Genomic DNA, 1,091,264 nt, shown 5'->3' with positions numbered 1-1,091,264 from the left:
ACCTTCGTGGGGTTGATGAGGTTGGAGATGGGAGCACTACACAGAGTCAGCGTGCACAGTTGACATGTGATGGGCGTTTTATGCAGCCGGTGGGGTCTGCTGGCGTCAGAACACTCTGTTCCCAACCGGGCTTTTAGGTCAAGAGCTCCAGGAAATAAGAAGAGTCGTGAGAACAGCGAGATCCTTCTGCCCTGGGAGTCAGGGAGGTCTCTGGGGAGGACAAGCCACAGCTGGGGCTTCAAGAGTCAGGAGGATTCCGGTTTGCTGTTTTTGTTTGTTAGACTGTTAAAATTTAAAATTTCACTTTGATTATGCAAATGATGAATGTTTATTGTACATAAATAGAACTTTCAGATAAGCAAAAAGTTGATACCAATTATTCATGGTCCCACCAACCTAGAGATATGAGCACTCAAAATTTTTTTGGAGTACAGCCTTCTAGATTATTTTTTATGTAGCCCACATATAGTGCATGTGTGTGTGTGTGTGTGTGTGTCACACACACAGATAGGTATAGATAAAATTTATATTTTATAAATAAATATCAGCTAAATGGGGCCTATTTTATGGCAAGGATTGTTTTGAGCACTTTACATACTTTACCCCATTTAAGCTTTGCTACCCCACGTTACAAATGAGGAAACTGAGCCATCAGAGAGGTTAGGTGACTGGCCCAGTGTCACACAGAGCTAGTGGGTGGCAGAGGTGGGATCTGAACCCAGGTCTGCCTCCAGAATCTGTGATCTTTTTAGGTACATATGTATGCATGTCTGTCTGTCTGTATTTTAATGTTTATTTATTTTTTGAGAGAGAGAGACAGAGACAGAGTGTAAGCCAGGGAGGGGCACAGAGAGAGGGAGACACAGAATCCGAAGCAGGCTCCAGGCTCCGAGCTGTCAGCACAGAGCCCGACAGGGGGCTTAAACCCACGGACCATGAGATCATGACCTGAGCCGAAGTTGGACACTTAACCAACTGAGCCACCTAGATGCCCTCCTTTTTTTTTTTTTTTTAAAGTTTATTTATTTTGAGGGGGAGAGAGCGAGTGTGAACAGGGGAGGAGCAGAGGGAGAGGGAGAGAGCATCCCAAGCAGGCTCCTCACTGCCAGTGCAGAGCTGCATGTGGGGCTTGAACTCATGAACTATGAGATCATGACCTGAGCCGAAACCTAGTCGGACACTTCACTGACAGAGCCACCCAAGTGCCTCCCCCGAATCTGCGATTTTTTTTTTTTTTTTTTTTTTAAGAGAGAGAGGGCCCAAGTGAGCAAGGGGCAGAGAGAGAGGGAGAATCCCATGAGGGGCAGAGGGAGAGAGAAGCGAGGCTCACCTGAAGTGGGGATTGTGCACACCCAATGGGAAACTCAGACTCACAAACTGTGAGATCATGACCTGAGCCAGTCAGATGCTTAACCAACTGAGCCACCCAGGCGCCCCCAGAATCTGTGATCTTAACACAGTGCCTTACTGCTCCTCTCTCTCTAGGTAAGTTTTTCCTTTTTTTTTTTTTTTTTTTTTTTTTTTTTTTTTTTCAGTTTTTAACGTTTATTCATCTTTGAGAGCCAGAGAGAAACAGAGCACTACTGGGCTGGGTGGCGGTGGGGGGTGGGGGGGCCGAGAGAGAGGGAGACACAGAATCCAAAGCAGGCTGCAGGCTCTGAGCTGTCAGCACAGAGCCCGACGTGGGCTTGAACTCACTGACTGTGAGATCATGACCTGAGGTGAAGTGGGACGCTTAACCGACTGGGCCACCCAGGTGCCCCAAGTTTTTCCCTTTTTTAAAATAAAAATTCAGATCGTGAACATATTCCGGATCAGTAATTGCTCTACAAGTCTGATGGCTGTGTAGTCCTCCACGGTAGCCACCTTCCGTGGGATGACTGTTCCCTAATTTACTTCACCAGTCGAACGGGAAGGATTTTGAGGGCTGAGGGGCAGAAGGGTGTAACGGGGGACAGGGTTTGCAGTGGGGGAGTGGCGTGGTGGATTGAGTAATGGCCCCCAAATGTGTCCCGTCTTTGTCCCAGGAACCTGTGGCTGTTACCTCGTTGTGCTCAGGGGAATTTGTAGATGTGATTAAATTAGTGATTTTGAGATGAAGGGATTTTCCTGGATGGGGTGTCAGGATTCGGCCCTAAACGTAACATGATCACAAATGTCCTTGTAAGAGGGAGGTGTGACTCCAGAAGAGAGGAGAAGGAAGCAGAGGCCAGCGGGGGCGGGGGGACATTTGAGAAAGCTCGACCAGCCAAGGGATGCTGAAGCCTCCAGAACCCGAAGGAGCCAAGAGGCGGACTCTCCTCGGGAGCCTCCAGAAGGAAGCAGCCCTGCGGGCACCTTGACTGCAGCCCAGTGAAATAGAGATCGGACTTCCAAGCGTCTAGAACCGTTAGAGAACAGATGAGATGAATCTGTCATAAGACACCACGCTTGTGGCACTTTGTAACAGCAGCTATAGGACACTAATACATAGGATAGAAGCCAGTGTGGCCTGGGAAGAGAATCGGCTACTGAGAGGAGCCTAGTGACCTCGGGCAAGTCCCTTGTCCCGTCAACTCTGTGGACTGAGAGGTGGGGCTGGGCTGTGTGGTGCGGAGGGGGCGGAGCCACTGAGGGGTGGAGCCAGCCCCCTCGGTCTTCAGTATCTACATCTGCTGTGGGGAGATAACAGGTCGCGTTGATGGGCAAATGGTCAAAAGAGATGGCTCCTGGGTGGCCGCCCCAGCCAGCTTCGGTTCCAGGAAGCTCCGAGCAGGAGGCCCAGCTCAGTCTTGCCCCCCTGGGGGAACTGCCACAGGCCTCTGGCCCTCCCCCGGCCTCAATTTCCTCATTCTTCGTTCTCACCTGGCCTAGCCCATTGTGTCCCTCCTGCTGGCCCTTCCTAGCCAGCCCTGGCCAGCCAGTGTGACCAGGCCTGGCTGGTCTGCCCCGGCCTCCTCCTCATCAGCCCTGGAGGGCAGGGACCAAGGTTCACACCTGGGCAGCTGGGCCCAGCACACAGGTGCTCCCCTCTGCCTTCCCCTACATTCCAACCTGCTCAGACCAATGAGATCTGGATGGGGGGCGGCCCGGCCAGGAGCCAAGGTTGAGAACATGGCTTCAGAGTGAACGAGCTGGTTTGAATCTCACTTCAACATATACTTACCCTTTGTATGAACCCGGACAAGTTCCTTCTCACTCTAAGCCGTCAGGAAGGTTCTGTGCCCATCTTGCTTGTGAGGAAACTGAGATTCAGGGAGGCATGAGATTTGCCCAAGATCATATTGCCAGGTGCTAGGATTTAAGCACAGGCTTGCCCAACGAGTTCCAGATTCTCTGTGGCCTCCAGGCTCAGGAGAATAACCAGGGACCGGGTGCCACCTGTCTGGAGTCGAGACAGAGTGCTCCTGGGTGAAAGTCCCCACGGGTGGGTCGCAGCATGGTCCCTGTCCCATGGGCCTCCTGGCGGGCAGCCTCAGCAGAGCCCAGGGGTCAGCTGATGTGCATTTGAGGCCCTGTCAGCTACTCACAGTGAGGCCTTGGGCAAGTCACTTTTCCTCCAGCCTTAGTTTCCTCATCTGTAGAATAGGGCCATGGTGGCAGAAACACCTCCTAAAACCACTGAGGGCTAAGTCCTGTGTGTGCAGGGCTCCAGCTGGTGCCCTCAGGATTAGAGATGGAAGGGTCTATCTAGCTTCAGGAGGGACACGGGTAGAGGAATCACCAGGCCCTGCAGCACAAATTGCAACCCCCACCCCACCCCCAGGTTGGGTTTCTTCAGATGCCAGAGACCCCAGGCCTGCACGAGCCTCCCAACACTGGAGGCTAGAATGACAAGTGTTGAGGGGGTTACTTACTGTGTGTTTGGCTGGGGAAAGGGAGCTGTTTTTTAAGGACCAGTCTTGTCTTTTCCTGATCTCATTTCAACTTTTTGTTATTATTATTTTTTTTTATGTTTATTTTTAAGAGAGAGAGGGAGAGGGAGAGAGAGAAAAGGAGACACAGACTCCGAAGCAGGCTCCAGGCTCCGAGCTGTCAGCACAGAGCCCGACACAGGGTTCAAACTCAACAACCGTGAGATCATGACCTGAGCCAAAGTTGGACGCTTAACCGACTGAGCCACCCAGGCACCCCTAATTTCAACTTCCTTTTTAAAAGAATTATCATTGGGGCACCTGAGTGGCTCAGTCGGTTAAGCATCCAACTCTTGGTTTCAGCTCAGGTCATAATCTCACAGTTCATGAGTTTGAGCCTCAAATTGGGCTCTGCATTGACAGTGCGGAGCCTGCTTGGGATTCTCTCTCTGCCCCTTGCTTGCTTGTGCTCTCTCTCTCAAAAGTAAATAAATAAATAAATATTTAAAACGATTATCATTGAGGGGCACCTGGGTGGCTCAGTCAGTTTAGCATCTGACTTGATTTTGGCTCAGGTCATGATCCCAGGGTCATTGGGATCAAGGCCTGAATCAGGCTCTGAGCTGAGCCCAGAACCTGCTTGAGATTCTCTCTCCTGCTCTGCCCCTCCCCCTGCTAGTGCACATACACCCACTCTCAAAAATTTTTTTAAATGAGTATTTTTAAAATTTGAGTATATTTGACACAATGTTAAATTTCATCCCAATTTTATTTTTATAATTGATGTCTCACATTTTTTTAAACAATTTGCTTTCTTTTTTTTTCTTTTCTTTTTTTTTAGATAGAGAGGGCACCAATGAGCAAGGGTGGAGAGAGAGAATCCCACGGGAGGCAGAGAGAGAGAGAGAGAGAGAGAGAGACAGAAGCAGGGCTCGTGTTCACCCGAAAGCGGGACTCAAGCTCACGGACGGTGAGATCATGACCCGAGCCGAAGTCAGATGCTGAAGCAACTGAACCACCCAGGCGCCCAAGATTTGATTCTTAAGTAATCTCTACACCCAGCCTGGGGCTCAAACCCACAACCCTGAGCTCCAGAATCGCACACTCCATTGACTGAGCCAGCCAGGCCCGCCCCCCCCCCTCCCCCCCCCCCCCCCCCCCCCGTCCCTTTCCAGCTTTCTAACAGCCCTTCCAGGCAAGTCTTAATTCTTTTTATCTAACGGACAGACAGGCTCAGAGAGGTGCTGTGACTCTCCCAAGGCCAACCTGGGCCACACTGGGGCAGGGATTTCCACTGTCCCGCTGTCAACCCATGAAAAGTCAGACAGGCTTTCTATATTTGTTCCCTATTGCTGCTGTAACAAATTAGCACAGACATAGTGACTTAACCAATATAAAAGTACTACCTTGCAGTTCTGGAGGTCAGAAGTCTGAAATGCGTCTCACTAGGCTAAAATCAAGCAGGGCCGTGTTCCTCCTGGAGACTCTTGGTGGCGAATCCATTCCTTGCCTCTTCCAACTCCCAGGGGCCACCCACATTCCTTGACTCGTGGCCTTGACAACGACCTTGGGCCAAGTCCTTCCTGTGCCGGCTCCCTGACTCTCCCTGATCCCCCATTGAAGGACCCGTGTGATTCCATGGGGCCCACCTGGGTAATCCAGGATAATCTGTCTATTTTAAGGTCAGCTGATTAGCAACCTTGATTGCCCGGTGCAATGTAACCTAATTCACAGGTTGTGGGAATTAGGACAGGGACCTCTTTGGGAGGGGGCATAATTCTGCCTACGGCACTCGGGAACATTTGGTTGGGAGAGCAGGTTCTGGGTGAGGGGACCCACTTGCCAAGGCCTACTGGTCAGGAAATGGTTTATACCCGTTACCCTGGCAATGAACAGCTGAAGCAGGTGCCATATTAGTTTCCCAGCTGCTAACAAATCACCACAAACTTGGATGACCCCGAACAACAAAAATTCATTCTCTCATAGTTCAGGAGGCCCAGAGTTTGGGATCCAGCTGTCGGCAGGGTTGGGTCCTTCTGGACAGTCTGAGGGAGAAACTGCCTGCCACTCTCTTTGCCTTGGGTGGCCCCCTGCAATCCGTGGCATTTCTTGGCTTGTAGATGCGTGCCCTGTGGTCACATGGCCTTTTACCTCTTTCTGGGCATGTCTGTCCAAATCCCCCTGTTCTATAAGGACACTACTCATTGGGCCTGGGGCTCACCATAATCCAGGTTTTGTTCTTTAATAAAAATTTTTTAATGTTTATTTTTGAGAGAGAGACAGAGTGTGAGCAGGGGAGGGGCAGAGAGAGAGAGAGACACAGAATTCGAAGCAGACTCCAGGCTCTGAGCTGTCAGCACAGATCCCCCACACGGGGCTCGAACCCACCAACTGTGAGATCATGACCCGAGCCGAAGTCGGATGCTTAACGACTGAGCCACCCAGACGCCCCCACTGTAACCCACTTGATTACATCTGCAAAAGTCCTATGTCCAAATAAAGTGACATCCTGAGGTTCCCAGGGGACATGAATTTGGGGGGGATGCTATTCAACCCAGTACAAGTGGTATATGCCAGTTTCAAAAATGGGCACACTTCCGTGCCTCCCTACAGCCTCTGAATGCCACAGCCCCCTGATGGAGTCCCCGAGCTGCTTCATACTGTCCCCTGCTGCCCTGACATACCTGGGGCCATCAGGGACAGAGTGTGGATTGTTATTTAATGAAAATGGTACCAGGCACGGTCTTAAGTGCCGGAGATAATGCTACAAACGCATTCCGTGCCCCAGAGGGCCTCTCCCTCTCCCGGGGAGACAGGCAGAAAGCAAATCGAGAACATCAGGCAGGGCCCCACAACGTCTCTGTGTGCCAGCTGGGTGGGAATGAGCGGTGAGGCTGGGGAGGGGCACCCAGGGCAGTGGATGATGGCACTGCAGCACCTGGAGGGGCTTCAGGGGCAGGGAGTGACCAGCTCTGCCCAAGAGACTCAGAGGAGGCCTGAGGAAGAAACATCAGGCTCAGGGGGCTCTGGTGACCTGTGCAGAGCACCCCCAATCCCATTTTAAAGAGGGAGTGCCTCCGAGAAGCCCGGAGGGGGTAGCTTTCTCATTTCCTCTGATGAGAAAGGTGGATTCTTTCTCTGACGTGCAGTTGCCCCCCACGCCCCCCCACGCCCCCCCCCCAGCCCCTACCAGAAAAAAGTCACGTGGCTCCATCATCAGCTTTGAAACAACTTTATTAGAAGGCTGTTTTAAAGGACAACTTCCAATTCTGTCTTAATTTGCTTTTTCACAAATTCCAGTTATCCCTAGATTTAGATAAAACAGTAATTTTTGCATTGATCTTTGCATCCTATTTGAATTGTCCTCACCAGGCCATTCTGGTGGAACAGAAGCGCGACCGTGAAGTCGCCAAGTTGACCAGCATTGCTGAGCAGGAGTGGGGGGGGGGGCGGGGGGGAGGGAGCCCACTTCACAGGCGGGGGCGGGGAGCTGGCCGCCCTCTCCTGGAGCCCCCACCCCAAACTCACAGTGATAGGCCCCTCAGCGCCTAGTCAGTCTAAAGGCTGAAACAAGAGATCCTCCCAGCCCAAGAAATGATCTGGACTTCCACGCTCAACGGAGTGGAGATTTCTGCCACTCTTCCTGCCCCCGGTCAGACCCTCAGATCCTAAGGCTCTTCCTGGGTGCAAGCCCTGCTCCAACCTGCCAGGAGCCACCTCCCCATGACCAGGGCCCTCCCGCCCTGACCTTTCTTCCGTCGCCAGTTCCGAGGCATTTCTTTGGACAGACTTGACGACAGCGCGGCCAGCGGCGGGAAAGGTCACTCCCACGGCCCCTCCTTCCTCTCCCCACCCCACCTGGAGGGTGCTGGGAAGGTACAATCAACCATGAACATAAATATGAATACAAAATGAACTTGAAAATGACAGGCTATTAATTAAACAAATCTATAAAAATAGTTAGGACAGAACTCTGTTCAAATAAATATGAAATAAATAGGCTCCAAGCACTGTGACGCCCTGCATCGGTGGAATGTGAGGCTGGTCCCACTTTGCCCCGATTGGGATTGGACACGAATCCCCAGGGGGCGTCAGAAACAGACTTTAATGCAGTCGGCCAGGCTTTCTACCCCCTTTGTCTTCCCTCTGGAAGCACAGAACTTGCACATTTGTCCAGTGTGCCCTTCTGAACAAAACCCTTTTCCCAACGATACATAATTAAGGCCTTTAAAAACCTTTTCCTTCTCTCCCCAGGACGCGCGGACCCCCGGCAGCGGCTCCCCTTCCCGCAGCTACATGACGCCTCACCGCTCTCACTCCAGAGCAGGGGACGGGGGTTGGTTCTGAGTTGGTGCCAGTCCTGACGGAGTCTGGGGCCAGCTCAGAGCACCAAGACACCCCGGCAGCAGGAGCAGAGGCTTTCTGCGTTGCGGGACCCAGCACGTGCCTTCCGTGAAGCCATGCACCAGGATGCCAGGCGGCCAATGGCGGGGCGTGGCCTTGCCCCCTGCATGCACACGCACACCCGGGTGCCCGTCTGTGGGTGAGCTCAGAAGCCAACAGCAGGGCTCAGATGAGGGTGCGCACAAAAGCCGGACTCCTCCCTCTTCCCGGCACAACCTGGCCAGAGGTGACACTGTGGGCCAGGAAGCCAGGTGTGAGGTCCCCACGGACTGAGGCGAGAGGAGCAAGCAGTAACAAGGGGAGGGGGCTGGTAGCCCTCCTCCTACCATATTAACACAGCAGCGAGGAAGGAAGGAAGGCGGGCGCGGGGTAGGCGCCCAGCAGGCCAGGGGGCAAGGCCCGCGGCTGGTGGTCTGGCTGCAAGATGGAAGAACCAAGCCGGTTCTGAGCCCTGCTATCTCGGCAGGCACCGCAGGAAGCGTCCTGTCCCTGTGTGCGTGTGCCTGTGTCCTGCTACCCCCCCCCGCCGGAGCGGACGTGACAGTCGGCCAGGGTCAGCGGGACACAGCCGGTGAGCCTGCCAGGCCTTCCCCTACTCCCTTGCGGGCGCACCCCAGGCTTTTCACAGCTTGGCTTCAGTCAGCTTAGTGTTGGCACATTCACAGAATGAGATGGCTAAACATCCCGGGGCTGCAGGCCCAGGATCCGTGAGTCTGCCGAGCGAGGCGGGGTCGCACCCCCGTCCCATCACCGCGACTGCACGCCCAGGGTGATCTTCAGGTTCTCGTAAACCACGTAGCTGATGCTCACGGCTGGGATCACCTTCATGAAGTTGGGGGCCAGCCCCCGGTACAGGCCAAAGGCGCCCTCGGTCCGCAGGATCTGTCTGAAGAGGCTGCTCATGGTCACCTCCGGGGCGCCCTCGATGGAGGCTGTAGCGAGAGAGGCACCCATCAGAGGCTTGCCAGCTCCTCCCGAGAGCCTGACCTGCCCTGGGAGATGGGCCCCTGGGCACTGGCCCAGGACCAGCATTACCTTGGGCCTGCATCCGGGTCCTGACCAGGGCCAGTGGGTAGCTGGCCAGCTGACCACAGGTGCTGGACATGGTGCCACAGGCCAGGAGCACAAATACGCCAGGGTCGGCGCTGTTTACCGCATAGCGCTGCAGCCAGGCGTTCTTGAGCGTCTGAAAGGGGAAAGGGGAGCAGGGATGAGCCCAAGTGCCTCTGAGCCTCACAGAGACCTTGTGAGGCCACAAGAGACAGGGGCGCTGGGGGTGGCGACACAGTTATTGGATCCACACAGGAGGCACTTCCTTGTCACATGGGATCCTCGAGGCTACTGTAACCCGATTCGCTTGGCCTGCCTGCCCTTCGTTTCTGCCCTCACTCGGGGCTCCTGGATAAGACTGGGAGCAGGGATGACGCAGGGGCAGCAGCCCCTTCCCTACACAGAGAGCCTGACTCCTGGGGTCTGAAGTCTTCCAGGGGCACAATGGACCCCCACAGAGTTGTGCTCTGACAATCTGCCCATTGAATCCCTGAGGGCGTAGGACTTGGGGGCTGCAGTGTGACAGGAGACCCTTGCAATGACTTGATGACTCTGGGAGAAGACACTGGTGTTCCTTGTTACAGTCATCCCCAGTGTCTTTCAGGAAGTGTGACAACAGATGGGGGGGGGGGGGGTCCTGGCTACTAGGGGTTCCTCACCTCGTAGACGGCTAGGTCTATCCCAGCGTAGGGGATGATCCCCAGCATGTTGGGAACATAGCCTTTGTAGAAGGCGGCCATCCCTTCTCTGGCCAGGATCTTCCTGGCACAGTCCAGCATGCCCGAGTACTGGCCTGTCTTGCGCAGGGCCATCCGGGTCTTCAGAACCTGGAGAACCCAAAAGGAGCGACGGGAGGGTGAGCATGGTCCCCTCCTCGCCCCCAACCCCACACACACTGCTTGTTCTAAGAGGCTCTACCACAGACCAACGTGGCCCTCACCTCCATTGGATAGATGCTACTCTGCGCGATGGCCCCAGCCAAGGACCCTGCCACAAGTCTCTCGTGAATCCTCAGAGTCTCCTGGTCACTCCCCACAAGACGCTTGATCTAGAACAGAGAGCAAACGGACTGATACACCCCAGAGATCAGCGCACTGGCCCCTGCCCCACCGTTCCTCCCAGAGCCAGTCAAGTTTAACCAAGACCCGGTGTCCCTGGCACCTGTGACACTGCCCCAAAATAGAAGGAACTGACCCACAGTGGAGCTGGCAGCAGGGTGGGGGCCGGACCCAGCCGCCTGCCCCGCCCTGCTGTCCCCAGTGACTGGCTCCAAGTTCCGGGGCATCAGCAGGGCAGGGACCTCAGCCCAGGGAAGCTGGGTCCTCACCTGTTCATAGGCCATGAATTTGATGGCCGACTCAGGGGCAATTTTGAGGACATTGATGCCGTTGCCCCGCCAGAGGGATTTGGCCCCACCTTCTCGAATCATCTGGGTGAACCCGCCCACGATGCACATGTTGTTGCTTCGGGAAGCGTGGACCTGAGGAAGGAAGGACAAGCGGTCAGAAAGAACCCTGCGGCCAGAGGGCTGCCATTGATGGACAAAGAGGCTCTATCACAGGCCAACACACCGAGGTCAGCGGGCAGCTCTCTGTTTCTCGGTTTTCAGAAGGGTAACGCAACACCGTGACAATCAAACACGGCTACCCCAGCTCCTCACTGTGCACCCACTGTGTGCCAACATTGTGCTAAACACCTTCACGATGACTACCTTAAAACGTTTCTTGGGGGGGCGCCTGGGTGGCGCAGTCGGTTAAGCGTCCGACTTCGGCTCAGGTCATGATCTCACGGTTCGTGATTTCAAGCCCCGCGTCAGGCTCTGTGCTGACAGCTTGGAGCCTGGAGCCTGGAGCCTGCTTTGGATTCTGTGTCTCCCCCTCTCTCTGCCCCTCCCCAGCTCATGCTTGCACTCTGTCTCTGTCAAAAATAAATAAACTTTAGGGGCGCCTGGGTGGCGTAGGCAGTTAAGCGTCCGACTTCAGCCAGGTCACGATCTCGCGGTCCGGGAGTTCGAGCCCCGCGTCAGGCTCTGGGCTGATGGCTCAGAGCCTGGAGCCTGTTTCCGTTTCTGTGTCTCCCTCTCTCTCTGCCCCTCGCCCATTCATGCTCTGTCTCTCTCTGTCCCAAAAATAAATAAACGTTGAAAAAAAAATTTTTTTTAATAAATAAATAAATAAACTTTAAAAAACAATTAAAAAAAAAAGTTTCTTAAACTGAGCTTTTTCTTATCGCAAAATTTCAAACACACGCAAAAATGCACAGAGATATCATGGGCTTTCGTGAGCCCATAATCAGCTTCAACAAGCATGAAACCACGGCCACTCTACATCTGCGTGCGCTCCCCACCCCCACCTGTTGGATCGCTTTAAGGCACATCCCCGGCACGATCATTCCACCCACGCACCGCTTTTCATCCCTACCGCGTTCCTGGGAGTTCAGTTAAGGAACGCAAATCGATGAGGCAATTTGCTGGAGCCCCTTGGTTTTTTTTTTTAGAGGACCTGGACGTCCCGGCACTAAACTGACTTGCCCGAAGCGCCACGGCTCTGAGGATGGGGGACCCCCTAAAGCTCTCCTCCCCACACCGTTCCGCCTCCCCACTTGGGCACAAGAAGAGAGTTCACATTTAACAGGCTTCAAACCAACGCAGGCTCAGGAGGGCAAGGAGGGGGGCGCGGGGGAGGAAAGGATGGCACCTTTTCTGAGCAGTGCTCAGCGTCAGCACACAAGCAAGGGGACAAGCAGGTGACTGGCCATATTCAGGTGACACTGAAGTCCAACAGGGCGTCCTCGTGCAGGTCGATTTCACAACCCTGTCCCTGACACGGGCCTAGCTTATCTCTGCCCTGTGGACGTGGAGTCAGGCACCCGGCCAAGGTAAAGGTCTCCGGGCCAGGTGGGGGTCCGCTTACTCCGACCCCGTGTGATGTCTATGCAAGATGCACCCAAGGAAACAGGTTCCTGTCACACCCGGTTCTTGGTGGCCTCACTTGCCCCCATCACGGCCCTGTAACGTGACCCCTGGCTTGCTTGACCCAGATAAAATGAGATAAACTATGTGCAAAAGGGCACCTAGATCTGGATCTTATGCTGCCCTGTCTGAGCAGTAATTCCGATCTAATTTAATGGGTTAGAAAACTGTAAGCCAAACAGGGTTATACAAAGGAGGGGAAAACCAACCCACTGAGGAACCAGGGGATAGAACCCAGGCAGTCTGAGGCCCGCTTCCCCACATACCTGCATAAGCACCTTGAGTCTGTCCAGGGGTGCCGTGCAAGTTCTGGACACGGCCCCTGCCCCGCCTCCAGCCACGAGGTGTCTCCACCACATCCCCGTCTGCCTCTCCTCCACTGTGAATTCGTCGGGGACCGTCAGATTCTCACCCACATCGAAGATCTGCGAGGAAGACCAACAAAGATAAAATAAGCAGGCTCCCGGCTCTCGTGGCCAAGCTGCTGGCAGACAGCTAGGTCCGTAACGTTCCACCATCTAGAAGGGCCGAGCCCCAGGGGCCACACAGAGAGTGAGAATGCCAAGGGCCCAGGGCCGGAGACGGGTGTGCCCCTCCCCCTTCACCATGTGAAGGTGGCACAGCTCCGATCCCTGTCGGAGCCGTGCAGAGGCCCAGGGATAGAATCTGAGAGCGCAGCTGGAAGAAAGCAGTTATAAAACCACTTGGACGGCTTTTCAGATACTGCCCCTGGCTCCTGTAAGAATGGCTTACAGAGGCATTTCAGCTGAGGATCACCAGACTGCCTGTACTGAAAGGGTCAAGTCAGGGGTAAAAATTCTTCTGAAACCCGATGTGTAACCAGATCACGCTGGCAGAACATTGTGCAAGGGCCTCAGCAAATATCAGAGGGTTTGCGATGCCTACGTAATGGCCTCTCTCCTGGGCGGCATCCTGCCGAGTCCGCACCAGCTCTGCTCTGACGCCTGGAGCAGGGCACCTAACTTCCCCCATTGAGAGCCAGGCGCGCCCTGAGGGTGAGGCCCTGACCTGGACACAGTGGGAGACAGATTGGAGGTGAACCCCAAGCGAAGGGGCTTGCAGGCGGGGCACCAACATGGCCACGACCAGGGAGGTGTGGGTCTTTGTGAACAGCGGCGCTGACAGGCGCGAAGGAACACTATGAACAGAACCGTGGGGATGTTTTCTTTTGATAGAGAGAAAGGACACAAAAAGTGGGGGGGGGGGGGGGGGAGAAACTTAATGGCTCTGTATTTGTTCTCTGCACAGTGTCCCCCGCCGCCCAAGGCACACTCCGGCTTTGGGAGAATAAGCCGGATCGGGGAAGGGGTGTTTGGAGTGGACCCTGAAGAACAGGCGGTGTGTGGGGCAGGAGGGCACCCCTGGCAGAGGGAACCCATGTCTGGGGAACGGCTGCGTTGGCCGGTATGTGGGAACGGAGGGTGCACGTGGAGGGCTCTGGGGGGCCGCCGGCGGCGTGAGCAGGAGGCAAGCCAAAAACCCCGCCCTCACCCCCACGCCGGGGTGGGGGCTGACGCCACACGAGGGGACCCTTGAACGGAAGAGGCGGAAAACGCCTCGGGGGACAAGGGACTCACCGTGGAGTGCTTCCAGTACAGGATGATCTCGGGGATGTTTTCCACGGGATGCAGGAGGTGGTAGTCTCTCCACTCGTTCCAGTCGATGGTCATCGTGCCGTTTTTATCCATGCTGCAAGACACACGCACGGTCGGTTTCCCCCGGTAAACAGGCCCGCGTGCCAGCTGCACATCCCCCCTCCAGGCGAGCCAGGGGCAGGCGCGGGGCCACTGACGAACCCACAGGAGGTGCCTCTGCCCCAGTGAAGAGGCGAGGTGGCTCCACACCCCACTTTGCGCAAAAACGGGAATTATCGTGGCCCACAAGAACCCCGTTCCGATCAGGCACAGAGGTCAAGGAGGGAGGCAGTCACCAGGGTGACACGGATACTTACTAGGTGACAGGGCCCCAGAAGTGGCCCGTTCGTATTCTGACAGACAGACAAAGGAGGATGCAGAGGAGAGAGGAGAAACACAGATAAGTGCTCGGAGCAGACGTTAGTGAAGCAGACACACGCCACGGCACAAACGCCCGGGGAGCGGTACGAGAGGCAGCTGGCCCTGACCAGCCCCTTCCGGCCCCGGGGATCTGGAAAAGGCGCAGGCAGGACGGGAAGCCGCTCCTAACGCAAACCTGCACGACTTCCTGGCAGAGTCACTACGCTAACCCCCCAGGACCAGGCTCCCCTGTGAGCCGTCTCGGGGCAGCACGTCTGAGGACAGGGGGGAGAAAAGTCGGCCTTCTCAGGAAGAAGTCCACCGTAAACAGGCTGCCCGAGCCCCTTCCCCGCCAGGCAGTGCTCGCCTTTCACCCACTTGAAAGGCCCCCAACTAGTCTTTGGTCTTCACGGGCCACCGGTGAGCGGGCACGCTTCCAAGTGATTTGTGACCCTGGCCTGGAACCCGGGGAGCAGCGGCTCTCGGGGAGAGGCTACCTGGGGCTCGCGTCAAACCACCAGAAGCCAAAGTTCAGGGAAACAGGGTCAGTACAGTGAAGGGCACCACAGAGTTGGTCGGACAACGCCTTTCTTTCGTCACACGCTTGTTAAACCAAACGCGGAGGCTGACGAAGCGCTCACCTCTTGAGAATTTTTTCTGCCTGCTGTTCGGAGATCTTGACTCCCAGGTCCCGCAGGGACTGCATGATCTCCTGAGCGTCAATTCGTCCTGCAACAACAACAAAGGCTTCAGCCGGGGGCCGGGCCCCGCGAGAGGCCTGAGACCCGGGGCAGCCACTGGCTCTGGAGGCAACGCTCACCATCATTCTTCTTGTCCAAACTCTTGAACACCAGCCTCAGCTTCTTCTCATGATCTTGCAGATAATGGACAAATTCTTCAAAGTCGAGTTGCCCGTCGAGGTCTTTATCTCCAGCTTGCACGATTTTCTACAAAACAAAAGGAAGGTTTGGTCCATTAGCTCGAGCACTAGCTCTCCCTTGTCCCTCACGGTGCCTCGTCCCCAGGAAACAACTGTGCCAGCCCACGAACAGAACAGAGGTGGCCCCAAGGCCCTGAGATGCTTCCCTCGCTCTACTCCCAGAGCCACCATTCAGACTCCTGGGGGCTGGCCAGAATCCAAGCAAGAGCGCATCCTGCTTCCCTCACAAGCAAAGAGGGAAAAAGTGCACCCAGGAGAAGCCCTTCCGCAAGAGGCTAACAGTGGCGGGCTTGGCACTTTCTCATCCCGAGTGTCCTGAAGACTAACTTGCTGTACCCCAGGGTCAGCTGCGTGGCTCCCCGGCAGCACTGTCCCTGGCACCAGGCCTCAGCCTGCATGCTCTCTGCCCAAATGTGGGGACGGCCCTGGGCACTCCAGATTCCCCCAGCAATGCTGTAGCCTGCTCTTTATCGCTACAAGTGGCACTGGCCCAAGAACAAATGGGTGACCACGGTAAAGGTACGGGGCAGAGCTGGTCCTTGCCAATGCCTGCTTGCCGGAAACACTGCCAGAGAACCCTGGTATGAGCCAAGAGGGGGACTACTCTGGGGCTTGGGCTTAATGGCACCGCCGGCCTCTGATCCCAGGTGACATAACTGACCTCAGCTCCCTCAACGAGGTACCAAAAGGCAGGCCAGCTCTTCTTAGTAGTTTACTGACCCAACAAGGCTTGAAGAGACCCCGTTCCCTAACAGCACTCTGTGCCTGCCCTTAGAGGTGACTCTTGCTCGGCAGCTGCCATTGGTTTGGGATGCCCAGCACCCGGAAATTCTCCCCAGACGAGTGAGCACTTGGCCTGTGCCACAGGACCTGCTAAATGCTTTACTTCCAGTAACCTGCTGAACCCTCTCAAGCAGCTCTAGGAGGCAGGTACTGTCATTTCCCCCATTTTCCAAAAAAAGGAAACAGAAGCTCAGGGAGGTTAAGTAATTTATCCAAGGTCACACAGTTAGGGAAGTGGTGGGCGGGATTCAAGCTGGGCCTCCTGGACTGCAGAGCCACCTCCCTAGAGATCCTGCTGCCGCCCTAAAAGTTAATCTCAAGAAGGTGGGGGACACACATGAGTCACTGCAACCCAGCAACACCCCAAAATCTAGACCGAGAATCCCCTAAGGAAAATGGTTATAATCTTCCCGTGTTGCCCAATTCTCTCAGTGAGAAACACATTCACCATTCACAAACCAATATGGCTTTAAAAGTCTCTGGGCCAACGGGTTAGGAAGTGGATGGACCATTGGGCGAGCTGGTGCCCTCCGACGATTACAATCAGGGTTACTCTCCGAACTAGCTGATGGCTCTTTGCGACCGCTCAGCCACTAAGGGTTGCTAGGAGGAGGCCCGGACAGATACCATGTCACCTAACATGATCCAAAGAACAACTCTGGGGGTGTGGCTGGAATGTGAGACAGATGCTGGTACATATTTTATCTGTTATCTGGAGTTAACTTCCTGCGGACATTTGCGCTCTCAGCCAAGAATGGTACGAATTACATATAGGGTTATCAGTCTAGATTTATGACAAATGGAAATAGACTCTAGGAGGCTTTGGCATCTGGGCTGTTCTGCCACCAACGCAATCCGTGTGCCTTGGTGTGGGGGGGTGCCTTGGGATACAGAAAACCCAAGGTTGTGTTCATGGCAGCTGATTTCAAGATATCTTCAAAGTCACTGGTTCTACCTCAGAACTACTGGGCCTACTTTCTGGCTCCTTCCTAGGATATGCTAATCACCACCCCTTGGCACACCATCCGACCTCCACTGCCATCAGGAGCACTGAAGGGACAGCATGAGATCTAACAGAGAAGTCAGGGTGCCCCTTCAGGAGGCAAGCAACCCCCACAGGCCGCGTAGCAGCCATCTCCCCGTCTTTAAAATGTAACGATTTCTGCTGCCTCCCTGCTCCCAAGGGAACTCTCCCCCTTCCCAGGGCACAGCACCCCCGGCTCCGACCTCTGTAACACGACTTCCAACTCCTGGGCCTCCAACAGGAGCTTCTCTGCCTATCCGTCCCTCCGTTCCCCCAGCTCGGAGAAACAGCCCCACAGCATGTGGGCTGTGCCCCCATCCCCGCCCGCCCCGTACTTCTCCGGAACTGCCCACCCACCCCTCCACCCCCAGCAGGAGAATTCCTTTCCGTCTCCCACAAGTATCTTCCCGGTAATTCCGGCCTTCCTTGGAAGTCACATGAAAGCCAGTCATTCCCGTGACGTGACATAGCCCTTTCCCGGCTGCAGCCGCAAGAACTTGCACATTTCACACATTCTTTCCCCCACGGCGGCGGGGAGACCGGGCAGTTAGCGCACGCGCACTGTCTACCACCACTCGCGCATTCATTCACTCCGCCGGCCGCAAGGCCGCACAGACCTGCTTCCACTGGCGGTAGGTGGAGAACTCCTGGGAGGGGATAAAGACGCTGAGTTTGAAGATGGACTTCAGCTCGGCGGGAAGCCCCTTGGACTCGAAGTACTGGAATTCGGTCTGGGTCTCCCCGATGAGCGGCACGTAGAGGCACAGGCAGAGCATGCTGACGGGGAGCCGGGCGCGCCGCCGCCGCCTGCGAGCCAGGGAATGCTTGCCGGCCGGGCACACACGCACCAGATCTGCCGGGGCGCAGCTGTCATTGGCTGCTCAGGCCCTGCCCTTTTACTTAATTGAGAAAAGCCTGCCCACAGGAAGCCCTGCCCACAGCCAATGAGCACCGGCCCCCGCGAGGAGGCGGCGATTGCTCAAGCGGAGGCGTGTAAAGATCAGGACTGACGTCACCTGCGCCCCGACTTAACTCTTCGCCAGCGGGCCGCGAGAGCTGTCGGTCGCAGCGAACCTTCACCCTGCGCTGCCAAGCCCGCCAGATGAACAAACAGCCTTCAGCATGTTTTTCCACAAGGTCCCCAAACGCGTCACACAATACAATGGTTTTCTCCCCTTTAGTAAATCATTCCCGACAGAAAAAGAAGCGGGTGTACAGACTGGGTCGATGCTAACTGGAAATGGGTCTAGTTCAGCTGTGAGGATAGCAGTTGGCAGGAGCTGCCCGAGAGCCGGGTGCGCAGCCATCCTGGAAGCGGCCCCATCGCGGGCTCGCTCATCCGCAAGGGGGCTGCCCCTGGGCAGGCTTGTGCCCTGGACTCAGACTGCCTTAGTCGCGCCACCTTCCAGCTGGCTCCAGTGACCTTTTCCAGGCCACTCTGCAATGGGAGCACCTCAGAACCAACCCATTCCCCTGCAGGCTTCCTCCTGGGGGTCCTACAAGCACCGGGGAGCGGACATGATGGGGGCAGAGGGGGTCCCCGCTAAAGATCGTTGTGCTGAGGGACTTCCCAGGAGCATCAACCTGGGGTCAGCCAGCCCCTCACTGAAGACTCCAGATGGCCTTCAGGGCCCACCCTCAGAATACTTCAAAGTTCGGATAGTCCTAGCTTTCTGGCCTAGCTCTGTCCTATTCGAGAGGGAAGTTTTAATTTTTAAATTAATTAAAATGAAATTTAAAAAAAATTCAGTTCCTCAGTTGTGTGACCACATTTCAAGTACTCCACAGCCACGTGGACTCACTGAGCATTTCCATCCCACAGAAAGTTCTGTTGGGCACACAGCTCCAGAAGATCCCTTTTAGGCGAGGATAAGGGGAAAATCTCAGGTCCTGGAAAGTCAGGTTTGGGTCATCAGTTAAGGGCGGTCCATCCTCTGGAGGCCGGCCTACCACCTCCACATCATCCCCTTCCCCAAGGAGAAGTGTCAGAGACTCGTGCTGCGGAGGCAGACCACATCACAGAGATGTTCCTTCTATAGTGCGCCATTTCCTAATATAGACTAAATCTCACTACCAGGATGGATAAAAATGGATGGTTATTATTTGGAAATCACAAAAGTAAAAGGAATTTATCAACTCACTAGAAAGCTTTTTGTTAAGAACTAGAAAAAAGAATTTTAAGATAAGATGGGGTGCCTGGCTGGCTCAGTCAGAAGAGCATGTGACTCTTGGTCCCAGGGTCATGAGTTTGAGCCCCACGATGGGTGTAGAGATTAAATAAATAAGGCTTAAGAAAAAATAAGATGTTAATGCTTACATGTAGCATTATGAAACATTTTAATAACTTATATGACATCTCAGCCCCTCTAAGAGAGACCTGATGATGAGTCTGTAATGACAGGTCTTGGACTACACCGGAGAGGATCTGATGAGGACTCCAGAGGCAGCTTGGATTATCCAGAAGATTTCTGTTCAGCCTCCACCTAAATCCATGGCACTCAGCTACCTCTAGAACTGCGCCATCTAGAATTTCTGGTTTGGGCTATTTTCACATACAACTTATCTCTGCTACTGGGGTCCCTGAAGGCAGACTATTGTTTTGAACCTTTGCACCTCGACTTGGTCACGGAGGGTGCTGATATAAATGGCATGATCACTCGTGATGAAGACCGCAAGTGTGTTTTTCTGAGTGTCTGCAAACACAGTCGTTGGGGTATTTCATCCACCTCAACAAGGTCGTGTATTATTATTTTTATTTTAAAGGAGGCTCACACTTACAGGGGTGCCTGGCCGGCTCAGTTAGTAGGGCATGTGACTCTTAATCTCAGGGTTGTGGGTTTGAGTGCCGTGTTGGGTATAGAGATTACTTAAAAACAAAAACTAAAAAAATAATAATAATAAAGGAGATTCACATTTATAAATACAGGAGCTAAATTTTGAAATGCTGATCTTCCTTTGTTAACTTATTCGTGTTCGCCTCTGAAATAAAAATAAGTTACAGACATATGTTGAAATATCTCATTTCTTGATGACTGCAGTCATTCCAATATGGCTTTTTTTTTTTTTTTTTTTTTTGAGAGGGCACACGAGCAGGGGAGAGGGGCAGAAGGAGAGAGAGAGAATCTTAAGCAGGTTCTATGCTCAGCACAGAGCCCGACAAGGGGCTCAACCCTATGACCCCGGGATCACGAGCTGAGCCAAGATCAAGAGGTGGGACGCTCAACCAACGGAGCCACCCAAGCGCCCCTCGTATGGCAAATATTTTGGTTGAAAAAATAAGTTGTTCAACTTGGGAGATGTTCATTTTCTAACAAGTAAATATAACTGTACTACGGAATTTTTCTTTGTGTACTATCGAGTTTCATCACGTATTTACAGAACATGCGAAAATGTTCAAAAACAATACCAAATAAAAGGAAACCCATATTCTATATTTTAGGGAAAAACTGATTAAAGCATTACCAGATAACAGCAACTGTTTTCTAGGGAAAAAACAACAACAGGACGAAATCTCCTTGGTTATAACAGAGCTTGTTACTCCACAGCCCAATGGTATCATGGGGGTCAAGAAATGTTCTCTGAAAAGCTCTGCATGTGCTTATCAAAATGTTATTTTCCAATGCTAACGTTAATTCTATTCCAACGCTGATTTTAAAAAAGGGTTCCAACGTATTTTTATTGTGCAACTGTGAAGGAGTCCAACGGAATGTTTTCATTAGACAAACTGGAATTGGGTGTTTGCTTACTTATTTAGACCAGCCCTCCTCTTGAGTCCCACAGGTCAGGCAGAATTCCACTGTCGCACAGAAACTGGAAATCCCACCCAAGTGAGCCAATCTCGAAGCACCTGGGATGCAAGGTTAAGTGCTCTACCCCTGGGGTTACAGACGGCGGGGCCCAGAGGGGCTCTGGGGTCACCCCCTTAATCTCTGAGATGAGCAAACAGACCTGGAGAGGCGCCCTGGTTCGCCCGGGGCCCAGAGCCTGTTGGCGGTAGGGCTGGGCCTCACCCAGGACCCAGCTCTCGTTACATCCACGGAAAACAGCGCCCAAACCTGACGCTGCCAGGAAGAGATTTTAGAACTCAGTTTCCAAAGAAAGCCTGTACGCCTGACATGGAGAATTACAGTACGCAATGCTTCATACTGGAAGGTGGCAGGTGTGTGGGAAAGGTGTGTGACCTGAGCGAGTTCAGGCTCAGGCTTAGCTTTAAAAAAAAAAAAAAAAAAAAAAAGCAAACCCAAAACCGATCTGTGTGAAAGCTTCTGAACGCATACCAGGGAAATACAAATACGGAAGACTGAAAGCAGGGCTCGTGTTCCGATCCTCCTGAGTCACACCGGCTCACGGCGTCACGTGCCATCCCTCTCCCCGTCCTGCCATCTACCATTCTTTGCTCTTTGGACTTATTTGAGTTTTGTGGCCCAGATCTACTTTTGCGGGCCTCTTCTGATGTCCGTTCCTGTAACAAGCGGCATGCAAAGCCAATGACAGCAACTCTGGATCCCTTAGGATCTAGCAGTCTCGGGTTCCATTTCATCTGTAAAGTAGAAGTTCCTCTCCCCAGCATCCTGTTCTCCTGGAGTCTGCCAAGGCCACTAGAGGCTGTCTGTCCCTGTTCTACTGCTCTGGTTCATGCCCCCAGAACAGGTGCTTCCGTAAGCGCTGAATACCGTGAGTCGGAGAAGAGCAGGGCAGGTAGAGTGCCTCTGGGAGTGGAGCATTAGGTCACACAGTATCTCTCCCTCTTCTGCAATGACTCAGACCTGGCCAAAAATATTAATGTGCAAAGGAGCCCCGCCAGCATCCAGCCTGCTCTAGCCCCACCCACCCGTAAGGTTCTCCAACCTCATTTGCCGCTGTGGCTGGGAGTGTCATTTGACGATCAGGTTGCCATGACAGCCCGGCGTAGCCGGGTTTCCAATGAAACCTGCCTGCACTTGGCAATTAGACACACAATGGGCAAAATTCTCTGAGCTTCTGAGGAGCCGGCCCCTCAGGATTTGCGAGCTTGAATGGCCCTGAGGGCGCCTCTCTCGGGCCGCACTAAATGGCTTTCTTCTCCAACTGCAGATTAACTGTTAAGACAAAGATAAAGGGGCAAACTGGAACAGCTCCTAGAAGAAAAGCCTGCAGGAACCTGACTCCCTAGCAGACAGGGGGAAGTGACAGCACAACAAAGTAGTGGAAACTGAGAAGCTGAGGTCCCATCGGCCAAGCATCGCGAGCCCCAAACCCCACCTTCAGGAGTCGCTGCACTGGCCAAGGACACACGCTCCAGAAACACTATTCTGTCCGTTTATCTGCAGAAATGCTCCTGCTATTCCCAGTTCTCAGTTTACCTGCTTCTCCAGAGTCCACACTGCCCAGATGTGCTTGCTTTCTTGCTTCACACCAAACTGGCTGCTCTGTCTCCCCCCTGGGGCTGCCCCCACCCCCAGCCAGCTGATCTGTCTCCCTCTTGGAGAAAGGGAAAGGTGTGGGTCTCTGGCTGGGCCCCGTGACCCCACCCCCTGGCCCCACTGGCAGGCCAGGAATTAAGCTGTTCAGAACAGAAAGTCCTGACATGAGGCCACCCAGGGGCAGGGCTGGCAATAGGTGCCAGGATGAGTTTGGGAAATGGAGCAGTTAATTATTAAAGTCCAAAGTAGGTGAATTTAAAAGGGAGCCAGCCAGTCTCTTAATCCCTTGGCCATCAGGCAAGCAGGTCTGTCGATTTAAAAAAAAAAAAAAAAAAAAAAAGGTTTGGGGCGCCTGGGTGGCTCAGCCGGTTGAGCGTCTGACTTCAGCTGAGGGCATGATCTCACAGCTCCTGAGTTCGAGCCCCGCATGGGGCTCTGTGCTGACAGCTCGGAGCCTGGAGCCTGCTTCGGATTCTGTGTCTCCCTCTCTCTCTGCCCCTAACCCACTGGCATTCTGTCTCTGTCTCTCTCAAAAACAAATAAACGTTAAAAAAACAAAAAAGGTTCTCACAAAGGAGAGCGCCACTGCCATTTCTGAGCTCGTCCAGGATGACAGAAAGGTAGAAAGAGACGGGGCTCAAAGCACGCCGCAGGCGGAACACGGATTCTGAGGCCCCTGCCCACCAGGACTAGCCCGTGGCCTACAGAGGCTTCTGCTCAAAGCTTGCACCTAAATGCCAGCAGGAGCTGTCGTCCCTCCCACTTGGCAGAGAAAAACCCAACATTTAATTCTCTGATACAGCAGTTCAATTCAAACAACATTTTGGGGGAATCTACAATGTGCCAGACACAGGGCAGAATCTCCTTCTCTCTTCTGGTTGATTTTTATCCTGAGAAAGGAGAACAGATTCAAAACAACCACAACTCAGGAGGTCAGCAAGGCTGCTCCTAACGCAGGCAGGAGAAATCCCAGGCAAGCCGCACTTTCCATTCTAATCCCAAGAATGCACCTTGGTCCTGTTAAAACTGCTTTCTTCAGGGAAAGCGAGGCCAAGTACAAGGCAAAGTTCCATACAGATTTCGAGGTGAAATCTCACCTCTACCCCTCTGGAACTGTTGAATCCTGGGTAAATTATTCAGCCTTTCTGCATCTCCGTTTCCTCATCCATGAAATGGGGGTGCTACAACTTACCTTGGCTCTTGTGAACATGAGGCGAGGTGACCCACACTCACAGCACCAGATGAACAGATGGCCCTGGGAGACCCGCAGACCCGCGAGGGGACCGGCCTCTGCACCTTGGGACTCCAGCCTCTCCTGACTCCTCCTTCTCTTCCCTTCCTTACAGACCCAAAGGTCTGACCTTAGGGATGCAGGACAGGCTTGCCCTCCCCAGCTCCAAGCAGTCTGATTCAACTTTAAAGGTCCTCCCTGCATTGTTCAGACAAGCTAAGACACAAGACATAGCGTGATCGTTTGTGTGATCGTTTGTCTCTTCCTTTCAAACGGCTTTCTGGGACCAAAATGACAAATCCTAAGGTAAATCCTCTATGGCCTTCAACCTTCCTTCCCCAAATGGCCACACTGAGCCGGTCATGATAGGGTGATAAAGCTTTTACCGTGGCCACAGGAAGATTCTAGACTGGAGACTTGGGTTTCTTCATTGTCTAACACTTCTCCCCAGGCCCCAATACCAAAGTGATTGATTTCTAAGTCCTCTCTTCCTCCCCACACTCCAGTTTTCTCCAGGGAACCGATCCTAGAACAGCCCCTAAAGTAGGAGGTCCTCTTGAGGTTGCCATTACCTTAGGAAATTGCTCTGCAGGTCCGACCACCAGCAAAATGGTGGGTCTCTTTTCCGTGGCCTCAGCCCTTCCGTCCTGTTTCCCCAAAAAGCTTGACATCTGGTCTCCCCGAGCTGGAGCTGGGGTGCCTCTGACTTCATTATCGTTCCCCTCTCTGGAGCCTTGGCACCCAGCCCTAGGGAGAAAGCTGGACAGAAAAGGCCACAGCATCTGCAACATCACGGCTTCCTCCCAGTGTCGCCGGCGGTTGACTGTTCCACTTGTGAGCAGGGATGTGACCACAATACCAAAGATCTCTGGCTACGCGGCTGCTCGGAAGACTAGCCTGGGGGGGCTGTGAGGCTGAAAGCTCGGCATGCAGTGGCTGTTTCCTGCTTTTTCAAATTTCCTAGCACTGCTGTCCTGCCTGGCCTGAGAAGGGGCTCCCTCTAGGAAGAGCCCTGCCGCCGAGCTGCTGGCGTTGAGAGAGAGCAAGCAGACGGAGCTACTTCAATAAAAACTCACTCTTGCAGATGGATGGTGATCGAATGTTTGGCTTTTTTCAAAAAGCTAAAAGCAATAGCCCAACAGATCTCTCCTGGAGGCAGAAGCAACTCGGAGATCCCAATTATTCAGCAGTCCTCGCTCAACTAATGATCATCACACGAGCCAGGACCCGGACCCGAGCACCCCGTCTGCGTCTGCAATCTCACTGCAGCAGGGCGCGGCCAATCACCTCTGCCGACACTACCGAGTTCATTATCCCAACCAGCAACGGCCCTCCAATCACAGACGGCCGATTCCCTGCATGCGGCCGGCAGTTCTGCAGGGAGGTGCTGATGGCAACCGCCAGATGAGCCTCCCATCTCCCAGGACCCTCCCGGTGCTGCACCCCCCCCCCCCCCCCCGCGGGAGCCCAACTTCCTCCTCTCCGCCTGCTTGTTTCCGGGATGACTTTCACCATCAAGGTTAACACGATCAATACACCTTGGCAACACCTCCTGACACATCTAGCAACGCTCTTCGTTGCCCCATTAGCCCGTTCTCTCTAACTGCCGAGCACAACGCACGCCATACCGGCTACTCACTCTCCCATGTCTTCCTCTACACCACGAGCTGCTTAAGGACGGGGGCCAAGTCACACATCTTTCTCCCTCTAGTACCCAGAACCAGGCACAGATGAAGTCTGTAGACTGGAGGGAGTGGATGATCATGAATAAAAGTGAAGTTACATTTGTTTAAATGTTTCTCAATTTACTAGCCAACATAAGCAGTGATCAGTCCCCCCCTCCACCCCTGCAAAGCGACGCTTTGATAATGGTGTTCACAACCATTCTTTTAAAAACACAAGTGTGAGAAAATTTTCATGAACTGTGTTGGGGACAGTGTACGGAAACACGCACCCTTACACGCTGCCGTGAGCGTGTAAATCGGTACAACCTCTCCCACGAGGAAGTTAGTCATGGCTTCCAACATGTCAAAAGCACAAATCCTTTGATACAACAATTCTGCTTTAAGGGGCGCCTGGGTGGCTCAGTCGGTTGAGCGGCCGACTTCGGCTCAGGTCATGATCTCACGGTCTGTGAGTTCGAGTGCCGCGTCGGGCTCTGTGCTGGCAGCGCAGAGCCTGGAGCCTGTTTCGGATTCTGTGTCTCCCTCTCTTTGACCCTCCCCCATTCATGCTCTGTCTCTCTGTCTCAAAAATAAATAAACGTTAAAAAAAAAATTTAAAACAATTCCGCTTTTAGCGATTTATCCTGTGGATACATTTGCACCTACAGGAAATCACATACCCATATATGATATATGTGTGATACATATACATGTAAGGATAAAATATGAGGATATACATATTTTTTGCAGCTGTGTTTATAATAGTGCAAGTTTGGAAACAACTTCCAGGTCCTTGACAAGAGGAGCAGGTACATAAGATTCAGGCACACCCACACCTATCCAACTGTTATTAAGACATTTCTACCTACTGTTATGGAATGGCTTGAACATATCTTTTTAAATGAGAAAAGCAAGGTGCAGAAGAAAGGGGGTAATACGCTGCCATTGATTTCTCAGTGTGTATATGTGACAAATTATCTCTGGAAAGACACATTAAAAATTAAAGAGGGGTGCTCTTTTTAAATATTAATAAATATTAATAAAAATTAAATGCGTGTTCTCTCAAAAACGAATAAACATTAAAAAAAATTGAAGTATGGTCTGGGGTACTTGCGGGCTCGAGAGGAGAAAGGCAGGCGGTTTATTTTCACTAAATATCCTTAGAGCTTGTGAAACTGAATCATGTGCATGTTATGACCACACACGCATGCATATGTACGTAACTACAATTGTTTAAAAAGAAAACACGAGAAGCGAAAGCAAGATGGCCAAGCTTGCTCTGAAAGCTGAGGGGCCTGCATCAGTTGCCTTCTCACTGGAAACACAGACCAACCTTATTTTGAAGCAGTTTTGTGTGTTGACTAGATGTATAGTCTTTGGAGCCAGACCCTACATGTGAATCCAGGCCACCCCTTACTAGTCACGTGAATAATGTTGGTCAAGCTACCTTAGCTCTCTGTGCTTTAATATCTGTGCAAAATGGAGATGGTAAAAGAACTGTATTATTACTTCACAGAATTTGTTAACCATGAAATTAGATAATTAGCTCTCGGGACATCTGGGTGGCTCAGTCGGTTAAGCGTCTGACTCGATTTCAGCCCAGGCTATGATCTCAAGGTTCGTGAGATTGAGCCCTGCATCCAGCTCTGTGCTGAGTGCATATCCTGCTTGGGATTCTCTCTCTTCCTTTCTCTCTGCCCCTCCCCTGCTCACGTGCTCTCCCTCTGTCAAAACAAGTAAATAAACATTTAAAAAATGTATCTATAAAGCATGTATAAACAGTACATGCTATTTTATTTTTTAAAAGATATTATTTTTAAGTAATCTCTACACCTACTGTGGGGCTCGAACTCACAACCTCGAGATCAAGAGTTGTGCACTCCACTGCGTAAGCCAGCCAGGCGCCCTCACACTAGCTATTTTATTGACAGAAAGTGATTGCGAGTTCATGAAATTAATAGTTTTAATACTGAAGAAGAATCAGTCCAGAGCCCCAAACCCTCAACAAATTAGTAATCCTTTAATGAAGATGAATCCTGTTTTTAGGCACAAGGGGTCTGTCGAATTGGACATAGCAGTGTTTTGGGCCCCCATGTGCAAACACAAGAGAAATCGCTTATGTAATAGATTACTGGCGTTTCATTTTATGGGCTCTTCCGTCCCACAGAACTGAGCAAAAACTCTAGGGCTTTCCAGCCCAGATGGAATTAACAGGGACTGATTCATCTTTCTGCCAACAGGCAACGAGACAGTGACTCCTGAGAGATCCACACAAATGAGGCAAGCCCTACAACCTGCCCCAGCTTCATGGCTGGAGTTACCAGGCTGTGATGCAGGGAGAAGGCACCCAGGTAGAGCCCAGCAATCTCCCCATGCTGAAGGCAAGCAGCTGGGGGGCCAGGAAGGTCAGGGCAGCTACAGCAGGACCAAGGACCGGGGAGGAAGGAACTGCACAGACAGTGAGCTCTGGGGAGCTGCTGAGGGCCCTCCTAGAGTCATGCAGCCTGCCTGTGAGGACACTGCCTGAGGGTGGGAAAAGAACCATCCAAAGGCATCCTGTTCCCACAGGACAGAATAGAAAACCTCACAATATAGGGAGGTTTGGGAAGGGAGTCCCAGAATGAAGCTCAAAAATATTCACAGTAATATGAGACTATCCAGCACCTAGTAAAATAAAATCCAATGAAAAATTAACAGGAATGCAAAGAAACAGGAAAAAATGACCCATATGGAGGATTGAAATCAATCAGTTGAAAGTGACTCAGAAATGACATGCATGATAGAACCAGTACACAAGAATACTCATAGGGGCTGGGTGGCTCAGTCGGTTGCGTGTCCAGCTTCGTCTGGGGTCATGATCTTGTGGTCTGTGAGTTCAAGGCTGGCGTCAGGCTCTGTGCTAATAGCTCAGAGCCTGGAGCCTGCTTCGGATTCTGTGTCTCCCTCTCTCTCTGCCCCTCCCCTACTCATGCTCTGTCTCTCTCTCAAAATTAAATAAACATTTTAAAAAAAGGAAAAAGAAAAGAAAAAAGAAAAACACACTGGATGGTTTTAGCAGCAGATTAGACAATGCAAAATAAAAGAATAAATGAGCTTGAAGACACAGCAATCGAAACTTTCCAAAACGAAAGAGAGGCAAAAGGCAAAACCAAAAATGAACAGAGTAGCAGCGAGCTGTGGGACAACCGCTAACAGGTTAATATGAACCGGAGTTCACGAAGGCAGGGACAGAAAAAACATTTAAAGAAATAATGGCTACATTTTCCCCAAATTCATTGAAAACTACAAATCCACAGATCGAAGAAACTCAACAAACCCCACGGATAAGAAATATAAAACAAACAAACAAACTACATTCAGGCACACCAAATTAAATTTCTGAAAACCAGTGATAAAGAGGAATATCTTAAAAGCAGATACAGAAAAAAAGATCCAATACATACAGAGGAACAAAGATAAGAATATCTGGGGACTTTCCCATCAGAAACTGTTAACCCAAAAAAAACACCGACTGAAAGGAAGGCAAAATAAAAACTTTTCAGACTTATGAAAGCTGAAAGATTTTCTCACCAGCAGATTTGCGTTACAAGAAATATTAAAGGAGTCCTTTAGGTAGAAGGAAGATCTAGATTTACGCAAAGGAATGAAGAAGACCAAAATAGTAATTGTATAGGTAAATATAAAGGACTTTGTTCTTATTATTTAAATCTCTGTAAAAGATAAATTTAAAGCAAAAACAAAACAATGTATCGCAGGCTGATGACATATGTAGAGGTAAAAATATATGAGAACAACAGCCCAAAAGCTAGGAGAATAGAAATAAAAGTATGGTTGGCCCTTGAACAATGCAGAAGGTTGGGGCTCCAACTCTGAGCAGTTAAAGATCCACTTTTGGGGTGCCTGGGTGGCTCAGTCGGTTAAGTATTCGACTTCAGCTCAGGTCATGATCTCGCAGTTCATGATTTCAAGTCTGGGGTCCAGTTCTGTGCTGGCAGTGTGGAGCCTGCAGATTCTCTCTCTCTGACCCTCCGCACCCTCTCTCAAAATAAATAAATAAACTTAAAAGAAAAATCCACTTTTAGGGCACCGGGGTGGCTCAGTCGGTTAGGCAACCGACTCTTGATTTCGGCTCAGGTCTTGATCTCATGGTTTGTGAGTTCGAGTCCCACATCTGGCTCTGTGCTGACAGTGCAGAGAGCCTGCTTGAGATTCTCTCTCTCCCTCCCCTTCTCTCTCTGCCCCTCCCATACTCTCTCTCTCGAAATAAGTACAGTAAATTTTTCAAAACTCCACTTTCGATTCCCTAAAAACACAGTAAGTCTACTGTTGACCAAAAGCCTTACCGGTAACATCAACAGTTGATTAACACGTATTTTGTATACGTATTATATACTGTAGTGTTAATAAAGCCAGCAAAAGCAAATGTATTAAGAAAATCATAAGGAAGAGAAAATATATTTACAGTACTGTACTGTATTTATTTTTTAAAAATTCATGTTGTTCAAGGGTCAGCTGTATACTAAGATTCCCCCCCACCCCTTGTAAGGTCATTTATTTATTTCGAGAGAGAAAGAGAGAGGAAGCACGGGCCCAAGCGGGGGTGGGGCAGAGAGAGAGGGAGAGAGAATCCCAAGCAGGCTCCATGCTGTTAGCACTGAGCGCAGCGTGGGGCTCCATCTCACGGACAGGGAGATCATGATCTGAGCTGAAATCAAGAACTGGATGCTTAACCGACTGAGCCACCCAGGCCCCAAAGATTCTTAAAGTATTTAAAGAATTTTTTGTCACGTTTATTTATTTCTGAGAGAGAGAGACAGACAGACAGACAGAATGGGAGTGGCAGAGGGGCAGAGAGAGAGGGAGACACAGAATCCGAAGCAGGCTCCAGGCTCTGAGCTGTCAGCACAGAGCCTGACGCGGGGCTCGAACTCACGAACCGTGAGATCATGACCTGAGCTGAAGTCCGGTGGGTAACCTACTGAACCACCCAGGTGCCCCTCTTCAACTATTTAATATAATATCAGTTAAGTTAGGCTGTGGTAGGTTAAAAATGTATGTATATTATAATCCCTAAAGCTACCATTAGAAAGAGAGTTACAGCTAGTAAGGCAACAAAAGAGACCAAATGGAATCATAAATAATACTCAACTGACCCAAAAGAAGGCAGAAAGAAAGAGAGGAGTAGATGGCACACATAGAAAACAAATAGCAAATAAAAAGGTGGTAGATTCAGGGGCACGTGGGTGGCTCAGTCGGTTGAGCGTCCGACTTCGGCTCAGGTCATGATCTCGCGGTCGGTGAGTTCGAGCCCCGCATCGGGCTCTGTGCTGACAGCTCGGAGCCTGGAGCCTGCTTCGGATTCTGTGTCTCCCTCTCTCTCTTCCCCACCCCCACTCTCACTTTGTCTCACTCTGTCTCTCAAAAATAAATAAATGTAAAAAAAAAAAATTTTTTTTAAAAAGGTGGTAGATTCAAACCCAATCATATCAATAACAACAGTAGATACGAGTGGTTTAAACATCCCAGTTAAAAGGTAGAGATGGTCAGTTGAGATTAAAAAAGCAAGATCTAGCTATACGTTGCCTACAAGAAACATTTTTTAAATATAGAGATACGGGGCGCCTGGGTGGCTCAGTCAGTTAAGCGTCAGACTTTGGTCCAGGTCATGATCTCACAGTTCATGAGTTCGAACCCCGTTATCAGGCTCTGTGCTGACAGCTCGGAACCTGGAGCCTGCTTCACATTCTGTCTCCCTCTCTCTCTGCCTCTCCCCCACTCGTGCTCTGTCTCTCTTTCTCTCTCAAAAATAAATAAACGTTAAAAAAATAAAAACATATATATAGAGACATAAAAATAGGTTAAGAATAAAAGAATGGACAAAGATATACTGTACCATGTTCATATTAATCCAAAGAAAACTGGAATGGCTACATTACATTAGACAAAGTAGATTTCAGAGCAAAGGATGTTATGGTGGGCATTTCATAATAACAAAAGGGTCAATGCATCAAGAGGACATAAGAAGCCTAAATGTTTCTGAATCACATTGTAGAGCCTCAAAATACATGAAGCAAAACCAACAAAAGCGTAAGGAAAAGGAGACAAATGCACCATCATAATCAGAGATCTTAACACCATTCTTTCAGTAACTGGTAGAACAAGTAGACAGAAAATCAGCAAGGGCACAGAAGGCCTGGTTGGGCAACATTATGAACCACCTTGACCTAACTGGCATTTATAAAACACTCTACCCATCAAGACTGGAATACACATTCTTTCAAAGTATCCACAGAACAGATTCTGGCTCACAAAACAAGTCTCACTAGATTTAAAAGGGTTCAGCACGGGGCGCCTGGGTGGCACAGTCGGTTAAGCGCCCGACTTCAGCCAGGTCAAGATCTCACGGTCCGTGAGTTCGAGCCCCGCGTCGGGCTCTGGGCTGATGGCTCAGAGCCTGGAGCCTGTTTCCGATTCTGTGTCTCCCTCTCTCTCTGTCCCTCCCCCGTTCATGCTCTGTCTCTCTCTGTCCCAAAAATAAATAAATGTTGAAAAAAATAAAATGAAATAAAATAAAAGGGTTCAGCTTGTACCAAATATGTTTTTTGACCATAGTGGAATCAAATTAGAAATCAATGGCAGAAAGATACCTGGAAAATACCTAAATATTTGGAAACAACGTAACACAACTCTAAATAATCCATGCGTCAAAGCAGAGCTCAAAAGAGAAATGAGAAAGTATTGGGGCACCTGGGTGGCTCAGTCGATTAGGTGTCTGACTCTTGATTTTGATTCAGGTCATGATCTCACAGTTTGTGAATTTGAGCCCCGCGCTGGGCTCCGCGCTGACAGTGCAGAGCCTGCTTGGGATTCTCTCTCTCAAAATAAAAAATTTTTTAAAACTTAAAAAAAAAAAGAAATGAGAAAGTATTTCAAATGGTGTGAAAGCAGAACACATAAAAATCTGTAGGATGTTGCCAAAGCAGTACTTAGATGGGAAAGCCCATACTAGAAAAGAAAGCCCTCAAATCAGTGACGTCAACTTCCCTCTCAAGAAAGCAGAAAAGAACAAAATAAACCCAGACTAAGCAGAAGGAAATAATAAAACTAGGCAAGGGAGGGGCACCTGGGTGGCTCAGTCGATTGGGCATCTGACTTCAGCTCAGGTCATGATCTCACAATCCAGGGAGTTCGAGCCCCGTGTCGCGCTCTGTGCTGACAGCTCAGCCTAGAGCCTGCTTCGAATTCTGTGTCTCCCTCTCTCTCTGCCCCTCCCCTGCTTGCACCCTGTCTCTCTCTAAAATCAATAACCACCACCAAAACAAAAAACAAAAAACAAAAAACCAGGCAAGGGAGAGACAACGCCTTCTTTATCTTAAAATCTGCACCTAAGACAGATCAATGAAAATTTGTTCAATTGCATCCTTTGCCAGTATTTTTATTTTAAAGCACTTTCTCTTGTATCTTTGGTTTCCTTGTGGGTTAATGTGGTACATTGCTCTCCTTATATCACACATCATCACCGAAACCAGGGGTACCTGGTGGACCAGTAGTTTCTTTTGGGTTACATGCAATTCCTAAAATACAATTCTTCCACACTTAGCTTTCTTGGGTAAGAGAGCTCACCCATATCCAGAGACCGGGCTAGCAAGTATAACCCTCCCATAATTATTGCTTATACACATCAACAGAACCTAGTGAAGAGGGGGCTAATCACCAGCAGAAGTTACCCACTCTTCCAAGAATCCAGAAAACCAATTTTGCTGGATAAAAACAGGATCTCCCATACTTTTTAAAATTTTTTTTTTTTTTTTTAATGTTTATTTATTTTTGAGACAGAGAGAGACAGAGCATGAGCGGGGGAGGGACAGAGAGAGAGGGAGACACAGAATCGGAAACAGGCTCCAGGCTCTGAGCCATCAGCCCAGAGCCCGACGTGGGGCTCGAACTCACAGACCGTGAGATCATGACCTGAGCCGAAGTCGGACGCTCAACCGACTGAGCCACCCAGGCGCCCCTCTCCCATACTTTTCAAAGAAAACAGATTCCAATGGAATCGACGCCCCCGTGGGAGCCCATTCCACATTATCCTAAGGAACTGCCCAGGGTGCAAAAGGCCCCTAGAGCAGGGCACAGAAGAACAGCTAGAGATTCCTGAGGAGTCTTGTAACAAGGCAGAGAGGGATTTCCCACGACTGACTCCAGAGCCACGTTCCATGTCTGTGTCTACCAATTTAACTACCTACTACCTATCTTAGCATTATTTACCATTCAAAACAGCTGTTGCCAAAGGGAAGCCTATTAACACTTTTTTTTTAACTGAAAAATGAAGCCAGATTTTATTTGACAGAAAGCCAGACCGATTTGCCTTGAAAATGAGGACTGGCTTGGCCAAGTGGGTTATATGGAGACGACGAGGCGGAGCCAGGCACTTGCCTCCTTTGGCATCCGTGAAACCAAGGCATTGAAGATGACAGTTCTGCAGTGATGACAAAGGTGAAATCCCCCAGTTTATTTCCATTTTAGGAAGTAAAACCCAAAACGCTAGCTTTGGCGAGAAAAAAAAAAAAAAAAAAAGTCCCCGAAGGACACTCCTTTGACTGTGGGAAAGCGAAGTGCACTTCTGGAGAAAACTCCTGGGAGGGCTTCTGTCTACTCCTGGTGAACAGCCAGTCCCCACTGAGGCCCCAAGTTCAAGGTCAATGCCTACGAAGATGTCTTTTTCTCTTCTCTTAAAGAAAGTTAGAGGCGTAGAAGATTAACCCGATTTTCAAGCATAGGATTTTGAGATGTGACCCGTAAATTAAAGGTCTATGGAAGCAAGAGATCACGTGGAAACATGGCATAATATTTCTGGGGTGTGCTTTTAGAAGGGCAGGATTCTCCTTGCGGCAAGCGTTAAGGGGGAGGGGCAGGATGCGGTACTGAGGCCAGCCAGTGAAAACCCAATCACCCAAAATGATCAGAAATTGCTCAACCAATCCAAACTTGATCAGTGGGAGCCAAACCCATGGGCACATGCTGAGTCAAATTTCTGCACCCACTTTATCTTTATCCACACCTTCTCTTCTCCCACTCAAAAAGGCAAACCAGCGGATTTATTATTAAAGCAACATTAAATGTTTTCAGTTTCTTAAAACTGATTTCAGGATCACAGACTCAAACTGAGATTGGATGAACGGTGCAAAAATAGCTCTCCCCAGCTGCTTGCTCTGTACCGAGTGAGGACGGCAGAGAAGAGCCAGGACAGGGGTGTGAAACCCAGCCACCCGCTGCCTTCAGCAAAGACACTGCTTGAGGTGTGAAGGGCAGCCTTGGGAATTCTGTGTAAGCCTAACTGGTTTATACCAAACCAGTTCTTAAGAAACAATTCAGAAAAGGCATATTTTAGCTATAGATTTATTAGATGCTACCTCTTATATTGGTTAAAGAAACTCTAGCAAAAGTAATAGCATCTCCCATGTGAATGAATGAAATAAGGAGTTAACTGCATCCATAAATGCATTGTCACTAAGGGGTGCTCCAGGGACCTTACCTTCCCCCCTCTAGTGCATCTGTTGACCCTGGACAAGTTGTATTAGCCTCTCTGGGCTGGCAAGAGGGGAGACCGAACTGGACAAACCTTGAAAACCTTTCCAGTTCCAACATCGCATGGATTCAGACTCAGCCTAAAGGCATTAACCAAAAGGAGAAGCGGGGGGGGGGGGGGGGGGGGGGGGCGGGGGGGGGGCGGGGAAGGCCAACAGATTAATGAAGGTGGGGGCTGTAGCCGGCTGGCTTTAACCAACAGGACTACTCAACTTTGTCACCCACAGCCAAGATTTCAGTTTGTGCTCGTTCTAAACTATCCTCTGCCCGCCTCTTTTCACCATAGGCATTTCAATGGCCTTTGAGAGTTTTCCAACACAATATAGGTGGTTTTCTTTGTGTTTTGGTAAGAAGAGTCACACGTCAGACTCCAGCCGAGGAGGGAGGGCTGGAGGAAAGAAGGCATGAGGCCAGGGGTTGTTGGGAACAACGTGGAAGGCTTCACAAAGCAACAGCAGGAACAGGGACAGCCACCGTCTCCAGTTTCCCCTTTGGCCCTAGAAAATGAGTCATGACTCACCTCCTTTTCAAGCTTCCTAGCCTAGAGTTTAAAGCAGATAAGAATCTCCTTAAGCTCTACCTTTGTATTCATTTATTTACTTTATTTTTTTTATGAAACTTTTTTTTTTTTTAAGTTATTCAGTCCTGAGAGAGGGAGACAGAGCGGGAACAGGGGAGGGGCAGAGAGAGAGAGGGAGACACAGAATTCAAAGCAGGCTCCAGGCTCTGAGCTGTCAGCACAGAGCCCGACCCAGGGCTTGAACCCACAGACTGCGAGATCATGACCTGAGCCGAAGTTAGACACTTACCCGACTGAGCCATCCAGGCACCCCAACTTGGAAGGTACACCTTTAAGACAAAAATTTCTCCTTTTTTTTTTTTTTTTTTTTTCCTTAAGGTATTGTGTTGAGTCTTTTATATCTCATACTTAGGAAGAGTGTACCTATCATTTTAGTCACTCCTTCCTGGGCACCATCAGGGGTCCTAAAATGCTGAGCGGGTGTTATAGGCAGATGCGTCAATGTCATGGACTGGGAAAATAAAAGTTGCAAAGCCTTGAGGTCTAGTGAAGTATCCACAGCCACGGAGGCAGCGCGTGCTAAGCTAAATTAGGCGGAGTCAAAATCCCGCACTCTGCTACTGCCTTTGCCTTAAGCCAGCCTGACCTCTGAGTCTCAGTCCCGCTTTTGCAAAATAACGAGGTTGGCGAGCTTATCTCCAAAGGTTTGAAGTCAGCTCCACTTGAGCTTCCATTTTCACAACTTCAAAGTGAACTTCAGACGTCAGAGAAGGCCATCCATGGCTCACGAGGCGGGCAAAAGGCTTGTGAGAGCCCATAAGGGCCCAGTGCCATCCAGGGGAACATCTGGGCTAAAAAGACTTCCTTAGCTGTAGAGTGAGTCTACCATTTCAGTAACTTCTTAAGAGATTTCCTGCCAGCAGGGTTTCTTTGTTTCCATCTTCCTCAAGTCTGCCAGACCCAGCAACCCACATTCCTTCTCGAAAACAGAAGGCCCTCTCAGCTGAGAGGAAGGAGACCTGGGTGCTATACAACCTTAATTACCTATGTCCCCAGACATTCTCTTTCCTTCTGTTCCGCTCTTCACCTAGGCAATCTGGGAGACACTGTAGCTGACTACAACCAACGCTGGGCATCTTATTTTCAAAGACTCAGCGGACGAGAAAGTTACTTTGTGTTGAACACCTAGGTATCAGACACTCTGCTAGGCTCTTTATATACTTTATCTAATTCAATTCAATCGCACAACAACCTTAGGAAATAGGTATTCATACCGCCATGTGTCTGATACGGAAACTGAGGCGCGGAGAGGTTGAGGGATGTGTTCAAGGTCACACGGCTAGCAGGCAGCAGAAACAAGTTTTGCACCCAGGTTTTGTACCACAAATCCTGTGCTGGGCTTTTTGTTGTTGTTGTTTTTAAGTTTATTTATTTACGTAACTAATCTCTACACCCCACGTGGGGCTTGAACTCCCAACCCCAAGATCAAGAGTTTCATGCTCTTCTAACTGAGCCAGCCAGGAGCCCCTGTACTGAGTTTTTGAAAACAGTTTTATTGAGATAAAATCTGCACACCATACAAATCACCCATTTATACAATTCAGTGGTTTTTAGTGTATTCACAGATAGGTGCAACCATCACCATGGTCAACTGTAGAACATTTTCTCACCTCAAAAAGAGCCCCCAAGACCTTTAGTTATCATCTTCTTATCTCTCCGTTCCCTACCCCTCCCAGGCCTAGGCAACCACTAGTCTATTTTCTGTCTTTATAGCTTTCCCTATTCTGGACTTTCATATAAATGGATCACATAATACATGGTCTCTGTGACTGGCTTCTTCGACTTGGTGCGATGTTTCCGAGAGGAGTCTGTACTCCCATGGTATCCTGCCTCAGATGAGGGACCCCGAAAGGTACAGACAGCATATCAAGAAATGCATGATAAAACCTGCCTTTAGCAGCAGCAGAGATTATAGAAAGATAAGACAGCTGTTTTCAGATACTTACAGAGTCCTTGGATCGCTTGGGGCAAATGGGTAGCATTTGCAGATGCGAGCAGACTGTCTGACATAAGAAAGAACTCACAATGACCCCGACGAGGTCCACAATGGAATGAGCTGGGCGGCCGTCTATGAAGGATGCCATAGGAGGAAAGCTCCCCACACTAGGTGGGGAGGCTGGCCTCTGATGGCCAGTGACCCTCCCAAGACTAAATTCTTTGATTCTGCCAGATTCACATTAGTATAAGAAGAAATGGTTAAAAATGAAAAGTCTGCCCAGATTTAGGTTAATGAGACTAGTCCAAATGGATAAGTAGAGTTGGGTTCACCAGATTCACCTTGAGGCTGTACTCAGCAGGACTGGAAATGAATACCAGCAAAGTTACTGTTTCTCTCAGTCCCCTGTGGTTTCTGTGAGGCTCCAACAATTAATGACTCCTTGAACATCAAAGGAATCTAGCTGCAGATCCAGATGAGGCCCACTCTGGTATATTCCTGTTTTATCATTTGGTCTTAGGATGGGGTACCTCATTCCACCTTTCCAAATGGTAATGAATTAAAAAAAAAAAACAAAAAACAAAAAACCTTCTAGTTGACTTGATAATTACTGCAAGCCAGGAACCAATTTTGCAACAATAAAACACAATCAGTTTAATATACGAATTCAATCCAATCTGCAAATAGCATTTTTCTTTTTCTAATGGGCCATTATATCCTATTATATTATATTATATTATATTATATTATATTATATTATATTATCTTAAATGTTGTCCATCCCCTTTCTATGATAAGGCTCTTTCTTCTGCAGATGATCTCACCTAAGTCTGGCTATCTAGGTAAATACCTTCCTCACAAAAGGCCAAACATTTAAAAGGTATAGAGTTCGGGGCGCCTGGCTGGCTCAGCGAGAAGAGCGTGTGACTCTTGAACTCGGGGCTATAAATTCAAGCCCCACATTGTGTGTAGAGATTACTTAAAAATAAAACCTTTGAAAGAGAATAAAGTAAAAGGCATAGAGTTCAACAGTACCTTCTGGGGATTAAGCAATGCCAACTTGACATTGGTAATCTTCTATTCAATGATTTCAAGTCAACAGATATTGCCTCACTATACGCCGCTCAGGTCAAGGGGAGAATTAGGGCAGGGTGGATTCTCAGTTTTGGATAGGATAATCTCTGGATAATCTTGAAATCTATTTGGGGAATAACAGATGTGGTTCTAAATGGATCTCTCCTCATCTTTTGTGGGCCCGGGACGGAACTCTCCGTGTGTCCCTCGGAAACAGGTAGAGTTAGAGAGGAGTGGAGCAGGAATCAGAAGACAGTTCCAGTTGCTTCTCTGGCGTAATTCCTCAGTGGCCAAATGGTCTTTTCGGACCTCTGTTCCTTGCTCTGTAAAATGGGGTGAAAACACGGTCTTGCTTCCTTCACCACGTCATTGTGGAGCTCAAACTCCATGGCGCCTATGCCAGTCTTTTGAGTGAGCAAACTCAACAGGTCTTCTGGAATCCCCACCTGCATGAAACACCAGTCCCTTAAGAGGGCCCACAAGCCTCAGCTGAAGGGACAACGGTTTCCACGTCACCCAGACTGCGTTCTCTAATTGGCTGCCTGAGCTCTAACCGAGGTTTCAAATTTGTTTTAAAACAAAGATGGTGTTTGGTCACATGCAACTGCCGAAATAGGCAATCTATAATTAGCTCCAGCTGAAGCCTCATCTCCCAAAGTCACTAGTGTTGTCGTCATCTCTTTTCTTTCTTTAACAAGCCCTGCCCCTCTTTTGTCCTAGGACGGGCTTCTGGCTCACACGCCCTTTACAAAGAAGATTTCCCTGGCTGGCTGCCATGGGCTTCTCTGCCCACTTCCACTTTAAGTTATTTTCCCTCAGCTGTCCCAATTTCTTCTGAAATAAAGGCAGGTGCCAAAAAACGGCTGGTCCGTGTCTAAAGGAAACTTGGCTTGACCTGTTGTAAGCCAGCAAGAGGCTTTGTGTAGTCACCCGGCCTGGGTTCACCACCACCCACTGATAAGCACTCACAGTGGAGTCCTGCACAAACCCTTGCATCTCAGACTGGCCCTCTGGGTCACGTGAAGAAGCTACCAAAATTTGATATGGTGTTTTCCAATGCCCCGTTTCGGACAGAAGGGCCCCCAAATTCTCTTTTGGTTTTGCTAGCTCTGCAAAACTGCAACACCGCCTTTTCTGTATGTAGCTAATACTGATAGAATTTCGACAGGAAGTGGTATGGGGGGGGGGGGGTTCACGAGGGAGTATGTCTTCCTGTGGCCCACTTATTTACAAAAAAAGGAGGTTCTCTAATACTTCAACCATTTGCCACAGGATGAACTTGGATGTAAGTGGCTCTTGGATGTAAGCGGTAACTTGGATGTAAATTGGTTCATTCTGTGTCTCTCAAGCTGAAAGAGTTGTGGAAATAGAGTTCACACTAAATCTACACACCAAAAGAGTAATAAGGAATTGTTTCATGTCACAGAACTGAGATAAGTCAGAGTCCAAGATTTTAGAGCCAATGTGACCCCAAGGGGCAAAGCTCCCTTTGGTTAATTGAAAAAGTTTTCTTTTAACACCTGAAAGAAAAAACGGTCACTTTCTCCTTATATGCCCTTACAAATTTACTACCAAAAAAAAAGATGAGCATCAATATCAGATGTATCATGAATTACAGTTGTGGCACAAAGCATGGCATAAAAATATTGAGTAACTCCTGCAGCCAGATGCCCTCGATGTGCCTGGCAACATATGTCAGGTGGGTAGGCTCACGAAAGCAGAAAGGTTCACATAGGCTCACACTTCACTGAGCCCAGACCCTCTGAGTTTAGCCATCCTGTCTTTCCAAGTGACTTATTCATCAGATATATATGGGAAAATATCTAGCTCACAATGCCATTTTGTGTAAAACTCAGAAGAAGAAAAAAAAACTTAAACTGGTCTCTAAGCCTCTTGGACTTACCCAAAGATTCTATCTTGCACAGTGTTACTTTTGGTCTTCCTAGGCTGATCCTAAGTGGGTTAAATACCTTAGATGTTGATCCAATATACTGTGGGCAGGAGTTAAAAACACCTTACAGATACCCACCCAACCAACAAATGGATTTAATTCACTGGTGTATTATCAGACTTTTTTTCATACTTGGCGATGAGAGATTCTCCAATTGTTTTACGTGCAAATGGTCCAAACAAACTAAACTCACAAGAGAAACAGGTTACTAGGTAAAGCACTCGGAAGTTCTAGTCCAGGCTGGAAATCAGGTTAAGCCACACTGAATCAAACACTTGGGAAGAGTGCCTGAGACTACCAAGTCAGGCCGGGCCGGGAAAACACCATGAGAGACAGAAGGGGAAGGGACAGCCTCTGCTTGAGGTTCTTACAAAGAAAGGACAGCACTTTTCTTTATGGCCCCCCATCCATCTTCTGTCCCCCCATCCTCCTTGGCCAAAGCCCACTCCAGAACAGGAATAAGGACATCCTAGGTTTGCAACACTTTCACTTTTAGGAAGACTTTCCCCCCAGATTCTTTCACTCTAGATCACGATCCCATCTTCTGGATAAGCACGTCAATGGGGATGAGCCTAAACAATGAGAACTGTCAGTCTTCACCCACATCCTCACAGAGCTGCCTCAAACCCCAGTTCCCATTTTTTCTAACTCCCACATGCTTCTGAGAGGAACCAGATCAGGGCCCACGGCTGGCATGGAAACGAGAAGGGAAGGGAGGGGTGCCGCTGGAGGATGGATGAAATAGTCCATGGGGGGTAGGGGAGAGCATCAAGCTTAGCTTGGAAAGTCAGTGGGTGACAAAAGGCGACTCCCAAGACTTGGCCTTCTACTCTGGGGAAAGCCTAAGCAAAAAGGGCTATTGCCCACTAGACAGCCCCAGACGGTGCCCACCTGTGCCCACGGAGAGCCTTTTCCCCTGGCCCAAGCGCCCACAGAGGTCAAGAAGCAGCTCCACTCCCACCAAGGCACAAATTGGGTGTTCTACCCAGCCCAACAGGCGGGCCACCAGACCTGCCACGCTCCCAGGGGCTGCTCAAGAAGCCGGGCTGTTCAGGCCTGTCACCAAGCAGCCCAGACCTGTCACCCCGAGCCCCCGGAGCTGCGGCGCGAAGAAGCCCCCTCCCAGACCGCGCGGACTGTGCGCGCCGCCTACCCGAAGCTCGCCCTCGGTGCGGTGCAGTCCCAGGCGCCGCAGTCCCACGGCCAAGTCGTTGACACACAGGCCGCCGTCACGGTTGACGTCGAGGGTCTGGAACAGGCTCCACAGGCGCAGCCGGTGGTCCGGGCCCCCGCAGACGGCGCCGCCGCACGGGTCCACGGACGCCGGCGACGAGGCGGACGACGAGGCGGCGGTGGCGGCGTCCGGCGGCGGGGAAGCCACGCAGCGGCACAACACACTGCTCACCATCGGGCGCGAGACAGGGGCGCCGGGCGCGAGGCGGGGGCGGCTGGCCGGCGGGGAGAACGCGGAAGACACGCTGGAGTCCCCAGACCGCGAGCGCGGGATGGAAGAAGCCGGCAAGGGGGCGGGAGGGGCCGCTTCCGGGAGCCCCGCCCCGCCGCGCGCCGCCTTGTTGGCCACGCCCCCAGGCGCGCCGTGGGCCAGTCACAGGCCCCGACGGCCCCCTGGGCGGGGCGGAGCCTCCCCGAGGACCGCGCACGCCGCGGGCACTGCGCGGATCAATGGAGAAGGCGGGGCGATCCCTGCTCAGCCTGCGGCCGATTCAAATTGAAAGAGGTGGGGATTGGCTGAACTGGGCCAGAGAGAGGAAGTCAGGCCGTGATAGGCAGAAGTTATGTGACTAGCAGGCGGAAGGCCCCGTGTCCAATTTCCATTGAGAAACGCTGTTTAGGCTGAGGAATCGTAAGGCTGGGAGGAGCGGTCGTGTACGGAGATATCGTAGTCTCGGGTGGGAAGTAGGATTTGTGTGAAGAGCACTTGTGAGCTGAGGCTGCAAGGCAGAGTTGGCCCCCGTGAGTAGAATTAAAAATTAATTGGCCAGTGGCTCAAGGCCAAAAGCACTAGGTATCCTCAGGAGGCCGGGTTTCGGTAATCGAACTCCCTAAACCACCAATAAAATAGCTGAATTTAACGGCGTTTAATAGTCGTAATACTGACGATTGAAGGACAGAACGACTTTCCAATGGAAGTGAATAAAGGCAGGTGGGCGGAGCGCTCTGTAGCGACAGACCAATGATCAGGCCAATTCCAGCAAATAGGCGTGTCCTTTAGCTGAGCGACAGATCACAAGAACCAGTGATCGACGTGATGCCTGAGCCGCGGCCAACCAGGAGGGCACGTTCCCCGGGAGAAGGTCTGGGAGGCGGGAAAAGGGGAAGTGGGCGGATCTCCGCACGCCCCGGCGGAAGAGGCAGATTCAGGAAGCCATTACGCAGCTGGCTGGCAGCGGCCGGGCCGGTCGGGGCTGGGCCCTACGCACTTTGCGTAGCGAGGGGGGTTACCAAAGGCCTGGGGCTTGGCCTTGGGCAAGCCCGGCCTATCCCCTGTAGGGGGGTGGGTGAGAGGCGAGGTTGAGGAAGAAGAGAAGGGGAATTGGGGCGCCTGGGGGGATTATAATTTCTTTAAAAAGGGAGGGTGGGGAGAGGCCATGGCCGTCCCAGCCAAGAAGAGGAAGATGAACTTCTCTGAGCGAGAGGTGGAAATCATCGTAGAGGAGCTGGAACTGAAGAAGCACCTGCTGGTGAACCACTTCAACGCCGGGGTCCCTCTGGCTGCCAAGAGTGCGGCCTGGCACGGCATCTTAAGAAGGGTCAACGCGGTGGCCACCTGCCGCAGGGAGCTGCCTGAGGTCAAGAAGAAGTGGTCTGACCTCAAGACCGAGGTCCGTCGCAAGGTTGCCCAGGTCCGGGCAGCGGTGGAGGGTGGCGAGGCCCCAGGGCCCACTGAGGAGGATGGAGCCGGTGGGCCTGGGACAGGTGGTGGCAGTGGCGGCGGTGGCCCAGCTGTAGCCCCCGTCCTGCTCACCCCCATGCAACAGCGCATCTGCAACCTGCTGGGCGAGGCTACCATCATCAGCTTGCCCAGTACCACAGAGATCCACCCCGTGGCCCTTGGACCCACAGCCACTGCAGCCGCAGCCACGGTCACCCTGACACAGAGTGAGTGACCTCTCCCGCCCAGTCCGTCGTGCATAAATGGGAAGGGCCAGCCAGAGCTGGGGCAGCCCGGGGAAGGTTGGCTGCCAAGGGTCAAAGGTCAGATGGGAGTCTTGGAAGACCACCCGGCCTTCCAAGAGCTCCGCAGACAGAAGTGATCTTACTCTCTTTGGGACTTCCTCAGCACACAGTCTGGACTTCTGATGGGCTGGATTGCTCTCAACTGTTTTGCCATCATTCGTGTCCATGACTGACTGAACTCTGTGGTCCTTGAAGACAGAGACCATGTCTGTATCCCCATGGGACTTATCACAGGGCCTGGCACATAGTAGGCAGTCAGGACATATTTGTCGAATGGACAGATAGATGGGAATAATAATACCCAAGTAAGGCATCGATTCTGGACAAAGACGTTCTGGGTTTTCAGTGCGGCAAACGTTCATCAGGCATTGCTCAGAAACCTCATGGTTCCTAGAGTTAATCTGTTCGTTCACTCCTCAAACACCAGCACTTACTCCATGTCACACATTGTGCTTGGCACCGGGATTTGGATTCCCAAGGTGTTTAAAATATAGGCCAGCTATATTCTAGTAGGACAGATAAGACACACATGAATAACCGTAGTGTCGGTCAGGAGAACCTAAGGACTCAGAAGGAAGGGGCTTCCTGATCGGGGTGGGGACCCAGAGCTGATGTTGGCACTGAAGGATAGAGAAATTGACCTTTCCCACAGGCGTGGAGGCCCAAACAACCCACCCAGAATTCCTTCAAAGGTTCTCAGCTATGAATGATGATGGTTTGGTTGGATTTTTCAGTTCAGATAAAGGTTTGTACCAGTGACCGTGAACTGCTTGTTTGTGCTGGGCTATTGGCCTGTATCAGTCAGTGAGCCTCAGTGGGGCTCTGGGGAATTGGGTGTATGTGTGAGTGCCATCCCCCCTGCAGCCATATTTCCTAAGGATAGCAAGGTGGGAAAGAGGATCGAACACTAGTCTAAAGCAGTTGCTCCTCTAGAACAGGAAGGACCTCTAGGTATTCCCTTGGCCAAGGAGACAGGAGGCATTTATTGGGCACTTCAGCAACTGCTTGGCCATAAAAGAAGGAGGGAGATAAGGCGAGTGTGGCTGCAAACGCTTCAAGCAGAGTCCCACCCAAGATGGCTGCTGAGTGCTGGCACTGGAGAGCATGTGGCCCTGCCTTTATCGGCTGGAGGCATCCCAGTGCGGTGGTTCTGAGCAAGTTGGACTCCGGTGTTAGGGAGACCTGGGCTTGCTTCCTGGGCCTGTTGAATAAACTGTGTAACCTTGAGCGAGTACTCCACGTTTTTGAGTCTGTTTCCCCATCTCCAAAACGGAACACGACAGTGCCTGCCTCTCTGTGTCATTCTGAGGATTCGTCGAGCTAACGCGTGCAAAGGGCTTAGCACGGTGCCTGGCACATAGTAGGCGCTCTGTGCACCAGCATTGTTAATCAGCATCTTTGCTTTTGCTGATCTGGGACTGGTCCTGTGGTTACCAAGTAGATTCTAAACGCTTTAGATTCTAGATTTATGCAAGAAGAGCTCTAAAGCCAAAGGACCTGAATTCCCCCAGAATAGGGCTTAACGGCCTCCTCCCTGCCCTGTGTGGCCAGCTTCATTCTTTCCAGCAGGTGACCTGCCACTGCCTTTGCTCTTTCTTCCCCCACAGTCCCCACGGAGACCACCTATCATACGCTGGAGGAGGGAGTGGTGGAGTACTGTACCGCTGAGGCGCCCCCACCCCTGCCCGCCGAGGCCCCCGTGGAGATGATGGCTCAGCACGCTGATACCTCGGTCAAACCCCAGGCGCTCAAGAGCCGCATCGCCCTCAACTCCGCCAAGCTGATCCAGGAGCAGCGAGTTACCAATCTGCACGTGAAGGAGATCGCCCAGCACCTGGAGCAGCAGAACGACCTACTGCAGATGATCCGCCGCTCCCAGGAGGTCCAGGCCTGCGCCCAGGAGCGCCAGGCCCAGGCCATGGAGGGCACCCAGGCAGCGCTGAGTGTCCTCATCCAGGTCCTCCGGCCCATGATCAAAGATTTCCGCCGCTACCTGCAGAGCAACACGCCCAACCCCACTCCCGCCTCTGACCCTGGACAGGTGGCCCAGAACGGGCAGCCCGACAGCATCATCCAATGAGGACGGGGTGGCGCCAGCCTTCTGCTCTGTTTGGATGACGTCACTGTGGTCTTGTACGTGGGTTCTGTGACTGGCCACGTGGACAGCTCTCTCTTTGGTAGACTGTTAGGGGTCCGCAGTTTCGTTGGAGTGAGGAAGACCGAGAAGAACTTGTTGGGCTCCTGGGACCCGCACTCTCTTACCCTCACCACTTGAGCTGCCTGGCTGACAGCCTGAAGATTGGTTAGGTGGGCGGTGGGCGCTGGTGAGGCTCCACACCTTGTCATGAGCCAGGGCTTGGGACATGACCCAGACCCTGTCTAGGACAACTGTAAGGGAGGTTCTCACTGGGGGCCGTCTCCCAGCCGGGGTCTGTGCTGAAATTCTCCCCCCTCCCCCCACCCCCCCAACCCAACCCAGTGTCATCGTTTGGAATAAGATGTCAGTGGTGCTGGCAGTGGCACAATACCTTCTTCCTCCCTAGGGAGGCAGAGTGACTAGGCCTGAAGAGGAAACTCCACCCTTTTCTCCTTTGCACTGTGCCTCAGTTCTCAGGGGATTCTAGTCAATCTGTGCTCTCCCCACCCCCCACCCCAGCCCGGGCCTGACAGGGGCCCCCTTGGTATATACCCTGAGCTGCCTCTGCATTACACCCAGGATGGGGCCCGCTGGGCTCAGGGATGCTGGGTGCGGTGGGGACAGCTTGGCCACCGTCTTGTCCTCCACTGCATCCCTGGGCAGCCCTTTAGTGGTTTGTCCTGACAGCTCTTGACTCAGGTCGGGCATCAGGCTTTAGGTGCTGTAAATTCGAGAGAAAACAGCCCCGCGTGGAATCGTGTTGTTCCCCCCCTCCCCCCCACCCGCCCCTGCAGTGAATCTGAGGTGACCAGTTGGCTTCTTCCAGAAGGCTTGCTTCAAGCCAGTTGTCTTTATTCTGTACCACGGACCCCTTCTGGGAAAGGGCGGGGGGCAGCTCTGGCCACACCCTTCCTCCTTTCGTCTCTACTGACTCCACGATTCCGAAACTCATTGTGGGAAAAAGCCTCCTCAGCATCACGCCCCGGACTCCCTGTCCCATTGTTCAGCGCCTCGTGTTCCTGCGGGACTCCCACTGCCTGGCTGGGCGAATCTGAAGGCCTGATTGGCCCCGAGTGTCTGAGATGGGAGAGCCAGAGCTGACCTAAGACGCGGGACCTTTGACTTCTGTGCTCGGGGAAGAGCAGACCGACCTCGGAGTGCGGAAGGAGGTAGTGTTCCCTGTTCCGTCTTGACGCTCTGTCACCTTCTGTAGGGAGTTTACCCAGATGGCATTTGTCTCTTTCATTTTCAGAATCGCCATCGATCACCGAGACGCTCGCATCTCCCCAGATCATTCCCCGGGATTGCCATTTTGCTGCCGGTGCCTTGGCCACGCGTGACCAACGGTTGCAACTCGAGGCTCCGGATCTCAGCTAAACCATGGAGGTGCTGCGCTTCTGGGCACGTACGTTTGGAATTGCTTGCTCTGCGGTTGCAATCACCGGAAGATGCTCCCAGAGATGGTCGGGAGGTGACCGCAGTACAGTAAGGTCCGCCCACCCCCCCCCCCACCCCCGTGGAGCACGGGTGCAGTGTCGGCTACAGAGCAATGGAGAGGAATCAGGCTGGTGAGGGGGTGAATGGCAGAAAGAAAGCCCCGCGGGCTGGAAAGCAGCAGCCCCTGGCAGCCCGGGCACGCTCCCTCCATGGAGCCCGACAGCCCTGGCGGGGAAGCTGTGGAGACTTCCTGAGGACTTGCCACTTGGTTTGGTTTTTCTCTGGGGTTGGCAACCTGAGCCAGTATTGGATCTGTTCCAATTGGGTATAAGGAGGAATCCTGGATCACTGAAACTGACTGCTTCTTTCCAGGTCATAATTTTAAATTAAAAAAAAAAAAATGTATCACTTTTTTTTTTACACATATCCGTGTCTTTATTGGTTATAGGTGGAAGAGATATGGGCTGGCAGAGAGCAGGGGCTGGCACAGTATGGCCCAGAGGTCATATCTGGCCCACCACCTGTCTTTGTAAATAAAGTTTTATTGGACACAGCCACAACTCTTCATTTACTTAATGTCTGTGGCAGGTTTTGTGCTACAAGGGCAGAGCGGAGCAGTTGTGACGGAGACATCTGGCCCACAAAGCCGAAAGTATTTACTCTCCTTTATGGAAAAGTCTGCCTATCCTTGGTTTAGGGCAATGTTTCAGACTCTGGATGAGAATTACTTGGGTAAACATATCCCAAACCCGACCCCACGTAAAACCTAAAAGAGACTCCTGGAAGGAGAGCTCTAAGAATCTGCTTTGTAAACAAGCTCTCTGGGCGATTCTGGTATTTCCTGAAGGTTACAGATGAACTTTGCTAGAAGACTTAATCTCAGCTGGAATCACAGATCATGGAATCATGGAGCACGCTTCAGTGAGGGTGGTTCTCAGGAGTTGCTGCTGACAGTTGAGAAGTCCTGCCTAGCACATATTCTCACTTAAGAGTGGCCTTAATTCTGGAGGGAGCCCAGCCTTCTTGGATGTAGTTATCACTCTCTCCCGTAGTTAGTAATAATAAAAACAGAATTAACCAAGCCCCTGCTCTGTCCAGGCATTACCTCATTGGCTCCTTGCAATAGCCCCACGAATTAGGTAATAATACTGTTCTCAGTTCGCAGATGAGGACACTGAGGATCAGAGAGGTTAAGCCATTTGCTTAAAATCACACAGCTACCTGATTCTCTGGAGTGGCCTATGCTCTTAACTCTTGTTCTTAACCATGCTAATCTTGCTGCCAGTCAGATGTGAAATCACCTAGAGACCATTTGAGCCTAACCTTGAGAAGTCTCTAGGTCAAATGAGGAGGCCTAGGAGGCACGATGTGCTAAATTGTTCTTGGCACTTGAAAGAGAAACACGGTGACCTCTCTAATTCTCTGCAGGCTTTGGACGTTCATATTAAGAGGGAAAAGGGTGGTTTAACAGAATTAAACCCACCTCACCTTGATGCTGCTACTGGAGAACTGTCACTTACATTGGGGGTGACTGTTTTGGAGTCCTTCCTGAAATGTGGGAGATCATCCAACCCACTGAAACTTACTGGTTCAAGGGGTGGAGACCTTTTGCGTTTTAAACCATTTTGATGGCAATCTTTCAGAAAGGTGTCCTTTGTGAACTGTAGTTTGCTCAGCAGGACCAAGGGGCCAGAAAAAAGCCCCTGGGCTCAGGCAGGTTTGGGCTTGAGCTGGGTTCCACTATTTACTCACTGTGTCTCTTAACTTTGCCGGACCTCAGTTTTCTCAGTTCTAAAGCGGGGATGATGAATTACAGTCCCCACGTGCTGGGGCTATTATGCAGTGTTATTCAATGGAAATGGCTACTATTTATTTTCTGTTGAAATTTTTAAGTTTATTTCTTTATTTACTTATTTTTGAGAGAGCTAGCATAAGCGGGGGAAGGGCAGAGAGAGAGGGGGACACAGAATCCCAAGCAGGCTCCCCGCTGTCAGCACCGTGAGATCATGACCTGAACCGAAATCAAGAGTTGGACACTTAACCGACTGAGCCACCAGGTGCCCCAAATAGCTACTGTTTATTGAGCACTTACCATGTGCAGACACTGTCCTAAGCACTGTAAGTGCTTAACCCATCTCATGAGATCAGGTACGTAACACTTAGCGTGTGCCTAGGATGTGACGTGTGCTCAATAAATACTGGCTGCTGTCATCATTATTGCAGTGACTTGATACTCCAAAGGGGTAGCTAGTGAGTCTTGAGATCACAATGGGAGCTTTGTCAAAAGTGGTTTGAGCATAAAACAACAAGCATTTATTTGTTTGTGATTTTGCAGTATGAGCAGGGCTCAGAGGGAACAGCTTGTCTCTCTCAGTGTCTGCTGGGGCACCCTCCACTTCCAAGAGGGCTCACGCACATGTCTCACAAGTTGATGATGGACGTGGGCTGGGAACTCCATCCTCTCCATGGGCTTCTCCACGTAGCTGCTTGGGCTCCCTCACAGCATGGTGGCTGGGGTTCCCAAAACGAGAACCGGAAGCTGCCTGTCCTCTGAAAGATTAGATTTCCATCTGGCACAGCAACACTTCACTTTTTCTCTTGGTCATGCAGTCACCTGGTAGCCCCGATTCAAGGGGATGAAGGAAGAGACTCCGCCTCTTGATGGAGCTGCGGCTCTCGCAGACAGGGAGGGGAGGAACGGATGGAGGCCATCTCTGGAATCAAGCTAACTTGCTGCTTTTATTATAAATGGGGGTCAGGACTCCTGACCCATGAAAGACAGCCTCTCCTCCACATTCCAGCATTCTACCCGTCAGGAGGGAAGGGAGCTCCCCAGATTTTGAAAGAGACCCTATTGAACCTATTTTCAATTTCCTGTAGCTTTGAGCCAAGAGATTAGAAGCAAAAACCCTTGGCAGGTGGCAGTGCGGTGGGGCGGGGGTGGGGGGGAGGGTGTACTTTGGCTCCTTCTACTGTGGAAGTCTTTGCACATTAGAAAGGGGCCCATCTGTGCAGACCTGCTTGGAGATCTCCCTGAAAAAGACTTCCTGACCCCTGGGGAAATTCCAGACAATTGGTCAGGGCTGGAGAGAGTGGCAAGGTGCTTACGGAGAGGAACAGGCAGAGACAAACCCACTCTTTTAATTAGAGAAGATGAGGGGAGCCTGGGTGGCTCAGTCGGTTAGGCACCCGACTTCAGTTAAGGTCATATCTCACGGCTCGGGGTTTGAGCCCCGTATCCGGCTCTCTGCTGTCAGCCCAGAGCCCGCTTTGCATCCTCTGTCCCCTTCTCTCTCTGCCTCTCCCCCCCACCTCTGTCTGTCTGAATGAATGAATAAATAAATAAATAAATAGAAGATGAGCTGAAGTTGGCATGGCTGGAATGTGTTGGTTCTCTGTCAACTCTGGGCCATCAACCTTCTATGCCCCACCTCTCCCTTGGCCAACTCCTGGGTGGCCCTTGGGGCTCAGCCTGGATATCACTTCCTGGGTAGGCTCCCCCACTGCTGTGCACCCCCATGGCTCCCCACACCATTCTCCCTAACTCTAGTCCACATGGACTCTCTTGTTTTCCAACAGTCCCCTCGCTGGGAGCCACTCGGTTTCAGCAGCCTTGTCCACTTTGTTCCTGGCTTAGCCCAGCTCTGAGAATGGCACCCTTACTCCCCAGCTGCCCGAGCTAGAAGCCCAGGTGACATCCTTGTTTCCTCCCGTGGCCTCGCCCCTCACATCCTCCAGTTGTTAGGGCCGCTTCTAACCCTCAAATCTATCCACCTGTCTCTCTCTCACCTGGGTTACCCACAGCAGCCTCCCTGCTTCCACACCCTTCCAGAGTCTTCAGAAGCAAACCAAACCAGGCCACTCCCTGTTCTATTCTTTCAAGGACTTCCCTTAACTCTCAGGCTGAAGTATAAGCTCCTGCATGTGACCTACAGGGGCCTTTCACGGTCTGATGCTGCCTCCCGCCTTGTACTTCATTCCAGCCACCGTGAAAGTTTACTTCCTTATTGTGAGAAGTAAGCGGTTCATTGTTAGAAATACCAAAGAAAAGCTGTGCTGTCTGGTTAACAATAGGATTACAACATACTGGAAATATGTACGAACCCCTCCCCGCTGCACAATGGAATCCCAAACCCTTAGATGCTTTACTTCCTGGTTCTTCCCCTTTCCACTTTGGGGGCTTATGTTTCATGGGCTTTGCAATAAGCGTGCGCCAAAGGACTTCAGTTCTTCCTGTGTCACCTCAAGGAATGTACATTTGTTCCAGTCGGACTGCTTTTTGCCTTACACGGGCATAGACGACACCCAGGTAAGGCTGTGACCTCTGCAGTACTCAGCCAATGAGGAACCAGGGGAGGGACTTGCCTCTGTAGTACTCAGCCAATGAGGAACCAGGGGAGGGACTTCATGCTAGGAGATAAATTGTCTGCTGTTGCCTCCTGGAGTGTCTGTCCCTCAGACACCAGCTCTTGCGAGAAGGCTGAGTAAAGCTTCGCTTCACTGTGCTCCGAGTCTCCGCGTCCCTCCTTTGATTGGGTCAGCGGGCTTATTTCTCACATTTGTCCATTGATTGTATCTCAATAAAACCGGAAGGAAAAATAAAGTTTACTTCCTTAAAAATGTCAGGCTCTTTCTACCCTCCAGACCTTTACCTTTGCTATTCCTCTTAATCAGAACAACTTTCTTCCTCATCACTTTCCTAATTTCTATTCATCCTTCACATCCGGGTTGGGTGTCACTTCCTCCAGGGAGTCTTCTTGAGTCACACCCTGTGCTTTCTTTCTCACCTATTTATCGCATTGTAATGCAATAGCATGTTTAAATGTCTGGGCCCTGCTGTAGAAGGATTTCTCAACCTCAACATGGTTTTTTTTGTTTTGTTGTTTTTTGTTGTTGTTTTATTTTTTATTTTTGAGAGAGAGGAAGGGTGCAAGTGATGGAGAGAAGAGAGGGAGAGAATCCCACGAGGGGCAGAGAAGGGAGAGAGAGAAGCAGGGCTCACCCGAAGCAGAGCTCATGCTCACCCTTTGAAGGGCTCATGTTTACCCAAAGCGGGGCACGAGTTCACCCGAAGTGGGACTCGAACTCTCAAACCAAGAGATCGTGACCTGAGCCGAAATCAGATGCTTCACTACTGAGCCACCCAGGTGCCCAGCATGGTTGTTTTCTTGGACTGGATCATTCCTCAGTCCAAGGAATATAGGGGGCCAGCCTATGTGCTGTAGGCTGTTTAGTGGGATCCTGACCTGTGCACACTAGATGCCAGTAGCACATCCCATCCGGTGGTGACAGTCAGAACTGTGTCCAGACATTGCTAAATTGCCCCCCACCCTGTGCAAAATCTCCCTCCAGTTAAGAACAACTGCCCTATGGCAACAGCATCAGTTTTTTTTTTTTAAGTTTATTTGTTTATTTTGAGTGAGAGAGATAGAGAGAGACATGGGAGGGCAGAGAGAGGAGAGAAAGAGAATCCCAAGGAGAGAAAGAGAATCCCTTCACACCGTCAGCAGAGAGCTTGATTGAGGGGCTCAAACTCACGATCCATGAGATCATGACCTGAGCCGAAACCAAGAGTCAGAACATCACTCTTCTTCATAGCTACTTTTCAAGCACGTGGGGCAGCTCACCAGCAGGTATTTGACAGACTTTTTATTGCAAGCGTCAAGTGAATTGAACAGTGGCAGCATTTCCCATGAGATGTTTTGCATTTGACGGATAAAGAGACTAAAGCAAGACTCACCTGATGGCATGCAATTTGTAAGTGGTAGAGTTGGGAGTCCACCCCAGGTGTGCCTGGCTACACAGCCTCCTCTTTGTGAGTCAATCTCCCATGAGCATGTGAGCGTGAATCAGCCTTCTGGAGCTGTGGCTTGGACCCCGGTCTTGTGACAGGTGCATCAGGAGCTCTGCCCTGAGAGGACACACCCCACCTGAGTGCTGTGACCTTGGGCAGATCCCATCACACCACCTGGCTGTGGGGTTTCTCCTCCTGTGCAACCCCTGCCTGCGGGGTGGGGGGTGGGGGGGAGATAATGAGAAGATTAAGTGAGGAAAACGAAGCAGATGAATCATGTGATGGCTGTGCACGGGCTGGGAGGAGCTCCAGGGCTCCACGCAGGACCTAGGTCGTGGCGGGTAATAGATAGGAAGACATCAAGAGGCAGGAAGGGGCTCACCTAAGGACCCCTCTCAGCACGTTCTCCAAGGATTCTAATCCCAGGGTCACAAACTCAGGCCTACAACCACTCAGATAAGAGTCCTCTGGCTCAGTTAACAAGTCCCCTGCCGGCTTCCGCATCGGGTTGGCTGGATGGAGGCTGAACTCGGCCTCAGGCAGGTCTGACAGTCAGGAATGTGGGCCCATCCTGCCAGATATTTCCTTTTTACAAAAACAGCCAGAAATCTGGGCTTTCATGTGCAATCTCCCCGTTTAAACATATACTGACTACTAAATATTTGTACACTCTGTGCAAGCCAAACAAAACACACCTGTGGGCTAGAGTCAGCCCACAGAAATCAGCTTGTGCGCTCTGTACTTCACCCTTCGGGGCCAGCTTGTATCCCTTGGGAAGGGCCAGAGGAAGGCAGCTGTAGGCAGAGGTTGGTAAGCCGGAGGCCTGGGTGCCAAATTCCTGTTTCTCTCCATGCGTATGACAGGGTTGTCCATCCTAGCTGGAATGATGCCCAGGGTGAACCCCCCTCCGGGCCACCCCTCCTTTGCCCAGGCTGGGCCTGACTCACTGGGAGGATCTGGGTTGGGCTCTTTGCCTGGCTGGAAGCTGAGTCAGTCTTGACTTGTGGTAATGACGTTCACATGCCACCTGCCTGTCAAGAACCAAGCACAAATGGGGACCGGCCATTGCAGGGGACCACCACGGAGGCTGAGGCTGGCAGAAATCCTTTCCAGGCAGGCCTCCAACCGGGTCCTGTCCAGATGGGAGGTTGGGCCAAAAGACACCCATGATCTCTTCGGGTTGTTTTTAGTGCCCGCTCAGCACCCAGGGTTCTTCTTGGTTGCGGCACTCTGGTTTGGTCCTGACTACGCAACCCTCTTCCATTTGATTCCATGCAATATGAGGGAGGGATCCCAGTACGGGCTTCCGCGGTAGGACTGTGGCCCAGAATTGGTCCAGGAGAGCAATGCATCCCTCTGTCCGCAGTGATTGGTTAAGGGTGAGCACGTGACCCACCTGAACCTAGGAGAGTCTGCCCCCAGGAGGTCACCCCAAGGAGAAAGTGCACCTATTAACGAAACCAATCCGGGAAAGGCTCAGCAGAAGGTGGAACAAGATTCCAGTTGGGGTTTCGGGACTTCAATCCGGTAGTTCCTGGAACAATGATCTACCCTCCAGGATCCAGTCACAGCACCTGCAAATCTCCAGGTTTGCTTCCTCCATTTTAAGCAGGTGTCTGTCATTAGCAGCTGGGAGACCTAAGGGTCCCACCCTGAGGGTTCACGATTCAGATTCCAGGTCCAAATCCCTTCGGAGTATCTGCCTAGAGTAGCTGTTTCTCAGGCTGTAACCCGAGGAGTTTGCGCTTTAGCTGTTAAGGCACATCGCTGAGCCCCCGTCCCGACCAACGGAAACGGATCCCAGGGTGTCGGCTGCGAGTGGGGCGGGTGAGCATGTTTTACAAGCTCCTAGGTGATCTTAAGGCTCAAGTTTGAGAGCACTGGTCGACCTCAGCTCTGCCTTTCCACTCTCCTCCCTCCGGGTCCGAACCAGGTGATCCCGCCCGTCTGGCCACAGCTGATTGGATGAAGAGACGATACCCGTCCGAACCGAGCCAATCAGTTTGCTTTCCCCCAAACACGGAACTGGGGTTTAGGAACCCACTGAGTCTTGGAGGCTGTTTAAACCTCTCTCCCCAACCCACACCAAGAAGTGGAAAAGGCAGCTCAGCAGAGGCAGGCGAAGGAGGGAACAACTGAGAAGAGGCAGGACGTAAGTGACCAAGGTTCCATAACGTTCCTCATCCCCATTTCCGCCTCGCGAGCCCCCCCCCCCTTTGCCACTGGCTGCGGGACCCCTGTGTTTTTACAGACCCTTCCACTTTTTGCAGTGGGTAACTAACTCGAGTGATGTCTGTTATTTGTAACCAAGAGACCCTTACCTAAGAATCAGTTTATTTCTGAAGATCTCGGTTTCCTTATCTGTAAAATGACCAACATTTTGTGATTCAGGACACCCCCTCCCCATATGTAGCAGGTGCTCACAGAAGAGGCCCCCCCTTAAACGATTCCTTCCTTCAGATAAGGTCTTGGTAACGTGGGGTATAGGTGGCAGAGACATTTTGCTGCAACAGTGCTTCTGGAGCTCTGGTGTGCATTGAAATGACGTGGAGTCTGTCTAAAATACTGATTCCTGGACCCCACATGTGCACGCTGTGATCATTGGGTAGGTCTGGTAGGGCCCAATTATCTCTCTCTATTTTACAGTTTTTTTAGGTATAACTGGCATACAGTAAACTCCATATGTTTAACAATTTTTAAAATTTAATTAATTTTTTTTTTAGTAATCTCTACATGTACCCAACTTGGGGCTCAAACTCAGGACCCCAAGATCAAGTGTTGCATGCTCTTCCCGCTGAGCCAGCCAGGCGCCCTTAACAATTTAATGAGTATGTATGTATATCTGTAAAACCATCACCACAATTAAGACAATGAGAACTGCCATGAAAATCTCCATCACCACCAAGTTTCTTGGTAACTCTTTATAATCCTCCCTTCTTCCCCGCTGCCTTCCACTGCTTCCCCAAGCAACCACTGGTCTGCTTTCTGTCACTATAGATAGTGTGCATTTTCCAAAGTTTTACCTAAATGAAATCATGCGGCCTGTACATTTCCTTTGTCTGGCTTTTTTCACTCAGCCTAAGTATTTTGAGGTACGTGCATGTTGATGCGTTTATCAATAGCTCACTCTTATTGCGGAGGAGGATATGCTATAATTGATTTATCTAATCATATACTAATGGACACTTGAGTTTCCAATATTTAACTATCACAAATAAAACTGCTGTGAACCCTTCTGTACAACTCTGTAGGTACAAATGCTTTTGTTCCCTGGGATAAATACCTAGGAGGGGAATGGGGCGCCTGGGTGGCTCAGTCGGTTAAGGTCCAACTTCAGCTCAGGTCGTGATCTCACGGTACGTGGGTTCCAGCCCCGCGTCGGGCTCTGTGCTGATAGCTCAGAGCCTGGAGTCTGCTTTGGATTCTGTCTCCCTCTCTCTCTCTCTCTGCCCCTCCCCCTGCTTGCGCTCTGTCTGTCTCTCTCTCACACACACAAATAAATAAACACTAAAAAACTTTAAACCGAAATACCTAGGAGTGGAATGGCTGGATCCTACGGTTGGTGTATGTTTAATATTTTAAGAAGCTGCCAAACTGTTTTTCAAAGTGAATGCATTGTTTTACCTTTTCCCACCAACTGTGTACGACAGTTCCAGGGGCTCCCTATTCTTATCAACGTTTGGTGGGGTTTAAATTTTGACCATTCTAGTAGGTGTGAAGCGGCACCTCGCTATGGTTTGAATTTGTATTTCTCTAAGACGAATGGTGTGGTTGCTTGCCGTCTGTAGATTTTCTTGATGGGGTGTCTATTCTATTTAAATAGTCTTCTTATTAATAAGCATTTAGAGTTCTTTAGACATCAGATACAAGTCCTTTGCTAACTCTTACTTTTGCAAATATTTTTCCCCCAGTGTGTGCACGCCTTCTCGGTTTTGTGACAAAGGCTGTATGTAGATTACTTCGATACACATGAAGTCTGAGAACCCCTCCTCGATGACAAACAGTGCAAATTCAAACATTAACGAGAGGGGCTGGACTATCCAAGTAGCAAAAATTACGAAAAGAGAGCTCTCAGGCATTACTGGTGACAGACAATGGGGGAACACCCTTTATTCTCCTTTACAAGGAGTGGTAATTGGTGCAAAATCCTGGGAGGACTGTTTGCTGATAGTTCATCAAAAATCTTCAACGTTTATTTATTTTTGAGACAGAGAGAGACAGAGCATGAGCAGGGGAGGGGCAGAGAGAGAGGGAGACACAGAATCTGAAACAGGCTCCAGGCTCTGAGCTGTCAGCACAGAGCCCGACGCGGGGCTCGAACTCACGGACCGTGAGATCATGACCTGAGCCGAAGTCGGACGCTTAACTGACCAAGCCACCCAGGCGCCCCATCATCAAAAATCTTTAACTGCAGGTTTCTTTGACACAGCAAGTTCAGTTCTAGACATGTTCTTCCGGAACAAATAAACAAAAACAGTAAGTTGTGTGTCCCAGGATCTTCAGTCCGGGGATTGTGCTGACAAGTGGGGCTGCAGACATGCCTGGCCGGTTGGCCCCATTTCTTGGTACTGTGCCCCTATGTGCTCAGAGCACTTTTGCTTTCAAGCCTAGGTGGAAGGCTCAGGGGGACTGGGAGGTCAGTGGGACTGGAATTTGACCCTCCCTGGCAGGGTGGCCAGAGGAAAGTGCAGTGCAGGTCTCACCCAATTACCTCAAGAGTCTGGGTCCACTTGTGAGCCTGGCGTGACCTTGGAAGCCTCCAGGATTCAGGTTTTAACCAACCACTAGTGCAAATTGGGAAACAGGGACACCTGGCTGACACAGCTACCCGGGGCCTAAGAAGCGACAGCCCTTTGCCCTCCACACGTCAATAGCGTCCCCGGGATTGGGGGGTGGGGTGGGGCTTTGGCGAAGGCTGGGCCAGGACTGCTCCAGCTGGGTGCGAGAAGGGAGCTGGGGGCCTGGAGGTCTGAGTTCTAGATTAGTCCCTGTTCTACTGTGCCACTTAGGGCCAGCCTGTTCCCTTTCCTAGGCGACAGTCTCCTCAGCTGGACAGCGTGGAGGTGGATGAGATAGTCCCCTCTGTCCCCTCCAGCAAGGAGTGAAATCGTGAGTGCTAGAACCAGCCAGACCTGAATTCCACTTCTGTCTCCAGTGCTTTCTGTGACTTGGCATGTTGCTCAACCCCTTTGTACCTCAGTTTCCATCTCGACTTAAAGTCCTGCAATGGCTTCCCATTGTGCTTTGGGAAAAGGCCCTCGTGATCTGTCCCTTCCCACCTCTCAGCTCTAGTACCCGCTACTCTCACTCTCATTCATCACACTCCAGCCACACTGGAGCCCCTAAACTCCGCCTCCTGACCCCAGGGCCTTTACACATGCTGTTGCCTCTGCCTTGCATGCCTTTGGCTCTCTCCCTACCTAGGTCCTGTTCATTTATCAGAGCTCAGATGCCACTTCCTCGGGGAAGCCCTCCCCGACCCCAGACTCAGTCACGCCTACTGCTTCTCCTTCTCATAGCACAACTGTGGCCAGTAAGTAGTTATCTCTGCGTGATTATTTGTCTGATGTCTGTCTCCCAGGGGCATTGTGAGCTCCCTGAGAACAAAAATGGGACAGTCTTGTTTGGGCCCCTTGCACAGGCCTGACAAAATTACAGGCACCCCAGTAATTTTGTTGAACTCGTGCTGACACCATTCTTCATGCCTTCTAAGATGCGTGTCCCTCCGCATTTAAACATCTCTGAGGGGCGCCTGGGTGGCTCGGTCGGTTGAGCATCCGACCTCGGCTCAGGTCATGATCTCATGGTTCATGGGTTCGAGCCCCGCGTCGGGCTCGGTGCTGACAGCTCAGAGCCTGGAGCCTGCTTGGGATTCTGTGTCTCCCTCTCTCTCTGCAACCTCCCCCGCTCGTGCTCTGTCTCTCTCTCAAAAATAAGCATTACAACTTCAAAATAAAATAAACATCTCTGAAATCAGAACGTATTTCACAAGTGCAGTTAACAGTAGCACCCATGACATATTTGTCAATGCCTATGGAACAAAACTGTAGCTTGGAAGGACATCTCGAGACAAGAATGACATGCTCGGAAGAAAATCTGTGTCACCCACGCTCTTAATGACACAGGACAGTGTTGTCTGGAACGACACAGACCTCAGTGACCCTGAAGGAAAAAGTGAAGCAGAAAAGTTAGACGCTACATGTGCAGAAGTTTCAGGAATATCTTCACTAAATTATTTTGATCATAGGCATGCGCAATAGTGATATAAAAAAAAACAACTCTAAAAGAGCACCTTCAGTAAATCGAAATGACATTTCTAAGTGATGAGTGCTGTGTCATATTTTACTTGGTAGTGCTTTTTTCCTTTTTAGTGGCACAAAAACAAATGCTGCGTCTTTCAACTGAGGCCGTCTTAGATTTGATTCAATACTGCAAGCTCCTACCTTGACGGGACTGTGGGGCAATTCCAGCAGAGACCGGAGGAGGGCGCAGAGCCCTGGGTGGCCACAGGGGGCGCTCGGTTCCCAGGCGCCTTCCGAGTCCGAAGTTTGAGGAATCTGGGGTCGGAGAAGCCGGGCGGTGTGTCGTTATCCATCTGTCCTGTAGGTGGCGCTAGAGAACCGCAATCAGGCGCAGCTCTGGGTATAGCCCAGAGAGTTCTAGGCTGAAGGAAGGCCTCAGGAGTGTCCTGTTCAGGCAAGGAGTAGGCTCTCTTGCCACCCCAGGGAGAGGACATAGCCAATTCTACCAGCCCATCTAGCCCAGAGGCAGCTCGGGGTGTGGAGAGAGCTTAGGAACAGAAATGGGGAGCCCTGCCTTGTCTGCACACGCTGTGTGATTTTGGTTCCCCTTTCCTTTCTGGCCTCAGTCTCCCTCCCATGCAGTGAGGGTGTGAGAGCCTGCCAGACCTGACCCCTGACAGTAAAGGCCTGCAGTGGCTCAAAGACATCCACCGGCTGCCACTGGCTTACCTGCCAAAGCCCTGGGACAGCCCTCTCCCTACTTGACCTTGCCACCTCCCGCTCAGGTCAGAAAGCTTCCCTTCTCCCTGGATTGGGGGAAGAGATTCAATGACTTTCCCAAGACTACAGAACTGTGAGTGGTGGGAGCCAGGAGTGAAAGCTGGGTCTGCTTGCTCCTTCAACCGTGACCATCTGACGTCCTGTGATGGAAGGGGACACAAAAGGCAAGACAGGAGTGAACTTCCCACCAAAGAAAGAAGCTAAGACCTGTTCTTTGGCACGATGATGGATCAATCATACATGCCTAAATTTGTCTCCCTACTAAGGCCACTTAAGTAAAGAGATTTTTTTTTTAAAGCCATTGATTTCTCGGAAAAGCCACAGACAGCACAAACTGTGAAAACTTGATAAAGTAGAATCTACCAAAATGTAAAACTCTGGCTCGTCAAAAGTCGTCGTTAAGAGAATGAGCAGGCAAGACACAGACTGGGAGAAAAATACTTACGATACGCATCTCTGACAGAGGACTTGTATCCAGAGTATACAAACAATGCCTACAACTCAATAATAAGACAAACAGCGCAACCTAAAAATGGGCAAAATATCTGAACAGTTACTTCACAAAAGAAGATGTACAAATGGCCAATAAGCCCATACGAAGACGTTTAACATTGTTAGTCATAAGGGAAGTGCAAATTAAAACCGCATCGAGAGCCTCCACCTGCCCACTGGGTTGGCTACACTTAAAAAGACAGATAATTCCAAGTGTTGGTGGGTGTGGATCAACTGGGTCTCTCACATCCTGCTGGTGGAAATGCGAACAGGGCAGGGGGCGGGGGGCTCAGTTCGTTGAGCTCACTCTTGATTTCGGCTCAGGTCATGATCCCAGAGTCATGGGGTCGAGCCCCGCGTCAGGCTCTGTGCTGAGCGGCGGAGGCTGCTTAAGATTCTCTCTCTTCTCCTGCTGCCCTCTCCCCGACTCGCACTCTCTCTCTCTTAAAAAAAAAAACACAACAAAAAAAGTAAAATTGGGAACACCACTTTAGAAAACAATCTTGCAGTTCTTATAAAATGAAATCTACCCTTCCTGCACACCCAGGCAACCCACTCTTGGGTATTGACCTGAAAGGAATGAAAACATATGTCTGCCCAAATGCTTGTTCCGGAGTGTTCATGGCAGCATTATTCACAACAGGCCAAAACTAAATCTATCCAGTGAGTTGTGTAAAAAAGTGCATAGATCTGAAGCGTGATGAGTGGTTTAACCCCAAACTGCAACACTGCTTCCACAGTGGATGATGGGGGAGGGGTGTGTGGAAATGGGGGTGATGCAGGAGCGCAAAGTCCTTTGTCCTAACAGGTAGTAGGCAGGTAGTATAGGGGAGACAGGGAGACAGGATAGAGAGTAGATGATGGCTAAAATGAATGTATCAAAAGATAGCCGTAAGTGCTTATTACTTGGAAAGAAGAGAGGTGTAAGTGCTAGAAAAAACCAGCAACAGCGGTTGCATTTGGGGAGATGGGGCGGGGGGACAGGGAAGGGCAGACAGGAAACCGCCGTGTCTTGTTATTCCCCTTCAGCATGCGCTGATTTTGCTTTCTGTGCACACGCTGTGTTTCACCGAGTCCGAGATGCCCATTTATTTACATTTTAACGTCTTTATTTTATTTTATTTTTTTTTTAACGCTTATTTATTTTTGAGACAGAGACAGAGCATGAACGGGGGAGGGGCAGAGAGAGAGGGAGACACAGAACTGGAAGCAGGCTCCAGGCTCCGAGCCATCAGCCCAGAGCCCGACGCAGGGCTCGAACTCACGGTCCGTGAGATCGTGACCTGAGCTGAAGTCGGACGCTCCACCGACTGAGCCACCCAGGCGCCCCAACATTTTAACGTCTTTAAAATGAAGATCTGTCTTCTTAAAATCAATGGTGCACCTGACAGCTGTAATTGGCAGTGTTTTTCGTTTCTTGATGGTGCATACATAAGGGTGCATGTTACAATTGGTGATGTCTTAGATTCACTGAAGTATGGCGTTCGTTTTATCTTACTCGTTTGTTTATTTTTAGGTAAACTCTACACCCAACGTGGGGCTCAAACTCACGACCCCCAAATCAAGAGTCGCATGCTCTATCAACTAAGCCAGACTGGTGTGCGTGGGTTGTTGCTTTTTTTTTTTTAAGTTTATTTATTTTTGAGAGAGAGAGAGAGAGAGAGAGAGCATATGCAAGCAGTGGAGGGGCAGAGAGAGAGGGAGAGAGAATCCCAAGCAGGTTCAGCACAGTCAGCGCAGAGCCTGATGCGGGGCTCGATCTCATGAACCCTGAAATCATGACCTGAGCTGAAATCAAGAGTCGGACACTTAACCGACGGAGCCACCCCGGCGCTCCTGGCATTCTTTTTATAAAGAATTATTTTTAAAAGTGAACCAATCGGAACAGCTACTGTTTAGTGAGCTCCTAGTGTGGGTCAAGCACTGTGCTTCCTGCTTTTACTTAGTATTCTCAACAACCCTGGCTTACGGTTCAAGTTTTTGAGAAGAGGAAATTGGGGCTCAGAGAGGTTAAGTGACTTCCTTAATGTTACCCAGCCGGTAGGCGATAGACACAAGTCAAAACCGAGGGGCCGTCTGACTCCTGAGTACGTCGCCTCTGTTTTGATTAGCTCGAAAGAGCTCTATCTGTGGTCCCTCTGGCTGAATGGTCCAGAGAGTGACAGGGATTTCTCAAAATCACACAGCAACAGTAAGGCTGAGTTGGGCCTCGACCTGAGCCTTTGAGCCCCAATCCAGTGTCCTTCTCTTGACCCTGGCCCCTCCCTCCCTTTCTGTCACCACAATGCTCAGGACACCACCAAGAGCTCCTAAATGCGGGCAACACTTAGGGGGCCAAGCAGAGGCCTGGGAGGTGGGGGGCTCAGCAACCCTGTGGCCTGTGAACATAGCTGTGAACACCTGGATCAGCAGCTGGGCAAGACTGGCCCCAGGACGGGACAACCCCCACCAGGAGGAGCCTGAGGTCACCAGTGTGGAGGGAAACTGTGAGGAGAGACCAGGGGCTTGTCTGGAAGCTGTACTTGCCCGGGAAGCTCACTCTTTTTTTTTTTTTTTTTTTAAGTTGTTTTTTTTTTTTTTTTTTTTAACGTTTATTTATTTTTGGGACAGAGAGAGACAGAGCATGAACAGGGGAGGGGCAGAGAGAGAGGGAGACACAGAATCCGAAGCAGGCTCCAGGCTCTGAGCCATCAGCCCAGAGCCCGACGCGGGGCTCGAACTCCCGGACCGCGAGATCGTGACCTGGCTGAAGTCGGACGCTTAACCGACTGAGCCACCCAGGCGCCCCAAGGGAGCTCACTCTTTTAATGCGACGGTATCTTTGGGGTGGCTGGGGCACAGGGTTGCTGGCTCTGATAACAATGGGGACGGGGATAAAGCCAGCCAAGTCGTCTGTGGGCTTTGCCTCTCCGTTTACTGACCGTCTCACCAGCCCCCCCTAACGGAGGCCCAGAGAGGTCAAGCCCTGCATTTGCAGTCACACAGCCAGGTGCCGTTTACATCTATCTGACGGTACGTGTCTACGTGGGGCACCAGCCCCGTAAAGACAAACCCACATCCTGTTTTCTGGCTCTGCCTCAAAGATACGAATTTTTGATAGTGGGGCATCAGGAGCTAATCTCTCACGTAAAGCCCTGCCTCCTCGTTCCTTCCTCTCTCCCCCGTCCCCGACTTGCACTTGGCCGTGGCCTGCCTGTGGCTTTTGCAGCGTTTCCAGTTTCCACACCTCATGTCTCAGAGCCTCACTTTCCTTTTCTGTCAAACGGGAGGAAGGACGAACCTGACTCCACAGGGCGTTTTTGGAGATTAGCCGAGATGTGTTCCGTGCCTGGCGTTATGCCTGGTGGGGGTCTGGGAGGACAGTCTTGGGAATCGAGGACATGGATGTGCCCCTGGTTCTGCTACGGACTAGCTGTGCAGCTGGAGGCAAGCCCTGCCACTCTGCACCTCAGTTTTCCCCGGCTGTGTGATGGGGGCTGTGGCCCTGACCTACCTTTCATTTACCTAAGGCAGATTCCGGATGAGACTGACCTTACTGTAGCTCACCGTCATTTTCACCACTCAGTTTCACTGACCCTCTTCTCCCATCAGAAAAGTCCATCTAGAAAGTTCATACCAAGGCTCCTCTGTTCCCGAGGGGGCCAAGAATCTTCATGGGACTGAGCCGCGTGATTCTTCATGGGCAGAGCGGGCTCAAAGACTGCGCATGCGTCACTGCAGTGTGGGGAGAAGTCAGTGAGTGATGCACGTAGATAGTCCAGGGGAGATCATCTGGCAGAAGACCTCCCTTCCACACGATTCCAAGACACGTGAGCAAGGATGTTCACTGCCGCAGAATTTGCAATGGAGAGAAGTGGAAGTCGCCTCGTTCTCCTGTATGCACCTACGGCGGCAGACCCCAGATAGCCCAGTGTTCTCGATGCCTGGGATTCTCGGCCTTGGGAAGCCCCTCCCACATGTACCAGAGTTGGGCTGAGAGACCAGTGGCAGAGTGGCCTGCCATTGTGGAATGTCACCTCGTGACAATGTGGAACCATCACAAATGACCAGGTTATGAAAGACTGCCACTTCTATCTTGGGTTTTCTGCTTACTCTGGGGGAGCAGCCATCACGTCATGGGGACACTCAGCCTGTGGCGAGAGACCCACGGGACTCAAGTCTCCAACTATAGGCAGCAAGGAACAGTCAAAGGAGGGAGCCTGGAAGCCGATCCTCCAGCCCCTTCAGAAGACAGCAGCCTCCAGGAGCCTGGGTGGCTCAGACGGTTGAGCATCTGACTCTTGATTTCGGCTCAGGTCACAATCTCACAGTTTGTGAGATTGAACCCCACGTCCAGCTCTGGGCTGACAGCATGGAGTCTTCTTGGGGTTCTCTCTCTCCCTCTCTCTCTTTGCCCCTCCCCCACTTTCTCTTGCTTTCTCTTTCTCTCTTTCTCTCTCTCAAAATAAATAAACTTGAGGAGGAGGAGGAGGAGGGAGAGGAGGAGGGAGAGGAGGAGGGAGAGGAAAGAAGACAGCAGCCTCAGCCAAGAACTTTCTGCAACCCCAGAGACCCGGAGCCAGAACGACCCAGTTGAGTGACTGCCAGTTCCTGACCCTCAATATCTCTCCCATAATAAATGTTTGTTGTTCTAAGCTGCTGACTTTTGGGAGAATTTGTTATACGGCGGTAAATAACTAATACAGGGCCCCATAAAATATATTTATTCATGTGTTACAGCATGCCAGACCAATGTGGAAAAGAATGAGATAGATCCCTGCACCCAAACATGGAAAGATATCCAAGGTACGCTGCTAAGGAGATCTTGCAGAACAATATATATCAATGGATGCTTTTTGTATAAAAATATGCTGTTATGGCACAGCAAAAAAAAAAAAATCTGGGAGAATATCTAAACTATTAATAGTAGTTGTTTCTCCTTGAAGAGCAGGGAGGGCGCACTGAGGGACTTCATTCATTTCTGTGAGGTTTGAACGTTTTATGATGTCTTAATTTGGTAAACCAGTGGAAAAATACAGCTTTTAAAAGATTTGCCTAGGAAGAGCCTGGTAGAAAAACATAAATCAACTTAAACAACCAATAACCCATGCAATCTCAGTGTTGTAACAGATGAGGAATTAATTTTGTGGTCTTTTTTTTTTTTTTAAGTTTATTTAGAGAGAGAGAGAGAGAGACCACGCAAGTGGGGTAGGGGCAGAGAGAGAGAGGGAGAGAGAGAATCCCAAGAAGGCTCCATGCTGCCAACGCAGAGCCCAACATGGGGCTTGAACTCATAAAACCGTAATATCGTGACCTGAGCCTGATGCTTAACCAACTAAGCCACCCAGGGGCCCCGAATTTCTTAGTCCTGTAAAGTTCAATCATCAGCTGGGAGGGAAGGGTGGGAAGGACTTTCCTCCATGGAGCTCTCCAGGTTTCTGGCTGATGGGGACTTTGCTGTTTTCACATGTGGCTTCCTAGGTGGCCCTGGGCATAGATAGACATCCGGCTGGCAGAAGGGGGAAGTGAGAGGGTAGGTAGAGGATGAAGTAGAAGATTTTTTGTGCGACAGATCTGAAATGATGCTCAGTCACATCTGCCCACGTTCCATTTGGCCAAAACTCAATCACCCTCTGGCCACGGCTCCTACTTGATGACCTCAGGGTCATCTACCCCTTGCCCACCACCCAGGCTGACTGTCCACTTTCATTGTGTTCTTCTATCTGAGAACCTTCTTTTCCCCCAAGGTTTTATTTTTAATCACTACACCCACCGTGGGGCTTCAACTCCCAACCCCAAGATCGAGAGTCACACGCTCCACTGACTGAGCCCGCCGGGCACGCCCCCTATCTGAGAGCCTTAGCCACAGGAATCTTAAGGCAAGGCCTCCTCCTTCTCCAGATGCTGCTGGCCACCCAGAGGAAGGAAGTGCTGATACAGCACATTCTGGAAGTGTTAACTCTGCTGAGGGTGGCTCAGCCTGTCCAGTGTGGTCCATCAGTCAGGAACACAACCTTCGACCTGGTGCCCCTCCCGTCTCCCCCTCCCAAGGGCAGGGCCCATCACCTAGGGTGGAGCTGTTTGAGGATGAACCCAGGGTCATGGAGCCCCAGGAATTGTTTGCAAACTGCTGTGTGCATCCGTGCGAATCTGCAAGCCAGCACTGCCAAGGTCAAGAAGTATGATGACGGGTGTTCCCCGTGCCCCGCCCTACACCAAACACTGTGCTGAGGGCCTGTCCCACGGAAGTGTGTGGGACCGACCCTCAAGCTACACTCTGAGGAGCCCCCAGATGGGCAAACTGAGGCTCAGAGAGGTGACATCATTTACCCAAGGTCACACAGCTTCTACGGGGTAAGGCTGGGAAGAGAGCGTAGGCGGGTCTGCCTGACTCCGAGACTAGTGTTTCTTTTTTCTTTTTTCTTTTCCTAAGAGAGAGACAGAGTGTGAGTGAGGGAGTGGGGAGGGGCAGAGAGGGAGACGCAGAATCAGAAGCAGGCTCCAGGCTCTGAGCTGTCAGCACAGAGCCCGATGCAGGACGTGAACCCATGAACCGTGAGATCATGACCTGAGCCGAAGTTGGACACTCAACCAACTGAGCCACCAGGCACCCCTCTTTTTTTAAAGTAAGCTCTACACCCAATGTGGAGCTTGAACTCATGACCCTGAGATCGGGAGTCCCATGTTCTACTGACTGAGCTAATCAGGCACACCCAAAGCCAGTGTTTCTAATCCTTCCTCTACGTAGGCAATCAGGGTCAGTGTCTCCCAGTTGATGACATTTGAACTGAGGCCTGAATGATATGGAGTCAGCAGCAAAATGAGACGATGTGGGGAAAGACATAACACGCAGAGAACTGGCATGTGCAAATGCCCCGAGGCAGGCATGGGCAAGGACAGGGGGTCTGGTGTGATCAGGGGTCTGCAAAACAAGGGGAAGGGGAACGTGGAGAGTGAACTCAGAGAGTGAGTGGGGACACCCTGAGGGCCTTGCAAGCCACAGTAAGGAGTTTTGATTCTACTGGAAGAACAGTAAGACCTTGGAGGATTGAAAAAGCCAGTGATACTTTCCAAAATGTGGTCTTGAGGAATGTTAAGTTTTAACTATTTCAATATTCTAGTAAAATCGCCAGCCTCCATACTTGACCACATGGAGCGTGGTCTGTGTTAGTATTTCTGCTTGTGTCCGAGCCAAGTAGGACTATGTCAAGGACCCCAGGCCAGTGAAAAAATAAATAGAGAAGAGAAGGCAACTGTATTAGTTATCTATTGCTGTCTAACATATTGACCCCCAAAACTCAGCAACCAGAAAAACAACAAACATTTATCATCCCATGGTTTCTGTGGGTTAGGAATCCCCAGCTCAGAGTCTCTCACCAAACTGCAGTCGAGGTTCTGGCAGGGGCTGAGGACCCATCCGAAGGCTCAAATGGGGAAGGACTTGCTTCTTAGCTCACTCACCTGATTGTCGGCAGCATTCAGTTCCTGGATGGCTGTTGGCCAGAGGCCTCCCTCAGTCCATCACCACGTGGCCCTTGCCATAGGGCAGCTCACCACATGGCAGGGGGGTTCATCAGAGCCAGCAAGTAAGAAAGCCAAAGGGAGAGCAATATGGAGGACAGCGTCTTTTTGTAAGCTTATCTCAGAAGTGATATCCCATCACTTTTTCCTTAATAAACTTAAAAAAAAAATGTTTGGGGGGGGGTGGCGCCTGGATGCCTCAGTCTATTAGGCATCTGACTTCAGCTCAGATCATGATCTCTCGGTTCATGAGTTTGAGCCCAGCATCGGGCTCTGTGTTCACAGCTCGGAGCCTGGAGCCCGTTTTGGATTCTGCGTCTCCCTCTCTCTCTGCCCCTCTCCCCCTCGTGCTTTCTCTCTCTCTCTCTCTCTCTCTCTCTCAAAAAGAATATATATTAAAAAATAAAAATAAAAAAAATAAAAAATAGGGGCACCTGGGTGGCTCAGTCGGTTAAGCATCCAACTTCAGCTCAGGTCATGATCTCACAGTCCGTGGGTTCGAACTCTGCGTCAGGCTCTGTGCTGACAGCTCAGAGCCCGGAGCCTGCTTTGGATTCCGTGTCTCCCTCTCTCTCTGCCCCTCCCCTGTTCACGCTCTGTCTCTCTCTGTCTCAAAAATAAATAAAAACATTAAAAAAATTAAAAATGAATAAAAATAAAAAATAAAAATAAAAATTTTGGAATGTTACGATTTCCAGAAAAATTGCAAAGAGAATACAGAGAGTTTCTGATGACCCCCCCCACACACACCACCCAGTTTTCCCTAACGTTATCATCTTAATTCACCATGAAACATTTGTCAAGAGAAACCAACTCTGGTACGTTATTATTATTATTTAAGTTTTATTTTCGAGAGAGAGAGGGAGAGAGTGTGAGTGTGGGAGGGGCAGAGTGGGGGCAGAGGATACAAGGCAGGCTCTGGGCTAACAGCAGCGAGCCCGATGCAGGGCTCGAACCCACGAACCACAAGATCATGACCTGAGCTAAAGTCAGATGCTCAACCGACTAAGCCACCAACGCGCCCCTGGTATGTAGTTATTGACTAGATTCTAACATGTATTCATATTTCACTCATTTCTCATTTCCAGGATCCAACTGAGGATACAAGACAGCATTCTGTCACGTTCCCTTGATTTTTTCTGTGTTTGACAGTTTCTCAGTCTTTGCTTGCTATTCGTGACTTTGGGTTTTGAGGAGCACTGGCCAAGTACCTTGTAGAATGTCCCTCAACTTGGGTTTGTCTCTGTTTTTCTCATGATTATGTTGGGGTTATGAATTTAGGGGTACACTCAAAGGGGTGCAGAATTAAAGTCCACCTCCTGGGAGAAGTATCTTAAATTATTTGGAATTCTTCTCTAAAGAGGATTTGTCCCTTCTCTCCCATTTACGTGTTTCTTCAGTCATTTACTTAAATCAGTATGAACTTATGCATGTTTATTATATGCTTTGAGTTATAATGCAGTACTGTCTTACACATTTTGTGGCTTAAATTGTTCAAGCTTTGACCATTGGCAACTCTTTCATGGTAGCTCCTGTGTCCCTTTAACCTGCCCCTGTCCTTTTGTTTTTTTTTTTTTTTTGAGCATTTCCTTGCTTTCTGGCACTACCACATGCTCCAGGCTCATATTTTCCCTGTCTTAACCTTAGATTCGGTCATTTTTTGAAGGAGCCCTGATTACTGTTATTGGAGAGTAGTATTTAGAAACCAAGATCTGGGTCCTGGGTTTTAGTGGTTGTTGCTGGTAGGGTGTCACTGCTTCTAAGCCCTCTCAGGCATCCCGTGACTTTCGCTGGGTCCATTCATCAAAAGCTGATCCCTGAAGGAGGGACCTGGGTGGCTCAGTGGGTTGAGCATCCGACTTCAGCTCAGGTTGTGATCTCACGGTTCGTGAGTTCGAGCCCCACATAGGGCTCGCTGCTGTCAGCACAGAGCCTGCTTTGGATCCTCTGTCCACACCCCCCCCCGCCCCTCCCTTGCTCTCTCAAAAATAAAATAACAACATCACAACAACGTAACATAACATAAACAACAACACCAAAAGCTGATCCCTGGACTCAGCCCGCTCTCAGGGGGAGGGGATTACACCGAGGCACGAATACCAGGAGTTGGGCATCACTGGGGGCCATTTTCAAGGCTGTTTCCTGCAGTGACTAATGCCAACACTGTTAATTGCGAAGGTCAGGAGCAACGCTCACGTGCATTGGCAGCAGACGGGCAGGGACACAGTGCAACTGTGAACAGGAAAGGGGAAGCCCTTTCCCTGTCCTTATGAAGTGATCTCCAAGATCCTCTGTTAAGTGCAAATAGCAGGGAGCAGAGCCACGGATGTGGCGTGAGACTTTCCTCTTTTTAATGAGAGAAAACACGATATACGCTCTGACTCCTAGAAACTCCTAACGCTGACTTCTAGGGAAGAAGGGTAGGAAATGTACCTATATCTCTGCCTATCATCTATTTAGCTAATATCTATCTATCTAATTACAAAAAAAAAAAAAATTGGAACAGGGGCACCTGGGTGGCTGAGTCAGTTAAGTGACTGACTCTTGATTTTGCTCAGGTCATGATCTCACAGTCATGGGATTGAGCCCCACCTCAGGTTCTGTGCTGGCAGGGAGCCTGCTTAAGATTCTCTGTCTCTCTCTCTGTCTCTCTCTCTCTCTCTCTCTCTGCCCCTCCCCCATGCACACGGTGCATGCATGTGCGCTCTCTAAATTAATTAATTAATTAAAATTTTGGAACAATGTGCAAGTATTATCTGTTCCAAAAAGTAAAGTAAAAGTAAAAAAAAAAAAAAAAAAAAGGTGCTGTTATGCCCAGTGAAGGACAAAAGGTGATGATTTCCTTGTGGTTTGGAAAGAGAAAAGTGGTAGGCAGGCCAAGGCCCCCTGGGGAACACAGGGGCTGAACTCAGCACCGTTGGGGGCGACCTCATTCCCACAAAACATCCTCGCCTGTCAACAACAACATCACGTGCGGTGTGTGCAGCAGAGCGAACGTTATTCTTGTAGATTGGTTTGTGCCTAATTTGTAGCTGTGCGGTGTAGTGGCCAAGAATAACAGGACTCAGGAGCCCGGCCGTGTGTGTGTGTGTGTGTGTGTGTGTGTGTGTGTCTAAATCCCAGCTCGGCCGTTTCCGAGCTGGGTGACCGCGGGCAAACAACTCACCTCGCTGAGCCTCAGTTTGCCGTCCTGTAAAATGGGAACAATAGTAGTCCGTACCTCATAGGTGGAGGTAAGGATCCAGTGAGTGAATACATGTCAGGTGCACAAAGCAGGGGCTCAGTAAATGTGAGCTTGTATGGTTATCAAGTTCACACATATTTAGGAAACAGAGTAATTGAAATAGCCTGTGTCACCTCTGGAGCTCTGAGAGATTTTCCCCTCTCAGATGGGCGTTTATGTTATTCTAGCTGGAGGAACATTGGCCTGCATATGGCCCATGCCCAGCCCAGCCCTGTTCACATGGTCTGCCCTCTCCCCAGTTCCCTCTCCTCCCCCAGCCCAGACTGAGATGTGAGCTGGGCAGGGCAGGGCGGGTCTGTTGGCTCTGGTAACCCTGCCGTCTAGTCTGGCGCCTGGCACAGACAAGGGTTCTATAACCATTTGGTGAATAAATGAACGCAAAGCAGGCACGAATGAGTGGAAACTCCGGCAGAGCACATACGACCATGTTACTGAACTTCCCCTCAGGTGATCAGGGAAGGCTTCCCGGAGGAAGTGCGTGTGTGTTGGGGGGTGGCGGTGAGGGGGTGTTCTAGGCAGAGGGGACAGCGTGTACAAAGGCTCAGAGACTAGGCAGCCTTCTCTTCCTTCGGGGAACTGAAAACAGGCTAATCCAGGTGGAAGTCAGAGGGTGAGGGCAGGAAGTGGCAAGGGAGGGGTGGGCAGGCAGGTGAGCAGGGCCCAGATCACTCACTGTCCTGAGGAGGCTGGAAAGCAGGGACCCCCCCCCCCCGACCAGCCGAGCCAGTGCTCCTGGGCTGCGTCAAGTTGCTTCCTGTTTTGGGGTCTCAGTCCTCTCACCTGTTAAATGGGCACTGGGATCTTATGAGGGTGAGCACCACATGGGCCCACAGTGTGCCCCTGGAGCCTGGTGGTAGAGACCGTCTGCCGGTCAGCAGGACAACCTGGCAGAAGGTGTCACACCCTTAAAACGTTCCTAACCTTCAACTCGGCTGTTCCTTTTCTCAGAACTTGCCCTGAGATAATTTAGGACTTGTGAGAAAGCTGGCTCAGAAGATGTTCATCAGAACACGGCCTGGAAAGGGAGAACAGTGGGAAGCAGCCTAAGTGCCCAGCATCAGGTGAATGAACGCTACACTAGCCAGAATCCTGGTGCAAATTCCTGATGATGTGCAAAGGTCTTCATGGCCCATTCACAAACATTTTTATTGCAAAAAAAGGACATCTCACTTTGAAAATATTTAAGCCCTAAAGAAAAGTATAAAGTAAAAGCCAAAAGGTCCCCCTTTGTCAGCCCATTTCTATTTCTATTAATTTTTATTTTTTTAAGTTTATTTATTTATTTTGAGAGAAGGAGAGTGCAGGAGGGTCAGAGAGAGAGGGAGAGAGAGAGAGAGAGAGAATCCCGAGCAGGTTCCGTGCTGTCAGCACAGAGCCTGATGCAAGGCTTGGACTCATGAATTGTGAGATCATGACATTAGCTGAAACCAAGAGTCGGATGGTTGACTGACTGAGCCACCAGGCACCCCAGCCCATTTCTACTCCTGAAAGTTAAGCACCATCAGCAGTTTCTTGAACGGTCTTTCAGATTCGCATCAATGCATATACAAACATATAAACATGCATGTGTGTATTATCCAACATACACGTGAGATGATATTTTAGTAAAGGTGTGCAGTTTCTTTTTTTTTTTTTTTTTACATTTATTTTATTTATTTTTCAGAGACAGAGCACAAGCGGGGGATGGGCAGGGAGAGAATGAGACACAGAATCCGGAGCAGGCTCCAGGCTCTGAGCTGTCAGCACAGAGCCTGACGCGGGGCTCGAACTCACCAACCCCGTGAGATCATGCCCGGAGCTGAAGTCGACGCTTAACCGGCTGAGCCTCCCAGGTGCTCCAGATATGCACAGTCTCTTAATAAAATATTACCTAACTACATGTATTGTGCTAGGTTGTTACTGGGGTGGCCCCCACCGCATCTTGTCTCCCAGCATCCATGCCCCGGATGTGGGCCCCTCTCACACCGACTTTGGACATGACCATGTGACTTGCCTTAGACAAGGGGACATGAGCAAGCATGATGAAAGCTGGGGCTTGGTAAGCCCTTGCACTTGGAAGCTTGGCCTCTTGAAATACCCCCGGGATCCAGCCGCTGTACAGAAGCTCAGAGTAGATTGCAGAAGGATCAAGGGCACCCAGGGCAGGCCCTGGTAGGTGGGAGGCCATCTTGGAAGCTCCAGCCCAGCCACACGGCCAGCTGAGCACAACCATATGAGTGAATCCTGCTGACCCCTTGTGGAACTGAAGAATGGCCAGTTTCTGGACGGTTTGTTACTCAGCAATTGATAATAGATGGTTCTGCAACTTTAAAAGAATCTTAACAGTACATGGACGCCAGGGTGGCTCAGTCAGTTGAGCGTCCGGCTTCGGCTCAGGTCATGATCTCGCAGTCCGTGAGTTCGAGCCCTGCGTCGGGCTCTGTGCTGAGGGCTCAGAGCCTGGAGCCTGCTTCTTGTTCTGTGTCTCCCTCTCTCTGCCCCTCCCCTGCTCATGCTCTGCCTCTCTCTCTCTCTCAAAAATACATAAACATTAAAAAAACTAACTAACTAAATAAATAAAAGAATCTTAACAATACATACATCTATCATGAACGTCCTCCTATGTCAGTTCATGTGGATGAGCTTGTTCTTTCTAATGCCTGCGTAATTTTCCATGGGGTCAATGAAGCATCATTTTCTTTCCCTTCTCCTATGGATGGACGTTCTTTGCCCTGACAAATAGTGCTACCTCCTTGTGTGAATATCGTTGGTAACTGACATTAGCGTGCTTTTAAGATAAATTCCCAGAAGTGGAATTGCTGGGTCAACAGGTATGCATTTTAAAAGTTTCAGGGTGGCTCAGTCGGTTGAGCGTCCAGCTTTGGCTCAGGTCGTGATCTCACGGTTCGTGAGTTCCAGCCCCGCGTGCGGCTCTGTGCTGACAGCTCAGAGCCTGGAGCCTGCTTCAGATTCTGTCTCCCTCTCTCTGCCCCTCCCCTGCTCACATTCTGTCTTTCTCTCTCAAAAATAAAATAAAACATTAAAAACAATTTAAAGTTTTCACAGATATTGCTGGGATACCTGGGTGGCTCAGTTGGTTAAGTGTCCAGCTCTTGGTTTCGGCTCAGATCGTGATCTCACGGTTCGTGGGTTCAAGCTCCACCTCAGGCTCCACGCCAACGGCACAGAGACTGCTTGGGATTCTCTCTCTCCCTCTGTCTGCACCCCCCGCCCCGCCCGTCTCTTTCTCTCTCTGTCTCAGGATAAATAAACTTAAAAAAAAATCTTTTTAATTAAAAGTTTTCACAGATGTTGCTAAAGTCACCCTCCAAAATGGTCGCTACGGCTGCAGGGAGCAGAGTCTGGGGCCCCAGCCCGCACCCCCGCACCCCCCTCCTCCCACCAGTTCCTTCCTCTTCTGTCGAGGCAGCTGTGCTCAGCACATCCTCTTTCAGCGCTGCCCTTGAAGGCGCTTCCCCAGCAGACCTGCCTCATGGATAGGCCCAAGTTCCTCCAGCCTTGACCCCTACTCCCAGTGACTCTTTGTCTCCAGTGGGCCCCCGGCCCAGCCCCGCCTCCTGCAAAGAGAGGAGCCTTCCAGGTTCACCTTTTGACTTTGGATAAACCCTTGATCTTCTCTCTCTCTCTCTTTTTTTTTTTTTTTAATTTAGTTATTTAAATTTATTTTTAATTATTTAAAAAAAAATTTTTTTTTCAACGTTTATTTATTTTTTGGGGGGACAGAGAGAGACAGAGCATGAACGGGGGAGGGGCAGAGAGAGAGGGAGACACAGAATCGGAAACAGGCTCCAGGCTCTGAGCCATCAGCCCAGAGCCCGACGCGGGGCTCGAACTCACGGACCGCGAGATCGTGACCTGGCTGAAGTCGGACGCTCAACCGACTGCGCCACCCAGGCGCCCCTATTTTTAATTATTTTTTAACTTTACATCCAAATTAGTAAGCATCTAGTGCAACAATGATTTCAGGAGTAGATTCCTTAGTGCCCCTGACCCATTTAGCCCATCCCGCCTCCCACGACCCCTCCAGTAACCCTCAGTTTGTTCTCCATATTTATGAGTCTCTTCTGTTTTGTCCTGCTCTTTTTTTTTTTTTTAATGTTTATTTTTTGAGAGAGAGAGAGACAGAGAGTGGGCGGGGAAGGGGCAGAGAGAAAGGGAGACACAGAATCCGAAGCAGGCTCCAGACTCTGGGCTGTCAGCACAGAGCCCGACACGGGGCTCGAACCCACGAAGCAGGAGATCATGACCTGAGCAGAGGTCGGACACTTAACCAGCTGGGCCACCCAGGCACCCCAACTCTTGATCTTCTCTGGCTCCGGGTGATAACCATGCCGACCTTTTGGGCTCCGTTGTTTACTCCTTCAGCAAATGGTAATTAATTTATTTATTCTTTCAGGAAGTGATTATTCCTTTACTCATTCATGCATTCATTCTTTAAACCAACACTTATTTAGTCGTTTGTTTGTTCATGCCTTCTGCAAACATTTATCATTCTGGCCTCGTGGCCCCCATGATGCAGGGGGAGGCACAGGTAGCTACACAGGTATGTATTTTTATGTACTTGTATATGGGGCTGTGTCTTCTGAAATCAAGTGCAAGTACACAGGGACCTGTGTACACGGGTGAGGCAATTAGAACACCATCTTGAGATGGGAGGATGTAGGGGCCAAGTGGGTAGAGACCAGGGAAGCTGGATTCCTGGTGGGCGGAGTGGCTTGTACAAAGGCCCTGAGGTACAAGGGGCCTGTCCCATTCCTTTCAGGGACAGAAAGAAACTGAGGGCACAGCGAAGGAAAGAGATTCCTGATGAGGCCCCGGGGGTCAGCAGGACCACACATGCAGGGCCTTGTGGGTCACAGTGGTGACTTTTAACCTAAGAGCACTGGGGAGTCATTGACAGGATGGTAAGACTATTAAATGGGATTCATTATGCAAAGCTCTTAACCTGTGGTTAATGCTCAATGCACATTGCTTTATTATTATTATGTGGTGATGATGATGATGATGATGATTTTAAACTTTCTCTACCCTCTGGCCAGAGAATTCCCTTTGATCCCAAGAGGCCCTGACTAGTCTGGACCAGCTGTGTTCCTTGACTGGGAAAGACTCCAGAATTAGCCCCAGTGTTTTTAGGAAATGGTATCCACATCTAGAGATCATTAGTAACTTGCCCCAAGGTCACCTAGGGAGGCAATGCTGGAATTTGAACCCAGCTCTCTGACTTCAAGCCTAGTTCTCTTTCACCCCATCCCTACTGCTAAAAGCAAGCTCTCACCATCTGCTTGCCCTGCTTGAAACCCTCAATGGCTCCACACTGCCTCCAGAATACCCACAGCCTGGCCTTCAAGGGCCCCTGTTCAGGGTTACCTCTCTCTGTCTCCTGCCATTAACCCACACCAACGCAAAAAGTATTGTTCGATATTCCCCAGAGGCCACAAGGAAGCCTACCACTACCCACGTGCTGGTGCCATTCCCCCCACGAATTCGGGGAGTGGGGGCACTCCAATCCCTTCTCTAGTCATTCTGCTCCCCATGGAGCCCACCTGTCCTCCTGGATTCATTTCCTCTGGCTGCTGTAACAACTTACTACACACTTAGTAGCTTAAAACAACACAATTTTTTTTAATGTTTATTTTAGAGAGAGAGAGAGAGAGCAGGGGAGGGGCAGAGAGAGAGAGGGAGACACTGACTCCCTCAAACCCACGAACCATGAGATCATGACCTGAGCTGCAGTCGGATGTTTAACTGACCGAGCCACCCAGGCGCCCCAGTATGTTTAACATTTTAAGAAACTACCAAACTGTTGTTTAAAATCATTATACCACTTTATGGTCCTACAAGCAGTATATAGGGATTTCCAATGACTCTACATCTTTGCCAATATTTGGCATGGTCAATCTCTTTAATTTCAGCTCTTCTAATAGGTATGTAGTGGCATCTCATGATAGCTTTATTTTGTGCATCCCTGGTGACTATGGAGCGGAACATATTTCTTGTGCTTATTTGAGGCTGTCCTTGTATGTCACTAAATGGAGATTTACATTATTCTTTTCTTTTAATGTTTATTTATTTTATTTGAGAGAGAGAGAAAGTGCAGGGGAGGGGCAGAGAGAGAGGGAGACAGGATCTGGAAGTGGGCTCCGAGGTGACAGCAGAGAGCCCGATGCAGGGCTCGAACTCATGAACTGGGAGATCATGACCTGAGCCGAAGTCAGAAGCCCAACTGACTGAGCCACCCAGGTGCCCCAGTTTACATTATTCTTAATGACTGGGTAGTACTACATTGGATCCATCTTTTTATTTCATCAAGACCCTATTGGGGCGCCTGGGTGGCGCAGTCGGTTAAGCGTCCGACTTCAGCCAGGTCACGATCTCGCGGTCCGTGAGTTCGAGCCCCGTGTCGGGCTCTGGGCTGATGGCTCAGAGCCTGGAGCCTGTTTCCGATTCTGTGTCTCCCTCTCTCTCTGCCCCTCCCCCGTTCATGCTCTGTCTCTCTCTGTCCCAAAAATAAATAAACGTTGAAAAAAAAATTAAAAAAAAAAAAAGACCCTATTGGTGAACATCTTGGTTGGCTTTGATATTTGGCTGTTCCACCTAATACCGCGGTATACAACCACGTATGCGCATTCTGCCTACTTGTCTATTTCCATCACGTGGTATTGACGGGGAAAAGGAATGCACCCTTTTAGGGCTTTTGAAACACATTGACAAATAGCTGCCCTGGAAACCTGCACCCATTACAGCCCCACTGGCAGCATGGAGGAAACAGTCCCTGCTTCTAATTCCAGCAGAAGCCTCCAGAGCAATGACTTGCAGGGTTTGGGGAAGTCTTTCAAGTATGACCCCATGACTTCTGGCCAGAAGCCAGAAATAAGGGCAGATTGGCCACAGGACTCCCTTGGCGTGCCCTTGGCAAATCATTATGATGGTTCCCGGGGAGGGGCGGCTGTTCTGGGAGGATCTGGGAAGGAGGGGAAGAGGTGGAGTCAAGCCTGGATGTGAGCCCAGCAATATTCACTCCTGACCTGTGATCTCGGGACAGTCACTTGACCTTTCTTAACCACAGTTTTCTCAGATGTGGAGTAGAATAAACGATAGTAACCCCCAAGCATGTGAAAGCCCTTTACAAATTCAAAAACATTCCACAAAGGTGTGTTATGAGGAGCTTTTGTTTCCTCTCCGGAAATGTAGGCAGCACATACTTCCTCCTGGGTTCCTACCTGAAGGGCAGCTGCCTGGGAGGAGGGGCAGGACCTGGTGAGGGAGGGAAGAGAAGCGTGGTTGTCAGAATAAAGGTGTCCACAGCCACATCGGGGGATTATTGTGAATATGTTAGGTCACATGGCAAAGGGGATTAAGGTAGCTGATGGAATTAAGATTGCTAATCAACTGACCTTAAAATAGGGAGATTATCCAGGATTATCTAGGGGGGCTCAATGTAATCACAAGGGTTCCTCAATGGGAAAGAGACTAAAGGTAGAACAGAGATGGCAGCGTGGGAAGGACTGTGTCGTTGGCTTTGAAGATGGAGGAAGGGGCCATGAAGCAAGGAGTGCAGGAAGCTTCTAGAAGCTGGAAAAAATAAGGAAATGGATTCTCTCCTAGGGCCTCCAGAAGGAACATAGCACTGTGGACACCTTGACTCTAGCCGAGTGAGACCTGATTCAGACTTCTAACCTCCAGAACTGTAAGGTAAAAAAATTTGTGTTGAGGGGCACCTGGGTGGCTCAGTCAGTTAAGCATCTGACTTCGGCTCAGGTCACCATCTCGCGTCAAGAGAAGTAAGAGCTCAGGTCCACACAAAAACTGATATATAAACGTTTACAGCAGCTTTACGTCTATCAGCCCCAACCTGGAAACAACCCGAAGGCCCATCACCTGGTGAATGGATAAATAAACCGGTATATCCGCACAACGTAATACTATTTACCAATAAAAAAAAAAAAAGGAACTCTCAATCAACACAACATGGACGAATCCCAAAGTAATGATGTTAAATAAAAGGAGCCAGACCCACAAAACCAAAACCAAAACCAGAGTGCATGACTCCATTTATATGAAATTCTAGGAAATACAAACTAATCTATAGGACAAAAAAGGATCAGTGGTTCCTAGAATGTGTGCATTTGGGGGAGGCGGTGACAGGAGGGATTGCAAAAAGTTTAAAGAAACTTTTGGGGATGATAGATAAACTCGATGTTGTGAATGTGGTGATGGGCTCATGGGTGTACACATTGAAACTCAAACACTTTATTTTTTAAATGTCTGTTTTTAAGAGAGAGAGTCCACACAGGGCTGGGGCAGAGACAGAGGGAAACAGAGAATCTGAAGCAGGCTCTGAACTGTCAGGGCAGAGCCCTACTGGGGGCTGGAACTCACCAACCACGAGATGATGACCTGAGCCCAAGTCCAGACACTTAACCGACTGGGCCACCCAGGCCTCCCAAAACCCACACACGTGAAATATGTACAGTTTATTGCATGTCAATCATACCTCAATAAATCCATATTTTAGAAAATATTCCCTCTAAAAAAAAAACCGTTTCCAACTGTACATACAGTCTGATTTCCTTTTCAGGGGGGAAAAAGCCTCTGTGTGTGTACATTTTCTGGGTGATGGATCGGAAGTGAAGTGGCCTTTTGTCTTTAAACTCTTCTGCGTTTGCGTAAAACCACACATTTTAATTTATATTTATAATAAATAGGGGCACCTGGGTGGCCCAGTGGGTTAAGCCACTGACTTCAGCTCAGATCACGATCTTGCAGTCCCTGAGTTCGAGCCCGGTGTAGTTCTGAGCTGTCAGCTCAGAGCCTGGAGCCTGCTTCGGATTCTGTGTCTCTCTCTCTCTGCCCCTCCCCCACTCACACTCTGTCTCTCCCTTTCTCTCTCTCAAAAATAAACATTAGAAATTTTTTTTATATTTATATAAATAAAACAATTTCCATTTTCCCAAAGGAAAGCCGAACAAGTGCCCTAAGCAGAGCCTCGCTCCTCCCCCTGCCCGGTCCTCTCCAGCCGGAGCGGAGGCATGAGTTGACCCAGACTCCAGCGCTTCCTGTGAGCTGGTCCCCACGCACGGCCGGCCGGCGGCCCCCAGGGCAGTGACGAGAGCGGCCCTGCAGATGCTTCCCGGAAGGCCTGGGGGTCAGCCTGGGCTAGACCAGTAAATCACCCGCGGAAGGGGCCGAAGGGTTTCCTCCGCAGGGGCAGGGCCAGCGTTGCCGAGACATGCAAGCTGGGGCGGGTGAGGGAACCAGCGCCCACCCTGGCTTGGCTGCAAGGGGATAAGGAATTTAGTGCATGGAGAGAGGGGAAGCGGCGCAGCTCCGCTGACCAGGGACCGGAACGGAGACCTGAAAAACCAGCAGGACACTCCTGAGTTCTTCGTGCCAAGAGCCACCTGTTCCATTCCCTGCTTCTCTGGGCACGTGGCTGTGCCTGGGCAGGTAGTTCTCATGCCAACGAAGTCTGGTTCTGAACGAATTTGCCAAGCTGGAACCTGATTGGCCCGTCTCGGGTCACGTGGCACCCAATTAGCCAATGGGGTGGGGCCCGTATACTAAGCCGCTTTCCAAGGGGTTTTCAAGGGCTTTTCAAGGGCTTCTCGGAGGAGGGGCAGGCAGGTGTGGGCCGCTGTCTGAAGGCTGTGTGCGATGTTCTGCAAGCAGAGAAAGCCTGACTTCGTGGTGCAGTCCCCGGACAGTACGGTGCCTCCCTACGGTGCAGCTGTCCTCAGGGGCCCAAGCACTAGAAAACCAGCCTGGTTCAAGCCCCCTCCCGTGGAATGGTTCCCCCACGCAGGTCTCTACCGTAGCGCCGTCCCTGGTGACAGCTGCTCAGACCCCGGCCCCAGGGCAGCAAAGCTCTGCCCCAACAAGGTCGTGGCAAAAGTCCTTTGAGGAATCTAAACTAGGTTATGCGGAGGAAGGTCAGGCTTTGTCAGGAGTAGCAGGGACCGAGAGAGACACACAGAGCGAGCAGAGGAAGCAGGCTCACGGTGGTGATTCCGAGGGGGCTTTTTATCACTGTCACCAGAGCTACAGTCATATGGCTGCAACACTGACACAACTACCACAACGAAAGGCACAATAAAAGGCATGCTTGTGCCATGCTAAGCCATGTTCATGCAGGAGGTTGCTGGGTAGTGCTTGCTACAAAGAGAACCCTGGAGAACCCTGTCTAACCACTAGTGTTTAATGCTAACATTAGCACTGATCTAGCACGTTCTACAGACCAGGCACCCATTCCAAGCACCTCACTTATATCCACTCGTGTAACCCTCCTAACCACTCCAAGAGGTCGATACTATTATCCCCATTCCACAGATTGGAAAAGTAAGGCACAAAGAGGTTCAATCACTTGCCCTAGTTCGCAGAGGCAAGATTCCAACCTGGGCAGCTTGGCTCTGACGTCACGCCAGTAATCACTGCTCCCTACGCACTGGCACGTACCTGACACTGTTCCAGGCACTGGGATACAGAACAAGCCACAAACCCTACTCCGTGAGCCTCGCTGCCTCGGGGAGAGACATAAATAGCAATGACCCACATAATGAGTGAGTGGTCACTGTTGTTTTAAGTGCTATGAAACTTGGAACTCTAAGAGTATCTAGAAAAGGACTGTCCTTGCCTGGAGGGCTCAGAGAGGGCTTCCCTGCAGAAGTGACACCAATGTTGAGGTCTACGGAGTGACAAGGAGTGGGCAGGCAAAGCGGCGAGGGCAGATTGTGTAGCAGGAAGGGGTCCAGGTGAGAAGGAACGGCATGTGCAGTGTGCCCACATTAGGTAAGCACTTTGTGGAAGGGTGTCTCAGGCAAAGGTTACAGGGCAGGATAGGGACCCTGCCCTGGCCTCCAGTGACTGGCCACTCTCTCTGTGACTCTGCCCCACCTCCCCGCTGGCAATCACAGCTGAATGTCTGCAGCTCTGTGAGGTGGCAGGAGGGACAAACCCATGCATATTTTCAGGGTAAATGTTTGCTACCGAGTGGCCCGGAAGGACGCTGATCTCTCTTCAGTGCTCGGGTTGTGGGAGTCATGATGATTCAGGGAAAAAAAACCACTAGCTGGATTCTGGAGGGAATTCAGCCAGCCCAGCTGCCCATGTGTGGAGATGCTTATCAGAGGCCAGCCCAGGCACCACTCACCTCGAAAGTGGGGCTCTGGCAGTTTGTGCACAGCAGCCCTGGCCATTCTCCAAAGGCCTATTTTGGACACTGCTGGCCTTCCTAAGTGTGTTAAAAAGCAAACTCCGGGGTTTTTGAGAAGTGCTCCAATCTCGGCCATCTGATGGATATTCTTGACAAGAACGGTCAATTTCTGGACCCTAATGGCAGCGACGGGGCTGTCATCACAACGGGGTTAGGCTTAGCAAGGCAAGACAACAATTGGGGCTCCTGCTGGCCAGCAAGGCAGAGATGACAGACGGTAAGGACTGTGTGGGTGGGGGAAACGACTCTTTCCTACTCTCTGGGCGAAGCTGGTTTTGCCTTCCAGGAGGGAACATTAAAAATATCCTTGACCTTTGACCCAGAAGTTCTAGTTCTGGAAATTGTTCCCCAAGACCCTCCCACCAGCACACAGGGGGCATTGACAAGGGTGTTCACTGCAAAGTGGCTTCAAATAGTTAAAAACTGCAAACACCCCCAGACATATCCCAATGGAATTAGCTAAGTCTAGTGCGGATGTCCTCATGCCAGACAACTGCAGCCCCTCAAGAGAATGTTCCAGCAAGGAGCAGCCTCTAAGAGTCACTGTTAGGTAAAACAAAGCGAAACAAAACAAAAAACCATACAAGTGACAAAACAGTGTGTATTGTGTTATTCCGTTTTTGTTTTTTATTTTATTTTATTTTTTAATGTTTATTTATTTTTGAGAGAGAGAGAGAGTATGAGCAGGGGAGGGGCAGAGAGAGAGGGAGACACAGAATCCATAGCAGGCTCCAGGCTGTCAGCACAGAGCCCGACGCGGGGCTTGAACCCACAAACCGTGAGATCACGACTTGAGCCAAAAAGCCAGATGCTTAACCGACTGAGCCACCCAGGTGCCCCTGTTTTTGTGTTTTAAAGAAAGTATTACTACAAGCTTTGAAAAAAATGATCTGAAGCATCTATACTACACTGTTAAACACAGGTTATCTCTGGGGACGGGCATACTGGGGACTTTCGTTTGTTAAACTTTTGCTTTCTATGGCATAAGTTGTGCAATGCTTGAGTTTTTAAATGATGAGCATGTGTTACTTTTGCTTTCAGATCTTTCTTTCTTCACGTAAGCATTTATTGCTATAAACTTCCCTCTTAGCCCTGTGTGTGCTGCATCCCAGAGATTTTGTGTATGTTGTGTTCTTGTTCTCAAGACATTTGCTAATTTCCCCTGCGATTTCTTCCTTGACTCACTGGTTGCTTAAGAGCGTGCTTGTTCATTTCCACATTCTTGTGAATTTTCCAGTTTTCCTTCTGCCGTTGATTTCTAGTTTCTTCTCATCGCAGGACACGTGCTATGTTTGAAGTCAGAAAAGCAGTGATGAAAAGGAAAGAAGGTCTCCGTAGCTTGGTGAGTAGGAGCTCAGGCATGGGACCCAGACTGCCTGGATTTGAAGTCAGCTCCGTCATTTACCACCAGGGTGACCCTGGGTGTGATGTCATCACTCTGTGCCTCAGCTTTCCCACCTGTGAAATGGGACATACCTTATGGGATCTTGGGAGGATTAAAAGAGTTCACATGAAGAAAACCTCAGATCAGTGCCTGGTGCACACGGTAAGCGTTCAGTGAAATGTCAGCTTGGTGATGGAAGAGGAGGTCAGGACATGGGCAACTCAAAGTCTGGGAATGTCTCCACTGAGCCCAGGGTGGCGGCCACAAGCATGTAGGATTGCGCTACCTGCCCTCCAGGACCAAAGAACCCTTGACATCTGACCCCATGGAAGGGTGCTGTCAGTCTTTCCTCTTGTTCATTTGTTCCCTCCTTCTGATATTCAGCACTTACTCACTGTCCCCCTCCCCCATGTGCTACCCTGGGACCGGTGGGGGTGGGGAGAGGATAGACATAAACTCTTCTGTGAAATGGGAATATGATTATGTTAGTCTGCTTGGGCTGCTATTACCCCAGACAGGATGGTTTATAAACAGAAATTTATTTCTCACAGTTCTGGAGGCTGCAAGTCCAAGGTCAAGGCGCCGATAGATTTGCTGTTTGGCAAGAGCCTGCTCTCCGGTTCGCAGACAGCCGTTCGTCCTCACGTGGTTCAAGGTGGGAGGGAACTCCTGGGGTCCCCTTCATTAGGGCACCGTTCCCATTCATGAAGGTTATGCCCTCATGACCTAACCACCTCTGAAAGACCCTACTCCCTAATATCATCACCTTGGAGGTTAGGATATCAATATATGAATTTGGGGGGGACACATTCTGTCTATAGCAATGATGGAACCACCTGCTGCAGGCTGTTGGCATTTGAGGAGATCTTAGGAACACAGTGCTTAGCCCAGGGCAGGGGCCCCCAGAGTGAGGTCAATAAACACACAGAAGCTGTTGTTTAGAGGGGCACCTGGGTGGCTCCGTTGATTAAGCAACTGACTTTGGCTCAGGTCATGATCTCAGGGTTCTTGAGTTCAAGCCCCGCATCTAACTGTCTGCTCTCGGCACAGAGCCTGCTTTAGATTCTCTGTCTCTCTCTCTCTGCCCCTCCCCTACTTGCATTCTCTCTCTCAAAAATAAAAAAATAAAACGTTAAAAAAAAGGAAGCTGCTGTTTAGAGGGAGAAGTACCAGCATCAAGGCCTTTCTATCTGTATATCTATTTCTATTTTTTTTTAAGTTTATTCATTTATTTTGAGAGAGACAGAGACAGCGTGAGTGGGGGAGGGGCAGAGAGGAAGGGAGAGAGAATCCCAAGCAGGCTCAGTGCTGTCAGCATGGAGACCGATGCAGGGCTCGAATTCACGAAAACTGGAGATCATGACCTGAGCTGAAACCAAGAGTCAGACACTTAACCAACTGAGCCACCCAGGCACCCACTCTATCTATCTATCTATCTATCTATCTATCTATCTTTTTTTTTTTTAACATTTATTTTTGAGAGGCAGAGAGCAAGCAGGGGAGGGGCACAGAGAGAGAGGGAGACACAGAATCTGAAGCGGGCTCCAGGCTCTGAGCTGTCAGCACAGAGCCTGATGCGGGGCTCAGACCCATGACCTGTGAGATCATGACCTGAGCCGAAGTCGGATATTTAACCAACTGAGCTACCCAAGCGCCCCGATCTATTTTTAAAGAAAGGTTTATGGGGCTTGAACTCATGACCCTGAGATGAAAAGTCGCATGCTCTACCAACTGAGTCAGCCAGACACCCCTATCAAGGCCCTTTTGAAAGCCCCCTTGTTGGAGAATGGTCAAACCTGCCTTGGGGCTCATCATCGGTGTTGATTTCTAGCCACCCGCCCCCCCCCCCAAAAAAAAAAATCCTCACTGAGGTAAAAACTCTTGTCTGTTGTCCACACCTATGTCCCAGTGCTTACCTCAGTGCCTGGCACAGTTTTTGTTCTAGTCAAACAAGAACTATTATAAGCACTTTACAAATATCATTCTCTACTCATAACACCCCTGGGAAATGGGTAATATATTCTCATTTTAGAGATCAGGAAGCTGAGGCTCAGAGAGATTTCATAACTTTCCAAGATCACACAGCCAAGAAGTGGCAGCGTTGGAATTTGAACCCTGGGCGATGTTTGCTGAAGGAAGGAAGGAGAGGTGAGGTGCAGGCTCTGGGGTCTATAGTTCTGAAATGCAGAATCAGAGAGCAGGGCTTTTAGCGAACACCCGTCTCCACCCTCTTCCCCCATTGTTTCACAAGTGGGAGGTGGGGACACAGGTCTGAGAGGGTGGGACCCCAAGGCCAAATAGGAGATTAACATTTGGGATTCCCAGTTTACAGCCCTGTGATCCTAGGCAGTCAGGAGTTCGGGATGTGCCCAGAAATCTCAAGTGTTAATTCCCTCCTGTTGATGGGGAGAGGTTCCTAATGAGTTGAGTAGAAAGGACAGGTTACAAAATACTGTGCGAGTTCGAGTTCGAGTTCGTAGGCTGACACTCGATGAGCCCTTCCTGGCTGCCAGGTAATTTGCAAAGTCCTTTGTATGCCTTACGCCCTCGTTGAATCCTCCAAAGAATTTCATGAGGTAAGTATGACCACTGAAACCATTTTACAGCTGTTAAAACTGAGGCTAAGAGCCTCCAAGGGATTGACTCCAGGTCATTGAGCGAAGGGGGAGGAGTCTAGGGCTCATACCCTGGTGTGCTTGCCGGTGCCTGCTGTAGCCCTTGTCCCCCACTGCTCCCCCAATGCCTCGCCATTAAATGGCACCACTGATGATTTTCACATTTAAAAGTAAGAGCTGTTGCTGACAGTACATCGGGGACTGTGACTAAGAATTCAGAAAATAAGCAGAGCTCAGCAAGGGCTAAGGGGCTGTGCGTGTGCCTAAGAGGACAGGGTGGTAACCTAGAAACACCTCTTCTGGGTAAACATGGCCCTGATCACTGGGCCAGAGGTGTCGGACTCCTGACCAGTTATGTAAGCTCTGTGTTCACCTGCCAACTCCTGGCCCACTGGGTGGGGGTCTGAGAAGGTCCAGAAGTCTAGCTCGGCAGTGGGGTGGGGTGGGGGTCTCATTTGAGCTCGTCTTGCACACAGGCTGCCCAAACAAGGCCTCAGCCAACCCCTCCACCTGCTCAGGCCCAGCAGGGTCACAGGGACACTTCCCAGAAGTAGGACTTTGTCTGCTCTTTCGGATGCCCCCTCAAGCCCCCTCCAAGGCTTTAGTTTGACTTTGTCTAGAAGGAATTCAACTGGACTCCATTTCCTAAGGGACTCTGTGCCATACACTTTTACCTCCTATTTATGTAACTGTGCAAAGGTGTCATTATCTCCATTTTTATGGGTTGAGGACACTGAAGGTGAAAGAGGGCAATAACTCGCTTGAAGCAATAGGGCCAGGGAGTGGCGGGGCTGGCATTTGAACCCAGGTCACTTTAGGCAGAAGGAAGGTCCTGGGAACTGTGTGCTCATGGAATATCTTGAGACCCAGGTGACAGGCAGAGAAAGGAAAGTTACAGGGAATACATTCCTGAATCTTACAGGGAGGCAAAGGTCATGCAGGGAACTGGCCTGGGATAATCACACCATCCTCTCTCTAACACCTTCCATGGCTCCCCATTACCTTTAGGATAAAGCACATCATTATCACAGCCTGCAAGACCCTCCCTTGTGGGAAGGGGCCTGCCTACTTTTCTAGCCTTGCCCTCACCTCTCATGGATTCGAGGTTCCTGCATTTTCACAGTTGAGACTTTCTACCAACTCCTGTCTCCTGGCTGACTTCCACCCATTCGTCAGGGTTTGCCTTTGTGCTGCTTTCTCAGGAAAGCCTTCCCTGGCCACACACACCAGGTCAGGCCCACTCGGCGTTCTCACCCCTTCCCGAACTCCCCTTGACCCCCGGGTGTACCACAGCTCTCATCGCTAGGGCCACACCTGCGTGTCCCCCACCGCAGCCCCAGTCCCAGGGCAGATGGTGTGATAAACACCTGTGAATGAAAATGGAGGAATGAAGTGCTTGGCAGACCTTGGCAGGCTGGAGACCTCGGACGCAGACAGACGGCAAGGCTGGGGAGGCTGCTGGGCTGATCTGCAGCTTGTGCTAAGATAGTACTAGAAGGAAGGGCGGGGCCAGCATTCAGAGCCCAGGATTTGGACTTTGCACTTTGTTGGGTTAGTGATTTGGAGTCCTGGGCTTAAGGCATGCTGGAGCCAAAGCCAGGGTTTAAGAAAGTAAGGCTGCCCTCAAAGCCACAGGGGAAGGTGGGTGGCTCTGGGGAAAGCCACCCGCAGGTCTCTGGACACAATGGGAATGGGGTAGACACACTGTCATGTTTTAGCCTCGGAATCCGGCCTGATTCTGCAGTGTCGGGTCAGGCATTGGGCCTCGGCCTTTACACACTCGATGATCGAATCTCCCCAACAGCCCCAGGAGGCAGGGACTGCTGTGGACCCCACTGGACAAGATGGGGAAGCTGAGGTTCAGAGAGGTGGAGCGACCTGCCCCAAGTCACACAGGGACTCCCTATCCCTGCCTTAGTTATAAGTTACTGCAGTTCGCTCAGAAGTTAGGGGGATCCAGGCCATCTAGACCTGCACTGTCCAATATGGTCGTCATTAGCCCCCTGTAGCTATTTAAATTTTAAATTGAAATTAAATGGAGCTTAAAATTCAGTTCCTAAAAAAAGATAAAGTAACATAAAAATAATAAAATAAAATTCAGTTCCTCAGTCCCACTAACCACATTTTATTTTTCAATGTTTATTTTTTGAGAGAGAGAAAGAGAGAGAGACAGAGCAGGAGCAGGGGAGGGGCAGAGAGAGAGGGAGACACAGAATCCAAAGCAGGCTCCAGGATGTCAGCACAGAGCCCAAGGTGGGGCTCGAACTCATGAATGGAGAGATCGTGACCTGAGCCGCAGTCGGGGGCCCAACCGACCGAACCACCCAGGCACCACACTAGCCACGTTTTATGCTCTATAGCCACATGTGGCTAGTGGTCACCATATTGGATAGTTCAGATATAGAACATTTCCATCACTGCAGGAAGTTCTATCAATACTGCTAGTCTAGACTGTGAAGGTGGACAGGTCCTCGGAGACCATTTAATTCAATGCTTTTATTTAACAGACAAAGATAGATCAGGGACTGGTTCAAAGTTACACAGTGAGTCAGTGATCGGGGTGGAACTCAAAATCTCGGCTCCTGACTCCCAACCCAGCTGTCTCCATTGACTCCTATCTCTTAGCTGGAGCTTTGTAAGGGGCTTCTGTGAGGCAAAAAGATCCCACAAAGTCCTAAGACAATTGCTTAAGTAGAAGTAATACTTTAATGTTGAAATATAACAGAGGTTGATATCCATAATATGTAATAAGCTACTGCAAATAAATAACAACAACAAAAAAAGATGACTACTTCAATTGGAAAAAATAGACGAGGAGAAGCCAGGCAATTTACAGAAAAAAAAAAAAAAAAAGAAAGAAAATTGAAAAAGATTCTAGTGAAAGAAATGTACAGTACTATAGCTTTTTTATTTTTATTGTCTTCGTCAAACAGACTGGTAAAGGTGGAGAAAATGTGGGAATGGGTGCTATCTTATACTCTTGGTGGCAGTATAAATGGGTCCAACCTTTTTGGAAGGCAGTGTGGCCACATTTTTTCAACACTAAGTATGTAAATACTCTTTGAATCAGTAATCCCTAGGCTGGAACCCAAGGCCGTCTGACTCCAGATCTTGTGTTCTGAACCATGACTACGCTCCATGAGTGATGGTCAGGCTTAGGTTGGAAAGGGCAGAGTCAGCGGGTCGACGGGGATACTTGTGGACTTGACTGTGGGAGGTTTAAGCAGGACGGATCCCCGTGGGCGAGTTCTTTGGCGCCCTTTATCTTCTTGTGTGACTGGCTCAGATATTAGCAAGGGGCCCAGCACCAATCAATACACGCTTGGTCAGCTGCTGTGGTGGCTCAGCCGCCATTCCAGTTCTGCAAATAATTGGAGCCCAGTCACCGGTGAATCAGCACCGGCCGCCCTTGGCAAGCAAGGTTGGGAAGGCGGCCTGGCGTGGCGCTCTGTGCTGGGTGTCAGGTGACAGAGAGCAGACCAGCTGGGTAGCTGCCCTGAGGGTGATTTGGGCAAGTGACAGTCTCCACCCTGCCTCAGTTTCCTCTTTCCCCCTTTCTTTCCCTTTCTTTCCTTGTTTCCTCTCTTCTTTCCTCCCTCCCTCTCCCCCCACCTTCCGATGAGTTGCCAAATATGCGCCACTTATTGTGACAGCAAACAGACGGCGAGGTCTTATTTTCTCTGCATACAGATGGTTGGTAACTTGGGGGGCACAGATCAGGGAGTGAGTGTGGTGTCTGACGTGGGGGCATGGGGTGGGAGAAGATGCTTGAGCTGAAGCTTTGTGCCCGGTAGGTGTCACCAGGTGGGCAGAGGACAAGGCCAGAACCTTTGGGTGGGGCTACAGGGGCCTGGGGGAGGCAGGTAGTGAGAGGCTCACCCTCAAGAGGGTCTTGAATGCCAGGCTAAGAACCTTTGATTTTATCCAGAGGGTGATGGGGAAGCACGGATATTATTTATTTTTGCTTGCAATATCCTTATCTGTTATTAAATTACCAAATGAATTCATCATATTATAAAACACAAACGATACCCCGTCCCCAATTCATTAAAGTAGGGTAAAAATTTCCCTGTAAACTCTCTCCCTAGGTGGAAGCTTCTGGTAGCAGTTTAGGGTGTATCCTTCCAGATTCTTCTCTATGCACACATAAATATACCCGTGCTTCTTGACAAAAATAGGCTCGCCCTTCACATACTATTCTGTGACTTGCTTTGCCACGGCAGGGTAGACGTTTTCCATCTCGGCCACACACACACATCTCCCACATCCTTGCCGCAGCTGCGTAACATCCCATCGATGACACTCCCCTTCATATGACAAATATCGATTGAGCTCTGTCGTGTACCAGGCACCATTCTGGGTGCCGAGGATGCAGCAGAGAACAAAACACAGTTCTTGCCCTCAAGGCTTCCTTCTTCCTGTTGCCAGACATCAGGGTTGCTTCAATATTTTTGTGTAACATACAAGGGTGCAGGAACAGTCTTGCATATGTATCTCTGCATGCATGAGTGAGTACTGCTATTGGGTAACTTACTTTCTTTATAGAATTTTAAAAAGGTTTTTTTTTAAATGTATTTCAGTAATCTCTACCCCCGACGTGGGGCTTGAACTCACGACCCTGAGATCAAGAGCTGCATGCTCTTCCAACTGAGCCACCCAGGCACCCCTGGGAACATACTTTCCAAGGTATTGTGCACATTGAATTTTGGTAGTTATTGGCAACACTGAGGAGTTTTAGAGTAGGAGGTGATTTGGTTAATCATCCATCCACCCTTCTATCCATTTACCCATCATCCATGCATATGCACATATATGCACACGTACATCGTGAATGCATCTGGGCATCCATTGCTTTGACAGTCATTTATGGAATATCTACCATGTGGCAGGCCCTGAAATTGACATACAGACACCATGGATGAGGTGTCTGACCCTGTGAAGCTCATGCTGGAATAGGGGGGGAGACAGAAGTAAACAGTATCACAGGAGACTGTCCAAGGCCAGACAAGGGTAAGGATTCTCTAAGGTCTCCCACTTTCTGCAGCCGTGATTCTGTTCCAGAGGCTGTGGTCCCACAAAATTCCTCTGTTCCCCCTATTCCTTCCTCATACCTATTCCAGTGCTTATGCTCACTCACATCCTGACTTCAAGAACCCGGTGGAGGGGCACCTGGGTGGCTCGGTTGGTTATGCGTCCAACGCTTGATTTGGTATGAGCTTTTTTTTTTTTTTTGGTAATGTTTATTTATTTTTGAGAGAGAGAGAGAGAGAGACAGAGCATGAGTGGGGAAGGGACAGAGAGAGAGGGAGACACAGAATCTGAAGCAGGCTCCAGGTTCTGAGCTGTCAGCACAGAGCCTGATGTGGGGCTTGAACTCACAGTTCGTGATCATGACCTGAGCCAAGGTCGGATGCTTAACCGACTGAGCCACCCAGGTGCCCCTATCCAACGCTTGATTTGGGCTCAGGTCATGATTTCATGATTCATGAGTTCGAGCCCTGCGTGGGGGCTCTGTGCTGACTGCACCGAGCCTGCTTAGAAGTCTCTCCCTCTCTCTCTGCCCCTTCTCCCCACCAAAATTAATAAATAAACATTAAAAAAAAAAAAAGAACCCTGTGGCATTCAGTCAAGTTCAAAACCCTGGGAATATTCAAGAAGTTCTATTTGAGTAACTATTACTGTTGCTCAGGAAATGCTGAGCGCTTCCTCTGCAATGTGTCCCCTTTCTCCTCACAGCACGCTGGCTCCACCCTGGTCTGAGCTACCAGTCTCCTGTGTGGCCATAATAGCTTCCTCCCCTATCTGCCTGTTCCTGTTCTTGCCTGCCGGCAATCAGCCCATTCTCCACGTAGCCAGAAAGAACTTTGAAAGAGGCATTTTGGATCTTGTCATTAACCTTCTAGCATCCTCCAGTGACGGCCCTTTGGGCTTAGAATAAAATCTGAACTCCTTCCAGGCTCACAGAGCCCATGTCAGCAGGTTCTGACCCCATGCCTCCCTCTATTCCCCTGCAGTCACACACAGCCCCCCAAACACACCAGTCCCTGTCTCTGCCCCTGGAGTTTCCTGCACTTGGGCCCTCCTTATTATAAAGGTCTGGGCTGAGATAATACCTCCCACAGGCCAGGAACCCCGATCCAATCATCCTCTCTCACATTTCCCTGGATTTCCCTCCCCAGACCACTTGTCTGAATTATCTTGTTAGTTACTGCTTTCCTTATATGTCGGCTCAGGGCCTCGAGTAGGTAGGACAGGTTATGCTTGGGAATTTGGGGGGTGCCGGAGAACTGTAGAAGTGCTGGCCTGGGCCCCCTTCTGACCCCTCGCTCAGATCTCCACGTCTCTTCGGGCCTAAGCCATTTGCAGGTGTAGCCCATTTGAAGTCCTCACAACTTTCTGAAAAGGTTGATATTCTTTTTTTTTTTTTTTTTTTTTTTTTTTTTAAAAATGTTTGAGTCTACCGACTCAGCCAGTCAGGCATCCTAGGTTGGTATTCTTATTCCCCTTTTACAGGTGAAAAACTATGGCTCAGAGATTTAAAAAGAAAAAAAGTTTAGGCTGTATCCCTCAAGATTCCTTTCTTCCATGCAAAACTCCAACCAAAGTTTGTGCGACGCAGGTGGTCAGTGTTATGTAAGCCAGGTTTCGAACCCTGCCCTGATGGCTTCCGAGCAAGTAGTTCTAGCCATATCATACTGAACCCGCTCTCTCTTTGGAGTCCCCAAACCTCAGTGTCCCAAACTAAGGCTATACTGCCACTGTGCAGCAGAGCCAGGATTCTAGAACGAGTTTCTCTCACCCTAAATGGAGCATCCTGAACTGGCACCAGGCTCTCTCCCTTCCTCAGGCACCATCTGGGAAATGAGGAAAGGGAAACTTCCTGGGCTCCGAGCCCTGAGGCTACAGAGAGAGAAATACCCCATCCGAGCTAAGTCTGGCAGCCAGGCCCACCCTGCTTCCTGTTAGAGCAGTCTGAGGTTACTCATGGTCACAGCTGAGGAGCCAGCCAGGCCTTGAGAACTCCTTGGCTGGTCCTCTCCTCTGAAATCCCCTCCTGGGGTCAGGTAGGCACAGGGTCTTCCCCTGTGGAGCAGACCCAGCTAGGATCAGCAAGGGGGACACACCCCACAGTGTGGGCAGCACGGCTTGGCCCTCTAGCGCCTGTGCTCCAGGGTCAAGACTGTAGGCAAATGATCTAAACTTCCCAGGCCTCAACTACCCTGGCGATAAATGGGGATATGTGAGAGCAGTGAGAGCTGCAATCATAATTTTTCACCTACCTGGCTGAATTGTTTTCTAAATGATGGGACAAACTGGAGAGAAGCACGGGTTGCTACCCATTTTATGGCTGGGAAGCAGAAAGAAATCAGAAATTTGAGCCCTCAGTTACATGTCTGGACCCAGCTCAGCCCCAAGTCCATTCCGTTTCTGTCTCCAAATGCCTCTCAAACCCATCCTCCCGTTTTCTCTCAGCTCTGAGGTTCTGCCTTCATCATTTCTTGCCTGGATCACCACAAGCCTCCTCGCCCCTGTTTCCCATATGCTCTCCTCCACACTACCTACCGTGAGAGCAAGCTTCTTACAACAAAAACCAAGTCTGGGTCACTCTCCTGTTCAAAATGTGTGAGTGGCTCCCCTCCTTACTCTGGCCTACAAGACTCTGCAAGATCCAGCCACCACAGGCCTTCCAGCTGTATCTCTTGCCCTCTGCCTCCCCCAGATCTCAATGCAGCCAGATGAAGTAGTCAGGGCTTCTGTGGGCACCTCACTCTCTGTTTTCCTGGCCTCTAGAGGCTCCCTCTGCATGGGCCCTGCCTAACTCGGGGCACGCATCCCGCTTTGGCTTGGATAACTTTGTGTGAGAAGCCTCATGGTTTCGCCCTCGTCCCTGCATCCACGCAGCTCCTCCAGGCCCCTGTACATCCACTATCACAGTTCTCATCTACCAGATTTGTTGCTGCCTGTGTCCCAGGCTGCTTCTTCACCTGATCCTTGGCTTAGAGAGGCTCGGAGGAGAGGGCCACCACTCACACAGCTGGGAGCAGATTGCCCCTTAACATTTCGGGGCTGAATGAATGAACGACAATGTGTTCAGAGCCTGGGAGGTCCGAGGCTCTAGAAGCGGTCTCTGCATCCAGGGGAGTTAATGTAGTCAGAGAGACCAGCCATAACTATCTAAGAAGCTAGCCGACAACAAAAGGCTTGGAAAGCAGGTTGGGGGAGAAGCTGGGTCTAGCACGGGTTGCGTGATGAACTGCCCCAAGTCATTCCTTCGGCTAAGCCTTTGCAGACACTTCCTTCTCAGTGTTCGGAACTAGATTCCCAGGCGAAGAACCTGCTTGGTCTAGTCCTGGCCACCTCTCTGGGTGTTTTTTCTGAAAAATGGATTCACTACCTCTGGGCTCGATTTAGTGTCTAACGAGTTCAAGTCTGGGGGGGGAGGGGGGACGCTGGAGGGCCATTACAGCCATAGTGTTCGTATAGTTTCTTTTCATTGTTTCTTCTTTTCTTCCGCTCGCGCCCTCCTCCTCACCGGACCAGCCTGGGCTTCCCGCCCCGCGACCTCCCACCGCCTTCTCGGGGGCCCTCTCCCCTTCCCTTCTCCCGGCCTAGTCCGAGGAGGCGGGTCCAGCCGCGCGGCGCACCAATCCAAGCGTCTTGGGCCGCCTCTGCCTCCCGCAAGTCCCGCCCCACGCTGCCGTCCCCCAATCGCGCTCCGCGCCCGCCCCGCGGGGTCGCCCAATCGCGGGCAGCCTGGGCCGCCGGTGCCCCGCCCCTCCCGCGCTCGGCGGCGGCTCCGCGGGCGGCCGCGCTGGGCCTCAGCATTCTCCGAGTGGCGCCGCACAGCGTCGGGCCGGGGCTGCCGCGTCCGGAGCGCAGGCGGCGGCGCTGCTGCTCGCGGGGTGCTGGGCAGAGTTGGCGAGCGAGGCGGGTGCCACCGGCCGGCCGGAAAGGCGCCTCAGCTCCGCCGGGGCCCGCGGCGCGGGACCCAGGACCGAAGAGGAGGCGGCGCCCCGGCTGCCCGGGCCTGGTGCCCGCCCGGAGGGGGCCGCGGCCGGCCGTTCCCGGCCGGGAGTGTCCCCGTCGCGCCTCCCGGAGAGGCCCCCAGCGCTCCCGGTCGCCCCCTGGGGGTGCCCTCAGCAGCCCCGGACTCACCTGCTAGGGCCGCCCCGCTCCCAGGTGCGGGGGCGTGTGCGCGGCGAGGGCGCCTCCCCCGGCCGCCAGCGGGGCGGGGGCGGGGCCGCCCGCCGCCCTCGGCCTCCCCGGTCCGCCAGCCGCGCCCGGTAGCGCGGCTGAGAGCTCCCCGGGGACCGCGGTGCGGGATGCTGCCCTCCAGCGCGGCCGGTCTCTCGCCGCCTGCCACCCTTACCCCTGCCTCCTGGGCCATGCCCCGCTGTTTACATGCCGGTGAAGCCCCCGGCCACTCTGAGCCCCTCCGAGCCCCGGCTCCCCGACGGTGAAGCCAGCCGGCCCGCGAACTGGACTGGTCGCTCAGACCTGGGCCCTCCGGACTCAGATCTCCGCCCGCTCGGCCGCCTTCGCCACCATCTGGGCGGGATCCGGCTCTGATGTTTTGAGGAGGGGGTGTGGTGTAGGGAAAGGAATCCTGGGGATTTCTGGCTTCCCCCCTTTTTTGGCCTTCGGGGCTTCAGACTCAGGGAACTCGCTCATGGCTTTCTTGATGAAGAAGAAGAAATTCAAATTTCAAACCACTTTCACCCTGGAGGAGCTGACTGCGGTCCCCTTCGTGAACGGAGTCCTCTTCTGCAAAGTCCGGCTGCTGGATGGCGGGGATTTTGTCAGCTTGTCGTCAAGGTAGGAGCTGGGGCAGTCGCGCCTGCAGGGGAGGGGGATGATGAGCCAGATCTAGTCACTTGGCACGTGGAAGCGCCCTTGTGGGCCCAGGGAGTTCTGGGGATTATGTGTGTCTGGGGCAGGTTTGCACAAGGCAGGGCTGAGTGATCTGGGAGGTCTGGGCCTGAGAAGCTGGCAGGGTGCCGGGCACCCGTCTGCAGGTGACCAGCTGGTTAGGTGGGGGTTCATTCTTTCAGCCCGTCTTGGGGCCCTGCATGCCGGCCCATTCCTCAGACTTGCACAAAGAGCCCACCAGGGTTTGTGCCTGGAAGGGCTGAGGCAATCAGGAGTATTCCAGGCCACCTTGCACCCAGCTGGCCGCTTGGGCTGTCATATGATTTAGAGACTGGGCCAGCCACAGGTTCCCAGGCACTCCTGGTCTGGATGGAGGGAGGTGGCTAGGTTTGGGCCTGCCCAGCCCTCTCTGAGTGACTGTCCTCTTTTGGCTGGGGCTGGGTTGTTTTGCATTGCAAATGCCCTTGTTAAGGAGGCTGCCACTCTCTCAGAAAGAGGCCCAATCCAGTTTGGTCTTGTGTTCTTCCCCATCCTGCAGGTCCAGCTGTCCAGCTCATTGCTGAGGGTGACTGAGTTCCCAAGCTGCCCCCACTGAATGGGCCCACCTGGGATTACATAGTTTGGGCCTGTGGTGGGGAGAGTGTCTCTGAGTCTGACAGATGGGGGTTTGAGTCCTGGATCTGTCACTTTCTGGGCCCAGTGCAGGTCTCTGTAAGAGTTGTGGAGAAGTTTCAGTAGATAGAATGCAGTACCAGGGCCTGGGACATGTGCCTAGGACATGCTGGTTCCCTTCTCTGGTCTGTCCCTTTGCTCCTCAGACCTCCTTGTGGGCCCAGTTGGCTGGAGCTGCTTCGTGGTTCTGCAATGGAGAAACTGAGGCCCAGAAAGAGGAAGTAAGGGCTTTCCAGGGACCTCACAGGAGGTAGTTGTCAACTTGGCCTATTTGGAGACCTGTTGGATGAATCTGGTGATCTGGGAGGACGGGTGCGGGGCGTGGGGTAGGGGGTGGGTGGGCATACAGCCTAACCCAGATTTAGGAATCTCCGGTGTGGACAGGGTGGGGTGCCTTTTCTCTGCACTTGGGCCCGCTTAGGCCCGGAGGCTCCCCAGTCTGCCAGGAATTGCTTATCTGAGGAATTCAGAGAAGGCTGCCCTTTGCTGTGGGGGCTGGTGGCGGTCCTCCGCTGCCTGGGAAGCCTGTGATCCCGTGGCCACCCACATAGCAGCACAAGGTTTCGGGGATGGGGTTGTGCTCAGAGCTAGGGCCTGGGGTCGGCCACTCACGGCCGGGCGACCTTGGGCGATTTACCTAACCTCTTGGATTCCAAGAACCAGCATTCGTTGGTGTAGTGCTGCCTGTTTTATTAGCACTTCTTCCTTAATTCCTTGACTACGCCATGGAGCCGGGTCCAGGTGGGGAGGGGCTGTTGTAGGATTTTTATCCCCATTTTACAGAGGCGAAAACTGAGGCCCAGGGAAGGAGTGATTTGCCTGAGCAAATACAGCAGAGCCCAGATTCAGAGTTGGGGTGTGCTTTTAACCACTACCCTCTTCTACCTTTGAGCCTTTGTTGCCTTGTCTGTGAAGTGGGAGAAGTCACACCTGTCCCTAGAGTTGTGAGGATCATGGGTAATGTCTGTGCCTGTTGCAGCAGTTGTAGTTACTTATGGCAGAGGGAGGGGTCCAGGCCCCAGGCCCCAGCAGTCCTGTGTCTTGGAGGGACCAGCTGGAGTCAGCAGAGGGTCTATATGTGAGCAGGGTATTGGATCCCGTTGAGGAACCGGTATTCAGCCCCAGACTGAGGTCTCCTCCCAGGCACTGGGGCCACCGTCACCCTACCTGGCCCGTCAGCCTTTCCATTGCCATAAAGCTGCCTCCTCATCTAGGAAGCTCTAGAAAGTTCTAGGTTTTGGCCCACAGCGTGTGGATTTCACCCTCTGCCTCCCCTTCTTCCCACCTGGCAAGGAGCCATGGATTCCCTGAACCCAGCCGAGCCCAAACAGCTTTTCCCAGCCCTCATCCTGGATGAAACCTGAGAGGGTTGTGGAGGGAGGAGCTGACGTTGAGCCCCCAAGGCTGGACGCTTGGTGAGCTCTGGGTACCTGTCTGCTGCTGGGCAGGTGTGGCTGAAGAGAGCAGACAGTGATGTTGGGACCTGAGGCTGCTTTAGAGCTGCTTTGGCTTCTGCCCAGGAGATAGGGGTTCCTGGGCTCCTTTCACCTCCACTCCCATCCCACCCATCCTGTTCTGCAGTCTGGGAGCCCCGCCTCACAGCCCACCCTTCCAGATGGCCAAGGCCCCATTGTTTTGGAGTTCGAATAGGGTCAGAGGTGATGAGACCTGCTCAGATCCTGGGCCCAGATCCAACACCATACGCTTCCCAACCCCAGGGACCCCTGGGATGGCCCAGAGACTGCTGGTGGCGGCATGGGGGTTGTGTGAGTGAGGCAGGCCTGAGGCCCCACCCCTGCAGCACCCGCCTTCCTAGCCGGAGTGTTTCCTTATGTTGGGTACCATGGCAACAGCCGGGTACACAGCTCCAGCCTGACCCAATTTGAGCAGGTAGAACAGGTGGTATGTCGCGCTGTTCCCCAGCCTCAGCCTTCTGAGGCCTCCTTACGAACAGTGACGCTCACGGCTACCATATTCCGAGGACCGGCGCTACGTGCCCGGTGCCATGCTCAGTGTTCTGCAAGCGGTATGTCCGCTAATCCTCTTGGTCACCCGGAGGGGCACCAAGGCCGGAGAGGTGAAGTCACGTGCCAGTCACCCATCTGGTAATGCAGTTGGGAAGATAACCTTTTTATCATTAGGGTTTAAACTGCCTTTGATGTGTACTTACCGTGTGCCAGGGACCTGCCGAGCACCTTGGATGTGTGATCGGTTGAGCCCTGGAACCGCTCCATGAGCTGATGAGGAAACTGGGGTCAGGACACCTGAAGTGATGGGCCCGTGTCACTCAGCTAGGGAGTGGCAGGGCTGTGATTTAAATCGGGCAGGCCCAGCTCCGAAGTCCTGCCTTGCCTTGGTAGCAGAGGGCTGGAAGCAGCTACAGCCCATGTGATATCCTCAGACTTTTGAAGAAGGTTCTTTTTATTGGGCTGGGTCCAGATTGGGAAAGTCCAGATTTGGATACTTTCTAGGCACCAAGCTAGGTCCTGTGACATCTGAGGAAAAGGGGCCCTAGGGCCACAGGTGGGGGTGAAGCTAAAATCGCTGCTGTGGATTTGGGGCCAGGCATGGGCTGGCACTGGGGCAGAGTAGGCATTTGCCAAGGTCCCTGCCTGGAGGCCTTCCAGGCAGATGCATCCAAATGGCATCTGGAAGGCTTTCCCGGGGTCCTGGGAGGGATGCCGAGGTCCCAGCCAAGTCTGGTGAGTTGGGAGGCAGCAGGCTGGGCCGTGGTCTCTCCAGGGCAGGGTGCAGGCTTCCAGCCTTGAGCCAATCTATCCTTCAGGCAAGAAGAATCCCAAACATCCCGAGAGGGCTCTGTGCCCGGTTGGCACGGGTCCTGTGGCCCGGCCCATGCACGTGCTGGCGGTGCCAGGGGAGGGAGGGAGAGGGAGGCGCTGATTTACCTTATAGCAAGTCCTCTCAGGAGGAGAGCACCTCCTTAGCCGAAGGGTTGGGGGGCTGGTGCAAATGAGGAGGAGGAGTTGCCGGGCCTGACTGCTCCTGGCCTTGAGGGCCCAGCCGAGGGGCAGGGGAGCAGTGCGGCCTGGTTTGCCCATTAGGATGATGGCTCTTGGCTGCTGAGTGGAGAAGACACAAGGGGGCCTGACCAGCACCCTGTAAGGGCCAGTTGGAATTGGCTGAGCGGGTTTTGCTGGCCCAGCTGCGTGGTGGCAGGGAGAGAGAGAGAAGAGTGGGCAGACTGGAGAGAAGGTTGGCAGGCAGAGTGGGCAGGTGGGTTTCCTGGTCCTGAAGTGACTGGCACCACTATTGCTTAGTGGCTGCTAGAAGGTGGAAGTTCAGAGGGTGCACAGTGGCCAAATATCGCTGGGGTTTGGCTGCCCCATACTGTGCTCTGATAGTTTTTGACAGAGTAAAAATCCAGACTTTCGGTTTCTTTTAAGTTGGGTATCTGGCAACAGTGCCACGTGGCAGCATTTGGCCCAAGGGGCTTTGCGACTGCCTTCTCCACGGGCTGCCTGCTCTAGGCTCCTGACCCCACTGTACACCCTTGGACTTCTGCCATAGTCTGTCTCCCTCACTTTACTAGGTCCTGCCTGGTCCCCGGGGCCTCTGCAGAAGGCCTTCCTTGTGTGGGCTGGGGGGCATGAGGAGGCAGACACTTGCGGAGAGAGGTCCTGCTGGCGAGCCATAAAGGCCACCCCAGGCAGCCGGGCTGTGGCACCAGGCCAGCCGCTGGGTCAGACTGTGCTGCTGGTGCCCCTGGTGAAGCCTAAACCTGTCCAGCCTGTGCCTGGCCTTGGTGTCTGCTCCTTGGACCTGGCCTTTGCTGCCAGCTGGCCACACCTTTGCCAGGTGCTACCCTGGCAGCCCTGCCGCCTGTCTCCCAGCCTGGCAGTGGCAGAGCCCTGACCTGAGGCGATCTGAGTCTCCGGAGCCAAGGCTATTCCCTGAAGCCTGTTCCTCACTTCAGGCTCTGTCCTGGTAGCCACTCTGGCCAGGGGTTCTTAGCAGCGATGACATCGTGTGTCTGAGGGCCCTGAGTGCCCTTGAACTCGGCTTGTTTGGTACCTGGAAGTCCTGACTTGCATTTGGGAAGCCTTTACTGAGCCTTGTGATGGCCACTGGCTTGTCTGCTCACGTGCCTCAGGAGCCTGAGGACTCAGCGTATGGAGTCTGGTGACTGCCATGGGGCGACCGTGCGGTCGCTTGCCTGTTGCCGGGGATGGGCAGTACAACACCATGGCAGCCAGTATGCGTTTATCTTCATCCTGACAGACAGCCATGGCAAGGTTTGAGCAGGCGACAGACATCGGATTTGCTTAGAAAGTGACCTGTAACTTAACATGAGGTGGGGGCAGCGGGGGCGTCTCTCTTCATTATCCATCTTGCCTGGCCAGTGCTTCTAGTTGTAGAGGCACCAGACCAGCTCCCAGGGCTTCAGATGTGCCCTGTGACCCGATGTCTGTCATCTCCTGGGCCTTCTGGCTCTCCGTGAGGTCACACCATGCCGTTGGTGGCCTTGGTGAGTCCTTAAACTGCCCAGTCTGTGCCTGGCAATGGTGTCTGCTTAGGGCTGTGGTTGCAAACCTGTGGTCTCCGCTCTGAACCATTTTTGGCACCTTGGGCTTGGAAAGGCGCCCACGTGCAGGCTTGGAGTCGCCATCCCCCCGTCCCTACCCAGATGTCAACTGAGAGTGGCCAGCCAGCAGCCCCCTCAGCCAACTTGGTTCAGCGGTCGGGAGGAAGCAGCTCTGATGGAGGACTTTGCGTGTTCGGTCAGGCTGGTGCCTTGCCCCTGCTGTAGGACTGGGAAGGACATTCCTGTCTTGCCTCTTGCTGCCTGTGTGACCTTGGGCAAGGGACTTAGTCCTTTAGACCCTACCAAGTGGGGCTGGTTGTGCCTGCCTCGCAGTGTTCTTGGGAGGACGCAGTGAGATAATGCCTGTCAAGCGTCCAGCTTGGCTTCTGGCACATGCTAGAAGCACAGTGCACGCTGCAGTCCATCCTCCCGTCCCTGGACTGGGTCACAGCGTTGGGCTGGGTGCACACCTCAGTTCCCACCCCCTTTGCCCACTGGTCCTGTGGCAGCTGGCACCTGTTTGTGGGCCAGGACTGACCGGAGTGCTGTGGAGAGAGCGCACTTTCCCCAGGGGGCTCTCTGCCTTCCAGAAGTGGGGGAGTGGGCGAGGAGCACGTTTAGTGTCTAAGGGGCGTGCTAGCATGCTGGAGCACAGGGTCTCCGGTGGGTCTCCGTGACCGTGCCTTTTCTTTTTTTTTAGTTTATTTATTTTTTAAGAGAGAGAGAGAGAGAGAGGGCAGGGGAGGGGCAGAGAGAGAATCCCAAGCAGGCTTCTCGCTGTCGGCACCAAGCCTAATGTGCAGCTCGAACCCAGAAGCACTGCGAGATCATGACCTGAGCCGAGATCAAGACGGGACACTTAACCGACTGAGCCACCCAGGCGCCCCGGTGGGTCTCCGTGCTTTTTTGCCCCCATTGGTTAGAACCTTGGGGTGCTTGGCTCTGAGCCAGAGAGAGCTGGGGCACTCTCCCCAGGAGGGCCTGGGCTGGGGTGGGGTGGGCTCCTGCCTGCGGGAAGGGACCCTCTCCACAGCCAGCTTTGGAACCCACTCTGACAGGCTGAAGATAGCCCCCCCCCACTCGAGGTGGAGGTCCCCGGTGTCAGACTCTGGAGACGGGAGCGGGCGAGGAAGCCAGGGGCCCCTCAGTGGGTGGGAGGCCCCTGGCGCTCCCCTGGCTCCCACCGGACCTCACTCTTCTAGCTATTTGTTTCTGCAGTTACTTTGACCTCAGGCTCCCTTCCCCCACTGCTTCACTCAGCTAAACTCCTGCTCAGCCCAAGAGCCACCTCCTCTGGGAAGCCCCCCCTGGATTCTTTTGTCCTGTACACCCACCATGGGCCCTTATCTTGGGACACTATAGGCTGTGTCCCTGTCTCTTCGCTTCTTCTCCGGACTGGGCAGGAGTGGCCTCCACTGCATCTTAGTCCTGGGACTTGCTGCTGTTGGTCGTTGCTGGCACGGCGCTGGGACTTTTCTCTCTTGGCACCAAACCAGCGTGGGCACTGATGGTGCCGGATCGTGTGCCAGATCGTGTGCCGGCCACTGCCAGCTGCTTGGGTCCAGCCCCTCCCCACCCCGGGGCCAGAGGTATCAGTCCGTGTCAGGAGCAGCCCTCACCCGCATAGCGGGCAGCTGGGCACCACCATGGGCTCAGAGGGTGTGATGGAGAGGCAGCTGGGGGCACTGATGGGTTGTGGGAGGTGGGGATGCTCCTGGTGGGATGCGGAGGACGAGGGGGTTGGGGCCCGCCCCGGGCTCTGCTGTTGGACCTTGGCAGCTGCTCGCTGGCTCTGTGACTGTGGCCGGAGGCCTTGTCCTCTCAGCCTTGGTTTCTTCCTCCATGGTGTGGGGGTGCTCATACGGGGGCGGGGGGCTACCTGTTCAGCACAGGGCCACGTACCTGGCAGCCAAACACAGACGAAACTTGCTGAGAGGGGAGAAGGTGCATATAGCCCAGGGCTCGGGAGGGCTCTGGGAAGGAAGGCAGAAGTCTGGGTCCTATTCGCAGGCCCGGCATCTTCTCCCATTGCTTCCTCTCTGCAAGCAGACACGCGGGGGCAGCACACCTGCGGCCCTCAGTCCCTCAGGGATAATTTCCTGAACACCTTCTGTGTGTAGGGCCCGTGGTGGCTCCTGGGGGTAAAGTCCTACAATCACAGCCCTCCCCCGCCACACACAGGAAGCGATGCTGGGTTTGGTCCCAGTGAGGAGTGGGCAGGTGGTGGGGAGAAGAGCACCCTGGGGTGGAGGGAGGGCGAGGGCGAGAGTGCTGAGCAGGGAGGAGCCAGTGGCCTGGGGGCTTGGAGTGGCAGGAGGCCATGGGAGGAGGGGGTTGGACCTTTCCCAGGCAGGAAGCCGGTGGAGGAGTCAGATCGCTTAGGACCAGGGGCAGCCATGGTGTTGACCGCCTGGGGCTCCAGTTTGCAGAAGGGGAGGTGGCTTTCAGCTGAGAGGGCAGCTTCCCACCTCGGTCATCATGGAATGGTTCAAAAACAAGGCTCGAGCCTCCACCGCTGCCCCTCACAACCAGGACGGGCATCACAAACGACATTGAGGGAAGGAAGCAGACAGGAGCACGTTGTGTGATGTTGTTTATATAAAGTTCAAAAACAATCTGATTCAAAACCCACCTGATACAGGTCAGGATGAGGTTATCTTTGCCGGGTGGCTGTCATGCCTGGGAGGGACTTCTGAGGCCTGTCCTCTTCCTTGGGGGCTGGTTACAGGGCTGTGCTGAGACTCTGGGAGCTGAACACTGAGGATGTGTGTGCACACATGTGTATCAGCAACAGCCGTGAGACCTCCCACGCCTTCGGGAGTGCTGGGCGCCTCTAGACAAAACTGAAGCTCCTTCTTGGGTGCCTGGAAGCCTGGAGGAGGTCCTCAGTCTTGCTGGAAGGGCGGTCTGAACCGTCCTGACCTGATAAGCATCGCTCCTGTTTACGAGGCCATAACTCATCTTGGCAGCTGCCAGCGGTCTTCTCCGGCTGCAGATTTTCCTTCTGCTGCTCGCAAACCCCAGCAGGGGCTTCTGGACCGCAGGGCTTGGCAGTTCGGAGGGAGGAGTGGCTCTTGAGGCTGCCAGACCACGGGATCTCGCTAAGCCTTGCTTTCCTCATCTGTGAAATGGGGTGATAAGCTATTTGGTGTGGGATTAAGTAGATTAACACCTGTTGTGTACCCAGCATAGCCCCTGGCACAGAGTACGTGCTCAGCGAAGGCTGGCAGTGATTGGTATTAATCCCGGGCAGTTATTGGAGGGGATCCACGGGTGGGACAGAAAGGAAAAATCCACGTTCCTCCATTTCTCCTTTTAACTGTTTCTCTTCTCTCTTCCTGTTTTTCACCCAGTCAGCAAACATTTGTGATTCGAGCCAGGCTACTGCCCTGACCCTGCACTGGGCACTGGGCCCAGCAGTGGCCAAGACAGCCATGGCCCCTGACCTGGGGGCCCATGAGCCGGGGGAGACCATTAGTCGCAACCATGCTCAGGGAAGTACTGAGCACCGAGGGGGAGGGGAGGCATTGGCTTCTCCCTCCTGCTCTGGCCCTGCCCCATTTTTTGGGAATGGCCCTTTGACTGACTGGGTACTCTCTGTGAATGCCAAGAGAAGGCTCCAGCCCCTTCTGAAGATTTTGAGTTGAAGAGGAATCACATGGACATGAGTAAGAATGGCCATGCCCGGTTTGGATGCAGACAAGACTGATGCCCAGGCTTATTCGGGGGGTATCTTCAGCGTCCCCCTCAGGCCCAGCTCAGTGTAGTTAATGCTCAGTTAATGTATATGGCATAAGTGAATGACAGAGGCAGTGATTGGCCCAGGGTCAGAGCATGAGTCTGTAGGAGAATCAGGTGTCAAGGAGGAGGTAGAGAATGGTGAGTGATGGCCTCATGGTCCCACCTGACCCTGAGCTTTCTGTCCTGTGGTTGGAATCTCGGAGAAATGCTGAAGATGGCTGGTAAAACAGGTCTGAGTCTGTGAGGAGACATGACTCTGAGTCTGAGTGGTCTCTGAGTATTCCTCGGTCACTTCAGGAGACCAGGGAGCCATGTGCGGGGCAGTGGGAACAGCTGGGGACAGATCCAGAGGTAGCGATAACTCTCGACGCCTTGGACTCTGTGGAGAGCCAGAGGACATGGCCCAGCCACAGCTGGGAGGCTCTCTTCCTGGAGACGGAAAGAGCATTGCACGAAGGCCCATGGCAGCCCTTGTTGAGAGCAGGGCTGTGAAGGTCACTGATTTAGTCATTGGATACTTACTGAGTACCTACTATGTGCCAGGTGTCATCCCAGGACTCAGAAGCAGCAGTGAGTGAGACAAAGGCCCTGCGTCCAGGAGTCCCATGCTCTGAGACACAGGAGCCTTGTTTTGTTTTCACCTAAGACCCAGACCCAGAAGAGGAAGTGATTTGTCCAGCTCCAGTAGTTGGGGGAAGGGTGCTTACCTGGAAGGCCTAGCGGGGTTGGATAGGGGCTCAGAGGACAGGGACACACCCGTGACTCACTTACGTCCAGCCATTCAAGGAACAGGACTCTGGGGATGGGATTCCCTCCCCCCTGTTTGTCTTCCTTGGATGATTCAAACGCCACCCAGATGTGAGTCAGCCAAGAGCAGCCTGGGCCACCTGCCGGGTTCAAGGCCTGGGGAAATACCCAGATATATGGTCCTGGGGTGGGCAAGGGGAGGCTCAGTTAGGAAGTTAGGAGCCTGGCTTCCTGCTTCCGACGGTTGCAGCCACATCCCCCATTCCACGTGAGTGCCCTCTGGGGGTGGGCTCGTGAGGTCAGGCTTGGTGGGCCAGATAAGCACCTCCTGTGTGAGCAGAGGACTTCTTGAGAGTTTGCTCATTTGTGAAGTAGGTGGCGGTCGTGCCTGCAGAGAGTTAATGCTTGAGTAGCACCTGGCACGTGTGCCTGGATACCTAGGAAACAGGAGCCAGGCTGGGTCACACTGGGTAGTGGGGTGCGTGGGATTGGATCAGCACTTGGTCAAAGCTAGCAGTCTACTTTGGACCCCTTCAATGGCCCGCTCTCCTCTTGGGCTCTAAGAACAAGAGGGAATGGCCCCCCGTTGTCAGTTGAGAAGAGCGTCCATAGGCCCTCGCCTGCGTGGTGGGGAGGCCACCTACATGGCCTGACTGGGTGCAGAAGGCTGGGGCAGAGAGGCTATGTGCCTGTGTCTGCAAAATGGGGAAGCTGGCACCTGCCCGCTTTTGGGGTTTTGATCCAGCTCGGGGTTGTGGGGCTGATGAATGGCAGGATTCAAACTCAGGTGCATGTGACTCCAGAATCCTACTCCTAACCCTATGCTTCCCCACTAAGCCTGAGTGGTTTGGCTGACCCCCTACCCCTTTCCCGATGTGGAGTTTCTGAAGCCCCCAGGGGGCTGTCCATTCTGTACTTCCATGGGTCACTTGCTGATGCCAGCCTTTGCTCCTGGGCCAGCAGCAGGACTCCTATTGGCAGGGGAGCCGAGAAGAGGTCTCGGGGCTGCCGGGGCCCCCTCCCTCCACCCGCCCGCCCCCGCCCCCGCCCCCGCCCCCGCCCAGCACTCCGGTGTCAGCACAGAGTGACTGGCTTCTAGGAACTGGCTGCCGCCTCACCCTGTCACTGGCAGTGTCAGAGCCACAGCAAGCTGCTTCCCTGCACGCGGCCCTGAATTCCTGGCAGGAGCCCGATGCCGCTGGGCTGCCACGTTGGCCACGTTGCTGGGATGGGAGCTCGAGCGCCTCACAGCCCCTGGATGGACGCCTTGGCTGCTCCCTGGGGTGGGCCCCTCCCCGGGCGGCTGTGCTCTCTTCTCTTCGGGGAAGCGCAGGCAGATGTTGTGGATTTAAATTGTTTCCTTATTAGACTCTCGCCTCTCCCGGCCTGGGCTGGGTTTCATCAGCCGGGAACCTGGGTTGCATCACTGCGACCGCTCGTTCCTCCAGGAACCCAGCCAAGGGCTGGAGATGATGGAGTGGGTGTGGCTGAGGAGGAGCAGGCTGGGCACCGTGACAGCACCCCCTTCCCCGGGGCTGCTGGACCAGCTGGGAGGGACTTAGGGGGCGCAGCCTCGCTCTGCTTACCTGTCATTGTAGGGGCTAGATGGGAAGAATCCAGGGGCCAGCGTTCTCAGGAACCCAGGAGCACAGCTGGGGCTGAGGGGGTCCCTGGGGTCCCACTCAGTCCTTGCGGATGTGCCCTCTCTTAGGTGGCGGCCCAGCTCCTGCATCGGAATCACAGGAGGGCGTGTTCCAAAAGTTCGGCCCGAGGCCTGTAGCAGTGGTTCTTCACGGGGTGACTTTGTCCCCGGGGAGACAGCTGGCGATGTCTGAAGACAGTTTTGGTGGTCCCAGCTGGCGTTGTACTCCCGGCAGGGTGCTGCTGAATACCGACGATGCACAGGAGACCCCACCCCCCACCCCCGCCCCCACAACCCAGAATTTCCATCTCGGGATGGCAGTGGTGCTGAGGTCCAGACACCCTGCAGCCTGTAGCTCTGGCAGGGCCTGGGAATCCGCGTGACGAGCCAAGGAGTTTGCGGCGTTCACTCAAGTCCGAGAAGCCCTGTCCTACGGGGCCTTGCCTGTGGCCACGACTGAGCCACTCCCTGCCAGACTGGGGTTCCGTGCTGGCGGGCGGCGGTGGTCACGAGCCGGAGGTGCAGACGAGGGCAGGCGGCTGGGAGGGTGAGGTGCTGAGGCTGGGCGTGGGGTCACACCGGAGGCTGTTCCATGGGCCGCCCCACTGATACCCCGGGTTCCCTTCTCCCGACTCTCTGCTCCTCTGGTGGCTGCTGGCCGTGCCGCATCCTTGCTCCAGCTCCAGGGGGAGGCACCGAAGGGCCTAACCGGTTCCCATCTGCAAGGACCCTGGGGGCCATGGACAGCCTGTGGCCAGGAGGTGGCTCCCACCGCACCGATCCCTCGTCCCCTGAGTGACGGGGACGCCGGGGCTGCTAAGGCTCTGGGATCTTGCTGCGCTTCCTGGGTCGTGATGCTGGTCTGGGCCGGGTGCCGGGGACGCGGCAGTGAGCCGACTTTGGGGAACCGTGGAGCCTGGCCTCTGAGGTGTCTCCTGCTGGGAGCCCCGAACTTCTCTGAGGGGCCGAGGATGGGGGCTCACTTCAACCTGGCCCGCCACTCCTCACAGCCTTCAAGTGGCTGGGGCCCGGGAAGAAGCACTTCCCGCCTCCCAGGTCCACTTCCTGCTTTTGAGGGGAACGGACACGGGGAAGAAGTGAACCTGTGCCGTGATGTCGGCCGCCTCAGACTAGCATCCCACCCTGTTGTTCTGTGAGTTGGGACCTATCCTGCCCTTCTCTGGACCTCAGTCTCTTCATCTGTAAATTGGCAATGATAATGGCACACGCCTCATGGGATTGTGGTAAAATTCGGTTGGTCACGTATATGAAACACTCTCCTGTAGGGGCGCCTGGGTGACTCAGTCGGTTGAGCGTCTGACTTCGGCTCAGCTCATGATCTCACAGTTCGTGGTTCGAGCCCCGCGTCGGGCTCTGTGCCGACAGCTCAGAACCCAGAGCCTGCTTCAGATTCTGTGTCTTCCTCTCTCTCTGCCCCTCCCCTGCTCATCCTCTGTCTCTCTCTGTCTCAAAAATAAATAAAAACATTTTTAAAAAATTAAAAAAAAAAAAAAGAAACACTCTTCCTGTACAACAAGCTCAGTGAACAGGATCTGATTTTACTATTGATTAAATTAAAGATGAGCCTGGAGGGGTGCGGGGGAATGTGGTCTAGAGTGAGAGTCGCACTCTGCTCAGCTCTGTCCTGGGCTCTGGGGAGATAGTGGTGACAGATGAAATGCCATCATCATCTGCGTGAGGCCCCAGTGGTGGCCAGCTGCCTTGGTCTCTGACACACGGCAAGGCAGATACCAGGAAAACGCAGCCACCCGCACCGTGTTGACAGAATTCTCTGTGTTCCCCGTCCAGCTGATCAGGAGGAAGGAGCTGGACGCGGCACCGCAGAGTCACCCTGTGACAGCCTCAGGCGGTGGGCAGTGTCACCCTTCTGCAGATGAAGAAGCCCGGGCTCCCTGAGACAGACCTCCTGGGGTCACTCACCAACCTGATCCCGCCCCTCCCTGGCCTTATCCTATCTCTTCCTGGAAGCCACCCCTTTCCCTCTGGGTCTTCCTGGGCCGTTCCCATGACCTAGGACGTCTCATCTAATCTTCACCTGGCCAACCTCACCTTGAGGTCCCAGCTCTGGTGTCACTGCCCCAGACCGGGTCAGGCCCCTGTCTGCACTCTCGGAGGCTGGTGGCAGTTATCGGTCACTTGTGTAGTGTCTGTCTCCCCCACTCAACTGGGGACTCCCTCAGGAGGACTGCTCCCGTAGTGTCCCCACACCCACCCGGGGCCTCGTGCCAAGCCAGCACCCACAGTAAGTCTTTGTGGATACGTAATAGAGGCCCTGGGATTTGGGGCCAGGGGGGCTCCAAGGGAGTTCTGCTGGCCTGATGACAGCAGCCTGGTGTGGTGCTCTGTCCTATTTCAGGACAACCCAGAAATAACAGAATTCTGCCACTGGGATGGCCACAGTGGGCTGCGGTGGGTGGAGGGCTCACCCTGCCTCCTGGGATTTGGACGTCTAATTGTATATCTTAAAGCTAAAAACAAAACTCCCCTGAAAACCCAGTCTCTGTAATTACCTATCCCTGGCAGCATGGCTCTGGGTACTCAGGCCTGAAACCCTAGGCTTGGGGGGTGAGGGGCGCCCGGTCCTGAAGGAGGGCGAGTGTGGGCCCAGACCTTGAATCAGGGAGATGAGTTTGCTTTTGACCACCCCTTCTGATCTCACGCCCTTTTCGCATTTCTCGGTTTACATTTCGATTATAGAAACGATTCTTGGACAGAAATGAAGAAAACGGTCTTGGTCCCTCATCCCACCCCAGCCAGACCTGCTGTGAGCTCTCTCCTTCCCTCGACCTGTCCCCTCATGCCAGCACACAGATGAATGAGAATGAGCCCCTTGCCCGGAAGCCCGGAGTCCAGGCTTCTGGATAGCCTCCTCTCTAGGCTTCATCGTCTTTTTAGTTCCATTTTCCCACCTATCCTGAGCCACGTCAGCAGGACAAGCAGAGGGGACGCACAGCCCTGTATGGTTTTTATTTTCTTTTAAGTTTATTTATTTATTTTGGGGGGGGGGTGGAGAGAGACCATCCCAAGCAGACCCCGCACTGTCAGCATAGAGTCCGAGGCGGCGCTTGCAGCCTTGAGATCACGACCTGAGCGGAAATCAAGAGTTGGCGCCCCAGTCCTGGTTTCTTAACGAACATCTTATTTATGACTTTTCTCCCTAGATGTTTGTTGGTTTTAATTCTTTCACACTCCCCATCTTCCCGAGACAGGCGCTCACTGTGCCTCCTGTCACTGCCCGTGTACGCGGAGGCCAAGGGTGCCTAGCCAGGCCCGGTCCCTGTCCCCGGGGCCCACAGTCCATCGAGGTCATAGCAGTGTCACGTGGCACTCACCTGTCAGGGTGCTAGCCACCCATCAGGGGTCTCGCGTGGGGCCTCTGCTATTGCCGGGGCTCGTTCGCCACGGTGGCTTTGTGGCCTCAGACGTCACTGCAATGCTGAGGACTCCCAGACGAGTTCATTTCCCCCTAGTTGTGCTTTAAAAAAAAAAGCCACCTTGATAGTTCCAGTTCGGAAAGAAAAGGACACAGTTGCCCTTCCCCTCATGTCGTCTCTTTGTCCTTCCCTACCCACCTGTGCACACGTGGACGTCCATGATCGACGGCACCTCTCCACGGCTTGGAAGCTTGGGGCCGTGACCCCCTCTCCCGTTTCGCCCCCACCGGCCCCCTTGCTTACTCTGCTCCAGCCACACTGGCCTCCTTGGCTTTGTTAAACATGTCAAGGGGCACCGGGGTGGCTCCAACTCTTGATTTCGGCTCAGGTCACGAGCTCACGGTTCGTGAGTTCGAGCCCCACATCGGGCTCTGCGCTGACAGTACAGAGCCTGCTTGGGATTCTCTCACCCTCTCTCTCTCTCTGCCCCTCCCCTGCTCGTGCTCTCTCCCTCTCTCTCTCTCTCTCTCAAAATAAATAAATAAGCATTTTTAAAAAGTCTCTTAAACATGTCAGGCACGCCCTCACCTCAGGGTCTCTGCCCTTAAGCTCTTCCTCCTGCCCGGACGGCTTGTCCCCAGTGCCTGGGTCACTCTCACCTCCTTCAGCTCTTTGCTCAGATGTCACCTTCCCTGGTCACCTTTCTCTCACGCTCTCTCCGCCTGGGCACTGCCTGCTTCCCCACCTGGTCCCCTTTTTCCTCCACAGCACTTAGGCCACCATCTGATATGTGTCTGTCCCATTTTGTCTGTCTCCTACTACCCACTGCCAGACTGTAAGTCCCTGGAGGGCAGGAATTTCTGTTGCGTTCGATGTTCGTATCCCCAGGGCCTTCAGCTCTACCTGGCAGCTACCAAGTGCTTAATAAAAGGTTTATGAGCGAATCAAGTCCCTGAGACTTCCACAAGCCTAGCCAGTTCCCCCCTGGGGCTCATGGCAACTGACTTGCTTGACATCCTCATGCCTGCCTTTTTTATGAACAGCCCTCCCCTGCCCCTGAGCCTGTGTTCATCTCCCTCCATCATCCCTCTCCTGAACCTGTGACTCCCTTCCACCCGACTAGGGGTGCCTGAGTCCCTCTCTCCAGAGGTGGCCGTAGGGCCGAGTCCTGGCTGGGCCATCTCTGGCTCTGTGACGTGGGCTCTGGACACAGACGTGCTCCTCACAGCTCTGCGACTATGGGTGGGTGACTCAACCTTTCTGAGCCTCACTCAGCGAGGAGTGGCCACGACAGCACGCAACTTTTAGTGTCGAAGGGCTCCAGGTAGCACATGGCAGGCCCTCAGGAAATGGCCGCTGCTGGGTGTTTATTTTACCCTCCCTGTGCCCTCCTGGGGTGGGCCAGGGCGGAGGTGTGAGTCTCTCCCGTGGGAGTGGTGGCATTTAATAGTGTGTATTTAGAGCCCTGTGGAAACAAGGGGGTGGCCCAGCACTGATTCCGGTGAGCCCTGTCCTGGCCCATCTTCCTGCGGAGGGAGAGGAAGGCGCCTGTTACCTGAGCCTGGGAGGGCACCACGTGGCTTTCTCTGGTTCGGCCTGGCAGGCCCACAGGAACCCGGAGAGGGCCTCAGGCTTCCTGGCCGCTCGTTCCCAGGGCAGACTCACAAAGGGGCAGGGAGAGAGCCTACCATCCGATATCGGCTTTTGTTCCCAGACACTAATCCTAATTCCTTGGGGTGTTTCAACATGCCCGACACTGTGAGCGTTCTCCTCAGGTCTCCAGCAGCTGCTTCCATCGCCTGGGCTGAGTTGAGTGGAGGGGGGGGCGAGTGGAGATCTGAGGGTCCACGTGGAAGCCATGGCCGGCCCCCGGCTTCCCATTTCAGGCTTGGGCCTCTGGCTGCTTTCCACCCTTCCACCCACCTACTCCAGGGTTGCTCTCTGCCTGTGCCTAAAGCCGTCGTGGCAAGACAGAGGCACCGTCAGAATAAGATTCAAAGACCTCACCCGGGCCCTTGAGGCCCCTCATGACACCTAACCCCCTGCTCCCTCACCGACCACACCCCCTCTGTTTTCTCCAGTTTTCTCTCTTTATCCGACCTACCGTGTTTTTTGGTTTTTCACCTGTTTAAAGCACACATTTCAGTGGCTTTTAGTCTCTTGACAGTGTTGTGCAGCCATCAGCACAGTCAATTTTAGAACATTTTCATCACCCCCAAACGGAAACGTCATACCCATTGGCAGTCCCCTGCTATTTTCTCCCGAATCCCCTAGCCCCTGGCAATCACCAACCAGTCTTTCTATCTCTTAGCGATTTGCCCATTCTGGACGTCTCATGTAAGTGGGATCACACAACATGCAGTTCTTTGTGACTGGCTTCTTTCATTTAGCATATCACAAGGTTGAGCCACGGGGTAACAGGTATTAAGTGCTGAATTTCTTCTGATTGCTGAGCAATAATTCCACTGAATGGATAGACCACGTTTTATGGATTCATTCACTGGTCGATGGATATTTGGGTAGCTTTCGCTTTTGAGCTGTTACGAATATCGCTGTATACATTCATGCACAATCTGTTTTTTGTGGACATGTGTTTCATTTCTGTTGGATATACACCTAGGAGTAGCATTGCTGAGTCATAAGGTAACTCTGAGTTGAATGTTTTGAGGACCTGCCAGATTGTTTTCCAAAGGGGGTGCACCGGTTTACATTCCCACCAGCTGTGTAGGAGGGTTCCAGTGTCTCCACCCCCTCGCCATCACTTGTTATTATCGGTCTTGATTATAGCCTTCCCAGTGCGTATGAAGTGGTAACTCGTTATAGTTTTGATTTGTGTGTCCCTGATGGCGAATGATGGTGAGCAGCTGCTCATGTGCTTGTTGGCCATTTGCGTATCTTCTTTGGAGAAATGTGTGTTCAGATCATCTGCCCATTTTTAAATTGGGTTGTTTTTCACTGTTAAGTTGTAAGTGCCCTTTACCTATTGGTTGGCGACAATTCCCTTGTGATGTATCTGGTCTGCAGATAGTTGCCTTCATCTGTGGGTTGCCTTCTCACTATTGATTTATTTTTAATTTTTTTTAATGTTTATTTTTGAGAGAGGGAGAGAGAGCAGGGGAGGGGCAGAGAGAGGCAGAGAGACAGAATCCAAAGCAGGTTTCAGGCTCTGAGCTGTCAGCACGGAGCCCAACGCAGGGCTCAAACTCATGAACTGTGAGATCATGACCTGAGCCAAAGTTGGACGCTTAACTGATAGCCACCCAGACACCCCTGACGTTTGTTTATTTTTGACAGAGAGTATGCGCATGCAAGTGGGGGCGGGGCAGAGAGAGAGGGAGACACAGAATCCAAAGCAAGGCTCCAGGCTCTGAGCTGTCAGCACAGAGCCTGACACAGGGCTTGAACCCATGAACCACAAGATCATGACCTGAGCTGAAGTCAGATGCTTAACTGACTGAGCCACTGTCTCACTTTCTTCATGGTGCCCTTTGAGTCACAAAAAAGGCTAATTTTGATGAAATCCAGTATTTCTTTTTTTTATGTGTCTACACATTTTTTTAAATGTGTCTTCAATATTGAGAAAGCTGTTTCTTTTTTTAATTTTTATTTATTTATTTTTTTTTTGAGAGAGAGAGTGTGTGTCAGCAAGGGAGGGGCAGAGAGATAGGGAGACACAGAATCTGAAGCAGGCTGCAGGTTCTGAGCTGTCAGCACAGAGCCTGACACGGGGCTTGAACTCACGAACCACGAGATCACGCCCTGAGCTGAAGTCGGATGCTTAACCGACTGAGCTACCCAGGTGCCCCTGAAATCCAGCATTTCTATCTTTTGTTGCCTGGTGTCCTATCTGAGAAACCCTTGCCTAATTCCAGATCACAAAGATTTATCCTATATTTTTTTGAAGAATTTCATAATTTGGGCATTTAAAAAAAAGTTTTTATTTATTTATTTTGAGAGAGAGAGAGCGGGTACACAAGCTGGGGAGGGGCAGAGAGAAGGAGAGAGAATCCCAGGCAGGCTCCACACTGTCAGTACCGAGCACGATGCAGGACTCAAACTCACAAACGATGAAATCATGACCTGAGCCCGTCAGTCAGATGCTTAACCACCTGGAACCACCCAGGTGGTTAAGGGTTTGAGCTCTTAAATTTAGATCTTTGATTCATATTGAGTTAGTTACTGTATGTGGTGTGAGACACGAGTCCTACATCATTCACTCGCACAGGAATATCTCCTTGTCCCGGCAACTTTTGTTAAAGACTACCCTCTTCCCCTACTAACAGGCACCCTTGCTGAAAACCAATTGGCCATAAACGTGAAGGTTTATTTCTGAGCTCTTAATTCCATTCCGATGATCTATGTGTCCATCCTCAGGCCAGAACCATCTTTTCTTGATTATGGTGGCTTTGTAGAAGTTTTGCAGCCAAAGACATTGGATCCTTTGATTGTGCTCTGTTCTACTTTTTCTAGATGCTTTGACTATCCTGGTTCCTTAAATTTCGAAGGTTTAGGGCCAATGTGTCAAATTTCTACAAAGAAGCCAGCTGAGATTGTGTTAAATTTTTAGATCGATTTGCTAGTATTGTCACACCAAGATTAGATCTTTTGAAACATGACTGTAGGATGTGTTTCCATTTATTTAGATCTTCTTGAATTTCTTTCAATAACGTTTGGTAGTTTTCAGAGAATACATTTTGTACTTCTTTCGTTAAATTTGATTCTATTTATTGTGTTCTTTTTGGCTTTTCTGTAAATGGAATTATTTCCTTCATTTCATTGTGGATGTTCGCTAGTATATAGAAATAATGGATTTTTGTTTACTGATCTTGTATCCTGAAACCTTGCTAAACTCTTGTATTCTGATAGTTTTTAGTGGATTCTTTGTGATTTTCTTTTTTTTACTTTTTTTAATTTTTTCTTTTCAACGTTTATTTATTTTTGGGACAGAGAGAGACAGAGCATGAACGGGGGAGGGGCAGAGAGAGAGGGAGACACAGAATCGGAAACAGGCTCCAGGCTCTGAGCCGGCAGCCCAGAGCCCGACGCGGGGCTCGAACTCGCGGACCGCGAGATCGTGACCTGGCTGAAGTCGGACGCTTAACCGACTGCGCCACCCAGGCGCCCCACTTTGTGATTTTCTACATACAAGCTCAAATTATCTGCCAATAAAGGTAATTCTAGTTCTTTCCGCCCACTACCATTTCTTTTTCTAGTTTGCTTGACCTCGTTTTTGTCCCACCACAATGTAAGCTGGTCACTGCGGTGGTCCCAGCGACAGGGACTGGCACATATTTGAATGAGTGGGTGGAACCAGCATGGTTGCGGCAGGGGCTGCTCCCCAGCCCAGGGCCCCTGCTCCCCCTGTGGCACCCGCTTCTTGAAGGTCCCTGCCACGTCTGCTGGGGGTTGGGCACTCTTCTCCCTCCCCCTCGTCTCTAGCCCCAACCTTTTCTGTTTGTGCCAGTACTGGGGCTGCAGGGAGTCGCTGGAGCTCCCCTTCCTAACAAGGTCAGAGCACGTTGGGGACAGTCCCTCTGGACCCCCAGCGTCTTCATCACACAAGACACGTCTCACGGACCTCCCCAGGCTGGGGCCTCTGAGGGACCTACTGATGCCTCCTGGTGCCCACAAGTCAGCGGGTGGGGTGCCTGTTTTGCCCATGAGGGTGGAGAGGTCGAGCTCTCGCTGAGTCACTCAGTGATCTGAGGGCCGCGACCCCAGGTCTGCCTGACCCAAGTCCTGTCGTCCCTCGTCACGGCCCCGACAGGATGTAGGAGAAGCCTTGTAGAGTCCGGAGGGGGCTCCTCAGAGAGGCTTGGCGCAGGGGTTTTCATAGCCGAGGAAACCAAAGTCTATTTGTTCCTCACTCATGCTGTTTCCTCTGCCTGGAACTGTCTCCCCCACTGGCTACTCCCCTCTCTTCATTCCTGCCTGAGCTTGAATGTCACCCCCCTGCAAGTCAGTCATCTACCCTGACTCACCCTTCCCTCCACCCCCTCCTGGTGACACTGAGTCATCACCGGGGTAACTGTCACTGTCGGTCTGTGAATAAAGTCCACCACAGGCTCAGTGCCTGACTCATACTTGTCAGTCAGAGACACTGGTGGGGTCTCAGGTACATTGCAGGGCACTGCTGGCCCCAGAACCCTGGTGGGTTCCACCTGCCAGGCCTTCCCCGGCTCTGGGGCCTGTGAACCAAGGTGATGGCCAAATGCTTTGACTGCAGTCAGACAGTCCTGGGTTCAAATCCTGCACTGTCAGTCACTGGGGATGTGATCTGGGGCAGTCTCTTGGGGTCCCAGTGCCCTCAGCGGTAGAAGGGGGTGGCATAGAGCCTACTGTCTGAGGTCGTGCGAGAAGCAAACACGCCCCCGTTCCGATGATGCTCTGCTTGCGCTGACCCTCCAACCTCAGGCCCCAGTCTGACAATTAACCTGTGATCCTCGGGTCCCCCGGGGTGTAGGGCGGTCACTTCCTCATCTGTCCACGTGGCTGTTCCTGTTAGATGGGATGATGAAGCAGGAGATAATGTCTCTCATGCCGTCCCTTCCCTTCCGTGGCCACCCCTTCCTGAGCACGGGCTCTGCCAGGCAGGCTGCGGGGGGCCGGGGAGCTGTGCAGGGATGCAGACTCATCAGTGCCACCCCAGGTCCTGCCGAGCAGCTGGGAGAGGCTGGGGGAGCTCCTGGCATTGCTCTGGCTCCCAGGGCACGAAGCATTTCCCTATTAAGGGTGTGTTGCGGTTTTCGGTGTGGCGATACTTCCCAGGTGCAGCAGGAGTGCGGGCCGGAAGGCCAGACCCCCAGTTAGTGTCAGGGAAGCCGAGGACCCCAAGGTGGTGTCTCAGGCCGGTATGGTGAGAGTGACGCATGCAGCCCCTGGGGCCCACTGCTCAAGGTCAAGGCCCTGTTCTGCTGTGCCTGCGGTGGGCCTCAGGCCAGCATGCTAGCCCCCTGAGCTCTGGCGTCTGTGCATGTGGGATTGGGCTAAGGGTAGTAGCCGTCCCAGACAGCTGCTGGAAGGGCGGGCGTGATCGTGGGTCTCTGACCCTGGGAGCAGCCCCACTAAAGTGCCGTGAGAGCTGCCCAGCACGTGTGAAGTGCGATCCGAGCGCTAGACATGGCTATTATTACTATCATTGTTGTTGTTAGTGGCAAAGAAATGGTCTCCGAAGGCCAACTGTTTCCTGTTTGGGCGACACTGGGCAGCTTACGTCGCTTTTCGTCTGCTGGGGAAGACTGTTGTGAGGGTCGGCCGAACAGAATGGTCAGGGGCCAGTGGGAGGTAATGGCAGAGGAAGGAGCCACAGGACAAGGGGAGGGGGCAGTGCTGGGAGCAGGGACAAGGAGTAGCTGCCTCCAGCCTGACCTCACCCCTACCTTGTGTTTTTTCACTTTTTATCACTTACTATTTTTGTTTTTGCAACACTTCCACAAGCATGTTCTTGTTAGGAAAACACAGTCACTCTCTGATACAAAGTAAAAAGCCAGAGCTCCCCTCCTCCCTCTACTCCCTAAAGGCCAGCCCTGTCTCCCTGATACCTGTGCTGACCTGCCTGCTTGTGCTCACCTGTCTGTCTGCCCTGCAGGGAGGAGGTGCGGGAAAACTGCGTGCGGTGGCGGAAGAGGTTCACCTTCGTGTGTAAGATGAGCGCCAACCCGGCCACCGGCCTGCTGGACCCCTGCATCTTCCGCGTGTCGGTGCGCAAGGTGAGGCTGGGCTCCGGGCTGGGGCGGGGGGCTGCGGGCCCAAGGCCAAGGCGGCGGGTGTGAGGCCGCTGGTCCAGCGGCTTTAGGCCCATCCCCTGACCTGTCCCCTTGAGAGATGCTCTGCCCCTTGGCTTGTCTTCCCCCCCAGCAGTCAGATTTGGTGTGGGGTGGGAGGCACCTGGGGAGATGCCCGAGATCACTTGGATTCCCCAGTTACACTGCTGCTTGTGTCTCTGTCTCTCTGTGCAGGAGCTGAAAGGCGGGAAGGCTTATTCCAAGGTGAGTGGGGCTGTGAAGGGATAGTGGGGTGGGACAGGCATGAGAGAAGCTCCCAGAAGAACTTCCAGTCCCTTCTCTGCCCCAAACAGGAGACACTCAGCTCTGCATGAGATGTATTGTTTTTTGGAGATGTCTTTATAGATTGTCTTTGCCCTTAATATAAAGGTCCCATGTGCTTGTCACAACACAAATGGCACAGAAGTTCGGAGTGAAAAGGGAAGTTGCCACCCCCTTCCCCTGTAGGCTTCCTCCCCAGATCCCATCCTTGGGTTCGTTAAGGTCTCTCCAGACCGTTTAAGGAAAAGAAAGTTAGGAAATACACAGAGCAGCGAGTAAAACATATGCGCGTGTGGGTCAGAGGAGTAGAGAATGAGCTCCCCGTACGTGTACCTATGTGCACGCAGACAGTGAGATCTTTAAATACACAAAAGGGACTTGTCCTCAACAGATTCGACAGCGTGGTTTCCGCTTGCTGGTGCACCGTGGGCATGTTTTCACGTCCTCACAAATTCCTTCTGCCATCTAACGGAGGCAGCATCCCCTTGTACGGCTGGGTGCCGGGTACTCCGCCAGCCCCCGCTGTCGCACATCTGTGCTGTTGCCATTTGCATGGCACCCCCTGGGAAAAGTGAGACAAGGTGGCTCCGGAAGGGTCACCTCTGGCTTTGAATAAGCCTGCTCTGCCCTCGACCCCCTTCGTGGTGGGGACTCACAGCCCACCCTCTGTGGCCCCTGGGAGGCGGCCTGGTAGCAGGGGATGGGCTCAGTCCGGAGGGGAAATGCCTTTGCCTCACCTCGCCCTGCGTGGAAGGCGTGTCCCTTCCCACTGACCAGAGCTCAGGAAGCTCAGCATTCTGGGCTGTGCACTCTGCCCTGGGCAGGGTGGCTAGAACTGGGCTGTGGAAGGTGCCACCAGAGTGGAAATTTCTCCTGCCACTAATTCACATGGGCAGGGACAGCTGCCCAGAAGGAACTACTGGCAGACGCTTAGCAGGTGCCTGGCGCGTGTCAGACCTGCAGGCCCTTCCCCTCTGTCCTGTAGTCAAACGCCCTCGCCAGGCCCTGCTCCCGTTCTCCAGGGAAGGAAGTCGGGGCCCAGAGGGGCGGCTGGACTTGGTGCTGGGAGGGTCTGGTCTTGGGCCTGGCTCTGCGGGTTAGGCGGTGTGGGGCCCTGGGGAAGTCACTTATCCAGAACTTTAGTTTCCTTCTCTGCCGAATGGGGGTCCCTGTGACTTGATGGCAGGGCTAGGATGTGAACCCCCTAAACCTCTAATTCTAGCATGTGTGCCCCTAAACTCTGCCGTGGAGACTTGCATGCAGCAGGTGGTCAGTAAATGCCACTTGTTGCTTTGGTTGCCCCCCAAGTCCCTAATCCCAGCACCCCCTGCCTTAACTCAGTTTCCTGCCCACAGGTCTGGAGACCTGGCTTCTATCGGAGGCTTTCTTAACTCCTACACTTTGTTCTCAAACGTTCTCCCACCTCCCTCTGTGTCTCTGGTGCCTCTCTCTGCGTCCCAGAACAGCCAGGTGTTCCCACCAGCCCCCCACTCCAACCTCCATGAGGGACTCCTGCCCTCCCACCTCCCCCCCCCCCCCCACGCCATACCAAGTTCCCACGGGCCTTTCCTCCCCCCTGCGTGCTGGCCTGGCGGCTCCCACAGCACAGCCTTGTTTCCCAGGGAACAATGCCTCTGTGTCACAGACAACAATGTCCTTTCATCTCAGGCGCTGCCCTAGTGCACGCTGGGATGTGGCACAAAGGGCGCTTTGTGCGGCTCAGGGATGTGAGCCCCAGACCAGCCTCTGTCCTTGGGTGCCATTATGCAACACTCAGTCTGGGCTGTGGGGCGGGCCCGAGGGATCTGCCTGCCCCCCACAACCTTGACAAGTTAACCCTTGTGCTGCCCGCTGTGCGCCCACACCCCCTGCAGCTTCCCACACTCTCCTCTGTCCCTCCCAGCTGGGCTTCGCCGACTTGAACCTGGCCGAATTCGCAGGCTCAGGCTCCACAGTGCGCTGCTGCCTGCTGGAGGGATATGACACGAAGAACACCCGTCAGGACAACTCCATCCTCAAGGTACCAGGGTCCCCCACCACCTCTTCTGCCCCTTTTACTAAAGGAGCCCGGCAGACCTGCCCCCATCCTCTGGGGGGTTGTGAAAAATACGGATTCCTAGCCTAGACACTAGGAAGATGTGGTCCCAGGGTCAGGAAACCACCCTCAGAAACCTGGCTCTGCCACTGGCCTCAGTTTCCCCATCTTTAATTGGGGGGGTCGGTGGGGGGGGACCCCAGCAGTCTCGTTAAGGGTTTGATGAGCACTTTTGGTGAGATGCGCATCCCCAGGTGTTTGCCACTTCGCATCTCATGACACCTGACAACAGCCCCATTGGGTGTGGTGTGTGGTTTGGTCCCAGTTTTGCATAGGAGGGGGTCAGGGCACAGAGGTCAGATCATTTGCCTGGGGTCACAGGCAGAACTGATGCTTGGCCCCCAGCTGTTTGACTCCACGGTCCGGCTCCCAACCGTTGCCCCATGTGACACCAGACTGCCTGAGCTCGCAGTGGAGGGTCAGTGTGGAAGAACCTGCCATCCCTTGAGCCGGGCAGACCGAGGGATTTCCTCCGAGAGCCCAGCCACGGGCAGGTTTCCGGCGGCCGGGGCAGCTCCCTCCCTCCAGGCAGCTGGCTCTCTGGCCTCTCAGGACAGAGCTATCTGGGCATCTGCCACGGCCAGCACACCTCTCTTCCTCGTCCCCACACCCTTCCACCCGATTGAGAAAACAGTCTTGCCCTAACCACACCTCTGCCAGCTGACCCAGCGGGAACATGTTGTGCTTAAAGCAGAGCCAGGCAGAGGTGGTGGCCTGGGGTGCTGCAGCCCCTAGGCCCTTTGCAGAGACACCCAGAAGTACCCAAAAAGGTCCAGGCTAGTTGTGATGGGAGCCGGGACCTTTCAGTCTCACCCCACTGGCCCTGTGCACCCTTAGGCAAACCAGGGGGCCTAAGGGGGGGTGGGTTGCAGGTGGCTGCAAAGCCAGCTGTCTCACGTCCTGTCTGCACGGCTTTGGGCCCTTACTTCCCTTGAGTCTGGGTCTGGGTCCTGCTTCCCTCTCCTACAGCCTGGGGTCATCACCTACTTTGTAGGCACTATCACAGCCAGATGAAATAATTCATTAAAAAAAAAAAAAGAAAAGAAAAACAGTCTCAGGGGGTGCCTGGCTGGCTCAGTCTTAGAGCATGTGACACTTGATCTCTGGGTCATGAATTCGAGCCCCACATTGGGTGTAGAGCTTACTTAAAACAACAAAAAAGTCTCAGCCCAACGATCTCCATTTTTGTCAGTGTTGGCACTGGCTTACGAGCACCCATTTCTTACCCCATCTCCTTCTTCCCGTCGCTCTATCTCAGCCCAGACTTGGGGACCCAGCCTTGCCTTGTTTGGTCCATTGATCTCTGCCCAGGTGCATGATGTCGAACTTCTGATGGCTTCTTGCTTTCCTTTACTCAACACGCTTTCACCAAGCCCCCGCCCTCCGTGTTGGGCTCTGTGGGCACCCCATCTCCCACTCCCACCCACCATGTTGTGCCTGGTGAACCCTCTCCCTACCAGGTGGGCTTCGTGAGCCTCCCTCATGCCTGCCTGCCTGCCTGCCTGCCGTGTGGAGCTCGCATACCCTTGCCCACACTGAGGCCATGAGCAGGCCCTGAGGCTGGAGAGGGACTGTAGCCCCCTCCTCGTCACAGTGTTAAAGTCACAGTAGCTAACTTTTTCTGCTTGCCCTCACTGTGTGCCTGGCGCCAAAGCATGCCAAGCCTCATCTCCCCGAGTCCTCTCCACTGTCTCAGGAGACGGGTGTCAGGAGCGCTTCTGTCCTCCACCCACGGAAACGGGGGCTCGGTGCGGTTCGGTGGCTTCGCCGGGGCCAGCGAGGGGCAGAGACGGGATCAGAGGCCAGCCCATCTGAAGCCAGAGCAGGTGGACCGCAGGGAGGCCCCTGGGCCGGGGGGTGGCCGTGGTGTGGCTGATCTCTCCCTCTGTGCAGGTCACCATCGGAATGCTCCTGCTCTCCGGAGACCCCTGCTTTAAGACGTGAGCGTGGGCACAGGCTGTGGGGGGCCACACAGGGACTCTTCCCACCTCGGGGCTCTTGGGCTCCCCTGTCTTTGTCTGACCCCGACCATGGGGCACCCCAGTCACAGCCATCTTTCCTCCCCAGGCCGCCGTCCACCGCCAAGTCCATCTCCGTCCCGGGCCAGGACTCCTCCCTGCAGCTGACGCGCAAGGGCGGTGGGACCGGCAGCGGCGGCGGTGGCACCAACTCCCTGACGGGATCCCGGCCCCCCAAGGCGAGGCCCACCATCCTCAGCTCAGGTGCCACTCTCCACCTGCCCTGCTCCTCCCTGTGGCCCAAGGCTCAGCTCAGTCTCCCCAGGTCCCAAGGGGGACGCTTGCTGAGAAGACAGAGGTGTTGGGATGGCGTTTACACCGGTCCATGCTTCCAGTGGGCCGAAGTCTCAGCCCCTCCTGCATGCCGGGCGCTGTGCTGGGCCCCAGGATCGCAGCAGTGTCCTGACCTCGAGGCCCCGTCTTTCAGGAGAGACAGAAGTCAGTCCGGCGGTAAATAAGTCCATGTCACCTTCAGGTGTGACAAGAGCTGTGACGGGCACTGGAAGCATCTGCCTGGGAACAATCATGGAAGCCTCCCTGAAGAGGTGGCATTTGAGCCGAATCCGAGGTGTGGGGTGCGGGGCAATGTTCCTGGCAGAGGGATGTGCCGTGAGCGCTTCTCTCCCGCTTGCTGCCTGACCAGGACTGGCCATTTTGCCTCTCCAGTCTCAGCATCCTCCCCTGACTAATGGGATCAGCCATAGTAACTACATCCTGGGTTGCTTTGGAGATTAGCCTTGCCTGACACACAGTAGGTACTCTATATATTTCCCAGCACTGGCTTTCTATTAAATTACCGTTATTACTAACGCCATAAAAAGTGCAGATGCCTGAATCCCCAGAGGAGACAGCCTGGCCATTAGGATAAGGAAGGGCTACGGGAGAGGAGGCTCCAGCCTCCCCTGCCACCCCGTGTCTAGTGCTGTGCATGGTGAAGCGGGGCCCCTGAGTACCAGCCTTGTGCAAGGACCCCGTCCCTGGGGGTGAGCCCGGAGCTGGGAGGCAGACTAAGCCGATCAGTGAGCAGGGCAGCACCTGCCGCCCTCATTTGCACCATGAGAGCAATGAGAGAGGGTGCTGGGCCTCCAGCAGCTCAGCGGGTGTTTGCTGAGTGATTCTACCCCCAGGGCGGCTGGGAGCAGAGAGGGCCCTGACCTCAAGGGCCAGCTTTCTTCCGCTCCCATTTTTCCTGTAGACTCAGTCAGGTAAGCCCTAGAACTGAAAGCCCGCCTCGGGCTGGAAACTGCTCACAAGATCAAGGGCTTCCCTGCGCCATCGCTCTCTCCAGCTTCTGGACCAGGCCACCCCAGTGTAGACGGTGCCTGTTGCACCAAGTAGAAGAGGTGCCTCTCCCAGGCAGGGCAGGGATTTGAGCCCCCACGCGCCTCTTAACTGGTTTTCTACCCATCTCCTCCTGCAACCCCCACCCCATCTGCAGAGCACCTGTTTTGAGAAGCCCCGTGGCTTTGGGTGGGGACACAGGCAGGACTGGGGTCCAGCCTGTGGCCTGGTGTGCTGTTCTCTGAGGAGGAGATGGACGAGATGAGTCCTTCCTTCCTGTGACCAGAACTGGTGGGCAGGCACTCGTGGAGCCCTGAGTGGATCCCGCCTGGGCCCCTTGTGCCCCCTGCTGGCGAGTGCCGGCAACTTTGTTTCCGAAGTTGGGCTTATGGGTGGCTTGTGACAGGACTGTCAGCCACTCCCCATTCCCCTTATTCCCTCCACTCTGGCTCTACTGACCTAGGCTCATTAAAGCCTCGGGGCCTTTGCTTCTGCTGTTCCTCTGTGTGGAAGGTTCTTTCACTGATGCTTTATGTGGCTCGTTCCCTCCCATGCCTCCTGAAGGCCTCCCATTAAGGCCCTCTCCTCAGAGGAGCCTTCCCTGATCCCAGACTGGGTCAGACCCCCGTACACACTGCTCCCTGTTCTGTAACACGCACCTCAGTTGTGGTTAATTGTGGGTCATTATTCAACATTCTCCCTTCCCACTGGCCTTGTGACACCATCTCCCGTCTACGGCCCCCGGTAGAGAACCCTGTGCAGAGGAGGTCCCCACGGATGTTTGTGGAATGGACAGACCTGGGCTCCAGCGGTGAACTGTGGCGGCGGTAGAACTCAGCTTTTCCGTCTGTTAAATGGGAAACACTCAGTGCGCCCCCCACCCCCCACCCTGACCCAGGGAGAGGACGTGGGTGAATGGCAGGGGCCGGCACCGCTGGTAAGCCTGTCTCCCCGCCTTCCAGGGGTGCCAGAGGAGGCCGAACAGAACCTGTCCAGCCCCGAGGAGGTATTCCACTCCGGTCACTCCCGCAACTCCAGCTACGCCAGCCAGCAGTCCAAGATCTCTGGTGAGTGCCCGCCTGGCTCCATGCCCCTGGCCCTCCACCTCCCTGGCCGGCCCCTGTAACGAGCCTCCCCAAATGCCCACCAGGCTACAGCACAGAACACTCGCGCTCCTCCAGCCTCTCGGACTTGACGCACCGCCGCAACACGTCGACGAGCAGCAGCGCCTCGGGCGGCCTCAGCATGACTGTGGAGGGCCCCGAGGGCGGGGAGCGGGAGCACCGGCCCCCCGAGAAGCCGCCGCGGCCGCCTCGGCCCCCGCATCTGTCTGACCGTTCATTTCGGTGAGCACAGCGCTCCTGGAGAACAGACCCGTCTCAGGGGCACCCTGAACCTCTGCTTCTTTACCTGTGACACGGGGACAGCAGGGTCCCCCACCCCAGAGGGTTGGATGGTGATATGATTCAGCCAGTGGTCGTACATGCAAGGCATGGCCTGGGCCTGGCATGCACGTGCCGTTGTGTGTGCCTTGGTGTACCTAGGTCCCTGGTCTACACGCCGTGCAGCCTCTCGGAGGCTACGAGGTTAGGTAACCTCTCAGAGCCTCCGGGGTCGGCATCCATAAAACCAGGTCATGGCACCTGCCCCGTGGGCCGAGGTGAGGGCTGAAGGAACACAGTTGGGAATACATCCTCACGTGCACTCAGAGCAGCCTCAGTGCTGCAGGTGCTCCGGTGTCCTCCTTGTGCCTGTCGCTGGCCGGACTGCTGTGACTCTGCCCTGCTTTGCCCCACCCCAGGCGGAAGAAGGACTCCGTGGAGAGTCACCCGACCTGGGTGGATGACACTCGGATCGACGCAGATGACATCGTGGAGAAGATCATGCAAAGCCAAGACTTTACGGACGGCAGCAACACTGAGGGTGAGCTGCCCGCACGGGGAGGACCGGGGGACGATGCCAGCTGTTCCGGGGGTCCCCTGGCTGCCCCTGCCCCACTCAGCCTCCATCCTCCCCTGTGTCCCCACAGACAGCAACCTCCGGCTGTTTGTGAGCCGTGATGGCTCTACCACGCTGAGTGGCATCCAGCTGGCCAACAGGTAAGGGTGACAGTTTGGGGCTGGGTCACTAGGGTGGCCATGGGGAACAGGGGTGAGAGCAAGGTCTCTGCAGACACTGACCTGGCTTTGAATGCCAGTTCTTATCACCACGTTGTGACCTTGGACCAGTCACTTCTCTGAACCTCAGTTTCCTTATCCGTCAAATGGTGTGGACCATACCGTCTCCACCTAGAAACCTGGGACAACATGCAGGGTTGGTTCTGACTGAGGGTTGCAAGGATAGCCTTGGAAAGTGCCTAGCACAGGGCTTGGCACACAGCAGGGGCTTTATCCGTCTCTATTTTGCCCTCTGCTCTTCCCTTCCTTCTGGATCTGAGAACCCCTAAAAATGATGCTGCTGACTCATTTTATTTATTGAACAAATATTTATTGAGCACCAGCTATGCACCAAGCACTGAGCTAGGTCGTGGGGATGCAACAGTGAGCAGCACAGATCTGTGCCTGCCTAATGTTTACATATGAGGGGGTGGTAGGACCAAACTTGGGCTTCAGGTCTGCAGTTTATAGAGGGCCTTCTTGTGATCATTTATTTATTTGTAGCATGTTTACTGGCTCACTGAATGAATGAGCAGAGGAGCTTCCCATGTGCAGGGTCGTCCTGAGGCCTTTCCCCCCTGTTCCTGTGGGCCGGATGGGAAAGTGCACATCTAACATCTAGGTTCCGGGGTGTGGGGGGACGTGGCTGAGCTGCCCAGGCGCCCGGCACCTTCCCTCTGGTGCTGCTATGCTGACACCTGCTGGCTGAGGCTTGAAAGTACAGCTGCCTTTCCTGGTGGCTTCCTGGGCTGTCCCGGGTAAGGTGGGCAAGAGGAAAACAGGATGCCTCCTTGGAGGTTTGTAAACACCACCCCCTAACCCCCTATGACAGTGAGGATACGGGGGATGGGAGAAACCAATTTAATCAGGAGCAAGGTCTTAGCAGAGCTGCACCCCAAGCCCTGAATGTCCATGACCCTGTGGCTGGGTGGGCCTGGCTTCCGTGGGGGAAAAAAAAAGCCAACCAGGCTCCCTGACCTTCTGCTGTCTTCTTGGTAAGCTTCATGATCCCTCTGCACCTCGGTGCCTTCATCTGTCAAGTGGGGTGGAGTGAAGTCTTTCCCTGCCAGGGCTGCTCTGAGGATGGGTGCAGCACACCCCTGAGTGTAAGCCACTGGTGCTCAGGAAGGGCTCAGACGCGGCCCGTAGCAGCTCTGAGATCCCACAGACTCTGATACTTACCATCTGTGTTGCCCTAGGCAGGTGACTCAACTTCCCTGAGCTTCGGTTTACCCCTCTGTGAAACAGGGCCAGTTAGTTACAGTGCCAACTCGTGGGGTGCTTACAAGGGCCTGCCCCGGAAGAGCGTCTAGGAGGATAAGCTGACCTGTTTCTCCCCTCCCCTCCCCTGCAGGGTCTCCTCTGGGGTCTATGAGCCTGTCGTAATCGAAAGCCATTGAGGAGCAGGCGTCCAGCCTGGAGAAGGGCCCTGCCTTCGTGGGCATCCAGGCCCGCAGCATTCCACGAGGGACCTTCCGCTTCGGATCACCTTCCGCGCCACATCTCATCTGTGCCTCCTCCGTGCACTCCAGCCCCGCTCCTGCCCCAAAGCATCATTCCACTGTCCTCCCATCCATGCCGGGACCCTCCTGGCCTGCCAGGCCCCGGGCACCACTGTGAATATTCTCCTCTGAACCACTAGGGGGGCAGGCCATGCAGGCCCACGAAGCAGGTGGACAAGACCAAGATGGCCGGGACTGCCCCGCTGGAGACCAGTTGGGCCCCTCAGTGGGGACATGCAGTGGCATCTCTGCGCAGGGATGCCTGTGGCTGAAGGGCCTCTTGCCCCGTGTCCCTGCTCACCCCAGGAGCATTGGCTCAGCCGTGCCCTGGCAGGGCCTTGCTCCACCACCCCCTTGCCCTTGGGAGGGCCGGTCCACCCCCAGAATCCCGCCACCATGGCTCCCTGACTGCTTAGTGCTTCAGCTGTCCCTTCCCTGTGTCCTGGGGGACCCGCTGGCGGCCTTCTCCTGGGAACCAAGACCACCCACGCTCCACATTGAAACCCCCTCCCCCAACGAATGTTCTCCTGCTGCCCCGGCAGCCTGCACTTTGCACATGCTCGTCTCCAGCACAGCCCCCCTGGCCCTTGCCTGCCTTTCCCTTGAGCCCTTCGCAAGGATTCCCTGGCACTGCCTGCTGTGCAGCCAGCGCCTGCCTCTGGCGGTCCGGCTGGAACGTGGCACCGCCTCTCCCCCTGTTTAGCTCCAGCTCAGGCCTGAGCCCATGTCGAGAAAGGTCTGAGCATCGATGGTGGCTCACCTCTGCTCGGGGCTGGATCCTGAGCAGCTGGTTTCCTGTAGGAAGCCAGGGAAGGTGCCTCCCAAACCCTTAGAGGTTGAGAGTCTGGCTGGGCTGGGCTTGGCAAGCAAAGCCCCCTCTCCCTCCCGCAGGGTCAGCTAGCCCAGGCTGGGGCCGATGCTGAGAGGCAGGTGGGCCGTGACCGGACTGGCCCGGAGCTGGCTTCCTGGCCAGAAAAGCCTCAGCCCTCCTCTGGAAGCATCCCTCTCTCTGGGCGAAGGCGAGGTGGGGAGCAGTCTGGCCCTGCCCCCACCCCTCGCTAAAGCCTCTGCTGTCTGCACCCCACCCCTCCCGTCTTCCTTACTTGCTTGAAAATGGGTTCTGACTGCCAGCCAGTCCCTGGACAGACTTCCCTGCCACCCTGAAATTTCACTTATTTTGTGTGAACCCAGCAGGCTGGTGTTTACGTACTCCTATACCTTTTTTCTTTTTAACATTTCATTTCCTCTTTTCTTTCTTTTTCTTTCTTTCTTTTTTTTTTTTTTTTTTTTTTTTTTTTTTGAGTTCACAGTTTGGTATTTTCTCCTCCCCCCGGTGAGGGGAGGTGGTTCTGTTCTCTGCCCTACCTGCTACCTGCTGGCTGGGTCCCAGCAGGACTAGGGATCTAGATTGGGGGGGGGGGGGCAGGATACTGGTTCTCTCCCTGGTGGGGTGCAGGTGCCGGTGGGGTGTCCTCCCCAGGCTGGGAGGGCTCCTTGCCCTTATGCTCCAGCTGGCAAGAATTGGAGCCTTTGTCTTGGAACCTCCTGGCCTTGGGAGGAGAGCATTTCTAGGATTCGTTGTCATTGTTTTTAATCCCCTAACTCTTAGAAACTGAATGTGAGGAGGCTCTTGCTAAGACAGGACAGAGTACTTGCTGTGGCTGGAGAGGGCTCTGGTTAGCCCTGCGGGTCCCTTCCTGCCCCGCAGGCACCTGGCGCTTTACAAGGAAGCTGGCTGTGCAGTCTCCAGGTGAAGTGACCCCCAGAAAACGGGAGAGCCCTCTCCTTCCCTTCTGTGTCTGCGTGACCCCTGCCCAATGGGGAAGCGCATTCAGGGTGTATTTGGGGTCTGGCTCAAAGTTGCGGGCTTCAGGCATAAAACAGCCAGTTCTGGTGCTGTTGGGACTCCCACAAACCCCAGCCCCACCCAAGTCGAGGTCTGGGCTTGACAGACATCCCAGAAGCAGACAGAGCCTGCCACATTCTTCCATGCCAGTCTCTGGGCCAGGGTAATTGGACTGAGAATTCGGCCACATCCAAATTAACACTAGCTGGAGCCAGAGGCCTGGAGCCCTTTCTTCAATCTCTGGTCTTCTCAAGCTCGGTGAATTCCCGCCAGGCACCCACAGCTCCTGGACGTAAAATGCTATATATAGAGAAAGACTATATTAAAGATATTTTTGGAAAGGAATCAGTCTATGCAATGCCAGTTTGGAATCTTCTTGAAAGACAGTTTAACGTTTTTACTAGGAGATTTAAAGAAAATAAAAGTCTACAATATTTTTAGGTTACTTTTTTTGTGGTCACCCCAAACTGACCACATGGTGTGGTCTGCTGGGATGGAGATCTTCTGTGTTCTCCTCTCTCTTAGAGGGTTGAGCTGGGAAATGGGGGGGTGGGAGGGGGTATCTTTTTTTTTCTTTTGGTCTTTTTTTTTTTTTTAACCCCCTCCTTTCTAACAGAATGTTGCCGCCACCACCGCCCCTTATTCAGAAGGCTGTGTTTGTATCTCTGTCTCCCGGCTTCTGTTGTAGAAAATCACATTGTAAGGGGAAATCAGCCTAGTGTCAGTGTCTTGGTTGGGGGGAAAAAAAATTAAATGTCGCAATTTTTGTTTGTTATGGCATGTTGGGTTTTGTCTGTTTCACCACGTGGTCAGCATCAGAAGAAAGCCAGATGTGCAGGTGGACATCCGGGAATGGGGGAAGGTGTAGGTGGCCTGGGTTCTCCCTGTCCTGGCTGCCATCAAAATTATTACCACCTTTATTACTCCAGATTCCTGGGGAGGAAACTGAGGCCCCGGAAGGCAGTTTCTTGCCAGTCTCACACCTGCTAAGTGGCAGCTCTGATCTCAGGGCACAAGTTCTAACCACTGGACTTCCCCAGCAGTCAGCCTGAGGGACAAATAACTGTCTGTGCCTCAGTTTCCTCAGCTGTAAACGGGCTGGCGGATGAAAATGGGTGTACAGCCTGACACGGGAGGTACTGAGTTTGTTCCCAACTCCTCTCGAGCCCCAGGCCACAACTGTCTCCAGGCCCAGGCCCCTCACTTCCTGTCCCCCACACTCAAGTTACACAGGAGCCAGCAGCTTGGCCAAGCTCTGAGAAGGGCAAGGCACCCTGGCCTTTAATTAGCTCAGAAGTGGCAGGAAGCCTCCGCGGCCGTGGACAGGCCAGAAGGGACCAGACCACCAGGCCTCCTCCCCGCTGCAGCATGACCTCGTCTGCACCCCTTCTCTGGGCTGACACCCACTCATGGCCCCTTTAAACCCTGGAGGCTGATTTTGAGTCTCTTCCTCTGTTCTGCACGGCACACCTGGGGAGGGAAGAGTCGGCCCCTGGCTGAGGCCAAAGTCTGTCCTGAGATGGAGAGGGAAGTCCCTGGGCTGTAGGCCAAGAAGAGTTGCTCCTATCATCTTCGAAGAGTGCAGCCCCCACAGGGACCGGCTCAGGTGACCCAAGGAGTCACGCCGCCAGCAGGAGCAAATCGCGCCAGGTTCAGACACATCTCTGCAAGTCTGTCTCCCCATCCTCCCGCCCCTCGTTCTGGGCACTAGGGATACAGCAGTGACCACAGACCCCGTCCCCAGGGAGCCCACAGGCCAGTTCAACAAGTACATGAGCGAACGAAAACTCAGTGACAAGCGTTAGCTCGGAGACACACAGGGGGGCTGTGGAGCACAGGGGAGGGAACCCTGCCCGGCTGTCCAGGGGCTTCCCTAGGACGTGTGGCATCCCACTGAGACCCGATGGGTGAGGAGCAGGTAGCCAGCCCCTCGAGCTGTGGCAAGACAGTGTTCCAGACTGGGGAAGGACCTGCGTGGGGGCTCAGTCCAAGACCTGTCTGTGCTGCTGCCCGGGCTGCAGGGACACGCAGAGCCCAACAGGCAAATGGTGAGGAAACGGAGGATCACCCTGATGACCTCATCCCCGCAGTGAAGAGAAGACACCAGAAAGGGTCTCCTGGGAAGCCAGGCGACCGGAAGGGGGCACTCCCCTCACAGCCAGTGAGAATCCTCCTCATCCCTGGGGACGCGGGCTTACCCACCCTCCCTCTTCCTCCCACCCCAGGTGGGGGCAATGAACACCCTCTGCACCCCTGTCGACAATTAGGGCCTCGGGACTAGGAAATGGGTGCCGGTCTCGGCCCCACCACTGATTCGAGTTGTGATCTGCAAGTCTTCTGAGCCTCATTTTCCCCATCTGCAAAATGGGACTTCTGACCTCCCACGCCATACCCGCTCTGGGTTTGGGGTCCTGGGATATTTAGAGATGGAGTTTTTCTTCTGGGGAGTGTTCGACAGGACGGACGGCATGAGTGCCAGCCAGTCTGGAGCCTCCCACTCGTTTCCCTTCACTAGAAAGCGTCTGGGAACAGCGTGTCCCATAATGCCCTCGGAAACTACATTTCCCGACATGCGAAGGGGGGGGCGGCACCCTCCTGTCTTGGGATACGTAGTCCCGGGCCCACTTAAAGACTACGACTCCCAGCGTGCCCCGCGGCCCAAGGCCAGAAGGGTCCGGACCCGGAGCGCGCTGTGGCTTTGGCTCCGGGGAGGGATCGCCGGGGAGATGGTGAGCACCGGACCGAGTGCGGGGGGCGGGAGGCGGCTGGGAGTGGGGTCTGGCGCGGAGCGGGGGCTTGGGCACTCGGAGCCGGGATGGCTCGCTCTCCCGCCGGCCCAGTGAAGGAGTGAAAATCCCGCGGCCCGGCATTCGCCCAGCCCGCAAAGTGATACTCGTCAGGCCTGTCTGCGGCTGTTGAGTGAATGGGAAGCTTAGCGTAAGCAGGCTGCGACGCCACCCCGCCAGTAGTGCACCTGAAGGGGGAGTTACTTCGTCAGCTGAGCCCTCCTTTTCTCCAGGCCACGGGGACAGACCAGGTGGTGGGACTCGGCCTCGTCGCCATTAGCCTGCTCATCTTCACCTACTACACCGCCTGGGTGATTCTCTTGGTATGTGTGCTGCCCCCGCCCTTCGTCTTACCTTCCACCCCCGGATCTTGAAGCCGACCCCTAGCACCCATTTAAGCTGCTGTGTGCCGGGCACGGGGCTAGGCGCTTTACCTGCTTCGTCTCGTGAAATCTCCAGAACAGCGCTATGAGGACGATGCTAGAGGTGTCCCAGTGTAGAGTATAGTATAGTGGCGAGAACCGCTACCCTTAAGGCCCTTAACCACTACACTGTACGGCCCTGTTAGTGATTTGCTTTTGCCTTTGATTGGAGTTCTAGTCCTTCCGGTTATCTTGCTCGCCCCTGGGCATGATGAATGCCAGCGGATTTTGTGAGGGCCTTTAGGTTTTTGTTTTTGTTTCTTTTTCCTGTTGGAAAATTGGTTGGTTACTGCTTAAGAAGCGCAGTGTGGTTGGAAGGCAAAATCTTGCAGAACTTTGGAGGGAAATGTTAGTAAAGAAAACCTGGAGCCCACTTGAGAACTGCTCACGTGCCTTTGCCCGGTGTTGGGCCGTGAGTGGCTTAGGGCAAGTCCCTCCTCTTCAGTTCATTGCCGGGTCCCCAGCACCAACTTAGGGCAGGCACCAGGCAAGTGCCCACGGAACAACTGTTCAGTAAGTGAATGAAGGAAACAAACCCGAACTCCCCAAATGCCATCATCTTAAAGCAAAGCAGGTGCTATACCAGTGCACTGACTGGGGTCAGCCCCGGAGGTGGAGGGGGTGGTGGTGTTTGGGCTTGAAGGCCTGGGCAAGACAAGGAATGCTCACCAGAGCTCTGCCCCCGATACCAGCCGTTCATTGACAGCCAGCATGTCGTCCACAAGTACTTCCTGCCCCGGGCCTACGCTGTCGCCATCCCACTGGCCGCTGGCCTCCTGCTGCTCCTGTTTGTGGGTAAGTTATCACTCCCTCAACGCTGAGCAGGGCGTCTGCTGGGAGCTCCCACAACCCTCTCCCATCCCTGAACATGCTTCCCCATTTTGCCAGTTGCTGTCCACCTGCTTGAGGCTCCTTGCTGCGCCCCCCTCCCCCAGTTAGCCCCTGGGATTTTCCTGTTCATCCTTCAAGACTGTCAGTCAGTAGCCCCTCTGGCCTTCCCTATGCCTCAGGCTCATTGGTCTCAAATGGGATGGCCCCAGTGGGGTGTCTCCCTTTCCCACCCCTGCTCCCTCCACCACCACCATCATCACTCTGTGCACACCTCGATCACCTCTTACCCCCTCGTCACCCACTGGCTCATGATTCCTGCCCCTCTCTGTCTCCCCCGGGGTTTAGTGTGTGTCTTCATCATCATTATTAGGTCCTCAGCTCCTGGAACAGGCTGTGGCCCTGAGCTGGTGCTCAAGAAAGCAGTTTGCATGAGTCACCTGGATGACTGGATGGTGGGGTGGGAGGTGGATGTGGGTTAGGCAGGTGGGTGGGCGGACAGGTGGTTGATTGGGTGAGTAGACGGATCATTGGGTGGGTTTGTTCCCTGCAGAATCAAAAACACTAAACATGGCAAATTGCCCGGGGTAGGTGCTCTGGTGGTGTTTGTTGAACACATGTGGGTAGACGTGTGGCTTGCTGAAGGACCAGGGAGGTGATTCTGGCCTGGCGGGTGCTTGGCCCCGCGTGCGGGTCACTTCCACTATGCTGGGCCCTGTTCTGGCCTCCCAGCAGCCCGGAGCCCAGGTCTCATGTGGCCTTTCTGGTCTGTGTATTCCAGGAGTGTTCATCACCTACGTGATGCTGAAGAACCAGAAAGTGACCAAAAAGGCTCAGTGAAGGCCCAGTGGGGCTGAGGCTGCCGGCCCTTCCTCTGCCTCCCCTCCAAAGGTGGGGGCACATAGGACGCATCCAGGCACCGCGGCCCCCCCTCAAGCCTGGCTGCCCTGAACACATCCCGGTGGGATGGAGCTGTTTAGGACTGACCACACAGGCCTGCTCCTCCCCTGCTCAACCTTCTGGAAGCCAGGAGGGAGGATTACTTGGAAGCCTCCCTCTCACCCCTTTCTGGCTCAGGGCCTGAAAGATGCTGGTTGTCCCCACCTCGCCTTCGGGCTCCCCGTCACCTTTTCCTCAGGGTCCCACCCTCTTGTTTCACTGTCCCTCTTGTCACCTGCTGATGTTGGACTTGGCAGGTTCTGAGGCGTCATGTGACCTTTCCCCACACGTCCTGCTCCTCATCAGAGGCAGCTTTCCCAGGTCTGACACAGCCCCAGGCCCCATAAGGACTTCTGGACCTGGAAAGCCTAAGGGGAGGAATGACAGGCCCCAGGGTTACCACCAGGCCTCGGGGCACATTAGGGTGGCCACAGGGGGCCCCCAGACCAACTGCTCCTCACAGAGGCCCAGTCCCCCAGCCCTAGCGCTAGCCTACTGGGGAGAGCTGAACAATAAACACTGATGATGTGTCTGTCTCTGTGCTATCCCTGACCAGGGAAGCCGGGCTGCTCAGGAACTGGAGAGGGGCTGGTCTCAGGTCGGGAGACCCTGGTTTGTGCAATGAGGTGCCTCAGGCGCCTCCCAGACTGTCCCTGTGCTGGACACAGGATCAAGTGGGGACTGAAACAGATGTGGATCCAGACAGGTGCAGCCCACAGATGGGAGCTCGGTGGGGGCGTGGCAATGTGCCAGATGCCAACCACATCAGCCTGTACTGAGCCTCCCCTGTGCCAGCCCAGCTAGCGCGCACTAGTATTTTAGGGACCCTCAGGCCAGTCCCCTAAAAGGCCAAGTCCATTGTCCGTCTCTTATACCCAGCAGCCCAACCTAGCGTGGCTCTGGGCAGTGAGAGCTGGAGGAACCAGAGCAGGGCTGGCTGTGGTCAGGTTGACTGATCTGGCGCAGGCCCAGCCCTGTCTCCTGGTAATCAACCCCGCCCCCCGCGCAGCCAAGGCTCCCGTCCACAGTTCCTAGTTTAAGGCTCTGTCACGCCTTGGATGTTCACTCTAGTCAGCAGAGGCAGCTCCCTCATCTGAGAACAGAGGCCGACTGCGGGCACACCTCCCCTTCCCTCCCCTGGCCCATCTTCCCCCTGTCCTCCAGTCCAGGCAGAGCTACGACCTGGGCTTCGGGTTCTGTCCTCTCCCCCTGCTGTGACAGGAGTATCGTGTCTCTGATGGTCCCCCTCTCATTGGAACAGCCACTGCCTCTCACTGGGGTCCTCCCTCGGTTTCACGAGCATCCCCAGGCCTCCATATAAAGGACTGTCCATCAACCAAGTAATTTCCTCCAGGTCTCTCCCCTTCGTAGCCAAATTCCGAAAAGGGGGTCCACATCTGCTGCCTGGATTTCCTCACCTTCACTGTGCTCGGCATCCTTCCTGGAGGGCTAGATCCACTCCGACCACGGTGACCCCATGTTAGTCTGTGACATCCCCCTGGACGCACCCTCAGATGCTCTCAGTGTCTGTGATGACCCATTCTCATGCTCCACTTCTGCCATGAGACAACATTGGGCTCTTTGGGACTTGGTCGCGAGCCTTCTCCCCACATATCCTGGGTGGCCTTGTCCTCATCCAGGCTCGCCTCCCAAGCCCCGGTGTATTGCATATGCACCAGCTAACTGCCACTGGATGTTGTAGTGGCACCTCCGATGAAGCCTGTCATGATCTGAGCTCTCAGACGCCCCCTCAGCAATCTGGACCTCCCCTCATGCCTCGGCCCCTTCCGTGACTGGCATCATCCTGTGACCCTAACCCCAGCCAGAAGCCTGGCAGACATCACTGCCCTTCCTTCTCCAAGCCCCCATCCACATGACCTCAAATCTTGGCAATTCTCCCCTTCTCTCCCTCCCCCACCGCAGTCACCTTCCTGATGCAAAGCCACCATCCTCTACCCTAAGTCACCAAAAGATTCCTCACCCGCTCCCCCCAGCCCACCCACCCACTCTGGCTCCCTCCAATGTGACTATGCATGACAACCATGGCCTTTCTAGAACATCTGAGCATCTTTCTCATACACATTTAGAATGCTTGTCTGGGTTCTCCACTCCCCTCCCTAAGATGGCCTAAGAGAGCCTGCATGGTCGCTTGTTCGATTCCTTCTCATTCCAGCTACCCTGGCTGGGACTCACTGGCCCTTTGCACATCCTTTGCACTCACTGGCCCTTTGCACTCAGAGGCCCTTTGCACATCCTACTCACATTGGTTCATCATATACTTGTGAAACACTGGTTTGTGCCAGGTACCAAGCCAAGAAATGGACCCAGCCTGGTTCCTGCCCTCCTGGTGGTCCCATTCTGGGGGTGGAGCGGGGGGAGAGATATAAGAAATAAATGCACAAGTCAATTTCCTACAGTGTTGAGTGTGATGAAGAAAATTAAAACTAGGTGATGTGAAAAGCATGAGAGTTGGGGACACTTCGAGTCAGTCAAGGTCACAAGAAAGAATAGGGCAAATGAGAGCCTAGGGGAAAGGATTTCAAGCAATGGGAACAGCACCTGCAAAAGCCCCAGGTGTGGAAGAATTTTATTCCTAAGGACCAGCGGGATGGGGGGGGGGGGGGGGTGGGAGGGCGTGTGGCTGTGTGGTGGGTGTAGGGAGAGTGGTTTGAGATGGGCCTGGGGCCATGGCTGGGGCGAGGGGTGTGGATTTTGTTCCAGTGCAGGGGGAAGCCACTGGAGGTTTTAAGCATGAGAGTGACATCATCCGATTTATGCTTTTAAAAGATCACGCTGGCGCTGTGTTCCTCCCTCTCACCACTGAATCCCCAGGGCCTAGCACTAGCCCTGGCCCAAAGGGAGTGTTCAAAATATGCCCTGAATGAATGCGTGCCCCGGACTTCCTGTGTGACCTGGAGATACTCACTTCTCTCTCCGGACCTTAGTTTTCTCACCCGAGAGGCAGGCAGTCGGTGGGGATTTCACGCCAGAGTGGGTGGGCCGGAGTGGATTTAGGTTTCCCGCCTTCCCATGCGGCCCCGAGACCCGAATCCCCCACTTCAGGAGACGAACTGAGGTGGGGGGGGTGGGTAATCTTCCCTCCTGGCGACCTGAAGCAATGCGCGGCGGCCCCGCCCCGGCCTGGACCGAGGTCTGAAGGATGCTGCAGCCCCGGGGGCGGGACCCGCAGGCGATCCCCGGCGCCTCCCGTGCGGATTGGGTGCAGCGGTGACCGGCGCCGCGCTATTGGTCGGTCCAGAAGCAGGGGCGGGGACCCACTCCTGCAGCGCGGCGGCGGGGACACGGCCAGAGCCCGGGAAGCTGCTGCGGGGGTGATGGCCGCGCCGAGCCCGGGGCCCCGCGAGGTAGGTGCGGACCCAAACGAGGACAGGAGAGGAAAGGGTTGGGGGTCAGGGTCCAGGCCTCCCCTCCCGGGGTAGCGCGGACACAGACCCTCAATCCAAGCCCCGGAGGGGTCCTGCCCTGGGCGGGGACCAGGACACGCCCCACAGGGGGCCGCAGGTATGCGAGGGAAGTCTGGCGGTTATCCCCAGAGAACTTCCTCAGTTTTCTCATCGCGAAAATGGAGGTGATTATAAAAGCTCCTCCTTCATAGGGCTGTCAGGAAGTCAGACTCTCAGCCAGTGCTGGGCACATGGTGGGTGCCCACTACTAATGGGTCAGCTGCTGCGAGCTCAGCTTCATGCTGACCCTCCGCTTGGCCTGGAGGAACTCCAGTCGAATAGATGCCCCCGTCCCTGGCGTCACAGCTCCTACTATCAAGGGTTCCTGGGCATGGAGCTCAAACTGCCACGAAGGAGTTATAGTTCTCATCTTACGGAGGAGAAAACGAGATGCAGAAAGGTTAGGTGACTTACCTAAGATCACACAGCTGGTGAGAGACAGGTTTGTCTGCGGAAAGCATTCTCTACCTACTGATAATAATAACCATCGTTCTATTCTGGGTGCTGACTGCATGCCAGGCACTGGGCGGCCCATCGCAACACCCAGTGAGGTGGGTACCAGCATTCTCCCTATTTTGCAACCGAGGAAACGGAGGCAGAGAGTGATAACAGGAGGGCTCACGAGTACCAGAGGTGGGACGCAAACCCAGGTCTTTCCCCTCTGGAATGCTTCTGTGTGCTCACTGCTTCTTGTGTTTCCTGCCACCAGGTCCTGGCCCCCTCCCCAGAGGCTGGATGCAGACCAGCCACCTCGACCTCTGGCCGCCGTGGCCTCCTCTGGCGTCTACGAGACAAGCAGGCTCGCCTTGGCCTGTTTGAGATCGGCCCGGGGCATGAGCTGCACCAGCTGACATGTATGATGCAGGCAGGGCTGTGGGCTGCCACTCAGGTCTCCATGGACCACCCACCCACAGTGAGTGGCTGATCTGTGCCATGCACCTCAACAGTACCAAGGGCAAGACTGCGTCGATGCCCTGTCTTGTTAATACTGCAGGACTGGGGATGAGAGGGCTATAAGAGGAGAAAATCAGGGGCTTGGGGTGCAGGGAGGGACATGCTGGGGTGGGGGCTGAGGCCAGGAAGCCACACAGCCCAGTGTGTGTTGGGGAGGTGAAGGCCCCCTTAACCCAGGTGGTTGGTGTGTGATCTAGTTGGGCCTCTTCTTCTTTGGGCCTCAGAGTCCCCATCTGTATAATGGGTAGGGGGGACTGTATTCCCTGGTCTCTGAGGCCCTCCTAGCTCTGCTAGGGTGCATGGCTGAGAAAGGACCCCACCCCCACCCTGCCAGCCTGGCCCATCCTCCCCGGAGCTCAGGCTGGGGCCAGGCTGGCTCAGCAGAAAGGGTCGCCCAACTGCAAGCTCAGCAGCTGGACGGAGCCCGAGCAAGCACGTGTGTTGTTTGTGTGTGTGCACACATGTGCACAGTGTGACCACAGCCCATAGGCCAAGTCCTGGCACATGGACCTAGAGGTCCAGGAAGAGTGTCGGAGCCCGACAAGAGGTCCTCTAACTCTCATCCCCTGCTGCCAATCTAACATGGCTCCCCAGTACTCAGCATGGCCTCAGGACCTTGCTGGCTCAAGTCCAAGAGCCAGCTGTCCAGCTGCATCCATACTCCATCCTTCCTGCAGCCACTTGGGCCCTCTTGCTCTTCCCGGTGGCCACCAGTGCTGTTCCCCCTGCTGTGAGCACCAGGCATGTCCTCTCCACCACCTTTCAGATTTCACCTTAGAGGTCACCTCCCCCAGGAAGCCTTCCCTGATCCTGCCTCTCTCACACTGAGTCAGGCAGGTCCCTTGGCTTTAAGGCCATCCCCTTTCCCTGGGATGGCCTCCGGCTTCACTTGGCCAACACGTGCATCTGGGTGAATGGACCAGGCTCTGAGTTCTGGTGCTGGTTGGCTGGAGCAATCAGACTGTGGAAAGGCGGTGAGGCCAGAGGCAGGGCTCTTGGAGATCCTGGGGCTGAGACTTGCCCTGAACCCCTCCACCCTTCCCTGTAGGGACCACCCACCGAGGAGGATTTCTCTGAGGTCCTGACCCAGGTTCATGAGGTAGGAAGCCCAAGACTGCTGCATGGGAGGGGCGTGTACTGGTGTTCCTTCTCTGTCCTCGGTCTCCCCCTTCGTGCAGTGGGAGTGCTGACTTGCCTCAGGGCCTTGTGGGAAGGATGTGATTACCCTGACCCTCCCACGCTAGGGCCAACTGCACACACCTGGCCCCCGTGGACACTCTTGGGCCTGCTTTTCCTCCCCTGCAGGGCTTCGAGCTGGGCACCCTGGCCGGCCCGGCCTTCGCCTGGCTACGCCACTCCCTAGGCCTGGCTGAGGGAGACTATCAGGCGGCATTAGGCCCAGGTGGCCCCTACCTGCAGTTCCTCAGCACCTCCAAGAGCAAGGCCAGCTTCTTCCTGTCGTGAGCTGGCAGCAGGGGTGGGGAAGGGGTGGGAGTGTTGTTCTTGGGTGAAGGGGGGGGGAGGCGGAGAAGAGAAACAGGATGGCAAGGTCGGGGAGGGCCAGGGCCAGGTAGGGATCAGACGGAGGAGGAGAGGGAGGACGGGAGGTGACAAGGGTGGAGGTGGGGAGACCTCCAACCTGGGCCTGGGGAGACAGATACACATTCGGGCAGAGGGCCTGATGGGGGCCGCTCCAGCCCTGCCTGACCAGTGACCTCTCCCTCCACCCCAGCCACGATCAACGCTTCTTCCTGAAGACCCAGCGCCGCCGGGAGGTGCGGGCGCTGCTCGCCCACCTGCCCCGCTACGTGCAGCACCTGCAGCGGCATCCGCACTCGCTGCTTGCGCGGTTGCTGGGTACGACCGACCGGCCAGGAACCCGGGACTGCGGGGCTGGGGGAGGGAAGAGAGAGCAGAGGAGGAGGGTAGGGAGTGGGGCGGTTCCCGGGGGGGGGGGGGGTAGGGGATCTGAGCCCGAGCCGGGCGGAGGGAACCGATCCGCCGGCCGCGGATAGTTCCGTGGGGGGCGTGTCCTAGATGGTCCTGTAGGGGAAAGGTGGTGTTTGGATGGGCGGGGCCTAAAGGGGGCGGTGTCGATTGACAGTCCCTTGTGGGGAGGGTATGTGGGTGGAGTCACGCCTGAGGACCGCGCATCTCTGGGGCTGCCTAGAGCCGGGCCCAGTCGGGACCTCTACCCAAGCCGCGGAAGAGGTCTGGGGGCGCGGCCTGGAGGGGCGGGCTCGGGAGGCGGTGGACCTCGAGAAGGAGGCGAGGCCTGGCGCCGGGCCTAGGGCGGGATGGGCCCAGGGGTGTCGAGTTTGGGGCCCCTCACCTGGCGCCCTCTCCCCTTCCAGGAGTGCACAGTCTGCGGGTGGCTCGGGGAAAGAAGGTGGGTGAGGCCGAGGCGAGGGGGCCGGGTCAGAGGGGGCGGCTGGAGGGTGAGATCCTGTCCTCCCTCACTCCCTACCCCCGTCCCCAGAAATTCTTCATCATCATGCAGAGCGTCTTCTATCCCGCCGGCCGCATCTCTGAGAGGTGAGTCGCCTCACAGGGCCCCGGCCCCACGCGGGACGTGCCACCTGCAGCACCCATCCCCCCCTAGATAGATGCGAAACTGGAGCCCAGGGAGGAGAAGGGGCATCCCCAAGGTCTCCTAATGGATCAGAGACAGTGCTAGGCACGACCAGCGTCTCTTGAGCGCTCAGGATGCACTGGGCACTCGAGTCTTCGCATTCATTGCCTTCTTTATTCCCAGAACGGTTCTGAGGGGCAGGTGTGGTTATCATGCCCCTTTTATAGATGAGAAGCTGAGGACAAGGAGGGCCAGCTACTCTGCGAGGAACAGGGATTCGAACCCAGCCTCTTACTTCACATGGCCTCTGTGCCTCCTAACCCCGACTCTGCCTGCAGGGTCTCCGTTAGTGCTCCCCTGGGGCCACGGACTTCCTTCAAGCCCCCCTGGTGCTGCTGTCTAGGGTTGGATGCCTGTGTCTGGAACAGCTCCAGGGATGACAGGGTGCTAAGAGGCAGGCACAAGCAGGGGTAAAGCCTGAACTGGGCTTCCAAAGGCCTGAGTTCAAATTCCTGCTCTGCCTTTTTTTTTTTCTTAGTTTATTTATTTATTAATTTTTAAAAATATTTTATTTATTTTTGAGAGAGAAAGAGTGAGAGCGGGGAGGGGCAGAGAGAGAGGGAGACACAGAACCTGAAGCAGGCTTCAGGCTCCAATGTGATGCGGAGCTGGAACCCCCAAGCCTCGAGATCATGACCTGAGCTGAAGTCGGATGTTTAACCGACTGAGCCACCCAGGTGCCCCACCCCCACCCCGGCTCTATTCTTTACTTACTGTGTGGGCAAGTCAAAGAAAACTCTGGGCCTTTTTCTTCATCTGTGACATGGGGCCAATAATGGAATGGGTTGTGCTGAGGCTTTGAACATCCACCCAGTGGAAGCTCTGGTTTCTTGGTTCCCTGTGTGTGTCAGTCTGTGTCAACCTGAATTCTGTCATCCCCTTTCTGTCATACCCCGTCACAGGTATGATATAAAGGGCTGTGAGGTGAGCCGATGGGTGGAGCCAGCCCCTGAGGGTAGCCCTCTTGTCCTCGTGCTGAAGGACCTCAACTTTCAAGGCAAGACCATCGACCTGGGTGAGCCATGGGGACAGTCAGTGGCTGCTCTTTCTCCATTGCGGGTGAAGTCAGAAGGGTGTCCCTGGCACTGCCCTCTGCCTGAGTCATTAAGAGCCCAGGGTCTAGAGTCAGGCAGAGCAGAGTTCAAATCCTAGCTCCACGACTTACTAACTAGGCGACCAGGCCAAGTTACAGATGAGTTTCCTCATCTGTGACGTGGGGCAGTAATGACACCTGCCCTCTTGGGGCAGATATGTGTGGAGCCCTCAGCACCTTGCCTGGCACACGATGAGCACTCAAGCGGGGGCACTGATGCTCTGGCAGGGCCCCAGCGGAGCTGGCTCCTCCACCAGATGGAACTGGACACCGCCTTCCTCCGGGAGCTCAACGTGCTGGATTACAGCCTTCTGATGGCCTTCCAGCACCTCCACGAGGATGAGAGGGGCCCGGGCAGCAGCCTCATCTTCCGCACAGCCAGGTGGGCCCCCCTACAGGGCAAGGGCAAGAATGAGGTGACGGGAGCCTGAGAGCGATGGGTGGTGAGGTGGGAAGACAGTACAGACAAAGGCTCAGAGACTGGAAAGTGCAGCGTTTGTGTGTCCGTGTGCGCGTGTGTCCACGTGTAGGGTGAAGGGCTGGAGAAGCCTGGCTGGCAGGGTGGGGGGACACATGCGGACAGCAGCAGAGGACAGAACAGGGGAGATCCAGCTGGACAAGGACTTCGGTGCTGATTTAAAGAATCTGCCCACTTTCCTGAAGGGGTGTGGGGCCATGGAAGATTTCAGAACAGTTTTCAGACCTATTTAATTTTTACTTTAGAAGGAGCCCTTGCCCTTTAACCCAGTGATTCTACTTCTAGGACCCTGGGGTCATCACCATGGGCACCATCATCATGGTGTCCCCCTGCCTTGTAGTAGCAACTGTTCTTCGCATGCTGGCCACGAGCCTCATTAAGGTGGGCTCCTTCCCATTTTAGAGATGTGATAAGTGAGGTTCAGGGATGGGAAGTGAGGTTGTAGAATGACTTCTGAGGATTCATGTTAGTCCTTGGTTGGTTGCTTTGATTTCAATCCTCCAAGGCCCACCTTTGTGACTGAACAGGATTAAGTAGGGGGTTAAGGAAGGCACATTAAGGAAAGAAGCCCAACCATCTGGTGGGTGGAAAAGAAAAGTGGAAGATGATGTCCTCTCATCTGGCCTCCGAACCCACCCTTTGGAGGAAGACCTTGGGATGGGTGAGGCTTGGGCAGAACCCAGATTAACGGCTCCCCACAGCCCTGTGGCTGGGCTGACCACATCCTGACCAGAGGGTGAAATTTCTGCCATGGGGCACAGACGGGTTCCCAGCCAAGTCTGCCCATCCAAACTAGGTCAGCTTCTGCCTTGCCCTCTGCCCCCATCTGGGGCTTAGATTACAGCCGTCATTCAGCCGGTAAACCCTAGTTTGCATATAGTGGTTGTTGTCATATTGAAATTTGCTAGCTGGTAAGTTGCCACTGTTCCAGCCCCACATCTACCAGTTCCCAGCCCCCCATTCAGAAAAAGACCGCGCCCCGCCCCCTCCCGGCACCGCACCGCACGCAATGCAAAGGACACTAGCGGTTTGCCCAGTCTCCCACACCACTGGGTTCTGATTGGTCGATGCCTGGGCAGGGCCTGTCTTTCATTGGCTTATTTCCCTCCGCGACACTTCCCCAACTTCCCTCCACCTCCAAGAGGACGAAGTAGGGAATTGAACCTGCTTTGGGCTGGGACTGGGACCCAGCCAAAGGCATCTTCGGATTTGGAATACATTTGGAAGGCATCCCATCCCCCAACACACACCTCATCTATAAACCGGAATTGGACTTTGTTCACAAGGTTTCTTTCAGCTCTGCCACCCCGAAACCTCCAGAGATGGACGACCCCAAACAGAAGTTTGGGAAATACCCCAACACCAGACTTGCCCAAAGTGACCCGGCGGATAAAATGCAGAGCCAGGGTCTGCGTGACCCAAATGCTCTAGACAACAGAAATGTAACGCGAATCACACATGTGGTTTTAAATTGTCTAGCAGCCTCTTTAGAGAAGTAAAAAGAAACAGGTAAAACTAATTGTAAGAATATATTTGTTACTCAATACACCCCAAATTTTATCGTTTCATCATCTAATCAATACAAACATTTATGAGGTATTTTACATTCTTTTTCTCATACTGTCTTGGAAATTCAGTCTGTCTTTTACTCTTAGAGCGTATCCCAGTTGGGACTGGCCGCAGTTTAATGCTCAACGGCCACATATGGCTAGTGGCTACGTATTGGACAGTGCGACTCTAGACCATCATCCACACTTTACTCGGCCTCCCAGTTCATCTGACGTCATAGGCCTGGCACACAGGAGTTGTGGGAATGAGCGGAGGAAGCGCAGGGTCAGCGCAGAATCACCGCGGGCGCGCCGGGGCTAGGCTTGCGGGAACCCTTTGGCTGGGGCCCCCCTGGAGGAGGCAATAGCCTCACCCACCTGTCGGCCGCCAGGTCTGTGCGAGGGGTACAGAGCCCGGAGGAGCCGGGATCCCAGAACCGCCGGCTGCTGCCCGACTCCCCCAACGCCTTACACATCCTGGACGGGCCGGAGCAACGCTATTTCCTGGGTCTCGTGGATCTCTCTACGGTCTACGGGCTCCGCAAGCGGCTGGAGCATTTATGGAAGACGCTGCGCTACCCAGGTCGGACCTTCTCCACCGTCAGCCCCGCTCGCTACGCCCGTCGCCTCTGCCAGTGGGTGGAGGCTCATACCGAGTGACCCGCGCCCGTCGCTCTCTCGCATCTGGACAATGGGCACACGCCGGGAACCAGGGTTCCAGTCTGGCCCCGGCGGCGGGTCGGCCTCCCTTCACCTGCTGTTCCTCCCTTTGGCCTCCAGAGGGCAGCATCCCCTAACTAATACCATGACATCACAGCCTCATTTGGTGGTGATGACTGGTTGGCGCTGTGCCAGGGACTCCCCAACATTAGCTCGATTAATCTTCAAAAAAAAAAAAAATGCTATTATTCTCTTTTTACAGACCATGAATTGGAGGCTCAGGGGGTGAAGGTACTGAGCAAGATCATTCAGCAATAAATGCTGGAACCAGGACTCGACTATGCCTTTTGGACTCAGGAGCCTGTATTCTTACCCACCAGCTCCCTTAGCCCTGTCTTCATGCTCTGGGGAATGGTGTAGGCTGAAGGCTCCAGCCAAGCCCCTTTGTCGTCCAGATGGGGAAACTGAGGCCCAGAGACTTTAATGGGCTTACCCATGGGTAAGTGGAAAGGCCAGCCCAAGATCCCAGGTCTCCTTACCTCCTGTCCACTGGCCTTTTGGGGTGGTTCCTGTGGCTCCTGCTTCTCTAGGGATGCAGGCAGGAGAAGGGGAGGTTTTGGGGGCGGCTGCATCTCTGGAAGACACTATGTTAGGACCCACCGTTGATCTTGAGTAAGTTCTTCCTTCCTCTGGAAGTCGCTCTTCTCATCTGCGAAAGGGGGACAGGGGTTGGTGGCCAGTCCAAGGGCCTGGCCGCACAGACAATACCAGCAGCAAAGAAGCACAGTGCGTGCACAGCCCCTGATCATCCCTTCTCCTTCCTCCAGGAACCTCCAGCCTGGCCTCTGACCCTGGCCCGATCCAACCATACCCAAGTGGGCCTCTCCTCTAGAGCTGCTCTGGGGCCTGGCTGTGTGACCAGGGCAAGGTGCTAAACCTCTCTGTGCTTCAGTGGTCAAATCTGTAAAATGGAAAGGATGAAAGTGGACTTCGTTAACTCATTAAATATTTATTGAGCACCTACTATGTGGCAGGCCCTCTACTGGGTGGTGGGGACCTGGGGAGCAAGATCCACAGATTCCATAGATTCCACAATTCTCTCCCTCACAGAACTCACAGTCTAGGGAGAGATTGTGACAAAAGCAGCCCAGTGTGACAGAGCCTCATGAGGGAGCATGGGGCCATGGTGCTGAGGGAAGGGGCCTCCACCTAACAACTTGACTCTAACGTTTTAACTGAGACCAGAAGAGTCCGATGCAGCCCTGGGAGTCAGGCCAAGGTCATGGCAAAGGTCTGGGGTGAGAGAGAACGCCTGACACTTGAGAAAGAGAAACATCTCACTGTGGGAGGGACAGTGTGTCGGTGGTGGGATTTTGTGGGCCAAGAACTGACCCCCCAGGACTGGAGCTTGACCTTGGGAAAGCCCTTCAGCCGATACCAAACATTGCCATTCCACTAGCCTTTAGAGGAAATGAAGAAAAATGGTGGGGAGGGAAGGGAGAGGGAAGGGAAGTTGAATGCCACCGCCCTGGAGTGTGGGCTTCTGGAATGCGTGTACAATTGTCCTCACCCCTAGTTGTCTGGGTGACCTTGGGTGATATTCAACCTCTCTGAACTGGCACAAGCCACAGAGAATTTCTTGTTTGGGCTCAGCAGGAAGTTGAGACATGGAGGCCTTAAGGTCATCACTCAGGAGGTGGGTGGGTTGAGGAAACTGTGCTGTGGGGCAGCACAGAAGGCTTGGCCCTACATTTCCCCAGGGTCTGGGTCTGACAGGACTGGAGCCTGAGAGTCCTGCACTCATAGATAAGCATGACTCAGCCCCTCACCTAGCTGGGGTCTTTCACAACGGGCTAAGCCAGAGCCTGAGGCTGGAGAGCGACATGACTTATCCGAGATCTCACAGGGCCCAGGACTCCTGGTTGTCCTAAATTGCTCATTCAACAGACATGATCTAGCACATGGTGCTGGATGATTACTATGAAAAAGACCAATCAAGGTGAAACTTAGAGGGATGGGCATGCAGTGTCACATAGAGTAGTTGGCCAGGGCCTTTCTGAAGAGGTGACAGTTGAGCTGAATGGCCGGAAGGAGCTGGCCGGAAGGAGCTGGCTATGTGAATAGAGCAGTCCAGGTAGAGGATACAGCAAGTGCAAAGGTCCTGAGGTAGGAATGAGCTCAGTGTGATTGGGGGTCAGAAGGGTGACCAGGGTGAGCAGATGGTGATTAAGAAGAAAGCAGGAGTTCAGACTGTACAGGGCCTGGTAGGTCAGGATAAAGAGTGGACTTTTGCAAAAACCAAATTGAAGAGCTTTATCTGAGCCTGCAGGACTTCCCGGTGTCAGTTCTACTGTGGATTTATGATTCTCATCTGCTCTGGGAGCCCAGGACATTTGGGCACATCCTTGTTTCCATGTGGCCAGGAGAGTGTTGCCTCTTTAGAGAAAGAATCCTCACATCAGGTCACCAGCCATTGTGGGTAATGAATGGATCTGTGGGGAATTCCTCACAACTGTCCCCTTAGGGTTGAGTCTATGAGGAAGAGAAACGTGAAGGATGAAGACTGGGGGTCAGGGGCAGAAGGACTCAGGCTTTGTGTGCCCGGCCTCGTGTGAATGGGAGACCACAGAGAGAGTTTGAACTTGGGCCACCACCCTTGAGCTATGCCCAGGCTAGGGTGCAGGGACAAAGTAGGCCCATGCTCAAAGGAGGCCCAGGGACAGGGCTTGCCTCAGCGTGCCCTCCCCTCAATAGGATGGGGAGAGTCATGGCCGACTTGGTTTTGCACCTGAGCAGGCAGCCTTGGGAAGTTGCTGATCTGGGTGTGGATCAGAACGTGGGTACCTTGGCATCGTGCCCACGTCAGAGCCTTTGAGAAAAAGGTGAATGGAGTTTGAAATGGGGTCTGAGCAGGAACCTAGCCTGGATCTCAGGGGAAGGCCCCATAGAGGGAGGTGGGTGTGGTGGAGGTGGAAAGACCTCCATAGGTAAGACCTTTATGCTGGCCCATAAAGCATCATATATATATATATATTCAGATGGAAAATGTGCCCTCTACTTCACCACAGGCTCACTATTCCCTATTGCCCCATATCTGCTCTTTCGACCCTTTGTGGCTCCTGGCCGTGCTAGAGTTTGAAATCCCCAAGGGACCCCATTTGGGCCTTCAAATGGGACACATTGCAGCCTCTGTGGGGGTGCAACACCGAGTTGGTTGGGGTCTGGAGGACACTTTGGGAGGGGGTGTTTGGGAGGTGAAAATAGGTGGCCACTACGTGGCAGTGAGACTGCCCGGGGTTCGAATCCTAACAGTGTCACAGCTGCTCTGCACCGTACCACTGGCAGGTAGGTGCTGTTATTATCCCCACTTCATAGAGGAGAAAAACTGAGGCTCAGGTGTAGGTCACACCACCAGAGACAGTCCAGCTAGGGTCGACAGAGAAAATATAAGACGCCCCGTTACACCGGAACGTCAGATTTTTAATACAATTATACACTGTTTATCTGAAATTCCAATATAACTGAGTGTCCTGTATTTTACTTGCTAAATCTGGCAACCCTACCCGCTTGAAACCCAGGGCTGCTTGACCCCAAGCCCCTGCTTAATTTTCCTACCCACCCCCCCCAAATTTCAGAAATGGAGAAACCCAAGTCCGGAAGGCTAGGCAGCCACGGAGGCGCCCTGGTTCCCACCCCCGCTAAGCCTTTTCTCTCGGATCCCCGGCAGGAGCTTGGGAGAAACGTGGTTGGGCAGAAAAGGGGAGATGCGGGAACTCCGGCTCCGCCCACGGCCTGCAGGCCCCGCCCCCATCCCGGAGGCCCCGCCGCCAGCCACGCACTTCCCTCCCCAGCCGCGCAGGCGGTGCTCGTAGGTCCCGCCTCCCTCCTCCCGGGCTCCGCCCCCAGCGCGCCTGTCTCCTCCCCGTCCTCGCAGACCCCGCCCCCGCTGCCGGCGGCGCACGTTCGGTTTCCAGTCTCCAGAAGCCGCGGCCGCGGTGCCGCCTCCGCCCCGGGGCTCAGGCTTCCAGCCCGGCCCGCCCGGTTTGCGGGCCATGGAGCTCCGAGCAGTGGATCGAGAACAGCTGGAGCGCCCCAGCCTACCCGTCTGGTTAGCTCCCGGCCGGGGGAAGGGGCGGTGGAATCTGGGAGAGGGGTGGAAATCTCTCGTCCTATCCCGCCTCAGGCCTCTCCGTTTCTCCCGCCCGTAGGGAGGTAGGAAGGATGGGGAGGCAGTCGGGGCTCCAGGCTGCTGGTTCTAACTGACCCAGACTCGATGGGTGACCTTGAGCCGAGGGCTCCCCCTCCCTGCCTCTCTTTCTCCATCTGCACAGTGGGGATTGGGTTGGTTTGAGGTTTCCCGAAGGTCACCTGATACCAGGTCTTTTAGGATGCGGACAGCGCTGTCCGGTGTTTGGGGACTTTAAGGCGTTTGACTCCCGAAAGCCATTTGCCTTGACCCTGGCCCCATACCCTTCCCTGCCTCAATTTCCCTGGGCAGGTTCCTCAGGGGCCTGGGACCTAGCTCTGAGTTTCTGGATCTTGGCAGGTGCCTGGCTGCCACCCCTTCCCAGCCTGAGCCCTGGAGACAGCAGCCCCCAGGCTGCTGAGCAGCGGCAACAGCATGAAGGCTCCGGTAAGTGGTGGAAGGAGGAAGGCTCTTGGGGAACTTCCGGCACAGCAGCCTCATAGCCTCTCCCACCCCAGCACTGACTCACTTTTGACCCACTGCTCCTGAGCTGAGAAGGGGAGACTGGCCTCAAAGCCCTGCCTGATCTGGCAGGCTGTGTGGCTTCAGACAAGTGGTGTTCCCTCTCTGGTCTCAGTGCCCTGTGCGCCTCCCCTGTAATGAGGAGATAACAGTACTACCTCTTGTGGGTATCCCCTAGGTCACCCAGGTGAGGCACCCACCTGGGAGGGGGATATGGTGCGAAAGTTCAGTTTAGCTGCTCTCAACTTTATTTAGGAGCTGCTGGTTGTGGGAGAGGACCCTGGATGTTGTGGGGAGTCCACCACCACTGCCTGAATCTGGGTCTCTGGGCCCCTTGTGGGCAGGGGACCAGATGCCGGGCAGAGCCTGAGGCCTCAGGGGCTGAACCCCCTCCCCCCGTACAGCTGGCCACAGACAGATTTATTTTTAGAAGCTGCTGTGGCTTGTGGGCAGAGAAGGGTGGGCCTCTGGCAGGATATGCCCTGGGAGGGGGGCGGGGGCGGGGAGCTGCATTTCCCACCTCCGATTTTCAGAGTACCAGCCAGCTGCTGGGTGGGTTCTGTGGGCCAGCTGAGGGACCTCTGCCTTGGGCGGGCTGGGAGAATATTAGAGCCCAGAGAGACACAGATGGTGACCAGGGTGGCCCAGCCCATGACGGCAGCCGCAGGTCGTGCCCCCTGTCAAGGGGCTCCTCGTTGAAAGGCTTGGTGGGGGCACTCCCTAAGAGGGCCAGCGGGCCCCCGGAGGGCGTCCTGCTTCACGTGGCCTTTGGTGCATGTTTTCTGGAGGTGGGAGCCTCTGAACCAGCAGCTGTCAATTACTGAAACCATTTCTTGAGTGACACTTCCCTTTCTGCCATCCTCCTTACTCACCTGGGCTGCTGATCCAGATCCGGCACCAAGTCAGCTGGGGGAGGGGACAGGGGATGGGCACCCTGGCGGCCTCAGTCCAAGGTCTGAAGGAGGAGGGTTTGCCCTCCTGAGGGGCCACTCTTGCGTCTTCTTGTGCACATTATAGTCTACACAGCACTGTTACCGCTGGCCTCACGGTGAGCTCACAGGTGCTACGGGCCCTGAGTTTTTAGAAGAGGAAGCAGGTCCAGAGGGGTGGAGAGTTGCACCCAGGGCTACAGAGTGCACCTAGGCTTCTGGTTAAGAGTATGGGCTCTGCAGCCTGGATTGAAGGGCCCATCCTGTTTCCATGCTGTGTGGCCTCGGGTTTTCATCCCGGATCCCTTATCTAGAACATGGGAAGAATAAAAGGGCTTGTCTTCAGAGCCTGAGCAGCCCAGAGGAAGCCCTGGTTAACTCTGGGCTCTGCTGATGTTCTGGAAGCTACCGAGCTGGGGTTTGGACCCATGAAGCTGGAGCATGGCACCCCAGCATCAGCTTCTAAGAGGAGCCCCAGGGACACCCCCCGCACACACCCCATGACTGTTTGTCTCCCCCAGGGTCGGCTCCTGCTTGTCATCCTGTGCTCCTCGGGCTTCTCAGCTGCCTACATCCTGCTGTGCTGCTGGGCCTGCCTGTCCTTCTGCCTGGCCCCCTGCCTGGACCCCCACCCGTCCACCAACTCCAGGCCCACTGTGCCAGGGCCCCTGCACTTCAGCGGATATAGCAGCGTGCCAGATGGGAAGGTGAGCTGGCCGGACAACATGTCGAGACAGGCCGGCCAGGGTGCCCCCTACTCTCTGGGCATAAGTGAGAACCAGGCGCGTGCCAGGCCAGCCTGGACCCCAGGCTTGGCCCCTCTGCTCACCAGCTGTGTGACATTGAGCAGTCACTACACCTCTGTGAGTCCCAAGTTCTAAGAGGAAGTGGATTTATTTATTTTTTATTTTGTAATTTTTTTTTTTTTCCAGAGAGAGAGAGAGAGAGCACGAGCAGGGGGGAGGGACAGAGGAAGAGGGAGAAAGAATCTTAAGCAGGTTCCACACTCAGCGTGGACCCCAGTGTGGGGGCTCAATTCCATCATCCTGGGATCATGACCTGAGCCAAAATCGAGAGTCGGATGCTCAACCAAATAAGCCACCCAGGCGCTCTAGAAATGTTTTTGTTTTTGTTTTTTAATTGAGTAAATATTGTCTGGCTGCTCTCAGCTGGGTGCTGGAGGTAAAATAGGTGAGTCGGCCAGGGTGCTCACCCCTGGAGCTCCCAGTCTGGTGGGGGAGACAGACACCTTCACATCGTGGTGATCTGTGTATCATTCTGTGTATGTATTTTTTTTTTAATTTTTTTTTTAATGTTTATTTGTTTTTGAGAGAGAGGCGGAGACAGAGTATGAGCAGGAGAGGGGCAGAGAGGGAGGGAGACACAGAACCCGAAGCAGCTCCAGGCTCCGAGCTGTCAGCACAGAGCCTGACGCGGGGCTCGAACCCACGAACTGTGAGATCGTGACGCTTAAGCGCCTGAGCCACCCAGGTGCTCCTGTCTTTAGATGTAACTATGTTTGCACATAAGCCATTCATTCGGCAAGTGTGTATTTGGTGCTTGGATGCGCCTTGTCTTGTGCTGATGATCGCTGCTGGGGATGGAAATGATAGAGAAAAGTCATGTCAGCCCCAGACCTTTCGTCCTCTCGTGGACGCTGGAGCTCAGGGGTGATGAGGCAGCTTTGGCCCCTGCCCCGTGACGCCCCCCTCCCCATGCTTGCTCTGCCAGGTGCAGATTGGAGTACGTTATACCCCTCACCCTGGTTTCAGTGGCCCCCCATGGTAGCTTTCTCAAAGGCATCCCATACTGACACCCAGCACAGAAAGCTCCCGGCTCTGAGTCTGATGGCTCTCTGAGCACAAAGGTCAGAGGGAGGCATGTTCAGGGACCCCGGCTCGGAGGAGACGTATTTTGGGCCTTCATTTCTCTGAGTCTTGGTTGCCTCCTCATCGGTAACTTCTACCGATGAATCAAGAATCTTCTGGTTTCTACCTCTGTAGAGTTGCTCTGCTGATCTAACTGGGTGATCCGTGGCCAGTGTTCACAACAGGTGCCATGTAAATATTTGATCAAGATGTAAAACCACTGGGGGTTTGGCCGCATGGGACAAGAGGTGGGGTGGGCCGGGTAGATGCTGTCCCATCTTCCGTGGTGGTGGCCAGTGTTTATTTCAGACACTCGAGCCCATGCGGATATGGGCTCGAGGTGGCCAGATCCTCTGGGTTTCTTAAGAGAAGCCAGAAATCCAGGTTTTGGATATCCGGAAAAAAATCTGGTTGCAGTTAAATAGTTTAAAGCCCTTGCGTGGGACAAGCTGAATATCTCCTGGGGCCAGCAGTGACCTCAGATCTGAATAGACCACAGTGGGCAGGTTAGGCTCAAACTGTGGGCAGAATAAAGGAATCGTGCTGTCTTTTGAAGGCATGGAAAATGGGCCTGTGAGTCCCTAAATCAACATTAGGTCTGATATAAAATATCTCAGAGAGGAATACAGGACCATCGTAAACCCGTGTCCTCTCGGGAGGGCATGGAGACATGGGGTGGGGAGCAAGTCTTTTTCTGGGACCCCTGACCGCCAGTGAACATTTGTAGACATGTTGGCTCAGCTTCAGCTTCTCGGGGGATAATGAGATGGTTGGGCCCTCACTGTCCTCTGGGTCTGGGCTAATCATTCCCCAGGCAGTTTTATTTTATTTTAATTACTATTTAAAAAAATTGTTTTAGTGTTTATTTATTTTTGAGAAAGACCGAGCATGAGTGGGGGAGGAGCAGAGAGAGAGGGAGACACAGGATCCGAAGCAGGCTCCGAGCTCCGAGCTGTCAACACAGAGCCCAATGGGGCTCAAACTCACGAACCCTGAGATCATGACCTGAGCCGAAGTCAGACACTCAACTGACTGAGCCACCCAGGCGCCCCTAATTATTATGTTTTTATGGGAGAGAGAGAGAGAGAGAGAGAGAGAGAGAGAGAATGCACGTGAGTGGGGGAGAGGGGCAGGGAGAGAAAGGCAGAATCTCAAGCAGATCCCATGCTCAGTGCAAAGCCCCACTCGGGGGCCCGATCCCACAACCCTGGAATCAGGGCCTGAGCCGAAATCAAGAGTCAGAGGCCCAACCGACTGAGCTACCCAGGCGCCCCTCCAGGCATTTTTAATTGAGTCCTCTCACAACCTGGTCAAGTAAATGCTATTTTCATCCCCATTTGACAGATGAGGAAACTGAGGCTCAGAGAGACAGAGGAAGTGGCAGAACCAGGATTCAGGCTCCGAGCCAGACGTTCTCAATGTTGTGAAACCCTAAAGACTAAAGACCCTTCTTTTACTTACAAACCGGGCACAACATGAGTGGGGCTCAGGCAGAGGAGGGAGTGGCCTGAGAGTCATTGTGAAGAGCCGAGGTTCATGTTTACTTAACAAGCACGTATATGACCCCTGGTACCAGTGTGTGCTAAGTACCGCTTCAAGTGCTTTATAAATGTTTGCTCACGTAACCGTAATAAAGAACCCACGATGGGGCGCCTGGGTGGCTCAGTCGGTTGGGCGTCCGACTTCAGCTCAGGTCACGATCTCGCGGTCCGTGAGTTCGAGCCCCGCGTCGGGCTCTGGGCTGATGGCTCGGAGCCTGGAGCCTGTTTCCGATTCTGTGTCTCCCTCTCTCTCTGCCCCTCCCCCGTTCATGCTCCTTCTGTCTCAAAAATAAATAAACGTTAAAAAAATTAAAAAAAACAAAACCCACGATGGAGGGCATATCAGGGCCTCAGCAATAGGGAAAAGGGACATGAAGGTGGCCGATGAGGAAGCATGGGGCTCTGAACGCAGAGTCTCAGCCCTGCCACTTGCTATCCATGTGACCGTAGGAAAGTCACTCCCCCGGCCCAGCCTCGATTTCCTTACCTGCAAAATGGGTTGACGCCGTACTTGCAGCTGATACAGGGGCCATGTGAAGGCGGTGGCTGTTACCGGGTGGAGGGACGGGGATGTGGCAGCTGTGTGCTCATGCCTTTCTCTTCCTCTCTGCCTCTCCCTGCAGCCGCTGGTCCGAGAACCATGCCGTAGCTGCGCCGTGGTGTCCAGCTCCGGCCAGATGCTGGGCTCGGGCCTGGGCGCGGAGATCGACAGTGCCGAGTGCGTGCTGCGCATGAACCAGGCACCCACCGTGGGCTTTGAGGCGGACGTGGGCCGGCGCAGCACCCTGCGCGTGGTCTCGCACACGAGCGTGCCTCTGCTGCTGCGCAACTACTCCCACTACTTCCAGCACGCCCGTGACACGCTCTACGTGGTGTGGGGCCAGGGCAGGCACATGGACCGGGCGCTGGGCGGCCGTACCTACCGCACACTGCTACAGCTCACGAAGATGTACCCGGGCCTGCAGGTCTACACCTTCACGGAGCGCATGATGGCCTACTGCGACCAGGTCTTCCAGGACGAGACGGGCAAGAACCGGTGAGCCTGGGGCCGGCCTGCGCGGGGCGGGGGGGGGGGGGGGGGTCTCCCTGCTGGCTGGGGACCTGCCTTCTCAAGCCGCTTCTTGTCCATCACGGGTCTGCTCCACCGGGCGCTGGGGTTCAGCAGTGAGGGAGGCAGACGTGCTCCTGCCTCTGATGGGGGACAGAATCAGAGAGACTGTCGTTCGTCGAGTTAGCACATAGATCAAAAAGCCCCTACGGTGGCCGGCCTTACGAGCACAGGCTAGGGGAGCACTGCCGCGGGGAGCGGTGTCGGGAGCTCTGGCCTCGGGAAGGGATACTCCCTGAGATCTGAATTGGCCTCGGAAGTCCCTGCCAGATGACAGAAGTAACAGTGACGGTAGAAACTAGAAACGGCCCTCTTCCTGCACCAGGCACTGCCTTAAGCCCTCTGGGTTGAGGATCTCCTTTCATCTCACACTCAGACTCCTCCCAGCCTCCTCCTCCACGCGCTGGCTCCTCCCACCCCCACCACAGCTCTGGAAATCTGGCCGCCAGCCTCCAGTTTCCCAGCCAGAAACCTGGGCTTTGTACCCGCCTCCTTTCATTCCATCACCTGCGGCATACGGTGGCCTCTTGACTCTCCTGTGCCCACAGGTGCCACCTGGACCCAAGCCACCGTGGCGCCCCAGCCTCCGCTGCGCTTGTAGCAGCCCCTTGCTGCCGCCACTCTTGCCCCTTTGCAGTCTGAGCGCCAACCGCCTGCAACCTGACGGAGGCTTCCCTTCACGCGGAGAATAAAGTCCAGGCTCTCGTCCCTCCCCTCCCCTGGCCTATAAGCCTCCTACGAGGCCCGCCTCCGTGATCTCGTCATCTCCCTTCTCTCAACCTGCCCGTCCTCTGGGCCTCCTCACATCTCTACACTGGCTCTCACCTGCAGGGCTCATACATGTTTTCCCTCCGTCTAGAATGTTCTCCTCTCACGCCTCCCTGTGACTGACTCCTTCTTGCTATTCAGGTCTGGATGGGATGTCACCTCATCAGAGAAGCCCTCCATGACCACCCCCCGTCTGAAGGTGCCCTTCCCTGCCTGACATTCTTTGTCCCCTTCTCGTCTCAGCATTCCTGGCCCTCCCTTGAGAATGTTAGCACCGGCCATGGCAGGTCCCTGGCCACCCAGTTTGAAAGAGTGAGCCACCCCATAACCCTTCTGTCAAGGTGGGTGTGAGTAGCCCTCGTCTGGGAGGGTAACCAGTGCTGGTGCATTGAGAGAGTTGAGCCCTGGGCTGCCCACACAGTCCCTCGCTCCCAGTTGGGTGTGGGTACCAGGGGAGGTGCTGAGCTGACGGTGTCCCCTCCCCATAACTACCTATATAATTCTCCCCGTTCCACAGATGGGTCAGCGAGGCTCAGAGAGGTTTGTGAGCAAAGCTGATACCCTAGGGCAGATGTAGGGTTTGAATTGAAGACCAACTTGAATTCAGACAGGGGTCTTCCCCACTCTCACCCGCTGTGCTCGGTGGCCTCACACGATGGTCTGGGGGTTTGCTCAAGCCCCTTGTGGGTGGTGAGGGGCTGAACGAGCCTGGGTTGGCGTCCAGCTGCACCTCTTTCCTGCTGCTGATCTCGGGCTGGCTCTGTTCCCTCCCCAGCCTTCCCCAGGGCCCCCTCTGTAGGGGGTCAAGGGGAGGGCCCTTGGCCGGGAGAGTGACCAGCGCTGTGCCTGGAGACAGCTGAGGCTGGGCCTGTCGCACAGCCCCTTCCTTGCTCAGACCCGCGTTGGGGAGGGACGCAGCTGTGCTGACTGTGCCCCTTCCCGCCAGGAGACAGTCCGGCTCCTTCCTCAGCACAGGCTGGTTCACCATGATCCTCGCCCTGGAGCTGTGCGAGGAGATCGTGGTCTACGGAATGGTCAGCGACAGCTACTGCAGGTCAGGCCAGCCGGGTCCTGGGCGGGAGGAAAGGCCGGGGCGGGGAGGACCTTGGGCCCCCTGTCCTGGCCTCACCCTGGGGGAGCTTGGGTGCGTGGGCTCCCCCGTGGGCGGCTGAGGCTCAGACACCCCTGGGGCCCAGGGCCTCCCTTTCCTCATATGTAAAAGAGAGAGCGATCACACCTTCCCCAGAAGGTTGTAGAAACGTTTAGAGAGAGAATAAATCTACCGAGGTGCTCAGAAGGGCATCATCAGGCACCAGCTGCGTCGAAGCTGCTGCCGTTGATACCACAATAGTTCAGTATTATTGTAAGGAACATGTGCACAAGGGACAGGACGGGCCCCGGGTCTTTGTTTTCTGTTCTCTTGGAGCTTGCTTGGTGAGCACGTGGGCCAGATGACAGCCCATGTGCGCCCTCTGCCATGGCCCCGGGCCAGACGGCCAGTGTGCACGGTGCTGATGAGCGGGTGGGGGTGCAGCCGCGGGGACTGACGGGATGCTCACCGGAAGCCCAGGACCCGCAAGGCACTTTGCAATCTTACATCTTTTTGACCCGTGGTCTCAGGTGACCGTCTGCGTTTTACAGACGGGTTATTTATGCTCACAGAGTACGTCTCCAGCCCAGAAGCGGCCAGCTTGCAAGAGCCAGAGCCAGGGTCAAACCCTGGCCCGTGGGATCCGTGGGCTGCCCTGCGCCTCCCCTGTCCTGACCTTCCCCGGGACCAGGCATGGGGGTGCTCCAGCGGGGAGTCCCTGATGAAGGGCTGGTCGTGGTAGGTGGCAGGGTGTGGCGGGAGGCGGGCGAGCTTAGGTGCCCCACGCCTGTCCCTCTTCCCCACCCGCAGGGAGGAGAGCCACCCCTCGGTGCCTTACCACTACTTTGAGAAGGGCCGGCTGGACGAATGTCAGATGTACCTGGCCCACGAGCGGGCGCCCCGCAGCGCCCACCGCTTCATCACTGAGAAGGCCGTGTTCTCCCGCTGGGCCAAGAAGAGGCCCATTGTGTTTGCCCACCCATCGTGGAGGACCCAGTAGCCCCATCGCCTAGCCAGCCACAAGGCCCTCACCGGGCCTCTGTTCCACACTCCACCGGAAACATTTAATTTATGGATCCTGTCTCCTGCCACATGCCTAGTGGACCTAAGGTCCCTTCTGGCCCTACCCTGGGGACACTTGGAGCCATCTTAGGCCTCCCGACTTGAGGGGGAGAAGAGGAGGACTGTGGTGACCTTTGCAGCCCTTCCCTGCACCCCACTTTCTGAGTAATCCAAATCTTCGTTTTGGGGTTCACCCCCCCTCTGGGTCTGTCCAGTGGCCTTTGCCCCCGGGGCTGATGGCCCCTCAACTCACCAGCATTGTGATCTTCGATCTTTCAACAGCCCTGGTCCTTCTTCACTGTCCCCACTCCACCTGCCTTTGGTGCCACATTTCCCAGGCTGGAGCTTGGGGTTCGTTGGGCGAAGGGGCCTTTGAACTGTGACTGCCAGGGCCACCTCTGGAGTGTACGGGTAAACATGTGTTTTCTGGAAGCCTGTCTGAAGTGTGGTCATGTGTCTGGGGGTGGGGATTGGGGCTCCTCTCCCTGCCACAATCCCATAACCTGTTGACTCGCGGGCAGGCTGGGTCCTTGGGCCCCTCCCCGGGCCCACAGCCGGCTGGACTTCCGGCATTTAACCTGCCCACGTGTTTCTTCCCCAGGAGCCTACCTGCTTCCCCGCCAAGTCAGGAAGCCTCTTCCTCACCAGGCCGGGAAGTCTGGCTCCCTGGCTGCACTTGGCACGGGGAATGCCCCACCTCAGCAGCTTCCAGGGTACCCCTTGTCCTGTACCAGTGGGAGGAGAGTCCAGAGCTTGGGAGGAAATGACTCAGGGTGGGAAGGAAAGTGCCCCACCCCGTGTCACCTCCCTGCTCCGTGGGTTAAATTCCAAGGATCTTGCCAGTTAAATCCCCTGTTAACTCTGAAGTTGGTCACACTGCAAGGAAGGCAGGCAGAGCTTCAGTTTCCTCACCTGTAGGGTGGGAAAAACAGACTCACCAGTAAAGAGCAAGGGCCGGTGAACAAGGGTCTGGGGCCACCTTGGGGAGCGGGACAGAGTTAGCACATTTTACAGATAAGGAGAAGCCACTTGGCTGAGCCAGGAGAGCAAGGGGTCTGAGTGCCTGGGCCCTGCACCAGAGGGCTGGGGAGAGCCCGTGAAAGTACTTAACTACCCCTCCCTCCCTTTTTCCTTTCCTTCCTTCCTTCCTTCCTTCCTTCCTTCCTTCCTTCCTTCCTTCCTCCGCTCCCTCTCTCCTTGCCTCCTTCCTTAATCTGGAGACCAGGAAACTAATGAAAAACCAGGACCCCAGGACCTCAGGCTGTCAGCTGCGATGGAGGAGCCCTGGGGTCCTAGCTCCCCCAGCTCCAGGGCTTGGGGCCCACCTCACGGGCATGTGACTTGCGCAGTTGTTTAGGATCTTATGCTTAGCGTAACGCTCTGCTGTTGTCAACCTGAAATTCTTAACAGTGCTTTGTCACAAGGGGCTGCACACTTTCATTTTGTGCTGCACCCCGCAAACTATGTGGCCAGTTGTGCCACGGAGCTGGGGTGCCAGGGAGCACACTCCCCCTGCTGCCCCCAGCCTTCTCAGGAGAGCCTGGAGACCCGGCCCCTGGCCCACGGCACTGCTTTATGCGCCCGGCCTCCCCCGCCCCAGTGCCAGGCAGGCCCAGAAGGCTCTGCAAGCGTGGGAGGAGCGGGGAGAGCCCTGAGCTGGGGAAGTAGGAGCAGGCTGGCAGCCGAACGCCAGCTGCTGGCCTGGCAGTGGCCAGTGTCTCTGAGCAGGTATTGGGCAGAGGTAAGGGTGGGATGTAACCTGGCAGGGAGAGGGTTGGTGGGGGAACTTCCAGGCTGGGAGGGAGGGCTCTGGAGTGAGACCTGGCCTCCCTCAGGCTCCTGCCGTGGGATCCTGGCAGATTAGTGCCTTCCTCCTGGCCTCAGTTTCCTCATCTGTGAAAGATATTAAAGTAGTCCTCACTGGGGCGCCCAGCTGGCTTGGTAGAGCATGCGACTCTTGACTTCGGGGTTGTAAGTTCAAGCCCCATGTAGGCATGGAGTCTACTTTAAAAAAAAAAAAAAAATTAGTCCCTACCTCATGGAATTGTATGAATTCACCAAGGTGGCCCCAGGGATGACACTTGATGTGTGGGACTATCATTTTCTTTTTTTTTTTTTAATTTTTTTCCAACGTTTTATTTATTTTTGGGACAGAGAGAGACAGAGCATGAACGGGGGAGGGGCAGAGAGAGAGAGGGAGACACAGAATCGGAAACAGGCTCCAGGCTCTGAGCCATCAGCCCAGAGCCCGACGCGGGGCTCGAACTCACGGACCGCGAGATCGTGACCTGGCTGAAGTCGGACGCTTAACCGACTGCGCCACCCAGGCGCCCCAAGGGACTATCATTTTCAATGGGATCTCCCTTGCTCAGCATCGGCCCTGCCCTCCTTGGCCCTGACCAGCTGCCTCCCTGCTCACAGTCTTGTCCTGGGTCTCCAAGGACAGAGTCTGCTGTTTCTGGGGAGATTTGAACTCACACCCCTTCCAAGAGGTTGCCTCCTCCTCCTCCTCCGTCCCCCAGGAGATGCTGGCTCAGCCCCTGGGCCCAGTGCACAGAGGAGCCTCTGTCCTGGTCCTGCCCCCGGGTGGGATGTTTATTGCTGGGTTGGCCTAAATAATGTGTCTTTCTGGGATGGTGACCTGGCAGGCACGGTCCACCAGTTTCTTCCTCCGGGCCAAAGACAATGACCCCTGGCTGCTCTGGTGACTGGTTCTGGGCCTGCTGAAGGCTCTCCGAGGAAGCCTCTTCTCTGCCACTGCAGTTCGAGCAGCTTCCAGGAGGTGAGTTGGGGGCGCGACCTTCCTCCCAGCTCTGAGGAGTGTGGCCGGGTGGGGCACCGTGTGTGCGGCCCCCCTTCGGGGATCTGTTTTCCTGTCCACACCCCTGCTCCTTTGTCCCCTCGGCAGGCCTGCTGAGGACTCATCTACTTCCTCCTGAGGTCAGAGGGGAAACCAGGTGAGCCTCACAGCCTGGCGGTGTCTTAAGGGGCCTCTTCTCAGAAGGAACTTGGGGCCAGCTACTTCCTGGTTCCAGACCCACTGCCCAGGTCTTGGGAACATGCGCTTGGGAGCAGCTCCTGTGTGCAGGCCCACACCTGCCAGAGATGCTCACTGGCCTCTTCTGTGTCCAGAGGAAAAGAGCCTGGAGTTCCGAGGCTTGACTCCCACACTGGCTGTGCCCAGGACCCAGGAGGGAGAGACCTGGGCAAGTCTTGACCCCTCTCGGGGCCTTGGTTTGGGTCTGTGTAAATTGGGAGCTAGGGTGGCAGGTGAGGGAGTCTCTGAGGGCTCCTTCTAGGGCCCCGCGGAAGGGAAAAATCCCAACAGTGCAAAGATTGCTAAGGGATAAGAAGGGAAGGTGGTCACACTCAGGACCCCCACCCTGGGACAAGAAGGCCTGAAGCAGAGGCCCTCTCCCCCACACCATGGATGGGCAGCTCTGTGGGGAGGACCAGCTCCGGGCAGAGTTGGAGAACAGCACCAGAATTGGCCACGGCCACCCGTCCATGAAAGCCCTGCTGTGGGTGTGGGGCAGGCCTTGGGCTTTGGGGCAGAATGACTTGTGGTTATTCAGCAGATAGGCCTGGGGGAATCCCAGCCTGGGCACCTGTGCGCACCCCAAGTGGAACTTTCTCCCTCTGGAGGGTAGTAGTACCCATCGCATAGGCTACTTTAAGGATTCAGTGAGGTGTATCTGCAAAGTGCTTAGCACAGGAGAAAGCACCTGGCATGCGACCCACTGGAGCTGGTTTTTCTTATCCTTGTTATTACTGAAGTGGTTCTTTTGGGGGGGGGGGGGGCCCAGGAAAAGGGAAGTCAGCCCTACAGCAGAGCTTCCTGGAATAAGCCTTGGCCCGGCAGGCCTGAGGGGGGAGCTCCAGGTCCGGGTTTGGTCCAGGAACTGGTTCTGCAACACTCTGATCTCCCTAGTCCCTGTCATTGGCCTGGGGCAGGAAGAAGAGCTGGGGACAGAACACCTCCACCCCTGGTAGAGGCTCTCACCTGAGGGGTGACTTTGGGCAAGGGGCTCCTGTTCTCTGAACCCCCATAACCAAGCTTCCCACCCGGCTGCCCTGCTCCCTGCCCTGTGGTTTTGTGTCCTCCTGCTGGCAGGGTGAGAGGTCTGGGGCTGAAGTGGGGTGCGGCTCAGGAAGCGGATGGAGGTGGACACCAGAGGGGCAAGAAGCCTCGAATCCACCTTTGGCCCTCCCCACTGAGCCCCACTGCCTGGTGGGCAGTGTCTACACAACCTGGAGGAAGGACCTTAGGCACGCCCCCCCCCCCTTTGGTTTTAATTTAAAACAAAGTGGTATTAACAAATGAGTCCAATGTAAACAGCCTGGAACTTTATGAAGCAGAAAATAAAGGTAGCACCCACCCTTCCTGCCCCACATCCATTCTCCAGGGGGAAACTACTGCCAGTGGTCCAGTGTGGATTCTTCCAGACTTTTTGTGTACGTTTACAAATATATAGGCATAGATAGTTATATACTTAAAAAAAATTTTTTTTAATGTCTATTTTTGAGAGAGACAGATTGCGAGCGGGGGAGGGGCAGAGAGAGAGGGAGACACAGAATCCAAAGCAGGCTCCAGGCTCCGAGCTGTCAGCACAGAGCCCGACACGGGGCTTGAACCCACAAACCACAAGATCATGACCTGAGCCAAAGTCAGATGCTTAACCGACTGAGTCCCTCAGGCTCCCCCCCCCCCCGCCCCATAGTTGTCTTTTTTTTTTTAAGGAATCATGCTATAGATGCAGTTCATTTTTTTATAAGTTAAAAACTCAGTTTTTAAATATAAAAACATTGTGGCTGTTAATCTTAAAATTTCTGGAAAATACAGTTAAGCCAAAAAAAAAAAAAAAAGCAGCCCATAATCTCATCATTGCAGAAATAACCACTCTTAACACTTTAATCACTGGTAGGCAAAAAAGTATCTCCTTATTTTAATTTGATTATCTCTGTCCTGTTTTCACTTTTTTTAGTGCTTTTTAAAAAAAGTTTATTATTTTTGAGAGAGAGAGAGAGGGTGCGCTTGCATGCACAAGCAGGGAAGAGGCAGAGGGAGAGAGAGACAAAATCCCAAGCAGGATCAGCACAGAGTCCGACTTGGGGCTCAGTCTCACGAATTATGAGATCATGACCTGAACCAAAATCAAGAGTCGGACACTGAACCGACAGAGCCACCCAGGCGTCCCTCTTTCTTTCACCTTTTAATTACTGTGATACATGGGGCACCTGGGTGGCTCCGTCAGTTAAGCGTCCGACTTCAGCTCAGGTCATGATCTCACGGTCCGTGAGTTCGAGCCCGGGACGGGCTCCGTGCTGACAGCTCGGAGCCTGGAGCCCGTTTCGGATTCTGTGTCTCCCTCTCTCTCTGACCCTCCCCCGTTCATGCTCTGTCTCTCTCTGTCTCAAAAATAAATACACATTAAAAAAAATTACTGTGATACATACAAATGGTGGCATAGATCATTCTTGTAAATTATAAAACATAACAATATAGTGAACCTCTCAAAACCCACGTCCCACTTAAAGACCAGAGTTGCACTAGAAATGCCCGCCTCTGTTTCCTCCCTCCCCTTTCCTGCATCCCTGCCTATCCCACAGAGACAACTGTGTTCTTGCTTGTAAAACTTTAATCATTCGGATAGGCAAAAGCTAACCCCCTCCCTGTCTGGGAGAAGTAGCCTGCTGCCAGCTGTATGCTTAATATAGTGTGTAGTTTTGTCTTCTGGAACTTGTCTTTTTCACCGCTCGTGTCTCTAAAACCCATCCATGTCATTGTAGCTTGTTCGTTTTCCCTGCTATATAATATTTCACCGCCGCATATTGCAAAGGAAACAAATCCAGTCTCCTGTTGATGGATATATAGGCTGTTTCCAGTTTGGTGTTATTTCAAGGACTGCCACTCAGGATTTTGTTGTGTACACGTGAAAGAATTTCTCCAGACTACACACATGCAGGAGGGGATAGCAAAGTTTTACAATTTCCTTTTCTAGAATGATTAACTTCTTTAAGTTGCTTTCTTCACTTAAATAGCCTGTAAATATCCTGGACATGCCTTCCTGTCAGCATATGGACCCTGCATCATCCATTTTAGCGGGGCTGTGCCTTTATTTAACCAGGCTCCTAGAATGGCTACTTAAATTGTTATGTTTCGTTATCACATGAAATGATGTCATGTATACCCCAGTACCTATAAGTAACATAACATTTTGAATCCTTAAAACACCCTATGAGGTCGTTCTTCCTGTTTTCCAGAGGCAGAGGAAAGGTAAGTAATGTGCCACGACCCAACATCTGGTGGGTGGCACACAGCTGGACTTGAATCCACAGGAGGACCGGTGAGTTCACCCACGGTGACTCCTGGATGCAGGGCTCTGGAGGTCCTGGGGAAGGGGGCCCAGAGAGGAACTTAACTGGTTCCAAGCTCAGCGTGCTCCGGGACTCAGTTTCCCCATCCGGGTCGTGGCGGCAGTAAAGCGAGATAGAAGCGGGCCCGACCCACACTGAAGGTTTCCAGAAGGCTGTTGCGGTTTTCATTGCCCCTACCGGCTGCCCAGAGGGGCAAGCGACGCGCCAGCGCGGCCGGGTCCCGGGGTCGCCCGCCCCTCGCCCTTCCCCTCCGGCGCCGCCCGGGGGGCGGAGCCACCCGCGGCCCCTCCAGGCTCCGCCCGCCTCCCCGGCCTGGGCCAGAGCGGCGGCGGCGGCGCTAGGACCCGGCGGGCGTGGGCTGCGGCGGGGCCTGGGCGGCCGGAGCAGCGCGGACCCCGGCTCTCGGCTCCCGGCGCCATGTGAGGGGGCTCGGGGGCCGCGGGGGGCCGGGCGCTCCCCGGGGGAGGTGAGCGGGCGCCGCGCAGAGGCGGGCAGCGGGAGGGGGGGGGGGGCTCTGCCTGCGCCCCGGGGCGGGGGCAGGGAGTCGCCAGGGATGGGGAAGATGCGGGGCCTCGGGGCTCCTCCAGACCCGCTCGCTCTCGGCGGTGGCGCCTGGAGGTACCGGTCCTCGCGCCCTAGGGCTGCCGCGGGGTTCGCGGGGCCCCTGCCACTGACTACCCCATTAGAGCTCGGGGACCTGCCGCCGTCCTGCCTCCCTCCTCGTCCCAGCTGGCGCTAGGGCTCCGGACCCCCCAGAGTGCGGAAATCGGGGGGCTTAGCGCAAGAGGGGGCGCAGAGAGTGAGTCGTCCCCCACTGGTGGACCCACGGGCTCAGCGCCCTCCCCCATCTAGACGTTAGGAGCCCCCTCCCCCTCCTCCCCGGAGCCCTCCTCTCGAGCGGCTTGTGGGGGCTTCTCGACCCTGCAGGAGGACCCCACCTCCCCTAGCCCCCCGGCTGGGAGAGGCAAAGCCCCCGAACAGAGGGCAGGGTGTGGCCCCCACCCTTAGCGCACGACTGAGCCCTCTTCCTGAACGACCAGCCTCGGGGCTGAGGCCACGCTCCTGGCCCGGTGCTCTGGGCTGCCGCCTCCCCAGCCTTAGCAAGTTGCTCCCCAGCAGGCCTGCTCCCTGGTGCTGGGCCAGGTGCTGGGCACACACTTGGTGGCCTCTGGCCCCTTCCAGCGCGAGGAGATCCTGGAAGGAGATCCTGGCAGGCTCAGCCCTGGGCTGCTCCCTGCAAACAAGCTGTAAACAAGGCTCCCCAGCAGACTCTGGGCAGCTGTGCAAGGAGCTTGGCCTCTCTGAACCTCACTCTCCTTATCTGTGAAATGGGAAGTAAGAGCCCTTCCTTTGCAGCGTGGCCAGGAGGATTGGGTGAGTGCGTGATGCATAGTGTGGCTCCCTGCACGCCTTCCTCGATATTAGAGGGAAGTGGCTAAGCCAGGTGTCCAACAAGGGGCAGCATTTAAGCTGAAGGTGAGGCAGGCCTTCAACAATGAATACCCACACGACTCACAGCTACTGTCAGGCTCTGACCCAGCACTTGCAAGCTCCTTGCTTCCCTTGCCGCAGCTGCTTGAATCCTTTCAACAACCCCGTAAGTCACCTACTCTTATTATTCATTCCCATTTCAGAGATGAGGAAACTGAGGCTCAGAGAGGTCACATGGCTTGCCCGAGGCCCCTCAGCCAGTAAGTGGTGGAACCGGGATTCGCACTGGCACCTGAGATGCTGTATGACCAGGACCTTCCCAGAGCAGGAGTGTGACGGGGCTGACCAGGGGGTCGGTGGTCCTGGCTGAGGTCACTGCTCGGGCAAAGGTGGGAAAGTATTGGGTCGGCCTGGGAACTGGAGTGCTCTGGTGTGTCTGGAGCTTGGGGCATCCGAAGCAAAGGGGAGTGAGAGGGGAGGCTGGACCGAGATGGCCTGCACTGCCAGCCAGAGGGTCCGTGCTCATAAGCGCGACCCTGGGATTCTGGACACCCGTCTTGCTCCCCAAAGGGCTGTAAGGCCTAGGACAAGCTGCTTTTCTCTTCTAATGAGCCTCAGTTTCCTGATCTGTGTGGCAGGCACTGTACCCAGTGAGAGTCCCCAGTGCGCCCTGACTGGCCCTCCGGCCTGGGGGAAATCTGAAATCTGAAACCCGGCTTGGGAGGAGGGGGGCTTCCGCGGAGAAGGGGGTGGGGTTGGGCAGTGGGCGGAGTCATGGCCCAACCAATCAGGAGCGGCATGTGGGGGGGAGCCTCCTTTGGCCTGTCGTGCCGTGGCTATTCCTGGTGGCTGTGTAGGAGTAAACAGCCGCCAGGTCAAGGGGTGGGGATAGTGGCGGGGCCGGGAGGCCCCTGGAGGGGAGGACCGAGCTGGGGAGCCCTGGGCCTCCGTTTCTCTTCTGCACACTCTCCCTCCCTTAGTGCCTTTTGGCCTTGAATCTGCTGGAGGTGGCTGGATGCAAGTACTTACTCCCTTTTGACAGGTGGGGAAATTGAGGTCGGAAAGGAGCTAGGGCCTGTGAGGAGGTCCCCTCGCAGCTGCGGCTGCTAAGGGCCGACTGGGGCAGGAAGGAAGGGCTGTTACTTGAGGCTCCCCACCTACCCTCTGAGGGTGCGGCTGTGGTTATAGCGGATTGTCCAGTCTGTGCCCTTAACTCCTAAGGGCTTGTTGTTAATTAACGAAGTCATTCAGCGAACCTCCTGCACCCACCTCCACGCCTTTGGAGGCACAGTGGAGAATGTGAGTGAGGATCTGTGCCGGCTGCACGCTCGGAGAGCTCTCAGCCTAGCCGTGAGGGGACACACAGAGGAAGTTCCTGGTCTACCCTAGGCTTGGATGCTGAGAGGGCATGAGCAGGGCCCAAGAGGGCAGGGTATTCTAGACAGAGGGACAGTTGATGCAACTTCTGGAGGGCTGCCTGTGCAGAGGAGTTTGGGTACCTATAAGGAATAGTGCTTTATTCCAAGCCCACAGGGACCTAAGTCAGAGTAGGAATATACAGTGGGGCTCTTGCTGTGTGGGGGGCAAGCCCCCCGGCTTGGGAGCCAGCTTTAGGCCCTCCAGCTGCCTAGGAGAGCTAATGAGTGGGAAGGTCCCTGCTCAGGAAGCAGAGTGGGAGAGAGAAAGAGAGAGCAAGGAGAGAGGTCAGGCTCTGCACCACCCGGCTGTGTGACCTGAAGGCAGGTTCCTGCCCTTTCCAGGCCTCAGTGTCTCTCTCTGCAAAATTGACCCTGAGCCTTGAAGTCATGGGTGGGTAGGAGAGCTGGCGGGGTGGGGAGGGTGTAGCCTTTGACCAGCTGTGGCCATAACCCTTTCTGTGGCTTGCAGGTGTGACCCCACATCCCTGCCCCCTGGGCCACCTGCAGGACGCCGGCCCCTGCCCCTCAGCAGACGCCGGAGAGAGATGAGTAGCAGCAAAGTAAGTCCCCCTTCATTTCTCGTCCCGATCTCGGCCTTTTATTTACCCAGTGAAATGGGTTCCTTTGGATCTGTGCCCCAGACCCAGACAACCACCAGTGCCTCTTCCCGGCCAGGAAGTGCCTGATGCCCCGGAGGCCCTGGCTGGAGCTCTGCCGTGGCCACTGATCTCTGTGGCTTTGGGCAAGCTCCTACCTCTCTCTGGGCCCGTATCCACCTGTGTCTTCCTAGGTTTGACTGGTCCATCTGTGGTAAAGGATTGGCCCGTGTGATGGACACAGCACTGGGATGTGCTGGACGGAGGGTACTGCTCTGAGCATTGGTCAAAGATGACGGAATGTTGTTTGCCTCACTCTGAGGCTGTCAGAGTGATCGATTCGTTCCTGCTTTCCTGAGCACCTACTATGCGCCTGGCGCTGCACACGCCTTTCCTGGGATCCACTGCAGCGAAGCTTTGGAAGAAAGAGCCTGAGGGTTGGGGGTGGTGTGGTGTGGACGTACCAGTGTGGGTCCAACTGAGAGAGAGAAAGCACACAGTAATTTGAACAGGGAAAGTTTAACATAAAGAATCATTAGCTACAGCCGGGCATTGGAGTCACGAGGGATGGGCATTCTGAGAAATACAGGAATAGCCAGTACAAGGAACAGCCACCACCGGCAGGGCCGAGACCCAGGCCTTGCTGGAGAGGGCACAGCTCTGGCCCACCGGGTGGCAGAGAACTCACTGTGGCGGTCTGCTGGTGGAAGTCGTCACAAAACCACTCCCTGGGCTACGGGGAAAGCTGCTCACAGGAGACGACTCCCAGGAGGCACCGGAGCTCATACAAAACTGCTCCGGGGAAGCTCATGGTCTCTGGGTGTTGTGTGTGGTTGAGTGTATTACACCCGCTGAGCTCTAGAGAGGCTGTGATCATAGAAGGGGCCAGAGACACTCTGCTCCCAAAGTGCCTGAAGGCACGTACAGGAGGAAGCTGCTGGCCACATGTGCTGTGGAAGCCATGTGCTCTGGGGGAGCAAAGGCACCGGGACCAGGCGTCAAAGCCACCAGACGCAGGAAGCCAACTCCTTTTCTCCTGCACTGCCTCTCCAGCGTCCTTTCCTGACAAAGCTTCATCTGCGTTTAGCTGCCAAGGACGTGCATCTAAGGGCCCAGGTCCATTTGCACAGACAGGCAAAAAGGGTGAACTTGGAGCTGAGAAGCGATACATGAATAACCAGCACAGAGGGGCGGTTAGCGCAAGGAGCCAGGATTTCCAGGCCTTGCCTAGCTGTGCCGACCCTGGGCAGATGAATCCCAAGGGACACTTTGGATCTCGCTTTCCTGCCCTGGCAGTGACAATGCATCCCACTTTGTCCCGTGCATCCCACTTCCTGACCAGATCCGTCCCCTCCAGCTTTAATGAATGATAAACATGACATTGGATTACTGTTTGGGGAAGACCTGGCTCCCCTCCTTTGAATGTCCCACCTGTCTCCAGGCATCCTTCCAGCTGTAGCTGGAGGGGTCCTTCTGACACCCACATCCAGTCCGATCCAGCAAGCCTTCTTTGAGAACCTTCCGTGCTTCTGTGCTCCGGGAGCTGGGATACGGTGGCCATGGAGGCCATCTCGGTCCCAGCCCGCGGAGCTCATGGCCTCACTGGGGGGGACTGCAGTTTGAACAGTGTGACCGGCGCTGTGATAGGGGGTACTCGGGGGCCAGACGAGGTGGTATCTGAGCTGGTCTGGAACGAAGAGCGGGAGTGAGCCAGGCGTGGTGGGTGGCAAGGATGAGGCGGGGGCCTGCTGGGCGGCTGGGCGCTCACCAGCCTCTCCCCTCTCCAGGAGCAGCGGTCAGCAGTGTTCGTGATCCTCTTTGCCCTCATCACCATCCTCATCCTCTACAGCTCCAACAGTGCCAATGAGGTCTTCCATTATGGCTCCCTGCGAGGCCGCACCCGCAGGCCTGTCAACCTCAAGAAATGGAGCATCAGCGACGGCTACGTCCCAATTCTTGGCAACAAGGTAGCATGACCACCTCGGGGCGCTCCCTGAGACCGGGCTGGCGGCTGGTCTTTCCCATTGCCCGCCATCACTGTTCCCTCCTCCTCCTCCTCCTCCTCCTCCTCCTCCTCCTCCTCCTCCTCCCCCTCCCCCTCCTCCTCCTCCTCCTCCTCCCTCTGCTGCCTCCATTCCTTCTAAAGGAAAGGGGGGACCCCAGGAGTCAAGGCCATAGCTTCCAGTGCCTTCAGCCCCTTGTTTGTTTGTTTGTTATTTTTTTCTAAATGTTTATTTGTTTCAGTGGGGGGAGGGGCAGAGAGAGAGGGAGACACAGAATCGGAAGCAGGTTCCAGGCTCTGAGCAATCAGCACAGAGCCCGATGCGGGGCTCGAACTCACGAAACCTCGAGATCGTGACCTGAGCTGAAGTCGGACGCGTAACCGACTGAGACACCCAGGCGCCCCATTCGGCCCCTTGTTTGCTGTGTGATGTTGCACAAGTGCCCTGTCTCTCTCTGGGCCTCAGTTGTCTTCAGGGTTCCATTTTTAGTGCTGATAATCCTACTGCCTCCTGAGTCAGAATTCCTAAGGAGAGATGTCTCTGGTTTTCACGGATCTCCGTCTCTGCTGGGTAGTCCACACAGGGTTTGAGAGCAGAAGGCTCAAGTATTTGACAACACAAAAACAGTCCTAATAATGGCTGCCCTTTGTCAGTTCCCCGCTGTGTGCCGGGCACTGTGATTAGCAGTAATGAGCATACCAACCCTGTAAGGTCACCATTGTTATTCGCCTTGAAGAGATGGGGAAACCAAGACTCAGGGAGGCAAAGTCACTTGTCCAAGTCTACACAGCAAGGGAGGGGAGGAGCGAGGGTATTTTTTGCCCCAACCCCTGGGGAGTTGTAGCTGTAGAGAGAAGCCAGAAATCATTCCTGGGGCTTCTGTTTGCCTTGGGTAGCCGTGAAACGCAGGTTGTATTTCTGGGGTTCACCCCATAATCCTCTGAGCCCTAGATGTTTTCTGGGAGGCCAAGTAGATAATCATTGGCCTGGAATATGAACTCCGCCTCCCAGGAGAAGGTGGTCTCCCAATCCCTGCCTGCCTCCTTCCCCTCCCTCAAACCCCACCCCCCCAGGGGTACCTAGGCAGCTCAGTTGGTTAAGTGGCTAACTTGGGCTCTGTCACAGTTCCTGAGTTCGAGCCCCACATCGGGCTCTCTGCTGTCAGTACGGAGCTGGGTTTGGATTTTCTGTCCCCATCTCTCTCTGCCCCTCCCCATCCCCCCCTCTCAAAAATAAACATTAAAAAAAAATTTAAAACAACAACGACCCCCTCCTAAATCCCTCAGGGTCTTTGCACACGTCGTGTGTGGAGAGCCTGAACCAGGGGCTCTGAATGCACCCTTGCTGGGAAAGGGCCCGTTGGCAGGTGTTCAGAGATGGATTAACACCTAACTGAGACCCTAAGAATCCTTGAAAGAGAAACACAAATAATGGGACCAGGGAGAAAGTGGAACAGCCTGAGTGTGGGTGACACCAGCCTGACAGGGGAAGCCAGTAGAGCTCGGGAAAGCTGGAAAAGCCATCCGTTGAGGTCCATGGGAGCTGTTGTTAGATCTTGGAGCGAGGGCTCAGAGCAGACTGCCTGGAGGAGGTGGCGCCTGAGCTCACACTTAGAGGGCGAACAGGAATTCCATGGTCAGAAAACAGGCCCCGGAGAACACGTGGTTCCAACTCATTCACCGGTGGGGGAAACAGAGGCCCAGACGGGCTTCCACACTCTTTCCTTTTCGACAGGTGGTGTCTTACGTGTGGATGGTGTGGAGATGTCATGGGTGCCCTGGGGAGGTTGCCCTCTTAGGAGAACTGGACCAAGCCCGGGGCTCTGTGGCCATATCGACCTGGGTTCATACCCCAGCGCTGCACTCCTCTGCTGGGTGACTTTGGGGACATCCCTGCATACCTGTCCTGTCCTTCTGTTATTCACTCGGCTCCAGACAAGTGGCCGCCTTTGGCTTCTCAACACACGGTGGCCATTCCCACTTCAGCACCTCTGGTCTTGCTGTTCCCCCGCCTCAACTATTTTCCTATGTGGTTCCTCTTCATCCTCCTGGTCTCGGCTCCGACAGGCCCCCACTGGATGATCTTTCTAGAGGAGCCCCCGCTCCTGTCCCTCCTGATCCCTTGCCTCTGTTGTATTGTCTTCGTGGTACGTTTTGCTCACCACCTGGCATCATTTTATCTTTTCCTTGTTCTCTGCCTAACTGTGCCTCTTGAAGGCAGGACGGGGCTCTTTTCCTCGTAGCTCTGTCCCTGGTATTTAGCCATTAGCCAGCTCGCTGGAAGTGTTTGTTGAATGTCGAGCGAACAGCCTTCAGCTTCCCTGTTTTTAAAATGGGCAAAATAATTCCTGCCTCCTGGAGGCCTGGATGTACAGAGCCTAGGGCCTGGCACGGAATGGTCGTGATAGTGTTGACTTTCCTTGCTGCCTCCCCCCAGACGCTGCCCTCCCGGTGCCACCAGTGTGTGATTGTCACCAGCTCTAGCCACCTGCTGGGAACCAAGCTGGGCCCTGAGATCGAGCGAGCCGAGTGCACAATCCGCATGAACGACGCGCCCACCACAGGCTACTCAGCCGACGTAGGCAACAAGACCACATTCCGTGTGGTAGCCCATTCCAGCGTATTCCGTGTGCTGCGGAGGCCCCAGGAATTCGTCAACCGGACCCCCGAAACTGCGTTCATCTTTTGGGGCCCCCCAAACAAGATGCAGAAGCCCCAGGGCAGCCTTGTGCGTGTCATCCAGCGGGCAGGCCTGGTGTTCCCCAACATGGAGGCCTATGCCGTCTCTCCCGGCCGCATGCGCCAATTTGACGACCTCTTCCGGGGTGAGACGGGCAAGGACAGGTACCAGCCTCCTGCCTGCCCCCTCCGGCCGGCCCTGTGCTCCCCATCAGCATTCTCTGCCCAGAGGGCCTGTTGTTCCCGGCATGCACTACTCTGAGGGTGTGGTCACTTCCTGCTGCTCTCTGCTCAGGTTTTCCTAGGGGATTTTCATTGTGTCCAGCCCTTAGCATGGGTCACTTCCAAAGTGCTCTGCGTGGTCTCGTCTCCCCAGGAAGGCTTCCCAGCCTGCATTGCTCTGAGGGAACAGGGCTCCTAGCATGCTCTGCTCCCCGTAGTCTGCCTCTGGAAGGTATTGACTGTACCCAGCGTGTCTTGCTTTAGGCACACGGTTGCTCCCAGCATACTCTATCCTAAGGATACATCTTTCCCAGCATGTCCTTCTCTGGCTAATCTCCCCAGAAAAGCTAGGCCGATGCTATCCAGTAGAAATATAACGCAAGCTATATGTGTAATTTATATTTTTGTAGTAGCCCAATTAACCCAATACATCCAACATATAGACCCTGTGCTTATTTTGTTTGACTTATCCCTAAATATTTATTTATTTTTTTTTTACGTTTATTTATTTTTGAGAGAGAGGGAAAGACAGAGCGTGAGCAGGGGAGGGGCAGAGAGAGAAGGAGACACAGAATCCAAAGCAGGCTCCAGGCTCTGAGCCGTCAGCCCAGAGCCCGACGCGGGGCTCGAACTCACGGACCGTGAGATCATGACCTGAGCCGAAGTCAGAAGTTCAGCCGACTGAGCCACCCAGGCGGCCCCTGATTTATCCCTTAATATTTAAAATTTGAGGGTGCTATTGTAAATTGTATTTAAAATTTTGGGGGGTTCCCAACTGTTCATTGCTAGTGGATAGAAATACAATTGGTTTTTGTGGGTTGACCTTATATCCTGTAATCCTGCTAAATTTCCTTATTGGTTCTGGGAAATTTTTCTAGGTTCTTTGGGATTTTCCATATACGTGATCCTGTTGTAAGGACAATTTCCAATATGTATGCATCTTATTTCTTTTTCTTGCCTTATTGCACTGGCTAGGACTGACAATACAAGGTCAAATTGTATTGGAAGTGGTGAGGGTAGACATCTTGCCTTGGTCCCCGTCTTGGTGGGAAAGCATTCAGTCCATCATTGAATATGATGTTAGCTATAGAGTTTTTGGCTGCTCTTTATCAGGTTGAAAAATTTCTCTTTTCTAACTAATTTGCTAAGAGTTTTTATCATTATTGGATACTGAGTTTTATCAAGTGTTTTTATGCATCAATTAATATGATCATGTGGTTTTTCTTAAGACTATTACTATGGTGGATTATACCAATTGATTTTTGAATATTGAATCAGACTTGCATTTCTGGAATAAACTCCACTTGGCTGTGGCGTATTATTCTTTTTTATATACTGCTGAATATGACTTGCTAATATCTTGTTCAGATTTTTGTGTCTGTATTCATGAGAGATCTTGATCTGTAGTTTTGTTTGGTTTTTGTACTGTTTTTGTATGGTTTTGGTAGTATGGGTAATGCTGGCCTCTGAAAATGTATAGAATTGGTGTTATTTCTTCTTTATTTTATTTTATTAAAAAAATTTTTTTAATGTTTATTTTTGAGAGAGAGAGAGAGAGAGATAGACAACACAAGCAGGGGAAGGGCAGAGAGAGGGGGAGACACAGAATCCGAAGCAGCTCCAGGCTCTGAGCTGTCAGCACAGAGCCTGACGCAGGGCTCAAACCCTCAGACTGCGAGATCATGACCTGAGCCAAAGTCGGACACTCAACCGACTGAGCCACCCAGGCACCCCGGTGTTATTTCTTCTTTAAATATTTCGTAGAATTTGCCAAACTCTCTGGGTCTGGAGAGTTCTTTTTCAGAAGGTTTTGAACAATGAATTCAATTTCTTAATAGTCACAGACACTTAGGTTAATCTGTTTCATCTTGGCTGTGTTTCAGTAGTTTCTGATTTTCAAGGAATTGGTCCATTTCATTGAAGTTGTGAAATTTACGTATGTGCTTGTTTGTGGTTTTCTTATTGTCCTCATGTCTACAGGATCTGCAATGATGTCCTCTGTTTTATTCTTGATACTGGTAGCTTGTATCTTTGCTTTTTCTTGGTCAGTCTTGTGAGAGGTTTATTTTCTTTCCAAACTTTCCAAAGAACCACCTTCAATCAAATATATCCAAACTATTTTCGGTTCAACATATGATCAGTATCAAAAACTACCAGTGACATTTTCTGTGTTCTTTCCCTCATACTAAAAAAATCCCAGGCATATTTTACACCGACAGCACATTTCAACCACACATCGTGTGCCCACATGTGGCTACTGGCTGCCGTAGTGGACAGCAAAGGCTCCAGGTCCTTGGCTACCTCCCATGCCTTGCTGTGAACCCGTGGTCACTCTCAGCATGACCTTCTCTGATTAGTCTCCCTTTAGGCGTTTGCTCCTAGCGTGGGCACAGCTGTTCCTAGCAAGTTCCATCAGGCAAGGCCATGAGTCTAGTGAGCTCATGGTCACTTGCAACCTGCCCTACTGTGACCAGTCTCCCCGGGAGTCTATTCCCAGCGTGCCCTGTTCCTTCAAAGGCGCTCTCTCCACACCCCTCATCTCTGCCCAGACAAGTCCTCTGCCAGCATGCACGTGTTCCCACAGTAGGGCTGGGCTGCGGGGCGGGGGGTGGGGTGGTCACTGAAGTTGGGGGAGGGCCCTGATGGTGGGAGGAGTTCTGGGAAACCCCAGGTGGGTTGACCGTTCCTCCCTGCCTGCCTGACCCCTCATCATGCCCCCTCTCTGCCCGCAGGGAAAAGTCCCATTCGTGGTTGAGCACCGGCTGGTTCACCATGGTGATTGCAGTGGAGTTGTGTGACCACGTGCACGTCTATGGCATGGTCCCCCCTGACTACTGCAGGTGAGCCCCCCACCCCAAACAACGCCCAGTCACTAGCTGCAGCTTGGAGCCCAGAAACATTGGCTGGGGGTGCCTTTGAAGCCTCTGTCTTAGGGTATTCAGACTGCTCTGCAGAGATCTAAGCTCCTTGGGGCTAGCTGCCTCGGGGGCCTCTCCCCCGCTCAACCATAGTCCAGATTTTGTATATTAATAGTCACTATTATTGAGATGACCACATGAAAAGCCCACGTACCAAGCGTGGCTTCGTTCATTATCTCGTGTACTCCTCACGGTGACCCACATGGATAGTTGCATTACTCTTTCTGTTTCATAGATGAGAAAAACTGAGGAAGATGTTTTGGGAGTGGCCTAAGGCCCCACAAACAGGAAGCAGTGGGGCCAGGCTCCGGAGCCCATATTTCTTACCACTACCCTACACTGCCTCCCTCTTCAGGAAAGGAAACGTTTGGATCATATTAAAAAAAAAAAAAAAAAAGTTGGATGGTCATAAACCTAGTCCACCCTGCATCCATTTTACAGATGGGAAAACTGAGGCCCAGGGAGGGGCAGGGATTCCAAACCCCCCCCCCCCCCCCCCCCCCGCCGAAATCCTATAGCAAGTCAGGGGCTGGAAAGGGCGAGGGCTGTGCCGGTGCCTGCCCTGCCCTGCCCTTACAGCCCCTCTCTGCTCTGCCCCAGCCAGCGGCCCCGTCTGCAACGCATGCCCTACCACTACTATGAGCCCAAGGGACCGGATGAGTGTGTCACCTACATCCAGAATGAGCACAGCCGCAAGGGCAACCACCACCGCTTCATCACGGAGAAGAGGGTCTTCTCATCCTGGGCCCAGCTGTATGGAATCACTTTCTCCCACCCCTCGTGGACCTAGGCCGCCCTGCCTGTGGACCCCTCCTAAGGGACACAGGAGAGGCCTCTCTCCTGCCAGCCACTCAACCAAGGGCCGTCTCCTGGCCAATCAAGGCTGGTCGGAGCGTCTTCTGGCCAATCAGGGCCTTGTCGGGGGTAGTATCCTCTGGCCAGCCAAGGCCCGGGGGTATCTCTTGACCAATCAGGGATTTGAGTTTCTATGTGGTTAATCAGGGGTGTTGGGGGTATTTCTCGTCCAGTCAGGGTCTGAGCATAGTCAATCAGGGTATTTCTGAAGTCATCTGAGGCTAAGGACATGTGCTTTCCCATGAGTCCTTGGTCCAGAGCCCCAGGATGGACCTCCAGTCGCTCCCTGTGGCTGGGACCGTGAGGTCCTGTCCTGAGGAGCTGGGAACTTTGTGTTGCTCCCTCACTTGCCAGAGCCAGAAAGAGAAGCTGCATGGGAGTGGGGCTGTCTGGAGGGCAGGCCAGACCATTTGGGGGGTTGTGGGGGATCCTAGAGGTGGGAGCCAGCATCCGGGTCTTGGCTCTGCCCTGAGTGGCTTTGGACAAAACCCTTGCCCCCTCTCTGGTCGCCCTTCTGCCCGTGTCAGGTTCTAACGTGGAGTCTGAGACCCCCTCCCACTTTCCCCATTGACCTCCTTGGGTCTGTCCTCCCTGAGACTGGACCCCTCCAGCCACCACCTTTGGCTGGGGGGCTCAGCTCCCTGGGGGACTGGGGTTCCCTTCCTCACCTCCTTCTGGAAACTTAAGGGTATTTTTGCGCAAACTCCCACAGAGTTTGGGGGGAATCTAACAGGAAAGGGATAAGCCTTCAGCTGTTTTCTTAGTCCCTCCACTCAGCTGCCATTAGTTTGGCTCTTAAAGAGCCAGGCTCCCTTTTCTGCCATCCAGCAGTGAGGATTTCTACCTATTGGAGGAGACTTTGGGGCTGAGAAGGGGGGAATCCCAGCCAAACTGGGGTTTCACATAGCCCCTTTGCAGCTGCTGTAGTTGTCCGAGGGCCTCCCCTCCGCTGGGCCTGGGAGGGCTCTAGGGGGCCAGGAGCTGTGTTGCCTGGGTTCTGTCCCCTCACTCTACATCAGGCACTTTATTGCTGGACCTCAGTGGGGTGGGTTCGCCCCTGCTCTTCCAGAGCCTGGAAGGGAAGACTGGAGGGCTTCCTGGAGGAGGCTGTGGAGTGGGAGGGGTCAGGGGGAGAAGGAAGAGGCCAGCAGCAAGCCTTTGCACATTGGGGTGGGGGCTGGGGACCGGCAACTACCCCAGACTTGGTTTTGTAACGATTTGTACAGAATAAATGCACCTAAGCTCTGGTTCCGTTTCCTGTGTCTCTCAGATCCAGCTTGACTCCCTCTGGCCTGGCTGTGGGCTTCCTCAGGACAGTGCCCACACCCTCCAGCCAGCCTGGAAGTTCATACACAGGATGGCCAGCTCCTTCAACCGGCCAGTGAGTCACGCGTTTTGCAGCTTGGGTGGAGACCTGGCAGCCCCGGAGGTGTGTGGGGTTCCTGGAGCCAAGCCCACCTGGCTTTTCCAGTCCCTCCTCTCCCTTCCTGTGTGACCTCAGGCACATCACTTCCCCTCTCAGAGCCCTGGCTCCCTCATGGGTGCGACAGGTCCAGACACTGCTCTTGAGGTTCTAGGGAGGGGAGGGGCCGTGTGGCAGTTCTGTCCCAGACAGGCCGCGGAGGGTGGTAAGGACTACGAGACAATGACACAGGGCACTCTGAAGAGGTGACGTGCTTCCCTTCCCTTCCCTTTGAGGCCTGAAGGAGGAGGAAGAGACCTGCGGAAGTTTGGGGGAGGTGCTTCTGGCAGGGAGAAGTTGGGGGGGGGTGGAGAATGACATCTGTCACAGAGAGCAGCTGGGGGGCACTGGAGAGAGAGAGCACATTGAAGGGGAGAGGACAGACGGGGCTCAGAGGTTGACTCTAGGGCCTGGGGACACTGAGGGCAGGGAGTGGAAATTTCCCGCGGGGCCCAGTGGGAAGAAGGCCGCAGGGCTGCAGCCCTGGGAGGGGCCTGGTGAGTCCTGGACCGCACGAGGCAGCCGCCGCCTTCTCGGCAAAAGGGTTTGTTGACTCCAGTTTGGCAGGAGGACGGGGGTCGGTGACTCTGGCAGATCACAACCTGTTTAGGCAGATAAGATGCCCTTGGGAGCGGAGGCCTAACAAAGGGTGACTGTGTAAGACAAGGGCGGGCGGCCTGCTGGGACGGGAGAGAGTGCTCCCCGGGCACAGGGCCAGCTGGGATGATGGGCCCCAGAGCTGGGAGGCGAGAGCTCGCTCACGGACACGCTCCCGCAACGGGTAGCCGCGTGCCGTGTGCTGTGTTAGGTGCCATTGGCGAGGGAGGGCATGTCAGGTGGGAAGAACGGCCGGACGACAGCCTGGTGGGGGCGACCCACAGCCTGCCTCAGTAGACAGTGAGTCCACAGAAGGAAGGAGCGGTGGGAGATGAGACGGCCCGGGGCCGGCTGGGAAAAGGCCACGAGTGCCCGTGAGAGGGGGGCAGAGCCACAGTCGTGTGGCAGCAGCAGGATGGGCAGGAGGCTGGGACCGACCAGGTACAGTAATGGTGGTGATTGGCCTGTCAGAGGGATGGTGACCCCTTGCAAAGTCCTTATGTGGGGAGCCTAAGGCCCCGCATGAGAATGGGGAGATGGGAATACCACCCACTTCCAAGCCCACGCAAAGGCTGCTGGGGATCTGGGTCCGGGCAGAGGTTTCTAGGTAGACTTTCTCCCAGAACACTGAGGCCCCTTTGTCTGCCCACTGGTGGGCATGAAGGGAGGTGCAGTAGGAAAGCGTCAGGAGGGGGTGAGTTGTTGGGGGTGGACCCTGGGACCATTCAGCTTCGCATCAGAAGGTAGGACTCGGAGGATGCGGAGGGCAGGAGGCGTGGGGCTCTCAACTCCACAAACTCACCCCCCGAGATGGGACCCAGCAGAGACTGGTCCACACTCGTTGCCAGAACCAACTTCCTAAAGCCACCTCATCACGGTCCTCTTTGCTCTGGAAGCTTCACCGGCTCCCCACTGTGCCAGGACCAAACCTACCTCTTCCTTTGGGGTTCAGGGCCCTCCGACCTCCATTCTTCTTCTTTCCCAGTTACCCCACTGAGGCCCCAACCTCTCACCCCTCCTTGGGCGTGGGGCCATCTCTTACCAGCTGTAGACCTGACATGTGCTTCCTGAAGTAGCCACTCCAGCCGTTTCCTGCCGTGTTCGGCCAGTGGGGACAGCCAGGCCCACCTGGGGCAGCTGGGCTATGCGTGGTTCCATCCGTGAGCCTCTGAGGGAAGGCGCCCCAGAGTCCTCCTCTACTCCACCCCCTGCCCCGCCCCGCCCCACCCCAGCAGGCTTGTCTTTCAGCCTTGGAATTCTTTCTTTAACCAAAATATTTTTTAAATATTTTAAAAACTGGTTTTCATGGGGATGCCTGGGTGGCTCAGTCAGTTAAGCGTCTGACTTCAGCTCCGGTCATGATCTCAGGGTCCGTAGGTTCAAGCCCCGTGTGGGGGCTCTGTGCTGACAGCTCAGAGCCTGGAGCCTGCTTTGGGTTCTGTGTCTCCCTCTCTCTCTGCCCCTACCCCGCTTGCACTCTCTCTCTCTCTCTCTCTCTCTCTCTCTCTCTCTCTCTCTCAAAAGTAAATAAACATTAAAAAAAATATTTTTAAACAAATAAAAACTGGTTTCATTTTATGTTTTTTTTTTTTTTTTCATGTTACAAAGTAACATAAGCCATACAAATGTACAAGATAGCATCTCCTGGGGCGCCTGGGTGGCGCAGTTGGTTAAGCGTCCGACTTCAGCCAGGTCACGATCTCGCGGTCCGTGAGTTCGAGCCCCGCGTCGGGCTCTGGGCTGATGGCTCAGAGCCTGGAGCCTGTTTCCGATTCTGTGTCTCCCTCTCTCTCTGCCCCTCGCCCGTTCATGCTCTGTCTCTCTCTCTCCCCCAAAAAAATAAATAAACGTTGAAAAAAAAATTAAAAAAAAAAAAAAGATAGCATCTCCTGGTCTCATATCCTGTTAACAATCTTCCAGATTTTTCCCTTATGCAATTTTTGCCTGCCCCCCCTCCCCTTTCCTCCTTCCTCCCTCTCTTCCTTTCTGCCTCCATTTTTCTTTCTTTAAGTTCTAGCTGGGGGAAGAAATCCCGACACTTTAATATCCCAGCATTGGTGGAAAATCCACAGATCATACACGAATGAATAATTAAAACAGGTACTCAAATACGGAAATTCGGTAGGTTGGAGAGCTCGTTGAACTTCCACAAAAGGCAAACTTGTGTTTTCACATAGACTTAAATATGGCTTAGACTTGAATGCAGAAGAAAACAGGTACTTAAAATTGGATTTCTTTCCCCAATTTTTAAGATTATGGAATTTTTTTCATTGTGGCAAAAACCACAGAAGATTTACCACTTATCCGTTTGGGTAGTGTTAGGTACATTTACGTTGTCGTAAAACATCTTCAGAACTTTCTTATCTTTCGTGCCCAAAACTCAAAATCTGCCAAATGGCCGGGTCGTGATCTCATCATGGTTTGTGAGTTCGAGTCTTGTGTTGGGCTCTGTGCTGACAGCCTGGAGCCTGCTTCAGATTCTGTGTCTCCCTCTCTCTCTGCCCCTCCCCCACTTGTACTCTGTCTCTCTCTGTGTCTCAAAAATAAGTAAATGTAAAAAAAAAAAAAAGCTTTAAAAAATCTGCTAAATGGCAACTCTGAATTTCTCCTCCCTGCCCCACCCCGTTTGCCATTCCGCTTTCTGTTTCTATGAACTTGAATATTCTAGATACTTCACATAAGTAGCGTCATACAATATTTGTCCTTTTGGGGACTGACTGATTTCACTTAGCATTGTGTCCTCAAGGTACATCCATATTAAAATTGTTTTATGTGTAAAGTAATAGGTTGTTTTAACACAAAGAAGAAGGAAGCAAGCAAGCATGGAAGCTTTTAAGTAAGAAGTGAAAGTCCCAGGGGCGCCTGGCTGGCTCAGTTGGTTAAGTGTCTGACATGTGATTTCAGCTCAGGTCATGATCTCAGGGTTCATGGGATCAAGCCCCGCATCAGGCTCTGCAGTGACAGCTTCGGAGCCTGCTTGGGATTCTCTCTCTCCCCCTCCCTCTGCACCTTCCCTGCTCCAACTCTCTCTCTCTCTCTCTCTCAAAACAAATAAATAAACATTAAAAAAAAAAAAAACAAGTAAATTTTTTCAAAGTGAAAGCCCCACCCCCACCAGGGAGGGTCAGGTGCACACCCTGGCCCCTCTGTTCTGCTTCATTTCATCAACTTAAAGACACCATCAATTTGATTATAAGACAACACGATTTCAGAGAAGTTAAAAAAAAAAAAAAAAACACCCTAGGAATAGATTTTACACACACACGCCCCCGCATGTTTAGAATTATTTTCACTGGGCTCTTTGCCTGTTTCTCTTGCTTCGGCAGACACACGGACCTCTGGCTTCCTTTCTCATGCCGACGCTACCGAGGACCATGACCCCACCCTGCCTGGCTGCACCACCGTCCCTCCCACAGGCCCTTCTGGCACCTGACACACTTCGTGCCCACATTTCGTGCCCATGTGTACACATTTCGTGCCCACGTGTGGGATTCCTAAAAGTAGGAGGATGTTTAAAATTTTGATTGACGTCAGTTTGCTTTCCCCAAAGGTTGTGCCGGTGCAGTCAGCCACCTACAGCTTTTGAGAGGGCCTTTCAAGCAACTTTGAAGACAGAACCTCTGGCCCGGCACCCATCCCTCCCACAGATGGGGAAACTAAGCTCGCAAGAGACAAGGACCTTGTCTCATGTCACAGGTGGCAGAGCTGGGACTAGACCCAGGCCTTGGTATCCTGGCTGTTGTTGCTCAGAAATGACCCACCGGAGGCAGTCTCAGTCTCCTGGTACTCTCGCTCTCTTGCTCCAACACCTCCCATGGCTCCCTAGTGCCTATGAGACAAATTCTAAATTCAACTCACCGTCATCTGGGGCTGCTACCTTCAAGGTCATGAGTTCTGCCACTGCACGGTCCCGGTCTCTGCCCTGCTGCATTATTGAGCACCTACTGCTATGTGCCGGTCTCCGTGAATAAACATCACTTCTACCTGTTTTGACCGAGAAAAGAGGAAGAATCGAAATAAAAAGCATTTAATGGGCGTCTGAGAATTGCAATTTGGGGAGCACAGATTCAGGGAGCAACCCAAATTGTGTCCCCTTGAGGAATAAAAGCCAGGGGGTCGTTATTAGCGAATTGTAGAAGTATTAGGAAGACCACGCAAGTTGTTTTCCAAACATTACGATTGGAAGAGAGAATGACATTTTACAGTGCGTCAATTTTCCAGTACATTACGACAGTTACTAGGAAAATATCCAGTTTTTCTCAAGAACGAGGGTGCAACAGTTCTGGGTTCAGTCATATGCCTTTGTCTAGTTTAACAGTTCAGTAGCTCCTGTGTCAAAAGCTGGATGACGTTTTGAGCCGCAAATAAGGTTTCGTGTTCAGGGATTTTTCTCAGGTTCACGCTGGGGACCTCAGGCAAGCTATTTTAAGGGTATGACCCTCACTTTCCTCCGTGCTTAAGGATTCACGGACCCCGTCTGAGCCCCAGCGCTCTGCCCAGCGCCTGGCTCAGTGAGTGCTCGTTAATGGGAACTGTCCTTTTTATCAGGATTGGTGGTCCCCCATCTGGGTGCCCACGTCCCATTCAGCATTCTGAATGTCCCACATTCTCGCGCTCACCTCACGGGAGCTGCCTGGCAGTTTTGCGGAGGCAGAGCTGATATATATAATCTACACAACCACTAGCTGGGAAATGGGTACATGGATGGTCTTTGGGGGGTCCCGAGAGAGTGCGAGTTCCAGGGGGTTCTTGGGCCCCTTCTAACGGAGGGGGGCAGGGAGTTCCAGGTGGGTCTTGGCCCAGGGGTCCCTGAGCAGGATCTGAGGAGGGCAGGTCCTTGGGGGTGGGGAGGACTGTTCTGGCCGGCAATCCAGAATCCACGCAATGATTGCCTCCCGCGCTGGGTCTGGCCTCTCTCTGCCAACAACTGGCTGTGGGATTTTACACAAAGAGCCTCTTCTCTCCGGGTCTCAGTTTCCCCAGCTGTCCTACAGGAAGCCGGGTCCTGTTCCCCCGCCGAGATGTGGGCACACGGGAGGTCAGGCAGGAACGGAAAGCCCTCTGCAAACTGTTAAGTGCCGTGCTGTGTGCAGGCACAGCCAGCGGGGGGGATGCGCGGCGGGGAGGCGCCGGCCTTGCTCTGGCTTCCCATCGGGGCTCACCCCGGTCCGGCCCCCCACCCCCCTCCCGGTCCGCTCTCCCTCCCTCCTTCCCCCCTCCCTGCCCTCGCGGAGCGCTGGCTCCCGGCATGCTGCGCGCTGCTGACAGCCTTATAAATAGTCGCCTTTGCGGGCGGCCGGCGAGGACGGGCAGGGCACCACTGGCCCCGGCGCCCGCCGCACCCCTCCCCCAGGTCAGTGTGTGCCCGTGTGCATGTCTGGGCGCGCGGGGGGCGCCTCTGCGGGGCGTGGGGAAGCCGCGCGCGCCAGGGGGGCGCCAGCCTGTGTGTGTCGGGGCATCCTTGGGGTTTGTGCGGCTGTGTGTTTGTGTCGGTGGTTATGATCCGTGTGTATTTTGGCCTGTCTGTCCTCCCAGTCTCTGCTCTGGGTGTTTGTGCCACCCTGCGTGTGCCCCTGTAGGGGGATGTGTGTTGCCGTCCTTCCTAGCCTCCTAGACAGTCGCGCCTTTGTCCCGGCTGGCACTCCTGGGGCTGGGGCTCCAGGTCCCTGCCCTTGGCACGTCCCAGCTGGGGCCCGGGGAAGGGGGCTGTGGCCTGACTCCCTGCCCCGGAGGACCTGGCAGGGGCAGCCTTTGTGATTGGAGGAGCTGTCCTGCCATGTCATTTTGAGCGCTGGGGCGGGGGGGGGAGTGGGGGGGACGGGAAGCCCCCCCGGATGATTGGTGAGGGCTCTAAGGGAGCCCTAGGGCCACCTTTTCTGAGCACTGCTCAGAGATCCACTCAGGACTCTCCAGCAGGAGCGGGTCACGGCCTGGGGATACAGGCCCAGAGAGGGGACACCAGGTGCCCAAGGTCACACAGCTGAGCGATGAGCCCTTAGGTCGCTGTCCCCCGGGCCCCTGTTCCCCAGGCTCCTCGGCAGACCACCCAGTCATGAGAGGAGTTGCTGCAGCCTGGCTCGGGGGCCTTATACGGTCTGGGTGCTGAGCCTGTAACCCAACTCCGTCCTGGACCCCTGGCCTCTGTGATGCCTCCTCACGACTCGAGTTATTTTGGACGAAGGAAGTGGCAGGTGCCAGCAGGACAGAGGGGCTTAGGTTACTGGGAAGAGGCAGGGCAAGGTGGGTTGGAGGCCACTCCTCAGGGTCACTGCAGGCTCTCCCTGGCCTGGGGACCCTCCTCCTCCCTTGCCAGCTGCTGCGGGCCATTGGCAGCGTCTGCCCTTCCCTAAGCACACTCAGCAGGAAAAAGGCTATAACTCATGGTCCATGAGTGGTAGGACGGCCAATAAACCTGCTGAAAGACCTACTGGGTGCCAGGCCTAAAGCAGCAGAAAATGCAACCCTGAGTTTGACCCCAGCCTGGCTCTGGAGCAAGTTTCTCCTTCTCTCCGAGCCTCAAATCCATTCCAAGACAGCTGGGAGGTGGAGTGAGGCCCCCAGCCCTATGCTCAGCCTGGGGCCAGGCCCGGTCTGGTGGGGCACACAGGCCTGCAGTTCCACAGAGAGGTCCGATACCGTGTGGTATGTGCTACGCTGGGGGCGTTCAAAGGAGGCACCTGCCAGTGTGGGAGTGGAGGACAGAGTCCAGGAAGACTTCCTGAAGGAGGTGACACCTGAACCGGGTCCTAAACAATAGCACCTGGGGAGAGGCATCCAGGCATCAGGTGCAACAGTAGCTGGGCCTGGAGGTGGGAAGCAGTCATGGTGGGTGAGGAAGCTCCAAGCGGTTCAAGCGGTGGCTGTGAAGGCTGCAGAGGGTGGGGGTGGGGGTGGGGGGCAGGTTACTGAGTCCTGTCAGCCATGTTAGGGGCCCAGGCTTTATCTTGGGAGCCAAGGAGCCACAAGTGGAAGGGTTTTAAGCAGGTGAGCGATGTGGTCTGATGCTTATCACAGAAAATCCTGAGGACTGCCTGGTGGGGTATGGAGAGACCCACGGGAGGCTGGGGCAGTGGCCAGGTGCCCTGCTTGGAACAAGGAAGTGGTGTTGAGGACACAGACTGCAGAGAGGATCGGGAGCAAGAGGGTTGGGATGTGGGTGTGCAGGGTGGAAGTCGGGTGTGAGAGAAGACAGGGCCCCTGACTGGGTAATAGGGCACGGAGCTGGGGACGTGGGAAGGTCTTGGGGCCTGTCCAGGGGCTGTAGACTCACAGGGCTGGGGAGGGAGGCCGGGGCTGCCTGGGCAGAGGCAGGGGTCCTGGGAACCTGAAGCCAAAGTGAGAGCGAGGAGTAAAGGGCCTGGGGTTGCGGGCATGCCAGGCGGGAGGAATGCTGTGGCGGGCGTCAAAGGTCAAGGCAAGAGTGGCTGTGATGGTAGCTGGTAGCCTTGGGGAGGGCCGGCGGGGGTGGGGGGTGGGGAATGGAGGCCGGAGGTGTGTAGGTGGTAACTGTAGGTGGGAGGGGACGTTGAAGCAGAGTGGGGTCCCCAGAGGGGTCGAGGTGGACTCACATGCTGAGGAACACGGTCCTCGAGGGGGTGAAGGGGCAGGGGCCATGTGGGGGGTGGTGAGAGCTGGGGATCCCCCATGACAGCTGTACAGGGCTGTGTCCCCCATGAGCAGCTCCTACAGCTTCCTCCCCCTCGGGCCTCCGTGATGTCCCTTTGAGCATCCTTGTCCAAACCCCACCCCAGGTGGGATGTATTGCAGCTCAAGTCCCCCCTCTCTGGCCTCCACAAGTCTTTCCTCCTGGCCCCGGGGGGAGCATCACCAAGGTGTTGGGCAGACGCCTGTGTTCTGGGACTCACAAAGGGAGCGGCCCAGCAGGTGCTGATGTCACTGTTTCGGTCCCTCAGCACCGCCCTCACCACCCGGCTCCTCCAGCGGGAAAAGGTGGACAGGAGGGGGCTGCCGCCCTCTTGTTACAGGTGAGGCAGCGGACACACACGGAGGAAAGGTGACTTTCCCGAGGTCACCCAGCCTGCCGGGGGCCTTCGCTGCCCGGTGCCGCTGGGACCATCAGGGCCTGGCGCACACCGTGGGGCTGGGCAGGAGCAGAGGCAGGATGGAGGAGAGCCCCCCTCACCGGCCCCACCTGTGCCCTTGTCTTGCAGAGCGCTGACTCGGCTCCCCGGACCCCAGCAGGATGGAAGGTACTGAGTCTCTTCTTTGCTGCTCATTGCCTGGGCCTCGGTGTGCCCATCTGTTAAGGGGGCGTGCTTTCAGGAGACATTCTGGGAAGGGTTGGGGGAGCTTCTGGGGCCGCCAGAGGGGCCCGTCTGGGAGCCTCCGACATCCTCCTCAGGCATCTCACGGGATGCGCCAGCGCCAGGATTAATTTCAGAAGCGATGAGGCCTCCTTGAGGCTCCTGAGGGCCCCACGGCTCACCTCCTACACTGGTATTTATAGAGCTGAATCCCTGCCTCTTTCTAGAAAGGGTGGGCGCTAGCAAGGGGAGGCTAGCCCTGGGGAGAGGCCCCAAGTGTGTAAATGCCAAGCCTAACAAGGACGAGGCAGCGCCCAACGCCTCTGTGGGACTCAGTCTCCCCGTTGTCCAGAGAGGGTGGGTCTTGAGGATGTCTGGGGCCCTCCTGGCTGCTATGGGCTGGGACCTGGAGGGAGACATGGGGCCAGCAGGGAGCCTGGCAGGCCCGCCTCCTGGCGGCATCACGGCCCCATCCTTGGCCTTGTGCCTCAGCCTGGGTGGCCCTTAAAGGAGCCCGCTGCTGCCGCCCGAGCCGGCGGTCACCCTGCCACCCCTCGGGCTCCGAACAGCAGCTGCCGCCGGGCTGTGGCCTCCCCCACCTCCAGGTGGTAGCCGGCCCACGGCAGGCAGCGGATGGGAGCCCTCGGGAGAAGTTGTTCTACAGATAACTCCTCTGGGTTTCCAGCCTCGGGGCCAGAGGGCCCCTGGGAGCTGCCAGGCCTTCGTCAGTGGGGAGGGACAGAGAGCCAGAGAGGGCCGGGGACTCCTTTCCTAAGGTTACGCAGTGAGGACCTTCTTCTCCCCTGAGAAGAGGGGAAGGCCGGGCCGCCTGGGAAGAGGGCCCAGCTTCCGGTTCTGGGTCTGGCGCCCTTGGAGCAGGCCTCAGTTTCCCTCCGTCTGGTGAGGCTGTGGTCCTGCTGAGTTCTAAGGGCGGGGCTGAGGCGGGAGCATCAGCGCACCTCCCACTCTGGGCAAGGGTTCTTTGTGCCCACCGCAGCCGGCTTCCCTGGCAACCGTCTCCGGGGCAACGTATGTTGTGGTTGCCGACTCCACGTTTGAACCGCCCAGGCCCAGGGAAGGCGGGCGATGGGCAGGCCTGGGCTCTGGGAGGGAAAGGGTAGGGGACACAGCAGAACGGGAACCATGGGGGCCTGCTGCGTGAGAAACCTCCACAACACGGAAGACTGTAAGGCCAGAGGTGACCCGCCCTTGCCCAGCCGCCCACAGGGAGGGGCTGCGAGGGTGGGCGTCCAAGCCCCTCAGTGGCTCCAGGCTTTAGAGGGCCCGGCCCAGGCCTGTCCCTCCCGAGGTGCTGTTTGCCAAGCGAGTGACTGAACTCTGTTCCCCTCTTCTCCCCCACAGAGAAGCTGAAGAAAACCAAGATCATCTTTGTGGTGGGTGAGTCCAAGGCAGGCGGGGAAGGCGGCCAGCAGGGAGGCTCTTTGCAGGCGTCGGTGGGAGCCTGGGCCTGGGGTGGCACCCCCGGGCGCTGCCCCCTCTCTGCGGGGTGACCCTATCCCTGCGGCGGCCCCATTTCCTGGGGCTTCTGAACGGGTGGGCGCTTGCAGGAGGGCCCGGCTCGGGGAAGGGCACCCAGTGTGAGAAGATTGTCCAGAAGTACGGCTACACCCACCTCTCCACCGGGGACCTCCTGCGGGCCGAGGTCAGCTCGGGCTCGGCCAGGGGCAAGATGCTGTCGGAAATCATGGAGAAGGGGCAGCTGGTGCCACTGGTGAGTGGGCCCGGTGGGGTGGGGGGTGATGGTGGCCCTGAGTGGGCTCCAGCCGGCAGAGCCCATGACACTCTGCCTTGACCTTCCCTGGCTCCAAACACTCCTGGCTTTGGTCCTCATGGCCCTCGGCAGAAAATTCCTTCTAGAAGCTCCCAGAGCCTCTAGGACCCTGCCCTGCTGACCCCTTTAGCCTCACTCCACCCACTCAACCCCCCTCTCCCCAGCTCTCCGCCCTCCAGCTGCCCTGGCCTTTCTGTCCCGTCCAACTCATTATATTCCTGCCTGCCTGGAATGTTCTTTCCTCCTCAGCTTTCAGACCCTCCTGGCTCCACAGATTTGGGCTCAGACCCCCTAATTTTATCACTCCTTCTCTGCCCATTCAACCTGTGCCATGTTCGGAAATTGATGAACCGGTCTCACCACACTGTGAGCTTCTTGAGAAAGGCCTGCTTTGTTCACAGTGGTGTCCTCAGAGCCCTGGACGGGAGCTGGCGGGGAACAGGGGCTCCATCGATATTATTGAATGAATGAATGAATGAATGAATGGGTGAATGAATGATTTAATCAGCCAGTCAAGCCTTCACATTCAAAGGAAGCTTCCTGGAGAGAGAGGCTTGTTTGGAACTTCTTTATTAGGGCAGAGGCCTAGAAGAAGGCGGAGGGAGAGGGGCTCATGACCCCTCCATCTTTTCCGGTGCCCCCAGGAGACAGTGTTGGACATGCTCCGAGATGCCATGGTGGCCAAGGTAGATACTTCCAAAGGCTTCCTGATCGATGGCTACCCTCGGGAAGTACAGCAGGGAGAGGAGTTTGAACGGAAGGTAAGTGCAACTTGGTGGGTGCATTTGGGAGCTGTGATGTGGGGTGGTCAGGTGGAAAGAGGGCTGCCACGATGGCCAGAGAGAGTTTGGGGCAAAGAGACACTGATTGTGGGGTTGGGGTGGGGAGCGGGGTAAGGAGGGAAACTGGAGAAGACTTTCTGGAAGTCTTTCTAGAAGTTGAGAAGAAAAGTCTAGAAGAGGAGGAAGCACAGGCTGGGGAGCTCACAAACCCGAGCTCAGGTTCCAGCTCAACAGGCCTGAGGCCAATCATCCTGCCTCCCTGACCCTCAGTGTCCCCCCCCCCCCCCATTTGCAAAATGGGAAGACACAGTTGGCAGCTGCCTTAAGGAGCAGAATGGAGATTAGAGAGAATGTACCCTCCAAAAGTGGGGCTTGGCACCTTACAAACACAGAGGGCCAGGGAGTGGGAGGGACAGGGCTGGAAGGGTCCGGCTGGCATGGGGAGAAGAGAATCTATGGGGCAGGAAGATGTGGGAGAGGCGACTCAGGCCTGGCTGGAGGCCTCCAGTGCCAGGGAGGGGGGTCCAGTCCCCTTCCATGGGCCACGGGGAGTCTGTGAAAGGCCTAGAAAAAGTAGGCCTTGAGGATGACGGCCCCGAGTTGCCTGAACAGCTTCCCACCAGGAAAACGGGGTGGGGGCACCTCTCCCAGACATACGCACACAGGCCCCAAGCACACGCACGTGTGCGTGCACATACACAGCACAAAGCCACAGGCACATACACACATGCACACAGGCACGCATACATGTGCACACACGTCTGGCAATGCACATACATGTACGTACATGGACACAGCTCACTGATACACAGGGATATACACATACGCACACACGTGGGCACACACACGTACGCCCACGCCTCCGGTGTCACAGGTCATACTAGGGAAACAGGGCTGCAAGCAAGTGCAAGGGTGGGGGCTGGGCTCAAGGAGGTTTTCTTGGCAGAGGGACTCCTCCCTGGCCTTGTGGGGAGGACCAGGCATCCCGACAGGCTGGGGCAGGACCAGACCCCCAGCCCCCACTTCCCAAGCCTGTGAGGCTGGGGCCACCTTTGGGCTTCCATAACTCTGAGCCTCCTCCAGTGGAAGGAGATTGGATTTCCTGACCTTGAAGTGCCCGCAGGACCTCAAGAAAGTGTCTACCCTGCTCTGGGCCTCGGTTGCCCTGTCTTTGAAATGGAAGCGGGCTGGGCTTCCTTCAGACTGGGAGGCCATGGACCCTGTGGTCAGGTGCTAGGCAACCTCAAGGCACGTCCTGTCATGACCCACCCATACCAGCTGTGTGACGTCACCTCTGACCCTCAGGGCCACATCTAGAAAATGAGATTACTAAAAGTCTCCTTCCTTCCTGGGGCTGTTGGGGGCGCCACTGTGGGTGGTGGGCTCAGCGCAAGGGCCCAGCCCTGCCATGGGCTCCAGGGGTCCCGGCAACACGTCTTCTCAGATCTGGACACCAGGGGGCATCAGGGCCCCACCGAAGGAGGACAGGTCAGCCTCCTTCCTTGCCCTTCCCGGCTTATTCCAACAACAGTGACGTTATTCAGAACCCCCCAGAGCTCGGCAGCCCGTCACCCCTCAGTCAAGTCCTGTCCAGCCCTGCTGTGTCAGACAGATGCCTTGATGTCCTTAGGGGCTCCTGGACTGGCAGGGGAGAGGGACACTAAGTGAATCACCAGAGGCCTCCTGAGACATTCTGGGCAGAGAAGTAAAGGGGACTCAAGAGTGTGCCCCAGAGGGCTGGGGACGGTGGGCGGGGTGGGGGGGCGTGGGTTGCATCTGGGCAGACTGCCCCAGAGGAATGAGATTTTAGCTCAAATCTGAAGGCAAGTACTTGGGATTGAGGATGAGGATTCTTGGCATGAGCGAAGGCCTGGCTTGGGAGGAGGTTGACGAGAGCCTAGACTTCAGAGAATCAGTGTGACTGAAGCCAGGAGAGCAAAGGAGTGGGAAACACAAGGTGAGGAAGGCGGGAGGCCCTCTCTGAGGGCACTGGAGAGCTATGGGAGAGGTTGGAGCAGAGGAGTAGTTTTAGGAAGGTCCTTTAGGCTGCCCTGGGGAAGGGCTTGATGGTCTGATCTGAGTGGGTCTCAGGTGAGGCCTCAGGCATGGGAGGATGGGGAGGAGATGGCCCCCGGGGACGGGAATGGGGCCCCTGTGACTACCGCCCCACCCGCAGATCGGACAGCCCACGCTGCTGCTGTATGTGGACGCAGGCCCTGAGACCATGACCCAGCGGCTCCTGAAGCGCGGAGAGACCAGCGGGCGGGTGGATGACAATGAGGAGACCATCAAGAAGCGACTAGAGACCTACTACAAGGCCACGGAACCTGTCATCGCCTTTTATGAGAAACGTGGCATCGTACGCAAGGTGCGCCCCCTGCAGGCCGCGGGTAGCCCCAGGAATCTGGAGTTTTGCCTGGGTTGGCCAAAATCCCCGTGACCCTGGGCCAGCCCTCCATTCCGGGCCTTGGTTTCCCCGCTGGCTCCGTGATGGGCTGCTGTCCCCTGTGGCTGGGCTCAGAGAGTCAGGCCACACCTCTGGGGGAAGTGAGCCCCTGCCCCAGTGAGGCCCGCATGGCCCTCCCCAGCATCTCTGCCCTCCCGGCCGTCTCCCTGCAGGTCAATGCCGAAGGCTCCGTGGACAATGTCTTCTCCCAAGTCTGCACCCACCTGGATGCCCTCAAGTAACAGCACTGGAGCCCCTTCCCCTGCTGCCCGCCCCCCCACCCCCCCACCCCGTGCTGACCTGAGGCTGTCCTGGCCTGAGCTCAACGCCTCCACCCTGCCCGGCTGGAGCACAGACAGAGGAAGCCACTTTATCCTGTTTTCATGGACAGCCAAGCACTAAAGGAATTTCCAAGGACATTCGGTTTTATTCCTTCTTCTTTGCTTTCACTGGAGTTGATCCACGTGATGTGGCCTCCAGCAGCCCCTGACCCTCCCAGTCCTCCTCAAGCCCCTCACCCCACCTCTGCCAGCTGCCCTCCCCTAGTACCAGGGGAAGGAAGACCCAGGGCCCTTCCTCACCCAGGGCATGCTGGGTCTGGGGGTCCCGGGTGACTGAGGCAGGGTCCTTGCTCTCAGGGACTTGTGGTCAGGCAGAGCTGGGCCTTGGCCTGCGTTCCTCTGAACCCTTGCTGTGCGGCCTTGGCCCTGACCCCTCATGTCTCTGAGCATGTTTTCTATGCTGAACCCCACTGGGGCCTGTGTGCAGTAGGCAGTGGGGTTATAGGCTGTGGGGGGCTTCCTGGGCAGTGGGGGTGGCACATGTCAGCTGGCTGGGGGGGCAGTAATTGGCCTCCTGCGTGTAAGAAGTTCTGAGCGTCCGGAAAGGGCATCGAGATGGAAGGGTCCGCGGCACCTCCCTGAGGAGGCGAGACACGAAGGGCCTCCCACCGGTGCCTCCCCGGACGGGTCACAGCCTGCCCTTTCTGAGCCCGTTTCCAAATCTGAGTTAGGGTCCGTGCCCCCTGCACCCCTCCCCTCCCAAGGGTAGGACGAGAACACGCTGAACGGGGGTGTGGGAGGGAGTCACCGGGGCCTGCGGGAGCCGAGACCAGAGTGGCCTTGGGGATGGTGCAGGGCTGGGGTGCTTCGGGGACGCCCCAGAAATCCCTGGGGGAGAAGCACCTTCCCTTTTCTGTTCTTTCACTCTGTGACCTCCTCACCGAGGAAGGCTCAACTTGGTGCTCACGTGTCCTTAACACCCGTCCTAGTCCCCGCCGACTCCCTTTAGAGCCAAGAGAACCTTCAGCGGGCCACACCTGGCTGGACCGAAACGCGACGTGGGGCTGATTGGGCCCAAGGTGTGTCCCCTTTTATTTACGGCAAGCGTGGCCGGTCTCCCTTCTGCATTAGTTATTTAAACTTTCCTTTAAAATAAACATATTTAAGTTACGAAAGGTGAGTCTATTGAAAGAATAACAGCACAAGTAAAGCCAGCACAGGGGAGGTAGGAGAAGGCAGGTGTCGTGGGCGGATGAGCCTTCTGGCCCCGGGTGGGTGCGGGAGGGCAGGTCTCTGCTGCTGGCCTCTGTTCCCCGTGCCAGCTGGGGCGTGCGGGGGGGCCTCGATCTCTCTGTGACCTTCCACCTCCGGCAGCGGGCACACCCGTCCAAGCGGGCTAACACGCGCACACGCACCTAGCGCAGGGCTGCGGGGATCAGCGGGGAAGAGACGCGGAGAAAACACGCCGAAAACGAGCGGCGAAAAACACGCCAAAGATGACGAGGCGCTGCGGAGATCACCTGACAGAAGCATCTTCGTCATCTGTGTTTTTTTCTAGTTACTGCACCGTCACTCCAGGTGTGTCCCAGGTGAACGACAATCTAGGCTGACCCCAACTACTGTTCACCGCAGAATCACTTTATGCGCTTAAAACAAGAAGCGGCTTGGGGCGCCTGGGTGGCGCAGTCGGTTAAGCGTCCGACTTCAGCCAGGTCACGATCTCGCGGTCCGTGAGTTCGAGCCCCGCGTCGGGCTCTGGGCTGATGGCTCGGAGCCTGGAGCCTGTTTCCGATTCTGTGTCTCCCTCTCTCTCTGCCCCTCCCCCGTTCATGCTCTGTCTCTGTCCCAAAAATAAATAAATGTTGAAAAAAAAATTAAAAAAAAAAACCAACAAAAAACAAGCGGCTTGAAAAAACACGGAAATGTAAAAGCTCCAGTGACCATCACCCGGTCCCTGCTACCACAGACACTCCCTTTGAGGGTGTCCTCTGTGCGTGTTTTCCAGAGCACCGGGCCGTGCTGGCAAGACAGGCTCATAAGCCGCCACCTGCTGGGATGTGCCCCCCCACCCTCCACCTCCAGCGCCAGGAGGGGGCCCATGCTCACAAAACTGAGATCAGTTTTCAGCAGCTGAGTGCACAGGGGTCCCCTGGTGGCAGCGGGTTCCTTGAGCTGGAGCTCTGGAGCGGGGCCTTGAACATTCCTTAGGAGCTCTCTTCACTGTAAGACAGGGCACGGAAGGGTAGAGGGAACAGCAGCTGAGTCACAGAGGCCTGTTGGATGGAATACAGGCGAGAAGGGGGTACAGTAGCAAGAGGCAAGCCCGGAGGGGCCAGATTTGCAGGGCCTTGAATGCCGACCCAAGCATCTAGTCTCTCCTCTAGGAGCAATGGGAGTCTCAGAAAGAGGATTTTTGTTTTGTTTTGTTTTGTTTTCAATGTTTATTTCTGAGAGAGAGAGAGCGTGAGCAGGAGAGGGGCAGAGAGAGAGGGAGACACAGAATTGGAAGCAGGCTCCAGGCTCTGAGCTGTCAGCACAGAGCCCGACGCGAGGCTCGAACCCACAAACCGTGAGATCATGACCTGAGCCGAAGTCGGACACTCAGCCGACTGAGTCACCCGGGTGCCCCATTAATGAAAAATTGTAAACAAATTGAAAATTGGAGGAAATAATACAGTGAACACCAACATACAGTAATTGTTATCATTTCCCTATATTTCCTCATTACTGTTTTACTTTTGACGACGTATTTGCAGCAAATTACAAATGAGAAAAATTCCACCCCTAAAGTATGACTCTAAAAAGCAAGGACATCTTCCTACCTAACCACAACTCAGAGCTTCAATAACACTAAGTTAACACTAATATCATAATATATAATAGTCCACATGCAACTTGCCCCAAAGGTCCCCAAAACGCATCTTTGTTGAAATCAGGGTGCAACCCAGGACCCCACGCCGCAGTCGGGTGCGATATTTGTCAGGCCTCTGTCAACCAGGATGGCCCTGCTCTGGTGATGACACAGGCCTGTGGCGGGACCAGTTGTCCCGCAGAAAACTCCTTCCAGATTCACCCTTTGCTTCCTTCTGGTGTCGTCCCACCTTCTCCTCCATCCCCTAAATTTCTTGGAAACTGGAAGGTAGTTGTAAAGGCATCATAGATTCAGGCTCAGCCTCGGAGACAAGAACACCTAAGGGATGAGGCCCAGGAAGGACTTTAAACCCGGGGAGGGGAGGGGAGGGGATGGTGGGGGCGCCTGGCTGGCTCAGTCGGTTAAGCGTCTCTTGATTTTGGCTCAGGTCATGACCTCGTGGTTCATGAGATCGGGCCCCATGTCGGGCTCTGTGCTGCCAGGTGCAGAGCCCGCTGGGGATTCTCTCTCTCCCTCTCCCTCAAAATAAATAAACAAACACTAAAAACAACAACAGGCAGGGGACCAGAACTGCGTGCACCCAGGCTTCCTGTGCAAGCAAATCTCCCGGGTCTGGTTAAAAAGCTGATGCTGCTTCAGCAGGGCTGGTCTGGGCAGCGAGGCTCAGCTCCTGGTCCGTGGCCCACACTTTGGGTAGCTCAGGGAGAACCTGCTCAGCGGAGGCCCGGACCCTGGGGGTGGGGAGGAGAGAGAGTCTCCGGGGTCAGGGAGCACGAGTGCTCATCCGCTAGCGTGGGCTGGGAGGTGGGTGTGGCACTGGATCCAGACAGGAGACAGTCCCCCTGTCACACTCTTCACGTCTCTAGGGACGCTCCAGGCAACAGCTTTGTCCCAAAGTGCCGGAACATTATGACCAGCCAGAGACCTCAGGGTCTCAGAGAGAGAGTGCTCTGCGGGGGTGGTGGCCTCAGATGCCCCCCCGGCTGGACTGCGCCCCTAAGTCTTGGCCTCAAGGGCCCTGAGGGCCTGGCCGGAGGCGCTGAAGTGGGAGAGGAAGGAAGCGGGGAGCAGAGGAGGCCAAGGCTGCGGCCTCCCAGCCTCGAGAGGGGCCTCGAGTAAACAGGAAGGCCTGGCGGCTCCACAGTGGGGGGGCTTTGCAGGGGTGGGAGGCCAGAGCCCTACTGCACATGTGCAGCCTGTGACCACAGGGCTTCCTTGTTGGGGAAGCTGACCCAGAGAGGCGGTGTGACTTGTCCCAAGCCACACAGCAAAGCGGAGGCACAGGGCTAGACCCTCACCTGCCTCTCCTGATTCTTCTCTCTTCTTAGGGTTCTGGTTCAGGGTCTCTTGCCTGTGGTGCCCTCCATGGTTCATGGGGTGCTGGGTGAGTCTCTCCCCTTCGTGGGCCTCAGCTTCTCTTTCTATGAACCCTGAGCCCTATAACTTAGAGGTTCTAGGATCCTGGCCCAGTAGAATTCTTTCGCCTCCTAGGTGGTCCTCGTGGGCTCTTCAGACTTCGGGGAGTGGGTTTCATCAGAAAAGCCAACCTGTACTTGGGGAGTGACAGGGAGACTCTGAGGGACTTCTCTCTTCTGGAACACAGCAGCGTCTGGCGGGACCACTGACCCTTGTGACCACCATGTACCCTTGGGGGGTCATTCCCCCCTCATCAGAGACCCTGTCCTTGGGCTCAGAATGCTTCCAGCACCCATCCCCTGGCACCTGAGGATCACAACGTATGCACAGCCCGTTCATGTATCCCCATCAGTACTTAGCCAAACACCTCCCACGGGCCGGGCACTATTGGAAGTGATGGGCGTTTGGTAGCGAACAGAGCAAGGCCCTCGCCCTCATGGAACTTGTGTTCTCGAGAGGGAGACGGACAAAGTAAACACTGTATAGTGTGTCAGATGGAGACCAGTTGCTGACGTGAGGAGGGGGCTATTTTAACGGCAACAGTTGCGGAAGTCCTCACTGACCGTGCGACATTCGATCTGTGGTTTAAGAATGAGGAGCGAGCGCCCTGGGCTTATCCAGGGGAACAGGGTTTCAGAGAGAGGGAATGGCAAGTGCAAAGGCCCTGAGGTGGGCATGTGCTTGGCGCATTCAAGGAACAGCACGGGAGGCCAGGGCGGCTGAGTGTGGGGGGCCAGGGGGAGAAGAGCAGAAGATGAGGCTGGAGAGGGGATGGGGAAGCCTCGCTGGCCATTTGAGGGGGCGGAGCAGAAGGGCTGGAATCTGACTTCACTTTAACAGCCTCCCTTTACTGTGTGCAGAATGGCCTGGGGTAAGCCGTGGGGGCGGGGGGGGGGGTGTGTGTGGCAAGGGAGCTCCATGAGGTGACTACAATATTCTAAGAGGTTCTGGTCCTGACCGGGGCAGTAGCTGTGGGGTAGTGGGAACCCCCCAAACCCTGGGAATTTGGGAGCGCCGCCACCAAGGTTTGCTTGTAGGTTGGACGAGAGGTCTGAGAGTCAAGGTTCACCTCAAAGCTTGAGCAATGAGAGGGGGGCGGAATCGTCACGTTCTGAAGATGGAGACACAGAGGCAGGAGCGCTTGGCAGAGAATCAGCAGAACGTGGTTTTGGACACGGGAAGTCTGAGCTGCTTATTCACAATCCAGGAGCCTGGAGCCTCGTGGGGGGGGGGGGGGGAGAGTTCTGGCTGGAAATAGAAAGCTGGGAGCCATCAGTATATAGAGGGTACTTAAAGCCATTTGTCTGGATGAGGGCGCCCAGAACAGCCCTTCTCAAGCTTAATGTGCACATGAGTGCCCTGGAGGTCTCGATAAAATGCAGGTTCTGAGTCAGCAGGTCTGGGTCAGGGCCAGAGAGAAGCTCTCAGGAGATATTAGGGCCGCACTTGACAGGCGGGGATCTAAGGCATCATCTTTTATGGCCAAGACCTGCTGGTGGATAATGAAACCAACAGAGGTGGCTTGTGATCAGTGTTTCAAAGAAAACGAGGCAAGATGGACGCGCATCATAAGGGCATATACATATGTTCACAAAACACTGGAATTGTTTGAGTCCGAGTCCCAGGATTTGTGCGGGGACACAACATCACGGTCCCCAAGGTTTGAGAAAACCCGACCCTGAAGTGAGGGTAAACAGAGAAGGGAAAAGGCCGAGTAAGGATGAGGAGGAACCAGCAAAGAGGCAGATAAGGCGACCAAGGAGACGGGAAGAACACCAGGATGGAATGCTCTAGAAGCTAAGGGAGGAACTACAGGCCCAGATTTGCTTTGCCCCAGCCCTGGTGTCGTGTGCACTTGAGTCTCCGTCTCCTCCGTTGTAAAATGGAGACGTGACAGTCTCAGCCTGTTAGGTGGCAGTAGGTTGGCACTTGGTCCAGGGCCGGGCAAGCTTTGTTCATGGGGGAGCGATTGCGCTTCTTGCCCCGGGCTTCCAGCTTCTCCAGGCCGGCAGGCTGCCATCCCCTTGTGCAGACGAAGAAACTGAGACCCGGAGCATAGAAAAGTCTTGCCCGAGGCCACCGGAGACCGAGTCTGCACACCCTGACCCCAGTCCCGTGCTCTCTTTCCTGTGCACCCACTTTCTCCCTTGTCCTTGCGGGTTTGGCCCGGGTGTTCCAACAGCCCCTGGCTCCCGGCCGATGCTGGAGACAGACAGCCGCCTGGGGGGGTCCCTGGGGATTGCCTAAAATTCCTCCTGTGGCTGGTGGCCAAGGCAGACGTGCTGATCCCTTCCTGCAGCTCTGGCCTTCCCAGCCAGCCAGGAGGAGGAAGCAGCAGAATTTGTGCACCTGCCCATTGTAGGGTTGAGGCGCAGGGGCCTGGCCATTGGCCACATGTCTCTTTGGCGTGTGGCTAGGCGGCACCTGAACGCATTTGTATCAGTCAGGGCCCCAGCAGGAAACAGATGGCACGCTCCAATGGGATAATTTGAGAATTTAATGGAGGGTCTGTTTACGCAGGTGTAGACAGGGTGTAGGGAAACCACGAGGGACAGGGCAGAGCCCAGGGCTGGCAGCAGTGTGGGCCATGACCACCCTCGGCCTGGAGAGGGCCTGGTCAGCGCTGTGGCCTTCAGCGGAGTGATCCAGCAGGGAAAACGTCCGAGGAATGAATCCTACCCGCCCGGCCCCCTCCGCCTTCCTCTCTGTGATCTGTGCAGGGCTGAGGGGAACAGGAGGCAGCAGATGTGTCCGTCGAGATGGAGAACACATCTGGGGGCAAACGGACGATGGCTAACCCAAGGTCTGTCCCCAGGTGTGAGACCATATGTAACCGTCAAGCTTTCCAGGGACAGGCAACCCAGATTGAGGACTGGCTTCTTCCACTGAGGAACAGGAAGCAAGGCCCGCCTCTTTGTACCTCAATTTCCCTATGCCTCCCCAGGCCCCGCCCCTGCCTTATCTTTCTGAATACGTCGGGCTTTCGATAAATATATCTGAAGGCCCAAAGGGTCCTGGGCTCTGTGCCGGGGACACAGCAGTGCAGAGGCATCACAATTCCCCCACAAGGGGCTTCCAGTCAAGCGCAGAGACTTTAACACAATCCCACACAGACTAGGGCGTGGTGGGGAGGCCCAGGGTGCTGTGGGAACTTCAGGGTGATCTCCTCGCCACAGCTGGGGGTCCCGATCTCCTCCTTCCTCCACGAGGTCTCTGGGGCCAGGGCTCCAGACCCTTCCATAACCGCCTATAGGTTTTTCTGTCCCTGGAAGTTTCCTGTAAGTTCTTCCTTGTGTCTGCCTGCAGCCTCTCCTGCTTTCTAGAGCAGTGGGTCTTGTGTATAAAGTGGGTGGAGATGGGTTGTGTAGCGTAGGGAGGAAGTGAGAAGGAGGAAGGTTTGGGGAGAGCCTCCCCTGGGGTCCTTGCTACGGCCTGGGATGGCCATCGCCCTGTGACAGCCACAGCGACATCTGTCTTCTCCACATTCAGCGAAGGAGGAGGTGAGCTTGGAGCCAGGCAGTCAGTCCCGAGGTCTCCACTTTCCAGCTGGCGGTCAGGCAGACTTCAGGGAGCCTTGGGTTCCTCTTCCGTAAATGGTTTGATGTCACTGGCCTCCAGGGGTGGCTGTGAGGATTCAGAGCTGATAAGGTGACCGCCTAGGGCGGAGCCTGGTGCCCTGGGGAGTTCAGCCCCTGGGGCTGGATTAACTAACTGTCCCTGGGGTACAGACTCCTGTTCCGAGGGCCTGGGGAAACCTCGCCGCCACCTTTGGCCTTGTGGTGCCCACCTCCCCATCTCCGCACCCGCCGGGACAGGCAGAGGAGTGGTCACTCTCCGGGTGGCCCCATCTTCCCCATCACAGCCTTCCTGCCTGCCGGGCACGGATGGGTCCCCCATGACCCCACACCTATGCGTCACCAGAAACGGGCCGGGCAGCTGCAGGGGTCTGACGGCGAACCTTCCCCCTATCCCCGCCCAAGGAGCCACGCCCACACTCCCCACGCCCCTGTGTCAGTTCCTGCAGAGACAACCACACTCCTGCTCTCTCCCTCCAGAGGCCCCCAGGGCTCCTGCCTTCTCCTCCCTCCCGGGGCCTCCATTTCTCCATCTGTGACCCAGGACAAGTATAAACAGAAAGGCCTCCTGGCCCCATCCCTTCTGTGGGTCCTGCCAGCACACCCCACAATTTGTCTTCTCAAAGCCGGCACCTTCTGCTCCAGAACCCTCCATGACTCCCCCTACCCTTCAGGATCAAGTCCTGGCCTTCAAGCACCCCCCCACACACACCGCCCCCCTCAGAGCCTGCCTCTCCAGGCTTCCTGTCCCAACCACACTCCCTGCTTGTCCCGCAAGTTGTCCAACCACTTCCTGCCTCTGTGCCCCTCTCTGCCATGGGTCCCCGGCCCCATGTACCCTCTTTACCCATTTCTTCTACACCCTACCCCCTACTCCCCCAGTCCTTCAAAGGCCAGGCAGCTCAGGCTTTCTTTGAGCTCCCTTGGCCTGACCCTAGGGGCTACCTGTGACTAAAACCATGGGGAGCACACAGTTGGCGTTTACTATTTGCAAGATGAACAAGGGACTGCTCTGGGGATTGTCTCCCAGGCTCAGGGAGCACCGATGGGGGAGCACTTCCTGAGTCAGGCCCAGGCTCAGCGCTGTAGTGCCCTGACCTCCCAAAATCTCACAGCAGGCTGGTGAGGAAGGCACGGCTGTGTCCACTTTACAAACAGGGTAAAGGCTGTGGAGACTTGCTCAAGACCTCGTAGCTCAGAGCAAGGAGAGCAGGTTTTGAATCCAGGACCATCTGACTTCAGAAAGGAGATTACAGGGGCAGCTGGGTGGTTCAGTCAGTTAAGCATCCAACTTCGGCTCAGGTCACGATCTCGCGGTCTGTGAGTTCGAGCCCTGCATAGGGCTGTGTGCTGGCAGCTCGGAGCCTGGAGCCTGCTTCAGATTCTGTATCTCCCTCTCTCTCTGCTCCTCCCCTGTTCACGCGCTGTGTGTGCGTGTGTGTGCATGTGTGCGTGTGTGTGTGTCTCTCTCTCTCAAAAATAAATAAACTTAAAAAGAAAGGACAGTACAGAGGGTCCCTCTTTCGTTTGGGGCTATCTCTTGTCCCTGGAGGATTTTCCACCCGTGGAAGGGGGCAGACCCAATGTACCCCTGCCCTCCCTGGGCCCTGAGACCTCAGCCCCAGCTGCCACTTGGGAGAGTGTTCCTTCCCTATCCTGGGCCTCAGTTTCCCTGCCTGCAAAACAGGGAATGACGAGCCAGTGTCAGGCTTATACGTAAGGCACTTTTGGTGCGGAGTGACACCTGTGTGAATCCCACCTCCACCATCTTCTTGGGCCAGTTATCTCACCACATCAGGCCTCTGTTTCCTCATCTGCAAAATGGGAACATCGGAGTTCATGGGACTAGGAGCTCCAGCTGAGCCTCCTTGGCCAGGGCCCGGCCCCGGAAAGGTCTCCCGGGTAGGCTGTCAGGGTGATTATTTTCATCTGTCGGCTGGGGGCTGCCGGAGGCGCCCCACCAGCCCTGGAGAGGGTGGGATGGGGGAGCGGGGTGTGTGGGGGAGACAAGCCTGGAGCCTGGGCCCTCCCACCCCACTGCCTCCTCCCCCCTGCCTCAGGGCCCCCCACCCAGCGACACAGCCCGTGGCACTTCCTCTCCCCGCCTGGCAGGCCGCCTGGCCCGGCCCCTTCTCTAAGGAAGCGCATTTCCTGCCTCCCCGGGCCAGGCTGGATGAGCCGGGAGCTCCCCACCGCTGCCGCTCATACCCTTGCTCCTATCTGCGTCCCCGGGCCAGGGCTGTGTCGCAGCTGCCGTCCACGGGAGCCCAGCACCCCCTCCCCGTTCATCCTTCAGCCAGCGACCCCCGGCCCTGCGCCCCTGTGCCCACTTCTCCTGACCCCTCGGCCGCCACCTCAGAAGGCTGGAGCAGGGACGCCACCGCTCCGGCCGCCTGTTCCCCTTGGGTCCCCGCTCGCGCCCACGCCGGCCCCCACGCCCGCCTGCAGCCCTGCCCCTGGACACCGGATAAGGCCCGGCGCACAGACCCCCAGCTGGACAGCATGGACCGCGGCACGCTTCCCCCCGTTGTCGCCTTGCTGCTGGCCGTCTGCAGCCTCAGACCGACAAGTAGGTGTCCAGGGACCCCGGGTGGGGAGACTTGGCCCCAAGTGTTCCCGGCCTCTGGCCTGGTCCCAAGCTCATGCCCAGTGGGGCCGTCCGAGGGGGTTTGGACAGCCCCAGATGGACACCATAGGGTGACGAACCATCCTGGTTTGGCAGAACGACGAACATTCAGCCCTGAAAGTCTCAAACACGGATGAGTTATTTACCTTTACCTTAACCTTGGCCTCTAGCCTCCCAGCTATGTCCAGTTTCTCCCCAAGAAGCCCAGGTCCCAGAATGCTTGCTGTGCAGCCCTGGGAGAGTCTCCTGCCCTCTCTGAGCCTAAGTTCCTGTCTGAAGAACCTGTGGAAAGGAGGGCGTGTGGATTCCCAGCACTAGGGCACTTGGTTCGCATCTCGTGTGGTTGCTTCCTCGCGGTGTGATGTTGGGGGTGGGAATAGAACTCCTCCTGGGCTGTGGCGATGGTCGGTGGTGAGGCCAGTCTTGTAGAGAGAGTTCTCCGGAAGGCTGGAGGGTCCTGTGTTGTTTACTGTGGCTGTATGATTAGCTTTAAACTCCTGCCCCCTCGCCTCTCCGGGGCCTGTGAGTGGCTCCCAGAATGCTCTTGAACTTAGCGCTCTCCCTCTGCCTCTACTTACCCCCGCCTCCTTGAAATGCTGCCGGGTGGGGGCACGACCCCGGACTAGGGGTTTTGTGGGAGTTCCTCAGCCTGGGGGGTTTTCCAGGTGGTCTTGGCTCTCGGCCTTCTGAAACTGACCAGATGAGTGGCCGTGAGAAGCTGGGGGCTCCCAACCCCTCATCCCACTCATGTGGGCCTCTGTGTGCCCGCCTAAAACCAGGGGACAGCTCCTGTGGGCACCCCTTCACCCATGGTGCATCTAGGAACTCCCTAGAAGATCTGGGGGTGTGGTGGGGAGAACATAAGGGAAGAGCACAGCAGTGACCCCCCTCCCCACCTGATTCCACCTGTGGCATTTTAAACCCCCTACCCCCTACCACTGCCTCACTGATCACAGGAAACTGTCTCAGACATTAAGTGACCTAGCATGAATTTGACCTGGGGCTTGTGGCTCCTAACCACGTGTACTAAGCAAGCTCCCCCCCTCCCCCCATGTAGCTCCTAGCAACCCTGCAAGATGGCCGCCTTTATCTCCCCATTTTATAGGAGAGGAAGTAGAGGCTGTGACCTGCCAAGTTCACACAGCCCAGACAGAAGCCTACCCGAGCTGCGCAACGGTCCCCAGGCTGCCCTGTCTTTCTCCCGCCTCCCCCACACTTCTAGCTTGATAACACTCTCTTCTTCGTAATCATCCGAGAAAGATCCGTGTAGGCTCTGGTTTTCCTGGATGGAAGGCAGGGGTGTGCTGGAAAATAATTAGCAACAGGGGTGGAGGGTGTGGGGGATAGCATTTTGTCAATGTCCAGGGTGTAAATGTTCCCACGTGGCTGAATTCAAGCTCCCAACTCCCCAAACTTGAAGTCAGGATGCAAGGTCCAGAAGTGCCTTTGTCTGGCACGCCAAAGATGGGACAGACAGAGATAACCTCAAGAGCGTGGATCGAGTGAAATGGAGTAAAATAAGTAGGAAGTAATGAGTTTTGCTCTTTGTTACCATTAAAAATACATAATTTATGGGGCGTCTGGGTGGCTCAGTCGGTTGAGCAGCCGACTTCGGCTCAGGTCACGATCTCGCGGTCCGTGGGTTCGAGCCCCGCATCAGGCTCTGGGCTGACGGCTCGGAGCCTGGAGCCTGTTTCGGATTCTGTGTCTCCCTCTCTCTGACCCTCCCCCGTTCATGCTCTGTCTCTCTCTGTCTCAAAAATAAATAAACGTTAAAAAAATTTTTTAAAAATACATAATTTATTTGTAAGCTTTATAACGTTTAATTTTTTTAAGATTTTATTTTTTTAATTTTTATTTTTTTGAGAGAGCGTGCTCACACGAGGTGGGGGTGGGCAGAAGGGGGAGGGAGAGAGAGAGTCTTAAACGCTCTCCGTGTTCAGCGAGGATCCCGACTCGAGGCTTAATCCCATGACTTCGGGTTCCTGATCTGAGCCAAAATCAAGAGTCAGACGCTTAACCGACTGAGCCACCCAGGCGCCCCTAAGATTTTATTTTTATTTATTGTTATTTTTAAAGTTTATTTATGTTGAGAGAGGGAGAGGGTGCGTGCACAAGCAGGGGAGGAACAGAGAGAGGGAGAGAGAGAATCCTAAGCAGGCTCCAGGATGTCAGCACGGAGCCTGATGTGGGGCTCGATCTCACAAATCGTGAGATTGTGACCTGAGCCACAATCAAGAGTCAAGATGCTTAACTGGCTGAACTACCCAGGCCCCCCTATTTATTTATTTTTAAGTTTATTTGTTTATTTTGACAGAGACAGAGACCGTGCAAGTGGGGGAGGGGCAGAGAGAGGGGGAGCAGAGAATCCCAACCCCAAGAATCTGACCTGGGGCCCAAACTGGGCTCAAACCTACAACCCCGAGATCAAGATTCACATGCTCCCTCAACTGAGCCAGCCAGGCACCCCAAAATTTAATTTTTAATAATGGCTGTGTTTAACAGCCAGTTGGAAAAACGGATGACTTATATCATTCTGCTCCTGTGAACAGGTACCAGCACCCTGCTGGTGATCACAGGGCTCAAGGACATTCCAAACCATCCAGCTCAATTCATTTACCATCTGTGGCCCATGGAAGGCAGATGGGGGGCCTGGGTTAAGGTGTAGAACCCAGATCTCCACGCTGGGGATGGGGTGGGAGTGACCTTCACATCCTCAATCAGGCCAGAGAGGGTAAAAATGGGTCCAAGACGAGTCCAAGAATGGGTCCAGCCTTCTGGAAACACAGCTTGGCAGAATCTCTCAAAACCGTACTATGTGTAACAGCTCAGCCTTCAGCTCTATGGAGCTGTTTGCCCAACTCCATAAAGATTTGTCCAACTCCAAAATAAACTGTATGGTCCACAGGTACCTGGAACAAAAACCCAACTGGAAACCACCCAAATGTCCATCAGCCTGGGTCCTATCCAATGAATTATTTTTTTTGTTTTTGTTTTTTTCTATCAAATGAATTATTATGCAGTGCAATACCATGCAGCCAAAACCAAGAAAAAGCTAAATCTATACACTGTTGTGGACAGATGTCTGGGACGCAGCATTAGATGTTCAAATGGCCATGACTCCATCTCTGTGAGAATAAAACAGTAATAGGGGCGCCTGGCTGGCTCAGTCGGTGGAACGTGCGACTCTTGATTTCAGGGTTGTGAGTGTAGAGATGACTTAAAAATAAAACCTTAAAAAGAAAAAAAAAGAAGAAAACAGTAATAATGCATAGTATGCATGGATAAACTTCCAACATCCCTGCTCTCCAGCACAAGGTTTCTCCAGGCAATTAATTGTCTTACAGACAAGAATTGGATGCTTGGGGCACCTGGGTGGTTCAGATGGCTAAGCGTCCGGACTCTTGAGTTCGGCTCAGCTCATGATCTCACAGTTCGTGAGATCAAGCCCTGCATCAGGCTTTGTGCTGACAGTGCAGCGCCTGCTTGGGATTCTCTCTCTCCCTCTCTCTCTCTCTCTGCCCCTCTCCCACTCATGCTCTCTCTGTCTCAAAAATAAGTAAACATTAAAAAAAAAAAAAGAATTGGATGCTTAACTGACTGAGCTCCCCAAGTGCCCCATCATGTAGGTTTTTAAAGAGCAATTTAGTTATATATTCACTTTGGGCTCCTCCTTAAAGAAAATAGATAATGGGAAAAAAATCACTTCCCGAGTTCTTTTATTAATGTAGGCGTTGTGAACATGCTGGTGGGTTGCTTACTAGTTTTTGTCTAGCTTGTTAAGGTAATTTTCATGCAAATGAATCAACATTTGGGAGTCTTGGTTACCCTTCTTATGCCCCAGAAGGTTTCTATGTTGTCATGTAGACTCCATAACCACCCCATCGTGTTTCCAGAATGTTCTTCCCCTTAAATGTGCCATCCCGTCGTTTGGTGAATCTCATTGCTGAATATTTAGGTGGTTTCCCCTTGGAGGCTGGTTATAAATACCACCGCCGCGCACGTTTTTGGTACATGCACCTCTTCCTGTATTTTGGAGTATTTCACTTGGATAGAGTCCCAGAGGCGAGGATGCTGGGATTCGAGGCCCATGTTGGGTGGCTGGGACCAAAGAGTGTTTCCGAAGTGTGGACAAGCCTACACTGAGGGTTGGGACAGAGATGGGACTTGGAGCCCTGTGCTGCCTACCACCTGTGCGGGGATCTGGGGTTCTCTGGAGAGGGGGCTAGTGACGCAGGACAGAGACCACAAATATCCATCCCTTAGAGCCTGCACTCCAGTGCACTTTCCCATTTGCCGGGAGGCAAAAGAGGAGATGTGTGAGCCAGGTGTCAGAGGACGAGACCCTGGGGACATGACCGTGGAGATTCTCTGTCATCTCAGCCAGACAGACAGTGACACTAAGACCCAGCTTTGGGACATCAGCCCCGGAGCCTGAAGAGGACCATCATCGGGGGTGGAGCTGACTTGATCCCTGGGACAGGGACAGGGGTGAAGGGACAAATGTGACTGCTGACATTGACTCAACACTCACTCTGTGCCAGACGCTGAACTATGCCTGATCTGTCCCATCAGACTCAAACTTCACCAAAGCCCAAAGAAGCAGACACTCCTGTCGCCCCCATTTGACAGCGGACGAGACTGGGGAACAGGCAGGCGGAGAGATCTGCTCACGCGGACCGCCCAGAAATGAGCAGCTGGAGCTTGAGCCTTGGGTCTAACCGCTGTGCGATACTGCCTGAGAGGAGGGGAGATTTGGTTCCCTTCCTGGCCTTACACTGACCCATCCAGCGAGAGTGTAACTGGATCGGTCCCGTCACAAAAGGGCTCTGAGAGTTGAACAGAAGTCGACCAAGAGGTCAAGTAAGGGAAGACCCTTGGTCTGGGAAAGAGCACGGCAGATGCAGGGAATGAGGTGTATTTGGACAAAAAGCTCACGTCTCCCCAGTGGGCATAAATAATCATGAGAGCAGTTGCCCGGTCTTGAGCAACCCCGCGCATCAGGAGCCCGCTTAGCGGGCAGGCGTCCTCTGACCAACTTTCTCAGCAAGTGGATGAGGAGGGTGTCGTGATTACCGTCATCTCCGTTGTGAAGATAGTAACACTGAGGCACGGAAAGGGAGCTGGGAGCTGGCAGAATCGGGACCTGAACGTTGGCATGTATCCCATCCCTGCCCTTGTCAATTCCGTGGTAGGTTGTGGAGTGTGGACTTGACCCTGAGGGCGTTGAGCCACGGGAGAGGCTGGAGAAGGGAGAAGGGGGCGTTGGGGCGTCACTGGGGGGTGGCTGGGCTGGAAGCTGGGGAATGTGTGAGGCTGTAATTGGACCCTGAAAGGGGCAAAGGGTGGATGGGTGACTGAGGAAGAGGAAAAGCCTGTCAACAAGGCTCTGCCCCAGTATTATGAAATAATCACAGGTAGTGTGTTCAGAGTGCTTACGGGGCACCAGGCTCTTCACACGGCTGGGAAGTGGGTGCCGAGTGCACGAGCCGGATCGCCTGGGGTACAAACACAGGGCTCTGACACTTAATAGCTGGGCCACCTCGGGCAAACTCTTGCACCTTGCGGATCTCATCTCCCCATGCGTCCTGTGGTTACAATAACGGTACCCACCTGTAGGCCTGCTGCAAGGATCCAACGAATGAACTCCTGGGCAGCCTCGGAATGGTTCCTGGCTCTCAGTAAGCACGATGAAAGCTGTTTTGCAACCGGGGAAACCGAGGCTCAGAGAAGTTAGGCCTTCGCTCAAGGTGACCATCTTTTTTAAGGGGTAGGGCTGGGGTCTGACCCAGGCTGTCTGACTCTGGAGTTGCTTTTCTCGACCATTATTATTCTCTGTGGCCTTTCAAGGTGCCGGGGTGGCCATCTGGAAAGCGCCGAGGTGGCTCTATGCTCATGGGTGGGGCGGAGGAGGAAGGGGACAGAGGTGGGAAAGTGGCTCCTGGGTCTCTCGCTCAGGCCGGGTCACCCAGGCCCCTAGTGGCGCCTCCTCCAAGCCGGGTCCCGGGAGGCCCTGGCGTTTCCCTTGGTGCCAGGGGATTGTTTTCAGCTCTGTCTGGGCCCGCCTCCGGCTCCGGGAGACAGGCCCGGGCGTCATACTCCCGCCTGTCTCCCCATTCTCGTCTGCGGGGTGGGGGAGCCAGGATTCGAAAAGGCCCCAAAATAAATGGACCTCTTATCTGATCTCCCAGCCTGGCCCGTTATCTGATCATTACATAATGGCCAGGCCTGTGGCCTCTCCCGCTGACGGCATGGAGGAGGTGGCCCCGGGTGGCCCGGCAATCCAGGAGGAACTGGGGTTCCTGGAAGTCTGGGGAGGGGGCAGGGAAAGTCCCAAGGAAAGGAGGAAGGCACCGCGTTAATCTGCAGGCCAGACCCCAGGTCACTGTGGGGAGAGGTGGGTCCAAGGCCCAGCCTGGCTAGCCATGTGCCGTGTGATCTGCTCACGTCCTGCCTCTCCGGGCCTCAGTCTTCCCATCTGTATAGGAAGGGTTTGGACCAAGTCTGTGTTTGCTGATAGGCAGTGGGAGAGAGAGCGCTGAGGGGCACTGAGGGGCCTAGTGGGCCACCAGGGGGTGGGACAGCAGGAGGTGGGGTCAGCCCTCCCATCTGCTGGGGAGAGGGGGTCTGCTGGCCTGAGGCACCAGTGACCTCCCTGTCAGAGGTCCCTCACCTGCAGACTGCCCTTTCCACCTCACCCCAACCTCCTCATGCAGTTCGTTCTTCTCCAGTGACGGAAGTCACTCAAATAACTGTAACCAAAAGAAATGCCACATGCCCTGTCTCATAACCTCTACGGGTTATGTGGGTTCTAATTATCGTTCCACAGACAAGGAAAATGAGGTCCAAAGCGGTGAAATCGTTACCGAAGCCACATAGCCAGTAAGCCCGGGCCGGAGATTCAAACCCAGGTCGGCCTGGCTCCAGGGACCCTGCCTTCAATCAAAATGTCATAAGACGCTTGCATTCTGATTCTTGCACGCAGGACAGGGCCAGGGCAAGGACGTATAAGGTGGGGCCCCCATAGCAGCCAAACGTCCTCGTCCTGAACTTCTCCTTCTCAACGTGCTGCCGGTGGATGGTATTGCCGTGACCAGGGACGGCCATCTTGAGTCCTTCTCTTCCCCCTGGGGGTCCTGAGCCCAGCAAGGCTGGCTTAGACAAAGACGGTCCAATAGCCTGGGATTCGGAAGAAGCCTCCCTAGCCCCCCTCCTCTGAGCTGGCGACGGCTGGACGTGCGGCCAGTCCCTCCGCGCCCATCTTTGATCTCCAAGAAAACAGGAAGTGAGCGCGACAAGATGGAGACACAAACTTCCAAACAGTCTCCCCTTCTCTGTCCTCCTTCCCTCCTCCGGAGCCCCCCCTTCCCCGGCACATTCCTTAGGACGAGGTGTAGGGGCCTCATTTCCTCTTCCTCCTCTGCTGGGTCAGGGTGAAATTCCATTCCCTTCCCTCAGGACCTGCGTTTCCGGGCGGCCCAGCGGCAGGCTCCGCGGCCCAGGCCTACTTCCCAGGGCCGCCCTCTGAACCTGGGCCGCCCTTCTGGCTCCCTCTGTCCCTCGGGGCCAGGAGACTCTCAACCCTCCTTGCCTCGTTCTTCCCAGCCCCCTCGAGGCACGGGAGGGAAGGTTTTCCTCTCCTGATCTCGGGCCTCGTATGTCTCCCTTTGGAGCGAGCCAGCCCGGAGGCTTGCGTGCGTGCATGCGTGAGCCCTTCCGCATAGCAAGGGTCGCCTGAGGTAGCAAATGAACATATAGGAGGCTCAGTGAAATTTGAATTTCAGGTAAACAATGAAAAAAATTTTAGTGTAAATATGTCCCGGGGTGCCTGGGCGGCTCAGTCGGTTAAGCGTCCAAGTCTTGATTTCGGCTCAGGGCATGATCATGGTTCGTGAGTTCAAGCCCTGTATCGGGCTCTGTGCTGACAGCGCAGAGCCTGCTTGGGATTCTGTCTCCCTCTCTCTCTCTGACCCTCCCCTACTCACTCTCTGTCTCGAAAATAGATAAATAAACATTAAAAAAATAGTGATATGTGTCCCATTTTATTATATTTAGGATATGCTTATACTTCTAAAAATTAATCATTTTTTAGTCAACTTTAACTGGGCATCCTGCATTTTCTCCGTCAACCCAACCCCCAGTAGCACTGTGAGCTCAGGCAAGAGACTTTTCCTTCCTGAGCCTCAGTTTCTCCATCTGTGGAATGGATATAATGATATCACCTCGTAGGGTAGCTGTGAGAAGGTAATAAAGCCCTCAGCCGGTGCCAAGCACCCAATAGGCATTCAGAGAGTGGGAACATTGTCACCACCTTATTCTTATCTGGGGCTCTCTCTGGCTGTGCTTCCCCAACAGGTCTTGCAGAAACTGTCCATTGTGACCTACAGCCTGTGGATGCCGAGGTGACATACGTCACGAGTCGGGTTCCTGAGGGCTGTGTGGCTCAGGTCCCCAACGCTACCCTTCAAGTCCACATTCTCTTCCTGGAGTCCTCAAGGGTAAGCGCCTGCTGGCAGGGCTGGGTGGGGCCCCAGAGAAAGGCCCGGGGCCAAGGGGATGAGGGGGGCCTTCCTTGCGGCTGTCCCTGGAGCAGTGGGTCACATCCTCACCAGGGCCCCTGCCAGGAGGGACACGTGGGCCTCTCACAGGGTCGGTAAGGGATGACATTTCTGGGGCCAGCATCACAGAGGTCTGCTGGATGCCACAAGACCCAGGTGGGAAGGGGGGTTTGGCCACTGAGTGGAGAAGAACCACGTGAGCAGTGAGACGAACCAGGTGAGCCACCCCCTGTGCACCTGCAACGGTGAGGATCTTGACGCTTCTCGGTGGACTGAGCTCCCCTCCGGGCAGCTTGGGCTTTGAGAAGGGCTTTCCCTCCGTGGAGTCCAAATCCCCCTCCCTGGAATGTCCCTCATTGAACATCTATGACCTGGCCAGGCAGCCCACAGAGATTGGACGGCGGGTGATGCCACCTTGGAGACCAGCGTCCCTCCTGAGACCCCTCCTGAGGTCCAGCGTTAGCTTAAGTCCCTCCTAATGATAATAACACACCGACCGAATGCTTATTATGCACTAAATTCTGTGCCAGAGTCTGTGTGAGGCTTCCTGTGTGCTAGGTACTGTTAGAGACCTACTAAGAGCCAGGACCTGAGTTCAACATCTTATGTGTGTTAAGCCTCCCAAGGGCCCATCTGTCACAGTCTGTTATTACCCCCACGTTTCAGAGGAGGAAACAGGCCTGGAGAGGCAAAGCAACATGCCCCAGGCCACAGTTCACACTAGATTCTGGGAGCCCCCACGCTAGGCTGTCTGTCACCTGGCTCCCCAGTTGGGTGTGTGTTCAGTGGGCATCTGGCCTGCCTGGGCCGGTAGCCACACCTGGCTGATGTGGCCTCAGGTCCTGAAAGCGATTTAGTGGTGTCAGCTCAGTGAACTTGTGGCCAAGCTGCCCCTGAAACTGTTAAGTTGCCCTGCATTTGTGTGGTGATAAGAGGGTGCCCAGACCACCAATATCGGGGGGGGCCTGCTCCCCACCGCCCTGCCTGCCACCGGGACTGCGGGCCTCGATAATCCCCAAGCCAAGATAGCGCCAAGCACATGTTATAGGGTTTTCGTAGCCATTGTAATTTTTTTCAAGTTTGGTGATGATATGGAAAATAAGATTGCCCTCTAGAAGTTTGTTTTGTTTGTTCTGATGATCAGGTCTCTGTACCTCCTCCGGGTGACTGGGCTCCCCCAACCCTAATCTTTCAACGAGGGGCCAGAGTCAGAGAAAAGTCCCCTGCCAAGTGCCCGGGTCAATGGGAAACAGATGTGTAGACAGTCAGCCAGGATCCGGATGATCGGTGCTTTCTTGGGGAGGGCAGAGCAGGACAGGGATACTCCAACTGCTGTGGGATTAGGCAGGGCTTCCTGGAGGAAGCAACAACACGAAGGATGGTCAGGAGCTCATGGAGCAAAGGAGGCGTTAGGGAAGAGCAGAGCACAGAGTGAATGCACAGGCAGGTAAGGACCGTGGTTAGGGTCCAAATGTGGTTCGCCGTGGCGGGAGCTTGCTGTCCACATTTGGGGCAGGGTTGGGGGCGGGGGTGAAAAGGCCCTGTCACCATATTAAGGAGTTTGGTCTTTATCCCGTGGGCAGTGACAGTCATCGGAGGGTTTTTAGTGGTACGGTAGAATGCCAGGGTCACTCGTGCCGTCCTAGAGCTCACGGCAACAGAATCTCCCATCACCCTCTGCCTCTTCCAGAAAACTCAGTCCCTGGGGCGTCTGGCTTTTAATCCGAGAAGCCACGCTGCAAGCCCCAAGACTGCCAGGCATGTCTGTCTGAGGGGGTGGTGGAGACAGCTGGGGCTCAGGAGACTGGCACTCCAGCCTTGGATGCCACTGACCAGCACCCCACACGGTGCCTGGCCTGCAGAGGGGGCCCCTTCTCCTCACTCTCCAACACACACACCTATTTCTTACATGTTTGTGTCTTTCTTTTTGAGAGAGAGAGAGAGAGAGAGAGAGAGAGAGAGACAGAATCCCAAGCAGGCTCCACGCTGTCAGCACAGAGCCCGACGTGGGGCTCGAACTCACGAACTGTGAGATCGTGACCTGAGTCAAAACCAAAAGTCAGATGCTTAACTGACTGAACCACCCAGGAGCCCCTCACACATATTTCTTGGGCTCAGGGACTCACTGAAGAATCACAGAGTGTCAGGATCTGGCCCAGGGCCTGACAGATACCAAATAACTGCTGAGTGAATGAATGATTGAATGAATGAATGAATGAATGAATGCACGCACTGCTGTGTGACCTTGACGCAACAGTGAAGCACGCAGGTTCTGGAACCAGTCTTCAGATTGAACTTCGGCTTCACAGCTCAGGGCAGCACGGCCTTGGGCTACCTCTCTAAGGCCTTGGTTTTCCACGGGAAATACGGGGCCCATAACAGCAACTCCGGGGGCGGTGAGAATCCAGTGGGGTGGGGCAGGCAAATATTGAGTGCAGGCCTGCCCAGTAGCACTGCTTGTTGTTATAATGTCTCCTCTCTGGCCTCCGTGTCTCACCTGTAAAAATCTTGCCGGGTATGCTATGGTTTCCAGAATATCGTCCCGTCAGTCAACTAATTTGATCCCCAAAGGTTATTGCTCCCGGGTGGCTGAGGTAGGGGCGGTGAATCCCACCGGACCCCATGCTGTGACCCAGAAGGCCCCTTTCTCCCTGGGGAGGCCCCCAGGGATCGGGTCCTTGATAGCCCCCCCTCCCCACCGCCCGACAACCAGCCATCGACAGGTGCCTGCTCTGTGCCCAGCCAGCGTTGGGCATTGATGGTGCAGAGAGAAAGCAGACGTGACCCCTGCCATCGAGCCAATCCCAAGCCAGGAGAGGCAGAGGTGGGCATCAGCACCCCGGGTGTTGAGTGATGGGATCGGCAAAGAGGGGCACGCGGGGCTGTGGAGGGAAAGGGGCATTAGTGAAAGGCTCCTGGCGTCTAGCCAGACAGAGAGGGGGGTGAAGGGCATTGCAGGCAGAGGGCCCCACAGGAGCAAAGGCCTAGAGGCCAGAAACATGAGCTGGCGGGGGGGTTGGCGGGGGGGCGGCTATCTCAGCAACCAGCCCAAGCCCTCCCGACCTGTGGCCGCCTTCTTCAAACCCTGGCACGCCGAAACGGCTGTCCCGTCCACCCCTGCGCAGCGTCTGAATCCTCAGACTTCCTGCGGGTGGACAGCCGGTGAGCTGAGGGAGCCAAGCGGCTCGGGGAAGAGAGGTCTGCGGCAGACAGACAAGGGGGCCACTGGGCAGGGGCTCTATCTCACCGGGTCCCCGAAGGGCAGGCCGGAGCCTGGATTCCGGGAGGGGGCCCGGGGTCACATCCTGACCCGCGGAGACAGGAAACCGGCCTGGTGTCTCAGCGATTCCCGTCAGACCGACTGCACCGATCTGTCCTCCTAACAAACCCCAGGCAGCCAGGCAGAGCTGGGGCAGCCGCTGATTCACCCTACTTCTGGGCAAACCCGTGGCCAAAGACACCCCACCCACCCCCAAGCAGACGGAACCTGCTGGGCTCTTGCACTGACTCATTCCTGACCAGAGGGGCAGGCAAGGCTGCTCAGGCAGGGAGAGAGAGAGAATGAGAGTGGGAGGGGCCCTGGGCTACCATCCTGAGAGGCTGTGAAGGGCCGTGGAGGGCAGTGTCACTCTCAGGCTCGGGCAATGGGGACCCCTGTTCAGGCCCCACAATTGATGGCTCTTCTCTGGCCCTCTTCCAGTTGTGCTCCTCCCCCGGGACAGGGTAGCTGCAGGTCAAAGGGACGTGGAGCCTGTACCCGTCCCCCGAGTCCGTGCTCTGGGTACCCGGACTCCAGAATTCCCTGCCCTGTGTGTGCTGAGCCCCCTCCTGAGGCTGCATGGGGCTCTTTCCCGTCCCACCCTCCAGCGGGGGCACTGCGTGACTTATAGAAGCCCCTCCAGACCTAAAGGATGGGCGCAGTGGCTGTGTGTAGGGGGTGGCCATGGCAGAGCTTGGGCATTCGGGCTGCGTTGCCCACGTCCGTACTCGTGAAGAGAAGGAGGTAAAAAGAAAGGAGGGCAGGCTGGAAGCCAGGGGCTGCCATTTGTAGTCGTAACCCAGGCCTTACAGATATTAGGGGCACGTTTGGTGGAAAGGCACAGAATGGGCAGCAGCCAAACGGGCTGAGTGGGGATAGTCTGCTTTCTCACTGCTGTGTCCCCAGTGTCAAGTTCAGGGTCAGACTGGAAGTAAATGTTGGATGGATGGATGGATGGAAGGATGGATGGATGGATGGATGGATGGATGGATGGATGGATGGGTGTGTGGATGGATAATGGAAAGAAGGAAGGAGAAATATACATGCACGTGAACATTTGTTGACTGACCATCCCAAGGGGTTCGTGGTGCCACTTGCTGTCCATCTCTGGTTGTTTAGGGGTGTTCGCCAAGCTCCTGGAGGAGAGAGTTGTGCCCCTTCAAGGGCCCAGAAGCCCCAGGCTGGGCCCAGCACTGGCCTCTCAGATTGGCAAATGAAACTGGGGAGGTGGGGAGAACATAGGCTGACCAGGGGCCCTCAGCGTCGGAAAGTAGTAGGTCTCTCCTGGGGCGGGGTGGGGGGGGGGGTCTGGAAACCCACTCTGTGTCCACCTGGCTAGAGACTATGACTCCTGGGATGCCAAACACTGGGCCGCCCGCCCCCACCCAAGATGGCAGGATGAAATCCAGCGGCCACACAATACTAGAACATCGCTGAGCCCCACTCCCCACTACACAGAGGGGAAGAGCGAGGCCCAGAGAGGGGATGCCACAGTGAGACGTAGCTAAGGCAATTCCAGCTAACTGCCGCCCACCTCTAATGCCAACCTCCCCAGCCCCAACCCATGGCACTCGGGATGGGCGGGCCAGGAGGAAAAGGCAGGTAATGAAAGCCATCCGCTGCTGTGTATTTAGCTAGGCACTGGCCAGCACACTCTGGAAGCAGAATCTCACTGAACCCGCAACCAGTCTGTGAAGCGGGCGTATCGTTCAGCCGATTTTCCAGATCGGGAAATCGAGCCCCAGAGAAGAAGAGTGACTGCCCAGGGTCACAGGTGAACGACGGAGCCCGCATTTGAAATCAGACCAGTCTGGCTTTGACCCCCCCCTTCCCCGACCAGCCCGCTTGTACGTATCATCTGAGTCTGCTGGGCTGGACAGAGGGACGGCTGGCTCCAATCTGGCCGGCTCCAGTCTGGCCCTAGGAGGGTGGGGGCTGCAGGCAGCCCCAAGGCTCCACTCCTAGAAGAATTGCTGGAAGCAACTTTCTATAAGTGGCTACTAGTGTTCAGGGCCTCCTCACCGAAATCCCCCCTTCCCGCCACCAACCGCTGGGCCAACAATGGCATCTGTGGGACACTGGCACAAAAATAGAAACTCGGTCTCCCGCCCACCCACTCGGGGAAGGGGCGGGGGTTGGCCCGGTTCGGGGCTGGGAGTGAGGGGCTGGCCGGCCTGCCCCACTTCCACGAGGCTCCCCCGAATTCCCAGGATGTCATTCAGAAGGCGGGGAACCTGGAGGTGGGGGGCAAGGCAGACCCCTTTCCTTTGCCTCTGGGCTCTGGGCTGGGAAGGAAGAGGGAAGTCCGTGTGCGTATGAGGGACTGCAGGGATGAGTCAGGGCCACGGGATGGAAATGTTTGCTGTGGAAACCCAATCGGTTTTTTCTGGGAACCAGCTGACTTCGGCCAGGTCCGGGAGCTCCGAGACCCCAGGGAGCCCAGCCTTCCCGCCTCCCTGAGTTTCCACGCCGCTCACTTGCCGTGTGGCCCTGGCCCGTGGCTCCCCTTCTTTGTGTCTCAGTCCCCAACCGTACAAGGAGGGACGTGGTGGTAACTGAGTGGTGGGTGGAGAGCTGAGTGTGTCGTGACAAATGTCCCGAAGTGTCAGTCTCTTCATGCCCTCACCCTTGGCGTGACCCGACGCTGACCTCCACTTCTCTTTTTTCACTTCCTTTATCCAGAACCCTACCTGGTATTTGTTCCCAACCCCGTCCTACCAAGTGGGGAGACTGAGGTACAGGGGAGCAGGTACAGTTGCCAAGCAGCGGCAAGAATGAGGGTTCCCAGGGCTCTTTCCTGCCAGCTCCGAGGGTGCCCTCCCAGCTTTTCTGTCGTCTGCCGCGCGCTCGGGCCGTGGATGCCCGGCAAGGGGCAGAGGACAGATCTCATCCCTGCGGATGAGCGTCTCCAAATCACGGGGCCCATCTCTTCGCTGTGTGTGGCCCCAAAGGTCACTCCCTCGGGTGAGGACAGACAGATGGGGCTAGACAGTGGTGTTGTACCCGTAAAATGGGAGAATAAATACCCGATTCTGCTTCACAAGAGCACATGTCGCCTGCTCAGTACAGGGCCAGGCACAGGTTAAGTTGAACCATGTGAAATTACCGATAGTCAGTTGCTTTGTCAACCGTTTCGTCTAGGTCAAGTTTGCCCGTTTAGAGGGTACAGTTGAACGGCGTTCAGTAGCCACACAGAGCTGTGCAAACAGATGTGATTGCACACGCATTCAGGGTAAGGAGGCGAGGGCAGGTCCGTTCTCAAAGATTCTGGCAGGTCGGCTGTACCGCGGAGGTGGGTCTCCCTTTGCTCCGGTTAATTTCAAGTAGTCTGCTAATTATACTTCAATTTTTATTTATTTTTTAATTTTTTTTTTCTTCTTCTTTTTTTTATTTTTTTTTAATTTTTTTAACGTTTATTTATTTTTGAGACAGAGACAGAGCATGAACGGGGGAGGGTCAGAGAGAGGAAGACACAGAATCCGAAACAGGTTCCAGGCTCCGAGCTGTCAGCACAGAGCCCGACGCAGGGCTCGAACTCACGGACCGCAACATCATGACCTGAGCCAAAGTCGGCCGCTCAACCGACTGATCCACCCAGGCGCCCCTATGCTTCAATTTTTAAATTAATTAATTAAACAACAATTTCAGATAGAGATCACAATCCCGGAACAAAATGTCAGTTCTGACATTTAGATTTGTATTTCATAGTTTCCCCAAATCTATTAAACCCAGCGTTTAACTTTTAAGGTGTTTAGAATGTATACCTATTTTTTTTAAAGTTTTATTTAAGTAATCTCCACATCCAAAGTGAGGCTTGAATTCGCAGCCCTGAGATCAAGAGTCCCATTCTCCACTAAGCCAGGCACCCCTAGGGTGCATAAATATTTTACGAAATTGATTTTAAAAGATATTTCAAAAACCAAAATGTTATAAACCCTTTAGAAAACGCTAATTAAACGAGGGGTGCCTGGGTGGCTCATTCGGCGAAGCATCTGACTCTTGGTTTCCGCTCAGGTCATGATCTCACGGTTCAAGTCCGATCTCACAAGTCCAAGCCCCTCATGGGGCTCTGTGAGGACAGCGTGGAGTCTGCTTGGGATTCTCTCTCTCTCCCTCTCTCTCCGCCCCTCCCCTGCGCGCGCTCTCTCTCTCTCTCTCTCAATAAATCAACTATAAAACACAGATCAAAAATGTGATCTTATAAAATATAAATTAGAAATATATATTGCTGTATAAATTCGCACAAAAGTCGTGATTCAAAGATAGCCAACCTCAGTAGCTCACTAAAATGGAAGAGCTACTTGTGAAACGTTGAAAATGAAATCACATCGTTCGCTCTTTTGTTTTAAAGAGCAAAGTCACAAACAAAGAGTGACTATGGTGTCATTATTGACTGACGGAAATACTTCTGGGCAGATTTTTCCAGTGGCTGCAGCGCGCTCTCTGGCTCTGTGACATCAGCTGGGGAAAGGGCCAGGAGATAATTGGAAGTGAAATCTAAAACTTTCCACTGATGTCTTCATCTTGAAATACCGCTCTCCCTTTTGAGAAGTATGAGGAGGTTTAAGGGGTTAGGTTTTATCTCCGTGTAGAGACTGCCCGCTTTGGAGAGCGGCTGGAACTCATTTTCCAGTGAAGTGTTTCCATCCGTCTTTGTCCTCGTGAGTCCTTGGTGGGGCCCCTGAGGCACGTCCCCGCCTCGGTTTCAGCAGCCACCTGTTCACCGGCTCAGAAAGTCTTTGGGCAGGGCTGAGGGTGCTGGTCTTTCAATAGAAGCTTTGCCTTGGGGATCGCCGTGTCCTTTTTCTTCTTGGGAATAAGGAGGTACAGAAAAATGTGGGGCCATACAGTGAGAGGCGAGGCCTGTCCAAGTGCGTATCCTAGCTCCGTATTTAGTGCTGTGTGATCCTGGGCAAGTGACTTTACCTCTCTGTGCATTTCCTCATCTATTAAGGGAGAACAATGCTGCCTACCTCTTGAGGTTGTGGGTAGATCAGTCCGTATGCAAAACACTTAGCACAGGCCTGGCACGTAGTAAGCACCACGTAAGTGTTAAGCGTTGTTGTTGTTGTGGATGCGGTTGTGGTTACGAAAGCATTCTAACTGCATACACCACGGGAGATTAAGACTTTTCATGCAGTGGGTACCTCTCAAGACAAATGATTTCAACTTCCTCGTCTTCTAGCAAAAGGATGGCGCTCCAGCCACAAAAATACGGGCATTTTAGTGCTTCAAGATAGTAAGGCAAACAGGAACACCGCAGGCTGGGAAGGGGCGGGTGCCTCAACATTGCTGCCTAGGAACAGAGAAGGGGCACAGGGCGCTGCCTAAGTCACACAGATGCTTGCAGGCCTGGTACACAGCAGGTGCTCAATAGAAACAACCACCTTTGATCTACTGGATACAGTTCGGGCTTATTGCCTTTTAAAAAATCTCTTTGGATTTGATGAGACTAATCGCCTTCGTTCACTCAGCAAATGTTACCCGAGCATCTCCCGAAGGCCGGGCGCGGCTCTGGGCGCTGGGAGACAGGGGCGGCCCGGTGGGGCAGGGCGAGGGGAGGGGAAGCTGACAGTGAGTCTTGGCCACAGGCTGAGCAAGCCTGACTGCTGCGCGTGTCCCTCTTCTGCCCCCACCCTAGGAGGTGTCAGAGCTGGAGCTGAAAGTCCAGAAGTCCACGCAAAATGGCACGTGGCCCCGAGAGGTGCTCCTGGTCCTCAGCGCGAACAAGAACGTGCTCCTGCGGCTCCAGGCCCCAGGAATCCCACTCAACCTGGCCTTCGTGAGTGTGTTACCTCCAACCTGGGCGGAGGCCCCTGCCGTCCGTCTCTGTGGGCCGGGCTCCCCTCCCTGCCCCAGCAGCCCCGCTTCTCCTTTTCATTCTGACGTTACTCACCGGGGCCCTGCCTGGCGAATCCCATGGGGCCCTGATGAGAGAGCCCAAAAGGCGGCAGGGTCTGGGGTAAAGATTCCAAACCCGGACGTGGGAGTCAGGGTGACGGGCAACCCCGGCCATCTCCAGTCTTCTTGCATCACCTCTGTTTTCCCTCCTGTCCGGGGGCCGAATCGGATTCAGTGACATCCCGTAAAGTAATCTGGTCACTGTCTTTGAAGAAGTTACAAGATCTGCTTGAAAGCATCTATGTACAAAGGAAAGGGAAACCTAACAACGTGTTAATAGTGGTTACGGCTGGGAAGTGGGATTGAGAGAGGTATTTATTTGTTCTTTACGCTTTGTTGAATTTGCAACGTTTGCTCTCATGAACATGGCCTACACTGGAGAAAAAAAACATGTTTTAAAAACTCAGGTTTTAAAGTGTCAGGCACACACCCACCAGAGAGGAGGTCAACTGGCTGGGACCCACAGCAAGGGGGGGGTCAGGGCTGGAGGAGGTGGGGTGGCCTGTGGGCACTGCCTCCCCTACTGGAAGGCCCTGGGAGGTGGCCCCCAGATGGGAGCGGCTGCTGTTTACCGCCAGAGAAAGCGGAGGGCAGGGGTGGGGGTGAACAGCAAAGATAACAAGGGGGAGAGAGACACAGAAAGAAAAATGGAACTAGGCAGAGGCAGCATGTTGTGGGAAGGACAGACAGACACTCAAGAGAAACCACAGAGAGAGGAGGAGGAGGGGAGCTGGGAACCCAGACAGACCCAGATCCAGGGCTGCCTGGGAGATGGGCCCAGAGACGAGAGCGGTTGGGGGTGGGGTGAAGCAGCCAGGCTGGCCCCAGGCACCAGAGGGAGAGGGCCAGCCTGAAAGCCCCGGGAGCCATGGACACCGATCAGGAGGGCAGAGCCCGAACAGCCCCAGGTGGGACTTCCCTCTGTTCCCCGTGGGGTAAATCAAGGCCCCGTGGAGAGCCAGGCCTGCCAGGGCTCCTCCTCCCCGCCTTGACTTGCAGCACCCCCCCCCCCTTCCCCTTCCCGTTCCTGGGCCCTGCAGGCGGGGCCCTGGGTGACGCAGGGAACACGAAAATGCACCCGCCTGGCAGGAAGGTCGCAGTAGTGGCTGGCTCCGGCCAGGCCAGGCCAGGCCTTCCTCCCTAGAACTAAGAATACTCAGGATGGGGGTGGGGCACTGTCGGAGCTGCTGGCGTCCCAGCCACAGCTACCTGAGCGGGTGGAGGGGCTCCACCAGAGGGGCCGCAGCAGGGTTTGGGGCTCGGGCCTCTGGGCCTGACCCAGCACCAGGCAATTGACAAACGCCTTGCCCTTTAATCCCTGTTACATGCCCATTTTACAGATGAGGACCCTGAGAGTCAGACTGGGTAAAGGTCCCTCCTCTCCTCCAGCTCTAAACCACTCACTGCCCCAGCCCTTCTATCATGGGGGCTGGGATCCTCACCCGGGCGCTCATCACTTTGTTCCCTCGTTTAAGTCCTGCTCCGTTCTAGGCGGACCATTCTGTGGTGTCTTGCCTACCCCCACTGTCAGGCAGTCCCCCTTAGTATCTAGCCTGAAGCCCTTAAGGTGGTATTGTTCCAGAGCGATGCGCCTGGCTTTGAAGATGGAATGCAAAGGAGCTCCTGAGTCTGGGGCCCCAGCAGCTTCCTCTGAATCCTTTTGGCTTCAACAGAACACCTCTTCCAGGAAGTCTTCCCTGCTTCCTTCCCCTGGCCCACCAGGGTCTCACCTGAGGCATGGGCAGTAGAGCAGTGAGGTGCTAGACGCCTCCAGATTCCCATCCCTGTCCCTCCAGAGACCTGTCTTGCTCCCTTGCGTCTATTAAATAACATCCTCCGTCTACCGTTGTTTCACATGACTTGAGGCATGACTGTCTTCTGGGCGGTAAGATCCCCCAGGGCAGGGACAATCCCTTAGTCTCTCATTCATTCATTCATTTACTCATTTGTTTCTTCTTTCCTTCCTTGCTCCCTTCCCTCGGCACAAGGAGCACCTGCTATGTGCTGGGTATCTGGGTAAATCTGACACGTCAGGATCCCCGGTGCTGGGCCCAGGGCCCGGGCACAAAGTCAGATTAATGTTTCCCAGTGCCTACTATGTGTCTGGCACCATGCGGGGGTGGGCAAGGCACACACTGTGCCTCACAGACCCTAGCCACATAATGTCACAAGGGTAGGTTGAATGAGTAACACTATGGAAGGCGGGGGAGGTGGTGTTTGAATGAACAGGTGAATGAACACAGATGCGTGTCCATCCGGCACCCCAGGTATGGGAGGGAGATGGGACAGATCTGGCTCTGGGCAGGGGGTCAATTAGTGGGCCTCAGATTTATCAGGCTCGGGATTCTCAGCCCTGCCTCCTCCAGTTAACCAACTGGCTGCCTCCCCAACTCACCTCCCAACCTCCTGAATGGAACAGAGGGGGCTCAGGCCCAGGAACAGCACTCTGAGCCTCCACGTGTCTTCCCAGGACCCCAAGATGGTCATCTTCCAAGGACACCCAGGAATCAACACCACAAAGCTGCCACCCCTCACCACCAAGAGTCAGCTCCTCAACTGGGCAGATACAAAGGGCCCCATCGCATCTGTCGCTGAGCTGAACGACCCTGAAAGCATCCTCCTCCGTCTGGACCAAGGTCAGCTTCCCCCAGCGGCCTCTTTGGACTCAGGACTCAGCTCTGGAAAAAAAAAAATGTGAATTCCTCTGACCCGTTCCTCAGATGTGGACACTAAGGCTCCACACTGGGATGTGATTTGCCCCAGGTCACATAGAGCAAGTCAGTGCTCTAAGGGGACAGTAATTTTTGACCTAGAAAGCAGCACGTTTACATTGTTTATTGTGCACCTACTATGTGTTCAGTCCTATGCTAGGCATCTGGGGAGTCTGTGCAGACGGACCCAGATCCTGCCATCCTGGAGCCAACACCGTGGTGGGGAGATGATAATAAACACGTCCACAGATGAATACATTCCATAATTTCAGGTCATGGTAAATGCTGTAAGAAAGAAGAAAGTTAAAAAAAAAAAAAGAAAAGAAAGAAAGAAGAAAGTGAGGTGATGCGCTGGTCATTGCTGGGCTGCACCCCTAACATGAGCCGTGGGTTCATGCCTTTATTACCCCTGTGTTGACAGATGAGGCAACGGGCCAGGGGATTTGCCCCAGGTCACCTGGCAGTAAGTGGTGGAGGGGAGACTTGAACTCCGGTCCTCCCAGGCACCCCACTTCCTTGCTGCTCCACCCTGCCCACCCCGCTTTTACTGTGTAGCGGTGCCAGGCTGCCCCAGAGAGGAACTGAGGTGAGCTTGTCCCCACAGCCCCAGGGTCACCGTCCTCCTGCAGTCTGGAACCCCTCATGGACATGGGCCACACGCTCGAATGGAAGCCGCTCACTCCGGCCTCTGTCCGGGGCTGTCGTTTGGAGGGTGTGCCTGGCCACAAGGAAGCACACATCGTGAGGGTCCTGCCCGGCACCCAGGACAGGTAAGCGTGCCTGACCCCGCCCCAGGCCCCGCCCGCATCAAGCCCCACCCCTGGCTAGTAACAGTATTGTTTCTGCCACCTTATCTCTGGGCCCCGCCCCTTATGGACCTGAGCCCCACCCACTTCCACGCCCATCCCGCGGACCTACAGAGAGAGACCAGGCGAAAGCCCTCAATCCCTCGATCGCTGCCCACTAGACCCCAGGCCTGGTCCCCTCCTGGCCAGTCTCCATCAGGTCCCACCCAACCCCGCATTCCTGCCCTGCGCTGACGCCGGGGTCTTTCTCCCTGCAGGCCCCGGACGGTGACCGTGAAGGTGGAACTGTGTTGTGCCTCGGGGGATCCTGACGCTGTGCTTATCCTGCAAGGGCCCCCCTATGTGTCCTGGCTCATCGACGCCAACCACAACATGCAGATCTGGGTGAGTCTTGTTCGGCGACCCAGATAGCCCTGCACGGGCCTCGCAGGGGCTCTCCAAAGAGGGAACCCAACCTCCCCGCATTAGCACCCCAGCCCTGAGCCTTCACACATCCACCTTCTTCCTCTGTGCACTATCTGTTCTTCCTTCAGACCTCCACCCAGATGGCACCTCCTCCGTGAAGCTTTCCATCATCCCTTCGGGAGGCCCCTACCCCAGCCCACAGGGTCAGGGAAGTTTCCTGGAGAAGTGAACCCCAAGCTGATGTGAAGGACAAACAGCAGCCAGGAGATGAGGGGAGGTAGCCCAGGCAGAGAGGAAACCGTAGGAGCAAAGGAGGGTGGCACTGAGGCCTGCCATAACCCTGGCTGGCCTGCGGCGCCCCTGCCAGGCTGCCCCCTGACTGCGGCTGTGGCTCCCTGCTCTCTTGTTAGACCACTGGGGAATACTCCTTCAAGATCTTTCCAGAGAAGAACATCCGCGGCTTCGTGCTCCCTGACACACCCCAAGGCCTGCTGGGGGAGGCCCGGAGACTCAACGCCAGCGTGGTGGCATCGTTCGTGGAGCTCCCGCTGGCCAGTGTCGTCTCGCTGCAGGCCCGCAGCTGCGGTGAGCACCCTCCTCCCTTCCCTCGCCCTCTCCCTGGATCAGTGGCCCCGGGACAGCGAAAGTGCCCCTGGCCGCTGTGTGAACGGGGCCGCTGCGTCAGCCCAGGGGAGCCCTGTCTTCCTGTCCCCTGTCTTCCCTGTGCCCCGCCTGAGGACTGAGCGGCTAGTTACCGAAGCGCTTGGTGCCTGGTGCACAGGGAGCGCTGACTGCCTGCCGGCCTCTGCTGCCCTGCAGGTGGTGGGCTGCGGACCTCTCCCGCACCTGTCCAGACCACCCCTCCCAAGGAGAGCTGCAACCAGGAGCTGCTCCTGTCCCTGATCCAGCCCAAGTGCTCCGAAGGCGTCATGACTCTGGTACTCAAGAAAGATCTCATCTCGGTAAGGGCATCCCCACCCCCCAGCCCCAGGGAGCAGAGCTGGTCGTTCCTTTAGGCCAAGAACCTTGGGGGTCCTGTGCGCCTGGGTGGCTCAGTAGGCTAAGCGTCTGACGTCGGCGCAGGTCACGATCTCGCGGTTTGTGGGTTCGAGCCCCGCGTCGGGCTCTGTGCTGACAGCTTAGAGCCTGGCGCCTGCTTCGGATTCTGTGTCTCCCTCTCTCTCTGCCCCTCCCCCGCTCATGCTCGCGCTCTCTCTCTCTCTCTCTCTCAAAAACAAAACGTTTAAAAAAGCAGATAGTAGTTAGTCATCATTAATTAATCCTAAATGCAGGTTGAGCTGAGGGGTCATTTAACGGAATATTTTAAACAACATAATCTCCACCAGATTGAAGAACAAGGCATTTACTATAAAAATAACACTGGATTTTTTTTTTTAATGTGAAAAACCAGAAAAGAAAATTGCAGTCTTCCTGCCCAAAGACAGTGGCTACCAATATTTTAGTGTTTCTCAAACATGTTCTCTGTGGATTTCTTACATGGTGAAATCCTGTCCAACGCACTTACTTGTCTGTCTCCTGCTATATTCACTTCATGTATTTTTAGAACTTTGACGAATGTACTTAATATCACTTTAATGAGCACATATTCCATCATATTGACACGACATAATTAACCCTTCCTCCCTTGTCAGACATTTAGATTGCTTCCAGTTGTGCAACGTTATAAATGCGCAGAAAATATTGTGCATTCTTTACATAGGATTATTTTCTTGGGATAGATTTCCACATTAGTGAGATTTCTGGGTCCAAATGATTGAATATTCTGTTAAGTTTTGATACATGTTGCCACCCTACTTTTCCAAAAGATTCTAGTTTTCACTGCTGATTTAGGGGAGCACTTTGACTCTCTCTCCAGACGATGATTTAAGGAAAAAACAAAAACCAAAAAAACAAAACAAAACAAAAAAAAAAACCACCTTTGCCAGAGCACCTGGCTGGCTCTGTTGGTGAGGCATGTGATTCTGGGTCTTGGGGTCCGTGAGTTGAAGCCCCACGCTGGGCATAGGGCTTCCTTAAAAAATAAAAATAAAAGAGAATTTTAAAAATTCCAAAAACCTTTGCCAACGAGAGGTGGGACACAGTGTTCTTGTTTCAATTTTTAATTCTTTGATTAGTAGTATGGGCACGGCTCCATGTGACCTGAGCTCTTTGTCAAGGTAGCTCAGTATTTTTCTTGATGATTTTTATATAAGCATTTTACATTTAAAAAGGGGAGGGCGGGCTTTGTCCATTATTCTTACTTGAAATAACCTTGTTCTAAATTTTGGCTACAGTGATTTTTGTGTCTTTGGACATTTTAAAGTTTTGGGTTTTTGTTTTTTTTTTTTAATTTTTTTTTCAACGTTTATTTATTTTGGGGACAGAGAGAGACAGAGCATGAACGGGGGAGGGGCAGAGAGAGAGGGAGACACAGAATCGGAAACAGGCTCCAGGCTCCGAGCCATCAGCCCAGAGCCTGACGCGGGGCTTGAACTCCCGGACCGCGAGATCGTGACCTGGCTGAAGTCGGACGCTTAACCGACTGCGCCACCCAGGCACCCCTTTTTTTTTTTAAGTTTATTTTGAGAGAGTGCAAGCAGGGTAGGGGCAGAGAGAGGGAAGAGAATCCCAAGCAGGCTCTGTGCCGTCAGTGCAGAGCCCGATGTGGGGCTCAAACTCACAAACCGCGAGATCACGACCTGAGCCGAGATCATGACCTGAGCCCAAATCAAGCTTAACCACCTGAGCCCCCAGGCGCCCCTGTTTTTGGACATTTAAAAACACCGGGCCATCCTAGCTGCCCATCTTCCCCTGTGGGATGTCTTCCAGCCTGAGGCAGGAAATCTTGGCCAGGGCCTCGACAAATCACCCATGTTCTCGGGGATTTTGAGAGTGACACTTAAATCTGTAGTTAGGTCCATGTGGAAATTTGGGGGGTGGGGGGGCTGTGGGGTTCAGGGGCAATACGAATCGCCACCTGTCTGCTGCCCCGCTCTTCTCCCCCTCTGCCTCTATCTGGCTGGCATTACTGCTGCCCAGCCCAAGGGGTCTGGATGAGTACACTGTAATCCATCAATCTTTGGAACATTACATGACAATTCAAAAGAATGTGCTAGATCTAGAAATATAGAGAAATATATATTACGATTTACATCACACTTACCAAACTAAGCTACAGGGTGGACAGTATGATGCCATTTGTCAAAAATACAAAAAAAACAAAAAAAACCCCACCTGCACATTTTCTGAGTACAGCATCCATGTAGAAGAAAATACAAAGAAAAGGGGCTGAACAGAATTACCCCAACCCAGAGCGTCCTACCCTCTCATTGATTTATGAAATGTGGTCAGCGTGCAGAATTTGAATTCCAGGCCTATGGGTCACTGCGGCTTGACCCAGAGTCATTTTTATTTGGTGGGCTATTATCTCCTAAGGTGGCTCTGGGCATCTGGGGGCCAGTAACAGTCAGGAGTGGCATTCTGGAGGAGTAGATGTTAGTTGGATTCGGGTGCTCACTCAACTGCTCACTCAACTCTGAGACTCCGAGGTTCTTTGATCCTACGAGTGTGACTGAAAAATTCCAAGGTTGGTTCTTCTAAGAGAGGAGGTGGCGAACGGTGGTCCTCTGTGTTTCTATAAATAAAGTGTTACTACCCCACAGCCCATTCATTCACCTGTTTCTATAGCTGCTTTCAGGCTATGATGGCAAAGTTTGGTAATTACAACTGTGAGCACATGGCCCACGGAATCTTTATCTGGCCCTTTATAGGAAAAATTTGCCAACCCCACGTCTAAGAGTCTAGGGTTCTGAGACTGGGTTATGCTGGTGGGATTACACGCCCCTGGGCTGTGGGCAATGATTTTATGCAGAACTCAAATTAATGTTTTAAATTTTAATAGTGCTGCATTGATTTGAACTATATATATTAGAAGAAAAACAAATAGTAAATCAAGCTCATGATGGCATAGATATACTTAGGACAAGGCTAGGTACAAAAGGGAGTGTAGTTCTTTTTTTTTTTTTTTTTAAATGTTTATCTACTTGGAGAGAGTGCATGTGTGCATGAGTAGGGGAGGGGCAGGGAGAGAGGGAGAGAGAGTCCCAAGCAGGCCCCACGCTCAGCACAGAGCCTGATACAGGGCTCGATCCCACAACCCTGGGATCATGACCTGAGCCAAAATCAAGAGTCAGATGCTTAACTGAGCCCCAGGAAAAGTCTTAAGACTTAAATGGTGTGGTGTAAGATGTAACAAAAATGAAGACGGGAGAAGCTGATTTGGGAGCCTTGGGTTAGGTCAGTCCTTGGTGCTGGGGGTATGACGGGCAGGCCCCAGAGCCCCACGCCTCCTGACGGCGCCCCCCTACTCCAATCCTCGCCCAGACTCTGAGGTGCACCATCACAAGCCTGACCTTCTGGGACCCCAGCTGCCAGGCTGAGGACAGAGATGAACAGTTTGTCCTGCGCAGCACCTACTCCAGCTGTGGCACGGAAGTGACAGACAACGTGGTCAGTAATGAGGTAAGAACGAGGATGGGCAGGAAAGGTATCTGGGCCAGCTTAGCTGGTGCCTCCTTGACCTTCCAGGTTGAAGGGCCTTTGGGAGAGTGTGGTGTGGTGCTCAGTAGAAGACAAACTTAGCCATCGGTTGCCTCAGTCTTCCCATCCATTAAATGGGTGGCTTGGGTGGGAAAGTACCCTCTGGGGTACTTTGTGGCTCTGACCTTGGCTCTTTTCCTGCAGGTGGTCATCAACCTCTTGTCAAGTTCATCACCGCAACGGGTGAGATGGATGGTTACCATGCTAACCCATCTGGTTCAGGGTCCTGGCGCCCCTTCCTGGCCTGGGAGGGAGCAGGCTTCAGAAAACTCGGGCCCCGATCCTGGCAAGCCATGTTATCTTGAGTGTACCTCAGTCTCCCCCAGTACTGTTTGGGGTTACATTCTCAGCCTCTCCGGTCAGAGGATTCTAGTACATACTGGCTGTGTGGCCTTGTGCAAATCCACTAAGCTTTCTGGGTGGGCCTAGAAGAAGTTATGTCTGTAAACAGGGGCGTAAGAAAGGATCCCCCCCACGGGGGTGCCTGTGAACAGTCACCGAGCAGACACATGGAAAACCATTCACACAGGCCTGGCACAGGGCAAGTTCTTGATAAATATTAGCTTTGTTTTTTGTTTTTTTGAAGGGGACAATCAGGGTCAGGCCGCAACTTGGGACCATGGCTCCTACTCCCACCCCCACCCGCACCCCTTCCTTACCTTCCTAAGCTGGGTGCCTCCCAGACTGACCATCCCCCGCTCCTGTCTCCCACAGAAAAAGGTGCACTGCATCAACATGGAGGGCCTCTCCTTCCAGCTGGGCCTGTATCTCAGCCCGCACTTCCTCCAGGCCTCCAACACCATCGAGCTGGGGCAACAAGGCTTTGTGCAGGTACTGGCCTTGACCTCTCCGCCTGCCCACTCCCGCGATCCTTAGAACCTTCCTTTCCACCATTAGTACAGAGAAGGTGTGCGAGGAGGCAGCCAGCACGGTGCGTGGGGGAGGGGGAGACACTGGGTGCAAGGTCTCCTCCTCCTCGTTTGCTCCAGGCAGACCCAGGGCTGTCCTTATCGCTGGGGTGGAGCTCCAGAATGAATCTAGCTTATTCCACGAGAGCAAGGGTGAGTAACTGACCATGCCTCATCACTCTCACCTCCCCCTGCAGGTGAGCATGTCCCCATCGATCCCTGAGCTCATGCTCCAGCTGGACAGCTGCCAACTGGATTTGGGGCCTGACGCGGACACCGTGGAGCTCATCCAGAGCCAGGTAGCCAAGGGCAGCTGTGTAAGCCTGCTGTCCCCGGGCCCTGGTGGTGACATGCGCTTCAGCTTCCTCCTCCGTGGCTACATGGTGCCCACACCCACGACTGGCACCCTCAGCTGCACCATAACCCTGCGCCCGAGGACTTGGTCCCTGGTGAGTGGAGCCCGAGCCAAGCTCAGCTTCAAGGGTGGCTTCGGGCCCGGGATTTCCAGGAAGGGATGTGACAGCCCGTGTTATGGGAGCAGCTGGCAAGGGGCAGAACCAGACTGGCGTGTGGCTTCTGGCCACCAAGGGTACTCTTTTTGCCACCCTGCTGCCGTCTGATGGCTTTACTGTAACTCGGACATTAGTAGGATTTGCTGCTGCCCCCATCCATCCATCCTTCGTTCCTTTCTTCTATCCATCTCTCCTTTTTTCCATCTACCCATCAATCCTTCCATCTACTCATCCTTCCACCATCCACCCATCTGTTCTTCCATCCATCCTTCTGTCTGGCCCTCCTTCCATCAGCCATCATTCCATCCATCCATCCATCCATCTGTCCTTCCACCAATTCATCCACCCACCATCTGTCCTCCCATCCTTCCTTTCTTCGGCCATTTTTCTTCCCTTCATCTTTCCACCATCCATCCTTCCAACAACCACTCATTCTTCCTTTCTTCCATCCATGCATCCTTCCAGCACCCATCTATGTTCATCCGTCCTGCCTTCCACCATCCCACCCAGTCATCCATTCGTCAATTGACACTTCTGATCATCCCACCCAGTCATTCATCCGTAGTCCTTCCACCATCCCAGCCAGACAGCAGCCGCCTACCATCCCACCCGGTCATCCATCAATCTACCCACCCAGACTTAGCCCTCTTTCCATGTGGTACAGTCACCAATGCCACTACATCAAACAAATCTCAGCAAAGAGGGGTTAAGATAAAGGGCACAAAATTCTGATTTTCTCTTTCACCGGCCAGTGGGGATCCCCGTTCTCAGGCACACAGCTCTGGACACACACCCCCCCCAGGCCCTGGCACACAGGAGGATCTCCAGGATTAGAAACCTCTCAGGTTGTATGAAGCTAGGAAAGCCTCTGAGCCACTCCTGAGTGGGCCTCTCCACCCTAGACTCCGTGGGCATGGGCCTCTGGGCTGACCTGGCTCATTTCTCCCAGGTGTTGGCAAGTGTCACAGATGCAGGCCAGAGTGACCCCACAATCCTCATGGGAGTCAGGAGCCTCCCAGGGAACATCCCAGTAGCAGCAAAGGGCCATCCACCCTCCCTCAGTACAGATCTCCCAGGACTTACCCAAAGGCTCCCAGCTAGAAAGTGGTGGGATGGGATCCACAGCCAAGGCCCCAGGGTGCGTTGTGACAGGCCAGGATCACAGAGCCAGGGAACAAGCCCTGAAGCTGCCTCCTGCAGACTGTGCCATTCATTCACCACTCTCTCTTCCTCCTCCAGGAAGTCCACAGGACTATTTCTATGCGTCTGAACATCGTCAGCCCTGGCCTGCCTGGTGAGTCCCTCTAGGGTCCGGGGGCTGAGGCCAGAGTAGGGCCTGCTGGATGGCCCAGAGGGGTGTGGTGCAGACATGCAGAGAGGACCCCAGAAAGAGCAGCCCTGGGAGGAGGGCAGAAGGGTCCCCAGAAGCCTAGAGTAGGATCCACGCCGCATCTTCTAGATAGAAAGTCTTTGCTCTTGACTACCCTGTGGACCAGATCCCAGGCATTTAGATCTTCCAAATGTCCATGGTTGCTAGCTGACCTTGCTGGGTGTGTGTATGTGGTGGGGGGTCCTAGAATCAAATGAGGCAGAAGGCACATTGGGATAGGGCTGGCCCCCCCATGCGGAGGATGCTCCTTCAGCCCAGCACGCTCCAGGCTCCCTGTTAATTCCCTTTGGGCCCAGGCCCCCACCAGGCAGAGGAGGTCACTGACACTGGAGACAGAGGTCGGGGGGGGCGGGCACCTGCTTCCTTGCCACCCCACCTGGGCCAGGATGGAGCCCCCAACCCCAGCCCCAGCCCATACCAAGAGAGCAGGCCTAATTACCCCACTGCATAGATGGGAGCTTAAAGGTCCAAGAGGAGGCCCATAGTCACACAGGAGGCCAGAGTGTCGATGGAACGAGGCTTGGGAAAACCCAAGAACAGAGTGCCCTGGCCCATCACGACCATAGTACGGGGCTCAGAGAGGCGCAGGGATTGACCCAAGGTCCCACAGTAGGGTGGGGCAGGCTCTGCACTCCCAGGCCTCACTCACTCTTGGCTCAGATTATACCATCTGTTCTCCCTAAAAACGCATCTCCATCAGCCCTGGAAGGCAGAGGCATGGACCAAAGGCCTGGCTGGGCCCTCTGGGTGAACGGTCAGAACAACCATGGCTTAGTGCCAGGCATGAGTATGATGAATCCATTTGCTAGATGAGGAGACTGAGGTTCAGAGAAGTCAGAGTCAGTGGCAGAGCTGGGGCTGACCTCCCCACCTCCCCAAATCTGTGCTCCTGGCCGGCACAACAGGGTAGGGGGCCAGGGAGGAGGCCACAGTGCTGATTGCCGCCACCCTTCCCTTGCGCGCATAGACAAAGGCCTCGTCCTGCCCGCCGTGCTGGGCATCACCTTTGGCGCCTTCCTTATCGGGGCCCTGCTCACCGCTGCACTCTGGTACATCTACTCGCACACGCGTGAGTATCCCAGGCCCCCGCCACGAGTGCTCAGGACCCCTCTACCACCATCACCTGGGGGAGCCCGGGGAAGCCTCTGGGGGAGCGGGGAGCCCCGGCCGGGGCCCTGACCTCCGCCCCTGCCCCCAGGTCCCCCCGGCAAGCGGGAGCCCGTGGTGGCGGTGGCCGCCCCGGCCTCCTCAGAAAGCAGTAGCACCAACCACAGCATCGGGAGCACCCAGAGCACCCCCTGCTCCACCAGCAGCATGGCGTAGTGCCCCGCCTGGAGACCTGGGGGCCCCCGAGCCAGCCCTCGCCCAGCAAGAGAGACTGAGCAGCCACCAGCTGGGAACCACTGGCCGTGAACTTATCCCGGGACCCCAACCGCTGCACTCGACCAAGGATGGACCATGCCCTCTGCACCCACCCCTCCTGCCTCCCTCTCAGAGGCCTGCTGCCAGAGGGGGCACCAGCTTGGAACGCCTTGGGGTCCCCCCACCCCACCGAACCTTCAAACCCAGTGGGCCTGGAGTACGGCCGCCCAGGACCACGGAGAGAGAGACCACTGCCCTATAAGTCCACACTGTTGTAGAAACCAAGTCCCTGTAATTTTTAACCCGGATCCAGCACTTGGCGACCTGGGCTGGGTGGGAGGGGAGAAACAGACTCACCTAGGCCAGCTCAGAGCCAGCCGGACCTGCTCCCAGCGGCCTCCACACCTGGACTGGCACTACTCTGGCAAGGAAACGAGAAGCCTAGGGGTGCCCAGCCTGGGAACGGGGGAGCCTAGCTCCTCCCTGCAACTGTCACACGGAGACCCCCAAGGCAGGCAGGCATTGGATGGGGAGTGGCCCAACTGTCTGGCCTGGACCCACCCCCTGTATACTCACCCCCAATAAATTAGACCATGAAATGAGTGCTGGGCTGGGCGAAGGGGTGGGAAACCTACAACGGGTGGGGAGGGCACAGCTCTGGGTTCAAATCCTGCACCTGCCACGTGACTGGCTGTGGGACTAAGGGGCGCATCCCATGGCTTTCAGCCAGCCACGGCTCCCTCATCTGTAACAAGGGCTCTGTGGGGAGGTCTGTGGCCGATGGACGTCGGTCCAGTGTTCTCATTTCAGACAGCCCAGCGTGGGCTCCTACACAATCCAGTTCCGGTACCCCCTGTAGGCCCCTATTTATGTGCTGAGGGAACTAGAAATCAAGAGGCAAACGTTTGCCGTTTCTTTTTTTAAAAAAGTTAAAGGCTTTAATTGTCTCCAGCCATCCTCTGTCCCTAGGGGGCCCCAGGCGGGAGCCGTCTCTTTCCCAGAAGGCCACTAGGAGGAGGAAATCCATCAACCAGCACCCAGCAGGACCCTAGGCCTGGCCTAAGAAGCTAAGCCTGGGCCAGGAAGCAGGCAGGGTGGGAGGGGAGGTGGGCTGCGTGGTCAGGCCTAACCACGACGGCGGGACAACCAGGAAGCCCTCTGGCTCTCTCAGCCGGGAGGAAGAAGAGGCCAGAGGCACCCTAGGCTCAGAGACAGAGAATGGCCCATCTCAGCCTCCTACCTCCAGCCCTCTATCTTGCTGCCTAAAGCCTGGGTCCCTGGGCCAGTCTAGACCATCAGAAAAGCAAAAAACAAAAGGCACCTAACGTAGCAGTTCGTGGAGAGACGCAGGGCAGGTGTGGGAGGCCCCCACTTCCACCCCCACTGCCTGGGCTACTGGGATAGGGCCGGCTCCAGCAGCTTCAGGACGCCGCCCACCAGGTGCAGGCTGCCGGTGACCAGCACGTGGATGGCGGCAGCCTCACGGAGCACGCCGGCCCCGCTGCCTGCCACAGGGTGGGCGAAGAGGCCCTGCGGGGGACTGGGTGGGTGGAAGACAGGGTCCCGGCCTTGACTGATCCACAGCAAGGCGTGGGAGATACAGCTGAAGACGAGGGAGCTGGTGCTACGGGGCTCGGGCGGGTGGGGAGCCAGCAGCGAGGATGTGGGCTCACCAGGCTCCGGGCCGGCCTGCTCCTCGTCCAGGCGGCTCCAGTGCTGTTGGTGTGCAAGGCAGCGGAGCAACACCTGGTCCAGGGTCACCATGAAGTTCTGCTGGTCTGGATGGGCGACAGGGGACACCTGCTGTGCGCGCCTGCTTAACGCCAGGCCCTGTACACGCACCCCGGGTCCTCGCGCCGGGCAATGCTATGAGGAAACTAAGGTGCAGAAGGGTTCCGTGTCTTGCCCGCTGTCCCAGAGCCGGGAGGAAGCAGGGCCAGGCGGTTTAGCTTCAAAGCTGGGGCTTCTGCCCCCCGAGCACATCTCCCCACCCTCGTCTCGTTGCCTTTATCTGCAAAGCAGCGTCCATCACGTGGGCCGGCATAAGCAGGAATGCACATCCCTGAACTCTCCCCGGCAGTCGGATGCTGGGGATCTGTATTTTTTTTATGCTGTTCTAATTTTTTTTGAACGTGACCCACCGTACTCACCTAGGTGGATACTGTCTATCTGAAACAGAATCCTCATAAAACAGTACCTACTCTTTGTACAGGAGGCACACGCATGTTCTACTTCGTTAAAACAAAGTGTCGCTTTGACACCCACTAAATTGATTTTCAAACCACCAGTGGGTTGCAACGTGCATTTTGAAAACGGTTCTCCCCAGTAATTCTTTTGTCGGTACTGTGGCCACAATATCCAAAATGTATCCAAATCTAGCTCCTACCCCGGACCTCCAATTCAGAAGCCCCCACTGTCACCAACAGAGGAGTCCACCTAAGGGCCTTAAGCAGTGCAATGCCCGCCCCCCTCCCCCCCCCCCCCCCCCCCCCCACTCTCTGGGACCATCCTGTCACCTCTTACCTGCATTGCCAACAGTTGAGACCTCTGTCAGGTTAGGGCAGAAAACAGCATAGTCAAACTGACAGGGCTAGAAGGCCGAGAGGAAAAACTTGGTGTCAGAGCCCTGAGAGAGTGCCCTGTCCCCAGGCCCCCACACGTCCCCATCCCTGGAGATGCCCTCACCCCGGCTGAACTGGTGTCATGCTGTATAAACCCAGCCACAGCACTTCCGCGGCCCATCTATCTCAATATACCCCGCAGGCCGGTGGCCTGGGCAGCAAGACCCCACTGTACAGACAGGGAAACAGAGGCAGGGCGGGGGGTACTTGCTTAAGATCACCCAGCTACTGAGCACGTCTCAAGTCCAGGATGGGGAAAGGCTTTGTCTGCACAACAGGTGAACAGCTTCAGCCTCCTGGTCTGTGAAACAGGAAGTGATCCCTAGGAACCACTTCAGCCCTGACAGCCGAGGGCAGCCTCAGTTTCCCTGATCAGAGCAGGGCCCCTACCTGCTCTATAACTTGGAAATTCCTTAAACCAAAGTCAATAAGCACATCACCTTGGTAGCACCCCCGTTTTCTGGAAAGGCAAACTGAATGAAGCCCAGTGAAATGCCACTTTTGTCCAGAGTCACATGCTAATGTCTGAAGAGCCACGACCAGTGAGTCCACGGCTTACGCCTCAGGCTACTACCTAGTCCCTCCTCTAACCCTGGGCGCGAGCCTGACCCGGGAGGATGACGACAGTGACCTGGGACTAGACTTGGCTACGAACGTGTGGGTGCTTTTACGTTTGATCCTCAGTTCGGTTCGCGGGAGCCTCATTTTATAGTGGAAGAAACAGAGGCTCAGGGATGAAGGCACCCCTGGGGACGCGACAGCCAGAAGGTGGGCTAGTCGGCCTGCCGCCCACCCCCCGGCTGGCCCCTCACCTGCAGCAGCTTCAGCAGTGCTGCAGGATCCCGGTCTCCGGTGGAGTTGAAAAGCAGGACAAACACCTCAGAGCCGCTGGGTGAGGGGAGAGGAGGCAGGTCGGAGACACATACCTCCCAGGCTTCTTTGCGGGCCCCACCCCATCCTTCCTCCAGAAACTACCCCACTTCCCCTGCGGATCCAGTCCCAGCAGGGGATCCAGTCCCAGCAGGGGATCCAGTCCCAGCAGGGGATCCAGTCCCAGCAGGGTCCCCAGTCCCGCCCCTCTGCCCCCTCTACTGGCCCAGTGTTGACGCTGACCCTGTCCCCTGAGGCCCCGCCCCACCCCGGCCCGGTCCCGCCCACCCTTCCCCGAGGCCCCGCCCCCGCCCGAAGCTCACCGGCTTGGCCTCTGGCGGCGGTGCAGCGCCTGGCGGAACCAGCGCACGCAGGCCTGCATGCTGCTGGCGGTGTGCGCGCCATCCAGGTACCAGGTGAGGGGCCCGCGCCGCAGCACCTGCGTCCGGCCCAGCCACTCCGTGTCCCGAAGCCCTGGAGGGGGCAAGGCAGCCGTCTCCCACCCTAGTCCTCGCACACACCAACCCACCCGCAGGGCCGCCGCTGCTCAGAGTGGGGGGCAGCTGATGAGCCAAGAAGCTTCTTAGCAGCGTTAGGCGCCAGGCACTAGGATCACCTCTTGGGCTGCCTCATCTAACGGAATCTTCCAGGCAGACCTGAGAGGGGACTACCATATATTAGTCCCCTATTACATGGAGGCAGAGAGCCCTAAGCCATTGAACAAGCGTGCTGGGATGTGAGGTGCCTAGCTGCAGGACTGTCATGGCCCTGACATGGGGCCTGGCACACAGTGGGCACACTGGAATCACCTGCTAACAGGGTTTGGCGGCTGTGAGCGCCTACTATGTGCTGCAAGTCTTGGGGGGGGGGTGGGGGGGAACAAGAAGCCAGACAAGGTCACCATTCAAGAACCTCATGGTCTTACGGGAATGAAGACGAGAAGGACACTTACAGCAGGTGCCTCTGGCAGGGCACTACATCCCAAACCCACCAGGCCCTGGCCTCAGCCCCCCACTCACGCCACCTCACAGCGGGTCCCATCATCACCTCATTTGGCAGGTGGGAAAACTGAGGCTCGGAGTCCACGAACTCAAAGTCAGGGAAGCTTACTGACTTCAGAGTCCTTTGTCCTGGGCACCACCTCCGATTGCCCCCATCTCTCAAAACAGCAAACTCGAACAGACATCTGAAGGGGCCTGGCTGGGCGGGCAGGTCCAACTCACCATGCCGCATGTGGGTCGTGGGCTGGAACACGGGCGCCAGGGGCATCTGCCGCAAGAGACTGGGCCTGGACACCTTCAGCTCCCCGATGCCTGAGGAGCGAGGGAGGGGGGAGGGGGGAGGGCCTGCTGCGTGGGACTGCGAGTGCACGGGACCTCCAGAGGCAGTCTCCACCTGTCCCCTACCCGCGAGCCCGCCCCACTCGTCCACCAGCGCCTGCCCACTTACCCCGGTAGTGCTTTTGCTGTAGCCAGCAGCGAGCCAGCTGCAAGGCCAAGGCGGCATTGGACCGCTGGTGCTCTCCCTCCAGGCCCAGGGTCAGCGGCGGTCCCCCTTCCTCCAGGGCTTCCAGTGGTGGGCACAGGTAGAGAGGACACTGCCAAGGAGATGGCCGGCCGCGGGTCAGGGGGTGCTGCTGCAGCTGCCTCGGCCAGGAGCTCCCTCCTTGACGCTGTCGGCCCTTCCATCTTTCCCCATCCACCAGAACCCACCAAGCCCTGTTCCTTGGAGAACCAAGATGTGCTCCAGCTGGACGAGCAGCTGCCCCTCACTGCACAGATGGGCAAACTGAGGCCCAAAAGGATAACGTGCCTCCCCAGGCAGCTGCCAGCCCTGCCCCAGTGCCTCCGGACTCACCGAGATCTGCTGGGCCCGGTCCCTCAGCACGGCCAGGGGACCGTCAGGCTGGAGCACGGTGAAGGCGGGGACGCCACGCTGCGGAGGAGAGGGAGTGGGCGAGACGAGCTGCTGAGGGGCCTCTATCCCCGGGCAGCTCACTCAGCCTCTGTCCGTAGGGCCAATGGGAACCCCTCGAGGGGACACTAAGGCCAGAGGCAGGGCTCTTGCTACAGTCACACACAAAGCCCCATTGACGCCCAAGACCTTATCCTGAGTCAGGACACAGATTACCCTGCCCCAGCCCCGCTTTCCTGAGCCTGGAGGGCCAGGCCCAGATCGTCCATGTACCTCCCCTCCCCAGGGCTGCCTGGTCACCTTGAAGATGCCCCCTTTCTGCCACGCGATCTCCTCCACTGTGTCCCCCAGAATGCTGGTGTGGTCGATGCCAAGAGAGGAGATGCCACACACCGCAGGCTTCCTGCAGAAGACGGGGGGGGGGGGGGGGGGGCCGTGACCGTGTCGCCCCGGCCCTGGGCTCACGGGCACCGTCCTTCTCCCCAAGCAGCTGCCCTCACCTGATGATGTTGGTGCAGTCGTAAGCGCCACCAATGCCCACCTCCACCACTGCCAGGTCCACCTACAAAGGACCAGATGGCATGTCAGGGACCCGGGGCACCCGGCCTGCTGGGATTCCCCTCAGACACAGGACTCTGGGGGGTGGGCACGTACCTTCTCTTGGAGGAAGACGTGGAAGGCCATGAGCGTGAGGAAGCGGAAGTAGGCGGGCATGGAGACATAGCTGCTGCTGTCCTGTGGACGAGAACACGTCGGCCTGGGGCCCTGCCACCTCTGCTCTGGGGAGATGGGGTCCCGGGACACACAGCACCCTCCGGGGCTCCCCAGCACCCCTGCCCTGCCCACCCACCAGCCCTCCTGCATGGGCACCTTGGTCTCCTCCAGCCGGTGGTAGAGGGGCCAGAAGTGCTTGGTGAAGAGCTCAGGGCTTATGGGCTGCCCGTTGATGCGGATCCGCTCCCGCACCTGCACCAGGTGGGGAGAGCTGCCGGGACACCTGTAGTCATCAGGACTCCCTTCCCGAGCCCCTCAGACCCGTCCGTCTTCAGAGACCCAACTCTGACCATGTCACTGCCCTGCCGATAGCCCTTCTAGGACTTCCCTCTGCCCTGCAGAGTCCCAGGCTCCTCACCCAGCCTCCCAGGCCCTGGTGGGGCTGATGTCACTGGCCTGTGTGTCACCTCTCCCGCATCCCAACAGTTCCCTGTGCCCCAGCCCCTCTGGCCTATTTTGAGTTCCTCCAGCCCAGCCCACCCACCCTCCCCACCACCCGGCTCACTCCACAGGCCTTGACTGAGATGGTGCCTCCTCCAGAAAAGGAGAAAGGACCCCCCCCCCCCCCACCCGGCTGATCAGGGATGTGCTCCAGGCTCCAACAGCTCCCTGTGCTCTACCCACCACACACCCATCAGTCACTCTGCTGACATCTGCCCCCGCAATGTCATCTTCCAGCCCTCAAGGGCAAGGCCCATCTGGGTGGTCAGGCTGCATCCCCAGGCCAGCCCACAAGGCTACGGGGGCCAAAGTCAAAGGCCGGGGTTTGTAGCCCAAAAATTGTTTTAGAAGAGAGACTGTCAGCTCATATTTGAATCCTGCAAGCCTCTCTCACATTCTGAGTCCTTCTCTGTATTTCTTTATTCTGAACAAAGAACTGTGAAAAGAAGCCACTTACAAAAGTCACTCGATGGAACCGGTAAAATAAAAGGAAGCAAAAATCTTAAGTGCCCCCAACCCAAGGAGCAAATTCTGAGCAACTGAGCATCGCATTAACCTGCTTTACAGGTGACCAGCTAAGGAGGGGCAGGTGCAGCCCAGGGAGGAGGGACCCATATCTAGGCCACACCCCATCCTCAGGTGTGAGTTTGGGTGCCTGAGTGCAACCATGAGGAGGTGCTACATCAAGGGCAAATAGCAGCTGAGGCAGGCCGGGCAGAAGGGAACCCTTGCCTCGGACTTCACAAACCACCTCATCGTTTATACCCTTCCAAGCTAGGTTTTCTGCTCCTTACTGCAAAGACGTCTGAATTGATAAAGATTTCTCTGTGATTTAAAAGCTGTACACGGAGGGGCGCCTGGGTGGCTCAGTGGGTTACGCGTCCGACTTCAGCTCAGGTCATGATCTCATGCTTCATGAGCTCGAGCCCCGCGTGGGGCTCTGGGCTGACAGCTCAGAGCCTGGAGCCTGCTTCAGATTCTGTGCCTCCCTGGCTCTCTCTGCCCCTCCCCACGTCATGCTCTGTCTCTCAAAAATAAATATTGAAAAAAAGTATTTTAATAAAATAAAAACTGTACATGAAATTTAAGTTAATAAAAAGATGCCCGATGAAGCTACATATTTAGCTTACATATATTCAAGTCCCTGCCCCTCCCCCAAATTTGTTTCACCACGAAAATTAAAGACTGCCACAAACTTGGACAATATGTTAAACTGAGGTCACTAATGCTAATGGGATGCTTACTGCACAAATCCACACTGGGCAGAGAGACAGGAAGCTGAGCTCCTGCTAGCTGGTTCCATAGCCGCCGCCCCCCCCACCCCCCCCACCGCCGAGAGCTAAGGGATCCCAAATTTCGCCACACCTCAGTACCTAAAGAATCCTGTCTTCAGGCCATAGCTTCGGAGAATACGTTCAGTAAAGGCACAAGTGGAACCCTAGAAAGAAAACGTCTTGTTTGGGCAGGCTGGACCCTGCCACCCCATCAAGTAGATAGCCGACCCCTGAGTCCCATCCCTCACCTTCCCCTTGGTCCCAGTGACGTGAATGATGTTCAGCTGGTCCAAGTCTTCCACCTGAGACATACAGACAACCATCTCAGCCACAAGACTCCTAGAAAGGGGATGGGGGTGGGGTAGGGGGCCGTCACAGGCCCTGCGCATCCTTACCTGCAGCCCACTCCGTGCCAAGTACAGCTTCATGGCTTCCAGCTGTGCCTGAGGGTCACCCCGCTGGCGCTTTACCTGCTCCAGATAGCCAGCATTGGTCTGCAGGGTGTTCAGTGCGCGCACAGCGTCCTGGCAACCACAGTCCCCAGGCAGCAGGTTAAGACTAACCAGGGGTCCACAGAAACAGAGGAACCCCAGGGCATCAATGGCCAAGCCAGGGCACTAAGCCTACCAATCAATGCCAGCCCTGTTGCCCCAGCCTAGAGGTTAGGCACGTGTGAGGGAGAAGTGGCATCTTTCCAGCTCTGGCAGCGATGGGAGCCTGAAGCTGATCGGCCCCACCCAGGAATGTCAGGCAAGGCAGGTTCCTTGGAACGGGAGAAGCCTTGCTTCCCGTTCCCAATTCGGGCTTCCGGATCCTCGCTCCTTGCACGGGAGCCTTTGTGCTCATTCCCAATGAGGTCCACTGCTATACTGGTCCCTAAACTGGAGGGGGGGGGGGGGGCGGGTGAGGGGAGTCAGGAGCAGAACCACAGAAGGCTGGGGTCTTACAACTGGAGGAATTAGAACCAGGAATCCCTGGCGGCTTCCATGCCCAATCCTGAGGATTGGGGTTCCACATTCTGACCCAAAGAAGAGCTGCTTGAAGCAACCGGGTGGGGAAGAGAAGGAGCCTTAAGGAAGACAGGGTATGCGGGGAGTCACCAGTCAGAAAGGTGGGTAGGTACAGCCTCAGGAGAGTCTACACTGGGGGTTAGAGTGGAGATGCTATTTATTTCCCCTTAGGGCTTCAATAACCGGTTGGAGGCTCCACACCCATTAAACTACCATCTGCCTGGCAGGCATCAGGTGTGATCTGTGGAAATCAACCCCTGCAACAGAGCCAGGTGGAAACTTTCCGCTTTCCAGATTCTTGCCTCCACCAATGCCACTGATTCCTGCCTGCCAGAGCTCCAATTCTAGGCACTTGGATCTTCATTCCCTGATTCCTGGAGACTCCAACCCCAGATCTAAACTCCTGGATCACTTGGGACGCCTGACTGGTTCAGTCTAGAGAGCATGTGACTCTTCACCTCGGGGTCATGAGTTCGAGCCTCCCGTTAGGTGTAGAGTTTATTTAAATAAACAATTCAAAATAAATAAATAAACTCCTAGATCTCTCAAGTCTGAACTCCTAGGACTCTTTCTCCTCCCACCGCCCACCTGCTAGTTGGGTCTCCGGAGACAATGGACCTCTTTCCCCTATCAGTGGGAGCCCTTTCCCATTCTCTAAGGCGGGGACACTTCAGCCTCAGAATTCCCAGAACCCGCGGACCAGGCCCAACTTCCTGGTCCATGTCCCCACCCCCGGGCTCCAGACTGTCCCCGCCCCCGAGTCCCTCACAGCCCTGCGCCCGGTCAGTGACTCAGGCCCGACCCACGTGTCGTCGTACGACCCCCCCCCCCTCCCCCGCCGGCCCGCCCGATACCTGATACCTGATACTCCATGCCGGGCTCCTGCGGCGCGGGCCACGCGCTCAACCCTCGCCGAGCCGCTACCCCGGTAGTTGCAACGCGCGCAGAAACCGCCACCAGGAAAAGAGCGGGTCGCAGGTGGCGGCGTGCCTGCGACATAGTCCCGGTGCCCGCAGCCGCACTTTAGGCCGGGCCGGAGACGCCCCGCCCCGCCTCGCCTCGCCTCGCCCCCGCTGTTCGCCAATCAGCGCTGCCCAGGGAGTCCTCCAGGACCAATAAGAATCCGCAGGATGCCATACTTGTGAGGGGCAGGCGCCGGGGCTGGCCGGAGGGTTTCGCCCTGTTTGTGAGGGGCGCGCTTCCCAGGCTCCCTCTGCAAGCACTGAGAATCTCCAGGACCCGGCCACACCCCCAAAATAGTCACAGGCTGCAATCCTCAGCCTGGTGCTCTGCCAGAACCAACTATGAGTCCGGATGGAAGACGGAGCTAGCTTACACTTGTGTGGAGGTCATTGAATTCAAGCCCCAAAATGTCGCAGTTTAAAGCAGAGACCGCAGGCTGCAGGTATTTGGCCCCTGCACTTCTGAATCTGACAGCCCGATTGCGAAGCAATAGACCAAACCCCAAGCTCCTACGCTATTGGGGCCCCTACCGTCCCTGGGCAGCCTGGGAAGGCGTCCTGGAAGAAGCGGCATCCTGGCAGAGGCCTGGGGATGAGGCCGAGTCCGCGAGGTAGCGGAGCTGGTCGGGGGAGAGGTTTCCAGGCGTAGGGAGGGAACGCCGTGATGAAAAGCAAAGGACTGGGGCGCCTGGGTGGCGCAGTCAGTTAAGCGTCCGACTTCAGCCAGGTCACGATCTCGCGGTCCGTGAGTTCGAGCCCCGCGTCAGGCTCTGGCCTGATGGCTCGGAGCCTGGAGCCTGTTTCCGATTCTGTGTCTCCCTCTCTCTCTGCCCCTCCCCCGTTCATGCTCTGTCTCTCTCTGTCCCAAAAAAACAAAAAACGTTGAAAAGCAAAGGACTGAAGAGGGAAGGGGAGCGGCTGGAGGAGGGCAGGGGTGGGGTGGGAACTAGCCCGAGGGAACTGCATTTCCACTGGGTCGGGCCTGGTTGCTCCGGAATGCCAGATCCAGCAGGATCTTGTAGCCTAAGGAATTTGGATTGAAATTGGACAATAAAATGGTGTTAAAGAAAGATGACAAGATCAGGTTTGCACTTTGGAAGATTTGTGTGGAGAGTGGGTTGGAGAGCCACCCAGGGCGGGGACAGTAATCTGTCCTAGCTGTGGGTGAGGCGGATTTGTCCTGGACTTTTCAGAACTTTTTCCTGTCTACGACCTTCTTGGCCCCAACTGCTACCGTGGAAAAAGCACGGAGATTCTCTTTTTATAGCTGAAAGGTCCCAGAAAGGTGTGTGGGTTTTGTTTTGTCTTGTTTTGGTTTTTTGGAGGTGGGGGATGGGGCCCTCTAGGGAAGTTCCAACAGACCAAAGACAATTTTAAACAACTGAAGGGATTTCAGCACCTCCCTCCCTCTTTCCTGCAGGCATTGGGGCTAAATATTTATCAGAGATTGTTTGATTTTGAAATAAACAAATAACATGTTGGGAAGATTCTGCCATTGGCTGGACTTCTGCTTTTCACATCACTGCTGGGTGCCCCCGCCCTGGCTGGCCTCATGGGAGATAAAGAGGTGCTTTCCTTTCTTGGTCTTCTTCTCCTCTTCCTCTTCCTCCTCCTCCTTCTTCCTTTTCTTCTTCTTCATCAATGAAATGTTCTCTACGCGTATACATGTGTATAATTTAACAACTGCATACAAACAATCATAAAGGAGCTTTAAATGTTTCTCCTTTGGGGCCCCTGGCTGGCTTAGCCTGTAGTGCGCGCAACTCTTGATCTTGGGGTTGCAAGTTTGAATCCCATGTTGGGTGTAGAGATTACTTTAAAAAAATCTTGGGGCGCCCGGGTGGCTCAACCTGTTGAGCCTCCGACTTTGGCTCAGGTCAGGATCTCACAATTCGTGGCTTTGAGCCCTACATCAGGCTGTGTGCTGGCAGCATGGAGCCTGCTTGGGATTCTCTCTCTCCTTCTCCCTCTGCCTCACACGTTCTCTCCTCTCAAAATAAATAAATAAACTTAAAAAAAAACAACAACACTTTTCCTGTTTTTCTTTGATTTTTAAGTCCTAGGATTTTTTGGATGGATGCTACATCATCATATCACTCACATAGTCAGGAGTCCAAAAACCGTACAGTGAAAAGCTTCCCTCTCACGCCAGGTCTCCACATCCTAATTACCTTCTCCAAAAGCAGCCAGTTAGGTTTCCTGTGATCTCTCCAGAGATCGGTTATACATTTGCAAGCAAATACAAATACAGATTTCCATTTTATACTTGCAGAGAGCAGACTGTATACACAACTCTGCGTGGTACGTTTTCCACATGCCTTTACATCCTGGGCCTTATTTTGGACGGTGTCAGTACAGAAGAGTTGCCCCACTGGCTAATTTGCTTTTCTCGAAGCTGCCGCAGCACTTCTTGGTGTGCAAGCAAGTACTACTGTGGATTTGGCCCCGTCTCCTACTGATGGACGTTTAGGTTTCTAATATTTTGCCATCACAAGCAATGTTGCAATGGGTCACGTTTTACCCTCATCATTTCTTCCCTGTGTGAGCACATCTGACGGATGAATTCCAAGAAGCGCCATGCAATTGCTGGGTCAAAGGTGATTGGCAACTGACACCACACACATTGCCACATTGTCTTCCAAGGGGGCGGGATTCATTTCTACCCCGGGGGCCCCCACAGGGCGTGAGCCGGCCATTTCCTCACCAACACAGACCTTAGCCAACTTTGATCCGCGCCAGCTGCATAGGTGGAAAAATGGATTCTCAAGCTAGTTGTTATTTGCATTTATTTCATTTGGAGGATGCTGAGCACTTTTTCTTATAATTAAAAACCATTTGTATGTAGGGGCTGCTAACCTCCTTTGTATCATTGCTTTTTATTTTCAAAGTCACAGATGTGCACAGAAGGAAACAGAAATGTGTCAAGGAGAAAATCAAAGGCATCTTCATCATACACCTGGAGAACAAATGTTGGCCTTTTGGTGCCAGCATGAAAACGTTCTTGCTCTCCAGAAAGAACAATAGAAACAAAGCCATTGTCTGGCCAGAAAAGGTTGGGGGGGGAGGCGTAAGGAAATTGGCAAGTGGGTGGGTGTCCACCCACTGGAGGCAGATTTGCAGGTGTGTGGGGTGGGGAGCAAGGGCAGAGGGGTTCTGCTTTAACCCCTACCCTCCCAAAGGGAAAGGATGTCATTCACTCATTCATTCATTCATTCACTCATTCATCGCTGTGCCAAACCCTGGGCTTGGTGCTGGAGACGCTGGGTTCAGGGGACAGATGACAGTCCTGTTTGCAGAGCGCCCTGTCCAAGGTGAGAAGACAGTAAAGAAGGAAACTCACAAAGGAAGATACGTATTTGCAAACCCTGATAACCCGGATCAGAGCCAAGCTCACTGCTGTAAGGGGCAGGAGACTGAGGCCCAGAGAGGGACAGAGACAGCTTGGGGTCACACAGTAGGTCAGCAAAGGCCCCATGCTGGGCCCCAGGATGGACCTTCTAAACTCAGATCTGCCTGAGTCGCTGTCCCCTCTCTTGGCCCATCATGCCCTCAAGATTAATGAAGCCCATAAAATCACTGTAGCCCGGCCTCTGCCCACCTCCCGCCTCTTCCATCATCGCAGACTACCATCCCTGCAGCTGGCAAGGATTTTAGGAATTGGCCTTGGTGTTTTCCACCCCCAAGCTTTTGCTCACATTTACCTTTGCCTGAAATACCTTTCCCCTACACCTTTCTCCTTTGCTTTTTTTTTTTTTTTTCAAGTTTTTATTTATTTTGAGAGACAGAGAGAGCACAAGCAGGGGAAAGGCAGAGAGAGAGAGGAAGAATCCCAAGCAGGATCTGTGCCGTGAGCGCAGAGCCCAATGCGGGGCTCAAACTCACCACTGTGAGATGACCTGAGCCAAGACTAAGAGTCAGATGCTCAACTGACTGAGCCACCCAGGTGCCCCTCTCCTTTGCTTTCTTTGAGTGGGTTGGTTTTAGCTAACGTTTATGAAACACCCCTGTACTTGACACTGCAATCTCTTTTCATGCTCTTGAAAATTGTGTGAATTAGAGATCGGTCCCATTTTACAGGTGGAGAAATGGAGGCTCACCTGTCTGGTGACCCTGGCTTCCTGTTGTCAATGCACTGTGTGGCCCTGGGCAGTTTGCTCCCCCTCTCTGATCCTGTCTGACTCTTGTCTCCTCCTTAGTAGGGTGAGAGCTGAAGCGAGCTGTGTCCCAGCCTGTAATTCTGGGGAAATCTATGGGTGGGTGTTTCACTGAGGACAAGAGTCTCCAAAGGCCACCATACTCCCGAGAGCCTAGACTAGAGGGATCCCGCTGTCCCTTCCGAGGGACCAAGGGAGATTCAAGCTCATTGGCAGGTTTGTGCAGAAGCCTGATAGCCACTCTGGGGTCTGACCCTCAGATAAACATAAGAACTCTTCCACCTCTGAATATCTATTTACATCCTGTGACCTACAAGAAAACACTTTCCTGCAATTTTGGGGGGGGTGGGGGAGAAAACTTGCCTTAGACAGAATTCCATGTGTGTGTGTGGCCATGCCAAATCCCCAGCCTGACTCTGGCTACTAAGGTGTTTGCGACTTCGGTTTATTGGGAGGGCCTTAAAAATAGGCCTCCCTTCGATCCCACAATCCACTTCTAAAAATGACCTTGTGGCAACAACTGGAACTGCATCCAGAGCCCCACGTGCCATGTTGATCACCCTCCATCCTGGGTGGCAGGTTACGAGGCGATGAGGCCCTTCTTCCCGAAACCCTGTGCTCTCTGGACCTCCCTGACACCTCCCTCCCTGGTTCGGCGTCTTCCTTCTTGCTGGCTGCACCCTCCCCCTTCGGCATCTTCATGTTGGAGGACCCGGGGCTCAGGCTTCTCTCTCCAGGGTCCCAGGTCTGGGATGATGTCTGACTGTCAAATGTCCCTCTTCATTGAGCTGCAGACACGAGCGGCCTCCTGACGTCTCCCCCAGGCGGACCACGGGTGTCTTAAGCCGGTCCCGTCCCTAACACTTGTTCCCTTGTTTCCTCCCTGAAAGCAGCTGGAGCTTCCCAGCCTGGGACACAGCTTCACCATCCAGCCAGCGGCTCTCACCGTGGGTTTCCCTCTCCCTCACCCCCAAACCCCAGCCATCCACACACCTATCCTCTCTACCCTACGGCCTCCCCAGCGGCCACTGCCTCCCCTCCAGGCCACCACCGCTGGTCTGCCCCATAGTCTCGCTGCTGCTCGCTTGACCCCTACAAGCATTCTCTGTCATTTTTTTTTTTTTTTTTTGAGAGAGAGAGGTGGGGGGTGCCCCAAGCAGGCTCCGCACTGTTGGCTTGAATTCACAAACCATGAGATCACGACCTGAGCTGAAATCGAGAGTCAGATGCTTCACCGACTGAGCCACCCAGGAGCCCTGCATCCTGTCATTTTTTTTTTTTTTAATTTTTTTTTCAACGTTTATTTATTTTTGGGAAGAGAGAGACAGAGCATGAACGGGGGAGGGGCAGAGAGAGAGGGAGACACAGAATCGGAAATAGGCTCCAGGCTCTGAGCCATCAGCCCAGAGCCTGACGCGGGGCTCGAACTCGCGGACCGCGAGATCGTGACCTGGCTGAAGTCGGACGCTTAACCGACTGCGCCACCCAGGCACCCCCATCCTGTCATTTTTAAAGAAAATCAGGGGCGCCTGGGTGGCTCAGTCGGTTGAGCATCCGACTTCGGCTCAGGTCATGATCTCGCGGTCTGTGAGTTCGAGCCCCGCATCGGGCTCTGTGCTGACAGCTCGGAACCTGGAGCCTTGCTTCCGATTCTGTGTCTCCCTCTCTCTCTGCCCCTCCTCCCGCTCATGCTCTCTCTCTCTCTCTCTCTGTCAAAAATAAACAAACATTAAAAAAAAAACGAAGAAGAAAGAAAATCAGATCTCGTCTCAGTGGCTTCCCATTGCATTTAGGATGAAATCCAAGCTTTTGAACTACCCATCTCTTACCATCACCTGCAGCCCCCAGCCCTGCTGGCCTTCTCTGTGGTCCTCAGATACACCAGGCTCACACCCACCTCTGCAAAGGTCCATGTCCAGTGAGCCCTTAGCGTTAAAGGTGTTCCTGTGACCCTCACAACAGCTTTTCGAGCACTGTGATGATTCTCATTATACAGATGGGAAACTGAGGCACAGACTGGTTACTCAGCCAGCCGAAGGTCACACAGAAAATGCAGGACAAAGCCTCAGGGCCTTTGCACTGGTGGTTCCCTCTGCCTAGAACGTTCTTCCTCCAAAAGTTCCCACAACCCACTCTCCATCATCCCAGGTTTCTGCTCAAATGTCACCTTCTTGCCGCATTCTGCTCGCCATCTGTCCAGCAGTTGGGGACACTGAGGCCCAGTAAGGGGCCAGAACTGACCTGGGACCGGGCATGGCTGTACGGATGTTCTTGAGATATTCCTGGGGTCCCCACTCGTGGCCGAGAGGGGCCTTCCGAGAGCACCAGGTGTGTGCTGCGAGGCCATGCGGTGTGCCAGGCCACAGAGAGACTGGTTTCAGTCTGGCCTCCTCCCCAGGGGCCTGGGTGCTCTTTGAGCTGGCTGAGGCCTTCCCTGCTCAGACCGGACGGCAGCTGTTTTAGCGATTTTCAGAGTGGGAAAAGGTGTGTGGAATTTTTTTTTTTTTTTCAACTGGTTATCTCTGCAACCGCGATTGTCTTCAGCACCTGCTCCCTGGGGTGTGAGATGTATGACTCTCCTCCTTGGCGGGTGCCGTGCCGAGCCCATTTGACAGGTGAGGAACTGAGGACCGGAAGTGCAGAATCACCTGCGAAGCTCACCAGCTGGCAAGCAGCGCGACAAGGATTCAGCCCAGTCCCAGCGCCATTTGATTCCAGCTGCTGCTGATTTATTTTTTCAATTTTATTTTATTTTTGAAATTTAAAGTAATCTCTACACCCCACGTGGGGCTCAGACTCACCATCGCGAGATCAAGAGTTGCTGAGCCAACCAGGCACCCCCAGAGGCTACTGCTTAGACTCTCTGATCAAGCTTGGGAATCCTGGCTTTTTTTTTTTTTTTTTTTTTTTTTTTTTTTTTTTAAATTTTAAGTAAACTCTACATGGGGCTCAAACTCATGACTCTGAGATCAAGAGTCGCATGCTCTCCTGACCGAGCCAGCCAGGAGCTCCTGTGACTTGATTTCCTTAAATAATAGTTCACATGAATTCTTTCTAGACATCAGCACTGTGCAGAGATCTTTATGCATGGACCCATTTCTCAGGGGAGGCAACAAAGGGTTAATAGGGAACGTAGCTTAGTCATTCACAGGGGTCTGTAATGCCAGGCCCCAGATCCAGCGCTAGGCCACCCTTGGACCCTGCCCCCCACCTGCCCTGTGTTCTGTGAGGTGACCTGGTCATTTGATTAATGGGGCTCTAGCCTTGAGCTGACTCTTACTTTAGAAGGAGGCCCTACTGCCTCGAGATGCCATGTGAAATGTCAATACCCCACAGCCCCGGGGAGCTGCCCTCAGTTCTGTCTCCCCACCCACACCATGTGACCCTGGGCAAGTCACGTCTCCTCCCTAGGGTCCTTGGCCTCTAAGGGAAGGGGGCCTAGATGACCTCTCAGGAGCTACTGCTCTCCAACCCTGGCATCTGGGGCTGCCCCTCCTCTGCTGCTGGGCAAAAGGTTCCATCGGTATGGATGTCACACCTCAGAGGGCTGGGATAAGGGACAATGAAGGGGTGCTGGGCCGGGAGCACAGAGCAAGTGCTCCACATGGGAACAGAGGTTAGAAATCTTTAACGGGCTAAGTCCTTAACTGCTCGGAACCACACCTTCCAGATCTAGAAAATGGAGACAACATGGGCACAGAGCCCAGCAGATGGTAAGCACTAGATGAGCTGAGTGTTACCATTATTACTATCATTATTGCAGTGGACAACCCTTCCTTACAGAGCAGTCCTGAGGCGAATCAGGTGAAATCCTGTCATGGATCACATCCACAGTGCCCGGAGCACAGGAAGACCCTTGAGGGGCCTCTGCACCACCCATGGCTGCCGTCAGTTATGCTCTGGAGACCCTCCCCTCTTCCTCAAGTCTCCCTATGACCACAGTGGGCGGGGGCTTCTATGGAGCCCCCAACTGGGTTAAAAGGTGGAACTGAGGTCCACAGGGGGACCCCTGATCACCCCAAGCCTGTAGAACAAGGTTTATGGATAACAAGGTTTTCCCCTGGGGCTGTCACTGATGATGGCCTTGGGCCCCGAGAGATATTTACATACATTACACAAAAGAAAGAAATGGAAGCTTAGAGAGGCAGGCCACTTGCCTGAGGTAAGCAAGCTCTCCTACCTGAAAGGAGGCAGTGTTAGCTGAGAAGAGACTCCCCGATGGGCCCGGCTGCTCCATTGGTTGCTTGCAAGCACGCCTTCTTAGCCACCGGTTAGGAGGCAGCCAGGGACCTGGTACCTTTCATCCTTGGGCTTCCCACACCCCATCGGGGCTGGGCACAAAGTGACTCATGGCTGGGGGCACTTCTGCCAAGCCTGCCCCGTCCGGGGTTCAGCTGGGCCACAGAAAGGAAGGGGAGTCAGGGGAGGGGGGGTTCCCTCTCCCCACCCCATGGCCCGCGCCTCCCCGTGTGCAGGGAGGAAAGTCTTACCTGATAGGTGCCTGCTCTCATTCTGGGATCTGCCCGGGGAGGGAGCTCTCTGATGAATCTCCCTAGTTAAAGAACAACCTAGCAAAGGTTAAAGGTGAGTGGGCGCGGGGGCGGGGGGGGGCGGTTGTTGCTGAGGGAAGGGGGCACTTGGGAAACTTCCAGACCCTGGGCTGGGCTTCCTGCTGAGCAGAGCTGGCCTAATCTGGCCTCTTATCATCACAGCCCACCTCCCCTTACAGTTCAGGCCCTGCCAGGCTGGGATCCCCGCAGAGCAGGGGCAGGAAGCCCAGGCACCCTTGACCCGAGGAGTCAGAGCCTGCTGAGGGGGAGAGGCTGTGTTTCACCAAATCATCTGCTCAGAAAGGAGCCAGGACACGGACTGAGTTCCTGGCCTGCAGGGTGACACAGAGGGCCTGCCCAAAGTTGCCGGTGAAGGCCTTTCTCACGGATGCCACACGGCCTCTTCAACCACCTGTTTGTGCGGGCTGCCTCCCGGTGGTAGTTGAGACTGGCAGATGCCAGGCACTTCTCTAGCTGCCTCAGGGTAATGCCCCGTAACGCCCTGCCCTCAGGGAGCTTCTATGCCAGGCCACGCATCTCCCTCCACAGACAGGAGGACGTGTCCAGCGCACCAGGCTTTGAGGCTGGTTAGTCCAGGCCTCCTCTCTGGGGTGTTCTGTGTTTGGGGAGCTCAGAGCCAGCAGCTGCAGGGCCTGCTTTTTCTTAAGATATGGTTTGACTGCATGAGTAAAATTATTAATCAAGGAAATAGGAGAAAACAGAGAAACACGAGGAACAAAACCATCCAGAAAAACCCTAGGTAACGGTTTCGTGTGATTATTTTTCTTATACAATGATTTCAGGCAACAGATATTTTATAGCCTGCTCTTTCCAGCTGTTTCTGGAACATCTTTCTGTCCCGGCGCGCATACGTCCAGTCCACATCCTTTTCCACAACTGCATAGCATTCCATCCAGGCCTGCGCATGCTGCCCGAATGCCAACCAGCAGTGTGGGCATCACCAGTCAGCCTGCTTGGAGGCGCCCACCCCCGGCCTGGGAGTCACAGATCTGGACGTGTGTTGGAGGCGGAGAAGAGCTGCTCTAATTTTCGGAAGCCCAGGGAGGTTTTTCCCAGCTTTTCCCCCCACGGGGCCGCCCCGAACATCATGGACACACTGGGAGGAGGTAGCAGAGGACGGGTGAGGGGTGTAGCCTTTCAGGTTACAGACCTTGTGTGGCCGCTGTCCACTTGGCCATATGGCCCTCTGTCTACAGGACGAGAATCAACGTGTGTCGTCTCTATTGGGTCACTCCAGTGTCAGGGCTCTTAGACTATCCAAGACTAGCTGGACCTCTGATCCTTCTTAGTTGGTTTTTTTTTTTGGGTTTTTTTTTGTTTTTTTTTTTGTTTTTTTGTTTTTTTTTTTTTTTTTAGGAGAGCTCCAGCAGAGGGACAGAATCTTAAGCAGGCTCCACACTCAGCGCGATGACCATGAGACCTGAGCCGAAATCAAGAGTCAGATGCCCAACCGACTAAGCCACCCAGGTGCCCCCCTAATCCTTCAGTCAGTAGATCTCGGTCTCCCGTAATCCTGCTGCTCCCAGCAGGCCTTTGTCTGAACCACCCACCACTGACCCCCACATGGCTATGCCTGGTCAGCCCTCACTCCCATCCATCGTTTGGACTCACCAGTGGTACCTGTCCAAGTGACCACTCCCTCCTCCCCAGAACACCCTCTCCCGTCGGGGCACCTGGGGGGCTCAGTTGGTTAAGCGCCTGACTTCGGCTCAGGTCATGATCTCACAGCTCGTGGGTTCGAGCCCCGCGTCGGGCTCTGTGCTGACAGCTCAGAGCCTGGAGCCTGCTTTGGATTTCTCTTTCTCTCTGCTCCCCCCCCCACTCACATTCTGCCTTCTCTCTCAAAAATACATAAACATTAAAAAATTTTTTTTAAATAAAAAGAGCACCCTCCTCCTCTGATCCCTTACCTCATCGGTTGCTGCTCTTGATTCCCTGAGGACGTCTGTGGAGGCTGTGGTCTCTGTTCTCCCCTCCTGCCCCGGGCCTTAACAAACCACCGTGCTGGCAGATTCTGGGGGCCCTGAGCTAGCTTTAGACAGACACCTGCCCACTCAACTGGATGTCCATCCGTCACCTCCATATCACCACGCTGACCCACCGGTGGGTTGGCCTGACCTCCCTCGGCCTCCCGTCTCAGGGATGGCAGCCTCGTCGTCCCTCCAGCAAAGCCTGGGACTTCCAACTCCCTTCATTCACACTCACATCCAACCTGAAAATACATCTGCCCTCGCGGCCACCTGTAAATCAACGCACTCGCCACCAGCTGTATTAATGACCTGGCCCAACCCCCACCACCTCATGCCTGGATTATTCCAGCAGCTTCGGCCGCTCCCCGCTTCCAGCTCTGCCCAAGTTTGTCTCAACATAGTCAATGCGACCTTTCAATTTTTTTTTTTTTTTAATGTTTATTTGTTTTTGAGAAAGAGCACGAGCAGGGGAGGGACAGAGAGAGAGAGAAAGGGAGACACAGAAGCCGAAGCAGGCTCCAGGCTCCGAGCTGTCAGTACAGAGCCCAACACGGGGCTCAAACTCACAGACTGGGAGACCATGACCCGAGCCGAAGTCAGGATGCTTGACCACTTAACCGACTGAGCCACCCAGGCGCCCTGAAGTCACTGCAACTTTTTAAACACGTGCCCCCCTCTGCACAAGCTCTCAAAGCCTCCTGGTCTTGGATCTGGTGCTGGTGCCACTCTCCACCCCCCCACCCCAGGTACCCCCTTTCTCTTGAGATTTCTGCTCCCGTGTCACCCGGAGCCCCTCAACCGACCCCTACTCTTTTCCTTATTCCACTTGTCGTTTTCCACACAATTTATCCCATCAGATTAGTTTGAGCCTACTAGAATGTGAGTAGCACAGAGGTGGGAGTAGCCATTGCTTTGTAGCTGTGTTGAGTCTAGAAAAGCCTGGTCCTCGGAAGACACAGACAGTAAGTGCTGAATGAAGGAACCAAACTATCAGAGAGGTAGGGAGGATTCGTACGGTCCCCGTACGTCAGTGGAAACTTCTGTGAACTGCTGGGTCAGAGAGCATGTGTCTCTTTCAGAGCAGCTTTTTAGCCTTCAGAGAAAAAAACCACCAGCCCCAGAAATTTTCCCTCATCGGGTCACTCAAAACCTACCAACTCAATAGCCATTAGGACATCTCAACGTTGTTTCCAAACAGATTTGCTTCCTTCCTAGCTGAGCTGAATAGAAGTTCACGTCCACCTGGAACCTCAGACTGGGACCTCATCTGAAAAGGTCTTTGCACGTGTAGCTGGTTAAGAAGAGATCATACTAAATCCAGGGACTGGTGTCCTCATCAGAGAGACAGTCGCACACAGAAGAAAGATGACCCGGTTGCAGGTGGAGGCAGGGAGGCAGAGACTCGAGAGATACATGTACAGGCCAAGAAAGGTCAAGGGCTGGCACCAGATGCTAGGAGACAGGCATGGAACATTCTCTCGCAGAGCCTCGCCGGCGAACCCTGCTGACACCTGGATTTCAGACTTCTAGCTTCTGGAACGGTGACAGAATACATTTCTGTTGTAAACCACCCAGTCTGTGATTCCCCACAGCAGCCCTGAGAACTCAATGTACTTACTAGTCAAGTGGTGGTGTTTTTGTTGTTGTTTTTTTGCTTTTTTGTTTTTTGTTTTTTTTACTTCTACTGGCCTTTTGTGAAGCTGAGATCTGGGTCAATTTCTGCAGGGACAGTTCTGGTAAAAGGTTCTGCCGACCTTCCTTTGGGGACCCCCTTCAAAAGGCCTCCTCCTGTGACCAGAATGCAGAAGAATTTGCCTCAAACGTGTCTGTCCTGAGCTTCATGCTCACAGCAAACAGATCCACCAGAACGTGCTTCTCGTCCAAGGATTCCAGCTCCTGTGCCTGACCCTCCAACCGCCACACGGTTCTCTGTCCTCCTGCCCACTCACATCCTAATCCAGGTGGCCGCCACCTCCCCAAGCCCCTGGGGAGCCTTCAACTGCTCTGGTCCTTTCTTGCCTCTCCTAAGCCACCCACTACTCGGCAGCCTGAGGGCCCTTTGCAAAGTGACAGATCTAACGGTTGTGGTTCTGATTAAGAGCCTTCTGCAGCCTCCTGTGCCTGTGAGTCAAGTCTGAGCGTGTCTGTCCGCCACAGTAGATGGGATCCCTGCTGCAGATGCAGCTTATCGGGGACCCTCCCGGGTTCCCTCTCCAGGGAACTGTGACCCCGCCGCAACTGTCTTCCCTCTTCCTCGGACACTGAGTGGAGAAAACTAAGGGAGCATCGTAACCAGTGTTCCAGAAGATGCTCAAAAGAAAAACAAAGACGAAAGTCCTCTGCAATTACGTCCGGAAACATGAACGGGGATAAAGAAAAGAGTCGAGACTCGACAAATCAAACCTCAATGCGCAGGCCCAGCGTGCTGGCCACAGGGTTAAGGGCTGGCGGTCTGAACACAGAACACAGCACACAGCCACTTAGTGGGGGGTGAAAAAAAAAAAAAAAAAAAGAGTCAACTTTAATCGTAACTGACCAAACCGTGTCCAGGAATGTCTCCAAACAACTGAACAAAAGAAACACGATAAAATTTTCTATTGAAGAAACCAAGTTTTTTGCCAGCCCCAGTGCTTCCGAGGGCTGGGCCAAGACCAGCCCATTCCCGAGGCCAGTTCCATCCCCCACGCAAGTTTCTCATCTCGAGAGGCGGGCTGACGAGAGGCCAGGGGCCTGTCCCCTGCTCCGGTCACGCTGGGAACGCTTACAAAGTCACTGGTGGGGTGTGCCTCTCCTCCCACCCCATTCCTGTCTGAAAGTAAACGGAGACCCTCTGGCCATCATCTCGAAAGCCAGGGAACCAGGGGAGGCAGCCCCAGTGCCCTCCTGGGCTTTCAGCCAAAGCTTTCCTCCAGTCCACTCAGCTGGCGTTCCCAGTGCCCAGGGTGGGGATCAAATAAAATAAAGCACTAGGGAAAACTCAAATGCCCCATAACCTCCACAACGCAAGTCACACAGCAGGAGAAAAAATAAAACTGCCCTAATGCAAAGCGCCGACAGCCGGCCCTCAGAACACGCGCTCGAACTCCGTCTGGTTGGTGGTGGCGGGATTGCGGCTCTGGTTGGTGGACTGCTGGGTGATCTGGCTGCCCTTCCGGCGCGGCGGCGCCAGGTACTCGAACATGGACGTCAGGTGGGTGGAGAGCATGCCCTTGAGATCCGAGGGCATGGGGTCAGACCAGAAGAAGTCGTGGTTGAGGGCGTCGTCGCTGTCGATGCGCTGTGCGGGATCCAGCACCAGCAACTTGTCGATGAGGTCCAGCGCGTAGGGGTCACGCACATAGGCCTTCAGCCTGTCCTTCACCTTCCGCTTCTGGCCCTTGACCAGGTCTAGTTTCTCAAACAGCTCGTACTTGTCCACGTTTGGCCACACCTGGGCGGGAGGCATGGGGAGAGGACGGCGTCAATTCAGGGGGGTGCGTGGCTTTGTCCACTGGTTGCACACCGGAAGGGACTAAAACTTCTCCTCTCAGATGCTCCCAGACCACCCCTGGAGGACGAACCGGACCTCTCCAAAGCGAAAGCAGCAGTAACTGTGTCCCTGACACACACCAAGCGCCACACCCTTTGACCCAAGTCACCTACGATATTTTCACCAAGCCCGACACAGGCGTAGTTGTTTCACACAGGAGAAAACTCAGCCCTGAGGTGAGGGATTCAAATGCCCTCCCCGAGGCCACAGAACTGCGACGGGGGTGAGATCTGAACACTGCCCGTGTGGCTCTAACGACCACCAGCCCTGTCCCTCCCCCAGCCACCTCTCCAGGGCTTTCCTTCCATTCCACTCCCCACTCCTCCCTTGCCAGGAGGACTTCCAGATCTCTGCATCCTGCGGGGACCCTGGGGACCTGCAGCCTGGCCACGCACCTCAGGGGTGATGGAGCCACAGAGCTGGCTGATGAGGGCAAGCTGGTGCTGCTCGGTGTTGCCCTGCATGATAGGGCTGCGGGTCCACATCTCCGCCATGATGCACCCGGCACCCCAGAGGTCAATGGGGGGGCCGTAGTCCCGCTCCCCTGGGAAGAAGAGCGCACCAGGAGGGCCCCTTGAGCCCGAGGGCCTCCTGAGACGCAATGCCCCAGGGCCGGCGGCTCAAGAAGCCCTGGCAGTGGGGGACTGAGGCCGGGTAAGTGCCCAGCCCCTGCCCCCCTCTGCCCGCTCGGGAGTCCTCACCGAGCAACAGCTCCGGGGGCCGGTACCAGAGCGTCACCACACGGTTGGTATAGCGGTTGGGCTGGCTGTTCTTTGCCAGGCTGAAGGCCCGGGCCAGCCCGAAGTCTGCCAGCTTCAGGACCCCGTCGCGGGTGATGAGCACGTTAGCCGCCTTCATGTCCCTGTGCAGGATCTGCAGGAAGCACAAGACGGCTCGATCAGGTTTCCGAGGGCCCTTCAGGCACATCCACCCTGCAGTGGGAGCGGAGGCCAACCCCAGCCTCGGTCTCTTCCCCCACTCTGCCCCCCACCTTGTTTCTGTGGATGTAGTAGAGGCCGTTGAGCAGCATCTGCATGACCTTCTTGATCTCGGACAGCGTGAACTTGACTAAGACGTTGCTCAGCAGCCCCGCAAGGTCATGCTCGCAGAAGTCAAACACTAGGTATATGCTGCCCTTGCAACGGTTATAGGGGGAAGCTAAGATGGGAAGAACGGGCAAGGGGGTGAGAAAAAGAAAGTATAAAACCCCATGTGCAACTTATCTTCCCACAGCCAGCTTCTACCCCTCCAACCCACGGACACTCAGGTAACCGGCTGTGCATTCCTTCACTGGTCAACTATTTGCTGAGTGCCTCCTCCAGGCCGGGTGCTGTGGCAGGCCCCGGGGCAGCAAGAGCTATGACGAAAGGACCCGGGAAAGCAGTCACAGTCGGTAGGTCTGGGTCAAGAAGAGGCAATTTAAGCGCGTCCGCTTCCAACTTTACAAACAAAGCCTTGGGACGGGTAAGCCTCATTTTCCCCATCTGAAGACGGAGACCCGATCCAAACAACTTACCTTTGGTTCGACAGATCTCAATCAAGTTAACCACGTTCTCGTGTTTTAGAAGCTGGAGGATCTTGATTTCCCGCAGGGCTGTGATGGGGAACTGAGTGGGAGAAAGACAGGAGGTGGTCAAAGGTGAGCGAGTGAACTACAGACTCACGATCGAGCCAAGAGCTCCACAGTTAAGGGGCACAGGTTGGGAAAGAGAGTAAGGTGACAGGCTCTGAGATCAGCAGTCTCAGGTGTCTTATCTGTAAAATGCATGTTAAAAGTAGTACGCAACCCTCGAGGAACTGCTTTGAGACGATGAACTGAAACAGTGGTACTTAACACTTCACTGCTAGTCACCAAAGGCTCCACAGTTTCTTCAACCCTTAAATTTAGCTCTATGCCTGTGTTTAATTTACTAGGTGGGAACAAAAACAGCTATTCAAAGACATTTCCTTGCTAAGAATCAGGTGTCTGGGAAGCTGGACTACAGCTAAATTGATGTATGGAAGGGGGGGGCTGTTCCTTTACAACCGAGTACCAATCACCCTTTGAAGGCCGCTGCATGGAATTTCTTTTTATGCTACGCAAAATAAACGCTAAGGACAGAGTGTTTAAAAGCGTCCTAACTTGAGGAACCGAGGCGCACTCTGCAAGCATGAGCTCCCCCTCCTGGCCCCAACCGTATTTACCTAAAAATGAAATATCAAAGGCTCTAAAACATTTGAACAAAAAAATTGAACTACGAAGTCAAATTCCCCGGAATATGGAAACTCCCAAACTACCACACCTACACTGATTCCCGACGTGAGAGCCCTAGCAGAAGCAGGGTGGAAACCCAACCCCGAGCCGAGAGGAGATGGCAGGCCCGCCCACCCCGCCCGTACTCACCCCCTCCTTCTCGTTCTCCATCAGCACTTTCTTCAGAGCCACCTTTTTGCCGGTCTTACGGTGCTTTGCCTTAAATACCTCCCTGCAGGCCGAGAGGGGGGACCCAAGAGGTTTCATCAGGCCGTTTCTGCTGGGCCCGCCCCTCCCCCACCTGAGGAGGAGGGCAGAAAAAAAAGGGATTCCCCGGGCGGGGCTGGGCCGGGTACTCAGGGCACTCGCCTACTCTGCCCGCCCCATCCTCCCGCTATCCGCGGTCCCTCTCCAAGCCTCTACTTCCTTTCCTCGGACTCTTCACCCAGGCTTCTCTTGGAGAGCCCGCTCCCCTCACAAGCTCCTCTCTGCAACCCCTCCCCGCCCCCCATCACGGGCCTCAGGCTCCTCCCCGCCAGCCGGCTCCGTCAGGCCCAGGCGGGCTGCGGCGCGGCCTAGAGAGACCAGGGGACACGTCTGGTGCTCTGTGGCCTCCCGACCACGTTGGGCCCGGCCCTGGGCATCCCGACGTCGGCCCTGAGGGTTGCAGGCCCAGGGCTCCCGATCCCCCGGGGGGTACAGCCTTACCCGAAGGTGCCTTGGCCGATCTTAGCGAGCTTCTCATATTTGGTCACCTCATCACAAAAGGGACACTCCACCGAGTCGTACTGCTTTGCCATGGCCGCCTCCAGTGCACCGCCGCCGCCGCCGCCGCCCCCAGCCGCCGCCGCCGCCGCCGCTCCCGCTCCGGGTCCCGCCGCCGTGCTCCAGGCCCCTCCGCGGCCGCGCCACTTCCGCCTCCACAGCCACTTCCGGCCTCGCGGCGCCGACCCCGCCTCTTCCGCCCGCCGCCCGCCGCCAGGCCCCCTGGGACTTGTAGTTCCCGGGAGGCCAGGAGGAGCCGGAGCTGCAGAGGCGCCTCCGCCGCCGCCACTGCCCCCGCCTCCGCCGCCGCCACTGCTGGCAGCGGCCCCGATCGGGGGCGCGGGGAGCCGGGGCGCCGGGGCTGGGGCTCGGGGCGGTGCGTCCCGCTGCATCGGCCCGGGCCGCCGCTGCTGCCGAAGCCGCTGCCGCTCTAGCGCCCGATCCGGGGCCAGCCGCAGTGCCCTGCTCCTCCTCCTCCGACGGCGCCGCCTCCGCCGGGCTGCGCGGGGCGGCGGGCGGGGGGGTGGCCCCCGAGCCGCGGCCTGGGGGCTCCCTGGCCGGGCCCGGGCCCGGGGCGGCCGGGCGAGGGGGCGAGACGGAAAGAGCCGACGAGGAGGCGGCCCGAGAGCCCGGGAGGGGGCGCGTTATAAAGGGGGAGGTGCCCCGGCCTCGCCCTCCCCTCCCCCTCCGCCCGCCCCCTCCCTCCTCCCTCCCACCCTCCGCGGCCGCACCTGCCGCCGCCGCCGCCGCCGCCGCCGCCGCCGCCTGCCCGCTCGCCCGCTGTCCGCCGGCCGCCCTCGTCGCGTCACCGCCCGCGGCCCCTCCTCCGCCTTCGGAGGTGGGGCCCCGCGCTCCACACCTGGCTGCGGGGCGCCTCGCCGCGTGCCTCAGTTTACCCCCACATGCCAGCTGCTGCGGAGAGCCCTTTTCTCCCTGGCTCAGAGTGCCCCTCCACAGGCGAAGGCGGGAGGCGCCGAGGGAGCGGCCTCCGGTCCTGGGAGGAGAGAACGGCCCCCGCCGCCACCTCCCCGGGCCCCAGCCACCCGCCGTTGACATGGCAACCGACGGCCGCTAGGGGGCGCGGCGACACTGGAGGCGGCGAGAGAGCAACGCCTGGGCCTTCCAGTCCCGGACCCCCTGTTCTCTGGGAGTCAAGGATGAAGCCCACAGGAGCCCGGTCCCCCATCAGCTGTGCCCGAGCTGGTCAACCCCGGGTCAGTAATTACAAAAATAGCTAGTATTTACTCCGAACCCCCTGTGTGCTCAGGAATTGCTGGGCGTTCCTGCTGAATCCTGAATCAACCGCCCAATAGTCAGGATCACTAACCCATTTTACAGAAGAGGATATTGAGACTCAGACAGGTGAGGTCATTTGCCCAAGGTCAGAGTGACAGCGCTGGGACTGGAACCTGGTCTGTCTGAAGAAGATTCTTCTGAGTCAGGCTGTTTACAGTATGGCCAGGGATATAATAATGGTGCCATTTGAGGCCTGCTGTCATGCCAGGCACCATGCCCACCACCCATCTTCTCTGACCCTATGCCCCCTTCTCCTACTCCACCCCTTCCCCAGCATCTTCCTGATCGTCTTCCCAGCTCACGAGCCTCTTGATCTTTCCTCCAGCCCTACTCAACAATCAGCCCACAGCAAAGCTGTGCTTTCTACCTCCTCTGTCTTCAGGAAAACCCACATTGTGATATCGGAGGCTCTTTCCAGCTCCCTCCAGGGCGGTGGCTGCAGGACTCTCCCTCCTGTTGTTTCCTAATTCCCTGGACCTTCCTACCTGCAGTGTGGTACCCCTCAATGGCACCCAGTTTCCTGTCTTATCCTCCATGGCTTGGCCTTGCAGGTCTGGTGATCCTGGTGTCCCAAGAGACCCTGTTGGGGGAGGGGGGGGGGAGGCGGAGGCTCAAGGGTCAGCCAAGCAGCAGTGAGCCCCCTCCTGAGGGGAGTGTAGGCCATCAAGTGTTTTAGGCAGTCAGGAGACATGTCAGGGAATGATCTGGGATCAGCTTCATGGGTACACTGTGGAAGCAGGGAGGCCATTGGCTAAATTGGGGGTGAGAAGGGCAAGGAGGGAAAAAAATAATAACTAGCAATTACAATTTGTTGAGGCAAAATAAATGGTCCAGAGCATATATTCAGCACTTTATGGTAATTAATTCTCACTCAGCTATATGAGATGGCTACTGTTATCACCTCTCTTGTACACATAAGGACACTGAGACTCAGAGGCAACATCCCCTGGCCAGGGTCAAACAGCTGACCGGCAGCCACATTGGGATTTGAACCAGGTCAGTCTGGCACAAACTCCAAGCACTTAGCCATATCAGGGCCCCCACCCGTCTGGGCTGTGGGCAGAGTTAGGCTACAGCCATGACAGAGCACCGCTGGCCTAGGTATTCTGGATGCCCACGGCGGGTATGGGAGGGGATGGTAGTATTGCGGGCCTACCATGGTTTTGGGTGGCCTCCACCATCAGACTCAGGCTGGATGGGTCCCCTGCCTGTTTGCCACGAGCTCTCCCTAAGTCACATCCTGTGGGCAGACACCTCAGCAGATGTTCCGGTGTTGTCACCTCCACCCCACCACCCCTGCCCTGAACCCCAACATCCGCCAGTCACTTCCCCTCAGAGCTTCGGGCCCTCCGCTCCCCTTGGCAAAAGCAGTAGGGAACTCTTCAGAAGGCCACCCGCGCTGTCCAGGCATGGGGTCCCGGATCATCCAGGTGGAAGGGCGAAGAAATGAGGTCCTCGCTGGAAATGATTTCTCACTGACTGACTTCTGATTTGCTAGTTTGAGGAAAATGTTTCCTGCCTCCACGGATCAGCTAAGCCTGCAAAGCCAGGCACTGGCCAGTTTGTCAGTTTGCTGACTAACCGACTGGATTCTGTGAGAGCCTCTGGTCCCGCTGGCATTTAACAGAGAAACTGAGGCACAGAGTAGAAGAGGGAATCATTGGCCTGCTGTTTGACTCTGGCCTAGACCTTCTGTTTTCCTCCCCTGAGCAGGGATGAGGTTGGGGGGGGGGGGTGCGGGCATAGGGAGGGAAGGAGAAGACAGGCTCATGGGTGGGCTGATCTTGGCTGCTCGTACGTCCCGGGAAGAGAAAGGGGTGCTGGATAGGGAGACACCGGGCAGAGGATTGTAGTGTGATGCTTGCGGCCCTGTAGACCGTGGACATTCTGCCCACACCAGCTGGGTGCTGACTCTGTACCCGGCCCTGTGTTGATACGTGTCATTTCCCTGGGGCTTTACAGCTCCCCTCTTAGGAGGTTGCTGGAATTGGGCCCAACTTACAGAAGAGGGAACTGAGACTCGGAGTGGTGACGTGCCCTGCCCAAGGCCACACAACCAGGAAGCTGTAGATCTGGGATTCAGAGCCAGGTCTCTGCTTCCAAAACCCAGGGTCGTTCGTCACCAGCCTCAGTACCAGACAACTGGATGGAGCCGGGGAAAGCCTAAGACCTATGGCAGGCGTGGGGCCAATACGCATGTGGAAGGCAAATTCTCCTCTGAGGGGGCATGAGGTCTGTTTGGAACCTGCAAGTGAAGACGCAAGTGAATGTAATATGGGTAATACTCGCAGTATAACTTTTATTTCACTGCCACGGGACCGTGTGAGGGATGTTGTATTGGTCTCATTTTACTGAAGGGAGAAAACGAGGCTCAGAGAGGTGACACGACTTGCCCGAGATCATGCACGTGGGGTCTGCATGATCCCGCGTGCCTGGGGCCAATGCCTTCGACCGTGACGTCGAGACCTAATGGTACCTGGCCAAACTGGGGGCAAGGGAGTCACAGATGGGGGGGAAAGGGGCAGGAGGGAGGGGACAGAAACCAGAGGAGGGTTCCCTGGGGCACCATGGCTCAGTCTGGACCCGGAGCCCCGACCGCACAGAGGCAAAACTTCCAGCCGGTGGAGGGAAGAGCAGCATTCTGGGTGTGGGTCCAGCCCAAGCCGAAGCCTGGAGGCGTGAAAGCACTTGTGTGTTCAGGGCTGTGGAGTGCGGGCTGCTCCGGGCCGGCCTCCAACGCAGGCTGAGGAGGGCCTGGGGGACAGCCACCCGCCGGCAGGTCCCCAGCCGCACTCCCAACGGCCACTCAAGGCAGCACAAAGGGGGCTCTGAGCTCAGTGGAGCCGCCACACTGAGCCCCATTCATTCTCCCAGGGACGGGCAATTGCGCTGGCGCCCGGGGCCAACGGCGGCAGCACGGGCCTAGCTAGCACTCTCGCTGTACCTGCAGCAACACGGCCTCCCTGTGGCCGGGGCTCCCAGCTCTCCCACCACGTGCCCTCCCCTGGGGTCTTCTTGGCCTATGCCAATCCGCCCCTGGCCTGAATCACCCCCATCCCTCAGCGACAACCATGGCGGGGCGGGGGGGCTGCTGAGGCCACAGTGCACTAGCCTGGGCTCACATTTTCTCATTTCATCCTCCCAGCAACCCCTGGAACTGGGAGCTACTCTGACGCTGTTCCACAGATAGAAACTGAGACCCGAAGTGGTAAAGGGTCTGGGGCAGGGTCACACAGTGAGGCGGGAGTGACAGAAACCCAGCACTTAGCCCAAGTCACTGGGACTGCCTCCTGGGAGAGAAGCCAAGGGGAACCACCCGCTGCCTTCCACGAGGAAGACCCCTCACTACCGCCAGGCCACCGGCCCTATTCTCTCTTCTGACAACTGGAGGAGGGAGGGAGCACCGGCTTGGGAGCTAGGACACCTGGGGGTCTAGTCTCTGCTCCTCCTTAGCCTCAGTTACCTCATCTGTGAAATGGGACAGTACCAGCATTCGCCTCACAGGTCGGTCGTAGGGACTCAACGGACAATCTGTGGAGGTTCATGGTCAGGGCTCAGTAGAGGGACCTTCTCTTCCCAACTCCGTGACCGAGAAACCTCATTCTTTCACGTGAGCTTTGAACACTGTTCCCATCCAGGTCTGTCTGTGAGCAGGACTCTGGTGTCTTGATCTCTCGGGCTGTGTCCCTTTTCCCCTCAGGGCCTCGGTTTCCCTCTCAACCCATTGAGAAGGGTCAGTCAGATGCTTCCCCCACCAGGGCCCATCATCCAGCCGCCAGGGGGTTTCTGGGGCTGTAGGAGTGGAAGTTAGGACCTCAGCCTCCATAGCTGGACAAGGAGGCCCTAATGCCAGGTAAGTTGACTTTCGGGGAGCCTCAGTTTCCACATCTCTAAAATGGGGGCAAGAGAAACAACATCTACCTCTTAGGACAGAAGGACTGAGCTTTCTGGCCGGAATGAACTAACTGATCAGAAGACGTTAGTCATCATTATTTTTGCTGAGGATGCAGGAGGGGCCCCATCTGCCCTCGGACTCCCTCTCCCATAGGCTCGGTTGCCAGCCTGGGGGCCAGGACAATAATGTCCAATCGTGCTGGAGCCTCTGTGAGTTCATTGTGTATCTTGCATTCGTGCCCATTCTTGAGATCAGGTGACTGGGGCTTCAGAGGCGGGAGTAACTTATGCGCAGTACACAGAGCTGGGATTTGAAACCCCTGGCCTTGTGGCCACCCCAACCCCTGCAGCTGCTGACGGCCTCCACAGGTGTCTGGGACAATCTGTGTAGGGAAGTTTCATTTCCTCATCTCTGTCCTGCCCGCGTGACACACACACGCACACACGTAGGCTGGAAAAGCATCAGACTGTGGGCTGAGGGGTCTAGAAGGGTGAGATGTAGCCCTGTCTGTGCCACCAACCTGCCAGATGACCTGGGGCACTCCCTCTGCCCGTCTGTGCTCCAGATCCCCCCATCCCTGTATAAAGGGTGTGGGGGACCAAATTGCCACCGCGTCTCGCCGGATTAAAAAGGAATGATCATGCCTTGGTGGGCGCCGATTCTGTGCCAGGCTTCACACCGAACTGGACCCTGTGAGGTGGGCATTGCAAATACCCCCTGCTCACAGTGAGGAAACTGAGGCTCAGGGAAGTCAGTGGCCTAGCCAGGATTACACGGTGACAGAGTAGCCAGGCAAGATTTGAACTTGGGTTTGGGTGGTCCCCAGGGCCACAGGCCTAACCACAGCACTCTTCACTGCTCCCAGTCCTTCCCCAGGCACCGAGGCTTAGAACAAACTGCCCTGTGGGCTGGCCTGGCTCCCAGCACCCTTCCAGCCGCTGGCCAGACCCCCTGACAGCTGTCAGCGGGTCCCCCCCACAGCCCCCACCCAGTGGGCTCCATTCCCAGGGCCTGTGGTTTGTCCCCCCCAGGCCCTCCGGGTCCCATGGGCTTGTGGTCTGCCCCCTGCCCCCCTCCCGCCCCCATAGCCAAGGTCAAGGAGGCAGCCCATGGGGGCCCGGAGTGGGGGAGGCCCTGGCCCGCCCCCGTGGAGAGGATGGGGAGGGAGGAGCTGTGGGAGTTTCACTGGTTTAAAAATACACAGAGGAAGCGAGCGGCAAGAGGGTGCAAGAAAGGGGAAGGGGAGGTGAGGGAAGAACCTCAACGTTGATGTCCGGAGTCGAGAGCGGCCACTTGCCCGCTGGCCAGGGGCTTTACACGACCCGCCAAGATGACGGAGGGACCCAAGAAAGCCAGCAGAAAGTTCAGTGAGTGCAGGGTGCCCTTTGCACTGCCCTTCATCTCTCTGTCTGTCCATCCATCTCAGTCTCTCTCTGCATTGCTTCTTTATCACTGTCTGGTTTCTGTTTCTCTTTCTGTCCATCTCTATCCCTCTCTGGAGTTCTCTGCTTCTGGGTTTCCTTGTCGCCTTCCCTCTGTCACTCTGGCCCCATAGCTCTCTCTGTCTCTAGCTGCTCCGGTTCTCCATCTCATCTCTGCTCTGCCAGTCTCTGTTTCTCTGTCTCACCATTTGTGGGTGTGACCATCTCTGGTTTCCTTGGACCTCATGGGGCCGGGCAAGGGAAGACCTCCACATGCTCCACGCCCTGCCCCTGGAATCGGTTCACACGGGGGCTCAGTTGGAAGTTACTGGGGCCGGAGTGGGTATGGGTGCACCAGGAGAAGCTGCCCCATGTCCCCACCAGCAGTGACGCTGGGACCCAGGGCAGCTCGATGAGGGGTCACCCTGACCAAGGCTCTGTTTCCCCAAGTCAGTCTCCTCCGGGTCTCAGCCAACTTTTGCTTCCCCTGAGCCCTTCAACTTGACCGTTGACAGCACAGGGGGGGTGGTGGGTGGCGGTGTGCAGGGCCAGGATTAAGATGCATTCCACAGATGAAAATACTGGGCCCCAGAGACATGCTTTGGATCATACGGGGCTGCCCAGCAGGGCTCAATCCCATGTTCCTGGACTCACCTCGGTTTCCCTCCCTGTCCCACTACTGTTTCCTCCAGATCCCCCAGTGCCCAGGAGATAGGGGTTCTTGGCCCTCCTCCTGGCAATTGGCACAATTCTGCCCAGAGGTATAGCTTTCTTAGAGCAGAGCCTCAGAACTTTCTGACAGTGTTTGTCAGGAGGCAGAGGCTAAGACAGTCGAGGGTGGGCAGGGCTGGGGGGAAAGCCCCAGAACACTGACCCCAGCAGGCCAGAGCCCTGAGCCCCTCATCAGGGTTCAGCCTTGCTGTGTGACCCTGGGCAAGTCCCTCCCCTCTCTGGGCCTCAGTTTCCTCTCTCATCAATGGGGGCATCGTGGTGAGGACCTGAGGAGGCAGAGGGTACCTAGGAAGTGGAAAATGCCAGAGTTTTTCCTTTTCACTCGCCTGGAGGCCATAGGGTTGTCAGAGGGTGGTGGCTTAGAGGAGGGACAGTCCCACAGCTGGGGGCAAGGAGGAGGGAACTCACAGGCACCCCCGCGGAAATGAGGAGATGGTATCACCCAACCCTGCCGCCTGCGTCCCCACCGTGGGCTCAGCTGACAGGAAGGACAGAACCTCAGAGAGTGGGCCCCCCAGGCTCCCAACAACCCCCTTCTCATTTCATCCCCTGTCCCTGGTGCTCAAACAGCCCCTCCTCACTCACCCCACCCCACGACCACACAAACATGCTTCACCTGCCCACGATGCCACCTCGGGCGGGTCTTTCCACAGCTCTGACCTCCGCTTCGTTATCTGCAGAAAAGGGAAATTAAGCTTGTGTCATTGAGTTATGCTGGGAACTCAGTGATGTAATGCATGAAGCATAGCTGACCAATGCAGAGGCGTTCACTGCAATCATCGTCACTGCCTTCATAACTTCTCCAGGATATTCTGGGTGCCAGGCACCATATTAAGTCTGTTATTTACATGCTTTCCTTCAGTTCTGCTGTCCATAGGAGGTGGGCACTACAATCTCTATTTTGCTAATGTGGAGAATGGGGCTCAGAAGGGTCAAGTGACTTGCCGAAAGTCACACAGCAAGGATGTGGAAGAGCAGGGACGGTCGCTCAGGTCTGTGTGACTCTAGAGCTGCGTGTTCCACGGGAACAAAGGGAGTGTCAGAGAAGCCCTGACCCTCCTTGAACCCTCAGTCAAAGGAACGACATGTATTTTTTATTATTGCTGCTGGCGTTAACTCATGTCTTCCCCTTGCCCTCCCTCCCCCCACTTCCTCTGCCAGAGTTCTTCAAGTTCAAGGGCCTCGGGAGTCTCTCCAACCTCCCTCGGTCTTTCACTCTGAAACGGTCCTCAGCCTCCATCAGTATCCGGTCCCACCTGGAGCGAGACACCTTTGAGGCTACACAGGATGACATGATGACTGTCCCACAAAGCCCCCCAGCCTATGCCCGCTCCAGTGACATGTACAGCCACATGGGCACCATGCCTCGCCACAGCACCAGGAAGGCTCGTGATCAACAGGCTACCCGGGAGACCAAGGAGGTGGGCTCTGAATCCCACCTGTTGCCCCAAGATCTGCCCAACCCTCCAGGCCTGGAGGCCGCCAAGGAGGTGGTGGTGGGGACCAATGCCCCCCTGGAGGACACCCCAGCAGTGGGACCCAACCCTTCCGTAATGGGCCCCACGGGAGAGCCTGAGGATCCCAGCGCAGACAGAAAAGAAGAAACAGCTCCCAGGAATGTGCCTCCGGAAAGGTAGGTGCCCACAGTGGGGTGGGGGTGAGAGTGGAATCTGCGGGAAGGGTGCCTCCAACCTCCTGCCAATAGAGCCTGGAGAGGAGCCCCCCCCCCCCCCACGAAACACACTTCTAGGGGGAATAAAAACTCTACACATGAACCAAGTGCTTACTACAGACCAGGCACTATGCTTGGTCTTTCACTTGCAATTAATTCTCAACAAAACAAAACAAAAACAACTGGGGAGGAGATTCTGGCATTTCCATATGACGGATGAGGAACCGAAGATTCAGAGAGGCAAAGTCATCTGGCCCAGGCAGGTTGCACATCTGTCAAATGACAAAGGTGAGATTTGAACTCGCCCTAGGCAGCCTCCAGGAGCCGGCTGAGCCCCAGGCCCAGTCGCTGGATCCCTGCCCAGGACCCCCACACCCAAATCACCTTTAGTTCTACTGGACAACACTGCTCCCCCTGGTTGCCACTTCACTTGGTTATAGGGTGAGCTGAGTTCATGCAAAAATGCACATAGTGATGATATGACCCCAGCACCCATTCTACTGGGTGTCAAAACATATGTTACTCACCGAACGCTCTGTAAAAGCATTTATCGTTATATCATGAGACCCATCTTACAGATGGGGAGACTGAGACTCAGGCAAGGTGGCAGAGCTGGATTTGAGCAGAAACGGCCCGCCTCCAATGGCTGCACACTCATCTCTCACATTGTACCCACGACCTTCTAAGCTGTACAGCTGTGTGCTTCGTGCCCTTGGGAGACCCCTCAATCTCAACCACAGGAGTCTCCAGCTTTTCAACCCTCAGGCCCTGGGTCTAAACCACACTGGTCAGATGTACTTATTGAAATAAAGAGGGGAAAAAACCCCAGCTGAGCAAAAGTAACTCTAGGGCCAGTTCTGAGACCTCTCTGGAATGGCTTTGCCCTGAGACACCAAGCACAGTTTCTGTGTGCTGGGGTAATTGAGTCTAGACCTCTGTTCAATGGGGAGCAAGACTTTGTAAAGTTTCAGAATGAATCTAGTCCAGACTCTGCCTCTTACTGACTGCATGACCTTGGATAAATCTGTTTCCTTTTCTGAGCGTCCGTTTCCTCAGCTGATAAATGGCATAATGATAGCACCTACCTTGTAGGGCATGATGAGAATCAAGAGTCACATACAGGACTTTTAAAATCTTAGCACAGTGCCTAGCACACCACTAACAGTAAATGTTTTTCCATCATCCCTGGCTGTTCCAGGCTGCTGTCTTGTGCCGTCCCCTCCTTAGTTCAGCCTCATTTGAGGGTGGAAGAGCAAGGATTGTATGCAGGGGAGAAGGCCTGATAGGTTCTGGGGCGTTCTGAGGCAGCCTAGGGTCTGAGACGTGCCTTGTGAGTTTGCAGGAAAGGGGCGGGTGGAGCGGCGTGTCTGGGGGCGTGGCCCTTTCAGGCTGCCAGGCGGACTGCTGAGGGAAGGTGGTGTTGGAACGGGGCGGGTCAAGGCAGAGGGGTGTGTCGGGGGGGCGTGGCCTTCCCGGCCTTGGACGCTAACAGATGGGGGTAGGGGGAGGAGCGAGACAGGAGGCGGAAGGGCGTTCCCGAGGCGGGGCGTGTCCTCCCTAGCGGGAGGTGTAGGCTGTGGGGCGGCCCCCGGCAGAGAGCGAGGGGCGTGCCCGGGGCGTGGTCTACAGGTCAGGCTCCGCCCCCGGAGTACTGCTCTGCGCTTCAGAGCTCCCTGGCCTGAGAAAGGCGGGAGCCCTCGGGCTGAGGAGGTACCCAGGCTTCAGGCAGTGACTGCGGGGGAACCATGACTGCAGTGGGACGAAGATGTCCGTCACTGGGACCCAGAGGGTGAGTGACCGAGCTGGGCCTGAGGAGGGCATGCGGGGATGGCAATGGTTTGAGGGGAAATCGGTGCCCCTGGGGCAACCAACATACCAGGATGCCCGTTAGCATCAGGGACTTTTAAACTTTCTTTTGGTGTAATTCTGTCCCTGCCTCGCCCTCGCACAGGCTGGGTATTTACTCCTCACAACAGCCCCGGAAGAGGGGCACGTTTATCATCGCCATTTTACAGATGAGTAAAGGGAGATTATTTGCCCAGTTCTCCACAGTAGTGAAGGTTAGTTAGACCCAGGGTTTAACTCCACCTTCCTGGACCATGCCCTTAAAGGCTGGGCAGCCTGTTCCCCTCCCACAGGGCCAGGGCCTCTGGGAAGGATGGTCCTGAGAAACCTTGAGAATGCCAAGTCTAGGACCCAGCCTTCCTCCTCTGTGGGCAGGGGCCCTGGTGGTCCTGGCAGTGCCTCCAGCATCAGGCCTGGCCTAGAGCTGGTGGAGGAAATAGAGAGACTGCCCTCCATCCTCCAATCATCCAGAGTGTCCAATGGTCCTGAGGTGGGGTCAGGTTAGCAGATCAGGTTGAGCCCCCTCCTGGTGTCCTGAGACCCAGTGTCCCCACTTGCCCTCCAAGCCGAGCAGGAGGCTAGAAATGAAATGTTTCTTCCAGGAGTCCCTGAAGCCCAGCCCTGTGTCCCAGAGTCAGGAGAGCTGCTTTGCCTGTGTGATCTCAGATTTGCCCTGCCCTACTCTGGGCCTTAAATCTCCCCAGCAGCCCAGATGGGTCTGGGATGATCTCTGAGGGTACATCCAACCTGGAGAGGAGGGCATTTGAGAATTGCCACTGAACAAGACTGGGGCCCCATTCCCCAGTGTCCCATGGGGGTCATCTCAGTGGCTGCTCAGGGAGTGGTCTAAGCTGGGGTAGATGGTGTCCCTCCCCTACCCCCTGGGAGGCAGGGTGCACCTGGAGCAGAAGGAAGGAAGGGGAAGAGGTGACACTGCAGGAGTTTCCTGGTGCCCTGTTCTCTGCTGAGATCGTGGGGGATGAGGAGGAAGGAGGGAGGAGGGGCCAGGAGCAGAGGGGGTGAAGAGCCCTTAGCGCCCAGAAAGGACAGCACCAGCCTAGCCTCACCCTATCCCTAGCACCTCAGCCTTCTGCAGGGAAATAGCAGGTCCAGAGAGCCCTGACGACCCTCCTCTGCAGTCCCTGTTAAGGAGGAGGAAGGGGAGGCCCAGCGAAGGAAAGGAGGCCCCAACACCTTCCATCCAGACCCATGCCCACACACAGGAACTTTTAGGCCAGGGTCCTAGAAGAGGGGGTCAAGATCTGGCTCATAACTGGCCAGTCCCTGCTTGAAGCACCCAATGGGTGCCACCTACCACACAGGCCGTGTGAAAGGAAACTTCTTTTTGCTTCATTTTACCGGTGAAAAGACCAGGATTCAGAGGCGGGAAGGGATTTTCCTGGGGTCACAGAGAGATGAGGTGTCAGAGCCTAGACTTGATCCCAAGTCACTAGACCACATTTTACCTCCTGCAAATAAAAATCTCAAAGCCATTTCTACCGTTATTGAAATGACTTCCCATAAGCCCCTGGAAGACAGATAATGGGAGCCCACTTTACAGATGAAGACATTGAGGTTTTGTGAGGTTACTAACCTGCTCGAGATGACACATTTAGTTGAGCTGGAATTTCACTCATTTTAATATTTACTGTGATGCAACTATGCCCTAGATACTCTTCCAAGTTTTGGGGAGACAGCAGCGAGCACAGCAGACAAAACCCTGCTATCATGGAGCCTCCATTCCAGTGTGGGGGGAGACATGATAAGACAAGTTATATGGTTCAGCAGAAGAGAAAAGTGCTGGGAGAAATACTGAAACCAACCAGGGGTATGCCTGGTGGTAGCAGTTTAGGAAGGCAAGCCAGGAAAAAGGTCACCTTGAGGTGATGTTTGAACAAAGGGATGTGGGAACAAACCCTCTCGATATCTGGGGAAGAGTGTACCAGGCCAAGGGAACAGCAGGTACAAAGGCCCTGAGGTAGGAGGGTCCTTGGCATGTTTGAGGAGCAGCTGGGACCCACAGTGGCTGCAGGAGAATAAGATGGGGGGCCGGGGGGGGGGAGGGTGGAGTGGTGGGAGGCGAGGCCAGAGAGGAAATGAGTTCAGATAATGGAAGGCCTGGAAGGCCCCGCAAGGACTGGGCTTTGATTCAGCGAGAAGCAGCCATTGCTGGCCTTGAGCAGAGGAGGGCCTCATTCTGACTTATGTTTTACGAGGACCTCTCCTTTGAGGAGGGTTTGAATGCACTTCTACTCATTGTAAAGTGTCACACCCAAGCGTCCTTCCCTCCCTGCCAGATCACAGAGACCCAGACCCCTCCACCCCCCACTCCCACAGCTGTTCAGAAGGAGATTGGGAGAAGGTGCACCCCATAGGGCAGCCAGGGGCACCCTGCATGGCGGGTGCCCCAGCCCTGGTGCCACGCACTGAGAACAGGCCAAGAACACCCCCCCCCCCCGCAACTCTCCACCCCATCCCATTTCCTTTTGGAATGTTGATTCTGGTCCAAGAATTTCCAACACTCCCCAGAGTCCCACGACCCTCTCTTGGCCCTTGCAGAGTGACGTCAGCTGCTGGGCATCTGGTAGTGATTACCCACCAGGGGAGGGGGCTGTGGTGGGCCCAGCCTGTTCGGCCTGGTCAGGCTCTGGGCGGCTGGTCCTTGTCTTCCGAAGGGGCCCAGCTGCTCCCAGCTCTCATTTCCTGTGGAGACTTTCTCACAGTCCTCGAGACCCCCGGATGCCTCAGGCTGTGGGAACTGCACTGGCTCAGGAAGGACGGGCTGTACCCCCACCCCCAGCTGGAGCCACATGCCCCGAAACCCTCAGGGGATCTTGCGTGCGGAATCCTGGACCTATGTGGAGTAGAGCTGGGGAGGAAGTTGGATACCTCACCGACTGGACGACATTGAGCAACTCCCTTGCCCTCTCTGACCCTCAGTTTCCCCATCTGTAAAGTGGGGACAATAATAGCACCTGCTGCACAGGGTCATCTTGAGGACTAGCTGAGGTCCCGGGTTTGGCCCAGGGAAGAACCAGCACACAGGAGCTGCTCTAGCTACCACCGCGCCCATGTTCTAGAAGAGTTCACTGAGGCGCAATGAGGGGGACTTGCCCAGGGTCACACTGCTTCCTCCCGCTCAGCGGAGGGCCCTCTCCAGAGCCAAAGAGGGTCCTCTCTCCTCCCATCCCTGCTCCATTTCTTCTTCTTGACATAGCTTTTGGGCTCCTAGTCCAGTTGAAATATTATTTCTCTTTGCCCTCCCCGCCCCACCTTCTCCTCATCTCTACCCCGGAGTGGTCCCCTTTCCCCAGGGGAGCCTGCCTCGTGCAAGGAACAAAGCAGATCTAGTCCGAGCAGCTGTGAGTCCTGGATCAAGTCACAAACTTCAGTGTTTTCCCTTATCAAGGGCATGGCGGTCAGTGCTCCATACATGCCCTCCCCTTTTGCGTATCAGTTAGTAGCTCTCAGGGCTCAGAATCCTCAGCTCTGCGCTGGGAAGAATGGCCCCCCTCTGCCCTATCCTCACAGGGCTGGTACCCTTTCTGGACACCTGCCGGCAAGCTCACCGCTGTCCAGAAGACTGAGGGCACAGAATGGTGGAGAAGGAGCGGGGATGTCTTCAGGACAGTGGTGGCCCATCTTACAGGAGGCAGGGCAAGGCAGGGGCTAAAGCCAACAGCCTTCCTGGCAGAGAACCCCAAGGGCCCCATAGCAGGGTAGGCAGGGAAAGGCAGGGATTTCTGTCCCTGCGCCTGGGTGGCTCAGTCGGTTAAGTGTCCAACTCTTGATCTCAGCTTAGGTCTTGATCTCAGGGTCATGAGTTCAAGCCCCACGTTGGGCTCTGCGCTGTGAAGCCTACTTTAAAAAACAAACAAAAACCTAAGGAGCACAGAGCAGTGTTGCTTCTCTGCCGGGGTGAGTGACGATTGGAGCGAAGGGTGGAAAGAATCTCAGGCCTCAGGAGGGGCAGGATGGGAGATCTCCATGGCTGGGAGCTTGGGCAGCACGAGGAGGCACACGAGGAGGGTCTGGGAACTCTGCACCCTTCCTTCTCAGGATCCTCGTGGCCTCTCCGGGAAGACAGTTTTGTCCTTTTTCCAGGAGAGGCACTGGGACATCAGAGAGGTGAAGGCGGGGGAAAGCAGAGAAGCAGGAGGCAGAGGTTGGGGAAGTGTCCACTTGAGGCCACGTGGCCAGGCCTGGAGGTCCAAGGGAGCCAACTGGGGGTCAGAGAGAGGGTAGATGGGCCACAGGCCTGTCTGCGGAGGGCAAGGCTGCCCATGGCGAGGGAGGGCCAGGGTGGAAGGGAACTGCAGCTGGTATCTACTGCCCCTCCTCCAGGATCCCTCGGGAGCCTTGCCCTTTCTCCTGGGCCGGGTCGGAGGCCCTGAAGGCAGAGCTCAGATCTGGACCCGTGTTGGGGAACTAAAGGATCATGGGCTCTAATAACTGCTCATTAGTCCAATTAATTAAGCTAATGTATGCAATAAGCGGTATCAGTTATCAGAACAAATCAGTTAATACAGGCAATTAAAAGGGCTGGTTATTTGAATAATTAATGTGGCTGATTAATGGGACTGATTTAGCTCAATTGTCAGTATTATTTATTAATTGATTTCACCACAAATATTAGAGAGGAAGTGCCTTTGTAAGTCCATAAAATAAAAAAAATAATAATTAATTAACGGAGCTGAGTTTTTGAAAATGGAAGCTTTGATTCCTGAATTTGATCATAACAATGGGAGGGAGAATGTTCTAGAAATCTCCAAGCAAACTGAGATCTGAGAACCAAGTAGAAATCTCTCTGGCCTAAGGGAGAGAGGACGTTCCAAGCAGAGGGAACATCCTGTGCAAAGGCCCTGAGGCTGGAGGAGGCAGAGGTCTTTGGAGGAAGTGCAGGCAGGCTGGAGAGCAAGGAGGAGAGAGGAGGGATGGCTGACCGTGCCAGTCACAGAGAACTGAGCCATGAGAACCAGACTTTGTGCCCAGGGTTGCATGGAGATGCTGTGTGACATTCGTTCACTCCAAAAAATCTTTATGGGGTGCCTGGCACCGTTCTAAGCAGATCCCAAGCCCTGTCCTTGTGGAGCTTATGTTCTAGTAAGAGAAGATAGTCGATGCATGGCAGGTCACATGAAATGCCACAGGGAAAAACTAACCAGGGAAGGGAGGTAGGGAATGTGGAGTGGGTCACACTTTCAGATGGGTGGCAAGGGAAGGCCTCACTGAGAAGGGGATGTTTTAGTAAAGATCTGATGGAGGGCAGGGAGAGAGCTCAGTGGTATCGGGAGGGAAAGTATTCCAGCAGAGGAGGGACAGAAAGTGCAAAGGCCCTGGGGTGCCTGGGTGGCTCGGTTAAGCCCCGCGCATCTGGCTCTGTGCTGACAGGGCAGAGCCTGCTTGGGATTCTCTCTCCCTCTCTCTCTGCCCCTCCCCCCATCTCAAAAGTAAATAAATAAATTTAAAACATTTTTAAAAAGAAAGTGCAAAGACCCAGAGGTGGGGACAAAATCCAGCAAGAAGCCCAGCATGGCTGGAGCAGCATGAGTGAAGGGAGCAGGTTAGGACATGGGATGGGGGAGGTGGTGAGGACCCACTCTATAAGACTGTTAGGAGGACTTTGGCCCTTACTCTGAGTGACACTGGGGGGCCACTCCTGCGGGTTGAAGCACAGGAAATCCCAAGATCTGACTTCCACTTTAACGGGAATGTGCTGGTTGCTGGAGTGAGAACAAGTCACAGAAGACACAGGGGCAGGGAGGCCAGTGCTGAGGTGGTGGCCACAGTCCAGGCAGGTGATGGCAGTAGATCGGAGGCAGACATTACGTTTGGGAAACCCTAGAGTCTTGTAGAGGGGCAGGGTGAGGTGATGGGGGACTGAGTGTGGCCCAGCTTCTTGGGTCTCGGCCTCTGCCCTGAGCTCCCCTGTTGGCTCGGACCCCCCAGTCCACTCGATCCTTGGTGCAGGCACCCCCTTCTCCAAGGCTCTCCTCCCTCGCCAGAGCCCAAGGGGAAGTAGACAGGAAGGAGGGAGGAAGCACTGGGGCGATCCCAGTGTCCTGTCCAATCTTTTCCCAGCAGCGAGCGGATTTCCGGGACTGAATAGCCGGAAACTCTGGGATGGGACACCTCACCCGGGAAAAGCTGGCAGAGGTGAGCGGGGAGGAGGGGTCCCCGCTCCAGCTGGCTCCCACAGCTGCTGGACGGAGGGAACCAAATTGGCTTTGGAAAACGGCTGTGGCTGTGGCCGGGGGTGCAGCTTGAGAGGCTATGTTTTTTGTTTTGTTTTGAAGTTTATTTATTTTGAGAGAGAGAGAGAGAACAAGCAGGGGAGGGGCAGAGAGAGAGGGAGAGACAGAATCTTAAGCAGGCTCCATACTGTCAGTGCAGAGTACGACACGGGACTCAAACTCGTCAACCGTGAGACCATGACCTGAGCCGAAACCAAGATTTGGACGCTTAAACGGCTGAGCCCCCCAGGCGCCCCGAGAGACTATGTTTTTAAGTCAGGAAGGACTCTGCAAGAGGGAAGGTTAGCAGTGGGGATGCCAGAATGTCAGAAGAGGGAGGCCTGTCAGACAACCTGTCACCGAGGAGCCCTGTGGCCTCAGGAGCAGGGCGGGGAGCCCTGTGTGGATTTCTGCCCTGGGAATGCACACCTTACCCATGATATTTTTTTTTTTTTAATTTTTTTTTTCAACGTTTATTTATTTTTGGGACAGAGAGAGACAGAGCATGAACGGGGGAGGGGCAGAGAGAGAGGGAGACACAGAATCGGAAACAGGCTCCAGGCTCTGAGCCATCAGCCCAGAGCCCGACGCGGGGCTCGAACTCACGGACCGCGAGATCGTGACCTGGCTGAAGTCGGACGCTTAACCGACTGCGCCACCCAGGCGCCCCTCCCATGATATTTTAAGCTCAGATTTTGTGTGTTGTCTTAAATTAAATGTATTTTATTAAATTTATTACATTTACACGCCAGGCACTGGGCTGGGAGCTTCGCCACGAACGAGGCAAAGTCAGTGCCCTCATGAAGGTGTCGGGTAATTAACAGTCAACAAATAGATGTAAAATGGTCATTGCAGGCAGAGACTGAGGAAGATAAAGCAGGGCTGAGGACAGGGAGTGAAGGACCAGGGAGGGTGGTCCGGGAAGGCTTCTCTGAGGAGGCGTGTTAAACAGAGTCCTAAATAAATGAGGGGGAGGGGCAAGCTGCATGGAGATCCGGAGGAAGGGCATTCCAGGCAGAGGGAATATGTTCCTGGTAGCAAGAGTGAGCCAATGTGGCTGGGGCAGAATGAGGGACAGAATAAATGAGGGAGGCAGGTTGGGGGTCAGCAAGGTGGGTGTTTGGGGGCCTCCAGGCTACACAAGGCCTTGTAGGTTGGGGAACGTATGACCTGCTTTATGCTAGTTTTAAAAAAAAAATTTTTTTTTTAATGTCTATTCATTTTGGAGAGAGACAGAGAGACTGAGACAGAGCGTGAGTGAGGAAGGGGCAGAGAGGGAGACACAGAACCCAAAGCAGGCTCCAGGCTCTGAGCTGTTGGCACAGAGCCCGATGCGGGCCTCGAACTCACACACTGCTAGATCGTGACCTGAGCCGAAGCCAGACGCTCAACCGACTGAGCCACCCAGGTGCCCCTGTGGCTGTTTTTTTCTGGCATAATGAGGGCACCTCTTTACTCTCACAAGGGAAGAAAAGTTCTGGTTTGGGTGAAAAATGACATGCCCAGCCATTTGCAAGTCACAGAGAGGTGTTTACATCTTGTTCCATGAGAGGAGGGAGCCCAGGGCGGGTGGGGGTGCTGTGTGCACCTGTGACCGGCTTAGGTTTTCACCTGAGTGCCACTGGGGCTGGGGTAGAAGCTGAGAGCCTGTGAGAACAGACAGAGAGCCAGTGAGAAGGCTGCCGTGGGCTCCACAGAGGACCCGGGGCTCCTGGATGAAGCGAGCGTTGCCTCTTGGAGAGAAGTGGTCAGGATCTATTTTGAAGGCAGAGTCGCAGGATTTCCTGACGGGTTGGGTGTGGGGTGTGAGTGGAAGAAGAGGCACAGATGACTGCAGATTTTTTCTTGCCAAACAAAGCAACAAGGGTGCAGCTGACATCAACTGAGATGGGAAACGGATGTGGGGAGCAGGGGTGTGGCCGCAGGGGGCGGGTAGCAACAGTCCTGCTTTGGATAAGACAAGTCCGAGATGACTTCAGACATCCAAGGGGCCACGCTAAGGAGACAGGTGGATTTGTGAGGCTGGTGTTAAAGGGGCAGTTCCAGGCTGCATCAGAGAAGAGATGGCATTTAAGGTCAAGGGCCCGGGGGAGGTGGCTCACAGCGTCCCCTACAAGGCAGGTTAGTATCTGTCTGGCACCTGGGAAAGCTAGCCACTCCTGGCCTCTGGCCTCTCCAGGTCCCATCCCAGCCACCCTGAAGGCTGGGGGATCCATTCCACAGCCAACAGTCACCAGCAACAGCACCACATTGTGTTGCTGAGCCGGCCACTCTGCACAGGAAGAGAGTGCAGGGTCTTGGTGGGGGGAGAGGAGGCTGAGCCCCAGCCTGGGGCCACCAGCATTTGGAGTGGAGAGGGATGAGAACACTTGGATGCTCTGAAGCTGGGTGAAGACAGTGATCTGGGAAGTATGGAACATTTATCAGCTCCTGGAGTCCTGGCGACAACCCAGGGAGGCAGAGGCTGTCATTATCCCCAGTTCTCAGGTAGGACCCCCCCCCCCCAGCCCACCACTGCCCCAGAGAGGTAAGGGGATTTGTGTGGGGTCACACAGCTGGAGAGTGAGCGCTGTCAGCTGCAATGCCCCCCTCCTGGCTTCAGGATTAGCCCTCTGGGCCCTTGAGGGCCAGATGCTGGCACCAGGCAGGTGGGCAGAAGCTGGCAGCTGGGGATCCAGGTAGGGCTGGGCACACTCAGCTCTCTTCTCTCCTTCCAGGGCTGCTGGCGAACCAGAGGCTGGCGGGGACTACGTGAAGGTAAGAGGGGCTGGGCAGGGGACACTGGACAGCTCAGAGCCTGTTCCATGAAGGGCAGAGTTCTTTTCTGAGCCTTCTTGGGAGCGGGACCTCACTGCCTGTTCCCCGGAGGAGAGGGTCCCGGGGTCGGTGCGGAGCTTGGGCTCTGGTTTCACTCCCGAGGACCTTCTTCCCATGCCATTGTCTCCCAGCCCCAAACACAGGACACCCCACTGTTTGTTACCACCAGACCCCACCCACCTGCCAGCTGGACAGGGCCCGGAGGATGTCTCCCTACACAGACCGCGGAGCCCCAATCCCACGCGGTCTCTGAGCATGTGCTGATGTTGAGAGGTTGGGAGCAAGAAAAGGTGCCTCAGTTTTCATCACAGATCATGGATGCAGCTCATGTTTGCCACACACTTAATTTGTCCTGGGCGCTGGGAATGTTGAGGATGCAGTTTTGAGACGATGATGATAACGAGAGTAGCTTTACGTCTTGGGTGCCTACTGTGTGCAGAGCCCTGTGCTGGCTGCCAGCACCGGAAGGGAGACAGTTATGAGCTCTGTACATGAAGGAGGTCTTTGACTTCTTCCCTCATCGCTGGGCAGGGAAGGTCTTCCTGTGTACCCATCTACGTTTGGGAAACTTGGGGCCCAGAGATGCACAGTGATTTTGCCCACAGCCACACACCGCTACCACGGGGCAGAACGGAGATTGCAGTTCAAATTTGAGCGACAGAGACTGAGCGAGGGAGGAGCAGACAGAGAGGGAGGCACAGAATCCGAAGCAGGCTCCAGGCTCTGAGCTGTCGGCACAGAGCCCGACGCGAGGCTTGAACTCACGAACCGTGAGATCATGACCTGAGCCGAAGCAGGACGCTTAACCAACTGAGCCACCCAGGCGCCCCTGCTATCCAATTTTATCTGATGCCAAGGCCACGGACAAAGTCCTTGGCCTTCCGCCTCCGGGAGCACCCGCACTGGGCCGGGCTGCCTGCTGAGTACGGAGCATACAGCAGAGGCAGGAGGTCCAGGTCTTGTGTTCAAAGGGCTCCTGGTCCACATGGGGACCAGGACAAAATCATACAGAGTGGTTTGGGCTTTGTTTTGTAATCCAGCAGACCCAAATTTTAGCCCCAGACCTGCCACTTACTTGCTACATGACTTTGGGTATGTGGGTCACCTCTCTGAGCCTCAGTGTTCACCTATGTGGTAGCAGAGGCCCCTCCCACCTAGGATTGCTGTGGGCTCAATGAGTCCATCCCCATAAGTAGGGTTGCTGGGCCTGGAATAGAGCAGGCTGGCCTGGCTCCTGACCTCAGGAACATTCCATCATCTGAGATGTTGCCTATAAAACTCTGTGTTCGTGACTAGTGAAGGAAGCTATTGGAGCTCAGGATGTAGGGGACCTTGGGAGGTGGGGAGCGGGAGATCGAGGAAGGCTTTCTGGAGGAGGAAGCGTTGAAGCCAAGCCATTGGGGTTGACAGGAATGTTCACCACAATCCTGTCCCCAGAGGAAAAGCTGAGAAGGAGCAAAGGTAAGCAGAGATAGGCACTTGAGTGATCCAAGCAGAGGCAGGAGTGTGGGCAAGGGTCAGAAGGCAAGCTGGGTGAGCCCAGAAAGTGCAGCCCCGGGCTGCAGCAAGTTGAACTGTAGCTGCTCTGGGAATCTCGCCCTGGCTCCTTATCTAGAGCCCTTGCACCACAGAGGGACAGAGGCCTTAGGGAGAACTGGCACCAAAGCCAGTGGGTAGGACCCACAGGGCACACATTTCAGCAGCCCACAATTCTCAGTCACCTGGCAAGGCAGTGAGATCCCCATCACTGGTGGTAGTAAGATCCCTGTGAGGATTAGTAACTTTGTATTTTTCCTTTAGTGTATGGGGCTAAAAAAATGTATTTTAAAAATATTATAAAAGAAATAATACCTGCTGGCTGGAACTGATTAAACGGTTCTCTAACGGGTGCGGTCAAAAGAACATTCGGTTTAGCTTCAAGCCTCAGACGGTGGTAAAATCAATAGCCAGTTACCAAAAGTCCGTTCCTGCCCCGAGGCACCAGCTTAAGGAACTCCAGGGTTCTCAGACCCTGATGTGAATACTTTGATTCTAAAGCAAGGGTTCCCAAGTTCCAAGACCATAAAACTCCAAGCTCCCTGCTCAGAGCTTCAGATGTGTTTGCAGAAAAGAATCAAACAACTGAAGCCCGGCGAGGTGGACTCACATCCCTAATGTCACACAGCCTGTCACAAGGATTTGTACCTTAGGCCTGACTGATGCAGAGTCAGCGATGACTCTCTTTAATCGCAGCACAAAAAGCCCCGGCAATAAGCTTGAAAATAGTAGCATGCATTTACTGAGCACTTACTTCATGCCTGGCAACTTAACGTGCATCAACTCAGCCGAGGCTCAGGAGGGTTGTATGAGGTCAGCACAGGTATGTTTTCCAGATGAGTGAACCTGGGCTTCAAGAGGAGGGGATGGTGGGGTGGAGGTGGGGGCACTGCTAGGTGAACCCAGGTTGGTGCCCTAAGCATTGAGCCTTACTGGCTCTCTGCACCCCCAGAGTCTGTCAGATCAGCATCCGGTGATAATTCTCAGCAGAGTCCCTGATTCCGAGTCAGAGGGGAGAAATCCTGGGCTCTGGGAGATTTCCCGAGGCCACAAAGGATTTGGTCAAACGCGTACAGGGGTTTGCTTCCGGCTTTGGATACGATTTAATTCAAAGTCTTTGCCCGCCCCGGGTCAGCGAAGGGTACAGGGTACGGCGAGTAGGGGAGGCAGGACCCCCCACCCCCACCCCGAGCCCAGGCATCCCCACCCCATCCCGCTGCCCCTCCGTGACCGCCCCCCTAGGCTGGTCCTCTGCTCCGCATCCCCCGACTCCAGGCAGCCCTGCGGGGCTGGAGCGCGCGGGGCGAGGGGCGGGGAGCGGGGGGCGGGCGGAGGAACAATGGCCCCCTCCCCTCCCCTGGCCGGCCGGAGGGTGGGGTCTCCCCGCCCCGCCTCCCCGCTCCTCCCCCGCCAAGGCGATGAGGTAATCGCGCCGCCGAGAGGCACGCGCAGCCGGTGCCCAGCCCGGTCGGTCCCCGCGCCCCTGCCCCGCCGGCCGCCGCCCCCCGCACCGGCCCGGCCCCGGACGCCCGGCCCCACCATGACCGAGCGGTGCAGCCTGTGGAGCGCCCTGTCGGCCGCCGCCTGCTGCTTCTACCGCGGCTCCTTCGTGCAGGTGCAGGTGAGGGGGCGGCTCGGTCCCCGCCAGGCGCTCCGGGCTGGGACCCCGGCCGCTCCGCCCCGGGCCCCGGGGGCCGCGAGCCTCAGCGCGGGGGCGCCTCGCAGGGTCTGGCGGGGCCGGGGCAGGGGCCGGGGCTGCGGGAGGGGGCGGGGTCGCCCCAGCCTCACCTCTGGGCGCCCAGTCGCTCCGCAGGGTGAGGGTCCGGGCTGCCGCTCCCGGGACTCGGGGCTGCGGGACTGTCGTTCGGGTCCTGCCTTCTCAGGAGGAGCTGAGCTGGGGCACTGGGTACCGGGAGCTGCGGTCCCCCGGCGTCCTGCCGGTCCTCCAGCGAGCGCTCCGGCCCCTGCGGCTGACCGGGGCAGGCTGGCTCCCCATTGTACCGGGGGCTCTGGGCTGGGGTCCGAAGGCTGAGTGAGGGGCGCGAAGCTGAAGGGATGCTGCGGGTGCCGGGGCTGGGGCCAGGGAGCCCGCCAGCCTCCCGCCCTCTAGGTGGACTAGGGCAGGCTCGGGGCGCGGGGCTCCCAGCCCAGCCGGCCGGGCAGTGCGGGACCGCGCCGCGGCGGTGAAAGGGTTAAACGGAAGGGGGTGGAGGGGAGGACCCGGACCCCGCCTCTCTGCGGAGCATCATCTGGGAATGGCCTTGCTTGGGGTTGCCAGACCGTAGGAAGCTGGAGGGGGGGGGGGTGCTTGCTGGGCTCGGGCTGGGGTTTAGGGGTCAAGACCCTGACCGAGGGTCTCTGCGCTTTTGCCTCCGGAGACCCCTAGGGGACGGCGGGCGCGTCACCTCTGCGCTCCGCGAGGCTCACACACACGCTCCGAGCCCGCCTGAATGACGGCCCCGCCGGCGGCGGAGCGCAGCATCCCCGCACTGGCCAATGAGGCGCGCGCAGGCGGGGAGGCGGTGAGATCATCTCTGGCCAATAGGGGTGCGCCGAGCTCAAGGATGCTGCATTCGCGCCCCAGCCCGCAACGCCCCCCCCCCACCCCCCACCCCCAGTTTTGGGAGCTGGGGACCCCCAAGTCGAGAGTGAGGAGGAGGGCACAAGGACCCGAGGGCTCCCTACCCTCAGTATGTGGGAGGACAAAGTTGGTTACCCCAGATTCTTTCCGTGACCATTGAAAAAGTGGATCCCAGTACCCCACCCCCACCCCCACCCCCTTTACAGATGAGGCTACTCAGGCTCAGAGAGGGAAAATGACTAGCGCAAGGTCACACAGTGGCGGGCAGAGTCTGGTGGCCAGGTTCTTTACCGCACAACCCGCTCCCCTTCGTTGCCCCATGTCCGTCTTGCTCCAGCTGTGGAACTGGGGTGAGTTCTCAGTTACATGCTTTTTAAGGAGAACTCCAGAAGGCTGGGGTACTGTTGTCCTCTCCCCTGTGACTCGCAGTCTTCCCTCCCCAGGGTGTGGGGTGATGTAAGGAGGGAGACCAAGGACCCCGAAGAATAGGGAACTCCATACAGAAGCGTAGGTATCTGAGGGGACCCCCACCCCAGTTCAGTGCTTGGCCTAACTGCCCTTTGGGGGTATCAGTTTCTACCCGGGGTGGAGGAGGATGTACAGAATCCCCATCCCCAGAACCTGTCTTTTACTGAGCACCTGTACCATCACTGACCCTCACCATCTGTCCCAGAGCCCTACACACTTCTCAATGCCCAGGTTTTCATGTGCCCATCACCAAGCTGCTCCTGCTCCTGCCTTTCTCACCTTGCAGAGTATCTCATTGTCCTCCCAGGATCCCCATCTCAAATCCTCTCTGACCCCTCCACCCTCTTTCCCCATACCCGGTCAAAGGCTACATAAACAAACACCCTTTCCCCAGTCCCCACCCTGTGCCCCACCCTCCCCTGCCTTTGCCTGGAAAGCACTAAGCCACTTTCCACACAGCAGACTGAATCTTGAAAAGCCCTCTGTGGCCTCCAGCCCCCCACAGCAGCCTGACAGCCCTGCCCCACCTGCCCCCATCATTCTTGGCCCTTTGAAACTTTCCCCCACCCCAGGACCTTGGCTCTGCCACTTTCTTCCCAGAAGCTCTTCTCTGCCCACCTGTCTGCCTGTCTGCCACCCTGCCTTGATGCTTTTGCTGGGCTCATCCAGTCCTTCTGCAGGCCTCCGTGGAAACATCACCTCTTCAGGGAGTCTACTCCCTGACTAGATGAGGAGGGACTCTCTTAGCTCCCAGAGCTCTCTGTGCATCTCTAACCATTCAGAAAACCTGGAATTGCATGGCTCCTCTAAGGCAGAAGTCACCCGTCCTGATGACCTTGGGGCCTCAGCCCCTAGCACAGGACCTGTCCCAGAATGGGGGCTTAATCATTGTTGGAATAATGAAGTCAGAGACTCTAGATATCGCTGAAGCTGGGAATTAGAGTATTTTGGGAGCAGTGTGGGTTGGGGTAAACTGAGGCAGTGTGGGAGCAGAGGGGTGGGGAATGGAGCTGCAGAGTTAGGCTCTGAGATCTTTGAGAAGTCTGAAAAGGCAGGGAGTGGACTGGAGGACCCTTGGACCCAGTGAGTAGGGGGTCCTGGGGAAAGACTGTCACCTGGACCGAAGCCAGGCCCTCTAGTGTCCCTTTCATCTGTCCTGGCCAGTTCAGGGTCAGTCTACCTATCCTAGAGCAGTCATCTTTGGGGCCTGGAGTTGGGGGAAGGGAGAGAAAGTAATTTCACATGTCCTCACAGTGACAAGGACATCTATGGGTCCTCTGGAGTATTATCTCCTTTCATCCTTGGAATCCAATGAGGCAGGTTCTGTCATTAAGCCCATTTTGCAGAGGAGGAAACTGAGGCCCAGAGAACTCACATGGCACAGCCAGGACTGGGCAGGGCTTCATGGTGGGGGTGCACCTGGCGGCAGGAACTCCCCTCCCTCTGCTCTTAGGTATTCAACCCTGGGCCACAGTAACCAGGAAACCAGGAGTCTCCCTCTTTGGCAGGTGGGAGGGGGGTAGTCCTGGGCATTAACTCCACTGAGTGCCCTTTGGCTTCTCTGCTTGGCCACAGTTTCCCCATCTGGCCAGGATTGCTTGAGATGGCAAGTAGAAAGGGCTTTGGGAATTGTAAAGGACAGCAGAGATGTCTGTGTGGGGGCCTCTGCTTCCCTGTTTATAGCTGCCTCCTCCAGCCTTCCACTGTATAATTCAGCATCCCAGAATGTATCCTCGTCCACCCAGCCCTAAGTTTTTGTCCATGCCTTTTCCTGGGTACCTGCTGCCTTACCTCCCAGATCCCCCTGTAGAAATCCTCCCTCTCCCAAGGCAAGATCTGTTCGGTGTTTTTGGTGCAGGAAGAGTGTTTTGTTGTTTCCACGCCCTCCAGGAAGGCTTCCTGGACCACTCTACCTCGCCTACACTTTATCTTCTGCCTCCTAAAAGCCGCTCGGGTCTTTGCCGCTGTCCAGTACGGTGGTGCTGACCTTATTCTGCTCAAATGTTCATGTCGCTTTTGCTTCCCCTCCTAGACTAGGAGCTTCCTTGAGGACAGGGACTGGTTTGTTTATTGCCTCATTTACTCCTGGCACATAGCACAGGGTCTGGAACATAGTAGGACTGATTGAGATTTCCTTATTCCTGCTGGTCTAGGGACTCACGGGTGAGGACCTTTCTGGCACCTGTGCCTAAGTCTTCCCAGGGTCCAAGGATGGAAGCAGTTCACCTGGGGTGGGGAGGGGTGGGAGAGAAGAAGGAAGGGGGCTTCAGACTGGAAGCCAACTCTTTGCTGTCTCCTGCCCAGTTCTCCAAGGAGAAGTACATCCTGGACTCCTCACCCGAGAAACTGCACAAGGAGTTGGAGGAGGAACTCAAACTCAGCAGCACAGATCTCCGCAGCCATGCCTGGTACCATGGCCGCATCCCCCGTGAGGTGAGTGGACCCTGGGTGGGACTTCAGCCCTAGATGCTTCCATCCACCACCTTGGCCAGCCCTGCCCAGATAGGCTCTGACCCATTGCTTGGTAGATTCAATCTGAGTGGATGGCAACGAGGTCTAGCTCTGTCATTTACTGACTGTGTGACCTTGTACAAGTCACTTCACCTCTCTGAGCCTGTTTCTCCATCTAAGAGATGGAGAATAATGATTGTAGCTACCTTAAAGGGTTGCTGTGGGAATTAAAGTGCTTAAACTTGATGCCTGATATGCGGTAAACTCCACGTTATTATTAATGTTGTTATTACTATTACTTTTAAATGTTATTCCTATGGGCCTATACATTGGCCTCTCGTGCATTTGGCTAGTGAGTGTCAATGCCAAGGATTCTCAGTTTTGGCACAGTTGAGTTTCTGGGCTGAGGCACAGACAGGCTGATAGTCACCTATTCCCTCTCTCACCATGCTCTCAGTGTTTGTCAAGCATCGACTCTGTCAGGCCCTGTGCTGGGCACCAAGAATGCAGAGAGAAAAGGGGTGGTGGCTTCCCCAGAGGGCTGGTAGTCCGAGGTGGGGGCCGACGGGTAGGCAGTCAGAGCCCAGTGGAGGAAGTGCAAGAATGGAGTGCCCAGCAGGGAATGTGGGCGAGCCCCGAGGAGGGGGCACTGATGAGAGAGGCCAGTGAAAGATGGATAAGAGTTCATCAGGTGGGCAGGGTGGGAAGGTTGGTCCAGGCAGAAAAAGCAGCCGGAGGGTATGAAGGCCCAGAGCCATGTGAGAACACAGGGCCCTTGGAGGAATGAGGATTGGGAATTCACTCTGTCCAGCTCGGGCCCTAAGAAGGAGAAGGTCTGAGACCTGAGTTCCAGATCGTGTGACCGCCAGTGCCCCCAGACTCGGTGTCCCCGTGACACACATTCCAGGGTGTTATTCCTCCCATTCCTGAGCCTCTGTGCACCACACCCAGGGCCTGTGGCTGCATCGCCCCCTTGAATCTGGGTCACTGCCTCCCCCCTCCCAAACTTTAGATATCTCTGTTCACTGCGTCCCCCAGATCCTGGGTCTGGCCCTCTCCTGCCCCTGCCCTACTCCAGCCTGACCACTGCCTCCCACAGGTATCCGAGACCCTGGTGCAGCGCAATGGCGACTTCCTCATCCGGGACTCGCTCACCAGCCTGGGTGACTATGTCCTCACCTGCCGCTGGCGCAACCAGGCCTTGCACTTCAAGATCAACAAGGTCGTGGTGAAGGCGGGTGAGAGCTACACCCACATCCAGTACCTGTTTGAGCAGGAGAGCTTCGACCACGTGCCCGCCCTCGTGCGGTACCACGTGGGCAGTCGCAAGGCTGTGTCCGAACAGAGCGGGGCCATCATCTACTGCCCCGTCAATCGCACCTTCCCGCTGCGCTACCTGGAGGCCTGCTATGGCTTGGGCCAGGGCAGTGGCAAGGCTGCTGGCCCCGCCAGCCCCTCGGGCCCCAAGGGCAGCCACATGAAGCGGCGCAGCGTCACCATGACTGACGGGCTCACCGCCGACAAGGTCACCCGTAGCGATGGCTGCCCCACCAGGTAAGCGAGGACCCCGCCCTAGGCCTCCGTCTCCCCATTTGTCAAGTCGGGGTACCAGTCATCAGAGTGCTAGTGAGGGACAGAAGGCCCAGCCACACTGAACTGGGCGGAATTATTGTCCTGGAGCCTCGGTGTCCTTCCTGCAGCGAGGAAGAGGAAGGGCGAGCGAAGGGTTTGCAGGCAGCCAGGTGCCGGTTGCAGCCTCAGCTCTGCCATGACTAGCTGAGCTCTCTGGGCCCTGCCCCTCCTCCTTTCTCACAACCATGTTCCTGCCCATAAAGGGCCCCTACTCAGCCCCCTGGCCTAGGGGGACCCCTGGCTGCCGTCCTGTCCCTGCCACCGCTGCTACCCCTCCCCACCCACCTGCCTAGGGTAAGGCGGGCATCCGAGCAGGGGGCTTTGCAGTGTGCAAACCACTGCACAGGGCATGGGACGTCCCGACAACATTTTGGTGACACCTGGTTGCTTCTGGGGCGGCGTGAGACGAGGCTGGGAAAAGCCACAGCAGCGACTCATTCCTGAGATCCCAGTGTGCACCCTGCCCTGTGCTGGTGCCCAGGCTCTCTGTGCCCAGGCTCGTCAACTCCCATGTCCACAGGAGCTGGGTCCTGTGTACACACCCACCTTACAGATGAGGAGATAGGTTTAGAGAGGCGAAGCCACTTGCTGGAGAAGGGTGAGACCGAGGTTCAAATGCAGGTCCGCGACTCCAAAGTCTATACCCCTAATTCCTATGGCCTCCCTGGCCTTTGGCAAAGAGACCTGCCGTCCTGTGCCACCAGCACTTGCATGGGTCCCATCTCCCTAGGCCTGCGCTGGGTGCCATCAGCCAAGAAATTGCTGGTTGGAAACCCTTTGGGCAGTAGCCGCTTTGCCTGTGGTTTAGAACCAGTGACCGTAATTGTGCCAGGATCTGACATTCTGAACATAGTGTGGGAGCAGTGAGGAGGTGCCAGGCTGGGGGGCGTAGTTCCCTTAGGCTCCCCATCCTTTCTGCTAGGCCTACTTCCCAGACAGTTCTCCAAGTGGGGGCAAGGTTCTCCGGGAAGAGAGCAGTTGTGTGGGTGGTGGACTGCACAAACACTTCCTCCTCTGGGCTTCGGGTTTGTATTTGCCAATCGGGGGGTTGGACTCTACAATCCCCAAGCCTTTTCTGCCTCTGAAGTTCAGTCAATCTAGGATGGAGGGAGAGGTGACAGTCCTAAGGCCAGCTGAGGACTCTGCCCTCTGGGCTTTCTGCTCATGAAGGTATCTGCTCCACAGCACATCACTGCCCCACCCCCGGGAATCCATCCGCAACTGTGCCCTCAGCATGGACCAGATCCCAGACCTGCACTCGCCCATGTCTCCCATCTCTGAGAGTCCCAGCTCCCCCGCCTACAGTACTGGTATGGCCACTGGAGGGGGAGGGCCAGGTGGGGGGGATCTAGTGGGAGTGACCTTGTATGTGCACGTGTGCTCCGTCTTTGATGACTTCCGTTACAGTGTGTGAGTGTGTTTCTACCTCTTTACTGAGAATGATGCCCTGTAAGAATTTACACTAAAAACCAGCCAGCAGAACTACTGATATTGACGCACAAAACATATCCGTGGCTCATTCATTCAGCAGTGATTTGTTGAGCCCTTACTGGGCACTAGGCACTGTGCATGAAGAGGTTTCCAGTGCATTCTCCAGAATGCAGTGAAGCCCGTTAAAGGCTCGCTGTGTTACTGAACCTGGCCTCAAATGCTGGGAAGTGGGCTTATACAGCAATACTCAGCCCCCACGGGTCAAGCGCCTTTCACATGTAGGGTGTCCTACCGGGCCCTGCGTTGGCTGGGACTTAACGCATCCTTGCTTCCAAATGGCTGGCTCCGACAGGCTAGTCTTGTGCTTTTTTCTTTCTTTCTTTTTTTCCTTTTAAATAGGCTTGAATTTTTTTAGAGCAGTTTCAGGGTCGTAGCAAAATTGAGCAGCAAGTACAGAGCACTGTGCCTTTTTTTTTTTTTTTTTTTTGATATAAAGAAAATTCCTGTTGCAGACACATGCCACTACTTCGTTTCTGAAGGTAAAAAAACCGAGTGTTTTCCACGGGCCATAGTGCATATTGTCCACGTGGCAGGCAAAGTGTGCAGGGAGGCGGGCGTTCTGGAAGGAACCTTTGCCTGCAGGGGCTCTGGTGCAGCGTGGCCTACACAGGGTGTCACAAATCCCTCCCTAAGCACAGGCCCGCAGACTTGTCATCACTACAAACTTCCCTGCCAAACAACTCCCCTGAGGGCAAAAGCTAAAATTCCTTGCCACAGATTATTTATGGGGCATTTTCTAAGCAACATGGCAGTGTAAAGCATCCAGGGTTGAGGACTGAAACCCCAGCCGTATCCCTTGCTGGGTAGGAGAGCTCAGGCAGATCGGTTCACCTCCCTGAGCCTCAGTGTTTTCGTGGTAGAATGATCATGAAAATACTTGCTTCCCAGGATGTTAGGGTTAAGTGGACTGATGTGCAAAGAAGGATCTTGCAGGGAGTAAGAGCTCAATATCCATCACCTCTAATTTTGGACGGTGGTTTTGCTGTGGCTGACCGGGGTATTGCCAGCATGGCACCAGCTCCTGGCACATGTGTCCTCAATGAATCATTAGTGCTAATTCCCTGAGAAACAATTCCACACAGTGAACTCCCAGCAAGGGCTTATTAGCATCCCTGAGTCATGGAAATCTCCAAGTAGTTCAGTGGTTCCCCAAGGCTGCAGCAGCCTTAGGGTAGGAGCGTGTGAATTCCTGGGGTCCAGACGACTTAAGAGCGTCATAGAGGCCCGGTCAGTTTGCCGGAGCCTGTTGGGCCCGGCCTGGGTGCAGGGAGGTGGGGGCATCACCCCTGTAGGGTGGATGGAGCCTGTCCTTTGGGAAGAGGGTAGAACCTCACTGGATGGGGAGCCCTGGTAACTAGTTCTCTCCCTTTATCTCCCCGCAGTGACCCGTGTCCACGCCGCCCCTGCAGCTCCCTCTGCCACAGCGCTGCCTGCCTCCCCTGTCACCCGCCGCTCCAGTGAACCCCAGCTGTGTCCTGGAAGTGCCCCAAAGCCCCCTGGGGAATCGGACAAGGGCCCTTATGCCAGTCCCTCCCACACGCTCTGCAAGGCCTCCCCATCACCGTCGCTTAGCAGCTACAGTGACCCGGACTCTGGCCATTACTGCCAACTCCAGCCTCCTGTCCGTGGCAGCCGAGAGTGGGCAGCAGCTGAGGCCTCCAGCCGGCAGGCCAGGAGCTACGGGGAGAGGCTAAAGGAACTGTCAGAAAATGGGGCCCCCGAGGGGGACTGGGGCAGGGCCTTCACGGTCCCCATTGTGGAAGCCACCTCTTCCTTCAACCCAGCCACCTTCCAGTCCCTACTGATCCCCAAGGATAACCGGCCACTGGAGGTGGGCCTCCTGCGCAAGGTCAAGGAGCTGCTAGCAGAGGTGGATGCCCGGACGCTGGCCCGGCACGTCACCAAAGTTGACTGCCTGGTAGGTGCTGGGTGAGCACCAGGGCAGAGAGAACACCTCTGTCCTCTGGCTTTGGGACAGAGGTCGGGGTGGTGAGGAGCTGGCCCCTAAATTCCCCAAGTATAGCTAGTGGGCCTGGATTCTGGCTTCACAGGTGTCCTTTACTTGCTGTGTGACTCTTGGGCTGATCACTTTACCTCTCTGCGCCTTCATTTTCTCCTTTTAAACAAAAAACAAGATAGTCTTGCTTCCTCCAGTTTGGCACTAGAACTGGGCAGTGGGGAAAGTTCGCGGTGTATGGCTCCCTGGGGCACTTTTTCAGCTTGCTAAGAGTCAGCCTGGCTGTTCCCGGGGAATGTAAAATGTAGAAGCCAAGACTACCAGCCCCCATGCCCCCTAGTGGACAAAATAAGCAAAACTCATAACCTAGACTCCTAAATTGTCAATGCCTGGGCCTTTGCTTGAATGGATCTTGACCATCTAAGGACCCAGACTCTCTCTGCACCTCAGTTTCTCCCTCTGAAGTTTTGGGAGGGGGCACTGATTACTTCATTTGGAGGCCACATTGGTCTCTGAGCTCAGGAAGCAAGAAAAGGGGGGTAGAGATATTGCCCTGTGGAGAGGGCTAGGCGTGAAGGGAGCATCTCTGGGTTCTCGGCCCAGTGTGCGACCTTGGACAAGCCCTTTCCCTCCCTGGGTCTGAGATTTGCCTTCTGGAATAAGAGTATCCTGGTCACCTCTAGCACAGATCAAACACCTCTGGGCATTTTCCCGTTTGTCCCTCATTTCCGTGAAAATGAGGTTCATTTGCTCCATGGCAGAGGGTTAGAGCTGGAATTCAAACCCGGCCTCCCAGCCACGCTGCCCTCCTAGATAAAGCTCTCTGACTCCCAGATGGCTGGGGCCAGCCGCGACAGGAAATTAATCAGCCCTCTGGGCGTCCTTGCAGGTTGCTAGGATACTGGGCGTTACCAAGGAGATGCAGACCCTAATGGGAGTCCGCTGGGGCATGGAGCTGCTCACCCTCCCCCATGGCCGGCAGCTACGACTAGACCTGCTGGAAAGGTAAGGCAAGCACCGGCGCTCGAGGACTCGAGGAGGGTGGGGGGAACCCCGGGCTACCTCGCGGCCCTTTTGCTTGGCTGGTTAGCCAATCAGAGTCTCTCAGCCCTGCTCCCATGGATTCTGGCTACGCCCTCTATCCATCGACGACTCGCTACTTCTCGGGGTCCAGCTCCAAGCAATTCTGGTTTCCCAAAAGACTGAGTCCTCTTATCTCCGGCTTCATCTTTTGCGCCCTCTTGACCAATCACACTCCACGAGCCTTGGCCCCGCCCATCAGCTCCAGCTACTCTTCTTGCCTAAATCTGTTCAGCCGGGTGAATTCCGCTGATCGATCACAAGCCCCTCAGCCTGGCGCTCAAAAGCCTCTGGCCCCACCCCCGACTTATACTGACCAATCAGAAGCCCTTGGGCTTGCTTTCCCTCGCTCTGGCCACGCCCCCCAATCTCATTGACCCTTTCCAACCTGTCACTTTGGGCTCGGCCCCCTCCGCTCCTCGGCGCCCAACCACAAGCAGTGACAGGACCCCTCCCCTCTGACCTGGCGGCTCCGACAGGTTCCACACCATGTCCATCATGCTGGCCGTGGACATCCTGGGCTGCACGGGCTCCGCCGAGGAGCGGGCAGCGCTTCTGCACAAGACCATCCAGCTGGCGGCGGAACTTCGGGGGACCATGGGCAACATGTTCAGCTTCGCTGCGGTCATGGGCGCCCTAGATATGGCTCAGGTACAGAGGGGTGCATCTCGAGCTGGGCTTCAGGTAGTCGCTGTGTGGAGGAGCCCTGGGATACGATCCTTTGCGATGACTGTACATTGAATCAGGAAGAACTTTGTGACTTTTAGGCAGCCTTTGTGCAAAGGTAACTGTGAGAACTGAGTCCAAGTTTTCCCCTTCTTGGGGCTTCAGTTTACCCACCTGTAAAATGAGTGACAAATATTAAATGAATTTCAAGAATAAATATAAAATGGCTATCATTTAGCAAGCACTTAATATATGCTAGGTGCTACACTGAGTACTTTACAAGCACTGATTCCTCAAAACAATCTTGTGAAGTAAGTGCCTCTATTGTCCCATTTTACTTCTGGAGAAACGGAGGCACAGCAGTACTTGCCTGAGGTCACACAGTCAGAGACTGAAAAAGTTGGGATTTGAAGCAGATCTGTTTAATTTCAGAGCCCAAACCTCATCCACACTCTACACTTGCTCTCCTGTGCCGAGTCAGTAGGAACCACAGGGTCCTAGAGGCCGTGGTTCAATTCCCAGCGCTGCCACTTAATTTTGGAATGACCTTGGGCAAGTCATTTCCCTATCTGAGCCTTAGTTCCCTCATCCGTAAAATGAGCTGTTGCAAGGGCTTCAAGAGAGACTGTGAAATGCAGCCAGCACAGTCCCTGATACGTGAATGGTGACCGTGATAATAATAATTATCATCCCATATCTGGGTGTCCACTCAGCAGGGTGGCCTGTGGCCCGTGCAGGCCCCTTTCCTGGCTGGTCGCTCACAGTCTGATCTCCCCAGATTGCCCGGCTGGAGCAGACGTGGGTGACCCTTCGGCAGCGACACACAGAGGGTGCCATCCTCTACGAGAAGAAGCTCAAGCCATTTCTCAAGAGCCTCAACGAGGGCAAAGGTACTTCCCCCGCCTTGCTGTGTGACCTCGGACAGGCTCTAGCCCTCTCTGGGCCGGCAAAGACCCTCGCAATGTGGATGATGAGAGCTTGACTGAGCTCAGTGTGGGCTCTTCTCCCTGTGCTCACTTTCTGCACCTGGCGACTGTGTGTGCCGCAGCCAGGGCCAGGCTCGGCCCTCTGGGCTGTGCTGAGGCTGCAGTGGGTTCAGCTGGAGGAATCCACAAGGAGGGGCTTGCCTCGGGAGTCGGGAGCCTTGGGGGCTCAGTCAGGGACCCCAGGAAGACCCTCCCCCTGCCGCACCTGTTACCTGGGCCCAGAGCGGATGGTGGGGCCTCCAAGGTCTCTAAGCACCTGCCTCCCTCCCTGCAGAAGGCCCGCCGCTGAGCAACACCACGTTTCCCCATGTGCTGCCGCTCATCACTCTGCTGGAATGTGACTCGGCCCCCGCCGAGGGCCCTGAGCCCTGGGGCAGCACAGAGCACGGTGTGGAGGTGATCCTGGCCCACCTGGAGGCTGCCCGAACAGTGGCACACCACGGAGGCCTGTATCACACCAACGCTGAGGTCAAGCTGCAAGGTGAGTCACCGATCGAATGGCGGGGGCAGGGGTGGCGAGAAAGTCACTGGTCCTGCCAGCCGGGCCTCCCTCCACCGGACTTGCTCTTCCCTTTCCTCCAAACGTCCACTTGTGTTTCTCCATCCCTCTTGCCTGCTCCACTCCCTCTTTTTTTTTTTTTTTTCTTACCCGTTTTTCACTCACTTATCAGTTCAACTGTTAGCAGAAGGCATCTGGTGCAGGTGGAGGGATAGAGATGATTCAAAGAGCACCAAAGCTGTGTATCTTTCTCTGAGCCTCAGTCTTCCCATCTGTGAAGTAGACATCCTAACAGGGCTGCTTTACAAGGTTGTTTGCAAAGCAATCTTTTACTGCCTCAGGCATGATTTAAGTCATGAAACTTCACTGTAGATAAACTGGAAATTACAGCTGGGCAAAAAGGAAATAAAAAACAAAAATCACCCACAGTTATCCAGAGGCAAGTGGGGAGAATATTTTGGTGTTTGTTTTTCCTGCCTTTTTCTTTTTCAGAGAGAACAATTTTTTTTTTTTTTACTTAGCAAAAACTTACTCGCAAAATGTATTTGTTTCTTAGAAAGAACTTTGGAGCTTACAGAAAAATACGAAAAGAAAAATGCCCCCAAATTAACATTAATATTTTTATATTCTAGTGATTTAAAAATTATACATGGCACATGTGGTCATGTTCATCAGTAAACGTTGCTCGATTCCTGGTGGAGCTGGGGGAGGTGCCTTAGGAACATGGCCCTGGAGCCCCAGGCCTTCCCCAGCTGGATGGTAGTCCCCTGACCTCTGTGCCCTGCCTTGCAGGGTTCCAGGCCCGGCCAGAGCTCCTGGAGGTGTTCAGCACTGAGTTCCAGATGCGCCTCCTCTGGGGCAGCCAGGGCGCCAGCAGCAACCAGGCCCGGCGCTATGAGAAGTTTGACAAGGTCCTCACTGCCCTGTCCCACAAACTGGAGCCTGCTGTCCGCTCCAGCGAGCTGTGACCCCCACGGACCCCTCCCCTCTGCAGCTGCGGGCAGCAACAGGGACAGAGGGGGCACAGACCTTTCCCCAGAGCACCCCAGAGACACTGTGATCAGCCCAAGAATGTTCTGGGCCCAAACCAGGATCTCCGTTGCACTTTCAGGGTCCTGCATGGACCCTGAGCTCCGTCCCACCTGCTACCTGCCCACCAAGTCTCCCTTCAGGAAGAACCGGAACCCTCTCCCTCCCTCCAGCTTCTGCTTCTCCCCTTCCTGCTGAGGTGCCCTGTGCTCGAGCCAGGAGAGAGCCTTCACACCTCCTCACTCTTCTCGGGGCACCTGCCGGACACCAAGACCTCCACCTGGTTGTAAATATGTCTGTCTGTTCTGTAAATAGATGTACAGAAGCCATGTTCGTTCTTTCATATAATAAACTTTTATGACTCTTTCTTCTGTCTCTCAGGGGGCCCTGGGGTGGAAGGAAGCATCTTTTCTCAGATGAAAAGGGGAAAAAGTGATTCAACGGTGAATACTTAGCCCCTGGGGCATTTCAGATTCTACCAGGAGCCAGAGTTACAGCCAATACTAAAATCCAGTCCCGGGGGCGCCTGGGTGGCTCTTTCGGTTGAGTGTCAGACTCTTGATTTCACCTCAGGTCATGATCTCGTGGTTCATGGGTTCGAGCCCCAAATATAAATAAAACCCAGTCCCGGTCCTGGAGGAGCTCACAGACCAGTGGTGGAGATACACGGCTAATTCCAACCAGTGGGAGAAATCCTGGGCAGCCCCTACTAAGGGGAAGCCCAGCTAAGTTTCCCACAAAAGCACTACCAAGCATTTCAGATGTTTGGGGTGGAAGGGTGCTTTTTTTTTCTTTTTTAGAGAGAAAGTGCAAGTGAGCAAGGATCAGAGAGAGAGAATCTCACAACGGACCGAGAGAGAGGGAGAGAGAGACAGAAAGAGAGACAGAGAGAGAGAGAGAGAGGCGGGGCTCACCCGCTCATGCTCGCCTGATATGGTACTCGAACTCAGAAACTCTGAGATCATGCCCTTAGCCGGAGCTGAAGTCAGATGCTCAATGACTGAGCCACCTAGGCACCCGGGCTTTTTGAAATTTCGGATTCCAATTCCCTCTGGAAAATTGAGAACTGGAGGTAGAAGGTACTCCCCCTGGGTCACTGCCGCAGAATGAGGAAGGCTGGAACCTGGGTGTCCTGACCTGGACTTCTTTGAAGTGGCCCCAGAAGGCTTTGTGTGTGTACGTGTGTGTGTGTGTGTGTGTGCATGTGCACATGAGTAGGGTAGCTGGGGCAGGGAATCTCTAAGAAGGGCCCTGAAAGCAGCTGTTTTGATTCCATGGATAGGGGAGGTAGGCACTATGGATCAAAACGATTCCTGGCCAGGCTGGACACCGGTGGAGCCTGTTCACTGAATACAAAACTTCTGGGGTCCTTTGCCTTCTAAATCCTTTGACCAAGAGAGGCTGGCTAACATAGTGCATTAGATCTTTGGCAGCAGCTTGACTCGGGTGGCCTTGGACAAGAGGCTTAATCCCTTGGATCCCAATTTCCTCCTCAATGAAATGCGGACAATAACAAGATCAGTTCCTCAGGACTGATGTTCAAGCACTTAGGGCACAGTAGCTGCTAGGTAGGGGACTGCCATGTTTCATACATAATAGATTGTCAATAATCATTTATCGATTACTGAGTCAAAACACTTTGCCTGTATCTCATTGAAATATCACCATCTCTTATTTTAAGTTTATTTATTTTGAGAGAGAAAAAGAGAGAGAGAAATAGAGTGAGAGAGAGAAAGAGAGAGAGAGAGAGAGAGAGAGAGAGAGAGAGAGAGAGAGGTGGAGGGACAGAGAGAGGAGAGAGAATCCTAAGTAGGGTCCGCACTGTTAGTGAGATCATGACCTGAGCCAAAATCAAGATTCCGACGCTTAACCCACTAAGCCACCCAGGCGCCCCAAAATATCACTATTTCTCTTTCCTGACAGGCACTGTTACGATCTATAAGGCACCTAACACTAATGGCACGTAGTAGGTGCTCACCAAAAGCTATATTACTGAGCGCTCTTTTATCGTGTAAAAGAAAAAAAGAGCACGGAAAGGGCTCTTTGCAAGTTTTAAGGTGCCGCACAAGTTTTTGCTACAATTGTTACGTCACCCTTTGTGGCATAAACCTTTATTATTCTTTCGGCACGATTATGGTCTCCTAGTTACCGTGGCCATGGAAACGTGGCCCGCCGTCCTGGATTGGGCGGTTCGCGGGCTCCCTCTAGAGGCTATCTTGCGGTTCTGCTGCCGGACGGCGGCGCGGGCCTCTCAGAGGGGAGCCGGGAGTTGTAGTCTACGGACAGTGGCTGCCACGGAGTGATGCACGCCGGGAATTGTGGTTCTAGGGAGGGGCGGTTGGTCCAGACCCGGCTCCGGCCTCACCCGTATGGCGGCTGCGACACGCGGCTGCCGGCCCTGGGGCTCGCTCCTCGGGTTGCTGGGGTTGGTCTCGGCCGCGGCCGCCGCCTGGGACCTGACTTCGCTGCATTGCCACTTCGGCGCCTTCTGCGAATGTGACTTCCAGCCTGACTTCCAAGGTGAGGAGCCGCAGGAGCGGGGGGGCCGGCGGACCGGGGAGCCTTTGCACCCAGGGTTGCGCCAGGGCCAGACCTGGAGCGTAGAACCGAGGGCCGGGACACTCGGACTTCCGGATGGCTGGGGCCGGAAGTGGGCCCGGCGTTGCGGGACTGAGAGCCTGGAGCCCCGGACTTGGGGCGTAGGTTTGAGGAAGCCTTTTTGGGGTCTAGGGAGAGCCCTGCCAGGATGGAGAGAGGCATTTGACAGCAGGGCCTTGGGGGGAAGATTGGGCTTCCACAGGGGAGAAGCCTGCCTCGGGCGTGGTCAGGAGCCTTGGGCCAACCCTGCTGACAGCTCACACTCACTTGGAGCTGAGCTGAGTCAGGTCTCAGGGTGGCTGCTGTAGCCGGAGACCCCAAGGGCCCCAGTCCCTTTCTACAGAAGGGGAACGTAAAAATGTCCCGGAACACAGGGAACCCTCGACCGGGTTTCCAGATAGGACTCCTCCCCACCCCCTTCCGTGACAAGCTTGGGTGTGTCCTCAGCTCTGATTCTGCCCTTCTTGTGGCCCTAGGTCTGGAGTGTGACCTGGCCCAGCACCTTGCCGGCCAGCACTTGGCCAAGGCGCTGGTGGTGAAGGCACTGAAGGCCTTCGTGCAGGACCCAGCCCCCACCAAGCCACTGGTCCTCTCTCTGCATGGCTGGACAGGCACTGGCAAGTCCTACGTCAGCTCCCTGCTGGCGCGCTACCTTTTCCGGGGTGGTCTCCGCAGCCCTCATGTACACCACTTTTCCCCCGTCATCCACTTCCCCCACCCCGGCCACGTGGAGCGCTACAAGGTAGGCTGGTGGCATCCTGGGCCACCATTCACCTGCATGTTGGGGTGCCAGACCCTAGGGAGTGAATGAATCCTCAGTCCAGAGAGGGAGAGTCACTTGCTCCAAGCCACACAGCCAGTTGGAGCCCCAGCCCTCGGGACCCATCATGACCAGAGCTTGAGATGGTGCCATTCTACCTGGCAGGGAGTTCTTGCTTTAAATCCTGGCGGGGGGTTGGGGCAGTAATGGTACCTTCCTGCCAAGGTTGTTGCCAGGGACACGGGATCATATAGTTGCAGGTATTATTTATTGAGCACTTACCTTTGCCAGACAGTCTGCATTATCTTCTTTCTGCAAAGCATAGTCCCAATTTGAGGCTCAGAGGAAGCATTCAGTAAATAGTCGCTCTTACTACTACTATTGTTGTTGATTGCAAGGTACTTTGCAGGCTGATCTGTTTCAGCTGTCAATATTACTGGGAAGGTTCAGGGGGCATAAAGGAACCTTCCCCTTTTATGGAAAGTAGGAAGGATCGGAGAATGAGTCCTGATCAGGCTGACGTAAGGCCTGGGTTTGAGTCTCTGTGAACCTGCTGACTTGCTCTGTGAGCTTGAATAAGGCTCTCGCTTCTCAGGGCCACAGTTTTGCCCGCAGCCCCATGAAAGGATTAGTTTTCTCTGGGAGACCATACCCTCCTGGGAAGGGGATTAGTTTTGGCCTTGGGAAGAAGTCTGGGGTTAGAGGAGCATCTCCCTCAGATTCCTGTCTCTCCCCTGCAGAAGGATCTTAAGAGCTGGGTCCAGGGGAACCTCACTGCCTGCAGCCGCTCCCTCTTCCTCTTTGACGAGATGGACAAGCTGGCCCCAGGCCTGATGGAGGTCCTGCGACCTTTCCTGGGCTCCTCTTGGGTTGTGTTCGGGACCAACTATCGCAAAGCCATCTTCATCTTCATCAGGTGGGTCCAGCTCTGCAGCAGGATGGTACGGGGACACGTGTCCAAGGTCTCAGCTATCCAGTCTTGGCCTGCGGTCCCATAGCAGAATACCTTTCCTCCCCCCACCCCCAGGCCCAGTTGGGCTTTTCCAAAGCCCCTTACACCCTCACTGTGACACTGTTATTCACATTTTGACATTTTCAAAGCCCATTCCAGGCTCAGTCTTTGGGGTCTTCACTGTTTGTTTGTGGAAGCCTGCTAGGTTAAGGGGCTTCCCTCTTTTGTGGCCAGGAGGACACAGACTTGGGAAAAACAGGACTGGAATTCTAGTCCCACCTCTAAGAGTCCTAGCTATGTTTCCTTGGGCAAATCACTTCACCTCTCTGAACTCCCATCTCCTTTTCTGCACAGCAGGGCCAATATCAATGCCTCACTGTCCTCCTAGAGGCCGGGGGAGGGAAAGTCAGTTAAGGGACCCAAAAGTGTTTTGTAAACTCTTAAGTGCGTGGCACATATAGGTGAATTTCCAGGGGTCATGGTTGTAGACACAGGCGCTGGAGAGGGGAAGTGGTGCCTGTGCTATGTTTTCAGTGCGTTTTTTGGCTCCTGCTGGTACTGAGCTGGGTCCCCAGGCTCAGGTTGTGTTAGGTGGCATGTGGGAAGCAGGGGCCATCCTGCCCCTCCTGAGCCTGCGTCCCCCGTGGTTTCAGCAACACTGGTGGTGAGCAGATCAACCAGGTGGCACTGGAGGCGTGGCGCAGCCGCCGGGACCGTGAGGAGATCCGCCTACAGGAACTGGAGCTGGTCATCTCCCAGGCTGTGCTGGACAACCCGCACCGTGAGTTCCGCTCAGGAGGCCCCCCCACCCCTGGGGTAACTTCAGCAGGTTGGGGCTTCACCCAGGGCTGGGTCTGATGCTTTGCCCACCGACCTGGTACTTCTCAGCCCACACTTTGGCACTCCGGGGCTGTCCCTGAGCCCAACATAGACCCTTCCCCCATTGTCCCTTCCTGCAGATGGCTTCTGGCGCTCAGGCATCCTGGAAGAGCATCTCCTAGACGTGCTGGTGCCTTTCCTCCCACTGCAGCGGCACCATGTGCGGCACTGCGTGCTCAACGAGCTGGCCCAGCTGGGCCTGGAGCCAAGGGATGAGGTCGTCCAGGCTGTGCTGGACAGCACCACCTTCTTCCCTGAGGACGAGCAGCTCTTTTCCTCCAATGGCTGCAAAACTGTGGCTTCCAGGATTGCCTTCTTCCTCTGACTCTCTAGATGGCACCCTTGCCCTCCTGGCCAGGCTGTGCAGGAGAGCCCTGGGGCCTCTTCAGTAGGGACTCTTTTCCTGAGCCTCCTGGAGAGTGAGACCCAGAGTCCAAAGTGAAGATGAGGAGGCATGTTGGCCAGGCCATGGGCCAGGGGGCCAGGGCAGGCCCTGGCCTCTTAACTGCTCTCCTCAGGGCATCTTGGCCTTTGCTTCCTTCCCTAGGGAAACCACTGGTGACCCCAGAACTTCAGTGAGCCTTGACCTTGCCCTCCAGCTTGAGCCTTCTTAAAATGTGAATTGTAACTCAGGGACTGTGGCTCATGGCTGCTCCCTCCCTCTTCAGTCTTACTCTTGGCCCCTTGGTCTGGCACCGTATTCTCAATCCTCCATTCCATACCCTATGTCCCAGTATCGTAAAGCCAAGCTGAGACTTCTCAGTCTCCGTGAACAGACGGACACAAGCTGCCACTTGGGCCTAGTTTTTAAAGTTTTTAATTTTATAAGAGAACAAACACAATAAACTTAGCCATGGGACCAGAGGAATGTTGGCTGAGGTATCTAATTGCTCTGGAAGGAGGCTAGTTTGCTGAGTGCCAGTGAGCGTGTGTGTATGGGGGGAGGGGGTTGGAATCTCTTCCATACCCAGCAAGAAGTGAGGGGCTGAAGGGTCCCTCCAGAGAACAATGTAACTGCTAGGGCTGGAGTCCTGGCCAGCCTTGATTTTTCTGGCTGGGGTTTTCTGAGACTTAGGCTCAGGCCCTGGTTACTTCAGTCTTGCTGGAACCTGGGCTCGTGCTCTGGCTCAAACTCTGGGCAGCATCAGTCTTGCTGGGCTTCTGGCATTGGCCCTGAGTGGCCTCAGTGCTGCTGGGGCTCCAACTTGGATCATAGAAATCCTTGGTCTTGCTGGGACTTCGGATCAGTCCCCAGCACTGGCCCTGGGTGGCAGCCTTACTGGGTCCCCAGCTATGGCCATGGGCAACCTTGGTCTTTCTGAACCTCTGCCTTGGGCCCCTAGCGGCCTTGGTTTTGTTAGGCTTTCGTCGTGCGCACCGGGTGGCCTCTGTCTCGCTGGAACTACCGCTCTGGCCCTGGGCAGCCTCCGTCTTGCTGGGCCTCTGGCCCTGGCCCTGGGGGGCCTTCATCTCGCTGGGCCTCCGGCTCTGGCCTTGGGCGGCCGCGGTCTGGCTGGGCCTCCGGCTCTGGCCCCGGGCGGCCTCGTTTTCTCTGGGCCTGTGGCTCAATTTTAGGTCTTCCCCGTTCTCCAACAGGTCTGAGGATTGAGTCTTCAGCAGTGAGGAGACTGAGGATGTCACAGCAGTGCCCGAGGTGCTCCTGTATTCCTGGCAGGTAGTGGACATGGCTGTCTCTGAGGCGGACAGGGTCCTGACTAGGAAGGATGTGCCAAGGGTACCTGTCAGGCTGCCCTTCACAGACAGCTCCAGGAAAAGGAGGTGTCCGTCTCACCCTTGCCTATGCCCCACAGGCCTTGCGTGGCCATGGGGAAGGTCTGCCAGACGACACCAGCCCAGCCCTCCTCGGCAACCCAAGCCCTGCAGGCGGGCCAGGGCTGTAGGATAACCGGGAGACGGTGAGGACCCCTTCGTGCAGCCCTCCCTGAGGGTTCACCACCCCCCTTGCAGAGCGAGGATCCTCACTCCTGCTTTAGAGTCACACAGCTGTAAGAAGCAGAGCCCAGAAGCATCTACGGGCCAGAGAGTCTCTGACCCCTGACCTTGGCCCACTCTGCCGCTTTGGTGTACTCAGGGCTGGCAGGAGCGCTGGGGACTTACAGCCCAAGATGCAGCCTGAAGACGTCTGGCTGAGGTAGCTGTTGGACAGGGACCTCACCTTGCTGGCTGCGGCCTTCGGCTTCTCCTCCTAGGGCAGAGACAGGCAAGGCAGTCACCGGCTGTGGGAGGCCGTGGGCCAGTGGCCCAGCTCTGGAAGGAAGACCAGCAGCTTAGAGCTCCGCAAGGGTCCCCAGTTGGGGCTGGGTGGGACACGGACAGGCTAAGACTGGCCAGGAAGGGGAGTGGGCAGACCAGACTGGCATGGCACTCTGAGAAAGGGAGTGTTTGGGCAGCTGCTTGGGCCTCAGTTTCAAAAAGCAAATGAGTTCAAGTGTGGGACAGGCTTCTGTAAACGGTAAAGTGCTGTGCCCTGGGGAACAGCTAGTGAAGAATGGAGGAATGTTTTTACACTTTACATGCCTCTCCCATTTCATCCTCCCACATATCTGGGAGGGAACTACCCTCTCATGGTCCAGAAACCCAGGCTACGGGTGCCGCAGCAGCCTGCCCGGGACACGCAGCTAAGAAAGCAGAGAGGCGGGGCTTGAATCCGGGCCTGCAGGACGCCACAGCCAGGCGTGTGGCTGCTGGACCCCTCCGACCCACTCACGCCTGCAGGCTGAGGGGAATGGAAGTGAGGACGGGCAGGCGCTAGCTAGCTCTACCTCGCCCCGAGGGAGGGAGCTCACGATGACTTCAGAGGGCACACAAATCAAAGTTCTGCATTTGTGTGTTGCAGCGTGAGCTAAAAAACTAGCGCTGGCTGTTGCCGTTTATGGCAAGGGATGCTCGTGGTCCGTTTACTCATTCGTAACGTTTCCTCTGAACACAAGTGTACTCGCATCAGCAGTGGGGCGGACAAATCGTGGGGCTTCCACAGGATGGAATTCTCTACAGCGATGAGAATGAGCGGTCAGCTTAGATGCATCTCACCAACAAGCTTAGTGAAAGGAGTCAGACAAGTGGGCACACTGTATCCGTCCACGGGCGTGAACAGACACGTTCATTTGTGATGTCAGCAGTCAGGACAGCCTTGGGGGTGCACTGGGCTAGGGGAGGGACCTGCAGGGGGCCTGGGAATGTGGTCTTTCAAAAGATAATGGTGTCGTGGCTGTATTCAGTTTGTGAAAATTCATCAGCTCGCTCCCTTAGGATTTGTGTACTTTTCTATATTTACATTACATTCAGTAGAAAAATTTTTTGAACTGGATTGCAGAATTAAGAAAATCCTGGCACAGCCAGCACACACAGAATTTATGAAGGTGAGTGTGGCCAAGTGTGGGAAGGCCTCCTTGTGAGGGGCCCACATCCTCGTGTGCCCTTCCTCAGGGGTGTACCCCTTACTGGTACCATCCCCATCTCAGAGCAGAATGTCCCTAGCCCGAGTCACACAGCTGAGTGGCGGCAGAGCCAGACCCGGATGCCAGCCTCCAGCCAATCTGCATCCCTCAGCCCTGGCTTGGGGTATGCTCCCCCCAGACCTCCAGGCCCTAGGCCCCAGCATGTGGTACACTCGCCTGTTTTTCCTCCTTTTGGGGGGTCTCAGCTTCTTCTTTTGGACCTTCTGGCTTTCCCTCCAGGGTCTGGGGGGTGGTGGCCTTGGGCTCTTCAGAGGTCTCGGCCAAAGGCTGTTCCTGCTTCCACCTGAGCTGCAGGGCCCGTGCCTTGTGGCGCTCTCGCTCCCGCTCCCTGAGCTGCCTGCCAAGCCATGGCCCCAGAGCGCTGGGTAAGCCCCCCCCCCCCCCCCCCCCGCCAGACTCAGCCCACCAGCCCTGGGGGCTGGAGAAGGGCCTGAGGAGGCAGTGGGGTAGGAGGAGTCTTGACCCCCGGCCATTTCCCGCTCCTGGCCCGAGGTCCCCACTTGAGGAACTTGCCCCACGATGCCTTGAGGGATGCCAGCCTGCGGGCTGCTCTCCGACACCCGATCCAGCTGCAACCTGGCCAGGTGGGCCGCCTGGCTGCCGAGCACCTCCTCCACCGACATGCCCGGGAAGAGGTTGGCCATCAGTGGGAGCAGCTGCCAGGAAAGAGCCGGGTGTGGGCCAGGGCAGGGGGTGAAGGGTGTGGCGCTGCCCTCCCTTTGCAGAGCCCTTCTCAGAGCTGACGTGGGAAGCGTTTACAAATTGCGGTTTTTAGAGGGCCAGACCTTCTTGCTCCAGAACTGGGAGGAGCCTGTGAGGAGGCCTACCGGAAGAGAGCACACTGACCCCGACCTGGCCAGCCAACTGCAGGTGCTGGAACCAGCCTGTGGGGGGTTGGCCTCTGAGTGTGTGCCCTGGGGCAAGGGAACTGACCTGTCTGAACCCTACCCTCTTCACCTGCAAATTGGGGGTGATGATAATGTTACCTGTCTCATAGGGTGCTGAAGAGGGGAAACGCAATGCAAGTTGAAGTGGCTAGAACGGTACCTGGCACACTGTAAGTGCTTGGCATTGGCCGCTGTTAGATTTTCTAGGAAACCAGACTGCTGGAAACAGGGGGTATCTTTAAGCAACAGTGGGTATTGATTCTGGAGCCCGCCTTCCTGGCCCAGCAGGAACCCACCTTAGGTTGTTTGGGGTTGAGGAGCAGGACGGTGGCAACATCCAGGCGGGCCCCCAGAATGTTCTGCAGGAGCTGCCGGCTCCTGGCACGGTGCAGGTAGTACTGGGCCTTCCGGGGGTTGTGCTGGATGGCCACTGAGAAGTGGCTCTCTGCCTTATGGAACTGCCTGCAGGACACAGTGGGTCACAGGCTGCTGTGAGCTGGGCCCTCTGGAGGGAAATAGCAATTGCTAGGCCCCATTGGGGAGTCTGGGGAAAATCAGGCTGGTCTCTGCTCCCCCAACTCCACCATGCCCCTCTGCTCTTCTAACAGTAACACTCTTAATGGCCCCAACACTTAAATGCTAGTATAAGACCCCAATATAAGTGAATGTTTTTTTTTAAATAAAGCTTATTTATTTTGAGAGAGAGGGAGGGGGAGAAAGTGGGGGGAGGGGAGGGGCAGAGAGAGAGAGAATCCCAAGCAGACTCCTTGCTATCAGCCTGTCAGCACAGATCCCGACGTGGGGCTCCATCTCGAGAACCGTAAGATCAAGATCTGAGCCCAGAGGCGCCTGGGTGGCTCAGCTGGTTGGGCATCCGACTTCAGCTCAGGTCTTGATCTCGCAGTTCACGAGTTCGAGCCCCATGTTGGGTTCTGTGCTGACAGCTCAGAGCCTGGAGCCTGCTTCAGATTCTGTGTCTCCCTCTCTCTTTGCCCCTCCCCTGCTCATGCTCCGTCTCTGTCTCTCTCTGTCTCTCTCTGTGTCTCTCTCTCTCTCTCACTCAAAGATAAATAACATTAAAAAAAAAAAAAAAAAAGACCTGAGCCAAAATCAAATCAGACACTTAACTGACTGAGCCACCCCGGCACCCCTCTAAGTGAATGTTTTTAATATCTACGAGTAAGGAAGACCCTTCTGAGAATGTCACAAACCCAAGAGCTAAAAAGGAGAAAATTAATTTGACTACGATTTAATCCCAAGTTACCGAGTAGCAAAACCACCACAAAGGAAAGCTAATAAATAGGAGAAATATATTTTCCCACAGAGGCAGACGATAATTTTCCCAGCCTACAAAGAACTCTGTAACAACAACAAAAAGTTTTAAAGAGCAATTTATCATTTAAAAAAAAAAAATCTGGTTGGGACCAGCCATAATGATGAACACGTACAAAAGGTGCTGCAGTGCACTAGCCATTTAAACTTGCAACATAAATGAACTCAAGAGTGTTTCTTTGCCTACTGCATTAGCAGAGTTGAAAATAGTCTTAAAAAAAAAAAAAAGAAAGAAAACAGTCTTAACACCTGGCACTAGGGAGATTGGGAACACAAAGACTCCTTTCCTGGGGGAAGTTTACAGCAGCTTACTATTTGTGGAGAACAATTGGATATTATGGTTTTCTTTCTTTTTTTTTTTCTTTTTTTTTAAATTTCTTTTGAAAGGGAGAGGCAGTGCTAGTGGGGAGGGCACAGAGAGGGAGAGAGAATCCCAAGTAGCCTCTGCACTATCAGCATGAAGCCAAGAAGGTGGGGCTCAATCTCACAAACCATTGAGATCAAGACCTGAGCTGAAATCAAGAGTTGGACACTCAACTGACTTGACCCACCCAGGTGTCCCAAGATATTGTTTTAAAATGTTAAATGTTGTTTCCGATTCTGTGTCTCCCTCTCTCTCTGCCCCTCCCCCGTTCATGCTCTGTCTCTCTCTGTCGCAAAAATAAATAAACGTTGAAAAAAAAATTAAAAAAAATAAAATGTTAAATGTTCACACCCTTTAACACAACAATTTGGCTTCCAGCAATCTAACTGTGGCATTCCTAGTATAATGCATGAAAATGTATATCTTGGGTGCTCATTACGTTATGTATAAAACAAACAAACAAACAAACAAACAAATCCCAGAAAACAGCCCAAATATTCATCAGTAGAAAGTTGTCTAAAGAAATGAATTGTGGTACTTCCATAAAATGGAATACCATGCAAATAATAAAGAAGAATGATATAGTCGCATATATAATAAGATCGGAAGTCAAAAGACAGTTTAACGTTATTTCATTTTGTAAAATGGTACTAATTGTTAATATATACATAGGAGGGGCGCCTGGGTGGCTCAATCCGTTAGGGCTCTGATGGTGATCAGATGGTGATCTCACAGTTCCTGAGTCTAAGCCCCACACGGAACACTGGAGATATTTTATAAAAAGTGCAATTACCATAACAATATTCTGAAAAAAAGTGACTAATTTTTCACAAAAACTTGCCTGGGAGAGCAGAGGATCTCGACCCAGGGTCCCAGCAGGCGGTCTCGAGCCATGCCCCGCCCCCCAGCGCCACGGGGTCCCGCCCACAAGTCACGCACCTGCTCCTATGCTCGCAGAAGCCCATCTTCTCCTGCAGCAGGCCCATGCGGATGTTGGCACCCTCGTCCTGTGGGCTCAGTGCCAGCGCCTGCTGGTAGTCCGCCTCCGCAAAGGTCAGGTTGCCCAGCTGAAAGAAACAATCTGGGGCCCAGGGACCCGGGGACAGGGGGCTGAGTGGGTCCTCAAGCCCAGTGCCCAGGAGCCCCAGCCCCGCTTCCCCACCCCCAGGGGATCCTGAGACTGGTGGCTACGAACTCCCGTGGGCGGTGGAGGGCACCTGCCGGTGGTGGAGGGTGCCTGCCGAGGTTTGCCTTGCCTCGGGGCACCTTTTACCAGTAGCCTGATTCTCAGCAGTTTGAACAGACTGTAGCCCTTGTCTAAGGCAGCACTTCCCAAAGTGTGTCCCCAGGGCACTGAGGCTCTCTCCCTCCTCCCGTCCTCCCTCCTTGAGGGGCCTCAGGTGCCCAGCTCCGGACTTAGAGGGGCAGGGGCAGCCGGCGCTCACCCCCACGGTTGATGTACAGGCCTTTCTCCTGCTGCTCGTCCCTGAGGGCTTTGTTGAGCAGCAGCACCCCCTCCTGGTAGGCACCCTGCATGTAGCAGTGCACCGCGAAGTCGTTGTAGGCCAGCAGCAGCTGCCGCTGCGCCTGCTGCGCGATGTCCTCCTGGCGCTCGCTCATCATGTCCAGCGCCTTCAGGATGTCCTCCACAGCCGCGTCAAACTCCCAGAGGCGGCGGTACATGATGCCCCTGCGGGGGAGGGGCATGAGGGCCAAGGCACCCCCACCAACCGGGGTGGCCAGCCAGACTGTTGGCCACTCTGGACCATCTTGACCGGGGGAGGTGGCGTGAGGGCCCCCCTCCTCGGCCACTAGCTTAGATGTGGGGCGGGCTCTGGGTTACCACTTGGATAACCTGCTGGTCACTGGCAGTTTCGTTTTACTCAAAAATAACTTCCACCTTTGTTTTTGGGAAGCAGGTGCACGCCAACCTCTATGCAAAAGGCCTTTTTGTATGTGGGGCGGATGTTTTGCCCCACTGTTTATATGCACAAACCTAGGTTCAAGGAACTTAAACGGCCCCAAATCGTGTACTGAGTCCTGGGCGGGGGGAAGATTCAAACCCAAGCCTGTCCACTGAGCTGGGCTGAGCCTGCCAGCATGGATGCTCAGCAGGCCTGGGGGGTCAGAATTCCCAGGTTAACTGAGGCGGCTGCCTGCCCCTCCTCTAAGGGCAAGAGCAGCTACCACCTTCTCCCCAGCTTTGACCCTAATGGGTTGTAGGGAAAGATTATTAGAGGCTACATGGGGAAACCGAGGCCTGGGGAGGATCAAGGCCTCTCCTGAGTCCACACAGCACGATCCAAGATGGGCACCTCCCCACACAGTACCGGAAAAGAAAGAGGCCTGGATCCAGAGGGTTGTTCTCGATGGCACAGTTGATGCGCTGCAGAGCGTAATGAAGCTTGCCCTGCACGGCTAGGATCCCGGCATCTTGGCGAGCCTGCTGGGCTTGGTCCACCATCATCTTGAGCAGCACCTTGGCCTGTGGGTGCTTGGGGTCCAAGAGCAAGGCTCTGTGCAGGTCTCGATAGCAGAGGCTGGGCTGCAGGGGGCCAAGGATGACATCAGGGCCGCAGGCTCAGCTGAGCTCCGACCTGTCCCGTGGTGAAAGCACACCTCCAGGCCTATAGGGGCCTTTCTCTGGGCAGGCAGGCACCGTGTCCCCCATCCTCAGTGCCCCTGCATTGCTATTCCGCCTTTTGTTTTTTGCCTCATGAAGGAAGCAGGGAGCATTATGGGAAAATCCCATCCCAAGCCCCATCCCTGCTGGTCCCTCTCCAGATGTGACCTCAGGTGAGCCAGGTCAGCCTGAGTGGTTTCTGCCGTAGAATGGGGCTGCAGATGCCTCCTCCTTGGAGAACTTCTTCAAAGCTCACTCGAGGTGGGTGGAGGGTGTGTCCTCCTGACCGTGACTGTCATTTCCTCCCTATCCTCCCACGCACATGCCTTCCCCAACTCCCCTGACCTTTAAGCCCAAGACCGCTCTGGCAAGGAACAGATACAGACCTGGGCACAAACAGAAAACATCCCCAGGCAAATACCTTCCACTGGGTAAGCAAATCTGTCAGTGAGTCAACAAACAGTTTTAGCAAGCATTATGTGGCCTGTAGGGTAATTGGTTGGAGGGTGAGCACAGCAAACAGTGTGGACACCAGGTGCGAGCGGAAGTCAGGAGGAGGAAGATGGCAGAGGCAAGGGACAGGGCTTTGGAGCAGGTGGGCTTGGGTTCAAAGGCAGCACCAACGAGAGCTGGCTGTGTGACCTTGGAACAGGCCCTCTGGACCCAGCTCCTCATCTGTGAAAAGAGGACAATGGGTTGTATCTAAAGGGGGTCACCTCGAGTCTTAAAGACAAGCATGGGTCAAGTGCTTTGAAGGTGTGTACATATGACAGAGGTGGAGGTGGCAGGAGGGGCTGAACTCCCACAGTCAGCAATTACTGATAATTACAATAATTATGAGTCTCCTGCCTCGGGAGGAGACTGTCTCACTGAGTCACTGTGGGGCCCAGAAGCCCAGACCCCAGCACGGAGAGGCTCAGGTTTCCGGCTTCCCCCAGGATGCACCACCTGGTGACTGAGGTGAACCCACCCAGCCCTTCCTTCGTCCCCCCGAGTTCCCCCACTCCCATGCACCAGGCCAAGCAGGAACACCAGGCATTGTTCTGGATCCTTCCCTTTCCCTCAAGCCCTCTCACGTCCGTCTCTGTTCCCGACTTCCAAAGGACTGTGGGACTTGCCCCTTTCCTGCCACCCCCATGGCCACCCTCCCTTCTACCTTCCTCTCCAACTGGATGGCACCCAGGCTCCCGGCCTCCCGACCTGCCCCTCCAGCCCAAACTCCACCTGGGAGCCAAAAGGATCTTTTGAAAGCCCACTGCCCCAGGGAGCTCCCCTTTGAGGCTCCTGCTTCCCCAGGAAGAAGTCAGGGTCCTCTTCAGTTCACAAGACCCTGCCTGATGCCCTCTCATACCTGCAGTCCCCTCCTCTCTTGTGACCCCAAGTCTCCCTTGCCCCCAAGGTGTTCCCTATACTGTCTGGCCCCATGCCCAGTGCAGGGCTCCTAAAATGTTCACTGAGGCAAATAAGGAGAGAAAGGGGGTGCCTGGGTGGCTCAGTTGGTTAAGCACCCGACTCTTGGTTTTAGCTCAGGTCACGATCTCACATTATGTGAGTTCGAGCCCTACGTCAGGCTCTGCACCTAGGTGGAGCCTGCTTGGGATTCTGCCCTTCCCCTGCTCATGCTCTCTCTCCCTCTTTTTTTTTTTTTTTTAAATTTTTTTTTCAACGTTTATTTATTTTTGGGACAGAGAGAGACAGAGCATGAACGGGGGAGGGGCAGAGAGAGAGGGAGACACAGAATCGGAAGCAGGCTCCAGGCTCTGAGCCATCAGCCCAGAGCCTGACGCGGGGCTCGAACTCACGGACCGCGAGATTGTGACCTGGCTGAAGTCGGACGCTTAACCGACTGCGCCACCCAGGCGCCCCTCTCTCCCTCTTAAAATAAATAAATAAGCATTTAAAAAAAAATAAGGAGACAAAGGAAGGGAGGAAGGGCTGCCTTATCTAATGGATCATTGGGTGCCCCCACACTCGTGAAATCATTCTTTGTGTAATTATCTGCTTAAGGACATCTCCCCTGGGCTGTGAGTTCCATAAGGGCAGGGATGGCATAGGTTTCTCACCCTGGGGTTTCTGAGGGCCGACACAGGCCTGGCACAGAGACAGAGCTGAGTGACAACAGGACAACTATGCTGAGTGGTCAGTGACAGCTGGGGACTCTGCCCGGAGAGGACAGTGTTGCCACCACATGGACAGCTTAGCGGCCTCCTGTAATCGCAGGGTATGCTGGGGGCACCCAGGCAGGGGGAGGGCCACCCTCGCCCTGCCCTCCCTGCTCTACCTTCTGGAAGAAGTTGTAGAGCCTGGCCCGGAGGATGTAGACGTCGGCATTGGTCGTGCCAAGCTGCACCTCCTGGGTGACGAGCGAGAGGCAGTCCTGGTGCCGTTTGAGGGCCAGGAGACAGGCCATGCTGAGGGTGGGGGGCAGAGGCACTCTGTCTGCCGGGCGAGAGGGGCAGGAAGGGGCTGCCAGGGGAACAAGGACACATGCCGGGCACTCACCATCGGTAACGGAAGCTGGCTTTCTCGGGCTGGAGTGCAGAGGCTTGTGAGAAGATTTTCAGGGCATCCAGGAAGGCACGCTGCTCGAGCAGGCACTGGCCCTGGGGACACAGGGGGGAGTCACTCCTGCTTGAAACCCAGCAGCACCTATCAGTTGCAGGGGGCACCACTGGGGCAGGAGGGAAGAGAGACAAGAGACAGGGACACAGCCCTTCAGATCTAGGAGAAAATACAGGGGACAGAGACACAGAGATGGAAAGAGATACAGGGCTAGGGAGACACAGCAAGAGAATTATACAGTTGACAAAAACACAATACAGGGGCACCTGGGTGGCTCAGCGTCAGTTGGTTAAGGGTCCGACTTTGGCTCTGGTCATGATCTCATGGTTTGTGAGTTCAAGTCCTGCATCAGGCTCTGCCCTGACCGTGTAGAGCCTGCTTGGGATTCTCTGTCTCCCCCTCTCTCTCTGCCCCTTCCTTGTTCATGCTCTCTCTCTCTCAAAAATAAATAAACATTACAAAAGAGAGGGACAGCAATACAGAAACAGGAACAGAGAGAAACAGCAAGTCTTGGACTTTGTTGGTGTTTTGTGACTTAATACCTTTGTCTTGAACTGTGAATGGGGAATGCTCTTACCTTTTTAGTGCTTGAGCCTCCCTAGACGCTAGGTTTGTGTGGCCCAGTACAGTAGCCACCAGCTTCGTGTGGCTGTACAAATTTAAATTAATGAATTAAGTAATACCAAAAAATTAGTTCCCCGGTCACACTGTATCCCAAAGGCTCATCAGTCCCAGGTAATCATTGTAATCAGACCACTGTAATCATTGCAGAAAGCTCTCATTGGGCGATGTTGCGAAACACTTTACCCAGCTCTGGAGGTGGGAGAGGCCACGAGAGGGGTAGCAGGTACAGATGGGACAAGAAGGTCCCTAGAGAGGCGGAGCTGGTCCCTGGAGCAACGAAAACCCCCACAGCTGAAGGGAGAGCCAACAGGCTTGGGTGTGAGGCGGGCGCCCTGGGTGGGCCTGCGGCAGCCCCAGGCACCTGCAGGTAAAGGACGAAGGTAAGCCGCTCCAGGTATTTGGTGTTCTCCGGCTGGAAGGAGTAGGCCCTTCGCAGGTTCAGGGCGGCAGAGGAGAAGTCACAGAGCTGGATGTAGGCCTCGGCGCGTAAAGCATAGAAGTCTACCTGAGGGAGAGAGGACCCAGGCTGTGTCCCCTCCCCACCGTCCGCTGAGGCCTGATGCTCAGTTACCAGAAGGGACCGAGAGAAGGGGCCTGGCAGGTTCAACGGTGAGGGCAAAGTGTGTGTCAGCAACCGCCCATGCCCACCGCTCACCAGCTGGGAGTTCAGGTGGAGGGCGCGGGAAAAGTACAGCACGGCCATCTCCCAGTCCTCTCTCTCCAAGCACTGCTGGCCTTGGTGATAGCTGGGGGGGGGGGGGGCAGGAAGCAGAGGGGCTGGCCCTGACTTTGGCCAGCCCAGGGCATACAGCTGCAGCTGCAGGTGGGTTGGGAGGAGGGAGGCTTGGGTGGAGAGACAGGGTTGGGCAGGTAGACAGACACCCAGGGAGAGGAGGCTGGCCTTCTTGGAGCTCATCCAGGCCACCATCTTCATCTGCTGATGTGGGAGAGCCCTGTTATACAGTTGAGTTCACCGAAGCCCAGAGAGGGAGAGTAACCAACCCAAAGCTGTAGGGCATGTCACTGGCTGTGAAGAGTAGGAACCTGGGAGCCTGGGACAAGGTAGTCACTCACTACTCCCTGACTTTGAGGGGCACCGTTAATCCCGTGGCCTTTGGCTTTACATCATCAATGTTCTGGAACACCTGGCTGGTTCCAAAGATGCGCTGTAGGGTCCCTTTGGGACTGGATTCACCCATGGCTTTGAGACGTGCTGTGAGGGAACCGGGTCAAGTTCCAGAGCATCCTAGAACCAAGGGACAGCAAGTTGGGGGGAGGCCTCAGAGATGACCTCTGCTCCACTGACACACTCTCCTCAGGTGTTTTACAGGATGGACGAGGGCTGGAAATGAGGCTGGTAGGAGGCCTCCAGAACAATTTGGGTCCTGGTGGTGCTCCTAGCCCCCTTCCCCTTAGGGATGTTCCAATTTCTCTCCAGTCCTGCTTCTCTCCCTCTCCTATGGTCAAAGTCAAGGGCCAGGGTTCTCGTACACACACTGCCCTCTGCTCTCCTCCTGGTTCCCCTCAGTTCCAGATCCATCTCCTGACACCCAACACTCTAATGTGTCCAGCTGAGGCCCCGCCCCAAGCTGCAGGCCCAGGAGGTCCTGCAGCCCCTCTGGTTATCCTGTGGGACTCTCATGCCCAGCAGGCCAAATTGAGCACTTCCTGCCCCAGGCTTTCCCACCTCGGGGAGTCCACCTCCGGTCCTGTCTGCCTCACTTCCTTAAGATCTCTTAGATCCCTTCTCTTCTCTCATCCTCTCGTCTGGGTCGATGCCATCTCTGTCCGGTCACCAGCTCCGACCACCTCTCCGAACTCCCCACCGGACACAGGTCCCAAGCCCTCAGTTCTCTATGCAGCGGCCAGGGACTTTAATGAATTGCACAACTGATCCTACCTCTCCTCTCCTGTGCTTAAAACCCTTCCTGAGAACTCAGCCTCGGTCTCTTCCCTCCCGACCCTCTCACGCACCTCTCTGGAGTTTGTTTTGAATTCCCTCCCGAGGCCCACCCCTGACGTTGCTAGGCAGCATCTCCAGGACGCCCACAGGCTCCGCCCCCCGGCCACGCCTCCGGGGTCCCTGGGTTGTTAGAGCCCGGAAGAGGTTAGCAAACATATGGGCGGGGGAGGCTGAGGTACGTCAGGGAGAGGACTTGTTAGGTTTCCGCAGCCAGCCAGGGCCACAGCAGGGGCCAGAGCAAGCCTCCTTCCTCCCAATCCGGAGGTCACGCAAGGGTTCCGCAAGTCCACAAGAAACCCCACAGGAACACTGTGACGCGGCGCCGCGGAATGAGTGGAGGCTCGGGCTCAGCCACCGCCCCGCTACTTCCGCTCCTTAGGAGCCTGGCGGCCCGTGGCCCGCCCGGGGATTGGACGCTGGGGACGGATGGCCACTGCGATTGGTCGAGGCCTGACTGACGTCAGGGCGCGGGGCCTACACCGTGAAAGGGGGCGACATGCGGCCAGACTGCTGCCGGCGAACTACGCTGTGGTTGAGTCGCGCCATGAGCGTGCTCACACTGGAACCCCGGCCCGCGGGGAAGCGGTGGCTGGTGAGTGGCGTCGGGGGCGGCGGCGCGGCGGCGTAGGGGCTCCTGGGCCCTAGCTAGCTCCTGTTCTGCCATTGTCTTCAGACACCATCCCCCAAATTCCTTGTCTCGGTTATCTTATCTAGAAAATGGGGCCAGTATTCTGACGGGCTGTAAGCTTCCAGGAACTCTGCTCCTGCTCCAGGCGCTCTGCCCACTCAGCTCCCGGGGCACTCAGCCTTCTGGCGTCTCCGGGGTTTCTGGCCCCCCTTCCTCACTCTATCCTGCCTTCCGAAGTTTCCCTTTCTCCGGTTTGGGTCCCAGGGGGCGCTCTAAGCCAGAGGGCGGCGAGCGATGTCGCACCTCAGTTTCCCCGGTGCCGCCCGCAGGTGGCCGGTCTGGGGAACCCTGGACTGCCCGGCACGCGGCACAGCGTGGGCTTGGCGGTGCTGGGGCACCTGGCGCGGCGTCTGGGTGTGGCGGACACCTGGGCGCGCGACCGGCGCTGCGCGGCCGACCTCGCCGTGGCCTCGCTCGAGGATGCCCAGCTGGTCCTGCTTCGGCCCCGGCGGCTCATGAACGCCAGCGGGCGCAGCGTGGCCCGGGCCGGTGAGTCAAGGGCACCAGAGATGGGCCGGCCGGGAGGGCGTAGGGGCCAGAGAAGGGGTTCTGGGGCGGCGGTAGATCTCTTCACCTCCAGGTGCCTGTTGAGCTGCAATTGCTGCCTCTGGCCTCGGGTACTTAAGGGAATCTCAGTTTCTTTATATGTGAAATGGGGTCAATTGCGGGCCCCTCCTCACGAGAGCCGTGAGTCGGGACAGCGCCCTCTGGGCAGATGGGCAGTAACCAGGGCCACCATTTCCCTGTGCCAAGCGGAGCTGTTTGGGCTGACTGCTGAGGAGGTCTACCTGGTGCATGATGAGCTGGACAAGCCCCTGGGGAAAGTGGCTCTGAAGCTGGGGGGAAGCGCCAGGTGAGGCCCTGAGCAGGTCAAGGTGGGCTAGGGAGGACAGCCTCCCAGTTGGAGTGGGGGTAGGAGTGCCGATCCCAGTCTCGGCAGGGAAGAGGGGTGCTCTGACCCCAGCCTGGGCTGGGAGGGGTGAAGGGTGCTGACCCAGGGAAGCACTGATTGTCCCTCCCATATCCCTTGAAGGGGCCACAACGGAGTCCGTTCCTGCATTAGCTGTCTCAACTCCCATGTGAGTCTGCCCCTTTGCCCTGCCCTGGGTGTGGTGGGCCAACATGGGGGCCTCCCGCACGGGGCATCGAAACTCCCTGGGTCCCCCTCTGGCTCCCCCACAGGCAATGCCGAGGCTGCGGATAGGCATCGGGCGCCCCGCCCACCCTGATACAGTGCAGGCCCATGTGCTGGGCTCTTTCTCCGCCGCTGAGCAGGAACTGCTGCCTCTGTTGCTGGAGCGAGCCACCGACATGCTCCTGGACCACATCCGGGAACGAAGCCAGCGGCCCTCGTTAGGCCCTGACCTCAGTGAATTCCTGCCTCCCTAACCACCATGCCCACACATCAGCCAGGTTCACAGAGGTGCCGTGCCAACCTGTGGTATCCACTTTTTATAGACCTCTTCTCTGGGCTGCCCCAGGCCACCTATAGATTAAAGAGAGGGGACTATGGCCACAATGGTCCACTTCTGGGATGGGGATTGGTCTTCTCTCTGTGTTTTACTTGGAAAGTAGAGAAACTTCAGGAAGACTAAACTTTTTGAACCTTTTCGGAGAACCAGAGGTGTGAATCTGTAAAATTAAAGATGCGGCATGGAAGCTGAGGCCTCCTCAGGGGATTCCCACGCTTCCCCCGCCAGCGGAGGAGGGGCCGACAGGGTCTAGCAAGCCCCTCTCCCAGGTGATGCGTGGGCGTGCCTTAGCCCACAGTGAGGCCTTGCCACCCTTTTCTTTGGCCCATTTTACAGATGGGGAGATGGAGGCTTAGAGGGCTCCATGCGGCTGCAGTGTGGCAGAGCTATATGATCTGTACCCAGGGCTGGCTGCCATCTTGCCGTGCCTGGGGCCCTGGCACACTTACCTCAGGGCTGCTGTGCACCCGGAAGGTTCCCACACGGGTGGTGTGTGAGAGCAGCCTGAGGTCCTCGGGGTTAGGTGGGATGTGGGCCCGTCGAGGCACCAGGCCCAGGTCCCCTGGCTGGTAGGGTGTGATGCTGGATGGCGGCTGACGCAGAGACCCCATCTTGGGTAGCTGGGTGCCAGGCTGGCTGTGGAGAGAGGACTGGCATCACCACCTGCGTTTCCTAGTTGAGGACGCTGAGGTTCAGAGAGGCTTTGGGAAGCCAGGGTTCTGGCCCAGGGTCAGCTGAGAACAGCCCTTGGACAAACAAATTCCACAGCTGCTTCTGAGGTCACACAGGGTCACTCACTCACCTGCCCTTGGGTGGGCTGTGGGCCTGGCTCTCCTGATTGAGATACACAGCCAGCCGGGGGCTGAGGACCACGGCTGAGCTGAGCACGGCCAGCACTTGGTGCAGCATCTCCTTGAGCTGCAGCTGGAACACGACATCAGAGTCGCTGTCCTCCTCATCAGGTTGCATCTGCCGGTCGAGGGTGGGGATGGGCCCGTGGAGATCAGGCTCATAGTGACCCCGACACCCACCTCTGGGAAACACCCCAGAGCCCCTTTTCTCCAAGTTTACCCTGGCTGTGGTGGGATACCCATTCTCCAAATGAGAAGCCTGAGGCACAAGGCCTTCCAGGGCCTCAGAGAGCGACTCCAGCAACTTGGAGACCTTCAAGGGATCTCTGAAGTACACAAATCAGGAAAGGACTTGCCAGGAGTCTCTCGGGGGGAAAGGCAGCGGGGTGGGTGTTGGGGGGGCTCTGGCCCTGGCCCAGCCTTCTCCGGGTGTCCTGGTTATCTCCAAGCAGTGTCTGACGTTGGCTCACTCCCCCCGCCCCTTTCACCCATTTTCTGTCACCTGTAGAACGTCCTGTAGGATGAAGGTGGCCTGGGCCAGGGCTGTCTCCAGATTTGCCCGAACCTTCTGCTCTTCAGTCAGCTCCCACTGTAGCTGTTGTGCCTCAGCCTGCTGCCTCTCCAGCTGCAGGTTCAGCTGGTCTCTCTGACTCCTGGGCCCAGGACCAGGACGAGTCAGCCACCTCCCTGCACTCCCTGCACTCGGCGGTTTCTCTCTAGCCCCCAGGAGCCCTCATCCAGCCCCAGGCCTCGATGCCCCTTGGGAAAGGGGAAGTCACCGGCCGGAGTCAGGTGGCCCAAAGGGGATGGCCTCAAGCTCGGCCCCCCTCGCTCCCACCGTGCGCCCCTCCGCAGGGCGCACCTCAGCGTCTGTGTGTCCTGCTGCAGCTGCCCGAGGTCCTGCTCCAGTTGGCTCAGCTGGAGGCGCAGCTGCTCGGCCTCCACTGTGCCCCGCTGCTGCTCGCGGCACTTCTCGGTCAGCATGAGGATGATCTGCGGGTGCGGGCAGGTGGCCATACCCTGGCCCCTCTGTGGGCCCTCAGCCTGCCCCCCTCCCCCAGCTCCAGACTCCCCCAGAGCTCACCCCCTTGTACAGAGAGGCCAGCCAAGGCACTGGGGGCCCAGCACCATCTCTGGGCAGAGCCCCCAGTGGCCCGGGGCAGGTCCCGCTTCAACAAGCTATGGGGGCTTTCGACCAAATAAATAAAAACCAGAGGTGCGCCCAGCACCCAGGACCCCCCACAAAGGACCCTGTCCCGTTGCTGCTGCCTCCCTCATGAGTTGGCTCCAGCCCGGGACCCAACCCTGCCGGGCTGTGTTTGCCCTGAAGCAGCACCCCTAGGGTTCCTGCCTGCTTTATGCACCAAATGCCCTGTGACAAGGTCCTGGCAGGCACACCTTACGGTGGCCTCTGCTATGCCTGGCCATGACCTTCTGGGCGTTCTCCAATAGATCCAGCTGTTTGCACAGCTCGTCTCGGGTGCCCTTTAGCTGCTCGTTCTCCTGTAGCAGCTGTGCGCCTTGCCGGGATATCTTGGACAGCTGCAGGGTGACCGTGTTGTTCTCCACGATGGCCCGCTTTGTCGTGTCCCACATCTGGCTAGTGGCCACCTTTCGGTACTCAGTGGCCACCAGGTTCACGCGCTGGATGATCTCCTTCCTCAGTCTAGTCATGGGTGGGGACGAGGGGGTATCAGGCGGAGTGGGCACAGGCATTGCCCTCCCGTGTGGGGTTCCCCAGAGCGCTTAGGGCCGCCTCTATGCTCTATCGCCCAAAAGGGGCAGGGCTCCAGGTAGAGCCCCTGTAGACCCTTTGGCATTTTGATCCATATCAATGTATTATTCCCTATTAAACAAATGTAACTTAAGTCATGAAAAGTGGCAAGAGGAAGTCCAAGGATTTCCAGTCCCATGTGAGGGCTAGAGCTGGGAGCTAATCTATTTTTTCCACCCCTCCTAACATCACCAGCCAGGATTCTGAGGAGCAGCAGGATGGGGAGTCCCTGAGCTAGTGCAGTCCCCCCAGTTTGAAGCTGAGGCTCAGACGCCTGAGCTTGGCGTGGCCTCAGCACCCAACCTGCCCACCTGTCCTTGTCCAGCACAGACTTCTTCTCGAGGTTGTACACGTAGTCCTTGTAGTCACTCTCCTGCTTCCGTAGCTGGTCTTCCAGTGTCGTGAACTTCTCTGTGAGCTCCTCTTTCTGCAGCCGGAACTCTTCCAAAGCCGCCAGCTTCCCCCCTGCCCCACCGCAGGGCACGGGCCCGGTGAGGGGCCGCCTTGGGAGGGCGGCGATGGCCTTGCGCGATGCCCCTCCCTCCCCACTTCCTCCAAGTCCTCCTGCCCCCACTGTGCTTCTCAATCCAGTAAGGCCAGACCCCTGTCCCTACGAGATGCTATGCTCCGTCCTGCCCTTACTCATTGTCTTCATCTGAAACGCCATCTCTTCCCCACCACTAATCTTATGAAGCCCCATTCACGTTTCGCCTCTTTGGAAATGCCTCCCTTGACCTCTATTTTCTGGAAAGTGACAGTGACAACAGCCATTGAACTTGAACGACTTCTCTGGGCCAGGCACTACTGCTGCCCTTAAGCCTCAAAAAAAACCAATAACCAAAAACCAAAAAAAAAAAAAAAACAAAAACGCCAGCTGGGTGACCTTGGGCAAGACACTTCAACTCCTTGAAGTGCTTCCTCACCTACAGACGGGGCAGGGGTTGATAGTATTTCCTGCCTCGGACGATGGCTGGGACAATTACGGAAGGTAATGTGTGGGAAGCGGCACATAGCTGCTGTTACTCAAGGTAGACGTATTATCCCCATTTCCCAGCTGAGAAACCTGAAGGTCTAGGAGAAGTGCTTGCCTAAGGCCACGGAGTTAATGGTAGAGCTGGGATTAGAGCCCGAAGAGCAAGAGCGTTGGGTTCCCTGCCCCCGTGGCTTGTGCCCCAGACTCGCCTGCCAGTCCCCTCCTCACCAAGGATGATGTTCTCCGTGGTGAGCTGGTCCTTGGTCTCCTGGAACTCATGGCGCACCTGGGCTAGCTGTGCCTCAAAGGCGTCCTTTTCTACCTCCTTGGCCAGCTGCAGGCTTTGCAGCTGCTCGTTGAGTTCAGTGATCTCATCTACCTTCTGGTTGAGTGTGCGCTTGAGGAAGGCCACGATCTCCTTCTTGTTGTTGGCCAGCTGCTCAAACTCCTGGCGGAACAGCTTCTCCTGCACGGCTAGTTCATCCCACTTCCGCTGGTACCTGAGGGGGGTGCAGGGCAGAGGTCTAGAGAGTGAGCAAGCCAGGCCTCCACGCAGCTGGGCCTGCTCCCCTGGGTCTTCCCGTGGGGGGGCATTCGAGGTTCCTCACTGGGAATCCAGCCTCATCTCCCACTGTGCCCCCTGATCTGCACTTACGACCGTAGCCAATGCCTGTGCTCAATGCTGTACATCCATTACATCACCAGAATGTAAGCTCCACCAGGCCAGAGCCTTTGTTACACTCACAGCTGTGTCCCCAACACCTAGGACAGTGCATGGTACATAGTAGGTACCTGGTGTGTATTCATTGAATCCGTGAGGAAGTGGGTACTATGATAATTATGCCCATTTTGCAGATGAGGAAATGTAGGCTCAGAGGGTTGAAGAAACTCCTAGTCAGTAAGTGGTGAAATCAGAATTTGAACCCAAATCAGTCTGATCCCAAAGTCAGGGTTCTTAACCACAATGTTAACTGTTGCAGTCGGCCAGCTCTGCACCCTCCCTAACGCGTCCATGCTTTGCGATCCGAAACCTTTGCACCTGCTGTCTTCCTTACCCTCGTCTGCCCGGTGAACCCTGGTGGGCCTCCTCAGTGGAGCCTTCTTGAACCTAAGCCCCATTCGTGACCCTCTTTTTGGTGCCCTCCTGTTAAGTGGGCCCTTGTTTAGTCAAGACCCGAGGTCATATGTGTCTTATCCACTTGGCAGACCTCTGACTTCTGTATTCTTGGGGTCTGACAAAGGGGCTCGGCAAACAGTAAGCACTTGACAACTGTCTTCCAAATGCATTTTTCCCAAATACATTCCACCTGGTTTCTCAGCTTGAGGGAAACGTGAATTTTTAGAGAGTATTATATAAATGATTTACTGGTTTTCAGTGGAATAATTTGTAGAAGTTGTTTGGAAAAACTGCTTTACTTCATTATTTATTCAACATCTTTGTTTTAATATTTATTTTTGGGAGAGCACAAGTCGGGGAGGGGCAGAGAGAGGGGGACAGAGGATCTGAAGTGGGCTCTGCACTGACGGGCTGCCAGCAGCAAGCCGGATTGGGGTTCAAAGTCACGAACTGTGGGATCGTGACCTGAGCTGAAGTCGGACGCTCAACCGATAGCCACCCAGGTGCCCCTATTCAACCAACATCTTCTGAAGGGCTGCTGCTTACAGGGCATTGGGGAGTGCAGAGCCGAACGACTTGCTTCGTGGAGGAGGGAGCAGTTTGGCACAGGGAGGTCAGGAGGGCCAGGGCTCCCATCCTGGCACCTCTTCTTCCTGGGAGTGACTTCCCTCTCTGAGCCTCAGTCCCTCCGCCTGTACAATGGGGATGGTCAGGACCTCTCTCCTGGGACTGTTTCAAGGACACAGTGAAGCACCAGCACGGGACCCACCTGTGGGACTCAACGTTGGCCGTGAGTATCTGCAACATCACTTGGGGAAGAACTGCCTGATGGTCATGAAAGGGGTTATTTATTTATTTATTTATTTATTAGAAAGGGGTTTGTCTTTTAAGGGTCACCCTGAGACTGGGCTAGTGCATCATAACTAGGAAGAAAGTAGTTTTAAAATAAGAAAAATAAGCAAGTGAGCATGTCTCAGAAGAGGTACAGACCCTTCCCACACACAGTTCCATCTATGTCATGCAGCCCTGGGGAGACAACCCTCCTTTACATTTGGGGAAACTGAGGCCCAGTGGGAAAAAACACCTGGGCTCAGCAGGTGGGTATGTCAGTGGTGTACACAGTGCAGGGAATCGTAGCGCAGGCGTCATGGGAGTGGGAGAGGTGGTGGGAGGAAGGACATGTATTCTACCCACCTGCCAGGGGGCTGCCATTTTCACTTCATCCCACCGATCGAAGTCTGTCCTTTTATAAAGCACGTGATCCCACGGTGCAGGAGTGAGGCAGGCACCAGCGGTGCTTGCCTGGGGCAGGGTTGCCAGTTTAGCATTAAGGCCCCAGGACTCTGGGAGCTGAGATGGGTGAGGCCAAATTGTGAAGCCTCTCAGTGTTACTTAGGAGGAAACTGAGGCTGGAGTCTAGAGGCCAGAACACAGGCCTCGGACCCCCGGAGCGAGCCTGCACAGCGGTCAGCTCTGAGCAGGGCTTCTGACCCAACAGGACCACCCTGACTGCCTACCCACCGGGCCAGCCTGTCCTCCAGGTCTCGGATCTGGATGTGGTAGAATTCTCGCATCTCCTCGCCTAAAGGCGTTTCCGCAGGCTTGCTGGCCATGCTGGCATCCTTCTTGCCACCTTTCTTCTTCTTGACCTCGGGCTCCTTGGTCCCCTTAGTTGCCTTCTTTTTGGGAGCCATGGCTGGTGGCAACCACTGCCCCAGGGCCCCTTTAAGAAGCCAGGTGGTTGCTAAGGAAGTTGGTCCCATACATAGCAACAAACTCAGGGAGTGAGGCAGATCTTAAAGGGACCCTGCCCTCTTCCTGGCAAGGTTGGGCACTAGCAACCAGCCTCCCCCTCCGAGGCCAAGCACCGACAGAGGCTGTAAGCTGGATTGTCCCAGATCATGGCATCTCAAAAATCAGGATGCCAGGCTCTTGGGGCACTTTTTTGGACTCTGGGGAGACCTCTCCTTCCCCCGGGTGGAAATGTTACAGTGGGTGAGCCCTAGAAACCACTGCCTTGCCTCACTGTGCCAATCAGAGAGGGGGACTTCCCCAGAGTCCCCCAGAACGAGAAGACAGTCACCCGGCTCCCAGGCCAAGGAACCTCTCTCCTGAGGCCTCTGAGACCATGCTGGGATCTCAGGATGACCCTGTTCAGAGACTGGCTCCGTGTTCCACAAGGCTCAGTGGAAATGCTCCATCTGCCCCAAAGTGTCTGTTAATTGTTCCAAAGGCATACAGTGAATAGAGAAACATTCAGGAAAATCTACTAAATCCCTGCAAGAATGAGGGTGGTATTTGGGCAGTGACCCACCCCCTTATCTGCTGGAGTTGTGTTACTTTATTTTGAGACAGAGAGAGAGAGAGAGAGAGAGAGACAGAGCATGTGGGTGGGGGAGGGGCAGAGTGGGAGAGAGAATCCCAAGCAGGCTCTGCACAGTGCAGAGTCCGGCATGGGGCTTGAATCCCGCTGTGAAATCACCACCTGAGCAGAAATCAAGAGTCGATGCTCAACCAACAGTCACCCTGACGCCCCACTGCTGAGGTTTAAGAAAAAATATGTATTTGTTCTTTGCCCCTGGTTTCTGGCAGAGGACCTAAAACCCTCCAAATTTCCTAAATGAGACAGTATCTTTTGTTATTCATAACAAATCTTTTGCTGTGCCGGAGTTTATGCTAATGAAGGGACTGTGGGTGGGGGACAGCCTCAGGATGGGGGGCTAGTCACCAGAAAGACCAAGCACATAGAGGGTTGGAACTTTCCACAGAACCCACTCCTGCCCCAAACCTCTGGGGAGGAGAGAGGGGGTGGATATTGAGATCACCAGGGGCCAAGGATTTAACCAATCAGGTGGTATGTCTGGAGGAGGCAGGGAAGTTCTGGGCCACCCCCTGCCCCATGCATCTCCCATTTGGTTGTACCCGAGTTGTATCCTTGATAATAAAACAGTAAGTAAAGTGCTTTTCTGAGTTCTGTAAATTGTCCTATGAATTATCAAACCTGAGGACGGGGGTCTTGGGAACTCAAGAATTTGTAGTCAGCTGGGCAGAAGTATGGGTAGGCGGGGTACCCCATTGGTGGCTGGCATCTGAAGGGGCACAGTTTCATGGGATTGAGCCCTTGACCTATGGGGTCTGCACTGAGTAGGTGGTGTCAGAAATGACTTGAGCCATCGGACACCCCAGTTGGTGTTGGAGATTTGGAGAAATGGTGTAGAAAAGTGACATGTATTTGGTGTCAAAAGACAAAACAAAAAAACGCACCCACTCCCCATCCTCGGTTCTGTGTTATAGATGTTTAAGCTGGGGTGCACCGTTCTGAGCAAGTGGGGGCATCCTTACCCTCCAGCTCCTAGTCTGGGGCCACAGCTTCATCCTGGGAAGGGCAGGCTGCTGGCCTTTCTCATCCTCCTCTCCGGTCCTATGTGGCAAAATCTGATTTCAAGCAGGTGCAGCAGACAAGACTTCCCACACGGGCCCACTTGCAAGGTGGAAGCTTAGTCCAGGCGGTGGCAAGCTGGGAATACTTGGACCTTGATGGCCCCCACCGCGGTTGGCCCATAGGGTGGGGGTTCCCCACCCGCGGGAGCAAGCTGAGAAGACCAGGGGCTGCCACCTCCTAGTTCTCACTTGTAGAGCACGGTCACTCCAGGAAAAGTAGGTCGGCTCCCAGCTTGGGTGCAGTGGTTCATGGGTTCCGCTCTGGGGAAAAACAGGCAGGGAAGGACAGGGAGTTCCACGGTTCTGCCCCGGGGAGCTGGCTTTATTTGTATCAGAACTTCAAAAACTCCTGTGTGTAAGGGCGTTGTCCAAACCAATGGAGATCTCGGTAGAGAGCAATTAAGAGGAGTGGCTTCAGAAAACCACCATTTGGGGGCGCCTGGGTGGCTCAGTCGGCAAAGCATCTGACTTTGGCTCAGGTCATGATCTTGAGGTTTGCTCAAGGTTTGCTTCCCCATCTGTCAGTGGGTTAATAATGACATCTAGCTCCTAGAATTGAGAAGATTCAGCAAAATAAATAGAAAACACTCATGCCTGCCATAATAATTGCTCAATACTTATTAGCTACAGTTAGAATTATTACCTATATATTTTTTGATTCAGTAAAGCACTAGTTTAAACCACTGATTCCTTTTGTGATTGCGGATATAAGGTTAACACAACAGTAACCATCCTCTGCCTCATGGGTAGCCACCATCCTAATTTTTAAAAACTATTTATTTTACATTTTATTTTTGGTAGAGAGCACAAGGCGGGGGGAGGGACCGAGAGAGAAGGAGACACAGAATCCGAAGCAGGGTCCAGGCTCCGAGCTGTCAGCACAGAGCCCGACGCAGGTGTCAAACCCACAAACCGCGAGATCATGACCTGAGCCGAAGTTGGACGCTCCACCGACTGAGCCACCCAGGTGCCCCTATTTATTTTTTGAGAGACACAGAGAGAGCTCAAGCGGGATTGAGGGGTAAGAGGGGCAGAGAGATGGACACGGAGAATCCCAAGCATGCTCCACACCATCCGCGCAGAGCCTGACACGGGGCTTGAACTCAGAACCGGGAGATCGTGATCTGAGCAGAAATCAAGAGTCGGACGCTTAACCAACTGAGCCACCCAGGAGGCCCCCTAATTTTGGTTGATGTATCATTCTCGTGCAAGCATTTGCACATTTACAACATACGTATCCATAGCATTATGTAGCTCTCTATGCAGTTTTAAAACCTTATATAAATGCATCATTCGTATGTGTCCTTCTGGAACTTCATCTTTTCACTCGACACCGTTCTGGAGATTTATTCATGTGGACAGGTGTAGGGCACCCATCTGTAACTGCCAGAGTAGCCGCAGTTTACCCCTTCTCTAGCTGACGGACCTATGCTTCCCCCGCTAGTGCATGGGCATGTTTATTCTTCTCCCCACAGACGTGGCTGGGGATCAGCAGCAGCACCATCAGCACCGATCGAGTGCTGCTTGTACTTACCATGGGCCGGCCCAGCATCACCCGTCCACAGGCGTCCCTCGCAGGAGGGGACAAAGTCCCTCATCAGGGTCCAGTAGGACAAGACTGAGTGGATTCCACCCAGGCCTGCCCGAGGCCGAGGTCTGTGCTCCTAGTCACTCTGCCACTCTCTCTCTTAGGAGCGAACGCCTGGTATCACACTGAGATGGGTGTACAGGCCCCTTGACAGGGCCTGGTTGAGACCCGCCCCTCCCACCCCCACCCAGCCTAGACCTGGCCCCCTGGAAAGGCAGAGTGACCGGCTACGGCCCTTGACCTTAGTTTAGGATTGCTCAGTTACTGGTTCAGCATCGTCTGCTTTGGTTTCAGAACCGCCCGTCCCTCCAAGAATATTTAACACCACTGGAGGCTTTTTGGAGGAGCGGCCCACAGGCTCCATCTGTGCTGTGTAAACACAAAAGAACCAGGACTCTTGCCAGGAGCATAAAATGGGCCAGGTCTCTGCCTCGGTGCGGGGGAGGGGGGGCGGTGGAGTGGAGACAGGTGGCAGAAACCCTGGGTCAGAGCAGGTCAGAAACAATCAGGAAGAGACTAACAAGTCACTACTATGGGCCTGGAGGGTATGCGTAGCCCTGGAAGGAAGGAGCCAAGAGCATTCACTTTGTTTTAACATAAACTCAGTTTAGAACAATTTAGAATTATTTATTTTAGTTTATTATTTTAAGAGAGAGAGGAGAGAGAGAGAGAGAGAGAGAGAGAATATCCCAGGCAGGCTCTGCACTGTCAGCACAGAGCCTGATGTGGGGCTCCAACTCAACAAACCATGAGATCATGACCCGAGCCAAAGTCGGACACACAAGCGACTAAGCCACCCAGGTGCCCCCAGAACAATTTAGAATTTAAACATTCTGATCTTGGATCTCATTCCAGGGTTTGGTTACTGGGGCAGCAACTGCCGCCCTAAGACGATGAGTGTCTGATGCCCCCCAGCTGGAGTGGGCTTTGTGGGTTAACTGCATCGCTCTTGGCCGCGGCTTCCTCGCCTGTAAAACTGGGAGGGGGCTCACCCAAGAGACACAGTACGTGAGGGGTCTGGCGCGGAGCAGGAACTCAGTAAATGGTCACTGGCATCGTTACCTATCAGGCAAGTCTCACCAGCAGCCAGCTGGGTGGAGGAGGTAGAACTTCCACCAACTGGCCTCCAGTTGTCAGGAGTCTTCATGCCTTGAAGATCAGGATTTGAATGAGGCGGTCACTGGGGACCAAAGACTAGAATCAGAAGTTCCTAAAGAATCCCACTCCCCTGTGCCTCCTATGCCAGCAAGTTTCTGGTGTGACCCCAACCCTAACTCAAGGGTCTACTCCCCATGCTGGGCCAAACCCATCTCCGTCTGCCCGGGTTCTGAACCGGCTTCCAGAGCAGCAGGACACACACCCCCATCTGATTGGGAGAGCTCATGAGGCCAGAGGGTGTGGCAGCAGGAAGAGAGGAGAACGGGAGGGTTGATAAATTGACCTCCTCACACGCCCTAAATACACTGCCAGTGAGCAGGCAGCATCTGCAAGATGGAGGCCTGCAGTCTCGGAGCTACAGTCTCCGAGCTAGAGAGACACTCCAGGTAAGGAGAGAGAAGACGAGGAAGAGCTCCCTTGTCCACAAGCTGAGTCCTGTTGCTGCCCGGGGCCCAAGACAAACTTCGTGGACTGTCCTAAAATGTGACAGTTACAGATCTTTTTTTTTTTTAATGTTTATTTTTGAGAGAGCCAGCACAAGTGGGAGAGGGGCAGAGAGGGGGACAGAGGATCCAAAGTGGGCTCTGTGCTGACAGCAGAGAACTCGACGCGGGCCTCAAATTCGTGAACTGTAAGATCATGACCTGAGCCGAAGTCAGATGCTTAACGGACTGAGCCACCAGGCGCCCCAGCTGTTACAGATCTTACTACGAGTGATGCTGACTGGGGATCCAGAAGACTCCAGGCCACAGCCGGGGTGGCGGTCTCATCTACAACGGACCACGGCAGAAGCCTTTCTCCTTCGACTCCCCAAAGTGAAACCAAACCAGGAGACGCCCCGGACACCGTGAATGGGTGCGGATCGATTTATTTATTAGACTGAGTGCTTTAGTACAGAACGGTACAGAGATGATACATGTTTGTGCTTCAATACTTTCCAACACTGAGATTCTGATAATTTCAAGGTAAACAAGTTTCAAGACAGACTAGCTTTTTTAAAATATTCTTTTGATAAATTATTTTTATATAAATAACAGAGAGAGGAAACCCAACATGTTTGACAAACAAGGCCCCGAACTGTGGGCCCTGTCTGGTCAAGGGGAGGGGACAGAACAAGCAGGGACAGCAGGAGACGAACCAGTGCGAGCACCTACAGTTCTGTCCTAAGGAAACAAGGTATCTTAAGGGGGAGAAGGGAGACAGAAGAGGCCTGAAAACTAATGCGAGTGAGCAGGGGAGATTTCAAAGCCTTGAGAAAACACCACAAAGCATCCAACGGGGAGGGCGAGGAGCGCGCTCTGAAAGGAAAGCGGGCGGCCGCGTGGAACTAGCACTCACCACGTCTGCAAGGACATCACGAGACAGTAATATGCACACGGTTGGCAGGGGCTAAAGGGCAGCGGGGGGGCTGGGCAGGGGACATTTTTGTGACTTCCACTGTCATTGTATTTCATGACCACAGCAGCAGCACACGTGGTGCGCTCACCATCGGAGAACGGAGTTGCTGCTGAGTCTAGAGGATGACGGGACACCCTTTCTGCATTTGCTTCTTTCATTTTTGCTCTAGAGCTAAGTGTTATACAGAGAATAAAATGATCATTTTCTCTTACAACCACGACGACAAATGACCCCACGCTACACAAAATAAAGTATCATGAAGTATCTTAAACTGAGGATGATCTGAACAGAGTCTGCATAAATTCAACAGGCTGTTCTCCTGGCGGTTTGAAGTCTTAGGCACACAGACCCTTCTCTGCAAGAAAGGGCCCTCTGCCCAGGAGCCTGCATTACCGGTCCCATCCTCGTCCGTTCCTGGCCCTCGAGCACCATCCATGCTGACCCCACTGAGAAACAGGTTCGGTAGGGGTGGTGGTGCCCGGGAAAGGAAAGGTCTTGCCAAAAACCCCAGCCTAACTGCTTCTCCAAGAGACAAAGGTCCTGGCGGGAGCTTGCTCCTCGCTTGCTGGGGCCCTGTGACTCAGGCCCCCAGACTACTTCCCTTGGGATCACAGCGCTGTGGACGCGGGCCAGGGAAGGAGCGGTGACAGGCCGCATGCCAGCCAGCACCCAGCCTGACTTCACGGACCTCCAGCCCCTCCCACGACCCCTGGGGAGGACGAGCCACCGGGGAAGCCAAAGAGGTCACTTCCAGCTCGGACCTCACTCGATGATGTCACCTGATATTCACCGCCAAGCGTATCTGGACGGGAGCAGGCTGAGGGGTGGATAAGGACTGGCGTGGAGACCACAGATTAATCCTCAGTTTGAAATACTCCAGGAACAGACATCTCTGGGATTCCCGAAAAGAACAGGAACAACCCAAAAGAGATTTTGTAAAACACCCAAACGTCTACCTTCCCATACTCAAGCAATCTGCGCATGTCACACTGGGCTATGTACAAGGTCAGGGAATCATAGTAATGGGGAGAAGGTGTCCACTCATTCTAGACAGTTCCACAACTTCTCCAGCAGTATGTCCCTTACACAGGAACTTCTCCCCTTAGGACACATATAGAGGATACTCTTTTTAAAAAACACAATGCATTATTTTCTCTTGTTTCACACAGGAAGAGGGCATCATTAAACACGAGAACGCAGCGGCGACAGTGCCGTCCAGGGCGTGCAGAGCTGGGGGAGGCAGTGGAGGGACAGGGTCAGCAAAGTAACTGAGGCGGGCAGCAGCAGGGGCTGTGGAGCACTGTGGGAATAGGGTTCGTTTTTTGGAGGGGTGGCTTATTTGTTTAACTGCTTATTTCTTCATCTGTTTTATTCAGTTTCTTCAGCGTGTCCAGCAGTTTCTGTGGGGTGAGAATGTGCGTGGATCCTGGGGGGCAGAAAAGACAGTGAGCTTGCTGGCTCCAGGCTCTGCCGCATTTCCTTTCCTGCCCTTCAGTTCCCAGATCTGCATCTGTTCCCCCGCCCCCACCCTGGTCTGGGTCTAGTGGAAGCAGGGAGGGGGGTGGGGATTGGGTGCTGGGTCCACATCACAATAGGCCTGGGAGGCACCTGGGGACGGTGGATAAACAAAACACATCCTCTGACTTAGGCATGGTCCCAGGCTGTACCAAGGAAGGAGCCCGCCCGCCTCTCCATCTGGGCTCAGTGCCATCTGCCAGGGGACGGGGCGGCTGCGTTTCTGATTCTCTCTTGCACTCGAGGCGAAGCCGGCCGGGGAGAGAAATTCCAAACCATATGGCAGGGGAAGGCTGGGGAGGGGGTGGGGTCGGTAGGGGGCTGTGTATGGAAAGGATGGCGCCTGCTGGGGAGGAAGTGACGGGCAGGGCACCCTGGGGAAGCCACTGACCTCTGGGAGCCAGCCGGCTGGTGCTGCCCTGATGGGCGGGACCTCAGGTGTGAAAGGGAAAGGGCCAGGGTACCTGAGGCCTTACCTTGCAGAGACCGCACATTGTAAGAGGTTAGAAATGCTTGCAAAAAATTTAAGCTAATGGAATTAGATATACTTCTACTGCAAAAATTAAAAAATAAATTAAAAAATAAATGAAGTCCCTTTTCATAAGGAGAGAGAGAGAGAGAGAGAGAGAGAGAGAGAGAGAATCTAATAAATGCAGTAAAAAAAGATGCATGGACCGTGTGGTTTGGACATGGACTTTACTCAAACAGAACAGAAGTGACTGGTGCGTGAACATGAGGCCTGTACACATGCAGCAGTGGGCTTCAAAGAAAGAGGTCCCGGTGGGAGAGAAGAACTGAACAAAAGAGATCCGTACTTGAAAATGTGCCTCCCTGGAGGTGCAGGCGAGGGAATGGGGACAGAAACCACCAGGGTGCCAGACTGCCACCCTGACGGTAGGCAAAAGAAGGCTTTGGCTGGCTTGTCGGGGGTGATTCCGAATACCAGGGTCCCTATGCCTTTGACCACTGTGTGCTCAGCTGACGCGTGACTGCTGGGACTGCAGGCCTTGAACCTTCCTGGTCAAGTCCGGACCGGCAGAAAGCTTGTGAATCCCTCTCTAGCATGAGAGGCTTCGCTTCTTCCAACCTCCTGTCCTCCAGCATTCAAGCTCTAGTCACCCTGTCACTGTCCTGAGGAACCAGTCCACGGCTACTTCCCAGAGGTGCTGAGCTTATAGCCTCCACCAGCCCCTGCGCTCTAAAGCCAACCCATTGCTCTGCAGACCCGAGGCTCCTTCAGCAAAGGCCACGCGGCCTTCAGCAGTATGTCCCTGGGCATTTTTACAGGACCACCTTCCCCCAAGGTACACTCATTTCTCTGACCTCACTGATCGTCCTACTGGTCCTAAAATAAGGTCAAAGACTACTCCCCAAATGAGAAAACAGGAATAAACGTTGCCAAATTCTGAACAGTGAACCACTGCCAGAATGAGGGCCTTCCCAACCTCAATTCCATGCAGCCTGCGCATCTACACCCGGAAAGACAGCCAGGTACTCTGTGCAGAATCAATTTGGGGGTTTTCCAGGTAAAGGCAACACGCCGGAGAAACCGTCCCTAATGCCCTCCCGCAGCCATCTAGCTGAGTTCCAGGAAATGAGACAGTAGACTCGACTGAGAGGAAAAATCAAAAGGGAGCCTCTGAGCAGATACCCACCCCAAGCTGCTCCTGACCCCTGCTTGCAGGCAAATCCACGGCCTGAGGGAGGCCAAAAAGAGATCAAGGAATCCATGCTCTAGAATTTCTATCACCTGACAGCTGACCATCTGGTGGTCCCAGTCTGACTGAAAGAAGAAAACCTCCAGGGCCAAGTATCTTTGCGACAGGCTCAGGAACTCCTGGACCCTAACTTACTGGGTGTCTTTAAAGGATTCAGACCAGCTGTTGTTGATCCGAATCCCCTGAGAGCCAATTCTTGCCACTGAGTCATCTGTACTGTTTTAATGTCCTGGTCAAGGTTTTCACCACCACAAATACCGCGAACGGAGCTGGGTGCGTTTGGGATACACATATCGCAAACCCACATTTAGAACCCACAGGGGGCCCACGTCGGTTCTCCAGAACCGCAACGGAGGGTCCATCCCTCTTATGCTACATGACTGCAAGACTGAGAAATGTGAGTGGGTGTCTCCAAAAACAAAGTCACCCAAAGGGCTGTCAAAGCTGTGGGCCAGAGCTCTGCCTGGACAAAATCCTTCCTCTCTGACAGAATCTGAAAATCAGGTCAGCTGTCTAGGCATCCCTGGGTTTGGCCGACACAGACCTACGGACTCCGAAGACCCCGGGGGGGGGGGGGGGGCACCAGGGAGGGTGTACATTCAAGAGCAACCCAGGAGAGTCTGCTGATCTGCCAGGTTTTGGAAACACGCTCCTGGCCAGCCCACGTCCTGAAGGTGGGAGAATGAAGCCCAGAGCGGCAGGGGGCACGTTCGCAGCCCTTCGGTGGCACGGCCGGGCCCAGATGTCATGCCGTCGGTCTCGCTTCTGGACACCCGGCCCCAGGAGGGGACATGCAAGTGAGTGCTCAAATAGCAGCTGGGCAATGGGTTGGTTCTGGGTACAGATTCAAATCTGAGTCCCACTGAAACATGAGACTTGTCTGACTCCAACTGGGAATAAAGTGAAATATTCAATATAAAAAAAACGAACCCTTTTTCTGAAGTGCAAGTGCTGTGTATGGCTCTTCCACCGGCTTCCAATAGCCTCTTGGACATTCCCTCAAGGCTGGTACTTTTAACACAACCCTCCCCCAGAGCTTGGGGTGAGAACCTAAAGCAAAGACTTTGCTTCTGGACAACATGGAGGTGACTGATTAATGCAATGGAAGTGAGGCTTGGGGACACCTGTGCACTCCGGCTGCCCAGCCGGCCCCCTTCACCCGGCACCTGGGGGAGAGAGGGGCCGGAGGATCAGTGGGCGCTGGCACCCACGCGGGGAGCCGGCAAGGGATGCTCTTGTTCACTGACGAGCAGGAAAACTCATCTCCTAGAAGCTAAGTTGCTGCAGACAACTGCAGACATCGACTCTGGGCGGAGACAACCCGTCCTGCTCCCGGCCCACACTGTCCTAGTCTCTGGTCACCAGACAATCACAACAGAAGGAGGCAAGTCAGATTTTCATCTGTCTTCTGACCTCCCTGGGATTAGGGCTCCGTGCCTTGCTTTTTCCTAAAGGAACTCTCTAAAACACGACACTGCCCCAAAAAGCATTTCAGAAGCCACGAGTACACAACTCGAGTATTTGTGTTCTTTGCTCAGATGGCAGCCGAGAACCTATGCTGACTGAGCACAAAACAAAGAACACCAGCCTGCAAAGGACAGGCTGCTTCCGGGGCAGGGGATCGCAGAGTGAATCCTAGCTGGAGCCCCCGGGCTCTGGGTTTGCAGGTCTTTCAGACCCTGCAAGTGGTCTGCCACCCAAGCCTGGACTGAACATCTTTCCTTCCGTAAGTCTGAAAATACATCCTGCAGCAAATGCCGATCACCTCCCTGCCATCTGCACACAGAACCAGATGTCTCTGATTACCAAGCAACCAAGGTGCTTCTAAACAATGGCTGTGTTCTTCACAATCGCTTTTATCCACCGCCCATTGGCGGCACTGTCTAGAGGGAGGCAGTGCAGGGCCACGGCCAGCCTGCCCCGCACCGTGCAGGTGACCCACGTGCTGCTTCTCCCCTCACCAGTGCCCCGGGGGAGCCATCTCTCGGCCACAGGAAGGAGAGGAGACAAAGCGCACAGTTGCCTGTCCCGACCTTTAGAGCGAGTCCCGTTTTGGATGGAGCACGTTCTCTTTATACAAACAAGCATGCTTCCGGTGCCCCCCCCCCACCCCGACCCTGGTCATGGCTCTGACAGCCCAGTCCCCTGAGGTATACCAGAGAGCACAGGTGCACGAGGGCAGGACCGCAAGCGCTGAGGCACCCGATCCGAGTTGCTGAATTAGATGGTCAGAGCTCAGGACCTGGGGCCCTGCGATCCAGGACCCAGCCCCCCCGCATTCTGCCTTCTGTGCCCTGGTTGGGGGGCGGGGGAAGGACCTCCTGCAGTCCCACACGTGCCCCTGGCAGGACCGGGGCAAGAGTCTAGGCCTCCCGACTGCTCCAGGTGACTCATGCTTTCTGACTCACCAGGCCACATGCCAGTCTGGGCGGGAGAGGGGCAGGGACGTCGTCGGTGAAGTACATGAGGGCAGGTGAACAGAGTGTGGCCTCCTCACAGGCTGTGTGAGGAAACTACAGAATAACTAATGCTACAATGGAGTTCCTCAGTATGCATCTGCCACTTAACACTTCACAGGAGGTTCCCGGGACATATGAGGGACGGCAAGAGAGGGGAAAGGATGAGGATGAGAATAAAGTCTGGATAATCCACCAGACAGATGCCGGTTCCTGGGTAACAGGCAAAGGCACAAGCGCGGTGGGAGAGAGAAGACGCTCTTTCGAACAGCACACCGCGTTAAGAACAGATTTTTACCCAAAGGTTCTCAGATCTCACTAACAGACTTCAGTGAGAGAGAGGGGTGTGATAACTCAACCCTGGAAAAAAACCCACAGGAGAATGAAAACAAAAGCAACTACTGAGACAGTAAATGACCACGAAGGGCCATCTGCCCCAGATGAACACGAGACACGAGATTTCCACTGGTGGCTGGAGTTCATCAAGTACGTGGTGGCTCGTGACCCTGTCACCCCTTAGCAACAGTTCCCTGGGACGAGTGCCTGCCCCGGAAAAAAGGAATTTACGTGTCTAACTACCACTGACGTGGAGTCTATCCTGACGCACTCCAATGAGCCTTCCCCATGATCAGGTGCCCATGGATCTCTCCACTGGAGTTCTGCCTTCTTGGACAGGACAGTCCCTTGAACACCTACTGGCCTCACTCACAACTTCCCACACCATGTCACAAGCAGGACGCTACGCGTTCCCTGCCTGGTGCCCACAGATACATCCCGGGCCGGTAGGCCTGCGTGCCGTGCCTCCGGCATCCCTCGGCTTCCAGTCCCTCCGAAGGACTGGTCATAGCAGTCATGATCATTTTTGGTTTACAACCCAGGGGGCTGCACTGCCTGACTGAGCAGCAGGTGACCCAGGGCACGAGTGAGCTGGCAGGCCGGGGCCCAGAGGCTCTCGCGGCAGGGTCTGTGAAGGCAGCATCGGACACATTTTCAATCGGTGTTAAGAACTGCAAGCATTTTCTTGTTGAAAGGAAATCAAATAAATAAACTGAAAAGGGTAAAATAAAGAAAAAGAGTGACGGAATAATCAAAGAAAACCCTTCAGAGTGGAAGAGTTTCTTTTCTGTAATAAGCTGCTTTTACTTTGTTTCTTTGGCTCTCACTCCATTGTTGGAGCCTGATCCTCAAAAGATACCCTAGAGGCCTCCCTGAAGTCGGGGTGTCTCAGGTCCATGAGAAATTTGGTGGGAGTAAGAATGTGAGTAGAACCTGCGGGAGAACAGAGGCCAGCTGACTGCTTGAACAAAGGTACGTTACAGGAACATGCCAAGTTAGGCCTACGTTTTATGCAGCCAATGAGGTATGAGAAAGCAAGACGCGAGCACGCGCACGTGCACACGCACACAGGCCGCAAGGACAGCCGGCATGCACCAAGCGGGTGAGGCCACACTGCGGACGTCAGCTGTCTGCGCAAGGCCCCTCCGTGGATCTGCACGGGCACCGTTATCTCCCCAGGGTTCCACCCCCCCAACAGGGAACTGCAAGTCAGGACCAAAGCTGAAGAGGGAAATTTACACCAAAGCCTGGCCGTGACAGCTTCGGCCCCGCAAAGCTGTGTTTGAGCTGAGAGTTCTCCGACACGTGCATGCAACATACACACGAGCAGGGGACAGAGAGAGCTTTATCCCAGCGTCTATGTAACAAAAAGGAAAAAACGATACGGGGAGAAAGGGTGACCCGCCGGGGAAGCTCCAGGGAGTGGGGAGGGGAGGGAGAGGATATCCAATCTCTCCACTGAATGGTGTGGTATCTAGAAAGGGGGTTGACAGTAACAGGTCCATCTTGACACAACCAGGAATGGCCACGTGGACTGGTCTGCAGGACCTGCTCACTCTGAGAGCGCCAGGCACACTGGAATTTGGTCACCCCGAAGTAGGGGTGTAAAACTGACACACCTTCTAGAGATCAGGGGAAAGGCCAGGGCAGTACGTGCTCATAGCCTTGGGTCAGTCAATGTCAAGAGGCAGCCCCAGGCAGGTGCAAATCCATTTTGTTAAGGGCAAGACGGGGCAAAAGGAAGGCGTCTGGAGAAAGCGTGATTTTCCTCAGCTCACTCTTCCCCTTCCAGCCCTAGAAACTGGAAGCTCCTACAGGCAGGAAAAAGGTATAAAATCTTCTGCTGCATTAAGTCAGGTCTAACGAGTTGCTTCCTTTCTTCTGGAAAACCAGCAGGAAATACCAGAAAGGGTACATAGCAGACCTAGGAGTCGTAGGAACCGGAATTGATGGGGAACCCTCAGCAGAGTCCAGGAGTCAGGCCCGTGTGTTTCAGACAGTATCTGCCCACACACTGTGTCTGTCTATCTGCAACTGACAGGTAAAGGAGGGGGCGATAATTTACCTTCCATTCACTGAGCGTCTTCTGAACAGGAGGCCCAATGCCAGCAAAGAGACAAGTCCCACCTCGGGCCTAGTACAAAGCTATAAGCGGGTATTCACAACCCCATTTGGCTGGGTAAGGAAATCGCAGCATGGAGAGGTGGGGTGCTTGCTCAAGGTAACCCACTCGGCAGTGGCCGAGCAAGAATGGGGGCCTGGGTCTGTCGGTGTCTGTGATCAGGCACTTCCCACCGCTTGCAGCTGCCTCTCACCACGAGACACAGTGCAGACACGAGGAAAGAACCCTTCGCCCCTTTGCTGCCGTCCCCGAACGTGTCTACGGACTATGTTTTGCAGGGGCGATGGAGAAGTGAAGACAGGATGAAACACCAAAGCATGGAATGGATCGAAGTGCGATGAAGCAGCCCCTTCCCTCTAGAACACATGCCCCCACTCACCTATTAGCACTTCCCACTTTCCATTGGCTTGGGTCACCTCATAAGCACAACGCATCTCGTTCAGGCTCACGCCCCCAAGGATGAAAATAATGAGGCGGGGACCACTGCGGTACTCCCCTGGGGCCTTATTCTTATGCCAGTGCCCATAGCGGGCGCTGGGGGGGGGGGGGTGGGGAGGAAGGGGGAAGAGAGAGAGAGAGAGAGAGAGAGAGAGAGAGAGAGATTAATTATGTTTATCTGCACTCAGAGGACTTATCACTTCATACCTCAATGACTTGTTTACACATTCGCTCTGTACACCAGTGACCAAAACAGAGTAGTAGTAAGTGTTGGTTGAACTGAACCGCTGTGCAAATTATCAAGTGCTTGGGCTACCCGTGCTGTGACCTCGTCACTCTCTCGGAAGCATGTAGGTGACAGGCAGGCTCGAGTCAGCTTTCAAGTGTGACGTGTCACCTTCCACAGCTTTGCCCCTCGTGATGGTCGTCAGCTTCCGCCCTCCAGCGTACAGGTTTCTAGGCTTGTCTGGGACACTCTGCTGGCAGTGAGCGGTGACGATGGAGTCAAGGCCCATCTTCAGGCTGGTACACCCTGATTCACGCAGCAAGCACCTCACCTGATCAGGGCCTCCCCCAGCACCAAGGTGCCAGCCCTCGGCGAGATTCAGCCATGCCCACCGAGAGCTCGCGGTTTAACTGGGGTGGGCGGGGAGAAGGAAGGTCAGGATCGTGCTGCGATGGAGGGGCTCGGTGCCACAGGGACATGCACGCCTTCTAGCGTCATCTGGGCATCATTGGAAAAGTCTTCCCAGAAGACGTGACACTGAGCTGCCCCCTGAAAGACAGGCATTTCGGTGGTGGGACAGTTCCCAAAGGTGTCTCCTCTGCCCCTGGGCTTCTGTTAGTAGGTCTTCACCTTGTCCTCAGGAACAATGAGAAATGGGTTGCTTCCAGGTTAAGAAAATGGGGAAAAGAAAACAAAAATCAAAGCAAAACAAGGAGGCCAAGTCTCTAGCGAAATCTCTGCCCTTCTCCCTGACTGCGACAGCATTAAAGTCACTTTCCAAAATCCTGAAGGTGCCAGGGGCGCACATGGGCCAACACAGAGAGAGTCATCTGACAGTGTGCCATCGTCACCGGCCTGGCCAGGGCAACACTGGGGATTTCGTATTTTGCTCCAATGTTGGCAATAAACATTTGGCCTCTACTGGCATCAGAGGGGATGCATAATGCCACAGGTGCCACAGACCTCCGGCCTGGGCCCAAGGGAAGGTCTAAAAGTGAGCCCAGCAGGCCGGGCGTGGGGGACAAAGATGGGTGGGCACAGCAGGAGCAGGGGATAGAGAGCTACATGTGGAGGTTTCACCCTGGGAACTGCCAGCTACTCCGGTGCCCCGGGATGCCCTCTTTGGAGCTAGTGGCGCTCCTGTTCCACGCTCAAATGTTCATTCAGCCTTGAAATGTTCTCAGGAGCCACGTCAAGCTCTTGCTGACAGACAAAAACCGAGTAGCACCTGGCTCTGAGGTTGCCACCTCAGGAAAAGTAACTGATGCCACTGCGGGCCAGGGAACAGCCTGGACCACACCAATGAGGGAGGCCAACGAGAGTCTAGGGGCAAAATGCCTTCCGATGCCACCGCAGGGCACAGCAGGAAGGTTTCCAGATGCGTGGCAAAGAGGGGAACAAGAGGAAGAGCTTTTGAAAACAGACCCTGGAAGGCACCACAGGCAACTAAGAACACCCACAGTGTTGGAGAACCAGGGACAGAAGTATGGAGTGTCACCAGGTATGTGAGCCTGCTTGGGATTCTCAATCTCTCTCTCTCTCTCTCTCTCTCTCAAAATAATTAAACTTAAAAAAAATATTTATTTATTTTTGAAAGGGCACAAGTGGGGGAGGGACAGAGAGAGAGGGGAACAGAGGATCCGAAGTTGGCTCTGCACTGACAGCAGTGAGCCTGATGTGGGGGGCTTGAACTCACGAATCGTAAGATCATGACCCGAGCCAAAGTCAGACACTCAACCGACTGAGCCACCCAGGCGCCCCAAATAAATAAACTTAAAAAAAAAAAAAAAGGCGTACAATTCAATGCTTATTAGTATAGTCACAGAATTGCAAACCATCACCACAATCAATTTTAGACTATTTCGTCACCCCAAAAAGAAGCCCTATACCCTTTAGCAGTCCCTTCCCATTCCCCCACCCCACCCCCATCCCCAGTCCCTGGAAACCACTAATCTACTTCCTATCTCTACAGATTTGCCCATTCTGGACATTTCAAACAAATGAAATCACACAACATGTGGACTTTTGTGACTGGCTTCTTGCACTTAGTGCAATGTTTCCAAGCTTCATCCATGGAACACGTGTCAGTATTTCATTCCTTTGGTTGGATAATATTCCATTGTATGAGTATGCCGTGTTCTGTTTATCCATTCATCAGCTGATGGACATTTAGGTTGTTTCCACTTTTGAGCTATTATGAATAATGCTGCTAGGAACACTGGTATAGTGCGATGTTAAAACAGGGTAGTTAGAGAAGACGGGGCAAAGTAACAGTTGATTTTAAAGGCCTGAAGGAGGGGCGCCTGGGTGGCGCAGTCGGTTAAGCGTCCGACTTCAGCCAGGTCACGATCTCGCGGTCCGGGAGTTCGAGCCCCGCGTCGTGCTCTGGGCTGATGGCTCGGAGCCTGGAGCCTGTTTCCAATTCTGTGTCTCCCTCTCTCTCTGCCCCTCGCCCATTCATGCTCTGTCTCTCTCTGTCCCAAAAATAAATAAACGTTGAAAAAAAAAATTTTTTTTAAATAAATAAATAAAAATAAAGGCCTGAAGGAGATAAGAGGCAAGTCCTGAAAATGTACGGGGACAGATCATTTGAGGCAGAGGGTAAAGCCAAGTGCAAAGGTCCTGAGGCAGAAGTATGCCTGACACGGGCAGAGGAGGTGGCTAGCATGGCAGAAGTGGAGAGAAAAACGGGAGGAGTAAGGGATGAGTCAGAGAGGAGTGGGAAGCCGGAGAGTGAAGGGCCTCATGGGCTGCTCCAAGCACCAGGCCTGCACTCTGGCTGTGGCGAGAAGCCGGGGGAGGGTTCTGGTGGATGCTGTGTCATACCAGGACCACCGTGCGGCCGACAACCACCCAGCGACGGTCCCCCTTCTCCCACTTGCTCGCTCTGGACTCCCACTCACCTGACCGCGGTGGTGCTAAAGGAGGCAGAGGAGCGGGTGGAGATATACGGGTAGTGCTTGGTATCGAGTTTGTCTTCAATAGTGTCCTGGGAAGAAAAGAGACAGATGCTAGGCTTGCCATTTGTTTGGGAAGGGCTGGCAGAACCAAGGCAAGATGATTCAAGGAACAAGTCACTTGGCAAAGCGACATGGCCGCATCTGCAACAACCAGAGCTCCTTTGCCCTGCTGCCTGCTGCAGGGGCCTAAAACGGCACTCAGCATGGACATGGAGAAAAGTCCGTAGGTCTGCTCATGAAGAAGACCTTAACGACCTTGCAGTTAAAAAACAAACAAACAAACAAAAACTGCAGTGGGGCGCCTGGCTGGCTCAATCAGAAGAGCATGTGACTTTTAATTTTAGGGTTGTGAGTTCGAGTCACATGTTGGGTATAGAAATTACTAAATAAGCTCTATTAAAAATTTTTTTTTAATTTTAATTTGAGAGAGAGAGAGAGCACGCATGAGCAGGGGAGGGGCAGAGAGAGGGAGAAAGAGAATCCTAAGGAGGCTCCGCACTGCCAGCACGGAGCCTGACACGGGGCTCAAGCTCACAAACAGTGAGATCATGACCTGAGCTGAAACCAAGAGTTGGGTGCTTAACTGACTGAGACACCAGCAGCCCCAGTAAATAAACCTTAAAAATAACAAGGGGCACCTGGGTGGTTGAGGACCAACTTCAGCTCAGGTCATGATCCTGTAGTTCATGAACTCCAGCCCCACATCAGGCTTACTGCTGTCAGCCTGTCAGCGCAGAGCCTGCTTCAGATCTTCTGTCCCCTTCTCTCTGCCCCTAGCCCACCTGTGCTTTCCCCCAAATAAAAAATAAATAACAAAACCCGAGGTGCCTGGGTGGCTCAGTCGGTTAAGTGTCCGACTCTTGATTTCGGCTCAGGTCATGATCTCATGGCCGTGAGCTCAAGCCCCACGTCGGGCTCTGTGCTGAGTGTGGAGCCTGCTTAGGATTCCTGCTCTCTCTTCCCTGCGAGCGCTCACTCTTTCTCTCAAAATAAACAAATAAGACCAAAAAAGTGCATTACTTTTTCTTGCTTCCCTTCCAATTTTTTTCTTTTCTTTTACATCTATGTGAGGTTATAAATGTTGCATTCCAATAAATTCCTGCACTTGCCACCAGTTTTGTAGAAACTCGGCACAGGCATTGTCTCTCATGCAAGACAAGACTTTACATCCTCAGTTTTCCAAGGGTCTAATCATCTAGTGGGTGGATGCCAGCTAGGCACCTCCCGCTGCCTAGAAATCTCCACTCCTCTTAGCAGCTACCATGTGAAACCTACGCACATGTCTCTCCAGGGGAGTGGAGTGGGGCAGGAAAAGGGAGCAGAGAACAAAGGAGCGAATGAGACAGAGGGGTGGGCTTTAATTACATTACAAAGAAATCCAATTGGTTTCTAGATGTCTCATGTTCACCCATCCTTTGGTTTGTGGGTTTTAAAAATAGGAAGCTGACTCACTATATATATTTAAAATACACTTATTTTAACTCATAATTCAGCAGAACACCTGGACTGCGTGGATTGACAAAGGAATTCTGGGAAAGCCCCTTCGTTGTCCGGACCCCAGTCTTGTCCACCTGTGGACAGCAGGAGCTGGACAGGGTGCCTCTAAGACCCACCCTGGAGATCCAGTGGGGCAGGATTCTAAGCAGGGTTTCTTCATGCTATAGGCGAGGAGCAGAGGGACACCTCACATTCACAAATACAAAACACCTGCTATGCCCAGAGGACACATCAGCTGAGGGCACAGGCCAAGGTATAAAGAGCTGACTCCAAACACTGAGCAGGTACATATACGTAAAGGGCATCTCCGATACATGCTACAGGAGTCCAGGGCGGCTCCGTGGTGCTGGGCGGTCAGACGGGGGTGGTGTATGCAAACGGTGAGACCTGACGGGGACTTTGAAGGAAGGCAGGGCTCAGAAGTGGAAGGGGACAGCACTGCAGGCAAGGGATGGATGTGAACAGAAGAGCAGCGGCAGAAACATGCCTGGCAGGGCGGGGTCCCTGACTGACAGGGAGGCTTAGGGAGGGGCTGGCTCGGGTGAATCCTGAAAGCCCCTCCATACCCGCACCCTTAGTGTGGTGTTTGTGACTCATGTGACCTGCAGACGCTGGGATGTGTTTGGTTCTTGGGATAACGGCACCACTGAGGGGTCTCTCCTATGGGGCTAAGTCATATGGATCATGGGGATCTGCATCTAGCGGCCCCTGGGGGCTGTTCTTCCTAAACCCTCAGGACAAGGCTATGGGGCCTAAATGAACCCCGAGACTAGGTACAGATCCTCAGGGACAGATAACCCCAGGCTGTCACCATCACCCACATCAGGTGAAGCTGGAGGCCTCTGGGCCTGTAAGTGAAGAGCTCTGGGCCCGGGCTGTCCCACACACATCCTCGCACCCCTCCCTCGCTGACCTCCATGATGTCTTTAATGATCGGAGTCCACCGGGAGAGCTGGTAGGTCTGCTCACTGATTCGCTCCTTCCGCTCTGGCTTGCTCCTGCGGCGCAGGGTGGACTGAATACAAACACACGCACAATTAGACAGAGTCACGGGTCACCTGGGCCCCGGCGACCTTGCTGGCCTCTGGAGATCGCTCCAGAGCACTCCCTTCAGAGAGTCAGCGCTAGCAGAGGCTAAGTGGGAGAGGGTTTCCTGGAAAAGTCCAGCATGTGCCCCCTTGGAGCAAACTCGGTTCTTTAAAGCCACGGAAAATGGCAAATGTGGGTCAAACACAGAAGCTCCATTAAAAAAAAAAAAAAAAATCCTGGTAGTTAAAAAAAAAGTTTTGTTTTTGATTATAGGAGAAAAGGCAGCTTTGTGTAAGACTTGGTCTTTGCTTCTGCTTCAACAGTCTGGGGTGCGTCGGTAAGCCATCTCCATTCCCATTTGGGTCCCTCTTGAACAAGGGTCAAAAAACACCAAACCACCCGTTACAGGTCTCAGGTCTGGGCTCTGGGACAAAGTTTCTGACTCTGAGATTCCAAAAGAAGCGCATTTGCAGCTCTAGCTTTACAGCACTGCTGAGTGAGAGACTCCTCACAGGAAGCAGGTGCACGGGAAGGTTCCTAGCAGAGAGCTCCAAAGAGTGCTCGGGCCTCTTCCTCAAGCTCTGGAGTCCTCTGGCCCCCAGCCTCTTCTGGAGCGCACTGCATGGTCAGGCTTCCCTGCCCTGGCCTGGCTCAGTGACAAACCAAGTGGCAAACCTGCTTGATGCTAAGCGCTGTGCTCCCGCTCTCACAGAAGATGCTGGACCCAGGTATGCAAAGGCATGGCCAGACTGAGCTCAAGACATGGGGGACGAAGCTGGCGTGGGCTGGGGCTGGCTCAACGCAGATTTAATGACTCTGTGCAACTCCTGGATGTGCACGTCTTGGTTCTGGGAGTTTCACTTCTATTTTGCTACATCTATCCCTTTATTCCTCTGATTTTATGTTTTCTCTTCCTCAACGTTTAGTGTATGTATCTTAAGCCACCTTAAGTAATTCAGGGGAGAACAGATAAGACATGCCAGCTTCCCTTCTGCCTCTCCCTCCCCACATGCAAGCCTGGCCCCTTACGTCAGTGACGATGGGCACCCCCAGGTGTGCCATGTTGGTGATGATCTCGCTGTCCTCTGGGGGGATCTGGGCATGCTGGATCAGTTTATTCAGGTTCTCCTCAGTGATGCCTGAGAGAACAAAACCCCTGTCACCACACCCAGCCACTGCACATCACACACTCAGAAGCAGAGCCAATCGCTTGAGGGGGGATGGTGCCCCTTCTCCTCCTCAGGATTAGTAGAAATGAGTCTTCACCGCATCAACTTTACTGGAAGATGAAGACAAAATCAGGATTTCCATTCCACCCAAGCCACTCTGTCCCAGGCTGTGACCTTCAGCAACTGCCCCATCATGGTCTGTATTTCCATCCGTCTTCTGCTTCCCAGCCATTTCTGCCCACCCCTGCCCACATCAAAGTCAAGAGCCTCCGTGTCCATCTGCACAGTGGACGGTAACCCAACTGTGATGTGGGTAAAAATCAGTTATTTAAAGGTGGAGAGTACTAACGTGATGCAAGTTAAAGCACCTGGCGGACAAGCCCTCACAAACTGGCTTTGCTGTCAGTGGCTCTCCCTGCCCCGACCCGTCCTCTTCCATAGACGCCTCACCTTTCTTAACTCTTGAATTCAATTCTAGTTCCAACTGATTTACCTTCATTTCCCCAATGTCAAGAGCCCCTGGGATCTCCTTACTAAATAATACCCCTTTCCGTGTCTCCTAAACTTTCCTACTTTGTCTTCTCTCTCTCCCTCACTTCACTTGCCCAAGAGAGCACCTATCCCTTCTTCTCCAGCCCGTCGTTCCTACCGTTCTTCAAAAAGATGTAGAGAAGGATGATGCGGATTTTGTCATAAGTGCTGACATTTGCATCCAGCAGAATGGGGACGATGGCTCTCATAGGGTCCTTGATCTTCTCCCCTTCGGCATCCGTGCCCATGGCCAGGTCCTGCAGAAAACACACCATATTGGCCCCACTCCCAGTGACAGTCTGGACGGATGGTAACAATTAGACGATTGTAGACCATAAATAGGATTGGTCGCTTCACTGGGGAAGGTCCTTTCTGCTCCCACAATGCACCATAATCTGCACTGGCGTCACTAGCACCATGTTCCGTGGCGCCAGTGAGAACTGATGATAGCCCCGGGGTTCAGTTTGCAAAAAACAGAAACCATCGTTGATTTTTTTGCCATCTTGTCTGAAAGTAGGCTGCTCCCTTCGGGTGAGTGTCCGTGCACCTAGGCCACGTCCTCAGGTCAAGCCTCCGTTCTGGTGGGGCCTCTAGAGGTACAGAGCTCTGCTGAGGGATCGGGGCCAAGTCAGTGGCACGTCCCGCACGTGAAGAGCTTTGGCATATTAAGGGGCGCCTGCCTAGCTAGACTCTCCCCATTGTGCTTCCCCTTGGCTCTGAAGGACACGCCTTTTGAGTTTTAACTACTCTGCATTTTTTAACCTGTTTTTAATTTTCCAACGCACTTTTTTTTTTTTAATGTTTATTTTTCAAGGAGAGACAGAGGGTGGATGGCTCTGAGAGAGACGGGCAGAGAGAGAGGGAGCCACAGAATCCAAAGCAGGCTCCAGGCTCTGAGCTGTCAGCAGAGTTCAATGCAGGGCCCAAACGCACGAGCCGTAAGATCATGACCTGAGCTGAAGTCGATGCCCAACCAACTGAGCCACCCAAGCGCCCCTCCAACCACTTTTAAGATGAGTAGGAAAAAAAGGGCTCTAGAACCTGCAAACCCAACCCAGGCAGATGAAGGAGGAGAGAAGGGCTGGCCAAAGAAGGAAGAGGAGAGAGAGCACAATGACAGCCCCGCTTCCCAACTCAGGCAAGAGTCAGACCGGCTGTCGACAGGCTGGAGAAGGCACATCATCAGCCTCAGCAAATCAACAACCATTCTACTCTGTTCTCAGAGACCAGAGGCTGCAACTCCCTTGGGAACCCACACAGGGCTCGCTTGAAGGTTCCCTTTTTCTCTAAGATCCCACGAGTCCATAACCATCAGGACCTTGAGGTTACCCAGGTCTGTCTGGGTCAAGGAAGGTGGGTGCCCCCAGGCCTTCTCATCTCTCAGAGCCACTGCCAGCCTCAACAGCTGTTTGTTTAGCCGGACCCAAATCTAATACTCTCTAAAGGTCAAATTAAACATAACCGGTTCAACAAATACCACGGAGCAATTCTGAAAAAAATGTACACTTCCAAGGATTCATCCCAACTTCACTTTTACTGATGTAGGGATAACCTGTTTTCTGGACAGTCAAGTTCTTTTGGAGAGGACCTTGCACCTGTCAAGATCAGCTGTGAGACTGATGGGTTTTTAGGGGGTCACTGCCCCTTAGAAGAGAGCCAAGAAATCAGGACAGGTCTGACAAACCTAAGCTGGCTCGTCACATCACACCGGACGGTGTAGATCTTAGCTTCACACCAAGGACTTGAGTTGTTCATTCCTGCTGAGGCTTCACATTCAAATGCCCTCCCTTCCCATGGAAGAGACCCTAGCTGAGTGAAGTTCTCGCTTGGAGAACGGAGGGCCAGGATTAGTGACTCCACACAACACTCCTGGAAACTATGGCAGCATTGTTATTTCCCTTTGCAGATGAGGAAAGCAAAGCAGAAACAGGCACATCAAACAAACCAGTGACAGAGACAGAGTTCAAACCGCAAACTGCTGACTTTCAGTCCTACTTATGATCAGGGAGGCTGTGGTGAGTTTCTGACATGCTACTACCCTAGTTTCTCTCATCTAGGTTTCCAAAACCGGTGTGGCCACCACAGGAGGAAAATACACTCGGAATATAAACCTCAGCCAGCCCTGTCAGTGTAGGGCTCAGAGTTCCAGACATCTCTCTTCAGACACTCCAGGGAGCCTGTGGAGAGTCAGACATGCAAAATCCAAACAGCACAGCATTCCAGACCAGTCTAATCCCTACCATTGAGAGCAGAAGTACATTGGCTCCAGAGTTGAGACAACATGATCTAGCAGACTTCCCCATCTCTCTATCCTATGATTCTGCAGGATGTTCAAAGTCACATGTTAAAATTCAGGTGGGTCAACGGGGATGGCAGAAAGAGAAGGAAAAGGTCCTACCTGCTCCACTCGGCAGAGTTTATCCACGGTGCCTTGGTAATGCTTCATGCAGTCCTCGGCCAGGTGCAGGTGGGTTGAATACTAGGAAAAAGCAGAGTTTATGATCCAGAAATCACTCACGGACGCATGAAGCATAAACTGAGCACCTACTATGTATAAACACTGTGCAATGCACCAGGGAGTCTCCAGCCTCGTAAAGGAGGTAAAACATGCATTGAAACAGAACACAAACATGGCAGAACACGCCAGAAAGTTCTGTGTCAGGAGAGGTAGGGGCAAACCGCATTCCAAAGGAGTCAAGCAGATGAAGGAATCCTGTATGGGGGCAGGGTGGCATAATGGTTCCACAACGTGTCCACAAATCCTTTGTTACCCCTCCTTCTAGGAGGTGGAGCTTAATTCCCCTCTCCTTGAGCGTGGGCTGGATTCAGTGACTCGCTTCTAAAGGAGAGTGTGGAGGACATGATGTAGGACACCCCAGGTCAGGACAGAAAAGGCACAGTGACTTCCTCCTGGCTCTCTCCCTCGGTCACTCACACTCGTGGAGTCCAGCTGCCATGCCATAAGAATACGTAAGCAGCCCAGGGGAGAGGCTCGTGAGGTGAGGAATTGAAGGATAAAGAGAGAAAACAGACGAAGAGGAGAAAAGAAAGTCATAGGAAATAAGTTGTCGGTCCAGTCTTTCAGCTTTTCCTAATAAAACCAGAAGTTGATTAAAAACCTGCGATTTCAGTGGATCAGTCAGTGCAGTGGGGCTCTGAGAGGTCTTACTGAAGTTGATTATAGTCAAGATTCAAATCAATCATTTGGGATTGTCATACCTTGCTGAGCTCTTTCTGGTACTGGGGCATTTTCTTTAGCATCTGGGACAGGTCCCGCATGGTGGTCTATAAGGGAAAGGAAAACATATGGTCTCACTCTAATGGCCCTGACCTAAGAGGCTGTGCAAGGGTGGCAGGTCCAGGGCAGGACAGCAGCCAGCACCAGACTTCCCAAGTGCACGCTCGGAAACTCTCAAAATCAATCTGTTAAACCTGAGATCACTGTGGGTTTGGACTTCCAGGCCTCTGGCTCAAAAAATTATTGATTCAAATACCATGACTATCTTCTAGGTAGGGAACTGAACTCCGAAGTGTAGCAATTATGTTTTATTTATTGGACTAGAAAGTTACTGAGAGCATAATTCTTGCCAGGAAAGAGCAATTTTTCTTCTCCACACTGTTCTTCTGCATACTCAGCTCAAGCAGTCTTGAAACTGAGTTCACATTTCATCCCAGCAGAAGGGCTGCAGTTGTGTAGACAGGTAGAAAGAAGGAGCAAGGTGGGAAAGGGCCGGGATGTGCATCCTGACAGGTCACAGGGGTCTGTTTACTTGGTAACCGTGTGACTCACCTAATCCCTCTCTAGCCAACAAAAATTTGTTGAATTACTACTACATGCCAGGTTAGGTGCTGGAGATATAAGGACAAAAAACAAAAACAAACAAACAAACAAACAAACAAGAAATTCTTGTCTTTGTGGAGCTACCATCTAGCAGAGGAGTCATTCCGACTGAGAGGATTAGTGTTCTTCGCGGGAATCAGGAGTATGGGTGCACAGTGGAGGGGTACCTCATTAGTCCAGGGAGGAGCAGGGAGGATTTCTCTGAGAAAACGATGCCTGAGCCAAAGTACCAGGACTTGACAAGGCAAGCCCCAGGCAAGGAACTCAGGCATGGATGGAGCAAGGCCGTGGGTGCCAGAGAGTGGGGGGCAGACCTGAGAGTCTGGGGGGCCTGATAGCCCAATGCTATAAGGTGTGTCTACGGGTGGGGCTGGATTCTGCTGGGAACAGAAAGTCACCAGATGGTTTTAAGCAAGGGAGTGACACAATCAGAGGTGCATTTCCCTTGACTAAGATGGCTAAGCTACCTCCGATGAACAGTCAGGATAAGGAAAGGACCAGGCAAGTTGAGTTCTAATTCCACCACAAGCTAAAAAAGGTTTCAGGGTTCTTCTGGCTTAAGCTGACGCATGATCTAAAACCGTAAATATCAATCCTCAGAGTAACAAAATGAAGATCTCTATAAACATCAAAAGACAGGGGCACCTGATCTCAATCCTGAATACAAAAACAAGACAAAACAGTATTAGATGAAGCAGGGACAATGACCCCCTGGCTCACTAATCCTGTGCCAAGGAAGCGTCCTGCCTGCCGGCTCCCAGAGGGAAGACCGGGATTAGCCTAAAGGGCACTGGAGCTCTAGGATGCATTTACCTTCTCTCCGGTATTCATTCTCTTGCTGGAAGAAAAATCTTTCAGAGAACGGGTGACTTCCCTGGAAGACAGAAGGAGGCAACTAAGTTTCACAGCAACACCAAGTCCTATACTAGTGGTGCAAGATTCTTCCTTTAGGAATACATGGTGACTTTTCCTGCCACTAAGGTATGTACTTACAGTGATTTTTGAAGAGGAGAGAGGGGGATACACTGTTTTCCTAATATTCTATTTTTTTAATGTTTATTTGAGAGAGAGAGAAAGAGCAAGAGGCAGAGAGAGAGAGGGAGACAGAGACTCCCAAGCAGGCTCCATGCTGTGAGCACGGAACCTGATGCAGGGCTCAATATCATGAACATAAGATGATGACCTGAGCCAAAAGCAGGAGTCGGATGCTTAGGCCACTGAGCAACCCAGGTGCCCCTCCTAACCAATATTTTCAACCAGGGTCTCCAGAGGAGGTGTACAGGATGATTCAAGAGAAGGAATTATTAGTACTTCTATTTATGTTTATTTTACTCCATCTTTTTCAAATTTGTGTTTTTGTATATACTGTAAAATATATATATATATTAGAATAAACTAGTAAATTCATAAATCAACTCACATATTGGAAATGTGAATCAACATTTTCCTAAGGTTGAGTGATCCAAAAAGTTTGGGGACTACTTTTCTGAACTGAACTATCCAAGGCTGTCTTATTTTCTTGCTTCCTTGTGAATTTCCTAAGACTATCACCAACTCAATGTAACAGCCAGAAAATATCTTTTTGCAAAAGTAGAATTGTTCTCGATAGCATAAAGGTCTTATAAAATAGTCTGTTGTTACGGGGCGCCTGGGTGGCTCAGTAGGTTGAGCATGTGACTCTTGATTTTGGCTCAGGTCACGATCCCAGGGTTGTGGGATTGTGTCCGGCTCTGTGCTGAGCGTGGACTCTGCTTGAGATATTTTTTCTCTCTCTCTTTCTCTCTCTCTCTCTCTCTCTCTCATTAAAAACAACAACAACAACAACAACAACAACAACATTCAGGTGTTACAAACATTTTGAAACATTTTGAGAGCAAGGCACAAATTCAATAGGCACAGATTCAAGGCACAGCTCTTCCTTAGAAATTTTAGGTAAGACAAAAGGGGAAGAAGATTACACACTGGCTATATAAAAGAAAATCAAATTGATGTAGTAGAATCTGGGCGTTTCAATGGAAGGAATCGGCTTTAAATGTTCAGTGTTGATAAAGCATTTCCTGAGAGCTACAGATGTTTTCTAAAAATCCTAAGAGCAACCTGAACACAGAATGGATCTTCTCACTCAGTGAAGTTGGTGTCACTCGAGCTGAGATCAGAAGGGAGTCATCATCACTGGTTAGCATGTTGGCAAATTCATCTACTGACCAGCTCTGTGCAAGTGCCCAGAACGTGCACATTAGCAACTGCCATCTGGGGAAAGGTTTTACCCTGTACTACGGAGTGAGCCCTGGAGCTGGGGCGGCAGGGGTGGCTGAGGTCTGGCTGAGGTCCCTGGGGAGGGATGGAGCAAAGGGATCTTACTGGGACACCTCCGCGATGTGCTTGTGACGCAGCGCTATCCAGAGGTCATCATCCTCGTCCAGGAGCACTTCCTTCACCCGGGCCTCTCCAATGCCGCTAGTCTCGTACCTAGAGAGGATATGTCCTCACAAAGTGTACCCAATTCCCTCTGATTTGTAACAGATAAGAGCTTATAGTCCTCAGCAGACAGATGTCACACGGAGGATTTTACCACAGGCCCCCTGACCATCCGATGGGGCATGGTCTGTATCAGGTCTGCTGCATCAGCACTGACACGGTGCAGTTTCTCGGGAAGGTAGAGACCCAGAGTTCTAATCAAAGGCAATGGACTTGAAGCTGTTTTAAAATCTTCAGGGTTAGCTAGTACGTGCTCAAGTTAGGTTAAAGGTGGGTTCAGAATGACTCGTAAGGGAAAAGCAAAGATCACGTTTACTCCTCCCTGGGAAGGACTGGGATACCATCCGCAAATGTGTGGTACCCAAATTTTCAGTTTTAAAATCAGCTGCCTGCAACAGGTCCTCAGCATATTTTTACATGTGAAATCACGAACATCTAAAGGAAAGCAAGAATTACAGGCACCAACGGGGAAGAAAACTGAGATTCAGTCATATTTTTAGAACCTTCACTTTGAAACCACTACCTTTATGATTAAAATATGTTACAAAATAAAGGATAAAATAAAATACATGAAAATAATACAGTCTGTTTCCAAAAAAACAAATACTCGTTTTTAGAAATTAAGTTTCGGATGACTATTACCAAGAAAAATGTTTATTATAATGAAGAAAACAGCTCTTCTACAAATAAAGGTCAGTAAGAAACTTCTGGTGACATATTTTATCATCATCATATTTCACGATCTATAACTAAGAAGTCTGAACCCTGAATAAGATATGCATCCGTTTGCATGCACAGACACACACACACGTGCACACCAACATATCAACACCTCCAAGCAGGCTCTGAGCTGAGGTGATGTGAGCCGTGAACTAAAGTTCTAAAGCTCTTGTTCCCCCACAAGGGGCACCAGTTCCTGGCTGCTAATGCCAAGTGGACTTGGGGAACCCACAGAAAAGCTTGCAGGCTTATTAGCAAGACCGTATCAACATACCCACATTCCCTAGGATGAAAGAGGTGCGTTTGGTTTGTCTGCAAAGACACACTGGGTGTGTACACTTACTTGTATACATCATTTTCAATGGGCAGCAGGTCGTAACTCATAGCCTGAAAGGTCAATTCATGAAGCACGGGGGAGCTGGGGTCAAAGCCGCGGTCCAGGATCAGGAGCTGGGAGCGCGCCTTGTCTGGGCCCTGGAAGGATGGACACAGGGGAAGACTTTCACAAGCCACCCATACAACTCCAGCCTCTCCCACTGGGGTGGCTGTCCCCCCTGTAAAAGCAGCCCCAGGAAGTGAACTCTGAGATAAAACCTACTAAAATAGCACTGACTAGTCCATTTGCTGCTTGACGAGAACACCAGTCACACCATGCAAAAATCCAATGTGTCTATCTCATAATGGACTCATAATTATGTGAAATCTCATAATTTCAAGCAGGTCCAAAACTGTGGCTGGGCTCCAAGGTGAGCTTATGAAAGAGAGTACCATCTGGGTTCGGCTACAAATAGGGTGACCCACCATCCAGTCGGCCTGGGACCAAGGGGGTTCCCAGGACCTGGGATTTGCAGTGATGGAACAACTCTCTCTGGATTGCTGTGGTGGTTCTATGAATCTACACATGTGATATAATTGCACAGAACTGAACACACGTGCAAGCACGTGTACAAACTAGTGAAGTGGGATTAAGGGCTGGAGATGGTACGGGTGTTGATTTTCCGGTTTGGGTACTGTACTACTGAGGGGGTTCCCAGGACACAGGACCTTCAGTGCTAACACTGGAAAGTCCCAGCAAACAGAAACAGGTTGGTCACCGCGGCTACACTGAGCAAAATCTCTATCATCCTGCCCAAGGGCCTGAGCATCTCCCTGGAGGCCAATGTGCAGGAACAGTGGCACCAGGCACTTTCTGTGAGCAACAGAACCAAGCTGCCCCAGGAATGCCATATAAACGCTATGGTCAATCAGCGAGAGAACCACGTGGACCAAGTCCAGACTTACCTCGCCCATTGTTGGGTCATCGGCTTTGTAGGCGTCGAGCTTGTCCTGGATTAGCTGAGCCAGCAAAGCATTGTCCTTGTATTCCCTGACAAAGGAGGAGTGACATAGGGTGAACTGCCCGTGCACCCAACTGCTGGCACTGACTGCCTCAGGGAGGAAGGCCAAACAGTGTAAGGAGGGTCAAGGGAGATGAGCTTCACCTGAATTGTTCTTCTACACTGAGAATATAGTCATGTATTACGTATATAATTTCAAATGACAAATAAAATAAAAAGATTTGCTCAGTGCCTGGAACATAAATGATTTCCTAATTCCTTAAAAACAACAACAACAACAACAACAACTAGGGGTGTCCAGGTGGCTCAGTCGGTTAAGAGTCGGAGTCTTTTTTTTTTTTTTCTTTTATCTTTATTTATTTTTGAGACAGAGAGAGACAGAGTGAGAGCAGGGAAGGGACAGAGAGAGAGAGGGAGACACAGAATCTGAAGCAGGCTCCAGTCTCTGATCTGTCAGCACAGAACCTGATGCGGGGTCGAACTCACAAACCATGAGATCATGACCTGAGCTGAAGTCCACCGCTTAACCAGCTGAGACACCCAGGCACCCCTAAGTGTCAGACTCTTGATTTCAGCTCACGCTGGGCTTCGTGCTGACAGAGTGGAGCCTCCTTGGGATTCTCTCTCCCTCTCTCTCTGCTCCTTCCCTACTCACTTGCTCACTCTCAAAATAAATAAACCTAAAAAAACAACAACAACAACAACAACTATCTAGATGAAAACAGAAGTAATCATTCCAACTGGCTTCAGAAAAATGACCACCTTTCAACAGAGGGTACCGGCCATCCACCATTTTCCTGTGATCAGCCTGTCCGAGCCTGACCCACCTGATTCTCTCACTTCCCACAATTCAAATTTCCTTTGATCTTGTTTTGTTTTGTTGCAGGGGATACATATTTTTTTAAGTTTATTTATTTTAAGAGAGAGAGAACACAAGCAAGGGAGGGGCAGAGAGAGAGGGAGAGAGAGAATCCCAAGCAGGCTCTGCACTGTCAGCACAGAGCCCGACAGGAAGGGGTCGAACCCACGAACTGTGAGATCACGACCTAAGCTGAAATCAAGAGTCTGGTGCTTAACTGACAGAGCCACCAGGCGCCTCTGCTGGCGGAGCCAGAAAGGTACAAGTGAGACCCTGTGGGCCTTTCCCCTTGGCCAGGCCTGACAGCACTTCCTGGGGCCCCTCCCGATTGTACAGAGTGTGGCTGCTGCCACCTGGCCAGGCGCAGCGCTAAAGCAGCTCTGTTCCCAGCCCCATTCCTCCCAAATGAACTCCAAGCCCCCCTTACCCTGTCAGAAGCTATGGCCTAGCCCCCCATTTCTGAACTTCCACAGGCTTTTGTCAGGAAACATCCAGAATAGAGGGAGGTATTCTTCCATGGCTGCACATTCCAGCAGACAAGGAGGCAGGCAGGACAGGGGGCCATGCTGATCCTCAGCACTGCCTGTTCAGGCCCCCCACTCCTCCTACGGTGGCCACCCCTTCTGGGTCTCCTTGCCTGACTGCTGCTCTCACTCCCACAGCACTGCACTCGCTCCCCTGCGCAAATCCCCCAAAGGTTCCCAGGGAGAACCACTGACCGACACAATCCCAAACCTGGCATCCGGGGCCTCTAGGAGCGGCTTCATCTTGCCCCACTGCCCTACACAGACACTGTGCCAGACTGCCAACCCTCCTCAAACTCATCCTTTGTTTTCCCAGCTCCAAATATTTGCGCATCCCAATGGCAAGGGCCAACTGTCTACACAAAATGCCCTGTACTCCTCATTGGTCTATTGGAATCTGAACCTGCCCTTCAAGACCTAGCCTAAATGTCACCTCTGGTCTCTCAGCTCCAAGGGGTCTCCCCACTTGGGATGCCCTAGCCCTCAGCTTATACTGCCCTCAAGCACTGGTCTTGCAGGGCCGCAGTTTGGGTGTGCACAGCTTACACACACACGTGTTGGTAAGCATGCTACCTACCCTTCCAGATCAGGGCTCCTAAGGACAGGGACTGTGTCTTCAGGATAAGTACACAGCAGGTAAGTAATAACGTGAATGACTTTATAGAATCTGGGGAATATGTCCTTTGGAGAACTGTCCTTTTTTAAATTTTTTTTTTTTCAACGTTTATTTATTTTTGGGACAGAGAGAGACAGAGCATGAACGGGGGAGGGGCAGAGAGAGAGGGAGACACAGAATCGGAAACAGGCTCCAGGCTCCGAGCCATCAGCCCAGAGCCTGACGCGGGGCTCGAACTCACGGACCGCAAGATCGTGACCTGGCTGAAGTCGGACGCTTAACCGACTGCGCCACCCAGGCGCCCCTTGGAGAACTGTCCTTGTATTTTATCTTACTCTGGGACACCTTCTGCAAAGATAGTGTTTGTTTTTAAAGGTTGGAAAGAGCTAAAAAAAAAAATAAAAAACAAAAAAACCCCACAGGAAACCTGGGTTGTGGTTACACAGGGGTTCAAATTTAGCTATTAAGTAACTGAATATATATATTTCATGACCTTTTCTGTATGCGCTATATTTCACAATAAAATTTAGAGAATATCAAAAACGCTGGAAGAATTATAAATGCAAGAACACTCAAATCTTAACCCTCTTAGGACAACTGCCAGAGGAATCTCAAGGCAAAAGGAAGCTCCTCGCCCAGTGGACACACGAGAGGCCACTGAAGGCAGACTGGCGTGCTGCCTTACCCCCGATACCGCACAGCCGGGTACTCCTTCAGGGTGGCACACAGCGTTGCAATCTGCTCTGCCAGGCGCTCCAGTATTGGGTTCTTCATCTGAGCCTTGTGGGGACTATAGAAGCTCTGGAAAGAGTCAGCAGAGTCCAAGGAATACACCTGAAAAGGAAAAGAAATAAGGGAAAAATATATATATATATATATATATATATATATATATATATATATATATATATATATCATGTTAGCGTGAAAAATGGTGAGCTCTCGGGAGTTTTCTCCAACCTTGGTAGTGAGTCTGTAGAACATGTTTTCATTTATTCTACAAATATGTGCTGGGTGTCTGCTGCAGACCAGGCACTGTGCTAAACACTTGGTAACTAGCGGTGACCAAAACATGACTGTCCTCGAGGAGTTTGGAATCTTACAGGAGAAGGCACACAATAAACAATGAACATAATGACAAGTAAATTACATGATATGTGAGAAACTGGTAAGTGTGTGAGAACACAACTCAGTAGGGGAAGAAGTCCTGGGGGACTGGACAGGGAGGACACCAGGCCTCCTTGAAAAGGTGATGTAGGAGCAAGGGCTTAAAGGAGGTGAGGACCAGTAGGGGGCTTTCACATGGAAGGAGCGGCCAATGCCAAGGCTCTGCGGCAGGCATGTCCCCAGACTGTCTGATGAACAATGAGGCCAGAAGAACAGGAGAGGAGGGTAGTGTAAACCCTCATAGGCCATTGTAAGTTTTTATAAAGTAAGGGACAAGCTGGAAATTATCTGTGACTGTGGGCAAATAAAGATTTTTATGGATTGAATAATTTCCTATCCTTATAATAAATATGTTGTATTTTTCTTCTTATTCTAGAAGTTTAACATCTTCTCTTAATTATAATAATAATAAATATGTTGTATTTTTCTTCTTATTCTAGAAGTTTAACATCTTCTCTTAATTACCTAGCTTATCAGCTATCAGTATTTTCTCAAAGTCTCACTTATATAAACTACCCTGATCTTCTACAAAACCTGAGGTTAAAAACAAATTTATCACTTTTTAAAAATACATGAAATGTAATATTGGTTGAATACACTCTCTGTGTGAGCCCAATCCAGGTGGGCTCACACAGAGAAAAAAAATTCCTGCCTTCAAGCTAGGAACAGGCTTTATGTCAAGCACTAAGGGAAAGACACTGTCTTTAAACGTTCATGCTATACTGGGGCGCCTGGGTGGCTCAGTCGGTTAAGAGACCAATTCTTTTTTTTTTTTTTTTTAATTTTTTTTTTCAACATTTTTTATTTATTTTTGGGACAGAGAGAGACAGAGCATGAACAGGGGAGGGGCAGAGAGAGAGGGAGACACAGAATCGGAAACAGGCTCCAGGCTCTGAGCCATCAGCCCAGAGCCCGACGCGGGGCTCGAACTCACGGACCGCGAGATCGTGACCTGGCTGAAGTCGGACGCTTAACCGACTGCGCCACCCAGGCGCCCCAAGAGACCAATTCTTGATCTTGGCTCTCACAGCTTGTGAGTCTGAGTCCCCGTGTCTGGCTCTGCACTGACAGCACAGAGCCTGTGTGGGATTCTCTCTTCCTCTCTCTGACCAGTCCCCGCCACCCATCAAAATAAATAAACTTAAAAAAAAAAAAAAGTTCACACTGAATGTTTTCCATCCCTCCTTACTTAAGAATAGGTCACTCTCTGGTGTCTAGAAGCTGATCTATAAAGACGCAATACGCCAGTCATCTTTTACCTTTTGCAAAATGCCTAGGGGTCCTGTTATTTTTGCTTCTTGTTTGCCGGGAGAAGACACGTTAACCAATCTTGCAAAACTAACATAAAAATTTTGTGAACTCTCTCACAATCAGCTTCACCTTTTCTAGCTTAACAATTTTCCCAAGGGGAGAGGTTTGTGGCGGCGCTCTGGCATCTGAAGTGTTAACAGCCAATGACGAAGGCTACCATCTGCTCCTCCAGCAGAGTGTGAGCGGAGGTTATCTCTGCAAAAACCAGTCTCCTGTGCAGCAGATGGGTGTTGTCTGATCCCTTCCCCTGCTCTCCTTCCCTGCTCATTTTGGACTGGCTACCTTTTGGGTATTCAAGGAGTCAGCCAGCAGGAGTGAACACTGCGAGCAAGGATGAAATGCATACAAAGAAAGGTGTGAGGGCTGACAAAAAAAAAAAAAAAAAAGTCAGAAATAACCGGAGAGTAAGATGAGGGCATCGGGCAGACCCCTGAGGCACTCTGCTTCCATTCCATCAACATCCACTTACGCACGTCATTCGGCAATTCTGAATGCACAATCTTCCTCCCCACCTCTCCTCACTACACACACCCCTCTCAGGATTTGCCAGGGTTCCTGATTGAGCAGCGAGGATCCAGATTTTCCATACACACCCCACTCGGCCTCACCTGGGACTCATAGGGGAGAAATGCAATGTTGATTTCCGTCAGAGTCTTGATGACTTTGGCTGCTCGTGATTTCACCAGCTCATTAAACAGGGCATCTGGACAAGCTGCAAGAATATGACAAAAGACAGCAGGCTTTCCTGTCTGCTTGCTGCTTCATTTCAGCAGTTGCACGCGTCTGGTGGGGTTTTTATTTTATTAGGATTTCAAGAAGGCAACTGGAACGTTCGTCCCATCCTAAGATATCCACTGACTATAAGGTATAAAGGGAATATAAAGCCACCTAAAAGGCCCTCCACATATAACAGAGAAACAAATGGCAATAAGATTGAGATTTGAGAGCTAATAAACTACTTTCTGATATCAGGGAAAGGAAAAAAAAAACCCGTAAGAGATTAAGAAGGGGATAAGAAAGGGGCCTATGATACGAACAAACACCATACATCTGACATGTTAATGAAAAATATAAGGAAGAAAATTGAAACCGGCGGGAAAGGCAGTACAGGCGGTTCTCCTGGACCCTTGAAGGAACTCAGCCGCACACGAGACCCACCTGTGGGGAAACCAGGACTGCCAAGGGCTCTCCCGAGCCAAACATATGGCTTCGGATTCCCAGAAATGCTTTTTTGGTTTATTATTACTAATGTCACGTTCCTGCTCTGTATTTCACCCGAATTCAGATAGTAAACAATTATTCTTCGTAAGAACCCTTCCTCCTTTTCTCAGTGGCGAGTTCTGTGGGACTTTCCCTAAAGAGAGGAACGGAGGGTGCACTGTTGTTGCTGAACTCATGAGCTAGCCAGCTCGGCCACCCCTCTCTTTGCTATTAACAAAGAGTGACCAAGACGCTTCTGCATGAGGCTCCCTGTGCAAAAAACCTCCACAAAGTAAGAAAATGAATCCCAGGATGATGACGCAGGTTCTGTCTGCTACAATCACCACTGGATTGGACTATCTTTGTAGCTGAAAACCTGATGGAAATACACTACAGTTTACGGTGATATCTGGAAGTCTATACAGTGAAACATCAAAGCTAGCATTGGACATTTCTTCTCAGCACTCAGCCCTCTAGTCCTTAGAAGAGGTGCTATTTTTCATCAGGAAGGACGGCATGACTGAGTAGGTTTGTATTTGCGTGTGTTTATTTTTCTCTCTTAGGCAATTTATCTTCTGAAGAGAAAATAAAAGATCAGGAGAAACGTGGCAAGAACCATTTCTTCCCTATTGACCAGCCTTGCTGTGCAGAGACGCTAACCTGGAAGGACAGGGGTGGGAACTGCCAGCCCTACTTACAGTCAGTGAAGAAGACGTGAGCAGCCCGGTACTTAGCGGTCGGTGGGTCCTTAAAGTCACTGATGAGAGAGTGGACAGACTGTAGAGGGGGGAGAAAAGGAAGGAACTGAATCCAATTCTGCCAGCAAATGTGGACCTATATCTGAACTGGGTTAAATCCAAGCTGCCTGGACAAAACAGCAGGGGATTTTTTTAATGCAGAATTCATGTTTGGCCATAACAGAATTCTGAAGCCTTAAAAGTAGGACTGTTTCAGAGTTTAGATGAACAAAATCCTCCTTAGCTCATTCCAGAAGACCGCATCAGTTCTTTGGAGCCACTATAACTTGGGTTCCTGAGAAGATATTCACAAAAGAGGAAAGTGGTCAAAAACCTTCCAGGAAACTCACATTGATGAAGTGCTGACAATTTAGTTGCATCTGCAAAAACTCAGCTGTAAGCCAGTTTTCAAAAGTGAAAAGAAAGGAATGGAAAACTGGCAGGAATTTATACAGATTAAGAGACCTAAGGCAACTATCAAACAAAAGCAAGGAGGTGAATCTTGTCTGGACACCGGTTTGAACCAATCCCCCCTAAAATGATAAGACAGGTCAATTTTGCCATAACCTGGATACTGACAAAACAGACCCAAAATTATAGAATGCCAGAGTTGCGGAGGTGAGTCACTACTCAGACACAGAGGGTCTCCTCCCCGGAGAGGGAGTGCATGAGGGGGAAACTGGAGAGACCCGGACCCAGCCTTCTGGACAGCAGCTGTGTTTGAGAGAGCTTAATGCACCCCGACTGCACACCGTACCCCTCCTTCCGTGTCTGTGGACCGCACGCTTAATCAGAGCAGTGTGTTAAATGCGCGCTTAACCTAGAAATGTCAGATGCTCTGCACCAAGCCAGCACGTGCAACCTTAGCCAAAGCTCTTCTGGGGGCGGGACTTACCTTCTCAGACGGAGTGATGAGATACACAGCCTCCAGGCTGGGCAGCGGCTCTCTGCGCTTGTTGATGTCTTCCACAACTAGACAACAAACAGCAGCCCACAGTCAGTAAGAAAACATAAGTGGTGACCATAAAACTAGAAACAATCTAGACAGGCCACCTTCAGACTGCTGCAGGTAAAAAGCTATGGGGTGTGGGGTGGGAATCATTTGCCCCTTCCCTGCAGGGACCACATTCCACGGTCTCACAAGGCTCGAGATGTTAGAAAACCTGGAATTTTATCACACTAAGTATCTCCCATTTCAGTTTAAGTAACGTCTTTGATCTCTTGATTAAAAATGGAAAATCCTTGGGGCGCCTGGGTGGCTCAGTAGTCGGGTAAGCGTCCAACTTCAGCTCAGGTCATGATCTCGTGATCTGTGAGTTTGAGCATTGCATTAGGCTCTGTGCTGACAGCTCAGGGCCTGGAGCCTGCTCCAGAGTCTGTGTCTCCTTCCCTCTCTGTCCCTCCCCTGCTCGTGCTGTGTCTCTTTCTGTCTCTCAAAAATGAATAAATGTTTGGGGTGCCTGGATGGCTTGGTCGTTAAGTGACCTGACTTTGGTTCAGGTCATGATCTCACTGCTTGTGAGTTTGAGCCCTGCGTCAAGATCTGGGCCAACAGCTCAGAGCCTGGAGCCCACCTCGATTCTATGTCTCCCTCTCTCTCTGCCCCTCCCCCACTCATTCTCTCTCTCCCTCTCTCTCAAATAAACATAAAAAAATTCATTAAAAAAATGAATAAATGTTAAATTTTTTTTTTTATTAAAAAAATTTTTTAGGGGGTGCCTGGGTGGTTCAGTTGGTTAAGCCTCTGACTTCAGCTCAGGCCATGATCTCACAGTTTGTGGGTTCGAGCCCCGCTTCAGGCTCTGTGCTGGTAGCTCAGAACCTGGAGCCTGCTTTGGATTCTGTGTCTCCCTCTCTCTCTGCCATTCCCTGCCCTGTGCTCTCTCTCAAAAATAAATAAACATTAAAAAAATTTTTTTTTAATTTTTAATGGAAAATCCTACCTCATTCTGCCTCTTCATTTTTTTTTTTTCTCATCTGTCCTAAATAATCCCAATTCCTTTAGAATTTCCAGGTTGAGTTTATCAACAATTGAGTAGCTTCCATCATTTTCTTTTGTATATCGTATGAAGATATTCTAAACATGCCGTCTACATACTACTGTGCTTCTCAAAGGTTAAATATTATATTTTGTTAAACCATGGGCATTTGGTTTGTTTCTTTTATTTATGTCAGCTACTTCACCTGGAAAGAAGAGCTTCTGGGATAATCCTCATCTTACCAGCCACCTGATAAAGCTTAAGACGTGCCACCTCACTGTACTGTCTTCTAGCGAAGAGAGAACGGCACAATCACTTGGTGCTATCTTCCCATGCAGATGGTATAAGCAAATCAAAGCATCACTGTAGGATGATACCTTGTAACATTTATAAAGACTTTTCAAATATTGTGATCATCCAAAGATATTTGAACATCCAAATAATGTCCAAATACCAAAATCCTTCAACCATCGACTTTACCAGTGGCTGTAGACTTCTGAATTTCACAGGCCCATAATACTTCACCCCCAGACGTTTTGGGGGTTCAGTGCAGGACTGCTAACTTTTCATTTCTGCCAAGTAAGGACCTTTTTTAGAACCCACGTTTGAGGGTAGGGAAAAGTCTGTGTGCAGTAGGGAGAGAGCTGAACCCTCATCTACCACAGGAAGCCAACAGATAACATCCACCATCGATGAATCCGAAGATAACAGTGTAGGTTTCCATCTAGAAATATCAAAAGAATAACCAGAAGAAAGAGTAGACCCTGAGGGAGAAGAGAGTGGGGCAGGGTGCTGCTGCTTGTTCATTAGAAGCTCCTTAGCTCCATCTGGCTTTTTCTCCCCTTAACTTTCGCTTCGGTAGAGAAAAAAATAGCTTTAAAAATTCAATGAAGAAAATAACTTTGGGGTGCCTGGGTGGCTCAATTAGTTAAGCATCTCACTTTGGCTCAGGTCATGATCTTGTGTGAGTTCAAGCCCTGCGTCGGGCTCTGTGCTGACAGCTCAGAGCCTGGAGCCTGCTTCGGATTCTGCCTCCCTCTCCCTCTGCCCCTCCCTCTCTTGTGCTATGTCTCTGTCTCTCAAAAATAAATAAACATTAAAAAAATTTTTAAAAAATAGCTTTGCAAGCTCAAAACAGGGGCAATGCCTGGTCTTAGATCACTGAATGACAAAAAGTCACATTAAAAGCTATGTATTCTCGGGGCGCCTGGGTGGCGCAGTCGGTTAAGCGTCCGACTTCAGCCAGGTCACGATCTCGCGGTCCGGGAGTTCGAGCCCCGCGTCAGGCTCTGGGCTGATGGCTCAGAGCCTGGAGCCTGCTTCCGATTCTGTATCTCCCTCTCTCTCTGCCCCTCCCCCGTTCATGCTCTGTCTCTCTCTGTCCCAAAAATAAATAAACGCTGAAAAAAAAAATTAAAAAAAAAAAAAAAATGAAGGACTCACAAGGTGTGATTATACCTCCCCAAATTATTACATTAGGTATGCATATGTATATATTTCACTTACATTTAATCAATAAGAAAGTCCACAATATATTATTACCATAATTTCACAATTTGAAAATATTTTAACACCAAATAATAGGAACAACATAATCTTAGAATAAAGGACAAACCTTTGAATGAAATTCATTTAGCTTAACGAAATCTCAACCCTTTTAGTTTTTCCTCCTGTAATTGTGATTTGGTAATAATTTTGACAAAGACCAGCAACAGTCTGTGAGACACACATCTCCAAGGAAAAAAACTAGGAAATGCATTGAAACAGATGTATTATTAAAACAGGTGTGTTCCATCCAACATTTTTTTTTACAGGAAAAACAAGTTAACTTCCTTGTTTGAAACAACAGCTCGGAAGAGAACGCTTTTCAATCAATGCTGTTTCAAAGATTAAAACCATGATCCCTCTTGGAGTGCCTCGGTGGCTCAGTCAGTTAAGTGGCCGACTTTAGCTCAGGTCATGATCTCGCAGTTCATGGGTTCGAGCCCTGCATCGGGCTCTGTCCAGCTCAGAGCCTGGAGCCTGCTTCAGATTCTGTGTCTCCCTCTCTCTCTGCCCCTGCCCTGCTTACACTCTGTCTCTCTCTCTCTCCTTCAAAACTAAATAAACATTAGGGGCGCCCGGGTGGCTCAGTCGGTTGGGCGTCCGACTTCCGCTCAGGTCATGATCTCGCAGCTCATGAGTTTGAGCCCCACGTTGGGCTCTGTGCTGACAGCTCGGAGCCTGGAGCCTGCTTCAGATTCTGTGTCTCCCTCTCTCTGCTCCTCCCCCACTCTTTTTCTCTGTCTCAAAAATACACATTAAATAAATAAATAAACATAAAAAAATTTTTTTTTAAAGCCTATTTGTTGTGAAACTGTAACACACATTCCAAAGAGTGAATAAAACATAAACATACAAATAATTACAGGCACCTCCGTGGGTCACCACTCTGTGGGTGAGGTACCTGGGTGCCTCAGTGGGTTAAGTAACGGACTCTTGATTTTGGCTAAGGTCATGATCTCGTGGTTAGTGGCTTCGAGCCCCGAATCGGGCTCCATGCTGACAGTGCTGAAACTGTTTGGAATTCTCTTTCTCCCTCTCTCTCTGCCCCTCCCGTGCACTCTGTCTCTCTCTCTCAACATAAATAAGCCAACTTAAAACAAAAAAAAGTAAAGGCCTGCATAAGCGTCACCTCAGTTAGGAAACAGAACTGGCCAGCACTCACAGAAATGCACTTGCTACGTGCTCACTCCCTTCCTTCCAAAGGGAAGCACCATCTTGACTTGAATGTGACCATGTCTCTTCATGGTTTTACCATGTACACTGCATTTCGAAACTGCATAGCTTAGTTCTGCCTAGTTTTGAACTTTATATAAATTGAAGCACACTGTAAATATTGTTTCTTCCGCTCAACATTACTTACTAGATCTATGCATGTGCTTGTGAGCAGTCAGAGTTCATTCATTCTCGTTGCTATACAGTATTCTGCTATGTGACTACACCATAACTTATTTAACCATCCTACTCTTCACGGGTGTTTTAGTTGTTTCCAACCTGGGGCTATGTTAACAATGCTCTGTGAACATCCGTGCACGTGCATTCTGGGCACACGAGCCTGAGGCTGTCGAGGACACACGTCTAACCATCTGGCTTGCAGAGCACACACACTTCAATTCTACTAGACACTGTCTGTGTTTTTCAAAGTAACTGCATCAGTGGACACCCCGTCATATAGGAGTTCCTATTTTTCTACATCTTATCTGTCACTTAGAAGTATCAGAATTTTAATATTCCAATCTGATGAGTGTATAGCAAGATCTCATTCTGGTTTTAACCAACTAATGTGGGCGGGCAATTTCTCATGTATTTATCGGCCATTTGGATTTCTTCGGTTAGGTGCCTGTTTGGGTCTTTTGTGCGTTGTTTCCATTGGTGGCCTGCCTTTTCCCCCCTTGATTTAACCTTCCTTTCGGCATCCTTTACCGGATATTTAACGATCATCTAGTACTGCATCCGCTGCTAGGAATTTAGTGATGAACAAGAAAGCCTTGGGTCTCTCTCAAGAATTTGCAGTCTTACTACGCATGTTGTTGGAAGAATCTGAAGTCAAGTGAGCTAATAACAAACAGGGAGGAGGAAAGCTTGCCGCAAGGAGAAGGCCTGACCGTCACTCAAGGACAGAGAGAGCTGCACTCACTTGTTATCCCCTCGGTCATGATGTCTGTCATCTTACAGCAGGAGGACAACATCCTCATGCTCAGCTGATCGACCACCAGCACCTGGAAGCAGAAAGAACAGCTTACAGCCTACATGGGACCTGCTACGATTCTCTCATCAGCTTACGATGTCAGACTTCAAAAAGCGCCCCAGAAATACAGAATATTAAGTTATAAATATTTCTGATGGGCCAGAAGTTTGCTGAGATACATGTTAGCTTTTATCTCCCACACCACACCCAGACCTAACCTTCTAGGAGTTAGAGTCTGTTCTCGGTAACTTGACTTAATTGTATCAACCTAAAAAAATTAAGGTTTTTCCATGATAAAGAAAATGACTACTCATAGAAAAGCAAGAAAGCAGGCAAGAAAGATTGACTCATCTACAGCACCCACACTCAGAGAAACCTGTATTGGAGATTATTTTTTTACAAGGAGAAGGAACACCCGTGCTACATAAATGGCATGGAAGGTGAGGCCTTTGTTGTCAACATCATTAGGATGTACCCGCAGGGGTGCTGTCTGGGAGCATACTCTACCTCAGTCCACACTGGGAAAACGAGAACATACCAGGCTTGGTCTGAAAGCTTCATCCCTGCAATTCGTCAGCTAACTTCCTATCTCCATTCAGCCCACAGTTGAAAGAAGAAGCTGGGATCTAAAATAAGGCTACTTCTCTTCCTCTTTAATGATACAAACTGAGGTAACAGGAGCCAGACACAATGTGGAGCGGAAAGCTCTAAGAACCAATTAGTTTTCACCTTGAGTCAACTTTCTCAAGATCAAAGTTCACCAGTCCCTAAATCTATTCCTGATGGGAAGGGTAAGAGAGAAAGAGGACATGTATAAAGAGTTCCTGTCAGATGGCCTCCACCCTGGGTGATAAGGATGAGATGTGCTGGCTAAAACAGAATCTCACAGGGCTGAAGAGGAGACCAAAATCCTTCTGTACCAAGCAGCTCTGCCGTTCCTGGACCAAGTGAACTTGAAAATGTGTGGGCTCCTGACTGTGGGACAACTTAGGGGCAAGAATGATTGGCATAAATCCTCCAAAGACACACAGGGAAATTCAAGTAAAACTGCATGTTCCCCTGGCCAGCATAATGCCCAATCTCAGACAACCAAGGGACTTTCAGAACGGAGCACAGCACACTTTCCCACTTGAATCACCCACTCCGGTAACTGAGGATGTAATCAATCTGACTGGCTTAAGCATTTGCCTCCAGCGTTTCTCTCACTGTTCTATGAATAAACAAGCTTCCTTTTTTGGTCTTATGTAGTTACAGATAAATGGGGATGGACCAGTTGCCTGGGCTCCATGGAGATGCTTCAGGGCCACCAGAGGGGCTTCCTTCTTTCTCACCCATAGCAAGTAGAATAATTTCACCTTCTTCTGCTTTATAGAAGGGGTGCTGGGTTAAGATTTTGTTTGAATAAAAGAACTCCTCTGGTAAGTGTCCCACCAGGTGATCTTTAAGAGAAGCTTATGGCCAGATTTCTTAACCAGGACTACATAATAATGAGGCACAGTGGATCACCTTTTTCTGTACTCTCTGGACACAGCAAAGTCTTTGATTTCCTACTTATATACCTTTCCTCCAACTCCACTTTCTTAAACCTTCACCATTCTTCTATTTTCACATGAATGTCAAGGCCATTAATTGTGCTTCTTCTACTTACCTTCCACTCCCCCTTCTTTTTTACCTTCTTTATCACATCATGCATGATCTCTAAAAAAGGAGAGAGGAAAAGAACAAAGTAAGGAAGGAAGCAGGGAAGGAGGGAGGAAAACTTAAAGTAATGTCAAGGACTTTCAACAACTGCCTATTATGCTAGACTAGGTCATTTCTCCCCAGCAGGCTTTGTTTTCTTTGTCATGCAATTCAACCAATCTGCTTACTGAGCCATAATCAAATTACCACAAACTGTTCCTGTTCCTTTATTCTTATTATTTTTTTTTTTTCTTAAGTAAGCTCAAGGCCCAACATGGGGCTGGAATTCACGACTCTGAGATCAAGAGTCACATGCTCTACTGACTGAGCCAGTCAGGCACCTGTCTTCCTGTTCCTTTAATTTGGCAGTTCTCAAACTTTTTGGTTTCAGGACTTTACACTCTTAAAAATTTAGGACTCCAAAGAGTGTTTGTTAGGTAAATATCAATAGATGTTTACCATATTAGAAATTAAACTGAGGGGCACCTGGGTGGCTTAGTTGGTTAAGCATCTGACTCAGTTATGGCTCAAGTCATGACCTCGAGTTTCATGGGTTCAAGCCTGACACTGGACTCTGCGCTGACAATGCGGAGCCTGCTTGGGATTCTCTGTCTCTCCACCCCTCTCCCGCTCGTACTAAGAAATAAACTTAAAAAAAAAAAAAAAAAAAAAAGAAATTAAGCTGAGAAATTTTTTTAAGTATCCACTAATTCATTTAAAATAACAAGAGGGGTGGGGTGCCTGGGTGGCTCGTAATCATCCAACTTGGGGATTCAAGTCATGATCTCATGGCTCATGAGTTCGAGCCCCGCATTGGACTCTGTGCTGACAGCTCAGAGACCGGAGCCTGCTTTGAATTCTGTGTCTCCTTCTCTCTCTGCCCCTCCCCTGATCATGCTCTGTCTCTCTTTCAAAAGTAAATAAACATTAAAAAATAAAATAAAATAAAATATGGGGCGCCTGGGTGGCTCAGTTGGTTAAGCGTCCGACTTCAGCTCATGTTGTGATCTCACAGTTTGTGAATTTGAGCCCTGCGTCGGGCTCTGTGCTAACGGCTTGGAGCCTGGAGCCTGCTTTGGATTCTGCGTCTCCTTCTCTCTCTGCCCCTCCCCGACTTGTGCTCTGTCTCTGTCTGTCTCTCAAAAATAAATAAATGTAAAAAAAAAATAAAAATAATAAAATAAAATAACAAAAGGGGTGCCTGGCTGGCTCAGTCAGTAGAGCATGCTGACTCCTGATCTCCAGGTCATGAGTTCAAGCCCCATGTTGGGTATAGAGCTTACTTTAAACAAACAAACAAAACCATTATATGTTAACAGAGATAGCATTTTAATTAAATGTAACTAGACTGTCTAAAATAAAACAATTTTTAGTGAGAATATTGGTGGGGTTTTTTTGTTTTGTTTTGTTTTGTTTTTTTACATTTTCACAATTCTCTTTAATGTCTGGCTTCCTAAAAAAACAACTGGGTTCTCCTACCTGCTTCTGCAATCTGTTATGGAGCATACAGCATATGGAAAACTACTGTATACTTGCGAGAGAGTAAGAGGGAAGGCAAATAACATCTTAGTCTTATTATGAAGACAGCTTTGCTCAAGGACTCCCCACCGGATCTCAGGTTTGAGAACCACTGCCTTAAATGAAGTAGTTAAGAGGCTATGACAATCCCTCGGGCCACATGAGCCTCCCCTCAAGCTCCCAAAACAGATGTGAAAGGCAGTTGTGATGACTTTCTAACCCTGAGTACATCCGTGGGATGCCCCCAACCAAAATCACCATTTTGATAAGCCACAGTTCCTATAAATGCCACACCACACACAGGTCTACCCAGCCATGGAGTCTTCACAGCAAATACCACTTTCGCCATTCTTTCTAAATCCAGGTAATACACAGGCCCGGAAGGACTCAAAGGTGAACAGTTGTCACCAACAAGCATGTTTCAAACATTTAGGTCATTCTCTAGAGCACAATGGTTCTGAATTCTGCTTTTTATGATCTTCAATAGTCTGATTTATCATAAAAGTTTCCTAAAATCTTTAAAAACTTTTTACTTGATTATAAAAAGCCACACACAAAAATGAACTATTGGGACCTCATTAAAACAAAAAGCTTCTGCACAGCAAAACAAACAATCAGCAAAACTAAAAGGCAACTGACGGAATGGGAGAAGATATTTGCAAACGACATACCAGATAAAGGGTTAGTATCCAAAATCTATAAAGAACTTATCAAACTCAACACCCAAAAAACAAATAACCCAGTGAAGAAATGGGAAAAAGACATGAACTGACACTTCTCCAAAGAAGACATCCAGGTGGCCAACTGACACATGAAAAAATACTCAACATCACTCATCATCAGGGAAATACAAATCAAAACCACAATGAGATACCACCTCACACCTGTCAGAATGGCAAACATTAACAACTCAGGCAACAACAATGTTGGTGAGGATGCGGAGAAAGAGGATCTCTTCTGCACTGCTGGTGGGAATGCAAACCGGTGCAGCCACTCTGGAAAACAGTATGGAGGCTCCTCAAAAAATTAAAAATAGAACTACCCTACGACCTAGCAATTGCACTACTAAGTATTTATCCAAGGGATACAGGGATGCTGTTTCGAAGGGGCACATGCACCCCAATGTTTATAGCAGCACTATCAACAATAGCCAAAGTATGGAAAGAGCCTGGATGAATGGATAAACAAGATGTGGTATATGGGGCGCCTGGGTGGCTCAGTCAGTTGAGCATCTGACTTTGGCTCACGTCATGATCTCGTGGTTCACGAGATCGAGCTCCGCGTCGGGCTCTGTGCTGACAGCTTGGAGCCTGGAGCCTGCCTTGGATTCTGTGTCTTCCTCTCTCTCTCTGCCCCTTCCCTGCTCATGCTCTGTCTCTCTCAAAAATAAATAAACATTAAAAAAAAAAGAATATGTGGTGTATATATATATATATATATATACATACATATATACATACATATATATATATACATATATTATACATATATATATTCAAAGGACTATTAGCAATCAAATAGAATGAAATCTTGCCATTTGCAACTACTACACGGATGGAACTAGAGTGTATTACACTAAGCGAAATTAGAGAAAGACAAATATCCTATGATTTCACTCATATGAGGACTTTAAGAGACAAAACAGATGAACATAAGGGAAGGGAAGCAAAAAATAAAAACAGGGAGGGGGACAAAACATAAGAGACTCTTAAATATAGAGAACAAACAGAGGGTTGCTGGAGAGGTTATGGGAGGCGGGATGGGCTAAATGGGTAAGGGGCATTAAGGAATCTACTCCTGAAATCATTGTTGCACTATATGCTAACTAACTTGGATGCAAATTAAAAAATAAATTTAAAAAAGAAAAATTAAAAAAGAAAAAAAAGCCACACACAGCAGTAAGCATGGAAAACACAAAAAAGTATAAAGAAGAAAATATCGTGTATTACTTGTGCACATAAAAAAAACAACAAAAAGAAAAATCACCTGTAATCTTGCCAACTTGAAGTACATAATTAGCATTTTAGTTTATTTCCTGATAGCTTTTTCTATGCACCTCAACATAGTTAAGATCATGCTGTATAATTTTGTATTATGCTTTTTTCATGAATAAGCTCATTGCCCCGTACTAATAGAAATGTTTCCTGATTTTAAATGCCTGCATAATAGTCCCTAGTTTAGTCAACAATTTCCCCAATGGCCATTTAGATTATTTCCCATATTTCAGTGTGGTGAAAAATTCGTAACGAATACATCCAATAATAAGGCAGTGGTTAAGTCAATTAGGTTACGTTAATATAATGGAATACAATGTACTCATTAGAAATAATGATATATATATCATATCCATTCATTGATCCAGTCTTACATTCGATAACATTAGCTGAGTAACCACTGTTTGCCCTGCAGTGGACCAGGCACCAGGAAGGATACACAGAAGATACGGTGCAGCTCCCATGGCACTTACACCCTGGTGGAGGAAGCAGACGTTGAATAGAGGGCAATCTCAGCTTCTCATAAGTTCTCTCTGAGTTAAATAAACAAAGACTATGAGAGAAAAAAACAGGTGTGGACAGCTACCTTTACCGGGGGGCCAGGCAAGGCCTCTCTGAGGAAGTGAACCTCACAAGGAAGATGCCAGCCATTCAAAAGCTGGGAAGAAGGAGCAAGCACAAAGGCTTGGGCTGGAAAAAGGAAAGAGAACTTGACATCTTCTTGGAAGTGGAGACGGTATAAGCTGAGGTTGGAGGCCAGATCATATTGGGCCTTGACAGGGAATATGATTTTATCTGAAGCGCACTGGAAAGCCACTGGAGGCAGAAATATGCTCTGAAATGCTGTAGAGGGGAGACTGGAAGGGATGAGAATGAAAGCAGGGCGCAGAGCTAGGAGGCCTCTGCAATCAGCTAACGATGATTGGTGGCAGGGGTCATAGCAAGAAGCAGATGGATTTGATATATATTTTGGAAGTAAAATCAACAGGGCTAGCTGCTGAATTGGTTGTGGGGGGTGTGAGGAAGGGGAAGAGAGACATAACTCCTGGGTTTTGGGCTCAAGCAAAGAAACTGATGTGAGACATTTGGAGATATTGAGAGAAAAGATGTAAAGGGAGAACTGATTTGTAGGAGAATACCAAGAGGACTTTTTTTTTTTTTTAATGTTTATTTTTGAGAGAGACACAGAAACAGAGCAAGAGCACGGGAGGGGCAGCGGCAGAGACGGAGCACAAGCGAGGAAGGAGCAGAGAGAGAGACACACACAGAATCCCAAGGAGGCTCCAGGCTCTGAGCTGTCAGCACAGAACCCAATGTGGGGCTCAAACTCACAAGTGGTGAGATCATAACCTGAGCCGAAGTCGGATGCTCAACCGACTGAGCCACCCAGATGAACCAAGAGTCCTTTTTTGATTAAAGACTGAGGGGCACCTGGGTGGCTCAGTCGGTTGAGCATCTGACTTCAGCTCAGGTCATGATCTCCTGGTTCGTGAATTCGAGCCCCATATCGGGCTCACTGCTGTCAGTGCAGAACCTGCTTCGGATCCTCTGGCCCCCTCTCTCAGCCCCTCCCCTGCTTGCGCTCTCTCAAAATTAAATAGACATTTAAAAAAAGTTATTAAAAAAAAAAGACTGAGAAGGCTAAGAGATATCTGAAGGTTGATATGAGCAGGTAGCTGGAGGTGGCTCTGGAGCTTGGAAGAGTGACTTCAGCTGGAGGTAAAAGTCTGGCCTTCAATCCTTCTTGCTTGGTTACTCCCATTCCGAAATTCTCAGGAGATATATTTGTCCTGGGTGTTGTTAACGGCCGATTCTAATGCTGCCCTACATTTTTCTAATCCAATACCAAAAAGGAAACAAGGATTAGAGCCCATTTTAGCATTAAGAATCAAGTAGCTTGGGCTACTTCCTCACAAATAATCCCTGGCAATCACATTTCATCTCTCTTGTAAATTCTCTTTGTATGGAAAGAAACAACAAAACCTTCTGAGGCTGGTCCAACCAGCAGGTCTTGTTTCTACATACCAAAACGTGCATCAACAGCCAACATGTCCACCCCATCACCCACCCAGTTTATATAGATGGGACAGAAGACACTAGGGCAGCTTCAACTTCTCTATAATTGTGAAGACCACAGCCCTGGTGGACTCTGCTTCCCGCATGGACAAGGGGTTAAGCAAATAGGTTCCTTCTCAACCACATGCTCTAGGTCCTGCGTGACTCCCAAACTCAAGGAAAATAGCAAGTATCTAAGATTATCTGGGACATCTTCATCACATGCACCCAATATACCAACTGGAGTTGGTTCCAAAGCACTGGCTCTAGGGATAGCTGCAAGCCCTTTCCCCACTTGTGAAGCCCTGCCCTTATAGCCCTGGCACCCATTACTGCCTTTCACAGTGACATGTGTCAGGACACCTAAGGCCATGGAACACCAAAATATCGGAAACAGCACGACTAATATTAGCTGGGCTGGAAGTTTGGGGGAGAAGTGTGAGCATTACCAAAGACCTTAAAAGTATGGGGGATTCAAATATCCTAATGCTCTGCCCCGAACAGGTGCACCGTAAGTCCCGTGCCACCAGATCAGAAGAAGTGCCGCCATATTCTACAGAGAGATTTAAGGGAGTCTAAACTCAGGCCACAGCTGCCCTCCTCTTTACCAACCCAAAGTACAGGGAGCTTCCAGAGTCATTCTGGCTGAATAGTAGCAGTTCTTCTAAAAGACACCCTCTTGAATATAGAGGTTAGTTACTCAAGCAAAGGTCACCTCCACCTCTCACAATTAAAAAACAAAAAGTGCCACGCGAAGTTCTAAAGTTAGAGCAGGGAAACTTCAGGTTCAGGCATTTGCTGACTGTGTGAACTCGGGCAAGTTTAACATGTTTCAGGCTTCAGTTTTCTCACCCGCAAAATTAGAAGTATAATACTCTAATGACCCGTTATAAAGATCAGTGAGATACAATGGTTAGTAAGTGCCTGGCATTCCATAAAAGGCACCTATTATGGTGTCACTATAAAGTATGTTGTTCATACAGACAAGGAATTATTTCCTTATGAAAATTATGACATGTCGCTTCCACTAATAAAGATCGTTAACATAATGTAAAAACCTATTAGGAAGAAGTGCAGGGGCGCCTGGGTTGCTCAGTCAGTTAAGCATCTGGCTCAGGTCACGATCTCACAGTTTGTGAGATCAAGCCCCACATCAGGCTCTGCACTCACAGTGTGGAGCCTGCTTGGGATTCTCTCCCTCTCCCTCTCTGCTCCTCCTCCACTGGCCTCTTCTCTCTCTCCTCTGTCTCTCTCAAATTAAATAAATAAACATTAAAGAAAAAAAAGAAGTACATATTCAAAATACAGTTTTAGAATAATCACGAAAATACTAGATAGCAAACTCTACAGGTACTTCACCCAAAACTTTACAACTACTCTGACCCCTGACAAACATGTGATGTTTTAGAGTAATGGCAAGAACATGCCAATGTATACAATGTAAATCTTTTTTTTTTTTAACCTTTATTTATTTTTGAGAGACAGAGAGATAGGACACAAGTGGGGAAGGGGCAGAGAGAGAAGGAGACACAGGATCTGAAGCAGGCTCCAGGCTTTGAGCTGTTAGCACAGAGCCCGATGCAGGACTCGAACTCACAAACTGTGAGATCATGACCTGAGCCGAAGTCGGACGCCTAACCGACTGAGCTACCCAGGCGCCCCTACAATATAGATCTTAAGTGTATATACAAAATTGAACAGAAGACTCCTTCTACCCCTTCTGAGGAGACAGAGAGTCCTCTGGGGGTTTTTCTTTCTTTCTTTTTTTTTTTAATGTTTATTTATTTTTGAGAGAGAGAGAGAGGCAGAGGGAGAGGGAGACACAGAATCCAAAGCAGGTTCCAGGCTCGGAGCTGTCAGCACAGAGCCCGACGCGGGGCTTGAACTCATGAACCGTGAGATCATGACCTGAAGTCAAAAGCATAAGTGACTGAGCCACCCAGGTGCCCTGAGACCTCTGTGTATCTACAAACAGAGGCATTAAAACCGAAAACACAAGTAGGGGCCCACAGGTATTTAATGTCACAACGCAGACACACACAACTATATTTTTAAATTGCCGTTACTTAACGTTGTTCTGCAAATTCATTTAGACAAGAAAACAAAACGAGGTATCATATTGGTAAGAAGGACACAGAATATCTGCCTGCAGCAATCCTGGGAATCACAGTCAAACGTTTAGTAGGGTGGCAGGTACACAGTAAACACCTAAGAGCCAACAGGACTTTTATGTGGCCGCACAGTAGCCCGACCCCAGGGAGACGGCCCCACCCTTCACCACTGTCTGTTGCGCTGGGACCCCACCCGGGGCCGATTCCACGTGCCGCTGGCAATTCTGCTCTGAGGCGACAAGTCGATTCCTCTTTGCTGCCAGCATTTCAGATACCTGAAGGTGGCAACCACCTCCCTTTGTCTCGCTCTGAGCCGAAGGGTTTCCTGGCTAAACAGCCGCACCTCCCAGAGTGGAATGAATTTAAGGTGAAACGACACATAAGACGATGGTTCAAATACTCGAAAACAAGTCTTCCAAGTACTGTCAAAATCTCCCCTTAGAAATACTCATTTATACCTAAACTGTTGGTAATCTAACGACAAATTACAATGTATCTACAAATTTTTGCCCTTATGTTGTTCTTTTTTTATTATTATTATTATTTACTTTTGAGAGAGAGACAGAGACAGAGCGCGAGTGGGGGAGGGGCAGAGAGAGGGAGACACAGAATCTGAAGCAGGCTCCAGGCTCTGAACTGTCAGCACTGAGCCCGACGTGGGGCTTGAACTCACAAATGGTGAGATCACGACCTGAGCTGAAGTTAGACGCTTAACCGACTGAGCCACGCCCGCCTTTGTGTTGTTCTTAATAATACAGAAGTAGCACGTTTTTGTTGAAAATCTCAAATAGAAGTATAAACACAAAGTGAAATTTTTCTCCTTACCCCCACTCTTTTTTTTTTTTTTTTTTTTTTTTTAAATTTTTTTAACGTTTATTTATTTTTGAGACAGAGAGAGACACAGCATGAACGGGGGAGGGGCAGAGAGAGAGGGAGACACAGAATCGGAAGCAGGCTCCAGGCTCTGAGCCATCACCCCAGAGCCCGACGCGGGGCTCGAACTCGCGGACCGCGAGATCGTGACCTGAGCTGAAGTCGGACGCTTAACCGACTGAGCCACCCAGGCGCCCCATCCTTACCCCCACTCTTGAGGGGAGACACCCACTAACAAGTTTAGCAGGCACCCTCACAGATCCTTTTTTCTAGGCACATTCAAGTGTGTATGGGAATGTATGCACATACTTTCATGGCTCCTCAGCTGAGGCCTGAGTAACTTTCCATGATTCTACTTCTTTGGGGTTTAAGAACTCATATATTGGAAAGAACCTTACAGATCATTTAAGACCAGGGTGTAGGTCCCTCTTTTTGGGACCGAGATACTCCCTGCGAAACACAGCCATCTGGAGTAGACAAGGCCACTAAATGGTCACTCCAGAGTGAGCAGAAATGGGTCTCTGGACCCCAACGAAATGATCTTCCCACTACACATATAGTCTCTTGAGCTCTAGCCTGCACTGGGCTCTGAAACTGAAGCCAGGTGTGCTTTTCTCTGTTTCATTTCAATGATCACCTTGACATACTACAGCAATCATTCAGATGGGGTTTGGAGCCAGATCCTCCACTTACTGTGGACCTTGGGCAAGTTATTAAATCTGTGTCCCCATCTTTTTTTTTTTTTAATTTTTTTAATGTTTATTTTTATTTTTGAGGGAGACAGAGACAGAATGTGAGTGGGTTAGGGGCAGAGAGAGAGGGAGACACAGAATCCAAAGCAGACTTCAGGCTCTGAGCTGTCAGCACAGAGACCGACGTGGGGCTCGAACTCACGAGCTGTGAGATCATGACCTGAGCTGAAGTCGGACAACCGACTGAGCCACCCAGGCGTCCCAAGTTTCCCCATCTTTAAAATGGGAATGACCACACATGCTCCAGAGAGTTATTGCAGGGATTAAACAAATTCATGTGTGTAAAGCACTCAGTTCAATACTTAAAACTTTTGGTTTTTACCATCACCATCATCATCTACTTCAGATGGTATTTGACCTTCCTAAGAAAGAAGAACCCAGTTATTTCCAATTGGTTTCTTAGTACTCCTCCATGGGGTTTGTGATGTCTCCTGTTTTCCAGTTTGTTTCCCTGCATACATATTCTTTCATCCACTCAACAATGATGACTTACTGAACACCTGCTATGAGTCAGACATCTTTCCAGACTCTGGAAAGACCACGGTGAACAAGTAAACAAGATTCCTGCTCTTAAGGCGCTTACACCTGGAGGTGTAGGGGCAGAGAGAGCAATGACACCAGGAAGTAAACAAGACAATTACAGACAGTGATATGTGCTCAAAGGAAATTAAAAAGGCTAATCAACAAGAGTGTGATGGGGATTTGGGAGAACGTCCTCTGAAGAGGTGACCAGGGAGACCAACACTACGAAGTTCTGGGGGGAAGAGTTTTCCAGGCATAGGAAGAGCAGACGCAAAATCCTCAAGTCAGGATTAAGAGTGGGACAGTCCAGGAATAAAGAGAAAGCAATTATGGGGAGACCCAACAAGCTCAGTGAGGGACAGAATGGCTCAGGAGGCACTTGAAGAGGTCGCCCCAGAGTCTCACTTGGTCTTTAAAGCAGTAACTCCTCACCAAGGACTCCACAAGTCATGCATAGTATGCTGCTCCTGGAACACTAAGCCTCATTCATTCACCTTCAAACATGACAATTTCCTCCCATCCCTGCACCCTCAACTCCCACCCCGTCTCTGGGATCTGGCATAAAATAACGATCTGGCAAATGCCTATAGAATGAATGAACCCCCGAGTGGCATGACTGAGCAGTGCCTGCTGGGAGTGAAAGAAGTGGTTCTGTTCATAGTGCATCTCGTGACTGAGTAAGGTGATTTTACCCAGGAGCTCTCTGCAACCACCTACACACCCCCTCCCAGGGCCGCCACTCTCCTGACATCCCCCAAGATTCAGAACTCCCAATTCAAAGAGCACTGTCAGATGAAAACAGTCTCAGGGACTCTTTCACCAGGACTGCTAGGGAGAGAGAACTCTTTATTCTTGAGGAACATGACAAGTAAACTATGGCTATTCTGGCTAGTCCCAAGTTTGCAAGCCAGAAAGACCTAGAAATGTCCTTCTCTAACTCTCCTCACTCAAATGCAGTGAGGAGTGTGGGTATTACGTGGATGGATAGATAGAAACAAAAGCTCAAGTCCAAAGTTTCTTCTCTATAGCATTTCTCTGTAAGTTAATTTTTAACCAGTGTTGGAGACATCACAACCTAGCCAAAATACTTTTAAAAGCTCATATTAAAGAAAAAGCTCAAGCAATAATTCAGTCTCAATTTCTAAAACGTGCCCACAATAATAGTATCTAACACTTATTTAAGAGTTACTATATGGAATACACTGTCTTAGACATTTTACATGCATCGTCTCATTTAAAGCTCACTCTGCCCCTCTGATATTAACTATTATAATCACTCCCATTTGACAAAGAAGAAACTGAGGCCAAGAGAAGTTAAGTGTCTAGCACCTGCACAACAAAATGCACAGAACCACAGGAAGCCTATTCAGAACATATATATTTTTGAGTATAAATCAATCCTTGACCTCAAGGAACTCACAGTCCGTTTGGGGAAATAAGACATACACCTGAAGCATAAAATAAAAGTCATCAGAACCCTCCTGCACTGCTAATGGGAGTGTAAAATGGCATATCTGCTTTGGAAAACAGTCTGGTAGTTCCTCAAACCACTAAACGTAGAATTACCATATGATCCAGATTCCACTCCAAGGTATATACCCAAGATAAATGAAAACCGAGGTCTACACAAAAGCTTACACATGAATGTTCATAGCAGCATTATTTATGAGAGCCAAACGAGTGGAAACAACTCAAACAGCCACCACCCAATGAATGGATAGATAAACGTGGTATATTCAGACAATGGAATATTCAGCCATGAAGAGGAATGAAATACTGATACATGCTACAACACAGATGAATCTTTAATACACACTAAGTCAAAGAAGCCAGTCACAAAGGACCACAAATTGTATGAATTCCATTTATACAAAGTGTCCAGAATCGGCAAATCGGTAGAGATAGAGAGTAGATCAATATTCTCCTAGGGCAGGGGGATGGGGGAGCTGGGGGTGATGTCAAAGGAGCAATGGAGCTTCTTTTGGGGGTAATGCAAGTGTCCTAAATTTGACTGGGATAATGGAGGTACAGTTCTGTGAATATACTCAAAGCCATTGAAATGCACTTTAAATGGGTGAATGGCGGGGCATCTGGGTAGCTCAGTTGGTTAAACATCCGACTTCCGCTCAGGTCACGATCTCCAGGTTCACAGGTTCAAGCCCTGCATCGGGCTCTGTGCTGACAGCTCAGAATGTGGAGACTGTTTCAGATTTTGTGTCTCCCTCTCTCTTTGCTCCTCCCCTGCTCGTGCTCTGTCTCTCTCTCTTAAATAAATAAATAAATAAATAAATAAATAAATAAATAAATAAATAAAACAAAAACATTAAACAAAAATTTAAGTGGATGAATGGTATGGTGTGTGAATAATATCTCAAGAAAGCTGTTTTTTAAAAAGTCAGAAAATTTTAGATGAAAATTTCAAACTCAAAAAACAAACACTGTTTTGTTTAATATGGAATTGTTCTATAGTCTTCATCTGAAGACAGCTAACCTGGCTCACTCCTATAGAACATCAGTTACCTAAAATTATAATTTACTATAATTCTGTATATGAATTGTACTTTGTGAAAGTGAGAGACCAAAATAGAGACCACAGACTGTTAGCCACTGGGCAAGAATGAGGTACTGCTCCCTGTAACTGCTGTTCAATTATAACTGCTTACCCTGGGAATGTTCCTATTTAGATTTGCTTTTTGGGTGGTGAGGAGTGGGAGGGAAGGGAAGGCCCAATTGTTGGGAGTCGTCACAAGCTTTAGAACATTCCGAGACTGGTGAACAATGTAGTCAATGACTTGACTACACTGTCCTTATAAGCACACCCACAGATTGCATAAGACTCAAATGTCCAACGTTATGACATCCAACACTTGGGCCTCTGCCAATGTCTGAGAGGAAAGCATGACGATAAATAAATGCCTGATGTCCGAGAAACCAAATCCTAACCTCAGTACATGAAGATGCCAGATGGAGTTACAGAAAGGACTATTCACTGTCTCTTTCACAGGGGTTTCTCATTTTCTATCTTATTTTCCCCACTCAGCTTCCTAAGGTTTAGAGTCAAAAGGTCAAGGAGCTAGAAAGTCTCTAAAGCAAAGCCTCACAGATCTTGGAATTCTGATTAACAGAAAGGAAATCTCAAAGGGAGGACAGAACAAGGTTAGAAATAGGAGTTCCTGGCTCCGCTCTGGATGCTGTCACCTCACCTCAGCTCCAAAGAACCTATTTTCTTCTTTCTAAGGCTGCTTTCAACACAATATCCCTTGGATTAAAGGAAATGTGAGGTTACAAAAGACACACAAATAGAAAAATCAATTAAAAATGGAAACCAAAGGTGGCTCAGTCGATTGGGCGTCCGACTTTGGCTTAGGTCATGATCTCACAGTTCGTGGGTTCGAGCCCCACATGGGGCTCTCCACTCTCAGCACAGAGCCCACTTCAGATCTTGTGTCTCCCTCTCTCTCTGCTTCTCCCTCCCCTGCTCTCTCAAAAATAAATGAAAGCATTAAAAAAAAAAAAATGGAAACCAAGGGGTGCCTGGGTGCCCAGTCAGTTGAGCATCTGACTCTTGATTTAGACTCAGGTCATGATCCCAAGGTCATGAGATCAAGCCCCACATTGGGCTCTGTGCTGATCATGAAGCCTGCTTAAGATCCGCCCCCCCCCCACCTTACCCTCTCCCCACACTTGCTGTCACTCGTTCTCTCAAAAAAAAAAAAAAAAAAGGAAACCAAAACAATTTATATCTTCTTAAAATCAATAGTTTATGTAGTAAATACTATTCAGTTGTATTAATGTTTTGAAACAAAAAGACCAAAGACACAAAGTAGTGAAATGGAAATTAATATTCTAGGACAGAGCACTATGATTACCTCATAACCATTGTTGAATAAGACATTTTTAAAAGGACTCAAGAATGAGGGCCATTCTTATACAAAATAATGGTATTATCTGGGCACCTGGGTGGCTCAGTCAGTTAAGCCTCTGACTCTTGGTTTTGGCTCAGGTCATGATCTCATGGTTCATGGGCTCGAGCCACACATTGAGCTCCACACTAACAGTGCAGATCCTGCTTGGAATTCTCTCTCTCTCCTTCTCTCTGACTCTCTCCTGCTCATGGTTCTCTCTCAAAATAAATAAATAAACTTAAAAAAAAAAGACAGTGATACTATCATGCAGTTATTTGGGAAGTGTTTTATATTTGCTAAAGGAGAAGGAAGGAAGGAAGGAGAAAAAGAGAGAGAAGGGGAAGAAAGAAAGAAAACACACTGCCCATATATATATACATACATATATACATATATATCATGAACAGCAGCAGATCTCCTCTGTTAATGTCTCATTTACTCTGCCAGCCTGTATTGGTTTTTCTGCAAAAAGCCTGTCCTCCTCCTAATACACACTATGATGTCTGCAGTAATTCTTCCTTGAACTGCAAGGACCTAGAACAGGTATCTAACTTGATCTTGGCAGGAACCCAAGATGGGGCAAGTATCTTAAATTCGTAGGTGCAGAATTTAATGGCTCCAAATGACATTTCTCGATTTAAATGGGAGTTTCCCTCCCAGTAAGGATTAAGGATCGGAGAAAACATACTTTGGAAAGAAGGAAAAAGAATAGAATGTTTCAATGAATTCCAGAAACCCAGAGCAGACACAAGTTCATCTAGCCTAGTGGTTCTTAGTGGGGAGTGATTGTATCACCAGGGGACATTCAGCAACGTCTGGAGACATTTTTGACTGTCATGACTGGAGGGTGCTACGGGTATCCAGTAGGGAGAGGCCAGGGATGCTGTCAAACATCCTACAATGCACAGGCTCACCCAGCCCAAAAACGTCAATAGTGCTGAGGTTGGGGGCAGCTGGGTGGCTCAGTCGGTTAAGTGTCCAACTTCGGCTCAGGTCATGATCTCATGGTGTGTGAGTTTGAGCCCTGCATTGGTCTCCACGCTGACAGTGCAGAGCCTGCTTCTGATCCTCTGTCTCCCTCTGCCCCTCCCGCAGTGGTGCACACGTTCTCACTCTCTCAAAACATAAACATTTTTTTTAAAGTAAAAAAACAAAACAAAACAAAACAAAACAACAACAAAAACCAGTGGTAAGTGCTAAGGTTGAGAAACCCTGATCTAGTCCATTTTTATAAAGAAACTGAACCCACCAGAGATAAGTGACTTGTCTATGACAGTGATGGTAGGAATCACCTTATCTTCAAGTCCAAGACTCTCACCAGCCCAATCTGTTCTGTTCTAAGATTCAACCTGCTTCAGGGTCTTCAGGTCTGAGATAGTAAAATATGTTTGGTCTCGGGGCACCTGGGTGGCTCAGTCAGTTGAGCATCCAACTCTTGGTTTCAGCTTGGGTCATGATCTCACGGTTCGTGGGATTGAGCCCTGCGTTGGGCTCTGTGCTGGCAGTGCGGAGCTTGTTTGGGATTCTCTCTCTCTGCCCCTCCTCCACTCACTCTCTCTCAAAACAATAAACTTAAAAAAAAAAAAAAAGCTTTGTTAAAAAAATAATAAAAAATAAAAATAAAAAATGTTTAGTCTCACACAAGTATGGCAAGACCATAAACTCAAGCCCCTTCCGGAACCACCAATACAGCTAATGTCCAGGTGTCAAACTGACGTAAGACAAAAGCCTCAGGGAAGCTTCGAGAAGGAGGAAACCTCCCTGCACCACCACTCCCAGCCCCCAACACATAAAAAGGTCTAATTCCAGGAGCGCTGCTTCCTTTTCCCCAATCCATGTAACTGGTTACAATTATATACCAGGAAAAGAAAACATCCTCCAGGGGTTTGGGCCCAGCATCAGGCACAGGAAGAAGGTGGAGCTCCCAGAAGAAACACTGAAAATCCAAAAGAAACAGCTGAGTTTACACTAACTTTCACTGAATATGCAGACTGGGTGTTTTCCTCAAGTCAGTCTTTCATAGCCTGCAGAAAAGATGCTGCTTGCTTTACATCTAAGAGTTGGTTTGTTAGTTCTGGAGTGCTACTATTGTTTTCCATTTCCTCGGCCTGACCAGTCCATTTCCCACTTTGCTCTGTTATTTCACAGCACCTTACATCTGAGCTCTTGGCTCATCATTTCCTGTCTGACAGTGATTTGAATTTTCTCTGTATGAGCCTTCTTCCAGAATAAATTCTTTACCTCAGTCTATGTGCCATATTTCTATCATTTTTTCCTTATCAAGGTTTCTCTCCCATGTAGTTGTTATCCGCCCCCCTCCCCCTTTTCTGCTTAAATCACCTAGACAGGGGCAATTCTCTCTGGTGGTCTGTTTAGATAAAAATGTACTCTCTTTGCCCCCTCCCCATGTTCCTAGGTATTATCTGAATACTGCCCTCAGAACACCAGTTGGTTGTGTATTGGGATAGTGGTCTTTGTCCAGCCTTCACTTAGGGAAGGGTGGGTGGTGGAGAACTGACTGGGGAAATTTGTCTCTCCATATTGTATAACGTAGCTCCATGCCAAAGACCACTCCACTGAAGAAGTATGTTGGGGTCCAGGAGGGAATACCCAGTATCAGAAGAAATGATCTTAGGTTTAACTTCATTCCCTGCTTCAGAGTGAGCTAATGAGCTCATTCAGAATGAAATTTTTTGGATTTGGGGTGTCCCAAATGTTGTTGGTTTTTTTTCCCACCTGTTTGTTTAGTCAGGCTTTTGTTTGCTGCCCAGTTAGCCCTAGAACTTTCGAAGACTGTTTCCATTCTCTCAGCAAGAAAGGAAAGGGGAAAAAAAAAAGTGGCCCAAAGAGCCAGTCATTTTGCTATGTTAAGAAACTAGGGTGTGGTGGTCCCCAGCTTCTGGCTGCTGGCCACTCCCCCTCCTTCCTTCCTGGAATTCAGTTCTTATAGATGATACAGTCTTATTTTTATTAATTTTTTATTTTTTTTAAGTTTACTTATTTATTTATACTGAGAGAGAGAGAGAGAACACAAGCAGGTGAGGGGCAGAGAAAGAGGGAGAGAGAATCCCAAGCAGGCCCTGCATTGCCAGCACAGAGCCCAACATGACATGAGGTTCAAACCCACGAACTGTGAGATCATGACCTGAAATAAAACCAAGAGTTGGATGCTCAACCAACTGAGCCACCCAGGCACCCCTGACAGTCTTGTTTTTAAATTCTGAGTCTGTGGTCTTCCTTTCTTTTTAAGATTTTACTTTTTGGGGGGCACCTGGGTGGCTCAGTCGGTTAAGTGTCCAACTTCAGCTCAGGTCATGATCTTGCGGTTCATGGGTTTGAGCCCCACATGGGACTCTGCACTGACAGCTCAGAGCCTGGAGCCTGCTTCAGATTCTGTCTCTCCCTCTCTCTCTGCCCCTCCCTGCTTGCACACACATACTCTCTCTCTCTCTCTCAAAAATAAACATTAAAATTAATTAATTAAATAAAATAAAAATATTTTATATATATTTTAAGTAATCTCCATACCCAATGTAGCGCTCAATCTTACAACCTCAAGATCAAGAGTCATATGGTCCACCAACTGAGCCAGCCAGGTGCCCCTGTAGTCTTATTTTCTACAGTAGACGTGGGGTAAGTGACTTAGCAGGCCTAGGAAAGCTGAATCCATCTGAAGTGGGATCTTAAACCAAAAGTAGGAAATACTGAAAACCAACCAAATGTGCAAAATAGAATCCTCAACGGTTTGAGGAACTGGAAGAACCAGGTACCTCTAACACTTAAAAGAAGGTGGGTGGGGGCGAGTATAAGGCATGTTGGTAGAAAGGGACTTGGGAAACAGTTATACCTAGATCCCGTCTACCACTTCCCATCACTGGGTGATTATCCTTCTCCCAACATGGCAGAACAATGAAAGTTTCCTCTCCTGTAGAGTCTACAGGGTCCCTGGACTGGGAGACCTAAGCCACAGCTCAGAGTGTGAGTCTAATACTGAAAACAGAGGGACTCAATGACCATGTGTGCAGCCTGCTGAAGACTACCCTCCACACCTCTGGCCCTCTCCATCCACTCATCTGCCAGCATTCTGGCAGCCAGACCTTCATCCTCCAAGCAGGAGAGACTTCTCTGGAAAATCAAGCCCAAGAAGAAAAATCTAAAGACACTGTCATTGGGGATTCCCTAACGGCCCACCCAGTTCAGCCCCACCCGTAAGGCCAGAGTTCCAATCAGCATTTAAGTCTGTCTTCTTCATCACAAGCAGCCAGAGAGGATCTGCCACCCATCTAAGGAAAGTTCCTACACGGAAAATAGAGACCAAAGCAACAAAACCTGGAGGAAACAGACGATGCAGGGAATTTTTCATTTTTATTTTGTTTAAAGAGAGAGACACCACATCCATGAAACAAGAATAGAAGGCTATTTAAAAAAAAAAAATTAAAACACAGTATCAGAAATGTTTAAGAAACATGACAGCAGAAATTTAAAAGTAAATAGAAGGGTTAGAAGATAAAGTTGAGTAAATCTGGAACACACAGCAAAGAGTCAAAGAGATAAATAACTGAAAAGATAAGAAAATTGGAGGACCAATCCAAGAGGTTCAACATCTAAATAGCATTAACTCCATAAAGAAAAAAAACTGAGAGGGAATCATTGTGAAATTATTTTTAAAATGTTCCCAGTAGTAAATGGCATAAGTTGCCAGACTGGAAGGTCCACTGAACGTCTAGCACAGGGATCACCAAACTATGGCCTGTGGGCCAAATTCAGCCTGCAGTCTGTTTTCGTGTAGACCTTAAGCTAAGAATGGCTTTTACACTTTCAAAGAGGTGGGGAAAAAAAGAAAGAAGATATGGCACGGATCGTATGTGGACCACAAAAAGCAAAGCATTTACTATGTGGCCCTTTATAGAGAAAGTTGTCTGACCCTCGTCCAGCACAATGGATAAGGACAAACAGATACCAAGGCAAATCACTATGAAAGTCCACAGCACTGAGGAGAGAGTGGAAGTTGTTGAGGGGAAGATATGAGACATATACTAAAGGATCAGGAATCAAAGGCAAAACTAGAAACGAGAGGACAATGGAGCAGTCTTCAAAATTCTGAAGGAGAATATTTCCAATGTAACATTCTCTGTTCCTCCAAACCATCAATTAAGTACGAGAGCAAAAGAAGGATATTTTCTGACGTGCAAGGCCTCCACAAAACCACCTCCCTTTTTCCAGAAGCTCCTGGGAGGTGAGCTCCCCCCAAACAGGAGAGTAAACCAAGAAACGAAGATATGAAATACGGAAGACAGGACGATTCAAAACAAGAGAGGTGAGGGGTGCCTGGCTGGCTCAGTAGACGGGAGTGTGCAACTCTTGATCTTGGGGTTGTGAGTTCAAGCCCCACGTTGAGGTTGCTTTAAAAAAAGTAAAACTTAAGAAAAAACAATCCCTCCCAGACACCATGAATTCGGGGTGCCCGGCTGGCTCAGTCAGTAGAGCATGCAACTCTGGATCTTAGGGTCATGAGTTTAAGCCCCACACTGGGTGCAGAGATTACATACATACATAATAAAAAAACAAGAGAGGCGAAAAAAAATCCTGGGAGGATGGTGAACAGAAGGAAGCCGAGTAAGTGGTGTACCAGAGGGAAGATAACCAGTCTCAGAATGATGTGGGTTTATATTCACTCACACAGTCCGTGTGCCTGGTGCCCTTCATTCCATCACGGAGAGGCAGGTTCCCCTACGGTATTGTTTCATGTAGGGCAAATGTGCTGGTGATGAATTCTCTCCACTTTTTTTTTTTTAATATCTGAAAGTGTTTATTTTGCCTTGTTACTGAAGGATACAGCATATTCTCTGGAGTATAGCATTCTAGGGTAATATTTTATATCTCTCAGTCCTTCAAAGTTACTGCTCGACTGCCTTTTAGCTTACATTGTTCCTGGCAAGAGATGTGCACCACCTTTATCTCTGCTCTGTATACAGCGTGTCTTTTCTCTTTGGTTAATTAAAACTTTGGGGGCACCTGGGTGGCTCAGTCGGTTGAGCATCCGTTCGTGAGTTCTTGAGTTTGAGCCCCACATGGGGCTCACTGTGGTCAGCGTAGAGCCTGCTTCCAATCCTCTGTCTCCCTCTCTGCCACTCCCCTGCTCACATTCTCTCTCTTAAAAATAAGTAAGACATTAAAAAATTTTTCTTTTTATAACTTTGTTTAGACAATTTAGTTATAACGTGTCTTGGTGCAGAGTTCCTCATGTTGCTTATGCTTGGGGTTCACTGAACTTCTTGGATCTGAGAGTTTATAGTTTTCATCAAATTTGGAAATAGTTCCAAATACCCTCCCCCGTTCTTCTCCCCCCCCCCCCACATTCTTCTCTCTTTTAGGGACTTCAATTATATAAATTGCACTCCTTGAAGTTGTCCCACAGCTCACTGATGTTTTCTGTTTTTCTCCTCAGTCTTTTTTGTTTCACTTTGGACAGTTTCTACCGCTATGTCTCCAAGTTCGCTATTTTTCTCTTCTGCAATGTCTAACCCCCTAACCCTTCAGTCAAAAAAAAAAAAAAAAAAAAGAGAGAGATAAAAACAAAGATAGCAAGAGGTTAAGAATTATTAAATCCAGGCAGGAAGTAAGCAGGTGATTTACATTATTCTTTCAACTTTTCAGCATGTTGGACTTTTTATTTTTAAGTTTATTTATTTATTTAGAGAGAGAGAACAAGCAGGGGAGGGGCAGAGAGAGAGGGGGACTGAGGATCCAAAGCAGGCTCTGTGCTGACAGGAGAGAGCCCGATGGGGAGCTTGAACTCACAAACCATGAGATCATGACCTGAGCCCAATTTGGAAAGTCGGGACGCTTAACCAACTGAGCCACCCAGGCGCCCCTGTTGGATATTTTTAATAAGAGATTGGAGGCAGGGAAAGAATGGGTATTACCACCATGAGAAACTGACCAGATCTTTCAGTCTCAGTTAAAGCCTGGAAAAGGTTATTTCTCTAACTTGAATTTCAAAGTTCCTTAAAGGATAAGTAGGGATGGGGGGGAGGGGGACACAGAGGGAGAGACACCCAGCACACAACCAAAACAGTAAAGTTCAAGGTAACTCACCCTGGGATTATCTGAGGGAAAGCAAACTGGAAACTTCAGTACCCACATGATTGCCTCATCTTAAAAACCTGAAGCACTTTTACCCAAAACATGATTAGGTCTGTAGGCTGAGTAATTTTTAAGGGGTCTGCCTCACAGGAGTCTATTGTGGAAAGCCTAGAGTGTGAAATTAACATAGAGCAGAGGGAGACTCTTGCTCAACTGCAATGTTTTATTTTCTCAAATCCTTAGCAACTAGTACCAACAATATTGATGTGTCCGGAGACCCGTAAGAGGCCTCTCTCCTTCCTCTCCTGGTTACATCAGTGCTCGAGAAGATGGGTGAAAAGGAACTATGAGAGAAGAGGGTCACCAAGGTTTGCTTTGCCCTGTCACTCTCAGTGATGGGGACTCCGAAAACCATCTAAGCCTAAAAGGTCTTCCTTTTCCCCCTCAGTTGCCAAACAGAAGCAGCTTTGTTCCTACTGCCATTAAAGGAAGTTCATGAGGATCATCTGTGACTGGATTAGAATGTACTGGAAAGTCCTGAGCAACATCTAAGCACAGTATGAGCGGCCTTTCCTCCCTCACTTTTGTAACACTGCTACTGGCTTATACCTGTCACTGTGAAAATCTACGCTGGCACAGACGTGAAAATAATACCGTCTGTCCCCAACAGCCACAGAGAAGGGAAAAAATCTGCCGCCAACTTTCATCCAACAAACTAGTATAATCTGACTTCCTGCTCTGGGTGGGAGTCTGGATGATGCTTCTAAGACTGTTCCCAGGGCCCAGATTCTACACTTTGATGCCATCTTGACATGGCCTAAATCCCAAATCCTCAGAGCTTTGCATTTTGACTGACTATAACCATATCCTTACTTCCTCCTCAAAACAATCCTGAACAATAAAGTTCATACAGACACAGAGTGACTTTAAGACACAGAGAGAAAAACTTTGGGAAAGTATCCAGGTCCCAGGCCTCCCAGTCTGGAGAGCAAAGGCTCACTCCTAAATGCAGATTCCTGGTTGCCAGCTCAAGCCTGCTTTCAGACAATTTGAGGAAGGGCCCCGTGACTGACAAAATCATAGACACTGCTCTGCTAGATTCACCTTCCCATCTCTGACTCTCAAACCTGCTGGCTGCTCTTCCTATGTCCATTTGTAATGTCAGCGTCCCTTGGGGGGACCCCCAGGCCCTCTTCTCTCCTACACCCTCTCCTCTGTGATCTGACCCGATCCCCCAGCTTCAGTCACCTGATGACACCACAATCCAAATGTCCAGCCCAGACCTTCGGGGCACATCTGCCCACTGCCTACTGGCCATCTCCCTTACATGGTCCATAGGCACCTGAAAAGCAATGCCTATAAAAGCATACGTCCCCCAGCAAACTTGCTTTTCCTCCTTTCGTATGGTACAACCTTCCAACTGGCTGACCAAGCCAGAAAACAGAATCTTTCCCAACTCCTTTTCCTCATCCTGCACATTCAAGCAATCACCATGACCTGACACTTCTTCCCCCGCAGTCTTCTTTATGTGATTTTCTTCTCTCCACCCACTGCTACTTCTCCTTCCCTGGCAGAGCAAACCATGCTCACCTCCACTGTTCCCAGCCTGAGCCACCACAGTAGCTTCCTAATGGAATCCTCTGCCCTCAGTCTCCCTCCCTCCCACCACCCTCCATGCAGCAACCAGAGATCTTTCTAAACTAAATCCTAACCAAGTCTCCCCCTGACTTAAAACCTTCAGTGGTGTCCCACGGCTCCTGGAATAAAGATAACAGTCCTTCACAAGGGTAAGAGAGCCCCAAGCATCTCTCCCTCACTCCCCAGCTCCGGCTATATTGAGCCCTTCTCTCTTATTCTCTTGCCAAGCTGAGACATTCACCTACTTGACTTACTCTCCCTCAGGCCCCACCATCCTTCTCCTGGCTAACTCCTCCTCCTCCTCCTCCAGGTCTCCCTCAGCCTCCCTCATTCCCCAGGGCTTGTTGGAGGCTCTGCCATGTGCTCCAGTATCATCACACCATACTGCCTCTCTCAGGGCACTTATCCTGATGTGCTACCATTGCCTGTTCGAATCCCACTAGGACCAGATCCACTTGTACACCATTGTATCCACTGCCCTTAGCACAGCCTCTGGCACGTAGGAGACTACATGGTTGAATGAGTTGAATGAGACTACATGGTTGAATACTGGTTGAATGAGTGAACACACTTGGTCCTAGAATCCTCTGAGGCATGCTGACATGGAAACAAGCCGTGATATATGGTCATCTCGGAAATCTTCCAAACAAGGAATTACTGCTGGAAAGTCTGATTTAAGTCTGTATCTTCACACCTAGGCTCCAGGAATTTTAAAAAAATTTGTTGTTGTTTTTTTCTACTTTTCTCTAGCTCTGATTTTGTTGTTGTTATTGTTCCCAAGGATTAATAGGTTTTCCTAATGTGATAAATACTTGATATCTCACTCACTTCCTACAAGGTCAGCTTTTAGGCCAAATAATTAATAGACATTTAAAGTGAAATACCACGGGGCACCCGGCTGGCTCAGTTGGTAGAGCATGTGATTCTTGATCTTGGGGTCATGAGTTTGGGCCCCACACTGGGTACAGAGTTTACTTATAAATATGTAAGTAAATAAATAAATAAAGTGGAATGTCAGTGGCATGTAAGAAACAGGAAAATTTTAAAAAAGGAATACTGGAAATCTGCCCTAGGAAAGCTTACAATCTGAGCCATCAGTAGTCACTCTTGCTTCAGAGCCCCAGAGACATAGATTAAACTCAGATCGGTGTATATCAGAAGCAAATTGCTTTGTTTTAACCAATGCAAACTCTCCCAAAGGGCATCAGAATGGACAACATCTGGCTGTTGTCTAGTAATTATTAGATCCTGTGTCTATCAAAAGCATAGTGATTCATTTCCTGGACTCTCCTAGTAACTTATTCACTAACTTTAAACAGTAAACTATTCTCTGTAGTTATATCTGTAAAGTAATAATAACCCCTTAGAGTAATTCTTTAATTCTTCCAAGCAGCTTTTTTTGTATATTATTTAATGTGAGCCTTGAAAGAACTCTGTGCTGCTGGGAACAGCATTCCTAATTTAAAAATAAGTTTAATATGATGTCCAGGTCACCTAGCCGCTAAGCTTGAGAACTGGGACTATTAGCTGGACGTTCTGACTTCTGGTCCAGAACTTCTTCCACTTGCCCAATACTGCCTCTCACTGATTTTTTAAAATTTTGTTTTAATTTAAAAAAACATGTGGAGGGAAGAAGGTAAGTAAAACTCATACTTCTTAAAATTCAGATGAAATCTTGGACACCTCACCCTAACTTCAGTGCTAGGAACAGCCCTGCAGAGAAGCAACTGATTGAAGCAATGAAAAAAATCAAGCTGGGAGGGGAGGGGGCGCCAGGGTAGCTCAGTCGGTTAAGTGTCTGACTTGATATTAGCTCAGGTCACGATCTCATGGTTTGTGAGATGGAGCCCCTCGTAGGGCTCTGCACTGACAGCGTGGAGGCTGCTTGGGATTCTCTCTCTCTGCTCCTCTCCCATTTACACACTCTCTCTCTCTCAACATAAATAAACATTAAAAAAAAAAAAAAAAGATCAAGCTGGGGATTCTCCAAGACTTCTCATATAGGCAAGCCATGGGACTAGGGTTCAAATTTTATGGCTATTGAGTTGCCAATGATAACTATAAAATTTGGCCTGACTACTCCACTAAATAAAAGATACTTCATTAGCTGCCAAACACCTGTTCGTCTAAGAGATGCTGTGTGCCAAAAAAAACAAGCCAGAGGGAAAAATCTTTCAGTGCACATTCAGTAAGTCCTTTTTGGATCCTGTGGCAGATATATGCTCTCTTATGCCTAATGGGTAACACACAGATGTTACCTGAGTCCCAAATCATGTCTTATGGAAATTTTGGCCCAATTTAAACTGCTTATACCCCCATCATAAGAATGACATCTAGTTCAAAACAAAGGAGGATTATATTTAGAAATAAATGGCAAGTCAAAGCTGTACTCAGATGAAAATTCATATCCCTCGATACTTTTACAAGGAAAAACATTAACCAACCATTTTATTCAAGAAATTAGAATAAGAACACACATGTACACAACACAAAGGAAAAAAATGATTTTTTAAAACAGACAATTAAAATAGACAAGTCTCAAGCATGTATTTCCATGAAAATAATAACACAGGGTAAAATGAGAAAGGGAATCGTAATTACAAGTGCAGGAGCTATTTTCTAAATTATACAAATTTAATTTATAGTCAATAAATTAAAATCTTTTAGGTTGAAAGGCTTGTTTTAATTTTTGAGAAAGAGAGTGTGAGGGGGAGAGGGGGCAGAGAGAGTGGGAGAGAGAGAGAATCCCAAGCAGGCTCTGTACTGTCAGCACAGAGCCCGACTCAGGGCTTGAACTCACGAACAGTGAGATCATGACCTGAGCCAAAGTCGGACGCTTAACCAACTGAGCCACCCAGGCGCCCCATAAGGCCTGTTTTATAAGGAAATGCAAATTGCCAAAACTGACTGAAGGAGTAGACAAGTGGAATAAACATATCAAAAGCCTGTCAAGTATTTATCCTTTCTCCTCAAATTCAAAGTTTTATAGGTAAATCACTTCTGACAGTCAAGGAAGGGAATTCCTATGTTATTTCATCTATTTGGGAACATACAAAAAAATGGGAACTTCCCATTTCATTTAATAAGAGAAATTCTGATATAGAAAACCTGACAAAGAGTTAAGAGAGAAAAAATTCACATACACATATGTAAAATATGGTGTTCAATTGTTCGTTCCAAATATGTATTGAGTGCCTACTATGTACCAGGACTGTTTTAGGCGCTAGGGGTACAGCAGTGAACAAAATAGTCTATGCTCTCATAGAGCTCACATTTGGCTAATGGAAGCAAGGATAAACAAACAAACGGGTAAGTATGAAATGTCAGCTAGTGACAGTTCAGCATAGTAAGGGAGGGAACAGGAAAGTTTCCATTTTATATAAAGTTGTGAAAGAAGACCTCACTGGCAAGGTGGTATTTGACTAGAGACTTAAAGGAATTAAGGGAACAAGCATATTTCAGACATAGGGAATGAAAAACACAAAGCCCTGGGATGGGAATATACATGAAATGTTCAGAGAAGAGCCAGAGGCTCCAATATGAATAAATGGAGATGCATAAACAATAAGCAGAATTTTACAATACCGAAAAAGGATAATACATAATAACAAAGTTTATTTCAGAATTGCAATGATATCCAATATTAGAATTAATGAGATTACATTAATAGATTAAATAAGAACACCTATACGATCATCTCAAAAGAAACTGAAAAAGTAGTTAATACTAATTTAAAAAACAAATTCTTAGTAACCTGGAACTAAAAGGAAGTAGTTCAAATATCACTTCCTGAGGGAAGCTTTCTCTAACCTCCCCTGGTTTATGCCAGGCCTCCCTGTTACAGTGTAAGCCTCCCTGCTTATACTGTCCTGTACCATTCCTTTGTAATTTTTTTAAACATAACTATAACTAAACTAATTTTTGGTCTAAGTGTAAGACAACAACATTAGAATCCTTAAAAAAGTGAGGAGTTTAGAGGGGCCTGGCTGCCTCGCTGGTAGAGCATGCAACTCTTGGCCTCAGGGTAGTGAGTTTGACCCCACACTGGGCATGAAGCCTACTAAAAATAAAAAATAGGGGCGCCTGGGTGGCTCAGTCGGTTGAGCGTCCGACTTTGGCTCAGGTCATGATCTTGTGGTTTGTGAGTTCGAGCCCCGCACTGGGCTCTGTGCTGATAGCTCGGAGCCTGGGGCCTGCTTCGGATTCTGTATCTCCCCCTCTCTCTGCCCCTCCCCTGCTCATGCTCTGTGTCTCTCTGTCTCTCAATAATAAATAAACATTAAAAAAAAAATTTAATAAAAAATAAATGAGGAGTTTAAATTTTTTTTAATGTTTGTTTGTTTTTGAGAGAGATAGAAACAGAGTGTGAGCAGGGGAGGGGCAGAGAGAGGAGGAGACACAGAATCCGAAGCAGGCTCCAGGCTCTGAGCTGTCAGCACAGACCCCGGTGTGGGGCTTGAACTCACGAACCACGAGATCATGACCTGAGCCGAAGTCAGACGCTTAACCGACTGAGCCACCCAGGTGCCCCAAGTAAGTGAGGAGTTTAAAAAACATGACACCTTTAGGGACACCTGGGTGACTCAGTCAATTAAGCACCCAACTCTTGGTTTCGGCTCAGGTCATGATCTCACAGCCTTGTGGGTTCAAGCCCCATAGTGGGCTCTGCGCTGGCAGTGCAGAGCCTGCTTGGAATTCTCTCTCTCCCTCTCTCTCTGTCCCTCCCCTTCTTGTGCTGTCTCTGTCTCTCTCAAAATAACTTTTAAAAATTAAAATAAATTAAAAATTAAAAATACGACACTTTCAATTAATAAACTGGGAATAAAGGCCTAACGGGACCACTCAGCAACAATAGCTTTTAAATTTTTTTTTTTTTTAAGTTTATTTATTTTGAGAGAGAGACAGAGACAGAGTAGGGGAGAGGCAGAGAGAGGGAGAGACAGAACCCCAAGCAGGCTCTGTGCTGCCAACACAGAGCCTGACGCAGGGCTCAAACTCAACAAACCATGAGATCATGACCTGAGACAAGATCAAGAGTCAGATGCTTAACCAACTGAACCACCCAGGTGCCCCAATAACTTTTAAATTTTAATGAATTGTCTAAAAGGACACGAATCACAACCATCACAAGAAAAATGTAGTTTTTAATCAAAAGTATACAGAAAAATAGAAAGTAGATGATTACAGAAATAGATCAACTGGTCAGATTTATGTACATACTTATCATTTACTGAAGATTTCCAATTGCACATTTAAAAGAGTAAAAGTAATAACTTCAAATGAAAATAATACGTAGATTAGAAATGTAATTATAACAATCTAATTTAAAAATGGACAAAGGGGGCACCCGGGTGGCTCAGTCGGATAAGCGTCCAAATTCAGCTCAGGTCACGATCTCACAGTCCATGAGTTTGAGGCCCGCAGCAGGTTCTGACAGCTCAGAGCCTGGAGCCTGCTTCGGATTCTGTCTCCCTCTCTCTCTGCCCCTCCCCTGCTCGTGCTCTCTCTTTCTCTGTGTCTCAAAAATAAGTAACGTTAAAAAAAAATTTTTTTTTAATGGACAAAGGATCTGTGTAGATATCTTTTCAAAGATGTACAAATGGCCCAATAAGCACATGAAAAAAAAATTGCTTATCAACAGCCATCATGGAAATGCAAATCAAAACCACAATGGAGGGGCACATGGGTGGCTCAGTCGGTTAAGTGTCCAACTCCTGATTTTGGCTCAGGTCATGATCTCAGGGTTCATGGTTGGACTCCATGCTGGCAGTGTAGAGCCTGTTTGGGATTCTCTCTCTTTCTCTCTCTGCCCCTCCCCTGCTTGCGCTCACTCACACGCGCACGCTCCCTCTCTCTCTCAAAATAAATAAATAAATTTAAACAGTTTGGCAATTCCTCAAAGAGTTAAATATAGAGTTACCATATGACCCAGCAATTCTATACCTAGGTATCTACCTAAGAGAATTGAAATGACATGTTAAAAAAATAAAAAGAGTAAAATAAATGTAACATAAATTGGTCTATTCCATGAATGTGGTATATTGCTCCATTTATTTAAGCCTTTTCGATTTCTTTCATCAGTATTTTACAGCTTTCAGCATACAGATCTAAAATATATTCCATTAGATTTATACCTAAGTCTCTCATGTGTCTTTTTTTTTTTTACTCAACTGTAAATGGTCCTATTTTAAATTTCAATTTCTATACAAATTTTTGTAAACTGACTTTGTATTCTGCAACGCTGCTAAACTATATGTAATTCTCATCAGAGGGTTGCTCCCTTATTTGTAAAGCTAGGAATTATGATTTTCACATTGCACTATAGCTAAGAAACTAAAACTTTAAAAGTAAATTTGTTAAAATGCTAATTCTTCCCAAACTGATTTATAGATTCAACACAATTCCAATGAAAATCCCAGAAAGATTTTTCAAATAGAAATAGATAAGCTAATTCTATAATTTATATGGAAAAGCAAATGAACCAAAAGAACAAAAACAATTATGAAAAAGAAGAAAAAAGCTGGAGAACTCACAATACCTGGTTTCCAGTCTTACTTTAAAGCTACAATAATTGAGACAGAGTGGATGTTGGTGAAAACATACATATAGATCAATGAAACAGAACAGGAAGTCCAGAAATGGACACACCCATGTATGGCCAACTGATTTTCATCAAAGAACAAAGACAATTCAATGGAAAAATGGATTTTTAAAAAATGGGAAAAAGAGCAGTCTTTTCAACAAACGGGGCCAGAACTGAACATTCACATACAAAAAAATTCACACACACACACACACACACACACACACACACACAAACCTAACTCACATGATATACAAAAATTAACTCAAAATGGATGAAAGACTAAATATAATGCCTAAAACTATAAAACTTCTAAAAGAAAACACAGAAAATATATAAAACACAGAAAATCTTTTTGAACTTGGGGTAGGCAAAGATATCTTCAATAGGATACTGAAAACACAATCCATTAAAGATGGACTTTATCAAAATTTAGAACTTCTTTTCTGAAAACTACTGTTCATAAAATGAAAAGACAAGACATAAACTGTGTGAAAATCATATAATTGATAAAGGACTTGCACCCAGAATATATAAAGACCTCTCAAAACTCAATCATAAGAAAATAACGCAATAAAAAATATGCAAAAGATTTGGGCATTTCAACAAAGATATAGAGATGACAATAAAGGCATGAAACAATGCCTCTCACCTCACCATCATCAATCGTTAGCAAAATGCAAATTAAAATCATGAGATACCATGGGGCACCTGGGCGGCTCAATTGGTTAAGCATCCAGCTCTTGATCTCGGCTCAGGTCATGATCTCATGGTTTGTGAGATCAAGCTCAGCACTGGGCTCTCTGCTGACAGAGCAGAGGCTGCTTGGGATTCTCTCTCTCCCACTCTCTCTCTCTGCGCTTCCCCTGCTCACATTCTGTCCTTCTCAAAATAAAACAAAGCCGTGAGACACCAATACCTATCAGAAGGGCTAAAATTTTACAAACTTGTAAGACCATGCACTAACAAGGATGCTGGTAGGAATGTAAAATGGTATAGCTACTTTGGAAAACAATTTGACAGTTTCTTATAAAGTCAACATACACCTATCATATGACCCATTAATTCCACTCCTGGGGATTTATATATCCAAGTGATCTGTTCACATAGAAACCCGTGTGTGAATGTTTGCAGAAGCATTCGCAATTGTCCAAAGTACAAATTACTAAGACGTCCTTCGGCTGGCAAAGGGATAAACCAAGTGGTGCATCGGCACAAAAGAACAGCAGTCAGCAACGAGAAGGGACAAACTATAGATACATGCGACATGATGACTCTCAGGCATTATATACTAACATTAAAGAGGTCATATTCGGAAAGCTCCATACTGTATGATTCCACTGAAGTGCCATTCTGGAAAAGGCAAAACTGCAGCGACAGAGAACAGTTCAGTGTTTGCCCAAGGCTGGGTGTGGAAGGAGAGGCCGACAGAAAGGGCAGCACGAGGGAATTTGAGGGGGTAATGACACTATTCTGTATTTTGGGTATGGCGGTGGTTACATGACCGTAGGTAACGGCTGAAATGTGAAAAACTGCTCACTAAAAAGGGTAAATATTACTGCATGCAAATTATACCTTGATTTTAAGACTGGGAAAAATACATGTATAATATATCTCAAAATATACTTGTTATTTGTACGCTAACCAAAGTTTCTACAGAAAAAAGGGAAGTGTGAGAACAAAGACTGCTTCTTTCTAGGCGTCCTCTCAACTTCCGACACATCCTATGAATCATGGCCCCATCTGAAAAACGTATGTACTTAAGGTACAAATCAAAACTGCATTCCTTTCCAGAGGAATGTGATTCTTATAAACAAACATGAGGAGAAATCACTAACAGCTAGGAAACAACAAGAAAGACAAATAGTACATTTTGAACTCCTTACATCGTTGTAACACTGACGAAACTTCAGGGAACAGAAATAACCCTGGATTACAACTCGGATTTATATGATTGAGACATTATTTATTACCATAAAATAGATACAAAATGCCACACACAAAAAATTATCCTTTCTCTTACATTCTCTTTGTAAAGAGTAGAAAACGAGTATATTTTATAGAAAGAAAATAAAGAAAAAAGCGTAAAAAGACATGAGTAGAACTGGAAACCGAAGTACGGTCAGATTACAAACCTGTCCATAGGCTCTTAAGGTCGATTCTCCCATTTTCCAGTTTATTTGCACCTCTCACGAAATTTATCCGAGGGGCGCCTGGGTGGCTCAGTCAGTTAAGTATCTGACTCTTGATTTCAGCTCAGGTCAGGATCTCGCAGTTCATGAGTTTGAGCCCCGTGTGGGGCTCTGTGCTGACAGCTCAGAGCCTGGAGCCTGCTTTGGATTCTGCGTCTCCCTCGCTCTCTCTGCCCCTCCCCCATGCGCGCGCGCATTCTCTCTCTTCTCTCTCTCTTTCTCCCTCAAAAATAAACATAAAAAAAAAAAAAGAAATTTATCTAAGACTCTGCTTTCTCCCCCAAAACTGTGGCTCCACAGGACAGAGCTAGTCAATCTCTTCTCATAATCCTCTAATACTTACTGACCCACTTTGTGGATCTTTTCATGATGAGAATATTTATTGAAGTTACTGGATGCCAAGAACTGTGCTAAGTGCTATACCTGCACTAGTTCATTGAACACTCATAGAACCCCACAAAGGTAAGTGCTATTGTTACTCACTTTATATTTTAAAAAATTGAGGCACAAAAACGTTCAATTATTTGCCAAAGTCACATGGCTAATAAGTGGTGAACCAGAATTTTATCCCAGGTAGTCTAATTCCAAGAGCCCAGTCTGTAAATTGCTACATATAAAGATTAAGTTATTCATTCAACATCTATTGAGTACCAAGCACTAATTCATTCCTACACTAACGATAGACATAAGAACAACCAGGTTCGGAGTGCCTGGGGTGGCTCAGTTGACTGAGTGTCAGACTCTTGATCTAGGCTCAGGTCATGAGCTCACAGTTCATGGGATCGAGCCCCAGGCGTGGGGCTCTGTGCTGGTAGCACCAAGGCTGCTTGGGCTTCTCTCTCTTCCCGCCTCTCTCTGCCCCTCCCCCACTCACACACACACTCGCTCAAACTAAATAAACTTAAAAACAAAAGAGTAAGACCAGGTTTTACTCTACCCTCCAAGAACTTCTGGTCTAGCTGGGCAAGGCTAACAACAAAGAAGTATAATACACTGAGCATATCCTGTGTGGGGGAAGTGACAGGGGGGTGACAGGGAAAACTTGGGGTTAGCAGAGAAAGCTCCTCAGCATTGTCTATGTCCATCACAACAATATGAGTGTCCCATATTTTAGTCTCCCATGGTTCTAGCGGGCTGTGAACAAACACTGCTGAATGAACAGCTTAAAGTTGACCTACCTCCTCTACTTCTGTTGTGCCTGTACCTACTGCCGCTCTAAAACTTAACTCAAAAAGATGCGACAAGAATGGGTCGCCTGGATGGCTCAGTCGGTTAAGCTTCCCACTTCGGCTCAGGTCATGATCTCATGGATGTTGAGTTCGAGCCCCGCGTCGGGCTCTGTGCTGACAGCTCGGGGCCTGGAGCCTGCTTCTGATTCTGTGTTTCCCTCTCTTTCTGCCCCTTCCCCACTAGCACTCGGTCTCTCTCCCTCTCTCCCTCTCTCCCTCTCTCTCTCTCTCTCTCTCTCTCTCTCAAAAATACACATTAAAAAAAAATGTGACAAGAAGCCAAAAACTACATTTATCTTGCTGTCCACTGTATATCCTTCACTCATTCATTTAATAAACATTTACTGATGGCTGATTGTGAGTCAGCCACTGCTCTTGGCATGGAGTACAGTGGTGAACATGTAAGATAAAGACCCTGCTCTCCTGGAAGTCACATTCGAGTGGATGAAACAATCAAAGAAATGCAAAAACCCCCACACGAACAAAACAAAAAACTGAACCAGATCTTTCAATTCATTTTAAATGCTACAAGAAAATAAAACGAGGAAATATGATCATCAACAGTATCAGGTGTTAATAATTTAAATTGGGAAGACCAGGCTGTGTAGGGGACATGTTGGTTTAAAAAAATCTTTATTTTATTTTATTTTTAGAGAAAGAAACACTAAAAACCTCATTCAAAATTGGGAGCCAGAATTAACCTGTGTCATTTACAAAGAATTGCAATTATATTTTTTCCCAAAATTTATACACAGCTCAATTGTGCTGGGGCGCCTGGGTGACTCAGTCAGTGAAGTGTCCGACTTCAGCTCAGGTCATGATTTCACAGTTCGTGGGTTTGATCCCCACATCAGGCTCTGTGCTGACAGCTTGCTTCAGATTTGGTGTCTCTCTCTCTCTCTTCCCCTCCCCGGTTCACACTCTCTCTCAAAAATAAACATTTAAAAAAAATTTTTTTAAAAGAAAAAAGAGAAAGAACAGATGCTGTTCACACATTCACCAATTTTATATAAAACTGATTTGATTTTCATAAGCAGTGGCTTTGCTTTACTTCAGTAAAGAAATTTTGGCCATATTGGGGCGCCTGGGTGGCTCAGTTGGTTGAGCGTCTGACTTTGGCTCAGGTCATGATCTCACGGTCCGTGAGTTCGAGCCCCGAGTCAGGTTCTGTGCCGACAGCTTGGAGCCTGGCGCCTAGTTCTGATTCTGTGTCTCCCTCTCTCTCTGTCCCTCCCCTGCTCGCTCTCTGTCTTTCTATCAAAATTTAATAAACATTAAAAACAATTTTAAGACATTTTGGCCATATTGCATTCATGATTTTTTTTTATTTTATTTTATTTTTTTTTTTAGCCTTTATGCTGCTTCTAAAAAAGGGAACGGCTACTAAGGAGCTACCTGCATGAACACAGGTCCTGGCAAAAGGATGCAAAAACTTGCTTCTATAACACTTAGGGTTTTTGTCTCAAAGGCACAATATTCAAATCCAACATTTGAAAGAATGTAACATGTAACGTAACATTCTGTATTTCAAAACCCTTTAAAATGGCTTCTGGAAGGAAACTGTATGTATAGAGTAACAAAGGTAGTTATTTTTTACAAACGTTGCAAGTAAATGGACATGAGGTTTTAAAAAATTAATTAACACTGATTTTGGCAAGTCATTTAACTGCTATGAGCCTCCATTTCTTTCCCACAGGTAAAATGACATTAGAGGATCCCTCATGGGTCCTCTTCCAGCCCTAAATGCCTTGATTCTCCTAAGGAAATAGAAATGTATATGATTCAGAAACTTTATGCATGAGGAAGGCAGGTGTTATTGTGGGCACTTTTTAAAAAGTGCTCATTTGGGGTTCAGTTTTTATGACAATTTTCTTCTGATGCTATAGGTGAGGTAAGGGTGTAAAACAAGTGAGAATATTTCCTATATACCAACAGAAAACATGGGGAAGGAAAACAGTTATGATGTTCAGAAGGAACGCTACCCGGCCTTAAATGTTGGACGGGAGAGCCCTATAATAATAGAATCACTGGAAAGGAAACTGTAATTTCCACTTTTATTCTATTTCCTTTTTTATCCTCTCGTGCAGGGAAAAGTCCAGCTTTAATTTTCTAAATCCGAAAGAGGTACCGAAAGTCACGGAAATCCCTACACGTTTTTTTATTAAAGACAGGGCCAAAATATTGAAGAGGCACTATCTGCCTACACCAATCATCAATCTTACTTAGCGCCGAGGACGCCGTTTCCAAATATTATCACCACCAGCCCTCACTCCGCTGCAGCCGACACTCACCAACATCCATTTTTAAAAATCCATTTACGCTGAGCCTTTCATCCAAACCCATCAACAACCATTTCCCTGCAACCGTGGTTTGGACTGCCCGAAACGTCCAGCCAAGCCAGGGCTGAGTCCTGCCAACAGGGAGACTGCAGACTGCGGTGCTGGGCAGGGCAGGGCCGCTCCTCCCGCCGCACGCCAAAGCTTTCCGCCTCTCCCGAGTGATTTAAGAGGGTTCGGGACCCAGATAAGACCCCGCCCTTGCAGCCACGACCCCGGAACGGGAGGAGGAGAGAGGCGGCCTCAGCCCTGCAGAGCCAAGCCTTTGGAAAAACAGGCAGCTCCTCCCCAGCGGCCAGCGGCGGCCCAGGCTGGGCGAGCGGCGCGTCGGAGCCGGTGCGCGCCCAGCGGCTCCCAGGTGGGTCTCCGCAGCCGGGGAGCGCGGCCCGGGCTCCCGGAGGGGGTGGGGGTGGCGGCGCGGGCCGCGATCTCGCCCGTCACGATTCACCCAGCAGAGTGGGAAAGAGGGAGGGACTGGAGGCAGAAGACGGAATGGAATCAGGGAGCTCGGGGAATAAAGAAGGAAGGGGAGAAGGGAAGGGGGGGAGGTGGTGGGGGTGAAGAACGGGGGTGCAGGGGAGGGTGATGGGTGAGGAAGGGGAGGGTGATGGGCTGCAGGGGATACAGGCGAGGCGAAGGGGAGGGATGGGGTGCTCGGGGTGAAGGGGGAGGAAGAAGGAATGGCGTGAAGGGGGATGGGGTGAAAGAGAAATGGGGGCGAGGAGGGAGCGATGGGGTGAAGGGGGATGCGAGTAAAGAGGGAAGAGAGGAGTGGGGATGAAGAGGAGGGATGGGGTGAACAGGGGAGGGGTGGGATGCAGGGGGAGGAATGCGGGAAGCGGAGAGCGGGGGAAGCAGGGAAGCGGGCGCGGGCCGCTGGAGGCCAGGAGGGACTTCCCTGCGAGGAGGGCGGCGCCGAAATAACGGGACCCTCCCAGCCCGGAGCCCCCGGTCGGGCGGGGCGAGCCGCCGGCGTGGAGGCCAGGCGCCGCGGCAGGTACGGCGCCCCGCTCCTGCCGGGCAGCCGCAGCCCTCGCCTGCGGGAGGACCCCGACTCCACTTACTCTCTCCGACCACGGCTTTGAGGCCAATGGGGGCCATCGTGCCGCGCGACTCTTCGGGCACCGAGTCTCCTCAAGCGACGCCCGCGGACACGGCGCCTCCCCAGGTCAGCGCGCTCTGCTGGCCGCAGCCCTCCGCTCCGCAGCCTCGCTCGGGCTCGACTGAAGCGCGGACTCGGCGCGGAGGCGCGACGCGAACCAGAGCGAGGCTGCCGACCTGCCGTCGCGCGCGCGGGGCCGGTCGGGGGCGGGGCCTCGTGCCAGCCGTCCCCGTCACCCGCGCGCCTCCGCCAATCGCACTGCGGCCCGGGGGCTCGGCCCCGCCCGCCGAGATGCGGCTGGGCGCGAGGCGGTTCCCGGCTGGCGCGAAAGCCGCGCCCTCCCCCTCACCTCACGCGCCGCGCGCACCCGGCCAGTCGCGCGCTCCCAGGGCGCAGGGTCCTAAAGTCTCCGCCGCCGCCTCCGCACCTGGCCACCGGCTACTGACGAGCTCCGTCGTCCTGAAACCGCGTTACGTCCTGTCTTTCCTCTTTCTGGGAACCCTCCATCCCCCCCCCTTGCCCACATTAGGAACTCAGAGCCCCCTAACCACAACATAACTGGAGGTTTATCGACGTTATCTTTCTCCCGGTACCTATATCCACATAGCCACCATTCACTGAGCTCTTGTGTGTCAGGCTCCATGCTGAGCGTCTGACTGCATCATCTCATCAAATCCCCAGTAATTAAGCATTGTTTTTAATCTCCATTCTCAGATGGAAAAAAAAAAAACAAAAACTGAGGCTACGAGAATTGAGCACTAGAGTTGCTCTCCGGCTGTGTAATAGTCACTGACAAATATTTACTGGTCTCCCACCACTACTACATACAAGCTACTATTCTGGGCACTGGAACTGCAGCCATGTACAATACAGACACCTATCCAAGTCTCTGGGCACTCAAAGGCTAGAAAATGCTTTTTTTTTTTTTAATAAGACTTCACTTTTTAATGTTTATTTATTTTGTGAGAGAGAGAGAGAGAGAGAGAGAGAGAGAGAGAGAGACAGCGAGTGGGTGAGGGGCAGAGAGAGAGGGAGACACAGAATCCCAAGCAGGCTCCAGGCTCTGAGCTGTCGGCACAGACCCTGAGATCATGACCTGAGCCGAAGTCGATGCTTAACCAACTGAGCCACCCAGGCGCCCCATAAGACTTCATTTTTAAATAATGTCCACACCCAGTGTGGGGCTCCAACCCACAGCCCTGAGATCAAGAGTCGCATGCTCTATGGACTAAGCCAGCGAGGCACCCTGCAAAGACTAGAAATTTCTAAGTGCCAAATCTGATAGGAACATGCTGCAGGACGTCTCAGGTCTCAGCATCTCCTTACAGGAGTCCATGTTACCAAAGTGATCCCAGGTCAGTTTTGGGTGGACTTTCTTTGTTGATGAGGGAGGTTACTTTTCAAATGTGGCACAGGACTCACCTCTGACCTCAAAGAAAAGCGAATGAGTTGAGCCAATTAAAAACCAAAAAGGACAGAAGAGCTAATGTTCATAAAATCAGTGAATACTCATTAAAATTTTGGAACAACTCTGTGAGCTAAGTCCTCTTAATATTATTAAAAATAGGGGGCCCGGGTGGCTCAGTTGGTTAAGTGACTGACTCTTGATTTCAGCTCAGGTCATGATCTCACAGTTGTTGAGTTCAAGCCCGGCATCCGGCTCCTCGCTGCCAGTGTGGAGCCTGCTCAAGATTGTCTCTCTCCCTCTCCCCCTCCCCCCCACCCAAAATAAATAAACTTAAAAAAAAAAGGTAATAATATTTACAGATGAAGATACTGAGATTCAGATAAGTGCTTTGCTAGTAAGCGACAAAGACCCAATTCCAGAATCTCAATTCTGAATCATTATTTTATACTGAGCAACAGCTAAAGAAGCTGAGGCCAAAGGAGGACTTTGCAGAGGTCCTGCACAATGAACAATGGCAGAGCCAGGACAACAGGCCACACTTCGAGTTCTGCTATCAGCCCCAGGGCAGGAAGATGTGACCACCCTCTCATTCCCACCCCAATCTACCCCAACAGAACTTTCACATGCCTATCATTTTCCAGTCTAGGCTCTGCCTTTTACCCAAGGTATTAATAGTCTCAGGGTGCATTCAGAGGAGGAGATAATTTGTAACTGTGAGGGAGCCGAGGATGCACTTTAATGCTGCATGCACCCCCACCCCCACCCCCACCCCTTAGCCAGCAGAGACTGCCCTCAAGGAGCCAGTATTCTAGCTGAGGAAACAAGACAGGAATCAAGAAGTCAGACACAGCATTGAGTCACTGTCCTAATAAGTGCTGAAGCAGGACAGGGGCTGTGAGAATGAGTGACAGAGCACCTGACTCAGTGGACCTGGTGTGGTACAGTCAGGGCAGGCCTCCTTACATGAGTAACAGGGAGCAAGAGAGTGCTGGGAGAGTGTCCCAGAAAATGCAAAAACCAAGTGCCAGAAAAGAGTGTGGCTTTTCCAGGATCGGAGAGGGGACCTGTGTGACTGGAGGAGAGTCTGACGGGCAGGATAGAGAGGAAAACCCCCAGGAGTAGGCCTCACTGCAGGGCTCCAGGACATTTTGGTAGCCTGGGATCTGTGTGGGGACTTCCTCAGAGGTCACAGGCAAAAATATATATATATAGCAGCTTGTTATTTTCTGCAGAAGGAAGGACAAAAAAAGAAATCTTTTCCTGTAGATGTGTACCTGAGATGTTCACTAGGGATGGCAAAAATCAGAACGGATGTTATTCTAAATTTTTTTTTTCAACGTTTATTTATTTTTGGGACAGAGAGAGACAGAGCATGAACGGGGGAGGGGCAGAGAGAGAGGGAGACACAGAATCGGAGACAGGCTCCAGGCTCTGAGCCATCAGCCCAGAGCCCGACGCGGGGCTCGAACTCACGGACCGCAAGATCGTGACCTGGCTGAAGTCGGAGTACGGATGTTATTCTAAATAGGATGGTTGAAAAAGCAGGTGGGGTGACAGTCTGTGAACTCACCCAGGAACCCAACCTCAGGGTGGTAGATTGGAATCTTCCTGGATGTGGAATCCAAGACCTGGCATGAGACCTCTTTGACATCTCTGAGCCTTGCTTTCCAAGTCTGTGAAACAAAGACAGGAAAACTTCTTGGCCTCAGAGAGGCCAGCAAGATGACCTACATGCTAAGGTAAAATCCCCCTTTGCTCTGTATTCCTTATTTGCGTATACATTTGATACATCCCAGGCACCACGCAAAGGGCTCTCATGAATTTTCACTATAGCCCCATGAGGTCAGTGCTCTCATTATTTAATTTTCCTCGTGCATAGGGAGGTCAAGTCACTTGCCCAAGGTCACGTGGCTCTAAGCGCAGACCCGGGACTCGTGCTCTGACTTCCTGATGCCCAGGGAAGAACGTCCAACACCCAGTCGCGGTCCCAGTGTCATGACCTAAGGAGAAGGGTTGGCTGTGTAGACTGTTTGCTGGAAGAGTAGCAACAAACGGAACTTGGATCTCTAGGGAATACGTAAGCAGCCAGCCCAGCCTGAGCGCGGGGCGGGGCTGCGGCCGCAGGAAGAGCTGGGATGGTCCGCTGCCCGGCAGGTGCGCTTGCAGCTGCGCATGCGCGGCCTGCAGGCTCTGCAGAGCCCTGGTGCGGACCAGCCGCTGGGGGTAGGCAGAGTCCTGTGATTTACGCACGGGTCATGTGACGGCAGAGAGCCTGTTTGTGGCTTGGCCACTGCACCAACAGGAGATAAGCAGGTGGGGGGATGGATGCAGAGTGGAGCGCTGGAGGTTTGGGATAAGGACGGGGAACAGCGTGGAGTGACCAAAGGAGGGGAGAGAGGGACAGACGAGCCAGAATAGGCAATGGGGCAGACCAAGTTGAGACGGAAGAAATGGGGTACAGTTGCTGCCACGAAACCTGGTTATACTGTGGATCCAGTGGCTTGGGTCCCCCGCATACCCAGGGCCTGTTGGAGAGCCCTGGGTCCAGGTCCAGGCCTCTTCTCCGATGGTCTCCGAGCTTGCACCTACCTCCCTTTTTTAAGCTGCATCATCAGTTGCATTTTTCCATGTTAACCCCCACCCGTTCTCATGAACACTGGGCATTTAGATTCCCCTACATTATTTTATTTATTTAAAAAAAAATTTTTTAATGTTTTTATTTTGTTTCTGAGAGAGACAAGGGTGTGAGCAGGGGAGGGGCAGAGAAAGGGGGAGACAACAGAATCTGAAGCAGACTCCAGGTTCTGAGCTGTCGACACAGAGCCTGACAAGGGGCTCGAACTCAAGGATTCTGAGATCATGACCTGAGCTGAAGTCCCATGCTTAACCCAGTGAGCCACCCAGGCACCCTGTGGTTTCTGCTACATTCTTTTAGAAGCAGTTTCTAGGGGCACCTGGGTGGCTCAGTCGGTTAAGCATCCGACTTCAGCTCAGGTCATGATCTCACACTCTGTGGTCGAGCCTGTCGTGGGGCTCTGTGCAGACAGCTCGGAGCCTGGAGCCTGTCTCAGATTCTGTGTCTCCCTCTCTCTCTGCCCCTCCCCTGCTCATGCTCTGTCTCTCTCTGTCTCAAAAATAAATAAAAACATTTTTAAAAATGTAAAAAAAAGCAGTTTCTAAAGAATTAAACAAAATAATATTTACAAGATTTTTTACCTAGGACTGGGAACCTAGTCAGGACCCAGTGCATGTTAGCTATTAATATCCTTAAAAGTGACATAACATGAGTCTGTGTCTTGCCTCTTTTGCTGCTGTGGATTCATTGGCAGAGAATGAAAAAGTAATTGTCTCCATTGCAGCCACCCACTGTCCCAGCACCTACAAAGAGCCGCTGGGCTTGGAGTTCTTGAGTTTGGTAGATCCTTGCCCCCAAGAGTGAGTTAACAGATTTTTGTATTTGAGGTCAGAAAATAATATCAAAAGGGCTTTGTTTTCAAAGTCTAGGCCAGGGTCTCAAATTCAAAGGACTGTAGAGGCCATGCAGAGGTGAGGACACCACAGATAAGACAACTGCAGACCATATACCTTGCCCAGAGGGGAGTCCTTACTCAGCTCCAATCAACAGTTTCCATGCGGCGACCTAGAATCTTGACTGTAGGAATTGTGACATCTCCCAATGGTTAAGTATCACAGTGGACTAAAAAATAATCTTTAGGGGTGCCTAGGTGGCGCATTGGTTTGGTCATGCAACTCTTGATTTTTGATCAGGTCACGATCTCATGGTTGGTGAGTTCAAGCCCTACATCAGGCTCTGTGCTGATAGCATGGAGCCTGCTTGGGATTTTCTCTGTTTGCTCCCCGCCCCCCACTCATGTTTTCTCTCTCTCTCTCTCTCTCTCTCTCTCTCTCTCTCAGAATAAAAATAAATTAAAAAAAAAAAAGATTAGGGGCACCTGGGTGGCTCAGTCGATTAAGCAGCTGACTTCAGCTCAGGTCATGATCTCATGGTCTGTGAGTTCCAGCCCTGCGTTGGGCTCTGTGCTAACAGCTCAGAGCCTGGAGCCTTGCTTCTGATTCTGTGTCTCCGTCTCTCTCTGCCCCTCTTCCCCTGCTTGCCCTCTGTCTCGCCCTTTTTCAAAAATAATAAACATTAAAAATTTTTTAATAAATAAATAAGAAAGATTTTTTTTTAAATTTTTTTTTCAACGTTTTATTTTATTTTTGGGACAGAGAGAGACAGAGCATGAACGGGGGAGGGGCAGAGAGAGAGGGAGTCACAGAATCGGAAACAGGCTCCAGGCTCTGAGCCATCAGCCCAGAGCCCGACGCGGGGCTCGAACTCACGGACCGCGAGATCGCGACCTGGCTGAAGTCGGACGCTTAACCGACTGCGCCACCCAGGCGCCCCAAGAAAGATTATTTTTTAATAACACCACATTGGCCAAACATCGGAGGGACACATCCGGCCCCCAAGCCACCTGCATCCAAACTCTGAGGGACTAATACCTCCTCCCAAAGGGGAAAGGTTGGGTTCTGCCATGCAATAGGTTCCCAGAGAGGCACTGGATTTTACCCTGCTCACATAGAGTCCCATGGGGGGCAGGGCTCTGGACAGGGGCAGCGGTGGTGTGAATGCTTCCCACGCAGTCTTGACGGTCAAGAAAGAGTCCCTCTGCTCAGCCTGGCTCTGCGGCAGAGATTAGGGCCAGCCACTTTTGAATGAACTGGTGAACCCTTCAGAGGAAGCCTCCATGGACAGCTGATAGGGGCAGTTCAGACTTGCCTGGACTGTGAAAACCGTAGGAACAAGGAAAGAGCTACTCCCAAATGCCAGATACGAGAAGTCCCAGTGACCTCAGCCAGTGGGGGCTTAAAGCTGGGTTTATTCTGATTTAGAAAAATAAAGAAATGTGGCATTTTTTACATTGTGGATATCAGAGAACAATTGGTATCTTTTACACTTTACGCTTTACGTTAAATTGTCGTAAGATCCCAGAGGAAGGATAGTTTTATTTAGGTGTGTTTTGCTTCTGGCCAGTTTGGCCAGAAAGATTCGTGGAAGAAGTAGCCTTTGAGCTGAGTCCAGAAGCCGAGGAGAGGAAGATCGAATCCAATCAAAGAAAAGAGCATAGACCCGTGGTTCCCAAACTGTGTGCTCAGGCACCCCGGGGTGCCACAGCAAATTAACAGGAGCATAGTAAAATATTTTAAATTCTGGAGAGAAACAATGTCATCTGTTGGACCCTGTGAAAACTAGTAGCTGGAAATAGTTAACAATTTCAGCATTAAACTTTACTACATTCTTTTCTAGGACATTGTATCTTTGTAAATGTGGGTTTTCATCAATTGATGTGACAAGAAGCAAATAACTCCTGTAAATCAAGGTGGAACAGGAAATGAGAGTTGATGTCCGATGTCCCATGTGATTGCAAGGTCTGAGAAGATGCACAAATACCATTAGTGACTAATGGTAGTTACTTAAGAATTATTTATTTTTATTACTTTTTTACGTTTGTTTATTTTGAGAGAGAGAATCCCAGGCAGGGGCAGAGCCACACACGGGGCTCACGAATTGTGTGATCATAACCTGAGTGGAAATCAGGAATCAGACACTTAACCATCTGAGCCACCCAGGCGCCCCCTAAGAATTATTTTAAAATAGGGGCGCCTGGGTGGCTCAGTCGGTTAAGCGTCCGACTTCAGCTCAGGTCATGATCTCGGCGTCTGTGAGTTCAAGCCCCGCCTCCAGCTCTGTGCTGACAGCTCAGTCTGGAGCCCGCTTCGGATTCTGTTTCCCGATCTCTCTGCCCTCCCCCACACATGCTCTGTCTCTCAAAAATAAATAAACATTAAAAAATAATAAAAAATAAGGATTATCTTTTCTTTCTCTCCCTGTCTTCTGCACCTCCCCTGACTCTACAAAAAAGGGGGTAGGGACCGAGCAAAAGGAGCAGACACCGAAGGAGGCAGAAGGGAAAAGGCCAGAGAAGTATGGGTGAGCCAGGAGTGCACAAAGCCAGGAGACCCAACACCACATCATGCTGCAAAGCTCCAGTAAAAATGAAAAACTTCCAGGGCACCTGGGTGGCTCAATTGGTTAAATATACAACTCTTGGTTTGGGTTCAGGTTATGATCTCACGGTTCGTGGGATCAAGCCCCGTGTCAGGCTCTGAGATGACAGCACAGAGCCTGCTTGAGATTCTCTCTCTCCCTTTCTCTCTGCCTCTCTCCTGTTCACGAACAGTCACATGCGCACATACACTCAAGAGCTCACTCTCTGTCTCTCACCCTCTCAAAATAAGTAAACTTAAAAAAAAAAAAAAGGAGGGGTGCCTGGGTGGCTCATTCTGTTAAGTATCTGACTTGGGCTCAGGTCATGATCTCACAGTTCCTGGGTTCAAGCCACGCATTGGGCTCTGCGCTGACAACTCAGAGACTGGAGTCTGCTTCAAATTCTGTGTCTCCCTCTCTCTGCCTCTCCCCTGCTTGTGCTGTCTGTCTGTCTGTCTCTCTCTCAAAAATAATAAAAAAAAAAGGGGCGCCTGGGTGGCGCAGTCGGTTAAGCGTCCGACTTCAGCCAGGTCACGATCTCGAGGTCCGTGAGTTCGAGCCCTGCATCAGGCTCTGGGCTGATGGCTCAGAGCCTGGAGCCTGTTTCCGATTCTGTGTCTCCCTCTCTCTCTGCCCCTCCCCCGTTCATGCTCTGTCTCTCTCTGTCCCCAAAATAAATAAACGTTGAAAAAAAAATTTTTTTTAAATAATATTAAAAAAAGGAAAACTGTAGTGGTTGTGGCAGTTGAAAAGTCACTGGTGACCTGGGATGTTTGTCACTGTGCAAAAAGTTGAGGACTAATTCCAAGCCTGCAAAAAGGTATGGACTTATTCTTCTGGAAGAAAGATGAAAAAAAAAAAAAAAAAAGAACAGCTAGAACCACGGATCAGGATCAAAGGCACTTTTTTGAATAGAGGAGAGCCTCTCTTTAAAAAAATTTTTTTTTAAGTTTATTTATTTATTTTGAGAGATAGAGAGAGCTTGCAGGGTAGAGACAGAGAGAGGGGAGAGAGACAATGCCAAGCAGGCTTCAGCCTGACTCGGGGCTCAAACTCACAAACCATGAGATCACGACCTGAGCCGAAATCGCGTCGGATGCTTAACCGACTAAACCATCCAGGTGCCCGGAACCTCTCTTTTTTTTTTTTTTTTTTTTTTTAAATTTTTTTTCAACGTTTATTTATTTTTGGGACAGAGAGAGACAGAGCATGAACGGGGGAGGGGCAGAGAGAGAGGGAGACACAGAATCGGAAACAGGCTCCAGGCTCCGAGCCGTCAGCCCAGAGCCCGACGCGGGGCTCGAACTCCCGGACCGCGAGATCGTGACCTGGCTGAAGTCGGACGCTTAACCGACTGCGCCACCCAGGCGCCCCCGGAACCTCTCTTTTTTTTTAAACAAAACATTTTAACAACACAGAAAAGTAATAAAGCAAATTCCCATGTGCCCCTTCCCCAAGAATAAAGAACAGTTAATGTTTTGTTTCAGAATTTTGTTTGTTTATAGAAAAATAGATCCGGTTATATAACGTGGAATCCTTTTCCTCCTGAAACCCCGCTAAAGAAATAGCAGGGGGATGATAAGAAGTTAAAATCCACAAGGACACAAAGAACAGAAAAAGGAGGGAATGGGAGATGAGCGACAGAAGTCTGGAAGATGAACAGCACGTAATTCATGACTGCGGAGAAAAGAGGAAGTGGAAACATGAATCTTCAAAAAGAGACCAGCGGGCTCAACCACAGGACCTTGGAACGGCTCAGGATTCATTGGTACCACGTCCTTCCACAGGTAGGAGTGAGGGACGGGGCTGAAAATGAGGACTGGTAAAGAAAAGGAGCAGTCCTGCCACCAGGTCCCCTCCCTCACCCTGCATAGCCAGGTGGCTACCCCTCCCCCCGGCAGAACAGTGTTGAGGAGGTGGGGGAGGGAGGAGGGGGAGGAGGGGGAGGAGGGGGAACAGGAGGGGGAATAAGAGGATGAGGACAACTAGCATATGTGGGACATACTATATGTCAATCACTTTTCCAAGCTCTCCACATTTATCAATTCATTGAACCCTAATGGTCACCTGTGAGTTATTTACTATTATTATCCTCATTTTACAGATGAGGAAACCAAGCCGTTCGTCCGAGCTCTCACAGCCAACCAGAGAAAGGATCCAAACCATGCCATGTGGTGAGCAGCACAGAATACAGTACTCTGTGGTTTGGACTTCATTTCTCTCTCCATGAGACCCATGGAAGGTTTTCAAATATGGGAGAGACATTTATTTATTTATTTATTTATCCATTTAACATTTAAGAAATATGCATCAGGTGCCTGTGGTGTGCTGGGCACTCTGCCAGGCGCTGAGCACTCCGGGGTGACCAAATGCAGGGCCGAGTACTCTGCCAGGGCAGGAACGGGGATCCCGCCAGGGAGGCCTGCAGAGGGGCACCCGGTCCAGCCAGGGATTTGGAAAGGACTCCTGGGAAAGGCAAAGTTGAGACTTCAAGGCTGAGCTGGAGTTCACGTGGGAAAGTGGGGGCGCCCAGTGACCCACCTGTGGCCGTGTTGGCCCGGCCCACTTAGCAGCTCAGAGCAGGCTGGGTCGGAGTTGAAGGCACCCAGGGAGACTAGGGCAATAGTTCAGGTCAGAGCCAGCCATGGAGTCTCTGGGACTCTCCTGGGGACGGACACGGGAGGGGCTGAGCATAACTGAGATGAATAAAAACAGCCCCTGCCACTTCTTGGGCACCCTTGGTTGCCAAATGCTTCAAGCACAATATCTCATTTAATCTCCCTCAAAATTCTATCAGGTAGGTATGATGATTTACGCGCATTTCACGGATGCAGACACTGAGACACAGCACAGCCTGAGGCACATAGCAAAGGCTTGGCTGAACCAGGATTTGAACCAGGCGTGACTGAGCCTGAAGCCTGAACTCTTAACCACATAGTTCAGAACTTCTTTGAGCCAGACACAGAAGGATACGCTATGAGTCCATGCATATAAAGCTTCAAGAACAGTCTAATCTATGATGGTAGAGCTCAGGTTAATGACTTTCTCATGGGGATGGAAGGCAAGGATACTCCCTGGGAAGAGAGATGAGGGGACTCCTGAGGCTCTGTCTTTTTAAAAAAAAATTTTTAATGTTTTTACTTATTTTTCAGACAGAGAGGGACAGAGCATGAGCAGGGGAGGGGCAGAGAGAGAGGGAGACACAGAATCCGAAGCAGACATCAGGCTCTGAGCTGTCAGCACAGAGCCCGATGCGGGGCTCGAACTCACGGACTGTGAGATCATGACCTGAACTGAAGTCGGATGCCCAACCAACTGAACCACCCAGGCGCCCCTTTTTTTTAATTTTTAATTTTAAGTAAACTCCGTTTCACATGTGCGGCTTGAACTCACAACCCCAAGATCAAGAGTCACACGTTCCCCTGACTGAGCCAGCCAGGTGCCCTAATGCTCTGTGTCTTGATCTGGGTGGTGATAACTTGGGTGCATTTTTATGGAAAAGCTCACCAGGCTGTACACTGAATCATGTACTTGCTGGATGTATGCTATACTTCAATTTTTGACAAAGGACTTCCTAGAAGAAGTGCCAGTTGAAGTGAAACTGAATCATTTTGGGTGATTATTATAATCATAAACCAAATGCTTACGCCATATCAGGCATGCCATTTATTAAGTGCTTGTGACATGGTAGGCACTGTGCCAAGTGCTCTACGTGTTTCTCTTTTATTTTATTTTGACAGTGGTTCTGAGGAGGCAAATATTATCCTGCCCATTTTACAGATGAGAAAACTGAGGTCTCAAGACTGAAGTGACTTGCCTGGCTCACGCAGGAAGCGGCTTAGCCAGAATTCCAGCCCAGGTTTGTCTGACCTCCAAGTCCGTGCTCTTGACATCACCTGCTCCCACCTCCCCCTCTGGGAGTGGTGGGCCTTGGTTTACAAAGGATGAGAGAGAAGAAACCAGAGAAGGCGCTGAGCAGAGGTAGAGGCCCCTTCCAAAGCCCCATGCCTAATTTTGTTTTTTGTAATTGTGTTTTCTCTACCTTGTTTATCTTTAGTTTATTTATTTATTTTGAGAGAGAGAGAGAGAGAGACAGAGAGGACAGCGAGCAGGGGAGGGACAGAGAGAGAGGGACACGGAAAGTCCTAAGCAGGCTCTGCACTGTTAGTGTGGAGCCTGACATGGGGCTCGAACCCACAAATCGTGAGATTATAACCTGAGCCATCCAGGTGCCCCAATGTTTTCTCTTTCTTCCTTTCTTCTTCTTCTTTTTTTTTTTTTTTTTTCCACACAAAGTGTAGATCATTTATTTCCCTTCTGGCCCTGGGCTCAGTACATAGATGGCTTCTCTTCACCCTTTGGGTTGATAATTTTCTCTAGGTTGCTGCAGATGATATGATAAAGCTCAGCGTAGAAGGCCCTCAGGTCCAGCACCATGGCCCTGAGCTCCCCATAGGCTGCCTCATCTCGCTCATGTACCAGGGCCCGGTAATCCATGACCTGAGTCTCCTTAGAGGCCTTGGCCACAGCATCCCCGCGTTCTGAGAAGTACTTGGAAATGGTTGCTTGGAAGGCTTCCACTTTAGTCTTGACTGCATTCACCCTCTCCAGCACCTTCTCCTGGATTGCCACCCCAAAGTCATTTCCATCCTCTCAATCTTGGGGATCAGGTGCTGGATCCATGTGATCACCAGAATGCATTTTTCTTTGAGAGTCCACACTTCTGGCTTAACCAGGGCAAGTAGGGCCAGAACCTTCTCATTTCCAGGGAGAAAGCCACACTTAGGGACTTCTTTCTTCTCCTGCTTATCTGTTTCCATCTCATCATCCTTGGGTGGGGCGTCTGGGATGGGGATGTCTAGTGGGGCCCGGAGAGAGGCCGGGTCAGCCACATTGAGGGAGTCCTCTTGCAAGAGTTGATTCAGGTATATGATTTTCTGTGGCAAGAATCTGTAGAGGAATTCCTCTGCCTCCTGAAAAAGATTTTGCCTGAAGATATCCACCTGTTTGCGGGCTTCCCCGCTCAGGCGCACCCCACAAGGCTTGGCCATGCTGCTCCAGTTGCAAGATCTCCGGTCTCCCCCTTTCTTCTTTTTTTTAACGTTCATTTATTTTTGAGAGAGAGAGAATGTGAGCAGCGGAGGAGCAGAGAGAGAGAGAGAGAGAGGGAGTCAGAGAACCCAAAGCAGGCTCCGTGCTGTCGGCACAAAGCCCGACGTGGGGCTCGAACCCATGAACCGTGAGATCATAACCTGAGCCGAAGTTGGCCACTCAACCTACTGAGCCACCCAGGCACCCCAAATGTTTTATTGTTTAAAGGGAGCCCCCCATACTGTCGAAGCCTCAAGGTTCTACCTGCAAAACTTGGGTCTGCCCAGCTCTGAGTGTGGCTGGGAGGATGGCTGCTCTAGATTAGAATCTAGAGTGTTATTTAGCAATACCTTAACTCCCACTCCAGCTCATGACGGGGTGCCCTGGGATCCTCATCACATGCCACCCCCCTCACCAGTATCCTGTCAAGCAGACCCTGAAAATCTCTCAGTAGCCTAAAAAAAGCAGGATTGCCCGCCCCTCCCAACTCCCAATTAAACACAGGCTGTCTTTCTGGCCCCTCCAGCTTCCTGTCTCCTCTCCACGCCCCTCCTCCCTCTCCCTCCTCTCTTTGTCTGCTGTCTTTCCACCTCCGCTTTCCCCCACTCACCCCTCTCCCTGACAGCAGCCGACTTCTGCCTTACTCCAGGGAGAGTCAGGACCCAGAGTCCTCCCCACCCTGGTTCAGACCCAGCAGGGGGACTCAGGAGTCCAGCACTCACAGTCTGGTCCTGCTCCGTTGGGTGACTCTGGCCAGTCACTTTTTCCCTCTGGACATCAGTTTCCCCACTTTCCATTTATGCATAGCCTGGGCCCTGGCTCCTTGTCTTGAGTCATGCTGGGTGTCTCCAGCTCTCTCCCCGGAGTCAGGAAGCAGGTAGACAAGGGAGTCCATCTTGGGGAGCTGCCTCCCCTCTTCACCAGCTGCCCACCCTGGCGGTATCTCAGGTGCCTGTCATTGGGCAAGCAGGGGAGGCAGGCTTTGATTCCTGGGTCTGATTGTCCACAAGCTCAGGGCTCATTGCTGAGACCCTCGGGGCATCCCTGTGTGGGGTCTTCTTGACCCCCAACTCCTTCTTTCTCTTCCTTCCAGGCTGTGACCCTTTCCCTAGCTGTTGATACGCAACCCCCCCCCCACCCCGACCTTAAACACATCACATCCATGCCTTGTATCCAAGAGGAGCCGTTTGAGCAGATGTTTAATATACAAAATAAAAATAGCAATTATTTTGTTGAATGGATTCCCAATAATCAAAGCCATCTGTTTCCAACATCCCACCCTGGGTCCAAAAAATGTCTGCCGCCTTCCATGACAAAAGCACGACCACCCAAGAGCTGTTTGAGCATATTTATAAGGAGTTTTCTGCCAGGATTCACTGGAAGTGTAAAAATAGCCCCACATACCCCCAACCTTTCTACTGATGGCGTCTCATGGAGGAGACAGAGCTTTGCCTTCCGGATTATGGGTTATGGCTTGCTTCCCCCCCACCTTGGTGTTTTCTTTGATTGCTTAAACAAACAAACAAACAAACAAACCTCTTTTACTCTGAAGATGAGTCTCTTGCCATTTGCACTTTTTCTATGAGACCCATATTTCACTGTCCCCCCCACTACTGCTGACCCAACTTCTTTTTTTTTTAATGTAATTTATTGTCAAATTCACTTACATACAACATCCAGTGCTCATCCCAACAAGTGCCCTCCTCAGTGCCCATCGCCCATTTTCCCCTCTCCCCCACGGCCATCCACCCTCAGTTTGTTCTCTGTATTTAAGAGTCTCTTGGGGTTTGCCTCCCTCCCTCTCTGTTTGTAACTATTTTTTCCCCTTCCCCTCCCGCATGGTCTTCTGTTAAGTTTCTCAAGATCCACATATGAGTGAAAACATGATATCTGTCCTTCTCCGACTAATTTATTTCATTCAACATAACACCTTCCAGTTCCTTCCACATTGCTGCAAATGGCATGATTTCATTCTTTCTCATTGCCACGTAGTATTCCATTGTATGTATAAACCACATCTTTTTTATCCATTCATCAGTTGATGGACATGTAGGCTCTTTCCACAATTTGGCAATTGTTGAGAGTGCTGCTATAAACATTGGGGTACAAGTGCCCCTATGCATCAGCACTCCTGTATCCCTTGGCTAAATTCCTAGTAGTGCTATTGCTGTGACCCAACTTCTGAACCTCATCATGCTGAGAGAGTGCCTGTCTCCAAACCCTCTCCTACTTCTGTGCCCATCACCGTTCCTAATTCCTGCAGTTCACCCTCCGACTGCAGCAGAGAAATCCTGCAATGCTATAATTGGACAATGGTGGGGTTGGCTTTTGTGTCTTTTTGTCTTCATTTTTCATTACACAGGTAATACAGCACACCTTTATTGTTAAAATATCTCAAGAAGGAAAAGAATTCTCCCTACTAAAACCCCATGGGACACTGTTAAGGTTGTACTCAGGTGAAAAATAGTCTTAAATGCTTTTATTTATAAAACACTGGAAATCAGTGAATTAAAGATTCAACCTAAGAAATTAGAAAAACCAGTAAAAAGGAGAGGGAAAAATAAGATGAAAGCTGACATGAATGAAATGGGGGGGGGGAATACTAAAAGAATAAATCAAAGTTGTTTGAAAAGAAAAAAAATGGTTTGAAAAAACAAATAAAATGATATATATACATATATATTATTTTTTTGAGGGAGAGAGAGAGAGAGAGCATGTGCACAAGCCTGGGAGAGGGGCAGAGGGAGAGAGATAAAGAAAATCTCAAGTAGGCTCCACACTCAGCATGGAGCCCAATGCTGGGCTTGATCCCACGACCCTAGGATCATGCATGACCAGAGCCGAAATCGAGACTCTGACACTCAACTGACTGAGCTACCCAGGAGCACCACAATGAGAAAAATCTTAACTAAAGGTAAGTCCAAAGAAAGAAAGCAAAGAGATACAGCAAAAATATACAACATTAGGAATGAGGAAGGCCATACAAACACAGATGTGGATGTTATTGTTTTTAAATATGATAATACGCTGGAATAACAAAACGAAATAGATGATTTTTTTTGCAAAATATAAACTATCAAAATTGACCTAAGAAGTTGAAAATTTTAACAGACTGAGAATCATGGAAGAGATTAGAAAGATAACTAAAGAGATTGCATTCTAAAACACTCTGGGTCAATGGTAAGACAAACTGGGGCCTCTATCTGGCTCAGTCAGTAGAGCGTATGACTCTTGATCTCTGGGTTGTGAGTTTGAGTCCCACATTGGGTGTAGAGATTACTTAAAAATAAAATCTTAAAAAAATAATAATGATAGGGGTGCCTGAGTGGCTCAGTTGGTTTGACTCTTGGTCTCGGCTCAGCTCATGATCTCATGGTTTGTGAGAGCGAGCTGTGTTTGGGCTCTGCACTGACAGTGCAAAGCCTGCTTTGCTTGGGATTCTCTCTCTCTCTCTGCCCCTCTTCTGCTCTCTCTGTGCATGCCCTGTGCTCTCTCTTTCTCTCAAAAGAAATAAACTTTAAAATATATAATAATAATAATGAGAAGAAGAAGAAGAAGAAGAAGAAGACAAACTAATATTAAATGCATCCCCGGGCACCTAGCTCAGTTGGTTAAGTATCTGACTCTTGGTTTCAGCTTAGGTCATGATCTAACGGTTCGTGGGTTCGAGCCCCAAGTCGGGCTCCCTGATGACAGTGCAGAGCCTGCTTGGGATTCTCTCTCTCTCTCTCTCTCTCTCTCTCTCTAAACAAATAAATTTTTTTAACGTTTATTTATTTTTGAGACAGAGAGAGACAGAGCATGAACGGGGGAGGATCAGAGAGAGAGGGAGACACAGAATCGGAAACAGGCTCCAGGCTCTGAGCTGTCAGCACAGAGCCCAATGTGGGGCTCGAACTCAGGGACCGCAAGATCATGACCTGAGCTGAAGTTGGACACTTAACCAACTGAGCCACCCAGGCTCCCCTGCTTTTTAAAAAAAATTTTTTTTTAACAAACTTTAAAAAAATTTTTTTTTTAACAAACTTTAAAAAAAATTTTTAAATGTTTTTTTAAATTTATTGTTGAGACAGAGAGAGACAGAGCATGAACAGGGGAGGGTCAGAGAGAGAGGGAGACACAGAATCCGAAGCAGGCTCCAGGCTCTGAGCTGTCAGCACAGAGCCTGATGCGGAGCTCCAACCCACAGACCGGGAGATCGTGACCTGAGCTGAAGTCGGACGCTTAACTGACTGAGCCACCCAGGTGCCCCAAAGAACAAACTTTATTTATTTATTATTTTTTTTAAATTTTTTTTCAACGTTTATTTATTTTTGGGACAGAGAGAGACAGAGCATGAACGGGGGAGGGGCAGAGAGAGAGGGAGACACAGAATCGGAAACAGGCTCCAGGCTCCGAGCCATCAGCCCAGAGCCTGACACGGGGCTCGAACTCACGGACCTCGAGATTGTGACCTGGCTGAAGTCGAACGCTTAACCGATTCGACTGCGCCACCCAGGCGCCCCGTTCACTTTTTTTTTTTTTAATTTTTTTTTTTCCAACGAACAAACTTTAAAAAAAAAAACAATAAAAAAATAAATGCCTCCTAAGATGATGTGATGGAAAATATTCAACATCAACTGCGTAGTATTGTGGCCCAAAATGTTCAACCTGAATCTAATCCTAAAGAAACAGACCAATTAAGATGGTAGGATATCCTACATGACAATGGACCTGGACTCAAAAAAAAGGTGAAAGTCATGGGGCACCTGGCTGGCACAGTCACTGGAGCATGAGACTATTGATCTCAAGATTGTGAGGTCCAGACCCACATTGGGTGTAGAAATTACTTAAAAAAATTTGAGGTGCTTGGGTGGCTCCATCGGTTAAGCGTCCGACTTCAGCTCAGGTCATGATCTTGTGGTTCATGGGTTCAAGCCCCGCATCAGGCCCTGTGCTGACAGCTCGGAGCCTGGAGCCTGCTTCAGATTCTGTGTCTCCCCCCCACCCCTTCCCCTCTCTCTCTCTCTCTCTCTCTCTCTCTCTCTCAAAAATAAACATTAAAAAAAATTACTTAAAAATAAATTCTGGGAGGGGGTGCCTGGGTGGCTCAGTTGGTTTAGCGTCTGACTCTTGACTATAGCTCAGGTCAGTCATGATCTCACATCTCACAGTTGTGAGATCAAGCCCTGAGTCAGGCTCAGCATGGAGTCCAAAGCCTGCTTGGGATTCTCTCCCTCTCTCTCTTCCCCTCCCCAACTCATATGCGCGTGCACGCACACACACACTCTCTCAATAAATAAATAAATAAATAAATAAACTTCAAAAATAAAATCTGGGGTGCCTGGCCTAATAAATAAACTTCAAAAATAAAATCTGGCTCAGCCAGTTAAGTGTCAGACTCTTGATCTCAGCTCAGGTCTTGATACCAAAGTTGGGAGTTCAAGCCCCAAACTGGGCTCCATACTGGGTGTGGAGCCTATTTAAAAAAATAAATTAAATAAAATCTTAAAAAAAAATCAAAGTTAAGAAGGGGGGGGCGCCTGGGTGGCTCAGTCGGTTAAGCATCCGACTTCGGCTCAGGTCATGATCTCGCGGTCAGTGAGTTCAAGCCCCGCGTCGGGCTCTGGGCTGATGGCTCAGAGCCTGGAGCCTGTTTCCGATTCTGTGTCTCCCTCTCTCTGACCCTCCCCCATTCATGCTCTGTCTCTCTCTGTCTCAAAAATAAATAAAGGTTTAAAAAAAGAAAGGGGGGGGGTGAGGCATAACTGTTCCAGATTCAAAAATTAAAGAAATGTGACAACCAAATGCACTGGAAACTTCTTGATTAGATTCTGGAGTTAAAAGGGAAAAAGAAAACAGCTAAGAAGACATTACTGGCACAGTTAGAGAAATCTGAATATATACAGTGTGCTAGGTATTATTATTACATCCAGTTCTTCCTGGATGGATAATAGAACTTTCTTCTTTGGGATAATGGGATTTTGTTTATGTAGAAGAATGTCCTAAATCTTATGAGACACAATTTGTTTCTCTAAAATATTTTTTTAATGTTTATTTATTTATTTTTGAGAGAGAGTGCGAGCCCGTGCGAGCAGGGAAGGAGCAGAGAGAGAGAATCCCAAGCAGGCTCTGCACTGTCAGCTCAGACCTCAACACAAGGCTCAATCCCAGGAACCATGAGATCATGACCTGAGCCAAAATCAAGAGTTGGACACTTAACCGACTGAGCCACCCAGGTACCCCAAGGAATTAAACTTAAAAAATTTTTGAAATGTTTATTTATTTTTGAGAGACAGTGACAGAAAGAGAGAGAGAGAGAGAGAGAACACAAGCAGGGGAGAGGCAGAGAAGGAGACACAGAATCTGAAGCAGGCTCCAGGCTCTGAGCTGTCAGCACAGAGCCTGATGCGGGGCTCGAACCCATGTGCTGTGAGATCATGACCTGAGCCCAAGTCAGTTACTTAATTGACTGAGCCACCCAGGCGCCCCTAGCTTTTTTTTTTTTTTTTAAGTTTATTTATTTATTTGGAGAAAGAGTGTGTGAGTGGGAGAGGGACAAAGAGAGAGGGAGAGGGAGAATCCCAAGCAGGCTCTGCACTGTCAGTATAGAATCCAATATGGGGCTTGAACTCACTCATGTGATCATGGCCTGAGCCGAAGTTGGATGCTCAACTGATTCAGCCACCCAGGGGCCCCCATCTAGCCTTTAAAGATCAGATTATTCTGAGGTTATATAAAATATTCTAAATTTTTTTAAATGTTTATTTAGTTTTGAAAGAGACAGAGACAGAGTGCGAGCAGGGGGAGGGACAGAGAGAGAGAGGGAGACACAGAATCTGAAACAGGCTCCAGGCTCTGAGCCATCAGCACAGAGCCCGATGCAGGGCTCACAACCACAAACCATGAGATCATGACCTGAGCCGAAGTCAGACTGAGCCACCCAGGTGCCCCTAAACTATTCTAAACCATTGGGAAAATACAGAATTCATAATCCATTTTACTCACGTTACCTTAGTAGTAAAACACAATTTAAAAAAAAAAAGAAGAAGAAAAGAAAACTGTAGATCATTTTCACTTTTGAGTCCCTACTCCCACCCTTGGGATTAGGAGATTTTGTCATTAGGAACGTAGCTTAATGTATCACATAAACAGATTAAAGAAGGAAAAATACGAATAACTTTCTAACCAGAAAAAAAAATGTTATTTAAGCATTGAGTGAGCTCCCGTACCATGCTATCCACACTAGGAAGGCTGTAACAGTCTGGAAAATGGAGCTTCTGCCCTTCAGAAAAATCACAGGTTTCTTGGAGCTGAGCATTCAATCAACCAGAGGAAGATAAAAAAGAGACCACAACTGGGTTCTAAATTGAAAACAATGACATTCCGGGGGCGCCTGGGTGGCTCAGTCAGTTAAGCCTCCTACTTTAGCTCAGGCCATGATCTCGCAGTTCGTGGGTTTGAGCCCTGCATCAGACTCTGTGCTGACAACTCAGAGCCTGGAGTCTGCTTCGAATTCTGTGTCTCCCTCTCTCTCTGCTCCTCCCCTGCTTGCGCTCTGTCTCTTTCTCAAAAGTAAATAAACATTAAAAAAAAAAAAATTGACGTTCCAAATGGCAAGGCAGGAAGAGTGAGGGTGAATGAGAACTCGGGGCTGAGAAGTGTGAGCTAGAAATGAGATCTGAGTTCCCAGCCCTTTACAGATAGGAAATCGAGGCCCAGAGAGGGGAAGGGACTTGCCCAGTTTCACAGAATGCCCATCCAGCCGGGTCAGCATGGATTTAAGTATGCAGTTCCGCAGATTCAGAAAGCACTCGCCAAGCAAAGACTATTTGCTAAAAGGATGCTGACCCTACCACCTGCAGGTGGACAGGAGGAACAGCAGGATCCCGAGGGTCAGGACCAGAGTGATGGGACTGGCATTTCTCCTCTTGCCTCAGGTCCTGGTTTTGTTTACATTTTTGACATTTTATTCATCATGGAGTTTTGGGCATTAATTTTTATTTAAGAATACTTCGGGGGCGCCCGGATGGTTCCGTCGGTTAAGCCTCTGACTGTTGATTTCTGCTCAGGTCATGATCTCACGGTTTGTGGAATCGAGCCCTGTGTCTGGCTCTGTACTGACCATGTGGAGCCTGCCTGGGATTCTCTCTCTCTCCCTCTCTCTCTCTGCTGCTCCTTCACTTGCTCTCTCCCTCTCAAAATAAATAAAAAACTTAAAAAATACTTCATTAAACCATTATTTGTCTCGATTACTGAGGTTTTGGCACCCCCTTCCCAGCCTGCTGCCCTTAAATTTTACACCCTAGACTAGTACCTTACTTGTGTCTCATTCCCTTTACCTTATATTCCTAAAACCTCGAATCTTCATTCTTTTTTATTTATGTTTCTTTCTTTATTTTTGAGAGAGCGATAGCGACCGGGGCAGGGGCAGAGAGAAGGGGGGAGACAGAGAATCCTAAGCAGGCCCCACACTCTCAGCGTAGAGCCCGATGTGGGGCTAGAACTCACGAACCGTGAGATCATGACCTGAGCCAAAGTCAAGAGTTCAGATGCTTAAACCACTGAGCCACCCAGGTGCCCCTAGAATCTTCACTCTTATTCTCCCCCAACCCAGCACTGGCATCTCATCAGATGAGCTAACCTTCTTTGTTAAGAACGCAGGCAAGAACCCTCTCACCCTCTCTCCCTCCCTCCTGCCTTTCCTTCCTCGCTTCTTTATTTCCTCCCTCTCTTCCTCCTCCCCTCCTTCCTTATTTCCTTCCTTCCTTCTGTCCTAGCTTCTCTATGCCAGGTGCTGTGTTAGTCTCTGTCCTTAGGCAGTTATCAAGTAAGGAGGCGTCCAGAAAATGCAGTGAAGTGTTACAGGAGATTTGAACGGCCAAGAGAAGAAAGATTGCATCTGGGCACGTACCTAACAGAAACGAGTTTTTACGTCCGCCAAAGACTTATACTGAAAGGTTCATAGCAGTTTATTCTTACTAGCCTCAAACGGGAAGCAACCCAAATGCTCCTCAACGATCGAAGGGATAAATGAACAGTAGCTCAGTAACACGATGGATAAATACGCCCGGCACCCCAGTCAAACCTCAGCAATGTAACACTGACTGTAACAAGCGAGACACAAAAGAGTGTGTGTGACTTCTGTGGTGACGTCTTTTCTTTTCAGTTTGACACATGCCAAAGGACCTGAGATTGGAATACAGGTTACCTGTTGCGGGGGGAAGGAGGGGGACCACGTGGGTCTGGGGGGCCGGAAATGTTCTATCTTGATCTGGGTGGGAGTTACATGCATGATTACAAACAAAAATCTATCAAGCTATGTACTTAGAATTTGTGCAATTTACTGTATAACTTTTACTTCAAGAATAATAATAAAGGGGCGCCCAGGTGGCTCAGTCGGTTAAGCGTCCAGCTCTTGATTTCAGCTCAGGTCATGATCTCATGGTCATGGGATCGAGCCCCGCATCAGGACTCCACACTCAGCATGGAGCCTGCTTGAGATTCTCTCTCTCTGTCTGCCCCTCTCCTGCTCTCTCTCTCTCTCTCTCTCAAAATAAATAAACATTAAAAAATAAACTAAAAAAGACCACTCTGGCTTCTGTGTAGAGACTAGAGTAGTGGTGTGAGTGGACAGCAGAGAAAAGCCAGTTGGGAGGCTGTGACAAAGGTGGAGGGAGGAGAAGGAAGGGGGAGCTGCAGGGGGTGGGAAGGACAAAGAGGAAGTGAACTGACAGAAAGGGGGCTCCAGAGTGAAACTCGGGTGAACAACAGGTGGGGGGTGGAGGTATTGCTGGCTGAGACAGGAGGTCTAGGGGAGGAGTGGGACCAGTGGACCTCACCTCTCCCTGTCCCCCTTTGTCCAGGCAGGCCCTGCGGGAGTCAATGTCCCTCCACGCCGAGTCCCAGCCACCACCAGGGGGCAATAGGGTCCTTCCCGACCAAGGAGGCAGCCTGCAGCCCGCGTCAGGAGCATCTGCTGTGGGGGGACAGCTGGGGCGCATGGTGCCCGGGTGGCCTCCAAGGCTCCAGGACACTGTGCTCCTTGCAGAAGAATCTTGTAGGATGGGGACGGAAGGAAACTAAAATCTAAAGCCCTGGAATCTGAAAATCATGACTCCAGCCCTTTCCCAGTTTCCCTTTATGCTCAGGACGGAGCCAGGCTCCCTCGGGAGGGCCTGCGGCTGGCATTCACCACCTCACCTGCCTCCACTCAACCCCCACCCCACCTCCAGAGAGAGATGTGCTCCCTGCGGGTGCACCCTCTTGCACATGCGCTGTTTCTGCACCCTGACCCTCTCTCCTGTGGGCGCCTCACACATCCCTGCAGGGTTACCTAGTCTCGGACCCTTTCTTGACCCCGAAAAGTGGGTCGGACTGGCCCCCTCTACCTCTCCCATCATGCCCCTTTCTCCCTAAATTGTATTAGTCACTGTACCTGATTCCTCAGCTCACCTGTGGCTCTGAAAGGCAGGGGAGCGCCCGGCCTGGGCCCCGAGAGCACTTGTCGAATGAATGGAAGGGCAAAAAACGAGTGAGTGAATCTAAGGTTGTAAGAGGATAGAATCTCAGGGTTTAAAAAAAATTTTTTTTTCAACATTTATTTATTTTGGGGACAGAGAGAGACAGAGCATGAACGGGGGAGGGGCAGAGAGAGAGGGAGACACAGAATCAGAAACAGGCTCCAGGCTCTGAGCCATCAGCCCAGAGCCCGACGCGGGGCTCGAACTCACGGACTGCGAGATCGTGACCTGGCTGAAGTCGGACGCTTAACCGACTGCGCCACCCAGGCGCCCCTCAGGGTTTTTTTTAAGTTTATTTTTTTTATTGTGTGTGTGTGTGTGTGTGTGTGTGAGAGAGAGAGAGAGAGAGAGAGAGAACAAGTGGGGGAGGGGCAGAGAGAAAGTGAGAGAATCCCAAGCGGGCTCTGTGCCATCAACAGAGCCCAATGCTATGCTGACAGCTCAGAGCCTGGAGCCTGGTTGGGATTCCGTGTCTCCCTCTCTCTCTGTCCCTCCGCAGCTCTCTCTCTCTCTCTCTCAAAAATAAATAAACATTAAAAACAAATAACCAAAAACACAGAGCCTTATGTGGGGCTCCAACTCACTAACTGCGAGACCACACCTCGAACCAAGATCAAGAGTTGGACGTTCCCGACTTCGGCTCAGGTCACCATCTCATCATGGTTCACAGGTTCAGGCCCCGCGTCGGGCTCTGTGCTGACAGCTCAGAGCTTGGAGCCTGCTTCAGATTCTGTGTCTCCCTCTCTGCCCCTCCTCCACTTGTGCTCTGTCTCCCTCTCTCTCTCTCTCTCAAAAATAAACATTAAACAAATTATTAAAAAAAAAAAAAGTTGGACGCTCAACCAACTGTTCCACCCAGGCACTCCTGCATGAAGGCAGGCACTCAGTTATGAAGCCAAAGAGACTTGGGTTCAAGTCTAAGCAATGCCACCTATGAGCTGTGTGACCTTGGCAACTGTCTTAACCTCCCTCTGGGCCCCAGTCTCCTCTCCCAGTTATCGATGTTACTATAGTTTCAGTGATAGGAGACATGTCAGTCCCTTAGCCTAAAATTTACGCATGATATTGCAGAATCAAATGGGGATGTGTGTGTGTGTGTGTGTGTGTGTGTACAATTATATCTGGTTTATGTGGGCTATATAATAAACTGTTAGCTAATGAAAAGGAGTTAAATTGGGAGAATAAGGTAAAATGTTCATTTTGTACCTTATATACTTCTGTAGTTGAATGTCTTACATTAAGCATGTTTTATAATAACACATCTTTTTAAAAAAATTTTAATGTTTATTTATTTTTGAGAGAGAGTGTGCTCATGTGCACGCATGCACATGAGTGGGGGAGGGGCAGAGAGCGAGAGGGGAAACACAGAATCTGAAGCAGGCTCCAGGGTCTGAGCTGTCAGCACCGAGCCCAATGCGGGGCTTGAACCCACAAACCGTAAGGTCATGATCTGAGCCAGTCGGACACTTAACCCAGTGAGCCACTCAGGTGCTCCATAACACATCTTTTTAAAAAAATTTATTATTATTATTTTTTTAAATTTTTTTCAACGTTTTTATTTATTTTTGGGACAGGGAGAGACAGAGCATGAACAGGGGAGGGGCAGAGAGAGAGGGAGACAGAATCGGAAACAGGCTCCAGGCTCTGAGCCATCAGCCCAGAGCCCGACGCGGGGCTCGAACCCACGGACCGCGAGATCGTGACCTGGCTGAAGTCGGACGCTTAACCGACTGCGCCACCCAGGCGCCCCATATTATTATTATTTTTTAAGTAGGCTCCGTGCCCAATGTGGGGCTTGAACTCACGACCCTGAGAACAAGAGTCACTTGTTCTACCAACTGAGCCAGCCAGGTGCTGCTTAATTTATTTTTTAAAAGATTTTACTGTTATTTTTAAGTAATCTCTACACCCACTGTGGGGCTCGAACTCACAACCCTGAGATCAAGATCAACCCTGTAATAACACAACCTTCAAATGAAAAATAGGGACTCCTGGGAGGCTCAGTCGATTGAACATTTGACTCCTGATTACAGTTCATGAGTTCAAGCCCCACGTCAGGCTCCGTGCTGACAGTGCAGAGCCTGCTTGGGATTCTCTCTGCCTCTCTCTGCTCCTCTTCTGCTTGTACTCTCTCTCTCTCTGTCTCAAAAATAAATAAATAAACTTAAAAAATAAATAAGTGACAAATAAAATCCAATATCACATGGAAAAATGCTCAACATCATTCATCATAAGGGAAATGCAAAACAAAACCACTACGAGATATCACTGCTCACCATCTGAAAGGCTAAAATCAAAAGGCTTAACAATGCCAAATGTTGGCAAAAAGGCGGGGCGACTGGAATCCTCGGACCCTGTTGGTGAGGGTAGAACATGGTACAACTATTTTGAAAAAATGTTTGATAGTTTCTAGTAATAAGCATACTTCCCCTATGAACCTTTGTATTCATTTTTGAGAGACAGAGAGAGACAGCGTGAGCGGGGGAGGGGCAGAGAGAGAGAGGGAGACACAGAATCCGAAGCAGGCTCCAGGCTCTGAACTGTCAGCACAGAGCCTGATGCGGGGCTCGAACTCATGAACCGCGAGATCATGACCTGAGCCAAAGTCTGATGCTCAACAGACTGAGCCCCTTTTTCCTCTTTTTAAAAATTTGTAATGTTTATTTATTTTTGAGAAAGAAAGAGAGCACGCAGGAGACGGGGAGAGAGAGAGAGAGGCAGAGCAAAAACAGCTCCCTGCCCTCCGCGGCTTCCCTCTCCCCCAGTTCACCTCCCCACACTGCACACCTGGTGAGTTCTGTGGTTCAGGTCGTGCAGATCGTTGTATTAATCCTCAAATCAGTTTTCTAAGTGTGCAGGATGGTTCAGTATTGATCTGGCTGTATTTCATGGACGCAAGAGGGAAAAAAAGTTCCATGCTGTTCCGCCATCTTGCCTCCCCAGAGAGAGAGAGGCAGAGAACCCAAAGCAGGCTCAGTGCTGTGGGGCTTGACCTAATGAACCATGAGATCATGAGCGGAGCTGAAGTCAGACCCTCAACCAACTGAGCCACCCAGGTGTCCCTCACAGCAGCTTCATTTTATAAGACCTCAAAACTGGAAACAATTCCAATGGTCATCAATAGGCAAATGGATGAAGACCGTGTGGTACAGCCACACAGTGTAATATAATCCGGCAATAAAAAGGAATGGATTACTAATACAATACCATGGATGGGGGCGCCTGGGTGGCTCAGTCGGTTAAGCCTCTGACTTCAGCTCAGGTCACGATCTCACAGCTCGTGGGTTCAAGCATCAGATCACAGCTCTGATGGCTCAGAGCCTGGAGCCCACTTTAGAGTCTGTGTCTCCCTCTCTCTCTACCTCTCCCCCACCCTCACTCTGTCTCTCTCTCTCTCTCAAAAATAAATAAATATTAATACCATGGATGAATCTCAAACTTATGACACTGAGTTTTAAGGGGCGCCTGGCTGGCTCTGTTGGTACAGCATGAGCCTCTTGATCTTGGGGTTGTAAGTTTGAGCCCAACGCTGGGTGTAGGGATTCCTTAAAAATAAAACCTTTTTCTTTTAGGTTTTTTCTTTATTTATTTTGAGAGAGAGAGAGAGAGAGAGAGAGAGAAAGTGCAAGCAGGGGAGGGGCAAAGAGAGAGGAGAGAGTGAGAATCCCAAGCAGGTTCCTCACTGCCAGCACAGAGCCCGAAGGTGGGCTCGAGCCCACGACCCGTGAGATCATCACCTGAGCCAAAGTCAGACGCTTAACCGAATGAGCCACCCAGGCATCCCCTTAAAAATAAAATCTTAAAAAAAAAAATTACGATACTGAGTTTTAACACAAGTCAGACAAGAATAATAATGTATGATTCCATTTATATAAAATTCTAGAAAATGCAAACCAGTCTATACGATGGGAATCAAATCGGAGGCTGCCTCCATGTGTTGTGGGTTGTGGGAGAAAAGAGGGAGAATTACAAAAGGCCAGGAGGAAATATTGGGGGGTTACAGGTGTGGTTCTTACAGTTACTGTGATGACGGTTCTACAGGTAGACATATGCCAAAACCCATCAATTCTATACCTTAAATATGTTCAGTTTATCATATGTCAGTTACACTTCAATAAAGTAGCAAAAACATTAAAAAAAAAAAAAAACCTCATTGTGCGTTTGACATTGGCCTCAACAAATAAAAGAAAAAGGCAAGGAAGAAACTGTATGCCTGACCCTGTTGCCCAGATCAGTACTTCCGGCCTCATCCATGTCTCACGGGGTCCTTTCTTCTCACCTGAAACACCCCCAGAGAATTAATTTCTACAAACCAGCGCTCTGCCGCTCGGCTGGCGCACCTGGGACACGTGGCTTCTTTACGACAAACACGTTCCATCTCTCACAGTCCGGTTCACACACCACCTCCTCCTGAGAAGCCACCTTGCTTCCTGCCACACCCTCCCGGCTCAGCGATCCCAGGATTCGAGGCTCAAACCCCTATCCTGGCACCTGCCACTGTCCACGTATTACCAGTGTAGACCCACCGGTCTTTCCACACTCGATGCTTACAGTCATCAGAAGAGCAGCTACTACTTAACAGCCCTGGGCCAGGTGCTTCTCACGGTTGATTCCATTGCCTCTCCACATCAACTAGGATGATAGGGATTATTAGCTCCGTTTTGCAAAAACCAAGGCCCGAGACGGGGACCACCAGCTGGACCTAGTCCCCACGACCGTAAGAGGCTTAAAGACTATTCGGAATCCACTCCTGCTCATCTTGAGGACAGCCAGGGGCTTTCCCAGTGTGCAGAGAGGAAGGATTTAGCATGTTTGGAGTTTTTCAAAGTTACAGGAAGATACCTTACAGGTAGAAAGGTGAGTCACTTTAGGTAAAAGGAATTGCCTTCAAGTTTCCAGAGCAGGAAATAATTTGGAGAAAGTAGGCATGTGGGTGGAGGAATTTATTTATTTATTTAACTTATTTATCCGACAGACTTGGGACTTGATCTTATGAACCATGAGATCATGACTTGAGCTGACATCAAGAGTTGGACGCTTAGCCCACTGAGCTACCTAGGCACCCCAGCTTTTTTATTCTTCTTATTAAACGGCTCCACATTTGCAGATCGGGGTCCTTGGCACAAGGCTGGAGAGGGAAGACTCCCGGTTAATGAGTTCAGAAATCTTGGTTCTGGGTTTGCCAGTGGCTAGCTGGGCAGCAGTGCAAATGTCTGTGTGTGAGTTTCCCCATCTGTCATCTGGGCCGAGTTGTGTCCTATGGGCAGGGGTAGGGCTTTGTCATGAGATAAACCCAGGTTGGAAAACTGGCTTCCCGACTTCTCAGCCTTGGGACTGACCTTGCCTATCTGAGCTTGCGTTTCAAATGGGGATAATAATAGTGTGGCCCTCATGGAACCATCAGGAAGATAACATATCCAAAGGCTTGGCTCTGTGCCCAGCACGTGGGGGCCACTCAGTGTCATACCCATGTCCTTAGCATCATCATTACTAGATGACGAATAAAAACATCAGCTGTAGTCCCTGGCCGGGGATACAGTGCATCTCAAAACCACTTCCAACTTGGGAGGAACTTCTATGCTAGCCAGGATCCTCTCCACAAGGGAACTGGGCAACAGAGGGTCTCATCCCTGGATCTGGGGGTTGGGGGAGGATTTTGTGCCTGGGCAGGACTGGCCATCTCAGCAGAATGCTTAGTATCGCTGACCCTCGGGCACTAAATGCCAGTATCACCTCCTCCCCCACCCCTACAGACATCAGACATAGTGATAATTAAGAACACCCCCCCCTCACATTCCCAAAAGTCCCCCTGGGAGGGGGTGCCATCTCCGTGGCTGCCTCCCCGCTCAGGGCTCCCCACGCAAGTGTGCAGGTCAAACCCTCTACAAGGGTGTCCGGTGGCCTGGGGGACAGGGGTTGAGTCCAGCCCCATGCTTCACTTTCCAAGGCAGCTGGGGCCCTGCCTGTTGTCCCTGACTTGTCCTCTGGGGTAGCACAGCACAGTCCTTCGAAGCTCCCTGCTTCTGGGTCCCTGCCTGGTCCTCATGGTGCTCACACGGCAGCCAGTGCCCACCCCGATGCCTGGCTCTGGGCTTTCCCCACCACTGCTCTCTCCCTCTCCACCCCCTCTTCCTCTTGGGCCTCCTCTCTGTTCCTCCCCACGCGAGGACTTCTGTCCTCCAGGCTGTGACCCTCGGGACTGTGGGAACCCTGTCTTGGTCACCCTGGCACACTCGGGCACTCAGAACCCAGGATTATTCCCTTTCTATTCAGAAAGGCTGGAGGACAGAAAGCAGCAAGTCTTAAGGGAGAGAGGAAGGAGGGCCCGGCTGGGGCGGAGGTAGCCCCACCTCGAGAGGCCCAGCCCAGCCTTACCACAAGCTGAGTCACTCGGAGCGCTGGGTAGACCCAGCTAGCCCTGCCATCCTGGCCAGGCTCTGAGTCACCGGCTGGTGAGGGGCAGCTGCAACCCAGCGGGAAATCACGCCTGCATGGAAGTGGTTGACAGGGTTGTTGGGGCCCGAACCCCCTCCCAGTCCTGGAAGGACCGGCAGTGACTACTGACCCCAGCCGGCAACAAACATCTCTCTGGGACTTGCCGGGAAATCAGGAATCGGGCCAAGCTCGGGATCCCTGCTCTTGAGGGGGGCAGACTCTCACCCTGGAGGGTGGGGTGAGATGAGAGGTATGACACCAGACACACAGGGTTCTTGACAAGGGACATATGACAGGCACATGGCAGGGTCAGGGAACTGCTGCCTGCTACAATCCTTTCATCAGGGGCATTTGTCACCATGTAGCAAAAACCTCAAAAGAGGGGTGCGTGGGTGGCTCAGTGGGTTAGGCATCAGACTCTCGGCTTCTGCTCCGGTCATGATCTCACGGTTCGTGGGTTCAAGCCCTGCTTCAGGCTCTGTGCTGACAGCGTGGAGCCTGCTCGGGATTCTCTGTCTCTCTCATTCTCTCTCTCTTTAAATAAATAAATAATCTTAAATTTAAAAAAAAACTCAAAAGGAAGTTTACATCAGCCATTCTGCTCTTAGAAATTGATCCTCAGACAATAATTGAGGAAATAAGTGTCTGATCGTAGCAAATAGTTTAATGGAGCCACACAATGGAAAATTATGCAGCCATAATATCAGGGGCTTCTGGGTGGCTCAGTCGGTTGAGCATCTGACTCTTGATTTCCACTCAGGTCATGATCTCATGGTCCTGGGATTGAGCTTGGTGTGGGGCTCAGCACTGAGTGTGGAGCCTGCTTGGGACTCCCTCTCTCTTCCTCTCTCTGTGCTCCTCTTTGGCTCATGCTCACACACACACACACACACACACTCTCTCTCTCTCTCTCTCTCTCTCAAAATAAACTTAAAAACAAAACAAAACGAAACGAAACAAACAAAAAATACCAGATGTCCTCAGAAAGGACCTCTTTCACAGAACTGTGGTAAAGATTAAATAGGGCAGAGGGTTGCAAAGCCCACAGCTGGGAACAGCAATGTTGTAATTATTTCTCACTCTCTGCCTATTTGCTGGCACGGCCATACTCCCTTGGCTGACTTGGGTGCTATTGGGTCCAATGTGGAATCGTGACCTGGGGAGGTGGTGAGCACCCGGTTCCTGGAGGTATGCAAGCAGAGGCTCCCAATGGCAGACACTGTAGAACAGACTTTGCTCTCAAGCAGGGAACGCAGTGGGTGTGGCCACTGCCGGCCTGAGCCCGTGAAGGTCTTGGAACAAGGTCTTGGCACAGGGATCAGGTGGAGGTCTACTGTCCTTCTCACCTCCAGTACCCAGGACAGCGATTCTGCACGTTGCGGGTGCTCACCCAAGCTCCCGTTGTGTTGACACTGGGGATGTCATGTTGAATGAGGACAGTTCCTGTCATCAGAGAGGAAGATCCATTTCAACAAATAACTGCACACCAAATAAAGTCATTACGAATGTGCTGATTGTGATGAGGCGCTAGGAGAAGTGGCGGACAGGAAAGGCCGTTCTGACAAAAGGCCGTTTTAGCTGAGGTCTGGAGGATGGATGGTGCTTGGTGGGGCAAAATCGGGAAAGGGAATCAGCATGTGTGTAAGGCCTGACGTAGATGGAGCAGGGCTGGCGTGAGGGTGTGAAAGGTCAGCAGGACTGGAGAAGGGCCGGGGCAAAGGCGCAAAGGGGAGGCTGGTAGGAGCCTTAAATGCCATGTCTCGGGTTTGAGTCTGACTTCGTCCTTGAGGACAGTGGGGGCCACAGGAGATTTGAAGCAGGGGAATGCCACGGTCATATCTGTGTTTTAGAACAGTCCAGCTGGCTGTCCACTGAGGAACAAAATGGGAGGCTGGAGGTAGGGAGGCCACTAAAGGGTTTGCAGTCAACCGGGGGGCGGGGGGTGCAGTCATGGGGCCTGGACCTGGGTATGACGGAGGAGCTGGTCACCAAAGGAGCAAAAAGGGAGGGGAGCAGCCGGAGTCCAGGTGACAGTTGGAATGGCTGTGAGCTGTGCCTCCTTCCACCACCCAACAGTTAATAAAGGGGGGGAGGTCCAGGCAGGGTGCCAGGGTCCCTTCCGTGCAAGGGGCCATGCCAACTAGGTAAACAGCAGTGGACACATGATACTCCTTAAAAACAAAATCCTGATTCATTCACAGTCCCTTGTTGTTTACCCAAGGTGTTTGTTTTTTTTCTCCTGGGCTATTTCAGGTCTGACAGGTTTGTGGGGAGAGCAGAGCCGGGGCTCAGAGCCAGCTGGGAGGGAGAGAGACTGATGGGGCAAGGAAGGGCCTCTCTTCCTTCTCACAAGGCCGGGAAGGGTGGCTGCCTGGGCCCCTACTGTATGTTCTGGGGCAAATCCCTTCCCTTCTCTGGGCTGCCGTCCAAGCTCTGGGTCCTTGACCTTCTGGAGCCTCCCTTTCAAAGTAAAGTATTATTATTCTTCACATTTGAGTCCTCCTTTCTAAAAGTGCTCTAGGGTGGGGTGGGGCAGGGCAGCCCTGCAGAGAGGCAGCTTGGCAGAAGCCACTTCCTGACAAAGGACTGATGAATCAGGGGCTGTAGGTGGCATTCTCTGCCCAGGACGCTGCAGTCCCAACAAGTGGGCATGGGGAGCCCTCCCTCCCTGCTCCAGACCTGGACCATTCCTCTCCTTTGTCCACATGCCTGGTATCTTCCACCAGGCTCTAGGGCCTGGGCCGAGGGACAGGCGTGGGAGAGCTGGTGGATAGATATGACATCCAGAGCCCTAAAAAAAAAAAAAAAAAAAAAAAGCAGAGACACCCCTCACCTCCACCTTGCAGAGGTGAGAAGAAATTCCTCCTTATAGAAAGAGCTCTTAAAAACCAATAAGAAAAAGAAGACATTCCAATAGAAACCCAGGCCGAAGACATGAATATTCAAACCCCACAAATGGCCAAGAAATGTATGAAAACATGCTTTCATTTATTCAAAACTGAAAACTGAACAGTAAAACAGCCTCAAGTGTAGGGGCAGAGGTTCCCAGTTTCTCAGAGTTGAGAAATTCTCCTGATGTCTAATTTCCTGAAATCCTTTCCTCTTCCTCATATATGACTGATGACTGTATTCATTTTTCTTTCCTTTAAAAAATGTCATTCTTCCCCCATGCCACCCACGCTGGCTTTATTTCTTTATTTATGTATTTAATTTTTTGAGTGAGAAAGTGTGTGCTCTCATGCAAGGGAGGGGCCAAGGGAGAGGGACAGAGAGAATCTCAAGCAGGCTCCACGCCAGTACAGAGCCTGACTTGGGGCTGGGTGAGGGGCTGGACACAGGGCTCGATCTCACAACTGTGGGATGGTGACCTTAGCCGAAATCAAGAGTCCGCTGCTTAACCTGAGCCACCCGGGGGGCCCCTGGCCTGATTTACTAATGTAAAGAAAGCCGTGGAGAGCTGAGAATTTTTAAAGAAGTTTACAATCTTTTCAGAATAAAGTAAACCAAACCAAACCAAACCAAACCAAACCTCTATGTTCTGGACACTCCAGGAGCCTCCCATCTGGTCCCAGCCGTCTATGGCAAGGGCCCCTCTCTCTTCTCCCCTTGGAATAGCTCCTGGGCCCATAAAGACTCATCTCCCTTGCCCTTGCTCCCACTGACTCCTTTTGCCTGGCATGCCCTCTCCAGGCCTACCTGGCCGGCGCGTAAGTAAGGGCGGCTATGTGCTTCCGATGGAATATCATCTTTTGAAAGTCCTTACGATTGGTAATTCTTCCCATAAAGTAGTTGTGAGGGCTGCCCGTAGGGCAGGGAATGCCTTTGGCATGATGCCTGGCATGCGGCACACAGTTCATACATGGTAGCTCTTTCTGGATCTTCATGGAGTAGGCTTCTCTTTGCCGGTAGGTCTCAAAGTGTCACCTCCTAGACTGCCTTCTTAGGTGGCACCCCTACTCTTGTCAACTTAATCCCTCATCCTGTTTTGTTATCTTAATGTTTATCACTTTTTTTTTTAATTTTTAAAGACTTTTTAAAATGTTTGTTTTTGAGAGAGACAGACAGAAACACACAGAGTGTGAGAGGGGGAGGGGCAGAGAGAGAGGGAGACACAGAATCTGAAGCAGACTCCAGGCTTTGAACTGTCAGCACAGAGCCAGAGGCGGGGCTAGAACTCATGGACTAGTAAGATCATGACCTGAGTTGAATTCAGACACTTAGCCGACTGAGCCACCCAGGTACCCTGGCATAGACCATTTCCATCCTCCCTCAGAGTTCCCCTCTGACTTCTTCTTTTTTTTTTCAGTCAATTCCCCTCCATTCAACCCCTAGATAAAAATGTGTGTGAAATGAATGAATCTTGAATTGGGACTGGCCCCAAAGTCTGGAGGGAGCTATTCACATGTATATACAGCACTCTTAGGGCTTACGATGCCTTTCTACTTTCATGATCTTATTTGCTTCTCATATAAGGCTACGGGTGCTCAGAGGGGCTAGGTGACGTGTGACAGAGGGTCTCCAAAGCCAAGAAAGAGGGGGGTCCCTGGGCTAGGGGCCTGGCACTCTGGGAGGTTTGTGGGTGCCCCAGGCTGACAGGCCTGGGTATACCATGAAGACTGGCAAAGGGCTGTGTGTGGCCCCGCCTCTACCCTAACCGGCCCAGGCCTCCGGTCTGACTGAGGAGATGCCCTGGAGTATCCAGATGCCAGCCAGTTCCAGCTATAAAACACGAGTGTCAGGAGACTTGGCTTCTGGCTGGTTTCTGCCTCTGCCTTGCTGTGTGACCTTGGCAGGTCACCCGCCTTCTCTGGGCCTCCGTTTCCATCTCTGTAAAGGAAACCAGTAATCCCTGCCAGCTTGACTTCAACTCCACTTGATGACTCTACCGCATGAATATATCCTGCTCTTCAAAGACAGGCAGGCCTCTGCCTGTGTTCTCTCCACTCCCTGGAATGCTGTTCCCCAATAGCTGCTGTCAAAATTCTGGTTTTTCTTTTTAATTTTTAAAAAATGTTTCCTTATTTTCGAGACAGGAGAGACAGAGCACGAGCAGGGGAGGGGCAGAGAGAGAGGGAGGCACAGAATCGGAAGCAGGAGCCGTTAGTACAGAGCCTGACGCGGGGCTCGAACTCACAAGCTGTGAGATCGTGACCTGAGCTGAAATCGGACGCTCAACCAACTGAGCCACCCAGGTGCCCCCAAATTCTGTTTTTTTCTACTTGTGGTTCGGTACTAGTCTCTCTGTGTGGTTTTCCTCCAAATGGAATGTTCTCCTCCTTCCTCAAGTTTCAATAGGCTCTTGAGGGCAGGGACTGTGATCAACAACAACAGAATGGTATGTTCTATTTACTGACATGACCAGTCTGGTGCCAGGCACTGTGCTGGTCACTTTGTTACATGCTTTAATCCTCACAACAAAGCGTCATTATTCTCATTTGACAGATGAGGAAACCGAGATTCAGAGTAATGCCACTTGTCTCGGGTCACAGCGTGGGTAGGTAGGACAGCTTGGGCAACTCGTTCCCCCCTTTCCCCTGCCCCCAGCATCTTGCAGAGGGCCCAGCAAGCAATTTATCACCTGTATGCCGAGTGACCCGTAAGCCCCTGTCCGCATGGATGAGTGCCGGATTGCCAGTATCACATTGATCGGCTTAGAACCTCCCTTGGGTGGTGCCGACAGGACAGAAGAACCAGTGCTCAGTAATGTTAACTTCTTTATCAGCATTCTTTGCCTGTGTCACAGCTACCGTAAGAACTACCCAGTTACAGGGAAAGCACTGGTGGTGAGTACTCAGTCACCAGGGTAAGCAGGCAGAAACTGGATGACCTTTGGGGTGCAGTACTGGAAGTCTGAGCATCAGCAGACAAGGAAGGCCTCTGCCACCCCCAATCCATGATTTGGGGGATCCCAGTTGTTAACCCGGTTCCCTCACTGGCTTGGGAGGTGGCCGGGGTAGGGTTGAAACGCCGACCCACCCGTGCCCAGCCCCGCAGGCCCGACCCATACCCACAGACCGTGCAGGTCTGTGGGGCTGAATCTTTTACAAACTGGAAAGTTCTATTGTTTTCTCCATTCCTGCCCTGCCCTGTCCCACAAGCTACCTCCCGAGAGTGAAACACCCATATGCTGAGCCTGAGGAATGTCCGCCTGGCACCGGCACCGGGGGTGCCTTTGGGGCTCCAGCCCTCCCTGCCACCTCCCCTTTCCCCGCACTATTGCGCAAGGCAGGCGGGCACACCTTCTGGGGCAGGTCGGATCAAGGCCAGGAACTTCCTGAGAGCGGGAGGTGGCGGGCAGGGCTGGGGGCGGGCCGAGGGGGTGCGAACGCCGAGTTCCCGCACTTCGGCTTAGGCGTCCCCTACCAGTTCCCCCACGACCTCCTCGGCGTGATTCTCTTCCCGCGCGGATAGGGGAGGAGATGACCCCAGGCTGGAGCCCCCCAGGGCACTCCTCGTTCTTTCAGATGCCCCCACCAGCCCCATCTCTTTCTTCGGTTCGGTCTGGGCCCGGTGCGCCCCTCAGAGCGTCTCTCCTCGCTCTCCCTCTCTCCTACTAGTCTTTGTCCCGGGTCTCTCCCAAGTCCCGGCGTCCCGGGTCCCTCCCCCCCCGCCCCCCAGTCCCGCCCTCCAGCCGGCGGCCACTGCGGGGGCGGGGCCCGGCTCCGGGGGCGGGGTCGGGCGGGGCGGGGCGGGGCGCGGCGGGGCTGCTGCGCCGCGGGCTGGGGCGCGGGGCGGAGGCGGCCGGCGGGAAGGACGCGGCCGGGGCTGGGGCGCGGGCAGAGCGGAGGCCGCAGCCAGGGGCGGCGGGAGCGGGACGGGCCGGGCTCCATGGCGCCAGCGGCGTCCGCCTGAGCAGCGCGAGCAGCGACGGGTGGCGGGCGGATCGGGCCGCGGCTCTTCCTCGCTATGGGGGACGTGCTGTCCACGCACCTGGACGACGCCCGGCGCCAGCACATCACAGGTGAGTCCCGCGCGGCGCAGCGCGCTGGGGGTCCAGAGGGGAGCTCCAGCTCTCACCCCAGTCGGCCGGCCGCGCCGGGGCTGGGGTCTCCTGAGAGTCAGGCCCCGGACATGGCGGGAGTGGCTGGGGACCAAGTCCTGCGCCTGAGCTTGTTCCCTCCACATTTGGGCGCCTCTTCCTGCCCCCTTATGAGCTCGCCCTTCCCCCTTCCGAGGGAAGGCGCCCCCCACCCTCTACTGGAACCCCCTCCGAGCCGGTCGCTTCAAATCCCCCAACATACTACCCCGATGGAGCTGTGGCCCACTCGGCCAGCGTGTCCCGAATCTTCCTCACTGTCCCGGTTCCAGCCCTAGTACACGTGGCTGAGGCTTCTAGGGACAGGCCCATCAATGCCTGGACTGCGCCTGGGGAGTAGGGCTAGGGAAAGATTGGGTGCCCAGAAGGGCTAGGTCAGACCCTTGCCCTTTGACTCAGGCTCAATCAAGCAGGGTGCTCTTGCTGGCAGGCGTGTCCGGTGGGGGGGAGGGGGAGGCTGGTCAAGGCCGCAGCCCAGCCTCCTCAGCCCCTTTCTGCAGTCAGCCCTGCTCCCAGCCTGTCACTGCACCGTGGCCACTTCTTAGAAGGGCAGCTGACCCCAGGCTTCCTGGGGGAAGCCCCAGGACTGCAGCAGGGTCCTGGGTTCCTCCTCCTCCATCCCGGGGAGAATGGAGAGAGAGAGTGAGAATCTCAGAGTGCCTGGGAAACTCAGTTTTGTGGCTCACCTCTCCCGCCCTGGGTGAGGCTGCCTGGGTGGAATCCCAGCATCTGTTTCCCAGCCGTTAGTTCTTAGGGAAGTCTCCTAATGGACTGGCACCTCAGTTTTCTCCTCTCTGAAACGGGGTGAATAATTTCTTATTAGTGAGCTGTTGAGAGACTCAAGTGGCCTAATTTATGTAGCTTGCTTAGCACAGGGCCCGGCACAGAGGAAGCACCAGTGCATGGGGTGCTGGACCATATGGGGTGCGGGCATGGGTGCAGCCTATGGAAGGAGGAGTCTGCTTCTCATGTTGGCTTTGCCATTCCCTGTCCAGTGAGCCCAGAACACTGTGTCCACCTCCATTTATCTTGATGTGCCCCACAGTCCTGTAGAGTTTCGGCAGCTGTCGGCCTGCTTGTACCCCTTGAGTAGAGGGACCAGGTGTCCCTTAACTCTGTGTCTCCAGAGCCCCACGGTTGAGAGCAAAGAAGGTGCTGGGGAAGGGTTGTCCAGTGACTGTGGTGCTGGGCCTGCTGCCTGAGTTCCCCCTTTGTGCCAGGCCTGGGCCCGGATGCAGGGGTGAGGGTGAGGTAGAAATGAGTCAGACCCTCTCCAGCCTCAGACCAGCAGGGGGTTAAGTCCTGGAAAAGCCTCCTTATAGGACAGGCCTGGACTCTGGGAGGAGGAAAGCCTGGGGCGGAGTCTTCCTGTCCCCTCCCTGTCGGTGGCTGCCTCTTGGGGCTCTGTAACAGTCCATCCATTCACGACCTCCCGTTGGGGCCCCTCACCGGCCTGGGTGGGGTGTGCCTGCTCCTTCTTCGGTGGGGTTTTTCCTTCCCCCACACCCAGCTCTTGCTCTCCCCCACCTTCCTACCTCCTGGGCTGAAAACTGCCAGCGCCCCCACCCCTCCATTTTACACGGGTGGAGACCGCAACCACAAAAGGTGAAGTGTCCTCTCCTGGACAGGGTTGGGTTTGTTTTGTGGATACTAGGCTGACTGGAAGAGGGTTGTGCCCACTCAGCCTGCTGGCCCCTGTCTTCTCGACACTTCAGTGCTATTAATAACCCTCTTCAAATGCCTCAAATTCCTGGTCCAGGCTCACCTGAGGGAGCACCTAAAGTGGGGGGTTGGGAGGTTGGAAGCAGGCAAAAGCCTCTAGCCCCCTCCCAAGGAAGCAGGCCACCCTAGCAATTCCTTTTGGAGAGGATGAAGGCTGGCCTTTGCCACCTCCAGTGATCCATGCACCCTCCTCACCACACCCAAGGAGCAGTGAGCACGTTCATGCCTGACAATTAAAATTCCAGCGCCCTCCCTACCTGGGGCCACCCCTTTGCATTTGCATTTGGAACATCCCTTCCCACCGTCCTTTGAGCTCCGAGGCCTGTTAGGGTCCTGAGGCTTGGCCAGTGGCTCCTGCAGTTTTGTGGCCACCCTGAGCAGGTGAGCAGGTGAATGCCAGCCTGCAGGTCCTGGCAGAGGTCAGGCACCCTCCTGTCCATGGTGCCATTTTGCTGCTGCGGCACCTTTCATCCTGGGATTTCAAAGCCGCTGGCAAGCAGGGGCTTGTTCTCAACTAGCAACTCTGTGGGGTTGGTGGCAGGATGGTTCCCTCCTACTTTCATGAGGGAGCTTGTGTACAGGAAAGAGCCCTGGCCTGGGAGCCAGGAGGACTGGGTAACCTCAGACAGTCACTCGCTTCCTCTGGGTCTCAGTTTCCCTGGCTGTGAACTGATGGCTGTGGGCTACCCGATGGCTGAAGTCCCTTCTGGCTCTGAGAGCCTAACGGTCCCAAATTTTCTCCATAAATCTCCTCCAGATTTGGGCCAGCTCAGGGTCCCAACACTGACTCCACATGATATTAGCTGATGTGAACTTGGGCCAGCATGTTAATCTCAATTTTTTTTTTTTAACGTTTATTTATTTTTGAGACAGAGAGAGACAGAGCATGAATGGGGAGGGGCGGAGAGAGAGGGAGACACAGAATCGGAAGCAGGCTCCAGGCTCCGAGCCATCAGCCCAGAGCCCGACGCGGGGCTCGAACTCACGGACCGCGAGATCGTGACCTGAGCTGAAGTCGGACGCTCAACCGACTGAGCCACCCAGGCGCCCCGTGTTAATCTCAATTTTTTAATCTGTAGACTGGGATATTATAATAGTAGTTTCCTGCTGGGCACTGTTGCAAGGATTTAATGAGATAATGCTGGTAAGAAACTCAGCCCAGGGGCGCCTGGGTGGCTCAGTCGGTTAAGCATTTGACTCTTGATTTCGGCTCGGATCATGATCTCACGGTTTGTGAGATCGAGCCCTGTGTCAGGCTCTGAGGTGACAGTTAGGAGCCTGCTTGGGATTCTCTCTCCTCTCTCTGCTCCTCCCTGCTTGCTGGAGCCCACTCTCTCTCTCAAAAGTAAGTAAGTAAACATTAAAAAAAAAAAAAAAAAAAAAAAAGAACGCAGCCCAGTGCTTTGGGAGATAGCAAGTGCTCAGCGAACAATTACTATTATTATTGAGAATTGTCACTTACTCTCTGTTGTAGATTCTTTCTTTCCAGTGGGTGAGGAGAGTGGCTAGGTGTCTGGAGTTTGAAGGGGGCAATTGTAGCTGTGGTTTAGATCCTGTTTCTCTGAGATTTGTTCAGTCCCGGGCATCAGGGTGGATACTGTTCTTTGGATGCAAGAATCCACCAGGTTTTTAGAAACCTTGAATTCTGTGTTCCTTGTGCATTGGCAAATGTGTGAGATGGATGTAGGCTATCTGGAGTGAGCCCTGAGGGCAGTGATGAGGCCCCCTTACGACTAGGAAGGGGCTAGGACATGGAGAGGTGAGGGATTAGGCCAACCCACACCTTCTATCTGGCCCGGAGGACCGGACTGGGATGCGAGCATGGAAGTGTCTCGGTGGTCCATGTAGGTGGTTCTTTGCCATGCAAACTTAGATCAAGTAAGTGCCGGAGGGAGCTTACTGTTACTCAGGATGTACAAGGAGGGGCGGGTGCTGTGCCCTTGGCAGGAATCCTGCCAGTGCCTAGGGGGTCGTTCTGCTTCTAGAACAGCCTTGAAGGACTCAGCCCCTCGGGAAATTCTTTTGGCCGCGATGAAATTGTGGGAGCCAAGGGAACCTCCCTCCCGCCCCAAACCGCCTCCCGACACACACATAAACTGCCCTGAGATTTATTACCCGAAAGGGCTGCTGAGGGAGTTTGCCAGTCCCTGTGCGTCTCCCTTCTGCCAAGCTCACCTTTCCCTTTGCTAAATCTTTTTTAAATAGCCGCTTTATTGAAACATAATTCACCTGCCAGACAATTCCCCCCCTTAAGCGTACAGTTCAATGGTGTAGTGTGTGTGTATATTCACAGAATTGTGCAACCATTGCCACAGTCAAGTTGAGAATCAACCCGGAGAGAAACTCCGTACCCCTTAATGGGAGGGACCGCACCGCAGGCAACCACTGCCCGTGCTGGCTGGTTGCACAAGTAATGCACGCACAACGATTTAGAGGTGTAAAGTGAGAAAGTGGGCACTCCCTCCCTCTGCCCTCCCTTCACTCTCCCTCCTCGGGAGAAACCGCTGGAGTTTGGGGTATTCCTGTGTCTAAACATACATCTGTGTGTACACATGCATTTAGCTCTGTTTATAAGAAGAGGTCCAATTGGGGCGTCTGGATGGCTCAGTCTGTTAAGCGTCTGACTCTTGATTTTGGCTCAGGTCGTGATCTCAGGGTTCGTGAGATCGAGTCCTCCGTGGGGCTCTGTGCCGAGAACACGGAGCCTGCTTGGGATCCTCTCCCTCTCCCTCTGTCTCTCTGCCCCTCCCCCCCCCCCCCCCCCCCCCCCCCCCCCCCGCTCTCTCTCTTGGAAAAAAAAAAAAAAAAAGAAGAGGTCCAAGTATATCTCTCTATGGTTTGACAAGTATATCTCTCTATGGTTTGACTTTTTTCGCTCGCTGTATCGTGAACATCTTTCCACATCAGAACACGAGTCGGCCTCGTTCTTCCATGCGTGGATTTCCTTCTGTGCGGGGTGCCATTTTTTTACCCATCCCCTCATCAGTGGACATTTGGGTTGTTTCCAGTGTTTTGTGAGAATTCATGGTGCTGCCCAAACCTTGCACACGTGCTGAGCCAGGTTCCCGTGTCGGAGAGGGAACTCCGGGGTCACATTTTCATGTATGAACATGTAGCCTCTGAAAAGGCTGTACACACTTGGAATTCCTCCCATCAGTACCAAGTACCTCTGTTTGGAGTGTTATTACCCTTTTTGACAGTCAGATATGAGAAAAACGGAATCTCATGTATTTATTGAGCCAAACCAGATGATGCCTTTTTCCACATTGATTTTACAAACCTACCTCTTCACATTTGGGAAATGGCGGTAGGTCCCCGGAGCGAAGGGAGGAAGGTGTCCCCTTTCGGCCATCCCCTCACCCAGGCGCGTGGCTTCCTAGTTGCTGCCCTGGGCTTTGCAGAGAGACCGGGCCGGCCGGAAGCAGTGCCCAGCCCCGCCTGGGCCACTGCCCGGAGCCAAGGTCTTCACCCCCAGCCCCTGGGGGTGAAGCGTCTGGGGATTCTGCTCTGCTCTTGTGTCAGTCTTACATAACGAGCCTTTTGTTGGCATTGACCCTGCCCTGCCCCTCCATCCAGCTTCGACTCGGTTCCTTTCCCATTGTCCAGGCCTGAGCTCTGGCCTCACCCCTCCATCCTTCCCATACACATGGCCAAAGAGACCTTTCTAAACCCAAACTGGGCCGTGGCCTTCCCTCCCCACCACCTGAGGAATGAAGTTTAGAGACGAGGCTGGGAATCACTCGCTGCCATCCGGCCACGAGCACTCCGTTCGTTAGCAGTATTTCTCTTCTGTGTTTATTGTTCTACCTTGCTGAGACCGTGACTCAATTTGTATCTTGCTCTTTTCACTAAAGGGTTTATCATAACCATCCCTCCCTGGTCTTTAGAACCTCCCTGGAAGCATTCTCAAAGGCTGTAGTGGTCCTCCCGAGGCCATCCAAACAGACGTTTTCTTAGCCTTACCCCTAATGCCGGATATTGCCATGCTCCACTGTGACTAGACGTTGGTTTTCAGGGGCAAACTGAGTCACTGTGTTTGTTTCCTTTCCTGCTCCGGTCAGCTTCCCTGCTGAAGACAGATTCACCTCTTGACCTACTCTCCCCCAGCCTGCTTCCACCCATCTGGGCATTTTGAGGGAGGCTCCTTTCTCGGAGCCCCCAATACCTCTGAGCATCTTTCCAGGGGGAGTAGGCTCCGAGGGGAGCTGGGAGCTGGGGACGTGGACTAATGACATTGGCTTTTGAGTGCTTCGCCAGCCAGCCCGTGGCCCATGCAGACTCCACTGATATGTCTTCTGCCTGACAATGGTGGCTGATAGAGCAGGGAGTGGCCATATCAGGCTCTGAATGATACCTGGGTACCTGTAAGATCAGACATCATTTAAGTGAGCATTTGCTACGTGCCAGGCCTTCCTTTACCTGTATTATTTCAATTGAATCCTTACCCTCTGTGCTTTATCCCAACATTTTACAGGTGGGGAGAGCAAGGCAGCGGCAAGGTCCCGACTCGGGAGTCTAAGGCCTTAGCTGTTAAAACCGTGTTGCACAGTGACTAGACAGTTCCTGGTGCCCAGACTGGGCCGGAAGGCAACGTGGAAAAGGCCACAAAGAGAGGCAGGCGGTGGGGGTAGGGGGCCTGGGAGAGGAACAGAGTAGCATGTGTCAGAGGCTCCCGTGGGTTGCACAAATAGATCCCTCCCGACATTACTCAGTCTGGGACTCAAGTCACTCTCTGACCAGTCCTGTTCTCCTCCGCGTGGCCTCCTCCTCCTCCTCTGCAGGCATAGCTCATGACTCACTCACCCTGGGTCTCCTTGCAAGGCAGGCATCAGGCATCACCCTGGGGTTGCAGAAATTCCTGAGCCAATTTTTCCTTACCCTCTGCCCCGCCCCCGTTCACTTCCCGGCCTGAGGAAGAAGGGTTTTCTCTACACAGCGCTGGGCAGAGTTTGAAGGAAAGAGGAAGGCAGATACCTAACTTTAAAACCCTCAAGGGTGGAATGGAGCCACGCCCCTCTCCTGGTAGAATTTTAGGGCCTGAGTCACAGAAGGCTCATGCATGCAATCTTCTGATCTCACAGATTTAAAACTGGAAGAACAGGCGGTGCCCACCTCTGCTGGGCACCTGGTTCCACCCCCTGGGAACTGTCCATTAGAGGTGCATTACCTGTGGGCTACGGAAGTGAAGGGACCTGCCCCAGCGGCAGAGTGGATGGTAAGTTGCAGGAAGCAGGGAGTCGAGAGGTTCCAGGCAAGGCTTTGCGGTCAGACTGCTCGGGCTTGAGGCCCAGCTTTGCCACTGGAGGGACTGGTGTTTTCGGGGCAAGTCAGTCACCCTCTCTGAGCCTCAGTGTTCTGTGTGGAAGTGGATGAGAGGGCTGTCTTCTTAGGGTGTGAGGGCAAGAGTGATGACCCCTGGATGGTGCAGCACAGGGCCAGTGGGGGGGTGAGGACGTAATGAATGGTAACTGTGATAAGGGGTACTTCGTGGAGGGAGATGTGCCAGGTTGGTCCTGTGGCCCTAGGCACCCTTACCCCCTGTGTGTGTCCCCAGGAAGTTGGCACGAGGAGCACCATCCTGTGACCCTGGACACCTTGGAGGATGGTGAGGCAGAGGCTGTGGCAACATGGCAGAATCATTCAACATCATTCAACAGCACTGTCCTCGCTGCCTGACGTTGGGCCGGGCATGGAGGATAGACAGACAGAAAGATGGGAACACGCCCCCTTGCCCGGGCACATGTGTCCAGGACTAGCCTTGCGGCTCTCAAGCCTTGTCCTGCTAACCTGTGTGCCTATGAGACCCCACAGAGGTGTGGTGAGCTCTGGCCCCAGATGCACTTGGTCGTACTTTCCTTTAAAAAAAAATTTTTTTTTAAATGTTATTTTATTTTTGAGAGACAGAAAGAGAGAGAGTGCGAGCAGGGGAGGGGCAGAGAGAGAGGGAGACACAGAATCCGAAGCAGGCTCCAGGCTTTGAGCTGTCAGCACAGAGCCCGACGCGGGGCTCGAACCCGTGAACCATGAGATTATGACCTGAGCTGAAGTTGGACGCTTAACTGATTGAGCCACCCAGGTGCCCTTGGTCATTCTTTCTTTTATTCTTTCAGTCGGCAGTTACTGAGCACCTACTGTGTGCCAGGCACTGTACCAGGCACAAGGACACGGTGACACATGCTCTTCCCTGGCTCTGGCCCACATGCATTTCCCGGCTGGCCGCCCCTCTGCAGGGGGAGCGAGGCGTGTTCTTAGAGGGGCAGGTCCTCTGTGGGAAGGTGTGAGAGGGGCTGGCCTAGTGGGGGGGGGGGGTTGAGGTGAAGTTGGGGGAACCAAGGGGCCGGCCTTGGAGGGGAGGGGACTTTGTCCCGAAAGTCCTGGGGAGGGTTAGGAAGGTTGGTGAGAGGAGGAGAGCCCAGGGTGAGGGATGGTCTGGACCAGTGAGATGGGAGGGGGGCACATCAGGGGACAGTGCGTCCGGGGGAGCTGGAGTAACCAGTCCTCTGCGATGGCGATGTGCAAGGCTGGGGACAGCTGGCCTCTGTTCTCGTCAGCCCTGTGGGGTTGAGGGATCCTGTGGGTTGTTTCCTCAAGGCCTGCAGGTCTCTGTTCCTGTTCTTCCAATGACGTGAAACTCATGCCCTTCCTAGGCAGCTCTGAGTAGGAGAACCTTCTTGCCTTCTAAGGGCAGTGGGGAAAGGGCTGGGCCTGGATTCTAAGGGACCTGGTTTTGAGATCCTGTCTCAACTACCCTGTCATTTGTCAGGTGTCTTCCCTTCGCTGGGCTGCAGGTTCCTTATCTGTGAAGTGGGTGCAACCAGAGCCCAGACCTGCGAGGTTGTGAGGGATCGATGGGGTAACATGGGTAGAACTCTTTGTGTTTAAGAAAGCATTGGCTCCTGTTGGTATTAGTCATTACTGTGTGAATGGTCCACGGTAGGACATTGGCCAGGACTGTCCCTCCTCGCGGTGTGATCCAAAGTGCAGGGTGTGGGCTCCAGTGGGTAACTGGGCTCCCAGAAGGGGCAGAGGAAGAATCCATTGTGGTTTGCAAAGTGTGAAGCCCGCTTTCCCACCCACGGATCTGTGGCCAAGCCAACTGTAACAGCTGTCCAGCCTCCTCATGCCTCATGCTGAACAGAGCTGTTTGTGTCCAGCCAAGTTTGTTAAGCCAGAATCTTCTAGAAGAGTCCCTTGGGCAGGAGACTTCTCACGCTGTTGTGCTCCACCTGCCTTTCATTCCCCCTACCTGCTAGCAGCTATTTACGGGTGCAGACTGGGAGGTGAGGGCCTCAGTGCGGGTGCCAGGTGACCTCTGGCAGGTCCTTCTTCCCCTCTGGCCTCGCTTTGCCTATCCGTGTAATGGGTCACTAGGACAATAGTGCCCTTCTAGCTCTGACCTCTTGGAGCCTGTAGGCCATGGCTGCATTGAAGGGGAAGGTGTGATATTTATTGCCTGATGCCATCTTGCTCTGGAAGGAAGAGCCCTCTCTGGAAGCTGTCTTATGTGGGACCCGAGCCCGGTGGTGGGGATGAAGCAGTGACATGAGCCCCGATCTCACGGGGCTCGTGCCAGCCCCGAAGTTTCCATCAAGCTGGATGTGATGTGGTTTCCGTTACAAAGATAGAGGATCTTTATGTTTTCCAAAGTGCATGTTGGTTTAAACCACTTGGTCAGCCCAGCTCAAGAGGCAGCATGTCTGGTCTTGACTGGGAGGCAGCTGGCTTCTGCCACCATGAGCCCTGTGGCCTTGGGCAAGTTGCTCTCTCCCTTGGTGCCTCAGCTGTCTGTAAAACGGGAAGGTGAGCCCTGCTTCTGGGATGTGAAGATTCTGGGAAGCTGTTGTTCTGGCACATGGAAGGTGCTAGGTGAAATGGCAGCTCCATTTTAGCGGAGTCGGGGGTGGGGTGGGGCGAGCTGTCATCTGCCCTGGCCTGCCAGGGATTTCGGGGGTGATTCCGACATCCAGAGGGGGAGTGAGCTGACAATTGTACTTCTGTTTCACTTTTTGTTTTTGTGTTTTTGTTTATTTTTTGGAAATGTTCCCTGGTGGGGGGGGCGGGGGGGGCGGGGAGAAAAGACAACAAGATTTGGGGAGTGGCGGGGTGGGGGGGGACCCGCTGGGCTAGCAGGGAAGGTTTACCTCAGCTTTACTCCTGGCTACTTGGGCCACAGCCTCACCTCGGCCTGGATTTCAAGCTTGCTGATGGGCAGTGTCTGCTGTTCTTTTTCTGGCCTAGACCCTTCTTCCTCCTAGCCAGGAAGGACCCTTTGCAGTCATCTTAACCAACCCCCTGCCATTTCGTTATGGAGTAAATTGCAGCCCAGAAAGAGCAGAGGACATACCTAGGGTGTCAGAGGCCGCAGAACTGGGACGGGAATGTAGGGCCCTGACCCTTGCGCAAGGCCCCCTCCATCCCTGTCCCCATGGCCAGCCCCAGGCGGCACCGACTGGTCAGGGAGGGCGTGGCTGGCCCGGGTGGGGCTGGAAAGGTTATAATTTTGAAAACCCGAGTAAACAAACAAAGCCGTCCGTGGGAGAGAAGCAGCCCTGTGCCGGCCTTACAGATAGGCCTGTGTCTGAGCAGACAGCCCCGGCCTGTCCACACGCAGACAGCGAGGTGTTGTGGTGGATTAAAAAAGGCAGCGGTACACTCCCCTCACGCCCCCTCTCCCCTATTTAAGGCTGCTGGGAAACGGGGAGGGGGGGGGGTCACTGCCCAGCCTGGCCGCGGGACGGCCCTCCTGGCTCAGCTCAGCATAGCCCTGGCCCCTGTGGGACTTTGGGCAAGGGGCTTCTCTCTGGGCCTCGGTCCCCGCCCCTTTCTCTAAAACATGGTGATCCCATCTCTCCAGGAGGGTGACGAGGGTGGGAGATGCCTTGAGCTGGGTGGTTGAACGCAGGGAGCTGGACAGAAACTTCATTTCTTTGTGGCTGGAGGCGGGGCCCCCTCTCTTAAGCAGAAGGGTTACTTTCTCAGTGACCCGAGAGTCCGCCTGCTCCTGGGAGACAAGCCTCCAACCCACGTCAGGCTGGAGCGGGGGCCTCGAGGCTCAGCTTTCCTGTTTTCCTGTTGAGCCCGGGGCAGAAGCCGGGAGACAGAACGCTGCTTCTGGGGCTTGCCCTGCAGTGTGGGGGCTGGGCTGCCTGTCTGGCCTGGAGCCCCCCAGGGTGGGGCCCAGCAGACTTCCTGTGAGATTAGGGGCAGAGCCTCTTTGCTCTCCTTCCCTTTTCCTGAGTCCCCTGTGTGGTCTCTGAGACTCCAGCTCTGTGGATGGGAGCTCCGGCTAGCTGCCAGTCTGAGCCTCAGTTTCCCCCATGGTGCAAGGAAGGGGTTGGATGAGACACTCTGAGAGACACTCTAGGTCGGCTTCCAGGACTCTGAAAGGCCTTGCAGGACCCCACAGACTAACCCCCTGAAGCTGGGAACACCCTTCCCTGGGTCCCGCCCATGGCAGGGCTGGGTGGGGGTGGGGGTGTCCCTCCTCCAGGCTCCTCCTCCCGTGGTTGTGGTTGATTCTCATCTATGGTATGAGTTCCACGAGGGCTCCCCTTACGTCAACAGTATGGCCAGGCAGGTCAGAGCTTGCTCTAGTAGCTACTAGCCAAATGCCCTGAGGATGGTTACTTTGGTTCTTTATGCCTCAGAATCATTAGTTGTAAATTGGGGAGTGATAATAATACTTCCCCAGCTAAATTACATTACGTGTATTTATGAATTACATTTATGCTTTCTTTAACACAGCGCTGGGCGCAGCAAAGGCTCCGTAATCAATAGGTATAATTAACGTTTATTAATTTAAATTGTTTTAATTTCTTAACCGTGACTGAATCATAAATGTCATCACAAGGTTTACGGTCTTGCAGCGTAGGGACCCCGAAGCTGTTTGGATGAAGGGTCTGGTAGGTGGAGAGGGTGCCTTGGGGGGTACAGAGGGGAGGCAGATGCAGGCGGGTTCAGAGCCCTGGCTGGTTGTGACTTCCCCTCTGCGCATCTGGAAGGAGTGGTTTGGGTCCCACCGTCTGAGGTCTGAGACCGCAGGCGTGGAGAGACCTCAGGCGTGGAGTGCGTGCAGCCACACACAGCTTCCTTCCTCCAGGCGTGTATTCCTCTTTGTCTGACTCACGGCTTTGTGCCTTTTGTTCTTGTCCTTGAGCCTCGGGGGGTGAGGCCAGGAGAAGCAGGGGCCCAGGGATTCGCTCTTGGGCAGGCGGCCCCTCCCCCTGGTGCAGGACACCCCCCCCCCCAACTCCGTCCTGGCGCCCTTGCTGACTCACTGCGCGTCAGGCACAGAAGCACATGCGTTGACCGTGGGCTCACTGTGTGCTTGGCACCCAAACCAAGTTTATCCAGGCCCTGCCCGTGTAGAGCTCAAGGCTAGGCAGGAGAGACGTATGCAACAAACGGTTACCAGTCACTCATTAATTAAATAATTATCAGAGGGTGAATCATGACCAGATGCCCACCCTCCTCGTGAGCTTGCACGTGCTGGTCCTGTGAGGAGTGCCGTCCTGGGATCGGCTCTGCCAGGCCTCCTGTTTGCCCTCTGGTCACAGATGAGGAAGCAGGCTCCTAGTGGCCATGGGACCCGCCCAGGTCCCTTCTCCTCTTGGAGCCTCAGTTCCTTGTCAGGAAAATGGGCCCATTTGGGAAGGGTGCTGCTGCTGGCCGCACACAGGGCCTGAGGGTCTGCGTCACTGCAGTGCTGACCTGGCTTTGTAGCCCCTGAAATCCTTTCTCTGTGCATCCCTAGGTGGACATACGGGGTACGGAGGTTGCTGTGATTAGAGCATTGGGCCCTCTAAAGGCCATATGGGAAATGGCTGCCTGAGGAACATGGTCCTCAGTCCCACCACCAGCAGGAGCAGCCCTAGAAAGGTGGCCCAGAGCCCCTGGTGAAGCCCGCCCAGCCCTTCCACACCAGGAATTTACTGAATGCAGCCAAATAGTTATATTATTTTAAAAGCAAAAAAATTTTAAGCGTATTTATTTATTTTGAGTGGGAGAGTGAGCAGGGGAGGGGCACAGAGAGAGGGAGAGAGAGAGAGAGAGAGAGAGAGAGAGAGAGAGAATGAGAATCCCAAGCAGGCTCTGCACCATCAGAGCAGAGCCCGTCGCAGGGCTCGAACTTACGTACTGCAAGACCGTGACCTGAGCTGAAACCAAGAGTCGGATACTTAATTGGCTGAGCCACCCAGGCGCCCCTAAAACAATTTTTAAAACAATGCTTATTTATTTTTGAGAGGGTGGGGAGGGGCAGAGAGAGAGAGGGAGACACAGAATCCGAAGCAGGCTCTGCCGACAGCTCAGAGCCTGACTTGGGGCTCGAACTCATGAATCACAATATCATGACCTGAGCCGAAGTCGGACACTTAGCTGACTGAGCCACCCAGGCACTCCCAAATGGTTATATTACTTTAAAACATTGGTTACAATAGGAAAAAAAAAAAAAAAAAAAGGAGTTAGGGAAACAATGTCTATGGGTAGGTGATATCCAATGGCACAACAAGAAGCCTATAATTGGACTTCAGAAAGAGGATTTTACCTCTACTACTACGGGCAGTAGCAACAGACATCTACTGGGCACTGCTCTGTGCCCAGCCTGGGAGGCACCTGTGGCCATGGATGGAGGAGCATGCGGTGGTTCAAGCCAGAGACTTGATTGAGATTGATTCCACGAATGGAGTCTCTCTGCGTGCCAGGCAATGAAGGTGGGTGTGGATGGGGCCAGTGAGGTGGCGCGGGGTCAGTGGGTTCTTGTCCAACTGGGAGAGTCTGCCAGTCACCAGTTTTCCAGTTTTTAGGTGTCTTCTACTCACTGTTCCTGCCGGAATGCCACCGCAGACCCCCTGGGCGATGTGCGTGACATGCTGGCGGCTTAGCACTGGACTTGGGCTGCTGGAGGTGTGTGAGGCACAGCACGCTTGAGGACTCCTTTCTGCAGTGCTCAGGGCTTCCCTCTGGCGGTCTTTCTTGTGACCTCAGCATTCTGTGCCTCAGTTTCCCAACTGTATGGCCATGCTTACCGTACGGTGAGCTTTATGAGACCATGCCTGGTGCCTGGCACAGAGTAAACCCTCAGGAGAGGTTTCTGCCCTGAGGGTCCGGTGCCCCACCAAGGGGGGCTTGGCCTTTCAACTTTGAGCTTTCTCAGAGCTCCCCCTTTTATTGTTGATGTGATATAAGCAATATTTGATGATCAGAGAAAAATTAGAAAATAGAGTAATGAAGAACATGAGGGGCACCTGGGTGGCTCAGTCGGTTAAGCGTCCAACTTCGGCTCAGGTCATGATCTCACAGGTCGTGGGTTCGAGCCCCGTGTCGGGCTCTGTGCTGACAGCTCAGAGCCTGGAGCCTGTTTCAGATTCTGTGTGTCTCTCTCTCTCTGCCCCTCCCCTGTTCACGCTCTGTCTGTCTCAAGAGTAAATAAACATTAAAAAAAAAAAGAAAAAAAAAAAAAAGAAAATGAAAATCACCAGTGTTCCTACCATCCAGAAATAATGACTTTCAGGCATTTCCCTGATGCATAACCAACAGTGGGTTGTGGGCATCTGCATACGGGATTCATCTACCTACCCCACCATTGTTTGAGAGCCTGCTCAGGCTTGGTCATGTGTGGGGCTGCGGGTGTGGGATGCGGAGGCAGCCTACCACCCCGCCCCCCTGCCATAGATCCCTTTTTGGGAGGACACACCCAACATGGAACCCTAGCCAGGGCTAGGGTTGTCTAGCTAGGGTCAGGGTGTCTTTGGGAGCCAGAGAAGCAGCAGTAACCCAGACTTGGAGAGTCAGGGAAGGCTTGTTGGAGAAGGGAATGTCTAGGTGAGGCCGAAAGGGTGCAGAAGGAGAGGGTCATAGGCAAGGGGGCAGGTCTGCAAAGGCCCAAAGCAGAGAGAGCACAGGTATTTGGGGGAACCAGAGTTTCCCAGAAATTGGTGGTTTTCTGTGGTTCTTGCTGCCCTTAGGAGCGGGCGGCCCCCTTCATGCACCACACTTCAATTGTTATTCAGAGTCCCCCTGTGGAGGGTGCTTGGGCGGCTTAGTCAGTTGGTTAAGCATCTGACTTCGGCTCAGGTCATGATTTCACAGTTTGTGAGTTCAAGCCCCATGTAGGGCTCTGCGCTGATGGTGCAGAGCCTGTTTGGGATTCTCTCTCTCTGCCTCTCTCTCTGCCCCCCTCCCCCACTTGTGCTCGCTCTGTCTCTCGCTCTCTCTCAAAATTAAAAAAAAAAAAAGATAAAAACTTTAAAGTCCTGTGGGGCTGGGATCTTCTTATAACGGGGGACATGGAAACAGGGTGATGTGTCTGCCCCAAGTCAGAGTCAGCAGACCCAGGCCTCCTGCCTCTCTGCGTGGTGTTCTGCCAGCCCGGAGCGGGCAGAGGAGGTTCAAGTGCAGGGCCTCCTCAGCTCTAGTTTCCCAGACCCATTTCAGGGGCTGTATCATTTAACAGAATCTGCTGGAAGAGAAAACTGAGGATCTGAGCTTAGGTGACCAGGCTCGGTTTGTGTAATGGGGGTGGTGACCTTTTCTGCTGCTGATGTGTGTGTGACCTTGGGCTGGCCTGGCCTGCTCCTGACCCAGCCCCACCTGTACTTAAAGCGCCTTACTGGGATTGGAGGGCCCCTGGCTAACACTGCCCCCCGGGCTGGGAAGGACCTGTTCTCAGGCCTGAGCTGGCCTTTCTGGCCCTGCCTTCCTCCTGTGTCTTAAGATGCCTGGGAGACCCAAGTCGAGGCGCTCTGGTGTAATCTTGCAGGGACAAATATTTGTCCCTGGTGCTGTGTTTGGTGCCGGGGATATGTCATGAATGAGACAGACAGGGTCCCTGTCCTCATGGGGGAAAATGGGACACTAAACAGTAGGTTATGAAATGAAAGGTGTGCTGATGATTAACGGGGGGCTCTGACCCAAATGGGGGAGTGACTGTCAGTGTCCCTGGCAGGTGGGACTGGGACCAGTTTGATCAAGCCTGAACAGCCCGTTCCCCTGGGCCTGCCAGTGTGGTCCTGGGTTGGGAGGGAACACTTTCTGGAGTCACAGTTGGAGGGTGCTAAGGGTCTTGAGGGTCCAGTGCAAAGGAGTCCAGCCTCTTCACTGGACAGTCAGGATGGAGAGCCGGGAGGGGTGAGGGACTTGCCCGAGGTCAGGTGGAAGTCAGGTGCCTGACCTCCAGGCCCACCACTCTTAACCCTGAGTTGCTGCCTGGAGCCTGTGCCTGGAGCCTGTTCATCACCTCCAGGGAAGGCAGTGAGCCTGTCCCCACTATCCCTTAAGGGACCCCCAGGGAAAGCAGGCATAGAACTTAGCTCTGTAGAGCGGAGTTTCCCATGAAGCACAGATGTGTTGGGCGGGGGCGGAGGGGGGGACACAGGCACCTGGAACGAGGAATGTGAGGCTGGCAGGGCCTCCGAGGGGATCTGTCCTCATACCTCCCCCTCTGGCCCCCCTTTGGAGCCCGAGGAGACTTGCAGCTGGTGACCCAAGGGTGGGGCAGGTGCTTCGTCCTCTGCTGGCTCAGGGACAGGCCACAGGAGTCTTGTTATTTGAATAAGCTTTCCATCTTCTCTCTGCATAAAGCCTCTTCGTGCTGAGGGTCCCCGGTGTTCCAGCCAAGGATTGGGTTTCCTTCTAGCCCAGCAGCGAGCACATGAGTAAATTTTCATATTGGCTCATCTTCCTCCTCCCCACCACCCCGCAGCCAGCCCCGCCCCCACCCTCGTCTCCTTTTGTCTCTCCCTCCCTGGCTTTGAGGAGGCAGGAGCCCTCCCCCTGCCCCCACCTCACTTGCGGTCAGGACCCGGGGAGGCAGCCCACGGTGTTTGTGCATGTATACATGTGTGTGAGAGAGATGGGCGGGCAGGGGGGCTTCTGGGGCCCGAGGCAGCCTGATTTGGGCTTGGTGAAAAGGAGGTTGGCATCGGAGGGTACCGGGCTAATGAAGTGGGTGGGATTTGTATCTCTGAGTTTATTTAGCCCTTTTCCGGTAAGGTTGGGCCACAGTAACTGGTACTTATTAGTGATTAGTTCTTATTGGAACAGCAGCTGGCACTTATCAGGCTCTTACCAACAGTCAGGCAGAGTGCCAGGCACGTCTCATGCAGCGTCTGCTTTTGTTCCCACAACTACTCATCGAGGTGTGTATTATTTTTCTCCCTGTTTTCTTTTCTTTTTCTTTTTTTAAAGTTTATTTATTTATTTTGAGAGAGAGAGAGAGAGAGAGAGAGAGAGAGAGAAAATGCACATGTGTGCGTGCAAGGGAGGGGCAGAGAGAGAGGGAGAAAGAATTCCAAGCAGGCTCTACACCGTCCGTACAGAGCCCAACAGGGGACTCAGAGTCATGAACTGTGAGATCGTGACCTGAACCGAAACCGAGAGTCAGGTGCTTCACTGACTGAGCCACCCCGGTGCCCCTCTCCCTGTTTTATTGATAAAGAAACTGAGGCTTGAGAAGTCACAGTCAGTAGCAGAGCCTGTCTGGTCCCAAAGGTTGTGTTTTTACTCCTCTTCTTCCTCCTGGGACAGAATCTTCTCTCCAGCCTCCTTGTGGCCATCCGGCGTCTCCTTGCACACCTCCAGTGACAGGGAGCTGTTTACCTCTTAGGGTCACCTGCCCCACACTGGGCATCTGAGGTAGAAAGCCTTCGCTGGAGTTCTGTCTTTGGTGGGTCACTTGAGAACAGGTTCCAGTTAGGCTGGGGTGTGTCTGTGGCTGGGTTGCCCCAGCAGTTGTCTTCCCAGGGAATTACCCAGCTCTCTTGTTGGGGGAGAACTAAGTCTGCCCTCCTTTCCCTCAGCAGCCCCTACCTGGCCCTTCATATGCCATTCGTCACATACTGAGCAAGCCTGAGCAAACTTGATGTGGAAACCCTAGAGGTAATTTTCGTTATCATTGATCTGGATGTCTTAGTCAATGCAGTAAGATAGGAAAAAGAGAGAGAGAGAGAGAGCATGTGCACTGGGGGTGGGGAGGGAGGGGGTTGGAGGGGCAGAGGGAGAGAGAATCTCAAGCAGGTTCCACGCCCAACATGGAACCTGACCCGGGCCCAATCCCAGGACCCTGGGATCATGATCTGAGCCGAAATCAAGAGTCGGGCACACAACAGACTGAGCCATACAGGTGCCCCCCCCCCCGACTCCAATTTTTTTTTTTCTTTAATTTTAAGTATCATACACCCAACGTGGGGTGCAAACTCATGACCCCGAGATCAAGAGTCGCACGCTCTTCTGACCGAGCCAGCCAGGCACCAGCTTCTCCCCCAGCTTTGTCCATCCTGTGGGGCTCCCTGTGGGCGCTGGAGGCTCAGACAAGGAGTTTGCCCACCTGCAGTGCCACGGGGCAGAGGAGCTGTGGTTGGCTGAGGTTTGGCGGTGTGCGGTCTGTTGCGTAGTTGCTTTCAGAGTCTGTTGCTGTTTCTGCCTCCGCTTCCCCTTTCTGATTAGTTAACTCCTGAGGGATGAGGGCCCAGAAAGATGGGACCCCAAGCATGTCACCTTCCCGTCCCTCCGAGTGGCCCCCTGAGAGACTGAGTGGCTGTTGTTCTGTTTCCCCGTTCCTGGCCCCCATTTCGTGGCATGAAACTCATTGCAGAGCACTGCTGTTTGCACAGATGGGCACACCACGGGACCCCTGAGCTTGTGAAAGACCCCAGCGCCCACCTGAACACTCATTTCCTGGCCATCAACGCTCGGGCAGACGGAACTTCTTTCCATCAGTAGGCCTCATTATTGATAACACGGGACCCCGTCTGGTCAGGCTCTGTTGATTCTCCTCATTTCATCAAATCTGTGTGACCACCTGGCCAGGTGGGTACTGCTGGTCCTCCCATTTTACAGCTGAGGGAACTGAGGTTCTGAGGGTATCAGTCCCATGCCCACGGTCCTACAGCCCAGGAGCGGTGGAGTTAGTACTTGAATTGAGATCTGACTCCAGAACCTTGATACCGTTCTTGCCATAGAAGGTATTCCTACATTTACTTGTGGAATGGATTCATGCTTTCTCGAATGTCTGAATTTGTGCGTTTCCTGTGTCTTCTGCTTGGCACCCTCTCCCTGCCCAGTCCTCCTCCTCCTTTACCTGCTTAGCACCTCTTCATGTCTCAGGCGCCATTTTCTTCCGGAAGTCTTCCCCGACTCCACCGGCTAGGTTAGCGGCCTCTCATCTGGGCTCCTGTAACTTCCCGTGCTGCTCCCAACTGGGGGCTTACCATGCTCATTGTCGGTTTTGTTGATAGTCTTTCTCCCTCATTAGATAGAAGGGCTGGTCTAGTTCCTTCCTGAATGCCCACTGCCGCACGGTTGAGGAAGGAGGGCAACATGAAACCTTTCTTGGCTAGCACAGTGGAGCCCCCAAGACCCTCACTGGACTTTGGCTCTGCCCCCAGCGGTCATTTTGGTTGGCTCTGAGGGCCTGAATTTCACGCCGGGTCCTGTCCTCAGCTCCTGCGTCTTGTGGCCGATGGGGAGGGGCTGGGCAGTGATGCTGGCTACCAGGTGGTCAGAGAGGAAGGGCTCAGTCAGGAAGGTCTGCCTGGGCATCTCAAGGGCTGGGCACCGAGGGGAAAGTCGGTGGTGGGTTCTCAAACGGGTGGGGTCCAGGCCAGTGTGAGGGTGCTGTGGCAGAGCGCCCCGTGTCTCCAGTCCAGACTTGGACATGTGTTGAGGAAATCAGGGCTGCTGCCCTTTGGCCTGGGGCAGTTGTGACAGGTGTCCAGGCCCCAGGTTAGAGGGCTCCAGTGGGTGTGGCGAGGATGAAAGGAAGGGAATGGAGAAGGGTGTTGCCCAGAAGTCAGCAGGGATGGGTGGGCGGGGGTGAGGAGGATGGAGGTTAGTGTTTACAAAACCACCGCCACAGATCAGCTGCCTCTTTGCCCGTCCTGTTGACAACAGCCGCCTGAGAGAGAAGCCAGTTATCCCCAGTGCACAGAGGAGAATACCCGGGCTCAGAGGCGAGGCCACAGGACCACGGAGCTCGGCTTTGTTGGCACCTGTCTGGCTCCCAAACCAGGGCTCTCCCTGAGGGGGACCGGGAAGTTAAGCAGGGCTGTGCACAGTGTGAGGCCGCTGGTCCTGCTGGAGCATCTCGGAGCTCTGGGGGTCCTCCAGGCTGCCTTCGACTCCCCCTTTGATCCTTTTGTCATGGCTTCCTCGGCCTGGGGTGTGTGGGGTGTGGCCTTGGCCACGGCAGGGCTTGGTGCAGAACGCCAGCCCCCGGAGGAACCCCAGGAGTGGGAGCGGTGCCCCCCACGGTAGGCGCAGTGCCGGGGACCCTGCGGTGGGCCCGGGGTAGGTGTGGGTAGAGGCCAGTCCTGCCCTGGCTGGGGCCGGGGGTGGGGCCTTGGCACCCTTTCTCCACCCTCCGCAGCTTGGCTCTGTGTTCTTGGGTTCTGGGCTCCCGGAACAAGCCGCCAACTGTGAGCTGTGGGTACGGTGCTGCCAGGCAGGGAGGGAGGGCCCCGGAGGAGATGAGAGGGCTTTTGTTTCCCTGTTTGTGTCAAGATGGGAATCGACTTCCTCCCACCAGGCTGCCCGGGGTATAAAGGAAAGGGCAGTCCCCGGTGGGCGGGTCTTCAGTCTGCCTTTTTTTTCTTTCTGGCATTTCTCTGGGCCCCACTTCAGCCACCTGCCTCCCTCCTCAGGCCCTCCCGTACACTCTTCCCCAGCAGACCTGGGTCTCTGAGCCGTGGTTAAATATTTGCCAGCTGAGAAGAGCTTTAAAGGCAGCTTTGTGAGAAATCCCACTGCCCTGTCCCAAAGCTGCCTTTGCGACGGGGAGCCCCAGGCAGCCTCTGCCCTCCTCAGCCTCCTTTTTGGGCCCGTGGCGGCCATTTGGGCACCTGAAACTGGATGGCCTTCCCTCCGGGGGTGGCCTTCCCCACTCAGCACTTGCTTATCGGGCACGCACCTGGGCCAGGCACGAGCTGGGTTCCGGGGAGATGGCGGGAACAAGGTCTCTGTCTGGGGAGTGGGGTCGAAGGAGCCTTTCGTGGGGCTACAGCAGCTGTAGGTGAGAAGAGGGCCAAGGAGAAGTGGGGGCTGCGGGCACTGGACCTGTCTTGGGTTCCGAGGAGGTGATGTTCGAGCCTGAGGGGGAGGAAGAGGAGATGGCCAGGCTGAGGGGGCCTTTGAGAGAATGTTCCAGGCCGGAGACCCTCAGACGAGAGCCAGTTCCCCCTCCTGGGTGCTGAATTCTGACCGCACCGCCCCCCGCCCCCCCCCGCCCCCCCCCCCCCCGCTGCTTTCTCTTCACCCTGTTCTCACAAGGTTGCTTCTTTCCTAGTCCCCAGCCTCGGTTTCCCCATCTGTCCAATCCAGAGCTCGAACTTCATCTTAGAGGGCCCTTCCCAGGTCCAGTGGCCTGTTGTAAGCATATGTCACTGGTCCATTAATAAGGGGACACTCCGGGGCAGGGAGTCTACTGGTGCCAAAGGTTAAGATGACAGCCATGTATCTTTATATTGTTCACCCAGTTCTTTGTTGGCAACAAAAGTCAGCATCTCCTGAGGACCCCTCATCACCGAGTGAGATCGTGTGTGGGAAACTATCACGTTATGCCCATTTTTACAGACAAGGAAACTGAAGCCCAGAGAGGCCGTCCTGAGCTCAGGGTTTGCTTCTTGCTTCACGCTTGGCCCCCTAACACCCCTGCCTCTATGAGACTCCCACTTTTCTGTCCCCAAACCCGTGCCACCCTGGGCGCTTGGGATACAGAAGGTAACAAGGTGCCCCTTTTGGCCTGGGCAGCTGCCAGGCGAGTGGGCAATGTCCTGGCAGAGAGACTACAAATGTTTTTGAGCTCTTTCTCTGTTTCAGCACCATCCTAGGTGTTGGGATAGAGCAGTGGACAGTGGATGGCTTGGCTTCAGGTCACAATTTCCCTCTTACCTGTGTGACGTTGGACAAGTCACTTCACCTCTCTGAGCCCCATCTACAAAATGGGTTCAAGAGTAAATCTGGGTGAGGGTTAAATAACGTTGAGGATACTTGTTAGCATATATGGGAGCTGCCTCCGTGCCTGGCAGTGGGTGAGTGCTACAGGCCTTCGCTCAGGCCCCAATTATTATCATAATTATGCACAAATGGTCAATCCCAGGAGATATTTGAGTGGGACCTTGAAGTCTGGCTAAGACTTTGTGTTTTTCTTTTTTTGGCTAAGACCGTGAACTGTGGAAACAAGGGGGGAAGGGGCTTCTGCAAGGGGGCACAGCACAGGTGAAAGCGTGGAGATGGGGGCCTGGGGTGGATAGGAAATTACCAGGGGGGGGCCCCGGGGAGGGAAATGGGGCTCAGAACCTGGCGGGTCCTGGGTCTGATTCAGTGTTCTGTCTGCGGGCCACGGTGTGCCAGGCCCCGTGGCGGGTGTCAAGAATGCAGTGACGGGCGAACCTCCCGTCTCCTGGGGTATCGGAGCCCTGGAAGAGCCTCTCTGAAGCACTTTGCATGACTGCCCTTTGTGTCTCCACATCCCTGGGAGCCTGGGTTCAAGCCCCCAGCGTGGATTCAGGCTTCTCTACCTGACAGCTGGCTGACTTTGGACAAGTCACTGGGCCTCACAGCCTCCTGTTTCCTCAGTGGGGGTGGTACCTGTACCCACCTCCTGGGGTTGCTGCCAGGGCCCGGTGGCAAATGCAGTAAAGGCCCAGCAGAGTAAGCCTGGGGATCAGCAGCCAGCGTTGTGCCTTACCAGCTGTGTGACGCTGAGTAGGTTCCTTAACTGCCTGACACTTTCTTCCCTCCTCTGTCCACTGGGGTAATGACAGACCCTCCCTCCCTGGGCCGTTTCGATCTCCTCCATAAAGCCCCTTGCACAGAGCTGGCGTGCCATCAGGTAGTTGCCACGATCGGGCCTTGGCATGCTGTGGGCTGCTGTATTTATGGGGAGAGAATTTTCCCTTGTTCCCGGCTCCAGGGAAGGGGTGACCAGCAGAGGGTCCCCTTCAGGGCAGCTGAGGCCGGCAGGGAGGGAACCTCGTGGGTGGCAGTCACCTTCCCGAGTAAGAAGGAAGGTGTTGTGCGCATCCTCTCATTTCTGGGGCCTGGCCACAGCCCTTGGGTTGGGCATAAGCCTCCCGTTCTGTGGTGAGGAATCTCTGGGGTGTGTGTGGGGAGCTTTATTGCTCAATGAGGGTGGCTCTGTGCCCCAGGGCGGCCCTGGCTCTAGATCGCGCCTCTGGCTTCTTGCTCTGAGGTTCCTACTATGCGCCAGGCCCTGTCCCAGATGTGGTGGGTACTGCCCGGGGGAGTCTGACAGGAAACAGGCCTTCACCCACTGCAAGATCAATGGGGGGCTATGGAAATGAGTGGGGGACACCCGCTGGCCGGGGGGCATCCTGGGGGAGGGAGTGGTGCAGTGGGGGGCTGAGAAATGGGCACCCCCCCCCCAGCGGAGGGGGAAGGAATGTTCCTGACCTGGAGACCCCATGGCAAGGAAGAGAAGGCAGGAGCCTGGGGGCCTTCTAAAGAGTTTAGTCTTTGTCCCAAGGCAGTGGGAGCCATGGAAGGTTGTTGAGCAGAGAAGGTTCAGGGTGAGAGCTGTAACACAAAGATCCCTGTGGCTGTTGTAAGCAAAGGATCTGAAGGAGTCAGGAGTGGAAATGGGTAGAAATTTGGAGGCCGGGCAGACATAGGATGGGCATTCCCATGGCTGGGGGGCAGTGACTTGTGGCATAGTCAGGGCTCAGCTGTACTGGCCTCTTGACCGTCCCCTGGTCAGCTAGGAAGTCCACCTCACCCCGATGGCCTTGCGCTGGGCCGTGGGGCATGGCTGATGGGGGAATCCTCTCGGGCCCAGAAGTGGGGTTCCAGGGACCTGTTGCTGCTATACAGGTGCTCTGAGCAAACCCATTCTTCAGGGGGTATTTGTGGGGTGACCTTGGATCAGTCCCGTGCCCTCTCTGGCAGCTGTCTCTCTTCTGAACAAGAACTGGCTGTTGGGGTGAGGGTGCCACTCAGCTGACTTAACCCCCTCTTGGCTTCGGCTCTGCGGGGTTCCGGCTGCTAGTTCAGGCTCTTCTCACGGGCGGTCTGCCAGTCCCCCTCCTCTGCTGGCCAGTGGAGCCTGTCATTACCCCTTCTTCCTGACTTTGCCCCTGATTACAGGTCCTGAGTGGGAGCCATGTCAGCCTTTCTGACAGAGGCCACCCACAGGGCCAGTGCGGTGTGGAACCCCAGCTCCCGGAGGCTGGCAGGTGGGGGTGAGATGGATTTGCCCAAACTCTGGTTCTGTGTTAGACTCAGGCTGATCTGGGTTCCTGTCATTTACAAGCTATGTGTTTCCAGAGAAGTCACTTAACTTCTCTGAATCTCAGTGTCTTCCTCTGTAAGGTGGGGACAGCACAGGAAATAACACGTGTGAACGTGTAGCACCGTGCTGGGTGTGGAGGGGTGCTGAACACTTGGCTGTTGCTAGTACTTCTTTTTTTAAAAATTTTTTTTTCAACGTTTATTTATTTTTGGGACAGAGAGAGACAGAGCATGAACGGGGGAGGGGCAGAGAGAGAGGGAGACACAGAATCGGAAACAGGCTCCAGGCTCCGAGCCATCAGCCCAGAGCCCGACGCGGGGCTCGAACTCGCGGACTGCGAGATCGTGACCTGAGCCGAAGTCGGACGCTCAACCGACTGCGCCACCCAGGCGCCCCTAGTACTTCTTAATAGTGATAGTAGGGTGGCCAGGTAGGAGGGCCCTGGGTTGGGCACTGGGGGCCTGACGTGCTGACCCAGCTCTGTTGACATATGCTGTGTGACCCCAGGAGAGTGTCGCCACCTCTCTGGACTATAAGCTTTCCCTGCTCTCCTAGGTGGATGATGGAGATGGTGGTACTTTGGGCAGCTGTGTGACACAGGGAAACTGAGTCCCTGGCTGCCTTCTCTACCTCTCCACCCTGGGCCTTCTCTCCAGGGCTCTGAGAACCAGGTAGGCAAGTTCCGGGCCTGCCCTGCCCTACAGGGTGCCGCCTGCCTGGTTTCAGTCGGCAAATCTCTTTCAGCCCTGAAACCGGGACGGGCCTCGTGGGTGAGGTGTGTCCCTGGGGCCCGCTGGAGGGACCGGATGAGCCGGGAACAGATTTGGCGCGTTGCCCTCAACTCGGGCCAAGCTGGGGCTGGGACCAACGTGAAGCCCCTGTGGCTGGCACGAGGCTGACGTGGTCCCGGCTGGAGATTGCCCTCTTCGTCCTGGGACCCGGCAGTCAGTGTGGAGGGGGCCCCGGGCCTGGGCTCAGATCCTGCCTCTGCTGCTCCCCAGCTGAAGGACTTGGCAGGGATCCCGGTTCTCCTCATCTGAAACGAGACACCGCCTGCCCCAGGTTGAGTCCAGGATTGGGGGGGTGACTCAACGCGACATGTGCTGGGCTTTGGGAGGGCCATGAGAAGGCCTTCGAGGCTCTCTGGGGCACCTCTGCACTCCTTTTTCTCATCCTCTGCTCCGGGAGCCCCTTCTCCTCTCTGAGCCTCAGTTTTGCCATCTGCACAGTGGGCTAAGTCCCCCTGTTCCCCAGAGTTGGCAGGGGACTGCGGGCCACCCTAGGGCCTCCCGCATTCTGGCCCAGCCCCCGCTTTCTGAGTGCAGGAAGCAGCGTGACCCATAACGTTGTCAGTTTGGGAAATCAGAGATTAACGTTCTTTCGGTTGCCTTGGCTACTGTTGGTGCTGGGCCTGGGGCTAGGCTGCACCGGGGGTTGCTCAGCTGGGCCAGGGGTGTTTCAAGGGCCTCTCTCCGGATTAGGGGAAGCTTGGACAAGAGGAACTGTGTAGGAGCCCCCGTTAACATGCCTCCTCTTTGCCAGGGTGAAATGCTTTATGCCCATTAGCTCATTGATCTTGATCTCTTCTTTTTTTAAATGTTTTTTAATTTATTTTTGAGAGAGAGAGAGTATGAGTAAGGGAGGGGCAGATAGAGAGGGGAACAGAGGATCTGAAGGGGCTCTGCTCTGACAGCAGAGAGCCTGATGAGGGGTCAAACTCACAAACTCCAAGACCATGACCTAAGCCAAAGTTGGACGCTTAACCGACTGAGCCACTCAGGTGCCCCTGATCTTGATTTTCTCATAACCCCATCAGGCAGACACTGTTGTGCCATTTTGCAGAGGGGGAAACAGAGGCTCAGAGAGAGGAAGTGCCTTGAGGAAGGCCACACAGTTAGTAGGTGGCAGAGCCAGGACTTGAACCCAGAGCCCGTGTGCCCAACAGGGATGGTGCCTCGTACACAGGTAGGGTTGATGCTGAATCCTGCCCCCCGCTTCCCTCCCAGTCCTTCTGTCCAGCCTGAGGGGCCTGTGGTCAGACTCAGAACTGACTCACCAGCAGCTCAGAAGAGGTGCTGAGGCCAGCATCCCGGTCAGCTCCTGGGGCCAGGGCAACACTGATTATATCATCACTGAGATTTTGATCAGCTGAGCCAACAGGGACCTACCCACCCATTTTACAGTTGGGACAGTTAAGGCCCAGAGAAGATGGACAGGTAAGGATCCAGTAGGTGTGAACTTTCCCTGCCAGCTCAGACCAGTTTGGGGCTGGGGACCCCAGGCTTCAGTCTTGGCTCTGACACTCATCTCCTTACTGTGTGACCTTGGGAAAGTCACTTTGCCTCTCTGAACCTCGGTCTCTCCATGTGTAAAATGCGGATAGTAAGGTGCACTTTGCCTGCCTCTTGGGACCAGGCAAAGACCCCGAAATAAAGTTTAAGGCAGGACTAGAAATTATACTTCGGTGCCATGTGGGAGGCTGTTGGATGAGGAGGCTTTGTGGGGTGCGGGCTTTGGACAGGCTTTGAAACTCACCTCTTTCCCTTTCTGGGCTGTGGCATCTCTGAGTAGGTCACCTGGTCTCCCTGAGCCTCAGTTTCCTTATCTGTAAAGTGGGGATAGCAGTATCTATTCGGGTTCAGTGAGCTGTTGAACGTGCATAACTTTTTAGTGATAGTCACATCTGGTAAACTCTGGGGGTTCTAGAGGCAGAGTTAGGAGGCCTGGATGGGAAGGGGGTGGCTCTAGGTCATTCTTTTTTCTTTTTTTTTTTTGTACAGTTTATTTATTTATTTTGAGAGAGAGAGAGAGAGAGAGAGTGAGCACAAGCAGGGGAAGGGCAGAGAGAGAGGGAGAGAGAATTCCAAGCACTAACAGTGCAGAGCTCACTGTGGGGCTTGAACGCATGAACTTTGAGATCCCAACCTGAGCCGAAACCAAGATGCCTGACTGACTGAGCCACCCACGTACCCCTCTGGGTCACTCTTGATGGTCCCAAAGGGCGCAGCCCTTAGAGACAGGGTTCCAGTCATCTGGGAGGCAGAGAGATGCCCCCACATCCGGAGCCAGATGGAGCCCACTACCCTCGTGGTGCAGGTGTGATGTGGAAATGGAGGCCCCGGGGAGGGGGCATTGGTCCCCCTGAGGCCCCAGAGCACAGTGGTGTCTGGGTGCAGATGGGGACACTCAGGTCCACTCCCAGGATTCGTGGGCTCATGAGGGAATCGGGACCCCATAAATGAGTGCTTCTCAAGACAGCCCCATGGAGCTCAGTAGCTTTCTGTTGACTGACAAGTGAAGTGACTTCTTGAGCCATTAGTCTTTGCGAGCATTGGTTTGTACACCTGTAAAGTGGAGGGTTTTATTCACGTCTGGGGCCATTTCAAGAATCTGAGTGTGTGCATTGGACCCTGAGTCTGAGTGGGGTGAGTTTACCTCCTAATTCTGCAGGATGTGCTGGCAGAGGGCACCTGGGAGGATGGGCGAGGAAACGTGGAAGGTGGTGAGGGCGGCCCACGCCCTCGGACTGCTCCATGCCAGCATCTGTACCTCCCAGCAGTTCCTGAGTCTGGGACCCCCGGGGACCTTGGGTGGGAGGGATGGTGAGCCTTGGCCTCGGCGGCCCTAAATCCGTGGTTTGTGGTGTCTCCAGAAGCCATGGGAGGAGGCGGGAAGAGCTGGCATGGGCAGGTGTGGAGGGGAGAGGAGCCCCGGAGGCCTGGGGACCATCCACGGACACTCAGGCTGGGGGATTGAACTGTAAAATCCCGACGGCAGCTCCAGGGAGACAGCCGCTGTAGGGTGGCCAGAAGGGAAGAAAGGGGGTGCTGAGCACTGCCCAGAGGAAGGGGACTGCCTGGGCCATGACCCCGGAGCTCAACGGGCAGGAGGAGCATCCAAGGTGGCCGGGGCTGCCCATCCAGGTTTCCCTCCAGCAGCGTTGGCCAGACAGGCCGCTGGGTACCCTGTTGAGGGCTTCTCCTCTGTGAGCCCGTTCTCCCAGGAGGGGACTGGCCCCCTTCCCTGGCCTGCCTCTCTCAGGTCTTTCCAGCCCCAAATCCTAGGCCCCCTACAGCGCTGCCTTCCCGTGGCACTTCCTTTGTACCAAGCACGAGGCAGTTCCTTCCAGGCTGTCTTAGGACTCTCTCAAGAATGTGCTTGGGGCTGCCCTTGCCAGGAAGCCATCCTGCCGCCCTGCTCCCTGCCACCTCCTCCCCCCCCAAGTCTTCCCTTTCTAACCCTTCCTTGACCAGAGTTAGGTCAAACGCACCCAGTTTCCTGGTGCCGCCTGGGACTCTTCTAAGGAACCCCTTGAGAAATGACGTCACCCCTACCCCTGGCCCAGCGGCTTGCCCAGTCCTGGGGCCTGGTGCGGAGTAGGTGCTCAGTAACTGGTGAGTGGACTGCCCCTTGCTCAGCATCTGCCTGTGCCAGGCCAGAGTGGGGAGCAAAGGGGAGCCAGTGGTGTGCAGAACGGTGTCAGGGCCACCCTCCCTGATTTACGGTCAATCCTCAGACAGATACTAGCATCCCAATCCATTTGGCTCCCGAGCTGGGAGAGCAAGTTTGGGTAGTGAGAGACCCCACTCTGTGATGTTTGGTTCTGGGATTTCAGGTAGCAAAGTGTTTATCTGAAAACAGATCCAGATCTATATAGTTCTTCTTCTTCTTTTTTTTTTTTTTTTTGATGTTTATTTACTTTTGACAGAGGGGGAGGGGCAGAGAGAGAGGGAGACAGAGGATCCAAAGCCCCATGTAGGGCTCGAACTCACGAACCGTGAGATCATGACCTGAGCTGAAAGTCGGACGCTTAACTGACTGAGCCACCCAGGTGCTTATGTACTTCTTGAGTGTGGACAGCAAGGCATGCCTGTACTGGCAGTTGGGTGAACTTGGGGCCAGGGCTGCTGCTGTCTGTTTGGGGGTGCAGGGTGCCTGGGGCCATCTCCTCTTTTCCTACACCCATTTTCTGTCCATTTCTGCCCATACCTTCTCTTCTCTCCACCCTCTGTCTGGTGACTCCCACCCTAGTCCTCAAGCCCTCTACTCCTGGATCCTGGTCCTACAGTCCGGCTCGGATAACTTGTCCTCATCCCAATGGGGGGTCGACAGTGGGTTTTCTTTTTGCCCCCTACCCCACCCGGCCCTTCTCAGCCCAGATACTTCAAGCCCGTCAGCTTCATCTTTGCCTCCTGTCTCCTTCAGGGTCACCTTGTTCTGGTCTTCACTTCCTCAGCCTCCCCGGCTTCCTCTTCAACCTACAGCAACCCCCTTCCCCACAATCGGGCCTTGACACACCTCAAGGGATGATACTTTGCCCTTCTTGTCCCAGTCCAGCCCCGGGGCCTTCTAAACCTAGCCCCACCCTGCTTGGATGCAGTATCTGGGTTTTGCTGAGAGCATGCTGTGGGTTAGGCAGTCCTGGGTATGAGTTCTGACACAGGACAGCGGCTTCCTGCTGGGCCTGGCTTCCCAAGGGTCAGGGTGGATTCTGGCCCTGCTGGAAATAATGCTCTGAGGCTGGGCATCCCAGGGGCTGGTCAGCCCCCCCCCCCCCCGCCCCCCAGCCCCAGAGCCATGGCTGAAGGACCCTCGAGATCCCGCATGCAGGTAGAGTGCCTGTTGGGCATGTGACTGCTTGGGGCAGAGTTGGGGCAAAACCCTGGGCTGCGGCTGCGTGCCCTGGTGGCTGAGAGCCTGGCTGTCCAGTCCTACGTCCGCAAGTCTCCGTCTCCTCCCTAAAATGGGGAAACAATAGCCCTGACTCCCTGGGGTTTGATGAGGATTCTTTGGTATCTGGCACGTAAAACATGCCCACCCGCTGGCTCGGATTACCGCTCAATAAGTGGTAGCCATGATGGCGATGATGATGATGATGATGATGATGATGATGGTGATATATCAATATTATTGTCATCTGAGGTCCCATTTTTCTCTCTTTGGCTCCAATGCATTACCCCGTCTTGTCTGCTCCCCTCACCCCTCCCTATCCTGCCTCATCATTTTTCCAAAACAATTCCCGTGGTCTTTGAGAGAGTTCTGGTTGTTTATGGCTTTTAAAAAATAGGCATTCAAAGCAAATTCCTCATTTGTTCCCCCCTTCCTCTCCCCAGATCGGAATCTGGACAGGCATGACCTCATTCCAGGAAAGGGGACCACAGGCAGGGTCTACGGAGAGGGGTCCTTGGGCTGAGCTGCCTCCAGGGGGCATAGAGGGAGTGGGCCTGCCTGAGACCCTGGGCACGAGTGGCACAAGCTTTCAGTAGCCAGCCAGCCCCCCTCCCCCCCACCAACCTCCTAGCTGGGCCCCAAGACTGCATCCCAGCTCCATCACCCACTTGCTACGTGACCTTGTGCCAGTGACTTAACCTCTCTGGTCTCAGCTCTTCTGTGAAATGGGAGTAACACCAGCCCTACCTCACAAGGTTATTGAGAAGAACACAAGGTGTGTTCTTGGCACTCGGAGACCAGCCATGGCGGGGGGGGGGGGGGGGTGCCATGTCAATCCCTTGAGACAGGACCAGTTCTTCATTTTCTCATTTAATATTTATTTATTTATTTATCTATTTATTTAACAACATTGAAAAAAAATTAAAAAAAAATTTTTTAACGTTTATTTATTTTTGAGACAGAGAGAGACAGAGCATGAACAGGGGAAGGGCAGAGAGAGAGGGAGGCACAGAATCTGAAACAGGCTCCAGGCTCTGAGCTGTCAGCACAGAGCCCAACGCGGGGCTCGAACTCACGGACCGTGACCTGAACTGACGTTGGACGCTTAACCGACTGAGCCACCCAGGCGCCCCCCTCCCCGTATTTATTTTTGAAAGAAAGAGTGCTGCGCATGTGCATGCATGAGAGCGGGGCAGGGTGGGTGGGGGGGGAGGGGACGACAGAGGATCCCAAGCGGGGTCTTCACTGACAGCACAGAGCTCGATACGGGGCTCAAAGTCACGAACTGTGAGATCATGACCTGAGTTGAAGTCGGGTGCTTAACTGCCTAAACCACCCAGGTGCCCCAGGACCAGTTGTTCAAATCTGGAACCCAGGACGGTCAGTGGTGGTTTCACCGCTAAGACTGGACTCATCCACCATTGAGTCCCGTCTTAGTGTGCAGGGAACTGAGGTCCAGATAATGGAGCCACAACTTCTCAGGGCCAGGAAATCTCTCCTAAGGAGAAGGCCTCCTGGAGTGTTAACAGTCACCACCCTCCCTGGGCCTCGGTTTCATCATCTGCAAATAGGGATGCCCAGGCAGGGCCATTACTGAGCGTCTGATGTGCGTTGGGTGAGCTCTGGAGGTCACAATAGTCGCCTTCTCTGTTCAGAAAGTGCTTTAGCAGCAGAGAGAAGCAAATGGCCGGTGAAGCCAAAAGGTGGTTAACTTAGAGGAGTTAATTTTAGAATGTTTTTTTTTTTTTTTTTTTTTTTTTTTGTGGAAGGAATCATGGTTGGTAAATAATTCAAATGCTGTAAAAGTGAATAAAGCAGAAAATGCAATTCACTCGGCCCTCCTATTCCCACACCCTGGGTCCCACCCGGAACAGTCAGGAGTGCTGCCTTCTGGACCTTTTCCTCCGTCTCCGAGTGTAAATAGCTTACAGGCACAGACAGGGGTAATTTTAAGTGAGGTAATATTTAACATGTGATTCTATAACTCGCTTTGCCTTACGTGGCCAAAGGTGGACACCTTCCCTCTGGTGGTACCTGTGGGTCCCCCCACCCACTTCCTGTCCCACGTGCACTGGCATGTTCTGAATCCGTCTCCACGCACACGCATCTGGCCCATTTCCGCTGATTGCCTTGGTGAATATATACTGTACCTGCCCTTCTGTGACTTGCTCCGTGGGTAATTCCTAGAGGAGTGAGCCCGGCATCCGGGAACCGCATGCACCCTTAAAATCGTACGCGCAGCGGTGTCCCCCCCCCCCCCCCCCACTCCCAGAAAGGCCGTCCCAATTTCTAGAACCCACGGCTCTGAGTTGAGGTGCCTGACTGGTCTGACCCGGGGGGAGGGTGGGGGGGATGGAATCTCCGTCTGCATTTGCTTGATGACTGGGAGACTCAGCTGTTTTCTTTCCCTTGTCTGCTGGTTTCTCGTGTTTTCTCTTTGGTGATTTCTCTGTCTCAGTCGTTGCCCGTTTTCCTGTCCGAGAGTTCACCCTCTGTGTGCAGGAAACGCACAACTCCGGCCAGAAACGCAGTGCAGGTGAAAGCCTGGAGCTTGTGCAAATAGTTTTACGAGCAGGAATTTGGAGCTTGGCTGGTGCCCCTCCCTGGGGCAGGGCTGGGCGGCTGCGGGTAACCATGACGACCTCACAGGCCTGTTTGTTCTTCCGTTTCAGAGAAAACCGGGACGATCCTGACGGAGTTCCTCCGTTTTTATGAGGACCAGTATGGCGTGGCCCTCTTCAACAGCATGCGCCACGAGATCGAGGGCACGGGGGCACCGCAGGCCCAGCTGCTCTGGCGCAAGGTAAGAGGTGCCGAGCCTGGGTCAGGGTGGGCTCTGACATGGCTTGAGCGAGTGGCTTCCCGTCCCTGGGCCTCAGTTTACCATTGTTGCCTTGATGGTCCCTAGGGTCCCCACCTATCTTCTGAGTAGGCATACAACCCGGTGGTCTTACCAAGACCCCTTCATTCGCTGGGGGCGACTCCCCGCCAGCTCAACCCCTCCATTGGTGGAGCTGGGGCTCTGGAGTCATCTTGGCAGGCCCAGGTTCAAGGCCAGCTGCTCCTCTTAAAGGCCAAGTGCCCGTGAGCAAGTCACCTCACCTCGTGGAGCCTCCATTTACTCATCTGTGAAATGGGATCAGAACACCTGCACTGGGCGGTTGTCGGGATTAAAGATGAGAATCAGCCGGGCGCCTGGAGCAGGGAAGGTGCTCGGTGAGCGCCGGCTGATAAGTCAGCATCAGCAGCCTTGTCATTATCCTGTTATTAGCAGGATTGTGTTTGCCCAGTAAATATTTGTCGAGTGAGAGCCTGGAAAGTGTGTGGCTCCAGCCCACGAGTCAGCATGGGCTGAAGGAGGCAAACAAAGCCTCCTGGGAAGGGGACCCTGTGACTGGCCTCGGTGTGGGGCTGGGGGTGGGACGGGCATAGAGGAGGTGAGGGAATGCCAGAACGCAGGTGGGGGGGGGGGGCTGTGAGTGCCTAGCTGGAAGCCAGCAGTCTCAGGCTTGAGCCCGTGGGGTGAGAAGCTAGCCCTTGCTAGTCAGGGGGCGGTCCAGGGGGCCCTGACTCAGCCCAGGGAAATCCAGGGCATTTCCTTTCGGTGACCTTCACTCTCTGTCCCCCGGATGGCCAAGGGGTGGCAGAGGGAAGGGTGACAGGAAGGAAGGGTGCCAGCCCCACCTCTGCAGGTGGCCTGGCCCTGGAGTGGCCAAGCAGTAGTCCAGAGGCCCCTTACCCTGGCTGGTGGCCCCTGGACACCTCTGGGGGATTCCCCTCTGGGGAATCGGCTTGGCAGAGCCGATCCCGCCTGGGAGTGGGGTCCGAGCCAGGTCAGCCAGGCAGCCCCAGCGCCGGTGCTCAGGTCCTTAGTAGCTGAATTCCATGCGTGGTGGGCTCCAGAGTTGCCCTTGATCACCTCACCACACCTCCCCACCCAGTCCTGTTGGCTTCCTCTGGGCTGCCCGGGTCAGCCCGTACGCGGGCTTCGGGTCCCAAGACAGAATGGTAGAAGAGGGTGGGGTCTGGTGGGAGAGAACTCGGGGCACCGGGGCCAGAGCCTCTTGGTAGTTGGCTTGGCCGGTCAAGTCAGCCTTCAGGGCTCCGTCTCCTCACCTGACAGGTGGGTGCCTCCTGCAGAGGGCCGCGGTGAGAACTCCATGAGAGAATGAGGGGAGCAGGTGGGGTTCCTGAGGGGTGTGAGTCCAGACTTGCCGGGTAAACTCCGGCCCGTGGCCTCACCTTCCCGAGCCTCCGTTTCTCTGTGTGTGAAATGACACTCAGAACAGCCACCTTGGGCCAGAGGGGTGCGTGCAGCCTCCAGGAGGGGGTGGGGATTTCGTGGGGCTTCTTGAGGCCAGATGGGATTCGGATTGTGCGGAAGGGGACCGGTATGGGCCTCTCTGAGGTGGCAGAACAGAAAGAGTCTGAGAAGGCCCCAGACCAGGAGGGTCAGGCTTGTTTCTTCCTCTCCTCACCCTCCCCCAAACCCAAGTGGTGGAAAATATGCCAGTTTACCACGAGACCCGAGGGGGCCGGAGCTGGCTCACTTGACCTGGCTTTCAGGATGTGTTGGTGGTTTCTCAGCGGGAGGGGGATTGGGGATGGCTAGAGGCGTCAGCTGTGGGGGGGGGAGGTCGGGGGAAGGGAGTGGAGGGGGGATGGCTACTGACGACATAGAGGGAGTACCCCAAAAGAAGACAGGCAGGCCCACAGTCGGTGCCACAGTTGACGGAGCCGGGGCAGGTGAGGGGCCATGCTGTCCTCGCTGGTCCCACAGACACTCGGGGAGACAGGAAAACGTCATTTACATGACAGACTGGGTACCACGAAGGAGAGGACAGAGTGAACTCAGACTGGGGGGGACTCTGACCTTGTCCGGGTGGTCCGCCATCTCCGCTGAGGACCTGCTAGGAGAAGAGACCATCAGACTGCGGGAGCAGCACGCGCAGGGGCCTCCGCTGGGCCTTTCAGTGGCTCATCCAGGATGGTGGAGGCAGGACCCCAGCCAGGTTCCAGATTTCCTGGAGGGTGGGCCAGGGCCGCGCATCGGAGCCCGAGAGCGTCACATGACCAGAAAGGTTGTCTGGACCCTTGGTGTCGTGGCCACCTCCCCACCTGGTGACAACAGAGGGCAGAGGTGCCTGGACCGGGTGTCTGGCAGGTGCACACTTGTGTGGTAGGAAAGCCCAGGTGAGCTGCTCTGGGTGGGCACAGCTGGGAATGCTTCCCTGTTTGGAAAAGAAATATCACAGGCTGCCTGGGTCCCTGAAGTGGGTGACCTCTGATAGAGCGAGGCACGAGAATCACTCTGCATGAAAAACACCCTTAGTAATGCCTTTATTTGTTTATTTTGAGTTTATTTTTATTTATTTAAAAAAAATTTTTTTTTTCAACGTTTATTTATTTTTTGGGACAGAGAGAGACAGAGCATGAACGGGGGAGGGGCAGAGAGAGAGGGAGACACAGAATCGGAAACAGGCTCCAGGCTCCAAGCCATCAGCCCAGAGCCTGACGCGGGGCTCGAACTCACGGACCGTGAGATCGTGACCTGGCTGAAGTCGGACGCTTAACCGACTGCGCCACCCAGGCGCCCCAGTTTATTTTTATTTATTTGGAGAGATCTAGAGAGCAAGCAGGGGAGGGGCAGAGAGAGAGGGAGACAGAATCCCAAGCAGGCTCCGCGCTGTCAGCACAGAGCCCGATGCAGGGCTCACACTCAGGAACTGTGAGATCATGACCTGCGCCGAAATCAAGAGTCGGCTCCTTAACTGACTGAGCCACCCAGGTGCCCCTAGTAATGCCTTTCATGTTCATTGTAGGAGAACTGAAGTAACACGTAAGAGGAGTAAAATGAAATCAATCACCTACAATCCCTGAAAAGCAGGGACTTTTGGTCCCATTTTGCCACTCCGGAAATCGGCCATTGTGGTAAATCGTGATAATATCTTTTTTTTTAATTTTTTTTTTTAACGTTTATTTATTTTTGAGACAGAGAGAGACAGAGCATGTACCGTGTAGGGTCAAAGAGAGGGAGACACAGAATCCGAAACAGGCTCCGGGCTCTGAGCTGTCAGCACAGAGCCCGACGCGGGGCTCGAACTCACGGACCGCGAGATCATGACCTGAGCCGAAGTCGGCCGCTTAACCGACTGAGCCACCCAGGCGCCCCTCATGATAATATCTTAATAGAAATCATACTAATTGTCATAATAACATCAATTGTTTTTATTAGAAAGAATCCAATAACAATGGTAATAGTAGTAAAAAAAGCAACAACCCAGAAATGATAAAAACGGCAGTTGTTTTGTGTGGGTGCAGCTCATCTAGCTGGCACGACCTCGTTTGAGGGGTTATACTTCTGTCCATAGCTGTGACGTGGGCTCAGGCTCAGAGAGGCAGAGCCGCTCATCCAGGGCTCCCGTGGGACGGGCGGTGGAGCCGGGCCTGGAGTCTGCGCTCTGACCACCCCCCACCCGTTGAAGATTCCCCTCGCAGCGCTGGAAAGCTTTGCAGAGTCCAGAATATTTCGCCTGGGCTGTCAGGTTCCGTTTCATTTCCAGCAGGCCTTCCAATGGAAACACGACTCTGCCATTTGAAAGGCTTCAAAATAAAACCCAAACCCGCAAGTAGCCGCCCTTTACGGGCTGCCTCAGGATCTGGGGGTGGACTTGGGGGGCGAGGGGGCCGGGAAGGCCTCCCCAGGCCTCCCGCTGCCCCTGAGTCAGGGCTCCTGCCTCCAAACTGGAGGCCTGGGGTCTCACTAGCAAGGGTCTTACCAGGGTGTCAGGAGAGCGGTCTGCTCTTTCTTTCTAGAAAAGATGGAGATTCGAGAGCTGGGTCGAGAGGAGGTCCCTGTCTATATAGAGCCCACTGAGCACAGCTTTGTGACTTGGGCAAAGCCCACTGTGTGTGCGCACGGGGTGGGGGTGGGGGCCGTGGTAGGGGGAACCATTGTCTTTTCCTGTAAATATTTTTATCCCTCGATAGGAAGCAGTTGAGGGGTCCTATTGTCTGAGTACAATGGCCCTCATTTTCCAAGAGTGTTTTGGCATTTCCCCTTGAAGAGTAGCGGATAGGTTGCTGGGAAGAGGGGGCCCCTGTGAAGAGGCAGGGCCTCGGGGGCCACAGCTTGGGACCAGGGTTTACTTACACCTGGCTCCGGCTGCAGGGGGCAGCCCGAAGCCGAGCGAGGAAGCTGGGGAGGGTTAGGCACGTCAATAATATTTTGTCCTGTTATTACATAGGATACGTGTTTAGTTTTTGCAAAAGTCACTGTATTTATTGCAGAAGATAGAAGCTGTTGCAACTCTGCCCGTCCAGGAGTAAGCCTGCTCCCTGTGGCCTCTGTAAACTCCTTCCCTGGAGCTTCCTGGTGTGGGCTCGCTCAGGAAGCAAGCTCTCAGAGATGGCCACCCTCCCTCCTCCCCAAATCAGTCAGTCTGTGGAGCAGGGAGACTGACACAGACCGAGCCATCCTAACACTGGCTGCTGCATATCTCGAGCTGAGCGGACTGCCCGTCAGGTGCCAACTGCCTGTGTGATCCTTGCACGTGTCACATTCTTTGCAATACTTGGGATACCTAGGTGAAGTCAGTGCTGTCACTGCTCTCATTTACAGATGAGGAAACTGAGGCTCAAAGAGGTGATGGGATAGGCCCGAAGTCGCACTGAGTCAGAGGTGAAGTCAAAGTTGGGACTTTTCAGGAAGATCTGGGCGTTTCTAATGCCCACATTGGTCATCGGTCTGCCAGGATGCAGGTCAAACATTGAACCCTCCAAATTGAGGTCCCCTCCAACTCCATCCAAATCCGTGGAGTGCCATTTTGTTAGCTGACAGAGCTGGGGAGGCTCTCTGGAGCCACCTTGGCCAGGTTTTTGTTACCCTGAGCGGAACCTGAGGCCTAGAGCAGGAAAGAGACTTTCCCTGGCACTAGGGCCTTCACCGTACTGGCCTACGGACATATCCCCTCCACGCTGCAGTGGGGGGTGCGTGGGTTAGCAGCCTGCCATGGACTCCAGAGACCCATCCCAAGGTGAGCGTGCCTGTCTAGGGCCAGGACAGAGTGGGAGACCTTGGTCCTGGCTGGGCCCTGAAAGCTGGCCTGGGTTCAAGTCCTGGCATCACTATGGCTCTGGTTGGACCTTGGGGAAGCCCCTTCATTGCCCTGAACTTCACTCTCCTTATCTGCCTCATGGGTAAGATGCAGCTTTGCCTCCAAGAGGAGGACTTGGGGGGATGTGCTCAGCAAGGGGTGAGCACACTGTCCCCTTCTCAGGGGACCCCGTTGCCCTGCTGGACGGTTGGGGGAAGCCACGCCTCACTCACTGCCCTGCCCTACCCCTAGGTGCCATTGGATGAGCGCATCATCTTCTCTGGGAACCTGTTCCAGTACCAGGAGGACAACAAGAAGTGGAGGAACCGCTTCAGTCTCGTGCCTCACAACTACGGGCTGGTGCTCTACGAGAACAAAGTGGTGAGGCCCCCCACCCACCCTGCCTCGGTGGCCCCCCCTGAGTCTCGTGCCCTGCCCCTTCTCTGCAGCCTCCACCTCCAGCCTGCTTGTTCTGCTGGGTTCCCTCTAAACAGGTGTCCAGGTGCCCAGCTCTGGGGTCACCTTTCACTTTGCCTCCCCCTGTAACTAACTCGCCACTAGCCCCTCCCCACCGTCCAGGTTGCCTCAAGTCCGTCCAATCCCTCCATTTCCAGGCCCTAGTCCCCCTCCCCACCCCCTCTTCCTGGCTGGGCTCCCTGAAGCTCTTCAGACCTCTCCCATCCTTGCTCTTCAACAGCCACAAGAGTCTGGCCATTCCCTTCCCCCCCCCCTCCCCCTTACCCAGGGTTGTGGTCCCATCTTTCCTTCCTGATTCCCTTGCCCGCCTTGCAGCCCCCTGCTCTGTACTGGGTGCGTAAGCATCCTGCTGATTGTTCCTTATCTTTGCCTTGAGCCCTTGGGGAAGCCCTACCTGTTTGAGCCACAGACCCAATTTCTACTATCAAACGTTTCTCCAAAGTAGCCAAAAGGACAGGCCCAGAGTGCCCTCTGTTCAAGGAAAATCAATGTTAAAGAAATGTAAACAGTGTAGGGGGGAGCGGCCTGATTGCCCAGGGCAGTGGTTCTCAAACTGATAGGTTGAATCAGAATCACCTGGGAGGCTTGTTGAACAGGTTGCTGGGCCTGCCCAGTTTGGTCTTGGTCTGAGTGGAGCTGAGAATTTGCATTTCTAACAAGTTCTCCGGTGATGCTGATGGTGCTGATGACCTAGGACCACACTTTGCAAATCGGTGTCCCGGAGGCCCTGAGCCATTCTGAAGAAATGTGTTGGGTAGTGACACCTAGTGGCCAGGTGCAGCATGGCAGCCCTGCTGTATGAGCTATGACCTCAGAACCACTTTTTACCCACCCTGGTGAATGAAAGCAGCGTCCAGACCTAATTCTCCTCCAAAGGGGGCTTGTGTGGAGCTCAGAACCTAGGAATTTGGTGGACAGTTCAGGGTAATGATCAAAGACTCTGGACGGGGACAGACCAGGTTCATGTCCTAGGTCGGCTGTGTACCGGCTGTGTGAACTTGTGGCTACCGATGGTACTCGCCTCTTGGATTGTGAGAATTTTGTGAAAGGAGGCTTGCATTGTCCTTAGCACGGTGCTTGGTGTGTAATAAACACTCAGGCAGTGGTCGCCGCTGGTGACAGGGACGGCAGTGCCGGTCACGCTTACAGTGCCTGGTGGTGAGGCCCTGTGCTGATCCTGTCACATGGATCATCTCAGTGCTCACACAGCCCTGTGGGGTAGGAGCTGCCCCTGTCCCGGTTTTATAGACCAGGGAACTAAAGCATAGGAGGTGAAGGAGCTTAGTGTCAGCATCACACAGACAGTGTTCAGTGGAGCCAGGATTTGAGCCCAGAGCCTGGATCCAGGTCACTACAACATGTGGTTTTTCTTTTTTTCTTTTCTTTTCAATATTTATGTATTTATGTATATATGTATGTATGTATGTATGTATGTATTTAGAAAGGGACAGAACAAGAATGCGAGTGAGGGAGGAGGAAAGAGAGAGAGGGAGAGAGAGAATCCCAAGCAGGCTCTCTCGCTGTCAGTGAGGAGCTGAGCGGACCTGAGCTGAAATCAAGAGTTGGATGCTTAACGGACTGAGCCACCCAAGCGCCCCCTACACCATGTGGTTTCTAATCAGTGGGTGGGCTCCTCCTCCTCTTCTCTCTCCCTCCTCCCCTTTTCCTTCCCCTCCTCCTCCCTGCCTCAGGCAGACAACACTGAGAGGGCCCTGGAGCCAGACCTGGAAATGAGAGTTAGACTTGGCCACGCTATAACCCCGAGGGACCATTTCTCTTGTCCCTTCCTCAGGCCTACGAGCGACAGGTCCCACCACGGGCTGTCATCAACAGTGCAGGCTACAAAATCCTCACCTCTGTGGATCAGTACCTGGAGCTCGTCGGCAACTCCTTACCAGGTAAAGGACCCCCCATCCCAGGCCGAAATGCCTTGCTTAGGCCCAGGACATTGCCAGGGGGGAGGGCAGCCCTGATCCCAGAGCTCCTGTCCGTATTTGCAGAGAGAATGGCCAGGCCTCAGCAGGGAGGCTGAGAGGGGGTTTGCCTGAGGCTGAGCGGGGATTCAGTGGGACTGAACCATTGTCGGCTCCCCACTGCGTGCCCACTTCCTGAGCCTTACGGTCACAACTATGCAGCGGGGTCCCACTCTCTGCCCTTCCCACCTCCCTGAGGCCTTTTAATGCCCCTGGAGAGGATGACCGAGGTGAACCTCTTTGTAAACCGTGGAGTCAGTACTGCATTTGCGAGGAGTTATTCTAGGCGTCCTGTTTCCACCCCACCCTGCCGGGGACTCCCGGAAGCCTTACAGGAACACATCTGCCTCCCAGATGATCCCAGGGAAACCAAGGGGTGGGGGAGAGGCTGATCTAGGGGGCAGTCTGTGCCCCCGGATAGGGCTTGGGAGTACAGTGCCCCGTGTGGTTGAGGGCTCAGCTACAGCCCAGAATTCCTGGATTCCAGCCCTGACTCTGGCTTTGTTTTTGTTGTGTCTTCTCCGGCAACTTGGCACCGAGAGGACTGACCTTGGGGTGTCGTGTAGACCCCTCGAGGTGCTGTGTACACCCAAGCCCCACCCGGGGACTCAGAGCCAAGGCGCAAAGAAGAACTGTCATTGTATGATTAACAGTGGCAAGGTCCCAGCCCAGGACCACTTATCTCACTGGATCTCGAATATCCTTGCGGACAAAATGGAGAGAAATCTCCTTTTATTTATTTTCTGTCCCCCACCCCCAGACCTCCCTTCCCCCCCACCTTGGACATTTAAGCCACACTTTGGCCTGCACGGCTGAAATTTGAAGGGAAACCCAAGAAGGTAATGCTCGGCCTTTGAGCCCGAGGGCTCTGACTCTGTGTTATTTGTGTTTTCTGCACGGAGCGTAGAGCCTTCCCCAAGATGCGGCACCAGCTCTGAGAAAGGAGTCTGCACAGACATCAGGGGGTTCTGAGGTCCCTTTAGCCAGGCTGTGGGGGATGCAGTGAGAAAAAAAAGGATGCTGCCTTCTTGCTGACTCACTGGTCAGCCCAGAACAGGCCAGCCCACTCTGGGCTGGAGCCGGCAGCCCCTCGGAGCCAGGCCCAGGGATCTGCTGCCCGCCTCCCCCGGCAGACGGAAACTGCGGAGAGCAGCGGCTCAGGGGACCCTGTCTCCTCAGGGACCACATCAAAATCGGGCAGTGCCCCCATCCTCAAGTGCCCCACGCAGTTCCCGCTCATCCTCTGGCACCCTTCTGCACGGCACTACTACTTCTGTATGATGACGGAAGCGGAGCAGGACAAGTGGCATGCGGTCCTGCAGGACTGTATCCGGCACTGCAACAATGGTGAGACGCCATCCGGCCCTGGGGTGGCGGGGGGAGGCCCCGGCGCTGAGTGGCGACACCTAGTGGCCGAGTGCGGTGCGGCAACCCTGCTCTACTAGCTGTTGCAAGTTTCCGGCTCGGAGCTGTAGGAGGCCACTGCGATGTTGCCCTTTAACCTTCTTCCTTGAAGAAAACAGTTTTCTGCTACTCGGTGGGGGGGAATATTTGGGGAAACTGTTCTCAGAGGGATGTGATTATTGAGCCCTTGGGCCCTGGGTCACAGAGTAGCAATCTTGATTCTGCCTCTTTCTAGCAACGGGACTCTTGGAGCCTGTATAAAATGAGATAATAATCCCTCCTGAGTCTTAGGGTGTTTGTAAGGAATCACAGTGAGAGTCCACCTGATGCTTGGTGAGGACTTATTTAATTAAAAAAAAAAACCCTTATTTTACTTTTTTTTTTAAAGCTTATTTTGAGAGAGCACACGTGTGTGGGAGGGGCAGAGAGAGAGAGAGAGAGAGAGAGAGAGAGAATTCCAAGCAGGCTCTGCACTCTCAGCACAGAGCCCGACGTGGGGCTTGATCTCTTGAACTGTGAGATCATGACCTGAGCCGAGATCAAGAGTCGGACACTTAACCAGCTGAGCCACCCAGGGGCCCCTAAAAAGATTTTATTTTTAAGCAATATCTATACCCAACATGGGGCCTGAACCCACAACCCCAAGATCAAGAGTCGCACGCTCCACCGACTGAGCCAACGAGGCACCGCATGACTTTTTTTTATCATATCATTTCTTACCTCACCCCTCACCGGTAGGGTAGCCTAGAAGTTCATGTCCTTCCTTGGGGCCTCAGGGTTCTCTTCTGTCAAGTTATGAGCTCTCTTTCTGTTCACTCATTGACTCAGCATTTTTGTGTCTGGGCACTGAGGACCCAGCAAGGGGGCAAGACTCGGTTCCTGCCCCTGTGCTTCTGGTGGTCTGGCCGGGGAGACAGATGTTAAACAGGAGCAGCTGCCTGGGGTGCTGGGTGGAAGCCTGGAGCGTGTGTGTGCACAGAGGGTGGGCTAGCAGAGGTTGTGTGCGCCCTTGAGGTCACAGTTCAGCCAAGACCTGAAGGGCGAATGGTCCTTGGGTGGGGGGAGGAGTGGAGGGAGGGAGGAGTGTTCTAGCCTTGAGCCCGGAGGCAGGAAAACAGTCTAGAGGAGGAACTGCTTGAGGCCCTGCAAGTGGGGGAGGGTGACCCCAGGTGCTGGCAGGGGCACTGGGCCAGGTCAGGAGGGCCCTTCAGGGCTCTGGAGCTTGATCAAAATAGGGACAGTGGGGCACTGAGGGGCTTTCTGCCTGTGGCGCAGGAATGGCCTGTGCTGGTTGTTCCCGACTTCCTCCTGATGACCTGGCCTGGGGCAGTGGGGGGAAGGAGCCACCGCCCCCACCCTCCCTGCTCCTGCCCACCTCGGACAGTGTGGGCACTCACGCCTGGAGGCCAGGCTGCTGTGGTGACTCGGCTCGCCCCACCCATCCTTTCAGAGCCACCTCTGGTCTGGAATCTGTGAGGTGGGAGGAACCAGGTCTTCAGTCAGGCCAACGGCTGTCACCTGGGCCAGGCCCGGCCGCCCACAAAAGGCCTCCTGTTCCCAGATCCCTGGGGGCTGCTGGGCCAGGGCTGGGCGGAGGCCATCTGGCCTCTGGCCGCCTGGCCTGGGTACCGGCCCCGCTCCTCCCTTCTTCCTCCCTCCCCTCAGCCCCGGCCCGGCTCTGCCCTCTCCAGGTTTCTAGGGCTAATGGCTGACCTGGCAGGGCTACTCCAGGCCAGGTCTGGGGTGGGCTCCCCACGTGTACAATGTGAGGATGACAGGTTCGAGCTTTGTGGGATCGCTGAGAGGCCTAAATGCGCTGGTTTGGGCAGAGCTCTTGACCCCGGGCCGGGCACCGTGCAGAGAGCTCTCCAGGGAGTCTGAGGGAACCCCGTGGGTGGGGGTGCTGTGGGTGGGAGGGGGTGGGAAAGAAGGGGCATCCTGTGGCTGGTTTTAGAGAAGCCTTCCCTCCGCCCTGAGGACTGTGGGAAAGTTCTCTGCTTCCTCCAGCGTGGAGGCAGGGCCTGGAATTGCTCACTCGGGGGCTGCCAGGAAGTGGGGGGGTGGGGGTGGGGAAGGAGGCCAAGCTGGGGGGACGCCAGCCCGTCCCAAGGCCCCCCTCACATCCTGCATTCCTGGAGCAGCTGGGGGGTGGCAAGAGGCAGCTGGGGCACAGAGCTGAGCCCTCAGGGTGGGCCTGGGCTGCAGAGGTCAAGGCCTCTTCCTGTCTGACTGCCACCCCCCTTCGCCTGCTGCCTGGGGCTGAGGAATGCAGCTTCCTTTCTCAGTCTGACCCTGAGGACCCCACAGGCAGGAAGTCACCAGGTCTGGCTGAAGTCGGCTGGTCCTGTGTTAGAGCCCTAGGGCTGCCATTCCCTCCCTAGCTGTGTGTCCTCGAACCAGTAACTTGGTGTCTCTGAGCCTGTTTCCTCATCAGGAAAAGTGGGGCTGTTTGAGGATTGGATGAGGGAATGCGTGCGAGGTCTCGGCCCGGGGCTAGCGTCTCAGTCCACTTGGGCTGCCCTAACAAAGTGCCACAGACTGGGTGGCTTAAACCACGGTTCTGGAGGCTGGAGGTCCCAAGGTCAAGGTAGCTTAGTCTTCTTCTGCGGCCTCTGCCTTTGACTTGCAATGACTGTCTTCTCCTGTGTCTTCGCACAGTCCTCCGTCTGCCTGTGCACGCTCTGCATCCAATTCCCTCTTCTAAGGACACCAGTCATGTTGGATCGGCACCCACCCTAATGGCCTCATTTTATCTTAATGACCTCTTTACGGGCTGTATCTCCAGATACAGTCACCTTCTGAAGTACTAAGGGGTTAGTTAGGTCTTTAACATAGCAGTCTGAGGGGGGACACAGTGCAGCCCCCCCCACCTTGTGACAGCCAGGCTGGGGGTGGGAGTTGGGGGGAAGGGCTCAAGAGGGGGCCCCCTCTCTTGTAGAAAACTCAGCAGCTCAGCGAGCAGAGATGTCCTAAGGGTCTGAGGCTGCCTGTGTGGCCGCGAGAGCCAGGCCTGGGGACCTCGCAGCCTCCTTCCTGCCTCCCCAGCCTTCCATCTCCCCGTCCCGCCACCTGGAAAGCGGCCTGGCCTTGCCAACGCCCCTGGCTTGTCGTCTGTAAATGGAAATGCCCTCATGTGAGAGAGGTTGCATGTGACGCATGGCCCACATTTTCTAGGCAAACCCTGGTCTCTGGGAAACCGTGTCCTCCTGAGAGCCTGAGGGGAGGAGGGGGTGTCCTCCCCCGGACTCGTGGGCAGCACCCACCTCGGGCTCTGCACGCACCCCAGCTCAACACCCCTGCTCTGTTCTGGTCGCGCCTGCCTGATCTCCAGTCCCTGAAACGTACTGGGGAGACCCTCCTCCCTCCCCCGTCCCGGACCAGGATGCCGTCCGCAGAGGTGGGGCTGTGCCCGGTTCCCACCGCTGAGACCCCCCTGGATTCTGACAGTGACTCCTGTAGTCAGCCAGATGAGAGGGGGTCCTCCCCTCGAGAGGGGCTTTTTCTCTGCGGGAGTGACTCAGCCTGCAGTCATCGCCGTGGGAGCTGGGGTTTCGGAGGCGCGGACTGCTGTTTCCCCTTCCTCGGCTCCGGCTCCGCGGACACAGCGGTTGGGGGCGTGCTGCCAGGGTGGCCGCCCGCTGCCTGGCTCCCGGTGCTTAACCATATTCTTCCCCCAAGTCGGATTTTGCAACTGCCTGCAGCTTGCCTCCCCAGCACCGGGTCTAGGGGGGCCGTGCCTTGTTCGCTGACCCACCTCATCAGCACCGGGAAGGTGGGCGCGATCATGTGGGGCCACCAATAGCACAGTAACAGTAACGCCACCAATAGCACAAATCCAGGACTGGTGTTTTCTAGTCAGACCCGGACGCGGTGGGGAGCGAGGCCGACCCAGGGCAGCAAGGGCAGCATCTCACTGCGGCTGCCGGAGCCTCACGGTGGATGTGTGAGGCCAGGCTGGGTCCTTGTTCCCACTGTTCAGAAGAGGAAACTGAGGCCCTAAGGGTTCAATGATCTGGAACAAGAACTACGGCACAGGGACCAGAAATCCGCCCGTTGCCTGTTTTTGTAAATCCAGTTTTCCGGGCTCGTTGGTTTCCAGATCGTCTGTGGCTCCTTCCCCGCTGCCGTGGCAGCGCTGGGGAGTTAACGACAGAGCTCATCTGGCCCACGAGGCTGAAAATATTTACTGGCTGGCCTCTTGCAGGGAAAGTTTGCGGGCCCTGATGTGGACAGGGGAGGGAGCAGGACTGGAATGAGGACTCCTGGGTCCCTCTGACTCCCTCTCTGCTGTGCCCGCCACCTCTCCTGGCACGGGGGCGGGGTGACCTCTGGGCCTGGCTCTGCTGCTCAGTGGCCTGACCTCAGAGCCTGCCTGTTGATTTGTCAAGTGGGGTTAAGGACAGGCTCGGGCGTGGTTGGGAAGGTTTAAGAAGCTGAGCGTTCAACGGAGATTGCCTTGGCGCTGCTGGTGGAGGGTTATCATCGCTGTCGCTGTCATCGCAAATGCTACCATCACGGTTACTATGAGGGCAGTGGAGTTGCAGGTGGGGGTGTGCACGTGTGTGCACTTAGGGCGGGGCGTTCGGGCAGTCAGTCCCTTGGTCTTGGTGAAGGCCATTGGGCCATCCCACGGACTCCTCCCTCCCCCCCTCTCCTGAGCAGGCATCCCTGAGAACTCCAAGGTAGAGGGCCCTGCGTTCACGGACGCCATCCGCATGTACCGCCAGTCCAAGGAGCTGTACGGGACCTGGGAGATGCTGTGTGGGAACGAGGTGCAGGTGAGGAGACTGCGGAAGTCACCCTAAGGTCCAGAGGGTAGAGCCAAGCCCAGAGACTCTGGCCTCGGCGGGGGGGGGGGGGGGGGGGGGGGGCACTCCTGGCTTGCAAGGAGACAATAAGACCATTTTGGACGGGTGGAGATACTTATTTGATCTGATCGCTTATAGATCACCTATCCTGAACCAGGTGCGGGGTGCTGCTGCTCCTTAGTCTGGCTCTCTGTCTAGCAGGAGAAGCAGACATTTGACCAAGAAACATACATACTTCTGTGTGCAAGTGAGGGGGAAGGGGTGTGGTATTCCAGACAGGGAGGCAGTGTGTGCAAAGGCCCCGAGGTGTGACCCCGATGCCGAGGGTCCCGTAGGTCCCTCAAGCAGGTAAGTTGGGACCTGGTGGAATGATGCTCAGGAGAGAGGCCAGTGGAGACGTGAAGCCAAGGTCAAGCCCAGAGGTGGGGCTGGAGTGGCCAGCCTGTGGAACGTGGAGGGGAACCTGCCATCTGGACATGCTGTAACCCCTGCCCCGGCTCGTGGCTCTCTGTCCTAGATCCTGAGCAACCTGGTGATGGAGGAGCTGGGCCCTGAGCTGAAGGCGGAGCTCGCCCCGCGGCTGAAGGGGAAACCGCAGGAGCGACAGCGGCAGTGGATCCAGGTAGGTGGGTGTGGGTGTGGAGGCGGGGGTCCCGGACCCGCCTGGCACCCTCACGCTGACTCGCGGCACTGCCCCCAGATCTCAGACGCTGTGTACCGCATGGTGTACGAGCAGGCCAAGGCGCGCTTTGAGGCGGTGCTGTCCAAGCTGCAGCTGGCCCGGCCAGCCATGGAGGCGGCCATCCGCACGGACATGGACCAGATCATCACCTCCAAGGAGCACCTGGCCAGCAAGATCCGAGGTAGGCAGCCAGCTGCCGTGCCTCAGGGGCCGGGGCAGGCCGCCTGTCTGTGCCGCCGACCTGCGTACTTTTCAGGCTAGTGACTTGATTCAATGGTCATTTAAAAAAAAAAATTTTTTTTTAATGTTTATTTTTGAGAGAGAGAATGTACATGCTCATGCGAGTGGGGGAGGGCAGAGAGAGAGAGGAGGACTGAGGATCCAAAGCAGGCTCTGTGCTGACGGCAGAGAGCCTGACGCAGGGCTCGAACTCACAAACGGTGAGATAGTGGCCTGAGCCAAAGTGAGACGCTTAACTGACTGAGCCACCCAGGCATCCCATCGATGGTCATTTTTAAAAATGAAATCAAATCTGGGCCGTTGTTCTTCCGACCCCTGGGAGTTGTCTTGTGGCTATTTCTGCAAACCCAGACCTGGAAGATGTAAATTTTGTCAAGGAAGTTCAAGCCTTTTGCTCACCTATGGTCAGTCACAGACTTGACCCTGGGGTTAGTATAGGCATCAGTTTAACTATAATGATTCACTTTGATCACGTCTCACTTTTCGGGGTCTGTTCCAGGCCCCCTGTCCACCCCCCCCCCCCACATTGGCTGTGTGCGGTTTCAGGGCTGGTCCGTTGCCTGAGGACTACTCTCTCCTACCTGTGTTCGTTGTGAGCCAGATGGAACACTGAGAGCTGACATTTATCTTGGGCAACAAACCATCAGCCAGCCAGAGAGAGGGACATCAAAACATGCCCTGGGTGCAAATGGAGCTGGTCATGCCCCCGAGCAAGCAGCCTTTTACATGGCGGTGCAGACCCAGGCACACCGGCCCGTGTGTGAAAAACCCAGAGGCTCGCTGAATCTACCAAAGTGTTTTTTGTTTTGTTAAAGAAGATGGTTTTAGATCAGGGTCCGATCTCAGAATCCCCTGTTTAAAATTTTTTATTTTTGAGAGCGCGTGAGTCGGGGCAGAGAGAGGGAGGACAGAGGCCCCTCAGCAGGCTCCAGGCTCTGAGCTGACAGCAGAGCCCGATGCAGGGCCCCAGCTCACAAAGAGCCAAAGTCAGACGCTCAACCGACTGAGCCACCCAGACGCCCTTCCCCTGGTTTTGGTGCATGTACCTACAAATCATTCAGTTTGCTGATGTCACTAGTGGTTTTCTTTAAAAGCTTGGGCTCCAGGTGGCTGGGGGTGTCCCCCGGCGGTGCCCTCAGCTCACCTGCTCCCTCTGGGCGCAGCCTTCATCCTCCCCAAGGCAGAGGTGTGCGTCCGGAACCACGTCCAGCCCTACATCCCGTCCATCCTGGAGGCCCTGATGGTGCCCACCAGCCAGGGCTTCACCGAGGTGCGGGATGTCTTCTTCAAAGAGGTGACGGACATGAACCTGAACGTCATCAACGAGGGCGGTGCTGACAAGCTGGGTGAGGTGAGGCCAGGCCCCTGCCCGGGGGTGGGTGGGGGGGGGGTGGGGAGTGCCTGCCAGGCCTGGGTCTGCTCTGCCCCTGCCAGGCCCTCCTGCAATCCAGGGCATAACTTGTCACCAGAGGGCTGCTGGACACACGGAGGGCTGAGGGTGTGAGAAACGGGGGGCAGCACTCAGAGAAAAAGGGGATCACTGACCCCCTCCACCAGGCTTTATAAACCAAGTGGGTTCCTGAAGTATCAAAGGACTTAACGGGGAGGGAAGGAGAAGGGGAGGGAGAGAGGGAAGGAGAAGTGAGCTTCTGCCAGGAGGTAGAACAACTTACATGCCTTTTCACGTACCCCAACACGGGGGCCGGCCCATCTCTCTCACTTCTCAGTCACCTGGTTCTCAGGGTGCACATCCTTCTATATCTGATCCCATAACCTTTGCTCTCCTCTTTCACGCCCTGGACTGAGGGGTCCACAGACAGCAAGAATCCTAGAAATTGAGAACCAGAAAGGACCTTAGAGATCATGAGACACTATCTCCTAATTTTGAGGCTGAGGCTCGGAGCGGGTGAGCGACTTGCCCGAGGCCACCTAGTGCCCCAGAAGCGATAAGAGCCTCCCTGCTGGTACCAGGCTGCGGGGCCTTGCTCCAGCCTTCGTTCCCTGGGCTCCCCCAGCCACCACCCCCTGCAGGTGGCCAGTGCCTGGAGCCCCAGCGCCCAGGCAGGGTGTGGGTCTGCAGGCACTGCCCCCGCCCCGGCGGCCCCCGCTCAGGTCCCACGCATCCCTGCTTCCCTGCAGTACATGGAGAAGCTGTCCCAGCTGGCGTCCCACCCCCTCAAGATGCAGAGCTGCTACGAGAAGATGGAGCCACTGCGGCTTGACGGGCTGCAGCAGCGTTTCGATGTGTCCAGCACGGCCGTGTTCAAGCAGCGAGCCCAGATCCACATGCGAGAGGTGGGCCCGGAGCACCCCCCCTCCCCCCCGCTCCATGCCCGTCACCTACCTTCCACCGGCCCAGCGTAGGCCCCTACCCCGGGCCTTAGGCCCTGGCCCCGGGCAGCCCCTGGAATGCTCACTCCTGCTCCGGCCTCTTGGGCGCTCCCGTCTGCTGGGACGCTCGTCCCTCTGGCTGATCTGGCCTCCTCTTTCAGGTCTCTGCCTGGAGACCCCTTCCTCCGGGAGGCCCTCCTTACTCCCCAAGTCCCTTCCTGCAGGGCCCAGGATCTCTGCTTCCTCGAGGCAGGGACTGGCCCAGTGCCTGGCATTATGCCAGCGCACAGTAGACATTCAGGAAAGATGTGGGTGAACGAGGGAATGAGCCGCAGGCTGCCCCTACGCCTCCCTGGCAGGCCTGGTGGGGGCTGGCTGAGGAGCACCCCCCCCCCCCCAGGCATGCAGGAAGGGGGCTGTGCTCCCTCCGGGGCCTTGACGCACCCCATGGTGTGCCCCGCAGCAAATGGACAATGCCGTGTACACCTTCGAGACCCTCCTGCACCAGGAGCTGGGGAAGGGGCCCACCAAGGAGGAGCTGTGCAAGTCCATCCAGCGGATCCTGGAGCGCGTGCTCAAGGTGAGGCCGGGCCCCTGGGCCGGTACCAGGATGGCTGCCCCCGGGGGAGGCGCCACGGACCCCTGCCCCCACAGAGGAGGAGGAGGAGGAGGAGGAGGGCAAGGCTCAGGTCAGACCTAGCGACCCCGCCCCTGGCCCCTCTGTCCTGGCAGAAATACGACTACGATAGTAGCTCGGTGCGGAAGCGATTCTTCCGGGAGGCGCTGTTGCAGATCACCATCCCCTTCCTGCTCAAGAAGCTGGCGCCCACGTGCAAGTCGGTGAGCCCCCCGCCCCGGCCAAGCCTGCTGCGGCCCCCCGAGCACAGCCCCCTCCGCGGTCCCCGAGCCCAGGGCGGGCCTGACCACCCCCCCGCTCTGTCCCTGCCCACCCCGCCGCCGCAGGAGCTGCCCCGGTTCCAGGAGCTGATCTTCGAGGACTTTGCCAGGTTCATCCTAGTGGAGAACACGTACGAGGAGGTGGTGTTGCAGACGGTGATGAAGGACATCCTGCAGGGTATGGGAGGGCCGGCGCCGTGCCGGGTGGGGACCGTCACTGCCCGGGGGCCGGTAGACAGGGCTGCTGAGAGGTCTTCCTGCAAAGATGGCGAGACAGGCCTGGGGGTGGGGTCAGGCACGCGGTGGGGACGTAGGAGGGTAGACTTGCTTCTCTGGGCCTTAGTGTCCTCTCAGGTCTTTGGTACGAGGGACAGGCTGACACGGTGGTTACCAGCCCGGTAACCACTACTCCTCGCCAGCAGTGAGGCCTGGCCGGGTGGGGGGGGCAGTTCCCAATCATGACCCCAGGTCTGGCTGTCGGGAGGCCTGGAGGGGATGACGTGGGTCATATTTGGGCGCAGTGTAGGGGGTGGTGGCGGCGGCCGTGGAACCCGTGGTAAATGTCCCGACCCCCCTCTTGGGCTCCGCAGCTGTGAAGGAGGCCGCTGTGCAGAGGAAACACAACCTGTACCGGGACAGCATGGTCATGCACAATAGTGACCCCAACTTGCACCTGCTGGCGGAGGGTGCACCCATCGACTGGGGTGAGGAGTATGGTGGCAGTGGTGGGGACAGTGGCAGCCCCAGCGTCCCGGAAGCAGCCCCGCTCTCGGAAAAGCGACGGCGTGCCAAGCAGGTGGTGTCCGTGGTCCAGGACGAGGAGGCAGGGCTGCCTTTTGAGGCTGGCTCGGAGCCACTATCACCTGCGTCCCCGGACAGTGTCACCGAGCTGCGCGGTCTGCTGGCCCGGGATCTGCGGGCTGAGAGCCCCCCGCCGGCTGGCCCTCTGCTCAACGGGGCCCCCTCCCAAGAGAGCCCCCAGCCCGTGGCAGCCCCTGAGGCCTCCTCGCCGCCAGCCTCGCCCCTTCGGCAACCCCCTCCTGGAAAAGCTGCGGACCTTGAGCCCCCCAAACCTAGTGACCAGGAGACTGGGGAGCAGGTATCCAGCCCTGGTGGCCGCCCCCCCATCCACACCACCACCGAGGACAGCGCAGGGGTACAGACTGAGTTCTAGGCCGGTCGCCCCTGAGCTTCTGCTGGACGTGGGTCACCCCCTCCAAGGCACAGGCAGGCTTGGCTCTAGGCAGGGAGCCCCGGGTCTGTGCCTTGGGGTGGAGGTCAGTGGGGCCAGTGTGGCACCTCTGGGGCTGGGCAGGGGTGGCCCACCTGAGTCACTTTATTGGGTTTGGTCACACTTTGCTCCTGTTTTCTCTTCTGTGGCACGATCTTGGGCTTCCTGCTTGTGCTGGAAGCTGGGCACAGCCGAGGGGCTGAGGTGTACCCAGTGATCACCAATTCCCTGGGTCCTCCTCTCCTGCCTTTTATGGCCTCGGTTTCCCTCCCGGGTCTTGCCAGCCTTCTCAGAAAGATGGAGGTAGAGTGGTTGCTTGTTGTGTTACTTGGCCACTGGCTTCTCTCCCTTCTCACCAAGGGCTTTATCAGAACCAGGACCAGGGAGCACTGGGGGCCCCAGTGTCCTCCTCAATCCAGGCTGGGCCCCGAGAGGCCAGTCTGGGAGGGGACACGGGCCTTGTTTTCCCTGCTCTGGGTGAGGGGAGGTGCAAGGAGGGGTCGTCCGGCTGTAGCCAGGCTGGGGCTGCTGGGTTGAGGGGGATGCCTCATGGAGGAGGAGGGGTGAGGTGGCTTGGATTGGAATGAGAAAGGCCCAGAATGTGCTGGTCTGTGGAGAGGAAGTGTCTCAAGGGAGGGAAGAGGGGGTGGGTGGGGAAGTATTGCTGGGAGTGTCTTCAGGGCAGGCTGAGGCGGCAGAGGGAAGGCTGCTGGAAGTGGAGCAGGCTTCCGCACCCCCCCCCACCCCCACCCCCGGCACTTAGCCTATCTCCTGCCTGTTGGCGGCCAGCCTCCCGGAGTCCCTCTGTCCCCCGTGCCTGTCTCGGCCACATGCTGCACGGTGGGATGGAGGGGAGCGTGGCCGTGTGCTCGGAAATGGGGTCTGCGGGGTGGGGGTGGAGATTCATCTGTGGGCCACCCCCAAGGTACACACTGTCCACCAGGGGAGCTGAGTACAGCTCCCCAAGGCGCTGCCGGTGTCCCCTCTGAGGATTTGGGGTCAGGCTGTGGCTTGGCCGTTGCTGCCTCCAAGTCACCTCACCCTGAAAATTCCCTTCTCAGATGCGTTCCTTCCACAGCGGCTTGCTCCTGGGGGTGAAGGTCTAGCCGAGGTAGCTCCACCCTGGCAGCCCTGTCCCCAGGGACCAGGACTTCCTGTCCGCCCCAGCGCCCTCCTCCGCCCCGCACCCTCCGTCCCCTTCCTAGGGCAGGGGCTTCAGACCCATGGGACATACAGTGGTGGCTGGTGCTCGGGGCCCCCTTGGTCCCCCCAGCCGGACTCTCCAGTGCCTCACTAACCTCCTGCCATCTCGTTCATGTGTTCAGATGCTCTCCTCTAGTGCCTTGGGGTTTTCTCAATCGTCATTTCCAGATATTGTACTGAAAATATTATGCAAACTGGTTAAGCTTTACTAATCAATAAATGATTTAAAGCCAGTGGCCTGTGTGCGTGGTGCCGGCGGGAGGAGACCGGGGCTGGGCCTGTCCCACAGCAGGAGTGCGCCCTGGCTTTCTGGGCTCAGTCCGAGTGCCTGTGTTACCCCATCTTAGAGGAAACCGGCCCCAAGAGAAGGCGTGCAGGGCACGTAGGTGACTGGCCTGTCGGCAGCTCGGCTCTCTGAGCCAGATCGGTGCGGGGTGTTCCTCGGGTAGCCCCTGGCGATGGTGAGGCCAAGGGGGATGGCAGCAGCTTGCAGGTCATGTGGCCCTGGGGCGTGCACAGTGGGGGTTGGCCCCTGGGCTCAAGCTGGATCCACAGATCCAAACAGCAGTGTTGGTCCTCAAGATCCTCACACAGCCTTTACCGAGCACTTACTGTGGTATGTGCGCTTTCTGTGCAGGACCAGGAGCCCCCGAGCCACTCCAGGAGGGGGGTGTCCTCATTACCATTTCACCACCATGTAAACTGAGGCCCAGGAAGGTGTGAACCCTTGGTGGAGGTTATGGAGCACGGGACACACCCCCTGGCTTCCCTGGTGCCAGCCTGTCCACGGCGGTCTGTGGCTGAGGGCTGGTCAACGGGGCTGGGGTGAGAAACAGCAGGGACTATGGGGGCAGCGACCAGAGATTCAAGTGCAGTCTTGCTGTTGTCCTTGGCAAGGCACCACACTCAGCCTCAGGCTCCTCATCTGTAACAGCAGGAGGGGGCGGTCCTAAAATTCCTTTCTCCCAGGGCCTAGTGAGGGGTCCAGGTGGTTCGGAAAACACTGTGCCCTAAGTAGCCCGGCCCACCCAGGTCTCAGTCTCCCCTCTTGGCCAAGGTGAGCCCAAGTCTGGGGCAGAGGGAGCCACCAAAGCTCCCCAGGTCCTGGGTGGGAGGGGATAGGGTATGGGAGGAGGCCCCAGCTCTTGCCTGGAAAACAGAACTCACAGGGGGCTTCGTCCTATCCTGTTTCAGTCCACAGGACCTAATGAGGCAGGGAAACAGGCCTAGGGGAGACAGGGCTCTGCCACCTCAGGGCTTCCAGGATTGCAGCTGGGTGCCCCCTGGTGGCCACTGGCCTGCATCTGGGCCCCATCGTGTCCCACGCTTAATGCGTGGGGAAAGGAGTCTTGGAAGGCCGGCCAGGGTTAGGGGTAGCTGGAGGCAGAGCCCAGGTACCCTAATCAGACCCACCTCTAGCTCAAAGAAAGTTGTCCTCGGTTCAAAACCACCTACCGGAAAATGCACGATAAACGTGCAGCTCTACAGCAAGTACAGGTACATGGCTCCTTCTAAAATTGTACAATTAACAACTTGCACAACTGCACGGGTTTGGGAATCAAACCTCTGGCAGGCTCCAGACCCAGCACTGCCCCGTCCCAGCTGCCAGGCACTGGGCATTCAGCAGCCTCTGCCTCCACAATCTTATGCCCCTGTTCCCCCCCCCCCCCCCAGCCCCCCACCGCTGCCCCGCCAACCTGCTCCGGCTGACCCTCCCTGTGCCCTTCTGAGCCCAGTCTGTCCACCTGTAATGAGGGGAATTTTAACTTTGCATTTGAGAATGCCTGTACCTCCTCCCTCCTTTTGCCTGAGGTAAAGCCCGCCCCCTCCCCTCCCCGGGCTCCTGGGGGCCCCAGTGATGACACGGAAGGAGCAGGCTGGAGGGGGATTTATTGACATTCCTGCTTTGGGTCTGCAAGCTGGTTGCCTGCCTGTGAGATGGGGTGGGGGTAGCTAGGAGGTGCACATCTGGACAGCAGGGGGACCCAGAGGGGGAGGCGAGGAGGGACCAATGTCACTTGTGGCACAAGGCCTACACTGGACAACCTGAGGACGGCCCAGAGTGATCCGCGGTTACACCACACACCAGCTCTACCCCCGGCCTCCCCCACTTCTGGGTCGGGGCCCTCCTTCGCTCCCAGCACCCACCGCGAGGGACGGCGCTGTCCAAGTTACCCTGCCAAGGACCCTCCTGCCGAGGACCCTGGGGCTCCTGGAGGGGCGGGGACCGGCACAGAGGGCTGGCAAGCGCAGAGGCCAGGACACGCAGTCTCCTGCTCAGACGGAGGCTTCTCCAAACCCCAGACCCTGTCCTCGGGCCGCAAGTCCTCCCTTCCTCCACCGCGTTCACACCGCGTCAGGGTCTGGAATGCTCCGCCGCCCTCCGGCCCCGGTGTGCGTGGAGGGGCAGGGCAGGGCAAGACGGGGGGCACCTCCAGGCTGTGAGACGAGGGCCCAGGGCAGAGGGGAGCTGCACGGGTCTGTCCGGAGCAGGCGGCGGCTCAGCCGCTGTGGTAGATGCGGAGGCGCTGCACGATCTCCTGGCGGCACAGCGGGCAGGTGCGCAGCGGCTGGCAGCACTGCTGGCAGCAGCAGACGTGGCCGCAATTGAGGAAGATCATCTGGGCCTGAGGAGGGAGGGGGAGCGTCTGGGTCCTGCCCCACCTGTTCCTGGAGGCTGGGCAACCTCCCCCCGCCCCACCCCGCCGTCCTTTACCAGAAGCATCTGATACCACCAGATAGCACCACGTGATGGTGGTCATCACCCACCACCAATCCTGGACCCTCCGTGCCCTCCGACAGCTACACAGGAGGCCACACGGCGTCTCACCAGCCCTGCCCCTTGGACGCGCAGACTGTCTTAATTGTTGCCTTTTTGTATCCTGATCAGCCCCTCGGTCTACAAACTACTCCCAACAGCATGGAGCGGAAGCCTCGTAAGCACGCTTGCGCTTTGCTTTGGCATTTCCTCTTTTTAGGATTTATCCTGAGGAAATAATCAACTCCGTTCAAGGCTATTTGGTACAGCAGAGTTTGCAGGAAGAAACATGGGGCCCAAAAGCAGGGGTTTGGTTCCATTTATCACCAACACCTCCCTACACATCATGCCATTCCCGGTCTGTAAAGACCGTGGAGTAATTCAACTGCTAACATGGTTGCTTCTTTTAAGTAGGATCGCACGGCGGAGGGAGGGGAGATTTTATACGCTATGTTAATTTTTACAATAAGCATTAATTTGTTATAGATTTTTAAAGACAGCTTTTTAAAAGCCTCTTCAGAGAAAATTGTGCTGTTAGTATTTAAGGACATGGGAAATTTTTCTTAAGTAGGGGGGAAAAAGCCCCCTCTTTCAAAAAAAGAAAATAAACCCCAGAAAATGCTCATATTTGGGTCATAGGATCACAGTAATTTCCTGTATTTTTTGCTTTCCTGGATTTCCCAAAGTTTCTAATGAATACAATACACTTCTACCAATGAAAAAAAGTGTCTAGAAAGAACACGAGTCTGGAAAGGCTCAGGATGGGTGCCGGCCCGGCTGATGCGTGGGGGGAGGGGCTGCTGCCCCAGACTCACCTCTTGTTCCAGGCACACGACGCACTCTGAAGTCTGCACCTCCAGCTCTGCCGGGGGAGCAGATGGGCTCACGGACTCAGGCAGCTCCTCGGGGGCAGTGGGCACCTCCATGGCCCCAGGGACCTCACCCTTGGGTGGGTTCAGTGGCTCTGTGAGGATCAGAGGGATAGGCTGAGCCAGTGTCATAGCCCAGTGATCCCAACCCCACAGGGGGTCCCCTGGCTCTGCCTGCCACGAGTGGACAGTGAGCTCAGGAGGGGCACTTTGATCTCACGGTAGGGGTAAGGGCCCCCTTAACTCTTCTGAGCCTCATTCCCTCCTCTGTAAGGCAGGAGTGCAGGGAGGCTGGCAGGGATGGTCACAGTGCTGGTTATCTGGGGCCTCTGACCCCTGACCATTCCCCGGATCCTTCATGGGCACCCTGCAAGAGGGCTTGTCCCTTTCAGGGAAGGACAGCCACTTGTCCAAGACCACAGGGCCATCTGGTGGTAGAGCCGTGGTGTAGGAGTTCTCGGTTAGGGACTCTGCAGTGGATGGGGCAATGCTCTCAGCCCCTCCTCCAGGAGACAGGATGGGCCGCTGCCCTCAGGTCACCAGGAAGTAGGGACAGGAAGGAGAAGCCCCCAAGGCTGTCCCCTCCACCCTTGCCCCTCCTCTGCCCTAGAGCCAGCATCCCCCACCGGGGTCCCAACAGGCAGGACACCAGAATCAGCCCTTACAAAATGCAGTCTCTTTCATATCATGCAAAGTACACCCCCACCCCCGAGTCTTCGGCAGCCCTGACGCCCATCCTGATCACGGCTCACATTTTTCCATCTACCCTATGGTTTGAAGGAGAAGTTTTTATAATTGGAAACATCTGAATATACATTTTTTAAGGCTGTTACAACACTAGGCTCTCTAAAGGTACCATGGTGCCCCCAAACCATCACCGTCAAGGGGCTCTTCTATATGTAATGGGACACCTGCCAAGTTCTGGGAGCAGTAAGAGAATGTCAGGAAAATGGCTGAAGGTCTCCTGCCCCTTCTGCTGCTGAGAGGAAACCATCCCACCCAGCCTTCCCTGCAGGTGGACACAGTCAGGAAGCCGCCCTGGGGATGGTGGGGGACTGTGGGAGGCAGGTGTCAGGAGGGGGAGGGGCTCAGAGTGAAGGGAATCTTTGTTGCGGGGGTGGGGGTGGGGGGGTGGGATGAGGAGACCCCAACTCCTGATGTCAAACTTAACCTGACCTCCCTCCAGTCTGACAGCAGGAGGGATCAGGGTTGGAAAACATCTGCAAGGGGAGGAAGGTGTCTAATTAAAGGACTGTGAGTTTAGGGACTTGGTTAGGTTGGGTCAGTGTCTCTGGAATAAAACTGGCTAGAGAGCTGGAGCCCGAGGACATCATGGCGCTGCCACTGGCCCAGACACCTGGGGACCCAGGGCCTCCTCCCTGCCGGCAGCAGAGCTCCTGCCTCGCCCCTGCAATCTGGTCTGGCCACCCCACCTTTAGTCTCTCCCCTGAACAGACCCTGCCTGAGGCTGGCAGTGCCATGGGCTCGCCCCCTGCCTTCATCCTTGTGCAGGCCCGCTTCCCTTGCCAAGGCCCCTCGGCCTCTTCTCGAGGGAGGCAGTAAAGCTCAGCTGTACTGAGGTTTACATACACTTGCCAGCTGTGTGAGGTTACGGCAGACACATTAGCCCCTCTCCGCCTCCGTTCCCTCATCTCTCAAATGAAAGGAACAGCAGCACCCACCTGCCAGAGGTGCCATGACACGGTACCTGTAAAGTGGTTGACAAACGCCTCGTACCCGGATTATGCTCGGACACAGGGGATCCCCGACGCCCACCTACTCCTACGGCAGCCACAGCACCTACCTTATCCGGGCCTCCAGGCGCAGCTGGAGTGGCTTTATGACCTGCCTTTACCCCTTTCACAGGTCACCACGAACCTTGTTCCACGTCCAACTACAGGCCTGCCCGAGGCACAGTGTCAGGCACTGGCTAGGGCTGGTTTCTCCCTCTACTGCAAGGATCTGGGTGTGTGGTTCCCTGTGTTTGTAGAATAGCTTTAGGGAAGGTTCTAGGACAGGGAACCACGAGGGCCTCTTCTGCAAGGAAGCTTCTTTGTTCCCCCATTTTTGTGGCCCGTTTTTCCCGTTTGTAAATCCTGTTCCTTTGGGAGGGAATCTTAAGGACTGGCAGGGGCTAGGACTGGCCCTCAGTTCTCATCCTGAAATGTAAACAGGGGACGCCCCGAGCCACAGTCAAGTAAGGTGGGGGCCTCTGCTCAGGAGGTGTCCTGGCGTTGGTACCTGGCTGGATCCTGGCCGCACCCAACAGCTCCCGGACTCTCCGCAGGATCTCGTGCTGCAGGCCGGCTTCCGAGACGCCCACCTGAGCCAGTTCAAGGAAAAGCAAGTTATGGCCTGGGCTGCGTGAGAGCTCGCTACACAGTACAGAGCCATCAGGACTGCCTCATGGCTTCTGGCACCTTCCACTGGACACATGGAGGCCTGCGCCCCAGGGTGAACATGAGGCAGTGCAGCACCACAGCTATGAAGATGACCAGGTGGCAGGGAGAGAAACAGAGGCCCCAAAGGAAACTGACACTAGTAACAGCTACAGTTTAGCACGTGCTTCCCCTGCGCCGAGGAAGGGACTCCTTCACCTGCATGACCGCACGTCAACCCCACGACAACCAGTAAGACAGGATCCAGGATCAGAGTTCACGGGAAGGGCCAGGCGGTTCACGCCGAGGCCGAGCGCTGGAACCACATGGTCCCTTGGGCGGCAGAGCCCCCGTGCAGCCCTCCAGAGCCTCGGTTTCCGGGCCAAGGGACAGGTGACACAGCAGCAGAGTGGTAAACGGCATGGACTCTGGCACCAGACCACTCACGCTCCAGTCCTAACTCCACTGTGTGACCTTGGGCAAGTTATCACCTTGCTGTGTCTCAGCTTCCTCGTCTGAAAAATGACAGGGACGAGAATACCCTTCTGCCTGGGTTGTTGGGAGGGTTCAAGGTGCTAGCACTCGAGAAGCACTTAGAATAGCACCCGGCGCGGGCAAGCGCTAGAGATGTGGGCCATCATTATTTGGCTCATGTGAAGAGTAAATGAAGAACGCAAGGTGCTCAGCTCTACCCAGAAGCAAGCAGGTCCAGGAAGTGCTGCCGTGCCACGTCTGCAACACCACGGCGTGGGCCAGGGCTGGAGCAGACCTCCAAGGACTTGTCTTGGGCCCACAACGTGAAGGTCCAATCTGAGCGGGTGGGGCAGCCTGGGGTCAGAACTCACATCCCTGGATTTTCTTAGGCAGATGGCGTGCAGGGCACACGCAGGGGGTTAGGGACCGATGGGGTAGGTGTTCTGGCCACCTGGAAGCAAGCGGACCCTGGACCACTGGGTAACGGCAGACCTCACCAAGAACCCCACCAGAGTAAGTCGACTCTCGGCGGATCGGACGGCGGCCCGGTTCACCCCTCAACCTCCCCTGGGGGGCTGCTGCTTCCCACCTTGGCCAGGTCCCCAGGGCTCATCCGGCTCAGCGTGTCCAGGGAGATGCGGTGGTGGGCAAAGATGGGCAGGTAGTGTTCAGCCGACAGATCCACCAGGAGGGCCGCCAGCTGGCGTTCCATGCCTTCTTCCTGCAGGACAGACCCACGGGGAAGCTGAGCGCAGGCAAACGAGACCTCGTTACTTACAATGGCAAACAAAGGCTCCGGATGTACTTAGGATGGGTTTCCTTGGCATCTTTCCTACAAAAATGCATACGGAAGTAGAGAGAAAGGTACTAGGAAGCTCACTGCCACTCTATCTGGAAATGGGAACATGGTGAGCAATCAAGTACCTATCAAGAGGGGGCTGTTTAAAATAACGAGGGTTCATCCAGATACTAAATGCTATGCAGTTGTCTAGAAACACGGAGATGATCTATTAGGTATATGCCTGGCAAACTGCCCATTGTTTTTTTTTTTTAAATTTTTTTTTTTCAACTTTTTTTTTTTTTTTTTTTTAATTTATTTTTGGGACAGAGAGAAACAGAGCATGAACGGGGGAGGGGCAGAGAGAGAGGGAGACACAGCATCGGAAACAGGCTCCAGGCTCCGAGCCATCAGCCCAGAGCCTGACGCGGGGCTCGAACTCACGGACCGCGAGATCGTGACCTGGCTGAAGTCGGACGCTTAACCGACTGCGCCACCCAGGCGCCCCAATTTTTTTTTTTTTAACGTTTATTTATTTTTGAGACAGAGAGAGACAGAGCATGAATGGGGGAGGGTCAGAGAGAGGGAGCCACAGAATCAGAAACAGGCTCCAGGCTGCGAGCTATCAGCACAGAGCCCGACGCGGGGCTCGAACTCACGAACCGCGAGATCATGACCTGAGCCGAAGTCAGCCGCTTAACCGACTGAGCCACCCAGGCGCCCCAACAAAAACCAGTGTGTGTGTGTTGGGGGGCATCTCCGTCCCGCCCACGGCAGGTGTCTGTAGGCAGCTCCTGTGGCCCACCTGTGTTGGCCTCGGACCAGATGAATGCACCCGTCCTCTCTTTTCTGTCCCTCCAGGGCTTAGCACACTTGTCTCCAGAAATATGAACAGAAATAAACTAGAGAGATCAAGAACCCAGATATCACCAAGGCACAGGAGGGCTCTCGGGAAGGGTGGGTGCCAGCAGCCCTTACCTGCAGCTTCAAGGACAAGGGTTTCTGGTTCAAAAGCCGTTGATACTGAATCAGCCAGTAATTTTCCTGCCTGGTTTCACTTTTGGCTTCTAACTCTGTCTGCCAGGGACAAAACAAGTACCATCAGCTATAAACCAGTAAATAAAAAGTCTAATGACCGTGGCAACTGTAAATGATGCTCTGGGCAGGTGCAGGGAGTGGGGCGGTGTTTGGTAACTTACAAACGATGTTCCCACCCACCACGGCCTCACTGTTTAAACTACTGAACGGGAAAGGCAGGAAGTCCCTCTATCCCTCTACCCCCGTTTCTGCTGTGAGCAACCTCAGCCAGGGACCATCTGGGGGCGGGGCCTGAATCTGGGCTGCAGACACCTGGCACCACGCTCTGCAGGCCCCCTACTTGGGCTCAGGAGCTTGTGACAGGCAGGGAGACAAATAGGATTCTAAGGACAATATGAGCTTCTAGAGTGGGCTTCACCCTTCTGACAAAGCTGAAGAATTAGAAAAGGTACTGAAACAGGTTCCTTCATTCCTCCATGAACAAGCAGTCACCGAGTATTGTTCTAGACCACGCATGGTTCTAGGCGCTGGGGCCAGGGCTGTGAACAAAGGATACTAACAGCAGCAGCGAACGTTTTCAGAGTGCTGCGTGCCAGACCCCACTATGCACCGAGATGCCATTTTCCTTAATTTGCACAGCTCTGGTGTGTGTGGGGGGGGTGTAACTGCACAGGTGAGGAAAGGGAGGTTCAGAGTGACCAGGAACCTGCTCAGGTAAAAGCTGCCCGTGGTCAGGGCCAGGACTTGGACACAAGTCTGTTTTGCCTTAAGACTTGTACTCTGAGCAAGCCAGCCAGGAGCCAAGACTGTGGCCACACGGTGGGGACGAAATAAGATGTGGGCTGCAGGACTTCAACACAGGCATTTCCCCCATCCCTTGGGGGGGCCTGGCTGTCCTTTGGTGGTCCCTCCCAGACCTTGTGGAGCTGCTCCCCTCTGCTGGTCCCTACCCTCCCTGGGCTGCAGCCACAGCACTCTTCTGGAGCCCATGAACCTGACAGTCACCATCTGCTGAGGTGGTCCTTCCTTCCCTGGATGGGGAATCCTCTGAGGCCCCTCGAGGGCAGGAGCACAGGACCAGAGCACATGGCAGCTGCTGCATGAGGCTAACGCGCTGTTCACACGTTAATGCAACTTGCAGGCCATGGCAGTAGGGGATGGTGAGGAACAGGCAGCTTCTGACTGGTCTCAGCACATCACAAGGGCTGGTGGGGGGCTGTGGAAGCTGGTCTCCCTCTTCCCTGCACTCTGCAGGGGCTCTGCCCACAGGAGCTCAGAGGATGTCTGGAGCAGCGAGGACACCATAGGAGCAACCGAGTCTCTGAGCCCCAGCTGGCGGGCCTGGCCTCCGTCTCCACCACTCAGATGCCCACAGGGTCTGGTGAAAATGACTCCAACTTGCCACCCCTAAATGGGGCTCTGCCACTCTGACAATGTGCCAGCCTCAAACCCATTTGGGTACAGGGGACAGCTGGGTATCTCCTGTCAAAAGCTTATTAAACAGCCTGCCCTGGACACAGAAAGTCCCCTCCTGGGCATCTGCCTTGAATGAATACTCACGGCCATTGTCAATACTTAGCTACAAAGACAGCACCGCTCAGAAAAGTGAAAAACTGGAAGTAGTGTGAATTCTGGGCACGAGGCTACGATGGCCCATCCAAACGCAGCCTGGGAGAGCGCAGAGGACATTTCAGAGACACGAAGAGAACAAACCAGAGAAGCTAGTTCTAAAGGGATGTGCTCCATCTGAGGCTTACACAGAACATCCACGCACAGCTTATAAACACTGCGTCGCAGTGTTTAGAAAACACACATTCAAATGTTAGCATTCGAGAACTCTCGGGAGGGAGATTCTTTTCCTCTGTACGTTCCATTTTTTCTCTGATGAGCCACTATTACTTGAACAAAAGCGCTTCTAAGAATGGCAAGTGTGTTTAGGGAGAGCGAACCCATGTGCGACCGGGACGCAGAAGCCGAGCGCACCAGGATTTCCCGGAGCTCTTCCTCCCGCTGCGTCTTCTCCTTGAGCAGCTGCTGGAGCAGGGAGCTCAGGGCCCAGCGCTGCTCTGAGATCATCTCCTGCAACACAAGAGCAGGCCCAGTGCCGCTGGAAGTGCATAGCTCGGCGCCCAGAGTCCCCAGGGAGTGGCAAGTCCCACCCCTCCCTGCCTTTTCCAAGCCCGGCAGCAGGGACCCCACAGTGGGCCCAACTCAATTAGGTTGAGCGCTGGGGGGCACAGCCAAAGGGCCCCTCTGTCTGGGCATCCCCTCCCCATCTTCTCCCCGTGGGGGGTCAGGCCAGGCATGGGATCTAGTGACTGACGACAGTGGAATGGTAAGAAACATCAAACAAAGGAAATGATAAGCCACAGGTGTGTGACTGCAGTCTCACGGACTACAGGCAGGGCATGTGGGCAGAAGCACAAGCAGGGCAGGTTGGGGTGTATCCCCGTAGGAGTCTGGAAGGCTCTCACACAGATGGAGGCACATGCAAGCTGGAGTGAAGCCCTCGCCTGCGTCTCTGTTCCACTTGTTTCTTACTCTTGGAAACCCATGGAGGCCCCCCCAGATGGGAGCCCCACAAGCTCGAACGGCCAGGAGACATGGGTACCTGCCAAGTACGGTGGCTGTGTCTTCTCTGAGAGCTACCCCAACCCCCTCCTCTCTGAGGGCCACGCAAGGCTCCCAAAGGGCCTTGCGTTGGTGAGCTCACCCCCGTGGGGTGGCCCTGTGACGCAGGCTGGGCCTGAAGATTAGTTCATTTTACGGAGGGGAGAAACAAAGGCCTAAGAGGGGAGGTGACCTAAGGTCACACGGCACACCTGTGGCAGCCCACAGACCAGGACTATAGACCTTAGCACGCTTTTACTGAGTCGAGAAGCCAGGGGACAATTTAAGACTTGTCTGCTGAGGACAGACACAGGGACAGACGGGTGGCTCTGCTCAGAAGCCTGGTGTGGGCACAGGTCCTCACACACCATTAATCAATCCCCTTTGGGCAGAAAGGGGTCAGAGAAGGGCAGAGTCCAGCCTTCTTCCCCTGCCTGCCCAGATCACAAAGCGGGACTACACTGGGAGAAGGCCCAGGTCCCGGACACACAGTCCAGGACGCCACCTGCCGGTCCCTGCTGCCCCCACACTATACAAGCAGGACACCGAGCCCAGGGCTCCCAGAGAAGCCACCTGCAGGGAGTGACACACTAACAGTTGGGCGCTTTCCTCCAGACATCCTTGGGACACCAAGAAAGCTCCTTCCCCAGAGGATGTCAAGCCCATGAGTTGAACCAGCACCCTAGAAGCATGGCTTAGGGAGACAGGGAGCTCAGCAGTGACCCTCCTTCAAAACAAAGAGATGGAAATGGGTCTGGGTGAGCCTTGGCAATGAAACCCTCTTTCCTCTGACCCTCCTGCTGAGCAATAGGCTGACCTGACCCTAACCTTGGCCTGTGCTGAGCTCAGCCCCCAGGCTGTGCTCCCATCACAGTCACGGAGAAGACCATCTGCCTGTTGGGGAGCGGCTGCTGGGAGGGAGGCATGGGGGGCCCGGGTGGGGATTTCCTCTGGGGCGGGAGGGACAGGCCAGGGAGCCCTACGTACCTGCAATGCCTCTGTGTCCAGGGACTTCCTCTTTACCTCCAGCTGTGTCAGCTGCAATAACTCAGTTTCTATTAACTTAATCTAAACAGAAGACGAGACAGGGTTTTTTTTTTAATTCACATTAACCAAGGTTCGAATCTGTGCTGCTCTCTGAAGGCCAAGTGGGGTCTAAGAAACCTTTCGAGGGTCTCACGAATGAAGGGGACTTAGGTGCCTTGGGAAAGCTCTCAGTGGGAGTTTAAAATAATCAGCTATTCCAGGGCCCCGAGCGCTTATGGGACACGGACGGGCCTGTCCTGGTGAACTGTTGTTCAGGAGCTGATCGTAGGGCCTGGACCACAGAGGGTGCCAAGAGCTTATGAAATGGAGATGGGCCTTCCTTTAAGGTTCAGGCCAGAGTGCAGACCAGACACAAGTCCTGAGTGCTGTACGCATCTGACTCTCTCGCTTCCTGTAACTGCCATCACAGAGGAGAGCAGAGGGTAACGGAGGGGACTGTGTAATACTGTAATACCATTAATAGTAGTGGCTGATGCTTACGGAGCATTCTGTGTGCGAGGCCTGTGCTGTGTACTGTATCTGTGTCATTTCATCAAATCTCCTCTGGGTATTAGGAGGTATTCTGGTCTCCATTTTATAGATGGGGAAGTTGAGGCTCAGTGAGGTTAAGTGACTTGCTCAAGGACACAGAGCAGGTCAGTAAGTGAGCCCTTTCTCGGGGACGTCCCTGCTCAGGGTCTGAAGGGGAACAGGTGGCCTGGTGGGTCAGAATCACCCACAGTGAGGATGTCTGGGGGTCAGACCCCATAGCCAGCGACTCCTCTGCCCTAAGCCTGTGACCCCTATGGTTCTTGCCCCTAAGTTCCTATGGCCCCAACCAACCCCAGGTCAGAGGAATGAGCTTCATGTCCGGCAAGGTGGGGTTGAAATTAAAGAGGGAAATAAAAAGAGAAGTTGGTTTTGGCCAAAAAGGAAAAGAATAAAAAGAAAAAAATACACATGCAAAAATGTACAATTCAAAGTGTGCCAAGTAGGATGTGATGACCACTCCCGAGACCTGAAAGCCGACTCCGTCTCCGGCCTGCGCGCCCATGGTCCACCGCACCCTCCAGAAAGCCCAGAGGGTCCAGCAGAGCCTGCAGGTTGCCGGCAGAGCTGGGACCTCAGCACATCCGCCCTCGGGGACATCGGGACCCCTGTCTGCCCCCGTGGGACACCCCATCCACCATCCAGCTTCTCCACCTGAGCTGACAGAGGTGGCCGGGGTGAAGCCAACTGCATTTCCCCAGCAAGGGGGTCCTGCCTGGAGTGTGGTGGGTGCAGAGGCCGCCCAGGGGCTCCAGGCCGCAGTCGGGCACTACCCTTCCCGTCTGCCCAGGGCGTCGTGGGAAAGGAACCGGTCACATTTGGGGAAGTCCACTTGCTGAGCCAGCACGGGAAAGAGCCACCTATGCCGTCCAGGAAAGCACGCAGGAAGGGGGCGGCGGGGGCACCGCCCACAGCACCCACCTGCTTCCTGATCTGCCGGTGCATGAGGTCCTTCTTCACCTGCAGAGCCTCAAACGCAGCCTTCTGCATGGCACTCTGCAAGACAGCAGGGGCTGCTCAGCAGGTGCTTGGCGGCCTCGCTTTCCCAGTGGCTCATGCCAGGGGAAGGCTCAAAATCTGCTCAAAAACACTTTAACGTAGGACTACTCTGCCTGCTAGCAAGCACGTGACTTTTCAGCTCACTTGTTCGCATTTCAGAGACAATACTTATGAAAGGCTTATCAGCGCCAGATGCTACACTCAGTGCTGCTCCTGCATCGTACACGGACTTCCCACAACCAGTGATGTGGGGGCTTTTTACTGCCCCATTTCACTGATGAGGAAGGTGAGGGAGCAGATGCAAGTGTGCAGTCTGGAAGAAGTCAAGGCGCCTCAGTGCTGTCTTGTGGGCTCCACCCCCACGGCGTGTTCACCATATCCTGCCCCTGAGGGGTCCTTACGATGGAGCCACACAGCACGGGGAGTGGGTGCCTGCCAGGGAAATGGGGAATGCTTCTCTAGATCTCCATGATCAGAAAGCCACCCCCCTCTCCCTTTCTCTGCCCCCCTCTTCCTGAGTCTGTACATTTCTAAATGGACTAAACACCTTGGGTCTTAACAAGCTCTCTAAGGACAGGGCTCCATGTCGATTTCTGATGCTCTGCCCCAGACTCCCTGTGCCCACCCCCCCCCTTTTTTAAAGTTTACTTATTTTTGAGAGAGAGCGCGAGCGAGAGAGCATGAGCGCACATGAGCCAGGGAAGGGCAGAGAGAAAGGGAGACACAGAATCGGAAGCAGGCTCCAGGTTCTGGGCTGTCAGCACAGAGCCTGACGCTGGGCTCAAACTCACGAACCGTGAGTTCGTGACCTGAACCAAAGTCGGAAGCTTAACCAACCGAGCCCTCCAGGCACCCCTCCCTGTGCCCACCTCGAGCCCCCGTCCTCACGCCCTTGTACCCCTGCCCCCACTCGAGCCCTGGGCCCCCCACCCTCACACCCTAGGCAAGGGCTCACCTCCTGCAGGATCTGGCTGATGGCTTTGTTCTGATCCATCTGCTGCCATGACAGTATCTGCTGGAATCGCTCATCCATTTCGGCCATGCTGCCAGAAAGACAGCAAATTAATTCACTCTCTGAACATTTTCTGCCAAGGACCTTGGAGATCAAGACAAGCCATTTACTCATTCAAAAATACTCAAGAAGGACCCGCAGGGGGCTACACCCCGGGCTGGGCACAGACACAGAGTTAGTCTGAACCCCGTGGCCCTAGAGGGAAGGCGATGGGAGTCCGTGTGTCTTGGGACTTGGGAGAGACCATCTCCGGGCCCGCTCATCCACCCCTCCATCAGAATCCCCTCTACAATGCCCTTTGAAGTGGTGGCCTGGCCTCTGCCATATCACCACCAGCATGGAGCTCCTGACCTCCTAGTTGAGCCACTCGGGCCATGAGAAAGCTCTCCTGCTGGGTCAAAACAACCACATCTCACCGTGGGCCCCCAGCATTTCTCGCCCTGGTCGTGAATCTCCCCTTAGAACAAGTAGAGTGCTTTGGGCACAAAAATTCAAACCCTGCATCCTCATGTATGTCCATACTTGGGCATAATGTTGGTTTTGAGTTTATTTCAATCCTCCAACAACTCCAGAGGTAGGTACTGTGACTTATCCCTGTTTTTCTGATAAGAAAACTGAGGCTCAGGAGAGAAACTAACTGGCCCAGCACTTCACGGTTACGGACAGAAGAAACGGGGCCTGAATGCGGGTCTGTCCACCACGCTCCTAAGCGCGATGTGCTACCACCAAGAAAGGAGGGAGAGATGCTCCACACCTCACCTCTGTGCGGACACAGGGGAAGGTGGGGCGAGGGGGCGGGGGAACACAAGGCAGTCTGTGCTCCTGGCCTGTCTCCTGAGCCCCAACAGCTTTGCTCCCCTGGCTGTGCCGGCACATGTGTCTCCTTCAACAGACATACCCACAGAGATGTGATGAACTTGGACAGCCGGACCCCAAGCTGCCACCAGTGTGAAAGAGACTCCATTAGCATCCCCTCCAGGACACCCTGCTCCCAACCCACACGGACGCTCGATCACACCCCCACTCTGCCTGGGTTTGAACCCTGGCTCTGCCACTTGCTAGATTTCCTTGGGAGTGTCCCACAGTCTCTCTGAGCCTCAGCTGTTGTGACAAAACGGGGCTAGTAACAACATGGTCCCTCGTAGATTCAATAAGCTAACACACACCACGTGGCAGGACGCCTGGCTCACCGAAAGTGCGGGAGAAGCAGGGGTGAGCGCTGTCACTTTACCATGGCCTGACACAACCATGGGGTCCAGCTGGAAAAACCACAAAGACCAGTCACCGCCTGCCCCTGACAGCATGGCTGAGGCGGGAACTTCAGAGCCCAGCTCTCACCCCATGATCCTGGGTCCTGAGTCAGCACCCCAACTCAGGAAGCCTCTCCTTACCTTACCTGGAACAGGCCTGCTGGACCAAATTCTGCCTCTGGGACTCGTAGGCCACCTGGATGAGCCGGTTTGTACAGCTCTCGGTCAGCATCTGCTGCATGGCGGCTGAGGAAACACGGGGGTGGGGGTGGGCTGAGAAAAGGGGACCGCTCCCGGGGGGCCTTGGAGGGTTTGCTCATCACCCCCATACTTATCCTTAAAAAAAAACCCCACTTTTTTAAACGATGCAAGTAACTTACGCTTGAAAGGCTAATTGTAAAATACTGAACAGCACACACACAAGATCTTCTATCATCTATCACCCAAAGATGTTAATTTTGATACATATCCTTCCAATTTTTAATACATATTTATGGATTTTTAAAAAATTAAGATGAGGGGCGCCTGGGTGGCGCAGTCGGTTAAGCGTCCGACTTCAGCCAGGTCATGATCTCGCGGTCCGTGAGTTCGAGCCCCGCGTCGGGCTCTGGGCTGGTGGCTCGGAGCCTGGAGCCTGTTTCCGATTCTGTGTCTCCCTCTCTCTCTGCCTCTCCCCTGTTCATGCTCTGTCTCTCTGTGTCTCAAAAATAAATAAACGTTAAAAAAAAAAATTAAAAAAAATAAAATAAAATAAAAAATTAAGATGAAAGAATTGAAAGCAGAGAACTGAACACTCGTACACTCATGTTCGTAGCGCTGTTATTCACAATGGCCAAAATGTGGAAGAAAGCCAAGTGTCCACTGATAAACAAAATGTGGTATATACACACAGTGGGATATTTTTTAACTTTGAGAGAGCACGCATGCGGTGGGAGGGACGGGGGAGAGGGCGGGGGCGAGGGAGTCCGGCCCAAGCAGGCTATGTGCTGTCAGCATAGAGCCCAACATGGGGTTCGAACCCATGAAACAGGAGATCATGACCTGAGCCGAAATTAAGAGTCAGATGCTCAGGGGCTCCTGGGTGGCTCAGATGGTTAAGAGTCTAACTTTGGTTCAGGTCATGATCTCACGGTTGAGCCCTGTGTCAGGCTCTCTGCTGTCAGTCCAGAGTTCACTTCAGATCCTGTTTCCCTCTTTCTCTGTCCCTCCCCCACCTCTCCCTTACTTGTGCTGTCTCTCAAAAACAAACACTTAAAGTCAGATGTTCAACTGACTGAGCCACCCAGGTGCCCCTACACAATGGAATATTATTCACAGCCTTAAAAAGGAGGGAAATTGATACCTGCTACAACATGGGTGAACCTCGAGGACGTTATGCTGAGTGAAAGAAGGCAGTCACAAAACGACAAATGCTGGAGGACTCCACTTATGTGGGGGTATCTAGAGTCATCAAATTCAGACAGAAAGTGGCATGGGGCGTTGTACAGGAGCTGGGGGAGGGGGATGGAGAGGAGTGTTTAACGGGGACAGAATTCCAGTTTGGGAAGGTTCTGGAGATGGCTGCATAACAACATGAATGTACTTCGTGCCACAGAATTGGACAATTAAAAGTGGTTAAAACGGCAGACATTATGTTACATATTTTACCACAATAAAAAATTTAAAAATGTCACAACCTTAAACACAACCACTTCTCATGGTCTGTCACCACCTCCCCATGTCCACGAGGCAGCATGAGGTTTTGGCTGCAGGGGATGGCGGTGCCCGGATCACAAAAGTTTAGTTAGGTGATCTTTTATCTGGGGGCATTTGGACTCTTTTTGCAATTATTAAATGATAAACGTCCTTGCTCAAACATCCTTGTGCAATCTGATTTGATTATTTCCTAAGAATAATTTTTAAGAGTACAGTTTTAAGGCCGTGAATAAATAGGAATGTCCCTTTCTGCCTTCCAGAAACATGCTGCTGATTCACATCCCCTTTGGCTGTGCACAGGGCAGCCTGATACTACATATGTCCTCAACTACTCTGGTTATTACCTTTTCTTGCCTTTTCGTTATTTTTACCGAAATTCTTTCATTATAAAAACACATGCTCATTTTCAGGGCGCCTGGGTAGCTCAGTGGTTAAGCGTCCAACTCTTGATTTCAGCTCAAGTCATGATGTCAGTTTGTGGGACAGAGCCCTGTGTTGGGCTCTGCACTGACAGTGTGGACAGAGCCTGCTTGGGATTCTCTCTCTCTCTCTCTCTCTCTCTCTCTCTCTCTGTCCCTCCCCTGTGTGCATGTTCTCTAAATAAATAAATAAACTTAAAAAAAATACATGCTTAGGGTGCCTGGGTGGCTCAGTCGGTTGAGTGTCTGACTTTGGTTCAAGTCACGATCTCAGGGTTCGTGAGTTTGAGCCCCATTGGGCTCTGTGCTGACAGCTCGGAGCCTGGAGCCTGCTTCCGATCCTGGGTGTGTCTCTCTCTCTGCCCTGCCCCACCATGTACTCTTTCTTAAAAATAAACACTTAACAACAAAAATGCTCATTTATAAGAAGCTAAGCAACAGGGAAGGAAGTTTGAAAGGTGAAAACAAAAGTTCCCAACACCAATACTATTCCCAATCTATTTACTGACAAATATCTTCTGGAGATGCAAACACAAGTTTTCTTTTTTCTAAGTGGTGGATAATTTACAACAGGGACATTAAGGACACCCCAGCAGGAGGTAGTGAGGGGAGGTGGTGTGTGGACAGCGCCCGGCGTGGGGCCTGTGTGCAGCATTCCGCTCTAGTATCCAGGCTCGGGAGGATGGCGCCGTCCAAAGAGAGTCATTTGAAAAAAGGAGGAACTGACTCCTGGCCTTCCTTGGCACGTGGCTTGATCCTCTGAGCTCTCAGGATCAGACCAGAAGGCCCCCTCATTAAGTATGGACAGTGTGGTGCCCCAGGACCACCTCCTGGGAATGGCAGGACGGGCAGCTCCCAGGAGCCCAAGTGGGGCCGACCACAGCTCTTGACAACAGAAACCCTACAGCCTCAGTGGGATGTTCACTTAGTGCCAGGTATTAGCTCATCTGACCTTCAGAAGGACACTAGGGGGCGGTAACAGTCATCCTCCCCAGTTAAAGGGAAGAACACAGAGGCTCAGAACAGTTAGGGACCAGTAGTGCCCCTGAGGTCACAGGCTTGTTCCTGCGTCGGCCTGACACCAGGGCCCACGCTCCATGTCTGGATTTTGCAGCCTCCCTCAAGGACACACACTCAGCGCCTGCCGTACGTACAGAGAGAAGGCAGTCCACCCTCTGCCCCCAGTCAGACAAGCCCTGCTCCCAGGACCCCGGACCTCCCACCCGAGACTCACAGGCAATCTCACGCCTCCGCAGGTTCTCAGTCTCCTCCTGAGTGATGGACATCAACTGTTCCATCCTTATCCTAGAAACAAACAAACACTCCATCCATTTTTGTTCAGCAGATGTAACGTTTTCAACGGGGAATCCCAGCAGATGAACGCCACCTTCTCCGGGAAGCCCTCTTCGATGTGCCAGCCTAGGCATGCTCCTGCTGGCATCTCGCACTTCCAGGGGAACCCAGTTACCTCCAGCCTTGTACACGGAGTATCTTGCATAAAAAGCTCAACATTCCCTTAGAAAAGTGGGCAAAGGACACAGACGGCCACTTCACAGATGCTTAAATGCAGGGGACCAATAAACATATGGAAAGAGATACCTGATAACTAAAGATCTTTTCACCTACCAGATTGGGAGATTAGGAAAACTGAGGACCACCCACCAGCAGCAGCAGCGAAGGTGGTAAAAGGGCACGTTCATGTCCTGCTGAGAGGAGTATAAACTGGCAAAATATCTTCTGGAAGGTAATCTGGCAAGACCTACCAAGAAGTCCTTTGAATATTTCCTACAAAAATATTCACATAAATGCATAGGGGGATATTTAGGAGATGCTCACTCTAAGACTGCTTATAATTATGAAAAACTGGAAACTTAAATGTCCACAGAGGACTAATTAAATTAGGATTTAATCATATTGCAGAATATTCTACAGCTATTACAAATAAGGCTTTTGGCATTGAAATCCATCCATGATCTAGTAAACAGAAATGAAAAAGTATGGACATACATGCACGTTGCATGTGTGTACATCGTTCCCCCAGAGTAAACTAGGAATGGTGGCCTGGAGGGAACATCTTCTAAAGTCTCTGTTGGGTCGCATTTTGTTGGAAGAAGCATGTAATCACCTTGGCCTCTTGCCCAGGACCACAGGCTGCTCAAGGGAAGGCCACATCTGGTGCTGCTGGACCCACAGCAGAGCCCACAGGGCCCAACGCAGAGAGGGCACTTGGTAAGCATGAGCCAAATAAACCAGTCGGCCACAACCCAGCTTGGCCTTGACCACCTGGGTCAAGCTGCAGTGGGCAGGTGAAGGGGCTACCCTGCAATCCCACGGGAACTCCCTGTGGGAATTCTTCCCAAGCAGCCAGGGGCCTAAAAGGCAGACACAAGGACTGCAGCTAAGTCCACGTTGCTATTTTGGGGATTCCAGGGAACCAGGGGGGATTCCAGTTAATCCTGGCGGGGAGGGGGACAAGAAGGCAAGACAGAGGGTATGGGGAAAGAATGGGGGGCTCGTTCCTCTCAGCTACCATCTTTCCTAATCACTGAAGCTGTGCATCTCAACGAACAGGGAAAACACGAAGGAAAAAACCCAAATTTCACCACCTCTAATTTCTGGTAAACCACTCAGGGTGGGTCCTTTTGCTTTCTGAGCACAGATACGTGCCACGTCATGAAGAAATTGTACACTGTTCCGCCTTAGTTAACTATAGCTCCCGGTTTTCTACTCCATAATGGATTGTGTTTCCCTTAATAAGAAATGGATTTTTCTCTAATTTAAAATTTTTTAATGTTTATTTTTGAGAGAGAGGCGTGAGCAGGGGAGGGGCAGAGAGAGGAGACACAGAATCCAAAGCCGGCTCCAGGCTCTTAGCTGTCAGCACAGAGCCCGACTCGGGCTCAGTCTCACAAACCATGAGATCATGACCAGAGCTGAAGTCGGACGTTCAACCAACTGAGCCACCCAGGTGCCCCTCTAATTTTTTTTACACTAGCAATATAGTTGGACATTACACATTTTTATTTGTGTCTCAATTTTTCTCAGGAACGTACATATGTGTTCAACTTGCAGGCAGTGATTTATTTTTAACCCAATATTCCCTAAGGAGGTGAATCTCCTTACAGCTTTAGGAAAACTTTCTGGCATAATCCTTGAGAATCACAAGACGTTATCTCCCCAGACCACTGCCTCCACCACAAGGCAAACGCCATGAAAGGGCTAGAGTGAAACACTAACCTTTCATTTTCCAGCGACTTCAAGATCTCAGAACTTTTCTTCTGCCTGCGAAGACAACCATAAAGGGTCCCTGCAGTCGTCACCTGCAGGCCTGTTTGCAACAGAACCGTTCTCCCCTTCGCTGCACTGGCTGTGCAGAGCGGGCTTAGTCACTGGCCCAGGCCCCTCAGCCCCGGAACTTGGGGCTCTGTGCCCTTGGGCCAGTTCCTCAGCCCCGCCAAGCCCCAGTTCCTCATCTGTCAAAGGGGATCATAATAAGAAGGCTTCATGGAGTATTCGTAAAGAGTGACTAAGAGAACATACACAAAGTGCTCGGCACGTGAGCAGCATCCAACAAATGGTAGCTTCCCGGGACACCCCGGAAAGGAGAGCATGCTGTGCGGCACGCGGCAGGCTCGCTCGGGCCCCACGTGACTGCTGTGTGATGGCCCCGTAAGGAAAAAGCAAACGGAAGCCTGGGAGCAACAGGGGATGTGGCACACCTGTTTCAGGAGGCTTTCCACAAGGGACCCCAACTGGACTCTCTCAGGCTTCTTGACAGCTCTATCTGGCTCCCTCTCCCCCAAGCCCCACCAAGACCTGCTCCCAGCAGCCCCTACCTTGGAGAGCATTTGTTAAGGCAAATCTCACTGTGGGTAGAATGGCTGACCTCAAGGCAACATGTTACTTGGAACCCAAAATATTGGAGCAGGATGTGACCTCAACTCTCCTATTAAACCCACTCATTTTATAGATGGGAAACCTGGGGGGCGTGGGTCCCACGACAAAACAAAGACCAGGTCATGCCCAGATTAGATGCTTTTCTCTTTGGGTTGGTGCAAATTGTGGCACCAAGATTGGACCCGAACAACGAAAACCTTGGGGCAGGAGTGAAGGCTACAGGGGAGAAATGGACCCCTACCCTGGGCTCTTCAGAGGGTACCACAGGGGGGGAAGGTCTCTGGGTTTGCGAACTGGGGGCCTGACCTCTGATTCTCCTGCAGGAGTTTCTGGATCCGGTTGGCGATGTTCTGCTCCGTTTGCTTCAGCTGCTCCTGCAGCCGCTGACGCTCTGCATCCAGGTAGCGCTGATGCTCACTTAGGCCCTGCTCCAGCCGGGACTGCTCCTGCAGCAGGACAGGTGGCCGTCCTGAGCTAACACCAAGGATCCCTGCACAGGTTTCTCATCCCTGCCCTGCCCTGCCCGGCCTTCCTGTTTGATCTTGGACGAGGTCTTCCCCTTGCTAGGCCTCGGGGTGTCTGTACACACAAGGAAGCTGGGTTAGGTGAACTGTAAGGGCCCCCGGGTCTGGGAAGATCCAGCGAGGGAGCTTACCACCACCGCCTCCCCACAGCAGAGGGCCCCCCATGGTAGGGAGTGCACAGGCAAGCCTGACCCCACGTGGCCGCTCACGGACCTCCTTGACCGTCTGAAGGATCTCGTCCTTCTGATTGCTGCTCTGCTGAAGGAGCTGGGCATGTTCTCGCTGCCCGAGTTCCAGGTGCCGTTCAAACTCGAGTTTCTCCAGCATCTTCTGTTCCTGCAAGAATGTAGATCCCGGTGATGGTTGGCTAGGCTCCGCGGACATTTGCACATGGGAGCAGGGGGAATCTACCCTTCACCTCTGAACTGTGAAGGCTGTTAAGTCTTAAAGCTGAGTAATAACTCCCCTTCCTGCCCACCCCCCCCACCTGCCTGCCCAGGGCCCAACTGTAATAAAACAGGCTGGTCCCTGGCAGAGACTAGTGGTTTAGAGTCGGGGGGTCTCTGAGCCTCAAGCTTCTCATCTGTGAAGGCGAGATACCTGGTCACCCACTGAGGCTGGGTAAGCATGTGGTGAGGCCATGTGTATAAGAGGAAAACTTTAGTTTACCCTCTAATTTACAGGCAGGAAGAACTTGCTCCCTCCAATCTTTTCTAATAATTGAGGTCTTTGATAAAAACAAAAGTGACCGAGGAGAAAAGGAAAATTTTCTTACCTTCCTCTTCTCATAGTCTGAGAACCTATTCTGGGGAGAAAAAAAAGACAGTGATGAAGAGGAGGTAGACAGCAGTGGGGTTCCCCAGCACATGGCCAGAATTGCCAGGCAGCGAGACCCCATTCAGACTCTTGGGAGCCCCCCGAGGCGCTGCATCAGAATGGTGGGGCGGGTGGGGATGAGGAGGTAGGGTAGTCTGATAAAGGGTCCCAGATGGTTCTAGTGGACACCAGAGCTGAGAACCACCTGGTTCGGCACACCGTGGGAAGCTCTTCAGGACAGTCCTGGGGGTACAGGACTGAGAAGAGAGACCAAGAAGTGAGATACGTGGCTCCCTGTCCATATAGCATGCCTGCAGTGCCCCAAAGCTCTAGCCCACCAAAATACTTGGAAATGCACAAAGGTACGTGTGCTAGTTCCTGTAGAACTTTTTGTTAAGATGTTAGAAAAACAATTGTAATGTTTATTTTTGAGAGACAGAGAGAGAAAGAAGAGTGCTTGAGCAGGCGCGGGAGGGGCAGAGAGAGAGAGAGAGGAGTACAGAGGATCCAAAGCAGGCTCCACGTTCATAGCAGCAAGCCTGATGTGGGTTTCAAACACACGAACCGCCATGACCTGGGCCAAAGCCGGACACTTAACCAACTGAGCCACCCAGGCACCCCCTTGTGGAACTGTTCTAAAGAGTGAAACATTGGCAATAACTCAGATGCCCAACAGGTGGTTACTTCAGTAAGTCATGGTACATCCGTGCAATGGACCACACAACTGTCAAATAAGGGGGCAAACGTGGGGGAGCTACCCAGAAAGAAGTCTGCCATGTTTCACTGTGTGCAGCAGGATTCTGTTCTGGTCAGAGAGGCAACAAAATTCAACTCGGAGCTTTGAGATGGAAGTCAGTTTGCGATGATGACCTCAGGAGAAGGGGTGACATTCATGTGGTTTATGTATATCTGTATTGTTCAGACTTGTAACAAGGAGCGTGAACTATTCTTGTACTGAAACAACACACACACACACACACACACACACACACACACACACACACACACACACAGATTTTTTAAGTGGCCTTGTACTTAGTTATCCAGCTTGGAGGCCAGGATCAGTCTTTATCAGAGCCATAAAAGCAACACACTATAAGGAAATCAGATTTGTCCCATGCTGAAGTAGGAATAAAAATTTTTAAATTAATTTTTAATTATACAGATAGTATCTGGGGCGTCTGGGTGGCTCAGTCGGTTAAGCATCTGACTTTGGCTTTGGTTAAGCCACAAGGTCATGATCTTGTGGCTCAGGAGTTCGAGCCCTGCATCCAAATCTCTCTCTCAAAAATAAATACACACAGGGCAGGCACCTGGGTGGCTCAGTCAGTTAAGTGTTCCAACTTCAGCTCAGGTATAAATAATATCACGGTTTGGGAGTTTGAGCCCTGCATCGGGTTCTCTGCTGTCAGCATAGAGCCTGCTTTGGAGCCTCAATCTCCCTCTCTCTCTGCCCCTCCCCTGCTCACTGGTGGGTGGGCATAAAAGCGCTTGGTCTCAAAAATAAACATTAAAAACTTTATAAAAAATTATACAGCTATTATCGGAATACATTTTCCTTATTAAAAAAACACAGCATTTAAGCATTCCCTGACCATTCCCCAGCCTGATCCTGGTTCCCTCCTGCCCCCTGCCATGTAACTACCACTATCAGACCCAAGTCCACAAATCTACTTACACAGAATTTGTGTCTTTGGAAAATATAGAAGATTTGTCTGTGTGCTCATATATAAATACACGTTTTGATGAAGGCATAACTCACATACTATAAAGGTCATTCTTTTTAGTATGCAGTTTTAGGCATCTTGACCAATGCAGTCATGTAACCATCACTGTAGTCAAGATCTAGAACAATCCCATCACTCCCCAAAATTCCCTCATGTCCCTCTGTCATAAAATTGCACCCCGCCTTTAATGGCTATTACTGATCTGTATTTGAACCTCCTAAACATGAAAAGGGAAGTCTATATCCATCATGTTCTGCAACTTGTCCTTTTCACTTACCCATGTGTCCTATGATCTGAGCCTGCACAGATTTAGCTCATGGTATGGACGGGAGGCTCAGCCTTTACCCACCGATAGACATTTAGGGGGCTTCCAATATTTTACTACTGCAAATAAGGCTGCAATGAACATTCTTGTAAATGTCTCTTTACACAAGGGTCTCTCTGGGGATACATACGGAGGAGTGGGGCTGCCGGATCACGAGCTATTTGACCTATATTATCAGGTTATCTTCCACAGTGGGAATATCAGTTTCCATTCCCAAGAGCAATTTATGAGGCCATGGTTTCCCCACACTGTGGCCAGGAAATTATCAAAGTAACATCTGTGCCAATCTGAGGGTGAAATGGTATTTTAATTTACTGGTCTCTGATTACTAGGAAAGTCGGGCATTTTTTCGTATTTACTGATCATCTATCTACACAGTCTTTCTTCTTTTTAAGTAAGCTCTGTGCCCAACTCTGGGGGGCTTGAACTCATGACCTTGAGATCAAGGGTCACATGCTCTGCTGACTGAGCCAGCTGGATGCCCCTCATCTGTACTGTTTTATTCTGTATAGTACCTGTTGCTATATCTCTGGCCCACTTTTCTTCTCTTGGGATGGTTTTCTGCTTCACTTTACTGCTTTGGAAGAGTTCTTTAATATATTGTCTGCTAATCCTGCATCAAAAATGTTCGTTACAAACATTTTGAGAGGAAAAACTGACAATTTCCCTAGGTAGAAATCTCCCCCTCTCTAATTCTCATTGAGCTGCCAGCAGACAGACAAAAGCACGAGGCATTCACAGTGGGCTCTGTATGACAGGGAAGGGTGTCACCAGGGAACCGGAGATTAATAAACAAGTCACTGGAAGAAGCCAAACCTGAGGCAGTTGGTTCCTCCTCTGCCTGCCATCAGACGCCCTGGGCTCTGAGCCCTCTGTGGGAACACAGATGGGGCCAGAGGCGGTCTCTGTCTGGTTCCAGTGTCAGGTGATACCTGGCTGAAGTGGTAAACCCTGGCCAAGCTTCCTCCTCCACGCCGGTCCCAACGTAGGTCACCCCCAGGGACCAGGGAGGGCCAGCCTGTTGCCGTGCTGACACACGTGCTTCTCCTCAGACGGAGAGCAGGACAGGCTTCCCGTACAGCAAGGGGCACCGAGGCAGGAAGCGCTCACTGAGAGACAACAATGAACAATCCAGACACGACCCCCGACTCTCACAAAGCTTCATCCAGCAGGGGAGACAGCCGTTAAACCATCTCCCACATGAGTCTTCACTTAGAGCTGTAGAGGTGCTCCCAAGGAGACGTGTGGGCACCGAGACCACATGGCAGGAGACCTGACCTGGGCTGGTGTGGGGGAGGGGAAGACTTCTCAGAGGATGTGGGGTCTAGACAGAACTGAAGGATGAGATGGAGTTAGCGAGAGGTGAGTGGAGAGAATTCCAGATGGGGTGAACTGCAAGTTCAGAGGTCCCGGGGAGTTCGGGAAACAGAGAGGAACCTGTTTGGGGCGGTGATGGGTGAGGTGGCATAGAAAGGCCTCCTGAAAGCATCTAAGCACGCTGGTCTGAGTGGAGGTGAATTCTAGTTCGATGGAGGAATCCAGGGCCTGCAGCCCTGAACAGCCCCCCAGTGCCCAGGGCCTCCCCTCCACAGCACACGTCAGCAGGCAAGCACACCTTACCTGCCATTCTGCCTCCTCCCTGGAGAACCTGTCTGTGGGGCCGTCGGGGCTGTCCCAGGAAGCGTCAGCCCCATCTTGCTCCAGGACTGGCAGCAAGTACTGAGAAGGAGGGTAGTATTCCAGCCCTGACTCTGCAAGAGACGGCACAAGCTGACCGGGAGGGAGGGGACAGAGTCGTCCCCTCTGTCAGCCCCCACCTTCCTCCCCAGCATCCTGTCCCGCCTGCCTGGTCCACGGCTCCCCTGCCCCGGACCGGACTGGGCCCTCCATGTTGCTCGCCCTTCCTAACGTCAAGCACTCGGTAAGCGGCAGCTGAGTGAATAAATAGGCTCGCCAGCTGCCTCTTTACCATCCACGTGAGAATGGGGCGATGAGAAAGCGTGAGATTAGTGGAGAAGGCTGTGTGTGAGACCCCGGGAAGACGCTTGCCTTCTGTGGCCCTGCGTATTTTTCTCCTGTGTAATTTGACAGGGCTCATACCCGTTACCCATTTTTGGGTGGATTGTTTGCCTTATTGTTTTGTTTGCCTCATTCTTACTGATTTATGCTCTTTACATATTGTAGCTAATAACCTTGGGCCTGTAATATATATTGCAGCAATCTTCTTCCGGATGGTAACCTGTCTTTTTAATGACAGGATCCTTTGGGGGTAAAGAACTTTTAGATTTTAATATGGTCAAGGTTGTCTCTTTCAAATATAAATGGGAAAAGAAACACTAAAAATGGCTAGTAAATACATGAAACAATATTCAAATAACCAAGAACGTGACTTTCTTGTTTATCTGTCAGAATAAACAAACTGACAAAGCTGGTGGAAATGACACCGAGGGTCACTTGTGGGAAGGAAAAAGGGTCTTCTCACGGGAATGTAAGCTGGCGGAGCACACAGCGCTTGCCCCTTTGCCTGCCAGTCCCACTCTGTCTGCCCTGGAGGAGTACTCCCACGGTGCCACAGAGGGGTGGGTTAAAATGTTTGTGACACTGGTCACAAACCACCTCATGCTCACCAGCAGGGAAAGGCTGCATAAGCTGTGGGGCTCCACCACGTGAAATACTATACATTCTTTAAAACAAGCCAGATCCGGGGCACCTGGGTGACTCAGTCGGTTAAGCGTCAGATTTCGCCTCAGGTCATGAACTCGAGGTTCGTGAGTTCGAGTCCCGATGTCAGGCTCACTGCTATTGGTACAGAACCTGCTTGGGATCCCCCCTGCTTGTGCTCTTTCGCTCTTAAAAATCAAATAAACGTTTACAAAAAAGGTGGGGGGCACCTGGGTGGCTCAGTCATTTACGTATCTGACTTCAGCTCAGGTCATGATCTCATGGTTTGTGAGTTTGAGCCCTGTGTTGGGCTTTCTGCTGTCAGTGCAGAGCCTGCTTCGGGTCTTCTGTCCCCCTCTGTCTCTGCCCCTCCCGCACGCACGCACTCTCAAAAATAAACATTAAAAAAAAAAAAAGGCAGATCCATCCATTATGAGGCAGGAAAAGGTCCAAGACCGATTCTTGAGTGAAAAGAGCAGAATCACAACAGCATGATACCTTTTGTGGGTTTTTAAAAAATATTTTTAAAAGAGCAAACCCAAAAACTTTACATAATAATGTACACGTACTACACCGTTTAAATAAACAGATCATTTCTTAAGCTGTGTGGGGGGTATACATATGTTCACTGCTTTATTTTTTGCCTTTTGTACACCTACAAATGGCATAATTTAAAAATCTTTTTAAGGAAAATAAAGGGTTTGGGTGGGGAGATGGGTGAAACAGGTGGAGGGGATTAAGAGCACCCTTATCGGGATGAGCACTGAGTCCCGTAGAGAATTAGGCCAGCAGATCGTACACCTGAAGCTAACGTAAGGCTGTGTCAATTATACTTGAAGGAAGAAAGAAAGAAAAGAACATGGTGTAGCACAGCCACTGGCCAGGGTGCACATGAGAATCACCTGTTGCTCAAACACTAATCTGGTAGATGTGGGGCCTGAGTAGCTGTTGTGTGGTGTGAAACTTTTTCTTTCTTTTTTTTTTTTTTAACTGAAATATCACATACACGCAGAAAAGAGCGCAAAGTCTTACGCACAGCCTAATGAATGTTTATAAGTGGCTTCCCAACTTTATGGCTTGCCCTTTCTTCCCGTAAGTGGTGCCTTTTTGATGTTACTGAAATCTAATTTATCAGCCTTCCATGGTCGATGCTGCCTGTCTCCTATCGAAGGAAGAAATTAAGGTTCTTTTTTCCCACATGGATATCCAATTGATCCAGAGCCATTGACTGAAAAAAAACCTTTGCTTTCTTTTCTGGTGGCTTTGCAACGGCACCTTCGTCACCCACAGCTGACCGCATGTATGTGTCTTAGCCATGTTCTAGAAGTTCCCCAGGTGACAGGAGCCCCTAATTAAGAATATCAGCCGGGCAGGTGGTGGCTGGATATACCGCTCCCACCCTCGGGGCAGCTGGATCAGCGGTGGCCCTGGGTTTTCACTGCACTGCCACTCCTCCAAGTCCAGTCCACTGTGGCCTTTGTCCTGGTTGACCCCATGACCTCCAACTTGTCCCTGGCTTCCACACTTGCTTTCTCCACTCCCTTCTCCTCCCTGCAGCTGGAGTGAACTTTGTAAAAAGCAAACTGATCAAAGCCCTCTCCTACTTGATACGAGGCCCAGATGGCCTCTCCGGCTTTACCCCATTTTTCTTTGTGTCGGCACCCAGACACTCGGCTTCCCCTGCGGCATGCTTCCCACTGCCCCCATGCCTCTAGGCCCTTCAAGGGGCCTCTCCTCCTGCCAGCAGCAGCCTTCTCTCCTTCCTAAGTGTTAATCACCCTCAGGTTTCAGCTGAGCCACTTTCTAGGACCTTCCCTGAGGACATAGCCTAACCGGTAATTACATTTCCTAGTGTGACCATCTGTTCTGCCTGTTTCTCCTGCCAGATCTGAAGAGCTCCAAGCAGGCAGAGACGGTGGCCTCCTGGGTCTCTGCTATTCCCCCGAGCCCGGGCTGGCACAGGGCAGTTTCTGGGACCATGCTTACTCACTGAGTGAAGGAGGCAGGCTGCCTGCCTGGTTTTACCTTTGCAGAGGAACTGCTGAATGGCCTGGGTCCCAGCACTGCACACCTCCTGTGGGGGGTAAACCATGGACGAGGCGTCGAGGCTCAGAGTCTGCAGACACAAGGGGAACCTCTTTATACGTGTTGTCCACTTCGCTGGTCAACACAACCGCCAAGCACCTGATTTAGTTATGAATGTGTGTGTTTACGGTCTCCTCTGCCCACGCCAGGGGCGGCTCACCTGTCTTGTTCCTGCTGTGCCCCAGCATCTAAAACAGAGCCTGGTGTGCAGTCAGCACGTGATTAATGTTTTTGTATAAAAACATACATTAAGTGGACAAAAAAGAAACTGTATTTGTATAGAATACACAGAAAATAAGATTCCGTATTTGTTAAAAAAAACACATTCTCTCGCGTTAGTGTATTTACAAAAACAATTTGGAGGAATATATATCACACTCAAAACTGTGAAGTTTTCCATTTTGTTTGTTTGCTTATCCGAGCCCTCCTCCTGCTACCCTCTCATTTCTTCGTGGAGGCCTCCTGGATCCCAACTGTGGGCCAAGCGCAGAGTGCCCAGTGCATGCATGAGTTACCTAAGGCCCGGGTCAGGAGCCTGTACCCTCCGTGCCTGGGACAGACAGGCCTGCCAAGCCAGACAGGACATTGCTGAGTGGGAAAAGCAGCTTGGTCGCCCCCAGCCCTGGCCAGCACAGCCCTTGTACCCAGGAACACGCACTGCAGTGGGGAGCCTGCTCTGGAGCAGAGCACCTGACTGCCGGTTTGGGGGGGCAAAGTCTAAAGAAAACTAACCCACATGGGTAATATTGGTTACCAACAGTAACGTGTGGTGGACGCTGGGGCCGTGCCACCCAGTTTGGTGGCCATGAGCCATGCCTAGCCACATAAGTTTACTTTTTAACTGAGTAAAATGAAAGAGAATTTAAAGCTCGGTCCCTCGGTTGCACCAGCCACATGGGACACACAGTTTACGGTGTTTCCATTAGCTGCGCTCAGCCGCTCGGCCCTGGTGTTAGACTCCAGCTCGTCCTGTTCTGGATGTGCACCCTCGAACAGGGCAATTGATGTGTCTGAGGCATGGCCCCCTCAGAGGTAAACAGGCACGTCACCCAGCCAACAGGCCATCTGATGGGCAGTATGAGACAACGTGCGAGAAAGACCTTGGCCTTAACCTAGAAGGGCCGCTTACTGTCTCATCCTGAAAAAGGGTTTGCCCAAGGTGCCACCAAGAAGGTCAAAAGCTTTCTGTAAAGACTGGATGTGAAATGCTTCACTCCCTGCACTCCCTCTACAACGGCTTCAGAATCTGTGCCGCTGTGAGCTGTGTGCTCCAATGCGGTGGCCACCAAGCACGTGTGACTTAGTTTATTAAAATGTAAACTAATTAAAACTCAGCACAAGTAAATACATACCTCCTTGGTCATACTAGCCACACTTCCAGTGCTCGAAAGCCACGTGGCTACCGATTTAGGCCGCACAGTCATTGAACATTTCCATCAGAACTGCAGAAAGTTCTATTGGACAGCACAGAGAATAACCATGTCTCGGCCTCTCTCCAGCTGGCCCGGGGAGAGGAGCTGACCACCCTGTCCCTTCTCAGGCAAGCTGTCACGGCAGGAGGGACCAGCCTCTGGCATTAGCCACCTCCCTTTGCTGTCTACACGTTCACCTGCCCATTTCTGATACAGAGGCCGATGCTCAGCAGTCTGATCTGAGAGGTAATTCACTGATGGCTCATCAGAGGATTCTGGGATGTTGGCCAGACTGTGTGTTATATGGATGGATAAATCCCTGTTCCAGAAGGTTGAGTTGCACAGAGGTGAAGAGCACGGGCCCTCGATTCAGACTGCCTGGCTCTTAATCCTGTCTCTGCTATCACTAGCTGTGTGGACTTGGGCAAGCTCCTTAAACTGTCCATGCCTCAGTTTTTTCATCGGCAAAAGGGCACAGTAGTATTTGCCTCACAGGATTTTCATGAGGATTCGGGGAACTGATGCAGGTTAAGCACCCAGCTTTAGTAAGCACCAGATAAACATAGGCTGTCTGGTCATTGCGACTGTAAGAGCCCACCTTCCCTGCGTGAACTGCCTTGTGTCAGCGTCTGTTAGGGCCTGGATTGTGTGCCCCCTTAAAACACGTATGTTGAAGTCCTACTCCCCCTGTACCTCGGATGTCGGTACATTTGGATAGAAGGTCTTTAAAGAGGTAATCAGGTTCAAAATGAAGTCACCAGGCTGGGTCCTAATCTGAGATGACTGGTGTACTCATAAAAAGAGGAAATTTGGACACAGCCACATAGAGAGGGAAGGTGATGTGAGGACACACGGAGAAGATGACTGTCTACAAGCCAAGGAGAGAGGCCTCAGAAGGAACCACCCCTGTCCACACCGTGATCTTGGACTTCCAGCCTCCAGAGCCGTGAGAAAATAAACGTCTTGTTCAAGACACCCAGCCTGTGGTACTTTGTTATGACTGCCCCAGCAAACTAATACGGTGACCTAGGAAGAGTTTGCCTTCTGCCCCCTGACCCCTGCTCTGATGAAATCTACTTTCTACACCTCCAGGCAAGGCCGCTCTCCCGTCACAGCACTCTGGGCTCTTCGAGACCTGGACCCTCCAGACACAGCAGCTTCCAACCACATCAGATCCCTCCTCTCCCCTCAAGATGCCCTGTGCTCTCCACTTCCTGCATTCTTGGTACTGTTCCCTGCACCTGAGTGCTCCCTTTTCCGTGTCTATTTCTTCAGAGCCAATCCTCTCACAAGGTCTGGCTCGAACACCACAAAGTGCTCACAGCACACCTGATTCAGCCTCGGGTCTTCACTCTAGGAGCATGCTCTCCTGCCTCCGTCACGGCAACAGAAGTCACCTAATTACAACTGTTCGACATCGGTCTCTCTGTGAGCTCCTAGAGACGTGCCCGGAGATCCCTGTGAGCCCAGCACACCCTGACCAGGGCAGGCATTCGGGAACGTGGGAAGGGGAAGGTGGGCGGGCCAGAGAGGACCCCAGGCGAGAGCGGCTCCCCACTTACTTCCAGGGTTCGAACGTGCGCCAGCAGCTGTGGCAGCCTCTGAATCTCGTTCTCACTGATGTCAAGGGTACGAAGGCTTCGAAGTTCCCCCACGGTGTCGGGAAGCTCCCTCAGCTTGTTATCTGCAGAGACCCCAACGGCACAGCTCGACCCCTCCCCCCAAAGCCCCTTCACCAGCTTCCTGCCTGACACGAGTCCTGCCAGGACTTGAGGGGAAGTGGGTGCCTCACTCTGAGCCTGGGGCACGTGCCGGGTCCCGAGACCTGAGGCTCTGTGAGGAAGAGCAGCATGGTCGAGTTTCGGTGACCTGGGTTCAAGTTCTTACTCTGCCACTTACTAGCTGAGCGCCTTTGGAAAACGGACTGTACTTCCTTGGGCCAGTTTTCTCATCTGTAAAACGGGGATAATAATGCTATCTGGCCTCAAGGGACATCAAAGGGTTCAATGCAACTATGCATATGCAGCCCTCAGCACAGTGCCCACCACATAGTAAGTGATCGATAAACACGGCGTCATTATATCATTCGTATGTTACAAAATGAGTAAACTGAGGTGTTTTGTGCAGAAAGTGCTTAAGGACCACCAGAGGACATGAGGAGCCAAGGGCACGGGAGGAGGCACGGTGCGTGTGACTCTGGGCTCTGTTGCTAACACACGGGGTGGTCTTGAGCAAGTCGCTGCTCTCAGCCTCGGTTGGGGAGCACACCTCCCTGTCAGGGACTCGCGAGGCTCGCCGCACCGCTGACTGTGAAAGCGGTCTTCCCTGTGCGTCGGGCCCTGTCAGAAGCGTTACTGCGGCTCCTGGATGCTCTCCCCCACCAGGCCGCCACTCCTACCGCTCCTCGTTATTACAAATACGAGTGCCCAGGTCCCGGGAGCCTGGCTGGCGAGACGGTCTGCCCTCCGTGCTGTAAGGCCCTGGCCCTGAAGGGTCACAGGAGCTCTGCAGATGCCCCGCCTCTAGTTACCTCTAGGGACAACAGGGGTCAGTCCAGCTTAAAGGGACGCCCCAGGACTGGCTGCCCTCATGCTCAGTGGTTCCCAGGAGGAGTGCTCTGTGGATGCCGGGCCGAGACAGCCTAGAGCTGACTGGGAATCACACAGACAGGGCTTCCTGGCCCCTACCTTTCACGTTGAGGGTCTGGAGCTGGATCAGGTTCCCAATGGAACGTGGCAGATATGTCAGTTGATTCCTTTCTACGTTCAATACCTAAGAAATAGGGACAAATGACATGAGAACCCACATACGAATAGTGTCTACCCCTGCTTTAGGCCAGGCATCACCTGGGCACCACACACACCTTTATCTCCTCCTGACAGCCTCATGAGGAAAGCATAAATTGTCAGGATCCCCTTTGAGAGATGAGAAAACTGAGGCTCACACTGATGAAGTCACGTGCCGGAGAGAGCAAAGCCAGACCTCGAGCCGTTGCTTGCTGAGGTTCCGTCCCTTACGCAGGCCACAGAATGCCCAACAACGGACCCGCGATCAAGCAAGGAGGAAGAAGGGGACTAGCGGGTTTGGGGATCTGGGGGAGGCAGCAGTGACAAGTCTCTAGTTCCCCGAGCGTTGGGGGAACGAAGCTGAGATGTGTAAAGGCAGCAGGATCTGCCCGGGGCCTCAAGGCTAGCAGCTGGCGGTGGCCCGCCCAGAACGCAGGCTTGTTGGATCCAGCAGGCCACGCCGTCTCCCGGATGCGGCACTGCGGGGCGAGCCAGGCCAAAAGGGTGACATGCTACGGACTCATTAAACATTGACGCAATGGAAAGCTAAGCAGCCGTTACAGATAACGTGGCAGGTAAATATTTGATGAGCCAAAGGATGGCTCTGGGTTATTGTCAGGTATCCGCAAATTACAAGGCAAGGATGCACCGATTCTATAAGAATGTACACGTTAAAAAAAAGTCCCCAAAGATCCTCCACCCGGGTATTCACCGTGGCTTTCTAAGGGGTGCCAATCACTACTTCCCCACCACGTGTTCTCTGTGTGCCGTTGGGCAAGTGACCTCAGCTTTCTCCTCCGGAAAATGCAACGTCATCACCCAGGGGTTGCTCACTCACTTCATTTCCTGGTCTCCTCCATGTTGGAGGCAGTGCGCTAGCTGGGGTGCTGCCCTCAGAGCACTGTGACTCAGTCAAGTCAGCAAACACTTGATTAGTAACTATGGACTGTCCTTATGCTCCCAGGGAAGTCAGCCAGTGTAGGACCGAGGCCGATAAGGTAGATCTACTTTGACAGGGAGGTCGGGGAGGCTTCTCAGGGACACGTGGGCTGAGAGATGATGAGTCGCTCAGGCCGAGGGAAGAGGAGAGGTCTGCGTGGACAGGCCCTGCCACAGTGGGGTGAGAGGCCAGGAGGGGTTCAGGAGCTGACTGCCGGGAGCGACGGGGACAGGAGAGGAGGCTGGAAAGCAGGTGGGCCCATCATACAGGGTCTGAAGGGGCTCAGTGAAGAGAATGGGTTTTAATCTCAGTGTGGAGGAAAGCCGCTTCTTTCCCTGTAAAGTGGGGCTAATACCAGCACCTGCCTCGCAGCAAGGCTGTGAGGAAACATATCAGAGATGACACGAGGGAAATGCTTAGCTTGCAGTGGGCTACGACTGACCAGGACCAGAGTGAGAGGCTGAGGCAGAGCGCCGGATCCGTCATTTCCTGTAAGTCGTGGGGGCTTAGAGGAAATCCCAAAAGCACATGCCAGAAGTATGGTATAGAGACTCCCACATTTCGGACTGCCAAGGCCAGGGCGTCCGAGGTCCCTCACGGGAAAGGGGCAGAGGCAGCTAGCACCAAGGGCAGCCCCGGGCCTGAGCACAAGGAGAACTCTCCAGGCTTGTTCGACTGCAACTTTTCTCTTAGACCATCAGAGGCGGGTTCTGTGCATCCTGCAGCCATACCTGGAGGGCGGTCAGCTGCCCTATATCGTCGGGAAGAGCGGACAGCTGATTATCGTGAAGATCCAGAACCTGCGGAGGGAAGACAAGCTTAAGCCCTCAGTCACCAACCGAGAAAGCCCGCAGACTTCGGGCTCTGGAGCGAGAAGATGCCGGGGGTCTCTTCTTGCCTCTGGTGTCGGAACAGAAGGCTCCAACTCTTCCTCTCCAACTAAAGGATAGTGTATTCCATCTCTGCTCTGTTTCCAAAATATTATACCATCTCTTTCATCAGAAATTCATTAAAAAAAAATTTTTTTTAATGTTTATTTCTGAGACAGAGAGAGAGACGGAGCATGAGTGGGGGAGGGGCAGAGAGAGAGTGGGAGACACAGAATCTGAAGCGGGCTCCAGGCTCCGAGCTGTCAGTACAGAGCCTGACGCGGGGCTCGAACTCCCAAACCGTGACATCATAACCTGAGCTGAAGTCGGTCGTTCAACCGACTGAGCCACCTAGGTGCCCCATCAGATGTTCATTTTTAACTGTTGAGCGAAAACAGTATGCTATAGAACAGTATGCGTAAGTATTCACGTTACAGAGGAAAACTCCCCACGGTATAATTATATTATTTATGTAGAAAAAGACTACCAAATATGCAATAAAATATTGATAGCGGTTCTCTGGAGTGTGGAATTATATACGTTTTTCCTCCTTTTCTTTGTTTAACTGTACTTGTTAATTTTTTTAACAACGAAAATGAGCAAACAAAGCACAGGCCACACACTGGAGTAGGTACATATGTTTCATACACATATGTATGAAATAGAAACATACGTATTAAATATACATCTGAAATACATATAAAATGTTACTTGTTTTACGACAAAAATCATGAATGTTGGGCCAGAATAACAAAGAGAAGTAAAAACTACCCCAACTCCTATAAACCAGAAATAACCACGAAAAACACTTTCATGCCTGATGCTGCCATCTTCTCTTCTTATTGTGTGTCCCCACTGTCATAGCTCATGTTCATGTACAATAATCCTGAGGCCATAGGTCACATCGCATGTGAATATATCCCAGTCCCTGTTCTGGAGAGGCTGACAGTTAAGAGGGGGTCAGCCTAGACACAGGGCTTTCACACACCGACCACATGATGCCTGGAGCCCCTCCGGGGCCTTCTCTTTTGGGCTCATCAGTTTCCAAGCCCTCTGTGAGTTCACCCGCTCTGAGTTTACAGTTTGCCTTTCTACCCGTCCAGCAGGCTCCCCAAAGGCAGGGCTGGTTATCTTTGTAACCCCACCCCATGCACAGTGCGTAGAAGGTGCCCAATAAGTTGTGCTGATCCCACCCGAGCCTGACTGTTAAGTTAGGCCTGCATAACCTATAACAAAGGGAGTTTGGCTGCCACCTGGAGCACCAGGCAGAGCCCGTGACACGGGGGACAAGGGCCCCTGTACCTTGATGGTTGCAAGACTCAGGAGGCTGCAAGATTTAGGGAGCAGGTAAGTGAGGTGATTCGTGTGGACAATCAACACCTGTTTGGAAAAGATTTGTGGCGCGTTAGCCTGAGGATGAGCAGCGGGCAGGGGCAGCCAGCCCGGCGCGGGAGGTACGGCAGAACCCGCCTGCCTCTGCTCTCCTGGACACTGCGACGGGGGATGTGCTTCAGAATCACGGAACCTGCAAATGCAGAATCACATGACCTGAAAACCTGTAACTTCGAGGGTGAAGGGGATCTCAGAGGCCTCATTCTACCTTCCACCCTGAGGAGGGTCCCTGTGCAGCTGTCCTGATCTGAACCTTCCTTGGCGTCAGCATCTTCATGTAGGAAACAGAATAATAAAGTAGCTGCCTCCAAGGGCTGGCGTATGATTAAGAAACTAACAGACATAAAGCACTAAGCCCAGGACTGGCCTGGGGTCCGGGGCTCAATTCGTGTCATCTGTTGCTTTTTCTATTCGGCACCGACCCTTGCACAGAAATGTCCAGTGTCAAGGAGCTCACTCCTGTGTTGGTATGGAACACTTTTTTTTACTCTTAGCTGTTTACATGCAAAGTTGTTGCCTTTCTGAAAATCATTCATTCCGTTCTTAATTTCTTCTGGGTGACCAGCACGAAATGAGTATAGTTTTCATTACGATTAACAACGAGGTCACCCAGTGTTTACTGTGGCAGGCATCATGCCCAGTGCACTTGCCTTTCTACCTGCCCACCTCCCTACCTGCCACTCAATTCTCACAATACTGTTTCAAGAGTAGAGCTGGGAGTGTCTTCATTTCACAGATGAAGAAACAGATGTAAGAGTTGGTGGGAGTTGCCCAACTCATGAGAGGGGCAAAGCCAGGATGTGACCCAGGACCATCTGACCCCAAAGCCTGCTCTTCTAACTGTGCAAACACCTGCATCAGGCTGAAAGGGTGAGAATCAGGGAGAATGGAGGTGCCTGTGCCAAGAAGGCAGCTCCTAAAAATCCCACCCGATTTGAAACCAGCAAACACGCATGAATGAGTCTTGAAAATGAGGATTCAGCTCACCTTTTTCTGTAGAACTTTGCATGTTGCAAAAGCCCCAAATGGAATCTAAGATGGGAGAAAGAAGAGTCAGTGCCTCCCCTCCAGCCAGTTTTTGTTTTCTGAGGAGCACACATGTGAGGGGGGGATGGGGCAGGAGGTGATCAAGTGCAAAGTCCTCCCATGGAGGGCAGCACTAAGCCAGGAGGGTGGTGGGGCACGCTGGTGAGGAATGCCGCTGGGGACATGGTCAGCCCTTCCTTATAATCAGCTGGCAGGAGACTGCCCTGCCCGGCCCTAGCCCACACACCATCTCCATCATGAGCTCTATTTGGGCAAAAGAAAGATCTCTGGTGCTGGGCACCAGCTAGAGAGGCTGGGGAACCCCAGATCTCCCAGTTCCCTGGAAATCTGTGTGTACATTTTTTTTTTTTTGATTAAAAAAAATTTTTTTTTTCAGAGAGAGCACACGCAAGTAGCGAAGAGCGGAGGGAGAGGGAGAGAGAGAATCTTAAGCAGGCTCCGTGCTTAGCACTGAGCCCGACATAGGGCTTGATCCCATGACCTGGGATCATGACCTGAGCTGAAATCAAGAGTCAGACACTCAATTGACTGAGCCACCCAGGCACCCCTGTGGGTACATCTTTTAGACTCCTTGATTCTAGGAAGACTATGTTGAGGCCAACAATCATCTTAATTATTCTGAACAAAAGCAGAATCTAAGGAAACTTCTCTTGATTGCTTGATGCTTCTGGCCTTTTAAAAGCCCCAGTCCACATCTGTCTCTCTCAGGGACATGTGATCCAAGAAAAAAAGGACAGATCAAATTCATAGCCGGAACGCTACCCCCAGTTTACCTCTGAGAGCTCACATTTAGAGATGTCAAGAATGTCATCTGCCCCAGCTTCTTTTGCCTGAGGGTGAAAAGAATGATAGAAAGTGTTCAAACAAAACACCCCTGCAGGGTGGACAGACCAGGCAAAGAAACACAGGATCAAGGACCTATTAGAGACCACGGACACCATCTGGTTCACCTAGTCCATTTTGCAGGTGCGCCAATGATCCCCGCTTTAATGGGGCTTGAGGTCCAGCAGGGAGGAGCAAACGAACATGGAATGACAACAGGGATCAGTCTTGGGAGGGAAGCACAAGGCACTCCTGAGCACCTGACAGCGGCCTTGTGGGTCTGCTTTGAGTCAGAGATTTCCTCTGCGAGTTGGGGAGGCAGGCAGGAGGGAGGGAGTGCATGGCTTGTTTGGGGATAGTGTAGAACCCTGTTTCATGAGGGCAGAGGTAGAAATGGACTCAGAGGAAACCCAGTTTCCCTCACCAGGCACATCTGATACTCCAGGCGTTTCCGAGCCTCTTCACTGGGTTTCCGCTTCCGGAAGAAGAGAGGCATTCTTCCTTTCCCCCCGGAGTAGTCTTCACGACTCTAGGGCACAGGAGAGAAATTAGGGCCTGGGGAATTTGTGACACATCCAGGACAGGCAGCCACAGGAACGCAGAACACGTAGCTGATCTGCTGGACCGTATGATCCTTGAGGGCAGGGGCTATGTCCATCTTGACCATCAATCTGTGCCGTGAGCCCGGCACAATAGGTCTTTCTAAGGATGCTCTTTGAGAACTCCTAGCAGATGGGACTGATGAATCACTTCTAGTTCCTGAAACACTATAAGAGTGGCAAACCAAGCACGCAAGGCATCGGCCAGCCATGACCTTGGGGATTTCAACCACACGATAGGCAAGGAGATCTCTTAGTAAAATAACAACCCAAAAGCAATCCTCAGACACCTTACCACCCTCATGGCTATTACTCCATGAGCGTCTCACCACAGCCCAGGTTAAGGTAACGAAACTGGTACGCGAGCTCAGTGATCTGGTTATACCGCCTGCATTGTAGACAAACCAGTCTGGAATTCTGCTCTTTGGAGTCCTGATACTGTGGGGTTTGCCCAACTCCTTCATGCTCACACTACCTTGGCACACACTAAGTACGTTGTCCTGAACTCAGAAGCTAGGTGCTTACTGCCTGCCCTGTATCTGCAAATATCAGTGCTTGATAAGGGACATCAATGAGCCAGGAACAATGTTGTTACTACTAATAATGTTACCAATACCAGGTTCTGTGAGGATCCAGTGTTTTCATGTATGTGAAACCCGTAGCACATTACCAATGTTCAATAAATGTCAGCCACATAGCACTATACATCTCACAAACGTTGATTCAGCGCCTACCACAGCTTAAGGAACTAGGGAGAAGATGCAGTTGAAGAAGAAACACACCCAGTCCTCAAGGGGAAGGGCGGAGATCACAGGTCTCCGCCCACAGGGGCGTGGGCAGTCCGGGGAGCCGGCCAACCTGCAGAGCTGGCTCAGGCCCCTCTTGTCACCTACTTGCCAGCAGTGATGGGGATAATCTAAACACAGCCCTCCCCCAGCCCTCCTTGATGACAAGCTCTTACCCTTACCCTGCTCCCCAAGGACTAATCCTCTCTCACCTCTCCCCAAAATTCAGCCCTCCCCCGACCTGCCCCACAGTGGCCATCCCCTCTCCATCCCTCCCATAAGATCAGCTCTTCCCAACCTGCTCCTCGATGTCCACCTCTCATCCATTCCTTACCCGGACGTCCAGCCCAGTGGGAAGAACCACACCCATCCTCCCCAGGCTGGAGTGGGGAGAGCCCCACCTGGCTTTGTGGGTGCACAAGTCCCCAGTGCTCGTTCCCTCGGGTGGACCTGAAGGTGGGCAGGTCACTCGTAAGGCTTGGTCATGGACGTCGGGTCTCAAGAGCACTGGGCACCGGGCCCGGGCGGAGCGGGAGTCTCGTATCCTCCAAACGCAGGAGCTTGGGACCAAAACAAAACTCTGAATCTCAGAAAGTCATTCAGACCAGGATGACGAAGTCAGACTCTGAAAACCGTATAATCTTGGAATTAAGAGTTGGGTGAGATTTAGACTCGAATCAAGTTGTTTTGATAACCAAAATGCACACATCACGAGGGAGCTAAAAGCGGGCTCGGGGTCCCCATGACCTTAGGGTCTAGGAATGGGGATGCGGACACCTTAGGGGAGGGGCGGGGCTTTGCAACTGGGCGACAGGAACCACAGGGTGACCCTCACCATTAGGGAGAATAGAGAATAGCGGGGCCCGAGAGCAGCCCTCTCTTGTTGCCTCCCCCAGGGGAACCTCCCGAACCCCTCCTTCCGAACCCTTAGCCACAACTCACCGCGGACTACGGTTCTCCAGCCCGTCAGCTCAGCCTCAGGAAACTGCCCATAAGCAACATGGCGGCAAGGACGTCGCTGGGAGGCTGGGCGGAGCTTAGCGGTTCTCGCGAGAGTCGTGCTTTCCGACCTATATCCGGCGCAGTCAGAGAACCTTCCGGTCTTTTGGCTTTCGGCTCGGAGGAGGCGACGGTGCAACGCTCTTCGGTCGTCCCGAATCCGGGTTCATCCGACACCAACCGCCTCCACCATGCCGCCTAAGTTCGACCCCAACGAGATCAAAGTCGGTGCGTGCTTTAGATGTGGCTCGGGCTGCGAAATGGAGCATCCCTCCTCCCGGCAGCCCGTCGGCCCCGCTGCCCCAGCAGCCGTTGCCGTTTTCACGTCGGGCTTTAAAAGTGCTGCCTGCTAGAGGCCTTTCCAGTGCTGCGTTCAGGGTGCTGTGAGGTCCTGGTCGAGTCTCTTAACGCTTTCTGGGCCTCAGCTTCCCCACGTGTAAATGGGGAGGGAGGACTGGACGACCTGTGGTGGTTTTGCAGCCCGCACGCCTTAGGGTAAGGTTTGTGTCCGGGCGCTTCTCTCCTCCACTGGGTTGGCCGCCCCAGTGCGGGCCTCGGTAGCCGGAGCTGAACCGAAGGCCCCAGTCCCACGTGGCGCTTGGAGCGGTCCACGCCAGGGAGGAGGCGGCTCGCCCGCTGGGGGGTTGGGAGGCCTTCCTCGCTCCCTGCTGAGGCCCTTGGTGCTGTTCCGAGAAGAGACAAGCGGTGTGGCCAGCCCCGGAAGGATGGGGGGAGAAGGCTGGGACCCGGGGGCTCCCGGTGCAGCGCCGCTGATCTTTTTTTTTTTTTTTTTCCAACGTTTATTTATTTTTGGGACAGAGAGAGACAGACCATGAACGGGGGAGGGGCAGAGAGAGAGGGAGACACAGAATCGGAAACAGGCTCCAGGCTCTGAGCCATCAGCCCAGAGCCTGACGCGGGGCTCGAACTCCCGGACCGCGAGATGGTGTCCTGGCTGAAGTCGGACGCTTAACCGACTGCGCCACCCAGGCGCCCCTGATCTTTTCTTTCTACAGTATACCTGAGGTGCACTGGTGGTGAGGTCGGTGCCACGTCTGCCCTGGCCCCCAAGATCGGCCCGCTGGGTCTGGTAAGTCATCCTCGTGGAGGCCTGTTTCTTGTCGAAGGAAAGCAGTTCAGGTCGCGCTTGTGCAAACGAGACCGGATCTGAGGTGCCTTTGACGTTGACAAGTTGGCAACCCCTGTGAGCCACTGGCTTGGAAGTACTCCCATAGCAGGGTGATACAGGAAGCGGGAACAGGCTACTTTGAAGCTGTAATTTTTACTCTCCAGTGGCTCTTAACTGCTGCCTTTACCTGAGGGATGGGCCAGGGATCTGTGAGGGCTTAGAGTAGGTTGGTGACACTGGGCTGCCTCCTTAGCCTGTGTTTGCTAGTCAGGGAAATGGGCAGATCACTGATGGGATTAAATATTGGTTGGGAGGATTAAGTGGGCTGTGGGTTAAGATCCTGGTGAATTGTATGTAGTAGCCTGCATAACCTGTTCATTAATGTGAGCAACTTTACCGACGACTGCCCTATTTACCTACTTGTTTATTTTTATGCTTTTTCTGAGCTTGCATTTCCCTGAGTATCGTCAGGCCTTTATTTCTTGGACATTGGTCTCCTGACCCAAACGTGTTTCTCGCGTGGTCTTGCTTAACCAGTGTCTTAACTACTTTTCCTTGGTTTTCGGTTTAGCTGGCACCCAGTGAATAGCTTTCCTGTTGAGGCTGGTGGTCATTAGGAAATCTTAAGTAGCAAATGCCCAGACCCCATCCCTGCAGATTGACTTGGATTGGTCTGACACCAGGAATCTTTAAAACCGTCCAGGTGATTTGAATGTAACCAGTGTCAAAAATCCCTACAATAGACCATGTGGGTCCTTATGGGTGGGTAGGTAGGTAGGTAAGGGACTTTGCCTTCCTAACAACCCTGGGTCTGCAGCTTACAGTCCCAAGCAGACTTCACCCCTAGCTGCAGTTCTCCAATGTATACAACTGTAGTAGCCATTTCCTTGATTCACTGGGTACAGTTACATGCTTTCAGACTGCCCCTGTGTGCTGGATTGGAAAAGGTTTGGGGTGTTGCCACCGGAGAAGGATAGGGCAGGGCTTCAGGCTGTACTGCAACTTCGAGCACAGTGTAATTGTATACCTTTTTTCTATAGTCTCCAAAAAAGGTTGGTGATGACATTGCCAAGGCAACCGGTGATTGGAAGGGTCTGAGGATTACAGTGAAGCTGACCATTCAGAACAGACAGGCTCAGGTACTTGCTTTGAGGGGGAGGGCAGAGGTAGCAACCCTCTGGAATCCCTGGGTGGAAGGTTTTTGCTGACATGGCCATCTGCCACAGTGGTGAGCTGAGGGCAATTTTAAATGTGGGGAAGCCTTTTTTGAGAGCAAGGATCAAGAAATTGTAGATGCGGGCTCAAACACTAACTTGTCACTTGTGTGACATTGGGCAAATCAATCACTTCATGTCTCCTAGGGTAGGACACGTTTTAGATTGTGAAAAGTAGTTGACAATGTACACAGCAAACCCCACCTGGCCCATGTTTTTTGAGAGCCAAGTTGCAAGGCAGTATTGACCTTTTTCATTGGAGGGTGGAGGAGGGCTTAATTCACATGGAGAATCTTTTCTGCAGATTGAAGTGGTACCTTCTGCCTCCGCCCTGATTATCAAAGCCCTAAAGGAACCGCCAAGGGACAGAAAGAAGCAGAAAAACAGTGAGTGGTCTTTTCCCTGGTAATCTGAGTGGTGGTGTCTACCCAGTGTGATACTTAGCTGCATGTTTTTGCTTTAGCAGAACCTAGGGATGGCACAGGGATTTGCTCAGAAGCTGAGACAGCCAGGCACTGCCAAGAAGTGCCTCACGGCTCTCCCCCAGTCCCCTTGCCCAGGACTGGCCCTCCCTAAAAGTACATGCAAGAGGGAAATAGGGGGAAGTACTTGACAGTGATGTCCAATAATCAGACCATTTCTGAGCTGGAAGATTCTGACAGCTTAACTAACCCCAGTAACTTCAGTTTGTCTTTTTTCGTGTAAAAAAAGATAGTGTCACCCACGCAAGGTTCGCAGAGACCTGATTTTACCCCAGCCACCCGCCACTGCACCTGATCAGTTCTCGTGGCTGGTGCAATCCAGTGGTGAGCTGATAGTAAACCCCAGCTTAGGAAACAGGGTTGTTCTTCATGTGGATGACTCTGTGCCGAAAGCATGGGAACAGCCTGAAAATAAAGGTGAAGGGAGGATATGTGGTCTTCTCTGGCCTTGAGTTGTGACACAGCTTTTGCTGTTTATTTCTTCTGCAGTTAAGCACAGTGGAAACATCACTTTTGATGAGATTGTCAACATTGCCCGACAGATGAGGCACCGATCGTTAGCCAGGGAACTCTCTGGTAAGTGGACAGCAGGGAACCCCCTTGTTATATGGGGTGTATTCACTGAGTGGGTAGCATTTCTTAGCTTGGAGGGATGTTACTCTGTAAGACCCACAGTTGGGGTGCAGGGTCTTCTGGGTTTAAAGAATGACTTGGTATCAGTGAATATTTGGGTCGGGTGTGTTTAATCTGGGTGTCAGAACCCACGGACCCTTTGCGTTCAGAGCCTGTATAAATAACTAAATGGAGTTCGGAGTTTTGGCTTAGAGGAGCAGGGATGTTACTCCATAAAATAGGCTTAATTTCTCTTTATCTGATGTGAAAAAGTATTTCCCCTTGGGTGTATGAGTATTGCTGAAGCCCCTCTTAATGCCACTTTACTTAATTACAGGAACCATTAAAGAGATTCTGGGGACCGCCCAATCTGTGGGCTGCAATGTTGATGGCCGCCACCCTCATGACATCATAGATGACATCAATAGTGGTGCAGTGGAATGTCCAGCTGTAAGTGACTTCTGTTTCTCTTGCCTAGATCAGGGTGAGAGCTGGAGGAAAGCTAAAGTAGTTATTTGTGCAGGCTGCAAAGTTTCTAGAAATGGTCAGTAATGGGTTTGGACTATTAAGAATTTCTTGTTCCACTAATGGTAGATTTTTCTTTTTTCTTTCCCACAGAGTTAAGATTAAGAACTACAAAGGAAACTATTTTAATAAAGGATCAGTTGACAACCAGTGGACCTTTTGATACAGCCTCTTCCTTGAGGGACCTACCCCCTTTGTGGTCAAATGGTGGCTAATGGGGTCACGGTGGCAGAACCTCTGGAAAAAGTCATTGCTTGGGTAACCAGCTCCTTGTGGGTCAGATTGCTGCCCTGTATGGCACTAGCTCAGAGAAGACCCCTAGAAAGGAAGTCTCTGTCCTATTTGTAGGCTGCATGTATTCATAGAACTCTTCAGAAGAACAAAATTCTTGGCCAAAAAGAAAACTACCCCAGTGTGAAATGGTCAGGAATCTATCCCAGACCATTTTAATTCTTGAGTGTGTTAGGGGCCCATAACCCTTAATGTGAGGCTTCACTATCCATTCCAGTGCACAGCCAGGGCTCAGAAGCACTGATGGGAAACAAAGAAACCTGACCTTTATGTCCTTAAGGGTCGTTTTTTTTCTTTAAAAAAAGTTTTTTTAGTGTATTTTGAGAGCGCGTGGAAGCTGGAGAGGGGCAGAGAGGGAGGGAGGCACAGAATCCAAAGCAGGCTCCGGGCCCCGAGCTGTCAGCACAGAGTCCTATGCGGGGCTCAACACACAAACTGTGAGATCATGACCTGAGCCGAAGTTGGGACACTTAACCAACTGAGCCACCCAGGCGCCCCCTTACAGGTCATTTTCTAATGGCATGTTTTTGCCTTTCCTGAGTCTCTGTCTTCCCTTAGTTTGGCTCCTTTTTTTTATTAAGGTGTGGATGATATAGCTGGGTCCTGGGGCAAGCTACAAGCAAGCTGCTTGAAGGGGCTTTTGGGACTAACCTAAAGGGGGTTATGAATAATTAACCCAAGAACTTAATTTCCTTGGCATTGCATCTTTGCCTTTCTGTAATTTTGTCAATGGGCCTTTCAAGTCAATGGATTTTTTAATCGCCCCAGGTACAAGCAGGTTGGAGAGCTGTCTTTAGTGAAAGGATTACCTGAGCACTGAGGACCTGTGCCAAGTTGCCAAGAAACAAGCTAGAGGCCCTGGGTGATGACTGTTGAGGCTGATTCTGAAGTCAGATGCGTAGTGTCAAACCTCAGGGGTTTATAAATGCAGAGATGAGGTCATGCTGATCGGGTGTGAGGCTATGTCAAAGACAAGCCCCCCAGGACCTTTCAAGGAAGAAAGTAGGCCCACAAGGAAAATCTTGACCTAAAGGATACTGTTCTCTAGAAAGGGAGGAAGTATAGGACCCACCAGCCTAAGAGCCAGGGGAAGATGGTGAGCTTCAGGTTCTCTTGTGTCTCCATAGAAAGGGATGTACCTTGCTGGGGGATTTGACTAGCTTCATCCTGATACCTTCAGCCTCCATTTTTCCCTCTGGGCAATTTTCTTCCTAGCAGTAGCCAACACTAGAACTAGGTGCATTGGGCCTGTCTGCCTAGAGTTTCCTATCTTGAACATGGATATATCTTCCTTACTCCTGGTAAGACTGTAGCATATAGTAGTGGCTCTTACAGTCTTTTTCCTCACTTTGGCCCCATTATGGAGAAACTGTTCATTCCTGTTCAGTGTTGGTTCTTTTTAACAGCCCTTACTCACACAGAGATAACATCCTCCCCAAATACCTGGCCTTTAAGAAGGCAACAAGTCCTTCACTCACTGGTCACTTCTTATGAACCAAGGTTTCTGCAGTGCTCTCTATACAAGCACTCTGGTTCACTGAATAAAGGTCAATCTCTAATTTGAATTGGGTAGTTCATGCTTCCTGAAAAGAAGAGCTCTCAACACCTTCCACATACAACACGTAAAGTAGGGACTATTTATTAAAGGTGCTTTTTTTTTGCATGTGGCTCTGAGCTACAGACTATAAAAAGCCCGATGTCTCCAGAGGTTTTCAAACTACCTGCAATGCCTGTCAGGTCCCTACCTGCTTGTTGGTTGTTTCTGGTTACTCCCCAGCATGGAGTCTCTGATGTCTAATGAAAGCTGAACTACATCTGAAGGCCTTCCCACACTCGGCACACTCATAGGGTTTCACACCAGTGTGGATTCTCTGATGCTGACTTAGGGAGGAGCTCTGGTTAAACGCCTTCCCACATTCATTGCACTCATAGGGTTTTTCTCCTGTGTGAATGATGTGATGTCGAATGAGGGCTGAACTCTCACTGAAAAATTTCCCACACTCATTACATTTATAGGGCTTCTCCCCAGTGTGGGTCTTCTGGTGGATTATGAGGTTTGTACTTTGGCTGAAGGCCTTCCCACACTCGCTGCACTTGTAGGGCTTCTCTCCCGTGTGAGTCCTCTGGTGGTTTGTGAGGTTTTGCGCTCTGGCTGAAGGCCTTCCCGCACGCGCCACACTTGTAGGGTTTCTCTCCCGTGTGGATTCGCTGGTGCTGAATGAAGGCAGCGCAGTAACTGAAGGCCTTCCCACACTCCCTGCACTCGTACGGCTTCTCCCCTGTGTGCGTCCTCTGGTGGTTTGTGAGATTCGCGCTGTGGCGGAAGGCCTTCCCGCAGTCGCTGCACTCGTAGGGCTTTTCTCCTGTGTGGATTCGCTGATGCTGGACGAGGGCTGAGCAGTCACTGAAGGCCTTGTCGCACGCGCTGCATCTGTAGGGCTTCTCTCCCGTGTGCGTTCGCTGGTGTTTGGTGAGGTTGGCGTTCTGGCTGAAGGCTCTTCCACATTCGTCGCATTTGTAAGGCTTCTCTCCGGTGTGAATCCTCTGGTGCTGAATGAGAGATGAACTCTGGCCGAAAGCCTTCCCACATTCATTGCACTCATACGGCTTCTCCCCAGTGTGACTCTTCTGATGCTGAGACAGGGAGGAGCAGTAACTGAAGGCTTTGCCGCATTCACTGCACGTATATGGTTTCGCTCTGTGAGGCTTCGTGGTATCTGAATTTTTCCTGAGGCTCTTTGTATGTGCTTCCCATTTGCGGGGTCTCACTTCTGTAGGAACTCTCTGTTGTGGAGAAAGGACTGGTCTCAGGTTGAAGCCCTTCCCCGGTTCACTGTTCCTGGGGTCTGACTCCCCAGGGGGCATCTCTATACTTGTGTCTTGGAATGAATTTCCAGAAATGTCTTGCTCGGGTGGTGATTCAGACATAATCTTCCAGTCTGAAAAATATTTAGAAAAGCAATTTTTCCCCCTTTGGTGGAAGAAAAGGTACTACTGAAATACAAAAGGCTGATGGAGTTTGCCCGAGCTCTTCGGCAGACCAGTCTGATGCTCCCCCTGCTTTAAACCAAAACACGTCTCACATTTCTGTTCTAAACTGTAAACGTTGACCAAGATGGCTCTTCAGCTATGTGAGCACGCTTTATTCCCTTTCCTAAAGTGCAAAGGGATATATAGAAGTGTAACCTCCCTCAGATGCAAGGCTCCCTTATCTCTGACCCTTTCCTCTGCTTTGGCCAAATACTGGGCAGTCTTCGTGTGTCTTCTTAGTCTCAATCCTTGATGTGGTTTTGGGCAATCTGCTTACCAAACTTAAAAAACTCACCTTAAAAAAATGATGATTGGGGGTGCCTGGGTGGCTCAGTCAGTTAAGCATCCGACTTGATTTTGGCTCAGGTCATGATCTCACAGTTTATGGGTCTGAGCCCTGCATCAGGCTCTGTGCTGATGGTGCAGAGCCTGCTTAGGATTCTCTCCCTCTCTCTGTGTTCCTCCCCCACTTGTGCTCACTCACTCTCTCCCAAGATAAACTTGAAAAGAATAAAAAAAAAAAAAAAAGATGATCAATGCCAGCATGATGAATTTTTTTCACCTATCAAATCAGCAAGATTTCTTTTTTTTTAATGTTTCTTTTATTTTTTTTATTTTTGGGACAGACAGACCATGAACGGGGGAGGGGCAGAGAGAGAGGGAGACACAGAATCGGAAACAGGCTCCAGGCTCCGAGCCATCAGCCCAGAGCCTGACGCGGGGCTCGAACTCACGGACCGCGAGATCGTGACCCAGCTGAAGTCGGACGCTTAACCGACTGCGCCACCCAGGCGTCCCTCAAATCAGCAAGATTTCAAAAACATGCTAATTCTAGAGTGCTGGTAAGGGTGCAGCATCAAGAGATCTTACACGCTGGTGTGACTGCAAAAACTGGGACAGCCTAGCCCTTCTGGGGAGCAATCTGGTTGTACATGTCAAGAGTCTTTAAAATGTTGACATTGGAACTGCACTTATAAGAATTCATCTTAAGGAACCAATGAGAAAATACACAAAGCTGGGTTGACAAAGTTGCTCACAGCATCATTTGTCAAAGAAAAGCAAACACCTTTCAAAAAAGGAATGACCATAGTATAGCCAATTGAGGGACACTACTTAGCAATCAAAGGTCATGTATGGAATGGGCACACTATAGTTCCTTTTCCAGAAAGGTGTTTATTGAGAAAACACTGGAAAGATACACAGTGTGAATGTAACCTGTGCTATCTTTGGGTTGTGAAATCAAGGGCAATTTTTATTTTCTTGTGTTTACCTGTATTTTCTAATGTTCTCTAATATTAGTGTTATAATAAAAGTCACAAAAACCTTTCAGAGAATATGCAGTGATAAAAATACTGTTAAATGGAAAAAAAGGCCATGTAAATTATACGTGGTTATTCAACTTCAGAAAAACATACCACTGCATTTTGTTATAGGAAGAAGATGGAGGAACTTTTTTTTAATCCTTTTCCAAATCTCAAATTAGCATATTTTTACAAGAAAATAGTTCTTTTATTTGTGTTTTTAGAAAGAGTAAGTGTGCTAGTGGGAGAGGGGAGCAGAGGGAAAGAATCTTAAGCAGGCTTCATGCTCAGGGCAGAGCTTGATACAGGGCTCGATCCCATGACCCTGTGATCATGACCTGACCCAAAATCAAGAGTGGAATGCTCAACCGACTGAGCCCCTCAGATGCCCTGAAAAGAGTTCTTTTAAGTAGAATAAATAGTATTGCTTTTATAATCAGAAAGTAGATACTAAAAAAATTTTTTTAATTAATTTATTTATTTAGAGAGAGAGAGAGAGCATGAGTGCAGGGGAGGGTAGCTAGGGAGGGAGAGAGAGAATCCCAATCAGGCTCTGCCCTGCCAGCCCAGAGCCCGACGTGGGGCCCAAACCCATGAAGCCATGAGATCATGATCCAAGCCAAAACCAAGAGTTGGACGCTTAACCAACCGAACTACCCAGGCACCCTGAGAAAGTAGATATTTTTTAAAAGAAGAGTTAAAGATTCTTAACCTTTTTTGGGATCTCCTTCATTTTAGGAGAAAACTTTATAAAATGTGAGTAATGTTTATTTAGGAACTGAAGCACAGGGTCCCACACACCTGTCTCCTACACAGGGCTTGTACCTAAGAGGGTGGACTTTTAGGGGGGGCTACAGAACTTCTTTTCACAAGGGTCAATTCTGAAGATTCTTTGGGTTTCTACCTTATTTCTCAGAAGAGAGAATAGCAAGGTCAGTTCTGGGTGACATTTATTTGAATTTTTTTGTTTTATTTTTTAATTTGAGAGAGGGAATCCCAATCAGGCTCTGTGCTGACAGCACAGAGCCTGAAGTGGGGCTCAAACCCATGAAACCACAATGACTTGGGGTTTGAAGCGAGGCCCGTCTGATCGCAAAGCCCACTATTCTACCTCATGGGGTGATTAAAATAATCAAATCAAAGGCACTAATGTGGACTTCAAAAGGGCTTTTGCTCCCCAGACACATGGACTTTGGTGTGTGCTCACTCACCGGTGCAGGTGCTCCTCAGGCCTCCTCCCTCCAGCATCCACGGGCCTTCTTCCCTTTGTTCCAACTGAGAGTTCATGCCAGGCTGGGACACTGGAAGTCCTTTTCAAGGGGGAAAATGGGCTTTAGAGATGTAGATTAAGTATAAATAGCCACCAGAACTCAAGGGAGTGGAAACACACTAGTCAGGTCGCTTATTTCACTCACTCAGTAGGTATTTATTGAGCACTTACTTGGTGCCAGGCACTGGGGGATGCAGCAGTAATTAAGACAGACACAGTGCCAAGGAGGGGTCAAGTCAAGGAGTGAAGTGAAGTCCCCAAAGCAAGTTATTAAAAAAGACAAGAACTTACTGAATATGGAGGAACTGGCCTGAGGTCACCCCGCCCCTCCTGGGAAATAAGAAAACAAGGAGGTGTGGTCTCAGGGGAAACAAAATGAAACTGCCTATTTCCCAACCTGGAATGCAGAGACCTTACACGAGGGAACCAGGAGGAATAAACACTAGCCCTCCTATGTGTCAGCAAATTGGAAAGTGCCACTCAATACTGAAAGTGCCACACATTTTCAGAACTGGGTAGATTCTAAATTTCAAATGGTTTCCTTACCCAGCAGGACCAAGTTCCTGGTGTTTTCTGGTATCCCCTCCTTGAACCTGTCCTTAGGAGCAGGGATCAAGTGCCTCCACCCATCCTGGGTAAAAGCTACAGTCACACTGCTGAAGGGCATGGATCCCTGAAACAAGAAGCACATTCCTTTAACGTTTATTTTTTAAGAGACAGAGCTCGAGCAGGAGACAGGGAAGAGAGAGGGAGACACAGAATCTGTGAGCAGGGGAGGGGCAGAGAGACACAGAATCTGAAACAGGCTCCAGGCTCTGGGCTGTCAGCACAGAGCCGGATGCGGGGCTCAAACTCATAAACCCCAAGATCATGACCTGAGCCAAAGTAGGACGCTCAACTGACTGAGCCACCCAGGCGCCCCAAACAAGCACATTACGGCTTGCCCAGTGGCCTTAGGATACGAGGCAGCTCTGAGTAGTTTAAGAAAAACACTGATTGATCACTTCCTACGTGCCTCACAGTATACAGGATACTGACACACAAAAATAAATCAAATACAGTCTCTTTGCATGTCTACAACTCAGACTTTATACATAGATAGAGTGCATATACATCTGTATCTATTTTGGGGGGGAAGGAGGGAAGGCTTTCAAGCTTTTTATTGTTTGCTCCTATAGCTCGGGAGAGAAACAGACACTTTAATTGGCATGTCCTGCCCACACACATGCGCCATTTCTGGTTTCAGCGCCAGCCCTCTCTCTTTTGCCTTGAAACGGAAACGCGCCGAAACGCGCCTGTAGCGGGAAAGCTGGCTCAAGCCTCATTTCTTTGGAAAAAGCCAAAAATGAGAAAGACGGTTGGCTTTGTGAAGTTTTCCTTTGCAGCATTTTTCTTTTCTTCTTAAATTTCTTTTCGAACGTACAGCAACGTTGAAAGATTTCTACCGTGAGCATCCACCACCTAACATCATCGATCTGTTGTGGACTGTATATACATACACCTACCCAGATGCAGATACATATATATCCATCCCTCTACCCTTTTACCAAGCTGTCTTGCCCTAGGAGTTATGAGATCAACAACCTTTTCTCTTTCTTTTTGTCTAGTTTCTCTTTTGAGCAGTTCTATTTGTAAATAGTGATATTTCATGACTTGTAGTCTCGTTTACAGGTCTTCCAATGAAAAAAAGAAAAGACTTTGCTTGTTAGAACAAAATGCATTCCATATTGCAGTTACCATATGGGTCCATCGGTGGACCCTCTTAAAAACCTGTCAACACCATCCAGCCAAAGACCACCAGGAACACACCTAGAAGAAAGGAAGAATGCAGCGAGGCCAAAACTACAACTGGGAAAGTAGCAGTGGTTACTCATATTAGCTAGGATAGGGGGTGTTTGGTCAGTTTTGTTTGGACGATATTCTTCTTTTTTCTTGTCTCAGTTCGGAGGTGACTACGGAGTGGCCTTGTTTCTGTCTTGATTCATCACGGTCACAGAATGACCTTAATCTGTTGGAAATGTATTGGGAATACTTTCACAGGCCGGGTAGGACAGCCAATGAGCAGTTCATTCATTTGGAGGATGTCGCCGGAATTGGGTATTTAGACCTTCAAAACCACCATAAACACACCAACCCAGGCTCCTTCCTTCGCTCTCAAGCCATTTTTGAACCTCCATCTGTATCTATATAAAAGAAGTAACTGGGCAGAAACTAACAGGTGCTTGGGAACTGAAAGAGCATATGTAGATAAAACCAAAGTAGCATGTATACGTTTATGCTATGAGAAATCAGAAAGAACTGTGAAAGGTCAATTCTTCAGAATGCGTGATAAACATCCCTATGAACTTGGACATCACACAGTACAAAAGGAAAGCCAGATGTGTGTGTGACTACCTGTAGTAGCATGTTAGACACACGGACAGACCAGGTGCCAGGATAACAGAGAAGGAATCCTGGGTGGAGAGCACAGGAAAACCACAGAGAGGAGGTGATTGCTGAGAGGGCCTCGAAGGAGGGAGTTCATCAGATGGAGAAAGAGAAGGTGGTGAGGCACAATGAGCAAAGGCACGGAGGTGAGGAAGTCCTCGTGTCTGTTTTCAGCACAAGTAATGCACTTCTATCTACCTCGTTGGCCACGCCAGAAACCTGTATGTCATCGTCCCCTTTCCTGCAACAAATCACTGCATCTTCATTCCCCCCCCACGATCACTAGAGCTTGCACATTTCTCTCTGTGGCCCTGTCACTGCCTTATTTGAGGCCAGCATCATTTTCCAAAGTATAATACATCTTTTGACCTCTAGTTTTACCTGTTCTCCCAACCCCATCCTTCATACTGAGAAATGCAGTACACACACAGGACAAAGAGGGTCATTTTTTTAAAACTATGAAATATTTAAAACATTTGGGTCATTTTATAATGGTCAAGAGAATAAAATCCACCATAAAGATGTAACTCTCATGAACTAGAAATAACAATAAGAAATTCATAAAGAAAAAAACTGTAGGAAGTACAAAAACAAATTCAAAATACCACAGCTATGAGATGTTAAAAGAACTCCGTCACTGGCAGGGTTAATACAAAATAAACAACAAAACAGAGCGATGGAAGAACTGAGCAATTTAATAAGGTTGAGCTAATAGAGCCATTAAACCCTCCATTCTGCAATTACTCTCTACCTGGGTGTTCTGGGTTGACAAAAGACACACACTCTGTCTCCATGGAGCAGAGACCAGCTGAATAGGCAGACAGAGAAACCAAAGTGACAATTTGAGAATATCTAAGAAAACAGGACCCACAGCCAAGCGTTTTCACTATAAACAAGAAAGGAAGAAAACAAATTAGAAATTTGACGTAAGAGGTTAAAAGATCGATTTTTTAAACGAATCTGACAAAAGCGAAAGCAAAAAACTAAGAAAGAAAAATCTGTTATTAAGAGAACTGATAAGAAAATCCAAGAGCAGACTTTCTAAGGAAAAGAAACAGACCACTACCTAGTCTAGTCAAGTAAAAAGAGAAGGCAGTTCCTACCCTGGTAGAACTATGCAATGGAATACACTAGGAATGATTCTGTAGAATGCTCTTAATGAAATGAGAGAAATATTGATCTAATTCTGTGAACCGGAAATAAAAAGAAAGTTACAAGCCCATTTTGGGAAAGTAGAAAAGGGAGACTTATGGGGGCATCTAGCTGGCTTAGCCAGTAGAACAAGCGACTTTTGATCTCGGTGTTGTGAGTTCGAGCCCCATGGTGGGTATAGAGCTTACTTAAAAATAAAATCCTGGGGCATCTGGGTGGCTCAGTTGGTTAAGCAACCAACTTTGATCTTGACCTAGGTCAGGATCTCACGATTCGTGAGATTTGGATTCTCTCTCTCCTTCTCTCTCTGCCTCTCCCCTGCCCAATCTTACTGTTTCAAAAAAGAAACAAACAAAACAACAAAACAAAAAAACAAAACACATACACACAAACACAAAACTTTAAAACTAAAATCTTAAAAAGGAAAAGGAAAGGAAGAATATGCCTGAAAGGACACAAATGAAAATGTTAAGTGTTTTAATTCTCTGTGGGAATAAGGGTGAGTTTTTGAGTGTGTTTTCTGTGTTTTTCAGGTTTTCTACAATAAACATGAATTCCTTTTGTAATTAACAAACAGAAACAAAAACCTCTTAATATTTTTTATTATTATTTTTTTATTTACATGTATTTATTTTTGAGAGACAGAGAGAGGGCACAAGTAGGGGAGGGGCAGAGAGAATGAGACACAGAATCTGAAGCAGGCTCCAACATGTCAGCACAGAGCCCGATGCGGGGCTCGAACCCACAAACCACGAGATCATGACCTAAGCCGAAGTCGGATGCTTAACCGACTGAGCCACCCAGGTACGCCAAACCTCTTAATATTTTAAAAAGGAAAAAGAGGCTGCCTCTAAGAGCAAATTTTAAACTCACGTGGGTCCCAACTGTGAGACCAGCTGCCATTCCTTCATCTCCTGTGGTTTCCTCATGGGGAAGGACAGGGTCTGGAGAAGGTGGCTCTGCAGAAAGGGAAAGAAACCAGTAAGGTTTAAAAGTTACAGCTCACCAAGCTAGAGAGTCTCACATTCTCACTCTGAAGAAGGGGGCTCAAAGGACACTGCAGCGTCGGGGGCACTCGGACTGAATGTGCAGACCTGCACGGGAATGTAAATTTTCCATTGCCCTTCCTACTTCAGAAACCCCATCAATTCACTCAGATGCAGGGAGTAAGAGACTCAAGTAGAGTAGGTCACCACTTACCAGCAGCTTGCCAGTCACATAACCTTTCTACGTCTCATTTTTCTCATCTGTAAATGGGGGTGATGATCCTTTGTTCACTGTTTCTATTTTATTTTTTTAATGTTTATTTTTGAGAGAGAGATAGAGTGTGAGTGGGGGAGGGGCAGAGAGAGAGAGGGAGACAGAGAATCTGAAACAGGCTCCAGGCTCTGAGCTGACAGCACACAGCCTGACGCGGGGCTCGAACTCGGGAACAGCGAGCTCATGACCTGAGCCGAAGTTGGACGCTTAACCGACTGAGCCACCCAGGTGCCCCTTGGATGATGATCCTTTGTAAAGATGCTGTGAAGATGAAAGAAAAGTGCAGACAAAGCAGATGGCACAATGCTTCGCATGTAAGCACACAGTTTACAAATATCACCTACTGCTCAGTTTGCTGGGAGAAAGTGCTCTGCAGATTTCAGACATTTACCAAATCAAAAGAGGTAATGACCAAGTGGGAGTCATCCCAGAAATGCAAGATTGGTTCAACATGCGAAAATCAATCAACATAATACGCCACGTTAATAAAAAGCGAAAGACCCACACGGATCATCACAATAAACACCAAAAAAGGCCATTACACAAAATCTGACACCCTTTCCTGATAACACACATTCAATAAACCGGGAAGAGCAGAGAAGGACTTCAATTTGATAAAAGGCAACCACAGAAAACCCAGATTTACATCATACTTAATGGTAAAAGACTGAAACATTCCTCTAAGATCAAGACGAAGATATCTGCTCTCACCACTTCTATTCAGTATTATACTGGAGGTTCTAGCCAGGGAAATTAGGAAGGGTTGTGGCGGGGGGGGGGGGAAGGCATCCAGGTTGGAAAGGAAGAAGTAATTATCAGTATTTGTTGACACGATTTTGTATACAGAAAATGCTAAGGAAGGGTGCCTAGCTGTTTTCAGTCAATAGAGCATGTGACTCTAGATCTCAACAATTCCCTTTGCAAGAGCATTAAAAGAATAAAACACTTAGGAATAAATTTAACAATGGAAATGCAAAACATGCACACTAAAAGCTACCAAACACTGTTGAAATTACAGAAGGTCGAAATAAATGGAAAGATATCCCATGGATTCATGGATTGGAAGACAACAGTGTTGGGATGGCAATACTCACCCAATTCATCTACAGAATTATGCAAAATCCCAGGGGACTTTTTAATGGAAATTGATTAAGCTGACCCTAAAATTCATCTAGAAATGCAAATGACCCAGAAGAGCCAAACAATCTAGAAAAAACAAAGTTGGAGAACTCACATTCACACTATCAAAACCTTCTATAAAGCAAAAGTAACTAAATAGTGTGGTTCTAGTATGAGGATAGAAATACAGATTGATGGAGGCGGTGCCTTGGGTGGCTCAGTCAGTTGGGCATCGGACTTCAGCTCGGGTCATGGTCTTGCGGTCCGCGAGTTCGGGTCCTGCGTCGGGCTCTGTGTGGACAGCTCATAGACTGGAGCCTGCTTCGGATTCTGTGTCTCCCTCTTTCTCTGCCCCTTCCACACTCATGCTCTGTTTCTATCTCCCAAAAATAAGTAAATGTTAAAAAAAAAAGAAAAGAAATATACATCAGTGGAGAAGAACTGAGAATCCAGAAATAGATCCATGTATTTGTGGACAACTGATTTTCAAAAAGAGCGCCAAGAAATTAAATGGGGAAAGATTAATCTTCAAAAAGATGGTGCTGGGGAGGTGCCTCAGTGGCTCAGTCAGTTAAGGGTCCGACTCTTGGTTTCGGCTCAGGTCATGATCTCATGGTTTTGTAAGTTCAAGCCCTGCATCGGGCTCTGTGCTGACAGTGTGGAGCCTGCTTGGGATTCTTTCTCTCCCTCACTCTCTGCTACTCTCCTGCTCACACGGTCTCAGTCTCTCTGAAAAATAAACAAACTTAAAAAAAAAATGGTGCTGAAACAATTGGATATCGACATACAAACTTGTAACTCACACCACATACAAAAATTAACTCAAAATGGATCAAAGACATAAGCGTAAAAAGTGAAAACTCCTAGAAGAAAACTTAACTATAAATCTTTAGTACTGTGCTGACAGCTCAGAGCCTTGAGCCTGCTTCAGATTCTCCCTCCTCTCTGCCCCTCCCCTGCTCATGCTCTGTCTCTCAATAAGAAATGTTAAAAAAAAAATTTTTTTAATAAATCTTTAGTACCTCTGGTTAGGCAATGCTTTCATAGATAAGACACCAAAAGCACAAGCAACAGAAGAAAAAATAAACTGAATTTCAATGAAAAAATTTGTGCTTCAAAAGGCACTATCAAGAAAGATAAAAAAGATAACCACAGAATGGCAGAAAATATCTGCAAAACATCTATCTTCTAAGGGTCTAGTATCCAGAATATTTAAAGAATTCTTCCACCTCAACAATAAAAAGACAAAGAGCCCAATTAAAAAGTGGGCAAAGGATATGACTAGATATTTCTTTAAGTGAGATATACAAATGGCCAATAAGTACATGAAAAGATACTCAACATCGCTAGTCATTTAAGAAATGCATATCAAACAATCATGAGATATTTCACACCCACTAAGATGGCTACAATAAAAAAGATGGAAAACAAGTGTTGATGAGGATGTGGAGAAACTAGAACTTCCATTCATTGCTACTGGGATTGCGCAATGGTGCAGCCACTGTGGAAAACAGTTTGACAGTTCCTCGGAAAGTTAAAGGGAGTTCCCATATGACCCAGCAGTTCCTCTCCTAGATGCACACATTCACACAAAAACTTGTGCACATGTTGTCACGGCAACATTATTCATAACAGCCGATACTGAGGAACAAATGTGGTATATCAATATAACGATATCATTCAGCCACAAAAAGGAATGAAGTACATTCATTCATGTTACAACACAGATGACCCTTGAGACATTATTCTAAGTGAAAGAAGCCAGACACATATATTGTATGATTTTATTTTTTTGTCTTTTTAAAGTTTATTTTGAGAGACAGCGAGCAGGGGAGGGGCAGAGAGATAGAGGGTCCACGCTGTCAGTGCAGAGCCTGACGTGGGGCCACATCTCACGAACCTGAGCCGGAACCAAGAGCCAGACACTTAAGACTGAGCCACCCAGGCGCCCCTGTATGACTCTATTTTTATGAAATGTCCAGAAGAGGCAAATCCATAGGAACAGAAAGTAAAAATCCATAGAGATTGGGGGAAGAGGGAATAAGGAGCGATGGCTAATGGGTATGGGCTTCTTTTAGGGGTGATAAAAATGTTCTGGAATTAAATAGTGGTGATGGCCGCACAACCTGGTGAACTCAAAGTCACTTTATTGTAGACTTTAAAAAAGAAGTACGTAAGTCTGAATATTGGTCTCAGTACAGACCTTATGTTATTGAATTGTACCTAACTCCATTGTACCTTAATGTCCTCTTTGGTAGTACCAGGAGGATGATAACCATCCTACTTGCTGTTCCCAGGTCTCTGGGGGAAGACAACACAAAATGCTAGATATGCACTTGAGAAATTACAGACCAGTACAGGGACCCCCTGATCTAAGAGAGGATGGCATAGGCCTCGGTGGTTAAGTTTACACACACGTTTGTTCTGTTGTATAAATTGTTCAACATGCTTTAAAAAACGTTATTTTATTTGATGCTTTTTAGAAGTAAACGAGGTAGCTAACGTTATTTTACGCTTCCCTCCACGAAGAAACGCAGGGTAAAAGACCAAACCAGTGCCCCAGAGCTTAAACAGGAACGCTAGCCTTCTGATTCCAAATCTCCAGTATGCTCCTCGACTTTACGGACCCACTGAGTTGAACCGGCCCTCATTCTCATGTGGAGACAATAGGCTTCTGTTCTGAGAATTTCTGGCTGTTTCAAGAACGGCCGGAAGACCAGAAACAATAGGAAATCCTGGGTTGTCCCATTTTCCTTCCCATGGCCCATTTATCTCGACTTTCATAAGCCAATGGTGCATCAAGCAGATCGGGGTAAGTAGGATACTCAGGGCTTATTCAGGCCTGAGGGCCTCCAACTTTCTTGACCCTAGAATTCTTTACTCAAAAAAGGATCGTCCCCAACCACTTGTGGGAAGGATAACCGGAGTTCTGGTCCCGGTCACACAGCGGTATTAGTGGGCAAGTTGGACCAAGAAGCCGGATCTCCTGCAAACCGCTCCCTCCACACCCTCCTTCTTACCTCCTTCCTCCAGCATTTGGATGCCACCTCGCGCCACCGCCTCCCAGCAGTTCTCTGAGCCCCAGCCGCGCTCTGCAGGCCTGCTCTGCCTCCGGCTTCTGCTGTCAGACGCCGGGTCTGGCCCTGGGAACTCTGGTCAGGCCTGTCCAGTCGGATCTGTCTCTCCAGCGGCAGCCAGGCCTCGCGGCTGGGGAGCCCGTGGCGCAACCACCGACTCGGTCTCAAGCAGAATGCTGCGTGGAAAAAGCCGCCGCCGGCTACCCGAGAACGCTACCGGGTACCAGCGTGAACTCAGAAACCCTAGCCGCAGGGATTGCCAAGCGCCAGGCCCAGCTCGCGCGCCTAAGAGGACGCGTTCGGATAGCGTCACTTCCGGCCATGCGTACGGCCCTCCCCGCCCCAAAGGACTCCACTTCCCAGAAGTCTCCGGGCCCAGCTCCTCACCGAAACATCTTTCGCTCTCGGTGCCCGGTTTGTGACCCGCACACCCTTGTGAACCATATTTCCCAGAGAGGCTCCGCCTGTTCCTGCTCCCGGAATCTCTCTTCCATCATGCTTGGTCCACGTTCCGTTCAGGTTCACCGGAATTCCACGGCTGGGACCTGAAATGGGAAGCGACTTGGCCGCGAAGGATCTTGGGAGCGGTGGTTCTAGCGCAGGCGCTGGACGCTTGGTTTGTGGTTGTTTTTTCTCCGTGGTTCGGCGTTCTTGGAATACTGAGTCCTGCGGGCTTCTGGTAGCGCGGCCTTCATTCAGCTCAGGGCCTAATCCCAGCCACCTTTATGGTCCTCTTGAGCAGTACCGAAAGTCTGGGAAGAGTAAAGGAAAGGAGGGCCCCTCGGTGTGAACAGGGCAGCCACAGGTTGGTGCCCTGGAACTCTCAAGAGTATAAAAATCTATCATATCAAGAGTATAAAAAAACTACTTCTTCAGTAATTTCAGGGGCAGAAGCCCTGAATAATGTTAATAGAGTTCCATTAGCACTATTGCGGGAGGAGATTCCTAAATATTCTATCCTTTGGAGGCTTTCGCGCTATGCCAGAGGATATTTCCGTGAGCTTTCTCAGAGCACTGATGACGTTTTCTGTTCATTCAGTTTTGAGGCACTTTGACGTTAAGAAGATGGGAATGTGTTACCTGGGAAGCAGAAATGAGTTTGGGGGTTCTCGGGCCTGTTTTCATTTTGTACTGTCTGCCCCTTTCAGCCACAGCTGGTAGCGTTTTTGGCAAAAGAATTAAGTTTGTGGGTCTTCTATGAATCTTATTGGGCAAGCCACACCCACAGATCTCTGAGATAAGCTTTTGTCTATCTTGGGGTGCTGCAAGTTTGGGCTCCCAACCAGTGGAGGCCAGAAATCTAAGATGGATCTCCCTGGGCTAAAATCAAGATGTGGGCAGGGCTATGTTTCTTCTGGAGGCTCTAGGGGAGAATGTCTTTCCTTGTCTTTTCCAGCTTCCACTTGGCCCCTGACCCCTTCCACTTGGTGCTGTTCTGCCTATTGCCCCCAGGCCCAGCAGGTGCTAACCCCATAATGGCCAATGGGCGGTAGCGGTCTTCCTGCCTTAGTCTTGGGATCCCATCCAGGGCCACTGGGGGGAAGCAGAGTGCTTCACTCTTCAACTGATGCAATCCCGTCTATGCCCACTGGGTGGCGTCAGGGCATCCCTTGCCTCAAGAATGCAGAAGCGAGGATTCTCCTAGAAGTTGTTCTGGGGGCAGGGGGATTTGTCATGGGGTGGGTGTGGGGAGTTGTGCAGATTTCTACCTCGGGAGGGGTAAAGCACAGTTTCTGCTGCTACACCTGTCCTTTAGGGATGTCCCTTCCTGCCCTCCATGGTCCTGTGCCTGATGGTGCTGGGCTGGGCTTCTGGGGCAGATTTAAGACTGGCGCTGGCTCTGGTCCCGGAAGCGTCTTGTGCTCTGATGAGAAGGCCCCAAGGAAGTCTTAAGGGAAGCTCTGAAGAGCGCGTGTGTCCACAGTCGTTGGTACCTGTAAGTGGATGTTGGAAGCAGTCAGAGATGGTATGGGTAGGAGTTGCTGAGGAATCAGCGTAGGAAATAGAATATATAAAAAAAAGTGTAAAGATTTCACATGTCCCTTTGAGGTACCCCTTGAGCATCGCCCCTTGCATGCAGCTCCCGGCATTGCTTCACCACAGCCTCCCGTCCACGCCTGCACAGCCTCGCCATCAGCAGCAGCTAACATCCATTGAGTACTTATTCTGTGCCATCCTTGGTCCAAGGTGCTTTACAAACTTCTCTCCTTTCATCTTCACGACCACTCCATGAGGAAGACAGCATCCGTAGGCCCATGAATAAGCGGAGGCTTACATGAATAAGCGGAGGCTTAGGTTAAATGACTTGTCCAGGTCACACAGGCAGTGAGTAATTGAGCCAGAATTTGAACTAAGCCCACTGCCTCTTACCCACCATGCTGCACTGGCTCCTGGACCCTGGGTTATGGAAGAAAGAGACCAAGATAGAGTTGAAGCCACAATGCCATTTTCCTTGCTCACAGTTTATTTATTTTTAATTTTTTTTTAACGTTTATATATTTTTGAGACAGAGAGAGACAGAGCATGAACGGGGGAGGGGCAGAGAGAGAGGGAGACACAGAATCGGAAACAGGCTCCAGGCTCTGAGCCGTCAGCCCAGAGCCCGACGCGGGGCTCGAACTCACGGACCGCAAGATCGTGACCTGAGCTGAAGTCGGACGCTTAACCGACTGCGCCACCCAGGCGCCCCTCCTTGCCCACAGTTTAACTTCCATTATCACCATCATTTGCATCTCTTCCACGTCACCTACATCTCCATTTTCTGTCTTCATCTCTATCATTGTCATCTTTTTTATCTCCTTCTCTCCTCTGCCAACTCTGTTTCTCATCTCCCTCTAACTCTATATGTAATAGCAGAGTTATCAATAAGCAGAAAACTGGAAACAATCTGAATGTGGAGCAATATGAGGTTGATTTAAGTTCTGACATATTTATACAACAAATCCTCTTAATTTGTTGAATTTCACAAATACTTAAGCACCCACTCTGCCACGCACCATGACTCCAACGGCAAACACTGCATCATCGTTAAAAGAAAAAAAGCTTTCATTTCAAGCTGGTGGACTGAACTGAACGCATTTCCCCTTTTTCTTCCTCGAGTTCCCACTGAAATGACAGTGAAGATGTATAAAACGTCAAAAGCCATAACAGAACTGAGAACAGGTGCAGGGTGGGGGACACATCCCAGCCACTGCAATTAAAACCCCCTAGCACTTCATTCCTCAATGTGGACAACCAGAGCTCACCAGATACTTGAGATAAAACAGCGGCATAAAAGAGAAGGCTTTCCGGAGGAAATCAGAGAATAGAAGACAATTTTCAAAAAGTTAAAAACGTACAAATAGTTTTACTCGTAATAGTGAATACCGAGTGTTGTTGAGGATGTGGAGCAGCCGGAACTCTTGGACGCTGCTGATGGGAACGCAAAAATGGTACCACCACTCTGGAAAACAGTTCGGCAGCTTCTTACAATCGTGAAACCAACTTACATATGACCCGCTAGTTCTTCTCCGTGCGGGGACTTGTGTGCAAGTGCTCACAGAAGCTTTCTTCACGATAGCCCCAAATCAGAACTAGTCCAAACGTACGATGGGACACTACTCAGCAATAAAAAGAGAACTGCTGCTGCATGCAGCGTGGATGAATCTTAAACGCGCTCTGCTCGGAGAAGCCAGGCGCAAAATACTACAAACAACAGGGTTTTTGTAAGTCTAGGAAAGGAGGGGCACCTGGGTGGCTCCGTTGGTTAAGTGTCCAACTCTTGATTGCGGCTCAGGTCATGGTCTCATGGTCCATGGGCTGGTGCCCTGCAAGCCTGCTTGGGATTCTCTCTCTCCCTCTCTCACTGCCCTTCCCCCAAATGTACGCGCACGTGCTCTCTCTCTCTCCCTCAAAATAAACATTTTTTAAAAATTCTAGAAAAAGAAAAACTAGAGGGAGGAGACTGACATGAGGGACACAAGGGAACATTTTGAGCTGACGAAAATGTCTTCTATGTTGATTGTGGTGGTGGGTACACAGCTGTATACATTCCTCCTAAGTCATATTTTTATACCTACAATTGTTGAATTTTATGGTGTCTAAATAATGCCTTAATAAGGTCTGTTTTTAAGAGTGAAAATATGGGGATACCTGGGTGGCTCAGTTGACTGAGTGACTCTTGATTTCAGCTCAGGTCATGAGGATCAAGCCCTGTGTCGGGCTCTGTGCTGGGCAGGGAGCCTGCTTGGGATTGTCTCTCCCTCTTTCTCTGCCGCTCCCCAACTTGTGCATGCATGCACTCTCTTTCTCTCAAAATAATGTTAATAATCATGAAAACCAAAAAGTAAAAATAACGTATCCTCAGGGAAACCCCCAAAGGTATTTCCATCACAAAGAAAAGTGTAGGATACTACAAAAAAGGAATATATAATAAGATATAATTGAAAATGATTGTCAAAGCACCAATCAAAAGAAGGCTGGATTGGTCATACTGATATCAGACAAAGTAGACCTCAGAATGAGGAATATTGCCGGGGATAAAGAAGGTCATTTCATGCTAAAGGACAAAACAATCAGAAGGTAGCAATCCCAGATGGGCGTGCACCCAGTGATGATCTCTAAGGCACATGAAGCAAAACCCAAGAGAACTGCAAGGAGAAAGAAATCCACATTTACAGGTGAAGATTTCCACACTTCTCTCTCAATAAATGATAGAACAAATGGACAGAAAGAAAAGATGTATTAGACCCGAACTGCTCTATTCAACAACTGGCCTAAATGGACATTTGTGGAATACCCTGCCGAACCACAGAATGTGGCTCTCAACCCGGTGGGCTGCTGTGCAGGCACGAAGAATGAGAATGTATATATGCAGTTACTGTGCGTGGATGCGACCTTGTTTCTGGAAGTCCCCAAGGAACTTGGATTTTGCTAAGGCTGAAAGTTCCTGTGTATTACTTAGCACATTTTACTGAAATCAGAGCAGCCATTGCAGAATCTTCCAGAAAACTCCTCACTGCTCAGCCCTGGACCCCACTGCACTTCCATTCTCCTACTCCCCAGTCTCGTTACAAGGCTTAATAGAAGATGTCAAGGTGGGCACATGTGGGGGCTGTACAACCCAGGAGGTGAGTAAAGCAGATCACGGAATGGGAAGTGTGGTGTCCTACCTGTGTGTAGTGATGCTAGAAAGGATAGATGTAGGGAGGAAGAGTTTCAGGATAATATCAAATTCTTTTTTTTTTTTAATTTTTTTTCCATTTGAGACAGAGAGGAGAGAGAGAGAGAGAGAGAGAGAGAGAGAGAGAGAGAGAACGCACAAGCAGGGGACAGGAGGAGAGAGAGAGAATCCCAAGCAGGGATTTCATGACTCTGGGATCATGACTTGAGCTGAAACCAAGAGTCAGACACTCAACTGACTGAGTCACCAGCTCTGCTGTGCTGACAGCAGAGAATCCGATGCGGGGCTCGAACTCACAAACTGCAAGATCATGACCCGAGCCAAAATGGAGAGTTGGAGGCTTAACCGTCTTTGCCACGCAGGTGCCCCAGGATAGAACCAAATTCTTAAAAGAAGTTACCTCTGGAAAGGTGCAGTTATGCATAATTATTATATCACTTATCCAAAGAAACGAGTTAATATTTGTAAAGTGCTGAGGGCAATGCCTAGCAGATGGTTAACTGCTATAAAAATCATTATACTAAATAAATCTGTGTTTTCCAATTTTCCTACAATAAACATGTATTACTTTTATAACGGATAATAACAGTAATTTGTAAAAGACTTGTGGGTCCATTAAAGTCACCAGAAGGAGAGATGTGTTGTTGTTAACAAGATTTGATAACTAATGATCCAGGGGACTGAGCCCAAGGATGAAGGAGCCAGAAATGATGTCCAAGTGCCAAGAGTGAGCCCAGCTGACCACAAGAAGAAGTAAATCAACAGATATTTGTGGCGAGGCCCAGTTCGTGGGAGGCCTGGTGTACGGAAGGGATGGGAAAGTGTCCTTCTCAAACTGCATTTCACACAGAGGCCACGGCCTGATTTTCTGAGTCAAATCTTTATTTGGCAAACAAAGTTCCTTCCTGATAATGCAGCCACGTGAGAGGGGGTCCCCACCCAAAAGCATCTCCTCCAGAAAACGAGGAGCCGAGAGTCCCCCTCCTCTGCTGTTGCTTTTGTGGCAAGGTGGAGATGGCCTGTGGACGATGGGCCACGGGGCAGCAAAGCCCCTTCAAGGAGTTCCCTCCTCCTGAGTCGCAGAGTGGTGGTGGGAATTGGACCCCGGGGCCGGGAACCTCTTACCCATGGTTCGCTGGGCCATAGAGAGCTGGGTAGGAAGGAGGGACCCCGGAGGACAAGGCTCCAAGGGGCTGTGGTCCTGCATTCCACCTCCCTGGGGACAGGCAGGGGCTCCAGGCTCCGGCTGAGGCCCAGCTTGGAGTCACAGGGGATTCCGTCTCCTCTGAAGCCCAAAGCCGGCCTTGCTGGGAGTGGCAGCCACTCATGAGAAGGGGTTGTCATCGCCCCTCAAAATGGGCTGTGATTTGCTCCAAAGTCTTTCCTTTGGTTTCAGGGACACAGGACAGAGTGAAAAGGACACTGAAGATGCAGAAGGTGGAGGCGAGCCAGAAGGCGCCGTAAGGCCTGAGAACCTCCTGGAAAGAGAGGAAGGGCCTCATGTAGACACAACAGGTCAGGAGCCCTCATGGACCCTGAGCTGAGGCCCTGGCCCCCTCCGCCCGCCCCCCACCCAGGCTCAGGGGTGTGGAGGAGGGTCTGGCCCTGCCCTCCAGAAACCTGCAACGAGCACCATACACGGTGTGGACGTTGGGTGGCTGGGGAAGCTGGCCAAACTGTCATGAAGTGCCTCCCCCAAGGTCAGACCCCCACTGTCAAGTGACCCCTGGTGGCTGCCTCCAGGGCCCCCAGACCTGCTCTCCACACTGTGCTTTGGCCCTGCCCCCTGAGTTCCCTGCCCTCCAGGGGAGTCTCTTCTTGGTGCCACAGGGAGCAGGCTGCACTAGGCCAGTGTGAGCATGGAGGACACTCAGGACCCAGTGGCATGGAAGGAAGAGAGAGCACTTTCCGTCACTCAGAGCCTGGTCACCCTCCCAGGACGGACCTGATGACCTCCAAGGTGCCAGGACCAGAGGCCCCTCCCTTGTCAGCTCCTTTCCCTCTGGGACCCGGTGACCCAGTGCTCCCCTGCCCCCCGTCCCCCCCCCCCCCCCCCCCCCCCCGCCAAACTCTGGGACACTGTACACTCCTGGGTCACTGTTAGGTCCTTTACCACCGCACCCCCTCCTTTGTTGCTGGTCCCTCCGCACAGCTCCCAGTGAGTAATTTCCACCGCTAAGACTTTGCTCCGGTCTTCCCGATGTGTTCCCCAGTGCAGCCTGCGTGAGACCCAGGCCCTGCAGAGACTCCAGGCCAACCCCAGGCATCCATGCCTCTCCTGGCCTGCCCACCCCCACCTCCCCACCCCCTCCAGCCTCCCAGTGGTTTGTTCTCCTTCTGCTGTCCGCTGCCAGCCCAACCTCGTCCACCCCGTCCACCCCAATCCATCCACAGGGCACTCTGTCCACTGCATTCATTGCTGTCTCTGGCTCCTCCAACAGGCCTGGACATGGTATGTACCAGGAGACCTGGGGGAGGGGGGGCGGACAGGAATGAATGCCTGGACAGGTGGCCTATCTGCTCCAGAACCATCCTCCCCTATCAGCTGGGGAGCCCCGTGGCAGGGTCCAGGGCTGTGTCAGTCCATCTGTGCAAAAGTAGCAAAGTTTTAAAATGAACTGACGCTCCCACAACCCTGAGGGGAAGGTGCTGTCACCCTCCTCCATCTTCAGCCAAGGAAGCTGGTTTAGAGAAGGTGAGCAGCACACCCCAGGTCACACAGTGGGAAGTGGCCGAGGTGGGGTTAGAGCCCAGGCTTGTCAACTCCAAAGCCAGAGTTCTTCCCGCACAGCCCTAGATCCTGGCCCATGTCCCCACTGTCCAATGGTGGAACTGTATCCTGCTTTCCTTCTGCCGGAATGGCCTGAAGGCTCCTGAGTGGTCACAGCCTGTGTTCTGCACCTTTCCTGGCCCATCTGTCTTCCCTTCGTCCCTGACCAAGATGGCCGGTGTCCCAGGATGGTGGGGCCTCAGCCACTGGCCCTGAGTCTTCTGCAGTAAGAGTAATTCTAAAAAGCGCTCCCCACTGACTACGTGAGGAGGAGACCCTCAGGGCCTGCACTTACCATGACGCTGCTGAACTCTTTCGTCACCAGGAAGGCCATGAACCAGTTAGTGAGGACGCACACACCTGTGGCCAGGCCCTTGACGTGCAGAGGAAAGATCTCAGACATGAGGAGCCAGGGGATAGGCCCCCAGCCCACGGCGAAGCCTGTGGGAGCAAGACAGGCATCAGAAGCCCATAGGGCCGACCCCTTGGCTGGCCACAGACCCCCTGGGCCAAAGCCTCGCAGTTTCCAGCCAGGGCCCCCCAGCTCTGTGCCTTCCTGCAGCAATGTCTCAGGTCAGTCCCTCTACTTCTTAGTACCAGGCTTTTCTCTGTAGAATGGGGTCATGCCGGGGCCCGCTTGGAGGGCTGTTTGGGGAGTAAGTGAAAGGGGCAGAGAAGGGTTTAGCTCAGTGCCCGGGGCCTTGGTCAGAGCCATAAACGCAGGGGCGGGGGACCTGTGGGATGGGGAGGCCTGGACTGGCTGGGAGCCGCAGGAACCCGGCAGTGATGGAATGGCCCCACGGGCCCCCCGCCCAACCTCCCCATGGGCCCCCTCTCACCGGCGATGAAGAGGCACATGCTGCCCACTGCCAACCAGGCCAACCCCACGCTGGCACTGGTGGGCTCCATGGAGATGGGTGTCGAGAGGTCCACGTGTGAGGAGTTGCTGGGGCCGCCCTGGGTCAGCTTGAAGTAGGCGCCGAAGGCACTGGTGCTGAACACCATGATCACACCTGCAGGCGGAAGGGGGCAGTGTGCAGGGCTCTGGGAGAAGCGGACCGCGGTCCGGGCACGGGGCACTCAGGTTAGAGTCTCAGTGCAGTGTGGCCACAGTGATGCGGCCTGGGTTTCTCTGAGAGGGTGGTGAGCGGGACCCAGGAGCCCAGATCGGCAGCACCCAGCCCGGGCCGGCCCCAGCTTGGACCTCGAACCGGAGCCAACTCCAAGAAGCTCCTGGTGGCAGTGCCTTCCTGGACCAAGGAGCAGGAGTGGTAACTGTGACAGCAGCATGGGTTTCACTCCCGTGCAGATCATCTCTGGATCCTCACAATGGCCCATCGCCCCCATTTCATACAGGGAAAACTGAGGTTCAGAGGGGTGAAGTCACTTGCCCCAAAAGACCTCCAGCTTCTGAGTCACTTCTCCTGCTGGGTCCTCAGTTTCCTCCTTGTAAACTGGGGCCCCGATGGCGCCTGCTTGGAGGCTCACTGCAAGGGTCTGTTAGTGCAGGCCTGGTCTGGAGCAAGCACTCAGTAAGGGCTCCCATGGATCTCGGCCTTGTTCTCAGGGGTGCTTGGCTGGCCTTTTCCTGTCTCAGTGTGGTGGCCTTGGCAAAGACCCTCCAGTCTGTGGTGGGGACCCTGGCCTGCGCCACCCCATTTTCAAAGGGCCGAGCCCTTGCCCTCGGGCCTCACCTGACAAGGTCAGGAGCAGCCTCCGCCCAGCTTTGTCCATGATGAGGGCCGCCATGGCCGTGAACAGCACCTGGATGATGCCCACGATGACCGAGGCTAGGCTGCTCTCCTGGGGAGATGGGCCGAGGCGGGTCAGGCAAAGACCCCAGGACTAGGCCCCATCCACACAGCATCTGGATGAGGCAGGCCAGGGCGGAGGCCTCTTTACCTTGAACTTGGCTTCCTCAAAGATGGTCTCTGCATAGAACATGACAGCATTGATCCCTGACAGCTGCTGGAAGGCCATGAGGGAAACGCCGATGATGAAGGGCTTGTAGATGCTAGGAAGCCTCAGCTGGGCCAGGCGGAAGCCCTGCTCAGACAAAGGCCGGTGTCAGTGCGTCTCCCTACCCCCTCCCGAGGGGCCTGCTGGCTTTGAGCCCCTGTCCTAAAGCCTGGTGGAGGGGTGAGGCTCAGCTTCTTATCACCTAGGCCGCGGGTCCAAGACAGGTCTCCGCATCACTTTAGCCTCTCCATTTGTAAGGTCCTCACCTCCCCATGCCCTTTCCTGATTTGCTGGGGGAACTACAAAGAGATTACATGGGCACATAGCCAGGGGTTCCAGAATCCTACCAGCCTCAGGCCTGGGCCTGTGCCGAGTGCCTCTCCTGGCACCACCAGGCACATGCTAGGACTCCCATCTCACAGATGAAGAAAGGAAGGCTTAAGGATGGGAAGGTCAGACAGCAGGTAAGTGGCAGAGACTCAGTCTTCTCCGCTGCTCTCCAGTATCCCATTTAAAAATCCAGTTCCTCAAGGTTGCGCCTGCGTTTCCTTCTGACCCACCGGGCCTTTCTCTTCCTGGGACAGTAAGATCAAGGCTAAGGCCCAGCCAAGTAGTGGGGCTCCAGCAGGCCTTTGCTTGCTCACACATAGGACAATGCCACCACTTGTGCCTCTCCTCCCCGTGTGTAGTCTGCACAGCCTTGGGGACAGGCTGTGCTAGCCTCCCCTGGCTGCAAAGGGGCCATACCTCACTGTTTCCTCCCCACCCTGGCTCTGGATCCCAGCCCCTCACCTGGTGCTCGGCCCCGACAGGGGGCTCCTCCCAGGTCTGCTCCGAGCCCCACAGGAACTGCATAGCGGCCATGGCTTCCTGGCGCTTGTGCTGGGTCAGCAAGAAGCGTGGGGTCTCGGGCATGTAGCACATGAGCAGCAGCATGAAGGAGGCGGGTACACAACCCAGCACAGCCAGCCAGCGCCACTCCAGGACCCAGCCTGGTGGGGGGCAGGGGGGTGGTGGTTTCAGATGTCAGTGCGGAGTGGGCCAGCCTGCACCTTATCAGGGAGCGCCTGCCCTCTCACCAACCCCCAGGACTCAGCTTAAAGGGTGGGGGCCTCACGACCTCTGTGTGGCTACTACCCTTGCTGGCATTTGTTACTAATACTGTTGTTACCATCTGTTGAGAAACATTGCGTAAACAACGCTGGTGGGCGCATTATGCTACATCTGCTCAGTGGATATTTACGTGGCAATCAAAAATGAATGAGGCACTTGTTTTGTCTAAAAGGGAGGGGTGGGGGGCGCCTGGGTGGCGCAGTCGGTTAAGCGTCCGACTTCAGCCAGGTCACGATCTCGCAGTCAGGGAGTTCGAGCTCCGCGTCAGGCTCTGGGCTGATGGCTCAGAGCCTGGAGCCTGTTTCTGATTCTGTGTCTCCCTCTCTCTCTGCCCCTCCCCCGTTCATGCTCTGTCTCTCTCTGTCCCAAAATAAATAAACGTTAAAAGGGAGGGGTGGGAGAATAAATATGCATAGTCGTCATGCATGCACAGACTCTGGAGGGCCACAAGAAGCAGGCAAGTGGGCTCCTCTAGAGAGGAAGGGGGACAGAGTGGGAGAGACTTTTTTCCTGAACACCAGTGGATCAATATTCACAGAAATTGATCAAAGTGCAGGTTATGATGAGGTAATTCTGTAGGCATATTGACACCCATGTGTCTGTCCCAAATGTCAATGTCTGTATTTGGCAGGGGCTTTGGCACATTGCGGGTCCCCAAAAGCAGCCAGACTGCTGGTAGGACTCTGAATTAGAGTCTGGATGCTAAGTGGGTAAAAATGAATGACCACACACCAACATGTCGTCCACTCTGGAGAACCAGAGGGCACAGGCTCTGGGCCCTGCCACTGCCAGTCAGGTTCCTGAAGCCCCCATTCCTCGCTGGGTATAAGGCCATCCCTTGACAGTTCTCATGGGGCCTGCTGCTTTTCATGTGTTGCTTAATTTAGTCCCTCAACAGCCTTGGGCTAGGTAGGGTTATCTCCACTTAAAGACAGGGGAAGTGAGGCTCCCTGGGGCAGTGTGACAGAGCCAGAAAGTGCCCCCTAATGTGGAACCATCAGGTATGAAGCCTCTTTCTACCCCAGTTCTAGCGAAAACATGTCTGCCTCCAGAAGCTTCCTCATGTTGACCCCAGCTCTGACCCTCGGGTTCCGTGGGACCCTCCTCCTTCACGCTGCAAATCTAGTACTAGTATTTCTGAGAGACAGGCTTGGGCCCTCCAAACTCCTGGGCTGGAGTTTTTGGGGTGTCCCCCCACCCCCTTAAATTCTTAATTTGTTACTGCACAGTGACCCAACCAGTCAGCCCTCCCCACGCCCTCGGAATGGGCTTCTGCCCTGGGAAGATGAGGACATCGCCTTCTCCCACCCTCCCTGAGAGTTAGGCACAAGACCCACACATCCCAGGCGCTCAGGCAGGTGATCTGGGACCCTGGCACCTTGGGCACTGGCTGTGTGACCTTGGGCAAGCCCCTTGACCTCTATGAACTTTAGTTTCTACAGCTTCAAAATGGCCACCCAGCCATTAGCAGGGATCAAAAGAGATACCATGAAAACCATACCTGCCAGGTAGGCTAGGAGGATGCCTGTGACGACCATCAGCTGCACACAGGAGCCGAGCAGCCCCCGCACTGCAGGGTAGGCAATTTCAGAGATATACACCTGGTGGCGATGGAGAGAAAACTTTACTTGATGCCCAAGAGTTCTTAAAACTGAAGAGCCTCAGCTATTCAGAGTTGAGGAGAACCTCAGTTGGGGCTGCTCCAAGCCAGGTGGGCCTCTGGTTGCAGGTCCCAGGTCGCGGAAGCCCTCCCCGTACCTCCCCATGTCTCCAAGTGATCAGCAGCAGGTGTTTTACAGGGGATTAAGGGTATATCCGTGGCTGCTGTGTGTGTTTGTGGGGAGGTGGCACAGAGTTTTTCAAACTTTCATTTAATTGCATGGCTAGCCTCAATAAATACAGCTTCTGATGCAGTAGGTCTAGGGTGGGCCCCAAGATTCTGCCTTTCAACTTGCTTCAGATGACACCCAGGCTGCCGGTCCAAGGACCACACTCTGAGCAGTGCCCTTGGAACCAGAACTCTGCCTCAGTTGCTACTAGTGACTGCTACTGCTTTCTCTGGGCTCGGGGGCCAGAAAGGTCTTGCCCACACTTCTAGGTTATTCTATTACCTTATGCCGACGGCTAAGACGGGTGTGTTTTTGTCCAGTAACAAAACCCAAAACATGAAATCCAACTCCACTGCTGCCCAGAAAATGTGGGTAAAGGGAGTGGCAGGTGCAAAGGGATGACCAGGGAGGACTCACAGCCACTACTTTCGATGTCACCAGGTTGACGTGTGGGTAGTTGATCAAGCCCATGGCCAGCAGCAGTTCCCCGGTCACCCTACAATCTCAGCTGCCAGGGTCCAAGGCCTTCCAGGGCTATACATGCAGAGTCTCGGTCAGTCCCCACAACCAGTGCATGAGGCAATGCCCCACTTTACAGGGGAGGAAACTGAGGCACAGAGAGGTGCTCGGCCCCAGTGAGTGGCAGAGCCGGCACTGTCAGCCTGGACAGTGGTGGCTCAGGAGATGGGGAGAGAAGAGATACAGCAGCCGGAGGACTAGCTCCTGAGTAGTGAAGGGGAGCAGCAGAGCCCAGCAGCCTTTGCTGCCAGGACAAACCAGAAGAGAATTTTCCTAAGCTGTATTCAATGGTCTGAATGACAGTGGAAGATCTAAGATCTGCAGGCTTCTGTGACCATCCACAGATGGCATCTTATTTGTAGAGCAAGAGAGAGGACTGGTGAAGTGGCACAGTCCTGGGTTCGAGTAATAAGTAGCTTTGCCACTGACTAGTTGTGGCTGGACAAAGGACTTCAGTTTCTGAAGCTCACTTCATCTGTAAACAAGGATAACAGCGGCTCCTTCCAAGGCCCGTTGCGGGGGTAAGGAAGATAAAGCTGGTAAGGGGAACGGTGCCAGGCACCCAGGAGGCCGCAGCCTCCTGTCCCAGGGCGCGAGGCTGGGGGACACTCACCGGAGCTACGAGCGAGGCAATACCGCAGGCCACGCCGGTTAGGAGGCGGCCCCCGAGCAGCATCCACACGTTCTGGGCCGCGGTGATGACTGCAAAGCCGACCACGAAGGGCAGGGTGCAGAGCAGAAGGCTTAGCTTGCGCCCGGCGCGGTCCACGAGCCAGCCGCCCAGCACGCCCCCCGCCGCGGCTCCCAGGGTCACGATGGCCTGAGGGCGAAGCGACCGCAGGATGAAGAGGGGACGCCAGGGAGCCTCAGCCCAACCTCGCCCTCAATCCCAGCCCCAGCAGCAGCCTCAGCGAAAAGGAGATGGGGGTCCCAGGCTGGCGGTCCGCGGGGGAGGGTGACCCCTGGCAGGAGAGCCGGGACGCACCCGGAGGAGGGTCTCAGTGCCCGCCCAAAGCAAGGTAAGGGCGGGGTCCCCTTGCGCGTGAGACGGGAGGAAGAGGGTCCCAGGCGGGCTGGAGGGTGAGCCCGAGGCCTCACCCCGAACCAGGAGGCGGCGGCGTCGTCGAGGCGCAGGGCCCGGGCCGCGGCGCGCCGCAGGCTCGGGATGGCGGGGGAGCTGTAGCCGAGCGCGAAGCCGAAGGTGAGCGGGCCCAGGGCGGCGGCGAAGGCGGCGAGGAAGACCCGGCGACTGAGAGGGGCGCTGCGGGGACAGGGCGGTTGGTGAGCGGCGCCGGCCTGGGCGCAGCAGAAGGGGCCAGGCCACTCCCTGGGCCTGAGTCGCCCCCCTACCCGCTTACCTGCCGCCGGGCGGCCCCAGGAGCGGCTGGGTCTCCTCCTGGTCCTCCGGCGTCATGTCTGCACCCAACGCCTGCTTGGTCAGCTCTGTTGCCTGAACTGTCACGGGTCCCGCGAGTGCAGCACGCACCCGCCTCTCACAGCAGAGCCGGCCAATGGGCGGGGAGGGTCTGCTCAGGGGCGGGATCGGGACGGCCAAAGGGAACGCAAGGCGGGGTTAGCGTCTGCGCTAGGAGCCACCCCCCCCCCAAATCAAAGCCGACCAATGGGAGAAAAGAGCCGGTTGGTGTCGCTCACTGGAACCGCCCCCAGGACCTAGCTCGCCAGTGTTTAGGTGGGGCGGAGTTTGTATCTGGGCCCGGACTATAACCATCCAATAGGAGTGTGGTGCGAACCCAGAGGCGGGATCAGAAAGCTGACTCAAGCTGAGCTGGCCAATGAAGGTGGAAGGCGGGGATTACATTTTCTCCTGGAGCCGCCTCTTAGTCTAGCTTCAACCAATGAGGCTAGCAGCAGGACGAAGGTGGAGCAGGTAGGTCGCGCACCCGACTTCCCGCCCCGACTCTGGGGAGCAGGCTGCTTGGGCTGCTCTGCAGTTCCTGCTCTGCGTTAACCGCTGCCCTGGGGCCTGGGTTGGAGGCACCCGGCCCAGATCAGCCCACTGAAACCGCAGGGAGGAATGTCTTCAAACGACTGTCTTGGGCCTCTCTCTTTCCTTTTGGAAGCTGGGCTGCTGGGGGCAGAGGCATGGCCCTGCGCGCTGCAATCCACCTCTGTGCCGGTCACTACTCGGGGCCCCCAGATTGCTGACGGCTACCAGCCAACAACCACTAGGACCTCCAGGTGCTAAGTACCTGTGTTGGGCACGGTCCTCGGTTATGCGACTGATCTGGGCTTAAATGGTGAGCCCCAGGCTCCCGGTTAAGTTACATTCACTTCATAGGTCATCTTAACTCTTGAATCTTCATCTTACCACCTGCCATCTTCCAGTCTCTTGCCGATGTTAACAGCTAACCTCTTCACATACGCACCCAAGTCACTGCTGGAGGTACGATGTCAGGGATCTGAAGAATCTTGCCATTAGTACCTGGCAAATGCACACTCTGTATGGGGCAGCTGAGGTGCAGTGCTGTGTAATTCTTGCAAGAACCAGGGCTATGAGAGTAAGAGGTTTGGCTTCTAATCCCTCTCTGGGCCTCTGTTAACTCATCTGTAAGTGGGGATGACAATATCCACCTTCCGGGAAGGTTTTGAGCAGAGGCAATGCACATAAAAGACCAAGCACACGTGAAGCACTCAAGTGCTAGCCAGTATGACTATGAAAGTTGTTTGACCCAGTGCAGCCACCTGATTGTACTATCTTTGAAGACAGGCACCCGCCCCTCTATGCTTCCACAGTATCTTGTGCTCAAGTTATAAATTCTCTCAGCTCTTATCACTGCTTTGCGATCACCTGTTTACTTCCCTCCCTCCCTCCCTCCCTCCCTCCCTCCCTCCCTCCCTCCCTCCCTCAGTGGTATGACCTCCTCCTCCAGTGAGTGGGCCCTGGGTGCTTGCAGAGTGGATGAATACCTGAAACCCCATGGCAAACGGTGTACTCTGTAACTCAGCCAGTGGGGTGTGCAGAGAGGCTTACGTGGACAGGACACAGCAGTGAGCCCAGCTAGCACAGCCCTCTGAGCCACAGGCCCCTCCAAACCTCCTCCTGCCCTCTGGTCGGTGATCTCCCTTCCCGTGTGCAGCATTCACTTCTTGGCCTTTGGAAGCAGATATTGCTGCCAGAGCAGCCACCCACCCCCCCTTTTATAAGCGAAGCCCCATCGATCTGATTTGTAGGCTCAACCTCTTTCTTGCCCTTTCTATATTTGCTCCTTGGATCCGTGACTCCTGGCAAATTTTGGGGTGGTTCTGACGCTGCCAATCTCTTTGGAAGAATGTTCTAAATCACCCTCGGCTTTTCTGTTCCCGGCTGAGAAGCAAGAAACTTCACGCAAAAAGATGACAGAAAGAACACATAGACAAGCTCGGAAAGCTTACAAATTAGTTTAACATGAAAAACACCAGCCAGATCCAACGGACACAAGGCACTCAGCCTGACTCTGTGTGGTGGATGGGGGAGTGAGCACAGCCCTGGGGTCAGAGAACTCACCAGTTTCATATCACTGCCCCCTTCTGAGCCTCAGTTTACTCATTTGACAAGCAATAATAGTGAAACCTAACTCACAAAACTTTTCATGAGGTTGAGAGACAGCACGAGTGGACCACGAGGTACAAAAGGGCGTAACAAAACAAAGATGAAGAACGGGCCAGCTGCGTACCCCGAGAGATAACCTGGCTATATCCAGAAAGCACTGTCTGCATTATTCTCACCTCTTGGCATCTGCTGAAGGAAACCACACAGCCTTCGCTGAGTGCACCATGTTGAGCCGTTTCTTGCACAAAGACCACTGTGGTGCAACAGACAGACAGGGTGCAAGGCCCACAAGAAGATAGGACCCAAACTTCTGTAAAATCCGTCAGATCAAGGTGAGGTCAAACACAGCTCTCTGCTCTTCCAGGGAAGGCCTGTGGAAAAACCCTCAGAGATGCTCTAATGGGAGAATGACTTCGCGTGTCTTTTGGTGGGTGATATAGGCAAGAAGAGAGCTAATACAATGAGATCTGTAAGACTAAAGCGAGGAGGTGAATTACCTTCTTCATACAGATGAAAATGTTTACAGTGTCAGTGAAACTAGGTTTCCCCCTTTGATCTCCCCCTGGTTAGAGGCTGAGCTTCCACGGTTTCATTTGCTCTTGGTCAAGCCTGCATTTTCTTCTCACTTTGAGGAGGGGGGCCACAGAAGGCAGGTAAGGACAAGAGGGAGGACGATCACTTGATTCATGTCAAACGTGAGGAGGGGATCTGAGAGTAATTTTGATGACAAGGAGTGACTGTTGCCTGGCTATATGATTTGAGAGCAACAGCGAAACCAAACAAAATCATCTTAAGACTCTTAACAAGCTCCTACCCCTGTTATTCTTTGTGAGACACAAGGAGGAAGCAGGAGCTTCTAAGAACTAACCATTCAGCCTTTCTCAAAAGTCTATAGGTGGGGATGCAGCTGGTGCCAATCACTGTGACCCGAAACAGCAACAGGGGCCAAAGGTGCAGAAAGAAAACTTATTTATAATAGGTTTTAAAAGCAATGGCTTTTCTTTATAAAAGAAACACATTATGTGACATAAATTAAAACCATAATGAAAAAATAATTTTTCCATCTAAGTATATAAAATATAAGAGAAGGTTGCCGTACATAAGAATGAACATTTTTGATTTATTCAAAGTTTCAATCTAAAACCTCGATGAAATCTACCACCTTTATTACAAGGGGACTGATGGTTCCCAAACAGAAAGAAACAAAGGTCAAGAAAGATGGCACCGGACATTGGAGAGACCCAAACCGGCCAGGTGGGCAGAAGGTTTGGTCCAGTAGATCATGGGTGGGCTAAAAGCCACATTTTGTCGAGAAACGCTGTCAGAACTGGTTAAAGAGTATAAACCTCCATAAGAAAATTAAAGATGGCAAACTCAATCCCGACCCATCACTTCAGGTCGATAATGTCTTCGTCCGAGGAAGCTGTGAGCTGGAAGGGGCTCCTGCCCCACACGGGGCTGCCTTCTCTGTCCACCACAGGGTCCTGTTCAGAGCCTGTCGAGTAGTAGCGCCCCTCGGGGTTGGCTTCTGGAGCAGACGGACTTTCCAAGGAGCCTGATGTGATCCTGGAAGAGAAAAGTCACATAAAGGATCCCTGGAGAGCACTAGTGACCGGGGCCTCTTCTGTCAGGCAGTTTCCTGCTCCTTTGAGCTCATAAACCTGCCTCTCCCCTTCCCTCCTCCCCCCCCCCCCCGCCCTTACAGGGAAAGCTGGGACATGCAGGAGTCACCCCCGCAGAAGTTGGGGTCTGCAGTCAGCCAGCCATACTTCATGGGCTGTTGGGAGTTTTAAAGGCCAGTGGTGACACATAGGCCGTGTTTGTGAGGTGTTTTTTACCTTTCTAAAGGGCAAATCTGCATAGTGTCACTCTCTGCCTAAAACCCTCCTGGGGCTCCCCACGGCCTGAAGATAAGGCTCAAAGTTCTACCCACAGGACCACAGACCACAGGATCTGGCCCTGCTGACCCTTCTGCCTCCTCCCAAGCCACCCCCATCCCCTCTTGATAGCTGCAAAACCAATTTGACCAAATTCAGTGAGTTTGTTCATTCAACAAGTACTCATTTAGCCTATAAAAGCCCCCGCCAAGACTTTGGCCACTGAGCGGGCCATGTTGTGTCTGCCTCAGGGCCTTTGCCCCTGCTGTTCCCCTCATTCCTTCTAATTCAGTCAACGCTTGGCTCGATGCTACTTCCTCAGAGAAGCCCTCTTGAACCCTACCCACCCACCCCAATTTCACACCAGAAGGTGTGGTCCACGAAAGTTGGACTTGTCACCCAGGTAGGGGCTCAGTTTGTTAGATTAAAGCATCTTTGAGTGCTGCCCCCTCTTGGCCAGGCTAATGCTTCCTGTGTCTATGAGACCTGGCTCAGCCTTTCCTGGTGTTTGAGACCCTCCCTGCCCCAGGTGTGGGGCAGCTGGCACTCCTGATTCCTCTCCATCACCTTGCGACCCCAGAATGCTGTCATTTCTAGAATGTTCTTGTTGGACTTCCTCCCTCCCTGGGCCTGTGGACCCCCAAGAGTGATCTTCATATCCCTAACACCCAGCTCAGTGTCAGGTGCTCTAAGAATGTATGTTGAATGGATTAATGGAGTCTGGACATGTGCCCCCTTACTCTCTATACAGGAGCACACAGGATTGCTTGAGGGACACAGAGGCTCTCAGGGGACAAATCAGTGGGACTCAACAAACGTTCATTGACATGGGATGTGGAACTGCCATCCAGAAAGGCTGTACCTGTTTCTATTCCCACCAGAAGCACTGGAGAGGGCCTATTTTCTGTCACTCCCACTGAGCATTTTGGTTTAAAAAAATCTCTGTCTGGTGAGCTGGTGAGCAAAAAAAAAAAAATAAATAAAAATAAAAATTAAAAAAAATAAAAATTCTCGTAATGTATTTTTATTTGTTGAATTGTGAGGATGTTCATTTGCACGGGTCCCTCCCTGGGCCAGCCGGGGGTCCTCAGAGAGGAGCTGGATGCTGACCATCTGCCTACTGGCATCATCAGTCAGCAGAAAGGGCCACTACCCTGAGCAGGGACAGCTGGGGACGGCCTCCTCCTATACCTGTCGCTGCTAGTTGATCTCGCTGTCCCTGGCTTGGGGCCTCCTTGGCTTTCTTCTAATTGCTTCCGGGCTTTTGATTTGGGCTTTGGCGCTCCTTCTGACTTGGGTCCACCTTCATCAGAGAGGCCTGGATTACGGGGGAGAAGCACAGTTCAGAGGGTTATTCCCACAGGGCTGTCATGGAGACAGAAAGTGCCTTTTGTTGTTGGTGGTGGTGGTGGTTGGATATTGGTCCATTATTGGGATAGAGGCAGGAAGGGCTTTATGATAAAGTATATATTTTAGAGTAATTGGTTTTCTTGTTGGTGGAAGGTTGTTTTTTTTTTTTTTTCCTGATCATAAAGAATATATGTACAGAAAGAAAGAAAGAGAAAAACAAAGAAAGAAAGGAAAGTGAGGGACTCAGGAGGGTCTAAAAAAGGGGAGAAAATGTACGATCCTACTACTGCAAACTAGAATTCTACAGTTCTGAGGCTCAATTTCAGAAAAGCACGGTGGTTTATAAAACAGCGGCTGGCAGATCAAGCTTCTGTAGGGAATCGTGGGTTAAAATAGCAATACGCATACTTTAAAAGCACAGTGGAAGGCACCCACTTCTAAAATTGACCCACAAAGCCTGCCCTGTCAGGTGGCCTGCATCCCCGCCCCTGCTCTCAGGAAACAGGACGGCAAGGCGGGGATGTGCCAAGGTGAACGCCCTTGCCGTTTTAGGGCGTGCAGGTCCCAGTTAAGTTTCAAACCGGTTCTTACTGGTTTAGCACATCGTTTCCATTTTTCCTCACTTTGTTTTCATAATTGGGAACAAACGTGTTTGTGGCAGTCTAGCCTCTGCACAACTCTCACGGTGATTTGTGCTTCTCTGGTCCGGCCTCCCATCTTGGTAACAGTGAAAGAGAAGGGCGTACCCAATACCTCATGTCTGTGCCATCCCCACAGACCTGCCCCCATGGTCTATGGGCTTCAAAAAGCAATAACTGAACTGCACCACAAATAGTAAAAAAAAAAAAAAAAAAAAAAAAAAGGTAAATTTAGGGGTGCCTGGGTGGCTCAGTTGGTTAAGCATCTGACTTCGGCTCAGGTCATGATCTCACGGTTCGTGGGTTCGAGCCCCGCATCAGGCTCTGTGCTGACAGCTCGGAGCCTGGAGCCTGCTTTGGATTCTGGGTCTCCCTCTCTCTCTGCCCCTCCCCCACTCATGCTCTGCCTCTCTCTCTCTCTCTCTCTCAAAAATAAGCATTGAAAAAAATTAGAAAAAAACACGGTAAATTTAAACTTCCAAACACACAAATATGTTATCTGAGAAATGCACATTATAAATCCTTCTAGACGCTTTCTAGAAAAATCAGACATATACAGATACTTCTATCTTAAAAAATGGTGTCAGACTAGATATACTGTTTTGCAAACTCCCTTTTCTGCCCTTGGCATGGTTTGGGTGGCCTCCCACACCAATAAATGCAGACGGACACATCGTGTCCATGAGATAACTGTACAGTATTCCTTGGTGTGGCTGCACTGTAATGTATTTATGAATCCTTTACTAAAGGGAAAGTTTCTTTTTTAACTCATGCTCTTTGAGGATGATTAGTATCCAAAGATGAAACCAGCTGGTCTATTCACGAACAGTGAAAACACAAAACCGGCACATCGTTACCCAGCAGCTCCCTGCGGGTCCTGCTCGCTATTTCTTTAATCTCCATGCGGGACAGGGACAGGGAGTGAGTGACAGGGATGGCAGCGATGCCGAGGCCGATGGACGTGGGCGGGGTGACGGCCTTGGAGACCAAAGGCGACTTCAGAGGTCGTTCGATGCTTCTGCCCACAAGGTTTCTGAGTGGGATCTTGTACAGATTTTTGGACTGAGTTTCACCTGAAATATGATTTGAAAAAGAACATGAGAACTTTAAGAAAAGTCTGCACTGTTTACAAAAGGGGTGACTTCTGGTGCCTCAACCCAGTTGGCATGAAGGAAGAAATTATGCCACATGCTGATCTCCCAGGCCTCGTTAGGGGCAACGGAGTGATGGAGCCTGACGGCCTCGGCTTTTAAGGGCATGGTTTTCCCAGGTACGTGGGCTAAAATGCACCCGCTACGGGCTCCGTTTGCCCAGGAGAGAAGAGCAGATGGGAGGGCAGACGGCTGCAGCACACTCAGCAGCACTGACTGCCTGTTTAGGGAGCCCCGAGCTTCTCGGGGACAGGAGAGGTAACGACTGACGCGGTGAGCAGTCGGGAAAAGCGCGGCGCTCAGAGCGAAGCGGTAACCACGGCAAGGGCCTCTGGGATTCGTGAGCAAAGCCAGATGGAGCGAAAGCTGGGTGTGCTCAGCAGTTTTCAGGGCTCTATCCTTTAGGCTATAAAAACCCACCGTATCGTTAACATCCCCCAAGGAAAAACACCTTTGCTGTGGCAAGTTGGGACCTCCAGCCCTCAACACCCTCCTCCCCGCTGAAACGGTTATTTTCATGGGACTTTTTGGGTTGTTATTACCAGCTTTCTTAAGAATGCAACCAAAGCATTCAGAATGCGAGGTGTTGTATTTCTTATAGCGTTCAACAGCGACTCTGTTAGGCAGTAATCGGGTGTCGCTATTCGAGAATGAGCTGGAGAAATCAGATTGGATTAAAAATATCTATTAATAAGACAGTAAACATTGGACTTCACCTTCCCCCAGGGAAGAAGGAAACACTGGAGTCTCTCGGCCCGGGGGTGTCTGAGGAGAATTGTGGGCACTGGCCCCCTTGGAGCTGCCTCCGGACGAGACCTCATTCACAGCAGCGGCTGCCGTGAAGTATATATCCGACTAGAATAAAAGAGAAAGCATTACGGAGCTGCCTGGCTCCCTGTACCCACGACCCTCCTGTCGTCACGGCAGAGCCCGCAACGGTTCCTCGGCTCCGCTGCTATGTCCTCGGGGCCTGCAGTGCAGTGACATGCCTGGGCAGGGGACTTCCAGAGCCAAAGTCCTGCACTGTCACCCCAGACCTTTCCTGAGCATTCAGTTTCCCGGCATTTCCCCTCATCCGTTTGTTGAATGACAACGGAGATAAGGCTGTTTCCCACGTTTCTTCTGCAGACACACACCTAGTGCACACTGGCCTAACAGGAACCTCAGGCACCCCCAGAGTTAGGCCTGGAAAGGATTTTGGATTCAGTCGGGTCAACGTACAGATGGGGAAACGGGCCGTTCATTCACGGATTTGGCCAACACTCGCGCACACCCACGACGTGCCGGCTTTGGTGGTAACAGCAGTGTTGTGCTGAGGCCAGCCTCCAACTGACCCGTGAGTGCCTATACGGGGAGTTTGCAAGTTAAACACAGCGATTATCCAGCATAAATACATTACATGAAAAACAAAGGTACCGGGGCACCTGGGTGGCTCAGTTGGTTAAGCAACTGACCCTCGGTTTTGGCTCAGGTCATGATCCCACGGTTCACGCGATCGGGTCCGGTATTGGGCTCTGTGCTGACATCGCAGAGCCTGCTTGGGATTCTTTCTCTCTCCCCTCCCCCGAGCACACACATGCACTCTCTCAAAATAAATAAACTCTAAAAAAATAATAATAAAAATAAAAACGAAGGTACTAAATGTCAAAATTTGACCTTTCCTAACTTTATGGCTACATTTACCACTATCTATGCTCTTGAGGCTACTGACATCAATAGCATCTGCGTGGTGAAAATCCTGCAAATAGCACGTGGCTTCCCGACCCTGAGTTCAGTGGGTTCACGCTGGAAGCCGCACATCCTAATGGTGGGACTATTTACACCATGGAAATGGGCAAACATTACAAATCAGAGATCGATGTGTTGTTTTGTTGACCGTCTAGGCTCGGTGTGATAGACAGAATTTCTGATGGTGAGGATAAAGTAGATGCGTGTCGAGTCCACTGCTGATAGCGGAAGAAGTTCTGGTTTAGTGACTGATTTGTACCAGAGTGAGAAACAGAGTAACAGCAGATCACAAATCAGACTTAATGACAACAAGCTTATTGGAAGAAGAATTAACGTACTGACATAGAACTCCCAGGTGTAAAATCAGGGTCGACCCGCAGCCATAGGTTGGCTGTGGGTTACAAGAATTAGCAAAAATTAGCGAACGGACTTGTGAATGCCAACTGGCTAAACAGATCTTAAGATAAAAAGCACTGTCCATGATATTATTTGTAAACCATAAGCTATTTTAATTTTTCCATTGGTAAAATTTATAGCCAACTGAGGTACATATATATGTATGTGTACACACACACACACACACACACACACACACACACACACATATCCTGGAGGGCTGGCAATGAAACCTTTAGCAGCATGACACTGGCGCTGTGTTAGTAAGATAGCCAGTCCCTGACTTGTGGAACTGGCAGCCTCGTAGCGGAGACAGACAGACAAGGAGTAGCCCACCCACATAAGGGGATGCGTGATGCACGTCAGGATGGAGAACGCGCCACGGGCCTGGCAGAGGGACCATCCAGGCCTGGCAAGGCCAGGGCAGACTGTGTGGGGCTGACAAGGGAGGGGCCGGGATGAGACCGCCCGGGTTGTGTGCCAGCGACAGAAGGCACCTTACAAAGTCATCTTTGTTCTGGTGTCCCTTGGTTTTGCTCAAACTCTCTTGCTAGATGTGGGTTAGTCGATTAGCCACATTTCATGGGACACAAAATCAAGCTAAGGATGGAAAGCAGCAGAGGAAGAAAGTGACCCTCTGAGCTCGTTCTTTTCTAGATTTGGGCTGTTCCTCAGTGCAGCGGGGACCCCTGATCCAACCCCGTCTGACTACATACTCCTCTCTTCAGCCGACAGCTTCCCAACTGCTACCAGCACCGGGTGACACTCTAACAAAACCAAGAAGGGGCGCTCCGAGGCCCGAGGGGGCCACACGGGAAAACCCGACGGCGGTCCGTCTCCCGCGTTTTCGCTCCCGCCGGCGCTCGGGCACACGGGGGCCTGACCCGATGAGACGATGAGACGGCGTCCATGCCCTCCTGGAGCTCGGCTGCTCGGGCTCCCAAAGACCCTCGGACAAGTGACTCACCCTGGAGGCCACGAGCTGCAGCTGCGGCACGACGGCCGTGTGGACGAGGTTCCCGTTCACCACCAGGCGGATCTCCATGGAGTCGGTGGTGAAGGCCAGGAGGTACGGGAAGGCGCAGACTGCAAGGCAACGGGGCGCGTCAGCCCCCAGCCCGCCGGCTTGGGGCCCTCGCCGCCCCGGACGCTCCCGTCTCCCCCATTCCTCTGGCTGCTTCTCTCCCTCCTCCCCGGGCATGTCCCCCCCGCCCCCCTCCCGCGTCTACGAGCGCCTCATTCCTGAGGCAGCCTCCCCTTAGCTGGCAGGCTTCCGCTTGAAGCAGCCGTGTGTGGTCTCCATTTCTCCTTGTCCCCGTCTCTACTGCGGTCTCACAGGCCGGTCTCCTGGAGGCTCACCGGCCCAAGTCCCGACAGACATTCCCCCTCCTTGTCCAGGCTACAGCGCGGCCCTCTCCTCCGGTCCGTGCTGTTCTGCCCGGAACCCCGGCCTTCAGGGGCTCTTCCTGCTCTGTCACTTGTTTCCTCCTCCGTGCTCCTCCAGTCACGTATGCCCGAGCAGGGGCCATGTCCTCACTGTCCCTCACAGGGTACTTCGGAGTCAATGGGGTTGTTGAGTTATTTGTTAAAGGTCAGCCCCTCTTTTTGAAGTGGTTTTTTATGCCACACTGACTTCCAGGCCCCCAAACTGCCCTGGTTGCCCTGGGCCCTCACCTTTGACTTCCCCATTGGCCACTTCACTCTCCCACGCTCCCTCACGCTGGCCTGCTCTCTCTTTGCTCTCTCCGTGGTCAACTCCCTCCTCTCGTGGCTTTACCCAGGGGACGTTCTCTCACACCCTGCCTCTCACCTTGCTCTCTCAAGTGACCTCCAATGTTGGGGTCAAAAAACCTGAAAGCGATTTTCAATCCTTCCTTCTCTCTCTCTTTAGCCAGATCTCATCCATCACCGAAGCCTGACTAGATCCTCCAGCATCTGGATGGGGTCCTCTGTTCTCAAGACCCTAGAATGTTTGCCTACCGTCACATCCTTGGCCTTGGAGGAAAACAGCACTGACTCGAACATTCTTGGCTCTGATCCGACTCTCACCAGGCAGATGCCCAGCTGCGGATCCTGCACCCCAGAAGGGAAGCACCACCTCTCACGCCCTGATGTTTCAGGGGCAGGCAAAGTACCCGAGTTTCTGGGACTCTTGGTTTTCGAGCTCTAAAATACGTTAAGCACGGCACGGAATGCCTTGGGCGTCTCCAAGTCAGTCAGCGTTTTAAGGCCGGAGATCTCGCGCTCAAATTGTAGGAAAAGGAAAGCGAAGCCCAGAAAGGAAATGATACTGAAAGATACCCAAGTCCTGAAAATCGGGATTTCGTTGCTCTCAAATGCTCCCATGCTCCCAGCTGGGAGGCACAGTGGATGGCAACAGTCCCAAAGGGGGAACAGAAAGGAAAACAATTGAAAAAGGAAAAGAACACTCTGAGCACTCCTCATACTCACATAACTCGTGGCAGTCCAGCAGCAAGCCAGTAAGTTGGCTGACACGGGACCGAACAGATCAGACGGGTCCACGTGGGGGTGGGGGGTGGGGAGGGCAAAACGATCGAGGGTTTTCTTACCAATTGCATAAGGAGCCTGGTTCCAGCAGAACTGGAAATCTGACGCACAGGGTTGAACCAAAAAAGAGCCCCCATTAAATGGGCAAACCTTTTTATAGATGCAACTGTCTGCAACAAAACAACAGCGACTCATTTTTTTGTTAGACACAACGCTTAGGGCCGGGTAATTAGATATTTGAAAAACAGGCAACCAGAATAGCATCCTATCTGCTAGGTCTTCACAGACAGCCGGTACTAACCCCGCCACGACGCCAGGTTCTCAGGCCGGGAGGCAGTCGGAGCCACGGCCATGACACTACAAGCAATGGCGGCTGCATTTGGGAAGGACTTACTATGTGCCGGGCACCGAGCTTTACAAAAGTTAGCTTATTTAGTCTGAATGCTTTGAAGCAGGTGCCATGATTATACTCGTCGTGCAGATGGCGAGACTGAGGCCAGGAGAGGTGAAGCGGCTGGTCCAGAGTCTCACAAGTACCACCCGGGGGGGCAGGGTTTGAACAGAGGTGTGCTGGACTGCAGAGAAGAAGGGACACTTGGTGATGGGGCCGCCTGGACGGAGGAGGCCCTCCCGCCTCACTCAGCAGGACAAGCGCGTTGGGAGCTGGATACTCCCGCCACTGGCTCCCCCCCCCCCAACATTTTGCTAGGAAAACTTGAAGCCATGTGCCTGTGTCACCTTGGGGAACACGGCCAGAATTCGATTAAGGCCAGGCTGAACAGCCGCCCGTTCCTGGCCTGCTCTGAGCTCGAAGCACAGGTCCAGGTGGCTCAGATCCTCTCAGAGTGAGAAGGTCCGTACAGAAGCAAAAGCTCCTTTTATTCCAGAAGCCCATCATGTTTTACCTGTACAATCTTATTTTTAATTGAATTATTTTTAATTATTTAAAAAAAAACAGGTTCATGGGGCTATAATTTATACACTATAAAATCCATCCACGGTAAGTGTACAATTCACTGTATTTTCTGTAAATTTACAGAGGTGTGCAACGCCACGGTCCAATTTCGTGACCTCTCTCTGACCCTAAAAAGAAACTGCACCCCCGCGAAGCAGCCACTCCCACCCCGGGCTGGAACGGAGAGCTGTGTCCCCGCTGTGTGGCGTGTGGCGAGGCACGTGTGTGAAAGCTGGAGCTGCTGGGCAGGGCCTGAAGGCTTCAGGAACTGGTTCCTCCTCTCGTGATGCCTTTCTGGAGACTTGCTTCCCTGGAGCCACTCCTCAGCCCGCTGGCTCCTCTCACTCTCTCTCCCCACATCCCCGCTTCTGGTGATTCTAAGTGTCACCTACATGCTAATGATGGCTCCCAAATGAAGGTGTCCCGTGGGCACTCTCCCGAGTCCCTGGGGCCTCCGCTAGCATATCGGGGAGGCACTGATGTGTCCAAACTCAACTCTTGATGTTCCCTCCTAAACTTGCTCCTCTCAGAGTTCCCCTCGTCTCAGGAAATGGTATTCTCCATTTTTCCAGTTGCTCCTGTTCCCAGGGACAGCCTCCCTTCTCTCCTCCCCCACATGCCCTGCTGGATTCGTCAAGCAAATGATCTTGGTTCCCGTATTTCAAACACCCCTGGGGCTGGACCACATCTCAGCACCTCCGCTGCTGTGTGCTGGTACAAGCCCCTGCCATCTGTCATCCCACGAGTGCAGGCACGAGCTTCCGTGAAGTTCTCCGCACAGTGGCCCACGGTCCTTTCACCCATAAGTCCCATCCTGTCACCCCTCTGCTCAAAATCCTCTGGCTGCTCCCCAGAGTAAGAGGCTCTTCATCTCCCAGGCTCCCCCTCGCCCCCGAATCTGGTCCTCTTCAGATACCATCTTCATCCACTCACACCTACACTCACTCTGCTGGGGCCACAGCAGTCAATGAAGTACTAGAATGTTCGTGGAACACAAACCCCTTCTTGACTCCCTCAGGGTCTTCTCTCCGAGCGCCCCTCCCAGGCAGGCCTTCCTTCGCCACTTTCCCTAAATGGACACCTGCACTCCCCAGTCCTGCTGAACCCTGGTCCCTCTCCCTGTTTTATTCCCCTTAGCACATACTACCGTTCCACATACTGGATGTTTTTCTTATCCTTTTAATTGTCTACCTGCCCTTAAAAGGTACACTCTGAGAGGCAGGGATCTGTGTATATTTTACTCACTGCTGAAACACCTAGGCACCTTAGGTGCTTAGTAAATATCTGCTGAATGAGTAAATGGCCCTTCCCTCCCTGTCCCCACTCAGGAAGGACAGGTCAGAGATGTGTCCCTCAAGGCTCCGGTCCCTTACACACACCTCCTCTCCACCCCCGAGGCCTGCCCCAACTCCCATCAGAGGCCAGCAAACTGCTGGTGGGTTTGAGGGGGTCTGGGGTGGAGGAGACCTGAACTTGGGAAGCACAGAGCATGCCGGATGGCGGAGAGCAGTGTGAATGTGCCTCGGGGGCTCAGCCTGTCCCACGGTGAAGCTGTCGGCCTGAGAAACGGTCACACAGGCATGGATGAGGTGCCCCAGACTGCAGTTCAGGGGCCTCTCCCCTCCCCCTTCCACCTGAATAAACCCCAGCGACTCCAATAGGACCCCAGAGATGTAGACGGCTCTCCTTCCTGATAACCAATACGGGTGGTTTCTGTACCTGAGGCCGGGGGGGGGGGGGGGGGGGGTCCAAATCAGACCGAATTGATTTAGAAAAGTAAGCAAGGCATGTCTCTCGAGGCCCAGAGCTGTGAAGCACGTTCACACCCAGGGTGCTGGCGCCCATACCTGGCTCTCCCCTAAACTGTGAGCTCACTGCGGTCCCTGGCAGCTCCGTTCACTGCCGTGTCTCCAGAATCTAACTCGTGCCTGGCACAGAGAAGGTCATCTGTTGTGGTTTAAAAAGGAAAGCCTGGATCGGGGGCTGGGGTGAAGGGCAGGATTCTGAAAATGTCACAGGAAGCAGCTAGGAGTCCTTGACCTTCACTCCTGTGACTTTGCCCATCCAGCTGGTGGGGAGTGAGCAGGTGACAGACACTATCTCTAGTGTTAAAACGAATTTCCCTGAAGTCCCTTCCTGCGTGTAGAAAAGCCTACGGAGGTTACCAAACAAACTGGATTCTGACTGCTGCTCTGATGAATCTGGAGTTAAAAGGAGGAAAGAGAAAATCTTGCTGTGCCTGGCAACGTGTTATGGACTTCGCTGGTAAGATCCTGTTAACCTGCACAGCAGTCACGAGTGGCGGGTTCTGTATTCGTCACGTGACTCATCCGGAAGTTAAGACATAGGCTAGACAGGCTCGCCCTGAGAACAGCACTTGCGTGAGCTTTTCTGGTTTCCTTGCACGATTATCTTTCAAACACCATCAGCAAACAGAGTTCACCTTTCGTAGCGAGATTTGTCATCTGCATTAAGTGTGAATCGTTACTGCGTGCTAAGGTCACAGCCAAGTTTTCTTTCTTTTTAAGTAGCCCGACTCTGATATTCAAGCTAGAAATGCATCACAAGAAAAGAAGATCATCCGTTGAACTACTTCTACTTTGTCCCCCTGACATCTACCTTGCAAATACACTTTTCTCAAAGAACACATAACTGGCAGTTGTAGTTTCTATTACAAAATACTTTCATCTTTAACATATCTGAGATAAAAATCTCTTTCTACAACACTCTGAATTTATACAAGCTGTTTGGTACTTCGTTTTGTTTTTTACTAGAAAGGAAGCTGATAAAAATCAGCTGCAAACGCGGCAGGGGGCAAGATCCTTCTACAGCACCCTGTCGACAGGGGCCTTCACTGCGCAGGCGTCTGATGAAAACAAGCGAACGCAGCAGCCAGTGCGTGTGGGGGAAGGAGTTACAGAAGTGGCCCGGGTGACCGTGGGGAAAACCAACTGGTTCTCCGGGGTTGTTCACCGGGGACCTGGCAGCCTTCTGGGAGAAGGAGGGAGATGGAAAAGGAAAGCCAGGTTCCGGACCCAGAGAAACGGGACAGAAGTGGCACTGTTTGGGGAAGACAGAGGCAGGTCTGGGAATCTCCGGGATTGCTAAGGCCTTGACCCGCGTGGCATCTAAAGACACAGAGCTGAGCTTCTGACGGCTCAGTGGGTCTAGGGAAACAGACATACACCGATCCCATGCCGAGACGAAACCAGAGCCTGAAGCCAGGAGACCACCAAAGCCGGGGGTAATGACCTGGAGAGGCCACTTGAACCACACCCGGCACCGCCCTGGGCCACTCCCGCCCAGGGGAACCCGGTCTGCTCCCGTCCATAAGCTTCCAGTGTGGCACAGAGAGGAGGTCCATCCACATTTGTTCCCGTGTTCCCTTTTCATCTTGGGACTAATCATCCCATTCTGATAACCTGCTCTGTCTTTCTGTTCTGATTTTCTCTCCCACCTAAAATCCTTCCTATCCTTTCAAGCAGTTAAAAGAAAAAAAAAAATCGACATCAGTTTGTAAAGCATTTGGCCACAAGTTTTTGTCACAGATTTTTCAATAAATTGAAAAGGCTACCCTTTAAAGCGATTAAAGAAAAAGATAAAGAGATTTTCTGGAAGTGACTTCAAACACGTGTCCCCCCGCTCCGCTGGGCCCTGTAACAGGGACACAGGGCGGCAGGGGCAGCCTGGGTCCAGCCCCGGGGGTCCAGGGACCACTCTGGACGCAGTGTGCATATTGGCCCTCTCATCACAGGGGCTGTCAAATCTCACATCTTGCAAGACGAGGTTTACCAAACGGAGTTCTCTGCTGGTAGTTAGCTCTCCCATACTTATTAATCAAAGATTAATCAAAGTATTGGCCCCACGCGGGCCGATTAAAATCACTACTCTAAATCCATACAATTATAGGTGAAAAAATATGTTTTATTGTTTTAGTTAGACTGGGCAGGCTGATCTAGGAAAATGCCTTACTACTTTTAGCCTTAAGAAGATCCTTTGTACTGTAGTATAATATTAGCTTTTGAAAGGCTGAAAATTCTTACAAGACCCTCTTTGATGCATTTGACCCGGTCTGTCCCAAACCCACCCTGCCACCCGACCCAAACCAGCCCAGGTGAGGCCGGATACACCAGGTTGAGGCTGATTTCGTTAACCCCTGAGAAACCGAAGAGTAGAATAGTAACCGTGGCTAAAATTAGGGGCCCTGGAATCAAGAGGTCCCCAAATGTGAACCCTGGGTCTGCTGTTCTGTAGCTGCATGATCTTGAGAAAGACAGGTCACTTCTCCAGGCCTCAGGCGCCTCATCTCCAAATACAGGTAATAAAGGTCCCTGAGAATTAGATGACACAGTCACTGGAACGTATGGAGCCCAGCACACGGCACACAGTAAGGGCTCCCTAAGTGGAAGCCACTGTCACCACCTCGCATCCTGGAGACAGTGCCCTTGAACCATCTCACCAGGAGGTCTGGGAGAGCCAGGTCGGAAATGCAACTCATAGCCGCTCCCTGGGGTGCCCTTAAGGTCACAGGAACAATATGGCAGGTAGATCTATGGCTGAGTCCCTTGGAATTGCCCAGAAAAACAACAGTTAATTTTAGCAACTTACAGTTGTAACACAAGAGGAGCCCGGCTTCTCCGTCTTCGTACACATCAATAGCTGCCACAAAATTAACCTGCAATGGGGAGGGCAGCGGCGGTGAGCAGGCTGGACGCGACATGTTAAAAGACTTTCTCAGGTTCAAAGGTTTAGCGGGGGCCCTTAGCTTTCTGTAGACTCGGGCTCCGTGGGATCACTTCCACCTGGGGCGGCCACGCCTGCAACACACAGAACGGCCTCCCCTTCCTTTCTCCACTGGGACTTTGTCACTGTCTTTTCTGCCCTTTGAGGAGCTCGGTGGGGGGCGGGGGTGGGCTCTCTGTTAACAGAACTCCTATCTAGGTAGTGCTCTGGTTCCCCAAGCTTCCTCGCAGGGGTAATTCAGTTCACTCGCACATCGGCCCCGGGGAGCGCGCGGTGTCATTCCCACTTCACCGATGAAGAAAGTGAGGCTCAGTCGGTTGAGTGCCGACTCTTGATGTCAGCTCAGGTCACGATCTCACAATGTGTGAGATCGAGCCCCGCATCAGGCTCTGTGCTGACAGTGGGGAGCCTGCTTGGGATTTTCTCTCTCAATCTCTCTCTCTCTCTCTCTGCCTCTCCCCTGCTTGCATGCACACTCTCTCTCAAAATAAATAAACTTATTAAAAAATAAAGATGAGGCTCAGAGAGGTGAAGTCAGCGAGTAAGTGCCACAGCCGAAGTTTGAATGGGTCTCTGGTCCTTCGCTACCTCACCGCTCTGTACTTGAGCCAGGCTCCCCGCCGCTCCCCACCCCCCCCCCCCCCCCCCCCCCCCGCCCCAAGTGTGGAGAGTGTCACAATCTCGAAACCACTGCGGCAGGTCTTCGCTTCTATTCTCTGGCTCTCCCGCGCTTGGAGGGAGGCAGCACGACGCAACAGAACGGGCGCCGGAAGACCCGCTTCTGAGATCTGGGCAAACTCCCCTCCCCAGGCCCTCGGTGCCTGGTTTGAGAACACCGCTCAACCTGGTGATGTCCTGGGTCCCTCCGGAGTTCCAAGCCCTGGCCCTCTGTACGTGTCCCGTTCCTCTTACTCCCTCACTTGCCTTCACCCTGCAGTCTGGCCCCCACGCGATCGGGGTCTGCCTTCTCTGGGCTCGACAAAGATTTCCTTCTTCCCAGAGCCAAAGATGTCTGGCCAATGCTCATCTCTGCCCAGCTCTCCACTGCCTCTGACCCCTGGCATCTCCCTTCCTCTCGCCCGCTCTCCTACCTCAGAGTCCTCTTCACGTCTAGGCCCTTCCCTCACTTAGAAAAACGTTCATCTTTTATGGCTTCACCTTTTACTCTGAGCTCAAAATCCCTAACCCTCCCACCTCAGGCACCTGTTCTCCTCAGCCCCTGGCTCACGTTTCTAAGCCTTTCGTTCTTGTTCTCAACCCAACAGATTCCACGTCCAAGTCACCGAGAGGCAGGAGGCGGTGCAGGGGGGCGGGTGGGAGCACGGACACCGGTCAGGCGGACCCGAGAGAAAATCCCGCCTGCACCACTTACTGCCTCTGTGGCTTGCGGCAAACGGCTTAACCTCCGGCCCTAGGTGTTCACCTGTGAAAGTGGTATATAAGGAGAATGCTCCCTTTGCTGGAGTGTAGTGAGAATTCCACAAGACGCGGAGGAGAGTGCACAATCAGCACTATTATCTTTCTCTCACACTGGACTACCTTCCTTCTAACCTCCTCCTTTGTGCGAGCAGAGCTAGCCCCGAAGTCTCAGGGCACCCCCACACCCTAGAGCCCCGCAGCATCCTCCTCAGGGTCTCTCAGGTGTCTTTTGCGTGCCTGCTGTCGCCCCGGGCTGGGACCCGTCTCCTTCAGTTCGTCTCTCCCGCCCCTTCCAGAGTCTGTGCTGCCCAGGGCCACCGGGGCTCCTCCGGAAGACTCTCCGCCCGGCAGCCCTCCTCTTTGCGGTCGTCAACATCACTGTGCTGAGCCCTCACCGGCCACCCTCAGCCAGGGCTTCTGCCTTGGCTCTGGCTTCCCTCCGGTGGAACCCTGGCCCCCTTCCGTCTGTCATCACCTGGCGCTGTACTAGGTGCCATGAAGCACACAGAAAAAAATAAGGCAGGGTTCCACCTCTCAAGGAAAAACCAGAAAAGCGTGTAAATACATAAAACAAGGTACAACGAGGCAAATGCCACAAGCAAGAGTTGTGGGTGCTTCAGAGGGGGTGGGAGACCGCGAGGCTCAAGTCTGGGAGCAGAAAGACTTGGGGGCCAAATCCCAGATAACCCCCCTTCTGCTATGTAGCAGACTCCTCTATTTTTATCATGTGCATCGCGTGTGTCACTGTCTGATGCTCACTTACTTGTCCGTTTATTGGAGCCCTCCTCCCCGGGGGAACATGAGCTTCGTGAAGCAGAAGCCTCGCCTACAGATGTTCAGCACCTAGACTGGGCCTGGCACAGGGCAGGAGCAGAACTGATACTCGGCCAACGCATGACTGAATACAGGAAATCTCTGTGGCCTACTCCCATCGTGCCTCGGGACATGGCTATGGAGGCTACAGCAGGCTGGGGGTTAAGGGCACAGAATCAGAATCAGACGGCCTGGGTTCAAGTCCTGTCTCTGCTACTTACTAGCTGTGTAGTTTTGGGTCCAGTGACTCCTCCTTTCTGAGCCTCAGCTTCCTTTTCTGCAAAAATGGGCACGCGAACAGCACATTCCCTACAGGCCGATGGGCACATTTTGTGAGATAATGTTCACGAAGCGCTCCGGCATGGGGCTGACACTCAGTCCACTGCTTGGACTTGGTCATTGCCTCCTTGGGCACTCCTTGGCATTTTGTTCAGACCTCTGTTAACACTCAGCACAGCGAGACCCATTTCATGCTTCAATATGTATGTTGGTTTCCCTGGGGGAAGGGCCTGGTGGGAGTCGATCTCCGTAGCATTGTTTCCTGACCAGGTGAGGACATCAGAATCAACTAGAGAGCTTTAAAAAACATATTCTAGGGGGCGCCTGGGCAGCTCAGTCAGTTAAGCATCCAACTTTGGCTCAGATCATGATCTCACGGTTCATGAGTTCGAGGCCGTCAGCGCAGAGCCCGCTTGGGATCCTCTGTCTCCCTCTCTCCGTCCCTGTCCTGCTCGTGTGTTCACACACACAAGCTCTCTCCCTCAAAAATAAATAAACATTAAAAAAAGAGAGAGTTAAAAAAAAATATATATATATTTGCTCTAGAGATCCTGATATAGTAGGTCTAGGGTAGGACACAGGTGTTAGCTTTTAATTTTCTATTTGATTAAAAATAAGTATTTCACTTTATTGGCATCTTAAAATGATAAAAGTAACATATGGTGGTTGTGAAAATTCAAAACACAGACTTGAAACAAGCCAAGTCTGCAACCCACCGTCCCCAGCCCCAGCTGAAAGTGGGAACCACTGTCGGGTCAGTGTCTGGCCTTCCCATGTGATTCTGGGGTGAGCTCCCAACTGAGACCCACTGGGTTCCAGGCCTTTGGTCAAGATGGGGACTCAGGCCCAGCAACTAAGCCAGAGACCCAGATCTCATTACCAGGTGTGCCGTCCCTTCTAGAGGACACCTTTGCTTTGGGAAAGAGGCCAATGCTGGCTGCTGGAACCGCGGCAGTAGGTCACGATAGGCCTGCTGGTAAAAGGAACTTGATGTTGACTTTCAGACGGCTGCTTTGGTGCTTCTTAAACATTTCCTCTCTTGACCTAGGGTTCTCTTAGCCCCTGAGATGGGGCTGAAAGCTGAAATGGGAATCGAATGGGCTTGGCTGAGAAGAGGAGTGGAGGCAGGAAACTAGGCCAGAAAATCTACACTGTGCACAGAGCAGCAGTGTGAGTAACTTGAATGACCCAGAAATGCCCAGTGACTATGGGGGGAGATCGGCCTCTCTCTGTCCTGCCTCCATAGCACAGGGGTCTGGGCCGCAGGAACATTCTGGGGAAAAGCTAGCCCTGCTCCTGCAGGCCATTCCTGACTGGCTATGGGAAAACACTTTGTTCATTACCTTGGTCATTTCCCTAGGGCTTATTTTTCCAATTAGACAGGAAATTCCTTGCAAAGGTGAGTCGCTGTGTCTAAGCACCCACGCCTGCTTAGCTACCACTCAGCTGCTGGGGATGTACCCGAAGATGGAGCGTACACATTGACCCACTTAGATCGAGGGAAGGGCTTAAAAAATATATTTTTTTAAATTTTCTTTTTCAGGGGAAAAACTCAGTGACTTAGTTTTTAAAAGCATATTGAAAAAAAGAGAACATTTTTGAATTATTCCTCCTTTCAGAAAAACAAAACACAGGAGTCCCCCAAGAAAACTGCCTTTAATGTGATTTTTCCTCAGCCTTAAGAGGAATCTTAAGAGGAAAAAAAATCCACAAACGCTCTAATGAATTATCAGGGTATTAAATATAAGTAAACAGTAATTGCCAGCAGAAAAAGCACATAAGGTCTTAGGAAACTGGTCGCTAGGAAAGGGACTGACTGTGCAGAGACCTACTGGGCCATGAGTTTTCTACGTCCTTTAGCTGGTCACACAGAGTTCTTGAAAAGCAAGAAGGACAAGAACTTTTCAAGCCAAACTGGACCCTCCCTCCTCAGAAGCTGGAAAAGGCTACTGGTTCCCAGGCACTGGGATAGAGGGGCTGCTCTCCCGGCTCTAAATTAGGAAGAGTTTCAGGACAGACTTGTTCTACTCGGTCCATACTGGCATCATCTGGCAAGACTTAAAACGGATTGATTCCCACACACCACACACCCAGAAATTCTGATTTAATTGATTTGGGGTGGGGTCAGAGCACTGATCTTTTTATTTTATTTATTTTTTTAACTGTTTTTATTTATTTTTGAGACAGAGAGAGAGAGAGACAGAGCATGAGCAGGGGAGGGGCAGAGAGAGAGGGAGACACAGAATCCGAAGCAGGCTCCAGGCTCCGAGCTGTCAGCCCAGAGCCTGACATGGGGCTCGAACTCACAGACCGTGAGATCATGACCTGAGCTGAAATCAAGAGTCATTAACCAACTGAGCCACCCAGGCGCCCCATGATTATTCTATTTCTTAAAATCTTGCTCTCATGTGGTGTTAAGTTTTCTTAATACCGTAATTAGCAATTTTTATGAATATTTGGGTAGTGCCCTAACGCAAGTTGTATTTTTTTTTTTTATCTCTTGTAAAGCATAATCAGGAAGAATTCTGCAGTCTCTTGGATCTAGTGGAACAGGGCTGGAGGAAGACTGTGGGTCTGGAAGTTCTCATCAGGAACTACGCCCCACTCCACGGCATCCTTGTCCTCGGCACCTAAGCCGGAGTGTTGGCTCTGCACCACGCAAGCCTCATGTGGCTCCAGTGTTATCTGGTCTTGCCCTGCGTGACAGGGGCCCGGATCCTGTCCAAACCTAGGACATGCCTGCGCACTGTGCAGCTCAGGCTGGAGGCAGACTCTCGTCCCTTCCTCCTTTCCTAGGGGGCCTTTTTCAGGGATGGAGACCTGCTCCAGTCACCTAGTCTCCAAGCTGTGAGTCTGCAGGGCTACGGAGAGAATAAGGCCCTTGGGGTGTGACTGGCCAGAGGTTCTCGTTGGTATAGTTACTTAAGTTGAGCTTTTTGACCCTTCACTTCTCCTTCATGAGGAAGAACAGAATGGCAGGGGGAGATTTGGGAAAGCTGAGCAGGGAATGGGGCAGTTAGATTAGATTGAACCAGTTTGAGCAACAGCAGTGGCAACTTCATGTGGCACAGCCCACAGAATGTATCACAAAACAGTGCTATGATCAATCAGACCTAATTAAAAAAATTTTTTTAATGTTTATTCACCTATGAGAGACTGTGAGAGACAGAATGTGAGCAGGGGAGGGGCGGGGAGAGAGACACACACACACACACACACACACACACACACACACACACACACACACAATCCGAAGCAGGCTCCAGGCTCTTGAGCTGTCGGTACAGAGCCCGATGCGGGGCTCGAACCCACGAACCATGAGATCAGGACCTTAGCTGAAGTCGGATGCTTAACCGACTGAGCCACCCAGGGGCCTCATAAACGTAATCTTAAAGACATCTTAATCATGGCGGCGCCTGGGTGGCTCAGTCGGTTGGGTGTCCGACTTCAGCTCAGGTCATGATCTCACGGTTCGTAGGTTCGGGCCCCGCATCGGGCTCTGTACCGACAGCTCAGAGCCTGGAGCCTGCTTTGGATTCTGTGTCTCCCTCTCTCTCTCTCTCCCCTCCCCCACTCACACTCTGTCTCTCTCTCAAAAAAATGAATAAACATTAAAAAAAATATTAAGAAAAAAAGACATCCTAATGATGGCATCACAAGGTTAGAAGAAGCACTCCTAGTCTTCTTCGATTTTCACTCGCCCCTACACCTGCCAACTCACCCTGTTGGCCTCCACGTGGTGCAGACGAAAGGCCTCCCCCGTGCTCTCATTCACCACATCGAACTGGTGCCGGTAAGCCACACAGATGAGATTGTCACTCTCTTCAGTTGGCCCGTCTACTAAGGTCATCACCGCGGGAGAGTCGGACAGACAGATCTCCTGTGGTTGATGGTGACATGGAGGAGGGGTCAGGACACAGAGCAGCCGTTTTCATCAACCCTCCCCCTCCACCCCCCCGCCCTGCCTGCCCGCCTCCATGCAGCAGAGGGTCCCCTCCCCAGGCAGAGAAGGTGGAGACCGGGAAAGAGGGGCAGGGACGGTACCAGACCCCCCCCCCCCCCCACCAAACCTGTCCTCAAAACCCACAATTGGCAAAAGTGATTCAGTAGTATGGTCCACATTAGCTCTCAGATAGTCCAGCCCTGTCCTATGATTTAATAATAAAAAAATAATAATGGCTAACCTTGTCGAGCACTTAACACAGTGCCAGGCACTGTTCTCCCTGAATCCTCCTAACAACCTTATGAAGTAGATGAGGCTTTATTCTATTTTACAGATAACGAAAGTGAAGCTCGAAGGTCACATGACTTGCCCACACTCGCACAGTTAAATGTGGTAGAACCAAGATTTGAGCGCAGGAGAGCTGATACTCCACATAAATGTACATGCTCTACGCGAACAGTCATTAAGATGGCTAATTTCTGTATTAAGAAGATTAACACCTAATTAGAGCAAGATTTTAACTTGTTTTAACTTAACTGTTATGCTGTTCAATCCTTAAATTGAATGTGAGCAGACTGATATGCATAATTCAGGCGGCTTTAATTCTGGCAAAAATAATAATTGCTCAGCTCATCCACAGGCGAAGTTTGCCTTAGTAGCCAATGTGTGACACAGGTCACATAACGTACCAACGATTTAAAAAAGGGAAGAGACAGTAAGAGCAGGAAAGGGACGGGGCCCCCAAGGAGGCTTCTCTCGCAAGGTCCCACCCTCAGCAGAGCCCTAAATCCTCTAAGGCAGGCCGGGCAGCTTCTTCCACCTCCCCAGCCATCAAAACCACTAGGGTCTCTTGCTAGGATCCTGCGTTAGCCTCTTAGAGGGTCTCCTCCTTTATGCTCAGGGCTCCCTCCGTACCCTTCTCTGTCCAGCAGCCAGCAAAATCCTTTCAAAACATGTCACTTCGCTGCTTCAACCCTTCCAATGGCTGCCCCTTCTCCCTCAGAGTCGAAACCAAAATCCTAGCAACGGCCTTCAAGGCTCTCTGACCTCCCCACCTTGTTCCCTTGGCTCCAGCCACTGCGGCCTCTTGACTGTGCCTTGACCGGGGCCTCCGGTCCTTAACTGGCTGCTCCTTCTGCCCGGAACCCGCTTTCTCCAGATATGCTCAGCACCTACTCCCATATTTCACTGGATCTCTGCTCAAAGGCAAAGCAGAGATCCCTTTGGGAGAGGGCTTCTGGGACATTCTTTCTAGAACAATGCTCCCACCACCACTCATTGTCCTCTCCTCCCTCAATCCACTTTATTGTTTTTGTTTTTTTTAAATATGAAATTTCTTGTCAAATTGGTTTCCATACAACACCCAGTGCTCATCCCAACAGGTGCCCAGAGAGGAGATGTGAAGAGCAGACCCACCCTGATGTACTGGAACTCCTCCACAGGTGACTCGGGCAGGGGACACAGCAGTGAGGTGCTCGTGACCCCGCCCGGCTTGCTGTGTTTCCTCGTGATCAAGAGCAGTTTGTTCCGGATGGCGACAACGATCCTCAGCTCTCTGCTGTGGTGAGTGTTAATGGCGTACAAGTGGCAGCCTGGGAAGAGAAATAAACGATGCTGACACAAGACAGGAGTCTGGAAGCTCCCGGGCTTCAACAATGTGGCGGTCCCTAAGAACCCTGGAAATGAAGCAGAACTCAGGGAGAATGCCTGAGAATGTTCCCACCGCCAGACAGGACGGAGACGGGAGATACAAGTTAGGCTGAGTTTCTGGAAAATTAAGCAAGTCATATTCCCTGTAGCCCAGAGTTTGTGGTCTCAGCTTCGAGCCCACGGCACCATATGAATGAAAGTGGCATGTGAGCAGAGCGCCAGGAGCCAGAGGCTCAAAGTCTCTCTTTGCAGATCTGTGAACAGAACTCACCTTACCTTCAAAACTTTCCTCTAACACAAGGCCTGGACTTTCCTCTAACCCTCCACATGTTGTTCTACCTTTCAGGCTTCTCTCTCTCTCTCTCTCTCTCTCTCTCTCTCATGTTTGTTTATTTTTGAGAGAGAGAGCCCGATGCAGGCCTCAAGCTCACAGGCTGCGCCATGAGAGCATGACCTGAGCCAAGGTCGGATGCTTAACCGACTGAGCCACCCAGGCGCCTGACCCTCAGGCTTCTCTCAGGGGAACGGTGATACGATCTTGGCGATGTCTCTGAGTAAAAACCAAACCAATAAAATCAAATTCCCATGCATTTCCATCTCCAGGGAAATCTGGGCAGTCCGAGGAAGAAAACAGAATTCGCTGAACAGAAAGCACCCAAATACGAAGACTCCAGAAGACTCCAGTCACCTTTTGTTTTCTCCAGCTTGTTGTCCCTGCAGTCACACTTGCCCTTCACGGCCTGTTTGCCCTCGACGGCCTTGTGCACGGCGCTGAGCCTGAAGACAAAGAGGCGGGCGTCTTTCCCTGTGAGAGAGAGAAGGTGGAGGAAGAGACTGTTGGGAAGACGGGAAGAGCAGACGGTGCAGGCAAGCTACTGCCACAGAACTAGGAGCCCAGGTGTTCCAGAAGTGGGGAGAAACCCCACGCCGGCTTTCCCCAGCAGCGCACTGAAGGATGTGCCCCGCCACCCTCCTCCCTCACCGTCCCCTCCTCAGAGAACAGAGGGCCGCCCGGGGACCCTGAGCACCGGGCACCTGTGAAGCAGTAGCCGGCGTGACCCGTGCCGTCGGACCCTCGTGACCCTCACGGTCGGCCACGGAGGGCCACACGCTTCCCCCCCCGCTCAGAGGACGCTACCGGGAAGGGGAACATCACCTTTGTCAGCTCTGAGGATCAAAAGGTCCAGGGTCTCCAGCACATGCATCTGTTTTACTGGCAGGGTCTTGTCAAACACGGGCACTGACGGAAGGTCATCTGGAAGAGGAGACGTGGTCACCCTGACACTGTACCCAGCCTACAGGTTCAGAACCCATAATACATGCCTGTGAGTGGCTCTGGACCCCAGTTCTCTCTAGGCAAGGAAGGTCAGCTTCTGGAGCGTTCGTAAGGTCTACACAGTAAGTTCAAGTCCTATGCTCTCAGGGAGAAGGACTGACATTCCTTCCTCTATGGAGGGAGCAGAACAGCGGGGCCTAGAAACTATACTCTTCTCTTCCATACTCAGCAGAGAAAAATCGGCATCCCTCCATCCCAGTTCTTCCTGGCATTGTACCAAAGGACTGAACGGCAAGGTAAAAAAAGTACAAGAAAAAGCTCAGCCATGAAGTATTATCTTATTTTTCTGTAATGTTTGAAACTGCGTCATTTCTCAGATGATTTTGTCTAAAACCAAAATTAAACCCAAACTAAAATTTCCTTTTGTATTGAAAGCAAATACAGACACACCCTATTCCCTGCCCGTGTCTCTACCCACAGGAGTTTACCTATAAACTTTCAGTATTTCTCCGTAGAGGAACATGAAATCTCCTTCTTAGACAAAAATAAGAGAGAAATGTCAATGAAGTTGCTGAGATGACAGGAAAAAATTAATTGTAATGGAAACGTTCAGGAAGACGTCGGGTGAATGGCCGATCAGAGACTGTAACGATACTTAGGATTTGTTTTTAGACTTACTTAGGGGGGACTTAAACTGCTAGCAATTACTTTGTTCCTGAGGGTCCCTAGGACATAGAGGGCTAAAAAAAATACTAAGACTCTTTCATAAGCAAAGGGTCTGTTTTGAGTCTGATGTAGAATCGGCACAAGGCAAAGAGGTTCTGGGATGGTGGAACATTTTAGGCAGGATAAGGGGCTTCTTCTTAATCTGTGCTCTGTCTGACATTTAGGTCTTCAAGTGTTCCTTGTGGCTGTGGGTCTGGGTTTGTTTCTTTGGTTACAACTGAGGTGCGTGGGGCCCTGAGGGTCTTGGCTCTTCTAGAAATCTGTCTGGTTGGGTGGGGGGGGTTCATCCCTCCCTGGATGGTGCCCAGGAGAGAACAGATTTTTGTTGTCCGGACAGGGTTAATAACTGCCTCGCAAGGGAGGGCTCTCCTGCTCCGCTCCGGCAGGCCACAGGCCGGTGGGGGCTCTGGATTTGTCAGAGCTCAGAACCTGCTAAGCTTTTGTTAGACAGAGGGCTTGCTCTAGCTCCCCTAAATTACTGTGGCGAATGTAAATTCTGTGACAGCCCATCCGGTGGCTTTCCTACCCTCCTCTACCCTCTTCCTCTACAGAAGTAACTGAATCTCATGCTGTTTGTGTTTCTGCTGGCGGCAGACGTGAATTTCCAAAACACGGGATGATCGTGCCAGTACCCATCTTCACACCAGACTAAGCAACCACGGTCGTTTCCTTCTGTGAGTGGCAGCTGACGTACACACAGGGCTTCCTTAATGCCAGGCCTCGATGTGGTGTTTCGCACGTTCTTTAACTGAAATGCCCCAAGGACCCGCTTAGGTAGCCACTTCTAATACTCCCATTTAACAGACGAGGACCTGAGGCTCAGGGGTGCTAGTGACTTGTCCAGGGTCACGTCTTGAACATGCGGAGCCCCAGTCTGTATAGGGACAAAGCCCGTACTCTTAGCCTAGAGGCAGCACCGCAGCCCTATGGATTGACGGTGCCATCACACAAGGTTAGGGTTAGGGGACTGTCAGGAATTCATACATGACAGAAGCACTTCATTTGACATTTAAGACAGAGGGACACCATGTAGCAGCCCACCTATCTACAGCGTGAGTTGGCATTTATTCTCCAGCAACTCTTCTACAGGTGGCTGAATAGGTTTATACACAGCACAGGAAGGAGGAAGCAGGGATAGGAGAAAGTGACACGTGGCTTTAATGGCTGTTTCACTGCCACGTTCTCCTTCTTGGAATCTCTTTATGAAGAAATGATCTTTTAGAGCTGGCTTTTTCTATTACTGCAAACCCAAAACAAATGGCGGCAGCATAGTTAATCAGGGTGTAGTCTGCCTTCAAAGTAGCTTTTGCTGCATTTAGAATACAAAGGATCTTTGAGTTTTAATAACGACCTTGAAAGAAGCAGACTCTCAAGGGGGTGGGTCTAATGAAATTAAGCAGCCGCTAATGGGACAGAGTGGAACCTGGCCTGAAAGGAAATGGAGGGATTCGGCTTCATGGAAACAACTCATAACATGATGAAGTACCGACAAGAAAAAGGTAAACAAAGAAATACCAAGAGAATGAGGACTTGAAGCACAATGAGGAACACAAAGGAAGCCTGGAGGGTTATTCTCTCCTTAACAAAAGCGAACAGGGCTAGCAGTGCTGCATACCCAGGAAATGAAAACAATAATCTGAGGAATAAATCCAAGCTCGCGGGTGTATGTGGCTGCCACCTGCGGCAGACAACTTCCCTCAAGGTGGAAGAAAAGAATTGCCTGGCACATCACCAGGATCCTTGTATCTGACACCTCCAAGAAATTTTGGATCCATCAGGACGGAAATTGCAGAAGGGGACGTGGTGATCTTCATTTGGATTTGACATTAAAAAAAAAAAAAAAACAGAAGCAGAGAACTCTAACAGTTTTTAGGCAAGCCATGCAAATAGTCATTGTAAAGCGTGTTTCCTCATTCCTAAAAACAACCAAAAAGTAGAATGTAACACTCTTTCGATCAGAACATAATTATTTGCGTGGGACTACATTTTTTTTTTTTTTTTTTTGGAAATCTGTGTGAAGGTAAAGACAATAACATTGGTAGAGTTTAATTTGATTCTGATAAAATGTAGTTGGTTTAGTGGGAACAGCGCTGGACCAGGAACCACCTCTGGCTTCCAGTTCTGGACGTGCCGCTAACCAGCTGTGTGATCTTGGGCAAGTCACACCATTTCTTTAGTTTTTTCATCTATAAAATTAAGAGATGGGACTAAACGTCTATAGTGTGTTACTGTTTTTTGTTTTTAATTATTTTATTTGGTTGCACTTTTGGCAAAACCTATGGATTTTGTTACCTTTTAGCACGTTCAGAGGGATACTGTAAAGGTAATAGCTGCTGTTTCCTAAATTACAACTCTGTGCCCGGCACTACTCTAAACATTTAACGTAGGTAATCTAATGTCCACAGTCCCTTCCTGTTATGATCATCTTTCCCGTTTTATTTCATCAGTTTTCATTATTGTAAACTAGTTTTCAGCTGCTTAAAAAACTCCCCCCACTTCAGAGAAACCTGAAGCCCCCAGAGGTTAAGTTTTCTTCCAGATCACAAAGATTCTCTAACAGTTTTGCAGTTTCTAAGTTAAATATTTAATTTCAATTCTCAGCTTACAAATTTTAGATTATCTGCCTTTTAGTGAATTAGTTACATATACGTTTATGTAGTTATACACACACATACTTAAATAATGACGTTATGGACACACAACTGAAATATGCATCAAAAGTGACAGATGAAGTCAGAAATAAATCTATTATGAAGCCTGGTCCTCCTCTCCTGTCTTCCCACAGAAGGCACCTAGCACAGGGCCTGGCACACAGCAGGCACTTGGGAAACCTGCTGACAGCGTCTGAGGAGGGAATGAAGAAGGTCTTGGCTAGGGCCCAGGAGACGCTGTTGTTTTAGGCACCTCTCAGTGTTGGCTTTCCGAATCTCATAAAACATCAGTACGGTAACTGAGACTGGGTGGTCTGTTTCTGTGCTGTGGAGGACACGTCCTTGGAAGACAGACTCTGTGCCCATGGCTCCCTCTGAAGCCCCAGGAGACGGCTTGCTACCGGCGTTTAACCCCTTTAACATTCACTGGGAGTCTGGAAAAATCCAAAGGGGCTTCCTGTTGGAAGGGCCCGCACAGTATTGGAGTCTAAATGAAATCCCCATCAGAAGGTGAACTCTCTCCACAGCATCCTCCCCAAGGGCACGTCCCACTGGCAGCCGATCTGTGCTGACAGGGAAATGACCACCTCCCCAGGCACAGTGATCCACCTGGTGGTCAGAAAGTTTGGTTTTGTATTAAGTTGATATGTGTCTTCCGGTCATAATCTGTGTCTATATCCATCCTAAATGGGTTATCTAAGATTCTTATTATTTGTTTTGGACACCAAGTACTTTTTGAATCAGAAACCTTGAAAAAAAAAAAAAAGAGCTCTGATAGAGGGCATGTCCCTGAGGTAGGAGCTTGAAATACCAACGGTGTCCTTGTTGATTTAAGGTAAAATGGTGGAATCATGATAAGTAATGACCAAAAAGGAGATTCCTTTTGTGGGTCATTTGATGTCCGCAGACTAAGGAGATTGGGGGAAGGGATAAACCTGTCATGCACGACTCACCCTCTGGCTCGCTTGTTCAGAATATATTCCCTCTGCTTGTCCTGAAAAGAAGGGGTTAATTTTGTAAGGAAAGGAAACCTGGCTAACCTCACTGAGGACGATGCGTTTATCTACAGGGAGTTGGCTGGCGGTCACCCATCTTAGAAGTACTACAAATTACACAAAGAAAGACATTTGAAGGACAGCTACTCACTAACCATCCACTAGCAAGACGCCAGCATCAGTGGAAACCAGCAAGGCCTGGCCCCAGGGATCCGCACACACGGCTTCGTGAGGGAAATTACTGCAGAAACACTGGGGCTCCCAAGGCTGCGAGGTGACAAAAGCATCGGAGAATAAGCGCACCGGAAAGAATACACCACGGCCCCTCAGATGGAAAGGTACAGTACACCGTCTGCGACAGCGACCCACGTATCCCCAAACTCTGGGAGCCGAGTGGGCCCTGGACTCAGTTACCTTTCTCTCTCTCTCTCTCTCTTTTAAAGATTTTATTTTGAAGGAGTCTCTACACCCAACGTGGGGCTTGAACTCACAACCCTGACATCAAGAGTCACATGCTGTACTGATTGAGCCAGCCAGGCATCCCTCAGTTACCTTTCTTGGGAAGAAAGGTCTCCTTTCAAATACATAGGCAGTACGAAAAGAGGGAAGTCACAAGTTTCTGGCACCATGACCTGCCTCTATATGTAATAATGCTCCTCGGGGCCAATCGGAGCATTGGTAAGTTCTTCTAAGCACACATTTTTCTTTAGTACTTGAACTTGGACCAACTGCTGCCTATTTGTTTGGAGAATTCACATTAGGTCTTCATAAAAGGAAGATCCATATAGCCTCCACACAAAAAAAGCCTGATTCCTGTGTTGCTGCTTTGATAAAACTATGAAGTCATACACGATGCAAGAAGTTGACATTGTCTGAACATGAAAATGCTTACTGACCCACTTAAGGCTAGAGAATCTTAAAAAAAAAAAAAATAACACCTGTTTGTAAGAATCTGGAAAGTGCTGCCGACAAATGCATTCGTGCTCCCCCACGTGACGTATTCATACCTTGTAAACTCTTCTCCTTAGTCTCATGCTCGGTTCAGGCACCAGAGTTAGCCTCCCTCGCTGCTGCCCCAGAGCTGAGTGGGGACACCTGGAGCCGGCAGGCACCATTCAGTGGGTCCTTAGTTACACCAGAATTAGGGACATTTTCAACAGAACCATTAACTTCCCTCCAAAGCACGTGGCTTAGCCTCAACGGACAAAGATGTTTTTGGCGTTTCTCAGGGACAAGTTAAAGTGTGACATGTTCGCTTTTACTCTCAATTAGACGTGCCACCTGGGGACGGTGTAAGACCCGGTGTATGCACACGGGGGCGTGTCTGTACGCACTGGGTGAACACACGTCGGCGTACTGAATGTAGAAGTGGGGGCTGTGAGGTCGCCTTCAAAGGCATTATTTGGGACAATATACTGTGTGTATTACCACGCTGCGAAAAATGTGCTCTCCCTTTAAGAAACTCACGAGCCTCAAAGTGAATCTTCTAATTGCCAAGATGAGGCTTAGGCTGTTCTGGGAAGATCACACAAAGAATGTGACGACATTTTACAACCTGGAAAAGGCCACACCAGTTCGGGCCATTAATTGGAATGGCATTTCCCTTAAGAAGATGATTGGAAATTCTGACTTTGTGACTTAGAACAGGAGGCCATGAAAAAGCAAAGACGTCATAAATGTCAGCTGGCAGACATTAACATCTGAATGTTAGGCAACACTAAGACCGAAAAACAACTCTTGATAACAAAACTTTCTCTGAGTGGAGGAGACAAATTTGGAACATTTATGCAGAACAGGGGTTCTAAACCCAGGAGATCTAAGGCTCCTAGGGAATCCATCAAGAGCTTAAGGAGGTCTGTGAAACCCTGGAATTATATTCGAGATGTTGTGTACACGTGCCATTTGCACATTTTAATGAACTAGAGTGTTGGGGAGGGTGTCCACTGATTTCATGGGTTCTCAAAGGGGCTGCGGACTCAAAGTTGCTTGAGGATGTCATGTATGAAGTGTCAGCGATAAGAACTCAGACCCGGTCCCATAGAGGCTCTGCTCTGAGGACTGATGGCATTTGCCATTGCACTGGACTCCCTTCTGCCACGTGAGGGGCTTGGTGCAGACTCTGTGGGGAGAGAATGAGGCCTTCAGGTCTTCCTGCCCAAGGGCAGGCAGGACTCCTTGCTGGTCCCTCTAGGAATATTAACACAGCTCATGAAATCACAGATGCCTAGGAGAGTTGACAAAGCCTCCTCTTTGGAAATAAAACACTCTTGGGAGCAGCATGAGGGACTCTGGCCTCCACAGAGCCGACTGCACAGAAGTCCATGAGGGCCTCTGGGGCCCTGTTTCTCCAACGAAGGCCTGCGGCCAACTCGTAGGTTATGCACTGATGGAAAAAATGGAAGCTCTTTCTTTGCTGTTCACTGGTGAACAAGTTACCTTTCCACAGCCTTTCATTTTTATGTATGCCTCAGAACTTCTTATCGAGGAGGTTACTAAATCCTGCTGGAATTTGGTATTTATACAGCTCTTGGCAACATTGAGAATGCTACCATTCACACAAGCAAGCCGATCGTGGGAGTTTGGGCAACCTTTGGAAAAGATGCTTTGCCATCAATCTGGCCTTAAGTTGGTTGTGGTTTTCCAGCATCACTTGTGTTTTGAGCTCATCGTTTCCCTGAAACCAGACTTTATAGTGTGCTGGGTCTGCAATTCAGATGCGAATCATTTATAGCTTCATCACTAAAGTAAATGTGTTCGTAATTCTTCTGCTTTTATAATGGACACTTCTCTAGTGATGCTCTGTCCGTGGATTTGTCCCATTTAACTATCTGTTACATACTTGGAACACGGACATAATTAAGTACATCGGGAATGGTTTTACAATACAAAATCATGCAAGTAAGTTTATATGCAATTTTATTGTTTTCTCTTCTCTTTTTGATTACCACCCTAGTTTCCTTACCCACCCTCCCCCCACCCTGCCAAAGGAAAGTGGAAGTAAGAAGTAGATACAGAGGCCACAGAATTTCTGGGGTGGCTGAATGAACTATAGATTAAGCAGCCGTTTCTCAACCGTGGCCCTCGACCAACAAGCATCAGTATCTCCTGGGAACTTGTTAGAAATGCAAATTCTCAGGGCTCACCCCAGACACTCTGGAGGTGATTCTAGTATACACAGAAGCTTGGGAAACATGGCCCTAGAGCTTTGCTTTGAGTGTGTCCAGGCACCCCATGAGAGCTTGTTATAAATGCAGAATCCTGACTCCTCCCCAGAGCTCCTGAATGGGACATGCATTTGGTCACTATGTCCAGGTGGTCTGCACACACACAAGGCTTGAGGAGCACTGCTCAGCCCTGTCTGCCTGACCAGGCCTGGTCCACCAGCTCTGCTCCATTTAAGCACGCAAAGGCACACACACGCTCTGGAAATTGGGGACTCTCACTTACTGTTCCTCAATTTTATGTGGGGTTTCCCCTGAGGCCCCTGCAACAGACAAGCTCTTCTCCCTCCTGTCCCACACATCTCTAAGAATTGCAATAGCTTCCCTGATGACAAAGGACATTCACAGGCTAACTGGAGAGTATCATCAACTCACCTCTTTTTTACAGATCCCGGAAGCCACCAAGCTTGACGGAGCGTCCCCTCTCACAATGGATTTCAGTTTTAGTGCCTTACAGGACAGAGACCTCTTTTAAAGTTTGTTAGCAAGCAGTAATGGAACAGTAGGTTCAACATTTGTGATTTGAAAAATGTTTAATAAAACAGGAGTAATTTCAGACTAAAGTGTCAGGTTCCCACACTGCCCTATCACTGAAGACACGGCATGCAGCCAGCTGAATATGGTGAAGCCCTAACGACAACGGCCCAGCCCCCAATGACCCAGAGGCCATCCTGTCATTTCAATTAATCAGTGTCTCAGTGCAGGGATTTCCACACTGGGAGACTGACCCCTCCTCAAGCTTGATGAATCAGAATCTCTGAGAGCAGAGTCGGGGCGCCCCTGTCACAGAGCACCTGTTTGGTGCAGTTACTTTGGCCTCTTAGCTTTCCAGGGTCACTTGATTCTGCTTGGTTCTCTCCTCTGGGTCTGAACCTTAGCTGCAGCTGGCCACTCTCCTTCTCTGTGTTGACAAGAGATCAAGGCAGAAAGCTGTGTCACCTCCCAGAACTGAGACATACTAATGTCATGTGGGAGTGAGGCAAAGGAGGAACGATTTCCTCCAAAATCTGGAATCAGATGCTAACAGTGAGCCACCAAATTCTGAGGATTGCTTCCAAGCAGCGGGGTGGGAATTCGGGTCCATGAGGACGCCACTGCTCTGTGCTTACTCCTGCCAGGGAGAAGTTCAAGGTGCTTTTCCCACAGTGGCTCCTCACTCTTCAGAAAATGCCCAGGAGGTAGGCAAATGGTACATGCTCCTTTGACAAGAGGGAGCTCAGCCTGGGCCTTGTGACTCCCTGCTTCGAGACAGTGGTACTCACTCTTCCGCAGAAAGCTTTGCTGCCCCCACCCCCACAGAGCTACGCCTACGTGCTTATCAAAAACCTCACCCGTGGTTTCCACAGTAATCTTAAAAGAAACTGCAGAGCTCCCACAGGAGTACAAAGACATGAAATTCTTTGCAGGCGGGCCAGCTGATGTGGATGGGTCTCACAACTGCACATCTTGCCAAAGAGGTTTCAGAATAAAACCCACCTGCCCTATTCTAACAAACTCTGCCTGGCGGGCCTCCTCTTTCTTCCGTGCGGACTTGGGCGATTCTGGTAAGACGTCACTAAAAGATCGTCTGTTAAGCATGTTCTAAAAAAGAAAAACAAGTCACGGATTCCAAAGATGGTTGCCAAGTCCCATCCTTCGGCTTCTCCTAACGCACAAACCTATTTGTCCAAATGCTATTTCAACCTCTGTATCCGTTGACGCAATAAGCATTCGTGGGGCACGGCTTGTGCGCCAGGGTCTGTGCTAGATGCTAGGGGTCAAAGGCCAACAGGTGGAGAGCCAGTCGCTCCAGGGCTTACTAACTTCCTACCCAGGTGACGGAGTCACCATGTTGCACGGCTCCGGGGATGCCATTCTCAGAGAGCGGCACCCCTCCCCCCACCGCCCCCGGCACAAGGCGTACTGAATTCTGCGTGAATGGCGCCCCTTGGAGTCGTGTGACTGTAACTCTCTCGGTGACTTTGGGCAAGTGAGTTAATTTATGGCCCTTGGTGTCTTTGTGTGGCTAATACCTGTCTCCAAGGCGTGTTATGAAGACCACGTGAGGAAGTGCGTGTAAGGTGCTTAGCACAGGGCTTGGGCGCACACACGGTAAATGTCAGTTCTCTTCCAGTGCACAGTCAGAGAATGGGCACGCTCTTTCAATTAGCAAGCACTGACTGATCACCCACCACTCTGCCAGATGTGCGGTGGCGGGGTGGGTGGAGGACGGTGATACACAGTCTGTCCTTGCAGAGCACAGTCTAACGGGGGAGACAGATTAAGGAATGGATGTCATGACTGGCACATGGGAGAATGTCTACGGAGGGGAAATACACAGAATGTGAGAGTGCCTAATATGGGGACTTGGCTTCACCGGGAGTTGGGGAAGGCCATGCTTCAGCTGGGACCTGAGGGGCCTCATGTCTTCATCTCGATACCCTCTCTGCACCCCTCCCTGACCTTAGGGAAAAAAGGGGATGGGCGGATTAGTGATCCCGGCTTGCTCTTTAGCGCTTGGGGCTGGTCTAGACCGATTCCTGCAAGTAGTTAGGATGTACTGGCCAGCCGGAAGTCAAGGGGTACCAATAAAATGGTGGTGGTCCCTATGCTGAAGGGAAAGGATCACCTGAGCACCAGCTCATTTGGATACTCTTCATCTCCCCATGTAAGCACCTGAAACTGACGCCACACGTATTTACGCACATCACTGGTGGTTCCTTTTGCTGGAGTTTATGAACGCAAGGAATCTAGGGGAGTCTTCCCACTTGTTCTGGGATCGCTTGTTAAAGGCGGGGAATACTTCTAAGTAGCACTACTTTTCCTCTGCATCAATGAGCCCGTGCATCTGGTGATCTCACACTGAGTCTGGAGGATTCTAAAGAGCCCGAGGGGCCCTGGAGGCCCCGGGGGAGGCGCTGGGTCCCATCAGTGTGGAGATACCTTCAGCCTAGGAAGTGCCTGGCACAAAGTGAATCTGCAGTAAATGTAAATACTTGTTTCAGTGCCTGAATATGGGGCTGGCCGGTAAATCTCCGGAAAACCTTAAAAAGCTCCCAGTGTCTCTCCCAAATCCCTACTTTTGACTATCCATCAGCTCTATGTCACTGGTAATGTTGAATAGTACCACCAAGGACAGGCACCCCCAAAAAGCACTCTCGAATGCTCCAGGGATTATGGATTGACACTCATGCCCCCAGTCTGCACCTCCATTCCCACAGGTCTGTGGTTTCTGAAAACCACGTTCCCGTATATGGACATTCCACACTCTTTCTTGTGGTAACAACGAGAGAACCAATGTTGGCCATGGTGGCCACAGTCCGGTGTTAACAGCAAGGATCAAGGCAACTCCTGTGTTTTTCTAACCAGGACTCATTGCTAGGACTGGTGTTCTTAACCCAAACCCATGAGAAGGAAAGAGGACCAAGGACCCAGGGTTACCTTATGTAAATCTGGCATCAAATCCTGGTATAAAGATCGAATCAACATATCCAAAGTACGTCGACGTTTCTGGGCAAATGTTGGGGTTTCCAAAGTGGCTTTTTCACCATTAATTACTAAAAAAAATCAAATTATAAAGGGAGTTATGAATACTAACATGCTACTGAAGAATGTCCTTCTCAAGGAAACTCTTTGCAGTGAATGCCACCCACTTTCCAAACACTGGTATTACCACTGGCACTACCCTTCCTCCATGGAAGAATGTCTAACTCTCTAAATTTTTCTATCCAAACCCATAGTCCATAGGTATCTCTGTCTTACCTTTCCCGTTGGACTTCAAGCTTCCAGAGCAGAGGGTGTATCTAATTACTTGACCTAGAACACACCCAACCTGCCCCCATCTAGCATTCCTCCTTCCTTCCCTCCCTCTCTCCCTTCCTTCCTCCCTCCCCCCACTCTATCCATTCATCCATCCATCCACCCAAACATCTACCTACCTAACCATCTACACACCCATCCAACACATGGGCCAAACCACCAGGATGCCATTTAACAGGATTAAATATGTATTTGCTACATTTTGTTAGGAAAAATAACAACTGCCTAAGCAGAGTACTGGGGTTCTTGCCCTAATGGAAATTTCTTCTGAGCAAAAAAAGCTGATGGTTAGTGGGCTACAGACACCAAGGGTCAGGAAAGTGGAGTGTCCAGTTCCACATCAGACCCCAGAACAGAAAGTGTGCAATAGGGGTTAGGAGCTTGAAATCAAGACAGTTATGGGTTTGAATCCCAGCTGTGCTGCTACATTCTTAAGAAAATTATTTAGCTTCTTGGGGGGGGGGCCTCAATTTTCTACCCTGTAAAATGGGTATAACTGTATTTCCTTATAGGATCAATATAAGCATTTAAATGATATAAAATACATATAAAGGGTTAGCACCATACCAGGCATATCGAACTGAATAAATGTTAACTATTATTTTTCTCATATAATGTGCCAAAGGAAGAACAGTGTTCACAGACTGAAAAATGAACTTCTTGGGCCCAGGCATTTCCTGGATAGGATCTGAGTGCTGGGGACAAGCTGGGCTTGTTTGTGGTAAGATACCTCTTAAGGAAATTAAACTGAATGCATTTAAGGCACACCCATTATTTTCTCTTAATTCTGTGACTGGAAATTTTTTGTTTGAGGATATTATTTCCTTAGTGCCCCAGAAAAAAAAAAAATTTATTTTAAATGACCTGTTTCAGCCAAATAAAGGGAAAAGATTAAAAATCCTGTTGAAACGCCATTTCTTGCGATCTTGGAGTTTCCTGCCTGGCCTTCTTCCTCTCTCCTGTTAACATCCAGTCTGGAATTCAAAAAGACTTTGGCTCCCCTGGCTTGTACCTTTTCTCTCAGTCCATCAATCCCTCCTGGTCCTTCCTGGCTCCATGCTCCATTCCTTCAACGACCCTCTTCACAGCCCATAGATCGACTTCCACGTTTTCCACTAGATCGACTGTGCATGTTTTCAACTATAGATCAACTGAGGCCTTTGCCTCATTCTACCCAAGCATCCAAGGGTGCTGCTCAAAGTCACTCTGTTGACTGACTCCGTTGAAATCAGCAGATATACCAATAAGCTGGGTTCTTAGGCTCCTGAATCATCTCTAATCATGGTTCAAGGGCTCCATGCCTGCAGCGGCCCTGTCCCTGCTGCAGACGCTCTGTAAAGACTGCCTACCTCCTGAGCCCTGGCTTCCAAGATGCTCCCCATTTCTAGCTGCTAAACCTATTCTCCGTTGCTGACTCTGCTTCAGGTCTGTTTCTTGCTCTCTACCTGATCCTCTGGACTTGAAACACGTGGACCCCCATTGTAAGATTCAGGCAATTTCACATACCACTTCAGATTTTTGGCTTGTTTCTAAAACTCGGACTATCCGGCAGCACTGGGCGCGTTCTTCTGGATGTAGCCTGCGAGCCGGACTTACAGCTATAATAACCGGGCTATTCCGGGGAGGGAGGAAGCGAGCTCTTGGGGTTCAGAAGATGGGGGGCTCAGGGTCAGGTGTTTGAGAATTATCGGTGGAGCTAAAATGTATGCTCACCAGCTAGTGAAGACTGGATGGCCAGGTTCTACACGTATCATATCCACACTCTCTCTGTGGATCTCTCTCATGGGCACGGGCGCGTGCGCGCGCGCGCGCACACACACACACACACACACACACTCGCTAACAACTCCCCTTTCCCTAAGTACATACCCACATAACCACTCTGCCTCACCTGCTTCCCACTCTGCAACAAAGACACAGATACACATGTAGCTGGAGATTCGGCCAGAGAAATGGCCATATCAGAACGCTGGGCAGCAATGCAAACTTGAGGCTCCCTGGTATTGTGTGTGGGTGAGTACAGATAAACTTCAAGGCAGGTGAGCAAGACGGTAGATATAGAGTAGGACACAGGAGAAGATCTACGTATCACTACCAGAAAATTGAATGTTTCACACAAAGAATTAACAGAACGTGGAATGGGATCCATGCCTAAATAATGGTATTTTCTTACACAGCATCCTTGGAGAATCTGAAGGAATGTATTCTAATGTAGAACAAGTTGCAAAAAAATTTCAAAATAGAGACTTACATTTCACTAGCAAAAAGTCCCTGAATTCCTGGTGGTCTGTAAACACCGGTGGGGATGGCAAGGGGGGGCCAAAGAGCGGTACACTTTCTTCTGAAAATATTTTCAGCCTACATAGAGAACATTTCAGAATTACTAGGTTTTTCTTCAAAGATCACCAAATATCTGGACCTTACATTTTTGTACAGTTGCCTACGTGATATGTTAAGAATATTCATTCCCCGGGAGGCGTGCCTTCTCTGGGCTGTCAGAGCCTCGGCCACTGTGTGGTTCTCCCATGGGCTTTAGGGCAGAGGCCAGGCCTTCCTGACTCCTTCATGGTCCAACCTACCAAGCTGTGGGCAAGGTCAAGGACGCCAGGAATAATATCGCAAAGGCCACCATTGAGCACCCACCGCATACCAGGCAGCATACTTGGTATTTTAAGACATCGTATTGACTGATTCTCATCAAGCTGCCCAGGGAGTAGCATTACCTTCAATCTGTCCTACAGATGGCGACTGAGACTCTGAGAAGATAAACACTTTTTTCAAAACCACAAAGTTAATAGTGACAGAGCTGGGATTCCAACCCACATCTATTTGGCTCAAGGTTTATGCTCGTTTCACAACATCATGATACCTTTTTAACAGATTAATTTTTGAGAACAGAGGGATCAATAGGCCAGGATGTAGCCCAGGAAAGGGTGTCCTCTGGTCAAGATCAGACATACCAAATTTGTGCCCATTTTAGAGTACAATAAAATTCCAAACTAACCCTCACCCTTGGGCTGACGACACAGAGCAACACAATATGGAACAAGCCTTCCCCAAAGAAATGATGGTCCCGAAGGGAGTTCTCGTAGGTGAGGACATTTGCACCAAATCAATCAGCAAATATGTGTAGAAGTCATCGAATGAATGCCAAATTAACAAGTAAACGTGAGAATTAGAACAAGCGACAGAGAGGAAGTCATCACCTACCTGTAATTGTCATTTTGTTGATCATACCTCACTAAGGCAAAAATATCTGTGGTGATGGTTAAGGAAATGTAATCAACAACCCCAACGCTCATAGTCAACGGCTTGTGCCTTGAAATCCCTCGTGCAGAATCATCCCAGATCCGCACTTCTGTGCTCAGGGCATCTGTCACTCTTAGGCTGAGATGGAGCCTTGACTATTTTAAAGGAGACAGCCCAGGAAGGCAGAAGTTCAACCTCTGTGTGCTCATCCTTTGGGGGAAAGAGCTTTGTCTCTCCATCTGTCAGAAAAGCAACACAAATGTAGCTATTACGCCACTAAGCAGCCAAAAAAAAGCCAAAAGAGCAATTTGTTGGCTTGGAAATACAAACCACGTCCCAGTATGAAATTAGACACACATTTCCCGTCACCCATTTTGTAAATAAAAGCAAATTAAGTGCTTCCACTGCACACCTTCCCTCTCTCTCCTTCTGGCTTTGGTAGACAAAACAAACCAAAACAAATCAACGTAGAAGCTACTTTGTTGTGACAGGTGCGCCGAGTCTAAACCGCTACCATACCTCGTCCAGCTTTGCTTTCTTTCTCCTATTCCTCCTCCTCCCCTGGCAGCTCCTCCCCCACACTTTCCTCAGCCAGGGCTAAAAGGCCATCAGTCCCTCCAGCTGTTTCCATTGCTGGACTCAGAGGAAAGAGGCTATGTTAACTATCTGCTGGCCGCTTTCTGGAAACAAATGTGTCAAGCCCCAAATCTAAAACTTAACAACAAAGGGGATTCTAAACATCATGACTGCCTCTCGGTCACTTAAAGAGCCACACCCCTCTCCCCACCTGGAGAAAACTTCCGTTCTAGAAGAAGTACTGCTTCGGGAAAGGGGAAGTGGTGGCCCTAAATCCCAGTGAATGGAGTGAGAGGTCACTTAATGAGCAGGGGTGGGAGCAAAAACAATCATTGTTGAAGTGCAGGTGCATAAATGTTTTCTTCCCTGCCGTCCTGGAAGAAATCTGGCCATTTCCCACTTCTAAAAACGTACAGGCTGTATTATTAGGTGACAATGAACAAGTCAAAACACACAGAGAAATCTACTTCCAGGTACGATGAGTCACAGTGGTCCTGTCTCCCAACATTTTTACTGGAGTCTCCAGGGAACATGAATAATTAGAGCTGAATTTATTCGGAAAATGTCTATTAGCTGCCCTTTATTTACCTTTATTTACCACGTACAACCTGTGGAGGCACCACCTTTGGGTCTTGGGCTGTCATGGCCTGTGACCCAAAGCAACAGGGCCACGATGATATCTGTTGGGCTGGCCAAACTCATGTCCTATGCCTGTCTGAATGAGCTGAGCTTGGACATTACAGAGAACTTCAGCAGGACTTTGCCAGCAATATGAGCTAAGCAGGGATTTGAGGAAGCAGAGGGAAAAGTGAATAGAAATATGATTCATTCCATCATTTCTCTAATTTTAAGAGGTGGTAATACAGTAGTTATCACCAGGCTTTAGGATCAAGAAAGAAACACTATTTTGGCTATTTTAATTTGTGAATTTTTATTTAACTAAATTTAACTGAATTCTAATAGCTTCAATTCAATTCAAATTTTTATTTGACTACCACAAATTTCTCAGAGGGTTCACTACCCATAATTCTTCTAGTCCATTTATTACTGACGGGTGGTTAAGAAGTTTCCCTTATTTCATAGACTACTTGAGGAAAGAAACGATATTCCAGAAGCCAAGAATTCTCTGAGGATGAGTCTGTCCATTACTCCAATGGATGGAGAAAAGATGAGAGCCAAATAACCCTGAGGGAAAAATCCAGAACAGTGGCTCTAAAAATCTAGCGACGCAAAACAACTACGACAAGCAAGTCAATGGTAACATTTGTTTTGAGGGTCACTTTAGACCCATGAGGTTGACCAACAGCTCACTAAACTTGTTTACAAAGGCCCAGGATACGTGTAAAGTGGGAGCGGATCATGGAAGGCTTAAAGGCAGGAGAAGGTTCCTCTCCCTCCTGGAACACGATGGTGACGATGTCATTTCCAATATGGCGCTTCCTCTCCACCTGGATGAAAGCATAAGTAACACCGCTGAGGAGGTTACTCAAATGTGGCAGATTCACAGGGTTAAAAAACTAACACAGTATGGAAACCACAACGGTCACAGAGCCCCAAACTTCCATCGTGTTTGACTTCCTGCCTCCCGTGTTCTACCAGCCCAGGCTCCAGGCTCTCCTAACCATCTCCTCAGCTCCTCACCCAACGCAGACCTGCCTTTCTTCTTGCCTCCCCTTCTGCAGAAGCTTCCGAACTAGCCTCCTTGCCTCCATTCTCTCCCATTTTGCTGTCGTGATTGTGTCCACCTTTGTTCCTACTTCATCCTCTTAGCCTGGCATTCAAGGCCCCCAGACAAGAGGCATTGCATGAGAATTTCCTGGGGAAGGGGTCACACATGTGCATGTTTATAAATGCCTTAGCTACTTCTGAAAGATGTACTTGGGGAGGACAATGGCCTTATGTAATCTGACCTCAGCTGACCTTTCAAAACTGATCTCCTAGACCTGTGGTCAGCAATTTTTTTTCTGTAAAGGGCCAGACAACAAATAGTTTCAGCTTTGTAGATCATATTGTCTGTTTGCACCCATGAGCTCTGCTGTCATAGTACAAACGCAGCTATAGACGATCCATAAACGGGTAGGCATGGCTGTGTGCCAATAACAATTGAACAAAACAGGCAGTATGTGAAGTTTGGCCCATGTGCCATCGTTTGCCAACCCCCTGTCCTAGACCTTTGCTTAATCGGCCAAACAGAAGGATTCACTGTTCTCCGTGGATCCCTGGTGTGTCCCCTATTCTGAAGTATAAGCTCCTGGAGAACAGGATTCCTTTCTGATTCTTACTAGATATTATCCCAGTTTTGCAAATGAGGAAATGAAGGTTTAGGGATGTCCTAATAATTTCAATTCAACTACAAAAGTCATTATTTTTGGCAATCATCTCTTGGCTGTGGCACCAAAAGCACACCCAACAAAAGGGGAAATGAGATAAAATGGACTGCATCAAGATTTAAAGTTTTGGCCCAAGAAAGGACACCACTGACACACGTGAAAGGCAGCAGCACACAGAATGGGAGAAAATATTTACAGGGGCACCTGGGTGGCTCAGTCGGTTGAGTGTTTGACTCTTGATTTCAGTCTCACGCTTTGTGGGTTTGAGTCCCGTGTCGGGCTCCGTGCTGACAGTGAGGAGCCTGCTTGAGATTCTCTCTCTTTCCCCCTCTCTCTCTGCCCCTGTCCTGCTCACACGCTCTCTTTCAAAATCAATAAACTTAAAAAAAATGTACAAATCATGCACCTGATAAGGGGTTATATCCAGAATATACAGAACTCCTACAACTCAACAACAACAAATCAAATAACTTGATTAAAAAGTGGGCAACCGGAGTTGAATACACATTTCTCCCAAGGAGATGTGATCAACACATGAGAAGATGCTCCACATCACCGATCAAAACCACGATGGGCTGCCGCTGCCCACCCATTAGGCTAGCTATAGCGAAACAAAACCAAGCCGAAGAAAACACAAAACACCTGGAAATAAAAGTGCTGTCGAGGACGCGGAGAAAGTCGAGCTCTTGTGCACTGCTGCTGGGAATCCAGAATGGGGCAACTGCTGGGGAGAACGGTATGCTGGCCCCCCAAACACTTAACCACAGGATTACCACACGACCCAGCAATTCCACTGAGAAAGGAGAGGCTGCAGGAGAGGCGGGGTGCAATTTTGGACACGTTGGGCTCGAGGCATCTAGCCCCAGAGGGTGCCAAGAAGGCTGCACCTGAGTCTGGACTTCCGGATGGAGACGTAAATTTGGGGGTCAGCGTATAAAAGCTATCTAGAGCCCTGAGACCAGGGGAGATCATCCACGGAGTGAATGAGAGTAGGAGGTGGCGGCAAGAAGGCCAAGAACTGCACCCCGGGCCAGGCAGGGCTCATCACGTGCCCAAGATCACGCAGCCAGTTCTTAGCAGAGCTAGGACCGGGCCCAGATGGGCTGCTCACAGAGCTGTGCTTTCATCCAGTTCCACAAGTTGCCCTCAGGGCCTGGAGTTGGGAGACCAGGAGATGTCAGTGGTACGTGCCATCACAGGGAGTTAGGAGAAAGGTGAGGCCCCACAGAGGCAAATATCAATACCTCCCTCTCCGTCACCCCCCAGTTCGGGTTTGGTTCAGTGACAGAGGAGGAGAGACGTAGAAGTCACAGGAATACCAGAACCTACAAACTGTGCGAGGGGTGGCTTCTTTATGTCAGATTTGGGATATGGCTCAGACCGTTCCCCTCATGTTCTAGATGTTGGGAGGTCCAAAAGCAGCAAGACTTTTTGAGCCAGGCTGGCCTCTGTCTTATTGTCTGTTACCTTAGGCCCCCAAGGTACGGAGAGAGGCTCACAGTTAGTGGTTTTTCTCTGCTCTGCCATGATTGGGCACTGTTAAGGTTCACTCGTGTCCTGTGTTTCTTTGTCTCTCTTCCCACCTGTCTGATCTTCCTGGCAATAGACACGAATTTGAGTTTTGTTTTGCCTCCTACCTACTGATGCTTGGCAAGTGGAGGCCCCAAGTGCTACCACGGAGACAACCACGATGTTGAGAATACCGGGTCCACCTGGGGACATTACAGAGCTGCTGGCGAGGGTGGTCACGCCTTAATATACTGACAGCCCCTCGAAGAGATAAGGTTCACGTCTTCAGAGTTGGGCAAAGGTTGAAATGTCACATTCTTTGCTCCCGTCTCTCTGGCTAATGCCCCTACCTGTCACAAGACACGGGCAATCTGGTGATTGCGCAGGGCTGAAAAGGTCAGAGTGCAGGGAGGAGGAAGATTGTAAAACATTTCAGGGGAAGTTCTGTGATATTATTGTTGGGCTGTAGGAGGTCATTGTAATTCATAATGACGGGGAAGGCCAGCTCAGTCCCCCCTCAGCGCATGATCCTAAGATCCTAAGAGCTTCAGCTCCTTTGATAATAAAGGTGCCCACGACCCTGCAAAGGAAGATGCCTTGCAGAAAGTGACCTCAGCCACTAAGCAGTCGTGCTGGGCCAAGGCACTTCCTGTTCCCACCTGCCCTCTCCCAGAGTGAGCCTTCTAAAACCAGAATGAGCTTAAGACCTCCAGTGGGTCTCCGATGCCTGCAGGATAAACCCACCAGCTCTTTACTCCAGGCCCCAAACCATCCGACAGAACTGGCTCTTCCTATCCCTCCCTGCCACGTCCCCGAAGCATCTTTATATCTCACGACTGGAACATCACATTTTATTTATTTGAAAAATAATTTCTTTAATGTTTTGTTTATTTTTGAGAGAGAGAGACAGAGTATGAGTGGGGGAGGGGCAGAGAGGGAGACACACACTCTGAAGCAGGCTCCAGGCTCTGACCTGTTAGCACAGAGCCTGACCCAGGGCTCAAACTCAACAAATTCTGAGATCATGACCTGAGCCGAAGTCGGATGCTTCACCGTCCGAGCCACCCAGGCGCCCCATGGAACGCCACATTTTAGCCCACTGGTTAGTTTTGTGTCTTTCCCCCCGATGAGGTCTTACTGAACTAAGAATTACATGTGCTTAGAAACAAAAGCCTCTGAGCCCATCACCTCCCCTCTCCAGGTTCCTATTTCTCACAAATCTTTGCTGACCAACTGTCCATCCACGTTTGTGATATTTATTCATACGATGCCTTCAATGCATAAAAAAGGGATAAAGATCTAATAAAAAGTTAAACGGAATGCCCCCCAAATCCTTCAAAAACCAGCAACATGTATCTTTGTTCTATCTAAATTCCCACAAACTGGAAAATCTTCTGGAAACGGCCAGTCTCTGGGGTGCGTCAGGTAGATTCCCGCCCCCCCCCAGTACAACACAGCTCATGCAGATACTCGGCGTTAACTTCCTGCAAGGCCCTGGGAAGTGCTTGCCAGCCGGCACTCAGGATTCACTTGGCTTTATGACCTGGGTAGTCTCTGATGAGATACCGGACACACGGAGAGAAGTCTCAGAGCAAAGGCGACATCTACGTAAAACAGTTTCTCACGAGTCTGTAAAACCACACTCACGCATGCAAATACACATACACGTTCACACAGAGACACGTGTGTGCACGATTATCTCTGATCCCTTATGTAAGGGGATAGCATCGGTGAGAACAGTGCTTCCCAAGGCTTGTGGAAAGTTCAAATACACAGACTAGAAACGTCCCTACACTGGTGCCTGAAGTTCAGTTCATGTATTAGCACATACGGTTTCTTGTTCTACGAAATCATAGCGACGCTTTCTCCACATTTAGGTCACCATGTGATGGTCTGTGTGTTCTCAAAGAGCCTGTGTTCGCACATACCTGCTGTTTGTTCTCTTTGGAATATGGCAACATGGTGGAAACATGAAACATGATCTCATGCCCTTGGTAGACAGTATAAACTGAATGTATCCCTGTGGTATCATCTGTAAGACATAAACATGAGCATTTAGTAGACACAGAGCATTCTGACACCCTAAGGAAATAGTCTTTATTTGCAGGCTGGGGGACTATAGCACACAGTTAGTACACTCCCAAAGATCATTCTGGGTTATCCACCTGAGCGGAAGCCACAGTATGGCTCACTGACCAGCTAATACAAGGCTCCTGCCCACGTGGAGAGCCCTCTTCCTCCCCGCTCTAAGCTCGCTTGCTGTCTGATTCACATAGACGTCTGGGCTTTAAAAGGAGAAGGTGCTGCAATCTCTTGCCTTCCAGTTACTGCTCGTGTACGGGACAAAATTAACACGAGATGACGTACACATAATTATGACGTCCATAAAACAAAGCAAGTACTCTCACGGGCAGAGTGGCTGAAACCACTGGCTTTGGAGTTAAGCAGACCTGGGTTCGAGTTCTCAGCTATGTTCCTTTTAACAAGTCACCTTAATTTTCTCGAAGCCTCAGTTTCTTAATTTGAAAACGGGGATAAAAATAGTAACTACCTTCTAGGGATGTTTTCAAGATTATACTTGCAGGGTACCAGGCCACAGCAAGCGTTCAGTGGATGGTGGCTGTGACCGTAACAGAGAGGCTGAGTATTGGCAATGGGGGTAGCGAACCTATGGGCGGTCAGGTTCACCGTGTGCCCATGCACCCTGCCGGGTCATTCCCCACACCGCGGCCAGCAAGTTCGGCTGGAGGGTGCAATCAGACCCCACCACGCCTCTACTTAAAACCCTTTCATGACATCCAACTCCATTTACAATAAAATCCGAAATTTTTCATGTGATCTCAAACTCCCCGCGGGATCGCCCCCTCCTCTTCTCCAGTCCCTTTGCCGTGCAGATGTTCTCTTAGTTTCTAGAACACATCAGGCTCTTTCCTCACTCAGCGACTTCACAAATGTTCTCTTGCCTAGAATTCTCTTCTCCCTTCAAGACTCAAATTACTCCCTCTCAGCCTTCCCTCAGGGAAGCCTTCTCTCATCCCCCAGACTAGGGAAAATGCCCCACGGCACTCTGCGCTTTTTCTTCTTTGTTCCTCCAAGCACTTAGTGCTAAGGTATTTGGTAATTATCTGTTTAGGGTCTGTGCTATCCACTGGACTATCAGCTCCTAGAAAGGTAGGGACCATGTGGGTGTATCCATTGCTACGTCCCTGGAGCCTCACATAGCCCTGGTACACAGAGGCTCTCGACAGTAAGTATTCACGGACTGTGGCCTGCCACACGTAGGGGCTGTTTGAGGGTGGGCTTGGACTTGCCAGACTCAATGGAGGCCCCAGATGTGTCCAGCCGCCCTGTGTCCGACTGGGTATGAAGCTCAAATTCCTTCTCATCCTTTCCTGTCCATCCCTTCCCCACCTTGGGACTAAATCCAAATACAGGTCAGGCTGACTACTAGAGAAGTTATACAAATGGCAGCAGAAGAGATCAGGAGGTGAGCTTACTTTTGGTGTCCAGACCGCCACGGTAGCCTGTCCAGCCCTTTAGGGTGATTTTGTCACCCAGAAGATGTAAAAATTTTTGAAAAGCGTCACTTCCGATTTCTGCAGGAAGAGGTAGAGTGTGAATAAAGTACAGAATGTGCAAGGTCGTCATTTCCTAACAATGCCCTGAAATCACTGGAACGTTAACGAGGCTGTGGAGACTCGGGCAGCAGACCGAGCGGAGAGGCCACGCTTCCTTCCCGGAGACCGCAAAGGAACTTCCACAATTCACGGGATTCCAAGGAAAGGAAAACCACAGAATCAGACTGACCAACCTTCCCGCTGCCGGACGGGGATCACAAGGCTTTAGTGTTGCAAAACGTAAACACCATTGCTACTTCTATTAATAATGAATAGGTATGTAACAAGAAGGGCGCAGGTTACAACAACAGGAAAATGGCACATTTGATAATTCTCCCAACCGTAAATATCAGAGAAAAATCTTCCTCTGCTACTGAGATTATGATGTAGAGCCAAATTCTTCCAATCCCGTGTACTTTTCCAGACAGACTCCATCTCTGGTGCCGGTGGCCGGTCCAAATTTGGTGACCGACAAATATTTGCCAAGTTGGATGAAACTGGACAGCAGCTGCCCTACAAAGTTGACCCTGAAATTTTACCCTAAAATTTCGTGAAACAACTGAAAGACTCCAACTCAACAGGTACGCTCAGTTTGGATTGTCAAAACTGTCAACAAGGGTTTCAGTGAGCACAAAGGAGGGGACACTTACCATTGCTGAACATCTCGTCATCAGTGAGCTGCCCGTCTTTGGCAAATAGAACCCCGAACTTGAAATTCACAGAGCCCTTACAATAAGACAACAAAAGACGTTGAATGTAACTTTATCATGAAAACATACACAGTTAGGGTAGGTGTTGTTCATCACTTAGGAAAATTTCAATGACCAAGATGGGATATTTGAGGATTACTTTCTCTCCTCCATCTCAATTTTGACTAGTATTAACAAAACCATTTATTTCTATAGGTTTTTATAGCTTATAGTTGAGACTCTTTTTTTTTTTTATGTGAGTTAATTCATTTGTAATTTCATTACTAATGGCTTCTGCTGGATGCCAGGTCTATTCTGCAGCAAAACAGCACTCAAATTGCCAGCAGGAGCTCACAGGACTGGTGCCATGTTCTGATCAGTTAACACAGGAGAGCTCGGTGTAATTCAAAACTGAACCCAACAATCTTAGGCTGATATATTGTGGACTGTTAGGAACAGAAATGGAAACCGTAGGCAATTTATTCTAAAAGCTGGTTTCCCCGAATTCCTCAAGATAATTAACCTCAAGAAGTCACAAAACAGATGCGTATGTTGGGGTGGGGATATCAAGAAGTCGCTAGTACAAATGTTCAATCTGCTACCCTGAACTCTAAACAATGGATTAAAATCAGATTCTGTGGGAATAATAAATACCAAATACAAGATGATATGTTCTACAGGAAGAGTGAGGAATGAGATCAGGTAGATCAATGGTACTTTTCATATTTTCTTCCTTAAGCTGGATGATGGGTTTACAGGTCTTCATAATATTATTCTCTATCCTTTTTTTTGTATATCTGAAGTATTTCATAACAAAAATGAAATCTAAGGTTGGAAGAGAATCCACTTTTGCGAGGCTCTGTGATGCACCACTAGATGGGGGAATTCTAGGTGGTCAATTAAAGGGTAGGCTAGGAACAAAGGTGTTTAAAGCATTGGCCAGTGGATCACAGGTTGGTGGCAGGGGGTGGGGTGGGCGGGTAAGGCAGAATGCCAGGATTCAGGAAAGCTGGGTCTGGGAGAATTAAGATGAAAAATCCAATGGCCCAACGCTGTGCTTCTAAGCATCTTTCTGTCCTCAACACACCTAACAGACAGATGCACATCCATCAGTGAGTGTGGTTTTCTATACAGAACGTGAAAGAGAATGCGCCCAGGCTGAGCCCTCACCTGGAACTCTTCCACAGCCCCTTCTACGGCCTGCTCTTTCCCATCATGCAGGTCTTGGCTCAAATGCCCGTGTCCAGAGAGGCCTTCCTTGACTTTTCAATATAAAGTCACTGCCAGCCATAGCATCTTGTTTATTTTCTTAGCACTATTCATACTCAGTAATTCTTTTATTAAATGTACATTTGTGTTGGGGCGCCTGGGTGGCGCAGTCGGTTAAGCGTCCGACTTCAGCCAGGTCACGATCTCGCGGTCCGGGAGTTCGAGCCCCGCGTCAGGCTCTGGGCTGATGGCTCAGAGCCTGGAGCCAGTTTCCGATTCTGTGTCTCCCTCTCTCTCTGCCCCTCCCCCGTTCATGCTCTGTCTCTCTCTGTCCCAAAAATAAATAAACGTTGAAAAAAAAATTTAAAAAAAATGTGCATTTGTGTCTGTTTCTACTACTAGAACACAAGTCTTTGAAGGATAGATCATACACGTCTTCCTTTCTACCAAATCTCCAGTGCCCATCACGGTGCTGGGTATACTAGAGACGATTAATAAATATTCATGGCATAACCGTGTGCATAATAAAGGAGCAAAGACACAAAACTGGTCAGATACAACTTGTTTTTCACAAGCTGCCTCCAAATGATTACCTCTTCTTCACAATCTTGTTTTTGGTAATTTCTTAGAATTTTTGTCTGGGGTCTCTTCCTACTCGAGGATTCTAAACTTGCTAACTTTTCTTCCTCTGTTTTGGAAATGATGACAGCAGTCACGTGTCTCCAAGACTCTGGCACACCCTCCATTCTCAGAGATCCCTTAAAAAGCACCTAGGCTCAGTCGGTTAAGTGGCCGACTTCGGCTCAAGTCATTTGCGGTCCGTGAGTTCGAGCCCCGCGTCGGGTTCTGTGCTGATAGCTCGGAGCCTGGAGCCTGCTTCTGTTTCTGTGTCTCCCTCTCTCTCTGCCCCTCCCCCATTCGTGCTCTCTCTCTGCCTTTCAAAAATGAATAAATGTTAAAAAAAAAATTTAAGAAAAAAGCACCTACATGGGGTGGTTGGGTGGCTCAGCTGATTAAGCTTCTGACTCTTGATTTTGGCTCAAGTCATGATTTCACTATTGGGAGATCGAGCCCAGCATTGGGCTCTGGGCTAGGCAAGGAGCCTGCTTGGGATTCCCTCTCTCCCTCTTCCTCCGTTCCTCCTTTGTTCATGCACACATGCGCTCTTTCTCAAAATACAAATAAATTAAATAAATAAATAAATAAATAAATAGTGTCTATAGTAGTCTGCCTATAATAGTATCTCTTAGGATAACAGTGTTGAGACTAAGGCAGTGGCTCTCAGACTTGACCAGGTGTCAGAATCACTTGCAGACTTGCTAAAATAGACTGCTTGGCTCCACTCCTGACGTTTCCAATTCATCACTTCTGGGGTAGGGCCCAAGAGTCTGTATTTCTGACAAGTTCCTAGGTGATGCTGGTTCTGCTGGTCCAGGAACCCCACTGCGAGAACCACTGGACTAGAGAACAAACTAGCAGACTGGCAGGTGGCACAGGATCAGGTCCAGCCAAGCTGACTGCTGGCTAGCCAAGAGCAGAAAGGCTGGGTCGATGGCTAGAGTCATGAGCCGGGAACCGGCCGCCTCTTAGAACCAGAAGGGACCCTACGGCCCATGGAGTCCACGCTTTCCTCTTACAGACAGGACGAGTGGAGACCAGGGAAGGCCAGCCTCACCCAAAGCAGGCACTGAGTGGACGGTGGGATAGGAGCCAGAAGTCGGGTCTCCAGACTTTTGACCCAGCACTCTCCCCAGCCCCGTGGTGTGGTCTTCTCCGGGCAGTGCTGGGTTGACAGAAGGGCTGAGCCACAAGCAGAAACGGGGCCTCCTGCCACCCGATCACCGGCCAAAGCTTGAAGGAGTTTTTATGGCTCTGTGACTGGCATCCTGCTGCCAGCGCCCTGGCTGAGGAATCCTCCCGCTTCAGGTGGGGACTCCAGAAAGAGCAGTGTGGCAAGGCCTTGTTAAAATACCTGGAATTTACCTACAGGGTCTCCAGCTAATTTTGTTTCTAGGGCTTCCCAAATGATGGTGACGATTAACTCAGAGTTACCACCTATCTCCAGAAGTCAAGGCTTCACTGAATAGAGTGGATTATATTTTTGGAAGAGATGGTTTGGGGGAGGGGATGGTTTGATGTGGCACTACCCGACCACCACAGATCACATGTGAGCAAACTATTTAAGCTGACATCATTAAGCTGATCTCTCAGCACTAGATCTTGGGGGATGGGACAGAGGTCTCAAGGTTCTAACACCAGATCTGGGCCCCAGGAGGGAGGTGACTGGTATGGGGAAATCCGTGCAAACTGGTTTTCTCAGGATTTAAGTCCTGCTCAGACACTCATCATAGAGATAGAATCATTTTTCAATTCCTACTTGTATGGGGTGCTTTTTTTAAAGTTTATTTATTTTGACAGAGAGAGTGAGCAAGAGCGGAGGAGGAGCAGAGACATGGGGAGAGGGGGAGGGAGGGGGGAAGAGACAGAGAGAGACAGAGAGAGAGAGAGGGAGGGAGAGAGGATCCCAAGCAGGCTCCATGCTGTCAGCACAGAGCCAGACGTGGGGCTTGAACCCATGAACCTGAGCTGAAATCCAGAGTCAGCTTAACCGACTGAGCCACCCACGCACCCTTAGGGACTTTGGATTTTTAAGTTCTAAATGTTCTGAGACAAAAGTCAACGTGACTATCAGCCAAGGTGCAGTCATATCCTCGGGAATTAATAATGAGCTAGGAATCATATTTCTTTTGAAGGAAGTGAAGTATGTGGGGAAACTGAAGTCCCAATAATTCGAGAAGCACCGAGAAATGACGGCCTGATTTGAAACCAGATACCCCTGGTTCCTTGTTACTCTGGGTCAGGCGCTACCTTGGCATTTTTATGATTCACGTGTTCCTACACTTGTCACACTGTCTCCATGCGTGTTGCGGCCTGGGGAGCCATGCCTCTCCTGGGGTGCCTCTCAGAGGACGAACAAAACTCGGGTCTCAGATGGTTTATCACTGTAACTGGGTGGAATTAGGATAAATGCTCCCGGGCCGAGAAGGTGGCAGGATTAAACAGAAGTGCCTTGGCCACATCCTCCCTGAAGGGTGACCATGGCTCAGGCCTCTTGGAATACACTGTGACGAGTGCTTGCTCTTATTGCGTTGAGCAATATTCTCGTAGTAAAGAAATGAAATTGAGAAAGAGATCAGCTATTTACTTTTCCAAAACTCAGGAGGTCCAAAAAACGAAGTGTAAGAAGATAAACCCCAAACCAGTTCACAGGGGTTGTACGGGGCTGGGGGTGGGGTGGGGAGGGGTGGGGAGGGGAGGGCGTGGAAGTGAAGGTGGGGAGCTTTCTCATGTTCCATTTATACATTTCTGCGCTTTGTCAGAACAGGCATGTGCGTGTATTCAGTAGGTGCCAAATAAATACCTCTGGATTCACAAACAGAATAGTTCTGAGACGTGAAAACTCTACGCAGCCTAATCCTAATTTTACGTCAAATATAACAAACGTGTATACCAAAATGGGATACTATGCCAATACCAGTTTTCTCTCTGATTTTAGGCGGTACTTTCGAGTTTTGTGCATTTCTGTAATTTTTGAATGTTTGCCAGAAATGTCTATTACTTTCATTTCTTGCCTTCTACCAACTGCAGCCACAGGCATGACGTGTACGTGGATAACATACGGATAAAAACGTGGGCGTCTGTGTGCTGGTGCTCTGCAGCAGCCCATCCTACACCCCCACCGTCCTGCACAAAGTCCTCCTGGGAGTTACAACAACCTGGGCCGCATTATCTCAGCGACTTGGCACGTACAGCGACTTGGCACGACATCCCCTGAGATGTCACTGGCTCAGAGAAACCTACGCTGTTCAACATAAAAGACCTGCTCCTTCCTGCACTGCCCACTTTGTTTTATTTTCCCCACAGCCCTCAGGGCTAGTCACATTGTCACGTTTATGTCTGCTTACTTGGGCACTTTGTCTTACCCCACCAGATCGTAAGCTCCATGAAGGGGCCTTGTCTTGCTTGCCGATGTATCCTCAGTGCCTCAAATAGTACAGGGTACACACACAGGGGGAGCTCAGTAAATATTTGTTGAATCAACGAATGAGCGAACGAATGAATACACATATAAATCTTTGCTTATAAAAACAATTGGAACCGGGGTGCCTGGGTGGCTCAGTCGGTCTTGATTTCAGTTTAGATCGTATCTCACAGTTCGGGAGCTTGAACCCCACAATGGGCTCTGTGCTGACAGCGTGGAGCCCTGCTTGGAATTCTCTCTCTCTCCTTCTCTCTCTCTCTGACCCTCACCCATTGGTGTGCTCTCTCAAAATAAATAAACTTAAAAAATAAACAGGAATTGCCCTGTGAATTGCTTTCTTTTCCCCTCAGTAAACATTATATCATGGAAAACTTTCCAGGCCAGGAAATAAAGATCTACTTCATTCTTTTCTAATTTGAGAGAGAGAGAGAGAGATCAAGTGTGGGGGAAAGGGATAGAGGGAGGGAGAGAGGAATGGAGGGAGGGAGGGAGGGAGGGAGGGAGGGAGAGAGAGAGGGAGAGAGAGAGGGAGCGAGGGAATTTCAGATAGGCTCTGTGCTCAGTGCCAAGCCCGACATGGGGCTCATGAGATCCCACAACCCCAGGATCATGACCTGAGCTGAAATCAAGAGTCGGACGCTCAACCAGCCTAGATGGTTGAGCCACCCAGACGCCCCTACCTCATTCTTCCCAATGACATCATTGTTTTTCACAATTCATTTAATCAATACATAGTCCACTTATTCAAGCAACAGATATTTACTCCGCGCCCTCTCTCCACTGCTCTAGGATCTGGGGATAAGGCAATGAACAAATTGATTAAGTTCCACCCAGCTCTCGTGCTGCTTACATTCTAGTGGTACAAAGTGTGCAAATGAAAATAGGAGTGTCCAGAAGAAACACAGAGCAGCTTCTAGGGCAGAGGGTAAGAGGCAGGGTGTGCTATTTTAGAGGGTGAGCAAGGACAGCCTCTCCAAGCAGAGACTCTAATCAAGGAAAGGGTGTGGCCCTGAGGACATCTGGGGAGGGGCATCCTAGGGGGTGGGCCCTCCCAGGGCAGATGAGGAGGAAGCAAGTACATGTGGTTAGTGTGGAGAGGACCAGAGAAGTAGCAGGGCTGGGTCAGGCAGGCCCTACGAGGCCAGGGAGGACTCGGGGCTTTACTTGGAGAGGGAAAGCCATGAGAGCCTGCAACGTAGGGATGACCTGGCTTGACGTTTAAAAGGACCATTTGGATGATGCCAGACGAGAAAGAGAAGAGAGTGGAAGCTGAAAGCCGGAGGTTCTGCACAGTGCAGGTGAGAGACGGTGGGGGTGGTTCAAGGGATCAGAGCATCGTGGTGGCAAGTTTGAGAAATGTTCAAATTTGGGATATATGTTGAAGAAATCGTCATAGGATGTGCCGAAGGATTAGATTTGGGGTAAGAGGGAAAGAGAGGTGTTAAGGACTTTTCCAAGTGTGGCCTGAGCAACTGGCCGAATGCTACGGTCATTTACTGACAGGCACGGTATGCAAAAATTATAATTGAACTACTCAGTTGCCTATTGACAACGTTTTGATTATTTCCCTATGTTAGTGATGTACTTAGAAAACCCAGGACATTTTTTTAAAAGTGGGACAACAGGCGCCTGGGTGGCTCCGTGGGTTAAGCGTCCGACTTCGGCTCAGGGCATGATCTCACGGTCCGTGAGTTCGAGCCCTGCGTCGGGCTCCGTGCTGACAGCTCAGAGTCTGGAGCCTGCTTCGGACTCTGTGTCTCCCTGTCTCTCTGACCCTCCCTCGTTCATGCTCTGTCTCTGTCTCAAAAATAAATAAACATTAAAAAAAAATTTTAAAGTGGGGCAACAGGGAATGGAAGTGTGAGAATAAATATGATGTCAGTAAATCGAGTGTGCTAGTCAAGCACTAACACCCTTTGACTTCATGAAAATTAAAACCTCATTACTCGCCCTGATTACAAGGGTAAAATTTGAATATTTCCGAGCGGATTTAAGTAGCTTCCTTTTATGTCTTTATGGCTGGCTGCACAGGAAATTCTGAAATGTACCTTGGAAAAAAATGTCAGGAAAGTCTTTCCATGCTAATAATTTGCTCACCGAGCAAATCCACGTAGAGAGGTTTGACTGAAAGAAAAGGTCATGGTCATGGTGAAGGTTGAGGCAGAACACAGCAGGAACAAATTTCTCATAAAATTACTTACCTCTTGTTCTTCAAGAACCAGCAAGTCCTGTCAAACCAAGATTTGAAAGTTAGGTCCACGCTTCACAGTAACGATTTTATTTTGACTTCCTGTGAAAGCCAAGCTTCAGTTTACAGCGTTTCCTCACCTAGAAGTGCTTAAAAAATTCAAATTTAGTTGTGCAGATTTTTGTAAAATACCTGGCCATCTAGGAAAGTCACACGATAGCACAGCTCTCTGGGAACAAAAGACTGCGTCGCAGTGGGAAGAAACACACAGACACCCGGGTTTCTCCATCTATTTAAAGCTAGCTTATCACACATGGCTTCTGGAAGATTCTGGCCAAGATAAACGTAACTATATAGTATAGCAGCCAGAAAAAGGCGAATGCGTAACATTTTTAAATAGCATCAGCCACCTTCCTGCTTGGTGGAAAGATGCCTTCTTCATAATGCGATCGGTTTGTTTTTGGTTTACTTCTTGGATCCAAGGCCGCTTTCCTTCTCTTCTCCCTAACGCCTGTGGCTCAGGGCTTCTTCAGGTACACCTACAGGAGACGGTGGCAGCTGTGAAACCACCACTACCGAGGGGCACACACAGGTGCACACTCACACACCCGGAATGGAGGAGGGCGCGTGGGTGGCCCCCTGTTAAGGGCAAGAAAGTCAAAACGCAGACGTCGGGGAAGCTGAAGGTGTCTTTTGTTTGGTGAAAAACAGGCACAGAGTTATGATATAAATAGGCAGAAGGCTTCCGTATTTTGTTATCTTGTCCCCTTTGATTTTGTTGGAAGAGGGAAGTCAGACAGGGATGACTTAGCAGAGATGAAGTCTGTTGAGGATCTCTGCTCAGCGGCAAGATGCTGATAGAAGCATCCCATGGGCTCCGTGGATTTGGGGCCCTGTGTCTGGGGGTCCTATCCAGGCTCCAAGAAGGAAAGGATTAAGAATATTGATAACCTGGGGGTGCCTGGGTGGCTCAGTTGGTTGAGTGTCTGACTCTTGATTTTGGCTCAGGTCATAATCTCACGAACCATGGGATCGAGCCCCAGGTCAGACCGAGTGCTGTGCTGACAGGGTGGAGCCTGCTTGGGATCCTCTCCCTCTCTCTCTCTGCCCCCCTCCCATGCATGCGCTGCCTCTCTTTCTTTCTCCCTCCCTCCCTCCTTCTCTCTCTCTCTCTCTCTCTCTCAAAATAAATAAACATTAGGGGTACCTGGGTAGCTCAGTCAGTTGAACATCTGACCCTTGATTTTGGTTTAGGTCATGATCTCGTGGTTCATGAGATCGAGCCCTGTGTCGGACAAGTGCAGAGCTTGCTTGGGATTCTCTCTCTCTCCCTCTCTCTCTGCCCCTCCCCTGCTCATGCTGTCTCTCACAAATAAATATTTTAAAAAATTCTAAAAAAGGGGCGCCTGGGTGGCTTAGTCAGTTAATAAGCATATGACTTTGGCGCAGGTCATGATCTCGCGGTCTGTGAGTTCGAGCCCCACGTCGGGCTCTGTGCTGACAGCTCAGAGCCTGGAGCCTGCTATAGATTCCACGTCTCCCTCTCTCTCTCCCCCTTCCCTGCTTGTACTCTCTCTCTCTCAAAAATAAATAAATGTTAAAAAAATGTTTTTTAATTATAAAGAAAACATTAAAAAATCCCCTACCTTAAAAAAAAAAGAGTATGATAGCCTGTACAGATGAAAGAATAAAGGCACATTGATGGTAGCATATTAATAATTCCCAGTTGTTTGAAAATCTGATATAAAGAATTAGTTTTAAGCACTGCATAGCTTAAAGTTGCTTAAAGTTTAACCGAATACACCCATTTTGGCCTCAGTTCCTTCTGGAGTTGAGTTAGTGTACAAATACTGTCTTAATAAAACAGAAGATATGGGGAATTCACAACTTTATGTATTTGGGGTAAGCTGAGAGCCAATGTTTATTTTATTTATTTTATAATTAAAAAATTTTTTTAAACTTTTATGTGTTTTTGAGAGACAGAGAGAAAGCATGAGCAGGGGAGGGGTGGAGAGAGAAGACGACACAGAATCTGAAGCAAGGTCCAGGCTCTGAGGTGTCAGCACAGAGTCCGACATAGGACTTAGACCCACGAACTGTGAGATCGTGACCTGAGCCAAAGTCGGACACTTGACCAACTGAGCCACCCAGGTGCCCCTTATTCATTATTTTAAAAGCTAACTATTTTGAAGATATGCAAGCAAAGACTACTCACGCTCCCCTCTCTCCTCCCCATAACATCTGAATTATTTCCCTGAAAAGAGGACTAAGCACGATGTTTCTCTACTTAAAGATTCCACAGGCTCTCCACTGCCTCCTAGCTAGGATTCCAGCCTGACTCTCCAGCCTCTTCCCTGTCACCGGCCTTGGTGTACCCAGTCCCTTTAAGCTCAGCTTTGACACACAGCCGGCACTATGTGATGGCTGCATTCGTAAGTTTCAAGGGGAGAATTTCAAAGCTAAATTAACTGAGACAAGACAGAAGTTTGGCTGACATTTTTCTGATGGTCCTTTACTAGATTATGAGTCTGAAATTTTTTCTCCCAAGGCAGACTGCTTTCCCTTAACAGTAAGTCTTGAGAAAACAGGATGGATTCCGGATACCTTCTATCGTCTATGGTGTTCTATTGGAGTTAGAGCTCAATAAACACATTTTGTGTTTTGCTACTTAAAAAAAAATCTCACGTTCCATACATTCCACATCACTCAGTAAAAAGACTGGCTTTTAACCCAGTAAGGTCCTTCTGAACATACACCCTTTTGGTTCATGGATCAAGGACCGTATTAGTTCAGCGGTTCTCAGTTGTGGCTATGCCTCAGAATCATTCGTGGGACTTGTGAAAAATGCAGATTCCCACCCCCACTTGACAAATCAGAATCTCAGCTGCGAGGTTCTTTATGATTATTTTTCAAAGCCTCATAGGTGATTCTGCTTATGGTCGTATCCTAGGCCAAGAATCGCTGATGATCTGTCTGTTCTAATCTAACATCGTGACCGAACATACACCATTATGAAGCAAAAAACTTGTGTTACCTTTTGGATCTCGGGATGAAAAATTTCTCTGGGGCCTTTCTCAAATTTGTCCAGATTCATGGCACTGAAATAGAACGGAGAGAATGAGCCGTAGCGTGGTGGCGCAAGTCTCAGGGCTTCAGAGAAACTACGTACTAGCTCCTACAAAATCACAGCTGGACTCCCTGGAGGGCCTGTACACAGGAAATCAACGATCACACGGGGTGCTCAATGAATGAATGCATGAGGGTAACCACACACGGCACTGTACTTTCCTTATAGAACTGCCCCTTAATGACACTCATCTAGTAAGAGAGGAGGGGAGCAATCAGGAGCATATTTTGGGCAACCTAACCTTCAAGATTCTTACTTTTATTTACTAAAAAAGCGATTCATTGACATTTCCGTAGCAATTAATGACAAAATGAAATGTAATGAAGCCCACTGGGCATTTCTTTCTTCCTTTGGCCATTCTTCTGCCACTCAGGGCAAAAAGGCCCCCCCTTAACAAGCTCGTTCTTTCATGTTTTCTTTGCAAAGCAATGCCAACCTCCTTGGGCCTAAGTTCCTCTAGACGTTAAAACAGGGAGTTGAGGGGCGCCTGGGTGGCTCAGTCGGTCGAGCGTCTGACTTCGGCTCTGGTCATGATCTCACAGCTTGGGAGTTTGAGCCCCTGTCAGGCTCTGTGCTGACAGCTCAGAGCCTGGAGCCTGCTTCGGAGTCTGTGTCTCCCTCTCTCTCTGCCCCTAACCCACTCGCATTCTGTCTCTGTCACTCTCAAAAATAAACATTTAATTAATTAAATAAATAAATAAAACAGGGAGTTGAACTCCCCAACCCCCGAGGCCCCTTTCATCTAGGAGTCCCGTATTTGTAAATGAAAGGCAAACATAATAATAGCTGATCTTTATGGAGTACTTACTATATGCCGGGCACCCCGCTAAATGCTTTACGTGGATGATCTCATTTTGTCTCTACGAGGCGAGTACTGTTCTATCCCCATTTTAAAGGTGAGGAAATTGAACTAGGATGACAAAGCTGGTAAGGAGCAGAGCCAAGATCTGAACCCAGACTTACCTGACTCCACAGTATTCACGGTTTCATTTCCTTTTTAAAAAGTTTTCAAGTTCATGGTGGTAACAAATAAAGACAAAATCTTTTCTTCTATCGGCAGCAACTGGAGACGTTTTGCTCTTCCACGTCTTTAAAAAAAAAAGTGTTTCCTGGCTGAAAGGTTTCCTCTGTGCTCTGGCTACAGAGCGGTGGGCTGAGAAGCGGAGGCCCTACTCACAGGACTAAATGAGGTCATGACTAAATGAAACTTGTCCTTAAATATAAAGAAGCTGGAGTAACTTCTTTTTAGGAAAAAAAAAAAAGTCACAGAAATCGGAAGCCAGTGTAATTCTAAGTGTTCTTCTCAAAGCCGGTTAAGATTTATAGCTCCTTAGACGCAGCAAGGTATTTCTGTGCTTGATAAAAATGTTAACCTCTCCACTGAGGCTTTCATAGCTCAGGCTTCAGACTGCTCAGGAGAAAAGACAGAAGGCCTAGAGCAGAAAGGAGAAGGCCTGCGATTTGAAGAGCAAATCAAGCTTGAAAATGAGATATGAACATTTTTACTTCTGAACTCAGTGCCCTTCATCAGCCAGATGTGGTCCCTAACTAATGGAGTCAAGACTGTCCCTCCATTTAAGAGATGTTTCTGACAAGTGTGCGTTGTGGCTGGGACACTGAGGACATGATCTCTTCCCACCACCTAGCTGCCGATGAACAGAGAGTAAACCACAGGGCCCTGGGATAGCCGTTTATATTCACACAACACGGGCTTTAGTGGCTAAAGGCCCAAGCCTGGGAATGACCGGGACCTGGGTTTAAATCCCAGCTCTGTGGTTTACCAGCTGTGAGATCTTTGTCCAATCCCTTCACTTCTCGGAGGCTGTGATCCTTTCTTGTGGAGTGTAGGTGGTAACAGATCTACTCTGTGGAGGTGGTCTAAAGACTTTCTAAGAGGGGCGCCTGGGTAGCTCAGTTGGTTAAGCGTCAGACTTTGGCTCAGGTCATGATCTCACAGTTTATGAGTTCGAGCCCTGCGTTGGGCTTTGTGCTGAGAGCTCAGAGCCTGGAGCCTGCTTCGCGTTCTGTGTCTCCATTCTCTCTCTGCCCCTCTCCAGCTCATACTCTCTCTTTCAAAAATAAATAAACATTAAAAACTTAAAGACTTTCTAAGAGAATGTCTGTAGAGCATTTAGTGCTGTGCCTAAGAAGCTACCGTTACTACAATGTAACCTCTCGGGTGGTGACAGGGCAACAGGTAGCACCTGAGTGGTGGCATTCCTAGGGGTGTCTGGCATCCGGTATGGGGGGGGAGGGGTGACACGAGGCAGGGTGGAGAGGTGGGGGCAGAGCCCCAGCCGGGCACAGAGCAGCTGGATGTTCCATTCATTTAACTGTCTCTTTGCAAAGAATAAGGACATTCTTCCCTGAGAAGCATTTGCTGACATATGAGTTTCTGTTTCAAAGCAGGAAAATGAGAGGAAAAATATTTCTTGATTTTGTTTATGAAACCAAAGTATCTGCATGCATGCAAGAAAAAAGAAGGCAGCCACGCAGGCAGTTTGGAGATGCCTAAGAGGGGAGCTCAATTTTCACCACACACTCGCTGTATGGTCTTGGCTTTCTCTGAGCTTCCATTTCTTCCGCCGCACAGTGGGGAGGATCGCAGCACCCATCCTACAGACTTGCTGTGAAGACGCTGACATGCAGGAGGTAATGCAAGTCAGATGCTTGGCAAAATGTCTGCTATGTGGTCAAGGCTCCAGAAAGTAGAAAAGTAACATCAGATGATCGCAGGAGCAGAATACTTATAAAGGCTCCTGGTGTTGGGTTTCTATTCATGAGTACTCACCTTAAGATGGACTTCACAGAGAGAGTTTTTGTGGGACTGTACGGAAGGCATATTTTCTGGGTACCCTGGAAAGTCAAAGCACCAGATCAGTGAGGATTTAGCGATTTCCATCTCTGAAAGAGCCTCACCTGGCCATTTAAAAGAATATATGAATAAACACATTCTATGGTGGAGAAAATCTTGCTCAGGCTTGACAACGTCTTCCACCATCCCCCTAACCTGACATGTGCGGAGTTAAGCATTACTCTTCAACATACGGACTGATGGGTTAGTGTGGGGCTCAGATGAGCCACGTGACTGAGATGAGAAGGGGGTCTAGTCTCCGAGCCAAGAGTCAGATCAGCCTCCAAGACAATAAGAAAACAGTGTCCACGTGTCAATGGGACCTGAATGTAATACCTCCAAGTCAAAGGCTTTTGGAACTAGAAATCGCTCGAATCTTTCAGAGAGGGTTTCATAATATGTACTTCTATATTTTTCTGTGTTTACTACATATTTTTTATTTTATTATTTTTTCATATGAAATTTATTGTCATATTGGTTTCCATACAACACCCAGTGCTCATCCCAACAGGTGCCCTCCTCAATACCCATCACCCACCCTCCCCTCCCTCCCACCCCCCATCAGCCCTCAGTTTGTTCTCAGTTTTTAAGAGTCTCTTATGCTTTGGCTCTCTCCCACTCTAACCTCTTTTTCTTTTTTTTTCCTTCCCCTCCCCCATGGGTTTCTGTTAAGTTTCTCAGGATCCACACAGGAGTGAAAACATATGGTATCTGTCTTCCTCTGTATGACTTATTTCACTTAGCATAACACTCTCCAGTTCCATTCACGTTGCTAACTCTGTGTTTTTTAAAGTAGGCTCCATGCTCAACGTGGGGCTTGAACTCAGGACTCTGAGATCAAAGAGTTGTGTGCTCTACCCTCCAGGCCAGCCAGGCACCCCTCTGTGTTTACTATTTAAACTCTGTTTCTTCCTCTCTAAATGATACCCGCTGTGACTAACTGCTAGAATGCACTCAATAAATATTTTTTGCGTGAAAGCGAATGAATGAAAGGTTGCCTGAGTGGTTCAGTCCCACGTCCAAACCACCCAGAATAGATGAAGGCCACTTGCTTTATAATTTCCCAAAAAAGAGTGGTGCCTGAGTGTCTCAGGTGGTTGAGCATCTGACTTCAGCTCAGGTCATGATCTCATGGTTCATGAGTTTGAACCCCACATCAGGTTCACTGCTATCAGCATTGAACCCGCTTTGGATCCTCTGTCCTCCCGTCTCTCTGCCCCTCCCCTGCTTGCACTCTCTCAAAGATAAACATTTTGTTTGTTTGTTATTTTAAAGAACAAAAAAAAGTTTATTTTTGAGAGAGAGAGAGAGAGAGAGAGAGAGCGAGCGCACAGAGGAGAGGCAGAGAGACAGGGAGACAGAATTGCAAACAGGCTCCACACTGTCAGCACAGAGCCCAGTGCAGGCCCCAAACCCATGGAACCACGAGATAATGACCTGAGTTGAAATCAAGAGTCAGATGCTTAAATCGACTGAACCACCCAGGTGCCCATAAATATTTTAAAAAAATAATAATTTTCAAAAAAGATACGATACAGATTTGTAATCCACAAAGGATTTACACTACACATTTGGCAAAAGGGAATACGATGTAGTACACACATAAAACTTTCTTTCTAACTTTGACTAATAAAATTGGCAGCACAAAGGGTAAGAGCATTTCTTGTAGGAAACAGGCAAGGAAGGAAATAGGATTTTCCTTGTGTTTCGAGACGAACCTGCCAAACTCATCAGTCCAAGCCCTGAACACTGGCGTCGGGACGGACTTCCTCAACCTTGTCGAGCCCGTGACCTTTTCCAGTGAACTCAACCCCAGAGAACCAGGGCTGGGGAGGAGTGTGTCTTTCCAGCTAACCATCAGAAGTTGCATGAGGCAAAGCCCTTCTTATGGGTTCTCAATCGAGCAATGCAGTTTACGTTACAGAGATTTTAGAAGATTTCGGATACAGACGAGTATTATGATGGGAATAGGCATTTTCAAATTCCACATAACCCACCCACTGAAATCTGAGTTATTTTGGTGGCCTTGCTTTTGTGGCCAGCCCCGGCCTACCTCACACCGCGGTCACCTGTACAGGATGCCAACCCTTCTACAAGAGGGTCTTGAGTCTGACCTTCTTGCTCCTCCCCTACCTTAGCTACTTTTCCTTCTCACCGAACACGCCAAAACGCAGTTTTAAAGAGAAGTCCGGGGCAGCCTGAGGGGGGAACGTATGGAAGAGGAGAGGATCCAGCCCCTGCCTGGCTGACTGTAGCACCTGCATAAGCTGCCTACGTGGATGCGGAACCCCGGGCTCACGGGACGGTGGATTTGTATTTTTCTTCACCGCAAACTGGTAAAAGCTCTTCCTCCCTCATCTTCTCCCTGTTGTAGCTTTCCACAGTGGTTTCCGACAAAAAAACACCTTCTGGTTCTCTGTGTTCCGGTGGGACCAACACACACACGGTCAGCGCCGAGTACACGTACAGGCGACACCGAGCGATCGCTGCAAGGATACGGAAGTGCGCGTCGGACGTCACCCCCTGTAGGTGGCAGGCGTGTGTGAACAGGTGTCTAGAAGGGTGTTGCGGTGGTCATCCCTGAGTAAGTGGACTTGGAGTCTCTTCTTTTTACTAGCCTCATTGTCTCGTACAGATGAAATCTGTACGGTAAGTGTGAGTTGTTTTTTTAAGTCTTTTCTTTGTGTTTAGAAGCAATACAGCAGAGATAAACAGGACGGTCTCAGCTCTGTTTGAGAACAAAATGTGGGCTCGTGGAAGGGGAGAGGGGGTGCAGAGGCACGTGCTTCTGCGCATCTCCTGCAGCCTCCGGCACTAGTTTGGGGCTCAGAGGGGCTTCACAACTGACCCGTTTTGCCAGGCTCTGCTCTGGTTTCTCAGTCCCTCACTTTCCTTCAGCACCGCCACTCGGAGCTGCTAGCAAGCACTTGCCCTGCCCTGGCAACAACCCAGGGTCCAGACTAGAGGCTCTGGACAAGGCACTGGCACTTCTCAGTAGCGGGGGTAACTCATTAGGCCAGCCCCACTGCCTTCACGGGGGTCTTGGGGTCTGACTCCCTCTTCCTTGCCTTCTGCCCAGACGAGTCCCCAGAGCTCCTCCTTTGTCTTGTCTTTGTTGTTCTCTCTTTCTGGAATGCTCCCCGCCTGCCCCTTCCCCCTACCATTTATGTGGCTCGTTACCCTCCCTCCCGTAGGTCTCTTTAAATGTCACCTCCTCGGAAAGGTTTTCCTTGGCTGTCTGATCTAAAGTTGGTCTCCCGTATCATTCTGCCTTTGTTTCCTTCAGAGTGTTTGTCACAATTTACAATGCAGTAGAGACGACATCTTCAGTCATTAGAATAAGCAAAACTCCCCCCTGTACCTGCTCCTCCCTCCCAGTACCTGTTACCCTTCCCCGGTGAGGAGATGGAGTGGCTCTTACTGCCTGAAGGAAGAAGGCAAGACACTAAGAGAATCCATTCCAGAAAGGCGGCCAAAGGGCAAAACTATCCTTTCTTGTGTTGGTGGAAGGAAGGAAGAAGGAAGATAGGAAAAGCCAAGGTGTTAGGTGCCGGGGCCCTTGGTTCCGCCATTCAGAGGGCAGGCCTCGAAGAGGGTGCAGGGACGCTGCAAATAGATCAAAGTGAGCCCTGGAGACACCTCAGAACATGTGGACTGGAGGTTCACTTCCCAGGCACGGCCTTCCTTAGGAATCGAAGTCTGCGTAGAACCTGTTTGAACACGATGAGGGGCAGTGACTCAGCAGCTTCAAGCATGGAGGGTCAGCAAGATTAGAAACATAAGCCTGGAGCGGTGCTCCTGCCTCAGCCCACCTGCCCTGTGGCTAGCAGGGGAGGTGCCGGTGGCAGGGACAGACCTGAGAGGCTCAGCGGCTAGCAGAGACCTGGGATCAGGTCGCGGAGCTCACAGTGTGCGGTGCCATCACCGCAAGGGGCAAATGACCAGGACCACGGATTCCGGTGACAGGTGCATTCCAGTGACACCAAAAAGCCCAGAGGGGACCAGTTACATATGCGGTTGCTAGTTCAGAGACCGGATCAGCCACTCGACGAGAGAACACAGAAAGCCCCACGTGACCCCACAGTCCTCTTCTCCCGCCACTGTGAGGTCTCCTACACCCTCTCCCCGGGCACCCAGATATCCACTTCAAGAGGAGCAGGGGGAGAGGAAATCAGAGAGACTATTTCTCCAAAAGAGGCAGAGTCATCCAAAGAGAATATTTATTTATTTATGTTAAATGTCTATTTATTTATTTTTCAGAGCAAGAGAACACGAGTGAGGGAGGGGCAGAGAGAGGGAGAGAGAGAATCCCAAGCAGGCTCCATGCCCAGGGCGGATGGGGGCTTAATCCCACGGCTGTAAAATCATGACCTGAGCCAAAATCAAGAGTTGGACACTCAACTGACTGAGCCACCCAGGTGGCCCTCAACGTTATCTGCCAACACCACAGTGCATAAACTCTGCTTCAGTACAGCTATGATGATGGTGAGACCGAGCCCAGTTTCAGCAGCACGGGGAGAGAGGGGAGCGCCAACATTTTCCGCAGGAAATCAATCATTCAGGAGTAAGAGCTGACTCGGCTTTACATTAGATTTTTACCTTCAACCTGCCTAAAAAGAGAAGACTTCTGAAACATAACATGGGCGTTTATATAAACAGAGGCGGCACAGCACACAGGTTAGGCTGGACTTTGGTGTCATTCGTTGATTCGTTCAGTAAATACTTCTCGAGCTACTTCTATGTGCCAGAAACAGGGCTGGGTGAGAACAAAGCAGTTATATGTCCTCTGCTCTCATGGAGATCAGAGCCCAGTGAAAGGAACAGCACGAGTCAAAAGAATTACACGGAGAATTGATTACATACGGCACTGCCAGCTCAGCAGGCAGTCCTGGGTTCTGCCTGGCCTTGCCACCTTCTGGCATGTGACCTCGGCCATGGCATTTAACCCCCCTAAACCACAATTTCACCAATTAAGATAATGCATTGGGAAGATTTGTATACATGGCATACAGTAAGAGCTCGATAAATGTTAGATTTTATTGTTAACTGTGACTATTTTTAATCATCGCGAAAAGTTCCTAGTTACAACTTACTCGGTAATGGTTCCTAGAAATTCTTTCTGGGCTTTTTGAAGTTGCCGTATGTGTACGCACGCATGCAAACGTGTTGATGTATGTGTGTGTGTGTGTAAAAAAGTTACTGTTTTTTAAAGAGTGTGTGTGTAAAGAAACCACTGCTTTTTTAAGCGTGTGTATACAAAAAAATTACTGTTTCTTTAAGTTCCTGTATTATTTCCTTCCCCAAAAGATCTACGTGGCAATTTCTGAGATACTGTATTGCTGAGGTGAAAATCAGTGTGCAATGATTAAGTAATAGCTTTCAACAAATGCACCCATAAAGTGAGACCACCACATAATAGGACTAACATTTTCCGAGTGTGGTTATCTCGTTGCTTCTTAATTATACACTGTATTCACCCATTCGAGAGTAAAATGTTCTACCCTTCAGGTATCTAAGCAGTTTAAGATCTGATGATTTGGGACGTCGCGTAGATGTGGATTTTCAAATAACAGCTCACTTAATATAGTCCTCAGCACCCTTTGAGCCACAGCCCAGAACTTTCCCCAGTTTACAAAGAAGAAAATAGAGAGCATCAGCAATTTTCTCAAACTGACATGAATGAATTTGCTACTGCTGTAATTGGACCCTGGTTTGCTTAGCTCCAAATCCTTTGCTCTTTCTAGGGTCCATAGTGCCTATGAAAAATTCTCTGAGAAGCAAAGGAAGAAAAAAAGTCCGAGGGAAAAAAATGATTAATTTTTTTAAGTTAAAGGTGAAAGACAGAGACCAACCATAAGAATTCCCAGAAAAAGAATTCAGAAAAGAGAAGAAAAAGCAGCAATAATGAACCTAAGAGAATTTTCCTGAGCTAAAGAGAGGCCTGCATTCCTGAGTTGAAGGGACTTGCCTTCAGTCCACTCAGAACCCACCCTGGGCAGGGAGTACTTGTTAAGTCTTGAGTTATTTTTCTACCTCAGGAAACTGATGAAAGGGGCTAAGCCTCAAAAAACTTCTAGAAGTGCAGCTGACTCAGTGCTTGACTGAATGACCCATGGAAACAGGAGCACCCCATGGGCTGTACCGGGTAACAGTATTATATTCTTCCAATAAATTTTGTTTCTTTTAGTTGAAGGTGAACCGGTTGGCCAGTTTCAGTCTTAGTAACAGCTAAGGTAAATGCTCTGTAAAATACAGTTCTGTGTTCCACAGGCCAGAGACGGAGGGGAAGGGACATGCCCAGTTAGTGGCTCGTCGGGAAGAATTTGTGGTTGAACCCAGAGTCTGAAGGCCCCACTGCTCAAGAGTATAATCCTGAATATCCAAACTCAGAGAACCACATAGAAAAAAACTCACCAGAACCATTCTGACAAGGACACTAATAAAACTCTGGAGCAAGGGGGATGCTCCAGGGGCAAGCCAGGTACTTACTGTTTTCCTCCAAAGAATTGCACGGTATTGAGGGACGCGCTGATGGTTTTGGTCGGAAAGGGTCACGGACAAGAAGAAAGGGCTCTTCTCTGCATCATTTCCAATATAATTCTGATGGACTGCAGGAGAGAGTTTTAGAACAGTGAACATACAACTGATTCTTTCAGGCCCCGGTGGGAGTAGACAACTTTCCCTTCCCACATGAGCAGGGAGCAAGAATCCTAAACCCAGCTCGGAAAAGATTCTGATCACGCCATACTGATCGCGCGCTCCGATTCAACCTTGGCAGTGATCGGTTCAGAAATGTTCAGAAACGAACACGTGACCAATACCAGCCAATGAGACGAGAGGAGAAATGGGTCAGGGGGTTTCTGGAAAGGCTTCTTCACTCCTGAAGATGGCCTTCTCCTTGCTCTGGACATGGTGGTGTCTAGAGGTGATGCCTGGAATTGCTGCAACCACCTTGCGACCCTGAGGAGGGCCGGCCTCGATGACACCACTGAGCCTCTGAATCCACCAACTCTGGAGCCTGCCTTACCTCTGAGTTTCTTGGCATCTGAACTGATGGCACCGGTTTTCTCTAAAGTCCCCACTGCTCTGGGCACTATGCTTTCAAGCATTTGGGAAGGTGACAACTTTCCCACTGACTTCTTTCTTTATAAAGTAATATGCCTTGTCTACAGCAAGCAAACTTCTTAGAATAAAACAGTATCAGACTTTTAAAAAGACATCCTTTGCACCTGATCACTCTCATTTTATAGTCCAAGCATCACATCTTCTAGAAACACATGCATTAGCCTGATAAGCAGTTTATCTGGCTCCTCTCTAATCCTGCAACAGTGATTATTCTTCCATTTCCATTTTCTGCCTTCCCATGTGTGTTCACTTGAGCCCTTCACTTTAAATATACATCGCTATTAATGACTGAGCTCTTGCTGTGTGCCAGGAGCAGGGCTTAGCGTTTCTCCAGCGTATCTCACTGAAACTCCTGTTCTAACCTACTAGGTATGTATTAGTAATCCCTCCACTTTGCACAGAAGGAAATTAAATCTCGGAGACATGGAGAGTGACCAGTGTCAGGTCCTGCGGTTAAGAATGGCAGAACCAGGACTCAGACCCATTTTAGAGTCTCCATGAGGGTAGGGATGATGACTGCCTTGGCCAGTATAATTGCCTGGAGTGTGGTAGGTGATAAATAAATACCTGTTACTAGAGCCTACAGGACAATGCCTCTCCAGTTCTATATTGACCCTGGAGCTCAGGGAATCATTTCTTTCCCTCGTTGCCTTAAACTAAGTATTCAAAATCCGCTATAGACCTGTTTACAGCACTTGGTATATAGGATAGTACTTGGCACGCGCCTTGGTTAGGTCTAAAGTTGCTGTCCACCCTGCAAATTCAAATTGTCATTTAGAATATCTAACTCCCTTTAACTCCCAAGGGATGAAAATATATGTTTATATATAAATAACCCTAGGGCTGAGATTGGAATTGAATCTTCAAATCTACAAAAAAAAAAAGAAAAAAAAAAAAAAGCTTACTACTAGCCTGACATCAGTGTCCCTAAACTGGTTAGTTTCATACTTATAGGGCACCAGAATAAATTACACTGACACTATTTTTCATTTTGAATATCCTTTCTTCCCAACCACCATAATGGCATAGTTACCTTGTCCTAAAAAATACTTGAAATACCATCTGGTGTGGTATTCTGGGTTTTCTAAGTGCACGTCTGTTCTTCGCCACGTACCTGGCAGGGCAGTTGCGTTCTGTAAATGAACAAAATTGTGTCATTAAGAGGTTTATTCAGAAAGTAAACAAGAAGCTGGCAATGAATCAGTGGCCAAAGAACCAGAAAAGTCATTGTCAAAAGCAGACACACAGGACTGTAACCACATGTCCTCATTAGAAAAGACAACACATCCACGTCACAGAAGCATTCGAAAGGTCCCTGGGGCACAGGAAAAAGAACCGAGTGATGGGTTCAGCTATTTCCAACTTGAGTACAGCTTTCTGGTTCGAAGCTCCAAATATTTGGCAGTTGGTGCCCCCTAGAGGCATGCCCTTCTGTTTGGTACCCCTGTAACAGGCACCTTTCACCTGGAATGCATCTCTGCAGCCTCTTATTCAAGTAAGAATGTTTTTGGTGGAATTTTAAAAATTTGTCATGAAATAACACAATTCGTGGGGGAAATATGGATAAACATAATGAGTCATCTGAATCTTCTCCCCAAAGATAATCACTATGATTTGGCAGGGTCCCCACTCATTGTTTCTTACACATGCGTGCATGTGTATTTTTCTTAACAAAACACAATCATACTGAAAATGCGGTTTGGAACTCCACTGACATGTACATTGTGCCATGTGTATACAGCAGACTGTTGGAACGTAAGTTTCTGATTCCAACACGTCTCTTATGATTTACTAGGTACTTGTGGTCACTTGCTTTAGCATGTTGAAGGGGTTTCCTTCAATTGTGAGCTTACAAAGGGGCCACTGTTAGGAATGAATATCGAATTTTACTGCAAGTTTTTTTTGGCAGCTACTGACAGGATAGCTTGAATTGGGGAAAAAATCATAGTAATGTAATGAATTATGCTACTGGCTCTTCTGATGTTGAATGGCTCTTAGATTTCTGGAATACGTCCTACTAGGTCATGGTATATAGTATCCTTTTGATACATTGCTGGATTAGAAAAAATGAATTATGTATCATATTTATTAGTGAGATGGGGTTACAGTTTCTTTTCTGTATGTATTTCGGTCATGCTTCAGGGATTATATTACTTTTTTAATGTTTATTTTTGAGAGAGAGAGACAGAGAGACACAGCATGAGCAGGGGAGGCGCAGAGAGAGATGGAGACACAGAATCCGAAGCAGGCTCCAGGCTCAGAGCTGTCAGCACAGACCCCGATGCGGGGCTCGAACCCACAAGCTGTGAGATCGTGACCTGAGCCAAGGTCAGATGCTCAACCAACTGAGCCACCCAGGTGTCCCGGGGTTATATTACTCTATAAAGTGAATTAGGACTCTCTTTGTCTTGCTCATGCTCTGGAAACACTGACCCTCATTGAGAGAGCTTTAAGGGCCAAGGACCAGGCCAAGCACTTTCTGTGCATTATCTCCATAGCATCTCCGCCAACTTTATGACCTCGATTTTATTTTATCTCCTACTTTCAGACGCAGAAATTGAGGCCTGGAGACTTCAGCTATGCTGCCTAAGGTTGTGGAGTTCATAGGCAGTGGAGCCGAAACCGCGGTCAGTGCCCATTTGGGAAATTTTTTTTTTTCTTTTTAAACATTTTAACCATTATGTCACCATCTGGGTTTTTATGTTTTGCCCTTTTACTCAAGGAGTAAAAAAGGAGGTTAATGCTTAGCATTACTGTGCTTTTATTGAATTTTCTTGAATTAAAAAAAATCAGCTAATTTACATTTATATATAAATATATATATTTCATATATATATTTACATGTAAATATTTATATATATACACACACATATACATATTTTTTTAATTTGGCAATAATTTTGAGCTTACATAAATGTTGCAAGAATAAGACTGCAAAGGACATGTCTATACCCTTAATCAGATTTAGCTGTTAATATTTTATCCCATTTATTCATTTGTTCACTACTCTCCCCCCCCCCACACACAAATTTTTTTCTGAACATTTAAGGCTAAGATGCATAAATATCCCTTTATGCTAATGCTTTATCCCTAATGCTTCAGTGTGTACTTCCCAAGAATAGAGCTATCTTCTTACATAACCACACTATAACTTTTCCAACTTTTGTAAATTTAACATTGATACAATACTTCCGTCTACCATCTGTATTCCAATTTTGTCAATTGACTCAAAAATGTCATTTAAAGCATTTTCCCTCTTGAGTTCAGGGTGATTTAGTTGGGTCTCTTCAGACTCCCTTCATCTGGAACATTTCCAGAGACTCTGTCTTTTACCACACTGACATTTTTTTCAAGAATACAGCACAACTTCCCCAATTCCTTATAATAAAGCAAGAATTAATCCTTCTGGGTTTGTCTGATGCTTCCCCACAATGAGGTTCGGGTTACGCATAGCTGGTCAGAATGCTACATAAGCGGAGCCTGTCCTCAGCTTGTCCTATTTCCAGAACAGATAGATGGCTGTTCCTCATTGGTGATGTTAGTGCTGATCACCTGTTCAAGATGTTGTTGCCTCTCAGTCTTGACCTTTTGGTGTGACTCAAGAAGAGCCATAATTGGATTTTGTTCCCAGTAGAATGTCTGGGTGATTCATTGTCAACAGTGTTCACTTTATAATAATCAACCACCGGCAGTGCCAGTCCACAGTCCACGATGCCTCTGGGCAGCATGCAGCTGTGGTCTGACTCTGGGGTCCACCAGCCAGCCTCAGGCATCAGCTGACCAGACACAGGTAGGGTCCAGCTAAGGCAGCTGGCCTTAGCCGGTCAGATGCTACTGTGGTGGGTGCCACTGTACCCCAACAGCAGAGCCTGGAGGGGAGACTCTGAGGGAGGCAGGCCAATTAGGCCTCTCGAGCTTCTCAGACTTGCACGGCACAGCGCCCAGATCTTAGCTCTGTGCTTCTAGATTTGTTAAATGTCACCCGTGGGCCCATTCTACCTCCTCCTCAGGATCTCTGTGGGCGGGGCCCTGGAATTTGCAATTTCACAAGCATCCCAGGTGATTCTGAGGAACACTGAGTCTTGAGAAGCAATGCTCTATGCCAGGGGTTCTCAAAGAATCCAGGGAAGGCCGTGAACTTGGGTGAAACAAAAAAAATCTTTCTTTCCCTACCTTCTAATGAAAACGTAGTGTTTCTTTCAATTACAAATGTATGCAAAAAAAAAAAAAAAAAGGTCACAGATATTTTTAGAACTCATTACAGGAACTGCAGACATCTTAAATACTGTTTGCAATTTTCATGATTCAAAATTACGGTAGTTGCAAGACCTGCTGCTGGCCTCATTATTTAACGTATTGATAAAAAACCACATATATTACTGCCTCATATATTAGGTTTAAAAAAATCATTCCTAGAAGTACTTCAGCACAACTGTTTTCCTTTGTGATCTCATGTGTTTTGTTTTACGCGTCCAAAAATATTCTGAGAAGGGGCCTGCAGGCCTCACAGACTGCCAAGGGGGTTAATGGACATAGAAAATGACCCCCAAACTCCAGATCTTCTAAAGCCCGAGTCTGTCTTCTCCCCTCCCAGAGGTCTGAACACTGGCCGCCCCAGAATGGAATAACAAAAGACAACACACAGCCCCTTGGAAGGGAATCTCAGAGTGACACTCTGGCCAGTGGCATGGACTGTATCTCTATTGCGTAACAAGTGCCAATCATGAGGGTTGTTTTTTTTTTAATGTTTATTTTGGAGAGAGAGAGAGCGCATGTGGGTGCACATGCAGGGGAGGGGCAGAGAGAGAGGGAGACAGCAGATCTGTAGCGGTTCCTCGCTGACAGCAGTGAACCCATGAACTGCAAGGCCATGACCCAAGCTGAAGGTGGATGCTCAACTGACTGAGCCACCCAGATGTCCCTATGAGGGCTTTTTTTTTTTAATGATCAAAAAGTTACCTACTTAGGATGCCTGGGTGGCTCAGTCACTTGAGAGTCCGACTTCACTCAGGTCATGATCTCATGGTTTGTGGGTTCGAGCCCTGCATGGGGCTCAGAGCCTGGAGCCTGCTTGGGCTTCTGTGTCTCCCTCTCTCTGCCCCTTCCCTGCTCGTGCACTGTCTGTCTGTCTGTCTGTCTCTCTCTCTCTCTCTCCCTCTCTCTGCCCCTTCCCTGCTCGTGCACTCTCTCTCTCTCTCTCTCTCTCCCCCTCTCTCTCTCAAGAATAAACATTAAAAGAATTTTTTTAAAAAGTTACCTACTTTTGACTTCACTGAATCCTTAACTAAAATTGGGGGAGGAGAACCCAACACCAAAAAAGTTGTGAGTCTCGCAGGGCAAGACACTTCCTGTCCCTTGTTAAAAATCACATATGATGAGGCGTAAAGACAAGAATACACACAAGAACTGACAAAAGAAAGGATACTAAGCAAAGAAACAAAACAAAGAAGCACCTCTGTCCAAAGACCCCAGAACGACTCTAAAAATGAGTTCCAATTTCTGATGATAAGTAACCGAAGTGGACAGTATAAAGGGCACAAATCTTGAGTGAATCATAAATGATATTTAAAATATGTATATGCCCTTGTGTGACCATTCCCTGGATCAAGACAGAAAATATTGTCAGTACCCCAGAAGGCTCCTTCACTCACTTTCCCCACTCAATACCCAATCATACTCTGAAAGGTAACCATTCTCTTGACTTCTGTCACCACAATTCATTTTACTTGCTCTTGAACCTCACAGAAATGAAATCAGATCATGTGTATTTGTTTGCGTCAGGCTCTGTTCTTCAGCATCGAGTCTATGACATTCATCCAGGTTGGGGATGTAGGAACAGTTCATTCTCTCCTGTTGCCATGTAGCAGTCCCCCATACGAACGCCACAGTGTATGTATTCACCATTCAGTTGATGGACATACGGACTGTTTCCAATTTGGGGTCATTAAGAATAAAGTCCCATCAACATTCTTGTGTCTGTCTTTTGCCGGACATAAGCGCTCACTGCTGTTAGGTACACATCCGGGGATCAGGGGAGACAAACGTTCAGTTTTAGTGTATGTTGCCAAACTTCCAAAGGGGATGTGCCAATTTGCACTACTGGTAAGACGGGGAGAGTTCTAGCTTCTCCACATCTTCTGACCAGCTCTTAGCATGTCATTTTCGTGTTAGCAGTTCTGGAGTGGGTGCAGAAGTGCCTAACTGTGGCTTTAATCCTGCAACAAACCCTAACTCTTTTAAGGATGACCTACTGCACAGAGGATTTCAGAGATACAGAAACCTTGTTTGCAACATTTAAGGTGACAATGACACCAGGAACACTTTACTTGACATCAACAAGCAAGTTCAGAGGAAATATTTTTTTAATTTTTATTAAAAAAATTTTTTTATGTTTGTTTATTTTTGTGAGAGAGGGAGGGACAGAGGGTGAGCAGGGGAGGGGCAGACAGAGAGGGAAACACAGAATCTGAAGCAGGCTCCAGGCTCTGAGCTGTCGGCACAGAGCCCGACACGGGGCTTGAACTCACAAACCACGAGATCATGACCTGAGCTGAAGTCGGACGCTCAGCCGACTGAGCCATGCAGGCGCCCCCAGAGGAAATATTCTAATGGGCTCAATTGCCAGATAACTAAAGCTTAACACTGCAGATGCCCACACTTAGGCCATTGTTTGTTTGTTTATTTAATTAATTTATTGGTTAGATGTTTATTTTGAGAGAGAGAGTGCGCATGTTCACGGGGGAGGGGTAGAGGGAGAGAGAGAATCCCAAGCAGGCTCCACACTCACCACAGAGCCCTAAGTGGGGCTCGATCCCATGACTGGGAGATCATGACCCTAGCCAATATCGAGAGTTGGACACTCAACCTACTGAGTCACCCAGGCTCTTACTATGTTATGCCCTTTGAGATAAAGGTTTGCTAAAAGGCATTATGAAGAGTAATACATAAACTCAAATTCTTCTACGCAACAGATGTGCCTGAACATGCCAACAGTGTTCAATGAGTCCTGAGACTAAGAAATCCGGAATCATCCCTGCATTGAATTCCAAGGCCCACAAAACCTCTTTGTTGACCTTCATGGTCTTTTCTTCACCTCGTTTATACTTGTGGGATGAGAAGGTGAGAAACTGAATGAATCTGCCCAGGATATTTTGAGGAGAATGTAATCAGAATCCACATATAACACCCTCATTTTATCTGACTATTCGCTCATGGTTGACTTGAAGCAGGAAAGCCACACAACATGGGCTACAGACGAGACCCCTCGTTTTATATAATGCCTGGGAGTTTTCACAGTTTTTTTCCAGAGTGAAGTTCAGTTAGTGAGTGAATGCATTTATTTCAGTTTCTAGGTTTAAGTTGCAGAGGGAACACTGGCAGTAAAGAATATGGTCTTTAAAAAAAAATACACTAAAATCTTTGGAATTGCAAATGGAAATGTAAGCTGGTTGAAAAAACTGAAACCACGCATAAATTAACATCCCTTTCTCTTCCCCATCTTCCACGCCCTGGTACACAGCCTTTCCCTCTAATAACCATTCTACCAGGTTGGTACGGATAGTCCCAGACCTTTGTACGCATTCATAAAGGTGTGTTTGCTATGTACGTACGTGCACACGTCACACGTCCGCATCCACGTGCATATATACACATACATTCATAACACACATGTATATGCATATACACACAATATCTTTTCATAAATGGGATGGTTGTGTAGCTATTACACTGAGGCTTATTTTTTTTCCACTAAAGAAAATATCTTAGAAATATTTCTATACCGGTACATTCAGATCGACCTTGTTCTTTTTGACTATATGGATTTTTAAAAAAATTAAACACTACTGTTGAGTAGAGATGTGCAAAATATGTAAACAGCATAAAAAGGGCTTGACGTGGAAAGTTCAGGTTTTCCGACTTCTTTCCTGACCTGCCGCTTCCCTTCTCCAGAGGCAATCGCTGTTAAATTCTTCTGTGTCCTTTTGGAGACTCTCTTGCATATTGACAGACATATTTATCTTTCTTTTTGGTTGCTTTTAAGGAAATGGGATGATAAACTAATCATTCCGGAACTTGCTTTTAGGACTAATCCTATCGTGAACATTTTGCTATGGTATGCACCAAAGCTTCATTCTTTCTAACAGCTACTAAGCATTACACTGTATAAATGTATCATAATTTATGTAATTATTCCTCTACTGATGGAAATGGAAGTTGTTGCCAGGTGTTTTTTTTTTTTTTTTCTATTTTAAATAATGCTATAATACACCTCCTAGCAGCACTGCTGGCCAAATGGCATACACATTTTTGATTATTGCTAACTGCCCTCCCAAAAGACTGTACTTGTTTACATGTACCCCAACAGTGTGTAAGAGAATCCTCCCACGTGAGGGAAGGGAGATTTATGAAAAGCTCAAAGACTGTCCCTCTGTTCCCCAATATACTAATTGATATACACAAGTGAGCCGTAAGGGAGGTCGCCAGTGATCCACCCAGGGGTCACACTCATTTTAATTAATAATCTGAACGAGCACGCAGATGGCAGAAGCAGCACACTGGAAGGTATCTTAAAGCTTCTCAGGGCGTTAGCTAATAGGACAGGTGACAGAATCAAGATGTCAAAAAAACCTCTTGACGATAAGCAGTTATGAGACACGCTGATGAGATGAAATTCGGTATGGACAATGCAAAACCCTACTCGGGGACAAGTCCAAACTGCACGAGTACAGGACGGGGAAGGCCAGGTGCTGCAAAGCAGGGACTGGTGCTCATTTTACCCACCAGGAAACCGAGTCTCGGAAAAGTTGGGTCGCAAACTGGCGAGTGATAGAGCTGAGGCGGGAACCCAGGTTTGCTTGACTCCCCAAACGGTCTACACACTACACATACCATGACGCCACCTCACAGCCCAGTAAGAGCGCACGTGAGAAAACTGAGGTGAGGGGTAGCATGTGGAAGGTTCTTAATGAGGCTTCAGACAAAGAGAGCGTGCAAAGGACAGAAGGGGACGAGTGTGCTCCACCCTGTGGCTGTGGGGGGTGCACCCGGAGCCCCGAAATCAGTTCTGAGCACCTCAACTTGACACTAAACAACCTCTCTGGTGGCCAAGGAGCAGCAGTGAGGCTGGCGATAAGTGGAACGGAGTCCACGTCTTAGGAGAAAAGCAGCAGATGTCCTGGAATGCTTGAGGGCCTATCATGCTGAAGAGGGCTAAGCCGTACACCGTGGGCTACAGAAAATGTAAACAGAAATGCTGAGTGGAAAATACAGATGATCAATACCATCCCATAAAAAGAACCCTTGGAATTTCCTGAGCGACGAGGGTAGCAGGAGTTTCTTTTGTGGTAAGGAGGTGACACTTGCTGAGTGTCTGCAGAGCTGTAGGATGGGCCTGGCTGTTGGAAAAGACCAAGCCTTGATCAGAAGCTTGCAGCTTCCAGCCCCAAGGTGAAGCCTGTGGGAGGGGAGGGGCTGCAGAATGACTTAATCATTGGCCCAACGATTTGATCATTACGCTTACGTGCTGGAACCCCTTCGTGATGGGGTCCGGGGATCTTCCATGGTGCTGGGAGGATGGTCCTCCCGGCAGGAGCATGGAAGGTCCGTGCCCGGTGCATCTCTCCCATTTGGAGGCTCCTAAGTCGCACCCTTTGTAATAAACTGGTGATAGTAAGTAAAGTGCTTTCTGAAATTCTGAGTCGTTTTAGTAAACTATTGGACCTGGGGGGTGGGGGGTTGTGAGAACCTCCGACTTTGCAGCCAAGTGGGACAGAAGTGTGGGTGACCGGGGACCTGATACTTGCACCTGGTGTCTGAAGTGAGGGCAGTCAGAATTGAACTGAATTGTAGGACACTCAGCTGGTGTCCAGCAGAAAACAACTGATGGAGGAGGAAGCAAGTTTCTCTTTTTAGCAGGTGTATTCAAGCAGGGGCCGATGAGCTCCCTGTGGTGAAGTTGCCGCAGGGGCTCATGACTCACGCAGGGTGCGGGCCTGGCCTAGATGAACTCTAAGGCAGTAAGGAATAGTTGACGGATGGGTGCTGATCTGCAAACTTCTTATCAGTCCAGGGCCAAGTGTACAGCCATGGAGAGCAAGCATCTAGGAACATTTACAAGCAACTTGAGGTTCCTGTGACACCGAAGTCATGTTCAGTGGATTCGTTTCTTTAAATAGAATCCAGACCTATCTGGGTATTAGAAAATTTGGTGGGGAGTTATACCAACGGGGTGCTGTATACTGGTCGCGCATAGGAGGGCCACACTGAGTTCTATGAGCGATTGGAAATAAAAAAGTGGGTCCTTGGGGCGCCTGGGTGGCACAGTCGGTTAAGCGTCCGACTTCAGCCAGGTCACGATCTCGCGGTCCGTGAGTTCGAGCCCCGCGTCGGGCTGTGGGCTGATGGCTCCGAGCCTGGAGCCTGTTTCCGATTCTGTGTCTCCCTCTCTCTCTGCCCCTCCCCCGTTAATGCTCTGTCTCTCTCTGTCCCAAAAATAAATAAACGTTGAAAAAAAAATTAAAAAAAAAAAAGTGGGTCCTTTACCATCAGTGGTCTCAGAAACACTGCTCGGCCTCACTGTGACATCCCTGGGACCCATCCTATCTGGGTAGGGCTTTTCTTCTTACTTTGCACCAAGCCCCCTCGATGTTTTCCCCCACGGTACTTACCAAAATTTGCTATCCTCTTATTGTGTCTGTGTTACTTGCTGTTTTGACTGCTCCCCCTGCCAGTCTAAGAGGCCACCAGGGCAGGGACGTCCGCAGTCTTACTCCTGAGTGGCCAGTGCACTGGCTGTCTGGCACCGAGAAATGATCCAAAGAATGAAGGTGGAATGACTTGACATGCTGCGTGAAAGGCACTCCTGATACAGCTTGGGTTTTGGGTAATGATGGGCTAGGTCATTCAGCCCATGCTCCCACTGAAAAAACTAAAACTACTAGAAAAATATTAAAAACATCTCCTTAAAAGCCCTGGAGTGCTCGTAAGATAGTCAGGAATTACCAGCCCAAACAGGCAAGAGGGAAGCCAGAGAGGTAAGAGGACCATGGATATCTTTTCAGCTTGAGGATACGCGTCAATCCTAGCAAAACTAAACTTGGGGCAAAGAATCAAAACCCCAGACCTGCTGAAGCAGGGAAGTCTAATAGGAGACCCAGCCCACATGATGCTAGGGCCCCAAAGGGTTACACGTCGAAGGAAAACGTGAATCAGAAGAGACCCCTCTACCCCAAAGACTAGAGGGCAGGTTGCCACAGTGCGGAGCAGAGCCAGGCGGGGAGCGCCTCTGAGGTGTTGTGTCCACAAGCCAGGCTTCACGTAAACTTTCAGCTCCGTTCTGCATCACTGGGGTGGTTTGGGAAGTCTCAAGCTGGGAATTTAGTTTACGGTGTCTGGCAAAAGAAAATGCAGACCCTCACTCAGATTCTGACACCGGCTCAGGTTTGTTTTTTCCCCCATCACCAAGCATTTCCCCGACACCAGCTGGGTGTTCTGAAACCCCACTCCATTCTGACACCATCTCCCTGGAGACAGCCTCAGATCCCACAGGTGAAGGGCTCCGTCCTACCAGACCGCCTTCCTTCTGCCACAGATGTCTATCTCAAGACCAGGTTGTCATTTGTCCTTCTGACCAACTGGCTACAGATTGGAGGTTCCAATGACCCCCTCCTGTGTTCGATTAATTTGCTAGAGCGGCTAACAGGACTCAAGAGAAACATTTTACTCACTAGATTGTTGGCTTAACTACTAACTAGATTTATTATAAAAGGCTGTAACTCAGGAACAGCCAGACAGAAAAGACTCCTAGGATGAGGTATGGGGATGCCCTCTGGGCCTGCCACTCTCCCCACATCTCCCGTGTTCCCCACCCAGAAGCTCTCTGAACCCCGTCCTTTGGGTTTTTATGGAGACTTCATTGATCGATTAAATCACCGATTGAACTGGGATTGATTAAATCATTGGCCGTTGGCAACTGAACTCAGTCTTCAGCGCTTCTCTTCTCCTTGGAGGTTGGGAGTCAGGGGTGGGATGAAAAGCTCTACCCGCTGCAAGTGGGTGGGAAATTTCTCTAGTAGCCAGGCCCCCATCCCTAGGGGCTTTCCTATAGTCACTTCATTAATGTGACAAAAGATACCTTTATCACCCTCGCACTTAGGACACTCAAGCGTTTGGGCAGCTCTGCGTCAGGAAGTGGGCCAAAGACCAAATATATATTTCTTATTTTGAATCACAAGGTAACATTGCCTACCAAAAGGCAGCTCAGCCTCGGTCTCCTATTAGTCCTGACAATTCATTTTCTAGAACAACACCGGCACACCACTAGGCGGCTGCGTGCACAGAGAAACACAGGACACTACCACACCACGAGCACAGGCCGGCTTCACATACTGCAGTTCTCCGTCACAGATGGTAAAATCAGCGTACCGATGATGTGTAAAGAAATCAAGGCAAATTCGACATTATCTTCAACGGAACGGTAAGTCTAAGAAGTGACTGAGCCGGGGCGCCTGGGTGGCTCAGTTGGTTAAGGGTCCGAATCTAGATTTCGGCTCAGGCCGTGATCTCACGGTTCATGAGATCAAGCCCTGAGTCGGGCTCTGGGTGCTGACAGCATGGAGCCTGTTTGGGATTCTCAGTCTCCCCCTCTTTGTCCGCCCCTCCCCTGCTCACACTCTCGCGCTCTTTCTCCCACAAGATAAACAAATAAAAACTTAAAGAAAAAAGGAAGTGACTGAGCCACCTTGAACTAGACAATGTTTCTTTGAAATGATACGAAAAGCACGAGCAACAAAAAGAAAAAAATAGATGGACGAGACATTAAATTTAAAAACTTCTGCGCTTCAAAAAACACAGTCAAGAAAGTGAAAACACAGTCTGCGGAATGGGGGAGGATTTTTGCGAATCGCGTATCTGATAAAGGTCTAGGATCCGTATGGTCTAAACAGCTCTTAAAATTCAATAAAAGGAGAAACAGCCCAATAATGAAATTACTTTGCAATTTGTTTCTTTGTGTGTTTGAAAAATTTTAAGCAAGCTCCATATATTGTCCCTTCTAGTGCACTGACAGCTTTAACTAACTTAGAGCAGGCCAGCTTTTTTTTTTTTTTTTTTTTTTTCCCTGAGTCTCATGTGGCACTAAGGTCTTTTATCAGAGTGTACATTACACTGGCCGGAGGCTTTTAACTAAAGACCATCAATACAAAACACAGGCGCAGCGCTCCAACTCAGCGCTCATGCTCAGTGGTTCAGGTAGAAACAAAACTGAAAACAGTGTTTGAGCCCTGATATCATATTTCCCAGAGAAGCAATCTGAGACAGGACTGTGTTTTGAACACAACAGACCACAGTGATTTGTGAAATCAATAACTCCACCAAACGGTTCCAAAGATGTTAAGTGAACTGCCCACAGTCACGCTGCCGGTGAGTTGCGGATTCACCATTTGAACCCAGGCGGTCTGACTCCAGAGCCTCCGGAGGCGATTTCTAATCCCTCCGGTCCAGAGGCATGGCCAGAGGACTCAGCCAGGTGCGGAGCGTTTCGTGAGCCTAGGACCACATTTAAGTCTGTCTTTGGAAGTGTGGATTTCCTCTAGACGTCGGTTCCGGCAGGGGGCAGAGTGGTGCTTACGTGGGGTGGGGAAAGTCCAGTACAGCTTGCTCATTCGAGGCTGGGCTAACGTTCTGCAAAACTTTTGGTAGCACGAGGATGTCTTGAGGCACGAAAACCTCTGGGGTCTCTTGGTACTTAGGTTTTCAAACTAGAAACTCAGCACGGTGGCTGCTAGCTTTGTGAGCACTGGAAAATGAAGACTTAAGTGTTTCTGCTTCTGGCTTAGCTCCTGGGACACAGTTGGCTGCCCGAGTCTGCGGTAATAAGACTGTCTTATTTCAGGAGCTGGGCCATTTGGGGAGGGCTGTTTCCAAGCTTCAGAAGCAAATTCCCCCGGGAGTTCCTTCCTCTGCGTGGGTCAGTTGACATCATTTTGGAAAAGGAGTAAGTGGGCGCCTATTCAGAGGTCTGGCCTAAGACGGGATGGCCTCCTCATGCCTCACGGAGCAACGGCGAGGATACCATGTCTGGGTATGTGAAGTTAAGGCCACAGCTGAGATGAGAGAGAATCTCCCGAATGCCGTGGCCTTTCAAGTTAAATCCACAGCCTTTCACCAAGAATCTGATTAAGGAGGTGGTCAGGAAAGCAAGGCTGGCAAGACAGCGGCGATCGTGTTAACAACCACAACCACAACCACGATCACTCTTACAGCTACCGCTTATTGAGTGCATGCTAGATGGCGGGCACAGTTCCAACAGCTTTATCAGCTTGGCTCACTTATTCTTTTCAATAATCCTGAGACACTTATATTTTATAGATGAAGAAACCGAGGCTCGGAAGGGCTGGGTCACTTGCTCAGGGACATACTGCTAGAAGGTATAGGGAGGTATAACTTGAACCCAGGCTTGGCTGACTCCAAAGCTGGGCTAGGGGCTGCTAAAGCACTCTGACGGCCTGTCTCTCAGAGAGGGAGCAGAGAAGGAAAATGGGGGATTACACCAGACTCTGTGTGTAGTTCTGGGAGGCAGACCTCAAAGAGTAGAGTGGGCAGTGGAAGTCTGAAGAAAGACCAGGAAGGTGCATCCCTGCGGCCAGCAGCAAGGAAGACCAGGAGACCCCAGAAAGAGGGCTTGGGCCCAGGGACGGTGGACAGGCACCCTGCCCTGGTGTCTTCTTGGAAGAAAGACAACATGTGGTACTTGCAGTAACTCTTGCCTCTCTCTCCCGAGCCCTGTGTTGCTCACGTGGCACAGCCAAGCCGACTAGCTTGGCCAAGGGGAAGAGCTGGGATTCTGGGGCCAAACACAAAAGGTGTCATGGCTGTGAATTCTTCTTCGGTTCCACTGCTGGCAGACTACACCTTTATGTCTCCCTGGCTTTATTATAGATCTTTTTCTTTTTTTTTTTTTTTTTAATGTTTATTTTTGAGAGAGCGCAAGCGAGAGAGGGGCAGCGAGGGGGGACACACAGGATCTGAAGCAGGGCTCCAATTCGTGAACCATGAGATCATGACCTGAGCTGAAGTCGGACGCTCAACCGACTGAGCCACCCAGGTGGCCCTATTAAAGATCTTTTAAAGGGTCTGCATCACCCTATTACCAGCACCGTTCATACAAAGAATAATGGCATTTTCCCTTCACGTCTGCTTCAAGTGAAGCTCTAAAGAGCTCCATTTAGCTCTTCCTAGGCTGCACTGAGGCAAGTGTTCTGTGGTAACGAGCATCACAAACGCCTCACTGCTGTATCGCAGGTGCTACAGCCATGGCTTAGCTCCTGGGGCTATAATCACATGCTTAGTGACAATACAGGGGGACGGGGCTTCCTTACCTCATCTGAAGAGCCATTTTCCACTCTGAATCTTCCAGCCCTTTGGATGGCTCCATCGGCGTCACTAGAAATAAGCTAGGAGACAAGAGAGCTCTCAGTTAGGTAGCTGGGTCACCATGTGGGAAGCCCCTTCAGTCCGTCTGTGTCCACCCCATAAGTAAGCCAAATCCTACGAGAGCCGGAGGGCCCAGCCTAGAAGAGAACGGTCTTTCTGAAGCTCTGCCAGCCAGGCCCTCACACAGTCGGCCCCCACAGTCTTTAGGAAGCTGAAGAGTGAGGACTCCCTGCCCCCTACAACCCACAAGAGTAGGGAAACAAGAGCATCAAATCTAAACGTGAACATTTGAATAAAATCTAAACGTGGCCATATTCCAAAACTGAACAAATATTAAAGTAACGCTCCCTGGAAAAACAACCTTAATACGCATCACATGTGGACAAGCGCAGCTCACAGATGGCAAAACTGAAAGCCAAGTCTCAAGTTCGGCCGTCTTCACAGGAAAGCCTAAAAAACAATTAATGGCTGGCATGAACTCAAGGCTCTACTAACATCACAGAAAGCTCTTGTGCCTCAGTTTTAAACGGTCTCCACAAGGCCAATTAGCCCCTTCCCAGGCAGGCAGGCTCAGTGTGAGCTCTGGCAACATAATGCTTGCAAACAGGCCGTCTTCAAGAAGCTCACTGGTAGGGTGACATGAGTGAGATCGGGCGTTGGTGCGTCAGTCCGAAAATGACTGATCCAAGATTTCATTTATTTTCTCCCAAAACGCCTAGATTTCTCAGTAGCAATTTGGGAAAATGACATGTCTTTTTTTTTTTTTTTTTAACTTTTAAATCTGTCCACAATTTGTAGCAAAGATGTGGCAAAAATTTCCATTTCCCAGACTCATTAGAAAGTGCTTGCCCCGGCAGGGGTGGGGGACACTTCTTACCTAACTCAAGACTCACCTGGTCAAACACATACACAATTTCTTAAGAAAGATTGTTAGCTCATAGTTTTGCTCGTGTTAAGAGACATGAAGGTGTGGAAATGGAAGAAAATCAGAGGAAAACTTCCCAAGGACAACGATTTGCAAAAGGCTTATAAATCTTTTCCACAATAATTATAAAAATAACAGTATCTATTTTTTCAAAAATTTTACAAATGTTTATTTTTGACAGAGAGAGAGACAGAGCATGAGTGGGGGAGGGGCAGAGAGAGAGGGAGACACAGACTTGGAAGCAGGCTCCAGGCTCTGAGCTGTCAGCACAGAGCCCGACGCGGGGCTCAAACTCACAGACCGCGAGATCATGACCTGGGCCAAAGTCGGACACTCAACCGACTGAGCCACCCAGGCGCCCCAACAGTATCTATTTTTTATTGAGCGTTTATCCACGCCCTGTACTCTTCTGACCTTCACATGCATTGTCTCATTTAACTCTCAAAACAGCAAAACAGGTGGGTACCATCACTGTTCTCATTTACCAATGAGGAAACTGAGGCAGAGAAAGGTAAATAAAATAACCAGTTGTAGTCACATACTGGTTAGTACGTGGTAGGCCTGGGGATGTGAACACAGGCAGACAGACTTCAGAAACCCATTATCCTTACCTAACCGTCCACCATGGAAAGTCCACGAAAAGGCGCAGGTTTTAAACCTATTCTTTATCTTGCAAAACCATTTCTAAAAATAAATGAAAGGATTTTTATATGTATGTTTAGCTATTTATGGCATCAGATTATTCCACGGTCGGTAAACTGAAGATGAGCCACAGAGACTGTGTGGTATAGAATTTATCCCTGCCTGGGGCACCTGGGTGGCTCAGTCGGTTAAGTGTCTGACTTTGGCTCAGGTCATGATCTCACAGTCCGTGGGTTCAAGCCCCGCATCGGGCTCTATGCTGACAGCGTGGAGCCTGCTTTGGATCTGTCTCCCTCTCTCTGCCCCTCCCCTGCTCGGTTGCGCACACACTCTCTCTCTCTCAAAATATAAACATTAAAAAAAAAGAACTTAACCCTGCCCAACAGAAGTGTGGCCTTTGGCCTCGGCTTCGGAGAGGTGATCTCTGAGCCCTGGAAATGTTCTGCAGGAGTGTCTATTTACCTGGGACTTTGAGCCGTACAGGAGAAGAACATGAGTTGTGGTGGGGGCTTTGGGTTACACGGTATGAGATCTACCTCTGGACACCAAGGCTCAGGTGAGCCTCCCTGGTGCATGTACTGCCACATGTCCTTGCCAGGAGGAGTTAATGCTGTCCGTGACCCCACTGGGAGAGGACACCAGGAAGCTGCATATGGAACCCTCCTGGATTCTGTCCCGCGTGCCTGTTCCCTTGGCTGATCCTAATCTGTAACCTTTTGCTGTAATAAACCATAAACGAGTTTAACAGCCTTACCTAGACTCTGTGAGTCTCCTTCTGGCAAATGATTGAACCTGAGAGTAGCCCTGGGGACCCCTGTGCTCTGTAGTGAATGTCAAAAGTGAGGTCTGGTAGGCTGTTGCCTAGTTTAGAGAGGCCGATTCTAAAGTATAAGGGCAAGATGAACGCAGTTCTCCTGGCGTCACTGCCATTTTCACAGGGGGAACTATAGAGGATTCAGTGTCAATTTCTTCTTTGCCTATGAGCTTCTACGCATGGTCTGTTAAAATATTAAAATTTAGGCCACAGCAAACAGGTTTCAAGTCAAGTGTTCTTGGTGTAGGCTGCCTCAAGGGCTTTGGGAGAAGGGTTCTGAGGTCGCATCTGGAGAGGAAAGAGAGCTGCAGTCAATTAATTACGTCTGACACAGGTGTATAAAGAGACAGGAGGATGAGCACTCCCCTGAATTAGAGGTTGGTAGATACAGTCCTTGCTGGAGCTGGTGACAACCAGAATTCAAAGGCTTGGGAGAAGAGCTGACAGTCATTCACTGATTCACTCATTCACTCATATAACAAATACAGAATGTCGACCACTATATTCCAGACACTGACGGGCACAGGCAATAATGCCCTTTCCTGGGCTGAGATCAGAACAAGAAGGTTATTGCTTGTCTTGCTTCAAAGGTTCAAGAAGCAGAAAGGAAGAACATGTTCAATGATCTGATGGCTGGAAGGAACCTGGCTCCCTCTGAACTTAGGATCCCAAAACCCACAGGCACTGAACTCGGGCCTCAGGCTGACCTGGTTTTAACTCTCTCGCCTTTCCCGTCTCTACCACCAGCATCCGCACCCAAGTCGCTGTCATCTTTCCCCCAGATGACTGCAACCGCCTCCTAGCAGGTTGATGCACCCAGGCACCCTTGCTTCTCTCCGACCCAGTCTGCACACCGTAGCCGGGCGATTTTGGCAAACTGCATCTGTGACTGTCCCACGATCTCACCTCTGTCCACACTGCTCCTTTTCACCAGAGGACCTGCAAGGAAGGCCTCTCCCATTTTCCTCTAAAGAACTCCTGCTCACCTTTCAAATTCACTGCAGTCAGGGGACTTCCCCGCCCTTGCCGCCTGGGAAAAGTTCTAGGGCACTCCTGTTGAGTTGTGAGTTACATTTCTTTGTGTGATTACTTGATTCATGCTGTTTCTTCTCATGTGCTCCCTCTACTCCCCAACGATAAGCTCCATGGAGACAGCGATTATGTTGGTTTTTCTCCCCACTGCATCCCCAAAGCTAAGCACACTGTCTGACGGTATAAATGTTCACTAAATACTTTGCAAATAAAACATATGTGAATGGGCCGAGGCCAAATTCCTACTGAAATGACCAAAGGAATATAAAAATGCAGGCAAGATCGATGCCAGTTCTGGAAACCAGAGGTTCATGACTCAAGCAAGAAATTTCCAGGAAATCCTCCCAGGTCTCTCATAAAGGAAAGACCAAAGTGAAGGACAGGCCAAAGGACCTAAATCACCACGTGCAAGGGAAAGTGAAGCTTCGCAGTAACTGAATCAGATCTAGCACATCAGACTGGCACCCTGAGCTCCTGCTGGCAGGGCCTGCTTCAGGTGAGTGTGGGTGTGAGGGCAGTAGGTGGGCAGGTGACTTATAGGTCACGCTGGCAAAGTGATTCGGTGCTGGCACGCAGAATGGCAGTCCCAGGGCTCCGCCTCACAGCTGGTCTGGGCAGCTGGCTAAATAAAGCAGAAGGGACCAGGCTGGCTGGTCCTGACGAAGACTGGAACACCAGCCGACGCGAAAGGAAACAGTGCTCCAATGAACTTGGCGATGAGGACGATAGCGATGCAGAAAAAAATCCTTCTGATGCAGCAGAGAAGCTATTTCTGTCCACAGTTTCTTTTCTGTTATTCCTCATACCTGTGATCTGGCCAACTGAAACTACAGGAAATTGAAACTCTCCCCATCATTGGAAGATCTGACTCAGGAACGAAAGTGTCTGTCAGAACCCATCTAAATGTCCGATACTATACAATGCAGAAGTCCCCGGCCCCAGCTCTTCCTATGGGGTGCAGGGTTCTGGCTACCACCAAGATACACTCCAGCCAACTTCTACAGTAATGGAGCGTAGCTGGGCTCATGGCTAGACCAGTGTCCCTCAAGGTGGCTGTCTGACTTAGTTCCTTTCGCTTGAAGGTGGCTCCAAGTCCCAGGTGGCATGTAGGGAGCTAGGCCCGTGTGCCTCAACTTTTCCTCTAGGAGATACCAAAAAGAACAATGAACAAATCCCAGGGAAAGCAAGGGGAAGGAATCAATAAAAATATCAGAGTAGAAATTATAGATTCAAAAAGACAACAGAATCAATAAACACATCCAAGAAATCACGAGCAAGTCTGATTTTAAAAAGCAAGGGACAAACACAAATGCGGAGCCATAATATAGAAAATATAACTAAGAAGAAAGAGATTTTTTTTTTTTTAAAGCTGGACAGAATGCTCCATGAGATGACGCGAGCATTCCCAAAACCTTCAAGGAAATGGACATTCTCCAGGAAGATATACAAAATGAAAACTGGTTTCAGAAATGAAATACCAGTGGCTACATGTAGAGCTGGGGCGGTAGTCAGAACATGGCCCCACAGAGGGGGCCCTGGCTCAGAGGGACTTCTGAGGCCAGGGCCCCGTCCCCCACATGACAGCACATGCTCACTCACAGGGAGGCGGCCAAGGGTCCCCTCAAAGAAGAAAGGAGCAGAATCCCTTTGCATTCGTTTTGATGCAGAAGTTCAGGGAAAGGGGGTTCACATGTATGTGACATCAGTGATAGAAAAGGGGACGGGATTTTTATCTTATTTTCCTTTATCTTGTCTCCCATCTGTGATTTGGTCATACGCCAAAGGAAGGGCCGTGCTGAGGAAAGCTGCCCAAGAGAGAGAAAAAGAAGGCGGTGAATCAGACGACCACTTGGCTAGCGAGGGATTCCTTCAGAGTTCTTGCCCTGCCCAATACTGCAGCCACCAGCCCCATTTAAATTTATTTTTCCATCACTTACAAGAAAAGATAATAAAGTTCGCTTCCTCAGTTGCACTAGTGACACTCGGACGCTTGGTGTTTCCACGTGGCTACTAGACTGGACGGTACAAATCCCAAATTGCCACAGTCCCAGAAAGTTCTGTCAGACAGGACTGTGACGTGCTGGACATGGAGGTCACTCTGGGCGACTGGGACCAAACCGGTTTCTCAGGCTGAAATTCCTTCAGTTAGTTAAATACACTAAACACGCTGGAAATTCATGGAAATTTAACATCTTGAGTAGAGGCTTTGGTCCAAACTCAGCCAAACCATAACGATTCATTTAACACTAAACTGTGTTCAATGTAACAGATGTTTTGTTTCTGGAAAAAAAGGTAATATCCAAACAATTACATCCATTTGTATGATTTAACAAATTAATTTAAAAGAAAAAAATTAAAAACAGGAAGCATAAAATGTTATTCATTGACTGCTGTAAATAACAGTATTATTTGTTTAATATTATAGGCAATTAAATGAGAATATTTCCTACGTTAATATGAATATGTAATTTTTCAAAAACAAAAGGCTCTTTTTCTCTTAATTGCTTTGGTTCTTGGGGCTGGTGTCTGTTTCCATTCTAGGATTCCCTGGGATCTCTCTCTCTCTCTTTTTTTTTTTTTTTAAAAGTTTATTTGTTTATTTTTAGAGAGAGAGAGCACATGCACAGGGGAGGGGAAGAGAGAGAGGGAGAGAGAGAATCTCTGGCAGTCCCGATCCCACAAACCACAAGATCGTGACCTGAGCTGAGATCAAGAGTTGAAAGCTTAAATGACTGAGCCACCCAGGTGCCCCCCCCCTCAGCCCAGGATCTCTGTTTATCATGCACTGTGTACTTCACATTCAGGTATATAAATCACAGAAACAGTATTTTAACCTAGAAAAAATACCTCAAAAAGTTAATATACATCTTAAAAAATTGTATTTCAGATTTCTTAAAGCAATCTTTTTTTTTTTTTTTAAGGGGCACTGGGGTGGCTCCAGTCGGTTAAGCATCCAACTCTTGGCTTCAGCTCAGATCATGATTTCACAGTTCATGGGATTCTCTCTCTCCTTCTCTCTCTGCCCCTCTCCCAGCTCATTCTCTCTCAAAATAAATAAATATTTAAAAGTTTATTTATCTGAGAGAAAGGGTGGGTGGAGGGCAGGGTCAGAGAGAGAGGGAGACACAGAATCTGAAGCAGGCTCCAGGCTCTGACCTCCAAACTGTCAGCCCAGAGCCTGATGCGGGGCTCGAATTCAAGAACTGTGAGATCATGACCTGAGCCAAAGTCGGACGCTTAACCAACGGAGCCAACCAGACACCAGATTTCTACACACTTCCCTCCTCATTTCCTTTCTTTACAATGAGTGGTTCCGAGTGTGAGTTTCAACATCCAACTGTTTAGGTTCAAATCCCAGTTCTGCACTTATTAGTTGTGAGACCTTGGGCAAATCACTCAATTTTTCTTCTCTAAATATTAGTTTATCTCTAAAATAGGGACAATGGTTGTAGCCACTTCCAGTCTTATGGAGAACATCCAATAATATAAAACAGTGCCTGGACATAGGGAGTGCTCAATAAATGTTATAACAACATATATACTAATCAGATGATTAATATAAAATTCTCTGATTGGCACATGTACCCCAATGTTTATAGCAGCGCTTTCAACAGTAGTCAAATTATGGAAAGAGCCTAATTGTCCATCAACTGATGAATGGATACAGAAGATGTGGTTTGGGGCGCCTGGGTGGCTCAGTCGGTTAGGCGTCCGACTTCGGCTCAGGTCATGATCTCGCGGTCCGTGAGTTCGAGCCCCGCGTCAGGCTCTGTGCTGACTGCTCAGAGCCTGGAGCCTGTTTCGGATTCTGTGTCTCCCTCTCTCTATGCCCCTCCCCTGTTCATGCTCTGTCTCTCTCTGTCTCAAAAATAAATAAACGTTAAAAAAAAAAAAAAAAGATGTGGTTTATATATACCATGGAATACTACTTGGCCACGAGAAAGAATGAAATCGTGCCATTTGCAGCAACATGGATGGAACTGGAGGGTATTATGCTAAATGAAATAAGTCAGAGAAGGACAGATATCATATGTTTTCACTCATATGTGGAATCTGAGAAACCTAACAGAAGACCGTGGGGGAAGGAAAGGGGAAAAAATAGTTACAGAGAGGGAGGGAGGCAAACCACAAGAGACTCTTAAATACAGAGAACAAACTGAGGGTGGATGGAGGGTGGGGGAGAGCGGAAAATGGGTGATGGGCATTGAGGAGAGCACTTGTTGGGATGAGCACTGGGTGTTGTATATAAGCCAATTTGACAATAAAGTATATTCATAAAAAAACAAAATAAATATAATTCCCTGATTATTATGGTTAGTATGATTAAACTGTTTTAAAGCTTAATTTAAATGCTTGTAAGCTCTGTTCAAACATCTGTCTATCTAGCAAACAGTAGCGAGAACCTATTTTTCAGGGCCTGTACTAACTGCTGAACTTATAAAGACAAATGCAACATGATCGTTGCCCTGGAGGAGCCCAAAGCCTAGTGGGAGAGAAGCACACATATAAACAGATAAATCACCACACAACCTGGTTAAATGTCATAACAGTAGCAAGAATGGGGTGCTGGGGGAGGTCAGGGGCTGGAGAGACCAACTGTGCCCGGGGGAACTGGAGGTTTCATCGCTGTAATGAAATTTATTCTGGAAGGTGTACAGGACCTTTGAGAAATGATTTCCAACAGAAGCAGATTATTTTTTTTTTTAATTTAACTACAAATACGAGTCAAGAAAACCCATTTGACTCTGTCTATGAAAATCACAGGCGCACACACGCGTGCACGCACACGCACACACCTGACTTAAAAAGTACTACTCAGAAGGAATGAAAGAAAGTTTAAATGTTTCCATCAAAAACAATTGTTGGGGCACCTGGTGGCTCATTTGGTTAAGCGTCTGGCTCTTGGTTTTGGCCCAGGTCATGATCTCACAGCTTGTGAGTTTGAGCCCTGCATCAGGCTCTGTACTGACAGTGTAGAGTCTCCTTGGGATATTCTCTCTCTCTCTCTCTCTGTCTCTCTATCTCTAATATAAATAAACTCTAAAAAAATTGTTGAATTGGGGCACCTGGGTGGCTCAGTTGGTTAAGCGGCCGACTTCAGCTCAGGTCACGATCTCGCGGTCTGTGAGTTCGAGCCCCACGTCGGGCTCTGGGCTGACAGCTCAGAGCCTGGAGCCTGTTTCCGATTCTGTGTCTCCCTCTCTCTCTGCCCCTCCCCCGTTCATGCTCTGTCTCTCTCTGTCTCAAAAATAAATAAATGTTTAAAAAAAATTGTTGAATCATTTTCTACACCTGAAACTAATATAACACTGTATGTTAACTATACTTCAGTAAAAAAAAAAAAAAAAAAAAGGTGGGGGGCGGAGGTAAATGGGGCCTATAGATGGGTACAATGAACCATCCCCCGACTGGTGAGTGCTGCACCTGGAGCCCGTCTCCTAGTCACTCTTGATTCACTTCTCCTGCAGGGAGAGGCAAGGGGCAGGGTACAGGGACCAGAGATGCTCTCTTTCTCCCTCTCCTCACCTTGATCCTATTCTGCTTGTGCCAAGGGACAGGGAGAAGACTTGGGGGCCTGGGCAGCTGGAGTGCTGGCCACCAGCACGCAGGTCAGACCACCCAGGTTGGTTAGATGATCCTCCAGCCAGGAGAATAGATGTTGGTCGAGAGAGAACCACCGAGGCCTCAGATCTGGGCTCAGACTCTTCATCGTCATCATCGTCCCCGGCCACCACCTTCAGCAAATGCAGCATCCATCACGAGGATTCACCTGCTGTCTTGAGCTCATGTCCTCTGCTTTCTCAAATCCAATGACCTCACTTATTTCATGGCTTTACCACTGCTAAAACCCCGAACACGTTCTCACTCACACTGCCATAGCTCTGTCATCACATACGTAGCCTGTAACCCACTTTGGCACTTTTGGTAAATGTCCTGGCTGGCACCCGTGGTCAGTTCTGGCAACGCTACGCTTACCAACACAACCTCATGCTCCCACGCCAAGCCCCAGCTCTCAACCACCTCCTACAAGGACGCCCTCGCTCTTTCTCTTCTGTGTTCAAAGACACACAAGTTTCCGTGAGAAGAGGCCTACAAGCTCAGGCTACTTGACCCTGGCTAGACCTTAATTACCACTCCCTAATTCCTTTCTCCGTTCTCTTCTCACTTTCCAGGACGCCTCCCACATTGTCCCCGGCTTGTCAGTCACCAAGTCATCATTGCAGACACACCCTTTCTTCAAAGAGGTGACCTCTCCACCTATTTTACGGACAAATCTGAGGCCACACGTCTCAGTAAAATGGCAGTGCTGCCATTTGACCTTCCATCTCAAAATACATCCGTCTTGGCTTCCTCATTAAAACAGTATCTGGCCATCGGTCCTTGATACACAGCTTCCCAGCAAAATACCTGTGAAGATTCAGCATGAAGGGTGACAATTCATGGGTCTGAAGAAAGGCTGCCCATCCCCTGGCCAAAATCGCAGGGCTTTCCCTACTTACTGCATGGCCAATGGAGAAGAACGGAGAAACACATTTGATCATGAGCTTTGTTGCCTGACATAGAGCAAATCTGTGGTCAGCACAGAAAGCTGGAGGGCACTTTATTCCTCCCTCCACGGTCTCGTCTTGGCTGAGAGACGTCGGGTCTATATGAAGAATAACAATAAAACACCGGGAGTCGTCTGCATGGGTACTGCATTTTAAGGTAGCTGCAGCCATACCAGAGCCTCTTTTTTATCCTAAGAAAACACTGGGAAGGAAGTGGGAGGGAGGGAGAGAAAGTCCACGTTAGAAAACGCAGTCTTCATAAGCAGAGTGCCACAGGCAGGGAGACAGACAGGAGTCCTGGAGCAAAGCATCCTGGGAGTACAGTTTTGCCACTACGCCCAAGGGTGGCTGGGATGGAGATGTTCAACCTCGTCATAATCTCCATTCTATCCTTTAATCCACACAGACGCCATTTTCTCAAGCTTATGCGAAGAGCTGAGCACAGGTTACTTCCATACCCCTTTTCCCATCAGATTGCTGCTATCTGTACCCCCCTAAGCCCCTGCTATACAGATAAATTCTGGGGCCACTGGTTCAGAGCAGCCAAAGCCAGGCATGGAGAACATCCTATCTCCCTCCTACAGAGCTTTACAAGACAAACACCAGCTAGACACTGGACATTGATCAGAGAGCTTTGTACAACCACCGGCCATTCAGCTCTCCAGCTCAGAGAAGACGCGGTGCCCAAAAGAACAATGAGAGCTGATGGCCAGTCATACATTCTGCCTGTTGAAAAATACAAGGTCCAAATCCAAAGAGTAGTTTTTGTTTGAAGATTTCTATTGAAAAACAAAACAAAAAACCGAACATGGGAGCTATGAAAAAAAAAAATGCTACATATGGTCTTGAAAACCAGAAAGGAAAGCACCCCATTTTTTTTTTTTTAACCATGAAACCAAAATTTCAGAAAGGCAGTTGCTGTCCTCGGTAGGACAGAAGACATGATCTTTGCAACAAGCGCATAAAGTTTTTGGAAGGGATTAAAAAAATAAGACCAAAAAATACAAATGCAGGATTAACATCCTCACTGACGGGAAGCAAGACGTTCATTGTAGAAAACAGCAACAGTGTTATATTCATTATTTAAGATGCCGCCCCAGAATGGAAAGGAACAAAGTGAAATGAAAACAATGAGAAAGAAAAGACAGTTATAAAGGGAAGAGAGGGGCGCCTGGGTGGCGCAGTCGGTTAAGCGTCCGACTTCAGCCAGGTCACGATCTCGCGGTCCGGGAGTTCGAGCCCCGCGTCAGGCTCTGGGCTGATGGCTCAGAGCCTGGAGACTGTCTCCGATTCTGTGTGTCCCTCTCTCTCTGCCCCTCCCCCATTCATGCTCTGTCTCTCTCTGTCCCAAAAATAAATAAACGTTGAAAAAAAAAATTAAAAAAAAAAAAGGGAAGAGAAAAAAGATCTTTCTTACTGTTTTGAGGGGGACAATGACCAATAATCAAAGAGAAGAAAATATTCATCCCTGACATAAGACCAGGGACCAAGAATCAAAGGGATGCAATGTTTTAGGCAAAAATTAATGAAAAGAGAAACACACAGAGAAGTTACTGGAAACTTAAAAAAATTTTTTTTAATGTTTTTATTTATTTTTGAAGGAGAGAGAGACACAGCATGAGCCGGGAGGAGCAGAGAGAGAGGGAGACACAGAATTCGAAGCAGGCTCCAGGCTCTAAGCTGTCAGCACAGAGCCCGATGTGGGGCTTGAACTCACAAACCATGAGATCGTAACCTGAGCCGAAGTCGGACGCTTAACCAGCTGAGCCACCCAGGAACCCCAGAAGTTACTGGAAACTTTAAAACAAAAAAAGGAAGAAGAAAATCTGAGAAAAACTCCAGGCAGGAAAGGTCACCAAGGAAGAAAATGAACTGCCCTGGGCTAACCTTTGGAAGGCTGTAAGGCAGATGACCATGGTGGGTTCATAGTGTCCCCCCCAATTTACGTCCATCTGGAACCTCAAAATGTGCCCTTATTTGCAAAGAGGGTCTTTGCAGATGTGATTAAGATGAGGTCATACTGGATCAGGGTGGGACAGAAATCCAAGGGCTGGCGTCTTCACGGGAGAAAAGAGAGGGAGGTGCCGATGTGGGTGGAGGGGAGAAGCCCTTGCGATGACGGCAGCAGAGACTGAGGGAGGCAGCCATAAGCCCCAAGGAGGACAGGGATTGCAGACAACCCTGGAGGCTGGAAGACACAAGGCAGGATTTTTCCCTAGAACCTTCAGAGAAGAAAGGCTCTGCTGTCATGTTGATTTCAGGCTCCCGGCCTCCAGCACTGTGAGAGGATACATTTCCGACTTTCCAAATCATCCACTTTGTGGTCATTTGTTACAGGAGGCCTATGAAGTGAATATAATATCAGACCAGAATGTGTCAAGTTTTGAGGGACAAAGGTGGTAATTCAGAAATTTTAAAACCAGCCAAGTCATTCCTGTGGGAGGAATTACTTGAGGTGGTCTCAGATACGTAATGATCGAGAAAAGATCCCCTCACACACTGCCTCAAACTTACCTGAACTCTAGGACGAGGACACCACAGTATTATGTCTGGAGGTCATAGCCACGCGATCAAACATGAAGGAGAAAGAAGACATTTGTATGGGAGGAGAAAAGTTGCTTGTGGAAGAGCATCTATGCTTTCAAAAAGATTATACGTTGTTTTTTTTTTTTAATGTTTATTTTTGAGAGAGAGATCGAACGAACGAACGAACATGAGCAGGGGAGGGGCAGAGAGAGAGAGAGGGAGACACAGAATCCAAAGCAGTCTCCAGGCAATGAGCTGCCAGCACAGAGCACGACGCAGCGCTCAAACCTATGACCCACGAGATCATGGCCTGAGCCGAAGTCAGATGCTTAAACAACTGAGCCACCTAGGTGCCCCGATTATATGTTGTTTTTAAGTAAACATATCAATAAAATATACAAACTTATCTTGTATATAAGTTTAATTTCTAAAGGGACATAATAGTAAATGTTCATAGTGATTATCTGTAGGTGGTAGGATTATAGATGAATTTAATTTTCCTATGCTTTTCAGTATATTTCAAATTTTCTATAACAAATGCGTATTCATTTTACAATCAGAAAAGTATATTTAGAAGTATGTTGGCATGTACACACACACACACACACACACAGACTGGGAAGTAATATAAAAAATCTGAGAAGAGAAAAAGAATCTATCAGACACCAGATTTTTAGCAAAACCGTTTTTTTAGCTAATATGCAGACCTCTGGCAGTGAGCTAATGGGGACACAATAACAAAAGAAGCATGAGCCTTGCCCACTAGAAAAGGCAAAATTGCTCACGAATAATTACAATGTAAAATAAGACAGGTGTCATAGAGAAAGGCAAAGAAATGGAGGGTTCTCAGGAGGGAAAGATGACTTTCCCATGGGGGAATCAGGTAAAGCTGCTTGGAAAACAGACCTGACAGATGCTTATTTCGAGAAGGCATTTTAGAAGGAAAGAGAGCCACAAAGAGGCCCCAGGCACCTGGGTAATGGCAGGTAAACGCCTGTTTGGCTGGATCCTGGGCCATATGAGCAAAGGTTTCTAAGACAAGCTGGAGAGAGACTATGGGAAAGCCTTAAACGTCAGGCTAAAGAGTTCCTACTTTATTCAATAAACAAAGGAGACAGACAGAAGGTTTTTTGCTGGTGGTGCTACTTGTTTGTTTGTAAGCATCCAGATGATGTTGACAGAGCTGAATATTTGGGAAAGAACTCTTTGCAGCATTAAGGAAATCAAAGCCCCCAGACTCAGGTTAATTACAGCTGAGCATTCTGGCAAACTCGATGTAATCTTAGCAAAACTGGCTGAATGCCATCTTTTGAGATGTCAGGGAGACAAGACAAAGTGCCAGAAGCTCAGGGAAAGAGGAAATGACATAAATGTCACACAAAGAAGGGAGTACACAGAAGCAAACATTCCTGTTCTTCTCCTCTTCCTATCTCCTTAAGAGATCAAATGGGAAACCTATAAGGACCTTGAAGTCACTTTGACCATGGAAGCTTATAAAAACTGTGCCCTACTCAGCCCACCCCAGACATAATGAATCAGAACCTGAAGTTTAAACAAACTCCTGAAGTGAGTTTTATGCACAATAAAGTTTGAGGGGAATGGAGCGGGCCATAACGTGGCAAGATAACTTTTCGGTAAATACAACTTTTGGATAAATACAGTAAAACCTTGGTTTGCAAGTATAATTTGTTCCGGAAACAGGCTTGTAATCCAAAGCACTTGTATGTCAAAGTGAATTTCCCCATAAGAAATAACGGAAACTCAGATGATTCGTTCCATAACCCAAAAATATTCATATAAAAATGATTATAATACTGTAATATAATACAAAATAGTAAAGAAAATACAAAATATAAAGAAAAATAAACAAATTAGCCTGCACTTACCTTTGAAAACCTTCGGTGGCTGGTGTGAAGGAGGCAAGAGTGAGGAGGTTTATTGTGTAGGACGACTTCTCACTATCACTAATGGAAACGCTGCTATCTATTGGCTCAATGGAATTTTTCTCTGCATGGGAGGACCATTGTATATGCTTGCACGGATGCTGACTACAGTACAGTATTATTAAACTCTTGTCATATACTGTATTTAATGTAACTGGCAATAAGGCAGCAGAGGAAAGGGTCTATATCTGCAGGCAGCCTGACCTGAATGAGCAAAGCATTCATTCCTAAGCTTACTCTTCTATGGAAAAGCAAAGGATTGTCCATAGGTGCTTTGAAATGACAAAAAATACACCGATGCCAGTTGTGGGCACCTTCCAACATTCTGAAAAATCACTGATCTCTGTCAATCACGGAGGCCTGAGACCGAGTATCCGAGCATGGGAGACCGTCACCCACAATCCCGCTGCGTGCACGAGAAAGAATCATTGGCTCAGTTGTGATCATGTGATGTTCAGCATCACGCACTACTCCTATTGCAAGACATCACTTGTTTATCAAGTTAAACTTTATTAGAAATGTTGGCTCGTCTTGTGGAACACTCACAGAACAAGTTACTCTCGATCCAAGGTTTTACTGTACTACTGTGGATGAGGTGGGGCGGGGCGGGGCGGGGGCAAGCTCTACAACTTAATAGTTGTGTGACCTTGAACAAATTCATGAATCTCTGAACTTCAGTTATCTCATCTATAAAATGGGGGTAGTAATACCGCATCAGGTGAGTGTGGAATTTAAATTAGTATAAATACATACATGTGTATTTCCATGGGTGTGTGTGTGTGTATGTGTGGATCTACCTACCTACCACTCAAAAGGCTGTCTGGCGTGGTATGTGCACATCCGTGTGGATAAAGGACAATTTAGGCATGAAGTCCATTTAGGACATAAAACCAATAGGATTTGGTAAGACATTGGATGTGGGGTTTGGTTTCTGGAATTAGCCACTGAAAAGAAGGCAGTACCGTCCACTCAGGGGCTTGGGGGCAGGGAAGAAGGACAGCCTGAATTCAGTTTGGGGCATGTTGAGGTTCACTTGCCTGCAGGCCATCCCAAGAGAGGCATCCAGTGGCCATCTGGGCAGATGGTTCTACACGCTGTGGATAGAGAACTGGGAAGAATACAGGGATGGGTGAGTCACCAGGCTGAAGGTAGTAAGTGAAGCCACGGGGTAGGAGAGATCACCAGGGAGGAGCACGTAGTGGGGGAGCAGTGTGTCTGAGACGGAACCCTGAGGAGCATCAAAATGTGGGGGCCCCCGCAGAAGAGAAGCTGAGGAAGTGAAGCAGGGAAGGCAGGAAGATGAGGACAGAGAGTAGAGGCACAGGAGGCCCCGAGGGAGGAGAAGGTGACCACGGGCCACGCTGCCGAGTGGTCCTGTAAGATAAAGATGAGGAGCGGATTTAGTAGCGAGGAGGTCTTGGTGACCTTGGCAAGAGCAGGCTCAGCGAAGGACAAGAAGGGGAAGCATCCAAAGGAGGGATTCAGAAGGGAACCAGTGGAACTATCACAGGGATCAAAAAAGAGAATTCAGAGTGCGGCTGAAATGTGCTCCCAGAGTAATTAAAAAATCTTCTCATCTCTTCAGCAAATGCAGTTTGAGACTATGATTTTAAAAGACCGTGCACCACAGTGATGACTGCAGTAGACCGATTAAAAAGCCCAGAAAGCACACAATCCTTTTCTTACACATAAAGGAAGCCAAAGTTACTGCATGAATTAAGTGGGGGAGATAGTTCAATATAAAAAAGAGAATATTAGCTGTGGCTCAATAGTAACAGTGGGCATGAAACTGGGAACGCTTTGTGGTCAGTCGGCCATGACAGGACTGGGGGCAGGACTTTCCCTAAACTCACCTGGTCGGGAAAGCAAGGGAGGCAAACTGTAGAGCCCACGGGTTGTCCCTTCTCTTGCAAAGAGGGTGAAAAGCTGCTCCAACCTCTGGGATGGATGTGTACTTGAAGAAAATGGCGACCTGACCCGAAACAGGCAGGGACTGAAACGCCAGGGCCTCAGCTGAGGGGCAGGGAGAGGAGGCCTCAGTGGGACCTCAGATGCTCTTGGTCCTAGAGGCCCGGGAGACTGTCTCCTAACTGCCTGCCAGGGGGGCAGTGAATAAGTTAAACGGGCTACACTTCCTTCCAAGGACCTAAAAACAAAGCTCTTAATATTCAGAGCCCACATGTGAAATTCTGGAAATAAGACCAAATTCTTTTCAACTTTAGCAGCCCCGAGAGAAGTAAAACAGTGGTTTTCAAACGTGTGCATATGTGTTCGTGGTTGTCTCATCCCCCAGTTTTGATGGTGGACCTGTCTAAATTCAGAAGTTAAGTACAGGTTCTTAAAAGGCACTTTTAGGGGCACGTGGGTGGCTCGGTCCGTTGAGCATCCAACTTTTGGCTCAGGTCATAATCTCACGGTTCATCAGTTCAAGCCCCATATTGGGCTCTGTTGGTGTGGAGCCTGTTTGGGATTCTTGTCTCTCCTCTCTCTCTGATCCTCTCCCACTCATGCTCGCTCTCTCTCTCTCTCTCTCTCTCAAAGTAAATAAATAAATAAAACTTAAAATTAAGAAAGCACTTACAAAACAATGAAAATATATTCTCTTCATGACAACAGTATACGAAGGTATATAACATGATATACTTTTGAGCAAGTTAAAAATTTACTTTTGCTACAACTGATGGTACCTGCTCCTGAGCCCGGTCTTCCTGAATGCTGAGGGGGCGCACGTGACAGGTGCAGGGCAGAGATCACTCTGGCCCAGGCACGATGTGAGAGGCAAAGGATGTTATCCAACAGGCACCAAGCAAGACTGCGTGCTGGAGACACACGTTAGAAATTTGCCTCCTGGGTATGTGAAAAACCACAATCAAGGCAGAAAACTAGATTTCCTGCGAAGAATTTACCAAGTAAACAATCTATGAACAGTGTGTATCTCTGATTATCTAAAAGATAAACTTTTAAACATTGGTCAGTATATTTGGAATATATATTGGTCAGAATTTGAAAGTATTTTTATAGGATGCCAGGGTACTATATCTCACTAGTTGAAGACCACAGGCGTCAATAAACAAAGACCCCAGGACACCCGCTACAGCAGCAGGGAGATCCCCTCGTGGGGAAGGACATGGCAGCAAGGGGATGGGAAGCCAGCAGGAAGGAAAAGCATGAGCATCCCTGGACCTGCAGAAGGTTGGGGATGGAGTATCTCCAAATCTAGGTAGGTAGATAGGTAGGTAGGGGTGTGTGTGTGTGTGTGTGTGTGTGTGTGTGTGTGTGTGTGAACTCCACACCCAACGTAGGGCTCAAACTCATGACCCTGAGATCAAGAATGACTGAGCCAGTCAGGTGCCCCTCTCTAGTTCTAGTTTTGAAACTAGAGAGCATGCTCATGCTGAATGTCATGGCTGTTTCCAAGATTTCTGCCTGGGAAAGTCTGGAGGACTTGTTTGGTATTCTTATTATAGTGTGTGCTCAGCTAGTGGAGTTGGTATCGTTTGGGGTCTCAACTACCCAAGATGGTCACCGAAAGGCTGGTCAGGTGGTGCTAATTCTCTTCAGGTGCCACTGATCTTGGAAAGTAGGTCATAAGTCATACTATATCAACAAATAGGGTGGGGAGGAGACAAGGGTCAGAATCATGCCATAAACCTGACTGCCGTCAATGGGGGACAGAAGATAGGCGGTTCAGGGCTGGATAGGGAAATGCCTTGTTTGTTTATGCTCTACCTTATTTTTAAAAATATTTAAAGCAGCTTACTGAGATATATCTTACTCAAAGGATGGAGTTAGATAAGAGCAAGCCCAGAACAAGGGCGAATTGGGTGTGGGTAAATAAAGTGAGAGCAAGAGAATCTGATCAGGATGTACGTTATAAAGCCCTTTAAGGTGGTGAGAGGCAAGCCATAATTAGGGCCCTGAGCCTCCCTGGAGGCCAATTCAAAGAGGAAAAAGCCCCAGTCATTGACAGGACTCCCAGTGCCCATAAGATTAACAACAGAGCAGCTCCTCAGGAGAAGCATCATACTTTTTGGTTCTGAGCAAAACTTTTCTCATAGGCCCTTTTAAAAGAGACACTTTATGGCAGACAGAAAAATCAAGAGCATCCTTCAAGAGACATACCATCTAGATTCATATGGCTCTTTTCCCATTCTGTCCATCAGGCCAAGTTAAAGACATAATGCCAAGGCACAGATCAAGAGAAGCAAGTCTAAGAGTGGCCAAGAACAGCAAGGCCAAGTTTTGGTAGCTATCTCATGGTGGACATTAATCCAGGAATTAAATTTAAACTATTATGGCATGGATGTCTCTTTGGATAATTCCTTATCAACATTCTTCTTAAAATCAAGCCTGTTAAGATTTGGCCAGAAGAGAGTTTGAAATTATACGTTTGAGCTAAAAACCTAAAGCAGGGCTACTCTGTGCTGCTGATTAAGGGCAGAATTGTCTGCTCCCAACAATCAACTTCGTTTCTTTAGAAAACAGCCTGTAAACAGTGGCTTGGAGGCTGAGCGATGAGGCCCAGGGGCTCCTGGAGACACACAGATGTGGGTTGAAATGTCACCTTTACCGCTTCACTGCCTGTGGGACCTCTCTGAGATCATCAGTTAAATGGGGATCCATTCAATATCCACAAATGTCTCCCCCCACCATGCACCAGGTGCAGCGTAATGAAATAATGCCTACTTCCTACAATTGTTTGTGAGGGTTAAATGGGGAAATGCACCAAGCATTGAGCTCAGTGACTGGCACACAGTAAACATTCAATAAATATTGAAACTAATAATAGTAATAAAATAATAATCACAATAGAAGGTTTCTGGCTCCATTATAATACATAATTACATGTGGAAGGTCTCAAGGTTCTACATCACAGGAAATGGTTGCAGTGATTTTAGCCTGGAAAAGTTTCAAAGTCAGCATTACCAATCACCCACCAAGACACCAAAAATATCCGAAAAAGCACCCACACTTTTACGCTGTGCTAACTTACTGGTAAACGCTCTGAGATAAACATGCCTGGAGGTACCTAACGGAGTCAACCTGCTATTGCAGACTTAGATATAAGCCGGTTCAATTTTGGAGAACATCTGCCCAACTTGTGATTTTAGCTGCAGAATGTTGAAGTCTTGATGTTTCAGTGTTCCTGAGGGAAATATGCTGGTGCCCTCAATAATCTCTCAATTTGGTAATACCACACAGAATGTAATTTCTCCTATCAAATGCCTATGAAAACAAAAAGCCTACTCAACCCTGAACAGAGAACAAAACCACACCGTGTCAGGGACGTGGGACCAGCAGCTACGTCACTCATTAGCCAAGAATCCTCCTTCTGTACAACAGTCCCACAGATATAATCCAAATTCGTGTCTGAGCAAAAACACAAATCGCTACGTATCGGGACTTCAAGAGTCCCCACACAGATAAAACCTCAGGTGCCAAGCAAGTCCACAGTCAACTGTCCTTTTGATAGTGATTAGACAGTCCCACCAGGTAGCCTTGGAGGCCACTGTGAGTTCCTAACAACAAAACCCTGCCATCCTCATAGAGAAGCATTTATGTGTCTTTCCCGTGCATCAGGGGAGAGTGCAACTCCTCCAAACACAGGCTTGCATCATTGAGGTCCAAGTTTAAAAAGGAATGGACAAAATACTACCCTTTGAAATTACCTTGCAGACTGTGACACCCCCAGAAGTATCCAGATGTAGGGTTATATGAAAATCAGCAGCTGGGCTGGGCAGGAGAGAGATCTATATTGTGCCCATACCATTCATCATTCATAACACATCAGGTTCTTATCCACTGAGTCAAAGGCCAAGAAAAGATCAATAAAAGCTACAAACAATCTTTGCTTTTCCTGACAGATTTTGATATAAAGTGGTGAAGAATGGTCGATGGTGTAATAGCTATGCTTTGCCGAGAATGCTGCCATGAGAGACCAGACTTTCAATTCATCAAGAAGAAAAATGGCATATATTTTAGATGGAACGCACTGCAAGCTAATGAGTCCAATTATATTGGGGGGGGGGTGCCAAAGAGGCTCATTATCCCTTTCCTTTATTTATATTTGATGGGTTAGGCTACTTTCTAATTTCAACGAAATTGAACCATTCATTCATTCAATCAATACTTACTGAGTAATGAATGTTAAGTACTCTGCTTGGTGCTAGGCAGACAGTGGTAACTAAAGAGCCACGCTTTCTATTTTTAGGAAGTTTATAATCTACACCCTTGTGTGTGGGACTGAGAAAAGTGCCAGGGAGAACAGTCCACTGGCAGAAGAAGAAATTCTCACCAGGTGTTTTTTAGGTTGAGATTGTAAATCATCTACCAGATGAGGGAATGTTAGAGAACCATTTGGTGGGGGGGAGGGGGGGGCGTCATGCCATTCGAAACTGAATTTTGTCTATAATGTTTTCAGAGAGAAGTTGCCCCACCCACAAACTGTGCTGAGGTGATGGGTCTAAGAGGTCTTTTTTTTTTTTTTTTTTTTTTTTTTTTTTAAAGGCCGTTTTTATACCACATGACGCCACTTCCCCGAACACAACAGTGTCAATCAGGGACAGACACCTGAACCAGAGGAACCAATCTGTTCTACTTGGAATTTGAAATTAGGGCTCAAGGATGAACAGACGGTGGTGGGCATTGGGGCTGTAAGACCAGGGGAAACTAGGGGGCTGGAAGTCAATTTAGTAACAAACAGCATTTAATAAGAATTTAGTGTGTACCAGGTCTTAGAAATACAACAATGAGCAAGACAGACATGGTTCCCACCCTCATTCCTGGTGGATGACAGAGTAGAAAGTAAATAAATACATGAAATAAATGGAGGGTGTTAAATACTATTAAGAAAAGAAATAGGATGCTGAGTTAGAGAACAGCATTGAGAAGAGAACCACTTTAGGGAGAGTGCCTCTCCGAGAAAGTGACATTTAAATTTTTTAATGTTTATTTATTTTTAAGAGAGAGAGAGAGAGAGTGAGCATGCGTGAGTGTGAGCGGAAGAGGGGCAGAGAGACACGGATTCCAAAGCAGGCTCCAGGCTGTGAGCTATCAGCACATAGCCCTACATGGGGCTCGAACACACGGACCCCAAGATCATGACCTGAGCCAAAGTTGGATGCTTAACTGACTGAGCCACCCAGGCGCCCCCGAGAAGGTGACATTTAAGCTGAAACCAGCCATGAGAAGTGCCGGAGAAGCCCGTTCCAGGCAGAAGGAAGTTTAAGTGCAAAGGTCCTGGGACAGGGAAGAACTCACAGCGTTCTAGAGACCAAAATAAGGCCAAATGTGTGAAGCACAGTGAGGGAGTGGCATGAGAGAAGGTGGAAGAGGAAGGCAGAACCGGATCACACAGGCTCTTGTAGGGCTTTGCAAAGGGTCTTGAATGGGCAGCCAAGGGTTTTAGGAAAGAAAAGACACTGTATTGTCAACATTTTAAAATATCACTCTGGTGTGAGGACAGACATAGAGACTAACAGGATGGAAGAGAAAGCCTAGAAATCAACCCTTGCATATATGGTCAATGGATTTTAGACAAGGGTGACAAGATCATTCAATGGGGAAAGGACAGTCTTTTTTTTTTTTTTTTAAGTTTATTTATTTTGAGAGTGAGTGAGCATGTGAATAAGTGTGTGCAAGCAGGGGGAGGGCACAGAGACAGAGAGAGAGAGAGAGAGACAGACAGACAGACAGACAGACAGACAGAATCCCAAGTAGGCTCCACACTCAAGTGAGGAGCCTGATGTGGGGCTCGAACTCACAAACCATGAGCCCTGAGCCAAAATCAAGAGTTGGATGCTCAACTGACTGAGCCACCCAGGCACCCCAAAAGGACAGTCTTTTCAATAAATGGGGCTGGAAAAATGGATCTCCACATGCAAAATAATGAAGCCAGACCCCTGTGTCACTCCAAACACACATGAAATAACTCCAAATAGATCATAAACCTATCAAATGAAGCTGGACCCCTACCTTACACCATATACTACATACAACAATTCAAAATGGATCAAACACAAAAAACGTAAAACCTAAAACTATCAAGCTCTTAGAAGAAAACACAGGGTGAAATCCTCATGACATTTGGATTTGGCAGTGACTTCCTGAATATACTATTGAAAGCACCTGCAAGAAAAGAAAAAATAGATGAGGGGCACCTGGCTGGCTCAGTCGGAGGAACACACGGCTCTTGATCTCGGGGGGCATGAGTTTGAGCCCCATGTGGGGTGTAGAGATTACATAAACAAACAAACATTTTAAAAAGGAAAAGTGGATGGATTGGACTTCATGAAGATTAAAAACTTCTATGCATCGAAGAATACTGTCAACAGAGTAAGAAAACAGCCAAGATAACAAGAAAAAAGATGTGAAGATCATATATCTGATGAGGGAATTAGTATCTAGAATATATTAGGAGCTCCTGTAACTCAGTACAAGACAAACAATTCAACAGCAAAACAAACAACCCTATTAAAAAACAGGCAAAGAGGGCAAAGAACTTCAATACCATTTCTCCAAAGGAGAAATACAAATGACCATTAAGCGCATGAAAAGATGCTCAACATCATTAATCACGAGCGAAAGGCCAATCACAACAATGAGGAGGTGCCCCTCTACATCCATTGGAATGGCTATTAAACAAAATGGAGCCAATAGGGGTGAGAATGTGGAGAGAGTGGAACCCTCGTGCATCACTGATGGAAACGTAAAATGGCGCGGCCACTGTGGAAACAAGCTTGGGGATTCTCTAAGAGTTAAAAATGGAATTATTACAGGATCCAGCAATTCCACTCCTAGCTAACAGACCCAAAAGATTTGAAAACAGCGACTCAAACAAATACTCGCACACCAGCGTTCATGGCAACATTATTCACCATAGCTAAACAAGTGCAAGCAACCCAAGCATTCATTTAGACAAATGGATAAGCCAAATGTGGTGTCTATAAAGGACACAATTCATCCATGAAAGGGAAGAAATTCTGATACATGCTAGAACATGGATGGACCTTGAAAAAAGCATGCTAAGTGAAATAATCCAGACACAAAGGACAAAGAGGGTAGCACTCCACTTACATGAGGTCCCTAGAGTAGGCAAATTCATAGAGACAGAAAGTAGACTAGAGGTTACAGGGGCTGGGAAGAGAGGGGAACGTGGCGTTGTTGTCTAATGGGTACAGTTACTCTTAGGGATGATGAAAAATGCTCTGATAGTGGGTGATGATGATAGGTGCACAACATTGTGAATATGCTCACTGCCCCCCTGAAGTGTACTCTTAAAAATGCTAAATTTTATGTAGTGCATATTTGACCACAATAAAAAAAAAAAAAAAAAGCAAACCAAACAAACAAATAAACAAACCATCACCACTTGGAAAACAGACGGGAGAGAGGTGACTGTGCAATCAGGGGAGCTGGGCCGCAGACAGAGCGGCACCGATTTGCAGGGGAGAAATCACAGACCAGAGAGAACCCGAGAAAATAGCTGCTTGATGGCTTCCCGGTCACATGAGGCCCAGCTGTGCTGGCTGAGCTTCATTTTGGTGAGACCCACCCACATGCTTTCCGTGAATCGCCTCAGACTTGAGCTGGACTGAGTGGGCCTTTGTTCCTTGCAAGGAAACAATCCCTGATGAAGGCAGGGAACAGCTGGGATCCAGTGAGGCAGCAGCCTGGGCACTAAACGCTGGAGGTTCCTAAAGCCAGACACAGCTCCAGGAGGGCAGAGAAACTGCTTTTCCTTCCTCTCGGGGCTTAGCACCGGGCCTGCTGCGGGGTGACAGGCCTCCACCAAATGGTTATCGGGTGAGCACCGAGAAGCCCTCCGTGAGCCTTCTCATAAAGGTCTGAGCTTCCACGTTCTCGCTCACCAAGTGTACGCCCAATTTAAATCAAGCCAACTGAGCCCCGAAACCTATCCTCACTGTCGATGTGAACAGCCAAGCTTGGTTCTTCACAAGGACTTCTACCTCATTCGGTCAAGGTCAAAAGAAGTCTATGCAAAAATTTCAATTTTACAGGCTGCTGGCCACCCTTTTATCAACTTTGAGTTTCAGGATGCCCAAGATTTATTGAGTTTCCAACAACATTCATCAACCCGAGTGTGTTTAAAAAAAAAAAATTAACCTTATTTTCTCATGACCAGAGAATCCACAAAACGGTTACTAATTTAATCACGCCTGTTGGTCAAGAGGACAGCAAATGTCTCCTTCCTTAAAACACTGGAGTCAGAATTTCGAGAGATCCTGAGAGGGCAAAAATGGAACTTGGCTCATTTCACTCGTCTCAACCATGCCAATCACCAGTGCCTGTCATTTCTGACAAGGGAAGAGTCGACACAACCTAACTGCACAAAAGGAGGGGAACTGGAACCCAGAGAATCTATGGCAATGCTGGGCTACCACATGATTAAAATGGTAACTGGAAGACTATATAACAAGAAGACATCTACAGGGGCACCTGGGTGGGTGGCTCAGCTGGTTGAGCATGCGACTTCGGCTAGCGTCATGATCTCAGAGTTTGTGGGTTCAAGCCCCACATCAAGGCTCTGTGCTGACAGCTCAGAGCCTGTAGCCTGCTTTGGATTCTGTGTCTCTCTTTCTCTGCCCCTCCTCCACTCATGCTCTGTCTCTGTCTTTCACAAATGAGTAAACGTTAAAAAAAAAAAAGACATTTACAAAATATAGCTAAATGAAAAAGAGAGAGAAATGTGAAATTATACATATAATTTGATTACAACTAGGTGGGAATGAGGTGAGTAGCTCTAAAGCCTGGAAGGTACCCAAAGGAGATGAAAAAAGGGGCTGCAGGGCAGAGGAATGACACATGGATTTTTTTAATGCTTATTTATTTATTATGAGAGAGAGAGAGAGAGAGAGAGAGAGAGAATGCATGCAAGTGAAAGAGGGGCAGAGAGAGGGACAGAGAAAACCTTAAGCAGGGTCCGTGCTGTGAGTGTAGAACCCGACATGGGGCTTGAACTCACAAACCTCAAGATTATGACCTGAGCCCAAATCAACTCTGATGCTTAACCAAGTGAACCACCTAATTCCCATTATTGGAATTTTTAAATGTATTTAAAATTTACTTTATAATATTCAAAAAGTCAACTACACACACACACACACTCATGGCTCCAGAGTAAAAATCTGAACAAATGGAAGGAAGAATTTTAGCCAGTGAGCTGCCTCATCAGGCTGGGGATGACGATGGCTAGTCTAGGGCTCGTCAAGGCAGTGTTTCTTCAAGCGTGATCCTGGGACTGGCAACATCACCATCCTCTGGGAACTTGCTAGAAATGCACGTTCTGGGTTAACCCCAGACCTACTGGATTGGAAATTCTGGGGATGGGGCCCAGCAGCCTGTTGTGATAAACTCTCCATGTGATGCAGGTGGCTGCTCAAGTTTGAGAACCACTACACTCAAGTACCTCCCCAACCCGACAGTGTGTGGTTCCCACAAGCCTACAAAGGGTCACCTTTGGGGCGGTCTGGGAGATCAGTTAAGTGTCTGACTTCAGCTCAGGTCATGATCTCAAGGCTCATGAGTTCAAGCCCCATAACAGGCTCTCTGCTGTCAGCACAGAGCCCGCTTCAGATCCTCTGTCTCCCTCTCTCTCTGCCCCTCCCCCACCGGCACGCATGCTCGCTCTCAAAAATAAACATTTAAATAAGTAAGTGAATAAATAATCCATCTTTCATGACTTTGTTTTCTCCCCAAACACCACTCTCACTGTTTATAAGAGCTCCGTATGACTTACTGGATCAGGTTCAAAGTCTTTACCTGAGTGAGAGTCACGGTTCTACTTTTATTGCCAAATTTTATCTATACCACCACAGATGGCTACCTAACAGGAACTGTGCTTATGCGTGCCATCTCATTCAATCCTCCCGACAACTCTATAAGGCAGATAATATTAATAGCTCCATTTATATAATAATATGATGTCCCCACAGATGAGAAAGTGGGGGCCAAAAGAAGTCCAAGATCATACAGCTAGGAAATGATGAAACAGGCACGACTTCAGAGCATGTGTTCTTTGGCACCACTGAGGTTCAGAGAAGCTCCCAGACAACAGTGGGTGGTGGAGCCAGTATGCGAAGCCGGCCCGATGTCAAAGTCTGCCGGCTCTGTACCACTCGGCTCTGCTGCTTCACACTCTCTGCTAGGCAGGGCCACTTGCTCACTGCCCTTGGAATACAGCACCGCCAAGAATCACATTGTTGGCCAACATCTACTGTCGATCTTTCACCACCAACCCACGTTAGACAGCCTGTGTGAGGCCTTCCAGGCTGCTTCCGTGAGATCCCTGGCTAGGAAGGGTCACACCCTCCCTTCTCTGAACCCCCACCGTGCCCTATCTGTATCCCTCTTCCGATATTTACCAGTTCCCGCCCCGAATCACAGTTACACACGTGCTCCTTCGGGAGAGGCGGTGGTCTGAGCTGGCCTGGTGCCACCGATGACTGACACAGAACATGCATTGATTGAGCCAAGCAATGTGTCTTTTATGTGACTAAATTCATTTTTTAGATATTTTACGTATCTTATCTGCCCAGCTCAAGACAGTAAGCTCCTTAAGAACAAGGACCAAACCTTTTACTTATTTTATATTTTCAAGACTACTCAGCCCTGGGCCAGATAATACAGTCAAGTCTGTAAGATAAGCTGGAATTCAAATAAAATGCTACTGGTACACAACTCTGGTATAATTTTTCCTACTACTTAAGCCCTGCAAGAATGCAGCATATATTAGTGGAGGATAACTGGGTTCGACACAAATGGATCCAAGCAACTCATTTTTTTTGTAAATAGAAAGAATAAATTTAATGTTTTTAATAGTGTTAGATAATAATCAAGAGAATTCCATGAGCACATTTTCCTGCAAATTTGTTCAAATTTCCATGGGGGACCAAAATCACAATTCTGTCTTTAAAAAATTGAGGCTAAAATATGCCTTCATTATTATTATTCCTCTTTTAAAATGAAAGCATACTCTTTCCAAAAATCATAACATAAACCCAATGTCTCTCATAAGGAAAATGTGTATATTTTCATTCCGCATAACTATCATCTATTAAAGTCATTTATCTAGCCCAACAAATATACTTTTAATAGGAAGAAAAAAAAAATCTAATCAATATTCTAACTCCTATCACATATCCAGAAAGCAAAGGTACAGAAAATCAGAATAAGTCTTTCAATAATATTTAAACCTCAGAAACTAGGTGTGTAAACTTTTAAGAATAAGATAATACAAAAACCCAATGCTGCCTCTCTTAATTCATTAATCATTTAATTGAATTACATAGCCCGATTTTATACACCAGAGAAAAATACCAAGCCACAACATATTTTTTAACAGACTGGGAGACACAGATTAAGAGTACGTGACAATAAAAACAAGTAGATAAAGATGATCGGATTTTTATGGCCTTTCAACAGTCATTTCTTCCCGTCCAAGCCTTATACTGTACCCACATGGTCTGACAGTAAATAGACAACAAAAGATCTGATGAGCTTGGCGATGCTCTAAATCTAAATCAATGTACTACCACTGAACAGACAGTGTAAACTTACCAGCTCCACAGATCCATAATGTTTCCTACTGAAATCCCCACGTCTACAGCCTAGGTCTTCCGAGACAGAGCTGGAACAAAAATGCTTCATCAGTATTATACATAGCGATCTGGCCACAAACCTTCTGCAAAAATCCACTACCATTTGCAAAAAGGGCTGCTATGGAACAGGCTCGCCCCAGCTCCTCACTGCAGGGGAGCCTCCTCGCCACAGACACAGTCCTCAGCAGCCATTGCAGTGCCCAGCTTCCTGGAGCCCTCAGTAAAAAGAAAAACACCCGAGTCATCCCTGCAAGTATAGGCAATGATTGAATTAAATATTTAGTCATTTGGAATCGATTGAAATTTCCAAGGCGACTGGTGGTTTATAATTTCATTTCTGTATAACCAAAGGGGATGAGAAACCCTGCAGTAAACTTGAGGCCAGGGACAAAGCTTGCAATTATCTTTCGTTTAAGAGAGCCTCTTTGTCCCACATGTTCAACATAAAAATAACCAGCATTATTTGATGCTATATGGCAGAAATGAAACTTGAAATAGGAGGGAAAAACTTCAAAATCCTGGTAGGCCCCTCCCCACCCCCCCCCCCCCCGCTTTAATTTATGACAATATGACAATGTGAAAAAAAGAGAGCATCCCTGACAGAAAAATCTAAAAACCTAACTTCAAGGATATTCAGTTTTTATATAACAGTAGCTAATGCCTCTCCCACCCCCCACCCCCAGGAGGCTTAAATCAGATAAGAAAAATCACATGCATTGTGGAGAAGAGCAATTAAAACACGGGTGAAACTCTTACTGCATTTACATCTTGAATGTATAGTTACACACTCAAAAGATACATATCTTATCCACGAGGTAGTATATTTAGGACCCCAAGCAGTGCTCCTGAAACCACCGGAGATTCACAAATGCAAGCAGCTTTAACAAGTCTTGTCCTCAGAGGTCATGCAAATAACTCCTACTGAAACGTAGAAAACAGAACTGCACGGGAGCTCCATGTTTGATATATCCAAAAATGTTTGGGCTCTAACATGCAGAGAAAGGTGAATTTTGTACCTTTTCATCCTTCCTTAAAAGGTGGCTACATTTTCTACATTACAGCCTCCTTGGCACGCTCAGGAAGAGACTGACTCTGCTGTTTAGCATCCACGGACCTGACTCTTTGCCAGGACACTATTTGATAGGCTCCAAGCAAGACAGCATGAGAGAAATGAGATTAGAGGGTCTAATGGTATTCTGCTTCCACCATTTCACAGAGATGGCTGAATTAATCTTATATGAGAAATTTAACCTTTTGTAGTCTCCACTTCCTTAGCAGAAAATGTGCAACAAATTAATGACTGCAGCTTGGAAGAGTGTCCTAGATATTACCCAGGCAACCGTCCTGCTTTCAGTGACAGGATTTTCTGTCCCCCCCCACCCCCCACCCCCAAATCCCTGAAAGAGATTTAAAACTTCTGGTCTGTATTAAATATGTCCTCTATGTCCATTTTCAAAACCCTCCTGGAGAATCTGCCATTGCCCTACATAACAGTTTCAGGATCCTTCCCCGGTGGCCCTGCGTAACCGAGAGAGGGGGCTCCAGTGACAGGAGTGTCTAAGCACCAGCTAGAGATCAGGCAGAGAGTGGACGCCCAGTGGCTGATGACTGAAAGCTCTGTCTGCCTGGCTCGGCCCACCTCTTCAGTTTTAGTGGGGCCACCAGCCCACCATCAATAGCAGCAGTTTCTAACACGAATAGCCAATATCATGAAAAGAACAGACATGCTGGGCTCTGGGCCCCTCCCCGGGCTGCTCTCAGCACCACCGAGGGTGTTCTAAGACACAGTGCCAGCTCCCTAACTTTGCCAACAGCCAGAAAGTAACTCAACAAAGATGACAGGTCTGTGTCCTGGGGCAATCACATCCTCAGAAGCTTCATAGTGGGAAAGCAGTGTCCTATGAAAACAACCAGGAGAGAGAGAAACAGAACATCTGCTATCGGTTGTCCTTTTCCCCCTCTAATTACATCTGCCCCAATACACTGCAGAGACAGTGCCTGCTGATGGTGGGAGCCAGGCTGAACTATATGGGTGCACTTCTGCGGCCTCAGGAGGCACTCAAACCGCCTTGTTATGAAACCCTCCTGGCTCCCCTACGCCGTCCCCAGGCTCTCTGGCCCCTTCGGACCCAGCACAGGAGATGTGATTGAAGAGGTCACCCGGAGCTCCAAGAGGAACTTTGTTCTCCTGCAGGTCCCCGCGCCTGGCCTACTGCTCGGCACAGAGTGGACATGCGGGACATGTTTGTTGTATTAGTGGAGATCTTCGCACACCGTTTGGATCTAACTAGCTAATGCCTGACAGCACCCCTCGTGGGCACGAAGGCTGACATTCTCTCTCATAAGCCAATGGTCATTGTTCCATCCGTCCAGACAGCTCTGGCCCAGGAAGCAGACACTGCTATGTGCACGCCAAACCTTAATCTGTTTTCCTCTTGGGCTTGTCACTAGACTACGTGTCCCAAGCCCCTCTTGCAGTGTGACTGCATGACTGGGCTCTGGCAAAGAGGATATGGGCACCACTTCCAGGCACATCCCATGGGACGTCTTACTTTCCTTTCCCTTGGCCAGCAGGGTGGGGAGGGCTGCAAGGACCCCCAGGAGGGCAGAGCGTCAAGAGGAAAAACACCTGGGTCTCTGAAAGACGAAGCAGAGGGCCACACCTCCAAGAGCCTCCGTATTAGAATATGATGTGAGCAAGAACTAAACACTGAGTGTGTTCATCCCTTAGAATTTAGGTTTACCCGTTAAAGCTGTGGTGTCACCCAAAGTCATATGGAAGTAGGTATCATGCAAGTGGGGTGCTCCCATAGCAACAACCTACTATCTGTGGCACCGGCCTGGTAGGCAGGCAGCTGCCAGTAAGGAAACTGATCTCAGAGGCTGGGAAAATGGAGATCTACGTAACAAGGTGGCAAAATATGGGATGAAACTTACACCCGCGGTAATGTAGAAGGCGGACCTGCAGCCCTAGGGAGAGTGGCTGGACAGAGCAGTGATGCTGTGCATGGCTGCCACTGGCCGACCTTAGCAAGGTTTTTTACAAAGAAGAGACGAACCCGGGCAAGAGCCAGATGGATTTCACACACAAGAAGCAAACAGAGAGCGTCTAGAGACCAAGGGCTTCACAGGCTTTGAGAATTCATGGGTTTTGGACTCCAGACAGTAAGAGTTCTGGCCAGTGCAGTGTGGGTAGAAATGATGGGTACCTCTTCCACGGATAGTCCTTGCTCTCTTTCCTCATCCACCGGTTGAATGGAGAGGGCAATGAAGACCAAGGGGGGGGGGGGGGTGAAGCCACAACATGAAGGAGGCTTGGTGACCACAGAGAAGATCCCACATGATGTGAGTGAAAAATAACTTTTCTTATTTTATGGCACTAAGACTCAGAGTTTATTACAACAGGTGATTTTACCTTAACAGATAAAGCTCTCCACAGGTAACAGACAGGGGAAGGGTAACTCCCACAAAAAGGGGTTGTCAGAGGGCTGGTGGGCCAGGATGACTCTCCGGGGTGAGCAAACGGTGGCCCCCCAACTGCCTGTTACTGCGAACAAAGTTTTATTCACACACAGCCACGCCCTCTGGATACAGGTAGTCTGCAACGGCTTTGGCATCACAAAGACCGAGCTGAGTACCTGCAACAGAGACTGCATGGGCCACAAAGCTCAAGCTATTTACCACCTGGCCCTTTTACAGAGAAAGTCTGCCCGGCCACTGCCATGCAGACTCACAGATCCTTTTTGTTGGTTTCAGGCCTACCCATAAACTGTGATTAATAAGCCAATGGAAATACTCAAGTCCACCAGAATCCCTGGGGGAAGCTTTCTAAAAATGCAGGTTCCCTGGCCCTATTCCCAGAGGCTGTGATTCAGCACGTCTGCGACTCTAACAAGCAGCCGGGAGAATTCTGATACAGGTGGTCCACAGACAGTGTTTTGAAAAATACTGCTCTTCCAGACGACTCTGGAATCCCTGGGAAACCCGTTCACCATTCTGCAGCACTTTTATAAGGAAGGTCAAGGCCTTGTTTGTTTTCTACCACTGGGAGGACATACGGGTGATACGGTCCTTAGGGGCAGGTGCTTCAGTCACAGATATAAGTCCTTAACCTCTCTGGGCAATAGTTCCCTCCTGGATAAAATGTGGTTGTTGCTATCGCCTACTTAACAGGGTTAGAAAGAATAAATTAGAATAAAAGTTTATTTTAAGCACAAGGTCTGTCACTTAAAAACTACTCAATTAGTGTTAGCTATTATTACTGCTCTTATTAGTAGTATCAATTCTTAGGTTGTTAGAGCCCTGGGAAGGGACATTTGCCATAAATGATTACACGCTTTTTCCAGAGTTTTAAATAAGACCCCTCCCCCGCCAACCTTGCAGAAGAGGAGGCTTGGGGCCAAGCAGTAGGCCTCCCAGGGCAAGGCTAAGTATAGCATCACAGCTCAGCATGACATCTCCTCCCTAAAAGGGTTGCCCTAGCAGTGCGACCTCACCTAGAAAATACTTAGGACCCAAGAACATGTCACCAGCACAAGGCAGGTGCAAAAAAGAACCAGAGAGTTCAAGTTCTTCACATGCAGTGTGGTCTGGGCTCTAAATAAACTGTTTTAGCAAAACTAATGTGTGAGGATGCCGGATCATGCTTTGCAAGCGTGTACAGAGCTGAGGACCTTCATGTCACGTCTCTAAATAAGGCCAGGGATAGGAGCACAGATTTCCAGCCCCACAAAGAGGCTAGAAAAATTACCATTACATAACTCAGGTTCTCGGAAGGCAGGACAACCCCCTCCAAAGAGTCAAACTAAATAAGGAAAGAAAAGAAGCTGACACTCAATGATACAGGTTCTTACTCGACTGACCTGGAGCTTAGTGACTCACCTTAACGACAGGCCAGACCCCACCAATCCAGGCCTCAGTCATTTCTAGCCCTGCTGGAATAAAGCCAGCACGGGGACTCTTCCTGGATCAGCAGAGAGAATTTGTGAAAGGCAACAGGCAGTTTTTCAGAAGCCTACTGATGGCAGAGTTCAATGTCAGGAGCTCCAGGACAATGCCTCAGCCCCCTTGATAAGCAGACAGTAATAGACAGATGGAAGAGATTCCCCTATTTGAGGAACAGAGAGGCTAAAAAATGTGCCAGACTACAGACTGAGGCGTGGAGGGAGCCTGAGCTTCTAAACACCAGGAACTAGAACAGCTTATTGCACATAAGGGACCAGTTGTCTCTCTTGAAGATAAGCGACACCGAAAAAGCAGAGCTGCAATTATACATTAATTTCCAGGGGTGAGATGGAAGAATTCTGTCCTCGTTTGAAGACACTTAAGATACCAGGAAGAAGGAATTAAGCAGGAAGGTCTGTAGAGCGAAAGGAGCCCTGGAAATCAGAGCCCCTTGATTCTTGCTTCAGACAGCACCCTGTTCCCCTACCGTGTTGCTGGGGTTGCAGGTACCATGTGCTCTGTGGACCAGGATCTTAAGTTTACCACACCCTTAGCAAATTCCACCAGCCATAAGGTGGTCAGACACGCGTGCCCGGATTTGGATCTCTTTGGCACACTGGCTCTGTGACCTCAGGCAAGTTACTTACCCTCCCCGAACCTCTTTCCTCATCTATGACATGGGCTTAAAATAACATCTGCCTCCACAGGGGGATTAAAAGCACAACACCTGACATAGTAGCCACTAAATACATGTTCGTTATTCTAAACCCCACAGACCTTATCTATCTTGGTCACCACCAGGCCCTGTGCGTCTTTCAGAGTACCTGGCTCATAGCAGGCTGCTCAGTACATATTTGTTAAATAAATGAATCATGAATAAACAAATGATAATGTCTGCTCACCTTTGCTCTGCTTAAGCTCAGGTGGGTCCCTGCTTCCTTCTCATTCCCCTTTCCCCCACCCCAGAATTAGCTATTCTGAAACATCTCTTTCGGTGCATCTGATGTTACTTTCACTGTTACTCATCACCTTTCTCATTCAAATCCTCTTTTCTCCAACATTCTGGAATGCATTCCTCCTAGAATATTTATGTACTCACTAAGTTTCCAACAAAGACATATGTCCCCAGAATTCATCTGGTTCTCTACTATTAATGAAGTCTTACAATTCCCTGCAAGGTTTCTCTTAGTAACGATCTCTACCACCGCCTCTAAAATTTTCTAAATAAAAAAAAAAAAAAAAAAAAAAAAAAAACAGCAACCACACCAAATACTGGTGAGGACAGGAGCAGCCGGACCTCTCACACACTGCGGTGGGAATGTCACATGGTAAGCTGAGCCTCTTTGGGAAACAGTTTGGCAGTGACTTATAAAATTAAACATGCAGTTTACCCATATGACCCAGTAATTGCACCCTTGGGCATTTATCCTGGAGAAATGAAAGTGGATAGGCACAAAAATCTGTACACAAATGTTTCCTAGCAGCTTTCTGCGGAAAAGCCCCAAGCTGGGAAAATCCTAGAAGTCCTTGAAAGGGCAAATGGTTAAACAAACTACGGTATATCCATCCCACGGAGTATTGCTCAGTAATTAAAGGAACAAACTACAGGAAAATGCAACAACTTGCACCAATCTCCAGGGGATTATGGTGCGTAGAAAAAAGCCGATCCTAAGAGGTTACGTTGTGTGTGGTTCCCTTTATATAACATTCTCGAAATGACAAGGTTAGGGAGGTGGGCATGGTTATAAAGGGCTACATGAGGCACCCTGCGGTGATGGAGCCTTTTTGTACCTTGCCTGTGGTGGTGGGTAACCAGACCCAGCCATATCACAGAACTGCACGTAAAACAGGAAATCTAGGACCAGCAGACTGTATCCATGACAACTTTGTGGTTGTGATACACTGTATGATAGTGACGTAAGATGCTACCTTGGGGGGAACTGGGTAAAGGGCACATGGGATCTCTCTCTGTTCTTTTTTCTTTCTCCTTAAGCCGCTGCATGGGGCTTGAACTCATGACCCCGAGATCAAGAGTCATGAGCTCTACCGACTAAGCCAGCCAGGTGTCCCTCTCTGTGTTATTTCTTACAACTTTATATGAATCTATGATTCTCTCAAAAATAAAAAGTTTCATTTAAAAAAACTATCTGAGGGGCGCCTGGGTGGCTCAGTCGGTTAAGCGTCCGACTTCGGCTCAGGTCATGATCTCACGGTTTGTGGCTTCGAGCCCCTCATCGGGCTCTGTGCTGACAGCTCGGAGTCTGGAGCCTGCTTCGGAGTCTATGTCTCTCTCTCTCGGCCCCTCCCCTGCTCGCTTGCTCTCTCTCTCTCTCAAAAATAAATAATTTTAAGATATTAAAAAAAAACTGTATCTGAGCCCAAATTCTTTCACTTATTCAATAAATAGTTACTGCACACCTATGAGATCCCAGGTGGTAAGCCAGGTGCTAAACCGGAGACGTGTGGACCCTGCCCTCACAGCACTTACTGTTCAGCAGGAAATGTTCAAGTACATGGCGTTTCACAGGAGCAAAAATATTGTGCAAGAAAAGCACATCTGGGTCTAGCAAATACAGTAAATTGTGAAACAGCCTCTTGTTATGACTTCATGAGTAGCATATGCAAACTTCAGGTGCGGGTGCCCCACAGCAGAAGCCTGGAAGGTCTGTTGTGCTTTCCTCAGCACCAGACCGGCCATCCGGAAAGCTGGGAACCACCGCCTACCAAATGATCCCAGTAAGTGTAATGTCTGGGCATCTGCTCGCTCCCTTCCCCACTCTTCAGTGACCTGGGTTCTCCTCTCCTATAAGGTCATGACTGGAGGGCTTTCCAGCTGACAGTATAATTTGTCCACAGGAGACCTCTACAGGTATGACCACAAAGTGTTAAACAGGAACTTCTTCAAGGAAAAAAAAAAAAAAATCAACAGACAACATATGTTGCTGCATACCTCCCTTGATCACTAGCAGCTTTTACTTCTTTGGGGAAATCCTTCCAAGGTCTGTCTCGGCAGGTCCTCAGAGTTTTTCCACTGAGGTGCACAAGATCTGCCTCTGGCTGCGCCCAGGCCCCGAAGGGACGCATGCTATCCAGGGTGGGCGCTTCTGAACAGTCCCCTATGTGGCAAGAATCCTAGGGAAGACCCAGGTCATTCTGACGCTTGCGACTCAGAAGAGCGCCCCTGGCCCCTGGGCCTGAGCCGGTTAGACATGCAGACTCTCGGGCCCTACCCCAGGCCTAATGAAACAGAATCGCCTTTTAACAAAATCCCCTGAGGTTTCATATACACACTGAAATTTGGGAAGCACCAATTCTAGATCTTGATTCTCCAAACTTTTTCCCTAATTTGTTTTATGATGACATATTTCAAGACACAGAAAAATAGATAACATAATGAACATTACAGATAGACTTGAAACGCCGGGGTACCTCTCTTTGATCCTACTGCCCTCTCTCCTTCCCCTGAAACAATCACTAAATAATTTGATATATACTTCTGGCTCATATTTTTATATTAGTACTACCTACGTACTTACTCGTAAACAATATGCGATATTATTTCGCATGTTTAAAAATTTTACACAAATAAATACCGCACTATGGTATGTCTTTCCACAACTAATGTCTCTGGTTGAACAATCTGATGTCAAGATTTAGACATGTGGATACCCGTAGCTCTAATTCATTCACACACACGGCTGTACAGCATCCTTCTGCATTAATGTACCATTGTTCTCCATTCTCCTACTCTTGGACATTTCAGTTGTTTCCAGTTTCTAAGCAACACTGTAATGAACATCCTTTCACAACTCTCCTTCAGGACGATAATCATGTCCCTAGATCACATACCCAGGAGGGGGAACTGCTGGGTCATAAGAGCCTGTTTATTTTCTCTACATATTGCAAACTTGCTTTCCGAAGCAAGAGTAGCGATTTCCTCCCCCAACTGTAGCATGTGAGTTGTGGGTGCTCTGCATCCTCGCTAACACTTGGTGTTGGCCGAAATGGGTTTGGGCCAGTCTGAAGGACATGAAATAGGGTCTCACTGAGATGTGGTTTCACTTTTCACTCCCCTGATAACACGAGCTTGGACATCCTTTCCTTTGCTTATTAGCTCTATGGGCTACCTTTTCTAGGATGTACAATATTGCTGATCCTCTGCCCACTCCCCTTCTGTAGGTTGTTGGTCTTTTCCTAATTGATTTCTAAGAATTATTTGTATACTCTGAATACCACTTTTCGGTTAAAAAAAGCACAGATGTCTTCTTTAAAACAGTGGTTTTTCTTTCAAAAATTTACTCCTGGTATCTTTTACCATGCAGAAATTTAAAAACGCTATGGGGCGCCTGGGTGGCTCAGTCAGTTAAGCAGCATCCCCCTTTGGCTTAGGCTGTGATCTCCTGATTTGTGAGTCCAAGCCCCACATCGGGCTCTCTGCTGTCAGCACAGAGCCTGCTTTGGAACTTCTGTCCCTCCCCTTCCCTGCTTGCACACACTCCCTCTCTCAAAAATAAAAAAACAGGGGCACCTTGGTGGCTCAGTCTGTTAAGTGTCTGACTTTGGCTCAGGTCATGATCTCGCGGTTCGTAAGGCTACGCCCCACATCGAGCTCTGTGCTGACAGCTCAGAGCCTGGAGCCTGCTTCGGAGTCTGGGTCACCCTCTCTCTCTGCCCCTCCCCCACTCATACTGTGTGTGTCTCTCTCTCTCAAAAAGAAACAAACATTAAAAAAATAAATACAAAAATTCTAGTGTAAACATGTTCAATCTTTTCCTTTCTGATCTTTGTTTTTCTGACTTATGAAATCCTTCACCACCACACATCATAAAGATAGTCTTTATGGTCTATATGGTCTTTATAGTCTTTATGGTCCAGGTGCCTGGGTGGCTCAATTGGTTAAGCTCCGGACTCTTGATTTTGGCTCAGGTCATGATGTCACAGTTTGTAGGTTTGAGCCCCACAATCGAGCTCTGTGCTGACAATGTAGAGGAGTCTGCTTGGGATTCTCTCTCTCTGTCCCTCTCTCTCTGTCTCTCTCATATATAGATTCCCAGTCCCCACCCCAAACCTCCTGGATCAGAATCTTCAGGAGTGGGATCTAAGCACCTGTCTTTTTAACCAAAATAAATTCCAAAGGTGACTCTGAGAAATGCCGGCAGACCTATTTTCTATCCTGGATGCCAACGGAAGGCGTCTCCTCTACAGAACCCCATGGAACCATCTAATCTCTGTCTCTTTCACCAGCTCAGTCTCTCTCTCTCTCTTTTTCTGCAGAGACTGTGCTTTGCATTCCAATGATATCAGTACTACCGACAAGCCCCAAATTTACACCTCCAGGCTTCATGTGCACTCGTTTACCTTTCCTACTTCTCCCAGAAGTGCCAGCAGTTTAGTGTGGGTTTGGTAAAACTGATCCAAGACTGTGATTTCTCACTTCCGCCAGTGCTTGATTATTTGCACAGTCTCTAACCTATGGAGCGAAGCACCATTGACTTCTCTCTCCCAAGATCTACAGTCAGTCCTCAAACGTCACCAGTGACCACCTCCCTCCCAGTTCCTCTGTCTGACGGGTCCCCGTTGTCTGCATCTGAGATGCCTACAGTGGCCTAGCCAGTCTCCCTGTGTCTTCATCATACAATCTTAGGATAGAAGAGACTTCCACAGACTTCCAGCTCCAGACACGTAAGGACCATCTGGGGTCCAACCTGTCATTTGTGATTGTGTATTCTCTACCAGATACTACTTACACACCGTTAGTGATCACAAACACAGTATGCCCCAAGGCCCTCCATTCTGGCTACTTAAACCGTTTTCTCCTGGAGTGAACTGAAGTCCATCCCATCTGAATTTCCACTAGCTGGTCCTACATCTTCGCCCTTTCATTTTCTCCTTAATTTCTTTACCATTACTTACCCGCCCCGCACCCCCGGCCACTGTGGGACCTGCCCGCGCCCCAACTCAGCACTTCAAACACTCTACCTTTCTTCCTTTTCCTTCAGCTCATGAGCAGTTTCTTAGCTTCTTATCTTCAGACCTGGAATGCCCTCTCTAAACTCCTTTTTCTTCTCGACTCACTCCCTGCTCCCAGCCTAGAAATTCCAAAGAAGGGATTGGATTAACATCTGCCTCTCCCATTAGACTATAAATCTTGCATTGGCAGGATCTTCCTTGGTTTTGCTCAATGTAAAATCCTTAGCACCTAACATAATACTTGGCACAGAGTCAGCTCTTACTGGGGTTGTACTGAATGACGGGAAGGGGGATGGGAACGGGAAGGGGAGGGAGAAAGAGAGAAAAAGAGAAAGGGGCGGGGGAGGAATGAAATAAGCCAGTTCACCCTTTGAGGCCATATGAAATAAGTTAAGATGGGGCACCTGGGTGGCTCAGTTGGTTAAGTGTCTGACTTCAGCTGAAGTCACGATCTCATGGCTGGTAAGTTTGAGCCCTGCTCTCAGGCTCTGTGCTGACAGCTCAGAGCCTGAAGCCTGTTTTGGATTCTGCGTCTCCTTCTCTCTCTCTGCCCCTCCCCTGCTTGCACTCTGCCTCTCGGTCTCTCAGAAATAAATAAAAACATTAAAAAAGATTTGGGGAAAAAAAACCCCAAAACAACCAAGATCACTTCTATAGGCAGGCCTGTCAAATATCTGAGGAGGGCCCTCATGTCCCCTAGGGCTTTTCTTCTTTACAAGGGCCCAGGAGTAACACAGGAGGGTCGGGTGAGCTAGACGGGGTAGGGAGAGCACACAGGCTGCTTCATGACTTTCTCCAGGGTGGGGCCTGGAGAGCACCCCCATGTGTTCTCAATCTCGCTATCAGCTGCTGCTGGAAGTGAACTCCATTAGACAGCAGATTCAGGAAATTTGTTTTGAGTCAGAGATGAAAATATTGTACATGTTGCCTCAGGTTAATATCAGAAAATTCATTTCAGAGATGAATACGATGCCAGTAATATGAGCAAACAAAGCAAACACGATGCGAGCCATCACGATGCAAGAACTGTGACCTCGTTCGCTAGTCGTCGGTTCATGAAGTTCACGTTTCCTACACCCGGTGCTTGGTGTCTTTCAATAAGCAGGTAACGCAACTAGGTGCAAGTGACGGGCACTGTGACATTAAAACGTGGACAAGACGCAAGTGCCAGACTCATCCCGCTGTATACTTAGGATCCTCACCATTTACTGCATGTTAAATTATAGCACAAAAAATTCTTTAAAAATGTCAGACAGAGGAAATACAGAACCTTGTCCTTAAGCTTAAATACATATCTACATGGGGGCACTTGGGTGGCTCAGTCAGTTAAGCGTCCAACTTTTGGTTTTGGCTCAGGTCACGATCTCATGGTTTCGTGGGTTCAAGTCCTGCCTTGGGCTCTGTGCTCACAGCACAGAGCCTGCTTGAGATTCTCTCTCTCCTCTTTCTCTGCCCCTCCCCCACTCATGCTGTCTCTCTCCAAAATGAATAAACTAAAAAAAAAAAAATACATATACATACAGAGAAATTACATGTGCATAAGCATTGCCTGATACTTACTCAGCTCTGTCTAGCCCACCATTAATTCACTGCTTGATTGCTCCTTCATGAGCCCTCAGTTCTACAAACTGCGAAATGGGGCTTGATGAATGAATTAATTCAACAAGTACTGATAACCATAGTACCTTCCTCACAGGGCTGTTGGATTTATGACAAAATACACACAAGGAAGCGCTCAACATGAAGTCTGCTTTGAGCGCAGTAACTATTTGAATAACCAGAGGTTGTACTCCACGCCTCTCACTAGGAAGATGTGTGTGTGCCTGGAGAACAACACAAAGAAAAAAAAAAAATCTCTTTGTAATAGCTACGGTTTGTTATAATCCCAAATTTTCGCACTTTAGGAACCTAGCTGTCGGGAGGGAAAAATTTTCCCTCTACCCTCTTAAGTTCTGTGATGGAAGTTCTGTGATGAATTAAACAAACAAAAAGATAGATTAACAAGAGACAAGGCATACACACTTGCTTTTTAATTTTATGTGCACAAGGTCCCCACAGACGACAAAGCCCAAAGAAGCAGTTAGACTCAGGGGCTTGTATATACCCTTTTAACAAAGGGCAATAAAGTGTGGAGAAGTGACTCGACAAAAGGAGGGTCTGAGGCGTCTAGGAGTGGAAAATCGTGGTAAGATAAATACACGGGCAAAACCAACGGTAGATCCAAGTAAGGCTGAGTAAGGCTGAGTAAGGCTCATTTAGGCAGACGCATCTTAGGGCCTTCTCTGTCTCTGGTGAGAAGGGTTATTCTCCTCCTCTGGGTACGGGAGATGGGAGAGGGCACCTTTACAAAGGGAAACTGATGCCCTGCCTTTAAGCAGAGAGGGGGAAGGCAAAAAGTTCTTCCCGTGTGTGGTTTTCCTCCATTGCCTTTAGCTCAAAATAATCTTCATGCCAAAGTAGCATATTCTGGGGTGGCATATTCTGATTCCCTTCATACCCAATAACCCATATGTGAAGAATTCTTAGCCTCAAGCGTAGAAATAAATGCCATGGAACTGACTTTTACCTTGAGATGACCTAGGAGAGGGGAGTGGGGAGGCCCAGGTGACATTTTAAATGATCTCTGTACCGTCCTTCTAATTTTCTGGGCCAGTTTAGATCCCCCCCCATGCTTATCTGTGCTCAGTTCTCCTGCAGGCACGTTCAGACCGCGTGGCGGAAGAAAAGCAGCTTACTTTGTGCTTTTAAGGTCAGACTATATTTTTGAAAGGTTTTCTAAAATGTTGACTTCGCTAAGCTACTCTGATTCTGAGATAGTGTAAGAAAATGGGACTACGAAGCCGAGGGTGAGAAAGAGCTTTTAAAGGAAGCAAAGTAATGGATAAACCAAACTTACAGAAGTGTAGGAGGCAAAGTATTTGAATAAGAACGTCTATTACTATAGAAGAGGTCAGGAGAACAAGTGAGAACGAGGGCTTCCCAGGCCAAAACGGGACTTATAAAAATAAGTGCTAGCGAGGGGAATTTAGGGCAGGGCAGCCTAAACTATTTCCTTTTGCTCCATAAAAGCCACAATCAGAAAGAGTAATACTATCCAGTCACTATTTATAGTGTGTCCTTACAGCATTCTGTGCCGGACTTTGAGATGAGGTGAGCACCAAAAATGGGTTGCTGGCCCTTGAGGACTATAAAATTTGAAAGAACAGAAAACTCGAATAGTCAAAGGAATACAGTTCTTGGCAACAGCATAACCTCCTTGGGGAAACAGGATTGCTTTTTAGCGGTTATTCCTCCAGGGGACGTTGGGCTCCGTGGTGAGTAGGGCACAGGCAGCCCGGGTTCCCCCGGGGAAGGGCCAGGATGTCCTGGCAGAGCAAAACCAGCATTCTTTGATCATGAAGCAGCAACACAGTCTTTTAACCCCATGCCTAGCCTGGATGGTGAAGATCCGCATTCCTCTCCTTTCAATTCGGGCCACCTCCCTCCCTGGGGACCTCACTGCTCCCGTGCCTTCAAATATTACCTCTAAGCTAATGACTCCCCAAACCAAAGCTCTGATTTGGATCTAACTGCAAACTCGACTTCCAACTGCGGGCCCTGCTTCCACGGATACCCCAGCAGGCCCGGACCACACTCACACCTGCTCCTGCGTGCGCAGCTCAGCGGAACTGCCGTCTTTTCTCCGGTAAGCCACTCGAGGTGCAAGGTTCAGGGCAAGCACCTATGCCTTCTCTCACATCCAGCATCAGATCGGTCGCCGGGCCCGGTTCCTGCTGCCTGCACAGTGCCGCTTTTGAAAGTTGACTGTATCTGTGTATTTGTATTTCACTCTCTGAAGAGGGAACGCACTCACTTGGTTCAAAACCCAAAGAGCCCAAAAGGCTGTAACAGGGCAAGCCTCTCTCTCTCCTGCCCCTTCCACCCCCCATTTCCTCTCACATACCTCCCGGAGACGCTTAGCCATTGACAAAGAAAAATACATATTCCCTCTTCCCTTTTTTTTTCACACAAACGGTAGCATGCTATATACAATTCTGCTCTTTTGTTAGTTTTTCATTTAATGTACCTTGGAGATCTTTCCACATCAGCACCAAAAAAAGCTCCCGGATTCTTTCTTATGGCCACAAAGTATGCTGCTGAGCGGATGCATCGTGTATCATTTAACCAGTTCCCTCGGTACTGGTTTTCCATTGTTCGCTACTGCTAACACCGTGGCAGCGCACAGGCTTCTATACGCCATTTTTGCACCTGTGGGCATGTACAGAATTCCAGAATGTCTTTCAATCCCTCACCCCTCCTCTCCTCTCCGTTTCCACGTTCTCTGCGTTAGCTCGGACCCTCATCACTGCAGACAGAAGCCTCCTAGCTGGCACCTCGGCTCTGTCACCCTTCATGTAACACCCAACAAATATTTAGTGAGCACTTTCTATGTGCTACACGTTCTGCTAAGAAAGGGAGGAACAAGAGCGGCAAAGCAAGCAAGCAAGCCAAACCAGACCCTCCGATCTAACGAGACCCACACAAATCCTTGCCTGTCTCAGCATCGTGGGAGCCATAGGAGCTCATCAGTAAACCAGGGCTCTGTGTTTGGAGTCGGTTAAGAATTAGTGACAGGCGTCAGGCAAATGGAAACCAAAATATCAACTTCCTTACTGTCAGAGTCTCACTGGCAAATGTGTGGGCTTCCTACTACTTTCTCGTCCCTCCAGTTTAGACCTTGGAACGAGCCACTTGTGGGATACTTGCCTGAATGGCTGCCAGCAGAATTGCTGTCCCTGGATTGGTGCGCTCGAACAGGGGAGACCGAGGCAGACGAGGACTAAGGTGTGTTTTTCCAAATGGAAACAGGAGAGGAGATAACACACAAGATCTGCGGGCAACCAAGCCCCAAAGGCGAGAGGGGGAAGGGAGGATGAGACAGGCTAGTGGTCCAACCTCTTCCCTCCATGGGGGTGGAGCCGAAGTTTCACCAAAGAAACACGAAGACAGGGGAATAGAATTTCCCCAGACAGCAAACCGAAAAGCTTACCTTCTAGCCCTGTGTTTTAAATTTACATGGCCCTTCATTCAGGAACAGACTAGGTCTCTCAAGGCTTTTGGAAGCTGTTTTAAAATGTCTAAGTACAGGGGTGCCTGGGTGGCACATTTGGTTATGTATCCCACTTTTGGTTTCAGCTCAGGTCATGATCTCACAGTTCATGGGATCGAGCCCCATGTCGGCCTCTGGACTGACAGCACAGAACCTGCTTGGGTTTCTCTCTCTCTCTCTCTCTCTCTCCCCCACCCCCCCCCTCACATGCTCTCTCAAAATAAATAAATAAGCCTTTTTAAAAATGTCTAAGTACAAAACTGCCTAAAATAGTTGTATAATGCCTTGAAGACAAACTCTTCCAAATACATGGTCACTTGCCTCAAAAGATCAAAAAGTAAACCACTGCCAGTTCACCCTAGTGACGGGGACATAGAGTTGGAATTACACGTTGTAAGCAATCCAACTTTTTGGTAGTATATTGTCACGAATCCTAGGAAAGACTGTAAAAGAGAATTCGCAGGTAATTCAAAGGGGATTAAAAACTCTTCAAACCTTCTTCCCTCCCCTTCTGGCTGACGTCTGTTTTAGGCAGAATGGCCCTCAATAGCCATCTTTCTATAGCTTTCCTGAGTTTTCCCCTAAGGTACTGAGCTGAAACAGGTCTAGGAGGAAATTTTACCTCATGTAGGGTCAGTAATAGTCCTAAAACAAGGTTATGAGTTCAGAGAAGTGGGGATTGCAGACTCTTGCCGTGTGCCTCCTGCCCTCCCTTCCCAACCAACAATGTGTTATTCTCCAAAGTGCCCCACAGCTTCCCAATCATCACATTCGACTGTCAGACTGCAGTTCGATCTGCAAACTTTTGGTTGCATCTGACACCTTAATCCAGCCACCTGAGTGCCACCTAGTTCTAGGGATTCCAGTTAAACAGGTTCCATGAGCCACATTTTTGAAAACATGTCCTAAGTTATTTTTGTGATCAGTCACGGACCACTCTATGTCTTGAAACCCCTCCGCTGGTTTCTGTGACCCATTTGAGTCCTGTTCTCCTACATGCAGACCATCCTTTTCTTCTCCAAGGCTGCCCTGCTCACCAGGGTAAACAAGAACCATCTTCGCTTCCCCTGGCCGTACACTCACCCACAAAACCAGGCATGGACACGTGGCTCAGACTGGCCAACTCCAGCCCTTCCCCAGGGTTCTTTTAGCGAATGGGAAAGATCTTTCCTCTTAAGTTGTGAGCTGCCTGAGATCACACTGCCTGCTACAAGGTGACAACTCACAGACAGTAGGAGACAATGGGGCCAAGAGGCACAGAGAAGCAGGGCTAAGAATTACGAGAAGGTAAGGACTAACAGAGAGCTGGACTGACTTGGCAGCATTTGAGTCCTTGGATCCAGCCATCCCCGAAGCCAGATCTGTCCCTTTCCTTAGTTTGGTTACGTGAACCCAAACGTTCTCCTTTTTTGGCCTAAACTAATTTGGGTTGGGTTTACATAACTTACAACCAAGAAGACACATCCTAGTCCATCTCTTAACTGGCTCCTGGCCTCACTGCCGTACGTAGCTGTGAAATTAACTTTGCCAAAGTGGGGCTCCAACCATCATTTGCGTGTCTCCAACACCATTCAGAGTCCCCCAGTGGCCCAGGGATTACGTACAATATCTTTCACAATATACCCCCCCCCCCCGCCCCCCAGTCTGACTTTCCAGACTTCCTACTACTGTACCACACAAGAGGCAAACCAAGTTCTGGCCATCTGAAATATCCTCCTCTCCCTTCTCTACCTATTAAAATCCACTTAAGAAAAAGAGAAGGAAGGGAAGTTCTCCCTTTTCAAGGTCTACTTCATATTATTCTCTCTGAGAAGACTTTCCGAAGCACCTCGTGCCCTCGGAGATGTAACTGTACCCCTCTTCAGTACTGATGACATTTACCTAATGATCTTTGTCCTTTGTCTTATTCTGTCTTGGATTTTGTGCTGTATCCTCTCAGGGTCATCTTGTTAATGGCAAGACCAATCACTCAGTGGCCTGAGTCAAAACTCAAAGGGTCACTCACTCACACACCCCCCACCCACATATATACCACTCTAATCTTCCTCTCCAATACTGCTTGAATCAATCCCATGGTTCCTGCCACTCATTAGAACCCTTCTATCAACCTCCCTGGCCACTCTAATAGGGCCCCACACCACCAGCCTTATCCTACTGCAACCAAGCTGCCCACCAACACCAGTTGTTTTTCCAGTAGGCAAATCTGATTATGCTATGCCCCATCTTAGGGACTCAAGACCAAACTTCTTAGTGGGTTAAGCCTTGCCACTCCCCAGGGGGAAAGTAGGCTTCTACCTATTTTCTCAGGCTCACCGCCAGCCACTCCTCAAGAAGCACCGGCCAAACAAGGCTGTTCATAGTTCCCCAGACACCCAGCGTGCTTTCATGCTGCTGGACTTTGCACATGTGGTCACCTCTGTCTGGGGAGGCCTCTCCCACCTCTGCCCGGCAAAGTTCTCACCCTTCAAGTATTTCCTCCACTGGGAGATCTCCTTGGACTGCCCTAGGGAATAGCGCTTTCCTCAGCCCCCTTCATCTGGAAGGAGAGGCTTTCTTTGCATCCCCAGTACCTGGCACAGGGCCCAGCACAGCACATGGGTACTCAGTGAATTGTTTGACATCAGAATATGTCCAGATTGGTGTCCAGATTGGTGATCGTTATATTCTTCACTTGAATATGTATACATATATATTCATACATATCAAGATGCCTGTGCATGTGGACATTCCATAAATACTTTGCTGCTGACTGCATGGCTGAGCACCCTGAGGTTAGGAAACTGGCATTGGAGCTGGGCAAACCTAGGTTCAAATCTCTGCCTTGCCACAAGCTGTGTGCCCTGGACCTGTCTCTTAACCCTTCTGGGCTTCAGCTCTCTTATCTGTAAAATGGAGTTAACAATGGCCACCTCGTCGGTTTTTCATGAAGACCATAGGAGAAAACGCATTTAGGACGTTTGCACACCTGTCTACGCCCATACCACCCTGAACACGTCCGAGCTCGTCTGATCTCAGAAGCTAAGCAAGGTCGGGCCTGGTTGGTACGTGGACGGGAGGATCTTTGCACAGGTGCCTGGTACACAGGTCATCAATAAATACTGTTGAATGAATGAGTTAATGAATGAATGAGCAGCCCACAGAAAGGCAGCGGTTCTTAAAGACATATCTTTACACATCTTTCTAGCCCGTTTTCCAGAGAACCCAACATGTGGTTCCCGGTAGATCAGTTTCAAGTCCTGCCGCTGAGTGTTCACCCTCTCCTTCTGGCTGCAGCCTGGCCAGCAAGGTTGCCGCCAATCACCAGGACTTGGTCCCACCCTTAACCAGATAACTCACCAATAGGGCCTTCCGGGTGCCAACAGTGGGCGCTTTTTTTTTTTTTTTTTACGTCTCATAGGCTCTCTTGCAGTCTTGCCCGCCCCTTTGCCTGCGTCATGCGCGCAGAGCACTGTGGGGCTTGAAGTCTGTAAGAGGCGGAGCCGGTCGTGCCCCGGGTGCCAGGGCTCTGCCCCGAGCTCTCTCGAGACACGCGAGCTGACCTTCTCTCCGCCTCACCCTCGATAGATGGAGGGTCTACCTTGCCAGCAACGGGATCATTTTGCTCTGATAATTCAGTGTTTACTGAAATTTTAGATTTCAGTTTCAGATTCAGTTCTCATATTCTCATTAACGGGCCATTTATGGAAGGTATGGCGGTCGCTCTGAAAAGCCCGCGGTGACTCCCGACCTGCCCTGGTTTCCCTGGAGAATCCACTACAGAACTAGCAATCAGGAATTTTTCTAAACAGTGTGAACCTTGTACTTTTTACACTGCATTATCTCTTAAGATTATAAAAGCTATCAAAGGCTCCCTCCCCAATTGCCTAAGATATAAAGTTCAGAGCCCTTAGCAAGGCATATAAGCTGCCTGACAACTATTTTGTATTCATTTCATTACGTGTGGTCACTTTTGTAAAAGCAGCGTTTCTCAGCCTTTGCCGCATATGAGAATCACCTGGAGAGCTGCATAAAGTATTGGTATTTGTGTCCTACCCAGACCTCAGAATCTTGGAGGAGTGGGCACAGGCTTCTTTGTTCTTTTTTTTTTTTTTTTCAACGTTTTTTAATTTATTTTTGGGACAGAGAGAGACAGAGCATGAACGGGGAGGGGCAGAGAGAGAGGGAGACACAGAATCGGAAACAGGCTCTAGGCTCTGAGCCTTCAGCCCAGAGCCTGACGCGGGGCTCGAACTCACGGACCGCGAGATCGTGACCTGGCTGAAGTCGGACGCTTAACCGACTGCGCCACCCAGGCGCCCCTGGGCTTCTTTGTTCTTAAAGTTCCTGGGGGATTGATTCTCATGGGCAGTCAGCCTTAAGAGCCACTGCTCTGACGCCTGTCAAAACTGCAGGAACATACTTTTCATGGATGTGAGCCTTTGCTCTGTAGCTCCCCCTGTTTAAAGAGGACTTCTTCCCCTGTTCCTGCCCTCATCCCACCAGGCTGATCTCAACTGTTTTCCTTTTTCTTCCCTGTGCCCCAGCCGAGTACTTACTCCTAAAGCACTTTAATACATGGTTCTTTTCAAGCAAGACTGGAGTTATTTGGTTACTTGCCGGTCTCCCTGGATAGGCTCTAAGTTCTGTGAGTGCCAACGGAAAAAAAAGTCTTCTTTTGCTTATTCCAGAGCCAGTGAATCAGAATCTCTCGGGTGGGGCTCAGGCAAAAGTTGTTTACCAGCCTCAGGGATTCTGACTCCTGCCTCCAGCTAGGAATTAGCTTCACAAAAGCCCTGGGTATAGCGCATATTGGTAAATATTTGTCATATTGAGTTGATGAGGCATATTGTTCGTTTTTTAAGTCAATCATGTTGTTGCACCTGGTCGCCTCTGATTCCCCTAGAGAACCAAGCACCATGTCTCGTATTCTCTTCTCCACTCACTCATTTATTCATCCAACAGGTATTTTTGGTAGATCATAACAAAGCCCTGGGGATTCAGAAGTAAACAGGAAAACCCAGTTATCACCCTCTGGGATGCGAGCCTACTAACACATTAGCTATGGTATAATTATTATCATTTTTCAGTAATATTGGATTCTTTTCCCTTTGTATTCAAGGGTAAGGAAACGGTCTTATTCTCTTACATCCCCAGGATGCTGCTGGCACACAAAAGGCATTCTGTAACTGTTTGCTGAATCAAGGCAACACATAGCACTTGTTACCATTTGTATTTATTTGTGCGACTATTTGATTCATCGCTATCTGTCCCATGAGCTGCAAACCCCCGGAAGACAGGGACTGAATCTATTTTGCTCACCATGCCTGACACAGGGCCTGGCCAGGGTGGGTGCTCAGTTTCTAGTGCTAAGTAAATAAATAATACACGAGTAAGGCATCACTAAGAACAGAAATTCCCCAACCAAACATCCGCTCCCCCCTCCCTCCCTTTTCTCCCCAAAAAGATAAAGAGTACTTTCTTCCTGTGCATTAAAGGATTTCAGGTTAGAGTGAGCATGAGCCCGAGCCCAAACAGATGATGTTTCTTTTACTTACTTACAGGTTGACCTGGGACTCTACTTCAGGGTCTTTTGTTGGCCACATCTGAAGAGGCGGGATGCCAAAGGAGAGCGATGACTTGGCTTTCCATAGAAGAGTTTGTGCCATCTGACTCCCGCAGGACCCTTTCGTCAGCGGATCCATCGGTGGGCCTGGAGGCTGGGGTGCCGAGCTGAAGCAGAAGGAGTTGGGAAAGGCACTGAGAGCAGAGGAATGAATGGCAGGCCGATCACTGGCCTACTCTGACACTGTCCCCTAGAGGCCAGCCCCATTAGGAAGTTGGGGGAGGGGGGCGAAGCCAAGGCACTTGCCAGACCCAGATGCCCCACCGAGACAGTAGCACCCCCTCGCTGTGCGGAGGTGATGCCTGGGCGCACTGGGGGAGGAGTGCGCCCCAGGACCCATGCAATCCTCTCACATCCCTCAGTACTAAGCGAAGTCATCCACTGTGTCAAGAGCCAGTGGGGTCTAAGGTAAAGGAGGACCGGTGGGCATGCAAGCTGTCACAAACTCCTTCAGAAAAGGCAACATTTGGGGCCCCCCCGGGTGGCTCAGTCGATTAAGCTAAGTCTTGATTTCGCCTCAGGTCATGATCTCGCAGTTTGTGGGATCGAGCCCCATGTTGGGATTCTCTCTCTCTCTCTGCTCCTGCCCCGCTTGTGCTTGTGCTCTCTCTCTCAAAATAAGCTTTGAAAAAGAAAGAAAAAAAAAAAAAAGGCCACCTTCATTCAGTAAGAGAAAGCTCTGTCTAAAGTGCTTCTGGAGAATCACCAAAGGAGGGACCTCCCAGCCATCACCGTGTGAGTCCAGGAGTGCTTGGGTCTTCTCTCCTCATTTCCAATTAAAATATGCAAAAAAAAAAAAAAAAGCCACTAAAAGGGCCTATGCTCGCAACAACACTGTAGATGAAAAGAACCAAATCCACACTTCAAGACTAAAAGCATACACAGTACCTAAGCTGCAAAAGCCTGTTGAATCAAGCGGCGCACAGGAATAAATCGAGAAATGGGTTCCTGCAACCTGTCTGGCTCCTTTCTCTGATGACACAGCGAGGAAGGTGGGAAAGGTAGTTGTGGGAGGAAGGGGCGGCTCTGTGAGAGAAAGGGGGGTATCTCTGCTCCCGACTGGCCTTATCTCCTGAGCCAATTAGCAGCAGCCTTCTTCACTCACCTCTACTTCTAGTGACAAATAAGCAAACAAAATCCAATTACTCGGAAATGCAAAAGTAGAAGTAAAAAGCTATCTGAGATGACGCTGTGGCCAAAAGGGCCTCTTCATAATGCCTTCTCAGTAAAGACTGTGACAAGGCCGAGCGCAGAAGGCCTGCTGGCTCAAGCAGCAGCATCAATGAGGAAGAGGCATCTGCACGGGGAACCACCATCCTGCCGCCGACTGGATGCCAAGAGAAGGGAGTCTATACAGGCTGGTGGTGTGGAGCCAGACAGGCGCTGCCCACTCGCAAGCTGCTACAGTGGTACCAGTGAGGCTGCAGGCATGTTAAAAAAGAAAAAAAGTCCGCCGTTGCCAGGTCGCCCTGGCATCCTCCTTTGTGAGCCGTGACCCAGCTTCCCCCCCTGTGGCTTCCTGGCCCCGGGGAGCCCACCGGCTGCATACCTGAGCCAGACTTCCAGATAATCTTAGCCTAGGATGGCTTTAGGCTATTTATCTCGGCACCAACCAGACAGACACCAAAGGCCCAAGCCTTCCACATCTGACAAACGGCAAGAAACAAGGATCTCGGATGTTATCAGTTGTTCTTTACTCAGTGAGACGCGCCCCCCCCCCCCCAAGTCTTCCGAAACGCAGACTCCCTAGAATTTATGGCTGCCTTAGCAATAAACAAACAAACAAACAAACCATGAAGCAGGGCTTCTGGATGAGAGATACAATTTTTGTTTCCTTTTGAACCCTCCAGACTTTTTAAATTACAAAAAAAAAATTACTTATATGCAAAAGATTTATTAAGATTGTGCTCCTAGGGGCACCTGAGTGGCTCAGTCGGTTAAACATCTGACTCTTGATTTTGGGCTCGGGTCGTGATCTCATAGGTCGGGAGTTTGAGCCCCACATTGGGCTCTGCTGACAGCGTGGAGCCTGTTTGGGATTCTGTCTCTTTTTCTCTCTGCCCCTCCCTTGCTCGTGCTCTCTTTCTCAAAATAAATAAAAATAATCTTAAATTTTTTATTTTAATGTTTGTTTATTTTTGAGAGAGAGAGAGAGAGAGAGAGAGAGAGCGTACGTGTGAACATGAGCAGGGGAGGGGCAGAGAGGGGCACACAGAATCCAAAGCAGGCTCCAGGTTCTGAGCTGTCAGCACAGAGCCTGACACGGGGCTTGAACTCACGAACCATGAGATCATGACCTGAACCAAAGTCGGATGCTTAACGGACTAAGCCACCCAGGCGCCCCCCTAAAAATAAACTTAAAAAAACAAAACAAAACCAAAAAAGCGCACTCCTAAAAGAAGCCCACAAAGGAGTGGAGGAAGCAAGGCAGGGCCATGAGGTTTCATTTGCAGGCAAAGTCCTCTGAGGGGACAGCTTCAGGTTGGGTGCGCTGGGCTGTCCAAAGTGGCCACCACTTGCCACATGGGACAACTGAGTAACTGAAATGTGGGCAAAGTGAGATGTGGAAGCATGAAATGCACATTGATTTCAAAGAGTTAATACACGTACAAAAGGATTTTAGACATCTCATTAATAACTTCTAGATTGATTACGTGGAGATAAAATTCTGTTACTAGCAGAATTAATTTTAAAGTGGCCACTAGAAAATGTAAAATCACCTATGTGGCTTGCTTTAGATTTTGGACAGCACCTCAGCTGTCCCGCCTGAGAGAAGGAGCTGAGGGCCAAAGGTGGGGTTGGGGCAAAGCCCCAGGTACGCGGAGCCCTGCACGAGCGCACAGAGCAGCTACAGAGGAGCGAGGGCAGCGCATCTAAGAAGAGGCAAGGCTGGTGTGGGTGTTGGAGCCACAGTGCACTGAAGAGGGGAGGGGAGAAGGGCCCAGAAATAGTGAGGGGACCTGGGGGGTACCTGGCTGTGCCCACAACATCCATGTCCACTCCCTTCCTGCTTCCAGTTACCAGAGCGGTGGATCCGTAGGGCTCCTTCCTCTACCTGTCTGCAAAGCTTGGTGGGATGTTTACATATGCAGACTGTGCAGTATTCTGGCACTTTTCTACCTAAACACACTCTTAGACACCTCTGTAAGTCAATCACTACAGGTACATCTTTTTTTTTTTTTTTATTTTATTTAAGCAATGTCTACACCCCAAGTGGGGCTCGAACTCATGACCCCAAGATCAAGAGTTGCATGCTTTTCTGACTGAGCCAGTCAGGTGCCCCTACAGGTACATCTTTAATATGGAATATTATAGAATGAGATAAACCTTATATACGGCTTCCATTCAACCTTTTAGTTTACTGTAACCTTTAAAGACTTAGATTCTTTCTTTGTCTGAGCATGTGATTCTCTAGCCCTTGACTCTTTAAGTTTGCTTAAAAATACTTAAATGCTAGCTCTTTTAGACTTTGCCAACCAATTGTATCCGTTTGCCAGAACTTTACCCTTCGAGTTTCGCTTTTTAACCTTTCGGCTACTTCTTGAGCTTCATTTTCTAACTGTTCAAATTCTGTCTCGTCACCGGTCCGTGTTAATCCTTTCATTCATTTGTTATCTTTTTTAGGCTTAACTTCCCAATTTTAAAAAAAAAATGTATTTTCCTCTTAATCTCCTGACATTTTATCTTTATGGTCTCGCTCCTTAATATAGTTAGCAATTGAGGAACTTCTTGGAAGGATGGCAGAGTAAGTGTGCTTTGGCATAATTCCTTGGAACCCGCGGAAGGAAGCAAAAATAGTCCAATATATAGAAGAAACTTACTGAAACAAGAGAATGGCCAAACTCCGTGCTCTGAAGATCCGCTATACACAGAGTGTGTGGACGAATTTGAAAGCGAACACCGCGTTCCACCACCTTACGTAAGGTGAGGGAGGTGAGCAAGAATGTTCTAAAGGCCTGACAATACCTGATTTGGGGGAATGAGGACTGGAAGCCTGGGCAAGACTGGGAAGAAGCTGTTTCTTCTCACTCTTTCTCTGTCTCTCTCTCTCGCGTCCACTGCCTCAGCACGCTAATAAGAAGGGCTGGCCTAATCTGAGCAAAGGCTGAAGGCGGGAGGAAAAAGTCTATCTTAGGAGCCATTTGACCCTCTTGAAAGACATTAGCCAAAAGTACATTGGAGTCCACCACAAGAAGGCCCGCGAGTCATGGGAGGTGACGCTGACCCAGGCCCCCTTCGGAGGGGCCTGTTTGCCCTGGAAATTCCAGGCGACTCCTGCCACGGGCTCACAAACACCACAGGCACGGGGGCTGGCAGATGGGAACAAGAGCCCGAGGAGAGAGGAAAAACAGATGGCACATTCCCACGGTCTCTGGACTCTTCCTGCTTCCTGAGGAGCATCGAGGCCAGACCTCCAGCTCCAGCTCTGACAGAGAAGACGCACCGTTGCTCAGAAGACTAGGGAAGGGAGTCGAGGTAAATCTGCCCACGTTATTAATGGTTAAACACAGACCCGGACAGAACTGCTTCAATTCTGAAAGGGACAGGCAGGAACAAACCAGCCCAGGACCTATGAAAAAAACGTTTGCCAAAGGCAGATGAAGAGGACAGACCAGAAGATTTTTAACAGGTATCGGATGAAAACATGTAACAGCTTTGTTTTCTCAAACAAAACAAAAAACAAAAAAACAACAAGAACTCTCTCAAAACAAATGATCAAATAACACAACAGACAGACTTCATATGGCTCTAAGGTAAAATGCCCTAGAACTGTGGCTGGGAAAAGGCTGATTCAGTGTCCTTGTGCTTCCTGGGAGGGAGACGGGCCCGAAGGAGAAGAAAACAGGTGCTGGTGAGCGAACCTCTGGGAGGGGGTCTTTGGCAGGTGCCTGGGTTTTTATGCAGAACAGCCCTCAGAAACAGTTTACAGTTTTCCCCTCTCAGGTTGTAACTCCCAAGCCCTCAGTGTGCCTTGAGTGTTAGTGTCGTGAGTCTTAAGGGATGTGAGTAGAGACATGTGGACTGCTGATGGCCGCGAGGAAGCATCAGCAGCCATTGAGCGGAACTCAGCCGGGCGCCCCAGGTGGGGACCAACAGCTGCGGTGGCCGAGGCCAGGCCCCGTCCGTGATGCAGCAAGAAACAGACCACGGAAGGACGCCACTGGGGCACCAGTGCTGTCTCCAACGCTGGGAGGCAGACCCCCAAAGGCAGCAGCAAAATGACATAAAAGGCAACAAGGTCTCAGTTCTGGCTCCTTCGACGTGGCTGACCTCCCCCTTGGTGCAGGCTGCGCTGATCACAGAGCTTCCGCTGACATCCCAGGAGGAACCTGGAAGCCTTTTGAGAGCCACACCCACTCCCTTGAGCCCTTGATCTTAGGCATTAATCCTTGCTCTGATTGTTGGCTGAAAACAACCTCAATCAAGCACACATCATCATTCTTGCCTCTCTTCAAATCAACGTCAGCTTTTGGGGTCTGAGCTGGCTCAGCAGTCAAGGGAGGGAGCGGAGCTCGGGGCATGGGAAGGCAGAATCCCTCTGTCTGCAAACGTTATACATTTGTTCACTGGTACCTTGTCTCCTCCCTCCACTAGAATGTTCTCTCCATGACAGCAGGAGCCCCACCTGTCTTATTCACCGGGTATCTCCGGTGCCTAGCAAACAGAAGTACTTGCTATTTGCTGAATGAGTAGGTGACCATGTGAATACAAAACCACGAGGGAAATATTCGCTTGGAATAGGGAGACTATGTCAGGCTATTTTGGCCTTTCTTGAATGAGGGCACACTGGTGGCTTGAATCAGACCGCTGTGGGACCTGCTCTATTTCTTTGCCCATCTCTGACAGGCAGCTACTTTGTGAGCATTGTGACAAGTGCATGGAGCAAAGACGATCCATCTGCAAGACATCAATCCAGGCCTGATATATGGCACTGACACTGGAAAATACTTAATGGCTGGCAGCCCCTCCAAAGACACTTTCCTCTCCTGTCATAAGATGCAAGATAGGTACCTACGCCCTCACTTCCATTTGTGCTAAAACTATAGAATCATTGACACGGAGAGTTGGCAAGTCTACTTCAGCCAGCTAGCTGAGGGCTGATTTCTCGTTTTTACCTCCGTACAGGAACCCTCACTGGCTTGCTACTAACTTTTGATCCACGTGTCTAATTGATTTTTGCCGTGATTAAAGAAAGAGGCTGTTTGTGGCAGTCCCCGCGGAATGACTTACTCAATACCCATCGCAGCCCCATTCCGGTGCGCAACAGTTAGAAAGCTGGAACGTCAACGTCCTACCCTTTGTTGCAGTTCAGAGTTCTGCAGATGAATTCGATTCCACAAATCAGATGCTCTCGCGAGAGCCTCTCCCTCAGAACAAAGTCTGGAGGATTCATAAAGAGGATACGGGGCGCCATCTTGCTTTCAGAGATCATGACAGAGCTGTTGTGGTTCTGGAGTCAGCAGCTTCTTGAATCTATAGCTTTCTGAAGCCTCAGTGGCAGCTCGGGGACCAAAGCAGAGTTGGTAGCATGGCTCTGCAGCTAGCTAAGGTGGTGACAGCTGCTTGACCCGTCAGCTTCTTGTTATCAATGGCAGCCTTCCTGGTCAGGGCAGAGCACAGTGGTTCTGGGGCCTAGGAGCTATTCCTGGGGGCTCCCAGACTCCCAGACTGGAGTCTGCTATCCACCCTGCCAACAACTTTGTAAGCACTCAACTCCCTGTGCCACAATTAAATCTCATTCTGCTTATACCAGGTAGAGAGGACTCTGTGGTCTGCAACTGGTTCCCGAATGACAGGCCTCCGAGAGGGATGTTTATCAGATTGGATTTTGAGCTGAATGGTTCATGTGACCCTGTGCAGAGTGTGGAGCAGGGCGAGAGTTTCTTCTGTGGGGGTGTAATGGTGGGTATAACCTTCAGTGGCAACAACGTAAGACTGGACTTTTCCGGAATAGGTGGAAATTCTGCCTTTTGAACATAAGAGAGAGCGTGCTTAGAGCACTAAGCCGTTTCTGCTCACACAGCGAAGAAGTGCTGAAGGACAAGCAAAAGGACAGCATGCTAATTGGAGGTGCTTCTCAGGTCACTGCTGGAGGTGGGTAACGATTATGCTATCCCTGTCCCTGACCAGCTTAACACTGCTTTGCGTCTTTTCAAGTGTGCCACCAAAAACTGGTGTATCCACAAGTGTGCTGAAAACACAAAAGAGTTGAGAAATACTAGTCTAACCTATAGATGCTTTAACATCTCCAGTAATACAAATTTTGCTGCATCTTGAAGCAAGCCGTGCTAGCATGGGGCGTACTGACTGCTGGAATGTACTTTCATGTATTGAGCCCAATCTGTTTTATTATCCCTCATACCCACTGTGATTTTAGGTCTAGCCCAGGGCCATACACAGAGTGGAGTGGGCCCAATTCCTTTTTCATTTGACACGCTTTCAAATCTGGGCAGGCAGCTATTATAGCCTCTGTGAATTTTCTCTTTATCAAGTAAAACACCCTCCCCCGCTACTGAAATCTTTTCTCTTTACTGGATCGGTCCCATCGGACATAAACTTCTCTTTCAAACAAAAGCAAAAGCAGAAAACCCCAAATCAAAACCAAATAAAACCAACCAACAATTTTTCAACTCGTAGCCCTTCCACGCCAGAGGAGAGCTCACTGCATTCATGGTTTCTAGTTCCTTTCCTTGATCTCTTGAAGTCAAGTCAGGGTGACTTTCACTCTCGCTGTTCCAAAGAAACTGTTCTTGTCAAAGGCCACCAATGACCCCGTGATGCTAAACCCAACGGTCAGTTCTAAGTTCTTTCTCTTGTTTGACCTATCAGCAACATCTGACAGAGAATCATTACCCTCCCCCCCGTTTTATTTTTTAGACTGTTTATACTGATTTCCCCCCAACCAATTTTTTTTTTTTAAATTACATCCTGTATCCGTGACACAACGGTTTCACATTTAACTCTCCAAGTCTAAATTTTAGTTGGGATTTATGCGAACAGTTCATGAAAGTCCATCAAATTACAGTCGTCCTTTCTGACTAATGTTTAGTTAGTGATTCCTTTTTCCTAAAGTCTTCTGGTATCCCCCCCCCCCCCCCCCCCCCCCCCCCCCCGCCACATTTGTTTCTTTCTATTTCACGGTGATTCACAGTTGCAGTGAGGGAACAGACAAAAACCTTAATGGACTCTTTCACAAACTTCCTACCCAAGATCCCTATCTGTGCTATCCAGCGAGGGAGTGGCAGAGCACATGTGGCTGCTGAGCACTTGAAATGTGGCTCGTCTCCACTGAGATGCCGTGAGTGTAAGATACACACCAGAATTCGAAGAAAGTACCAAAAGAAACAGTAAATTATCTTCGTTATTTTTAATATTGATTACATGTTAAAAGGGTCACGTTTTGGATATAGTAAGTTAGCAAAAATAACAACTGTTAAAATTAATTTCACCTGTTTCTTTTTACTTTTTAAGATATGGCGACCACAGGGGGGTGAGTCAGCCTGGCTTAGTCAGTAGAGTTCGTGACTCAATCTCAGGGTTGTGAGTTTGAGCCCCATGTTGGACACGGAGCCTACTTAAAAAAAAAAAAAAAAAGATATGGCTCCTAGAAAACTTTAAATCCCATTTGTAATTCTACACACTTGCTATGCTATGACCAGAAGAAGCCACTCGCTTCTTTTCACTTAACGTCTACGAATAGCCTCGGTATCTTTCCAACTCAGAAAACAGAGATTGACGTCAATCTTTTTAATCTTTTTGGCATCAAATTATTAGCGTTATATTGCTATGCTCCCAATGGCTTTTTTTTTTCTCTTTTTTACTTTCACAAGCAATCCTGCAGGAACAGGAACAGCCTTTAACATAAACCTCCTTCGGCAGCGACACCTCGTTGCTAACCCGCGTCTGCCTCCTGTCCTCCAAGATCCTAGCTCCAGAGACAAGCAGATGTGCGGCTCATATTTTCCCACACCCCTGCACTTGCATATGCTGCTTTAGAAATTTTCTTCCCTCAGGAAAACCAGCAGTGAGTCTCACTGTACAGGCCAAATGTCTAATAATTTTCTTATAGCACTGTCTGTCAGGCTCCATCTCTGCTCAGATCTTTAACTCTGGAAACCAGACAACCAAACATAATTTCTCATATTAACCTTCTAAAGCAAAATGAATTTGACTATTGTCTTCCTCTGAGAAAGGAAGCTGGTTTGCATTAACTTAAACTCTTGGCGAATAATAAAACTTGTTTTTTCCCTTCTCTTAGGAGAACAGACATAATATGAAAATTAATTTTCTTCTGTTGGCCCTAAGAGCCCATTATGTCAGCCCAATACAAGACAGCTCTTAATAATCCTTCCCAGGAAGACTGCTGTTTTTCCAAAAGAAAACTGACAGCGGCAGATTTATTTGTGATTAAATACTTAACAGCCCAACACAAACAAAAAGAATAACTACATAATATAGAGGAATGAAGATTATGAAAACAGCCCACATTAAAATAATTGTTTATGAAACTACCTGGGGGAAGAGAGTCTCCTGGAAAAAAAGAAAAAAAAAAATCAAAGAATCTCGAAGTTGGGAGAAACGCAAGGAAGAAGAAGGCAATACAATGCATAAGAGACAATTGTTCTTTTGTGACCCTATCTTGGCCTTGAAAGCCATGTTCAGGAACAAAAAGCTTTTGTCTTGTATTCTCACAAGGTGTGGGTTATATGCATTACTAACAAGGAAGCCACTATGTAGGAAGCAATATTTGAGAAAGGAGAAAATATGTTTTCTATTTGTGATTCAAAATCTCTATGTAGGGCTCCGCACCCACTGCGGCTAAACTTAGGAAGCATACTTTCAACACTCAACTAAGGTAGTCTTTTATGACAAGAACTAAAAGATGCAGAAATCCCAATGCTGTGACTCTCGGGTGGCATCAGGGTATCTGTATTTTGAAAAGCTTCCCAAATGTGGTGATACCTTTTTTTGAGGGGTCCAACCAGTATCCAGTTCCCTTCTGGCAATAGCACTATGGATTTTCCTTTGGGCAATCACTGCCTCTTGGTCTCTATGGATGGAAGCAATCTAATCCATCTGTTCTGGGTTGGGCACTTGATCTAGACTCGGCCAATCAGCATGCTTTACCCACTTCTGGCCAAAAAGATTGGTTCAGGGATGAGCATACAACCCGAGAGATACAATGAATGCCAAGCTTGGGAAACATGCTCTAGAACGATCGAAAGAGAGGCACTACCTTTCTGCTGGGATCGTATACTGGTAGAAAGTAAGCCCGCAGCGCCTAGGTGGCTCAGTTGGTTAACTGTCAGACTTTGGGTCAGGTCATGATCTTGCAGTCGGTGGGCTCGAGCCCTGCGTTGGGCTCTGTGCTGACAGCTCGGAGCCTGGAGCCTGCTTTGGATTCCGTGTCTCCTCTTTCTCTCTGCTCCTTTCCCACTCGCCCTCTGTCTCACTCTCTCTCTAATATAAATAAACATTTAAAAAATTAATTAAAAAAAAGAAAGTTAAACCCAAAATGGTTAACTTTCTTTGCCTAAATGCGGAAAGACCTGGAAAACAAAGTCAACCCAGAAAATGAAGAAAGCCTATGGATTTGAGCACCTGGGTCTGTCCTATCCCAAAGCTTGCTTGGTTTACTCCAGAATGTTGCAATTGCATGAACCAAAAAGAAAAATTAACAACCGGTAAGGCGCCCATCAGAAAAGATGCGATGCGTTACTAATCCTGCTTGCGGCTACAGAAGAACTGCTTGATGATCACACCGGGGTAGCCAGAAAGGAGTAAGAACCAGTTGACCACTGAGTCTGCACCCCACCATCCAAGCCATCACTTTTTACCTGACATCAGAGCCACAGGCATTGTTGCTGCAAGTAGCTATGGAAGCAGAATCGTGAATGATTCGTGGTAAACATAATGAGGCAAGCTTTGACTTCATTATTAAGGAAAGGTCATAGAGTTGGCCAATAACAAAAAAGCTCGCAGTAGTGGGCTCCTTGACCTTAGACGTAATAAGCAGAAGGTGATCAGCTGTGAAGTCTGTTGTTAAAAAAAAAAAAAAATTCCGGCAGGGACCTAGCAGGGTGGTTTCCAAAATCTATCCCTGGACCCGTAGTACTGTAAACTTGTTAGAAATATAATTCATAGGAGGTGCCTGGGTGGCTCAGTCGGTTGGGCCTCTGTTCGCCTCAGTCATGATCTCAGGGTTTGTGAGTTTGGGCCCCACGTCGGGCTCTGTGCTGACAGCTCGGAGCCTGGAGCCTGCTTTGGATTCTGTGTCTCCCTCTCTCTCTGCGCCCCCCCGCCCCCTGCCCTCCGGCTTACCCCCCTCCCTCAAAAATAAATAAATAAACATTAACAACAACAACAAAGAAATAATACAATTGATAGACCCACCCAGACCTAGTGAATCAGAATCTGTGGGGGTGGGTCCCAAGAACTGTTCTGAGAAGTCCTCCTAGTGATTCTCATATATGTTCGGTTTGAGAACCACCGTATTTGGACAAGAGAGCCTGGTTCCCAAATACAGTTTCCTGAGCCCCATCCCCAGAGATTCTGATTCAGCACATTTGAGGTTGGGCTTAAGAATCTGCATCTCTAGGGGCGCCTGGGTGGCGCAGTCGGTTAGGCGTCCGACTTCAGCCAGGTCACGATCTCGCAGTCCGTGAGTTCGAGCCCCGCGTCAGGCTCTGGGCTGATGGCTCGGAGCCTGGAGCCTGTTTCCGATTCTGTGTCTCCCTCTCTCTCTGCCCCTCCCCCGTTCATGCTCTGTCTCTCTCTGTCCCAAAAATAAATAAACGTTGAAAAAAAAAATTAAAAAAAAAAAAAAAAAAAAAAAGAATCTGCATCTCTAACAAGTTGATGCCGTAGGTCCAGAGACCACACTTGAAGAACCGCTGAGAGGCTAACTCAAGTGATGCGTTGTTGAAAGTCTTTGACCTTTAGAATCTGCCTTTCAAATTCAATCCTACACGTTAGTAACCCTAATACTGTGGCTCACGTGTGGTTCGGCTCCATGAAGTGTTGCAGCCAAAATGATAGTAAAGCAATAGAGTCACTTAAAATAACTCTGGTTCATCAAATGTATTTCTCGATCACCACAAAGTCACAAAAGACAATAGATATATTTCTTAAAATACATCTTTGAGCCACGAAAACAAGAGGGAGACCTGTTAGTCTCCCTCATACAAGGTGGGTGAGTTTCTGTACCTCTCCCCTCTAAACACCCCCTGAAAGTTTTTTATCAGCCAGTTTTCACCACTGCCCTGTGTGTCTAGTGTCCTCCTCAATCCCTCTCTTCCTAAATCTGCAGCTCAAAAATGCAAAAAAGCAAGGCAGGACCTTGCTCTGAGGGTAGGGGAGGAGGAGAAATTAAATAAAGCTAGAATTTTAATGAGGCAAGAGGAAGGGAAAGGTTGAGAACTTGCATATAAATGTTAATCATTTTTGTCCATAACAGTTGCCATTTAGTAATGCTCTGTGCCAGATGCTGTTTTTAGTGCTTTGCATAAATCAGTTCACTTAAAGCCGACATCAGAACTGTAAGATAGGTGTTACCGCCATTTCACAAATGGGTTAACCAAAGGTCAGAGGGTTAAGCAACTTGGCCAAGGCCACACACAGGACAACCGAAAAGACAGAAACTTGAACCCAGGCGTGTCTCACTCTAAAGCCCTCGTTCTTGAACACAATCTGATACGCCTTCCTAGAAAATGAGAACAAACACATCCAGGGCGAGGGGTTTAACAGCCTAAGTGTCTTGCCCTCTGGCCTCCACATTTCCCAGCTGGTCTTTCTCATCGCCACCTGGCTGGATGCCTAACGCCTGGGCCATACCTTCCTCCTTTACATTCATCACGGACTGTGTCCGCCTGCCAGTGAACAGAGCTGACACAGGATATTTAGCAAAGACAGTTGCCATTTTGAAAGTAATGCTTTTTTTCCCGATGTCAACAAGATGATTGAGTAAATATGGTTAAACCAGATTCTGAAAGGCCCTATACACTAGATGGTGGCATTTAAACTTTCTGCACAACAGGAAATGAGGAGTAATTGAGGACTTTGGAGTCAGGGAGGCGAATCTGGCAGCATGCTCACAAGTGAGGCTGAGGCTCTCATCCCTGGTGGCCCGTCAGAATCACCGGCAGAGCCTTCTAAGCACCTCCACACCCCATCACCACCCTGAACTTTCTGGAACAATAGGCCTGCTGTAAGGACCCACACACTCATGTGGTTAAGATATATCACAGGTGATGTTTCTTCCCACGGCCCTAATTGTCCATTCTGTCAACCCAATACAAGCCAGCTGTTAATAGTTTCCCTTAAAAGTGACATAATTGGATTAATGAATCAAAGAGGAATTTTTTGAGAGAGAGAGAGAGAGAGAGAGAGAGAGAGAGAGAGAGAGAGAGAGAGAGAAAGGGAGAATATCTCAAACAGGCTCCATGCTCAGTGCGGAGCCAGAGTCGGGGCTCAATCCCATGACTCTGGGATCATGACCTGAGCTGAAGTCAAGAGTCAGAAGCTCAACCGACTGAGCCACCCAGGCGCCCTGCCGAGGAATATTTTTTTAAGCAACAAAAATAAGAGAAATTGTAGATGAGCATCTGTTTCAAGTTAGCAAATTATTTTCTAATTAAGCATACACAGGAGGAATAAATATATTTGACTAAATTTTTTAGAATAACAAAAACTTTATCAAAAAACATCATGAAGTTAAAAGGCAAATAATGAACTGCAAAAAAATGTGCTACATATTTGACCAAAAAAAAAAAAATTAATTTCCTTAATAACGTGCTTCAGGGGCGCCTGGGTGGCGCAGTCGGTTAAGCGTCCGACTTCAGCCAGGTCACGATCTCGCAGTCTGTGAGTTCGAGCCCCGCGTCGGGCTCTGGGCTGATGGCTCGGAGCCTGGAGCCTGTTTCAGATTCTGTGTCTCCCTCTCTCTCTGCCCCTCCCCCGTTCATGCTCTGTCTCTCTCTGTCCCAAAAATAAATAAACGTTGAAAAAAAAATTAAAAAAAAAAAAATAACGTGCTTCAATAAGGAAAAGATAAACATTGCAAAGGAAAATAGACAAAGTGCATGCAAATGTATTTCATTTTAAAAAGAAGTACAAATTATACCTAAATATGAGAAAAAAAGTTTCACCTCGCTACCACACAAATAAATTCAAATTAAAACCAGGGGCCACTTTACAGATGATAATGCCTCGCATTGTGGGTGGGAAAAACAGGCACACGTACGTGGTTTTGGGAGAACTGTTAAATGGCACGACTTTCTGGTGGGCAATTTGACATTATGCTTCAGAAGCCTTGAAAACATCCCTTTCCTTGGATCCAATCATTTCCATCACTTCTATAAACTTACCTTAAGGAAATGATTACCTCTTTATGCACAGACTAATACACATGGATTCACTGTGTCCTTAGTAAGAGTGAAAAACTGGTAAAACACTGCATGTATGGTAACAAAGAAAAAATGGGCTAAATGAATTGTAGTGCAACAAACATAAGTTATTTTTACAATCAGAAAACTGGTAATCATTATTTCTAAGGTTGACCCGATATTGTCATAGAGCGTTAAATAGAGAAGAAAACCTCTGAAGAAATCATGTAGTCTTTCAGGTGTGAGGTCATGAAGACAAGGGACTGGGTGGTAAAAATGAGAAGTCAGAGGAAGAGAAAAGTATTCTAAACCGGCACTGTCCAATGGCATAGACGTTAGTCACATGTGGCTACTTAATTCAAATCAATGAAAGTCAAGTAAAACTTAAAACTCAGTTCCTTAGTTGCACCAGCCATATTTCAAGTGCTCAGTAGTCACAGGTAGCCAGTGGCTGCAGTATCCGACCACACAGATCACAGAATGTTCCCATCATTGCAGAAAGTTCTGTTGGACAGCGCTGACCTAAATGTTCTACCTCAGGCCTGGATCCAGCTTTTGGCTCATCTCTTCAGCCTCATCTTTTGGTACATTTTTTTTTCCTTCGTGTTCCAACAGCAAGTGTAAGCACCACAAGGACAGAAAGCGATTTGCCTGGTTCTCCCAGACTAGTGGGGGAGACTTGTTATCCAGGTAATTACACACAGCGTTTGTGGGATAGCAGATAGATTACACAGATTACTGATACAGCACAGAGCTCAGCCTGGGATTCGGGGAAGACTTCCCAGAGGAGGAGGGGGCAGGCGTTACCCAAAGAGTAAAAAAAAGACTCTTCTAGAGCAAAGGCACTGATGAGAGAAAGGCACAGCATAGGGAAAGAACGACCAGCTGGTCAGGCATTTATTCATTCAATAGATAGTAACTGTCTGTGATGGGCCAGGCCTGAGGCAGGCTCTGGGGACAGAGCAGTGAACATGACTGCGATGGTCCCTATCCTCATGACGCTCACACTCGCTTGGGGTGAGGGGGAGGGGGCAGGCTGTGCCAGGGCCTCCCACCTCACATTAAGGATCCTGGTTTGTCAGCCTAGCTGTTGATTCTTCTTTTCCGCCTCAGTGGGGACCGGAGTCCCACCTCGTATCTTTCTTCATGTCCCCCCACCCCAGTCCCCATCACTGCTGTGGGAGACAGAGAGTTCTGGAGAGGGGGGTCTTGGTTAGACCCCTCCAGCAGCCAGTGAGGATGTGGATCTGAGAGGTGGAAGGATAAAGTCTAGTTGCGAGGCTACTGGAGTCATCTAGAAGAGGCCGGGGGGCCCGGAAAAGGGCAGGGCCGACTTCAGCGAGGCTGGAGCGGGAGAAGGCGCTCCGAGTTAAGAAAATGCCCGCTGAGGGAATGAGTCTGGCAGAGCAGAGCGGGTGGAAGGCGTGTCAGTGGACCAAGGGTCCAGGGAGGAGAAGGAACGGAACAGGACAGTTACAGGAGAGTTCCCCAGGCCAAACAAGGGGGGGTCGGGACGGCTCCCCCTGCAGAGGAAAGGCGGCGGCGGCGGCGGGTCAGAGGGGCACCAGGGGCCGGGCGTGTTGGGGGCCACACCGCACGAGAATGGGCGGGGCTGTGAGGCAGCAGGTGTGCGTTACCTACAGAGCCAGGCTGGGGAGGCTGGGGCTGGCCTGGGTCCTGGGGCAGCGCAGAGAGGCTCCCGCAGGAGGCAGACCTCCCCGGGACTTCAGGGGACTATCTCCCAACCTTGTCCTTGAGCATTTTATAAGAGGCGGCACGGCACATTCTCCACAGCCCGAATTCCGCCCGGAGCCCGGCTCTGCTCGGGGCCTGCCTCAGCACCGACGCTTGGGGGGCGTCTCGTCGGGTCTGGATTTCAGACGCTCGCTGGTTCTTCTCTGGGGCGACCCCCCTCCCGCACCTGCCGCTCGGGCGGCCCAGAACCCCTCGACCCCCGGCCGCTTGGCCCTGGCTCCTGGCCGGATCCCTTCAGACCACCCCCCCCCCGCCAGCGACCCCTCCCCACACCAGGGTCTCGCAGCCCTTGGTCCCCCCAGGGTGCCCCCCACCCACCACGTGGCCGGGTCCCCGCTTCCTCCCTCCCGGCCGCACCCCTCCCCAGCCGCTGTACCTGGGGCTCTCAAAGCTGCACCCCCTGCGCCGCAGCGCCGCCCTCTTCTGCCGCAGAAGCGCAGCGGCCGCCCCGCCGGGCTCCGGCTCCATCGCCCCGGGCGGGGGCCGCGGGCTCGGGCGCACTCGGGTGGGCTCGGGCCTCGGCGGGGCTCGGCGGGACGCTCGGCTCGCACGCCGCAGCCCATGCCCCGCCCCGCGCGCCTCCGCCGGGCCCAGGCCCCGCCCCTGCCCCACCCCGAACTTCAGTCCAGCCCATTCCGTGACCGGCAGCCCGGTCCAGATCCCGCCCCGACCCCGCCCCGAACTTCAGCTCCACCCACCCGAGCTCCCAAACCAGGCTTAGGTCCCGCCCCGCCCCCGCCCCGAACTTCAGCCCTGCTCTCCCCGCGCTCCTCAGCCGGGTCAACGTCCCGCCCCGGCCTCAAGCTCCAGCCACGCCCTTTCCACGGCGGCCCCACAGAGTCCCGGGTGCGGGCTCTCCTCACCTCCGTCGGGCCAACACACCCAAACCGCTCACCCTGTCCTCAGCTCGGTCGGGCCCAAGGCCCCGCCCCTCCCGCTCCGTTCCCCTCAGCCCAGCCCCAGGCCCCGCCCACCTACTCCTGCGCTAAGTTCTCGCGTGGCCTTTGCCCCCACCCCAAGGGTCGGCTCCGTAGAGCGTCGTCCCTCCACACCTCAGTACCACCAGGCCGTTTCTAGTAGCCGCGTCCCTCTGGGGGCCGCCCTTCCCTACACCCCCGCTCACCGGCACGGCCCCCCCTTTTCTCTCTAAAGTCTCGAGTCTGAGGGCCCGTTCACTCCTTCTGCCTTCAACCCCGTCCTGGGCGGGGCTCAGCCTGCGACACGGCCCCGCCCACGCCAGCGGCCCCGCCCACTCCGCCTCACCTGCGCTGGAGCTCCGGCCAACGCCCGCCAGGCGCAGGGGTAAGATACCTGCCCTCAAGGCTAAATAACCTTTCTACCGTAGTCTGCGTTAACTCGCGGATCTCCATCCTTTAAGTGGTGGTACTGCTGTCTCCTGGTGGCCGTTTGTGGCGCCTGACGGCAATGAGGATGAGGGGCTGGAATTTTGCAGGGGACGAGTTGTGGGTTCAAGTTTTGACCGGATGTGATGAACACTTTGCAGCTATGTGACAACTCCCATACACCACCGTCCTCACCTCCTCTCCAAGTCAGATGCATCTGTCTCAGAGCCCTTGCGCACGGCACTGGGGCTGAGAGCAGCGACCCTACCTGGTAAAGTTGGAGGTCACTGTGCCGTCTAAATCACGAGGAGGTAAGCTCGGGGCCCCTCAGCAGTCAGGGCTTGTCGTGGCGAGGGAGGTGTGGCTGTGCTGGGGTGGTGGAGCAGAGACTGAGGAGTGTGTGTGGGAGCCTGTGCTTGGAGAATCAGCCACTGCCGCTTTGGAAGCCACTAACTGGGAAACTGAGGCAGGCAGGGCTGGGGCTCCCGTGATCAGTTTGGATCGTGTCACTGGCACACACCGTCTCATGACTTTCCTGCTGCTCTCACTGTAATGTCTGGACTCCTTTGCTGCTGCACATTCCAGCAGAGAAGCCAATCTGCATGGAGAATGAAGGGGAGAAAGATGTAGGCGGCTTTCCACTTTTCCTTCCAACCCCCCCCCCCCGAGACCCCACTTTGGTCCTCCCACGTGTTTCCATGAGACAGGCTTGCAAGACAGCCCCCCTTTTCTTAAGCAATCTACGGGGGGCTTCTGGTTTTTGCCTAATATCCTCAACTCCCCCTTATGTATCTTTTCAGACCTGGATCCCATTACCTCCCCAAAATCCTTCGCTCAGTGAGACTGGGTTGGCTGCTTTTCCCAACTTCATCCTGCTCCTTCTCCTTCTCCTTTCTGTCTTCCTGCCTCCCCCGTCCTCCATGTGTTCAGCAATCTCTGAAATGAATCCCCAAATGCCCCTGTCCCCTCCCCAGATCCCCCACCTTCCTCTCTCCGTGTGCCCAAAGCACTGACTCTGCCCTTTCCTGAGGGCACTGCTCCCATATGTTATTCACGTTCTAGTAACCTCTGAGCAGGGCTCTGAGTGCCCCAGACCTCCTTCGTGTCTGTATCTGGCAACAGCAATGGTTTGCTAAGTGAATGCGCGTGATTAATAAATTGAGCAGTGTTCATTGGAAAACACATTTAATTTCAAAGTAAACAAAGATGTTTGTACATTAAAGTATTTAATTAGTGAAACAATTATTATCAGTGTAACAAGCTGAAAAATACAGCAACTTGATACAAGACTGAGGTAACAAAATACTTCACCAAAAATCTAAAGAATCCCACAGGGGGCTGATGTTCAGTGGTTATTGCGGGTGAGACAATTCACAAGAATTAGAGAAAGTCCTTACACAACTGCATGCAGGGGTTCCGCTGGGGGGAAAGAAAAGAAAAAAGACAGCCCAGGAGAGCGCAACAGATTTAACAAGAAACGAATTAAAATGTAGAAACTGATTTTCAACTTACTTTGCAGGATACATAAGAAATTGAAAACTACTCTCTACGCAACATTTTGAATGCTAATTGAAAAACCATGCATTTTGGCACGAAATTTATTAAAGATCATACCATACTAATAAATTAATTACTAATATTTCATTACTGAATGGTCACAGTCATTCAGAAATGAAAAAAAAGAGATTAATGATTAGAGAACAGACAGATGACCCATCACGTTGCTGCTGCAAAAAGGGATTTGGGGGCTGCACACAGTATACACACACTTGTGCAACACGGGACTCCAACGTGGTCCGTGGTACAAGTTCTCAACGCCCCAAAAATGCAGCTCTCGCTCATGCTGTACTTGCATCTAACCGTGAAATTTAAAACCAAAAATCCTCTGAAGTAAATACTGTGAATATTCCGACCCTTCTCTCTCATTCCACCTCAAGAGTCCTCGGCATGCCCAGCCGTAGCCCTGTGCCTGGGTGTTCTGCGCCAACCAGCCTCTAGGACGACGACTCCATCTAGTTCTCGTTGCAACCGAACTCGCAGAGCAAGAGGCTGTCCAGTCCGTTGAGCATTTTGAAACCTTTCTGGAGGAATCTGCGCAGGGTGTTTAACCCAGTGTTAGGAGAGAGGCAGGGTCTTGCCAGAGGAGATGCCATGTTGAGGATTATTTGTTCGTTGAGTGGTCAGCTCCGCGAGGGCAAGGATTGGGTCTGCTTGTTCTCAGCCATTTACAGTATATCCCTGGTAGAGCCTGGCACACAGGAAGCACTCACTAGAGATGTGAGTGAATGAATGAATGAACGAATGAGTGGTTTTGTGCAGAGAATGTTATTTCAAAGAGATTCTTGTAGGTTTTTTTTTTTCTTTTTAATATATGAAATCACCCAACACGTCAGTACGATGTAGGGCTGATTGAAGTCATTCATGAAGTCACACAAAATAAGTTAGGTTGTGTTTTTAGCAATGTTCACCTTGTTATGAGCATCAGTAATGTGGGTGTAGAGCTGTAGACCCCACCTGTGGAATGAAATCAGACCTCCCTTGCGAAAGGCTTCCCATTTTCATGGATTGTTTTCCACTTGTAAAATGGCATCCTGAAAGATACACATCTTGGGCTTGGGAGGTGGGAGAGGAAGATAATGAAAGAAATACTGGCCATCTTGGTAAGGAAAATAATGCTTTATAAATTCAGTTGGCAAGAGAGTGGGTTCTTTCCTAAACAGAATGCCTTCAAGTATCTTCCGCTTTAGGTTCCACAAATGGGTGATGTATGGGCTTCTTCAGGGAAAGAAAGGGAGGCCACACTCTCTCACTGGGCACACTCAGAATATTATGTCTACTGCTCTCCACTGAATCAATCCTCCATGAAGCATTTCAGTTGTTAGAATGCACTTGGCTGACCTTGAGTTATAAGACACATTCCAACCGAGAGGGGCGAAAATTATTCCCAGGGAGAGGTAGATGAGCTGTTCTTGGGGCATTGTAATGCTACCAACTACCTATTCCACAATTTGTAGAAAGCAGTCTGCAATTTTCATTCTGGGGTGCCGTGATCTATTTGCTCAAAAAAAAAAAAAAAAACCTCAGCACATGCATGTAAGACATATCACCTTCAATGGTTTCACAAACATTTGTGCATTATGGACAGTCAAGAAGCAAAAACTAGAAACGTTTCCCTCCAGGGTGAGAATCCACCCATGGATTTCTTCCTTTTGGGGTTTGTGCCTGGTCTCTTCTGTCCCAGCCTGAGGACCTTCTCACCTGCTGCTTGAGAGACAAACCAATGCTGAGAAGACAATCTGCACTTACGTGTTTGGCCCCGTGCCCCTGCTGGGAGAGCCCAGGCACCTTTCAGCCTGTCTCCAGGACTTTTCTGGTATGTTCAAGGTTCTTACCAGTTCTGAAGGCCTTTGCCAACAAGGTCTAAGCAGATTCTTCAAAAATCCAAGCTAAGAATGTTTCTAGGAGGGGATGTGGGATCCGTCTCAATGGGTGAGAAGACATTTGGAAAACAATTACAATTGTGCTATTTCAAATTCAGCTCAGAAGGAAACATTTGTGAGAGAGGAAGAAATTTTATAAAGCGCAGAAAATGATCTGATTTAGTGGAGCCTGAAATTCTGAGTGTTTTGGATTGACATCTGTAGCATTTCATGTGAGAAGAGCCAGGACAGTTGAAGAGTGGAGAAACCCAAGGAAAGTCCGTGGCTGATTTTCCAGTCTTAACGCTTCCATCCAAACTTAAGACTTAAAAAATATTAACCGGCAGAAGCAGATTCAATGTAGGTTAAAGCGTTGACCTGAATGGTTCTAGTGAGAGGTGTTGGAGTGTTTGGTGTTTTCTTTCAGCCTCTAGATGCTAATCTGAGTAGTCATTGGTATGAATTAGGTGTGCGCATCCGGACCCCGTCTGTGTGCCGGTGGGCGGAGCGCTCACAGCTAAGGTTGGACGGCACCAATTTACCATCTGGAGTCTCTCCCGGCACAGAAGTATTCAAGACTTTGCTCCACAGAAGGGCTAGTTACTGAGCACACTAAGGCTCAACCATAAAATAAGACGCTGATGGCAACTACTTTCCTCACCGATTCATTAGAATTTTCAGAAAAGTTGTCACCATTTGCTCAAAAGACAGTGGTGGGTCCTTTGGTAGTTTTTAAATTTACCAACACTGTTTACTGGGTAAGATGTTGTTTTGAAGCATCTCGCCCAGAAACTCTTAAGGGTGGTTTGATGTCTGGTCAGTGTGAGCTCTGAAACCATGATAGCAACGAGGACCCAGGGAACTCAGAAAACCATTTCAGGGTTTCCTTCTCAGAATTTGGACACCCAGATTAGGGAAGGGGAGAGAGAAGCTCTGGTGATAAAGCTACCGTAAATAAAGCTAACTTTTATTCATTATTTTGAATAAAAATGTATTTGTGCAAAATAAAAGTCACTAAAAAGACAAACAGTGACAGATAAAAGGACATTGTTCATGTGAAGAGCTCTTAACTGAATGCAGAGCTGGGACCATTCACTCCCCAGGGCTTTGCTCTCTGGTCACCATAATCATTGACAATTGTGCCCTTGGACTTGGATGTGGAGAACTTGCTGGTGACTGCGTTTGGGGGCAAGATTGGGGGGAGCTTAAGGCCTCAGTGTCACTCAGCTCCCCAGTGTAACCAGGAATCCCAGCGGGCCCCGCCCTGGCAGTAGATGATGGGAGCAAAGCCTTGGCCTGCGGGGAGAGGCTGGTGCACAGGGGCTTCTGCGCAGCCGTTCTCTGTGAGCGTGGCGGCCTCCGAGTGCTTCTGAGGAAGCTGGGAGAAAGTGTCACAATTTCCCCCTCTGGCATGGTCCAGGGGTGAGAAGACAAGGGCTTTCAGACCCTGCAGGAGAGGGGTGGGAGGAAGCGAGCAGGCCAGCCCAGTCCACAGTCCTAAAGCCGGGTCCTGTCTCAGAAGAGCCAACAGCAACAAGGCCGGGAGGGGACCCGGGGGCCCAGACAGCAGGCCTTCCAGATGAATAGCACCCATAGGAACAGAAAACAAGACACAATTTAAGGCATTGTTTGTTTACAGTAAAAGAATGCAAGGGACCCTTAACATAGGAATCTGGGCTCTCACTCTGACCTTCCTCGGTGGACAAGGCTATCACGTAAGGTGAAAGCAGGGCCTCAAAGCGAATGAAGGGTGTGATGTCACACGTCTTGTGCCAAAATGCATGTTTCTTGAAGAGTTCACACTCACTCGCACACGTACACGGCACACACACGCAGAGGACGCTTGGGGGGGGTTGTACAAAATCTGAGGCAGCCCTGTGGGCGAGCGACCCCGTGCACTTGGGGTATAAAAAGCCAACTCCATAGTCTGTTCCTTCTCTCTGGCCCCTCATGCAGGTGAACTCTGTCCACTCTTGTCCGGGAGGAAGCACGGGGGACCCAACATGGGCCGGATGCTCTCTGATCGAAGCAGCAGTTGGTGGACGGACGAGGGCCCAGAGAGGGAGGGTGGTGGGGTGCACAGTCTGGGGCCCAGCCACGGCCCTGCGGGGTGGCGCTGAAGAATGAGTGTCATGAGAGTCGCTGGGGATTGGTGTAGGTGGACGCTGCACTGGCAGAGCCCGCTGGACCGTGAGGCCGCAGGCCGAGTCCCCATGAGTCCGGCTGTGAGTCACCCAGCACCCTGGCCAAAAGCCCGTGCCCAGGACATGCACTTCGCCACCAGTCCCAGGCTGGGCTCCCAGAAGCCTCTGAAGTCACGCCAAGTCCTGCAGAGACTTATTCAAATGACATAAGGTTTGCAGGTACCTAGAAGAGAAAGCTCACCTCTTGTCAAAGTTCCAACCTTTTGGAAGGGGACAGGGGGTGCCCCTAAGGGAAGGGATCAGGTCTTTCCCAGTTAGTCTGTGAATGAGCAGGTCAGGTGGGGAAGAGGGCCTGGCAGGAATAATGGCCACTGTTTGTTAAGTGGCCACTGTGTACCAGGCGCTTAACATCAACACGCCCCTCCAGTCTTCACAGCACCCCTTGGGGCAGGTTCTGGAAGTGTCCCCATTACACAGATGAGGGCCCTGAGGCTTAGAGAGGGAAAGCCCACAGCGAGTAAACGACAGGCTAAGGCACCAGAGCCCCTGCTCTCAATCACTATCCTGGCATCAAAATAAAACTTTGCTTGGAGCCGAGAGGAGACAAATCCTGCAGGAATGGGCGTATGCATCTGGAAGGGACAGCAGCGGGCCGGTGTGGGTCGTGAGGGCACGGCAGGAATTGACAAGTGGAAGCACCAGGAGGAGTAGTCGGGATGCCGGGACCCCTAAGGCCTTCCCATGGCTGTGTCCCCAGAACACGATCCCAGCTCCCTTTGCTGGGGAGACCACCAGCTCAAGGTCAGGGCGTTTCCCTGTCCCTTCAAATCCGCCCCCAGCCCCAGGCCCCCCAACCTAGCAACTGCCACGGGGTTCCAGGAAATTTGAGGAGAAGCAATTTCATCAAAAACAAATCCACCTTGGTATCAATTTGGTCAAAGTGATGAACTGGAAAAAAATGCATCTCCCTGCACCAGACGAGAGTTATAAGAACGGTCACAGCAGCACTGTTCAAAATAGCAAAAAGCAGGAAGTCATCCCTGGGATCACTGCCAGCAGAATTAATAAAAAAAATATCACTACAAATAAATGAATGACAGCAACACACATTGACACAGATGAATCTCAGGAACACACTGTAGGAGAAGTGCAAGTCACAGAAGAAAATATCTAGTTACGGTTCTATTTATAAAAATGTTTTAAAAAATGTAACCCAGACAATACGTTGAGGAATCAAATACACGTGCCAGCATTTTAAAGACACAGTAAATAAATCGGCAAGTGGTTATGGGTGCAGGCAGACAGAAAGGAGACTGAAGTAGGAAAACCCTGGGCGAGGGAAGGTTCCGAGGCCCCAGGAGGTCCTGCCTTTAGGTTGGCTGGGTGGGCAGGTACTTGGGTGCTTGTTGTATAGCTGTGGTTTACACCTTACACATACGTTGTAAGTCAGGTGTAAGTGTATTCAGTGTTAGTACAAACAGTTTTAAGAAATGCAAGGCCACAAAGAGAAAACCAATTTTAGTCACTGAGATCTCCCATGGGAGTAGATGCCTTTCTGTGATGGCTTTCACCGGAGCCTCCTGGACGCCATCACAAGGATGTGCGGGGCGTCACTGAATCCTCTGCTGTGGAGTATTTAGCTGTTGCCAATTTTTTTATGATCACAGCATAGAGCGGGGATATGAGGTTGAAAGTAAACTCAAAATAAAAGGGGAAAAAAGTAGAAGAAAATAAAAGATCCCCATCCCCTAGGTCTAAAAATTGGACAAAAATACTTAAAAGTTGCAAAACCTTTTGCCACGTCACATGGCATTTGCCATACACGAAATCCTGTTTGTCCTTTTAACCAAACACCTGCTCTGCCAAACGGGTTGGACCCAGTTCCCTGCTATCTGCCCTGGAGTCGCTGCCATCCTCAGAGGTGTCCCCTCCCCGGCCCACAGAAGGGACAATGGGCTCTTGCTCGGGGCAAGCATCTTGGCTCCCGCTGAGGTGCCTAAGCCGTTGCCACCGGGCAGATGCCAAGGCCGGGTTTCTCTCCCCTGCCCCGCCCTCCTGGTGGCCCACCTCCGGGCAGGCAGTCCCTGGCCACCACGGCCTCTTGCTCACAGGTCACAGGGCCACGTGTGCGTGGCAGGTGAGCTCCTGTGCTCTGTTCTCTTAGGACGGCACTCGGGAGCTCACAAAGGGCCCCAGACACACACGGTGTGACTAGTTTGGAAAAGGTCAGGGTGCTCGTCCTCTCTTCATGTGACCTGAGGACTTGTTCACTGGGGGTCACCTTCAGGTGACTGCCAAAAAAAAAAACAAAACAAAACAAAAAAACCCTGGCCTTCCCATCGTGGAGACAAGCAATTACCTTTGTTTAATGTAAAAAAATATACATAAGCGTTCCAGATACCACGGAATTCTGGTTTCTTGTATATCATTTTAGAAATTTTATATGCAGACACAAACATACATATTATAAATATGTTTATGTATTTTAATACAAATAAGATCGTCCTTGCATGTTTTACACTCCGCTTAAAATTTTTTTTTTTTTTTACGTAATCTCTACGCCTCACCTGGGGCTCGAACTCATGACCCCGAGATCAAGAGTCTGTTCTATGGACTGAGCCAGCCAGGTGCCCCTGTACTTTGCCTTTTACTTCCGTCTTGGAGCCCCTTTCAGGGTACCACACACACAGATCTGCTTCCCTCCTTCTAATTGCTATCAGGTGGTGGACAATAGGGATTTACTGACGGTCACAGAGGTTTCCAGTTCTGTCAAGGACAATGCTGCAGTGAACATTCTTACCCACACGCATGTGTGAGTGTATCAGTGGGGCAAATTCCCAGCAGGCAGATAGGTGAGTTGGGGGACTCAAATGCAATTTATTTTGAGCTTTCCTCGAAGTGGTACCTCAAGTTTTCCCCTTGTCGGTCTTTCCTACTGTTTTAGTTTGTCGAGAACTTTCTGCTAATTCTGCTTTCTCGCTTCCCATCATCTATAATCTGACCAGCTTGTCGCATATGTTCTATCTCACGTTACAGATGAAAATCCTGAAGGGGACCAAACTGAGACCTCCTTCTGGTTTTCGAGAAAACTGTGCTGTCACCAGCATCCTCCTGGACCCAAATGCCTGGCGTGAAATAGCCTTTGCTGGCCCCCAACCCACCCCAGACCTCAGAGCTGGTGCCTCCCAGCTGCTACCCACCGGAAGCTGCCACAGCCCACTCCACACTCTGGTGCTTGCTCTGTCCCCACACTGAGAGGCATCCACTCCCCAGTGCCCTCTTCTGGCCGATCCCTGGGGAGCACGGAGAGGGAGGCCTCCGGGCATGAGTACCAATCCTGCCACCAGTGACCAAATGCTGCCCACTGACTCCTGGGGGCAGGAAGCCCCAGCGTGCCCCTTCGGGTGCTGAGGGTTGGGGAGCCAGGCCTCCCAGAAGCCTGACAGCCAAGGCCGTGCTTCCAGACCTTTAGTTCAACTGCAGGAGGCTGAGCAAGCCGGGGGCCCTCTGGGAAGTGCGAGGCGGGATAGCTCAGGCAGAGAGTATAGACTTTGGTGTCAGGCAGACCAGGGTTAGATCTTGCTAACTGTGGGACCTTAAACGAGTATCTGCCACTTTCTGAGCCTCAGTGTCCTCAGCATAAAATGGAGACAGTAAGAGAACCTACCTCAACGAGTGTTGGAAGGATTTGGGTCAAATCCTGCAGGTAAAGCATTTCCCATAATGCCTGGTCCTGGGCGGGGTGCAGACCAGAGGCCCCCTGGCTCCAATACATTGAGCAGCGGCCATGGTTAGCTCTCAGTATTAGCTAGTATTATTATTCCTAAGGGCTGTGGGGCAGGGAGGCCCTTTCATCAGTCTGGAGTATTCCCATGAATCAACTTTTGTGAGGGGGATGGTCTAAATAGATGCTATATCATGATCCTTGGGGCGACATCACCCCTGCCACCTAACTGTGCCCAATGGATGTTTCCCACTTCCTTTAGTGGGAAAGACACAGGGACCAGATTCAAAGTTCTGGTCTGGAGCCAGGCTTAGTCCTAAGCTGAGCAGACGGTGCCCTGTCTCACGGAAAAAGGCTTTTCAAAAGAGGGTGTCTGGGAGCAGAGCTAACAGGCCCTGAGGGAAGGAGGGAGCTCTTATTTTCTATGGACCCTTAGTCCCAAGGGAAAGGATATTTCATGTGACAAGCAGGGTTTTGGTGACTTTACCTGAGGCCTGTTGCTTTTACATGCATCATCCAAATGCTTGTGCCACAGTATTGCATGAAACCGGGAACCAGTCTGGAACTTGTAAACATTGCCTGACGGGCAAAGAAACTATTGGTTAGGAAGAGGGAGGGCACCTGGGAGGGTCTGCCCGTGGCTAGGGCATGAAGATAAACGTGAACATAGGTTAACTAAACCAAGGAAGGTCAGGAGCAGCCCAGGGCAAGCTTGGGGCCGGCAGAGGCAGAACTTCTGGTGCCTCTGGGCTCTCTCTCTGGACCAGGGCTCTTAACCATTTTGGGGGTCACGGTGCATTTGGCTCTGGTGAAGTCTGTGGCCCCTTCTCAGGATAATGCTTTCAAATGCATAAAAGAAAATACAAAGGATATCAATACCACTGGAATACAGTTATCAAACTACCAAACAACGTGAGTGACACAGATATACCTGGGTTTCTCTATTAACCCACCGATAACAAGACCCAGGGGCAGGTCTGACACGGTACTGTAACTCCAGAGAGATGAGTAGAAATGCCACTCTGAGAAATCTGCAATAATATGTGATAGGAAAACATCTGTGGTTTTTCTTGCAGATAAAATCACAGATGTTGTGAACGTTCTCGTAGTCTAATGCTCGTAAATAAAGGCGTGAGAGGCCACAGAAAACCAAGATGTAATTTTTTCCCCACTCAGGTTCACAGATCCTTTGGATTTATCCACAGACCCTGGCCACCCTCTGTGTCATACTGCCCTCTGCTTGGGGACAGTGCTTTCCTGGGGGCTAAGGCCCAAGAGTGGCCTGTGGTCCCTGTGGCCATATGGTCCTTAAGTCAGGCTCATGTAGGCACACAGCCTTTACTTCCTCAAGAAACCTCTTCTAATCCAGGCCCAGGGCCTTGAGGAAGAAATTCCCGTGGTAACCAGCCTGGGATGCCCTCTGATGTGTGTCTAACTGTGTGTGGATTCAGTTGCTCAGACCTGGAGCAGAGAACTTGGCTCCTCTCTCCTCTGCCCCCTGGGCCCCTTGAGGTTGGTGCTCCTTTACTGCCCAGCTAATGACATTAGAACCCTGCCAGTCACGGTGTGGTCTGTCTCCTGCAGCAGCTGTTACCTGGGAGCTTGTTAGATATACAGAAGCTTGGCCTCCACCCCAGATCCGCTGAATCCAAATCTGAATTTTAACAAGATCCTCAGGTGCTTTTTAAGTACACGAACTTTGCACTAGAACATTCCTGTGAGGATGTGAAGATGCTCGGAGACTTTATAATCCCAGCGACTTTGCCTAGCTAGAACCCAACACCCAGGCATTTCAGGGTTTTGTCATGTGACGTGCGCCACCAGGAAGATTAGCATGGCCCATTCTGTTTTTTTTTTGTTTTGTTTCTGTTTTTTTTGAGTATAGTTGACACAAAATGGTACATTAATTTAAGCTGTACAACAAAGCGCTTCAACGAGTTTATACATTATGCTGTGCTCACCACAGTGTAGTTATTAGCTATCACCACACAACACTATTAAAATATCATTGACTATATTCCTTATGTTGTGCTTTTATTCCTGTGACTTATTCATTCCGTAACTGAAAGCCTGTGTCTCCCACTCCCCTTCACCCATTTTGACAACCCCTTACCCCTCTTTCCCCTCTGGTACCCATCAGTTCATCCTCTGTATTTATAGGTCTGATTCTGCTTTTTTTCCTTCTAGATTCCACATATGAGTGAAATCATATGGTATTTGTCTTAGTCTGATTTATTTCACTTAGTGTAATACTCTTTCGGTCCATCCATGTTGTCACAAATGGCATGATCTCATCCTTTTTTATGGCTGCATAATATTTTTATGGTGTGTGTGTGTGTGTGTGTGTGTGTGTGTGTGTGTGTGAATGACACCTTCTTTATCCATTCATCTATCAAAGGACACTTAGGTTGCTTCCATATCTTGGCTATTGTAAATAATGCAATAAACTTTAAACATAGGGGTGAATTTCTTTTTGAATTAGTGTCTTCATTTTCTTTGGGTAAATACCCAGTAATGGAATTATTGGATCATATGGTATTTCTATTTTTAATTTTTTGAGGAACCTCCATACTGTTTTCCACAGTGGCCGTACCCTTTCACATTCCCATCAGCAGTGCACAAATGTTCCCTTTTCTCCACATCCTTGCCAATACTTGTTATTTCTTGTCTTTTTTATTTTAGACTGGTGTGAGGTGATATCTCATTGTGGTTCTGATTTCCGTTTCCTTTGGAGCGTGGCCTATTCTGAATGTCCAGTGCAGGCAGCGCTCCTGGACAAGATGGCGCCCAGAACCTCTCCTTCTACCCAACATGGTCATGGAGGAGGGGTGGAACCAGGAGGGAAATGGAAGATGGCCAGACAAGGTAAAGTTGGGGCTTTTGTAAAAAGGCTCTTCTCAGATTTGGCCTTGGACTAGGATATTGTGAGAGTCTCACAGCACAGGTGATGTCAGGGGCATCCCTGAAATCTCCCAAGACCTAAGACCCTCCCAGCCACGTGGTCCCTGCCTCATGCAGCGTTATATTATTTATTCCAAGACCCCGAGGCCACAGCTCCAAAGGTGGCGGGCCCCAGTAGCCACAGGTGAGGCCACAAAAGGGTTCCTGGAGCCACATGCCATGCCCACTGCTCACTGAACACACTGACTGCGATCTAAGCAGCTTTTTCATGGACTAGTGAGGGGACCCTCTGATCACAACCTAAAGCAAAAGGAAAGCAGCAGCCCCCAAAGTTCCTACTGTTTCAAAATGTACATTTAGTAGGAGAGGAAAACAGGGTAGAGAGAAATGGTGGGCACCCGGCGCCGGGCCCGCTGCCTACCTTTGTCAGGGTTATTCAGCTGGAAGATATCGGGGTGCTCGGGGTCATCAGGAAGCTGCACCATCCAGCCCACAACGGAGACCTTTTTGCCGGGTGTGGATTTATACTGGGGAAGAACAACAGCGTAACCAGGAGGCCCACGCCCTCCATTCCCCCGCATCGTCTCCCCCAGGAAGGCTGGGGGGCCCGGCGAGGTTCCTTCCCACCCCTGCCACCTCCCCTGCCTCCCTCCGCCCCTCCTCTGCAGGTCATACTACATGAAGTCCCAGCATGGAAAGTCCTTTCATGGGACTTACGTGTTTTCTGTCCGTGCCCCGCAAGGACTTGGCTCCGTAGTACAGGAGGGTGGATCCCGAGAGGATGACCCAGTACCTGGTCCACGAGGAAAGCTACAGAGGAAGGGGAGGCAGAGTGACACCCCAGCAAGTAGTGGGGAAGTCCCCCCTCCCTGTCTGATTACAGACCCAGCCCCGTGGGTGGAAGGGTGCCCCTCCCCCCCCCCCCCCCCCCCCCCCCCCCGCCTCAAGCCAATGCCAGTGCTGGCTTCACCTCCTCACCTCTTCCCTGGCCACTCACCCACTAATGTCACGTCCACCCAGGGCCTAGAGGAGGGAGACCCTCCTCATCTGTGCCTCCGAACTCCTCAGCCCTAAGCCCTACCTCCCCTCTCTGGCTCCTTTACTCAGAGAGCCTTTCGTTTCCTAGCTTGTTTAAGGCTTGTTAAGAGCCAAGGCTTAATTCCTACATATTGAGGTAACTTGGGCCCAAGAATATCCTGGGGAAAAATATTTTTATTTTTTACTTTTAAAAAATTTTTATTTATTTTTTTAAATGTTTATTTAGTTTTGAAGGGGGGAGGGGCAGAGAGAGGGAGACAGAGGGTCTGAAGCGGACTCCACACTGACAGCAGAGAACACGATGTGGGGGCTCGAACTCAGAACTGTGAGATCATGGCCTGAGCCGAAGTCGGATGCTCAACTGATAGAGCCACCCAGGCGCCCCAGGGAAAAACATTTTTAAAACCCAGACATGCTCAGCCATTGCCCAGCAGAACCATGATACCCGCACTGGGGTGCTCTGGCTGAGATGGAATGCCAATGCTGTGCTGACCCTCTCGAGGGCAGTACCAACCTAACTCCAGGGCTCTGCCAGCTTCCACTTGCCCTCATCACAGCCCTGGCTCACTGCACGCTCACTGTGTGCACGGCCATGCATGTGACCTTCTTGCCGAGTCCTCTAGGACACAGACACTATTTTATCCCAATTTACAGATACGGGAACTGAGGCCCTTGCCCATTCAGTGGCACAGCCAGGGCTGGAGCCTGGGGCCCTCACCGATGCCCCGGCCGCCTCCGGATGGAGGGCTGTCTGCACTTACCGCGGGCTTCCGTCCTTCCTTGAGCAGAGTTTTCCTCCTCAGAGGACCCTCCATGGTGGGCACTGCGGCTGAGCTCCCCAGCGTACAGATGCACGGGCCCGTGGGGCTGAGGGGAGACCACGAGTCAGACGCCGCCCTGCAGGAGCTGGGGTCAGGCACCCTCTCCCTCCCACGTCCCCACTGCAGAGTCCCTGATCCTGCGCCAGGCCAGAAACTCAACGCTGTCGAGAAAAGGCCAGGGAGGGACCCCTGAGGCCGAGGGCAGCTTGAAGGAAGAGGGGCCAGGGCGGCCACAGCCGCAAACTTTCACCTCCCTCATCTTTCTGAGCCTGCAAGGCCCAAGGCTTGGTGACCGAGCTCCCTATAACCCAGCAGCACCCGCCACCCTGTCCTGAGCTCTGCGGTGGCTTCCTCCTGCCTTGCCCCTGTGCTCCCACCTTTCTCTGGGGCCTATGCAGCCCCTCCTTGTGGGGCAGGAGCCTGGAGGAGCAGTGGGGGAGGTGGGGGTGGAGTGAGAAGCGGGGAGGAGGACAGCTGACCAGCCCTGCACCTTTGCCTCAGGGCTCCCTTCTCCCCCAGGGCCGCAGGGTTTCAGGCGCCACCTACAGGTGAAGGCCGCCAAGTGCACTCTGGCCGGGACCTGTCCCCTGGGCTTCACTCACTGGGCAGGCGCCTCCCATGGGCATCTCCCTCAACTTGGCGCCTTTCCTCAAGCTGCTTTTTCTCCACGTGCGTGTGAATGACACCGCCGTCCACCTGGCGGCTTGAACCAGGGACCTGGGGTGTTTCTCCACTTACTCCTCCACCCCTGCAACCTACTGAATCCCAAGGATGCCCTGATCCCAAGTCCTACATATGCCTGACTACACCTCTCAGTCACCCTGCCCGCCCCCGCCGCCCCCCCCCCCCCCCCGCCTTAGGCCAACTTGGCTCTTCCTTTGGACAACTGCCCGATGCTCTGCCCCAGCCTCCTTGCGGCCCCTCCTGCCTTCCTCCTGCACCCTCTCCAGCTCTCCATGCCTCTGGCCAGGATGACCTGGTCATGCCACAGTCTGTCACCTCCCCCCAACCCTGCTCGGTCCCACCTCTCCAACCTCATCTCCACCCCTCCCCCTCTCATTTCTGACAACACTGACTCTCCTTCATTTGCTTCGGCTTGGGGCACTCTTATTATCGCTACACCTCCCCTCCCTGTATTTGCTTAATTCCTATCACTCTTCCAGTCATTTCTCCAGAGAGCCCTTCCTTGCTCCATCCCACCTCCACTCTGGGACCATCAGTCATCTGGGATTATCCGTTAGGCCTGTTTCTCCTGTGGCAGCGGCGTCCCGGGCCAAGGCAGAGGCCACGTCTGTCCCATGAGCAACCTCTAGCACAGTGTGTGGCCTCCAACGAGCAGCCTAGAGCTGTTCGTCAAATAACTGAACACACCAATCAATGAATACCTGTAGACGCAGCTCCGGGTCCGGGGAGAATTCCGCACTGGAACGCGCCAGTTGGGCCCCAGGGTGGCATAGAGACGTCCCCTGCTTCAGAGGAAAAGGGTGGACTTTTAGCAACAGCCCGGAACAACCAGATACTCTGAGGAAGCGAGGGTATCTCAGACCCTGCGGCCATTAGCTCGGGAAGCTTCAACCTCAACTCTTCCCACACCTCCTCCGTCATGCTACAGGCACATCTGGGGCACATTCAGGGCCAGTTCCCAAGGCTCCAGGTGATTCTTCCCTTAACTTTCTAATTAAATGTTTACCCCTCTTCCAGTGGCAGGGGGTGACTAAAATCAGGGCACACCCACTTACCCAATGTGAAGCTGACATATTTAACAGAAAAAAGCAGGAAAGCCCAAATGTTCCATGGCTAACCCAGTGAAAAGGGCGCACACAGCGACAGAATTGTGGGCAGTCTTGCACGTTGGGCCTGGGGGGGGGGGGGCCTGGAATCTCTCCGTGGGCTACCCCTCCGGCTTCTCAGCTCCTCTCCCTCCTGGAGTCCCCAGCAGGGAGCCCTTGCAGAGGAAGGTGCAGTTTCCAGAGTAAGCAGGGAGCTTAACCTATTTGGGGGGAGGCTTCCATTTTTCTTCTCTTCGTCTTTTCCTCTTTCAGCAGAATGACTTCTTGTATCCACTCGGTCCTCAACCTTCTCACCCCTGCAGCATGGTCTCTCCCTGGGCTGTAGCATTCCTTGCCCATTGGCTAAACAATGATGTAACCCAATTTATAGTCAGACGGGGTGAAGACTTCCTTTTCAAATATTCTCTCTATTCTCTACTGCCCGTCCTCAGTTGCCGCGTGCTGCCCCACAGCTCTGGACACCTGGGGGTGGCGTGGGACATCGTCATTCACTCCAGCAGGTGTGTCATACCATAAGTGAGCTCCGGTTCCTCCAAGAGAGGGTGTCGTTGTTCGCTGCCCCTCCATCCTCCACTTGAGAAGGACCTGTTCTTGAGGAGCATCTTGGGTCTCCTGTGCAGAGGCCCAAGTTCAGGGCTCGTGGGAGTCTGAGGCCTTCTAGGCCAACTGCTCTGGGACCCTGCTCCTTCTGCCCAACAGCTACTCCTCTTCAGGAGGTAAAGGGCCACAGCATGTGCTTGGCCCCTCAAGTCCTCAAATGCAATGGATCTCAGCCTTTCCCCACCACCCCTTGGTGACAGATGATGGTCAGAGGCTGACCCCACCCCTGCCCCCACCATGAACTGTGGCACAGAGGTGGCCCTGGCAGGTCCAACTCCCAGCCCACAGACCGACGGTTTCCTCCCTCTCTTCCATTCAGAAAGAGGCTTGCAACGCAGTGAGTGAGTGACATTACAGGTCATGATGAATCTGCTCTCACTTATGAAAAGCTTCAGTACTTTCACCATTACTGGGAACACTACTGCGTACCTCACAGCTGGGTGTGGCACCGTGACATGTTACCACCCCGTGCTTAAGCGGGCTGCTGGGAGAGCTCGCTACGGGCTGCCTCCAGGGTTGCTTTCCTCCACAGCCACCACCAGAGGTTTCTTATGAATTGGGGCAGAGTGTGACAGTGAACCTTTCTGCGATGACATTCCTTGTGCCAGGAAGACGTCTCCTCGCTTGATCTGGAACCCTGCTCTGAACCACCACCTGTCTGGAGTTGGAGATGGAGCCTCCCTTTCCAGAGCTGGGTCCTCTGGCTTCTTCTTCTCCACCTTTCATCTTGTGGGTCTTTTTGCCCTGGTACCCGAAGAAAATGTGTGATGACAGCAGGCTGTCCCCAGTGACTGGCAGTTCCACCAACAGGGGGGTGTGGCTGCCACTGCTACCTTCCCTCTGTCGTGCTCTCCTTTCTGAGACTGTCCATGGCTGCACACTCAGTAGATGTCTGCAGGACTGACGCTTGTTGACGGAGACCCTTAAACCAACATCTTCCAACCAGCCTAGCCTTGTAAGCAACCTTTCTTCACATTCTTTCTAAGGGCGCGGGGTGCCCCCTGGTGCACTGGACTGGTGGGGGAGTGTCGGGGCACGGAGATCACTAGTGAGTGGGGGCTCATATGTGCAAGGCTGTTACACTCACCATCTCACTGGAGCTTTGTTTAAGTTAAGCACATTATCTTCCCCAGAATAGGGAAACTGAGGCTCAATGATGTGAAGACACTTGACAGAGGCCTGAGCGTAATAAACCAGGACTGGACCCTGTTCTGTCTGGTTGTATAGCCCAAGCTCTTCCCACACCCTTCAGGGTCACAGGGAGGCCCAGATGTCACGTGTTGGGGCTCTGCCACAGGCACTGGCTCTGTGTGTGGAACTGGCACCATGTGGGTGGCTTCTGGGTGCTCTCCCAGAGGTACCCCTCCATGTAGGTCTCTGCCACAGCTCACACTGTTCGGGCTTTGTCGGTGTCCATGAGACTGGATGGCCACAACAGTCTTAGGCCCTAGATCTCCTTGGGTAGGACCCTTCCCAGGCCCCTTGTCCCTTGGTCTCCGCGCTGGAGTAACCTTCTGGTGGTTTTGGCTGATGGGCACGGAAGGGCAACTGCTTACCACGAGACACGCCGCTCCTCCCAACTCTGTGAAGGGTGCTATTCCCACCGTGACTCAAGTGAGGAACCTGAGGCTCAAGGAAGTGAAGCCACTCATCCCACCCCACTGGCCTGTCATTAGGGATTTAGGGATGGAGATGCAAATATTAACAAAGGGAGTCTGGCTTTCTGATATGAGTAGACAGCTTATGTTAGCCAAGCTCCTCCAAGTGGGGGAAGTCAGAGTCTGCTTCCCTGGAGCCTGGGGGAGTGACCCTGGCCTTGAAGGGCAGTGTAATGGTGAATTTTCTTCAAGGCCAGCTTTTAGAATAGTTAGGGTTGTGGTGGCCACCCTTCCTCCCAAGATGAGCCCCGTACGCTGGAGTGGGGGTTGTGATAGTTGGGTGATTCTGGTCAGGCCCAGGCAGGCTAAAATCAGCACAGAGGAGCTAGGATCTTCAGCCATTGGAACCAATCTGATCACTGCTCTGCTTTGAGAAGATTTGTTATTTTGAATGTTCAGGGACAGAAATGCAGAATGAATGAGCATTGTATCTGGTGAACTCAGAAATCAGGGACTTTCTTGGACTGACATGGCTCCCACTCCAGAACCACAGACAACTTTCCTGGCATGATGCTGGAGCAGAATGTGGCTAAATGGAATGTATTCCAGGAAAGCCATTTTACAGTCTCCTCTGAGGGGTGGATCTTGGGTAGTGGTGGGGAGGAGGGATGCAGGAAGCAACCCTACTCACGGGAAGTCTGGTCTGGGGAAGATGTAGGATGACAACCAAATAAAACATTTCAGTCCCAAGTGGTGTGCAAGATGATGATGATGATGATGATGATGATGATAGTGATAAGGATGATGGTGATAATAAGGATGGACTGATGAGGATGATGGGGATGATGGGGATGATGGAGATGGTGGAATGATGGGATGATAGGGGTGATGGGGATGGTGGGGATGATGGAGATGATCGGGGTGATGATCGGGGTGATGGGGACAGTGGGGGTGATTGGGGATGGTGGGGGTGATGATCGGGGTGATGGGGACGGTGGGGGTGACTGGGGATGGTGGGGGTGATAGGGATGATCACGGTGATGGGGATGGTGGGGGTGATGGAGATGATCAGGGTGATGGGGATGGTGGGGGTGATGGAGATGACCGGGGTGATGGGGATGGTGGGGGTGATGGGGATGGTGGGGATCATGGAAATGATCGGGGTAATGGGGATGGTGGGAGCGATGATCAGGGTGATGGGGACAGTGGGGGTGATTGGGGATGGTGGGGATGATGGAGATAATCGGGGTGATGGGGGTGATGGGGACGGTGGGGGTGATGGAGATGATCGAGGTGATGGGATGGTGGGGGTGATGGAGATGATCAGGGTGATGAGGATGGTGGGGGTGATGGAGATGATTGGGGTGATGGGTGCTAGGCAATGTGCTAAGTGCTAAGCAGTATTTGTTCCTTATCTTGTCTAATCACACTGTGATTTTTCTGTCCTAACAATCAGGAACACTGTTAGGCAGCACTCTTCTTCTCCCCACCTTATAGATGAGGAATCTGAGGCTTGGAGAGATGGAGTAACTTGCCCAAGGTCACAGCACTAGGAAGAGGGAGAGCGGGTAGCGCTATTGAGGTAGAAGCAACCAGGGTCCCACTTGGGGCAACAGCATCATGAGAATTCAGATTAGCCAAGGCAGGTCTGAAAGGCCTCTCCTCCGCAATAGTTTTCTAGGTACACATTAGGTGGTATAGTGGGGATTAAATGTCCTAAGCTGGTTTAGGAAGTTGGGGAACAGGAGAAGTCCTGGATCATAATTACACTGGGGCCTCAGTAATCTTGTCTTAGCAGAAGTAGGCTTCTCCGCCCATTCTTCTGTCCCAAGCGCGCAGAGCCCCTTGAGGCAGGCATCTGCCTATGGAAGGGCCCCAGGAGATGCTGTTCATCAACAGCGTCCACCCGCACCCGCAAACCCTTAATGGGAAGCCATCCCCTTAGGCCAGAGCTCGATCCCAACCTCTTGCTGAGGATCCACCCTCATCTGCAGAGAGGAAGCCGCCAGTCTGCGTTCTGCTGGGCCCTAGGACATCCCTTCTAGCCGTACTTGCTAAAGGCCTTTTACTGCCTATGAGTCACTCACTCACTCACTCACTCACTCTTCTCTGGGCAATGTCCCTGATCTGAGTGGGTCCCTAGGAGCCATATCCATACTGCATGTTTATCTACTCGTACTGAGTGGATAAAACAACACTTGACCCAAGCCAGGCCAATCAGATTTTCTCTCATGACAACTCAGAACCAGATTTGAGACACAGAAAGTGAGGCTCTGTGGCTGGATGAAGGTATAACGTGTAAACCTGGGAGCTGTGAGGTGTCCGTCTTCCCCTCTGTGAGCTGAGAAGTCTAGAAATCGGTCTGCGGGGAGAGAGGGGACTGTGGCAGATGTGCACGGAGATGGACTGATACAAGACGGAGAGTCCTCCCATTTTCTAGGACCTGAGTCTGAGGGGTTGTAGGTACCGGGCAGAGAGGTCGTGGGCGGAAAGTTCTCAGCTATCTGGGAAGCCACAGCAGCTAGTGGGCACGGCCTGGCCCTCATCTGCCAGGGCCCCAGGACGAGGTCAAGCAAAAGGCCCAGGGACCACTGCCAGCCGTTCTCTCTCCAAGGGGTCTGAGCTCCTGGGTGGAGCCTCATTTTCCAGACTTCAGTGTCTGCTGCTGAAAGTGAGGCAAGAGATGTCATTTTTGGGGGGAAACTGAAATCAGAAGCTTGGGACATTGTCCCACTGGGTTGCCCCAGGAGGCAGAGCAGCGGAATGGGGGTACAGAACAAGACGGACGGGGGCTGGGGGAAGCAGACCACGGGGTGGGTGGGTGAGGGACACGGGCCTGGAGGATTCCTGGGCCTCAGCCACGGAGGTGAGAGGAAGCGGTGAGGCCCTCTGTGAAAGTCACCCTGTGAACAGCCACTCTCATGTTGCACTTCAGTTAAAGGCACCCCTCACCTCCAGGACTGCCTCCCTGTCTCAAAACACTGCAGTTTGGGGCTCAAGAGGCACCTCTGTACCTTGGCAAAATCTGCCAGAGCCCTTTGATCTTCTCAGGAGGGGAATGGGGTGTCTTTAAAAACTGGTTTGGGGGTGGCAGACTTAGGAATCTGCTGCCATGACCCTACTTTCCTGGGGTCTCCCTAAGGATGCTGGAAGATTCCACCAGCTAAAAAGAACAAGTAAACCTCACGCAGGGAAAAACTGCATCACCTAACCTCTTCGACACCCTGGAGCACTTGCGGGGCCAACCGTCTGCAGCACCCTCTTAAAGGGGTCCTCCCCACAGTTCAGTGTCACCCTGGAGGCCAACCAGGGCTGGTGGACACTCGTCTTCATTGCAGTTCATCCATCCCATGATGGCTGAACCGCCATTTGGGGACTCTCCTCTTCACCCCATCCAGTCTTAGACCCCCGGATCACTGGCTCGCTGGCAAGAGGGACAGACTGAAGGAAACTCATGAAAGCATCCAAGTAAGTTCCCAAACATAGCAACTCCACCTGTGTGCTAAGTATTTCCTGTGAGTATCCTCGCTGTAGAGCTGAGGCTCCTCAGGCCCAGAGGTTGAGAGCCATGCCCAAGGTCACTGAGAGCAAGCAGTCCTGATCTCAGGCCCCTCCCGGCGCTGCTGGCAGTGTCTGGAAGCCAGATCATGATATTTCAATGCAGAGGTACGCTAAGAACTTTAGAGACCAGGATGCATCATGGAGCCCACCTCTCCCGCAGTGACTCTTAAGAGACATACCAAGCATCCCTGGGCCACCTCCTTTCTCATCCTGGCACATGAGTCAGGCCTCGCAGCCTCCTCCGATCCCACCACCCTTCTCGAGGGCCCACTGTGGTCCTCTTCACCAAAGTTCTGGGGCTTCTGCTTAACCATCGCCTCTACCAGAAACCACCCCTGACCCCGCAGTCTGCCTTGGGTCACCCCGCTGGACTCTAAGCTCTGACTAGCTCCCCTCTATCCATCACCTCCCTGGGAAGGAGAAACAGCTCTGCCCCCCAGAGGCTGTCACACTCTCCTCTTATGACCCCCAAGGACCCCTCTGCCTCCTCGTCTTTCCACCCCCTGTGGCAAGAGGGACACACTGAGTGAAACTCATAAAAGCATCAAAGTATGGCAACTCAAACTCAAAAAACATCTGGCCCGCCTCTCACGCGAGAGTACCCTTTCCACACACTGCCAATGTGGGACTAGAGAAAACAGATGGCCGAGGGGTTCGCAATGACTTTGTGCCATACTTTTCACATGTTACGTCTTCAAAACCAATCAGTAAATGTTTCTGATTGTATCTTTTTTTTTTAAAAGTTAAATGTTAGTTTTTTTCAGGGTGTAAAAAAGGCATGTACCCACTGTGGCAGATCTGGAGAGAGAAAAAATGAAGGAAAGAAATTCATTCGATGACCCTAGGACTCAGAGAGAACCAAGATGAAGGACATTACGTGTTTTTGTAGGTACACGTACCTCTATCACCCATTTTGTTCCTCTTTTAAAAAACTTCATCTAAAATTGTCAACTCTTAGGCTAATATTCTTATTCTTACTTTACTGCCAAATCAGGCATAAAAAGAAGCACCTCTTAGTTCTTACTGCTGGGCCTGACTAAAATATTCCCTACCCTCTTGAATTTCTGAGAGGCCTGGGGTTTGCTCAAAGCTAGCCTAGGGCTAGTCCATAGTCCCTACTTTCCAGTTAATTATGTACATGGTGAAAATGCCCTTTTGGGGCCACCTGCCTTCTTTCCTTGGGAAAGCAAAGTGTGATCTGGGGCCCTCCTTCCATTTTTGTCCTCAGCCCAGGACACTGAGGCCAGAAAACTGCAGGTTGGGACAGGAGGTAGAGTCTTAAGAGAGGAGGGGGCCCATCCTCACTCCCCTCCACAGGGACTCTGGCCTCTGGTTGTTCTGGGCCCCCCAAATAGGGGAGGGTCTTTAGAACAGCCAAACTAGCCCCTCTCTGGTCTGGCCACCTCATGGCTGGTCTGTTCCCACCCCTACTCAGCCCCCAGGCCCTGTGACCTTGCGAAGGCAGATGCAGGGACAGCAGGATGGGAGAAGAAGCGGGAAGTCCCCTTCACCCCCTCTGCCCTGGCTCCACAGTCCTAGCAAGAACAGGGTCAGTGGGGGCGCCATCCCTCCGCCTGGCCCACCCCCACAGAGAGCAGTGCACAGGGTCCCCAGGACTCTTGCGGGCTCCACCATGGATGCTTTTCAATGCTGGCCGCTTGAGGACAGCGCTGGGTGCCGCCTGGGCTCTGGCTGCCACTCGAGGATGGCCTCTGGGCCACCAGGCTGAAATGTCCACGTGTGTGATCTCAGGGAAGGCAAAGTTGCAAGACAAGGCCAAACGAACCCATGCTCGGTCAGACAACAGGAACCCTGCTGGCTGCCTGTCCACGGTGACATAAAGGGTGCTTAAAATGTGCCTCTAAATCAATTGAGGGGTGTGTGCTGGTGGTGAGGGGCCACTGGCCTGGGACCTCCCTGTCCTTCATGCTGGTGTTTGGCTCCACTTCTCTTCCTGGCCTGGGTCAAGCTTGCCACCAGGGCCAGGGGCCTGGTGGACAAAGCAGGTGAAAGTTGTGGCCGCTGAGCTTCAGGGCTGAGGGGCAAAGTACTGCCCCTGCCCCGGCCTGGCCTCTGGGGACTGGAGAAGCCAGGCGCCTTTCCTCTCTCACACCCCATTCCTCTGCGCGGGGCCGGCCCTCTCCTGCACCATTGGCTGTGGTTCCGAGGTGGATTCGGCCCACGTGAGTGCAAAGATGTAGAGGAGGCTGTGTCCTTACAACACCTGCCAGGACTGGTGGGGTCTCCGAGAAGGGGAGCTCCACTTAGCCGAAAAGTGTTCTGGAGGTTCTTTTAGGGAAGACACCGGCCTCTGGGCCCAGGCAGCGTGGCCCCGGCTTCCAGGGAAAGAGAGAATCTGCTCACCTTTGTAGAGCTGGAGCAAAGTGGCCTGGGGGTGAAGGGAGGACCCAGTGGGGCTGAGCACGGTGTGGGTGAAGGTTAGGAAGAAGGGAGGCCCGTTGGCAAAGTGAACTGTGGCCACTGAACTGTGTGGAAAAGAGTGGCGTTTGATGAAGATTTTCAAAGAGCGTGAGACAGACTCTCCCCTCCAACTCTCCCATCCGGGTCTTCACCAAAGTCTAAAATGCTCGCATGCATTTGAGGGAGCGGATTCTTTCCGGTGGACGTGGAAAGAGGCTAGTGCAGGATGGAAAAGCAGACTGGAGGCCAGGCCGCAGGAGGTGGAGGCCAGGGTGCAGCGTGGGTCTCACGCTGGAGGGCTCATCCCAGCCCCACAGGCACCTTCCAAAGCAAGTGGTCTCCTGTCTCCTTCATCGGGCTAGGATCCCAGAGCTGGGTCCCCAGAGAATGAGAAACAGGACGTTCTCCCTGCGGGCTCCCAGGCCTGGGCATCTGCCTGGCTGAGCCAGCTGGGAGACCGGCGCTTGCTGGAGGTCCTGCCCCCAAAGCACCTACTACGAACATTATGATGGATGGGAAATCGAATGCCAAATTCTAAGTGAAAGAGAAAAAAGAGAAATGCTGCGCCTTACAGGGTTCGCTACTGATTAAGTACAGCATCCTCTCCCGGGGGCAGGAATTCTCTCACTGTCTTCCCTTCTGGTGGCTCCAGTCTGGGTCACGGGTGCTCCTTAGGATCCACACCTGCTGCCCTCAGTGACTAGCAGGGTGCCTGGCAGGATGCAGTGGCTTAATAAACAGCTACTCAATGAATGAATGAGTGAGTGAATGAGGGAATGAACGAACCAGTGAATAAGTTCAAGTCTGGATGATATTTAGGATCCTGGCACCATGACTGCATTCCCCACTCGGTGTCCCCTCACTGGCCTGTGGCCAGGGGACACTGGCTTGCCTGTAAGCCCCCTTCCTCAGGGTCTCCCTAGGAGTCCCCTGACTGATGTTGACAAAAGCCAAAATTTTGCTCATCAGATGTGGAGTCTGCCCTAGACCCTGTCTGGTTCTCATCTCCACTGCTGGGCCGGCCTCAGGGCGAGGGCAGGGGGGACCATTCGCCCGAGCGACCCAAGCAAGAACAGAGCAAACATCCCTCCAGAGGTCCCACAGCAAGGGCAGAGGGGGCAGGTTCCGAGGGCTGGTGGCCTTCCGTCCAGGGTTTCCCAAGGACAGATGGACCGACCAACCGACTGACTGACGTGGGGCCAGTCCCTGTAGCTGTCACAGTGGCCCTCTGGACCAGGCCGGGAGCATAGCAGTGAAGAGGTGGGCTCGGCGGTCAGGAGGATGCGGACCTGGGCCGGCTCTGCCCTACCAGAGGAGCGGGAAGCCGGACAAGTCACTTCACCTCCCTGAGCCTTGCTGGCCACAGGTGTAAAACAGGGACACTACGGATAACCACCGTGCAGAAGTGCTTGAGGATTCGGTGGGGCCGAGACAGCGTCTGACCCACAGGGAATGCTCAACGGAAGTCACTCCTGGCTTATCATTTACATCTCTCTGCCCTGTGAGGACTCGCTGGGTGGGTTCACCTCCTCCTCTCTGGCCGTTTTATGATTGTGGGGGCTGGTGAGACAGGAGGCGTCAGCACCCCCGGAGGAATGAGGAGTGAGGACCCTGTGAGGTGTGTGTGTGTGTGTGTGTGTGTGTGTGTGTGTGTGAGCTGTGTGTGACCGTACACGTGTACATATACCCACACATGCGAGAGCACACGTATGGATGCATGTGTGTGCGCACGCGTGTGGGAGACTGTGCGTGTAAGTGTGGGCGTGTGTGTGTCCCTCTGTGCGCACGGGCCCCGCACGCTGGTGGAGGGGCTACTGTGAAGGACGGTGTGGACCTGCCTCTCTGTAGCATTCGGTGTCGGTGGATTTCTCCCTGCCATCCCCTCAGACCTCCAGTCACCACGACGCCCCTCACTTCCGGCGGAGCCGCCGCCGTGGGAGCTCCCCACTCAGGATCTCTGTCTTCCCGGGGCCCCCCTGGTGCCCGGCAGAGAAAGCATCAGCGTGTGGGGTGAGTGGCTTCCCGAGCAGGAGGCCCCACTCCCGGGGCAGAAGGGCTCACCACAGGGAGCCAAACCCGGGGCTGGGATCCACTCGCTGTCACCAGTGCCCAGCGGGGCGGGTGTCAGCCCAAAGCCGAGGCCTTGCGGGTGTAACACTCTCAGACCCCACCAGGCGGAGCCACGGGCCCATCTCCACACCAGGCCCATCTCAGGAGTCTGGTTTTAAGAACCCACATTTCAGACCAAATCTGCTCGCAGGTTCTCCCCTGCAGCTCGGCCTGAGGAAGAGCTACTGGCCTCAGGCGTCTGGGCTAGCTCTGGACCGGAAGATGAGTGGGGCTGCTCAGAGCATGGGCCGGGACCCCTGCCCCCTGCCCATCCTGCTCTTCTACCTCCCACGCCGAGGGGGCCTGCCCCTGGGCCCCGAGCTGACCCAAGGAGCAGCCAGTGAGGGGCGGAAGGGGTGGGGGCTGGTCCCTGCCCGGAGCCCTGAGCGCCGCCCTGGGAGGGAGGCCGAGCTGAGGCCACACTCACCTTTCCAGCCCTGAAGACATCTCTTCACTAAACTCTGAGCTCTCACTACTGCCTGGAAAAGGAACACAGATCAATGAGCGTGGCGGCCTCGCGGAAGAGTGGCCAACCCCGGAGGAGTCTGTTCTCCTGGGTCAGCAGGCCCAGGGCCCCTGAGCTCCACAGAAGTGCCAGACGAACAGCTTTCTGACCCTGTGGGCCTCCGTATGACTTGGGGCTTTGCTGCTATTTCTGACTCCCTCTCCTGGGAGCGTCAAAGAACCAGCCCCTCCCGCCGTTCCCGGTAAGCCCTCCACTCCCTTCCCCCTGCCCCGCTGAAGGCGGCAGCTACCTGCCCACTGGCCCCCCAGGCTCTGTGTCCCTCGGCCTCTGTGTTGGCCTGGCCTGGCCCCATCACCACCTCCCTCCTGGCCCAAGTGACACCAGTGCTAGAACAAGCCTCACCTAGTGAGGACAGGGGCCAAATGAGCACCTCCTTCCTCCCAAATGGTCACAGAGAAGCTGCCTGGCATTAGACAGAAGCCTCCAGGGAGCGCCCCTTCACCTCCTGGCCAGCATACACAAGAGACGGGCTCCACCTCCCCCAGGCTGCTCCTCTGGGGTGGACCGGGACACCGGCTCTCCAAGGCCCGGCTGCAGCCACAAGGACACCTGTCACTGCACACCGCCGAATGCCTCTGTGAGCTCTCTCAGGACCCGGAGGTGCCTCGGCTCAGCTCTCTGCCTGGGCTGGCTGCTGGCACTAAGGCGGGCCAGCCGGAGAGGAGGAGGGAGGAGGTCTCGGGCCCCTTGGGAGTCACCGGGTGGAAAGGTCTCCAGACAGGGCACATGCGCACATCGCAGTTCACTCCCGGGGCTTTCGGCTCCAGACAGAAAGATATCTGAGTTTCCCAAGAAGAGGGGCTGAGGACCAACCACCTGGTGATCTGCCTGGATACCGGACAGCACTGTGCCTGAGTCCCTTTTCTGTCTCAGGAATAGCAAGGCCTGGGGGTTACAGGCACAGCTCAGAAAGTTTTCCTGGATGGAAAACTCAGCTGCCCAGCTGAATGCTCTGGGTCTGGCACTTCCCAAAATGGTTCCTCAGAACTTCACCCCCATCCCATTCCAAGACGTTCCGAGGAAAGGGTTCCATGACCAGGCTGTGGGGACCTGCAGACTCTACTGCCTTTCTGGAGAGATCCATAATGCTCATCAGCATACTCTAGTCTCTCAGAACGGATCTGCTTACCTGGTGCAGCCCAGCCTTTCCTGAACATACTGACTCCAGAATTCTCCCCAATACACTGACACCTACGAACCACAGCCTGCACTGTCCTAAGCTGTTGTAAAGCCCTGACTGGGTCCAATTAGGATAACTTCCCACCAGGTGAGAAGGCAGGTGCCGACTTTGCTCATCACAGCCCTTCCGGGGGGTGGGAGATGACTGCCCCTGTAGGGACACTGCCTCAGAGACTGGGACGTGTGACAGGTGATTCCCGCCCTTCCCCTTCCTCCCCCTTCCTCCCAGTGCTCATGGGCCCCCCACCCTGCAGACCGCACCGGATCAAACCCCCAGCCCGGCAACTAAGCCACCCCCAGCCCTGGGAGGGCTCCCAGACAGACACGCAGACACACAGACTACGGAAGCACAGGCACACTGAAAGGACACAGCCAGTGACAGTACTTGTCTGATGGTAGTAATGACAGGTGACCTGGGCACCGCAGGGTGACAGGCCTGTGACCAGAGCTCAACAGTGTTCTCAGCTCTGCCTCCAACCTCTCTCCACCCCAGCCTCGGCAGTTCTGTCTCTGTTCCTTCCGCTGACATAAGTACCATTTCTGGCTGAAGCTCAGACATGCAATTTTATCCCCGAAGATCAATTTTTCATCCTCCCTAACTCTGGCTTCTCAGTGTGAAGACAAGTACACGAGTGAGAGAACCCGGTGGCCCACCCAGCTGCTGTCCCCGGCAGCTCCCCCCGCTTGGCTCTGCACGCTGGGCCTTGTGGCTCCCCCAGGACAGAAGCCCCGCTGGGGCCGCGGCCAGGCTCTCGCAGTTGCCAACCAATGACAGCGGGTCTCGGGTGTGCGTCCGGCTTCCTTCCACCTGCCTGCCGCGCTCAGGGCTACCGGCAGGACGAGGACAAACCCAGGTCACTTTGTGAAGCCCTGGAGATGGGGAAGCAAAGCCCTCCTGGCTCTGGCGACTCCTGTAGGGGAGCCCTTTCTGCAGAGGGTGAGGGGCCACCGGGCGCTGCACAGTGACAGAGACAGACACGGAGCACACACCGCACTGTCGTGTGCAGGCCGGAGACGCTTACCTAGGGAGAGTCCATTGGTGACGGCAGAGGAGGAGGTGAGGGCGAGGCCCCTGCGGGGGCTGCGAGACTCTAGGACACTGTCGTCCAGCAGGTGTCTCGCTTTCTCCGATGGGAATGTCGCACTTTTACTCTCAACTACACTCAACTGACACATCATACTGGAAAACGGAAAGGAAGAAAGAAGGCAGAGCTCCTTATCTGTGGAGTCACAGTGAGTATACCTGCCCTGGGGTCCTGAGCAGATGGTGCAGCCGGAGGAAAAAGGCGGCCACCCAGAACCACGGTGCAAGTCCAGGCTCGGCCCTATCTCATGGCGTGACCTTGGGCAAGTCACATCCTTTCTCTGAGCCTCAGTTTCTCCATCTGTCAAATGGGGACTATGGATACTTGCCCTGCCTGTTTCTCAGGACGATTATAAGGCTCATGTGAGTGGATCGTGCTTGTGAACCATGGCGCCACACGAGTGAAGGGGCAGAGTGGCCCTGTGGGCAGCATGCCTGGTTCTGGAGTCACACGTCTGGTCCAAATCCTTGTTCCAACCTTACTCACCATTGCAAGGTGCTTCACCCCATTGAACCTCATAGGACTCATCTTACAATGTATATGATACAGCCCCTACCTCGGAGGCCTGCAGGGGCTCAGTGACATAATGCCTGGCAGGCATGTAGCAGAGTATCTAACACGGAGCAAGCGCTAAACCCTCAGACAGCAACCCTTTTCCCCTCCAGCCTATGAGTGACTCCAGGGCCAGCCTGAGCTGGCCGAGGCTCGTGTTTTGGTGGTGGAAGAAAGGAAGGAAGGGAGGGATGGAGGGAGGAAAGAACTGAGGGAGGAGGGATCCAACTGGTTTGAGGGCCTGTGCCCAATACCCTGGGGACATGGGCATGGCTGCCCCCAGCCACGCTGAGGTCCATACATGTCCCCGAGCTGTCAGTCCCACAGGGCTGGGTGAACCAGTGGCAGGTTCACTGCTCTGCAGGCTTTCTGAAGCAATGGGCAAGCAGAGACTCTGAGTCCCAACGCAGGCAGATGCCTCGAGACACTGAGTGATGCTCTGGATGACAGTCACGGTCTCCACTGGGCTCTGGAGCTTTCCGCAAGGGAGGCACTAACCGAGCTTGGCAAACTTTCTGGAATCCAACCATTGCTGCCCTGCACTTCCCTGTAGGCCTCTTCCATTGGCTCCTGAGCCAGTGATCCCTGTCACCAGGACACAGGCCGTGCTGCCGCAGCCGGGACCGCTCCCCTGCCCCTCCCCGGCTCTCCCCGAGCCTGTGCCAGCCTGAGGAGAGGCCGTCAGCCAGGGATACCAAGAGCACGCATCAGATGGACAAGGCGGCTCCCAGTAGCCAAGCAGTCCCAGCAGCCCTGGAGCCCACGGTGGGGGGGGGCTCGCTCAGTCACCCACTTGTTTCCCAGGCTGTGGCTCTTCCGGTGTCTCGGGACAGGGGGTGTGGGGAGGCTGCCAGCAACAGACGCGTCGGGACAGGTGGGCCGCCGGCTGAACCTCGCGGAACTGGAGCCAGTGGAGGGGCCTGTGAACAGGAGAGAGAGAGTGATGGGGGTGGGGGTGAAGCTGGGCTGGGGAAGCCCAGAGGAGGTGGCTCCGGGAGGGGTCAGGTACCTGGCCTGGCTGCTGTAGTGGGGTCAGGTTCACACAGGCCTGGTGGCTTTCTACTCAGGAGACACTGAGCCCTCACTGGCAGTATAACTAGCCTCTGAACCGACTGTTAAGGTGCCCAGCATCCTGCTCTGCATGGTGCCCCCTGACCAGGCAGTGCCACCGGCTAACACGGGGGAGGGAGAATGTGCGGATGGAGATGGGGTGGATGTGGGGACAGGCAGCCTGGCCTGGTTTCCCCGTGGCAACACTTATCCAGGGCCACCCAGTTGGGCGACAGAATTGGGACTTCACGGCCCATCTTCTGAGTCCAAGTCCAGTGACCTGGCCCTGCGTCCTTCTCTGCCTGTTCACTCAACCAAAAATGGAAGGAGGGCTTCTCAGAGGAGGCGGGGGATTTACCGAGGTAGGGCAGGGCTAGGGAGGCAGGGGTTGAGACCCCAGGCCTATCAGTTACTGCCTGGTGACCTTGGACAGGTTACTTAACTTGTTCCCTGAGCCTCGGGTTCCTCATCTGAAAAGCGGGAGTAACTTAACTCACCTTGCAGGTGGCTGGGAGGTCATAAGGTCATGTACCTAGAATTTCACAGGTGGCACTTCTACTTGTTTCATTCTGACAACTGTTACCATGTCCTTCTCAGCCCTATGCACGGGGTCACTGGAAGGTCATGAGAGCCGGGAGGCCAGGGCCACCAACCACACTGAGTGCCGGATGCAGAGACTGAGGCAGAATCCTTCATGTCCGTGGCTAGATTTTGAGGGCCGTGGCCCCGACCACTATTGTACTTTCATTTCGGTGGCTTGGGAAGAGACAACTTTAAGGGAGGTGACCGCAGGTGCTAGCCTAGCCACAGCTGCCTGGGACAAACACTGGACATGGGAACCAGGGCTTCCACAAAGGAGCTCGACCATGTCAAACGCACACATGGAGACACTTTTCTGGAGAGCCTGTGAGGCCCGAGGCCCACCCAGGGCTTCAGATCTTCCACCCCAAGACGCCATAGGTGCACAAGGGACCGAAGGGTTCCCTGGTTCTCCAGCATGCTTGGATCATCCTCATAAAGTCCAAACTAATGAGCCCTGTTCCCAGCCTGTCGCCACAGGAAGTCTAGGTCCCTTCTGGCCCTCCGGAAGGTTCATGAGGCGGGAACTCACATCACCCGGAGCGCGGGCTTCCGGCTCCCAGCTGTTGGGTTCTCACCCCTGCCTCCCCTCCACACCCCCACCGTGCACACACACCTCCTCCCTCAGCTCCCTGCGCCCCACCACCAATCCCTCTCTCCTCAAGCCCCCTCCCTTTCGAGAGACACCACTCTCCACCTCCACGAGAAAACTGTGGCTGCCAGCTCCAGCCTTGCAACTGTCACATGTGCTCCATCCACACGTGCCTTCCTGTAGGGCCTGGGGCTCGGGCACTCGTCTCCTCCCCGGTCCCGCCTGTCCCCTCTGAGAATTCACACCATCACCTCCTTTCTTTCCGGCCCCTTCCACAGCCTTTAAATACATCGTCGTCTCCCGTTTTCTGTGGAATACAGGCCCTTGGCCCCGTGTTCCTCCTGGCCAGTCGCATTTCCTCAGAGGACTGTGCTCCTCGTAGCTCTGCCTCTACCCTCACACCTTCTCCCTACGGCCTGCGGCATCCGGTGCTAGTGGCCACTCCTCGCAACGTCTTGCGTCCCGGCTGTCTGTGCTGTCTCACTCCCGCCTCTCCCCGTGCCTCTTGGTCACTGTCACTCTGTCTCCTCTGTGGGCTCCTTATCCTCCACCTGGCTCTCGCGTTGGTGTTTCCTACGCAGACTTCCCTCTTTGGGTCTGGTTTTGGCTCTTAAGTTTGTCCCACAGCCCTCTTTTCTGAACCCGAGACCAATACACCCAGGATGCTTCTGTCTGAACATTCCTAAGGTACCCTGAGTTCTGCTCCGTGAAGGTCACACCCGGAACCTCCTCCTGTATTTCCAACCATGGACACTCAGTCATCTGGCCTGGAGTGTGGGGTCGTCTTGGCTTCTCCCGGACGGTGACCGGCCTCTCCTCTCCTCTTCTTACCCCCTCTTTACTTGCCAGACATGATCACCGAGGCCCCTAGATTCTGCACATCCCCTCCATACCCATCTCTCCTGTCACCACGTGGGCTGGGTCCCCACACGACCTCCTTCTACCTCCTGACGGATCCTCTAAAATCCAACCCCTGTACAGCTTCGTGAGTGTTTGAAAAAATGAAAAGCTGGGCACATCAATTCTGAGCTCGAAACTGCCAGCGGTGTGGTGTTCAATGCTGCCTGACCACCGCCTGGTCACTTACGCTGGTCTTAACGTCCTGATGGAAGAATAAAGGGAAGAAGTCGCCAGGACAGTTGTCAAGAGGGGCAGTACAGGCCTTGCCCTACCAGATATCAGAACAACACACAAAATGGTAGGAACGCACCCAGTTTGGTGTTGGGGCAGAGACGGAGAAACGGTTCGGTAAATTAGAAGGGAGAGCCCGGACTCGCTTCATGATGGTGGGTCAGTGGGGCAGGGAGGGTCTTTTCAGTACACGGCGCTAGAACCATCGGGCTCCGTGGGGAGAAAGATGAAACTGGGGTCCTCCCACCTTATGTTACACAAGCGGATTCACACCATGAATGTAAAAAAGCAAAAATGTGAAACTACTGGGGGAAAAAACATAAGAGACGATGTCGATGACCTTGGGGAAAGAAACAAAAAGCATAAGACCTGAAGTACAAAAAAACAAAACAAAACTGAATTGATTGCATTAAAATTAAACATTTCTGCACCAAAACAAACAAATGAAAGTCAGCAAAATCAATGTTAAAAGGCAAGTTGTACTCTGGGAGGAGGGATCATGTCACCCACACCCCCAGCAAAGGATTCGTGTTGAGATATATAAAGAACTTCAAATATCAGTAAGAAAGAGGCAAACCACATAGAGAAAATGGGTAAAGGACACAAACGGAAAATTCACAAAAGAGGAAAACCCCACGTGACCAATAACTACAAGGAGAGATGCTTAACCTCACCGGGGATCATGGGAATGCAAATTGTATAGTAACGGTGAGAAAAAATGTTTTTACCTTAGTAGGTTGTCAAAAGTTAATTAGCCCAACAACATCAAGTGGTGGCCAGGATGTGGGAAAATGGGCTCTTAGGGTGCCAAATATTTGGAAAGCTATTAGCCTGGCGAGTGAAGGTGAAGATGCTATGCCTTTGTGACCCGGCGATTCCGGTTCTAGGTATCCCCCAGATTTCCCCCAGGAAACCCCTACACGTAGTATACGCACAAGGAGACACATTTATGAGGATGCTCTATGTAGCATTGTGTATAACAGCAAAAAGTCTACATGCCCCTCAGGAGGGAAATGGATAAATGAGCTGTGGTCTATTCACCCAACAAATTCTACAGAGCAGAAAACAGCGAAGAAACTGAATTTAAACTGAATTTATACGTATCCATACAGATCGCGTCCTAGAAGCATAAGCTCAGTGGAAAAGTGCAAGGTGCAAGACAATGTTTACACTGAGGCATGACGCCAGTTTTGTAAACACTGTAACACATACAAAACAACAGTATAATAGAAAAACCCTGCACAGGAATAAAACAAATTGGTCTCGGGAGAGTAGATACCTCTATGGGGAAGAAAGAGGAAGGATAGGGTAAGAGGGATTTCTGCTCTATCTGTAGTGTTATTTTACTTAAGAAAAATATAAAATGTGGCTAAATGCTAATTTCTGTTAAATATGGATAGTGGGCACAATGGGTACTCTCTACGTGTTCAATATTTCATCATTTAAAATGAGAATATTTTATTTTATTTTTAATTTTTTTTTAATGTTTATTTATTTTTGAGAGATACAGAGACAGAATGCGAGTGGGTTAGGGGCAGAGAGAGAGGGAGACACAGAATCAGAAGCAGGCTCCAGGCTCCGAGTCATCAGCCCAGAGCCCGACGTGGGGCTCGAACTCACGAGTTGTGAGATCATGACCTGAGCCGAAGTCGGACGCTCAACCAACTGAGCCACCCAGGCGCCCCTAAAATGAGAATATTTTAAAAACACATGGATGAGGTGCCTGGGTGGCTCAGTCGGTTGAGCCTCTGACTTCAGCTTAGGTCATGATCTCACGGTTCGTGAGTTCAAGCCCCGCATCGGGCTCTGTGCTGACAGCTCAGAGCCTGGAGCCTGCTTCGGATTCTGTGTCTCCCTCTCTCTCTGACCCTCCCCCATTCATGCTCTGTCTCTGTCTCAAAAATAAATAAACATTAAAAAAAATTTTTTTAAATAAATAAAAACACATGGATGCCTACTATGTGCCAGGGGCTGTGCTGGAATCTTCCATTTGCCCTCCAGATTTGTCCTGCACCCTTTTCCACCCTGTGCCATTAACTGGGAGCTGGGCTTGGGGCCTCGGTCAGTGGGCTCCCTTCCCTCTGGCTCCTCATTGGATCAGGCCTATGGGGAGCCGTGGCCAGAGACCGGGGGGAGGGAGGAGAGAGGCTAAGGCACCATTTCCTCCAGACTCCCCTTCAGGGTCACCCCTGAGAGGCGGCAGTTTCCCCAAGTCCTCTCTACTCTGGTTTTCATAACCGCTGTCTCCCTGCACTCCTGTTCCGGCGCTGGGGTGCTGCGATGTCCTTAGGGTTCCTTAAACCCGCCGGCCCCTTTCTGAAAAATTCCTCTGATCACCCCGCTGGACTGTGCCATCTGTGTCCTGCTGAGGCCCTGCGGTGCTTTCATTTAACCCACACAACAGCCCTCTGAGGTCTGTACATTAGCCTTAATTCACAAACGGGGAAGCAGCAGCTCAGGAGGTTAAGCTTCAAGGGCAGGGAGCTGGTTGGCTAGGCAATCAGGTTCAAGTCTGGGCCTTGTGAATCCATGAGCAGACACCTGGGACCACCTGCCTGCCACCCCCTCCAGGAATCCCCCTTCCCACCACTGATAGGGTCACAGGGGAGCCTACGCCAGACCGCTGTGGCCTTGCTCCTGGATCCGGATAGGGATAGACACCTTTCTCGAGGATTTTTCAGATGTGAGTCTAGAACATGTCTGAGGACAATCACTTTTTGCCAGCTGTGCAAGAGAACCTAGACGTTGCCAACGGCCATGTTTCCTGCTTGTGGAAAAGAGTCCCGTTTTAGTCGTTCCCGCAGCCCTGGGCCGCGTCCTTCCTTCCCTGGCTGCTCAGCCCTTCCTGGACCCCATAAGCCAAAGGTTCCCCTTTTGGTTGAGGCAGCCAGCATCTGTCTCATTGTCCGCAGCCCAAGGAACCTGACCCCGAGGCCCCGCCACACCACACCGCCTCCTAGAGGGCTGCCTGGGTGGCCTAGCCTGGTGGCAGGACGCAGGGGAGGCTGCTGGAGGTCCCAACTGCAGCCCACACAGGACATCTCAAAAACAGACTCTGGCAGACCATGATAACGAAGCCGGAGAGGCGGGGCCCGCACCTCACCGGATCCGGTCCTCGGAAGGCCCTGGAGGAGTGTGCGGAGGTACCGGACGGGTAACTAAGCTTCGTGTGCGCGTGCGTTTTCCTGGCGAGGAGTTCCACTCTGCCAGCAGCTCTGTCAACTGGGGAGTGTATCTGAAGCATCTGCAGAGTGTGTGAGAAATGGGGTTTCTTGGGCCGGTCCTGGAGGTTCTCATCCCACTGGCTCTCCAGGTGACTGGCACGTGTGCCCCAGAAGACCTTCCGCTCAATCTCTGTCCTGGAGGAAGCGTCTCGTGTGGCTGCTCCAGAGACGAAGGGGAAGAACGGAAGCCCTCCTGCTCTGTTTTCGTTTGGCACTATTGCTCAATGAACGAGTCCGTGAGGAGGGTGGAATTTGCCTTGTTTATCAGTGGCATGGACGTGGGATCACACCCCCTGAGTCACTCTGGCTCCCACCCTGGGTTCAGAAAGTATTTTGTAAAGGTCAGTTCGCGCACTGCTCCTCCCCTGGAGTTTGAACTGGAATTTGACTCCCAGTGTTGTTGTAGTAAATGATAACGGTGATAATTAAGGTGGAGCGTTCCACCCCCGGCACCGCGTGGTGCCGCCACGCGTGGGCGTGCTGCCCTCCACGCAGGGGTGGCGGCGGGTTCATAAGTGAGAAAGCCAGGGCTTACGCAGTTGCCATGGGCTGCTGGGGGCTGGGGGGCTCGCAGTTCAAAGGTCAGGCATTGGTGAAAACCCGAGGCAGAAGAAACACAGTGACACATCTGAGGTGATCTGATAAGCGGGAGGCACTTCCTCCAGGAACTCTGTTGGGTAAGGTCTAGTTGCTACTGTTGCAGGTGAAGGTGGAGAAGAGGACCAACATCTATTATGCACCAGCTGTGTGCCAGGCTTGTACGAACACTCCAACACGGACTCCTATGCAGTTGGTAATTTGACAATTGCCGTTAAAAAAAATTTTTTTAAAGGTTTATTCATTTTTCAGAGACAGACAGAGACAGAACATGAGGTGGGGAGGGGCAGAGAGAGGGAGACACAGACTCTGAAGCAGGCTCCAGGCTCTGACCTGTCAGCACAGAGCCCGACGTGGGGCTCGAACCCATGAACTGTGAGATCATGACCTGAGCTGAAGTCAGATGCCTAACGGACTGAGCCACCCAGGCGCCCCTACAATTGCCATTTTAAAGGGACATTCCAAGGCATGTAAGGTCACGCGCTGGAGGGGTGCTGGCTTTGTTCCCTCAGCTGCCCATGCATGCTGTGCCGTGCCTAGAGAGCTGGACTCTCCAAGCCTCTTCTGGGAACTTGCTTGGCTTTCCCGCTCACTCCCTTTCTCACCTGCCTCCAGATGGTTCCTGCATCCTGGCTCTGATCTGCATGTTCCAGCTCTCCTACGCTTCCGGACTCGCCCTTGGTTTCTTCCGCTCGGCTCCGGATTCTCCCTCCAGGACGAGGCCCAGATCCGCCTTCTTCTTCTTGCTGCTTTGGACGGCCTTGGGAGGCATGCCTGGCCTCAGATGGCCCTCAGCCGGGTTGAGGAAAGGGTGGGAGGCCCAAGCAGAAGAGGCTGTGATCTCCCTGGGCCCAGAGTCCAAGCTGATACTGCTCCTAATGCCCTGGGTCTCAGCCACTCCCACCCCCTGGTTGTTGACCAATAGCCTGGTCTGACGCTAAAGCCGAAGAATTTTCATTCAGTTGGGACCTAGGGTTAGGGGGTGGGGGTGGGGGGCTCCTCTGCCAGTAAGAGACATTCTCTGCTACTGAAAGGCCTCACGTTCCTGTTCCACTAAGCCTGGAGTGACCACCACGTGACAGCACCAGGGAACACTTGTCTTCTGGGACCATTTCTGAGCTGAGCAGCTGGCAAGTTTGTTTCTCCATGTCCCCTGGGGCAAGGGCAGGGGTGGGGGCAGTGATAATGAACTGGGGTTCTGGCCTCGCTGTGCGGAGCGTGGTCCCCGCTGCCCAGCCCGATATGGCACGGACAGCTGGAAAAACTGACCATGTGGCTTGACTATCTCAGAGGATTGCTCTATTTTTCCTCCGCATAATTTTTCCATGAATAATCTTTAAAGCTCTTTAAGTGGCTGTTTCTTTAGCAGTTTTATTGGAACATATGAGAACTGACAGTCTCTGTGGGGAACGAGATATCATGTTGAAAAAAAAAATCTGGTTTTCATTACATTTCTCTCAAGAAACCAACAGGCTGCCCAACAGACCACTCATTGATTGGAAGAGAAAAGAGCACAGGGCCTTCTAATAATGGCTCTGCAGAAGACAGGAGTGAGGGTGATGAATGGTCCTAGCTAAGAACTCAGAGTCTGGAGGCAGGCAGACCCGGGCTCCCGTGCTATCTGCCACTTGCAGGCTGAGTGACCTTGGGAAAGCCACCTCGCACCTCTCCACCTGATTCTACATCTGCAACACAGGAACAGTGGTCTGACCTGGCAGCCTCCCTGTAAGGAGGAAATGATCCAGCATCCCTCCCTCCTTCCTGCAGCAAACGTTTCCTGACCCTGTGCCAGCCCTGAGCCAGGGGCTGGTCAGCCACGTTGGATTGGAGGGCTGATGCTCTGCTTTCATGGGGTTTACAGTCAGGTGGGGGAGAAAGACAAGCAAGCGGAAAATTACACCCAGGAGGGACACGTGCTTCGATAGGAGAAAAAGAAATAATAATCATGGTAATAGCAAAAACTACACCGACAGATAATGGTGGTGATAATGGAACACCTGACCTTCTTTGTGCATCTACAGGCGCCACACACTGTGCTAAATGCTTTGTACACAGGATCTCATTTAAAGGCCTTGCGGCAACACTGCCTCCCAGGAGCTGTTGTTAGCTCAGCGCTGTGATGTGGGACCTGAGGTCAGAAGGGTTAGGGAGCTTGCCTGGGCAAGCAGCTGGTGACCAGTGGAGCCATCTGAGTGCGTCTGAGAACGCGGGAAGGTCGGAGAGGAGCTGAGGGTCTGACATCCAGGCTGAGCCTAAGAGATCCAGCTGAGGCCTATGCAGCAGGAGCAGGAAGAGCAAAGACAATGGAACCTACTAGAGAAACTGCAGGGAGCCACCCTGGCGGAAGAGCTGAGGGCGGGACTGTGTATGGGGGGCGGATGGTGGCTGCGGTGGAGGGGGGGAGGAGTGGGGGTGGGGGGGCACCTGAGGAGCTTGGAGTTTAAGGAGGGGAAGGTGTCGAGATTTTTAGGAGGGGCGGTGATGTGCTCAGAATCGCACCCTAGAAAGCTCACTCTGGCTGGAGAAGCACGTGGTTGCAGCCCCAACGACAGGCTGGGAAGGAGAAAGAGGAGGAGAGGGGTCTAGGGGGTGGATCAGCAGGGGTGTGGTGGGAGGGGGGCTTGGGGCAGCGTAGCTGGATGCTAGTGCTGTTCACTTAGGGAGCAGGCTCGGGGGACCGACGAGAAGTTCAGGTCGGGACTGATGCGAAGGGGCCACTGGGGGAGTGTTCAGGAGACAGACCGCGCCGGGGACAGACGTGTCCAGCCAGGGGAGTGTGAAGCCCCGGGAGTGGGCGAATTATCCAGAGTTGCAAGCTCGGTGAGAAGAGGGAAGGCCTGGGACAGAACCAGTGTTTGTGGGATGAGAAGAGACAACCTAAAAAGGAACTTGTGTAGAACCAGAGTCGACAGAACAACTCTTTGAGAAAAGCGTCATTTTAGATGCAGGAGGAGAGTGATCTCGGGCCTCACTTGTAATTCTAACGGAAGGCGTCAGAGGCGATGCGCGGTTTTCAGGCCAGCGGCCCTGACTTCGGCTGCCACTTCTTCCCGCTCCGAGGTGCCTGGTGCAGGCAGCACCCATCTCCGGGGCTGGAACACAGAGCAGCGGCTGCCTTCCCTCGGGTGTGGGTCTCTAGGGGGAGCAAGCTGGAGGGGCCTGGCCTGCCACCTCGGTCGGCCGGCCAGCGCCAAGAGCCAGCGTCCCCCTCTGCCCACCCATGTGGACCCAGCAGACAGTTGTGACACACCTCAGAAACGGCCTTCTGCTCCGCTAGATGTTTCCCTCGGGAGAAGGGAGAGATGGAGGAAAAAGCCGCTGACCTGCTCCCTTCCTCAGGGGCTAAAGGAGCAACAGCAAGGGGTTCCAGGGAGACGCAGGCCCAGTGCTGACGGCACGCATGTCCTGCGTTCTCAGAGAGGGCAGCGACCCCGTGTCCTCAGAGAGGGCCAGGCCCTCCAGTCACTCACTCTCCCGTGGCCTGCACTTGCCTTCAGCGCTCATCCACTTGTCACTAAGGAATGAGATGTGACTTCCTGTTGACCAGAGTCTCCCACGAGCACCAGCTCGGGGAGGCAGGGGCTGCGGGACTCGAGTGTGCACGACAGACGGGCCGGTGCTCTGGCTACAGACAGGCTGGCTCTGCCGAGGGGGACGGGGAGCCTTGTTCCCACGGCTTTCCGGCAGCAACTGGGGCCCTGGCCCGGTCGGCATTGCCCAGGTTAAGCAGTCTGGCAGCCAGGCTGCCGCTCGCGGGGTGCTTTCCGAGTCTTGCACACTGTAAGTTAACGGGAGGCAGCTGTGGCAGAGGGGACTTGGAGTCATGAGACTCGAGTTCCAGTCCAGCCTCCGCCTGGGCTGCCGGGAGCTTGGGGTCCGGCCTCCTCGGCCCCCGAGCCTCTCCGGGTTGGAGAAGGGGAGTGACCACGGCCAGACGTGGAGCTCCCGACAGTGCCACCGGGCCATGCGGTTCACGGGGCGGACTTGCTCCCAGCTTGAAGAGGTTCTGCGCCTCCCGGCCTCTTTACTGTGTGTGCCATGAGCCCTGTTCCCACAGCGGGGACTTGGGCCCTCTCCGGGGCTGCCAGAGCCCTGTGGCACCCGGGGACATGGGGGTCCTCTGCACAGAAAGCCTTCTCTGGCCAGGTTTCACGGTCGGGCCTCAGCGCTGGTCACTTTCACATTCACACACGTGCTTTGTTTCTCATACGTGCAGCTCTCCCGGGTCCTTGCTGTGAGCCAAGATCTGGCTCACACGTCATTCAGAATGCCCCGGTCCATTTCTTTCTGAAAAATGGCATTGGATCCCCCTTCAGCGGTGGTGAGGCCCAGATGCTTTCTCCCTGGGGTCAGGGCAGGGAATGCAGGGGAAGCCGCCGGTGCCGTGTGTGGCGCGGTGGGGGGAGGAGGGGGGCTGGGCCACAGTGGGGCACAGAGTTGGACAGAAGCGGGCTTGTGTCTCTGCTCCTCTGCTTGACCTTGACATAGCAGGCCATGAGGTGAGAGACGAGGAACGGAGATGTGAACTTCCAGAGCGAAGAGGCGGGCACTGGCTTCTCAGCTCTTGAGCCCCTCGCCCATTCTGAAAATCTATGAAAGCTAACAGAGGAGGCTGTGGAAGGGAGAGTCCCCAGCCCTGCCCACGGGGTGCTCTCTTCTTCTGCTCACTACTCTACAGTGCAGGCCGACGTCCCCACAGACCGCTTGGGGAACTTGAAATATGTCCTCAGCAGTTGGGAGACCCAGGGGACTCCTAGTCTTTGCTCAGTCATGGGAGCCAACACGGCCCCAGCCACACCAGGGTCAGCTGCATCTGCAAGTCTGTCAGGACAAGGATGGCTGTGGCCTCCCACCAACCAAGGGCTCACAGGGACCCAAGCAGCAAGGAGCTGGCAGTGGACACAGACTCTGAGGGGCCATGGAAGGGGCTGCGGCGGCCCCAGAATGGATTTGCATCTGTCTAGGTCAAGGGACCTGTGGGATCCCATGGAAGTGCTCACCTGAGGAAGCATCAACGAACTGACTGTCACCTGGAGGCCCCAAGACAGCAGTGCCCGCCGCTAAGACCATGTCCTTTGTGGCAGGCCCTGAGGTTAGCAAGCCAACAGAGATAGAGAAAGGCCTGGTGGAGAGAAGGGCCAAGCACCCCCAACCCTGACCATGAGAGGTCAGGCCTCATGCCTCCAGCTAGGCGGAGCAAAGAGGACTTCATGGCAAATCAGATTTGCAGTTGTGACTCTCACACAGAACCAGCCTTCTAAGAACCAAGCGGGGAGAGTGTGTGACTCAAAAATGTCTCTAAGAAAGGCACAGATGTGCCAAGGTTGTCACCCAGGGCCGTGATGACTGCACAGACACCGGGAGACATAGGGAGAGACCTGTGCCTGAGGGGGGTGGGCCGGCCGGAGAAGGGGGCACAGCCGCACACTTTTGATTGCTGTACCGCACAGACACCAGCAGCAATGGGGACAGAGCCCAGAGCAATCTGGGACCTGCAAGCGCATCCTGGTTGTCCCATGCATGGGATACAGGCAACCACCAGTCCAGACCCCTGGGCTTAGCGGCTGGCTCTGCTCCTTCCTGCCCCAGCACCTCCCCCTACAGAATACAGATATCAGCCCTCACCTCACAGGGTAGGCGTGAGGGTCCTGAATGAGCACAGGAAGTGCTTACAACAGTGTCTGGCAGCGAGTACAAGCTCAGTGCGCGCTAGCTGCCACCACCACCACCATCGTCGTCGTCGTCGTCGTCATCGTCATCATCATCCAGCCTCTGTTCCCCCACCGCGAACTAGCTGGCGTGGTGGTTTTAACACACGTCCACAAATTCTTGACGTGGTCCCTGTTGAGTGGTAGGGTCTCTGGCCCCTCTCCTTGGACCAGGGTGGACCTTGACCGACAGAGTGTAGTAGAAGCGAGGCTACGTGACTTCCGAGGCGGGTCACGCAGACGCCATGATGCAGCTTCCACCCAGCTCTTGGGACGTTTGCCTTGGGGGAACGCTGCCGTGTAGGAGTCTGACCACTCTGAGCCTGCCATACGGTAAGGAAGCCCAGGCCACGTGGGAGGCCACGTGTACACACGCGTTCTGCCCCAGCCGTGGCCCGTCAACAGCCAGCATCACGCACATCCAGATGATTCCAGCGCCTAGCCGTTGAGTCCCTCTCAACCTTCGACTTTCTGGCAGAGGCCCCGGATATTGTGAAGCAGAGACAAGCCCTCCTGGCTGTGTCCCGTCCTATTTCCTGATCCACAGAACCTGTGCGTGTAACAAGATGATGGTTTTGTGACACTAGGTTCCAGGGTGGCTGGTTATACAGCAGCGGTACCCGGCACAGCTGGTGACTGGTGAGTTGGACTTGAGGTGAGGGCCCTCCGGCTCCCCGTCCCCTGCTCTGCGTCATGCTGTCCCTCCATCGGGACAGCATCAGGGCCCGCCCTATGAGGGCCCGGAACCAGAAATCCTGAGTGGTGAGCATGTGCCAGGTGCCTCAGCCCCGCGAAGTAAGCCCGCGTGAAGTAGTTATTCCTACTGCTGTTTCGCCAACAAGAAAACTGAGGCTCAGAGGGATGAAGCCGATCGCCCGAGGTCCCACAGCTAAGAAGTGCTGGAGCTGGGCTTTGAACTCAGGTCTGCCCGACTCCGAAGCAGGGCTTCTACCCAAGAGGCAATAAAACAAGACACGAAGGTATGTCGAGAGCAGTTCTGAAGGTGCGCGTAGAAAAGGCCGAGGCCCGCGCTCAGGTTTTCCATGGCCCTGCTTTGCTGCCAAGGACTCTTAGAAAACCTGTCAGTTGGTTCAGCCACGTGGGGGCAGGGCTAACAGAATCTGGAAATGTCTTCATCGGTTCCAAGGCACACACAAACATTACTTGCCCTCTCTGGGGGTCAACGTTCTTTATGATTTTTGCTCTCCAGGAAAATATTAGTTCATTTATATAAACGAAACATTACATATAGGGGGATGGGGATTGAAAACGTGGCATTCCTGGCCCTTTTTCCTCCCAGCCCAGAAACTGAGACGGTTTCTCCATTTCCGTTCTCACAGTCTATTTGCTGGTGTGGAGCTGCCGGCACAGTCACTGCCAGGGGTGGAGACGGGGCAGCCGTCTGTGGGGCGCAGGGGTTCTCACAGACACAGAGGGCACAGCATCAGCTCCGGGCCACGCTGGCACTAACCACGGCCTCCGAGAGACCCACGACCGGCTGTTCCCAATGCTAGAGTTAGCGGGTCTCATTGCCTGAGGGGGGTGGGCTGGCTAGAGAAGTGGGCACAGCCGCACAGAAGGGTCAGGGAGCCCACCGGCCATCTCGGTCGTGCTCACGCTGGCCTCCTCGGGCTCCTTCCTGCACCACGCCCTGTGCCCTCACGGCTTCTGCTGCTTGTCTCCTCTGCTAAAGCCTAAGCTCCATGCGGGCAGGTCTCTGCCTCGTTCCACTGGGTACCTGGCTCACTGCAAGCGTCTGGCTCACAGCAGGCCCTTGGCACGTACGTCCGGAGTGCAAAAGCCAATGAACGCATCTTGGGGCCTCTCCTTGGCAGGTGTGGGGGTGGGTGCCTGACTGCTGGAAAGGGAGCCCAGAGCTGTAGCTTGAACCCCCATCCTGAGGAGCTGAGGGAGGCTGCGTTCCTCCCATTCCTGGGACTGCAAGAGGCACATTCCTGTCCTTGGGCCTGGTCGGGCTCCTGCCACGCAGCCCGGTCTGACTGCCAGAGTGGGGACGGCGTCCTGGGAGCTGCCCCTCTGGTCCCGCCCTCCACAGGACCCCTCGGCTGTCCCAGGCCACAGCAGCCTCTCTGTCCTGGGAGAGGCTACGAGGCTGCGGGTGGGAAGCCAGGACCACTGAGTGCATCGGAAGCCTTCCAGACGCTCCCGGGCTCTCTGGTGATCAATGAAAACCTTAACATCCTGCTTCTAGGGTGGGAGCCAGGGCTTTGGAAAACTGGTGGAAAACACGCCTGTGAGCCACTCTCGCACCACCGTGTGAAAACTGCCGCGTCAGCACTTCCCTGGAAGGGAGTGCGGAGTCAGCAGTCGGCGGCCGGAGCTGCTTCCCAGAGCCCTGTGCCCGCAGGGGCCCGGCCAGCAGCTCAGAGTTCCTGCCTGAAGGAGACCCGAGGGCAGGCGAGCAGCTCAGAGATCCTGCCTGAAGGAGACCCGAGGGCAGGCGAGGCGCCCGGCGGCCAGGCTCCGGGGACGCTGGCTGTGGTCCCTACCTCAGGGGGCCTTCAGTGCGGTGGGGAAGGCAGACAGGGGACAAATGTGCACAGGTAACGGTGTCCTTCCCACAGAGGGAAGAGCTGTGGAGAAGCACAGACCGTCCCTGCAAGAGTGTGCAATGCTGGGTTGGCAAACTTTCTGTAAAAAGCCAGATGGTGAATATTTTAGGCTTTGGAGGCCATAGGGTCTCTGTCCCAACTACTCAGCTCGGCCACTGTCAGGGAAGCAGACACAGACAATGTCAACGGATGGGTGTGGTGTGCTCCCATACAAAAACAGGGGCGGGCTGGCCTCGGCCACGGCCCGCCAGCCCCGGTGTTAACTGTTAACAGCCCTGACCCCCCAGCTTGGGAGGGCGGGAGGGTGGAGTCCGCTGGGAGAAAAGTATCCCTGAGGCAGCAGTGTTTCACTAAAACCTGGAGGCTGATTCGGTGACGGAGGCACAATCATAATACCCACGACCATCACACCATCCCAATAACACTACCCTTGATGCGAGTGCTCGGTGTGTCAGGCACTGTGTTTCACACACGGGTTCTCAACACATTCCCACAACAACCCTGTGAGAGAGACACGACAACGCCCACTTTACAGATGGAGAAACCGAGGCTTGGCGGGTGTGCCGGCTATTCTGTGTGCCCCTCAGATGCCGAGTCCTCCTCAGCTCAGCAATCGCTGGAGTGGGTGACACTTTTGCTGTCCCAGGTCCCTCAGCCTAGGGTGCTGGGGTCTCCCCGTTCTTTTTGCAATTCCCATTTCTCCTTCGCTAGTCTCTTCATGTGAGCCGGGCCAGGGGGCGGGGGGGGGGGGGGGCGCAATCTGTTCCCTGCGGGGATTCGGACTGGTGGTGGGTTGATTTGCTGGATTCTGGCCTCTACGGCTAATAAACAACAGAGCCAGAGGGAGGTGATGGTGGCTATAACAGGAGAGTCTGGCGAACCTCGATGAAGCTGGGCCAGGGGCTGGGTCTTGGCTCCTGGGCACTTGTTTCTAAAGTTCATTTATTTATTTTGAAAGAGAGAGAGGGAGAGGGAGAGAGAGAGAAAGGGAAGGAAAGAAAGAGAAAGGGGAGGGGCAGAGAGAGAGAGAGAGAGAGAGAGAGAGAGAATCCCAAGAAGGCTCTGTCCTGTCTGCACAGAGCCCGACGCAGGGCTTGAACTCACGAACACTGTGATCATGACCTGAGCCGAAACCAAGAGTTGGATGCTTAACCCACTGAGCTACCCAGGTGCCCCCGGCCCTCCCCACCGGCACTGGTTTTCATCATAGGCAGGGGTCAAAAGTCAATGCAGCTCCTCCTTTCCTGCCTGAGGCTCAGTGAGAGGCCCAGCTCCTGAGGCCCGCAATTAGCATTGTTAGTTCTCTGAGCCTGGCTCCTGGTCTACAGCTTCCGGCCTAGCAGGGGGAGCCACTGATGCTCAGTGCAGAACTGGGCGGGGGGGGGGGGGGGGGGGGGGGGGGGGGGGGGGGGGGGCGGGGCAGGGGCGGTGGGGGAGCTGGGCTCTTCTTTTGGGAGGAGGTGGGAGGCAGGTGCCCTGATAACAAGCAGCCTGCAGGCCGAGTGGCTGATGCTCGGGAGGCGAGGCTGGCAGCTAAGGCTGCCCGAGCTGCAGGTGGGTGTGTGCAGGGCGCTGGGGAGGGGGAGGCTCTCTGAAGACCAGGCGTGAGGCTACAGCCAGGAGACCCGCTTGTGCTCTAGGCCAGTGCTCACCAAAGGCCCACCCGGAGCCTCGGCCTGCTGCTTCCTCCCTTCCAGTCATTCATCTGTGAACCCTGTGAGGGCTGAGCATCTGTGGAGCACAAGCCTTATGAGGGGAGCTGGAGACTCAACAGGAACTAAGTGAGGCCCAGTGACCAAAGAGAACAATTACAAACTAGGGTGTCATAAAGAAACAAAGAGCTGAAATCAAGTCTCTCCGAGTTTAGAACGACGAGCAAGAGTGGACCATGGAAATATGAGGGAAAAGGCATTCCAGGCATGTGCAAGGAGCCTGGCTGGGGAACTTCCCAGAGGCCTTGCTTCTCTCAAGCAGAGATGAGACTTGAGTTTGACCCGTGGCTGGAGAGAGTCCCTGGAGAGTGGCAGAGCTGACCCCTCAAGCCAAGGCTAAGGCCCCCTCTCTGCCATCTCTCTTCCTGGGCCACGCCTTACCCCCTAGGGCTTTTGCGGCCCATCTCCCCTGCTAAAGCCTAAGCTCCGTGTGGGCAGGTCGTCACCCCGTTCCACTGGGTGCCTGGCTCACAGCAGACCCTCCCACCTCTCTCTGCTCGATGGCTCGTGCACATAGGGAGAGAAAAGGAGGCATGGGCCAGGCGCCGCAGGGGAGGAAGTAATGGAATCACACAGCAGGAAGGAGCACTAGGAGACGAATCCTCGGGCACCGTCCAGAGGGTGGAAAGATAAAGTGTGGCTGTGGGGACTTCTTGACACCTGGGGAAGGCCAGAGACTTGGCTGATCCTGTTAGGGCACGTTAACCAGAAAAGGCGGCAGAGGCCTTGTCCTCAAACTAATCTGAACAAGACTCGGGGGCAGAACGCTTTTCGATTCAAGCCCACTCTCTGCTCCGACTTTGGCATCACCTCCTGAAGACATAGTCTCAAATGGTTAGGGTTTCCTACTGTTCCTTCTATGGCCCTAAACAATTGTTTCGAGTCCTGTTGTTATTTCCCACATCCCTCTGATGGGAACCCTGTCCCCATCCCCCTGATCACTAGGGACACTGTGTATGTCCCAGTATGTGATAAAGCTGATGCTACAGGAAGGTGAGCCCTCTGTGTCTGGTGGCACCAAATACCCAGCACCTTGTGTATCCCTCCAGGGCAGTCAACCTGCACCGGGGGCAGCAGGCCCGATGATAAGTGTCCAGGTGACTCAGAGAAGATCCTAGAGTTTTCCCTACCCTGTGCATGTTCCCAGCCTGGGATCCTGATCTGGCCTCTCTTGGGGCTGTTGGGTCCCAGGCTCTTCCAGGGAGCCCCAGCCCAGAGGCGTCCCACGGGGGCCCCATGGATTAGGAGCCCGGAAGGCTGATGTGCGAGGGCTACGGGACTGCGGAGTCTGCCAACCTACACCTGTGCTCTTGACCCACAGTCAGGGCCAGCCCCGGCAGCCATGCCTGGGCTACCAGCGGTGTGTCCCCACTCGAGGTGGCTACGATACCTGCAAGATCTTCCTTGGAAGAGACCAGTCTCGGAGAGCTGCTTCCTGGTTCGATTCTGAGTGACAGTCTGGAAGGGAAGATTTTTACAAGATCAGAGAGGCTCTGGGGTGTCAGAGGGGGACTGATCACATGTGTGTTCGGAGTCGGGAGACGGGACTGTTGCCAAGGGCTACGGTCTCGGAGCCCAGGAGTACTTTGGGGTCTGCTCCAGATCTCGGCCACTTCCCTGTGTGGTTCCCCACGGCATTTCCATGACCCAGAAACAACGGTTAAGGAAGATACAGTCAAAAGAGTCATCGTGGCTCAGTATCTATTGGGCACAAATGTGTTCGTTCTCAAGACAAGCCCCTGGACTCGGTACGTTTATTGTCCCCAGCTACTAGATGAGGAAACTGAGGAACAGCAAGGCTCGGCGGCTTTCCCAAATCTGTGGGCTAGCAAGGGGCGGGCAGGCAACCAAAGCCAGGACTGTCTGACCTGAAATCAGAGTTTCTAATCATCACACCGCACCCCCTCTTGGACACCCCCAGGCAGGCACAAGGCAATGGATGCATCATGAGGACTGGCACCTCAACGTTGTTATTTTTAAAGCACTGATTAAGAACTTCTGGGAGAAGATGGCAGAGTGAAGCCAGATGCCAGACGCCACGCCCCCACCAACAAAACCAACAAATAGTTATATAGGCTTAGGGGTAGAAGAACTTACCAGATGCAACTCAGCAAGAAAAGGGGCATGAACTGAAGCCATGAACTTCAGAAACTTGCAGCCAAGGAAAGAAAAAGGATTGTAGAGTTTGACCAAGAGGCGTAACGCAGCACGGCTCCTATCCTGCCCTCCGAGGCTTCTCGGTAGGTGTTGGTGAGAAGCGGATGAAATGGGTGGACGGCATGTGGATATGCTGACGGAAATGAAGGCTCCATTGAGGGGGTGATTTGACACCTGAGGGCATCCAGGACTGCCCACCTGGGTGGCTCAGTCGGTTAGGCGTCCGACTTCAGCTCAGGTCATGATCACGCGGCTCATAAGCTCGAGTCCTGCGTCAGGCTCTGTGCTGACAGCTCAGAGCCTGGACGCTGCTTCCGATTCTGTCTCCCTCTCTCTCTGCCCCTCCCCCACTCATGTTCTGTCTCTCTCAAAAGTAAATAAACACTTGAAACCTGAGGGCATGGGATACAGTCCCCTACAAGGTGGAGGAAACCTTAATGCAGGCCTTTTAATGGAGCCCGGTATCTAAAACACACTGCGTGCTCCCAGTGCCTCCTTGGAGCCTGAGCCCTGTGTTCCCCCAGCCTACCGAAGAAGAGAAAGACTTTAAGAACCTTGACCTAACAGCACAGCAGGAGGAAAAGCCAGCCCATCTCACACACGTGGGAACAGGGTCAGATGTCACCTCCCTCCATCAGAGCCATGGAATACCCAGATGGAGCTTCTCAAAATGCGAGCAAGCAAAAAGAATTGGTGTGGCAAGCTAGCAAATGTCCTCTCACACAAAAAAGGAGAGAGAATAGAGTAGAGCACTGCCCAGATTGCTCGGCCCAGGAGGCAGCCCTGAGGAACACAAGGAAATCCCCCAAGTGCTTTGAGCAGAACAGCTTATTCAGAACATGGGTTGAATAAAGCAAGACCTGAAAAATGAGATGGCACAAAGGAGTTAGATGAAAAGGGAGCCTGGGGTCCTAGGGGACCAATCAAGGACCAAATGAATAGGTCATCTGGGTGTCTGTCAATGAAAAGACAGAGATTATTATAGCCACTAGAAAGAAGCTGGGGGACATGGAAAGCAGAGAGCACCCAACGTATGGATGCCCGGAGTCCTTGAAAGAGGAAAGCCAAGAAATGGCACAGAAGAAGTCAAAGATAACCCAAAGAATCACTCTGAATTGAAAAAAGAGCACGCCAGGTTCCAGGGAAATTTGGTACAGAACCCTCGGAGCCATTCCTGTTGTTGTGCTTTTGAACTTCAAGGAATCCTTTACCCACCAGGCAGATAAAACAAGTCACTTGCAAGAGGAAAAGGATCAAACTGGCTCAGACTTCTCTACAGAAGAAGGGTCCGCGAGTCCTGGGGGAGAGACGCAAAGGCGTGTGGCCCAGCAAGGGGAGGCCTGGTCACCTGCGGATGTTTTCACAGGGGAAATCAGAGCATGTGGGACTTGTGAAAACCTGCTTCGTGATGAAATGCAGCTAAATAAGGGAGTCATTAAAACAAAGACTCCAGGAATGGGAAAACTGTGGAAGAACACAGGTGGTAAGAATTGAATCTGTTTAGAAACACTAACCAGTAGGAATTATGGTTCTTGAACATGATGTGTATGTTATAAACTTGGACTGTGTAGTAATAATAACACAACTAACAAAAAATTGGATGATGGTGAAGGGGAGGTGAAGGGGGCAGAGGACTGATGTTCTCATCTTTCCTAACCAGTCAACTGACCTTGTGCACGGCAGAGACCCAGTGAAAACAGAACTCACTGACTCAAGCGTCTTCATGTTTTTCCTGACCTCTCTTGTTAATTTTAGAAGACCCTTTTAGGAAATTATATCTCTTGTGCTGAAGAAATATTTATTTGAAGAGCAAGCAATTCCTTACATTTTATTTCAGTTTCTGGTTAAGTTAAAATACTTCCAATTAAAAATAGCAAGTGTAGCATGGTCCAATTTTAATAAATTCTATCATTCCATCCATCTGTCCATCCTTCTCTATGTCTGTCTGCACTTCCTGTGCATAAAAAAATGTCCAAAATTTTGTTCACTTAATGCTAAAGGTCATGTTTTCTAGGTAGTAGGAATTTGGGTAAATGTTCTTAAATAAAATGAAGTAGATGAAGAGTCAAGAAAAACAAAGCACTGTTTGGGCCCCTTGGCACAGTGTCTCCAAAGCAGATGGGGACAAGGTGTTAGAAATGCTTTGTCGGGGCACCTGGGTGGCTCAGTCGGTTGAGCATCTGACTCTTGATTCTGGCTCAGGTCATAATCTCGCAGTTTATGAGTTTGAGCCCTGCATCGGGCTCCGTGTAGACAGCGCGGAGCCTGCCTGGGATTCTCTCTCGGCCTCTCCCCGTGTTCTCACACTCTCTCTCAAAATAAGTAAATAAAATAAAAAATAAAATAAAATAAAATAAAATAAAATAAAATAAAATAAAATAAATACGACAAAATAAAGAAATGCTTTGTCATCAGGTAATAATGAAGCCACTGGGTCCTTTCGGATGGGGAGCAAGTTTGGGGCGTGAGTTGGGCCGTGGAATGTGGGTTCCTCACATAGAATCACAAGCCCTGCATGTCCTGTGTCACCCAGAGCCAGGGCCTCTCTGGGGAGGGACCCTCTCAGCGGTCTGGGCCCTGGGGGTGAGAGTACAGGCTTCTTCCCTTGGCTTGCCCACTTGGACCACAACAAAGGGCCTTTGTAACATCCAGGCTGACTGTTGTTTAGCAGTAAGTGCTGGGGGTGTTCAATGTCCTTCAGAATGGAAGGAGTAATTACTCACAACCTACAGCTTGTCCAAGGATTATCTCATGGTCAGAAGTATTTATAGACCATTTTTCTCCTTAAAGGATATTAGTGTTAATGAAAAACTGCTGTCTCTTTAATTGTACTACTGGCACATGAATGGAAAATATTATCCCAGAACCTAAATGGGAATAATTTCACACTCCAGGGTACTCTTTTTAGGAACAGCAAATGCTTTGTAAGTAAAATGAGCTTAACTGGTGGCAAACATAATTTTAATGGCCATCTCTCGCCTTCATCTGTTGTTGTTAATGATTATGTGATAGATCAAAATTTCGTATTATACTCTGCTTTAGTAAAATATTATACCATAACAACTAAAGACATTATTATGTCTATGCTCCCAAAGACGGCTAATTATTAGAACCACCTAGGGAGCTTTGAGAAAATACAAATTTCCAGGCTCTACCACAAACATATGGTTGGTTATAAAGCTTCCCAGGTGACTCTGATTCACAGCCAGGGCTGAGAACGACTACTGTAGACGTGGCCAGATGTGGAGCTGTTTGAACAGCCGTCCCCAAGGCTCTAGTGAGCAAATCAGGAGTAACCTGGGAGTGTCCCTAGTGACCACGGTTCTCTATAGTTTTCAGTGACTTTGGTGAAGACCAAGTAACCAAACTGGCCAAATTTTCAGACATGAAACAGGAAGAGATTAAAAGAAAAAACAAAAAACAACAACGCATTGAATAACGGGATCCAAAGGAACACGGCATGCTGGAAGCAGCCAATAAGATGAGATTTGAAAGAATCCACTGGAAAGTTGACAATTCAGGGGAAATGATCAGTTACAAGATGGCTGAGCCTTGTCTTGATAGATCAGGTCGCACGAAAAGCACTGAGGCTCACAGTTGGCCTCAAGCTGAAAATGAGCCAAGAGGATGTCCAATCAATGTGGCAGACAGAGTTGATACGAAAAATCCTCCTTCTCCCTCTAAATACCTAGACATGCTGGATAAGTTCCCAGGTGGCACAAATGAAGACAGAACTGAAAGCCAGAGTGGGGTGAGTGGAAGATGAGAGCAAAGGACCCACAGGGGTCTTCAGGGACCTGAGTCTACTCCAAAGGGCTGCACGGGATGGAGACGGGGCCTCGGCCAGTCCTGGATGGCGAGAGTCCTGCAGAAAGCCGGGGCCACGGGGAGCTGCCTCATCCAAGAGACAGGCTCTTGGAGGACTCTGTTTGCCAGCCAGCAAACAGAGTATGTATGGCTGGATGTATGGCTAGGATGCTGTCCTTCCAGCCAGCACTGTGAAGGGGGGAGTCACTCGCGAGAATCTGGAGCACAGAGCCTGCGCCATGGAGTCTAAGTTCCCATCACCCATGCGATGTGGGTAAGCCAGGCTGAGAAGTTCACAGAACACCTTCCTCAGAACACGGAGCCTGGGTGGCTGGGGCAGAGCTAAGCGGGAGGAGATGCTCAGACCGTACCGCTTTGGCCTCTGTGGGGCCAGAGGTCACACGACATGCCCGTGCCTGAGTGTGCCGGCGTGGTGCTGCCGGAGTGAAGTAGTGACATCACCAGCCAATCGCTGGTCCCCAAGGGCCAGGCCAGGGGCGGGCACTTACTTGTAGTTGTCGTCCTCCACAAACTTCTGGAGCTCTTCGATGTAGCGTACAGACTTCAGGTACTTCTGCACGTGGGGCAGGGTTGTGAGGTGATCTGCAAAACACGGATGAAACCCAGAGGCTTCAGTCTCTCCCCACTTCCAGGCACCGTATGAGAAGTGGGCCACATACCCTGAAATCACCACAGGTCCTTGGCTGGGGAGAGAAAGGCCTCCAGAACAGACCAGAGCCAGGTGTTTGTGCCCTAAAACAGGTTTCCGTGGGGTAACTGGGCAGGCCTCCCACCCCCTGCATGACAAGAATGCAAGATGAATGAACAAGGCCCATCCAGCCTGGTGTGGAGGTCCAACCCAGGTCCTAGCACAGCTTGAGAGTCTGGCCCACGGGCAGGAGCTGCTCCATCCAGGGAAGGAAGGGCGGGGTCTAGACGCCTGGCACCTGCTGTGCCGGGCTAGGTACCAGGTGATTTCCAGAAGTCATCTGCTTTAACCGTCACGCCTGCCTCACTGGGGGGAAATAACGTGCCTGTTGCACAGAGAAAGAAACTATGGCAACTGGCAAAGATCACATCACTGAGAAGTGGCGGAGCCAGGTTTCGACTCCGTCCCTGGAAGCCTTGGCCACGTCACACAGCCTCGTTGCCAGAGTGACTGATGTCAGACGCTCCCCACAGAACTCCACGGTCACTATTCCAAGGGGGCCGAAAACTCCGTGGTCCTCTCCGCCATTCCTCATGGGGAGGGACAGAACAAGTTAAGGGAAGAAGGGGAGGCACTAAAGGGAGGAGATGGGGGTAGGGAAGGGCCCTGGCTCTCAGGGACGTGCGTCCAGGTGCTGTGAGGAGCCCCTGTGAGCTCCCCTCAGGGAGCTTCGCCCCTCAACTGTGAGATTTGGAACAGATGCTCTTGTATCTCTAGAGCCTGTGTTCTTTTTAAAAAAAAATTTTTTTTAACGTTTATTCATTTTTTGATAGAGAGAGAGAGAGAGAGAGAGAGAGAGAGAGAGAGAGTGAGTGGGGGAGGGGCAGAGAGAGAGGGAGGCACAGAATCCGAAGCAGGCTCCAGGCTCTGAGCCGCCAGCACAGAGCCCGACGCGGGGCTCGAACTCACGGACCGTGACATCACGACCTGAGCCGAAGTCGGACACCCAGCCGACTGAGCCACTCAGGCGCCCCTGTAGAGCCCGTGTTCTTGCCCGAAAGTGGGGATGATGACACCTGCTTCCCAAAGCTGATGATAGAGAAGATGCAGGTATGGAGGTGACAGTGGTATGAGGATTTATTGAACTCTACTCAAATGTTGGAATGCGATAAGGGCTCTGCGTGCACTACGTCCCCACTGCTACTGATGGGAAAACCTCAGACTTAGGAGAAAGTGACTTTTCAGGAGGCAGAGCTGAGATTTGAGCTTGAGTCTGACCCCAAAGCCGCGTGTGTCACTGCCCTGCAGGCTGGCAGGACAGTGAGGGCTGATGTACTTGTGAATGGAAAAGGGCCTGGGCGGGGGAGGACTGCACGGGGAGCCCGGGCCCCCTGCCGCTCTGCTGGTCAGGACAGCTGATCTGGAAGTGCCTGTGGAGGGGGCCTTTGGCTTCAACAAGCCCACCCTGCAGAGCCCCACCCTGGCTTCCCCATGGCCTTCCCCAGTGGAGGCTGTCAGTTTTCTCATGCCCTGTGAACTGTAGGTGGGGTTGGTTTCTTTCCTGTCCCCCTTTGCTGCTTCCAGACTTTTTACTCCTCCACCCTCTTCTGAAAACCCTGCCCCACAGAGGCCCATTCCTGCAGCTCTACCACCCATCCCTCTCTTCCTTGCTGACCTCTCCCGGCTGGCACCCTGGTCGTTCCCGCCCTTTCCTGGAGGACTTGGGCACCTGGCTCACAACGTAGTTGCACACGGCGGAGTCCGCCATCATCCTGGGGGAAGTCGACACCTGCATGGATGCCCCACCCAGCGTTCTGACTTCTCAGTTCCTCAACCTCATCTTCGACAACCATCAATCACACTTTGGATCTGGTCATGTGGAGCAGAGCCTGGCTAGTTTTCACCAAGTCATTTCCCTTTTCCTTCCAGGCCCACAGCTAGATTACATTTCCTAGCCTCCCCAGCAGAAATGATGAGCGTTATGTACAAATGTGGCCCATAAAATCTACTCTTGGATGATTCTCTCTCTTCCTGCATCTGCCAGGTGGATGTGGAGTCCACTGGAGGTCTCTAAGGCCAGGGGACATAGTGGAGCCACAACGTGGAGAAATCTGGGTCCCTGAATCCTCCTGGAGGAGACCTGCCCAGGGGCTGCCCACAAAGCTCTTCGTGGATGAATGACCTGGGAGCCAGAAAGACCTGGGCGCTGCCAACCCCCAGACGCATGATCTTAGACAAGCGACTGAACAATCTTCAGCCTCGGTCTCCTTGTCTGTAGCACAGAGATGGGAACATCTAGTTTTCATCATCTTTGAAGATCAAGCCTGTGGGTAAAGGGTCCTGCACATGGCAGGTGCTCAAGATATTAAAATGAAGAGCTTTGTGGGGACCACCTGGTTCCCAGAGCTTTCTCACTGATGAGGTGCCGAATCCAAACTTCAGTGATGTAAGATTTCACAATTCCAGCAACCAGGGGTACTAACCGTAGCTGCAGGAAACTTGTAAATCAGCGATTATTCGGAGAATGTTGTTCATCTGATTGGATCTTTGTTCGTTTTCCATGATGCTGCCTGAGGCAGGATATGCAGAATCAATGTAGATTAAATCCAGAAGATAGATCCCTAAAATTAAAGAAGATATATAGTAATGGTGGGCACTCGCCATGAATCAGAACAAAACAGCACAAAATAGCACCACTGTGCTAGAAGGTATAAGGGGTGGCTCACGGAAAATCGAGATATAATTCTGACTTCAATTCCAATCCCGACTGCTAATCTCTCACATAGATGGCTCAAATGTAATCAAATATCTGAGTGACAACCAAAATGAATACTGGCAAGATTTCAGCATTGCTAGTTCATACAGCCTCCAGCCACAAGGGTTTTCACCTGTAACCCAACTGGAAAATCAGATAGATACTTGTATATTTCACCAACCAATGACATTTAATAGGTTCCAAAGTGTCATAACCAGGACAACGCCCATTTGGACTAAATTCATTTAAAAAATTTTTTTTCATGTTTTTATTTATTTTTGAGACAGAGAAAGAGCATGAGCAGGGAAGGGGCAGAGAGAGAGGGAGACACAGATCTGAAGCAGGCTCCAGGCTCTGAGCTCTCAGCACAGGGCCCGACACGGGGCTCGAACCCACAGACCGCGAGACCATGAACTGAGCCGAAGTCGGACGCTCAACCAACTGAGCCACCCGGGGGGCCCTGAATTCGGTTTTTTATTTATTCACTTAGCTATGTGTCTATTTTTCTATGTACACACACACACACACACACACACACACACGCTAAAATCACGAATTAACTACGACAAAAGATGAAATCAAAAAAGCAACAACAGTCCTTGGTACAAAGAACAAAGGCTAGACAGAGAATTCTACTGAGGGAGCTTAATAAGAAAATATCATGTGACATGAAAACATTGCTATGATAGGTCAGTGGTGAGCCTTAGCACAGCCTCCTGGCATCATCCCAGCTGGAATTTGGGACAAGCCACCTGGCCAGGGATGGGAGAGGAGAACTGGCTGTACAGCATGATCCACACTCCAGGCTATCTGGGGTTGTGCATGGACAATGTTGGCATATCCCCCCCGCAGCCCTCCATGAGCACTACCACTACGTCCACACTACCGGTGGGCTGAGCAGGAGCAGCGATGTAAAACAGAATTCAAGGCAGGAAACACTGGAGAAGGCAAAAAGGAGTGACTGACCGATGTTAACGAAAAGTGCAGTTGATTGAGAAGATCTAATGACTACAAGTTTCTACACACAAAGCAACATTGCATCAAAATATATAAAGCAAAACACTGCCAGAAAGGAGGTGAATTCAACAAAGCCACAATTATAGAGAGAGCTTCGGCATGTCTCTTCCAGAATGTGTGTGTGTATGTGTGTGTGTGTGTGTGTGTGTGCATGTGCGTGTATGCACCTACAAGATATACACAGATATACAGATATATGTACATACCTGTGCATATATGAATACTGACTCACAAAGTTAACAAGGTTATATAAATGAAAACATCAGTCTTTTCAAATACCCATGGGATACTTACAGAAATTGGTTATATATTAGAATATAAAGAAATGCTCATTAAGTTCCAAAAAGTAAATTTAGGAATCAACAATAAATATAGAAAAAATTCTAACTGATTAGAAAATACACACACACACACACACACACACACACTCTCTCTCTCTTTCTCTCTCTCTCTCTCTCTCTCTCTCTCTCTCTCTCTCATAAGCAACTCTTGGGTCAAAGGAAAAGCAGAAAATAGAAAACAAAAAAATCACTTGAAGATAATGTCAGTAAGAGCAGTGCATATCAAAATCTGACCAAATCTGAGATCTGACCAAAGTGGTACTCAGAGGAAAATTTATAGCCTTAAAAGTTTACTATTAACTACTGAGACTTACTATAGATGTAGTTAGCCAGGTATTTATTGTAAAAGTTGTGAGTATTTTGCATGGATGGACAATGTATAATGACTTATACATTCATTACCTTATTAATCCTTACAACAACCCATTTTACAGAGGAGGAAAAGGAAATGCAGAGGGGAAGCATAACTTGCTCCGGGCCACACAGCTGGTAAGTGATGGAGGTGGGGGTCGCACCCAAGCCCGCCTCCCCACAGCACAGGCTTCCTGCCACCACAGTGGACTGCTGGTGCTGGATACCATGAGTCATTCGTCTGCTTTAAAAATAGCTACGCATTGTTATGGGAAACCATTAAATCACAGAAACATATGCTAGCACTTCTAATAGGAGCCATTTCCACTTCCTTTCTTTCTAGTGGCACCATGTTTCCAAAATTTTAATAATTAGAAATAATTTCCCTTGTATGGAAGCTCCAAGCTTGGTACGTTGAAATCCACACATGTATTCTACCTTTGGATCTTGTCTTTCCTCTCCCTTCTTAAAAATGTAATTCAGCTACCTCCCCAGGGATTCAGCAGTGGCAACCCTGAGAGTCCCTTTACTGCTTCAACCACAACACAAAGTACCCTCTGGTGCTGAGCATGATGTGGCGGGATAGGGGACCCGTGGCACCTTTGTTCCAGTTGCAGATTCTGGGCAGATCTGAACCCAGCCGACTGAGTGGCAGAATGAACACTTGGCCAGGAGCAGAGACACTGGGGAGCAGGAAAAGGGAGAAAACTGAGGCTTCTGGAGGCTCTGCTACAAGCTGGGAACTTATCTCCTTACTCACGTGACCCTGCCATCAACCCCTGAGGGTTGAGGAGAAAACTAAAGCTCGGAGAGATTAAGAAACCTGTCTGGGCCTCACAGCGGGCGCGTGGGATTGCAGCCCAGGTCTGTCTGGCTCCCGCCCCTGTGTTCCGACCCACTCACTGGCCCTCAGACACACATGGGGAATCGGCTCTTCTGAAATAACACCCTCAGCATGGAAGGCTTGCTTTGTGTCGTCCTGCGAGGACTGCTTCTTCTCAGGTCCCTGGCTGTGAGAACAGAGGCCAGGAGAAGCTCTCCTTCGAAGGAGTGGCACCCCATTTCTACCCCCCAGCTCCCGCTTGCACCCTGGGGACACGGGGAGCTCACTACTTCATCAGAGATCATTCCACTGTGCAGACTCCAATGCTACCCCCTGTCTACCCCCCCAGGACGTGGGAGTACAGGCCAATGCCGTGATGCACTGAGGACTAGGGGATGCGTGGAGCGGGGTGTCTCCTCCCAAAGGCCTGTCCCCAGCGACCAGGGCAGACCCTGAGCCCCGGCAATGCCTGGACAGAAACTCCATCTCAACAGCCTTTTGGTTCCCAAGACAAAAGCTACTCCAAAGGCAGCAAATCTTTTACAGTTAATACTGTGCAAATCCAGAGAAATCTTTTCAGCATTGTTATTAGCCCATAGCTGGAAATATTTAAAAGCCTAAATCATAATGAAATCATAGGCACAGCCACCTCCCACTTGTACTATGCCAGTGCTGTGCTAAGCCCCACATACAGTTAGCACTCACCACAACGGCAATATGATACTTATTTGTATCGTTCATGTATTTAATGTCTGATTCTCCCCATCAGACTTAAAACTCATCAGAGCCAGGAAGTGGGTCTCGCTCCAGAGCTCAATCCCCAGCAGCTGGAACAGAGCACACAGGGGCTGCGTGGTAAACATTAGCTGAATGAAGGAATGCATGAATAAAGGCATATTTTATGTAAGCCACACAATCACATCATGAAACACATTATGCTCTCATTGTACAGCTGAGGGAAGAGACACTGAGAGTCAAGTGATAACAATAATAAAACACATTTCATGAATGTGTTTAAAATGTAGCATTTATTTTTTTTAATTACTTTTTTTCATTTGAAAAGTTTCAGGTGTAAAACACAGTGACTTGACAAGTTTATACACTGTGCTGTGTTCACAAGCATAAGCTGCCATCTGTTACCGCACGATGCTACTACAACACCAGCAACCACAATCATGCTGTGTCTTCCATCCCCGTGACTTACTCACTCCACCACTGGACGCCTGTATCTCCCACCCGCCTTCACCCTAAAATATACTAAAATTAATTTAATGTTTGAATAAACAATAATAATAAAACTGAGCACTTACTATGTGCCGGGTCCTAAACTAAGAGCTTATATTGCCCATATTATGCGTTCGTGACAATAACACAGCTGTCAGGGAGGTTTTAGCTCGATTTTTACAGAAGAAACCGAAGCTAAGAGAGTTGCATGGCCTGTCTGAGGCCACCCAGCTGGGAAATGGCCGAGGCAGCATTCAAACACACGTCTGTCCATCCAGGCTGCCATACTGTCAGGCCTTCCTTTACCCCAGACAGATCTCCTGTTGCCTGACAGACGCCGAGGCAAGAAAGGGGCATAGCGGAGGTCCCCAGGCTATGTCTCTCCCTGCCCACTTTCCCCTGTGGGGTTAACACTCTCCAAGAGGGCTCACGACTGTATTGTGGCCACCTCTCCTGCGCACACCTTCCATCTCCTCCCCACCGGCACCCTGGCACTCATCGTGGCATATCTGTCCCAGGTCTCATCGTCACTGGGCCCACCCAGGCCTGGCGGCCCTGCCAGCTATGCCACATGACAGGCAGCAGTGGCGTTAAGTGGGACAGTGTGGGGCTTGGAGCCAGGAGACTTGGAACCCTGGCTTTGCCACTTACCAGCTGGGTGGCCTTAGGCAAGCCTTTCACCTCCCGGGACCTCAGTTTCTTGACTGTGATTGGGGTAACGAAGGTGATCCTGAGAGGCCTCCTGGCCCGGGGCCTGGACCACTGAGGTGCCCAAGAAGCTGAGTTGACCCTGAGCCTGCCTCCATGGCCGGGCCCCACTTGGAAGAACGTCGGGACGCCCATGGGAGGGATGCACCCAGCTGGGTTTGCCATAATCATGGATGACGCCCAGATGCCGACCACGTGGTGGCCACCCACCTCAGACGGGCCAGTGCTGGGAGATTCCGTCTGGATTGGGACGGCACAGCTGGGATGTCTCAGCTCCCGTCCTATTTATTACAGAGTTCCTGCAGCAGATGATGCTGTGTTAATGGCCTTGTTAAGATGGACAGTAATTGGGCCAGCCACCGGCCCTGGCTGCCACAGGGTTGAACAACGCCAGAGCCCAGGGCTAGACTGGGAGGTGCAGACGCGTTGGGGGAAACATCTGTAATAGTAACAGCCATGGTCTGCGACAGGAGAGGGTGGCCTTACCTGTACCACCTTGCTCTCACAGCAACCAGGACAGAATGTACTCTCACTCTCCCATTTTACATATTAGGAAATGGAAGCTCAGAGAGGTGAAGTGGCTTGTTTAAGATCACACAGCTCGCAAGTGAGGGGATCAGGATTTGAATTCAGTCTTGCCTAACTCAAAAAATTTGGAACAGAGAGCCATGCCGAGGGCTGGGGGCTGGGAGTCCCTGGCTGGCACAGGGGCGAGAGGGTCCCAGCCACCCGTGCTGTGGCCTGTCCCACTCCCAGAGGATGCTTCTGGCAGCTGCCATCTGCCCCATGGCTTGCCCACTTGCAGACTGGACCTCCTCGGAGATGGACAGCCACCCAGAACATCCTTCTGTTCTCCCTCCTTCCACGCCCCACACAGGGCCTGGTGACGCTCTGCGGCTGCAGATATGAGTGCCAACCAGACTGTCACAGTGGGGCAGAGAGCCCCAGGGCCAGTGGTGAGCAGCCCTCTGCTGGCTCTGCTGTGGACGCCCTCCACAGCTGGGCTGGTCCCAAGCCTGGGGGCGTGTGGCCAAACCTTCCTGCCTGTGAATGCAGGCCCCCCACCAGGGGTGTCCACAGGACGCCCCGGCCCTGAGGAGGGAGTTCCAGGCTGACAAAGGAAGTGCTCTCCTGAACAGACACTTTCTCTTAAGCTGAGAGACACCCATGGTCCGTGGCGCAGAGCCCGCTAGAAGCCGGGCGCCCTCAGCCTCCCAGGGCCAGAACCCGCGGCTGGCACCAGGGCTCTGCCGCAGCCCAGAAACTCACTGCTCTCTTGTTTCTCCCATCGCCACCCGCCTCACTGCCATCCCGAGGCGGGTTTTGGTTTTTCTCACACAGCTATCTATTTAATGAGGAAAATTCTGCTATGTTGAGGGGAAAAAAGAAAAAACCTCCACAGCATAAAAATATGCCACATTTCCATCTTACACTTTGCATTTTCTCTCTCCTTCTCCTTTAAGGTTTGAGATGAAAGACTTTTTTCCATGTTCTCCTGCTCTGCCTTGAAAAGATCACTTTCCAACTTCAGACATGAGGAACACTGGCACCCAGAACTATACTTGTGTGGTTTGATCACATACGCTGTCTTGATAAATTCCAAATGAAGTAACAAAGCAGCCCTCATTAGGGTTTCTTTCTTTCTTTTTTTAAGAGAGCACAAAGCAATTCCGTCTGCTGCAGAGGAGATGTCAGCAGGCAGATCACGCTCCCCATCAGATGCAGAAAACTACGGGTATTAATTAGTGCCCACTCATTAGTATATCAATCATGCAAAACACGGACTTCAGAACAAATCCTCACTTAAAGAAGTTTCCTTATATGAAACGTGTTGGAAGCTCACCAACGTCGAGACAAATATTTCCTAGGTCTGCAGGAAGGGGGCGGGCCTGGGGAAGTCACACGTCAGGTGGTCAGAGACCATGTTTCTTGGATGAGCACATGGCCTTGTTTATTTCTTGGTGTTGAGGCTAATGCATCACAAAGGCACGTGGGCAGTCTTGCAGCCCGCACAGAATCCTGGGGTCCTAGGGCAGCCAAATCTCCTCCCAGCTCCCTGAGGTGAAATGAGGAGAAAACCACAGATCCTCTCATGCCATAGGGATTACCTAGTAATCTACAGATGTAGTGGGATAACCTACTGTTTGCTCGTGTTCTCTAGGGAGCCATGGGACCGTATCGCATGTGCCAGTATTCTGATCAGCAGTAAGAAAGGGCGTGAGGAGAAGGTATTAATCCGGTTAGTATTATTTGGCTTGTTTTGTGCTGGACACGGTGCAAAGTAAATTATGTGTATTATCTCATCAAACCCTTCAACAATTCTATTGGCGGCAGCAAAGACACTGGCACCTGTGTCTGCCTAACATCCACTCCCAGCACTTTTGGAAAAGGCCCTGAATTTTTCTCTGGGGGAAACTATACCTCCCATACTCATAATCCATGTGGTTTTGGTAACCCTGGAACGATCCCATTCCCTCCCTGCCCCACGGGTAAAAACAAATTGTAAAAATGAACCATTTGGGTACGAAAAAATACTCCCAGTAATTCAGAGATGAAGGAAGAAATTAAAATTAAAATCACAAACTACCTACATAGAGGGTGTAGCCAAAGCTACCAAATTCTACTCAGAGAAAAATCTATAGCCACAAATGTGTACACTGATAATTAAGAAAGGTAAAAAAGAAATGAACTTAGTGTTGATTACAGAGGACTAGAAAAAGAACAAAACAAAGCAAAAGAAAAGTGAGAGAAAGTAATAAAAATACAAAAGCAGAAATAACAAGTTAGAAAAAAGTAAGGCCTCTAGGGTAATAAATAAAACTCAAAGTTGGTTCTTTGAAAAAGTCAAAGTAGACAATTCTTGGTATGTATGATGAAAGGGAAAAAAAAGAAAGAAAATGCAGATGTATAATGTTAGGGATGAGAGAGAAAAAGTATGATTCCAAATATGGAGGGGATGCTAAAATAGCAGTATGTGTCATGTTTATGCCAACGTATTTGAAAATCTGGATGAAATGGGTGCTTACTAGGAAAATCTGCCTTCCCAAAATTGTTTTGAGAAGAGGCAAACACCTTCAATTGTCCATACAGAAAAACTATTAGTAATATTGAGAAAATACTATAATTACAAAGCACAATATCCAAATGGCTTTATGGAACCCATCTATAAAACATTAAAAGAGGGGCACCTGAGTTCGGCTCAGGTTATGATCTCATGGTTCATGAGTTCGAGCCCCATGTCAGGCTTTGTGCTAACAGCTCAGACCCTGGAGCCTGTTTTCGATTCTGTGTCCCCCTTTCTTTCTGCCCCTCCCCTGCTCATGCTGACTCTCTCTCTCTCTCTCTCTGTAATCAATAAACATTTAACAAAATTGAAAAAAAAATGAAAAGAAATACTGATCTTATTTAAACTGTTGCAGAAAACAGAAGAAGTCAGAACTATTTGTAGTTCTTTTTATGACTCTAGCATAACGATTATGCCAAGACCTGAGAGAAATGGCATAAAAAAGAGACAAATCTCATTAATAAATAAAGATCCACAGATTGTAAATAAAACATTAGCAAATAAAATTCACCAGGATTTTAAAATAATATTAGCAAATCAAATTAGCAGTATATTAAGGAATAATACAAGAAATAGGTTTATTATAAGAGTGCAAAGGTATTTAGTATCTTGGCAGATACTAAAAAGTCACTGATAGCTTTCATATCCATCCCTGGTGAAGTGCTGAGCTAGGAACAGACTTCCTTAATGTGATAAAGAACGCATGTTAGAAAAATTAAAACAATGTTCTTTTTTTTTTTTTTTTTAATTTTTTTTTCAACGTTTATTTATTTTTGGGACAGAGAGAGACAGAGCATGAACAGGGGAGGGGCAGAGAGAGAGGGAGACAAGAATCGGAAACAGGCTCCAGGCTCTGAGCCATCAGCCCAGAGCCCGACGTGGGGCTCGAACTCCCGGACCGCGAGATCGTGACCTGGCTGAAGTCGGACGCTTAACCGACTGCGCCACCCAGGCGCCCCTAAAACAATGTTCTTGATGCGAAACGCTGTGAACAGGAACGAGTTAAGAATGCCTACCATCCTGCTGTCATTTAATACTATCCCGGAGACACAATCCAATGACATAACACAGGACAAAGAAATGTGTTAGGGGCGCCTGGGTGGCTCAGTCGGTTGAGCGCCGACTTCGGCTCAGGTCATGATCTCACAGTTGATGAGTTGGAGCCCCGCATCAGGCTCTGTGCTGATGGCTCGGAGCCTGCAGCCTGCTTCAGATTCTGTGTCTCCCTCTCTCTCTCTGCCCCTCCCCAGCTCATGCTCTGTCTCTCTCTGTCTCTCAAAAATAAATAAATGTTAGAAAAAAGATTTTTTTTAAAGAAATGTGTTATAAATATTAAAGACACCTATAATATTGCCATTATTTTAAGGTGATATATAATTAGTTATTGTATTAGTTATATAATTTGATAATCTAGGACACTCAACTAAAAACTCTTGGTGGTAAATAACAGAATTAAGTTCAAAGAAAATATACATAAGTCAATAGCATTCTTATATACTGGAAATCATCAGTCAGAATATGGAAAAAAAGAAAAAAAAAAAAAGAATGGCCATGTGCAGTAAAAACAGAACCATAAAACCCTGGGTGTAAACTTAAAAAGAAAGGTGTAAGATCTATATGAATAAAACATTTGATAGAAAAATTACGTATCACTTATTAAAATTAAATGTTCACATATCCTGGGCTTATTAATCTTTCTTTGAAGAATCTACTTCACTGCAATAAAAGCACAATTCACACAAATACGAACTTGTCTCTCCAACTCTATTTTATTTGTCACAATGAGAATGTAACGCTTTGGTAATGAAGATTAAAACTAATGAACTATACCTTAAGGATATGGAAGAAGATGCAAATAATGAAGACAGCTCTAATACGCTTAAATGGGAGGACTCAACATTGTGAGAATGTCATTTATTGCCTAATTAATACATTAACTTCACGTGATCCCAAAATTGATTCCAAAGTTCACCTGGAAGATGTGAGTACATGAAACTAGAACATTTTTGAAAAGAAGAATGAGTCTACGGCCATACCACCCTGAACGCGCCCTATCTCGTCTGATCTCGGAAGCTAAGCAGGGTGGGGCCTGGTTAGTACTTGGATGGGAGAAAAGAAGAATGAGAAGAGAGGCTTGTTATCAAATGTGCTATGAATCCACACTCATCATGCAGTAGAGCCCTCCTCCAGAATCAGACAAACCAAAGGTGGAGAGTAGGAAGCAACAGATTGACACAGACACAGAAATCGAGTGAAGGATACAGGTACATTTTTAGTCAATGGCGTCTGTCAATAAATGGCCTGGGGACAAATGATTATCCATTTAGGAGAATACGCTGCTAGATGTCTACTTCATTCCTTACAACAGAATAAATTCCAGTTGATTTAGGGATTGAAATCTAAATGGGAAGAAGAATAAACTAGAATAAACTGGAAGAGAATCTTTTTATAATCTTGGGGTATACAAAGACTTAAGTGTGACACAAAACTCAAGCCATGACAGGAAAGGTTGACCCACTGGACTCCATCTGAACAGAAATACTTATGCATCATCAGAGAAAGTACCCAGAAGTGCTCAAAGGGGAAAGACAAATGTTCAAGTGGGAAAAATGTTTGCAGTGTATTAGACAATCACTAGTTCTGATATATAAAGACCTCCTATTATAAAGGGAAATAACATTATAATAATTTACTATATATTTTTTAAACGTTCACTTATTATTAAGAGACAGAGGGAGAGCATGAGCAGGGGAGGGGCAGAGAGAGACACACACACACACACAGAATCTGAAGCAGGCTCCAGGCTCCGAGCTGTCAGCACAGAGCCCGACGCGGGGCTCGAACTCACAAACCGTGAGATCATGACCTGAGCCGAAGTCGGATGCTCAACCGACTGAGCCACCCAGGCGCCCAAAGGGAAATAACATTATAGAAGATGGTCAGTAAAGGCACCAAAGATGTCCAAGCCTCACTACTAATCAAGGAAGTGCAAATTAAAACAAGATTTCCTTTTTCTGGCTATTTACACTGGCAAAGGTCGAAAAGGTTGATAATACTTGGTGTTGACAAGAGCGTATGGAAACAGTCACTTATAAAAGGCTGACAATAGTATAAGGTGATAGAAACTTTCAGAAGGAGAATTTGGCAGTATCCATCAAAACCCTCAAAGATGTGTTTTCCAGGATCCAGCAGTTCTGCTTCTAGAAATCTATTCTACAGCAATATTCTTACAAATGAGCAAAATAAACGGGGATTATTCATTACACCATTGTTGTCGTTTATAATTGTGAAAAACCGCATGGTTCAGAGAAATGATTTTTTATCCAAGCAGCGGAATATGACACCGCTAATTAGAAGGATAAAACATATGTGTTTCCAAGAACTGAGATGGGAAGATACCCACAATGTGTTTTTAAGTGAAAACAATCAGGTATGATTTTGTATACCTGTATTGATTCACATACGCAGGTGCATACACACAAAGAGGGGAAAGGATGGAGGGAGAGAGGATTATTGCCCAATCTGTTAAAGGTGGCAATCTTTAGGGATGGAATTTTAGGGTTATTTCCTACCTTATAGAATTTTACATTTTTGAAGACTTTAGCTATGAATACGCACTGCTTTTAGAAATATAAAAGAGCAAGGTCAGGGGACGCCTGGGTGGATCATTTGGTTGAGCATCTGACTCTTGATTTCAGCTCAGGTCATGGTCTTTTGTTCGTGAGTTTGAGCCCTGCATCTGGCTCTACTGACCGTGTGGAGCCTGCTTGGGATTCTCTTTCTCTCCCTCTTTCTGCCCCTCCCCTGCTCATGTTCTCTCTCTCTAAATAAATAAATAAACTTAAAATAAAAAGAAATATAAAAGAGAGCAAGGTCTATCTTCCTTCTTTCTTTTCAACTATTAGAGAAACAAACACTTTCGGGGCAGGGAGGATGAAGATAATATTTTACACAATGATTTCCCCAGCATTCTTAGCTCCTGGCAAAGACTTGGTCTTTAGGTTTTGATTTAAAGGCCACCAACCTTTACAGACTGCCTGTGATCTTGTCTCCAGGCCACCATTAACACTTCCTCACCTCCTGACTCCTCTCTCTGCTTTTGGTCTCCACCTCTGATCCATTCTGCATCCAGTGATCTTTCTAAAACCTAATCAGACCATGCCTTTCCCCAACTTAAAATTAACCCAATGACTTTCCATCCCCACTGGGCAAGTGTTTGCGGTTTTGTGGGTTCTGCGCCCTGCCTGCACCTCCGGTCTCTTCTCCTGCTCTCTCCTCATGTGATGCTCCAGCCGAGTGGGCTTCCTGTGGTTCCCTGGGTCAGCAGAGGCATGTCGTCCCCTGGCCCACTCAGCCTTCTCCTCCGGCTGTTAGCTGACTCCTTGAAGCGCACTGTCCTCCCCTCGATTACAGTATATATCACACATTCTGTGACAAGGACCTTGTCTTATCCAGCTCTGCAATCTCAAGGGGCCAGCACCAAGCCTAGCACAGAGTGGGTGGCTCAGAAGATGTTTGGGGACGACCGGAGGGGATGCTGGTCTTTACCTGTACATACCTGACTCTCTGGTCTGGCACTGAAAGTCCACTGCTCAGTGGAAGGGCGTGGCCTCGGCTGCAGGGCACCCCACTCCACGGCCAGCCCGTTAGGGTCAACCCTGTGTTCTGGCACCTCCAAGCTCAACACCCACATTTCTCTGAGTGCTACAATGGGCTTCCAGAGTAGCTGACGTCACCAAAAGGAAACGTAAGATGATTCCCCCAGTGAAAGCCTCGGAAACCTAGCTCATATTGGGTAGAATTGAGGCTACCCACGTGCCAAGGAAAACACTCTCGAGCTTGTCTTTCCAACCCTGGCTCAGGGATTTGCTACTGTGCACAGAAAGGCTTCCTGGACGTCCGAGGCCACCAGGATCTCAGCCAGAGAGTGAGCTCACACAGACGGCTGCTTCATCCACCAAAGTATTTTCCACTTCCTCTAATGTGCTCACGTATCTGTGACCACACTTCACCGACTCTTTAAGTGTAACAGAAAATAACTAGGCAAAGGTAAAACTGTCAGATTTATTCATTACTCAATGGAAACTGTGTAACAAAACACAACATTCTAAACCTCAGTCACCAATCTCTGCATTCTCTGGAAAACAAGCAACAGATTTTTCAGAGGGTTAGCCAGATCCAAACCAATTTTCACTTTCATAAAGCAAATTCTTTTCTGATTTTGCTTAAATGAAATACTGAAAGACTCCCTGGGCCCCTCTGGAAGAAAAAAGGTAACTGACTACTCATTTACGTGTGGTTTTCAAGCTCAGGTGTTTTCATCACTCTCTTTTTCGCTAGAGATAAGACCATGTGAGTCCCCATAGGACTGTGCTAGAAAACCCACTTTCAGGGAGCAAGGGCTTCTCCTGCTCCACAGTGGGGGCCTTCTCCCTGGTCACTCTGCGTAACTGAGGCGCCCGGCCCAGCCAGATCCCACCAGCCTGGCGCCAGCCCGGCCTGTTCCAGCCCTACTCAGGGGTCTGGGTCTGCAGGTTGGGTCGCACCAAGCCGGAGTCAACGCCACCGGGGCAAGAGAAAATTGGCCCCACCAGCAGGGGGCACTAGAAGTACTGAGGCCAGTGCTGGCCCTGGCCTGAGATTGTGCGTTTTGGGTGGGAAGGGAGGGGAGAGGCTGGGGTCCTGCTCCAGACTGGCCCACCCACACTCACTCTCCTTGTGCTGTCTCTCCCCTGCCCACCAGACCCCATTCCCTTAGGAAATGGCTCAAGAAACCTGGTCCCCTTAACTCTGGGCTCCTGGTCACCTTCTTGAGACCCTGACTTCTGCTCTGGTTGGTTCTACCCACCTCACTCAGTCCTGGCCTCCCCTCTTCTTCACAGCTCACTGCTGTTCCTGCAGGCTTTTGGCCAATGCTACTCTATTAGGCCACTCCTGGCTATGCCATCAGAGGATGCTTTGCAGGGAAGAGAGAGGCCCAGGGAAAGGGAGGCATGTCTGCTGACCAATCAGAAGCGGTGGGGGGCAGGAAGGTGGTAGGTCACTATGGGGAGAGGAAGCTCCAACAGCACAGGGTGGTATGCTTAGGGGCCAGCCCACTCAGTGATGTCCACCTCCTCGTGAAAGGGCATTAGTGCTCCAAATATTCGCTGAGTGGCTCCCCCATTCTAGACACAGGGGTATAGAAGAGAACCGGACAGGCGTGGTCCCTGACCCCATGAAGTATACAGGCCAGCAGAGGCATTCGACAGAGGCATTAATTACACAGATAATTAAGGATGTGGAACTGCTTAAAAAATAATACGTAGTATAGATTTACTTTGGGGAATTATCCTCAGATGCCAATGAGAAGCCCCAGAGGAAATCGTGGCATAAGTAAGACAGAAATGGGTTGATCATGTCTTTAATACTCACGGAATTCGTTCTAACTTCCCCAGCCTCAGCCACTCTCCTCAACTCCAGAGATGTTAAGTAACCTGTCCTAGGTCACTGAGCACATAGATGGCAGAGGTGGGATCTGAGCCCAGGTCACTGGGCTCTGGTGCACCCTTCCTGATATGTTATATGTATGGCGTACTTAGAGCTCAATGCATACACCAGACAAGTGATATTAAAACTTGAGACACTGGTGTTCAAATCCTGATGTTGCCACTGATTTGTCCATTGTGATCCTGGGTGAGTTCCTCAACTGCTTTCTTCCCCTGGGAAATGGAGACAGTACCTGTAACCTTCTCACAGAGCTGTGGTGAGCTCTAAAGGAGTTAATGCACATGAAAGGGGGCCAGCACAGCAGCTGAAGTTACTTGCAAAAAATCCCAACAACTGGAAGAGTGGATGGGGGAAAACAAACCTGTTTCTGGAAACTTCCAGAAGAAACTAGACAGCCCCTCCCAGAGACTCCACTGACTTAACACCAACATTTTTGTGAATAGAGAAAAAGATGGGGGTGCCTGGGCAGGCTCAGTCGGTGGAACGTGAGACTCTTGATCTCAGGGTTGTGAGTTCGAACCTCACGTGGGATGTAGAGATTACTTAAAAATAAAGCCTTCGGAAAAAAAAAAATGAAAACCACCTCACCACGACTGATAGACAGCCTTATTGCTAGGACCCAGGAAGATACTAAATATACTCTAGGAAGATGAAGAGGATAGAAATTGAGCAATGTAGACCATGTCAACTTGTACCTCTCAGGACCTACCCCCAGACTCACAGACCCAGGGATCTAAAAACTAGAGAACTCAGGTCAATGACTAAGACGCTGCCCAGGAGGAGCTGATCTGGGGGCTCTGGAATGCGCCGGCGGCCTCCTTCCCCTCCATGTACTCACCTCCATTTACAGATTGCTGGAGTGTGTTCAGAAGGAACCCCAAATGCCCTGAAGATGGACAGATTTCACCTTATTCAAGGATACAGAGGAAAGAAAATCCACCAAGGGAGCACATGGAAAAACACTGCCAAACTCTGGAGCCTGAGCTGCATGAAGGGGCTGACCCACGAGAACACGTATCCTCAAATGGTCCTTTCCAGTAGCCAAAAGAAATTTCAAGACATTTTTTCTTCTCAATATGGTACAAGAAGACAAAGCTTTGGAGACAGGAGAGAACTGTCAGAGGTGAACCTGCACAAGAATGAGTTAGAGACGCCTGAGATAAGAAAAGAAGAAAAGGAAACTAAAAGACACAATAGAAGAATAAAAAAAAATTAACATCGGAAGCAGCGAGGAGCAAAATGGACCCTTGGGAAACTTGCATCACTGATGTGGAGGCCGCTTTGGCAACATCAGATGCCAAAGGAAAGGACAGAGGAAGAAAGACTATAAGGGGATGTGGGGGCCTGAGAACAGAAAGCTGACCCAGGGCAGGGGTCTTCCCAAGGAGAGTGTGCCAGGGCCCAGGAAAGACAGCCAACCCCACACACATCCAGGATGAATGTTTGGATTAAAAAAAAAAAAATCTTGGGGCACCTGGGTGGCTCAACCAGTTAAGCATCTGACTCTTGATTTTGGCTCAGGTCATGATCTCACGGCTTGTGAGTTCGAGCCCTGCATTGGGCTCCACACTGGCAGTGCAGAGCCTACTTGAGATTCTCTCTCTCTTCCTCTCTGCCCTTCCCTCACTTGCACACACACTCTCTCTCAAAATAAATAAACTTGAAAAAAAAAATCTTGTAACGATCCAGGCAAAAAGCACAGGAAAAGCAGCAGCAACAGCAAACCCAGAAAAGTGGCCCCAACCCTCCGAGTGAGTTGTCGGAGCCCCTTTTGCCCTGTGCGGGGAGGAACCCGACACTCCCCCAAATGCCTCCAATGACGTAAGCTACCTGCTTCCCTGTGGGAGGGGAGCTTCTCCGAGGAGAAGGGCTGTTTCTTCACGAAATGTTAGGGGACATCTGGTGATTTGCCGATTGTTTTGATTTTTTAAGATGAAAAATATTTCCCCCTGGTAATTATGGTGCTTAAGTATAAAGACCCAAAGAGATGACGTATGATTTTGGATGCTGTAAAAATTGGTCCATGCACATTTTTTCCACAAGTTTATGGGCACGTTTCACCATCACAGACTGAGGGCAGCAGCAGATTCAGCTTTTGGACGCCCTGCGAACAGATCACACGTGTTCTTGCCACACTTCCTCCTCAGCAGCATGAGAAGCCCAGAAACCTCTCCTGCAGATGCCCCGCCCCCTCCAATGGGTGTATCAGATGTGGGCGAAGCAGGGGCGCCCCTGAGGATGAACACCTTCCTGCGGGCCCAGTGGAGAAGCCTCAATAATCGACTGTACAGACAGGGGCATTTCTGTCAAGTTCAGTGTGGGGTGCGGGGAAGGGCATCTCCTGTCGACTCCCTGAGCACTGAACACCGAGCACCCAGAAAGCAGGAGCCTGCACTTGGCCGTGGACAGTGGGCTGCCCCGAGTAGAACTGACAATGGTATGGGTGGGTTGGGAGGCGGAGGTAACCCCCAGGGACACAGATAGAAGGTCTCTCTGGAAACTGAAAAACCTCATCTCAGCTAAAGAGGAAGGGCATCACCTCAGGGCACTGGTGAAGGAAAATACTTTGCAAATGTCCCATTTCCTGCGTCGCAGTGGGCACTGCTCTGGGCGAAGGCCTCCTCTTCTCCTTTGGTTAGAGCTTCCTGATGGTGATCTGGCCTGGGTCTTGCTCTCAGCAAGACCCTCTGGTGACCCAGAGTCCATACACAGGGACCCCGGAAGAGGGGCTCAGACAAGTCCCGGGACAAGACAGTCATCTCGGAGCCAGGGGTGGGAGAGTGGGAGCCCAGGGCTAGCGGATGCCTGGCACGACGACCACGGTCATTGAGTTCCTACTGTGTGCCAGGCTCTGGGCTGACAGCTACATCTGCACAATCTCTTGGAATCCTCAATTTACAGAAGGGGCAACGAGGCTCAGAGAGGCTAAGCTGCTTGTCTAAGGCCAAACAGTGAGTGTGCGGCAGAGCCGAGATTGCACCCCAGGTCACCTTGGGAATCTGGGCTCTGACCAGCAGTGTGGCCTGGCCTTGCCCTTCCTCGTCCTGGCCCCGCAGGACAGCATGGGAATACATGGAGCCTGCAGAGCTCAGGTGGGGAATGCAGCCACTTGTGGGCGGAGCCTGAGCCAAGCCTTATGCTCTGGACGTCAGACCCCCCCCACCTCAGCTCGCTTGCCAACAGGGCTCCAAGGGAAGTACCACCCCCATCATCCAGATGGGGAGACGGAGACTCGGAAAGGAAGGGTGACTTTCCAAAGGTCTCTTGGCCAGCGGTTGGAGAAGCCAAGATTTGAACCCAGGTCTGGCTGGCCCCAATCCGTGCTCCATTCAACACAAGGACTGTAGGGACTGCCTTTCAGTCTCTCGGTTTTGTTTCACGCCAGGAACTGAGTCCTGTGGTCCTTGCCTGGAAGTCTGAGTCATAGACCCTGACCTCAGACGGGACAGATGTCCTTCTGGGGAGTGGAAACATCTCTGGGCCAGAACAGGATATAGTTCCAAGTGGATTACCAAGAACTCAGGGAGGAAATCTGATTTACGGCCCACCACACCTCACTCCAACTGGCCCATGGGCCCCGGCTCAGCCATGGCGCTGGGCTGAGGCCTCCAAAGCCAACACTTCTTCGGTTGGAGGTGCCCACTCTGGGGTCGGCACCTCCCCTGCCATGGGGCTCAGGACACACAGCGCCTGAGATTTCTCAGCTTTGACGCTGGCGGACGGGCTGGGCTTGGGTGCCGGACAGCAGCTGCTCTGGGGATTAAGCGGTCCTCTGGAGGCCAGCCTGGGAAGCCAGTCCCATTGGTGCCATTTAGGGTGGGAGCTCTGGAGCCGGGCAGTCTCAGGGGAGGGCCAACTCTGCCACCGACTCGCTCCCAGCGGCCTCAGAATGTCCCTCGGCAATCTGATCCTGTTTCAGCCTCTGTGGCAGGGGCAGGCAATGGTGTGCCCCCCACCACGCAGAGGTGAGCTGGCAGGAGCGGAGGTGAGCACAGCTCTCTGCATAAGGTCACTGCTCAGTAAAGGTTAGGGTGATGGCAATGACACTAGTAGAGAAAACGGTCTCTGGAATGCCCAATCCTCTGAGAAACAAGGATCCAGGTGGCACCTCCCACTCCACCCCACCGTCCCCTCCCTCTTCCAGCTCCCCACATCCCATTACACCCATAGCAAGGGCTGAACGTGGAAAGGAATACCTTGAGAGCAACTCATTCCCTGCTCCTGTCTGCTCTCTGGCCTCTCCCACAGCCAGAGCCAAGGGGCACTCCTGTTTGGAGATGGGGAATCCCAGCAGCCAGGTGAAGCCTCTCGACTTTCCGAGCAGCACACCGGGTTCGGAGACCCAAGTGTGAACACCCACTCCAGAGGGTGATCCTGGGGAACCAACCTCGCCCCTCCAGGCCTCATCTCCTCATTTGTTCCCACCTCACATGTCCATTCAGAGCAGTAAATGAGGTACTATAAGCAAGCCGACACAATGCCTGGAAGACAGTAGGTTCGTTCGTTCATTCATTCATTCATTCATTCATTCGATCAGTCATGCACATAGCTGTTCATCTGCCGAATGGCTGCTGAGCACTGCCTCTGCCAACTCTGTGCTGAGCTCTGAGGGTGCAGCCATGAGAAAAACCAGACGTGCTCCCTGCCTGCCCTCATGGGCCTAACGATCAAGCACTGAACAGATGCCAGTCCTTCCAGGTTCTCCCTCTCTATTCCTTTACTACTTGGGTGGACACAGAGAGCCCCAGGTTCACAGCTGGGAGGCCTGCCGCACTCAGAAGGCAGCAGCCTCAGAAAGCTGCTTATCTTTGGGGGTGACCAGAACTTCTCATGCTCCAAACCTGTGAGCACTGGACCGCCCCTCCCAAATGTGCTTTCTTTCTATGACATGTGTGTTCCAAAACATCTAATTTTATATTAAATACACTGTCCTCAGTTGTATGAAGGGACTCAGGGCTTTGCAGCTACTGGCGAGTGATTTAGGGCAGTGGCAGGTTGTGAGCTTTGCTGTCAGCAATTCCATGGGACTCGGGCAAATTATTTACTTTACCCGAGCCTCAATTTCCACTTTCGTAAGATGAGCGCTATTCCAACCTTGCAAGGCTGTTCTGAGAATCAGAGCTATTGTGTGAAAGCCTTTAATACATTACCTAGAGCAATGATAATGATAATGAAAACACTCATGACAAGAGCTAACATCTACTAGCATTTACTGGGTACCAAGCATTGGGCTAAGGGCTTTTCAGGCATTAACTTATTCCCCATTCAACAAATACATATGGAGACGGTAGATGCTAGAGACCACGAGGAACACGACCAAGACAGCCTCTGCTTTCGAGGAGCTTGCTGCCCAGAGGAGGTCTCGGACAGCGAACAAGTAACTACACAAACAATTATTTAATTAAGATTATCATGATAAGAACCACACTGGGAAATACAGTCCTCCATTTGAGTAAATGCCTTTACGTATATATTCTAGATGAGGAAATTAAGGGACAGAGAGGTGAGGCAGCTTGCCTAAGTTTGCACACGTGGTAAGAGGCAGAGCTGGGCCCCAAATCTCATCGCATGGGGCTTATTTTGCCTCTAATAGCACTGGCAGTTCCAAATCGTGTGCTGAGGGCCCCAAGGCCTCAGGGCTCCTCCTCTGGTCTAAGAGCCGCTCTCAGAGCGGAGGTGGGAGCAGCAGAGAGCAAAACAGCTTACTGACCCTCCATGCACCACTGCTCACCAGCAGCCCAGCTAGCCTGGCTCTGCCGTTGACTGCTTCTGTGGCCTTGGGTACCCCGGCTGTAAAATGGAGAGAATAAGGGGCGCCTGGGTGGCTCAATCGGATAAGCATCCGACTTCGGCTCAGGTCATGATCTCAAGGTTCGTGAGTTCGAGCCCCGCATCGGCTGACAGCTCAGAGCCTGGAGCCTGCTTCGGATTCTGTGTCTCCCTCTCTCTCTGCCCCTCCCCCACTCACACTCTGTCTCTCTCAAAAATCAACGTTAAAAAAATTTTTTTTTAAATGGAGAAAATAAGAGTAACTCCTGCCAGGCTGCCTTGAGATCCGGCAGGCAAAGTGGCTGTCTGAATGTGGACACTGAAGGTCACACTGGTCTGCCTTCCAGCAAAGGATATTTCGGGATGATACAGTATCCCTGGAGTGTCAAGGCTCAAAGCTCTCTTTCTGTCTGTCTGTCTCTCTCTCTTCCTTCTTTTCTAAATTGAGATATAATGGACATATCCATAGCTCTAGCTTAGCTTGCTTTATTTATTGCAATGTTATTTTATTGATTTATTATTACATTTATTCATTTTTGAGAGACAGAGACAGAGCACAAGCAGGGGAGGGGCAGAGAGAGAGGAAGACCCAGAATCCGAAGCAGGGTCCAGGCTCTGAGTTGTTGGCACAGAGCCCGACACGGGGCTTGGACCCACAAACTGTGAGATCATGACCTGAACCGAAGTCAGACGCTTAACCAACTGAGCCACCCAGGAGCCACTATTGTAATGTTATTTTAACTCTACCCATTTACATATCACCTTCATGATTTCTGCCGACATAGCACCCATGTATTGTTTTTTTTTTACGTAACATAAAATTTACCATTACTGACATTTAGTATGTTCATGATCACGTGCAACCATCACTGCTCTCTTTCACCAACCCCAAAAGCCAATCCTGTGTGCATTTACCCCCTGCTTCCCCCTCCTGCCAGCGTAGGCAACCACCGATCTAGTTTTTGTCTTTATGGATTTTCTGGCTCTGGATATCTCAGGTAAATGGGATCGTACAACATGTGGCCTTTGGTGACTGGCTTCAAGCAGTAGCATAGTGTTTCCCAAGGGCCATCTGTGTTGTAGCATGTGTATTTCATTCCTTTTTATGGATGAATAATAGCCTAACGTACACATATACCATTTTTTGCTTTATCTGTTCATCAGCTGGTGGACTTGTGGGTTGTTTCCACCCACTGGCTGTTGCGATTGTGCTGCTATGAGCATGCACATGTAAGTTTTTGTTTGTACGCACACCTATTGTCAATTCTTTGGGGCATATATACCCAGGAGTAGAATTGCTGGGTCACTATGTTATTTTTAACTTGAATTTTAAATGCAATCATGGATTTAATGTGCTAATGATATTAAGAGAAATACTTAACTTTTCTTAAGGTGAGAGCCGGTTCTCTATGCGCCATCTCAAGTCACGAGGCCCACAGATAGCGCGTGTCCACACTCTAGGAAACTCAGAGCTCATGTATTCCTGCGTTCACTGTTCGGGAGGCTGCCAGTACCAGGCCGCTGTGGGGTGGGGTCCTAGGAGCTGAGGCCGGGTTAGATCTAGGGTTACCTGATGGGTGGAAAGCAGTGCTGGGAGGAGGCCGGCCAAGGTCAGAGGCAGAGAGGCAGCATCAGTTATCAGGGTCAGCTTTCAGCCCACATCGTCACGGGAACATGGAGCACAGAAGAGGGAAGGAGGCGGCACAGAGACAATGAGGTGGAGGACCCAGGGCTTTGGCCACCAACAAGGATGACTTCAGAGCACAGGCACCAGGTGCGGGGGGAGAGCGTCTGGGGCTAGTCCCACCCTTCTTTTGAGGCCAACTCTCCAGGTACCGGGAGGGAGGGCAAGGCAAGAACCAAGGGGCTGGCCTTCAGGCTTCCCTCAGACATTCTCCAACTGGGAGTCCTGCCCCTGTGTGGAGACCACTGCCTTGGTAATTATGGGACGCCTAAAGAGAAGGGGTTGTTTTTGATGGAGACTCTTTCATCTCTGACTTAAATTATACATCACGCACTAACGTTTTAACTCTGATGTCTTCTAGAATTCAAATGAGACATAAACATACTCCCAGAAGCACAGAGTCTGCATTCATTACTGGGACCACCTTGACCAAATAAGAGGTGTCACCACATCTATTTATAGTTTAAACATCTTTCCACTGTCTTTCCCTGAAAATCTATTGAGGCAGCTCCCACACAAACAAGGAAGAACCCAACCCCAACAATCATTCATTCATTCGCGTTCATGTCTGGAGGGTAGACAGCGGTCAAGTCATGGCACAGGGACAGGGAGAGAAAGTGAGCTCTGAGCACAGAAGTGGAGTGGACAGAGACACATAAATTCATAAATAAAAGCCACCATTTAGAACCCATTACATCAAGAACTTTAAAATGTGGCCAGCGCTGAAAGCCAGCAAGGCTGCAGTGAGACGGGAAGACCCATGGGCCGCTGGCAGCAGGGTGAGTTGGTACAACTTTTTTGGGAAGCGTTAGAGATTTCAAAGCCAGAAAAATACTGGTATCCTTTGACTCAGTAATCCCACTCTTAGGAACCTATTCTGAGAAAATAATTGTAAAAGGAGAGAAAAGTTCTGTATGTACAAAGGTGTCATGGCAGGGAGATCCAGTGGTTAGACACAAAACAAAACAACAAAAACTGGAAACACTGTATTGTCAAACAATAGAGAAACAGCTAACAATATTAAAATGAACGGCCTGACAAAAATATGGAGACGTTACATGCCAGAGTGGTGGGATTTTAAAGGCTTAAAAAACAAAAACAAAAACAAAAAAACTTTACGCGGGGTGCCCGGGTGGCTCAGTCCGTTAAGCCTCCGACTTTGGCTCACGTCGTGATCTCTCAGCTCATGAGTTCGAGCCCTGTATCGGGCTCTCTGCTATCAGATCCTCTCTCCCCCTCTCTCTCTACTCCTCCCTCGCTCATTCTGTCTCTCCCCCTCTCGCTCTCAAAAATAAATAAACATGAAAAAAACACACAACTTTACAGCACTTACACAGTCTGTGCCTTGTAAAAAAGAATGTATTAGTCCTTAGTTAAGATAAAAACGTTCTTCTAATTATTGATACTTACTGGCAGACTTAAGTTTGATTCTCCCCAAAGCAGCAGCAAATATATTTCAATCACGTATGTGAATATAAATAAAGCTTTCAACAAGTTCCCAAAGAAGAGTGATTCCTCCCCAAATACCAGGAAACCTCATGACCTTCCTCTTCCCGGTTATTTAACCAGCTAACCATCGTGTGCAGAACACAGAATGCCAGTGGCCCTCCCCTTGGAGAGGGTCCCGTGGGCCTGCTGACCTCACCTGACCCACCAGGATGGCTCCCTGGTGCTCTCGGAGCTGCCTGGCCCCTGCTTCCCTCTGGACATGCCCGGCCCACCGGCTTTCACCCACACAATTAGGTTGGACCATTCAGCCCGGCATTCCAGGCCTTCCGTGGTGCGGCGCGTCTCACATACCGCTCCAGTACAGGGTGGCGTTTCCTGGTGAATGTGCCACTGATTGGCCGCTCTACCTCTACTCTTGGAAGCTGAGACCAGGGCTTCCCTTAACCTGCACATGGGCTGGGCTGTGAGGACAGTGGTTGCATCGGCCCCCAGGAACTCCTTAGATGCCATCCCCTGCTCCCTGTGAGGTGACCAGGCAGGCCTTCAGCGCTCAGCCCTGGGCATTCGTTGTCGCTGTACAGGAGAGCCCACAGCCTTCGTTAGCCTGAAACCTAGACTGCTACGCTGACTTACTTCCCGGCCCCTGGGGAGAAGGCAGGAGGAAAGGCATGAGGCCTGTCTTCTTCCAGAATGTTCCAAACAGAGCAGCCAGCATTTTACAGTGCTGCTCCTATTTTTATCAACAGACCTATGTGAGGTTGGATTTTCACAAGCAAGTGTGAAAACACGAAGTGCTGGGATGAGCTGTGGAATACATACTCCAAAATGACACATTCATACCAAAGACGCATTTACATATAAGGTAAAAACACGCCATAAAATTTAGTTGTAATTTTCTATGTTCAAAACATTGAGAATAATGAATACATTTTCAAAATTTTCAAAAACTGTTAGCAAAAGGCTGGCAACTGGTCCTTACTTAGGAAAAAAAAACATCCTTCAATTCTCAGATTATACCCTGCTTACGTTGCTGGTGTTAAAAATGTCCTTTCCCCTAGGAAATAATGATGATAGTTTATATTTTCTTTAGTTGCCATTAAAAAAAAAAAAAAAAGTTGGCAGCCTCCTGAGTCTCCAAACTTTCCTTCTATCTGAAGTTTCCCTTGCTGGTGACACCCAAAGTCTGGGACCCGCGAGCCTGAGATCACATGCGGTTCTCTGGCAGTGATCGGGCTGCAGGCTGGCCCCGAGCGTTCCACAGCTGGAAACCCCCAGGGTGGCTTCTAAGCAAGCCGAGTGAGATGGCTTAGCAGGGAGGCGGCTTTGCATTGCTTCGGGCTAGAGGATCTCTAAAACTCAAAAAATAGCTGAAGGTTGAGTAAGTAGGAATTTCAGTTTCGCACAAAAATCTAGCTTGAGTTCATCTCTTTCCTCTTTTTTTCTGTCAGGGTTTTTAAGGTAGGGTTGCTCACCTGAAGCCCAATCTCACTCCCACCCGAACCCCCAGGCACCTCTGCTCGGCCAGGCACAGGCCGACAAAGCCCCAACCCAGGGGGCATCTGCCAGGTACTGCTGAAGGAAGATCACCCGACGCTGCAGAACATCCACCCCTCCGAACGCCCAGTCTCCAACCTCAGCAGGAACCTCAGCCCACTCCACAGTCTTGCCCTTGCTGGCCCCTCTCCCATTCCCCTCGGTGGCTGGTTTTCCCCAACAGCTGCCTACCACTCCCACCCCAGCTGTCCCTCCCTGCGGGCACCCTGCCTCCTGAATGAATGACCTCAGCTTCCTGCTCTGCCCCCTCATCTATCTGGACCCTCTCCACCCTCCTTTCCCTCCAGGGCACTATCCTCGCCCCCATCTCCTCCAGCCTGGACCCCCTGGCCGACCTCATGCTCAGCTGGCTATCTTTAACGTCTCCCTGTCTGCACTCATTTTTTCTTTAAGGTTTAAGAGAATATTGCTTTTCTGATTAAAAGCGGTATTTACGTTCATCTGAGGAAATACAGAAAAGCATGAAAAAGGTAACTGCCTGTAAACCCACCATTGTGGGGATTCTGAATTTGGGTGTGTCGTTCACATGAACACATGCGTCCGTGCGTAAAGTTGACCACATGTTGCTGTTTGGCCCTGGGGGACTGTTGCTGGTAGAAGACCCCAGAGGGCTCCTCTGTCAGTGAAAGTGGAAAGGCCCCAACCTGAGTAAGCAATTGAAGTATCATTGTGAGTCCCGGATGCCCCAGATGCTTTTTGGGAAAGCCCAGAGGTGGGCAGAGGCAGATCCTGCTGCCCGCCCGGGGTACGTCCTGTCTGAGGCCTTCCCGACAGCACACTGTCAGCTATCACTTTACAGAGGCGCCGGAGAGTTCCGGGGCCTGGGAGCGGACAGCAGCCGCGTGCATGCCTGACGCCGTCGGTCAGACACCCCCTGCCTCTCCACCTTCCGGGGTCCCCCAAAGCTAACTCTCGAGGTGGGAGGAAAAGGAAAAGGACGTGATGCGGAGAAGAGGGCCTGGCCATGATGAGAGAGCCCAAGCTCCCCAGGCCTCTCCCCCCACAGGCTCACTGCTGTGACAATGGCAGCGATCACGATCTTAACGGCATAAGAGCTCACGACGTGCCAAGCAGCAAGACATACGATTCACAAGTGTCATCTCTGTTCCCCAAAGTGTGGACACACTCCACGGGAGAAGATCGTGGTGGTCTGGGGAGGGATATTTGTTATCTGACCAAGTATTAGAAATAAGCAATTGCACATCGAACCCTTGATAGCACGAAGAGAACAGAATGAAAGAGGAAAAGTGAGTAAGACGGTGAATAGGAATGGTGAAGACGGTTACAGATGCCACAAGTCTGGGCAAACACCGTCTTACTAGATCCTCAGATCCTGACAGCAGCTGTGGTACATCTGACAAGGCGTGGGGAGGTTACGAGGCACTCTGGGGATCGGGGACCGGGGTCAGGACCTGTGCCTGTCTGAACCCACGGCCTTGGCCTTCCCTGCCCTGGGCCCTGCTGAGGCAGGCTCTACTTTTCCTCCTCTTTGCCTTCACTCTGCCGACCCGCAGGGCCCAGGACAGAGTCTCTGTGCTCTGGCTCCCAGATGGGTCATGCCACTGGCTATATGGTACCCATCTCCCTACAGGTCTCTAACTGGTCCTGTCCACGTGAGCACCTGTGGCCAGCACAGCCGGGCGCACACAGCAGGTGGGTTCTGGAGCATCTGCACAGCTGCTGGCCAGACTGCCCCTTCTGGAGAAGGACAAGAGTGAATGGCGTGTGTTGGGGGACGGGGGGCGGGGGGTGAGTCTGCTGCGGCTCTGGCGGTTGCATTTCCTTGGGGCCTCCGTAGTCAGAATGACCCAGCAATGGCGGGTCTGGAAATTTCTCCCGCCATAGCCTCCTGGCAACAGGGGCATGAGATGGCCTGCTGACTCTTGCCTCGCCAGACCTGCCACATGTCAGCACAGGACAGCGTGACCCAGCTTCTGGCCAAACCTTCGTCTGAGGCAGGGGGAGCCCAGACAACACACTGTTGGCCCAAGGTCTAGATGCATCTCTCCGAGGATCATGTTCCATCCCTTGTGAGGACAGGAAGCCGGGTTCACAGGTCGAGCCATAGGAGCAGATTCAAGGGAGAGACAGAGATCCTGTAGGGTTCTAGGGAGCCCAAACCAGGGATCCTCATCTCTCAGGACCAGAACAAGAATGTGAAGAATCCAGAGTAGAATTGGGCTGAAACTTACAGCCAAAGTGCTGTCTTCCTGCCAGTGCCCATGACCTGCACGTATTAATAATAAATCCTAGTAAGTGTCATTGGCTGAGCACCTAGTGGGTGTCAGGCATTGAGCTTTCCCTACATCGGTGAGCTCCGTGCTGTCCTCATGTAAACTCTGAGGCAGCTAACGTTATTAAAGCCCACTTCACAGACGGGGACACCGAGGCGTTGAGGTACCTGAGTCATATGGTTAGGGAGGGGCGTGTGGTGATGTGGACCCAGACTCTGTCCTTCAGTGGTGGACCTCCATGGGACACACAGCTCTGCAGACTGACAGCTGGCACGAAGGCTCTTTCTTTCTGGGAGTTTCTTTGACAACAGGGTACCTGCAGCAATTTGTGAGTCTGTCACACACCCACTCCCTGCAGCCAGAACAGTTCTGGTGCCGGCCCCCTTGCACTGGCTCCATGACCACTGACACCTGTTCACCCTCTCTCTTCGGGACCCCTGCCTCCCTCGGCGGCGCACTCCCCGTTCTCGCTGGCCGGTGGCACTCGGTGAGCACCTCTGAGGGGAGGACGATTTGGGGCTTGGGGCTCCGGGCTCTCGTTTCGGCTCTGCCCCTGACTAGCAATACAACCATGGACAAGTCGCTGCTCTTCTCTGAGGCTCTGTTTCTCCACTGGTAAAGTGGGGGGGGGGGGGGGGAACTTAACGGCTTTGACGTTCAAGAACGGGGAGACTCTAGAGATTAGTATGTTACACCACGTAATACAGCAGAAGTCCGTCGGCTCCAGCGAGTTCCACTGGCAGGGCGAGGCCTGCTCCCCCTGCAGGTCGGGGCGCCCACTCCCATGGAGCCCTCCTGCCTGCCCCCGGCTCCTCCTCTGCGGCACTCAGTCACTCGGCACTACAAGGAGTCTAGTCCTAAGGACAGCAGTGGCTCCCATTCTCCGAGGGCTGCACACCAACTCCATATCATCTGTCGCTGAACACTTAGGGCCCCACTTACAGGTGAGGGGTCTGGGGCCAGAGGAATCAAGCGAGCTTATGCAGGTCATCTGGCCAGCACGCGGTGGGGTGGGGCTCAAGGCCAGATCTGCCTGACCCCTTAACCTCTACTGGTTGATCACTCAACACCTGCCCCCCAGGAGGTCATGAGCCCCCAGGGTCAAGGACCAAGTCTGCACTGCTGACAGCTGTCTCTCCGGGGCTAACAGTTATCTGCAACAGCACACGTTCTCCCTAAATATTTTGTATATTAAAACAAAGGGGAAAAAAGCTGTTTAGGTCTGAATCCTTCTGGCCCCAAGTGACAGAGACCAGCATCAAATGCGGGGAAGACTGCAAGAATTCTAGAACGGCTGCACCACAAGATCCAGGCAGCCCCAGGACAGCCCCAGGGACCGAGGGGGTGGGGTGGGGTGGGGACTAGAGCTGGCGGCTTGCTGCCTACACGCCCGCTCTCTCCACCCTTTACTGTTGCCCCTCTCTGGGCTGGGCTCCATGCCACATTCGCTCAGGCTCTCCATGTGCAGAGGCCAGGGCCACCGGCTGCTGTGGTGTCAGGATTCGGCAGCTCTGTGACCAAGGAAGAGACCTTCTCTCTCTCTCCCTGGCTTCAGAAAACAAAACGAAACAAAACAAAACGAAACAAAACAAAACACTCCAACCGGCCTAGTGTGAGCCACCACTCTGACTGGAGATGAGGCACCGTGACTGGACCAGATGGGTCAGGTAACCCTCTGAGGTCAGGTGCTGGGTGGGAGTGAGTGCTGGGCGGACAGAGAGAACAGCCCTATCAAACTGGAAGTTATCTGTTACCCAGGTTGTGATTTAAGCTTTTTGTCAAACTCAACTAATTACGGGACAGTTAAAAATACGACTCTGCTGTTGAAATCCAACCCCCAGGGCAATGGTATTAGGAGGCAGGGCCTTCGGGAGTGATTAGGTCATGAGGGTGGAACCGTCATGGATGGGATGTGTGCCCAGAGAGATCCCTCACCCCCTTCCCCATGTTTGGACACAGCGAGAAGACGGTCATCTTTGAACCAGGAAGCGGGCTCTCACCAGACGGTGAATCTGCCAGTGCCTTGATCTTGGACTTCCCAGCCTCCAAGACTTGGTGTTTGTTGTTTATAAGCCACTCACTTTATGGTATTTTATTAGAGCAGCCAGAGCTAAGACAAACCACCTCCCAAGGCTGAGACAGAAACCCCCAGGCCGCGGGCCATTCCTGTGACCATGTGTCTCCTCTACACCGTGGAGTCTATGGGTTTCAACTTCTGAAAAGATCTTGCTTCTCCCCTGACAGGAGGCTGGCAACGGGGACAGAAGCTCTGTGGTGGTCAAAGGCCAGTGGCAGTGTTGACGTGTGCTGACTCTATCTGGAAGCGATGGAGAAGAGCATGGCTGTGGAGCCAGGCAACCTGACCCTGACCCTTGACCACAAGGATGAAGGCCTCGCCTCTAACACTGGGGATGCGCATGCCATCCCACAGAGGTGAGGGTGATAATGCTGACAGCTCACAGGGGTGCGTGCTTCTGGGGACCACGCACGACTGAGCTCCACATTCCGTCTGCTTCCTCCCTATCACGTCCTGATGACCACCCTACTGTGGGAGCACTGCTGGGTCACTGTTCCAGGGGGAGGACAGTGAGGCTCAGAGAGGAACACACTTTACATGCAGTGAGCTGGGACGCAGACTCCAAATTCTTCTGGACACCTGGGTCAGGCTTTAACCCTGCTGCTGTTAGCTGCACGGTGGTGAAGAGGCCTGCGAAGGGGGCGTTGCTCAGTGACGTTCCAGAGTCTTCCCTTGTCCTATTTTCTTTCTTCTTCTCCCACTTCCCCAATCACGTCCACCCACCACCAGGGCTCCAGTGGCTGCAGGGCCACCACAGCTAAGGCTGTGCTTCTGTCCCCCCTCCCCCAGCTGGTGGGTGGGGCCTTCTGAGCATCTATGAGAAGTGCAGGTGGCCAGACCAGTGACCCCCATGCTGGGACCTCTGGATGATTAAGGCCACTACCAGCTGACTGAAGAATCTGAGTCCACTGGGGGCACAAATGTGAAATGCCTTATTCTAGCCAACATACACTCTCTAATGTACTGCACTGACTTCTCTTTCCATTGTGGGCAGTGGGTCCCCAAATGGTATCTAGGCCAGATTCTGTGACTTTGCAGTCACTTCATTTTTGGCATGGTTGCATTAGAAGATTTCAGACTTGGTTCTGTTTATATGAAGACTCCATCCATATGGAATTCAAAGCTCATCTCTGTTCTCTTTTCTCCCCTACCTCTCCCTGGGGGCTGCTATTTTCCAAGCCCCTTTCTTTATCTGTTTGAACTTCCTCCCCTAAGCCTTCCAGACTCTAGCAGTCCTCACGGCCCATGCTCTGCAGGGAAGTGTGATCTGCTCGTGCCGGGATCACCTGTCAAGAGTGGTGAACCTGGACTGGCCTGGTTCCCTCTGACGCAGCTGGCCCTGGCCATGGCCAGACCATGGTGGTCTCCATGCAGGTGGAGCTCTGGGTCCCCTAGGGATGCACTTAGCTTTGTCCTGGCCTGTCCACTACTGAAGAGCAGCCAGGCCTCCTGTCCCTGCCACCAGGAGTACATGTCCCCCTACCCCTTCTCTAGGAAGGGTATCCCACCACATGGTCGGTGGCCACCTTGGTAGTATGGCTCCTGCCCTGCTGCTGGCCTCTGTCTCCTTCTCATGGGACCTAATAACATCTGGTATAGTTTCTGGCATCCCACAAGGGCCACAGAGAACTGGAACGCAGGGCAAGACCCAACTCTTCTCCGTACCCAAGTTCTTTCAAGGCCTGGCAACTCCACAGAATCCCCCCTTTACAAATCTCTGCAAGGAAACAGGCATGAGTTTCCATGTTCAATGTGACCCAAACTTCGGAGGCTGTATGTCAACCGCCATCCCCCGCCCGCTTCCTCTTCCTCTTCCCCAGAGAGGGAGAGAGGACTGGAGAGGGGTGGCCCCTCTGCTCGCAGCTCAGGCGGGGCTCTCCCACACTCCTGGTGGGCCTGAGGGTTCTGTAGCTCCTCACATGCCCAGCCCCTCCCCCAGAGGCAGAGGCAGCCCAATCTTCTCAAAGGACTCTCTCCCAGAGAGAGAGGGCCTCCTTACTTGGCTTTGGGGAGGAAAGGCACCTGTCTCAGCTCAGAAGGACACCTGTTGTGAGTGCAGGACGTCTCTCTTGCTCAGAGCACCCGTCTGGGATTCACAGGAGTGGGTGTGGGGAAGGGGCCTGGGCCCAGGAACCTGGGGAAGGGGGCAGGAAACCATCACCCGCGTTTTGTTCCAGCGGTCACTAGGGAGCTCCTCTCAGCTGTTCGGAAGCTCGGGGCGGCTATACGGCTGTTAATCATAAAGGCGTAAGGCATTTATTTTCACTTAATACAAGCAGCATGTTTCACAGAGACAGTTTCTATTACGACAGCAGAGAAATAAAGATCTGAGTCAGGTCTCAAACTTCGCTCTGAGTGACCCTGGGCAAGACTTCCAACTCTTCTAGGACTCATTTCCTCATCGACACGACGGAGCTTAGAATCACCTAATCTTGGCCCCACGAGGAGCGGTGGGCTCCCTCAGATCATAAAGAGCTTCATACCGCACCCTGCAAACTTCACGGTGGACGTGGTGGTTGCTGTTATTGACAGGCGTTTTCAGGACCCAGAGTCGGCAAGAAACACAAAAGGGGTCTTAGGTGGGCAAAGGACCCGGAGCCCACTAAGCCGGTGTCCCTAAGGCTGCTCCAGCTCAGGCAGAGCTCCAACACATTTGGTTGAATGGGGGGTGTTCTCCCAATTCCGGGAGACTATTAACCTGCGACTTGTTAATGAGGGATTCCGAACACAGATTTAAACTGCATCTGGTCCAGCAACCAAAGGAGACTGTGGGTCTCCAAAAAAAAAAAAAAAAAGAAAGAAAGATGCAGGAGAGACCCCTCTGTGTGGAGGGTTCGCGGCCCTGCTAGTCCGGTCGGGCAGCAACGGGCAGCTGTCTCCCGGCGCCTGCCCGCGCTGGATGGCGGCCTTGAATACTTTCTTTCTTAAGCGAAGCTCCTCTCTGTGTGTGCTGAATCACAGCATTCACGGGGGGAGTGGGGACAAGAGCATTTACTAAGCGGATACCAGGCATCAGTGGGCGCAGCCCAGGGGCAGGGCCGGGAGCGCGGGCAGGCCCAATGCTCCAGCAGGAAAGGAACGTGAAACCAGTTCCCCTGGCCCTTCAACCCCCATGGTGGGTACTTGGGGGTGGGGGTGGGGGGGCGCAGATGAACACTCTGACCACAGACCTCGGCAGGGGAGAGACTGGGCCCAAAATAGGCTGAGCGTCTGGGGCGTCAGCTGGGATTCGCCCCTTCCAGCAAGTCAGGGCTCAAGCATTCTGTTTACCAAACGCTCTGCACACATAGAAACCAGGATCGTCTGGGTTCCACGTTAAAGGGGACGGGGAGGGTCCTCCCTCCCCCGGCTGGATTTCGAGGTGTTGGAAGCTTCTCTGACAATGCCCGGGAGGAGAGCCAAGGCCCGGGGCTGCCCAGAGTGAGCCTGGCAGAGGAAGAAAGGCGACGGCAGGCCTGCGGACGGGCGGGCGGGGGCTCGTCCCTGCCGGGGGGCACCCCACCCCACGCAGCCCCAGCCTGGCAGGTAGCAGGGAGGGGGTGACGTCTGCAGGCCAAGGCGGCTCTGCGGAGGGCGACGCCACCGCAGCACGCTCTCGAGCTCGTGAGAGTAATCAAAAGCAGCTGAAGACTGAACCGCCTTCTAGAGGGCTGCCAGAGAGAGGGGCTTTCCAGCGCAGAAGCTGGGGACGGCTCTTTTCAGGGAGCGCTCCCCTGCCATGCTGCTCTCCTCTTTCCCGGAGTGCTGGGGGTGGGCATCGCAAGAAGGGCAGCCCCCTGGGGCTACTGTGCCCCTCCTCCTGTGTCCTCCTCCTGTGGCCAAGCTGCCTTCCCCACAGGCTCCCGCCCCTCTGCAGATGTGGAAGGGGAAAAGTCAGCGCGGACCGTGGACCAGCCCCACAGCTCAGCCCTACGTATGTGCACAAGTCCTTACTAGTCACAACACTGTGCCATTGGTGCCTTTTCATCCCCTGCTTTACGGATGAGGACACTGAAGCAGAGAGAGGACGTGAATCGCTGCTCCAGGCCACACAGCCAGTGAGCGGTGGAGCCGGCATTTGAACCTGTGGGTCCAGAGCCCACACTCGCACCAGTGCACCAGCCTGCCTGGCAGGGATTGATGACCAAGGGAAAATAAAGCAGTACGTGGCAGGCACTGTGGATACTTTATGCCATTTAATTCTCACAACAGTCCCACGAAACACAGGTATTATTTTTCCCATCTCCTATTTAGAAAGGGGGAAACAAAGGCCCACGTAAGTTACTTGCCCAAGGCCATTCAATTAGGAAGGGCAGGCTTCGGGCTCAAACCAGTTCCCCGCGACTCCAGCACCTGCCACTGTGCCACCAGTCTCTCCAACAACCTCAATGGAGCACCCCTTGCTGTGGGCCAGGCACCGTGCTGGGCACTAGGGAGCCAGAAGTGACGAAGTGGCCCGCCCCGCCCTTACAGTCTGCTGGGGAGGGGGCACACCAGTCACAGCATCATACAAATCAACCTAAAATCCCAATTGTGAAGGAAAATATGCCCGGCCTCATCGATGCTTTCGGGGGGCGGGGGTGAGAGAAGGAGAATTTATAGAAGGAATTTCTGCGAGATGATTTATTATCTTTTCCGTGTGCCTTTTACCTCCTATCCTGTACCAGGAAAGCAACTGGAAATCCTGTTAATGAAATCGGTCGAATGAAGCTCGCTTCACAGTCCAGACATCACCGTGCTGCTTAAACACTCCACACTCCCAGGTCTTGACACACAGGCGTGTGGTGTAGGGGAGGGAAAGGGTAAGACCAACAATATAGAGCCAGCTCCCAGGAAACGGCTGCGAAAAGCCAAACCACATTTTCCCTGCTCCATACATATCCAGCATCTGCTCACATGAAACAGCCACCCAAAGTATGTGATGGTCACTGCTGGGCCACCCCAGACTCACCTTCTCGGAAGGCTCCTCTATCTTGAGCAACGGTTCCTACAACACGGTCCTCGCGGTTACTCGTTAGAAATACAAACTCTCGGGCCTCACCCTAGACCTACAGAATCAGGAAGTATGAGGTGAGGCCTGGCAAACTGTGTTTCAAGAAGCCCTCAGGTGATTCTGAGGCCCCTAAAGCTTGAGGACCACTCATCGGAGATGTGCTACAGTCACGAATACGGGGAACACGACACAGAGTGCCCACTATGAGACAAGCACACCATATTTGTCTCAATTAACCTTCAGCCGAATTCTGGGAATAAACAGCACTGACACGAAAGAATGAGGGTCAGGTGTCTCCCTGGGTTGCTCAACCTCACACCGCAGGGAAGTCGGAGAACTCAAAGCTCATGATGATTGTGGACTCTGGATTCAGACCAGCCCAGACACAGAGCCTGGCTTTGCCACTTACTGGCTGTGTAGCTGTGAGCAGACTCCCTAACCTCTCTGAGCTTGAGCTACCTCGTCAGTTAAAATGGAAGACAGAATCAAACCTCCTGGAAGGTTCTGTTTGAGGATTTGATGAGATAATCCATGAAAAAATCCGTCCCCATGTCAGGCACACACTGGGTGTGTAACGGATGGTAGGTATTTTGTTAAGGCCACAGCTCTCGTGCACCCAGAACTGATGCGATCAAGTTCGGGCACTGAGTATCACGGACATGACCCACAGCAGAGCCCTTGAGACAAGTGTGGTGCCCAGCTCCTCTTGTTTAGAAATACTTCTGCTGGATTCCTGGGATTTCGGCTGGCAAGAAGCAACAAACCAGGAGAGGAATGGGGAGGCCAGGAAGGGAGGGTGACTGCTGCCACGGACAGCCCCAAGAGCTAGGAAAGTAACAACAAACACAGCTGCCTGGTGCTCCCAGGGCTGACTGCGCCTGTAGTAAAGTCAGTCCACCGGAGATGACTGAGTCACCGAGGAGAGGTCAGTATCGTGATTCACCAGGATTTATGGAGGCTAGCGCGCACGTGTGTATCTGTACGAGTCGGTGTGAAAAACTTAATGAGAACGGATAAAAAAATGTTTGAACATCAGATGATTAAGGAAAACAGCCTCGTGGCTTTCCAGTCGACTTGATTATCTGAAATGACTTGGTCCCTGGGGTCCGGGGAGCTACAGTTTCCCTGCGACAGAGACAGATAATCCAGGGGCTGAGAGGGCAGGTACCTAGTGCCGGACTTACTCAGGGTGGGACTGTGGGCAAGTCAAGCAACTTCCTAAGCCTCAGTTTCTGGATCTGAAAATGGCAAAACAATAACAGAACCTGCCTCCCAGGGTTGTGGGGAAGATCAGTTAGTGCTCAACAAACATTCTGAATTATTGTTGGTTGTGTACACGTGCATCTTCTATAAGCCTGCTTTCCACCATGCTGAAATGACGATCTTCTGCGGTTAAGCCAGCTTCATATTCAGGCTGCACACAAAGGCTGGGGCAGGGAAGCACTTCTTTGGCTACAGGACTGTGGTGAAGCTCTGCAGGGACTGCTGTGGGGACAGTGACAGGCAAACCAAAAAGAAGAGCTAAAGGACACCGTCTGGAGAGATATAAAATAAATCAGTGATCTTCAGAAGACCCCAATGTGTTGGAAGTCCAAGATAACGGGGCCCAGCTTACTAAAAGAAGATGGCCAGCATCTGTGGGCTACTGTGTACCAGGCACTGCACTAGGGTATCTGCACTCACATTAATTCACTTACTCCTCCCGGCTATCCTGGGCAGGTGGTATGGCTATCCCGGTCTTTGTTTTATTTTTTAAAAATGTTTACTTATTTTTGAGACAGATTGAGAGAGAGAGCACCCATGCAAGCTGGGGAGGAGCAGAGATAAAGGGTGACAGAGGACTGGGAGCAGGCTCTCTCTGTGTTGACAGCAGAGAGCCTGACGCGGAGCTTGAACTTGCAAACTGCCAGATCATGACCTGAGCCGAAGTCAGACGTCTAACCGACTGAGCCACCCAGGCACCCGCTATGCCACTTGTTAGATGAGGAAACAGAGGCAGAGGATAGGTAAATTTCAGAAGTCACGTGCTTAATAAGAGGGAAAGGCAGAACCCGAACCCAGGCCTAGCTGACTCCCTTTGCACCAAGACAGCCGTGGTCCTGCAGGGAGGGAGCTGGCAATACACCTGTCCTTGCATTCTTCCCACCCCTTCCTCTCCTGCAGGTGCCCGCCACTGGCAAACCCAATCCAGAGCCAGAAGGCAAGGGAGCCCACTGGGGGAATCCATGCAGGTCAGCTGCTGGGCACGAGGCAGGGTGCCAAAGAGCAGATGTGGGGCAGCAACTGGAACATACCAGGGCAGCGTCAAGGAGACAGTGGCCAGTGGTCAGGCAACCCCGCCCCGCCCTCCAGGGTTTCAGCCTCAGAGCTGGAATCCATCTGGCCCGGCCCAGGGAGGATGAGAAGGAGGCCAGTGGATGGTGCGGAGGCCGGCGGGACTGAAGGAAGCCTTGCGCACCCACTGCCTTTACTCCCTGCAGGGCCTTGGGTGGGTGTCCCTGAGATGCCCCACCCCCAACCTACTAGTTGGAGAACGCAGGACAGGTCTGGGAGTCTTTAATCAGGGAAGATGCAGGAACAATCCCTTCTGATTTTCCGGGGCCACGGTTACAAAGTTCTTGCTGCAATGCTCCCCCTTCCAGGCTTAGGGCAGCAGAGCCATGGATCTCTGCTGAAAGCAATTTCTGGCAAGCCCAAGGAGACCCTGATCTCTCTGTGTGTCTCCGAGTATTGACATCCACATCAGGAGCTACCTCAAGGATGAGAACAAACTCGTTCAAGAAGTGGGGTAAGTCACAGGACTCTTCCAGTCCACTCCAGCATGTGAGAACATTGACAGCAATTCAAGCATGTTCTATAGATTCTCCCAGCACAACTGCAATCCCTCACCCTCATTCCCAACTCCCAAAGTATTTCTGGGAGTATCTGGGGTGGCACCTCTTTGCTCCAACTCCCTGCTGCCACCTGTTTCCTCCACACTCCTGGAGGACTCCAGTGCCCAACTGTCAGTGCTGGCTGTGGTCAGGGCTGCCATGTACAGCTGTGTAGGGTGTGCACTGCCCAACACGACACAAAAGTCCCAGCTGTGGGTCCCTACTCTGCTCTCAGAATTCTGTTTCTCAGGTGCCCAAGTGGCAAATCTTCAAGGTGCTAAACAGTGCAGCTTGATTCTCACCATATTAGAGTCATGCTGGGTTCCTAGCAACTCTTCCTCCAAAATCTATTCTGACTCTGACCACTGGTCACTGTCTCCTCGACACGGCCCTGGTGCCCAATGCCTGGTCTCTCACCTGGACAGCCCCCTCCAGTTTCCTAATGGTCTTCTCAGTTCCATTCTTTCCCCCTTTGGACCACTCTCCACCCAACACCAAGAGGGACACTGAAAGAACACAAAACGAAGCATAATGTCTTCCTGCTTGCAACCCACCGGGAGCCTGCGCTGCACTCTGGATAAAAGCCCAAGGCCTCACCTGGCCTAGGGGGCCTTACAGGACCTGCCCCAGCCAGCCCCTCTCACTCCGCCTGCCCCTCAATGCGCACACTCTCGCTTGTCTCTGCTGCTTGGTCACACCGGCCTTTCCATTCCTCAAATAGGCCAAGCTCGTTCTCATCCCGTGGACTTTGCATGTGCTGTTCCCTTTGCGTGGCTCCTTCCTTCCAGTCACCGGGGCCTTGGCTCATATGATCCTCCCTCTCAGAAACTTCCCTCAGCACCCTGTGGCGCAGACATTGATCTGCTCCCACCCACTCCATCTCTCCCTATTCCATTAACTGGTCTCATCAGTCTTTCAAATGCTCTCATCCCTGGCACCCGGTAGATACTCCACAAACCTCTGTGGGATACGTGGATGGGTGTCCCACACAGGAATGGTGGGCAGGCCTTTGGCTGTGCTCTGTGGCACCTGATCTGGGCCCCACGTCTCCTGCCTCACCACCGCATGAACCTCAGTGTCCCCCGAATGTCATGAAAAAAGCTCCCCCAACCTTTGGGGAGAGCCCTCGCTGACTGGGGCTCAGAGCTGCTCTCCGGGAGCCGGGCTGCATTCAGGCACCACCCTGGTGACACCAGATGTGACCACAGCCTGAGGTCCGTGTGCCCAGGGCCGCGCCTTTGCTCTTTCCCTCGCTGCGTGCCCTCTGGCAGGCTACTTGGGCTCTCTAACCGGATTTTCCTCAGCCCTAAAAGGAGGACAGTGAAGGTTCTTACCACGAGGAATGGTTGTGGGGATAAATAAATTGGCGTGAATGGTTAGCACGGAGCCTGCGACCCATGAGTGGGCGACCAGCGCTGTCTCTATTCCTTCCCCCGAACTAGTCTCCCACCCCTTCCTCCAGGGACCCACGTGCACATCCCCCTCACATCTTCTTCCAGGGAGCAGCTCCAGAGACCCGCCAGGGACTGGATCATCCTAATCACACGCCCGCAACAGGTTTGGACCCCAGCTATAACCTTGCGAGCGGCTGCTCCCTGTGGGCTCTTTAAGAAAAGGGAATTGATGGATTTATGGAGAAATGATCAATGCCTACATTCATGAGATGAACTTAACATGGCCTTGTCCTTGAGGGACTTAGGACCCAGGAGAGGAGAGCAGGGGGCGGGCAAAGGGATTCTCTGGGGGGCGGGGGGAGGGGACAGACAATATCAGCATGTGATGTGGTACAGAGGCCACCTGTCTTCTGACCCCACCACAGAGTCATGGTGGGGGGGTGCTCCCTAAACATGTGGGTGGGGATATTAAGCGGTTCATGGGCTACACAGAACCTCACGTCAATTCAAGTCAGATTTTGCCTCCAAATGAATTTGAGCTGAACTGTTGAAAAAAGGCTTGCTATTTTTCTAGAGCTTTTGGATTCTGGGTTGGTGGGTGAAGGAGTTGGGACTCACAGTCAGGGCCAAGTTATCCATTAGGCTCAGCAGGCACAGTGAGAGGGGCTCATGATACTTTCAGGGGCTCACAGAAATGTTCCAACTTCTTTTAGAATGAGAATAAAAAGTGAAATTTTAGGTCAGCAAATGCTTTAATATTCGCTATCGGCGTATTTGTCTTTACACCAGTGTGGTCACAGAAGATGAGTTTTCATATTTTTTAGTACAGGAAGGAGCTCCGGAGGGCCAAGCACCCGAGGCGGATTGAAGTCATCCTCCAGCCAGGCTTGCAGCCCTGCCCTCCACGGGTGCTGGGGACATTCGGCAAGATCAGGCAAGTGACCAGCACAATGTCTGGTACCCAGGAAACAATAAATGAGGACAGTCCTAGAGACCATAACACGGTCACACTCCCATCTTCCTTATCTGTAAGAGGAAATAATCGCTGACTTCCCCGCTCCCAGGCCTGCTGCGAGGCTCAAGGGAGATAATACCAAATACCAAAGCATTTTGGGACCTGGCCCTGCCGTGAGGAGGAGAGGGGCAAATGCTGGGAACACGACCATCATCCACCTGCAGGGGCCAGGAATCTGAGCACACGTCCCTCTGCGGCCCCAGCTACACATGGCAGGACGGCCCCAGATGCCCGGCACAGGTACTGCCTTCCTTCCTGCACCTCCCTGGCAGACGGAGTGGTGGGAAGGGGAGAGGGCAGGGCTGAGGCGGGGACAGCTGGGAGCCAGATCAGTGGAGTAGGAGTTATAACCCCCCCCACCGAGCCAGCTTGGGGTAGGCCTTGGAGTAGCTCCTGAGAGGCCTGGGCACGACCTCGCGATGGTAGGGAGGCTGTCTTTCTTACCCTGGGTCTCCTCTCCTTTCTCCTCCGAGCCAGACTCCCAAATAGCACTCTTGCCGCCCTCAGCCCCAAGACTCTGAGTCAGAAACCCTGGATGTGACACAAAGAGAGCGAGCGGCTTTCGAAGGCTAGCATTCCCACGTAGGCGTTCAACAGACATCTATCACGTGCTCTATGTGCTAGTCCTCCAACGAGAGGCCCTCTCGGCAGAGTCCAGGGCAAGACAATCCCAGGCTTTGCCCTTGGGCTTTCTGCTGACACATGTCACCAGCCTGGTGCCCCCACCCTGGCCTCAGGCCCGGGAAGCTCACCTCATCAGTCTCTTGCCAGAAGCCCTCAGTTATCTGCTCAGCCACCTCTTTGGGGCCCAGGAAAGATAAGCAAGGTCAGCAATAGCTCGGCTGCTCCTTGGGACGAGAATTCCAGCAGGGGCTCTGCAAGGGGGGTGTGGTCTTCCCCCACTGACCAGAAAACCACCCGCAGTCCCTCCGTCATCTCCTTTTGGGGACGAAGGTCCTGTCCGACACAGCATTCCAAAAAGCGACAGTTTTTTAAATTTTTATATAGGGTAAGACGATTTTAAACAGCTTTGGAAAATTTCTGTGAAGTTTTTGTTATGACGATACAAAGAAAACCAGCAAACTAAAATGAAATCTCTCTTCCCTCTGCCTCTCAGTCTCCCCTCTTGGGGACAGGCCCCCGCATCAGCTGCAGTAAGAAGAGGGCAGATGAGGCCAATCGAACATTCCTTAAAATACTGTTAAGAAGACAAAATGAAAACCAGTCAACTAAACATCTCAGCAAATTGGCTTTGGGCAAATTGACCTGGAGCCCAAACTCTGGTGCTCAGATGGAGCTTAATAAATATTTGTTGACTGAACAGCAAAAGCGTTCGACCGTTAGGTGATGTCTGCGCTTGAGGAGAAGAGCGGTCCTGAGTCTGTTCCTGGCAAGTGGGGTGCGAAGCGGGGGGTGCAAAGCGGGAATGAAATGGGTCGTGCACGAGCCAACGATAGGCCCTCAAAGCTACTTTGTAACCGAGCGTGCATCCTGTGCTGACATTTTGGATACACTTGTTTGGCAAGCATTTAACAGACACGGTGTCCTCAAAGGGCTTTCCACGTGTGGGGACACCCTCTGTGACACCAGGCAGTACAGCACAAACGGTAGGGCTGCCTTAGAGTCTCCCCGTAAACCCAAGTCTCCGAACTTCTCACCCGGGCCAGGGAACACGTGGCTCCCCTGCCAGACATGGGGTGGGCAAGTCACAGGACCTGGCCACGGCATCTCCGGGAGGGGAGGGGACCGGCTGGCTCTGTCTCAGCTTAGAGGCAGCTGTTGAATTAAATCTGGACGCAGGGAGGCTTCTGGCAGTTCCGCAGGCTTCCTGATGACACTCCCCCGGGCCTTTCCAAGACTGGAGAGCCAGGAGAGGAGGGGACCTGCTTCTTTGTCCCTCAATCACCGGTCAACCTCACTGGAGCCCCATCACTAACACCGCCATACTTCCTTGACCTTCATCCTGAGAAGTCATCCACTGTTGACAGCGTCCCGTTCTCGTAAAAAAAGAAAAAGTGCTACCAATTAGCCCTGACATGCCGTTAACTTTAGGAGGCCTCCTGATTTCAGAGACCTTAAAACAAGAAAAAGTAAGTTTGAATGAAAGAAATGCTATTTGTTTTCAGGACAACTGTGTGCTAGCTTTGATGTGGGTCTTGATCCCAGTCGCGTTACCGTCTAGCTGTGTGGCCTGGCGCGAGGAACGTTGCTTCGCCGAGCCGCGGTCTTCCTATTAGTAGAACAGGATGGTGACACTTCCCTCACGGGTCACGAGAGGAGAAACAACGATGTCCAGCAAACGTGGAGCTTGGCGTCCAGCATATCACAAGCAGCCACCTAAGGGGCTCTAACGAGGCTTGTGAGAACAACACTTTCTTCTGGTGCCCGGGTGGGTACACTGAGCTGAATGAATCTGTGAATTATTGGGGCTGATATTTCCCAACAGACTACGACCAAGAGGAGAGAGGGCAGAGAACTGAATTAAGGAGCACCAACCAGCTGGATAGGGTCACCGAGGGCACCGACGGCAGCAGGAGTACAAGAGGCTTGGGGTAGAAGACAGATCCAGTTGGGATGTGGGGAGTTCCAGTTACCAAAATGGAAGTAGACCGCATGGAACTAACTCTCTGGTCAATAACAACGATAAAATCTGAACAGTATGCGAGACTGCTTGAAAGCACTTGAGAACAACGCAGAACAGAAACTAGAGGACACGGGGTCTCTGAAAGACAGGAAGCACACTAGGGCACCTCTGTTCGTGGTGCTACACGGGGGGATGGGGCTGATACAGAATGCAGCAGAATTACTGCCTGGGAAGAAGACAAAGAAGTTGGACATCGAGGGTGGAAACTGAAGGGCAAAATGCCAGAAGGGAGATAGCTAAGGAAGGGGGAGCTCCAAAATTACTGTACAAATTCCCCTCAAATCCTTAGTTAATCCCTAAATTGTACACACATAGAGAGAGACTCCAAGGAGCCCAGAAGAAAGCAGTACCTGGGAAGCAGGGGGTTCGGCAGTTGCCTCAAAGATGGCATTTGGAGTTCAAGACCTGCCAAGCTAAAAGGACTTAGTGAACATTTAAGGTTTTTTGATTTATTTATATTTTTAGAGAGAGAGAGAAAGGGAGAGAGAGAGCACGAGAGAGTGAGTGCATGTCTGGCGGAGGGGCAGAGGGAGAGAGAGAGAAAAAGAGAGAGAGAGAGGGAGAGAGAATCTCAAGCAGGTTCCAGGCTCAGCACGGAGCCCCACTCAGGGTCAATCCCAGTGACCCTGCGATCACGACCTGAGCTGAAATCGAGAGTCAGATGTTCAACTGACTGAGCCACCCGGGGGCCCCTGTTGTTGTTGTTGTTGTTGTTTTTAAAATTTTTTTTTCAACGTTTATTTATTTTTGGGACAGAGAGAGACAGAGCATGAACGGGGGAGGGGCAGAGAGAGAGGGAGACACAGAATCGGAAACAGGCTCCAGGCTCTGAGCCATCAGCCCAGAGCCTGACGCGGGGCTCGAACTCCCGGACCGCGAGATCGTGACCTGGCTGAAGTTGGACGCTTAACCGACTGCGCCACCCAGGCGCCCCTGTTGTTGTTGTTTTAATGAGGCAACAAAGTTTGCAAGAGAAAAAGAACGTTGCCCAGGTTGCTGGCAGAGGTGGGGTCTGAGCCCAGGCCTGTTAGATTCTGAGCCACAGCCCCTCATCCTCCACAGCCAGTCACTCATTTATTCACTCCTCTATACTGGGCTGTACGCAAGGAGAGCTTGGTATGGCCCGGCCCACACCTGCCCTGGTGCTCAGGGAACTCACGGCCCTGGGGAAGGAGTCGCTGGAAATTACCACAGCCACCCCTGAGTATGTACTGTGTACCACACTTAATGTGTCACGTCATACTGAATTCTCTCAACAGCCCCAGGAGGCCAACCCTTATAACATCTCCATTTTACAGATGAGGACAGTGAGGCATGGGGTGGGACCTGAGTGGAAGAACCAGAATTTGACTCCACAACTCAAAAGCTCTCCAGCAGCATCCTCGACTGCCCACGGCCACCACAGGGGCAAGGGATGTGCAAACATGGACAGGGCAAGGCCATCCTGGTGTTCCTCTCCCACGTGATGGGGTCCTAGGGACTGTGAATTGTGAAAGCAAATTTTCTCTGGTCATCGGGGACTTGGGCTGCACCGGTCCCCACGGGAGGGTGGGTCCTGGGAATTCCCCCCTGACCCCGTGAGTCCCATCACCTCCAACTGCCTCTCTCACCAGGGGGCTGCAACCACTGCCCACGAGCTCCAGAGGCCGTATCTACGGTTCCCCAACCCAGTCTCTACTCAGTGACTAATGGGGCCTTTCAGAAATAAAAGCCAGTTGCTCAAAGCCTTTCAGTGGCTTCCCGCCGTCCTTGGATAAAGTCCCACCTCTAACAAGGCCTCATCTTCTGCCACACTCCCCCTCTCTCCTCAGCCAAATGCAGTTGTCTTGGCCCCTGGGAAGAACTCCCTGTAATCGCTCTAGTTATTACCGCTGTGTAACAAATTACCTTCAAAATGTAGCAGCCTAGAACAGCCATTCTCTTCCCCTCGTGGATTCTGTGGGTCAGTGATTCAGCTACGGGATGGGACAGTGGCTCAACTCAGGTCCCGGTGTCTGGGGCCTCAGCAGGAAGGTTCTAGTTGGGGGTGACTCGTGGCTGGAATCACCGAGAGGCAGCTTTCCTCACATATCTGGGGGTTGATGCTGGCTGTCGGCTGCAACCCATGCTACACATGGCCCCCGCATGGTGGCTTGCGGGTCGCGGGATTTCTCGGGGTCTGGCTTGGCTCAGGGCTCCAAGAGACAGTGTCCCAGTGAACGAGGCAGAAGATGCACTGCCTGTTCTCGCCCAGCCTTGGATACCAGGTAGTGTCACTTCCGCTGCATTCTATTGGTCATAAGTAAGTCACAAACCCAGCCAGATGCAAAGGGAGGGGACAGAGGCCCTACCTCTCAATGGGAGGGGTGTCAAGGTCTCAGAGTGTCAGGTCTTGGACCAGGAGATATTGTTGACTGTTGGGGCCATCTGCAAAACAGCCCATCTGCCACCCAGTCCTTACACAGTACCGTCTCTGCTCAGAACCATCGTCTCTCCAACTCACACCCGCTAATTCCTACCTACCCCTCAGGTTCCAGCTCAAACACCACCTCCTCGGGGAGACTGCCCTGACTGCCCTGCCAGGCTTAATCTGGCCTCCTGCCTAGATACCCGCAGAGTACCCAGCACTTCTCATGTGTCTGTCTGTCTGTCTCCCCTCCTGACTGCAGGCTCTGTGAGGACGGCTCAGAGCTACTTCCCAACAAACACATCCTGGAGAGGCGGAAGGGGAAGAGAAGGGAATAGGCCAGGCTCCAGGCTGACAAGGGTGCTGCTCAAGGAGAAGGATTCAGCTCCATCCTCTGTACTTCTGCTGGTCTTGAACCCCCTGCCCCCCGCCTCCCACGGCCTCTGTGCCAACCATGCACAGGGACCCCCCATGGTAGTTGTCGGGGGCGTTTCTGTCCATTGCAACCATCTGGCTAATGCTGCAGCCTGTAAGATACTGCGGTCTTCTGGTGAGGACTCACCTTCTAAAAAGAAATGGGACCGACAGATGGAAAAGGGAGGGAGTCTGAGCGGGCTGGAAGAAGCTGAGGCAAGAAACAGAGTTTGCTCCCTGCAAAGACGGGCGTGGAAGACCACAGCGGAACTGCTTGCCCAGGGCCCAGCTACGTCTGAGGGCAAGGAGAACCCTGGTGAAGTCTCCCTCCCCATTTGTACCCAAACGTCATCACCACCACCACCATCATCACTCAACATTTAAAAAAAAATTTTTTTATTGTTTATTATTTTTTGAGAGAAAGAGGGCAAGAGCGAGCATGGGGGTGGGGGGGGGGGTGGGGAGGGGGGCACAGAGAGAAAGGGAGACACAGAATCCGAAGCAGGCTCCAGGCTCTGAGCTGTCAGCACAGAGCCCGACGAGGGGCTCAAACCATGAACCGTGAGATGACAATCTGAGCCGAAGTCGGACGCTTAACCACCCAGACGCCCCATCACTCAACTTTTTTAAAGAGGAGAGAAGAGTCACCACCAGTATCTCCCACAGCTGTCGCCCAGGCGAAGACACAAACCTGCTCCTGGCTGCTCCCTTCCCAGCACTCGCTGGCCTCCCTCCTCTGCCTGTGGTGCTGACAAGACTGTAGAATCGCTCACTTCATGGGGGTCCAGGGCTGTCTCCTTTCTGCTCTAACTCTACGAACATTCACAGACTCTGTGCTGGGGACTCCCATTATGTGCTTCTAGAAGAGCCCGATGTGAGGTCACCACAGGGGTTCTGGGAGCGCGACCCCTGGCCCGCCCAAGTCCAGAGCGCTGAGTCCAGCCCACTGAGGTGCCCTTGCCCCGTGCCAGCCCCTTTCCCGCATGATCCCACGGAATCCGTGGAGGTAGATTACAGGAAAGGGAAGCCAGGTGGGTGACGTGACTTAATCAGGTCCTCTAGGTGGGAAGTGATGGGGCATTTCTCCTGTGCATACCCCCAGCTGGTGCTATTTCCAGGGTCCTCGGCCCCTACCTCCCGCTAGCCGTCAGCACAGATCCTGCTGGCTTCTGTGCAGACAGCCTTGGGCTCCCTCCCGAGGGTTTAGAGGTGAGAGCAAGGCCTCTACACACGGCCGCACAGAGGCCATCTGTGCGGGGCTGCCCTGCCTGCCCACCCGGGGGTTCCGCGGGGGCAGTGCAGGGGTGAGGGAGCCATCCAGGGGGAGGACCTGTTCCCTGCTGCCTGCGCGGCTGGCACAGATCTGAGCCCATTACCTGAGTCAGAGGGGAAGCTCTCTGCCTCGGCAGGGCGCACCAGGGGCGGGCGGGCCAGGCTGCTCTGCCAGGGAAGGAGGGAAGGAGGCCGCCAAAGCGGGCTGGGGCGGGAGGGGCCGGGCCAGCTGGGGCCGGAGCTAGTGTGACATCACCGGGCGGCCCGCCTCTGTCTGGGGCTGAGGGGAGGCCCGGAGCCTTTCTGGGGCCTGGGGGATCCTCTTGCACTGGTGGGTGGAGAGAAGTGCCTGCAGCCAACCAGGGTCAGGCTGTGCTCACAGTTTCCTCCGGCAGCATGTAAAGGCTCCACAAAGGAGTGGGGAGTTCAAATGAGGCTGCTGCAGACGGCCTGAGGATGGACCCCGAGCCCTGAGCCGCCCTGCCCGAGCCCCGGATCTGCAGAGCATGGCACTGAGGCAGCCGCTGGCCCCCGCCGTGAAAGGAGGCAGGTTGTAAGTGGCCCCCCCGCAGGACCCCCCCCCCCCACCGCCCCGGCCAGCCCCCGCCCCATCCCTGGCCCAAGCCCGGCCGCGGAGCAGAGCAGAGCAAGCAGAGGCCAGTGAGGCAGGGCTGCTCGGCGGCCAGTCCGGCCTGCGACTCGGGGACCCCTCCTGGAGGCCATGGACAGGCTGCCCTTCTGACGGCTGGGGTAAAGCATGTGAGGAGCTGCCCCGGGGAGCCAAGCAGGAGTGAAGAGGTAAGGGGCCAGCACTGTGGCACCAAGGGACAGGGGGCAAGAGGCAGCAGCTGACCCCATGTCTGGGGGTTCAAGAACCCTGACCCCTTCAGCTGGGGGTGTGTGCAGCTGGACCCCGGAGGGGGGTCACTCCTGCTTTCGCTTGGAGTCAAACACGGCATCTCCCGGGGTGGGACTCGTGGACACCTGGGCAGAGGGTGGGCTCTGGGGGCGTGAGACCACGGGCTGTTCATCTGCAAGCCCCGCTCTGCCTCAGACAAAGAGCCTTTGGGGTGAAGGCAGGCGGCTCCGGGGCACGGCCCGGCAGCCGGGGTGCGTGCGTGAGCGTGTGCCTGTGTGTAGGTGTGTGCTTAGGGGAGCAGGGGTAGCCCAAGGACGTGGGAAGTCATTTCTAAGTTTTGGGTTCCTACGCACCCTGGTTAGAGACTATGCTGAGGCAAAAGCAAAAGTAAATGCTGTCCGGCCAGAGCCGGGAACCCTTGTTCAGAAAGTTCCCTGGAGCCCAGCAGCCTCTGCTCGCCCCTCAGCTGGGCAGGACAGGACCAAAGGGGTCCAGAGCTAGAAGGGACACATTAGCTAGAGATTTCCATTGCTGGGGCTCTCTGCCCCGGCTTTCCCCGCGTGTCCACGGACGACTGATCCCGCCTAGCACCGGACGGTAGCCCAGGTCTCCAGCAGGCTGTATGTGGCAGGGAAATAGGGGAGGATCAGGCTTCCCCGGTACCCTGGCAGGGGGTACAGCGCGGGCTCCACATTCCGAGTCCCTTGAAAGCACTCAGCATTAGATAACATTTCCAAACAAATTCTTCACTGATCCCTCCCTTCTCCTTCTGTGATATGTGTGTCACGGGTCAGCTATTGCCTCGGCTGTGGGATTATGAGAGCTCCCAGGGGCCAGTTCGGTTACTTAGAAAAGGATCTCCTTTCACCAGGGCTCTGAGGAAAGCTGAGAATACCACTTCCGAAGCCGGCCAAATGCTCCGCACATGCCCACATGCATTTTTACAGTTTGAGGCAGAGTAACACCCTGGTCATGCCCCAGGTTCAAATCCTACCTCTTCTACTTAGGAGTCACGGGACTCTGGCTGAGAACACTTAGCCTCTCTAAACCTGTTTCCTCTTCTGCAAAATGGGAATAATAATACTACCCTTCTCTTAGTAACTGCTCACACTTATGTTGCACTTATCCTGAGCCAGATGCTTACGACATCCACCCTATGACACAGGTACCGCTGTTCATCACCATTTTATAGGTGAGAAAACTGAGGCACTAAGGTTAAATGATGTGCCCAAGGCCGCGTGGTTAGTAAGTGCCATCACCAGGATTTGAATCCAGCACTCGGAACCACACTCCACTGCTTTCTAGGAGAAGCACGTGGGATCATGTCCGGGAAGGCCTTGCACAGTGCCTGCTGCATGGCACACCCTCAGAAAGTGTTAGTCACTGAGTGTCGTGAACCACGACGATCAGGATGGCAGATATGGAAGAGCAGAGACCCAGACTCTCTTGACCCTGGACGTCCCGCTAGGGCTGTGGGACAATCCCACGAGGCCGAGCCAGTGTGGCGGTCACTACTGCCACCCACGCGGGGCTCCCCCCGGGAGGCCGAGGGGGCTTTATGTCTGGACTGAACGGCAGCATGTCCATTTGGGCCACTGCGTCCACACTAAGGGGGGCGGGGGGACCTTGGGGACATCTGACGCCAACCTTACAGTAAGAGCATCCTCCTACCCACACGGGCACCACTCATCTGCCTGCTGGTCTCCTGCGAGAACCATGGTAGGTGAGGAAACCAGCTATCTCCATGCTGGAGGGGGTCTACAGAGCAGGGAGACCAGTGCCAGGCCTGTCCTGGGTTGCAGGGGGAGGGGTAAGGACCCCTCCCCCCAACTCCATCTCCATCACCAAGTCTGACCGTATGGGGGCCAAGGCTGGTGGGTCCTACACCAGCTGACACTGGTGCGTCTTCCCTCCTGTCGCCCCAGAGGTCTCGGCGGATTCCCCAAACTCTTGGAAGCATTTTGAAAAGCCGACATTAAACGTGTGCTTCTCTAACACAGGCCTCTGGGGCTGCAGAAGCTGCACGTTTCCCTGCTCTGGCCTGGAACGGTGGTGGCCCACTGCGCTCTCTGGGTAGCCCAGGCCGGGCAGAGGCGCTGACTGACTTCACAGGCCTGGCTAACAGAAATTAGATTAATTATCACTCAATACAGGCAATCGTGGTGGAACAGACAAAATGTGTGAGGCATAAGGCCCAGGAGGGGACTGCATGGTACCACTGTCAGCTCAAGGGCAGAGCAATAAAGCCATTTCTCCATCCACCCCTCCAACCCACAATGATTTACTAAGCACCTGCTGAGCTAAGTAAGGCAATGCATTATATCATTTCATCCTCAAGACAACGCTCAATAAACCCTAGGTGTAGCATCCCATTTTTCAGCTGAGAAAGCTAAGGCTCAGAGATGTTAAGTAACTTGTCCAAGGTCACGCAGTTGCTGATTGTGTGGGTGTAGCTCCAAAGTCTACATCGTTCCACTGCTCTGTTCAAGGTGTCCCGACTGCTCTTTTCCTGACCCTGTCACCGAGTCCCCCAGCAGCCAAGTCTGTTCTGGTTGCTGTCCTACAGAATGTTTACACCACTCCCTCGGAAAACCATGTGCCTCCCCGATTTCGATGCATCACTTGCTTGTCAAAGGAGCCTGCCTCTGAGACAGAACAGGCATTATCACCACCCTTCTTACACATGAGCCTCAGCACAGCCACGCGGCTCCGTGGGACTCTGGCGCCAGCTCAGTGGGGCGGAGCCTCAGGCAAACATTCGTCTGTGTGCCTGAGAGACCATTCGTGGGTTGCCTACATCCCTACGCGGAGACCCCACGGGCTGCGGAATCAGAGCGCAGGCCCTCATGGTCTGCACTGGGCCACACTTGAGCAATCCTGACAAGACATCAGGGAGACAACAGCCGGCAGCCACATGAGAACAAACAGCAGCGGCCGGCCCTAGGCAGGTCCGCCCAGCTTCCGGCCTCTCTGAATCACAGTCCATTTTGTCGGAAATGGTCTCAACTGACAGCAGATGAGGAGGGGCTCTGTTCACAGGGCCCGCAGCCCAGTGGAAGGAGCCACAAACTGAATCTAACAATCACACAAATGTACAACAGGGACAGACCTGCAAAGAGGGGGGCATGTCCCCATTTTACAGAGGAGGAAACTGAGGCTCAGAGGCCACAGCACCTCTGCCAACGTCCCCCCACTAGTGGGCCAAAAAGCAAGGATTCAAACCTAGATCTAGACTCCCTCTACCCCAGCCCGCTGCCATCCTGGATAGACGCACACTGGGGAAATCTCAAGAATGAAGCAAGTCAATGAATAGCATTCTTTTCTGTGAATTTATATAAAACACCCCAAATAGAAGGGTTATTCAGCCACTGGTGACTTGGAGTTTGTGGTGATAGACAGGTCACATCAGAACCTCATGCCGAGGGTAGTTTCAATGACAAAACCATATTCTCTCATATTGACTGTAAACCATATGACTGATTTAATAACAGCTGGGGTCGGGGGCGGGGGGCAGTGACCGCTAAAACGTTACAATGTCCTGCTACATGTGTACCTCAATGGCAAGACACATTCTGATCAGAGAAATGTTCACATGTCGGGTGGGGGAAGCCAGGCGGCTCACAATCGAGCTATTGTGTTAGGTCTACTCTCGGGTGAAACCGACCAGCCTCTCCTGGGCCCAGGAGCCCCAGAGCCTCAGCCTCTCCCTGCTGCCCAGTCCTCCAGAAAGGCAGGGCCCAGACCATCCAAGTAAAGCCCAGAAGGAAGTCTATCGTTATGGCCGAGAGGTGCCCGAGACCCGCTCAGCTCCAGGAACGGGCCAAGTCCTGCCTGAGGCAGCCCCAGTCCAACCTCCACGAGGGAAAGGTTGTGTCTCTTAGTCACTGCTGGACCTCCAATACTCAGGGCCAGGCAGAGAAGGGATGTGTGGAATGAATGAATGAATAAACGAACAAATGAAGCAAGCCAGCCAGCCTCAGACCAACAAGCCTCTCAGCCCCATGGTGCCACACAATTCCCGTCTGTGTTGTGCAGCCAAGGCCCCTTTGGAGTGCCTCGACTCCCACCTTGTGTGCCCCCAATCCTCACCCCCCCAGCTGCATTGATCCCCCCTCCAGCCCCCTGAGCCACCCCATCAGGGTACTGATCACCACTGCCCCTGCTCTCTGTCCCACCTACTACTGTGGGCGCCTTAGAACAGGGACCGACCTCGCTCCCACTCTATCTCCAGCCCCATTACAGTGACTGGAACAGGGGAAATGCTCAACGAATGAATGAAATCCTTGAAGTCCTATTTAGGAACCCAAATGCCATGCTGGCTATTGGGTATTCAGTGGACAACCAGATGAGCTGTGTCTTAGGTGCTGTGATGGATGCAGGAAGCAGCCACAGCGGCCCCTGGAGGCTGGGCGAGGAGGGGCCCTTGCTGTGGACAGTGGCTTCACAGGGAGGTAGACTTGTGAGGTCACCTGAGAGAGGGAGACAGGAATGCTTCGGGCAAGACACAGGGGAAGGTACTGAGGCAAAAAAGAATAGTATGTGCAGAGGCAGGGAGCATGACCACAGCATGAGGCTGTTTTTCAGCAGGACACTGACATGACCAGATGTGAGCTTTAGAAAGACAGGCCTGGCCGCTTGCACTGGAGAGTGCAGGGGAGAGGGGAACCAAGGGCAGGGAGGCCAGTTAGGATTGTGTGGGGAAGCAACCGGGCTCTGGGGTAGACAAGCCTGGTTCTGAGCCCAGCCTTACCACTTGGTAGCTCTGTGGCCCCGGGCAAGTGACTTTGTCCTTTACCTTTGTCTCTCTGTCTGTGACATGAGAATAAATGTAGGCCCTAACTTACAGAGTCATTGGGATCTGTGAGACAGGCACAAAATGTGCTTGTCCCAGGTCTCAAGGGATGAGCCCATGCCAACAGGCCAAGGCGGCCTTAGGTGCCAACCACTCAGCCTGGCCTAGAAGAGTAGCTCCAGGCAAGGCCCAAAGTTCTCAGGAAGCCACCCCGGGGGCAGCGCTGTCTGCCCCAGTCCCCGGCTTCTTCCTTTCGTCTGACGTTCCCCCGGTTCCAAGGCTCCAGAGCACACGCCGGAAATGCAGCAGCCAACTCAGAAGCCGGGCTCTGAGATGGCTTCTGCAGACCTTCCCCGCCTCTGCTCCGTTGGCTGGGGCTCCTGGCACAAAGGGCCTGGTGCGCGGGCTTTGGGGGAATCTCAAAATGGCTCCCAAATAATGCACCATGAAAAAGTAACAGCAGCATCCTTGTCCCCCCCGGCAAAGGCAACCAGCTCCCCGCGGCCTAAACCACATCCCCTCCTGCCCTATGATCTCACGGCATGACCACAACCCGCCTCTCCATGAACTCAGCCCTTCCCTGGAGCCAGCAGCTCACCAGTGACAGGAGCATGAGAGCCCCCCACTGCTCTCCTCCGGGAAAATCTCTCCGATCTGATACTCTCTGCTTCTCTGGCTCATGCCTGTGTTCCCACCACCCAAGACAGGGCTGGACCCAGGCTGTAGCAGCACATGATGACTGGCTGGCGGGGAAGGCTCAAGGACAGAAGGATGGATGGGTGAACAAATGGCTCATTTGAAGGTCTTATGAGAGCTGAGCTGGCAGGGTCTGGGAACTGGCTCCAGACTCCTTGGGTACCCACATGGGCTTCTGGTGGGAAGTGAATCACAGGATCCTGGGCTGGGAGGAGACGGCAGTTGGAGATGTGGCTGTTCCCTCCCTGGCCCCCAGGGCTGGCAGTGAATCACCTAGGACAAGTGACGCACAGTCCCTTCAGGTTTCCTAAGGTGAGGACACCACTGCTCATCCATAGATGCCCGTTTGGGGGCCTCGCCACTTGAATAGTCAGGAAGCGGTTTCTAACATCCAACAAAACTTCCCCTTGTACTGACCTGAAAGCCATTTTCTACTGATTCAGTCCAGTGACTAAGAAGCAATCTGCATCCTGGCCATGAAGCAGACAGGCACCTTTTGTTCATACTGGCTGGGGAAACAATCTTGATGGAAGTGGGGGCGTGGATATTGCAGCTGACAGCTGAATCCCAGTCGTGGTATTGATTTCAAGGGACCTTAGACAGGTGACCTGACCTTTCTAGATCTGGATTTACTCTACTGCAAAATGCAGATGTTGATTCTTTTCTTCTGGGTGTAAGGGGACCATATAGTTTGGTACCCAATTAGGACACTTTTGAAAGTAAAAGGGGGTGCTATCAATAATTCCATAAGATAACAGGCCTCAAGTGGGGCCAACCTTGTGCGTAGGGCTGTAAGCGCCAATGAGAAAGGGCACACTGGGCACCTGGTGAGTTTACCACAAACAAACAAGGGGTGTTATTATCTACGCCTTTGGTCAGGTGGTCAGCAGGACCCTCTGGGGTCCTTTCTTCCAGAATTTTCCTTTATCTGGATCCCTCCCACATCCTGGGTTACCAGTTGGTTTGGGTACCTCCCCACCGGCACACCACACATCTCAACGAGCTTTCGTAGGAAAAACTGTCAACTCTGAAGTTTTGATTTTTTCCTCTCTGTCCTGATGTTGCCTTAACAATCACAATTCGTGCTCAGGTCCATCAGACTCACTTGAGCAAAGCTCAGGTTCCCAGCTTCCCCAAAGCCAGGCGTCAGGGGCCAGCCGGGCACACTTGGGGCCAGGCGGCAACTCCAGACTCCTATACTGCCTTGGCAGAGGCCCACTTCTCAGGCCTCCTGCAGGGCCTCTGGCCTGGACTATTTAGCCCTCCGTGATCACAGAACGAGGGGTCAGGGCTGGCGACAGAGGGAGAGGTAGGTTCTGTGACCCCTTCACATAGCACTACAGCCTGGACTGGTCATGAGGCACCACCCTGAGAGCTGGCTTGAATCTGGAGGTTTCCCTGGGGCTGGCAGTCCTGGGGATCCCAAGAGCTCTCCTGTTCTCCCCTTGCCTGCAGGGGTCAGAGAGCAATTCTTTTCAGTGTCCTGTCACTCCAGCACTTTTCTTTCCATATATTCAGCATGGCATATTTTAGGGTTCTGTTACTGGCTCTGCCACTTAGTAATTCTGTGACTATAGGCAAAGTGACTCATGGTCTTAGACTCTCAATAGTTTTCCTCACCTGCAAATGGGGATAATTGTCAGCTCTGCCGTTAGTCTTAAAAGCATCTTTGTGGGAATTAGAAAATGGCTGTAATATAAATATCCAAAACGACAAAGACCGTGAATGTAAGCTGTGCTCCCTAGAGTTGCATAGTGCACAACCTGGGCCACCAGGCATGGCAGCCCTGAAATAACAGGCCTTCCCTCCTGAGGTCGTTGGGAGGATTAAGTAAGATCATGTATATAAAACGCTTGAGTCATAGTGACAACTGACTGTAGTTATTATCCTTAGTGTTTGAACTTTTCTCATTCCTAACCCCCGGGCCACCAGCTTCTGCTGCAGGGAAGGACACAGAGCTCCATCTTTTAAAAATGATTCTTCCCACAAAGTGGCCCCATGCCTGGGCTGCAGTGCCGCGGTGCCGAGTGGGATGTGGACACACAGTGTGTGGCCCCACCGCACCAGGCCAAGCAGGGACGCTCGGGGCTGCCCACTGGAGGCTGGGTGGGACCCAAGCCTTGGGGAGGCAGCCTCCCAGTGTGCAGGGGCCGTCACGTGGCTCAGTCACACCAGCTCCACTTGTGGGGAGGGAAACCCGTACATAATGGAAACTCCTCACAATACAATGTGGAAAAGCAATTTTAAGAATCGTTTTTATTTTCATTTTGAAGCCAAGGAAAATAGTTGGGAGTTGCTTTTCTTTGTTGGTCATAGGAAGAAAGTGAGGAGCACCACTTTGATTGGAACAGAGTCCTTCTCCCGGCCGAAGAGGGCTGGAATGCTGGGGAGGCTTATTTCTCTTGGGGTGCAATTAGTTGAATAAATATCAGGAAAGCAAAAGTAAACACACTCATTACTGCCCATTAAGAACTGCCAAAGCAGCAGAAACACTGGGGAGGGGCGTTAGAATCTTAAGGGAAAACAAATGACTCCAAAGCCAAGGGCAGTGCAAAGAGTACAGCCCTTGGTGTCAGGCTGACCCGAGCTCTCAGCTGGGTCAGTTCCGGCTCTTATCTGCCCTATGCTCCTGGGAAAGTCACTTAGCCTGTCTGGGATTCAGGGTCCCCATTTACAAAAGGGAAGTGGGGGGGACAACCACCTCAGTAGATCGTCCGTGGCAGCGTGTGTCAGGGACACAGCCCGGCACCCTGTTCCTTCTCTAACCCACCGGGCCCACGCCACTCACGCCAAACCCAGACCCCATGAAAAAGTGACAGGAACCCCCAGAATCGTGAACTTCACCCGTGGTGGCACCCCTGGCAGTGCCATCTTGAGAAAGATACCAGACAGCTTCTCGAGCTGTCATTTCCTCACCCTCAAAATGGTATGACTCAAGTCACTAGCTCTGAATGTTGGGATGGCTGAATGGGACAGTGTGTATGGAAAGGGCCTTGTGAACCGGAAAACCTGTGCGAGTGTTAATGATCAAATGTGGTGCTCTTTTCAACCGAACAAGCGCAAGAAATGCTGTGTAAAGGCAGCTTGCCCGTCTCTTGCTTCTCCACTCCTGCCCAGCATCACGTGAGATCCTGGGACAGATAGCAAGACAGCCAGGACCCAGTCTGACCAGAGGGCGGCTTCGGGGCTGAGAGGGGAGGCCAGACATGCCTCCTGCTCAGGGCCCAGCTCCTGTGACAGGTACAACTTCCTCCTCTGAGAAGCGGAGTAATCAACTGTGCTATCTCCTGGGCGGGGGATGGTCGGCGCTCCTCACTGAGTCCGGCCCTGCTGTCCGCCACACTAGAGTGTTAGTCCCATCCCTAGTTGAGGTAGCGTTTCTATGTCCCTTATGTAGTGTGCAAGGTGGGCTGGATCAACCCCCATTTCGTAGAAGAGGCTCAGCCTTTAGGATCTCAAGCCCAAGGGCACAGGTTTTGCTGGAGAAGCTCTGAGAGCCCACATGTGGGAGGGGACAGGCCTCAGTGATGAACAGTGACACCCTGCCAGGTCTTGAGGCCTGGGAAGGTTGGGAAGCCAACCCTTTCCTGGAGCCAGGTTGCCTCCCCGTGTCCCTGGAGGTTTCCTGGCCAAGGCAGAGGCCCTCACCAGCATCAGCACCGGCACTAGCAGCTGCCTCAGGTGAGCGGCCCGTGGGAAGGCAGTCCCGGCCTGCCCGCCCCAGCCTGTGGTGCGGCTCCTCGCCATTGTTCTGGGCCGGGAGCGGCCGTGGGCTGGTGCAGGAGCAGCCGGAGCGCTTTGGAAACCAGGCAAACACTCACAAACTTACCCTGGTTTCCACTAACGTCACTGCAGCCCTACCTTACGTAGCCCAACCCACAGCAGAGGCTGCCGAACACCTTTCTCTGCCTGATCCAAAGGCCCGAACTGGCCCCGGAACCCTGCTTAGACTTTCTCATTCAAGCAGAAAATAGTTCCAAGTGGCTCTGGGGAGCTCAGGGTCTGTTTTGTAACTGCGCACCAGCTGGCACAGGTGGACCCTGAACCTGGGCTGCTCACCAGAGAAGCCCCAGAAGGGCCAGGGGAAGACAAAACCTTCAGGATCTGTGTCATGCTGGTTTTGGCATAAATTAATGTGAAGTCAGAAAGTGGTGATGCTAACACTTTGTTTTGTCTTTTACGACTAAAGACTGGATTAAGTACGTTTCTGTGCACTCAGGGAGAGTTTGAAGGCTTGAATACATGAGATCAGATCAGGGAAGCTTTCCTGACCCCTCCAATTACCCCCGGTTCTGCCCCCTTCCAGCTGTGTGCTCCTAGGGAAGTCACTTAGCCTCTCTGAGTCTCAGTTGCCTCATCTGTAAAATGGAAATAACAACAGAATCTTAACGGTATCTACCTTGCAAGAATTCATTAAAGTAGAAAATGCTTGTAAATGCTTTGAGCAGGAGCGGGTACACAGTGAGCACTCAGTAAACAGATCCTATGGGTGTTACCGATAAATATGAACGGCCTCCTCCTGTGCGGGTGGTGTCCCCTCTGGCAGCCACCCGCATGGGCTCCCCTGGCTCCGCCTCCCCATCGCCCTCCTCACTATGTGGCAACTGCTGGCAGGTGTGCCTTTTCATTCGGTCCACAAATATTTATTGAGTGCCTACATATTCCAGGTCAGGTGTTTGGCACTGCGAGTGGAGCACACAACACCCTGCACACACAACATCAGACTTTTCTTTCTTTCTTCCTTCCTTTCTTTTTTTTTTTTTTTTTTTAAAGGATCACTCTGGCTGCTGGGTTGAAGATAAACTGCAAGAAGCAAGGGCAGCGGCAGGTCCAGCAGCAGACCAGGTCGGTCCAGGTGAGAGGTGAAGGTGGGTTGTGCCCGGGTATAGGGGAGGTGGGGGGCAGCAGCAGGATACTGAGAATATGCCCTGGATATTGCTATTACAAGCTGGTGGTGATTAGCTGTAGGTGGAGTATGAAAGAAGGAAAGGAGTCAAGGATGACTTCAAGGTTGCTGGGATGAGCAACCAGGAGAATGGAGTTGCCATTTACCAACATCGGAGAACATGGCAGGTGAACACGCCAGATGGAGGTATGGGGATGCCAGTTCACTTCAGGACAAGTTAAGTTTGAGAGGCCTAGTACACAGTCAAGTGGAAATGTCAAAGGAGCAGTTGGATGGATGCGTCTGGAGTCAAAGGGGGAGGTCTGGGCTGAAGAAATAAATGTGGGAGTTAGCAGTGCCTGGAAGCCACAAGACCAGATGAGATCACCGAGGTAAACAAGAGGTCTGAGGCCTGAGCTCTGAGTCCCCCAGGACAGGAACAAGAGGATGAAGAAGAAAAGAGACAGAAGGGGCAGCCAGTGAAAGAGGAGGAAAGGGTGACCGTTGGGAAAGGAGTCTAAAAAGGGAGCGACCGACCATGTCACCCAGTGCGGAGAGGCAAATCATAATGAGCACCAAGACCTGGTCACCGGGCTTGGCAATTGAGGACGCTGGTGATCCTGTCCAGAGCACGTAGAGTGGAGGGGAGGGGCCGGGCCCGATGGGAGGGGGCTCAAGAGAGAAAGAGAAGACAGGGACTTTCTGGAAACTGGGTACAGACAACTCCTTAGAGGGTTTTGCTTTTTACAAGGGGAGCAGAGAAATGGAACTGGAGCCGGAGAGGGGATGTGAGGTCAAGAGAGGACGGGTTTTCTTTAAGTTGAGAGAAATGAGACCATGATTATAGGAAAAATGCGATCATGCAGGAGAGGTGGGGGATTGCTGCTGGAGCACTGTCCTTGAGCAGGCGAGGGGAGGGATCTGTGCACGTCCGTCCCCTCCCTCTCGGCCTGGCCAAATCCTGCTCATCCCCCGAGGGTCAGCGTAAAGGTCACTTTCTCAGGGAAGCTTTCTTGAATCCTCCGATTAGGTCAGTTCCCTGCTCTACCCTTTCACAGCGGATGCTATGCTGCTCCGCGGCTCTCCAGGGACCGTGCCACGGGGCATAAGCCCTGTGAGGGCAGGGCTGCCTCCGGCCTGTTTGTGGCCGTCCGTCCAGCAGCCAGCATGCTGCCTGGCACCCCAGAGACGTCTGATGGCTATCTAGTGAAGGGACGAATGATCCAAGAGCAGAACTGAAACAAATCTGGACACACAAGTCTGTTTTCCGCTTCCGCCTGCTTTAATCACGTCGCAGTGGCCGGGACCTTGCCGTTACTGGCTATCACAAATATTTGGATTTAGAAGAGCTCAGTTGTTTGTTCCTGTTTGGACTCGGTAGCTTGGCTAACACACAGACCCAAGCCATGCGGCTGGACACATCCTTCCATTGACACTGTCCACTACCAACTGAAAACATTCCACACCGCGTGCAGTGATTCGTTCATTTAACAAATATTTGCTGAAAGCCTGCTTAGGGCGGCATCCTGGGGACACAGGATGGAATCAGACCCAGCACCTGCCCTCATGGAATGTGGAGTCCGGCAGAGGAGATCACACAGAACTCCTATTCACCACGACTGTGACGCGTGCTACCCAGGGAAAGCCCAGGGGTTAGGAACACGTAGAACGGGGAGATGTGATGGCCTGGGTAGCGTGGGGCAGAGAAGGGAGATCGGACAAGCTTTCCTCTGCCTCCCTGCCCCAGCTGGGAGCTGCCTTCAGGTGGTGTTCAGGCTCGGGTCAGGAGCTCAGCGACGGGGCTGGGCTTGGGGGCTGGCTCTGGGAGTGGCAGGGCTGTGGCCTCCTGCCTCCAGATGCCCTGGTCCCCTCCCATTTCCCCTCGACCTCTGCTGAGACCTGCCTGTCTCCTTCTGCTGCTTCCAGAAGGGCTGCCTCCTGAAGCTACATTATTGGAAAGATCTGCCTGGCGAGAAGGCTGAGCTCATTTATGGCACAGGCCGCTGGCAGTGACAGCACCGTTACTGAATCTCCCTTCTGTTTACTTTCAGGTTTTCACAAGCTCCGTTCGCCAAGAGGAACCACCATTTTGCAAGGACCATGAGGCCGCTGTGCATGACATACTGGTGGCTGGGACTGCTGGCTGCCGTGGGAGCAGCGGCAGGCCAGAAGGAAGGCTTGGAGGGCGCCGAGGAGGGCTCGCCCGGCGAGTTCATTTACCTGAACAGGTACAAGCGGGCCGGCGAGTCTTCGGACAAGTGCACCTACACCTTCATCGTGCCCCAGCAGCGGGTCACGGGCGCCATCTGCGTCAACTCCAAGGAGCCCGAGGTGCTCCTGGAGAACCGGGTGCACAAGCAGGAGCTGGAGCTGCTCAACAGCGAGCTGCTCAAGCAGAAGCGGCAGATTGAGACGCTGCAGCAGCTGGTGGAGGTGGACGGCGGCATCGTGAGCGAGGTGAAGCTGCTGCGCAAGGAGAGCCGCAACATGAACTCGCGGGTCACGCAGCTCTACATGCAGCTCCTGCACGAGATCATCCGCAAGCGGGACAACGCACTGGAGCTCTCCCAGCTGGAGAACAGGATCCTCAACCAGACGGCCGACATGCTGCAGCTGGCCAGCAAGTACAAGGACCTGGAGCACAAGTACCAGCACCTGGCCACGCTGGCCCACAACCAGTCCGAGATCATCGCGCAGCTCGAGGAGCACTGCCAGCGGGTGCCCGCGGCCAGGCCCATGCCCCAGCCGCCCCCCGTCACCCCACCCCGGGTCTACCAGCCGTCCCCCTACAATCGCATCATCAACCAGATCTCTACCAACGAGATCCAGAGCGACCAGAACCTGAAGGTGCTGCCTCCCCCCCTGCCCACCATGCCTACCCTCACCAGCCTCCCGTCCTCCACAGACAAGCCGTCGGGTAAGTCCTTCCGTGAGGGAGCCCGCACCATCTGGGCCTCAGAGCCAGGCGCCAGGCTTCCCTTGGCCGAGACCACAAGTGGGGGAAAAGCCACGGCAAGCTGAAGCCGGGCCAACAGACTTGCGCAATCCCCCAGCGATCCCTCGGGCCAAGTCGTGGCAGCCTGGGGGGATGGGGGGGGGTGGGGGCAGCGTGCCTTAGACGGATGCTCCAAGGTAGAACCAGGAAACTGGGAGAGTCTCAGAAGAGAACAATCGTTCTCTGGCTTCTGACGGGCAAGAGCCCCAGGCCCATAGTTTTCGGGGCTCTGTGTTAGATGCTCTGTGTTGGCAACAGGATGTCTCTCCTGTAAGCTCTTGTGCTGTGCCTGGCAGAGAACTGGCAGGTGATAACTGCTCACCAGAGAAACCAGCAGTCAAAGGAAAAGAACGTGTTATCACGGCAAAGGTATGATAAACACGTCGTAGGGGCTAGGGGATGGGAAGGAGTACTTTCCATACACTTCCTAGAGTCTGCTGCTGTCTAGGATTTTCAGTGACGATTCCGTATACTCTTAAATACATGTTTCATCTTAAATACGGTAATTGTCAGAATATGGTGATGGGGGACAAACGTGGTGACTTGGTACGTTTGCAAGCTTGAAAGCTTGACCGAGGTACCGGCGTCGGGTATTTCCATGGATCTTGATTGTATCACTAACCCCTGAAGCTCCTTGTGGAAGGTTAACTGAAAAGATAAGTAACTTGCTCACAGGCTTAGCCTGCTCAGGCTGGACTGGAATTCAGGCCTTGTCACTTTAAATCTAGGGCTGACTCCTCTGTGCTCGGAGAGTCTGGGGGGGAGCACAAGCCCAGCCCCCTGAAGCTCAGCCTCACATCCACCCAGGACTGTATGAGCCTTCCAGATGGGCTGTCAGATGAGAACTGGATTCATCTTTGCCGAAACTAACCACTTATCTGCTCCAAGTCAGTGATTTGCGTACCACTTCATTATACAAGCAGGGAGATATTTTTACTGAAAGTATCCTGTTTTACACTTATTTCACACTCCTGAAAATAACCACCAGTACTGGGAAGAGCAGCTTCTTGCTAATTCCAGAAGGGGGTGGCCCATGCAAAAGACAAGGGCAACACTGTGCAGGCCCGTGGCCGGGAGCACCTGCCTGCAGCACTGCGCAAGAAAGCCCTCTGCTGGGTTTGCAGGTTGAGAACGTAAGTTCTGAAGAGACTGACCTAGATTCAAATTCTGACTCCAACACTGGTTAGCTCTGGGACATCAGACCAGTCACCTTGCCCCTCAGAGCCTCCGTTTCCTCTGTTTCAATCTGTCAATTAGGGATAGATTAAAATAATGCCTACTCAAAGATTAGATGAAATACTGGGGGAAAAAAAATGTGTCTGGCATGGTGCTGGGCCCATGGAAAGTCTCAGTACTTGGTAGCTCTGGGTTTCCTTCCGTTTTGGTCTCTTTATCTTAAAGCAAGGAGATTGAAATAAACAAACAGTCCCTTTTTAGCACTGGCTTTCTACAGCAGATGACTGGTTCCTCTGTACACGTGTCTGTTTTAAATCAGAAGCTCTGGAAGAGCGGGCAGAGCGTGCTAATATGTCTTGATAGAACGCCCAGAGGGTAAAACGTGCCTTTGGGCACCAAATGAAGGCTCAGTTGAATGTGACACTCGTGATGTGAGCCTGGCTGACCTCAATGGTTACCCAACAGACCTCTTCTTGCCTAAGCATCTCTGGTTTCTGAATCCATGATTTCAGGACATTCCTGAGCTTGAACTGAGCTGAGAGGGATAAGAGTGTAGGAAGGAAGACCTAGCTTTGCATCCACCTCTTATTAGTGGTCTGCTTGTGAGAAAATTACTTCACTCTCCTGAGCTGTAATTTTCTCCTCTGGAAAATGGGGGCAGGAGTTATGACACAGCAGGGTTGTTGGGGAAACTCAATGCAATCAGGCATGTGATATTATGTCACCTGGGGCAGCCAAAAGTGGAGGTGCCCCTACTCTGTGCCGGTCACAGCTACAGTGCCAACCTCCAGGAACTCAGTCTGGAGGAGGTGGAAGATGTGTGAATGCACTGGGACGTATCCAGTCCCTCTCAGTTCCATCCCCCCGAGACGGGCACATCAGATCCGACAAAGGATTTCTCTGGGGGGAGCATCTATCGAGGCCAAAATTACCAGAACGTTGTAAGAACTGATGGGACCGACACAACGAGGTACCTGAAATCAGGAATGCAGCGAAAATCATGGGCTATGCAGTCACTGTGGTGATACCATGGTGTGCTAAGTGCCCTGCAGAGTGGTGAAGGAGGGGCTATGGGGACACCAAGGTAGCACGCGTGACTGAGTCTGCCTGGAGTAGAAGGGAAAAGGTGGACGGAGGCGGGACTTCCGTGAATGATCTGGAAGAGTCTACCAGGTGGACCGAGGAGTTGGACAACGGAGTTACTAGTCAGTCCCTGATGGAGATGAGTCTGTGCAAAGTCCTGGGACCATGGCCCTACTCTGGGCACCTCAAATGGTCTGGACCCCCTGCTTCTTCACGTTCACAGTCCATCATGGTCTGTGTGCATTCCAAGGCCCCTGCACACACCCCAAAACCCACTTTCTCTCCCACTTAAGGAAGCACACCTTCATGGGAGGGAATGGCAGTGACTTCATGTGGACACAATTTATCTCTTAAAAAAAAAAAAAAAAAAAAAGCCCTCCCAAATGTTGGTAGTGATTGTTGGTAACAGATTCCCTGTGACCCACCTCCCCAATCCAGATGTCATCAGCCAGACCTGTGGAAGCTGAATGGGCAGGGAGGGCCCAGTAGTTTCCTGGGGCTGGATGACACCCAGAGGAAAAGGCAATGGCCTCTCAGCCAATCAGCAGGGAGCTCTTATCAGTGCTGTTCTGAGAGCTCCAGGGCAGGTTCTGCGCCTGGAAGACAAAACCTTCTTCTGTGCTCTCACCCATGAGGTCCTTTGTTCCCAAGGATAGCACTGGGCCAGAAACACCTTTGCGTGCAAGACCTGGCAGCTTCTGAACCTTTCATCCCATAACCTCAGAGCCATCCGCTCTTCTCCTCATTGTCTGGGTCACTCAGCCCACAGCTCACCCTTCCCCCGGGGACTGAGGGAGCCACGGCCGCTTATCTGGAGCCGCACTCACCAGCTTGTTCCCAGCCAGACAGTAACAGCCTGGCCCCGGGCCAGGCCCAGGCCACGGAGAGCCTGAGGGAGGGAGGCCCAGGCAGCTCCTGGCTTCCCTGGTGTCTCACTGGGGTTCTGTCCTGCCTCCCTCAGGTCTGGCCAGACCTGGGGCGTCTCAGTAAGGATGATGCTTTGATGAGGCCTATGCCAAACGGCCCTCCCTGTGGCCCTGTCTCCTGGTGGGCCGGCTGTTGCTGTCCACCCTTCCTCTTGTCCTCTCCACTTTCTAACACTCACACATCCCCTGACCTCCTTCTCCACGTGTGTGCCCTGGACACATAAACACACATACACGCACGCACTCATCACTCAGGTCCGCCATAGAGGAATACTGCCGGGGTCATGAAAAGGCACGGGAACAGATAGGATGGAGCCTCAGTGCTGGCCTTCTCCCCAAATGGTCCAGGAGGCCTGGGACACTGTCCCTCGGCTCTGTGCGGGCACAGCCAGGCACATGCCAGTCCTTCTGCCACGGCACCCGCCCTCGAGACTGGTCACAGGAGGACAGGCAGTGTTAGCACCAGCTGCCACAGCAAGGCCCTGCCTGAAACAAATCCCTAAAAATCAAAAGGTGTAGGCATCTCTAGCTGCTTTCTCTCCTGAGAACATCATCAGCTCAGGTTGCTTCTCAAGGGATCAAGAGGAGACCACAAAATCAGAAAAGATTAGAGCTCATTAGGGGCCTCATCAACCCAGAGCCTTTCACTGGCAGAATTAAGATCGGTCTCTGGACGAATAGCTTCCAGGATGTTGAGGTTCAGAGAGAGTAAGTAGCTCAGCCAAGACTACACCGCTAGGGAGTGGCTCAGCCAAGACTCAAACCTGAGTCTGTCTTAAGCATTCTGGGATACCGCACGTTTCCACGGAAAGGGTGGAAGGGAACTGGTGTGAAAATCACTGTATAAACGCTTGAATTGGCCCCAAGTGCCTGCTACCTGGGATGTGACCCTCCATCACTATTCTATGTACTAGGTTCCAAGCACCTCCTTCTAAAAGAGCCCTGGGAACAGAGTTGGTGGATTTGCTATAAGGACTCTTATGGTTCTAACAACACAAGACAGCGTCACTGCAAACTCATCACTATCATGCCGTCCCCTTATTCAGGTATAGGAGGGACCAACCCAACCAATCATGTGTGGCTAGCTCCCCAGTCGTACAAATGGACTGTTGTGGGTGAATTTAGGTAGTAGACTGTATCATAACCCTGAGATTAAAAAAAAAAAAAGATAAAGCGGAACTGAGTTAGCATCACACTGCAGAATGTCTAAAACAACTGAGCTCTCCCAAAGAAAACCTAGTATGTGCCTGACTTCCAGCAAACGGACCCAACTGAAGCTGCAGATAAATCTGATTTAATTTGTACTGAATCTGGACACATTTTCTGGGTTTATTTCTACTCAGCATTTCAACGTACAGCAAAATCGGAAGTCCTGATTTCTTTAAATACGTTAAATACATAAAAATCAGCAGAGGTGATCTGTTCTTGGGGCCACATTAGGTGGCAACCACGTTGTTTCACTGCTAACACAGAGACCACCCGTTCCCCCCACCAGATGCTCTATGGCCGGGTAGGCACAGACAACTCGAACAAGTGTTTTCCCAGGTGGATTTTCCCTCCTATATTTTACTTCCCCCTATGAGGTAGGAAATACGTATGTTATCGATTGTGGATTTAAAATAGAGAACAAGATAGATTACACTGTAGCTTCCATTCTTTCTGGAGGTCAAGCAATTGTCATTCCAGGTGAAAAGCTGTTGGTCCCATGTGCAGACCAGCTCCAGCGACTGGGCTTCCAAGCCTGAAGCTCTGTAGGGGCTCAGAGAGGCACCTGGGAATTGTGAGGACGGGAGGGTGACCGTAGCCACCACCAGCTCTGCCTTTCAGTTTTCCGAAGCTGACGGAAAACCCAACCCAGGTCTCTTGCCGCCAGGGCTTGTGCTGTTTTCACTGCACTATGCTGTCTTGTTCCTGAAATGTTATTGCTGAACAAAGTAAGATTCTCAAATTCATCACAAACTACGTAATCCAGTGATATTTCAAAGAGCATTCTTTGCTAGCTTCTTCACAAACAAAAGCCACTGGAGTTCAAGGTGGGTCATCTTCCTTCTGGCTCTGCTTTCTCTTTTCTCCTCGGATACCTCGGGGAACGGATCGCAGAGAGCCTCGAGTGTGATGGCAAGCTCTCCCTGCCTTACTCGGGTGTTTTCCAAGGAAGACATTCAGCTACATACAGGCTCGGTCTCTTTACAGCCCCACGGGATGAACTATCAACTTGTTACTATTAAAAGTGGTGATCTGGCATCTGTGGCCTAGAAATCCCAACAGTTTGGCACTTGGCAGACTAAAAGCCATCTGGAAAATCCTGGCGCTTGGGTATCTGCAGCCAGCTCCAAGCCACATAGATGGATCGCCGGGGTGAATTTGCGCAGTGGACTGTATCATTACCCTGAGATGCTCCCCCAGGAAAAAAGAGATTGATAAAGCAGAATTACGTTAGCATCGTACTCAATGGTGTCTAAAACGAAGGTGGTTAGGCGTGTTGAGCGTGTGCTGTAAAAGTAATGTCTCAACTTCAGCTACCCCTGGGATGACTCTTGAGGAGGAGCGCCTTAAAAAAAGAAGCCTGACGATCCTGGCTTTGTACCTCAAGACGAGCCAGTGGAACCACAGGACCTGGAATGCGTTTATGTAATGCTTTTTTTTTTTTTTTCAAATGAATAAGTGATTTTCCTTTAGCAGATTTTTAATACAGTAATTTAAGTTAGAATTACAGTGTATACAGAGAAATTCTGCTAAGAAAAAGAAAATTTTAGTTTAAATGACTAATGTTTTTTTAAAAAAACAAACCAAAAAAAAACCCCTCTAACTGTTGAAATTAAGATGTCTTAGGGGGTCTGTCCAGAGTAACCTCCAAAAGAGCAGAAATCCAATCGTCTGGCAGTATCCCAGATACAACGGGCAGACTTCCTACAACAGACCGTCCACACGTTCCCAGGTTTTGGTTTGGATCCTGATGACCCTCTGCTGTGGGTGGGGCTGCTGTTCCCAGATGTTCCCAGACTGATCACTGATTCTCAAAGTGGGAAGAACAGAAGGAAGATGACAAAGAGAACGTGGCTCACGGTGGTGAAGAAAGGAGAAGAGATGGGGGAAGGCACGCGGGGCACTAAGGGACCCTTAAGTGCTGGCAAGATGGACACTCGATCACGCCCCTGATGAGGCTCCCACCAGAAAGGATCCCAGAGACCGATGAGATGACGGGACTCCAAGCAATCCTAGCACGGTGACACAGACTCAGCACGCTGCAGCAGGGAGAAACAGGCCCAGAAGGCAGACGTGAGTTCTAACCCTAGAGCCTCCTCTTTCCAGAGGTGCAGTCTCCCTGGGACTTAGCTCCCTCCCTGTTGGAGAGGCTTGTGAGGAGGAAATGAAAGCCCGGGTAAAGCACCTGGCCGGCAAAAGGCTCCAGGTACATGGTAGTCATCATTCTTATTCTCTTCCAGTAGATAGATAGATAGATAGATAGACAGATAGACAGACAAATAGATATATCATAAGGCATCATGGGAACCCCGAGGAGGATTAAGTAGTTCTTCTGGGGCTGGGGAGGACTTCCTGGAGGAGGAGATGAGGAGGCTGAGGGCACAGCAGATAAGCACTCAGAATCACTGCCCCCAATCATCCAGAAATCATGAAGAACAGGCTTGGTGCTGGGCAAATGCCCTCTTTTCAGAAAGAGAAAGGATGAAATACTAGAAAATCTGGAACAATTAGCTTAAACCCCAGTAAAATTATAAAAAAGATCAGAGAGAGGGGTTCGTGAGCATTTGGAAAATTAAAAGGTGATCAGTGAAGGCCAACACAGGTTCTGTAAGCACAAGCCCATAAGCTGATTCCCTGTCTTGGAAAGGGTTAATAGGTTGGCAGACCGCTTGAACACCACTTGCCCGGTACCTGTGGGTTGCCGTCACGGGTCTGATCAGCTCTTCCACGATGTGCCTGTAGAACAGCACCGTCGACCTCTGGACTGAGAGACGCTTGCTCACTCTCATCGCTATATCCAGGGAGGCTCAGAGTGCTGCCCGCCTCTGCGTCCAGTGACATCCCTGCCCCGGGGCAGCCTTGGGTGCCACTGAACCACTGAACCCAAGGAACTCCGGGCTTCACCCCGACCAGTCTTGGGAGCCACAGTGTGTGGCTCAGCTCTGCACACAGTGAGCCCACCACAGCCCCTCCAGGGCGAACCTCTTTTCCCTTTTAAATTGCTTTAAAGCCCATCTTTCTCCTCCTGCCCAAGGGTACTGATGGAAACCCAGGAGTGGGCACAATGCTTTTGAAAGTGTCCTTTGGGAAGGAATGCTGCCAAGTCTGTTTACCCTGAGGTCAGACAGGCAGAAACAGGACCCCTTTATGCTCTCCGAGGGCTCCGGGAGCTCTTACATGGGAAGTCTCCCCGTGTATCACATCCGCTGAAACACGCCCACCTCCCACATCTAATAGAACTTTCACCGTAAAAATTTTGAACGGATTTTTTAAATTTTGCTCTTTGAAATTATTTGGCCAAGAGTAACACAATTAATTTATGGCTGGCTCTGATTTCTCGGCAAACATCAGGCATGTTCAGGAATTCTTGGGAAGTGAGGAAAATCTAACCTACAAATTGTTTTCAAAAGTAATAACATTTTTATGAAGACTAAATTTAACAATTAATGAACTTGACAAGATGTCCCACTTCGTAGAAATTTAATTACATACTTATAAACTTTGATTTTGCAGTTTTCGTATTTTAGAGCCAATAAATTTTTTTTAGGCCTCAAATACTTTCATAAACTCCTGAAAAGCTCGTCAGCCCCAGGCACCGTGCCCGTCGTCTGCGGACTACAGCGGCCTCCACGGCGGGCACGCGCGTTTGGACCCTTTCCCCGGCAGCACCAGCAATGACACCCGTGACGTCAGCTCTGAGGCCCTACAGGAACTTCAGGTGCCTTTGCGAACACACCAGCTGTTCCTGTGTTTAGGTTATTGTTTCGTACTCCGGTTCAGTGAAAAAGTGGTGACTGACATGGAATACATATGTTCACGACCAAAATGTTATCTATCCAAGCCTTCTGGATAAATAAGGCTCAAGCAGCCCATGTCATTCTTCCTCACCAATCCCCTCTCCGGGTGTCTGCTCTCCTGCCCTTCACCCAGGACGCCTGGCGAGTCCTGACGCTGGCCAGGGCAAGACTCACACCTAAGCAGTCCACGTGCCTTGGCTCTCAGATGGATTAATTTGGATAGGAAATTCCAGATCCAATTTCAACAACTAGTCAGTTCTCCTGTTAGAAAAATGTTTCAGGGAGTGGCACAAAGACTTTTTGGAGACAGATCATCGGTGAGAATAATTGAAAACAGCATACTGTTCTCACGAAAAAGCAGCGCGTCTCGGTACTATCACAGAAGCCTCTCCCCGGCGCCTTCCTACGAACTAAAACATTCCTAGAACATTTCCCACAGGCCACAGGGCCTCTGCACAGCCTCAGGTGGTCAAGTCCTGAGACTTGGGCTTATGGGTCAAAGAGGCCAGTCAGGCCGCTGGCCAGCCACATGGTCTGGTCCAGCTGATGGCCAGGAGGGACTCTGCTCCTCTCTGCAGGCCTCCGGAGCAGCCGGGGAGAAGAGGCATCACTGTCTACCCACTTCTTAGCTCCAGGCCTCCAACGTGCTGCCAGTGGGCTTGGTCAGATATTCACGGGGCCACGTTTCCCTAGCAGGAGGGGTGACTGCACTGACAGCTGATGCAGTTGGTAACCCATTTCTCCACAGGGACATGAGTGGGCAGGTCAGGCTGAGCTGGTCTGCCCCCAACCCAGAGAGGAAACTGGGGTTAGGCAGTTACACCTAGGTCTGGCCGGGCTGCAGGTTCTAGCCCAGCTTTACCAGAAAGGCGCTTCATCGGGCATAGTGAGCATGGGATCAGCTATCAAGAAGTGGTTCCTGGTTTCCTAGGAGGCTATGCTTCTGATGTGTAAGAACCCCAGACAGGAAGAAGGAAGCAGTGAGGGGACTCAAACCTGATCACCTCCAACCCTCACCGGGTTTGACACTGAGGTTTGGGGGCCCAAGACCTGTATACTTTGTGTTCCCATCGCCAATATCCCTTCTTCCTGAGGCCTCCCGATTCCAGGCCCTGTGTGCTTTCCACACCCTGTGTTGCTTCTCTAAGGAACCACGCAGGCTCAGCTCGGCCATGGTGACTGCACTTCCCTTCACGTGGAACGTTCTGGCTACAGCTCTGCTGAGAGTGTAAATATGGTCTTTATAGAGATGAGGTCGGGCGCTACTCCGCTCGGAGCCGTGGTGCTGCTGAGTTAGTGTTGGCCTGACGCTCTGGGCAACGCTGCCCTTTCAGAAGAGGAGCCAAGCGAAATACCGCCTGGGCACTTTGCACTGTTCCAGGGGGAGAGCCCTGCCCACTGCACACTGAAAACGCAGTTTCATTGACAAAAAGGATTTCCATTCTTCATTTCGGGGTATCTTTGGGGGCTTCTCCACTGAAGCTGTGACTTCTAAAATGTGCTCTGTAGAAAACATCTACCAGTAAATCACTGTACGTTTTAGTCTTGGAAATTCAAAAGCAAATACAGTTACTTGTTTGTGTGTATGTGGCTGTGGGGAGGTGGGGAGTGGACAATTTCAAAACCATCAGCTTTCATCCAGCAGAGGAAAGAAGGAGAGAGAACCCCGAGCGGCACCTGCCCTGGCTGGCCTCGCGCTGGGTGCTCTTGTGTTTGCGAGGCCCCCAGAACAGGTGGCTTTGTTACCCCTGTTTACAGAAGTAGAAACTGAGGCTCAAGGAACTTTCCAAGGACACAGTGCGAGGCAATGGAGTCACCAAGATTTGAGCTGAGGGCTCCTGACTCCTGTATTTGTATCAGTTACAGGTTTCTCATTTGAATCGGCCATTTGAACAGAGCCACATGATAGTCCTGCTGCCATTTTCTGCTCCCTGATCATATTACTGCTGCCAGTTTTCCAATGCTGAGTATTTTTTCTGACTCCTTTTCGTCCATCATTTAGGTTTCTGACCTTTGCCACTGGTGCCTTTCATGGGAGAAAAGGGAGCGTGTTTCAGTGCAGGCGGTTTGCTAGGGCTCTGCGAGGGTTTCGGAGGGAAACTGGTCTGGAAATGTGGTTACTGATGGAAGCTGACGGGTCCTGAGACTCAGGCCAAGTGCAGTGTGCAGGAGACACGCAGATTTTTTTTTTTTTTTTTTTTTTAACAGCAGAAAATACGAAACACCTCTTTACTAGTTTATTCCTACTCCATGATTCTGGAAAGGCTTAAAGGAAAAAACTGCCAGATTTGCCTTAAAAAAAAAAAAAGGAAATTCTACATCATAAAAGATACTAAAATAGATGAAAATAGGCGAAGGACACCAAAAGGTAAGCAAAGAAGAAAAACAAATCTTCAATAAAAACATTGAAAAGGTATTAATACCTTGACAAAGAAGAAGTGTAAATGTTTATTTTTTAAACCTGGCTGACTGGCAAAGATTCCTAATAGTCCTAGGGACACAGATATGTCAGCCTGGGCCCCCCACCCTGGAGTTCACTATGGTTGGGGAAAAAGAAAAGAGTTTTAGACTTGGGCTCTGGACCACCCAGGCCACTTGGGCTCAGACACTGGATCTGCCATGTAAGCCACCAACCTCAGGGGTGGCACCTAATGACCCCATGCTCCAATCTCCTCATCTGTCCAGTGGGTGACGACAAGTGACCTCACACTTTAAAACACTTGCCTTTTAAAAAGAGCCCTCTGTAGAAATGTCAAAGGTGAAGCTGAAAGCATGGGCGGCACCCACAAAAGCAGCTCAGGCTGGGAGCTGGGAGACCCACCTGCCACTCTCCCAGTGGCCTTCGAAGCCTCTCCTGACGGAGTGCCTCCTGTAAACCAAGACCGTCCCTCTGAGAGCCCCACCAGAGCCCCGGGGAGGCCCTGCAGTAACAGGGCTGGCTGCTTGTTTTGGGGGGTGTTTTCCAGGCCTCTGCTGGACCTCTGTCCCCAGCATTCCCATTAGACATTCCCAGAGCCTCTCCTGTGCTTCTGACCTGGGAAAGCGCTGGGGGCCCTCCCACGGCCACCGTGCGCTCTGCGGTCGGGGACAGCCTCCTTATTCTCTGCCCTGGTCCCTGGGGCTGGGAGCTGAACACAAGCAAAACCTTTTTATTTTTCCTGAATGCTCTTTCTGGAGGTCTGACCTCCCCTTCTCCAAGACAGAAGACACACAAGGCAAAGAGGGAAGCATCTGCCTGGCCAGTGCTTAGGGTCCCGCCCCGCCCGTTGGGGCGGAGAAGGTTGGTGAACAGGTAAATGGTGAGAAGCTCTCCCTGTCAGCGAGAAGCACCAAGAGCGACCCCCCTCTTTGAGGAGCAAGATCAGGCACTGGGGGTGGGGAGGGGTGAGCAAGACCGCCCCTGCCCTTCCCCGTCAGGCTCTGGGTGGGGAGGCTCGAACACAGTACAAGGACTCAGGAAAAGCCCACCTGAACCGTCCAGAAAAACAACAACAACAACAACAACAACAACAACAACAACAAACCCGCCAAATTTTTCTCATTTAACTATCATGTGTGGACTAACCAAGCCCAAGTCTAACCAGGAAGGAATCTTGAGAAGTTATATCTATGCAGGAAAAGCCTAGTACACCTTCCACCGATGCCCCTCCCTGACACGCAGAAGAGAAAGGACAGGAATGCACAGGAGTTCAAGTTGAGAGAGGCTGGTGAGGTCAGCTCTCCCCTTGCTGGGTATCAGAGCCGCCCCGAACCCTGCCCTAGGCTTCCACTACCCGGCACAGCACCTGCGAGGGCGGGGGCTCAGCAAATAGTTGTTAGAATAAACACACACACTCAGAGAATGAGAGGAAATTTCCTTAGCACTTTTGGTCTTAACAATTCTTGGTTTGAGGACTATTTTGAAGAGAAACTGAAGCAAACTGTGGCAATTTTATTTACTTTAAAATCTGTAGTTCAATGGTTAGGTCTTGAAACAAACTTCTGAAGGTTCCTGAGATCAACAAGGAAGAACCCAGCTTCTATGGACCTTGGTGACCCCAGTTTCAACCTTCTTGCTGATGTGACCGACATTCAGGAGACCACCAGGGGTGGGGTGGTGAAAAGCCTACGATGGCTCCTCAGACCCCTCATGGCACCTGTTCCTTCTGACTGGGCTGCCCAAGCTCAGTGAAGTCCCAGAAAAACACAAAACTCATCTGGTCTCAGTTCCAGAAGAAAGCCATGGACCGGAAGGTATCCTGGACACCATCCTTTAAGTCCGTGGACCTGCTTATAGCACAGTGACCTCAGAATGCTCTGAGCATCTGGCCCTAAATGAGCTTCCTTTGGAAAATACGCATATTGGGCTGAATGGGACTGGTCCCCCCAAAAAAGCTGTTTGGAGGCTAGTGTTTGAATCTCAGAAATATCCTGACACCTCTGGCCACGTGGCCAAATTCCGGACACTGCTTGGGCACTGTGACCCCACGGAAGTTCCTCACTAAAGACTGTAACTGTCCCTAGGCACTGTCACAGAAAAGGCAAGTGTGGAGTTGGGACTGAGGTGACGTGGGCCAACCTCAGCCCACGGGACTCAGGAGAGCAGTCACCCGTCTCTCTGCCTGGGGTGAGGCCGACTGAGCCCGAGCAGTGCTCCACACTGCTGCATTTTGGTAGGCACACCTCTCTTTTCACAATACCACCAGCTAAAAGATAAAGCACTCCAGGAACTCCACACAAAGGATCTCAGCAATCCTCACAACCTTGAGAGAGGTAAATATGATCTCCTTTCTACAAACCAGGGAAACTGAGGGTTTGCAGAAGTAAGGATGCTTGCCCAAATCACCACGTGAGGGAGTCAGAGCTAAAAGTGGTCTGGGAATCCAGGCACCTTGACCCCTAGCCCCAGGCTCTTGCCTTTACATCACGTTATTTCCTGAACTTACAGAAAACTAAAATCAGTCCCCTCTCACTGCTGGCCTGTGGCTCCCAGCTGGAGGCCTGCCTGAGGTTGTGCTTGCTTTGGAGTGCGGCCTGGGGTGAGAGGCACGTGAAAATGTGACTCCATGGCCAGGCAACAGGGAGGTCTCTGACATGCACACATCTGTATCCCCAGGCCCGTGGAGAGACTGTTTGCAGGCCTTGGAGGATGGCCACGACACCAGCTCCATCTACCTGGTGAAGCCAGAGAACACCAACCGCCTCATGCAGGTGTGGTGTGACCAGAGGCACGACCCTGGGGGCTGGACCGTCATCCAGAGGCGCCTGGACGGCTCCGTCAACTTCTTCAGGAACTGGGAGACATACAAGGTGAGAGCCCCGGGCCCTGTCTGTGCTGTCGGTGAGAGCAACCGGGCCACCCCAAGAGGCCCGACCGGCCGGTGAGAGGGCCACTTGGAGGGAAGGTGCATGCTGACCTGTCGAGGCCTTGGTGGCCCCGTGCAATACACACGTGAGGTGAGGAAGACACTGACGAGGTCATTTTTGCAAACCCACCAGGGATGGTGAGGACCAGCAGCCCCTCCCCTGCCTGCCGCTGGCAACTGCTACAAGATACCAGTTAGGGACAGACCACAAAAGGCCCGTGGACATGGTGGGACTTTAGAAATGCTGCTAGGGGGTGGCCCCTCATCCCCGTCTGGGTATAGGGAGCATCCTTTTCCCAGCTGGGGCTTCCTTGCAGGAAGACCTGGTCTCGCAACCCAGAAGGGGCAGGTCCCCAGGGCCTGCTACTGGGAAACACGGGAACACTAGGCCCGAATTCCCAGGAAGCTGAATGCCCACCCAGTGGTAGGAAAGGCCACTGGGCTCAGCCATACGTCTGGCAGATGACAGGGGTGGTGCCGAAGGTGGCAAAAGGAGCTCAGTTCACCAAATGCCACCGCCACATGCCAGGCACCATGCCAAGTGCTTCCATCTGTTACCTGCTTTAGTCTCACACGAGCCCCGGGAGGAAGATCCTGGTGTGGCCCCGGTTTACAGATGAAAAGGTGAAACAACCTGCTCGGGGCTGCACACAGCAGCGAGTCCAGGCCTCTGACACCAAAGCTTACGAACGACCCTGGCCATGACGCCTGTGCGTGGCTTCGCGTGGCCCCTTCCTGTCCTGGTGGCTCCCAGCCCACCTCCTGCCCAGCCCGTGTCACTGTTTTCTTCTCTTTCTCCTCTGCTTTCTGAAGATCCACTCCTTCACCCCTTCCTCCTCCTGCCCATATTCTTTTTCTCAGGGGCGGGAGAACACAGTCGTTAAGACTGGGTGCCTGCTTCAGATCCCGAGTCACCCTCAGGCTCTCTCTGACCCTGGGCCTCTGTGGACCTAGCTCTTAGAGTTGGCACAAGGATTAATAACATAACCTACGTAAAGTCCCGAGAACAGTGCCAATACACTGGAAGGCTCACTGAATACTATCGGTATCATTAGCGAGCCCATCTATTCTTAAGACTTTGAGTGGCCACTACCTGGCTGATGACTCCTTAAATTCAGCGTAAAAACAATAATAAAACTGCCGATTTTAAACCCAGAAGGGAGCCCGGGCAGATGTAGCATGTGTTTGTCCCAGCTCATACTGGTCTGGTGCATTAGAGTTTACACGAGACCCTCACACATATCCCATTCCCAGAGAGGGACGGTGAAGCTCAGAGGTGGTCAGGATCCGTCCAAGGAACTCCTGTCGCCTGCCTACTGTGTGTTAGGCTCTCGGTTTACCACATTAGGTGTGTTCCTACAACAACCCTGTAGTAAAGGTAACACAGTGTCCCCCCATGTTCACACAATGCCTAGCACACAGTAGGCACACTTTCAGTAGTCTTGAATGATGCGTGATTGAGGCTCAGACAGGAAAAGCGATTCATCAAGTCACAGCCAAGTGCAGAGGTGGGGATTTGAACCCAGGCCTGCCTTATGCTCTGCCCATTTCTGATCTCCTCTGCCCAGGGCTGAGCATCCAAGAGTGGGGCCCTGCTGGCTGAGGACACTACATATCCCTCACTAATGCTCTCCTCCGTTTTCCCCAGCAAGGGTTTGGGAACATTGATGGCGAGTACTGGCTAGGCCTGGAGAACATCTACTGGCTGACGAACCAAGGCAACTACAAACTGCTGGTGACCATGGAGGACTGGTCTGGCCGCAAAGTCTTTGCAGAATATGCCAGCTTCCGCCTGGAGCCCGAGAGCGAGTATTATAAGCTGAGGCTGGGGCGCTACCATGGCAATGCTGGTGACTCCTTTACTTGGCATAACGGCAAGCAGTTCACCACCCTGGACAGAGACCATGACGTCTACACAGGTAGGACCCATACAGTCAAACCCAGGTGCAGGCCAGGGCAAAGAGGTTGGTCAAAGCCAGAGCTTCTGAGTCACAGCCTGAGAAGAGGAAGGTCCAGAGCCCAGAAGGCCAACCCTGTTGCTACTCCCTGAAAACCCACTCCTCTGCCCACTGCCCACAGACCCCCTTCACAAAGGTGGGTCAGAGGGGCATTAACAAAAAGGGAACGGCAAAGAGGTGTACAAATTACACATTTGTGGGCCACTCAGGGCCAAGCCTTCACATCACCTCTCTGCCCGAGGCACCAGGTGTTCAGGCCACACTCTCCACGGACTCTGGGCCACACACCGGGGTAATAATGCTGGCCCTGCCTCCTACGAGTCATGTGTCTTTGGGCATGCTGCTTACTAATCTCTCTGGGCCTCGCTTCCACATCGGGAAATAAGGACAATGCCTGCCCTGCAGGGTGGTGAGAAGGTTAGAGGATGTACCTCAAGTGCTTTGTCTCAGATGTGGCAAAGAGGGCTCAATCCAAGTGGGCGGTCTTTGTGGTTACTATTATTAGCGTGTGTTATTAACACAGTGTAGTAAGGGAGCTATTAAGAGGAAACCAGGTAGGAGACATGAAATGATTTGTCCAGGGTCATATGCCTCAAAGCCAGGTCTTTACTAGGAAGCCTTTATTAAATAAAAAACAAGGGGGAAAAAAAAACCCAGAATATTCTAAGAGACACACATACATACAATCCAGCCCTGAGTCCAGATGCCAACCTCCCACAGTTAAGCCTCTCCAGGCCCCACACCCAGTTTCCTGAGATGAGGGCCTCTGCACCCCAGCTGCTTGGCAAAGCCAGTAAGGCACTGCTCCTGTCTGAGGGGCCAACCCTACCTCCAAGCCAAGAATGTCTGTTCTCATTGGGCAAATCTGGCCCCCTCCCTGCCGCCTGGTCTGCAGGCCACTTCCCTCCTCTTTAAGGTCCCAGGAACCACTTGCATTTTTCAGGCAAGCTCTGTACCTACATATTGAGGAGGGAGGTCCTCACTCTAGGTCCCCATGGCAGCCACACTCCAGCAGGCTGTTCTCACAACACTGGGGGACATGCAGTTACCTCCACCTGCTGGCTGGCACTGAAGGGGCCCCTGACGAGACAGTATGCCTTCTTAGGCAGGGTTACAGAGGCTTCTAGAAGAGCAGGGCAGGAAGAGGACCCTTGGAGCTAGTCAGATTCTGGGGACATTGGGACTGCTACAGCATCTCGAGGGCCATCGTGGATAGGAGGGAGAAGACTGTTCTATGACCCAAACCGTCAGGCCTGTGCAACAGCACCGTCAGTGGCTGGCAAGGAAGTGAGCTCCTTATCCCTGGAGGCATGCAGGTCAAGCTCAGGAGGGGGGCCTCCACTCACACGGGAGGCTGGCCATGGCATGCCAAGGGCTCTCTCTGCTCTCCAAACCCAAGCACTGCCATTTGGTCCCTAGCCTCGAGTGACAGCCTAAAAGAGCCCAAGGAAAACTCTGGGCTGGGCTGCAGGGGCTGCGGGTGCCTGAGCCCATTCTCCCCTGAGCTTTCTGCCTCGGCCAGCCTGCAGCCTCCTTACCACATCCCAAGGCCTCAGCGGGAGCAGGGCCACCGGCCCCATTGGGCGCCAGCCCACAAACCTGACCGAGGCAGCCCTTCCTCTGAGTGGGGGTCCACTTCTCAGGCCTGCTCGGGAAACCGGGGACCCTCTCTTTTAACTAAGAGCAGCCCAAGCAGCTGGCAGCTCCTCTTCCGCTTCCTCCCTGAGAAGGCCGATGCCCCTGCACGCCTGCTTGCACCTTGCCCACACTTTCACTGTTGTTCCGAACTGCTTGTCCTTGGCAGCAAAATCCAGCATGATATGATAGTGCCAGAAGTTTTATGAAAATATCTTTCTTTTGTGAAATCATAAAAAAATACTTGGCTGGAATACAGGCTGGGAGGAACAGAGGAGCATTTCATCTTAAACACTTCCTTTGTCATTCTATAAAAATCTTGATCCAACGGTTGCAACTCTTAAAAAATTCCTCAGAACACTTTGGCCGCTCCCCCGCCCACCCCAGGTCATTTCTGCTTCCTATTCAAACCTCCCTGGGGCGCTTCCTCTGCACAAGCCCCGGGCTAACTGCTTAACTATGCGCCCTCCTTCGATCACCACACAGTCCTGTGCGGGAGGCACCACGCTTACCCTCATTTCACAAGGACAATTCGGTGGCTCGGTGAGTTCGCTGGTCACAAGGCCGAGCCTCAAAGGTTGGAGCAAATCTGAGACCTGGCCCACCCCTCAGGCATTCCTGCTCCAAATGCCCTCTCCCCCACCTTCCCAGAGGGCCCTGCTAAAGGCCCTAAACAAATGGCAGCCTTGGATACAACTGCCTCCTCCCTGTGACCTCCTCCCTTGTCTCCTGCAGGAAACTGTGCCCACTACCAGAAGGGAGGCTGGTGGTATAATGCCTGTGCCCACTCCAACCTCAATGGGGTCTGGTACCGTGGGGGCCATTACCGGAGCCGCTACCAGGATGGAGTCTACTGGGCTGAGTTCCGAGGAGGGTCCTACTCGCTCAAGAAAGTGGTGATGATGATCCGGCCCAACCCCAACACCTTCCACTAAGCCAGCTCCCTCCTGACCTCTCACGGCCATTGCCAGGAGCCTGACCCGGCCATGCTGGCCCCGGCACCAGGAACAACTCCCCGCCAGTTCACCTTGGGGCTGGGAGGATGGGGCCGCCGGATTCTGTTTACCCGATCGCTGCGGCAGATGATGGAATGGAATCAATACAGTATTCTCTGTCCCTACTGCTTTTCTTCACATCAGACAGACCCTCATGTTTCCACACAGGACAGAACTACAGACAAGTCCTTCTTTAAATACATTAAATCCCTACAATGAAAACCCAACTGCAAAATACCTTCGTAATATACGTACGCATGAGCTGAGCTTATGCACATGTGTGTATACCACATATATATGCATTTAGATATATACCACGTGTACTATATCTAGACACGTATATAGGTTTGGCTATATACCTAAATGCACAGACATTCAATTCTCAGATGTTGAAGTTGTTACCAACAGCTTTGCTCTTCGGCGAAAAGCACTGCATTCACATGGTGTTACTCGAATCTGAGAGCAGATCACAGGCTATGTAGCTCTAATTCAAAGAATAACCCTTGGTGTCCACGTGCCTGAATTTTTCCAGGAGTGTCTACATGCTATTCACTCACATAGGGGTTCCCTGCTTCCTCGCTAAAGAGCCCTTTGGGCACCTGATCAAATTTCAACATCCCCTTCCCTCTCCATTTCTGTACTTTCCCCCATTCTCAGGACTTTTTCTCCATCCATCCACGCATCCATCCATCCATCCATCCATCCAACCATCTATCCATCCACTTGTTCATCCAACACCATTCAGGAAGTACCTTCTGTACCAGTCGTTGGCCACTCATTGAGGTTCCAGGCACCTTCTCTGCTCTTCTCTACCCTTCATACCCACTCCTTACCTTTTCTGTCATATCATCCTTTCTTTTCAGGCAAGCCTCTGAGTAGGAGACAGTTTGGGCTCCAGGTTTCTGGTCAGGAAAGGGAAGGCCAGGCCCCAAAGCTAACTCCCGGCCACGTAGATGATGTACTCGCAGTTTTGTATGTTCCGTTCACACTTTAGCCTACATGTCATTTTAACCGTCACAGAAATAATAACCTACCTTGCCCTGGGGATACTCAAGTGAAGAGAAGTCATCCCCCGATCATTGGGGCCCCCCGAATGGCTACAGACCAAAGGTCCCGTGCTCTCAGGCTGACTAGAGTCCGCATCTCGTCCCCAAACTACACTTCTCTGGAGTACAGGTGCCACAAAAATGACAACTGGCCGTTTCTCGTGAGCTCCTGAATAACCAGGAGCCACCGGACCCCTTGGCTGGTGCACTGCAGCGTGGTGGCTTTCTGAGTCCTGTTGGCCGCGAAGTGTCAGACTCAGTACTACCGGGACTCTTGCCAAGCAGGGAGCAAGAGAGGAGTCAGGAAGGTGAGACCGTCCCCGGTGGGCGTGTGAATGGGGGTGTGTGAGATGTTGGAACGTTTGGTACTGTCCATGTCTGGGTGTGTGCCTATTACCTCAGCATTCCCACAAAGTGTACCATGTAGCATGTTTTGTGTATATAAAAGGGAGGGTTTTTTTTAATATATTCCCAGATTATCCTTGTAATGACACAAACCTGCAATAAAAGCCATCAGTGCTATTTGGACGTATCTACACTGTGTGTTACTGTTTTGGAATGCCTTCCTGGGGCCTCTTCTATCAGAGTCTCTTTGAATAAGACTAGATACAGATTCGGCACCAAGGACATACACCAAAATCTTTTAAATCACACTCTCCCTATCTTTGGTTTCCACGTACACCATCAGGAGGCCTAAGACAGCACCCCAGGCCATGAAGGCTCTCTGGGGCTTCACTTCCTTACAGCCATGTCCTGGATATCTTCACTGAACATCCCAGAAGCACCTCCTAGACAGTGCAACCAACCCCCGAAACACCTTCCCTCAGGTCTGGGCCCATGTCACCAAAAGGCACCATTTATCAATTACTCAGGTCAAAAATAAGAATTTCTTTCTCCCCTTACCACACCAACGCCAATCCATCCATCCACGAAAGCCCTTTTCTCTGCCTTCGTGTCTCCTCTCCCCTCAACTACTACAACAGGCTTCCCACCGGACCGGGAGCCCTCTGCCTCCCTCCCTCATTCCAATCTGACTTTCACATTAGCTGCCAGAAAAACACAACTGTGGGCTGGGAAGTCATCTCTAGGCATGGCAGGAAACCCCAAAGCCAAAAAGGAAAAGATTAAGGGATATGACTAAAGAAAACCCCAAATTTTCTGCCCTCTGAAAAATAACAGATGACCAAGGCTGAAGGCAAATATCAAATAAGAAAAATAAAGGATCAATATTCATGCTATCTCAAGAACTCTCTTAAATCAAGAAGAAAAATACAGACACCATGACAGAAAACTTCGTTAGGCACACGAACACATTAGAACACAAATAGCCAGTAAGGAAGAAAAGGTGCCAACCTCAGTAATAACCAGAGAGGGAGGGATACTAAATCAAGCACAAACCATCACAAGGTGCCTATCAGATTTGTAAAGATGAAAAAAATCTCCATGTTGACAAGGGAATGGAGAAATACGTACTTTCTGTACTATGGGTGGAAGTATAAATTGATTCAACCTGTTTCAAGGGCAACTTAGCAACGTGTATATCAAACATGGATATACACATGCATCAAAACTTTTAAAATGCTTATACCTTCGGACCCAGCAATCCCTCTTCCCAATGACTTAGCAATACTGCCACACGAGAGCTGCTTCTAGCAAAGATGTAGTTGGGTAGAGACAGATATTTACTACACCCTATTACGTGCTTGGAATTGGACTTCTGTTTTCTTATGTAATGCTCACAGCACCCAGGTGAAGAAGGGATTGTTCTCACCTCACAGGAGAGGAGGAAATGAGGCTCACAGTCAGGCAGCTGGTAAAAATGCCCTAGCAGCAGTTAATCCGGAAGGTGCTGGATGTCAGGCACTAACTAAGAGTTCTCAGCTCCCTTCTCCCAAACCTCTAGTCAGCTGTCGAGGTCATCAGTTGTTGTACCCGATTTGGTGTGTTTGGTGAGAATACCTCAACCTTGGCCCAGGCCTCCCCACACACCTGGACTGGTGTGTCCAGGATGGAAGGATTGATGGTTAAGGAAAACAGGGTCCATCCAGCCTTACTGGTCACTGGTCGTGGGTCCAAACCCCAAAGCGAAGAGTTCTGGAAAGCCATGCTGGACAACGTGGAATAACCCTTTTCCTAGACTAGCTGTGACCCAGACAAAAGCAGGCCGAGACACCAGCTATTTCTCCCAACCCCCACCCCAAACCCAAACCTGAGTCAAACCACACCCTGGCTATATGGAAGGAGAGGTAGGAATAAACCCATCAGACATGTGGAACTGGCTCTCCTTGGTGTAAAATGGGGGTTTGGCCGACAGCATTGAAGAAGAGAATGGGGGTCGGGGGGGTGTGGAAGAGCTGTGCTCAAGTGCATGGTGCCGTAGCGCCTGGTGTGTGGCTCCACCGGCCAGCAAACACAGCCAGGTCCCTGAGGTCTGCCCAACTCAGACCAGCACCTGTCCTTCCTCTCCCGTCCCAGCCAGTGGCCTTTTAAGGCCTGCAGGCGTAGGAGCCCTACTGTCACTGAGGTGTCCATGGTGAGGGTACCTGCAGACCCAGACTTTCTCCGATCCCAGCCAAGCCCCCACACTCCAGTTTGCACCAATACCTTGGTCGCTGGGGGGCACCGACCTGCTGGGCTTATGTGGGAACACGGCAGGAAGACAGTGATGTTCTTCAAGCAAGTGACACTGAGCAGGATCCCCTCCCCCAAATCTTGCAAAATCTTGCCAATTTGAGCAAGACTGAAAGAGAAGCCTTTGGACTACCGAAAACAACAGTATTGGGAGTCTAGGATGCTCACAATTTACAGATGGTCCTTGGGAGCTCAAGGTGGTCCTCTCTGATCTGAGACCACCTCATCTGTTATATGCAGGCTTGCAAAGACTCTAGGGTATAGTATGACAAAGCCAGGCAACTGGATTAAACAGAAAGGGGGCGTTTCAAGGTAACAAAATGTTAAAAAGGCACTCTTTCAGCCTTAGTTTTATCTGAGACTCCAGAGGCTAAGGGAAAAATAATAGCTTCCAAGTGTCCCACATCCTAGAGCAAGGTGTAGGACCATCACTATAGGGGGTGACTCCAAAAGGATTCTACAACATTAGCAGATTGCCCTTCTGCAGCCTGTGTGAGAGGTGCAGGAAAAATATCCTGGGGTGGGGGGAATGAGTTGTCCTTGTGATATGCTCCCTGGCCACCACCACCACATGGAGGGTGGGTGTTCCCCGGACCCTAAATCAAGTGAGAGGGACTTCGAGGGACCATTCCAAAGGTTTGGCATAAGCACTGCTACCAGACTCGTGCCTCAAGTCTCCAGACCTGCGGCAGAGAGAAATGAGACCACACTGGAGCAAATGGCAAGCCCATCAGGGGCTGCGGGGGAGGCAAGGATATGGTTTCCTAGGAACCAGAGGGCAGCCGGGGGGGGGGGGGTGGGGGGAGACAGTGCAGGAGGCCCAGGAGCCAAGGAAGGAGCCATAAGTGTTGAGGTGGAAAAGATGTATCACAGGTCACGGTAACTGAGTCAGAAGCGCCCAGAAGGGAAATTCTGCAGCAGCAGCAGCAGCAGCAGCAGCAGCAGCAATGGGGGGTAAAGAGTGTGGGTGCTTGGGCTTCTGGTGCAAGCTCTGAATCACGACTGAACTGGCCACGTAAGATGGGCCCTGGCCCCTCACTTTTCCCCTCTCCCCTGTTCCAACCCCGAGGCTCACAAATCTCAGAGGGCAAGCGGGAGGCAGGAGGGTTGTGGGGGCCAGTGACAGTGCTGACCGTGGGCCCTCCCCCACCCCAGGCCTCCTGGCCTCTGGTCCAGGCGCTAGGGAGTCCAGACCTCTGGTTACTGCACCACACTGTGTGCAGTGACCGGATGGTTAAAGCAGACTCGGCTTCTTCATGCCAAACGCCAGAAAGACGAAGGGGACGAAGGGGCTTGCTAAGTCTCCAGCGTCGACCGGGAAAAGAGCTAGTCCACAGGGTAAGTTGGAAAGGACACGGGGGAAAAAATTAAGTTGGTTTCTTCTTACACCTGACTGAGTCCAGCTCATTTAATAAGCTGGTTACATAAGGACACGAGGTATCTCCCAGAGTCCATGAGCAGGGACGCAGCTGGGCCTCACGAGGGCCAGGAACCAGAAATGGCCTGGAAAGCCTTCAAGAGGCAAGGCAGCAGCTCTCCCAGCCTCCCCGACCCCCCCTTCTTTTCCCTTTCCCTTGCGCGCAGGTCTCTCTGTTTCTCATTGTGCGTCCATCTGCTTTTCCCAGCACAGAATTCCTGAACTCACATGTCCTGCTGGTCTCGGTGCCAGCGGAGACTGACGAGCACCCTCCCTTCCAGTGCAGACTCCCAGCCCGCTGGGGCCGGGTGTCCACCTCAATCCGATCAGCTCTGGCTGGAACGAACACTGCCGCCGGAGTTCAATGCTGTGGGGGCAGTTGGGGGGGGGCGGTTCTCAGGTTCCCAGAGAAGGAGGGGTCTCAGCCTGGATCTATATCCAAAAAGGTGTCTACACTGTACTTCAGCTGCTGTTAATTCCCCTCCCCTCCAGAGACTGTATTTTGCCAGCTGGGTGGATTCTGTCCCACTAGCCATTAGATGGTGTCTGCTCCTCAGTCCCTCCCCCTGCCCACTCCTGCTCTACCCCACAAAGCATATGCAAACCTTCCAGGCCCTGCTGGGTCACTAAACGTGACACCTGGCTGTGCCCAGATGCGGCTCTTCCTGCCCTTCCTGGGTTTGCTGAGTTTCTCAACAGTCTCTGTGGATACAGGAGGCAAGGAGGTCCCCACTGCTGGAGTCCTCCTGCAGGGTTTTGCTCTGGATTACACTCGTGCCATCTGCCATCTACGGGGTGCTTTCTGTGTACCAGGCACCATGTGTGTCTCTTTAAATCTCGTAACAGGGGGCACCTGGGTGGCTCAGTCGGTTAAGCATCCAACTCTTGACCTTGGTTCAGGGCACGATCTCACGTTTTCGTGGGTTCAAGCCCTGCGTTGGGCTCTGTGCTGAGCCTGCTTGGGGTTCTCTCTCTCTCTCTCTCTCTCTCTCTCTCTCTCTCAAAATAAATAAATGAACTTTAAAAATAAATAAATAAATCTCATAACACACCTATGAGGTGGCTCCTCTAATTGCACTCCCTTTATCTAACAGACATCAAGGCTCAGAGATGCGAGTGACCCACCCAACAACATGCAGCCTGAGCCTCTCAGGATTTGCACTCCTGCTTCTGCAGCATTACATCACAACCCACAAGGGCAAAATGAAACAACCAATGCCCTTGTCTCATCCCGTCATCGCCCCCCAAACACCTGAGAATCCTGGCGGCCTCCCGCCCACAGCAGCAGTTATGTGAGCTAGCCAGCCAGCCTGTCTGTGCAGAAGTAACTGGACGGACAACAGGTCCCCCGATGTCAGGAAGCCAGTCTAGGGCTCTTTGCCTGAGTTATCTCAGAGCAGTGGGCCCAGCGTCTTGGGGCTTCCGACCCTGTGCCAGGGCTGAAGGCTGCGCCCGCCCTTCTTGCTTCCGCTTGTCCTGCAACTGACAGACTCAGCCCCAACCTCTGGCAGTCACGGTGTTAACCTGTGGCTGCTCTGGCTGTCACTTGTGCACAAATTCTACCTGGTCCGAGCCCTGGGCCACGCCATCTGGTAGCTGGGTCCCCGTTATGGTGGCTCATCTCCCATGTCCATGCCTTCAGGCCTGGGGCTTCCTTACCTAATCTCTCTCAGATCCAGAGTCAAGCTCGACCCAGGCCTATCTGAGATTCTGCCATTGTGGACACAAGGCCTTGGTACCAACCATCACCCAGACATTCAGGTACCCCCATCTCTCCTGACGTAGGGCAGCCTGGGTCAGCTCAGCCCACACATGAGAACCCAGACACAGATAATCACTCCCATCTGTGCAGCTTTCCCAAAGCACTTCCACATGTGGTAGCTCCCAGGTGGGCAGGCCATCCGGCTGTCCCATCCCCTGCTCACCCCTGGTCATGATAAACCTGGCTCTATGGGCTGGCCAAGGGGTGCTCCCTTCCCCTGTTTCAGCTTGTGCACCCTCCTCAAGCTGAGGGACATCTCCTAAGAGAAAGAGAGAGGTCCTTGGGCAGGGTGGACAGGTCACATTTGCCCTGACCGTTAGAGAGCGAGCAGTGGTCCAGAGCCTGGAAGGGTAGCTAATGTAAAAGGCACGGAATCAGGTCTCTCTGGAGCCATGTGTTGACAGAGGCCAACACCCTGGTCATCTCAAAAAGGGAAAAGAATAAGGAGCAGCGCAAAGCCTTGGAGCCCAGAATGCCGACCAAGCCCCAAGCAAGTGTATGGGCAAGGATTTCTGTCAGCCTCCTCTCCGTGGGGACCCAACAGCCAGGCAGTCTTTCTTCACTGATCAGGGCAATGCAGGGCCATGCTGGGGACACAGGAGAAGGATTAAGGACAGACATAGATGTTGAGGATGCAGAGGCAGGAGCGGAGGGCAGCTGAGCTGCTGGGTGGGAGGCAAGGCCTGGCTGCCTAAGTGCGGGCCCAGGAGAGCCCAAGGAGCATGTGTTTGAAGCAGGAAGGCAGCTTCTCTGCCAAGAGCACAAAGGATTGGCAGGTAGAGAAACGTGTATTAAACCAAGATGCCAGGGGCGCGTGGGTGGCTCAGTTGGTTGAGTGTCCAACTTCAGCTCAGGTCATGATCTCACAGTCCGTGAATTTGAGCCCCGCATTGGGCTCTGTGCTGATGGCTCAGAGCCTGGCGCCTGCTTCGGATTCTGTGTCTCCCTTTCTCTCTGCCCCTCCCCGGCTCACACTCTGTCTCTCTCAAAAATTAATTAATTAATTAATTAATTAATTAATTTAAATTAAATTAAAACAACAAAAACCAAAATGCCATCTCTTACCCGACAGTCTCTCATAAATAAAAAGGGGTCGGTGGGCCCTAGCGGTTGGTGGTGAGCGTGGGGTCGACTGTAACCACCACCTTTCAACGGCATTCCCAAAGTAGCTACTGGAGATAAAGTCACAAATAGTTTGTCCAGCAATCCCTCTCCTGGCACTCACTGTTCCAGAAATCCCCCACACGTGAGGAAAGCCACAACGCACTTTCCATCGAAGGGAGAGAACAGAGGCCATCCACCTGCTCCTCAGCAGGCACACGGCTGCACAAACCAGCAGGCGGCCAGGCACTACTCAGCAAACCACCCAAGTGCCCACCACGGGCGCCAAACAAAATGTCTAAAATGTCCCCATTTTGGTTAAAAGGCATACTATTACTTGCATCCCCTGCGCCCCACACACATGCACATACATCAGTGTGTGGAGAACAAAACATCCGGAAGGATACGCACCGACCGTTAATTGTGGCTGCTTCTGGAAAGTAGGCGAGGAAGAAGGGGATTTTCACTTCTTACTTCACAGACTTCTTTTTAGTGTTCATTTCATGAGTTTTACAACAAACAGGGTGTTGCTTTTGTAATCAAAACAGTTTTTAAGAGAATGGGTGGACACTGAATTCACCCTGGAGCACAGCTTTCTGGGGGGCACACAGAATGGAAATCTTCCAGGTTCCTAAGCAGGCATTCGTGGACCTCCGAAGGCCAGGACATGTTACCTTCTAACGCCCAACATACACTTGATTAGGGAACCACAGCCTTTCTGAGGGTAACTTCTGAGGCCCTTCTCAGGCACCCTCTTCCTTACAGGGCTGTAAGAATTCATTACCTCTTAAAGTGGCAACCCCCCCCCTCCTTGTCCTATAGGATTTCCTCCCGTGAATATTAGCCTCTGAGAGGGACCCAGCACTTCCTGCTGCCCTGGAGATCGATCTTACTGTCTCTTGTGTGCTCAGCTTTACAGCTGAGGCAAGAAAGTAATGAACGTGGGGTAGTGATCAAGTTTGTGTGATGTGCTAGCTATCCACTGCTGTGTGATAGATTTGGCCCCAAAACACAGCAGCTTACTTACTTATTACTTTGCAGTTTCTGTGGGTCAGGAATTTGAGTGTATCTCAGCTGGGTGCCTCTGGCTCAAGGAGTCTCAAGTGATGCAGTCAAGCCACGGGCGGAGGCGGTGGTCTCATCTGAAGGCTCCACTGAGGTGGCCTCTGTTTCCAAACTCATTCATGCGGTGGCCAGCAGGCCTCAATCCCTTGGCTCAGGGGACTCTCCACAGGAGATATGCCGAATACAGCTGGATTCCCTCAGAATCCAAGAGCCAGGAAGAGAGAACAAGCCTCCCACAAAGAAGGCTTAGTCCTTGAATAATCTGATCTCAGAATGGATGTCCCATTAGTTCTGTCATATTCTGTTTGTCAGGAACAAGTCAGTGCGTTCTGCCCGTGCTCAAGGGGAAGGGATGGCACAAGAACAGGAATACTGGGGAGCAGGGAGCACTGGGGCCATCTTACAAGCCACCAACCACTCGGAATCCTTCAGATTCTCCATTCCAATTATCTTAACTCTCCCTTTCCAAACCAGTGCAAGGAGGACATCCACGGTGCCAGGTTAGTCCTGAGGATGGGGAAACTCACTAGCCCTTCCTCCAACCCAAGCCCCCAACCTCTGTCCTCCTCGGGGATAGCTGGCCCGGGGCGGGGGGGGGGCCCTCAGTCCCCCATCTCAAGCCCTCGCTACACAAAGGAGAGTCCCCAGAGACATTCTTTCTCAGTCCACTGTCCAGGTTTCCCCAGAAGGTAAAGACATTTTACAGGGAAATACGGCACATTCTGAGGTTCGTGGTTGGGCACTGGGTCAGACGTGGCTTGGGCACTGCTATCACCAGTCCGAGGTGGCACCCCTAAGTGGTGAGACCTTTCACATGAGTCCTGTTCGGCTTCTGCAGCTGTGAAATAAGTTAAAAATAGTGCCTCTCTCAGAGGAAAGAGCGTCACGTCAGGAGGGTGAAGTGAGATCATGCTCATAAAGTAAAGTGCTCAGTGCAGTGCCAGTCACATGTGAGAGAATAACCAAGAGTTGTCATGATCACAACCATGAGCTTCAAATTAGAAACCCAGAGACCAAAAGGCAAAGCGGAACAGCCATCCTGAGGAGTACGCGGATTCCTGCTATGAAAACACACTTTCTCTGACACAAAATGGGTTCTGCCCTTACCTCCTCCTTTTGGGGATCAGACAAAACTTCCTGATGCAGAGAAATGCTGACTCCAAGTCTTGACCCTGAGCCCCAGAAGGGACAAAGGTGACAAGGTGCTTAGCTGTGGGCAGCAGAGCAAACGCCACCCCCACCCCCCACCCCCACACGTGTTTTCCTCCTGCACCGCTTCTCTCCAGGGAGACAGAGGTGTTAGACAGAGGGTGCGCGAGTTCGGGCTGAGTGGAACCCCAGCCAGAGCGTGCGATGTTGAGTCGCACTTGGTCTCCGCCTGGCATAGGACACTGGCTAAGTCGTAGGTCAAACTGTGGCTTTCCTCACTCACAAAATGGGGGTTTTAATAACATCCACTGGCTTTTTGTAAAAATGGAACCCGACTGTGAAGTCCCAGAGAAATGTGAATTTTAAGGTAACAAATTCATAGACTGCAAAAGTAAAGGCAAATTTCTCATCTGGAAGGGAGAGATTTAAGACAATGTGCAGCTGACCACTCTACAAAGTAACGGAAAAGGTTTCCTTCGTTTGGGATGGAGTTACCTTTGTGACTATTCTGTTGACTGAGAAGCCTGTTGGAGACGGGTCAGAGGGCAGCAGCTTATCCCCACTCGCTGGGCCCCCCAGGGGGTGGATGCCTCCATCTGAGGAAGGGGAAACTTGATCAAAGGCTCTCCTCGGCTAGGAATGGGAGGGCAATGGGTCGGCCCTGCCGCGTGTGGCTGGCTAAGAGGAGAAAGGGCATGGTCCAGGGGCTCCGGGAGCAGGCATTTCAGAATGCAGGCTCAAGCTTTTGTCTGTGGCACTGGCATCCCCGGATCCGTCCCGAACTGTGCTCCCTGGGGGGGGGAAGGAGGAGCCTGGCTCCACACAGGTCCAGCTGCAGGGACTGGGTAGGAAAGGCAGAGATGCTGGAGGGAGGGACCAGGGGTCTGGAGCCAAGCAGCCAGCTGAGGCACCATGCAACAACCAGGATGGATCTGTGGAACAAGTGAGTATTCCTTGGGGATCCTTGCAAACACGTGGGGTGGGGAACTGAAAACAAAAAAGTCTGGATTTCCTGTCTGCGGAATGGAAAGTTTTCAGTTGGGCATTAAAGGAAAGGACTACCCTTAGTGCTGGCAAACCTGGGGACAGCCGGATAAAAATGTGGTCACCCTGAACTGGGAGCTGGCAGACTTGGTCCTGGGGTGGCGGTGGCCACTCTGACCCACGTTCGAGGAAGCAGAAGTGCTAGTGGCATCAGTCGGCCCAAATCCACCTGCCCTGTGTGGGTAGACTGAGAGAGCATGGTGCTGGCCCTTCCGTCTCTGCTGTAAGGGGGCCACAACTCAAATGTTCACACTGATTCGCAACGTCAAAGCACAGGGAAATGCCGTGTGTCTCCATCGGGTGTGAGGGACAGGCTCACTGACAACTGTCTCATGTCTTTCCAAGGCTCTGCTCTAAAAGGAACTGTTTTTAAAAGGCCTTCCCTCCCCCTCTAGCAATTTCTCACATACAGTGATGCACCATGGGCTTCTTCATGCTCCCTTCTCTGGTCTTCCTTCCTCTAGCCTGGCCTCCTCGAAGCTACTCACATGCTGTAGGCAAGGCGGAGTGTGTCCAGTGCCAATCCAATCTGGCCAGGCCCTTGCCTCAAGCCCTCTGTGGCTCCCTACTGCTCTTAGGGGGATCGGGGCCTGAGCTCCCCACTCACGGTGCCCAGGCCCCAGGCCATCTCACCCCTCCCTTCCACTCCAGCTGCTTCTCACAACACCCTCCACCTCATTCTCTACTCTCCAGCCAGTTTTTCCAACAAACATGTTTTTCCCCACTCCAGGGCTCTTGCACAAGCTGTTGTCTTTGTCTGGCATGCTCACCTCCCACCTCTTCACTTAGCTTATTCATTCTTTAGGGCTTCCCTCCAGAAAGCCCTCCCTGGCCCCCCACACTGGGGTGGGGCCCCCTCTATAGATGCTCCTTTGCCTTTCCCTTCATGGTGCTCAGCTCACTTTCAGTTTCCGGTTCACTCCTGCCGGTCAGGTCTGGGCTGTGGGTGCCACCAGAGCAGAAAGGGTATCTGTCTCGTCCACCACCACCCATCATTCGCTGGTGGTCACCGAGAACACACCATCTAGCGGAGGGCTGGCACATGCTGCCCTCAGGCTCCAAGTGCAAGCCCCTCACTCGCTGTGCTGTTCTGGGGGCTTTGGGACACAGCGTAAGTGCTTCTTTCTGGGAGTCCTTTTAGATACCCCACAGGTTAGGTCTCTTTTACGCTTGGAAACAACTTGCCTTTATTTTAAACGTCAGAGTCCATATTTGAAAACAAAGCCTTGCTTTATTTATGGAAGGGTTTGCTTGTCCGAAGGAATTCCTTAGGTTCTAGAAATTCCCTTCACATATCAGAAGCCAAAATCCATCTCCAAAATTTACAGATAAAAACTGGGTAAATTTACCAAGAATGTCTAAATGTTCTCTCACAATTCAGAACTGTCAGAGTGCCTAATTTTTGTTCCTTGAGAGATCACAGTCTTCCAGACTGCCTATGGTTACCTTTGGAATCAGTTCTAAACCTTTGAAAATCCACTGCACTCTGAATTTCATGTAGCTATTTCCTGGAGGGAATTATAGGTAGTGAAAACCAAACACCCTCTGAGTCAGTAGAGCTGTTTAGAAATAAACGGTCCAGGCCATTCTTTAGTCTGACCTGGGTGTTAACAAGGAGTTGCTATCAGACAAATTTAAGCTGCAAATAATTGACCTAATTCTCACCACTCTTTTTTTTTTTTTAATGTTTATTTTTGAGACAGAGGGAGACAGAGTGTGAGTGGGGGAGGGTCAGAGAGAGAGGGAGACACAGAATCCGAAGCAGGCTCCAGGCTCCGAGCTGTCAGCCCAGAGTCTGACTCAGGGCTTGAACCCACCAACCGCGAGATCGTGACCTGAGCCGAAGTCGGACGCTTAACCGACTGAGCCACCCAGGCGCCCCTCACCATTCTTTTTACGCTTTGAAGTAACTTGGAAACTTTTTGAGACAGTCTTACTTTTAAAATGTAGCAAGTTTTTCCCTCAGTGTTTTTTAAATTATGCTTCACGAGATACAGTGAGCCAAAGTGTGGCCAACTGGCCCTAAAATTTGCATGAGAAGGAGCTGGAATACACACGCACACAGTAACAACTGCTACGTGCGGGTACAAGCAGACGGTCCCGAATAATCCCAGGAAACCGGTTGCCATAGAACCTTCCACACAGGTTCAAAAGAATTGTTATAAAAAATAAACCCCATACCCGCCATTAGAGGCAAATATCTGCCGAAGCAGCATTCGAGGTCTCCAGCAATGGAGGCAACAAAGCAGCAGGAAATATCCGGGGCTGACCTGAAGTCCGTCCCAGAGAATAACTCCCTCCCCCCAGGGGAAAGACCTACAGTGAGGACTTTGCCAAGGGAAAAAGAAATGGTTTCAGACATTTTTTCCTATATTGTACTTTCCAGGAATTATGTAACTATTCCTCCTTCGATAAACAAATCCAGCCCCGGGACAGGTTGGGTTTCCAAGACGGACGAGCACTGAAACCACAACCTGGCTGTGGGCAGGGTCTGTCCACGGTGACCAGATGGGCAGGTAGGGCCCGGCTGCCCTTAGGGTGACGAGCCCACTGAGCCTCAGAAGGGGAATCTTGCATCATTCTCTTTAATGGAACCGTGGCGTCCCCTGTGGTAAACCCGCGCGTGCCATCCTGGGAACAGAAAGCACATTGGTGTCGCCTCCTGGTCTCTCCCTCTCGCTCGTATATATGTCAGGAGTCATTCTGATAGAGCACGAGAAATGCAGCCCGACTGGCTGTGGGGAGAGGGAAGCGGCCGTCAGGCAGGAAGGGCAGGAGCGAGGCAGAGGCTGGGCTCTCGGGGGCAGAGGCAGGAGGGTGGTGCAGCACCGAGGCCTCTCTCCAGAGAGGCACTCACCTCACTCCACAAGAGGCAGCCGAGATGAGGCCATGCAGGACAAGGAGCGCCACGGCTCCAGAAACTGAGGGCCGACACAGGCAGTGTGTCCACCGCAAGGGCGGACCTGTCCTGCAGCCTGACAAGAGTCATCGGGTGGCACACGAGGGACCTCTGGCCAGTGGCCCGAGGAGGTGACTCATACGCTCAGTCTGATTATGAAGGACAGGGGATCAGAAAGGGGAGACGGTATCAGTGCGGTTTGCCCTCAGAAGCCCAAGACAGGACCGCGGTGAGGTCCAAGAACAGAGCGTGCCGCACGAAAGATTCAAGATAATTCATCCTACTTCATACGGTGTCTGATGGAGGCTACCCACAAGTCATAAATAGCAGAGGACACACATGTGGCAACTGTAAGGGTAGAGCAGGAAAACAATGACCTGGGCGGTGGACGTGGGGAGTCAGGAGAGGGCAGTGTCACAGCCTAGGGCTTACGGCCAGACCACGGGGACCAAGTCCTGGCTCTGCCACTCTCTAGTTATGTGACCCTAGGCGACCTCTCAGTGACTGCTTATTCACGGGGCCATTGCGAGTGTTCACTGAGATCAGGCCATCCACAAAATGCCTAGCAGAGTGCCAGACACACAGACAGCAGACAATAAGCAGCAGCTCTCATGACCCCTCTCCGGAGTAGACAAGAAGCCGTCCTTAACAATCCAGGAGCATCTCTGCTAGTTGAACCAGTGGGCCTGCGCTAGACAACCCTCACCCTCAGACTATCAATTTCATCCCTCCATTGATCAGCCTCGGGCAAAGCGGCAACAGGTTTGTGAGCTGCGCATATCCACACACCCTCCTCCCTCTGAGATAGTGACTGGCAAGTCAAATGGAAAGACACTGTGGTTTACAGTAAGCCGTTAAGAGGAGAGCAAGGAAAGAATGAGAAAGCACGGAATGATGTTCAATTCAATAATATGGCATGAAGACTAAACAAATGTCAGTCCGTGAAAGGCAAGGTCTCTCATCCTGGGTCCAACTAAGTGCAGTTCTCAAGGAACACACCTAGAACAAAGCAATCTAAAATATTCACACCCAAAATACAGTCACAGGTTTATAAAATGAACGCAAATAAAAAATAAAACAGATTTCACAGAATTAATATCAGACAAAGAAGTAAAAGCAAATAACAAACAGAATCAAGATCACTTTGTATGGGACGCTTCACCATGAATTTGTAACTGTTACAAACTTCTATATACTAAATAACGTAAGGCAGAAGCTATTAGAAATGCAAGGGGAGTCCCACATATATTTCTGTCCTTGATAGACCAAGTTCTCACAAATTAGTAATTTAAATAATATAATGTAATAATGGGAGTAATCTGAGAGATTACACCTTCTTTTCTAGCAGTCGTGAAAGATTTACAAAAACCGATCTTATATTAAGCCACAAGACAAATATCAAACATTTTTTAAAACCTAGTTAGCATATCTGCCACATAGTCTAAACCAATGTAAAATAATTAGGGAGAAGACTTGTGGGGCGCCTGGGTGGCTCAGTCGGCTAAGCATCCAACTTCGGCTCAGGTCAAGGTTCCATAAATTCAAGCCCTGCATTGTGCTCTCTGCTGTTAGCACACAGCCCACTTTGGACCCTGTCTCCCTCTCTCTCTGCCCCTCCTCGACTCGTGTGCACGTGCACATTCTCTCTCTCAAAAATATCTTAAAAAATAGTAATATTAAAGGGAAGACTTGTGATTTTAAAATCCAAAGCTGTTCACAGCAGTACGATACATGATAGCCCAAAAGTGAAACAGCCCAAATGCCCATCAAATAAAAAAATAAAATGTGGCATATCCATACAGTGGAATATCATTCGACAACACGAAGGAATGAGACACCATCAATTGTGCTCCAACATGAATGAACCTTGAAAACCTGATACTAAAGAGAAAAACTCCAGTCATAAAAGACCACATACTGTACAATTAAATTTCTATGAAGTGTCCAGAGTAAGCAAATCTATGGAGATGGAAAGTAGATTGATGGCTGCCAAGGGCTGGGGGGGGGGGGGTGAGGCCAGAAGAGAGTTGGCCAGAAGGAAAAGGAGGTGACCACTAACAGTGCAGGGTTTCTCTTTAGGGTGATGAAAATGTTTCAAAATTGTGTTGATGGCCGCACAACTCTGTAAATAGACTACAAACCACTGACCTGCACTCTTTAAATGGGTGGGACATAAATTACATCTCAATAAAGCCATTTGAAAACAAAAACAGAAAACTCAAGCCCTAAAAATTAAAAAACCACTACTTTAATACTTGGATAAAAGAAAAACTGAAACTATAATCACAGATTTTTTTTAAAAAAATATCACTGAGAACCCTATAACAAAGCAGGTAACAGCAATCAGAGCAAAGTGTTTTCTATTTTAATTGTTTTCCTTAACTGTTTCCTTAAAATTGTCTTCCAAATTAAAGTGCTGAGAACAGTATTTATACAAATGAGCTACTAATTCAACCAAAGTAGTTAAAAGAAATAACAAAACAATGTAAGGAAAACAGGAGAAACGAACTATCAGAGACTAAAGCAGAAATTCCACATTTCATCAAATTTAGGACGTCATTATAACTGTTTGCCAATAAACGATATTGCAATGCTTTGTTTGCCGTCACTTGAAAGATGCATCCCAACTTCGGAGTTGTTAAGATGTGGAGAGAAAGATCACATCCTAGACTGACAGCAGATAGTAAACTAGGAAGCAGAAAGATAATGTGGCCGATACATACAAAGTCGAATTCTGTGGACAGACCAACAGACATACCTCTGGCACAGCAAATTAAAAAAAGAAAGAGAAAACAAAAATGCAAACTGTCAGGAATGCAAAGCAAATACAAGCATTTGTATACTGCAGGCTCAAAGTTACAGGAGAATATTGCATAGAACTATGTGGTCAAAGAAAATTAAATGAGGAAAAAAAACTCTACGCAAATAATTTTGAAAACTTGGGTCAAGTGGACAATTTTCTACTAAAATTAAATTTCCCAACTTGGCTTGAAAAGAATTAGAAAACAATGATCATGGAAGACACTTACAAGGTGTCAGAAATGTATCTCCAGAAAATTACACTAGAGCTCTGAAAATATTAGGGAGACAATTCTATGAAATCTTAAATTTCCTTGTTGATAATATTATTTTTAGGTTATAAAAAGATAGAAGTGGGTTTTTTTTCCAGAAAATTAGCATAACCATGAAACCCAAACTGTAAAAAGTACTTTTTACCTATCAAATTGGCAAAGATAAAAAACTGAGAAAGGAACAGAAAAAACCCGTGCACATGAAAATACACATTATTTGTGCATATGGGAAAACAGAAAATTTTATCCCCTTGCCATGAAAGTATAAGTTGCCACAGCCTCTATGGAGAGCGTTTCGAAAACATACATAAAAAGGCAAGTTTTTGCATACATTTTGACCCAATAATCGCACTTATAAGAATTTATTGTAAGGTAATAATCATAACTATATATGAGGTTTTTGCAACAAGGGTGTTCACTGCAACATTTTAATAACAAAAACGGAGCAGCAGTCTAAAGGTCCATGTCAGAAAGCAAATTCGAGCCCGACAAACCCATCCGACAGGACTGAGACACAATATAGAAATGCAAGTAATAACATTAAATGTTCACTGTAAACATGGATTTTTATACGCACCCAAACAAATGAAAGCGTATGATGGAAAACAGTGATCACATCTACATGGGATAACAAATGATATTAATTTTCTTCTCCTCCTGATTCTTTACAATGAGCATTTGTCATTTTCTAATCAGAGAAATCCATAATCATTATAATTTTGTTGATACAAATCTTATAAAATACATGAATAATGCCCAGAGAAACCAGAACAGAGGAGTTTTGGCCTGAGCTCCCCTAGTTCAAGAGAATGTGGATGAACCTGAAAGTCTCATGACCCTTCTGGGCTGGAGGCTGGGGAGGCTTGTGATTCACAGGTTACTTTATGTAAGAAGCAGAATATCCCTTGTTTCAAGGCTCTCAGCGAGGTTCCCATCCTTGGGAAGTATCAACACCCTGTTCCAATCTGAGGAGCTAACCAATTACCTCTTTATCCACGGCCCACACTTCTTCCAGAAATTTATCAACTAGAAACTGTAAAAACATCTTACTTGGCACTGAACAGATTTCTTAATAAATAATAAAGCCAATTCAGACTCCTACCTAGATAGGGAATACTTGGAACCATCTTCAGGCTTCGGATATATTCCCGGGTCCGCTTGTAATTATCTTCTTTAGACATCAGGTAGTCCAGTTTCTCAAAGGTTGTCTTGTCTTTTCGATTCAAAAGCTGGAGTGGAAAGAAAAGAGAGAGTCTGAGACAGAAGAGAAATAAACCAGAAGAAGCTAAGGAAAAAGGATAAATGTGCACAAAGACTGAAGGAAACGTCCTTCTGCAGTATGCCAAATCCTGGACACCACTGAAGATTTCAAGAAGCGGTCGCGTGCAGAGATGGGAAGTTTCATGGCTTCAATTTTGTCATTTTTCACCAAATCTCACACTTGGAAGATATCCTCCAAAGCTACCTAGTCCACTGTTCTAAATGATGCCAGAGTGCCCTGCACAGTACCTGCCTCCAAGGGTGCACAGACCCTATGACAGAAGGAGCTCACAAAGTAAAGCAGATTAGAGACAGAAAGTCGCTTAGAGTTACTGCACCGCTATATCAGGTCTCCCCCTGGGTCCACAGCCTTCTGCTCCTTCCTCAACATCGTCACCACTGCTGAAGGTCCCAGGAAATTTGACATGGTCCACTCGTATGCTGTGCCCACAGCCAGGCTGCCTCTCTAATCGGGCTATCCCTGGTTCCCTGGAGTTTATGGTTGTGCTATATTCATACTGGGTACAGTATTTTAATCAAAAGAAGCCAAACTCCTCTTCCATATGCAGTCATCTTAGCAAAGACAGGATGAGAAGGTAGCCACAGGGACATAAAGATCCTTTATGACTGAGATCTCTGGTATGTAAAGTTTGGTCACCAGGTGACCAAGGATGGTCATTGTGTGCAAGGAGCCTTCTTAGAAGGAAGGAATAGAAATCTGAACCCCTGGTTTTCCAGACTTGATACTAAGGATTCATATTGCAGTTGTCCTGCAAATCCCAGGTTAAGACTCAGGGCCAGAAAATGGCAATAAGTCTCCTTAAAACGGCTTTGAGGAAAGGAGTCTAGGCTGGGAGACCTGGCTTCGCAGGAGGATTCAGGGGGACAGTCACTCAAAGAGTACTGGCTTTGGCACAGCATGTGATTGTGGGAGCATGTTGGGAGCTCTCCCAAGTTTGGCTTCCAGAAGCCAGGGCCTCTGGGATTGGAGATCAGTGGCTGAGCTCAGGAGTATAAATGGGGCATCTCTGGTCCAGCTTGGTTCTGAGACCCTGATGGTCTGTGCAAGAACGTGGACCGGCAGCCCAGCCATATCCATCACACTAAGAAGGGCAATGTCGAGCTGCCCCGTCACGCAGCATGGAGAAGTGGAACAGTAGCTGTCTAGCACCAGGGGAAGCAGGCCTCTTGTACCAAAGTAACCCCTTTGGGTTACTGCACAAATACAGCGCAGTTCCCAGCACGTGGGTCTGCAAATCCCCGACTCAGGCCCTGACTGATGCGTCAGAGAGCCCAAGTTGCCCTGGGCAGGCTTCGCCCACTTCCTTGATCCTTGGCCTCCAGAGTCCCAGAGGATGCAGCCGTACAATAGCCCAGCTAAGCAGTGACAGCTTAAGGACATTAGGGAAGAGAGGCAAAAGAATAAGCTGGAAAAAAGGTCCCAGTGTTGAAGAAGCTGGAGAATAAATAGCAAGCTTTTTTTTTCCCCCCCACTGAGAAATTCAGGACACATCAAGGTAGAGATGCTACACAGATACTAGGAACAACAGCTGCTTAACCAGCTTGCGAATTCGAGGCTGCTACTCAATATCAGATTAACAAATGGACAGGAAACAACACTCTCTCCCATTTGCTTTTTTGTACAACACCATGATATACAACTCATCTGATCTTTACAAAGCCCAACGACAAAGATGGAGCCAGAACCAGCAGGTTCAACATCATAAAGATGAAGTGACTTATCTGAGAATCTATGGGGAACGCGATTCAATAGAGGAGAGGGTGCAACGTGTTAAGTAAATAGAGACCAAGAACCCAGACAAATAATAAATAATGGGCAAGGGAAGTGTTAAGGAAAGCTCTGCGTAGAGAGGAGCATTTGAAATGAACATTTAAGAAGGAGAAATCACTACAGAACAATATATACCCAGATCAGAACAGATCCTTTAGTTGTGAACTGCCCCATTGTAAAGTTGAGCCGATTCCTTACTCCGCTGGCCAGAAGGTCATTTCTTTTCTAATGCAACCTAGAGCCTCACTGAGTGCTTTGGCAATCACCCATGTTCATCGAGCAGTCAAACAAATCCCTGTTATCCTCACACACTGCAGCTGAGCCGTGCTGGCATTCAATGCTTACACCACTGGTTCTCTGGACCCAGCTGGGGAACTGCCCACATCCCCTGCCACATCCAGTCTACCCGCCTAGCCTGTCAAGTGCCTCTATGCAAGATACAGACTGTCATCTGTGCCTTGAGCGATGGATATGACCATGCCAATATGAGGTTAGAGGCCTGGGAGATGTGCCTAAAAATCACCCTGCACATTCACTTCAAACCAACAACTGGGGTTCTTTAGCAGAGTGAGACAACGAAAGGCAGCCACATTTGCATGCTCCCGAAATTTAAAACCAGGCTCCTCCAGGTCACACTTCCCTCTGTTAACCTTGTCTCTATACACGTATTTCCCATCTACACCCTCACTGCCCCCCCTCACATATACATACTCACATACACATACAGAAGGGCTGGATCTGGTTAACTTCACTCATTTGCTCCACTCTGTGCCTACATAGTAAATTCAAGATGGCATCAGACTTCTGAATAGTATTGTACAGGATTCCAGAAGACTCCAAACATCTATTTCCCATGCATGTATTTGAAAACTACTCGAGAACTTCCTCCAGCAAAATAAAGGAATAAACCAAGTACAAGAAGATAATGGGATACAAGAAACAGCGGATCCCATCCAGGAGCAGTAAACGGAGGTTCTGGGATGACAGATGATCAGCTAAGCCTTAAGAATGACTGGTCCGCATTATCTCAGCCCTGGAAGAGAGGTCTCCAGAGAAGAAGAAGGCTCAACAGAAAACTGGACAGGACAGCATGTTTGTTTGGGGAGGAGAAAGATCTATTTATTACACATAATAAAAAATTAAATAAAATAATTTTAAGATTCTGTATATTATATAAAAGTCTGGTGATATAAGATAATATTATGTATGTTTGTTATATATAATAAAATAATCTGAAAATTATATTTTACATATATATGTGTACATATGCGCATATATACACATGTATGTAGTTGAATCTCAAACAGTGCAGGAGTTAGGGAGCTGACCACCCACATAGTCAAAAATCCACGTATAGGGGCACCTGGATGGCTCCATCGGTAAAGTGTCCGACTTCGGCTCAGGTCATGATCTCACAGTTCCTGAGTTTGAGCCCTGCGTTGGTCTCTGTGCTGACAGCTCAGAGCCTGGAGCCTGCTTCAGATTCTGTGTCTCCCTCTCTCTGCCTCTCTCTCTCTCAAAAATAAATAAAACATTAAAAGAAATTTAAAAAAACCCACATATAACTTTGACTCCCCCAAAACTTAACTACTCATATCCTATTGTTGACCGACAACATAGTTAATTAACAGATATTTTGTATATGTATTATTAACTGTATTCCTACTATAAAGTAAGCTAGAGAAAGGAAAATGTTGTTAAGAAAATCGTAAAGAAAATACATAAAAAACATTGTACTGGATTTATTGAAACAAAAATCTGTGTATAAGTGGACACGCGCAGTTCAAACCCATGTTGTTTAAGAGTCCACTGTATTATATAAAATTATGGTAAAATATGCATAACAATAGTTTATATATATGTATATGTGTATGTGTCTACTAAATATACCGGCTATCTACCAGATATTATACATGTTACATAACTTTAAATATTCACTATTATATATATTATAATACGTATTCTATACTATAATATTACACCATAATTATATAACACTAAATACTGTATTATTATAGCATTGTACATATTATCTGGAAGATAGATGGTAGTTAGAGTAAGAATTTTTTTTAAGGGAATTAGAAATGCCAGGGAAACAAAAAGGTATTCCAGGAAGGCCATGTTATTCATAATTTACTACTTGCATATACAAAGAACTGTATTTACACATTCTTAATAACTAAAACACTCAATACTCCTTTAACAAAAGAAACTTAACTATAGTAACATGAGTGCTTTTGAAGAAAGAGAGAAGGTGGTTCAATAAAACTAAACCAACATCCATCATACAAAGAAGTCACCGTAATGTAAAGTGAATGGATCAAGAAACTGTAGCAAAAGTACATCGGTGGAAGTGTGACAGAAACTACCAGAAGAAACCACTCAATAACCAGAAGTGATTGCCTCTGGGGGATGAATCAAGAATGGAAGGAGCAATGAGTCCTAGTTGTTTCACTAAGCCTTTTGCAACTTAGTGATTTTTTAAAATTAATTTGTGTTTAATATGCTGAAAAAATTCTTTTTAAGACTTGAATTTTTTAAATATAGGGTTTATTTAAAAAAATAACAGCATTTACTCATGTATGTTTTAAACTTTCATTACAACTAGAGTATAAACTAAAAACCTCATACGAATTGAGGGTCCTTGAGATTTCAGACTTTATGGCAAGCCTCGGGAAGAAACCATCAAAAAAAACATACAAGAAAATAAGGTACTTGCCTGCCTGCATCAAACATATCCTGAAAGCATTCGTGCTCAGGAAAAGGGATAAGGAAATAAGAGTTCACTAAATACAACAGGCAACTTCACTTCTAGAAAAACTGAGAAGTCGTGAGCCACCCTCAGATTTCTCCCACAATATTTATAATGCTTGGGATTCATTGCGCAATTACACGTGTCTCACTCAGCAAACAGTGAGTCCCATGAAGGCAGCAGCCACGCTGGTTGTGTTCACGCCACCATTCCCATACCATCTGGTATGGCTGCGAACACAGAAAGCATGTTGCCTACGTATCTGTTGAATAAGAGAATGGAAACACTAACGATGATAACTTAAAAATCCAAATCCTTGGGAAAATTTGAGAACTCCCGTAACTCTTGGGTCAAAGAAAAAAAAAAATAAAAGCCAGGATTATGGACTATTAACAAACCACAAACAGTGAGAAACACCATATGTTAAGCTATGTGATGAGGCCAAAACTGTACTGAGAGGAAAATGCATGGTTTTAAATTCTTCAAATTATGCAAGTGACAATATAAACGAATTAAACACTCAACTCAAGAAGCTATGTAAATGGGGCGGGGGGAGTAAGGGAAATTGATTCACAGATAAAATTAGGAATTGATAGGTTACAAAACAAAACTAAATACCAGACCTATAGAAATGATAACTAGACCCAGGTAAACCCTCTACAAATAGGGGCAAATGAGAGAATATACAACATTAGGATTGAGAAAGGGTCTGTGACCATAGATGCAAACTATACTAAAATTACAAGGTAAAAATCAAGTCCCTGAATTTAATATTAAATAAAGTGTCAGCTGCATGGGATAAATGGGACTCATAAGCTACAGGGTCAAAAGCCAGGAAGACCACAAATCTTGGTCAAATACCTGAAGAAATAGATTGCTTTTGGAAATCTCCCTTATCACACCCTGGGAACCTATATGTGGCACTTGTATTTGACTAATGAAGAAAACCTCCCTCTTCTGGCAAATTGTTCAAATCTGGAAGCTGTCTCCATGAAGGGAAAAAGAAAAAGTCCCTCCAAATCCTCTTTATGAGGACACTGGTATCTTGTTCCCTTGCCTTGAGAAAACAACATTTCTTGATACGTGGAAATGTTTTCCAACAGAATAACATTTCTTGATACGTGGAAATGCTTTTCAACAAAGAGTCTGTTGCTCCAACTATGTTCAGACTGGCTCAGAGTTCTACTTCGATTCCAGTGTCTACTGCTGGTATGGAAAGAATTTTTAGAGCCGTGGACAATCTATGGACCGATGGACTGAACAGACTGAGTATGGAATGAGTAAGGAGTGAAACGAGGACACTCAGGAGAAGTAATTTTTACCTCTTTCGATACAAACTATCAGTTTCTGAAAAATAAGCTCCAAAGTCACGTGTCTAATGGAGGCTATTAGCAATGGAGATGCATAAGTCACATCAGGGGAAACTTGTGACTCTGGAATTTAGGACGTGCCTGGGCTAGCTGTCTGTCCCCGATTTGTCTTTGACTAAGGCCACTGAAAACTCTGTAAAGATAGAAATTAACTTGTGGAAAACATACTCATGCCAACAATTCCTGTCCATAGAAAGACAAATGAGGTCTTGAGAAATGTCACTGATTATCACCCTGGGAATACTAATTTTGTATCCATTTAAAAATTATTTGGGGGCGCCTGGGAGGCTCAGTCAGTTAAGCATCCAACTCTTGATTTTGGCTCAGGTCATCATCTCATGTTTGTGGGGTCAAGCCCCATGTCAGGCTCTATGCTGACAGCACAGAGCCTGCTTGGGATTCTCTCTCCCTGTCTCTCTCTCTCTGCCCCTCCCCTGCTCACGCGTGGTCATTCTCCTTCTCTCTCAAAAATAAATAAAATAAACTTTAAAAAATTACTTTGGTATTCCTTACCTAACTATGAAAGTGTAGTACTCCGGATTCTCTTTTGATAATATCTTACTGGTGGCACTATCTTCCTGGTTCTGTCACCAATTAATGAGTTAAATAAAATCTTTGGCAAGTATCCATTTTCTATCTATGTGAGTCAAGAGTTTATCTCTTAAAAAATTAGCCTTTCACGGTTTACATGCACAGTTACATGCACAGTTTACATGCACAAATATATATATACATACACCACATGCATACATACATAATGTATAATCATAGAGGACAATTTTTATCATGTGTCTCCAATAATTTTGCTAATATTTTTTAATTCTGCTCATGGCAACACCGGGCAGACCTTCCCACAAAGCCCCAAGAGTAGAGCCAGAAGGTCGAGATTGGTCCCCAAATGGAAGTTTGCCAAGGGCCCATCCAGGCTGCAGAGCTGCTGTGGGTGGGTGAGGAGTCAGGCATTGAACGTGCACCCCCTTTGTCCAACCTGGTGGAGTAATGAAAAAGCCTAGCTAAAACGGGAAGGGTCAGAGACTCTATGAGAGGGCTCTACAGAGAACAAACTCCCAACACGCAAAGGAGGAACTTCAGGAAGAGGCAGTCTTAGAAGTGGATCTCTAAGAATTTCAACCAGTAGAGACAGGGCTGGAGAGGTTCCAGAGGCCAAAAAAAAAAAAAGCATGAACAGTGGCCTGGGGGTAGAAACACACAGGGATCCTCAAGAGAGCAGTAGTTTGGCAGAAACGTGTCAAGTGGTCAACTGTTGCTTTGGACAAGACTGGAAAGGTCTCCTATGTCTACCGCAGCATTATTCACAAAAGCCAAAATATGGAAGCAACCTAGAAGTCCATCAACAGATAAATGGATAAGGAGGATGAGGTATTTACATACAAAGGAATATTACGCGGGAACATGGATAGACCTACAGGGTGTTATACCAAGTGAAATAAATCAGACTGAGAAAGACGAATACCGTATGATTTTACTCAGAAACCAAGTGAATAAACAAAGAAACAAAAAGCTGAATCCAACCTGTAAATACAGAGAACAAATGAATGGTTGCCAGAGGGGCAGGGGTGGGGGGATGGGCAAAAGAGGTGAAGAGGAGTAGGAGATACAGGCTTCCAGTTATGGAATGAAAAAGTCACAGGAATAAAAGGCACAGCATGAGGAATATAGTCAATGATACTGTAACAGCATTGTACAGTGACAGATGGTCGCATAATACAAACTTGTTGAAACACTACGGTGTACCACCTGAAACTAATGTAACATTTTGTGTCAACTATACTCAGATAAAAAAAAAATCAGTAATAATTTTAAAAAGATTGGAAAGGTAGCAGAGAGATGGCAGCTTGCCATTTGGCAAAGTATGTTTTTGACGTTTGGATGTGGTATCCATTTGGACCCCATGGACACACGACACTACTCTTCTGATACTTCACCTCAACTTGCAAACAGGGGACCAGCCACAAGCAGCTAAGCATGAACGGCAAATACTAATCAAAGGGGAAAGAATGAGTTGACTGTGGCTGCATACGAACAGGAAATTCCTCTGGCCAACTCTTGCGTCTCTTCCGCACGTGACTGGGGGCACGGAGTCGCGATGTTGCTGGCGGGAGATGCTCCACTGGCCACAGCTGAAAGGTTTATGGTTTGTTTTCTGAGGTCAGGAAGTAGGTGTGAAGTAGGTATGAAACCTTTTGGTATCTGCTGTCGTCGCCAAAATGTCTCTCCCATGTCCCCTGCGCTCTGGAATATGCTCACTACCTGTGAGCGTTCTTCAAGCACCACACTCCCAAACGTGAGTTTCCCCCTAAAATACCTGTCAAGATATCCCAATCCTCTCATCCCTGTCATGCATCTCCCCTCACTCTCAGGGTTCGCTGGAGTCCAGGGTCAGGAATCCAAGCGATGGTTAAAAACTGGCTAACATGGGGCGCGCCTGGGTGGCTCAGTCGGTTAAGCATTGACTTTGGCTCAGGTCATGGTCTCATAGTTCATGAGTTCAAGCCCCACATCGGGTTCTCTGCTGTCAGCACAGAGCCTGCTTTGGATCCTCTGTCCTTCCCTCTCTCTGCCCCTCCCCTACGTGTGCTCTCGTGTGCTCTCTCTCAAAAATAAAACATTAAGAAAACTGGCTGACAAAGTATGCGTTCTTATAAAACTGGGGGTGGTGAGTGAATGTCCAAACGATCGATTAAAAAGAAGGGCATCAAGGGGCGCCTGGGTGGCGCAGTCGGTTAAGCGTCCGACTTCAGCCAGGACACGATCTCGCGGTCCGGGAGTTCGAGCCCCGCGTCAGGCTCTGGGCTGATGGCTCGGAGCCTGGAGCCTGTTTCCGATTCTGTGTCTCCCTCTCTCTCTGCCCCTCCCCTGTTCATGCTCTGTCTCTCTCTGTCCCAAAAATAAATAAACGTTGAAAAAAAAATTTATTAAAAAAAAAAAAAAAAAAGAAGGGCATCAAAATGGTTATATCAGAACTTCCTGCTTTGGAGGAGTGCTGGGTGCAGAGCCCCCAACCAAGCAAGGGGTGGGGGAGTGCTAAAAACGGGCTGCCATCAGGAAAGCAAAGACACTGGAGATGTTTTGGGGCAATCACTCCAGCAGCGGTGTGAGCGGCCAGAGACACCAGAAGCAAGGAGGGCAGCCCAAAGATGCTGGTGATCTCAGGCCAGAGGTAACGAGGACTGGCTCATTTGAGAACAGTCAAAATGAGCAAATAATAACAACAACAGCAGCAGCAGCAGCAGCAGCAGCTAAAACTCACTTAGCACTTACTACGTGCCAGACTCAGTTCCAAACAGTTTTTCGTCTACGTCTCATTGAAACCTCACCACAGAGGCAGGTCCAAGCCTGAGCCTGGGGATCCGGTTCAGGAGTCTATACTCAATCTGCACGGGACACTGCCCCTCACGTCTTGGCCCGGGGTCCCCACACCAATGCAGGTCATGTGTACTCGGACCCCAGAGCTGCCTGAGGTACAGGCTGGGGTGACAGTTTCCCAGAGGTGACCTTTTTCACTCGTGCTTTCTCGGGGCTCCCCCAGGCCGAACAGAGATTTTCTGATGGGTGACACTCGAGGGGTCTCGGACTCCTACGGGTAGCTGAGTCCCAGCCCCCCGTGTGCCTGGGGCCTGCAAGCTGGCCCCTGCTCCCAGGCGCACGTGAGCTACCCTGGCGCCAGCTGCGAGGCCTACACGCGGAGGTTTCCCTTCGCCGCGCTCGCTGTGCTGACTCGGAGAGCGTGCTTTGCCTCCAGCACATGGTGACTTCCCTTTCTTGGCTTCTAGTTCAGCTTGGCATCTTGGGCTTTAATTTGGCTGTATTTTATCCAGCATTTATTTGTGTTTGTGTGTTTGGAGCGGGCGATCGGGAGGGCGGGGCTGATCCCCGTCGGCTCAGTCTACCACACTGCCTCAAAGTCCAGAACACAATCTGCTAAGAGAGCCTTCTGGCACTCCCTGTCACTCCCGGAAACCAAAGTTTGATTTCAGACACGCCAAGTGTGAGCTGTGAGAGGAACATGCGAGCAGAGGGCTGCGTGGAGCAGGCGTGGGAACACGGGGCCAGGGCCGCAGAAGGAGGCTGAGCCTGCGTGGAGGAGACCGCCTGCACAGAGCACAGAAGTGACGGCGGTGTCCTCCGTGCCCTGAGATGCCAAGGGAGAGAGAGTTGGTGGGAGGACGGGAATCAGAGCCGGAGCCTCACAGAACACTTCCACCCAGAGGGTGAGAGGAACAAAAGCGGTCAGGGAGGAGCCAGCCGTCAGAAATGGAAGAAGAGGCCTCAGCCGGTGGAAGGAGGTTTTTCAAGAAGGGGGTGACGAAATAGCCGATGTTGTGGCAACGTAAGGAAGGTGAGGGTGAAAATGTCAGCACGGTTCATGACTGGGACCTTCTGGGAAGCAATGCAGGCACGGCTCTGAGGAAGGACAGAGGAACGAGTGATCGGAGGCGCAAACCTTGGTTTCCTCTGCCCTCCATCTCCTCACCCCCTCACCCATCTTGCCAAGGCTCAGGGAAGCATAAAACAGGCAGCCTATGCTTATGGCCATCTTCTTAACAACATCAGGGTTGGGTGGGGGGGTCCCTGGGGCACGACATCAGACAGAGGCAGAAGAGAAGCCTCCAAAGCCCGAAATACGTGAATGCCACCCATGTGCCTCCTCAGGACATCTGCAAAGTGGCTGTTCTCCAAACTGCAGAGCTTGATGACCCTGTGCCTCCCCCCACAGGTGTCTGGAGTGAGAGCCCCAATCCCAGGAGGTTCCCTTCCCAAGTCCCCATCCTGCAGACCAGGCCCCCTGGCCCACTGGCGATCATTTCCCCCCGTTGCTGGAGCTGAGTCAAACCACCTGGATCGATTCAGTGGGAAAGAGCAAATCACGACAGGAACGTGCAGAGAGTTAGCAGAGCGTGTGTGTGCGAGTGTGTGTGCGAGTGTGTGTGTGTGTGTGTGTGATGTGTAGCACATGACTATAATTACCGTAGAGAGTGACTCACCCAAACTCCAGGAACTCCATACCCCCAGGTCACTCGTCAATAAGTCGGTCTCCTCCCGGGACCACTCTGACCAGAGAAAAGGTTTCACCATCGTCCCTACTGCTCAGGCCCCAAACCTAGAAATCATTTTCATTCCTTTCCTTTCCTCCTCTCCGACATCCCATCCCACGAACCTGCCAGGTCTGCCTTCAGAGCACCTCCCCCATCGGTCTCCTCCTCCCCTGTCTGCCGCTGCCTCCCCACCCCGACCAACATCACCTCACTCCTGGATGCTGCCTGCACCTCCTGAGCAGGCCCCGTTTCCCATCGTGGCCCCTGCACCTCCACCCAGTTTGTTTCCACAAAGTAGCAACGGTAATTTAAAAAATAAAAAAACGAAAAGCAGCTGTAAACCAGACCGTGTCCGGCTCCCGTTTAAATCCCTTCCCCGCACTTGGACTAGAACCTAACTCCTGTCCCGGGCTCTAAGCCCTTCCCGATGGGCCCCTCCACAGCATCTTGCCTCTATCTCCTCCCGGCCCACAGTGCCCCTACCACGCTGACTCTGAGCTTCCTGACGGCACCACGTTTCTTCCCACTGAGGGTCTTTGCACCGGCTATGCCCTCATGCCGGCCCGGCCACCTCCTCGTGTCACTCGGGTGGTGACGTAGCACACTCTTCCTTCTCAGAGAGGCCTGCCCTGAAGCCCCGTGTTCCCACCGCCCCCGTCACCCTCTCTCCCACCCTCCTGCCTTGCTCTCCTGTGTCACGCTCACACCAGCTGACACTACTTCACACACCCAACGAACATTCATCCGTCTCTTCTAATACCAGCGAGACGGGGCTTGTGTTCACCCTCCTCAACGATGTGTCTGTCTCCTCTGAACAACACAAGAGCCCACGAAGGCAGAGCCCTTGCCCAGAGCCTCAGGGTCCGGCATGGAGAAAGCATTCGATAAATGTTTGATCTGCAGAATGAGTAAGAGCCGCAGGGTAGTGCGTACTCGGGAAATCAGAATTGACCATTGCTTAGGTCGCATGGCCTTCAGGCGGCCAGTATTCCAAAGAGGCCCCAGTGCTGGGATGAATCAGACCCTGTCTGTGTTTTCCAGGCCAACAGAAGGTGACTCCCTCCCCATTTGTGCAGCAGCAGCATTTATTAACGCCTGCTATGTGGGAGCCTGTGCTCAGTGTCAGTCTCTGATCCATCCCAATTCCCTCAGCTACTGGCACCCCGCAGCCAGCCACGGACGGGTCAACAGGCTGCCCTGCCCTACAGCTAACAACCACCTGGCCCTCACTGGAGGTCATCCATGGTGCAACCAAGGGGCACACCCATAAGTCCCTTCCGTCCAGGGTTCTCATTTATACAGGGTTTCATGCCACCCCAGGGACGGCACTCAGGGAGCTGGTCACACCCTGTCCCTGAGGGCCCGTGTGCCAGCCTCACCTCCCAAGAAACACGTGTGCCAATTTCTCCGTGCCCTGTGCCCAGCCTGATTCCGACATCACGTTCCGTCACTGACAAGCCACCCAGCTCACTGGCCAAGAACGCGGACTATGCGGCCCAGCAAGGCGTCATACCAGCTCTGGTCCTCGCCAGTTCTGCGATCTTGGTCAGGCCACCACACCTCTTGGAACCTCAGTTTCTTTCTCTGAAAAAATGAAGGCTATAAAAGCACTGACCTCGTTGTGCTGCTGTGGTGGTGGCTCCTGTGCTCCTGCCCTGCTCGGTGGGCCCATGGGGTCTCCCCAGTACCACATGAAGGGAAAAGTGGGGAGAGGGGAAACAACTCCTTTTTGGCAATATTTCTGCGGCTAATCTCATTACCAGAATTAACAGCAAGTGGAGGCTAAGACTCAGCACATTGAACAAATGCAGGACACACAACACTGGGACACTCAGCTGGGCCCCGGAGACCCAAGGAAAATCCGACCTTGTCATGTGAAAGAAGGCAGCTGAAAGGCAGAGGCAGACTGCACATAAAACCACAGAGCAGACGTGCTATGTGCTTGTGACGGCAGGTGTGGAAACAGAATCAGGAAGAAATGCAGCCACAGATTCCACTGCGCTGCGGTGATGCGGACGAAGGGGAAAGAGGATGAATATGGCCCCCTGCATTTCCCAAACACTCCGTGCCAACCACTGGGCTGGGACCAACAGGGCAGGTGGGCGAGAGGTGGCCTGCGAGGCTCCCCTACTGGCCTCACCAACTACACAGCTCATGGGGGTCACTGGGATCACAGTTGCCCAGCCAGTAAGGTCTGTGCACCCCGAGCTCCGTAACTCATCTCTCCGAGTCCGCACATAGCTCCCAGCAGCCCGACAACCAACAACAGCATCTAAATAATGGAAAATTCATTTGAAAGAAGAATCTCTAGGCAACTTTTGAAAAAAGCCTCATGGCTCAGATGGACTCGGGGACTCACAGGGCTGGCAACAACGGGAGAGACCAACGGCTTCCAAGCTTGCTCTCAATCTCCCAAGCCATTGCTCATCTGAAATTCACCCAGAAGCCCAGTACGTAAAACTGATGCGAACAGAGCGGCTTTGGCAGAAACAGTGCCAAGGTGTCTGCTTGGCACCCTCCTCCTCTCCCCCAGCCCCTGGTGGCCCCCAAGGCAGCTCCACGGAACCCCTGGGACTCCACGAAGCACTGACGTCAAACCACTAATCTAGGCCAACCTCTGAGTAGATACAGGGAACTGAGTCCCACAGAAGTCATGCTCTGAACGGTGTCTCAACACAAACCCGGTTTCTGACTCCAGGCTGAGACTGCTCGCTCCGCTTTGCTAGGGCTAGGTCTATGGAAAATTGCAATTTAAAAAAACAGGGCTCATTTCTGATCACCTACAACATAATCCTTAAGTGTTTTAAAGGCCCCAGAATTAGCCAAGTATGAAACAGAGCCCAGCCCCACAGACTGGCAGAAAGAAGTTCGGAAATGAGTTGCAGAAACACAGCTGACAAGTCCATATAGTTTCCTTCAGTTCCGCGGGACATAAACAGGTCTTGAAAGGCTTGGGCTGTGTGGCTGTGGGAGACCCTGGACCAGGCGGGCCAGGAGGTGAATACTAATGAGCTATGGAAATAGCAATTACTTCCCCCATGTCAGGCACTGTGCCAAGCTAAGGAGGATAAAGAGGTCTGAGATATTTTTAAAGTATTTTTACAGCAGAAAAACTTTCCTACAGACTCAATTATATAACTATCAGACTCCACCTCTGAGCTGAAATTATCCATGGCCTTCAGGAAAAAAAAAAAAATCATTTCTCCCTACATGAGGGCCTCAGGTTTCTCCAGAGAATCTCTTAGCTATACAGCCAGCAGCCCAGGGCAGCCGTGAACCATCAGCCCAGAGACCTTCCCAAGAGCAGTTCAGAGCCTGTCACAAGAATGCCAGCCAAGTGGAGGGCAGAAGTCATGTCGCCGACCCAGCCAGCACACATGAAGTCATAGGGTCCAGGAAGGTCCACTCGAGGGCGCTTCCGGCCCCAGCCAGGTTGGCATCCTCACTTCTTCCTTGTCCCGAAATGGGGCTGAAGTCCCTGAAGGACAGAAGATGCCTCTCTCGTGGGCAAAGGGCAGGCAGTCAGAGAAAGCCTTTGGAGGCTCAAGGAATGAAGAGCTTCAACCCAGTGAAATGAGAGCCAAAAATCAAAAGAATTAACTTACAGCCCAGGTTTTTGTCAGCCTGAAGATGGGTGCACTTTGCAATGCTGATACCACAGACATGAGAGAATGAAGGTTGTTGAGTTCTAGAAGTTTCTGAAAAAAGATATGGAATAGATTATTTTGCTGCTATAAACAACAGAACAAAAACATGCTCAAGTGTTACCAAATGTTGTCATATTTATGAAATTCAATTATACTTAAAAATATCTCATGTCGAAAATATAGTTCTAGGGAGTTCATAGAAACCATATGCTTTTTTTTTCTTCAAACTGTCAAAAGGTGAGTCTGCATCTAAAACACAAAATTTTACAAGCTGACTAGTCTGGTTGCTGGAAGAAACATGGCTCGGGAGAAGGCTTGATAATGTCATTTACGTCCTTTTTTTAGACGAATTGGAACTGTCCCAGCAGGCTTTTGTATACTGAGGCCTCGGCTGTGCCAACAATACCCACGTGGGTCCTCTGCAACTACCTTACACCAGGCAGGAGAGGGGCTGAGGGAAGGTGTTACCGATCTGCACGGTCCTGCTCAGCTAGGGAGACGGAGCTCTGGCTTCTCGGTCACTTGACTGTGCTCCTTTGAACCAGACCCCAAGTTAGGGAGAACATTTGGATTCAATTCAGTCTCACACAAGTTCCTTACCATGGAAGACAAGAGAAGGGGACACAACCGGGAGTAAGTACACAGAGATGTAACTGCTCCGTTCTCGGTTTCCCTCGGCGCGGAGGGAAACCTAACAGGACTGGGGCTCCGCGTCTCATCCTCGGGAGCCGGTGCAGCCTGGGCTAGTGAGCGGGTTTGAGGAAACCAAGAGATCTGGTTCCAATCCCAGCTCCCACCACTTGTGTGTCCTGCAGCGAGTCACCTGAGCCTCATACTTAACAAGGAAGGTAACCATGGCACCCACCCTACACAGGATGGTGCATACAACATGCCAGACCAGTGCCCGGCACCGGGGTGAGAGCTCTAGGAAGGCTGGGGAACCCGCCTGTGTGTTCCCGAGCAGTGTGCACACCTCCTTAGCACACTGGACCATGTGGACCCTTGCTTCTACCCGTCTCTGCTATCGTATCCCTAGTACGTCGTACAGCACACAGTAGGGCCTATGGAATGAACAAATAAATGAGAAGCCCTTATGCCTGGTCCTCACGGCCCTGTCCCTACTGAGATTTCTCCCTTACCACACAAGTTAATACTTCATTTCATACATCTTGTAACAATCTCTAATTGTTCCCTGTGTGTATTAATAGGTTCTCTGAGAGAAGTGAATTTCATCCTACATATCTGAATTGCCATGCCTGTCACACAGTTTCTTTTAGAGCTGAAGGCCCTCTGGGAGATCACCTAATCCACCCCTTTCATTTTGTAGATGGGATGGCAAGGTCCAGAGGAAGGGGAGCCTACGCAAGAACACAGCCAGGGCACAAGGCCAGGATGACGAGCCACCGCTGGAAGACGGCAGAGGTTAAGGAGGGATAGTCTGGGCGCCGTCAGCTTGTTTCTTGAAAGCACCAGGTGGGCTGGAACTTCATCCGCTTTCTCCGGTGGCCCAGCGTAAGCTCACTGCCAGCAGCAAGCATCGCAAAGCCCAGCACGGTTCCAAATTCTTCAGAACACACAGGGCGTGCTAGTGTCTGCTGCCCCGGGCATACTTATAGATCGATGCCCTTGCCCTTCCCACGAGGGGTAGGAGAGCTGCTCCCCTGAAAGCAGAGACACGCCCCAGCTCACTGGCTGCAGGGCCCCGGGCATGGACGCCCACCTCCCTACACCCCTCCTCCCCGCTCTGGAAGTGGCCTTCTAACAAAGTGAACCTCAAACGTGACCATTTCAGGAAGGTGGCTGCTGAGGTGCCTGGCTCGTGAAGGGCAATCAGTAAAGGCCAGCTGGCGCGGGGACTGGGTGGGGACGCAACACGCACACACACCCCGCAGCGAACCAGACAGCACAGCAGTGCGCCGCCCAGACGTGGGTAAGCCTGACGGTCAGCAGCTGCGTACGGCGAGGAGCTGGCAGGGCCGTGGAAGTGATGACAGTGGTCTGGGGAAGCCCATGCTGTCATTGCCTGGGCTGACAGGCGTCAGGGAAGAGGAGGGGAAAGGCGGGGTGCAGACGTAAGCCCGGCGCTCAACATCCCACAAGGACAGAACCTATTGGGGCAGGGGCAGAGGTGGGGGTGAGAGCCAGCAGGGTCACGGGGCCCAGGCCTTAAACTCAGGATGCAGTGGAATGAGCTCTGCTGACTGGGGACAAAACTGTGCAGGGTGTGATGGTATCACATAACCCGTCACCCCCCCAGGAAGGGCTAAATCTGAAACAGAGGATGGAGGGACCCCAGAGGGAGCCCCTAGGGCCCCGCAGAATGGCCAGCTAAAGAGAATAGCTGACTGCCATGGTAACGGGTAGCAGGCCACAGTGTGATGTGTGCACGGGGGCAGGGAGGCTGAGTGGGCACCTAGGCCCATCTTACAGCCTGGAGAGGTCAGGTCACAGCCTTCTGTTTGAACCCTGCCCAGCAGGCCCAGAGCAAAGCAGCTCCCAAAGTACTGAGGAAACACACTCTGAAACAAAAAGGAAGGAAGGAAGGAAGGAAGGAAGGAAGGAAGGAAGGAAGGAAGGAAGGGGAGGGAGGGAGGGAGGGAGGGAGGGAAGGAAGGAAGGAAGGAAGGAAGGAAGGAAGGAAGGAAGGAAGGAAGGAAAAAAATATAAAACATCTTACCTTGGCTATTTTCACAAAATGGCTCAGGATTTCTGCCCTTATTTTTAAAGTCTGTGCTGTTAGAATTTCTCGTACAACCCAAAAACTGACCTGTAAAGTCAAATACAGGGGTTAAATGCCGGACCACCCACGTTGCCCTCGCCCACCATAAACGGGGATTTCCCAGAGGTCGGGAAACTGGAAGAGCACAGCCTTCCAGCCTGGGGGTGCATGTGGTTGAGGGTCCCTTTACGTACAACATCTAGCCTACAAATGGCTCCCTCCTTCAGCACCTCCTCTCCAACATGCACACTGGTGCTAAGAGAGACAAGTACTTTCCTCATCGTCCAGGGGAGTTACTGGGCCTCCATGACATAGTAATCTCTCTGAAGCCACTGCAGGGAATTCTGAGATGCACCAGACAGATTTCTGCTCAGAAGGACCCCAGTTGTGGGAAGACCACGGATGGATGGTTGGATGGATGGAAGGACCAGTGGCCAGACTAAGAGATATGTACATGGGCAGTACCACCCATGAGATCTATATCCCCAGGCAGACCCAAGACGAGAAGGATTCACCAGTATTTGCACAACTGTAAGAAATTTAATTTTCTAGGAGAGGGTTCGCCCAGTAAGTTAAATGATACAAAAGCATCTTTCAAAGTTCCATAAAGCAATGCAGGGGAAGAGACAGGTTTTTCTGAAGACTACACATGCCAGAAGGACACAGTGGCACTTTGGGCTCAGAACACTGTTCATGCCTGACCTCTCACAGAAATCAACATCCCCAAGCCCCTTGAATCTTTCTGGGAACAAGCAAATTCTCTACCAGGGTATCGTTGACTCACGTGACACCTCAGGGCAACACAAAAGGGGCTTCGTGCCAAGAACTTCTAGGAAGTGTCCCACTACTGTAACAACAGTGCTGTGTGACACATAGGGTGTGTCAGCAGGGGTGGACTGACAGCATGACCAAGAGAAAGAGAGAGGGCTGAGCAGGGTACCGGGTTGGTTGTGTGGAGTTGAAAGGAATGCGAGGCATGTAAAACCTCTAAATTTTACAAAGAAAAACGGGGATATTCCAGACTTAACAAGGCACATTTACTGCTGCAACCAAATTTACTCTTTTCCCTGAAGGAGTCACTTTTCAATGCGAAAACAAGAGAAGAGTAACCAAGAATAAAAAATTTGCTTTTTATGTTAAGCAGGAATATTATAGAAAAGTTTTTTTCTGCGTAATTATCTGTGGTTGCCTCCAGGACATGCCCAGTTTTCCATAGAATCATTTTTTCCAAGGAATTGCCTAAAATTAAGTTCAGACTCCAAAGTTTTACTAGCCAGTTATGGAAGAAAGACTTTCTGAACACCAAGTGACATGCCCATAAACCTTATATTTTAATATACGCACATTTTTATGCCGCATAACCTCAAGTGTGATAGTTTATAGGTATAATTTAATAGATTCCTGCATGCCCCAAAATCACACGGATTTAAGGCATAATTATGGAACATGGCAGAGTTGACTCTGATCTGCAGCACGCGGTAAGTGGAAGCAACTCTGAGTCAGTTCAGTTCAACAGATTTTCATGAAGCCTGTACTGTGTGCAGACTTGACACTGTGAGTCCAGACCCTGTCAGCCCTTGCCTGGTATGGAAGGGACCAAAGGAAGAGGCAGGACCCTCCCCAAATCACCTGGCGATCATGGACACGGAAGAAGTTCAACCTAAGTGGACTAGAACGTGGGGGAGGTAATGATAGGGGAAGGCTTGCTGGAAGAGGCAGGGCTTGAAAGATGGGCAGACTTCAAACAGGTAGAGACAGGATTAAGGTATGGCTGTATGCACCATGACCAGGGAGAGCTGAGCGGACCGACTGGCCTGGTGTTGTGGGTGTTCTGTGGGGTCAAGGTAGATGGGGGAAATTAACGCTGGAAAGGGCATCGAAGGCCAGAATGTGGGGGTCTGGAGCAACAAGATGACAAGAAGGACCTTAGGTGCTATTCTACATGGGGAGACTTCCATAGGTTTCCAAGCCAAGAAGGAAGAGAGTCTTCTGTCGGGGTGGGGACACCCATCAGGAACCTGATGCAATGGTCTAAGTGACAGGCAGGAGGCTTGCGCTAGGCCCACGTTGAAGGAGACGGGAGAGAAGGGGCAGGTAGGAAAGACATTACAAAAGTAGAATCAAGAAAGTTTCAAACATTTTTTATTCTCTTCTCTACCTACAAAATTGAAGAGAAGTTTAAGGCAGAAAACAAAGGACACAGAGATAGGCACAAAAGGCAGAAATCATTCGCGACCTCATTCTCATACACAGACCATGATGACGGACATCGTGGTTTGTGTCCTTCTCTCTTTTCCATACATCTGCCTTTTTCAGTTAAATTGGTATATATTATCCCACCTGAATAATATTCCACCTTAGGGAAATATCATCATTAAGTCACCTCCTATTGTTGGGTAGGCTACTTCTAATTATTTTGTTGTACTGAACAATGCTGTGGTAAGCATATTTACACATAAATCTTTATACATTTTTAATTATGGCCTTAGGGTCAATTCTAGTAAGGTGGAGTGAATAAAAGTATGTGTACCTTTTTTCAAAAGCACATATAAAAACTTGGCCTCCCAAAGGTCTATTTGTTTATCCATCAACAAGTCTGAGCTGATCCACAGCCCCCTGCACAAAGAGGTTACTGCAATTTTTTTTTTTTTTTACTAACCGAACAGGCAAAATAATATCTCATTGTTTCTATTTTGCATTTCTTCCACTACTATTCAATTAACATATCTTTTGTACTTTTTTTTTTCAGTTTTTTGTTACAAATATTTATAGGCCATTTGTACTATCTGCCCTGTGAATTACCTGCTCGGATCCTTACCCATCTTTCTACTGGGACAGCTGTCCTCTTACTACTGATTTAGTAAAGTTCTTTGTGTATTAAGGAAAATACATTAACCCCTTGTGGGTCATGTACTGTACCAAGAATGTAGAGAAACTGGTACTATTTTACACTGTTTGGGGGAGTATAAATTTATAGGACCATTTTGAAGAGCAACTTAAATATAACTTGAAAGATGTTAAACTTCTATTCTCCCTAGAATTTTTGTTTTATGAAAACACAGAAATTTAGAGGAACTAATGTAAAAGGATTCACCAAAGTACTGTTCATAAAGTAAAAGAATAGAAAAGAAATGGCCATTAATAGGAAACTTTTACATAAATAATAGTATCACCTCAGACTCTGGAAAGAAGTCACTATAGAAGGAAGTGAGCTATTGGAATTATTCTGCACAGGAAATTTGCCTATTCTTCCCCATTTATTTATGCAATCATTTATTTATATCAGAAAAGACTCATGGATACCTACTTAACACTTGGGATTATAACCCAATACTATGTTATTTATTTTCTTGCTCAAATTATTCCAGCTTTGGTCATTGAAAGCTCTTTCAGTTGGCTCCTATGTTCCTTTGACCTACCCAGCATTGTTTTAGTTGGTTGGCTGGTTGGTTGGTTTGAGCACTTCCTTATTTTCTGGAACTACATGATGCTATAGGCTCATCGAGATGCTATTGCCCCAGGATTAAACCAGCCATTTCTCCAAGGAGCCCTGGTTCCTTTTGTTAGAGAATGGTATGAGAAAACAAGATCTGGGTGCTGGGTGTACTTGTTGCTACTGGGCATCAATGTTTCTAGGTTCTCTCAGCGGGGAGAGCAAGCGAATACATGCATACGTGTGTGTGTGTGTGTGTGTGTGTGTGCGTGTATACTAACATGTACATATACATATCTATAAATATTTCTATATGCAACCATCTGTATCTATATTCAAATAAGTGAGTTTATATTGATGTCTCCCCCTTGCTCATCTGTAACTTTCCACTCCCAACAGTGAAAAACCTGGGTCCTACCATCTGCCATCCATTTCCTTAATTGTTCAATTCCAGTATTCATGTAAAAGAGCTTCAGAATTGTTACCCAATGCACTTGGGAAGCAGCTATATTAACTAGAGTATAGAGCTCATATACAGTTCCTTTCGTCTTCAGTGTTACAGGCTCCCCTCATTTCCAAAGTTACTTAATTCAGCACCTTTCACCTCACCCTCCTCAGTGATGTTGTTTCATACATTTATAATGTGGTTAGATTTTATGTTACGTATTCCATTCTAGATTTCATTAATTTCCACAATCAATTTTTCAAATTTGCAATACACTAAAGTTTACTCTTGGTGATGGAAAGTTCTAGGAGTTTCCACAAATGCACAGTGTCGTGTGTCCAAATGACACTATGTATCATACAGCATCACAGAGAATAGTTTCACCACCCTAAAAAGTCCTCTGTGCTTCACCTACTCAATGCTCTCCCCGTCTCAAACCTCTGGCAACCCACTGATCAATCTGTTTATCATCCTTAGTTTTACCTTTTTGAAAAACGTTTTTACATTTCCCAGAATGTTTTTAAAAAGCTGGGAGCAGGGAGGTGGAAGTAATCATACATATGTCAGACTGGTTTCTTTCACTTAGTAATATGCATTTAAGATTCATCCATGTCTTTATATGGCTTGAGGGCTGATTCCTTTATTTATTTATTTTTTTTGGTGAATACTCTTCCATTGTATGGATTTACCAGTTGGTCTATCCATTCACCTATTGAAGGATATCTTAGTTCTTTTCAGTTATTGACAATGATGAATAAAGCTGCTATAAAGATATTTGTGTGTATGTGTATACAGAAGATTTCAAAGAAGCTGGATAATTATCTAGGAGTGTAATTGCTGAACTGTACCGTTTTGCATTTCCACCAGCAATGAATGAGAGTTTGTACCGCTCCGGATACTTGCCAGCAACTGGTATTGTCACTGTTTTATTCTAGCTCTTCTAAAAGGTGCATAGTGTTCTTGCATTGCCCCAGTGACAAATGACGTTGAGCATCTTTTTATATGTTTGTTTGCTATCTGTACTTCTTTGGTGGGGTGTCCAGATCTTCTGCCCATTTCTTAATTGGGTTGTTTTCTTAATGTTGAGTTTTAAGAGTATATTTTGGATACAATTCTTTTACCAGATATGTGTTTTGTGAGTATTTCCCCAGGCTGTGCTTTGTTTTTTAATTATCTTACCAGTGTCTTTCACAGAGCAGAAATTTCTAATTTTAATGAAGCCCAACTTAATCAGTTTTTTCTTTCATGGATTGTACTTTTGGTGTTACATTTAATAACTCATCACCAAAGGTCATATAGATTTTCTTCTATGTTTTCTCCTAAAAGTTTTATAGTTTTGTCTTTCACATTTAGGTTTATGCTCCATTTTGAGTTTTGTTTTTTGTTTTTTGTTTTTTGTTTTTTTAGAGAGAGAGAGTGTGTGAGCAGGGAAGAGGGGCAGAGGTGGGGAGGGGGAGGGAGAGAGGGGGAGAGGGAGAGAGAGAGACAGAGAGAGAGAGACAGAGAGAGAGAAAGACAGAGAATGAATCTTCAGCAGTCTCCATGCTCAGCGTGAAGCCTGACACGGGACTCAATTTCACAACTATGAGATCATGACCTGAGCTGAAATCAAGAATGAGACCCTCAACTGACTGAGCCACCCAGGCACCCTATTTTGAGTTAATTTTTATGAAAGATCTATACAGTCTGTGTCTAGGTCCATTATTTTACATACATTAAAAAAATGTTCCAATTGTTCCAGTACCATTTTGTTGAAGAGATTACCCTTCCTCCATTGAGGGCTCATGCATCTGTCAAAGATCAGATGACTATACGTCTGTTCTGTTCCATTACTAGGTGTCTTTTCTTTTGTCAGGACCATGCTGTCTTGATTACTGTAGCTTTACAGTTAGTCCTGAAATCAGGTAGAGCGAGGCCTCCAACTTTGCTCTTTTTCAGCATTGCGCTGGTTATTCTGTCTTTAATCTTCCCATATATATTTTAGAATCCGTTTTTTTGACCTACAAAATAGCTTGATAGGATTTTGATTGGGATTTGCTTCACTCTATAGACCAAGTTGGGAGTCTTCCAGACCATGAAGATGGAATATTTATCTGTTTCAATATACTGTGATTTCTTTCATCAGCGTTTTGCAGCTTTCCACATACAGAACGTTTATGTACTTTGTTAGATTTATACCTAAGCAGTGTGTGTGTGTGTGTGTGTGTGTGTGTGTGTGTGTGTGTGTGTATTGTAAGTGGCGTAGGGGTTTTCTATTTCAAATTCTAATTCTTTACTGCTTATCTATAGGACAGCTTTTGCATATTGATCTTGTGTTCTGCAGCCTTGCTATATTCACTTACTAGTTACAGTAAATTTTTTTACAGATTTCTTTGAGAATTTCTTTTAAAAAAATTTTTTTTTCAACGTTTATTTTTATTTTTGGGACAGAGAGAGACACAGCATGAACGGGGGAGGGGCAGAGAAAGAGGGAGACACAGAATCGGAAACAGGCTCCAGGCTCTGAGCCATCAGCCCAGAGCCCGATGCGGGGCTCGAACTCACAGACCACAAGATCGTGACCTGGCTGAAGTCGGACTCAACCGACTGCGCCACCCAGGCGCCCCGAGAATTTCTATATACACAATCATGTCATATGTGAGTAAAGTCAGTTTCATTTCTTCCTTTTCAATCTGTATATCGTCATATCTTTTTTTTTTTCTTATTGCACTAATCAGGACTTCCAATACGACTGAATGGAAGTATTGAAAGAGCACATCTTAGCCAATCTTAGGGGGAAATCATCCAATGTTTTACCATTAAGTATGATGTTGGCTGCAGGGTTTTTGTAAGTGTCCTTTATCAAGTTGAGGAAGTTCCCCTCTATTCCTAATTGGCTGACATCTTAGTTTCTTGAGGAACTATCACTTCTCCATTCTCAGCTCATGTGGCCTAGGCCCCCTGCCCCTAGCTCCATGGGCAGGCTTATTTCTAAGACCTGGCCAACCAGAGCCTCATGTCTTCCTGGTCAGAGTGACTGATCAGGATGAACAGGATGCGACACAAGCCAAAGCAGCTAAACATCAGATGACAGAGCTACTTAAAAGGAGGCAAGATTTTTCTGCTGGGGGTTGCCCTCACAACAGGATGTGAGCCAGAATCTGTTGGCAGCCATCTTGCAGCCACAGAGGAGGAAGCTGCCAGAGAAGGGACCCAGCTTCCTGGAACCAGGAACCTTTGGCCCTGCCCAATAAGGATCCTGAGACCCAGAGATAGGAAGTGACTTGCCCGAGGCCTGAAACAGGTTAGCAGTAGAATCTAGACCAGAACCAAGTTCTCCCAATTCCCTCCTCATCTTTCCCTAATTCTTCAGCATCTTCAGGACACAATTCCAGCTCTGCTGCCAGCAACCAGTCCCAGGCCTCACTGTCCTTCAGTTCAGAGCTCCCACTACTCTACACCCTTTTTACAGCTAATGCTAATTGTTTACTATGTGTCAAGTACTGGGCCAAACCCTTTACATCCACAATTCTCATTTAATCTTCAAAACCACTTGAAATGATTCTTTCCACTTTATAAATAAGGAAGGTGAAAGGTCAAAAGACAACCCAAGATGGGAAAGCTAGTAGGTTGTAGGGCTAGGATGCAAACCCGTAGGGGTTTGATTCTCTGTGACCACAGTTTCTTAGGCTGTTGCTCACAGACCCCGAAAGTGTTCATGCACACATTTTGAGGGGGCAAGCACTGAACTCACTAAAATTAAATGCAAATGTATACATCTCTGCATTTATCTGGAAATGGGTTCACATATGCATATATATTTTTCAAATTCTCAAAAGAACACATGATTCAAAAAAGGTGGAGCACTTCTGTGGTCTGTGGTGAACTCCTTGGGGCTGAGATAGGAGCCTGGCCCAGAGCAGACAGCTCAGTGAACTCAGCTGGGTGCTGCCATCCCTCCATGAGCTCTAGGAACAAATTCCAAGGGACTCAGGTCCCACAGAGAAAGCAGGCAAGCCCACAGGGTCTGGCCACTGGGTTTCTGGTTTGGCCACAAGAAGCCCCATATCTGCGGTCAACCTCCTTCCAATCAGCTGATCTTCCTGTTCTCTCTTACTTTCCCCGAAAACATTTGGACGCTTACTACATGCCAGACACCGTGCTAAGAGCTCTTCGTGTGCCATTTCATTTAATCTCCACAGCAACTGTGCAAGGTGAGTCATACTGTTATTCTCATTTACAGATAAGGAAACTGAGGCTCACAAAGGCAACTGACCTGCTTTCCTTTATCTGGAGTCTGATGGGGAGCCTTGTTCTCACATATAAAGTCTGCCAGGAAGGGATGCCAATCGGTTCATCTCAGAGAAAGCAGCCCCAGTGGCTGACCGGGCCTGGCTGTTGGCCAGTTTTGAAGCCAAATGGCTGTGTCCAGGAGCTGCTCGCTCTGAGTAGCTGACAGGCTGGCAGCAAGACCATTTCTCAGAGCGTCCCGTTTGGGAAAATGCGACTTCGCTTCTGGCTCGCTTCACCCGCTTGGTCTGATCTGGACACGATGCAACTGTTCGCAGAACGAGCCGCACCACCCTCTGCCAGGCTGACCTGGCCTCCGCGTGCAAAGCAGATTACATCAGAGCCCCCAGCGGCCCTCCTCCGGGAGCACTGTGGCTGGCCAGAGGTGGGACTGAGCTGGCTTCCAGTCAAATAGTTTTGTGAAGGAAACTATGAATCCTCTGACAGTGTGTGCACATCTGTTTTATTTTTTAAAGCCTAAGCTCAGTTGAAAAGGAAAAGATTTTGAAAAGAGAGAGCAAGAAAACAAAAGCCTTCAGAACTTCTCTGTTCAAAACAAACAGTGCATACAGCCCCACTGCAGATGCCTAGGTCCTTCTTAGTTCCTAGTATAACAACAATAATGCAAACTTCAGTCTTGATCTCCAGACGAAAAGCTGGTGCCTCTCGGAGGCTCTCCCCATCCTCCGGTGGTAGCCGAGGCTGGGGAAGCCTGGGGAGGGCTGGGCGGCGGTGATGCACAGGGCCCAGCATTTCTGAGTGGGAAGGCCCAAAGGAAACCCAGGCCCATCACCCCGAGGCCCAGTCACACACACTATGCAATTTCTAAACCACTGTCCTCATTTGAAACCAGAAAAACAAGAAGGAAGAAAAACTGTCAACAGCACCATTTGGGGGTTTGGTCCATCCAAGGGAGGTCTTAGAGGGTGCTTTCTACCAGAGATCTCATTCTGGTAGATCTGGCTGAGAAGCCAGAAGCCCACTGCCCTCAGCTGGTCCAAGTCTTCATCATCGTTCCCTTAAGTGGGGGTGCAGATCTTCATACTGGCGCAAAGGTGCTGGTTGGACCGAGTCAGTTTGCAGTAGTATGTATGGGGCCGGTGACCAGGGCATCGGGCACTCAAAGTTCCGAGCACCTCATTCATCCACTCCACATGTATGTACTGAGGGTCTATCATATGCCTGACATTAGGCCAGGTGGCGGGAGGTGCACTGGTGAACAAGATGGATATGGCTCCTGCCTTCACGGAGCCCACAGACCGGCAAGGAAGACGGAGGCGAAGGCGCTGCACAAAGCGAGGACAGATGAGCAAAGGACCAGATGGAAAAAGAAGCACAGGGGGCAGTGAGAGAATGTCTGACAGCAAGACCTCGCACGGGCGAGGGGTTCACAGAGAGCTCCCCACAGAAGTGACACTCCGACTAAGATCAGACTGGGGGCTAAACAGAGAGGAAGAATTCTGAACTGAGAGGACAGCACATCTGGGGCCTGATGGGGCAGAGAGGGGGCATCAGGGAAGAGAAGGAGACCAGGATGGATGGCTGAAGCCTGCGGAGCAGGGAAAGGGACAAGAGAGGAGACTGGAGGGGTGGACAGAAACCAGACCCACCGTGCAGGACCCTGCAGGGAAATTAAGGTGCTTGAGCCTTAGCTTAGCTGGAACTGGCAGCCAGTGAAGCAATTTAAACCCAGGAAAAGATGTATTTGGTTCCACCTGCTGTGAAGAAGGACCGTGCAGGCAAAAGGATTGATGGGCGGGATGGTTCGGGAAGAGGGGTTTGGACCGGGGACCAGGTGCCTGGGATTGAACCCTGGCAGGGCTCCCAGCCCAAGGGGACAACAGATCGCTATCCGGCCACGCACAGGCAAGGGGTACTGCTTACCTGGTTAAACCTCCGGGTAAAGGCCACAACGTTGGGGGCGAGACTATGTTTCTCCTTCTTACTCCATCCACAGCTGGCTAGTTCCTAGGAAGCACAGAGTCAATTTCAACAGCGATTCTAACACACAAGGGACATCTAACTGGAATATGGACACAAAGGTGGGGAAGGGCCAAAGCCCTGGCCATCCATATCTTCACCAGGGTGGGTCAGTCTTCTCCCCATCCTCTGGAGAGGAGGGCTGGGTCTGTAGATGGAGGTGCACCCCGGGACCCCCAGGAGTGAGGATGGAAAGTAGGACACTTTGCCCCATAACCCTGGCCACATTTCCCAGGACTTCTGTGCCAAAATATTCTTAACCACAAACTGCCTCCTCTGCCAGTTCCCCTGGGACCAGAAGTCCCTTCTGAAGGTAAACTGTCTGCGAGAGGGCATAATGTGTTAGCTAGAAAGACCCATCCTCCCAGGTGAACTTAAAAATTTTTAAGTGAAATATGGATAAACGATTTCAGAGTTCATTGGCCACGTGATACCCTCCACTCCTGGCATGAGGGAACCTCCTTGCCCCCGCCCACTGTAATCAGAGAAGATTCTGGGACCACCTCACACCCCTTCCTGAAGTCAGCCCCTCCCCTATCTCGTACAACCAACAGGGGGATAGAAGGAGAGGTTGCCTTTAACATCTTCTTCAAGGGCCTCGTCTCTTTTCCAACAGGTTTAATGTTATAATTTGAATAATCAAATTATCTAAATTTTACCCATCTGTGAGGCTGGTTCCTACCCAAGGGAGTTAACAGGAACACTGTAACAGGATGACTTGGGTGCATAAGAAGACCAGAGAAAACCCATTATCCAAGGGCCAGCGTTCTCAGCTTGTGGCTTGGGAGCGCTGGCGAAGAACAGAATAAAGGAGGCAGACGAAAGTTCTCTATCCCTAAGTTACAAGACCTTCTTTAAATTCATATCAGGCCTTGCTATTATTAACAACATTTTTTTTTTTGCCACACATCTGGAACTTTAATAAGATCTTTAGGGAGAGCCAGCTGCCTGGCAGCGGGAATAGGGGTCTACTAGGCAGTCAGGGAGGGCAGTGGGAATGGCCAGAGACAAAACCTGTTGGCCGAGCAGCTCTGTCTGAAGTGCTGTGCCCTTCAAATGCATCTCGGGACCCAACTCTATGCCACAGGTGCTGTGTGAATCCTGGCTGGAGGCAATGGACAGCTCGGGATATAAGATCAATGGCCTGGACTTGAAAGCACCCAGGCACCAAGCGGGGGCTATGCACTCTGCTCCTCTCCCGGCTGTCTCACTTCTGTAAATGCGCCATTCTCCTCCTGGTCACCCACATGGGAAAACACGACCATCTTTGACCTTGCCAGTCCTTTACACCCTCACAAGGCAGACCCCAAAGAATAGTAATGACAAGGACGTTAACGAACGTTAACGAACCCATTTATCAAGAGTCCCCCGCACGTCAGGGGCTGGCCAAGGCACTTCACCTGTTACCTCATGTAATTCACACCACATCCATTTAGCAAAGAGGAAGGGGCTCAGGATCCATCCTCTTGAATGAATACCTTGACTCATTTCTTTTCACGAGCAGACATGAACCTCTTTGAGATGGAGCATTCACCTCTGTTTACCATGATTCTCCTTGTTCCAAAAATATGTATTCAACCTGCCTCAGTTACATTGACCTCTCCTCCCCTTTAGAACAGATACTTTAATTATTTTGCAAATGTATATCATTGCCCTTTCAAAGTTTAATTGTGAGAACAAGAACCTCCCTCCTCTGTGGATCCCAGAACCAGTCCTGGAAAGCAATGGATTATAATCAGATATAAAAGAGGTGTTTCAAGGACTGAGGCATGGTTGTTGCCCAATTTCTCGTTAATAGTCACCCCTTTGTTTTTTCCTGAATTCTTTAATAAACAGCAAAAGCTTTACACATATACATGTGTATGTATGCACGCACAAGTATGTGTTTATGTGCACACGTTAAATTAAGAGTCTGTAATCTTATTTAGAATTAGACAGACCCAGTCACATCCTGGCCTCCACACACCAGCTGCATGATCTCAGAAGACAACCTTCTCAGACGCTCAGTTTTCACATATTAAAATGGGTATCATATTGTATTTATCTGTGAAGCTCATTAAATAACGACTAAGTGAGATCCAGACATGCAGGGCACGGAGCACATAACAAGTAGCTGGCGAACGTTATCTACCTTCCCCTTCCCAGGGTCGCATTGCTGTCAGACTCAGCGCAAGCTCCAAACACCCTCCACTTCCTCCCACACCGTGCTCCTGTTGCAATCTCAAATTATTAACAAAATCTATCACGATTTCTCTCTCGCTTTGCTGATGTCATGCAGGCAGGAACCAAAGCAAGTACTTAATACATCTGCCCTAAGTTTATTTGATTGGAACATTTCTAAGACCCTGGTTCAAAAACTACACTTCTCAGGGTTTTGACGATTCCCTAAAGAACCTTTCACGCTGAGAGACGCGTAACATTTAAAATGAAAACCTCAACAGAGTGAAACATTGTGTTTGAGGGGTTCCTTGATGAAACGGAAGGAGCTAAGGACTTAAGAACCAAAAGACCTTGCCCTGAATCCCGCCCGGCCACTTACTTCCGAGGCGACCTCAGGCAAGTTAACCTCTGTCGGTACTGTTTTCATCGCTGATGAAACAGGGACACCGAAATTAACTCCACAGAATTGTGGCAGAGACTGAAAGAAGTAACGCCTGGCAAAGGAGGTTACATGCAGGGCACAGGTCTGGCTCACAGCGGATGCCAAGCCTCATCTGTTGAATGAATGGAGTATGAGTGTTCCTCGGGGTTGAAATCTCCCAAATTCAGGGCAGAGAGATTTATCAGGACGTCAAAAGAAATAAGACCGTTCTATCTGCACTAAAACAAGTCCTGGGCCCAACCTCCTTGGCACTGTTTCTTCTGTGTTTGGCCTTATAGGATTACAAGAGATTCCATCTGTGTGAAGTGGGTTTGGAAAATGTGAAGTAATAGAACAAAACTCTTCCAGTCACTAATGCCTAAAAAAGGTCTATGCTATGGAACTGATCTGAGTGTAATTAAGTTAAAATTGACCAGAGGAGACAGGGCTGGTTCTAGAAGGAGACAAGGGGTTGGGCTGAGGCTGGTGGCCTTGCATCCTGGGTGAGCCACCCGGCTGTCCCTGGGCCACCACACAGCCCCCTCCCAAGGGCACTGGGGCCCTGATCGCACCCTGTCTGTCCTTGGCTCTGAGTTCTCTGCTGAGGTCAACTGGATGTGAAAGGAGAGCATGAGCCTGTACAGTCCTTTGCCAGCTTCCTCCGGGACCTCTCTTCTGTCATGTGGATGCTCCCTGGCTTCATCAGGGAGAAAACAGGAGCTGTGAGAAGAAACTTTTCTGCCACCAAATGTGCAAATTCACTTGCGTCCTCTCCCTTCCTTGGCTTCAATGGAAGAGCAAACCTATCCTCTCGGGGACCCGCTCTCCTCCTGGGCACTGGACCCCGTCCCCTCCCCTGCTCAGCCTTGCCCTCCAGCCCTCTCTCTTCCCTGCACCCTCACCTCCTTCCTCTCCGCGAACAATAATAATAACAAGGAGAGTCCTGCTGAAAGACATCTTTTCCAGGCTGTCAGTACCACTTCCCTCCCCACCTCCTTCCCAGCCCCCTGCTCCACTGACCCTGCTCTGTCCCTTACTGGTGACAGCTTCCCAGCAGGAAGCCCCACCTGTTCCCGCTGCCTGTACCAGCCCTTCAGCACCATGCTCTCCGCTCTCTGTTCTCCGGCTGTCTTCTCGCTTCTCACAACCCTAGCCTCAGTCTTCTTTTCTGGCTGCTTTTTTCTTTTCTGGTACTTCCCCCCCACCCCATATCCACCTAAATCTGTCCATGGTCTTCTGTATTCTTCTCCGTCCACAGTCCTCCCTGGAAGACCACATCCACCTCCGTGGCTTGCCCCGCACATCTGTGCCCAGCCCGGTTTCTCTCCTGAGCTCCAGACCAGGATATGCAGCCACCTCTGGCCACACCTTCCCCAGTGTCCCACAGGGACCTCAACGTCAGCATCAGTGGGCCTGGAACCGAAAAGGAGTCTGACCAGCTGCCTTAAATGAAAAACCTAACAGCATGAGATTCATTTAGACACCCATTCTGACAGTCAAAGGAGAATGTTTATTACAAAGAAACCGGGGAAACATTACTAACCAATATAGAAACAACTTTTACCTACGTGACACCAAGAGTCAACACAGCTTGCAGCTCTCCCTGTGAAGCTACCTGGGGCCACACTGCCAGCAAAGCCACCAGCTGCCAGCCTTGCGCGTAGGGGTCCGGGAGTCAGATGCCTGAGGTGGCCTGAGAAAGGCCCGACCCTGACCGTGTCTGGGGCCAGTGAGGTAAGGCTCTAGAACCTGGGGAGTGGGACAAGTCCTCCCCGGAGACCCTTGCAGGATCTAGGCCACAGGAAGTCGGTGCCAACACAGGGGCCTTCCGCACACGTGCTTGATCCGGACTGCAATCTTTTCCAAATCACGCTCCTAAAACATGTCCACGTGGAACACGCATCGCGTGAAGGAAAGGTCACGAAGTCTGACTCCATGGGCTACCACCAGGCTGCCACTGGCCACAGGCACCGCATTACCAGCTTTGCTCAGTGGCGACCCTTCTCCGTCCTCCCCCCTCCTCCCATTCTACAGTCTAGAACGATCTTTAGAAGAACCTGTGGGACAATCACACTTAGTCAAACTAGTTCTAAAAACACCCCAGGGAGTAGACGACCCACTGAGGCAGTCGGGGGAGACAGTGCCAGTTTGGGGGCTGGGAGTGGGGTCTGACTAAGGGGTAAGGCATTTTAGGGCCTAGACTCTGGTGACATGGTTAAGAACAGGCAAATGACGGAGTGGCTGCTGTGTCCTTCGAGGACCTTCAGACCTTGTCGCCCTCGCGGAAGTCACAGTAGCAAAGGTGCATGGCATCCTCTCGTCCTGGTGTGGAAGTAGGGGTCCTGGGGCTGGAGGTAGGAATGAGAGATGCTCCATGGGGGCCTCCCACTTGGAACCCAGGAGCGGGGCTGGCTCTGGTCTCAGGAGTGAACGGGGAGGGCACGAGGGTTGAGAAAAGAGAGACCCTGGAGTACAGCAGTTAAGGACTCAGATGGACTGGGGCTGACTCACAACCAGCTGGCTGTGTGATCCTGGCCAAGCCACCGCCACCCCCAGGGCCCGACCCTGCTCATCTGAAAACTGGCAGGGACGGCACCTCCCTCACGCAGTAGTTATAAGAAGTAACATATAACTCGCTGGCTCAGTCAGAAGAGCATGTGACTCTTGATCTTGGGGTTGTGAGTTCGAGCCCCACATTGGGTGTAGAGATTACTAAATAAATAAATTGTTAAAAAAAGAAGTAAATAAGGTGATATTTGTCAATTGCTTAGAATAATGTCTGAGACATTATAAGTACTTTCAGTGGGTGTCTTAAATGAGGGAAAAGGCAGCACAGGGCAGGTGGGAGCAGGGGCAGATGATCCAGATCAGCAGAGACCCTGGAGTCTGATGGGGATAAAGTGCCCAGAAGAGCAGTCCCTGGGCAGCCGGACTCCAACTATGCCTGGGACAAGGACCAAGGCCCAGCCAGTAAGCTTTACTGACTACCGACTTTGTGCCAGGAACCGTGCTAACACCTGGCACGTGCTGAGGGTCTCGTCTCACCCTCACAGGACCCTCAGAGTGGGCACGGTTGCCATCACCTTCCATTTCTAAGTGAAAAATGACACAACGAGCAGGTGACTGAATGTGCCCCGGCCACACATGCAGGCGATGAAGAGGGTGAGGCTGTCCTCACCAAAGCCAGGACAGAGCTGCGGGCCTCACGTGGGACTCCAGCAGGCTCCCAGCCGAGAGAAGGGGTGAAGGATATGAAGGAACAGACCAAGGCAGGGGCTGGGCTGAGGACGGCAGCGTTGCCAATGTGGTTGGAGCAGAGCAGTGGGAGGAGAGGTGGTAAGAAAGGAAGCAGATGGGAGGCCAGGTCATAGCCCGGCCTGGAGGGCAAGTAAGGACTGGATTTTATTTTATTGAGTGGGATGGGAAGGCAAGGGAGCGACCGAAGAGGTAGGCTTCCAAAAGCCTCCCGCATGTGTTAGGTAGGTCTTATTGCCCGGATAACACGAGCAAGAGAGTGGCAGAGTGGATGTAAACCCATCAAGTGATCTTCAGCTGGACTGCAGTCTAGTTTGTACTATAATCGCATGCATGGGGTGAAATGTTCTCACAGGAGGGCAGTTCACTTTAGTAATGTGAAACAAACACCCGCCAGGGGCTGTGTGCGGAGAAAGGGAGGAGGCAGGGCCCAGGGAGAAATGAACATGAGGGCCTCCAGAAGGCCTCGGAACCCTGGCCAGACAAACCACAAGAGGGGGACAGAATCACTGGGGACAAATGGGTGCCTTCCTCGGCGTCAGGGTATGTGTCTGGGGGACAGAGGTCAAGGAAGGAGTACAGTAATTCATCTTTCTCAACTTTCAGTCATACTAATTTCTACAGAATAACAACTCACAGCCACCACCTCTTCATCAAATCCTCAAACTACCGTGCTTAGGACACATGTAGATTTAGGGTCATGAAGACGATGCAAATTTCCCAAACACTCCCTTTCCAGCCCTAGTCCTGTGCAGCTCTGCACAATTAGAAGCAGCTGTCGACGCGGCACAGCGGCCAAGTGCAGCCCTGTGAATGGTCTCCCGTCCATGTGACAGAGAAAGGGCCCCAGTGGACAGAACGGCCAGCAGCCCCCGGCGGCTCAGCTCGCTGGATTCCCAAGCCGAATATGAGGCCCACGGGGCCACCCGTTCCTTTTCCACTCTAACGCTGGGGACTGTGCTCAATTCCCTTTCTCCATATTCTTGGGAAATGCTTTTTCCAAGTAATAGCATTCAGATGTTCGCTTTTAGAAAACACTACACTTTGGGTTTTTTTGACTAGGGACCTAGTAAATGTTCATGACAGAAAACCTGAACAACACAGAAAGCCTGTAAAATAAACTATAAGCCATGCATTAGCCTCAAACCCAGAGAAACCCACGTTTGGTTAATAATAATGGCAAGAGTAACAATAGCTAACGTTTTACTGAGCACTCACTAAGTGCTCATCATTTCACAACTGTTTATCCCGTTGCTCAGTGTATTCTCACAACAATCCTAGGAGATAAGTACTGTCACTGCCCCATTCTGCAGATGAGGAAAGGGAAGCTTCGTTGGAAATGTCAAGCAGTTGGCTCAAATCCTCACACGGGGTCAGCGTGAGAGCCGAGACTCACACCCGGGTCTGCCAGTCTCAGAGGCCTGGACCCTTAGGCACAGAGCACCTCCATCGCCAGGGCGGTAGCCGCTCCCCACCCACGGGCACAGGGGCACACACACGTGCACACACGCTCGCTCACTCCCTCGAAAACCGAGCTTATGCCGTACCCACGGTTCCACACGTGTTCTTGTCCATGCTACATACACCACCTCACATCACCCCAGCCCTCCTTTCACAGAGCTCCTGGGACCGCACCACACCCCCTAGAGATGATCTATCCTCCTGGTCCCCTCCAGGTTTCCCTCCGAGTTCTAGGAGGAAATTTTAGCTTACCCTTTCTCTCTGCTTTGGTTTCCCACAATATCTCATCTGCTGCTATTTCCACAGTGGTTTAAATTCAGTAATCACAGTTTTTGACACAATCAAATCCTTTTTTATTTTAAATGTTTTATTTATTTTTGAGACAGGAGGGAGGGGCAGAGAGAGACGGGGACAGAGAATCTCAAGCAGGCTCCGCGCTGGCAGCAAAGAACCCAACAGGGGGCTTGAACCCACGAACCACGAGATCATGACCTGGGCCGAAGGTGGACGCTTAACCAACTTGAGCTATTCAGGCACTCCACCATCGAATCCTTCTTAATCTTGACCTTCACATGCTGCAGAGGCACCCTGAACACTGCTGGAAACACAAAGTGAAATTTCTGGAAGTACCTGCTTCATGCGAAGACGCAGGCTCGGACCCGGTCTTCACACTGCCTTCCATTTTTTGGCCAACGAAAACTTCTCTGTGTCTGGTGAACATGCTAAACACCACGTCGGAAACTGGAAAAGTTAACTCAGAGGTTCCAGGGCCACATAATTTTACCAGTGAGCCCTCACAGACTTTTAAAGAACACCTCATTCTTATGCTAAATAATTTATTCCAGAGCACAAAAAGTAACGGAAAAAAGCCCCAAACCCTGACACCTAACAAAGACAGAACAAGGAGAAGTATGACCCTGTACGACCTAGCAGATTTGTCTTAGAAACACAAGAATAAGCTAATGTTTCGAAGAATGTTAACATAACAGCACATCAATAAATCAGAGAAGAAAAATGTGATATGATCCTCTCAGACGCTGAAAAGTAATTAGCAAAATGCAACACTGATTTGCGATTTTAAAAAGAAAAAAATAAACCTCTTGGAAGCTTAGTAACATGTATCTCAAACCAACTGCCATCATCATACAAGGAAGAGAAGAAAGACTGCCAGAATTTGAATTAGGATGAGAAAAAACAGGTGGTGCGTCGAAGTTCCTTGTCTGAACCACAGAACGTGGAAAATGCCTTGAGTGACTTTCTTAATTCTCCTCAGAATGGTGCGTTCATTACATCCGACGGACCTTCAGGCAGCAAGCTTGACTTTCTCGTGGATCCCTGGCTGAGGAAGGCCTACCAGCTATCACCCAGCACTGGCCAAGAGAAATATAATGCAGGAAGGGAAGAAAAAATAATACACAAACAGGGAGTGGGACAAAACATAACAGACTCTTAAATACAGAGAACAAACTGAGGGTTGCTGGAGGGGTGGGCTAAGTGGGCAAGGGGCAATGAGGAGGACACTTGTTGGGATGAGCATTGGGTTTTCTGTGTAGGGGGTGAATCCCTGGATTCTACTCCTGAAATCATTATTGCGCTATGTGCTAACTAACTTGGATGTAAATTAAAAGAAAGAAGGAAAGAAAGGAAAAGAAAAGAAAAGAAAAGAAAAGAAAAGAAAAGAAAGAAAAGAAAAAGAAAAGAGAAGAGAAAAGAAAAGAAGAGAAGAGAAAAGAAAAGAAAAGAAAAGAAAAGAAAAGAAAAGAAAAGAAAAGAAAAGAAAAGAAAAGAAAAGAAAGAGAAATATAATGCAATCCATGTATTTTAAGTGTTCTAATAGCCACATTTAAAAAGCGGGGGGAAAGGGCCCCTGGGTGGCTCAGTCAGCTGAGCGTCCGACTTCGGCTTAGGTCATGATCTCACAGTTCATGGGTTCGAGCCCCATGTTGGGCTCTGTGCTGACAGCTCAGAGCCTGGAGCTACTTTGGATTCTGTGTCTCCCTCTCTCTCTGCCCCTCCCCTGCTTGCACTCTGTCTCTCAACAATAAATAAATTTTAAAAAAATTAAAAAGGGGAAAAAAACAGGTGAAATTAATTTAGTAATTTATTTTCCTTAATTCAATATATCCAAAATATTTATCTTTTTGACCTGCAATCAATATAAAATATAACAAATTACTGATGAGATTAGCATGCATTCTTTTTTTGGACTAAGCCTTTGAAATCTGGTCTGTTGTTTACACTTACGGCACACTTTAGTTTGGACGAGCCACATTTCAAGTGCCCAGTAGCCACGTGCAGCCACCATTTTGGACAACACAGTTCTTACCAATATACAAAGGCGTGACATTAAAATCAAAGGAGGGGTCAGGGCAGAAGAACAGAAGACAAGCCAAGAAGCCCCATCCGCAGGGCCAGTGTGAGGTGGGAAGCCAAGCCAGACAGCTCAGAACCAGAGAGCAGGGTCAGCCCAGGACAAGCAGGAAGACCGAATGGTGATAAACCCACACATGACTGACCTAGGTTCTTTATGTCCCCATTACATAAGGTCTGCCCCCACCTCCACTCCCCTGTCCCCCCAAAGGGAGCTGGAGCTTGTCACTAAGAGGTCAGGTAGACCAGCTGCAGCTGTTAGAAGGACTTGGGTTACAGATGGAATGACATAAATTCAGAGAAGATGGAGAAAGACACGTGCAGTTCACACGGGTGATGTCATGCTTTTATGGGGACTTCTTAAGTCAGGAGCACTGGGTTCTAATCTCAGCTGTGCCTAAACCCCCTTTGAGACTCTGGACCAGTCCTATCCTCCGTGGGGGCTCAGTTTCCTGTCTGTAAAATCCAGTGGCACCGGATGGTAAGTTCCTCCCAGTTTTCCCATCCTGTGAGCAAAGAGAAGTAGAGACCACATGTCTGGCTTTATATAAAAACACTATTAAGTAAGACCTGCCTCTGGAGACTACGTGACTGCAGTGGTTTTCTTTCTCCAAGTGTTCTGAGGGGGTGTGAAGAGGATGAGTCTGAGAGGCAGTCACGAAGGGGTAAGAGGCTCTAGGCACCACGCTGTCCCACAGGGATGGAGTGGACATGACAACGTGATGAGGCAGGAGACAGGAAACAGCTGTGAGGGAGGCGGGCTGGGGGCAGATGGGGACCCATGACCAGAAAAAACACACAAATGACCAGTGCAGACTCAGGTTCCAGAAAGAGAGAAGGGGAGGGAGCAAGAGAAAGGGGAGAGGACAAAGGGAGGGGAGGGAAGAAGAGGAAGAAGGAAAGAGTGAGAGAGAAGACAGAAAAAGGGGTTCAGAAGCGGAAGGGTTCAACTGCGGGTGGGAGGGGGGGGGGGGACCGTGGCCATGAGAGGTACCTCCAGCTGGAGCAGGGAGGAAGAGAGAGATGGCGAGCCGTGCAGGGCAGGAGGGGGACTCAGGAGAGAGAGGGACAAATGGAGCGTCCCGCATGTTTTCCACGCTCTGGAAGGCGGTCTCGGAAGGCCCACACGCCAGGAGCACTCACAACCGGCTGCTCAGACACCAAGGAGGCAGCTCTGGCCACCGAACACCTGGGACCCATCTGGGGAGGCTGAGACCCAAATCGCTGGCCCCAACCCTCCTCGGATGGGAAGAGAACACAGCGGGAAACACAGAGATGACCAACCACTGGCCCCACGGCTCTTCCTCATTTTGCGAGGCAAGCGGGGTCCTTTCAGAAAAAGCTCAGTCCTGTTCCCAGCCTCAGAAGAAGAGGAATAAAACAGCAGCAGCAGCAGCTAACAGCCTGCTTGCTATGCGCCAGGCGTGAGGCTAAGTACTTTTCTTACAGCATGTCCCGAAATCTTTAACAATGGCATCCATCAGAAAGAGCTGTCATTTTTCCAGTAATCTCTATACCCAACATGGGCCTCGAACTCACGCCCCGGAGATCAAGAGTCGCGTGCTCTTCCGACTGAGCCAGCCAGGAGCCCTGGGAAGGGCTATTATTGCCCCCAGTTTACACATAAGGAAAACTGAGATTCAGAGAGGATGACTAACTCGTCCAAGGTCACACAGGAAATAAATGACAAAACTGGGATCCATACCAGGTCTGCATGGCTCCAAAGCTCGGACTCCTAACCACTGTGCTGTCAGCCTGGCCGAGCACTGTTACGACGATTTGCCACCCACACTTTGAATAATACTGACCATCTACAAAGGGGATAGCACCACAGGGGTTACGGAACGAAAAAGAAGAGAACTACAACGAACTGCGTGTTTCCGACACTCTAGGCGCCATGCAATGTACTTTTATCTACTGTATTTGGTCTGGGTCTCAAAGTGAAACCATGAAGTAAAATGCTATATGTTCCCCAGACAGTGTTTCGTTAGGCATACTTGAATACAAGGGAAATTTCTTTGCAAAACAAAATGTCTTTATACACTTAGACTTTTCTAGGCCCCCTTTTTCAGGAGGCAATAGAAGAAAGTATTAACATCCTACAGAGAAGATAGTATATTGAGCCCTGCAGAGATGCGCGATTTTTCTGTCATTACTAAAATAATTCCGTGTATATTTTTTCTTTGTTACTGAAGTATAGCTGACATACAACGTCCCATTAGTGATGCATACAGTGGTACAATCTATCCATGCTACACGTTACTCAAGTGTACAATACTCACCATGATGAGTGTACTTGCCTTCTGTCACCATACAAGGTTCTTACAGTATTACTGACTCTACTCCCTGTGCTATACTTGTAGATTTTACTATCCCACTTTACAGATAAGGCATCGGAGGCTCACGGAGATGAAATAATTCATGGGAGTTCATCTAGAGAGCAAATGGCAGACACCAGAGCCTGAGCTTTTAATACAAAAAAGTCCCAGAGGGACACTGAGGTATGAGCTAAGACAACCAGACGGGGCCAGGGGTTGGACAGACTTCCCTCCAAAAAGACGGATGGAGGTGGAGAGGGTACTATAGAAAATCACGAGCCTGGAGGTTGCACAGGAGCTCAAGGCCGTCCCGGCCCTAAGGACACCCTCTGCCCAGCTCCCTGGAGCGTCAGGCTGACTGCAGTACAGAGCAAGGCAGAGCTGCAGAAGGGGCCACGGGCTAAGTGTCCACTCATCTGAACAGTCTCACTCAACCCATGACACTGAAAGAGTCTTCCCCTCACCCCCAGAACTTGCTTTTTGACGACAAACAGCCTGAAGCCCCTGGCCAGAGCAGGATTTGGAGAAACAAACCACGACTTTGATAGATTCCAGCAAGGCTACACAGTGGGATATATTACAGGGGTGCCGGGCTGTTCTGACATTCCTGCTGTCTGACGATGACCACAGATGGCTGGTGCACAAGGAGACCGGGAGGAACAGCTTTCAGAAAAGCTATTTCCTCTCCTGAAAGGCTAAAAGGAAAAACCAACCTTTCAAATATTTGATCTATACAGGGATACTTATTTAAATTAAGTGTGAGGAAACCTTTCAGACACTGAAGCCACAAGTAAGCCTCTGATGGTGTGAAACCACCTTTTATAAGACGGAGGGAGACCGTGGCTTGGGTCCCCCACCCTGGGGCCTGGCCAGCTTCTCAACGCTGTCCCCAGCCCCCATCTAATCGGTAATACACAGCCAGTCTCACGCAGTGCCTCCTCTGTGCCATGCACTGTGCAAGGCTTGGGGACAGAGCATTGGACAAGGCATTTGCCTTCTAGTAGAGAAGACAGGCATTAATTATGAACGTGCTACTTGGCACCTAAGGACAAGGACAGAGTGTGATGACAGTGTAACAGGAGCTGGCCTGGTGAGGAGCAGGGACTCACCCTGAGCCGGGTAATAGACAGGAGTATCATGGAAGGCAAGCACACCCAGTAGAGAAAAGCAGGTGAACGGGCCTGGAGGTAAATCTGAGGAATTTAAATCTGAGGGCGGAAGCCAAAGCAGGTAAAGCAGAGGAATGGGGAGGGCCAGGAGGAGGGCTGGGGAGGGATAAGCCAGATCTCACAGGACCTGCACTCCCATCTTAAAGTTTTGGGACTGATCCTAAGGGGAAACCAGTGGAAGTTTTGAAGGAGCTCAGTGATGCGGACAGAGATTTGAAAACTGCAGGGTGTGCAACAGAGTAGGAAGGAGCAGATGTGGGTACAGAGATGTCCGCTGGGAAATAAGCACGTAAACTGGAGACGAGGTGAGAAGGCAGCCTGAACTGCGAGGTGGCACTGGGGACAGAGAGAGGTGGAAGGTGGGCAGACGGGGTTCAGGGACTGACTAGGAGCAGACAATGTGGGAGAGAGGAGCCACCAGTAAGAGGCGCCACGTTTCTGGCCTGACCAGGTCAGGACCACGGCAGGATTCCGGGGAAAGAATCAAAGGTCTGGCTTGGGGTGTGCTGTGGCTATAGGGCCTACAGGACTTTGGCTGCTGTTTATTCAGCTTCTTGAAGGAAGCACTGCTCTGCAGGCCTACAGACCAAGTCCTAAGAGTCCTGGGTGTGGCATTCGAAGCCTCCACACTGGGGCCCCCTATCGCTAGTCTAACTTTCCACATGCCTTTCACCTCTCCTTTGCTCTAGCCGAACCAACCTGTTCACCAGTCTCTGCACGTGGCCACTTTCTCCCCAGCGGCCTTACCTGTTCAAGCTGTTCCTTCTCCTTGGAATGCCCTTTCTCCTGATCTTACATCCAAATTATACCAAGCCCTGCAGGCCACAAACAAACAGGACCCCCTCCAGAATGCTCTGCTCCCTGCCCCAGCTAGAAGTATTGGCTCCCCTCCCAGACAGCACTTAGTCTGTCCCCTTTAATGTGGCCCTTATAATTACTTATACATATTTCCCACCTTTCCCACTGGACCAAGGACTCCTCATCTGTTCTGCAGTCCCCGGGAACACCAGGCATGTGCTAAGTGCAGGACAAATGAATAAGCACCATTCCAAGCAGGCCCCAGGGATGCCTAAGGCAGCCATAGGAAGGCTGTGTGGAAGAACGTCTCTTCTGATTACATTTAAACCTACAACTCCACTCAGAGACCTCAGACATCTGGCTCCCTTGTACGGCAGCCTTTCCTCCAGACGCCACACACACTCAGGCTGCCTAAACCCTGACTTCAGCACATGCGCAGCTGGGACCGCCCAGTGCTGCTCTGGCCACCTCCACGTCAGAGGACTTGGCACCTCCCACAGCCTCATCATCACCTCCAGGGGTCACCTGGGGTCTGAAATGGACCGTAGGGGAGCTGCAGGCAGACGCTGGCCAAGAGGAGGGAAGGGCAGCCGGGTAGGGCTGTGCCCTGCAAAGTGGGGCAGGGTTGGGGAGGGACCGTGCAAATTCTGCGGCACAGGGAAGGGCCTGGGCATAACAGTTTGGGAGGCCTGCCTTCTCCAGAAAGTTTATCCACAATGCAGAGGGGAGGGGGGAAAGGGAAAAAACAAGAGATCACAACTCATTTTATGAGTAGGTTTTATCCACGAACCTCATATTTTCCACTGAAGGAAAAGCCGATCTGCATCTAAACTTTCAAGACCTACGCTCAAGAGAAAGAAACAATCTCCAGCCATAAATTAAAAGTTTGCTTTAAACTCTCATTTCCCAAGAGAGTCAGGGCTTCGGAGCCCTCCGTGCCCTAGCATTTGGGCCCTGCCTGTCTGCCCGTCTAGTCAGAAGGCAAACAACACAGGCTATTTGTAATGACAGGCAAACACTAATGAATTTCGGAGCACGTCTGGTGCTTGCATTTATGGATCATAAAATCATCTGGCTTCTCCTCCCCCCGTGCTGACATGCCAATGAGGCAACCCCAAGTATTTATAGGCAGGAAGGGGCTGCCAGGACCACTCTGTGAGAGGGAGGCTGGGGGTTGAGGGGGGATGGCTTGTTAGCCTTCCCATTACATGCAAACCCATTCTTATGCTCTTACATTCAGCCTAAACCTTGGCATGCAAAATCCCATTAAACAGTTATTTATTTTTTTAAACATCTTGGGGTGGGAAAGAGTCAACCTAACTGTCTCGATTGCCTACAGGTATGAACCTAGTCAGAAGTCACCAAAATGGTTTTTTAAATATCAGCCAGATATAAAGAAAGGATTTAAAATGCAGTTAGATTTTTCCAGTTAAACATACAATTTCCTTAATACACCCTACTAAATTCTAAGTGTCTAGAGGAAAAGTACTTCCATAAAACGTAGGCTTTTGGTCTGGGAACACCACACACACGCTCAGCCACCCGGGCAGAGCCCAGCCAAGGCGGAGACCTGGATCCAGCCACCCTGCCATGACCACCCGGGAGGAAGGGACCATGGTAGCTCTGGGACTCCTCCCACCCAGTGGAGGTCTGGGGGCACCTCTACAGAACCCAAACAGCCCAGACTGACCACAGGCTATCTGGGGCCCTCCAGAGGCCAACCCTCATTTCTTAAGGAGGCACACATCAGGGACGTTCTAAAGAGTTCTAAAATGCAGAATGAGCTCCCGTGTTAGGGGATCTTTCTTGACCCCAAATAGCAGTGTGAAGTTCACTTCCTAATGGCCAGGTGTCCCCACATCTGTCTTAAGTCTGTGTGCAAGCAAAGTCCGTCTAAACATGGACAATTCGGGGCCATTAATTTGCAGGAGCCATCACTCATTCAGGCAGCAGGCATCACTCCAGCAGGCACTGAGTCACTAACTGTTGACTGAATGAGAGGTATCTTCTATCAACTGTCAGGAAGCGAAGTGATTTGAAAAACGTTCTCCAGATAGTGGAGGACCAACTCTTCAAGCACAGCAACTTTTTATTCAGTGCATCTGTGAAAATTTACCGAGCAAATACTATGTGCCCAGCACTGTGCCCAGCATTTGAGAGACAGAGACACTAAATATGGTCCTGCCCTGGAGTTTTAGGATCTAATGAAAGCTAAGGGTTCCCTACCCAGTAAAATGTGAGCAAACAATCATGTGAAAAGTTGCACACAATTTATCTTAACATTACATCTAAATGAAAATCTTTTCGGAGATTATTTCTCTCCGATGTTTTTCAAGCAAAAATAAAAAATTAGTACCAATGTCCTGAAAAGAATCAAAAGAAATCCAACTGTGCCAAAAGGGCGAACAGGAGCCATAATGCGGCTCCTGTTGCTGCCAGGCACCAGAGAGGCAGTTACCGGGAGTTGACACATGGAACCTCGCACAGGCCATCGGGCTCTACCCCTGACCCCTGACATCGATTCACCTCTGTGGCCTCAGTCTTCCCATCTGAAAATGTAGATAATAACAGCGTCTACCTTATAAAATTATTGTGAATATTCAGTGGTTCAATCTGTGTAAAATTATTAGAATGCTGACTGACACATAGTAATAAGCACTCAGTAAATACAGGTATAATTAATACTACTAAATGCAAAGTTACTACTGTGAAGCCTTGACGTTCAACATACACAGTACTGCTTGACACATGACACCTCGACAGTCAACCTGACTTTTTTGTTTGCCAACAGCTGCGGAAAACCTGACTCCCAAAGGAAGGCAGCGGCCCATCAGACCATCGCTCCAAAGCCCACTGATGAGAGTCAGCGAGTGTCAGAGGTCAAGCACCAGCACCATCCTCCACGAGTTTTCCAGCTGAATCGATGCCACATCATTTTCTCTTCCCTGAAGCCACTGGGGAAAGGACTACAAAGGTCTCCTTCACTGATGGGTTGTCCCCACTGAAGGACTGTGAATCCAAACTCCCTCTTTGCATTCGACTGAGTAGCGCCAGCCTTCCAAAGAGAAGGGTACCGCTCCCAGGTGTCTCCAGATTTCTGCTGCTAACGGCTTAGCAAGACTCTGCCACGCCCAGGCTGCACAAATATTTCTTCCAGCAGCAGAAAGTTTACAGACTTGTCCAGCCCAGTCTCCTCTTCTAGAGGGTAGCATGGCCAAAACCACCCATTTTTCAGAAACAACTATAGTGGTGAATTGATTTACCTCATTCGCATGGCCAAAAATATCTAGAAAGCAAGCCAAGTCATGAATGAATTCCTCTTTCTCTGTTTTGTGTATTTTCCTTTACTTTCAAAGAAAAAAAAAGTAGACTTTCAGTTTGAAGTTCAGTCAAGTACTTCAAGACTTGTCCTTTGGAGAGCCAGCGAACTCCTGGGTACTCGAAGCAGCTTTCCGTTCTGCTCCATTTCACAGCAAAGCCTCCCGAGAAGGCTGGAACTCAAGGCCCCAGCACTGACAGCATCGCAGGGTTTCAAAGCAGGCTTTCAGGACCACCGCAGTCTTTGACATCAATATTGGCACAGAAAGTCCGAGCCACAGTGGCAGGTGGGCCTCCCGGCTTCATCAAAGCTGCAAAACCAGATGTGTCGCCAGACAAAGCAGAAGCTTCATCCACGCACAGATAGCCTTGACGTGCCTTTCGGTCAAAATTTAGCTTGGCAAAGAAACTGTTTGCCATCTTGAAGACTTGGAAGTTCCCCAAAGAGGTTCACAATGTAAGAATTCTTCTTGGATGTTGACAACTTGCAGGTAACAGATACCAACAGGAGCTGGATGCGCCGACGCTATCATTAGTAGTTTGTGCAACGCATTTCAGAAGAGACGGCACAGCTGCTGACTCTTTCCATGACCTACTTCAAAATGCCAGAAGACAGGTCAGTTCTTCTAGAAATGATGTCGCTTGACACAGGAACTGCTTTAATCTCCTTCCTCTGTTCTGAGCCACAGCTCAGCCCCAGTCAGGTCCAAGTTCTGTGGTTTCACCAAGTTCTCTCCTGTCAGGAGCGACTTCTCTGGCAAGTTTGAAGGCTTTTGTGTTGGGGCAAGCCCAAGTGTGGAGAAATGGCAGGCCTTTCCAGGTCAAGGCTTCTTCCCCGCAAAGGTTTCCTCCCCGCCACGCATCTTTGGGAGGTGGGTGCTCTTTCCCCTTTCCAGGCGTCACATGATCACTGCCAAGGGTCCTATTGCTGCCGCCTGAATTTGGGTTACGAAAGTTAGCCCAAAGATTACGTGAGCTTCACTCACTCTCTTCATTTGATGCTTCCCAACTTAAGCCGGGTTTGACGTAAATGCAAACAGGTGCACAGAGTCATAAAGGTAAGGTACGATGTTATAAATTCTTTTCTCGGGGAAAACAGTAGACAACAGAACACAGTGACAATGAAAACTGTCATCATCCAGATGACGTTATGCTACCCTACACACTTTCAGAGTAGAATGATTCCTGCATATAATTTGAGAAAAATAACGTATTTTCCCACAGAAGATAGTTTTCAAAATAAAGGAGGCTTTTGCTTCTGCTTATGATAAAGTAACTAATATCAGATTATCTATAAGAACTGGATAAAGTCGGGTGCCTGGGTGACTCAGTCAGTTAAGCGTCCAACTCTTGATCTCGGCGCAGGTCATGATCTTGCAGTTTGTGAGTTCAAGCCCTGGGTTGGCCGGGCTCTGTGCTGACAGGTGGAGCCTGCTTGGGATTCTCTCTCTCCTCTCTCTCTCTCTCTGTCCCTCTCCCGCTTGTGTGCTCTCTGTCTCTCACAAATAAATAAATAAAGACTTTTTTAAAAATGAGGATAAAATAACAACAAAAGCCTGGCTATTTAAAGATGGACAGCCACCAAAGCCACCAGGATTTGAGGGCCCAAGACCCAAGAAGGAAGGGAAACACATGGAGGTGAACTCTACACTCACTTTTAATTCATCCTCCGATGAGACCTGTGTTGACAAAGGTGCAGACAGAACAACCGAAACCCTCACAACCCGCTGGTGAGAATGCAAGTGGGGGTGACCACTTCTGAAAACAGTGTGGCAGTATCTATTAAGCCAAACACACACATTCCTTACGACCAAGAAATTCCACTCCTGGATATTACACTCATGAGAAATACACTCATGAGAGTTTTACAAGCTGTGTTCACATTTGTTTGCAGCAATATGACTCATAAGAGCCCCAAACTGGAAACAGTCAGATATGCCTCAACATTGGAAAGGGTAAATAAAATACAGCCTACTCACATAATGAATGGAATACTATACAGAAATGCAAAAGGATACTACAACTCCTGCTAACGCAAAAACATGACAAATCTCATGCATGTAATGTTAAGTAAAAATAGGTAAAAAGCATGTGCAACAGGATTCCATTTATATAAAGTTCAAAAACAGACTGGACTACCGACAGTAGTTAGGGTAGAGGTTATACTTGGAGGTCATTAATGAGTTGGGAGGGAATGAGGCAGGCTTCCAGGGCGTTGGTACATTCTATATCTTCATCCAGTGGCGGCAGCTGTATGGTTTGTTTACTTTGTAAAAATGCACTGAGTTGCAACCTTAAGATTTATGTACTTTATGTATGTACTTTAAAAATCTCTTTAAAAGGGGCGCCTGGGTGGCTCAGTCGGTTAAGCGTCCGACTTCAGCTCAGGTCATGATCTCGCGGTCCGTGAGTCCGAGCCCCGCGTCAGGCTCTGTGCTGACAGCTCAGAGCCTGGAGCCTGCTTCGGATTCTGTGTCTCCCTCTCTCTCTGACCCTCCCCTGTTCACGCTCTGTCTCTCTCTGTCTCAAAAATAAATAAACATTAAAAAAAATAAATAAATAAAATAAAAATCTCTTTAAAAGATAATAAAAATGTGTGGGATGAAGCTAAAGAAATGCTTGGAAGGAAACTTACGGCACTATACACCTACACTAGAAATGAACAAGGGGCACCTGGGTGGCTCAGGCAGTTAAGCATCCGAGTCTCGATTTTGGCTCAGATCATGATCTCACGGTCTATGAGTTCAAGTCCTACATCAGGCTCCATGGTGACAGGCAGAGGCTGCTTAGGATTCTCTCTGCCTCTCTCTGCCCCTCCCCCTGCTTGCTTGCTCTCTCTGTCTCTCTCTCTCAAAATAAATAAATAAACTTAAAAAAATAAAGAAATCAATAAGATAAAAAATAGACTTCCTTCTATAAAAAAAAAAAAAAAGGAAATGAAGAAAAGCCTCAATCATTGACCTAGCTTCTACTTTAAAAAACGAGAGGAGCAAATTAAACCCAAAGTAAGCAGAAGTAAATAACGAAAAATATGAACAGAAATCAACAGACAAGAAAACAGAAAAGCAAGAGAAAAATATTAATGGAACCAAAAGCTCTTTTTTGAGATCAATAAAATCAATAAACTTAGCCAGACTGATAGGAAAAAGGAAAGTAGACATAAACCATCCACACCAGGAATGAGAAAGACGAAATCATTACAGATCCTACAGGTAATTAAAAGAATAAGGGAGGGTTGCCTGGCTGGCTTAGTTGGCAGAACATGTGGCTCGATCTAGGGGTCATGAGTTCAAAACCCACATTGGGCGTGGAGCCTACTAAAAAAACAAACAAACAAAAAAGGTAAAGGAATATTATGAAAAACTTCATGTGAAAAACATTTAACAACTTATATAAAACAGACAAACTCATTTAAAAAAACACAGCCACAGCTTACTAAAAACAAAAACAGATTACCTAAATAGCTCCATATCTATGAGAGAAATTGAATTCATAGTGAAAAGCCTTTCCACAACAATCTAGCAATTGCACTCCTTGCCCAAAGGAGTTGAAAATGTACATTCCCACAAGCCGAGATATTCCTCACTAGGACAGGTAAATGCATAAACTGTGGCAATTCCCAATAATGGAATATTACTCAGCGATGAAACAAAATGAGCCATCAAGCCATGAAGGGACGTGCAAGAACCTTGCAGGTATAGTACCAACTGAAAGAAAGCTACCTCACTGTCTGATTCCAACTCTGCGACATGCTGGGAAAGGCAAAGCTATAGAGACACTTAAAAAAATCAGCAATTGCAGAGGTTGGGGAGAGAGAGGTATGAACAAGAAGAGCACAGGGCATTTTCAGGGCAGTGAAACAAGTGTGTATGATATTATCATGGTGGATATGTGTCATTGCGTCATATGTGTCAAAACCCCCACAATGTACAACTCCAAGAATGAACCCTGATGTAAACTATGGGCTTTGGGTAAAAATGATATATCTTTTCTTTTTTACATTTTTTACATTTTTTTACATTTTTACAACCATCATTTGCAAGAAGCGTACCACTCTGATGGGGATGTTGACAGTAGGGGAGGCTGTGCATGTGGTGGGGGAGGGGCAGGGGCAGGGAATATATGGGAACTCTTTCTTTGTATTTTCTTCCCAGTCTTACTATGAACCTAAAACTGCTCTATAAAACAGTCTATTTAAAAGGAAAAAAACAAAAACCTTTCTGAAAAGAAAACTCCAGGTCCGTGTGGCTCTGCTAGTGAAATCTACCAAATATTTAAGAAAAAAAAGCATACCAATTCTACATAAACTCCTTTGGTAAACTGAAAAGGAAGGAATGCTTCCCAACTTATTTTGACGTCAGCATTACATTGATACCAAAACCAGAAAAAGACATTGTACAAGAAAAGAAAAATATAGACCAATACTCCTCATGAACGCATGCCAAAATTCTTAACAGAATTTTAGCAAATCAAATCCAACAATATACAAGAAGGATTCTACATCATGACCAAGTGGGGTTTATCACAGGAATGCAAGGTTGGTTTTAACATTCAAAAATCAATCATGCAACTCTCTATAGTAACAGACTAAAAAAGAAAAATCATATGATTATATGAATAGATACAGAAGAAACATGTGATAAAACCCTATCTATATCCATTCCAGATAATTCCCAATTCTCAGCAAATTAGGATCAGAAGGGAATAGCCTCAACCTGATAAAGGGCAAATGAAAAACCTACAGCCAACATCTAACATCATCCTTAACCACGAAAGACTACTTTTCCTTCCAGACCAGAAACAAGCCAAAGATATCTGCTCCCACCACTTCTACTCAACACAGTAGTAGAGGTTATGGCTAGTGAATAAGGCAAGTCAAAGAAATAAAAGCATCCAGTTTAGAAACAAAGAAGACTGCTGTTATTCACAGAATTCATCATCTGCATAGAAAACTCCTGAGAACCTACCAAAGAGCTAGTAAAATAAGTGAGTTTAGCAAAGTTGTAAGACATAAGGTCAATTTTTAAAATGTCTGTAGGGGTGCCTGGGTGGCTCAGTCAGTTGAGCGTCCAACTCTTGATTTTGGCTCAGGTCATGATCTCACAGTTCAGGTCATGATCTCATAGTTCATGGGATCAAGCCCCACATCGGGCTCTGTACCCACAGTGCAGAGCCTGCTTGGGATTCTCTCTCTCCCTCTCTCTGCCCCTCACCCACTCATGCTCATGTGCTTTCTCTCTCTCTCTCTCTCTCTCTCTCTCTCTCTCTCTCTCTCTCAAAATAAATAAACTTAAATTTTTTTTAAATGTCTATATTTCTATAAACTAGTAATGTGCGATTGGAATTTAATTTAAATAAAATACCACTTATAGCAGCACAGAAAATACAACATTTAGGAACAAATCTGACAAAAGACATGTAGGATCTGCACACTGAAAACTATAACATTACTTAACTATTTAAATTAAAGAAGACCTGGGGTGCCTGGATAGCTCAGTCGGTTAAGCATCTGACTTTGGCTCAGGTCAAGATCTTCCAGTTTGTGAGTTCGACCCCCACGTCGGGCTCTGTGCTGACAGCTCGGAGCCTGGAGCCTGCTTCAGACTCTGTGTCTCCCTCTCTCTCTGCCCCTCCCCTGCTCATGCTCTATCTCTCGGTCTCAAAAATAAACAGACATTAAAAAAAATTTTTTTTAATTAAAGAAGACCTAAATATGTGGATACACATAGTGTGTTCATAGTTCGGGTGACCCAGTATTGTTAAGATGTTAACTGTCCCCAGATTGATCTACAGATTCTGTGTGATCATAATCAACATCCTAGCAGGCATTTTTGTAAAACTAACAAGCTGATTTTGAAATTCATATGGAAATGCAAAGGACTAGAATAGCCAAGACAATTTGAAATACAAGAACACATTTTAAGAACTGATTCTCCCTAAATTTCAAGAAGACCATAGCGGGAGTGGGAAAGGAGGGAGGGATTTCAAGGAGTGAGAGGAAACTTTTTGGGTGATGGGTATGTTTATTGTCTTGATTCGATGATGGCTTCACAAATGTTGTGAAGGCTTCATCAAATTGTTGGCTTTATTTATGCATGGTTTGCTATGTACCTATCATACCTCAAGCCGAAAAAAATCTCATTCAGTTCTCATGTCCAATTTTTTGAAGTAGTACTATTATCAACTCCATTTTACAGAAATGGAAACTGAGACTCAGAGACAGTAAGCGACTTGAGCACGGCCACACAGATACATACCGAATCCTCTCACTCCAAAGCCCAAGCCCTTAATTAAGCTTTGGGGAATACAGAAACAAATGCTTTTCTACCTGCCTCTCATTCATTCAACAAGTATTGACAAGTACTGATCCTGTAATGTGCCACCATGGCTGGAGTAAGGGACCCCAGCAGTGACAGAGAAAGTCCTTTCCTCGGACAGCTTGACACATTGCTGGCCCAGGGTCCCTCTAAGCTTGACGTAATAGCACTGTTGTTCATTTTCTCTTTGTCACATCCCTGACTTCTCTCAAAAGAGAAGAAATACCTTGTGAGTTTCTGCCATGTGCCAGGCCATCTGCCTGGGACAGACATCATTTCTACTTAAGGATAAGGAAATGGAGACACAGGGAGGTGCAGGAGCCTGCCACAATCACACAGCTAGAGAGTAGCAGAGCTGGGTTGCAAATGCAGACCTTCCTGCCTCTGAAGCTTAGGGTCCTCCCATCACATCAAACTGGAATCATGCAGCTGCTCTTAACACACAGGCCTCACAAACCTTGTTTTCCTTGCAGACAAAATCACAACCAGGAGCCAAGTCCCCATGGATAAAAACAGCTGTTCACCAAAGGTTCTGTTTTATGTTATTAATTCATTTAAAAGGAAATCTGGTCTCTAACCAGCACTATTGTCATATCCACACCCAAGAAGAGGGAAAAAAATGAGTCTGGAAGGTGCAAAGTGGTGGTTTCATTGGCTCAAATGCGCTGCTGGCCCATGTCTGCACGCAGACCTGATTCCTGCCCCCGCGGCTCTCCCCTCCCACGAGGCCAAGTGTTTTTCTGGCGCCCAGGGAGGGACTCCAACCTCTGCCCACATCTTGAATGGAGTTTGGGGGAAGCCTTTTCCACTTTGCTTCTGTTGTGACAAGAAGTCGTTACGGTGGGTAGAGCAACTACCAGGAAATGAGAAGCAAATAATAAATGCAAACTCAGAGCAATTAACAGATGAGAGGCTGTGGCTCAGACTTCCGGTGCCGACATCAGCGCTGACGGGCCTCACTCTGGAGCCATCCACCCCGTGTCTTGGCCCCGAATGGAGGGCCCCTGGACCACCCCCCTACTACCGAATTCAGTTTTTTGAACTAAGGGAGGCACTACAGCACAGAAGAGGATTCAATGAGATATACCATCATTATCACTACCGCACCCTCAATGCATTCAACAAGTGACATCAGGATCGGGCACTGGGCTGGGTCACAGGATACGGAGGGAATAGTATTGGCATGCTGAAAAGTGCTATGCACGGGAAGCAGGAGACGGTGTGACGAAAGGGAGCATGAGGGGAACCTGCATGATTCCCAGTCTGGGGCTCCCACCTGCTCATTCCATCTCTGGGACCGGGAGTGGCGGCGGGGGGGGGGGGGGGGGGGGAGGGACCAGGGAGGCTGTGGGCAGCACAGCACAGCGGGCTTGGGCTTGCTGAGGCCGGGAGGTCTGCTGCTGGCCCCTCACGCGGCCTGACCAGCAAGGGTGAAGGAGGTGTGCATCCAAGGAGCAGTGGGGAGCCTCTCAGAGGGTTCTAGGCATGAAAGGGTCAGACTGTGGCTTTAGAAAGATGTCTCTGGATACAGAACGAAGGTTGGGAGGCAGGATTAAATATGGAGAGATGTGACCGAAGGAAAGGTGGCAGAGACTCAGGCTAGGCTGGGGCAGTGGAGGGAAATAAATGGTCTGAGAAAACTGCCCAGCATGTGACCTGAGAGAGGGGTTTTAATGATGTCATCGAAACTGATCTCCTCTTTACAAATAACTGCCTGCTGGCGACGTGCTTCCCTTCTCCTAGGGCCAAATGCTGTGACTCCAAGGAGCAGCAAAGACACACAGGGTTTGTCTGACATCCAACACTGACCTCGGCTTTCTGGAATGCCCGCTTCTTCAGAGCAGGCAAGCCGGCATCCAGACAAAAGGCCAGAGGGTCAGGTTCCTGAACCCACAGGCAGTGTTTTCCTGCACTGCAACGTGTCATGTGGCCCAGAGGAAATGGTGTACTTCAGCAGGGAGTCTCCCATTCCTGCTGATCAGCCCTTCCACAGACCAGCAGATGCAGGTCAAGGTGCTCAGACGCCACGAGCCCTGAGGCAGGAAGGGTGAAGCGAAACTTCTCTAGAGTAAGTGCCCCACAGGGATGCAAGCTCTCTCTGGATAAAGCCTCTTGTCCCCGAATATCCATTAATGTTGCTCTCTTCCTCATTCTAACCCATTTGCCTTTCTCTCTAAGCCCCAGCTTCCCCCCAGGGCCCCAGTGAGCACAGCCAGGATCCCAAGCCCATCCAGACCAGCCCTTGCTTGCCTTCCGCTACCCCTGAGCTCCTGGCCTGTGCCAGGCCCTGGCCCTGAAGCCTAGTGGCAGGTGCTGGTGACACACTGGTCCCTTACCTCATGCGGCTCCCAGTCTAGGCCCACGGCCGTCCTCTGGGGGAAGTCCAGGCTACCCCTGGCACCTCCAACTCCCTTCCACATTGCTGTCAGTGCCCTGGCCTTTGGCTCTGGCCCACAGTCTCCTCCTACCCTCTCCTGCCTTCGTCTCCAGAGACGTCACTACACTGGGTGGTGTACCTTCTCACCCCCGGGTCATACCATACCCCCCTTCTCCGGGAGAGACCTTCACCGCCCCCCCCACGGCAGCCCCCTGAAGGCACAGCCACATCCCATCAAGCAGTCTCCAGAGCGACCCCACCTCGCAGACCCCGCACTCTGCCATCACTCTCCCTCTGTGACCTCCTGGCCTCCAGCTCATTCCCCAACTCCAAACCAAATCTGTGCTTTGCCCCCTGCTTGACCTCTGGTTCCCCAGCCCTCCTTGAGTCTTCCAGGCACATCCCTCTCCAGCCCTTCCAGCCTCCCTCTCCCAGGCTAAACACTTGGCTTCCAGGCTCTCTTCCTCCCCCTCTGCCCTCTGCTCTTCCTTCCACTCCCCGAACGCACAGTCCACTCCTCTCTTGCCTGTTTCTTCTCGTCTTTGGCCTCACAGTAGCTTCATAACTGGCCTAATACCAGGCCCTCTCCTCTCTGGTGCTACCACCCCGGCCTCAGACACACTCTTGCAAAGCTCCTGACCAGTCTCCTGACTCCAGTCGGTTCTGTCTCAGGCAGTGAGAATGAACTTCCTAAAATACACACCCGTCCATGTTACTCCCTTTGTGAAATCCCTCCGTGAATCCCCAAGCCAAACAACATAGAGCTCTGCCTCCCGCCCATCCCTACCCCACATTCTTCTCGATGCCTCTACATCCTAACAATACTTGTCTATTGTATGTTCAAGTATCTGTCCCTTCTTCTCACTGGATTATGCCCGTGTCCCCTCCATCTTTGTCTCTCCAGCATGTAGCACAGCACACTGATAAATGAACGAATGAACGAAAGTCAGTAAATGGGCGAAGGTCAGTCAGACTACTGGGGACTCTGGCAGCGGGGACAGAGCAATGTCCACAGGGGCAGCAAAAAGACTGGGAAAAACTCAGGCACCCACTAAGGCTCGTTTCCTTCATACTCAGGCCTGCCGGACACCCATGACCCTGCATGCCCCCAGCTGCAAGAGAATGACACGCTGCCTTCTGGTAAGCGCCTGTTGTGACGACATCCCTGGCAATGGTGCCCTTGAGGAGCACAGAACCGAGAGAATAGCAGGCCTGCCTTTTCTCCTCCCCAGCCATCCGGCACCAAACGTAGTGTTAAATTTCACTAAATATATGATTTGCCTTTTCAATGCGTTATCCACTCTGCCTGAAATGCCCTTCCCAACTCCCATCCCATTGCCCAAACCACCCCTTCAGCCATCAAGGCTCAGGGCCAATGTGCCAACTCCAAGGCAGAGTGACTCTCCCCACTGATGTCTCCAGGGCCTTCAGGCACCAGGGTGTAAGTCATCTAGACCTCAGCCTCCCTGCCACCTGGGGACCAGGATGTGAACGCAGACCTCAAGGACTCCAGAACAGTGTTTTGACCCACTCCACTATTCAAAGCATCACCTCCTTGGAGCCAGGCGCTCCCACATGGGCGTCGCCGAATGTTCTGCTGGCACCACCTCACGTCAGTGACACACGCAGCCTGTTCCAACTGCTCACCAGTGAGAGGAAACGGCGACAAGTCATTGGGAACTTATTGCGTGCGGGCACTGTACTAAGATCTTACTCACCCACTGTAAGGTGAAAAGTGTGATTTCCCCATTTTACATGCGAGAAAACAAGCATAAAGAGAATGAGTAACTTGTCCAAAGTCTGAGCTCCTCAGGGTGAGGCCAGGACTCAAGCCCGGCTCTGTGGGATGAGTCCCTGCTCTCAAGCACCGTGCAGGTGAGCGGACCCGGTGGCCCAGTGTGGAAAGACCCCTAGGCTGAGTGACGCACAGGTCGTGCCCATTTCCAGCACATTCTAAGAACAGTCGCTTCCCCTTGATGCACTTCACATCGGAACCAATGACAAAACCAGTTCTGACAGCTCCACTGGCCTCTGGGAAACTGCTGGGCCTTCACTTTCCTAGGCTGGGAGTTGGGCACAATGACCGCGATATTTGCAGGGAATACTGGTGGGGACAAAACGCCACCCCGAAAATGTACCACACGAGACTACCGCCACCAGGACGCCTCAGAAAGACCTTCTTCACAATGCAGCCTTCAGTCCGAGCCCCGCCAGCTGGGAATCCACCTATCCCCTGCGACTCAATCCACCACGGGGGTGATGGGGCTCTGGGCCACAGCATAGAGGTTAAACCCAGCTGCGAGCCATTATGCTGCCAAGTTCTATCTGCATTCACTCGCCAGTGTTTGATAAAATTGGTCACTTGATAGAGTCACCAGGGAACAGGGCAGTTACGGCTCCATACTCGCTAACTTCCATTTTCCTTGCTCTCTGCCAATCCTTAACTCACCGTCTGCCAAGCTTCCTCCAAGCCCTGGGCCGATGCTCTTGTGGTCTCCTTTGCAGAAACAGGCAGAAGCCACAGTTCTACCCTCAGTTATCAACAGCATTTGGAAATTTGAATCTTCAAAGGCTGAGCTCGCCAGGCAAAACCCTTGTTTTGGGGGAAGTGGCTCCACCACAAAACAGGCACCCTGGTCACAATGTTCCCTTAATTGGTACGTGCCCGCCTTGGCAATGTGCCAGACACAGCCAGATAACATTCTGCTCCCTACTTTTCTCATTCATTCCTTCTCCACTCATTCAGCAAACAGTTATTGAGTATCTACTGTGTTCCAGGCACTGGGATCCAACAGGGTCTCTCAGGAGGCAGACTCCAGAACCAAGTGAGCATAACCCTCCTCCTTCTGCCCTGGTGCTTCCCAAAGCCTTTTGGAGGAGTCAAGGAACGGGCCCCACTTGGGTGCAGAAGTGGCACAAGGAAGGGAAGACAAGAAGAAAAGGTGCCAAAGACAAAGAGAACTGCAAAGAAATGTTAAACTGCAATCAGGAGTCTGCTGGGTAATAGTAACACCAATATTATCCTTTTAAAATTATTGTGTGTGTATATATGATGGGATAATACAAAAACGTAATCATTTAATGTTGTTAGGAACCCAAACTGTCAGTGTAAAAGAAATCATGGGGGAAGGGAAGGGGAAAAAAAATAGTTACAAACAGGGAGGGAGGGAGGCAATCCATAAGAGACTCTTAAATACAGAGAACAAACTGAGGGTTGACAGGGGCAGGGGGGGAGATGGGTAATGGGCACTGAGGAGGGCACTTGTTGGGATGAGCACTGGGTGTTATATGTAAGTGATGAATCACGGGAATCTACCCCCAAAACCAAGAGCCCACTGTATACACTGTATGTTAGCCAACTGACAATAAATTATATTTTAAAAAATCCCATGAAAATCAAGGGAATTAAGCTCGAAACACTGTAATGTTAGATGTGAACTGGAAAGACCAACATTATATTGGTCACATGCCTACAAATGACCCTCAAATCTCAGAGGCTTACACCAGCAATATTAATTTCACACTCCGAGGTCGGCAGAACGGCTGCGGGTCAGCCAACCTCCACTGGGCTCACTGGGGCAGGGCCAGGTTAGGCTGGAGTGCAGGCTTTGGGTTAGGTCGGGTCATCCATGCATCCCCATTTTTGGACTCGGGCTGAACGAGCAACGGCTACCCGTACATCACGGAGAGTGGAAGTTCCAAGAGGGCTGGCCATGCCTCTCACTCGCCACGTGCATGCTGTCACTTGTGCCCAAGGCACAGGGCCAAGCCCAAAGTCAATGGGATGAGAAACACACACCACCCACAGGGAGGTCATGCCAAGGGTGAGGAGGGAAGGAAGAGCTGTGGAGAAAGAACACCACCTACCCTAATTATGAACCCGTGACTTTTCCTTTCAAAAATAAATATTTCCTAACCCTGTCCACCAAAAGGGGCTAAAAGCAACTGCAACCTCCTCTCATAAGCATCCTTTCACCCACACTGTGGTTTCTGAATATTATTCACCAGTAAAAGAAACCAGCGCCCTGAGGGACACCTGATTCCAGGTCTTCAGAAGGAAATGTACAACATAACACTGACATAGCTCATTGCACCAAAGTGCAAGGAAGCTATCAAAACCAAGGGGGTCATGTTAAAAGGATACAGGAGCTGCACCAAGGGCTCCCATTGGTTAAAGAAAGGACAATTCACCTATCAAATAGAATAGTGACTACAATTCACTGAAACACAGATCCTCAACCCCACTCTAACCCTATGGAATCAGAATCTCTAAGGATGGACCTAGGTATCTGTATTTTTTTTTAACAGAGCTCCTCAACTGATTCTGAGGCATAAGCAGGTCTGAGAGGCACCAGGCCAAAGGCTTCCTCATCTTCTGGGAGGGCAGATCACTCAGAGTGCCCATCTTGCTCTCAGATGCTGGCCTCTGCTTCCTCGGAAGCCTTGTCAAACTGCTAACTGTCCTTCATTCTTGTCCTTCCAACTCTGGGGTGGTCCAGCCACAATGTGGCAGACATCATCAAGAAGAAAAATTCCAGTTTTCAGTCTACTAACAACAATAACAGCAAAACAGCTGGGACGGCTCCCAGGGTCCTCCTTTTAACCACAGTTTTGACAATGAGTATGAGCAACAAACTCTCCCATTTTTAGCTAACATAGATCAAAGACATTCAAGTTTGGGGTTTCTCCATATATCTCAAAGTAATTAGTTCTTAATCCTCACTCTTTATCAGAAGTACCTGGTAACCCTCCACAAAACAGGGCTGACTGGGCTCCAGGCTCTGACCCAGAGATCCAGATCCAATGGCTGAGAGTGGAATCTGGGCACCCCATGTTTCAGAGGCTGCCCACGTGATTCTGATGTGCAGCCATGATAGACAACCACCGCTCCAAGCTAAATTCTTGAAAGCTAAACATCACCACCTTTATGTCTTATCACAATGTGAATCAAGATATGTCTTGGACGAGGCACCTTCCAAACCTCAGTGCCCCGGGGAAAAGTCTTGGTCTGCCCCTAATTGTGCCTCTAAAGACCTTCCCACCATTTTCCCTCCAACAATCAAGCCTGAGCAGCCGCCCCAGCCCTGGGCACAGGTAGGTTCAGGATTCAGGGCTCACGGCAAGCTGGGCTCCTCTCCCAGAAGCTCACGACAAAGAATAAAGACTGTAATGTTTAAACTGCTCCAGATCAAAGCCAAGCAGACAACATGATCACAAACAGCTTCAAGCTGAGAACTAAGGCAACCATCATACAAATACTCCTCCAGAAGTCTCCAAAAGGTAGACTGGTTTTGTTTTTTTTTTTTTATTTAAAAAGAATGGGGATAATTCCATGTTAGAAGAAAACAGTAAAAGATTGGAAGTCAGCCAATTCAAACAAGCAAACATAGTTCTGCTCCCCAAACCTGATAAACATAGTGCACACGCACACACACAGGTGCACGTGCACGCGTGCGCGCGCGCGCACACACACACACACACACACACACACACACTAATTCAAATCATTGCCACGTCCTCACATAGATGCTGAGAGCAGCTAGTGGTACTAGTTTCCTCCTAATTTGCAGTAGGTCAGATGCCAGCTCTCAGAAGGCCTAAATCCTTTGTCTGGCTTTGTATTAAAATATGCTGCTTTTCTCAAAGACTTAACAGCTACCATACTATAAGAAGAAGGGTTGTATGTCAAGATAGTTCTGGAATTCACACCATGGTTGCAGCAGACACTTTGTGACCTATCTCCCCATCTACACCCCTCTTCTCTAAAATGTGCACCCCATTCACCAGGCTGGGTCCCCTCAGCTGTGCCTGCCTGTTTGGTCACCTACCCCTGGCGTAGATTATGAATCGGCACTAGATATGTGGCTCAGCCGGGCTGGGTTGAGAGCTACTCATCTCAGTCTGGAAGGTGGATTAAAGGAGGATCACATAAATGTGAGCCCTTCGGGGAGGCCAGCTTGGACCACGTGAGCAGACAGGAAAGAAGGCAGGAGAGCAAAAAAGAGGAAACAGCAGAGGCAAGAGGCAGAGACGGCTTGAGTCTTGGTTGGCACTCTAGCTGCCTGAACTCCATGCCTGTGGATTCCACCAAGTGCCCTTTTGTCCTCGTATTAAACTCCTCTTCTGCCTATTCAGTACTTTGAAATGGATGCCTATCACTTGCCAACGAAAAAAGACCGCTGACTAAAACAACTATAAAGCCTTGTTATCAACTACTAAACATTTCCAGGATATTTTTAAAGACCAAGACCAACTTTTTTCTCTTTATTGAATACGCTGTTTCTAAAAATGTACATATGCTTTTAATGTACATATGTACGTGTTTTGCTGTGGCAACTGGTTTTGAAATCAGAAACAAGGCAACCACCAGAATTTGGGATCAACAAAAAGAAAGCTCTCTAGAAAAAAACGTTCCCTCACAGGAGGAGGGAGGGGAAAAGGAATCAGTGTGGGAAGGCCTGGCTCGGTCATGGAAGCCGTGGGCACCGAGTGCCCCCAGCCTCACCCGAGTAGGCCCAACTCAGTGAAATTCTCCACAGAATTCAAACAGCTGGCTCACAGAACGAGCACCATCAAGAATGAGAAGCTCCTGGATGCTCTAACAGGGGCTTAAGTCAGTAATGCATTTATAGAGACTACAAGAAAGAAACCTGACTAACTCCCCTCTTCCCAGCCACAGTGTTTAGAGCAATTTAAAGGACAGAGTACAGACCTCCGGCTGGATGGCTTTAAACACAGGTATGTCCATTAACGTGATCTGGCTCTGTAACAAAAGAGAATCAGTATTAGAATAAACCGTAAACCAAAGACAGCTGTCATGTTACTTTAAATCTATATAGGGTAAGAACACATTCTCCCTTGAGACACAAATTAAGAAAGAACAGAATAAAAAATTTCTAAAATGCCTCTCCTATCCTTCCCCCTTCATAAATCTTGTCCCCACATCCTTCTTTCTTTAATGTGAGACAAACTCCCAATTTAAGAATTGATAATAGTCATTTGGAGGATGGAACTGAGATGAAGGGGAACATTTTCAGTTTGGATATTTTCGCACTTTGTGAGTTGTTGTTTCAAGCATGAATTACTTTTGGCATTTAAAAAAGTTGTAGACACAATATTAAAAATTAGAATGCTAAAGAGACACTATCTATTAGTCTAAATTTAAATTTTTTAAAAAAACTGTGGCTTATAGAAATTGTACATTTCTTCTGAAGTCTCGGCCTCCTCTAAATTATACAGTAGAGGGCTACTCAAGATGCATCCGAGGACCATGCTGGACCGCAAACTATTTATTCCACCAGCCCACAACGAGAGAACTTCAGAATTTGAGAGCAAGCATTTGGGAACTTTTATAGCAAATTGCCACATTTTTATTGTATTTTTTTAAAGTATCAGTCCTCAACAGATAGGAGGTGAAAAAAATGGCCCTTTACCACAGCTAGCTTGAGAAGCATTAATGCTGTAAATACAGAAAACACATATAATTAAAAGGCTGTTCTAGGGGCGCATGGGTGGTTCAGTGAGCAGAGCGTCTGACTCTTGATTTCAGCTCTGGTCATGATCTCTTGGTTCAGGGGTTAGAGCCCCACGTCAGGCTCTATGCTGATAGTGTGGAGCCCGCTTGGGATTTTCTCTCTCTGTCTCTCTCTCTCTCTCAAAATAGATAAATAAAATAAAATAAAATTAAATTAAATTAAAATTAAAATAAAATAAAATAAAATAAAATAAAATAAAATAAAATAATAAAAGGCTGGTCCCATCGTTAGCTGCTCATCGGGCAGCAATAAGAGAAAGCATCCTTGCTGATCTTTCCAGGCCAAGGCAGAGACTGAGCTGACTTCACATGACCTGCCCATCTCCACATGTCACCTGGGATGCCAGACGTCAGTTAACAGACACCTCTGTGACAGGCCAGGGAAGGAGAGCCAAGGGCGTTTGGCTGCCTCCTAATGCAAGAAGATACCCTGCCCCTGGCACACAGGTCAAAGAGGAGGACGTGATGCAGGGGAACGAACTTGGGCTCTGGAACCAGCAGGACTTGGGTGTATGTCTGGGTAACACTGCTTGACAGCAATATTCTCTTTGACGCATGATTTAACCTCTCTCCCAATCTCAGGCGCCACATCTAGGAAATGATGACAATAATCCCTATCTTATAGGATCCTTGGGAATATGTAAGACAAGAGGTGCAGAATGTCTGGCATATGACAGGTGCTCTCTCTAGATACGGATATGCACGTGTGTATACACATACATATATACATGCAAACAGAGAGAGCGCATCTATGTATGGTGTAGAGAGAGAAACACATACACAGAGACCGAGAACGTCTGTCAGGTGCCAGGCATTCTGCACCTCCTATTTTGAATTTTCACAAAGATTATATATACCACAGACCCATGAACAACACAGGGGTTACGGATGCCAACCTTCCACAGTTGAAAATCTGCATATAACTTTTGACTCTCCAAAAGTTAACTACTGATAGCCTACTGTTGACCAGAAGCCTTGCTGATAACATCAAAGCTGATTAACACACTGTATGAATTATATGCTGTATTCTTACAGTAAGGTAAGCTAGAGAAAAGCAAATGTTATTAAGAAAATCATAAGGAAGAGAAAATACATTTACAGTACTGTATGTATTTAAAAACATCTTTATATAAGTGGATGCACACAGTTCAAACCTGTGTGTTCAAGGGTAAACTGTACCCACGTGTGTGTTCATACATTTGTACTTACATATCATATGTATGCAAAGTCACACAGATGGACTCATGTATTGGATGTGAACTTATGGCTCCTGACCAATACATGAGCTAAGAAATAAGGGACTATTGATCCATTTGAATATTCATGTATCAAAGTTGCTCTAGAGAACACTTAAAGGAGGCTGTTACATTGGGTCAACAAATACTGTCATGAAAAAAAGCCTCATGTCCAAAATACATGAGAAAAATGACAACAACGCAGTATGTCAGGTGTAACCACAATCCGGGGCTAAGGTGCAGAGCTGTGGTTGCCTCTCGGCATAATTTAAAGGTGGTCCAAAAGCACTGGGTTCCTGAGAAGCACAGGATGCAGGCCAAAGCGTACCATCCTCAGGGCTGAGCGGGAGAGGGAAGTCAGCAGGTGGCCTCCGTGGAGAGCCTCTCCGTCCCCTCCAAGGGGCTAGTGCTGCCACTAACGGAAGCTCAGGAGAGGGACAGCAAAGGCGGTGGGAATGAAGAAGCACTTGGGAATCGAGTCCTTCCACCTCTGGGTCTACCCACCAGCAGTAAGGGGGCACTGGACGTCCACACAAGGTGCGTCTGGCCCTTGTAACCTGGGTGTCAAGGGACGACTGAGGCCTGGAGGCCTAAAGGTCTGCGTGTCTGGCCCAGAGCTATGTCCCGGGCAGTGCAAACAGACTGGCGATCCTCCTGCCAGACCTGTGGAGACTGCTAGCCAAGTCCCCTCACATTTGGATTAATTCTGTCATCCTGGGGAACAGAACAGCCTTATGGAAACAGGAGATTCATGCTGAAAGCTCAGAGGGCCTTGGAAATCCGTCCTGTGGCTCAAGTTAACTCCCTACCCGGGAGAACCAGCAGGATGTTTGCTATGTCATTTAGGAAGAGAACCAAAAGTCCACTAATGAGAAAATAAGAAAACTTCCTCTCCATCCTGCCATCACTTCTAGGGCTTGCTACCAAATTTCTAAATGATTTATGAAAATAGTGGCTTTACATTTCACACTGTTTTGGAAGTTTCAAATATTGTGATCCCTGCTCAGACCCTACGTCAGAAAGTGTATTCAGGTTTTTTATTCAAAACAAACAACAACAGAGGTCACCAAACTTAAAACAGACTGGCTGGTCCCAAACACACAATCTGAGGGTTTTCCGAAGTCTCTCGTGCATTTTTATCCTCACGATTCTGACCAAAAAAGAAGCCGAGTCCAGAACAAGAATATGTCAGTACACAGGTAAAATCTTCAGATTACAAATGTGTCATTTTAGTACAAAGCCATACACGCACGGAAAGGGTGCTGACCAGCCGTCCCTCCCAGGAAGTGTGGGGGCTCCAACCCAGGCAGTTTTACCAGAAAGGGAGGGTGTGGGTAGGGATGGAGGTTTGAGGGCAGCCAGTCCTGTCCCCCTTCACAGTGGCTCTCAGCCTCAGAAGACCTTGCGCCTCCCTCAGGGGAGAGGCCCGGGCTTCGTGGAGAGAAGGAGCATTTCCGGGGATGTGGTGCGGCCTCTGTAAAAACGCCCGGCAATAGGGCCCTCGGGTCCACAAGCAGCACTTGTCGTGAGGAGCAGGCATGGTATGGAAGTGCTGAATCACTACACTGTGCACCTGAAGCTAATATTAGATTGCATGGGAACGGACTGGGAAACATAAGCACAGTGAATGAATGAATGGACAAATGAATGAATGCAGCACAGCCTCCACAGTGAGGCACACATGCCTGGACGGAGGTGCACACTCATGAACAAGTCTCTCCACGGCTTCTCCTTATCTTTGAAAATAAAGCCTTCAACAGGATGTCCAATGAAGCTAGCTACCTGGCAATGCCTTCCTTAATCCTTTTTTTTTTTTTTTGAGAGAGAGTAACAGAACACCAGCAGGGGTGGGGCGGGGGGAGGGGGAGCGACACAGGAACCAAAGCAGGCTCCAGGCTCTGAGCTATCAGGGTTCAAACCCACCAACTGCGAGATCATGACCTGAGCCGAAGTCAGACACTCAACCTACTGAGCCACCCAGGAGCCCATGCCTTCCATAATCCTAACTCCTTCTCCAACCCCCTCCTTCACCCTAGTCAAGGACTCCCTAAAAACCCAGGCTTTTTAGGGAAACGGCCAATCTCCACATATTACAAAACATTTCTGTTGAGGTGACTCCTTCAGAATGGAGAGACCTACTGGAGTACTTCACAATATGGCCCTAAAGAAAGAGGGTTACTGTGTGGATAAAGGAAAGCTACTTAGCTAAAAAGGAAAGCAAACACACACACACACACACACACACACACACACACACACACACAAAACAAAAACCAAAAAAACCCCAACTGTTTTCTACATATGCTGAATGTAGTGTTTCTCCCTCTAACACTGGTGACTAAATCCCCTCTCCCCGGCCACAACCTTAGCGTAAAGGCTCTCTCAACCCCCAAATAAACAAACAAAAGAAGTTGTTGGCAAATGAGTGGCACATTTTGTAACAGAAGAGACCTTTAAATTTGCATTTAGATCACTCCACCAGCTCACGACCAGGAAGGCTCACAGAACAAAAGGGCAATCAGCTCCACAGATACATTCCTACCTGTACTCCTAGAGCCACAGAAACATGTGCGGGGCAAATTTAGAATGACAGTCAAGGAAATGCAGATTAAACAGGAAGATGCCATTTGTGGTCCAGCAGTGCCACCAGGAGCGACAGGACTTTACAGACTGCTCTGTTCTTTTTGAAAAGCAATCTGGCAGCAAACCATTACAAAAGTTCTTTAACTCTTGCTTTTTCTAAAAAGTCAAACTTCTAAAAAAAAAAGTTGCAAGAATAGTATGATGAACTCTATAACCTTTCACCTAGCTTCACTAATTATTAACATCTTGCCTCATTTGCTTTTTCTCTATGTATATAAATAATTACATATACACCATTTTCTCCTGAACCACTCGAGAATAAAATGCAGATATCATGACTCTTCACCCCTAAATCCTTCAACATGTTCTTTCCCAAGAACAAGACCATGCTCTTACATAATGACAAAATTATTACACTCAGGAAACTTATCATTGCTACAACAGTATTATCTAATATTACATACAGTCCACATTCAAAATTTGCCAAAATATCCCAATAGTTTTTACAGCAATTTTTTCACAATCCAAGATCAGGCATTGCAGTTAGATACTATCCTAAAAAGTGAGATGAGCATATGGCTGACACAACAATCCGTAAACCTACAGAAAGGCAAGCGTTAGAAACAAAAAAGGCCACAAAAAGTGACTTGTTGGGAGAAAAAAAATTATGGTACATTCAGACTCTGGAGTTTCATGAAGCTATTAAAAATAGGGCGCCTGGGTGGCACAGTCAGTTAAGCGTCCGACTTCAGCCAGGTCACGATCTCGCGGTCCGTGAGTTCGAGCCCCGCGTCAGGCTCTGGGCTGATGGCTCAGAGCCTGGAGCCTGTTTCTGATTCTGTGTCTCCCTCTCTCTTTGCCCCTCCCCCGTTCATGCTCTGTCTCTCTCTCTCCCAAAAATAAATAAACGTTGAAAAAAAAATTTAAAAATAGAGAATTAGGGGTGCGTGGGTGGCTCAGTCACTTAAGCCTCCGAATTCAGCTCAGGTCATGGTCTTGCAGTTCACAAGTTCGAGCCCTGCATCGGGCTCTGTGCTGACAGCTCAGAACATGGAGCCTGCTTCTGATTCTGTGTCTCCCTCTCTCTCTGCCCCTCCCCCACTTGCACTCTGCTTCTCTCTCTCTCAAAAATAAATAAACATTATTTTTTTTAAAAAAAAGTAGAGAATTAAATCTATACATATTGACCTAGAAGGATGTCCATGAACTATTGATGACAAAGTTCCAGCTTTGCTCTTTACTCTGCTTTCAGCCTGCTGAGGAGGAGGATGGAAATCTAGCTGTCGAGCACCCCTGCTGAGAAACTGAGGACCTTTTAAATGATATGAACCCTTTTTATTACAAAATAACACACATTCACATAAACCGCATCAAGCAATTACACGGTTTGATGACTTATTATAAGATGAATACCTTGTAATTACCACCTCAGTCAAGAAATAGCTACCTCAATCAACACATGAACGGACCCCAAAAATGGGGTATATACACACACTAGGGAGTATTATTCAGCCTGAAAAAGCAAGGAAAGGCTGACATATGTCACAATATGGACAAACCTTGAGGACATGGTGTTAAGTGGCAAAAGCCAGACACACAAAAAATACTGTCTCGGTGGTTGAGGGTAGGGGGGATGGAGAGTTGTTTAATGGGTATGGCGTTTCGGGTGTGCAGGATGAAACAGCTCTGGAGATCAGGTGCACGACAATGTGAATGTACTTAACACTACTCACCTGTACGCTTAGACACGGTTACAGTGATAAATTTTATGTTGCATATAGTTTACCACAATTCAGAAAACTCACCCCAGAGTTCTTCCCTGTGCCTCATCCCAATCACAAGCCCTCCCTCCGGCCATGAGAAACAGAGGTCCTGACTTACCTCAAGTTTCTTTACGATTTGATCACCCAAGTGTGTGCACCAGGGCATCATGGTGGCATCTTGCCCGTTTCTTTTTTTCATGTTTATTTGTTTTTGAGAGAGAGAAAGCGCAAGCAGGGGAGGGGCACAGAGAGAGGGGGATAGATAGATAGTTCGAAGTGGGCTCTATGCTGACGGCACAGAGCCCAATGTGGGGCTCGAACTCACAAACCGTGAGATCATGACCTGAGGCGAAGTTGGATGCTTAACTGACTGAGCCACCCAGGCACTCCTTGCCCACTCTTGAAAGTTTAACGTGCGGCACCTGGCTGGCTCAGTTGGTAGAGCATGCGACTCTTGATCTCGGGGTTGTGAGTTCAAGCCCCACGCTGAGGGTACAGATTACATAAAAAATAATAATAATAAAAATAATATAAATAAAATAAAAGGTTGATGTGTATTTGCAAGTTTCTTTTAATCTACAAGTATTCTCTCCATCCCTTGTTTTCCTCACAATGTATCTGCTGGAGAATCCAGGCCATTTGATCTACACAGTTCCCCACACTCAGAGTTCAGGTCAACATGTTCCTCTGTCCTTGGCATTTCCTGCAAATTGTCAGCTGCGCCCGGAGACTTGAGCAGACACAGGTTTGATCCCTTTGGCAGGAATGGAGGTGGTGCTGTGCTGTTTCATCAGGAAGCACATAATGTCTCTCCTTTTGTGTCAGTAGCTATTGATGCTCAATGCTTAGATCTATTAACTCACTCGGGTTATAAAATGATGATACTGTATTCCAATTCTATCATTCCTTTTCCACTTATTAACTGAAATTATCCTTACCCACTATTTGGTTACCCAGTACAGTTCAAAAGTTCAAAAGTGAAAGGTAAGACAAATACTGGATTCTTTCTTTCTATTTCTTAGGTTTTGAGGTAATAAATTTGTCCCCCATTGTCATCCAGTGATGACCCATTGTTTGATGGGTTTCAATAAATTCCAAATATTATTCTTTTGAAGCTCAAAGGATCCCATCACTGGACAATGGCAGCTTCTTCCTCTAGGTGGCTCCTGAGTCCTTTTGACATGACCCTCTTGGTCCTCGATAGCTTCCTCACTGGTATTGGAAAGATGTACAGGCTCATCTTGAACATTTCCTGTCCTAGACCTAGAATCAAGCAATTCTCTGGGAAGCCCTGGTCTCTTTCAGCGGTAAATGGTATTTCACGACCACAGTCTGGAATTCATACTGCTATTTCCAATTCAAATTCAGGATACTTTTTTCCCCCTAACTTACTTACCTTCTTCTGTATTACATCTCTTATCTCCTTTCTTCCGTATTGAAAATCCTGGTCTCAAGGACACAGGGTATACAGGATTGCATTATCCCATAATTATTCATTTCCTTTATCCTACTTTATTCACACAACAGTCTTAGAATAACAATATTAATGCTACCACCATCAGTGTAATTACTGAGAAAAGTTATGAAAGTTTTGTTCTCTCCATCCTCCCACATTTTTTACAGTTTACACTGTAAGAGTCAACACTGCATCTATTACATGGGCAACACGGCCATTACACACCATACCTTCTCCTTCCCTTAGTCATTCGGTCTTAACTCTACAGTAACTGAGTGCTCACTGCTCTCCATCAGTCTTTATAGTGATGTTTCTCTAATCATTTTCATGGCCTGAAGCTTGTTCTCTGGTAAATTCCTCAGAAAGGGTTCACAGGAATAACATTCTCTGAAGAATAATCTTCTTGCGTGTTCATAATAGTCCGTGCCCTTAATACCTGAAAGTCAGTGTTACTGGATATAAAATCTTTGGCTCACATTTTTTTTTCCTTGACTTACTTGATTACATTATTTTGCTTTCTTTTGGCAAAAAGTGTTTGGGTCAAAAACATTGATGGTAATCTAATTTCACTTCTCTCAATAATTTCATGTTGCTTACATGTTGAAATGATACTATTTTAGATATACCAAGTAAAGTAAAATATATTTTTAAAGTAATCTCAGGGGCACCGAGGTGGCTCAGTCAGTTAAGTGTTTGACTCTTGATTTCAGCCCAGGTCATGATCTCACGGTTTGTAGGTTCAAGCCCCGTGTAGGCTCTGCACTGCCAGTGCAGAGCCTGCTTGGGATTCTCGCTCTCTCCCTCTCTCTCTGCCCCTGCCCTGTTCATGTTCTCTCTCAAAATAAATAAATAAACTTTAAAAATAATAATAAACATTAAAAATAAAAAAATAATTTCAACTCCTTTCTTTAATGTGGCTACAAGCAAATTTAAAATTGCATATGCGATATAGAAAACCCTAAAATCTCCACCAAGAAACTACTAAAATTGAGAAATGAATTCAGTAAGGTTGCAGGATACAAAATCAAGGTACAAAAATCCATTGCATTTCTATACACAAATAATAAATCAGCAAAAAGAGAAATTAAGAAACAATCCCATTTACAATTGCACCAAAAAATGATAAAATACCCATGAACAAACTTAACCAAGGAGGTAAAAGACCTGTACACTGAAAACTATAAAACACCGATGAAAGAAATTAAAGACAACACTAGCCCATGAATTGGAAGAACAAGTATTGTTAAAACGCCCATACTACCCAGAGCAATCTACAGATTTAATGCAATCCCTATCAAAATACCAACAGCATTTTTTATAGAACTAGAACAAACAATCCTAAAATTTCTATGAAACCACAAAAAAACTCCCAAATAGCCAAGGCAATCTTAAAACAGGAAAACAAAGGTGGAGGTATCACAATTCCAGATTTCAAGTTATACCACAAAGCTGTAATGATCAAAACCGTGTGGTACTGGTACAAAAACAGATACACAGATCAATAGAACACAATAGAAAGCACAGAAATAAACCCATAATTATATGCTCGATTAATCTTTGACAAAAGAGGCAAGAACATACAGTAGGAAAAAGGCAGTCATGGAGCCTAGGTGGCTCAGTCTGTTAAGCATACCACTTCGGCTTCGGTCATGATCTCATGGTTTGTGATTTTGAGCCCTGCCTCACTCTCCCTCAAAAATAAATAAACATTAAAAAAAAAAATTAGGGTCCCTTCAACAAATAATGTTGGGAAAACTGGACAGCCATATGCAAAAGAATGAAACTGGACAACTTTCTTACACCATACATACATAAAAATAAACTCAAAATGGATTAAAGTCCTGAATGTGAGAACTGAAACCATAAAAACCCTAGGAGAGAGCACAGGCAATAATTTATCTGACATCAGCCATAACAACATTTTTCTAGGCATGTCTTGTGAGGCAAGGAAAACAAAAGCAAGAATAAACTTTTGGGACTCCAACAAAATAAAATCCTTCTGCACAGCAAAGAAAACAATCAATAAAACTAAAAGACAACATATCGAATGGGGGAAAGATATTTGCAAATGATATATCCAATAAAGGCTTAGTATCCAAAACATATAAAGAACTTATACAACACCAAAAACCCAAATAATCCAATTAAGAAATGGGCAGGAGACATGAACAGGCACTTCTCCAAAGAAGACATCCAGATGGCCAACAGACATATGAAAAGATGTTCAACATCACTCATCATCAGGAAAATGCAAATCAAAACCACAATGAGGTATCACCTCATACCAGTCAGAATGGCTAAAATCAAAAACATGAGAAAACGACAAATGTTGGCAAGGATACGGAGAAAAAGGACCCCTTGTGCTCTGTGGGTGGGAATGCAAACTGTTGCAGCCACTGTAGAAAACAGTACAGAGGTTCCTCAAAAAATTAAAAATAGAACTACCCTATGATCCAGTAACCACACAACTGAGTATTTACCCAAAGAATATGAAAACACTGGGGCACCTGGGCGGCTCAGTTGGTTAAGCGTCTGACTTCAGCTCAGGTCATGCTCTCAGTTTATGAGTTTGAGCCCTGCATCGAGCTGTCAGTGAACAGCCTGCTTCGGATCTTCTCTCTCCCTCTCTCTGCTCCTCCCCCCACTCTCTCGCTCTCAAAAAATAAACATTAAAAAAAAAAAAAGAATATGAGAAAACTAATTTCAAAGGATATGTGCACCCCTGTGTTTATTGAAGCATTATTTACAATAGCCAAAATTAAAGAAACAACCCAACTGCCCATCAACAGATGAATGGATAGAGAACACGTGGTATAAATACACAAAAGAATACTATTCAGCCATAAAAAAGAATAAAATCTTGCCATTTGAAACAATATGGATGGGTCTGAAGAGTATAATGCTAAACAAAGTAAGTCAGAGATTTCATTCATATGTGGAATTGAAGAAACAAAACAAACGAATAAAGGGGAAAAAAAGACAAAGCAAAAACAGACTCAACTATAGAGAACAAACAGACGAGACGGTTTGCCGGGGGGTGGGGAAGGGGGGATGGGTGAAATAGGGGAAGGACACTTACCATGAGGAGTAATGAGTCATACATTGAACTGTTGGATCACTATATTGTACACCTGAAACTAATATAACACTGTATGCTAACTATACTGGAATTAAAGTGTTTTAAACATACATATAAATAAATAAAATTGCACGTGTGGTTCAGATTATATTTCTGTTGGATAGTGGTGGTCAACAATGCCAGTCCTAGTTTTAAATCCCAGACAGACAGTGACACTTACCATCTGTGTGAAGAGGTGACTTTTCTCTTTAAGAACTGACTTGCTCATCAGTATACTGGGAATAATAAATACACCTAATGTATAAGGCTGATGTGAGAAGTCAATTAGATAATACATGTAAAACACTTAGTGTTACAACCTAGACATGGTAGGTGTTCAAAAATAGGAGTTGCCCTTATTATTACGGTCCAGCATTAGCTGAATAGTCAGCAGATGAAGGTTTTAGACCTGGCTCTGCCCACACCTGGCTATGTGATCCAGGCAAAAAAAAAAAAAAAAAAATCATCTCTTAGATCCTTCATTTCTTCATTAGGAAATCAGGAGCTAACAGGTCATGATTTCACGGTTCATGGAATCGAGCCCCACATCAGGCTCCATGCTGACATCACGAAGCCTGCTTGGGATTCTGTCTCCATTCTCTCTGCCCCTCCCCCTGCTCATGCTTTCTCTCTCCCTCCCTCTCTCTCTCTAAATAAATAAATAAACATTAAAAAAAAGAAAAAAGAAAAATGGGGCGCCTGGATGGCTCAGTCGGTTAAGCATTCGACTTCAGCTCAGGTCATGATCTCAGTCTGTGAGTTTGAGCCCCGCGGTGGGCTCTGTGCTGACAGCTCAGAGCCAGGAGCCTGCTTCAAATTCTGTGTCTCCCTCTCTCTCTGGCCCTCCCCTGCTCATGCTCTGTCTCTCTCTGTCTCAAAACTAAAAAAATAAAATAAAATAAAATGTTTTAAAACATTAAAAAAAAGAAAAAAAGAAAGAAAATCAGGAGCTAATAATTCTGTTTCATTGGGTTACTCTGAAGACTGAATTCTTTCAGTCAACATGTATTCACAGACTACCTACTATGAGCTAGGCACTCTTCTGGGCACCTTGGAAAGAGCAATGAACAAGTCACAATAAGTTCCTGTCCTTAAAGAGTTTCTATTCTGGTGGAGGAGACAGAGCACAACTGTTATTCTATGGTGTGAAATGTTGGGTAGTAATGAGAAATTGAAGAAGCTGGAGCAGGGTAAGGGAAAAGAGAGTGATGGAGAGAGGCCACTTTAGTCCAAGGACAGGGACAGAGACAGAGACACGTAGAGAAGAGCCAGTAGGAGGGAAGGAAAGGACGTGCAGGGCCCTGCAGCAGGGAGATGCCAGGTGAGTCTGGGTTAGAAAGAAGGAGCAGAGGTCTAGCTGGGGAGCAGAGATGGGGGCAGGAGAGGAGGCTTGGCCAGACCCCAGGGGGCACTGGAGGCCTCCGGAGGAACACAGGGTCTCATTCTCCTACAAGGCAGCTGCTAGAGTTTTACACAGGTTTTTATATGATCCCTTGGCTACACTGAAGGAGGTGACGCACGTGCCGGGCTCAGCAAGGCACAAAATAAACGCGGAGGCCGACGATGGCAGAATGATGAGATGCGGCCCAGTGCGCTCCCACAGCACCCTGGAGGGCACAAAGCCTGGTCCGGCAAGGGGGACGGGGAGGAGTGGGCGTGGCGGGAGACACTTCCAGGGTTGCCCTGGGACAGTACCTGCAATGAGGCCCAAGGTCACCCCAGGGACAATATACTGTTCACCCTCAAAGTACGAAAGGAAGAAACCAAGTCCTGGCGAAACAAGGAGCCAACTCTGCCCCTCAGAGCAGCACAAACACACTTGTTGGAGAAGAAACAATTTTTAAAAATTTTATTATCACAAGATATTATTTTCTACCATTGTAGAAAACAGTCACTGTAGAAATGTACAATTTACAAATAAAGAAAAAGAAGAAAAACTAAATTCCAATTAACCAGAACCCTACAACCAGAAACTACAGTAAACAACGTTTGGCTATTTATATCCAGATATTTAGGACTATGTAAACATCAGATCTAGACCTCTTCCTACACAAATATAAATCGTGTGTGTGCTGTACATGCTTTTTAAAAACGGCACCGTTCTCTATTAATTGGGCCATAACTTGCTCCTTTCACTTACTTTCCATATATACTGCGCATGACTTCCAAGGTGGTTGATTTCTAGATTGACGGCACCCTTTTTAATGCTGCTTGGCATTTCAAAAAGAATATCCTATCCCATGGTCCCTATTATGGGCATATGGCTTGTTTCCAACCGGAGAAACTTTTCGCTGTCCACCCCCCCCCCCCCCCATCACACTGTTTTGGTGCCCACACACCCACAGCTGTCGTATTACTTACAGCAAACTCCTCGGGACTCACTTTCAAGACATCGAAGACAACGGCATCGTAGCTCTTGCTGGCATAGTCGCAGCCCTGGCCCTCCAGAGAGTCTGAGCTGCTGCTGCCCTGTGGAGGACAGGGAGAGAGGGTACCACCTGAGCAGTCGGGCTGACCCCAGAATCACTGGCCCCCACACCCAGAACCGAGGACACGAGAGTGACAGAACCATGCAGGGACAAAAGCTGCTACTGCTCGCTGCTTTGCCCTGTTCCATACAAATACTCTTGTTTAATTCTCTTGAGAACTCTTTGAGCACACAGTATTTTTATTCCCATTTTGCAGGTTAGGAAGCAGAGGCCATGCCACTTCCCCAAGGTATCGTAGCTAGGAAACTGAAGAGCCAGGAGATGAACCTAGTTTTGCATCTATGTGATGCCAGACGCATCCCCTCAATCACTACCCCAGACTGCCTCCAGCCCGCTGTGTAGCTGGTGGGGTAAAAAGATTCAAACCACTCTTCCTTCAGAGAGAAGCGGGCCTTCACACCTCAGGAGGCCTGAGGCAATCGTCTGTTCTATGACGTCTTTCAAACATCACCTGGTTTCACCTTTGTTTTTTTTCTTGAAGTCACTGCAGGAAATTCTTACACAAAGTATTAAACTGGCCCTCAAGGCTTATTTCATGTAGGGGACACTTGGAATTCAAAGCCTGTTAGCTGATGAGGTGAGATGTAACCAACTGGTTTTGGAGACATGCCCGAAAGTTCTATTTGGTAGAGCCCCTCGTTAAGAACACCCTGGGCCCTGCATGTAGAGAAAGCGTCTCCCATAAAAGAGCAAGTTAAAACTCCCCAAATGTGGCCAGTTTCATGAAACCCAACACTGCGGGGATCCCAGAATGTTGAACATACCTTCTCTTAGATTTTATTTAATTTCATCAAATTCTACTTTGGGGAACCAATCAAGCTTACCACCCAAAAACTGTGCCCATTCGTAAATGGTTTTATTCGTCTCAACCCATGAAGAGGGACTTTGTGGTTTCCATTAACCTCAATATCTTGGACCGGGATTTAGAGAACATGCTTTTATTAATTCTTCTTTATTTCACTCTTTCCAAAATGGCTATATCTGGAAAAACCTTGCAATCTTACTGGAAACTGGAGTGTTTTTAGGCCAGTGAGGGAAACCACCAGTCAACAACTGAAAATGTGAGGTTAAAAGGAAGCGCAGAAACTCCAACCTGTAGGTTCCAACAGGCCTGTGTCATCTGAACGTTCTACAAACGAGGTTACAGTACCCAGAAGCCTGAGGTGACCTGAAGTAACACATCGTAGGGTTAAGAGCTCTCACGTCAGGCCTGGTTGGGATGCCAGCCCCGCACTAGCCGCCGCCTGACCTCCCCGTCTCTGTAAAACAGAGCTGCTGGACCTACTCCCCAGGACTGTGGGACGGGTTATATAAAATGAAGCTTACAAAGCAGCTGGCAGAATCCCCCTCCCCCGGAGACGCCGATTCAAGGGGCGTGGGTGGGGTGGACATGGCTACTTTAAAAGTGCCATGAGGGGCGCCTGGGTGGCGCAGTCCGTTAAGCGTCCGACTTCAGCCAGGTCACGATCTCGCGGTCCGCGAGTTCGAGCCCCGCGTCGGGCTCTGGGCCGATGGCTCAGAGCCTGGAGCCTGTTTCCGATTCTGTGTCTCCCTCTCTCTCTGCCCCTCCCCCGTTCATGCTCTGTCTCTCTCTGTCCCAAAAATAAATAAACGTTGAAAAAAAAATTAAAAAAAAAAAAAAGTGCCATGAATGGGGCGCCTGGGTGGCACAGTCGGTTAAGCGTCTGACTTCAGCTCGGGTCCTGATCTCACAGTCGTGGGTTCAAGCCCCCTGTCGGGCTCTGTGCTGACAGCTCAGAGCCTGCAGCCTGCTTCGGATTCTGTGTCTCCCTCTCTCTCTGTTCCTCCCCTGTTCGCTCTCTCTCTCTCTCTCTCTCTCTCTCAAAAATATGAACAAAGATTAAAATAAAAATTTAATTAAAACAAAAAGTTCCACGAATTGATGGGACATTCTCCTCTGAGGAGAATCTGTGCTTAGCTTCTGAAAAGTAACAAACACTAATCCCAAGTGCCTCTGGAATTGGCAGTCTGTCCCGCCCCTCAGTTTTAGGCACCGACCCTGCCTGAGCAGGTGATTACCGGTAAATCACTCTGCACTTCCTCAACCACCTTCCAGAAAGCAGGCTAAGTGATTTTCCTCAGTGTAGTGTCATTGTGGTTAAGAGCACTGGCTTGAGTCACAGAAGCCTGGCTCTGAATCCCCACCCACTGCTGACCAGCTGTGTGATTTGAGCCAGTGTAGTCCTCCCCTCCTGCCTTGGTTTCCCCATCTATAGACTGGGGGTGAAGGTGAGTGTGAGGATTAGTGGGATAATGCCTGTGGAACATGCAAGGCAGAAGGGCCTGGTGTGTAATACACACTGAATTATGGGGTGTATGTGTGTGGGGTCATTCAGTCACCAAAACCAATTGAGTACATGTGTTCTTTCACTCAGTAACTATGGAGCACTTGCCATGTTCCAGATACACATATACACACACGTGCACATACACATGCAGACATACCTACACATAGTATGTACGTACACGGGTATATGTGGGTGTATATATATGCACATACACACAGAGATCAGAAAACAAAGAAGCTTCACTCGAGATGGAACATAAACTATAAATGCAAACAGAAGTCTGATTCCTCCAGTTACCGAACACAGTCCACTCCTGGGACCTCAGGTGTTGTAACTTCCCTGTAACACCCCGTTACATCTGCCCCAGACACACACACTCACACAGGGGGCCTTACTTAACCCAGTGCTGCTCCAAATACATCAGTGCTGGTGCTGATGACAATGCAGGGACTTTATTCAAATCTATACCGGCACCATCAGGGAATTTTAAAAGGTACTCACGCGTGTGTTTTCAGAGGCAGAGATCAAAATAAAGACTTTTTTAAAGGTTTCTAAGCTATGAGTCGGTTCCTGTGAAGTTCTAGCTGATCACACAGGATCGTTTCAAAAGCCCAGCTCAACCGTGAGGGACTTACAAGCTCACCACACCGAGTGTTCCCTTGCCAGCTTGTCACAGGAGCCACGCGTTACACGTTCGGCAAGGTGGCATCCCTGGGCCTGACACCCACTCCTCCTAGCACGCCTCTGTCCCATCATGCACTTGGAAAACAGGCTCCCAAACCCCCAGGACAGGAGCCCCCGCCCAGGCCACTCTCAGACCACCAGTCCTTGCAGCCATTTCCTACTGAGTAAGGCAAATAAGAACACTGGGCCAGTTGGAAGCACTTCTGTCTGACTTCATTCTGGAATGTGTGACTTATTTATAATCGGCAGCAGCTTTTCTTGGGAAAGATCTGATCCCATCTTGCCACCAAAATGGAATGTGGCACTTGCTATGACCGGACCGGGCAGGTGATAGTTTATCTTTGAAGAGAACCACCACAGAAAACACACTCATCCTCAGGGCTGACCGCCTCCCACATCTCACGCCTGGTGTGGCCAGGGGCCACGGGAGCGCTAAAAATGGTGGTATTCACGGAGCCTTGCTGCCCTGCTGCCCATGACTTAGCTGGGGACTAGGTCAGCTGAAAGGATTCCCCCTGCCCCCCAAATGCCCCAGTTCTCACAGCCCCTGTACCTGTGGAGTGGCGGAGGTGACCAACACACTAGCCATCAGACCATTCCTCTTGTACATAGTCTCCGGGCCACAGGGAGCTTCAGGGCAGCCTCCGTCGGTGACATAACCTGTCTGGAGAAGTCCTACAAGGAAAAAGGGGCTCATAAAAACCAGCTTCAAACCCAACTTCAACCCACCCTGGAGGGGGAGCTGTGCTAGACCCTGGGGGAGACCTTCATAAACAAAGCTTATAAGCCAGCAGCCTACAGCCTAAGTATGACCCACAGACATAGTTTCTTAGGCTTGTACGGGTTTTAGTATTTTTAAAATTCATCAACAACATTTAATTAGAAAGCTTCACATGGAATTATGGATTTCCAGCCTTTCTTGAAAATGAAAATACCTGGCAGTACTGGGCCCACGTTGCTACTTGATGAGCATCAGCTGAGCTGAGCGACAGCTGCCCCCGCACTGGAGCAAGTGCCTTCCAGACGGCACCTGGGCTGTGCAAGCTTTTGGGTGCATGCCTGGCCCTCTCAGGCACTAGAGTTTGTGACCTTTGTTTTAAAAGAGTACAAACTGCTCCCACCGTGCTTCCCTGTGCACAAGACCGTTTCATCAATAATAATGTGATCACAGCTAATATTCGCATACCGCTCACCCCATGCCGCGCACTTTGCGTACATGAACTAACCCTCACAACCGCCTCAGGTAGGTGCTATCGCTCCCACATTAGGTGTGAGGAGTTTGAGGCACAGAGAGGTTAAGTAACTCATGCTTTGGGGCCTCTAGTCACGCAGCCCCACCATCGCATCATCATTCAAGACCTTGCTCAAATGTCGTTTCCTCCGGTTACCGAGCCTGGACCACTGGAACCAGAACCAGATGCTCTCACGCCAATGCGTACATGCCTCTAGTAGGGCATTTATCACATCACTCAACGACACGGAGCTGCAGCCACCACCTGCTCTTTAGCAGGAAAGTGACCAGGAGAGTAGGGAGGGTGCAAGAAGGGAAGGAAAGGAGAAGGTAAGGTACCAGCCGGCAGCCAACTGCATTTATTCAGGCCAGAGATGAAGGTCCCCTGAGCTAAGCGAGGCTGCTGCAGTGGAGTCAGAGAGGAGACAGACTGGGAGACAACAGAGACAGAAAATCGACAGAAACTGACGGGGAAGGGTGATCGGGGTAGATGAGCTGAGGGTGAACGGTGTCTGGCTTGAGGTGCCAGAAGGACGGCGTGTCCCCCATCGAGGGCAGGAACAGAGGTGGTGCAGCAGATCTGGGAAGAAGATGATGAATGTAATCTGGGATATATGCCGAATCTGCAGTGCCCGTGAGAAAACCCACCCTGGAGAGCAAGGTCTCGCCTGAAGCTCACTGGGGAAGATGGTCTGGAGATGGGTGGAAAAGATCTCGACCCTGCCTATGACCTGCTGGAGCCTCAGCCCCAGGGCTCATCACAGAGCAGCGCTTCGGCACAGAACACAGTCGCACGCCCGACAAGGTCAGGGTGCTGCAGGCTCCGTCCGCCCCCATCTCCAAAGCCACGATGGCCGCTCCCTCACAACCTCTCCGCCATCTTCCTCGCCGGCCATCTCCTCCTGAGCAACAGCCTGTGAGCCGTCCGCCTTCCCGCCTTTCCTCCCCCAAACGCTGAGAAGAACCAGTCTGAGCCATAAATGACATTTGGGGGTCAGCCAGGGACAGCTGAATACGGATATTTTAGATGATATCGAATTACCATTAATTTTCTGGGGCGTGACAGTATCAGTGGGGAGATTAAGTAGGACAAAGTCTGTCCGGGCGGTGCGCTGTGGCAGAATTCAGGGCTAAAGTGAGTTTGCAATTTAGTTTCCGATCAGTCTGCAAAACACGCTGAAGTAGAGATAAAGCAACTATGGCAAAATGCTAACACCTGACATCTATTGACAGGCGTTCATTGCACTAGTCTCTCAACTTTTCTGAATGCTTGACAATTTTTATACCAAAAGAGAAGGGGGGGAAAGCACAGGTCGGCAAAGTTTTTCCTCAGAGGAAAAACTGAGCAGCAGAGGCCAAACTCCTCTTTCACCAGCAGGGAAAGGGGACGGGCTGAGAACCGTCATTTGTCAATCCCTCTGTCCTCGGAGGAGCCGTGCTTGCGGTCACCCAGGACCCCGAGCCGTGGCTGGGGCAGGTTTGGAAGGCAGCTGCGTGAGAGATGCCAAGAGACCTTTAGCAAAAGAAGGCATACAGGGGCGCCTAGGTGGCTCAGTCGGTTGAGCGTCCAACTTCAGCTCAGGTCACGATCTCGCGGTCCGCGAGTTCAAGCCCCGCGTCGGGCTTTGGGCTGATGGCTCAGAGCCTGGAGCCTGCTTCCGATTCTGTGTCTCCCTCCCTCTCTGACCCTCCCCCGTTCATGCTGTGTCTCTCTCTGTCTCAAAAATAAATAAACGTTTAAAAAAAATTTTTTTTTTAAAAAAGAAGGCATACAGATGTCAAAGGAGGGGAACGTCATGGGGAAAGGCGAAGCAAAACCACAATGAGACAGCGCTTCATACCCACCAGGACGGCTATAATGAAAAAGACAAAACCAAGCGCTGGCAAGGACGCGGAGAAATGGAGCCCTTAAACGTTGCTGGTAGGAGGTAAAAGGTACAACTCCTTTGGAAAATAGCTTGGTAGTCTCTTAAAAAGTTGAACAGACGCTTATCAAATGACCAGCAATTCTACTCCTAGGTAGCTACCTTTTAAAAAAATGAAAGCATATGTCCGCACAAAGACATGTACGTGAATTATTCATCAGAGCCAAAAGTTGGAAACAATCTAAACGCTCCTTGCTCCTCCAGTGGTGAGTGGATAAACAATGAGGTATTTCCCTACCGTGGACTACTACTCAGTAACAAAGAAACGAAATACTGATGTAAACTGTAACATGAATAAACCTCAGAAACATTATGCTAAGTCAAAGAGGTCAGACCCAAAAGACTGTACTGTAGGATGCCATTTTTATGAAATGCCAAAACAAGGCAAACTCAGAGAGACAGGAGCACATCAGCGGTGGGCTGGGGTGGAGGCAGGGCTCACTGCAGACGGGCACAGGGATCTTTCTGAGGTGACGGAAATGTTCTAAAACAGGATCATCACGACTGTTACGCAGCTCCGTAAATTCACTCAAAATCACAGAATCACACACTTGGAGTGGGTGAATTTTACGGTATGTAAATCACACTACAATGAAAGCAGCACCACCAGCGCTGTTTCACGATGGCACCCTGAACTCACATGTTTAACTGCTCCCTTCCACATCCCTTTGAAATAATCAAAGAAATATGAAAAGAGCAAAAACAAACCACGTTAGCCCATGACAAGAGAAGAGTTATTTTCTTAAGTTTATTTATTTATTTTGAGAGAGTGAGAGAGACAGCGCGTGTACACAAGCAAGGGTGGGGAAAAGAGAGAGGGAGAGCGAGAATTTCAAGCTTACAGGGCAGAGCCCGACGTGGGGTTTGAATTCACAAACCGGAGACAAGATCAAGATTCAGACACTTAACCGACTAAGACACACAGGTGCCCCGAGAGAAGGGTTATTAATAAGCAAAAAGACGTTGAGGAATTTCCAGTGCAGAAGAGACAGGACTGGGAGAAGGGGAACCCGCGTCTGGAGCAAAGGGAAGGCCTCCCAGGAGTCAGGCAGATGAGACCTTCCCACAGACACCCCATGAGAACCTACAGACTTCAAAGTGGGGAATCCAGAAGCTGAGCCTGAGAGCACGGCTCAAGAGCTCAAAGAGGCAGCATGAGACCGGCTCAAGCTGCAGGGCTGTCTCAGACCAGACAAACCAGCTCATGCGGACTGGGAGTCGGGGCCAACCCAACCAGCCTCTCTATGCCAGAAGCAACCAGCCTGCTGGATGGCCTCTGTTCAGATCAGCTCAGGCCAGACTGAAGTGACTCAACCCAAGCCTGACAGAGTCACGAGGGGGAAGAGGGCATGGGAGACAGCCAGCCTGATGCTGTGTGATGACGTTGTGGATCCAACCTGCATCAGTTCCGGGCTGATGTGAGCTTCGGTCCTTTCACACTATGCCTGGTACTCTGCGGGTCTGCCCCAGGGGGGGGCCCAACATGGAGCCCAAACCAGAGGCCTTGGCTCTCCTCACTCACCCGACACCAGAAACCCTCAAGTCACATAGCCCTTCAACACAGAGGCCACATTTCCTTCTCACACCCTCTTCCATGACAGTTCATTCGCCCACCCCCTGCATCCCATCTGAAGGACGCTACCACCTCTGCCCGTTTCTCCATCATCGCTGGGGGGGGGGGGGGGGGCGCACTCAGGTGCCCCCGTCCAACACCGACAGCAGCACACGCAGGGAGCGGCAGCTGCGCGAAGCTGGGCTAAGTGCTACATTTTTAGTTCATTCTGTCTTCACGACAACCCCATGCAGGGGAGACTCTTCTGGGAAACTGAGGCACCAAGAGGTGATGCAACTGCTAGTTGAGCAGTGGGACTGGGGTGTTCAAACTCTGGTCCGTCGACACCAGCGCCTGGGCCTCCTCCAAGAGCCCATGAGGACCCTGTGAGAAAATGCATGTGAAACACTCGGCCCGGGCTAGCCACAGACCAAGCACTCAATCCCAGTTACTGGTTACTGTGAGTGTTAATCTAATCCTACAGTTCTGTTCATTTATGCCTATTCTTTCTTCCTAAAATAAACAAGTAAAATATTAGCTTAAAGAAAGCACGGCATCACGCTCTGTGAAACCACAGGCCTCCACTGCGGGAAAGGGGTTCCCAGCTGTGGATGCCAGGCCACCGGACAGCGGAGGCTGAGTCCAGGTGTCTGAGTGCAGCTCCTCCTCCCGGAGGCCTGACCTGCCAACCGCACGCCCCTCGGGCCCACCTGGACACAAAGCACGGCAGCCACAGCGTGTCAGCCCTGCGCTCCCCACCGGCAGCCTGGGCTGGAAAGAAAGACAGAGCGCTTGTTTCAGATCTGACTCCTGCAAGTCTCGCCATGGACAAAAATAGCCTAACTCGTGGGCAGCATGTCTCAGACGAGTGATATTTCACATACTAAGAAATAACAGAACCAAGCAGAACAGAACATCTTTCCAGGGCCCAGGGACACCCCCACCCACCCACTTTCAGTCCCTGAGACCTGGCCAGGCCCCAACTCCTCATCGGGGACCAGACTCCCATCAAGGGAGTCAGCCTGGCCTAGGCCCCTCCTGCAGAACCGCTTCTCCACCCCTTGGGAGGGCCCCTGAGGACGGCGACTGTGCCTCCCGGGCCAGCCTGACTGCACCAGAGTGGCCACCTGATTCTCCTGGGAACTCGGGACGCTAAGATGCCAGTCTCTGCTGGTCAACCAAACTGAGACACTCTGCCCTCACTTGTAGGGGGGTGGCATCTGCCTGGTTGCAGGGACAGTCGGCCGGGGTGCGAAGGCAGCAGATGCACGAAAAGGCTGAAGGCAGAGGCTGTGTCTGAAAGAAAAGGACAGCAGTGGGCCTGGCTCCCAACCCCGGCTCCGTAGTGTCAGGTAGTAAGAGGGGCTTTCCAAAAGACCTTGATCAGGGCTACTTCCGAAACACCAAATCCATGCGACGCCACCAGAAACCCGACCGTGCAAACACAAGGGTCTCATCTGAATGGGGAAAGAGAAGCACCATTCACTCGTCGAGCTTCTACTTCACATAGGTATTGTTCCAGCCACGGCTTCTAACCGTGTTTATGCCTTGGACCCTTCTGGCAGCCTAGTGAAGGCTCTGGGTCCCTTCTCACGGAAGTACTTTTAAACGCATAAAATCACACAGGAAACCAACTTTCACATGGAGAAATATGTTATTGTATTATAAATTATTTTAAAATAGCTGTATTTTAATATAATTGTTTTCCTGGGTAAAATATAGCTATTTTAAAATAACTTATAATACAATAACATATTTCTCCATGTAAGGGAATATATATATTTCTTTATTATTGCATGATATAACAAGATACATCGGGAGGTGGAATAACTACCATAATTTAAAAGTAGTTATGAGTATAGATATTCTAAGAGGTCAATAATTATTACATGATATGAAAATACCTGTGATTTTTATTGGTGACAAAGTCCCAAGTACTACTATTACTGTGACTCATTGTCTGTATTAGTAACTGAGAGAAATGCTAAACTTCGTGAGAAGTTGGTAAAAATAAAGATGCCATATTTTTCCCATCCAAATTCACAGATGCCTGGTTCAGAACCCCTGTTCCAGGCACTAAGGGACACAAAGCCAGCAGGCCCTGCTCCCAGAGAACGTATATTCCAGTGTAGAAGTCAGAAAATACACACATGGGTCGGGGCGCCTGGGTGGTTCAGTCGGTTAAGCTTCCGACTTCCCCTCGGGTCATGATCTCATGGTTCTTGAGTTTGAGCCCCACGTCAGGCTCTGTGCTGACAGCTCAGAGCCCAGAGCCTGCTTCAGATTCTGTGTCTCCCTCTCTCTCTGCCCTTCCCCCACTCATGCTCTGTCTCTCTCTCAAAAATAAATACACATCAAAAAAAAATTTAGAAAGAAAGAAAATACACACATGGAAACAAAGAAGATAATTTCAGATACTGAGAAATGTCTCCCAAAACTAAAAGATGGTGGAGGATGGTATTTGCCAGGTGGTCAAGGAAAGACGCTCTGAGGATGTGAAATTTGACTGAAACCTCAGGAAGCAGTCAGCCCATAAAAACCAGCATGTGTTCTTTGCAGAGGACACAGCAAGTGCAAAGGCCCTGAGATGCACATGAGCTTAGCAGGCTTGTGATGGAGGCAGATGGACCAGGGTGGGCAGAAGGCAATGGACAGACAGGCTGGGGCCAGAGCATGAAGGGCCTTGATGCCACGGCGGGAGTGTGGGTTTTATCCGGAGTGCAGTGGGAACCCTCTGGTGTACTAGAGGACTGTGAGCAGGGGAGTGACAGGATCTGATCTTACTGTTTGTGAGATCACTTTGGCTACTCGGCATAGAACTGAATAAAAAGAGACACAGCCGGAGCCTCGGAGCCAGCTGGGGTAGGAGAGGATGACGGCATAGACTGCTAGCCACTGACGGCATAGACTGCTAGCCACAGGGGTTGGGGATGGACACGGCAGGGTAGGTTCCAGAGGGAAACATACAAGACTTGCTGATAGACCACACGGGAGGGGAGAAGAAAAGAGAGGAACCAAGGATGACCTCTAAGCTTGGGGCTGCCACGAGTGGGTAACAGCTACACACGCTGCTCAGCTGTTCATTCATTCACTCGTCACCGGCCCAGCCCGCTGGAGGACCAGTTCTGCTCTCCAGGGCCCCGCAGCATAGTGGGGAGAACTCCCTAAAGTAGCTGCTCACGGGGACACATGGTGTAACAGATCACAGGTTCACCCTGGGGGTCAAAGAAGACATCACTGACAAGCACCCTTGAGCTGGGTCTCGAAGGACCAGTGGGAGCGCTTCAAGGAAAGGGTGGCCGAGGGCAAGGCGGATGCCCTCAGCAAGTGAGGCAGGTTGGGGCGTGAAAGCACCCTGAGGTGCTGGTGTGCCAGGAGCACAAGGGGGCAGGTCCCCCTCCTCACCTGACCCCAGCCCGTGTGCAGCCTAACACACAGCAGCCAATAAGCTAGGCAGGGACCCCCACAGAGTTTGTCTTCCCGGATGGCCCTGATGCTACAGCCACAGCCACGGTGTCTTGTGCCCTGGTCACTCCCTCATCAGTTCAGCAAACTTGGTGAAACTGCCCAAACCCTGCTCTGTGCAGAGGAATCAGACCAGCCCTTGGCCTCAAGGGACTCCCACACCACTATCTATCACTTTGTTTCAGGCTCTAAGGATTTCCATGCATTAACAAACTTTTTTTCACAGGTGAGGAAATGCAGGTACCAAGAGATTAATGAAACTAACTCGGGGGTGCACTTTTACCTGCCTGTACTGACTGTGGCCCCTGCTGGTCAGGGGCAGGCTGGCAGGATGGGGAGAGCTCCAGCTTTTTGAGCCTGGCTTTTTAATCCAAATCACACCAAAACCCCATCTTTCCATCCTCCAACTCTCTCACCACACACACACACACACACACACACACACACACACACGCTGCTAATGCCTCCTTGGAAACCAAAACACCACAGAAGAAAAAGCAATTCTCATGACGTAACTTCGCAAGAACGTGGCAATTGTATCAGAACCACAGAACAATCCCTCATCCCTTGTTTCTGTATGACAGAATCTGCTCTTGTGTGTGGGCTCCCGGAGAGGGAAGGAAAATCCCATATGCCATGTTGGTTTCCTTCCAAACTTTCAGAATTCTCCTTCAATGTTTCAGGTTCAGGAAACCGAGAAAATAACACGAGACAGTCTGGTGCAGACCACTGTTGAGAAGGCAGAATAACCACTTTTTCCTAAGCGTATGGAGGCTGTTTCAAAGAAAATACACATATCCAGGAATGTTCAATTACAAGAGAGTGATCTCTTCCAAATGTTGCAGACAAGCATGGAAACGGACCCGGAGCTCCGCTTCAGAGGACGGTGCTGCTCTCCACCTTCCTCCATCCTGAACAGAAGCTGTGACAAGACGAACAGGAAGGAAGCAAAGAGGGTTCTGCCCACAACCCCTCCATCACTTCAGGAGCAGTAAGTGTATGTACGTACATGTGTACACACACACACACAAACACACACACACACACACACACACACACACGGCCACAGCATGCACATTTCCTATTGCCAGAGGGCTTCCCCCAAGGTAACCATCACTGTGGTGCCGGACCACGGGCCGGCAGCTCAAGAAAGTCCCCCTAAGAAAGTCCCCCTTGTGCGGGCTGGCAGGGTGGTTATCTCCACCTCTTCCTGACCCTCTCCAAAGGGGCCAGACCTCTTTTCCTGGCAAGCAGGAGCGTCTGGCGGCTTTCAAAGGGAGGCCCGGCCACGGCCACGTAAGCACATGTCAGACTTGAATGCCATCACTCACTGCGGCGTTCACCGCCCCCCAAGCCCCACCCCCGGCCCTTCCAAAGCACCCGCCAGATGTTCAGCCTCCGACATCCCACCTTCTCGCTGAGGGAGACAGAGTGGGCCGGGGAGGCGCCACCACGGCTGTGCCCCCGTGGAGGAGAGGAAGCGGCAGGGTGTGGGAAAGTGGGCTGCATTGAGGGGTGGAGGGCCTGCAGACCTCACAGAAAGGGACAAACCCGTGCAACAGCACACCGGAGAAAAGGAGCACGAGGGCATCTTCCTGGGGAAGGGAAGCACCTGTGTTCACTGAGCTAAGGCAGGGCCCCCCGCAAACAGGCGGCGACCCACTAATTCAGGTGGTAGGTGCAGAATGAGTGTCCCCACAGCCCAAGCACCACAGCCAGGGAGGCAGAAGAGGACACGGCCCATCCTTGTCCTCAGAAGCCATAGTCTGGCCCAGGGGCGCCCAACCTTTTCAAACAGGAGGACTTCCTGAGTTTCTTATGTAAAAATAATACACGTGCATGCTGAAATTATAAAAACTGAATAAAAGGGCATAAAATAAAAAAGGCAAGTCCCTGTCCCCCACAAACCCTGGTCCCTGTGCCCAAGGTCACACAGTTCCCTTTTAGGGTAGGGCAGCATTTATGTACACATCCACACACACAGAGACACAAGTAAATGTACAAATATACACATAAACGTACTTAAGAAACTATCCGTTTTAACACCAAAAAGAAAGAGTTCTATTTTTGGCATCTGTTGACTAAGAAAAACCCTTAGTAACAAAAAGCTGTTATAAATCACTAACACATTTGAATTAATCTGCGGTCTAAGAATCACAGCAATGTCTACATCCACTTGGAGTGCAGTGAGATGTATTTACATCACTCATTCTTCAGCCTGACAGAGCTGGGAGCACACATGGATTTGGGGAGGCCTTAGAGCAGCCCCGAGTTCGACACCCTCACCCCCCACAGGCTCACAGCCGCAGGTGAAGCCAAGTACTTCTGTGGCTAAGGAACGGACGAATCAGGATTTGAATTCTCACCTCTCGCTCACTCTGAGCCCTGAGCAAGCTGCCTGACCTGACCCCGCTCCACCTTCCTTCCCTCCCCCACCTGGCAGATGGCAGATGGTCGAAGGGGTCGCCAGGTCGGTGTAGGCTGGGAGCGGCTGGTAAACGTCAGCTACGTCTGTGCTGGCGCCCCTCACCACACGCTCACCCTCCCCGGGGACGGGCAGACGCGGGCAGGGCTCTCTTGGCATGAGACCACAAGACATCGCGCTGAAGTTGAGGCACCAAAAGAAATGTGAGTAAAGAATCTGCACTTCTCATAAAACCAGGGAAGGTTCTCAAAAGGAAACTAATCCAGGGCGCCTGGGTGGTTCAGTTGGTTGAGCGTCCGACTTCGGCTCAGGTCATGATCATGCAGTTCACGAGTTCGAGCCCCACATCGGGCTCTGTGCTGACAGCTCAGAGCCTGGAGCCTGCCTCGGATTCTGTGTCTCCCTCTCTCTCTGCTCCTCCCCTGCTCATGCTCTGTCTCTGTCTCTCGAAAATAAACAAATGTTTAAAAAAATTTAAGATCACGCAGAACCATTCAGGACAGAGCTGAGGACAGCCTGGGGTCTGACGGCAGGAGGGCCCTGGGCCCCAGTCAGGGAAAGCCCGGCTCGCAAAGGGACTTAAGAAGTGCCTGAGTCTCCTGGAGCCTGCTGGGGAGGAAACAGGGAAAGCAGGAGATGGAGACTGGGGTTTTCCGGGAACTCAAAGTGACTCCTGAGCATATTCTCAGGTTCAAAGTAAGGAGTCCGTGGAGGGCAAAATATGAAAAATCCAAGAGACAGAGGGCACACCTGGCAGAGCACGTCTCAGAGAAGATGGCAAGGGTGGGACTGTGGTGGCTGCTTCCCCTGCCCCCGGAAGACAGGGACAAGGGCGGCTGCCACCCAGACCTTAGCTGGAGGAGGGTGGCCCTGGGGAGACAGGAGAGCCTGGTTGGCATGGGGGGCGCCAGTACATGGGGGTTTGGTGACGTCTCTCAGGACAAGACACTTTGACCCTATAGGTACCTGCAGCAGTAGTACAAGGACCAGACCACACGTTTCCTCCCGCGAGGACCTGACGTGACCCTCCGGACAGGGAGCTATCACAGCCCAGAGGACACTAATGAAGCCTCACAGCTAGATGCAGGGAGGATCCTGGACTGAGACAGGAACGGAAAAAGAACATTAGGGGGGAAACATCAGGGAGGAAACTGGTGGCATCTGAAAAAGGTCGCAAGTCTTAGTTCATAGCATAGTACCTATGTTAACTCATCACCTAAGTCAGTCTGATAACTGTGTTAAGCCCATGTAAGCTGTTCACATATAAGCTGGGTGAGGGATGCACATAAATGCTGTGTACTGTTCTGCAACTTGTCTGTAAGTCTAAAGTGATTTCAAAACAAAAACCTGAATTTATTTTTTAAATATGTATTTATTTGAGAGAGAGCGAGTGTGTGCACGTGCGCATGAGCAGGGGAGGGGCAGAGAGAGCGTCCCAAGCAGGCTCCTCACTGTCAGCGCAGAGCCCGATGCCGGGCTCGAGCTCACGCACGGTGAGATCATGACCTGAGCCGAAATCAAGAATCAGATGCTCAACTGAATGAGCCACTCAGGCACCCCTAAAAAGTTAAACTTAAAAAGCAATTCTGCACCCTCATATCCCACCCCACTCACCACCCCCAACACACACACAAGCTCCACGATCAGGCCTAACACCAGGGGCTTGTCATTTCCCTTGCCAACCATTAATTGAGAGTTGCAGCTCTGGGATGCTGAGGTTAAGGCATTTCACACCCGTTACATGTGGGCCAAACATACATTATCTACAGTAGACAGACGATGGGGCAGGCTGGAAGACAGTTTACTGTGAGGAGCAGGGGGTCCCTCTCTCCTTCTTAGTCCCTGCCAAGGGCAGAGGAGTTACGGGTTTGACAGGTAACAGTCCAGCTCATTGACTGGGCCACATCCATTCGGACCATCCCTAAGAGCCAAAAAGTCACACACCTGTTGAAGGCCCCTCTCTTCCTCACTGCTGCTGTGAGACCTGTGGGACTCCCACACACACCCCTAAGTACACCTGCCCGGCCTGGACCCCAGGTACAGGTCAAGTTTACGGAGCATGGGAAGCCCCAGTGGGCAAAGAGCTCATCACTTGCTTCAGCCAGCTTTGACTGGAGAGCCCTGTGCCAGAGACTGGCTGATTCATGAGGGTCATTTAATTCAAATTCCCCTTTGCTGTTTTTCCTTGTCATCAGGATGAACTTTAGAAATATCAAGGTGAGGAACAGGTTGACAGAACAGGACACCCACACTCTTGGGCCTTCCTGACAGACACCACTGAGCCCTGACTCATCATGCACAGCCTGGCATTTCCCACTGAAACAGGAAGGAAGTCAGCTAAGAGTGAGGCGGGGTGGGCGAGGTCTGGCTGGAGAAGGAGAGTGAAAAACATCTGGGCAGCGGCACAACAAAGCCCATTAGGAATAAAGGGTGTGCCCCACGAGGTAGGAGCCAGAAGTTGAGGAAGAATACCCTGGTCCTAGACGGTCTTCAAGTACCATCCCACACCCCCACGGAGCACACAGCAGTGGGTGACAGGGGCAGGGGTCGGGGCACCAGAGCGCACAGAGAAAGTCACATGTTCACCACAAACCCACAGAAACAGATCTTAGTTCCAAGACAATGTACTGGGTCCACACATCTGCGTTCCCCTCACCAAATCTTATTAAATGAAAAACAAAAACAAAAACAAAAGAACAAGAAATCTGTTGCAGTGTTGAAATACAGGGAAGAATGACATCACCAAACCAGAAGTTAAGAATTCCTAGAAGATTTGCAGCGAATGGAAGTGGACAGAAGAGAAGCTAGGAGTGTCAGACATCTGGCCACAAAATCAACGGTCTCTCTGGTCTCAACAGCCAGCTAGAAAAGGCAATGGCCTGGGAGTCTACCAAGCAAATGATACCTACAAATAAACTTCAAAGAAATGTACAGAAATCATTTGAAGCAAATTATGAAGTTTTCCTAACAAAAAAGAAGACAAATTAAAGGAGAGAGATTTCACTCCTCTGAATAAAGAGACAATACTGCAAAAGCATCAACTCTCCCCAACTGATCTATAAATAAAATACAAGGTCATTCTAAATTCTAAGGGGATTCATTTTGGAATTCAACAAATTGATTTGAAATTTCATCTGGAAGAATAATTTTTAAAAGCTAAGAAGTTTTCAAAACAAGGACATGTGAAGAGAAGTGATCTGTCCTGCCAGGAAGCCATGGTCGAGGATAAAGAGCACTGAGAGATGAATGAATGAGCAGGACAGAACGCAGCCCAGAGCACAGGGTCAAATACATGTGAGAATTAACATCTGGTCACAATGGCATTGCAAACAGCATGCAGGGATGGATCACTTAATAGATGTTGACAAAACAATTTACTGTTCTCTTAAGGGCGGGGGGGAGGATTTGTTTAAAATCTTACCCAATATCATATATAAAAATAAAATTTTGATAGATTAGAGACTTAACCAAACATAAAATCCCCATAAAAATACCAGAGGAAACGCTAACCATTATTTTTTTTTAATAACCCTGGGGTGAAGAAGTTCTCTCTAGGGTGATACAAAAGCCAGAAAAACAAAGGAAACCATCAGCAGATTTAACTACAATAAAAAAAATTAGAACTCTGTATAAGAAAAGACATCATTGGGGCACCGGGGTGGCTCAGTAGGTTAAGCAGCCGACTGTGGCTCAGGTCATGATCTTACTGCTCGTGGGCTCAAGCCCCACATTGGGCTCTGTGCTGACAGCTCAGAGCCTGGAGCCTGCTTCGGATTCTGCCTCTCCCTCTCTCTGCCCCCTCTCCACTTGCTCTCTGACTCAAAAATAAAAATGTTAAAAAAAAAATTTTTTTTAAAGACATAATGGGGGCACCTGGGTGGCTCAGTCAGTTAAGCATCCAACTCTCGATTTCAGCTCAGGCCATGATCTCATAGTTAGTGAGATCAAGCCCCATGTCAGGCTCTGAGCCAACAGTGTAGAGTCTGCTTGGGATCCTCCCTCTCCCTCTCTCTCTGTCCCTTCCCTACTTGTTCTCTCCCTCTCCAAAATAAACATTTTTAAAAAGACATAAAAGATGTAAAACAAACAAACAAACAAAAAAGAAACTGGGGAAATGTGTGTCTGAGATGTCGTGAGAGAGGATGTAGTAAGATCCTTAATATGGAAGGAATTCCCCAAGAGCCTGGCTCAGCTCTCAGCAGACACGTGGCCCAGGCCAGGAGCCTGTTCTCTAAGCCCCAACTTCCCACCTGCAAAGAGAGAAGCTACCAGCAGCACCTTTCTCATAGGTGTGAGGACCACACAAGATGCTATTTGGGAAGCACTTAGCCCAGAGTCTGAGCAAAGCAAGGAAATCATCAGACGGGCAACCGACCAGAGAGTGTGTTCCAGCAAGTCACTGACCATACCACCACCTGCAAAAAAGAGAAGAAAACACTGGAAAGCCTCATTGGCATGTTTCAGTACAGGCAGGTGGACCACATCCACTGATGGGGACGGAAAGGATGGTTGAAAAGGATGCGACAGACAAATAGTTATGGACAGAGACAGATGGCCACAAATTCAGGACACAGCCACCCTTATTATTTCATTCAGCAAGTATTTCCTGAAAGTCTAGTCTGGGTCAGGTACTGTTCCGGGTGCTGGGCACAGAGCAGTGAAGGAAAAGCCAGAAATCCCCCAGTACCTGCTGGTGGAGGAGGCAGACAATACAGCACGCAGGGAAAAGTGTACGGAGAGTCAGCTGTGGCAAGAGAGGAAAAAGGGAAAGCAGGGCGGGGGCGGCCAGGCAGAGGGGAAGGGGGGGTTGCAATCTTCAATGGCGAGGGCTGAGAAGTGCTTTCACTGAGAAAGTGACATCTGGACATGCTTTCCGATACGTATGCACACGTGTGGGCGCACACACGTACATAAAGACACGACTGTTACTACCGTCACCTGCGAAAGGTGTCAGCACGTAGCACTTTTACTTTCTACTTTTTGTACTTTCAGTACTTTTGTACTTTCAGTATTGCTCCATTTCTTTCCAAGGAGGTGATAAAACGAGGCTGTGAGCAACACGGCATCTGGGGAGAAACCCGAAAGTGAACTTCCACAGACGTGCACTTGGAGCACGGCTCACCGGCCAGGTAGTCCCGACGCAGGAGGGTGGGGTCGGGCGCCTGGTGCTCTGGCACCACCTGGTGGCCATTTCCAGCCGAGCAATGTCCTCCGCAGCCCATCAAGGAAGTCCGTCCGCAAGGCGCACAATTGTAGTGACCCCACCTGCCCCGTGGACAGGGACTGGAGAGAAAATGGGCGGCACAGATGCAGTCTGGTTTGTTGGGTGGCAGGGTCAAGGCAGGATTTATTCAGCTTGGATTTTCAGAGTTTTTACAACGTTCCATTGTAACTACAAGGGTGCAGTCCTTTACGAATGTACTCGAGGGCAGAAGTGGAGAGAGGTGGGTTGGGGGGCACAGATCCATAAAACCAGGCCCTCTGCGTATGTGTCCCCAAAAAGGTTGGGGAATTTGTAGTGACAAACTCAGGTCACACAGCCTGTGGAAGAGGATGGGTCTTCCCCAGTGAGAGTGCCTAAGGGCCAAGGTCCTACGAGTCTGGCTGGGCTCAGGAGCCACGTAGCTGCTCTCCGTGATTAATCACTAACTAACTGAGCATGGGCACAGGCCACTAAGCCAGCACCTCCTCACCAAAGCCCAGAGGAGACTGAGGTACAAGCCCCGGGTGACAGGGCAGTGATGCTAATCACACCAAGGACTCTTCCTGGGACACTGGTCCCTTCTCCGTCCTCTGGTCCTCGGTCTGGGTCGAGGGCCCCTCCTCTGTGCGCCCTCCACTAACCCGCCACAGCACCTGTCACCCTGACGGGGAACTGCCGTCATCCCTGAGCATGTGCCTGCTGGGCCACGAGCTCTGTACCCATCTCGTTCGCCACCAGGGACGGCACCTACAAGCGCGACACCCTGTGTCTGAATGCAGCTCTCCACCTACCACCAGCATGGCAGGGGGCAAGGGCCTCTCTAAGCTCCACTTCCCCCTCTGTGCCCCAGCTTGTGCAGCACTCGCCTGAGTGCTCCGTGTGCATGAGGTCCCTGAGCTGAGGCCGCCTCTGTGGGTAAGTGCTGACGGCAGTGCCCGGCACAGGGCAGATTCTCCAACGGTCATTTTAGCCTCAGTCCCCAGCACAGAACCCAGCAGTCGGCTGTGCTCTCAATAAAAATGGATGAATTACTTCGCAGCCTACTGTGGAAGGGAAGGGGCAAGGTCAGAGCAAGGCTGTGATGCCTGAGCCACCCCAACAGCACCCCCAAGCCATCTGGTTCTGCTGCCCCCCAAAAAGGCTCAAGGACTGCACAGAAGGACTTGAAGGAGACAAGGCCCTCCCGCAGGTACAAACACCCCCGCAGGGTGGGGCGGGGAGAAGTGGTGCAAATACCGGGGCTAATGCCTGAGGCAGGAGGGGCCGGGGGAGCACAGCAACATTCGGGGCTCAGGCAGGACCCAGGTGGAAGTTACCTCCCAGCAGCCGCCTCAACTAAGAACAGGTGAAACTTGCCTTAACAATCCCTCCAGCCCAGATCCCTCCCAGGCTCCCTACAGACTGATCTTCAAAGCCCAGCCAGCCCATGTGAACATCACACGGCCCATGTGACCATCACATCCTAGCCCAACGGCCCATGTGACCACCACATCCTAGCCTTGCTGTCCTTGCTTCCTGTGCACTCCTTCCCCCACCCCACCCACCGATTCCTTGCATTCAAACCCACTCCCAAGTGGTCAGGGCTGTGGTCCTCACAGGGGAAGGAAAGAGGGGGCTCAGAGGTACCACAGGCCCCGCCTATGGGGAAGCACGTTCTGTGCTGGGAGCTGCAGTCCCTCTGCCAGCCCTGTGGAGGCGGCTTCCAGCCAAGGAAGGAGAGATGCGCAAACAGGTGCCAAAACGCTGCCTGAGGTCGCCGGCGGCCACGCCTGCCCTGCTGTCTCTCACTGGGGCCGTGAGGCCATCCTCCCTCCTCTCCTCTCCAGTCTTAATCTAGATGTTACTTCCTCCAGGAACCCTTCTGGGACCCCCTCTGTTACGTCCTTCTCCCACTGGCTTTTAGAGCACCCAGCCTTCTCCTCCATGGCACCTGCCACAGTTGTCCCGCATCTGGGTTCGTCTTCCTCCCCGGACCGCCACAGCTCTGGCACACAGCACTCGGCTGCCTCTCCAAGACATCCAGTAAGAGGGTCACGCGAGCCGTGTCAGGAGCTGGCCCGAGGCTTCCACGGCTCACAAACCCTTTCCTGAGCAACCTTTGTGCTGCTGTCAACGTCAGTTTAGGTTCCGGAACTAGATGCTCGGAAGTCACAAAGTGTCACATGTTCCAACGGATGGCCTTCATCTTACAGAAAGGAAAACTCAAGTCTCCTTGCTTAAACAGTCACATTTATAAAGACAATCTCAAAGGAAATGACAGAAAGGAAGGTACCGTTACAGTTACTGGGATGTTTCTTGATATTTAATTATTTATAGATTCTACCTCATTGGACCTCCAGTTTAAACTGCAAAAGCAACAGGTCCCTGTTGCTCTAAGGCAAATCCAGTAAGATGTACAAATAAAACTCATCAACCCACCCTTCCCCCGCCGCCCTCCCCCTTCCACACTCCAGAGGTAATCACAGCAAGCAGCAAGGTGTATGCCTCCAAGCATTTCCGCTAAGCCGCATAAATACACATAACCAAGCGGGACTCATACCAGAAACCAAGGCCATACCCTCAAGCGCCTGCAGGGCCCAGGCAGACGAGGTCACTGGTGAAGACGCAGGTATAACAGGAGCAGGACACACGGGGCCTGTGGCTAACTACACCACTTAGAGCTTTCCATTTGGAACATTTGTAAAGCTCTGAACTGGCCACACAAAGCAACCGAGGGGGAGATTAGACAGTGCTCTTTGGGCCGGGTAGCAGAGTGGATAGAAGTTCAGTTTTTGGAGCCCTGGTCACAGCCTGGACCCAGCATCTATTGGTTGGGTGACCTTAAGAAAGATATTTAGTCTCAGGGCACCTGGGTGGCTCAGTCGGTTAAGCGTCCGACTTTGGCTCAGGTCATGCTCTTGCGGTTCGTGGGTTCGAGCCCCATGTTGGGCTCTGTGCCTGGAGCCTGCTTCGGATTCTGTGTCTCCCTCTCTCTCTGCCCCTCCCCTGCTCACATGCTGTTTCTTGTCTCTTGTCTCTCAGAAGTGAATATTTTAAAAAATAATCTTAAAAAAAAAGATACTTAGTCTTTCTGTGCTTCAATTTCCTCCTCTAAATATAGGTGATCTAATACTGCCCACCTTGTGAGTTCACTGTGAGATGAGAGTAAATTCACTGTGTAAAGCACTTAACACAGTGCCCAGCACAGGGTTATCTGCCACCACAGGCCACCAGTTTTCAACCTGGAGACGTTATTATGCAATTTATCTTTTAAACCCACCAGACTGTGGCCTTCTCCCACGTCGGAACGGAGAAAGCCGGCTCCTTTGTAATAAACACCTAATCCATCGCTGCCTTTTTGCCAGTCCAAAAAGTAGAAAGTATCTGATACACTTTAACGTGTAAAGTTAACGTGTAATACACACGTTAAAGTGTATTAGATACTTTCAGATTATGTTCCCCACAGAGTTAGAACAGTTCATACTCCCTACCAGCAATGTCATAGAGGACCCACTTCCCCACTCACTTGCTAACACTGGTTTCATTGTAACTTTTTTTGCTAATTAAAAAGGCAAAAAAAGAAAACTATTGTTTTAATTTGTATTCATTCTGCTACTGATTATCATTTGAGGCAGAGATCTCAACTTTTTTTCTCCCTTTCTTCTTTAGAATGAGAACTCCTGTTTTTAGCTAAGCCCACCCTGTGCTCCCTTGTAGCTCAATGTGGTAAGCTCTACTCATTGAGGTATAAATGTTAGTGCTGTGTGAGACCTTTAAGAAAGGTCTGAAAGGGTCACTATGAAATTGTGACTTATAATAAGAAATATGTATTTGGTCTTTATCCCCCTTGCTCGTACAGAGCTCCTAAAATGCTTGGAATTTTCTAGGTGATGAGAGCAGTAATAAAAAAAAAAGTATCTTTTGTTATGTTAAAAAAAAAAGAAATGTCTGAAAGTGCACGGGCACACCCTTCTTCCCCTTGTCTCCTTCAGGCTTTTGGAATGCAGATGTAATGACTGGAGTTCATGCAGCCATTATGAATCAGGAGGCAATCTGCTATAGATGGAAGACCTGCAAGACCTAAGGAACCTGGGTCTAGGATGACACTGATTCCACTATACCAACCGTACACTGCCTACCTCTTCACTTTTTCATGAGATGAAAACATATAAACCCTTATCGTTCAAGCCATTTTATGCAGGGGTTATCTACTGTATGCAACCAAATCTAGCCCTAATACACCTTCTCATCCCCAAAAGTCAAAACTGAACCTGTATTTCTCCTTCCTGAAGACAGACAAAAACAAAGCCTCTATGTTTCATTTCCTCTGTGTTAATTTAAGTGTCCTAAACACGGAACACTTATTTCTTCACTCTCTCATCCCTTCTCCCAACCTTAGGTTTTGCAAAGGTGGTTTAGAATTTTTGTTTTCAGCCTATTATGTTTTGCCATGCAGCAGTTCTCCTCTATCTTAAAAACTGTTAATAAGTTAACACAATAAAAACTCCGATGCACAGCAGCAGTAGTCACTGAGATAAGCCATAGGCACTGACAGGTGCCCTGCTCTGCTCTGCTCTGCTCCCTGCATTCTTCCTCTATCCCATCATCTCTGCCCTGCTTTCACTGTCCTTCCACTGGACAGTTTTACAAGGCACTTTCTCAGCTGCACTTCATAGATACTGTGTTTTATGCCCTCACATGTTTGAATCGCCTTTCTTTTGCAATAAACCGTGAGTGGCATTGTGGCTGGGCACACAGAGGACTGCAGCCCCTCTCCCTTGAACAGTCTGCAGACAAGTCCATTGCCTTCCAGCCTCCAGCACTGTATATGGGAAGCCTAATGAGAGTCTAATTCTCTTTCCTTTAAAATCCTGCTCCTTCTTCTTACAAGAGATTTTTCTCTTTCTTCTTGGAGTTTAAGAATTTTACCACAAAATAGGTTAAGTGTTAGCCTTAGTATGAACTGGATGAATCCACTGAATCTGAAGAATCACATCTTTCTTCAGTTCACCGCTATTTCCCTCTGCTGCTTTTCTATTACTCCTCCATCTATCCCTTTTTCTCCTTCTGGAACTTCTATTACCCCCATGCCAGGTCTCCTGGATAAGGCCTCTAAGTGTCTCACATTTTAATTCATGATTTCCATTTCTTTTTATTATTGTTCTGGGTTGTGAGGCATTTCTTCTATGTGACTTTCCAAACCACTAATTTCAACTCTTCTATTGATCCTTGAATTCAAAATACATGTTTTTTTTAGTTCCAGAAAGCCTCTGGTATACTCCAATCTCACCCCTTTGGGAGTTCCTTCCTTGTGAATTAAAGTTCTTAAGCGTCCTCTCCATTCATCCTGCCTCAAAGGAGCCACTGCTCCAAGTGTGAAGCTTGGCCTTCCCTCCTTTCTATGGCCAAGTCTCCAAAAATGTGCTGTCACTTGCCATTGCCTGTTGAAGGATACGGGTTCTCACATTCCCCGTTCGTGGCAGACTGCTTGAGCCTCTGCGGCAGCAGAAGCCCGAAGCCCTGGACGACCTGACAGCCTCTGTTCAAGAGGGCTCAAGGGAAATGAGCTGGTGAAGTGTGACCTTCCTGCTGAGAGGTGGGGGGGGGGGGCGATGCTCTGCCCTTCAGTCCCCACCCTGGTGATGACAGGAGAGAGGAGTCCTCACACCTGCACAGACTGGGGGCAATTCTGCCCAGATTCTCCGCGGACAGCAAGTGGGCAACCACCATCCCTCTCCAGGAATCCAGGTCTGTTTTCTTTTTTAAGTCTTTTTTTAAACATTTTAAAAAGTTTATTTCTTTTTTAGTAATTTCTACACCCACCATGGGGCTCGAACTCACAACCCTGAGATCAAGAGTTGCATGCTCTTCCAACTTGGGCCAGCCAGGTGCCTCATCCTGGAATCCAGTTCTAATCAGACCCAAAAGCACAGACAGTGGAGACAGGTTCCATTCCTAGAACAAGACTGACCTAGAGTCCAATCTCAACTCTGCCACTAACTTGCTTTGCGACCTCAGGGAGATTACTTCCCTCTGAGTCTGTTTTGTCTTGTGCTCCTGCCCATCCTCCAGCAGCTGTCTCCAGCATCCTCCTCGGGGAACCAATCCCACCAGTAGGTAAGTTTCCGGGAAAGAGCTTCTTCTAAGCACTATATGAACTACTTGTATTGTAGTTAATTGTGGAACATGAAGGAAGACTGAAGCCCCGGTAGGAAAACATCAGAAACTTCGCCTTCTGCCTCTTTTGTGATAATGGGTTGACAGAAGGGTAAGGCTACTAGAAGAATCTGAAAAATACCATAATCTTTCAGCTTTTAACATTTTTGTGATTTCTCCTACCTGTACAGAATCTCTTAACATTCTTTTAGGCAGACACTCTCTGCTTTTCCCCCTTTTATTCTTTTATGTTGTCTCAAGACCCGAGAACCATGGCCACAAAGCAGATGGGTGTGGAGAGCCATAAGAGAGTCCAAGTTGGTTTGAGTCTGGTAATATTTACTGAGCACCTACTGTATATAAGGCACTGCATGGGATACAATAATGGGCAAGACACAACCCCTGCCTTAAAAGAGCTTAAAGTCTAGAGGCGCCTGGGTGGCTCAGCCTGTTAAGTGTCCAGCTTTGGCTCAGGTCATCATCTCAAGGTTTGTGGGTTCAAGCCCCGTGTGAGGCTCTCTGCTGTCAGCATGGAGCCTGCTTTGGATCCTCTGTCTCCCTCTCTCTCTGCCCGCCCCCCCCCACCCCCGCTCTTATGTATGCACACACTCCCTCTCTCTCTCTCTCAAAAATAAATAAATACTTCTTAAAAAAAGAGTTTAAAGTCTGGTAAAGGAGGTAAGGTAGGAGGTACAGGGTACATCACAAAAAGCACGATGTGATGCAGAATGTAGGCAGGGCCACGAGGAAGTTAAAATATGTGCCATGAGGGTTTAAAAGGAAGGAGAGCCCCCAGCAGCTGGGGGCACACAGAATCTTAGGGAGCAAGAATGGGGGGGGGGGGAAGAGGGTGGCAGGGCACTGACCACCAGAGTGCGGTCTCTTGAAGACAATGACCACGCCTTCTTTGTCTTCATATGCCTTCACCCTTCCTCCCACGGCCAAGCCACTCACACAAGAGCTGGCCTTTCTGATGAAGGGTCTGGGGCAAGGGTAGCTGAACTGGAAAGAGAGAGGAGAAGGGTCTGTGCGGAAGTACAGGGACAGACTGAGGCTGAGAGAAAGGAAGTCATCCCAGGTACTGGGGAGTCAGACACAGAACATCCAGCTTCTCACCACTGGAGGCAAAAAGGTAACAGCATAACAAGGGAGCAACAAGAGGTTCTGCACAAGGAGGTAGAGAAAAGAAAAGCCCTTGATGTAAGAACCAACAGAGAAAACCTCAGAGTTTAATCTGGAGAGAAGGAACCTCTGCATGCGTGGCTCACGGAGGATGTCTGATGTCCCAAAAGCCACCCTGCAGCTCCTCAGCCCCACAGACCCCACTTGGCATGAGGTTCCTCTGACCGCACCACCACCCGGATCACCTGCACCCGCGTGCACCTTTCTGTGCCTGTATATTACGGCCCTGCTCAAGAGAGCACATCTGACTACGGTCTATACATAAGCCAACTTACCAGGAATACATGTGGGGCTTCATAATCCCAGGCCAACAGGATATACCATCCCAGCACGTCTCTTTCCAAACAGTAGCCGCTGTAAAAGTAGGAGGAATAACTACATTTACAACCATGTTCCATATGGTAAGACTTGTTTTTCAAAGCTCAGCAAGGTCAGACCAACTACGGTGCTCTAAGATATGATTTCAGCCTGTTCTTTGAAATGTCAGTTTTTCCCGCAGGTCAATATTTTATATCACCATTAGCCTACCAGGTAGCAAAGCCTGTCCCAAATGCATCAAAATCAACTTAAACTTCTTAAACTTCTCCTTTCCTGTCATGCTTTGGATACATGCTGTGTTAAGCATGCAAGGGTTTGCCTGGGGGAATCACCCCCAAAGAAAAGCATCGACTCTATGGGAATGTGCCTTCTGGCAGGCCCAAAGCACCAGCCATGGCCTCGGGCACTACCCAGCAGGAAGGGGACTCAGGAGTACCCAGACACAAACACCCCTGCCCTCTGAGCACACTGCTGCTGAAAAGAGTGTGCATACAAGGGAGGGAGCGGCCGGCATGTCCCGACACAGCGATGGCCTCTTGGCAGCCCGCTGGCACAGACAAGCATCCTGCATAGGGTGCCTGCAAAGGCCCCCGTCACTGGTTTCTGTCCTCCACAACACCCCCCCCCCCACCTCACTCCACACCCAGGAGGGCGACCGCACCACCTCCTTCACTGAGGAGAGTTGACTTCAGCTCCCTTGGGTCCCTCCCTTAGCCTAAATGTTTCTGTATCTTCTCCTGGTCCTCTGCTCCCACCTCTGAGAAAGAGGCAATTGCCAGAGATCCAGGGCCAACCACTGGCCTGGGCTCAGGGCTAAGACACCTCTCCCTGGCAACCCCAATCTCTTCCACTCTCTTGGTCTCACCCTCTACCTGAGAACACCTGCAGTCCTCCCCAGTCTTCAAAAGAACTCTGACCCTTGAACTCCAGGCTGCTTCCCATCAGACACCCCAGCTTCCTCAGTTTCGCACCCTCTCACTACCACTCGCCTGGAAACACTCTACCTGACGAGTGGGGCTGCTCCCTCCCAGGCCACCAAGACCTCCCAACTGCAGAGACTAGTGACCTCAGGTTCTCCCACCTCTTGGTTCACTAGTCCCTCTCTCTGGAAACTCAGCTTTCGGCCCCTAATAACGACTTTGTGGCTCTGTCTCCTCCCATCCCGTTAGCCTCTCTAGCCTCCTCTGCTGGCCCCTTTCTTCTGCTGACCCCTTCCTTTTGTCCTCTCACCTTTCAGAGCTTCCCCTCAGCCCCTCCTCCCGGAGATCTGGCGTCTGCCTCCCTCTCCAGCCCACCACCACCCTGCTATGTCTCACGCTTCATGCTCCAGCAACAGGGAAACCAACCCAAACACAGACACCCACTGAACTGCTGGAGTCTCACCCTCTGGCCCACCTGCTTCCCACCTGCTTCCAGCAGCCAGGCTGCGCTCAGGCGGCCCCCTTGCTACCACCCTGCGCCACACAGCTCACCAAACCTTCTGATCCTTCACTACCAACAGCTGAGAAATATTAAGCGAACACCTCTCACGTACGTATATTTATTTGTACGTTAACTACACATTCTAATGTACTGACGTGTTAGGCATATTATAAAACAAACACAATGATCAAAGCAATAAAGATGAAATAAATAGGCTAAAACAATGACTTTATTTTATTCATCAACAATACAAATAACTTTCATTCTCATGATTAATAATAGCTTTAAAAAAATTTTTTTTTTCAACGTTTATTTATTTTTGGGACAGAGAGAGACAGAGCATGAATGGGGGAGGGGCAGAGAGAGAGGGAGACACAGAATCGGAAACAGGCTCCAGGCTCCGAGCCATCAGCCCAGAGCCTGACGCGGGGCTCGAACTCACGGACCGCGAGATCGTGACCTGGCTGAAGTCGGACGCTTAACCGACTGAGCCACCCAGGCGCCCCTAATAATAGCTTTAATAAGAGCAATGTGACTGATACGCTTCCCTTTCCTCAGTGTTTTAAGTACACTTTTTACAGATGTGCAACATACACACAGAAAAGAGCACAATTATAAGTGCACAAGTTAACGAATTCTCACGAAGTGGGTATATCCATGTAGCCAGCACCCAGAAGGAGAGACCAAACATCACCAGCACCCCCAGAAACCCACTGCACCCCCTCTATCACTACCTACCGCCCAAGGGTAGCCATCCTCGTGGACAAGATGCCACAAAGTAAGTATCGCAATTCCTTTTAAAGATGAGAGTGCGGGGCGCCTGGGGGGCTCAGGTGACTGAGTGTCTGACTTGACTTTGGCTCAGGTCATGCTCTCCCGGTTCTTGAGATCGAGCCCTGTGTCAGGCTCCATGCTCGGTGTGGAGCCTGCTTAAGATTCTCTTTCTCTCCCTCTGCCCCTCTCCCCCACTCACACTCTCTCTCTTTCTCTCAAAGAAAAAAAGAAACTTCAAAAGATGAGGATGAGGAGACTGAAATTAAGCACCTCTCTCAAGTTCGCAAACCTAAGGTGAGTCAGAGCAGGACCCCAGGTCTTTGGACTTCAGTGTTTCAGCGTACTGTTTCTACTTGCAGAGAAATACTGTTTCCAACATAAACACCCTCACAAGAGGCTAAAACACTTACTAAAAGAACATGCTTGTGGACTGTGCCCATCCCAAAACACAACTCATGACAGAAGAGAAGAATAAAATGGTCTATTGATCCAACTTTGAGACAGACACATAGAAAGTCTGGACAAATGTACCCCAAGTGTTAAGAATAAGATAATGGCTGATAAAATCTTGCCATCTGTAACAACATGGATGGACCAAGAGGGTATTATTATGCTACGTGAAATAAGTCAGAGAACAAAAATACTGTATGATTTTATATACGGAACCTTAAAACAAAAACAAAACAAAACAAAAAACAGATTCTTAAATACAAAGAACAAACTGGTGGTTGCCAGAGCAGAGATGGGTGGGGAGTTGGTGAAACAGGTGAAGGGATTAAGAAGAACAAACTTCTAGTTATAAAATAAATAAGTCTGGGGCGCCTGGGTGGCTCAGTCAGTTAAGCGTCCGACTTAGCTCAGGTCATGATCCCACAGTTTGTGAGTTCGAGCCCATCATTGGGCTCTGTGCTGACAGCTCAAAGCCTGGAGCCTACTTTGGATTCTGTGTCTCCTTCTCTCTCTGCCCCTCCCCAACCTGTGCTCTGTCTCCCTCCCTCCCTCCCTCTCTCTCTCTCTCTCTCTCTCTCTCTCTCTCTCTCTCAAAAATAAATGTGAAACAAATTTTTTTAATAAAAAATAAAATAAATAAATAAAAACAAATAAGTCAACACCAAAATTAAAAGCATTTGTACAGGGGCGCCTAGATGGCTCAGTTGGTTAAGTGTCTGACTCTTGGTTTCAGCTCAGGTCATGATCTCACGTTTTGTGAGTTCGAGCCCCACATTGGGCTCTATGCTGACAGCGTGGAGCCTGCTTGGGATTCTCTCTCTCCCTCCTCTCTTTGCCCCTCCCCCACTTGCTCATGCTCTTTCTCTCTGTCCCTCAAAATTAATCAATAGACTTTAAAAAATAAATAAAAGCATTTGTACAGCAAAGGAAACCATCAAAAAACAAAAGGGCAACCTAGTGAATGGGAGAAGATATTTGCAAATGACACATCCAATAAGAGGTTAATATGCAAAATATATAAATAATTTACACAACTCAACATCAAAAAGATGCCAAATAATCTGACTTTTAAATGGGCAAGGGCTCTGAATATTTTTCTAAAGAAAATATGCAAATGGCTTACAGACACGTAAAAGATGCTCAACATCACTCATCATCAGGGAAACGCAAATCAAACCACAATGAGGTATCACCTCACACCAGTCAGAATGGCTAGCATCAAAAAGACAGGAAACAACAAGTGTCAGTGAGGATGAGGAGAAAAGGAAACCTTCGTGCACTGTTGATATGAGCATAAATTGGTGCAACCCCTGTGGAAAACAGTATGGATGTTCCTCAAACAATTAAAAATAGAACTACCCTATGATCCAGTGATTCCAGTACTGGGTAACTGCCCAAAGAAAACAAAAACACTAATTGTAAAAGATACATGCACCTGTATGTTTATTGCAGCATTATTTACAATAGTCAAGATATGGAAGCAGCCCAAGTGTCCACTGACAGAGGAGTGGATAAAGAAGATATGGCAGGCACATATACACAATGGAATATTATTCATCCATAAAAAAGAATGGGATCTTACTATCTGTGACAATATGGATGGTCCTAGAGGCTATTATGCTAAGTGAAATTAGACAGAGAAAGACAAATACCATATAATTTCGCTTCCATGAAGAACCTAAAAAACAAAACAAAAAGCCAGATTCTTAAATACAGAAAACTGGTGGTTGCCAGAGGGGAAGAGGGTGGGTGATGAGCAAAAGGGGATTAAGAGGTACAAAGTATTGTACCAGTATTAAGTTAAGTCACGGAGACGAAAAGTACAGCATAGGGAATACAGTCAATAATATTGTCATGGCAGTATATTGTGACAGATGGTAATTACATTTATCATGATGAGCACTGAATAATGCATAGAATTGTCCAGTCACAAATCACTATGTTGTACACCTGAAGCTCATATAACACTGTATGGCAACTATACTTCAACAATAAAAAAAAAAAAAAAAAAAAAGGAAAACGATAAAAAGAGATGATGGCTTTTTTTTGGGGGGGGACATCTATCTTTATTTTCTTACTTTTCCATAATTAATATTTAATAACCAGGAAAAGAACTACTTTTTAATTGAGATATAATTTACATACCATAAAATGGACCCTTTTATACTAGAACTCAGCAGGTTTTAGCATATTCACTAAGTTGCACAGTCATCTCCACTAATTCCAGAACATTTTCATCAGCCCCAAAAGAAACCCTGTCCCATTAGCACGCACTCCTGTGCCCCATCTCCCTGGCAGCCACCAATCTACTTTCTGTGTCTATGGGTTTGCTTCTTCTAGACATTTCATAAGAACAGAATCATGCGGTATGTGGCCTTTGGTGTCTGGTTTCTCTCACTTAGAATGTTTTCGAGAGGGGCGCCTGGGTGGCGCAGTCGGTTAAGCGTCTGACTTCAGCCAGGTCATGATCTCACGGTCCGTGAGTTCGAGCCCCGCGTCAGGCTCTGGGCTGATGGCTCAGAGCCTGGAGCCTGTTTCCGATTCTGTGTCTCCCTCTCTCTCTGCCCCTCCCTCGTTCATGCTCTGTCTCTCTCTGTCCCAAAAATAAATAAACGTTGAAAAAAAAAATTTTAGAATGTTTTCGAGGTTCATCCATGTTGTACCAAGAATCAGTACTTCATTCTTCTTTATAGCTAAATAATACTCCATTATACGGATGTACCACATTTTGTTTATCCATTCATCACCTGATGGGATATTTGGGTTGTTTCCATTTTGGGCTATTATGAATAACACTTCTACTGCTATGAACATGCATGTACAACTTCTGGTGTAAGCATGTGTTTTCAATTCTCCCAGGTATATACCTAGGAATGGAATTAAGTCATGTGGTAATTTGGTATTTCATTTTTTGAGACACTGACATATTGTTTTCCAAAGAGTATGCACCATTTTACATTCCCACCAGCAATATGCCCTCCTGCAGAATGAAGGTACCAAGCAAATCTCTCCAGGGTGGTTCGAAAAGATGATGTCCAGAGGAATCACCACAGAAGTGGCCCCAGGTACACTGCACACCTGCACAGCATTTTATTAGCTAGAAAACACACATTCTGGCAGACTGGATGGCATGGAGCTTGCTTTCAAATCTCTTATCCCTCATACGTGTACAGTTCTTTAGAGTGGAGAGTGTCTTCACATGCATGATCCCTAGTTTACCCAGGAACTCCTGCTTTCTCTGTTAATTATGGTTTCATGTTCTGTCTCCTCTCCATCATTTCATTTGTATTATATTTTATGTCATAATCAGAACAACTACTTTGAAATCATCTGATACTTGAATGGTTCCACTCCCACTGCCAACCCTTTCCTATGACTTGCCCATGGATGGTCTTTTATTCTAACTCATCTCTCAGTGATGGGAGCATGCCTTCCAATGATTTGCCCCTACCCTGGAGTGGTGCATGGTTGTAGCAAAAGCTACACACAAGGCGTGTCCTTATACAACTGGAAAGAATTTCTGTTACCACCAAATGTGAACTAAAACTGGGCTGAGAATTCTCTTTTTTTTTTTTTTTTTTTTTGGTCACAACCTTTTCCCTCAAAACTTGACAGGTACTGTCCCATTGCCCCCTGGCACCTATGCTGTAGGTAAGCCTGAGCCTCGCTAATTTTTTTTTCTTTGATTTAAAGGTTCCTTCTGCCAGGATGGCAATGGTATCCTCTCCTAATTTTGGCTAATTTTGCCTGGCTCACGATGAGCCCTTCTAATCTACAGATTCAGGTCCTTCTTCAGAAAAATTGAGGCTTCCTTCTATGCTGTTTGTTCTGGTCTCCAGGCTGGTTTGTTATCCACACCTTGGGGTCTCCTCTGTGGCTTTCTTGTCCCTTCTGAGCACGGCAATGTGTCTCCTCCTGACCCCTTGACATACCGCGGTGCCACAGTCTCAAATGCTGGCATCATGCGCTTCATTTCCTTCTGTACCTTAAGTCCGCAAGCTGCTTTCTCATCTCTGTCTGTTGACTCATCATCTCACTTTTCACAGCATCTCTGACTTCTCAGGGAGGACAAAGACAACCTTTGAAGCTGGGAAACCTTCTGTCCAAAGCTTGCTCCTCCTGTTTCTTGCACACCTTACTGACTTCCCTTGACACCCCTGATCTTCTCAGTGCATCCCCTCCAGTGTTCCTTCTTCCATTTGTTCATCCTTAAGTGAGGACACGTGAGACCTGGTCTGGTGTTTACCCAAAATTTGCACACATATTCCCTTTGGTCTCCTCTCTACTCACCCTAACGGATTCAAGGTTCCTTGGGCAGGGTTGTGGGTGAAGGCCACACATCTGGCACTGCATCTGGCACTCATCAACTGGGACCACTCTTTAGCAACTGTCTTCTCTTGCCTCAGTTTCCTCTTCTATAAAACTGGATAGTAGTTGAGCTCATCTTTCAACACCCTTTAGCTCTACATTTTTATGGTACTCATAACACATCATACAGATTTAAAAGTTTCATTCGTTTGGAGTCAATTATCAAGGAATTTGCTCAACATATGTAAGAACAAGTAATAACCTATTTCTTAAGAAAAACTCACTGTACTTTATTTCAAGTTAAGCAAACCACAAATATTAAGTTCAAGAAATAGGCTTCATTTGATTATATATAAGAAAAAGGAGAATTAGGGGCGCCTGGGTGGCTCAGTCAGTTGGGCGACCGACTTTGGCTCAGGTCATGATCTTGCAGTCTGTGAGTTCGAGCCCCGCATCGGGCTCTGTGCTGACAGCTCAGAGCCTGGAGCCTGTTTCAGATTCTGTGTCTCCGTCTCTCTCTGACCCTCCCCCGTTCATGTTCTCTGTCTCAAAAATAAATAAACATTAAAAAAAAAAAAAAAGAAAAAGGAGAATTATAAATAATTTACCAAAAGCTAGCAGAGTACATGGCCCAGGGATGTACTGGGTATGAGATGCATACAAGAAAAAATGAAACAAGAAATGTATACAAGAAGGCAGAAGTTTGGTGCCTGGGTGGCTCAGTTGGTTAAGCAACTGACTTCGGCTCAGGTCATGATCTCACAGTTTGTGAGTTCAAGCCCCACACTGGGCTTCCTGTTGTCAGTGCAGAGCCTGCTTCGGATTCTCTGTCTCTCTCTCTCTCTCTCTCTCTCTCTCTCTCTCTCTCTCAAATTAATTAATTAATTAAACATTAAAAAAACTTTAAAAAGAAGGCAAGAGCTATACACAAGCAATGGAGAATCAGCCTTTCTCTTCCTGTCAGGCTGCCCAGCCCCCCACCAATTCCATAACCTTCAGTCTTGTCTAAACACTAGAAACCAGGTGGGAACACTGTAACAACCATGTCATTGCTGGACCTGTCTTTTCAGAGACACAAGGGATAATGACACTGATCGAGAGCTTCCTATTGGCACACACATTATCCCAATTAATCCTGGCAAGCACCTGTTAGGGCACTCACTCCTCCATGTTCTCTGCCACTCCAACATGTCCCATTGGGCAGGCCAAGAATGCAACTCTGACCAGCCTTTACCCAGGCCACTTTTCAAGGTTGTGCTTGCAGTGGGCAGCTTTGAGGGATGAGACAATGTCTCCCTCAGGGCTGAAAAGCAAGCTTGCTTACTGCCTGCTATAAAGCACCTGGTGCCCCCAGCACAGTGTTTCTCAGTCCTGACACAGAAGCACAGCCTCCATCTGGGCCAATGGCATCACCCCCATGGAATGTGGGGGAAGGGAAATGGACACACACGCTAATGTTTATGCTAACAATAAAGTCCTTTGCCTCTGACTCAGGCATTACACATACAAAAAGATGAAAGAAAAGAAAAGAAAAGAAAAGAAAAGAAAAGAAAAGAAAAGAAGAGAAAAGAAGAGAAAAGAAGAGAAAAGAAAGAAAGAAGACAGGGGAAGTTCTCCCTCCTAACTCACCCCAACCTGAATCCTGTAACCCACCTCTCCTAGATCCCATAACAGAGCTCAGTATTCATCTTCCCATCTTTAACTCCAGGTTATGTTCTTTAACTCAAACTCATCTGGAGCCTCCACTGCTGTTTGGGGTCAAGCTTAGCAATTCCTTCTGGCTTTGAAAGCCAAATGTCCCAACAATGTAATAACCATTCCTTCCCTTGCTCTTGTGTAACTCCTGATGGCTCATGAATTAAGGTCCTGTGCATGTTAGCAAAGAAATCATTTCTTTTCCAGGAATCTGTTTTCCTGCTCTTACCCAAGAGCCATATGGAATTAATAAATTACTGCTTTATAATAAGTTGTGAAGGTTCAATCATTTATAGGCCATATATCTGAGACTCCACATATTTTAAATGGGGCCAATAATGGTGATGCTGGCCCCCAATAACCATCCTCCTCTCCTTCTTTAGTAACAGAAATTCTGGTCTGTAGGTGGACACATGGCTTCCCTGAATAGAGATTACATTTCCCAACCTCCCTTACTGCTAGGTGTGGCCATATGACCAAGATCAGGCCAATGAGATGCAAGAAATGGCATGCACAAATTCTGGAAAGTGGCCCTCAAAGGCTGGAATGCAGATGCAAAAGCTAGAGCTCCAGCAGCCATTTCAGGCCTTGAAGTGACCTCAGACTTGGAAGTCATTCCCAAGATAGCCTCATGATGGAACAACAAGATAGAAGGAACCTGAGTCTCTGACCATATAGGCTCTATACCTACCCTGAGCTGATTATCTCTTGACTTCTCACACATGAGAAGTTTCTATCTTATTTGTCTTTGTTATGTCTTTGTTATTTTAGTTTTCTGTCACTTATACTCCAAACTACAAAAATGGCTCCCTCATAAGGATAGAGATAAATGTTATATGAGAATATGTATCACAAAAGATATCCAATAGATGTCAATTTTTATATTCCCCCAACTAAGGGTCTAGCACTATTTTTACACATAGCAGACAAACTCAAACATTTGTTGAAATGAACAGGAATCTAGAAGAATGAAGGCCATTTCCGTGCCCTAAAATTTTTTTAATGTTTTTACCAATTTCTTTTTCCAGATAAATATCACTATTTTATCAAGTTTTGTAGACTATCTCATTGGAATTGCCAACATTTGGAGATATGGCATTATCACTATTACTATGTGTAGACTTCCCTGGAAAGAGCCAGAAGTTGATTGCTTGATCAACTGATTGATTTTCATCTTATCCATTCAAGAAACATTTTCCCCCCACGCCCTCAAAAAAACATTTAGTAAGAGGCTACTCAGTAACAAGCCTCATCATAAAAATGAGACTTTGGCATTAACAACCAAACACTAGGTAAATAATCCGTAATGCCACCTCCCCCAGTATCCACCAAAATACTCAGAAAGATAGAAGAGGTGATACAAATCTATACCATCACTAAAGACTAAGGCTAATGTGCTAATTGGTCCTTATCACCTCCAATTATTGATCCAGGATCAACAGCTGAGCCTATTATTGCTGAAGTCCTTTACATCATACGTGTGCTACATTGGTGGGGTTTAGTCCAGTGGAGAAATCAGCAGAGGTATTCACGCAAGGATCATATTATCATCAGCAGCATTACTACTGTTATTTACTGAACCATTACTCTGTGATAGACACTTTGTCAAGCACCTTCTCTGTACTAATATACCACTGAGTTCTTATAAAAATTCTCTAAGATGGGTAGTGCTATCACACCCATTTAATGTGAGAAAACGCACCCTAGCAAGTGAGGCCCCAGGAGGTCAGGTGACCTACCCAAGGACACTGTCAATAAAAGTATCTTCACTGGCTGTGGTAGTGAGTCCTTAGGCAAAGGCAGGATTTGAACCCAGTTCAGTCAGCCCCATTTTCAGAACCACTTCTCTGTGTTCCATCCCACGAGAGCTGAACAGCGTTTTATGTTCTGTACTGGTACACGTACTCCCATCCACTCATCTGCTCCCTTCTCTTTGCTAAACATTGAGGTTTTTCAACCAATGAACATTAATCCTTTTTCTTTCTCCTTTTGTGAGAGGCAAATGGCTTCATATCAGGGTGGTGGGCCCTGATATCAAGGACAGCTACTCACCTCCAATTATCCCTGATCCTTTCTCACCACTCTTCAGCTGTGGTTTTCAGCACCAGGGCCAGTGCCAACTAGGTCTCCGTCTCTGCCCTACACTCCCAGGTTTTGGGGTCAGGGTATTACTTAAAGATGCCTGTGGCATCACACATCAGATTCTCGTTGGCTCTTCACTGGGTTCTGTAAGCTGATCTCTGTCAGGCATTTAGGCCTACCAAGGGGGTGGACTTCCACTTTGGTCAATTTAGGACACCCTTCATGAGCAGTCTGGGTAAATCTCATGTACACTAACTCTAAGACCCATCTGTAAGTTCTGGAAGTTGTACACCAGGCTCTGACCTGCTGCCCAAGCTCAGGACACACAGGAGACCAAGAATGCACAACCCCAGTCACAGGGCTCCCACATCACTTTAGTCCAGTCTGCACGGTTTTGTCATCTTCCTGGACTTCCTCGCACAGCTCTGACAGCTCCCGATCCTGGGATCTAGACACACACCCTTCCCACTGAGGCTGGGGCCCCGACTTTCCTGCTTCAGGAACCAGAGATTTCAAACCAAAAGAGCAGCAGTAGCAGGCACGGTGCACTGCCTGAGGAGGTCTCAGGGAAGATGAAGGGTTGAGACACTGGCCGCGGCCAAGAGCCTCTCTCGGTCTTTTGCACACAGAAGCAAAAGGAACTAATGTTGGACTGTCTCCAACATTAGTGAAAATAAAAGTGTCAGCAGGAAGCCTGGGGCACCCAGCTTCAAGGGCAGGGGCAGAGGCGCTGCAGACAGCGAGCTGGAGGGGATGCCCCAGCCACCAGTCTCCACACCATTATCTTCCTAGGTTATTACTTTCTCACTGACCCTCCTCCAGCTCCTTCTCTGATTCTTCTATGTGCTCCATCCCTCGCACTGGTGCTCCCCAGCACTCCAGCCAGGATCCCGTGCCCACTATGCAGGAACTTCCTGGGTGACCCACCTCTCTCCTATCACTTTGGGCCAGCTATACAAGGATGACCCCAAGTCTTTCTCTCTTAGCCAGCAGGGTATTGGAGCCACCTGTGAAGGCTCCACAGCATACAGATGACCAGTCTCTCTCCCCCAAACACCACTGAGGATCCTGATGCTCCAAAGACTGAGGACCACTGCTCTGGCCCAGATCTTTCTCTGAGCTCCAGGCAAGCAGGCCAGCTGCCAAAACGCTGTCCCACAGGCCTCCCAAACTCAGCTTGGCTGTTGCCAACACTGAATTCACTACTTCCTCCTCCTCAACCCAATACCCCTGTCTTGTTCCTTATCTCTGCAACTGGCCCAGCCCTTAATATCACTAAAGTGAGAAACCCTGATACTGCCCTCCCATCCACTAAATATGCAAGAAAGGAGGCCTCTTCCTCAGCTTCTCCCAAACCTGCCTCCTCCTCTCCAGCCCCATGGCCAAGCTCAGGGGCAAGAGCCCTGCACTCATCTCCCCCACACCATCCTCTGCACCAGGGTCACAACCGGCAGTGTTTTCCTCCTCCCGTAACTCTGGAACGGTACTCCGCTGGCCACAGGACACCATCTGAACTCCCAAGCACTGCCTTCGAGTCCCTCTGAGAACTGACCCTGAACCACACCTCTGACCTCATCTCCTGCCAGCGTCTCCTCCCCGTGTTCATGAGCTTCACCCTCTAGCAATGCCAGGCAGCTCACCACTCCTGACACACAGCATGTTCTTTCCCGCTTCTGTTACTCTGCAGTCTGTGTCCTCTGCCTGTGTCCCTCTTTGCCTGGGAAACTGAAAACCCATCTTTAAGATCCTGTGAGTCTGGTTCCATCCCACAAGCTCCCATTTCTACTGCTTGCCATCCCTGACGCAGCATCACCACTCTCATCTATTTACTCCTGTGTGTCAGGTCCGTGGGCTCCTGAGGGCAAAGCCTGCGGTGCCAAACCCAGGTGCGAGCTCAGGAAATGTGGAATGAAAACCACTAATGAGATCAAAAAGCAAAGAAAGCAACCAATCTTGAAGGCAATAAAAATAAACCCAACTGCTATCTTGGAAACCGTGGCAGGTATTGTTTCAGTAACAGACGCTTTCGGTGATAGATGGGAATTATGTAAAACAAGAGTCAGCAAGAGCCTGTCGGGGATGCCTGCACAGGTCAAGAAAACAGCACCGGGACCACCAACCACCAGGGTGTGAACACCACAGAGTTTCCCTCGCAACTCAGACCTCCAGCCACACTGGCTCTCTGTTAACGTCTGGAATTCGCCATGCCCTTGTCCCAACTGGAACCATGACCATGCAGCCGCCACCTGTTCGCCTGGTCAACTCCAACTCATCTTTTCTGTGGAAAGTGGCTCTTGGCCTTGCCAGCAGGTAGAGCTGCCCTGTTTACAGTCGCCAGGCACCTTCTACTCCTCCTCTGTAGCCATCTTCAGTGCTTCAGTTAATGTTTTCTATGCTTGTAATTGTTTTTGTACTTATTTTTATACTTCTTTAACTTTGCTGCTAGATAATGAGTTAAGAGACAGCAAGGACCAGATTCATCTTTTTTTCTGTACTGTGGCCCCACACTCAGCAGGCCCTGAACAGAAATGGATGGATTATGGATGGATGGATGGATGGATGGATGGACAGACAGATGGACTGACAGGCAGGTAGGTCTAAAAGACAGGCAAGAACAAGGAATAAGGCTGCCTTTCATTGCTGGTACAATAGTTCCACATCATCCAGCTCTCTTTACTCTGACTCGACCCTCACAAAGCAATCTCAGATTTTAAAACTGGGGCTTTTTGAGGTACCTGGGAGACTCAGTTGGTTGAGCACCCGATTGCGGCTCAAGTCATGATCTCACAGTTCGTGAGTTCAAGCCCTGCGTCAGGCTCTCTGCTGTCAATGCAAAGCCCGCTTCGTATCCTCTGTCCCTCCCTCTCTCTGCCCCTCCCCTGCTCGCTCGCTCGCTCTCTCTCTCAAAAATAAACACTTAATATAAATAAAATAAGAAAGGATAAAAATAAAACTGGGGCTTTCCTACTGAAGAAAGGACACATACACACCAGGGATATTCCTGTTTATTTGGAAAGCAGGTGTCAGAACAAACTGACACACTTGCATTCTGGCTTCGTATCCGGTGATTTTTCTATAATTCCAGGCTGCTGTCTCTGTTCCAAAAGGATATTGGCTATATTTATAAAACTAGGTTCCAAGAATCTCTCAGCCTTTAAGAAGCCCCCTAAGATCATGATGAAGCTCCCTAAGATCAATATGCATATTGCCACCAGACCCCAGAGCTGCACACAAAGTAAGTCAGGACTTAGTTCCTCCGACTCAACAAAGGACCTCAATGCAGAGGTTTTCATCAGAGGTAAATGCTTCTTCATGAACATGGTCTATGTGCAACATTTTATGTCCTGCAGGAAGTTGTTACGAAATGCAATGTACAAATGGATGTGCTAAAGTCCATAGGATTTGCTGGGTGGAGAATCAGGACACAGAGTATGAAACCCTGGCAAAGTCCCACCCTCAGCAGTGGGAAGAGTGGACTCCGTGCCCTTAACTTTCAGGACGGACTGACACCACATCTGATGAGTGCAAAGTTCACAACAGTGCTCATTGCAAAAGAGCCCTGTAGCAGGTATACCCAGAGAAAGTAGAGAAATAAGCTAACTAGAGCAACCTGGCAGGTTTGAAAACAGCAAGAGAATGCTGTCTATCAATCATCAAAATCTTATCTAAAAGATTCTAATCTTCTAATCTTATCAAAAAGCTTCCCAACAAGAACAAATTCTAATCTTAGTTGTCAACCCATCAGCACATGCATTAGTAATTACTGTACTTTACAAGGAAGATCAGGGTTTCCTAGTCCCTAGAATGAAAACAGACCTTAAAACCCTCACTGCAAATTGCACTCCTTAAGTTCCATTATCAGGAAACGAAAATAACTAAAACTAAGAGAAACTATCACAAGTACCTTTTTCAATGAACACGTTTCCTTATCTCACCTATGACTCTTCCAATGTCAGAAACCACACCTTGAGGCAGCACAGGGTGCAAGAAAAGACAACGGAGGAGCCCTCAGTTTCTCCCACAGCTACATCTTGGGCAACTTGCTTGGCCTCCATTTTCTCCCATGCACCTCAAAGATTGCCTTGTAAGAACCAAGACGACCCTGAAAAAACAGGTGTCAAGAGACTTTGTAAAGTGTTGAGATATTTCACAATGAAGGGACCTCAGATCCAACGTTCTCATTTCACAGATTCAAATCAGTTACTGGACACTCACCATTCACTTCATTTATTCATTTGACAAACACTTATGGGGTACCTGCTATGTGCCAGATGCTATGACAGGCCCTAAAGACCCAATGGTGAACAAAACAGCCCTAGTCCAGGATCTGACAGCACTACGGGAGACAGACATCACCAACCACTGCACGACAAAGCATCTTGTTACACCCAGCAGGCCATGCTTGAGATCTGGTCTTTTTTCTAAGGGAGGTCAGAAGCCACTGAAGGGTTTTAAGCAGAGAACCACATACAACTCATTCTGGCTGCCTTGTACTAGCCCTGGGCTAGGCCCAGGATATGGCAAGAACAAATGCAGGCTCTTACTCTACAAAATCGGCCGGCAGGGAGGGGGGCGGGGGTGGTGTTCACCAGGAAGTCCTCATTAGTCACAGAGTGTTATGACACACTACAGGAGGGTGTTGTGGGAGCCTGTGGGGGGAACAGTCTAGAAATGCTAGTGGGCCGAAAGTGTTGGAGATATGGTGCCCAGAGGAAAAACAAATCAAAACACAGCTACAGAAAGGACACGCAATAAAAAATACCTCAAAATGCGGGGCGCCTGGGTGGCGCAGTCGGTTAGGCGTCCGACTTCAGCCAGGTCACGATCTCGTGGTCCGGGAGTTCGAGCCCCGCGTCAGGCTCTGGGCTGATGGCTCGGAGCCTGGAGCCTGTTTCCGATTCTGTGTCTCCCTCTCTCTCTGCCCCTCCCCCGTTCATGCTCTGTCTCTCTCTGTCCCAAAAATAAATAAAAAACGGTGAAAAAAAAAAAAAAAACCTCAAAATGGTCAAAGTCACCGATTCCACATAACAAACTTTGGTGCCACAAAAAGAGACACAGCATATTCTCCTGAATTTATTAATTTGTTTTCCATAAATATTTAATTACTCAGAAATGTATCAAAAGCACAGATTTCTCTTGACCTAATTATCAAGCTTATACAAGAGTGGGTGAGAATTATTATAGCCAATAAACATGAATTTAATTATACTCATCAGTCTTTCTTTCATCCTTACGAAGAGAAGATGATTTTCAAAGACATCTTTGAGTGTTGAGGCCAAATATTTAAATTTCTTGATTAGTCAAGTAATTGTCTTCACCTTAAAATAAAACCTTATAATAAAAATATTTAAATCTTCATCTCATTTTTTTTTAATTTTTTTGTTTAATGTTTGTTTATTGTCGAAGGAGAGAGAGACAGAGCGTGAGTGAGATAGGGGCAGAGAGTGGGGGAGACACAGAATCCAAAGCAGGTTCCAGGCTCTAAGCTGTCAGCACAGAGTCCAATGCCGGGCTTGAACTCACGAGCCATGAGATCATGACCTAAGCCGAAGGCTGACGCTTAACCCACTGGGCCACCCAGGAGCCCCTAAAAATATTTAAATCTTAAAGAGGAAAAATATAATGTTGCATCCGTTCATATTAAAGACCCTCCATTTAACGTGGAGTCACAGAACAAGGAGACAGAAACAACTTGGGAAACGAGCCTTCATTTCCTGGACCAGCCTGAGACAAGGCCCCCCCTCACAGTGACTCCATCCTCTCCCTTACCAACAGCCAACTGCTTTTGTGGGTGTGCACTTGCATCCAGTCCCAACACAAGCTGAGTTCCTCCTGCCAGCCTGGATGACCCTACTAGCCCCTCCCACCGAGGACATCTGAGTTTTAACATATTCCTTGTGCGATAACTCAAGTAACTTCCATAGGCAGTAAATTAACATCCCCTAAAAAAGCATTCTGCAAGCACGCTAACAATGGATGAAGAGAACATTATTCTAGCTCACATCTACTGGGTGCTCATGATGTGTGAACTCTATGCTGAGCCCCATTCCACATGATCACCTTGAAGCCTTTTAGGAACCATATGGAGGTAAGTACCATTGTGAAAAGTACGGGAGATGATTCATTTTCAGAAACATCAAATAAAAGCTGTACTACTTAACAGCAGGATTACATTACAACCTACTGGACATATGTATGAACCCCGCCCCACCCAGCCCACAGTGGAGTCCCAAACCCTTAGATACTTCATTTCCTGGTTCTTCTTCCCCTCTCTGATTCGCAAACTTACTTTCACGGGCTTTGCAATGAGCATGCGCCAAAGAACAAAGGAGGGACGGAGAGTCTCTGCATCCCTCAGGAAATGTACATTTGTTCCAATTAGACTCCTTTTTGCTTACACGAGCATAGGCGATGTCTGGGTAAGGCTGTAACCTCTGTAGTATTCAGCCAATGAGGAATCAGGGGAGGAACTTGCATACTAGGAGATAAATTTCTGCTGTAACTGCCCCAAGTGTGCCGGTCTGTCAGACACCCGCTCTGACAAGAATGTTCATTGAAACCTTGCTTCACTGCATCCCTCCTTTGATTGGGTCAAGTGGGCTTATTTCCCACATCATCACACTTCCTATATCAATGAGGAAACAGAGGAGTGGTCACTTGACCAAAGCCACCAGGGTTTTGAGTGGTGGAGTTAGGACCCATACCCACATTGGCCTGACTCTAGAGTCTGCACTTTAAGCTCTGATGTCAGGAGATAAATCTCCTACAGAGAACATAATGGAGTCAAAAGCTCTGCAGAAAAACTGTGGGACAATTTGTCATTCTGGGTCTTCATTGCCTCTGCTCTCCTCCGTAAGTGCATGTGAAACAAGCCTGGCTTATGCCTCCCCTTGGGGAAAAGATGTGGAATTGATCAGTGCAGGTGATCCAATGAAGAAAAGGTGCTCACGACGGTGCTGGGCTGGAAACTACCTTTGAGAAGGGCTTGTGTAAAAAAAAAAAAAAAAAAAAAAAGGGAGAGGAAACACTTGTGGACAAACCCATAACTCGGGGTTCACGGGGCCCATGAGGAGTATCCCTAGAACTCCTCGAGTTCTTTGTGACTTCAGAGCTGGTTTCTCAGACACCATGGCCGTCTTCTTTACCACTGGCACCATTACCACTATACTAGAAACCAGAGAAAACAACTGAAGAGGTGCTCCTCAGTGCTCCAAAAGAACCACGAATAACATGTGAGCAGTCTGTAGGAACAGCTTTCTATCAGGCACCAGGCTAAACGTGCCACTGCATTATTTCACTGGATCTTCAACAAGAGTCCTAAGTTAGACAACACTGCTATCCCCATTTAGCAAATCAGTAAACAAGACACAAACAGGAAGACATTTGCCCAAGGCCTTATGTGTGGAAGAGCCAGAATTTGAACCCAGGTCTGCCTGGCTCCAGAGCATGAATCCGCTTGGCCCCTTGACTTGAGGTCTTCTGTCACAGTCACTTGCCTTCTGATCACCTTCTGTTTGCATGTGGCTCCTCCCCCAACCATGAGCTCCTCAAAGGCAGGGACAGGACTCCTTCATCTCCACACATTCCCAGCATTCAGCAAAGGGTTTAGCCCAAAGCAGGAACCCAGCAAGGCTGGTGAGTGAATCCCCGCATAAAGGAAGTAAGGTCACCTCTCCTTTTAAGAAAATGGCCCTAAAAATGCCCCCAGGATGCCCCTCACAGACGCCAACCTGACCAACTGTCCACTTCCTCTGGTCAAAATCTATGCACCACTACTCTCCTCCCTTGAGCCTGCTCCTCCACAACCTCACCACAAGAGAAAGATGAGCAGCCATGCTCTGAGGAAAGTCAAGGTGGGCTTAACAAATATGAGCAGTTCATGTTTAGAGCTGTCCTTTTTTCTGCTTCCCTATCTTGTCCTGGAGCATCCGGAGCAAATAGTTCTTTCCTCTCCCATCTCTAAGACACTTTGGACAAGTACCACCGGCCACACCCAAAGCCTACAGCTAGTATATGACACAACACATGCCTGTCTGAGTCAGCACTCAAGTAGTTGGAAAGTGAAGGAACAGAGCCCAGAAACCGGGATTCACCAGAGAAATAATGACTTATCAATAAGAGCTTACCAACATCCAGTTGGTCCAGAGGTACGTCCCAATGCCCACCAAGAGCCTACCCTGAAGACTCAGCAGCAAAGACAGCAGGAGGGTTTTCCTGTGCAGGGAGGAGCCACAGACATAAACCGATGCACGCTATAACACAGTGCGTGTTCTGATCAAGGCAGACACACAATGAAAGTCAAGGGAGTACAAACAGGAGTGGTCACTTGTGCCTAGAACAGAGTAGGTTTCACAAAGGTAGGGATATTTGACCTGGGAAGCCATTCCCAAATCACCCAGGGAGAAGTCACTATTTCCTGACTACATGTCCCCTCTACTGCTCGCCACCCCAACGTTGGGCCCACCACAACTGTTGGGTAATCAGTGACTTAGGTGTCTGTCTCCCTGCACAGTATGTGAGCATCCCAAAGGCAAGGACTTTGGGCACTGTCCACGGCTCAGTCTCAACTGCCCAGGAAATATCTGCCGACAAAAAACAAAAGAGGCTGCTTCAGGTTGTTAATAACATGGCAGCTACTCCTTCTTGAGCATCTACTAAGACCTGCTATTGCTACAAGTACTTTGTATGCATGATCTCATTTCCTCCACACAAAAACCTCAAAAGGCAGATTTTATTATCATCATCCATTTACAGATAGGAAGACTGAAATGCAGAAAGATTAGGTAAATTGTCCCAAGTCATACAGCCAGTGAGTGACAGCTCAACTTTGAATCAAGGGCTGAATGGAAAGTCAGTTTTCATTCACTAACAAACAGATCCCTTTTCCTTTCTCTTTCTGCCGTCCACCTTGCATCCAGATATACGGCTGCCTGTAGTCTATTGTTCAATGGGACCAAAGCCATTTGTTTCCTAGAAAAGAACAAGGGATGTCTCTTGTTATTCTTCTAAACAATGACTGCTAACCATTACTGAGTAAACATCATGGGGAGGGCGGGGAGACATGGATAAAATTGTGCTTACAACATCAGTTGAAAACATTTATTAAGAAGGAACTGTGTGTACCAACTGGAACACAGTCCAATGTTGGAACAATTTCCAAAACAGATCAAGTGAATAAATGAAGGAGAAAAGAGGATGTACAGACACCATTCTTTCTGTAAGAGAAAGGATATATAATAAACAAGAAAAATGGTAATGGTGGTTGCCCCTAGGGAGAAGGACTGGCCCTTTATAATTTGTTCCCCTTTGAATGACTTGCCTTTTTTTTAAAGTTTATTCATTTATTTTGAGAGCAAGAGAGATGGGGGGGGCGGTTGAGAGTGAGTGAGAAAGTGAGGGGGAGAGGGAGAGGGAGAGGGAGAGGGAGAGGGAGAGGGAGAGGGAGAGGGAGAGGGAGAGGGAGAGAGAGAGAGAGAGAGAGAGAGAGAGAGAGAGAGAGAGTCACAAGCAGACTCCACCCTGTCAGTGCAAAGCCTGATGTGGGTCTTGAGCTCACGAATTCCGTGAGATCATGACCTGAGCTGAAACCAAGAGTTGAACGCTTTTTTTTTTTTAATGTTTATTTATTTTTGAGACAGAGAGAGACAGAGCATGAACGGGGGAGGGTCAGAGAGAGAAGGGGACACAGAATCCGCAGCAGGCTCCAGGCTCTGAGCTGTCAGCACAGAGCCCGATGTGGGGCTCAAACTTACAGACCATGAGATCATGACCTGAGCTGAAGTTGGACACATAACCGACGGAGCCACCCAGGCGCCCCCCCAAGAGTTGAACGCTTAACAGACTGAATCACCCAGGTGCCCCATGAACTACCTGCCTTTAAAAAGAGAAGCCATGTGTGATATTTTTTTTTTTACTTCTTAAAAAAATAAGATTAAAAACACCATTTAAAAAAACCACCTTTTGCCAGGCTTCTTCCAAATGCTCGCGTACATATAACTGCAGCTGCGAAGAAGTATGTATGCTTATGAACAAAAGCTGGGTGGACTTCATTTATGGTAAAACAGAACTGTGAAACAGCTTTGGTCTTTCATGCTGAGGTTCGCCAATTTCACTAATGTTGCAATAGGTTTTTGCAAATAAATCAAAAGCATTTTGAAGACAGAGATACAACATACATATAAGCAGCAGGGACAACGTGCCACACCTTCTTCTTAAATCCCTTCATCTGTTCCTTCAACAAGTATTTAATAAGCACCTACTACGCACTAGGCAAAGTTTTGGCAGATTTTTTTTTTTTTTAAACAGCAGGTCATTAGTTTCTTCCCCCCTGCCTTTCAGGAAAATATGACAGCATGCTGATGAGAATGCCAGAGCAAGCACAACGCTTGATGTTCTCAGTCTCACACCATCCTCACTCAGCCTAGAAAATGGAGTTCTGGCAAAGAGATTTGTTCAAAGTTATACAAGAAGTGAAGGCCTCAGAATTACCAGTCCTGCTCTCTTTACATGCCTCATGCTATTCTGTTGTGTTGAAAGATGAGTAGGCAGGGAGGGGAGAAATGGACCCTAACATTGAATGCCTGATATATCAGGTGCTTTCACATACCTTGTCTCATTTATTCTTCATAACAACCTCTCAATGTGGACATGATTATCCTTGTTTCACAAATAAGGCAAACAAAGCTCTGAGAAGTTGAGAAACTGGTGCATAAGACTTCCAACCTGACCCACCTGACTTCCAAGCCAGAGCTTTCACCCTCCATACTGAAGAGGAAAATCAATTTAAAAAGGTAGACTGGGGGCCATATCGCAAAGAGCTTCGGGTTCAATATTTTCTATTGATGAAGTTTCTCTCAATCAACCAACAATTGGTGTTGTCACTCCAATAACAAGCAAAGAGACGATCCCCTCCTTATGCAACGCATGTTCTAACTTGTGTGCCACCAAGTTTGGGCTTTCCTTTTAACCCACAGAGCATGATGGTTATCCAGAGGGCAGCAATCTCTGAGAACCATTTACACAGTTTCTGCCAGGCCAGAAAGGGAAAACATGCAAACTGCTAGACCCTCTGGGTGCCCGCCACACAAGCCCAGGCCCCAGGAAGGACCCATCCCTGAGACACCATTCCCATGATGCCACTGGGCCACCACCACCCAGCTGAGAGGTAGCGAAATAGGCCAGCGCCACAGTGGTTGGCCTCCAAAAGTTCCATACCTCCTAAAGTAAAGAAAAATGCAGGCCAGAGCAGGAGAAGCCTCTTTCTCCTGCAATGCAGGTAGGAGAAATGACAGTGTGTTCAAACTGCTAGTGAGTAGAGGTACTGTGCACCAAAAAGTCACACACATGGGTTCCCTGCTATCTTCTGGATAGGAGGGAGCCCTCTCATCTTGATTTCTTCTCTCTGCCCCTGTAGGAAGCTAATGAAATTCTCACATTCCTTTCTTTTTAGTGTCTTCCTTCTGGAACGTGGTAAAATCAGAGTTCCTACTTGGATGGGGAGGAAGAATTCCATAAGGCTCAAGCCTAAGCCTCATGATCCAGCTCAGAGTCCTCGCTGGGGCTGGGGTCTAAAGGTCAGCAAACAATTAAATGTTCCTCGGTTTCCACCTGCCATCGCTCCCTGCCACAGCTCCCTCAGTGGCCTTGATCCAAGACAGGACTGAGTCTTTTGGGCACTCTCTGCCATAAACCTCATCCCAAACTCAAACAAGAAAATGGCCTATTAGAAATACCTTTCTCTTTAAACCCCCAGTCCGTGAATCCAACCTCCCTATCGGCAAAGAGGAAGGAGACTCATAACTTTAGCCCATAATTTGCTCAATAAGCATTTTTCCATCCTAGCCTCACAAGTCCCCTGGGAGGCACACAAGGCAGGTTGCGCGCTGCTATAGATGCTCGTTTTGCAGAGGAAGACACAAAGCTCAGAGAGGTGAAAGACTCTCCGGGGGTTACACAGAGGCAAACGCTTCTGAACCCTCATTCCTGTTCTCCCCCCTCACCAGGCTGCCATGTCAGTCTTTTGGAGACTGCCATTGGGAAGATCTGCAGCAGCATCTGGTACCCGGACCCTTCAAGCTTCACACTAACTACTCTTCCAGCAAGCAACATTTCTCAAACACATTTCTGATCATCGAATGAATGCCAACCGCCGACCCCAATCGAGGCAGGCCCCCCTGCAACAGCACAGGGAAAGCCCCTGAGATCGTGAAAAACGACGCGCCCCACTTACCGCACAGCGTGTCATAGCCTAATAAACGGGGCGAGCTAAGATCCAAGTCAGCCTCAAGAGAAGCACAGGCAGGCCCGGCCAACCCCTCTGGCCCAGCGGCAACCCTCGAAGCCTCCAGAATATTCAGAAAGCCCAAAGCTCGCGCGCCCACCCAAACCCCACTACAACGGAGAGAGCTGCATTCCCTGCTCCGGAGACCACTCACCCTCCGCCAGCTCGTCACCTGAGGCACCGCTTCCGGACCTGCAACCGCTCGGTGCCCCGCCCCCCGCCCCTGCAGGTCTCCCTGGCCCCGCCCTTTGCACCTGTGGTTTTTTTCAGGCCCGGGCTCTCCAGCAGCTCAGACCTCACCTCGCAGCCCCCTCCCACTGCCTAATCTGTGGTCCCACCTTGCCCCGCCCCCACACCTGCAGCCCCCTCTTCCCCGCCCAACTGCCTCCACCAGCCCCGCCCCCAACACCTGCGGCCTGTCCCCACCTCCACCCCGGCACCCACTGCCCTTCACACCAACCCCTCGCAGGACGAGCGCGCCTAAGGCCCCCGGCCCGGCCCCCCGCGCCCCTGAACCCTCCCAACACCACCCCTGCCCCCCGGCCCCGCCTCCCTCCCCGAGGCCCCTCCCCGGCCCAGCGGCCCCTCTGGGTCCCGCCCCCCGCACCTGCAGCTCCCTGCGGCCCGGCCCTCAGGGCCCCGCCCCGCCCCGCCCCGCGGGCCGCTCCTCTCACCGCCCGCTCTCGCCGCCGCCGCTGCAGTCCCGGCCGGTCACCTTGACGCGGGCCGCAGTGGCTGCCGCCGCCTCCTCATGGCCCTGGGAGCGGCCCAGGCGGCAGCGGCGCCTTCGCTCGCAGGCCGGGGCCGGGCCGAGCCAGGCCGGGGCCGGGCCGGGCGCAGCTGGAGCGCGGGCCGACGCGGGAGCGGAGCCGGTGCCCAGCCGCAGTAGGAACCGTCCGCTCCTGGGCCTGAGCGGCGGGCCGTCCAACCAATCGGCGCGCGGCGCCAGACCAGCCCACCCAACCAGTTCGAGGCAGAGGCGGGGACACGCAAATCGGCCGGCTGGGAGCGCCAGTGCGCAGCCGCTGCAGCTTCGGTCCTCGCTGGCCTCGGCCTCAGTTCCAGCCTGAGGACGCCCTCTCAGCCTGTAAGGATGCTCTCCGCGGTCTGCACACCCCTCTCAGCGCCCTGCCACGCCCATTTTCTTCCTAGAAATAGCAGTGCATCTTATTCCCCGTACATCCTTCCAGGCCTCCTACAATCTCCCCTTGAAATCCCTACCTAGGATTTATCGTTTTGAACAACAACAACAAAAAAATGGTTTTGTGAGAGACATCACCTCAATGCTCTTTCTATTCAACTCAGAGGTAGGCACAGAACACAGAACGCCAGAGCCAGAGGAAACCTCAGAGAGCGGGGGGTCCAACCCATTTACTTTACAGCTGGGAAAATTAGGCCCCAAGAGGTGAAGGGACTTACCCAAGACCACACAATTGCAAAGCGGGGAAATGAGCCTGCCCCTTGTCTCCCTGCTCCCACATCCTTTACTCTGTGCCAGACACGAAGAGGTAGGCAGGGAGGTCAAGTCATTTGATTACAGTCGCAGAGGTAACAAGTTGCAAACACAGTCGAAGTCAGGTCTGTGACACCCTGCAAGTCCAGAACCACAGTAAGGAGCCCCGACATCCTCCCTTACTCCCATTGATTCTCGGGCACAAAGACATGTAGAACGTCATTTTGACAATTTTCAAATTCATTTAGAAGTTACGTCGGAGTATGGAAAGATTTGGTTCTTGTGTTTCCCAAAACTTACAGAGAAAAAAAAAGAAACGATCAAACAGAAAGAAAGTCAGTAGAAATTAAACCAGTTCTAAGTTTTCAGGGACCTCAGAGGGAAGTTTCAGCCATTTTGCATTAAGAAAATCATCATCATCAAAAAAGATACCTTATTTTACTTAAGGAGAGCAAAAGACAATGTAATGCAATAGTTCTGCTCAAAGCCCCTGGATTCAGAAATGCACAGGGTTGTGGTTGAGTACAAAAGCTGGAGAGACAGATTGCCTGAGTCCAAACTCGGCAAGCTGTGTGCAGGTAAGCAAGTTACTTATCGTCACTGTAGCTCAGTTTCTTTGTTGAAAAATGAGTATGCTGGGGCGCCTGGGTGGCGCAGTCGGTTAAGCGTCTGACTTCAGCCAGGTCACGGTCTCGCGGTCCGGGAGTTCGATCCCCGCGTCGGGCTCTGGGCTGATGGCTCAGAGCCTGGAGCCTGTTTCCGATTCTGTGTCTCCCTCTCTCTCTGCCCCTCCCCCGTTCATGCTCTGTCTCTCTCTGTCCCAAAAATAAATAAACATTGAAAAAAAAATTTTTTTTTTAAAAAAGAGAAAAATGAGTATGCTGAAAACAGCAGCCTGTTCAGAAAGACTGTTGGGAGGATTAAATGAGATGATATGTGTAAGAGAGCCTAGTACCTAACAGGAGCTCAATAAACATTAGCTATTGTTATTGCTACCTGTGTGGTGTAGGGCAAACATGGAAAGAGTTTGGGACAGTGCTTGCAATATATGCTTGCCAAATGGCATCTATTAATTTCTTTTTATGTTTATTATTTTTGAGAGAGAGAGAGACCATGCAAGCAGGGAGGGGCAGGGAGAGAGGGAGACACAGAATCAGAAGCAGGCTCCGGGCCCTGAGCTGTCAGCACAGAGCCCGATGTGGGGCTGGAACTCAACAAACCGTGAGATCATGACCTGAGCCAAAGCCGGATGCCCAACCAACTGAGCCACGCACATGCCCCGTAAACCCAATTTTGAAATGAGAAAGGATCTCAAGAGATTGCTCCCCAAATAAGGTATACAAATGGCTAATGAGTACATGAAAAAATGTTCAATATCATCAGCCATCGGAGAAATGCAAATCAAAACCACCATGAGATACCACCTCACACTCATTAGGCTAGCTATAACACATACAATGGACAATTACGAAAGTTGGTGAGGAGATGGAGAAATTGGAACCCTCATACACTGCTGGTAGGCATGTAAAGTGGTGCAGCCACTTTGGAAAACAGTCTGGCAGCACCTTGAAAGGCTAACCTTGGAGTTACCATATGACCCAGCAATTCCATGCTTAGACACATACCCAAATGAAAACATACACACACATCCATACAAAAACTTGTACATAAATGTTCATACAATATTATTCATAATGTCCAAGAAGTGGAAATACCCCAATGTGCATCAACTGATGAATGGGTAAATAAGAGGTGGCATATCCATACAAAGAGCTATAAAGAGAAACAAAGTACTGATTCATGCTACAACATGGATGAACCTTGACAACATGGTAAGTGAAAGAAGGCAGATCACATATGATTCCATTTATATGAAATGTCCAGCACAGGCAAATCTATAGAGACAGAGTAGATTAGTGGTTGTCTAGGGCTGGGGGGATGGAAGAGTACTGGCTAAGGCATGTGGAGTTTCCTTTTAAGATGATGAAAATGTTCTGAAACGGATTGTGGGGATGGTTGCACAACTCTGTGAATATGCCACAAGCCGTTGCATTGTACACTTTTAATTATATAGTGTATGGATTGCATCTCAATAAAGCTGTTTTGAAAAGTTGTAAAATCAGATCAGTCATGTCACACCCATGCTCAAACACCGTGTAACAGGATATGGAGAGGATCTCAGCTGCATTCACTGGTGTCTGCATTGCCTACTTCTAATGTGTGATGCACTAGTGGAGTGCTTGCAGCATTTCATGTGTTTGAGTCACTCAATGAAGGGAAGGAACTTTTTTTTTTTTAATTTTTTTTTCAACATTTATTTATTTTTGGGACAGAGAGAGACAGAGCATGAACGGGGGAGGGGCAGAGAGAGAGGGAGACACAGAATCGGAAACAGGCTCCAGGCTCCGAGCCATCAGCCCAGAGCCTGATGCGGGGCTCGAACTCACGGACCGCGAGATCGTGACCTGGCTGAAGTCGGATGCTTAACCGACTGCGCCACCCAGGTGCCCCGGGAAGGAACTTTTGAACCACAGGAGGAAAGGAGGGTTGGAGAAGTCACCAAGGGGCAATCTCCCAGGCCAGCTGCCTCTCTGGGTAGACTTGTACTTCATGGAGAGCCAAGCTCTGAAACAGTCCAAGGAGCTGCTTTCATTAAAAATGCTGATCAACAGGGAAGCTGTGATAAACAGACTCTAGGGTGGCCCCACAACCTGCACCTCCTGATGCCCTTGGCCTATGTGATCCCCTTCCCTGAGTGTAGGCAGGATCTGACTTGCTTCTGACCAGAAGAAGGCAAAGGTTTTAGGATGGATGTTATTATGTTGCATAAGATTATAACCCATCTTGCTAAGAGACTCTCTCCTGCTGCCCTTGAAGACACAAACTGTTGTAAGTTGCTCTATGGAGAAAACCACTTAGCAAGGAACTGAGGGCAACCTCCACCCAGCAGCCAGCAAGAAACTGGGACCCTCAGTCCAGCAACCTGCAAGGAACCGAATGATACTGATAATCACATGAGCTTGAAAGCACACCCTTCCCTTATCAAGCCTCAGATGAGAGTGCAGCCTGGCCAACACCTTGATTACAGCCTTGTGAGACCCTGATGCAAGGGGCCCAGCTAAGCTGAGCCTGATTCCTGACCCACAGAAACGCTGAGATAATAAATGAGTGTTGTTTTAAGCTGTTACATTTGTGATAAAATTGCTATGCAGGAATGTATAATACAGAGGCTCAGCCCACCCTGTCCTGGTGCCCAAGAGGCAGCTTCTGTGCAGAAGCCATCAGTGTGCCCCCAGTACAAGGAGGATTCTGGAATGCAGAACTCCTCCAGATGCTGGGGGCTTATGTCTTTGGGGGTATCAGGAGGCAGAGGATAGGATCTGGAAAAGAGCACCATCCTTGGGGTACAGATAGCAGTGGCAATGGTGAGAAGCCCCCAAGGGGAAGCAGCCATCAACGTGGGCAGTAGAGGGGAGACTGGAAGAACGGGAGTTGAGAATAAAGTTTTCATTTTGGTCAGTTCTAGAAAATAATGACGGCTTTGCCACTTCACAGCTATGTGGCCTTAGACAAGTTTTCTCATGTATGAGAAGGTAATAATATTTAGAGTACCTACCTTGTAGGGTTCTCCTGAGGAAAAGTGGTTTAATCCTCTAGTGGCCACGAGAATGCAGACCTCTGACTATCAGGAGCTTATGTAATCAAGGGCCCAGCTGCTGCGTTATGAAACCCAACAAAGCATTTGCACTAAGGCAACACTATGTATGGGCTGCACCCAATGACGGACCATTGCAGGGACTCTAATGCATGCCTGCCCCTGGGTGACAATGATAGTCCTCTGATGGTCATCTTTGGCTCAAGGACTCCTCAACAGCCTTGCTGAACCTCCTTTAGATTGCATGGTAGTACGGGATGCTTCCACACACTTCCTTCCCTTTCTCCTTCCCTTGGGGTCAGGTTTGCATCACAGTCTCATGGCTCTCTCAGCCTTCCTGAGCTCCCTACTAAAATCACTGCATGCTGGATCCTGTATGGCATCTGCTTCCCAATGAATCCGGACTGGCACAAGAAGTCCCAGGAGTGGTCAGGGAAGACAAGTGGTAAGATGCCGATTTAGGACGGGCTTACCCACTGCCTAGCAGGCAGAGGATGCCCTCCTGAGGAAACACAGATAGTCCTTGGAATGAGATGATGGCTCAAATGCTGAAGATTTCATTGTTGGTGACCTGGGAAGTATCTCTGTGGAGGAGACTACTGTGGTAGGTGCTGTGATGCCAGCATGTAAAATATATGGAGAGAGGGGTGCCTACCTGACTTAGTCGGTAAAACATGCAACTCTTGATCTCGGGGTCATAAGTTCAAGCCCCATACTCATTAAGAGTCCGATTTTGGTTCAGATCATGATCTCACGGTTTGTGAGTTCAAGCCCTGCATCAGGCACTGTACTGACAGCTCGGAGCCTGGAGCCTGCTTCAGGTTCTGTGCCTCCTTCTCTGCCCTTACCCCCACTTGTGCTCTCTTTCTCAAAAATAAACATTAAAAATTTTTTCAAATAAAGATTTTAAAAAAATAAAAAAGTTTTTTTAGGGGTGCCTGGGTGACTCATCGGTGTGTCCAACTCTTGATCTTGGCTCAGGTCGTGATCTCAGGGTCATGAGTTCAAGCCCTGCATTGGGCTCCACACTACGCATGGAGCCTACTTAAAATAAATAAACAAACAAATAAAGTGGTTTTTAAAATAAAATATATGGGGAGAACAATGTCTACAGAGACAGGAAGTTAGTTGGTTACACCTAAGCTGTATTACAGAAGGATAATGAGACACTGAGTGCTATCAAGGAGCAGTTAATGGCTAAGGAGAAGAGCCAAAGAACTCTGGAAGCAGCTTACAAAGAGACCCTCATCACATATGGTAGTGGAAAACAGACACTTTAATGGCAGGCTGAAGATCTAATTGTTAGAGTCTAGAGCTCCAGAGATGTTTGTAGTTCTTGGTTCCCATAGCCAAGGTGAGTGTTGGACGAAGGTCAGGGCCCCCCGGTAGGGAAAACCTAGGATCCTAAAAGGTGGGACAGGGATATCTGGATGTATGTCCCTGAGGATACTGACTCTGCAACGTGCATCCCAGGGCCCTCTGGGCTTGCCAAGCTAGAACACCTTTCCTTAGTGAGAGCAAGAGCCACTACTGTGCTATCAGGTGCTACAGAAGCCCTTCCCCACAGACGACAGGTGCCCCCACCTCCTCTCCAGGCTGCCAGGCTGGGCAGTTAGGGTTAAATCCCAGCATAATCTGGCTCAGGAATGCACCAGACCTGATAAGGGGAAAAATAGACTATATACTTAAAGAACGCAAGAATTAGCCATCATGTACTGAAAAAAGACAGGGGAGTACCCCTCAGGTTGGATTTTGTGGGTGCTTGATCAAGGAAGCTGGAATGCAAGTCCAGACAGGCAAGAATTCATCAACTCGGGAACATGTTCTTAGGACACTTTCTTTAACATCCTAGCAAGGACCCCAGCTACCGGAGTGGCTCTTAGAAGCCTGAGGAAAACAATGGCCAATTCTCAGTGACATGGAAATATCTGAATTGCCCCAGTGGATGGTAGAAGGGGGCATGGTGACATGGACATAGAGTTACCCTATTAAATGGTTTCTGTATTTGGAAATTAGCCTCTTGCTAAAATTTATTTGTAATCCCAAAATAAATACAGCGCTTTTGAGATCACTCACAGACACATAAAAAATTTTAGTCACCTGATGTGCATGTTCCCAACAGAGGTCAAAACAAGCAGACATTCTACCTTCATGTTCAATGCTCCCATGGCACACAAGTGTCCTTCCTGAAGCTTATCTAGCACCCTGTTTTTCATTTTTGTGCTTCTTTTGGTGATTTAACTATTTAAAATTATCCCTGGGCATAATGCTGAAGTGCTGGATAGTGTTCCTAAGCACAAGAAGGCTGTGATGGGACTGAATGAGAAAGTGCATGTGTTAAATAAACAGTTCAGGCATGAGTTATAGTGCTGTTGGTCATGAGTTCAATGTTAACTAATCAACAATACAGTTGATCCTTGTAAAACATGCATTTGCACTGTACACATCGACTTATACATGGGGAAGGGCAGAGAGAGAGAGGGAGAGAGAGAATCCTAAGCAGGCTCCACTTTATCAGCGCAGAGCCTCATGCAGGGCTTGAAATCACAAACTGTGAGATCATGACCTGAGCAAAATCAAGAGTTAGATGCTTAATCAGTTGAGCTACCCAGGCACCCCAATATGGCAGCATTCTAATTCTATACTTTAGTTTTTACACTTAGCAACTATAATTCAGTAGATTCAGCCCCACTTTCCCTGTGTTCCAAAGTCAAGGTTTTAGCTGGTCAAGGCTGAAGGCTGGCTCCAGACCTGGTGAAGTCACCAGGGCAATCCATCCTGAGAGCCAACTGGTTGACCTTCCCCTGATACAAGCCTCAATCTCTGCAGTGATATTCTTTATGAAAAAGCCATTTCAACGTTGGCATTTTCTATAGTAGACACTCCATAAATATTCATTGAATTGAGTTCTACTGCCTCCCCATGGACACAGGGTAAAATCTGAATTTCTTAATATGAAATAAAATATACCTCAACATCTGTCTCCAGTCACCCTATCCACCCTCATCTCCTATTTACTAGGATTTACAAAGCATTTACTATGTTTCATCTCATGAAATACATGATTTCATTCAATAAATACAGATGTGCATAGGTGTCATAGAGGCCATTATGTCTAAATTACTATATAATGTGACATCTATCATATGTTGTATGTACATGCATACAATTTAACCTAAATAGTCTCACACAACCTATGTTCCTCTGTAAGTTGTTTTTCCACACTCAACAATATGTCATGGACATGTCTGCATGACATAAAGGTTTATTTACACATTTATATCACCATTTTAAATGATTCCCTACCATAGCTTTGTAGGAATGTACCAGATTTACCAATGAACATTAAAGTGGCTTCCAATTTTTCAATATTATAACCAGCACTAGAATGAGTAAGTTTATACATCTTGTTAGATCATTACTTATTATATTGTCTTATTAAGTTAAATTCTTAAAAGTGGTATTGCTGTATCAAAGGGAATGCATATTTAAAAATTTTGAAACATGGTACCAATCTACCTTCCAGAGATGCTACATGGACTTATATTTCCAACATCAGGGTATGTCTTCTCATCCCCCCCCCCAATCAATGCTGGGTATTACCCATGAATAAATAGGAAAATGGTCCCTCATTATTGTTTTGATTGCTTTCTACTGAGGTAAAACATCTTTACTATGAACTTACTAGCCTTGAGTATATATTCTTCTGTGGACTGTTTCTTTAGGTCATTTCCCTTTCTAAAATTGGACTCTTTGGGGCTCCTGGGTGGCTCAGTCAGTTGAGTGTCCAAGCCTTGATGTCAGGTCAGGTCATGATCTCATGGTTTGTGAGTTCAAGCCCCTCATTGGGCTCTGTGCTCACAGCGCAGAGCCTGCTTGGGATTCTCTCTCTCTCTCTCTCTCTCTCTCTCTCTCTCTCCCCCTCTCTGTCCCTTCCCCCCTCATGCTGTCTCTGTCTCTCTCAAAATAAATGAGTAAAACTTTAAAATTAAAAAATAAAATAAAATTGGACTCTTCGTCCTTTTTAAATGAACTTTAATGTTTGTTTTTGAGAGGGAGACACACACAGAATGTGAACGATGGAGGGGCAGAGATAGAGGGAGACACAGAATCCAAAGCAGGCTCCAGGTTCCGAGCTATCACCACAGAGCCCGATGCGGTGCTCAAACGCACGAACTTTGAGATCATGACCTGAGTTGAAGTTGGATGTTCAACAGACTGAACCACCCAGGCACCCCTAAATTAATTTTAAAAGTTCTTGCTCTATAGGGGAGCCTGGGTGGCTCAGTCAGCTGAGCATCCAACTCTTGATTTAGGCTTGGGTCATTATCTCATGGTTCATGAGACTGAATCCCACGTAGGGCTATGCTGACAATGCAGACTCTGCTTAGGATTCTCTCTCCCTCTCTCTCTCGCTGCCCCTCCCATGCCTGTGTGCTCTCTCTCCCTGTCTTAAAGTAAATAAACTTTAAAAAATAAATTCTTGCTCAATATATTGCCAAGGTTTACTTCTAAACTTGTAGCCGTTTTGGTGTTGTTGTTGTTGCTTTCAGTAAACATGTTTTACATCATGTATAGTCAAATCTATTGTTTCCATTTCTTATCCTTGAAAAGATCTGCCCCACTGCAAAAGCAAATAAGTCATCACCTCCTTTTTAAAAAGACTAGTTCCTTCATGGTTTCATTTTTCTACTATTAACTATTTCATTCTCCTGAATTTTGTTTCTGGTCTGGCCTCTTCTTCACTTAGCTGGGCCTCCTCCCTCAGATTGGGTCTCTGTTGGTCTCTCCTCCCTTCAGCAGGATATAGATTCTTAAGGGATCTCAAAATTAGTGTCAGGCAATATTAGCCCTAAGCCTGAGGTCTCCACTTGCAGGATGTCCACTGGTTCCAGCCAAGGAAATGGAATTTATACCCAGTGGAGGACTAGTAGCCCTTCTTTTGTTTCTTCTTTTTTTAGTGTTGGGGCGCCTGGGTGGCTCAGTTGGTTAAGCCATCTGACTTCAGCTCAGGTCATGATCTCACGGTTCAAGGGTTTGAGCCCCACATCAGGTTCTGTGCTGACAGCTCGGAGACTGGCACCTGGTGCAGATTCTGTGTCTCCCTCTCTCTCTCAAGCAGGGGGAGGGGCAGAGAGAGAGGGAGACAGAGAATCCGAAGCAGGCCTAGCATTGTCAGTGCAGAGCCTGACATCGGGCGCAAACCATGAGATCATGACCTGAGCCAAAGTCAGTTGCTCAACCGACTGAGCCACCCAGGTGCTCCAGACTAGTAGCACTGCAATGCTTTTCCACGGTGCACCAGGGCTGGCAAAGGCTCATAATAATGTAATTCCTTCAGGAGACAGCAGGAGGGAGTGGTGTCCTGGAATCACGGTCAGACCATCTGAAGTTTGCCATTCAGAACCTGCCAGAATGGCTGTCTTAGTGCCCAGGACAAATCTCAGGTGTAGAATACCCTGTCTCTGGGTCCTCTATCCTCAGAGAGCACTCAGGGTTACCAGGCCATGTCATTGGCTCTCTAGGGGGAGTCAATGAGGCTACAAGCCTCAGTTACCCACACAGAGCCCAATTCTTTCCATCTGAGCTTAGACCATCATACCCAGATAGCACCTGACACTTTATAAAGGGAAATATTTCCACAAGTAACATTGTAGGCAGAGAGGTGCTGGGTTGACCTTCAGGTGGAAGAAGTCGCCAGGACTCACAGGGTCTGCAGCTGCTCATCCCGAAAGTGGGGCCTTTCAACCAGAGCCTGGTGGCAGGAGGTTCCTACAGGCCACCCTGGGGAAAGGGGGACCAAGCAGCGGAGGAAAAGGACGAACTAGTAGTTTAGTGATTGAACTCCAGATGTCATTCCCATCTCACCACCAGCTTGGCCGGGGGCTGGCAGGCAAGTAGGGGTGGGTGAGCAAGGCCGGAGCATGGGGAGGCAGTTCTGTTGAAAAAGGCAAAGAGGAAGTGAGATGAAACCAGCAAACACCCCCCACTGCCTTCCCTCTACAATACACGCAAGGCGGGCATCGCTTTGCTCAACTGAGTCAGTGCCAGCGGCCTGTGAGGTCAAGAAAGCCAGAGCACCCTGGAGAGCAGGACAAGAGAGAATCGGGGGCCACTGGGAGAAAAGCTCTCCAAGGGAATGTTCCAGGAAGCCTCAGGAAATCCAGATGCAAGAATCCATTCTCAGAGCCCCGATCTCGCAAACTGAAGGTGGCTTTTGACGCTCACATTAATATTTGGAGAAGTGGAAAGAGTGAAGCTTTGGAGGGGGTAAAAAAATAACAACAAAATCCGCTGAAAACAGCTCCAGGGATCCGGATGTGCAATGAATAGAATGCTGGCAGAGACAGCCTAGTTAGGAGAAGTCACACGAAAGTAATGTGTTTGCCAAAGAAGTGTTCTTCCAAGTTGTGGATTCCACCACCTCAGTTCCAACAAAATTCTGTAAGAAACACGTCTCATAATAATATTTGTGAAAGCTCTGAAGTGGAGGGAGGTGGGCAGGCAGAAAAGGGAAGAATGTTCCCTTGGCCTAGACTTCAGATGATATGAAATGTTAGGGTTCAGGAGTGAACGGTCAAGAGAGAATTTTTGAGACATCTTCGGTGCAAAAAGGGTGGTTTTATTAAAGCACAGGGACAGGACCCATGAGCAGAAAGAGCTGCACTGGGGTTGTAAGGAGCGACTGATTATACACCTCTAAGTTGGGAAGGGGTTAGGCTAGCATAAGTCTCTAAGGAATTTGGAAGCAATGTTTCCAGGACCTTGAGGGGCTAGCTGTTGTTAGGGTAAGGTCATTTACTACTGTCTAGTAAAACCTTAGCCATGAGACCCTTCAGATGTGTATCAGTGGGCCCTATGTTTGGAGGATGATTGCTAACATATATCTTGGCGGGGGTGGGGGGGTGGTGTGTAGAGATAAAGGAAGTTTCCAAAGGGATTTTCATATGTTAAAATAGACTTACAGGATCCTGAAGATCAGGCTAATGTCAAGTTAAGGCTGCCTTTTGCCTTAAGCAAAGTATTTTTTTTTTAATTTTTTTTTCAACGTTTATTTATTTTTGGGACAGAGAGACACAGAGCATGAATGGGGGAGGGGCAGAGAGAGAGGGAGACACAGAATCGGAAACAGGCTCCAGGCTCTGAGCCATCAGCCCAGAGCCCAACGCAGGGCTCGAACTCCCGGACCGCGAGATCGTGACCTGGCTGAAGTCGGACGCTTAACCGACTGTGCCACCCAGGCCCCCCTTAAGCAAAGTATTAACATTTGAGGTGGCTAAGCTCCTTGAGCAAGGTCACTCTGCCTGTCCCAAGTACAGGTCAAGAGGCTGTAGTTCAATTTCTTTCTAAATTTCTTTTGCCTTCGTTCTCCACATCATAGAGAACATAGCCCATGACATATTTAGCCTAGAGAAGCCCAGAGATGGCTGGGAGACCGTAATGTTCTCACTGAATATTTCAAGCATGTGTGGTCCTGGGGAGTGGAAGGAGGGCCAAAGGTCCAACTCCAAGGAGGCAAACTTTATGCTCAGGATAAGGACGTTATCATGGAAAGCTATCAAAGATGCAGAGTCTCCAGAGAGGTAGCCAATTTCCACAAGCAAGTAGCAACTGGAGATTACTTAGATGGATGGCTACTGCTGTAGGACTTCCGGTATTGGGAGATGGGGAGCAAGTAGTCTGGGCAGAGCCTTCCCAACTTATGAGAGTGTAAGGGTCGTTCCCTGCCAAGTTGAGCAGTCCGGGGAAGGAGGCGGAATTCAAAATGAGTTCCCCTGATTTGCACATTTCAAAGAAACACACACACACACACACACACACGGCACCTGAAGGTGGTATGAGCCAATTGGCAGGATCCATTCTAGCTTGGAGGCTTGGGCCATACACAGCCACCACTGGGGCCCAGAGGAGTGTGGGGAAGAACAGGGCAAATCTTGTGCTGGGACACAAAGAAGTGCCCAAGGGCTGATCAGAGTGCCAAGACCAAGGCCAAAAGGGATGTAGAAATGTTCCGAGTGCCAGGACCTCACTGCCCTGGCAGCAAAGCTTGAGGTAGGCTTGTGACATAGTCATGGGGGTGGGGGGATGGAGCGGAGGCACCACAACCGCCAGCAACACCTAGCCAGCCAGGACAGATGGGAATGTCACTGTCCCCTAGAGGCTCCGTCAGACTGATTAGGTCCAAGCTCCATTAGGTCAGATGCAGGAACAAAAGAAAGCCCTAGTAAGCAACCTCTTTTGAAGATGAAGGGCAGGGGACCTATTTGTTGTCTCAGATGGGACAGGAACGGGATGCAGCTCGGCCCAAGTCGGCCGTGTGGGTGAGTGCATTATAATCCACCATTAATGTAGACGATTCTCCTCCCACCCCCTCTAGAGTGATAGTACGTTCTCGACCACCGACAGCTAGGTCAGCAGGCTTCATGATACACCTTCCGCCAAGCAGTGGACAGCAATCGCCCAGTGAGGGCTCCCGGTGAGGGTTCCAGGGCATGACCCCAAGTTGATGTGTTCTGCACGTTTCCTTCCAGGTGGCCTCTTTCTGCTATTTGTGTTCTGAAAAGTTTTGAGCTGTATTTGCTGACAAAAGGTATGCAAGTTCAGTCTGTTGTGAAAAACAAAAGGAAAACATCACAGGACGTTAAACATAAAAGTCATTCAGGCATGAGGGGCTCTCAAGGAAATGGCCCAGGAAACAGGGATGAAAATCAGCCAAGCAATTAGGGATTGTTGGTTGTCCTTTGACATTATAAAGGACATCATAAACTTTATAAGGAAGCCAGAAGGGTTCAGCCTGTTGTATGAATTACAATAGGAAGAAACCAAAGGATCGTGCCTTCAGGACAAATGAAAAGAGCCAGCTGCTGGCGGTGGCCTTTGTCAGCAAAGCAGCTCAACACAGTCTACACACCCCTGCTCCAACTCAGTGGATCTGCTTCAAGCGGTGCTCCCATTTCAAGAACCACATCCCCTCGGGATATTCCTCTAGCCCTGTCAGAGAGGCTGGCCCCAGACCCTGGACTTGGGCTGCCTTTCCAGCCTTAAAGAGAAAGCAAATCTATCGGAAGCCATTGCCTCACAAATTATCTGAGCCACGAGAGTCCAACTCCATCTTATGGATAAACCGGGACGAAAGAGGGTGAGGCACCTGCTTAACGTCATGGTCAGGCATAGGCATGGCTAGCAGTCAGACCTGAAGTCGATGCACTTTCCCCATTGAGCCCTTGATTGCCTTGGGAGTCCCCCCCCCCCCCCCCCAGCTGGCACGTGAAGCTAGTCCCTACGCAGAGCTCTCACACCGGGGTCCATCTCGTTGCCCTCCATCTCATTGCCCACTTCGCTGAACAGGAGCCCCTGTTGAGAGGGGAGGCCCTGTTTTACAGCGAGGAGCAAGGAACTCCAGCAGACTAGGAGCCAAGTTTAATCCCTGCCTGTTTCCCAACCGTGCTGCCCTCCCTGCCCGAACCTCCCAGAACACAGGCACTTATTTGCTCATTCCTTCAACCCTTATTGCTGCAGTGCCAGGTCCTGGATCCCTGCTGTCATGAAGCTGACATCGTAGGCCAGAGGGAGAGACAGTAAGTGAACACATCACTATACAATTATCAGTTAAGACACGCGCTCTGATGTAAGTGACGAATCACTAAATTCTACTCCTAGAACCAGTATTATACTATATGCTAACTAACTAGAATGTAAATAAACGATGGACACACGCACGCGCGCGCGCACGAGAAATACATACTCTGAAGGGCAGGAGGAAGTGGGAAAGGGGCCTGACCGTAGGAAGGGTTCCCTGACGGAAGGAGGCCTGAGCTGAAATCTGAGGACGAGTTAACTGGCTGGCAGGGAGAAGACGACTGGAGGCAGCGGAAACCACGCGTACGGCTCCACGCTCTGCGGCGGGAGTGAACACGGCACATCCCGGGGAGCCAAAGGGGTGCTTCCGCAGGCACGTGGGCACAGGAGTCACCAGCGATTCGTTCTAGGGGAGACCGGGCGCACACAGCGGCCCCCGACAATCAGTCTTCACCACACGAGAGAGAGAGAGGTATATAGAAATACACCTACTTCTTTCTCCTCTTCGCAGCACCGCGGTGGCACAAGAGCTTCTTGTGAAATCCCAACCTCTCAAAAGCAGCGGTTACAGAAATTATGCCACGGCAGACGTCGGCAGAGCCAGCGGGACTCTCGGAGGCCGGAGGGGCAAATGCAGAGGGAGGCCACAGCACATTTGCTCTAGCAGCATTTTTATTTACAAACAGCAATTTCCATTGACTTTATACCATAAAAAAGCCATTTACAAGCAAGAAACGAGAATTCAGAACAAAATTAAGCAGCACTGAAATATTCATGTCACAAATCTAAAACAAAATGAATACAAGAGTAAAATATCATTTGAATAAATAGTCTTAAATTCATGCTATAAAATAATCCTTAATGGCAAGTTACTAGTTGATACAGCATCCGCTTAGCTAGCTTCATTTACTTCATATGGCGATGAAGTGTGGACTTGTGAGGTTACCAGTTTATATTGCAAGATAATGACACTGTGTTAAGTCATTCAAATTGCTCAACCATTTATAACGGAAAAAAATGTTAGCCCTACTAATAAAAGTGGTGAGAGAGATGGTTTTCACATTAGGAAAATGGTCATTCTCAAAGAAACCAGGTAAGTTTACCTCTTACTATATAGTCAGGGCAGCAACCAAGGGCTTGGGCGGCAAGTCCAAAGGTTGAATTCACAGCATACTCGTCACCGAGGGGCAGCAAGAGGTCTGGTTACTGAATCTGCTGCAAGGCTTACTCCAGGGCTGGAGCCAGAACTAGGGTAGCCCTGTCTGTGCCAGCCCCAGAGGGGAACCGGGGGAAACAAGGTCCTCTTCCGGGCAGAGAAGTCGGGCACTGGGCAGAAACAGTGGGAACGCTCTGGCACTTACTGAAGAAGACGTGTGTGGCGTGTGACAACCATTACAAATTTGGAACAATGTGAATGACTCTTCTGAACGTTCAGTTCAGTTGCACTGAGTAATATGAAATCTATGATTTATGAACTAGATAGTTCCATATAAAGAATTTACATAATTCCCCAATACTTTCATATATAAAATTTAATAAATAACCCTGACCAGTCTAGAAGCACCATTCAAGGGGCATGTGCCCTTGGAAAATAGTTTAGGTGTTGCATATTTGAGTCCCTTTCAGTGGAGGCTTCACAGGAAACCATTACAGAATTTAACAATAACAAAGACAACAACAAAAATCACAGTAACTAATAGAAAAAGTTGTTAAAATAAAATACATTGATTTCTTGAAAGTAAAGCTCATTCACAGAGATGATTCCCCCCCCCACCCCCACCCCCAGCCCTTGTTTTGTGTTCCTGCCAATTCTTCCTAGAGTCTAGGCCGTCAAAATAAAAGTAAAAACAAAACCGCACACGAACATATGCAGGCCTATGGTCTGGGCTAAGGGAGAAACAAAGACTTGGTTATAACTGCTGTCATGAGAAAAGACATCTACTCATGCTCTGGAAGATTGAAAATTTTTCGATTTAGTTCTACAGTATATTCTGCTTAACAGTGAACCGACAGTATCCTTTCTGCTGTATTAAAAAAAAAACCAAAACACACAAACACACACACAACAAAACCAACCATACACACACACGCGCGCGCGCGCACACACACACACGAAACCAAAACTGCCAAAGCAGAGCCAATTGGGAGGCTTTCCACTAACCAAAAAATGAACTTGTCTTCGTGTGCTGTATTTACAAATATAATTTCTAAATGTATTTACAGCTTTAGTAGAAATTAGAGGGGAAAGAACTGATCAGAACGAAAGGAACTGTTTAAAACCCACAAACGTTAGTAAAGTATAAAATTCTTTGTTTTCACAGTTTGTAATAGCAGGTTAAACACCTATAGAAAAAAGGACGCTGTCACTGTCTTCACATTGTCTACGTATTTGAAAAGGTAGCTCAAGGAGAGACTCAATTATGAACAGACCTGTATGAATTCAGGATATGTTTTGCTGTAAAAGATTTCTTCACAGATCGCTTTTATCTGAATTGGTTTTTGCATCTGTTAGAAACGAAACATCTAACCTAAACCTGTACAGAGATAGGGACTTTGCTTTCCAAAAAAAGAGTTGCTCTGAGTTACACAGCGTACTTCGTCTGCGGAGACGTGGAGGGAACTTCGGGGAGAGAATGTTTCTGTTCTGTGGCCATGTTAATCCTCCTGGCACATCCTCCTGTGACAAGGCACAATTGATTGCTGCTGCCCGATCTGAATGGAGTTAACCTTCCACCCGCCACGCACGCCGAGAAACACGACAGCGTGCTCGCTCAGAGAGGCTACCCAGCTCGGTGCTGGCCTACGCGCTGCCTCCTCGAAGCCCTGTGGAACCTTACAGTACTGGGTTATGGCTTGAGAATTCATTCTTAACACTGCTAGCAGTGGAAAGGGTAAAGTGTTAGCAACATGAATGGGAGCAAGTGGAACTTGCAAAATGCGGAATCATGGTTCTTAGAGAGAAACTCAATCAATTTTCTGCCCCTTAACAGTCCCATTACAATGGTTGAACCTGAACTGTACAATCAAAGCAATGTATAGTTTTGTCAAAGACAATTTTGGATAAGTCACTCTTTGGTAAACTCAAACCAGTGAAACAAATTGACAAATACAAAGAACTCCATGTAAATAAGGTTAAGACTGACAACGGTGACAAGAACCAGGATATTCGAGGTACCTGCCCCAAGTGCTCTCCCCTCCTGACTTGTCTCATCTATCGCGGAATGCTCTGGAAACCTCTCAGAAGGCCCCAAGCCTGAGTGAAAAGGAGGTGTTCCTTCCCTGAGCCTGACCTCTCATGTCCTCCATTTGGGCGTTTCTTGTCACGAACTTAACTTGTTACCACCACACAAATTTTTTGCATTTAATTCTTAAAAGAAAAATCAAAACCCAACGTATTCGTGTAAGGAAAAAAAAAAATCACAAACGTTTACCTGAAACCCCAGAACATATTTAAGTGGGTAAACACTGGGGGTCCGGCCTCCCCTTGAGGCACGCAGCTTTGACAGGAGTTGAGCGAGTGCTTCAGGGAGAGCGCGCACCCCTTACTTAGGCAGTTTGACAGGAAAAGGCATACTATATACCCGATTTAGCAAACGCCGCTCCTCGGGAGCAGCAGGACTAGAGTGTCATCTGTACGTAGTAACACTGATGTGTGGCGCAGCCGTTCACGCGGGAACAGGCAGATCCTGTGTGCTAGAGACGAGCTACCGCACAGCGACCACCCCCGGGGGCTGAGCACACACAAGGGCCCGAATGATTTTCTTTTCTCAACAAAACAAAACAAAACAAAACAACGAAAACGAACAACAAAAACAAAAACCCCCAAAACCTCCCCCGAACACCCCCTACCTCCCACCATTCTTGGTATCTTAAGAGCCAAAAAAGCATGGAAAACCAGCAAACGTCCATTTCTGTACTCCTTCAACTCCTAAGCCTCTCGAGTTGTGTCTTTTTATGCCTATTTTTCTTTTGGGTGGTTTGTGCCGTTCTCCTGGGGAGACGTACTGGCTGCGGGCTTCAGAGCCAAGGTTCTCCAGCAGGGAGTCTGGAGCGCTGACATCCTACGGGCAGGGCGGCCCGCAGCACAAATTCACCGTCAAATTGCTTCCGAAAGTACTCTGTCAGGGTGCACAGTACCAAAGCGAACTCGTAGAGCCTGTTTTGTTTACTAGAAGCAGACGGGTAAACAAAGTACAGAGCTGAAGACACTTCGAAAGTACTGACAAGACATTTTTCAAATAGGACTCAGGTATGTTTTGATACAGTAATGTGTTTGCCAGCAAGCACATGCTTTTGAGGTCTCTTTTCAAGCTAGAAACTCAGGAGAGGAGAAAAAAATTGTAATTCACTATTACCGTTAGATTTCACATTTTCTACAACTATACTGACCTAAAAGATACATAACATAAAAATAGCACCACGTGACCCAAAAAATGGTGACACACACAGATTTGGTGACACACAGAGTATCTTAGAGGGCTTTTTGACTGTTGGTTTCTTTAAGCAGGAAACACTGAGAGTGGGGGAGCCACTGAGGCTCTCGTTAGCACACACAATACTAAGATAGATATATTGCTTGCAATTCCCATAGAGTATATCTTTACAAAAAGTACAAATTCCAAGTTCTGCAGTTTCCCTGGGAACTGCATGTAGAAAAAGTTGCTGTGCACCTGAACTAGCTGTTTGAAAAGAGGAAAAAAAAAAAACCCACAACACTGCTTGGAGAATTTTGTAGACAGAACTACAAATCCCTTTCCTTTAGTGTGAGTACTAACTCATGGTAGAGTGATTCGATTTAGTTACCTGGTGTGTTTCTACAGTACGGAATGAAGGTAGATTCGTAGGCCAGTAAAAACATTGAAAACCACTGCTCCTTTGGGGCTGGCTAATATAACACTACAATATGTAAAAAGGTCAGCACCACGGGTCATCCAGCTTACCTACTGGACAACGAACAAAAATTCCAAACGGTTTCCAACTAGAGTTGAATACATTTTATGGCATTTGGTTTATGTACTTGTTAGGAAGCAGAGCTATGAACACTGTGATTTGCTTTGCTTGCTTTTGGACACAATGAATTATATATATGAAAACCTATTAACATTCTTTCGTAAGGGAAATAAAGGGGCAAAACCCTAACATTGGGTGGGGACGAGACAGAGTCAAAAGCCCTGTTCACATTGTATTAAATTATATATTCCTCTTACATTCACCTCAACCAGAATAAAATCAAATTTGAGAATGTATATATACTATATATATAATAATCGCTTTATTATATATATATATAAATTGTCTAACTACCCCTTAAAAGTAATTTTAAATTAGAAAAGGTTACCCATTTGTATCAGCTGACGGCATCCTAGTCTCTCTCCGTGGAAACGCACTGGTGCCAGTGCACACAACGAGAGAGTATGCCTCTTGGCAGAGAATGTAGGGTCAACCAGTTGGCATAGCTAAATCACTGGCAGATTTGGGATTAAGAGTTCAGCCAAAGAGGAATACTGTCAGCCTGTGTTTTCCCTGGATACGTTGCCCTTCATGCTTTGAGCTCCTTGGGAGAGGGAGGGCGGGGGAAAGGATAAACACAATGAAGTGTTCCTTCCAGAAACCTTAGAAAAACTGCCAAGAGACGGAGAGATTTCCAGATGGTTGGGAAAACCAAAGATTACAACAAAGCAAATCACAAATATGCATTGATTAATGTGCTTTGTTTGGGTGCACTTCGTTACCATCTTAATCAGGAGCATCAGACACTGTGTGAATTTCCATCCGGGAATCTAGGCCCATCTCTGAGGCCGACGCATCATTTTCTAGTTTCTGTTCCACATACACGTCTGTTCTCTCGGGGGACTCGATGCGACTCCTGACTTCGGCTACACCAGGGTGGTTTTTCCGCAGGTGCTGGTTGAGGGTACCTTGGAATGGAAAGCACTTGCCGCAGATCTCACAGCGGAATGGTTTGTCATCAGTATGACCCCGGATGTGGTACTCCAGTTGGTCCTTACGTGTGTACTTCTTCCCGCAGAACTTGCACACAAAGGGGGTGATTCCCATATGGAGCCTCATGTGCCTGTCGAGGCTTCCCTTCTGGTTGAAGGACTTTCCACAGTAAATGCAGATCAGCCTCTCATTGTACGGGTACCAGTGCCCTCTTGCACTCCTCTCCCGGGGGCTGCTCTCATACCCGGGGTTATTCATCATCGCTTCACTGTCAGAACCCTGCACCAAGCCCTGTAGATCACTGTGCAGATGGACAGACAAAGCCCGCTTTTGGCGAGCACGCCCTCCTCGGAAACAGCTCAGCATGGATCTGGACGGGCTGGAATTACTCAAACTTCCAAAAGCTTCGGATACGCTGGTTGGCTGTGAGGCCGCTTGGGAGTAGGAATATGCGTGCTGCAGCACAGAACCGTAGGACCCCACGTTCACTGCCACAACTTGTTCCCCATCCACCATCTCTGTGTGGTACCCGTCGTCCCCCAGGGAGGAGCTGTCGGAACAGCTGGGCCGGTCAGACTTCTCCATCTTCACTTTCACCTCAGTGATCTGGCTCTCCCTCACCAACAGGTCCCCTTGCTCGTGGTCCCCCTCTATCTGAATCTCGTACTCGGAAACGCTCCCGCTGCTCCCTCGGTCCGAGTGCCCTTCCTCCTGTAAGCGGCTGCGCAAAGCTTTGCTGGGCGTCGTCTCCATCCGAAGATCGCTGCTCGTGGTGGGCTGCCGTACCTGAGAGCAATATGGAGGGGAGATCTCAACCGGGTTGGCAAAGAAGCTGCTGTCCTTAACTCCATTACGACTCTCTGATGTCTCCTCAGCACCAACAGTAACAGAGTCAACATCTCCAACGCTGATTTTTGAATGGATGCTCTCCAGGATCTGCGTGCACTTGTCAATGACACACTGCATCTGAAGAAAGCTGGCTGCAGTCAGAAAACTGACAACATCCTTCAGCTGCAAGGACATTCTTCCAGTGTAACAAAATGAAAGCAACTGTTCAAACACATTGGGATTTTTAATCACAGATATTGACAAGCCACTCATGGTACTTAATGCTGAATGGTCCCGGAAATAGGGGGAGCTGGCAGCGAGGACTGCTTTGTGGGCTCGGAATGGCTGACCCTGAATGTGGACAATGATGTCACATAGTTTCCCTTGCAGGCGGAGTTCGTTTAGCTGGCTCAGAACAGTGCTGCTGTACTCGGGCACATCAAACTGAATAAAACTGCTGCTGTCCATTTCTACTGACATGAAGCGTAATCTGCAGAAAGAGAGAGTTTCATAATTCACCAGTGACTCCTCACTAAGTACAAGCGGCATAAACACAAGCTTGCAAACATAACACCACCACCACCACCACTGCAGCTACCATGCCGCCTGAGGGTCAGCCTTAGCATTCTTCCTCTTACTTATTTTCAGTCTTTCATGTCTTGGTTAATTCACCGAAAGTCAGATAACCTAAAGATCAATCAGCCTAGTGCCCCAACTGCCTACCATTCATCTTCATCAAAATTATCACATGTTATATATGTCAAGTCCTCTCAGCTCAAGAAAAAATATTTCCCTGTTTCACTTACTTCTGAGGATTTGGAATACTTTGTAAAAAAATAAGCAAACTCATGTAAAGAATGTTCTGCCTCATTTGTATGTTTCCAATTGGTGTTTTTCAAGCAGATGGCACACTGGATACACTGAATGGAGCTAAACCTTTTTCAGTTTAGAATTTGAGTTGTTGTCTTGATGTGCCTTTTTTCCCCTTCAGGTCTGCACACCTTTATATCCTTTTGGATTGGTAATGGACAGAACAATGCTCAATCCCTTTCAGTGAAGAGTTTTAGACAGGAGGAGTAACAAGAGTGATGGACACACCGCGAGCATATTGCTGTCCAACAGTGCTCCCAACTGCAGGTGGGCACACCTTGGGACAGGCTGGCTACCCTTGCCAAGAATCCACAGCACTAAATCTCTCATAAACATGTAAGTGTCCATAGCCCAGGCTGCACACTCTAACCAAAATATGACAAAATCAGATCTAACAATTATATTTTAGTGCTTAAAAAACCCAACCAACTGAAATGTAAGTACCTCCTGAATAAGCACCGAATCAAAGAGAAAATCACAAAGGAATAAAACTATTTAGAAAAAAAAGAAAACTCACATAAAATCTGCAGCAAGAAGGGTTTAGGAATAAAATTTACTTATGTCTTCAGCTTGCTTGAAAATGTATCCAAAAAAAGAGATGGATAGATAGGTGATAAAGCAAACAGAGTAATATGTTAACAAGCGTAGAGTATAGATGGTGAGTGTATACAGGTGTTTACTGCAAAATCCAACTTCTCTGTATATTTGAAATTTCTCAGAAAAAGTGTTGAGGATCTTGAAACAACAAATTTTAACAGGGAAAGTCAGTGCCTTAAAAGTATTTAGCATTTTTGTTTCCAAATTTATTTATTTATTTTTTTAATGTTTATTTATTTTTGAGAGAGAAAGAGAGATAGAGAGGCAGAGCACAAGCAGAGGAGGGGTAGAGAGAGAAGGAAACACAGAAACCAAAGCAGGCTCCAAGCTGTCAGCAGAGTCCAACACGGGGCTCAAACTCACGAACCATGAGATCATGACCTGAGATGCGGTTGGACACTCAACTGACGGAGCCACCCAGGCACCCCTTAAAAGTATTTATCATTAAACAACAAATAATAAATATACATGAAGTCACTGAAGAGGTCAGAAAAGGAACAAGTTAAACCCAAAGAAAGCAAAAAAGTAAGAACACTGAACAGCATATTATCATAGAGAAAGTTTTTTAAATTTTCAAAATTATAAGGACATCCTCGGAAACAAAACTCATTAAAAGAGTAACATATTGTGACCAAATGTAAGGATGGCTACCTGTTAGGAAATATATAAATACAATCTGCCACATCAATAAGTCAAAGGAGAAAAACCACATAGCCGTAACAAGACACGACAACGTGCAATTTAATCTGACTCTCGCAGGAAAGGATCAACCAGTTAGCTTGACTAGATCACACAAGATTTTTTTTTTTTATCATGTCAGAATTTGAGTTAAAACATTTTAGTTAAGGAGGAATACCGTGCCCTTATTTATCCTAGAGTTATGACTGAAATCAATTTGAAATCTGTACGGAAAGGACATATTTTTAGAGTAACATAAATTGGCAGAATTAAACAAAAAGAAACAGAAGTGCCAAAGCATAAATGATCTTCAGGCCGTTCACACTGTTTTAGATGCATGTTAAAACACTTAAGGCATCTCAAAAAAAAAAAAAAAAAAAGAAAAGAAAATTAAAGCATCTCCATTTATATGGCATAAATCTGATACCAGAAGATGGTGAACAGGATAAAGAAGACAAGTGTCAGCCCTACCTAAGTAAACAGATTTTAAAGTCCTCGAGGAAATCCTCGCAAATATAACCTATTAAAAGAATAATATATTGTGACCAAACGTAAGGATGGCTACATGTTAGGAAATATATAAATATAATGGGCCACATCAGTAAGTCAAAGGGGGAAAAAACCACACAACCAAATCAAAACTATGCCAAACGTGGATTTTAGAAAGTTAAATGCCTTTTCAAAGTAAGGAAAAAATACGAAGAGTATTTTCTTAATATACTTTCTTAATATAATAAACAGTACCTACTGCCAACCAACAGCACCATCATCCTTAGAAAGAAAACATTATACCTGCATTTCCCAAAATATATTCAATAGAACACAAGCCCATGAGTTGGTGTCAATATCCCTACCTCCTAGGAAGTAAAAAATGTATTAGCATAATAACCCACCTGAAAAGTCCTGCAGACAAGAATTCTATTTAACTCAGTGGTTTGCACACTCATTTTAGCGTGTAACTCTTCTCCCAAGGTACACATGTAAATATTCCCAAGAATTAGTGTTCCCTGGTGCACACTCTGGTAAACACTTTCATAAGGCATTCCCATTAGTGCCTGGGAGGATACAAGGTTGTCTGCCCATCACTTCTCTTACTCTTAACATTGTTCTGGAAGTTCTAGCCAAAGCAACAGACAAGAAAAAATTAAGGCCCGAAGCTATTAGAAAAGAGGAGGTGAAATTACTATTCAAGGCAGACAGGACTATTTACACAGAAAACACAGTGAACCACTGGAACAAATCTGGTAGAGGCAGGGTCTAGTAAATGGAGCGTTTCATAAATTATTGTACATAAAACACAAGTTAAGTAAGATAATGACAAGTTGCAACCAACAATAGTAACAGAAACCATAATATACCTGGGGGCTAAACAAAAAATAGTCAGGATCTGCAAAAAGAAACTAACATTTTGATAAAGACAAAAATATGTATGTGTAAATGAAGATACATATCACGCTTCTGAAAAATGCAATACTATAGGCACTTTCCCACCAAATTAATTTATAAATATAATGCAGCCCAATGAAGAACATTCTTGGTAACTTCACAAAATGATTTTACAATTCATCTAGAACATTGCTGTCCAACAGAAATAGAAGGTTAGCCACATGTGTAGTGTTTTCTAGCAGTTAACACTGTTTAAAAATAAACATTAAATTTTATACATTTTTACTTAACCTAACATTTAAAACATTCTCAACATATAAGAAATATTAGAAAGTTATTGAGACATTTTACATTCTTTTTTTCCATACTAACTCTTTGAAATCTATGTGTATTTTACACTTATAGCACATCTCAATTTGGAATAATCACATTTTAAGTGCTCAATAGCCACATGTGGCCAGTGGCTACCACACTGGACTGTGTAGATCTAGAATAAACACTGAAGAAATTTTAGAAAACAACAACAACAAAAACCCCAGCTAAACATTTAGATGTCAAAGTGTATGATTAGGCTACAATTCATTCACTCTAAGTATGTACTGCCTTCTATGTGCCAGGCACTAGGGGTCCCGCGGAGCTGTAATTCTCGTTATAAATTGTGACAAGAGCTACGAGATCTTTCATATTGGGCAGGGGCGTTGCTGCAGGGAAATGGTCCAGTCTTCCAGACATAAGGAATGACACGCACAAAGAGACTCGTCCTTCCTGAGCGGGAAGGAAAGAAGCCTTCGAGAATGTGGGACAACTGGGACAACGAGCAAGGGGGAGGACTGAGGCCACATGAGGCTGTCAAGGTGGAGGGAAGTTAGACTAGGATGGGCCCTGTGGGCCATTTCCAATCAATGAAAAAGGAAGAATTTTTGAAATAGATGCTGCTTGGATAATATGTATATAGAATAATAAAGTTAGATCGTCCTCACCACATACCCAAAAATAACTTCTAGAGAAGGTCTTACATACAAAGACAGATACCAGAGGAAGAAACACAGATTTAACTACAGAAGAATTTTTGTACATCTAAAAAATACCTTCTGAGGGTGCCTGGGTGGCTCAGTCAGTTGAGTGTCTGACTCTTGATTTTGGCCCAGGTCATGATCTCACAGTTTGTGAGTTTAAGCCCCATGTCAGGCTCTGTGTTGACAGTGCAGAGCCTGCTTGAGATTCTCTCTTCTCTCTCTGCCCTTCCCTCTCTACCCCACCCTCTCAAAATAAATTTTAAACATTAAAAAAACTTTTGACCAAAACCAAATGAACAAAAGACAAATTATGAAAAATACAACATACACAGCCAAGAAGCATAACTCTTACAAATCAATAAAAGCAAATGTAACAATTGAAAAATGAGCAAAGACTATGAACAGATGCTTTTTAAAAAATTAAAATAGCCTTCAAATACAGATAAAGCGATTGACAACTTCATTGATAAACAAAGATTAACATGAGACACAACTTTCTCAATTGGCAAGATTTAAAAATGACCCAGCTGGCGGTGCTACAAGGGCTCAGTGCCCTCATATACTACATGTAACAAAAGCTTTACAACGGGCATTCCTTTGGACTCAGCACTCTGTTGTAACAAAAATCACAGATACAGGCACAAGAATTTATCCATAAGTCTGTTCAATTACAATAGCAAAATGATGAAAACAACCTAAATGTCCGACTTCTTGGGAACTGTTAAAGTATAGCACACCTATGTACTGAATACTATGTCATGATGAAACTGATGGGAAGGAAGAATACAAAGGTAGCTCTACAAAATGTGAGCTCCACCAGGGCAAAGATTTTTATCTCTTTTATTAACTATCACCCAGATTACTGCCTGGCACATAGCAGACACTCAACACTCAATAAATATCTGCTGAATGAATATTTAATAATACAGCAAAAAATCAGGTAACAAATCGACTGCAAGTGAGCAGGAGGGATCTTCACGGGTGATGGAAATGGTCTACAACTGGGTTATGGTAATAGCTGTACAATGCCATAAATTTATTAAAAATCACTGAATTGTACACTGAAGATGACCAAATTCTAGGATATGTAACCTATACCTCAATAAAGCTGTTGGAATACAGGTAACAACAAAAGTAGGAGATTTCTAAAATTATGTATGTATATGCAGATATTAAATATACATAGAAATAATACTGAGATATATACAAAATGCATACATTAATGTAAGATTCAAAATGGCTTATTTAGTTAGTTTTTTAAATGCTTACTTGCTTTTGAGAGACAGAGCACATGAGTGGGGGACAGGCAGAGAGAGAGGGGGACAGAGGACCTGAAGCAGGCTCTGCACTGACAGCAGCAAGCCCTATGCGGGGCTTGATCTCATGAACAGTCAGCTCATGACCCAAGCAGAAGTCACTTAACGGACTGAGCCACCCAGACGCCCCAGATTCAAAATGTTTTTACTTTCTTCTTTGCATTTTTCCGTGTTTTCCAAACTTCTAACAGTGAACATTTATTACTTGGAATGACCAAAAAAAGTAAAATTAAAAATATTTCCAAATCCCTGCCAGATGACAATTTGACAGATGCTGGTGGTAGAGTGTAAAATGAGCAAATACTCTGGAGACATTTTAGTGATGTCCAACGAAATTACAAACGCACGTTCCCCATGTGCCCTAGGAACTGACTACAGCACCGGACAGAATGACAAAAGATTAGAAACAGACTACCTGCCCATGAAGAGGAGCGTGGTTAATAACTTATGGGACATCCACACTTAAAACTACTTACTATGCAGCCAGAAAATAACAAACAAGGAAGCTCTTTTCATTCAGACATGAAATAATCACCATGGTGTACTGCTCAAGGAAAAGGGTGACGTGTGCAAGAGTATACGTGTTGTCTGAACAAAGCGCTGTGAAAAGACACACACCACTGTGTCAATATACACACATTGTACATGTGCACAGACTACTTCTGGAAGGATGCACCACAACAATAACCTCTACCGCCTCCTGGGAGGGGGACAGGGCAGCTGGGAGCCCTGCCAGCTCTCAATGAATCTTTTTAGACACATTTCTAAACTATCTGAATATGTTGTTAAAAACCAGTAACATTTTTTCAAAAACTTAAGACGCCTCATCCAGTTTTTAAGGTAGGAAAAGATCGTAACAGAACTGTCAGGGGTACGAATCGGAAGTGAGATCTGGGTTCAAACGATACCTGCTTTCCACCTATAAAACTCTGGGCAAGGAGCTTTAGAATCTTTTCAAGCGTCAGTTCTCTTGTCTTGAAAATGGGAATGATGATGACAGTCCTTGCCTCGCGGTTCGGCTCGTGGTGACGACTACAAGTATGTAGAAGCAGGAAGCACTCAGCACAGTGGCTGCCTGGTCCATAGTGATCATGGTTTGCTCTAAAAGACTTTTTCTAGGGGGACAGAAGCAACAAAGAGAACTGACTTTAAAGGTAGCCTTGGATATGAATCCCGCCTCGGCCACTTTCTAATAAAAATAATAACAATGAACATTTAAACAGCTATGTGACCTTGGACAAGTCAGTTAACTTTGATTTCCTATTGAGAAAAGGTCTCAGAATAACTACTGCCCAACAGGAGTGCTGTAATGATTAAATGAGGGAAATTTATGCACTGAACGTGTATAAAAGCTTACACACGAGTACTCACCTTGTGCTAAACACCATATATATATATATATATATACATATATATATATATTTTTTAAGTTTATATATTTTGAGAGAAAGAGAGAGAGACAGAGCAGAGGAGGAACAGAGAGAGGGAGAGAGAGAAGATCCCAAACAGACTGTACTGGCAGCACAGAGCCTGACATGGGGCTTGAACTCATGAACTGTGAGATCATGACCTGAGCTGAAATCAAGAGTCAGATGCTTGACTGAGCCACCCAGGCACCCCAACACCTTATATATATTAATTTGATCCTTTTATCAACTCTGTGAGGAAATACTATGATTGTTTCTATCTCATAGATGAAGAAATTGAGGGAAAGCGGTTAAGATACTGCCAAGATAAGGTAACTGACAGTTAAGATACTGTCCCACAGTTAAAAGATGAACTTAGTCTGACTCCAGAAGTCGTGACCCTGACTATCACAGACTGCCTTCTAGAAATGCAGATACTGCCTGGCACCTACCAAGTGGTCAAATGTTACCTACGCATTATAGCATGGTTGCGACACAAGGGTATGTAAATAGTGACGCTGGGAATTCAGGGGCAAAAGGGAGGTGGGCTCAGGCTTTTTTTTTTTTTTAAGTTTTTTTAATGTTTATTTATTTTTGAGAGACAGAGTGTGAGTGGGGGAGGAGCAGAGAGAGAGAGAGAGACAGACAGACAGACAGACAGAATCTGAAGCAGGCTCCAGGCTCTGAGCTGTCAGCACAGAGTCTGATGCGGGGCTCGCTCAAACTCAGGAACTGGGAGATCAAGACCCGAGCTGAAGTGGGACTGAGCCACCCAGGCGCCCCGAGGGCTCAGGCGTTTTAAAGGTAGAGTCCTAGGCTAAAACCAGTAGAAAACGGAAAACAGGCATTTCCGAAATAGTCTAACTGAAAATAGCTTCACAGTAAGGCTTCACTTGAAAGAAAATCTTACACTTGAAAGAAAATCACTGGAGAGAAAAACCAAAGACCATGATTAACACCTAAGAGAGGGATTCCATTTTTCTGCAAATGAGAAAGGAAGTGCATCACTCTCCTCTCCTTTACATTAACGCCTCCTTCTGGCCACGACAATGAGATCCAAAGCCCTCTGCCTAAAGCTGCTAACAAGTAACACTCCAGAGAAAGAGGCTTCTAAAACTCTGACACACGGGGGAATTTGCAGGTAATTTCAGTCCTAGGCACGTCACCAAGCTAAAAGGAGTAAAAGACATAACTGATCACCAGTTCTACATCCAATGACCCAATTTGTCAGGTCTGGTGGTCCTGAGGTAAAGCAAGTCAGAACCTCTTGATGAGATGATCAAGTTCAACTATGATCCTCGGCTCCTCTGTATCAGCAGTTTCCCAGCGTGGTTTCTTGTAGGTCTTGATTCCTCCCCCGCAGAGAGTGCCAGTGAGCCTACACCTAACTTAGGTCAATGCTTCAGTAATTTCATCTTTAAAAAATAAAATATATGCACATGGTCAAACTTCAAATCCTAGTACAGAAAAATATAAAATGCATAGCAAAACTCTTCCCCTGTTCCTCTTCACAGAGATAATCACTGCTAAGAGTTCTTAGTGTTCTTTCAGAGAAAATTATAAACACATATCAGCGTAAGCTGTTCTGTACCCTGCTTTATTTGTTTTTTAATTTATTTGGGACAGAGAGAGCATGCATGCAGGCGGGAGGGAGGGAGAGAAAGAGGGAGGGAGGGAGAGGGAGGGAAGGAGAGGGAGAGAGAGGGAGGGAGGGGAGAGGGGGGGAGAGGGGGGGAGAGGGGGGGAGAGGGGGGGAGAGGGGGGGAGGGGGGGAGAGAGAGAGAGAGAGAGACAATGAATATCCCAAGCAGGCTCTGCACTGCCAGAGCCCCATGTGGGGCTCAAACTCACAAAACCGTGAGATCATGACCTGAGCCGAAATCAAGAGTCAGACACTTAACTGAACCACCCAGTTGCCCCTGCACCCTGCTTTAAAAAAAAAAAAAATGTATTTAATATACCTTAAAATCTTTCCATAGAAGCACAAACTCATCTACTTCATTATCTTTTCTGACTTCTGACAAGGAAGGCTGTGTCACAATGCACTCAGCCAGGCCTCAAATGATATCCTAAACAGGAAAAAATTGACATAGCCACGATATTTCCTCCAAGCAGAGGACTTTGCTAGGATCATGGTTTCATTGCAACTGATCACGCCAAATTATGTCCCAAAGGCCACAGCAGCTTCGCTCACCGATGGCACACGAACTGCCTGTTCCCCCCCGCCCCCCACCAGCTACCAATAATGAGCATTCAACTCTTTCACTTTTGCCAGACTGATGAGTTTAAGATGGCATCTCATGCTTCTGAAGTGCCTTCATTTAATTATAAATAAGGTTGATCATCTATTTTCACGTTTAATGGCAATTTGTCTAAGTTTGTCTTCCAACTGCCTGTTCATATCCGTTGCCTATATTTGCATTTTTTACTGAATTGTCAGAGCTCTTTGTAAATTAAGGAAATTAGCCTTTTGTCTTATGTGCTACAAGTATTACATTTAATTGCAATCACTAAATCGCATACTGACTGGGAATTTAAATTACTTTTCTACATTTATAGGAAATATTCATTCACTCTCGATCTTCCGCACACACAAAACCAAAGGGAATTCAAAGACGAATAAGACTCCCAGTCTTGCAATTGGAAACAGGCTTAACAGGGATTCCTCCCAACTCAGAGAGATGTGGGAATGAAATTCATTTCTGATAATGCAGAGATGTGATTTATATATTAGTTTTTTCATGGACTAAGTTTGCAGCTGCTTTAGAAGACAATAATGAATTTGATTATTCCTCTCACTAAATACATCAGAATCAGTATTCTTTAGTTCAGAAGATTAATCACAGATCTGTCGTATTATATTAAGCAAAAAGCCATCCCCAAACTAGACATTTGCATTGCTATTTTAAATTTAAAAAAACACAAGCATATATCAGCTGGACATTTTTTTTTTAATTTTTGAATGTTTTTATTTTATTTTTGAGAGAAGAGAGAGTGTGAGTGGGGGAGGGGCAGAGAGAGAGTGAGACACAGAATCCGAAGCAGGCTCCAGGTTCTGAGCTGTCAGCACAGAGCCCGAGGTGAGGCTTGAACTCACGAGCCATGAGATCACGACCTGAGCCGAAGTCGGATGCTTAACCGACTGAGCCACACAGGCACCCCTGGCTGGACATTTTCATCAATACCTTTTCTTTTTTTGAAGGCCACTGATTTTATTGATTTAAAAACCTTTACAACAGTGACTATTCCGCCAAAAAAGAGCCAAACAGCATAAAACAGGCCAGAGGTGGGGGTGGGAGTGGGGTCAGGGCTGGGAATCCACTCAGAGAAGCATCTGACATGACGCTTGACATGACACTGGCAGGGAAGGAGAAGGGAGATGCATGCAAGAGCGAGAATTTCAAAAAAGTTGAAATGGTGAGGGAAGAGAACCCCCAAAAGACCTTGGAGTACATTGCAGGTGGAGTACAACAGCAATCTCTTCCTTTGTAGAGGACAGGGGAGGAGTCCCCACGCGGCTGCAAACTCTGGAGACTCCACGCTGGGGCCAGGGGCTGGGGGCTCCCCGGAGAGCCTCATAAGAAGGCGTTGCACCTCTCTTGGCATTGGCCCCGCAGGTGTCCTTCGGCCGTTCCGGAAGAGGGCTTCATCTTTCTTTAGCACCAGGAACTGGCCAAGGACCACATAGGCCTTGTCAAAGCCCCGTTCCTCCAGCTCCTTGCCCAAGACTTCACCAATCCCGGCCAGGCTCCCCACTGGCTTTTCCCCCATGGGCGCTGCCACAGGTCCCTGTGCTTTTGGGAGGTCGTCACCTCGATCAGCTTCATCGGCAGCTCCGGCTCCCGTAACAGCTCCTCCCACCACACAGCTGCTCACAGCCGACACCTTTAGTATTTATTTTAACAATAGTTTTGTTCACTTGTTTGTAATGGATAAGAACGTGAAACACCTCTTTTAAAAACCACACGTGATGAGGACTTAGTTGAAGCGGGCCGCTGGGAAGTTCAAGTTGTCAGCTTCTCAACCTGTTCAGTCCTCTTCTGCTCATTCAACCAGTAGACACACACACCTCAGGCTCGGCCAATTTCTTTAATGAGACAATACATTCACATTCACACCCCTGGAAGCAGCTTTCACCTCCTACACAGCCTCTGCCATGGTCAGCCGGTGACATTTCGCCACCGCCGCTGGTCTCAACAGCGTCTGGGAAGGACTACCTGAGGTGGATGGTCCTGACACCCACCCCCACGCTAACCTCAGCAACCGTAAAAGGGGGTCACTGACCACCTCCCACACCCTTAGCCTTCTTCCTTCCTTGGGAGAGCCCCTCCTCATCATCGATAACTAACACTGAATGCTTGATAAAGACGAGGCTTGTCACAAAGGACTTCTCTGCATGATTTCCTAGAATCCTCTTGCCCTCCCCACAGAGGACAGTACTATTACCCCTATTTTATTTCATTTTATTTTAAGTTTATTTATTTTGAGAGAAACAGCAGAGAAGGGGCAGAGAGACAGGGAGAGAGAGAACCCCAAGCAGGCTCCAGCGGAGCCCGACACAGACTCCATCTCACCACCCTGGGATCGTGACCTGAGCTGAAATCAAGAGACGGACGCTCAGTCCACCGAGCACCCAGGCGCCCCGCCTCTATTTTAGAGATGAGGAAACTGAGACTCCAAGAGGCTAACTGTCCCAGGACGGTCCAAAGTCTGCCCATCTAGACTTCCTACACAGTAATTCCTAATCCGTGTTTCATTTGCTGGAGGGGAACAGCAGGACCAGCAGAAGTCAGGAAGAGCTGAGGAAAAGGCAGGCGAAGAAGAAAGCTTGCGTCAAGTTACATTCCTGCCCCAGCATGGTGGCCGGCCAGGGAAAGGGACAGGGACTAGTGGTAAGCACCCCCTCTTGCTGCCAAGGGCTGCTACTTCTTCTGTGAGGAAGGGAATGGAGGCGGCCAAGTAGGGGAATTTTATTAATATCCACCAAAGTTACAAATGCACGTCCCCTGTGACCAATTTCAGCTCTAGCAATTTACTACAGCACCCTCCTCCTAGAGCAGAATCTCCAATAGAGATTAGAGATTAAGGGCTTTGGGGGAATGGGCGGGGGGGGGGGGGGGGGGAGTCCCAGGCATCCCGGCGGCTAAAGTATATTATGCTTTCCATCTTCATAGCTTTTCCTGGTCAGAGCCCCTTACCCTTTAAATAAACACTTATCTTCATGCTAACGCCTGAATTAATTAGAAACCACTGGTCTGAGGCTCAAGTAACTGGTCCTTTTGGTGTTTACAGGTGAAAGTCACAGAGCAGACACTGCCGAGACACAGGTTCAGCCCAAGTTCAACAGCATTCTAAGCAGCACTGGGACTGGTGTTCAAAAAGCCAGAGCAGCCGGCGTGAGGGGCTATCCAGGGATGACCAAGCACCGAGGACAGCAGTGAGGACAGCAGTGAGGCCAGCGAGGCCAGGGGCAGGCCAGAACCATGAGGAGCAGAGAAGGAGCAGGTTCGGGAAAAGGGACCCATGCCAGGGAGTGAAGGCAGACTGCGCAACCAGAGAAGGGAGGACATTTACACAGCAAGGCACTGTGGGCACAAGCCACGGGGGACACCCACACTGTGCACCGTACAAAGTCAGCCTGGGAAGCCCCTCCCACAGACTGGAGGGAAAAAGCAAAGGAGAGGGGTCCTACAGATAGACATGCACGCGTGGTCTGAAAAGAAAACTAAGATCCGATGCAAGACCACAGACAACGAGGCTTAGTTAGTGACGCTGCTGGAAATCCCTAAAGATCCCACCCCAAAAAGCTACAGAACCGTCTAGTCTTGCCACACCCATGCGTCAGGACAAGGCACTGTTCTGAAATCCAACAGATGAGGGAATCTTATCCCTAATCCTGGTTCCAGAGGTCACTAAGAACTAACACATTTTACCTGAAGGAGCTTTAGAATAAAAAAGCCACTTTGCAAAGACGGCAAAGCCACAGTCTAGCAGACAGGACTGATCCTGACAGGGGTGAACGATACTGGGGATAATCGATACTCTGTTCTTCTCTCACCCCGCTCCTCCCACCGACTTTGAGCAAAAGGGGGAAAAGGCAGTGACAGTCCTCAGATACGGCAACACTAGAGGCTCACGTGGACGGAAACATGGCTAAGGGAGGCAGCGTGAGTTTTCAAAGGTGTTGCATGTTTACCGATCCTATAAAGCACCAGGGAATGGAAAAAGGGTCCCATTATTTTCCATTTAATGGAATTAATTCTTATGTTCTATGGCAATATTTTTATAAGGCTTGATTATCACCAAAAAATTAACTGAGAAAAGCACGGACGAATTTATTTATAATAACGACTTAAAGGCCTTTCCAAGCATGACAGAAATCCCAGAAGCCACAAAGGCAAAGATGAATACATCTGCCAACATATGACAAAAAAATACCCTCTGCAAAAACCAAAAGTAAATGACATACTGAGGAAAAATACATGCACATTTGACAAAGGGCTACTTTCCAAATTCCCTAATTTATATTGTCAGTCAGTCAGATTGGGACGACACAGAAAATCCTACGGAAGAAGGGGCAAAGGAATTAACATTGCACAGAAACAGAAAAGACAAATGACCAAAGAACACATGAAAAAATGTTTAGCTTTATTCATGACTAAACAAGGAAAAATGAGAAACCAGTTGTAACCCATCAGACCTGCACACATTTAAGAACTGGCAAGTGTAATCCTGAGAGAGAACCTGGTAAGATCCAGAAGAATGTAAAAGGAATTCACCATTTGGTCCACCATTAACTGCTATGAATTGAGCCTACAAAAGTCATACAAAAGTATGTTAGGATATATGTTAACAAGGATGGGCACTAAGCATTTTTATTTGTTGTAGCAAAAAAAAAAAAAAAAAAAGGCAAGAAAGAGAAAGGAAACAACTTCAAAATCCATCAAGAGGAGACTGGTTAAAAAAAAAAAAAACCAACAATGAAACACTACACAACTATTAAAAAGAGTAACCTATATGCTTTGATATAAAAAGAGCTTTATTATTTACCCCGAACCAGCATGCTATGGAACAGTATGTATGCATACATGCAATTCTTTTCATGTACTTTTTTTTAAAAGTTTTTATTTACTTTTCAAGAGAGAGAAAGAGAGCACAAGGGGAGGAGGGGCAGAGAGAAGGAGAGACAGAGAATCCCAAGCAGGTTCTGCACTGTCAGCACAGAACCCAATGTGGGGCTCGAACTCAGGAACCATGAGGTCATGACCTGAACCAAAATCAAGAGTCAGCCGCTTAACCAACTGAGTCACCCAGGCGCCCCTTTGTGTACTTTTCTTAAAAGAATAAATATACACTGCTGTATCTGCTCTGGAAGGAAATCACATGAAACTTAGTGTCGGTGACTTTGGGAATGAGGACTAAGGAGTGGGGAAAGGGGAGGGAAACAGGCTTCAGTTTACACTTCTCGAATGTTTTATCACATAGCTGTATTATTCTCACTAAAAGTTTTTTTTAAGACATGTGTAAGATTCTACCTAAAAATATATAATTTTGTAAACCAAAGAATCTAGAGAAAGAGAAATAGGCTGCAAGTGGATAATTAGTGTATCAAGAAGACAATTATAGAGGCAGAGCCCGAGAGCTATGAGGAATAATGACAAGCTGATTACTTCTGACCAAAAAGACTTTACAAAAAATCAAAACGGAACAAAGGAAAGCTTCCTGGTATTTGTAATATGTGAACAGGGCTTTGTATTTCAAATAGAAACAGAAAGAACACTTCAAACAGAAGGGATGGCAGGAGCAGGGAACATAGGAGTGAAATGTGGGGTATCTGGGGTAGTGGCCAGGACCCGGGTTTGAGGGGTGACACAGCACAGATGAGAACCACTGTTGGAAGGTGAAGGGCCTGAACACTAGAGAACCCAAACTGAATTCTGGCAGCAGCCAACTTGAACGTGAGTCCAAAGAAGGACTCAACAGGACTTGGAGACTGACGGACGCCCACTGTCCTAGGAGGCAAGTGGGTCCAGCCCCAAACAAGGAGTTTGGGCTGCCCTCTGGGCATCTGCATAGAGCTGTCTGACAGGTAGTGGGAAGTAGGGGTGTGCAGCTGTACAGAAACATCAGACACCGATCTGGAAGGAACCAAAAATTGTACCGAGGCCTGACATGGTAAGAGGAGGTTACTGAGGGAGAGAAAACAGAAAAAAGTTTAGCTGAGAGCAGAAACGTTTTGCTGTTTGCTCCTATGAAAGAGGTGCTGTAACATGGTCTGCAGAACGAGGTACCCCACACACTCAGCCCTCTCCTCAGCACATCATTTCATTAATGAAATTCTGCATCATGCCTTTTGTCAAGCTGTGAGGAAACTGCACAATGAAAACCGGGACCTAGACTAGTGTCATCTTCCCGCACGGCTAACCCGTTCAGAAGAGAGCCTAGAGAGGAGACAGGATGCTTAGATGCCATCTGGGCAAAACACCCACATGGGCCTCCCAATCTCCTCTACAACATTCTTGGGTAAAGCTCTCGAAGTGTTTCCCCATAATGGCAACTGGAACAAAAGCGCAAGTGTAAAATCTGAGCAACTGGGAATGTGCTACTGAGCTCACATTCGCGGCGGTGACCAGAGGGCAGGGACTATGTGAGCCCAGCACAGCGTCTGGCAGAGAGAGGCTCTCGGCACATGTCAGCTGACTCAACCTGAACCAAACTGGTGGCGCAAAATCCCCGGCTGCCGCCATCACTACACCCCCCAGCCCTCAACTCTTCCTGCTGAAGACCCAAGAGGTACAGGTGAAATCTACCAAGGTGGCTCATTCCCATCGAACCCACAAACTCTCTCATTTAAAAATACCCAGTGACGCTGCTAAGGAAAGAAGGCAAGGTTACAAATCTGGAAGTTATTTAAGGCACCAGGAGATACCATTATTCTCAATCGAGATGCTCACAATTCCAAACCCAGATCTGCACCTGCGGGATTCAGTCACTTGCTGGAATCAGAGCCACAAACCAATCTAGGCTTCCTCTACCAGGCACTGAAGACCTAAGATCCCTAATTTCCATTCCATACAAAAAGTCACGAAAAAGACCACAGATGGAAGCACTAGGGACAGCAGGCATGGTAACAGCAGTAACAACTATGTAAAAATAACTTTTCTAGGTATTTCTGCCTGGGTCTAGATCAAAACTAAACTTGAGCTGTCATGAATTACAATCTAATCCTTTAGAAAGCACCAGCCGAATAACACCAGGGCTGCATAAAACATTCTGGTGCTGCTGAAACCCAATGCACGAAAAAAATAAATAAAATGGCATTCCGTGATGGATATTCATGAAGCACTCATCCTAATTTAAAAGAAAACAAGTCTAGAGTTCTTACTGCATTAATTCATGTGAGCCTGAAAGAACATTTTTATCCAAACTGTTAGATTTCCTACCAAGGCGTTAACATTCTCCAAGTCTGCTCAGTTACACTAATTCTGAGAGTACGGCTTGGTTTGACAGTGGGGTTTGTCTTGCAGTCAAGGCAAAACATCAGAAGCTTCTTCTGAGCTGTCCGAGCAGGGGAGGGATGGCCTCTTTAACCCCACCTGCAATGAATGTCAAGGATGAACAGTCATACTCCTACTGTGCGGAAGGCTTCGTAAGCCCCGTACCTCCTCACTGAACATTCCTGACACCTTTCTGAGAGACAGTGCGGCCCACCCCATCCTCCAGGGAAGGGAACAAACTCAGAGGGGCCAAGAACCTTTCCCAAGGTCACTAAGGACTGCTGAGCCAGGATTTGAACCTGAATTCGTCAGCCTCCCGAGGGGGAATTCTTATCTCCTGTAAGAGTAAGGCTTTAATCCAGGCATGCTGGTGAGATACAGGGTTTGTAGCGGTACTGGACCCTTACTGATCAACTTTGAGTGGAATGGGAATTCTCATTTAAAGATGTATCGTTACACTGGCATAACGGTAATTAAGGGTTTACAACGTTGCACTTTGAGTAGTCTGCAGCCATTTCTCTGCGTCATGTCCACTATATCCAACAACATCTTTCTACTTCTATGAAGTAGGCAAATAGATGTTTCATTAATTCATCACAAATGAGAAAGACGTGTTTCATGTATAGCAATGAGTAAGCTTCCTTAAGGCCAAGAGCTCAAAAGTGGCATCTTATCTGCTTACTGCTGGCATTTCCCAGGACACTGCACCTAGGAAACACAGGAAGACCCGCCTCTGAGGACAGAAGTGTTAGAAAAGCTCACCTTGAATCGCTTTCTTCCGTGAGGTTTTCCATGCCATCAATATCAACCAGAAAATAACCATTAGAAATTAAACTGCATTCAGTTGATGGCCTTCACTAAGCTAAATTCAGCAGTCAGCTATAAAACATTAAATGGGTACAATTAAGAAGTCTGAAAAACACGAAGCAGGATTTAAACCAAAGTAACATGAAAACTAATGGGAATAAAACATAACGATAGCATTCTAGATTCAGGATACTGACATCAACAAGTGCTTCGATGGAGAGGGTCCAGAAACATGCAAAAATTCACAGCTCAGAGAAGCTGAGGTTCAGCAGCCTATCATTTCTCCACCTTGATAGATTTATGCGTAATGATGATGACAGTGACGGTGGTGGTAATGAAAATGTATTAAACAGTTAATAGGAGCCACAAACTCTACCTCCTTCATTTTTATTTTTTCCATTTTAAAACTCACAGCAACTCTATCAGATGGATTTTATTATCCCCACACTAGAGATGAGAAGACAGAGAGGCTCAGAGACATTATACAAATTACCCAAGTTCACAGAGATGGTAAGTAGCCTTGTTGGGATTCAAATCCAGGCCTATCTTGTTTCAAAGCCTACGTTCTTTCCCAACAGTCTCCGACAGAAGAATTACATGGCTTTTTTCTTTCCTATAATCAAGAGTAAACTTTTTAATCTTTCAAAGATTCGTTTCACGCTATCTGCACTCTCAGAATGAAAACCTGGGTCACCTGGGTGGCTCAGTCGGTTAAGCGTCAGACTCCTGGTTTCGGCTCAGGTCATGATTTCATGGTTTCGCTGCGTGAGGCTCTGCGCTGGAGGCTTGGAGTTTGCTTGGGATTCTCTCTCTCCCTCTCTCTCTGCCCCTCCCCGCTCCCTCGAGCTCTCTCTCTAAATATATAAATACACTTAAAAAAAAAAAAAAAAAAAAGAACGAAAGCCAAAAATATCCGAATGGCAGCATTACACATAAGTTAATATACAACAGAGAAAGCTAATAACTAATAACAGATTCCCCTTTAAAAAGAAGGGGAATCACAATGTTTTTAAAGAGTCGTTTACCAACAAGAATCAGGAAATGTTTGAGCACCTATTAGAAAAGTCTGGCCACAGCATTAGATACCACCAGGGCTCTGTGACAAGTATGAAGACACAATGCCCTCACAAGAACTCCCACTCCAGCTGGTACAAGCACAAGTTCAAAAACCAAGGAACAAATGCAGAATCCTGCGATTTAGATTCTGAGTGCCACAAAGGCATGGGGGTAGGGCAGTCAGGAACACCCTCTGGAGGAAGTAGATCCTCAGCAGGGCTTGAAGGAAGTGAAATGGAGAATTTACACAGAGAAGAAAAAGGAGGCCAGCACTTCAGAAGGGGGAAACAACAGGAGCAAAGCCCTAGAGGCAGTCATAAACTTGGTTCTGCAGAGCGCAGACGGAGAAGGAGAAGCAGGGAATAAGGTGCCATAAGGTGCCGGGAGGTGAGGGGGAGCCAAACCAAGGAGAGTCCTGAAAAGACAGGGTGGGCAATGGCTGGACACAATGCGGCAGACAAGAGGACACTACTCAATGCCGTGGCCCCTTAGCTGTTCTGGCCCCTAGCGTCTCCTTTCCCCTCCTGCAAATCATCACAAACCACCCGAGTCTCCTGCTGCTCACCACTGCCTTTCAAATAGCTTCAATGTGGGCCTAGTGTTCAAGTTCTTTCAGGAACAAGCCTCAACCAATCTTTCCTCCTATTGCCTTCCTAGATGAACACTTATCTACAAGGAGACTGGTCTATTCACTAACTCCATCAGATCACTGGGCCCAATTCCTCTTTTCCTAGCTGAATCCTACTCATCCTTTAACAGCCAGCTCAAATCCTGCCTCCTCGCTAAGCCTTCCCTGACCACTCAGCCTCTAGTGACCTCCATCTCTCCTTCCTCTTAATTCTATGGCATACAGCCCTGTCTCATCAATTACCTTTTCACAGGTAAAGTGTCAGCACCTAGGGTAAAGCTGCTTGGAGGCTGTGGGTCTTCCACTACTTTCCCCCACCATATGGAACAGCATCTTGACATTTAATAATCAAGCAAGCACTCAACTCTCTTTCTGACTTCCTATATTAAGTTTGGCATTAGCATAAAGGAAGGAGGGGGGAGGCGGGGGACTTCTGAAGTCACAGACCAACTAAGAAGCTGTTGCAATAATCCAGATGTGAAGCAAAGAGGGCCTGGACTAAGGAACAAAGAGAAAATGGGCAAATATACACAACAAAAAAAATTTTGCATGCAAAAACTCAGCGGGATGTGACTGACTACTACTAGGGACAAAAGCAAGGGATGAAATATTAAGGTAAGGTTTCCAAACGCGTCTTGGAATCATTTTAAAGCCTGTCCGAAACCAAGTGCATTAAGTGGCTAAAAAGTCCACATTTGCAAAAAGTCTTCAGTGAAACTGCCCAGTATCTTGAACCAGGGACAACCCTTCCAATTTCAGACACAGACAGAACGGTAAAGCTACAGGGGTCTTTAGAGAGCTAATCTAAAACCCTCACTGATCAGATGGGGAAACTGAGGCCCAGCGCGGAAATGGCTTGCTGGAAAGCCTCAAGACAACTCCCAGACTAGTGCCGCCTAAAGCACGGCCGCCCAACCGAGAAGGGCAGTGTTTACAGCCCGAGGCCAACCCCAGCCCGGCCCTCCTTAATGTGAAGACCCACTGAGGGCGAGAGTGACCATGGAGACGTCTAGGGCCAAGCAGGACGCGCCGCCGCCTGTTTACCTGAAGAAAGGCGGTGGCGTGGGGCAGGGGCTCCGCTACAGCCGCCCGCCAGCAGGGCCGACCCCGCGTCCCGGCCAGGCCCTTCAGGGCACTCAACCATCCGGCCTCCCGGTACAAAAGGGGAGCGCCCCTGAGAGCTAGGGGCCCGGAAGCAGGGGATCCCGAGACGCCCAGGGCGGAGGCTGGGGAGCCCGGGTCAGCTGGCCGAGCGCGACCCTCGGCCCCGCCGGCGGCGCCCGGACTCCAGGGCCGAGCACGACTGGCCCCTCCGGGGCGCGCGCCTGGCCGGAGCAGGTGCCCGGGCCTCCCGACCCCGCCCGGCCTCGGCTCCAGCCCGCGCCACCCGCCCACCCGCCGGACTGACCAGGCGCGGACGCTCCCGCCCCGCCGCGCCCAGAGGGAGCCGGACAGTGGCCGAGGGCTGCCCCCCACCCCGTCGGCTCCGCCCGCGCCTCGGCCGCCGCCCGTCACCCGCCGCCCCCGGCCACCGCGCCTCACCTGCCGAGAGCGCCGCGCTCACATCGCCCGCCCGCGGCGCCCCCTCCGCCGCCGCCGGCGCCAGGCCCGTCCCCGCCGCTCCGGCTGCCGCCCCAGCCCGCGCCCCCCGCCCCCGGAAGCGCTTCCCGGCCCCGCCCCCTCGGCGCCAGCGCTTCCGGGCAGGCTTGGACGGGGGTGGTGGCGCGGTGGGACTGGCCTGTGCCGGGGAGCTCCGGGGCCCGGATCCCGTCTCGGCCGCGACCCGGAGCCTCGCCGCGGGCGCGCGGGCGAGCGGCGGTCTTGATGTCAACTCCGAAAGGGAGCGGCGGCGGTTCTGCGCCCCACGACCTCCCGCCCGCATTCTCCTCGGCGCCCCCTGCTGGTGGGAGGAGGACTCTGCAGTGGGGCGCGCCCCAGGGCTCCGGGAGAGGAATGGATAGGCCAGGACCCTCGACCTGCCACCACAGGGAGCCTGCGACCACCCCCAGCTCAGCTCTCCCCTTCCGAGACCCTCGACCCCGCAGCCCTTCGGGTGCCTTCCCGTCCCCCGAGCCGCGCCCGGCAGGACAGCTGAAGGCAGTAAGGTGCAGTGGTTACCAGCACCAGCCTGGGGACCAGTCATACCGGGTCACTTAACGTGTCACCTTGGGCAGATTACCTACGCCCCCCGCCCCCCACCAAAGCGGGAGATAAAAATTTCGCACTTGGGTTTATAAAACCCGTGTCGCAGAGCAGGCCTCAAAAAATGTGCATTTCCAATTCCTTGGAGACACCCCAGGGTTGACCCCACTCTGCTGCAAGTGCGAGCCTGGCCGGCATTTTCCTCTCTGCTTCAGGCGACTTTACCCCCGTGTGAAGAGGTTTACCCCCTTTGCATTTTGGTGGACTCCTGAGTAGTAGTGGCAGAGGTTTATTTTCCCTTTTCTGACTTTGTGAAAAAACAAACAAACCAGAAGTCCAGATACCAGCTCTTCTTAAAGATACAAAGCTGAGACTTCCTGATGCCACTTCATCCCTTGCAAACAGGACCTATTTCTCTGAGATCTACCAAGTAGTCACCTTCCAATAACAACAGCTGCCCTTTGTTAAGCGGTCTGTGCAGGGCACTGTGTTGACACTGTATAGACACTATCTCCTTTAATACACAACCCCAAGGGGTAGCAATCTGTTTTTATCCCCATGTTATCCAGGAGGGAACGGAGGCTCAGAGAGGTTAAGTGACATATCTAAAGTCACACAGCTAAGTGGCAGATTTGGGATGAGCTCCCCTCTCTCTCTGACTCCAGACAGGAACTTCTTATGGCAACAGAATATTCCAAACACAGAATTTTAGGTAACCAGTTCCTAACTGCAGGCACCTGGGCAGACAGTCATGCTCTCTAATTACTATTCCTCTTGAGCTATTTCCTTGAGATCTGTCCCCAAGAGTGAGATCAGTGAACGCCGGGGCACAGGAATGCATCATCTTGTCAGGGCCAGGTTTCCTCAGGACCACTGGGCTGACTCACAAAGCCCACATGAGCGAGTTCCTGTTTCCCGTCACACCAGCTGTAGGCCTCATCATTTTAACTGATTTTTGCTCACTTTATTGGTAAGAGTTGGGGTCGTCTTCTTGGCTATAATACAGTATTTGCACGCCATTAAGGACCATAAAGACTAAAATGTTCCTAAGTGTTTAACCTTTTTGCCATGTGTCTCAAAGTTACTGGCCATCTGTCCAGTGGACACTGGGTATTCCCCTCACAGATTTATTTTTATGCCCCCACCTACTTGGGCCACTAAACTCATATATTTTTCCAGTGCCCTGCTTTTATTTTTGTCATTTGGCTGATTATGTGTCATAACCCTTACTAATTTATTTTAGTTAGAAAATTGTCACTCCTCCACAATTGGAGTGTATGCGTTTTGACTTTCACATAATCTTGGTGGCATTTTAAAAGTGATTTTTTAGCCCATTTGAAATAAAAAGAGTCTAGAGGGTTATGTATGGGCTTCATATTAAAATGAAGTACATCAAAGCACTCCACAGTTTCCCAGTTTTGCCGGCAGTGTTTATGAAGCGATCAAATTCACGTCTCATCAAAGTCTGGGGTTAACCTTCCATCCAGTCAAAGAGTGGTTCTGCCATCATGGGGGTCAGCATTTGTGACAGTGACAGCTGGTGTTTGCTAATATCTGTGTTCTGCCTTCCCCTCTTCTGAGGCACATGGCTGAAACACATCTCCCAGCCTCCCCCTCCATGTCACATGTCAGTGGAAATGGTGTGTGAAGTAACTTGTAAATGAAGTCCCTTCCCCTTCTTTCCTCTTCTCCCTTCCTAGGACAGATGCTCCAGGACCTCCACTTCTCACCTATTCCAGATTCCTGAGCACTTGATGAGTCAAGATAGCCAAGTTATCAGATCCCAGCCTCTCCCTCTTCTGTTTCCTACAAGGAGACCCTTTCTGTCAGAAATCAGGCTATGCTACATGGCTCTGACCCACTTCAAAATCCCCAGAGTTTGGGGGCACCTGGCTGGCTCCATTGGTGGAACATGTGACTCTTGATCTTGGGGGTGTGAGTTCAAGCCCCATGCTGGGTATAGAGATTACTTAAAAATAAAATCTTAAAATAAAATAAAACCTCCAGGGTCCCTGGGTGGCTCAGTCAGTTGAGCGTCCAACTCTTGATTTCGGCTTAGGTCATGATCCCAGGATTGTGGCACTGAGCCCTGAATCAGGCTCCATGCTGAGTGTGGAAACTGCTTAAGATATTCTCCGTCTCTCTCTCTCAAATTTAACAAAGGGGGAGACTGGGTGGTTTAGTCGGTTAAGCATCCTACTTCAGGTCAAGTCTTGATCTCACAGTGTGATTTGGAGCCCAGCATCAGGCTTCACAGACTAAGGGTGCAGAGCCTCCTTAGGATTATCTCTCCCCCTTCCCTCTCTCTCGCTCTCAAAATAAAGAAACTTTTAAAAATATATTAAAAATAAATAAAACAAAAAACCTGTATGAATTATTTGGAGTTACCTCATTCTTGCTCCCCTCACCAGGACCCATTGGTACGTCCCTTCCAACTGCCTCACTACCTAAGTCGTTTTGGGCCAGCAGGGGGCATCTGTCTCTCCAAATAGTCCCAAGATGTCCACTGACTTCTTAGAACATCTCAGAGGATCAGGGTTCCTTCCACCTGGCCACCTCTGCAGAGTAGTGTCAGTATTCCACCCAGTCCAGGAAGAGCACTCTTCCTTAGAGACTCCTCTCATCTTCCCTGCCTGTGTGATAGGGGCCAGGTAGTTGGTTCACCCCTCTGAATCTCTCTTCTTCATCTATTCAGTGGTGATTGGCCCGTGGGCTATGATTCATACTCCTTTCCCACAGCCACGACTGGGCAGAAGAATGCTGTCACTAAGCAGTGAGACAGATCCAGGTCTCAGGTCCCCCTCAGCCACAGAGCTCCATGACCTATCCGATCCAGGGGAAGACACTCATCCTGCTCAGCACTGGCCTCTATGTCTGTGTACAGGATTTTGGGACCTACCTCTTCTGTGGGTAAATAAGATAATGATATAACGCAGGGCGCCTGGATACCTCAGTCAGTTGAGTGTCCGACTCTTGATTTCGGCTCAGGTCATGATCCCAAGGCTATGGGATCAAGCCCTGCGTTGGGCTCCATGCTGAGCACGAAGCCTGCTTAAGATTCTCTCTCCTTCTACCCCTCTCCCCTGATTGAGCTTGCTCGCTCTCTCTAAAATTAAACACACACACACACACACACACACACACACAGAAAAGATAATGACATGGGGTACCCACACGGCTCAGTAGGTTAAGAGTCCAACTCTTGATTTCAGCTCAGATCATGATCTCACAGTTTGTGAGTTCGAGCCCCGCATTGGGGTCTGTGCTGACAGCTCGGAGCCTGGAGCCTGCTTCAGATTCTGTGTCTCCCCCTCGCTCTGCCCCTCCTCCCCTCTCAAAAATAAAAAAAAAAAATTTTAAAAAAAAGAAAGAGAAAGAGAATGATATAATGCTTCCAGCATGGCACACTCAATAATTATTTTGGTCAACAAGAAAGCAAGGGAGAAAGGCTGGCTTCAAGAGCCCCCACCCATTTCTATGAAGCCTTTTCTCACTTCCTGAAGAGATGGCTTGCTGTCTCCTCTTCTCCTAGCTCACCTATCCAGCTGCTGAGTGGGCTTGGCTTCCCTTAGACCTGAGCCCTGCTGACACCCACCGGGCACAGGTGCCACCTCTAGAGTCTTGCCTCACTGTCTTTTTTTTTTTTCTTGGTCTGGTCTCTCTTGGTTTCCGGCTGATTCTCCAGGACCGCCCCTTTAATTGATTTTGCTGGCATTCTGTACTTCTCCTTTGTAGTAACCACAGTGGTAATTAATTAATTACCTGTACAATCATGAGTTTAATATATGTCCTCCACCACTAGCCTATAAACTCCATGAGGATGAGACCTTTTCTGACTTCTTTCCTGCTGTATCTCCAGTGCTTGGCACTCAATAAATATCCATTGCTTTAATAGATAATGGTTGGTTACCTGTTTTTGCATCTAGGTCTTTGTTCCTTGAGGTCAGGGGTTGTTTAACTGATCCATTTCCTCTGCACCCTGCAGAGAACCTGGTGCTAAATGATCAGTAATAAATATTTGCTGAGTGAGACAAAGAATGAATGAGTGGATGAATGAGTGAATGAAGAGAATGAACCCCTATTTCTTCTCTTCTTTTACCTGCATCACACCTCACAACTGAGTCTCCCCATCTGTGTAAATAGTCTTTGGTCCTGACCAGCCCGTTTTGTAGTTTGGCTCCTCTCTGCCCTACTTTCTGCGTAGGACACAGCTACCTGGGCAAAAAGGCTACTAGCTGCTCTTCAAAAGAGGGTACACAAATACATACAGGACCACCTTTTGGCTCAGTGCCTTTGCCTCCTAGTTTTCATCAAAGCTATTAACTGCAAAGTTTCATACTTACACTCATACATACTGTGGTAGGGCAGTGTTGGATTCTGGTTAAGAAAATGGGGGAGTGGGGGGTGCGTGGGTGGCTCAGTTGGTTGAGCGTCTGACTTAGGCTCAAGTTGTAATCTTGCAGTTCGTGGGTTCCAGCCCTGCATTGGGCTCTGTGCTGACAGCTCAGTGCTGGGAGCCTGCTTCGGATTCTGGGTCTCTCTCTCTCTCTCTCTCTCTGTGCTCTCCCTGGCTTGAGCTCTGTCTGTCTGTCTCTCAAAAATAAATAAACATTAAAAAAAAAAAAAAAAGAAAGAAAGAAAAAAAAAGAAAATGGGGATATCTTTTTTTATTTTTATTTTAAGTAAGCTCTATACCCAACATGGGGTTTGAACCCACAATCTGAGTGAGATCAAGAGTCCCATGCTCTACCAACTGAGTCAGCCAGGCACCCCAAGAATGGGGGAGTCTTTAGAGTTGCGTTAGTAAGTCACTAGACTTACAAATTTCCTCTTTTGACACATTGAAACATTCTTGAAATCAGAAGACACCTTACAATCAATGAGTATATTTAATCTGGTTGTGTTTTTGTTTTTGTCCCAAATGCAGATCAATAAATCCAGAGTATATCTCAGAATCAATAGCATTCTTAAGAGCTATGTCAAGGGGGACTGTTGTAACTCACATCGCTTTTTCTCAAAGGCATATGTCTGACTAAAGTCAGTACAGTGGAGACATCTGCAAAGATCTAGCCTGGTTTAAAAGGTGACTTTGTGCTCTAAGTGTTATAAACCAGGCATAAACCCGCTGGGCACGCCTTGGATTTCAATGAACTGAGCAAACCGCACGTGAAGAGCATTCACGCCACCACATGTGTTTAATGTCAAGCCAACATCCTGTCCATCAAACGCTAGACTAGAAACTTTGCTTGCTGTCGCTCAGAAGTCAAAGGGCTTTGCAGGAGGACTTTGATGACCAAGACTCTTTAAAAAGATACCTGGGGAGGCGGATCCTTTCCTCCCTAAGTAAATTTCCCTAGAGCAAATAGTTCCACTGACCTTAGACGTGACTTCAGTGCTTTTCTGAGTTGAGAGCTATTTAAAAATAAAAGTCATGACATCTGATTGTTTGAAGGCCTCACTAACGATTTCAAATATGAGGATCTGACGAGGGGGTGTTTCTTTTTATCTCTCTCTTTTTTCCTTCTTGCTAGTCCTTTAGTCCTTTCCTCCTTACAACAGAATCAGAATAAAGGGGAGCCCTTTGGGAATAGAGTCCCTATTCTGTGGGTCTGTGGGATGGTCCCAGGCATTGTGGAGGGAGGAGAGTCCATCTTTCTTTTTCTCTTAATCAGCTTTAGTGAGGTCTAATGAGTTTTGGCCAATGTAGACATTTGTCAACTGCCACCCCGACCTTTGCTTTTTTAGCTCTTGCTGAGCAGGAGTAAGGTGCTGCCTCCTAGAGCCCGCGCGCATCCTCACCGCGCTCATGCAAGCTGCAGAAATCAGTGGCTGAAGGAGTCCCAACAGGAGAGGTGAGATCACCGTGCTCAAAGCAGATCAGCTGGGCAGTGGAGGCAACTGAGGCCTAAGAAACCCTGGCGTGATATTATTGTCCTATATTTATTCATCCAACAAATAATTATTGAGGGCTAGCTGAGTGCCAAACATTGCTCTACATCCTGGGGATATCGTAGTGGATGGGGTGCGGGGTGGGGGAATCTTCACCTTTCAGGAATGGTCAGGGAAAGAGAGGCAAAATATATAGCCTGTTAGATGGGGAGAAAGGCTGTGGAAAAAGTGAACAGGGAAGGATAAGGGGGAAAAGACACTACATCACCCAGTGAGAGAGTCTGATACTAGTTTGAAATTCTCACCCTCTATGTCAAACAAGAGGATGGTCCCAACTACAGTGTGAACAGGGGCCCATGGCACCATTCCCTGCCTTCCTGACCTTAATCTCCTTCCTCCCTGCTGATGTTGACCTGGGGTTTGCCTCAACCCTGTGTACCTACTCTGCTCTGATCAGTCCTCTTCATCTGGGCTCCTCCAGGATCTGCTCCTCACTAGCTCCTATGTCCCTTCTGTCCCCTGGTCTCAGCTCTGTCCATCCCTGGCCCTGAACTGGGTTGACTTTGTTTTCAGATTCAGTGCTTCTTTCATTGTATTTCCAAGATTGGTCCCATGGTAAAAAACAAAACTAAAACAAAAAAACAAAAAACATGAGACCCTGGGCAAGCTAATCAGACTTCTGAACCTCAGTTTTCTCATCTATAAAATGGGGATGGTAATAGTAACTGCTCCAGATGGTTGTTATGAGAATCCCATGAGATAGGAAAGGCAAAATGGTTTTTAGAGCCTTGTGCTTGGTGAGTGCTGAATCAGTAGGAGCTGTTAACATATGAGGGACTGAACCAATGGCAGCAATGCAAGGGGCAACACAGTATAGAGGTGGACCCTAGCTTCTTCTCCCCCACCCCTCCTCCAAATGTCCCCTCCCCTCCCCTCCACTGGACACTGTCATTCGCCTTTCATCATTGAAATGATCCCCTTTCATCATTGGAGCTTAGCTCCTGGAATCTTTGCCTCTGGCCACTTAAAGAGAAAAACTCTTCAACTCATCTGCTCCCTCCCTCCCTCCTACTCTCATCCCCCAACCCCCCAAAGAACAGTCTCTGTTCAAAGGCCTTGATGCCTTCCCTGTCAGTCAAGACTCAAGAAGATGGTGGTATCTTGGCCTTTTCTTCATTCCTAAAGACCTGGTTTGTAAGACATGATTTCTCTCCTCTCTGAAAATAAGTAGTCTTTCAGCAACCTTGGCATTCATTGCCAAACTAATCAGTGGGTTCAATTTGTCCAGGATAATCCTTTGCTCAGAGAGAATCTCAACATCTCTGCATCGGTTCCTTCTCCTGGTCAGAACCAAGGCACCTTTGCTTTCCCAACATAGAAGCCAGGCTTAGCTGACAATCTACACCGCAACACTTCCTGTTCTTTTAAGTTTGTTTATTTTGAGATGGAGAGAGAGAGAGAGAGAGAGAGAGAGAGAGATAATCCCAAGCAGGCTCTACACTGTCGGTGCAGAGCCTGACGTGGGGCTCAAACTCACGAACTGTGAGATCACGACCTGAGCCAAAATCAAGAGTCGGAGGCTTCAACAACTGAGCCACCCAAGTGTCCCAACACTTCTTATTTTTTAAGTGTGCCCCCGGGAACTCACAAGACACTCAGATAAGTGAGTAACCTTCTACCCATTCTCCTCTTCATTTAAGCTTCTTCTTATTTCTTTCTCCTTGAGCTCCTTGAAGTTTCAACGAAGTTGGATGTGCTCATCTACTTTGGATTATTAGGCAGGCCTTTTAAGCCTGAAGTCTTATGAGGGGTGGTTCAGCTTCTGGTCCTGCGATAAATTAAGGACTATGGTTAAAACTCACTGAGCAAAGTGAAGATCCGTAACCCCTCTGAGCTTGTCTCCTCATCGGTAAAATGGAGCTAACAAGTGTTCTGACTCCAGATGCTTGTCAGTAGTGGTATAATGAGACCGCAGTTGTAACACTCTTGCAAAGTGCCTCATGTGTATATGATAAACACACAAAAACCAGTAGCTCATATGTCCATATTGGGGTTTGCTAGGATGAATCTTCTTTTCCTGCCGAGGCTTCTCTAGCATGTCCAACGACCTGGGAGCTATCACACTGGGCTCCCGGGCATCTGCTACCTTGTCTGTCAGGCATAAGCAGCTGTCCTGCTCTCTTGCAATTCTTAGAAGTTACCAGCATTTCCTGTTGTCAGGGGCTTCCTGTGGCTTGAGAGCAGGGATGATGTCTCATTTCTCACTGTGGTTCCTGTGCCCAGCACCAAGCTGGGCACAGGGCAAGGGCTCAATAAATGTTTTAAAGCCAGGAACAAAAGGAGGACAGAAAGAGGTCGGGCTCCAGCTGGCTCCCGCTAGGATGAGATGGCTCCGCACCAGGAAATAGAGATTCACAGAGCCCGCCTGAGAGGGCAGCAGTCTAGCCACCCTGCTGGAGGCGGACCGCCCCCTGCCACGCCAGCCCTCCTGAGTCCTCATTCCAACCTTCTCTTGGAACTGCTGCTCACCCTGCCTTTCCACAGAACTGAAAAACAGGCACTTTAGCTCTAACAAGTGAGCAACAGCAAGCAATGCCCCAGGTGCCAAGAGTAGCATGTACCTGACGTTGTTCCCTCTCCCAATGGGAGAGTCCATGGTCTCCTAAAACAATCTCTCTTCCGTCAACACATCAACGATCTTGCACCAATGATGTGTTCTAGAAACGTACTCGTGGGACAGCCATTCGTTTCCATCCATTGTGTGGAGCTCTTAAGTTTTACTGCTGCTTCAGCTTCTAGGTGCCTCTCCTGGTTAAACTTCCTTGGCAGAAAGGCCCTTTTGAATTCTCAGACACACCCCAAAAAGACTGACCGTGGCCCTTTATGTTGAGAGACCTAGAAACTCAGGAGAAAGAGTTGGAGGTAAAAGTGTAAGCAGGGCCCTTTTTTGAAAGCTCAGCAGGGTTCGAGCCATATTGTTGACCCAGGAATCTCTCCAAATACCCTCATTTCCCTTGTCTGCGTCACATTCCTGTAGTTGGGAATGCTGTTTCTAGCAGATGAGAGTTATGTCTGACAATCTCACCCAAAACTCAAATGGTCTGCTGCAGAGTACGGTACACTGATGCAGTCTGAGCTGACCTTTTTTTTTTTCAATAAAAAAAAATTTTTTTTAATGTCTATTTTTGAGAGAGAGATCCAGAATCTGAGCAGCGGAGGGACAGAGAGCGGGGGAGACACAGAATCCGAAGCAGGCTCCAGGCTCCGAGCTGTCAGCACAGAGCCGGAAGCGGGGCTCGAACTCAGGAGCTGTGAGATCATGACCCCAGCTGAAGTCGGACGCTGAACCGACTGAGCCACCCAGTCGCCCCTGTTTTTTTATTTCATTTTTTAAATGTTTGTTTATTTTTGAAAGAGAGAGAAAGACAGCACGCACACAAGTGGGGAGGGGGGGGGTCAGAGAGAGAGAGGGAGACACAGAATCCAAAGTAGGTTCCAGGCTCTGGGCTGTCAGCACAGTGCCAACATGGGGCTCGAACCCATGAACAGTGAGATCATGACTGGAGCCGAAGTCAGAAGCTTAACTGATTGAGCTACCCAGGCGCCCCTGTATGATCCCATTTGTATAAAGTTCAAAGACAGGCAAAACTAATGGTGCCACTACTAGTCAGGATAGGTTACTCCTGGAAAGAAGAATTAGGGGAATTTTGAGCCCCGGGTGTTTTGATCCGGGTACAGGCAACACGGATACATTCATTTTGTGAAAATTCATTGAGCTGTGCATTATGATTTGTGCTCTTTTATGCTTGATCATACTTCAGTTAGACAAAAAAAGTGCATGTGGCCTGCAGGAAATCCTGAGGTCCAGGACTGAATCACACAATGATAATGCAAATATTTGTGTAAGTTTCTGTATGTTTAAACACATTCACAGAACCATGAAAAGACTAGCATGCCCAGCCTAGTTCGCTTATATCCATAGGGATCATTAAAATCTACTAAGGGAAGATGTTCTTTTGCTAGCGCAGGAGAGGAACTTGTCCAGAGTCTCTTCCTTGATCACTGTCTGCACAAGTTCTATACCATGACCCCTAATGGGGGCCAGGGGTCAGTAGCTGCTAGAAAGTGCAGCTCTTGTCTGGAGAAAACATTTAACAGTTTCGCCTGGAGCTGACAGGGTCGTATCTGGGGAGAGGCTCCCAAGTAGAGATCCTGAGGCTGCCCGTGCACAGCACAGAATCTCCCCCAAATACCCTCTGATCACAGGACAAGCTGCCTCCCAGGCATTCTATCGAATAGCAAGTTGACTTTGATCCTACTCAAGGCAGCGGGTGGTGGGGGTGTTTCTTTGGGGTCGGCTTTCTGAAAGCAGTGGTTTGTGACTGTGATAAGATTACTCAAAGAACAAGGAAGACACTGTGTTTTTAAAGTTAGCCAAGCTAGGCATTTTTCTAAGTTCAAAAAGAAAATGCAGCTGAGTTATCATCAGCCTCCATTTGCAGAGGTTGGAGAGATCGGGAGGTGCAGAAGCAGCTTGGCTGTGGGTGTGACTGTTGTACGTGACCTGGTTTGAGACCAGCATTCGGTCCCTGATCCCAGGCACCAGGCAGCGACAGCTGCTTAGGGGCTGGTGGAGGTGTAGGAATGACTGTACATTGTGAGTCAGTACAATTCAGTCTTGAAGAACGGAGTAACTTGAATGTGACGTGGCTGACCTTCAATACCCAGTCATTTCTGAAACAGTTCTTGGCCTTGGGGTGGCTGGTTATAAAAACATCTGCATTTGCTGGCTGATTGGGTATACAAGAGGGAACACAGCCAATAATGGTACAGTGTCATACATTTTCAGCTCTCAACAAAACAGGAATTTGAGGTCTTTTTATCTTAGCGGGTATTTGGTCTCCCCATCTTGCTATTGTCCTACTCAAGCCTTCCTACAGACACAGGGGACGGTTCTGACTTCAACCGAACAAACATGTTGGGCACCAGGCCCCGTGCTGGAAGGGACACAGAAATGGAATGGATGTAGGCACAAGGTGTTGACACCTGCTGGTCCTCACAAAGCTTAGCAAGGTGCGTGCAAATGATGCCTGCGTGAGGGACACAACCTAAGGGTTATGGGGCCCTAAGGAAGGACAGAGGAAACTGAACTGGGCAGGACAGTGAAAGCTATTTAGAGGAGGTGGTGTTGGAAATGGCCCTTATTCTGGGCAGGAGAGGGAGCATTAGTGATGCCCTTGGTTGCAGGGAATTTGAGGGCAAGCTCAAAGAAAATGGGGTTTGGCTGGAAAGAATAGGTAGGATGGAGAAACAGTGGAAACAAACCAGAAAGGAAGTCTAAGCCTACAGTTCGGAGAGTGGGGGCCTACTTTGGTGGGATTTAGGGCCTTGGGAACAGCTTGGGGACACAACAAAAGAGTGAGGCTGACAGGTGTGGGTAGGATGCAGAGCAGGGAGACTAGACTGGTGCAATAACGTAGGTGAGAGATAATGAGGACAGGGGTGGTGACAGCTTCCTTTCAATCATCAAAGAATTGGATTTCATTGACTGTGTGTGGGGTTAGGGTTCTTGAGATTCCTCTCCTGACCTTCGTGTAGAGAAGAGGGTGAGTGCTACCCATTCTTGAAGAGATTTCTCAATTACATTAAAGGAATTTGGCTGGCATGCAGGCCTGGAGAGTACATGACCAGTGCCGGTGGCCAAAACCCCATGGAAGAAAACCAAGTGTAGAAGGAGCCTCCACAGTTCTTGTTCTGATGGCCCTATCTAGGTTAACAACAGTCCTCCATTAGGCTACTTGTACAGCTTGCCCCATTCCATTACTGACACTGAACTTGGCTTACCTAGCATGTGATGGTTCCTCCCTCCAGGCCTATCATCTGTCACTCAGCCCACGTAGGGAATGCAGCACAAACAACACATCCTAGGTCATTTCTCATTCCATTGGGTTAATCTCTGTGACAGCTCTGATCATTGCCTACGAAATCAAATCCACACTCCTTAGCCTGGGATCAGAGGCCCTCCATGACCTTGGGCACCAACATGGTGTAATCGCTACGATCTTGGGCTCCAGAGTCAGGTGACCTCGTCTAGAATTCTGGCTGGGCTGCTTACTCAACCACTCTGAGCCTCGGTTTTCCCTTACCTTGCAATCTGGGTTACAGTAAAGATCTAAAGAGATATCATATGTGAAGACTGTAGCACAGAGCCCGGCATACAATAAATTGAGTAGTATTACCATAGTAAGAACTTGGCTGCCCAAGCTACCTTTCCTACTGTATTTCCACGGTTCCTTTCATACTTCCTCATCTCTGTGCTCTTCTTCATACTTTTCTCTCTCAGGGGGAAGGGGGGAGGGAGAGGTTGGCCTCCTCTTCACTCCAAACCACAGTTTGGTTGGTCAGAATTCCACCCATCTCTGCTCAGAGGCTGCCAGCATGAAGAAGGCTTCCTGCGTGCCCCTAGTCATTCTGTCCCTGTGTGAGTCTGGGCTTCTTCTTCTTTTTTTTTTTTAATGTTTATTTTTGAGAGAGAGAGAGAGAGAGAGAGAGAGAGAGAGAGAGAGAGAATATCACTGGTAGCACAGAGCCCAGAGCCCAAGGTAGGGCTCAGGTTCATGAACTGTGAGATCATGACCTGAGCCAAACTTGGATACTTAACCAACTGAGAGCCACCCAAGCACCCCACGTGCTACTTCTCTAAGGCAACTTCTTAGCCTTAGAGAGGTACCAGTCTTACCTGCCTCCAGAATGGAACTCCAGGAGAAATTTTATGTTTTATTTATTGCTATATCCCCAGCAGTTAGAATAGCACATAATAGTAGCCTCTTAACTTTTTTTTGAAAGCATGATTCTTGTCTACTAGATAGTGCACTCTTTCAGGACCTGTTACTGATTTATTCTATAGCTTCTATATTGCCCTTATGAATTCAATGGGATGAACTATGGTGGACAAATTATGATCAAAGGATTCTGCTCAAGAAAGGGGAATTAAAAAATGCTGGGAGGCAGAAATGAGTCGGTGATGGGGAAGTTTTTCTCCATTTCACCCTTAAGATGACTGTGATGAGTTAACTCAAAACCCAGAAAAGCAGGTGAGACTGAGGGAAGCTATACAGCTATCACAGGAAATGGCTGTCACTTGGGTTTGGGCCTGTAGATGAATTAAGTTCGGTGGCTTACACTACACCCAAGAGTGACCCGGTTATCACCCACTATCAGGTTTGTTTGAGAAATGTTGTCTTGAAGTTGATGATTCATATTATTTCCAGGTGTATTCATAAGGTTGAGTCAATTATGTGACACAGACAGCAAAGGACCTATCCTGAAATGTCCATTTCTTTGTCTCCTGGAGTGCTTTTCACAACCTCTGAAGACCAGAGAATCAGCTTCTGAAGGCCCAGCCTAGGGCCAACACAGATGGTCCATAAATATTTGGTAAATAAATACCAAATGAGTGAATGCATGAACCAAAGAATAGATTGGAAGGATACAAAGCTCCTTTTGTGGTCTTCCACATTTGCACTGGTACGTTTCAACTATGCTTTTTAAAGAATAAATACAGATGCATTGAAGTGTTATGGAAGTCATACTAGTGTTCTGAGATTTTGAATTTTTCTTCATCAACTACTTGAGTGGGGGTGGGGGGTGGGGGGGGAGGTTTCCGCAAAATTTTCTGATATTCAGAAATGACTCTCCTACTTGAAAAGATTAGGGGTGCCTGGGTGGCTCAGGCAGTTAAGCGTCTGACTTTGGCTCAGGTCATAATCTCGTGGTTTGTGAGTTCAAACCCCATGTCAGGTTCAGTGCTGACAGCTCAGAGCCTGGAGCTTGCTTCAGATTCTGTGTCTCCCTGTCTCTGCCCCTGCCCAGCTCATGCTCTGTCTGTCTGTCTCTCTCTCAAAAATAAACATTTAAAAATTAAAAAAAAAAAAAAAAAAGAAAAGAAAAGAAAAAGAAAAGATTAGAGGCATTTGGCCTAAGATGCTTTTGAAACCACTTCCAAAAGAACTGTTTGACACCTTCTCGGGAGAGCTCCTTGCGAGAGTCACAAGCTCACTGCTGCCCTTTCTACTTTCAGATGGCCAAAAGAGTCTCCTGCCATGCTCTCTCGGAGCCAGTCACACAAAACAAATAGTCTTTATTGCATATACTCCCCCCAGTTGTCTAGCCCAGATTGTGTTTCCTGATTACAACATTCTACTGTTACTTAAAGCTCAGGTCGGCACAATCACAATTTGACTGTTGTCCAAAAGCAACTTTTTTTTTTTTTAAGGAGGCTCCACACCCAGCATGGATCCCAATATGTGGCTTGAACTCACAACACTGAGATCAAGACCTGAGCTGAGATCAAGAGTTGGACGCTTAACTGTCTAAGCCACCCTTTTAGGGTGCCCCTAAAAGCAATTTTGGTCCTTAATCAATTGCCATAAATTTTACTATTAGATGAAGCACCAAATAACGTGTAACATGTGTTTTAACTATGCCAAAATCTCAATGAAAATATGCCCTCTTCTAAAATACATTTCTCTGCAGAAATTAACAACAACAACAAAAATTAGTCCCTTTTCTTCACCATAGGGCTGATATATTTCACAGGGAGTGGGACAATTCAGCTTATTCTGCTTCCAAAGCAAGTTGTCAACTGTAAGTTACTCTACTAACCATTTGGTTTGAGCCGGACACTGACTTTTCTCCACCAGAAATCACTGTTTGATAAATCTCAACACCCTCTTCTGCCTGACCTGGCTTACATAAACCAGTGTCCAGCACCATAGCTAAGTGCCTTCCCCGATAAAGAATCTTTCCTCTGGGTTAAGCAAGAGGACCTATACTTATCTCAGAATTCTCAGCCAACAGGCAATTTCTGTGACATTTGGGTGACATTCTGTTGGAAGAGGTCACTTCAGGACTGTTGGGTGCCTATACTTCTTAAGAGAGGTCTCTGACAAAGCAAAAAGTCCATGGCTGTAACGTGGATAAAGACTGACCAGCGAATCTGCATCTATTATTATTTTTTAAATTCAGCAGTATTTCTTGACTGTGCCAGGAACAGGATGGTGCCAGAAACATCCACTCAGAGATAATTAAAACATAGTTCCTTTTTCTGAGGAGCCCATTGTCTAGCAGGGGACGTGAGTATGTGTAAAGAATGGATGGTACATACGAGATGACAATACAGGGACAATGCTTCAGCAGGACTAAGTTCAAAATGACATGGAATCACTGAGTGGTGTGAATAATTTCCAGGGGTGCTCGGGGAAGATACCACAGAGATTATTTTTGCAGAGCCTTGAACAAGCAAAAGGAGTTTTCCAGGAGGACAAAGGTTAGCGAGTTGTGGACGACAAAGAGAAGACGAGTATTCAAGGACAAAGAGAAGGCAAGGACGAAGACAAGCCTAAGGAGAGCAGCCAGAGCCCAAGTGGGGATTGGCAGGTAAGAATGGACAAGTAGGCCACTGTCAGACTGGAGCCTTGGATGTCAAGCTAAGATCCCCATCAGATGGATCATGGAGGGTGACAGGATTAGGTCTGCTTAGGGAGGAAGAAGCCTTGGGGCAGTCAAATGGGAGGAGAATATGTCAGGAGTGGAGATCATTGTGAGGGAGTGGCTGTCCCAGAGGCTGATGGGAACAGGGTGGGCCAACCTGGGGCCCAGAGACCCAGAGATAAGCAGGTGCTACTTGTGCTGAAACCCAAAATCTCCCGGAGATTAACACCAGAGCGGTGGTCAGGGGGCCCAGATGAGCCCTCGGCCTTTGGAACCCCTCTCTAGGTTATTTTCGTTCAGAATTAAACACGTGGGGCACCAGCCGGTAGAGTGGGGTTTCCTCTTGGGCAGTCACCGGACAGCAACAGAGCACAAGTAAGCCCAGTGGAGCCCAGGACTCAGGCTGCCTGGGTTGGAATCCTGGCTCTGCTGTCAGCATCCTGCTAGATGGGGATGGCGATAACATCCACCTTGCAGGGTTAGTGTCAGAGTGAAAAGCTAATCCATGGGAAGTGCTTAGAATAGTGTGGAACACAGTGGGCTCTGGGCAAACGAATGCTCTATGGAATGAGCAGTTGGTCGATCGCACCACGTGAAATGAAAGTTGCTCTGGTCAGAAGGGTGCTCCCTTTCTCTGTCCACTCCTTGGAGGAAGGCCTGATAGAACTTTTCTACCAGCTTGAAAATTATTGGACTCTCTCTATTCCTGGATTTAATTTCTACCTGTAATTCCTGAACCTAGGGAGTTCAAGTAGGGTTACCTGCCACCACCAGACCTGGCACAGTCTCTGAGTAGGGTCTCTATTTCTCCAAAGACAGCAAAGTGCAAAAAAACTGAGGGGTACTCGGTGAGTCACCCACCACCTAAAGGCACTGGAAGGATAATCCAGCCCAGGTGCAAGCTCCCCAGCATCAGAAGCCGTGCTCAGTGTCCTACAGGTAGAGAGGGACAACTCTCAGAGATTCTCCGAATCTCACCTTCAGACACAGGCAGCCTGCTGTCCCAGGAGTAAAGGTTTAGAAAGAGAGGTTTCCCTAAGGGGGAAAAATACCCATCTGTCTAACGGAATAGGAAGCTGTCATCCTTTTCTGCTACGTGGAGTGGCCTGGAATAAAATTTGACCTCAATGGGACTGTTAGGAGGAATAAATGAGTTCGTGCAAGTGAAGTACTTAGCACATATTAAGCATGCAATGAACCTTCACTTAGAGCTGTTATTTTTAGGCTGTAATCCCAATTCTTCTTATACCTATTAAAGTAGGTATGGTGTTCAGCGGGTTGAGTGTGTGTTCAGGACCTAATAAATCTACAGAACTGCAATAAAAAAAAATTCTCTCCAAGAAAATTCTCTGTATGTTCACATTTTCAGTAGACAAAAGATACTTCACACATTAGGACACACTATATAAATTATGTAAAAATTAATCCTTTCTAGTTTGGTTCAAGGTCACTGCTGTCATTTTAAAGCCTTACAATTTCTACTCAGCCAGATCCTGCAGGAATTCTAGCAGCGTTTGCTGATTTGGCATCCATCCATCATTGAGTGAAGTGTCGTGCAGTTGGGGATCTTTTCAGAGAAACCTAACAAGTGAGATTTTATCACAGCACTACTGGCCCCCCAAATTAACAAGACAGGGGCAGTTCTAGAAGCACTCTTTGGCCTCCATTAATAAAGGTTAGCTGTTACATTAGGCAGACCAGTATACTCTGGGGAGTAACTAGTATCTTATTAAGTTATAAATACATTTAATGGCTTTAGTACTGGTTTCTTATTTTGGAATATGAAGAAGAAAAAAATAGAACTCAAAATCATTAGAGTCTAAGGATAATGCCACTATTTTTTAGAATGTAGATTTACCTACAATACTGCTTATGAATTACCTTGTTTTTATAGAGCCCACACACTCCCTCAGAGGCCACGGGGACTCTCCTGTCATGGCAGCAGCCCACAAGAAAGTGGTAGCTTATAAAATCCCATTACTTGGTTTTGACTCAAACTAGTCAGACCAGCTCAGAAGACAAACTTCCTTCCTCACTCTCAGCGCCCTTCTGGTTTCTCGTTAAGGGGGAAAAAAAAAATGCCGTCTGCCCCCATCTTCCTTCACTGAACTCTAAACAGAACACTGACCGAGTTTTCTTATGAACACAAGACCGAGTTGGAAGGGCACAGAGTTCCCATCTTTCACTTTCTGCACCGAGGACATCTCTAAAATCATTCGCCAAGTCGTAGATGACTGTTACGTCAAGCTCGAGCTTACCTCATTTCCTGCGGCCGACCTGCTGGCTGGTCCATTGACTGCGGGCAAATTCTAGAGCGGCGTACCCTCCAAGATGCCTGGGCATGGAGACCGTCTCCAGGAATGCGCCGGTGGTTTGGTGGGAAGCAGTCTCTGAATTGGCTGTGAGGAAATCTAAATAAACTGCACAGGTGTGATCTGCTCCATCTGGGTTACACCCTCACACCCCACCCCCCTTCTGTTCCCAAATACAAACGAGCCACTTCCATCTTTTCCTTTCTCCCGACAAGGCGCGCAGTGCTTCTCATCTTCACACCCCAGAGGCCTCCGCCCCTGTGGCAGCTGGTGTGGGGAAGCCTGCTTCCCAGGTGGGCCGGCCTGCGGGGGTCAGAGGGGTCACCAGGCCCCCCGGGCCCGACCGTTTGCCCTTGGTCAGCACGGACAGGGCCCACCTCAAAAAGGGCTAGCGACGGTTCTTCTGGACTTCTTCCCACACAGAGAATGGCTAAGCTAGCTGAGGCAATCTGTAGTTGGCTTTAAAATCAGCAATGGGGAGGGGAAAAAAAATCCCTCACAACAAACAGTGGTAACAGAAGGTTTGTGTGGGAAGACGGTTAAGTTTGGTCTAAAACAAGCAGTGTCTCTGGTAATGAGCTGTTGTTAGGAAATACGTGGGGCCCTCGGTGCCTGCAGCACTTTTAAAGAGCACTGTTGCTGTTTCTTGAGGCTTTTCTTAGGGAGGGGGGGATGAGGGGGGAAAGGCCCGGTGAGGTGAGGGAGAGACCCAGCTGAAGAGCATGGGGACATCTCAGAGCAGTGGAAAGAAGCATCTCCGAGTGTTGCAGCCGTGAAGTCCTCCATTTGAATCCGAGCTCCACTCTGAAGTCACTGTTCCACATTTGGTAACAAATCTACCTTCTCTCAATCACAACAGGCTCATAATGAAATGAGTGTGTCTAAGGCATCATCAGCCAGAGGCCTGGTGTGAAACAGCGGGCACACTCGGCTGGGGTGCCTGAGTTTCACAAGGGGACTATTTACAAAGGGCGTGGGCAGGTTAAGGAACTCGTATGAGGACACTGAAGCTCCCGAGGGCTGGCAAACAGGGAGTCGGGACCAGTCCTCGGCTTGCAAGGGACAAGGAGAGGATGTGGTTACCAAACCCTGAAGCTGCTAGACTGGAGCTATGGCCCTAGGCACAGGAGCCCAGCCACTGTCAACCCACACCTGGCAGGAAGGAGCCAGGGGAGGGAATTCCCAGACTTCTCTCTCTAATCCGCCAGCCTCCTCCCAGAGTAGCTCTGGCGTACCCTGACCAGAAGACAGGACGGGTCTGCAGAGGCCAGCCTCCAGAGCGAGGCACACAGTAGGGAGGGGATCTGGAGAAGCCAACAGAATATCTAGCACATCTAAATTCCTGACAGAGCTGGGGGGGGGGGGGGGCGGTTAAAATGAGATCAGCATCATAAATGCCTGGCACAGCAAATGCTCACTCACTACCCATTTGATCAGATTGTGCATTTGGCATTTACTTATCAAAAGGCCACAAAATAACTTTTATTCTCAGGTGGCAAAAGCCAGGATGAAAACAAAGACATGTGGTCATATAACCAGAGTGAAAAACAAAACTTTTACAAAGTTGACGGATAACATTTATTAAAACATGTCATACAAAAGGGCATGGTCTCTTCTATAAGAAGAAAATATTAAACAGTAACATTCAATTAAGTAAAACCATGCTGTACACTGAAGACAGCAATATATAAAGACAAAACTATTCAACTTTTGCAACACAGGCATAACATTTCACAAAATATCAATAAGATATGCACCTAATGATAATCTGTTTATCATCAAATGGTTTTGTGGTCTAAGAGTCACCTGACTTGCATAAATAAAGTAATTTTCTGGAAGAAACATTGGGAACCTCATAAAAGGAAAGAAGGCAGCAGCAACTGACATTATGACACAGGCTTCAAGCAACACTAAAACAAAAACAAACAAACAACAAAAAAATGTCACATTTGCAAAATGTGTTCCAGCATCTTCCCATTGGGCACTATCAGTAGAGATTTGAAATAAGAAACAAGAAACATGTACCTTTAAATATGTAAGTAGCAAAGAACAAACCCAAACAAACAAACCCTGGTTTTACTGAACAAAGTTAGTCACCCATGAAAGCAATTAAATCACAAAATTAGTGTGGCACAGATGGGGGCTGGGGAAGGGGGTAAGTATGTTGCTTGTTTTCCAGCATTCCTAAATTATCAGAGACCTTTACAAACACAGACCCCTGGATATGGTGTGACGGAGTCCTCGCCACCCACCCAGAGGGCTGTGGCCAATCCTCCCCCCACCCCGCTCCAGGGCAAACACGACTGGGCTGCTTTTGCTCTGCCCCCCACATCACTTCCCCAGCAGCTTGGGGATGTGCGTGCCTCTGCAGGAAGGGGCCATTGAGACCAAGCAGCTTTCCTAAACAGCTAGAAGTCAACATAGGGCCAGTTTCGTTCAGCAGATGACCATGAGAATGGAGAAGACCCTTTTGGGCAGACTCTTTGAAAGCAGTGGCATAAAGAAGGGATTAGAGGAAGGTGAGATCTAGAAATGAGAATCAACAGGCCGGGGCCCAGGAGCGCCTGGGGGTAACCCTCAACACTTGAGGGAAGGCTACCGCAGTCCTTCCTTAGACGGTGATCCCTACTTTACCAAGTGGATTGTTGTAATGTGTACACCTAAAATTAAAGGCATGGTATAAATACTAATATTAGATACCACTGGTGGTGCCTTGAAGCCCTTTCCCGCTGGGACTGGAGAAGAACCACAGTTAAGACTCAAAGTAGGGGACAAATACCTTGGTTGTAGGCCATTTACACGATCCCTGAAAGACTGTTTGGAAAATGTTACCCACAACTATCCAAACTCATTTGGAAGGATAAAGATTTTCTAAAGCTGTACTGAGGCTAAGGAGAGAGACTATCCAACCCAGAGTGGGCAGGAGAAAAAAGGTAGTAATACAGTATGATCTCCTAATCCTAAAAAGCAAAGTTTATAAAAATTCACTTTCACTATCCAAACTAAGGCAATCTCTTTTCCCCGCCTCTCTGAACATGGCCAGCATTTCAGATGCCCAACCATCTCACAGGGTCTGGCTGACCCGATTAGCAACCCTAATTTTAAAGGAAACCCCAACTACCATAAAAAACTTAAAACAGCAGGTGTGAGGAACTTACACTTTAAATTCTATACTTAGTTGATGTACATATAAGGATTTCAATAAAGGACACCTTTCTTCACAACACATTAAATAAGTCCCGGCACAACTGACTACTTGCAAAACTACCACCCAAGGGCTGCCCACCACTCCGGGCTAAACAAGAATTCTTCATCATTACTCATAACAAAGGTGCCATGCTAATTTCAGCATAACTGAAGAACCATGACTTTTCTAGAACGTTTTTATTCTATCTCTCAGACTCTTCTCCCAAAACGTCCCAATGCTCATTTGAATACAATCTTTAATGGGAAACAGCACATCAAACCTTCCGAACAGGCAGAAAGTGATTGGCTAATACCACGGGAGAGGGTGATGGGCTTTTGGCAGAACTAAACGGCTTCAATGCCTTAGTACTGAAATTAGTAGGAATAATAAAACAATTTCTCCTCACACACAATGGCCAGGATCATACCTAAAATCCATTGGCTTCTAACATGAAAAAATGAGAAGGAGCAATTGAACTTTGATTGTACAGTCTCCTCTATACACATCTGTCATGTATGCAGAGAAAGGACTGTTAACTGGTGAAGCTTCGACACCAAGAGAATATTAATGTGGCAAACAACCAAGAGGTAATATCTAGTTTCTAGATTAAAAAAATCAATATATATATATATTTATAATAAAGTTTTAAATACAAAGTGCTTTTTATATATCGAGAATGATACAGTGTTAATGAATAGATCCCTGTTTTGTAATGTCGATTACAAGAATTAACTGGTAAATAAGTACTTTCTTTCCCCTTTCCAGATACTGTTCAACAAGTAAATGCCTTCCTTCGTGGTTGGAGCTTAAGGACCAGAGGCCATTGCCAGCAATGTCTATCGCATTAGAGCAAAGCCAAACTTCTGAAAAAAAATTTCACCTCAAATCCAGGAAAAGTTATTTTTATTTTAAGGAAAAAAAAGTTTCCACTTGGAAGTAAAAGACCAGTAATTTATGGAAAAGTTGACATAATAGTAGCACCCTGTCCTACCCTGGTGAGAACTTCAGGTATATTACACAGCTTAAAAGCATCCTGAATATATGCTTCCTTTGTAACCTAAAACAACTGACTGAGCTGCAGAAAAGGTCTCAAGAATAGCTGCTTTTCTCGATGTTTTTTGGTACATACAGCTGTGTGGACTTGGAAATTTATGCAGCTTTATCTAGAATCTGGGAGCATGAATCTGTAGACTACTTTCTAAAATTAGGACTCCCTCTTTCCCCCTTTTAAAACACATTCCAGCACTCCTAAAGAACTGGCAGCATTAGCTCTATGTACCCCTCTGGGACTACCTCCCCTACCAGTGTATCTTCAAGACTCCTCTTTTCTTGGGCAGTTGTTTTTCCTGCCACTCAACATTCTGATACTCAGCAACTCTCGCTGACAGTCGGGGAGTTTCACCGGAGCACTCCATAAACTCCCTACGCTCACAGGTAACTCTCAGCAGTGACTCTTGGCTCCCTCCCACCAACTGTGGTCATGGACTGAACTCTTCAGGAAGCATCATAACCTAAGAGAGAAATGGCTGGAGCAGCCAATATGGTACCATGGTCAGGGTCAAAGCAGGCTAGACGCCTACTAGCCACAGAGCAGATCCCACTGTGTGGATGCTATAATTACACAGGATTTGGGACAGCAAACCAATTAGAAATACCTATCTCTGGCACCCTAGAGAATTACAATTAGATACAATTGTCCAAACTAAATGTTAGTACTAAAATACAAAACTTTTTTGCCTTATCAAGAGTCTGAAACACATCGTGACAGTGGCGTCTTACAGAAACCGAAGCTTGTACCACAAGTTATTTGTTTCTTACTTAGAATGTCACCCTTTTAGCGTCTCCATAGTTTTTCATTAAAAGACCCTCTAGAAAGAATAAAACCAGACAAGAGAGCTCTGTTAATCAATTTCGCATCCTAGGAATCACATTATCTGTTAGCTTTTACAGAAGTAGCCTTTCATTCAGTGAAGCAGCTACTAAAACAAACCCACATTACCTAAGTATCTATAGTGAGAGCTAAATAAAATGCCAACGTGACCTTGTAATGAGCGATCAAAATTTGCTGCCACCTGAAACAGAACTGGTAGGCTGGAGTCCAGTTCCAAGTGCAGATGTCTATATCACCAAGTCCACCTGCCTCAATCACAACGGGCCTGAAGGTTTACCTTGCCAGCTGGGAAGTGGGTTAACTTATCCCCATTACCCACTCCAGGCCTGGACAGGAACATACAAATTTGAGGAATTAGATTTTTAAATTGGCCTACTTAGAGCTGGTCTTTCAGAAATATCTTCCATTTTTTTTAAGCTTCTCTCATAATAGCAAGTAGCACGCATCATCTGTGCCCAGATTTGCATAATTACCATAGTTTATTTTTGTGCCTGCCACTCAAGGGCCAGATCCTATTTTTAGTTAGCCTCAGTCGTATTCTGCTCAGCCTTTGCAGCTTCGTAGGACTTGGTACAAGAAGTCACATGCCTGTGGAAACTGTCCCTCCACATAAATCTCTTTGCACAGATATTACACTCATAGGGCTTTATGCCCGTATGAATTTTCATGTGCCCCACGAGATGATGCTTCATTTTGAATTTCTTACCACAGACACCACAGCCATAAGGCCGAAGACCGAGGTGCATGCTCATGTGTCGATCTCTCTGACTCTTGTGAGTGAAACTTTTCCCACACTGACAAGGATACAGCTTGTCGGTGGCTGAGAATCCTAAATGGGAAGCTTCTTCTTTAATCCCTGTTACCATTTCAATATTCTCACTGTAGCCCGATGCCAGGGCAGCCTCCTGTCTGTGCCCAATGAGATTACCGTCTGACCTCTCTCCAGAAAACTCTTCCATGGAAGAGCCGTAGAAATCCACCTGCTCATCATAATTGCTTTCGTCAGCCTGTTCGTCAAACTCTGCTTCTACTTTTTTTTCCCCGATGTGAAAGTCTTCCTCCACTCCCGAAGGCTGGACTGAGTGCTCCGTCTGCATGGTGTTGATAGACTCAGTGACCTGGTGCTCATCGTAGGGTGCGTGCACATCCATGCCCTCACATGCCTGGTCAAAGCGCTCGGGCTTCACGTGGATCCAGCGCTTGTGCGCCATTATGCTGGGCTTGCTATACATGGGCCGGGTGTAGTGGAACTCGGCGCTGTCGCTGGCCCCCTCCTCCCCGTCCTGGCTCGCCATTTCCGTGCTCAGCCGGTCATGCTCTGTGGACGAGTTGCTGGGAAGGTATTCGTGCTCAGTGAGTTGAGATGACAGCTCGTCTTTGGTGCTCTCCTCTTCATTCTCTCCGTCCCTCAGTTCTTGGGCTTTGGGGAAATCAGTATGGCCCCCAGAGCCCAGCTCAAAGCTCTCGACCAGGCCATTATAATTACTGCTGCTAGGAGACTGGTGGTCACTGCCATGATTTAGCTTCTGACAAAGAACTGTAGGGTTTCCCTCTAAAACCTCAGTGCATTTGTCTACCACATGCCACATCTGGAGGAAGCTTGCTGCTGTTAAGTAACTAACAATTTCTGGAGCAGGCATTACTAGACGTCCCGTATAACTAGATAGGAGAATGTTCTCAAAGACTCTTGGGTTCATCACATCAGGTAAAACAATCCTCCTGCTATTTTTCAGGAGTACCTGGTCACAAAAGTAGGGTGAACTGGCAGCAAGAACAGCTTTGTGTGCCCGGAAAATGTGGCCTTGGACAACAATGGAGACATCACATAATTGTCCTTGCTGGCGCTGCTGGTTCAGTTTCTGCAGAATGGTGCTGGAAAAATCAGGAAATTCTACTCGAAAAGAGTTTGTTCCAGGCTCCATTTCATCACAAATCTTGTTCAGTGCTACAAGAGAAAGAAAAACGAGTGCTAATTCCAGCCCAAAGAGACACTTATTGATCACTAAGAAAACTAAGACAAGTTCCACAGTTCCATAGAGTCCCCTTGCTTGTGGGCATTAGTGGGTGGAGCATTCATCCCCCAGAGCAAAGCTTGCAGGTGCGGGGGTGCCAGGAACGACCCGCTACTCTTCCTGGTCTTAACTCTTCACTTTGCCTATGTCTATGAATGAGAATAGAATTCAGAGATGTGCTTTGTAAGCTGTACAAATCTCCTAAATAAAACAAAGTACATATTTCTAGTCAAGACAAACATGATACCTGTCCAAGCAGTAGAATTTTTAAGAGACCTCAGATTTAATCCACATTTGCCAAGGTGGGGTGAGGAAGTGAGGATGGAATTGTTGGAAGAAGGAAAGACTTATATAAAGTTTCTGAGACTAGAATGAACTCAGCCACTGCAAGGAACTGAAAGGAGACCATTAGCCTAAAATCCAGTGCAGGAGTGAGGGGAAAGGGGGCTGAAGTGGTCAGAACAATCTTGCCTTTGGTCCTTCAGCACCACAGGTGCAAACTCACTGAAGTCAAAAACAATGTGACTTTCTTTAGTTGCCAGCAGAATTTTAGCCCTTTTAGGAGCTTCTGACGTGAAGCAGAATGAAGCAGTAAGTAAGGCAAGGTATTCCTTCTATCTGATGGTTTCCAAATTGTTTACAGACCAAAGAGCATACTAAATATTGTCCCTGTTACTGAATGACCTCAATCTGAAGATAAAGTTATAACAAAGAATAAAGGATTGCCTGTGTGGTTACTGTAAATGTATTTAGTGGGGTAGTCAAGCATTAGAGAAGCTTCCTAACAGCAGCAATCCACAAGATAAACTCTGCTAGACACCTGCTCATGCCCCATAATTCCACAGTAAATTAAAATAAACCAGTAAACCCAAGAGATTTATTGGCACTATCCATCATCTGGCTCTAAAACTATATCCAAACATTGCTAAATGCCAGGTTTTCTAAGTATGAGATTAAAACCAAACCAAAACCAAAACCCAGGGGCACTGGGTGTCCGATTTCGACTAAGGTCATGATCTCACAGTTTGTGAGTTCAAGCCCCACACGGGGCTCACTGATGTCAGCGCAGACCATGCTTCAGATCCTCTGCCCCCCTCTCTTTGCCCCTCCCCCACTTGTCTTCTCTCAAAAATAAATAAAAAACATTAAAAAAACCCCAAAAACCCAAAGATTGAAAGTCATCTTTGAGAGATAGGGAGAAAGACCAAGAAAAGAAACTAATGTTTCTTGAGTAGGTACTGTATAGCAGGGACTGTACTCCTTTTTTCCACTTTATAATGACTGCAAATATAGAGATCGATATTCTCAGGTTCAGTAACTCAGGTTCAAGTAACTTTACCAAGGTTAAAATAAGAGCTAATTTTTATTAATGTTTATTTATTTTTGAGACAGAGAGAGACAGAGCACGAACAGGGGAACGTCAGAGAGGGGGAGACACAGAATCTGAAGCAGGCTCCAGGCTCTGAGCTGTCAGCACAGAGCTGGACGCGGGGCTCAAACTCATGGACCGTGAGATCATGCATGACCTGAGCCGAAGTCTGACGCTTAACCGACTGAGCCACCCAGGCACCCCAGAGCTAATTTTTATGGGACTGGGCTGTGATTCTAGGTCTTCATCACTTCAAAGCCTATCCTATTTTTCCTATAACATCATTCTCCCTCTTCTAGGAAGATAACAAAATACCAGATAAGTCAATAATAATTTTAAGAGGTAGGATGGTGTTTTTAGAAATAAGTATTAATTTATGGTTTATACCTCTTAAAACATTTCATAGTAATTTAAAACAAAAATAGGGGCACCTGGGTGGCTCAGTCAGTTGAGTGTCCGACTTTGGCTCAGGTCATGATCTTGCGGTTCATGAGTTTGAGCCCTACATCCAGCTCGCTGTCAGTGCAGAGCCTGCTTAGGATCCTCTGTCCTTGTTTCTCTGCCATCTGCAGCTTGTGCTCTCTCTCTCACTTTCTCATTAGCACAAAAAGAACCAACTCAATGCTGTTTAATGACTATATAGTTCCTATTATATGGACTTACCATAATTTAAGCAGCTCTCTTATAGAATTTCAATTGTCTAGGCTTTTGAAATTATGAGGAATGCTATTATAAATACACAATGTAATTATACTGTGCATAACTATCTTGGCGTATCTTTGGAAATATCTATAGGGTAAATTCTATCAGCGGAATTGCTGGGTCAAAGGACTGTGCATTTGACATTTTGATGTATATTACAAAGCTACTTTCCAGAAAGGTTGCACCAAGTCACACTCCTATCAACAGTAAATAACACTCCACACCCTTAACAATTCTGGACATTATCAAACAAGAAAAAAAAAGTTTGCAAGCCTCGTAAGTAAATAATCCATGATTCATTATTATTTAGATCAACATTTATTTAATTATGAATGAGAACGATATTCTTTATTCATGTTTACTGGTCATGTGTTTTTCCTATAAATTATCAGTTATATTCTTTGTTCAAATAAATTGGGCGATTCATCTTATTGATTTTTAGTTTTTTATAAATGTAAGAAATTAACTTTGAAATTTATATAAATTACCCAGTCTTTGCTTTTATGGCTCTAGGGTTTTGTGTTAGACACAGAAAGGCATCCCCAACTCCAAGATTATTTTAAATAAATAAAAAGATTTAGTTTTTTTCCCTGGTACCACTTTTTTTTTTTTAAGTAATTAATTTATTTTGAGGGAGCAAGAGCAGGGGAGGGGCAGGCAGAGAGAAGGAGAGAGACAGAGAATCCCAAGCAGGCCTGATGCGGGGCTTCACTCACAAAATATGAGATCATGACCCGAACCAAAATCAAGAATTGGACACTTGACTGAGCTACCCAGCCAGGTGCCCCTCCCTGGTAGCATTTTTTTTTTTTTTTTTAAAAAGCTTTTAAATGTTTAATACACAAAGAGTTTGTTTTGGCATAAGGAGTAAGGTTGGAATCCAGCCCTTTTCCCTCCAAAATGTCTAGCCTATTTTCCAACACTATTATTGAATATTAATCTTCTCATCAAGATTTCAAATAATGTTGTGGAATGTTAAATGACTGAGAACAACACTTTTAAAAACAACTCTATAAAAATAAATGTCATAAGTGGTAACAGAGAAAATGGTGAAGTAGGAAGCTCTCGGGATCAGTCCCACCATCAAAACAACCAGTAAGCTGTTGAAGGATCAGAATCAACTATTTGAGAACTCTGGAATCTGATCAGACACTTGTAGCAACCAAGGCAATGCTTGCTGAAGAGAGAGCCTGCTGAACCTCACTAGCAGTGCTGCCCGCACAAACCAGCTATAACCTCCACTCCCTACCCCCGACCCACTCCTAGAGTGGCTGGCTCTTGGCAGGGAGGACAACAAGGAATATGTCCTCCAAAAACTGGGGCATTTACATTCTGGCCAGTATGGTGGATCCATGCAGCTTTGTTCTGGCCCTCTCAGGCAGCAGTGGCTTCCCCAGCAGCACTGAGCATAATTTTTTTTTTTTTTTTTTTGATCATAAGATTTCAAAAGGCAAACATGCTCCCCCTCCCTCCCACCCCCAAGCCTGGGTCAAAGTATTTAAGGAAGTCTGTCAGGTCACAAGCTGACCACACAGATAAAACAACAGAAACTTCAGTGACCACATGCAACAAGGGATACAGACTTGGCAAAAATAGCTTGGAAAAACTGTCATGCAAACCGACAACTGCAGCCCTCAACAAGTAACAAAAGAAGTCCCATAGGATGGGAAGGATCTAATTTCAAAAGTTACCATATTCGAATACTTAAAATGTTCTAGTTCTCAACCAAAAATTACAAAGTATAAAAGAACAAGGAAGAGAGATGCATTCACAAGGAAAAGAATATTAGAAACTATACTTGGGGGATTCTCGACATTAGAATTACTAGTCATACTAAAGTAAATCGATTATCTTACATATGCTCAAATTGCTTAAAACACACGCGTGCGTGCACACGCACACGAAAAACCCCACTATGGACAAAAACTAAAGGAAATCAGGAGAATAATGTCAGTAAAGAGATAGAAATTATAAAAAGGAACCAAACAGAAATTCTGGAGCTGAGAAGAATAGTTGAAGCCCTAACCGCCCCTCAAAACCCTAGAATGTGACAGTCTTTGTATACGAGGCCTTTAAAGAGGTCATTAAAATAGAGTTACTAGGGTGGGCCCTAATCCAATCTGACTAGTATTCTTGTAAGAAATTAAATTTGGACACACAGCAGCATCTAGGGGGTACACAATGTGAAGACACGTGAAAAGGTGGCCATCTGCAAGCTGAGGAGAAAGGCCTCAGGATAAACCAAATCTACAGACACCATGATCTTGCTCTTCTAGCCTCTAGAATTGTGAGAAAAAAAAAAAAAATCCTGTTATTTAAGCCACCTAGTCTGTGGTGTTTTGTTTGAAAGACACAGGAAACCAATACAAGTTGAAGTAAAAAGTCCGCAGATTTAAAATAGGCAAAATAAAAAAAGTCACCAAACTCAAAGACAAGGCAATTGAAATTACTGAGTCAGAGGAGTGGTGAGAAAAATGAAGAGAAATGAACACTGTGTGAGGTAACTGTGGGACATCACTGAATGTACCAAATGCACACCATGGGAGTCTCAAAGAGTAGAAAACGTATTAAAAGAAATACTGGTAGAAAACTTCCCAAATTGGATAAAAGAGAAACCTATACATCCAGGAAGCTCAACAAACTCCAAGCAGGATAAAACGAAAGAGATCCACATTAGACACATTGTAAGTTAAATAGTAAGTAGAAAGTCAAAGACAAGGGAGCTGAACGCAGTAAGAAGGAAATGCCTCATCACATGAAAGACATCTTCAATTAAGATTCACACCTTAAAAAAAACATACAGGTCAGAAAGTAGTAGTATGGCATATTTAAAGTGCTGGAAGAAAAAAACCATCAACCGATAATTCTGTATCTGGCAAAACTACCTTTTCTTGAATGAAGGAGAAATTAAGACACTCCCAGATAAACAAAAGGTAAGGGTATTCATTACCAGAACTTTTCTTTTTTACGTTTATTTATTATTGAGAGACAGAGAGACACGGAGCATGAGCGGGGGGAGGGGCTGAGAGATGGAGAAGACACAGAATTCTGAAGCAGGCTCCAGGCTTCGAGCTGTTAGCACAGAGCCCGACGTGGAGCTCGAACTCACAAACTGCAAGATCATGACCTGAGCCGAAGTCGGATGCTCAACCGACTGAGCCACCCAGGTGCCCCATTCATTACCAGAACTTTTCTACAAGAAATGATAAAAAGGGATCCTTCAAGCTGAGATAAAAGAATACTAGGTAAGGGCGCCTGGGTGGCTCAGTCAGTTAAGCATCTGACTCGAGCTCACTCAGGTCATGATCTCCCTGGGTTTGGGCCCTGCATCGGGCTCTGTGCTGACACCTCACAGCCTGGAGCCTGCTTCAAGTGCTCTGTGTTTCCCTCTTTCTCTGTTCCTCCCCTGCTTGCACTCTCTTTTTGTCTCTCAAAAATAATAAATGAATATTAAAAAAAAAAAAGAATACTAGATAGTAATTCAATGGCATATGAAGGAATAAAGACCAATGATAAAGGTTAACAACATAAACATAAAAGCTGTTATTATTTTGACTTATAACTTTTTTCCTGTATGCTTGAAAATGCAAATTCATAAAACAATACTTATAAATCAACATAAATAGGCAATGTATGAAGATGTAATCCATGACAATAACAAAATGAAGGGAAAGGGATGGAGGTGTAAGGAACAGTTTAAGAGATTAATTGTAAATCTCAATGTAACTACTAAGAAAATAATAATATACATGAAAAGGAATGAAAGGAATCAAAATGGCATGCCAAAAAAGAATAAATGCTTTATTTTTTTAATAAATGTTTTTAAAAGGTAGTAATGGAGAAATTGAGAAACAAAAAACATACAAGGTATACAGAAAACAGCTAAATGGTAGAAGTAAATCCTTTCTCACCAGTACTTAAATGTAAACGGATTAAACTCTCCAATTAAAAGGTGGAGACTGGCAGAATGGATTAAAAAACTTGGTTTATATCTTTTCTATGAGAGACAACATATAACACACAAGTAAAATGATAGAAAAGATATTCCATGCAAAGAGTAACCAAGAGAGATGGAGTGGCTGTATTATTATCAGACAAAATAGACTTTTTTTTTATGTTTACTCGAGAGAGAGAGCGAGCGAGCACACGCGCGTGCGCCTGAATGAGAGGAGGGGCAGAGAGAGAGAGAGAGAGAGAGAGGGAGACAGAATCTGAAGCAGCTATGAACTAACAGCAGCGAGCACGATGTGGGGCTTGAACTCATGAACCCGTGATATCATGACCTGAGCTGAAGTCAGACATTTAACCAACTGAGCCCTGCAGGTGCCCCCAGACAAAATAGATTTTAAGTCAAAAAGGTTACAAGAACAAAGAAAGACATTAATAGATTGATAAAAGGTTCACTCTATCAAGAAGATAGAACCATACACATATATTCACTAAGAAATCTATATGGAGCAAAATATATGAAGCAAAAATGGACAATGAAGAAACAGACCAATCTACAACAACAGGTTATGACTCCAATTCCTCATTTTCAGTAATGGATAGAAAAACCAGACTTAAGATCTATAAGGAAATAGAGAACCTGAACATTATAACAAATCAATGACACCTAAAAGACAATACAGAACACAAAAAATAATGAATTTCTCAGGGGCATCTGGGTGGCTCAGTCGGTTAAGCATCCGACTTCAGCTCAGGTTGTGATCTCATGGTCCATAAGTTTGAGCCCCGCATCGGGCTCTGTGCTCACAGCTCAGAGCCTGGAGCCTGTTTCAGATTCTGTGTGTCTCTCTCTCTGACCCTCCCCCGCTCATGCTCTGTCTCTCTCTGTCTCAAAAATAAAGGTTACAAAAAAAAAAGTAATCAATTTTTCATACATGCTACGACATAAACCTGGCAACATTGTGTTAAATCATGAGAAACATTAACTCAAATAAGCCAGACAGAAAAGGACACATGTTGTATAACTCCACTTCTGTGAAATATCTAGAATAGGCAAATTCAGAGACAAAAGTAGATTGGAGGTTACCATGGATTCAGGGGAGTTAGGAATGGGAGTTATTACTTAATAGGTAGAGTTTCTGTTTTGTGATGAAAAAACTGGGGGATTAGAAAGTGTTGCCATTTGTAAAACATTGTGAGTATAATTAATGCCACTGAATTGTACACTTGAAAATGGTTAAAATGGTAAATTTAGTGATATATTTTTTTACCACACATTAAAAAAAAAAAACTTAAGGAAAATGTCATGAAACTTTACTTTCAACTATGTCAAGGTGGTAATGGTCCTTATAATTTAAAAGTATCTGACCTCTGGGGTGCCTGGCTGGCCCAGTCGGTGGAGCATGCGACTCTTGATGTCAGGTTGTGAATTCAAGCCACATGTTGGGTGTAGAGATTATTTAAAAAAAAAAAAAGTATCTGATCTCTGCCCTTAACTTTGGGCAGGTGCGGCATTTCTATATATTCCCTGATTTTACTAACATGCGAAGACTGAAACTCTCCTTCCGATTTTCCTGCCATATAAGCCATATTTAGAAACTCACAGGCAGTTGTGGTAGCTGCGATCTGTATTGATAGTACAGGTGCTGTTTCAATTTTTAACGACTTTCACAGAAGTAATTAACTCACTAAAATGAACACATAAATAAGTAAACCGACATAAAACACTATATGCACATTATTGGGGGGGTGGGTTTCTAAGATGATCAAGGAATCTCACCGTCCAGAGTTTATAATCTGGTAGGGGGGAATGGAAAACATGCATACAGCCCTGGAAAACATGCATTCAAGGCAAAGCATGATAGAAGCACCACACGAGAACTATAAACCCAAGAGAAATTCAGAGGAGGGGACCTGGTATAGCCTACAATTACATATCCTTTCACAATAAATTTTAGTATCACCAGGGTAAGAGGAAGACTTGAGAGCAGTATATAATTCTTCTCATCTACCACATCCTAACCAAACTAATCTAAGGAAAATGAAAAAAATTGGCCTGAGTCCTGGAAACTAGGGACCAGAGCTATCTGGTAAACTTTAATTAAGGACATAATGTAGATGGGACCAGACTGGAAAGAGACATTACCTCTGCAACTCCACCCAGTTCCCCAGGCAATCCTGGTATAATAGTAGCAATCTTGAGAGAAGAACACTAACGCCTGTTCACTTGGAAGGTCTGGCTGTGGCTCAAATCCCAGGGTGGACTATGGGACAGGTCCTGCAGATTAGCAACATTAAGAGGTGGTTGTACTGGAATACCAATGTTTGTATAATGCCTCAGCAGAAAGTTTTTAAAAACTTGGCACGAGAGGGTGGAGTTCAGTTAGTAACTGGCAAAGACATGGCCCATCATTTGCCAGCTGGGCCAAAGAAACTAAAGTAGGTCCCTGGTATCACAATTTCACAAACACAGAAGAAAGTACACAGAGCTCAAGCTGTCCTAAGAGTAAGACCTAGCCTCTGGCCCCAGCCATTCAACTCAAGTTAACCCCTGGTGTCAGCTAAAGAGCTCAGAGTTGATTCTAACAGCATTCAGGTTTACGGTAAAAGACCCCCAAAGGGCACTTGGGTGGTTTAGTCGGTGAAGCATCTGACTTCTGACTTCAGCTCAGGTCATGATCTCATGGTTCGCACGTTCGAGCCCCACATCGGGCTCTGCACTGACAGCTGGAGCCTGGAGTCTGCTTCATTTCTGTGCTCCCCCTCTCTCCACCCCTCCCCTGCTTGTGCCCTCTCTCTTTCAAAAATAAATAAACATTAAAAAAAATTGGGGGGGGGAAGACCCCCAACAATCCACCCACAAAGGGAAATTTTTCAGACCCAAACAGAATGTTTCCCTCTAAAGAATTAAAAACCTGGTTAGTTTTATTCTGTAAGTACGTGGGGTCTGTAAATACCTTCTACAGTAACAAAAAAGAAAATAGCAAGGGATAAACAAAGAACAGTTTTGAGGGTATTGTTTCAGTTTTGTTTTTTTTTAATGTTTGAGGGGGGAGGGAAGGAGAGGGGGAGGGAGGGAGAGAGAGAGAGAGACAGAGAGAATCCCAAGCAGGCTCTGCGTCAGAGACCCATGTGGGGCTCAATCCCACAATCATGACCTGAGTCAAAATCAAGAGGTGGACACTTAACTGACTGAGCCACACAGGTTTTCTTTCTTTCTTCTTTTTCTTTTTTTTCTTTTTTTATTAAAGTTAAGACCTATGCCCAACATGGGGCTTGAACTTAGGACCTTGAAATGAAGAGTCACATGCTCTACTAAGACAGACAGGCGTCCCTTAAGAGCACAGTTTACTTTTTTAAATGTTTAAGAGAGAGAACATGAGTAGAGGAGGGGTAGGGAGAGAATCCCAAGCAGGCTCTGCATTGTCAGCGCAGAGCCTGACTAGGGGCTCAATCCCATGAACCATGAGATCATGACCTGAGCCGAAATCAAGAGCTACCCGACTGAGCCACCCAGGAACCCCTGGAATCTGCTATTTAAATGTGGGCCCCGGGAAGCACTGGAAACTTCTCAGTGATATGTTGTGAAATGTGTTCTGGAAAGACAATCTGCTGATGCACTTAAAAGCGGGAGTAAGTCTGAAGTACAGGCTTAATTATAAGATTTCAGCAAAGAAACCAGGTTTGAGGCAATGAAAGTAACAGTGAGTATGGAAAACAGAGAGGTAGAATCAGTAGGACTGACTGAATTGGTAGGCAGGAAGATTCAAAGCTAGTGCAAGGCACAAATTATACCATCAAGAGAGTGAAAAGTTAACCTCCAACATGGGAGAAGAAATATGCAATCATATATCACTGTTAAATGACCCATATCCAGAATACATAAAGAACTCTTAAATTTAATAGACAACTCAACTGAAAAATGGGCAAAGGATTTGAATGAACATTTCTCCAAAGAAGATATACAAATAAGCACACAAAAAAATGCTCAATATCATTATTCACTAGGGAAATGCAAATTCAAACTACAATGAGATATTACCCATTTGGACAGCCATGACATATAAAGACACAAAAACAAGTGTTGATGTCGATATGGAAGGATTAAAATCATTATACATTGCTGGTGGGAATATAAAATGGTGTGGCTACTTTTGAGGTAGGTCCTCAAAAAGTTAACCACAAAGTTACCATGTGACCCAACAATTCTACTAGGTATATACACAAGAGCATTGAAAACATACGATATCCACAAAAACTTATACACGAATGTCCATAACAGCATTACTCATAATGGCCAAAAAATGGAAACGACCCAAATGTCCTCCTCTGATGACTGAATAAATAGAAGGTGGTATATCCATACAGTGAAATATTACGCCATTTTATTATGTACTATGCACATATTATTGTACTATGCCATTCTTTTGGCAATAAAAAAGAATGACGTACTGACAAATGTGATAACGTGGCTGAACCTTAAAACACTATACCAGGTGAAAGAAGTTAGATATAAAAAGCCACATCTTGTATGATTCCATTTATAAGAAATGTCCACAACAGAAAGATTTATAGACAAAAAGTAAATCAGTGGCTGCCAGAAACTACAGGGAAAGGAAAGGAGAATCACTGCTAATTGTGTGTTTTGTTTTGTTTTTGTTTTTGTTTTGAGGTGGGGGAGAGAGGATGAAAATTCTAAAATTAGATTGTCCCACACTCTAATTTTAGAATGGGTTTATACAACCCACTGAATGCACTAAAAAACTTTTTTTTGATGTTCATTTATTTTTGAGAGAGGGAGAGAGAGAGTGGGGAATGGGCAGAGAGGGAGGGAGACAGAGGATCTGAAGCAGGCTCTGCATGGACTGCACAAAGCCCAATGCAAGGCTCGAACCCACAAACCACAAGATCATGACCTGAGCAGAAGTCGTACGCTCAACAGACTGATCCACCCAGGTGCCCCTACTAAAAAACTTTTAATTGTACATGAATCATGTTTCAGTAAAGCTGTTTAAGAAATAAAGTAATGCAAGGTAAACTAGTTACCTATACCGACTCTGAAGTTTCCAAACTGGATAACTAGGAAAATGTTGTAATTAGTAGGAATAATAACAGCATCTACTATTTATTAAATGTGTGCATTGTACCAGAGGCTGTGCAAAAGGACTGTATGTATTCTATCTCATCAATCCTCATAACAATCCACTGGATAGGTAGTTTTTATCTTATTGTACAGAATAGGAAATAGACACAGGGTGCCTGGGTGTCTCAGTAGGTTAAGCTCAGATCCAACTATGGCTCAGATCATGACCTCACAGTTTGTGAGTTCAAGCCCCACATCGGGCTCTCTGCTGTCAGCGCAGAGCTTGCTTCAGATCCTGTTCCCCTCTCTCTCTGCCCCTCTCTCGCACACGCATGCACTCTCTCAAAAATAAACATTAAAAAAAAGAAGAACAGGATATAGACAAAGAGGCTAAACTACTTGCTTAACTAGTAAGTGGTGAAGTTGGAATTAAATTCAAAACACTTGCTCAGGCCTAATATAACCTGTGATGATAGTGTGGAAAGTAAAGGTGAATACTACTTTCACAAATAAACAACTGAAATCGTCTATAACATATGATGCGTTCCTAAACCCCAGAGCAAATTATTCACCATCCTCAGACTTAATACGGTACTGCAATTTTATTTGTCACCTTACACACAGTGTTTTGTTTTTTTTTAAACTAATAGTAACAGTTCTAAAACATACACATCTATCTCAGTTAATTCCCTCCATAGTTCATGGATGCTCTCTGGCTTTTTTTTTTTTTTTTAATGTTCATTTATTTTTGAAAGAGACAGGGAGACAGAGTGCAAGTGGGGGAGGGGCAGAGAGCAAGGGAGACACAGAATCGGAAGCAGGCTCCAGGCTCCGAGCTGTCAGCACTGAGCCTGACGCTGGGCTCGAACTTGCGAACTGTGAGATCATGACCTGAGCCAGAGTCGGATGCTTAACCAACTGAGCCACCCAGGCTTTTTTAAAAGCAGAAGACAATGGGAAAATATTGAAGAAATCACCAAACTCTAGATGACCTCCACGATCTCTTTCAATTTTGATGAGTTTAATGTATTTCTTATACAACTAAAGAATAGCATGTCAAATTTTACGCATTACTTAAACACAATTATGTATCTTAAAACACAGATAACAATAGGGAAGCAGACCCATTGGTCTTAAAGCCCTCCAAAGATTTCTTAATTAGACCATAAAGGTAATTTGCATACTTACTGTAGAGAGCACATTTAAACACAGTAAATACTACTTCAGTAAATCTAAAGATTCGCACAAATACACAAAAATACCAAAACCCCATGCCTACCAAAGTTCTTTCTTTATATTAGCCAGATGCTTTGCAGTTCAAAGGGCAAGCTATGTAAACCTGGGTCTTGCAACTGCGATACTCTTGAATCATTACACTTATTTTAAAGATGAGTGAACTAGGGGCACCTGGCTGGCTCAGCTGGAAGAGCATGTGATTCTTGATCTCAGGTTCATGAGTTTGAACTCCGTGCTGGGTGTAGAGATTAGTTAAAAAAAAAAAAAAAAAAAAAATCAAATCTTGGGGTGCCTAGATGGCTCAGTTAGTTGAGCATCCAACTCTTGATTTTGGCTCAGGCTCAGACTGTGATCCTGAGGTCATGGGATTGAGCCCCACCCTGGGCTCTGAGCTGAGCGTGGAGCCTGCTTGGGATTCTCTCTCTGGGCCCTTCCCTTCTCATGCTCTCTCTCTCTCTCTAATAAATAAAATGAAAAAATAAAATAAATCTCAGGAGTGTCTGAGTGGCTCAGTCAGGTTAAGCATCTGGCTCTTGATTTTGGCTCAGGTCATGATCTCATGGTTCGTGGGAGCAAGCCTTGCGTCAGGCTCTGTGCTGACAGCATGGAGCCTGTTTGGGATTCTGTCTCCCTCTCACTCTGCCCCTCCCCAACTGACTCATGCACAAGTTCACTCTCTCAAAATAAAAAAAATTAAGAAATTAAATCTTAAAAAAAAAAAAAAAAAAAAAGACGAGTAAACTAAACTCTGGAAGGTTAAAAGACCTGCCCAAGGTTATATATCTCAAAAGTGGTAGGTCAGAATTCAAATTAAAGTTTAATTTAGGGGTGCCTGGGTGGCTCAGTCGGTTAAGCGTCAGACTTTGGCCTGCGTCATGATCTTGGGTTTCGTGGGTTTGAGCAATGCATCGGGCTCTGTGCCCAAAGAGTGGAGCCTGCTTTGGATTCTGTGCCTCCCTCTCTCTCTGCCCCTCCCCCGCTTGCATTCTGTCTCTCTTTTCCTCAAAAATAAACAAACATTAAAAAAAATTTTTTTAAAGTTTAATTTAAATCTAATATTGTTCTAAGTTAAAAAAAAAAAAGTCCCTGAGAAGTTTCTCTTAAGTGAGATGCTGTAATGGTACAATGTAGAGCAGTGACTGGCCTTAAAATGTGCGACAGTTCCTGCTCAGAAGTATGGGAACCTATGGTCTAGAACAATTAAATACAAATACATCTTTATTTTTGCTGAAAAATAAACCATTTTAGTAAATAATTTTAAAAACCTGTATTTTAGTAAGTTTATAGCTTACCTACCTAATGCAAAGGTGTTATCCTGGAAAAAAGCCCCTTATGCCATGGCCATCACAAAGCAGTATGGATGAATGAGGAAGAGGAACCCATTTCTCAGTTTTGCTTCAAATTAGAATCACACTGACTTCTGAAAGAAAAAAATCACGTTGAAAATGTAAAAACGATGCTGGTGACATTCAGCATATACATGTGCCTTGCTAATAAACACTACATGTGTAGGATTTATTTCTGAGCTGCAGAAAGAAAACTGGTATCTTCGGTTATATTAACTTCTAGTCTGTACTATCTTAGCTTCTGCCTTGTACTTAAAATGGACTTAATTTTGAAATAATTTTAGATTTACAGAAAAGTTACATAAATGCCGAGAGTTCTGTACACCCCTAAATCTCTCACCCGGTTTTAATAACCGTCTTACATTACCATGGTACTTTGGTTAAAAATAGAAAACCAACACGGATCAGTGTCTATGTAATTTTACAAAATTAAAATATCCTTTGGAAAAGTGTTTTCAGTCTTCAGACCATTGCCAATCAGCACCCCTATAGGTTCTCCTAATTGGAACACTTTAGCCAAAGAACTTAGTTAAAATCTATTTTAGGATTTTTTAAAAATAAGCTACCTACTTTATGGACTTTGAATCTTGTCTCCCTTTAATTTTAAGACACAGCTGAATGTTTTACTTAAAAAAAAAAGCCAAAAGCAAATACTCCATTGTAGCAAACTCTCTGAGATTCAAAAGAGAAGGTATTGTTCTAACCACAAACCCCACTTATCGGTCATCCTGCCATTACATTACAATATAGCCAAGGAAATGGTTTTAAATGCACTCTCATATTCATTAGCACTGGGGTAAGAAGCTCAAATCGAGAAAAACAGAAGGAAGACACAGCACTGGGTTTTAGGATAATGATTAGCTACATACCAACAAAAAACAAAACAAAACAAAACAAAACAGGAAAGTCTTCTCGACATGTTGCAAATAAGACAAAAATCTTTCCAACCATAAATGTAGATAAAGTAAAAAGGAAAAGTTCATGAAAATAATACACAGCACATTCAACGGATTTTAAGAGGCATATTTCAAAATTTCTGCAATCAGGATGTGATGGTCAAGTGGAAATTTTAATACTTGTCACTGCCTGAGACCCTCATCAATGTTTCTGATGGCACAAAGGACACTGTGGGAAAGTATGGACCCATCTCTGAACTTACAAGTGAGTAGGAATGTTAAAAGTTTAACACTTTCACCAATTTATTTCACTTATTTTTTAAAATTTAGGCATTAGAAAGTATCATGGAAAAATGTCTAAATAAGTCTAAAAATGTTTTCAAGAAGAATTTTCATAAGCCTAAGTGATTACAAAAGCACATGCCATAGCTTAATTGGCGGTGGTTTCTCCTCAATCCATGGTATCCTAGGATTCAATACAGTAGTAATTCAGCTGCTGCATCTCACAAGAAAGCCTGATAAACTACCATAGCAGACAAAATGGCTTAAATAAGAACATAATACAAAGCCCCCCCCCCCCCATCAGAAAAGACACAGGAAATGACACATAATTTTGTGTTATCATAACAGGGCTGTTTTTCCAACCCTAACGGTTTTCTTCATGTGAAAAGTAAAGTCTTCCTGAAATTCCCTATTTATGCAGCAGATTCCTGCACTGAATCCGAGGATTATGGAGGGAGGAGAGCTAGAGTGGTAATCTGCCTCAAGTAAAAAACTTGAGGGAAGATTTTAACTGAATTATTTTGACCGAAGTCCTTTTCTAAGGACATTAGCTCTGACAAGAGCAGGCATCAACAAACAACTTAAGGTTCCTAAGAGCTACAAAATAAATGTTTAAAAGCACATTTTCAAAGAGCTGGCTAGTACCGAGCTTCTCCAATGAGCAAGGGTTTTTCCCTCCCTGTACTGTGATGAAATATACTTAGTATAAAATTTGATATTTTAAAGTGTCCAATTAGTAGAATTAAACACATTCACGATGTTGTGCGACCATCACCACTATCCATTTCCAGAACCTTTTCATCATCCCAAACTAAACCTCTGTATCCCTTAAACAATAACTCTCCATTCCCTCCTCTACCAGCTCCTGGTAAACTGCATCCTACCTTCTGTCTGCCTCTATGAATTTGCCTATTTTGGACAAAGTGTAAGTGGACTCATACAGTATTTGTTCTTCTGGGTCTGGCTTATTTCTCCAGGGAGTACCTTAGTAAAGCAAAGAATGAATCAAATTATTAGGTTTCTTATAATCTAACTGTACATACTGACACAATTTCTGCACTAAGCATACAGCTCTCCCTAGAAATCCTGCTACTGTTCCATGAGCCCCCAGGGACACAAGATCTCAGACGGACCCTTCCTTAGCCTGTAGACAGGCCTAGTTAAGCAGCTGTAATTCAAAGAGGAGGCTCCTGGGAGCTGTGGAGGCCATCCTGGGGTACGTGGACCGATCGAAGGGAATTCAGGAGCTGTGCAGGCCTAAAATGCCATGGGTAGGAAAAGGCAAGGATTTATCAAGGTACGCTGGCCCTGAGATGGTCTCTGGTTGGCCTGCTTCTGCACCGGACACTTAGGTTGGGCGACACCTGTCAGAGTTGAGGGCCAGACTGCAGTCTAGTCACTGAGAATGTCACCAGGGCAAGAAGCTTCACAGGGTCATGAGTCACCTTGCATGGCTCAGAGGTCCGGGCAGGCCTGCCCTGCCCCGCCCAGACAAACCCAGTTAGGAGAGGCAACAAACAAGAGAGAAAGACACTAAACTGGCACCAACACGGACGGCCAAAGAGCAAGGCTGACAGGCAGGCCATGAATGAGAGGAAGGGCCGAGAGGGAAACACAGGGTGAAAAACCACATAAGCAAGGTGGAGGCAGAAATAAAGACAGGGTCCAGATAGAGACGGGCTCGAGAGAGACAAACTGGAAAGGAACACAAAGTTGACAGGGGCCGAGTTGAGATGCAAAAAGGGCAGGTGACAACAGGTGACAGAGACCGCAAGCGAGGGGAAACACTACTTAGAAGTAAACAGAGACAGATACTAGCAAAATCTGGGCACAACCTTTCTCCTGGCTTTGGCTCGAACCCGAGGCCGCCGCGCCGCACCCACACGGCGCCCCCGAAAGGCCAGCGGACGAACCCGAGCGGGATCTCCAAGCGCTCTGGCCCGCCAAGGTCCGCCACCGCGGGGTGACCTTGGGCGAGACGCTGCCTCGGGGGCCTTGGTGTCGCGGTCGGCGCACCGGACTGGCTGGAGGCGGCCCGGGGCTCCGGGACTCCAACCGCCCGAGCGCGGCTAAAGCATCCTGGTCGGCGGAATGGGCCTGCCGGCCGGGGGCGCGCGCACCGGGTCCTGCAGAGAAGCCCTTAAACCTCTCTGGCCTCCCCCCTCCCCTTCGCTACCTGGTGTCTCAACTCCGCAGTACCTGCTAAGGGCTCCGCACTCGCATAACCCACCCGCGGGACACTTTCCGCCACCGGCTTCAGGCCCGTTCAAGCCGTCGCCGCCGCGACCGACTCAGCCTGCGCCTCCCGCCCCCGGAAATGCTTCCCGGTTCCGCCCCCGGGACTGCCAGTGCTTCCGGGGGTGCGTCAGAGAGAAGGCGGTGTGCGCATGCGGGACTCACTTTTGGGGCGGGGCGTCAGGAGAGGGCGCCCTTGTAGCCAGCGACTGCGCAGTGTAACCGGGAGCAGGTTAATCGGCTTTACGGACGAGGAGTGAGGCCAGTACTGTGAATGAGGAAGCTGATTCCAAGTCCTAAACCCTTTACAAACTTTATCTCTCTCATGTTACCTAGCAGAGATCGTATCAAATCTTTTTTGCCTCCACAATGCCTTTGGCACGTAGTGGATGCTCAGCAAATCTACAACGAATGGAACAGTTCTCTCTGTGTGGCAGGCGCTGAGCTGGGTACCCTCCCCAACCCTCAGGAAAAGGGCTCATTTTGTTCAGGTACCAGAGGAAATCTTTTGATCTCTGGGAGGTAGATCTTCACCCCTGCTAGAAGGAATGACTCATAATCAGTCCAAACTATTAATGGTAATCTCATTCTCATTATTAGCCAGTGGTTAAACTAGCCACAGTCATGTGACCAGCTTCTGGCACGTAGTACTTTTTTTTTTTTTAAACAAAATCCACTAGGACTTTTAGTTAAGTATGCCCCTTAAGTGCTTTGCCACTTTTATTTTCTTCCTGTCTCTTAGCAGATCTTAAGGTTGGAAGTTCAGTCCCAATCATGTGCCTATGATGTAAAAAGCAAATGCTAAGGCTGGCAAAGTGAAAAGATGGAAAAGGCCTAGGTCTCATATGACATTAAGCTACAGTCATAGCTTAACTCTGGATGTTCTGTTTTATGAGCCTAATGCATTTCTTACTTAGACTTTATTTTTAGCAATGTTGTAGACTCTTCAAATATAGCAGCTACAATTTATATTAAAAAACTAAGAAATATTGAAAAGCACCCTTTTCAAAACATAGATAAGCTTGTGAAAAAGTCAGGAAAATCATCTGAGGCTAGGGAGAAGCAGAAACACAAGCCTGGGAAGTTAGAGTTGATGTTCAGAAGTTTTGTACAGATGGGGCCCCTGGGTGGCTCAGTCTCTTAAGCATCTGACTCTTGATTTCTGCTCCGGTTGTGATCTCATGGTTGGTGGGATTGAGCCCCATGTTGATCTCTGCACTGACAGTGTGGAGCCTGCTTGGGATTCTCTTTCCCTCTCTCTCTGACCCTCCCCTGCTCACGTGTGCTCTCTCTCTCTCTCAAAGAAATAAACTTAAAAAAAATATTAGAAACTTTGAACAGACATAGTCTGCATCGGTTCTGATGGGTTAGCATGTGTGCTATACTGATGAATATTTTGAAAATCTTCTCTGGAGGTAGGTAAACAATGATGCTGCTACAAGCCGTAGGGACATCTATGGGTCCAGGCAAGATGACAGCCAAATTGGAACATCAGGTTGGGACCCAAGAAGGACTATCTCTTTAAGGGAAGGATAAACTGAAGGAAAGAAAATCTGCCCTGCTTTGATAGGCAACAAGGAAAGTTGTCTCTCTGCCTTGGCTCTGGATGGAGAGGTAATGCATTTTACTCAAATGGCCATCACATGGCCACAATGTTTGCATGGTCCAAAAGCCCACAAGCTGGACACTTTAGTTTAAAATGGGCCTGTGTTGATAGTACGTATGGTATTTGGCTGAAACAAACACCTGACCTCTCTGGAAGAACTCACTATCAACCCAAAGAGGCCAGGTAGTCTTCCAAATGAATATGAACTCATGATCAATGACCACAAAACCCATAAAGAAATAAGCAGAGAAGTCCAGTACAGAGGAAGATCTTGTTTTGGGGGGGGGGTTGTTTGTTTTAATATTTTATTTTTTTAAGTTATCCCTGCACCCAACATGGGGCTTAAACTCATATACTCTACTGACTGAGCCAGCCATGCGTCCCAAAGGCAGATCTGTTTTAAATGTATAGCTCATTGGAAGGGTTAAGCACCAAATTAGATACAGCTGAAGAGAAGTTTGTGAACTAAAAGAGAGATTTGAAGAAATCAACCCAAAAGGCATCCCAGAGAGATAAATGGAAAAGAGTGAGAACGTCCATCATAAGCTTGTCACTTCTGTTAGGTGATTATAATGTGAGTATGAGCAAGGCAATTGTCAAATAATGATTGAGAACGTTCCAGAATTGATGAAAGATAAGAATCCTCAGGAAATGCAGTGAATCCCCAAGTAGGATAAAGACGTAAAAATTGAGATCCATTCTGCTGAAACTGCAGAACACGCCAGCACAAGAGATGATTTTAGAAGTAGGAAAGTCCTATAATCTACCATGTAATGACAGTGATGCCAACTCCTGATTGTTCAATGACAATAACAGGAGCAGTGATGATAAGAGGAGCATGAAATAATATCATTAATGAAATAACCGCCTTAATGTGATGAGAGAAAATAATTGTCTACCTAGAATTGTATACTCAGTCTCTCAGGGATGAAAGCACAGCACTTTTCAGATCAACAAAAAGTAAGCGTTGCTACCAACAGAACTTAACTGAAGGAACTTCTAGAAGATATATTTCAGGAAGAAATTAAATGATCCCAGGAAGGCAATCTAAGGAACAATAAAGATTGGTGAGCAAAATGGGGCGCCTGGCTGGCTCAGACGGTTGAGCTTCCGACTTGGGCTCAGGTCATGATCTCACGGTTCATGAGTTCGAGCCCCACGTCGGGCTCTGTGCTGATGGCTCGGAGCCTGGAGCCTGCTTCAGATTCTGTGTCTCCCTCTCTCTCTCTGCCCCTCCCCAGTTTGCACTCTGTCTCTCCCTCTCTCAAAAATAAATAAACATTAAAAAAATTAAAAAAAAAAAGATTGGTGAGTAAAGAAGACGCAAACATGAGTAAACATGAACAAGTATCAGGGCAAGAAACAAGTACAACTTATAATTTGTGGGGTTCAGAAAGGCGAAACAAATAATGGAATGATTGTATATAAAGTGTAAGAGTGTTATGAAGCATGCCTTAGTTGTCTGTTGGATAACTAACAGCCACAAAACCTGGGAGGGATACAACTATATTTGTTTACTGCTCACACATCTGGTGTCAGCTGGGGGTGGATTAAGAAGCACTGCTGAGCTTGGTTGGACTTGCTTTTACATGTCTGGGATCAGCTGATCTAGAATTGTCTTGGCTGGGGGCCTTTACTCTGTTCTGTGTGTCTCACTCGCCAGCCAGGCTGACAGGATAAGTTCTCATGGCAATGGCAGGGACACAAAAGAGAGCAATGGAAATACACAAGCACATTTTCAAAACACTTTTTACATCTAATTGGCCAAAGCAAGGCACATCACTGAGTTCAATGTTATAGTAGGAGGGAGGTATGAAGGATCATCGCAAAGGGTTTGCATACAGGGAAAGCAAAGCCTTGTGGTCAATGGTTCAATTAATCGAAATCTGTGCACTGTCCATAAAAATACTGATTAACATTAGACTTTTAATTAAATATGAACATTAAAATTGGGGGCTTACCATTGAAAGAATAAAAATAGAGTTATGGACCAAACCGGAAGAAGAAAAAATATTTTATTATTTTTTTTAATGTTTATTTTTGAGAGAGAAAGGAGGGGGGGAAGGGGCAGTGAGAGAGGGGGACAGAGGATCTGAAGCGGGCTCTGTGCTGAGAGCAGAGAGCCTGACTCAGAGCTCGAACTCATAAACTGTGAGATCATATCCTGACCTGAAGTTGGATGCTTCACTGGCTGAGTCACCCATGCACCCCGAAAAAAAAAAAACATTTTAAAAAGAAGGCAAACAAGAAAGGAAGGAAGGTAAAAAAGGCAGAAATGAAAGAACATAAAACATACAAAGTACAAAACAAAGTGGAAAAAATCCCAATGTATCAGTAATCGCAATAAATACATTTAAAAAACTCTAAGCCTTCTAATTAAAAGAGATTCTAACACCAGTTTTTTTAAATCAAGCTATATATTGTTTAAAATACAAAGATGGAAAATTTGAAATAAAAGAATGGTAGAAGAGATTCCATGCTGGATCTGTTGGCTATATTAACTTCGGACAAAATAGACCTTAAGGCAAAAAGCATTGCCAAAAATAGTGTGGTGGATTGCATTATTGTTTTCAATAATTTATAGCCCGTCCCCATAAGAGGCCTGTATTTTCCACCCCATGGACTCAGGCTTTGTGACTGAAACAGGAATGAAAGTTTTTTTTTTTTTTTTTATGTTTATTTATTTTGAGAGAGAGAGAGAGCACAAGTGGGGAGGGGCAGAAAGAGAGGGAGAGAGAGAATCCCAAGCAGGCTCCGTGCTGTCAATATAGAGCCTGAAGCAAGGCTTGAGATTATGACCTGAGCCGAAATCAGGAGTCCAACCGTCAACTGACTGAGCCACCCAGGCGCCCCCTGAATGGAAGTTATGTGTGCATTCCTGAGCAGAGCTTTAAGAACCATCGTTCCTTCCCTTTGCCACAAGATTATGTCCCAAGAGTATACTGCGGCCTGGGTCCTTGAATGAAGATAACACAGAATGAAGAATGGGTAGTACTACAATAACCCACAAAGGACATATAACATGAGCGAGAAATTAACCCTTATTGTTCTAAGGCACTGACGTGTTGAAGTTAGGTGTGGTCATGTAACTTTCTTTGACTAATGCGATATGAAAAGTGTCCCTTCTCAGGCGGGTGGTTTAAGAGCAGTATCTTTAAGAGCACTGTCTTGCTATATTGTAGCCTAACTTAGCAAAAGATGACTAATGAAATTAGGCTATTTTATAATTAAAAGGCTTCAGCTTGCCAGAAGTACATAATAATTCTAAATCGTATCCATACAATATTAGAGCTTCAAAGAATAGTATAGAGTAAAAATTGATAGTAGTGGGAAAAGAAATTGACAAATTCACCATCATAGTGGAGACTGTGGAATTCGTCAGTGCTGTCTATCAAATATTTGCAGTCTTTCTGCTGCGTGTATGGTAAACCTTGAACATAGGTATGGCCATGTGACTTTCTCTCACCAGCGAGAAAGGAATTGCAATGACACGTGTCACTTCCAGGTGGAAGCTTAAGAACCAGGGCATGATCTCCCTCTTCTATTTTTCTCCCTGCCATGGAGACCAGCAATGCTCTGGAAGGTGACTGCCTCATCAAAATATGTCCTAAAGGGGTGACTGGGTGGCTCAGTTGGTTAAGTGTCTGACTTCGGCTCAGGTCATGATCTCACGATTCGTAGCTTCGAGCCCCACATTGGACTCTGTGCTGACAGCTCAGAGCCTGGAGCCTGCTTCAGATTCTGTGTCTCCCTCTCTCTCTGCCCCACCCCTTCTCACGCTCTCTCTCTCTCAAAAATAAATAAAATATTAAAGAAAAAAATGTGTGTCTTTAAAAACAACAACAACAACAAAATATGTCCTAGAGTAAAGATAGCATGAAGCAGAGCGTAACCAGAGATAAAAATAGAGAGCAATGAAGAGATATGTTTTGGAAGCTATAAGCTTCTAAAACTTTGGAGTTGGGTATTTACTATTTTAGCACAATCTATGTTATCATGACTAGGGCAGATAGATCTTTCTTTTTTTTTTTTAATTAAAAAATTTTTAAATGCTTATTTATTTTTGAGAGAGATAGAGGCAGAGTGCGAGCAGGGGAGGGGCAGAGAGAGAGAGGGAGACACAGAATCAGAAGCATTGTCCAGGCTCTGAGCTGTCAGCACAGAGCCTGACATGGGGCTCAAACTCACGAACCATGAGATCATAACCTGAGCCGGTCAGATGCTCAACCGACTGAGCCACCCAGGAGTCCCTAGATCTTCGCATCTTTTAATGAAGGTACAATTTACGGTTAAATTTACCCCTTTTGGAGTATAGTCTTATGATTTTTGACAAACGCATACCATAATGTAACTACCACCATGATCAAGAAGTAGAAAAGATCCAGTTACTGGAGAAATTCCCTAATGCCCTTTGGTAGCCAACTCTTCAGCCCTGGCAACCACTGAACAGTTTTCTGTCCCTATACTTTTGCCTTTTCCAGAACGGAATCGTATATGATATAGTACGTAGCCTTTTTTTTAAAAAAGGGCATTGTTTATTTTTGAGATAGCGTCAGCGCGGGAGGGGCAGAGAGCAAAGGGGACAGAAGATCCAAAGCAGGCTCCGTGCTGACAACATCAAGCCCGATGCAGGGCTCGAACTCACGAACCCCAATATCATGACTTGAGCCGATGTCAGACACTCAACCGACTGAGCTACCCAGGAGTGCCTAGTATATAGCCTTTTTAACCTTCACTTAGCATAATGCATTTGAGATTAATCCGTGTTGCTGTGGCTTTGGTAGTTTATTCCTTTTTATTGCTAAGTGGTATTCCATTATATGGATGTACCGCAGTTTGTTGAGTGTATCTGTTTCTTGTGGTAGGACCTTTTTACATGTATCTAGTAGCAGTAAAGCCCTATGTTCCACCTTTTGCCTCTAGATGACTTCCCCCAACTCTAAAAGTCCTTTAGGCAAATTTGCTGCTATTCGCCTCATCATGTACAACCGTTTTATGAGCTGTCTCTCACTACTTAACACGGGGTGCCTTTTCTTGTCTCCTACAAGAGTTTCCCCACCATTTTCCAGGCCTCTGTAAGTGTTTCCTTGCTACTTATTTCCGGCCCCAAACCCAATGCCACAGAGTTGAGGTTTTTGTGATGGCAACCCATCCCCCCCCCCCCCCCCCACTTCCAGAGCTAATGACTGTATTGGTCGGCTATTATTGCAAAACAACTCGCCCCAAAACTCAGGGGTTTAAAACAACAATCATTCATCCTCACTCATGTGTCTGCAGGTCAGCTCTGGGGTGGCTCACTTAAGCTGGGCTCAACTGGGCAACTCTGCTTCAAGCTGGAGGTCCATCTGGGCCTGGCTCCTCATTATTGGTTGGGCTCAGGTCAGCCCATGTATTTTCATTCTGCGCCTGGCTGAAGGGACAGTAGCGACCCAGGGGAAACGCTTCTCAGGAAATACAGACATGCAACTGGTTGCACCGTGCAAACACATTTCTTGTTGTTTTTTTTTTTTACCTCTATCGTTTCCTTTCGCATCCCACGGGCCACAGCAAGTCGTGTGGCTGAGCCCACAGTCAGGGGGTAGGAAAGTGCACCCCACTTCTAGTGAGGCGGGAGCTGTAAACTCACCTGGTAAAGGGATAAGGGAGGGGTTTAGAATTAGGGCCAATAGCACAACATATCGTCATTACTCTGTATCCCAGAATGGGGAGAATTCAGAGGGGCCCATCCAGCGGAGGGGGGTAAAGAGCAAGAAGGAAAGGATAGAGGAGACAGCATGACGGTATGGCTCTGTGGTGTGGCTACAGAGAAATCTCTGATGCAGGAAGCATGAAATTTCGTTTAAGATAAAGGACATTTAATATGTGAATTTAAGGACTTTTTGGCTTGGATGCTTGTGATGTTAACCAACCCCCCCCCCACCCCTACCCCTGTCATCCTAGTCTTTCAATAAATTCTGTTAGACTAGGGGCGCCTGGGTAGCGCAGTCGGTTAAGCGTCCGACTTCAGCCAGGTCACGATCTCGCGGTCCGTGAGTTCGAGCCCCGTGTCGGGCTCTTTGCTGACAGCTCAGAGCCTGGAGCCTGTTTCAGATTCTGTGTCTCCCTCTCTCTCTGCCCCTCCCCTGTTCATGCTCTGTCTCTCTGTGTCTCAAAAATAAATAAATGTTAAAAAAAAATTTTAAATTCTGTTAGACTCACAAAGGCTCTGCAGGAGTGGTGTGTGTGTGTGTGTGTGTGTGTGTGTGCGTGTGTGTCTGTGTGTGTGTGTACATCAAAGGAACCGTCAAGTTCCTCTGGAGACAGCGAGGTACAGGGATAGAAATAGCACAAATTCAGCATAACCTGGCACTTAGATCCAGGGGTTACTAGTGAGAGGTACACCCTGGCTACTTGCAGGTGCCTTAGAAGCACCCTGAGCTCTCCACGGGAGAAGAGG

At 50.8% G+C, this 1,091,264-nt stretch overlaps 28 protein-coding genes, 6 long non-coding RNA genes and 1 other non-coding gene across 97 annotated transcripts; 19 read left to right on the top strand and 16 right to left on the bottom strand.

Annotated features, from left to right (window-relative positions):
• Positions 1 to 1,764: 1,764 nt before the first annotated feature.
• On the bottom strand, positions 1,765 to 5,598 carry LOC122474809. The gene is made up of 3 exons (XR_006295017.1): positions 5,240 to 5,598; positions 3,146 to 3,364; positions 1,765 to 2,380 (listed from the first exon to the last, which is right to left on the bottom strand). It is a non-coding gene; the product is annotated as an uncharacterized LOC122474809 (long non-coding RNA).
• A 1,451-nt stretch (positions 5,599 to 7,049) lies between these two features.
• On the bottom strand, positions 7,050 to 41,995 carry SLC25A25 (solute carrier family 25 member 25). 6 transcript variants are annotated; one of them, XM_043565966.1, is made up of 11 exons: positions 41,597 to 41,953; positions 15,094 to 15,220; positions 14,915 to 15,002; positions 14,231 to 14,266; positions 13,857 to 13,968; positions 12,525 to 12,683; positions 10,615 to 10,767; positions 10,228 to 10,335; positions 9,947 to 10,114; positions 9,273 to 9,423; positions 7,050 to 9,169 (listed from the first exon to the last, which is right to left on the bottom strand). In XM_043565966.1, exons 1-11 carry the CDS (start codon positions 41,849 to 41,851, stop codon positions 8,985 to 8,987), a joined length of 1,542 nt encoding a protein of 513 aa, XP_043421901.1. In that variant the 5' UTR covers positions 41,852 to 41,953; the 3' UTR covers positions 7,050 to 8,984. The 6 variants fall into 6 exon arrangements, with proteins under 6 accessions (XP_043421901.1, XP_043421902.1, XP_043421905.1 ...); XM_043565967.1 differs by lacking the exon at positions 41,597 to 41,953 and adding an exon at positions 24,226 to 24,918; XM_043565970.1 differs by lacking the exon at positions 41,597 to 41,953 and adding an exon at positions 17,638 to 17,912.
• Positions 41,996 to 42,191: 196 nt separating this feature from the next.
• On the top strand, positions 42,192 to 47,768 carry NAIF1 (nuclear apoptosis inducing factor 1). Its single transcript, XM_043565964.1, has 3 exons — positions 42,192 to 43,563; positions 45,249 to 46,947; positions 47,031 to 47,768. Exons 1-2 carry the CDS (start codon positions 43,053 to 43,055, stop codon positions 45,719 to 45,721), a joined length of 984 nt encoding a protein of 327 aa, XP_043421899.1. The 5' UTR covers positions 42,192 to 43,052; the 3' UTR covers positions 45,722 to 46,947; positions 47,031 to 47,768.
• Positions 47,769 to 95,736: 47,968 nt separating this feature from the next.
• Positions 95,737 to 130,803, top strand: FAM102A (family with sequence similarity 102 member A). 2 transcript variants are annotated; one of them, XM_043565961.1, is made up of 11 exons: positions 95,737 to 96,291; positions 118,674 to 118,794; positions 119,044 to 119,073; positions 121,034 to 121,150; positions 123,119 to 123,165; positions 123,293 to 123,447; positions 125,487 to 125,591; positions 125,675 to 125,870; positions 126,326 to 126,447; positions 126,554 to 126,623; positions 128,035 to 130,803. In XM_043565961.1, the coding sequence occupies exons 1-11, from the start codon at positions 96,146 to 96,148 to the stop codon at positions 128,078 to 128,080; spliced, it is 1,155 nt and encodes a 384-aa protein (XP_043421896.1). In that variant the 5' UTR covers positions 95,737 to 96,145; the 3' UTR covers positions 128,081 to 130,803. The 2 variants fall into 2 exon arrangements, with proteins under 2 accessions (XP_043421896.1, XP_043421897.1); XM_043565962.1 differs by lacking the exons at positions 95,737 to 96,291; positions 118,674 to 118,794; positions 119,044 to 119,073; positions 121,034 to 121,150 and adding an exon at positions 121,628 to 121,715.
• A 1,780-nt stretch (positions 130,804 to 132,583) lies between these two features.
• DPM2 (dolichyl-phosphate mannosyltransferase subunit 2, regulatory) lies at positions 132,584 to 135,535 on the top strand. The gene is made up of 4 exons (XM_043565963.1): positions 132,584 to 132,757; positions 133,048 to 133,137; positions 133,929 to 134,031; positions 134,846 to 135,535. The coding sequence occupies exons 1-4, from the start codon at positions 132,599 to 132,601 to the stop codon at positions 134,902 to 134,904; spliced, it is 411 nt and encodes a 136-aa protein (XP_043421898.1). The 5' UTR covers positions 132,584 to 132,598; the 3' UTR covers positions 134,905 to 135,535.
• Positions 135,536 to 137,985: 2,450 nt separating this feature from the next.
• PIP5KL1 (phosphatidylinositol-4-phosphate 5-kinase like 1) lies at positions 137,986 to 146,854 on the top strand. 3 transcript variants are annotated; one of them, XR_006295015.1, is made up of 11 exons: positions 137,986 to 138,368; positions 139,177 to 139,380; positions 140,470 to 140,520; positions 140,727 to 140,881; positions 141,154 to 141,278; positions 141,776 to 141,810; positions 141,901 to 141,956; positions 142,956 to 143,068; positions 143,375 to 143,528; positions 145,564 to 146,330; positions 146,659 to 146,854. XR_006295015.1 is itself a non-coding variant. In XM_043565960.1 (10 exons), exons 1-10 carry the CDS (start codon positions 138,339 to 138,341, stop codon positions 145,829 to 145,831), a joined length of 1,191 nt encoding a protein of 396 aa, XP_043421895.1. In that variant the 5' UTR covers positions 137,986 to 138,338; the 3' UTR covers positions 145,832 to 146,854. The 3 variants fall into 3 exon arrangements, 1 of the variants encoding a protein (XP_043421895.1); XM_043565960.1 differs by having other exon boundaries at positions 145,564 to 146,854; XR_006295016.1 differs by lacking the exons at positions 137,986 to 138,368; positions 139,177 to 139,380; positions 140,470 to 140,520; positions 140,727 to 140,881; positions 141,776 to 141,810 and having other exon boundaries at positions 141,015 to 141,278.
• Positions 146,855 to 149,780: 2,926 nt separating this feature from the next.
• ST6GALNAC4 (ST6 N-acetylgalactosaminide alpha-2,6-sialyltransferase 4) lies at positions 149,781 to 159,337 on the top strand. Of its 2 annotated transcripts, XM_043565959.1 has the most exons (6): positions 149,827 to 149,939; positions 150,378 to 150,464; positions 151,990 to 152,175; positions 155,501 to 155,913; positions 157,700 to 157,807; positions 158,654 to 159,337. In XM_043565959.1, exons 2-6 carry the CDS (start codon positions 150,453 to 150,455, stop codon positions 158,841 to 158,843), a joined length of 909 nt encoding a protein of 302 aa, XP_043421894.1. In that variant the 5' UTR covers positions 149,827 to 149,939; positions 150,378 to 150,452; the 3' UTR covers positions 158,844 to 159,337. The 2 variants fall into 2 exon arrangements, with proteins under 2 accessions (XP_043421893.1, XP_043421894.1); XM_043565958.1 differs by lacking the exon at positions 150,378 to 150,464 and having other exon boundaries at positions 149,781 to 149,939.
• A 2,331-nt stretch (positions 159,338 to 161,668) lies between these two features.
• ST6GALNAC6 (ST6 N-acetylgalactosaminide alpha-2,6-sialyltransferase 6) lies at positions 161,669 to 178,651 on the top strand. 12 transcript variants are annotated; one of them, XM_043565945.1, is made up of 7 exons: positions 161,669 to 161,687; positions 166,918 to 166,974; positions 168,602 to 168,692; positions 170,516 to 170,695; positions 173,168 to 173,574; positions 176,364 to 176,471; positions 177,150 to 178,651. In XM_043565945.1, exons 2-7 carry the CDS (start codon positions 166,949 to 166,951, stop codon positions 177,337 to 177,339), a joined length of 1,002 nt encoding a protein of 333 aa, XP_043421880.1. In that variant the 5' UTR covers positions 161,669 to 161,687; positions 166,918 to 166,948; the 3' UTR covers positions 177,340 to 178,651. The 12 variants fall into 12 exon arrangements, with proteins under 12 accessions (XP_043421880.1, XP_043421888.1, XP_043421889.1 ...); XM_043565953.1 differs by lacking the exons at positions 161,669 to 161,687; positions 177,150 to 178,651 and adding exons at positions 165,618 to 165,749; positions 176,785 to 176,999; XM_043565943.1 differs by lacking the exon at positions 161,669 to 161,687 and adding an exon at positions 165,620 to 165,749.
• A 6,072-nt stretch (positions 178,652 to 184,723) lies between these two features.
• On the top strand, positions 184,724 to 193,166 carry AK1 (adenylate kinase 1). 3 transcript variants are annotated; one of them, XM_043565957.1, is made up of 7 exons: positions 184,724 to 184,816; positions 187,635 to 187,673; positions 189,090 to 189,125; positions 189,296 to 189,459; positions 190,164 to 190,280; positions 192,478 to 192,669; positions 192,921 to 193,166. In XM_043565957.1, the coding sequence occupies exons 2-7, from the start codon at positions 187,667 to 187,669 to the stop codon at positions 192,987 to 192,989; spliced, it is 585 nt and encodes a 194-aa protein (XP_043421892.1). In that variant the 5' UTR covers positions 184,724 to 184,816; positions 187,635 to 187,666; the 3' UTR covers positions 192,990 to 193,166. The 3 variants fall into 3 exon arrangements, with proteins under 3 accessions (XP_043421892.1, XP_043421891.1, XP_043421890.1); XM_043565956.1 differs by lacking the exon at positions 184,724 to 184,816 and adding an exon at positions 187,371 to 187,448; XM_043565955.1 differs by lacking the exons at positions 184,724 to 184,816; positions 187,635 to 187,673 and adding an exon at positions 188,834 to 188,925.
• A 9,658-nt stretch (positions 193,167 to 202,824) lies between these two features.
• On the top strand, positions 202,825 to 234,530 carry ENG (endoglin). The gene is made up of 15 exons (XM_043565941.1): positions 202,825 to 203,460; positions 211,873 to 212,015; positions 220,976 to 221,116; positions 223,706 to 223,871; positions 224,551 to 224,716; positions 225,010 to 225,136; positions 225,568 to 225,742; positions 225,977 to 226,119; positions 229,541 to 229,678; positions 229,901 to 229,939; positions 230,471 to 230,587; positions 230,862 to 231,113; positions 232,416 to 232,470; positions 233,534 to 233,635; positions 233,765 to 234,530. The coding sequence occupies exons 1-15, from the start codon at positions 202,872 to 202,874 to the stop codon at positions 233,887 to 233,889; spliced, it is 2,478 nt and encodes an 825-aa protein (XP_043421876.1). The 5' UTR covers positions 202,825 to 202,871; the 3' UTR covers positions 233,890 to 234,530.
• A 302-nt stretch (positions 234,531 to 234,832) lies between these two features.
• FPGS (folylpolyglutamate synthase) lies at positions 234,833 to 244,470 on the bottom strand. Its single transcript, XM_043565942.1, has 15 exons — positions 243,694 to 244,470; positions 242,218 to 242,346; positions 242,071 to 242,124; positions 241,922 to 241,986; positions 240,204 to 240,318; positions 239,988 to 240,068; positions 239,834 to 239,895; positions 239,634 to 239,736; positions 239,277 to 239,354; positions 238,869 to 239,016; positions 238,643 to 238,732; positions 237,743 to 237,893; positions 237,362 to 237,437; positions 236,452 to 236,518; positions 234,833 to 235,706 (listed from the first exon to the last, which is right to left on the bottom strand). The coding sequence occupies exons 1-15, from the start codon at positions 243,829 to 243,831 to the stop codon at positions 235,321 to 235,323; spliced, it is 1,743 nt and encodes a 580-aa protein (XP_043421877.1). The 5' UTR covers positions 243,832 to 244,470; the 3' UTR covers positions 234,833 to 235,320.
• Positions 244,471 to 256,969: 12,499 nt separating this feature from the next.
• Positions 256,970 to 261,510, bottom strand: CDK9 (cyclin dependent kinase 9). Its single transcript, XM_043565939.1, has 7 exons — positions 260,960 to 261,510; positions 260,402 to 260,483; positions 259,535 to 259,625; positions 259,010 to 259,176; positions 258,720 to 258,891; positions 258,414 to 258,562; positions 256,970 to 257,919 (listed from the first exon to the last, which is right to left on the bottom strand). The coding sequence occupies exons 1-7, from the start codon at positions 261,406 to 261,408 to the stop codon at positions 257,554 to 257,556; spliced, it is 1,476 nt and encodes a 491-aa protein (XP_043421874.1). The 5' UTR covers positions 261,409 to 261,510; the 3' UTR covers positions 256,970 to 257,553.
• A 695-nt stretch (positions 261,511 to 262,205) lies between these two features.
• LOC122474796 lies at positions 262,206 to 285,208 on the bottom strand. 2 transcript variants are annotated; one of them, XR_006295013.1, is made up of 4 exons: positions 284,252 to 285,208; positions 268,977 to 269,034; positions 262,798 to 263,063; positions 262,206 to 262,459 (listed from the first exon to the last, which is right to left on the bottom strand). It is a non-coding gene; the product is annotated as an uncharacterized LOC122474796 (long non-coding RNA). The 2 variants fall into 2 exon arrangements; XR_006295014.1 differs by having other exon boundaries at positions 262,206 to 262,892.
• SH2D3C (SH2 domain containing 3C) lies at positions 267,375 to 297,670 on the top strand. 5 transcript variants are annotated; one of them, XM_043565934.1, is made up of 13 exons: positions 271,735 to 271,821; positions 280,828 to 280,867; positions 283,160 to 283,286; positions 283,416 to 284,084; positions 287,817 to 287,945; positions 289,063 to 289,517; positions 290,781 to 290,905; positions 292,469 to 293,004; positions 293,933 to 294,048; positions 294,603 to 294,774; positions 295,568 to 295,679; positions 296,050 to 296,256; positions 297,067 to 297,670. In XM_043565934.1, exons 3-13 carry the CDS (start codon positions 283,197 to 283,199, stop codon positions 297,240 to 297,242), a joined length of 2,787 nt encoding a protein of 928 aa, XP_043421869.1. In that variant the 5' UTR covers positions 271,735 to 271,821; positions 280,828 to 280,867; positions 283,160 to 283,196; the 3' UTR covers positions 297,243 to 297,670. The 5 variants fall into 5 exon arrangements, with proteins under 5 accessions (XP_043421870.1, XP_043421873.1, XP_043421869.1 ...); XM_043565935.1 differs by lacking the exons at positions 271,735 to 271,821; positions 283,160 to 283,286; positions 283,416 to 284,084 and adding exons at positions 267,375 to 267,574; positions 269,522 to 269,993; XM_043565937.1 differs by lacking the exon at positions 283,416 to 284,084.
• Positions 297,671 to 299,557: 1,887 nt separating this feature from the next.
• Positions 299,558 to 303,356, top strand: TOR2A (torsin family 2 member A). Of its 2 annotated transcripts, XM_043565928.1 has the most exons (5): positions 299,558 to 299,823; positions 300,378 to 300,643; positions 301,402 to 301,577; positions 302,267 to 302,394; positions 302,573 to 303,356. In XM_043565928.1, exons 1-5 carry the CDS (start codon positions 299,673 to 299,675, stop codon positions 302,815 to 302,817), a joined length of 966 nt encoding a protein of 321 aa, XP_043421863.1. In that variant the 5' UTR covers positions 299,558 to 299,672; the 3' UTR covers positions 302,818 to 303,356. The 2 variants fall into 2 exon arrangements, with proteins under 2 accessions (XP_043421863.1, XP_043421864.1); XM_043565929.1 differs by lacking the exon at positions 302,267 to 302,394 and having other exon boundaries at positions 299,628 to 299,823; positions 302,573 to 302,708.
• Positions 303,292 to 316,435, bottom strand: TTC16 (tetratricopeptide repeat domain 16). 4 transcript variants are annotated; one of them, XM_043565924.1, is made up of 14 exons: positions 316,338 to 316,435; positions 315,438 to 315,609; positions 315,019 to 315,109; positions 314,725 to 314,868; positions 313,680 to 313,780; positions 313,459 to 313,588; positions 310,885 to 311,099; positions 310,000 to 310,244; positions 309,494 to 309,635; positions 307,155 to 307,320; positions 306,485 to 306,627; positions 306,128 to 306,308; positions 304,611 to 304,698; positions 303,292 to 304,207 (listed from the first exon to the last, which is right to left on the bottom strand). In XM_043565924.1, exons 2-14 carry the CDS (start codon positions 315,560 to 315,562, stop codon positions 303,570 to 303,572), a joined length of 2,409 nt encoding a protein of 802 aa, XP_043421859.1. In that variant the 5' UTR covers positions 315,563 to 315,609; positions 316,338 to 316,435; the 3' UTR covers positions 303,292 to 303,569. The 4 variants fall into 4 exon arrangements, with proteins under 4 accessions (XP_043421859.1, XP_043421858.1, XP_043421860.1 ...); XM_043565923.1 differs by lacking the exon at positions 316,338 to 316,435 and having other exon boundaries at positions 315,019 to 315,553; XM_043565926.1 differs by lacking the exon at positions 316,338 to 316,435 and having other exon boundaries at positions 304,008 to 304,207; positions 304,669 to 304,698; positions 315,019 to 315,553.
• A 158-nt stretch (positions 316,436 to 316,593) lies between these two features.
• PTRH1 (peptidyl-tRNA hydrolase 1 homolog) lies at positions 316,594 to 318,624 on the top strand. 3 transcript variants are annotated; one of them, XM_043565933.1, is made up of 5 exons: positions 316,594 to 316,918; positions 317,284 to 317,503; positions 317,768 to 317,867; positions 318,048 to 318,093; positions 318,197 to 318,624. In XM_043565933.1, exons 1-5 carry the CDS (start codon positions 316,823 to 316,825, stop codon positions 318,401 to 318,403), a joined length of 669 nt encoding a protein of 222 aa, XP_043421868.1. In that variant the 5' UTR covers positions 316,594 to 316,822; the 3' UTR covers positions 318,404 to 318,624. The 3 variants fall into 3 exon arrangements, with proteins under 3 accessions (XP_043421868.1, XP_043421866.1, XP_043421865.1); XM_043565931.1 differs by having other exon boundaries at positions 317,651 to 317,867; XM_043565930.1 differs by having other exon boundaries at positions 317,284 to 317,867.
• On the bottom strand, positions 318,439 to 324,895 carry CFAP157 (cilia and flagella associated protein 157). The gene is made up of 9 exons (XM_043565927.1): positions 324,723 to 324,895; positions 322,313 to 322,584; positions 321,423 to 321,576; positions 320,736 to 321,003; positions 320,200 to 320,330; positions 319,840 to 319,990; positions 319,289 to 319,455; positions 318,936 to 319,122; positions 318,439 to 318,646 (listed from the first exon to the last, which is right to left on the bottom strand). Exons 1-9 carry the CDS (start codon positions 324,893 to 324,895, stop codon positions 318,575 to 318,577), a joined length of 1,575 nt encoding a protein of 524 aa, XP_043421862.1. The 3' UTR covers positions 318,439 to 318,574.
• A 5,345-nt stretch (positions 324,896 to 330,240) lies between these two features.
• Positions 330,241 to 405,072, bottom strand: STXBP1 (syntaxin binding protein 1). Of its 3 annotated transcripts, XM_043565920.1 has the most exons (20): positions 404,821 to 405,046; positions 368,931 to 368,980; positions 367,232 to 367,313; positions 362,469 to 362,545; positions 361,535 to 361,613; positions 360,245 to 360,348; positions 357,844 to 357,992; positions 355,104 to 355,188; positions 354,166 to 354,296; positions 352,986 to 353,093; positions 351,438 to 351,498; positions 350,003 to 350,068; positions 349,182 to 349,262; positions 346,902 to 347,040; positions 346,113 to 346,222; positions 344,968 to 345,069; positions 342,501 to 342,586; positions 339,313 to 339,467; positions 337,619 to 337,744; positions 330,241 to 332,212 (listed from the first exon to the last, which is right to left on the bottom strand). In XM_043565920.1, the coding sequence occupies exons 1-19, from the start codon at positions 404,855 to 404,857 to the stop codon at positions 337,635 to 337,637; spliced, it is 1,812 nt and encodes a 603-aa protein (XP_043421855.1). In that variant the 5' UTR covers positions 404,858 to 405,046; the 3' UTR covers positions 330,241 to 332,212; positions 337,619 to 337,634. The 3 variants fall into 3 exon arrangements, with proteins under 3 accessions (XP_043421855.1, XP_043421856.1, XP_043421857.1); XM_043565921.1 differs by lacking the exon at positions 337,619 to 337,744 and having other exon boundaries at positions 404,821 to 405,072; XM_043565922.1 differs by lacking the exons at positions 337,619 to 337,744; positions 339,313 to 339,467; positions 404,821 to 405,046.
• LOC122474788 lies at positions 403,745 to 415,490 on the top strand. Its single transcript, XR_006295012.1, has 4 exons — positions 403,745 to 404,114; positions 411,578 to 411,726; positions 413,881 to 414,105; positions 414,423 to 415,490. It is a non-coding gene; the product is annotated as an uncharacterized LOC122474788 (long non-coding RNA).
• Positions 415,491 to 416,576: 1,086 nt separating this feature from the next.
• On the bottom strand, positions 416,577 to 417,461 carry LOC122474579 (proteasome activator complex subunit 2-like). The gene is given in 2 exon segments (XM_043565545.1): positions 416,577 to 416,971; positions 416,974 to 417,461. Coding segments are annotated over 2 exon segments (777 nt in total). The 5' UTR covers positions 417,427 to 417,461; the 3' UTR covers positions 416,577 to 416,647.
• A 23,618-nt stretch (positions 417,462 to 441,079) lies between these two features.
• On the top strand, positions 441,080 to 494,592 carry NIBAN2 (niban apoptosis regulator 2). 3 transcript variants are annotated; one of them, XM_043567407.1, is made up of 14 exons: positions 441,080 to 441,307; positions 473,690 to 473,820; positions 479,366 to 479,494; positions 481,383 to 481,488; positions 482,743 to 482,910; positions 487,630 to 487,745; positions 488,293 to 488,397; positions 488,476 to 488,638; positions 489,861 to 490,048; positions 490,837 to 490,992; positions 491,492 to 491,608; positions 491,761 to 491,868; positions 491,992 to 492,103; positions 492,516 to 494,592. In XM_043567407.1, the coding sequence occupies exons 1-14, from the start codon at positions 441,253 to 441,255 to the stop codon at positions 493,097 to 493,099; spliced, it is 2,238 nt and encodes a 745-aa protein (XP_043423342.1). In that variant the 5' UTR covers positions 441,080 to 441,252; the 3' UTR covers positions 493,100 to 494,592. The 3 variants fall into 3 exon arrangements, with proteins under 3 accessions (XP_043423342.1, XP_043423340.1, XP_043423341.1); XM_043567405.1 differs by having other exon boundaries at positions 441,089 to 441,307; positions 491,761 to 492,103; XM_043567406.1 differs by having other exon boundaries at positions 441,090 to 441,307; positions 488,293 to 488,638.
• On the bottom strand, positions 490,321 to 535,965 carry LRSAM1 (leucine rich repeat and sterile alpha motif containing 1). Of its 6 annotated transcripts, XM_043567408.1 has the most exons (28): positions 535,844 to 535,965; positions 535,303 to 535,461; positions 533,942 to 534,046; positions 533,469 to 533,525; positions 532,636 to 532,680; positions 531,559 to 531,636; positions 530,119 to 530,187; positions 528,349 to 528,433; positions 527,224 to 527,345; positions 524,190 to 524,280; positions 521,124 to 521,254; positions 517,411 to 517,440; positions 516,849 to 516,971; positions 516,418 to 516,557; positions 515,452 to 515,496; positions 513,449 to 513,519; positions 510,247 to 510,346; positions 508,794 to 508,881; positions 507,761 to 507,835; positions 506,252 to 506,332; positions 504,638 to 504,733; positions 502,595 to 502,693; positions 501,428 to 501,559; positions 500,228 to 500,309; positions 497,933 to 498,081; positions 496,894 to 496,986; positions 491,115 to 491,161; positions 490,322 to 490,525 (listed from the first exon to the last, which is right to left on the bottom strand). In XM_043567408.1, exons 3-28 carry the CDS (start codon positions 534,011 to 534,013, stop codon positions 490,453 to 490,455), a joined length of 2,274 nt encoding a protein of 757 aa, XP_043423343.1. In that variant the 5' UTR covers positions 534,014 to 534,046; positions 535,303 to 535,461; positions 535,844 to 535,965; the 3' UTR covers positions 490,322 to 490,452. The 6 variants fall into 6 exon arrangements, with proteins under 6 accessions (XP_043423344.1, XP_043423348.1, XP_043423343.1 ...); XM_043567409.1 differs by lacking the exon at positions 506,252 to 506,332 and having other exon boundaries at positions 490,321 to 490,525; XM_043567413.1 differs by lacking the exon at positions 535,844 to 535,965 and having other exon boundaries at positions 490,321 to 490,525; positions 535,303 to 535,381.
• Positions 535,966 to 535,988: 23 nt separating this feature from the next.
• RPL12 (ribosomal protein L12) lies at positions 535,989 to 540,012 on the top strand. Its single transcript, XM_043567419.1, has 7 exons — positions 535,989 to 536,128; positions 536,917 to 536,990; positions 538,070 to 538,168; positions 538,548 to 538,629; positions 539,215 to 539,301; positions 539,675 to 539,787; positions 539,956 to 540,012. Exons 1-7 carry the CDS (start codon positions 536,092 to 536,094, stop codon positions 539,959 to 539,961), a joined length of 498 nt encoding a protein of 165 aa, XP_043423354.1. The 5' UTR covers positions 535,989 to 536,091; the 3' UTR covers positions 539,962 to 540,012.
• On the top strand, positions 539,004 to 539,131 carry LOC122475515. The gene has a single exon (XR_006295210.1). It is a non-coding gene; the product is annotated as a small nucleolar RNA SNORA65 (small nucleolar RNA).
• A 1,755-nt stretch (positions 540,013 to 541,767) lies between the features above and the next one.
• Positions 541,768 to 555,052, bottom strand: ZNF79 (zinc finger protein 79). The gene is given in 6 exon segments (XM_043567415.1): positions 541,768 to 542,294; positions 542,296 to 543,092; positions 545,696 to 545,794; positions 546,301 to 546,427; positions 550,207 to 550,292; positions 554,733 to 555,052. Coding segments are annotated over 6 exon segments (1,500 nt in total). The 5' UTR covers positions 554,749 to 555,052; the 3' UTR covers positions 541,768 to 541,919.
• Positions 555,053 to 560,810: 5,758 nt separating this feature from the next.
• On the bottom strand, positions 560,811 to 569,620 carry SLC2A8 (solute carrier family 2 member 8). 3 transcript variants are annotated; one of them, XM_043567416.1, is made up of 10 exons: positions 569,499 to 569,620; positions 569,239 to 569,401; positions 568,754 to 568,960; positions 567,294 to 567,393; positions 565,472 to 565,671; positions 564,623 to 564,766; positions 564,415 to 564,523; positions 563,560 to 563,733; positions 563,016 to 563,161; positions 560,811 to 561,428 (listed from the first exon to the last, which is right to left on the bottom strand). In XM_043567416.1, the coding sequence occupies exons 1-10, from the start codon at positions 569,552 to 569,554 to the stop codon at positions 561,291 to 561,293; spliced, it is 1,437 nt and encodes a 478-aa protein (XP_043423351.1). In that variant the 5' UTR covers positions 569,555 to 569,620; the 3' UTR covers positions 560,811 to 561,290. The 3 variants fall into 3 exon arrangements, with proteins under 3 accessions (XP_043423351.1, XP_043423352.1, XP_043423353.1); XM_043567417.1 differs by lacking the exon at positions 569,239 to 569,401 and having other exon boundaries at positions 569,499 to 569,588; XM_043567418.1 differs by lacking the exon at positions 563,016 to 563,161 and having other exon boundaries at positions 561,343 to 561,428.
• A 3,170-nt stretch (positions 569,621 to 572,790) lies between these two features.
• On the bottom strand, positions 572,791 to 722,084 carry GARNL3 (GTPase activating Rap/RanGAP domain like 3). Of its 2 annotated transcripts, XM_043566978.1 has the most exons (30): positions 721,924 to 722,084; positions 705,345 to 705,515; positions 683,763 to 683,832; positions 655,700 to 655,774; positions 641,356 to 641,455; positions 639,687 to 639,805; positions 633,135 to 633,199; positions 630,251 to 630,314; positions 627,230 to 627,256; positions 619,739 to 619,814; positions 618,969 to 619,067; positions 617,400 to 617,503; positions 612,972 to 613,080; positions 611,018 to 611,063; positions 610,059 to 610,165; positions 607,430 to 607,545; positions 605,486 to 605,590; positions 604,385 to 604,459; positions 600,944 to 601,055; positions 596,297 to 596,395; positions 595,829 to 595,945; positions 594,907 to 595,082; positions 593,269 to 593,427; positions 586,902 to 586,968; positions 581,401 to 581,508; positions 579,798 to 579,916; positions 577,423 to 577,561; positions 576,413 to 576,628; positions 574,759 to 574,885; positions 572,791 to 573,256 (listed from the first exon to the last, which is right to left on the bottom strand). In XM_043566978.1, the coding sequence occupies exons 1-30, from the start codon at positions 722,013 to 722,015 to the stop codon at positions 573,079 to 573,081; spliced, it is 3,237 nt and encodes a 1,078-aa protein (XP_043422913.1). In that variant the 5' UTR covers positions 722,016 to 722,084; the 3' UTR covers positions 572,791 to 573,078. The 2 variants fall into 2 exon arrangements, with proteins under 2 accessions (XP_043422913.1, XP_043422914.1); XM_043566979.1 differs by lacking the exons at positions 705,345 to 705,515; positions 721,924 to 722,084 and adding an exon at positions 684,820 to 684,940.
• Positions 722,085 to 722,270: 186 nt separating this feature from the next.
• On the top strand, positions 722,271 to 724,710 carry LOC122475214. Its single transcript, XR_006295115.1, has 3 exons — positions 722,271 to 722,849; positions 723,052 to 723,201; positions 723,691 to 724,710. It is a non-coding gene; the product is annotated as an uncharacterized LOC122475214 (long non-coding RNA).
• RALGPS1 (Ral GEF with PH domain and SH3 binding motif 1) lies at positions 724,059 to 999,395 on the bottom strand. 10 transcript variants are annotated; one of them, XM_043566963.1, is made up of 21 exons: positions 999,160 to 999,367; positions 975,432 to 975,510; positions 952,592 to 952,713; positions 948,918 to 949,025; positions 935,580 to 935,630; positions 902,808 to 902,891; positions 892,735 to 892,824; positions 890,016 to 890,108; positions 875,282 to 875,408; positions 778,621 to 778,758; positions 775,998 to 776,091; positions 770,915 to 770,982; positions 753,152 to 753,278; positions 751,744 to 751,901; positions 749,444 to 749,495; positions 738,323 to 738,406; positions 736,878 to 736,983; positions 735,796 to 735,888; positions 735,500 to 735,605; positions 732,665 to 732,756; positions 724,059 to 728,676 (listed from the first exon to the last, which is right to left on the bottom strand). In XM_043566963.1, the coding sequence occupies exons 3-21, from the start codon at positions 952,646 to 952,648 to the stop codon at positions 728,647 to 728,649; spliced, it is 1,758 nt and encodes a 585-aa protein (XP_043422898.1). In that variant the 5' UTR covers positions 952,649 to 952,713; positions 975,432 to 975,510; positions 999,160 to 999,367; the 3' UTR covers positions 724,059 to 728,646. The 10 variants fall into 10 exon arrangements, with proteins under 10 accessions (XP_043422898.1, XP_043422899.1, XP_043422902.1 ...); XM_043566964.1 differs by having other exon boundaries at positions 738,323 to 738,403; positions 999,160 to 999,314; XM_043566962.1 differs by lacking the exon at positions 724,059 to 728,676 and having other exon boundaries at positions 730,745 to 732,756; positions 948,939 to 949,025; positions 999,160 to 999,316.
• On the top strand, positions 759,529 to 760,886 carry LOC122475216. The gene is made up of 2 exons (XR_006295117.1): positions 759,529 to 759,727; positions 760,147 to 760,886. It is a non-coding gene; the product is annotated as an uncharacterized LOC122475216 (long non-coding RNA).
• ANGPTL2 (angiopoietin like 2) lies at positions 824,921 to 858,572 on the top strand. Of its 7 annotated transcripts, none has more exons than XM_043566974.1 (7): positions 824,942 to 825,444; positions 834,111 to 834,233; positions 835,767 to 835,848; positions 837,930 to 838,795; positions 852,157 to 852,350; positions 854,055 to 854,325; positions 856,735 to 858,572. In XM_043566974.1, the coding sequence occupies exons 4-7, from the start codon at positions 837,979 to 837,981 to the stop codon at positions 856,932 to 856,934; spliced, it is 1,482 nt and encodes a 493-aa protein (XP_043422909.1). In that variant the 5' UTR covers positions 824,942 to 825,444; positions 834,111 to 834,233; positions 835,767 to 835,848; positions 837,930 to 837,978; the 3' UTR covers positions 856,935 to 858,572. The 7 variants fall into 7 exon arrangements, with proteins under 7 accessions (XP_043422905.1, XP_043422909.1, XP_043422908.1 ...); XM_043566973.1 differs by having other exon boundaries at positions 834,052 to 834,233; XM_043566970.1 differs by lacking the exon at positions 834,111 to 834,233 and having other exon boundaries at positions 824,921 to 825,199; positions 835,767 to 835,838.
• On the top strand, positions 969,985 to 972,332 carry LOC122475215. The gene is made up of 2 exons (XR_006295116.1): positions 969,985 to 970,107; positions 971,811 to 972,332. It is a non-coding gene; the product is annotated as an uncharacterized LOC122475215 (long non-coding RNA).
• Positions 999,396 to 1,013,826: 14,431 nt separating the features above from the next.
• ZBTB34 (zinc finger and BTB domain containing 34) lies at positions 1,013,827 to 1,040,836 on the bottom strand. Of its 2 annotated transcripts, none has more exons than XM_043566763.1 (2): positions 1,040,743 to 1,040,836; positions 1,013,827 to 1,020,433 (listed from the first exon to the last, which is right to left on the bottom strand). In XM_043566763.1, the coding sequence occupies exon 2, from the start codon at positions 1,020,421 to 1,020,423 to the stop codon at positions 1,018,909 to 1,018,911; it is 1,515 nt and encodes a 504-aa protein (XP_043422698.1). In that variant the 5' UTR covers positions 1,020,424 to 1,020,433; positions 1,040,743 to 1,040,836; the 3' UTR covers positions 1,013,827 to 1,018,908. The 2 variants fall into 2 exon arrangements, with proteins under 2 accessions (XP_043422698.1, XP_043422696.1); XM_043566761.1 differs by lacking the exon at positions 1,040,743 to 1,040,836 and adding an exon at positions 1,037,472 to 1,040,405.
• Positions 1,040,837 to 1,060,589: 19,753 nt separating this feature from the next.
• Positions 1,060,590 to 1,083,351, bottom strand: ZBTB43 (zinc finger and BTB domain containing 43). Of its 2 annotated transcripts, XM_043566764.1 has the most exons (3): positions 1,083,187 to 1,083,351; positions 1,079,760 to 1,079,883; positions 1,060,590 to 1,066,058 (listed from the first exon to the last, which is right to left on the bottom strand). In XM_043566764.1, the coding sequence occupies exon 3, from the start codon at positions 1,066,033 to 1,066,035 to the stop codon at positions 1,064,632 to 1,064,634; it is 1,404 nt and encodes a 467-aa protein (XP_043422699.1). In that variant the 5' UTR covers positions 1,066,036 to 1,066,058; positions 1,079,760 to 1,079,883; positions 1,083,187 to 1,083,351; the 3' UTR covers positions 1,060,590 to 1,064,631. The 2 variants fall into 2 exon arrangements, with proteins under 2 accessions (XP_043422699.1, XP_043422700.1); XM_043566765.1 differs by lacking the exon at positions 1,079,760 to 1,079,883 and having other exon boundaries at positions 1,083,187 to 1,083,299.
• Between the last annotated feature and the right edge of the window lie 7,913 nt (positions 1,083,352 to 1,091,264).

Source organism: Prionailurus bengalensis, chromosome D4 (assembly GCF_016509475.1).
Source record: "Prionailurus bengalensis isolate Pbe53 chromosome D4, Fcat_Pben_1.1_paternal_pri, whole genome shotgun sequence".
Classification (NCBI taxonomy): Eukaryota; Metazoa; Chordata; class Mammalia; order Carnivora; family Felidae; genus Prionailurus; species Prionailurus bengalensis.
The sequence above is the reverse complement of the archived record's forward strand: the minus strand, read 5'-3'. Positions and strand labels throughout refer to the sequence as shown.

Coding starts and splice junctions, on each gene's coding strand:
- SLC25A25 (XM_043565966.1), bottom strand. CDS start 41,851: ATGGTGAGCAGTGTGTTGTGCCGCTGCGTGGCTTCCCCGCCGCCGGAC. Junction 15,003..15,093: donor TTTGGACAAGAAGAATGATG/GTGAGCGTTGCC, acceptor TTGTTGTTGCAG/GACGAATTGACGCTCAGGAG. Junction 13,969..14,230: donor TTCTGGGGCCCTGTCACCTA/GTAAGTATCCGT, acceptor TGTGTCTTGCAG/CATGGATAAAAACGGCACGA.
- NAIF1 (XM_043565964.1), top strand. CDS start 43,053: ATGGCCGTCCCAGCCAAGAAGAGGAAGATGAACTTCTCTGAGCGAGAG. Junction 43,564..45,248: donor CACGGTCACCCTGACACAGA/GTGAGTGACCTC, acceptor CTTCCCCCACAG/TCCCCACGGAGACCACCTAT.
- FAM102A (XM_043565961.1), top strand. CDS start 96,146: ATGGCTTTCTTGATGAAGAAGAAGAAATTCAAATTTCAAACCACTTTC. Junction 96,292..118,673: donor TTTGTCAGCTTGTCGTCAAG/GTAGGAGCTGGG, acceptor TCTGCCCTGCAG/GGAGGAGGTGCGGGAAAACT. Junction 125,592..125,674: donor CCAGCAGTCCAAGATCTCTG/GTGAGTGCCCGC, acceptor AATGCCCACCAG/GCTACAGCACAGAACACTCG.
- DPM2 (XM_043565963.1), top strand. CDS start 132,599: ATGCGAAGGGGGGGGCGGCACCCTCCTGTCTTGGGATACGTAGTCCCG. Junction 133,138..133,928: donor CCGCCTGGGTGATTCTCTTG/GTATGTGTGCTG, acceptor CCCCGATACCAG/CCGTTCATTGACAGCCAGCA. Junction 134,032..134,845: donor CCTGCTGCTCCTGTTTGTGG/GTAAGTTATCAC, acceptor TGTGTATTCCAG/GAGTGTTCATCACCTACGTG.
- PIP5KL1 (XM_043565960.1), top strand. CDS start 138,339: ATGGCCGCGCCGAGCCCGGGGCCCCGCGAG. Junction 139,381..140,469: donor CCATGGACCACCCACCCACA/GTGAGTGGCTGA, acceptor CCTTCCCTGTAG/GGACCACCCACCGAGGAGGA. Junction 143,529..145,563: donor CTCATCTTCCGCACAGCCAG/GTGGGCCCCCCT, acceptor GTCGGCCGCCAG/GTCTGTGCGAGGGGTACAGA.
- ST6GALNAC4 (XM_043565959.1), top strand. Junction 152,176..155,500: donor GCAGCGTGCCAGATGGGAAG/GTGAGCTGGCCG, acceptor CTCTCCCTGCAG/CCGCTGGTCCGAGAACCATG. Junction 157,808..158,653: donor GTCAGCGACAGCTACTGCAG/GTCAGGCCAGCC, acceptor CCCCACCCGCAG/GGAGGAGAGCCACCCCTCGG.
- ST6GALNAC6 (XM_043565945.1), top strand. CDS start 166,949: ATGGCTTGCCCGAGGCCCCTCAGCCA. Junction 170,696..173,167: donor TCCCAATTCTTGGCAACAAG/GTAGCATGACCA, acceptor GCCTCCCCCCAG/ACGCTGCCCTCCCGGTGCCA. Junction 176,472..177,149: donor GTCCCCCCTGACTACTGCAG/GTGAGCCCCCCA, acceptor GCTCTGCCCCAG/CCAGCGGCCCCGTCTGCAAC.
- AK1 (XM_043565955.1), top strand. CDS start 188,871: ATGGGGGCCTGCTGCGTGAGAAACCTCCACAACACGGAAGACTGTAAG. Junction 190,281..192,477: donor GAGAGGAGTTTGAACGGAAG/GTAAGTGCAACT, acceptor CCCCACCCGCAG/ATCGGACAGCCCACGCTGCT. Junction 192,670..192,920: donor AACGTGGCATCGTACGCAAG/GTGCGCCCCCTG, acceptor GTCTCCCTGCAG/GTCAATGCCGAAGGCTCCGT.
- ENG (XM_043565941.1), top strand. CDS start 202,872: ATGGGGGAGCGGGGTGTGTGGGGGAGACAAGCCTGGAGCCTGGGCCCT. Junction 203,461..211,872: donor CTGCAGCCTCAGACCGACAA/GTAGGTGTCCAG, acceptor CTTCCCCAACAG/GTCTTGCAGAAACTGTCCAT. Junction 221,117..223,705: donor TCCCACTCAACCTGGCCTTC/GTGAGTGTGTTA, acceptor GTGTCTTCCCAG/GACCCCAAGATGGTCATCTT.
- FPGS (XM_043565942.1), bottom strand. CDS start 243,831: ATGTCGCAGGCACGCCGCCACCTGCGACCCGCTCTTTTCCTGGTGGCG. Junction 239,737..239,833: donor GACTGCACCAACATCATCAG/GTGAGGGCAGCT, acceptor CGTCTTCTGCAG/GAAGCCTGCGGTGTGTGGCA. Junction 238,733..238,868: donor ACAGCAAAAGCACTACCGGG/GTAAGTGGGCAG, acceptor CTCGCTCCTCAG/GCATCGGGGAGCTGAAGGTG.
- CDK9 (XM_043565939.1), bottom strand. CDS start 261,408: ATGCAGCGGGACGCACCGCCCCGAGCCCCAGCCCCGGCGCCCCGGCTC. Junction 259,177..259,534: donor TGAGATCTGTCGAACCAAAG/GTAAGTTGTTTG, acceptor TTCCCATCTTAG/CTTCCCCCTATAACCGTTGC. Junction 258,892..259,009: donor ACTACATCCACAGAAACAAG/GTGGGGGGCAGA, acceptor TGCTTCCTGCAG/ATCCTGCACAGGGACATGAA.
- SH2D3C (XM_043565934.1), top strand. CDS start 283,197: ATGCATTTACTGAGCACTTACTTCATGCCTGGCAACTTAACGTGCATC. Junction 284,085..287,816: donor GCTCCTTCGTGCAGGTGCAG/GTGAGGGGGCGG, acceptor TCTCCTGCCCAG/TTCTCCAAGGAGAAGTACAT. Junction 296,257..297,066: donor CGCTGAGGTCAAGCTGCAAG/GTGAGTCACCGA, acceptor CCTGCCTTGCAG/GGTTCCAGGCCCGGCCAGAG.
- TOR2A (XM_043565928.1), top strand. CDS start 299,673: ATGGCGGCTGCGACACGCGGCTGCCGGCCCTGGGGCTCGCTCCTCGGG. Junction 299,824..300,377: donor CTTCCAGCCTGACTTCCAAG/GTGAGGAGCCGC, acceptor TTGTGGCCCTAG/GTCTGGAGTGTGACCTGGCC. Junction 302,395..302,572: donor TGTGCTGGACAACCCGCACC/GTGAGTTCCGCT, acceptor CCCTTCCTGCAG/ATGGCTTCTGGCGCTCAGGC.
- TTC16 (XM_043565923.1), bottom strand. CDS start 315,297: ATGAAGATGGTGGCCTGGATGAGCTCCAAGAAGGCCAGCCTCCTCTCC. Junction 313,781..314,724: donor CCTTCGTCCTTTACCTGCAG/GTGCCTGGGGCT, acceptor CTGTGTCCCCAG/GGCCAGTGCCTGCTCGAGCA. Junction 306,628..307,154: donor TCAACCCCAAACAACCTAAG/GTGGGTTCCTGC, acceptor CTTTCCTGGCAG/CTGCTCCCACTGATGGCCAA.
- PTRH1 (XM_043565930.1), top strand. CDS start 316,823: ATGCGGCCAGACTGCTGCCGGCGAACTACGCTGTGGTTGAGTCGCGCC. Junction 317,868..318,047: donor AAGCTGGGGGGAAGCGCCAG/GTGAGGCCCTGA, acceptor TATCCCTTGAAG/GGGCCACAACGGAGTCCGTT. Junction 318,094..318,196: donor TTAGCTGTCTCAACTCCCAT/GTGAGTCTGCCC, acceptor GCTCCCCCACAG/GCAATGCCGAGGCTGCGGAT.
- CFAP157 (XM_043565927.1), bottom strand. CDS start 324,895: ATGGCTCCCAAAAAGAAGGCAACTAAGGGGACCAAGGAGCCCGAGGTC. Junction 322,585..324,722: donor CTGGAGGACAGGCTGGCCCG/GTGGGTAGGCAG, acceptor CACCCCCCTCAG/GTACCAGCGGAAGTGGGATG. Junction 319,456..319,839: donor TCCTACAGGACGTTCTACAG/GTGACAGAAAAT, acceptor CTCGACCGGCAG/ATGCAACCTGATGAGGAGGA.
- STXBP1 (XM_043565920.1), bottom strand. CDS start 404,857: ATGGCCCCCATTGGCCTCAAAGCCGTGGTCGGAGAGA. Junction 357,993..360,244: donor TTCTCCCCTATGAGTCCCAG/GTGAGGCCGAGT, acceptor TTTCCTTTTCAG/GTGTATTCCTTGGACTCTGC. Junction 354,297..355,103: donor ATGACCCAACAATGGGCGAG/GTAAGTCTGGAC, acceptor CCATCCTTCCAG/GGCCCAGACAAGGCGCGCTC.
- NIBAN2 (XM_043567405.1), top strand. CDS start 441,253: ATGGGGGACGTGCTGTCCACGCACCTGGACGACGCCCGGCGCCAGCAC. Junction 441,308..473,689: donor CCGGCGCCAGCACATCACAG/GTGAGTCCCGCG, acceptor CTTCCGTTTCAG/AGAAAACCGGGACGATCCTG. Junction 491,609..491,760: donor TCCTGGAGCGCGTGCTCAAG/GTGAGGCCGGGC, acceptor CTGTCCTGGCAG/AAATACGACTACGATAGTAG.
- LRSAM1 (XM_043567408.1), bottom strand. CDS start 534,013: ATGCCTCTCTTCTTCCGGAAGCGGAAACCCAGTGAAGAGGCTCGGAAA. Junction 508,882..510,246: donor GTCCAGCAGGCCTGTTCCAG/GTAAGGTAAGGA, acceptor TCTTTCTGGCAG/CATGGCCGAAATGGATGAGC. Junction 507,836..508,793: donor TCAGCCAGATCCTGCAGGAG/GTGAGCCCTTGC, acceptor GCTGTCTTGCAG/AGTGCCATGCAGAAGGCTGC.
- RPL12 (XM_043567419.1), top strand. CDS start 536,092: ATGCCGCCTAAGTTCGACCCCAACGAGATCAAAGTCG. Junction 536,991..538,069: donor AGATCGGCCCGCTGGGTCTG/GTAAGTCATCCT, acceptor TTTTTTCTATAG/TCTCCAAAAAAGGTTGGTGA. Junction 538,169..538,547: donor TTCAGAACAGACAGGCTCAG/GTACTTGCTTTG, acceptor TCTTTTCTGCAG/ATTGAAGTGGTACCTTCTGC.
- SLC2A8 (XM_043567416.1), bottom strand. CDS start 569,554: ATGACGCCGGAGGACCAGGAGGAGACCCAGCCGCTCCTGGGGCCGCCC. Junction 569,402..569,498: donor CTGGGGCCGCCCGGCGGCAG/GTAAGCGGGTAG, acceptor CTGTCCCCGCAG/CGCCCCTCTCAGTCGCCGGG. Junction 568,961..569,238: donor CCGCCGCCTCCTGGTTCGGG/GTGAGGCCTCGG, acceptor CTTCGCCCTCAG/GCCATCGTGACCCTGGGAGC.
- GARNL3 (XM_043566978.1), bottom strand. CDS start 722,015: ATGGAGCCGGAGCCCGGCGGGGCGGCCGCTGCGCTTCTGCGGCAGAAG. Junction 595,946..596,296: donor GATCCTCAGAGCTGACAAAG/GTGATGTTCCCC, acceptor TCTCTCTCACAG/GGAAAGACGCCCGCCTCTTT. Junction 576,629..577,422: donor TCCTTCTTCCCTGGGGGAAG/GTGAAGTCCAAT, acceptor ATCATATTTCAG/GTGAAACTCAGTCCAAAAAT.
- ANGPTL2 (XM_043566970.1), top strand. CDS start 825,153: ATGGCACTGAGGCAGCCGCTGGCCCCCGCCGTGAAAGGAGGCAGGTT. Junction 825,200..835,766: donor GCCGTGAAAGGAGGCAGGTT/GTAAGTGGCCCC, acceptor TTTTTTTTAAAG/GATCACTCTGGCTGCTGGGT. Junction 852,351..854,054: donor GGAACTGGGAGACATACAAG/GTGAGAGCCCCG, acceptor CGTTTTCCCCAG/CAAGGGTTTGGGAACATTGA.
- RALGPS1 (XM_043566958.1), bottom strand. CDS start 952,648: ATGTACAAGAGGAATGGTCTGATGGCTAGTGTGTTGGTCACCTCCGCC. Junction 892,825..902,807: donor TTACCCGGAGGTTTAACCAG/GTAAGCAGTACC, acceptor TTGACTTTACAG/GTCAGTTTTTGGGTTGTACG. Junction 738,407..749,443: donor ATGTCTTCAGGGCTGGAAAG/GTGAGTGTGGCC, acceptor TTTCCTCTGAAG/CAGGGGACGTCTCTATGCCA.
- ZBTB34 (XM_043566761.1), bottom strand. CDS start 1,037,503: ATGGAAAACCTCACGGAAGAAAGCGATTCAAG. Junction 1,020,434..1,037,471: donor ACGGAAGAAAGCGATTCAAG/GTGAGCTTTTCT, acceptor CTCTTTCTGCAG/ATTACGCTTCATGTCAGTAG.
- ZBTB43 (XM_043566764.1), bottom strand. CDS start 1,066,035: ATGGAGCCTGGAACAAACTCTTTTCGAGTAGAATTTCCTGATTTTTCC.